We start from the raw sequence: 1,153,433 nt of genomic DNA, 5'->3' as shown, positions 1-1,153,433 counted from the left end.
TATGGGGATAGGTAGGAAACCCAAAACATGAAAGTATTTGATGTCTCCGCTCCAGAGAACTAATACAGAAACCTTAAAGCAACCGAGGTCAACACGAGAATGGGATCAGGAGCCAGTGTAAAGATCAGCTAGAGATGAATCAACTTGGGTTGTAACACATTTGTACATGGAAGCAATGCTAGGAATCTCTCTGTATAGCTATCCTTGTCTCAACTAGCAAAAACGCTTTGTCTTTCCTATTATTGTTTATGTCTTCTCTTCAACAAAATTAGAGATAAGGGCAGAACAGTTCTGCCTGGAAGTGTGGGATGGTGTGGGGGGAGAAGGTGGGAGCAGGGGCAGGGGAGAGAAATGGCCTAAACAATGTATGAACATGTGAACAAATTTTTAAAAAAAGGAAATGTGGTATTTATACACAATGGAATTTTACTCACCCATGAAGAAGAATGAAATCTTATCATTCTCAAGTAAATGGATGGAACTGGAGAACATCGTTCTGAGCGAGGTTAGCCAGGCTCAGAAGATATGCGGACTTTAGATCTACGGCAAATACAGCAATGTGGTTGGACTTGGGTCACATGATAAGAGGAGAGCATATACGGAAGGTATGGGGATAGGTAAGAAAGTATTTGATGTCCCCAGTGCAGAGGAACTTATACAGAAACCTTAAAGTGAAGGGGATCAGGAACTAGTGAAAAGGTCAGGTAGAGATGAATCAACTTGGGCTGTAACACATTTGTACATGGAAGAAACAATGCTAGGAACCTCTCTGTATAGCTATCCTTACCTCAACTAGCAAAAACACTTTGTCTTTCTTATTATTGCTTATGCTTTCTCTTCAACAAAATTACAAAATTAACAAAATTAGAGATAAGAGCAAAAGAGGTTCTGCCTAGAAGTGAAGGGGGGGTGTGTGGGGGAGGGAGGGTGTGGAGGGTAGGGGGGAGAAATGACCCAAACAATGTATGTAAATGTGAATAAACAAATTTTAAAAAAGGGCACAGAGTGTGCTTAATTTAGGTGATAAAGTGAAATTCCTAGATTTGTTGAAAAGCAGTGTGTCTTTAATGGGAAAAAACAACTCAAGCATCCACAAAACGGTACTGAACTCTATGCATCCTAAGCACACATGGGTTTTCCTCAAAGGCAGTCTCCTTGGAACCAAATACCCACCAATACTAAGGGTCTACTGTAAAGGTATGCAGAAAGTAGAGATAAAGAACTAATGAGAAAAATGAGAGAATTAATCCAGGATATTCCAAAGGAAAAAATAAAATAGGATATATGCTTAGAAAAAATATTTAAGAACTGAGAGTCTTGAGTTTCCAGATTAAAAATTTCCACTGAGTACCCAGCACAATGAGAGAGCACCAAAATACTTCATCATAATATTTTAGACTATTTAGTGAAGTTGAACATCCCAAAATATCCTAGAAAGAGAGATTTTAAAAAAAATCACAGTCAAAGGAATAAAAAGCCAAAAGACAGCCTACTTCTCAATAGCAAAAGTGAAAGCTGCAGAACAGTGGAATATTTTGTCAATGATCTGAGAGAAAAGTGCTTACAACTTATAATTCTACAAATAGCTAAACCATCAATGATTAAAAGGGTAAAATAAAGATATCAGACACAGAGCTCAGCTTTCTCTCATGAATTCTTAAGAAGTTACTAAAGGAAATGTTTTAGCTAGATGCTGGAGTCAATCAAAACATAAACCAAGAAGGAAGACCTGGGGACCGAGGGAAGGGAAACTCAGCCTTGAAGTAAGGGAAAAGGGAAATCCACAGCATTCTTCTTCAACAGCCTGGAGAGCAGGCAGTCACACAGAATAGTCAGATGTATGAAAAAGGTTAAATACAGTCACTAACTTCAGATAAAAACAGAGGTTGTGTAAGAAAGCAAGTGTATGCATGGTTACCTGCTTTGCTCGGCTGTGAACAGCATGGAGTCGTTATAATGTCAACACTAAGGATTTCACTACTTCAGCAGAGTGAGGAGTAATGACAGAGGCAGCAAGCAAAGACAGCCTACTCTTCAACTACTACAAAAAAAATGAGTGGACACCATGTAAAGGAGTTGAATGAAGAAAGAAGACCCACAGCATGACATGTAAGGAGGAAAACACCAGCAGACACATCTTCAAGAGTCGGGGGATGGAGGTGTGTAGGGGTCTTGTGGTTTTCAGTATTTCATAATATGTAACTAAACTATATTACTAAAATGTATTTTTAAATGATTTTTAAAGTAATTTCAAAAACATCAGTTCATGCTCCATGTGTAAGAATGGATGTGAAGTCTGTTTTATTCCATGATGATATTTAAACATCACAAACAAGATGGCACCTCTCCCTCTTTCCCACTGTTTTCTAATGCATTGGGTCATGGATTCTTTATCAATTTCTAGGAATAACCTTTTATATAAAGTCCTGCTCTTTGCTTCAGTGACACAAGGATAAGGAATATTAGCTGAAAATATGTAAAGACTAAAGCAAAAGCAAGATTCCATGCTCCTGTTGGGGGCCTGTGGTCCACGCCTGTAATCCCAGCTACTCAGGAGGCAGAGTTCAGGAGGATCACTGTTCGAAGCCAGCCCAGGCAAACAGTTCATGAGACCCTATCTCAAAAAACCCATCACAAAAATGGGCTGGTGGAATGGCTCAAGAGGTAAAGCACTACTTAGCAAGCATGAGGCCAAGAGTTCAAGCCCCAGTACCACCAAAAAAAAATCCAGGCTCCTGCTCTCCCTCTTGCCTCTTGTGTTCAGAACACAATAAACAGGAAGCCAGTCCCTAACTCAAGAGTAGAGGCCTCTTTCAAGAAAAGACCAAACTGCATTTGAAATGATGAATGATCACCTGTGTACAGGAAACTGAACCAGGTGCTGGGTCTAGGAAGAAAGATGCTGCAGAGATGGACTTCCTCTCCTCCCACTCATTTTCCCCCTTGTCAGATTTGACAAGCTAGAAAGTGGCCCTAGAAGACCAACCCAGTTCTGGTTCTGGTGGCACCCAATGCATCTGAATACTTACATCCACTGAGGAAATGTGTTCACTGAACCTTCTTCACGCTCCAGAGGAGCAAAGAGACATGGTGTCACCCAGGAAAATTAGAAAGGAGAATATAAATTGTGGTGAGAAAACCATATGGGGGCCAAAATGACTGAGTTTGCTACTAATCGTATCAGACAGCCCTAAATTGATGTGAACCACTGAGTTAGAGGGAATGAAACATCTTCCTTAAAGCAATGAATGAATGAGGTAATACTTGTGTAGCAAGGCTGCTGTTCAATCCTGATGATGACAGAGATGAGGCAGAACCTCCAGCTCTCTCACCAGTATTCCCTATTAATGAAGCATTTAATTATGTTCCCTTCATCTCTTTTCCACAATCATGGAATTCCTAACCTCAAGCCTTTGTCCTCTGTTTTTCTTTATTTTGGGGGGAGGAGTGTTTAGAGGAAACAAGAGGACAATTTGATTCATATACCTAAAGAAACAAACTTGAAGAAATAAAAACTACAGGAAATAAAAATAAATTATAAGGAGCATCCATGAAAGGCCCTTCAAAAGGATAAAACTATTTCAATTTTACTGTGTCTCACTCACTTTTCCCCATTTCCTCTCCAGAATATGCCCACATATCTATATATTTATACAGGTTTTTATTATTTAGTTAATATGAATTACAGGCTTCCTCCCTTCTAAATCCAAAATAAGGAAGCTTTCTCTTTTCTTTTGCTCCCCTTTTCTTTCTTCACTCCCCCTCACCAACACGATTTACATTCTCAATGTAATGTATTAAAAAGTTGACAGGGACGAAAGGATTCACACGATGTCTGCTAAGAAACCCAATTTCCATGATGAATTGCCCGGAGCCCCTGAATCACAAACCATTTTTTCCGCTGCTCAGAAGTTGAGGTTTTTTTTTTTTTTTAAATCTTCTTAAAGCCTCTCTCCTAATCTTCGGCTAGAAGAGATGCGTGAAAGGACTTTTTTTTCCCTAAACTAAGGAAAGTATTAGCATCTTGGTTGTTGTGCATCAAATTTGAAAATGCAAGGTTAGTAATATTTCAAATCAGCCATGGTCCAAACCTCTTGATAAGTGAGTGTGCTCTTTCATTCTCTTCTCTTCCCCACTCTACTCCCTTCCCTTTCCTCTTCTTCCTCTGTTTCTCCTACTCCTTCTCCTTTCTCTCTCTCTCTCTCCTCTCTCTCCTCTCTCTCTCTCTCTCTCTCTCTCTCTCTCTCTCTCTCTCTCTCTCTCTCTCTCTCTCTCTCTTTCTCTCTCTCCCTCCTCTCCTCTCTTCTCTCTCCCTTCCTTCTTCCCTCCCTCCCTCCCTCTCCACAGTTTTATGGTCAGTGATAAGGAAGAACTTCAGGACAAAAGAAAAATTTAGATTACACAGAGTCTTCAAAGATGTCCTCTTTCCCAGAGTTAGCTAGTCATAACTATAATGGTCATGAGAGCTACAATTACACTGAGCATGTTCTTCTGAGACCTGGGTTTCATTCTCCCAGAAGAGGTCACCCTGGACTATCCATAATGAGAGGGGTAAAGGGAGACAGCAACCATCTGAGCTTTTGCTAAGACTTTTAGACTTTGAAGACAACCAACTCTTTCCTGAACATTCTGAACATTTTGGGCTCTCCTGATTCTACAATTTCAACTCCTCATTTTTGTGTCTGTGCTGTAAAAGATCAACCAGGTGCCACATGCACTTGGGCAGAACTGGCCTTTCTCTCTGAACAAATACTGCAACTGCTCCTAGGATCCAATGTCCCAGAAAACTTACCCAAAAATACAAAACATTAATAAAATAGTAAAAGGAAATAATTAAAGAATTTCTGAAAGAGTATATTCAACATTATGAGAGGTGGGAACTCTGGTATTGTCTAAAAATTGCCAAAAACATTTGTTCATTATACTGAGTGCTGGTTGGCAACTTAGAGACAAAAAAATGAACACTTCATGTACTGGTGTTTTAAGTCTCAAATCCAAATCTGAAACTGGAGTCATGAAAGGTCTGAATCATGCCCCAAGGAAAACTTACAGCTCTAGATACTCAGAAAAGTTTTGGAATTTAAAGCGAGGCCATGATATTGACCCTACAGCATTAAGAATCTCCATTTTAGGAGAAGAAAGTAAAGGCTTTTGGGGAAAAGGGGCAGGCACACACTGCACAGTGAGTGAACAATGGCACACACTGCACAGTGAGTGAACAATGGCACACAGACTTAGCTGGATTTGGTTACTGGTTCATATATTGCCAAGCGTGAAACCATTTTTAATTGTATAGAGAATGGGTCTGGGTAGCTGAGTGAGGGACTTACAATCCTACTTTCCCTGAACATTTATTTCCCTGAACATTTATTTATTTATTTCTCCTGAACATTTTCCTTCCTGAACAAGAAAAGTAATGTGATGGGGTACACTTAGAAAAGGAAAGGTGCTGTCATTAGCTTTTGTACTACTCAGTTTTCTGTTGCTATGACAAAATAGCTGAGAAAACATAAAAGGAAGAAAGATTAGTCAGGCAGGTACATGCCTATAATCCCAGCACTAGGAAGACTGAGGTAGAAGGATCAGGAGTTTGAGACCAGCCTGGGCTACAGAGTGAGACCCTGACTCAAAAAACCTGAATCAATGTTTGTTTGTTTGTTTGTCTGTCTGTTTGTTTGTTTGTTTGTTTTGCTAATGGCTACAGTCTATGGTTTCTTGGCTCCACTGTTTTGGGGACTGTCATAAGGCAGAATACCATGGTAAAAAAGCATGGTGGAGGAAAGTTGCTCATCTCATGATGGCCAGGAAGGAGAGAGAGAGAGACAGATATGGAGGGAAAGAGAGACTGGGGACAAGATATAACCCCCAAGGGCACATACCCAAGGACCCACTCCTTTCAACTAGACCCCACCTCTAAGTTTCCATCACTTCTCAATAGCTTATTAAATTATGAGCCCATCAATTGATTAATCCATTGATGAGGTCAGAGTCCTCATGATGCAATCACTTCCTAAAAGCCCCACCTCTGAACACTGCTGCATTAGGAACCAAGCCTTCATCACATGAGCCTTTGAAGGTCTTTTCAGGTCCTGATTGGCTTTATCAAGAGGACATAAAGACCCACTTTACTGAAAAGTCTCCAGCTTGGCATGATTCAGGGATAACAGGATAGGATCAGCATTCAGGGTCCCTATTGCTGAAGGAGGTTGAAGAGTTAGCTTGGCTTGAATGTGTACACTGTTATTTAAAGGAAAATCATTGGGCTTATCACTCACATTTACCTCCCCAAACAATCCTTAAAGTGTCATTATTTTCAAACTACCTCTATCCCTTAGCAGAAATAACTTGATATTAAAATGGTCCAAAGCCCTGAACAGATGCTTTACCAAAGAAGATACATAGAAGACAAATGAGCACATGAACAGATGGCCCATGTCACCTGCCATAAGAGAAAAGCAAACTTAAACAATGAGGACCGGAGGCATGGCTCAAGTGGTACAGCACCTGCCTAGCCAGCTCAAGGGCTGAGTTCAAATCCCAGTACCTCTAAAAGAAACAGCAAGGAGATACCAATGCATATCTGTTAGAAGGACTAAAACCCAAAACAATGACACCACTAAATGCTTATAAGGATGTGGAATAATGGAATCTCTTATTCATTGCTTGTAGCATTGCAAAATGGTTCAGCCACATTGGCAGGGCTTTTTTTGAACCTCTTTTGCAAGCCCTGGATCTACCTGGGGCCTTGTACATGCTAGGCAAGTACTGAACATCCTCAGCCTTCATATGGGCAGTTTCCTATAAAACTAACATACTCTTAGCATCTGATCCAGCCATTGTACACTTCGGTATTTACCCAAGTGAGCTGAAAACATATTCACACAAAATCCTGCACACAATTTATAGCTTCTTTATTCATATCTGCCAAAACATGGATATAACCAAGATGTGTTTCAGTAGGTGAATGGGTAAACATAGTATAGCCAGATAATGGAATATTATTCATCACCAAAAGAAATGAACTATCTATCAAGTCATGAAAAGACATGGAGGAATCTTAATTTCATGTTACGAAGATCTAAAAAGGTCCCATACTGGATGACTATATGACATTGTAAGAAATGACAAAACTGTGAAGATAGCAAACAGACCATCTGATGTTAAAGCCTATGGAATTGTGCCAAAGCAACAAAGGCCAAAGAAAAAGAGAAAAATTAAGACATAACATAACTACAGGATAAAGAAAGAGGTAAAGGAGGTGCCTTAAAAGTGGACTCATCCTCAATGAAGTAAAAGGAAAGGACATAGCCTGACTATTTTGAAATTCACCTTACTGCATAAGTAAAGTAGCTAAAACAGAAAGAGAAAAAAAAAGGGACAAAATTGAAGAAAATAATTATTAGAAAGCAAAAGGGAAGGTTTCATCTCAATGGCTGATAAATCTGTTCACTGTTGATGGAACATTAAGAAAGGGTCAAACGTGGCAAAGAAACAGACATATAAAATGTAAGTTCTGTGGGAAGAAGGACTGTTTATCATTCATTATCACAGCACCAGTGCCTACAATAGTATCTGCCACCTAATAAATTTTTGTTAATTGACAAATAATTTCGTAAGTTATAAGGCTAGAATTGAGATAGGTAAAAGATGTGATACAAAGAAAATCACCAGTGACCAAAGAAAACAGGTCAGAAATTTTTGGTTTGGAGTGGGTAGGGGGGATGTTTGTTTTATTTTTGTTGGTTTTGGTGGTACTGGGGTTTGAACCCTGGGCCTTGCACTTGGTAGGCAGACTACCTCTCGAGCTACACCCCCAGCCCTTTTACATATTTTTCAAGTCAGTAGGGTCTCATGTTTCTTGCCTGGGCTTGCCTGGACCATAATCCTACTTCTCAACCTTCCCACCTACTTGAGATGACAGGTGTGCACCACCATGCTCAGCTTTTCATTGAAATGGAGTCTTGCTAACTTTTTTCCCTGGGCTGGCCTTGAACCACAATCCTCCTAATCTCTGCCTCTGAATAGCTAAAATTACAGGCATAAACCACTATGCCCTGCTTATTCAGCATTTTCTAATTACTGTAACAGACATCCTAAATCTTTGGCAGTTTACACATGGAAGGTTTATTTGTTACTCCCAGCATAATCTGAGAGTTGTAGAGACAGGTCCCCTCCACATAATCATTTAGGGAACCAAGCTTCTTTCTTCTACTGGCTCTCAGAGACCTCCATTAAGTGACCTGTATCCAGCTGATGCCAACAAAAAGAAAATACATGAAAGATCACACAAAGATTTTAGGGGCCAGATTTGGATGAGACATCTGTCATTTCTACCTACATTCGATCAGCTAAGATTCAGTCAGAGTTCCTCCCCGCCAACTGCAAGAAACACTGGGAAATGGGATCTAGTTGCAGCCAGCAGATTAGTAGCATTCCAGAGCATCAAAGAGGCAATTGCAGATCTTTGAAGACAATAGATACAAACATTTCAGAAAAATACTGATAAAGTCCATCATCAGCCTACTGTTACTGAAAGAAACTCCTAAGGACATGCTGTGAGCAGTGGTCTCAGATTGGAGGTCTGTAATATAAGGAGGTATGAGGTAAAAATTACTGTAAAATGTGGGAATTATAAATGAATATTGATTCTATAAAGAAGTTATAACACTTTCTAACAGGGTTAAAAATAAAAAAGGTAGCAGATATTTAAGTCAAAGTTGTAATAAAAGGAGTTATAGTGTTCTTAGGTTAGTTGGAAGGTGAATAAGTTATTACTTAACTATTTTATCATTTAAACATTCATTTTATACTTTCCAAAGTAACTTCTAAAAATTATAATACTCCAAAAACTTAGGAGTGGTGGAACAAAAAAATAGTAAAAATAAAAATTAGAAGGCCAGGTGCAATAGCTCATAACTTTAATCCCACCTACTCAAAAGGTAGAGATTTGCAGGTCAGCCTAGGGCAAAAATTAACAAGACTCCATCTCAACCAATAAGCTGGGCGTGGTCACTTGGGCCCATCACCCCAGCTACATTAAAATGGAAAGCTGAGACCCACCATCTGAAAAATAACTAAAGCAAAAAGGGCTGGGGGGTGTGGCTCAAGTGGTAGATGCCTACCTGGGAAGCACAGGCCCTGAGTTGAAAGAAAAAGATAACATGAACACCAGGCACTGGTGGCTCACACCTGCAATCCTACATACTTGGGAGGCTGAGATCAGGAGGATCCAAGTTCCAGGCCAGCAGAGGTGAGACCCCATCTCAATAGAACAGAACTAGGCATGGTAACAAACATCTATCATCCCAAGCTACAGTGGGAAGCATAAAATAGGAGAATTGTGGTCCAGGCTGACCTGGACAAAAAGTGAGACCCTATCTCCAAAATAACTACAGCAAAAATGTATGGAAGCATAGTTCAAGAGGTAGAGTGCCTACCTAACAAGCATAAAGCCCTGAGTTCAAACTCCAAGACTGACAAGGGAAAAAAAGATATTAACAAAAATAAAGATGATGTAGCTATATTAATATCAGACAAAATAGAATTTGAGGCAAAAATCATTCTTAGAGGTAATGAGTATGTCCTCATCACAATAAAATTTTAATTCATGAATAAAAAAATAATTTTTAATTTATGCCCATTTAATAATGTAACTTCACATGTAATACAAAAACTAAGATAATAGATATGAAATAAACTTGCATAATTTACAGAGATTTCAACACATCCTGTTCAGTTGTTGAGAGGATATATAATAAAGATCAGTGAGGGTCTAGAAAATTTGAAAAACAAGATTAACACAAAGGACTTAGAGAGAGCATCATGCCCAAAATTGAAAAATGTCTAATTTTTGCAAATGTACTTAGAAAAATAGATGATACAAGCCAAGTCTCAACAAATTTCTACAGACTCAGATAGAACATGTTTTCTGTCCACAATTCAATTAAATGTGGACAGAAAGAACACTAAAACAATTATTTTTAGATTCTTAAATATTTGGATCCTAAGACATGGATATTGCTAGCCACCATCACAGAAGAAATATTTATGGAAATTTTGAAAGAATTAGAGATAAATAACAATGAAAATACTATACACTGAAACCTGTGAGAAATATTCACCTTGAAATGCAGCCATTCATAAAGAAAAAAAATTGATGAGTAAAGTAACCAGAAGGAGGAGGAGGAAGAAGAGAAGAAGAAGAAGGGAGAAACTAGAAGAGAGAGATGAAATCAATAAAACACACAAGTGGGGAAAGGATTGACTCTGGGATGATAAAAAAAAATAGCATAGATAACTAACTGCAGGAATGAAAAGTAAATTAGATGTTGATATCAGACAGACCAGACAAGAGAAAATGATGAGCAATCAAATGTCTCTATATTTACAAATACTGGTGAAACAACCTCACTGCCATACCTGATAACAGATCACTTTGAGGGGGAGCAGTATAGGGTTTGAACTCAGGACCTCACACTTGCTAGGCAGGTGCTTTACCATTTAAACCACACCACTAACCCTTTTCTCAGAATAAGTCACTTTTAAAGCCCTCATCTTCTATTCAATAAAAATTATTTTGGAAAATAATCATATAATCCATTAAGTAATAATAATGACATTCATTAAAGAGATTGAAAAATCTACTGTTAAATTTATATGGAAACACAAGAGGCCACAAATAGCCGAGGCAATACTCAGTCAAAAGAACAATGCAGGAGGTATCACAATACCTGACTTCAAACTATATTACAAAGCAATAACGATAAAAACAGCATGGTACTGGCACAAAAACAGACATGAAGACCAGTGGAACAGAATAGAGGACCCAGATATGAAGCCACACAACTATAACCAATTTATCTTTGACAAAGGAGCTAAAAATATACAATGGAGAAATAGCAGCCTCTTCAACAAAAACTGTTGGGAAAACTGGTTAGCAGTCTAAAAAAAACTGAAACTAGATCCATGTATATCACCCTATATCAAGATTAACTCAAAATGGATCAAGGACCTTAATATCAGACCACAAACTCTTAAGTTGATACAGGAAAGAGTAGGAAATACTCTGGAGTTAGTAGGTATAGGTAAGAACTTTCTCAATGAAACCCCAGCAGCACAGCAACTAAGAGATAGCATAGATAAATGGGACCTCATAAAGCTTAAAAGCTTCTGTTCATCAAAAGAAATGGTCTCTAAACTGAAGAGAACACCCACAGAGTGGGAGAAAATATTTGCCAACTATACATCAGACAAAGGACTGATAACCAGAATATATAGGGAACTCAAAAAACTAAATTCTCCCAAAACTAATGAACCAATAAAGAAATGGGCAAGTGAACTAAACAGAACTTTCTCAAAAGAAGAAATTCAAATGGCCAGAAAACACATGAAAAAATGCTCACCATCTCTAGCAATAAAGGAAATGCAAATTAAAACCACACTAAGATTCCACCTCACCCCTGTTAGAATAGCCACCAACAACAGGTGTTGGCAAGGATGTGGGGAAAAGGAACCCTCTTACACTGTTGGTGGGAATGTAGACTAGTACAATCACTCTGGAAAAAAATTTGGAGGCTACTTAAAAAGCTGGACATTGATCTACCATTTGATCCAGCAATACCACTCTTGGGGATATACACCAAAGGACTGTGACACAGGTTACTCCAGAGGCACCTGCACACCCATGTTTATTGTGGCACTATTCACAATAGCCAAGTTATGGAAACAGCCAAGATGCCCCACCACTGACGAATGGATTAAGAAAATGTGGTATCTATACACAATGGAATTTTATGCAGCCATGAAGAAGAATGAAATGTTATCATTCGCTGGTAAATGGATGGAATTGGAGAACATCATTCTGAGTGAGGTTAGCCTGGCCCAAAAGACCAAAAATCATATGTTCTCCCTCATATGTGGACATTAGATCAAGGGCAAACACAACACGGGGATTGGACTATGAGCACATGATAAAAGCGAGAGCACACAAGGAAGGGGTGAGGATAGGTAAGACACCTAAAACTAGCTAGCATTTGTTGCCCTTAACGCAGAGAAACTAAAGCAGATACCTTAAAAGCAACTGAGGAGGCCAAAAGGAAAAGGGGAACAGGTGCTAGAGAAAAGGTTAGATCAAAAAGAATTAACCTAGAAGGTAACACCCACACACAGGAAATCAATGTGAGTCAACTCCCTGTATACCTATCCTTATCTCAACCAGCAAAAACCCTTGTCCCTTCCTATTATTGCTTATACTCTGTCTACAACAAAATTAGAGATAAGGGCAAAATAGTTTCTGCTGGGTATTGAAGATGGGGAGAGGGAGGGGGCGGAGTGGGTGGTAAGGGAGGGGGTGGGGGCAGGGGGGAGAAATGAACCAAGCCTTGTATGCACATATGAATAATAAAAGAAAAAGGAAAAATAAATTAATTAATTAATTAACACATTGGGTAAAATAAAAAAAAATAAAATAAAATAAGTCACTTTTAAAGCCCTCATCTTATATTCAATAAAAATTATTTTAGAAAATAATCATATAATCCATTAAGTAATAATAATGAGCAGAAAAGAAAGATAGTGAAATTTTTCTTTCATTGATTTTTCACAAGTTAGTAAACGTACACACATATCCAAAAAATGTTTAATAAATACTGCAGAAGGAAAGGATGAAAAATCAATGGATTAATGCTTTTGAATTGCCTTAATGTGTTTTAAAGCGAAAATACTTGTACTAACATATTGATCTGGCACAGTAATAAATAAAAATATTATAATTCCCATTTTTTGGCAATGTTGGGATTTGAACTCAGGGCCTTACACTTGCTAGGCAGACATTCTACCACATGAGCCACTTATATCATTAAAAAAAATAGATACAGGAAGATTCAATAAAGAATAAAACTTTTTGACCAAGCAGACCAGTAAACAATAAATAGGTAAAAGTAAATAACAGTGGGATAAAAATGACTGGAAACTCCACACATCTCTCAATATTAACACTGAACTCAAATGGCCTCAATGCCCAATCAAAAGACACAGAATGGCAAACTGAGCTAAAAAACAATACCCAACCATATGTTGCTTACAAGAAACTCATCTCACAGAAAAAAATAAACACTGGCTTAGGGTCAAAAGGTGGAAAAAGGTTTTCCCAGCAACTGAACCCCATAAACAGGCAGGAGTAGCTATACTCATCTGACAAAGTAGAGTTCAGACTAAAATCAGTCAGTTCATACTAATTAAAGGAACAATTCATCAAGAGGAAATATCAATACTTAACATACATGCTACAAACATAGGGGCACCCATCTACATTTTAAAAAGAATTCTAATGGACCTAAGAGCACTGATAGACCCTAACACAGTGATAGTAGGAGACCTGAATACCCCACTGTCACCGATAGGTCATCCAGATGAAAGATCAAAGAAACTTCAGAGCTACTTCACACATTAGACCAAATGGACATATTAGACATCTACAGAGTATTTCACCCAACAACCAGGCAATACACATTCTTTTCTGCAGCTCATGGAACTTTTCCCAAAATATATCATATTTTAGGACACAAAGCAAGTCTAAATAAATTCAAGAAAATTGACATAACCCCCTGTACCATACCAGGAATAAAACTAAAACTCAACAACAATAGAAACCACAGAAAATATTCAAACACATGGAGACTGAACAACACACTGCTGAAAGACCAGTGAATGGCCAAAGAAATAAGGGAAGAAATCAAAAAGTTCCTAGAATCTAATAAAAATGAAAATACAACCTACCAGAATCCGTGAGACAACACAAAGGCCATGCTAAGGGGAAAGTTTATAGCTATAAATGCCTACATTAAAAAAAAACACACTTCTCAAATAAACAACCTAATGAGGCACCTTAAACTCCTAGAAGAACAAGAACAAACCAAACTGAAAACCAGCAGATGGAGAGAAATAATAAAGATCAGGCCAGGTCAATGAGTTTAGGACCAAAAAAACTATATAACGAATCAACGAACAGAAAGTTGGTTCTTTGAAATGATTAATAAGATTGACAAACCCTTAGCCAACATGACAAAACAGACGAGGGAAAAGACCAAATTAATATAATCAGAGATGAAAAGAGGACATAACCACAAATACTAATGAAACTCAGAGGATCATTAGAAAGTATTTGGAAAACATATTCAAGTAAACTGGAAAATCTAGACAAAAATGGATAAATTTCTAAATGTATATAACCAACCTTAATTAAATCAAGAAGATACTAACCACCTGAATAGACCTATTACAAGCAATAAAACTAAAGCAGTAATAAAGAGCCTCCCTGCAATGAAGAGCTCAGGACCTGATGGATTCATGGCCAAATTTTACCAAACCTTTAAAGAAGAGCTAACACCAATACTCCTCGAACTTTTCCAGGAAGTAGAAAGGGAAGGAACGCTACTAAACGCATTCTATAAAGCCAGCATTACACTCATTCCAAAACCCAATAAAGACGCAACCAAAAAAAGAGAACTATAGATCAGTATCTTTAATGAATACAGATGCAAAGATTCCCAACACTGGCAAACATATTTCAACAACACTTCAAAAAGACCATATACCATGGCCAAGCTGATTTCATTCCAGGGATAAGACAAGAGCAAGAAATAAAAGAAATTCAAATAGGGAAAGAAGAAGTCAAACTATCCCTATTTGCAGATGACATGATCCAATACCTAAAAGACCCTAAAAACGCTACTGAAAAAAATATTAGAAATTATAAGCTCTCTTGGCAATAAAGCAAGATATAAACTTAACATACAGAAATCAGTAGCCTTCCCATATACCAACAATGAACAGACTGAAAAGGAAATCAGGGATACAATCTCACTTACAATGGCCTCAAAAATAATAAAGCACCATGGAATAAATTCAACAAAGGAAACCAAAGACATTTTTAATGAAAACTATAAACCACTGAAGAGAGAAATAGAGGAAGACATCAGAAGATGGAAAGATCTCCCATGCTCATGGGCTAGGAGAATCAACATTGGAAAATGGCAATGGAACCAAAAGCAATCTACATGCCCAACACAATCCATATCAAAATTCCAATGACATTCTGCACAGAAATAGAAAAATCAATCCTGAAATACATATGAAAACACAAAATACCCCCAATAGCCAAGGCAATTCTGAGCAAAAAATCCAATGCTGGAGGCATCACAATACCCTACTTCAAACTATACTACAGAGCCATAACAATAAAAACAGTATGGTATTGGCACAAAAAAAAACAGACAGGAAGACCAACAGATTGGAATAGAAGACCCAGACATAAACCAATGCATCTACAATCAACTGATCTTTGACAGAGGAGCCCAAAACACATGATGGAGAAAAGACAGCCTCTTCAACAAATGCTGCTGGAAAAACTGGATATCCACATGTAGAAAACTGAAACTAGATCCCTGTCTTTCACCCTGTACCAATATCAACTCAAAATGGATCAAAGACTTTAATATAAGGCCTGAAACTTTGAAAAAACTCCAGGAAGTAGTAGGAAATACACTGGAACATATAGATATAGGGAATAACTCCCTACGTAGAACTCAAAAGGCTCAGTATCTAAGAGAAAGAATGAACAAATAGGACTGCATCAAATTAAAGAGATTCTGCACACCAAAGACTAGACTCAAGAGATGGCCCACAAAATGGAAGAAAATCTTTACCAGCTATTCATCCAATGAGGGACTAATTTCCAGAATCTATAGGGAACTCAAAAAACTCAACCTCTAAAGAATTAACATCCCAATGAAGAAATGGACACATGAATTACATGTAATTCTCAAAGGAAGAGGTACAAATGACCAGTAAATATATGAAGAAGGTTCAACTTCCCTGGTTATAAAAAGAGATGCAAATCAAAACAACACTTAGATTTCATCTCACCTCAGTTAGAATGGCTATATTCAAGGGCAATAACAACAAGTGCTGGTGAGGATGTGGCAAAACAGGAATGCTTATACACTGTTGGTGAGAGTGCAAATTAGTACAACCACTATGGAAAACAGTATGGAGATTCCTCAAGAAGCTAGAGATAGAACTTCCATGTGATCCAGTGATACCTCTCCTGGGCATCTACCCAAAGGAATGTAAGTCACAATACAATAGAGACACCTGTACACCCATGTTCACTGCAGCACTATTGACAATAGTCAAGTTTTGGAAACAACCCTGATGCCCTACAACTGATGAATGAATCAAGAAATTGTGGTATAGACACACAATGGAGTATTACTCAGCCATAAGGAATAATGACACGTGGTTTGAAGGTAAATGGATGCAACTGGAGGACATCATGTTAAGTGAAATAAGTCAGGCTCAGAAAGACAAAGGCCACATGTTCTCTCTCATATGTGAAGATAGATCCAAAAGATAAACATACATACAAAGACAAGCATGATCATATACAAACTCATACATAGAACATGTTTGTAACAGTGGAACTACTCTATGGAACTTGCAGAAAGAGGGAAAGGAAAAAAGAATGATAGAACATCAGTAATATTGTAAAACATAACTTCTGTGAAGGCAGGAGATATAAGGATGTGCATTGAAAGCTGTTGAAAAATGGAGGGGGGTGGGAGGTAAAGGAGTAAGGGAGAGTAATGGAAGGGGTTGAATGGACCAAAGGAAAGTATACTCACAGCAGGGATACATTGAGAAACCCCTTTGAACATCAAGTTAAATATTAATAATGAAAGAGAGGACTGAAAAATAGGTACAGTGTGGAGGAATGAAGGAGATTCAGGTGATGGTATATGGCAGATGGACTTCATATACCTATATGAAATAGAACAAAAAAAACCTCTTGCAATTGCTTTAAGTGGGCAGTGTCAGCTGAGAGGGAGAGACAATGGGGGCAAATGTAACTAATGTACAATATAAGCCTAATCGAAACTGCCCCTACAAATCCCCTCCTGCATAATGAATAGAGCCTAATAAAAAAATCTTACCTCAATAAAGTCCAGAAATAGCAATAAAGTCCATGGTTTTTGTTTCTTTGAGATCTGTTCTGGCTACTCTCAAATGTTTCTACAAATGTTTAAAAGTGCCACGTGATCACATATAATAACATAAATTATGACATTCAAGTTATATTTATTTGTTTTTCCAATCACTGTACTATCATTCGTCATTCTAATCTACTATTTTAACCCAGAAACACGTAAAAAATCAGGGGTAGGAGACATGCACCAATGGAGGCAAGCTCCAATAAATCCCAACTGTTAAAAACTTAGTCTCAAAACAAAGGTGTGTAGCCAGTTCCAAATGTGTCAAAAACTACCTGTGGAGGTAAGGAATACCCTCCCCCACTTAAGAGGGCATGACGGGAACAAGAATCCTAACCCAAGCAAAACAAGCAGATAAGGGCAAGGTCACATGCACAGTTGCAAAAACTGCTTACACAAAATGTCCCAAGAAAGTCAAGACCACAGCAATATGAAGTAGTTGCTTGTATTATAATCATTTTGCAATAAGGAGACTGAGGCACAAAAAGAAATATTTTAAAACTCATGCTGCTGGTTAAGTGGTGGAGCTGGATTCAAACCCACCAGCCATGCTGTGCTCTTTGCTGCATTAAATACTCAGAGCTGAAACAAGAGTGTTATTAATTGCAACTCACACCACAAATTGGTTGACAGGTTAAACAGCATGGTCTGGGCCATGTGGCAAAGAAAGACTGAGTTAATGGGCCCCATATGGGGTCTGTGAAGCCAGGTTCCAGAAAGCCAGTGCCCATGTGGATTTCAATAAAGAACCCTTCCGATCCCACCCTTTTCCTTTGCTGGATAATTGCAGGATTTACCTAAAGGAGTCAGTATTGTGTCTCTTGTGATCATGGCTGGGGGCTTAGAGTACCAGTTGCTACAGGAGTCATCTATAATTAGAGGATTAAACCGTCTCACATTTGGGCTGACTGCAGGCATCCTCAACAAGCATCAGTCTGTGATGCTCTGTGGTTGTGGCTCCATGTAGAGGTGGATAGGACTTCAGAAAAACAGAACAGAAAAATCTGCAGAGACATTCGAGCTTTCCTTTCTGCCTGCTCAGGTGTTCGTCCCCTTTTTTGAACATCTCACGCAGCAGAGAAGCATGGCCATCCTGCAAACTTGCTGCAGTCTCAACTCTCTCCACAGTTCTTACCACACTGCACTGGATTATACAGCCAGGAATACTGGCAACTCTTACCACAGGTTCATTTGGCACAGGTAAAAGCGCCTGGGATTTCTTCCAACACTGCTCTTCTGTTCACGGGCTCCTCTATGGGTACTGGCTTCTGAGCTAGTCTGCATTTTGCATTTTCTCAGGTTCCACTGGGTTCCTATAAGTACTGACCCTTAAATGTCAGCCCTCAGATTTTCTGACTTCCCTTTTGATCAGCCACTGCAATAGTATCAAATTCTAGAATGCTTGTTACAGAAACATTAAATAAAATACAGTATATTAAAGAATTAAAAGTTTTTCCTATTAATTCTACCCACACCCTAGAGATAAACACTGTTATTATCTATAACAGGGCATAGATTTGTGCCTATATTCACAAAGCATTTAAAAAATGATAGATAGATGAATGTTAACATATCACAAAGGACTACTTTTACTATTTTATAATCTAGTATTCCCACTCAGTAATGGACATTTACTTTAAAAACATAATAGCTTCCCTTTGTTTTTGAAATATCATGGCCCCCAGGCCCTTCTGGAAAATGATCCTGTACACTTAAATTTTTAATAGTCATCATCAATTTCCTCTCCAAAAAGGTAGAATAGCTTACATCACCACCAACAGTATTTAAAAGTGCAAGTGAGAACTATGTTTTTATAACTTCCCCACCTCGGCCCCACCACCATCCTTAACAAAAAAAAAAAAAAAAACCAACCAACCTTGAGCCTAAATTTTGATTTAACCAGCCTTATGTCTTTACATCCATAAAATAGTATGACTTGAGGCAACTTCAAATTAATACAGAAATGCTGCCACAGCTTCACTCTGCCTGCCATGTAACTACACAGTTGGGAGGTAATTACAAACCAGGGCATCCTGGCCTCCCGTTGATCTGCAAGGGGGCGTGTCTGCTTGGTCCTGTGTCTCCCAATTTCAGTATCTGTAGGGCAGCCAGCTGGAGGCTGCCATCTGGTTTGTAAAAGGAAGTCTCTTGTTTCTTTCTGCCATCTTTCTGCTTGTTGTCTATTTTCTCTTTTTTAACTCTTTTCTATATCAGTTTGAGGCTACACCTTCCCTACACATTTTCTCCAGGGTTAATTCTGTGTCAATGCTCAGAAAACCAAAAAGTGTCGGGGGAGTGGAGGCACAGTGTGAACCCATGTTGTACTGAATCCTGGTTCAGCATCCACTTGTTAATGCCCCATTACCCAGATTTTTACATAAGTCACAGAAAAAAGCAACAGCATAAAAGTTCCCTACAATTAACCTCCATATTTCATTCAGTGAGTCAACTATTCACTCACTCACTCAGTAAAGAAATCTAGGACACCTATTGTATGCCACTCTCTGAATTGAATGTCAGAAAAACAGCAAAGAAGAAGATAGAAATAATCCTTGTTCTTACTACTGCAGTCCAGCAAAAGAGTGTATACACTAGCAGGACTCCCAAAGGGTGAGTCATGTTTTTTATTAAAGACCACATTCTCTCTTTGTCCAATGTCATCTCATCTAGCAAGGTTCCTGAGTTACCCAAAGGGTCTACACTGTGCTGTCCCATAAATAACTTCCCAAGCAACATAGAACTTTCTCAGTTCCCTGACATTAGCTCTCAGGGATTTTGTGCTGTTTATCTTGTCTGCTTTTTTAAAATCTTCCTAGTGCCTGAGTGGGATGATATAATTTACCTTAATTCATCACCTCTCCTGGCAATCACGCCCTTCACAAAGTGACTGCAATTCCTCCTACTGGAAAACCTTATCCTTGAGCTCAACCACACGACTTGCTTTCACCAATGAGATGTTAGTAAACATGACATGAGCAAAACTACCAAGTGCTGCTGTGTGAGCATGCTTTCATGCACTTCTACCATATCCATGATAAGAACATGCCTCTAGGCAGTCCACCAATGTAAGGAGGATCAGTATCTAGAGATATCTAGAGTACACTTGGATCCAACATTCTACATGGAATTAGGCAGGTCCTGCCTAACTTAGCTCATCCCAGCTGACTGATGGGCCTGCATAAGAATAAATGTTTGAAGGCACCCAGTTTTCAGTGTTTTGTTACAAAATGGGTGATTGATACTGTCTCCTACAAATGGTAAAACCTTCCTAAGTCACTTACCCCTAAAATTCTATTAGGCTTCTCTCTGGAAGCCCAAACTAAAAGATGACCATGCTTTAAATTTTTAAGGGGAGGCCAAGAGTGGTGGTTCCAGCCTGTAATCCTAGCTACTTGGGAGGCAAGAGATCAAAAGGATCACAGTTCAAGGTAAACACAAGCAAAAGTTCACAAGACCCCCATCTCAACAAATGGCTGGGCACAGAGGTGCATGTCTGTCATCCTAGCTATGCAGGAAAGCACAAATATGAAGATTGTAGTCTAGGCCAGTCTAGTTATAAAGACCCTAGCTCAAAAATCAACACAGAAAGGCTGGAGGAATGGCTTAGAGTGCCTGCCAGCAAACACAAGACCCTGAGATCAACCCCCACTACTGCCAAAAGAAAAAAGAAAAAGAAAAAAGTGAAGAGTAGCCCATCCACTGGAGAACTATTACAAATGAGGTGTTCTTACTAACACACTGAGCTGTCCCTCTGTCCTCTCTTGCCTAGTAAAGCTGTCGTCTCAGCTCCTTTCTGTACTCTCCCCAACCAAATGGCACGGGATTCTTTCAGGCTCTTTCTTAGACGAGTACTGGAAGGGAACATAGGCTTAGCACAACACAAACTTGAACTTCAAGTACAGCCCTGGTATTCATTAGTTCTGTGGCCCTGAGCTTTTAAAAGTAACTTAAAGTCCCTAAAGTGCATTCTGCTCATCTGAAAAATGTGAACCATCTGAAACTCATAATATGATGAGTGTGAACATCTTGGCTCTGAACTCAATGTGGGATTCAATAAAAGTTTTGGGCTTTTTTTTTTTTTTTGCTTTGCTTTAATATTGTTTATAGCTGTCATTAGTTTGTGGGGTTTGTTTCTGCTCTTAACTTATCATTATTTACCATATCTAAGGAGTTGTCACAAATAAAGAAGTAAAAAGAGGCTTCTTGGAGAGACACTGGAGATACACCTTACAGGAAAAACCACCGAGAAGAGGAAAAACTCCTACACCTCCACACCCCCAGCCCTCACATAGCATCCACTCTACACGTTAAACAGAGAAACGAGGAGGGCTCCCACACCGCCAGATGCCAGCTCCTATTGGCTCGAGAGACACAGACCACCAGGTGAGCTAAATGGCACGCAGTACTCCCACAGACAACCCTGGGCCAGATCAGCATAGCCCCCTGGACAGACTGACGCCCACCCAGGGACAAAAGAGAAAAAAAAAACTGAATCATAAACAACAACAAAAAAAGACACATAGCAAAGAGGGCAGGGCACCCTGAGTGCCGAAGAGAGGAGGAGGGGCAAACCCTCACAGAACTGTAAATAAACAAGCCAGCTGGAGAAGACAGGAGTGGTGGCCGCCACCCAGCAACCTTGGAGCAGGAAAGCTTGTAACAGTGGTGGTGCGAGGAAAACTCCACTGCAGATAGGGGAAGGGACACTTCCCATGTGAACTGTAATAAACACGCCAGTCAGAGAATGCAGGTGTACCGCCACCTCCCCCAGTGTGCTTGGAGAGGGGAAAGCTTGTAACAGTGGCGGTCGCACCCGGGAGAACGCTAAGTAAACAAAGCCTGCAGGGCCAGGTGAGTGTTAAGCTCACTCCCGAGATCTGCATAAATAAAGCCTCTAGCAACAGCAGGCTGACAGTAGCGGACAGGTGAGCCACAGCCTCAGATAGCCATTCACAGAACTGTCTCCAGACATTTTTTTTTCTTTTTTCTTTTTCTCTTCCTTTGATGAGACAACAACTGAACTACAACCTCATATTGAAATACTCACTAAAACTGTACTGCATTTGAACTTGGGATATTTTGTTGTGTTTTTTTTTTTGATTGTTTTGGTTTTTTTCCCCTTTGATGAGACAATGACAGAACTACTTCTGAGACACCATCTCCAGGATTGGAGGCTGAGGGACTAACACCAATATTATTAAAACTAAAACTTTATTGCATTTGAACTTGGGGATTTTTTTATCCTTTCTCTGTCTCTCTAATGCCTGTTTAGCTTACTGTTGAATAGTACACTATCTCCCCGTTTATTTCTTTGACACTGGTTTTTTTGCTGTTTTGTTTTGTTTACTTGTTTGTTTGTTTCTTTGTTTGTTTTTCCCTTTTTCTTTACCTTCTTTGCTTTCCCTCTCCTCTCACCCTTCCATTTTAGATATCACATTTATTATTACTTGCTAGAAAATACTTAATTGCACACAGTATAGGAACAGTAACAACACCAAAGACAATGACGGGAAGACAGAAAAAATAGGGAAACCAGTTTCTCCACAGCAAAAAATTAGTACAGGAACCAGAGGGGAATGAAGAAAACAGAAACTCAGACCCAGACTCCAACAAAATGGAGATAAACTATGCCAAAGAATACAATGCAGCCCAGAAGACCAACCTGAAAGAAGAAATCCTGCAAGTAATCAAGAGAATTTTATAGAGATGATATTGGATAGGGTCAACCAAAATGTACAGGAGACACTCAAGAAATTCCAAGACAACAAAAATAGAGAATTTAAGAAAGCACAAGACCAAATAAAAGAAACAATAGAAGCAATGTATAAACACCAAAGTGAAACAAAGAACACTATTAATAAAGAGATTAATGAACTCAGGACGAAAATAGACAATATTAAAGAGGAATTGACTCAGGATATAGAAAACCACAGAAAAAAAGAACAAAACAGAAATGCAAAACAAAATGGAAGGCCAATCCAGCAGAATAGAATAAGCAGAACACGGAATCTCAGAACTCAAAGATGAAGTGGTAATTAAAGGAAAAACTAAAGAACTATTAGTTAGAAAACTCAAGACCTGTGAAAAGAAAATGCAAGAACTCACTGACTCCATCAAAAAGCCAAACCTGAGACTCATGGGCATTGAAGAAGATGAAGAGGTCCAAGCAAAGGGAATGTATAATATATTCAACAAAATAATTACAGAAAATTTCCCAGATCTAGAGAAATCTATGTCCATACAGGTGCAAGAGGCCTCCAGAACACCAAACAGACCTAACCAAAATAGAACTATGCCACAGCATATTATCATTAAAACAATAAGTACAAAGACTCAAGAAAGAATATTGAAGGCTGTAAGAGAGAAAAAACAAATAACATACAAAGGTGAACCATCAAAATCACAGCAGACTTCTCAACAGAAACATTAAACACAAGAAAAGCGTGGGGTGAGGTCTTCCAGCACTGAATGAAAATAACTTCAACCCCAGGATACTCTACCCAGCAAAACTATCATTCAAAATAGATGGAGCAATAAAAGTCTTCCGTGATAACCAGAAACTAAAACAATGTGTGACCACAAAGCCACCACTACAAAAGATTCTTCAAGGGATTCAGCACACAGAAAGTGAAACCCAACTTAACCATGAAACGGCAGGCAGCACCAAACTACAGGAAAAGAAAAAGCAAGAAAGTAGAGAGTAACCTCAACTAAGGTACACACAATCAAACCTTCAAACAACTAAGACAACTAAATGACAGGAATCACCACATACCTATCAGTACTAACACTTAATGTTAATGGACTTAATTCACCCATCAAAAGGCACCATTTGATAAAATGGATTAAAAGGGAAGATCCAACAATTTGTTGCTTACAGGAGACCAATCTCACTGACAGAAATAAGCATAGGCTTAGAATGACAGGCTGGAAGAAGATTTACCAAGCCGATGGCCCCCAAAAACAGTCAGGAGTAGCAATACTTGTCTCTGACAAAGTAGACTTCAAACCTACATTTATCAAATGAGATAAAGAAGGATATTCCATACTACTAAAAGGGGAAAAAGACCAAAAGGAAATAACAATTATCAACCTATATGCACCCAATGTCAACGCACCCAATTTCATCAAACATTCCCTGAAGGACCTAAAAGCACATATTAATTCCAAAACAGTGGTCATGGGAGACTTTAACACCCCATTATCATCAATAGATAGGTCATCCAAACAAAAAATCAATAAAGAAATAATAGATCTAAAATATACCATAGATCAAATGGACCTAGTTGATGTCTACAGAACATTTCATCCAACTTCTACACAATGTACATTCTTCTCAGCAGCCCCTGGAACCTTCTCCAAAACAGATTATTTCCTAGGGCACAAAGCAAGCCTCAGCAAATATAAATTATACCATGCATTCTATCAGATCACAATGCAATAAAACTAGAACTCAACAACAAAAATAAAGACAAAAACATGCAAACAGCTGGAAACTGAATAACACATTGCTTAATGAACACTGGGTCATTGATGAAATAAAAGAGGAAATTAAAAAGTTCCTGGAAGTCAATGAAAATGAAAACACAACCTACTGGAACCTATGGGACACAGCAAAGGCAGTCCTGAGAGGAAAGTTTATAGCCATGAGTGCATATATTAAAAAGACTGAAAGATCTCAAATCAGTGACCTCATGATACATCTCAAACTCCTAGCAAAACAAGAACAAGCAAATCCCAAAACAAATAGAAGGAGAGAAATAATAAAAATAGGAGCTGAAATCAATGAAATAGAAACCCAAAAAACCATGCAAAGAATTAATGAAATAAAAAGTTGGTTCTTTGAAAAAATAAACAAGATTGACAGGCCCTTGGCAAATCTGACTAAAATGAGGATAGAAAACACCCAAATTAGTAGAATCAGGAATGCAAAAGGGGAGATAACAACAAACACCATGGAAGTCCAGGAAATCATCAGAGACTACTTTGAGAACCTATATAAAAATAAATTCAAAAATCTTAAAGAAATGGACAGATTTCTAGATACATATGATCATCCAAAAATAAACCAAGAGGGTATTAATCACCTGAATAGATGTATAACACAAAATGAAATTGAAGCAGCAATCAAGAGTCTCCCCAAAAATAAAAGTCCAGGACCTGATGAATTCTCTCCTGAATTCTATCAGACCTTTAAAGAAGAACTGATACCAACCCTCCTTAAACTGTTCCATGAAACAAAAAGGGAAGGAAAACTGCCTAACACATTTTATGAAGCCAGCATTACACTTATTCCAAAACCAGGAAAAGACACCTCCAAAAAGGAGAACTATAGGCCAACCTCCTTAATAAACATTGATGCAAAAATCATCAACAAAATAATGGCAAACCAAATTCAACAACACATCAAAAAGATCATTCACCACAGCCAAGTATGCTTCATCCCAGGAATGCAGGGGTGGTTAAACACATGAAAATCAGTAAACGTAATAAACCACATTAACAGAAGCAAAGACAAAAACCACTTGATCATCTCAATAGATGCAGAAAAAGCCTTTGATAAGATCCAACACCATTTCATGATAAAAGCTCTAAGAAAACTAGGAATAGAAGGAAAGTACCTCAACATTATAAAAGCTATATATGACAAGCCTACAGCCAGCATTATACTTAATGGTGAAAAACAAAAACCATTTCCTCTAAAATCAGGAACCAGACAAGGATGCCCACTATCTCCACTTCTATTCAACATAGTACTAGAAATCCTAGCCAGAGCAATTAGGCAAGAAGAAGGAATAAAAGGAATACAAATAGGTAAAGAAATTCAAAATATCCCTATTTGCAGATGACATGATCCTATTCCTTAAAGACCCAAAAAACTCTACTCAAAAGCTCCTAGACACCATCAATAGCTACAGCAAGGTAGCAGGATATAAAATCAACATAGAAAAATCATTAGCATTTCTATACACTAATAATGAACAAACTGAGAAAGAATATATTTAAAAAATCCCACTTACAATAGCCTCAAAAAAATCAAATACCTAGGTGTAAACTTAATAAAGGAAAATAATAATAATAATAATAAAGGAAAATTATAAACTTCTGAAGAAAGAGATTGAGGAAGACTATAGAAATTGGAGAGATCTCCCATGCTCATGGATTGGTAGAATCAACATAGTAAAAATGTTTATACTCCCAAAAGTAATCTACATGTTTAATGCAATTCCATCAAAATCCCAGTGACATTCATTAAAGACATTGAAAAATCTACCATTAAATTTATATGGAAATACACGAGGCCACAAAAAGCAAAGGCAATACTCAGTAAAAAGAACAACGCTGGACATATCACAATGCCCGACTTCAAATTATATTACAAAGCAATAGCAATAAAAACAGCATGGTACTGACAAAAAAACAGACATGAAGACCAGTGGAACAGAATAGAGAACCCGGAAATGAAGCCACACAACTATAACCAACTTGTCTTTGACAAAGGAGCTAAAAATATACAATGGAGAAAAAGCAGCCTCTTCAACAAAATCTGCTGGGAAAACTGGTTAGCAGTCTGCAAAAAACTGAAACTAGATCCATGTTTAACACCCTATACCAATATTAACTCAAAATGGATCAAAGATCTTAATATCAGACCCCAAACTCTAAAGTTGATACAGGTAAGAGTAGGAAATACTTTGGAATTAATAGGTATAGGTAAGAACTTTCTCAACGAAACCCCAGCAGCACAGCAACTAAGAGATAGCATAGATAAATGGGCCTTCATAAAACTAAAAAGCTTCTGCTCAACAAAAGAAATGGTCTCTAAGCTGAAGAGAACACCCACAGAGTGGGAGAAAATATTTGCCAGCTACACATCAGACAAAAGACTGATAACCAGAATATATAGGGAACTCAAAAAACTAAATTCTCCCAAAATTAATGAACCAATAAAGAAATGGGCAAGTGAACTAAACAGAACTTTCTCAAAAGAAGAAATTCAAATGGCCAAAAAACACATGAAAAAATGCTCACCATCTCTAGCAATAAAGGAAATGCAAATTAAAACCACACTAAGATTCCACCTCACCCCTGTTAGAATAGCCATCATTAGCAACACCACCAACAACAGGTGTTGGCGAGGATGTGGGGAAAAAGGAACCCGCTTACACTGCTGGTGGGAATGTAAACTAGTACAACCACTCTGGAAAAAAATTTGGATGCTACTTAAAAATCTAAACATTGATCTACCTTTGACCCAGCAATACCACTCTTGGGGATGTACCCAAAAGACTGTGACACAGGTTACTCCAGAGGCATCTGCACACCCATGTTTATTGCAGCACTATTCACAATAGCCAAGTTATGGAAACAGCCAAGATGCCCCACCACTGACGAATGGATTAAGAAAATGTGGTATCTACACACAATGGAATTTTATGCAGCCATGAAGAAGAACGAAATGTTATCATTCGCTGGTAAATGGATGGAATTGGAGAACATCATTCTGAGCGAGGTTAGCCTGGCCCAAAAGGCCAAACATCGTATGTTCTCCCTCATATGTGGACGTTAGATCAAGGGCAAACACAACAAGGGGATTGGACTATGAGCACATGATAAAAGCAAGAGCACACAAGGGAGGTATGAGGATAGGTAAGACACCCAAAAAAACTAGATAGCATTTGTTGCCTTCAATGCAGAGAAACTAAAGCAGATACTTTAAAGCAATGGAGGCTAATAGGAGAAGGGGACCAGGAACTAGAGAAAAGGTTAGATCAAGAAGAATTAACCTAGAAGGTAACACCCACACACAGGAAATCAATGAGAGTCAACTCCCTGTATAGCTATCCTTACCTCAACTAGCAAAAACCCTTGTTCCTTCCTATTATTGCTTACACTCTGTCTACAACAAAATTAGAGATAAGGGCAAAATAGTTTCTGCCTGGTAGTGAGGGGGTGGGGGGGGTAAGGGAGGGTGTTGGGGGAGTAAGAAAGGTGGTGGGGGAAGGGGGTAGAAATGACCCAAACATTGTATGCACATATGAATAAAATTAAAAAAAGAAAAGAAAAAAAAGATAAATATGCCTTACATTATTTCAATCTCTCAAAGGAAAAAAATCAACTATGGATAAACTACATCAGGATTCAGGACAGATGTGAAGTTGTACATAATCTCCTCTCTCGGAGCACATGAAATAATCCAAAATTAGTAAACAAAAACAAGACCAGTCAAAAACTCATCAACGGCATCACGCACATCTTCAAGAAGTAAGTCACATGCATGGCGTGGTTCCATAGTTCCTGATGCTGCCCTCAGCTCCCAGAATCCAAACCAGAAGAAAGACATGACAACGAAATTCTGAGGCCTCCTTCAACAGCCTCCATTCTGGATAAAAGATTAAGGAAATAATATCTCAGAAAATTTCTCAAGATAAAAGCCCTTACTACACAGAGAGGAATCTTGGGGTCTCAATAGAAGAAAAAATAGCCTTTGTGGGTACCATGTTGAATTCCAAGGACGATGTGAAGCCTATGATTGTCTTCTCTATTAACAGACATACCCTGACCAGAAGATGCAAACATAGAACAGAGTACTTAACAAAATCCCAGAAAACATCCCAGAGCCCAGGTCATACAGCAAAGCTTCCCTACACCCCCTGAGAATTCTCCTCCTCTACCTCTCACCCCAGTTCTGTCTGGTGCCCTTGGGGAAATTGAAAAGTGAGTAAAACTGAAATAGTCTAACCTTGAAACTGTAGTTGAGGGAAAAAAAGAAGTCTTGATTAGAGAGGGAAGGGAGCCAAGGAGAATTTATCTACTCTCAATCAAAAAGAGAAGGATGAACAGTGCTGCCCCCATCAACATGAACAAGATAAAAAGAAAGATGTAACAATTATACAAAGGTACCACAACAAAAGAAATGAAGCATGCTAATAACCACATATCCATTTTAGGAGAAAAGTTCCTGCTACTGATCTGGGCTTTGGAGAAACACAATGAAAACATGAAGTCAACAATTGAGAGTATAAGACAAAACTTTAAAACAACAAAATGAGACCAAAGAGAGATTACATATCTGCAAAATAACTTTAAAAGTCAAAATAATGCCAGGCGTGGTAGTACACACATGTAATCCCACCTAGTCAGGAAGCAAAGATCGGAAGGAATGCCAGCTTGGTCAAAAAGTTAGTGAGACGCCATCTCAACAAACAAGCCAGATGTGGTGGTACACACTCTGTAATTCCAGCTACTCAGAAGGCATAGTTAGGAGGATCACCATCCAAGGATAGGCCTGGGGAAAAAGAGCAAGAGCCTACCAAAAAATTAGCTGAAGCAAAAAAGGGCTGGGAGTGTGGCTCAAGTAGTTGAGCCCTGAATTCAAACTCCAGTAATGAAGAAGAAGAAAGAAGGAAAAGAAAGAAGAAAGAAGGAGAAGAAGGGAGGAGGGAAGGAGGAAAGAGGGAGGGATGAAGGGAAGAAGGAAGGAAAGAGGGAAGGAAGGAAGGGAGGAAGTGTGCAAGGGGAGGGAGGAGGAAGAAGAAGGAGGAGGAGGAGGAGGAAGAAAAAGGAGGAGGAAGTGAAAAACTAATAAGCCAATTAAAAACATCAATGAACAACTCTTCAGGCCTGATTAAAGAGTAAATTACTAATTAAGGAATGATGCTGAGATAATAAAATATAAATCTTGAGAAGGAAAGATGAATTTTTAAAGTTCTTACAAAATACTAGATATGAAGGGCCAAGGCTACCCAATGCAGGAGTTACATCTGAATTTACAAACCCAAAAACAAAGCCGAAATATAGTTAGAGATATAACACAAGAAAATTTCCTGCTATAAATGAATAACTAATAACATGTGCTAGAAAATTCCAGAATGAAATTATCCACAATACAGCACCTTCTTTTTTTAATCTCTTTTGAGGAGAGGGGCAGTACGGGGGTTTGAACTCAGGACCCTGCACTTGCTAGGCCAGAGTTCAACATTCATCCACACTCCCAGTCCTTGACATCACCTTCTTGCATCACTGAAATCCAATGACTATGAAAGAATTATTCAAGTATACAACACCTTCCAAAAGATTACAGTCACAAACAAGGAGGTGAATATCAAATTTATAAAGGTAACAAACATTTTCAAACATAAAGGAGTTGGAGAATAAAGGATCTCAAGAGTCCCTCTTGAAAAATCTTGCCAATAAGAAATCCATCCAATCAAGACGGATGGAGGAGCTGTGGTAGAGGGAAGAGTGAATACCCAATACCCACAAAGGCTTATAGGAAAGAAATTGGGGCACCGAACTTTTATACCCAGTCAGGTCAATGTGAAAGAAGCAACAGAAATCTGCAAGTACTTTGCAACTCCAAGACAAGTCCTGTGGATTCATCTTGAAAATAAAAAGTGAAAGGAAATCCAGCACACCAATACTGAATCTTAACTTTAAAAGATAAATGATTCAGGAAAGCAGTAGCTATGATTCAAGGAGAAGTGGGAAGTAGAAAATTCATTTAATTACAGGTATAAGAATACACCATAATTATAGAATTATAAATGTAGAATATAAATGCCTTAAACTTTGATTTTTTTAAAGTGTAACTTAAAACTGAGATGAGGGGAGTAGAAAAGTGAAGACAGAGAAAGATTCAAAGTTTTAATTTCCTTATCTTTCGTAGCAGAGAGTCAATCAATATGTCTAAAATTAAACATGGATCTGTTCTTAAAAACATTCAAGCTTTCTTAGTTTTTTATAATCTTTTTTGTAACCTCAGGAAGAACTTTTAGGATCTAATATCTCTGTGGTAAAAATACATTATCTGAAGTTCCACAGTTCCTTTGGTTTCTTTTTAGTCTATTAAATTCAAGAAAATTTCAATTTAATGCTTTTTGGAAGTCAGCTATGCTCACCACTATACCACCAATGCCATTAAGGCTTTTTATAATTTTTCTAAAATGGATAGTAAGACCCAATTTCTACAAAATCATTCTATATTTTTATCCCATTTACATACTTACAGTGATGTCTGGAATGAGCCACCTCTACCTATAATCCCTGCTATGTGGGAGGCATAGAAGATAGAAGGATCTCAGTTCAAGACCACCCCAGGCAAAAACAAGAGACCCTACATAAAAAATAAATGAAGCAAAAAAGTGCTATGGGCTTGACTTGTAGTACAGCACCTACCTACCAAGCACAAGGCCCTGAGTTCAAAATCCCAATACCACAAAAAAAAAGAAAAGTTTGAGCGTGCTAGGAAGATTAGGAATGTGACAGCAATCTCAGGCAGCAGTTGAGGTGAAGGTTTAGCCAGGTGGCAGACTTGCTGAAGAACAAGAACTTGAGTTTGAATAGAAGGAAGACAAGCAGAAGTATAAAAGGCTTTGATGTCCTGAAGGAGGATGGAGGGGAACAGGGGCCATTCCACCAGCTGGTCCAGGTCTCTCCACAAAGGAGAGCTGAGCTTGTGTTCAGACGATCACCCTAAGTCATCCCCCTAAAGCTTAGGAGATGTCTTTAGAAAGGGTTCAACTTCTTCATCCAAACAGATGGAAACCTGACCAAGTTAAGGTCGTGGTCACCTCTGTGTTGGGTAATCACAGGAGCCAATTATCCCACAGTCTTGGAACAAGAAGAAACAGCTAAAATGATTCAAAGCAACTGCACCTCCTCTATGCATGTCCTTGCCCCTCGAGTGTGAGCTAAACCTAGTGACTCACTGCTTATGAGAAAAATATTATGAGAGTAATGGACTATCCCTGCCAAGATTAGGTTTCAAAAAGATTTGGGTTTCCTGTCATGCTCAGTCTTTTTGGCTCACTCTGATGAAGCCAGATGCCATGTTGTGTTCTGTCCTATGGGCAAATCCATATGGCAAGAAGCTGAAGGAAGGTTCAGAACTACACCTACTGAGGAACTGAGTAACGTAATCCTGCCAAAAGCTTCAATATGAGCTTGGAAGCAAATCCTTCCCCAGCTGAGGCTTGAGATTATTGCAGCCATAGTCAACACTTCAGTGGCAGCTTTCTAAGAGATTCTGAATCCAGATAAACTGTACCTGGATTCCTGACCCGCAGAAACTGTGAGAAATAAATGTCTGTTGCTTCAGGTTGTTAAGTTTTAAGGTAATCTGTAACGTAGCCACAGATAACAATAAACATGGCATCACAACTCTGACAGGATCTAACAATGCATCCTGGCAAAGGGTCTCACTGTGCTCCTTGATACTAGCTATCACTATTAAAAATAATCTCCAAATTTTAATTTATCCCCTCTTAAGAACACATAACAGAGATATCTTACAAGAATAGAAATATATAAAGTCAGGTATGGTAGCTCTCACCTATAATCCCAGCTACTTGAGAGGTGGAGGTAGGAGGATCATGGACCAAGGGCAGCCCAGGCAAAAAGTTCAAGACCCTATCTGAAAAATAAACTAAAGCAGAAAGTGCTGGGGGTGGGGCTCAAGTAGTAGTGTTTGCCTATGAAGCATAAGTTCAAACTCTAGTACTGCCCACTCCCAAAAAAGGAAAAAAATAAATAAAAATTTAAATATATATAAATATATATATATATATATAGAGAGAGAGAGAGAGAGAGAGAGAGAGAGAGGAAGAAGAGAAGAGAAGGCTCTGTCATTCTATATTTCCAGACTCTGGACGCTCTTTGACTTTTCTCTTTCATCATCCAAAGGCTAGCTCCTAGCTTGGGAAATGCCTCTCACGTGAGTCCTCTCCTCCTTGTCTCCATACTCCTGTTCCTCTAGAATACTGATCACCCTATTTCTGAAGGCCCCTTTAAGTTCTAGTCCTTTCTAGTATCCATTATCTATTGCAGCGTAACAAGACATCCTAGAACTCAATGGCTTAAACACCATTACTTTATTATTTTCACAGTTCTATGGGCTGGCTGGGAAATCTTTGCTTGTCTCACCTGGACTAACTCACGCAGCTTGCAGACTCGGAGGGACTGCGTGGAGGGTCAACTGAGTTGGAACAGTGAGGGAAGCTGGGATTTCTGGGCCTTTCTCTTCCTCTTGCTTCTTCAAAGAGACTATGACAAACTGGGCTTCCACACAAGGTAGACACAGAGTTTCTACCCCCAGTGAGCAAGCACTTACTAGATTTCAGCTTGCTTTTATGGATGCTGGTTCCTATTGGCTAAAGCAAATCACATGGCCAAGTGCAGCATCTGTATTGCGGTGGGGGGAGCGGCCACACAAGTGTGTGGATAGTGGAAAGGTGACTCACTGGGGGCAAACTAGAAGTAATCTACCATGTCTCCTAACTCAATCCTAAACACTTTTCCTACATGGATCTGCCCAAACACCCATTCCATTATCCCAAATCTGTTTCTTAAATTCAATGAAGCATTGAACAATTTCTGTCATGCTCACCTTGTGACAAAATGTGAAATAAATAATTTTAAGGAGGAGACAGCCCTTCTGGGATAGCTGCTACTGACTCATCACATCTGACAATTACAACCCAACCAGGCAAGCCACACTGGCAGGAGAGCCAAGAAGGCAAAAGATCTCAACACTATCTAAGTGCACAAATTGTGCTTTTTTTTTTTTTTGTCTTTATCTCTAGTCCCAAGAAAGTCTACAACGTGATAGGCCTACAAATATTTGACATATGAATAAATGAATGAATACATGATGTGTGTGAATTAATAAGTGAAGGTAGGAGAAACAAAGGATTCTTAACCTTAGAGCATCAGTTCTCAAGTCTGAGCATTCATCAGAAACACAAAGTGCTGGACCCCCTCCCTAGGTGAAGAAGGAGTGGTTGAGAATTTGCATTTCTAACTTCCCAGGTGAGGCTGGGGTTGCTCAGTGGAGAACACACTTTAAGGAAGCTCTGGGTTGGGTCTCTAGCACCAAAAACAAAAAGAAAAAAAGGAAAAAAAAGCCCTGGCCCAGAAAGGAGAAGTGCTATCACTCAAATATCTAAAGAACTACTATGGAAAACTGTCTTGATCTGTGTGGCTCCCAACTAAAGAATTTGGAGTTACTTGGAGGTAAGTTTTCGACTCAGCATGAAAACCTATTTTCTAATAACTAGAGGTGTATAGTAATGAAATGGACCAATCCTCTCCACCCTGTCTGCCTCTCTTCTTGCTTTCCCTGCATTTCTTTCCTACCTCTCCCCCACTTCCTACTCCTATGACAAGTTTATATCCCTGACTGAGAGTATAGACCTCACATTTGCACAATCAGTAACGTCTCTCTCCTAGAAACCAAAAGTCAGCAATTTTCTGACTCTAACCTTATAAGCACAGAGATAATCAGTCCATTTGTCTCATTTTGCACTGTAATATGGTGAGTTTTGACTCAGGTAAAAAAATCACATTGGTTTATCCCATGCTGCTAATTTGCCAAAAAAATCAAATCCCATTTGAACATGACACCGTTTTGTTTCTCTGTAGAACTATAACGACATCCCTAACCATTTTGCTTTTGAACCTGGTGCCACACAGGAAATGCTGATAACACAATTTCTTAACACATGCCAAGTACACTACACAGGTTACACAAAAGCAGATTCTATTGTGGGTTTTTTGAGAGGCTGTTTAAAAGTTAAGTTCCCCTTAATGAAACAGCAAGAAAAAGGACTTGGCTTTGCTTTTCTCAGCATCCCAGCTTTTCGCTCTTTGTGGCTTATGATGGTTTCCTTCTTCCTCCCGTTATCTGTGTTCCCTACTCATCTCTACTTGAGGACATGTTGCTGAGACAACTAAGTCGCTAACCTTCTTAACTTGGCTTTTGTTATGTGCTTGCGTGTGTTTAGGAGGGATATTTTCATTTCTCTTGAACGCTCTGTGTCTGCTCTGGGGAGGGCTAGTAGACATGGAGGTGGAGAACAAGGAAGGCTTTTAAGTGCTTGCTATTCAAATTGCCTTTTTACTCCCATTAAGCCCATCATTTGTGTGTGGTGGGGTGCTGATGGAAGCTCCCCTCACCTCCTATGGTCAGGATTAATTTGCTCAGTGATGTTCTGATTGCTCCAGCCCAGATTCCTCTGGGGGAAGGGAAGGTCTGACGACAAAAAGCAAGCACACAAAGTTACCTTCTCTCCAATTCCTTTTTTTCTCTTTCCTCCCTCTGCTGAAAGTGGAGAGGTGACTTCACTGCAAGATAATTACACCATGCAGTCCTTTCATCTATTTGTGTATGTGATAAAATAATATTTGAACATGAACAAGCCTCACAACATCTGCCTAGCTCAGCACTGGGCCGGTCCTGTGCATCACAACCCTTCGTTAATGTGTGTGCACATACTCAATTCTGCATGCTACCTCTGGGCTGCCCTTGAGGTCAACATTCATCTTTCCTGTCTTTGCCTCCTTGTGGTCACCATGCTCTTCACACGGTGAGCAACTCTGCTCAGAAGTAAACCAGACCCTCAGAAGCCCGTTCTGAATGGCTTTATATTTGAAGGGAGTTCTCAGAGCTAAAGTTTGACTCTGTCCACATAAACTCACCTAATTAAATCTAATCAGACATAGAGAAAGTATACTGCATCTGACACAATTTTAGCCTATCTTGAAAATATTTCATTTGGCTAACGTTTTCACTTTTCAAGCAGATTTTTTTCCTTTGGCTATTTATTTGTTTGTTTGTCTGACAATTGCAATTCGAGTATCACCTCCATAAGTAGCCCCAGATTTCCAGCCTTCTGAGGTTTACTTTCCTGAGAGGAGGAGGTGTGACAGAATCTTTTAGATTCTTGCACAGGAGGACTTACATTCTCACAATTATTGCCAATCCCAGTTTCCTCCCACTTCACACTCACAATATACCCAATGGACCGCTCCTCTCTCTCTCTCTCTCCTCTCTCTCTCTCTCTCTCTCTCTCTCTCTCTCTCTCTTTCCCTCTCTCTCTCTCTCTTTCCCTCTCTGTCTCTCTGTCTGTCTCTCTCTCTCTCTCTCTCACACACACACACACACACACACACATGCATACACAAACAATATTGTAGCACATATCTTCTCTAAGCTTCTGACTGACTTAAAGGTGAAACACAGGCCCTTTAATTCCTCACTCACCAACACACAGGAGATTTACAAAGTGTAGGTTTGGATCTATGAGATCACAGCTTATAAAATAAGACCTGTCCCACCACTGAACCCTAATAGACTCCAGCCTTCAGTCTCTCTCAGGAAAGAGCTGACGACAGATACAGATTTTTGAGTAGTTAATATGATCTTAAAGTTCCTCAAAAGAGCTCAGCTTTCTGGAAGAGAAAAAGAATTGTGATTTCCAAGGTCCATATCCTAGAGCACTTGAACACCATTTCTGAAATAAATTCAAGAGTAGAATAGAATGCAGTAATGGCATAAGAGCCATTCTCCTACCTAACAATAAGACTTTTAAAAACTAAAAATAAAACCGCCCTGGTCATAGTGAAAAAAGCCTGGAGAAAGAAGTGCCCAGAAATAAAAAAGGACTAGTGTTTCACTTTGCACAGCAGGGCCTAGGGAGGGAGTGCCAGCTCATAGTGGGGCTCAGTATCCAGAAGGCTTGAGCATGACCAGGGCACCAGGTAGAAGATGGGAACATAGCCTCAAAATCTCCCCTCAGAAATACGGTTCTCAGTGACAGGGAGTCCGAGCTATAGGCACTCCAAAATATGCTTGCTCCATTTGCAAATGTATATTATTTGTCCTGTTATTATTGAGATAAAGTTCACATAACATAAAATGGTTAACATTTTTTATCAGACTTTTATGTTTGCCTCCCTCCTAGGTTCCTCTAGAGACTCAGAGAAATTGTTTCTTAGAGGCTGGATACACAGAAACACTAAGAGCAATGGTTACATTTCACAGTCCACTTGGCCTCGTGGAGAGCTCATGTATTTCTCAATCTCCCCTTTCAACATGCAGCATGAGAAAGCTTTTGGTTCTGTCAATCTCTTTTCTCTTACTGTATCAGTCAGCTTTGCTGCATCATGATGCAGTAACAAGTAGCCCCTAAGCTTAGTGGCTCCCAACAGCAAAGGTTTCTTTCAACAAGTGAGAAATTTCAGTTGCTGGTGATAATAGTTACGTACTTCATCAAAAAAGATGTGGAAAATGTACCATCTTGTCCCTTTATTTTTGCATGTAAATTGTCTTATTTCATTACTAGATTTTAAGTTCTTTGATGGTAGGGATTATACCTAATACTGGTGTTTCTCTCACTTTAGCTGCTTGGCTTAATTAAATATTTGTTGAGTGAATCAATGACTAAATGAACCTACTGAAGAACTGTGAACAGGTATGTGAGTTAATAGGCATGAGACTTTATATTAGGCTTTCTTGTTAAATAGCAATTAAATGCACTGACATTCATTATAGCCTGAATATATTGAGAATCTTAATTGCTCACGTGTTGCTCATGTAATCTTCAGTTTCTCAATGACAACTTGATGTCTTTCTGACATACTTATTGTACCTGGATCAATGGCTATTTAACTGCTAATTGATCTTTTATTAACATATAATAACTCTTATTAAATCTAAATTAAAGTCTTAATTGAGACACTTTTATCTGCAGTGGTTCAACATACAATCCTCATAACATAATGGACAATCGACAGAAAAGCTAGTAACATATTATCTGTCACCTTTCTCATTGACCTGAGAACAGATTTTCAGCTTGAAGATTTTTTTCACTTCATTAAGAAACCTGAGTGGCTACTGCACCCAGGAGTGTATCGATGCCTTCAAATTTCCCCATTTTCACACACAGAACTTGTTCCCCAGCTTCTGCTTGCCTTCTCACCCCTCAGCTGAGACTACTTGGTCACAGTAGGGGCAGTCATAAACATGTAATGTTACTTTAAACACAAATGGGCTAGCACAGGTACACAAGAGGCCACAGTAGGTAACAAAGGCACCCTTCCCCACCCCAACAGTCCTGTCTTGGCTCTCCTCTTCCCTCTGACACTTTGTACCCTTCTTCCTTCATCCCAACCCACCCACTCCCCATCTGGCCTGCTCTGCTTAACTCTGCACCAGTGCAGGGGATGGCTCTGCCCCTTGGTCTGCCATTTGGGCAAAAGCTCCCCCTGCTGATTTAGACCATTTTCTTCTTCTCATTAATTTTTCTCTAATCCATTCCCTGGTGTCCCAAATTCTACAGCCCCACTCCTGTACCGGACAACCGGCACTTATGAGACAATTATTATCTAAGACCAATTCTGACCTCAGCCCTCAGCCCACAGTTGTGCTTATCTGATCCAGCCTCCAGTCCTGTTTCTGGCTGGTCACTCTGTCCATGGGCCATTGATTAATACCTTACCTAACTCCTGTTCTGTCAATAATACCAGTCCTCAGTTTGTGCCTGGGACTTTGCTAGCTGCTCTCAAACTTCCTGGTATTCACAACAGACCTAAATTTCTGAGGGATTCTTGTTTCTGGATCCCCCATTGTCATGGATCCCAGAGAGACTACCCAGGGTCTACTCTCTGTCCCCTCTCCCATTTGTTTCCCCAACATATACCCCATGCCATGAAGCACACTCCATCCATATGCCTCAGGAGCCAAGAGCTGCCCCAACTCCAGGGACTGATAAACAAATCCAATGGAAATCTTGTTCTCCTTGCAGTGATTGACTCAAGAATAAGCCAATGAGAATTGGCTTACTAGAGGCTTCTGGGAAAATGCTTTTTTGCTTAAAGCACTCTCTCATTCTTCCTCTGGACATTATCAAATGGGTTATGGAATGCCTGGAAGTGGTTAGTCAGTCACCCCAATCACTAGCCTCAGAATGATGCCAGCATGTTGAGAAGACAAAAATGAAGAGAATCACATGGAAATAGAGCCAAAAGCCCAGGATAAAATCTACTCTGGAGCCAGACCTACCGATGGAGTTCAGTTAGGAATAAATTTCCTTTTTCTTTTCATTTACATCTGTTGGGTAAATCTACTGTCATGGTCAAAAGCATCCTAGCTGATGCACCACTGTCTACACGCCTTTCAGAACTCAGATTCCTTTAGGCTGATGCAGTCATCGCCCCTCCACAGCTTGGTACCAGTCTTTGAGTCAGGTGTAATGTGGATTGCACTGTATCCCATGTTCTCTGCTGGATTGGTCTTTGTTAGCAGGTGGGTCTATGTTCAATACCTACTCCCCCTCAGCCAACAGATCTCATTCTAAGTTCTAACCCTTCCCAACCAATTAAACCCTGCTATGGGACATTCACATTTCAAAATAAAAGAAAATGAAGAGAATTCATACAAAAGCACAAATTCCAACTGTTGAGAAATCCAAATCAATGTGAAGACCTGAGCAAATACTATACTTTTAGAAGATGTGAGTTACAAAGTCTTACAAATAAAATACTTCAAGTGAGAACAGTAAGCATAAGACCAAAAGATAAATGAGAAAATCTGTCTAGCAAATAGTGCTATTAAATATACGTTTGAGAGCTGGGGAGTAGCTGACTGTTAGAGCACTTGCCTAGCAGTACAAGGCCCTGGGTTCAATCCCCAGGACCACAAAAAATGTATATATTTAGCAAACTTGCCTCATATTACAAAGGAATAAGTCTTTCTTAAAAGCAGTTATAATATCACTGAGATTATATATATTTGAATGGTCTTTTGATAAATATTTTACTCAATAATATTTTTTGACCATTTTGCTCAGAATGATCAAAATGCACCTTATGTTTTGAAACACTATATTGAAAATCCTATTTTTATTGACATTTTCCAGTTTTTATAAATGAGGTTAAGGGTCTCAAAGAATGCTTAACTGAACCAGTGAGAAGTGAGAAAGTTTATTACTCACTGATCAGGGCCCTAAAGGAGTTCTTCCCATCCCCATTACCTCCCATCTTTTTGTCCACAGAGGTGTCCTGCTTTGAAGGTTACTCCTGACACGGTGTCTGCATGACTACCCTTGCCCTTTTCTAGCCAAATGTCATCACGCATTCCCTATTTCCAGAAGTGGAATGGGTTTTCACAGTAAAATGAAGCTTATTTTGAAAAACAAACAACATAATTTATTAGGGGAAAAAGCATATTAATTGTGTCCAAAAATCAGGCAAATAATTATAGAGGTCAGTTACATGAACCAGTGATAGGAGTCCAGTCTTTGGAATGACCTGGATTTGAATCCTAACCTCACATTAACCAGCTAAGTGAACTCAAGCTAATGACTTCAGCTCCTGAACTCAGTGCCCTCACGATTAAACGGTAATGTTAACAGGTAATGAGTGGGTCACTCTTAGCCTGTGTAAAACACAGGTCACAACTGGCTTGTGGTGGCATTTAATTGATAGTAGTTATTACTTGATTTTGTTCTTTAGTTCATTGTATTTTTCCACCAATGAAATAGGAACCAATGTTATCAACAGGCTAAACCAAATTGTGAAACTCTTAGTTGCCATCAGCTCTCAATGCCCACTCCACCACCATTTCTTCAGCTAGTTAAGTGACCAATTACTGGTCACAGAGCCTTGCATTGCCCAACTGCCCTTTCATGCCAACTCCCCAGGATCACAATGACCAAGGTAGGCACTTCGTGTATGCCAGGCCAGCTCCCACTTACTTTGAGCATAGTCAGTTCATGAGCTCTTTGACAAATCTTTCCCTAGTCTAAGCACTCTAGGCTGAGTGACATGGCTAGAGTAGCTTCTCCCACAGTGCCCTCCATTTACTGTCTCACAGTCCTCTTCACATTGAGTCATCATTGTCATTTTCATGCCCATATCTTCTAAATTATGAGCTCCTTGAGAGCAGGGACCATGAATCATGTGCTCTCTAGGCCCAGAGCCCATCATGGTGCCTAGTCCAAAATAACTTAATAAATACATTGAACAGATATATGGATAGATGAACTTTTACATAAAATGGGATAGAATGATAGCATATATTTTCTAATTCACTAATTACTACTTTTGTTTGGTAAACATGTCTCAGGTATAGAGTGAATATTTTTATCAGTGTATTATTTGTTAATAAGGCATAGTTTCATACAAAAAATGCACAAATGTTAAATTTAGTTCCATAAGTATATGTATAGTTCCATAATTACTAGCAAATAAATCAATGGAAGAGAATGAAAGATTCAGAAATAGGCCCATCTGTATGGCTAATTGATTTCGACAAGGTAATAAGGAGATTGAACAGGGAAAGAAAATATTTTCAAAAAATTATTCTAGAGCAATTGAATATTTGGTGTAAAAAAAAACCCAACCTTTACTTCATAGCACACCTAAAAGTTAGAGATGTATAGATCTCTGAAAGTTAAAATATAAACTATAAAGATTTTAGAAGAAAATCTTCATGATCTTGGACAAGACATACAAAGCATGAATTGATTAAATTATATCTCATTAAAATGCTTTTAAATTATTCATCAAAGGACTCAGTTAAGAAAATCAAAAAGGAAAATGACTGAAAACATCAAAAGCATGCAGTTTTTCAACAAGTACTTCCATCAAATTTCACCCATCATGCTCAGACCTAACAATCCTTCTTTCCAATTTCTAGGACCCTTGTAAACTAGGACCCTTGACCTCCAGTTTCCCTCAGGATCCTTTGGCTTAAGGGTGGCCATTTCTCTGCTTCTTTTGCTTTAGGGGATTATAGGATGGAAACACAGTGGAAGATAAACTCCTCCATTCTTCCCAAGTTCTTAAAACCTGTTTGTCTTTCTCCCAGGCAATTAAAAGGAAACACTTGGAAATCAACGTTATACTGTCATCTGCTCTAACTCATTGGACTGTTTTATTGTCTTTAAAGAGTCCTATAGAGAACAAAATGGCTCATATGGACAGATCAACTAACTATGCTCCATAAAATCTCTGTCTAAAAGGAATGTATATAATTCCTTTTGAATATTTTGCTAAAATAAGTGAGAGTATGAAAAAGTTGTTTTTATAGTCAGAATTTTCCCATGTGTAGCTTTAACATAACTGAAATTGAGTATTTTTATTATAAAAGTTGTGAAGATCGAAATAGATCCTCACTATCTGTGAAAAATACATTGTAAACCTCAATATATAAAAGATGGACTTCAACTTTCAGAAATATGGTGGATTCTCTCTGAAGGGTTCTCATCCTAAAATACTACTAAATCCCTGGATAAACTACAATGAATAAAAGATTTTGATCAGTTATGATACTCTCCAGAAAGACAGAGAAATCTCAAAGGGAATAAAAGGTAAAATTAAAAGACAGCAAGTCAAACTCCGTGTTGGGAATTTGATTGGACACTAAATACACAAATGTTGCCCTAATTAAAAATATTAACATTGTTAACATCAGATCTGCCACTAAGAAACTGAGTGTTAAATCTGAGATTCCAGCATCATCCTAGCATTCTCCAAAGTTGTTAAAGTGTTTCCAAATAAATAATGCTCCCTGGCTCCCAGCAGATACAAAAGGAAACCTTCTATGGTCCCTGACACAGGATCCTAAAGAATCTTTTTTTTTCTTTATTCATTTATTCATATGTGCATACATTGTTTGGGCCATTTCTCCCCCCTATCCCCCCTCTACCCCTCCCTCTCTCCCCCACTAGATTAAGGACAACAAATTAAGAGTTCACAATTAAAAATTACAAAACTCACATAAAGAAACAAGCAAGTTTAAGTGAGAGTGAACAGAAAAACAAAAAAAAGTTGACATCCAGAACTTAAAATAGTCTCAAAAGCAGACTTTAAAATAGCTATTATGAAATCTTTAAAGAAATGAAAGAGAAAATTTTAAAGTGAACAAGTCACTAAAAAATATCAAAACTTAGCTAGTAGATTTTTAAAAGAACTAAAAGCACTTTCAGAAGTAATAATATGATCATTGAAATTAAAATTTAAAGAAGAGTTTAAACAGCAGGTTAGTCACAGCTTAAAAATCATAAACTGAAATATGAGTCTGAAGACATTACCTCAGTTATAACACAGAAAAATGAGAAAATGAACACAAAAGAGGTTAAGAGACATGGGCAAAAGAGTAACTAGCATCTAATCAGAGTGCCAAAAGACAACAATAGAGAAAAATGGCCAAGAATTTTCTAGAAATAAGAAAAACATAAATCTTCAGAAACAAGAAACACAATATAACTAAACGGAGTACATAAAAATAAATTCACTGACAGGTGGTGAAACTACAGATCAACAAAGACCAGGAGAAGATTCCAGAGGTATTGAACAGAAAGCAAAGCAATTACCTACAAAGGAGCTCCAAGAACTTCTCAACAGCAACAGTGGAAACCTGAAGATGGTGGAATAATGTCTTCAAAGTGCTGACCGACAATGACAATCAATCTGCAACCAGGCCTAGCAAAACTGTCATTCAGATAAACAAAACTTGAGAGTGTTTCACCAAGAATACTTGAGTAATGAAACTGTATGATTGATAACAAGCCCAAGATTTCCCCTGACCAGGCATGCTGGCTCATGCCTGTAATCCCAGCTCCTAAGGAGAAGGAGATCCAGAAGATCACAGTTCAAAGCCAGTCCAGGTAAAAGTTAGCAAGACCCTATCTCAAAAACAAGCTGGGTGTGGTGGTATGTGACCACAGGTAGTTGATAAAGAGCCACTGCCTTCAGCCTCTCCCCCAAGATTTCTCTTATCTCCCCAAATCCAGCAATTAAGAGTTAACTCCTGGTTCAGCAGGGTGAGCCAGTGACCCAGTCATTGGTCCAGGAACCCCACCAGATCTTCCATCTGATAGATGGACACGTGTCACAGCAAAATGCTTGTGACACTATCTTGTACAGGAAGTAATAGTAAACATTTTGTTGAGTGAATGCAACTCAAGAAACCAAATCCAAAGTCTTGTCCTTGGTAAATGGTAGAGACGGAATTTGGAGCCAGGTCTATTTGACTCCAATGCCTATGACTTGTGTCTCAGGACACAGGGTAGTCACAAACATCCGTGTCTGAGGCAGCTGAGCCCTTGGGGCCAGAACAGTCCTTACTGCTCATCATAGCCTCAGGACCCTAGAGAAAAATCTTCACTGTTCACTGGCCTTGCAAGGACCCCTACCCCAGTCTCCCTGGCCTCATGGCTACCTCTCTACACTCCAGCTTCTTTTTTGCAGTGCCTTCTTGGTTTTTATGACTTGGAAAGCTCTTCCAACAGATTCTCACATCCTGCCTCCTCATCACTCAGATCACATTTGAAATGTCACCTCCTCCAAGAAGCCTTCCCAGTCCAACCAGACCTAAGGCTGGTTCCTCTCAACCACTACACCCTTGTCACAGCCATCTGAGACATTATCTTTTGTCTTTCTTTCTTTCCTTCTTACCTCCCTTCTTTCTTTCTTTCTTTGCTTCATTCCCACTAGTATTTAAGTATCATAAGACCAGGGACTAGTCTCCCTTTTTCACTGGTATATCCATAGCTCTTAGTACATTTCTGAATAAATCAGTGAGAAGCAGGTATAGATATTCAGGAAGTGATATCTGAGCAGGCCAAGCTCAGACAGCTCTGAAGTACAGCAGAAAACACCCAGAGAAGCTCAATTCTGGCAGAGATTAATGTTCCTGCCAACATTAAGTGAGCACTTGCTGTGTACCAGGCACCATCTTGGTACCAGGGATATACCAGGAAACAAGCAGGCAAAAATCCCTGACTTCATGGGGTTTTTCTAGAAAGGAGACCCATGCAATAAATAAGTACATGAGTAAAATACATTATGCAGCAGATGGTGGCTACAGCCAGCCTTCGTGGACACGAGACCTCTGTAGTCTTCCCTAAAAGAGACCCTGCACTTAGTTTTGCTGTTGCCCTCTGGAAACTCTTAACAGTTTTAACAAGGGGCCTTACAGTTTCATTTTGTGTTGGACCCCACAAACTATATACCCGGTCCTGCTAACAGCACTCTCCACCTACTTGCTTCCAGGTTTAAAAAGGAAGTCTCTAAGTGGGACATTGTGTAGGAAATGCTAAAACAATGGTGTTGGAAGAGCCCTTGGAATCTCCCAGGAACGAGATGATTTTTTGTGCTCTGAGCAGTGCAGTGGTAACTCTGGAACCATTACCAAACTGCGTTGGACCAAAGGCCTTGTTGTTATCTTTAAAGTGAAAAAAGGCTAAGAACAACACAAGCAATGTCTCTGGTGGAAAACTACAGCTTTCCATCTTTCCATAGTTTATCTCTGCCCTCCAAGAACAAATGCATCAAGGAATGATCCCAACAACCACAGTTGTCATTTTGATTGGTGCCAAAAATTGGGACCCAGCTATGGTTTTATGATTGATTCTGAGCACAGAAAGGAAAACATTAATATTGATTTATCTGTTCATTTTCTTTATTCACTGTTCATCCATTTACCCAGACTAGCCTTAGCAACTAGACACCAGAAAATTAAATTTGAAACAACTCCTCTATTCTCATTCCCCTAATTCTAGGGCTGTGGATACAGCAATCAAAAGCATCCATTAACTTCCTTTTTTAAATATCATGCAATCCACTGAGGGGGGAAAGGCAGAACTCACAAAAAATAATGGTGAAATAATGCAAGCCAAAAAAACTGCAAGATTGGCAGAATTTGTTACTTTATGGATGGCTGTTTACACAGTGCTATAGACAGAAAAGGTGGCAAGAATCACTTATTAAGTAAGTAGACACATCTTACGACATCAGAATAATAAATATGGTACAGCACTGCCACCCACATCACAAAACCATGGGGTGGAGCCTCTTCCCTGTAACTACACCAAGATTCGGAAATCTCAAGTGTTTACCTTAAATTGGGGCATCCTAAATAAAGAGCCAATCAATTAATAACCAGATATATGTTGATCCCCTGCTAGGTACAGGCACTATAATCATATTATTGAAACAGAGTAGACTTTTCTCTCAAAGGGTACAGCACCAAGTTGAATTTTCAGTCAGCTCTAGCTCACATCTCTCATATGAGCAAGTACAGAATGGTCTTCAGCAATTACTACCCACTTACACCAGTGCCTATGCCACCCAACACCACAGCTCCAATACAAGATCCTTCATCATACTATGATATGATCAATCTCTCTCTCTCACTCTCTCTGTCACACACACACACACACACACACACACACGCATTCACATACACAATTGAAATGTGAAAACATGCTCTAAAAGCCAGACATTGGAGACAGTTTTAAGTAACTGCCAGATTATGGATTCACTTGAACACTAGACAGTCCTTCCCAATGGGAAGGTCATGCAACTCGATCACCCCAAATCCATTCCAACACACCTGAAAACTCTAACTCCACCCATAAGAAAGCCCTGAAAGCTCTTCCAATAAATTGTGTCGATAGTTCCTTGTCCCCACTTCCTCTGCAGTTGTGTGGTGATTTCTGAATGAGCCCATCAAGATAGAAATGTCAATTTATTAAAACAGAAGGACGTCAATATCACTCTGAAAAAAGTGCTCTGGTCAGAAGCCACTTATGCCTAGCTACCGTAAGTGTCCTACTAGATTAGCCTCATTCCCTAGAAATTCATACTGGGGTTGAGTGACAAAACACTGCTAATGGCAAAGTATCCTTTTCCTTGCTTTGCTGCTGTGGAACCTATCTCCCTGAAGGTCAGATTCCTCCATTTCACCTGAAATATGGTCCAAGAAACACGATCGTGTCAGTTTTCATTGTGAGCAGTGAAAGAAAAAAAGACTCCAAGAATTAACTGATTTGCTCATAAGAATTTGTTCTCCATGGGTTAAAATGACAAACAGACAAAAATCTGGCTTTCCTTGGCAATTAACTAATAAGACTTAAATGTGCAAGAAAGATGTCCTGCCTCCAACAGGTGTTATTGGCATGCTGAATGAACAGCAGGAGATAAAGTTCATGTTTTTATGACCCAATTTTTAGTGCATACCCTTGTTTTGAGATAATACAATTGATATACTAAAAAAAGACTTCTTATTTCAGCCGGATCTGTACCTATTTTAAGAGGTCATATTAAAGGAAATTTATTTCTCCTTGTCACTGCTTTTCTTTCTTTTTTTTTTTTTTTCATTTTTCTTTTATTATTCATATGTGCATACAAGGCTTGGTTCATTTCTCCCCCCTGCCCCCACCCCCTCCCTTACCACCCACTCCACCCCCTCCCGCTCCCCCCCTCAATACCCAGCAGAAACTATTTTGCCCTTATCTCTAATTTTGTTGTAGAGAGGTCACTGCTTTTCTTGAAAGACATTGCTTGTTCCTCTTCAAAAGAGAACTAAGTTTAAGAGGGATGCTTACCTAAGTTCTTTTAGATTTAGAAAGCAATTCCCAAAGTAGGCTTGTATTTATTTCAAGTGAAAATTTTGCTTAAACAGAGATGGTCACATGGTTAAAAATGAAAGGACTTGGAGATATTTTAAATATTTGCAAATGTGACTTCGCCTGAGATTGTTTCCAAAAATGACCTTCCAGCCCAATGCTCCTTCTATCCCTGCATAGTTGCAGCTCTGAAATCAATTCTGCTTGCAAGGTCACAGAGTAATCTCCCAAGACTGCAGAAGACATTGTAGAGTTTTCCTGTTTTGTTTTAACCTTAAGGGTTACAGTTGTCCAGATGACGTACAGTGCTACTTTTTTAAAGAATGCATATTTAAATTAGAGAAAACACCTGGCATCACTGGGATTCACTGAAAGTCATTGATATTTAATAACATCTTCCTCCTTCCTTTGCTCTTATGGTAATGAAGGTGTTCTGAGGACCACCAACACTGCCTGGCAAAGATCATCTTCCTGTTGTGCCTTGTCACAGACCTGTTTGCAAGCCTGGTAGATCACAATGCAGTCCTTTCAGCCTTGCCAGAAACCAGAAACAAGAAATGGAGTCAGTGGTTAAAATGTTTGGCCTACCAGAGCCACCAGGGATTATTTTATAATATAGATGACTTATACCCCAATTTCAAGGAAGGGATGCTTCCTATCTCACAGAAAATGTTTTAAAGAGGAAGGAAAAGCCACCAACTAGTTTTACTAAGTTAATAACAACTGAACTAGAGAGGACAGTGTAATAAAAGGTAATTATAAGTCAATCTTATTTGCATCAATGGAAGCATCCTAAAACATCAATAAGTCAAATCCAATAATATATTTTTAAATTATATCATCATCTTTGAGGCTTATCCCAAGATAAAAAAAAAAAGTTCAACATCAGAAAGTCTATTACTATGTGATCATATTAATGAAGTATAGGAAAAAGAACCTCATTGGTGCTGACAAATCATTTCTTGAAAACTAAACATGCATCCATGAATTTTTGTGCACTCTTCTTAGAAAGTTTTTCATCATCGGATTTTTTTTTTAACTATCTATCAAAAACCTAAAACAAACATCACTTGTAGTGATGAAAATTTAGATACATTGTCATTAAAATGAAATAAAATAAAGATGCTTGCTGTCCCTGTTACAATGTTCAACATTATCCTAGAAGTCCTAAGGAAAATGTTTGGAAAGAAAGGCACTAACAGGTTACTATTTACAAGAAATACTCTTTCCACATAAAACTACAAGACAATCTATAGGCTAACAATTAGAAGCAATAAATGATCTATAACACCAATATGCTAAGATTAAAAACATTCCCCTTTGTTTTTTATTTGCAAATTACAATTTAAAATATATAATAGGGTATGTGTGCATAGGCAACTCACAAGAGCGACAAAAAAAATCAAGGAATTTAGGAATACATCTAAGAAACTACTTTAAGAAAAAATTATAAAATAATATTAAAGACAGATAAGAAATCTTGAATAAATGAGATATACCTTGCTCATGGATGGAAAGCTAAGTAAAGATGCCATTTTTCCCAATAAAGGCAATATAATTCTAATCCCAGTGACAGAGTAAAATTTAGCAAACTGATTCTAAAGTTCATATGGGAAAGTAACGTTCTAAGAGTCAATATAATTCTAAATAAAAAGAACACGACAGCAGCTGGCAGATGCCAAGACGCCATAAATTTTGTAGCAATTAAAAGAGTATGGTGTCAGTGAATATTAGATAAGAAGATTAATGAAACAGAATAGAAAGCTTGGAAATATGGTATATTATAGAGACTAGTTTATATTTCAGAAGGGAAAGAACAAAATACTCAGTTAATAATGTTGAAATTTTTGACTTTCTATCTAGAAAGCAAAACAATAATCTTATGCTACATAAGAAAATGAATTCCAGATGAATTAAAGGTATAAATGTAAAATTCAAAACATCAAACTACAAAGGAAAATAAAGCAAAATTGCCTTCCAACTGATGATAGAAAGCCAGATACATATGTTAGTCTTCACCTTCTTCTTAAATCTCAGTAAAATTACAATCAATAAATGTCCAAGGTATAAAACCATAAAAACAACTGATATGGAGAAATAAGAAGCAGCAGCAGAATTTGTGATCTGAAAAGCAGGCAGGCAAGCAGTAACTTACTTAGCAGACTCTAGAAAGCCAAAACCTAATCTGGCTGTGAAGAAATCAAGAAGTACCTCTGATTTACTGGACAGGGTCTCCCAGAATTTATCATCTGGCTTTACCAGTAACCCTGGACAGGACAAGGGAGTACAGATGAGCTATAAACAAGAAAATAGGTTAAACTCTATTTAGGAAGCACCTAGACCCCCAAGTTTCTACCCTCACTTTGCCGACTAGGGAAACTCCCCCTCCCTGATTCTATAGTTTATTCTCTAGAGAGACTAAAAATTGAAAGTCTATGAACTAGAGGACACCAGCCTAGCTGAGGGCAGGGGTACCCCTATGAAAATAGAGGGATTGAAGCCAAATCTTAGTTCTAAAAGTTGAGCGCACCAGCCTTTTTTCTCCTCTTGGTTCTCAGAATTCTGGCAGCCAGGCTTATAATATACTCTAATCAAGAACATGAACATGAAAAGCCTTTTCTAGTAATTAAAATAATATAGTATTAGTGAAAGTGTTCAGACTTAAAGAAAATGATGGTGGGGGTTTCTAAGAAAAAGTCAAGCCATATCTCCCTTCATTGAAGCCTGTCGTTAGCAGGTCCTCAGCAGGGTCACTACCCAACCCAAATGCAATGGCAGGCAAGGATTCACAGGCATTTGAAGAAGTCTCTAACGGAAAGAAACTAAGAGGTAGGCATGACGATACACACCTCTAAATCCCAGCTACTCAGGAGGTAAAGGTAGGAGCATCACACTCTCTGGCTAGCCTGGGCAAAAGTGCAAGCCCTGTCTAGACAAATAGGAACTAAAAGAACAATTTGAAAGAGACAGATTTCATGTGGGAAAGACACAGCTTCCTGAAATATTGGTATCATTACAGACATAAGAATAATACTGCCTATCGTGGACTAATAATGAAATACCATTTTTTCAAAGAAGGAAAAGGAAGAAGAGTATCTTAATGGAAATTTAAAAGATGACAGGAAAAAAAAACCCTCATTTTGAGGTTTAAAAGGGTTTTTAAAAGGTTGAGATAGTATGCCTTAAAGTAGAACAAAAAATAAAGAGATGGCAAATAGAAGAGAAGCTACAAAAATTTGGGAGGAACCATCCAGATCTAAATAACAGGAAACTCAGAAAGAGAGAACAGAGAAAATGGAGGAGAAGAATTCAAAAGAGAAATAAATAGTCCAAGAGGTTTCCCAGGATTTCTTGGGTCCAGTGTGTCCAATAACTGCCCAGCATGTGGATAAAACCTAACCCACATCAGGACACACCATTGTGGAATTTCAAAAGACTACAAGAGGTATCAAACAAATAGTCATTACAGCAACTCCACACCCCTCAATGTGGAGGACTGGGAGTGCTCACAGCCTTTAAAATTGTGTCAAAAAATTATTTTCAACCTGACATCATGCATCCAGCAAACGTGTTAAGTGGGAGGGCAAAATATCAACATCTCCAGACTTTCCATTTCTCAAAAAATGTATCTCTCATTCATCCCTTCCTATGAAGCTGCTATAATATGGGCTCTGCCAAAACAAAGGAGTAAAGCACGAATCAGGAAGGTAGAGAACATAGGAAGAGGAAACCCAAGCAGGAAAAACAAAAGGAACATTCTTAGGGTACTGGGTGTGCTGCCAGTATATAAGGAAGGCAGTTCAGACTGGGGAAGTTTGGAGGGCCCCATGGCACACTTTAAGAAGATGATGTTGACACAATTCTTTCTTTTTTTTCATTTTTTCATATGTGCATACAATGTTTGGGTCATTTCTCCCCCCTACCCTCTGCTCCCTCCCTTCCCCCTGCCCCCTCCCTCTCCCCTCATACCCCCTCGCTTTTGACACATTCTTGATGTGTCTGAACATATCAAAAGACAATTTTTATAAACTCATATAGTTAAATACTATATAGAAATTCAAATGAATCAACACATACATCTCAACACAGAAAGATTTAGAAGATAAAAACGTTGAGTGGAGGCCAGGCATGGTGATCCACACCTGTAATCTCAACTACCTGAGAAGTGGATATACGAGGATCAAGGCTCAAAGTCACACCAGGCAAAAAGTTAGGGGAGACCCCATCTCAAAACAACAAGCTGGGCATTGGTGGCACTGGCCTGAAATCCCAACTATAGAGGAGGCAGAGGTACGAAGATCACAGTCCAAGACCAGCTAGAGGCAAAAACTCAAGACCCTATCTGAAAAATAACTAAAACAAAAAGGGCTGAAGGGAAGGCTCAAGTAGTAGAGCTCCTGCCTTGCAAAGCCTTGAGTTCAAACCCCAGTACCACCAAGAAAAAAAAATGTTCAGTTAAAAAAAAATGAGAATCATGAATACAATAATACTGTTTATATTTCTAAAAATAATAATAGCACCAATAATACTGTAGTCTTTTCATGGAAGAGAAAAATAAACCAAGGTCATGAAATTCTCTTTCCTGGGGGAAAAGAAACACAAATGATACCAGAAGAGGAAAATAAAGGAGACTTCAATTTTAATAGCATTCTATTCCTTTTAAATTATTTTAAAAGACAAAAGCAAAAATCACTATGTGTTCATATTAGCTAATTCTTGGTAGTGAGTACACAAGTATTAATCTTACATTGGTCTTTCTATTTTTCTTTTCCAGAAGGGATAAAAGGGGGGGAAATGAAAATAAATTCTGTGACCAGAGCTTTTCCAGTGACTGGGCTGAAGAGCAGTAAAAGCAAGTACCAGGACAAGAAGGACCCCTGCCAGACTCCCCTCTCCCTCGCCTAAGTCATCCCTTCATCTTGTTCAATCCGTGTCTACAACAGAACACAACCATTCTGCAAAGTATATGTTTTCTTTTTCAACTCAAATTATTTATTAAAGCTCAGTTGTTATTGTTTTTTCTTTCTCAACATAACCCATTAGTTCTCTGTTAACAGCCTATGAGTAGGAAGGGTGTGTTCCTTCCTTTAACAGAAGAAAATTAAGCTCTGAATTGAGAAGGCTTAGAAATTAAAACATAGCTAACTCTTCATAATGTTACTTAGTGTAGATATTATGCTACTAGAAAAACTATCAGCAACAATTGACTCTCTCCCACTTACCTATATCTGGCAAAGTGCCTGCCATACATGAAGCTTATGTATACCCTCATCTGGTGGCAGAGACCCCAAAGTCAGGAATCAACAAGACTTGAGGTAGTTCTGTCAATATCATCTAAAAATGAGCACCATAATGATTGAAAGGCATGGGAATGGGTGATGCTGAGAAGGCATTTGTTGTGTTTAACATAGAGATTTGCCCTTGGCTGTGAAACAACCTGCCAAATGCTCAGCTTAGAGAACACATTCACAGCTTCTACAGAAACCCAAAAAGCTGAGCCTACAGACACCAATGCTTCTAGTCTCAGATAGATTTGAAATAGTTCATCATTGGATCCCTTCATTTGATTTGGAACTGGAGTAAGAATTGCAAAGAAGACAAAATGAAAGGTACTGGACAGTCATCCTTTCTCTATTAAAAAAAATGACTCTGAAGTTTGGTGAGAAGGTTGTGTGCTTGGGTTGAGGTCAGTGCTTATATTCACTGACGCTTGATGGATTTCTGGCTTTGAATGTTTTATCAAGACAATCCACCTTGTAGCAATCTCCAAAGAAGACTGTGTGGCTCTATTAAGTCCACAATTTGCTTTTTAAAAGTGACTAAATACGCTTTTTCACAACAACGACAAGTCATCTCCCTCCTGGAGCCAACAGAGTTTGTCACCCAGCTTCCCCTGCTTTCAAAGCCAGTCATCAAACAGCAAAGGAAATGTCATGACTTTGGAGCGGTCAGAAAGATTTTAAGTCGCAGTGCAGGCTATTTCTCCTTTTGTGGCACAGAAAAAAGTGGACAAACACAGTGAATAACTAATCCCATTGTGCTTACAAATGTGTAACAATCCTTCAAAATGAGGTGAGGAACAAAGATAGGAGATAACAAGGTGGCCCGGGTCTTAAAAGAACCACTTGCAATTCCAGGACCTAAACTGCTTTTGCAAACACAAACATACACAGCAGTCATAAGAAAATAAGAATTAAAAATGGCATCCAATTCAGAATGCCAAGAGGCTCAGCCTAAATGGCCTTCTGCATAATTCACTGTGGACACTTCCAGCCTCTGTGGGTAAGAGCAGCAGGTCAAGGCCAAGGTTAACACCTTAAACCATTCCAAAGACTTGACTTGGAAATAATCATCAGGTTGCTAAAAAACATCTCTTCATCATTTTTACTTCCCTTTTCCATTCCCTTTTAAAGAAGCCTTGTTGTTTTATGTTCCAGCCTTTATCCAAGGCCACTGTTTTTCATCTCTGGTTTCTGTAGCCACCCCTTCCCCACATTGAATCCAGGGACAAATGGGAGGCTATGTGAGCACGCAGGAACCAGCAAAGAAAGTCTGACATAGATTCTAATTCCATGCCATTCTTTTGCATTCATACAAATGGGTAATGTAGTGAAATCAATTGACCCTGATGTCCCTAAAACATCCTTGAATTCTGAGTCCAGCTCTCCTGAGTCATTTTGCAAGTTGAGGTATAAATGACCACAGTTTTCAACACGCTATCATCCTCTGTGCCTTCAAGAACACTGGTGAACTGGCATTTCATGTAAGAGTACTCCATCCTGGGCTCTGGGATTTTTCATTCAAGCAGAAACCATTCTGCAAATTTTAATACCGGGCTCTCTCAAAAGACCTAATCAAGGGAATATATGATGTCACTGACTGTAAGCTACATCCCGATTTCACACACAGGTGAAGCTCTGATAGACATGATCACTGTGTCTGTAATGCTACCCTAGGTAAAAAGAGAGGAATGCAGGGCAAGGATGAGGGGCACATATCAATGTTGGTGAAAACTGTTGCCCCAAGATGTTTATCCATCCTGAGGGAAAGCCCGGTGATCAGGAGGGAGGTGTGCCTGTGTTTTCAGGGAAATAAGAAAAGGAACTCTTCAGGCCACAGCATGTTCCCAGGTGGATAAATCTTAGGAAAGAAGACACATGAAATCTTGGGAGCTATGCTGTCTGTGGGCCCTCATGCTTCCTGGAAATGCAGGGGATGCAGCAGGGCATCTGTGGCTCACGCCTGTAATCCTAGCTACTCAGAAGGCAGAGATCAGGAGGATGGCAGTTCAGAGCCAGCCTGGGCAAATAGTTTGTGGAATCCTATCTTGAAAAAACCCATCACAAAAATAGGGCTGATAGAGTGACTCAAGGTATAGGCCCTGAGTTCAAACCCCAACACCAGAAGGACGGAAGGAAGAAGGGGAGGAGGGGGGTATGGAGTAGAGAGAGAAAGAAAGAAAAGGAAGGAAGGAGAGAGAGAGAAAGAAAGGAAGGAAGGAAGGAAAGAAGGAAGGAAGGAAGGAAGGAAGGAAGGAAGGAAGGAAGGAAGGAAGGAAGGAAGGAAGGAAGGAAGGAAGGAAGGAAGAAAAAGAAAGAAAGACACAAGATGCATTCAGCAGGGTGAAGACTGCCACCAAGGGACTCAAAGTCTAAAGTACAGGAAGTGGTGCATTTTAGGTGTCTGGTCTAAAATACCAGAACCACATGGATACACCTACATCCTGCCAAGGACTGCCCAACAGAAGCCATAGTGTCCTAGGAGAGGCTCAATCCTCAGAGTCATCAGAAGCCACCAAGCCAGAATAATACCAGAATCTCCCTCCATCCCATGGCCCAATCAACCAAAAATGAAACAAGAGAGGGACTCTTCCTGGTATTTTAGCAAGACAAATACTTATATTTATATATATTTTTCTTTCACACACAGACAAAGTAAGGGCTCTCTTGCTTCGATCACAGTTTCTGTTCCAAAGACCCTTCACATAAACATCTAGCCAGGGAGGCTGCCTAGGTGCTTATGAAAATGCATGATATTTTAAAAATGTTCTTCTGTGCTTTAATCCCCCTTTAAAATTAATGTCCCTAAATCCTGGGGCTGCCAAGATAGGATCTCAGCCATCTGCCCCTGCTGGTTCCTATGGCATCCTTTGATTAACAAAGGAGCCCAGCTGAAGGCACAAGGGTTTTATTTCACAAGGAACCCACACATTCTCCACAGACCTCACTTAGGAACATAGGCAGTTCTTCAAATTGATAGACTTTTAAACTGAAGGAACAAATTGTCTTCCTTATCTCTTCTTAATTAGAGAAGTGGGAAAGAGACCCCCTCCGAGACATCTGGACTTTTCCACACAATTTTGGATATAACTTCTCCCCACAGTAGTTTCCTGCCCCTATCAGAATAGAATTTCTGTGTTTGCACAATCCCTGTCCAGTTCCTTGCTATCTTTCTGATACACTCTGTATGTTCAGCAATGCCCTTGACCTCTTGTCTCTGAGGGTTTTAACAATGGCGCTGGAAAACAGGAGATAAACAAAAGGACACTTGCAATATTTAGAAAGTGAATACTCTACTCCACGAGCACATCTGACCCAACTACTTTAGCAGACTCAAGTTTTTACAAGCCACAAAATCAGATTTCCCATAACTCCACTCAATTCCAACCTACAGCTTTCATTTCTACTGGCAGCAGAAAATAATTGCATCACTTCCAGATAAATGCCATCAAATTAGTGATCACTCGGACATTTTAACTTTAACTCACTCAGATGCTTGTGTCCCTTTGCCCCTCATACACAGCTACTGCCCTTTTTTACCAAGGGTGGCTGCTAAATCCAAAGATAGCCCCAGTCTCCAGGGTGTGGGAATGGGCATGGAGGAGCTTCTGGGCCATACCCACCATCATGGCATCTGCTGGCATCCACTGACACAGGCTTTTCCTGTAGCCTTCCTGATGCTCACCATCAACATTCTGAGGTCTCTGGGAATCTGCTTGTCCTGTGCCATGTGACCCTGGGAATATCAGCAAGACCACCACCTCTAAAGTTCCAGGACTAAGTAGTGCACTCATTCCTATTCCCAGAACCTCACTTCTAAAGAAGTTTTGAGGCCCTCCCTCTGGACCCAACCCCAGGCAAGACACAGGGAAGGAATCTCACTCCCATTTTTCTAGCCCTCTTGCTTCCTTCCGACTCAGTCAATCCCCTTCCCTCTGGATCTACAGCAATCCACTACTTATAGCACCCGTTTCAAGGGGAGTGGTGCTCCCCCGCACCAGGACAAAGTTGAAAAGTCTTTAGGATATTTCCAAAATCTATATGGAAGAGTTGCAAGAATAAATCAATAACTCCCTCAAATAATCAAGAAATTTAGCATAAATACTGCTATCTTCCATATAAATTATTATTCAAGTGTCCTCGATTATCCCAATAATGTTCTTTCTAGACACTTTTGGTTCTATCCAGGATTCAACTAAAGATCATTCAAATGACGTTTAATTTTGTTCTCAGGTTTCTTCAATCTCCCACTAATCTAAACTAATCTAAAATAATTCTGGCATTTAATGGGCAGGAACCAAAGATTAGTAGACATCTCACAATGCAGACGATGGGTCCAACACTGGAGAATTGTTCTTGAATCTCACATGATCTTTTAGTATGTATCCAGCCAGCCATATAGGTTTAAAAATCACAGTTATCTGCACCTAGTGCTTAATGCAATTTTTACACACAAACACAAAGTCATTTTGCATGCTTTAAATATATGCTGAATTTTCAAGGATAACAACAACACTGTAAATCAAGGGAAAATTAATCCTATTTTGTTAGAAATTATTTCATAGTTATTCATCATTTCAAAAAAAGTGTATCACTAATGGCAATGCCATTTATAATATTTCAGTCACCACTTGACACCCTGTATCAGCCTGTGTTCAAGGTTGTCACCTTCACTGTGTCAAGTCTGAGCATATAGCCTCATTACTGTATTTCCTAGATAGTGGTGTCCTACCATTTAAATATTAAAGTAAATGTTTTGTTTTAAGTAGCCTTCATTTTGTTTCTTCTTTATATTTCAGTTAGGACATTATTTTGATTTTTTATTGCATACACAAGGCAGATTTAGTAGTTTTATTTCAAGATAATAAAAGGACTTTGCAAAATACCACTTATAAAAAAAGGGTTTCAAACAAATTTTTAAATGTATGTTTGTGAAATGTGGACATAGTAATTAAGGAATTGTCATTAATTACCTTTAGATATGAATATAATTATCCTGGGGTTACATTTTCTGAAAGAGTCCTTTATTTTAAGAGATTATATCCAGACATATTTGCAGAGAAAATGCAATGATTTGCTTTCAAATTATTGGGGAAGAGATGAAATAAGATGCACTGTGTGTCTGTAATTGTTGACGCAGACTATGGATACATCAGGCTCATCTTACTATTCTCTGCATTGATGGGAATTTTTGAAATTTTCTGTAATAGAAAAATTGAATTAAAGAAAAAAGAAACCTGCTGAGTGTAGTAGGGTTGAGAACCACTTGTTTGTGGTGAATTGTATTCCAGCTTCCTTTAGGGCTTTACTCTTTTGAAGCAAAAGAAAAAAATTTTTTTTTCAAATCAAAAGCGTTGGCTTTCAAGAATATTGTCTCTGTTATGAGTTTTTAAATCTATTTATAAACTCAAGAGCCAAGAATTGACTGTTTCTATGTTCCTTTGTATCTTCCTTTCAATGAATGTGGCAGACCAGGTAGGATAGAGGAGAAAGATTTGTAGAAGACTGGAGGTAGTGGGACAGATGACTTTAGGGACAACATGGCCAGGGAGAGGAACCATGGTAGTCATCCATCATCCCAAGCATAGGGAAAGCTACTTTCCCTATGTCTTAGAATAACTCTCCTGCTTACAGTCGCTCTATGGCTGGACAAGTGGCAAGATCAGCCCCTGCTCTCTTCTCCCAGCAAGACATCCTTATACCTCAGCTCTCTCTTCCTGTCTCCACTTGTTTCTAATTCAGTTTCCCAAAGATGGAGCCTGGTCTGGGTGAGGCATTCATTCATGGATGTGTCCTTGAAGTCAGACTGGATGCTGAAGGGGAGAGAGCAAAAGAGATGGCATTTGGCCCCCGAGAAGCTCAGTCTGTAAAGATGGGGTATACACAAAGGGGCAGCTCAGGATCATGACAGCAAAGGCAGAGCCACTGTGTCCTTAGATTCTGAGGCTGCAAAGAGCCTCTGTCATGCACTTCTCCTCCCCAAACAGCATGCCCTGCCTCCTCCAGCAGTTCACAAGTGAATTCAACTGAACTCAGCGAATAGTTTCTGAATATCTCCCTTGTATTAGGCACTTCCTTTCCTAAAATATTTTTCCTAATAACCACTGATGTTAGCTTCCTCCCCTGGTCTCATCTCTGATCCATCTCTGTTTTGTTATCATCTCTGAGCATTTCCTTCCCCACTTAGAGCTGTGTCTAGCCTACCCAAGCTGCCTTTCAGAAAACCTCTGGCTCTTTTCAAGGAAACATTTAGAAAATTCTTTCATTGCAAAGAGGAGGCACATCACCCTCATACCCTCTCTCTGCTCCCCAACCCTGCAGGAAAATGTCTTAATGGGTATTCTGGGGACTTGCCATGAGTCTCCAACCCTGAAAGAAAATGTCCAAATAGACTCAGTTTTAACAATAGCAGGAGCTTCTCCAGCTTCCCCTGGGTTGCCAGTTTTTCAGCATTGTGAAAAATGCCTGAGTGAAAAGACAGTTTCAGAATTTTCAATCCATGGTCCCCTGGCTCCATTACTCTGGGCCTAAGGTAGGGCAGAACATCATAGGCAGCTTACCTTATGGAGACCCAGAAGTAAAACTAGAGAGCAACAAGAAAGGGCCAGAGCAAGATGTAACCCACAAGGACATGCCCCCCAGTGTCTATTTCCTCCACCTAGGTTCCACCTCCTATTTTTCACCACCTCCCAATAAAGCTATCATGTTATGAATCCATCAAAGGACTGGTTCATTGATGAAGGCCAAGTTCTCATGGTACAGTCACCTCTCAATAATGCCACCAGATACAGACCAAGCCTTCAACACATGAGCTTTTTTTTGGGGGGGGCACTTTATATCCCACACCTTAGAGGCATTTACATTTCAAAGAATCCCAACTGTACCATCATCCCTCCAACTTCCCGAATTTAGCCCTCTCCAGCCTCCAGGGCAGAACACATGGTTGATTATCAAAAGCACTTTCATCAAACTCCTTATGCTTATGCTTCCTGCCTTTCCCCTTCTTCTTCCCATCAAAACTCAGCCCAAACAACCCCACCAATTGCCCAAGCCTCACTACTCTCCATCCATATCAATGTCCCACTTTCCTGGCCTGCACTGGCACTTCATATCGCCTCCTTCACCTACTCCAACTTCCCCCTCACTCCTCTCAGCAGAAAGCCACATTGCCACTTGGTGGACAAAATGGAGCCAATGTCCAGCTTGCACCCACAGATCCTCATGGATGTGAAGTGCCTTTCACATCACAGAATCGCTCCCACAAAGCGCAGCCATGGCATTCAAAATCAAGAGTCACGGATGACTTTCCCTTCTGACCAATGGCCAGAAGGCTTTCTGCTGTGCTGCCTGTTTTCTCATACAGCGCCCTTCACACCTGTACCTGGCAAGCTCTTCCTCACCCTTCAACACTCCATTAACATTGCCTCCCAGGGACTTCCCTGAACCCCCAGGGTGGTCCACCTGCCCCCCTTCTCCTGTTTACATCACCAGCACTCACCTTCCCCTTGACATTTGTTCTTTGTCAAAAGTATTTCTTGGGGGCAGGGAGCAAGTCTCCATCGCCTGTGTTCCTCCAGGTAGAGGCCAGGTGTTTTCTGGGCCAAGCTCAACAGGGTAGCACTCTGTAAAATACCCTGGGCTTGCTCTGGACACTGTGGTGACATAGTCACATGTTTCTGTCAAAGCTGGGACCTCATGTTGTACAACTGGCATATGCAAGCGGGGCCCTCAGCATCATCCATTGGGCTAACAGATAATGGAGGAAATAGGTCCCTATCTACACTCTGGTGACATTTCACACAGTTTGAGTCCCCATCCACTGAAATGGAAGGTTGAGCCACATTTACTCAGACCATATATAAAAGAGCATACAAGACCTATCAATACACACACACACACACACACACACACACACACACTCTTTATGCCTGAATATTGTGGTTGGGAATGCAAAGCAAGTGGTGTATTTCCCCACCCAAAATACCTCCTCCACTCTTATGAGTCCTCAAGAGTGAAGGTGACATCAAAGGCAGAGGTTTCTTCTGTCCTTCCTCTCAGAATGCTCTCAGCATCTTGCTTGGTCCCTTGGTTAGAGTAGGCACTCAATAAATAAAATGAAAATTAAACTAAAATTAGGAAAACTTATACCTGACTGGTTTTTTATTCCTTAACAGCCTTCATTTTCAAGGAATAAAATCCTACATGCCTTGTGATGAGTGATCAAGTGAGAGACAATTTACAATTCTTCTTGCATGAATATTGTACTTTAAAATGCAGAATTAGTCAACTCCCTCACTTGGGAAGCAGAGGGGCTTTCTGGAACCTGACCAAGTCTGTCTCTCTTGGTACATTTCCCTGCTAGCGATGCTCTTAGGAATCAAATGTGGTTTATTTCATTTTAAGTCGCCTTTTTTTTTCAATTCAGGAAAATGAATGTTGGAGCCAGATAAGAAACTATAGTCTGCTTTCAAGAAGGTTACAAGAAAACTGCATCTTGCATTACTAATCCTTTATCTTCATGTTAACAAAAAGATTACTGACACATTTTTGAATGAAAGAAAATAAAACAGCAAATGTATCTTAGGAAATGTGTAACTTTCATGCAACACACAAATCAGTTGTTAAATATTTTTTTAAATGAAGGGAAATGCATAATAAATTTTTCCTTTCAAAGTAAAGAAACCAACTTTTGAGAATAGCAGAGGAAAAAAAAATCCTTTCACAGAATGTAGGTTGAATGAATTAAATGATCATACCTATAACTTCTTAATAGATAACACATTTTCTAAAACGAAAAAGATCTCATTGGCCCACGTAAGCGTTTTTTTTGTGAGGAAAAGCATTTCAGAGGCTGCCTGTGTGCTTCCCTCCTGCAGAGGCAGGCTGCAAGTCCCAAAGTTCCCCCAAGGAAGGGCTGAGTTCAACTGTGTATTTACCCAAAAACCTCAAGATGGATGCCAGGGGCAGAGGGGACAGTCACCAATCAGCAGTGTTGACCAAACCCACCCCTCAGCATGTGATCAGGTCAGAACCACCATCCTGGAAGCAAATTGACCTGTACTCAGCCTGGGGCATGCCACTCACAAGCTGGATGCCTTAGGCAAGTTTACTGACCTCTCTGTTCTTCAATCTCCTGAAGAAAATGGAGGCAATAATACATAATGGAATTCGATGAATTAACATTTGTGCTGATCACAGCACCCAGTATCTAGTAAGCTCTATGTAAATATTGGACAGAAAAATAAGTAAATAAATACTGAAGAAATAACTAACACACAGTGAAAGTTATTAATTTGGAGCAAGGAAAAGAGAGACTAGGAGCAACAGATTACTGGATGGATGCAGAATGAAGAAATTGGATTAAGCCCTCTCCCCTAAAAGATGACATGTGATATTGACAGAATTTAGAAAATCTGGAGGAGCATCTGCCTGAAAGTTTTATGGGGATTTTTATTTTTGTTTTTGAAAGTGATGAAAAAATGCTTTAATTCTACCTCAAATGTGTTCGTTTCTCAGCGATGACATGATAAATAACCTGGCGTAAGAAGAAACAGTCCTTTGTATCAGAGTTCTTCTGAGTACTTCACATTTCATCTCATTTGATCCTCCCTACAGCTCCATAGGGTAGATATTATTCCCGTTTTACAGAGGAGGAAACTGTGCCACAAAACATTTAAGTAATTTTCCCAAGTTGGTAAGCAAGCCAGTGGAGAAAGAAGTCTTCTGCAATTATAAGATCTCATTACCAAATACCTGCAGGATCATTTATCAGTTACTTGAGTATGCATGTGTCATTTAACACATCCAAGGTAAGTGTTCCTACTCCTATTTTATAAATGAAACTCAATTGTAACTATGAAATAGTTGTTAGCATGTGTCTCAGAAATACACACTTGTTCTAGAACTCACTTTCCTGTAATGCAAATTAGTTCTTACAAGACTAGAAAATGAAGCAATGTTAATTTAACACAGAAGTCATGTCAGGTCAGGTACAATTTTTACCAACACTTTAATGTTTTCACCAAATGTAGCAACTGACAAGGATCTGGTATAGTACACCCTATCGATCTTACAACCCTCTTAGACGTATGCATTGTGTCATTCTACCCAGTCTTTATTTTGCCCTCCTTTCTGTAATTCATCATCTTCAAACCAGAAGTTCTTCTGTTTTTGCTTTCTTGCAGTGCTGGGGATTGAACGTAGGGTCTTCTGCATGCTAGGTAGGCACTCCACCACTGAACTACACCCCATAGCCCTTGTAACTCACCGTCTTTGATACTTCCTTATCTACACTTCTAGTTTTTTTAGATAAAGTCTAGCTTTACTTCAGTATTTTTACCTATTGGGTATTTAACATGTCTTTTTTACTCTGCCAGTATTTTTTATTAGGATTTCAACTGGTTTTCAGTGTACAGATGAGGAAGTTGCCTAAGTTTTGAGTGATGGGTTTCTGACCCTATTTTCCCACAATCTCAGTTATTTCTGGTGTGTATGATCTTGTAGAATGAAGAATTTAATATTGTATAGTAGCAAAGCTGCCTATATAGACAAATTATTTGAACTCCATTATCTCTTAAATATATTTGATATTCCAATCAACTACAGCAATGGGTAGATTTTGTAGGTAAGTTTTTACTGGTCTAAGATGATCATAAGCCCATGTTTTCAGGTTTTATAATTAGGCCAGATACAGAACAAAATAAAATGTTAGAGATCATTTCAAGTCATCCTCACATGCCATGCCTAACTGAGACTTTGAGGGGTCCCTTACCCCTTAAGAGAAGGTACAGTGCTCTGCTTAGCATAGGGTCCAGAATATTGGTTGGGCTACATTTTCTGCAAGTGGGGCCACTGAGACTTAAAAGGCCAGGCTCACTTAAGTGGGAGCCCTCCTCCTCTTGATGCAGAAGCATCAGAAATTTTGTCAGGGTCACTAAAGAGTTCAATAGCCCTTGTCTTTTCCTTCCTGACACACACACACACAGCTGGAGGAGGAAGTTAAGTCCCAGCCTGCTCAGCAGATCTGACCATCTCAGTCTTTCAAAGCTCTCCAATTTTACTCTTCCATGGGGTCAACCAGAGGGGAGTAAATATTGCAAAATTTTGTTTCTTGGAAGAGAAAGGGGAACCTCTCTTAGGCCTCAGGTCCATACACTATGCTTCAACCCGACATCCTCTAGAGAACCTACATGGGTACATACACCACTTGTTCTGTCCTGGGGAATGTGAGGTGACTAGCAGGGTAGGATTTGGGCACACCTGGGTTTCTCATCATACTCCCAATATCTACCACCACAGTCTGATCCACAACAAGAAAAATAAGGCTTGAGTCTCACTAGGTTTATACTAGAGAATGGAATATATAAATATTTAGTCTTCCTACCAGATTACCAAGCTACACAATCCTGGGTTTAAAACCATAGCCTCTGCCAAAGCTCACAGAAGCAGCAATGTTTGCCTCCGTCACTACCTAGGTGAAAGCTGAAGCTTTACCTAATATACTTTTTCAACCCTGGAGGAAATGTTTAAGAAGAGAGCAGCTAATCTTCCTAACAGTTCAAGTGATGTTATCGTCTTCATTCTTTCCTTACAGAGACATTCCCAGGGAATCCACTGGGTTTTCACCATTCGAACTTACATATTGGGGAAAGGTTAAGAGGCCCTTTAATCCTAATTAAATAATCAGTAAACTCCAAGCAGAAAGTCACAGTGGAAGAAAATGCATTGTGTGAAGGGAGTCCTCTAGAGAAAAGCAACAATAAAACAGGACATGGACTGCAGAAACTGAAAAGTCCTGTATTAAAAAAAAATTCTATTTTGTTTACCTAGCCAAACTGTCCTCCTCTGAAGACAAGCCTTCTCTAGTCCACATGGACCTGAGGGTCTGTCAGTCACAAGACACTCCCTCCTCCTCCTCCTCTTCCTCCTCCACCCCACAGGCATGAAATCCAGCCTGACCAATCTGAATTCCCACCCACCCCCCAACCCATACCAGTGATTTGTTAAGGATGACCATGTAACTCAGATCAGACCAATCAGATTCTTTACCAGGACTTTTCTGGTAGAAGGCAGGTAAGAAAGAGTGTTTCTTGCCTATGGGGTTATAGTAACCCCATAGATGTAAGGTTGAAAAGTTCTGGATCCATCATCCTTGCCTTAGAAGGAAAAGCTTGTCTATTATGGGAAAGGGAAAAAAAATAGGGTCAAGAATGAAAATACTTAGCACTAAGAAAATGCATCAGAGTTGACAGCTGATGGTCACCTGGATCCAACCAAGCCCAATTCCAGAGATTTGGCTGGACTTCTAAATTAAAAGGGCCAATAAATTCTCCTGCCACCCTTATAAGTGAAAGACTACTGACTAATACAAGAGCCAGTCTGCTACTGTGCAAAGATGAACTAATCAAGACAAGAAAGATCCCATATCCAAGAACTTTCTAGATGAAATGCTCTATTGAAATTGCAATAAACCATGTTTTGCAGATATCCAATACAATTCACCTAAATATATCACTGTCATTCATTATTCTTCACTAATAGGTTCAGGAATGAGATTTAAGGCTGCCTAAGATTAGAGAAAAAATTAGAATTCTACCAAATTTCCTTCTGAAGGGACATTTTGAGGACCAGGTGTTACACAATGTCTCTTCCTCACATAGTCAGAGAGAACACCTGCACCGCATTCCCAAATGAACTGATAAAAGAAGAAAGGCAGCTAACCAACTGGCACCTATTCTACATGAGGCACTGCTATGTTTTCGGCATATGTCATCTAATTTTTCTTACAAACTGGTGATATAAGAATCATACCCATTTTACACATGAAGCAATCAACACTCTTAAAGGACAAGTGACTTGCCCAAGTTGCATAGCTAAAGTGCATGGCAAAACCAAAAAATCAAAACCAGTATCTGTATGAGTCCAAATCCCGTGTATTTTCCAGCTCAGGAAGCTGGAATGTGCATCCCCCTCCTATATTTTGGAGGAGATCAAAAGCATAGTGATGGGTGTGGAGGTAAAGCTTCAATAGGGTTCAAACATCATATATCAGTTTTGCCAGTTGCTGTGAGAGAGACATGCATCGGGATCATTACTCATGGAGCTTGCAAGAATGTAGAGGAAACAGACTTTACACGAACTCCTGCTTATCAAATATGGATGAGATAACAGTGGGACGTCATAGGGGATGCAGAAAAGGGAAAGAGTACTTTACAGAGGAAGAATTAAGCCAAGCTTACAGATGATTGGGACTTTAAAAGGCTGAAAGAATGAGACATCATTATGAAGTTGACTGTTTGGTTGCACTATTTGGATGACACAGGGAACTCGGGGGGATGATCTGTAGAGGTTTCACCGCCCAGGTAAATATTCCAACTTGGAATATTCCACTACAAGTTATTGTCCAGTATTAACCTAAGGCCCCACATTATCACAGGGGGCCTGAGAAATGAAATCCTACAAAGTTTTCAGAATGTAGAGAGCCAGAGATATTTGGTAAACAATAGTAAAGACTCTATACTTGGTACAGACAGGGTTTGAAAGGATATGAGGACAAGATAGTCACAGGAAGAGAAAACCAAAATATCTAGAATTAGCCTAGCAAACATAAGCTCCTACTGTGTGCTAAGCCCTGGAGATACAAAGATGAATCATAGAGTCTTCAAGGAGCTCAGTCTGATAGTTGTCAAGTGTGCTCCCACCCAGAGTCACATGTTGATTCCCTAACGCTATATGACCGTATCTGAAGATAGCACCTTGAAGAGGTGATTAAGGCTAAATGAAGCCATAAGTGTGGAGCTCTAATCCAAGAGGACTAGCAGAAGTAGAGACACCAGAACTCTGTACACATGGGAACATGTTGCCAACCAAGGAGAGAGGGCTCACCAGAAACCAACCTTGGTGCCTTCATCTTGGACTGCTAGGTTCCAGAAGTGTAAGAAAATTTCTGTTGTCCAAGCCATGCAGTTTGTGACATTCTGTTATGACAGCTTGAGCAAATACAATGCAAAAGCAGATAATTATAACACAACAGTCAGGGTTAACTTTCAATTTTGGAAGTATACAAACACTCAAACCATAGCTGAAGCATGTTTTGTAAAAGAAGAAAAATTAGGACCAGAGGTGATGGCTCACGTTTGCAATCCCATCTACTTGGGAGGTGGAGATTAGAAGAAACACAGTTCAAGGCCAGCTCAAGCAAAAAGCAAGACCTACCTCAATCAACAAAGTTGATACTGTTGCACATGCCTGCTGCTCCAGCTACTCTGGAGATGGTAGGTAGGTCACTCTCCAGGCTGACCCAAGCATAAACATGAGACCCTATCCAAAAAATAACTAAAGCATAAAGGGCTGGGGGGTGTCTACAGTGGTAGTGCATAAATCAAAGAATACAAGACAGAAATAACAAATTTACAATTAGTAGTAAATAAGAAGAAATTAATGAACTTGACAGTGGAAGAAATAATAGAAATGGTAATGAAATGGACAAATCTCTGGAAAGAAAGAGAAAGCACAAAAACTAATACCAGGAATATTTTAAGGATCTAATTATTATTGATCCAGTACCTATTTAAAATGAACAGAAAACTCAAATTGGTCATGACTAAGGAAAGTTTATCCAGTACACAAGAATGTTCTACCAGCTAAAAATCTGTTTTCAGTGCTAGGGATATAGCTCAGTGGTTAAGTGTTTGCCTAGCATGCATGAAGCACTGCATCCAGCCCCCAGTACCACAAAAAAAAAAAAAACCTCTGTTTCCCAGCTGTGTATGGTGGTGCACACCTATAATTTCAATCCTCCAGAGACTGAGGCAGGAAGATCATGAGATTGAGGCCAGCCTAGGCTACATAGTAAGACCTTGCAGATAAAGATAGATAGATAGAGTTAGATGGATGGATGGATGGATGGATGTATAGACAGATATAGATAGATAGACAGATATTATATATATAATCTACTTCACAAAATAAAGCATCTAAAAATGGCCAATGGGTACATAAAAAGTGCTTAAAATGTTAGAGAATAAAAAATATTGAAACAATCCATCTATACATGAATATAATATAATGCACTGGACAGTATGCTATTGAATATTAGGGGAACTTGGTGATAGAGAATGAGTAAGTAACAGGGGGAAAGGGTTAATTTGATTAAACCCAATATATACAGACCTGAAGTACCAAGGTGAAACTATCTTGGACTATCAATATACAATTAAAAGAAATGAAGGGCAGGAGGGAAAATAAATCTTTTCCAGGGGTGGGTCCTAGTGGGAGGGGGGTGGGCTCAAGGAAGGGGTGAATGAGGGTAAATATGGTGGATGTATTTTGTATCCATATATGAAAATAGAAGACTGAAACCTGCTGAAATTGTTCTAAGAAGCGGGTGAGGGGAGAAAGAAAGAACAATGGAGGGGGTAAATCTAGCTATGATATATTGTAATCACATATGTAAATATCACAATGTATCCCCCCTGTACAAATAGTATAGACTAATAAAATCATTTTAAAAGTACCTAGTATCATTAATCATCAGGGAGAAGCAAATTTAAGTCACAGAGATACCATTTGATACTCCCCAAAAAGACTAAAATTAAATATTAACAGTACCAAATGTTGACAAGGATGGAATTCTCGAGTGTCACTAATGAAAATGAAAGTGGCAAAAACACTTTGAAAGGTAGTTTGGCAATTTCTTCTAAAATTAAACACCCATACTTCATTGGTCAGAATTATGTTCCATGTCACAGTTAGATAACTTGCATTATAGTTATTATAAAGTAATGAACATTCATTGTCTAACATGCATCATATATGGGAAAATATGTTTGCAGACTATATAACCACAAAGAATTATTGTGAGAATATATGACAGAACATATATTGCAGGACAAAGTGATAAGAAAAATGTAAGAATATCCCAACAGAAACACATGCTCAGTCAAGTCTCCAAAGAGAAAACTCAAATGTCCGATAAACATATAAGATGAATCCCAACACACTATTAGGAACTTCACTGAATCCTCAAACTCAGTAGGACAAGTTGGGATAGAGCCATTCCAGGTAGAAGATCAGCTGTGCAAAACATCTAATGCTGTCAGATACATCAATAACTCCATTTGTGCTTCTGTTTGAGTACAGCAGAAAAGTTTTAAATGCAAATGTTAAAAGTTTTTTTGAGTTTTACGAAGATGTGTATTTTAAGCTGAAGTTCACTGAGAAAGCCACAGAAGCAGAAAAGTTCCTCTGACCTCCTTTCACCACTTCTCTCCTGAAGTCTTGCATGTGATAGATGTCCTGTCCTGTCCTTGGAGGGAGAGAAGTTTACACAGAAAGGCTAAGAAGAATCTGAACAAACAGGCCTTGCTAAGCATTCCCCACCAAGTCTATCACCCTTAGATCATATAGTCTCCTCCTCCTCCTCCTCCTTCTTTTTCTCCTTTTTGAGGTACTAGGGATTAAACTTAGGGCCTCATGCTTATATTATCCATTTAAACTACATCCCCAGTACTTTTGTTTTTAGTTTGGTTTTCAGGCAAGTTCTCCCGCTTTGATCCAGCTGGCCCCAGACTTGGATCCTCCTACCTCTACCTCCTGTGTAGCTTGGATTACAGGCATGAACCATCACACCCAGCTATGTCCTGTCATACTTCTACATTGCTGTCCAATCTTCATCAGATCTAAAAACCATAGGAATAGGTCTTCCCATCTCTCTCAGTCTTCATCTCTGAAGACTCCCATGTCATGTAAAACCTGCATTAAATAAGTATGTTATGCTTTCTCTCATTACCCTGTCTTTTGTTTTAGAAGTGTCATCCCTGAACCCTGTAATGGATGAACAAAGATACAAGTCTTTGTCCTACACAAATAAGCGTCAAACTGGATCCACACATAATGTTTTCCTTTCTGAATTCCTAGAACAAATCCACAAGAAAACCCAAAGTTTCAGCAAATAGACTCCCCACTAAGAGGCATTCCTAGGATGCTAGGGTCTGCATTTCTCATGAGGTGTGGTCACCTCTTCCTGCATTAATAACTGACCATGCATCCACTTACCTTGTAGAATTCAGTGACTCCATTGACCATACCTGAACTGGATGAAGCTAGCAGACAGAATACTTCCAGTCTTCCTCCTGCAAAGGCCCCTCTTTCTGACCTAGTTCCAGGAGCATCCAACCTCAAAAGGACCTTTGTGCCACGTCCTGGATGCTGACCTTCTCAGGCAAATGGCTTGTTGTAATTGAGGCTGCTTTACCATGGAAATCCAAAGCACAGACAAAAATAACTGGTAAAGAAAGAAGGAAGCATTGAGGGTAAAGTAAAACCATTATACAGCCAGTGTAAAATAAAAACAGTTCTTCCATTACCTGCATTTTCATCATTACATAAATGTCTATTTGCTAAACTTTCACTGAAGTTTGGAGACAATGGATCTTATCAGTTTCTTTAAAAAAAAATGTGTAGTAAATCATGGAAATAAGAATGTTTTGATCCAAGAAATGGAAATTTGGTGCTATGCACAATTTTTGGCTATTCTGAAACATAGTGAGATTGGAATAAAAACATTAGCAACCTAAATAAGATCCTAGAGTGAAAGGAGAGTGGACCAGTTCTGCCTGCTATGGAGAGGGAAGGAACTCCCACCTCCACCACCCCCAGAGGCTGCATCCTATAGAGCCCAGTCTTGTGTGAAGTTGGTCATATGACTACAAAGAATAGTCTATGATGTGGATTGACACAGCAACTTTTTCACTCAACCAATTACATCTTGTTGGAAGTTAAGAGTCACAGGGTCAGAGGCAAAACTGAGATCTACCCATCAGCCTCTCTCTCTCTCTCTCTCTCTCTCTCGCTATCACTCTTTCACACACACACACACACACACACACACACACACACACCAGCAACAGCAAGAAAACTACAAAAAGGATAAATTTTGAAGGTCAATTTGAAGAGCAAAAACAGAATGAGGAGGCAAGACAATTATTATAAGCAAACTCATTAAGGTAATGTGTTTGTGGGAATTGAAAAGTTGCAGAAGGATTTTCTCCAAGCAGAAGGTGGGAGGCAGAGGGACTGAAGGCTCTGAGCCACAGGAGAGCTGGGTGACCATCTGGGTCTCAAGCGTCCATCATTTCCCCAAAAGTCAGAAATATGTCAGAGAAATCACCACATGGAGGCACACAGTGCTCTCAGCCCTCTTCCACTTAAGAGCCATGAGCCATGTTAGTCATTTTCCCTGATGGCTCCACCATTAGATTTTTAGACCACAAATATTCTATATTTCCACTTAGGTAATGTCTGTACTGTACATAAAAAGAGTGAGATTTTTGCCTCGAAAAAATCAATTTTCACCCCCTTTGTGAGAAGAGTGGTCTTGCCCAACGCAGTGTATTCGCCTCTGTCTTACCTCAATGGCATTTTCTTGTAGCTACAATCAGTAGGAAAATTAAATTATATTTTTATGTAACAAGTAGAGCAAACTAGCCAGGAACAAACGTGTCAAACTGGTATCCCTGAATAACGGCGCTCGTGCGCCTCTAATGGCGGGTAACAGAATTGCAGGACTGCAGGTGGAAAGAAAAACCAATCATCGCTAAGGTGGTTTTGTGTTCCTCACAAAAACCTTGTGCATATATGCAAAATTCCAACTTGAAGATCACTTCTAGAATCCACATTCCACCTAGCACTGCCATCCTAGAAGATTTCCATACTTTCTGATCCAAATTTAGTACTGTGGAATAAAAATAACTTTTCTAAATTTTAACCATAACATAAAATTTTAAATGTGATTTTTCAGTCCATATTGTCTCAAAATCCTGAGGCAGCATCCTAGAGGTGAAGGCAGTGCACCCATTTGAAAAATCTTTCTTCCAGAAAGACTGAATGAATAAGCTCATGAGACAAGCATCTCTACACTAGCTTGAAGAAAACTGGTTAAAATGAACTTGTCAGCCACATGGTTCCAAAACATTCAGTAGATTAATTCAATTGAATCTTTTCAAGTTGGCTTACATTATAACCCCAGCTTTAATAACAGTAGCCATTATTCCAGTAATCTCTAAACTAAGGAATGTGACCGTCGCCCTTGTACAGATGCAGAAAATGGGGCTGGTGGTAGTCACCCTTACCCAAGCCTCCAAGACTAATGAGAGTGCTGGAATTGCAATTCAAATCTCACTCTGCCTGACCACAAGACTCACATTTTAACCAGCACAGTCCCTCCCTTTGTGTAAACAAAGCTTCCCTTGAAGATAGGAGCGTTAAATGTCAAGTAGAAATATTTCTCCTAAGATAGCAGCAGTGTCACTCAACTTTCTGAGCTTTTGAAAAATTTGGGCTACAGTTCCATCCTTCTAAAACTAAGCAGTTTGGAAAAGCCACTGTGAAGATTTGTTTTCAAATTTGAGATCCACTCCAAGAGGGTGTGCTTGGAGTTCAGCAGACAATGAAAAATCATCCCTTGCTCTAGCCACTAACAATTGGTGTGCAGAACTCCAGCTCTCTGTCAACCTCCAAGCTCCAGCCAGCTAAAAGGGCTTTCTGCTTTGCATGCTACTGCACAGAGGCAATTTATTTTCTCATTGGAAATGGTGATGCTCAGAGGGCACAGCCATGTCACACTTGGGGAAGCCACCACTATAGGGAACCGAGGCTCCTTCCAGCTTGGCTCAGGTGCCATCCTCTAGTCAGCTGTGATAGCAGCAAGAATGGTGCATACCCAATCCCTGTCTCAAGCAGGATTGAAAGGGTCTCAAATCTCTGCCTTCTTGGAGAGAATAATGGCAAGGGTTCATGGGAGGGGTAGAAGGGAGGGGAACTTCTCCCTTGAAACCTTGACTATTGGGCTCTGTAGAGATGGATTAGCATTTTAGAGATGTATGCAGTTTCTTGGGTAGAGAAGCTGACTCACAGACACTCCAAGTTCAGGCATGACAGCTTGAGCTAAATCTGCAGTCCTTAAGCAGAATTTTGAACCAATAATTTTGAAAAGGCATAATGGAGTGGTGTGATGACCCCAAACCTTCATAAATAATGGAGTCATGCCTCTCTTATCCACTACTCAAGCATCAAACACCCTCAGCCATCCAAAGCATTCCGAAAATGCACTGTGCCCCTAGAAGTCACTCTGCTCTAGCAGAAATTAAAAAGCCAGGCAGAGCCTAGGAGGGAAGGTTATAAAAGGACTGACATGATTGGTGGGTTTGCAGTGAAAGAAACCTCTTCATAGGTGTGCAACGGCTCTAAAAATCAAGTGCCATTAGAAGCAAAAAAAAAAAAGGAGTGGGAAAGAAAATGAGAAGAGTACATAAACCCAAATCCTAGAAAAAAATACTAATAGCAGTAGTCTCCAATATATGAGCTACAAAAGAAAACCACAGGACACACTAGGAAGAAGAGGAAAATGCAAGAATTTGAACAAGCATCACAGCATCCTAGACAGGTTCTACCTGCAGACAGTGACACACATTTGTTGCTCACTAATATAACACAAGTACCTCATTTGGAAATGAGAAACACATGTGCTCACAACTGCAACCTAGTAAAAAAGGAAATACTCTCTTGTTTTCCAACACTTTTTTTAATTTAAGAGAATCTATTTGAAATAGTTTACATAGAACTTTGAGCATGTAAGGGGGTTAACAGTCCATCCTCTAGAACGCAGGCTGACCAAATCCCCTGTTGGCAACTGTGGATACCGATGCCACACGTCTTCACATGGTCCATACAGCCAATCCTGACCTTATCCTCGCTGCACACTGATCTCCTCTCCTTTGCCAACTTTGAACTTGTCAAACCCAGGCCCAGTACAGTATACATTCCCCACACCCACACAGCCTGGGTCATGGTTCTGCCTCCTCTCCTCCCTTCAGATTGTGTTCAACTCTCAGTCCAGCTAGGATTCTGGTGTCCTGCCTAAATCCAAAGTCTCCACTGTTCATCTCTTTCTGCCCATTCATTACCAATACTTCAAAACACTGATCCCAGGAGGCCCTCACTCTCAGCACTGCTCTAACCACCAGATACCCATTCATCGCTAACCTTGCTTATTGTCTGTGACTGCTCCTTCCCTAGGATCAAAACTGTTTCCTCAGTTCCATGGAAACAGCATCTGATGTTAAACGCTAGCAGAGATTTGTCATTCAATGGGATTGTCATTTTTGTAAGCATAAGCAATTACCTGTATCACGCCCACACAACTCTCATCAGAAAGGGAAAAAAAAAAAGAAATATATCGTTAGTTCATTCATCCATCAGCTAGTTACTTAGTTAGCTAGTTAGTAGTGAGGCAGAGCTCCCCTGCAGACCCAGTCTCCCAGTGAATTTTTACTCTCTGGTAAACTCACTTGGAGCTGTCTAGATGTCCAGGAACACTGGCCAACCTTGGTTGGTTTCAAGCCCTTCTTGAACTTTCATTTAGATGACTGTTTATGGACTGAATTCCACTGCTTTCATTGGAAGATTCTGCACACATAGAAAGATCTACATTTCCTTAAAGAAGCAAATCTTTATACTCTTGGGCTTAAAAAAAAAAAACTTGTGTATTATTTAATAAAAATCCCAATTAGTCTTGTCATGGGTCACGGAATTTCTTGCAATTCATTTATTTGAGCTGTTTGTACATGTAAACTACTGGGGATGAAGGGACAAAGAGTCCTATCTTCACACCATCCAAATAAGTGCTTTGAAACAATTTTGTCAAGTCTTAGAATCATGAGGCTCTATGAAAGCTCCCTCAGCTCATGTGTACTGTCAGTGCCACCAAAATAACAGCAGGGACGCTGCAAACTGGTCTCATTCATTTTGGGGAAAAAAACAGTAATCGTAATAGTAATGCTGTTTTGGTGGTTCTTAGACATTTTAAGAATATTGAAACTGATTTTTATCTTTCTCTTAGAAGTAGCCCAGGACAGGACTGTGGAAAGCAATGTCCTGTCTGTCTCAGCCCCTCCTGACCTGCTCTCTGAGGAGGCAAAACTGCAAGGATTCTCTCTCCTGGAAACTGGAGAAAGACTTTGTCTTCAGGGAGAAGGGGCCTGCTCACCCCATGAATGCTGTCAGGTCTGGAGTCAAAACACAAACTGTACTTCACAATACATTTTTAAGATCCTTTTGTAAAATCTTTTAAAGCAGACTCTAGTTAAATAGCGGATAGATTCTGGTTTTGTTCTGCAATTTTAATACTTTTTTACCAAGACCTTAAGTGAATCTGTACTTTCTGTTAGTAAGTTCGTCCTTTCTTGTTTTTCCTCCTTGCCCTCTTCTGATCTCCTCTTTCCCTTTCATGCCCTATTTTGAGGTATCAGTTCCTGTTGCATAAGGAGCAACATACATTTGTCTTTGGTGACCTCTTGTGGTCACTTTGTTATTATACCAGCATCTGGCCACATTGTAGCGGAGCGTAAATCCCCAATAAGGAACTTAGCCTTTCTGAGACTGGAAAGCCATGAATGAATTCTCTTTAATCTGTTCCTACAGAATGCCAATAAGCATTCAACTAGTCAACTGTGCTCAAACAGTTCTTAAACCCTCAGTAGCAAAACCAAGTGATAACCTTATACTGTTGTGAAGGTAAGCATCTTAAAAGAGTTTCTAATCAAAGTTCCTGTCTAGCTGCAGGTTGAGTTCTGAAGTTTCTCAGCGTTCAGGATGGTCACCAGGCCGTTTGTAGGGTGTTTCTATCATTACTTTTTACTGAGGAAAGACGATAAAGGATTATGTGTATCTGTGATCCTTCTCTCCCCTGTACGGATATGGTCTGTAGAGACTTGAGCATTCAGTATCCAGACTTTAACGTTATATCCATATTTTTAGTGAAAGTGTTAGTAAAGTTTATTAGCAAAAGAAAACACTTTCAACTGACTAAAAGTGGTTTGCCTCTAAGATGAGAACAATAGTTATTTTTAACCCAGCACAGGTTTTTATTGAAGTTAGGAGGCTTAGAATGTCAAGTCTCTCCCCAGGACCAGCCTAGTGGGCAGAGGACACTAAGTGACATTAAGTGACATCACACGGGGAGGTTTATAGAATTATAATGTACAGATCTACCTGGCCCGTAGGGTATGGTTTTAGGGCCTGTTAATTTTGTTTTTCAGGACTGAGGATTGAACCCACAACCTCACACTTGCTGACCACTAAAACCACGTCCCAAGCCCTAGACCCAATTTTTTTAAACAAAACAAAAACCCCAGAATGTGACATTTTGGTCACATTTATTTATTTATTTATTTATTTTCATTTTTCTTTTATTATTCATATGTGCATACAAGGCTTGGTTCATTTCTCCCCCCTGCCCCCACCCCCTCCCTTACCATCCACTCCACCCCCTCCCTCTCCCTCCGCCAATACCCAGCAGAAACTATTTTGCCCTTATTTCTAATTTTGTTGTAGAGAGAGTATAAGCAATAATAGGAAGGAACAAGGGTTTTTGCTGGTTGAGATAAGGATAACTATACAGGGCATTGACTCACATTGATTTCCTGTGTGTGGGTGTTACCTTCTAGGTTAATTCTTTTTGATCTAACCTTTTCTCTAGTACCTGTTCCCCTTTTCCTATTGGCCTCAGTTGCTTTCAGGTATCTGCTTTAGTTTCTCTGCGTTGAGGGCAACAAATGCTAGCTAGTTTTTTAGGTGTCTTACCTATCCTCACCCCTTCCTTGTGTGCTCCCTCTTTTATCATGTGCTCATAGTCCAATTCCCTTGTTGTGTTTGCCCTTGATCTAATGTCCACATATGAGGGAGAACATACGATTTTTGGTCTTTTGGGCCAGGCTAACCTCACTCAGAATGATGTTCTCCAATTCCATCCATTTACCAGCGAATGATAACATTTCGTTCTTCTTCATGGCTGCATAAAATTCCATTGTGTATAGATACCACATTTTCTTAATCCATTCGTCAGTGCTGGGGCATCTTGGCTGTTTCCATAACTTGCTATTGTGAATAGTGCTGCAATAAACATGGATGTGCAGGTGCCTCTGGAGTAACGGGCACGTGAACTAAACAGAACTTTCTCAAAAGAAGAAATTCAAATGGCCAGAAAACACATGAAAAAATGCTCACCATCTCTAGCAATAAAGGTCACATTTAAAAAGTTAAGTTGAACAAGTGATGAAACAGACTACAGAATGGGAAAAAAAATCTTTGCCACTTATCATCTGACAAGGGATTAATGTCAGAACTGGAGGCATGGCTCAAGATAGAGCATTTGCCCAGCAAGCACAAATTCTTGAGTTTCATCTCTGGTACCACCAAAAGGGGGTGTATATCCAGAACATATAAAGAGTTCGGAAAATTAAGCACCAAAAGCATAAGTAACTCAATTAATAAATGGGCAATTTAATTTAAACAGGTTTCAATAGAAGTACAATTGGCCAATAAACACTAAAGCTCAGCATCCTTAGTCATAAAAGAAATGCAAGTCAAAACTTCATTGAGATTCCTCCTCACCTCAGTCAGAATGGTCACCATCAAGAAAACAAACAACAAAAAGTGCTGGTGAGGATGTAGGGAGTGGGGAAGGAACCTTTATACACTGTTGGTGAGAGTGCAAATTAGAGCAGCCACTGTGGAAATCAGTATGGAGATTCCTCAAAATACTAAAACTCTCTCTGCAGAATCTAGATCCATAAAATAAACAAACAAAAAGACATGAACCAGATGGAGGACTATTTGGAGGGACAGTGATAGGGTATAGTGATAAGATAGGGATAGTGATAAAATCAAAGTTATTTGCATGCGTGGAAATCTCATAATGAAACTCATTATTTTGTACACTAAATTTTTTAAATCATTGACTTCCTAACAAGAAGGCTAAGTTTACAGGGTTGAAGAAGATTTTAGCATCTTCCTGGATGATCAGTTGTCACCTCTGGATATTGCCCCCTGGTGATTCTCATCCTAGTCAATGTCAACATTGACAATATTCCTTCTCAATTTGATCCACAGTGGTAAGTTCTCTGGCTCAAATAGCTCTTTTTCATTTTTTATAAACATATAACCCAAAACTTTATAAAGTTATGCACCAAAAAATGTAATAGTCTATTAAGACCATTAGTGGCAAAGTCAAATATCCAGAGATCAGGTACACAGTGTGAGAAAGACACAAATGAAGAAAATGCTCTATCAAAATAAGGCTGCCACCATTCTTCCAGCTGACTATCGCCACTATTTAGCCAAATAGTCTGACTTTTCAAGAGAAATTGGAATTCTTGATTTTTTATCTGATATATCATAATCTTTACATATGACAACCAATTCAAACTTTTCACATATAAACTTTGCAAAAAAAGCTACGGTCTTGACTCATTCCAAGGGCTACCAGTTTTGACTTAGACAATGATAATAGATTCTCTTTGCACTTCTTAAGTCATAGACTGTATCATCCAGGATCATTATGACCAACACTTCTAAGTAAAACAGATAGAACCATTATAACTTCAAAATCTAACAAGCCCCTATTTTGAACAATGACCTATTTTTTCCTTCCACTGCTTTCATGATGACCCTGTTTTGAGTGGACACTCTGGCTGGTTAGTTCTCTGTTGGCTTTTGGCCCCATGCCTGTCGTCTGTGTTCTCCTCTGTACAACAAGAGCTGAACACCTGCAAACTATAATTCCCACTAATAATTCCCAGATGTTAGGTACTGGAGGGGACTGAAGAGAAGAAAGAGGGAAGTAGCCATTGTTCATATACATATTCTTTCTCTCTCTCTCTCTCTCTCTCTCTCTCTCTCTCTCTCTCTCTCTCCCCCTTCCTCTCTCCCTGCCTCTCTCCCTCCCTCTCCCTCTCCTTCTCTTTCTTCCCTCCCTCCCCCGCTCCTACTCTCCCTCTCCTTCCTTTCTTTTGTTTCTCTTCCTCCTTTTTTCTCTCTCTTTCCTTTTTCCCTCTCTCCCTCCTCTCTCCCTCCCTCTTTCTCTCTCTCCCTCCCTAATCCTCCAAAGTTAACAGTCCCCTCCATGGATGCTTAGGCCTAGCAGTATCTCAGCTTGTGGTCCACTCTAAAGCAGGAGCTTCAGAAGGCTCTTGGTTCTGGATCATCCTATTTCCCCTTTTATTTTTTTTTTTCCTTGTTTAGTTTTGTTTTTTTTTTATTTTTTTTTTTTTTTCATTTTTCTTTTATTATTCATATGTGCATACAAGGCTTGGTTCATTTCTCCCCCCTGCCCCCACCCCCTCCCTTACCACCCACTCCACCCCCTCCCACTCCCCCCCCCTCAATACCCAGCAGAAACTATTTTGCCCTTATCTCTAATTTTGTTGTAGAGAGAGTATAAGCAATAATAGGAAGGACCAAGGGGTTTTGCTGGTTGAGATAAGGATAGCTATACAGGGCATTGACTCACATTGATTTCCTGTGCGTGGGTGTTACCTTCTAGGTTAATTCTTTTTGATCTAACCTTTTCTCTAGTTCCTGTTCCCCTTTTCCTATTGGCCTCAGTTGCTTTAAGGTATCTGCTTTAGTTTCTCTGCATTAAGGGCAACAAATGCTAGCTAGTTTTTTAGGTGTCTTACCTATCCTCACCCCTCCCTTGTGTGCTCTCGCTTTTATCATGTGCTCATAGTCCAATCCCCTTGTTGTGTTTGCCCTTGATCTAATGTCCACATATGAGGGAGAACATATGATTTTTGGTCTTTTGGGCCAGGCTAACCTCACTCAGAATGATGTTCTCCAATTCCATCCATTTACCAGCGAATGATAACATTTCGTTCTTCTTCATGGCTGCATAGAATTCCATTGTGTATAGATACCACATTTTCTTAATCCATTCGTCAGTGGTGGGGCATCTTGGCTGTTTCCATAACTTGGCTATTGTGAATAGTGCCGCAATAAACATGGATGTGCAGGTGCCTCTGGAGTAACAGTCTTTTGGGTATATCCCCAAGAGTGGTATTGCTGGATCAAATGGTAGATCGATGTCCAGCTTTTTAAGTAGCCTCCAAATTTTTTTCCAGAGTGGTTGTACTAGTCTACATTCCCACCAACAGTGTAAGAGGGTTCCTTTTTCCCCGCATCCTCGCCAACACCTGTTGTTGGTGGTGTTGCTGAAAACCTATTTCCCCTTTTAGCCCTAGGGCTCTAGTGGTTTTCTACAGTAACGACTCTCTGAGTAACCTTGCCTTCCTCTGATTTGTTTTTCCAGTCCTTCCAACTCCCTTGTTACCAACTCCTGGATAAATTTTCTGTCTTAAAATGCCTGTAGGGATTTTCCCTATTTCTAACCTGGCTAGTGGATTGCTCGTGCTTCTGCCTCTGTTCAGTTATGTAAAAAACATTTGATAGGAAAGCTGGTTGCTTCTGCAAGGCAAACCCTACACCTTTGCTATTTTCACTAAAACTCCAGGGACTTTCGGTTTCAAATTCAAGTTAGCTGCCACTTCATTGAAAGTTCTTATAAGGTAATGTCCCCAATTTCATCTTATGATACAAATTGTGCAGGGCATTTGTTTCAAAACAGTTTCCTAACCCTTCCCCAAGCATGATGAAGCATTTCTCATAGGGAAGGGCTTGGAAATGTGGACTTTTGACCAGCACCCCAGGTGATACAACCCTCAAGGAAGCTTAAAAAACACCGTGAAGGCCACCCAACTGATTCCTATACCCATTAGTAGTTGAGACACTGCCCCGGATGGTCATCTTGACTTCAGTGGCCTATCCAATCAGTTATCTCCCTCCAGGACTTGTTTGACATTAAAAGCTAATGACTAAGTTATAGTTAGACAGGAGTGAGCAGTTCTGGGATGCTATGGAACAGTAGGGTGACTGTAAATAACAATAAAGTAATATATATTTCAATTAGCTAGAACAAAGGATTTTGAATGTTTTCACCATAAAGAAATAATAAATGTTCAAGGAGATAGATATGTTTAACCTGATCTAAATGCCACGTAATGTACATTTGTATCAAAATATCACATGGTACCCATAAGTATGTATAACTTTTATGTGCTTATGTATCAGCTTTTAAAACAAATTTAAATTTAAAAGAGAATGAGTCAATGGTCACTGATAGCTTTACTTTTCTAAGATAAAATTCACCTGCCAAAATGCATAAGTAAGAATAAAATTGGTATTTTTTTTATAACTGAACCCATGTAATGGAAATGAGCTGGGTGTACTTGGATTTACCTGCTGGTGGTATTGCTTAGTACCTGCCTGGAACGCAGCCAGCTGCTTAACCTCTCAGGGCTTTAGTCTCCCATAAAGTGAGAGTAATATCATCTACTTCACAAAGCTGTTCTGAGGATTAAGTGAGAGTATGTGCAAGTCACCTTAGCATAGTCCCTGGCCATAAAATCATCAAATAAATATCTGTTCCCTTCCCACCCTGTAGGAAGAGGGCTGGGCTTGTGGGATGTTTGTGTCATATCAACTCAACTAAGCTGAAACTGTAGATCCCAAAATGCCCTTCCCTGCAGAATCCTGTTAGCATGGAACACAAGAGGCAGTTTGCTGGAGACTTGGAAGCTGGAAGAGGAGCAGCATTGTGCTGTAAACAAACAAGTACATGTAAATAAACAGGCTGAGGTGTAAAAAGGTATGATCTGATGGGAAACAAATGAGGACAGGGACAGGATGGGGTAGGAAGTCCTCTCTGAGGGACCCTCACTCATTTTAATGTGAGGAAAAGCTAGGAGTTGAGCTAAGAGCAGGAAACAGAGTTGCCCAAGAAGAGAGAACAGCAGATGTAAATGCTCAAGGCAAGACAGAGCTTGGCTGGCTTAAGAAACAGAAAAGGTGGCTCACACCTGTTATCTTTGCTACTTGGGAGGCTGAGATCGGGGGTCACCCTTCAAGGCCAGACTGAAAAAAGTTAGCAAGACCCCATCTCAACCAACAGCTGGGCACAGTGGCATGCACCTGCCATCTCAAGCTATGCAAGAGGCTGAGATTTGGAGGATTGTGGTTCCAGGCCAGCCCAGACAAAAAAGTTTGTGAGATCCCCATCTCAATGGGAAAAAAAGCTAGGTGTGGTGGTGCATGCCTGTCATTCCAGCTACTACAGAAAGCATAAAATAAGAGGAACATGGTCCAGGCTGGCCTGGGCAAAAAGCAAGACCCTATCTCCAAAATAACCAGAGCAAAAAGGGCTGGAGGGATGGCTCAAGTGGTAGAGCACCTGCCTGTCATGTACAAAGCCCTGAGTTTAAATTCCATCTGGTGCAATTCTATTGAATAATCAACATTAATAAACTGATCTCTTCAGCATAGAGTCTTTTAAATATGCAAAGCTATACTAGGAACAAAGTACTAGGCATTGGATACAAATATGGAAACTAAAAGTAAGAAACATGGGCAAGAAAAGCATACACCAAATCCATCACAGTGGTTGCACCAAGGAAAGAAAAGAACAGGAAGAAGGGGAGATTAGGGAGAAGGGGACTAAAAAGGTCTTCAACTTAATATTATTTTATTTCTTTAAGAAAAATAAAATCCAAAGTAAAAAAAATGCCTGGATGCTAACATTTGTGCCTTCAGAGTAGGGGGTATTAGGTTGTCATTGTGTGTACTTTCCTGTAGCATCAGTCTTTTTCCATATTAAACCATGTTAAAAGACTGGTTTCACCAAGGAACAATAAAGGAAGCAGAGACCAAAGAGAAGGCTGTTGACAATGGTCCGGGAGAGGGCTCTGGTGCCTTGGACCAGAGTGTAGGAATTGAAGATGGCGAGAAACCACACACTTCAAACATATTTCAGAAGGATCACTAATGTTTTGGATAGGAATGAAAGAAAGATAAGAACTGAGGTAACTTGTTAGGTGCTGGTGGCTCACACATATAATCTTAGGTATTTGGGAGGCTGAGATTGGGAAGAACAGTTTGAGGCCAACTGGGGCAAGTATATAACCCCATCTCCAAAGTAATCAGAGCAAAATGGACTGGAAGTGTGGCTCAAACAGCAGAACATCTGCTTTAGAAGTACAAAGTCCTGAATTCAAATTCCAGTCCCATCAAGAAAAATAAATAAATAAACTCCACTTCAAATGTAAGGATATAAGCAGGTGAAAGTAAAAGGGTATAATATCCATATATGTCATGCAAACATTAATCAAGGAAACCAGAAGCAACAATATTAATATCATAAAAGATACTACAAAACAAAATGTTATAAAATAAAATAATAAAATAAATTATATGGCAAAGAAAATATTTCATGGTAAAGAAAATTACCAAAGACATTGCATAATGACAGAAGTGTCAGTGCACCAGAAATACATAGAATCCTATGTATCCAAAGCATAGAGCTGCAAAACATGTGAAGCAAAACTAAAGAAGTAAACAAACCCACAAAATAATGGAGACTTCAATGTCCGTCTCACAACAATTGATAGAACTAGACAAAAAATAAGATATATAATAATTCAACAACACATGCACTGAACAGAATCTAATCAATATTCATAGAACACTCCAACCAACAGCAGAATACAAAGCTGTTCAAGTGTTTATGGAACATAGATCAAGATAAACTATGTCCTGAGTCACACACACACACACCCCTCAACAAACTTAAAAGAAGTAAAATCATAAACAGTGTTTATAACCACAATGCAATCAACTAAAATTCAATAACAGAAAGATAAGAGGAAAATCTTCAAAAACTCACTTCCAAATAATTCATGAATCAAAGATGAAGTATTGAAGGAAACCAAAAGATGAACCAAACTGAAAATGAAAGTATGGAATATCAGTGTGTGGGATACAGCTAATCAGTGCTTAGAGGAAATTTTACAGCACTAATTGCATACATTAGAAAAAAAAAATGAAGTCTCAAATCATCAACCTAAGCTCCCAATTCAAGAACCTAGAAAAAAAAAAAAAAAAAAAAACAAGCAAAAGGAACCCAAAGAAAGCAAAAGGAGGACCATAGTAAAGACAAGAATAGAAGTCAATGAGGGAGAATTCCAAGATGGCGGCTAGAGGTAGGAAGCAGAAAGTGACCCTCCTATAGTGAAATCTTGGAGAGACGCTGGAGACACACTTTGCAGGCATAATCACCGAGAAAAGGCATAACTTTGATTCCTCCACATCTCCAGCCGGCGCAGAGAATCTCCACTTCACGTTAAACGGAGAACCGAGGAGGCCCCCGGGCCGCCAGTGGCCGGCGCCCATACGGCTTGGGAAGACGCGGACCAGGTGAGCTTCGCGGTACCGTGGTTCCCCCACAGACAAGCCTGGGCCAGAGCAGCATAGCCCCCTGGACAGACTGACCTCCACCCGGGAAAAAAAGAGAAACTGAGTACTAAGCAATAAGAACAGTTAAGACACGCTGGAAAGAGGGTGGGGCGCCCTGAGCGCTGAAGATTGGGGGAAGGGAATCCTTCCCGGGACTGTAAATAAACGAGCCGGGCGGGCCGGAGAGGCTCTGGCGGGAGCGGGGCGCACCAGCAACCAGGAGCGGGGACGCTTGTGAGAGGAGGGAAGACCCACTTCCCACGTGAACTGTAAATAAACACGCAGGCCTGACAACGCAGGGCAGTGTCGCCTTTCCCAGTGCTTGGAAAGGGAAAAGCCTGTAGCAGAGGCCCCCCTCCCCCGCACAGGAGAACTCTGAGCAAACAAAGCCTGTGGGACCAGGTGAGTGCTAAGCTCACCCCAGAGATCTGCATAAATAACGCCGCCAGCTACAGGCTGAGAGCAGCAGGCAGGCAAGCCACAGTTGCAGATACCACTCTCAGAACTGCCTCCAGACGCTTTTTTTTTCTTTTTCTCCCTACCTTTGATGAGAGAACAACCGAATTACACCTGCAAGCCGAAAAACTTACTGAAACTGTATTGCATTTGAACTGGGGACACTTGGTGGGGCTTTTTTTTTTTTTCTTCTGTGTGTGTGTGAGTGTAGTTTTGTTCTACTTTATGCATCCCCTTTGATGAGACAACTACAGAACAACATCTGAGGCACCAACTCCAGGACTGGAGATTGAGACGGACATCCAAATTATTAAGACTGTAATTGCATTGCATATAAACTTGGAAGTTTTTTGGTTTTTTGTTTTTTTTTGTTTTTTTTAATTTTCTATTTTCCATTTTATTTTAATTCATTTTTATAAATAGATATTACTTTCATATACTTATTTTTTATTTTTTTATCTTTGATTTTCAATCCTCTCTCTGTCACTCTATTGTCTGTTCAGCTTACTGTCGATTAGTACACTAACACTCCCTGTTTATACCTTTGAAACTCTCTTCTCTGATACCTTGTTCTGCTTTCTCCCTCTTGTCTGTATATTTGTTTTCCCCTTCTCTTTAACTTCTTGCTTTCCATCTCAGCTCACTCTTCCATTCTCAATATTACCATTGTTATTATTACAAGCTAGAAAATACTTAATTACACACAGTACAGGGACAGTAACAACACCAAGGACAATGACAGGAAGACAGAAAAAACAAGGAAACCAGTTTCCCCACAGCAAAAAATTAGTACAGGAACCAGAGGGGAATGAAGAGAACAGAAACTCAGAGCCAGACTCCAACAAAATGAAGATAAACTATGCCAAAGGACCCAATGAAGCCTACAAGAATAATTTAAAAGAAGACATACTACAAGTACTCAATGAGAATTTTATAGAGATGATACTGGATAGGGTCAACCAAAATGTACAGGAGACACTCAAGAAATTCCAAGACAATAAAAATAGAGAATTTGAAAAAGCAAAAGAAGAAATAAAGGAAACCATAGAAGCACTGTATAAACACCAAAATGAAAGAGAGAACACAATGAATAAATGGATAAATGAACTCAGGACAAAAATAGACAACAATAAAGAAGAAAACAGCCAGGATATGGAAAACCTCAGAAAAAAGAACGAAACAGAACTGCAAAACAAAACGGAAGGCCAATCCAGCAGAATAGAACAAACAGAAGACAGAATCTCAGAACTTGAAGATGAAATGGTAATTAAAGGAAAAACTGAAGAACTACTAATTAAACAACTCAAGACCTGTGAAAAGAAAATACAAGAACTCACTGACTCCATCAAAAGACCAAACTTGAGAATCATGGGCATCGAAGAAGGAGAAGAGGTGCAAGCGAAGGGAATGCGTAATATATTCAACAAAATAATAATGGAAAATTTCCCAAATCTAGAGAAAGATATTCCCATACAAATGCAAGAGGCCTCCAGGACACCAAACAGACCAGATCAAAATAGAACTACTCCACGACATATCATCATTAAAACAACAAGTTCAGAAACTAAGGAAAGAATATTGAAGGCTGCAAGAGAGAAAAAACAAGTAACATACAAAGGTAAACCCATCAAAATCACAGCAGACTTCTCAACAGTAACATTAAAAGCAAGAAGAGCGTGGGGTGAGATCTTCCGGGCACTGAATGAAAATAACTTCAACCCCAGGATACTCTACCCAGCAAAGCTATCATTCAAAATAGATGGAGCAATAAAAGTCTTCCATGATAAGCAGAAACTAAAACAATATGTGACCACAAAGCCACCATTACAAAAGATTCTGCAAGGGATTCTGCACACAGAAAGTGACACCCAACTTAACCATGAAAAGGCAGGCAGCACCAAACCACAGGATAAGAAAAAGCAAGACAGTAGAGAGTAACATCAAGTTAGGTACACACAATCAAACCTTCAAACAACTAAGATAACTAAATGGCAGGAATCACCACATACCTATCAGTACTAACACTTAATGTTAATGGACTTAATTCACCCATCAAAAGACACCGTTTGACAAAATGGATTAAAAAAGAAGATCCAACAATTTGTTGCTTACAGGAGACTCATCTCACCGACAGAAATAAGCATATGCTTAGGATGAAAGGCTGGAAGAAGATTTACCAAGCCAATGGCCCCCGAAAACAAGCAGGAGTAGCAATACTTATCTCTGACAAAGTAGACTTCAAACCTACATTGATCAAATGAGATAAAGAAGGACATTCCATACTAATAAAAGGGGAAATAGACCAAAAGGAAATAATAATCATCAATCTGTACGCACCCAATGTCAACGCACCCAATTTCATCAAACATACCCTGAAAGACCTAAAAGCATATATAAACGCCAACACAGTGGTTGTGGGAGACTTTAACACTCCATTATCATCAATAGATAGGTCATCCAAACAAAAACTCAATAAAGAAATCCAAGATCTAAAATATGCAATAGATCAAGTGGACCTAGTAGATGTCTACAGAACATTTCATCCAACCTCTACACAATATACATTCTTCTCAGCAGCCCATGGAACCTTCTCCAAAATAGATCATATCCTAGGGCACAAAGCAAGCCTCAGCAAATATAAGAAAATAGAAATAATACCATGCATACTATCTGACCACAATGCAGTAAAAGTAGAACTCAACAACAAAAGTAAAGACAAAAAACATACAAACAGCTGGAAACTAAATAACTCATTACTTAATGAAGAATGGATCATCGATGCAATAAAAGAGGAAATTAAAAAGTTCCTAGAAGTCAATGAAAATGAAAACACATCCTACCAGAACCTATGGGACACAGCTAAGGCAGTCTTGAGAGGAAAGTTTATAGCCATGAGTGCATATATTAAAAAGATTGAAAGATCCCAAATCAATGACCTAATGATACATCTCAAACTCCTAGAAAAACAAGAACAAGCAAATCCCAAAACAAATAGAAGGAGAGAAATAATAAAAATAAGAGCTGAAATCAACGAAATAGAAACCAAAAAAACCATACAAAGAATTAATAAAGAAAAAGTTGGTTCTTTAAAAAAATAAACAAGATCGACAGACCCCTGGCAAACCTGACTAAAATGAGGAGAGAAAAAACCCAAATTAGTAGAATCAGGAATGCAAAAGGGGAGATAACAACAAACACCATGGAAGTCCAGGAAATCATCAGAGACTACTTTGAGAACCTATATTCAAATAAATTTGAAAATCTAAAAGAAATGGACAGATTTCTAGATACATATGATCATCCAAAACTGAACCAAGAGGAAATTAATCACCTGAATAGACCTATAACACAAAATGAAATTGAAGCAGCAATCAAGAGTCTCCCCAAAAAGAGAAGTCCAGGACCTGATGGATTCTCAGCTGAAGTCTATCAGACCTTTAAAGAAGAACTGACACCAACCCTCCTTAAACTGTTCCATGAAATAGAAAGGGAAGGAAAACTGCCAAACACATTTTATGAAGCCACTATTACACTTATCCCAAAACCAGGCAAAGACACCTCCAAAAAGGAGAACTATAGGCCAATCTCCTTAATGAACATTGATGCAAAAATCCTCAACAAAATAATGGCAAATCGAATTCAGCAACACATCAAAAAGATTATTCACCACGACCAGGTAGGCTTCATCCCAGGGATGCAGGGGTGGTTCAACATACGAAAATCAATAAACGTAATAAACCACATTAACAGAAGCAAAGACAAAAACCACTTGATCATCTCAATAGATGCAGAAAAAGCCTTTGATAAGATCCAACATCATTTCATGATAAAAGCTCTAAGAAAACTAGGAATAGAAGGAAAGTTCCTCAACATTATAAAAGCTATATATGACAAACCTACAGCCAGCATTATACTTAACGGAGAAAAATTAAAACCATTCCCTCTAAAATCAGGAACCAGACAAGGATGCCCACTATCTCCACTCCTATTCAACATAGTACTGGAATTCCTAGCCAGAGCAATTAGGCAAGAAGAAGGAATAAAAGGAATACAAATAGGTAAAGAAACTGTCAAAATATCCCTATTTGCAGACGACATGATCCTATACCTTAAAGACCCAAAAAACTCTACTCAGAAGCTTCTAGACATCATCAATAGCTATAGCAAAGTAGCAGGATATAAAATCAACATAGAAAAATCGTTAGCATTTCTATACACTAACAATGAGCAAACGGAAAAAGAATGTATGAAAACAATTCCATTTACAATAGCCTCAAACAAAATCAAATACCTAGGTGTAAACCTAACAAAAGATGTGAAAGACCTCTACAAGGAAAACTATACACTTCTGAAGAAAGAGATTGAGGAAGACTATAGAAAGTGGAGAGATCTCCCATGCTCATGGATTGGTAGAATCAACATAGTAAAAATGTCGATACTCCCAAAAATAATCTACATGTTTAATGCAATTCCCATCAAAATTCCAATGACATTCATCAAAGAGATTGAAAAATCTACTGTTAAATTTATATGGAAACACAAGAGGCCACGAATAGCCAAGGCAATACTCAGTCAAAAGAACAATGCAGGAGGTATCACAATACCTGACTTCAAACTATATTACAAAGCAATAATAATAAAAACAGCATGGTACTGGCACAAAAACAGACATGAAGACCAGTGGAACAGAATAGAGGATCCAGATATGAAGCCACACAACTATAAGCAACTTATCTTTGACAAAGGAGCTAAAAATATATGATGGAGAAATAGCAGCCTCTTCAACAAAAACTGCTGTCTGCAAAAAACTGAAACTAGATCCATGTATATCACCCTATACCAAGATTAACTCAAAATGGATCAAGGATCTTAATATCAGACCCCAAACTCTTAAGTTGATACAAGAAAGAGTAGGAAATACTCTGGAGTTAGTAGGTATAGGTAAGAACTTTCTCAATGAAACCCCAGCAGCACAGCAACTAAGAGATAGCATAGATAAATGGGACCTCATCAAACTAAAAAGCTTCTGTTCATCAAAAGAAATGGTCTCTAAACTGAAGAGAACACCCACAGAGTGGGAGAAAATATTTGCCAACTATACATCAGACAAAGGACTGATAACCAGAATATACAGGGAACTTAAAAAACTAAATTCTCCCAAAACTAATGAACCAATAAAGAAATGGGCAGGTGAACTAAACAGAACTTTCTCAAAAGAAGAAATTCAAATGGCCAGAAAACACATGAAAAAATGCTCACCATCGCTAGCAATAAAGGAAATGCAAATTAAAACCACACTAAGATTCCACCTCACCCCTGTTAGAATAGCCATCATCAGCAACACCACCAACAACAGGTGTTGGCGAGGATGCGGGGAAAAAGGAACCCTCTTACAGTGTTGGTGGGAATGTAGACTAGTACAACCACTCTGGAAAAAAATTTGGAGGCTACTTAAAAAGCTGGACATCGATCTACCATTTGATCCAGCAATACCACTCTTGGGGATATACCCAAAAGACTGTTACTCCAGAGGTACCTGCACATCCATGTTTATTGCGGCACTATTCACAATAGCCAAGTTATGGAAACAGCCAAGATGCCCCAGCGCTGACGAATGGATTAAGAAAATGTGGTATCTATACACAATGGAATTTTATGCAGCCATGAAGAAGAACGAAATGTTATCATTCGCTGGTAAATGGATGGAATTGGAGAACATCATTCTGAGTGAGGTTAGCCTGGCTCAAAAGACCAAAAATCGTATGTTCTCCCTCATACGTGGACATTAGATCAAGGGCAAACACAACAAGGGGATTGGACTATGAGCACATGATAAAAGCGAGAGCACACAAGGAAGGGGTGAGGATAGGTAAGACACCTAAAAAACTAGCTAGCATTTGTTACCCTTAATGCAGAGAAACTAAAGCAGATACCTTAAAGCAACTGAGGCCAATAGGAAAAGGAGACCAGGAACTAGAGAAAAGGTTAGATCAAAAAGAATTAACCTAGAAGGTAACACCCACGCACAGGAAATCAATGTGAGTCAATGCCCTGTATAGCTATCCTTATCTCAACCAGCAAAACCCCTTGTTCCTTCCTATTATTGCTTATACTCTCTCTACAACAAAATTAGAGATAAGGGCAAAATAGTTTCTGCTGGGTATTGAGGGGGGGAGCGGGAGGGGGTGGAGTGGGTGGTAAGGGAGGGGGTGGGGGCAGGGGGGAGAAATAAACCAAGCCTTGTATGCACATATGAATAATAAAAGAAAAATGAAAAAAAAAAAAAGAGAAAAAGAACTATATGGTACTGAAACTGCAGCTATTTTTCTGAGATAAGGAGATAAACCAATGAATGAGCAAAAAAAAAAAAAAAAGAAGTCAATGAAATTTGATACAGATAAAGAGTAGAGAAAAACCAATGAAACACAGTTTGTGCTTTTAAAAGAAAGTGATAAAACTCTATCAAAACTGAGAAGGAAAAATGAATACAGCAATTACCAATGTTGGGAGTTAAGCAGGTGACATTACTACAGACCCTGCAGGCATCGAGGAAATGAGAAAATACTATCAGTAACTCCACACACACGCCCCATTTTCTCAAGAGATGTACACTACTACAAATCTCCCAATAGGAAATAGCTTATATTACCTTTAATTACTTATTAAGGAAATTAAATTTATAACTTTAAAACTACCAAAAAAGAAATTCCCAGACTCTGATGATTTCACTGGAGAAATCTACCAAATGTTTAAAGAAGAATTAATACCAGATATCTCCATTGTCTTCTAGAAAATAGAAAAGACTGGAACACTCCCAGTTCATTTTATGAAGATAATATTATCTGATCCCAAATCCAAACAAACACAAATTTAAAAAAAAAAGGCAATTACCAACCTATATTCCTCGTTGGTATAGATGCAAAAAATCCTTAACAAAATACTGGTAAATAAAACCTAGTAATATGTTAAAGAAATTATACGCCCTCAGTTGAAAAAGTGAGGACTTTTCCCCAGGGATGGAAGGCTATTTCAATATTCAAATTAGAACAAATCACATGATCCTGTCATGAGTGTGTTGTCTTGTACAGAGAGAAAATAACTGATATTTCCCTAGTCAGGGTGAATTAAAGAAGAAAGAGCATGCATATGACATTCCATTTGACATTGGTCAACAGTTTAAAATTCTATAAATACAGGCTCCCCAAAGAAGTTTCAGCAGTGAGTCTACTTAACATGACTAACCTGAACAAAAATCAAAACATTGGGTCGTGCATTTGTCTTAGAAACTGGAGGATGATTTTCTGGTTTTGCATTCACTCTTAATAAAATTGTTCAGTAAGTTTACTTTTAGAAAAAAAATAGAAAGCATGAACTTACCATAGAAAAGGAAAAGCTTAGTTGTTCTGCAAACCTCCAGATGGATTCGTGTCCTGATTTTAAGAGAGAAAAAAAAATCAAATTGTGTTGTGAGAAATGGAAAATTGAATTCGATTTTCTGGGTACAAAGTAAATTTTCTACCTCCAGTAAGATGGTGAGCTACATGGTAAGGGAGAAACTGAGAAGAAATTATACTAGGTATATTCTATAGGGTTTTCCCTTATAATACTGACAAAGATTTGCAGTTTAAAAAAAAATTCAGACAAGCATTCATTTTACATTACAGTAAGTTTGAAGGTGAAAAGAACTCTAATAGAATGTGTCCTCCAAAAATAGCCATTGTCTTTCTAAAACAAGGCGGGGGATGAATAGAGCTGGTGAGAGACAGTTCTGGCATCACTATTCCAGTGCATACGAAAACCATCCATATTTGCATATTGCTGAGGACATGCTAAAGAAGGCAGGCTGGCTTCAGAGGAGTAATAATAAACACTTGAGTATGACATTTAGAGCAGGGGGTCCTCAAATTTGAGCATCCATCTAAAACACCTGGTGGGCTTATTGAAACTCAGGTTTCTGGACCCCATTCCCAGAGCATCTGATTCACAGATCTAACACAGGGCCTGGGAGACTGCATTTCCTACACGCTCCCAAATGCTGCTGGTCCAGGCACCGCAGGAGGAAAAAAATCACTAAGTTAGAAAAACTTACACACTTGTTTGACACTTATTTATGAAAATTATCACAGGAAAATATTTCTCTCCAGATGTGCCAGTGTGTTTCCCTTTCAGAGGCCAATCAGAGTTATATTTCTTTCATCCATTGTATTAAAGTATCAACTGAGGTTTGGGGAGACACCTGTATTCCTTTCCCTCAGTGGTTTCTACTTTTACTCTAAGATGTTTCAGTTTTCAAGAAGACAACAGAGTGGAATGAACAAATAAATGAATGAATGACCAAGCTATCACTGTGTCTTATTTCTGGTCTAGAAATGAAGGACTTGGAAGCACTCACTAACCATAAGGCTTAAATTTTGATACTTTTACCTTCATAAAACTCTAGCTGCCAGGTGACTCTGTTTCCATACTTCTGCCATTCCCCTCTGATAAGTTAGAGAAAGGGTCAATGAAAGAAGTTCCTGATGACCACAAGGGCTTTGGTTTGGAGCCCATATATCCCACTGATCCCACACTTGTTTTGGAAGAAGGAGGCAGAGGACATTATTGCTGCATCGATGTCACCATGGCAGAGTTTCAATCCAGTGCTTAGCCCATGAGCTACAGAGCCAAATTCCTACTGACTGTCTCATTGCACTGGATGCTGCAAGTTTCTACTCAAAATCAGCTTGTGACTTCCCCATTTGGACATTGCTTCTGGGCCTAATCTCTACTACGGACAGTCCCAGCAAGGGCAGCCTCAAGCGAGACCCAAACCCCCTCGGTCATTCTCAAGCACCAGACACACACAAGTTTGGTGAGACTTTTACCACCTGCCAGCAGCCTCATCAGCCTGTACTTTCAGATGCAATGCCACCATTTTTCTTGCTCAGACAAAACATGGGTGCACACAAATGCATACACATACATGCACAAATGCACTTCCTATGACTGCTTTATAAAAGCTTAGGTGTAAGGTTTTAGAATGTTATTTATACCACAAGCTACAAATGCTACTTAATGCACAATCTAGTGTGGAAAATGAAAAGATTGAATTCTATCTGACACATGTTTTGTTTTGTTTTTTTCTAATCATGATCAAACTTTTTTGGGCCTGGCTAATTATTAACTTGCTATTAGCTAAATCCAACCAATAGTTTTCAAAGTTCTCACTGTCAACTAGTTTCAACAGGGTTTTCCTTCACCTAGGATCAGCTGAATGTAGACTCCAGCAGAGTAGCTCACAGAAAATGAGCTCATTTCAGAAAATGATGGTGCGTGTTCCCTGAAATCATGGGGACCTTGGAATGTTGATGCTGATAATAACAGCTACCATTGTCTGCACCTTCCATGTACCAGACATCTTATCTTAATCTTAACCCTGACCAACAGCACTGCAGGATGTCTAACTAACTAGATTCTGAAGTCCAAAAGAACTGAATGTCAAGTCAGGGGATGACATGACCAGATTCAACTCTTTCAACACTAGGACCTGTCCTGCTTTACCAGGTATTAGGATCATCCAGTGCTCCATTTTCTCATGGTCCTATGACCTTCCTAACCACTGTATGCCTCCACCTATACAAAATTCCAAAATTATTTTCAAAGATGAAAAAACAATGAAAACAGATTAAACGTTTATTGGCTTCCAAACCAATTTTTATTTAAATTAAAAGATGTAGGCTGGCAGAGTGACTTAAGTGGTAGAGGGCCTGCCTTAGTAAGCTTGAGGCCCTGAGTTCAAACCCCAGTACTACAAGATAAAAAAAGATACATAGTTGCCAAAGTAGCAGTATTAAGAGGCAGCTCTTGCAGAGATGATTAAATCATGAGGATGGAACCCTTCTGAATGGTATTTAGATGCCCTTATAAAAAACTTTGACATTCTGAAAAAAAAAGATAAAAAAAGATATATTCATGTCCATATAATAACTGTCTATATTTTTCCTTCTCTAGACTCTTCGTTTCATGGTAGGTGGAACTAATGAATGAACTTAAATGCACACACATTAATAGACAGTACGGCAGACATCTAAAATATGCCCACCCAGAAATCTTATTCCCACAATCTACCAGGATCTGCCAGCCATTGGGAATTTGTTCAGGGATGGCTCCCTAATTCAAATTGGTCCAGTCCTTATTCCCAGGACTTTTGCCAGGGCTACCAGGAAGAAGGCACTGTCTGTAAGATATAAATCTAGAGAAGAGCCTGCCTGAGTGAAGACAGTATGAAAAACAGGGGAAGAGACAGTTCTGTCATCATTGTCTGGGCCCCTTGAATACAGCATGCCTGAAGCGAGCTACCCCCAGATTTTCAGTTACGTGAAGCAACACATGGCTGTTTGGTCTTGAATCAAATTGAGTTGGGGTTTCTACCACTTAAAATTAACCCAGTTCTTTTGGCCCATTTTTAAATCCCAGGTCTTAGCAGACAGTGCTCAGCTATTCTGCCCCCTGCTTCCCTCTATTCTTCAGTTGGCTTCTTCAAAGATCTCAAATGAGTTTCGGGAAGTGGGGGGCATTGAAAGGATGTATGTAGAGTGGTAAGGAAGACAAAAAGACCTGAAGTCCAGAGATTCTGATCATGTTAGGCCCCACATGCTGAAAAGGGAAACTACAGGAGTGAGTGATCCCACTCCAATGCTCCATGATGACAGGACTCAGATGTCACCAGGCATCTTGTCTCCCTGTGGCTTGTCTGTCACAGCCCCCCCCCACCCCACTGCTTATTCTTTGACCTACCATGTCTCTGCCTCCAGTCCCTGCTTCCTTATGACTCTAACTCCTTGGCCTTTCTTGTTCCCTTTGCCTTCCTCAAGGCTTCTCTTCACACAACAGCCTTTCAACTTCACCTCTGGCTCCTGACAGCCTCTTTGTCTTGGCATTTCCTAGTCTACAGAGATAATCTGATTGGCCCAGCTCCTCTTTATGTGAACGGCAGCCTCCTAGGTTTCTGGCTAACCTACCACCTGAATTCCTTTGGGTTAGTAAGCATTTTCCATTCAATGAGTTGCAAACAAGGATGGGATCTCTTGATTTTTTTTTAGAAGGGATTATAAGAAAGGCAAACACTATACCTGATTTGTGACCCCTAGCATGCTCTACATTCTGTCTTGGGTACCTTTCCTTCCCTTTCCCTTTCTCTGCCCGAAAGGCTATCTCAAAGGTCATCTCTTCCAAGGAGAGATTTGTTCCCTCTTCAGGATGCTACTTCCATCATAACACCAACCATCTTATAATTTCACTGTGCAGATAGGGCTATGTTTTCATATTTTAATTGATGCAATTTTCTACAAGATTTCCTAATACCTCAAAGTTCTCCCCTCTTTGGAGAGAGAGAGTTTGAGAACATAACAAAACATAAATGCCTTATTCTTGGCTTTTGCATTTCTAAAATTCATTTAGGGAACATACACTTGGATTTTTGAACTTGCGGGTGTATACTGAGAAAGAAAAAAACAGCCCCCTGACATTTGGAAGCTGGCGTAATACGATCAATCTAACCTTGGTTTTCTAGGAATTGACCTGGCACTCACAGGTAGGCATCCTGGTTAACATAAATAATTTCACAGAGCACCAACATTAGACCAGGCTACTCTGGATCATGATGAATCAAGTCAAAAACAAGACCACTTTGTAAGAATGTCTAACACAAATGAAGCATGAACAATGTCAAAGCCACAAAAAATACCCAGTATCTTCTTCTCCTAACTAATATGAGTGACTACTGCTTCTTTGCCAATTTTAGCTTCAGCCTCAGCTAGTTGATATCCCTCCTTCTAGATAAAATGTAGTAAGATACCCAAGTCATAAAATTACACTGCTTCCTGGACAGCATCCCATCTGGAGCATAACCACATTTCCTAAACCCTCCCCAAAATCTCTTAACACAAGCCCAAATCCTATAAGTCCTTTCCAACACTCTCTGACTGACAATACCCTGATTCCCTGTGGGATGTGCCCTTTCTCAGTGCACTGAGAAATAAGCCCAATTTGTTTAACTACAAATATGTCTCTGCTAGAGGCCGTCAACATTCTGAACTCTAAAGAAGTCAAAGCATGGTTTATACTATAAACAAAAAGATTTAATAGAATTCAGTAGTCATGAAAAGTCAGTCTTACCCCAATTCCCATCCATGGTAAACAATATAATGTTCTGCATACTGTATAGTCTGAGAAACTGAGGCAAAAGGGAAACACACAGGAATTATACTACTAAAAATAATAGCACCCTTCAAGAATATTGGGATGTTAAAAGCCAGTATTGTAGTTACTAAAAAGAAGAAATCAGAACTGTGCTGGGTCCCTGAGAGGACCACCAGGTCATTTACTTTCCCACCTTCCCCATCCACCTCGACTCACCCACACACATGCCAAGTGTTTGGGAAGTAAGATGTGTAAGAGAAATTCCCTACAGATTTGGGAACAAAAAGTTAAGGAGCATCTGTGTTCAATTCCTGGGTAGCATTCAGCCCCTTGGTAAAACTCTTGGAACTTCCCTAAGTCCATCAGTGTGTAAGAAAAATAAAAGAAGAAAGTGATCCTGTGAGGCTCCTAGCAGACAGCTGCTTCGTAGATTCCTCACGCTTCAGAGCTCAATGCACAGAACAGCCAACTGTCTGAGACAGTCAAAAAGGTAGTGGGGTAGCTAAGACCCAGCCCTCAAGAAGCCTTTTGGTTGGAATAAAGAGATACAGCTGCAATCTACATGGATTACCCTTAAGTACCACATGGAAATGTGGTATTCACAGATGTCAGGTGGACCATAACATCCCCAATATCTTGGCATTCTGATGCCCATCTACCCCAAGAACCCAACTACAACCCCAAAGAAGGGGAGAAGGTAGGAAATCTGAACTAAGATCACCCAGATTGGTTTAAATTATTCACCTCCCAGTAGAGTAGGAGCTCAAAATAGAAATTAAGCCTTATTCTAGAAACATCAAGATGGTTTCATCTCTGGGCAACTTAGTTAATGTTATGAAATCAATGCACTACTTCTGTTGTCTCCCACCCTAGGCCATAGGTGTCTTGAGTCTGTTGACTGACAGTCGTGACCACAATACCTGTCTGATTCCCTCACTATGTCTCAAGTTCCTGAAATATTGGAACTCCCATATTACATGTTACTGAACCATCCATCAAGGCTGATCACAGTGCAGATTTTGCACTTATCCTGAATCAGTTACATATTTCTAGGCAAGTTTTTGATTGTTGTTTTTATTAGCATAAATAAAAACAACATTGTGATATTTACAACATGCATGTAATATACTTTGATCGAATTTACCCTAGTTATTATTCTTTCTTAACCCCTCTCCTTTCCCCCTCCTTTTGAAAAGTATGTGGTGGGTTTCATTGTGCTACTATTGTGTATATATGTATATAATCATACATATATATGGTACTTCTGTAATATTCACCCCATTACCTTCTTCTTCCCCCTCCTCCCACATGTTGGTTCCTGCCCCCGCAAGATGATCCCCATTTTACAATCATGTTATATTATTATTTTTAGGATTAGATTCCACATATGAGCAAAATCGAGCCATATTTGTCTTTCTGAGCTTGACTTAACTCACTTAACATGATGATCTCCAGTTAGTCAAGTTTTTTAATTGCTTCTGGCAATCATAAAGCATATTTTTCACTGATTATAGCAAAGACTAGTACTATATTGGTAATAAGTATTAGTTGTAGAATACTTTTAAGAAAATGTTTTTATATAAAACATTATATAGCTATAGTCTCATCAGAACTAGGTTAACTACATTCAACTACTCCTCTAATCCTAGAACGTCAGAGTAGTCCTTAGGGGACCTAAGTTAATGACTAGATAAGGCAAATTTGTAATTAGTGTATCAGCTGCTTATATGGAATTAAGTCCTTCCAAAGTGCTGGGAGGTTCCTGAAAGCAGTTTATCTCAAGTAGACCAAGTGTTCCCAAATGTGGCCCACCATAAGAATCACATGTGGAACTTTTTAATCAAAGATCCCTGGGCCCACCATGGAGATTCTGATTCCCTGGGTCCTGGTTGGTTCTGGAATCAGTATGTTTAAAAAAAAAAAAAAAGTTTACTGGGAAATTCTAGTGATCGGCCAGGTATGAGAACCAATGCTTTAGAAAAAATTAACTAAACAATAAAACTTCAACCCTACTTGAATTACCACTGATTCCAAATTAATTTCTATGTTATTTTATATTAGGACATGATTTTTCTTTTGGAAATTGGAACATTCTGGCAAAGAGCTTTGATGTCAAGGAATTTGCTTTAAAATAAGCTGGAGAGTTCAGAAATGGGTTGGGGTGCTCTGTTATAATGAAGTAAGATTAGTCATGAATTAATAATGGTTGAATTCGGGACTGACAATAGTATTCCATTTTGTTTTTATCATCTTATTCTATTTTTGTATATATTTGAAACTTTCCATGACTGGACATTTTAAAAATTAAAACTGAGACATATAAATAATAACCTAAGCCTCCTGTTTCTCCTCTCCCTATAATCTCATTCCCCATAATAACTATTATTAGAAGTTAGTTATATATGCTTCCATATATTTTTCTGTGTATTCCATTTGAATCTCCATTTATTTATTACACTTATGTGCCAACCTTATGCCAGATCCTGTAATGAAACTGGCTTATGAGATGTGACTAGAAATTTTTCACAGGGAAATCACTATAAACCCCCTATCTACCCACCTTCTTTCTATTTCTCTCACTCTTGCCATCTCCTATGTCACTCCCACCAAAAGCAGAAAGGGGCAGTTTATGTCCTAATCCTCCTTCCCGGGAACCCCTATCACATTTCCTTCACAGCCTGTAATGTTATTTTTCTTCTGATTCTTCCCTCCTTAAAAGGCTTTGAAAGCAATAAGACTCTGAGTTCAAAAGCCAAGTCTACCACTTTCTACTTGGTACTTCACTTAATCTCCATGACCCTCAGTTTTCCCATCTGGGCCATGATGCTAACAATAGCACTAACACTTCAGGATGCTGTGATGAGTAACACCCATAAGTTTAATTTCTGCTCCAGAATCCTCTCATTAATGCATGTTCTTGCTTCACAGCAAGACTCCTGCCCAAACACCAACTCTAACCTTACAACACACACACACACACACACACACACACAGAGAGAGAGAGAGAGAGAGAGATACACACATACCACAAAGATACTGCAATTTCAAGGTTTTACTGCACTAGAAAGTAGGACAACCAAAAAAATCGAATTATTTTTTATCTATTATGTTTTCACTGGGGACAGGAATGGGTTGGCACATGTTTATACTGATATACACATGTCCCAAACATTTTCTTTAAAGCCCAGGAACCAAGTTGATCACCTCTTGGGTCTCATTTTTGTTTTTAAATTTCATTTTGTCCGTTGCTTTCCCAACTCTTTTTTATTTTCATATAATAGTTGTACATGGGAACTGCACTGTGACATTTACATATGTGCTTTTGATATATCTTAATTAGATTTACCCCTCCACCATTTTCACTCATCCTCCATTCCCCTTTCTTAGAACAATTTCAACAAGTTTCATTGTTCTCTTTTAACATGAATATAGAAAACATTCACCATATCCACCTTTCTGCACCCTCTCTGTTTACCTTCCCACTGGTACCCACTCCCAGAAAGGACCTGTTTTACCTTCCTATCCTTCATGTTTTAAGTGCAAATTGGTTGTTCAAGGGAGGGTTGCCTTGGTATTTCAGACATGTATATATCATGCTTTAATCAGATTACTCTTTATTTACACATGATGATGCATCTCCAGCAATAGGTTTCCAGAATCATCTTAACATATCAAAACTCTGCTTGAAGCACATTTCCCAAAACCTTTGTGGGTTGCTGCTCTTTGTCATTAGGTTCCATTTTATCTAGGAATACATCTGCACCATGTGTATACATCAAAAAATACATAGATATTTATAGAGACATATATATGTATACTTAGAGAGAGAGAGAGAAGTGGAAAGAGAGAGGCAGACAGAGAGAGAGAGAGAGAGAGAGAGAGAGAATGCTTACAAATACCTCGGTCCTTAGCTGAATTTCTCACCTGGAATCCAGATACATTTGGTTCCATGTTCTCACAGGCAGAGAAATACACACCTCTGTGTGTATTTCCTAGCATGAGCACATGCGTGCACACATACGAACATATACATAAATCTTTTTTTGACCCTATCGTATACATAGTTTGAAAAGTTTGTTAGAAGAACCAGCCTGGTAATAATTCACTGCACCTCATGTATAATAAACAGAAATGCACCAGCCTTTATGATGAATTGCCAGGGTAACACAGGGACATCTTGTTTGCATTTCAATGCACCAAGTGTCAGATTCTTATTTCATTACTCGCCTGCACATTAGTGGACGGTTTTTAATTTCTTTTTTCCCCCCTTTAGTAAAGCTCCATGGAGACCTCTCGCTCTTGCCACTTGCATTGGGAACAAGGTTGCATTATTTTTAAGTGCTATAGTGTCTGGGACTCGCTCAAAATGTTGCTGAATTAACAAAATAAATGATAGCATTCTACCAGCAGTTCTACATGGCTTTTTTTCAAAAACAAAATTTCTCTTGCTTTTATTGAGCTTGTTCTTAAACGGGGGAGATTGTTAGATCAGTGGTATCTTCTTATTTTAAATTGGAGGCTGTTCTCTATTTATTGTTTACTTTTTCTTTTACCCAATTCATATTGTTCCTTACACGAAACAATACCTGAAGCTACAAGAAGGTGTTTTCAGAGAAAATTTGGTTCTGAATTACCAAGCTGAATCTGCAGAATTGTAATCTACTAGGGGCTGCTGAAAGCCCAGACCTACCATGAAGTACTCTGGCCCACTAGAAGGCAGCAGAATAAACATTGATGCTATAAACTGAAAGCAGATCTTTTTCCCAAATTCTCCAAAAATTTGAAGGGAATTTCCTTCCTAATATTTTCCTGTATACATAATCAAATAGAATAGAAAGTTCTTTAGAGCAATGATGCTCAACCTCCAGTGAGCATCAGAATCACCTGGAAAACTTGTCAAAAGCAGATTGCCATCCCCTCCCCCAGAATATCTGATTCAGTAGATCTGGAATGAGGTCTGAGAATTTGCATTTCTAACAAGATCCCAGAAGAGGTTGATGATGCAGGAATATACACCGAGAACCACTCCAGGGCAGATCTGAGCCCAGCTCTATTATTCACCTGTGAGTGGCCTTGAGAAAGTTACTTCACCTTTGTAAACTTTAGAAATCTCAATGAAATGGAAACAGGGATAGCACTTTCCCCTGGGGTAATCGTGAGGAAAATGAACCAAAATATATAAACCAAGAGGCACAATGCAGAGCAGATAGTAGGTACTCAATAAATATTAGTTCTTTCCCTTTCCTCCTCTTCTCATGGAAGTGAGATGAGAGGTTCTATAGTCCAATACTTCACAAAGTGCAGGGATCCCTCCTCCAACCTGCCTACCATGGCCATTCAGCATCTGTTTGGTCACATCCAGAGGTGAGAAGTTTGATACTTTAGGGAAATGCATCCCTTTGTGACCAGCTTTCATTGGTAGAAACTTAGGCTGAGTTGGAACCTAACTCCCTGAAATTCTATGCTACTGTTCTCCAGAGGCACAAAGATTTCAAAACTTTTGATTCAAGACATTCTGTGCGCTTACTGACCCTATCTTCTAGAGGAGGATCTTGAACAGTCATACACCTGTTGTGTTTATTAGTGAGTTGAATGATGGAGTTTTTCCCTTATCCATTCTCCCACTAAGCCTAGTATGTGAAGAGAGCTCTCCTGAAGATGAGGATAGCAAGATGGACAGAAGCTGGATTATGAAACTCAGGATGGCCAAACTAAGTGGTAGAAGACTTCTAGAAAACATGACAAAGAGTAGAATGGTCAGAGTTGTATTTTATGAAGGTAGCACTTAAAAGAGTTTGAAGAATACATTGAGTGGGGTGAGACTGAAGCCAAAGGGACCAACTATAAGATTATGGAATAGAGGAAATAGACAGGAGAGATATTAATGAGACAAAAATAATAGGATTTGGTCATCAAATGAAAGAAATGAAGGTTCCAAGGCCTTAGCAGCTGAATACATGAAATTAGCATTTACTGGGAAAAGTAATAGTTGAAGTAGATCAGGCTTTCTGGGAAAGAATGGATCTGGTTTGGAGGTATCTTAAGTTTGAAGTACTTCTGGTACTCTGTAGATAGTTGAATAGATATATTTGAATTCTCAGGAGCCACACTTGAACTATAGAGATGGATGTTGGTGTCAATGACTAACAGGTCAAAATTATAAGAATGAGCAAAAAACACTCAGGGTGAGAGAGGAAAGAATTCAAAACAAAAGATTAAAGAACAGCAGCTTCCAAGGGACAAATGAAACGGAAGGAATCCATCAAGGACAGTCAGAGATGGAAGGAGACACAGCAAACAGCAGTCCTACAGAAGACAAAAGAGAAAACCAAGAACAGAGACATGGACAATGGTATCCCAGGTCTTAAAATGAGCATTTCCAGAAACACTCATTGGGCTATATCCAAACCGGATGTTGGTGAAAAAGAGTCTGTGGAGTAATGGTAGTAAGATCCAAATGATTGGGCACATGTGAGAAAGAGGAGGAAAAAAAGAAAGTAGAGATAATAAAATACACTATCTCCAAGGAGCTTGAAGGAATGGAGAGAAAGGTAGATAGAATGGGTCAAAGAAGGATTTTTTAATATTGGAGAAAAGCAAGTATGATTTGCCATGGGGTGGCAACCATCAGCCATGGCCAACATTCAGTGAACTCATGTTTGGCCGGTGGGCAGCCACCCCATGGCGATCAGGGACTCTCTGCTCACTTTCCACTCCATCCCCTCCTTCCCTTCACGATTACCATGGCAACTCCTGCTGGCAGGCAATGGGTCCTGACCTATCCTACAGATCCATATTACCCCGAGCTCTTCCCCGCCAAACCTCGACCTATCCCGATGCCCCATAATACCTTAAGCTCTTCACTTCACCCAGGATATAAAAACTGGGCTGCCATTTCTCCGGCGCTACTTCTCTGGCCCTGCTCTTTGGGGACGGTGAACATCGCCCAAGAGCGCACTCTCAATAAAGTCTGCTTAAAGCCTGCTTGCTTTGTCATTTGGCTCCAATTTGGCCTTCCCATCAGCGTCGACCTAACACTCATGTATTTATTTATGGCTGAAATTCAGTAAAGTCAAGAATAAGGAGATGCCTGGGGCAATGGAGGACGTATATTTGCCTTGATACCCAAATTATACTGCATGTTAAGAAAAATGAAAACTTAATGTTTAAGGCCAAACCCAGGATCTCTGCACACACCTCACCCCCAGAAATTAGCCAGGCCTTCTCAAGAACACCCAGGTCTTGGGGAAGAAGCAAGAAAATGATTCCCACATTGGGTTATAGGCATCTTCCTCACTATTTTACCTCAAGTCATGCCATGAAGGGAAAAGCAGGGCCTAGGGAGCAGCTTCTACAACAAATATTCAGCCATGACTATTCACCTTTATCTCCTAACCCATCCCCTTCTCTCATTCTCTAGTCATTTCTTCCCTCTTTCTCCTCTCCTCTTCTCTCTCTCTCTCTCCCTCTCTCTCTCTCTCTCCCTCTCCCTCTCTCTCTCTCCCCCTCTAGACCATTCATACTCCATTCTTTAGTTTACCTCCTCACTGCTCCATAAGTTCTGCCAACAAATGCTGGATGAGGGATAGACTCTGTGGCCTACCCCTTCCACAGAACAGCCCACGAGCCAGGCCAGTCATAGACCCACAGGAGAGCTTAAGAGTGTCTGTTGGCTTAGCACCTCCATCCTTCTGTCCTCTACAGCGCAGCACAATGCCTTGTACAAAGTAGGTCCTCGACAATTGCTCGATGTATTGAACTGTGCTTAGAGTTCTCTTTCCATCTCTCCAGAATAGAAGTGATTCTCTTCATCTTGAGATTCCCAGATCACCTAACTCATGAGAAAGGTCCAGAATCTGACAGTGGAGCAGAATCCTCTCCCAAAAATGTGGCATGTTTTGTCCACCACTCTCCATCAGAAAAATTCTCATGTAGGTGCCTGAGGCCACTCAACTAATAAATTCTAAGACCAGGATTTGAGTCCAGCCCCTCTGGCACCAAAGCTGTTTGAGACTTGTAGACTGTACTATCTTCATTCAGTCACATAAGTGGTACAAGGAAGAGAATTTGTATCCCAAAGGTCTTCTCTACTTTGCAGGCATGGTGCCCTGTCTTTGAACAAGCTTTGAGACTATAATCATCAAAAGACCCAACTGAGGTTGGTATGCTGATACACATCTATAATCCCAGACACATAGGATGTGAAGATAGAAGGATCATGCCCCAAGGCCTATCTAGGAGAAAGCACAATACCCTGTCTAAAAAAATAAATAATAAAGCAAAACAAAAACTGGGGGCATTGCTCAAGTGGTAGAGAGCCTGCCTAGCAAGTGTGAGGCCCTCAATGCAAGCCCTAGTACCACTAAAAACAAAGAGAGAAAAAAAAAACAGATTCTTCCCTTACATCCATCAGAGGGAATCCAACCCTGTCAACGCCTTGACCTTAGCCTTCTAGTCTCCAGAATTATGAGGAAAAGAATTTCTGTTGTTTAAGCCACCCAGTCTGTGGTACTTTACCATAGCATCGTTAGCAACTAATACACAGTGTAAACAATTGGTACCGCTACACTCACCTCTGGGAGTCAGGCTCATCCCCACGTCCAACTCATAACCAAGTATGTGTGTCAACCTACAATATATATCTCAATCTATCCTTTCTACATCCATTGCCACCGCATCACCCACATCTACTGAACAGACATCTAATGACCAGGCAATATTCTAATTAGTCTCCTCCAGCATAGCAGGTATGGACTTGCAAGTGGAACCTTCTCATTGCCTTTCACTAGCTAGACAGGTGGTGAAGTGGCCCGAGTCATAACTCCTGACGAATGCTTCCTACACCAGCGCGGAGTTGGCATCTGACTTCTGACCTATTCTACCCTATTCAGGCTTATTCTGACTCTCAATACCTTCCTCAATCTTTGAACTTGAGCATATGGTACAGACTTTCAAGACCTGTGTACATAGCTTGGATCTTCCTTGTCCATCTGTTCACCTGGCTGTCCCCTACTGCCTTAGTCCTGTTCAGACCCTCAGCACCTGAAGGTATCCTGTTCCCCTGCTACCAGCTCTTAAGTTCTGCCTCTACCATTAGATACCCAACAGAGTTTCTGAGCCTGACCCTCCTCCCTCAGGTTAGTCCTAAGACCCAATTCAGTTATGCAAGGCATACCTGGGTAGCTCCCCAGGACATACAGGAGAAAGTCCAATCCCCCTGCTTTGCAATATGGTACACAACTGCCTAGAACTCTATGTCTCCAACCTTGTCTCCTTAATGTCTTAACGATCTGCTTGTCTCCCAAATAGGCCACTCTGTTTCGTGCCTCTACGTTTTGTCATGCTGTCTCCTCCACCACAAATGCCTTTCCCCACTTTTACTCCTGGCTACTCCAGCTTGTTCTTTGAGGCCACCTTCCTCCAGAATCCATTCCTCACACTTGCACACCTACCAGTCCTGGATAACCCCATCTCCTGCTCCTACATTGCCTTCTTTCCCTGCACTTTACCCATTGTCTGTGATTTATTTGTCCATTTTCATCACTAAATTGAGCTCTTTGAGGGCATGAATCGCTTTTTTATTCACCTCTATATCCATAATAGATCTAGCATAATTGTTCACACATAGCAGGTTTCAAATAAATGTTTGTTGAGCAAAGCTGGTCTGATTCCCAGTCCCATTGCAGCCTGGTCCCTGGCACCAGCCCACAGCAGGGTGATTACTTCACCCTCTACACTGCAGGGGATCTGGTTGCTGCATTTCCTGCAGAGTCACGTGGCAGAAGCCCTAAATGAACACACAGGTAGTGGAGCCTAGATGGGTTTTTAAAGTTTCTCCAGGAAAAGGAAATTGTGAAATGCCCCACTGGGGCCATGAAGCAATCTCTCCTAGTCCACACTTGTGCCCAAAGCCAGCTGCTTGGGCTGGGAGATAACGGGGCCCCACACTGAGCTGCCACCAGCAGACTCAGAAAAGTAACAAATTGACAACATTCAGGAAAAAGATTCCTCATTTCCAATAGTATCATCTATACCCTGTGGCATAAAGCACCTCCTGCCTTATTAACGTCTTTTACATTTTTTAGTACTGAATCCAAGGTGAAAGGGAGGAGGGGGAGAGGATATGTCTGTACCAGAGTCCTTTAGGAACCAGAAAATGCTGTGGCAGAGATGAATTGTAGACCCAGAAATAGCATTTTTTGGATGAAATGTATAATGTTCACTCTTTTTTGAAAAAAAATGTTTAATACAGCCCAAATGACATCATATCAGGTCAGACAGAGAAGAAGGAAGGGAGAAAACACTGAGCATAAGAAGAAATTAATACCGACAGAAGCTTCCTAAAATGGAACACACACTGAACACCAGAAAGAAAAACCCTCAAAAAAAAAAAATCTCCTTTCACCATACTTAAATACCAGTTGGACTCATTAAAGCTTTTGAACTGCCACCTTAATAACATTTAGTGAGTCCAGTTAGGCTCTCTCCAAGGTATATTTGTGATGTAGGCAGCTTCTGATCACATTCACTGAGTGCAGTGTAACTTCCACTCACAGAGCCTCTCCAGTTCCACTACTCTGGGAGCCTCCAGGGCCTCTGGGAGCACTTCCCCAGGTAGCAGTTTGTGTGCTGTCCGAGGTCCTGATCCACCACCCTGCAGGGCACCTCTGTGCTGCTCCTAAACCTAAACCCGTGTTGAGTCCTAACCAACCTCTCCCAGGAAATCCGAACCAACTAAGGGAGAGGAAGATGTTGGGAGAAAGGAACAGAAATAGATAGCTAGATAACAAGCATGGACATTAAGGGATTGCTGAAGAATTGTTTTTAAAAAATCATTTATCAAGAAGGAAACCACACCATGATGGAAACTGTAGGCAGCTTGAAGAAGGGAGATGAAAACATTGCCATGGAAAAACTGTTATACTGACTTACAGAACACTAGAGGGGCAGAGAGGACTTATCGGAAGTGTTCGCATCCACTGAGTGAGACAAAGTGGTTATAATTTTCTTTGTTTTCCTTTTTCTACCTTGAGGAAAAACTCTTGCTTTTTATTATTCCCCTTAATCAATCCTGGTGTTATAGCATTGCTACTTTTTTCCTTTGGCTCTTGGTTTGTATTTCATTGACAAGTTTATATATGTCTGTGGTATTTAACATGATGTTTGAAATATGTGTACATTGGGGATGGCTAAAATGAGCTAATTAACATTGTGGTGGGAACACTTAAAAATCTACCCTTTGACTAGTATCTCTCTATCTCCCTCTCCCCTTAGTAACCACCATTCTATGACCTTTACTTTTTTCAGTTCCACATATGTTAGGCCATGCAGTGATTTTGTTACTGGTAATGATTTCCTCACACATCTATTTAATTCTTATTAAGTTGAACCAGCAAAACTGTAATTTTCCAAAACTTCCAATCACCTGCAAAGTTCAAAATGATATTTTCCAAAGTCATACATATACATATTGATGTACATTTGGGGCAGTACTGGGAATTGATTAAGGCTTCATGCTTGCTAGGCAAGAAGTCTACCACTTGAGTCATGTCCCAGTCCTTTTGGCTTTTAGTTTGTTTTTCAGAAAGAGTCTCAGGTTTTTGCCAGGGCAGACCTCAGACCTCGATCCTCCTATCTCCTCCTCCTGAGTAGCTGGGATTACATATGTGAAGCACCATGCCCAGCCATATTTTAATAGACTATAAACTTAAATGAAAACATCAGTCTTTGAAACCGATCCTGAATCCCATTCCAACGAGGCAAACATTGTCATTTTTTAAACTGTTTCCTCTGGTTGCTTATTTCTAAATAATATTAATATATTCTTATTTCTTTGGATGTCTGCTTTACACTTTACATGTCAACTTCCTCCTATGGAAAACATGAACTATCTCAATGTCATTGAATGCATCAGATAATGTACAAGCTCCAGTTATTTTCTTGGAGACGTTCTTATTGGAGCATTCCATCCTGCAGCTCAAATCTCAACCCTGTAATTTCACCCATCTTCCTAGGAAATCCTTTTGCCTCTCTTTTGTGTTGCCTTTCCTCACACTGACTTGATGTCATTCTCTTTCCTGGTTTGTAATCTCATTTGTGGGACACACAAATGTAAAACTGCCTGGTGTGTGTTCTTGACTTTAGAGGAAATGCTTTCAGTTTTTCCCCATTCACATAACATTGGCTATAGATCTGTCATATACAGCCTTTTTCATGTTGAAGTATGAACCTGCTATTCCTAATTACTCCAAGGCTTTTATCATGAAAGGATGTTGGATTTCATCAAAGGCTTTTTTGCTTATATTAAGATGATTATGTTGTGTCTATGTTCTGTCTCAGATTTATTGCTATGTGTATGTTGAACCATCTTTGCATTCTTGGAGTGAAGCCAATTTAATCATGATGTATAATTTTTTTAATGTGTTGTTTAATGTGTGTCGTTTTCAAGTATTTTACTGGGGATTTTTGAATCTATGTTCATCAAGGAAATGGAACTACATTTTCCCTTTTGTTGTATCTTTGACTGGTTTTGGTTAATATTGGCTTCATGGAATGCATTTGGGACTTTTGGTTCCCTTTATATGTTGTGGAATAGTTTGAGGAGTGTCGGTGTTAGTTTCTTCATTAAAGGTCTTATAGAAGTCAACAGTGAATTCATCCAGTCCTAGGCTTTCCCTTTTTTTTATTTTTTGGCAGTACTGGAGGTTGAACTCAGGGTCTCACTCTTATTAGGCAGGCACTCTACCACTTGAGCCACTCTATCATCCCAGTCTTGGACTTTTCTTTATTGGGAGATTTTTTTATTACTTTGTCAATCTCATTTCTCATTATTGATCTGCTTCAGCCATTTGTGTCTTCAATTTTTGGTAGGTCATATGTGTCTAGAAATCTATCCATTTCTTCTAGATTTTCAAATTCATTGAAGTCTAAGTTTTCTTATACCTGGTGAGACTTTTGGCTGACTTTTCTATTTGACTTAGCTTTTCATTTCCATAATTTCAAATTTTTTTGGTATTAATGTATCCTTGATAAGCTCCTCTTTCAGATGCTGCATTGTCTTCCTTATTTCATTCAGGTTTATATTTTCTTTTAATTCATTCTGGTGTTTATTGTGTCCTCTTTAATTTAATTGGCCACTCATAAAAATCATTCTTTGTCTGGGATTTCATCCACTTCACTATCATTAGAGTCCATTATTGTAGAACTGTTCAGGTTTTGGAGGTGTAATATTGACTTGTTTTTTCATGTCTTGTGTTTCTTTGTTGGGGTTTTTTCATGAGGCCAAGTCATTGGTTGAAGGTTTTAACAACCTATGTTCTTTCAGTTGAAGTGTTTTCAATATTCAAGGAGGACTGGGTCGTGGCAGGGTTCATGTGCAGTTTCTCACCACCAGAGTAGGGATAAAATTCAGTTGCCAAACATCCACGCACATGCTCAGAGCACTAGGCCAAATCTCTAGCACTACTCAGAGAGAAGAAAACTAGCTGGAATCTCTGGTTTTCCTATCATTCATTCTGATGCTGTATGCAGACTGAGATATAGGCCAGTCAAGGGCCAGTCTTCAACTTCAAGGCTGCTTTCACTTTAGAAGTTTCCTTTCTAAATGCAAACAAAACCACACTAAGATGCCACCTTACCCCTAGCATCAAGAACACCACCAACAAATGTTGGCAAGGATGCAGGGAAAAAGGAAACCTCATACACTGCTGGTGGGGATGAAAGCTAGTACAACCACTTTGGAAAACAATATGAAGACTCCTTAAAAAACTGAAATAGATCTGCCATATGATCCAGCAATCCCACTCCTAGGAATATTCCCAAAGGAATGAGACTCAAGTTATTACAAAAGCACCTGCACACCCATGTTTACTGCAGCACTATTTATAATAGCCAAGCTATGGAAACAACTACTATGCCCCATTACTGACAAATGGATTAAGAAAATGTGGTATTTACACACAACGGAATTTTATTTAGCCACAAAGAGTAATGAAATTCTGTCATTCACAAGTAATGACACTTAAGATGATGTTCTCTTAAGATGAAGTTAGCCAGGCTCAGAAGACCAAAAATCGCATATTCTCCCTCATATGCAGATTATAGACCCAAAACAAATGCAGTAATATTATTGGACATGGATCACACACTAAAGGAAGAACATGCATGAGAGAAATAGGGAAAGGAAAGGAAACCTAAAACTTGAATGTAGTTGATGTGCTCACTGTAGAGGAGCGAATAAAGTAATCTTAAACTGGCAGAGGCCACTATGGGAAGGGGTCCAGGAAGTAGCAAAGAGGTCTGGCAGAGAACCAATGTGGGTTCCAATACACAAGTGCATGGAGTGCTAGGAATCTCTCTGTACAGCTGTCTTTATCTCAAACTAGAAAAAATGCTGTGTTTCTTATTATCTCCTATGTTTTTTCCTCAAGAAAATCAGAGAACAAGAGGGTGGAACAGCTTCTGCCTGGAAGGTGGGGGAAGTGGCCCAAATAATGTATACACATGTAAGTAAGTATAAAAATGATAAAATAAAAGAAAAAACATTTCCTTTTTTTGTGTACAAGGAGCTGCTGCTGCTGGCCCCAACAAGCTTTACAGCCTGTGGGAAGTCATGTTCCCACATTTATTCCCCCAAATGCAACAAGTGTATAAGCTTAGGGGTATCCCCAGAATGCATCAGAGAGTGGGAAAAGCAAACAGAGCACTGAGTTCTGCACTGGAAGGAGAGATCTAGGGAGAGCAGCACTCTGCTTGCCAGTCTCAGTGCCTTCATACCCCACCCAAAGTTTAGCACACTGTGAGATGAAGAAAGCTGGGTATGGAGCTCTGAGTCCCACCTGACAGCAAGCCTAACACAGCAGGAAAGCAGCTCCAGAGGCTCAGAAATCCTCCAGCCATGGTCTCAGAGCCTGAAAGATTTCTGTCACATTTATGACAATTCATGGTTCTTTCTAGGAAATTCAGGTTTCATGTGCCTTCCATGTTCCCTCCTACTGTTTATGCCTGCTAGCTAAACAGCCCTCTGGAGTCAAGAATCCCCGTTATTGGCAAAACTGTTTCCACCTGGAAGCAAGGAGGTGGGGGAGGAAGAGGGAAGGGGTGGGAGGAAAGGAAGGGGGTGAGGGGAAGGGGGGAGAAATGACCCAAACATTTTGTGCACATATGAATAAAAGATATATATTTAAAAAAAAAAGAATGCCCCTTATCTTTCTGCATCTTACTGGACAGAACCTATCTAAGAGTATTTATTGGCTTTTCAGATTCCTTCCATGCACAGCGTGGTCAGCGGACATGGGAATTCAGTCATCACTTCCTATTTTCTGCTTTGGCTGAAGCACAGGAAACTGTTTGCCAGAACTGGCCTGTTACCTGTATACTTAGCATAGTTGTCACTGTTCCACCTACAGAACAAGTCTTGTCTCTGTTGCCCTCAAGACCAACAATTCTAGTGTGATTTTTAGGACTATCATTCTTTATAAGGCTCATCCTTGCACCCATCCAGAAGCTAGCACAAACCTTCCCTGGAGAGTAGCATTATTTGGTAGGGTAGAGAGGGAGAAACATGTGCCTTAAAACAATTCTGGATTTTGTCCCAGCTTGGACATTAACTTGGCCTCAATCTCTCTGAAGTTTAATTTCTTCATATGTAAAATGTATAGTGAAATGACGTTTCTTAGCATTAGTTGGTGTGCTGTCCTGTTGCTGCTGTCTTGCCTAGGTTATGCATCTAAAAGGGAGAACATACAGTGATATAGCAAAGGTTACCTTTGGGAACAAAGGTGCTGCAGTCTTTATATTTTAAGATCCAAGATCACTTTCTAGGCATGAAACAGGAAAACTTTGAAATGGAGTTGCCAACAGAAAAAGCAGGTTTATTCTAGTACCCCCATGGCAAATGGGGTTATAAAATGTAGGAGAAGGAAGAGAGTTTTGAGAGAAAGAAGAATGAGACACTTTGTAGGAGCCCAATTCCCTGCCCCTAATCATTAGGTCAAGCCCAGGATGAGCACAGAGGATCTAAGGGTATAAGTAACTCGTTCCTTGCCTATCCTAAAGCTCCAGGAGTCAAACAGCAGCCTCATAGAACTGACAATAAGAGGTAATGAGCCTGGCTGTAGGATCCCCTAGAGTTTGCATGGGCCTGAATGAAGAGTGGAAGGCCACTCTGTGAGCCAATCTAAAGGTAACCCCACAGCACAAGGAAAGTGGACCCAAGAACCAGGGCTTAGGAGCTTGGCCCAAGCAGATCATATGAAACTCTGCAACTGAATTCAGGGTGTGGGCAACAGTGCAAGGACAGAAGTGGGGCCAAGTCTACAGAGCAAGACGTCTACTCCTGAAAGAACACCACATTGCAACAGAGGAAAAAGGACTGTCGATAGCAGATGCAGCAGCAGTGGCCAGACGACACCATCCCAAGGCTAAAGATTTTCTTGAACAAAATGTACAAATATGGAGGAGCAGAAAGTAGATCTTCAAATGGTGAAGTTTTGAACCAGAAGTGACAAGAAAATTAACATGTTGGGTTGACATTTTGAAAATTTGTTAGATTACATTTTCTTGTAGCAGAAGCAATAGGGGTTTACAAACTGAGTTCAATGTGAAATTTTGGGTTTCATTTCTTCTTATCTGACTCTTATTGGCTATTGTACTGTAAAAGTCATGGTCACTAAACTTTTTTCAAATAGTTTTCATTCTGATTAAATAAGGCTCCCTCTACAAAGTCCCTGGGCATATAGCAAAAATGCCCACATATGAATAACCCCTCTGCTGCTGTCCACTTCTTCCAGAGCTTATACCTGTGAGCTAGAGCAAGGAATGTAAAATCCTGCAGGGGGCAGACACTCCCAGGTTGAGGCCAGTGCTTAACTTACTGCTCACCTGTGTCCCTCAGACTAATGAAGCCTCCCAGACACTGGTACCTCCACTCCACAGTCAGACAGTAGGTTTCTCACTCTGCTCCCATGGATGGATGCTATCCCTTTGCCAATCATACTCTGAGTTCCCATTGGTCTAAAATACCATTTATGGTCCATGAATCATCGTCTGTCTCTCTTTTGTCCATGTCAATAGGAACCCACAGTCACTCTGCTATAAGTGCTAAGAATTAACATTTACTCAGGCACTGCATGTTCAATTCACCCTGCTTTATTGTTTTTTTATTCATATGTGCATACAATGCTTGGGTCATTTCTCCCCCTCACCCTGCTTTAAAGAGAGTTGATGTGAAAAGAATCCAACAAGAAGACAAAGATCTTTATATCAACTATAGAAGGACAAATTCAAAACCTCTGTGACCAGAATGAAGAAATTCTATCAGAGGGCCCTAATTTCATAGCCATGTAATTGGCTGCTTCACTCATTTATAGTCTTTCAGCTGTGTCTGCAACTTGATATTTCAATTTCTTCCTTCTAGAAAAAGATGAGCTACTAAGCAACAGAAGATGAGATTTTTCAGGAGAAAGTAAGAGGAATTTTATAGCCTGTTTGTGTCATCCCTACCACCCAATGACAGCAAGACCTCCATAAATTCTTATTAAAATTAATATTGTTTGAGTAAGTCAAAAGTGGAGGAACTATTTCTGAAAGTCTATGCATAAAATAACTCTCTCCTGCACAGAGCCTGGGACCAGACCCATGATGGGTTGAAATGCTGTTGTGATGGAAAAAACATTGTGCAGGGAATGAATAAACCCTGTAAATGGCATTCTGGAATAATACTCTTGGGGTGGGTAGACCTGGTTTTAGGATTCTGATGTTCATTCACTCCACCTCTATAATTCACCAGAGGCAACTACACACATAATTTTACCATCTGGTTTTCGTGACACTGATGTTCTAAAATTTCAAGTTAAACTAGAGCAATGAGTCTGCAGTCACCATCTGCTATGACACACTTAACCTACATCGAAAGCCTAGGGCCTGCTGACTCCAGAACTACAAAGAAACCTTGTCAGAATCAAGTGCTGTCTATAATCCCTGTTAGAGGGACCTTTGTGCACTGTGACCATTTTGACAACAGTAATGCAGATACACATGGTACTTCATGACACGCAAAGAAGCTTTTACCAACTTTACTATAACTAATCCTCATAATATAATAATAGATATCATTATCCCTGTCATATAGGGAAGAAACTGAGGTTCATAGAAAAGAAGTAATTTACCCAAGATCCCAAACTGAAAAAGTGGTAGAGCCAGGATTTTCACCCAGGTCTCTGATGTTGCATGTTTATCTATGTCAGCAGATCCCTGTGTATTTCATCAAGGCAATGATGTCGCTCCTAGTTATTCACTTTTGCCCATGACTTTCTTCACTTTTCTCCATCAGCTGCTAGAGAAATCTGGGCTTACTGCATTGGAAAGGAAGGGCATAAAAAATGAAGAACAAAAAAAGTAAGTCTCTAGCTTTTGAGTCTTAGAACTCCTGGCAGAGAAAAACACTTAAGATCTCAGAATCTGGGGTTGGGGTTGTAGCCTAGCATGCATGAGGCCCTGGGTCTGATCCCCAGTACTGTAAAAAAAAAAAAATACTTAGAATCTTGGCTGCTGGGTACGAGAAGACAGCATTCTATAAGTAGTACAAATGAGAAAATACACCCAAGGAAGAGAAAATTGGTTTCCCTCCCTCAAAATGCAACAGGCTAGAAGAGAGGAGTGCAAGAAATTAGTGGAGAATGACTCAAGTGGGCATTCTAGGTCCAGGGGCTAGACCCTGCAATGGACAGACTCTACAATGCCCCTCCATGACCTCCACTTCCTGGTGTTCATGCCCTTGCATGATCCTCTTGCCTTGAGTATGGGTGGACCCTGACACCTGCTTCTAGCCAGCAGAATGTAACAAAGGTAACAGATGTACATAATTACATCTACATACCATACTACATACAATTGTATTACCTATGTGCAAGGTGACACACTTCTCATTAGCTATTACAAGTCAGCTGCTGGAATGTGAATTTGCCATCAGAGAAGACCATGTGGAAGGAATGAGAGCAGCCCCAAATCAAAGACCAACAGGAAGCTGAGACCCTCAGTCTAGCAGCCTTCAAGGACCTGAGTGCTGCTAGCAACCATGTAGGCTTGGAAGCAGCTCCTTCCTCAGTAGCCCCTTGATGAGAACTCATCCCTAGCCAACACTTAGATTGCAGCCTTACAATGAACCCAGCTAAGCTCTGACCAGACTCAAGCTTCTGTTCCTTCTCATTTCTTACATTTTAGATATCTCTGTCTTTATGGGGGTTTTTTCTATTTTTTAAATTTGTTTTATTAAGCTTTATAAGTTTCACATGTATAGTTTCAGGTGTCAAATCATTTTATAAGACTTGTATAAAAAAATACCACATTTTTCAGCACTCAGCAGAAACTACTGTCAACTCATAGACGTCTTGGATTTTTTCATTTCTTATCTATAAGTAATATGTTGTTATCGCTACTTATTTATTTTGCGCGTGCACCATCCACTGGCTTCCCAGTGTGGAAGATGTGACTTTTTTACCACCCTTTCCAACACCATCTTCTTAATAGAGTTGATTCACAATTTTTAGTTAAATTTAATACATTCAGTATTTACATGATTATTAATGACGTAATTTTTAGTTAAATTTAATACATTCAGTATTTACATGATTATTAATGACGTAATTTTTAGTTAAATTTAATACATTCAGTATTTACATGATTATTAATGACGTAATTATTAAATGCTATTCACGACTTAGTCATGAGGCTTATCAACTGTGACTACTTTTACTTTCTACTACGTTTTGTTTTCCCTGGCATTTATAATTGCCTTGGTCTTTCATCTGCTAAGATTTAAATGCTTATTGTTAATTCAACCATACACATTTCCCTGTATACATAAATCTCTTAATATCTTCAAATTCATAAGGCATTTTATCACTTTTTTTTAATTAATTCTTAGTCTCCTAATCTACTCCAACAATCCCAACTGCTGACAAAATTTAGCATGATATGTTCTTGGGATTTCCTTTAACCACCATCATGGGAATTCCTTTGCTTGTCTTCTGGTTCGGATTCTCTGTTTCCTGTATCATTTTGTAGTGTCATTTCCCATGTGACCATTATTTTGTGTACACACACACACACACACACACACACTCCTTGCCTTCAAGTGTGGTTTCACTTGCAGCATTCAGCATCTGCAGCTCTTCTTCAGAGGACTGCCCTGGCCTACTGGAGGAGCATTGCCTAAAGCCTGAGAATTTTTACCTCCCACCCTCCTGAGCAGTCCTGAAACACTGGTTGACTAGTGTGGGCGTATGCAAGCCAGCTCCTTTATTACAGGCTGGGACAATTCTCAAGTAACTTATACTACAGAACTCTCTGCAAGACCAGATTGAAGTCAAGCTCAAAACAGTGCCTGAAATCACATCCTGCTTAACTTCCTCACTTTCCCTCATCCTGCTTTCTTTACTCTCTTAGATCTCTCCTTAATAAATCAATTGCACAAAATACCACATCTCGAAGTCTTCAAAGAAGCCCAAGCTAAGACACATATCTTCCATTTGCTTGGTTTAATTCCTTGGTTTGTTAGAACATATCCTTCAGTAGCCTTCTGAGAAAGGGTGAATGGCATATGAAAGTGTTTAGACCCTTTATCTTTGAAAATATCTTATTCTTCTTCAGGGCATAGTGATGAACACTTGTAATCCCAGTACTTGGGAGACTGAGGAAGATCACAAGTTCAAAGCCAGCCTGGACTACATCCTGAGACCCTGTCTAAAAAAAAATGTCTTCTTCTACTAAATTGATATTTTATCTGATGCAATGGTTAAGTTTTATGTGTCACCTTAGCTTGGATATTGTTTACAGTTACTTACTCAAATACAAATCTAGATATTGCTTTGAAGACATTGTGCGGATGTGATTGGCATCTATAATTAGCTGACTGTAAGTAAGAGAGAGATTACCCTTGATAATGTGGGTCAGCCTCATCCTACCAGTTGAAAGGCTTGAAGAGAAAAAACTGACATTCCCTGAAAAAGAAGTTTTTCCTCAAGCTGCAAAATTAACTCCTGCGTATGTCTCCAGTCTGCCCTTCAGATTTCAAACTTGCCAGCCCTCCTGATTGTATGAGCCAAAACCTTGAAATAAACCTATTTATATATTTTACATATATAATTTACAAGTATACATACATATCTTAGTAGATAAATATTTTGGAATAATATTTCAATGTTAATATCATATTGGGCACATATGCAATCCTATTGGAGATGTATGATACATAGATGATGGATGATCGGGAGATGATGATAAAATGGATGGATGGATGGATGGATGGATAGATGATAGATAAATAGATCAATTCAGTGCAGCTGTTGAGAAGTGCAGCACCATTTGATCCCTGACCCTCACTGTTATTTTCTCTGAAAACTTTCAAAATATGTTATCATCTCCAGAGCCCTGAAATTCATGACATGTCTTAGATTTGGTTGGTTCACTTTCAAGTTTAATATTCAATGAGAACTTTCCATTTGGATTCTCAAGTTTCTAATTCTAAAAAACTCTTTTTTTTTTTTCAGACAAAATCTCCATACATAACCTAGGCTGCCTCAACTTTTCAAGTGCTGGGGTTATAGCATGCATCACCATGCCTGGCTCGGTTGTTCCTGTAATGATGAATTCTTCTCGACTGTTTCTACTCTCTCTTCCTTTGACCTTTATTATTTGAATGTTCAGTCTCCTATACTGGTCCCATAACTTTCTTATGTTGTCCCTCATATTTTCTATCACCAGACTTTTTCTTCTTCCTATAGAGATTTGTCATCAAATTTTTCTTCTAATCCTTTTATTGAGTTTTTAATTTTGTCTCTTGTATTTTTAATTTCTAATAATTCTTTGTTGAATAGCAATCTTTTCTTGTTCCACATATGAAATATCTTCTTTTATCTCTCTGAGAACATTAGTGATACTTTTTTTCTTACTTTTTCCTACTGTGGACTATTTATTCTAAAACGCTTCTATCTATTTGTTTTAGTCCCTGTTACATCTAAGATTTCTTCCTATTTTGGACCTCTGAGACTGTCTGATTCTATGAATGTGACTCTAAAAGGTAACTGTCAGCCCCAGGCACATAGTTGGAGCTCATCAGTTATCATCTTAACAGTCAAGTGATTTGGTTGGAGTTGACTACCTCTATAAAGACCTGATTTCTAAATAAGGTCACGTTCTGAGGTATTAGGAGTTCAGATTTCAATATACCTTTTTTGAGGAACACATTTCAGTACATAAAAAGAATCAATTTATCTTTCTTTCCCCTTCAAGATGGCACCATCTTGGTGAAGGCGAAGGGCTAACTGCTTAGCTGTGTCTCTCTCCATTGAAAATCTCAGCCACTAAGGTAAATGTCGGTCTCTGTATGAACTTGATACATCTGAAAACTACAACACTGTATGGGGTGATGGCAAACAAAGCTGCTATGTGAGCAAGAGCCTTTAGAGGATCCCTGTCCTATACTTTCTCGAATCAAGTACAAAGACATTAGCTCCCAGATGTTCCTCAGTGTGGCAATCTGTTTACAGTGATTGTGGTTAATAGTTACAGTGATGTGGCCTGGGTCAGGAAACCTGATGGTCTGAGCAGCGTCTACCTCAACTTTGAACTTTTTTATGTTTTAAGCTCAATACGTATACAATTTTTGTATTCTAACTTATAGTTAGACTTCTTTGTTTTTAACACTTCAAATACAACTTGCATAGAGCATATTTAATTGTCTAGGAAATGATAACACATCCTTTGTCTCCCTAACACACACTGTTTTATAGGTACCCTATCTGAGACAGACCTGACCACAGTGGAGAGCTGGAATTAAAACCATGACGCTCCCTCCTATGGATCTGTAAGCACATGTTATCCAGTGGCAAATCCCAAAGAGAGGATGAGACACACAAGAGAAGCATGTACCTTTGTAGAGTCAGACCACATGAAAACATGAGCCTAAAAAAAGGAAAGACAGATTATTTGGTTTCCTTCAGTGTTCACTTTTTTGAGTTTTTATATATTTTGGGTATTAATCGCTATTGAATGAATAGCTGGCAAAGATTTTCTGTTGGCTGACTCTTCATTCACTTTGATAATTGTTTCTTCACTTACAGAAATGTTTTAATTTGATCCAATCAGAACACTATTCACAATGGTCAAGTAATGAAATCAGCCTATCAACAATGAATGGATAAAGAAAATGTGGTATATATACACAATGGAGTATTATTTGAACATAATGAAAAACCAAATCATGTTTGAGGGGAAATGGATGGAACTGAAGATCATATATTAAGCCAGAAAGATTAGAATCAGAAAGACAAGTATCACATGTTTTCTTTCATGTGCAGAATCTTGATTTTTAAAAGACACGAAAGTGGAAGAATCTGGGAGCTGGTGGATAATACCTATAATCCACTTGAGAAGCTGAGATCAGAAGGATTGTGGTTGGAGCCCAGCCTGGGCAAATAGTTCATGAGGCCCCCATTTCCAAAAATTAAATCACCAGAGCAAAGTAGACTAGAGATGTGGCTCCAGTAGTAAAGCTCCTGCTTTGCAAGTGCAAAGCCCTGAATTCAAACCAAGTCCCACCAAAACAAAAGAAAGAAAGAGAAGAAAGGGGGCACTACTTGAGAAGAGGAAGTGGAGCAGTAGGAGGGAGAACAGGAGACAAGAGGGATGACTGTTATCAAAATACATTATATGCATGCATGAAAATGCCATAATGAAATCCATAATTTTGTACAACTAATAAATACTAATTTTAAAAAGTAGTCAGGTATTTTTTAAGTCTGACAATACAAAAAAACAGCTATGAAGAGGAACCAATCTGATTTGAACTCAGAGGCAGCATGAGGTAATGTGAGCTCTGACTCTGCAGACCAAGGATAACTCCTGCTTCTACCACTCCTCAGCCATGGTAGCCAGGGGAAAGTTTTGCTATGGAAATCTAGTTGAGCAACAATCCAATTGCCTCCCCCAGGGCCCTACATGACTTCTGCCTGGACAGAATGCATGGAGAGCTATCTGAGGACTCGGAAAAGTAAATGCTAGCAGGTAGAGTGGGGAAGGAAACCAGACTTCAAAGAACCACCAAAAAAATTAATTTCTTGATTTTATCCTTCAGTATCTCTGAGCCTACATTGTGCCTCCAGATGAAAACAGAAAGAACTCCAAGAGGAACAGTCATTGCCAGCCTAAGGTTTGAAAAATAAAGCCCTTGCTGGTCAGAGAGAGAGAAAAAAAAATCAGTCTCCAGGGCTGTTTGTTTCTGTTCTCTTGCTCAAGGCCACTCAGGCAATTTCACGGAAATGCTGCTCAATAGTAGCAATAGCCAGGCAGGCACCCAAGAAGGCGACCCTTCTCTCTGGCCAGAGAAGGTGGGGTCTCCACAGCATGAAGAGAGGCCACATTGGGTTTTTCCTTCTACAACTCACTTCCTTCGTGAATATACTGCTTCGTGTTTGTGGGCTGCAAACATGCCTTTGAAACGATAGAGAAAGCAGCATATCATGACCGTCCTTTTTTCTATCGTTTCAAAGGCAAAGAAACCATGCAAGGACCGTGATGAGCGCTAGAAAAGGACAAAGCTGACACTCTGAGAATGCCAGCATGGGAAAATGAACATGGAGTCATGTCATTGACCAGTCTAGAGCTGCCTTGCCTGTGGGCTTTTTGCTATGAGAAATAACAATTTTTTTTTTTTTTTTAGTTAATTGAAACAGAATTTTCTGGAACTTGCAGTCAAAAGTTTCCTAGGAGTGATGCCTTGTAAGATACATACAAGACAAAAAGACTGCTAGACTAAAAGCATAAGATCAGATCCACAGGCGCCCAGCCCAACCTGCCCTAGTCCACGTTGTTTTAGGGCCTCCTCTGAACCCTGGGGTGGAATTACATCCTGGAGGTTCAGAGGTTGTGTTGACTTCAGGGGAAAGTGAGAAGACAGTATCTGGGACAGAGAAGGAAAAGGGACCACAGACATGTACAGCATCCTTAAAAGGGCTTCCTAGGCCAGCAACAGGCTCTACCACCCGTGATGACCCAGCTACAGAAATAGTGAGGTCAGTTCCAAGGAAAGCTAGGAACAGCCTATGTGCTAGAAAAGATAAGAACTTACATGGATTACACAAAGAATGAAGTTTCAACCAGCAATTCATCTTCATCAGATAGTTGTGCCATAGATGTTTAAATAAATAAAATTTATAGGAAAAAAATCCCATGTATTTAAAACTCTCAGTTATTTTCATTGGTCTACATTCTTTTCTGACTCATTCTTTCCAGACTCATCTATGAGGTTATAAGAGTGAATATTTTATTCTACATTCTGCTTTGTTTGCACTCTGCATGGTGTTGTGAACACGTCTTCCCATAGGAACTCAGATCACATATTTGTCAATTTTAGTGGTCACAGAGAATTCTATCTTTCCCATCTTCCCTTATTATGAATATGTTGCCACAAATATCTTTGTACAAATGACTTTTTTTTTCCTTTGGGTCATTACCTTAGGGTATAGTCCCAAAAATAAGGGGATTGCCAAGTCAAAGGGTATGAATGCTTTCATAGTTCTTATTATAAATCGCCAGCTTGCACTTCAAAAAATAGGGACAAATTTACATGGTGGCCAGCAATGTTTGTGGGATTTCTTTGTAGAACCTAATACAAGAGGTTTTATCCATCTTATTTATTTTTACTAATATAATGTTAATATTCCATAGTTGTTCAAATCTCTCATTCTTTTATGCTGAACATTTTTTCATGTTAGTTTACTATTTTATAAACAATAACACAAAAAGACATTTCCATAGAGTAAATCTATCCACTGGGATGGGTAGCATAATAATTTATAAAGGAAACACTGACAAAAACTGTTACCGAGATATAAACAATATCATTATACCTCTGACAAATAGCCAAGTAGAATTCAGGTCTTAACCATAAAATTATAATTCTTTATCTATTTGGGGCTGTAAACCTATTCATAATAGTTAAAATAATTATGTATTTTTTTTCATTTCACTCAGCCAGATTTTTTTACTACCAAAAGTCAAAATCCTCTTATGGTTGATGTGAATTACATCTTTTCTAATGATATCCTCTCTGTTTAAATATCACAATTGAAAAAACAGCATGGTACTGGCACAAAAACAGACATGAAGACCAGTGGAACAGAATAGAGGATCCAGATATGAAGCCACACAACTATAAGCAACTTATCTTTGACAAAGGAGCTAAAAATATACGATGGAGAAATAGCAGCCTCTTCAACAAAAACTGCTGGGAAAATTGGTTAGCAGTCTGCAAAAAACTGAAACTAGATCCATGTATATCACCCTATACCAAGGTTAACTCAAAATGGATCAAGGATCTTAATATCAGACCACAAACTCTTAAGTTGATACAAGAAAGAGTAGGAAATACTCTGGAGTTAGTAGGTATAGGTAAGAACTTTCTCAATGAAACCCCAGCAGCACAGCAACTAAGAGATAGCAATAGATAAATGGGACCTCATAAAACTAAAAAGCTTCTGTTCATCAAAAGAAATGGTCTCTAAACTGAAGAGAACACCCACAGAGTGGGAGAAAATATTTGCCAACTATACATCAGACAAAGGACGGATAACCAGAATATACAGGGAACTGAAAAACTAAATTCTCCCAAAATTAATGAACCAATAAAGAAATGGGCACGTGAACTAAACAGAACTTTCTCAAAAGAAGAAATTCAAATGGCCAGAAAACACATGAAAAAATGCTCACCATCTCTAGCAATAAAGGAAATGCAAATTAAAACCACACTAAGATTCCACCTCACCCCTGTTAGAATAGCCATCATCAGCAACACCACCAACAACAGGTGTTGGCGAGGATGCGGGGAAAAAGGAACCCTCTTACACTGTTGGTGGGAATGTAGACTAGTACAACCACTCTGGAAAAAAATTTGGAGGCTACTAAAAAGCTGGACATCGATCTACCATTTGATCCAGCAATACCACTCTTGGGGATATACCCAAAAGACTGTTACTCCAGAGGCACCTGCACATCCATGTTTATTGCAGCACTATTCACAATAGCCAAGTTATGGAAACAGCCAAGATGCCCCAGCACTGACGAATGGATTAAGAAAATGTGGTATCTATACACAATGGAATTTTATGCAGCCATGAAGAAGAACAAAATGTTATCATTCGCTGGTAAATGGATGGAATTGGAGAACATCATTCTGAGTGAGGTTAGCCTGGCTCAAAAAAAAACCAAAAATCATATGTTCTCCCTCATATGTGGACATTAGATCAAGGGCAAACACAACAAGGGGATTGGACTATGAGCACATGATAAAAGTGAGAGCACACAAGGGAGGGGTGAGGATAGGTAAGACACCTAAAAAACTAGCTAGCATTTGTTGCCCTTAACGCAGAGAAACTAAAGCAGATACCTTAAAGCAACTGAGGCCAATAGGAAAAGGGCAACAGGTACTAGAGAAAAGGTTAGATCAAAAAGAATTAACCTAGAAGGTAACACCCACGCACAGGAAATCAATGTGAGTCAATGCCCTGTATAGCTATCCTTATCTCAACCAGCAAAAACCCTTGTTCCTTCCTATTATTGCTTATACTCTCTCTACAACAAAATTAGAAATAAGGGCAAAATAGTTTCTGCTGCGTATTGGGGGAGGGAGAGGGAGGGGGCGGAGTGGGTGGTAAAGGAGATGGTGGGGGCAGGGGGGAGAAATGAACCAAGCCTTGTATGCACATATGAATAATAAAAGAAAAATGAAAAAAAAAAAAGTACCATAGAAACCATCACCAATAAACTGGATCCAGCAAAAGAAAGACTATAAGGGATTGGGACTGAAGACAAGATTGAGAAAATGTTACAATCAGAAAAATGAAAAAAAAAAAATAAATAAATATCACAATTGTATTTTTCTTCCATTGTAGATACAAATACACTGTTTCATCCTCTTTTGATTTTTTTCATGGTCTGTCTTACGGTCCTTTGTAAGGGCAAAGCTGAGGTGAATTTCATTACTGCCTGGACTTATAAAATAATTTGTCTAAATTCTGCCTTTATAATATTAACTGGAAATAAAAACATGCAATCATTTATTTCTGCAGTTGGGATGTTGGTGCAAAGCAGCTCAGCGTTCAGTGTAATACAATGCTGTGCTCACGACCGCTTAGTGACCAGAAAAACTAAGTAGAATGGTATGGTGTTCATTAGTGCCATACGATGAAGGAAATACACACACACACACACACACACACACACACACAAACCTTGAGCATGTGTCTTTCTGTATTGTTTCTTACAAGTGTATGTAAATCTATAATAACCTCAAAACAAAAAGTTCAATTGGGAAAAAAACTTTTTAAATGCATGAAAATTTAGTAATGTATTAGTAAAGTTCAGTCAAATATTCTTTTAAATATGCAAATTGCCAAGTTCACTCTCTGAACTCTCAGCAAAAGTTTAGAAGTTTGGAGCATGGTCATTCTTCATCACCAATTCCCTGATACTTAGGGCAAAGACCACCAGGCTGGACAATCTTTATCCTCAACCTTTCATTGTTTAAGGAATCTGCTTTCAAACACTGCAGTGTTGAGGCCAAAGGCAGGTTTAGAAGTGCTAGTTTTTAACAAATTACCAAATCTTTATTAAAAACCACAAGCAATCTTGCTAAAAATTGGGGCACCAGCTGTCAAGCAAACAACTTATATAGCAGAGAAAATTAATATTGTTAAGCTGCTAACAGCATCTTCCTGTTGCTACAAGTGACGTTTACTTTATGAGGCTGGGAAGCTGTCATTTGGGTAACACCAAGTGGGTTTTGTATCCTGATGTAAGCTGGAACTTGTCTGTGGGCAAGCCTCCCTTTCTGCTGGCAGGGCCCACCCTGGTGACCTTTTTAGCCATTCTGACAGAAATAAAGCAATTTTTTTTCCTCCTTTTTTTTTCTGAGAACAGCCCAGAACCAGTGGTTATGTTAAACATTCTGTTCACTAATGAAATTTTGGTTTATATTTCAGCAGGACTGTGCCCTTGCAAATAAATTATTTTAAAATATGAATTTTAAGTGTCTAGGCCCTGAAAATGATTGCTGGTCATGAGAGATTTGTTCTTTTATATCTCTCCCCAGTGTTTATTCCTCATAGGTTGCCAGACTAGCTCAGGTCAAATGAAACACAAGCCCTGGTTATCTTCCCACAACACAGAAACCAACCTGGCCTGGGCTAGCAGTGTTCCCTGGCCTGGCCAGCTGAGACCCTACTCTTGAGACTCTACTCCCTTGATGCTGTTGCTGCTCCATCCCAGCATCCTCAGACCCCTGACATAATTCAATCATCAAGAGAGTGATTGTGTCAAGTGTGGTGGTGCACGCCTATAACTCCGACTATGCAGGAAGTGGAGATGGAAGGATCACAATTCCAAGCCAGCCCAGGAAAACAGCAGCCAGATCTAACCTCAAAAACCAAGCCGGGGGCTGGGATGTAGTTCAGTTGTAGAGCACTTGCTTATCATTTATGAGACCATGAGTTTGGTCCCTAGCACCACAAAAAATAAAATGAAATTCCATTTAAAAAAAAAAACAAGCTGGGCTTGGTGGTGCACACCTGTCATCCCAGCTACAGGGGAGGCAGAGGTAGGAGAGAGAGAGAGAGAGAGAGAACAGATGAGCCGGAATCCCAGTTCCATCACTGTACCCCTGTGTGACCTTGAGCAACTCACTTTACCTCTCCTGTCTCAGTTTCCTCATCTATAAAATGGAGAAAATAATACCTATTAGAGGAGTGCTAAGAAAATGCTAGCTTCCCAACTGAGGCCAATAGGAGAAGGGGACCAGGAACTAAAGAAAAGGTTAGATCAAGAAGAATTAACCTAGAAGGTAACACACATGCACAGGAAATTAATGTGAGTCAACTCCCTGTATAGCTACCCTTATCTCAACTAACAAAAACCCTTGGTCCTTCCTATTATTGCTTATACTCTCTCTTCAACAAAATTGGAGATAAGGGCAAAATAGTTTCTGCCGGGTATCAAGGGGGTGGGGGGAGAGGGAGGGGGTGGGATGGGTGGTAAGGGAGGGGGTGGGGGAAGGGGGGAGAAATGACCCAAGCTTTGTATGCACATATGAATAATAAAAAAATTAAAATTAAAAAAAAGAGATTAAAGAATTGCTCCCATTAGTCCCAAAAAAAAAAAAAAAAGAAAGAAAGAAAATGCTAGCTTCCTCCCCCTGCCCTGCCCCTAGGCTGCAGGACTTTGTCATCGTGTACACAAAAACAGACCAGTCCACCAACAAGCTGGTGAGCAAGCACACTCATGTTAAGTCTGAGAGTGGACAGGTGTGTTGCTTGAAAATGCATATGTGCATATCCTGTAATAAGTGTGTTTGCCTGCATTTGTATGTGTCCAGATACATGTGTGTGTTTCTGTCTATAAATGGGTGTGTTGAGGAGGGAGGTGTGCTAATGTCTGTGCATGGAGGAAGTGTGGACGTGTTACACATGTACACATGCTTGTGTTTTGCTCCCCTGCACGGGGTTCACCATGCTCATCTGAAAATGAACAGTGTAATAATACTATACTTACTGTATTAATTTACTAGGGCTGCCATAACAAAGCACCACAAACTGAGTGCCTTAAACAACAGACATTATCTCACAGTTCTGGAGGCTACAAGTCCAAGAGCAAGGTGCTGGCAGGGTTGGCTCTTCCTGAGGGCCCTGAGGGAATAATCTGTTCCAGGCCTCTCTCCTTGCCTTGTAGATGGCTGCCTTCTTCTGTGTGTCCCCACATGATCTTCCCTGTATGTATATCTGTGTGTCTGCATTTTCACTTTTTGTAAGGACATCATTCATATTGGATTAAGGCCCACCATGATGACCTTTCTTGAACCTGTTCACCTCTCTAAAGAACCTACTTCCAAATGACAAGGTCATTTTCCAAGGCACTTGGGGTTAGAAATTTGTTACATGGATTCAAATGAGGTAGTTTTTGTAAAGTGCTTAATTCAATATCAGGCATACAGTGAACATTTTTCTATGGTGATAATGATAGCAATTAATTATATAAACTTCATAACTTCTGTGCCCTGTACTAATAAAATGAAATATAAAAGTGGTTGCCAAGCAATTGTGAGAAAAAAATATAAGAAGATTTATAATACACAAAAGGTGACAGGAAAGATAAATTTTAAAGTGTTTACTCTTTGGTTGTTGGAAGACCAGTTTCCACAGGTTTACGGAGTATTTGAGACTATGTATGGAGCAAAGCTGTGAACACAGGAGGTAAACAAAATAAACTGACTTTTAAACAGTTCCTATAACAAATGTTGGTCCTATCACATCTTCATGGAGCACTTCTCCACAGGTACTTCCATGGAGTGCAAGATAAACAAACAAAACAGCCCCAGGGTGACAATAATTAAGAAGAAAAGATGGGCCTTGCCTCAAGGAATCTCTTGTTTCATTAACTCAGTGCCCTTCAATCACAGGGCCCAAGAGAGGAGAGAGGAGATCTCTGAGTTGTTGAATTTCAGGCTCAAGGGAGCTTTCAGGACAAATACTCTCATTGTGTGTTTGTCATAGGTAGGCCAATCAGGAAGTCCTGTGTCCATGCCTGGCCAAAAGCAAATGGAAATGACCATCTCAGGGACCCCTAGCAGGAATGCAGGGCCCAGGTTTGCTGAATGAGCCTCCCAGTCATGGCATCCAGGGAGACCCTGGAACTGAATTCCAGTGTGCTTCCTCCCCAGTTTGGTTTCTCATCTCTGACCAATACTTCCAATTTGTTCCTGCAGGCCCAGGGTAACATCTGCACCCACAAAACAGATCTACAGGTCACGGTGGCCTCAGCCTTTAAGGGCTGGTTGAATATAAAGGTAGTTATTTAATGGAATGAAGATATGAATGTAAATGGGTTTTTTAGGACTCAAATAAATATTGCATCAGATATATTCACTGTAAGTAATGAAAAATTTAACTAATAGATTCAAGCAAATGCATGCATTTATTATTTGGAAACAAGAAGACAGGAGAATGGTTCGGCAGTCTAATGATGCTACAGAGAAACCAAGAACTTTCTGATTCTCCACACTTTCATCCTGGGCTTGCTGGGTTTTGGTCCTTATGTTTGCAGACTCACAGTTGCAAGATGTCCGACCCTAGTAACACTGCGTCTTCCCTAAGTCTTTCCAACCTAAGGGTGCTAATTTCTGAGTTGTCTCATCTACTGACTGTCATCTCATTTTTACTATCACCTGCTTGAACAAATTGCTGTATCAAATTCTTCTGTTGCAATAATCCAAGTTCCTTTTTTAATCAATTAAACCCCAACTGGCCACATAGCTAAAGCAATGACAAATGCATACCCTTAGGGACTTACACTTTAAAAATACACACCTAAAGGAACACGGGGTGATTTTTGTAGTAAAATTTAAAATGCAAAGTAGATAGTAAGAAAATAATATTGAAATGAAGCATGGTGATCCTATGACAATGGCAGCCCCCTTGACAAGTGAGAAGGTAGAAGAAGGTGGACCCATTGAGTGTGTTCTGTATAAAACACCTGGCTGAGAGCAAAGTGGGGGCTCAGTCTGTGCTTCCCTCACTGTTCTTTGTAACCCTGCCTGGGACAATTCCCCCAAGGAAAGGGGCATCTTTCATTACTTACACCAAGGTTGCTCAAAGTTGTTTTTAATGCCTCTAGGCTAGCCTTGGCTCAGTCTACAACTGCCAAAAGTCATGGCAGCCAGGAGAAACATAAATAAATAGCAACAGAACCTAACATGATGCCAACCTGAACTTTCAAGAGCTTTGTGCAAGATTCTTACTGACCCAAGAACACAAGGGAAGTGATTTTTAAGAAGAAAGCTCCCTGTCCAGAGGCAAGGCTGGGTCATTAAGGTTAGGGACACAGAGAACACATCCTCTGAAGAAGCCGATCAAGGCAGTGCCCATAGCAGCCCTGCTGGAAGGGGCCTCATTAGAAGAGGACCCTACACTTTTGACAACTGGCCTGTTTCCCATTATAGTGTGAATGTTTGGGTCTCCCAAAATTCACATGTTGAAACCCTAACCCCCAAGGGGATGGTATTAGGAGGTGAGGTCTTTGGGACAGTGATCAGGTCATGAGGGAAGAGCCCCATGGGTTAGTGGCCTTATAAAGGGGGCCTAAGAGAGGCCCTTCACTCTTTCCAATACGTGAGGACATAGTGAAAAGATGCCATCTGTGCACCAAGAAATGGGCTCTCACTGAACACCAAATCTGCCAGCACTTTGATCTTGAGTCTCCCAACCTCCAGAACTGTGAGAAGTAAATTTCTGTTATTTATACATTACTCAATTTATGGCATTTTGTCATGGCAGCCCAAATGGCTTATGACATCATAGCAGTGGCGGTCTTTTCTTTTCTCTCATTTGAGAAGGTGACCTAAGGACTTTGAAAGTCAACTTTGGTCACTGATGGGCTTAATAATCCCCCCACAGACACTGAGACAGACATAAAGTGAAACCAGTTATATCAGAAAGTCCTAAAAGGGGACTGCCTTATTCTCAAAAGCTGCTGTATACAGATGCCATGAAACATCTCTACCTGATGTCTCATATGTCCAACTGGCTACCCACAATGCCACTTGCAGGAGCTTCACCTCTGCCAGACCATTAAAATTAAAGGAATACTTCTGCCCGTGCCCTGGGCGCTCAGCTGGTGCCACAAAAGCCACCATCTTCAACTGTGCTAGGCCTAGTGCAAAAGAAGAGGAGTAGTCTCCTTCTTAACTCTGCACCTCACCTCATCATCCAGGTCCCAAAGTGTCTTTGCTGTACCCAGAGTCTCACCAAGTGACTCCATAAAATCCTACACCACCCCACCTCACCCCTGGGCCTGGAAATCTGGAGAAACCTAGGCACCAACAGGGACGTCTGTGTCCTGCAAAGTCCCTGACCCCCATGCACAGGACCTCACATCTGGTCCACAAAGCCAGCTGGATACTGACTTGAGCAGACACATCCCACTCCCCATGCTCCTTCTCTTCCTATTTTTCACCTTCTCCTGCCACCAAAACATCTCTTATGCTCATCTAATTGCTGATGAGACTCCAAGATGCTGATGAGAGAGAGAAACAGGGAGAACCTGTCCACATCAGCAGCCAACAAAAGACCCTCTGGCATACTTGGCAGAAAGGAGGCCAATTTCTTCTCAGCAGGGGAAGGCAATAAACAGGGGGCTGAGCAGAGGTGAAAGAAATCATGTCAGAGACAGTTACTACCTCCTGCTGGATCTCCAGCCACCTGAACATGGTCAGCACCATTATCCTGGAACACTGGGAACTCCCTGGCAGGTCTGGTATATGGAGGAGGGGGATATGCAGGTGGCTACCCAGCTCCCTGCTCTATCTTTCTCTTTCCTCTTGTGGCCTCTCCCTCACAGTCCTCAGCTCCAGTTCCTTATCCTTCCTCTACCTCTCCCTTAGTTCCTCTTTCCCTCCAGTACCACAGAGTACGTTCCTATGTGCTGTTGGAGATGCAAAAAGGAAGCAGGATGCACTGACCCTACACTTAGAGAGTTGAGGAGATAATAAATAATGTTGGGACCAAACAAAAGAGTAGGAATAAGTCAAAGATGACTTTGACCCTCTCAAATGCTTCTTCTGCATCCACCCATCAGGCATCCTTAGGGAAAGACTGCCTAAAGAGGTGGCTCCATGGGAACCTTCTGGATCAGTTCAGAGACAAGAGGAAAGGTTTTGAAATCTCAGTGACACAACTGAATTTATCCAATGGGAAATAAGATGCTGAGCACAGGGGCTCAAGCCTCTAATCCTAGGTACTTAGAAGGTGGAGATCAAGAGGCTTGAGGTTCAAAGCCAGCCTGGGCAAAAAGTTTGTGGGACCGCATCTCAACCAATGTCTGGCATAGTGGTTCATGTTTGTGATCCCAGCTGCACAAGAAAGCACAAATAGGAGAATCATGAACCAGGCCAGCCCTGGTTCTCAAAAAGAACCAACGCAAAAAGGGTTGGCAGAGTGGCTCAAGATGCAGAGCATTGTAGAGCATCTGTCTATTAAGCAGGAAGGCCCTGAGTTCAACTCTAGTACCAGAAAAAAAAAGAAGGCAAAGACCTTTCTATGAAAGAACATTCCTTTCTTAAAAAAGTATTAACCTGATCTAAACATCACATAATGAGTTCTTCAATACATTACACGGAATCCCATTAAGATGCATAAGTTTTATGTTTCTGTGAACTACTTAAAATTTCTACAATATGATGCTCTATCTGAACATGTGTTTAAAGAAAAGACTTTTTTAAAGCATTACACACCATATCATCAAAAGTCATCACCCAGGGCCAGAAAACCATAAGGAGGACCACAAATATTATCAATAGAAGTTTGAAACTTCATCTCAACAAATGAAATAAACTCAGTTTTGTGCTCAGAGAGAAAAAAGCTAGATAGGAGAAAATGACTTCTTTCTAATTGGGAAAGGTCCATCAAAAGGATTTCTGGAGTCAGACATGCAGAAATGCTTCCTTTTTGTGGCCAGGAAAGACAGAGACAGATCTCCTGAGTGTAAGTTTGTCATTACCTCCCTTATACAAAGAGGCAAGGGTCTGGGCCTTGGGGAAAGCCAAGTAGGCTGACAACATGACATTTCCCCAACTGAATAAATGCCATAGAGACCTACGTTCTGGTGCATCCAAGATAAGCCAATAAAGAATTAATATGGTCTACTACAATGTGAGCATAGGAACTATGGATAAGCAAGCAGAAGCTAGCTGGTTCTCTCTACTTTATATATAGTTCTTTAAATCTTACCCTAGTCATAAGAGTCTATCTGATAAATACACATATGTTGAGTTGATTAGAGTTAACTCAGTAATGGTTTAGGTTCTAACGGAGCTGTGAACAGGGAAGGTAAAGTCTCTTTCAGTTTCACACAGCATGCTCAGCCTAGCTGGGGACCCTGTGACCCATGGTAGTCACATGAGCCTCCTCACGAGGAGGTCTACCAGTGCCCAGCTAACCTAAGAGGTAACAGCAAATAGGACAATGTCTACCTAATAAATTCATGAGGTGGGGATCCAGGAAACATCCAACTCATCAGACCAATGACCTAGACAAATCAAAGGGGACATGGATAACAGTGCACAGTTTCCTGTTGATATCCCACAGCTCTGGATTAAGATGATGGACAGGAAGAACTCCCTTCTGCCAATTAATTCAAGTATAATTTGTAGCCTAGGCCCATCCTGGACAATCCTGGACTGCTAACAAACCATGACACTGCTTTAATTTCTCCTTTGCCCCCACACTTTATTAAAACCTAGAGTGGGTTCCATCAAATATCCCTTCAAGGAAAAAACAGAGAGAGAGAGAGAAATGAAGCAAGATTTATCTCAATGCAATATGAAAGATTAGAGTTTGCTGGATAAAGAGGGAAAGAGCAGGGGGTAGGAACTCTTGTGAAACACATACACACACACACAATTTCTCTTTTTCAATGACCTCCTTCTGCCCCATCCATCAGCCTGGGGTTGGCTTATTCTAACTAGCAGATTCCTTTATTCAGTATAACAGGCCCATCAGACACAATCTGCATGCCAATTACTGGCACAGACCCCTTGATACCAAAAAATGGAAATTAGCTGTCAAGAAAAGGCTTCAGACGGCCAGGTCTCTTTCTTGCTCTCTATTTCCGGCTCATATACATCCCCAGTCTGCTCTGTGCCTGGCTCTCACCAGGGAGTCCCTAGTGGAAAAAGTCATCTAAAAATACAAACATATTTTATTGTTAGTAGTATTAGTTGCTGACTTTCTCAGTACAATGTGAAATTCACCGGTGGGCAAAAGCTGCTTAGGGCAGAAATGGGTGAGAGAAGTTGATTTCTGATAATTGCATTTCTTTGGGAGCAGATCAAGGCGTCCCATGAAAGGACATTCAAAGAAATGTGAGGATAAGGGCAAAAGAAAACAGACAAGGAATGGGATTCTGCAGCCAAGATAACAATCGGAACTTTCACACTTAGGAATGGGCCTAGGAAGAGTTGAGGGGACAGAGGTGAGCCCAGCTCCGTGAACAAGCCTGCACTCCTGCCTTGCATCCTAATCGGCTCTCACAAAGCCAGGTTGTGGCCAACCAAGAAGGTGTCTGTGGACACAGAAGCACTCTGCTATGTTTCCAACCCAATCCAGGCATGCCACCTGCAACACTGCCACTACCCTGCTGCTCTCAGAATTTCCAAAAGAAGAAATTTTACCATAGAGTCCCTCTTCTCTTTTTTCCAAAATGAGTCACAGAGAGAGATCCCTGGTAGATTTCACTTGGTAGAACAAGGGAATCCACACGGACCACTGTGACTTCAGAATGGCACCCAGAAGATTCAGGGCAGCACCTTCATTCAGAGACACAGTACAACACATTGTCACTGTGAGCCTTAAAACTTTGAGTAAGGAGGGCTTGGTGTGAAAATCAGTGTTGAGGCGCTTGCCTACTATGGGCAAGGCCCTGGGTTTGATCCTCAGCACTGTAAAAAAGAAAAGAAAATTTGACTGTGGGGGGTAAGAATGAACCAAATAGGGGTACAATATATGTACACATGGGAATGTCACAATGAACCACCCATATAACTATCATATACTAATAAAAAATGTTTAAAAAATAAAATTTGAGTAAGGTATATCTCTCTATTTTATTTTTTAATTGCTCACAGGTGATAATTTAGTTGCATGGAACCACCCAATAACAACAGTTTTTTATTAAGTATTTTCATTATTATACAATTCAAGACTTCTCAAAATTTGGATTTCTTTGTTGGCAAATAGAAAATAGATTTTCTTCTAAACAAATCGTCTCCACTTGCCATGCATTCTGGGAGCTAAAATTGTCAGGCAGACAAATCTGAACGTTTTTAGATGCATAATTTTCAGAACATGACATAAACAGCTTCATTCATCTGACACATATACTGAACATTTATACTTGCCTGGCGCCTCAGTGTGCAACAAAGGTTTGTGGAAAAAAAGAATGAATGCCAGGATCTAGGCTAAGAACTGAAAGTCGGTGGGTGAATGAGACTCAATGCCTTGGCTTTGTGGAGTTTTCTTACAGTTGTTGTAATAATTACCAAGATTTAATGGCTTAAAGCAAAGCAGACTTATTCTCTGCAAGTCCTGAAGGTCAGAATTCTAAAGTGGGTCTATGGTGCTAAAATGAAGGTATCAGCAGAGCTGTGTTCCTCTTGGAGGAGCAATAGGAATCTGCTCCTTGCCTTGCTTCACTTCTAGAGACTGCCAGCACTCTTGGCTGTGGCCCTGCATCACTCCCTCCTCTGTTTCCATCAACACATCTTCCTCTCTGAATCTGACTCTCCTGACTCCCCTTATCTCATAAGGCTTTCCATGATGGTACGGAACTTATCCAGATAAGCCAAAGTCATCTCCCCAACTCAAGATCCTTAACTCAATCACATCTGCAAAGTCCCTTTTTCACACTGAGTACCACATTCACAGGTTCCGAGGATTAGGACATGGACCTCTTTGGAGGTCATAATTCTGCCACCACAGGAGGGATAGGATGGCCACTCAGGTCAAACCCTACCATTGATCTGAGGAAAAGTCACTGTACTAAGTACTATAGCCTCACCTGTGTTCTTAAAAAAAAAAAGTCTGAATAAAGTGGAGGGAGTTTAAACTAAACGTCACGTCAAGTGATTAGAAGTGCATTGGTGGTAAAGCAAAGAAGAAAGAAATGCTGACCCCTCCTTGGGAAAATCCAGCAATGGAAGATGAGAAAAGGGCTATAATCAGAGGCACCATCAGGCCAGAGGATGATAAGGAATGACAGAGTCTTTGAAGTATGAAAATTAGAGGTGAAGAACCCCCTGAGCTATGAGGAGGCAGAAATGAACCAAGTCTTGAGCTATCTAGATTTGAGATGTCCGCCTCAGTGGAAACACCATGGAGGAGCCCAGAGAGGGGTGTGCCGCTGAGGTGAGGTGTGGACTCAACCTACATGGCCTCTGGGAAAGGATAGAGATGGCTGGGCTGGAGGCTTGGCAAGATGGTTTGATGGAAGGTCTAGAAAGAGGGTAATAAAGGGCTCCTAGAGAGTGCAATAGTAGAAAGCTGGGCAGGCAGGGAAGACTAGAAAGGTGGGAAGCTGAAGGTTGCAGAGAGGAAGGCAGACAGCACCTAGAGCAAGGACTAGATAAGGGGCTCCGTCAATATCAGGTGAATGATTGTATACGTGGAAGAATGACCAACCAGTATATGGCTACAACACAGCTGGTCCACTGTGGTGTGGGTGTAGGGTGTGAGAATGAAAAAGAGGAAGTTGTGATCAGATGGTGCCCAGAGATGAATGATGTCACATCACTAACCATGTCATGTCCCTGTGGCACACAGAGATGCACAGATGAAAAGTTGTAGGCTTTCATGGATATTCTATTTGATTACCTTAATGAAGTCAGCTCCCATCACAGAGAAAGAAAGGACTCAAGGTCATCCCACTAGCTTCAACCTAGATTTCCATTGTTATTTAACCCTGTAAGGTTTTGGGAAAGAGGGAGGAGGGTGGTTTTATAAAAGACATCTTAAATGACTAAACTGTTTGCTATGTGAATGTTTATCCAGGTTTGTCAGATGGACACTGACAGAAAGCATACTCCTCCCCCAGAGAAAAGAAAGATGTCACTGAAATTATCTGGGGTCCCATAGGTCACATTAGTACAGGCAGACTGTGGAGCATCAGGTGCCAATTTCCATGTTAGCTTCTGTTGTGCTAAATGGAAATCCTACCCTGGTTGTGTCAATTATGTAAGTAAGAACCCCTGCCACAGGGCCCGGCGCTGGACCAAGTATGGGCCCAGGGGCCACTTATCTACTTGTGTAGGTGAATTCTTTGCTACTTGGCTCTAGAGGAAAATGCATCTTACATAAGGTGCTGCTCCACAGATAAGTCTGTTGTTAATATGCCTCAGACTGCCTTTGCCATGGCTATTATCACAGATACATGCGACGTACATCTTTTTTATCGGTATGCATTGTACCTGTGGTTTAAAAAAAATGAAAAAGGAAAAGAGACCACAGGATGTTATTCGTTATTTTTGAAAGAAAAAAATTTGCTACAGATTCAACCTGTACCACATATTATCACAGATGTATAAAACCAGAACATCAAATATGCTTTACTCAAATTTGTGGGATTTTCAAAATGGAGTTATCCATAATTTTGTGTGATTCGGCCATATTTCCAGGAGCTGAATGAACTAGCTAAATACATCTGATATGATTCTGCCTATCGTCACTGTTTTAAAATGTGTGGAGGTGCTTTCTTGCAAAAATAATAAAAATAGGAGGAGGATTTGATGGTGCCCTCTTTTAACAGAGGGAAAGTGGAAGCAGATGTTCCTATCTTCCTGGGGCCAATTCTTCTCTTATACCCAGAATTGGTCAGTGTGGGGAAACTGAGACAGGTTAACTTGATATTTCTGAGAAACTGAGACAGGTTAACCTGATATTTCTGGGAAACTAAGACAGGTTAACCCGATATTTCTTCCAATGGAAGCCCACTGTGCGACAGAATGAACCCCACTAGATTGTTAAGGGAGCAGCCCTGTCCCTCATCTGAAGACCCTAGAGAGTTGAGAATCACAGGAAACTGTTTTGGAGGTATCCGGGCAGTGGTGGGACAATAAAAATGTTCTCCATCTTACTAGACCCAGGAAGGCAGAGAGTTGAATGATAAACAGTGCTGAAATCACTCAGGGGGCCACCACAGCCTGGCCCAGAATCTCACAGAGACCGAAGAACCTGCCATGAGTTGAAAGTATTCATCTCTCTAGGCCTCAGTGTCTCCACCTGTGAGAGGCCTGGTGTGGACTAACCAACCGACATCCTCTGCATTTACAGACAGGTGTCACAACCACTCTGGTGTGTCCTCTCCACACACTTCAGAGCTTCCTCCTCATGAGGACGGCTGAGGAACACCCACAACTCTGACTGAGGCCCTGCCCCTAAGAAAAGCTCAGGAACCTGACTAAGAGTGGATGCTGAGTGGAAGGGTCAAGGGGCATAGAAAGGCACATGTCAGGAAGCCAGAAAGGCTGGTGTGAGCACCCAGCTGGAGACTGGAGAGGTGTGAGCCTCACAGCAGTGTGAAGCCTCAGTCAAGGCTGGCTGCATTTCTGCTCATTATCTGTGCCAAGAGAGCACATCCTGACAGCTTTGATTTCAAACATGCACAAAGGCTGAGGGAGGATTGGGGTGGTGTAGGGGGTCCTCTCTGCATCCCACTCATGTCCCCTTGGATCTCTCCCACCATTTCCATGTGTTCCTCTCCTGGCTTCATTGGGCTTTTGCCCATCTGGCCAGCGTGCTCTCCACTTCTGCACCTTGAGCCCTACAAAGGTCAGGTTAGGAGGCCTGGATAAGACTGAACACTAGGAAAGAGTCCTAGTCACTTTCTGCAACTCCAGCCAGACACCTGAATCCTCTCCAGCCCATAACTCATTATTTCCAGCTCCCTAATCCCCTTCACTTCTGCTGATCCCAACTGACTGCCCAACTACTTGGTGAATCATATTTATGTTGCCTTCAACATGACATGGAGGGTAAAATGGTTCATTGAGAAGCTCCACATCTCCCTCCCTCCACCACACACAAATCATCATCCTTGCTTTCAGCTGCTAGAGCCTGGAGGTATAATAACTGGTATCACACAGACAGTGACATAGTCCCTGTGTTTTGTCCCAGACCCAAAAGGAAGACTCTTCTACTTAACATAGCTTTGAATGCCCCTCTCATTGTAGATTGTAGAGCAAAAAGCATTGAGTAAGTAGGGCAAGAACCCAACATCAAGCCCCAGAAACAGGCTGAGTACTCAGGTTTAGACAGAATAGGCCAGTGAAGGAGGAGTAGGTGGGGGGGGGGGGGTTGGGGGGGGGCAGAGAACCTGGAGAAGTTAGGGAAGGGGGCAGAAGAAGAGCAAACCCACCAGCCCAGCTACCCTCCTATCCCAGCCACTCATCTACTAAGCACTTTGCGTTCATTCATCTTAAAGTAAATCAATCGTGTACTATGTGCTTTTCCACGAAAACCAAGGGCTAGTTGATAATTAGAGATTTTACTTTGAGATCTGCAGATACAAAGGAAAACAGCTTGCTGTAACTAGGTTCAAAGTGAGTCCAAAGTTCAACAAATTACTTTGGCTGTCTCTTAGTTCATTGAGTAAGGATAGCAAGTCACCTGGGGGCCCTTGGGAGGACCAGTTTAGTTATGCAAGTTAAGGATAGGTAGATGATGAATAGACAGACAGATAAGTGATAGATAGATAGATGACAGATAGATAGATAGATAGATGATAGATAGATGATAGATGATGATAGATAGATAGATGATAGATGATGATAGATAGATAGATGATAGATAGATAGATAGATAGATAGATAGATAGATCTCAGCAGCACATACAGAGGTGTCTCAAGTAGAGCACCTTACTGCTGAATCCCTGGAGGATTGTCACCGGATTTTGTGGTGCTCTGAGGGCATGTCTCTGCCCTAGATTGTAGAGCTTAGAAGAGAGGATGACAGTTTTTAGGAGACTGAGCCTTCTAGGAGTAAAGGATTTAAGACTCAGACTTGAGTCTAAGAAGGCTGTCAGGTAGACAGGTCTGGGGCAGGGAACTCTAATCCAGCGTGAGGTCTCAGGTTCTAACCAAAAGTCTCAGGGTTTTTGAGGAAAGAACTATCGAGATTTAGCAGGTACTTGGGACCTGTACAGGGCTCGGAGGGTAACAGCTGAGCACATGAGAATCAGCTGAGCAAATAAATCTGATGCCAGTGTGAGAATTCACACTGTTGAGGACAGCATGTATCCACCCTGGGGACCAGACCTGTGACAGTGACCATAGTTGGTGCCCAGGAGTGACCCACCTACGGTTCCAGAGCAGTGAGGGCAGGGTATGGAAGTCTGAAGAGGCAGTTCTCCTGACCTTGGTAGTGACAGCCTCAGGTTTTCATGCAGGTAAGTCAAACAGGGAAGGAAACAGGATAGAAATTTTAATCCAAGATGACGGTGTGGTTCAAACCTAAAAATCCTAGAGCAAAACACGAAGCATTCCTATCTAAACAAAGTGGACAGTGGAGGAGGTCTGGCAGAACTTGGAAGAAGAGCTGAAAGGCTGTTTTGGTGGCAGCCCTGCCTGGGAGCCCCAGGGTTCCTAAGAAACCTCCTCCCTGTGCCACCCCCACTGTCCTTAGAAGCCACCTGCGCTGAAGCCTCCCTGGAGACCTCACTTTGGAGGGCCTATCCAGCCCTTCATTTGCTATGTGGCCATCTACATAAAGATGGGTTGAAGAACAACTCCACATAAACTAAACACAGACTGTCAAGGTTCCGGAGCCCAGAGAAACCCCTGGGGTACGCGCTGGCTCCAAGACAAGGCGAAGAAGCCAATCCCTGGCTGCAGAGAACAGAGAGGGCGGGCCCTCCACGACAGTCCTGGTCCCTGCTCCAGCCCACCCACTCCCTCTCCCACCTCTAGGGGGCGCTGTGCAGCGACATCTCTGCTGCACCACACATCGGAACCACCCGGGACCCATCCCCATCCCCATCCCCACCCCGCCGAGCGCGCATCACTCGGCCGGCATGGCCTCTCGGTAATAATCTCATACATCAAAGCCTGGAAAGACCCCCGCTCTGCCTGTGAGCGACTGCTCTCGACGCTGAATATCATTAGCAGACGCCCCTCGTTCCCTCGGCTTCGTATGCAAACTCCTGAGCTCCCTAGAGTACTTCGTGAAGAAAGTGCCCTGCGCAACGGACATTTGTTATTTTGCAGGGGCGGACGCCAATGCGCCTTGGGGACCCAGCCAAATCAACCATAGCCGCAAGCAGGCACCAACCAAGGCCTCCATCGACACCTAGTGGCGACTTCGGGCACGACAGCCGGCTCTGGCGCTCTCCTCTGAAGTCACTTAGGAAAAGTCAAGATAGTACCAGTGATCCAGGTACTTACAAAGATCCAAAAAGAGAGAGAAACTAAGGTTTGTTTTCACCAACTCTTGGGGGACATACAAAGCAAGAGTCATGTTTAAATATCTTAACATGGCAAAGGGAAGGAGAAATCGAAGGAGAAGTGAAGTTGTAACTCTTTCATCCATCTCAGGATGACATCAGGTCATAAGAACAGGGAAAAGAGGAATGCAATCAAGAGAGATCTAACTTCAAAGAACACCTTCCTCCAGACTCCAGAACATGTCCTGCCTGAACTGTCACAGTGTGCAGAGTCCTTGTAGCTGTGTTTGGAATGGCAAAAGCTGTCCCTGTACATAAATATGTAGCTAGATATAAATACTTTTTTCAAGTAATGTAACTCAAGTGTACATAATACAAGCTTTGTTACTGCTCCATAATTTAGTTCTTCATCAGCTTATCCTGCAAACTTATTCTTTCTCTTTAGTACAAACAGTGGGTGTTGGGTAGGGTGTGGGGTAGAAACAGACAGACAGACCTATCATTCCTCTGGGTTTGGAGGACATAACAGAGAGGGTTTAGAGTGACCTCAGTCCACCATCTTGATCATGGACCCTACTGAGATACACAGCAAGATGTGTGGCCCAGCCCCACCTCATCACAGTCTTCTAGCAGAGTGGACAAGGCCATTTCCAAAGGGGAACATTTTCCCTGATGATGGAAGGAATTTATGAGTGGCTTTGGGAGAAGTCCCTTCCTCCCTGTCCTGACCTGCCTTCCCATGACAGCTGATGTTAGGACAGATTGCCCCAATATTCTGAAAGACCGTGGTACCTGGGGCCTCTCCTAGCCCTCCCTCTCTCCGCAAGAAACCTGAGAGAGGAGTCAGGACTCTAGAGAAAACTCAGGTGCAAATGCTGATATCAAACAGGCTAAAGGATCTTCCAAAGGCGTTGCTCACCAGCCCTTACTGTCTCCTATGGCTGCACCATCAGCCCAGCCTGCCTCAGCTGACCAGCCCATGCCTGAAGCCCCACACGCAATCAGGACAAAAGGGCAAGAAGGAGGCCTAGGCACTGCCCATTGGCGTCTAGACCCATGGATGCCTCAGGAACTGCATTGCTTGGCACAGAAGCAATTCATATAGCCACACCCACAGGCCTCAGCACCCACATGTCATCCTGTCTGCAAGCAGAGCAGCTGTCTAATCAGTAAAAAGTTCAGTCATCCTGAATCAGTGTGCCATACACCAGTCACCACACTGAGAACTTTACACCTACTCTCTCATTTTATCTCTAGCATACTGATGTGATTGTGTTAGTTCCATTTTCCACATGAGGAATTAAAGCCCAGGGAGGTTAAATAACCTGTCCAAGGTCACACAGCGAGCACTCAACTCAGAGAGTCACAGCACAAGGGCAGTGCCCTTGGTCCTCTGCCCCACTGCCTCTGGTACTGTGACCTTCCGGGATGTTGAGCTGATCCTCCCTGCGCCAGCTGCCTGAGTGAGGCATCTGCTGTCCTGAGCAAGACAAAAAGAGTATATATCTCATGTGGGCCTTTCAGGGTAGTAGGGGATGGAGGGGGGCTGCAGCCTGGATGGAGAAAGAGACACCACCCCGTCTCACAGAGAGTAGAGCAGGAGGACACTCCAGGACACCTGGTTCAAGCTCCTCTGCTCACTGGAACAAGAACTAAGTGTGACAGAAAGGGTGATGACAAGTTCACAGTCATACAGCAAGGAACCAGCTACGCCAGGACCTGGACACACCACTCAAAACAGGGGCAGCCTCTTCTGGGTGTTCCCAAACCCTAGCCACCCTGTGAAAAACCCAGAGCTTTATTTTACTTTTCTAATTTTCTTTTTTTCTTTTAATGGCAGATTACCACATTCACCCAGGGGATCCTTCAAGTGCTCCTGAGTGAGGGGGAAGTGGTGTTAGCAAGCCTGTCCAACCGTCCTTAGCTTTCTGTCTGATTATTTCCTCTATATCTATATTTTGGAAAGAAGGGGAGGAAGTAGAAAGGCAGGACGTAGAGAGCACATTGAGTCAGTGCTGTTGAGCATGAAGACTGGGTCAGAATGTGGGGGTTTCCTGCCCGGGTGCCAGTAGAGTTCTGACCTCAAGGCAGAGGTGTTGCCGACAGCCCAGAAGATAAGAAGCTGGTGCTGGAGAGGTCTTGCTATGTAATCCAAACTGGGCTGGAACTCAGATTCCTCCTACCTCAGCCTCTCAAATACTGGGATTAGAGGCTTGCACCACCACACTCTGCTGTTAACAATTTAAGTGGTTTTCTTGGGATGATTAGAAGGCTTCTGATCAAGAGTACAAAATACATTGAAGAGTCTCAATTATGTGCAATATCAAACTAATCCTTTGGAGCTGATCCACAGAACAACAATCTTTGGATGAATGAACCATCCCTTGGACAGATCCATTGATGAGCCATGAAAATACTGTAGGGACAGTCAGCAGAGCTGTTTATAGCTAAAAAATGTATGCACCAGGCTGGCCATTAATGAAGAGAAGAATATAAGGAACTTTGTGAGATTGTATTTCAAGCCCTCTGGACAGATTTGTATTCTGAATCAATGTGTAAATTGCTCAGAGATGGTAGGAAAGATGACTGGTTTTTGAGCATGCTCTAATTTTGTGTTAACCAGTAGTTCCAGAAAAGAGAACTGATTATTGAATGGGTACTTGTCGAAACCCAATGTTTTCAAAATACATGTAAATCATACAAGGACATTTCTTTTATTGTCTCAGGTCAAACATGCATATGTGTAATTTAGAGCTAGGAGACAGTACAGTTGTTTGTTCTCTCCTTACTATAAAAGAATAGCGTGATATACATTTGAAATATTGAGGAAATAGGATAATTCGAAGAAGAAAATGAAATCCTCCCATATTCCAGCTGCAGTTGAATTTAGTAATTTGATTTATCAGAATTGGACTTATACTTTTAGATATTTCACTCAAGAAATATTTGAGTACCCATTTTGTGCCAGAAAGAACAGAGGTTTTGCAGGGAATGGTAGGGGTTAGAAAGACAGCTGACTATCCTAAGAGCTGATTTGAGCAGCAAAGGGAGGTACTGGATATTGAGGGGAAGTTGTCCTTTGAGAATATTATGACAGTATAAAAATGTCTTCTATCTATCCCAAGGTCTCATAAACAGAGGAGTGTTTGCATTGGGGAGGCCCAGCAACAAGAAGGATCAGAGCTTTGGAGAAATGCCTCAGTGTGTAGGATGGGAGGATGGCTTGGAGCAAAGAAGGGCATTCTGGGAGCAGGAGAGGGAATTGTTTGAATTATATCCTTTAACTTAACATTATGATGTCACTGGAAGAAGCCTTCAGTATCTAATATTAAGTTTTACTTAATATTACTGTATCATCATTAAATAGCCTTAAAAACATTTAATGGACTCATAACATCTCATTGTAAAAATAGCCGTGACTTATTTTACTCCTCCCCTATGACCAAACTTTGTCATTTTAAATTTTTTCTTATAAATGCTATTGATGAAGAGTCTTGTCAATCTTTGGTCACATCCATGGTTATTTCCTTAGGAGACTGACATTTGATAATGAACTTACAAAGGATATAACGTAGGAAATATGGATTCATACTGCCAATTTGCTCCTTCTTTCAAGCAGTATATGAAAGTGACAGCACCCTTGCCTGGACTGCATATTACATTTTATTTTTACCATTATTATAGATGGAAAGTGATATGCTATTTTAACATGCGTTTCTCTGATATTAATGAACTTAATGTGTTTTCTATGTTTAGTCATGTACTTAAACTGCTTTAAACTACTTTTTCTTCCCAGTTTATGCTTTTTAAATATTAAAAAAAATCAGAAAAAAAGAAAGAGGGGGGCCTCCCTTTCTCTCCAAGCTCCCCGCCGTGGGCAACTCAACCACCCACCAATAGCACATCTCTCTTGCCAACCCCAATGACCCCGTGACAATCATCTGGGCCCCAAATCCTCTACTCCTTCTGGACACCCAGCACCCTAAATCCAACACATCCCAAAGCAAACTCATCATCCCTGACTCCTCCATCTCCTCCGTTGGCTGTGCACACTGTCCACAAACAGGACAAACTGTTGATAAATTACATGGTCCCTTGTACGTGGAGTGGAAAGGATGTCACTACAGGCACTCAGAAAGCTTTTCCCTTTCTTTTATAAGCTCTTTCCAGATTTGTCATTGTGCTTTTTAGTTGGCATTTAGTGGTGTTCTAAGTGAAAAACAGAGGAAAATTTTAAACTATCAGAGCAGATTTTACCGTTCATTCTTATATTAGGCAATATCAACTTTTACGCAAGTATCAGAGCATGTAGTTGGCATGCAGAATCACCAAAAATCACGACTCTTATCTCATGGCTTGTTACAACCCAGTCTCATTAAGTATGGAAGGAGGGAGAAAGCAATTCCCCCAAACACTGAGGAGCTGGTGAGGGAGCACTGACAACCCCAGGCACCTGAGGCCCTGTGACAGTTCATATGTGCCATTGATGGTTGCCATCAATCCAACCATCTACCCCTCACCTGGTAGTGAGGCCTAGGAAAGTCAAGACAGGTATTTTCCCCACCATTCCCAACCTACAAAGAGGAAATCCCCACTGATCTCTAAAGCACTATGTAGGGTTCACTTGGTACCTGGATGGGGTACCAGATATGACAATGCTGCCCGGAGTGGGGCCAACCACAGCCATGTTGTACCTTGAAACATCACAAGTAATGAGCACCCTCCTGGCCCCACACACAGGCAATGCAGAAATGGTACGCTGCAGGGATCCTGGGATGGAGAAGGGAAGGGGAGGCCAGTCAGACACGGGAGCCAGAGAGCAGGAGAGTGGGGGTTGGAGGGCTGCACATGAACTGAGGGACAGGCTCCATTGTCCTATAGGACTTACCTAGAAAACACACATTCAAAACTAAAATTATTAAAAATTTCATAATAGCAACCACAGAGCAGCAAACTCCAATGGAGAGGAGGCCCTTTGACTCAGGTCCTGTGCAGACACACTAGTCACATGTCCAGGAAGCTGACCCTGACCACTGTCTGTCCACGCCTTCTAGGCCCCCTGGCCTGGCTGCTTTCCCTGCCTCAGGTTATACCTGCCCTCCATGGCTAATCCCTTCTGGTAGGATCTGAGGCCCTGTCTGATCAGGACCTGCTCTGCCAATCCAACCCTGTGCAGCTGCTCAGCCTCTACCTGCCCTGGGGAAGCCCCAAGACAGAGCACCAGTACAGCTGAGGGTCAGGACCAGGTAGCTGCAGTCCTTCCCCTCAATATGGCCTCCACCTGTTCCCTGGAGGAGGTAGCATTGTGATTCCTTCCCCCACCCTTCATCACGGAGCAGGCCCCATGTTTGGTTGTAGCACATGACCCCGCCCTCTAGGCCAAAACTGTCTAGATCCATCTGTGCATTAGCTCAAGCAGGCTCTCTTTCAAAAGAATTTGAACCGAGGGATCCAGATCCAAAAGTCGATTCCTGGTGATCCTTAGAGCTGAGAAGGGGCTACGATGGGAGGGGACAGTTACGGCCTCAGATGGCCATAGAAATGAGAGGTCACAAAGCCAGAGGCAGGACAAGAGCTGTACCAGCCAGCAAAGGGGAAGGTGGCCTAATAGGGCCATTCCAGGTCTGGTCACACCTGAAACTTAAACAATTTGGCAGTGGTTTGAAAGGAGAGAATATAAAATTAGGTACAAAAGTGAATATTTAGTTGTAAATCTAAAAGTAAATTGTAATGGCTCACATTGCACACCTTTGTCGCCAGTGTTCTCACACTCTACACTATGTACTTTTTGGTCACCTCTTCATGTGTTGACTTTATAGTCACTATCTTTGGAGGAAACAGAAAGGTAACTTAATATTTCCTCTAGCATAGTTGATCAAAATTTGTCTTTTGTTACTGATAATTTAGAAAAGTCCCTGTCATTTTCAAAAAGAGAAATTGGTAAAAATAGATGTTGATAGCCTTTAGGATTATAGTCAAATTTGGAAAACTCTTTTAAAAGTTTCCTTTATTGATGGAAAACTGCAAGTTTTCAGGGCATTTCACATGATGGCAGTCATTGTCCAGTCTGTCACCTTCGTGGGGTTTATTATGAAGTCTGTGTTAATTTATTTCTCAGGAGAGAATTTATTCTTTGATCAGTGCTGTGGAAATAAGACAAAGACTCAATTTTTTTTTTCAACAGGTCTTCTTTTGTGTACTTCAGCTCTGCATGCAGGAAGAGATGAAGGTACTGGCCACCAGCCAGAAACCAGGACTCATCAAACCTCAATTCTTCATCATCAATTGTATGAATCCTCTTAATACATATCAAAGATATCCCAACTGAATTTTGATATTTTATATGGCATTGTCTCTCTCTCTCTCTTTTTTATTTTCCAGTGCTGAGGTCAAATCCAGGGCCCCGCACATATACACACTCAACCACTGAGCTTCACTCCAACCCCAACGATTTACAAAGTCAGTCTCCTTAGGTCATCAAATTTCCTCCTGACTGACATATTTGCTTCCTACCTTGTTTTCTTGCTCAGTGCAGTTGTTGAGTCAGTAATGCCAACATAATAACAACACAATAAATTGTAAATACACAGTTGTTTCTTTCATCTTCTCTTAGATTACTTGACGTAGACTTTCCCTTTTTTGTGTGCCATTTTGGACTCGTGACTTTGAGAATTACAATGTCTGAGTTGACTCATTCTTCTACTTCTGACCCTCAAGTTGTCTCAGAAATAGCTGGCACAATCCCTTTTAGATTGGCTCCCTGTGTTCATCGGATTTCACTGATTTATTTAAGCTTCCTTGATTTCCAGCCTTGTTGCTCAGTGCTCAGGTTCACCTTGAACTTTCAGCTCAAAGTGTGGAATCTGCTGCTTCTCCCCAGGTGCCTCCATGGGAGTGATTATGAGAGAACAGAATGTGGGAGTCACAGTGCGTTGTGAAGTGCCGTGGCTACCTGGCCATCTCAACAGACGCAGAGACAAAAAGTATTTTTAATTTACTGTTTTTGTTCTTTTAAAAGCATGAGTTCACATTGATTTTTCTAGTCCAGTTCTAATAATACAGTGTTCCTACACAAATTCTTGATTCCCCAGCTGGAGTTCTTTTTATCTTATCTCACAAGATCTAAATTCTCAGGCTGGCAGAGTGGCTCAAGTGATAGATCACCTGCCTAGCTAAAGTGTGAGGACCTCCCCCCACCAAAAAAGATCTAGACTCCCAAGAAAATAAACATAATTACCTATCCTCATCATCTGAAAAGAAAATAGCTCCAAAATAACATTACATTACCCAATTATCCAATAAATCATACAATTATTAAATAAAGTTCAGCTTTTCTAATACTTTTTGTTTATTTTCAGACTATGTTCTACTGAGGATTTGAAAGAAAAACTCACTTTGCTCTACAGTGACTCCTAACCTCTCACTCTTTGGCTCTGAGTCTTTATTTGGTATAGAAGCCAGTTCAGCTGCTTTCTGTTGTCTTCAGTTTGAATGCCCTGGCAACAGAACACACAGTTAGTCGATCAAAGTTCTTAGAAGGTGGAGACTGTCAGCCACCAGAAGAGAGAGCCACCTCCTACTGTAAGCTGGTAGAGACACCTCCCATGATACAGTGGCCAAAATTCTACATGATGGCTGTACTTCACCAGTCCATCATCAATGGCTTAATGCAGAGGGATAAGATCAAGATTGGTACACATGCACTCCGGAGGCTGAGGGGGCAGGCTGAGGCAGGAGTCTCGTGAGTTCAAGCTCAACCTGGACCACATAGCAAGACCATGTCTCAAACAAGCAAACAAAAACAAACTGGCATATAGCATTTCTGGGTGACTGAACCAGTTCTGTCCCCTGTCATCTAATCAGCCACATACTTCTTTTTATAGGTGCTGGGTTTTTTTTTAATTTCCTTTCTTTCAACTTTTTTATCTTGCTCCTTTTTATGAGCTATAAGTTCTCCCTCCCTTTACAATATTTAACCTTCCTGTAATGAACCAGTACATGTAACAGTGAAGAATAGCATTTCTCTCAATGAGAACTATCTTAACCCAAGAACCAGCCAAAGATTGTCATTTTTTCATGGGGATTAGATTCTTCATGGTCAGCCAAGAACTGTACCTATAAAAGTAGTATATTAAGATTTTGGTTGACTTCTCTTTTAACTTACAGGTCAAAAATCAGGCTTGGCTTCATATATTATTATTATTATTATTATTTTAATTATAGATCAACAGATTGTAGACCTCTGTGTTCTCAGAAGTCTCTGGAAAAGAAGAAATGACCAATTAACTAGGTCCCCAATGCCAAATAAAAATGTCATAAAATACAACCAGTTAATATTTAAAGTTTAAAAATATATAATCAGATATATCAAATTATATCACAGTTAATTTTTCATTGACTGAAAAAATGTATCTGATTATTTCATCTATATGTCATTCTCAGAAAGTTGAAGTGGGAACTTTTTTATAGAATCCTACAATTTCTAGATTATATATGACTTTAAACCATAAAATTATCTTCTTTGAACTGAAGGCAAATTTATATATCATCTGGTTTCAATTATCAACCTGTAATGCCTTTTTAAAACTGTAAATGGCATTTAATTCAAAAAGCCCTATTAGGGACAAATATTTTAGATGGAAAATGATTATTAAAATGAGTCATTAGGGTTGGCGGAGTGGCTCAAGTGGGACAGCATGAGGCTCTGAGTTCAAATCCCAGTACCATTAAAAAAAAACTTGTACATAAAATGAGTCATTAGTCATTAGACCAAGAAAAGAGTGGGCCTACTTCCTCCGACACCACAACACCACCTTTTCAGCAACATGTTTAGAATTACACCATGCGCCCAGCTTTTTGTCACTTCTTCAATTCGAGGCTTTTCTTTGCCAACATAAAGTTAAACTTCACCTCCAGAGTTTAAGACAGAAAGGTGAAGGAGAAAAGGAAGAAAGGAGGAGAGTGGAAAGAAGAATCACCCAATCTATATGGTAAAAGAAATCAATAAACCATATTCAGTAATGATAAACAAAAGCAACACACTTCAGACTTTTTACCATCTATAGCCACACTGTCCGTTGGGAAGGCCCATTTCCAAGCAGATTCAGTGTCTCTGAATATTACTTTCAATTTAATAAAGTTGGAATGTTCAGAACCTTACAGTTTTTTGTTAAGTGGAAAACACTTTCATCTGAAAAAGAGATGATCTTAGAAATTAAAACTGGGCTGCTCATATTTAAATTTCACTTCCTACCTATTGTCATTTACTAAATTAATCCCCCCCAATCTAGGCTTAATCTAAGGGGGCAGCAAGACTCAACGCTACGGAGAGACAGTGGAGGAATGAGTGTGAATGAAGGGTCTTCAACTGGGGAAGCCTGTGAGCATGGCTAATGATGGGACACAGAGGCCCTGTGGATGCTGGGAGCCCAACCCGGAGTTTACAGGATTAATTAGCTTTGAGCTGGGCGTGGCGCCAAGGCTTTGCGCATGCTGTGTGGGCTTGATGTACATTGAGGCAATTCAGTAGTGGACTTGCCGGCATCTCCGGGAGATTTAGCAGCTTTGGAAGTGTGTGGCACTTGATAAATGAGCAAGTTTAGGTATAGGAGCAAAACGTGGAAGCTACAGAGCTATTCAGGTGCTCTTTTTTCCAACAGCCAGGAGTTCTGTTTCTTTTGTTTTTGGTAATACTGGGTTTTGAACTTGGGACCTTGCACTTGCTAGGCAGGCACTTAAGCCACCCCACACACAAACACACACCCCAACCCTTTTTGCTTTATTTATTTTTATGAATCTCAAGTTTATGACTGGTGGGCCTGAACAGCCATCTCCTATTTTATGATTCCCTCCTGGCTGGGATGACAGGTGAGTACCACCACGCCCAGCTATTGGTTAAGATGGGGGTGTTTAGAACTTTTTGCCCAGACTTGCCTTGCACTGTGATCCTCCAGATCTCTGCCTACCAAGTAACTGGGATTTACAGGGGTGAGCTACTGTGCCCAGCTAACAGGTTTTAAAAGTTTTTCTTAAGTGGGTCCACTGTCTGGAGCAGGAGCATGGGCTTCCTCTGCAGTGTAACATCTGTGCTGTAATCTTGGGCCTTTCTAAGGACTTTGGAAGGTTCCTGCTCAGTATGAATGGGGCTTTACAGCCTCTCCTGGCTAGCAACTGCTCACTGAGGGAGGCAGGAAGGGCAAGTTGTATCTTCCTTCCTCTGTCAGGTTTCTGGATTATGTGGTTTTTTAGGTGTCTGAGAACCTGAGGGTCCCAGGAGCCAGAAAAAGAAAACTGCAGTTTGGGATCAACTCTTATGTCCCCGCTTCCATCTTCACACACAGACCAGGCATCTCAGTGGTGCAGCCATAGGGCTCCCCACTTCTGACCTCTGGCACCCCCAGGAAGTCAGGCTGACCCAGGGACAAGCTGGGACACACAGCGAAATGACTTTTAAAAGTCTCTTAAAGAAAGAAGTAGGGAATGGCAGATCAGCAGAAAGATGAAAAGACAAGAGAGTGAGGCAGAGGCCAAGAGCCCAGAAAAGAGGGAGAACCATGGGGCACTCACTCAGTGAAGCCCCTTAGGTGGTAGGGACAATATCAACACAGAGAGAGATCAAGGGATGATGGCCAATAAAGTTTAAATCCACTCGTGACATAGTCTTTTGGGTATATCCCCAAGAGTGGTATTGCTGGATCAAATGGTAGATCGATGTCCAGCTTTTTAAGTAGCCTCCAAATTTTTTTCCAGAGTGGTTGTTCTAGTTTGCATTCCCACCAACAGTGTAAGAGGGTTCCTTTTTCCTGCATCCTCGCCAACACCTGTTGTTAGTGGTGTTGCTAATGATGGCTATTCCAGAGGCAACTGCACACCCATGTTTATTGTGGCACTATTCACAATAGCCAAGTTATGGAAACAGCCAAGATGCCCCACCACTGACAAATGGATTAAGAAAATGTGGTATCTATACACAATGGAATTTTATGAGCCATGAAGAAGAACGAAATGTTATCATTCACTGGTAAATGGATGGAATTGGAGAACATCATTCTGAGTGAGGTCAGCCTGGCCCAAAAGACCAAAAATCATATGTTCTCCCTCATATGCAGACATTAGATCAAGGGCAAACACAACAAGGGGATTGGACTATGAGCACATGATAAAAGCGAGAGCACACAAGGGAGGGGTGAGGATAGGTAAGACACCTAAAAAATTAGCTAGCACTTGTTGCCCTTAACGCAGAGAAACTAAAGCAGATACCTTAAAAGCAACTGAGGCCAATAGGAAAAGGGGACCAGGAACTGGAGAAAAGGTTAGATCAAGAAGAATTAACCTAGAAGGTAACACACACGCACAGGAAATCAATGTGAGTCAATGCCCTGTATAGCTATCCTTATCTCAACCAGCAAAAACCCTTGTTCCTTCCTATTATTGCTTATACTCTCTCTACAACAAAATTAGAAATAAGGGCAAAATAGTTTCTGCCAGGTATTGAGGGGGTGGGGGGGAGAGGAAGGGGGCAGGATGGGTGGTAAGGGAGGGAGTGGGGGCAGGGGGGAGAAATGACCCAAGCCTTGTTAGCACATATGAATAATAAAACAATAAAAATTTTTTAAAAATCCACTCGTGACCATGGAACTGTGTCAGGGGCCGTAAGGGGAAAGTTTTCCAACTGAGTGTAGAAATCTGGTCTGCGTTTCCTTTCTCTGGAGCTTCCTTAGAACAGGAAATGGGATTTTCCAGGACTCGCCGCAAGGTGGCGCCCGCCGCCCGTGGACACACGAGGTCTTGCTCTCAGGGTGGGCTCCAGAAGCCGGACCGGATCAAATAAGACCATATTCAAAGGAAAGGGATCTGCACAGGCAGAAAATCACTCTGACCAAAGAATAAAATAGGGCACGCAGAAAAGAAGGAAGACGTTCTTTTGTTAGAGATGGGGATAAGTAGCATAGAGCTACTTATAGGGGGCAATCCCCCTGTGAAAGGAGCTCAAAAAGCCAATGCTGGTGGCACGCGTCGGTAATCCTAGCTACAGTGGGAGGCTGAGATGCGAAGGCTCGAGGTTTGAGGCCAAGCAAGGCAAAAAAAAGTTCGCAAGACCCCATCTCAATGGAAAAAACTGAACATGGTGGTGCACGCCTATCATCCCATGTACGTGAAACCTAAAATAAGATCAGCGTCCAGGCCTGCCTGGGCAAAAACTTAAGACCCTATCTTCTAAATAACCATAGCAAAAAATTAGCTGGAGGCTTGTGTCGAAGCCCTGAGTTCAAGCCCCAGTACTGCCCTCCCCAACCACACCCCAGAAAAAGGAACTCAAAAGAAATTTGCCAGGCTGGGGGAGTTGTACAATGGTACCATGGAGGAAGTCCTGGGCTCAATCCCCAGCACCACAAGGGAAAAACAAAAAGAGCAGAATTTTGCCAGGGAACCTGTTATGGAGACAAGGAGACAGGCAAGTGCAGAAAGACTAGGTGGGGTGGCTGGGAAGGGCCTGTTACAGGCTTTCAGGTGGGCGGGGGTGAGAGCTGGAGCCAAGGATTGGTGATGAAGAAAAAAATGCCTTCTGACTGGTATTGGTGCAATAAATGTGTCAATCAGCCCAACACACTTAGATAACAAGTCGAATGCATTCCATTCGGTTCTTCAGTGGGATTTCAGTTTGTCATCTCTTGCTCTTGTTGGGTTTGACTTCAGATGGATTGTGGCGATTGATGTCAGACAATATTTTCCTTTGGATATCCATATTGTGCCGCCTTTGACCAGTAGGAGCCCTTTCTAGAGTGGCTATGGATAATTTTGAATGACCCAGTCATTTAAAGCTTTGTTTTCTGACCCAACAAAGTATAGGTCTGCACCAGCCCCAGACCAGACATGGAATTAACCATCGCTCCAAAAAAACCTCAGCTTCTCTGGAGAGAAAACAACCTTGGAAATCAAAACATGGGTGTTGGTGTGCATTGTGGGGGTTCCAGTGGAAAAAAGCCCAAATACTTTTAATTTAACTTTGTTTTATTTTGTTTAACTTAATTTAGCTAATTAATTCATTTTAATTTAACTTTGTTTTATTTTATTTTCAAACTGCAGTTTTAACTCAGTTTCAGGCTTCTGCGAGGCAGATCTCTACTATTTGAGCCACAACCCTAGCCCAAATCTAACATTTTACACAAGCATGACTTCCTGTAACCTTGTTTGATTCAGTTATAACAGTACACTGTCCGTATGCAAATAATCCCGAAAGCTAGGTTCCTGTGAAAATTAACAATTACTGACTTGCTTTATCTGGTAACTTAGGAGAGTAACTTTTTTAAATGCACTATCAAAAATAAAGTAGCATTGATATGGGGCCAGATACAATTTTGTTTTAGACTGCATACGTCTAAAGATTTGTTGCCAAACTACTGTGCTGTAGGGAGTCACTCATAATCTCTCACACTGGCTATCTATGTCAGGACTTCTCTGAATAATAGTTTGGGTTCAGCTGTTTGCATCCATTGTCATTTTGACAAGGAGTGCAACCTGCCTCCAGATCCCACCTTTTCATTTTTCCATAAGATTTATAACCCCCCCAGGTACTAGACAATTCACCTAGTGTTACTATGTTCTTATTACTAATTACTAATATTTCCTCCTTACCATCCTGGAATGTGAGTCTCATTAGACCCTGGTAGCTGTTGCCTGAAGGTAAGACTAGGAAACCCCTGGGCTTGGTTCTGGGGGCTCAGGAGAAGCTTCTGGGTAGGCAATAGCTGAGTCCGCAGGAGACATCTGCACTGACACAGCAGAAGCCACCCTGGTTGCACCCAGATACTCCCTCCCCTCCACTACACCACTTCCCCCACCCCCATGACTGTGGGACTCAATGACAGGCTGTGGACAGAAAGCCATATTTGTGTTCAACCAGCCCCCTGGGATTTGTAACTCAGCATCTGGAAGGTTTGAGCTTCCAGAAGTGTGAGGCTGGAGCTGTGCCTATGACCAGGGTGACCATGCTCTTGGTTCACTCAGAACAGTCCCAGGTTACCGCTGTTAAAATCACCAAAGGCACTCCTGTCTACTCACTAATGACCTTTTATTTTTGCAAACTGAGTATATGCTTCCAGTTGAGTTGAAGTATACAATTAACACATCTTCATAGAAGAGACAACACAGAAGCACACAAATAGTACAAAGGCAAAGCTCTTCAGCAATTGCATACTCTTGGAGAGAGCCCCCCACCCCATGTCTACTTGAGACCCCACCAGGTGGAGATAGAGTGAGGGCCTCTATTGTAAAGAAGAGAAACCCACAGGATGGCTGGACAGGTCCAGGAAATGGAAGGGTCCAGGAAGTCTCCTGAGCTGGGAGGTGGTGGGGCTAAAACCTGAGGTACAGGCCTTGCTCACCAGTCCTTCGTCCCTCAAGAAACTTCTCTGACCTTGGCTCTTTTCTTCACCTGGAGGGGGAGAGGAATGGGAAGGGGCTTCCAGAGGTGGATTGTAGATGGATGGACTGGAAGGGACTGAGGGCCTCTGAATGAGCTGTCTTCAGGAAAAGAGTGTCCCCATGAGATTTCCCCAGGGTCCTCAGGGGCACCCTGGCCAGGTTAAGCTGTTGCCATCTGGCTTCCTTGGGGGTTTTGTGGGAGGTGGCACTGGGGGTTGACCCTGGGGGTCTTGTGATTGCTAGGCAAGCACTGTACCACTTGAGTCACAACCCAGTCCTTTTGCTTTTAGTTTGCTTCTCAGAGAGGGCCTCATGGTGTTGCCCAGACTGGCATGGGATCAAAATCCTCCTACCTCCTCCTCGCAAGTATCTGGAATACAACCATGCACAGCTGGGGTTTCTGTGGGGCCAGAGGCTACCACCCACCCAGGCAGTTGGTGGTCATTGACTCCAGGGGGCTGTATGCGGATGACTGAGACGCTCTTCCCTCACCCCAGGTGCCCCCACTCTCCTTCCCCAAGGGGTCCTTTCGACCTCTCTGAATTCAAGACTGATGATGACACTAGAGATCATTTTTGTCAGCAACCAAAAAGATTACCCAGGGAGACTCCTTTTCATTTCTACCTCTGCACTTTCCCAACCCCACAGGGAAAAAGGAGCACAACAGTTACCTGTTAGTGACCTCCCTGTGTTCTACACCACATTCCACCTGCAGGCCTCAGTACACACTCTCCATGCTCCACAGCGAATTTCAGGGGTCCACAGTGTTTGTGCATGTCCCATTTTCAGTATGGTCACCTACCATAGAACTTGCTGCATCATCCGTCTCTGTACAGGACTTGGCTTGACATAAATCAACTCTGTAGCTCCCATGCTTCCTCTCCGCTTCAAGGATCCCCCTGGGAATGTGGGACGCCTGAGTCCAACAATGTGTCATCTATGATCACTTGTTTCACAGTTATAGCCTGCTGTCCTTAGAGCTAAACCCGTCACAGTACACGGTGCCACCAGTTTCCCAACAGCCCTGCAGGTGGTAGGTGTGGAGAGAGAAAGGGCATTGCACAGGTGTACTTGATTCCCATTACAGATAAGGACACTGAGGACTGGAGGGATTAAGTCACCTTCCCCAGGGTCACTCAGTGGGCACATGGCAGCTCTGGGTCTGGAAGTCACATCTTCTGAACCCTCATCAGATCTCTGTCAGCCATACCACTCTGCTCTGACAGTTGCTGCTAGGCATGGGCCCAGAAGGCTCTTCTTACTTCTCTGTCCTTTCTCCATGGAGGAAAACAGCTCTACCCTCTTGGGTTCTGGGTCCTGGGTCCTGAAGACCAGGCTGTCACTCCATCTGGGCATTTCCCCAACTCTGCTAGATCCAGGTCCTGAAGAGCTCCTCAGAAGACAGCACCACCATGGAACAGGCATCCACCTCTTCCCTTCTACAGATAATTAGCTTCTGGGATGAACTGGTTATTTTCTGAAAATTAATTTTCATCAAAAATCATTAGTGTTACTTTATAGTACTAGTGAGAATAAAGAATATCATAAAATCTCAACTATTTGATTAAGTTTCAAGCAACAATAACAAAAAAAAAATCCCCAAGACAATACAACCCCTAGACTAGTGACTTCCAGCATCTACTGAGATCATCTCCCAGTTAGCCAACCCACAAAAGCCCAGATGTGATTCTGGTCTCCCCACTGCCCCAAAAAAAAATCTACCCTCTTCCATCAGAGAGCTTTGACAATGATCTAGTCAGAGGTTTTATGAACAGCATCTAGACAGCTCCCAATCCACAGAGTACAGCCATCACCTACAATAAAGTCATAGATGTAGACATGTAATGTTTCATCCATACAGATAATTTTTTGTGGTACTGGGGATCAAACTGAGAATCTTGTGCATGCTAGGCAAGCATTCTACCACTGAGCGACATTCCCAGCCACATGCAGATAAACACAAGCTCAGTAGGAATTTCTAAAGAATTGGCAAGTATGTCTGATTGATAATTTGCCATGATTTAATTGAGCAGATGAATGGATTTTGCAAGAATGGCTGGAAATCACTTTTTCACAGTTTTGCAGGACTATGTATAAGTAATGCAAATATTGGAGTGCAGAGGCAGTGCTAAGTCAGGCTGTGTGATACACAGCCCCTAGTGTGTTTGGGATTCAATGGGTGCTAACAATCTCTTTCCCACACAACACTGTGAGAACTGCATAGACTCTGACAGGTTGTCACTCTGACAATCTGGGATAAACAGAACACAGGTTACAAAAGCCTTATGGGAAGGAGCATGTAGGAACAGACATCAGAATTACGAAGGAAGGATGGCAAAGGAGAACAGAGAAGCAAAACGTGTTCAAGGACAGAGATATCTATTCACTGTAGATGATAGAGGCCATATTGTCATAAAACCTTCTTGTCTCTGGTCTCTTCTAAGCTTTTGGCTTTTTCCAAAAACTGATTTTGAGGTTGTGACTCACAATACATTACAACTCCTAACGAGGTCTTGTCAGTTCAGGATTCTTCTTATATACTTGAAATTCTATAATAAATGAGCCTGTTACATAGGATTTATTTTTTCCTGCCTCTTTTCTGTTCTGGAAAGATCCTCATACTACCTCATGCTGAGGAAGAGGGGAAATCTCTCCTGGCCTCTGGATAAAGAACCAGAAGAGAAAAAATGATGGGGAGTGTTAGAAACATAATAGCCTGTGAGCAGGGAATAAGCGTGGTCACTAGAGTGAAGAGAGGAATCAAGAAGGGTGACTGATTGGAGAAGCCTCCTTCAGGAAGGCTGACTTTTTTATGCGGGGGGGAAAAAAGCTAGTATTTCCCAGTCCCTTTAACCAGAAGTTGCTATAGGCCAGGTGTGATCGTGCATAACTAAAATCCTAGCTAATCTGGAAAGGGAGACAGGAAGATCCCGGTTCTTCTTGGCCTATAGGAAGAACTGTCTGAAAAATAACTAAACCATAAAGGGCTGAACGTGTGGCACAAGTGGTAGAGCACCTACCTAGCAAGTGTGAGGCCCTGAGTTCAAAACCCCAAAGAAGGCGGAAGAGACATAAGAATTATGTACTACCAAAGGAGAAGGAAGAGGGGGGAAAGTGGAGGGAGAGGAGGAGAAGAAGAAGATTGTTACTATGGTTTGAATGTGTCCCCTAAAAAGCATGTGTTGGAAACTGACTCCCCAGTGTGACAGTGCTGTGGTGGGATCTTTGAAAGGTGATTAGGCCATAAGGGTTCTCCCTCATGAATAATTTAATGCAGATTACGGAAAGGATTTAGACTTGTAGCTTTTCAGCTACAAGTCTGATCTTTTGCTTTCTCACCCACGTGATGCCTTTGGCCATGTATGACACAAGAAGAAGGCCCTCAGCAGATGTGGCCCTTTGATCTTGGCCAGCTGCCAGAATGAGTCATGAGTCAAGTGAACTTCTGTTGTTCATAAATTACCCAATCTGTGGTATTCTGTTAGAGCTGCAGAATGGACTAAGACAGAAGTGTAGTCCTCTCTCCTCCCTGCAAATCCCTATAAACCCATGCAAAGTGTACCCATGCCCGGCTATGCCCGTCACATCTGGTCAGTGTCAAAAAGAATACTCTTACCAAGGTGTCTGGGAGGACCACCATGGGGCAGCAGGAGTACCGGAGCAGCTGACCCATTTTCCAGATGGAGAACGGCACAACCACGAGGATAAGCATGAAGCCAACAAAGGCAAACAGGGCCAGTGCCAGGGGGAGAGACTCTCCTGAGACAGAACAGTAAGAACAGGCTTAGGAAACACAGTGAGGCGGAGATGGGCGCCCATGACTCTCTACCTGTAATCCTAGCTACATGGGAGGCTGAGATCAGGAGGATCACGGTTCAAGGCCAACTCTGGCAAATAATTCAAGAGACCCCATGTCCAAAATAACCAGAGCAAAACAGACTGGAATTGTGGGGCAACCTGTAGAGTGCCTGCCTTGCAAACATAAAGCTCTGAATTCAAACCTGAGTCCCACCAGGAAAAAAAAACAAAAACAAAAAATGTCCTTCGTTTCCTGGAGTCTACTCTGCACCTTGCCAAGGTGTCAGGTGCCAGCACCCTGAGATCTGATGTGTGTCCTGGTGACTAAAATCGGTACCATTTTTTAGACCCAAATTAAGGTGTTGTTTCTAGAAAGCCTTGGGGAAGATTGCAATTATCTTTCTTGGGAAAGAGAGGGAGGAGCATCCCATTTGAGGCACTAGCCGTGTCAACATGTACCAGGCACTGCTGCCAGAGGAAGGCAGGGTGCCAGGCCCCAGGAGGAAGGGGAGGTGCTGAAGCAGAACAGCACAGAACAGGGCTGGGCAGGGACCGAAAACAAAGTGTTTCCCAATTTGATCTTGGTACTGATTTATATTCTGGAAGAAATACTGAGTCCAGAAAACAGTCACATAATGACTGTGATATATCAAGCCCCTGTCGTGTGTGTCAGGGCTACTTCCTCTTTCTAGCACTCTGCTAGGGACTGAACGTGCGGCCTCTGCTCTTCATACAGGTGAGTATCCCTTTTACAAAAGAGGATTCTGTGCTCAGAGTGGTTAAGTGACTTTCCCCAGGTCACACAGGTAGGGATAGCTCCCAAAACCATGGTCATTCTACTGAATACATATAGCAGAGTCAGGTCTGAGCATCTGGAGATGGCAAAGCGGGCATGGGTTATTCCCCCATCTCCATTCTGTGTAACTCAAGCAATTCACTGTCTCTCTGAACTGGGCTGTTCACCCCTAGCGTGAAGAGAAACTCTACCAGTGAGGTCATGAGGCCATGGAGAAGCTGGAAGAGTCACACATGTGGTTGGAGCCTGGGCTTTGATTCAATGCTTTTAGAAAATATCTTGGCAGTGTACGTTAAGAGATATGCAAAAGTTCATACCCTTTCAATTCACTTCTGTGATTTTAATTCTAAAAAAAAATCATTCCTAAGAAAGAAGCGATTCTATGCATCATCATACAGTTCAAAAGATAATTCAGACTTGGAGCAACAGCCTCCTTAACTGGTCACGTCTCTGCCCCACGGCGCCCTGCCTCTCCCACCATCCCCGGTGTGTCCCGGTGCAATTTCTTCCCAGCATCTGCCGCCCAGGGAAGTCACCTCATTTACTCGCTCATCTGTAGTCTGTCTCCCAACTAGAGGGAAGGTTCCCTGAGGGCAGGGGCTTCCATGCAATATCCCAGTGCACAGCCCAGAACTTGGCTGAGGCAGTGTGTAATGGTGCGGAGCTACAGCAGGTGTCCATGTGTGGATGATAACCTAAGGGTCATAGCTCCATGGAGGGCAATGTGGAGTCTGATCAAAATTAAATGTGTGTGCCTTTGACCAATCCTCTCTACCTTCAGTAATTTTTCCTTCATATCTGCATAGGTCTGCAGCATGATCTACGTACAAGGAAGTTAATTAACGCATTGGCTGTGAGAGCAAAATAATTGGGAAAAAAGACAAATGCCCATCTATAAGAGACTGGTTAAATTAGTTTTTATGTATACATATAACAGAATAGTGCACAGTGGTGAAGTAGGTTGAAGGACTTTCTTTATTCATATGCAAAAATTTATAAGACACGTAAGTGAAAAAGGCAAGATCCAGAACAGGGCATGGAGTATGACCATTCGTGCTGAAAAGAAGGGAGATGATAGATAGATGATAAATGACAGATAGATAGATAGATAGATATGATAGATAGAAAGATAGATATCATAGATAGATATGATAGATAATAGATCAATTGATCTTCATGTACTTTTATATGCATTAAAAGTCTTCAGAAGACTATATAAGAATCTCACACCTATGGGACAGGGCATGGGAATGATATGGATGGAAAGAGGTGTGGAAAAGAAAAACCCACATATATCTTATATGTTTGAACCATATGAATGTACTACTATACATTCAAAATGTTAATTTTATGTAAGTACTGGTGTTTGAGTGGCAGGATCGTGGAATGTAGGGTTTTGTTTCTGTTCACAGAGTTTTTAAACATTGTAGGTTTTCAGGCCATAAAAAAAATTACGGGAGAAATTAAATCAAACAAGAGGACTCCATAGATGCTACAAGGTCCCTTCCAGATGAAAGGAGCTGTGACATTACACCACATGGTACCTGCTTATGAGTCCTGACTCCAGAGCCCCTGGCTGCCTCTCCTGAAGACCCCTCTGATTACAGGCAGCAACCCTCGGGGAAGCCATCTCTGAAGTACCTGACCCAGGAGGGGAAGCTTTGGGGAAAGTGCTTCAGACAGGTGCCCATGAAACCCACGCCGCAGCCCCAGGGTAGGTCCTCCTCTAGGAAAGTTAGAGTAACCTCAGAACCCACCTACCAGGTCAGTGAAGCCAGGGGGAGGCTCAGAACCAAAGGCACCCAGCAGACCTTGAAGCATGCACCAAGAAGGCTGTCCCCGGGGCAGGGGTCCCAGGACAGGCAGATGTCCTTACCTTGCACCTCCACACATTCCACCTGGCTGAAGGCGCTGTACCTCCTGATGGCCTTCACCCGGGTCTGGGCCCTCACACAGTATGTGACCCCTGGCTGCATGGTTTCCAGAAGCACAGGAGAACCCCCACTCCTCACCTCTTTGATGTGTTCCTTAGGAAGAGCAGAGACACGGTTACTCCCTGAGGATGGCAGGACTGGAAAGGGCGAGGAGAGCCAGGGAGGGGGCCATGACAGATAGTTCCTTCCCAGGAACGGACAGAACATTCCCTCTCATTTATGCATGCACGCAATTTCTTACCATCATTCATGCTAACTAAGCACCTAAGATGAGCCGGGCACTTTTCCAGGCACGGGGACATAGCCCTGAACAAAACAGACAAAATCCCTTTCTCGCAGAGCTAACACGGGGGAGACAAACGTGTACAAAATACATGTTAGGTAATGATAAGGGCTGTGAAGAAAAAGGCAAGACAAATGCAGTAGAGTGCCAAGCAGGCATCATGTCTTAAAAACGGGGTTGGGGCTGGACGTGGTGGGGCATGTCTGTAATCCCAGCACAGGAGGTAGAGATAGGCCGATCTTGCTCAGAGAGAGGCTAGCCCTGTACAAAAATCATGAAATCCTGTCTGAAAAATAAACTAAAACAAAAAGGGTTGGAGTCATGTCCCAAGTGGTAGTGTGCTTGCACCGAGTAAGTGCAAGGTCCTGAGTTCAAACCCCAGTACCACCACCAACAAAAACAAAACAACAAAACACAGGTGTTTGGGAAGAGTCTTTCTGACAAGCTAACATTTGAATAGTGCCTGAAAGCTGGACATCTAGCTGAGCAGGGGCCTGGCATGACCACTGCTTCCAAGAGATAAGTACAAAGAGTAGAGAGGCCGGTGGGCCATGCCTCCTCACTAGTCTATCCATCCACCTGTCTGTCCTTCCATCTGTCCTCCCTTCCACCTCCACCCCACTCCCCCAGGTCTATGTTCCACATCTGATCCTGTAAAGGCTTGTCTGGGCCCACCCCAGATGACTCAGGGTTTACCCTCCTCTCTCAGCAGCGTACCTGCCAGTCACAAGAGCGGGGAGTAGGCTCCATCTCAAATAATCCTGCCAGGTCCTGTCCTGTTCCCTACCCAACTCCATCTGCCTGGCTGGTGATGCCTTCTCCTACCAGTGGGCCCTGACCCAGCAGGGTAAATAGGGGCCCTGGTGTTGCTGGTTCCAGCTGCTCACATGGCCTTCCAGACAACACTACACAACCTACAGCCCCTGGTAAGGTTGTGCAGGGGTGTGTGCTCTGCCCTCTGACACTGCTATGTGACCAGGACGGGTCTGCTCAGAGGCCTGCTGGCTGCCTGCAGCCCCTAATAAACCAGTGTGGACAGTGGAATTCCTCTCCTAAGCACTAGAATTCCTTCAACTGGAAGTGGGAACAAAGGGGAGAGGATCCAACAAGGAGGGTCAGGCTGGGAGGCCCAGTCACAGGCATGTGTGGGACTGGATGATACAGCCTGAGAGTGAGGGGGGAGAGCACCAAGGGAAGAGGACCATCTGAGGGCAGCAAGGCCTCCACTGGCCGGGGCCCCTGGGTAGGTGAGGCTGTACTGCCACCTGAGCCCATGTTGCCTATGACGCTTGCTCCTGTGAGAGGCCATATTGCACCATATTAATTCTAATGAGAAAGCCAGTTTTCCTTGCACAGACTGGAGTGGGCCTCTGGGCCTTGTCACTATAGGGGCTTGGACACTCCGCAAAGCAGTGTCCCCTAACTCCTGCTCAACCTCCGCCCCTTCTCCTGCTTGTTTGGCCATTCCCTCCGTGAGGGGTGGCCTCCCACTCACCCCAGACTACAGTGACCTTCCCACGGGGAGGGGCAGCTCCTCTCTGGGCTTTGTACATGGTCCACAAGCTCGTAATTAGACGGGCGTATTCATAAGCCAGCTCCTGGCTCACTGCCCCACTTCTGCACTCTGCCAAGATACACAACCTTGAGAGGCTTGTACCCGCCTCACATGCTCCTAAAGTCATCTGGTCAGTCTGGAACACCCTGGCCTGCTGCCTGTGAGTGGCTAAGACCAGCCAATAGGGGAGAAAAAATGCACTGGACATATATTAGGGGTCCGATTAGACTAGAGTTGAGGGCAAGGAAAGAGTCCCCAAACTTCAGCAGATCTGGCCTGAAAAGACTCCAGCCAAGGCCTGAGATGGATCAAGACAATTCTTGGAAGGAGAGGCATACTCTTATCTTTCCTTCCTCATCTTCACCCAGAACTGCTTGTCCCAGGCCTCGAGCACCGCAGGGTGGCTGTCCTCCCCCACCCTGGGAAAGCCATGCCTCCGTCTCCCAGGCCTGATTCAGAGGCCAAGGTCAGAAGCCTCACCTTGGCTCCAGGCTCCCTCCTCCAATAGGCCACGAGGAACTCGAACTGGGGCCCCAGGTCTTCCACTTCAATAACCAAGTGGAAGCCATCCTTAGTGACTTCCATCCTGGGTGGGGTGAGAATGGCTGTTGGCAAGACAAGGGAAGAATCAAAGCCAGCTCCAGACAGGACTGATTTCCCTGGGACACAGTGACCATGCCAAGGGTGGAAATATGGCAGCCCTCAAGGGCAAAGGGGGTGGGGGATCACATAGTTTCACAGCACATGGGAACGTGTACACAAATACTCTCCTGTACTCAGTCAGTGCTCATAAAATGCTTTTTGATGGTAAATGAATGGAAAATAAATGACAAAGAGTTACTATAATTCCTTTTCTCATCCCTTAACTACAATAAACTCTTCTGTTCCTTCTCTGGGATTAAGTACTCAAGAAGACATCATCTCTTTCCCTTTTGAAATTGTGTGTTCCGTGCTCCTCTCCCCACTACCCTGTTCTAGCAGAAATCACTTTTCACCTTGACTCACCTAATGAGCAGATGCTGTGTCTTATGTTTGTTGAAAACCTGCCCGAGCTCCATGCTTAGCACAGCTGGGCTAGTCTTTGCTCCTTCGGAACATACATAGCTGGCGGGGACACATGCATCCTTATATAGCTCACATAGATCAGTGGCAGGTGCTGGCCCCTGATGGCTTTCAGACATCAGCAGCAGCCTATGGATAGCTTGGCCCTTCTATTTTTGGCCCAAGGATTTTTTTTCACCTCATATTCTGGCAAGTGAGAGGCTTTTTACAAATTTTGACAATCAACTTTAGAAATTACAGCCTAAGCACACACACCATTTTTCACAGTGCTGGGTCCCACACAGAGAGGCCAGCAGCTCCTGTGGACACCTTTGTGCCAGCAGGCCAAGAACAGAAGGTCCCACTCAGGCAGCCTCTACTCCCTGGCTACTGCTGTTGACGGAGTCACGCTGGCCTTGCAGATCAAAACACTGCGGGACCAGAAGGGCCACTCACTTGCTGGTCTTGGCTTGGGAAGTGGGATGGAGTTGCGCGCTGGGCTAAATATCAGTGGACACTCAGAAGAAAGGCAATTCCTAGAGGGAGATTTCAGAGAGCAAAGCATTTCCCTTTGCTTCCTAGCCTGGGAAAATATGTGCCTAGGCACTGGAGAACTGCCTGGGTACAGGACAGGAAGGCTTGGGAAGTCAGGCCAACTGTGCAAACACACCCAGTCCAGTCATAGTACCACAAGCCCTGCCTCTGAAACACCTCCAGACGGAAAAGAGATTTTTGAGTTGCATATGATGAGAATCGGGTCCTCTGATCTCTGTCTTTATTGAGGACAAAGTTACAGAAAAAGACCTGAAGGAGCCAGGCATGGTAGCAACACCTATAATCCCAGATATGCAGGAGGTGGAGATGGAGGATCACTGTTGGAAGCCACCCTGGGCAAAAAGCACAAAACTGTATCTAAAAATACAAAAAGAGTTAGTTGGATGTGGCTCAAGTGGCAGAGCACTTGCCTAGCAAATTCCAGGCCATGAATTCAAACCCAGTACCACCAAAAAAAAAAAAATGACCCAAAGTTTCAGTTTAGACAAGAACTTTTTGACAGTGTTGGAGCAGAAACCTCTGTCCTATGCACTCTGCATACTGTCTCATTTTAACCCGCCCAGGAAGCTTAAGAAGGTAAATACCATTCCTGTTGTACAGAGAGGTACGGGAGCTCCTCTACTGCAGAGCTTAAAAGAGGACTTTCATATGCCTGAGAAGTCCAAGGGGCTTTATCCAAACAGAAAAGGACAGACAGAATGTCCTTAAGAGATCACGATGCCACCCCAGCTTGGTTTCTGATTCCACTGCACAGGGGTCCTCATGAGTCCATCTTCTGCCCCCTGATGCATGTACAATCTCCTGACCCCAGCTCTTCCAGCAATGAGACATTTTCCTGTTTATGCAGGCCTCTTAGGCACCCACTTCACTGCCCTGCCACACCCACATAGTTCTGTAGGAACTTCCCTATCTCCATCTGCTCAGCCTTCCCTCCAACAACAGCTGCCAGCCCCAACAGGGGTCTTGGCTGGAGTCTCATGCTGCCAGGTCCCAGTGGGAGTGCTGCAGAGTGCCGCCTGGGCACTGTGAGCAGACGCAGAGTTCCAGTGCCCTCCGGTGTCCCTGAGACACTGCCCTCAGGGCCTGTACTAAGGACCCTGCCACTTCAACCACATCCTCCCAGTGCCTGGGAAGGTGACAGAGGAATCTACTTTCTGCACCAAAATTCCTATTGCATTCCATTCCAACGGTCTGTTCCTGCCCCACCCTTCCCTCCTCTGCTCTCCGGCTCTCAGTCCTGGGCATCCCTAGGGCAATAATGATAACACCTCCTAACAGTGCTGTGACAGGGTAGTACTGCTGCAAACACGTTCTGTCTCATGTGGACCTCACCACTAGCCAGGGAGGCAAACGGTTGCCCATCCTACAGAGGAGGAGGCAGGGACCTGCTACCAAGTGGCCGGGCTGGGATTTGAGCCACATGCCTCTGACTTCACCGAGCCAACTTCCCTTTCAAAGCAGTCTCCATCTTCCTCAGCCTCTTCCAGCTTGGGCTCCTCCGCCTTCTAAACCCTCCTGATCTCTGCCCAATATCACACACTCCTCAGTAACCTCAACTTGTCCCATGATGGCAGATGCTGCAGATCCTTTGGTCCTCACTCAAACCAGAGGATCTTCTGCCATATCAAGAAAACAGAGACCGCTCAAGGCACTGCGCTTGCCCTTTCTGCAACTCTAAACTGGTAGCATTCCTGCCCATACCTGCCTCAGTGGAGGCGCTGCCTTGCTCTTCCCACCTCTCTCAGTCTTCCACCCCAACAAGCAGACTGTCCATTCCATGAGGTCACTTTTTCAAGAGCCATCCAGGGTCTGCTGTTCTTCCTGCATGACCTACTTCCTAGCTACCTGCTGGTGTCTTTCCCTCCATCAACATTTTAAACCCTGAGGCTTACCAGGACCTGTCCTGAGTCTCTTTGTCCCCCCATATGTTGTCCTGGATAATCTCATCCACTCCCAAGCCTTTAATTACTAACTCTGGGCTGTGTGTCTGGCGTTGACCTCTTGAGCCCTGGGACTTGATTTCCAGCTACCAGTCAGACATCCATCGCATGCTATCTTACAGGAACCTCAGTATTTGTTTGCTTGTTTGTTGGTTGGTTGGTCTTTTATTGGGGGGAGAGAAAGCTAGCTCTTCCAATTTGAAATGGACATAAATTGTAACTTCTTTTCTCTTTTTTCTTTTGGGCGTACTGGAGTTTGAACTCAGAGCCTTGGACTTGCTAGCCAAGCACTGTACCACTTGAGTCATAACTCCAGTCCTAACTTGTCATTTTTTGAATAGCAATGTTGATAGTTGTGCTGATGTCCACAGCCTTCTCTGATGGCTCCAAATTATGGTTCAGAAGTTCCAAAGATGCTGCTTTAGTAAAGATTTATTAAAAATTTGTGTGATCAGTGACAGCTGGACACCCACTTCACTCTACTACAACGCAGATAATGCTAAAAACCAACATACTGGGGCATGCCACCAAGGGTGTCACTGTCCCTACAGAGGAAGCTGAATCTCAAAGAGCATAAAGACAGAGTGTTTTCCATTTCTCAAGACCACTTACTCCTCCTGGACTCTCTGCACTGGATGGTGTTCTCACCAACCCCAGTCAGAAGCTAGACACCATCATTGTCTCTCCCAACTCCACCACCCAAAACTGGTTCCTGAACTCTGTCCTTTCTAACTCAGCCATGTCTCCTGAATTCATTCTCTACTCTGCAGCTCTTTCTCCATTCTTGGATCAGGACCCATTTTGGTTATAACTGGAGAGTTACAACCCCCTCCTCACTTTTCCCTGACCCTACAGACTGGCCCTACTCAAGGTCACTTTTCACATCGGGCCAGAGTGGTCATGCTGTAGGACAGACCTGATCTAGATCCTCAACTCTTCTGTGACTTGATCAAGCTTCATGTCAAAGCCCTCACCATGTGGCTAGCTGCTTCCTAACCCCTCCCCACCCAGTCCTTGCTTCGCTGTTCCTCAAACACACTCAGCCTTTTACACACTAGCCATTTCTTGCACTCAGCCATATTTGGCCAGCCACCTTCCTGGATTCTTCTCTTATTTTTCAGTCATTTTGTAGGTACTACAGAAAAGTTACCTCACAGGATCCATAGAAGTGTTTCTGGTGGTTATTAAAAGTATAGATTCTTTTTTTTTTTAACAATAAGCTGTTCACAGGCAGCAAATGAAGGGCTCATGAGGCACCAGGTGGGAGGCAGTATAAGACTTATGGAGGTATGATTAGGGTAGGAAAAAGTCCTAGTGCCACCACCCTACCTTCTAGGTCACCAATGTCTCTACTATCTGCAAACCATAACAGGGATAGTCAGGAATGACCTTAAAGCCAAAGGACAGGAAACAGACAGCAGGTGAGACACAGTCAGAAATTTTTAAAATATACCAGGAAGGGAAGTTTATGTTCACAAACCACCTGCCGACTTTGCAAGACTATTTCGACGCTAAACAGGGTTGTGACAGTCTAGGCAAACATGGTTCCTAAAGGGGAGAGTGATGAGGGCAGAGGAGGAAGACAAAATGGACCTTACTTGAGTTTCGATTAAAGGGGTGCTTCAGAGTGCTCCAGGCTGAGCTCTGAGAGCCCAATGTGGCGCTGACACGGAGGTTGTATGGCACTGTGGCAGTGATGTCATCCGTGACGTCACACTCTGGACCTTCGGTGGGTGAGCACCAGCTGCTAGGGATCCAGATGTGGCTCATGTACAAGCTCTCGTACTCCCTGGCCAAGGACAGGAGGGCACAGTGTCACACCAGCAACTTTGGCTCAGGTTCAAACATGGTTGTGAATAACTGCCTTCAGTCTCCTACTTTTATGGGTCAGAAAAATAAGCATTTGCTCCCCACCCACCCCAGTGCCTCCACTATCCTCCCTCACCAGCCATCCATTCTTCCTTCCTCCTTTTATCACCAGCCAAAAGAAACATGGGCATAAATCCCAATCTCAGCCGCCACCATGCCTTGTCCTGCTGGGGTCTCCCAGCTTCTTCAGACCACGAACGTGCAGCAGATCATGACATTTCTGTCTTAATGGCTTCCTTGAACACTTGGACTGGACTCCAGTCTCCTCTCCATGACCTGCAAGACACTGGCTTCTGTCTCACCCTTTCCCTAAGAATGTTGTTCTTATCACAGTGACCTACTTCATTCCTTCAAGATGCTCGTTTCTTTCTGCTTTAGAACCTTTGACTAGTGTCCATTCTGCCTCCAATGTCTGCCCTATTGCTCATATGGCTGTCCTCTTGTCCTGCAGATGGGACAGAAGAATCACCTCTTCAGAGAGGCCTTTCCCAGCAGAGTCAGTGCCTCATCCCATCAGCCATATAGCTTCCTTGTGGCACTGACCAACATCTGCTGGTGCTTTAGAGTGCTGCTGCCCAATAGAACGTCCTGTGGCGATGGAAATGTTCAGTATGGTAGCCAGTAGCCATGTGTGGCTATGGAGCATGTAAAATAACGTGGCTGGAAATCAGATGTTTTCACTCAATTTAATTTAAACTTAAATACACATCTGTGGCTAATGGATACCTTGCTGGAGAATGCAGACATAGTGTATCTACCATCTGTCTCTCCTCTAGATAAGGAGATTCCTATAGCCAAAAATCTTGTCAGCTGTGTGAACCTCGAAGAATGTCTATACCTGAAGGTGCTCAGTTTATATTCACTGTTAATGAAATATATTGAGCATCTTCTCTGTCACTGTCACTTCTCAACAGTTGCAAGTACTTGGACACCAGGAGAAGATTAGAGCCTGGTTGACCTTTACTGTCAACATTTGTTTTGGTTTCTAGTTATATGCTCATAGTCAGGAAAACTGATCCAAAGGATCTGGCTGCCCAGATTTGTCCATCTTAAGGCAGGGTCAAACTATTGGACCACTGACTCCTGTTGAAAAGAAGCTGCACCAAAGTGTATTTATACACATTTGTGGTCCAAGAGTTCACCGTCAAGTCCACAGGATAATTTCCTTTGCTTCTTCTGCTCTCCCAGGGTCCATGCACACAGAGGGGGCAGATGACAGAGACTCCTTGAGCTGAATAGGAGGGGCTGTTCATTAAATACTGTCTAAGGGAGAAAAACTATTTTAAAAAGCCAAACAAAACTTACCCCTGATACTCCACAAAATAGTATACTGTCTCTCCAGGCAGGATCACTGGGCTCCACGTCAAGAGATGCTTCATGTTGGTTGAGTGAACAGAGAGGTTCTGTGGGGCAGGTAGAAAGGCCGCTGTATCTGGGATAAGGCAGACAGAGAGGCTGATAGGTAGGCTGACAGTGGAGAATGCACAGCTTCAAATTAGCATCTAATAAAAGGCCTCACAGAGTTATAAACCAGAACAACTCTAATTCTATCATACTTGTGTTGATGCTAATTTTTCTCATTGTTGTCATTGTGCCTTTGTGATAAAATGGCATATTAGTAGTAAAAATGGCTAATCTTTAGGGAGCACTGGTCATATTCTATTTAGGCCATAGGCTAGATTATTTTGGGATTATCTCATTTAAGTCTCATGAACATGCTGTGTATTGGGACCATTAATTAGTCCCCCCCAATATACAAGGGAGAAAACTGAGGTACATTATCTGTTCTGCATGTGTTCATTTGTTTATTTGGTTTAACAAACACATAAAAATAAACACCTACAATGGGGAACCCATTTGATGTTTGCACACATGTATACATGGTATAATTTCAAATCATAAGCATATCCCTTCAAACATTCTTTTGTAGTAAAAACATTCAAAATCCCTTCTTCTAGGCTTTTAAAAATATACATTTTCATTATCTATAGTGACTTTATTGGGCAATAGAATAGCACAATAAGTTCTATATACCTACAATTTAGTACCGATTGACCAAACTTCTCCTTCCCTCCCGCTACCCTTCATTCTCTCCCCAGCCTCTGCTAACCACCATTCTATTCCAAACCTCTATGAAGTTAACATTTTTGATCCTCGTGTGAGTGAGAAATGTGGTATTTGTCTCTCTGTGCTTGGCTCATTTTACTTAACCTAATGTCCTTCAGTTCTATCTATGGTGCTGCAAATGACAGGATTTCGTCCTTTTTATGGCTGAATAGTGTTCCATTGTGTGCATGTACCACATTTTCTTTATCCATTCATCAGTTAATGAATGTTTCCATGTCTGGGCTATTGTGAAGAGTGCTGCAGACGTCTCTTTGACGTGCTGATTTCACTTCCTTTGGATATATGCCAGAAGTGGGATAGCTGGCTCATGTGGTAGTTGTATTTTTAATTTTTTGATGATGCTCCATTCTGTTTTCCATAATGGCTGTAGTAATTTACTTTCCCAATAACAATGTGCTAGTGTTCCCTTTTCTCCACATCCTTGCCTACAGTCGTTACCTTTCATCTTTTTGATCAGAGCCATTCCTTTTTTTTTTTTTTTCTTGCACTGCTGGGGTTTGAACTCAGGGCTTCCCACATGCTGGACAAGCGCTCTACCACTGAGCCACATCTCCAGCTGATAAAAGCCATCCTTCCTGGGATGAGGTGACACCTCGTCGTGCTTTTGATTTTCGTGCCCTTGATGATTAGTGGCATTGAACTTTTCATATACTTGGCCATTTGTATGTCTTTTTTTTTTAAATGTCTATTTCTGTGTATTATTCACTTGTAAGTATTTATTTATTTATTTAATCCCTTTTTTTGCCACTAAGACCCCTATACCATGAGACACCTTGTTTGTGACTCTAATGTCAGACAGAGCTGGATCCAGGCCTTGTCTCAGCCATGTTCCATGTCACCTTAAGCATCAACCTGAGCCTCCCGCCCTTCATGATAAACCTTTGTCAGCTTTTCATCATGTCCCTCTCCTGTCACTGGCATCCTTGGGTACCAAAACAAATCCCTTCATGACCCCTCACAAGGCCAAATGGGGCACCACCTGCCAGGGGAAGTACAGACTCAGGCCTGCTGTGCAGAGAGTCCAGTCAAGACAGTACCAATCAAGCCAGGTCAGAGATTCCTCCCCAGGAAGACAGCAAGCCCACGAGCCTATCTGGGACATGAGCATCTGCTCACATAGGTGTGTCCAGAGTGTGCACACAGCTGGTCTAGAGTTTGCACAGAAAGAAAAAGACCTATGAAAGTGGGCCCTGCACTCCTAAGGACTTTGGGCAGCTCAAACCCCAGCATCACGTGTAACTATGAGGTGTAGTCTGGACCCGCTTCTGTGGCTTCCACATGTTCCTCTGTTAAAGCCCAACCTGCCTCCCTTTGCTGTTACAGTCACAGTGATAACATCAGCAGCACGTGGATGGAGGGGCACCCGGGGTCCTTGTCCAGGATTTTCCATCCCTGCACCTGTTTCCAGATTAGCACCTGCTGTTTGTTTAAGACCTAAGACTGCAAAGGAATGTGGTGGGAGGGCTTCAGGGGATACTTTGTCTTGTTTCCTTGCCTCCTGTCTTATGTAGGAGCCTGGTGATGTACTTTCCTCTTATCCTGCCCTGTGAGTGAACACCTGGGGCACCTACAGCAAGGTTTCCTCACCTCCCCAGCCCTAACTCTAAAATCACCAAAGAAATGGAAAGGAAAAGGGCCAACTGGGGGTGGGGGCAGTACAGCAAGGCATGGTCCTCTCTGACATCCTTCCTCCCATAAAGCAAAAAAGAAAAATCTCTATTTTGAGAATATAAGGCTATGTAAGTATACATTTATGTTTCTATAATTAAGTTATATAAATTATACATTAATGTAATTTGTTCATTAATTAATATAATTTAATTATGTAATTCTAAAGCTCTCAAAAAATGAAATCAGGCCCAGATGTTTACTGGGAAATGCTACTAAACACAGAAGAATCAACACCAAGTTTCTGCAATCTCTTTTAGCTCACTGAAGAGGAAAGAACATTTTCTAACTTAGTTTATGAGGCTGGTATTACCCTGGTACTAAAATCAGGCAATATAAGCCAGGCGCCAGTGGTTCACACCTGAAATCCTAGCTCATTGGGAGGCTGGGATTGGGAGGTTCAAGGTTCAAGGCTAGCCCAGGCAAATAGTTTGTGAGACTCCCGTCTCCAAAATAACCAGAAAAAATTAGGCTGGAGGTGTGGCTCAAGTGGTAGAGCACCTGCTTTGGAAGTGTGAAGCCCTGAGTTCAAATCTCAACCTCACAGAAAAAATTAAGCAAGACATTTTTTTCTTTTCCTTTTCTTTCTTTCTTTCTTTCTTTTTTTTTTTTTTTTGCAACACTGGGATCAAATCCAAAGCCTAACACTTGTTAGACAAATGCTCTACCACTGAACTACACCCTAGCCCAGACAAAGACAGTATGTATACATTTTTTTTCAAAAAACTACAGACCAAATATATAGATACAAAAAATCTTCAATAAAATATTAGCAACACAAATATAATGACATATAAAAAAGGAATTTTGCCTATAAGCCTAGCTATTTGGGAAGCTAAGATCAGAAGAATTGTGGTTCAAAGTCAACCCAGGCAAAAAATTCACAAGACCCCATCTCAACCAATAGCTGGGCACAGTGATGCATGTCTGTCATCCCAGCTATGGCAGGAAGCCTAAAATGGGTGATTGTGGTTCAGGCTGGCCTATGCAAAAAATGAGACCCTATACCAAAAATGACCAGAGTAAAAAGGGCTGGAAGTATCACTCAAGCAGTAGAGTGCCTGCCTTGTAAGCATGAAGCCCTGAGTTCAATCCCCAGTACAGCTATACACAAAAAAATTATGTATCACAAGTGTTATGCAAGGCCAGTTCAACATTTGAAAATAGTTAATATCATCTACCATATAAGCAAGTCAAAGAAGAAAAGCCATATAATCATATCCATTGACACAAAGCATTTATAAACCTAATATTCATGGTTAAATCAAAACAAAATAAATATTTCTTCAAGTTAAGAAGAAAGTTATCTCAACTTAACAAAGACCATCTATGCACACACAAAAAAAAACACCCTACAGCTAAATCTTATTTAATGGTGAGAGACTGAATGCTTTCTGGCTAAGATCAGGAACAAGCACCCATCACTCTTATTCAACAGAGTACAGGAAATTCTAGCTATTGTAATAAGGCAAACAAAAGAAGCTAAAAGAATACATTTCAGAAAGGAAGTGGTAAAACTCTCCAAATTGGCAAATGACATATTAGACTATGTAGAAAGTCTCATTGAATCCAGAACAAAAACAAGCCCTGAAACTAAAAAACAGGTTCCATGACACAAGATGAATATAAAAGCTGCTTGTATTTCTGTAGACTAGCAATGAACATTAGACACAGAAATTAAAATTACAATCACTAAAAAGAATAAATCTAACAACTCTAACAAAATATATCCAAGATTTCTATGGGGCAAACTTCCCAGTGTTGATGTAAGAAGTCAGTGGAAGTCTAAATGAATGGAGAGAATACCATATTCATGGATTAAAAAACTCAACATGGGTCAGATGGCAGTTCCCCAAACAGGTTGTGTGATGTGTGTGTGTGTGTGTGTGTGTTAATTTAGATAAGCTTTTTCTAAATTTTATTTTAAAGAACTGTGGAACTGGAATAACTGAAAGCATGGTTTTGTTTAGGTTGGTTGGGTTTGATTCAGGGAACTGAATCCAAGAGCTTGTGCAAGCTAGACATGAGCTCTACCAATGAGCTACACTCCAGCCCCAACTAAAACATTTTGGAAAACAAGAATAAAGAAGAGGAATCAATCTACCCAAGACTTAACAGTAATTAAGACTGTGGTGTTAGCAAAGATATAGGTAGGTCATTGGAACAAAACAGAGATCCCAGAAACAGATTCACACAAACATGCTATTTGATGAAGGTACAAAGCAATTCAGTAAATAATACTGGAACATTTGGGCGTCTATAGGGGAAAAAATAAACCTCAACCTTAAACTCACACTTCTTTTTTTTTCATTTTTCTTTTATTATTCATATATGCATACAAGGCTTGGTTCATTTCTCCCCCCTGCCCCCACCCCCTCCCTTACCACCCACTCCACCCCCTCCCGCTCCCCCCACTCAATACCCAGCAGAAACTATTTTGCCCTTATCTCTAATTTTGTTGTAGAGAGAGTATAAGCAATAATAGGAAGGAACAAGGGGTTTTGCTGGTTGAGATAAGGATAGCTATACAGGGCATTGACTCACATTGATTTCCTGTGCGTGGGTGTTACCTTCTAGGTTAATTCTTTTTGATCTAACCTTTTCTTTAGTTCCTGGTCCCCTTTTCCTATTGGCCTCAGTTGCTTTTAAGGTATCTGCTTTAGTTTCTCTGCATTAAGGGCAACAAATGCTAGCTAGTTTTTTAGGTGTCTTACCTATCCTCACCCCTCCCTTGTGTGCTCTCGCTTTTATCATGTGCTCATAGTCCAATCCCCTTGTTGTGTTTGCCCTTGATCTAATGTCCACATATGAGGGAGAACATACGATTTTTGGTCTTTTGGGCCAGGCTAACCTCACTCAGAATGATGTTCTCCAATTCCATCCATTTACCAGCGAATGATAACATTTTGTTCTTCTTCATGGCTGCATAAAATTCCATTGTGTATAGATACCACATTTTCTTAATCCATTCGTCAGTGGTGGGGCATCTTGGCTGTTTCCATAACTTGGCTATTGTGAATAGTGCTGCAATAAACATGGATGTGCAGGTGCCTCTGGTAAACTCACACTTCATGCAAGAAATTAACTCAAAATGGATCAGACTTATTATAAAATGTAAAGCTCTAAAACTTTTAGGGAAAAAATGTTGGAAAAAATATACAGGGATAAGCAAAGAGTTCTTAGATTTCACACCAATAAAGCAAAATCCATAAAAAAATTATACTCAGATTTCATTAAAATTTTAAAAATCTTTTGCTCTGCAAAAGATCCTGTTAAGAGGAATAATAAGACAGTAACAGAGTGGGTGAAAATATTTGCAAATCATTATCTCACAAAGAACTAGTATCTAATACACATAAAGAACTCTCAAAACTCAACAGTAAAAAATCAATTAATGTAATCAGAAAACAGGCAAAGAACATGAAGAGACGTTTCACTGTAGGGAATATGTGAATAGCAAACCAGCATGTGAAAAGATAATTAACATCATTAGTATCTGGGTAAATGCAAATTAACACCAAAATGAGAGCACTACACAGCTAACAGGATGGCAAGATTTTCAAGTGACAAACCAAGTGTTGGTAAGGAGGCAGAGAAAGAGTCCCTCCTACATAGCTGGTGGGAATATAAAATAGTACATTCATTCTAGAAAATGGTGTAACAGCTTCTTGTAAAACTAAACATTTGATTTCTATCTGACCTACCAATTGCACTCTTGAGCATTTATCATAGAGAAATGAAAAACCTGTACCATGTAAAAGCCACACATGAATATTCATAGTGAAACTGGGATTAGCCAGATGTCCTTCAACTGGTGAACTGTTAAACAAAGGTACATGCAAACCGTGGAGTGGGGACATGAGCTTCTAGGTGGCCACTAGAAGCTGAGAATGACAAAAACCAGATTTCCCCCTGGAGTCTGCAGAAGGAACACAGTCCTGCCAACACCCTGATGCTATCTCAGCAAAATGGTGAACACATTAGTTGTATTTTTAAAGAATATCAGATGATCAAAGGAGTTGCAAAATGGCACAGAGAGTTCTCTGTACCCTTCTCTCAGCCTTCCATATGTACATAACCATAATATAACTATCAAGACCAAGAAAAGGCTGTATTCTCTCTTCAAATGTTGCCAGTTCTTCCCTAATGCTCTGTCCCCATCCCCAAGAATCAGTCCAGGATTCCCCATTTGGTTGTCATAACTAGTTAGTGTCTTCCAATCTGCTCCATCTTGTCTTTTATGACCTTGACATTTTGAAGAGTTCTGGTTGGCTGTTTTGTAGAATGTTTTTCAGTTTTGGCATGTCTGGTGTTCTCATATGATTTGATTGAGGTGTCCATTTTTGCCACATGCTCACAAAGAGGACACGAGGTCACTACGTCTAATAGTTAATTTGATCATGTGCCTAAGGCAACATCTCCACTGTAAAGCTACCAGCTTCTACACTAACATTACTAAATACCTTGGGAGAAATATGTAAAATAGGTGCTGTAAAATATTCAATATCTCCTCAAACTTTCACTTACTAATTTTTCCATCTATTGGTGGATATTTCTTGCAACAATAATTGCTATTGTGTTCTAATAGTTATTTTTTATTTAATTGGAATTGTTCTGGAAGAGTTATGCTTTCTCCACCATTTTTATTTATTTAGAACTCAAATATTTATTTTAGTCTATGGTTAAAAATCCAATGCTATTGTTATTTACTTTGTTCCTCAAATTGTTCCAGCTTTGGCCACACTGGGAACGCTCATTGACTCCTCTGTCTGTTTGACTTGTTCCCATCCCCCACTCTCCTTCATGTTATTTTTCTTAAATAATTTTTCTTGAATAATTTTAGTTCTACAGAAAAATTGCAAAGACAGTACACTGAATTCCTGTATGCCCTTTACTCAGCTTCGGTTAACCATGCTAACTAACACCTTATGTAAATAGTTTATCAAAACTGTGTTACCATAACTAAACTCCAGGCTTTATTTGGGCTTTGCCAAATCTTCAACTAGCATCTTTTTTCCATTCCAAGAGCCAATCCAGGGTACTATGTTGAAGGGAGGCCCCCAATCTTTTTAAGCACTTCATTATTTAACACAAGATGTTCCTGTCTCATCTTGTTTTTCCCTGCCCAGCCCTGTCATCCACCACTTCTCTAGGGAGCCCCACCCAGGGAGTTCTGAAAATCTCCAATGCCCAGGCAGAACCCTAGATTAACTCAGGAGTCTTGGCATTTATGCTTTTAAAACCTCCCCAAGTGGGGCTGGCAGAGTGGCACACATGGTAGAATGCCTGTCTAGCAAGTATGAGGCCCAGAGTTCAAACCCCAGTACCACCAAAAAAACAAAACTTCTCAAAGTGATTCCAGTGTCCACTCAAGACTGGGAACCACTCATCTGGACCTTACTTCTGGTGACTAAAGAATAGTTAAATTAATAGTTAAATATAAAATCCCCAAATATCAATGACGCCAGTGTATTTTCCAGCAAGATTTATGCTCCCTGAAAACAAGGGACTGTTTTGTTCATTTCTTTGATCAGCAGTGAAAGGTGCTCAGAAATGCTAAGTGAATGAAAACTGAACAAGCAAGCAACATCTTGGCTTCCTTAGAAAAACTAGGCTAGGCCTGACTTTTTTTTTTTTTACTAATGTCCCATCCATCTAGTTCTATTTGCTGCTCTAAGGATTATACTGAACCCCAAAATCGTGAGTCCATGTAAGGGAGGCAGCATGAAGGCTCCCCACTACAAAGCCATAGGGCAAACTTTGGGGCAGAAATCATTGCATCGCTTCCCTGCAAGGACCCCACTGGGTCAACTCCCCTTATTAAGTCCTCCTCCATCACTTTTTTCTCCAATAACTTTTAAGCAATGCATCAGAAAAGGCAGTGTCATCTTCTTCATTTCCTTTGCTCTGTCCCTCCTCTCTTCTTCTGATCTGTTTCAATGTCAAGTCCTGCATAGAGCTACAAAGGGCAGAGTCTCTGGAGCTGATCACACCAGAGTCAAATCCCAATTCCCCCATTTACATACATACTTGGACAAGTAACTGATCCTGACCCTGCTTCCTAGTGTATGCAATGGGGATAGTTAACACCTGCCTTGAAGGACCAATGTGGGAGGTCAAGAGAACATTTTTGCTTACCCAGCACAGTATGTGCTAAGAAACAGCAACTGTGGCTGTCACTGCTGCTAATGTTATCATTATCAGGAGCAAAAATCAGTTTCCTAAATCGCTCACTATCATTTGGAAGAGACAAAGCAAGGCAACTTCACCCATCTGTCCAGTGATCTAGAAACCAATAGAAGTTCATTTAGAATCTGCAGAACCTCATCCTGAGGAATCCTGAGGAAATGGTCAAAATTGCATAAAGACAAATTCAGCTAAAGTAATTATCTACTGACACCCCCCCATCTGTGTGCCTCGCCAACAGATAAGAGGAACTAATATTTGGGGTAGGGGGTGTGGAAGTCTTCAAAGTGACTTGATTTGCTCCATCTTATTTAATGCCTTACAACCTCAAAGTGCCTATTATGACCACTTCCCACCCGAGGCAACTGAAGTGACATGGTTTAGTCACAGAGCTAGTAAGTGACAAAGCCAAGAATCATACACACGTGTTTTTCTGGCTCTCACAGTCTCATGGTTTCTACCTCTTGTTTTGGTTTTTCTGTTTGTTTGTTTTTGTTTTTTGTTTTTCTGGTTATTAGTGTCAGAAGAGCATACTCACTTCTACATCTGTTTGAAGCAGAAGATTTTTGTTTTGCTTTTGTTTATGGTGATACTGGGGATTGAACTCAGGGCCTTAACCTTGCTAAGCAAGCAGCTCTAACACTAGAGTCACACCCCAAAGTCCTTGAAACAGGAGTTTTAAAGAAAAGACTTAAAAGGCTGAATTCATAGAAGAAAATGCCTAAGTGGAAACATTTTTGGCCAGTAAGAGTATTTGTTTCCCTGGCAACTTTTTTTGTCCCAACAACTGAACAATCAACCAACTTTCCAATCAGCCAACATCAGAGCCGTGGGTACACCAGGAAGGATGCACAGACTCTTTGTGCAGTGCAGTGCTAAAAGGCAAACTACCCTACTGACTCTAGTGCACATGGGGTCAAAGGTCAAAGGAGAGAGGTCTGGGAAAAGTCTGCAGGAGGAGGAGTCCATCTGGACTGACTGACCGTGTGAGCTCCAGATGGGGAAAGGCACCAGAAATGGTGCTGCTGGAGGGAAATTATAACCAGAAAGGTCAAGAGGAGGAAACAAGAGTAGAATGTGCCGACTGTGAACACAGCATGCCCCAGTCCAAATTTGTTTTCTAGGAGCACTGACAAATAGGGTCAAATAAATATAGGGTCATCCTGAGTCTTTCAGGCCATGACAAGCAGCAGAATTTGACCACCTGCTGAGCAGTTAGGAGCTGCAAAGGTTTGGGAACTAAGAACACTGTAAGTTTGATGCTTAAGTGAGTTCTAAACATTTGCAAATTACCTTAGCACTAATTCAAACTAAATAGAATACTAAGTTCTATGTTTTTTTTTTTAAAGAAACTACTCAAGGCTTTCATTGACACCACAAAGTGACCAGGACCTTGAAGTATTATAATGAGAAATTAATTTCTTTTAAATGCCATTTGACATGAAGAAACACCAACAGGTCAGGAACTGCAATTTTGGAATAAAGCAAGTAGTTACAAGCAATGAGGAGCGTTGCAGAGAAAATTATGTAATCTTACTGGCAGAGAAAATGCCCCAAGCCAAATACTTTTTAAATGGTATGGAGTATCATTTTTCTGTAACGACCAAGAGAAAAATCTAATTTTCCTTAAGGCTTGTACACAATATGAAACTTGCAAAATATATCTGAGTAAATTGTGTTTTGTTAAAATTTTTAATTACTTTTCTTTACTTGGCACATGTAGGAAGACTGAGACGCTTTCATAGCAGATGAGATAAATAACAAAATGCACAAAGCTTTGTTAACCTTTAAACGATCTTAATGACTTGTCTTTCTAGATTGTCCTGTGGCTATTAGGAGAGAGAGGTCCAAACAGAATGCAAGCCGTTTCTTCCCTTTGGGTTGTAGGGGATAGAGATTTAAGAGTTGAGAATATTTTTCCAAACAGATATATAAGATGTTCTCTACATATATTTCAACTCCAAGCCCTGGGAAAGTGTTTTTTGGGTTTTTTTTTTTTTTTTTTTTTTGCCATCTTAATGTATATTTGAGGAACAAACAATCAGATGCATTATAATTCATACGTACCTGTGAGCAAGCAAGGAATCAAAGCATAGAAAGTCCACGTGGTAAGACTTGTCCAGATTCCTTCTAGAACCATTGTGAGGGTCTGTGTTTGGCAGACTTCACTTGACCTGGAATGTCATTTCCTTCCAGAATGAAGCATTTTGTCCTCCTCAGCCATCTTGCTTCAGAGGGCAGATGTTGGAGCTGACATCTGAGTTGCACCACAGTCTAAATTGTTCTGAGCTGGCCCACACAGCTCAGAAGGGGCGGGCACCCTCCTTTCTGCTCAAACCCAGATATTGCATCAAGAGGTGTGGCCTGGGAGAATTCCAGAGGGAAGGTGGCTCTGGGGAGCTTGAGAATCTGGCTGGAGAAGATATCTGGGCCACAGGCTCTATCCTGGGGGCCCTGGGTGTCCCCAGAAGCCAGTGTGAACAGACAGAGTTATCTTCCCCCCTTATCAAACAGCTGTGCTCTTTTCAAGTCTACCTCTGTGACTTCACTGAAGTTCTTCTTGCTACTTCACTTCAGAAAAAGTAGAGAAGTTTAAAAAAATCAATAGCTTTTTAAAAGCTAATATGTAGTTTCATATTTGCACGTATATGTGAAAAGAAAGCCCTAGAAAATCTAAGAAACTAGTAAGATTGGTTACCTTGAGGCAGTGAAACTGGAAAGATGGAGATAAAAACGGGAGTAGGACTCTTTTTCTGAATATATTTATGTAGTGATTGATTAGTGAATCATCTGAATGATTTATTGAAAAGTTGAAACCAGTTTTAAAAATTGTAAGGAATCTCTTATGATAAAATTTGAACTTCAATTCTTCAAGGACTTTTAAACACACATTGAAGTACAAATAGAATGAACACAGGCTTTAGGGTAGAATATATTTTGGTTCCAGATTCAGAACTCATTTGCAATGTAGCTTTGGGAAGGTCATTCATTTATTTATTCATTCAACAAACATTCACTGAGGGTCTTCTATGTGCTAGCTCTGGGGAATTCAACAGTCTCTGCCCTCCACAAGAACTTCCCAACTAGTGAAGAAGATCCACATGGGAGTCATCATAAATAAATACTGAAAATGCAGTGACAGAAATATCCACTAAGGAGAAACATCTAACCCACCCTGGGGGATCACAGAAGGCTTCCTGGAGGAGGTGACTTTGGGGCTATTAAACTGAAAAAAATGTCAGCTAGGCATCCTGTTTAGGAAACCATAAGAAGTTTGGTGAAACTAAAGTGACAAGAAATGGAGCTCAAAGGCAGACAGAAACAGACTCTAAAGAGGTTCCAATGTCTAGTTGAGGGGCTTTGAGTTTATTCTGACAGCAATGAAGGCTCAAGTAAAGATTTAAAGCTCAGACCTGACCACGGCATTCCCTGCCTTTGAACAAGCAGTGCCCAGAGTGAAGCAAGCCGTGAAGAAGCCACAGTGGAGGGGCTCTGGCAGCCATGGAGGCAAGAGACATTGGCTTACATGGTTTCCTTTGCTCATGGAGAGATGACCAAATGCAAAAGATACAGGAGGCAGAATTTCAGCTCGTAGGTAAGGAATGGATGGGAGCACCAAGGAAGGGGAGCCAAACATGACTGTCAGGTTCTGGTTTGAGTAGCTGGGTGGAGGCAGCACCTCACCTGAAAGAACAGAGAAGGGTGGAGTGGAGTCAAGGACAGGCAGGATGGGAGGGTGCAGAAAACGCTGCATGCACTTAGCTCGATGTACTTAAATTTGAGATGCTTCTGTGGGTAGGGGAAGTCGTAGCCCGTGTATAAATAACCTGTGTCAAGTTAATGGGTGTCAAGTGCACGGTACCATCTCCTCTGTCTCCAGCACTTCACTGGTAGTGGGTGAGCGCATCTAAAGGGAACATGTGGATAAGGGGGCTGAGAACCTACTCACGTTTGCAGACCAGGGCAAGAAAATGAAACAGGGAGACAGAAGGAAAAGAGAAATAGGTCAGAGAAGTGGTCCTGGAAACAACGAAGGATGAAGTGATTATCGAGGCAGAGAGCAGAAGACAGGACCAGTGAGTTAATCACTGAAAAATGTCTCCAGATTTAACAATTGCAAAGTCATTTGTAACCTCATCCAGGAGTTTCCACAGAAGCCTTGGTTGGCTCAGGACCTAGATAATTGTGGATTGAGGAGTAGATGGAAAAAGTAATGTTCTTTTAAAACAAAGAGGAAGAAAACAAATCCACGAGCCTCATTCTTTTCATTTATAAAATAAGCACAATAATGTCTTACAAAATAGGGAAATACCATTCATAGAAGGCACATTAGCACAGTACCAGGAAGGCAGTAGGTCTTCGCCAATGGTACAACATTTGCTGTAATAACCACAGTAAACGAGGGACTATTTGCTCTTACTGGCTGGCCCTTTGCTGGCTACCTATCTGTGGGTTTGGCCTCTGGCAAAGCAAAGGAAACCTTCCAGTTGGAAACATTTACTTAAACGTAGTTAAAAGCACTTGCTAGCTGTGTTTCTTTGGGCAAGTCATTTAGACTGTCTGCCTTTGTATTCCTGTCCCTAAGTTGGGAACAGTTATAATGGCATCTAACTTATAGGGGTGTGAAGAGGACTAAGTCAGATGTACACTTAGAAGAGGATCTGGCAGAGTAGAGGCCCAATAAATGCTGGTTGTGCATTTCTTATACTGCACCACAGTCAAGAACACTCAGAACACTTGGTGGTGTTTGCTTGGACCCCAGCACTGAGTCAGTGGCCACCATATCTGTGCCAGCTTCTGGTCCCTAACTATTTGCTCGTCTCTCAGCTCCCCTGGCATCCAATCCTGTCCTGCCTTCCCTTTGGCTGTAAGCACAGCCCAACTTGGAGTGCTTTATAGGTGCTTCATACATGGCCTCGACATCTGTCTCCAATCTTACCCCTGTTCTCCCAGTCTTGGCTTCCTTAGTTTCCCCTAAACCTACTTCTAGTCAGTTCCAATGTGTCAACGGCTAACAATGTAAGCCAATGTGCATGAGTTTTCCGCTAGCTACCGTGTCTTTCCACGTTATACACATTTCTCATTATAAGACAGATTTGCATGGTAAGATTTGGTTTTCAATGTACCAGATTACGACACAGGGCCCAGAGGAATTGGTTCGCAATAGCTAGACAGGGATGGAGACAGAAGTCCAAATGACGTCTGCTTAATTCCAAGTTCTTTTCACTCACATAACCACCTCTCAGTACCAAAGAGGTGCTCACAATGTATCTGAGGGGCACAGTGCAGTGTGATCCACGAGTCCAGCAAAGCAGACCTCCCAGCATGTACCTATATAGATTTGAATAGTAAAGAAAAGATCAATATTGAGCAATCCAGTTGGGAGAATGACAAGAACCAAGCCCAAGGATGGAAACATGGAGGAGAATACACGCTGACTTAAAGGACAAGAAGGAAAAGGTAAGTAAACAGAGGCAGTGTAAGAAAGAACAAAAACCACAGAGTTGTGCAGTAGGAGAGTTGTTCACTGAACCTTGAAGTCTTAAGACTTATGTCCTTGCCAACACAGCCCTGCCCAGCACTGCCAACCATTCCCTCACAGGTCACTCAGCACACCTAAATAGGCACTGAGGATTTAAAGCCATTGTCCTATCATCGCTTTCAACCACAGTCCTTTTCAAGCCTGGGTCATGATCCAACAAGAAACTCAGACCATCCACCTCTGCCTGGACCATATCTCTGGGCAAGGACTCCTGGACGGCTATGCATTGCCTACTAAACTCCACCCTCACCTGGATCCCTGCCTCTGAACTTGCCCTTCTCTTCTAGCTTTGCTACTTCTCTCCATACCACCTTATCCACTGGTTCTGGTCTCATCCATGCACTATGCCAAATTGTCCTCTATCCTGTCACCTTAACTTCTTGGTTTTTTTTCAGAGTTGGAGGCTCATCTATATCTGAAGATGAACTGCTGGGAGAACGAACCTATTTCCTACCCTAAGCAGGTACAGTCTAGAAATAGATGTTTTCCTATTACAGTCCTTGCCACGCAAATCTGATATCTACTTATGTAAGGAAAAGCAAGCAGATAAAAGGGTTTTATGGAAAGATAAAGAGAGATGAGGAGGGAGTCTGATGGCCATAGAAGAGACTCTTACGCTCTTGGTGCTCCAAGGGTGGGACTAGCATGAGAGGGGAGCACCAAGGGTGCAAAGTGGGGGGAGGCACACATTCTTAGGGTTGTGCAAGTTCAGGATGGGTCCTGGCACCCAGGCACATACTGCACTGTTAATTTCTGTTTCTGTAACCATCCCTCTCCCTACTTGGTACAGGGTAGTTCCTTCCCTTTGCATCAAGATTTCTAAATGTTTATGTCCGGTGTTTTAGCCCAACTGACATTAGTTGTAATCCATTGTCCGTTTTTTTTTTTTTCTTTTCCTTGAAGTAACACAGGGAATTTAAAATGTTGAATTCCTTTTGTCTTAGATTCCTATAACTGCTTCCACAAAGAATGTTCCAGTTGTTATTTATTTTTTTTTTTGGTGGTACTGGTGATTGAACGCAGGGCCTCAAGCCTGTTAGATAAGTGCTTTACCATTTGAGCCATACTCGTAGCCCTCTGCTTTAGTTTGTTCTTAGATAGGGTCTTGTACTTTTGCCTGGGCTGGCCTCAGACCATCCTGCTATCTCCATCTCCCAAACTGGGATTACAGGCTGTGCCACCGTGCCCAGTCCAATTTTTTTCTTTTTTGCATTTTTTTTGGTGATTTTTTTTTATTGTGCTGGGTGGGGGTACATTGTGGCATTTACAAAAGTTTTTATATCACTTGAATTCACCCCTCCACCACTCTCCTTTATCCCCTCCTCCCCTCATTCTCAGAATAGTTTCAACAGGTCTCATTTTTACATTTACACATACGTGTACACAGTATTTGCACCATATTCACCCTCCCACACCCTTTCCCCACCATCTACCCCCTCCCACTGGTACCGATTCCCCGGGTCCAATTTCTACTCACTCTCAAGCTCAAATTTTGTGAACTCGTGTCCCTTCTGCACTTCCACTGAACGTTCTTTTTCCATTTTCCTTCCTAATATTTCTTGTCTAGTCATCAAGAATTTAACATCCTTAGACCTCAATTCCTTCCTTAGGGTATAATGAATTAAATTAAATTTGCCAAAAGTGTCATCCTTCTGTAGTCAAATTGTTGTTTTTCTATGTACCACCACCCAACAACTCCTCTTTTAAGATGGGAGAATCAGGTTTATTCAGAATGGCCTTTTGTAGTTAAGAATTCCACATTTAAGTAAGCAAATACTATTTTAATCCATTTTAAAATTTGAAAACCAGAAACAATGTTAAGTGAAGACCTACCTAACTTTCAAATGATTTTGATTGCTGTGTTTCATTCAATCACTGGTTAATACTGTTAAATGGAGCATACCATATGCTCAAAGATCAGTTTCATCAGTCTTCTTTTGATCAGCCTATATAAACCCTTGACCTTATTCTACAACCTTATCAACTGGCTTTACTTTTTTTGGGGGGGGGAGGATTGGGACTGGGGTTTGAACTCAGGGCTTCCTACTTGCAAAGAGGGTGCTCTGCTGCTCAAGCCACACCTCCAGTCCATTTTGCTCTGGTTATTTTAGAGATGGGGTCTTGAGAACTGTTTGCCCGGGCTGGCCTCAAACTGTGATCTTCCCAATCTCAGTCTCCCAAGTAACTAAGATAACTGGCACTCGGCTTCTATTTTTAAATCCATAACTCTTTTCATTAAGCACTGCATAATCCATAAAATGTAAGTTTTGTTAAAGTTTTGTCCATTTTCTTCACTATTATATTGCTAGGTGAGAACAGTCTCACACCTGAGCAATCAAATATTTGAAATGAGTTGGCACTTAGCACTGTAGACTGGGACCAAGCCTTCAGCACATGGGCTTTGGGGGACATTTAGGATCCAAACTACAACGGTTCAAAAATATTCTTGACACCAAGTGATTATTATATGCCTCAATGAAATCAGTATTTATTCTCTGCAACACTTACCTATCTATAGTCTAGAAAGCATATCAAAACAAGTTTGTGTGACATCATTGGCTCTAGAAGAGCCAATCTTAATCAGGAGTTACTGATTTCCTTTGTCAGTGTTTGAACATAACAATTTAATAACCATTCCTGTGCTTAGCCTTATGTTTGGATAGACATTTAACTCTCTTTCTGGAATCCATCATTTTGTCTCCAAAACGTCCCACAGATATCTGCAGTTTCTCCATAGTCTAAGATGTAAATATCTGAGCCCAAAAGTTCATTTAAAGGAACTAAGTATCTTACCTATATTAAACACCTGGTTTTAAGTGTATACTTAGGTTTGTTTTCCTCTTTGAAAGTCATCATTCTGCTGGTGAAGTGGCTCAAGTGGTAGAGTGCCTGCCTAGCAAGCATGAGGCCCTAAATTCAAACCCTAGTACCACACACACACACACACACACAATTCATTCAATGAGGCACAAGAAAACATGGCAAGAATAAATTGAGTATTGTACCTTTTGTAGTTACAACTGCAAAAAAATTCTGCACCATTATTCTGAAAAGAGTGAGATGAGCCTTCCCTGTGTTCTAAGTTTAAGCAGTTTGAGTGGAAACATTTAAAAATCAGTGCCAAGAGCACTTGCTGCGCGCATATGGGTCCTTGATTTGATCCCTAACACTGTAAAAAAATAATGGCCAGCCTTGCAAGTAATTTAAATGTTTGCATAAACCATTGTAGACATCAGGCCAATTTTGACCCATTTGATATAAAGGCACTTTGGTTTAAAAACACAACATTCTGGGAACATGGTTAATGATAACTGAAATCTTCCTGCTGCTCTTGGTTCTACTCATTAAACAAGTCTTGGCAAATTGTGTGTACTTTCAGATGAAAGGAGCACTTCATAAGTAAAGTAGAAGCAAACATTTTCTCAGTTGGCTCAGCTCCTGTAACAGCAAAGAATCAGGGTGTGGAGTGCATACACTCCGATTGCCTGACAAGTGCTTAGAATATAGCAGAACTGAGTCACAAACTTGCCAAACACCAACAGAACCAGCTTATCCAAGAGAGAAGCAATCCAATGCTTCCTACTTTACAACAGAACCAAATAGCTACTCAGTAGGCAGGGCCTGGGAGTACCTCCTCAGCTCAAGGCCAGACTGAGCAGTAAGTTAGCAAGCTCCTATGGCGACAAATAAACTGGGCATGGTGGTGTACATCTGTAATTCCATCTTCTTAGGAGGCACAGGTAGGAAGATCAGTCCAAGGCCAGTCTTGGGAAAAAACACAGGGCCTTATCTGAAAACTAACCTAAAGCAAAAAAGGCTGTAAGCATAGCTCAAGGGGCAGAGCATTTGCCTAGCAAGTGTGAGGACCTGAATTCAAACCCCCCAATAACACCAAAGAAAAGTTTTTCCCAGAATCAGTAATTTGATATTTTTAAAAATGTCTATTGGATGCTATTCAGAACACAAAATGAGGATATCATCTATCCTGTATAAAACTCCTTCAAGGAAAGTGAACACAGTAGTTAAATTTTTGATCTATACTCATTTATCTTTTAGTAAAGTGTTAAAATGGAAAAGTTAATGCTACGCTGTTAATTCACGGATTTGGACACCTGAAGTGTTTCTGAAAAATGAGAATTTCTAGATTCCAAGCCCCAAACTCTCCATGTAACAGGAAAAACAGAAGTAACGGTAATTGCATTTGGAGATACACACTCGGGGATGGGGGCTGGGGACAGAGACTGTGTAGGTTGAACAGTACTCCTGTATAAGGCCACTGTGTTTGGCTGTACCCTGAATAAGGCGCCCAAGAGGTAGGGGGTGATATTCCAGACTTTTTTTGACAAGGCAAGGATTGGGCCTGCCGGGACAAAAAGGTACCTTTTCCTGATTCTCACAAAGGTTCTACTTAGGCCACAGTGACCTCTGCAACTCTGACAGAGCATTACTGCTGGGAATACTTTTAAGTGCCATGTATCCAACAAGGGTGACCCTACTATCTGTCAGGCCTTTGGAATCTTCTGGCCATGGCAGTGCGCTCAGCCTTCCTAGTCTGTTCAATGATGTTCCAATCAAGCAGTTATTCTGTCTAGGTGCAAGTGTTAACATGAGCAGTGATACATGTGTAATATCCACGTATAGATAGGCATTTGACCAAACCCTAAGGATATATGACCAAATAAGGAATATAACAGCAATAATTTTTCTTTGCATTATTTAGCTTACATATATAATGTTCTTTAAAAAAAGCCTCTCCAAGATTTTGGAGAAGTTATTTGTAGAGGTGGGTAGAGCATTACATGTGCTATGAATGTTTAAATTTGGTAACTAATCATTTCCTATGTGGAAGAAAACGTCTGTAATACTGCTTTTCCCAGGATCCTTAGCTCCTCCTACTCTAAACTAGCACAGAAAGGGCGGTGTCACACACACACCACCAGGCTGGGAACGAGGAAACCTGGTTCCTAATGCAAGTCCTGTCGCCTAGCTATGTAGCTGTTCACCAATGCTGTTCTAATTCAAGTAAAATTCATGCTTATAAAACTGCCACTGTTGCAAGAATCAGTTTAAGACTTTTTAAAAACTGACAAAACGTTGAAATACAAAGTAAAGTGTTTCCAGAGCGGTTTCACAACAGGTACCACTGTCACAACAGTTATTATTTCTGGGAACTCTACAGCTACAACCAATCTACCAGGGGTGTGCACCCTGCTTCAGAGCTGCTCGATTCCAAGCTACTTCTCAAAATTCTGCTCTGGTAATATCAGCTCAGCAGAGATTTTCTGTAAATAGCTCATCTGTGACACAAAGCAGTAATTGCTCCTTTAAAAATAAACATTTTTTCCATAAGGACTGAGGTAGAGGGACCAAAGGGAAAATTAAAAAGGAAGCATCATCAAATGCATGTTAAAAATTCAAAGATGTTACCTAGTCATTCTACAACCACTTTTAAACTGTTTTCCTCAATTAATATTCATGGGATTTTATAGCAAAAGAAGGTAAAGCACATATAACTTTTATTTCCTTAATTACCGTAATAAACAAAGGAGCATTCAAAGATAATGAAGTATGAGTTTAAAGGCTTTAAAAGCAGTGTAATAAAGATGAAAATTTATATAACAAAGTCTTATTTGTATTTGTTGACATCGCAAGCTTAGTAGGAGAAACCAGGGCTGCCACCCAGTGGTAACATTAGTCTTCAAATGATTTCAACAGTTAAAATAAAAAATTTTAATGAAACAATGAATGAAAAAACTCTTTAAGTTACATAACTTCTATTTTACCATTTGTAATTCTGGTGTTTATTTACAATAGCAAAGAATGGAAATAGTCATATGCTTAGGCAGAAGATGGGGACATTTTTGAAAATATGACTTCCTATTGTTTACTAAGTTATGCAGTTTTAATAAATATTTTCAATTAAAATACTGATGTACTATGCTTAAATTTAAATCTCCAGAATAAAGAGGACAAAAGTGTGACTATGAAATATAACTAACTGGTTTTCTTCAGCAGCCGACAGAAGATTAAATACTTACAGTGTCCTCTCATCCCTATACCCAAACTCTTAGTTGATAAAAACTAATATTTAAAAAATAATATAACTTTATCTAACTATAAGCATATTTCATTTTCCCCTTAGATATACAACAATTTTGGTGTCCCAGTCAACAAAAGTCAAAGCTGAAAGGAGGTCTGGGGATGTAGCTCATCACAGCACCTGCTTAGCATGTGAAGGGTCTTAGGTTCAATCCCCAGCATGACAGAACATAAAATAAAAATAAACTTTATCAGCTATATGGGGCTGCAAGGCCCTGCATTTGCTCCTCAGCACCAGAAAACACAACAAAATAAAGAAACACACAACCCTCACATATCTCATTGTCTGTAACTGAGGTCACACTGGCATATAACACGTTCCAAAGAAGATGCTTTGGTAAAGTAACATTAGGAGAAAAGGAACATGACAGCATCCATTTTCAGCTTTAAAAGCTAACTATGTCAGAGATTGTTTTGTTCCCTTGAATAAGCAGATGAGAAAAATCACCAATAAATTATTTAAAATTTAGTGAGTTTTGTTTCAGTACTTGAAAATTAAAATCGTACAAGATGCTTCCTACCCTATGTCCTGTCCACCTTGTACACTGAACACAATGACTGAATTTTTAAAAAGAATTGTATATACAACATACCTGGTATTTGTAATGACTTGTGACAAATACAATTCTTGAAAATAATTTCTAATTTCCCATTTATTATTGCTATGTAGTCACAGAAAAGATTAACGCTCTCCAAGAAATTTATTTTAGCATATGCCATAGATAGCTATAACCTGATCTGACGAGAAACCATGGCAGAACTAATAGGGTGCCTTTACAAGGAAATAAAGGAATTCTCCCATATAAAGACTTCTGATCTGCAGTATTTACTTTTTTTTTTTTTTCCAAAATACAAAACCTTAGTATTAGACATAAAGACAAAAACAGCAAAGAAGAGAACAGTAAAACAGAAGACCAAGGATAAAGAACTGTTCTATGCAGGTGCACTGCATATGTAGTTGATATGCATGGGCTTAGTTATAGTAAAAATACTTATGTATTATAGTCAGTTCTCACACAGTTAGAAACAGCAATTTCCAATTGAGCACAATCGAGCCAACATTTTCTCAGTCTTCAATTGCATGACAAATTAAAGCTGTACAGCAGTCACTTCTGATCAGCAGTATCATGACAAATGTTTGACAAGATACAACTTTTCTCCTTGATCACTTGTAAAAATTGGTGCCTTTTTGTAATGTTCTACAAGTTCTTCCATGGTGCTGAATTTACGCTGCCCAATGCAGTAGACAGTCTCTTTCAGTTGGACTTTAAAATGTTTGTTTTTCCCTTGTGCTTTTAGTGATACTGAGAAATCATTTGGCTAAAAGAGAAAAAACAAATAAGGGTAAACATTTTGAAAGCCATGTACCAGCATTTTTATATCAAAAAACTGCTAACTGCTAAAATCAGAACGCTAAGTACTAAGAACCATGTTAAATTATTTACATATATTATCTTCTTTACTCCTCAAAACAAACCCCTTTAACAGATGAGAAAACAGAGGCTCAGAGAAGCTAACTTGCCCAAGATTACTTATCTACTTAGTGGCAGGACTCAGACCTTAGTGGCCAAAGCATAATACATTACCACAGCAAATTCTTCAGTTTACTACCTGTGGCAAAAGAGAGCTATTTTCTCTCCAGATGGACTACTGGAGAAGCATATGAGAAAAATCCCAGACATCGCCCCATCCCATTCCAATTTATAGCTAAGAGTAGTACAGAGTTACTTAGTATTATAAGTATAGTATAAGAATTACTTCTATAGCTATAGAAGTAACTGAGGGATAATACTCTGAATTCTCAAAAATCAAGAACACACAAATAAGAACTCATCTAAACTCTAATGAAAGCTGCCAAACTCAATGCCTACAATAGCAAAAGAGTTATATAAACAGGTGCTAGATGGACAGAGGAAATGACATTGTTTGCCTAATCTACAAGGTGGACACTTCTCTGAGATGGCAGTCTTGCAGGAAAATAGGGTCTCAGGTTGGCAGGTTTTCCAATTTTAAAAGGAAATCTGAAGTCTGGATTTTTACAATAAATCTCCCAATATTTAAATATTGACAATGAACTGAAAATGTGTAAAAACCATTGTGCGGGCCAAACAAAATATGCCTATTCAAGACCACTAACTATTGCTAAAAATAATGATATATTTAGACTAATACCTATGTTCTACTCACAAGAAAACATAGTACTCTGTATTCAAGTTATTACTTTTTTTCTTTTTTGGCAGTACTAAGGTTTGAACTCAGTGCCTCCCCTTTACTAGGCAGGCATTCTACCACTTGAGCCACTCCACCAGCCCTTTTTGTGTGGTTTCTTTGAACTATCTGCCCGGACTGACTTCTCACTGAGATCCTCCTGATCTCTGCCTCCTTTTATAGGTGTGAGTCACTGGTGCCCACGTTAAAACAGGTTTTTGAGGTATATAAAAAATAAAAGTGTATTTTAACTTCCAAACAATTATGAAGAAACTTAAGTATCAATTTTTTATTTGGAATTTCCTGTAAAGACTATAATGCTTATCTTCTTATATATCGCATCTTATGGTAAATTTGAGAAATTTTTTCCCGGTTTAACCTACTTCATTATTCTACTCTCAGTGAAGAGACCAATGCTCAATTTTTTTCATTTATCAGTTTAATGCAACAGAAAATATTCCAGGAATGCAAAACCAACACAACTGGTTAAGGCCAGAAAATCCAGTATTGCATTACTGTTCCAGCTATCTTTTATTCAAAGTAACACAGCTGGACAGGACACGGACTGTAGCTCCAGAACAGTTCTGACTACCCTGTGTGAAGCTTGTTTGCTTTAGGGGAGCCCCTGAACCTCTCCAGTCCTACTGCTGAACACCCAGAGCTCTATTTCCGGGTACCTCTGAAAATCAACTTACCGAAGATTCACTATCACGAATGAGAAAATCTCCTTCATGCCCTCTTTCATTTAATGCCATTTCTGCTTGATGCCTGGTGACTTTGCCGTAATACCACGGATTGCCAGCAAACTTTCCAGTGAGCGCAGGCCGGATGTAATCACACTGGGGAGGTGATGGTTCCAAGCCTGAGGTTATTGGGTTATTCTGCATAATGGTAACATAGTTTTTTGGCACCAGACCAACCATTCCATTGATCTTCCTGCATTTCCACCACTCTGGATCATTTTCTGGCTTTTCAATAACATCCATTATATCACCTTTCTCAAAATTGAGTTCTTCATCGTTGGACGAGCTGAATGGATAAAGAGCTTGTACCACATGCAACACTTGCCCAGTATTTAGATTATTGACAACTGCTGCTAATTTCTCTGAAAGAGAACCCACATGGTCACCCAAAGGACTATCACCTTCCTCAGTTACATAGTTTGAAGGGAACCATCCAATTTGTCCATTGTAGCTGCCACGCCACCACCCATCACTGCATTTCTCCATGACGATCACCTTCGTCCCTTTTATCAGTGACAGTTCATCCTCTCTCTCAGCCATGTAGTTAAACTTCACATAGGCAGGCATGTTGAGGTCATAGAGACGTTCTCCTGGGTCAACAAAGCTATCATCAGCCGGAGATGCAGTGTCTGGCACACTAGGTTTCCTTTTCACTTTTCCAATGCCTGCTTAAATAAAAAAGAAGTAATGAGAATATAAAAGGCTCTTCAACTCTATATAGTTCTTCTAAGCCTCTAAATGTAGGCAACAAATTTCTATGTGTACAATCAAATTCTCTTTCCATAATCAAAGACAATTTCAGTTATGAGATAGTTTATTGTCTTTTCTTTTGCAAAGGCTTGCAATAATTACATAAAGTTGCCCTAAATTAATGAGCTTTCTCTAAAATGTTAATGTCATAGTTACAACCCAATTACACAAAGGCTCCAGAAAACCCATATTCATCTCATCTTAGTTTATTAACCTTGTTTTCAGGGCTGGGCATTGTGATGCACATCTGTAATCCTAGTCCCTGGGGATGCAGAGGTAGGAGGATCACTAGTTCCAGGCCGGCCCAGGCCAAGTTCATGAAACCCCATCTCAAAAGTAAAATACAAATGAAATGGGCTGGGAGCATGGCTCATGTGTTACAGCACTTGCCTGGCACAGGTGAGACCCTGGTTCAATCCCCAGTATAGATATGGGGAAGGGGTAGACAGGTCATGGGATAGAACAAGCTTTTATGACTAGCTACATTAAAAAAAAAAAAAAAGATTTAAACTAGATCTTGATGTGCACTATAAAATTATAGTTGTATCAGTAATCTTATTGCTTTCTGGTTTTAATGTTGTTGTGGTTTGTCTGTGGTTTTCATTTTTTATTTTTTGCAATGCTACAAGATTGACCCCAGGACCTGTACACAGTAGGCAAGCACTTCGCCTCCCCAGTGCTTGTCTGTGCTCTTAGTGCCCAGAAGCAGGTGGTTTTAGTCATTGCATGTTTCTTTTAAAACAACGTATTATTCACTTATTTACCTCCCTTTACCCCATTCACAGGCAACCTCCACAAACACAGAGGTTTTTTTTTACTTTGTTCACAGATATAATCCTAAGAACCTTACAGAGTACCTCGTACACAATCAATGCTTAGTGTATGTTTGTTGAAAGAAATGAGAAAACCACCAAATGGTGCTATCATCACAAATGCAAGCTACATCAGTGCAGCCAGGCATTCTCAGGATTGCTTATTTCTTAGAATGTGATCTGATCTTTTGCTTTACCTTGAAAATGGGAACTTTTCTAAGTGCAAGTTCTCAAATTCCTTCTCACATATGAAAACTCTTATTACCCTCACTCTCTTTGCCCAGCCAAGTCCCTAAACTCTGACCACCCCCCCTCAGTTTTGGGGCAGTACTGGGGATTGAACTTAGGGCCTCAAGCTTGCTAGGCAAGCACTCTATCACTTGAGCTATGCCCCAGTCCTTTTACTTTTTCAGTTTGTTTTTCAGATAAGGACTCGTACTTTTGCCCACCTCCTGAGTAGCCGGGATTGAAGGCATGTGCCACCATACTGGCTCTTTTAGGTTCTTTCCTGATGCTTTTGGAACTCTTCACTATCTTTGTTTCCCTCTTATTCATTCTCATCAATTATCTAAAAACACATTCTAATCTTTTCAATTCCAAAATAAAGTTACTTTAACTTTGCTATTCTTTTAAAACCACATTATTCTTTAAAAAATTGTCTTCTACTTTTCCTTCAACTTTTTTACCACTTGCTCACCTTCCTCTTTATAATCTGATTCTGTTTCCATTACACTATGAAAAATGTCTGACTAAAACCTTTTTTATGAAAACTGTGCCATCCTCCATAACTAGAGTCCTAAGCCAGAGTCCTGACTCTGGGGGTTCCCAACAAATTAGGTCCAACCCCTGGTCCCAGAAATCACAGAAAATAATGGTGGGAAATGATTTTAGTCAACATGGCTATGTTGGAAAGATGGACATCATGCGTCTCAGTCCACCTTGGGGAACTGACACAAGTTTTAGGTTCGGTCAGAGGAGGAACTGGGGCAGGGGGTAAGCAATGTGTATGCATAAAGTAGTGTTGATCCTACTGTGGTCTACTTGTTATCTCAGCCTTGGTTCTGTAAGACACCTCTTAAGAAGTCTTTATCTTTTGAGGGGACAATCAGGTTCTCAAGAAATGACAACTTCTGATGGAAAGGGGCAGTCTCATTTTCTCTCATGGGTAATTTCTCCCATTTAGAAAGTAATCTCCCCATGGGGTGATTTGTCTGTGAGACTTTAATGTTCCTGGGATCCAAGGTGATTGCAGGTTTAACACAATGACTAGATACTTCCAGCTGCCTTTTTCATGGGTCTGAAATAGGATACTGTAAAAGCTGACAGTGAAACCTCAATTACACTTATCTTTGTGCCTTAAGACTTGACCAGAGATGAGATGGATCTAGGTGTCTTCAGGTTTTAGGTAAACACTCCTTGAATCATTAGCACACCTACATGCAGGGCTGAGCAGGAGTCTGACCCAAAGTAGAAGAGACAGACATAAAATGAAGGCAGAGATGTCAGGGTTACACCCTGATTTAGGTACCTTGTAGGCCAAGTGCAGAGTCAATGCTTTTTAGCAAAAGCAGTTTCTAAGTATCTGCTGTACATCCTCACTGCCAAATTACTACCTTTTAGAGTTGTTAGCTTCTTAATTTCTTCATGCGGCAACCAAGATCACAGACCACTCGTTCTGTTTTCTTCTTCTGCTGTCCTTGAGAGTCTCTTGTTTTCCCTCCTGAACTATTTACATATTCTTGCATGTCTCTGTCTGGGTTCCTCTAAACCTTGTTATTATAAGGTTGCACTCTGCTTGTCTAGTTGTCTGTTTTCTTTAACGTCAAAGTGCACTTCCTAAGGAGAAAACTGGACCTTACTCTCTCTTCTCTCCAGTGCTTAGCCGTACTTACTTTACTTTAAGGGAAGGAACTGTTCAGTAGTAGAAACTACTAAATAAAATGAACAAATGATTCCTTGGTTGAAAGTTAATCAAGATGCCACAGTTGGCCTTTTCTTCTACTTCAGGAAATCATACACTTTCATTTTAACTTCTCTGTAGAAAGTTCTCAGATTTTGTTGTAGATCTAATCTCTTGCTCTTTCTAGAATTCAAACACTGGAATTGTGATTGTTACCACTCCTGCAAATTGTATCATCAGCACCTCAGGACCAAAGAAAAATAATCTCTCCTATACCCATCGATTGGCTTTCTTTCTTCCCAGTTTTCTTTTTTGCAGTACTGGGGTTTGAACTCAGTGCCTTCACCAGCCTTTCTTTGTGATGGACTTTTTTTGAGATAGGGTCTCATGGAATTATGTGCTCAGGCTGGCTTCAAACCGCGATCCTCCTGATCTCTGCCTCCTGAGTAGCTAGGATTACAGGCATGAGCCACTGGCACCCTGCCCCAGTTTTCTTAATTCTGGCTAACGGTACTATGATTCTAAAAAATAAAAAAAAAAAAGTCCACATCACTGGTGACATCAAAAATTGCAGATGAGGAAGTGCGATGCTTCCTCTAAAATCAATTAATGAGCTCATAAATACTGTCAGAATCAACTTCTGCATAACTGGAATCCCTTTTTTCTTTTTTTAACTTATAAAAACTAGAGCAAGTTTTGGTAAAGAAAGCTACTGTTCTTGTGGTATAGATAGTGCCATGGCATTGTGAGCTGTCTGTCCACCATCTCTCACACCCCGTCAGCCATGGCTGTGAGGACAGCAATGTGCACTCTAATACCGAAAGAAGCAACACAGAACTTATGCTTAAAGAATTGTGATTACAGGTTTCAATTTGTTTGGCAGTTCCCTGAAGAACCGGCACAATGGCATACATGGGTTCACCTGACTTGGAGCATTCCCCAGGCTAGGGTGTCTTTCTGGGCAGCTTTACCAAAGTCATCTGACTGATGCTGCAGCCTGGGGTAAGGACAACAATTGGGACACAGACAGACTTAAGAGAGGTGATGATGGGAAAGGCTATACATGTGAATTAGGGATTTTGAAAAGCTGCTGTGTATACTGGGGAATCAAGAAAGGGCTAGACACATGCTCAAGAAAGGCTAGAAAAACCCAGAGGTTTTCACCTCTGGCTGGCCTACGAGGTCTGATCACACAATAGTGAAGTCTAATGCAGAACTGTAAATGGCTTGGCTAAGTGTTAAAAGAGTGCCCCTGCCTATAGCCAGTCTGCAAAAATGGGAAGGCTTTTTCTCCTCCTCCTCCTTAGTTTGGCTTTAGGTATTTAAGGAAACAATGTTAAAATACTAGGTGACTACTAAGCAAGTAAAAACAACTTCAGTGTGACTAAGAATACAAAAACTTTATAAAAGAGTTTAGAGAAATAAAATAAGACATTCTGAGATAAACAAAAGCTAAATGAATTTATCACTATTAGACCTGAGCTATAAAAACATTCTACAGGGAGTTTTCTGGGCTGAAAAGCATTCACACCAGACAGAAATATGACATCAGATGAAGAAATAAAGAACAAAAGTAAAGACAGCTACAGAGGTAAGCATAAAAGTCAGAAATGTTGCACTTCTGTTTGTGAGCCCTCTTTTATTCCTGCATGACTGAAATATTAATGTGTGAAGTGGTCATCCGGCCTAGGGCACACAATGCCTGAGAATGTAATGTATAGAGATGGGACTATGAGGGATCAAAGTTATGTATCTTGTGTGAGCTAAGCTAGTACTAATTCAACCTTGATCGTTAAAAGCTTACGATATTAAACCTAACCCCCAGGGAACCTAAGGAAAAACTAAAAAATATACAAAGAAAGAAGATGGGTAACCACAAAAGAAGGTAAAAACAAAGGGATTATGAGGAGGAAAAGGTATAAGCGATATAGGAAACAAATAGCAAAGTAAGTCCTTTCTCACCAGCAATTACTCTAAATTAGAAATGAATTAAACTGGCCATCTGAAAGATTGGCAGAATAGGTTATTTAAAAAAAAAAAAAAACCCAACTTTATGCTATAAACAAGGCACTCACTTTAGATCCAAGATGAAAACAGGTTTTAAAGTGAAAGGATGGAAAATGACATTCTATGAAAATGATAACCAAAAGAGCTGGGATGGCCATTGAAATATGACATAATGCAGACTTTAAGACAAAGGTCATAAGAAACAAAGAACATTATATATTAATAAAAGAGTCAAACCAAAACATAGGACAATTACAAGTATATACACACCTAACAATAGAGCCCTAGGACATTAAGGCAAAAGCCAGCAAAATTAAAAGGAGAAACAAACAGTTCTACAATATAATTGAAGACATCAATGTCCCACTTTCAGTAATAGATAAAACGAAGCAAACAATTTTAAGGAAATAGAGGACTTGGGCAATCCTACAAACCAACTAGCCCCAACAGAGACATCTAGAACATGCCACCAAACAGCAGCACGTACATATGGGACATTCTGCAAAGAAGACTCTATGTTAGGCCACAAAACAATTCTTAGTAAATCTGAAATTCATATCACACACTGACAACTGAATGAACCTAGAAATCGTTAACACAAAGGAAAATAGAAAGTTCATAAATATTAGAAATTAATGATGTGTGCGCGTGTGTGTGTGTGTGTGTGTGTGTGTGTGAGAGAGAGAGAGAGAGAGAGAGAGAGAGCGAGAGCGAGCGAGAGAGAGCGTGCAGAAGCACTCAGGATCTCACCAGGATGGACTTCAAATCACTATGCAATCCTCAAGCTTGTTATCCTCCTGCTCCAAGCGCCTGGCTGAAGTTAATCACTACATTTTTTTTAAACAACTAGTGGCTCAAAGAAGAAAATTACAGATGAGATTAGAAAATACTTTGAGACAAACAAATTGGAAATGGCATACAAAAACCCATGGGGTGCAGTAAAAGCTGTGTTCACAGAAAAATGCATGTCCCTAAAAACTTACATTAAAAAGAATCACCTCAAATCAACAACTTAAATTTATGACTTAAGGAACTTGGAAAAAGAAAACAACAAACCCAAAGCCAGAAAGGAATAATGAAAATGAAGGCAGAGATGCACACAAAGGGATTGAGGTGAACATAACACTTCTCGTTCTTCAAAACTTAGTCCAGTTAAACATCTCCCTCTCTCCCCAAAGAGTTCACACACTGTTCCTTTGTGCCAGGAATTCTCTGCATTGTACCACGTTCCATTAATCTTTCTGCATCATGTGAACAAATACACACATAACTGGCAAGCTCTATTATTCCCCCGCTTGCAGTTCTTTGAGAAGGGTATTTATTGGCCTTTATTTCTACTGCTAGAAGATGGATGTTCCAATCTTCAATGAGACACAAAAGTACTTTTACAAAATTACACAAACAAAAAGTACTAGAAGCCAAATGTGGCAGCACATATCTATAATCCCAGCTACTGAGGAGGCAGATATAGGAGAATAGTACTCTAAGGCCAGTCTGGGCAAAAAAGTGAGACCCTATCTCAAATAACAAGCTGGGCATCATGGTTCATACCTGTAATCCCAGCTATATGAGAGGTGGAGAAAGAGGAATGAACTGAGGCCAGCCCCAGGCAATAGCAAGAGACCCATCTGACAAACTAAAAGCAAAAAGAATTGTTGAGGGTGGTTCAAGTGGCAGAGTACTTGCCTAGCAAGCACAGGCCCAGAGTTCGCACCCCAGTACAAAAAAAGTATTAACAGCTCTTTCTTTTTCAATTATGGTCAGAGAACAATTAGGTCCTTTCACAATGGGGCTCCCTCAGAGCAATATATTATCCTTTCTAAATTCTTGTCTTAGTTTGTTCAGGCTGCTGTAACAAAAATACCACGAACTAGCTTACAAATGATAGAAATTTACTTCTCCCAGTTCGTGGCATTAGCAGACTATGCCTGGTAAAGTCCTATTTCTTACTGAGTCTTCACACAGCAGAAGGGACAAACAAGCTCCCGTGGGCCTGCTTTCTTAGGGTGCTAATCCTGTTTGTGAAGGCTCTGCCCTCATGACCTAATCACACTGGTGATTGAGTTCCAAGCTAAAATTCTGGAAGTGAAAGCCCGGCCCAGTAGCATGTGTCTGTAGTGCCAGCCACTCAGGAGGCTGAGGGAGGAGGACTGCCGGAGCCCACAAATTTGACAATAGTCTGGGAATCATAGTGAGACCCCATCTCTCTTTAAAAAAATAAAAACAAAAATAAATGAGGGGGACACAAGCATTCAGATCATGGCACTTCCTGATTTGGAAGCTAGTTCACCACTATCCTCCTGGCCTTAATCAGTCCTTTTTTTTGCAGCAAATCCTCTACTTCACTGCTCCTTTGACTCTTGTCATTTCTCTCCTCTTTAGTCATAAGGGTCCTCTTTGAAAACTTAGACAAAAGAGACCTAAGTTTACATTTTCTTCCTGTGTGCTATTGCGCAAGTTATTTAATCTTCTTTAAACCCCAGCTTCATTGTTTGTGAAATGGTGGTGTGTAAGTACCTACATCATAAGCACAGTGCACCACACAAAACAGGCACTCAATCAAGGGTAGTTATTATTCCCTACCTCCTAGTGCTTCTGGCATTTTACTTTTCAAAATTACTTAAACCTTTATTATTGCATTACATAGCTGGACATAGCTAGGGTTTGACAGGAAATGCTAAGTTTGAAGCACAGAGAAGGTATGCAAATGAGACAGTCTTTTAATTTTTTTTTACCATTAGCTCTAAAAAAATTGTTAGTATAACTTCCATTCTTCTCTCAGTATTACTACTGGTCTTACTTCTCTGTTCCTACAGCAATGCTTCTTAACCAGACAATGCATTGTAAGATCCTCAAAAGTTTTTAAGAACTGAAACATTCCATTTTTGTGTAATAGCTCTCCTCTTCCCAAGGCAAATCTTTGTACCAATAACTTCTCCTTATATAACCTGGTTTCCAAATCCTTGATATACTGGATGCCAGTACTGGGAACATTGGAGTTTCTCAATATCATGGTTAATGTACATCTATCCCAAGCCGGGTGGGGTGACTTGGGACAAATAATCCCAAGACTCAGGAGGTAGAGGCAGAGGACTGCAAATTCCACATCAGTCTGGGCTACATAGGGAGTTCAAGACGAGCATGAACTGCATGGTCAGACCCTGTCTCAAAACAACCAAGGTTCATCCAGGCACCAGTGGCTCACACCTGTAATCCTAGCTATCTGGGAGGCTGAGATCAAGAGGATTGAGATTTGACAAATAGTTGGCAACCTTGGCAAATAGTTCCTGAGACCCTATCTCCATTGAATTTAAATCCTAGTAGTGCTAGTGGTAGGAAATAAGGGCTGGGTTGTAGTTCAGCAGTAGAGTGCTTGCCTAGAACACGTAAGGCTCAGAGAGAGAAAATGAGAATGAGAATATGAATAGGAAGCTATCCCAGTTTATCCCAGAATAAACTGTCATGTTTTCACTGGCCAGCACACATATAAGGGAGCCTTACTTGAACACCTCTAAGACTTGACTCAATGCCACCATGGACTATGAGATTTTTATGCTACCAGGCTAGGTTCTTATCAATCTTTTCAGTTTCTTTTATTAGTTATTGCTTCCAACATCAGGTCTTCTTTAGTTTATTAAGCATAACATTTTATCTTCATTTAAATCACTGAGTAAATGTTCAATAAAATTGATTCCAAGAAAGCGCTGCTACTTCTTCCAATTCCTCAGTGAACTATCATTACTCTGTTCTTATGTCCCAACTTCTTCAAAACCAGTTTCTCTCCCATCCATTTCCCCCATTCCTATGACACACATGAGACCACTTAATTGTTTACCGGAACTGTAAGGATTTTAGAGTTGGAAGGTACATTCCAGGCTCATCAAGTCCTACTCAACTCTCTCTTCTACAAAGAAAGCACAGGAAATTAGGAAAATTTAGTTATATATCTTATGCCACAAGGCTAGTACATGGTTTATTTGTGAGCAGAACTAAGTAATTCTAAATACAAATATATGGCATTCTTTACATTAAGTTTTATGTTTATCTATATGAAGCAAATTGCTGATTATTATTATTATTGTTTTATCTAAAACACTGTGCAATTTTCATTATCAAGTATATTCTGTCTACCACACAAGGAGCCTATACCTTTTCCCTCAACTTTTTAAGTCCTTTTAGAAAGCAGGTGAATAAACAGCCTGTTTCTACTCTGACAAGCTGCCTGACAAAACAAGTATAAATCAGGGGTGCTGCAGAGATTGAGGAAAAGAAATATTCTGATTACACATCTCAAATCTGGGCCCTTGGACTACAAATGAATTTAAAATTAACCATTAACTTGTTAAGATTCAGTAGAGGAAAAAATTTTATCATTGTATTGATAAGATGTTATGTATTGAGTCACTGTATCAATGATACCATATATTTTTATACTATTTCTGGTTGATTTATGATCAGTATCACTTATGATCCATCTAGATACAAAATCCACTGCCTCATTATTAATAAATAACAGCCATCATCTAACTCCCCACCAGAATATGAGTTCTATGAGAGTTAATATTAGTTTTTCATTCTATGATTTTTGTCTGGCTTGCAGTAGGCTCTCAATAACAATATGCTGATGAGCATATTGACGAATAAATTCTTTAAAAAGAAAATTAGCTGGTGGCTTTGGCTCACACCTGTAATCCTGGCTACTTGGGAGGTTGAGATCAGGAGGATCATGGTTTGAGACCAGCCTAAGAAAATAGTTCTCAAAATAACCAGAGGAAAAATGGACTGGAGGTGTTGCTCAAGTGGTAGAGTGTGAAGCCCTGAGTTCAAACCCCAGTCCCACCAAAAACTTAACCACCAAATTGGAAATACAAAGATCTAAGAACTTAATAATTCTCAAAAAAAGTATAAAAGTAAAGAGAAGTTATGAGACATATTCCAGAATTATTCACTTAGCTACCAAAGTGAACTGAAGAAACAAATGAGTCCTCATATCACAACATTCTTTTTCAACAAAATGCTCACTCCTTTGCTATTTTGCCCTTTTCCTTAGACTCATCAGATCTCTCTTTGTTTCCTTGGGCTCCTTGTGTATAAGGGACTTCTATAGTATTCCTGTGTTCCTTTTTAAAGAAATACCAAACAAATATTCGAGGAGATCAAATCAAGGCTCTCAGCACTTATAGATTAGGCTCTTGTAAATCAGTATTTTATTAGTGCCTTTATTACATTATTTTTAAACTGTTCCTACAAAATCTAGGTAAAACTTTGCAAAACATTATCACTTTTAATCCAAAGGTCAAGAATAAAGGAATCTGTTCACTTAATCCTTTTTCTTAAAACGTTTTTAATGTTTATAATTGATTTAATTCACTTTAAATGTCTATGTTAAGTTGAAAGTTTCTGAATTAGAATTAACTATTCAAATCCAAAATGTCTATATCCTTTCCCCATTTGCTATTTAAACATTCATACTAAAACATTTTAAAATTACTTACAAGTCAAAACCAACAGCATTTGAAATATCAATCCTTCACCTTGTATACATAAACATGAAGTACCACCTAAGTATTCTACACAGAGTTTCCATTTAAATTCCTAAGAGTGAGAAATCTAATTCAAAAACTACAACAAGAAAACTGACTTACTAAACACAGTAACTTACTGAAAAAATCTTTAAAGATGTTTAACCAATCCATTCTGAACAAGTCTGTGTTCTCTTCTGTGAGCTCGCTCACACAACTCAGGATACTTAGCGAGCTTCCTGGTCTACTCTGCAACACTGACACATCCCACACCCCAACCATGTGACCCGGCCCACACCCTCACAATAGAAAGTTTTCCAGCGGCCTCTCTTTCCAAAACTTCTTTCCTCTAAACTACGCAAGAACCTGTAAAACAAGTAACTCATGATGGCCAAAAACATGACCTTGTAATTAAGACTTATTTTGGATGAAACATTAGAGCAAATATGCTTTTAATAATTAAAAATATATTCCTGCATTCTTCCTTTCCTTTGTTTCCTCCTTTTCCTTGTTAATTTCCAAACAATGTCTCTACTAACACAATCATTATGAAACAAACCCATCAATTAAATGGGATATTTAAGCTCCCAAAAAGGGGTGCAGAAATTCTGAGAAAAGGAGAAGCCTGTCAGATGCAAAAGCTAGATAGACTTATATTACTATAGGTTAAAACATTATTTCAAAACACCATGGAATATAGATAGCAATAACTGCAATACTGTAATAAAGTTAACAGAGATTTCCTAAAACTTAGATATAAAAAGTTATCTGGGCAGTTAAATGTCATGGTAACTATATCTATTAAATTGCCTTTAGCACGCTGGCAATGTCTTCAGTTCAGAAGGTGATATTCCAATACTCTGTGGAGCTCTAACTCTGAATTGTACTGTATTTTAGTTTTTGCTGTCTTATGATGATTAAAAACATAAAACATTTGTCTATTGCTGATAATTAAAATAATCTTGAATAAGAAACAAAAACTCTAAGTTCAAAGTTAAAATAATATTTCATATTGCCAATCATGCTATCATTGTCCCAAGTTGTCTTTGTAAGAAGAAATTTTTCTTCTCTTCTACATACAAAGAAAATTAAGCAACAGCACATCTGTCTGAACACAAAAATTAATTCCTGTCCCTCCCAATTCCTTCCTGTTAGCTAAGGAGAATTAAGAAGAAAAAAAAGGTAGAGACAGTCTTCACCCGTGCATACTTCCTTCCTGCCAGCTTAGCCAAGACTAGGGTAAAGCAGGCTCCACTGTCTCTAGCCAGCAAAAAGTTTAAAAACAGCCTGATGCAGCAGTGGCTCATACCTATAATCCCAGCCACTTGGAAGGCTAAGATCAGGAGGATCACACTTCAAGGTCGGCCCAATCAAACAGTTCACAAAACCACATCTCCAAAATAACCAGGGCAAAATGGACTGGAGATGTGGCTCAAACAGTAGAGTGCCTGCTTTGAATGTGTGGCTCAAACACTGGAATGCCCTGAGTTCAAACCCCAGCCCCACAAAAAAAAAAAAAAAAAAAAAGGATAGATAGCTATCTAGATAGATAGATAGATGGATAGATAGATAAATGGATGGATAGATAGATGGATGGACAGATATATAGAAAGAGGTGGGAGAGGAATTAAGGAGGGAAAAAGAGAAAAACAAAATAGTAGAGATTGGACCCACAGGTGCTAATATACAATAATGACCCACAGTTTAAAACTCTTTGCAAATAAAATAAAATGATGGTTAGTTTTTTAAAGAGAAGTTCAAAGTGTTAAGCCACCAGATATTAAAATCGACTTATTTGCCATGTAAGATAAATTGTCCTAATGCCCAAGGAGGCAATTCTGCATATTACTCACTTTTTTCCTGCCTCAATTAAAGGCAGAATTTTCCTCTAAATCACCATTCAACAAGCTCTTGCTGAAGGTCAGTGTTAGCTGTGTTCCTTAGCACTACTTGACCTGTGAACTTGGCTCCAGGTTTATACAAACTTCTAACACTTATGACTTTTGAGGGTCTCCTGGCTTGAACAGCTGCCTTGAACAGAACTTACCGTGCCTAACTGAAATGCCAGTCCTGGCTTTCCAAGTCTACTCTGCCCACTGCTATCAGAACTTTGTACAAAGATCTAAACTCCAGAATCCACTAAAAAGAAAGTTAATTTTTCCTTTAATACAAAAACAACTCACCTAAGGTATCCTTCAGGTTTTTCACAATAGATGCTTTCCGAGCACTGTTTTTCCTTTCTACATAGTTAGAAGGGACAAAACCTGTTTTATTCATGGAATTTCGAACTCGCCACCAGGACTTAGAATCATCCAGAAGCCATAATCTCTCATTCTTCTTGATGTCCAGCTCTTGTTCTTGTTGGGCCACATAATCAAATTTGGCTACAACCACTACTTCTTCTGCCATTTTTCAGCACTGTAACACACAGAAAATATTTTTATAAAAGTTGAAGTAGCAGTTTAAGTAGTCTATATGCTTTTCAAAAAAGACATACTTAAAAATCTAAGGATGGTGAAAGGTTCAAAATGAAAACATGGGGAAAAAACACACCTGGCAAATACTAATTTAAAAAAAAAACTAGTGTTGCTATATCAGTATCACATAAACTAACTTTAAAGCAAAAACCATTGCTAGAAATAAAGTTCATTATACAAATGATACAGTTCTATACAATATATAGGTAAAATTGAAACTTGTGCCAAATAACATGCTTTGGAACACTATTTTGTTTGCTTTTTTTGTTTTGTTCGTCCTTTTCAGAGTTAGAGGGAGCAAACCCACAATAAACGGACTGGTAGAACCATAAGGAGAAAGTGACAAATCCATTATTACAGAGGATGATTTTTAACCTACTTATTTCAGTAATAAAACAAGTAAAGTATCAAAAACACTAGTAAAGTCATAGAAGAACTGATACCACATTAATTAGTTTCATCTAATACATAACAGAACATTATTTCCAAACAGAAGAATACATACAGAACATACACAAAATTGATAAAATACCAGGCCATAGTCTCAACAACTTCCATGTAACTGGTATCCTACAACTGTATTCTCTGACAACCATAACAAAAAGAAAGCTTTTTAAAAAATGTTTAGAAACTTCTAAAACCTCATGAGTCTATAGTAGTAAATAAAAAGATTCTGTGTCTAACTTTGTGGATGTGGCAAAAAGACTGATTATGAAAAGAGAGTCTTTTAAGAAATCACATTAGAAAAACAAAAAGGGAAAAAAAACAGGGCGGCTGACTGTAGCTCAGTGGTAGAGTAGAATGAGTGCTCAGCACTCAAATTAATCCCTCCTCCCTCCTATCTCCTCCAAAAAGAAGAGTTAAAAATAAATTAATGGACTAAGCATCTATCCTAAGCACTTGGAGAAGTAGCAAAAGAATCTTCGGCAACAGAGGAGCACTTGCCTAGCACACATAAGGCCCTGGGTTCAATACCCAGCATGGGAGGAGGGGCGAGTTAATAGGAGGGATTGTATTCTGAGGCCTGCCTGAAATTTTACCTAAAGCAAAAGGGTCTAGAGGGCTTTTGCCTAGTAAGCACAAGGTCCTGAGTTCAATTTCCCTCCCATACTGGGGAAAGGACACTGATCAATGCAAAAAAGGAAAAAAATGTACCCAAATAATAGGAATGAAAAGAGAGTCACAATTACAGATACTGCAAACATTCAAAAGGCAGGCTAATATAATAAATAACTATCAATTTACATGAAAACTCTGAAACACAAATTTATACAAAAATAACAAAAGTAATAAACTTCAATTAGTAATTAAGAAATATTCCCATGATGAGAATCATGACACAGAGTTTTACAGGCAAATTCTGCTAAAACGCAGAGAAAAAAAATCATTTTAATTTATATAAACTATTTTAGAAGAAAGAAAAACTTACAAGCCAATCTCACTCCTGAACCTAGGTCACATTTGAACTACTAACCTCTTCCCTCCAAAATTTTATTTTTATCTTTTCCTGAGATGGGTCTTACTGAGTTACCCAGTTTGCCCTCAAACTCCTGGGCTCAATTGATCCTTCTGCTTCAACCTCCAGAGTAGACGGAGCAACAGGTGTGTGTATCTAAACAAATAATTCTGGTTTGGAGTGTTTTTGTTTTGGTTTTTCTGTGGTGCTGAGGATTAAGCGCAGAGGTCTTACATATACTAAACACACACTGCCCCACTGCGCCAACCTCCCTCCTCCCCACTCAACTACACAAGGATACAGAATTCAAGACTGATGTTAAAAATCAGCTGAAGTTCCACATACTGATAAGGAACATATAAACACCAATAGTAAAAATACAAGCCAGATGTGGTGGTGCACACCTGTAATGGCAGCCTCTTGGGAGGCTGAGGCAAGAGGCTCCAAAGTTCAAGGTCAGACTAGGCAACCTAGCAAGACTGGGTACAAAAGTACAAATGGGCTGGGAATGTAGTTTGTGGCAGAGTTCTTGCCTAGCATTCAGGAGACAGTGGGTTTGATTCTCAGTATCACAAAAACAACAACAATCACTCAAAAATGAAAAAACCCAGGAAAACAACTGATGTTAAGAAGTACAGAATGTAATGAAGAGCTACATAAAAGTGTTCCTGTACCGGAAGACTAAGTAGTAAAGATTTCAATTTTCTCTAAGTCGACAAACAGTTCTATTGCACTTAACATTAACAGTAAACATTTTTGTATATATGGACAGTATTATTCTATAATTTAAATAGAAAGGCAAAATAACTAGAAAAGCAACACATATTTTAGAAGTAAGACTAAAGTGAGATGAAGCAGGTACCAAATTTCAGAAATTCTTAAGTAGCTATAGTAGTGAAGATTATGCATTATTGGCAAAGAGATGGATGCACAGACTAATAGAACAGAAGAGAGAATCCAGAAAGAGACCCACAAAAATATGTCCAACTGAATTTTGACAAAGGTGCAAAAGCAATCCAATGGAGGAAAACTAGCCTTCTTGATAAATGCTACTAAAGCATTTAGACTATAGGAAAAAAAGAAAAAGAAAAAAGTACCTGGACCTGATCTCAAAAGGGGTCACAGACTTAAAATATAAAACTTTGAAACTTACCAGAGAAAATGTCCAGGATTAAGTGCAAGGCAAAAACTTTAAACAAAAATTAAGATCCACAAAAGGAAAAACTCAAGAGTAGAAAAGCAAATGAGAAAAAGAGCAAAAGACACAATGATCCATTCCATTCACTGAAAAAGATACACAGATGGCCTTAGAACATGAAAAGATATCCATCATTAGCTATTAAGGAAATGCAAACAAAAACCTCATTGAGATGTCACTGCATACACCTATCTGAATGGCTAAAATAAAAGTAAAAGCACCAAAATGCTGAAAAGAGTATGTTGAAACTGATCACTCACGAATTGCTAATGAAAATGAAAAATGGTACAGATACTCTGGACAACAGTTTGACAATTTCTCAAAAAACTGTACTCTTGGTATTTATACCAAAGAAATGAAGACTTATGTTCATACAAAAACTTTTGTGTGAATATTTACAGCAAGTTTATGTGTAATAGCCCAAAACTAGAAACCATCCATGTATTTTTCCACAAATGAGTGATTAAATAAACTGTAGTAAACACCTACCAAAAAGGATCAAGATTTTTACATGCAACAAACTGTAATGAATCTCTAGGGCATTTATGCTGAGTGAAAAAGGCCAATATGAAACGTTACTTACTATATGACTCCACTCATGTAACATTCTTGAATGACAAAATAATAGAATAGTGACCAGACTAGTAATTACCAGGGGTTAAAGAAAGAATGGGAGCAGGAGGGCATTAGGTATGGCTGTTCTATTAGTCAGTTTTTCGTTACTGTAACAAAGCCTGAGATAATCAACTTGTAAAGAGAAGAGGTTTATTTTGGCTCACAGTTTTTTTTTTTTTTAATTCTTTTTCTGCCCTCTTGTTCTCTGATTTTGTTGAAGAGAAAACATAAGAGATAGTAAGACATAGTGTTTTTGCTAGTTTGATGGCTCACAGTTTTGAAGGTGTCAGTCCATGGCTGGTTGGCCCCAGTGCTTTTACGGTAGAGTATACGGAGGATCAAAAACCACCCACTTTACAACCAAGAAGCAAGAGAGAGGAAGGGCCTGGGATCCTACAATCCCCCCCTTTGAGGGTACACCCCATAACGACTCAAAGATCTCCCAGTAAGTCCCACCTCTTGAAGGCTCCACCACCTTCCAGTAGCACCAAGGGCTTGAGACCTACTCTTTAACACATGGGCCTTTGAGGGACACCTATCCAAACCACAGAAGCTACAGAAGGTACCAGTCTTGTGGCAATGGAAATGTTCTGTATCTTGACTGCATCAGCATTAATATCCTGATTATGATACTGTACTATAATTTTGCCAGATGCTAACACTGGGGAGGAAGCATGTAATAACAGATTTCTAAGTTCTAAGATTTCTTACAATTGCAATGTGCATCTACAATTATCTCAAAGTTTAAACTATAAATTGTTAAAAAACTTCTGTGCAGCAAAGCGCTTATATAACAAATTACCACAAAGTTAGTGACTTAAAACAACACAAATTTACTACCTTACAGTTCTGGAGGTCAGTATAAAATGGATCACTTGAGCTGAAATCACAGTGTCAGCAGGGCTGTGTGTCTTCGGAAGGGTGTAATGGATAATACACATTCCTTGCTTTTTTCAACTTCACGAACTGCCTGCATTCTTCAGCTTGTGGCTGTATTACTCTCCTTTTCTCATTCTGACCCATCTGCCTCCCTCTTATAAGGGCCCTTATAACTACATTGGGCCCACCAAGATAATCTCTCCTACTCAAAATCCTTAATTACGGGGCTTGCTCAAGGGTAGAGTACCTGCCTAAGCAAGCGTGAAGCCCTCAGTTCAAACCCCAGTATGGCCTAAATAAGTAAATAAATAAATATCCTTAATCACACCTGAAAAGTTCTTTTAACTATGTTACATACTACATTCAAAGGTTATGGACTGGGACACACACAATTTTGGCCAACCATTATTATGTTAGTAACTACTACAAACATAAAACACAAAGCTAAAGACAATCAACTTTGGGAAATGTGTATTATATGTTTAAATGTTTAATACTCATCAGTTTATGCTCATACAAATGACAAAAACTGGCAAATGACATTGTGACTCCTACTTATGCCAAGTTCTGCACCAGGGACACTCGAGTCCAAGGAATGCCCAAGCATGAAGGAACCATGAATGACCTCAAACTAGGCCCTGAGATAAAGTGAAGTCAGTTTCCAGCCCTTATGCCTGGGACCGGGATGTAGAGGTTGGGCTGTGGGCAGATCTGGAAGGGTTCTGGCTAATTTAAAAATTCTGCTACGAGGAACAGCCTGGAAGCCGGAGGTGGGAAGGGAGTGGGAGGTGCTGAGGGTTGGGTGGCACAAACAATGTACACACATGTAAGTAAATGTAAAAATGATAAAAATAAAAGGAGAAAGAAAAAAATGAAACAACACAGAAAGCAAGTAAATAAAAAATAAAAATTCTGCTATAGCTTCTGTATCCAAATGAGTTAAGAAAGAAACCACATATTGGGTCTCTGCCTAGCTCTAAGTCTTGATGTGAATATCTATTTCCAAGGTCACTAACTAAAGAATAAAAGTTTAAATTAAAAAAAAGTCAACAAAGAGCAATTATAGGATAGAAAACACAAAAGTATCCAAAAAGATTCTGAATGCCTTCTTAAAGAAATGAAAACTAGAATACTATTCTTTATCTATATAAATGGCAAATATACAACCTATGTCTCCAAGTGCTCCCCAGAATGTACAAAAATAGGCATTTATTAGTATTATTAGCATAATGACTAAACATTTATTCAAAGCTGTGTTTGTCAACTTTTGGTCGCTGTAACAAAATACTTATAAAATCAATTCATAGGCCTCATTTTTCAGTCCATGGTTGTTCCTGGTGAAGAAGCTGCTCATTTCATGGCATGGGGGAAGGGGTGGGTAGGTGGACGGGGTGGGTAGGTGGACAGGAAGGGGTCATGGTTGCAATACGTGCTTCAAGGGCACAGGCCCAATGCTGTAATTTCCTTCCATATCACTTCCCAGTACTGCCACAGGCTGGGGACCAAGCTTTAGGGAGTTTTCCAAGATTTAAACTATAGTAAACTTGGAAGTATAGTATGTGAATTTTCAACTTATACCAAAGTACAGAATTCCACAATGAGCCCTGTACCATGACCCAACTTTAATAATCAGTATTACGCCTGTGTGACTCCCCTATCCCAGTGACTTTCGGTAGAGGAACTGAAATCCTGTGATTGTATCTACAAATACTAATAATAATGTAAGGCAAAACCCATATCCCTTAGAAACTAACAACAATCAAGTGTTCGTGACCTTGTTTTTGTCATGGGCCCTACTTCTTTTTGGCAGTTTGATGAAACCTGTAAGCCCTACTCACAATGCTAGGGGTTTTGTTTTGTTTTTGACACTCAGTCTCCTTATGTAACACAAGCTGGCTTCAAACTCATGAAGCTCCTCTTGCCTCAGTCTCCTGAGTGTCGGGATTACATGCATGCACTATCATGCCCAGTTTCAACAATGCTTTAAAATGCATATGAATATACGTAAGACTGCAAATGAAATCAGTTATATTGAGATTCAGTTTTCTTCTTTATGGGGGGGTGCTGGGGATGAACCCAAGACTTCCCACACTAGACAAACACTTAACCACTGAGCTATACCACTAGCCTGCCCATCGATGCCAAAACAAAAAAACTTATTTTTTCCCAATCTTTTCTCCTTTTTAATTAATTTATTTATATTATTGTACTGGGAGTAAACTGTGACATTTACGAAAGTGCTTACAGTGTATCTTATTTAAATTCACCCTCCTTCATCATTTTCCTTTCTCTCTCCTTCTTAGAATAGTTTCAACATGTCTCATTTTTCCATTTTCATACTTGAGTATGAAATATTTCCACCATATTTACCTTCCTACACCCTTTCCTTATATCCTTCCCCTCCCACTGGTGCCAACCCCCAGACAGGACCTGTTTTACCTTCCTGTCCTCCACTTTTATTTAGGAGAGCTATAAAGGGAGTTTCATACTGATATTTCCATGTATATATGTACTGTATGCTGAACTGGTTCATCCGCTCCATTTTTCTCCTTTTTTAAGGTTAAAAACTCCGGCAAATCTTTTATCTAATACCAATGTTCAATTTTTGCTGAGTGTTATTTTAAAAAATCTTTTAATGGTTTGAGTTGGGATTCAAACTAAGTCTACAGGTCATACTTTAATTTTTTTTTTTTCGTTTTTTGTGATATGGGTTTGAATTCAGGGCCTTGTGCTTGCAAAGCAAAGGCTTTACCACTTGAGCCATGCCTTCAGGTCTTTTTGCTTTTAGGTTGTTTTTCAGTTAGGGTCTCAAGCTTTTCAATGAAGTCAGCCTCAGACCACGGTTCTCCTACATATGCCTCCCACATAGCTGACCTGGGATTACAGACATGTACCACCATGCCCAGCTTGTTTGTTGGGATGGGGGAGATATCTAACATTTTTGTATGGGCTGGCCTCGAATGGTGATCCTCCTGATCTCTGTCCCCCAGTAGCTAGGATAACAGGTCAGTGATCCTCCCTAATTACAAGCATAGACCCTCCTGATCTCCACCTTGAGTAGCTAGGATAACAGATGTAAGCCACTTCGCCTGGCAGTTTTACATCTGTAACACTATTCTTTTCCCACTCTTCATGTGGGAACTAACTTCATTGTGATACTTTCACACATGCAGAAACTTCAGTGCAAATAATATAGGCTAATGAAAAGAAGAAAAAAGAAAAGGAAGAGGATATATATTCACTTGTTTATATTTGCATAAAGTAACTTTGGGAAGATACATAAGGAAGTATTTGTCCAAGTGCTGGTGGGAACTGTATGGGTAGAGACAGGGATAGCAATGACATTTTCTACTGTATCCTCCTTTATGCTGTTTAAATGAAATATGAAAACAAAAACTAGGGGAAAAACAAAACAAAACCAAAAAAAGAAACTAGCTTCATTTGTCCTAAGCAAACCCCACACCACAGACATGCTGATGTGTATCTTATGTTACTTATCCATCTTATCTCCAGTGAACTGTTAATTATTTCTAGAGACTTTACTTTTACTCCCCTCCCCTGCAACCAAGTTCTTTAGTTGTTGCTGCAAGAATGCTTTAAAAGCATTTTTGGGTAGTGCTTATTGTCATTCATGTATTAGGAAGAATTATACAGTAAGTATGTAAGAAAGAAGAGAGAAGCCCATTTGGCCAAAAGACAAGATTTTAAAAATTCCTAAAAGTCAGCGAGTACAGGTTAAATCCCTGGAGGAGTTTTTGTTTTTTCCCTTTGCTTTTCATCTCTCAGCACTGTCCCAAGGTCAGCCTTGGAGTAGATCTACGCTGTTGCCACAATGATGGAGAAGGACACATACATTAACACCCTAGGATAAAACCTGTCTGGTTGGATAAAGGAAGCAGAAAAGGAGACGAGATGGTGACAAAAGGCAGAGAGGTACCCACTATTTTTCTCTCTCCTCTCACGACTTCACTCTCCTACCCAGAAGTGAGCAACATGGGAAACTCAAACTCTACAAGAACTTAATCTTTCTAGCCAAAGAAAAAGGGTAGGAAAAAGGTACAGAAAAGACTCTCTGACCAAATTCTAGTTGAGCTCCTATAAGCCATCTTCTGGACTAGGATCTCAACCCCTCTGGTCTATAAAAATTGCAGATTCTCAGCACAAATGATTTTGTCTCCCACTTTCCTCACCCCACCTCACTCCCTCCAGAAAAAGTAAAATACCAGGAAAGTTTCTAACAGCTCAAGGCCAAATCCCTAGGATGATGACTTCGACCCCCCTTAAAGTTACTTGTCTGACGAAGTTCAGCACTGCCAGAATTTAGTTTGTTCCAAACAAGACCTAGTGATAGCCAGATAGGACCCTGAATCCCCTCATTTTAAAAAGCTTAAAATTATAAATCCTTTCCCTGAACCTTGCACCATATAAATCTACCATCCAGAATTGTCTTAAGGACATGAGAGCTATATTTTTGACATGCAAACAACCAAGAAGGCTGCTTTTGCTGCCAGACAGTTTGGGAGAATAAGGATTTAACTTGGTGGGCCTAACTTGCACCACTGCCTCCTATCATAAAGATAAGTTTGCATCTTTTTCAGTTAAGTGTCCACAAACCCACATGGCCTAGTCACATTGCCTACCATTCCTTAACACCACTCAAAGGTCTTCCCTCACTGACTTTTCAAAAGTCACTCCTACCCCCTAGCCCCCATTTTTCTTTTGCTTTTTGAGACGGGATCACCCTTTGCAGCCTGGACTGGCCTCCAACTCCAGTCCAAATCGCTATGTGGCCCAGGTTGGCCTCTAACTCACGATCCTTCTACCTCAGCCTTCTGAATTCTGAGATGTCACACTTGACTAGTCTCCCACCTTTTGTTTTGTCAAAGGTGAATTAAATTTATATGTTGGGCCCGATTCCCAAAGAAATGCAATGACACTGGACAGCAGGGATCTGGAAGAGGGCCACTGACCCAGCTAACTCCATTTTGTTTTTTACTCAGTTCGTTTCATTTCCTTCCTTCTGAGGTCTCCTGAGTATTTCTACCTATAGTTAACTTAGATCCCAATAACAACAGGCCTGAAGAACCTTTTAAGACAAAGGACGGAAACTAACCCCTAAGTAACAGCGAGCTTCTTGGCACAAACACAGCACTGCATGGCATATCCTGAATGACCTGAGGTAATGATCAACCAGATCATGACCAGATTAAGACAATCTGGAAATTTGTTACTATGGAAATGCTCAGTCTTTGCCTTTGTTTCCCATTCTCTACAACCTGAGATAGCTACAAGCACGCTGGAGACAGGTTTTAGGTTATTAGACCTGTTCTCCCCAGTGTAATCATGCTGATAATAAAGTGCCTTTCCTGGCTTCACCACTGCTTGTCTATTTAACTGGCTTTCTGGGAAGGTGCCTGGGCTTACCCACTGGGGTTCCCTGAAGGTAGAACTTTTGCCCTGACTCTGGTATCAAGTCCACACTGGAACCTTCTTCACAACAATTACTAAATAAAATCTATCCTTACCACTTTAACTAGGGTCCAGCTTTTAACTGTTTATTTTTGGCATCTGTAATTCCAGTTAAGTTAGGCATGTATGAAATACTCAAAGAAACAAAGGCACTAAGTATTGAAGGACAGTATAAATATGCCAAAGCCCTAGGCTATCCCTGGTAGTACATACAGCAAACAAATGCAAACAGCACAACACATATTTTGAAAATGAAATTGATACTGGATCTCATTCTAAATTCAACATTAGTAAAATGTGTTTAACATACTCAACCTACCAGACATCTGAGCTTACCAATGCAGAATACTGCTCAGTACTGTCATTTCATGGCTAACCATGAATTGTCACTCACTGCTGCTGCTAGCATCTTCAGATATTACCTTACTGTGTATCACTAGCCAGTGGAAAAAAATCAAAATGCAGAATTCAAATTATTATTTCTACTGAATGCTACTTTTGCACAATTATAAAGTTCAAAAATCTCAAGTGAAATCATTGAAAATCAGGGGCCACTTGGGTATATAACTCTGTTTGATTTTCAGCACGAGAGCGGAAAAGAAAGAAACAACAACAACCAAAAAAACCAACAGAAAAAAAACCCTATTAGTTTAATACCAGCACTCAGGAGGGTGAGGCAAGAGGATAACCAGTTTGAGGCCAGCCTGGGCTATAGCAAGACCCTTCAATTAAAAATAAAAAAGAAAGAAAGGGAAAGAGAGGAAAGGAGGAAGAGAAGAAAAGAAGCGAGGGAGGGAGGAAGGCAGACCAAGGACCATCCATATTATAATTTCTACAGAGCAACCACTAAAATAAAAGATAAAGCTGCTTGTGGTGGCACATGCCTATATACTCAGAAGGCTCCGGGAGGAGGCTCACTTAAGCAGCTCACAAGTTGCAGACTAGCCTGGACAATATAGTGAGACCATGTCTCAAAAACAGACATAAACATAAAAGTCACGCTTAAGTTTTTAATTTTAAAAATAAGATAAAGATATATATCCTAAAACTAATAAAGTAGGCACATTAAAAAAACAAAACAAAACAAAACCTCAGCCTGGCACCAGTCAATGAGACTTACAAACGAAACATTAGGAAAAAAAAAAAAAATTAATGAAACCAAAAGATGTTCTTTGAAGAAAACTGATAACCTAAGTGGTACAGGCCTGTAATCCCAGCTCTCAAGAGGCTAAGGCAAAAGGATGAGGAGTTTGAGGCCATCCTGGGCTACATTTCAAAACACTTAGAAAAAAGAAAAAGAAAATTAATAACCATCTAGTAAGAATGACAAATTGACAATATCTGAAATGAAATATAGGACACAATTACAGACCTAAAGGAACATTAAAAAAAGATAAGAGTACTATGAAAAACTATACGCTAGTAAATTCAACAACTCACATGAAATAGAAAAATTTTACAAGACACAAGTTACCAAACTTCACTCAAGTTCACTCATATAGCCTACATAATCTATAAAAACAATAAAAACTCTCAGCAAGCTAGTCAAAGAAGAGAAATTCCTCAACCTGATAAAAGGTATCTACAAAAGATACAGCTAATATCAAACATAACAAGGAAAGACTGGTTTCTCACTAAGATCAGAACTAAGGAAAGAAGTCTACTCTCTCTACTTCTACTTAAATTCAGACCAGACGTCCTAAACACTGCAATAAAGCAAGAAAAAGAAATGAAGAATATAAGTTGGAAAAAAAGTAAACATATGCCAGGCACTGGTAACTCACGCCTGCAACCTAGCTACTCAGGAGGCAGACATCAGGAGGATTTCAGTTTGAAGCCAGCCCGGGCAAATAGTTCAAGAGACCCTATCTTGAAAAACCCTTCACAAAAAAAGATAGGGCTGGTGGAGTGGCTCAGGGTGAAGGCCCTGAGTTCAAGCCCCAGAACTGCAAAAAAAAAAAAAAAAAAAATTAAACATACTTATTCACAGAAAACATAGTTGTCCAGGTACAAAAGTCCAAGGAATCTACAAAAATGCTTTTAAAATTAGCAAGTTTAACTACATGGTAGGATTCAAGTTTACCACATAAAAACTTATACATGCTAGCAATGAAATCAAAAATTTGTTTCAAAGTACCCTTCATGATAATTCTGAACTACTGAAATATTTAAAGACATAGCTAACAAAATACGTGCAGGATTTATTTGCTGAAAACTACAAAACTCTAATAAAAGAAACAGAACTACATAAATGATAGAAAAAGTGTGACCATCGGTCAAAATACCGGATACTAGTAAGATGATTATTTACCCCTGAATAATTTACAGGTTCAGTGTAATTTCAAACAAATCTCAGCAGAGTATCCATAGCAATCAAAAACTCTAAAATGTATATAGAAAGCAAATAAGGTAAAACTGCTAACATAATTTTGAAATAAAACACATCAGAGAACTCATATCAACTGGTCTCAAAACTAACCTAAACTTACTAATTATATGGCACTAGAGTCATTGGTGCTGGCTAGATACAGAAACCAACGGGAAAGGTGTAGAAATAGACCTACACAAATAATGACCAGGTGATTTCTGACAAAGGTACAATGACAATAGAGGATAGTCCTTTTAACAAATGTTGCTGAAACAACTGAACACCATACACAAAAAAACTGAAACTGGACATAAATTCTTATTTTATACAAAATTTATCTCAAAAGTTACTAAATTGAATATAAAACTATAAAAATTTTAGAAGACATAGAAGAAAATCTTTGTGACTCTAAGCTAGACAAAAAGTTCTTAAGTGTAAGACCAAAAGTATTATACATGATAGAAAACAACTGCTAACTTGGACTTTATCAAAAGGTTAAAAAAAAGTGCCCTAAGACACTGATAAGAAAATAAATAGATAAACCACAGACAGGAAGAAAATTTTGTGAACTACATATCTGTCTTAAGACTTATCCCTAGAATACCATATAAAGAATTTTCAAAACCTGACAATAAGAAACAAGCAACCAAACTAAAAGGAGCAAAATAAGTTCACCAAAGACATACAGTTGGTATGTAAGATCATGAAAAGATCCTTGACATCATTAGTCATTAAAGAAGTAAACTCAAACCACAATCGATAGCACTAGCTTAGAGAGGAGGAAAAAAAGGAGAAGAAGGAAAATAGAAGAGCTGAGTGTGCTGGTACATGACTATAATCCCAGCATTCTGGAAGCTGAGGCAGGAAGATAGAGTTGAGACCCTGTCTCAAAGAACAAAAAAGAAATAGACAGTTCCAGGTGCAATGAGGAAGCAAATGCAAAACTGCATTGCCACTATGGCTACAAGTCTGGCAGCTACAATAAAGTTAAACACATACACACCATATGACCCAGCAATCTCACTCCTGGATATTAACCAAGTGAGACAAACACCTACCTATACACAAAGACCTGTACTCAAATGTTTACAGCAGCTCTGTTTATAATCACCCAAAACTGGAAACCACTCAAATGTCCTTTAATGATAAAACTGGCCATTGATGTTATAGTTTGGATCTTAAATGCCCCTCAGAGGTTTTATGTTGAAGATTTAGTCCCCAGTGCAGCAGTGTTCAGAGGTGGGACTTTGGAAGTGATTGTATCATGAGGGCTCTGACCAAATGAACTCATTAATCCACTAATGGATTCATAACTTAATGAGCTACTGGAAGGTGGTAGAAACTTTAGGAGGTGGGGTCTATTTAGAATACTGATGTCACTGAGGACGTCTTTCAAGGACATATTTTGTCCTCAGGCCCCTTCCTCTGCCTCTGGCTCTTGACTTCCTACCCACCATGAGGTGAGCAACTTTGTCACAATTTGTGCTCCGTGCCATCATGTTCTGCCTCACCACAGGCCCAGAAATGGAGCCAAGTGACCACAGACTTGAAACCTCTGAAACTGAGTAAAATTAAATCTTTTTTCCTTTTAAGTTGTTTATCTCAGGCATTTTGTCAAAGCAATGGAAAGCTGACTAGCACAATACGTTAGTACTCAGCAATAAAAAGGAATGAACTACTGATTCACATAATGCACATGAATTGCAAATGCATTATGCTAACTAAAAAAGCCAGACTCAAAGGCTGCATAAAACATTCCAGAAAAAGCAAAACTACACAGACAGAAGATAAATCATTTACTGTCACAAGCTAATGGCAGGAGGAGGCCATGACTAAAAAGCAAGAAGAATTTTTTTCCTTGAGAGAGGATGATGGGACAGTTCTGTATGTAGAGTGTACTCGTGAACACGTATGAGAGAGGATGATGGGACAGTTCTGTATGTAGAGTGTACTCGTGAACACGTATGAGAGAGGATGATGGGACAGTTCTGTATGTAGAGTGTAGTCGTGAACACGTATGAGAGAGGATGATGGGACAGTTCTGTATGTAGAGTGTAGTCGTGAACACGTATGAGAGAGGATGATGGGACAGTTCTGTATGTAGAGTGTAGTCGTGAACACGTATGAGAGAGGATGATGGGACAGTTCTGTATGTAGAGTGTAGTCGTGAACACGTATGAGAGAGGATGATGGGACAGTTCTGTATGTAGAGTGTAGTCGTGAACACGTATGAGAGAGGATGATGGGACAGTTCTGTATGTAGAGTGTAGTCGTGAACACGTATGAGAGAGGATGATGGGACAGTTCTGTATGTAGAGTGTAGTCGTGAACACGTATGAGAGAGGATGATGGGACAGTTCTGTATGTAGAGTGTAGTCGTGAACACGTATGAGAGAGGATGATGGGACAGTTCTGTATGTAGAGTGCAGTCGTGAACACGTATGAGAGAGGATGATGGGACAGTTCTGTATGTAGAGTGTAGTCGTGAACACGTATGAGAGAGGATGATGGGACAGTTCTGTATGTAGAGTGTACTCGTGAACACGTAATATGTAAGTATGTGGCAAATCTCATTCATACCAGAAAGTGCTTTACTGCGTGTAAATTAAGTACATGTAGAGCAAGAAACAGTCACTGCTCATATACTTTGGATGGACCTATTTTTATCCACACATGATACTGTATCCTTACTCAGTAAGCATGCACTGAGTTTTGCAGATCTTCCAAAAGTTGACATCTCACACTATCATCAAATTTCATGCAGCCTCCAAAATCTCCAGGATGAAAGGGAAATTAATATCCTAATATTATGAAATAGTTTTGGATTTGTAGACCCCTTAACAGGTCCACTTTAGGAACCCTCAGAAAACTTCCAATCTAAATTATATGAATAATACCAGATCAAATACCTAGACATATTCTTTCCCAACTTATTTTTTACAAACTCATTAGGCATAACTATACATTAAAGACACGTGTTTGTTCAAACATTTAATCAAGGATTATGCATTATTTGTAAACTCTGAGAATGGTTACTGTATATAGATATAATAGATATGACCCTTTCTGGCAAGTCAGTTGTTTTTTTTCTCTTCTTGGGGTGGTTGGTGGAGTGGGGATTGGACTCAGGGCTTCCTACTTGCTAGGCAATTACCCTACCAGTTGAGCCACACCTCCATTCCTGTCAGTTGTTATTTTCTGAGGGAAAAAAAGAAAGGAAGGACTAGTAGTAGAAAAAAATCTAAAGGGAAATCTATCATGTTACTGCAAATGCAATTTTAGAGTCTGCTGTACTTTAACACATATCTTAACAATTTCCTGTTTTTGATAAGAATCAGCTAAATAACAATACCCAAGTCCGGAAGTTTGGTTGAGTTACAAATCATTCTGTGAACAATAGGGAAAAATCTGCAAATTAACTAACTTTGATATGCCATAAGTAATGCAAAATGACAAGTCAATTCATAATATGATTTTATTCTATCCCATTTTTAGGCCCTAGTATCCTGTCAAGTAGATTTCATTGTTAAAGACTTACTAATGAAACAAATTCCACTACTAGGAAAACAAGACATAAAGGGAACTTAAAATCTTTTTCTTTTCTATCCACTTTTGGAAGTATCATCAATGTCTCACAAAAATGACATAGGCAAAAACACTGTATATATTAAAATTCACTTGTTTATTCATTCTACAAATATTTTATGTAAACTACTTGAACCTACGAATGTGAAGATATACCAAGCAAGCAAATATTTTGCTCTAAAAAAAAATATCTCAGCCAGGAGTGGTGGCTCACACTTGTAGTCCCAGCTAGTAGGGAGGAATAAATAGGAGAATTATATTCCAGGCCAGACCAAACAAAAATGCAAGATGCTATTTAAAAAGTAACTAAAGCAAAAAGGGCCACGGATGTGGCTCATGTGGAAGAGCGCTGCCTAGCAAGTATGAGGCTGAGTTCCAACACAAGCACTGCCAAAAAAGAAAAGCCTCAATTATAGTCCTAATTCTTCAACAAGCTTATTAATGCCTTACCACATAAGGCATTACTCCCTATGCAGTGATATTTGTCAGACAACACAAAATTTCATTTATTACCCTCTCCGAATTATAATAAATTTATTCAATATAATATAGCCATTGTATAATCTGGAGAGAATATTACATTTTACATTACCTAAAGAAGCCATTACGTCACCACTAAAGAAAAAGCAGCAATTAATACTGCTAAATGAATTGAGCATACAATTATAGTATAAGTCATAAAAAAGTGTAACATAATAAAGGAATGTCATAATTCAATAAATATGTGAGCAAATTAATTGCGCTAACCTTACTGTACTATTGTACTATATGGCAATGGAAGATAAATGGGGCTCACAAATGATTATGATCATGTATATACATATATATACATATATATATACACGTATATATATACATATATACGTGTATATATATATATATGAAACTGGGTTTAAACTTGGGCTTCACGCTTGCAAAGCAGGTGCTCTTCCACTTAAACCATACTTTCAATCCATTTTGCGTTCGTTACTTTTGAAAAAGGGTCTAAAGCATTTGAACTATTTGCACGAGCTGGCAATTCTCCTCAGCTCAGCCTCCAAGTAGCTGGGATCACAGGTGTGAGCCACTGGAACCGAGACCGTTATTTTAAATTTTTTTAAATATGGCTGAATTATGTCCTAAGTTCACATGTTGCCCCAACCCCCAGCACCTCAGAATGTGGCTGTATAGGGATTACAGAGTCTTTAAGGAGGTAAATGAAGTAAAACTGGGTCATTAATTGGCCCCAATCCAGTATGACTGGTGTTCTTATAAGAGATTAGGACACTGAAAGACACAGGGAAAAGACAGGCATGGAAAAGCTCAGGAGAGGAAAATAAAAATAAAGAGAATAAAAGCTGAGGAGGCTCTCAGAAGAAACTAAACTCTGTTGACACTTTTATCTTAGACTTACAGCCTTCTGAAATTGTGAGAAAATTAATTTCTGTGGTTTAAGCCACCAGTCTGTGGTACTTTGTTAATGACAATCCTAGCAAACTAATACAATACACATAAAATTACCGTCTGAGGCCAGGTGCCCATGCCTCACACCTGTAATCCTAGCTACTTGGGAAGCTGAGATTGGGAGGATCTTGGTTCAAGGCCAGCCTCCATCTCCAAAATAACCTGAGCAAAAAAAGAAAACCAAAATAAAGATGAGCCACATTACCTGGGAAAAAAATAAATAGCCAGAGCAAAATGAATTGGAGGTGTGACTCAAGTGGTAGAATGCTTACTTTGCAAGGGTGAAGCCCTGAGTTCAAATTCCAGTCCTACCAAAAATTTTAAAAAAAAATTGTAATTACCATTTTAACCACTTTTGAACCATTTTTAAGTGTACAACTCCATGACATTAAACATATTCAAACTGTTGTACAACTATTACCACCACATATCTTCAGAATAATTTTCAGCTTGTAAAACTGAATTTCTATGCCAATTAAATAACTCTTCTATACACAATCAAGCTGTCAGTTAAGTATGAATGCAGAATATAAAATTGTTTTCAGATATGCATTCTCGAAAAATTTAATTGCAATGTACCTTTACTCAGAAAACAATTAGATAACATGATCCAGCCAAACAAGGGAATAAAGTAAGAAAAAAGAAGCAGGGCAGCAAATGAAGAAAAAGCAAAGGGAATTTCCATGATGCTAGCAAAAGGAAATCTAGCTCTGCAGTGGGTCTAGAACAAATAGTCCAAACTAGAAGACTTTAGGGGGGAAAAAAAAAGGAAACAGTTGACATGAACAAGTGAAAAATTACATACAAATGTGAATTTTACAGAACTGTTGGAGGGGGTTAAGACTTTGCTATAAGGATCAAAGAACACAGAAATTTTTTTCTTATTTTATTATTCATATGTGCATACAAGGCTTGGGTCATTTCTCCCCCCTGCCCCCACCCACTCCCTTACCACCCCCTCTTCCCCCTCCCTCTCCCCCCCCACCCCCCCTCAATACCCAGCAGAAACTATTTTGCCTTTATTTCTAATTTTGTTGTAGAGAAAGTATAAGCAATAATAGGAAGGAACAAGGGTTTTTGCTGGTTGAGATAAGGATAGCTATACAGGGAGTTGACTCACATTACTTTCCTGTGCATGTGTGTTACCTTCTAGGTTAATTCTTTTTGATCTCACCTTTTCTCTAGTTCCCGGTCCCCTTTTCCTATTGGCCTCAGTTGCTTTTAAGGTATCTGCTTTAGTTTCCCTGTGTTAAGGGCAACAAATGCTAGCTAATTTTTTAGGTGTCTTACCTATCCTCACCCCTCCCTTGTGTGCTCTCACTTTTATCATGTGCTCAAAGTCCAATCCCATTGTTGTGAAAAGAAATTTTTAAATGATAATTTTACAAATTTTAAGAAAAATTAAGCTACACAAGAAAGAACATTTAATCAGAGGAGGTAGGTCAGCTGTCTAGCACTTAAATGTATACATGATAATAATGACAACACTAAATAGATATACAATTTTATTAAAATAGATCAAGAAGAGTTAAGAAAATGAATGTCCTCATTAATGCCTAAATTTAATGAGATAATACAGACAAATTACTTAGCTATATATATAAAATACCAAGAACTTAACATTGAAAGTAAGTATCCATTGAAGCAAGGATAGAGGAAAACAAAAAAAAATTACAATTTTTGTTATATGCTACTTGGTACTGTTTGACAATTTGAACTATGATAAAAATTTTAAATGTAGAAAATCTCACTGGGTCTTTTAAAGAACTCTGGGCCTCTGGAGAGGGAAAGGGAGGGAAGTGAAAGGAGGGGGTAGGTGAAGGGAGAGAAAAAAATGTCTAAAAACTTTACCTGAGGGGAGAGGAACTGACCTAGGTGACTATACTCTCAAAAATAAAATGGAGTCAGAAACCAGAGGCCATAGTGGTAAAAGTACAAAATATAAAAAATCCCTTGTTCCGTTACCTTTATCTCTAAATTGCTTCTGTATTTGTCTATGGTAGCTATAAGGTTAAGGACTCTGGGAAAATTATCTAGATTTTCTAACTTTTTAGCAAATTTGAGAAGAACCCAAAGGGGCTGTGTGAGTAACATCAGTTTCAAGGAAACAAAAGAACCTATAATTCCTGAGCTCTGATTCAAGGAAAATACAGGAACCAGCCTAGGCCAGAGAAAGATCTATGAGGTTTAACACAGCACTCTCCATTGTCCTCACATTAACTGAAACAACGCTACACAGGTGCTTACAAACTATTTTTGTTGGTTTTTGACAGTACAGGAGTTTGACCTCAGAACCTCACACTTGCTAGGCAGGCGCTCTACCACATGAGCCACTCCATCAGCCCAGCCCCATTTGGGTGTTTTCCATACTAACTGCTGCACTTAATTCCAATTTCCCCTCATACCTTCCAAGTGCTCATGTAACTTTTATTCAAAATGGTTTTAAGACTTTACTACTTAGATCTATTAAAGCTGATAGTGGGGTAGAATATGCTTAACACGTGCAAGGCCCAAGGGTCTATCCCCAGCACCACAAAAAAAAAAAAAAAAAAAAGTTTATCAAGCTTCCCATTATCTTCTTGGTCTACACTGTGCTGTAAGACCTACTGGAATTACAGGAAACCAGCACATTATTAAAAATCCTGGCCATGAATGTGCTTTGTAAACTCTACAGTACTACTTAATAGGTACCTCCAAATACCTTTCCAAGAGACTTTGTGCTATTTCCTGACTCCTATTAAGTCAAATCCAAAATCTCTTAATCATGTACCTTGGCAGGGGGTGGAGAGGAGACCATTAAGGGAAAAGCAAATTAAAACCATAATGAGATCTCTTATCACATCTGTTGAATACTTTTCACAAAAAGATGAACCCTAACAAGTGTTGACAAGGATACGGAGAAAAGGACACTGTTGCTCATTAGTGGGAATGTATATTAGTATAGCCATTATGGAAAACAGTATGGATATTTCTCAAAAAACTAAAAATAAAACTACTATATGATCCAGTTATCCCACTTCTGTGTATATATCCAAAGCAATTTAAATCAATATGCCAAAAAAAAAAAGAAATTTGCACTTCCATAATCATTGCTGCATTATTCACAGTTAAAATACAGAATCAAGCTGTGTTCATTAATGGATGAATGGATAAAGAAAATATGTCAAACAAACTCTGTAGAATACTATACAGAGTATAGTAAATTATGTCATTTGCAACAATGTGGATTATGCTAAGTGAAACAAACCAGGTACAGAAAGAAAAATACTGCATGATCTCACACATGTGTAGAATCATGAGGAACTCATTAGAGAACAGAAGGGTGGTTACCAGAGATTGGGGCAGGTGGGGGGTGGGGGGAAGAGATTATTAGTCAAAGGGTACCAAGAAGGATATTATACATTAACAAAAGGCAAGATGCAACAATTATAAATATTTACATACCTAATGACAGACCATCAAAACATATGAAGTAGGGACAGGGATTATAGCTCAATGACAGAGCACTTGCCTAACACGTGTAAGGCCCTGGGTTCAATCCCCAGCACACACACAAAGATAAAATGTATAAAGTAAAAACTAACAAAATTGAAGGGAAAAATAGTTCTATAATAGTTCCACAATAATAATTTAAGACTTCAACACCCCATTCTCAATAAGAACCAGGAGAGAAATAAAAAAACAGAGTACTTAACACCAAAAACCAATTACATCTAATAGAGAACACTTTACTCACAACAAAACACATTCTCCTCAAGTACACATGTATATTTATTTTATTAAGCACTGAACATCCTGCCATCAAAATTGATTCTTTAAATAATTAAAGTTTACCTTATTTATAATACAACAAGCTCTTAAAGGAAATAAACCAAATCTCTTTTTATTCTATTATTATTATTATATTAGAATATAATATTATTCTATTGCTCAATAGAATGTCATGAATGTGGTAATTAACACTTGTAGAATTAATACTATAAAATGCTTGGTCAAGGATGTGCCTCTTTTGCTTAATCACTGGCACCAGATCCTAGCATATTAAGCACACAAGGATCTGATGCCACATAAACAGTCTAGTTGTGGACTCAATAAACAATTCATCAAAAAGAGCTGAAGGGATGGCTTAATTAGCAGAATGCATGTCTAGCAAGCATGAGGCTTTGAGTTCAAACCCTAGTCCTACCAGAAAAAAGAAAAAGAAAGGAATGATGCATTAAAAGCTCAAATAGTGCCAGGAGTGGGGACTCATACATACAATCCTATTTAATCAGGAGGCAGAGATGGGGAGGACCATGGTTCAAGATCAACCTGGACAAAAAGTTTGAGAGACTCCATCTCAATTTTTAAAAAAGCTAAGAGTTGTGCCACAAGTCTGTCATTCCAGCTATGTGGGCATAAATATGAGACTGTATTTGAAAAATGCCTATATCAAAAATGGCTAGGAGTGTGGCTCAAGTAGAAGAGCCCTCACTTGCCAAGCAGAAGGCCCTGAGTTCAAACCCCAGTACCACCAAAAAATGTTTTTAAAAAACTCAAATAAGCCAGGCTCAGTGGCACACAGCTACAGTCCCAGCCCTGGGGAGGCTGAGGCATGAGGATCACTTGGGCTCAGGAGTTTGAGACCAGCCTGGGAAGCACAGCAAGACACTCTCAAAAAAAAAAAAAAGCACTCAAATCGTCATCTTACTGGTCCTTCAGGAATAGTATAGCCACTGAACCAATAGCTAGGGTGTTATGTATCTAAAATTTGGAATGCACAAGTTCAGAAACCAAGGGATAAAAGCTGGATTGCCTCTTTTCATCACCACTCCCAATAACTCATTTATGGAATGTCAGTTTCCCATCCCCATAATTTAGAATCTCTGTCATACTAGAGGTCCTGGGGCTAACGCTTCCACTTGAGACCACAGAAGAAACCTAGTAAGAGTCCCCTGAGCCTAAAGGGGACCACTAATTGGTCACATCTGGGCTTCACATACTGATGGACTAGCAGGCAAGAAAGGAATATACCAGCAGTGTTAACTGATTATCACTAGCTGGACACAATGAGAGTAGGGAGCAATCTGTCTGAACTCAGGGTGTTTCCATGCTTGCTACCACGGAACAGGAAATTGCAACAACCATGGGCAAAGCACCCAAAGGTCTCAAATCCCTCAAGGATGAAAATCTATAGGCCCCAAGCAACCTAGACAGATGAACTGCCAGCCTAACATAAGGGAAATCTAGAATGGGTAGTGAAAGAGAAATGCTATTAATTCCTACCTCAACAGTTACAGCAGTAGACAGCACCTATACAATACCAATAATCCTACTTCTGGTAGGCCACTTGGTCCTAACACGTATCACTTCTCCCAGAAACTTACAAGACTAACAAAATGAAGGAGTGATGCATCAAAAGCTCAAGGAGGCCAGGCAAGTTGGCACAGTAACACACCAGAATGTAAGGTCCAAGCCAATCTGACAAGAATAAGATGCAGATTCTAGCAGTCTCTTATGACTCAATTTCAGTCTCCCTTATTTCTAGCTGTATTAGTATGCTGTGTCACAAACCACCCCAAACTTACTGGTGTAAAACAGAACTTTATCTTACAGTTCTGAAGGTCAGAAGTCTGGAACAGGTCTTATAGAGCTATAATGGACTGGAAGTGTGATTCAAGCAGTAGAACACCTGCTTTGCAAGTGTGAAGTTGTGAGTTCAAACCCCAGTCTCACCAAAAAATAAAACAAACAAATAAATAAAAAATGGGCTGGGAATGTTACCTCAGTGGCAGAGCACTTACATAGCAAGCACAAGGCTCTGGGCCCCACTCCTATAAAAAATACCTAAAACAGCAAGGAGAATTGGAAAAACAAAACAGAGAAAGGAGTAGAGCATTTCACTGCTTCAATACCAGCTCCCGGGCTGGGGCTGGGAAACCCAGAGCCATAAGCATAAGGTACAGCCCCATACTGGCAGCTGACTAGCAGTCCTATCTGCAGGAGCAGTCCTATCTGCAGGAGAAATCCAAACCACACAATCTGAGGATCTAGTTCCAGGATCTGATGTGATGGTGACCCCACATAAATGGAGAAGAAATCCATTACATCTCTTGGAAAACCCTCAGGGTGCTATAGCCACCCCGAGAGACGTCATAGTACTAGGGACTAAATCACAAGGCACCTGAAAGATCTCAATTCAGAGGCCCTGTGTGCACAACACTGTTGATTAAGTAGGAGAGCACAACTGAGACAATTCTGGCTAAGGACCCACCAAGAGGAGTTTAAAGTGCAGAGGTCCTGCCCTCTGTAAATAAGAGTGATACCAGTGTAATATTGAGAGGGAGCCAGATTTGAGTTAGAAGCTCCCCCACCCCGGTATAGATCTCTTGGTGGTGTAATACACCCCCCTCCATCCTCTGAAGTTCCTCAAGGATACACACTACAGCTTGAACATGTCCCACAGCCCCAGGTGCTCAGTCTAGACTCATCTGGGCCACAAACAGGCCAGATGAATGCTCCCACACTCCCAAGATGCAGTAGGTATAAAGAGCTTCCGTATCCCAAACTTTGGTTGTATCGCTGGCTGAATTAAGGGCATCAGCAGAAAGTAAATATCAGTTCAAAAGAAATGGAAATTAGATTGGCAAGAAGGGCTCACAGCTATCCTCCCCACTGTCCTTCCCCATCCCACCACTCCTGCACATTCAAAAGCCTCCTTTAAGAAACACAGTCATCTCCACCATTCCCTCAACCAGCCCAGCAAGAAATAGTGGGAAAGCCTATATAAGGTCATAACTGATCAGACTGCTTAACATGGTTCCCTGAAATGATTCAAAACAGACTGCAGCAGCTTTGTATTTTCCAACTGATACCAGGAAAATTCTAACATTCTCCTAGGCTAGGAGGAAATTTTACCTAGTTTTTTTTTGTTGTTGTTGTTGCTGTCATTCCTTTATTATTTTATTAGTTGGTCTTTTCTTTTTCCTTTCTTTTCCTCTGTCAATTCTAATTTTTAAATTATCTTAATCTTTTTATTTTTGTTTTTCACCTTTTTATTCAGATTTTAGCACTTTCCCTTCTAATTTTCCTCTTATTTAAAAAATTCTCAAGGGGTGTGGGGGGGGGGGAGATGGCCCAAACAATGTATACAGAGTAAATGTAAAACCAATTAAAAAAAAAAAAGCTCAAGCCAGGAGTTAGTGGCTCACACCTATAATCCTACCTACTTGAGAGGCTGAGACAGGGAAGACTAAGGTTCAAAGCCAGCCTAGGCAAACAGTTCACGAGACCCCCATCTCTAAAATAACCAAAGCAAAATCAACTGGGGTGTGGCTCAAGTGGTACAGCACCTGCTCTACAAGTGTTAAGCCCTGAGTTCAACCCCCAATCCCATCAAAAAAATAAAAAACCATCCTCCTTGGGTGTGAACTTGTTCAAAATACACTGTACTCCTGTATGGAATTATCACAATGAAACCTCCTTGTATTATGAATGAGTGCTAATTCAAAAATATAATGAAAGTATTGTTTTAAATCTTCCTTTTTTATTTTATACACTTTTCCCCACTTTTGCTGCTTTACTTTATCTTCTTTTTTAACTTTTTTCTTCTATTAATTTTTAACTTCCTGGTGTATTTTATATTGTCTTCACCCCTTAGTTTCTATTATAGGAGCTGTGTTGTGGTATTAATTGGTTTGTTTTGTTTTTACCACTTTCCAATACTTGGTTTGTTTGTAAGTACAAGTTGTTACTGTTATTTGCCTTTTTCCTCCTAAGCAGGAGCAGGGAAGGGGTCAAAACTGACACCTCAAACAAACCGGGGGGGGGCACAGAGGTGCTGGGGTGTACCACTTAACTGTGTCTCCCACACAGCAAATACCTTACTCCAACCATGACCTAGTCTTGCTTAAACCTTGGTGAATACTTCACTTAAATAACAAGGGAAATAAAAATCCCTAGCCAACAAACTGGTCCCTAGGCTAGAGGGGGCTTGTGGTCTCACTCCAGGATATTCACCCACAAAGCAACAGTGCACAGAAACAACACAACAGGTGGGGACCTGGACATATAAAAGACATCAGCAAAAGTCATGCAGAGACACAGACTGGACGGGGCTGACTAAACTGAAGGAATATCCACATTAACATATACTTTGCTGTTTTCAACACACCTGCCTTAACTACCAGAGGGACCAACTCCTGCAACACCTGCCTTAACTACCAGAGGGACCAACTCCTGCAAGACCTACAGAGAAGGTAGATCACTCAGGCTTTGGCATAGTAAATGTTGTATCGAATCCCACTAATTACAGCCAAATAAGTCACAGGGAAACTGCACAACAAAGTCTATGGGGAAGTAAATTTAACACTACCCAACAGACTGGTATCCTAGGGCACACAGTCAAAAGAAGACTGCCCACCCCCAGGAATGCACTCTCATAAAAGACTAAGAGATTTCTTAGGGGGGAGGGAGCATAGGGGTTTGAATCAGAGCCTTCTGCTTGCCAGGCAAGTGTTCTATCATTGGAAACACACTTCCAGCCCTTTTTGCTTTGGTTATTTTTGAGACAGGGTCTTGCTTTATGCCCAGGCTGGCCTGGACTGCAATCCTATCTATGCTTCCCGCATAGCTGGAATGACAGAGGCTCTACACTATGCCCACCTTTCATTGGTTGAGATGGGGTCTTGCAAACTTTTTGCCCACTCTGACATTGAACTGTGATCCTCCCCCTCTCTGCCTCCAGAGTAGCTAGGATTACAGGCTTGAGCCACTGATACTGGCATTACTGTTGTTTTAAACCACTCAGATATTAAGTGTTTTTTACATAGCAGAAGATAACTGATATCTGGGCTCAAAGTAATGAATTTACCTGGAGACATAAATTTGTCATTCACTTATCAATACTATTAAAATCATAGGAATGAATGAAAGTACAAAAAAGAAATTATTCCAGAATGAAGTTCTAAAACCAATATAAAAAAACTAAGCAAATAAAAAAATCACTAACTCTGCAAATTTCTTATGTCCAGTATTTGATTAATTTCACTCTTATTAAAACTTGTTTCTTGTACACAATGGAATTTTATACAGTCATGAAGAAGAACGAAATGTTATCATTCGCTGGCAAATGGATGGAATTGGAGAACATCATTCTGAGTGAGGTTAGCCTGGCCCAAAAAATCGTAGGTTCTCCCTCATATGCGGACATTAGATCAAGGGCAAACACAACAATGGGATTGGACTTTGAGCACATGACAAAAGCGAGAGCACACAAGGGAGGGGTGAGGATAGGTAAGACACCTAAAAACCTAGATAGCATTTGTTGCCCTCAACGCAGAGAAACTAAAGCAGATACTTTAAAGCAACTGAGGCCAATAGGAAAAGGGGACCAGGAACTAGAGAAAAGGTTAGATCAAGAAGAATTAACCTAGAAGATAACACACATACACAGGAAATCAATGCGAGTCAACTCCCTGTATAGTTACCCTTATCTCAACTAGCAAAAATCCTTGTTCCTTCCTATTATTGCTTATACTCTCTCTTCAACAAAATTAGAGATAAGGGCAAAACAGTTTCTGCCGGGTAGCGAGGGGGCGAAGGGGGGGGGTAAGAGAGGGGAGTGGGGTAGGAGGGAGAAATGACCCAAACATTGTATGCACATATGAATAAAAAAAAATTAAAATAAATTAAAAATAAATAAAACTTGTTTCTTGAATCCCTTGCTTTCTTTGAGATTTACTCCTCCTTCCTTTTGGTAGCAAACACACAATAACTGGAGGAAAGGGAACAAAGAGAAACATTTTTGGAGACTTTGCATGTTTTAAAATATCTTCATTCTACACTAATGCTTGTTTAGTAATTTGAACCCATTCCCATCCTGTCTCCAGAAGCTTATAGGATCTTCTTTGTCCCACGAATCCTAAAATTTCATGATGAGCTATTTTAGTATCTGTGTGTACTGGTTATGAAGCTACTGTCCCTCAACCTCAAAACTTTTTGTGTGTGTTTTTCCTTGCATTACCAAGAACCAACTTCATCATATGTCTTATATCTTTACTTCCTGACCAATCAGCCAGCAACTACTCCTCAGAGGTTTTGAGTTTTAGCTCCTCAAGGCCACTCTTCAAACTTCTAATAATCCCAAACTCTTCTTTGTTCTTCCATCCCTACAGCTCAGTAATTACTTCCTGCAGTTATTCTGTAATTTTTTTTTTTTTGAGACAGGGTCTCACTATATAGCTGAGGCTGAAACTTGAAATCCTCCTGCCTCAACTTCCCAAGTGCTGGTATTGTAGACATGTACCACCATCCCCAACCTTCACTGTTTCTTTATTACCATCTCAGGTCCCCAATTACCCAGTGTTTTTGTTTCCCTGGGGTACCTTATCATTAGAAAAAACAAAATTTCTCTCTCCATTCTGGAGGTCAGAAATTTGAAATGAAGCTGCTGGCAGCGTCACGTTGTCTCTGAAGGTTATTAGGGAAGGATCTATTCCAGGTTCTCTCTTAACTTTACTTTTTTTTTGCAGTGCTGGGGCTTGAACCCAAGCCCTTCACCTTGAGCCACTTCACCAGCCCTTTTCTGTGATGGGTTTTTTCAAGACAGGGTCTCTGGAACTATATGCCCAGGGTTGGCTTCCAACTGTGATCCTCCTGATCTCTGCCTCCTAAGTAGTTAGGATTACAGACGTGAGCCACCTGCACCCAGCCTCTCTTAACTTCTGATAGTCTCAGGCATCACTTTCCTGGTATTGTCTCTGTATCTGTGTGTGTAAATTTCCTCCTTTCTTTATAAACACACCAGTCATGACAGATTAGGGTCCATCCTAATGACCTCATTTTAATTTGATTACCTCTGTAAATACCCCTATTTCCAAGGTCACATTTTCAAGGACTGAGGATATGACTTCAACATATCTTTTGGGGGGAACATAATTCAACCATAAAATCTACATAAACATTTTTTAATATTATATTCTAATATAAGTGATTTGGTTCTCATTTTCCTGACAATGAAAAGGGTGCATATATAAATCTAAGTGTGTGTACAGAAGCTTCATATTTATATACTTTAATGTACTCTTTTCATTCATTTTTCCAGGGCACCTAGAGAGCCTCTCAATCTGCAAAATCATGTTCCTCAATTGAGGGCATTTTTCTTCAAAATTTTACTAATAATTTCTTTTTCTCTGTTTCTTCTCACTAGCACTTCTGTTATTTGGAAGTTGATCTTTCAAAAGGATCTTTTAATTTTATCTTCTTTCCCCTTTTCTTCCATTTTCTATTTTATGAAAGGTCTCCTCTACTTTTATCCTTTTATTGAGTATTTCTTGCTCTTGGTTTATAATCTGATTTTTAAAGGGTTTTTGTTTGTTTTGTGGTACTGGGGTTTGAACTCTGGGCATCACCTCTAGTACTCAGGTACTCTACCTCTTAAGCCATTCCACCTGCCCAAAAGCTTTTTTTTTTTTTGTTCTGACTGCTTCATGTATCTAGTGATCCTTGACTGACTGCTCGTATTTAAAATGAGGGCTCTAAACGCTGTTGTAAATAACAGTTAACAGGTTCTCCTTTAGGGCTAGTAAGAGAAGTGGGCTGTTTTGTTTTTTCAGGGCCAGGATCTCCCTATATATAGTCCAGGGTGGCCTTGAACTCAAGACCCTTCAGCCTCAGTTTCCCAAATGCTGGGATTACAGATGTGACCCCACCACTCCCAGCTCTGAGAAGCATTCTCTTCATTACTACTTAACTGCGGGAATTCTAGGATCCAAATAGAAGAGGCCTCAATTAGGTTCCAATATTGAGCATTTTCACATAGTTCAGGTGACTTCTATAAGATACCTGGCCTTCAATTTTGTCTACTGCCTACCCCCTGAGACACATTTTCCTTTGCAGAGTACAATTTTCAGTTTTCTGCTGAAGCATTAAAAGGGGCATTCACTCAGGTATACAAACTGACAAAGGTATCTAGATTCAAGTTTTTTTGAAAGAGCTTTACTGATATAATTTACACACCATAAAACTCACCCATTTAAAGTGTATATTTTTTAGTATATTTAGAATGCTGTGCAACCATCACCACAATCAACTTTAAAACATCACTGGGTGTGGTGGCTCATGCCATAACAAGACCTTGTCTCAAAAAAATATTTTTTTTTCATCATCCCAAAAGGAAACTCCAGACCCTTGAGCAGTCACTTCCCATTTCCCTAAACCTCCCCATTCCCAGTCTTAGATGACGAACAATTTGTCTCTGTAGATTTACATTTTCTGAACACTTCATTCATCTAATACATGTTTATATACTTGCCATTTTTCAAGGTACATCCTTGTTAGATAGTACAAATGTTGTGGGTTTTATGACTGCATTTTTTTATAGCACAATGTTTCCAAGATTTATCATGTTACAACATGAGTCAGTGTTTCATTTATTTTTAATACTGAGTAATATTCCACTGTTGTGGAAATACATTTTATTGACCTATTTATCAGGTGATGGGCATCTAAGTTGTTTCTACATTTCAGCCATTATGATTTAGCTGCTTCTTTTAATATACTTTTGCTATAAAAAGCTAAACATTACAGATTAAAGCTAAAGCATCCCCTGACCAGGACCACAGTGTTGCCTGGTTCACAGAGTACCTTTGCACAATGGGTTATACAGTGTTCACCAGAAGACCCTGCCCAGAGAGAAGCTTCTTAAAACACTTTCAGGAAATTTTCTATTTTTAGCACCACCCTCACCTACTCCCTGCCAAAAAAATACATGATGCTGCCAATTCCGGAGCCTGAGAATTTTCTACTCTTACTGCAGCCAATTTAAACTACCAGTCTACTTTCTGGTTTCCATATGTTACTGCTGTCTCTTCTGTTCTCTTTACTAGGGCAATTAAAATCTTTTAAAAATATGGTTCACTGTCCCTTGATGGGCTATCAAAGTGAGTATTTACTTCGATGCAAAGTACAAAGATGCAAATGCATCTTTCACTCAGCTATCTTCACCCAAAAGTACTTTAATCATTTTTAGCCTCTATTCCTTCTAATACATGCACTTTAAGACTGTATGCTTTTCCCTAAGCATGGTCTTACCTGTGTCCTTAACTTATGCCACATGCTAATCACTCAGTTCAGAACACTTTAATTTTTTTCTACCAAATCCTTCAGTTACTCAGGAGTATACTGATTAATTTTCAAACAACTGACAATTTTCTACTTTCTTTTTAAAATTATCTTCTGGCTTAATTCCAACATGTTAGATATCACACTCTGGAACTGATCATTTCAATATTTTTTTATCATCTAGTAAGTGTCAATTTGAAAAAAATCTCCATACACACTTGAAATCTGTATTCTGCAGGTGTTGAGTAAAATGTCCTAGGCATCTCAATTAGGTTCATTTATTATGTAATTCAAATATTTTATATTGTTGGCATTTTGTCTTATTGTCCTACAATTTATCTTAATTTGACCAATCCTTTCAGTCCTGTCTTTTTTTCACCTACTAGGCTAGCAAATATTAGAATGACAATGTGAAATTAAGAAACATTACTTGTGGTAAAGGTGTAAACTGGTATTTTTTTTCCTGAACCACTTTAAACATCTTCAAACCCAGTTATTTTACATTTAGAAACTGATCACAGCCACCCTCCGGTGGCTCGTGCATATACTCCTAGCTTCTTGGGAGGCTGAGGTCAAAAGGATCATAGTTCCAGGCCAGCCTAGGCAAAAAAGTTCAGGAGATTCCATCTCAGTGGAAAACAGCTGGGTGTGGTGGTGCATGCCTGTCATTCCAGCTATGTCAGAAAGCCTAAAATAGGAGCATCATGGTCCCGGCCAGCCTGGGTAAAAATGAGACCCTATCTCCAAAGCAACCAGAGCAAAAAGGGCTAGAGGCATGGCTCAAGTGGTAGAGTGCCTGCCTACCAAGCACAAAGCCTGAGATTCAAACACCAGGACCACCAAAAGAAAAAGGAAGGGGGTGGGGTGGGGAAACTGATCCTAAAGGAGGAGAGAGTCTAGATAAACAATTTATTTTTCTTTTTTCCCCCCAGCAGTGTTGGGGAATGAACCCTGAGCCTGGTGCATAAAAAGTTATGCATTCTGCCATTGAGCTACACTCTCAGTCCTAAGTAAGTCTTTTTTTTTTTTTTTTCGTGGTGCTGGGCATTAAACTCCAGGCCTGTGCATGCTAGCTAGGCAAGTGCTCCACCACTAAGCCACATCCCCAGTCCGAAGCCAAGTTCTTAATGTGCATCAAACCCTGCTTAGGAGTTACAATGACTCATGAATCATTATTTAAGCCTTTTTATGGTCCCCATATTAGAGACGAGGGGGAAAAAATGAGGCTTATAAAGGCCTAAGCCCAAACACATAGTAAATTCCACGCCTAAAGTGGAACCTAATCTGACTCCAGAACCGCTATATTCGTGTGTACCTACATGGAAGGAGGTCTGTATAACAGCTAAGTTAACAATAAGACACAGCATGTGATTATCTGAAAAAGAAAAGTGTGCATGAGTTTGTACATTCATATAAACAGGTATGGAATATTTTAAAAAAACTGATAAAAAACAAGGCCATCATTTTAAGAAAAGAAAAATAATTATACTAAAAGCTATAATGAGACTGCTTATATAATTAAGAGTAAACAAGTAAGCTTTCTAAAGTCAGGACTTAAAGGAAACATTTTATCGCCTCTAAGAGTGCAATTACTGCTTCTCCTGCTGATGTAGTACACATCAATTCTCCCTCACATTTTTGACTAGTAGCAGGGGAAAAACTGCAAACACACGTATGTATCTGTGTGTATATTCACATACATATATGGGTATATTATTGCCTGGAACAACTTAAGCCAGAGCTAATTTATAACTGGCCAACTATAAAGAGGCTGATGAAAATGGCTCACTTAACATAAGATTGGAAACCAGGTGTGTCTGTGACAACAGCACTGGGAAGGCAGGGCAAGAGGATCTTGAGTTTGAGATCTGTATGGGCTACAAGGCAAGACCTTATCTCAGAAAATCAAAATAAATTATGTTTTGAGCCTGCTCTTTGGGGCCTTTCTCCCATTCTTTTTTTGGGGGGATGCGTGTGTTGAGTATTTGTTGAGGTGGGACCTTGCAATACTGTCACCTTCTGCCTAAACTTCCCCAAGTAACTGACTAGCCTGGCTTCTTTTTCCCATTCTTGCCTTTTTTCTTTTTTCTTCTTTTCGATGGGATCTCATGTTGCCCAGACTAGTCTCAAACTCAAGATTCTCCTGCTTCAGTCTCACAAGTAGCTAAGATTCCAGATGTGCTCCACCAGGCCCAGCTCCCTTTCTCCATTCTTGAAAGAATATGAGTCTCTATCTCGTGCAAGACAAAGAAAAATGCATATATATAAATTGTGCCCTGTGATTTAGTTCTTCAACATCTTGCTTTCCCTACTCTAAGATTTTATATTAGAGTAATTTAAGCAAAATGGCTGACTGGAAGCACCTAGAACATTTCCTTCCACAAAAAGAATGAAAAAGAAGCCAAAAAAAAAAGCTATTTCACTGAAGTGTTTAAAGCAGTGTTGGAGTACAACAGAGATGTGGCAGGGACACTGCAGAGAATGAAAATACACACTGAGACTAGCAAAGTGGCTCAAGTGGTAGAGCACCTGCCTAGCAAACGTGAGGCCCTGAGTTCAAACCCCAGTGCTGCCAAAAAAGAGAAAATACACAGTGGCCTTATGAAGAAAGTAATTAAGCACACGGCAGCATTTACCATTCCATTTCTCCACACCAACTCTGAACTAGTGAAGGTCTTCACTAGGTTGGGGAAAAAGAGCAAGCAGAAGGCCCCAGGTAGTCCCCAATCATATTAGACACCTGAGCCCAGTTTGGGGAGCTGCCAGTTACCCTGCCCAGTCCACGTTGTACCTCCTGTTCCTGCTAAACAGAGCCATCTTGAATCCCACTCACTCAGGGTCACGTGAAGTAGTGAGCAGGTACCCCCAGCAGCTCCACCTACCTAATTCTATAAACCAACCACATAGCCCAGTTCATGCTCCTATTGCCACAGAAGCAGCTGGGTAGCCCTGCCCATGTACCCTGGGCCCTGGAAGCCTTCTGTAAGCAGCTTGGCCCACAGAAGCCCAAGAAGAGAGAAGTCCATCTGCCCACACACCCATGACCCCAGGAGGCAGTGCAGCAGCCTTTCCTGAGTGGCTCCAACTGCCAAGGTCCCGAGGAAGCAACTGGGCAGTCCCACCCATCCTCATGTGGCCCCAAGAAGCAGCTGAACAGACTGTCTCAGATGCTCAGCCCAGTCCACCCACCCTCAGTCCTGAGAAACAGCTGGCCAGAACTTCCTGAGCAGGTCAGTCATAGGAGGATCTGCAACGCCACCCATTTAACCCTCAAACACTGGGCTCCATCTGAGCTGCTGGTGAGGCTTGGCTCCCAAGCAGTCCTCAGACTCTCACAAGAACCCCATCCCTGTGCCATACCCACTTGAGCTCACTGAGGTAGGCTTGCCTTTACATGACCAGTGGAAAGTGATGGATACCCCCATACTCACAGCCCGAGGTACCATACCCCAGAGCTATCAGTGAAACCTAAGGGAGCTAGGTCCTAGCTTGTGGTGCAGTACCACAACGCTGTGACACAGGTCCCTGAGATATTTACAGACATTACCAACATAGATTATAGCTGAAGCAGCTACACAGACACTGCACTAAAGTACCTGCCTGGAAGCAGAGCCAACGCAAATTATCCAACTAACAACTTAGGACATGCTAACAACACAGTCTTTTACTATGAAAGCCACCCTATAAAACTGGCAACTGACCCACCAGACCCACAAATACCAAGATAGGGACACAAGAAGCATAAAGAAATATGGCAACATGATACTTAACGGAACATAAAAACCCTTTAGCAACAGGCCCCAAAGAAAAGGAAGTCAACTAATCTGGTGATAAAGAATTTTTAAAAATGAGAAATTCAAGGTTAGGAGCAGTGGCTTCATGCCAGATAGGAAGATTATGGTTCAAGGCCAGCCCGGGCAAAAAGTTAATGAGACTCAAGAACAAGCTAGAGGTTCACACCTGTACTGCCAGCTACTAAGAAGGCTCAGGAAGGAGGACTGCAGTCCAATGGCAGCCCTGGCAAAAGCATGAGACCCTATCTGAAAAATAAACTAAAGCAAAAAGGGCTGGAGGCATGGCTCAACTAGTACAGCACTAGCCACAGGCCCTGAGGAAAAAAATTGTATAAATATTTCAATAGACACAGAAAAGACATTTGATAAAATTCAACTTTCCTTCATGACGATAAAGAAAAAAAGAGGAAGAGAAGGAGAACTTCAAAAAGTTAACTACACAGGCACTGTAATCTTAGCTATTTAAGAGGCTGAGATCCGGCAAGTCCAGGCAAATAGTTTGCAAGACCCCATCTCCAAAATAACCAAAGCAAAGTGGACTGGAGGTGTAGCTCAAGAGATAGAGCACCTGCTTTGCAAGCACTAAGCCCTGAGTTCAAACCCAGTCCCACCAAAAAAAATTAATTATAGACAAAATGTATCTCAACCAGGGCTGAGATGACAAACTCACAACTACAATACAACAAATGAGGAAAGCTAAGACCATTTCCTCTAAGATCAGAAACAAGACAGGGATGTTCACTTTCACACTCTTACTCAACGTAGTACTGGACATCTTACAGCAGGAAGACTGGAGAAAGACATAAAGGGCATCCAAGGAGGAAAAAAGGAATGCAAATTATTCCCTCCGCAGAAAGCATGATTTTATATAGACAACCAAAGACTCAGCAAAAAACAAATTCAGTAAGGCTATATCCCTTTTTAAAAAAATAAAAAAATACAAAAACCCAGAAGCCTTTTTATTCACAAATAACAAAATTGCTGAGAAAGAAAATCCTATGTTTACTACCAAACTCACTTTCAACATATACTGGACAAAGGAAAGTTTCTTTAGAAATGATCTAGAAAAACTGACTATCCACATACAGAAGAATGAAACCGAATATAAAAATTAAGGTGGGTCAAAGAATTAACTAGGAAAGGATTTTTTGAAGAAGACGATCCCAAAAGCACAGGCAACAGAAGCAAAAATTGACAAATGGAATTACATCAAACAAAAAAGCAAAGGAAAACAACCAATAGAGTGAAGATACAACCTACAGAACTGGGAGAAAGTATCTTCAAACTTCCTATCTGATATTGGATTAACTTACACAGTATCTAAGAAACTCAAACAATAACTGCAGAAAAACACAATCCAACTTAAAAAATGGGGAAAAGAGAATTTACAAATGACCAACAGATATGTGAAAAAATACTCAAGATCATAAATCACCAAGGAAAAGCAAATCAAACCCACAATGAGATATGGTATTACCACAGTTACAATGACTATCACCAAAAAGACCTTTTAAAAACTAAATGCTAGTGAGACGAGGACAAAGGGCAGTCCTCATGCAGCGTTGCTGGGAATACAAATCATCAGTCATCAGGGAACACATTATGGAAGTTCCTCAAAAACTAGGAATAATCCAGGCACTGGTGGCTCACTCTGTAATCCTAGCTACTTGGAAGCCCAAGACTGGGAGGATCACAGTTTGAGGTCAACCTGGGTAGATAGTTTGTGAGACCTCATCTTCAAAATAACCAGAGCAAAAGTGGTTTGAAGGTGTGGCTCAAGCAGTAGAGACCCTGCTCTGACAACCCAAAGCCCTGAGTTCAAAATAACAAACTATAAATAGACTGGAGGTGTAGTTCAAATGCTAGCAAGCAAGTTTAAACTCAAGTACTGCCTCCAAAAGAGGAACGAGAAATAGAACTATTATTGTGTGTGTATCTCTCCAAAGGAAATCAGTATGTTGAAGAGATACCTGCACTTACATTTTTTTGGGGGGGGGGGTTGGAATGGGGCTCGAACTCAGGGCTTTGAAACTGCAAAACAGGTGCTCTACCACTTCAGCCACACCTCCAGTCCACTTTGCTGTGGTTAATTTTGGAGACAGGGTCTCTCAAACTATCTGCCCAGGCTCACCCAGAACCTCAATCTTCCTGACGTTAGCCTTCCAAGTCGCTAGGGTAACAGGCGCGTAAGCACGTGGTTACCCACATTCTTTGTCTGTCTGTTGACACAGGGGTCTTGCTACCTGGCCTAGGCTGCCCTTGAACTTTTTTTGGTTTTTTTGGGTTTTGGTACTGGGGTTTGGACTCAGGGTCTCACGCTTGCTAGGCTGGTGCTCTGCCACTTATGCCACTCCACCAGCCCTTTTCTGAGTTGGGTATTTTTGGGATAGAGTCTCAAAAACTATTTACCCGGGCTGGCTTCAAACAGCGATCCTCTTGATCTCTGCCTCATAAGTACCTAGGATTACATGCATTAGCCACTGGAGTCTGGTTCTGGTGGTAAACTCTTGATCTTCCTGCCTCTGTCTCCGCCTCCCCAGTGCTGGGATTACAGGTATGTACCCATACACCCAGCCCCACTTAGGTATTTACTGCAGCAATATTCACAATAACTAAAACATGAAATTAATTTAGATGCCACTGACAGGTAGATAAAGGAAATGTAGTGTATACACACAATGGAATCTGATTCAGCCACTAAGAATGAAATTTTGTCCTTTACAGCAACACGGATGGAACTGGAAGACATTATATCAAATGAAGTCAGTCAGTACAGAAAGACAAATACTACATGTTCTCACCTGTATGTGAAATCTATTTCTCACAGAAATAGAGAATAAAATAGTGGTACCAGAACCTTAGAAGATTGTAGAGAAGGGAGGGATGGGAAAAGGATAATGGGTACAGGTGTCCAGCTGGATAAGAAAAGGAACAGCACAGCAGTATAACTATGATTGACAACAATGAATTGAATGCTTTGAAAGAGCTTCTTAAGAAAATTTTGGATGTTCCCAACACAAAGAAATGATGTGTATCTGAGTTGACAGATATGCCAATTATTCTGATCTGATCACTACACACTGTGTACATGTATTGAACTGTCACATTATACCTATAAATATGTACCATTACTGTCTGTCATTTAAAGCTTTAAATCTTTTTCAAAACAAAAATATTAGAAATAAGATTTTACATTAAAGAAGTATCTCATTTCTTTATGATGGGAAAAATCCTACCAATTTTTACTCATAATTTCCACAACAGGATTGTAAACTGGAGTTTCTGTGTAGGAATAATAGTGGACTAGAAACAGCATTATTTATGGAAAGCAGAAACATGGTAATAAGGACAAAGTAGGCAAAACTTTTTTTTGGAAAAAACCAGAAAGTAAACATTTTAAACACAGGGGAAGGGCACACTGTCTCCGTCACATATTCTTCTCTTTTGCTTTGATTTTTTGAAACAACCCTCTAAAAATGTACAAGTGAAGCTGAAGGTGTAGTTCAGTGGAAGTGTTTACCTAGCATGTGTGAGGCCCTGGGTTCAATCCCCAAGCACCACAAAAAAAAAATTTTTTTTTTTATTATTGTAGAGCAATAAAAATAAGATTTTGGAGAAGTTCCAATAAAAATAGTGGATTTAATAGTTATTTCTTTTTTTAAGAAATTAGCCCACGAGGGCAAAATATATAGAAAAGCAAACAATTAGCAACAAAGTTTTAGAAGGTAAAAGATCGACAACTGGTAACTAATTCACTTAGTGAATGTGAGAAAGGTAAAACCTAAGGAAAGAGTTGCAAACCCAAGTCACATCCTGGAATTCTGAGAAGACTCAAGAACTGGCAGCTCGTGATTCTGTTAAAACTGGGAGAGGGAGCTAAATACTTAAGAAAGACAAAAGCAGCCTGAGAAGCTGTTAAGTCCCTAGATCTTCCTTATGGCTGGCTATCCCACTCTCACTACCAAGTCTGTTGGTGCATTCCTTGAAAAGGATGTTTGGTTTTTATCTTTGTTTTTTAAACAGTCCCTGAAGTAGGGTGTACCAGACAGATTTAAAGATCTACGTATTCTACCAAATATGGGGAGACCAGAAATCCACTCCCTTATACCAGCACTCCTGATGGCCAACCGTCAGCTCTCAGGCAAATTAAGTTTTCCCTCATAAACATGACGCAAGAGGAAACAGATGTCTTGCACATCAGGATTTTCTCCAAAAAATGGCTGGTTTGGAGCACCATGCCATGAAGTTCAAAGATAACAAATCCCAATCAATTTAAGCTTTATAGCTACCAGTCACCAAAAGATTATTCACATCTAAAGTAACCCTCAGACATGAAAGTTAAAAAACCAAAGCAAATGGAGAAAATCCAACTTAGAAGAGCTGCAAGGAGAAAAAGTATTTTTTTAAAGTCATTTATAGCATTAGAAATCAGAGAAGATACTGCATCCTAAAAGGAACAGATACAAGATACTATATAAAAATAAGAGTGTTTGTGTTATTGGGGTTTGAACTCTGAGATTTAAGTCTGCTAGATTTTACCACTTGAGCCATGCCTCCAGGCCATAAAAAGGAATTTTGAGAGAAGAAAAAAAAGACCTTTTTGAGAAACCAAAATCCTGACAGCAAAAATAAAAATTCAATTGAAAGTTTAGAAAATAAAGGACAACTTCCAAATAAAATAGAGCAAAAAGACTGGGAGGAGAAAAAGGAGAGAAGAGAAAATTAGAAAACTAGTCTAAGAGCTAGCGCCAGTGGCTCATGCCTGTAATCCTAGCTACTTGGAAGGCTGAACTCAGAGGATCCCAGTTTGAAGTCAGCCCCAGCAAATAGTTCATGAGAGCCTCTCCATTTCCAAAATAATCAGAGAAAACTGGACACATTGCTCAAGAGTAGAGCACCTGCTTTGCAAGTTCTAAATCCTGAGTTCAAAGCCCAATCCCACCAAAAAAAAAAAAAAAGAAAAGAAAACTAATCCAGAAAGCCAAATGACAAAAGTTTCAAAAACAAGAAACAAGAAGAAACCAATGTTACAGAATGAATTTTGTCCCTCCTTCCTCAACTAATGTTGAAACCCTAACTCCCAACGTGACTATATTTTAGAGATAAGGTCTTTAAGGAAGTCAAGAAGATTAAATGAGCCAGGCACTGCTGGCTCACACCTGTAAGTAATCCTAGCTACTCAGGAGGCAGAGATCAGGAGGATGTTGGTTTGAAGTCAGCCCCAGCAAATAGTTTTCAAAACCCTATCTCAAAAAACCCTTCACAAAAAAGGGCTAATGGAGTGGTTCAAGATGAGTTCAAGCCCCAGGACCGAAAAAAAAAATTAAATGAGGTCATATGAAACCTAAAGCAAAGGGAGAGCAATCTGCACAGAAAAACCAGGAAGAGATGCTTTATCAGAAACTAACCCTGGCTGTGGTATTTGAGCAGCCCTAATAGACTACTATAACCATCAATGAAATAATTCAGGAAAATTTCTTAACTAATGAACATAATTTTGCAGATTTAGAAGATACAACAAATATCCAGGAAAACACATTAAAAATAGATGTGTTCTAAATCACATTGCCATGAAATTTCAGAATACAGGAAAATTTCAGAAAAACAGAAATATTTTTACAATCAAAAGTCAGAACAGCTGGGCACTGGTGGCTCATGCTTCTAATCCTAGCTACTTGAGAGGCTGAGATCTGAAGGATTGCAGTTTGAGATCAGCCCGAGCAAACAGTTGGAGACCCCATGTCCAAAAAAAATAACAGAGCAAAATGGACTAGAGGTATGGCTCAAGTGGTAGAGTGCCTACTTTGTAAGTGGAAAGCCCTGAGTTCAAACCTCAGTCCCACCAAAAAAAAAAAAAAAATAGACACTGAAGATTCAGAACATTAGGCTACAGATGTAACTGTGTGGTATGCCTAGCATGGGCAAGGCCCTGGATTTGATCTCCATCACTACACATACACACACACACACAAAAGAAAAGAATCAAAATTCTTCAGATTTCCTAAATGAGTTATCTCCCTAGAAAAGAATGGCACAATGTCTTCTGAAGAAAAATTGTTTCCTATCTAGACTTATTACCCAACCAAAAACAAAAACAAGACTCACTAATACAAAAATCTCAAACTTTCACAAGAATCTAGTATGTACCAACCATATAGGACTGGTTGAAGTGGTCTAAAAACTGCTAAAGATAGCAAAATTCTACTCCCAGGTACTTATGCCCAAAAGGAAAACAGTATGCATGTCTACTGAAAGATGTGCAACTGAAGCCACACCTGGTGGTGCCTGCCTGTGATCCCAGCATTGAGAAGGGTGAGTTCAAGGCCAGTCTAAGCTACATAGCAAGATCCTGTCTGAAAAGAAATTGAGATTTTCCTCCGTTCTCTCTCTCTCTCTCTCTCTCTCTTTGGTGGTGGCACGAGGAATTTCAACTCAGGGCCCACTTGAGCCACACCAAATCCAAGTCCTTTTTTTTTTAAAGTAATTTTTCAGATAGGGTTCTCTCATTTTTACCTGAGATCGGCCTCATACATAGCTGGAAATGTGCCACCACTCACTTTCTGCTTATTTGTTGAGATGGTGTCTTGCTAACTTTTTGCCTAGGCTGGCCTTGAACCAGAATCCTCCCAATCTCCACCACAGGAGTAGCTAGGATTACAGGCATTAGTCACTGTCCCCTGGCAGAAATTAAGATCTTCTATTGGATACTGTAACAGGAATTTATCAAAAGTAATAAAGTGGAAAGCCTTATACCAAAGATCTTTATTTCAGAATTATTTATAACAGCAACATACACACATACCCCTACACCTGCAAAGAACATTTGCCATGCCAACCCTGGATTTCTCTGGCATGAGAGAGAAATTATTTGGCATCTTTCTGTTCCTAGCAGCCAAACTTAATACTAATTAACCTAAGAGAGCCATCTGCTCAGAGGGAAGAGTATGCTCACAGGCTCCAAAGCAAAAAGAACTTGGCTATTCCAGGGCTAGAGGAAAGAAAATATAGCAAGACATGCAGCCAGAAGAAGACACGAGTCAAATCCCAAGGCTGGACATGGCTAAGAAGTGAAAAGAAACACAGAAAAACAAATTAACTAACTTCCTAGGGCAGCAAGTAGAATTGCTGGAATGCAGAGGGATTGTATACTAAACATTCTAAATGTTTCTTTAAATATAATTGTTCAGTAATACCTAGTAGCTGGAAGTGATCGAGCATTTCCAAGGAAAATAACCCAATGCTCTGTTAAAATTAATTTTAAAGTTTCTAAAAAAAGACACTGTGTATCAAATTCTGTTGTATCTATTATTTGAGTTTGGAAATAGTGCTGAAATTTTGGAAGATTGATTTAAAAAACCCTCAAGATGAATCCATTATTTTTTTTTAAACCTCCACATGGTCTCACTGGTTGCTTTATTCAATTGGCGTATCTGAACAAAAGCAGAAATCACTCACATCATACTCACATCCAACTCGCCAGTCACTAACTACAATTTCAGAAATAAGAGAACACAGAATCGATGCTTCAGAAGTTTATTTTACCAGTGGCTTATTTACTTTTAATTTTATTACTGACTGGCTGTTTTAGACAGGGTCTCCCATGTTGCCCAAGCTGGCCTCCAACCCCTGATCCTCCCATCTGAGCCTCCTGAGTACCAAGGTTTATTAACTGATTTACACAAATAAAAACAAGTCATATTAACAACCAAAAACTGAAAAACTGTTTCCTAACCTATTTCAGGTCAAAAGAGGAAGCATTCATTGTCTCCAGAGATTTCACCTGGCAGCTTTTTATGCTGACTTATTCCAGCAGCTCTTACTATGAAAAATACCAAGGCAACTCTCTGTAACCTCAATTATCAGAAACTTTATAGTTAAGGAGAACAGGGTAATGAAGAAGGAATATACAAATGCTCTCTAACTCCCCAAAATGCAACATGATTTTTAGAATGTTTTGCTCAAAAAGCAGATGTACTACTGGTTCTTGACAAACAACAAGATGACAAAAAGTAGCAAGAGAAGGGCACTGAAGGCTCATGCCTGTAATCCTGGCTACTCAGGAGGCAGAGATTAGGAGGATCGTGGTTCAAAGCCAGCCAGGGCAAATAGTTCATGAGACCCTGCCTCGGAAAACCCCTCACAAAAAAAAAAAAAATAAGGCTGGTGGAGTGGTTCAAGGTGAAGGCCCTGAGTTCAAGCCCCAGTACCACACACACACACAAAAAAAAAGTAGCAAAAAGTGTTACTCTTTTAATACTCCAAAGGGGGAAGAGAGCATTAATTAATTTACTACTCCATAAACCCTCCAGGTTTACTCCACACTATGACCTCGTTTTGCATTTACTTTCAAGGCCCCTAAAGAGTCATTCTTTTTCTCAAGAAATTCAAACAAATTCTACTAATAAAACTTACAAGGGATTCAATTTTCTACACGAACACACACACACACACACACACATACAACCTGCAGTGCTAGGGATCAAATCCAGAGATTCACAACTGCTAGGTAAGTTCTATTACCAAGCTACATCCCCAACTCCACCATCCACTTTTTAGTGGGTCACAGGACTCAAGTATGATGACAATATTAATTTTGTTAATTCTGCTAATACATAAGTACAGAAGAAGACAATATATATTTTTAAAAAGGTAAGCCAGATGTGGTGACACACATGTAGTCTCAGCTACTCAGGAGAATGGAGCACACAGTCTAAAACCAGCCTGAGCAGGAAGGTGAGACCTTGTCTCAAAAACAACAACAAAAGCCAACAAAGAGAGAAGACTGTACACGGAATTTAAATTATCATCTAAATAATTTACAATTCAAGTCATGAAGGTTCCCCTGTCCTCAAGAGGTTCTAAATCTGTATGAGAAGACATTAATACACAAAATGCAAAATATTGTGAAGCAATACAAAGTGACGTTATGAGATTAGCAGTATGGTTTCATAAAGAACACATGAAGCTGGTTGCCGGTGGCTCATGCCTATGAACCTAGCTACTCAGGAGGCAGAAATCAGGAGGATCTTGGTTCCAGGCCAACCCAGGCAAACAGTTCAGGAGACCCTATCTCAAAAACAGGGCACATACCAGGGCACCAGTGACTCATGCCTATAATTCTCAGCTACCAGAGAAACTGAGATCAGGAGGATCATAGCTCAAAACCTGTCCCAAGCAAATAGTTCCTTAGACACTGTATCAAAAATACGCAACACAAAAAAGGGCTGACTAGAGGAGTGACTCAAGCAGTAAAGTGCCTGCCTAGCAAACAAAAGGTCCTGAGTTCAAACCCCAGTGCCACCAAAAAAAAAAAAAAAAAAAAACACACAAAACTTAAGGAGATTAGGTTTGAGTCTCAGCTCTGCCTCAGTAACAAGATGTGTGAAATTTAGTGCAATTACTCCGTATGGATTCCAAAATTCAGCAGTAATGTTTTTTGATATTATATAAGCCCACATAAAATTAAAACCAACAGAATTAGGTCTATGGGTTCAAATAAAAGCAGCAACACAGGAATGGAACGGTTTGGAAAGCTGTACTAAAGATCAAAAATGAAACTTCAACAAAATTTTATTTCATTTGCTACTTGGGTAATTGAGGAAGAAATTTTTGTTTTAAATAGTAGGCAGCCTATGCATGGACATTCAAAGTTGCAACAGCTATGGTTAAAAGGTAGAAAATAACAAATGTAAATGTAGGTTAGGGGAAACAACTATCAACAAACACTGCTGGCATGAGAAAAATAGGTTTTGAGCACACTGTTAAAAGGCTAGGAATTCTGAACTATCCTCTGTAAAAAACAGAGAGCTATCACTGGTTTCTAAACAGTGAGGGATGTGTTCAAAGCATTATTTTAAGGTCTAAATTACTTATTACTGTGTTCTGTAAGGCAGAACACAGTAGAGAATAGATAGGCAGAAAATCCAGTTAAAGCTAGTAAGTAATTCAAAGATAAAAATTAAAACAGAGTAAGAACAAAAAAGAACATATAACTAAAAGAAAAAAATTAACAGCTGGCAAAAATTGGCCAATCTTAAAAGGTTTGTGTCTGGATTATTGAAGCATAATGTTTATGTAATGTAACCAAAACAATGACAGCATATGGTATGTTTTCAAAGGGAAGACTCTTAAGTTCTTTGATATAAGTTAAAATGAGGATCATCCAAACCAAACTGCTGCCTTAATATATCTATAAATGCCATATTTGGCCGGTCTAGCTGTCTTCCTAAAACAGCAAAGTATTTAGGAAGAATTTATTAAATGCTCAGTGATTTCAAGAGTTACCTTCAATTTTATTTATCAAGTAATTATTTCATTTTCTGGTGTAGATAGAGAATGTCTGTCATTTTTCTTTATTACCAAGGTCAGTGAATTTATTCATTAAGTCTTCCTGACAAGAGATTGTAACAATAATCACATCAAATCTATTACGAACTTTGGACAGTCCTCACAGGTCCTAAAGAAAAATAAAAAAAACCAGCAGCATGAACTTCCACTTGGTGTCTAGTGAAACATGGCATGTGCTGTGCGGACAAGGTGGCTAAGGCCTATAATCCTAGCTACTTGGGAGGCTGAGATAGGGAGGACCAGGGTTTGAAGCCACCCTCAACAAAAAAGTTCCTGAGACACCCCCCATCTCAAGGCAGGGAGGAGAAGTGGTGCACACATGTCATTCCAGCCTGTCATCCCAGCTACATACAGAAGCCAAAAATAGGACAGTAGCTCCAGGCCTGCCAGACATAAATGTGAGACCCTCTCTCCAAAATAATCAGAGCAAAAAGGGCTGGAGGTGTGGCTCAAGCTGTAAAGTACCTGCCTAGGAACAGCACAGTCCTGAGTTCAAACCCCGGCACCTCCAAAAACCATGACATATATGTCACGAGTTTTATGTACATGGACCTGAAAGCACCAGGAAAACCTAGGCAAAAAGATAATGCTTGGGAAAACAAGGCAAGTGTTTTAAAATTTAATACACAAGCCAGGAACCGGTGGCTCACGGCTGTAATCCTAGCTACTCAGGAGGCAGAGATCAGGAGGATTCTGATTCAAAGCCAGCCCGGGGAAATAGTTCTTGAGACCTTATCTCGAAAACCCTTCACAAAAATAGTACTGGTGAACTGACTCAAGGTGAAGGCCCTGAGTTCCAGCTCCAGTACTGCAAAAAAAATCAAGACACAAACAGCTGAGACTTCAACACTGTATGTGTTATGTTCATTCCTACAGAGCACAATTTTCCCAAAGAAGAAAATCAGAGTTTGGAGCCAAGATGAAAGGAACCATTATTACTAAGCAACCCATGCATGTTTCTTGAGTCACCATCAAGATGTGAATGGGATGCCTATTGAAGAACTGACCATTATTGAAAATTACCCAACAAAACTTTCCTCTTGGGTTCTTTCTCCGTTTATTTTGTGTCCTCGCTCATGACTGAGACTTTAGGTACTATGATTTCACAGGTGCTTAAGAAATCGTTAGGGTTGGTTTGCCGTCCATGTATCAAAGTGAGATTTTAAACATGAGTACTTCTTGCAACACTCTTACCCTTTTCGGCCGGACCTTGAGAGTCACTGTTCCCCTACCCAAGATGGGGTTAGAAAGTTCCCAACCTCAAGTTCTTTCCTAACTCCTAAAGCTTCTTACCTAATACAACGACCAGAATTACTTTCGGATCATCAGTTCGACATTAACTGAGCCGCCTATGTTACAGTTCTCAGCCCGGAACAAAACCCAGCTGTCGGAGCACCTAATGGTGAACTTAACTCGTATGGAAACACGTAAGAAGCGGCAGGAAAGCAACCCATCGAGATCATTTTTTACCTGGACCTACTACAACTCGTGTCAAAAGCTCACAGGCCAAGCAAGTCGCATACAAATCTAAAGCAGGACCACACGGTCAACGCTAACACCTAGATTTCTCCCAGAACGGAGGAAAAACGGCTGGAGGGGGGAAGGGAGGAGAAGGGGCCGAGGGCGCTTCCCGAGGATGTCCCCCTCTCGCACGGATCCCTCTCCTGCTGTCGGGCTGGAGGTGATCACGAATGCCTTTCTTCTTCCCCACTCCCTACCTTCCGGGCCTCCGATTACGCCACGACCGGCAACAGGACTTTTTTTCGGGAGGAACACACTCAAGAGACAGCGCGCCGCACACGGGGCGGCCGCAGGGGCGCGCACCCCGACGCCGCGTTCCGGGAGAAGGGAGGCCGCGGGGTCGCGCCGCCCGGGGCAGTGACTCCAGGGTCGAGCAAAGCCTCGGAGCTGACGCCCAACCTCGACCGAACGGCCTCCCCGCCCCCTCCGGCTCAGCTCCGCGCCGGCAGTCGGCGCCCCCGGGGCTAAGTTCGCCGGGGAAGAGGAAGCGACGCAGCAAGTAACAGGCTGTGGGAACACACGGGGGACCGAAAGGCTGGTCCTGTATGTCTGCCTGCCACCGAGGCCGTCTCACCTTCCTTGTGCCGAGCCCGGGCGGCTCCAGTCACCTGAGGAGGACACCAAGACGCCGCCGCGGCCACGGAGATGGCCGTTACGGCACGAGGCCTGCGCTCCGCCGCCGCGTAGCTCTCCAGAGAGGGGCGGGCCGTGCGCGGGGGGCGGGCGGACCCACGGGGGCAGGAAACTCTCTCCTCGCCCAATCTCATAAGCTCATTCAACCTTTTCCCCGGTCCTTGACGCGACGGCGGTCTGCGCCGCGACGGGATTGGGCAAGCTGGCTTGTCAATCAAGCGCCGAGCTGGGCGTCTGGTGAGCTAAGGCTGCGCGGCGATAAGAGAGGATGGGGAGCGCTGGGCCTGGCAGTGACTTTCTGGGTTTTTTTTTTTTTTTTTTTTTTTTTTTTTTGCCTTTCTGGCTGCTCCGGCTGGTTGCTTTGAGCCTTCCTCTTCAGAAACGCCACAGCCAGGAATTACTGCGGCACTTAAGTGCCCTGGTTTCCTCTTCGTTTTTGCATCTTGAACTAGGTCCTCCTAAGCGGAAGATTCATTCTTAGGGACCGGGAGCGACAAAGAAAAACAAAAAGGCCTGGAAATGGAGACCTGGGAGAAAAATGTAAGGCGTGTGCTTGATTTAAGCCACAACCAAAATAAACTGAGTCTGAGGGCTTTCAGAGTGCCCTGGTGCGTGGGCGGCTTCCAGCCCTGTTGTTAAAAGGACAGTGACCTTCTGAGCTTCAACTGCCCATTCTCGGCTGCCCAGCCCCCAGTCACCTGCAGGGGCATCTGTAAGTTGGTTCTCCCCTGCATCTGTGCTGCAGCCCACTCCCCTCCCTATCACCTGCGTCATTACCTCCTAGCCATCTTTATGGCTTAGTTTAGGGAAACCTGCTGGGTTAGTAACTTTCTGGGAACAGACACCTTCTCCATCCCAGCTGTATCCGCACCTAAGTTGTAAACTCTATTAAATGGGGAACCATGTCAGTGTTCACTTTTCCCCCAGTGATACATCGCAAATAATCTTGTTTAAGGCATTCATATATTTTCATTTCCCTTTAATCCTGACCCTAACTATAAGTCTCAAAAGTTCACAGTTTTCTACATTTAACTTCAAAATTTAATCACTTGCGTGCTAATGGATACGTGTGGTATCCATTACTATGTGTGCCTTACATAGGCTCACAAGGTAAAGCAGGAATTACCTGTGACCTCTTCTTAACTTCTGTTTAGCTGAGACAAGAAGACCGTAAAACCAGGCAACAGCTTCTGTACGTGTACATTGCATTATTAGCATCCAAAGTGAATAATGCAAATGAATGAATTTATCCTGAGAGTTTGAATAACAGTGTTTCATCATGTCTACTATACACTGAATTGTATCCCTGCAAAATTCATACATTGAACCCCCCTCCCCAATGTGATTGTATTTGGAGATAAGCGTTTGGAAGGTGACTAAAATTGAATGAGGTCATGAAGGTGGGGACCTAATGAGATAGGATTTGTCTTGATTTTTAAAAGTCACACCAGAGAGCTTGCTCTCTCCACCATGAGGATACAGACAGAAGACAGCCTTCTGCAAGCAAGGAAGAGAGCCCACACCCACCATCAACCATGCTAGCACCTTGATCTTGAAACTTCCCAACCTCTGTAACTGTGAGAAAATATACTGTTTAAGCTTCCCAGTCTGCACTGTTTTGTTATGACAACCCAAGATAATGCAATAGGTTTTTTAAATGTTTATAGTTTATGGATTGAGATATTGTTGTTTTCATTTTTAATGAAACTGTTGTCCAGAAGTTAAAACTAGTTCTTCAGAGTCACACAACAGACATAGAAACTGACTCAATTTCAAATCTAGTTTCATATTTAATGTGATAGGGGCAGAGGGTGTAACTACAAAAACAAGTAAAATACAGACCTTCCCTTCACATAGTTTATACCATTAATTATCCCAGAAAAAAAAATATGCTGAAGTCTTAAGTTTAGATTTAATTTTGTAAGTGAATCTGTATTTTCTTAGAGGCCAATAATCTAAACACAAGACTTTGGATCCAGACCTCTTGAGTACTATATGCCACCCATTTAAGCAATGAAAGAAGCAACTGGAGGGGTAGAGCACTGGTTTAGCTTGTGCAAATTCCTGAGCTTGATCCCCAGCTCAGGAGTAAAAGCAACTGCAAGTGAGGGAGACAAGTTTTGTTTCTTCATGAAAGGATTTTAATTCCCTGTAAATAAGGGTTTTTTCCTCTTAATTTTCCTTCTCTAAGCTCATCACCCATTCTTACCAAGAACTCTTAAAACCCTTTACCAAAACCATGAAAAGGAGGAGTTAAAGAAGAAGGAAAGAGCAATGAAACAAAGCACAGAGAGGGAGGGTAGATGGGCACAAAGTCACATAGAGCGTTGCACTTACAAGAAACAAAGTTGTTCCTATGGGGTGGGAGCTGTCTCAGAGACTTCCTTTCGATACTCTGTCTCCCCAGCTTCCAAAGGTAAACATTGCAAGTGGCTTCTTCTTCCTCACTTTCAGGGTCAAAAACAAGAATTATCCTCATTAATTAGTACTGAGTGGATCAAGGCTAATTAGAATCAAGCAGGAACAAAATTTGATTCTAAACTCAACCTATGAACTAGAGGTGGGCGGCTAATGTCTGGAATAAAAACATGAAGGGAACTCACTTCATTTACACCAAAGAAAAGGATTTGGGAAGACAAGGAAAGGAAAAATGAGTCTCCATGCTTCAAGGCCTTTCCCTGGAAACCATTGACAGCTTAGAGTTAGAAATGGTTTATGATCTAGTTTAGCATCCCTATCAGACAGGCATGTTTAGGACAAAAATCTCCTACCTACCAATTAGCAAGAAGTAATCACATGCCTAGCAAGTGCAAAGCCCTGAGTTCAAAATCTCAGTGCCGCCAAAAATAAAAAAAGTAATCACAGGCTTGACAGTGAAGTCTAGAAATTAGTGGGCCTGGTAACTAGATTTAAGTTCTGGATTCAGTGTTGTTAGGCTTTTATGAGAATTTTTACAGGAATTAATTCAACAAAATTTTAAGGGTCCACTTTGTGGTAGGTTACACAATAGATATTGGCTGTCAAAAGAATAGTCCTTATCTTAAAGGAGTGTAAGCCAGTATATGAGAATGAGAGTTAAACATATATTTATCATTAATGTAGTAAACATAACGAGACAAATCTGGATGAAGGAAGGAGTATTAAGCCACAAGGAGAGGGGAGATTCATGGTGGGTTTTCTAAGTAAAGAAGCATGCATAATAAAAGGCATCAAACAATAGTGGAATATTGTTGGAACACAAGATGCCTCATAAGTTATTAAAAAAAGAAGTTAAGGACCTTAGTGTTTATCCTATAGGCAATCCTAAGACAGAAGTCATTAAAGGGTTTTCTTTTAGTACTTTACAGATAGATGTCTTTCTCCTGTTTTCTGGCCTCCACTGTGTCTGCTGAAAGCCAGTTGTAATTTTTTTTTTCTGTATGTCATGTCTTTTTTTTTTCTTTTCTGGCTGCTTTTAATATTTTACTTCTTTACATCTGTTTGTCACCAGTTACATTGTCATCAAGAATTATCACTAATAGTGACACCATTTCTAGGTGTCTTTTTTGTTTGTAAGCTATTGGGAGTTCATCTAGTTTGCTGAATCTCTGGGTTGCTGGGGTTTTTTGTTTGCTTTCTTTCATCAGATTTAGAAAACTGTTGACTAATGCATCTTCAAGTACTTTTTTCTACCCCATTCTCTCTATTTTTCTTCTTCTGAGACAACAGTTACACTTATGACAGACTTCTTGGTACAGGTTGTTAAGGTTCTATTCTCCCCCCACTCACCTTCAGACCTTTAAATCTTATTCAGTTTCCATTTGCTTATTTGATTGCTTTTCCTTTTCCTTCTTTTCTTCTTTTTTTATTTTTCTTTTGACAGTGTTAGAGATTGAACCCAAGGCCTCATGAATGTTAGGAAAGCACTGTACCCTGGAGCTACATCCCCAGCTCTTTTTATTTTTTATTTTGAGACAGGGTCTCCATGAATGACCCAGGCTGGACTTTAATTTGCAGTCCTTCTGCTTCGGCCTCCTGAGTAGTTGGAATTAATAGGCACAGGTTGCCATGCCCAGCTCAGTTTGCATATTTTCTAATTGAGAGCTATTGTCTAGTAATCTCTGAAAAATCTCTGGATTTGGGATGATTTGGAGACATGTTACTCAGGAAAACAGAAATTACAAGATATTACAACAGAGAGGATTTAGTATTGGATATTGGTGGACTGAAAAACAAAAGTTAACACTGAGGCAGCCCAGCAGTGGTAACTGCATGGAGCCACTACCACCCTCCTAGGACTAGTGAAGAGGGGCGGGGGGCTGGGGGGGGCTTAAGTTTGAACTATCAAGTCTCAGAAGCTCAGAGGAAGGATGTAAATGAGCTATAGCTCAGACAGACCCCTGAGAGGAGGCTATACAACTGGTCCTACTACTTCAGAGAGGGATATGATGAGGCTGGTTGGTTGTGGGGAGAGGTAAGGCCAAAAGAAGTGTAAGAATAAAATCAATTGCTACTGCTGGAGCAAAGGACTATTGCTTATTGCTGGAATACAGTGACAGCAACTACAAGCAAATGAAAAGGAGGACGTCCCTTCTTTGTGCCTTTCAGTCTCTAATGCCCTTTATTGGTAGAAGCTAGTGAGATACCAGGTAGCAACCACAAAATATAATTTGCAAGGTAAGAGCCAATGTCATAGGGGAAGTATAGAAGGGTAAATTTGGAGTCAAGAAACAACAGCTTAGTAATCAGTGTCATATCAAGATTTGTGGAGAATTAGTAAGAATGACCCAAATTAGATGCAAATTAATGCCGTAAGATATCATTAATGTTGATTTCCTGTTATATCATGATTACTGCTACTGTTTTTTTCAGGAGTAAGAGTACCTATTGTAGAACTCACTCTTATACTGCTACAAAATCATAAACAAGGGCAGCTTTGAAAAAGATCTGCATAATTGAGGATAAGTAGACCCTGCCCCAACATTAAGATTTTCCTTCCCCCCATCCCCCCCCATCCAGCACAAAATGTTAAGGATTATGTAGAACTGGTAAGAATTCAGTCTTCTCCCTACATCCATTTCTCATGCATGGCCTAACGTGGTCATAACAAGGGTAAGACCAACTTCATGTTGTAACATTGGACCTACTGTCATCAAAAAACCAGTTCCTTGGTTCCCTCTTTCTTGCCTCAATTCAAGCTCTTTTACCCAGCTCTGTCACCTCTCGTTTTTTAGTGCAAGTAGATGACAAAACAGGGCATAGTGTACAATGTTTTATTCGGTAGTGTAATTTTCACAAATGAAGATTTTTGAATATTGCAAGATGCAAGATTTTGTTGAACATTTGTAGAACATTGGGCATAACCATCTTTCAAATTTTGGAACTTTAGAACCACAGAAATTCAATATGAAACTTCAAGTTTTATGTTCATGTTTGTTTTGGGTTGTTATTGGTGGTTGGATTTTTTTGTTGTTTTCTTGTGTTGTGTTGTGTTGTTTTGAGATAGGGTCTCACTATGTATCCTGGGCTGGCCTGGAACTCTATGTAGCCCAGGCTGGCCTCAAATTCATGATCCTCCTGCCTCAACCTCCTAATGCTAAGATAACAAGTATGTACCACCATTGCCAGCAAGTCTTATGTTCTTTAATGATGAAGTAACATTCTTTCTGTACCACAATTACCTTTTGTTAATAACTATAAAGACACCAGGTTCATGACATATTTCACATATTTAATATTTATGCTTCCATATTTGACCAGAATATTTTCTCTGCATTTGCATGTGTTAATTATATATTATATAGCACTCTGTCGATTATATAACACAAAAGACATTTATAGGCAAACATTGAAATGGCAGTGTACATGTTAATAACTAGACATTAACAAGATAATAACAACCAGGTATTCATTTAATGGGAGAGTCTAGTATTTCTTGATAATCTTCCCTTCTTAAATTCCTCCAGTAAAGTTTATAGCCAGCAAGGACAAATACACTAATCATGATGATCACCCCTCCGAAGACATCATAAACACTAGGAAATATATGTAACACTAGAAGCTGCAGGACCATAGCCACCACAATCTCCAGATGTTGCACTGTGCTGACCAATGCAGGGTGGAATTTGTCCAAGGCATAATAAACTCCTAAGAATGCTGCAGTGGAACAGATGCATATAGCAATGAGATAACTCCACGTTTCTCCATCTAATGGGATGATAGGTTCTTGAAGAACAAACATAGTAGATATTCCCCAGATTGTCCCAGTCCAACCAAAGGTAAACAGTGCAGTCCACATGCTGATCTTCTCCCTGATGGATCTGTATACTATCATAGAAAGAGCAGTGGTCAGTCCAGCCATCACGGTCATAGTGTACCCAAAGGCTTCTTTCCAGGCATTTAGCAAAGTATTGTCTTCATCAACAATGTTGGGGATCATGACAAGACAAACACCTAAGATGCTGCAAACAACTGTAGCCATATCAACATAAGCCATTTTTTCATCTACAAGTAAAAATGCCAGAATGGCACTGAAAACTGTGGTTGTGGCTCTCCACATAGTGGTCCCATTACTGGGAGGAACTATTGAAAACGATGTATAAGCACAGGTGATAGAAATGACATTGCATACACCATAAAAGAAGAGTCGTAATCTGTACCCACTGGGTCCAAATGGAGCTTCCTGATAGTAACACACAACTAACACTGATAAGACCTGCAAGACAGAACGGATAAAAATCAGTTCTAAGGATGGAACTTTAGAACGATCAGAGACAAGCCTAGTGATAAGAGCTACACATCCATGAGCCAAAGCAGATCCAAACAGCACTATCCACATTTTTCGGGATTGAAAAATATTCTTTTCTGCAAAGCTCTGGAGTTGTTCAATCTCACTGGTCACTGGGTCTTCTGTTGGTGGAGGCTGAGCATCCATGGTTCCAAAGAAAGTCCTTCCTTTTCTTTTCATTTCACTCAGCAGTCCTTTCTTTGGATTTTCTTCCATAAAATTTCCATAGTCTTCATTGATTTCTTCATATCCATCATCCCCAGGCTGGGGATAATGAGAAGTATATTTCACCATCACTGTGTTAGGATGTATTTTCACCCGTTTTTTAACTGGATATTTTTTGGATAGAGAAGTATCCATTTCTTCTTCAGATATTCAATTCTATTTTAAAAAGAGAAAAATGTACATGTTCATACCATTGAAACTATGATTTCTATTATAATACTGTGCACCAATTATTCAATAATAGAGGTTGTAACAAAAAAACATAATAGGAAAAAATGATCTGGCAATATGCTTTATCAGGTATATGTAGCCCACTGAAATTGTCCACCTTTTTTTTTTTTTTTTTTTTTTGATATAGTGAGGTTTGGACTCAGGGCCTCATGCTAAGCAGGCACTCCACCTCATGCTTGAGCCACTCCACCAGTCCCATTTTGTGCTGGGTATTTTCAAGATAGGATCTCTCCAACAATTTGCCCAGGGTTGTCTTTGAACCACCATCCTCCTGATCTCTGCCTCAAGAGCAGCTAGTATTAACAGATATCAGGCACAGGTGCCTGGCTGTTCACCCCTTATTTCCCCTTCAGCTGTACCATTCTGCTTATTCTTTGTCTCATTCAGCAATACATCCCATCTTTTTTTTTTTTTTTTTTTTTTTTTGCAGTATTGGGGTTTAAATTTAGGGCTTTGTGCTTGTGAGGCAGGTGCTTTACCACTTGTGCCATACCTCCAGCCTTTAGATCCCATCTTTATATGATACACTGATATTTCTCCATCTTTTCATTCCTATCTATCTCTCTAACCATCCAAAAAGAAAACACAGCCGATGCCAGTGCCTTATGCCTGTAAACCTAATGACTTGGAATTTTGAAATCAGGAGACTCAAGATTCAAAGCCAGCCCAGACAAGTAGTTTGAGACACCCCAGCTCCAAAAATAGCTGAAGCAAAATGGTCTGGGGGTGTGACTCAAGCAGTGAAGCACCTACTTTGCAAATGCTTACTTTGCAAGTGCAAAGTCCTGAGTTCAAGACCCCAATACCATAAAAAAAGAAATAAACAGAAAAAATAGGTTGGGCATGATTGTACACGACTGTAATCCCAACTGTCAGGATGCTGAGGCAGGAGGATCTCGAGCCAGCTTGGGTACATAGTGAGACCTTGTCTCAAAAGATAAAAAAAGAAAAACATATAAAAATAAGTAACAACTTAGATTAAACCTTTTCTTTTTATTGTGTCCAATTGTCTATATTAAAATTATAAGTGGATAAGCCTTTGTCTTTTATATATTATTAGTTCTGTGTAATACCAGAATCTATATTATATTACAAATTATAGAAATTTAAAAACATTTACTCTGAGCTCCCCATACATTTTAAAATGTACTGATACACTGAAATTAGAGAATAAATGAGTTTAGTAACAATATGCGTCATTGGTGAGAATGTAAATTGTGCAACCTTTCTGATAAGCAACTGGGCAATAAGAATTAAGATTTTAACTAGAGGTGGGACACCGGTGGCTCAAGCTTGTAATCCTCGCCACTATGGAGGCAGAGATCAGGAGGATTGAGGTCCAGAGACGGCCCATGCAAAAAGTGAGGCCCTTGTCTCAAGATAGCTCATCGAAAAAGGTCTGGGGGCGTGGCTCAAGTGGTAGAGTTTGTGTGCCAAGCAAACCTGAGTTCAAACCCCAGTACTGCCAAAAGAAAAAAAAAAAAAAGATTTTTAACTAGAAACTACCCTTTATTGCTTCTATGATTTTTATCTTAGAAAGATAATCACAAGCTGTTTTTACATTGTGTGTTTTAAAAAAGGAAAAAAATTTATATTTGCTTATGTAATAAAAATATTATGGATTGAAAGATATAAGAAATGAATATTGGTTGGGGTAGGCCAGGGAATAAGAATGGAAGAAAACATTTTGCTGTATACTTTTTGATACTTTTGTTTTTGAATCATGATATTACTCAATAAATAAAAACTAAAATTTTTCATCTGTTACTAAAAACAAAAAAGCATACAAGATATGTGTGGAAAATGTATGTATACACAGGTAAGGTCATTGGCTCTTAACTACCATGAACCTTCACACAATGAACTGGTATGCTATGCATCCATTAAAAATGGCACTGTAGGTTAGGTGTGGTGATGCACATGTAATCCCAGCACCTTGGAGGCTGAGGCAGGAGAATGGCAAGCTCTAGTTCAGCCTAGACTACATAGTGAAACTCTGCCTCAAAAATAAATAAATGTAAAAATAATTTTGAAAAATTTTAAATGACAACGTAGATCTTTACTGACATGGAAAAGATGTCTACTACATACTGTTGAGTGGGAAAATGTTGAGATTTTTTTAAAAGTAAGGATTAAAGAAATAATGTATATAGAGAATTTGCCACAGTGCTAGTGTAGAGTAAATTCTCAGTAAATATTAGCAATAAATTTGGTTTTCTTCCACCTATAAATATCTTATGGAACACTGTATAGCATTTATGTTATTATTTCTAGCCTGCCTGCCTTCTTTATTCATTTGAACAATTTCCCATTTTCTTCCCAGTGATCCTTTTCCTTCTCCCCAACAGAAGAGAGGAAGAGAGAGAGAGAGAGAGAGAGAGAGAGAGAGAGAGAGAGAGAAAGAAAGAGAGAGCACCATTTTTTCCCTCAAAACTCCCTTGTTCCTTGCCAAAACTCTTAAACCATGGCCCAGAAATCCAATCCAATTCCATTCTTTGACACCATCTGGATAGCCAACTGTTCTGTTCTATTTACTGCTTCCTCTTCTAAAAGGCACCCCTTTCAGCTGGTAAAAGTCCTGAAAAACGCACTGCCCATGCCTCTGATCCTTCAGCCCTCCAGCATGCCACAATCAGGTAGATCTGAGCATTCTTTATTTCCACCTTCTAGGACATTTCCACTTCTAATCCTGGCTTAAGCTTCCATAACCCCAAACTGAATTAACAGTCTCCATCTCCCAAGTGTGCTTTCCTTTCCCATCTTCCTCACGTCCCTTTGTGATGTGTCACCATTTTTCTAGTTCCCCAAACTAGAAATCAAGGAATGCTCTCAGTTAGCCTTTCTGCCATTGCACTCCCTCCCATGTGGTTGTCAGTTTTACTGTTTTTGTCTTTAGTATCCTTCTCGAATTTTCCCTTTCTCCTCCAATCCCATTTATCCTCATATTCTGTATTTCTTATTGTGAATTCGATCTAGAATATTGTACCCTCATCCTAATTAGCCCCTTTGATCCCAGTCCTTAAAAATCCATCTGTATTATCCTTTCACATTCAAAACAAAACAAAACTTTCCCTTAAGCTCTCCCCATTCAAGAACCTAGAGTTCTCTATGATCTAATTCTGTACTTTATCAAATGTCTGCTCCTCTGCCTGCTCTCAGTACCCTGCCTAATCCAGCTTCTGTCAAAACTCGGCTCCCTAACACCCACACGCTTGCTCTGACAATAAACCCGCTGTCCTCCTTGACCTCCCTTCCTGCTGTGTAAGATATTTCCTAAGCCTGTACTCTTGTTAGCTTCCCCTCTGCTCCAACTTTCTAAATACTGCTCATCTTTTAAGGCCCAGCCAAATTCTGTCTTTAGAAACAAGCTTTTCCCAACCTTTCCAGCCACTTGGGTTTTTTCTTCTGTTTAAACATTTTTTTAGTAGTTCTCTTTTTTTTTTCATGGTACTAGGGTTTGAACTCAGGACTTCATGCTTACTATACAGACAATCTACCACTTGAGCCACTCCACCAGGCTTTAGTAGTCCTTCTAATCTAATTTTTTTTATAATCTAATCACTCTGTTATCTGCTTGGCTCTACTAGTAGAGTTTTAGGTGTTCCCAGTTACTGTACCCAAATTTGCTATGTCAGATCTTCCCTGCTAGCCAGTAGTTACCTTAATGACATCTTAGTTAGATATCCCTTGCTGTCCATCATTAAAGTTTTACCTTATATCCCCATCCCACTGCAGGCCAGATCTGTAGCTCCAGGTCTGTGAACAGGGAGGGGATGTGGTGTGCTGTTTCATGCCTCCCAATCTCTCCCCTGGGAGACTGTGGGAAAGTTTTATGGTCTTTCTCTCAGAGGCTTCCATCTCTTTTGTAGGCTGTAGCTTTCCCAGTGTACTGATAGATGGAGGAAGGAAAAGGAAAGGGACCCATGTCTCATAATTGGCTCATGTTGTATAATGGCGTTTTGACATATAAACTCGGCTAAGCTAAACAACAGTCCTCAGTTAATTAATCAAACATTAATCCAAGGTTTTTCAAATATAATAAAAGTTACTAATCAGTTGACTAAGTTAATTTTTAAAAAGGACTGTAGAGAGGTGAGCCTGACCTAATCAGGTGAGTACTTTAAAATGGTGCTTAGGGGGCTGAAGGGGTGGCTCCAGTAATAGAGCAACACACCTAGCAAGCACAAGGCCCACCAAACAAACAAACAAACAAAAAATACAGATAAAATGGTGCTTAGGCCTTTGTTAACTTCAGAGAGTCCAAATTTTTTATTTTTGGTTTGTTGTTGTTTTTGTGTTACGTTGTTTTGTTTTTGTTTTTTTGGAACAGGGTCTTTGTATGTAGCCCAGGCTGGCCTGCCTCAGCCATCTGAGTTCTGTTATTACAATGCACACCCCCACACCTGGTTCCAAATTTTCTATGCTCTTGGGGCTCCAGTCTGCTCATGATCTACCTTTCTTCTCTGCTTGTGGACAACAAGGCTTTACCCTGTATTCATGAGCTTCCAACTTGCTCTCAATCTCCCGTTCCTGCCCCAGACTTCAGACTTGCTTCTCCAGCTCCACTATAGCCTAAGCCAATTCCTTACAGTAACCCTTAAGAGATTCTGTATTTCAGATTGAGCACTGACTCTGGTACTTGTTAGAATTCTCTCTTTGCTTATGATCTTTGTTTCTGTATTAGCTGTCCCCTGGGTTGTGGGTGTGCAAATTCAGCCTATCACAGGTAAATTTCATAGGGCCTCCTCAATGCACAAACCCCTGGTGTGGGGACCCTGTACCCTTATAGTCCAGAGATTTTTTGCTCTTTGGCCTTCCTGCCTAGTGAATAGCTAACTTGGGCAAGCACCAACAGTATTTGCTTGGTCCCAGGGAAGTTGCATGTCCTTAGCAGTCTAAACCATAATTCTGAGGCCCATTCACTACTCACCCTCTCCTGACTACTTTCTCTTTGCTCAAGAAAGCAAAGGACAAATTGAAATGTGCTATGAAGGCAGACTTCCAATTGGAGACTGAGAAGGCACACCCAGTTGTTGCAAGTAACAATCTGGTAACTGCACTCTCAGTTACCCTCCCCTACAGGGCAAAGCACATTTTTCTTAGCCCAAAGACCCTGACTGACAATACGATTTCTGTGAAAGATAGGACTTTCCAAAGAGAACAGCTAGTTTGGTGTCTCTCACATAAATATTGAATTTTTTAATGTTAAATGGCATTATTAGATACAGGGATGGGGCATGTGCCCTCTGTTGAAAGTAAGCAGGCTCTTGTGACATTTCAACCAACAAAGAGTAACACACTGTAAATTCTGAGACTGGGCCATAAAACTATACCTTCCTGGCTGGAATATTTGTGCTTGAGCCCTGAGCTGCCAGGCAGTAGTCTGACTGCCAAGGCCACCACACTGAGGAAGCTCAAACTAGCCCATGTCCAGAAACTACATGGAGAGGTTCTGAGGCCATAAGAAGAAAAAGAAATGTCTGATTAGCCTCCAGCAATTCCAGCCTCCTCCAGCTCCAGCTCCCTATCTAAATGCAACACAAGAAGTATCCCTGAGTCAGATTCACCCAGCCACGCCCTTTCCAAATTTCTGACCTACAGAAACCACAGTGGATAACAAAATAGTGTTCTTGTTTCACGTCATTAAAGTTTTGGGATGATTTGTTACCTGTAAGAGGTAACTGAAATATCCCACTGCCTTCCCCAGTATTTTAAAGAATAGGTAGGAGGGTGGGTGGCTTTTAAGTGATAGGGGGTTTTATTTGTCCTTAATTAATTGGCTTTTGAAAATGGGATCCTGTTGTGAGATCCTGGATGATAATTCTGAGGCAAGAGGAAAGGCAAGATTCAAGTCCTGTCAGATATCATCAGTTTATTTAATCCTAGTCTAGCTGCACACATTAAACTATTATTTGCAGTTTTTATTTATTTCTGCCAATGGATTAGTCTATAACATAGATAGCCTTTCTCCACACTGTTTTTTTGGCTTTGTTTTTTGCAGTCCTGGGAGTTGAATTCAGGGCCTCTTGCTTGCTAGGCAGGCACTCTACCACTTAAGCCATTCTGTCAGCCCTCAACACTGTTGATACTATGTTGTGTCCCACTGATGTAAAAGCCATATATACTAAAAGGACATATGAGAGTCTTCATCAGTCTCTCAGGTTTTCACCTAACTCCAGACTTTCATGAATATAGGTTTTTTGGGGTTTTTTTATGGTGCCGGGGATCTAACTCAGGTCCTTGCTAGTGCTCTGCCACTGAGCTCCACCCCCAGTCCTGTGAATACCGTGCTTGAAGAGAGCCTGTGATCCTGACTAGTTCTTGTCTTTCTTACATGTAAGTCTTTCAACTCAGTTAATAGATACCAGTTGAGGTATTATTTATGCCCAGCACCATGGAAGGCTCTAAAAATATTAAAGTAAACAAAACAGAGATGGTCTTGCCCTCACAGCTCTTACAGACTAGTGGACAACATAAGAAAGAAGCTCAAGTTGGACTGGCTCAAGTGGTAAAGCGCCCACCTAGCAAGCAGGAGGCCCTGAGTTCAAACCCAGAAATGAAAAAAAAAAAGGGAGTTCAAATATAGCTTTAAATATAGCATTTAATAAGTGAATGAAGGACAGAAGTGTTGGAGCAGAAAGGGCAACAAACCCAAAAGTGGGAAATTGTAATACTTTTCCAGGTGAAAAGGACACCTGAATTAGAAGCATATTCAACAAGTAGTAAAGAGAAGGAACAAAAAAGTTTTGTTTTTTTATATTTAAGAAATTGACACAACTCGCTTGTCTTTTGGATGATTTCATACTTCTAGTGTTTTGTTACCTCTTCTTCCCATGAAAGACCACTGTACAGTTCAGTGACCATAACTTTTTATACCACCTGCTGGAAGTATCCCGATCAATGTGCCAACTCAACTGCTCCTCTTCTCAGGGTTCCTCTAACAGGGGCTTATCTGGGGAGGTGCGCTCCAAAGCAGAGGGGTCCATTCCACTATATAGAGCAATCCAGGCTAAGCATGGTGGTTCACAGCTATAATCCCAACTCCTCAGAAGACAGAGATCAAGAGGATCATGTTTTTTGTTTTTGTTTTGGTGGGACTGGGATTTGAACTCAGGACTTTGCACTTGCAAAGCAGTGCTCTACCACTTGAGCCACACCTCCAGTCCATTTTGTTCTGGATATTTTGGAGATGGGGGCTTGCCAACTATTTGTCCAAGCTAGCCTCAAACTGCAATCCTCCTGATCTCAGCCTCTCAAGCAGCTAGGATATAGGTGTGAGCCACTGAGGCCCGCTCAGGCAAAAGAATTAGCAAGACCCCATTTCAACCAATAAGTCATATGCTTCTGTAATCCCAGCTACGTAGGAGGCATAGGAAATAGGATCATGATCTGAGGCCAGTCCTGAGCAAAAATACAAGGCCCCATCTGAAAAAATTAACCAACACAAAAAGGGCTGGAGACATGACTCAAGTGGTAGAGTGCTTGCCTAATAAGCATGAAGCCCTGAGTTTAAACCCAGTACCACCAAAGGGGGAAAAAAAAAAACATTAAAAGGATACACAGAGTGCTATCTGCTTAAACAATGGGTGCAATTCAGTGTGGCAAGCCTAAAACCAATATTTTTGTCCAATGTCTTCATTTGAATCCTTAAGACAATCCTAAGGCAAATGGCAGTTGGTAATAAATCTGGTAACTTCATGGGTAACGTGTAACCAGAATGCCCTCTAAAGTGTAAAAATCCTTAGATAGAAAGATTGCTCAGGGTTCCCAAGAGAAACAGAAGCGAGGGAGTATCTGTGTGTATCTGGGGGTGGGTATCCTAAGGAATTGGCTTCCATAAGTATGGAGGCTGGCAAGCCCAAAATTTGCAGGGCAGGTGGCAGGCTAGAGACCTAGAGCCGTTCAAGTCTGAAACCTGCTGCACAATTCCAAATGATGCTTACCCATATTATAGTGGCCAATCCACCTAACTCAAAGAGCTCTGATTTAATGTAAATCTCACGTGAAAACAGCCTCATAGAGATAATGTTTGGTCAGCCAAATAGACACATAACAACTCTCAGAACCTCTCCACTGCTTGTCTTCCGCATGCACAAAAGTCCTGGCTAGTCCAAGCCACCAGGAATTCTTGGAATGTGCCATGCTCTTTTATGTCTCTAAATTTTTATACGCTTTTCCTTCTTTATGAAATTCCTTCCTGTTTTTTACCTAGTTAATTCCTCTCATTCTTCAAGACACACATTAAATATCATCTCCAGAAGATTCCCTAGTCCACCCCCATCTCAATCTGAACTACATGCCCCACTCAATTGCTACACTTCAATCACAGAAGGTATCATACTGAATTACAACTGTTTTTGTCCTTCTCTCTGTGAGGGCCTCAAAGGCTGAGACCACAAAGTCTAAGTTTTATATTTGTAGCACCTAGCACAGTACTTGACATGAGGTGGGTATTAATTGAATCAATGAATGGGCCATTTTGTCTTATTTTTTAATTTTTTTAATTTATTAGCATATTATAGTTGTACCAAGGGTACACTGTGACATTTACAAAAGTGCTTACAGTAGTCTTAATTAGATTCACCCCCTCCATCTTTCTCCTTTATCCCCTGTCCCTCCTTTCTTAGAACAGTTTCAACAGGTCTCATTGTTCCATTTTACCACTTGAGAGTGGTTCAAGTGGTAGAGCACCTGCTTAGCAAGCATGAGGTCCTGAGTTCAAACCCCAGCACTGCCAAGAAAACAAAACAAACTTTGGGGGTTTTTTTGGTGGCACTGGAGTTTGAACTCAGAGCCCAACATTTGCTAGGTAGGCACTCTACCAATTGAGCCACTCTGGAAGCTCCATTAAAACATTTAAAGATCCTTAATAATATTTCAAGAATAAAATGTCAAGGTATACAATTTGGCTATTAAGAAAATTTGTAGCTGGGTGTGGTGGCATACGTCTGTAATCCCAGCACTCTGAGGCAGAGAATGGTAAATACAAGGCCAGTCTGAGCTATGTAGTGAGACCCTGTCTTGAAAAGCAAAAAGAAAACAAGAAAGAAAATTTGTATATTTACTTTCTCCAACTCTGGTACTATTTCTGCTGTTAGGTTTTCTAGACTTCCTTTAATATGAAGTTCCTCAGGCATCACTAAACTGTTTCTGAAGTAATCTGTATCTGTTTTTCTAAATTAAACCATTCTCAATCAATTATGAAGTGCACTGGAGATACGTGTCTTGCAGCATCTCCAGGCTGATTTTCAGTTGCTCCTTCTCTACTTCCTAATGCACACCTCACAATCCAGCCCAGTCGAGTGAATTCTAGGATCAATAAATCCACAGTGGTTCTGCATCAGAACCTTCCCTGTTGTTCGGCATCCAGGCTTTCTCAGAACCAGCTTTTGACTTAGGAGCTACTCACCACCATCACATGTCTAAACTTAAAATACAACATTTTGTTCATTCCTGTTAGAAAAGGAATATGTGACTGGGTGCCCATGGCTCATGCCTGTAATCCTTGCCACTTGGGAAGCTGAGATCAGGAGGATGCAGTTGAAGGTCAGCCTGGGCAAAAAGTACTCAAGACCACATCTCAACCAATATCTGGGTGTGGTGACATGTGCTTGCCATCCCAGCTGTTATGGGAAGCATGAAATAAGAGGATCACAGTCCAGGCTGGCCCAGGCAAAAAGCAAGATCATATCTTAAAAGTAGCTTGAGCAAAAAGGGCTGGAGGCATGTCTCAAGTGGTTGAGCACCTGCCTAGAAAGCACAAAGCCCTGACTTCAAAGCCCAGTATAACCCGCCCCCCCAAAAAAAAGAGAGGGAAAGAGAAAAAAAAAGAAAGAAAAGACATAGTAAAGGAACAGTTGATTGTAGAAAATTCAGAAATGTAAGAAAGCCAAAAAAAAAAAAAAAGTAAAAATCACTCATAATCCTACTACTTCAAAATAACTATTGACCCTTCCAGGAATTCTTTTTTAAGAATGATATAGGCCAGGTGTGGTAGCTCATACCTGTAATTCTAGATACTTGGGAGGTGGAGATAAGAAGGATCATGATTCCAGACCAGCCTGGGCAAAAGTTAGTGAGACCCCATCTCAACCAATGGTTGGGTACAATGGTACACACCTCTCATCCCCAGTTACATGGGGAAGCACAAATAGGAAGATCAGTCTAGGCTGACCTGAGCATGAGGAGAGACACTATTTCAAAAATAACCACAACCAACAACAAGAACAAAAGAGGGCTGGCAGAATGGCTCAAGTAATAGCATGCCTGCCTCACAAGTGCCAAGCTCTGAATTCAAACCCCGAGACCACCAAAAAAACAAAAAAAGGTACAAAACATTGTATCCTATTAACTTTTCCATTTATAAAACCCTGTAAGCATTTTTCCTCTTTTGGCAGTGCTGGGGATCAAATCACAATCCTAAATATGCTAAGCCAGTGTTCTGCCACTAAGCTATACCTCCAGTCCTATATCCTTTTGTTTTGTTTTGTTTTGTTTTGTTGGCTGATCTCAATCTCAAAATCCTCCTGTCTTAGACTCCTGAGTGCTAAGATTACAGCTGTGCATCACCATGCCTAGCTCTGTAATAGCCTTTGTAGTGGCTAGTTAATATGGATCCAACAATGGACTTTGAACATAAGTCACTCCTTAACTTCAGCCCTCTCAGAGCTGAAAGGCATGTGGAATGACCAACTACTACCAATCCCTTGTGAAAGGATAGGTCAAAATCATCACAATCATCACAGGAAATCCTGCATATGTGAAAACAAATGGATAACAATTTTACAGTTTTTCTTTTGAATGTACATAGACACCTTTTTTTTGATGACTAGGGGAAGAAATGTGAAATAGGAGAGATAAATCAAGAGCATTTATGTTTGCCTCTTTGTTCTCTATTCAGATATAATCAATAGAGAAAAATCAGCTGAGACCAAAAGTAAACCAAAGTGTGTCTTCTCATGTTTTGTGTGTTTAGTTAGGATCAATACACTGGTTTGGGTAGGATTTGAAGCAACCATTCAGTTAGAGTTAAAGGAAAAATGAAACCAAAGGAAATACAAGGGCAACTGTTTCCAGACACCTGGGACGTGCTTGCTCTTTGTGGCTTATTTGGTACTGCATATGGCTCTAGAAGCTCTCATCATAATAATAGCTATGTTTACTTAGCCCCTGCTCTGTGCCAGACGTGTACTGTGAACTTTGTTTTCTTATTTGAAGATCGCATCATCTCTGTGGTGTAGGTATTACAGTTCCCCATAATGCACATCTAATACTGATGACCCATAATAGCTATTGGTTGACATGGAGGGGTCTTGCTAAATTTTTGCCCAGGCTAGCCTTAAACCTCAATCCTCCTGATCTCTGCCTCCCAAGTAGCTGGAATCACAGGCATGAGTTACTGTACCCAGCCTCTGATATGGTTATTGTTTTGGAGAAATAGTGTATAATTTATCAAGAAAGAATAAAGCAGGGTTCATTGTAGCCTGGGGTAACATCAGATTTCCTTAAAGATGAGTGGATGGCACTCTGAGCTCATACTGAAGGAATACTTATCACCTGTCCTAAGGAAGGATCTAGAACCATCAATTAGAGTCTAATTCCTTCAAGCAGTATTTTACTACAGACCTTTTAAATCTTGTTACTTAAGGCAGTTATCTAGAAATGTAGTTGTCGAGGTAAATTTGTTTGCTTTTATAACTCTCTTGCACATCCTGTTTAATTCCCAACCGCTTCCACTCAAATATTCATCTAAGCTCAGCTAGACTAGGGGGAGGGCCAAAAGGGAACTACTAAAATTCACTCAGACCTCTGATTTTGAGTGTTCTCTTTCCAAGATGATGAAGAACCACAGAGAAGTCAAGAACCATTACAGTAGGACACTCTGCCTCCTCCCCACTCAGCTAAGCAGGGTTTATTGGCAGCCTAAGTCCAGTCCTTCAACAATCTAGACACTTTCTAAAGGGAGCAGGCCAAATCAAAATTTCCTCTGTAGCTGGGTTTGGGGTTACACACCTATAATTTAGTACTGAAGAGGCTGAGGCAGGGGATTACACATTCAAGGCCAACCTGAGCTCTGTAGTGAGTTCTAGGCCGGCTTGAGCTAGTAAGACTCTGTCCCAAAAAGAAAAAAAAAAAAATCTCCTTTTTGACCTGTGAGTTCCACAAAGCCAAGAGAGTTTTTATTCATATTTGTATTCTTGGCACACAGCACACAGCACACATTTAATAAATGTTAACTGAACAAAAATATTGTCTTGAACTGTGTTCTATAATGACTTCTTGAACTTTGTCCCTTTCTTCTGTCAGCTGTCACAAGCTATCTATTCATTCTCACATTTCTGTCCTGGCCTCCTTTGAGGTTGTCCTTAACACTGGTATCTTTGTCACTTGACTGCAATTCTGACTCTTCATGCTAGGTACACTGGTTCCAGATCTCTGAGGAACCCCATCCACTCTGCAGAGGCCTGCCCCTAGACTCTATACTGACTCCATATTGGCCCAGGATTGTAAGAAAGGTCCCACCCAGATTCAGAAGGGTCAGTATCCATGCGAAGTCTTTAGATTGAGAAAATTCTCATTTTCAGTTACATCATTTGAGATGTAACTAGAAACAGGAAAGGCTTTGAATCCCATTACTCACACCTCTTTACCATTTGAAGCTGATCCCTAAATCCCTCTCAGCATGAAGAAATAAGATAAATAGCAATGGAACTTGGGTTGACTAAATGGGGTAAGGGCTTCACTGAAAGGCTGGAGGCAAGTGTTTGGAATATTAAAGGCAATTAATGATTAGTTTGTACCATTTTCTCTACTTTTTTGAGTTTACTTAAGAGTAGTACATGTCAACAAATTAGAATTTGCTTTATGAAACAGAAAATATCTTTATTTCAAATTATGCAAAATAATCATCTGAATATTTATGAGAAATATCGTGACACTCTATTAAATCCTGTATAAAAATTGATTGCTTAGTTAGTACTTTTTATTTATATTAGCACATTCTTGCTTAGCAGAACTGGAGAAGGGAAGAGTGTGGATGAATCAGTCCAAACACATCATCCTCACTGTACCTTGTCAGGTCAGTGGAGACATCTGTGGGGATCAGTCCCTGCAGTACTATCAGGTACAGAGCAGTGCCAGAATTGGATGACAGCCCACTCCATCCAGGCTGGAAAAACTACAGGGATACCAGGCTAAGTGAAAAGGTCCCCAGCATGTTACCTAAAATCAGCTTTACGTGAGGGTCACCTGGGTGAGAGAGATCCCTGATTTGGTGCTAAAAAAGCAGCTTTCCAAGAGGGTATGTGTCAAAGCTGCATTGAGAGACTTGGGCTAGTTGAAGCTGGGTGTGTGTCAGGCTGAGTTGGGAATGAAGGCTGCTTATTAATTAGAGTAGGAAAGGTGACACTGGATTCCAGAATGGACCACCCTGGGAGGAGCAAAAAAGTAGGTGGTGAGGGAGCTAAGACGAGTTGGGCTGAATCGAGCTATGAGAGAATGGAAGAGAGACCTGAGGATTTTTCTGGGCTGAGTCAGTTTGGGTTGCAGGAGGGGTAAAAAATGATAGCTAAAGGACTTGGAAATGAGATGAGGAAAGCAGAGAGACTTGAAGGGATTGGGTGAGAAGTGAGGAGGCATGCAACAAACAGGTCTAGCCCAACTTTCAGCTGGGGAACAGCTGACAGTTCTAGTGCAAAAGTTAGGAAGAGATAGCCAGGAGTTATCTATCAGCTCTGCAGGAGCTGCAGAGAGATAACATTAGGCTCTGGAAGGGGGATGACTCACAAAAAGGAAAGAAATAAGAGCAGAAGTTATTGAAAAGGGGAGGTAGGTATAGGAGTTACTGGTCTTGTCAGAGCTGGGCTAAACATTAAGTTTGCCATCATTCTGAAAGCAAGTGGACATCATCTGAAGTGAGAAGCCGGGCTCCTCGCCACTTGGTGTCAATGACTTTAGTAGACTATCATGAACCATGCCTAGCAGGAAAGGAAAAGGTTATACAAGGCCTTATGTGGCAGTTTTCAAACAAGTAGGTTTGGCTTGTGTGAAGGTGATGATGCCTGGTTTGGAACAGAGCAATTTATGTTGTGACACTTTACAATTCATTCTGGCACGCTGATGAATGTGTCAGCTGGCAACTAAGAACATGCTGGAATGCAAGACTTTCACCATTTATAATTGACACTTCCCCCTCCAGAAAAAGCTTTTCTACTCTCTGAAATAGTGGTTTTACCAATTTGCATAAAATATGCCATTCTCAATGAGCACATATTTATCATCAACCACTTACTTTCCTACTGTTTGAAAAAAATGTTTTAAAGCAAAATCAATTTGTAGTGACTCAGCACTTTTAAATTCAGCTATGCTGGGTGGCTGTTAAGAGTGAGAAGAAGCCATCACCAGAAGGGGAAGGGGCAGGAATAAAATGATCCTTTCTACTTTTATGATCTTCTTGGATGTATCTATGTGGTTAAATCCCCAATTACATTGAATACTAATTCAGTGTAAAATGAATTCTTGGGCTACTCCGATGTACTTAATGCCATGCTTCTTGGTTGCTTGTCATTTACCTAACTGATAAGAGAGCACCAAGCATCCAAGCTGAGTTCAAAGAAGCCTTCCAACCACCTGGAGAGGCAGCAATCCCTGAACAAAAAAGGAACACCCCAGGATTCACAGAGTCTACTCTCAAATCCCTCAAACACAACACATACTACTTGCTCACGTTTATCCTGTTCTTGCTGCTGTTTATCTATGTAAAAGCCCAGCCTGAAATAGAAGGGTCAAGATTTATAGAAATACCATAATGACTTAGTTCAAAATATTACAAACTTCATCAACAATTCTTCACACTATAAACATCACTTGCTAAAATTACAACTCAGTCACTTCTTTCTATATGCTATATTTCATTAAAATCACTTAAGATAAAGCCATTAAGGAATAGAAATCAGATGCCTTCTTGTTTCAGACCAAACCTTAAGTCAAATTTTGAATGAAACTGTATAGTGCCTGAGGCTAACTAGTACACCTTGATGTGTTAAAATCACTACACTCCTTTAATGTCTTAGGAGAACACACACACATATAAAGTGGAAAAGAGACTTTAGAACATCCTGTCATTGACAAGGACATTGTACATAAAGAAGAAGCATAGTGTAATCCCATCAAAAGTTAACTTTACAGGGCTGGAGGCATGATTCAAGTGGTAGAGTGCCTGCTTAGCAAACAGGAGGCCCTGAGTTCAAACCCTAATACTGAAAAAAAAAAAAAACTTTACTAGCAACAAGTATCAAAATTTTATATGTATGTATGTATGTATATGTATATATGTATTTTGAACCAGACATGCCATTTCTATGAATAGATTCTTAGGTGATCATCAGTAAGATATGTAAAATGGACATTCACGGGTATTCATCACGGCTTTCTTTTCACAGTAAAAAACTGGAAATAACCTAATTACCCAATAATGGAGGAGAGGTTAAAGAAAAACATCAACATAATATTGTGTAGCCATCCACAAAGATGATGTATGTATATATGTATATTGACATAAGAAAATCTTCATGTCATTTTACTGAAAGAAAGTTATAAAAAGAAAAGGTATAAAAAGTATTCATGGAATGAGTCTACTGATATAAAATAACCCTTGTGCATGTATATATGTATATACATATATATACTTGAGATACACACACACACACACACACACACACTTGTGGGTGATGGAATTTCAATTCTCCAGTATTTTCTTCTTACTTTTTGGTTATTTTTCTGTATAAGTATATATTTTCTTTGAAATCAGAAAATCAACCTATTATTGTCAGAGGAAAAAAATAAATCATCACACTATTTTAGTCAGACTAGAATAGTCACCCAAGAAGCTCTTGTATTTCTATGCCTTCTGTGGGAAAGAAAACTGAGGATAAATAGACCCTATTACAGGGAATTATGAATGAATGGTGTCTAGTACCCAAACCAAAACAGAGGGGAAAGACTTTACAAACTGAGGAGGCTGCTTTATTATAGTGCTTGAAAGAATTCAATGTGTGTGTGTGTGTGTGTGTGTGTGTGTGTGTGTGTGTATGTGTGTATCTGTGTATATATAAATAAATAGATGTATGTTACTATATTTTCCTGACTAACCACCAATATAATGTAGATTCCAAATGGCAGCAAATACCATTGGCTTTTCTTACAAAAGTTACCACCTCATAAATCTTCACGTTAATGTGGAAAAATCTGACCTGAACAGATGGACCTCATGCTGTTCTCTAAAACATGCACAGATTTCTGATCTTCTAGAACAGGAAATGAAGTGAGCAGTAAAAGAGTAAATCCCCAAAGATTTCAATTTAAGAAGCTGCTCATAAAAGCAGTATTTCCCTCTTCTGAACTAGAGCACAGTGATATGTTTATGTCTTAATGGAATGTGCCCTTGATATAACAACAAAATATAGAAGGATATTTGTGGCACTGGGGGTGATAGTTGACTGGTCCTTGAGTCTTACCAGTTTTGGAGAATCCTTTCACTGTGGTTTTTGGCAAGTGGCAGCATTTGGCTGCCTTCACATTTGATCCTTCATATTTCTTATGGAGGGCACATCCCTGGGGGCTGCCATTTTGCCTGTTTAAATCTTCATCTCATTATGTCAAGGGCATGTTTTCCATGAGCATCTTCATACAAGCGTTCATAATAGACCTGTTTGGACTTGAAGACTTAATAAAGGACTCCTGCCAAGTAATTAGAACCTTTGAGATTTGAATTCCTGCTCCACAATTTTCTAGTTGTTTAAGGCTGTGAGGAGGCTAGTGGGGCCAGCAGGACTGGATCTAGGAGGAATTGGGACCAAAAAGGTGACTGATAAGGTCAGGAGATCGGTTACATAACAGGAAAATGAATAAATATACTTAGGATAATGGGAGCTAGATTCTCACCAGCAGAAAAGGAAGCTACCAGGCCATTCATTTACAACTTGAGGCCATCAAAGACTTAATACCCAACAAAGTAATCTCTGGCAAACTCCCACTCATCCCCACCACCATTCTGGTGGCCTTGGAGAAGTCCCTTACTAAACAGCCTGTCTTTGTCTGGGCTCTTGAACACTTTCTCTGGGCTCTGTTATAGTTCTTGATGTAGTCTCTCACTGTGAATTGTGTCTGAAATGTAGCCACTGACACACTGTTACCACTCTAAGAACAGGGGTTATGTCTATCTTTTTTCTTGGGGGGGGCGCAGTGCTGGGGTGTGAACTCTGGGCCTCCAGAAGGCACTCTACCACTTGAGCCATACCCCCAATGCTTTTTGCTTTAGTTATTTTTGGTATAGGGTCTTGCATTTTTGCTAGCTGAACTGGACTGTGATTCTCTATTTATGCTTCCCCAGTAGCTGGGATGACAGGCACATGCCACCAAGCCAAGCTTTTTCTTGTTTGAGACAGGTCTTGCTGAATTTTTGCCCAGGCTGGCCCCAAACGGTGATCCTCCTGATCTTTGCCTTCAGGGTAGCTAGGATTCCAGGTGTGAGCCACTGCACCTGGCTGTTTCCATTTCTTATAATCAGCTATACTTTAAAATAAAATAAAAACAAAATTATTCTCATTGGGCTATTCTAAAGTGTTTTGAAACTCCAGAAGAAAATATTACATAATAGTCCATTGGCACCCAAATAACCATTCTTTTACTTATGGGATTTTTTTTGGGGGGGGCGTGCTGAGGATCCAACCCAGGGCTGCCTGCATGTTAAGCAGATGCTCTACCACTGAGTACACCCCTAGCCCCTCTAGACTGGTCAGCTTTGTTCTGGAATTTAAATGTGTATGAATACTTAACTGCTCAGCCCAGTACTAAATACTTCAATCCACAGGCTCTGCGCCTTTGGAACAGACGATTATGAAAAGTAATGGTACTGCGAAGTTCAAAACATAAAGATGGATTACAAAAAGTTTTGGGAAACGTGCGATGTGTGTGATCAGTTTGAAAAGGGGTGCACGTTTTGTTTGTCCGTGGATGCCGTACACATCCATGCATCCTTACGAATGCGTGAGGAGGGCCCTCATTTATGCCACCCGGGTGCTTTCACACCGGCAATCAAAAATGCTGTGCACAAGCCTTCTCTGCGCCTCCAAGACGAGCTACATTATTAAGTCTTCGGTGTTATCTTCGGGAAACCCATTTGCAAGGGGTTTCAATGTCTGGCCTCCACTCTGTCCATCTGCCTTGGAGATGGGCTATTTTTGGCAAAGGTGCGGATCAGGATCCGGCAGGCCGCGGCCCAGGAAGTGAGTGGACGCGGGTGCGTGAGGCACTTCAGCACCACGGACACGGGCAGCCCGAGCCCCCCGCGAGCAGGCGGAGAGCAGTCCTCTGGGCCCCAAGGGTTACTAACCCGGGGCCCCCAATCCTCACTCCGGCGAGAACTTTCCGTCTCGCTCTTCGGAAACCGCTCAAAGCCTGACCCGAAATGCGGATCTGCGCCGCGCCCCCAGTCGCCTCCACCTGAGTCTCCTTCCTGCCGGTTCGCGCGACCTTTTCTGCTTCCCCTGCTTTCAAATGCGGCCCAATGGGCACACATGGGGGAAGATCCTACAGCAGAGGAGCCAGGACAGATCCAGGTTTTCCTCCCTGGAGCTGACCCGGTTGTGCGGCCCTGCCTTGATCCTCGGCCTCCACGCTCGGCCATGCCGGGCTCTTTCTCCGCTACTGCTTGCCCTCGTCTCTCCAGGGAAAGAGTTCTACAAACCGTTTATTACCACGAAAACCCCAACCATACACGCTGGCGTTCAAGAATCATGGACATGTGACTAGAAAGTAATGACGAATACAAATTCTTGGTCATTTTCCTAAAACCATCCAGCATTTTTTGAAGTTGTATTTGAAACTGGTCCCATGACGCCACAGACACTTATCCTTGCTTGGGGCAGGCGCCTGGGCCAGAGGAAGGCAAAAAAGCCCCAGATCTTTATCACCGAGGTTGAGGGAGGGTCCCTACATGTGACAGTGGCAGGAGACGGGGAGTAGAACCGGAGCTGATGCCGATCTTAACCCGGGGTTCCTTTTCTCCCGGAGGGCAGCGTGGCCTCTCCAGCGTGGTGCACAGAATCGGTTTGCAAAGGGGGCGGGGTGCTTGGCCCCCAACCCAGCCCTTATCCTAAAAAGAAGGTCTCTGCGCCTCAGTTGCCAAGGTCAAAAGCAGATTGTGGGGTTCGGGGTCCGATCCCACTCCTGCCGGGCAGGTAGCGTAAAGGTCCCAGTCCGACCGGCGGCAGGGCCCCCATTACCTGCGTGTCGCGGCGAGCCAGGCGCGCCCTGTCCTCCAGCAGGTCTGCCGGGTACGACCCGCTTAGTCCAGCCTCCCAGCCAGCACAGGCCGCAGAGCGCTGGGCAGGGAAAGCCGCGGCAGGGGCTCCAGGAGGGGCAAGGAGGGAGAGGGGCGCCGCGGCCCGACACTGCGCCTGCGCTCTCCGCTGCCCCAACCCCCACCCGGGCTGGTGCGGGAGAGGAAGACCGCAGGAGGCCCCCAGGATTAGTGCCCGGCTAAGGGACTGACTACCACACGCGATCGGAGAGTCTACGGCGTGGGAAACTGCCAGGGCCCAGGGAGAGAGCGGATTTGAAGCAATAGCCCGTCAGCCAAGGGGACGTGATTCTCTGGAAAGGGACAAGGAGACAGTCATGATTCATTCCTACCCGGCTGTGCATTTTAAAGATTACTTGATATTTAAAAAAGGTGTCCAGGGCTGGGGACATGGCTAAGTGGTAGAGCACCTGCCTAGCAAGCATAAGGCCCTGAGTGCAAACCCCGGTGCCGCCAAAAAAAAAAAAAAAAAAAAAATCCAGTATCTGTAAAATCAGTATAGAAAGGTCTTGGGGAGTCCCTGTGTCCTCCCCATATCCTGTCGATGAGGTCTTTGAAGGATGGGTCTTGACATTGAAGAGGAAGCTCATCCACTCAGGTCTGTATAACCCAGTTCCAAGCCAGATGAATGCATCATCTTAGAAACACGTCAAAGCAATGGATTGGGGGTGGGGGGGAGGGGACAGGCAGGAAAGCATGACCCTAGGCCAGGCAAGAATGCTGGAGGCCTGAACTCCTGTCTGTCCCTACAGACCCCCACTCCACCCTGTTCTGTGACTCAGGACTTAGCTTTATGGACTGCATCACCTGTCCTGTCTTTTGAATGGCTTTGCCAAGTGGGAGGCTCTCAACAGATAAGAGAGCAGGATATCATTGAGGCCATTCCCTTCTGTCCCAGTGGACCATTCTGTTGGGACAGACTGTTTTTCCTTCACCTGAAAGTTGGTACTTCTCTCCTGGACCCTCTCCTACAGTTCTCTCCACCAGTAGTCTTTACCAGTAGCTGTCCTTGTCCTTCAGGCCTATGCTGGAAATGACTTCAAAGGTTTCTTTTAACTGTTAAAAACAGTCCCTTTATTAAAACTTCCTCAATTATTTCATCATTTTCCTACTTTTCTAGGACACTAAAGAAGATTTTAGCTTATTGTGGTTGGCAAGATCATGAGGGTTAAATATATATATATATATTTATAAATTGATATATATATAAACTTTTAAAAGGTGCAAAGTCACCTACAGCATAGTGTCAGTTTCCTGGGCTCTAGGCAGCCATCATGCTAGGTAGTCATTCCATTGGCTTCCGGAGCCCAAAGGTGACAAAGACAGCACCCTTGGAATAGAATCCAGAACATTTGTAATCAATGTGTTCACAAAAGGGCTGAGAACCATGTGAGTGTCTAGCATAAGAGAACTGTAAATGCCTCTTGATGTGGGGAGATAGTCTTCATGGAGCAAGAGCTGGTGCTCTCCCAACTCCAGCTGGGCTGCTTTTGAATGAGTTAATATTCTTAGGACACTTAGGAGAGTCCTGGGCACAGCATCTGATAAATGTGCTTATGAAGAAGCTGCTGAGTGAGGCAATTGTTGATTGAGAGTCTCCAGCTGTTCTGTAGAAACCTAAAGAATGTCCCCAAAGAGGAAAATAAGGGCAATATTGTGAGTAATGGTTACTAAATTGCCACTAGCACTCCATATCAGCTGGGTCTGAATCCAGAACCTGACCAGTTATTATTTCTCAGGCTCTTAAACAAGCAAACCGGTTTGACTAGTTTGATTTTTCCCCACCCCCTTTAACACACACACACACACACACACACACACACACACAACAACCCAAGGCAGTATCTTGGCAAAATTACCCAAAGGGATCCCAGGCATAGCTATTAGCAAATGGAATTGATGTCCAAGCAAACTCGCTATTCATTCTGAATACACATGAGACCAGAACAGAAAATTCAACTCTGGACTTTCTCCCTTTCTAAGAGGAAGGACCCTTTGTTGCTCAAACAGGCATTAATTGTGCTGATCTAGGTAAGGACTAGAGAAGCAAAAAAAACCTCAGAAGGAAGAGAGGTAGAATAATTTTGAGAAAGGCAATGAGAAAAGGAAAAAAAAAAAAAAGACCCAGAATGCTCTGACTTTAGGAAAGAAGATATCTGGGAGTTTTGAGAGAGTGACAGTAGTGATTCAGCACAGCTGCCACTTTGAGTGACGTTCAGACACTGAGAGACAGGAAAGAGGATTTTTTTTTAAGACATATTGTTATACATAATAAATGGAATTCTTTTGTGCTATAATACTAAGGACTTTTCCTCGCAAGTGTCAAAAACTCAAATTAAAACTGATTTAAGAAAAAGGATTCTAGCTGGCTTAATCCCTATCAAAATTACAAAAACATTTTCACAGAAATAGGAAAATCCATTCTAAAACTCATATAGAATTTTATGGGATCCTGGATAGACAAAACAATCTTAAAGATATAAAAGAATATAATTGGAGCCCTCACACTTCTTATTTCAAAACTTACTACAAAATTATATTAATCAAACCAGTGGTGGGCTGGCATAAAAATACTCTATACGTCAATAGGACAGAATATAGAACCCAAAAACAAACCCTGGTCAAATGGCTTTCAAGAAGGGTGCCAAGACCATTCAATTGGGAAATAATAGCCCTTTCCACAAAACAAAAAAATGAAATTGGACCCTGTTCTTACAACATGTATAAAAACTAACCCAGAATGAATCAAAGACTAGCATGTCAGAGCTAAAACTGTAGCAAAGTTAGAAGAACACATGAAGAAAACTTCATGACACTGAATCTGGCAATGACTTCCTGGATAGAACCTAAAACGCACAGGCAACAAGAGAAAAGAATAGGCCATTTGGACTTCATCAAAATTGTCTTGAGCTGGGGATGTAGAATCAGTGCTTCAAATGCCCTGGGTTCAAGCCCTAACACAGAAAAAAAAAGTGTCTTGTGTGCATCAAAAGATATCTCACATGAGTTCAAACCCCAGTCCCACCAAAAAAAAAAACAGAAACAAAACCAAAAACAAACAAAAAAAAAAAAACAGGCAATGTGGGTCCACTGGGTATTATGGAATAAAAAAGGAAGTCAGAAATAAGGACAGCCTTATATGGCTTCTAGGCAAACACATATTCAGTGGCACAAGTAATTATTTCATATATAAAATACATACCCCATGGAAATATTGATCAATAAAAAAGACAATATTAACAAAGTGAAAAGGAGAAAATATTTGAAAATCATATATCTGATAACAGATTGATATCCAGATATACAAAAACTACAACTCAACTACAAAAAGCAAACAACCCTATTAAAAACTTGGCAAAGGACTTGAATAGACATTTTCTAAAGAAGATAAACAATTGCCAATAAGTCTTGTTCAACATCACTGATCACTAGGGAAGTACAAATCAAAACCACAATGATCTTCCATTTCATAACCACTAGGAAGGTGATTACAAAAAATCCTCAGAAAATGGCAAGTTTTGGCAAGGATGTGGAGAAATTAGAACTTTTCAGCAATCCTGGTGGAAATGTAAAATAGTGCAAAGAATGTAGAAAATTGGTGTTGTGAGTTCTCAGAACATTAACAACAGAATTGTCTCATGATCCAGAAATTCTACTTCTCGATATATACTCAAAAAAAATGAAAGCAGGACTCAGAACATGTTTTTGTACAGCTGTATTTGTGGTAGCATTATTTTTAACATCAAACTGTAAAAGCAATTCAAGTATTCAATAATGGATGAATGGATAAACAAAATGTGGTTGATCCCTACAATAGAATACTATTCAACCATAAAAGGTAAGAAAATTTCTGATAAGCCTTAGGACATTATGCTAAGTGGAATAAGCCAATCATGAAAGGAAAGTTATTGTATGATTTCGCTTATATGGGGTTTCTAAGAGTAGTCAGATTCACAAAAATGGAAAGTAGAGTGGTAAACCAATGGCTAAGGCTGGGGAACAGAGGCTTAGTGTTCAGTAAGTACGGAATTTCAGCTGGAGAAGGAGAAAAGGTTCTGAAGATAGGTGGTAGTGATGTTTCATGAAAGTGTGAATGTACACAGTGCCATAGAACTATACACTTAAAATGGGGCTGATAGTGTAGCTTAGTGGTACAGGACATGCTTTTCATGTATGAAGCCCTGCCTTCAATCTCCAGCACACACACACAGAGACATTTTTTATATTATGTGTACTTGTCCACAATTTAAAAAATATTGACTTAAAAATGCAAATGCACATATACTCTGTCAACCACATCTACCACGCACAGGTCAGAGCACTCCCAAAGGAAAATAGGAGTTTGCAATAAAAAAATTATAATCACATGAGGAATCATCAATGAGAGTCAGGAAGATTGTCTCTTGGCTCTTCTTGGCTCTCTCTGACTTTATGGAACCCCTGATATCTGGCTGTGAAAATTCTCAATCCAGATAATCTGCCTGCAACTTTTGACAACAAGACCACTTTACTGCCACCATGACAACAACCCTCTGGCCAGACCAACTAGCAGCATTGGCTCCTTTTTATATTCTTCACAATGCATGCAGTAAGTGCTAGATTCCTGCCATACTGTGACCAGGGTCAGGCATGTGAGCCCCCGCCCTCACTCTGCTCATCTATGCCACGTGTTTCCGTTCTGCCTTAACCATCCTGTTTTGGTACAGAGCCACTCGGTGAGCCTTTCTCCTCCTGACTGCTTTCAGCTTTCTTCACCGTCTATCTAGCAGCCTTGAAATTATTGCCTGGAAGGTTTCAGTCACCATAAAAGAGCCAACTTGTTTAGCCCCCATCACTGCATCACCCCTCTGCATTCTCTCTCTTCTCTCTTAGTCTGTCTGTCTGTCTGTCTGTCTCTCTCTCTCCCCTTCTCTCTCTCTCTCTCTAGTGGTGGGGATCAAACCCAGGGCCTTGCACATGCTAGGTAAGCACTATATCACTGAGCTAAAACCCTAGTCCCCTCTGTACTCTTTCTAAACAAAACAAAAAAAAAAACCACCTTACTAACAAATTCCTAACTGCATTAATCTTCAAAGATATTTTCATTTTTAAAATTCAAGATATAATTGCTCATACTGGATATTAAATATTATATGTAATAATCAATGTGATAAAATTTAGAGTGGACCCTTCTTCAGCCGTAAGGTTGTTTATGAACCACTGAAGTGATCTTTAAGGAGATGGGGCATGCAGACTGGCAGTCTGCCCACACAGCAGGTGGTGCTAAGCACAGGCTCCTGAGGAAGGATGGAAGGTCTGACTTCTATTGTTAGCTATGCTGCTAGGTCCCTGTGTGACAAAGTGGTTAACCCCTCTGGAACAGCCAGTTCCTCAACTTTAAAACAGCAGTTAAATGTGGTGTTCTGTAAGCCCTTTTCACCTCCAGCATCCTAAGATTTTTGTAAGAAATTGAATTTGTTTTTAGTAATTCGTGAATGAAAATTTGTCCATCATGGGTTTTTATATTTTTCTAGAGGAATAAAGATTGGCAGGAGACACTCATTCAGGTAAAGTGGGGCTAAGAAAAGGTGTAAATAGAGAGTGATCTGTAGCTCAAAGATCCTGAGGTGGACGGGGTGCCAGTGGCTTACACCTGTAGTCCTAGCTATTCAGGAGGCCGAGATCAGGAGGATCCAGGTTCAAAGCCAGCCCACGCAAATAGTTCACAAGACCCTGTCTTGAAAATACCCAACACAAAACAGGGCTGATGAAATGACTCAAATGGTAGAGTGCCTGCCTAACAAGCGTGAGGGCCTGAGTTCAAACCCCAGTTAAACACACACAAGACCCTGAGATGTGTCCTGTTCAAGAAAAAGAAATCATCATACTTGTTAAATCATGATAAGAAAGGCTTTATTTAGGATCTTTGCAATAGGTGTAGAAACAACATCAGTGGGATTTCCCCTCCAAAATCCTGGCTTAATAAGGACCTGTTTATTTTGAGAAAAAAATGTTCCAAACATCAGGCTGTCCACAAGAGTAACCCACAGTATTAACTTTAGAAAACAAATATTTAAACTGGTGCACTCATTATTTTTCTAAAGGATGCATTTAACATTCCATCTCTCCTTCACAAACATACCTTGTTGACCAGCCCCAACTCTTCTGTGGGGTTTAACACACAGATGTCTAACTCAAAGCTGCTCTCGGGGGTTCCAAATATATGAGATGGCCTTTGCAGTTAGGGATACAACTACTGAAATTGTGTATGAATGAAATAGCTGTACTTCCCCCATCACAAGAGGTTATTTTAGAGACAGTTGCTAAAAACCATATATCCTTTTTATTGTGAAGTCATAAAGAGGTATCAAAATTAAAAGCAAAAGTTACAGGGTAAGACTTCACTAGGAGTGTCAAAGGAAATGAAAAATGAAACTAGGAGCAGGGCAATAAATTAGTGAACTTGGGAAGGGCAGGGATAGGGAGAGCAGTGAGCATGTGCTAAAAGACACTGGGAGTGAAGATCTGGGGACATTTGGGTCTTAGACAAGTGCCTGGGGAAAGAAATAATGGGATAAAATTTCTAAACCCTACTATGTGCTTAACAGTCATCCTTGCCACTGGCACCCTCTGGCATCCTCTCCTTCCTCAGCATCTTCTTCATCATCTTTAATAAACTCCAGCTGGTCATCCTCCCAACCCAGTCTTCATTAGTATCATCATCCAATTCTTCCACAGTCATCTGCTAAGTCATCACCTCACAACATTCTTTTTTAAATTTTGATACAGGGTATGGATATGTAGCCCAGACTGGCCTTGACCTCTTGATGCTCCTGCCTCTGCCCTGCAGTGCAGCGATGGGATTTTGTACTGGTAGAGAGATATTTGGCTCAACTCCAAATACAGCATGGGAAAGTGGGAATTTATAACCAAGGAGCAGTGGTGTGATTGGAGGAAACACCAGGAGTAAGGTGAAGTCTGGCAAAGTCAACGTTACAGGATTTTTTTGGTTGGTGGGGGGGGGGGGGCGGGTACCAGGGATTGAACTCAGGGTCTCACACTTGCTAAGCAAACATTTTACCACTTGAGCCATGCTTCCAGTCCCCTAGCAGGATTCTTGCTAAAGACAAGCCAGGGAAATCTGCCATCTTTTAGGAGACGGCAGAGAATGAAGTGCCCAATCAGGTATTAAGGGTGGTCAAATATCAAGGATGGGGATGGGGGTTTTCTTGCTAAACTAACTTAGCAGGATTCTTTGTAAAAAGCAGATTGTACAAGGAGTGTATAAGTGGGCCTAGGAAAAGCTTTCAAGAGCCTGACTAAAGTTTGCCGAGCTTCTCATTCTGACCTTCCTCCTACACAGCCTGCAGTGAGCCTCAGATAGTTGATACACAATGTCAAGAGTCAGTGGGGGGGGGGGGGAGGGGCAGTGTAGTTCAGTGGTAGAATGCTTGCCTAACATGGTCAAAGCCTTAGGTTCCATCCCCAGCACCATAAAAAAAAAGAAAAGAAAATGTAGTGTGGGTGGAATCCTTACCCTCCTTGGGTAGAGGAAAGGCTGAATTTTTCAAGTTTGCAGGATTCCTTTCTTCAGAAACTCCTCCTGGAACTCAGGTACCCCCCCCTCCACCTAACCTGTGTCCTAGAGAAGGGCCCTAACTAAGATGGAAAATCCCAATTTTTGTTCCAGATCACCTAAATTAGACAAATAGAAAATGTGCCTCAAAATCTCAAACAGAAAGGAATTTTTAAAGAGGCACCTAAATCCATAGGAACAAATAACTAACTCTTGGAAGTTAGAAAGTATCAACTACTAACCTGCTTTAGCAGATTAGTACAGAGAATCCTAAACCAGTGATGGTGAATCAGAAGCAATCTGATTTGCTATGCAAAACACAAAGGGCTCGGAATTTGCCAGTACCAGCCGCCTCGCTGAAACAAAGGATTGAGATGAAAGGGACTGAAAGTTCTTTTAAGAAGCTGTCATATACCCAGGTGCCAGTCTCCAACCCACACAGCAAGGAAACTACCTGCTTCCACCCCAGCAGAAAACTGAAGGCCTTTCTTCTTAAGAGCAGAGAAATGTTCTTTGGAGAAGAAAAATCTGAGTATCTCTACACCAGGAGACATCGGGTACAATCAAGGACAGAGAGATGCAGATGGAAAACAGGAGGATGACATGAATGTTTACACATGAATGCCAAAAACACCAGCTCGCTCTTCCTCTCAGCTCCCAGAATACTGGCAGCCAGGCCTCTACTGGCCAGGAGACCAAAAGGTTCTTCTCTGAGTATTCTGACAAGCCCAAGAGAAAAACCTTAAAATTCTGACAGGAATTTGCCAATGGATTGGTTCTACTAGGCTTGAGGCATGACTCAAGCAGTGGAGCTCCTGCCTATGAAACATGAAGCCCGGAGTTCAAAACCCAGTACTACAAAAAAACAAAATAATTGGGGAGAAGGGAGAATGGTGGAGGGGGTGTATCTAACGAAGATACGTTGTAAGCACATATGTAAATATCACAATGTATCCCTCTGTGCCACAATTATAAGCTAATAGAAAATAAGTAAATCTTCACTGGTTCTACGAGGCTGAGGCCGCCATACAGAGAAAGCCACAGTTGATTGATCCCAATCCAAGCTCTCAGAACTTCCTGTCAACTGTACTTGCCTGATCCTTAAGTATAAAGAGGTCAAGATTACCATGTATCCAAGATGAAGATAACCTTGAGGAAACAGACTATCCAGGAAAAAGAAAACACTTTTTATTTTACTTTATTTTTTGGTGATATTGGCATTTAAATTCAGGGCTTTGCACTTGTTAGGTCGGTGCTCTACCACCTGAGTTATGCTCCAAGCCCTTTTTGCTTAGGTTATTTTTCAGATGGGGTCTTACTCTTTTTTTGCCTGGGCTAGTCTCACACCACAATCCTCCTGATTGGTGCCTCCTGAGTAGCTGGGATTACAGGCATGAGCCACCATACCTGCTATTTGGTCCTCTATTCTTAAGTATGAATCAAAGATAAAGCCAAAGGAAATTTGTAAAAAATGTTTGTAAAAGATTGAACATTGTCTAAAAGCCTAGAACTCTTTAAATTCCCCACTATTACATAAGGAACCAGTGGGATAGATGGAGCCAGAAAAAGGACCTGCCTACCCAGCTATCCCTTACTTTTCCCTGAGACCCCCAACTCCACCAGCCTATTCATCACCACAATCATCTCTGTCTGTCTGTCTCTCTCTCTTTACACACACACACACACACACACACACACACACACTTGATAACATGCATTGCGCCACTTCTCTTGAGAGCAAACCTTGTTAAATATCGCCCTGTTCAGGAAATAGGCAAAGATCCCAAGAGTTCAACCTTGCCAGTAGGGAGCTGTACTTCTTTCAGGACAAAGCATCTGACTAGATTTAGTGACAAATTCTAAATTGCATGAGACTTTCCCATTTCCTTAAAGCAGAATGCTCCATTGATCGCAAGCCAGGTCATATATTGAGCCTTCTTCTCACACTGTCAGCGGGAAGTGTAATTCCTGAATGACTCCTAGCAAACATTTATAGATTTTTCACTCTGTTGAGTTATAAAAGACAACCATTGTCTTTTCTTTTCCTGAAGACCTTTAAATAAATCTTGATCTCAACTGCTAAGTCATTGAACATAATTATACACAACACACTGGGAGTCATCTACATAAAAAGCAAAAACTGAGGTAATGAGGATTAAAAAATCCAAGTCAGTCTGTAAAGAAACAAAGGACAGAGGATTAAGGACTGGAGTTCCACTTTGCTTCTGTTTAAGATGTAGATGAATGAAAATAACTAAAAAGGAGATGGAGGGGGCAAAGAAGGGAACAAGAAGCAGGTTCAGGTACCAGGATAGGAATCAAAGACAGAATACTTCACTAAAGGAGGTGGGCAGGGAAAAACTTGTTGGAGAGACCAAGAAGAAGGTGGGCAGCACACACATCTAGTATATATTGTTAGTATATAGAGCATATAGTATAGAGTATAGAGTATAGAGTATATAGAGTGTATGGTTCCAAGTGTCTGAGACCTTTGCTGCTGGATCTCATGCTGTCTTAACAGTGTCAAGCCAGAAGTGTGGGAATTGATGCTTTCCCATTCTCATTCTCATTCAGGAGCCCACAACCAAGGGTGAACTGGAGTTGGTGTGTAATACCTCATATCTTTCACCCCTTAGGATAACTCCAGGCCCATTCTCTACACTGACTGTAAGAATTCCCCAGCAGAATTAAACCTCAGCTACCCACAGTGGTAACTGATTTGATAAAACAACATTTATTGGCTTCTTTCTCTTTTCTTTCTTACTTTCCTACAGCCTTACTGGAAATTCCTTACATCATCACTAAAATACCAGGCTGAGAAAATGCCATTGATAAAGATAGCCTGAAGATCCTTGACTGATCTAGGTCAGTAGGATAGAAAAGATGAAGCTACACTGATGGTTTCCAAGAGAAGAGTTGAAGACAGAAATGGAAAACTCTTTCAAGCGTAGTTTTTACAGGATGGATAGAAATGGGGAGTCATTGATGGAGCACAATTTGTCAAATTGTTTGTTTTCATCTGTCTAGGAGAGATCCAGATGTAATTTTAGACATTTGACTGGAGGATCATTTATGTCTTCTTGAAAGGTCTCCTCCCTCTCCAGGTTCAACTGAACCTCTCTTCCATTTTCACTATCTCATTGGATCATTTGTCTTCTTTCCCTAGACTTAGGTGTTTATTTTTCTGCAGTTTCAGCACTTGACACTGTCTTTACTTCTTTCTATACCCTCTCTCTCTTGATAACTTGATCCTCTTCCATGACTTGAATTTTCACCAGTATACTTGTGTTAGTCAGCTTTCTGTTGTTGTGACAACATGCCTGAGATAAGCAGTTTAAAAAGAGAAAATATTTATTTTGATTCACGGTTTCAGAGGTTTTAACTCATGATCACTTGGCCTAGTTGTTTTGGGGCCTCCAGTGGTATAATACGTCATGGTGGAAGCATATGGCAAGCAAGCTGCTCACCTCAGGGTGGCCAGGAAGCAAAGAAAGAAGAGGCTGGGGGTCCCAATATACTCTTCAAGGGCACTCTAGTGACCTAATTCCTCCAATTAAGCCCCCTTGCTGGGCTCCAGGAAAACTGCCTACTTTATCCAGTAGGCCCTCCAAATTAATCATGCAAAGCATTGAAATTGCCACCTTCTCCTTGAATTCACTTTTTCTTTGTGTGTGACTAGTGAATGATTCTATCATCTCTCTAATACCAGTTCAGAGAAATGATCCCATCCTGAACCATGCCTCTCTCCCATCACCTTCATTCAATCAGTCATTAAAGTGAATATGTCATTTCCTCTTCTTCAACTTTTTCCAAGTGCAAATCCACCCTTTTCTCTCATCCCTACTGCTCCTATGAATTCAGGCCATCATCATCTCTTGCATAAAGTCCTCCCAAGTGAACTCACTGGTTTCCTTTTTTAGTTTTGGGTTTGGTTGTTTTGTTTTGTTTTGTCATACTGGGGTCAGAACTCAGGGCTTCATGTTTGCTAGGCAGGTACTCTACCGCTTGAGTTGCACCCCCACGTACTTTTTACTCTATATTTTTGAGATAAGGTCTTGCTTTTTGCCCAGGCCAGCTTGGACCACAATTCTCTACTTCCCTCCGTACCATATAGGGAATGTATGGCCACTGTATCCAGCTTTTTCCATTGGTCACGGAAACTGTGATTCTCCCGATCGATCATCCTCCTAAGTAGCTAGGATTGCAGATGTGAGCCACTAGTGTCTAGCTGACTCACTGTCTTTAGTCATGACTTTAAATATATTCTCCACACTGATCTGACAAACCAATTCCCTGTTGGTTAAAACATTTCTAGGCCTTCGGGTGAATCAAGGTGGGGGAATTTAGAAGGGTGTGCCTATTCAGAATTGGGGAAAAGGTGCCAGACACCCAGCTTCAAGAATATCAAACCCCTAGATCCGGTCTTATATCCTTTTCTATATGGTCAAAATTAAGAAGAGTCTACTCTTCCCCAAAACCACCACCCACTGCCAAAGATAAAGACCACCCCTGGAATCTTGTCCCTGTGGAAGCCCCTGTGAATCAGGATAGAGACTGGAAACACATTGACATTTCTGGTATTTTTCGTCTGATAATGACAACTACCAGGGAAGGGCCTAAAGTTAAGAAGTATTGCTGAATGAGGATCATGATAAGACAGAGAAAGTTTAAGGCTCAGAAGAAAGCTTCAAAAAACAAACATTTCAAGGTTAAGGCAAGGCTTACCTGGCAAGATATAAGAAAGAGATTTCTTTTCCTTGGAAAATTTTTGTTTAGAAAGGCTCATTCTGGACCCAAGCAGGACTTTCCCATTCTGGCTCCCATACAAGACAGTATCTCCTAAGACAGTAGTCTTGAATCAGAGGTATGTGTGGCCCTAGAAGGACAGGAAGTTTTTCCAAGTGGTTAGAGAGGAAGATGGTTCCAAGATAGCCAATTTTCAGGTCCTCAGCTTGATCAAGTACAAGTGGTAGAGTGACCGCCTAGTAATTGCAAAACCCTGAGATCAACTCCCAGTACTGCCAAAAAAAAAAAAAAAAAAAAAGACTGATACAGCCAGGTGGGTTGGATACATGCCTGTATCCCATCCCAGCAGTTGGGAGGCTGAGGCAGAACTGTGTTGTGAGTTCAAGGCCAGCCTGACTCTTGTATCAAAAAAAAAAAAAAAGAAAAAAAAAAGATAAAGATAAAGCAAAGAGAAAATAATCAAAGTGTCAGCTGATAGTTCAAACAAAAATAATTTTTATAATATACCATTTTTTTTGGCATAGAACTTAAGAAGTATTTGAAGGTTGAGTGACATGTATTTATAATGAAATGTCTTCCATTCCTATCATCTTATTTATGTAAAGATTTCCTAAAGACTTAGAAAAGCATAAACAAGCCAGATGCCTGTGGCTCACCCCTGTAATCCCAGCTACTTGGGAGACAGAGATCAGGAGGATCATGGTTCAAAGCCAGCCTGGGAAAATAGTTCATGAGATCCTATCTCAAAAAAACCCAACACAAAACACGGCTGGTAGAGTGGCTCAAGTGGTAGAATGCTTGTCTAGCAAATGTGAGGCCCTGAGTCCAAACTCTAGTACTGCCAAAGAGAAAAAAAAAAAAGTAGACAAAAAAAAAGAAATGCATAAGCAAACAAACAAAAATGAATATAGTTAGTGCTAGATTCTCTCTCATTCCAGTAACAAATATTTTCATCCATAGATTCATGAACCATTTTTTTAAAAATGATTTTCAGTTTATGAATAAATTTATTGCCAATACATTTTAATTTTTATGTTTGGCATTTCTTATCAAAATTTGATACTACCAGAGAGAGAGAGAGAGCAGGAGAGAGAGACAGAGAGAGAGAGACAGAGATGGAAGGAGGTAGAAAGAGAGTGAGACAGACAGAGAGACACAGAAACTGGGACAGAGGGGGAGGAGAGAGAGACAAAGAGACAGAGAGACAGAGATGGAGGGAGAGAGAGAGACAGAAACTGAGACCAAGACAGAAGGAGAAAGAGAGAGACAAAGAGAGACAGAAATGGAGGGGGAGAGAGAGAAAGAGAGAGAGAGAGAGAGAGAAACTTTTGCTGAAAAATAAAATTGTTCACTTATTTTTAAACTGGATATTGGCTGGGGAGGATATGAATGGCTTTGATATTTAGAGTCTATGGAATTCATTTAAAAGAGTAATGTAACAGTTTATTTCAAAATGCCAATATCTATAAATTATCAGGATTTATATCCTTCAAAATAATTAAATTTATGACAAGAATGTTAAATGTCAAGTTAAAAATATGCAAGGGGATATATAGTTTTCAAATTATTTTAAAGGCTATGTGGCTAAAAATGAAAAATACTGAGTTAAGATTCTGAAAAACTCTAAGATGTAGCTCAGAGCACTTGCCTAGCATGCCCAAGGCCCTGAGTTTGATTCCCAGCAGGGCAAAAGAAAAAAATCTCATTCTGTTTTGGAGGTCTTAAGCAGTAGAGCAGCTTCTTTGCTCTCACCAAAAAAAGAAAACCCATCTCACCAAAAAAAGAAAAAAAAAAAAAAGATTCTGAAAACTACCAGGTATGGCAGTACATACCTGTAATCCCAGTACTTGGGAGGCTGAAGGAGAAGGGTGGTATGCTTGAGGCTGGTCTACATAGTGAGTTCCAGGCCAGCCTGGACTACAAAGCCAGCCCTTGTCTCAAAAAAAAAAAAAAAAATTCAAGTCAAATCATTTTTTGTTTTGTTTTCTTTAGTTTTTAACTTAACCATAACCTAAAAGGACTATAATCACCAAAAACCTTTTGTCCTAGTTACTGCTCCTTAGTGCTCCTAGGATAAACTATTTTGCAGGGGAGGGAGTGGTAGTGAGTTTGAACTCAGGGCTTTGCCACTTGCTAGGCAGGTGCTCTACTGCTTGAGCCATACCTCCAGTCTTGGATAAACTTTTTATCATTGAACCAGGCTCAGAAGGCTCTATCCCCCTATTTCAAATTCCATCAGCCTCATCTGTTGTCAGCTACCTCCCTTCCCCCTCATTTCCCAGTCTGTCTCCTACAATTCTAAACTACAATCAAGCAGGAGCCTTGCAACTCCTCAGAACTACCATATTTCTCTGGGCCTTTGCCTCAGGTAAACTTTACTTCTTACTACCCTTAGATTCCCCTCCCCACCCAACAGGGAACTTCTCCCAGAAATTGTCATTCCCTTAATTTAGGACAACCAACCACCCCAGTTTTCCAGGAATGAGGAATTTCTTTTAGTGTGATGGTTAATCTTGATGTAAAGCACACCTTTGGGTGTGTCTGTGAGGGCATTTCCAGAGATCATTGCACCATGACAGCTCTGTCCTAATCAACAGTTTAATCCACTGATGGATTCAAAATATTGGGAGCTTATAGAGTTGTGATAGGTGGGGTTTAGTTAGAAGTGGGTCACTGGGAGGGGTGTGTCATTGCAGGGTATATCTTGCCCTGCTCCTTTCCTCTCTCTGCTTCCCGGCCCCCAGGAGGTAAGCAGCTTGGCTCCATCACAGTCTTCTGCTGCCATGATGTTCTGTCTTACCACAGGTCCATAGCAATGGAGCAAGCCAACCATGGACTGAAACCATGGGCAAAATAAACCATACTACTTTAAATTATTTCTCTCAGGTATTTATCACAGTAATGAAAACTTTGAGTAACATGTTTGGTAATGAGGACTTCCAATGTTAAAGCCAAGATGGTTCCAGGCCAATCAGGTCAGTTGGTGACCCTACTATAATAGGATCAAAGCACTCACACTTTGGCCTAGGACAAATGGCCCTAGCTTTAGAGTGTTAATTTAGATCTTCTTCCAATTGACGTATGTATGGATGACAATTGTTCTTCCACAGTCCAAGGGTACTTGGGATAATATGATTCAAATGCTTTCAACTTTTGAGTTATATCCAGGATTGGTGGTTCATGCCAGTAATCCCAGCACTCAGCAAAAGGAAGCAGGTGGATTGTGAGTTCAAGGAAAGCCTGGGCTACATAATGAGTTCCAGGCCAGGCTGGACTATGTTTTTTGTCTCAAAAAACAAAACAAATGAACAAACAAAAAACAAAACAAAATAAATTAAAAAAAAAAAAAAACTTGAGTGACAGTATTCCCAGTTAGCTAGCAGCTCACACTTCAAATGGCAGTTATTTTGTGATTTTAAAAAGAAACACTCTCTCCTAATTAGATGAACTCACTATGTTTGCATATTCCATCCTGCCAGTGTATGCCTTAGAGCATCACTTCAAAAATAATTTGTCCAAAAATATTCAATGCTTCTTTGAGAAAAGCATTACAAATTTCTTGTGAATGTAGTTATGTGCATTCAGAGAAATGGGAAGTGGAAAGGTCAGTTCACAGAACCCAAAAGGGAATTTTCACAGGTCACCATGTGGTCAGGAGCAGAGAAACCATGGAGATACATTACCTGAATGAGGCTCAGGATCCCATCCGTCCACTCTGAACGATTCTATGAATGATTGAAAGAGGCAATATAGCAACTTGGTGAGAAGTACAGATTCTAGACTAGGCAGCCTGGGTTTCGCTTTTGTCTCTATAGATAACTAGCTATGTAACCTTGGGCAAGTCACTTAACTGCTCAGTGCTTGAATTTCTACACCAATAAAACGCAGGATTGTTGTGAGGATTGAATAAATTAATATGTATAAAGTGCTTAGAAGGGATCTGAAAACACAGCGATGTATCAGTGTTTGTCCAGTAAGTCTATGTGAGATGCCTGGGGTATGAATAGGCGCCTAAGAAATGGAAACTATTAATGTATTTTGTAGACATTCTTTCTTAGCTGGAATCTCTAAACTTTCAGAGAATGACTTGATTCAACGGAAGTTCAGCAAATGAGAATGCATTTCCTAACTCTCCACTGAGAACCCTTTGTTCAAATTATCTAGGGCTCACTGAGAAATGGCTTCACAAGGTCAGATTTTTTTTTTGCATTGATAAAGAAAATCTGACAATTGAGAATAGAAGTATTTTAATTTGTTTTAATTTGCAAAGTGTTGTTCCTGCAGTTTTCACAGTGAGAGTTTTATTTTCATCAGAGTTCTGTTTGCTCAGGAAGGGATGTCAGCATATGCAGAATGGTTCAGAGTCCAGGTCAGCAGGTGGTGTTCCTCAGCAGGGCTCCCCTTCCTACACAGGGCTATGAAACCAATTTTGGGTAACCATGGTAACCAAGGGAGCTTCTAGAAAAAAATTTAAGTGAAACATTCATTCAGGACATGAACAGGCATATCCTGGGGAAGGGATTGGAGGAGGAAAGGGACAAATGTAGTGTCTTTGGCTCACAGTATTTTGTAGAGAAAGAATGTAAAAAAAATAATCGAACTATTTCTTCAGTATAAAGACATGACTTTGAAACAAAACAAAACAAATGCCAGGCATGGTGGTACATTCCTATAATACCAGCACGTTGGAGGCTGAAGCAGGAAGATCACTAGTTCAAGGACAGCCTGTACTATAGAGTGATACCCTGTCTCAAAAATAATTTTTAAAAAGATAATCTTTTGTTTGTTTTACATTTTTGTTAGCATATAATCGTTGTACAGAGGGATACATTGTGATGTTTACATATGTGCTTACAATATATCTTAATTAGATTCACCCCCTCCATCCTTTTCACTCATCTCTCCCCCTCCTGTTTTAAATCTTCCCAAACCAGGTGCCTCAATGAATGAGTTTGCTGAACACTTGGGTTCCCCTGACCTAGATACCTATTATTAATTGATGGATCAAATGATGTCTTAAATTTATAACTTTTTGGAATTGAATAAATTTGGTATACGAGTGTGCCATGTGCTATCACAGAAACACGTCCAAAGGACAGAAGGAGCCAAGCAATGGGAGGAGGCGAAGGAGCACAGGAGTAATCAGGCTGCATTGAAAAGCTTTTTGCAAGCTTCTGTCTTGCTCCTGAATTATTTGGATACAGAAAAAGATACAGGATTCTACCAACAGGATGTAAACCAAATTGCCTTCTCTTTCTCTCTCAAACAAAGAAACCTGGCACACCAATGTCACCTGTGACACACAAATGATGGAGAAACAGGTGGAACAGGACTTAAGGGAGGCCAGGTTTGTGAGCACTGCCTGGCCCTTCTGAGGGAGAACAGATAAGACAAGATGACAGAGAAATCAGAAAACATCTGAAAATAATCTAAGACTAAAAGAAATCACTAAAAATTTAAATGTGTTATATATGAACAAAATGTCACACTGTAACACTGGCCACAAGTCGTCCTTGGCAGAGGAACTTTGCTTCCCCTCCTTTTGCCAGACTCTAAGTTCTAAAGAGAAGCCGCACCGAAATGATTAAGATATTTCTTTTAGTTTTTTCTCTTAGAGCAGCAAAAGTCAAATTAATCCTTTCGAGGAAGTACAAACACCCACAACACCCCTTTCTTTTAGATGGCAAGTGTGTTATAACTTCAACGAGCAATATTACCCCAAGATAGAAGGTTCCCTCGGTGAATTAATTCTCTGACCTGAAAGGAATGTTCAAGACCACAGAAGGCAGATGGTCATGTCACTGAACTCATTGTCTCTATGTCTGAGTAATGGTAAGGCCACCGAAACCCATTGTCTTCCATGTTTGGGTGATAACATCAAAACAGGAACTTAGCAAAAATGATGAAAGGTTACCAAGTGATGTGACCACTCACCTAGGAAAAGTGTAAACCAGATTTCCCAGCTTAGTCTAGAAGGTAGAAATATGACTGAAATGAGTCCCTCTTGCTACCACCTTCTTTTCTCTTTCTCCCTATTTTGCCCTGCTTTGCTAAATAAACCTTTGCTAAACTTCCACTTTGCAAGTTTCCTTTTCTGTAAAATCCCTCAAAATGCTTTTTGTCGTGGATTTCAAATTCTTATAATTTGGGTGGAAATTGGGGAGTTAAGTCAAGGATGACCCCCCCCCCCGCCACACACACACCCTTCTCTCTTATCAGGGGTGCTCCTTGTCCTTTTCCTTCCTTCCAACTGTATGCCCAGGCAAGAAAGGCAGCCCTAGTTGAGAGGACTCTGTACCAACAGCTTTTAGTATGGCTGCTATCTGGCAAGGGCACCTTCAGTCTCACTAACGAGAGCCCTATGGTTGGGGCCATATATACTATGTAATGCCAGCACTACATTCTTCTTTGTGAACAGGAGGGATGGTACCATGTAAAAACCGAGAAGAGCAAAAACTTATATAACCTTTCATATGTAAAAACACTTAAACTGTTCTAAGAGCCTTACATTGTTAACTCATCTAATCTGTACAATAACTTTCTAGGTAAGTACTATCAATTATCCCTATTTTACCAATGAGGAAATCAGGGCACAGAGAAGTAAAATAACCTGTCCAATGGTCCACACTATGTAGGAAGCTAAGATTTTAAACTGGTCAGATTTTAGAGTTCATGTTCTCCACCTGTGCTGCCTCTTAGCCTTACCATGTTTACGTAAGCACACTGGGTAGTCCAGGAATACACTAACAGCCTTTTCCTTTAGTTTTAATGATACATTCCCATCCTCACACAATGGGGAGAGGAGGTAAAGGGTGGGAAAAGCTTCTGTAAGGTAGCTTCAATACCCAGCCACTCACAGGTGTGGAGTCAGGTGGAGCTGAGGTTCCTGACTCTCAGACCACCCCATACGATCAGATCCTGGTAGACAAAAGTGAAATCCCTCTCTGTAGCTCTCTTTATAGTTTCTCTCCCAGAACCCCTTCATCCATTTCCGCACAGGCTTCAGGGACCAGGAATATAATATAGATAACTAAAGAACAGCTGCTCATTATAAACAAAACAAAATAATTAAAACCCATGCCTGACAAAGAAAACAGTTCTGGAGACAGTATGGGAGCTAGGAAAGTTGTGGGTTTTCAGCTCCTCATCTAGTACCCAAGTCCCCACCCATGGCTGGAGCCCCACCTCTTTGTGATGCTCAGTCCCTTGACATTCCAGTTATTCTGCCCCATCCAATTCCTGTCCAGATCCAATCTGGAGTCACATTGATAAGCTCTTTTATTTGCTTTCTTTCCAGCACTGGGAATTGAACCCAGGCCCTTACTCATGCTAGGTAAGCACTCTATCATTTGAGCCATGGATGGAGTCTTTGAAGGATGAGTAAGGAGTTTGCTGGGGAAGTTTGACAAGGGTAAAGAGTGGGTTCCAGGTGGAGAGAAATAGTAAGAGCCATGGCTGAGAAGAAATCCTATGGGAACTTTTGAGGATCTGTGAATTGTTTACGTGACTGGAAAGTATAAGCCTAAGGGGAAGCTGGAGAGGGAGGCATGGGTTTAGCAAAAGAGAAGGGAGGAGGAGATTTCAGAGTGCATAATGTTAGAACTGCTTCAGGAAAATGATCCAGAATGTGGGACTGATCATGATATTTTTTTATTCCAATTTTTTTCTTCGTCTTCTTCTGGTGTCTCGCACAAGGTAGGCAATCACCCTACCATTAAACCACACTCCCATTCCTGGTTCTGTATCATTCTAACTAAGTTGTTTCTGCCTACTAGGAGCAAAATTCTGGCACTGGATATAATAGTGTCTGTATGTGTGTGTTGGACTGGAGTTTGAACTCAGGGTTTCACACTTGCAAAGCAGGTGCTCTATAGTCCATTTTTCTCTGGTTATTTTGGAGATGGGGTCTTGTGAACTATCTGCCCAGGCTGGCCTCAAACCATGATCCTCCTGATCTCAGCCTCCTAAGTAACAGAGTACTGTTGTGAGGCATCTGTGCAGGGGCTAAACAACTCTCTGTCTCTCTCTCTGTTTTTTTTTTTTTTTTTTTTTTTTGTAGTACTGGTGTTTGAACCCAAGACCTCACACCACAGTACTTTCCTGTGGCCGTGGCAGGTGTGTCTGTTCTACTTCAATAATTCCTGGTTCCCCTCTTAAGGCAAGTTCATCGCAATGGCACATCCCTTCAGCTTCTAAGTGAACAGATTCTTGGGGGAGGGCACCTCTGGACTATAGTCAATGTCTCAAAAGGACAGAACAATTTCTTGTCAGGGGAACTCCTTATCTCTAGATGCAGGATGATTATCAGGAGGAAGAAGCGGGCAGATTGGTGATGGGGAAAACTGCTCTTTGGATCAAGGTCACCTTGGGGAGACATGCTGTGGATAACTCTGCTCAAGGCTTTGTTCAGACCAAGCCCCAGGGAATGATCTTGAAGGCCCGACTTCAGCTTCATGCAGCCTCCCACCACTGGGTCCTAGAGAGATAAAATCATCAGGTACAAAAAAGGCTTCTGACAGCAGGGAGAGCAAACCCCACTGCCTGCAGGGAATAGACAAGAGTAAAATGGGCTGCGGGAAGCTGTGGCACCTGGAGCATTTGTGCCTCATCAAGAAGGGCCAGCTTCCTAGCTAAGGTCATGTGGGAATACAGGCTGAGAGCTGATAACTTTTCAAGACAAGGCAGAGATTCAAATTTTTATGAGCCATCTCCAGATTTTTGGATGTTGGAAATCTTGAGCAAGTCAAACGACTTGCCAGTCATCCTGTAGCTACCTATTTTCAGCCTCTGCTCTGAAACTCCAGCATCAAGCTCTGAATTTCAACCACCTAGAGAACAGGCTGGAGGCATGGCTCAAGTGATAGGGTGCCTGCCTAGCAAGCACAAGCCCCTGAGTTCAAACCCCAGTACTTCCAAAACAAACAAACAAAGCTGCTAATGTGAGAGCAGAAAACACTAGAGCTCCAGGAAGCTGGAAACAGGCAAGTAGACTCACTAGACCTGGGCAGTCATTAGTTCAATTCCTAATTGCATAGATAAGTAAACTGAGGATTGGAGAGATATGCCAGGAGCACACAGTTCCAGGTGACAGGTAGCACTTGTAGCAAGAGCAAGGAGACTCAAGCTAGGCTTTCTCAAAGGAGCACACAGTGGGCCTGACTGGCATTTCCTTCTGTTGTTTTAGTTCCCTCATACTTACAGGTTTTCTATTCACTACTTTAAGGCTATGACTAGTTCATACATCCTCTACTGAACTCTGGGTTCTTCCCGTTGGACTCCTGGGGACTCTTCTGTGCTTTATCTGGAGACTCTGCCGCTACCCTTGGCATGGAGCTAGTGCTGCTTCTGATCTTCTGGCACCATCCCCCTTGCCTCCTTGGCTGGCCTGTCTGAGCCGACATTGTGCTAGGTGTGAGACATAGGTAGTTAACAGGCAAGATCTCAGTCGGCCAAGTCCTGTGTTCTGCCCTGTCAGACACCCTGCTTCTCAGGATCCCCATCTTCTGCATAAAGAAAAGGCAAGATTGAATATCATTTTGTGTGTGCAAATGATAAAATGAGTTTGGGTACATTTCAGTTTTGCTCTTCCTTGCCCATTTTTGACAACAAAAAAGCTAACTTTCCAGTAGACACAGCAAATGTCTACATTTGCTCAGGTCCACAATATCTTTAAGGGCCATAGTACTCTTTTAATTTCTTTCAAAATCAGGAAAAAATGTAATAGTAATGAATATGTAAAAATTAACCCAATGTACTGAATGTCACTGAACTGTGTATATAAAAATAGCTCACATGGCAAACTTTAAGTGCTGTGTATCAGAATAAAAATGAGTTCAGTGCTGGGGATATGGCTCAAGAGAAGAGTGCCTGCCCAGCAAGTACAAACTAGTTCAAAGTACTAGCAAGTTCAAACCTCAGTATTGTTAGAAAAGAATTCAGACTGGATTTATATTTATCTGTGTTTGAATCCAACCATAAAATACAATTTTAAATATTTTTCTATGGAAAAAGGGACCCACAAATTCAAAACTACCCATGGCTCATGAAAACCATACTTTGATCTCCCAGTAGTGAAGAGTTGGTTAATTCGTATCAATGATAAGTTATTATATTTAGGGACCAAATGAAATGAATTGTACTTCTCTCACTTGATTGTGGCTGCGAAACCTAACTATGAAGTTTATATACTCTGATTCAGATTCCCATCACCTGCCAACTGGTGGCAGCTACAGAGATTGTCCAGGCGAGATGCTGATAGAATAGCATGAGAGACATGCTTTGGTCTCTGCAGGACAGCTCCCACCTTATTTAGTCCAATGAAGCAAGACACTTGGAGGCTGTCAACTTCATTCCAAAGAGCGTTTCTGACAATTTGTTTTATTAAACAATCTGTCTCTTAGGGCTACTAATGCAGCCTTCTAGAAAATTTCCCTGATTTGGATTTTTGTTCCCAAAAAACCCAGAATGATCTTTGTAAACACATACCTTCCTGGAATAAGCTTATTCAGTGAATTCCATCATTTTCATTATTTCAGAAAACTTGATGGAAATCCCACTTTAACTCATGGCAAGCTTTATAAAATAACTAAAAATGTCTTTAGTTTAGGTTGAAATCCTATCAGCATGCTTGCTTGGTACAATTAATACATTTTGAGAATGCAAATTGATTATCCTTCCAGATGCAATGAGATCTTTCTCCCATGAGCCCTTGAGGGGAAAATCATGAATGGGACCTAGGAAGTGAACAGTTGTGGGGATCCCTGGAAGTATCTCAGCAGAGTTTGCCTGACCAATGTCATTCCAGCCCAAGAGAAATTACTGACTAGCTGAGAACTGCAGGGGGGTGAGGGAAGATGAAGAAACAGCCCATTAAAATTCAATGCAAAGTGATAGCTTGGCTTGAGCAAGGGTGAATGACTCAGCATGAAACCTGTTTCCAGGATTTTAGTTACTGCTCTCTGCAATTCTTCTATTAAATAGAAAAGCAGCTTCTCATTATCTACTTGAAGTAATTTCGTTACTTACCAGATGGCAAATAAGAACAAAATACATTTTCTAGAATACTTTTTAAACTCTAAAGTGAAAAGGCTGCTTAGGGTCACTAATACTTGGCACATCTGGTCATTGATAGAATTTTGGACTTCAGCAGAGTGAGAGAGGATGTGATTATTGTTAGGAAAAACGCCACTCACAAAGAAAGTCACAAGAAAAGTCTCAAGTCCATAGAGCAAAGATTAATGGCAGGCCCAAACTGCCAGGCTGGCCCGGGAAAAGATAGTGCAGCCCTGAGTCTGGGCGAGCAGTGGCTTTTATAGAAGGGGGAAGGTAAGGAGGTCAGCGCATGCCCAGTAGTCTCTGGTAGGGGTGGGGCTGTCTTACAGCAAGGGAATTTGTTTAAGGGTGGGGCTGCCATTTTGGCTGATTCACAAAATGGTGACATTATTGTTCTATCAATTATTAAGTTCAGTTCTACATGTTTGTTTATGTACTTGTTATAATGTTATCATTTCACCTTCCCACACTCAATCAATCCCCTTTCCTCTGGTAACCATCACACACACACACACACACGTACATGCCAATTTTCTTGGGAAATAAACACATGCATACCTGTTCAGTCCATTCTTCCCTTAATTTAAGTAATATATAAAATGCCTACTCTGTGCTAATCTGGATGTTGGAGCTACACCAGTTAACAAGTGAAAGTCCTTGACAAAACGCATTCAGTTTTATGTGGTGGAAGACATATGAATTGACTTGTCCCTTAGCAAAACACAACCTCACACTCAGCAACTGGTTCAGAAATATACCTGTGTCTTAGATGGGGTTTCTTAGAAGCAGAGCCAGAGGCAAAGATTCAACTGTAAGAAAAACAGGGATTGCTCTTAAGAAAAACCTGCAAGGGAACAACAAAGAGGAGAAGGAGGCAAGCAAAGACTTTGTGTCAATTAAAATCTAGACTTGGCCTGGTCTTATTTGGAGATACTGGGGTTTGAAGTCAGAGCCTCATGCTTGCTAGGCAGGTACTCTACCACTTGATCCTCTCTACCAGCCCTTGGCCTGGTCTTAAATGTGGAGAGGATAGCTTACCTCTAGAACACAAATCCCACTAGAGTTGTTTTTGCCTTGAGGCAAGGGGACTGGCCTTTTGTAATTCCTTACCTGTCAGTAACCTGGACATAGAAGCATCCCTGAGCTCAGAAGCTCTCATCAGCCAAAGTCACAACCAAAGCTGCTAGCCACAGCCTGGAAATAGCTGTGAGAGAATGGGTAAGGAAGGCAAGGGGCAAGGCAGTTGACAAAGAGAATCTGAGTGGAGCACTGTGTATACTGGGCTAATCTTAGAGTCAGCTTGGGAACTTTTTTCTCCTTTTGCTCATTGTGAAACTAGCAGGAAGTCTGGTTGCGGTACTGCATCTCAGTACTCAGGGCTGACTGAGCAGAAGCAAGAATAATGTAGAGAGAGAGAGAGTCCTAAAGACATTTGTTTGAACTTCAGAACCAGCTATACAAACAGGCAAGTGGCCTCAGCTACTGGTGATGTCCAGTCAGGCCCAGTATGAGAGCTGATGAGTCCCAGATCTCGTATTTAAAATGAGAGCTAAAGATGAAGTATTTGTGGAAGATGCTGGAAGGTCAAAGAGGCAGTGGCCAAAACTAAAGAAGAGGTTTTGTACCTGTGGCAGTAAGAGTTTGTATCAATTCCTTTGAGGAATTGGTCTCATGGGATAGTCCCAGGTAGCACATCTGCCCTTTTTCTAGATCTCTTGGCACTATGAAATGGACAGATTCATCTTCACCTCCAAGCCAAAAACCACTTCATGGAGATTCTGACTGCCCCCCCCAACACTGCATAATGGAGCCAGACGATCCCATCTCCCATGATCCCAGGTGATCAGAATCAATAGAAACTAATCTAAAGGCAACCAAATTCTCTGGGTAATCTGAACTTAGAAGGCCAGGCACAGTATCTGTGAACATTGAAGTAAAACACCATGGGGTGTAGCCCCACATCAGCACAGACAAAAGCCAATACCACAGCCAGCAAGAAGCTAAAATAATGGGAGAAGAGGCACCTTGGGAGAGCACAAGGTACTGATCTATATAGAGAAATAATGCAAATGCAAAAAGGGGTAGAAACCAAGCGTCATGAAACTTTGTGAGAACAGGAGGATAGCCTCATATTTTGATTTTTTTTGGGACAGGGTCTCACTATGTAGCACAGGCTAGCCTTGAATTTGCAATCCTGCTTCAACCCCCCAAATGCTGGGATTATAGATGTGTTACCACTATGCCAAGCTCGAATCTTAACTTTCTAGTTTTAATTGTGTGTCACTGATGTAGCCTCATTTCCTGCTTTCAGACACTTTAGACTTTTTTCCTTCATCTCTACAACAACACGTCCTTCACAAAAGCTAACTGAGTGGTCTTTTTTCAATTAACTGTCCTGTCTTCAATATGAGGCAAATGCCTATCACCTTTCCGTGGTCCATAGAATGGACACGTACCACTTTTGGACAGCATGAGTAGGATGACTTATATGTGCCAATTCTTCACTCATACTGCATCCATTGCCATGAGACTTTGCAGTTCCTCCTGAGAGAGGCAGGAAGTACTTCTTACTGTGAACTCAGTCTCATGACTTGCTTTGGCCAAAAGGACATTAGAGACATCAAGCAAGCGAAAGCTTAAAATCTGTGCAGTTGGCTTTGCTCTCTAGCACTTCTGTCTTTGTCATGAGAAGTGCCCCCAGGTACTTGTCAACCCGGGCCCCAGAACAAACTGATATGGAGCACATCTGACCTCTACTCTTAATGAGGAGCCAAGGGCAGGTGAACCCACAGCTTGAAGCAGAACCAGCCAGCCAAATCCAGCTTAGATCAGCCAATTTCCAGACACATAGGGAATATAAGCAATGAGTTTGGAATAATCTACTCTGCAGAATTATGTGACTACAGTTTACTGATACAGACACTGACAACTCCTGAAACACTCCAACCCATCAGTGCCATTACACTCTTCCTACACTTACTAAAACTCAGTTCACAGATAACCCATGTAGTAGGCAAAACTGGAGCAGGTCTTATCTGCTCCAGTGTCCCAACTGTCATGAGGCTCTGCTGGACACATGAACTTCGTTTATACTTAGAGCACACTCTAAAATCATTATTCTTGAAGCTCGTGGTTCAGCTGCATTGTGCTAGTCAACTTTCTGTCCCTATAAAAAAAATCTGAGATAACCTCCTTGCAAACAGAAAAGGTTTATTTTAGAGATTTCAGGGCACTGTTATTCGGGGGCTGATGATGGCACATCATAGTGGGAGCATGAGGAGGAATAAAACCACTCACCTCAGGGGCAGGAAATGAAAGAGAGGAAGAGAAAGAGCTGGGGACCCACCATCTTCTGCAAGGGTATACACCCAGCAATCTGAAAACCTCTCACTAGGCCCCACCTCTTTAACATTCCATAACCTCCTTATAGTGCCACACTGGGGTCCAAGCATTTACCACGAAGACATTAGGGGAAAACTTAAGAGCCAAACAAAAGCATCTGCCAAGGGTGGCACTTACTAAATTTGGGGAACTCATACCAAGCCAACTATTTCCTGCCATAGGTCAGTCCATGTCTATGTTTCCTTCTATAATTCTCTGCTCTGGGACCAATGAGCAAGTGCTGTCCCTTCCCCACCTATTCTACCAGGCCTATGATTATCAGATCAGGAGCTAAGAAGGCTGTTGTTGACCATAGTGAGAGTAGTTCCAGTGAAGTATGGCAGATACCAAACTAGCATATTGAGTAAGAAGGAGAGGTAAGGAAGAGGGTACACTGAGTATCAAGTAGTTCAAATAGTCTCTTTAAAACTTGCCCCTGGACAAGCACGATGGCTCAAGTCTATAATCCTAGCCACTCAGGAGGCAGAGATCTGGAGGACTGATTCAAGACCAGCCTAGGGAGAAACTTGGTGAAACCCCATTTCAACCAATAAGTTGGGTATAGCGGCACATGCCTGTCATTCCAGCTATGTGGAAAGCATAAATAGGAGGATTGTGGTCTGGGATGGCCTGGGCAAAAACGAGAGACCCTATTTGAAAATTAACTAAAGCAAAAAGGGCTGGAGATGTGACTCAAGTGGTGGATCACCTGCTTAGCAAGTGCAAGTCCCTGAGTTCAAATCCCAGTACTGCCCCCCTACACAAATGTGTCTCCACTGCCTGGGCTCTTTTCACTTCATTCTGTTTCTCAAATGAATATTAATAAAGTGTTCTACATTTTACAAGGCAATTTTCACGCAGGAAATATCTGTCTCTCTTTCTTTTTGGTGCTGGGGATCGAACATGGGCACTCAGGAATTCTAGGAAAAAAATCTCATTTAATTCTCATTTCTAAATGATAGGTAAGAAGACCACCTGACACCGTTAGGTAATTTACATAAATTATCTCATTTAATTCTCATAGCCTTGAAGTATGCATTACAAAGTCTTACATTACCTCCACTTTCCTTTGGAGATTTAGAAAGTTTGAGCAATATGCCCAAGGTCACCCAGTTGACTAATGGAAGGACCAAAGCAGGACTCAGGTCTCCTAAGTCCCACTCAGTGTTCTTTCCTCAAGTCCCACTCAGTGTTCTTTCCTCTACAGACAAATGTGTCCTCCCATCCTAGAGAGTCCAGTGTGCTTTAGCATTTATCAGCTTAACGTGGCTGGGAGGGGACTCAGTAGTCCTAGAGTCTAACTCCCTTACTTTGGAAGACAGATTAAGTGAGTTTAAAGTGGCAGAAGACCTAGGATTAGAATTCAAATTTCCAGATTAAAATTGAAGGCATGTTTCAGGGCACCAGGATGCACCAGCTCTTGGCAGAAACTAAAATTCTTTTGCCAAGTAAAGAGTATTTGTTTTACAAGGTCAGAAAGAAACACAAACATTGTAAGAGAAACCCTGCCTGGTAATTGTCCAGTGAACTGTCATTTGTGGAGCGTTTTCACTTCTGGAATATCCCTGGAGACTCCACCAGCTGTGGGGCATGCCAAGTTCCATGCCCTCTGCCCCTTCTCCGTGGATTGTCAGAGATTTCATGGGTTCTATGTAAAACAAAATTTGGACATGATAAGGGCCAGTTTCCCTGCTTGACCTATCAGTGCTGTCCCCTGACCACACGCTGAGAGTAGCCCTATCCAGAGGCTGCAGCTGGACTCTGTGAATGCAGGCTGGGATGCCCTTGTTCACAACCTCTGTTGGCACTGTGTTTCTTCTACTTCAAGGAGCCAGCAGGCTGGAGGCCAAAAGATCCCATCAAGGAATGTGAAGCATGCCTTACTTGCCTCTGTTGCTGTCAAGAACACTAAGTAACTGTCGATGAATTTTTAAAAGTAGACAATAATAGCTCCAGAACCAAGAATGCAAGGGAAACCATCAGCTTTTTTATTATAATAATAACAATTATTATATTATCATTACAAACACCAGCTCCGTGCCAGTGACTCACACCTGCAATTCTAGCTACTTGGGAAGCTGAGGTCAGGAGGTTCACAGTTCAAGGCCAGCCTGGGCAAATAGTTCTTGAGACCCCCATCTTCAAAATAACCACAGCAAAATGGACTGGAGGTGTACCTCAAGTGGTAGAGTACCTGAGTTCAAACCTCAGTCTCCCCTCTCCCCAAAAAAGGTACAAACTCCAAATTTGAAGAGAATAAAAAGTTTCAAGCTGTTGTCAGGCATCATAGGATACCTACCTCAAGCTTTTCCTCAAAGCTTGAGAACATTATTTCTGAGACATGTTCTCCAAGTATTAAAAATTTTTTTTTTTTTTGCAAAACTAGCAATGCATTAGAAACTAGAATAGAACTTAAGATTTCAAACCAAATTTTTTCCTTCTTTTAAAAATAGTTTTATTATAGTTTTGAATTAGCATCCATTAATAATATGAGGGGGTTTCATTATAATAACTCCATATGTGCGTATAGTGTACCCTGAACAAGTTCACCCCTGCATTATATTCCATGTATATCTGTACATACATATACATGTATATATGTGTATTGTAACATACTTTGATCCTTTCACCCCTCAGTGTCCTTTCCTTTCCCCCTCCTCCTTCCATTGATCCCCCCACCTTCTCCCTTTCACATGCGTATTGTCCGTTATCATCTCATCATTTTAGGTATAAATTCCACAAATGAGTGAGAACATGGCTTTTTGAGCTTGGCTTCTCTCACTCAACATGACCTCCAGTTCCATCCATTTTCTTACAAATGGCAGAGTTTCATTTTCCTTTATGGCTGAGTAATATTTCATGATTGATAAATATATATATATATATATATATATATAATTTTCTTCATCCATTCATTGGTTGCTGAGTGCTTTGGCTGAGTCCACAGTTTGGCTGTTATGAACAGAGCTGCAATAAACATGGGTGTATGGGTATCTCTCTTGTATATTGCTCTACACACCTTCAGATTTATGCCCAAGAGTGTATGGCAGGATTTTTTGAGGCAGGGTCTCACTATGTAGTTTCAAAGTCTCAATCCTCCTGGCCTCAGGAGCATGCCTAGCCATTTTTCTTAAATATGACATCAAAGACTACCTCCTTTCATTTAGACAGTTGGGACAGCTCTGTGAGTTTCTCCCGGTGAGTGTCATGGACATGGTGGTATGCCACTCAAATCCCCTTCAAGGCAGCTGTTAGGAGTGCTGTTGGTAGATACTCTTCAGCATTGGCCTCTTCTGTGATTGTCTCGTTTATAGAAATTAGCCTCTCTCAAGGTCCCAGTTTTTTAGTACTGGCTATATCCAATAACTACAGATGTGAGAACTAAAGGCTTAGGCTCCCAGCCCAACCTGGGAAAACTCTGAAGGGCAATTCTCACTCCAGTGCTTCCTTTGAGGGAGACAATCCTGTTCTGGGGCCTGAATCACTCTTTGATTTCTCCTCTGTCAACTCCTGTTTTTCCTTCCCCTGCCTTCAGTAGTCATTGTTTATCCCAAGAGCACTTCCCAATACACACCCTGGATGCTAAACTCCACATCACTGACTGCTTCCTAGAGAACATAATCTGAAATACAAGTTATTTCTTTTAAAAAATAAACTTTATTTATTTACTTTTTGTGGCGCTGAGGATCAAACCCAGGGCCTCACACATGCTAGGCTCTTTCTCTTTCACTGACTATGCCCCCAGCTCCTAAGCTTGACTTGACAGAGCTATTTTTAGCTTCACGGAAAAACTGAGCAAAAGGTACAGAGAACCAGGTGTGGATGGTATACATCTGTAGTCCCAGGTCGGAGTTGAGGATCATGGTTCGAGGCCAGCCTGGGCTAAATAGTGAAATCTGATGCACATTCTCAGACTCCTTGCTGTCAAAATCCTGTACCAGAGCGATACATTTGTTCTAACTGCTGAATCCAAATTGACATTATTGTTACCACTCAAACACTCAAAGTCCATGCTTTATCTTAGGGTTCTCTCTTGTTGCTTGTTAAACATTCTGTATTTTTTCCTTTCTTTCTTTTCTTTTTTTTTTTTTTTTTTTGCAGTACTGGGGTTTGAACTCAGGACCTTGAGCTTGCTAGGCAGGCACTCTACTGCTTAAGCCACATCCCCAGCCCTCACTCTATGGGTTTTGACAAATATATCCAATATTATAGTATTATACAGACAAGTTTCACTGCCTAAAAATCCTGTGTGTTTTGCCTACTAATCATTCCTGCTAGCACCAGACCTTGGCAACCACTGATCCTTTTACTGTTTCCCTAGTTTTGCTTTTTCCAGAATGTCATATGGTTGGTATTGCACAGTATACAGCCTTTTCAGATTGGCTTCTCTCACTTACTAATATGCATTTAAGATTCTTTCATGTCTTTTTATGGCAAATAATTTTACATTGTTGTGATACAACAGTTTATTTAACCATTTATCTACTTAAGGACATCATGGTTGCTTCCAAATTTTGGTAATTATGGATAAAACTGGTATAAACATCTGCATGTAGGTGTTTGTGTGGATAAAAGTTTTCAACTTATTTGGGTAAGTCCCAAGGAGTACATTTTCTGGATCATATGGTAAGAGTATATTTAGTTTTATAATAAACTCCAAACTGTCTTGCACTGAATTCCTTCCAATAATAAATGAGGATTCCTGTTTCTCTGCAGCCACACCAGTGTTTTGTGGCGTCACAGTTCTGGGTTTTGGCCATTCGAATGGGTGTGGAATAGTAATATGTCATTGTTTAATAATTATCTGTTCCCTAATAGCATATGAAGTTGAGTGTACTTTCAGATGCTTATTCATGCTCTGCACATCATCTTTGGTGAAGTATCTTTTTAATTGCAAAAGTGTTTTATTCTTGATTCTAATGACTTAAGTTCACTGCTAAATGAATTTGATAGAGTAGGGAAAAATAACTCTTCCATCACCATTCTATGTTTCCTTCCTTCCTTCCTTCCTTCCTCTCTCTTTTTTTCCTGATCTGGGGATTGAACTCAGAAACTCATGGCAAGCACTTTATCTCTTGAGCCATGCCTATACATGCCTTTAGTTCCTTGCTTTTAGTTTGTTTTTTCAGATAGGATCTTAAGGTAACTTTGCCTAGGCTGGCCTCAAACTGCAATCCTCCTACCTCCACCTCTTGAGTAGCTTGGATTACAGCCATGAACTACCATGCCTGGCTTTTTTTTTTTTTTTTTTTTTGAGATAGAGTCTTGTTATGTATCCAGGCTGGCCTGAATTCTTTTTTTCTTTTTTTAAACAATACTGGGGTTTGAACGCAGGACCTACATCTTGAGCCACTCCACCAGCCCTTTCTTGTGATGAATATTTTTGAGATAGGGTCTCACAGAGTACTTTCCAGGGCTGTCTTCGAACTCGATCCTTCTGATCTGTGCCTCCTGTGTAATTAGGATTACAAGCATGAGCTGCCAGCATCTGGCTGGCCTGAACTCTATGTAGCCCAGTCTGGCCTTGAATTCATGCTGCCTCAGCCTCCTGATTTCTGGGATTATAGGCATGCCCCACTGTGTCCAACTTGTGGCCCATTTTCTAATTGGGTTGTATATTCTATTATTGTTGAATTTTAAGAGATCTTATTTTGGATAAGAGTCCTTAATTAGACATGTCTTTTGCCAGTATTCTATCCCAATCTGTGTCTTGTTATTATTTTCCTGATAGTAGCTTGCATGGAATGAAAGTTTTTTGTTTTTGCTTTTGGTGGGACTGGGCTTTAAACTCAGGACTTTGTGCTCACAAAGCAAGCACACTACTGCTTGAGCCATGCCTTCAGTTCATCTTGCTCTGGTTATTTTAGAGATGGAGTCTCCCAAACTATCTGTCTGGACTAACTTTGAACCAGGATCCTCCTGATCTCAGCCTCCCAGGTAGCTAGGAATGCAAGTGTGAGTTACCAGTGCCAAGCTGGGGCAGAACTTTTTAATTCTGGTGAAGTCAGCCTTGTTAACTCCTCCTTTTAGAGAGCATGGCTTTGAGTTTATATCTGCAAAGTCTGCTGTAGTCAGTCATCCAGGTCTTCTATGTTGTCTAGGAACTTTATAGTTTTGTATTTTAAGTTTGTGATCTTCTTTGATTTAATTTTTGAAAGACAGAGGATCTGTTTGTATTTTTCTTTTCATGTGTGGATGTCCAGTTGCTCCAGCACCAATTTCTGAAAAGACTGTGCTTGCTCCATTGCATTGCCTTTGCTCTTTTGTTCAGCTTCAGTGGCCTGTGTTTATGAGGGTCTGTTTCTGGGCTCTCTTTTCTCCCATTGATCTAGTTGTCTGTTCTTTTATCAGTACTTCCATGTTTTGATAGATATAGGTTTATTGTAAGTTTGAAGTTGGGTAGTATTAGTTCTTTGACTTTGTTCTATTCCTTTAATCATTCTGGATCTTTCCCTCCATATAAACTACAGGATCAGTTTGCCAATATCCATAAAATGACTCACTAGGATTTTTATTTGGATTGTGTTGAATCAATAGATTGAGTTGGGAAGAGCTAACATTTGGTAATATTAAATCTTTCCATCCGTGCACACAGTATATTTCTCTATATATTTAGTTCTTCTTTGGCTTATTTATTTGGGTTTTTCAGTTTTCTTCATATAGATCTTATACATATTTTTTTTCCTAATTTGATGGTATTTTCTGTTCAGACCAATGGTGTATTTCACCATAACGGTATCAAAATCAATGGGGGCTTCAAGAATTTCTGCCATTTTTCCTTGCCTGTGGTCCTCTTCTGTTGAGGTTTATCAGTATTTCTCCTGAGTTTAGTTTGCTTTCTGATCATTCTTCACTATTGTCACAATATAAAATGATACTTTGGTCAGCACTTAAGACATTTGAATAGATCCTGATTGAAGAAAAATCATAGAGAAGTCAAAATCTGGGTGATGAAGAATGGGGACCATGACCAAAATGAAACAGCTTAAGTTAAGAGGGAGGTCTCATTGAGTTGAAAATATGATCTCCTTTTTATTTATCTTATTTTTATATTATATTTGCAATGTGTAAAAAAATAGTACAGACAAAATTAACATGGAAAGTGAGAATCTCTCTCATACTCCAGAGCCCTCATCCTTTGCCCCAAAGTTACTCAGTAACCATGGTTAGTGATTTCCTCTGCATGTGTGTTTGAAGGATTAGTTCAAAGAGAGAAATGATTGGTCTGGGTTCAGACACATTAAGTTGAGAATAACGATGATACAGCTCAGTGGCAATGTTCCAAGAAATAGCTAGACATTTTAAATAGGCAGTTGGAAAAGTGAGAACAACTAACAAGATAGATGTAGACTTTTTTTCTGCATTGCTCATGGTGTGTGAGAGACAAGAGGTAGAGGGGGGAAAAGACAGGGTACAGTTTTTAACCATAGACAACACCACATTGAGGAGCTGGCTAAGGAAAGGGAGGCCCTTGAAGGAAATAAAAGCCATAGTCAGTGAGGTGAGAGAAAATTAAGAAATGCTTCTGTGTTTTAGTGATATGAAAACTCTGTTTCCCTGTGAAAATACAATATACCCACAGCTAACTGACAGCCAATACTTCTAGCTACCTACAAAACTTATAGCAAAATGCTATTGTTTGTGCTATATTTTATTTAGAATTTTTTGCTCCTTATTGTTCACTAGTCTTCTACTGAGTTCCTTTGTGATAGACTTTGGGCCTTTTGTCCATTCAAACATGTGGGGACTCTAAGCTCTGTTCAAGTTTCAATTTTCTTTTCAGCTCTGCTCTCTGACCATTATGTAAACACCCCTCCTGCCAATCTCACTCGGGTAGGTAGACTTCTCAGATGGCTTCCAATGGCCCCCTACTCCTGGTATTCATAGCTTTGCATAATTACTTCCCTTGAGTGTGAGTTGAATTAGCTATTTGATTTTATGGCACATGTGATGGGATGTAACTTCTTTTTTTTTTTTTTTGATGTACTGGGGTCTGAACTCAGGGCCTCATGCTTGCTAAGCAGGTACACTACCACTTGAGCCACTTCCCCAGCCCCCACATCTATGATTAAGTTATAAAAGATTATAACTTTGGTGTTCTTAGTAGACTTTATTGCTTTCTAGTCTTGAATGTTTTGCTGAAGTAAGCAGACATGAAAGAGAGGCCTATGTGGCCAGGAATTGAGATCAGCCTCTGGCTAGCCATCATCAAGGAACTGAAGCCCTCAGATCATCAAGGAACTGAAGCCCACAAGGAACTGAATATTGTTAACAACCATTAAATGAACTTGGAAGCTGATCCATCCCCATTTGAGCCTTCAGATTACATGTAGTACTTGAACCAACACTATATTACAGCTTCCTAAAACACTGTAGTTCAGAGAACCAGATCAGCTGTACCAAGATTCCTAACTCACAGACATTGTAGAATGATAAATAAGTGCTGTTTGAAGCCACTAAATTTTGGGGTGATTTATTTACACAGCAATAGATAACTGATATGCCCGCTAAACTCCTAGTGTTGGTTGTCTCAGAAGTCTCCCAGATCTTACATAACAGTCTTCAGAAGTACAGGAAGGACAGTCCAGGAGAATGATGGCTGAGACCTGAACCAGGACAGTGGCAGAGAAAACAGAAGAGAGGTCTATAGGAAGCAGGACTAGCTGGACTTGATTATCATGTGTATAGTGGGAGATCAAAGAGGGAAGTTGATCTAAACTCCCAAGTAGAGAGCAGGACTATTCATTGAGGAGTGGGACACAAGGGGTAAAGCAGATTTGAGGAGGTGGCTTAAACTAGAAAAAAAGAGTTTAGCTCAGACTTCCCTGATTTGTTCAAAGGCATACCTGTTGGGAAACTGTGAAAGGGTGTAGATAAAATAAATTTGAAACTGCTCATGGGTTTATGAAATTTAATGCACACATATACTTTTCTCAACACTTGTACATATTTGAAATTTCCCTTGGTAAAATTTTAACAGAAAAAAATTAACAAGTATGTCATCTAAAGAAAATGGAGGGAGGGAAAGAAAGAATATTAAAGACAACAGGAAGAAGGAGTGAACTCAAATAAAAGCATAAAAATTTAAAGCAAAATGGGGGAGAAGGAACCTGAGAAATTCTGAGTTGAAGAAGACAGTAGCTGGAGATTTTAAGGGGTGCCTGTGACCTTGCCACTAAAGCTCTAGGCTAACTTGAACTCTGAGCTACAGGACAGTCTCATTCTGTGGTAAAATATTTAGGATGTTCCTTGGTAGTAATATCACCCAATGGAGGGTCACTGTGGAAAGCTGTCCGCAAACCAGACAGGAAAGAAGAATCAGGAAATGAACCTGGTTAGTGAAAGCACCCAAGTAGGTTCCAGTAAACTGCTGAGATGCAAGCCTGTCCTCCAGCTTGGCATCACTGGTTGAGGAAAGGGAAGTGGGAACCGAGTGGTAATGATTCCTAAGAAACCTGCCAGAAAGAGGTATGGGAGGCAGCAGGCCTTTCTTCCAGGTGAGAATGATGAGCTTCTGCCCCATAACAACTAAGAAGAAGTAATCCAAGATTATTCAATCCTACTGACTCTCAGGATAAGAGTCCTCTTACTGCCCTCTTGTCAGCTCTTTATAATCCCTATAGATGGTGGACAATCTTTCCATAGCTAAACATTTGATTTGAACATTTGGGAAGAGGAAAGGGAAGACAAAGGCTAACAGTTACCAACACACTTAGACTCATGGTAGGAACTCTACCTAATCAAATTATGTAAGGAGACAAACAAAATATAACACAGGACAGATTATAGCCCTAAAGATCACTCACAGAAACCAATCAATTATGGGACAAGATCAGTTTTGTCCCCTTGGAAGTCTTAAGAACCTTGTAAAGGTAAGTGAACATCACTGACTAAACTCAGAGGACCACTCGCTTCCACTGCTACCCCATCCCACCTCTCCTTTCAGGGGCACATTGCCTCTGCTGCCCTGCACCTGAGTCCTAGTTTTGGCAAATTGTATTAGTAGCATGGGGTGCTGGTAAATACTTAACAACTGACTCCCAAGGACAGGGTTGGAGAGAATTTCTGATTTGTAGCATTGTCAATATAATAATGTAAATAATATAATAATATAAATAATCCCAATTTCAACTGACATCATAGAACATAGAGTTCTTCCAAGGGAAGAGATGTGCACAACTCACTCTTACAAACTGGTGAAAGTCAGCTCCAGGTCACCAGTGGGAGGCATTATACAATGTCTTGGTGAAGCTTATCATCTTGAAATTCACTTCTACTCATTCTTCATATATTACTAATGGTGGACATCTATTGCTATTTGCATAGTATAGTTCAATTTCTTTGGTTAAGAGAGTCTCTCTTTCCCAGTGACTTCCCTGCCCCTATTCTCTTTCTGGTTTTCTTAGGTGAGATTGATAATCACAGGCAATCCCCTTGACCATGAAGATAGGTTCAAGATTCAGGCTAAGCAGATCAAACCCTCTGTCCAAGGGATTTTAATTATTTATTTATTTATTTTGATGAGACTGGGGTTTGAACTCAGGGCCTCACACTTTCTAGACAGACACTCTACAATTTGAGCCATACCTCCAGTCCTTCTTGATCTGGTTATTTTTGAGATAAGTTCTCAAAATTATGCCTGGTCAACCTGGACCAAGATCTTATTTTTGGAATAAATAAAGCTGGAATGACAGGTGCAGACCACTCTGCCCATTTTTTTTAATTGGTTGAGATGGGATCTTATGAAATTTTTGCCTGGATGATCCTTCTAATCTCCACCTCTTGAAAAGCTAGGACTAAAGTCTTGAACCATCGAACCTGGTTCTCTCCTAGACATTTGAATCTTGGAGTAGAAGGAGGTTGAAGTCAATTGTCTTTTTTCTTCCTTGAGACAAGGTCTAGCTACTTTGCTCAGTCTGGTCTTAAACTTATGGGCTCAAGTAATCCTTCCCAGTGGCCAGGACTACAGGTATGTGCCATTGCGTCTGGATCTCAAGTCATCATTTAATACTAGCTCCCAATAAGAGGACCTTTTGTGAGGGAATCCTCACTGCCCTTTGTGAAGACTGGCTGTACTTAAGTTCCTTCCATTCTGTGAGTTACTAAGCATCTTTTCTAAAGTAAAATGTCACTGTAAGGATAAATATAATGGAAAGAAAATGGTATTTTAAAATTCTAGCTAGATAAGGTCTCTTGACTGCCAGCCAAAGGTCAGCACAGTATCAGCAAGTACCAACTATCAGCTACCAATGAACTACAACTTTCTATCACTAGGAAAACTGAAAGGGCATGCCTCGTGTTTGTACTCCTAAAATTATTTCACACTAAAAAAATACACTAGATAATACACACTTCCTCAAAAGGTATTTGGACTGGCATGCTACCACTTGGTCCAGCCCCTTTTCTCCTCATTACTGCTTGCAAGTAGAGAGAGGGGGAAGAAGACCCTCTGTTGCTGGAGAAGGTGTGTGGACAGTTGGCTCACTGGTTTGGATATCAAGAGTGGTGTCACAGGCAATTTTTTTTTGGAACAAGTATGGATGTTTACTTAAAAGACAGTATGTGTTAGGTTAAAGTAACATTGCAAAATTGAATTTGCAACTATTTCAGCTGATTATGTTGTCCATTACAGCCATACCCTTCATCTGAGAACTAGGTCAAGTGTTTCACACATTGATTTATTCCTGCTGCCTGTTGACAATTGACTAACAGCAAACATTCTGTTCCCTCAGTCTTCCTTATATCTCTCTAATTAATTGCTTTTAGAAATGTGAACTGAAATCTTTTCTGCCTTTAAATTTATTGTGTATCTTATTTAGCTACTTTTTTTTCCACTACAAATACTCAAATGTTTATATGACACAATAATTAAACTATATAAAGAGAGAGTAGTAGGAAGAGAAATAGAGATGGCAGAGAATTGTGACAAAGTTCTAGTTTCTAGTTCATGTTGGTTTTGGCATTTGGTCAGCCTTGAGATCCAATGTGGACAGTACTGTCTATTCTCTGAGCATCCTAAAAGTCTGGACCAAGAGAGCAACATCCATCTACTTCTGAGATAAAGACTGTTTTTACTTCTCTGGCTTCACCCATGTCACTCTCCGCATTACAGGAGGGTCCCCACAGACCATGAGTCCATCAACACCTATCAGTGAGTCTGGCAACTCTCATCTAAGTAGCTCCTGTCGAGCCACAAAGCTTACTCCCACCCCGCATAAGCTTCCTGTTTCTTTTGGTCTGAGTTCTTCACTGCTGAGCTATGCTACCATCGTCCATGACTATGGCTGCTGTCACTGTACTGGCCCCAGCATGCCTGTGGACCACTCTTGCTGTGGGCACATGTTCTGGTCTGTTTCCCTTCTACCCGTTATTTGACAAAAGCAAAAAATAATGTCATTATTTATAATTGTCAAACACATGATCGGATATTACTTAAAGAAGTGACTGTCATCATGGTTCCAGCCAGGATATGACTCTGTTCAACCCCCACAACCCAAAACAAAACTAAACATAACAATCAAACAAACAAAAAACTAAAAAGCAAAGGAAAAAAATAATAGTTTGTTCTCTGTCTTGTGTTTCTCATTAAACGACATCACCCTATCAAGTTGGACCCATTAGAAATTCCAAACTAATTCATATTCAATTACCCTGCTTCTTGGAGATCTCTTTATTTCCAAATAATCACAGCCATCTACTCTTTGATATGTCATCTATTAACATACTAGTTCAAGTTGCCTCCTATTCTAGCCTGGACTACCTCTAAGACATCTGTCCACAGCATTTCTGATCTACCTTGACTCCATTGTCCACATAGCAACTAGTGATCTTTGTTAATCTGATGAGATTTACAACCCTTTAATTGACTTCCATTGCTCTTAGAATAATGATTGAAATGAGACTTACAAATACGACCAGGTTCATCTCTAACATCTACTAAGCACAATTACACAAATTTCTAAATGTTTAAAGGATATAAAACAAGCTGATGAACAGATTTTTAAAAAGGATAGATGTACTATCCTCTTATTTTGACAAATATATATTTTCACAACTCTCTAGAAGGCCAGGTTTGCATTTAGAATTTTCAGACGTGTAGTTTCTGACCCAGGGCAAGCTAAGCCCCAACCCTTGACTCATCATTTTTTCTTCCCACCCTAGATTCTATTCAGTCTCTCAGGGGTCTCACATGCACATGCATGATCGCCCAAGTGTACATGTCAGTAACTAGGTCCACACTCAAGAGAACAGACCAGGGAAGGAGCTTGCACAGGCTCTGGAAGCAGGCTCAGAAATATTTGAGCAGGGGACTTCAGAGTACCCAGAGTGTGTTCTAGAAAGGAGTGTGATGTTGGTTTGGGGTAGATATGTCTCCTTGAACTCGTGAATTCTTTATCCCATGGGATGCTCTAATGCAGCTGGAGAAGGGCCAGAGAAGACCCAGGGCTGTCTTGTGCACTCTTCTATGGCTTCCTGCCTTCTATCCATACTAGCCTTCTTTTAGTTCCATAAATCCTCCATGATCCTTTCTGGTACAGGGCCTTGGTACAAGTGGTTCCCGCTCCCTGCTAACTCATCTTCTTCAGGTCTCAGCTAAAGCATCATTTCTTTGAAGTTGCCTGTCTGATAATCCTCATACCAGTCAGATGCCCTCATTCTGTAGCTTCATAGAAACCCTATACTTTTTTGTAGCACTAATAACAATTATAATAGTAATTATATATCCAGTATTTACATAATTAGTAATTTATCATCTAAGTAGTTATTATATAATTAGATGTTTAAAACACTTTATCTTCTGTTAGAATGTAAATCTCCAAGAGGGCATAGACGTGTCTGTCGTGTTTATCATTACCTCCCCAACACCTAACGTGGTAATTTCCACATAATAGGTACTCAAATATATTTGTTAAATGAATGAAAGCATGCCTTGTGGGACTGCCTCCATGCTTGGGTTCTCCTTGCCTTCTGGGAATCTCTTTTAGGACTCATAATTTATCTTGGTCTTAGTCTCTGGGATATGCATACAGATTCTTTGAACCTTTCTTTCTAATGGGGGTCCTCGTGGACTTTGGTCCCATGGCTCCTTTTTAGGGCTAGATGTCTACTTACAGCTTATACTCTTGGAGAACATTCATTTAAATGGATCAATCAGTACTTTAGCCCAAAGTTAAAAGAATCTTCTAAGTGGAAAGTGAAACTTAGATGTCATTTTTTTTTTTTTTTTTGGTGGAAGAAGGGTTTGAATTCAGGTGTAACTATTTTAATAGTGCTTTCGTTATTTGATCATTAACATTAGTGCTTTCAATGTCATCTCTTTTTATGGTATATTGTAATAAGGTCAGTTATTTTACAGGCTCAGAGATAAATACAAAATGATACCCACAATTCTATTCAGTTTCTAGAAACAAATGCATCAAATGCATTGTGCTTTTACTGTTGTTCAGTTTTAAATTTTTTTCTTGGCTGGTGAAGTGACTCAAGAGGTAAGAGAACCTGCCTAGGAAGCATGAGGCCCTGAGTTCAAACCCCAGTGCCACCTAAAATATTTTTTCCTCTAATTCTAATAATATGTTTAGTATAGAAAATTTGAAGCATGCACAAAAATAAAAAGAAATTAAAAATCAGCTATATTCCAATATCTTGGGAAATCTCCTGCTTCTGTTTTTTTTTTTTAAATAGATTGTGGATATAAATTGGTACTTCTCTCAGAAAGGCAACTGAAAATATCAATGCAGAGAGAGTGGATTTGACCAAAGTATGTCACATGCACATATGGACATATAATAATGAACCCTCTTTATAGAGGTATATAATTAATATATACCTCTAAAAAAGAGAAAAAAGAAAATATCAATCCAAAATTAAAATTGATACAAATTTAAAATTCTTGGATCCAGCAATTTTATTTATCTTCTAAATATAAACCCATGTGCTTTTAAAAGTAAAGGACTAAAGATAGGGTTGGGGTCATGGCTCAAATGGTAGACACATGCCTGGTAAGCATGAGGCCTTGTTCAAGTCCCAGTACTACCCAAATAAGACTAAAAATAAAGTAATCATTGGTACATCTATACAATGAAATACTATCCAGCTTTAAAAGAAAGTAAATATATAGAAAAATATTTTTAAAGCTCTCAGATGCTGAAAAAAATAAAAGGAAGGTGCACTACAATGTTAATAGTAGGATCTCATCTATGTTTAGATAAAAGGAAGGGTAACAGGAAGATTATATATCTTTAAGGTAATATGGGTGCAGAATATTTCCGGAATCCTACAAAAATCTATATAGGAAGAATTGGGTGTGGTGGCACATGCCTGGAATCCCAGATACTTGGGATGCTGAGGCAGGAAGATTGCTTGAGATCAGGGGTTCAAGTTCAGCCTGAGCAGTCTCAAAAAAATTAATTCCTCTGGGGAGGGACCTGGAGGTTTAGAATGTGTAGAAGGCTTAGTTTCTCTTGCACATATCCTTTTGCAGTGCAGGTTTTTAAAAAACCATGTGCATGTATATTACTTTTATTATTAGAAAAGATTAAAACTTTAAAAAGGATCAGTAATTCTAATATTCAGAAATATCGATTGTTAACTTTTTATTTTGGGGGGCTGTACTGGGGTTTGAACTCAGGACTTTGCACTTGCGAGGCAGGTGCTCTACCACTTGAACCACACACCGGTCCAATTGTTAACATTTTCTGTATTTTCCCCTGGTCTTTTCCTTTGCATCAGTCTATGTATGTGTATGGATACACACACAACCTTATGTATATTCTGATAAGAAACAATTCCCAAGATAATGTCAAAACTGGTATCAAATTGTATATATAATCATATTAATTTCTACCACTTACCATTATTATATTGTGGTATTTTTCTTGTCAATGAGCATTCTTTGTAAACAAGGAATATTTTGAGTTATAAAAATGAACACAACATATGAGTGCATGTATGTGTATCACTGATGTTGCTATGTTACTTTTTTCTTTTGTTTAATAGAAGTAAAGCTGTAATTGATATCTTTCTGTATGTTGAATTCTATGAATTTGTCTAATTCCATCTTAAATTATTAGGATAAAGTCCTCAAAGTAAACTTATTAAGAATTAGGAGTCTTTGTATGTGGTTAAATTATTTTCCAGAATGTCTCTACCTCTCTACGATTCTAGCTGTGTAAGAACAGGTCTATTTACTGTAGAGTTTTAAAATTTTAAGACAGGTTCTTGCTTTGTATTTCCAGGCTGGCCTCTAACTCACATTCCTCTTGCTTTAGCCTCCTGATTGCTGGGATTACAGTCATGTACCTCTATGCCTTCCTTTAATCTTTATTTTCCAAAGTGAATATAGCTTTAGTGTATCCTTTTGGTTATAAAAATTATAATATTAAATATATAAATTCAGAAAATACAGGAAGGTTGTAAAGGGAAAAATAAAAGTCACATTTCAGAGATATTCATTGTTAACACTAAGGTATGTATCTATCTAGATTTGTTTATCCTAATATATATTACCTTAGAGCTTTTTTTTTTTTTTTTTTTTTTTTTTTTTTGGTGACCCTGGGGGCCTTTTTTGCTCTGGTTGTTTTTGGAGATAGGGTCTCGTTGTTTGCCCAGGCTGGCCTCAACCATGATCCTTCTATTTTAAGCTTCCCACCATTACTGAGATGACACACACATGCCACCATGCCCAGCTTTTCTCTGTTGAAATGGGGGTCTCTTGAACTTTTTCCCCAGAATGGCTTGGAACCATGATCCTCCCCATTTCAGCCTCTCAAGTAGCTAGGATTACAGATGTGAGCAACTCACACACAACTGTTAACTTAGCTCTGTTTAACTTAACATATCATAGTTTTCCTTCCAAGCCAATGAATAACATGCAAGTATTGTATGTTTTTAGTAGGTACATAGTTATTTATTATAAGGAAAGAAAGAAAATGGGCCACACATGCAATGATGGACCTTTTACTCTCTGACAACACAGAGCTCACACATGAGGCCTGCCTGTCACTACAGACATGTGCTACTTCACTTCAACTCCTACCTGCTGGCTGACCTGGGTGGGGCCAATCCCTTCCCTAGCACCAAGGACATCAAGAAAAAATTAGGTAAAACAATCCCTTCCTTCCTGCCTTCCTCCCTCCCTCCCTCCCTCCTTCCTTCCTTCCTTCCTTCCTTCCTTCCTTCCTTCCTTCCTTCCTTCCTTCCTTCCTCCCTCCCTCCCTTCCTTCCTTCCTTCCTTCCTTCCTTCCTTCTTTCCTTCCTTCCATCTTTTCTTTATTCTTTTTATTAGCATGTATTTTTATTGTATTAGCATATATTAACTGCACAAAGTAATGGGTTGTGTTGTGACATTTCCATATTTGCATTTCACATTCTTTGACTGTATTTGGGGTCTTTTGTGCTACTCTATGAATTTTAGGATGGTTTTAGTTCTGTGAAGAATGGCATTGAATCCATAGATCACTTTTGGTAATGTATCTATTTACATAATAATTCTGCTTATCCATTAACATCTTCTTCTAAGGTTTTATTCAATTTCTTTTTTCAGTGTTTTATAGGATTCACTGTAGAGGTCTTTTACCTCTTTGATTAAGTTTATTCCTGTATTTTTTTCTTTTTCTTTTTTGAGGCTATTGTGAATGGAATTGTTTCCTTTACTTCTTTCTCAGCATGATCTTTATTGGTATTTAGAAAAACAATTGATTTTTGTATGTTGATTTTATATCCTGCTACTTTGCTGAAAGTGTTTATCAGATCTGAAACTCTTCTGCTGGCATCTTTGGGGGCTTTTGAGTATAGGATAATATTATTGTCAAATAAGGATAATTTTTGACTTCTTTCTTTCCTGTTTGCATCTCTTTTATTTCTTTCTGTTGCTTTATTGTTTGGGTTAAGATTCAAGCACTGTTGAATAAGGGTTCTCTCATTCCTGATTTTAGAGGAAATTGTTCAGTTTTTTTCTATTCATTGTCATGCTGGCTTGTAGGTTTGTCATATCTAGCCCTTCATTATCATGTTGATGTATGATCCTCCTATTCCTAATTTCTTCAAGGCTTTTATCACGAAGGGATGTTGAATTTTGTCATTTTTTTTCTAAATCTGATGAGATAGTTATATGATTTTTGTTCATGATTCTATTTACGTGCTTCACTGCATTTATTGATCTGTATATGTTGAACCATCTTTGCATTCCAGAATGAAACAAACTTGCTAATGGTGTATGGTTCTTTTAATGCATTGTTGAATCCAATTACAAGTATTTTATTGAAAATTCTGAGTCTATGTTCATGATCCTCCCACTTTCATCTCTCGAGTAGCTGTGATTGCAGATATACACTACCACACCTAGCTCTTGTTGTGGCTTTCAATCCTTAATACTGAGAGAGTACTCCCAAATCTACTTCTCCTTTATCCAGCCTTATGTTCCCTTCATCTTCATTAACATCTCAATATTTAGGACTTGAGGCAGGGCTCAAATGGTAAAGCACTTGCCCAGCAAGTATGAGGCCCTGAGTTCAAACCTCAGAACCACCCCTACAAAAAATAAATAATCCCACACATATATATTGATCTCATACATATTTTGGATGGATTGAAGATACTTTGGGGTATAGCTCCATTTCTGCATTATGATATGCAGCATATTAATACATTGAGATTTAATACTAGTTAAGAGCTACTGGATGGGAGAGAACCTGAGAGCAAATCTTGAGGATGGGGGAGGTCTCTGCATCATCTCTGAGAAATGGTGTGACCACTTCTGGGAATATCCTCATCTGATGTGTCAAACCCTACTCATTCCCAACTAGGGCTCTGACTTTAGCTTAAAGTACCTGTATGGATTGGAAGTTTCATCTTTGTTGGAGTTTAGCTGTCTGACTGAGTTTATTCTTTGGGTTATTCTGACCTACTGAGGGAGATTTTTCTGTGAACTACTGAAGAGGCCCTCTAGTCTTCACTTTTATTGTATAGTTGTCCTTAACCACTCTAAGCTTTTCATTATCTTTACTCTAATACATTAATCTGGCTAGGCAACAGTCTTGAGCTATCATAACAAAATACCATAAACTGAATTGCTTAAAAACAGAAATTTATTTTTCAGTTTTGAGAAGTTGAGGGTGCTAGCTGATTTGGTTCTCAGTGAAGGCTTTTCCCTGGTTTGCAGATAACTGTCTTGATGCTTTGTCCTCATATGGCCTTTCCTTAGTGTGTGTACAAAAGACAGAGATCTCTTTTCCTCTTCTTATAAGGCCACCATTCCTATCAGATTAGGACCCCATCCTTATGAACTAATGAAACCTTAATTGCCTCCTAAAAGCCTATCTCTAAACACAATCCATTTTAGCTCATATACTACCTAATTCCATTGTATTTATAGTTGCTATTTTTCCTATAATTCTCAAATGTCTGATATGCCATTCACCACACATGAAAAAGTTTTAACAACTGGATTATTATCTTGTGATTGGGGTCATTGTCATTGTCAGATGGCCATTTAATAGTCATGCTCTAAAATTCCATCTTAGTGCCTATTTCTTCAGACCTAATTCCTGCAACAAGTCATAGTTTAGGGTCTTGGGAAGCAGACTATGAGACATGAACAGGTAGAGTTTTTATTAAGAAGTGCCATTGGAATTAACACTTGTTGAAGGGAGAGGAAAGAACCAGGATTGGCCAGAGAGATTACGAAGGTCCCATAAGGAGTTTGGAAGATTACAATTGACCATCAGAGGTGACTCAGGTTGGGCTAAGATGGTCAGGCTCTTATACCCCCTTTTTGATCAGCAATTGTATGTGGGTCACACTGGGATGGGGCCTAACCTTAGGCAAGTGTCTGTCTGCAAATGTAGCAATCCTGAAAGTACCAGACTCAGTAAACAGTGGGCCCGGTAGCTGGGACAAATTCTTACTCGCAGGGTGTTCTGGGCAGCATATCACAATGTCTACCACAAACACATTTTACTCTCTCATTGTTAGTTTTCTAACCGGGGAGAAAATTTCCACTCCCATGAGGAATGAGAATTCCTCAACCTTTCTCTACCCAGGGAAATAGAAATAATTTCTCTCATGGATGAGATTAGAAGGATCTAAATTTGAGCCAGGTACCAGGGACTCATGCCTATAAACCTAGTTACTCAGGAGGCAGAGATCAGGAGGATCTCCATTCAAAGCCAGCCCGGAAAAACAGTTTGTGAGACCCTATCTCGAAAATACCCTTCACAAAAAAGGGCTGGTGGAGTGGCTCAAAGTGAAGGCCCTGAGTTTAAGCCCCAGTACTGCAAAAAAAAAAAAAAAAAAAAAAAAAAAAAAGTAGAAGAAGAAGAAGAGGGAGAGAGGGACAGGGACAGGGACAGGGAGAGGGACAGGGAGAGGGAGGAGGAAGAAGGAAGAAGAAGAAGGAAGAAGAAGAAGAAGAAGAAGGAGGAAGAGGAGGAGGAGAAACTAAATTTGAAAGGCTAAGCCCTTTCTGGGCCTTTTCTTTTCCTGTCTATCTCACTTTCGTTCTCTTTGTCTCTCTCTGTTTCTTTCTTTTGTTTGTCAAATTCAACAAATTATCTGCTCTTCCACTTTGTCAGTTTATGGTGCAGGCCCCAAACCTATGTGAGGCCTGAGTTGTCCAGTTCTGCCTATGACTGGGTGATAACATTCAGTTGTGTTTAGCAAGCTCATTAGCTAAACCAAACCTCTTCCTCTAACTGGCTTTAACCCATGTAATTTTTATAAATTCTATTTGTCATGAAAATTTCAAGCATGACAAAAAGGAGGGAGAATAAATCAGTGAATGTGAATTTATTTGGTACCTAATTAAATATCAGGATTTTTATGTAAGTCATTATTTTTATTTCCTCTGGCTTCTAAATTATATTTTTCATTTGTCACCATATGTGACAATAGAAGAAAATGGTATCATTTTAAAGATTGCTTTTTAAAAAAAAATCAAGAAAATTCACATAAAAAAATCTAAATTTGACAGCCCTTAGGGGGTGATATTGGCCAGTGTGGCAACAACCACAGCTGAGTAGCAGTTGCCTGCTTTAGATGGGGTCTGAGCTCTCCTCTTCCTAATAATCTCCACCCCTCCCAGAATGGAGGCCAGTCTCAGTTTGCCATTCACCACAAAGCCTACTTTGTTGGTTTAATTGTGTTTGCTCTTCCATTTTTTCTTTTCTTTTTTCTTTTTTTTTGGAGACAGGGTCTCTCTATATAGCCCAGGGTGGCCTAAAATTCAAGATACTCATTCCTCCACCTCATGTATGGTGGATTACAGGCATGCATCATCATAACTGGTCCCTTTCCACTTTTTGTGTGCAGTCTACAGTCCTCCGCTCTACCAGCTGAGCTATCGAAGGGTGTGCCCCTTTCTACTTTTTAAGTGTTATCTGTCTGGCTCCTGAAGACATTTGAATTTTTAGCCCCTAATGTACAGACAACCCTTTTAGTTTGCCTAAATACCAAATCCTGATACATAATCACCATGTCTAAAAGTTCATAGCAGCTTTATTACAAGACAAAATCTATGTACAAATGTCCATCAACAGGTAAATTGACAAACTGCAATACATAATCATACAAGGGAGAACTATAGCAATATTAAAAAGAATGAGGAATCTCAAAATAATTATGTTGAGTAAAGAAATAATAATACACAAAAATCCCAGCACATAAGGTACAATTCCACTCATATAAAACTCAAGAAAATACAATTAATCTACATTGACAAAAAGCAAACCAATGGACAGAAAGCAGATCAGTGGTTGCCTGGGGATGGGACAAATAAAAAGAGACTTGTAAAGGCAATGAGGCGCTTATGAGATGATGGATATGTTCATTATCTTGATTGAACATAGCTTGATGGTTCTATGGGTGTACACATATCATCAAATTATACACTTTAAATATGTGTAATGTATTATGTGTCAATCATAAATAAAACTGTACCACCACCAACAAAATACCAAGTGTCTGCCATATATAATAATAGCTACTCACTGTGGGCATGGCTCAAGTAGTAGGGCACTTGCCTAGCACAGGGCCCTGAGTTTAAACTCTCCTTCTGCCAAAAGGGAACAAAAAGCTACTCTGCATATCTACCTAAGCATTATTGACAGAAGATATTTATATCCATTTTTATTCATTGATTGCTTACATTGATTTAGAAGGAAAAATCTGTAATCCCTTATCCTGATAATTTATTATACTTTCATAGGAATGTCAGCACTAGGATGTAAGAGAAAGCTTGACAGCTTCTGGAAATGGATAACAGTGGCTGCCTCTGGAGAGAAGAACTAAGATGATGCTAGGGAAAAAAGATAGGGAAGTAACTTTTTACTGTTTTAACTGGTTCTTCATATGCATGTAACATTTTAATTAAAAAATTATTCTTAGACTGGCAGAGAGGCTCAGGGCAGTGAGGCTCTGGGTTCAGACCCCAGTGCCACAAAAGAAAGTGTTTAGATAATAACTCGATTATAAAGTATATGCAATAGCAGATCAGCCACAGGAAGTTATTTGAATAACCTTCCATAAAATATTTTCACTCAAAGATGATTTATGTGAGTATACTAATAAGTGTCTGGTGGTGATGAAAGATTAAGAAACTAAGCAGCTATTAAAAATAGGTCTGAGCCAGGCATGGTGGTGCACACCTGTAATCCTAGCACTCAAGAGGCTGAGTCAGGAGGATTACAAATTTAAAGGATAACCTGGGCTACATTGTGAGACGCTGTCTCAAAACAAACAAGCAAACAAAACCAAGAATAAGTCTATACTTTCATCCAATTTATCAGTATGACTGAGTACTAGAATGTACAAGACAATGCCTTGAGAGTTCTGAGGGAAAGTAAGTTCAAACTTATACTGGCACAGTAGAATGTTTTTATTTTTTACTTTTTGTGGTATGAGGGTTGGGACTCAGGACTTCGAGCTTGCTAGGCAGGCACTTTACCACTTGAGCCACACCCCAGCTGAAGATGTTTTCAAACATCAGAAAAACTAGGTCATGAGGCCCTGAGTTCAAATTCTGATAGCACCAAAAGTAAATAAATGAAAGATCAATTGCATTGAATGGAGACAGTACACCAAAGGTTCGTTAGGGGAAGGCTCTAGAGGGCAAGAAATTGCATCTCTGTAAAAGGATTGAGAAAATGGGAAAAACTGCTAAGGTGAATTAAGTAAAATGTGTAGGGAAGCGGGGAAGGGAGTAATTTGAAATGCCAGGAAAAGCAAAACCATAAAAGTTTGTGAGCTAAATATGAAGCATAAATATTTGGACAACTGTGACAAGAAAAGAGAACCAATTTGATTGTGATACCCTCTGAATTTTCCTTTAAGTGGCTTCCTAGAGGTTTTGACAGTGTTTGGTGGAGAAGAAAATATAATCCCAGCACAATACTTCACCTGGCTGTTAACTTTGAGCCAATCTATGAATAAAACAAGACTGCTTGACTGTTTAGGGGAAGTGAGTATGTGAGAAGGAAGAACGATGGTCTTGATAGTGCAGCATATATGTCTAAAGTTGAAACTCTTATCTGGAGTTTTGCATTTCATTATTTAAAATTACAAAGAAAACAAACAAGAGAGCTAAAATTAATGTAGCTGTAAAATATTTGGACCAGTGGGTATCAGTATAATCTTTATCTTTCATGGTAGGGAGCCATTAGGTATCTCCTAAAGCTGGTATGAGCATATTTAGGAATGTTGAAGTAATCTCAAACAAATAAAATATGTAAAAGGGGTTGTTGTGAGAGTGGTCAGAGTGGAGTTAGAATGACTGTTAGGTTCCATCTTAAGTTCTTCTGTGTTGTTTGATTTGTTATACTTTGTTTTCTTTTTTGTTGTATGTATCATTTCTTTGATAGAAAATAAAATGAGAGGCTAGTTTCTGTGTATGTATGGAAACAGTGTTTCATGTATCTACCTGATTCAGGATGATTCCTTACAGTTGGCCAGGACTTTAAAAATAAGTAAGGACACCAAGAAACATGGCCTCAGCAAGTGATCATTCCACTGAAACTTTACTGTCTACCTACCCTTAGCTCCTACTCACACTAGTTTTAGCCCTCTGCCTTGAGATTTCCTTTCCTTTATTTTCTTTTTACATGTCTGAGTAGTTCTGGTCCTCTGCCTTTTGGGGATACAGTTTTGCCTGTAATCAGATTACTGGTTCTAAAAGGGAAAGTATTTTGGATCCCTCTTACTATCAATATTGGGGCAGAACTGACTGATCATTTTTAGAAGAAATTATGGTTTAAGTATCAAAAAATGAATGGGGAAAGAAAACCATGATTTAATCCAGCCATGGATTGGTAGGTAGGACACCATGGCATATTACTGCCACCAACTGGCAGCACATCTTAATTGCAAGAGTAGAAAAAAAAGGCTGATTGAGCAATATAACCAACAGCAAATGTCCTAGAACCAAGTTGGGAAACACATATACACACACAAAAGGAAGAATACGTGATTTGAGGAAGAAAAATGAGACAGTTTTCATAATCTCCAAACACACGGCTTGAGGAAATGGTAAAAGTGAAAGGGTGAGGAAGTGCGATTAGACAGAAGATTGCTCATTGGTCTGATTATCCAGTAGTTGCATTATCCATTATCCTAATTATCCATTTGCACATGTAAATGGCAAGTGGAAGGAAAGAATAATTAATATAGTGTTACACCATTATCATCAAAGCCAAAGTTGATTGCATGTCTTTTATTTTATGCAGAACTGCAAGGTCTATGGAATAATTGAATTCTTTTGTGAGCTAAAATTATGCAGATAGGGAAAAAGACATAAATTCAGCCAAAATTTTAAAGAAATTGTGTTATCTGTGTTGTCCCAACTAACTCTTTGTGTTATAAAGTTTTCATGTTATTGGCTAATAAATGTTAATTATAATACATTGTCATATACATTATGATTTGGTATTTATGTAAGGAAAATGTGTAAGGCAATTCAAAACTCCAGACAAGCAACAACATGTAAAAGTCTTTTAAAATAAACTATAGGAACCCCCTGTTCAATATCCACCCATTTTCTAGAATGTGGAATGCAATTTTTCTATTTATAATATTAAATATCTACTTTGGGACTGGGTTGGCTAAGAAATTAAGTTGAACTAAAGATCTAATGGATCTGTGTCTGAAAGGTATAGCCTTCTTTTTGATATTTTGATTATTTCTGTGACTTGAAGCTGTAATGAAAAAATGTGGTGTTTGAAAATCTTTGCCAAGAGAGTTGCCTGAAAATGTGTAATTTTGCAACAAAGTCAACATGTTATGGAATCTATACCACTTTCTTACCAGATGGCCAAATGATTAATGAATATGTCTTTTGCTTCCATTTTTGATTGATTATATCAGATCAAATAGTGTGAACAATTTGTGACAAAGCAGAAATTGGAAGAAAGATCAAGGCATGCCTTGAATGTCATTTAGTATTGTAGATGCTATTTTGTAAGCCATAAGAATCACAGAGAGCTTTTCTGTATGTACATAATGTTGCATTTTGAAAAGAGCTCAGAACTGTTGAAAAGACTATTACAATTGTTCTGGTGTTAGGCAGTGGAAGGCACTGGGGAGGAAAGGGCTTACACAGCCATAGCAGAAAAGGCAAGGGATTTGAAAATGACGGGGCTCAGGCTTTTTTTCAAAGAGTCAAGTCTGGCACCACAATGGAGAATCTGGGGACTATGTAATTATTTATAAACACCACTTCAGTTATTAAGTGTGAGGCCAAAATAAAGAAAAATTTAGATTTGTATACATACAAAATTGACTATCCATGACCTTTGGATATCTAAAACAAATGCTGACCTAGCATTTGTTCACAAGGCCGTGGGTTTGAACACCAGCACCACAAAAACAAAAATCTCCAACAAAAATAACTAAAAACACATGCTGGGCTGGGCATGTAGCTCTGTGGTGGAATGCATGCCTCTTGAGGCCCTGGGTTCAATCTCCAGCACTGGGGGTGGAGTGGGGGGGAGTAGCTAAAAAGTTCTTATCAAGATAAAAACAACAATAAAACAGATGGCATTGCTGTTATGAGTTGAAAAGTTTAATACTGACAACAACCCTATGAGATAGGTACTATTGTTATTTACATTTAGATTTGTGCAAGTTCACATAGTTTTCCAGAGCAGTCTGCTTCCATGTTCTTAATCATCACACTGCTGAAATTCCAGAGTTATTGAGAGATAGGAGGAGATTCAAATAAGAGAGATGAATTATTTTAAATGTTGAATCTTGAGCTGGAGCTTCCTGGAAAGTAGCTGAACATGTACCTTATTTAAGGACAAAATCAGGAACAGACAGTAATTTAGGGAGACTTTCTAAAAGAGGAACAAAAAATGAACCATGGGATGGAAGAAAGAGGCAGAGCTAGCAAAGGAATCAGAAGACTAGTACATCATGAAGATACTTAAAAAAAAAAAACGGAAAAAAAGGTGTTAAGAAAGGGATGGGGATTAGTTATGGCTGTGTTTTTGACTGTTTGTTGTTGTTATTGAGACAGTTTCTCTTTGTAGTCCAGGATGGCCTCCAATTCTAAATTTTCCTACTTCAGCCTCCAAGTGTTGGAATGTACCACCCCGCCCCACACATGTGATTACTTCTTTTGAGAAATGTGATGGTGAAAGGAAGGCTGATAGTACAGCAACTGGATGGAGCCCCAGCACTGAATTTTTTTTTTTTTAAAGACAATGGAAATTGTTGAAAAACAGAAAGAAGGCAGTGGATAAGAAGACATCGAAGATACCCTGAGGAGGGGGAATTGGGAAGGCATGGCATACATAATTCAGGCTTTGGAGAGAAGCGAAGGGGGAATGGGTTAATTTGGTGAGCACTTTTGAGATCATGGTCAGCAGGCAGCTGCAGATATTTTAGGATGGAGAGAACATCAAATCATTATTGGAATTCCATATCTTTGAGCCCAGGAACCTAGATGAAGGTACCTATTAGTATGGCGTGGGACTGGTATGCTTAATAATGTGGAAAGCTAGAAACAGGTTCTGTAGAGAATACGATAGAAAGTCAACCATAGTTTTTAAAAAAAAGATACCTACAAACAATATACGAATTCATACCCGCCTGCCTCCAGTGTAAAGCCATGCACCTTGCAACCACTAGGACGGAAACTAAGAAACAGGTGATCGACGGGGTTCTGGACTCTAAACCAGCTGGCTATGCAAATGGGGTTGATGATCTAGGAGAGTCAGGATTCCCGTTGGCAGTGAAAAGTTATAAGCAGAAGCCACGGTCAAGGAGAGGCAGGTGGAGAGAAGGGGCCAGGTAGGTGCAAGCTCTCATGTGAGCCATGATTTCCCTTTTGGCAGCCACAGAAGGCTAGGACTCTCACGTCCATTTCAGTGAGTCCTGGGCTGTGGTAGGAGGAGCCGATTTTCCCAGCCTAGCTACCCTGCCTTCCCACTCACTAGCCAATGCTGCCGCCCTATGCAAAGCCGGCATCGCGGACTCAATCCGCTTTATACAGCAGCAGGACGACGCCAATCGGCCTGGAGCAGGCAGTGTTTCCGCACCCATAGGCGGCGGGCGAAGTCCCCCAAACACTTTCCGAAACCTTTTCCCCTTCCCTCGGGAACAGCACCCCGCCGACAATAAATCCAATACAATGCGAGGCTCGGAGGCTCCCTTTGAAGCTCTGCTCCCTCCCGTTTCCGCAACTCGCCGCCCCAGTGGGTGTAGCTGAGGGGCGGGGGGGGCGGGGGGGAAGAGCCAGAGACGGGAGGGGCCAGAGGGAAGCACTAGCCCCCCGACCTGGGGAGGGGCCTCGGCGACGGAACCGGGGGCGGGCTCCTTCCCAGGTCTCCGAGAAGCTCCAATAATGGCGGGCGGCAACTCAGCGAGCAGGTTGCGCAGGCGCTACTGCGGCCGTCCTTCCGCCCGCCTCGGGCGGCCCACGAACGGTCCACAGCGGCCTCAGCCAGAGGTATCCGCCGCTTCCCATTGGCTGAGTCGGGTAAGCGTTCCGTGCGGGGGCGGGGCCGCCACGCAGCAGCCACGTTTCCCGCCCCGCTGGTGCGCGTGCGCGCAATCCCCTCAGGAAAGCGATTGCGCGCGCCCCCGCCGCGGCCCCCCAGCTCCCTCCCCTTTCCGGGCAGGCCCGTCCCGTCAGCAAGGCAGTAAGCACCACGGCCAGCAGAGGGCGGTCCGGACCCAAGTCTGCAGCGGCGCCATTGGCGTGTGGAAAATGCCACCAGATGGCGGGTTAGGATTGCAGCTCCGTTGAAGGCGCGGCCCCCGCTCCCGAACCCCCGGCGACCACCCTGTAACAACCCCCCCACATCGGGAATAACACACCGGAGACTTTTGGGGGAAAACTAGGTCGACGGCCGGCAGCGCCCGGATGGGCAGCTGAGGTGAGTGCGGGCGGCGACGACGGCGGCGGGGGGCGGGAAAGAGGGGGAATGCGGCGGCGGCAGCGGCGCGGGGGTTGGAAGCGCCGATCCAAGATGGAGGCCGGGCGAGAGCTGTAGAGCGCGAGCGGGGAGCGGGCGGGCCGGGCGCGGGCTCCGCGCGCGCGGGGGGAGGGAGGCCGCACGGGGCCTGTGCGGGGCGCGGCGGTCGCGGGCCGTCCGAACGGTCCCGGGAGGTGGCCGTGGACGCGGCGGGCACCCTAGCGCGCTCGTCTTTCCCCTGTCCCTTCGCCGCGGGCCCCGAAAATCGTGCCCCCGCCCGCCCGGGCACTACGGCGACAGGCGCGGAAGCCTTTGTGGCGCGCTCGGGCCCGGCGCCAAGCCCGCCCTCCGTCCCCCCCGCCCGCCTGGGCTCTCGGGACTCGCCCGCGCCCGGCGGGGCCGGGCCGAGGCGGGCTGGCGCGAATGCCTTCCGCCGACCTGCGTTTCTGCGGTGCTTTAGCAGCGGCGGCGGCGGCGTCACATGACAACGGGCTCGGCTCAGCCGAGGGGCCTGGGGGTCGCTCAGCGGGGCGGATGGCCCAGGCCCCTTGTGGGTGGGGTGGGGTGGGGTGGGACGGGGCGCGCGGGGGGTGCTGATGACCTGGGGAGTCGGGGCGTCGCAGCCTGGCTTTCCCGCTATCTGCCCTCCCCGTACCCCCTCCCCCGCCCCCCGACGGGGTTCTCCCTGGGAAACGTGTCCAGGCCCGAGCACTGCCCCGCTAGTTTCCCAATCCCCAAGGAGACCAGACCAATAAAAGTTGTTTTCCCTCCTTTCTCGGGGTGGGGGCGGGGTGGAGAGCTGGGAAACTGGAGTGGCCTGGAGTTGGACCTAAACCCCCCTTCTGAAGGGGCCGATCTGGGGGGGGCTGTCGTTCCGTGAGGGACCAGGAATATTTGGAGGTTTTAGGATTGTCGCGTCAGCCCCTCTGCCTTCATTTGAAACGTTACCCAGTGTTTTCCCCGCTGCAGGCAGTCGTGCCCCTAGGCGTATAAGTCATAGGATGGTTTTGGAAGCTTAGAGACCCAAAACAAGGCTGTTTGAGACAGCGAATTACCTGCTTTTAAAGTTGGTTAATGATGGATGTAGTTTGTTCTTTCTGATGGTTGTGCTTGGAAACTACTCTATTTTGCATCTTAGCAAATAATAGTGTTTGTGAAAGTAACTCAGTTGGAGTAAAGTTGTGTCATTTGTAACTCACAGGGAATCTGAATGTGAGTCTACCTTTGGTTTTCTGTGTATTTTAAGAAAATTGCAAACACTGATTGGGAGGTACTTATGGAAATGTATAGATCAGTGTATGTGTGGGGTACACTCGTTTACTGTATTATATACTGTACCATGTTTTCATGTTTATAATGTATGAATTTGGACAAAAAAATTTGGCTAAGAAGGAAAACATTGAAAGTCAGAAATGCTACTTCCTCGATTTTGATGTTTGAGAATGTAACACATTGTTACCCTAATAAAATTTTAGAAAATATACGTGTATTTTGCTAACATTTTTTTTCTTTACATTTTTAAAAAGTGTACTTTGGAGTCTGACCTGGTGGTCCTTGCCTGTAATCCTAATGTACTAGGGATGCTGAGACAGGAGGATCTCAAGTTTCAGGCCAGACTGGGTAACTTAGGGAGGCTACATATCAAACAAAACAAAACCCTTGTACCTTGGGTAAACTAAATTTATGTGGAGAAGTAATCTATCAGGTTGTCTTTTTTTTTTTTTAAACTGCTTTTGAGTAGAAACAATTGTTTGTATCAACTTTGATTTTGATCTGATAATACTCTGATAGTTAAGTAGATGTGAAATTATGGTACTTGGACTTGTACTTTGAAGACAGTAATACAATTACTGTTGTTTCGAATGGCTCTTTTATTTATTTATTTTTGGCGATATGGGATTTGAACTCAGAGCCTCATGCTTACTAGGCAGGTGCTCTATCAATTGAGCCACTCAGCCAGCCTTGAATGGCTCTTTTAAAGCCTTAAGAGAGTGATGGTGTCGGGAAGAGTGAGCCTTGAAGTTACTTGGAACATCTCCTAGTTTTGTGATCTTCAGGATTTACTCTTTTGTGTCTTATTTTCTCATCTCTACAATGGGGGCATTATGATAATTTAATAACCAATTGTGCATGAAAAAGAACTTTGTAAATGGTAAAACTGAAAAATTATAGCTGTAATCTTTTTTCTTGATTCTAGATCTGAGTATCTTCATAATCTCAGTGCTATAAGATAAAATACACCGAGGAAAAATACAAGCCTTTCCTCTTTTATTTTTAAATGTCTTTTATCCTTACTGAGGAGAGTGTATTCATTTAGTTTTGATGCATAACAAAGTAACACAAATTAAGCACCTTAATACCTATTTATTTCAGTTTCTGTAGGTCAGAAGTTTGGATATAGTATAACTGGGCTCCATTCAGTGTCTCAGAAACTAAAATCTAGATTTTCAGATTGGCTGCAATTCTCATTTGTGGCTCAGGGTCCTTTTCCAAGGTCACTCCTTGATGGCAGAGTTAATTTTCTTGTGGCTGTATTACTGAAGACCCCATCTTCTTGTTAGCTTTTGGACAGTCTTGTCAGTTCCTTGCCATGTGGCCAGATAGGCAGCTTCACAGCATGGCTGCTTGCTTTATCCAGGTAAGCAGGAACCAGTCTCCCTGACTTCTGTGTCTGACCTCTATTAACCTCCCTTTTCAGAAGTTAACCTGATTAGCTGGGTGTAGTGGTGTGTGCCTGTAATCCCAGCTACACTGTAGGTGGAGGCAGTAGGATGATGAATTAGTTTGAAGCCAACTGGAGTAAGGTTAGCAATATCATATCTCAAAAACAAAATGCAAACCAAAAGAGCTGGGGACATGGCTCAAGAGGTAGAGTAATTGCCTAGCATGTGCAAGACCCTGCCTGGGTTCATACCCCAATACCACAAAAAACCAAAATAAACTCAAAAAAAGTTAACCTGAGTAGGTCAGATCTACCCATATGGTTTTTTTTTGATGAACTCAACTGATTAGGGACCTTAATTACACATGCAAAAATATCTTGTGCCATATAACATAATCACAGGAAAGCTATCCCATTATATCTACATATCTCTCCCATACTCAAGGAAAGGTGATTATACAGCTGCATGGGCTATTAGAGGGTTTTAAGAATTTTGCCTGCTGTAGAGCAAGAAGTATCTTCATAAAGCAGTAGTCTTATTGGATCTTGCTTAATTTCTTTCTTTCTTTTTTTTTTTTTTTGGTGGTGCTAGGGATTGAATTCAGGGTCTTGTGCATGCTAGGCAAATGCTGTACATTGAGCTACATTTCCAGGCCTTATTTATTTTTTTATTTTTGGGTATTACTGTGTAGCCCAAGCCAACCCAAGATACTCCTGCCTCAGCTTCCCCAGTGCTGGGATTACAGGCTACACCACCATGCATGGCTAAGATTATATAATTTTTGCTGTGCCTTGAGGCCTATTGTTTTACCCATGTTGTACAAATGCATTAAATCACACTCTGCTAAGTAGCAGGTAGACTCACACATTCATTGCATCAGACAGTTGCTGTGGTATGATTGGTCCAGCAGCTTGTGAGGCGGGAACTCTTCAAACAGTTATTTGAAAGTATCAGAGTAGGGATATTTTTGGTGGAACAAGAAGGTAGCAGAAGTTTGGTTATCTAAGAAGCAGAAGTTTTTTTTCTCCCCTGGGAGTATTAGGGTTTGAACTCGGGGCCTTGCGCTTGCTAGACAGGTGCCCTACCACTTGAGCCATGCTTATATAGCCCAAAAGTATTTTCAAGAACAGGCAGTTCGAATAGTGTTAACTAAGGAATATCAAGCTTTAAAAAATATAAGTGAGAGGTAAATTGTTAGCTGGATTGAGGTGTAGCTCATAGCCTATGGGTTTGATCCCTAGCATTACCAAAACCAAAACAAAACAAAAATAGTTGTAGAGATACTGCTTAGTTTTTTAATGTAGAGATGATATAGTAGGGATTTGGTACATCTTTTGTTGATTGAACAAAGATAGGACTCTTTAGAATTCAGATGATTCTTGCTACTGTGGTATTCCATAGAGGGGAAAGAAAAGAAGCAGAGAGACCTATAAAGATGAATTTAAGCCGTAGAATGAGATGATTCTTGAGGTAGGAGGTAGGGTTGTGTCTCTAGAGAAGGGGGAGGGATCAGTTTTCTGTGGCTTTGGTAGGTAGGACAGGATTGGAGTTTCCTGCCTTAATGCTGAGAAAAACTTTATTGAAAAATAGGTGATTCCTTTAAAGTGAGCATTTGAAGTAGGGCATAGATCAGTTGGTTATATATAACACACTCCTTATTGTCTCCCTCAGGTTTTTTTCCTCCTTTGGCTCTCTGTTCTTACCAGTCAGTATTTGAAGGACATTTCAAGTCCTGTCTCTTTTTTTTTTTTAATCCCCCTTGTTTTCATTTTTTTGAGACAGGGTCTTGCTGTGTATCCTGGCCTTGAACTTGTTTATATAGTCCATGCTGGCCAGGAACTTTGTATCCTTTTGCCTCAGCCTTTTGAATGCTGGGATTACAAGAGTGAACCACCACACCCAGCTAAGTTCTGCCTTTATAAAACACACTCGTTTGTGCTATAGGCCTTAATACTGCACCAGTGAGTTGTCCAGATGTTTCTGTGGAGTTTTATTCTAATTAAACATCTATAGCAGTGGTTTAAGTTGATAGAATCTAGCAGTTAGAGAACATTTTACATTATGACCCAGTACAAACATACATAATGGAAATAAATATTTCATAAAATAATATTTTGCCTTTCTGAAGCATACTTTTATCTTCTGATTTTTAAAAAACTAATAATACTGGTTGTTAATGTACAATATAAGCCTATTCTGAATTGTCACAATGAATCTGCCCTGTAAAACAAATACATCCTAAAAAAAAGAATGTTAGTTGTGAGCTGGTGGGGTGGCTCAAGCAGTAGAGCACCTGCCTACCAATTGCAAGGCCCTGAGTTCAACCCCTAGTACTGCCAAAAGTACAGTGTCTTTGTCAGGTTTGGATATTAGGATTGTGATGGCCTGTCTCATAAGAAAGATTGAGTGCTGGGCGTGCTGGCTCACACTGTGTAATCCTGGCTACTAGGGAGACAGAGATGGATAGAGAGAGAGAGAGAGAGAGAGAGAGAGAAAAGAAGAAATACTACTACTACTACTGATGCTGGTTGCAGCTCAACTAAGTTGACTCATAGCAACCTGTAGTTGGAAAATGTTGAATTGTAATCTTATTGGTAATCAGGAAAGTGTAAAATAGAACCATGAAAGGAACCATTTCACTTCTGTTAGGTTGACGAATATTAAAAAGTCCGATAATACTGGGTATAGAGAATGTGGAGAAATTATACTACCGTACTATTTTTGCCAGGAGAGTAAGTTGTTAATTATTTTGTGAACGTTTTTTCTTATTTAGTAAATCGAAGAGCCGTGTACATTAAAAGTAGCAATTATACTCTTTTCTTTATATTCCTGATGAGAGAATTCTTGTACTGTATATTAGGATATGTAAATAAGATGTTTATAATAGCTTTATTTTAGTAGCCAAAGTTTAGAAATAAACTGAGTATTCTTCAGTGAGTGATACAATGGGGATAAATAAATGGTGCTTTTCAAAAGTTAAAATAACCTTGGTTCCTGTGATAAACCAATTTGGTCAGTATATTACCCTTTTCATATTTTTTATAACTTCTTACCGTGTCTGGTGTTTTCATATTGCCTTGTAGTTGTATTACAGTGTCTTTGTCAGGTTTTGGTATTAGGATTGTGATGGCCTGTCTCATAAGAAAGATTGAGTGCTGGACGTGGTAGCTCAAGCCATGTAATCCTAGCTACTAAGGAGACAGCAATGGAGAAGATCACAGTTTGAGGCCAGTCTGGGCAAAAAGTTATCCAGACCCCATCTTAACCAATAAAAGCTGGGTGTTGTGGCTTGCACCTGTCATTCCAGCTGTGCAGGAAATGTAAATAGGAGAACTGTAGTCTGGTTTAGCTCAGTCCAGTCCAAGCATATTTGAAAATTAAAGCATAAAGGGCTGGACTTGTGACTCAAATGATAGAGTATCTGCCTTGCAAGCATGAGGCCTTGAGTTCAAATCTCAGTGTCACCAAAACCAAAACAAACAACAAAAGATTCAGAAGTTTCCTTTCTTTTCTTCATTGACTATTAAAATTTACCAGTGATACCACTGGGACGTGGAATTTTCTTTTTTGAGACAGGGTCTCATTATTTAGCCCAGGCTGGTCAGAACTTGCTGTGCAACCCACACTGGCCTCAAACTCTCAATTCTGCCTCAGCTTCCTGACTGCTGGGGTTACAGGTGTGTATCCCCATATTGGCTTGAGGGAAGGTTTTTGATAACAAATTTAAATTTAGCTTTAGGGCTATCATGTTTTCTGTTTTATTTTGTGTCAGATTGCATTTTTATTTTTTGGGGTATATTGGGATCTGAACTCAGGGCCTTGTGCTTGCCAGTCAGCCACTCTACCGCTTGACCCACATCCCTAGCCCTTTTAGCTATAGGCATTTTTTTGAATAGGTCTCACATTTATGCCTGGGTCAGCCTGGACTGTGATCATCCTATTTATGCTTCTCATATTTTTACATTTGCTTACCTGTGTATACGTTATTTGGGTCAAACACCCCCCCCCCCTTTCTGGGCAGAATCTGTTCTACCCTGTACATGCCCAGCTTTTGTTGATTGAGATGGGGGTCTTACAAACTTTTAGCCTGGGCTGGCTGTGAACCTCCTCCTAGAGGATTACAATTTGAGGCCTCGGCAAAAGAGAGACCCTACCTGAAAAGTAAACTAAAGCAAAAAAGGATCTGGGGGCATGGCACGTGGTAGATCTCTTGCTTAGCAAGTGCCAAAGGCCCTGAGTTCAAACTCAGTGTCACAAAAAACTTCCCCCAAAACAAACCCACTGGGACTATGGAATTTTCTGTTTCTCCCTTAATTCTGTCAGTTTCTGCCTCAAGTATTTTGAAGCTGTTATTAAACACATAAATTTATACTATGTCATTTTGATGAATTGACTTTATCATAATGGAATATCCTATCTCTGGTAATTATCTTTGTCTTGAAGTATACTTTATCTGATATTAATACAGCCACTCTAGCATTCTTAAGCTTACTGTTTGCATAGTATGTCTTTTTCCATCCACTTAAAACTTTGATTATATTTAAAGTGAACCTTTTGATGGTAGTTTATAGTTGAGTTTTTCTTTTGTTTTTTTAGAGCCCATTCTGGGAGTATGGAATCTTTCAATTATAATAGACATTGATTATGTGCTAATTCCTGTCAAAAACTAATGAAGTGTTTCAGATTTTACCTTGCTTTCAGGCTAACAAGTAAACCTTCCATAGTTATAATGACTTTTGGTAGAAACCATGAGATTCCCCAGTTAGAGATAAAGAATAATACATTTCCTTACTGCAATAGGCAGATAATCAGCATTTGTGTCAGATTCTGAGTTCTAGTCTGCTCATAGCTGTCTGCTCCTAACAGTGAGAAGAGGTCCAGGTAATAATTGTACAGAGAGAGGGACATGTTACAAAAGAAGAATCTCAAGCTTAGGGGAAGGCAGATCTTTATAATAAGTCGTTAAGTATGTCTTTTGCTCTGAGGGAGACCCTATCTCTCCTTTAGACTGTTCACTGGAGAGTTGGTACCTCTGTTCTCAAGACATGCAGCAAACAGAGAAGCTCATGGAGAATTGTGTCCCAAAATTATTGAATGATTTTTCTGTTTCCCCTATATTAATTTGCTTATTAAGCCCCTTACTCCCCTTATTTTCTACATGGCCCCAATCTAGCTTTCCAACTTCATCTGCGCACTGTTGTTTTCTGTGGGTTTTCTGCTCTCACACAATTGGAATATATTTAGGCAGATACTTGAACTACTACATCTCCAGCCCTTTTTGCTTTGGTTGTTTTTGAGATAGGGTCTTGTATTTTTGTGGAGGCTGGTCCGGACTACTTTTATGCTTCCTACAATAGTTGGCGCCCAGCTTTTTATTCGTCAAGAATGGGGTCTTGTGAATTTTTTTTTCTCTGACTGGCCTGGAACCTCTGTCCTGATCTAAGCCTCCAGAGTAGCTAGGATTACAGGTGTGAGTCACCAGATTCCAGTTATGTAGTCCCCTTCCCCTTTTTTGGGGGGCCACACTGGAGTTTGGATTTGGTCTTCTACTTGATAGCAAGCACTCTACCACTTGAGCCAGGCCTCCAACCCATTATATCCTTTCTTCTTTAATGTATTTGTTCTGGTGTACATGTGTGTGTAAGGAAAGGAAAAAAAATTCTCCTTAAACATTCATTGTATACCAATAGATATTTTATAGTAACACTGTGAGATAGTTATTATGCTGGTATTATCCCTGTTTTAATAAACTTAGAATAAATTTCTTGTTTGTAATTATGGAGGGACATGCTGTAGAGAATCTTTGACTGTAATAGTAATTATGTGGGGTGTTTGCCTTAAAACGATTTCACGTGGTACTCAGACTTTTACATATTATACCATATACTTTATAGAAGTGACAAAGAAAGGAAAAACAAAAAAATCAAACAGTGAATTGTAGGATCTGTGTGAAATTTTTCCTGATAGTTTTAAGCCAACATTTATCACCTTCTATGTGTATCACCTATTGTGTTTATTGTTGGCATTATATGGTTTAGTAAGTGATGGTGTTCATAAGATACAGGTATTCTGAATAATGTTTTAGATTAGTTGTCCTAAGGGTACACAGCTAATAAGTGATACTGCCAGAATTTGGATCCCGACTTCATTTTAGAATCCAAACTCTAAATCTTTCTTCCTTCCTTCCTTCCTTCCTTCCTTCCTTCCTTCCTCCCTCCCTCCCTCCCTCCCTCCCTCCCTCCCTTCCTTTCTCTCTCTCTCTTTCTCTCTCTCTCTCTCTTCTCTCCTCTCTCCTCTCTCTCCTCTCTCTCCTGTCTCCTCTCCTCTCTCTCTCTTTTTTGTTGGTGGGACTGGGTTTGAATTCAGGGGTTTGCACTTGCAAAGCAGGTGCTGTGCTGCTTGAGCCACACCTTCAGTCCATTTTGTCAGGTTATTTTGGAGATTGGGGAGAGGGAATCGCTTGAATTACTTGTCCAGGCTGGCCTTGAACTGGGATCTTACTGGTTTCAGTTTCCCAAGTAGCTAGGCATTGAGCCATGGGTGCCCAGCAGACTCTAAATATCTTAAAAAGCCATTTTTTTGTCAGTCTCATTTATGCATGTTGAAATCCTTTGCATTTTGAAGTTTATTTTATGGAGATTTTTGTTTTCCCTATTCTACCATATAATAGTTGTGCTGTCGTGGGTAGGACATGTAATTTGTGGAGACCTCACTTCTCTCATTTCTATGATTTTTGTTTTTGAAAACATGTATTTTTGAGCTGGATGCATGCCTGTATTCTTTGCACTTGAGAGGCAGAGGCAGGAGGATTATAAATTCGAGGGCAGCCTGGGGTACATAGAAAATCCTTTCTCAAAACAAAAACAAAAACCAAAAACCTCAAAACAGCCAATGAACAGGGTTGGGGGTGTAGCTCAGGGGTAGAGCACATAGGTAGACCCTGGGTTGGATCCCTAGAGCTGCAAGAAAAACCAAAAAAGCAGAACCAGAAATTCACTTAGTTTTAAATTGTGTGTACTTATGGTGTACAACATGTTTTGCTATGTATACATTATGCAGTGACTAAATATCCAGCTAATTATATGTATTACAGCACATAAATATTTTTTGGTTATGAGAACCCTTAAAATGTACTCTTAGCAATTTTCTTTTATTCATATGTGCATACAATGTTTGGGCCTTCCCCCCCCCCACACACAATTTTCCCCTCTACCCCCTTGCTTCCAGGCAGAAACTGTTTTGCCCTTATCTCTAATTTTGTTAAAGAGAGAATATACACAATAATAAGAAGGACCAAGGGTTTTTGCTAGTTGAGATAAGGATAGCTATACAGGGAGATTCCTCGCATTGCTTTCATGTACATATGTGTTACATTTTAAGTTGATTCTTCTGGAACTAACCTTTTCTCTAGTTCTTGGTCCCCTTCTCCTATTGGCCTCTGTCACTTTAAAGTTTCTGCATTAGTTCCTTTGCATTGAGGACATCAAATGCTATCATGTTTTTTTGGGTTTCTTACCTATCCTCATACCTCCCTTGTGTGCTCTCGCCTTATCATGTGATCAAAGTCTAATCCCCTTGCTGTGTTAGCCCTTGATCTAAAGTCCGCATATGAGGGAGAACATACGATTTTTGGTCTTCTGAGCCTGGCTAACCTTGCTCAGGATGATGTTTTCCAGTTCCATCCACTTACTGTGAATGATAGGATTTCATTCTTCTTCATGGCTAAGTAAAATTCCATTGTGTATAAATATCACTATCCATTCGTCAGCAGTGGGGCATCTTGGCTGTTTCCATAACTTGGTAATTGTGAATAGTGTATTCTTATCAGCTTTCAAGTATACAATACATTGTTACTAATTATAGACACCAAGTTGTACAATAGGTCTTTTGACTTATTCCTCCTAACTGAAATTTTGTATCCTTTTGAGATTCTATATGTTAAATGAAATCTTCCAGAATTTGTGTTTTGTGCCTGGCTCATTTCATTTGCCATGATGTCCCACAAATTCATCCATGTCTTCTCAAATAACTGAGATAGTTAAGGTTCTCTCTCAACAATTATTTTTTAGTGCCTACCTGGGAGAATATAGGTTAAAAACCAGTGGTTGTGGGTGTATGTCATCTTCCTCCACATTGGGGTTTGAACCCAGGGACTCTTTGCTGTACCACTTGAGCCATGCCCCTGGCCCTTTTTGCTTTAGTTTGTTTTTCAGATAGGATCTCAGGCTCTGCCCTGACCAGCCTCCTATCTCTGCACCCCTCCCTGCCAAAACTGTATTTTCTATTCGCTCACTAATCAACAATCAACATAGAAAGAAGACTTCTGTAACTTAGGGTCACCAAGCAGTATGTAGAGATTTCTCCCCATCAACAGCCAACCAATTCTTTAGCAGATACCAGTGTCCTTTAATTCAGTTCTGATTCTAACTATCCAGAGATGGTGTTGGAGCCCACAAGTTGAGGGCTCAGTCCTGCAAGAATGTCCCCTACTTCCAATGCCAATTGCAAGCCCCATGTTTTCCCTGTGCTTCTGACAAACTTGGTATATATCAAGGTTTCCACAACCCTCTCCTTTGCTTCTGCTACATTTGCTCACAGAATACTGAGAAACATTTACTTACATTTACCATTTACAAAGGACACAGATGAAGAGGTAATATAGGGCTAGGCATGTGGGAAAAGGAGAAGGAACTTCCATGCCCTCTCTGGGTGTGCCACCCTCGAGAAACCTCTACATGTTCTGCTATCTGGAAGCTCACCCAAACTCTCCTTTAGGGCTTTTATAGAGGATTTTTTATTCATGATTGATGACATCATTGGCCATTGGTGATCAATTTAACCTTCAGCCCCTCTTTCTCTTTCCTGAAGGTTGAGGAATAGGGCTGGAAAATCCTAATACTCTAATTATGCCTTCATGTTTCCTGAAGCTACTTAGGGACTGACTGCCAGTGCGGCACCAGTTACGTCATTAGCTTACAGAAAGACACATCATTTTGGAGAGTCCAAGGATTTTAGTAAAGACTATATATTTCCCAGTATCACATTCCCATGTCTGGAAGTAGATGTACACAGTTGATAAAATATGTAAGTTTTGCTCTTTAAAAGCTTCAGTTTATTAAGAATGGTTAAAAAACCAAATAAAAAGTCCAAAGTAATAAATGTAAGCGTATAATAATGAAATATTATGTGGCAGGAGTGGAGGGAATAACTTAGCAAACTTCAAGATAAGAGTGGACACCTTCTGTGAGGCCCTTCCTCTAGGTGACAATAGATTATTTTTGTGTTTCAAGAAGTAACATGCATAAGATGAGTTTTTCAGCACTCTTATTTTCTAGTCAAGATAACATTAATAGTTAAATAATAACTATTGGTTTTGAGCTCTGGGAAGATTTCTCTTCATAATTGTTGAGTTAGTTTAGATGTCCACATGTAGATTGAGACACCACTGTCTGTCTCCTTAATCTTAGAAAGGCAGAAAAAAAGTTTTTATACATAGTCAAGCATGAATATGACCTAGTTCTTTCCTTTAAGGTACCTGCCTCCCTGTTTTATCCTAAAGCTAGGTTTTCCCTGATTGTGTCTGTTTACATTTCCCATCTCATTTGGGTCACTGAGAGGTGGCTTTTTTTATTCTCTGACAGAAATTGTATAAAGTAGTAAGTACACAGAAATTTCCACCACATAATGTAAGACTAAAAGTTAAAGAACATATTAGACTGTGTTCTATTTTATTGTAGCCTAAATTAACTTGGGGGAAGCAAATGCCTTAATTCTTACCATGAACTGATAGTTATAACAATAATAATAATAAAAAACTAATATTAGTTGGGTGAGTTGCTACATACCTGTAATTCCTGTATCCAGGAGGGGTGAGGCAGGAGGATCAAGAGGTTGAGGCCAGCCTGGGCTACATATACCCTTTCTCAAAAAACTAAGGATGGGGAAGAAAAAAAAGTTCATATGTTCACAGATGAAAGAAGCCCTGTCACGTAATAAATAGCTAAGAAAGCCATTGTTAAAAGAGAATTCCTGGCCTTGCATATTTTTAACTCTGCCCCTTTCTAGCTTTGTAAACTTGGTCAAATTCATTAACCTTTCCAAAGATTAGTTTTCCTGTCTGAAATAGATAGAATGAAAGTATTCTTCTGTGGACTGCTGTGGGGGTTAAAAAGTTTTCTACTAACTCTTAGGCTGTTTTGCACTGTACATGGTTCTAAAGAACATTACCTTCAAAGGTAAATAAAATTAGATAAATGGTGAGGTTAGTTTCCAGAAGAAGCAAATAATTTAGCACATGATGTAGAGGTAGGCATAGATAAAACTTTAATGAGAATGGTCAAAGAATGAAATAACTCTGGTTATTTGAGAAATACAGTCACTAGTGTTTTCTGCTTATTGTTAAACACATTTAGAAAATTAGGCTCATGATAATAAAATTGGATGGCTTTATCAAAATTATTTGTAAATGCTAAGTTTTGCTTGTATATTCTGGAAACAAAGGGAGTAGGAATAGATTTTTTTTCTTTTTTTTTTTGGTGTTGCTGGGGTTTGATCTCAGGGCCTTATACTTGCTAGGCAGGTGCTTTTCCACTTCAGCCACTCCACCAGCAATTTTTGTGATTGGTTGAAATAGGGGCTCTTGAACTGTTTGCCTGGGGCTGGCTTCGAACTGCGATCCTCCTGATCTCCTGATCTCTGCCTTCTGAGTAGCTAAGATTACAGGTGTCAGCACCAGTGTCTGGCAGGAATGAATCTTTACCAAGAGCAAAACATAGTCTTTAAGTTACCTCTTAGAGTTCTAGGTAAAGTAAGATGATAGGTGACTTTTTTCTTCCTATAAAAATGAATACAGAAAACAAAATTGTGGTTATAACTTTTCATTTTAAGTTATAGATACTTGAGACTTTATTTTAAGAATATATAGGCAATATGGTGTAGAAGAGAAATCTAATGCAGCACAACAGATCTGATTATTTTTATTTTGGTGGGACTGGGGTTTGAACTCAGGGCTTTGTGCTTTGTGGCTCTTACAAAGTAGTTGCTCTACCAGTTGAGGCACATCACCAGTATATTTCTGCTCTGGTTATTTTGAAGATGGAGGTCTCATGAACTGTTTGCCCAATTGGCCTTGAGTTGTGATCCTCCCAAGTAGCTAGGATTACAAGCATGAAGCTAATCTTATATCTAGTGGATCTGGGTATTGAAGCTAGAGCCTTGCACATCAGTGCTCTATCATTGAGCTGCACACCCAGCTTGAAATTTGAGATGTAAGTTTTAATTACAGTTCTATCACTAACTAGCTGTATGTCTTTGAGTTATTATTATTATTATTATTGTTATTTTGGCAGTATCAGAGTTTGAACTCAGGCCTTGGGCTTGCTAGGCAAGTGTTCTTCCACTTGAGCCATGCCCCTAGTGGGAGTCATGACTTCTCTGGGCCTTTGTTTCTTTATTTCTAAAATTAATGTCTTGGACCAGATAGCTTATTTCTAATAAGATTCCTGTAAATTATTTAGTCCTTGTTGAAATAATCATGAAATCAACTCTTATTAAGTAATGCAGTTTTGGATTTGAAAGTCTTTAGTTTTAGAGACCTAAATTTTGTCTCTACATTTCCCATAAGTTTATTAGAATAATTCATGGTTTCACTAGCTGGTAAGTATATAAATCAAATATAGTGTTGATGTTTAAGTAGTTTTTGGTGTCAGGTGTGGGGGTATATTTTCTTTACTTAATGAACAAGAGTTTGCATATAATTGTATTCATTGTATCATTCAAGAAGCATTTATTGAGCATTTATAGTGAATCATGCATTGTGGTTATAAAAATGTTAAAGCACAGTTCTTGCCTTCCTAAAGTACCCAAGGAGGCATAAGACTCAACTTTGTAATTCCTTCTCCAAAATTCATTTCCTTATAGCTTTATTACCCCACTTCTCATCCAGTATTGGTTTCTAAGTGCTCTCTTCTTTGTCCTTTATTAGTATAATGTACTGCATGAATGGTTGTGTAGTTGGTGCATTGATTTAAGGTACCTGGCCAAGTGGCAGGTGGAGGCTGAAATCTGTATTTTATTCTACTTGACAAATGCTGTCCATTTGCTTTTCCTTCTTTTCCCTCCCTTCCCTTCCCCTCCCAAGGCCTACACCTTGAGCCATTCCACCAGCCCTTTTTTGTGATGGGGTTTTTCTAGATAGGGTTTTGGAAACTTTTTGCTTGGGCTGACTTCGAACTGAGATCTGCCTAATCTCTACCTCTAGCACCCAGCTCTTCTGAGAATTTTGAAGTAGAATTGAAAATTAGCTAGGCAGTAGTGTGATGTTGGAGATGAGAATGGCATTGCAGGTAAAAAACAGTATATGCAAAGAGACAGAGCTGTGATCTAGTGTAGCCCTGGTGGTTTCCAAAGTATGGACCCTGTACCAGTAGTGTCACCATTAGCTGGAACCTTGTTAGATGTACAGGTTCTTGGGCCCCATCCTAGACCCACTAACTCAGAAATTCTGGAGATGGAGACTAGCAGTCTGTGTTTTAACTGGTCTTTTAGGTGATAGGGATGCAAGCTGAAGTATGAGAATCACTTCTGCTGCCTGCCTCTTCAGGGAGTTACTTGAGTGTGTTTGGAGCAAGGGATCCTTTGGAATAGTGATTAAAATAAGACTTGTGAGCAGTGACTAGAGTGCCTAGTATGCCAAACTAAAGAATTTGTACTTTCCCTTTACGCCAGTGGTTGCACACTAGAATCACCTAGGGGACTGTGGTGGGGGCTTAGCTTAGAAGTAGAGCTCTAAGCATGTGGAAGGCCACCCCCACCAAAAAAAAAATGCTGGGAGCTTTAAATCTTTATCAATGTTTGGGATTCACCCAAGCCAGATCAACTGAACATGTATTTCTGAGTTTGTGATGGATCATCATCATCATCATCATCATCATCACTTTGTGAGGATCATTGACAGATTTGATTATATGTTAGTTATTGAGAATGTGTCAAATACTTTTCTCCATGAAAATAATAACAATTTTATGTAGGTTTTATTATTGTTTCACAGGTGAGGTAGAACTTTAAGTACCCCAGTGTCACATAGCTAGGAAATAGTTGGTTTGAATCTAGGATTTTGTGACTCTGAAGACTAATCTCTTAAGAAATAAAAAAAAAGAAAAGAAAAACAAAAAAACCCAAACCTGGGACACATGGACTTGACTGAGAAAATGATCACATCTTTATTTTCTCTAAATTCTAATTGAATGTAGTCAACAAATCACAGCTGTAGTAATAATATCTGTTATTTGGCATCCGTAGAAATCAGAACTATTGCACATTATATTGCTGGTGTTGTAGATGTCAAATTAGTACTTAAAAACTAGGGTAGCCGGGATTGGTGGCAAACACCACCAGGTGCTGAGGTGCAAGGAGCATTTGAGGCCAGCCTAGACAATATTTATAGTGAGACCTTGCCTCAAAGAAAAGAGAAAGAAAATTAGACTATTAGGCTAGCTGTTAGTCACTTCATTAAAGAAGCATATCTTGTTACAGTATCACAGATTTGCTTCTTTAATATATTGATAATTATATTTGAACTTAATTTCTCTTATAAGTATGATACTGTTCACTGAGAGCATTTAGTGGCTACCTCTATGTAGGCAGAAAATAAAAAGTTCATTTTTGGTTATCCCTCACATTAGAGATACTTAAACAGTTACCCTTCTCTATTCCTCTTTTATTTGGCTGTTAAAAAATATTTGGAACCTAAAGTTTTTTTTATTGTTGTTAATATTTCAAGGTTATTAGATTCAAAAGTACTTTGGATTTAGGTTCCTTTTTTTCTAAGTACTTTGTAAAAAATTAGGAAGATGAGCTGTATTGCCTTATCAGGCACTCTGTCCATCCTAAACCCTGAAAACAGCCCTGTTTATTAGTACTTTCTGCAGTGATGGAAATGTTTGTGTGTGTGCTATCTATCATGGTAGCTACTAACTCACACTAATTCACAAAACCAAAATAATATATACTTAATTGCAATATGATGATATATAATTAATAGTACTCATATGCCAGCCACTGTTCTAACCACGTATTCTAATTCATGTAATCCTTACGACAGTCTTATGAGGTGGTTACTATTGTTAAGTAAGTCATAATTAGAGATGAGGAAACATGTACAGAGAAGTTCAGTTACTTTCCAGAGGTCATAGAGCCAGTAATTAAGCAGATCTGGTGTACAGATCTGGCAGACTGGCTTCTTTATGCTTCCTTTATAATATAGTCCCTTATTCTTGACCCCAAATGCATATACAAAATGCTTTCAGAAGCAGGCTGTTAGAAGGAATTTAAGATAATTCTGTTCTAATAATTAACTAAAATTGTGTAGTACTTTTAGCACTTTCCTGTTTGTTATTTGATTCTAATTATGGACTCATCTATTTTACTTCCTACAAATAAATGTGTGTTGGATGTAGTGCTTTTTATCTCTCCCCCGCCCCCCTTGGACAGTACTGGAGTTTGAGCTCAGGGCTCTCACTTGCTAGGCAGATGCTCTACAACTTGAGCTACAACCCCAGCTCTTTTTGCTTTAGTTAATTTTTTGAATAGTGTCTTGAGTTTATGCCTGAGCTGGCGTGGACCATGATAACTCCTGTTTATGCTGTCTGCATAGGTGGGATAACAGACATGTACCATGTACCATATACCACCATGCCCAGGTTTTCATAGGTTGAGGTGGAATCTAACATACTTTTTGTCTGGGCTGGCTTTGAACTGTGACCCTCTTGATCTCTACCTCTTGAGTAGCTAGGTTTACAGGTCTGAGCCATCATGTCCAACTAACACTGATATTGTTAATAACTTAGATTTTTCACACCTAAGGTTATTTTAAAGTTAGGTTCTGAAAATCATAATATGCTTGTTTTGCTTGCTGAAGCAAACTGAAATGTAATTCAGGTCATTTTGTGATGAATTGGTTTTGGTTAATGACTCTTTGGCTTTCCCTAATCAATGTACAGCTGACTTTCCTCAACCTTGGTTCCTCATCTATGGATTCAAACTACTTCAAATTGAAAATATTTGAAAAAAAAATAAGGTTCTGTTTGTATTGAACATGTACATTTTTTTCTTGGCAGTATTCCTTAAAAATTCAGTATAATCATGTTTATGTAGCCTTATATTAGATATTATGAGTAATCTAGAGATGATTTAAAGTATGTGGGAGTATGTAAGTTTAGGTTATAAGCAATGATGTTATTTTATATAAAGGATTTGAGTATCCACACAAGGAAGGGAAGTGTCCTGGAAACAGTCCCTCTCAGATACTAAGGGAAGATTGCATTTGAATAACTTGTGTTAATGTACTATATAATATGTTCTGGGAGTGACCAAAAGAGAAAAGTCTCTCAGGTTTCTGATTCAGGCAAGCTAGTGGTAGAATGAAATTAAAAGGAGCAAGAGATCTGTCATTTCTCAAGTATCTGTTATAGGCATTGTGCTTGGTGCTTTAAATGCAAGCCATTATTTATTGAATATAACTTTATTAAACTCTCCAAATGCCTTAGATTGATTATATATGCTGTTTAACTTATATTCAGGAACATGATAATGGTGAAGCTATTTTACAGATGACAGCTTTGTTAAGATCTCCTTTCCCCTTTCTTTGACTCCCTTTACTTCAAGAGGCATAGTATCATAAATATAGGTGAGGAATGAGATGGCACTAGTGCTCAGGTTATCACCAATAACTCATTCATTACTTAATGTTTTCCAAATTACAAATTTGTTCATTTAATTTCAGCTATATGATGGAAAATGAGGTAGTCAAGGAATTTGTTTTCAACTGAGAGAGTAATAATCACACAGTTATATACTGTAATAAGCGCTATGAAAGGAATAAATGAGGTATTGTGATGGGTAATAATGAGGTATATACATTAAATAGGTAATCAGGAAAAAGGCATCTATGAGGATATGAAATTTAAGCTGAGATATGTAGAAAACCTAGCCAAGAATGGTTGAGGCACAGGGAAGAGCAAAGACAAAAAAACTATAGCAGAAATAGCTGTGGAATTCGAGGAACTGAGAGAAGGCTATGGTTATTATAGGCAGTATGATGCAGGAAGAGTGTAATGAAATTAGAGAGGTAGGTAGAATCTGGATTATGTAGGGTATAATTGGGATAGTTAGGATTTTGAGGATTTCATTGTGAAATGAAAAGCCTTGGGAGAGTTTTAAATAGAAGAATGTTAAAAAAAAATCCTTCTAAGCTGGGTGCCAGGATCTCCATCCAGGCCACCCTGGGCAAAAAGCTAGACCCTATCTGCAAAATAACCTGAACAAAAAGGGCTGGAGGTGTGAATCAATCAACCTGCCTAGCAAGTGCAAAGCCCTGTGTTCAGACCCCAATGCCAACAAAAACAAAACGAAACAAATAACCCCAAAAAACAAAATCCAAAAAAACCACTTCTAGGGGCTGAAGTACAGAGTGCTTGCCTAGCAAGTGTGAGGTCCTAGATTTGACCCAAGTACCACACAAATAACAACAAACCCAAAAATGAAAAAGAAATAAAATCCTTTTAGCTCAGTGGTTCTCAACTAGGAGTGATTTTGCTTCCTGGGGACATTTGCCAATTGCTGCAGAAATTTTTGGTTGTCACAACTTGGAGTATGGGATATACTACTGGTAGCAGCAGGTAGAGACCTGGGACTCTTGTTTGGCTCCCTGCAGCAAATCATTAACCAACCAGAATGACAGTAGTGCTAAGGCTGACAATTTTTGCTACAGCTGCTGTGTGAATATTGGATTGGGTAAGGGGGGATGGAATGGAAAAAATGGAAGAATTAGGTTACAGAATCCTGGTGAAAGAGACAATGTCTCAGACTATGATTATAATAGAGGTACTAACGAACAGTGCTCTTTCTGTAAGAGTTTTGGAGATAGACAAGTGTGTTAGTCAGACTTTTTGTTGCTGTGACAAAATACCTTATGAAACAATTTAAGGGAGGAAAGATTAATTTTTAGCTCACTGTTTCAGAGTTTTCAAGTCTATCATGATGAGAAGGATGGTGGGGATTTAGAGCAGCTAACCACATGGTGGCCAGGAAGCAAAGAGCTACAATACCTGTGCTCCTTGGCTTTCTCTTTTTTTCTTTTATTCCATCTGGACCCTCAGCCTAGGGAATTGGTGCTGCCCTCATTCAGCTAAGGGGCTTTCCTTCTTAGTTTAATCCTCTCACAGCCACCTCCAGAGGTGTGTTTTACTAATCTCCTAGGAGCTTCTCAATCTAATCAATTTGAAAATCAAGACTAACCTTCACAAGTAAGAAAAGGGTTGAGTCAAGAATGATCTCCAGGTTTCTGACTAATACTTGAGTGAATGGTACTATCCTAAAATGGCCCACTGAGGGAGGGGAAGAGCAGGAATGAAGGGTTCTGATTTTTGTAATCTCACTTCATTGAATGTGATTTGCCTTTAACAGAAGACATAATGCTAGTTTAGAATGATAAGAAATAAATGTACTTTATGGTAATAGTCTAGTGCAGTCTATAATTGGTCATATTCATGGCTTTGAAATCTTATATCTGTTCTTATGGACTTGGTAATTTCTTCTGCCTTCGTTTATGTTATTTAATGTGACAGGATGTCATTTTGCATATGTATCTCAGTAAGAAAACATGCAGCTTTGTGTATTTATGGCTGTTCCATATTCCATGTCATGGAATTGGGAATATTACTAGCAATAATGAATGTCTGATTTACTACTCTCAATTTTTATATCTTTCTGGCCTGGGTTTTTGTTTTGCTTTTTTGGTTTTTTTTTTTAAACAGTACTGAGATTTGAACTCAGAACCTCATGTTTACTAGGTAGGTGCTTACCACTTGAGTCGCTCTGCCAGTACTTCAATTTTTATATTTCTTTATAGCAGTAACTTTTTAATGCCAAATGATAAGAGTAGTATTTTAAAAGACATTTTAAATGTAGTTGAATTCAACATGCATGGAACTAACAATGCAGATAACTCAGTTGATGATATTTGGTCAAACTAGACAGAAATAGGAAATAAATAGGAAATAATTCTTTGTCATATACCTTCACTTTAAACATACATAATTTTTAAATTCTTGTCTTTTTTTTTTTTAATTTTTGGTGCTGGAGATTCAACCCAGGGCCTTCCCCATTCTAGGCAAATGCTCTACCATGTGAACTATGCCTCACAGTCCTTTTGGTTTTTTGACTGAAAGTAGGGTCTTGATACTACTTTTGTGTGGACTGGCCTTGAACTCTTGCTTCTGTCTTTCAACTAGCTGGGTTTACAGCTGTGTCATACCACACCCAGTTTAATTCTTGTCCTTTAAAGGGTGATATATTGATGAATGAGGTGACTGATGTGCTCACATTAAGATTTTTGGTAAAGGTTCATTAAGGAATTTGGGTAGTTGATTCAAAGTATTGGAAAAAAATTTCATTGGGTTTACTTAGAAATGTTGAGTAACATCTAGATTTGAAATTATAATACTTTTAAGTTTTTGACTGTTTCCATTTGGAACCTTTCTAGTTTCCTTAACAAAAGAAATTTGAATTGCTAGGTAGAAACATTTCATTTTCTAAAATAATAAATTATATTTTTCTATAAAAGACCTATTCGTGATGTTTTACACGTTGAACTTTTTAATATTTTTTAACAGATATTTGACAGTTTTTTTTTTTCAGTCTATGCAATAGACCCCTGCAGCCTTTTTTTTTTTTCCTGTCAGTGTTGGGGATCAAATCTAGAGCCTCAGGCATGCTAGGCAAACACTTTACCACACAGCTATACCCTTAACCACCATCTAGTTTTTTGACATTTCTTTTGTCTTAAGTATCACCCCCTGCCATTTTGCCTGTTTTTTTCTTATCTACTGTAGAATTTTATTTACCTTTAGAAATATGTCTACTGCTTTACATTTTTGTCTTTTCATCTCATCTTTCTAACCAAAACCCAAATACAGATTAGTTTATCTTTCTGACTTCTGTATACCTGGCCTGCTGCTGAGCACAGCTGGAGAAAGTAATAACCATGCAGACTGGAGCCACTAAATATTTGTACTCTCCCATCTTAAGTGAACTCTTCTGTATCATCCAGTAATCCTTTCCTCCTACATTTTCTTCTGTTCCTCATAGCAGTTATTTACAAACTTCTATTTTCCTGTAGCTCCCTTACCTCACTACTTCTTTCTCTTAGATGATCTCATCTGTTTACCAAGAAACTTGATTATTATTTTATTCTGGATGTCAACATTAAGATTGGAATGAGACCAGTTAGTGATCACCCTGATATTTCTTATGCCCCATCCCTTGGAGGCACACAGCAATCTAAGGTATAAATTTTAGAACAAAACTGAAATGATTTATCTTTGTGATAAGTTTGATTGAATATACTGTAAGCTAATTTTAGTTTAAAATCATGTTTTTCAATTGTAGCTCTTTACATTTTAAAATTTTAAATTAAAGGAAACTTATGTTAACTTTTTAATTATAGTATGACATGTTAATAATGCATGGAGTAAAATATGCTTCTTGTAAGTGTGATGACATTTTACTAATTTATCTCCCAGACTAGGATATTAAATATATTTCCCATACCCCGCAAAAGGTTCACTATGTTTACCACTCTGTCCCCTCCAAGTTCTGTACATATCAGTTAATTTTGTATTTTACTGTCTGTCTTCTTTTGCTAAATATTATATCTGTAAAGTTTGTCCATGTGTGGCATATATCAGCAGTTCTTTTTTTTGTTGATATGTAGTATTCTGTATGAATATGTCAAAATGTGTTAATCCTTTCATTCATGTGTAGATGTTTTGGTTACTCTCAGGATTTTTTTTTCCCCTAAGACATGGTTTTGCTGTGTAGTACAGGCAGGTCTCAAACTCCCTGTCCTCCTGTCTCTTCCTTCTGAGTGCCAGAAATAGGTATGTGCCACCATACCTGCTGGCCATTTTTAGTGTTTTGTTTTTTTTTTTTTTTTTTTCAATACTGGGGCTTGAACTTGGCCTTGTACTTGCTAGGCAGGTGCTTTTCCATAGGAGCTATGCCTCCAGCTCTATTTTCAGTTTTTAACTATTATACTAAAACTGCTGTGAACATTTTTATATAAGACTTTTGGTGAATTTGTGCTCTCATTCTTTTGCATATACCTACAGTGGAATTGCTGGATCATAGTGTGGTTCTTAATAACAGTTTATAATGTAAGAACCTAATCATAAACTACACTTCTTCCTACTTCTAAGCAATTTTATTTCTTTCGGTTTTTTTGGTGGTGTGGGGTTTGAACTCAGGATTTCGTGATTGCATAGCTTTGAGTTCAAACCCAGGTACTCCTCCCCCCACCCCCCCCCCAAAAAAAAACCATGAAAGAACTATTAGCTTTTCCAATGAAATTCTACGGGAAAGCATTTCTTTGTTTTCACTGATGTATAAAATGAAAATTATTTAGTTCCAAGTTGAACTATCTTATTTTCTTAGTATTTCCTTCAGTATTGTTTACACATGTTCTATTTCCCTCCTTTTTCAAATTCTGAACATTTCTCCCTAGTGCAGTCTGTCCTGACTCCTGTCCATACTGTTTATTATTTTATTCAGTAGAGGTCTTTCTCTGACTACTTAACGACTGCAGAAAATAATCATTGATTTACCTGGCAGAAATTTAAGCTTTCTTGGTTTTATTGGCTTTTAGATACTTCCTTATCTAAGGAAGGAACTACTGTGTTTAATACCACTGACCTGTTTTGTAATCCAGATTAGGATATTTATTACCAACTTTTTTCTTTTAATAAATTACTGACCCTCACTGTCTCACTTGGATTGGGAATAAGTATGTGTCCTCACCTCAGGATGTTGGCTAGCAAACTGAAACACGAATATAAGCACTTTTCTTCTTGGGGCACATTGTGTGTGTTGTAGATTTCTCTGCAGTATTCACCAGTTTGTAAAACCAACAAAATACAAGTTTCAGTTTTTAGATGCAGGTAGTAGGGCAGAAGGGTTTCTATAGGGAAGGTGTGATTCTGCTTGTTAGTTCTTAAATATGGCAGAAATTGATGAACTGTGTACCAAACTATGGTTCTCAGAATTGATATCCTTAGAAATTGATTACTTACATTTAGAAGTGACTTAGATTTCAGGTGACTTAAAGTCTTAGGTATTAACTAGGGTTAATAATTTGACATCAGATTATTGATACACATTGAGAAATTAACTGCATTCTTTTTTTTATTGAGGCCTACCTATATGGGAAATAGATTATAATCTGAAGATTGACTGGTAAATCTGTAATGAACTCAAAACAGGTTAATCACTTTAGTTGTCAGTATTATCAAGCTTTGATAGCCTGACAAATTTATCTGTACAATAGCAGATCTCGGTCAAGACACTCTCCAGGGACAGTGTTTTAGACAAACTGCCAAATTTAATTTAATTTGTTTGGACATTCCTCATTGTTCATTTAATTTGGATTCAACTTCATATAGTCATAAACAAAATCTAACCACCTTTTTTGGATTTTATGTGTTTACTTTCCTCATTCTATAGATGGCTAATCAGCTTCCCATCCCCCATACTGGGGCTTGACTCAGTATCTTTTTACATTTAATTCTTCCTTATTTAATTCTTCATATTAACTTCAATTTTATTTTTTAAATTTTAATTTTTTTATTATTCATATGTGCATACAATGCTTGGGTCATTTCTTCCCCCTGCCCCCACCCCCTGCCTTAGCACCCACTCCGCCCTCTCCCTCTCCCCCTCACCCCCTCGATACTGGGCAGAAACTATTTTGCCCTTATCTCTAATTTTGTTGAAGAGAGAGTATAAGCAATAATAGGAAGGACCAAGGGTTTTTGCTAGTTGAGATAAGGATAGCTATACAGGGAGTTGACTCACATTAATTTCCTGTGCGTGTGTGTTACCTTCTAGGTTAATTCTTCTTGAACTAACCTTTTCTCCAGTTCCTGGTCCCCTTTTCTTATTGGCCTCAGTTGCTTTTAAGGTATCTGCTTTAGTTTCTCTGCGTAGAGGGCAACAAATGCTAGCTGATTTTTTAGGTGTCTTACCTATCCTAACCCCTCCCTTGTGTGCTCTCGCTTTTATCTTGTGATCAAAGTTCAATCCCATTGTTGTGTTTGCCCTTAATCTAATGTCCGCATATGAGGGAGAACATATGATTTTTGGTCTTTTGGGCCAGGCTAACCTCACTCAGAATGATGTTCTCCAATTTCATCCATTTACCAGCGAATGATAACATTTCGTTCTTCTTCATGGCTGCATAAAATTCCATTGTGTATAGATACCACATTTTCTTAATCCATTCATCAGTGCTGGGGCATCTTGGCTGTTTCCATAACTTGGCTATTGTGAATAGTGCTACAATAAACATGGGTGTGCAGGTGCCTCTGGAGTAACCTGTGTCACAGTCTTTTGGGTATCTTAATTTCAATTTTAAAAGAACCTTTTCTGTGTGCTCTGTTTCCTTCCTCATTCCTAGATTTGATTTATTGTTACAAAATTGAGAAAGATAGGTATTGTTTCCAGTGCTTTTTTTTTTTTTTCGTGTTGGGGCTTGAACTCAGGACTTTGTGCTTGGTGGGCAGATGTTCTGCCACTTGAGCCATGCCCTCAGCCTGTAGGAAAAATACGATTTTGCAGTGAAGGTTAGATTTCAATATTGGCACTGCTGTCTGTTTACCTGAGACTTGGGGTCAAGTTGCTTCTTTGAGATCTGCTCATCCATAGTTCTGGAGGCATTGTAGTCCTGCTCTTTCCTGCCTTGTGCCTTTCTTCCTGTGATATATTAGGTTATACTTCATAAACCAGAATTGCATCACTTTAAATTTATAATTCAGTGATTTTTAGTTAATTGGAACACTGTATATCTATCCCCACAATCTAATTTTACAGTATTTCTGTCAAAACTCCTCTCCCCACACCCAAAAGAAAATCTCTGCCTATTTGCAGTTGCTTCCAAATTCCACTTTTACTCCCAAACAACTACTAATCTCTTTTCTGTCTGTAGAAATTTGCCTTTTCTAGAATAATTAGAACCATACAATATTTAGCTTCTTTTATTTAATATGCTTTAGAGGATGATTCATGTTATATCATATTTCAGTACTTTTTCTTTTATTATGAAGAGTGTTGATTTGTTAATCTACTCTCCACTTGGTGGATATTTGGGTTTCAGTTTTTGACTTTTCTTGGAAATACTGGGATTGAGCTCAAGTACTTGAGTGTTTGCCCTTTACAACTTAAGCCATACCCCCAGTTCATTTTTCTTTGGTAGATACCTATGAGTGGATTTTCTGGGTCATATAATAAACAGCTAAAACTTTTCCAATGTGGTTGTAACATTTACATTTCATTTCCATCACCTATATGAGGGCTTCAGTTTGCTTCTTTCTATTCAGTATTTAGGATGTCTGTCTGATTAAATTTCAAAATTACATATCATGTTAGCTGCTGTGATGGAAGAAGAATCATGGCATTGAAGGATTTTACTACTGCACCTAGAAAAGCATATTAAAATGCCACTATGTCACTTGCAAAAATACAATGCTTACTTGAGTTTGCTGGTGCATGCCTTTAATTCTAGCTACTCAGGAGGTGGAAGCAGGAGGATCTTGAGTTCCAGGTCACCCCTGGCAAAGGCAGCAAGGCCCTATCTTCAAAAATAAATAAATAAATAAATAACAAACAAACAAACAAACAAACAAACCCAAAAGGGAAGAAATGGACAGATTTCTAGATACTTATGATCATCCAAAACTGAACCAAGAGGACATTAATCACCTGAATAGATCCATAACACAAAATGAAATTGAAGCAGCAATCAAGAATCTCCCTCCAAAGAAAAAGTCCAGGACCTGATGGATTCTCTGCTGAATTCTATCAGACCTTTAAAGAAAAACTAATACCAACCCTTCTTAAACTGTTCCACAAAGTAGAAAGGGAAGGAAAACTGCCTAACACATTTTATGAAGCCAGTATTACACTTATCCCAAAACCAGCCAAAGACACCTCCGAAAAGAAGAACTATAAGCCAATCTCCTTAATGAACATTTATGCAAAAATCCTCAATAAAATAATGGCAAACCGAATTCAATAACACATCTAAAAGATCATTCACCACGACCAAGTAGGCTTCATCCCAGGAATGCAGAGGTGGTTAAACTTATGAAAATTAATAAATGTAACACACCACATTAACAGAAGCAAAGACAAAAACTACTTGATCATCTCAATAGATGCAGAAAAAGCCTTTGATAAGATCCAACACTATTTCATGATAAAAGCTCTAAGAAAACTAGGAATAGAAGGAAAGTACCTCAACATTATAAAAGCTATATATGACAAACCTACAGCCATCATTATACTTAATGGTGAAAAACTTAAACCATTCCCTCTAAAATCAGGAACCAGACAAGGATGCCCACTATCTCCACTCCTATTCAACATAGTACTGGAATTCCTAGCCAGAGCAATTAGGCAAGAAGAAGGAATAAAAGGAATACAAATAGGTAAAGAAACTGTCAAAATATCCCTATTTGCAGATGACATGATCCTATACCTTAAAGACCCAAAAAACTCTACTCAAAAGCTCCTAGACACCAAAATCAACATAGAAAAATCATTAGCATTTCTATACACTAATAATGAACAAACTGAGAAAGAATATATGAAAACAATCCCATTTACAATAGCCTCAAAAAAAAATCAAATACCTAGGTGTAAACTTAACAAAGGATGTGAAAGACCTCTACAAGGAAAACTATAAACTTCTGAAGAAGGGCAAACACAACAAGGGGATTGGACTATGAGCACATGATAAAAGCGAGAGCACACAAGGGAGGGGTGAGGATAGGTAAGACACCTAAAAAACTAGCTAGCATTTGTTGCCCTTAACGCAAAGAAACTAAAGCAGATACCTTAAAGCAACTGAGGCCAATAGGAAAAGGGGACCAGGAACTAGAGAAAAGGTTAGATCAAAAAGAATTAACCTAGAAGGTAACACCCACACACAGGAAATCAATGTGAGTCAATGCCCTGTATAGCTATCCTTATCCCAACCAGCAAAACCCCTTGTTCCTTCCTATTATTGCTTATACTCTCTCTACAACAAAATTAGAGATAAGGGCAAAATAGTTTCTGCTGGGTATTGAGGGGGGGAGCGGGAGGGGGTGGAGTGGGTGGTAAGGGAGGGGGTGGGGGCAGGGGGGAGAAATGAACCAAGCCTTGTATGCACATATGAATAATAAAAGAAAAATGAAAAAAAAATGTAAAAAAGAGATATATTTAAAAATTACCAAAAAAAAAAAAAAAAAAAAACTTCTGAAGAAAGAGATTGAGGAAGACTATCGAAAGTGGAGAGATCTCCCATGCTCATGGATTGGTAGAATCAACATAGTTAAAATGTTTATACTCTCAAAACATTCTACATGCTAATGCAATTCCCATCAAAATCCCAATGACATTCATCAAAGAGATTGAAAAATAGACCATTAAATTTATTTGGAAACATAAGAGGCCATGAATAGCCAAGACAATAGTCAGTCAAAAGAACAATGCTGGAGGTATCACAATACCCGACTTCAAACTATATTACAAAGCAATAGCAATAAAAACAGCAAGGTACTGGCACAAAAGCAGTCATGAAGACCAGTGGAACAGAATAGAGGACCCAGATACGAAGCCACACAACTATAACCAACTTATCTTTGACAAAGGCGCTAAAAATATACTATGGAGAAAAGACAGCCTCTTCAACAAAAACTGCTGGGAAAACTGGTTAGCAGTCTGCAAAAAAACTGAAACTAGATCCATGTATATCACTCTATAGCAATATTAACTCAAAATGGATCAAGGATCTTAATATCAGACATTAGGTCAAGGGTAACTACAACAAGGGGATTGGACTTTGATCACATGATAATATGAGAGCACACAAGGGAGGTGTGAGGGTAGGTAAGATACCCAAAAAACTAGCTAGCATTTCTTGTCCTCGATGCAGAGAAACTAAAGCAGATACTTTAAAGCGACAGAGGCCAATAGGAGAAGGGGACCAGGAACTACAGAAAAGGTTAGATTAAGAAGAATTAACCTAGAAGATAACACACATGCACAGGAAATCAATTTGAGTCAACTCCCTGTATAGCTATCCTTATCTCAACTAGCAAAAACCCTTGGTCCTTCCTATTATTGCTTATACTCTCTCTTCAACAAAATTAGAGATAAGGGCAAAATAGTTTCTGCCTGGTGGCGACAGGGGGCGGGGTGGTGGGAGGGGGGTAAGGGAGGTGGGGGAAGAAATGACCCAAACACTGTATGCACATATGAATAAAAGAAAAAGCAAAAAAACCCAAAAGGGCTGGGAGTATGCTCAAGATGTAGAATGCTTGCCCAGCAAGTTTGAGGTCGTTAGTTGAATTTTCATTACTACCAAAGGAAAGTCTTGTGATTAAAAATTTTGATTAAAAGTAGGCAAATGTTGAGTTCTTAAAAGGTTTCAGTATTCCAAAGGACAATGTAAAATTTCATTTGTATATAAAAACCTTTTAATTGTGGAAAATTTCAAACTTGCAGAATAAATAGTGCATTCTCATATACTGGTCACTTAGCTTCAAGGAAGTGAAGCTCAGGCCTGTAATCTTCGCTACTCAGAAGGCAGAGATCAGGAGGATTGAGGTTTGAAGCCAGCCAGCCAGGCAAATAGTTTGTGAGACCATATCTCAAAAAAACTCATCACAAAGAACTGGTGGCGTGCTTATGTGTAAGCCTTGAGTTCAAACCCTAGCACTGCAAAAAAAAAAAAAAATATCTTTTTGGTGGTGTCAGGGATTGAACCCAGGGCCTTGAGCATGCAAGCACACATCTATCACCAGCCCAGTCATTCTAGCTTTGTTTCATCTGTACCTACACTCATACCCATCTCTTTACCAATAGTTTCAATCAAACCCCAGTCATTTTAAAGATGAATAGTACTGCCATTATTGCATCTAAAGCTATTAATAATTCTGTACTGAGACTCTATTACTTCTGAAGAGCGAGCTATAGAAAGAAAATCTAAATATCCTTTTAGCTAATTAAAAATAGAAACATTTAAAAATAGGATCCTAGGCAGGGGTGTAGTTTAGTGCATGTATGAGGTCTGGGTTCAATCTCTAGCAAAATGGGGAATGAAAAGATTCACAACCTGAGGAGTTTGAATACTTTTCAGAGATTATTATTAATTATATATTGGCAGATTATAGTTGTGTGTGTAATATTTTTGGGGTGCAAAGTGATATATAGTAATTACATGTGGAATGATTAAATCAAACAAATTAACCTATCAGTCACCTCAAGTATTTGACATTGTTCTTGTGGTGAGAAAATTTGATATTTATTCTCTTAGGTTGAATCTACAGTACTCAGTTATTAGCTATATTCACCATCCTGTGTAGTAGATATTAAAATAAACTTACTCTTATCTAAATGAGAGTTTGTATGCTTTGATTATCTATAAATACACGAGTCTGTGTGTGTGTGTGTGTGTGTGTGTGTTTTAGAGAAATCTTAACCACTTTAGAAATTTTTTTTGTCCTAAGCCTTCATCCTCTCCTCCAGAATAAAAATGCAACAAACTTTTGAGGGTGTTGTGACTGGAGTTATGTTTTCATTTGACCCACTGATGGTAGACCCTAAGTATTGGCAGGTATGTGGTTCCTGCTGCTGAGGAAAAAAACCACGAATGTGCGGAGACATAGAGTTCAGTGCTGTACTAGATTCTTCATTCATTTTTCCCGTAATGCTGTCCAACTTCCACTAAAATTTTCACCTTTATCACTTAAATTCAGCACATTAACTTTTGCCTTGCTTTTTGTACACCCTTTGCTTTTTGGGAGGCATATTTTCCCAAAATTAATAGCAGGGAAACACTGAGCAGATCATACAACAATTTAACAAAATTGACACTAACACTGGATTGACTGAGAGCGTCTTTGCATCAGTTGAACTATGTAATGCATGTGCAGAAATTTAAAAGTTTTGTTTTTGAAATTTCTTTTGAATTTTGAAAAGTTTTTTTTTTTAAGCTGTGCTTGGCCAAACCATGTGTAATAAATATGAAAGTAAGGTGGGCTTACTGTAAATGAGATTGAAGATCTTTGGAATATGAGATGAGGTTAGAAGATTTCACTACTTTTAATTTAAATTTATTTTGTTACTGCGTTATGAAAATTATTTTTATCATTTGCATTAGAAGTTTAATTTTTTCTTTTTCTTTTATTATTCATATGTGCATACAAGGCTTGGTTCATTTCTCCCCCCTGCCCCCACCCCCTCCCTTACCACCCACTCCGCCCCCTCCCTCTCCCCCTCCTCAATACCCAGCAGAAACTATTTTGCCCTTATTTCTAATTTTGTTGTAGAGAGAGTATAAGCAATAATAGGAAGGAACAAGGGTTTTTGCTGGTTGAGATAAGGATAGCTATACAGGGCATTGACTCACATTGATTTCCTGTGCATGGGTGTTACCTTCTAGGTTAATTCTTCTTGAACTAACCTTTTTTCTAGTACCTGTTCCCCTTTTCCTATTGGCCTCAGTTGCTTTTAAGGTATCTGCTTTAGTTTCTCTGCATTGAGGGCAACAAATGCTAGCTAATTTTTTAGGTGTCTTACCTATCCTCACCCCTCCCTTGTGTGCTCTCGCTTTTATCATGTGCTCATAGTCCAATCCCCTTGTGTTTGCCCTTGATCTAATGTCCACATATGAGGGAGAACATACGATTTTTGGTCTTTTGGGCCAGGCTAACCTCACTCAGAATGATGTTCTCCAATTCCATCCATTTACCAGCGAATGATAACATTTCGTTCTTCATGGCTGCATAGAATTCCGTTGTGTATAGATACCACATTTTCTTAATCCATTCGTCAGTGGTGGGGCATCTTGGCTGTTTCCATAACTTGGCTATTGTGAATAGTGCTGCAATAAACATGGATGTGCAGGTGCCTCTGGAGTAACCTGTGTCACATTCTTTTGGGTATATCCCCAAGAGGGGTAATGCTGGATCATATGGCAGATCTATGTTTAGATTTTTAAGAAGCCTTCAAATTTTGTTCCAGAGTGGTTGTACTAGTTTGCATTCCCACCAACAGTGTAAAAGGGTTCCTTTTTCCCCACATCCTCACCAACACCTGTTGGTGGTGGTGTTGCTAATGATGGCAATTCTAACAGAGGTGAGGTAGAATCTTAGTGTGGTTTTAATTTGCTTTTCTTTTATTGCTAGAGATGGTGAGCATTTTTTCATGTGTTTTTTGGCCATTTTATTTAAAAAATAAATCCTTAAATTTTAATTTCGCTACATGATTCCTGGTTTAATTATAGATCCCCCTGGGCACCCCTAGTCTTTTTTTTTTTTTTTTTTGTGGTGCTTGTTATTGAATCTAGGGCCTTGTGCATGCTAGACAAATGCTCTGCCAATGATCTTACAACCATAGCCCTCTGGTTTGGTTTGGTTTTCTGAAAACACTATAAATTTTGTTTTCCTGGTAATATGTGGAATATCAGTACTGAAATGCTGTAACACCACACTCAATGATAACTAGCAAACCTCAGTTTTTATTTTCATTCTGTGACTGACCTATATAAACTGCTCTTTTTTGTGTGTGTGTGTTTTTCTTGATTGTACTGGGATTTGAACTTGGGGCTTTTTTTTTTCATTTTTCTTTTATTATTCATATGTGCATACAAGGCTTGGTTCATTTCTCCCCCCTGCCCCCACCCCCTCCCTTACCACTCACTCCGCCCCCTCCCTCTCCCCCCCCTCAATACCCAGCAGAAACTATTTTGCCCTTATTTCTAATTTTGTTGTAGAGAGAGTATAAGCAATAATAGGAAGGAACAAGGGTTTTTGCTGGTTGAGATAAGAATAGCTATACAGGGCATTGACTCACATTGATTTCCTGTGCGTGGGTGTTACCTTCTAGGTTAATTCTTTTTGATCTAACCTTTTCTCTAGTACCTGTTCGAACTTGGGGCTTTTTACTTGCAAAGTAGACATTCTGCCACTTGAGCCACACACACTTACAGTCCATTTTGCTCTTGTTATTTTGAAGATGGGCGTCTCATGAGCTATTTGCTCAAGTAGGCCTTAAATCTTGATCTTCCCAATCTCAGCTCCCGAGTAGCTAGGATTATAGGGGTGAGGCACTGGTGCCTGGCAAACTGCTCTGCTTTTTTGAGCTTTAGTCCACATGTGAAATTGGTGACTTAAGGTTTGGGTAATGTGATATGTCTGTAGGTTTGGTTAATAATTTCTTTAGACTTTATAGAGTAAACCATCTTGGAGTTACAATTTTTTGCTTACATGGCTAGGATGGGTTTATAGACTATACATCCCAGAGCCATGTGGGCAAAGCAGTGTTTTGTGTTTTTATTAGAGCAGTACTGTGGTTTTGAGCTCAGGACCTGGCCTGAGGTAGATACTCTTGAGTTTGCCCTTAGTCTTTTTTTTTTTTTTTTTGCTTTAGTTATTTTTCAAGAAGGGTGTCATGTTTTTGCTGGGCTTATTGAGATGAAGGTCTTGCTAACTTCTTTTTTGCCCAGACTTGCTTTGAACCTCAATCCTCCTGATCATCACCTCTGAATAGCTGGGGTTACAGTGAAGCAGTGTTTTCTGAACTTAAGTCATTCAGTACCAATCTTGCAATATATATTTACTACTTTTATTACTATTCACTCAACACTTTTTAACATCATTGTATTCATTTTGAAAGGCAACTAGAATTTTACAATGAGTGGAAGATTAATTCACTTGCCACAAGTAGAAAGTAACATAAAATTAAATAACCTTTAGATTAAAAAAATTTTGGTCAGTGTAGCCTCTGAAATTATTCTTTAGCTACCAATAGTTTGTATATCACTTATTAGAAAACTGAGATTTGGAAGTTGTATTTATTTATTTTTTCAAGATAATCTAATAGAGAAATAAAGATTTAGCAAAGGAAAATGCAGGCATTCACAATAAACAAGAGGAAAACTAAAGCAGAAACCACATGTAATCAGGCCAAAAGTGTTTTCTTGATGTTATGTGAGCCTTTAAAAGAGATTCATATAAATTTATACCTTTTTAGCTGTAGCAGTTGTCCAAAATGTCTAGTAAACATTTCCCATTTATTTAACATACACTTTCAAAAATTTTTTTCCATTTTTTTTTTGCAGTATGGGGTTTGAACTCAGAGCCAACACCTTATGCCACTCCACCAGCCCTTTTTTGCGATGGGTTTTTTTTTCAAGATAGAGTCTTGGGAATTATTTGCTTAAGCTGGCTTTGAACCCATGATCCTCCTGATCTCTGCCTCCTGAATAGCTAGAATTACATGTGTGAGCCACCTGCACCTGGCTTAGAGACGTTTTTAGGGTCATAAAATAAAGTACATAAAGTGCAACAAACATAATTGTATGTTTAAATAAAAAATATAAAGTTAACATTGTTTCACTTTATCTAGATTAAGAGCCAGAACCTTGTGAGCACCACAGAAACTCCCCCACTATGTGCTCCTTTGCATTGCAGTCTCTTCCCTTTCTCCTAAAAGAGCTACTATTCTGACTGTAACTGACAGTTACAGCTTTCTTGTTTTAAAAGAATATTTCTTCTTTTTCTTTTTTTGGGGGGTGGTGAGTGGTACTAGAGTTTGAACTCAGGGTCTTGTGCTTGCTGAGCAGGCAGCCTCTTGAGCCATGTTCCTCAGCCCTTAAAGAATATTTCTGTCACCTAAATCTGTATATCTAAAGTGTTGTGGTTTGGCTTTGTCTATTTTTGAGTTTCATATAGATGGACTCATATTCTCTTCTTGTATTTTTGTGTCCTGTTCCCTTTGTTCAGTATTATTTGTGACATTCGTCCATGCTGGGAACTATAGATCATTTTTATTACTTTGGTATTCAGTTGTGATCGTATCACATCTGTTCATTTTACTGTTGATGAACATTAGATTTTTTTTTTTAGTTTGTTAGTATTACAGATTACACTGCTTAAGAATATTCTTATATGTGGTTTTTAATGTATAGCCATTTCTATTGAATATATATCCAGAGGTAAAATTTCCTTGTTGTAGATATCTCAGCAGTAGAAAATGCCAAGTTTTCCATAGTGGTATTAATAAACTTTTCTTCTACTAGCCTTGTATACGAATTTCATTTCCTTCATGTTTTCCCTTGCACTCATTAGGGTCAGACCTTTAAAATTGTAGCCATTTTTGCTGTTTTTAATTTGCATTTTCCCTGACTATTAAAAAGCTTGAGCACTTCAGCTTTGGCCATTTTGATATCTTGTTTCCTGAAGTGATCTTGTCACTTAATCATTTTTAATTGGATCATCTTTATTTTGATTCATGGGAACTTCATTTGGAATATAAGTCCTTTGTCAATTTAAATAGGTTATTAATAGTCTTCTTCCATCCTGTAGCTTGCTTACAGTGACTTTTGAAATGGTATCCTTGTACAGTTACATTTATCAGTTTTTTCCTTTATGCTGAATGCTATTTGTGTCTTAAATAAATAAAAGGAAAAAGAAAAACCTTTTCTGTACTTGGAGGTCATGAAGTTATTCACCTATGTCATCTAGAAGCTTTATTTACTTTCCCCATTTAGATATGTACATCACGTGGTATTGATTTTTCTGTGTGTATAGTATCAGGTCAAGGGTTCACTTTTTTCAGTGAAGATAAAATTTTCCCAGCATCATTTATCTCCAGTGCTCTGCAGTTCCCCACCCCCCGCAACACTGTGTGTGTATGGTGCTGGGGGATTGAACCCAGGACCTTTTTGCATGCTCACCAAGTGCTCTGCTACTGAGCTACATCACCGTCCTTTGTGTTTTGAGACAGAATGTTATTGTGTAGCTCAGGCTGGCCTTGAACTCATGATCTTCCAGTCTTGCCTCTTCAGTGATCAGATTAAGGCTGGGCTGGAGGATTACAAATTTCAGGCCAGTTTGGGTTACATAGGGAGACCTGACTCCAAAAAAACAAACCAAAACAGAGTATCTAGAGAGAAAGGAAAAAGAAACAAAACTTACCAAAGGCCCCCCAAATTATTTTATCAGTTTATGAATAAGTTCTATGGTATTTATCTGAATTCCGAAGCCTGTCTTTGATTGGGGAAAATTTATTTAAGCTGACAGAAATAACCACAATTCATCTATGTAAGTAATACTGCAAACTTACTTTCTTATATCATAAATTTGTCTCCATTAGGTGCAGTTATAAAGTAAGTATAACACTATACGCATACTTTAAGTAAGAGTCAGGATTTAACGCACATTTCAAAGCTTCCATGCTTATTAATTACTGATTACTTTTTTGGGGGATGGGACGGGCGAACTAAGCATCTAACAGTAGTGTAAATGCCACGATAGTAATCATTGAAGCTGTTTGTCTTATATTAGTGTTTGATGGTTCATATTGGTTCTCTATCGTTAGCCATTTTTAGAATTGATCTAAGAGCAGTGTGGAAAATACCAATATAATAAGCAGTGAAGATGTTTGTTTCTGGTCAGTGTTTGATAATTCATATTGGTTTTCTAGCATTAGCCTTTCAGGTTTTTAATTTTTTTTTAAATTAAGGTGAAATTTGCATGGTATATAGTTAGCCATTTTAAATTGCATTTTGTGCAATTGGACTATCGTTCAACTTCCACCTCTTGTTCCAGAATGTTTTCATTATACCAGAAAGAACATTCCATACCCATTAAATAGTTACTTCCCATTTTACCCCAATTCCCAATCTCCTGGCAACCACTAACCTGTCTTAATTTCTTTGCTGATATTATGTGTTTGGCTTCTTTCACCTAGTATGATGCTTTCAGGATCTTTTCAAGTTGTAGCATGTATTAGTACTTCATTCCTTTTTAGGGCTGAATAGTAGTCCATTGTACGTGTATGCTACATTTGTTTAAGTTCATTTGTTGAATACTTTTTGACTTGTGAATAACACTGTTATAAACATTTTTCTACAAAATTTTGTGTGGACATATGCTTCGGTTTCTTCTGTATATATGCCTAGGAATACCATTTGCTTATTCTTTTTTCTTTCTTTGCAACAGGGTCTTCCCCTGAAGCCCAGGCTGGCCTTGAATTATTGTGATTATGATGTTAGAGGTCTATTGAGATTTTCTTCTTGAGTTAGTTTTCGTAATTCCTGTTTTTCTCTAGGAATTTTTCCTTTTCATCTAAATGATCCAATTTGTTGTTATACAATTGTTTATGTGATGTGTTCCTTGACCCATTACTTAAGGTTGGGTTATTTTGTGAGGTTTCCTTCTGTTACTTACTTTACTTTGATTCCATTGTGGTTGGAGAAAATCCATTATAAATTTTAATCTGTATAAATTTATTGAGAATTGTTTTGTTGCCTAACATATGATACATGGAATTTCTACATGTACTTGAGAAGAATGTCTGTTCTGCTAATGTTGGTTGGAATGTTATGGATATGTCTGTTAGATTTAGTTGGTTTATAGTGTTCAGGTTCCCTATTTCTTTTTCTGTTTTCTTTTTTGGTGGTATTAAGGTTTGAATTTGGGATTTCATGCTTGCTAGGCAGGTGTGCTACTGCCTTAGCCATGCTTCCAGCCCTTTTTGCTCTGTTTTTTTCAGAAATAGTTTGCTTTATTCCCCCAGGCCAGTCTGTACTGCAGTCCTACTGTTTTAGGCTTCCACTGCCCTTGGGATGACAGGCCATGTGTCACCATGCCCAACTTTTTTCCCATTGAGTTTGGGGTCTCACACACTTTTTTGCCCCCTGATCCTTTCCATCTCATTCTCCTGCATAACTTGGGATTACAGGCACCCCTGCTATTGGTTGGAGATGGAATCTTGAGAACTTCCCAACTGGCCTCAAATTTTGATCCTCCTGATTTCATCCTCCCAAGTAGTTAGGATTACAAGTGCAAGTCACGAGCACCTGACTTTCTTGATATTCTGTCCATATGTTCTATCCATTATTGAAACTGGGGTTTTAAATTATTCATAGGTTGTTGAGCTGCCTGTTGCTCTTCTTTTTTGTTGGTACTGCGGTTTGGTCTGAGGGCTTGGTGCTTGCTAGACTCCATGGCCGAACCATGCCTCCGGCCCTTTTCTCTTCTCAATTCTCTGTTTGCACGTAAATTTTGGGGCTCTATTATTTAGTGTGTAATTGCTTAAAATTGTTACATCTTTCTGATGAATTAACCCTGTGATCAATATACATTGTCCTTGTCTTTTGTAAAGATTTTTGACTTAAAGTTTCTCTACTATTAGAATTGCTACCCCAGTTCTTTTTATTACTGTTTGCAGATCTCTTTTTCTATCCTTTAATTTTGAAGCTATTTGTGTTTGAGTCAATAGTGAATTCCTTGTAAATACCATAATACTTTTTAAAAAAAAAATCAATTCTTTTGGCCTATGTCAATGAATCAATTTAAGTCATTTACATTTAAAGTAGTCACTAACAAGGAAGAACTCCTGCCATTTTGCTATTTGTATGTGGTAATTGAAGTTTATTCTGTTATCTTTGTGATACAGTGACCAGTCAGGTCCTTTAGTGTCTCAGTCTGTTAAAGAAAGGGAAAGAGATTTTATGTCTTAAATTTCATAAGTAGATGCTGCTTAAAAAGCCACTTGAGCCCAGTGGGGTTGGAGCAATGGTATGCCTTGGTGCAGGTGTTCAGCTCCCAGGCAAATGAAAACACACAACCCAGATTTTTGGTAGTTATTGTACATGTTAATATTAGTAAGCTGACCAGAAACTTGGGCTGGTCAGCTTACTAATATTAAGCACCCATGGGTGCTTGCTGCATAGCTGGTTGCTAGGAATGGTGGCTGCTATATAAAACTGTAGCAACTCATAAAAGTTAACGGGTCCTTTTCTTCATCAAGCCCTGTATGGATACTGTACATTTGACTGTACAGTATTTCCCCTCCCTTACTCACTGGGAACATGTTCTAATACCCAGTAGATGTCTGAAATCGAGGGTAGTTCCAAGCCCATTGTGTACTTTTTTTTTTTCCAATTCATGCATACCTCTAATAAATTTTATTTTATAAATTAGACACAATAAGAGGTTAACCACAATAATTAATATCATATAGAAAAATTAGAGTTGAGAGTGTGCCTTAATGATAGAGTGCTTGCCTAGCCTTGGTAAGGCCCTGAGTTTGAGCCCCCTCACTGAAAAAAAAGAATAATAATAATTAATAATTATGTGACTGGTTGCTGTCTCTTTCAAAATATTTCAGTGTACTTTCATCTTTTCACTTAAAGGAAGCACTTGATATCTAGCCTCTTCTTGGCATATTTGGCTTTTTGTTTTTCTGGGACAGGATCTATGTAGCCTAGGCTGACCTCAAATTTGTGATCATCCTGCCTCAGCCTTCCCATGAGCTTGGCTCTTTGGTATATCTGAATTGCAGTTATCACTACTCTGGCACTTCAGGGTCATTCTTACATAAAATAAGGATTACTTGAGCACAACCGTTACAGTATCACAACAGTATGTCTGATAACTGAGATGGCTACTACATGATTAATAGGTGGGTAGTTTTTACAGCATGGTTTCTCTGGGCAAAGAAATGATTCACATCCTAGGTGAGAAGGAGTGGTCGGCACCACATTTCATCCATTACTCAAAACAGTGTGCAGTTTAAAACCAGTGAATTTTTTATTACTGGAATTTCCCATTGAATGTTTTTGGAACACAGTTTACTGACGGTAGGTAACTGAAAACTTTGAACAGCAAACTTTGGATAAAAGAGGGTGATTGTAGTTGTTACTAATACTTCTTGCTACCTCAAGAATTATTTTAGCAGAGGGACTTTTCTTGGAGCTTCTTACTCTGCTATGATACTGCCTCCAAACAAATTTCTGGCTTACAATCTGTGGATGAACCTGGAAATTAAAGTGAATTTAAGTTCAGGTATTGTTGGACATGCCATTCCCAAACGATGATCAAAGAAATACTCAGGAGTTGTTCAGCAAGGCAAAAAGAAAAAATTTTCTTTTTGCAAAGGCTGCAGCCACAGACCATAGTCTCATAGGCAGAACACACTGAGTGGGGAGTCAGCTCAATTTTTATCTCTCTGCCCCTCACCCTGATGACTGGTTTGGGTTTACAGTGTTTGTGATTGGTTACTTTTTTTGTTGTGTGGCACTGGGGTTTGAACTCAGGGTGTTGTGCTTGCTAGGCAGGCACTCTTATCACTTGAGCCATTCCACCAGCCCTGTGATTGGTTACTTAGAAAAGGGGGTACCTGGGGTAAGGGGGACCTTTAAGCAGGGAGAACAAGAAAATTCTTTTGGATGATATTCATCTTTAAATAAGCAGTTTGAGATTAGGACATCTGGTGATAAACAGCTCTTTGTTTGACCACAAGAACCTTGTAGGGTCAAGCAACGTTTCACAAAGTATGTAGGCAGCAGTTCAGGGAGGTTAGCTGGCATCTAGACAGTGGTAATTTTACATTAACTCTTTTGACAGAAAAGACCTAACTTTACTTGATTCTGGCATTATAAGTGACCTTGTAAGTTACATTTGTGGATTTAATTTAGTAATTTAAATTAATCTAATATTGGCTAATATTTATTAGAAATAATTTTGACATGTAGTGATTTTGCTTTAAAAAATGTAACAGAAGACCATTGGAGATGTGAGGATTAAATTTCCAGGCCAGCCAGAGCAAACAAGTTAGTGAGATTCTATCTTAAAAAACAAGGCCACCTGCTCAAGACCATAACTGAAAAGTAAATTAAAGCCAAAAGGACTGGGGCATGGCTCAAGTGATAGAGCTCTTGCCTAGCCAAATACAAGGCCCTGAGTTTAAACCCCGTACCACAAAAAAACAAAAAAACAAAAAAAACTAAAAGAATAAGCTTTGGTTAGATTCAGTAGTTAAAATCAAACTTGAGTATTTTAACTGTGGGGGGCAAAAAAATAGCTCCTTATAATTATGTGACTTAACAGACTTCACTGGAAGGTTCAGTACATACAAGGAAGGTATTAGAAAATGATTTTTCTCAAAAGTAATAGCTGTCTTTTATTGAGTGGTGATTATATGTCAAAAACATTGATAGATATATTAGATTATTTATTTTAATTATTAGAACATTCATATAAGATAGGTATTACCTTTTTCAGCTGAAAGAATTGATGCTTGAAGAGGCTAAATATATTTACAGCTAAGGGACATACCAACTGTTAAGTGGCATGGGTAAGAAACAAGATCAGGTTGTTCTGGCTCTTTTTTAATTTCACTGAGATACTTTTGATTATAGGATGCAGACTTTCAGGACTTAAGTAAAAATGTAGAAAAATCACTGCTTATTCTTATAGTGTAAATACGATTCCTATGATGGGTATTGATGTTTTTCATTGAAATAGTGATTCTTTCTCTCTTTTCCTCTCTAAACAAGCCCAAGTTTCTTTCTTAAGACTTTTTATTTATAGATCCACACAACTTGACATTTGAGGCTAGAATATGGTGTTGGCGTGTCAGTGAGAAGTTTTTTTTTTAATTTTTATTTTTGAGACAAGGTCTCCTTCTGTACTCTTGAATTTCTGATCCTCATGCTGAGATGAGAGGTTAAGTTTTAATCAAGAATAAAAAAGTTCAAGGATAAAAACCAGTTTTACAAAAAGAGACCATTTTTTGCGAGTTTTTTTTCCAGGATAAATTAGATATTTTTAAAATACAGTATTTAAAGTTTTCTGAAGGTGCACTAACTCAAATTAGGCATTGTTATGTATGTCTACCTAAAATATTTGTGAGTGCACTTATGTACTCTTTGTGTAGCTGGGATGAACTTTTGAAATAATTTAATCTGATTTGCTCTTTTAACAGATGAGAGAATGAGTTTGAAAGATTAAGTACTTGTAGTTATTCAGTAGACTCATATTAGAAATCCAGTTTGCTGATCCCCAAACCTGAGTTTTAGGCCTCATTCCCAACTCCAGGATTTTCACATGACTAGTCTGGCCACTTGCCAAATAAAGAGACTAGTAATGGTGAAGAGCAGAGAAAGGAGATTTATTACTGACACCGGGTAGCCATGGGAAGAGGCAAAGCAAGTACTTCAGCATGTTGATTTAAATAGAAAAAGAGTTCAAGCCCCAGTACTGCCAAAAAAAAAAAAAAAAAAAAGAATTAAGGGTGGGTGGAAGGTATGCACTGTAAAACAGTCCCAGTCATAGGTATGGCCTGGTTGGTCCTTATCTCAGGCCTTATTTGGGGAGGAGTTCTGGTGAACTTATCCCTGTCGTGTGGAGAGACTGTTCCTTTCTTTGGGTGCGGTTTTCTCTGTCTTCCTTGTAAATGTGATATTGATCAGTGCTGTTCTGCCTGGATTCCAAGGTGACTGCAAGGTGAATGGATGTATTAGAGCATAGGACAGAGATACAGAATGGAGGCAGGAATGCCAAAATATTCTTCTTCTTTTAGTTAATTCATGGACCCAAGTGAGGAGTCAGTGTTTTTCAACAAAAGCAGCAAGTATCTGTTAGAATGCTTTTTCTTCATGTCTTCCTTAGTGCTTTATGGCTTAGCAACAGGAATGGAGAATAACAGAATATCCAGAAATCATTTTTAAAAAGTCTTTAATAGGGCAGATTTATTTAAGTCAAAGTTAGATTTATTAGGGCAGATTGATCATAAAGTGATAGTACACCCCCCAAAAAAACTGAGGGTGGGCAGCTTGACCAAGCAGTCAAATGCCCAGAAGTCATTTTAAATAAATATCTGCTCTAATGAATGGTTTCTAGGCAAAGAATAATTTGAGAGGTATTCTGAAATAAGGGACTGGGAAGGATCATCACATGGTAGGTGAATAGAAGAACATAGCACGGTAGAGAAAAGGAAGAGTAGTTTCTTTTCAACAACAGGACAGTTTTGAATATCTAAAGTAAGTTTGTAAACATTTGCAGGTAAGAGAAAGAAAGAAGGTCTGTAACATGGTAATAGGCACAGTATTTTGAAGGTAATCATGTAGATGTGATAAGTCTATTTGGGAGGGTCCTTTTTATGTTCTAAGATGCGTCAGATCTACTTAAAATTAATTTCTTACTGATTCTTCTGAAAACCTGGGACATAGGGGCTTAAAGATTATGAATCACAAGCTGTAGTGGTCATTATATATATTTTAATTCAATGATGGTCAGCCTAATGACTGGGATTATATTATATCATTACCATCTACTAAGATTTTTCAGGTAGCTTATGTCTCCCTTTGGTAAACTGAATGTGTATATGTAGGGTTGGAGTAGAAAAGGAAGACATTGTGTTTTGGAAAAGATTGCCCAGATGATTCCTTTCCATATTCTCCGTAACCTTTCCCCTCCCCTGAAATAAAAGGAAATAGGAAGTAAAAAATACCAAACTAAAATCTTCTGTTAAAACAGGAAAGTAATTTGGCAGGAGTTGGTTAAACAAGAGAGCTTTAAAATAAGAATGAGTTTAAAGTAAGTTAATGTAAAACTGAAACTAAGGACTGGGGATATATACGTAAAGTACTTGAGTCCAGCATGCTCAAGGCCCTGGTGTTTAGTCCTCAAGTCCTCCCCACCCTCAGGATGGGAAAGGACTCCAAAAAAATGAAACTAAATTGGTTTAGTGGTTAGGAAATGTTGAGTTGTCTCAGAGGAGGTCTCGCCTGATTATCTTTAATGAAAAAAAAATAGAGTGATACTGGTAGACAGATGTGAAATTTGGGTAGCAAATGACTACAAGTGTTAGTAGAATGAAGACTGGTCTTTTATAAATAAAAATATTCAACAAACATATGAGTGTCTGCTATATGAAAGACTCTACTTAATCAGTGAACAAATGAGGTAAAAACTTATGTCCTGTTGGAAGTTATATTTCAGTTTGGAGAGGAGAGCACAGTATAAAAAATTTACACAAGTAGGTAAATTAAAGGTAGGTGTTAAGTAATCTTTTGTAAAAGAAAAAGTAGAGCAAGGTAAAGGGGTTGAGAGTGTTGGAAGGCAGAAATTTGCAATTTTAAATAGAATGGGGCTATGGTCTGAATGTGTTTCACCAAAATTCTTTTTGTTAAATTTTTACCCCATCTCCCCCATGGTATTGAGGTGGGGCTTTTGGGAGGTGGTCATTAGGTCATGAAGGCAGAGCCCTTATTAGGAGGATTATTGACCTTATAAAAAGGCCCAAGAGAGCTGCCTTTCCCTTCCCTCCATGTGAGGATGCAGGTAGAAGACACTGTCAATAATGAACAGGTCCTCAACTCCAGACACCAAGACTCCTGGCACTTTGATCCCAGATTCCCAGCCTCCAGAACTGTAAGAAATAAATTTCTTTTGCTTTAAAACTACCCAGCTTATTTTGTATTATTAATTAATGTGGTATTTTACAGCAGTCTGTGTGGATTAAGACAAATGGTAAGAATAAACCTATTGGTAATCAGAGATCCAGTAGGCAGCAGGTGGGAGAGTTAGGCTTGTAGATAATTTATGGAGATGCAGTGTAGGGAGTTCCAACTCAGTATAGGGAGTTGTAAAAGTTTAATTCAAATCTGAATCTGGTAAAGGTTTTTGGGCTAGAGATATAAAATTAAGAGTCAATATTTTAGATGATCCTTAAACTGTAAGACTAGATGAAATCATCCAAGGACTGAGTGTAGACAGAGAAGGTTGCTGTGGGTTATTTTGTTTAGAGTTTTGTATTCCAACCTTAAGTAGCTGGGGCGGAGAGGAAGATCCAGCAAATTGGCATCAGTAAGGGAAGATAGGAGAGTGGAGAGTAAGATGTCTTGAAAGCCCATATATTGTCAGTTTACACTAATGCTGCTGATAGGTCAGGTTAAGGTGAGGACTGAGAATTAATCACTGAGTTTAATAACTCAGTGGAATTAATGGTGATCCCTACTAGTTGATTTGGTGGTGTGGTGGGAGGAAAAAGTTTTCTAGAGTGATCCCAAAAGACAGCTAGGCCTGTGGGTGTAGTTCACTGGTGCAGCACTTGCCTAGCATGCACAAGGCCCTGGGTTTAATCTCTACCTTCACAGATGGGGGAGAGGAAAAAAGGGAAGGGAAGAGAATTGAGAGATATTGTAAAGACGAAGTATAGAAAGGTCTTTAAGATGTTTTGCTGTAGACCTGAGCAAAGAAATAGTATAGTATCTAGAGTAGAAGATTATTTTTTAAATGAAATTGAAACTGTTTCTGTGCTGATGTGAATGGTCCAGGACAGTGAAAAATTGGCATAAGAAAATGAGGAATTGTAGTGGCACTTTAACTAGGTAATTGGAGGAAAAGCAAAGTATGTGGGTGTAGGTGCTGGTGGGTTGCTGGATGTGGGGTTTTTACTTTTGGAAGTTTCCTGAATCTTTCAGTTTTCTCAGAGAAGTGGGAAGCTAAGTTAAGATTTCTTGAAGGATTAAAGACATTAAATGAGGGTGAAGTGGTTGTTTAGGGTTGTGGAAGAGTAAATGTTCATTATTTACATTTTTTTCAGAGGTGTATAAAATAGCGAGAATATCCTGTCATTTTAAAATTCTCCTTCCCTTCTGGAAAGGTAACACTATTAATAGTTTTCTATATTCTTTATTCTAGTCACTGATATGCACATGCTTATACATAGAGATGATTAGAAATGAAATATATAACTGTTTGTGGTAGGTTAAAGGGTAGTCCCCAAAGGATATGTCCATGTCTTTACTGCTGGAAGCTGTGAATGTGACTTTGGGCAGTTTCTGCAATTAAATTTGGACTTAACTAAAGACCTCAAAATGAGATTATCTTGGATCAGGGTGAACCCTCAATCTACTGACAAGTCTCTGTAGAAGAGAAAAGAAGACATATGTAGAGAGGCAAGCATGGGAAAACATAGGGAAGAAAACAACTTGAAGATGCAAGCAGAGATTAAAGTTATGCAAGCCACAAGTCAAAGAACACCTGGAGCATCAGAAGCTAGAAGAAGCAAAGTGTGACTTTCCTCTTAGGGTTTTTAGAAGGAGTGGGGCTGTGGACTTCGTGATTTTGGACTTTTGGCCTGCAGAACTAAGAGAATAAATTTCTGTTTTAAGTCACCATATTTGTGGCAGTTTGTTATGGTAGCCCAAGAAAACTGATACAGGCTCATACTATACCTCTTGTTCCACAGCTTACAAACTTTTATTGCTATGGGCTGTTCTTTTTATAACAACTACATAATACTTTTTTAGGATCTAAATGTGCATATCATATCCATATATGGTATAGCATTGTTTTAGTTTTCTGTTGCTGTGTCAAAACACTTGAGATAAACAAAAAGGAGAAAAAGCTTATTTTGATTCATGGTTTCAGAGGTTTCAGTCCATAATCTAATGGCCCTGTTGCTTTTGGGCCTTTGGTAAGGCAGAGGAGGTGGCTGCAGGGTAGTAAAGAAAGAGAGGAAGCGGGTAGGTCCCACTCTCCCCTTCAAAGTCATGTTCTCAATAACTCTAACTAGGCCCCACCTTCCAAAGTCTCCACCACTTCTCAGTAGTGACATCAGTTCCTCCCTCTCCCTCTCTCCCTCCCTGGGTCCCTCCATCCCTCTCTCCCTTCCTTGTTCTCCCTCTTGTCCATTTCTCCCTCTCCTTCTCCATTTCTCCCTCTCCTTCTCCATTTCTCCCTCTTCCCCCCTCCCCTGCCCTCCCCTGCCCTCCCCGCTCCCTTTCTCTTCCCCTCCCCCTTCTCTTCCCCCTCCTCCACTAGAACCATATCTCCCAGCCCTTTTTTGCTTTATTTTTTGAATAGGGTTTCGATTTTATGCCTGGCCCACCTGAACCATGATCCTCCTATTTACACTTCCTGCATAGTTGGGAAGACAAGTGCGTGTCACCTCTTCAAGCTTTTATTGGTTGAGATAGGATGTTCTCATGAACTTTTTGCCCAGGCTGACTTCAGAGATCCTCCCAATCTTTGCCTCCTGAATAGTTAGGATTACAGGTGTAAGCCATCACACCCAGCTCACATGTTTTCTTTTAGATCTTTGTTCCCAATTGCCTTTCTACCTATTAGGTTATTAGAATTGTTGATAGGTTCTGCCTAATTTGTTCTCGTAATAAACTGTTTTAGTTTATACCCTCCACCTTCAGAGAAAGTGTTGCCAACACTGAATATTATGAGTCTTTAGTTACTTTTCTGATAGATGAAAAATCATACATTTCTGTTTTGCTTTTCTCTTATTGGAAATATAATTAAATGTTTTGTCATGTTTCATCATATGTAAAGCTTCCAAAAAATGAAACTCATTGTTTAAAAAAGAAAATATCAAAGTTTACTAAATCATAAAATTTATTTCTAGTAAACAGATGTGTAATTTCAATTTTCTTTGCAGTTGACAATTATCTTCTTTAATCAACTTGCCAATGTACCTACCGATTGGGGTTGTACCTGAGTGATAGAGTGTGTGCTTAGTACGAAAAGACACATACACACATAAACCTACAGCATAAAATGTAAAAAATTTAAAAAGGCCTTTCTACCTTGGAGGACAATAGTGAAAGCCTCTGAATGTAGTTTGACTTATTGAACTTATTCAGATCTTGCTTAACTTACAGAAAATTGGTACTTTTATAATCATTGTCATAAGCTGCAATTCTTTTTTTTTGTCATTACTGGGGCTTGAACTCATGGCCTCATGCTTGCTAGAGAAGCGCTGTTATCCCTCCACCAGCCCATAAACTGCAATTCTTGTCACTTAAAAATCATAGGTTCTTTATGCAGTTTTTCATACCACTTTTTTTAAAATGCCTTGATTTCTGATTTATTTCAAACTCAACTCGTGTATGTGCATGTATAGATTTAATACCTGAAAGATGTTTTTATTTTTTACTCAGAACTTCGGGACATTATCATTGATGTTTACTTCAGGAAAATTATAGCTTACTTTTCAATGAAAATAGAAATGTAAACTGTGATGTTGACTTTTCAGAACAAAATCCTGCATTTTATGACAAGGAAGTCATCATAATCTTAGTTATTGAAATTAAAAATATCCAAAGCATCTTAGATTGTTTTAAATGAAGGTTAATCAAAGAAAATACAATTTTAAAAGAAAATATGTTTGTGAATTAAACTGCCATGTGAGTCCCCATTCTGAAATTCAATAATAAGTTACGTATTCAAAAAACTTATATAAAATCTGTACCTTCCAACACAGGATTTGGTTCATCTCATGGCTTTTCTTTTAAATAATTGTTTTTGTTACAGACTACTGATAATCATAGGTGTGAAAGATGGCCCAGATTCAATATGCTTTACTATACAGTTCATTTAATTTAGAATATTCTGTTAAGTTTTGTAAATTTAGTTCAAGTTTGAAAATGTTTTGGATTTTTGAGACAGGGTTTTGCTCTATAGTCCAGGTTGGTCTAGAACTCACAATGTAACCAAATTGGCCTTGAGCGCATGATCCTCCTGCCTCTGCCTCTCAAGTGCTAGGATTACAGATGTGTGGCTTGTAAAACTTTTTCATTTTTATTTATCCTTTACTTTTTTCTTATGTCTAACCAGAAGAAATAGGAAAATATCCTTGTCATAGAGTTAAGAAAGAGGAAAAAAAATACTTTTTAGATTGTCTGTAATATGAGACAATCTAAAAATTTTAAAATAGCTTTTAAAATTCTTGTCTTGCTGATGTGAACATAGTTACGAAGTGAAAAACATCGAAGGATGTGAAGGCTATCAGGTCACTTTTGTCAAGAGATGATAAGGAAATGCACTTGACTAATTCTTTAGATAGGAACAATTTTTGATTGTAGGAATAAATAATCAGACCAAAGATGAAATACTTAAGTATTTGAATACAGCAGTAATCGCATCAAAGACATTATTTCCCTATAAAATGAAGAAGGTTGGTGAGAAATTGAAGGTAGACATTTTTAATAGTATCAAAAGATCCTTTGAGAGCTGAAAGAATGACTTAACTGGTAGAGTGCCTGTCTAGCAAGTATGAAACTCTGAGTTCAAACCCTAGTACAGCACCCCCCCCCCAAAAAAAAAAAAGAGATGGTTTGAATCTTTTCAGTAATATAACTGATTAGCAAATCTAAAGAATAAAAACTGTAAGCACCTGGAAATAGGCATCATTTTCTAAACAGTGTAGCTTAGTTCTGTTAGGATATTTAATGTAGACAAAATAGGAAACAATTCTTGATTCTTACTGTGAAGTAGGTGTGGTTGAATTGGTACAAAAGTGCAGCAATAAAGATTTTTGCTTAAGAGTCTCCATGGGAACAGCATCTCTGCCAACGTTTTTTAATTCTCAAACCTTCTAAAATGATTCTGCACAACAGATTTCTTTTTTTAAAGAGGAGCCCCAATTTTATAGGAAATAGTGATTTATATGAAACAGTGATTTACATGCTTTTAAAATAGCAGGAAAACAGAAAGATATGTTTTTCACAAATTCATTTAATGGTATGAAAAAGGATTCTAAGAAGAACGAAGTACTACCATCAGAAAATAAGGGGTCATCTTAAGAAAAATTACTTTGCAACAATTGTTCTAGGCACTAATAGGTCTTAAGATGGGGGATATCAATTACTAGTCTTTAAGAATTGACCTAACAGGTTAACTATCAGGAGGCAGGATGGTTAAAGGTTTAAATCTTGTCTTTGTCACTTGTTACTCAGTCTTGGGGCAAATCATGTCTCCCCTTTACTTGGAGTTTCCTCTTTTTGTAAATTGATAATGATGCCTGTTAATAGAAAATGCATCTGAAATAGATTTGTTAGTTGCCAAATTTGTACATATATATCAACTTTTTAAGCTACTTATTCTGATTTTAAAAATTGTAAATGGGAGAGTTTTTGAAATAGGGTCTCAGCAACTTTTTTTTTTTTTTGTGCCTGAACTAGCCTTGAATTTCGATCTTTACCTCTCAAGTGGTTAGGATTATAGGCATGAACCACCATGTCCATCCTAGTAAGTATATTGGTTGTGTAACTAGCAACAGAATAAAAATATAGAAGAGTTTCAATAATTCCTCATGTTCCATGTGGTCAGCCCTTTTCCCAATCTGAGGATCAGAATGTTTCTCATAAATCCAGTCCTCCAATATGAAACTTCTGAGTCTCACTTCTTTTCACCAGGTCTCTTACATTTGAGATTCATCATTGTTGGTGTGTTTATTAATATTTCATTCCTTTTAGTCAGACAAAAGATGTAGATTAGTAGTAGCATTGAGCAGAAAATGAAGTTTCCATATGTCCCTCTACTCCACAGTTTCTTTAGTACATTGGTATAGTTGGTGAATCTTCAGTGACACATCATTATTACCCAGAGTCCATAGTTTACCATAGGTTTTACTTTTGGTGGTTCATTCTGTGGGTTTTGACAGACACACAACATAAACCTACCATTCTAGGGTCATACACAATAATTTTGCTGCTCTAAAAATCTTCTGTGTTCTGAGTGTTCATCTTTCCCACTCCCCATCCCTTTGCAATTGCTGATCTTTTTTATTGTCTCCATAGTATTGCCTTTCCAGAATGTCATCACTTGGAGTCATACAATATATGGCATTTTCACACTGCTTCATTCACTTAGGTTGTTTTTTTATGTATTTATTTTGGCAGTATTGGGGTTTGAACTCAGGGTGTTGCATTACTTTGGTAAGAAAGCACTCTGCCATTTGAGCTATGCCCTTAGACCTTTTTGCTTTTGTTTGTTTCTGATAGGGTCTCTAGCTTTTGCCTAGGATGGCCTTTGGACCAAGATCCTCCTACCTCTGCCTCCCACATAGTTGGAATTACAGGTGTGAACCACCATGCTCTACATCACTTAGTAATATGAATTTAAAGTTCTTATATGTCTTTTTTTTTTTTTTGGGCAGTGCTAGGGCTTGAACTCTGGGCCTCAGGTGCTCTACAACTTCAGTTACAGCCCTTTTTTGTGTTACCTGTTTTTCAGACAGAGTTTTGTGTTTTTGACCAGGCTGGCCTGGGTAATGATCTTGCTATTTATGCCTCCTGCATAGCTGGAATGACAGGTGTGCATCACCATGCTCAGCTTTTTATTTGTTGAGATGGTGTCTAACCAACTATGCCTGGGCTGGCCTTGAAGCTCCATCCTCTTGGTCTCTGCCTCTTGAGTAGATGGGATTACAGGTGTGAGCCACAGTCCTTCCATGTCTCTTATGACTTACAGCTCATTTCTTTTTAGGACTGGATAATATTTTTTGAATCAGTTACTGAAGGAGTCTTGGTTGCTTGCAAGTTTTGCCAATTGTAAGTAAAGCTGCTGTAAAAATCTGTGGTATAGGAATTTGTGTAGATGAAAATTTTAACTAATTTGGGTAATTACCAAAGATTGGAACTGCTGTATTTTATAATAAGCATATGTTTAGTTTTGTAAGAAACTGCCAAATTAGTGAGGTGTCTGTTAAGGTCTTTTGCCTATTTTTTAGTTGGGTTGTTCATTTTCTTGTTGGTATTTCCTTCCCCCACCACACCTTCTTTGTTAGTACTGAGGTTTGAACTCAGGACTTTGTGCTTGCTAGGCAGGCGCTCTACCTTTTGGTCCACCATTCTCCTATTTTACATTTCTCGCCATAGTTGGGATGACAGGCGTGTACCATCACACCCGACTTTTTTCTGTTGAGATGGGGCTTTGCAATTTTTGTTTTTTTTTTTTTGACTTGAGTTGCAGTCCTCCTGATCTCAAGGGACCTGTGTAATTGGGCTGACAGGCATGAACCACCATGAACTGCTGTTGGTTGAGATAGGGTCTCCTGAACTTTTTGCCTGGTCTGGCCTTGAACTGTAGTGCTTCTGATCTCAACCTCCTGAGTAGCTAGGATTATAGGTGTGAGCACTCATACCTGACTCTTGTTGAGTTTTAAGAATTCTTTTTATATTTTGGACAACAGTCCTATATTGGGCATCTTGTTTTCTGATATTTTCTCCCAGTCTGTGGCTTGATCTTTTTTTTTTTTTTTTTTTTTTTTGGTGGAGGGATGGGACTGTGGTTTGAACTCAGAGTTTTGCACTTGCAAAGCACGTGCTCTGTTGACCCATACCTCCAGTTCATTTTGCTCCCCCCCCATATCAGTTAGTCATTTTAATTAATACAACAAGAAAATACCTTAAACACTAATTTGTATAATTCAGGCCTATATTGAAAATAGTGCTGCTTGTTTCCATAACATGATTAAAAAAATCCATTCCCTGAGATTTAATGTTTTGATGATCCACTGCAAGGTATTGTGTAAGACTTCATCATTTATAAGTTTGGATTTTTGGTATCTATAAGTAAACCAGCTTTATAAAACTCAGATCTGTATACTTGTTTTGAGAGCCCAACAGTTCACTCAGTTACTTTGTGTTCAACTAGTTATTTAAGTTACAAAATGCCAGCAAATCAGTGAAGAAGGCTGTCCGATTAACTCTAAAGTTTAGCTTCCTAGAAACATTTTAACAACAATTTAGTACAGTTTGCCAGATAACCTGGTGTCCTGCATGTTTTTAACAGAGAAGAATGTTACTTGTGCAAATTAGAATCTGATACGAATTATATGGTGACAGCTTTGCTAATAAACGAGAATATGCTCTTCCAGGCTAGGAAGGGAGACTGCCACAGCTGACAGGTCCCAAAGATACATGGAGTATAGTTAGTTTTTGGAGATGGAGTCTTGTGAACTATTATTCGTTGGGGCTAACCTTGAGCCCTGGTCATCCTGATCTCAGCCTTCTAAGTAGCTAGGATTTCAGACACGTGCCACCAGTGCCCAGCAGAGAGCAGAAGTTTTAAAGTCCAACTTAACTATTTTTTTTTCTCATGGATGATGCCTTTGGTGTTGTCTCTAAAAAGTCACCTATGGACCAAAGTCATCTAGATTTTTTTCCTGTTACTGTCTTGATAGTTTTATAGTTTTACCTTTTATATTTAGCCCTGTGATCCATTCAGTTAAAATAAAAGCTTGTGTCTGTATTAATTTCTTCATTTGTGGATGTTCTGTTGTGCCAACACTATTTCTTGTAAAGGTTGTCTTTTCTCTGTTCTCTGTTGTATAGCCTTTGTTTTTATGTCAAATAGCACTTGGCTGTATTTTTGTGGTCCATTTCTGGGCTCTGTTTTGTTCCATTGATCTAATTGTCTGTTCTTTCACCATACAACACTGTTTTGATTATGTAGGTTTATAGTAAGATTTAAAGTTGTGTCAGTTTTCGGTCTTTTTAAAAACTCCTTCAATATTAATCATATTGGCTGTTTTAAGCTTTGGCTTGTCCATATAAACTAGAATCAGTTTGTCCATATTGATAGAAAAATTTGCTGAAATTTTGAATGAAATTGTGTTGGACTCATAGATGAAGTTGGGAAGAACTGATACCTTCAATAATAATGAGTTTTCCTATACAGAAACATGGGATATTTCTTCAGGTATTTAGTTGTTCTTTGGTTTCTTTCATCAGAATTTATAATTTCCTCATGTATCTTGTACATGCTTTGTTAGATTTATATCTGACAATGGCTTACATTGTTATTACTCAGGATTCTCCAGAGGACATAATCAGTAGGATTTACATGTACATATGCATATGGGTGTCCTATTATAATATGCATATATAAAGTTATAAGATCATTTGTTAGATCATTTCTTAGATTGGCTTACATAATGAGTAGTGGAATAATCCCACAATGGCTGGAAAGCCAGGAAAGCAGTAGCTGCTTAGTTCAAGAAGCTGAAAGCCTCAGAACAAGAGGGCCCAATGATACAACTCTTGTCCAAAGCTGAATGCCTGGAAGTCCTGGAGAGTTAACTTGTGCAAGTCCATGCTCAAAGGCTAAAGAATGTGGAGTCTGATGTCCATAGTTCATGGCAGTAGCAAAAAGTGCGCCTGCTCAAGAATTGTTGAGTGTGTGAGCTTGTTCCATCTGGATCCCCAGACTGGATGGTGCTGCTTATGGTCAGGACAGATCTTCCTCACTCTGATCCACATGCCAGACACTCTCAGAAGTGTGCTTTACCTGTTTTCTAGGCCTCTCTCAGTCCAGTCAAGTTAACCAAGATTTGCCAGGGAAGGAGTGCTAATATAAATGGTATTGAGAGTTTAATTTGAAATTCTATTTTTTTGTTGCTGGTATATAGGAAAATGACTGACTTTTGTAAATAGACTTTGCTACAGTCACCTTTTAGCATGCTTTGATTTCTTCCTTCCTATTTTATCTTTTGTTTCATTTTGTTGTCTTACATTAACTGAGACTTCCAATACATTTTTGAAAAGATAAGGTATGTCCTTTCTTTGTTCCTGATCTTAGTGGAAAAACTTCTAGTTTTATGCCAAGTGTGACATTAGCTCTAGTTTTTTTTTCTTTTTTTAACTGTGTTAAAGTATACATTACATAAAATTTGCCATCTTAATCATATTTAAATATCTCAGTGGTTCTGCAACCAATCTCAGGAACTTCTCAAATTCTGCAAAACAAAAGTCTGCACTCATTAAAACAAACTCTACCTCCCCCTCCCCATAGCCCTTGGCAACTACCATTCTACTTTCTGTCTCTGAATTTGACCAATCCAGATGCCCATGTTAAGTGTAAGGATATATTTGGCTGTTTGTGCTATTTATTTAACTTAGTATAATGTCCTCAGGATCTATCCATGATGTGTAAGAGTTTCCTTTCTTTCTAAGTCTAGATAATTCCATTTTGTACATGTATTGCATAGTATCCATTCATCTATTAAGGGACACTTGGGTTGCTTCTACCTCTATTTTTAGGCTATTACAAATAAAGCTTCTTTACAGGGTGCCATGGCATGTACCTGTAGCCCTAGCTACTCAGGAGGTTGAGGCAGGAGAATTGCTCACCTAGGAATTGGAGGACATCCTGGGAAACATGAGACCCCCCCATCTCAAAACAAAACAAAACAAGTTATGCTGCTATGAATGTGGTTGTACAAATATCTCTTTGAGATTCAGCTTTCACATGTTTTGGGTGTGTACCCAGAAGTGGAACTGGGGTTTGAACTCAGGATTTTATGCTCCTTTAGACAAATGCTCTACCACTTGAGCCATGCCCCCAGCCATATTAGCAACATTTATAGTTTATAGTATATAAGTCTTTTGCTGCTGCTTCTCAAAATTTTATTTATTTATTTGTTTGTTAGTTTATTTATTTATTGTGCTGAGGTTTGAACTCAGGGCCTCATGCTTGCTAGGCAGGCTCTACATGTGTGCCATGCTCCCAGCCCCATTAGCAATGTTTATAGTTTACAGTGTATAAGTCTTTTGCTGCTTTTTAAAATTTTATCTATCTGTTTATTTATTTGTGGCACTGGAGTTTTGAACTCAGGGCCATATGCTTGCTAGACAGGTTCTTTACCATGTGAGCCATGCCCCAACTCAGTCTTTTGCTTCTTTGGTTAGGTTTATTCCTAGGTTTTATTTGTTTTTATATTATTATAGATGCAGTTGTTTTCTTAATTTCATTTTCAAATTGTTCATATTAGTGTATAGAAATATAGTGGGTTTTGCATGGTGATGTTGTATCCTGCAGATGTACTGAATTCCCTTATTGTAAGTTTTTTGTGGGTAGAATCTTTAGTGTCATCTACAGAGATAATTTTACTTCTTTGTAATTTGCATGCCTTTTGTAATAGTGGACTTTTGTTATAAGGAAGTACCTGAGGCAGCTTTGAAAACACTTGTGAAGTTCACAGTTTTGGAAGTTAAAGCAGTTTTGGTGAGGTGGCCTGGTGGTGGCACATCTTGGTAAGAGTCCATGTAGGACCATCAGTTATCTCTCAAGGCAGGGATCAGAGGGTAGGGGACAAGGATGGAGGGAGGGAGGGAGAAAGATGGAGGGAGAGAGATGGAGGGAGGGAGGGGCAGAAAAGGAGAGAGAGAGAGAGGAAGGGGGTGGGGGAGGAGGAGAGAGAGATGAGAGATAGTGGGCTGGGTTCCCACAATCACTTTTGGGGGCATACCCTCAATGCCCTAAGTATTTCCCACAAGGCAACACCTCCCAAAGGTTCATCACCTCTCAGTTCATCATCACCTTGATGACTAACCCTTTACTTACTATGAGCCCTTAGTTGGGCACTATTAAGTGATCCGAACCATAGAATTTTTTATATCATTTTTCTAGCCAGTTGTTCTGATAAGAACGTCCACTACTATATTGAATAGAAGTGGTGAAAGTGGGCATCCTTGTCTTCATTCATGTCTTACAGAGGAAGAGCTTTTAGTCTTTCACCATCGGGTATGATGTTAGCTGTCAGTTTTTCATATAGAGTCTCTAATATATTGAAGAAATTTCCTTTTATTCTTAGTTTCCATTCCTTCAGGTTTTTTGTTTTGTTTTGTTTTGTTTTAATCATGCAAGGGTGTTGAATTTTGTTAAATCCTTATAATGAGACATCACATGTATTGCATTGGTTTGGTGTTTTGAACTATCTTATATTCCAGGAGTGACTTATACTTGGACAATGGTGTATAATAATTATTATTTTTAATTGAGCAGGGGCCTTATGCATGCTAGGTAATCCCTCTTCTACCAAGCTACAGACCTAGGTGTAAAATCCTTTTAATATGCTATTAAATTCAGTTTGCCATTGTTTTGTTGGATCTTGAAATATTTTTAAAATGAAAATTAGCCTTTTTGTTTTTCAAAATATACCAGTTTTAGTAAGTGCCAAGGGGCTGTGTTCATTTTATAGATAATTTGTATAACCTGGTCTTTTATGTTTTTTTTGCATAGATTAATTGTCCAATATGGTTTTATTGTGGTATTTCCATGGATATGTGCAATGTACTTTGAGCAAGTTCATGCCCTTCTATTGTACTCCATTAATTCTCCTCTCTCCTCGCCTCTTTTCAAACAGTGTTTAGTAAATTTCATTATGCTGTCTTCATATGTATGTGTATATGTATATGTATATATATGTAATGTACTTCAAACCTGTCCAGTACCCTCTCCTGGTCCCCATTCCCCCCAATGCCTGTTTATGTTATGTTCATGTCTCATTGTTATCCATCACCATTATCATTTTAGATCTGGATTCCACATATGAATGAAAACATTTCATACTTGTCTTTCTGAGCTTGGTTTATGTTGCTCAACATGATAATCTCCAGTTCCATCCATTTCTTACAAATGACCTAATTTGATTCCTCTTTATCAATGAGTAATATTCCACTGTGTATATTACATGTTCTTTATCCATATATTGGTTGTTGGGTACTTAGGCTGATTGCATTGTTTGGCAATGTGTATCTCTTCAGAATGATGGAAATATTCTGGAATTAGTGATAATGGTTATATCACCTTGTGGATATTCTAAGAACTACTGAATTACATTAATTTTTGTGGTATGTATTATATTTGAACTTTAAAAGTGAGTGAAGTAGTTATATCAGGGTTGCATTTGGCATTAAACAACAGAAAAACAGACTTCATTGGCTTGATTAAATAGGACTCTTAAACAACAAGCAGAATTACTAGTCTTACTAGTATTGATGTGCTGGTGCAGTGATTTAGGGGCAGATGTGTCCATGATCAGTTCTTGGCCTTTGCCTCATGTTTGCATATGGGTGTAATTGCTCCAGGCATTGGAAGAAAGAGAACAGGGAAGGAACAATAACTGTTCAGGAACTCCAAAGAAATCTTCACATCTTAATGGCTGTATCATGCCAAATAAATACTGTTGGCTGGAAGTTGATTGGGGACAATATGGTAATGGGAAATAAGATTTGGGTCAGAAGGTCTCGCCACAGTGAGCTTTAATGTACAGAGCCTTACTTTAACTGATGTTACTTAATATTTCACACTTTGTAAGAACATTTGCTATCGATTGATAGTTTAAATTATGTTTAAGTAGTTTTCCAGTCTGGTAGGTTTTTTTTTTTTTTAATCTCGTAAAGTTCTCTACATTTTAAGGAGTTATTTGTAGGATTTTGTGATAAATAATTATGTGAGACATGAGGTTCTATTCACTTTTGTTTTTTTTAAAACAGCTTTCTTGAGGAATAATTGTCATACAGTAAACTAGGCATTTAAAGCATACAGTGCAGTTTTGAAGTTTTGACATAAATGGTGGTAGTGAAACTATCAATCACCATATGCAGGATACTTACTTAAAAAATCAGTTTTGCTGGTAGAGTGAGTCAAGTGGTAAGAATGCTGGCCTAGCAAGAGTGAAGCCCTGCGTTCAAACCTCAGTGCTGCCAAATTTTTTTTTTAAAGTTAGAATTAAAAAATCAATTTTATTTAGGAGTAATATACACATAATGTGTCCATTTCGAGTGTACATTTTCAGGATTGACAATTGTGTAGATTTTTGTAGCCCCTATGACTACAGCCAAGTGAAAACATTGCTAGCTCTCCAGAAAGTTTACTATTTCACTTCATAGTCATCCCCCCACCACTGTTGTACTTTCTGTTACCAAAGTTAGCAGAATTTTTCTGTAGAATTTCATATAGATGGAATTATATAAGTACTGTTTTACTCTGACTTCTTACTGTGATGTAAATGTCTTTTAATAGTCATGCATGTTGTTGCATGTATTAGTAGTTCATGTAAAAAATGGTGAATTGGATTCATTGTATTGCTTTGTTACAGCCTGTTTATTCATTTACTTTTTAGACATTTGAGTTATTACTGATTTTGAATAGATCTCTTTTTAAACATTTGTGTACATTTCTTTGTGTGGATATATTTTCATTTCCATAAGCACTTTATTCTACATTTCTCTATAAGACTGTAGGAAGAATGAATTGTTGTTTTATAGTACTGGGATTTGAACTCAAGGCCTTGGTAAGCAGGCCTTCTGTCACTTAAGCCATAGTCTGAGCCCTGTTTGACTATAATATCCTTATTCTCCCTAAGAAAAATTATGCTACTTTCTTACTACAGTGTATGAAATGTCTAGTTTATGTTTAAATTTACTCAGTTGATTTCATAAATATTTTATAGTGGCCTCTCCCCTTTGTGTGCATGTATTGGTAGTAGAAAGGATCAAGTTTTTATGTCTGTGTTGTGTTTTAATCCCTTTTCCTTCCAAGGTGTCAACTTTTTAAATAGGCTGTTAATTTCTAAAATGTTTCAGCTTCTGTTTCTTTTGAATTATTCTATAGATATTTTTAACTTGTTGCTGTATTTCCAGTGATTTAAAAATTAAATAGCTTGAGTAACTATTACCTGAACCTGTTTTGCAAGAACAGTTTCGTAGGTGATAGTAACATACTTTATTTTACTTCCGTTCAGGGGAAACAGATTCAGTTTTTTTCTACCATTGGTAATATTAAATTTGATCAGTGTTTCTTACATGGTGGTGGTAGAATCCATTGATGATAGATTACCTGAATCGGTTATTTCATTAGGGCTCCCATTTCATGAAATGGTAGTTTTATAGTTCTGATATTTCTTCTACAATTATTCTTTGACATTTGTCTATTTCAAAGAGTTTTTCAGCTGAGCCCAGTGGCCCAAGCCTATAATCCTAGCTACTTGGGAAGCAGAGATTGGGAGGACCACAGTTCCAGGGCAGCCCTGCCTGTCAAGAAGTTCAGGAGACCCACCTCAACCAGTGACTGGGAAGATGGCACATGATTGCCATCCTAGTTACCAGGGAAGCACAGATAGGCAGATTATGGTCCAGGACAGCAGGGGCATAAAGTGAGAACATTTTCCAAAGTAACCAATGCTAAAAGGACTTGGCAGAGTGACTCAAGTGGTAGAGTGCCTGCCTAGCAAGTACAGTGACCCAAGTTCATTCCCCAGTATTGCTGCCCCCCCCGTCCCCCCCAAAAAAAACCCAAAATAAAAAAAGATTTTTCCTCTGCCACCAGAGATGAACTATATCTTTGCTTAAAAATGCAGGGAAAATGCTTAATTCTTTACTCTTAATTCTTTTTTTTTTTTGTAAAGATTATTAAGTATTAGCTGGATGCCAGTGACTCAACACCTGTGATCCTAGTTACTCAGGAGGCACCGATCAGGAGGATCGAGGTTCGAAGCCAGCTGGGGCAAATAGTTTTTGAGATCCTATCTTGAAAAGACTAACACAAAAACGTCCTGCTGGAGTGGCTCAAGATGTAGGCCCTGAGTTCAAGCCCCAGTACCGAGGGGAAAAAAAAGAATAAAAAGTATTGTGATGTGTACTCTAACGGTAACAAATTATTTTATTTTGGGTTTTGTCTTTTTGAAGTAACCTTGTGGATTCACTGATGTTTTTATTTCCTGTGATTGTTGCAGTTACTCTTTTAGATATTGAAACTATAGTTTTCCAAACTCTATGTCAAGCACTCATTTTTGATGAAATTCACCATTTTAAATTTTCAGCTCCTTTTGGCAGTACTAGAATTTGCTTGCTAGGCAGGTGCTCATTTGAGCTGCATCCCAGTGTCCTTCGTCTCCCTTTAGATCTTAGTACTGGCTATGTTTTAATTTGTTCCCCCACTTTCTCTCTAAAATAAGAAATGAAATATCTGCTTATTGTGGGCCCAATAAATAACTCAATTTTATCAGAGGGTGAAGCGATTCTGAGGTACAAACTAAAATTATAACTAGTCAGTTGCAGTCATTCAGTGTCTTCAAGCTAATATTAGCCATCTTTTTAATTGTAATAACTCTTTGTTATCTTACCAACTCTTAAAGTTTCACCCACTTATACAGGTTTTTAAATGATCTTAAGTTCTACATTGCTATTTCTAGGGCTTTAAACAGATTTTACTTTGAGTCTTTAAGGTCACTCTTGTTTTAGCACTAAAACAAGTTATCTTCCTTATTCTCTTTTCCACTCTCAGAGAGAGGAATAATCTCAATTATGTATTAGGGTAATGATCAAAGTCTAATAATGTAGTGAAAATCACTTCCACTCTAAGAGTAAATACCATTTAGTCTTGGCTTGGGGAGTTAAGTGTTCTTTCTTCCATCTTCTTTCTTCTGGGGTGGTGAGCTTGGATGCTCCATTTTACTATGTTCTGTATAGTCTGTTTTTATTCCCTCTATTTTAATTAGCCTATTCACAATGACCTGTGTCTAATCAGTACTGTTATTTCAAAATATGAAGATTAACGCTATAGTAATTCTTGTGTCTTCTTTTGAACAGAACACATGGCACTGCTGTATTTTCTCACTCCTCTCTGCTGTGTGTGTGTGTGTGTGTGTGTAGGAGGGTGGGGTTGTTAAAGTTGAAATATTTGATAAATGCTTGTTTTGGTGTTTTTTTTTAAATTTAAGATTCATTAATAGTATAGTGTAGTGTCATGTGAAAACTATATAGATGTGTACACTGTATCTTGAGCAAGTTTACCCCCTCTGTTATATTCCCTTCTTCCCTCCTCTCTTTTAGAAACAATATTTGATAGGTTTGTTTATGCTACCTCCGTAAATATATATGTACATATATATAAAAATTTTGATCCTCTTCACCTCCCATATTCTCTCCATTTCTCCTCACCCTTCTTGATTCCTTCTTTGCAGTCAAGTCCCATTACTATTGTTATTTTTATCATTTTAGATCAAGATCCTGCATATAAGCGAAAACATGCGATATTTGGCTTTTTGAGTTTGACTTATTTTACTCAATATGATAATCTCCAGTTCTATCCGTTTTCTTGAAAACTGCATAATTTCATCTCTGTGGTTGAGTAATTCTCCATTGTGTATATATACCACATTTTCTTAATCCCATTTATTGGTTGATCCCTCTTTATACCATTCACCTAGGCTGATTTCCCCTGCTTGGCTATTGTGAGTAGTGCTGCAATAAACATCAGAATGGAGGTATCTCTCTTGTATATTCCTTGGATGTATATGCCTGAGAATGGTATGGCAGAGTCATAAGGTAGATCTGTTTTTAACTTCTTTTTTTATTTTGTTTTTAGTTTGGCAGAACTGGGGTCTATTTTTGTTTTTTGAGGAACCTCCATACTGATTCCATAGTGACTGTACTATGTGACTATGAGGAAGTATCCCCTGTCCCTGCATACTCACCAACATTTGTTGTTGTTTGTTTTCTTGATGATAGCCAAAACTGGGTGCTATGAAAATCTCAATGTAGTTTTGATTCACATTTCCTTTATGGCTAAGGAGATTGAACGTTTTCTTCATGTGTTTATTAGTCACTTGTACTTCTGAGAACTTTCTGTTTAATTCATTTGTCTATTTATCAATTGGATTATTTGTTTAATTTTTTGAGCTCTGTATATCTGAACATGAATTATCTGATGAATAGCTGGCAAAGATTTTCTTCCATTTTGTGGGTTATCTCTTGATTCTGGTAATTGTTTCCTTTGTACAGAAGCTTTTTAATTTGATGCAGTCCCACTTTTGTCAATTCTTGTTTTCTGGATGGTTGGAGTTCTGTTCAGAAAATACCTGCCAGTGCCTATATCTTCAAGAGTTTCTGTAGTAGTTTTAAAGTTTCTGGTCTTACATTAAGGTCTTTGATTCATTTGGATTGATTTTTGTACAAGGGTCTAGTTTCAGTTTTTTTGCATGTAGATAACCAGTTTTCTCAGCACCATTTGTTGAAGAGGCTGTCTTTTTCCCCACATGTTTTGGGCTCCTATGTCAAAAATCAAATGGCTATAGCTGTATGGGTTTATTTCTAGGTCTTCTGCTCTGTTCCATTGGTTTTGTGTGTCTGCTTTTGTTCCAGTTCCATGCTTTTTTATTGCTCTGTAGTATAACTTGAAGTCTGATATTGATACCTCTCTAGCATTGCTCTTTTTGTTCAGGATTGTTTTGTCTATTGTAGGTCTTTTGTATTTCCATATGAATTTTAGGATTGATTCTTTCCTATTTCTGTGAAGAGGTACATGGAGGGTTTGATGGGAATTGCATTGAATGTATAGATTGCTTTCAGTAAAATAGCTATTTTCACAATATTCTGCCAATCCATGAGCATGAGAGTTCTTTCCATTTTCTGGTTTCGTCTTCAGTTTTTCAGTTTGTTTCAAGATTTTATGGTGTAGAAATTTTTTACCTTTTCGGTTAGGTTTATTCCTTGGTGATTTTTTGTTGTTTTGAGGCTATTGTGAATGAAGTTGTTTTCTCGATTTCTTTTTTGGCCTGTTCATTGTTGGTATATAGAAAAACTACTGAGATTTGTATGTTAACATATTTTGGGTATGGGGGCAGTCCTGGGGTTTTAACTCAGGGCCTCATGCTTGGTAGGCAGCTGTTCTAACATTTAAGCCACTCTACAGCCCCGCCCCCCCGCCTTTTTTTTTTTTTGGTGTGTTGGGTATTTTTAAGATCAGGCCTTGCTTTTTGCCCAGTTTGGCCTCAAACAATGATCCTCCTGGTCTCTCTGAGTAGCTAGTATTACAGGTGTGAGCCACTAGTTCCACTCAGTATGTTAATTTTATATCCTGCTACTTTATTGAAGGTGTTTATAAGATCTAGAGTCTTTTCGGTATAGGATCATATCATTTGCCAATAGGGATAATTTGACTTCTTCCCTATTAAATCCCTCTTATTTCTTTCTCTTGCCTTAATGCTCTGGCTAGGAATTCTAGTACTATATAGAACAAGAGTGGAAAGACTGGACACCCTTGTCTCATTCCTGACTTTAGAGAAAATGATTTCAGTTTTTTCCTATTTGTTAGGATGATGTTGTCTGTTGGCTTGTCACATATAGCCTCTATTACGTTGAGATACGTTCCTTCTGTTTCTAGTTCGACTTTCACATGTTGCTGATAGTGTTTTGTTAATTTATGTGTTTTGTGGTAAACTTTAAATGGAAATATTTGAATGTTAAAAGTATAAAATAACAGGGTTTAAGGGTATAGTTCAGTGGTATGGCACTTGCCTAGCATATGTGAGCCCCTGGGTTTGATCCTTAGTACTACAAAAAGAAAACAAAATATGCAAAATAGCAAAAGTTTGTGATAATCTTTTTTCTCTAAATTGTATCATTAAAAATGCACATTCAACATATAAATATATTTGCTTAGTCACAGAATGTATAAACAATATACAGCAAAGATTGGTCACAACAGGGTACCTTTGTGGCTGGGGTTGGAGGGTTTTTTCCCCCATTTAGCATCCACTTCTCCAGCTTAGGATCTTATATTGCACTGAAACACACACTTGAGTGCATGTATACATCTTAGCTATTGCATTTTAACCAGAGCAATAATTTTCATCTTTTTTTGTGGGCTAGTCTAAATTTTCAGGACATTTCTATTGTTATAGTTAGGTGCACATGTGAAGGCTAGATGCTGGTTCTTTTTGTGGCACTGGGGTTTGAACTCAGGGCCTCACATTTATTTGGCAGGTGCTCTTCCACTTGAGTCATTCTGCCAGCCCTTACAGTGCTAGTTCTACATGTCAAAAGAATCCTTGCTATGGTGAACAGTAATGACAACAATAAAAGAAAAGAGTTTCTAGGTGTGAACTTCTAGAAATACATTTTATTGGTGTTTGGGTTATGTGAGTCAGCTCATGTCTCATTTTCTGTCACCTCAAAAGTCACTGAAGATGGGAGTATTAGTTTATAACTATATTTTTTGGTTCTAAACTTATATCTGTGAGTGGTGTGCTCATCATTTTCATATATTTCCTTCTCATTAAACTCCTACTTCGAAAGCCATTCTATTTTTAGGGGCCTTTTCTTCATAGCTTATCCTAACATTGTTGCTAACACTACCAAAGGAATTATCTAGAGATACATTGAATCCAGAAAGTAGTTTTCAGTCTTTACTATCTTCTGCATTTGTGAACATAGTAGTCTGTACTGAGAACCAGAGTATGAGACAGTACCTATCACAGGTAAGCATGTAGAAAAGAAAAAAATGTTAGCTAGATGGATGGATGGATGGATCTTCTTTCTCTCTCTCTCTCTCTCTCTCTCTCTCTCTCTGTGTGTGTGTGTGTGTGTGTGTGTGTGTGTCTCTGTCTATGTATGGCTTGCAGTGCTGGGGATTGAACTGGGCCTTGTACATGTTAAGCAAGCATTTTACCACTGAGCTACATCCTCAGCCCCTATAATTTTCTTTTTTAAGAGATGAGAGTTGGGGGTGTAGCTTGCTGACCTCTTGCCTGGATTGTGCAGGGGCCTGGATTCCATTTCATTAAAAATTAGGAGACTTTTGTTTTTTAAATACGTTGTTTGTACATTGACACATTGTTGTATGTATTTATGGAGTAAAAAGTGATGTCATGATTTTTTAAAATACAATTTTGAATGATTAGGTCAAGCCAGTCAACACAATTTGACCTCTTCTGTGAGGAGATGTAAAAATTATCAGCGTGTTACTAGCAAACCAAATTCAACAACACATTGATCACTTACTATGATCAAATGGGATTTGATCTGGGATGTAAGTAGAGTTCAGCATTTCCACAAATCAGTAACTGTGATAAACCATGTTAACAAAATTAAGAGGAAAAACTACATGGATCATTTTATTAAATGTAGAAAAAAAGTTGACAAAATTAGACATCCTTTCATGATAAAAACAATAAAATAGGCATATAAAGAATGTACCTCACCACAGTAAAAGCCGTGTGTAATATGACTTTATTATACTTAATGGTGAAGCATTCAAACTTTTTCCTCTTAAGATCCAAACAAGAGAAGGATGATCTCTCCTATCACTTTTACTTGACTTAGTACTGAAAGTCCTTGCCGTAGTAATATGGGAAGAGAAAGAAATAAAAGTTGTCTAATCAAGCCTATAGTCAGGCCATTAAAAAAGATAATAAGAGCATAAGTTAAAAAAAAAGTTATCCAAATGGGAAAAGAAGTGGAACTGTCACTATTTCCTGACAATATAACCCCCCAACATAATTTTATATGTAGAAAACTAAATGTTACACCAGCAAACTATCAGAACTTATAAACAAAGTCAGTAGAGTAGCAGGATACAAAATCAACATGCCAAAATCACTAGCACTTCTCTTCACTAACAATAAAATTTTAGAGAAAGAAATCAATAGTCACAAAAATTATCAAGGAATGAAAGACCTGTACATGGAAGGTCTTTCAAATATCAAGGAAAGAAAATGAAGAAGACACAAATAAATGAAAAGATACCTTGTGTGTAGGGATTGGAAGACTTAACGTCATCTTGTTAGTGTTCACAGTAACACAAAGCAATCTGGAGATTCAGTACAATTCCTATTAAAATTCCAGTGTCTAGCCAGGCATAGTGATGGGTGCCTGTGGTCCCAAGTCTCCTCAAAGTTATTTCTAGTGTAGTCTTTGTACATGTAAGACAAGACCAGGCAAACAAAATTCCCCCATATCTGGAAAATCCAGCCATTATTGAAACCCCTAGTGTTATCAATTAGCATTTATCCCATTGTAGACATAACTGTACTTGAAAATACAAACTCATGGTAAAAAAAGGCAAAAAATATGAGGTTTTTTTTTCCCTTAAATCTGTTTTCTTTAAAGCAATTGCACTTTTATTTTGGTAAATTAAGATACACTCAGAATACATGAATTCTATAGGAGGTTTAGCAGCCTAGTTTAAAATCACTTAATTATGAATCAGAGTTTTTTCCTGGCATTGCTACCTGATCAGTTGGTGACCTTGCCTTTATACATCAAATTCTGCATTTATTAAATGGGAATACTAGAAACTTTCTTGGCTCTGGGGTTGGGCAAGTCAAGGGAGTTATATGTAATTATGTGCCTTTGCCACAGTTGTTGCTGTTAATATTGGATGACTATAAAATTAAAAATGATCAGTGAATAATTTAATTAAAATTGCTGACACATATATTGAGTCATTGAAAATTTTCATGGAAAGTATGTGATATATATTAGTTATTTGTGTGCTATTAATATAATTTTATTAGTTGTATGTTCTTTTAAGTATTAAGTGGAATAGTTAGATGCATATATTATGCCTTGATTGGTAGGTAGTGCTTGTGTTGAAGTGAATGTTATAATTTGTAAATACAGTTTTCCTAATAGTTTATAAGAGGCTAAACTATTTTCTTTTGTCATGTTGTATATCAAAACCAAGGCCTTGTGCACACTAGACAAGGCAAGTGCTTTACCATCAAGGTATACTCCCAGCCTGAAAGTATTTTCTATAGCAATATAGCTGTGAAATTGTGAGAGTCAATTTGTCATTTCAGGATGCCCACCCCGCCCCCTGCCATGAAACATAAAACTTAAAAAAAATTGTTTATCTTTTTTTAATTATTTCCAAAATTTTATATAAATTGTAAAAATGTATAAAAAATACAAGCAGAAAAATTCATGAAATAACCAATGTTAACATTTTCTTATTGATTGTGTGTTGCAGTCTCAGGCTTATATACCAGCAAGAAAGTTAGACTTTGTTACCTTTTCAATGGAAAGTTTTTTCTTTCTTTTTTTTTTGGACATAGATGAGCTTCAAAATCTTTTTATCATTGCATCCCTTTGTTCAAACAGATATATTGGAGAAATTCTGTAAATAAAAGTACAACTGCTGTAGTTGAAAGTGGTATGAAAATACAAAGCCTCTGTGTTTGATTTTTTTTCACTAGCCTGAAGAAAATCTGCCTTGGATGTATCACTGAAGAACTCTAGGGCTTTATCTTAGAAGCATGAGCTGGGCATGGTGCTATGTATATGTAATTCTACCTCCCAGCTACTCAGAAGACTGAGGTAGGGAGATTATGAGTTAAAAGCCAGCCTGATCAACATCATGATGCCCCTTCACAAATAAGCAAACAAACAAAATATTGCACAGTTGGAAAATTTCTCCTCTCTAACTTTTTTTTTTTTAAAGGCAATACTGGGTTTGAATTCAGGACCTCAAGCCTGCTAGGCAAGTGGAGCCATGTCCCCTACTCTTTTTGCAGTAGTTATTTTTCAGGTAGGTTGTCTTTTTTGCACAGGGCTGACCAGACTGCAATTCTCCTGCCTAGGACCTCCTGTGTAGTTGGTTGGGATCACAAGCTTGAACCACCATGCCTGGCTTGTAGGTTGAGATGGAGGCTTGCTCACTTTTTGCCCTGGCTGGCCTGGAACCGTGATCTTTTTCCAGTTTCCATCTCCACAGTACTGAGATTATAGGCATGACCCAATACTCTGGCTCCTCTCTAACATTTTTAATGGTTGTAGAGTTTCCATTGTATGATACCTGCATATCCGTGAAGGTGTCCTTAGATCTTCCTTGAAAAGAGTTCTGCTTGAGGAATATTGTTAGCTGACAGTCTTCAGCTGTAGAGCCTTTGGGATTTGCTGCATTATGCCATACTCTGTCTGGGCAGCTATCTACCAGCAACTCTGCCAGCAACTGAGCATAGCAGGATACCATGGTATGGTCATTTCTGCTTAACTTGGGACTGGGACTTCTCTGTGTTTTTTTGTGCTCTACTTTGGGCTGGCAGACCAGAACTGTACTTGTTTGAGGCTATTTCTACTTAATTCTCCTTTCTTCTTCCTCAAGTTTGACATCACAGCCTGAAGGCTTTCTTTGCTGACTCTCTTGCTCTTTCTCCCTTTGTTCTTCGAAAAGCATTTCTCATGATACATTTCTTTCTTTATTTATTTTTTATTTTTTTATTATTCATATGTGCATACAATGCTTGGGTCATTTCTCCCCCCCCTTTACCATCCACCCTGACCCCTCCCCCCCCACCCCCTCGATACCGGGCAGAAACTGTTTTGCCCTTATCTCTAATTTTGTTGAAGAGAGAGTATAAGCAATAATAGGAAGGAACAAGGGTTTTTGCTAGTTGAGATAAGGATAGCTATATAGGGAGTTGACTCACATTAATTTCCTGTGCATGTGTGTTACCTTCTAGGTTAATTCTTCTTGATCTAACCTTTTCTCTAGTTCCTGGTCCCCTTCTCCTACTGGCCTCAGTTGCTTTTAAGGTATCTGCTTTAGTTTCTCTGAGTTGAGGCAACAAATGCTAACTAATTTTTTAGGTGTCTTACCTATCCTCATATCTCCCTTGTGTGCTCTTGCTTTTATCATGAGATCAAAGTCCAATCCCCTTGTTGTGTTCGTCCGCATATAAGGGAGAACATACGATTTTTGGTCTTTTGGGCCAGGCTAACCTTACTCAGAATGATGTTCTCCAATTCCATCCATTTACCAGCAAATAATAACATTTCGTTCTTCTTCATGGCTGCATAAAATTCCATTGTGTATAGATACCACATTTTCTTGATCTATTCGTCAGTAGTGGGGCATCGTGACTGTTTCCATAACTTGGCTATTGTGAATAGTGCTGCAATAAACATGGGTGTGCAGGTGCCTCTGGAGTAACCTGTGTCACAGTCTTTTGGTTATATGCCCAAGAGTGTTATTGCTGGATCAAATGGTAGATCAATGTTTAGCTTTTTAAGTAGCCTCCAAATTTTTTTCCAGAGTGGTTGTACTAGTTTACATTCCCACTAGCAGTGTAAGAGGGTTCCTTTCCCCCCCACATCCTCACCAACACCTTTTGTTAGTGGTGTTGCTGATGATGGCTATTCTAACAGGGGTGAGGTGGAATCTTGGGGTGGTTTTAATTTGCATTTTCTTTATTGCTGGAGATGGTGAGCATTCTTTCATGCGTTTTTTGGCCATTTGAATTTCTTCTTTTGAGAAAGTTCTGTTTAGTTCACTTGCCCATTTCTTTATTGGTTCATTAGTTTTGGGAGAGTTTAGTTTTTTCAGTTCCCTGTATATTCTGGTTATCAGTCCTTTGTCTGATGTGTAGCTGGCAAATATTTTTTCCCACTCTGTGGGTGGTCTCTTCAGTTTAGAGACCATTTCTTTTGTTGAGCAGAAGCTTTTTAGTTTTATGAAGTCCCATTTATCTATGCTGACTCTTAGCTGCTGTGCTGCTGGGGTTCCATTGAGAAAGTTCTTACCTATACCTACTAATTCCAGAGTATTTCCTACTCTTTCCTGTCATGGTATATTTCTTACCCTTCTAATTCCATCTTGGTTCTGCTTCCCAGAGAACTTGAATTGATACACATCAACTGTTATTTTTAAATAATTATTTTAAGAGGATATAATGCATTCTCATGTGTTTAAAGAAACACAAAGCTGGCTTGGTGGCACATACATGTAATCCCAGTATTTGCAAGGCTTGAGGCAGGAGGATGACAATTTTGAGGCCAGTTTGGGCTACAGAGCAAGTCCCAAGACAGCCTAGACTATATAGCAAGACCCTTTGTCAAAAAACAAACAATTCTCCTCCCAATAAACCAGTAAAATAATATAAACAGTATAGAAATGTGTAAAATGAGAACTAAACTATCCACCCTCTTCTTTAAACTCTCAGAAAGTCTTCCCTACAACCTGAGAAAGACTTCTCCATATGTATATCATTATACCTATATCATATTCTCACTTACATCTTTATTTCTTGATTTGCCAACTTAAGTGTCTGTTATTGTACTGTCCTGAAAGATAAGGAAATTAGTGTACATAACATTCTTTCACCCCTTCTCCATTTTTCATTTTTGTTCAATCGTGATGTTATTTTTACCTGTGAGGCTTATGTTTATATTTATGTAGTTAACTATAATTTAGACTGTACTTTGACTAAAATTGTTTTAGGAGTTAGAAAACCATTTGCTATAGTCACATAAATGTAATTAAGTCTAGAACCAAGTTATTTGGTTGAAACTATATGGGAGGAATGGAACATCTTATATCTTACTTAGGTCTGCCAGTGAAATCCTTCATCTCTTTCTAGGTGCTCAGCTATCTTTGTTCCATTCTGGTCATGTTGTATTCCTTAGTGGCTAAGAGCACTAGCTACACCTTTTGGATTTGAATTCCAGAGTCAACAGTTATTTGGGAAAGTTAGTTAAACTGTGATATTTGTGACTGTAAAACTGATAGAACAATTCTTAACTAGTTTTTTTAGTTGCTCTTTTAACAAAGTACCACAAGTTTACTAGATCAAAACAATGTCCATTTATAATTTCATGGTTTCCATAGGTCAGAAGTTTAGTGGACTAAGCTGTGCCTGAGTAGAGTCTCACAGCATGGACCTATTTCTTCAGGAAGCTCTAGCGGAGAATCAGATTCCTCAACCATTCAGATTGTTGGCAGAATTGGCTTTTATGTGGCTAATATGACTGAGGTCCTATTACTTTCCTGGCAATTTGCTTGAGGAAGGGAAATCCTGCACAACTTCTAGAGGCCACTTGTTTGGCTCAATATTGCTTTCATTCTCAAAACCAGCAATGGAAGGTGGAGTCCCTATCAAAATTCAAAATTTTCCTGCCTTCCGTTGTTGCATTTCTTTAATTCTTCTTCTTTGTTTTTTTTTCTCATTCACTCTTAAGGACCAGTGTGAATATTGGGCCTACTTAGATAACCTAGGATAATTTCCCTATTTTGAAGTCCACTGCCCTTTTGCCATGTAATGCAACATACATAAAAGTAACAGCAAAGATAGAAAAACCCAGGGTTCCAAAATTCTATCTAGGATAGTCTTCCCATTGGCCTCTGTAATCCATATTCATTTCACAAACAAAACACATTCATCCTATCCTAAGGTCCCTGAAGATCTTACCTTATTATATACTTCAGAGTCTCATCTAAATCATGTCAGCTCAGAAGTCCTTAATCTCCTAAGTGAAATACGGGCGAACTCTCTATCTGTAGACCTGTGAAACTAGGTAAACAAGTTAACTCCTCCCCAAAATATAGTGTTGGGACAATTATAGACATTCTGGTTCAAAAAGGAAGAAGCTAAGGTTGGGAAGGTGGCTGAAGTCATAGAGTGCCTACAAGGCGCAGCTCAAACCCAGTAATGCAAAAAAATAAAAAACAAAAACTGGAGGTGGAGTAGGGAGGAAGATAGAAAAAACCATAAGTTCCAAGCAGTTTCAAAAATCAGTTGTACAAACTCCACTGGATTTCAAGGCCTGGGAATAATACTGTTGGTTTTCAGCTTTGCTCTAATTATTCTTTACCTGTTTGCTTATTCTAAAGTATGAATAGTAATATTTGCTCCATAGGACTGTTGTGAAAATTAAATGTTAGGGCATATAAAGAAAGTTATTAGGACAGTGCTTGGCAAATAGTAACCATTAAATTACTCTATCACCAGTATAACAACACTCATCTACACATACGTGACCTCCTGCTTAAAAAGAGAAATCTCAGCCATTTTATCTTTCTGTATAGTTTTTATATAAGTAAACCAATTGCTTCTTTTTTTGTGTGTGTTCACTGTACTTGAGTTTTATTTTTAGTTTAAACTTAATAGTGCTTTTTGTTTTTGGTGGGAATTATTATGCTGGGAAATTGGCATACTTTGACCGAGTCAGCCAGGCTAAGGAGAAAAAGGGTGGAGTGATTAGAAAAACTTTTAATTTGTTAGGATGAAGGGTTGTAAATTGTAAACCGTATTTACTTATTTACATGAGCTTTGTTGATAATAGTTAAGAATGAAAAATATAGTCAGACTGCTGAGTTAGAACATTGGTTCCATACAGCTGGCTCTGTGATTTGGGGTAAGTTACTCAACTTTTCTGAGCCACAGTTTAACTGTCTATAAAATGGGAATGATAATAATATGTACTTATGTCATGAGGGTACTCATGAATTAATGCATGTAAATTCATAGTAGTGTCTAAGAGATAACTGTTAGTAGTACTAATATCATGCTTGGACTTTGAATTCAGTGTTTGTGTTCTAAGAGTAAAGTTCAACGTATACTGAGTTAAATACTGGGTGAGATTCTTATATTAAAAGGACACATATGCTATGATTTTCATTATCTAGAGATGGAATAATGTTTGGGACAGAGGCGTTAATCTGGGATGTTAACGAATACTTCATTAATATAATGCTTTAATCATTGGGCCTTCTGAGGTGGTTCTAAGATGTTGCAAACTTAGGCATTAATGTGGTAACTTATTGCTGGTTTTCTTACTTAACAGCTATTAAAACAGTCTATATCTTTGTCATTATTATTATACCTTACGTCCTAAATTTCTGCTTTAAAAGTAACAGTAGTCTTTAGTGTTACAAAAAATCCTTCCTTTTAAGTTTTTGAAAATTTAAAGTAAGAATGCAGATGAAATAGAATCTTCTATCACATTAAAGTCTGTTTAGAGGCTTACATGAAATAATATTCTTCATAGTATTAGAATATGACTTTTAGTGATTTCAAAATGTTATATCTAATTTTCCTATTTGTGGCACTTTTTTTCCTGATTAAAAATATTGTAGTAATTTTCATGCATTCTGTTTATTCACTTGAACTAGTTGGTTGGCTATAGTAGATTTTTGAAGACTACTAAATTTTATGTACTAGACTTTTCTTCAGTTGTGGATATTAAGTATCAGTTTTGAAGTTACATTGCAGAGACAAGTTTGTTGTTTCCTAGTACTGCACAAAATAAAAATAAAATTTTTTGATGTTACAGAACTGCATATTGTTCAGATGACTTTGCTGGTAAAGCCTTGTTAGCTGTGCAGCTCTTCTTGTGGAGTTTTACGGGAAAAGATACCAACCTCCAGTGAATTGACAAATAATTTTCTTAACAGTAGACAAATGTCTTTGTATATACTATTTTCATACCTTTTCATATATCTATGACATATACATATATACCATTATATTATGCTGAAACATTTTGGTATGTCACATTTAGGCCAACTTTTTCATTAGTATGGTCACTTGACAATTGGTATTTTACAGCACATGTCCATTTATTACCCTCGATGTCCATTGCTAAAAAATTGCCTTGGTTATTACTTACTATATCAGTTTGGTGCATTAGTAAACATAGTATTCAACTACTATGTTACTTCCTTTTTGAGTTTATAACCCACCACAACATTTTGGGTCATGAATACCAAGTGTCCTTTTTGTTAAAGTAGTTGAGGTATTTTTTGTTTCATTTGGATAATATGCTGTGTTGAGCTTTGGTTGTTAATTGATAGATGTGGTATCCTCTCTGTGAGAGCTTTTTAAAATGCATAACACGTTTTTCAGAAAGCAGCTGTTGCTATGACAACTCTCAGGTCACTTGCAGCTCAGCTTACATGATTGGCTGTTAATGGAGTCTAATATGCTTGAGAAGAGAATTGAGCAAATGAAAGAGGGTTTTGAAGGAATCCTTTTAAAACCTCTTGAAGTCTAACAGAATAGCACACAAAAATTTAACACTTATATTACTGTTATACAATTTTGCTGGAAGTAGTTTTATGTGTAATGAAAGTGAAACTACACAAATTCTCAGGAAACCATTTTCACAACCCTCTTAAGAATGTTGGAATCTTGTCCTGTCCCTTCCCCTCATTTTATTGTTTTAAAGAAACCATTTTTACAGCTGTTAGTTACATTCTGTGCTTTACCCTCTGAAGCAGTACCTCAGAGGAGTTAATTGGATTGAGGCATGAGAAGGTTGTTAATTATGGGAGTTCAGATGAAGTAGTAAGACCAAGAATGGTATCAGTATTTACTTTGGCTAAGTGAATTAGGTTAGAGTCACATTTCACTTGGGTGCTTATGAATACCTACCTATCTCAGGGTATTTGGATGGTGTGAAAGGAGGTGGTGGTGTATACTTTGGATTTAGAGGCCTGTAGAGTAAGTAAAATCAAGCATAATTAGGAACTTCCATAATAAAAATTAATAGAGCCATGCAACATGCCACATTAATATCTGTCTTTTTAAATGAAAGTTTTTATCTGTGTCCATACTATCTCTTTTGTACTTATGGTGTTAGGATGACGGTTGCCTTATTGATTTTGGCAGTTAAATAATAGCAACTATAAATATAATTCAGGCAACATTTATTAAATAATAACCCCCCTCAGAAGTGATTTCACTTTATAAAACTGACTTCAGTGGGTTAGTTCAGCAAATGTAGGAAAGAGGACTAAGAGATGTAGCTTATTGTATGTATTGGCTTTTTCTGTTTTCTTTTAGAGCTTTAAAAATTATTGATTATATTGCCAGGTGTAATAATGCATACCTGTAATCCCAGCACTTGAGAGGTTGAGGCAGAGGAGGATCATGAGTTTGAGGCTAGCTTGGGCTATAATAACAAGACCCTGTCTTAAACCAAGGGCTAGGTATATAGGTCAGTGTAGAGAACTTGCCTAGCATGAGCAAGGCCCTGGGTTTGATCTAGCACTGCTTTCCCATAAGTAAAAGTAAGTGTGTGTGTGCGTGTGTGTGTGTACAGATATATATTGTGGTAGTATTAAAATTGATGTACTAAGTTAAGGTATGCTGTTATATATAAAGTTTTCTAACTTTGCTAGCAAAAATAGAGACTAAAAATTAACCACAAATGCAAATTTTTACCAGAAATTACCTTTGATTTTTTATTTTCTATTAAAGGAATACAGAGAAATATTTAAAAACTTATGTAGTAGACCTACAGAGAAAGTGAGGTACCCCAGTTTTGAGTTCTTATGGTAGCAACATTAGAATGAGCTTCTTGGATACCTCATTTTTGAGAAAATAGCTTTGAAATTCAATAAACCTAAACCCTAATAAACTGTGAATCTATAATCAGTATGACCTTTTAGAAATACATTTTAAATTATTTTGCTTTGAAATGGTGGTGGCCAGTTGATCTGGTGATTATAGATTCCTAGTGACCATGTTTTCTTATACCGGAATATACCATGCCTGATATAATTGTCAATGCTACCCCCTTTTTATATTTAGTAGCAGGAAGTATAAAGTCTACAAAGTTAATATATATCTCCACAATCACAGAGAGCTACTGTTAACATATATACATTTTCTTTTCAGTCTTTCCTATACACGAGTATATATAAATGTGTAGGTAATCATTTACGTACAAGTGTATATTTTGATAACTTACCCTCTCTAGCACATCAAAATATTTTTTTATCAGGATATATTTGTTATGGGGGGATGCATAGTGACAATTCTGATTAGGCTTATATTGTATGTTGGTTAGATCACCTCTATCCTCTTTTCCCTCCAGTCCCCTCCATACTGCAGCTAAAGCAATTGCAAGAGGTTTCTTTGTTTTATTTCATAGAAGTATGTGAAGTCCGTCAACCATATTCCATTATCTTAATCTCCTTTATTCACCCTTGTGCCCCCCCACTGGTACCCCTTTCCTCCTTACCTATTTTACATTCTTGCCTTTCATTATTAATATTTAAGTTGATGTTCAAAGGGGTTTCTCTGTGTATCACTGCTGTGGGTATACTTTATTTTGGTCCGTTCAACCCCTTCCATTACTTTCCCTTACCCTTAACTTCCCAGCCCCCTTTTTCAGCAGCTTTCAGTGCACATCCTTATATCCTCTACCTTCATAGATGTTATTATGTTTTATATTACTGATGCTCTATCATTCTTTCTTCCTTTCCCGCTTTCCCTGAATTCTATAGAGTAGTTCCACTATTACTAACATGTTCTACATAGGAGTTTGTGTATGCTCGTATTTGTGTATATGGTTATCTTTTGGATCTACCACTTATGAAAGAAAACATGCGGCCTTTGTCTTTCCGAGCCTGGCTTACTTCATTTAACATGAAGTCCTCCAGTTGTATCCATTTACCTTCATACCACATGTCATTATTTCTTATGGCTGAGTAAAACTCCACTGTGTATATATACCACAATTTGTTGATCCATTCATCAGTTGTAGGGCATCTGGGTTGTGTCCATAGCTTGGCTATTGTGAATAGTGCTGAGATGAATATGGGTGTACTATTGTATCCTGAGTTCCACTAGCATTATCACTGGATAACATGGCAGTTCTGTCTTTAGGTTTTTGAGAAATCTCCATACTGCTTTCTATAGTGGTTGTTCTAATTTGCATTCTTACAAGCAGTGCATAAGGGTTCCTGTTTCGTGGCATCCTCACTAGCACTTGTTATTGCCCTTGAATATGGCCATTCTAACAGATGAGATGAAATCTAAGTGCTGTTTTGATTTGCATCTCTTTTATAAGTAGGAAAGTTGAACACTTCTTCATGTATTTACTGGCCATTTGTACCTCTTTCTTTGAGAATTCTCTGTTTAAGTCATGTGCCCATTTCTTCATTGGGATTTTGATTCTTTGGGGGTTGAGTTTTTTGAGTTCTCTGTAGATTCTGGAAATTAGTCCCTTATCGGATGAATATCTGGCAAAGATTTTCTCCCATTCTGTGGGCTGTCTCTTGAGTCTAGTGACTGGAGAAGCTCTTTAGTTTGATGAAGTCCCATTTGTTCATTCTTTCTCTTAGATGCTGAGTCTTTTGCGTTCTACTTAGGAAGTTGTTCCCTATATCTATATGTTCCAGTGTATTTCCCGCTACTTCCTAGAGTTATTTCAGAGTTTCAGGCCTTACATTAAGGTCTTTAATCCTCTTTGAGTTGATTTTGATACAGAGTGAAAGACAGGGATCTAGTTTCAGTTTTCTATGTGTAGATATTCAGTTTTCCCAGCAACATTTGTTGAAGAGGCTGTCTTTTCTTCATTGTGTGTTCTGGGCTCCTTTTTCAAGGATCAGTTGATTGTAATTGTATGGGTTTATGTTGAGTCTTCTATTTTAATCCATTGGTCTTCCTGTCTGTATTTGTGCCATGCTGTTTTTATTGTTAGGGCTTTGTAGTATAGTTTAAAGTCAGATATTGTGATACCTCTAGCATTGTACTTTTTGCTCAGAATTCCTTTGGTTACTTGAGATCTTTTGTGTTCCCATATGTCTTTTAAGATTGAGTTTTCTATTTCTGTGAAGAATGTCACTGGAATTTTGATAGAGATTGCATTGAACATGTAGCTTGCTTTTGGTAGTATGGCCATTTTCACAATGTTGATTCTACCAATCCACAAACATGGGAGATTTTTCCATCTTCTCATGTCTTCTTTGATTTCTCTCTTTAGTGGTTTATAATTTTCATTGAAAAGGTTTTTGGTTTCCTTCGTTAAATTTATTCCAAGGTACTTAATTGTTTTTGAGGCTATTGTAAATGGGATGCTTTCCCTGATTTGTTTCTTGGACTGTTCATTGTTGGTATATAGGAAGGCTAATCATTTTCTGTATGTTAATTTTGTATTTTGCTACTTTGCCGAAAGAGTTTATGATTTCTAGTAGTTTTTTGGGTCTTTTAGGTATAGGATCATGTCCTCTGCAAATAGGGATAGTTTGATTTCTTCCTTTCCTGTTTGAATATCTTTTGTTTCTTGCTCTTGTCTTATTGCTCTGGCTAGGAATTCCAAGACTATGTTGAATATGAGTGGGGAGAGTGGGCACGCTTGTCTCTTTCCTGACTTTAGGGGAAATGTTTTCAGTTTTTCCCCATTAAGTATGATGTTGGCTATAGATTTGTCATATATAGCCTTTATTATGTTGAGGAACATTCCTTCTGTTCCTGGTTTTTTTCAGAACTTTTATCATGAAAGGGTGTTGAATTTTGTCAAAGGCCTTTTCTGCATCCACTGAGAGGATCATGTGGTTTTTGCTCTTGCTTCTGTTTATATGCTGGATTAGATTTATAGGTTTGCATATGTTGATCCATCCTTCCATCCCTGGAATGAAATTGACTTGGAGTTGGTGTATGATCTTTTTAATGTGTTGTTGAATTCTGTTTGCCAGTATTTTGTTGAGAAATTTGTATCTATATTCGTTGAAGATATTGATCCATAATTCTCTCTTTTGGTTACATCTTTATTGGGTTTTGGAATGAGTCTAATGCTGGCTTCATAGAATGAGTTTGGTAGTATTCTTTTCCTTTCTATTTCCTGGAAAAGTTTGAGAAATATTGGTATTTGTTCTTGTTTAAAGATTTGTTAGAATTTGGCCATGAATCTGTCAGATCCTGGGCTCTTCTTTGTAGGGAGGCTCTTTATTACTGCTTCAATTTCATTGCTTGTAATAGGTCTTTTTAGGTGGTTAATATCTCCTTGGTTTAATTTTGGTTATTTATACACATCTAGAAACTTATCCATTTCTTCTAGATTTTCCTGTTTGCTTCAATATAAGTTTTCAAAGTGCTCTGTAATGAGCCTCTGGATTTTGTTAGTATTTGTGGCTATGTCCTGTTTTTCATCTCTGATTTTTAAAATTTGGATCTTTTTCCTCCTCCATCTTGTCATGTTGACTAAGGGTTTCTTGATCTTGTTAATGTTTTCAAAGAACCAACCTTTTCTTTCTTTGATTCTGTTGATAGTTTTTTTGGTCTTGAGCTCATTGATCTCGGCACTGATGCTTGTTATTTCTCTCCTTCTGCTGGTTTTGGGTTTGGTTTGTTCTTGTTTTTCTAGGAGCTTAATGTGCATCATTAGGTTGAAAAGTGCCTGCTTTAAAAAATTTTTTTTTTAATGTAGGCATTTATAGTTACAAACTTTTGCCTTTGCTGTGTCCCACAGATTCTGGTAGGTTGAATTGTCATTTTCATTATTTCCTAGGAATTTTTTGATTTTTTTCCCTATTCTCTGGTTGCCCACTGGTCATTCAGCAGTGCATAGTTCAATCTCCATGTGTTTGAATATTGTCTGTAGCTTCTTTTGTTGTTGAAGTCTAATTTTATTCCTTTATTATATGATGCAGGGGGTTATTTCAGTTTTCTTGAATTTGTGAGACTTGCTTTGTGTCCTAAAATATCCATTTGGATAAAGTTCCATGAGCTGCAGAAAGAATGTGTATTTTCTGGTTGTTGGGTGAAATATTCTATAGATGTCTATTATGTCCATTTGGTCTAATGTGTGCAAAAGCTCTGAAGTTTCTTTGTTGATCTTTTGCCTGGATGACTATCTCTTGGTGATAGGGGTTGTTGAGGTCTCTCACTATCATTGTGTTAGGGTCTATCACACAATGTGTGTTAGGTCTGTTAGAGTTTTTTGTTTGTTTAATGCAAATAGGTATACCTGTGTTTGGAGTGTATATGTTAAGAATTGATATTTCCTCTTGATGAATTGTTCCTTTAATTAATATGTAGTGACCTTCATTGTCTCTTCTGACTGAGTTTAGTCTGAAGTCTACTTTGTCAGATATGAGTATGGCTACTCCTGCCTGTTTAAGGAGTCCATTTGCTTGGGGGAAACCTTTTTCCACCCTTTGACTCTAAGCCAGTGTTTATTTTTTGTCAGTGAGATGAGTCTCTTGTAAGCCACATATGGTTGGGTCTTCGTTTTTTTGGCCAAGTTTTCTATTCTCTGTCTTTTGATTGGGGCCTTGAGGCCATTTATATTCAATATTAATTGAGAGGTATGTGGTGTTCCAGTCATTTTTAGTACCGTTGTTTACTTTTTACCTATTCCCTTGTTTACTGGTCTGCATGGTCAAAAGGGTTTATTCTTTCTTGCGTCTTCCTGTCTAACTCTAGTTTCTTCTTATGTGTGTAAGAAAACACTGTCTTCTTCATTGTTTTCTGCAGTGCTGGCTTGGTAGTCATGAATTCCTTTAGTTTTTCCTTACTATGGAAGGTTCTAATTTCTCCATCAATTAGGAAGAATAGTTTGTCTGGTGAGACTTGTCTAGGTTGACAGTTTTCTTTCAGGCCTGAATTACGTCTTTCCGTGACCTTGAGTTTAGAGTTTGTGTTGAGAAATCTGCTATTATTCTAATGGGTTTGTCTTTATATATAAATTGTCTTTTTTCTTTTGCAGCTTTCAGTGTTCTTTCCTTGCTCTGTGATTATGCCATGTCTGGGGGTGTTTCTGTTTTGGTCCTGACGGTTTGGTATTCTATAAGCTTCCTGCACCTAGATGACTCTCAAGGTTAGGGGAAGTTTTCTGCTATTTTTGTATTGAATAGGTTGGGTATGCCTTTAGTTTGATCTCTTATCCTTCTTCTATACCCGTGATTCGTAGGTTTGATCTTTTCATAGTGTCCCAGATGACTTCCATGGTTTGTTTTTTTTGGCCGGTACTGGGGATTGAACTCAGGACCGCTTGCTTGCTACGCAGGTGAGCTACTGCTTGAGTCATTCCACCAGCCCTTATGTTTAATTCTTCTTGAACATTCTTTTTAATGGATGTACAAATACTTCCTCTGGTACTTCAGTTGTAGGACATTTAGTATTTCCTCTTTCCATTATAAAATGTTCAGAGTGAGTTAAAAATTTAAAATGTAAATATATTTCCTTATGTATTTATTTTTGATTTTGATTTAGGACATCCTTTTTTTTTTTTTTTTTTTTTTTTTTTGAGTTACTGGGGTTTTGCACTCAGGTGTTCTCACTTGCTAGTCATCCATTCTTAACAGTTGATCCATGCTCCCACCATTTTTTGCTCTAGTTATTTTTTTGGATAGGGTATGTCAGGTTTTTGGTCATGTTGGGCTTCAAACTGCAGTCCTCCTACCTGTGGCCTCCTATATTGCTGGGATTATAAGCATGAGCTACCATGCCTGGCCTACAACTGATTCTTAATAAAAGAAGAATGTTTAAATAAAAGATAATCAACACTTAAAGATCTTGATTCTATTAGTTACTTTCTAGAAGAGCTCATTTTCTTTTTTCTTGTTCTGTTTTTGCATTGAGACAGGGTTCAAACTCTCCTCCTGCCTCATTTTCCTGAATGCTGGGATTACAAGCATTCACCATTGCATCTGGCTCTAGCCTTTAAACTACTTCACATTTACTTGTGAGCCCTCAAATGCAGGGAGTTGAATTAATCTTGACCTTACTTCATGATATACAGTAATTATTGACTCATTCTGGATGTTGCTTTCAATTTACTTACCTTTTATCTGTATTATCCAAATTTTCTCTTTTCCCATAGGCATGCTCATTTTAACATGCTTTAGATACACACACTTATTTATATGCATTTTTTGGGAGGGTTAATACTAGGATTTAAACTCAGGTCCTTGTTCTTGGCAGGCAGGGGCTCTACCAATTGAGCCACATCTCCAGTCCTGAAAGCTTTAGTTATTTGTCAGATAGGGTCTCATGTTTTGCCTGGATCCTGCCTTGGACCATGATTCTCCTACTTACATCTCTCTTGGTAGCCCTGGCTGGCTTGAACCTCAATCTTTCTCATCTCTGCCTCCTGAATAGCAGGGATTGCAGATGTGAGCCACTTCTCTTGGCTCGTTTGTATGTGTTCTTGTGAAACATATGTTGTCTTGTGTTACACATTGGTACCTTTTTATTCTTTGCATTTTTTTAAAGCATGTACAATTCCCCTCCTACCCCAGTTTTTTAAATTGTCATAAAATAACACATGACATAAACTTTACTATCTTAACCGTTAAGTGTACAGTTCAGTGGTATTAGATGTTGTATAACCATCACCACCCTCTTTCTCCAGAAGTCTTTACATTCTATAAAACTGAAATACCATACTGATTAAATAATAATTCCCCAAGCCCATTCCCAGTCCCTGGCAGCAACAATTCTACTTTATGTCTCTACAAATTTGACTGTTTGTACCTTACATAAATGGATCATAAAATAATTGGCTTCTTTTTCACTGATTTATTTCACTTAACATAATGTCTTCAAGGTTTATCCATGTTATATTATAGCATATGTCGGAGTTTCCTCCCCTTTTAAGGCTAGATAATATTCCGTTGTTTGTATATACCACATTCCTCTTATCTGTTCACTGTTAGTGGATATTTGGTTTGCTTTCTCGCTTTAACTATTTTGAATAATGCTACTTTGTGCTTGGGTGTACAAAAACGTCTTCAAGACTCTGCTTTCAGTTCTTTTTGATATGTTCCCAGAAGTCAAATTGCTAGATCGTGTGATAATTCTATTTTTAATTTTTGAGGAACCATAATACTTTTTCTCACATTGGCTATACTATTTTACATTTCCACCACTAGTACACAAAGATTCCAGTTTTTTCACATCCTTATTTGTTATTTTCTACTTTTTGGATAGTAGCCATCCTATGGATACGAGGTAATATCTCATTGTGGGTTTGGTTTTCATTTCGTGAGTGACATTTAATGATAACGAGCATCTTTTCGTGGGGTTATTGGCCATTTATATGTATTCATTGGATTAATGTCTGGTCAAGCCCTTTGCTCATTTGTGAATCAGGCTTTTCTTTTATTTTCCCCTTGGTGGTACTGATGTGGAGGGCTCATGCTTTCTAGGCAGGTGTTATACCTCTTGAGTAACATCTCCAGCTCATTTTTGTTTTAGTTATTTTTCAGGTAGTATGTTCCCTCTACCTCAGCCTTGCTACCTAAGGCCTCCTGCATAACTGGGATGATAGACGCATGCCACCATGCTCGGCTCTGGTTAAATTCAACTGTTTTTTTTTTTTTGTTGTTGTTGTTCATTTTGTTTTCTGCAGCTTTGCTGAATTTGTTTATTCTAGCTGTGTATGTGTGTAATGTATAGGGTTTTATACATATAAGACCATCAATGGTTTTTCTGCAGTGAGATGATTGTGTGATTCCCTCCTTCCTCCAGGCCATTCTTTTAATGTGGTATATTATATTGCTTTTCTTTCTTTCTTTTTTTTTTTGTTAGAGTACACAATACAGATTGATAACCATTAAGATTACAAAATTGGATGTAGAGTATGATCCCATTTTTGTGAAGATAAAGTGTATATGCACAAATAAGATACATAAAACTACCTGGAAAGATACTCCAAGATATTTACAGTGGTTACCATGAATGGTGAAGTTATGGTGATTATACCTTCTCTTCTGACTAATTTTAAGTAATTACAGATACTAAGTAATAACAATTCTAATACAGTGAAAAGTAATAGTTTATAATTTTTCTATACACATAATTGACTTGGTAAGAAGAAAAATTTAAAAAAAATTTCTAAAATAGACACAGCATTATTTAGGCCAACATTTTCAAAATAAGAACTTAAACTACAGAAGTTGCATTAGTTCTTTTTTCTCTTTTGTTTTTTTTTTTGAGTTATATTAATTCTTTGAGCTTCAATAGTGATTCTTCCTCAGTCTGAGGCTTAGCTGTGAAGGTTAGGAAAACCTAGGATTTACATATATGAAGAATCAGACCACCACCATCTGAACAATTAGTATATATTTAATTCACCAAACCAATTTATCTACTTTAGGTAACTGCCTCTGACATTACCAAAGAGGTTGTGGTATGAATGGAAAAATTTAACTGTCATTATTCATGCCACTAAAGAGAGGATCTTTAATTGCCAACTTTTAGGGAAAAGGAAGGTTGCTGGGGGAGTTACACTACAAGGCAATGGATCCCAGCATTCCATGAGAATTCCATATTTGGGGTCCAAACATACAATTCACAGCCAAAGTTCAGTTTCTTTTTCCATTCTTCTCCATACTTTTACCAAGACTTTTATACTTGAAGAAATCTGTACAGATGTTCTGCTGACTCACAGCAAGAGATTAAGCAGATTTTGTTCAGGTCCTTTAACACTCGGAGATACCTGGATTTATCTGTGGATTCAATATATGATCCAAGATAGGGTGTCTCTCAGAACCCAACTCAGTCCTCTGCCTCAGCAACACAAGATTCATTGGTTTTCATATTTTGAACCATTCTTTTCTGGAATAAATCTCTTTTATTAATGTATAATCTTTTAAAATAACCTGTTTGATGTGATTTGACTACTTCTGCAGTGTTTTTCCAGACAAGATTGTGAAGTTATTAAAAGAATGTACTCTAGATCTTTAAACTAGCTTGGGATTGAGTCCTGGCTCTGTTTTTTAGTAACTGTAGTAACCTGGGCTTTGTCACTCAGTGCCTCAATTTTATAATTTGCAAAGTATGGTTAAGAGTAATTCCTACCCTTGTTGTAAGATTAGGTAAATGCTGTAATATTTATTTATTCATTCATTCTTTCTTTTCTGTGGTACTATGTATTGAACTCAGGGTTGTGTTCATGCTAGGCAAGCACCCTACTTCTCAGGTACTTCCCTAGCTTGTTGTGAAGATTAAATGCTATATTATCACTGAATAAAAAAAAATAAGCTGGAATGTTAAATAGAATTGTGGGAGAAATCACATCTTACGTTGCTCCCATGTAAGAACATGGAATAGGACCCCATTAATCAAAACTTTCTAGTATTTTAATAGAATGAGATTTTTTTCTTCCTAGTACTCATTATTCTCAATTACTAAGTAGTTCTTAGTTGGGGTGTAGTGTTGCCCCACTGTGGGACCTGTGACAATGATAAGATATATTTGGTTTCACAACATGGAGGATGCTACCGTATCTAGTGAATAGAGCCCAGGGTTGCTGCTAAACATTCTACAATGCTTACAGAAGGCTCCAGTGACAGAATTACATGGTTTAAAATACCAGTAATGCTGAGATTGAAAAACTATTTTAGAGATACAATTTTGTTTTGTTTTTTTAATCAACACTATGAGTGGCCTTTATTTTAATTTCTGATTCACTATTGCTGTTAGAAGGAAATATCAAGGATTTTTCTGTTACCAAGTGTCTGGCAATTTTGCTGAAGTCTTTAGTTCTAAAAATCTGTACATTCTGGATTTTCTTCATAGACAGTAGTCTTCACTTAAATATTTTATATTTGTCTCTTTCAGCATTGGCGAGGACTTTTACTATTTTGTTAAACAGTAGCAATGATAACGGTCATCTTTATAATGTTCTCAAATATATGGAATTGAATTTTAAATTTCTTAACAGTAACACCAGACAATATAAGAAGATCCCAGTTTCATCTCATCTTGCTATCTTTGAGTATTGTCACTTAAAATGTGTTCTTGGAGCAAAATTGGTTAACCTAACTATTGACTAAAAATACAATTTAAAGCAATAATGAAATGACATTATGCATTGTAATATTGACAGTTTTTGTACAACTTCATTAGTAATTTTTCCTCTGTACCATTTATAAATTTCTTTTCCATCCCATTCTTCCAGCCCTCCCATATTTTTTAAGTTAGGACCTGTGGCTGTTCTTTGTGTTATTTTTCTTTCTTTCTTTGATGTGCAGAATTTAAGTCTTCGTTGAGACTCTTCTACCTTTTTCCCCCTTTGTCATACCTTTTATTTTATGCAAAAGAAAGCACTAGTTTCCTGAAATGTTCTTCCAAGTCATTCCTGTAATCTTTCTGTTTTTATCTGAGACATTTTTCTGGAATATGAGGGTTTTTTTTTGTTTGTTTTTGGGTGGTACTGGGAATTGAACTTGGGGCCTCATGCTTGGTAGCACTCTACCACATATACAAGGGTATTCTTACCAGTTCTTTTTCTTTTGTCCTGAATTATTTACCTGACTTCAGATGTATTTTCTTTTCCTGATGTGCTAAGATTAAAGGTGATCATAAATATTATTTGCTTTTCACAAGCTCTCCACCCACAGTAGTTTCCACTGAGTTTAAAATGAACTCATGGGGCATTAGAAATGTGGTAATGAGGTGTAGGCTTGATAAGTGCACAGGGCTCCAAGTTTCTTACCCTTCTAAAGTTAGGTTCAACTCTTTTATGTTGACAATTTGTGTATTTCTATATAGTGGGTCTGCATAAGGCTATTGTTTCTAAAAAGATCCTTTTGCCATATGAAAGAAAAAGGAAATACTGGAAAATATACTGCTCTACCATGAAAAAGATAATAAGAGTTTAATTGCTGGTCATAAGTTAGTGAATATTAAAGCCAGAAGTAGAGTCTATGTTTCCAGAATCTCAGTTTCCCACTTTCCTAAGCATTATACAATATTTTCTACCTTTTTGTTGGACATTTCTGATCGAATAATCCACTGTCATCTCTTACTTCTAAAACTGAGTCTTTATCCTTTTTTTCTGTAGGGTAGTATTTCTCTTCCCAATTCCTCCTTCCTTTCTTCCCTCCTTCCCTCCCTCCTGTGTTCTACTTTCATTCTTTTATGTTCAATTTGCAATAAATCACGTTTTTTCTTTCCTTTTCCCTTTCCCATTTTTTGGTTTTAGTAGTAGTAGTATTTATCTTTATTGAGAAAATTTGAAGCATATTTCAAGTAAAAGTAGATGGGATTGTGTAGTAACCTCCTATGTACTTATTTTTGTGATACCAAGGCTTGAACTCAAGGCTTCATGCTTGGTAGGCAGGTGCTCTACCACTTGAGCCACTGTACCAGCCCTTGAGCCACTGTTCCAGCCCTTCCTATGTACTTTTTATTGAGCTTCAACAGTTATCAGTTCATGACTAGCACTGTTTAATTTCTATACCTTTCATCCTGTGTTCATTTGAAAGAAATTCCTTACATGTAATCATCTGTAAAAATTTCAGTACATGCTGTAGTTTTGGATATGAAGTGTTTCCCCAAGGGCTCTGTGGTTAAGACTTGGTCCCCAGCTGGTGTTCTGTTGAGAGGTGGTTGGATCATGAGGATGCTGACTTCATCAGTGGATTAATCCTCTGCTGAATTCATGGATGTATGGGCTATTAGGAGGTGGGAGGGACATGGTTGGAGGAGTTGAGTCACTGGGGTAGTGCCTTTGAAGGGTGTATCTTGTCCGTGGACCCTTTTCTTTGTGTCTCTCCTTGTCTCTCTGTGCCAGTCTCTCTTTGTTTGTCTGTCTGTCTCTCTCTTTGCTTCTTGGCTGACATGGGATGAGCATCTTTTCCCTCCATCATGCCCTTCATCCATGAGGTCCTTCCTTACCACTGATCCAGAAATGGGGAGCCAAGCAACCAACTGCTGCAACCTCTGAAACTTAAGATTTTTTTTGAGACAGGTACCCCAGGCCTTGTTTTTGCAGTCCTCCTGCCTCTGTCTCCTAAGTATTGGAGTCATAGGCATGTGCCAACATGCCTGACTCTGTCCTTAGGTATTTTGTCACAGTGATAGAAAACTGAGTAACAGTATATATCTGTAAAATATAACTTTAAGAAACACTGAAGCTGGGTGCTGGTGACTTATGCCTATAATCCTAGGTGCTTGGGAGACTGAGATCAGGAGGATCACAGTTTAAGTCTAGCCTGGGCAAATAGTTTGCTAGACCCCATCTCCAAAAACAAGCAGAGCACAATGGACTAGAGGTGTTGCTCAAGTGGTAGAGCACCTGCTTTGCAAGTGTGAAGTCCTGAGTTCAAACCCCAGTTCCATCAGTCATCAGTCAATGAGTCAATCAATCAATAAACAACAAACCACTGAAAATACCAACAGAATTTCCTTAATACCTTGAAATAGTTCCTAATGTTTTTTTTGAAGAGTAGTTTCAGTGGAAATTGAGTCTAAACAAGATACATAACATGAAGGAATGAGAAGGAGGTATAAGCAGGGAATAGAAGTTGCTTTTCTAGCCAGAAAAACTGATAGGGTTGTACAAAGATAGGGAGTTACTGTCTTTATATGTTTTAGGTGGTAGAGGGCACTTGAATGGTTTGTAGGTAAAGGGAAAAGCTAGTAGAGAGTGAAATATTGTCATGGGGGCAGGATCAAGAACAAGAAGAAGGATACCTTATTTTCTACTATATCATTGAAGGATACTGAATTTAAAACAAGATTTGTAGTGGTATCAATTTTCATGCTTCTGTGATCCTTTTTCCTAACACTGTCCAATAATCTGGGATGTTTAAGAGAAATGTAGGATTTTTTAATGTGTGGAATTTTACATGAAAGAATGACAAGGGGTAAAATTTTGGTGGGAAGTGGTTTAGTTCATTTGTAGACTTACTAAGGAAATGAGATGAGGAAGGGACAGGTAAACAATGGCAGGTTGTACGAAATCAAGGAGCAAATATAATGGTATTACAGGCATAAGTGAGCTGTGAATATTGGATGAGTAGGTCAGATTGATAAAACTGTTTGACTTATGGGAATGGGTACATGAAGTCCAAAGGCTGTGTAAGTAGCTTTTCTAAATTGAAATGTCCAAGGACTTTGAAACTTGGGATTAGTTGGACATTGCCCATAGTAGTAGGACATAGGGTAGGGCAGAAATCTGACCAGTGTGCAAGTGTTTCAGTGAATGTGAGTAGCAATGATAGGTGGCTAGGAAATAAGTAGATGGCATTGATGAGGAAGTTTAGAGGGTGGTATACATATGGAGTGGGAGAGTGATAATGGTTTTGGAGTGATATTGGGTAACTAAGAGAGTTCAGAGTACGGGAGACTATTTCCTCATGTTTTCAGCTATGTTTTAGATATTCTAATTGTTTCTATACAAAGATGTCCAAGACCTTTATCTATAAAGCTCTAAATATTCATGCTTAAATAGAAAACAAGACAGTGTTGTAAATAGGGTCTATGAACAGCAGAGACAGTAACTACGATAGGATACTTTTGAAGAAAAGATCTGTCACTTCATTCAGTGAATGTAATACTTGAAATGCTAAGAGATCTAGAAATAAGAAGAGGAAGGGTAGTATCAATGTAAGTGAAATGAGGTGAAGAGTGGTATGAACAGAAGCAATTGAGGCTGAAGACAATGAAAACTTACCATTTTACCTAGAGGATTGCATGGGGAAAGGAGCAGTTGGAGAAGAAAAGTAGTAGGCTTAGCATCTCTAAAATTCCCCTTCATATATTCAACCTGTTCACCAAAATCAACTGAAACTTGACTCTCTCATAATGATATCTCATATAGCTGTTTTAAGGTGAGGAGATAGGAGCAGTGAAGACCATGGAGGCTACAGGGAGACTGAGGTTTGCCATTCAGTATGACTCATTGTTTTGGGACATTGTTAACTTTCTGTTAGCACGATGGATACCTGAGATAATCAGCTTACAAACAAAAGGTTTATTTTTGCTCACCATTTTGGAGTTTTCAGTTCATGGTCATTTGGCTCGGTTGCTTTTGAGCCTCTGGTGAGGGGTCCTATTGCAGTGATGTAGCAAAACAACTCATCTTATGGCCTGGAAGCAAAAGAGAGGAAGAAGAAGGGGATGGGGTTTTGCTCTCACATTCAAGAGCACACCCTGGTGACCAGAAGACTTCCCACTAGGCCTTACCTCTTGTAGGGTCTACGATCTCCCAATAGCACCATGGTAGAGACCACGCCTTAACCACTTGGACCTTTGGAGGACACTTAAGATCCAAACTATAGCAGCACTTAGAGCAAAACAGCACTTGACTCAGACATCTACAAAGAGAATACTCATATTCTACAGATTGTAGATTTTGCTAGAGTGCCTGCTGTTTCAATAAGAACACATGACAAAAACACTGTATGTTTGTAAGAATTGAGACATTAGAAGTGAATAGTGAAGTTATAATTAAATATAACAGGCTGTATAAAACCTGATCATTGTGTTATGTTATATTAAGCTTCATCAGTGATCATATCCTAGAATTTTGTATTTAATTAGTACAGTAGTTTTGTACTTTCACCAATTCCCTGAATTTTTATATCTCATTGAAGGTAGTGAGCTTGTTGGATTCCACTAGAGAAATAAAGAGGAGAAACCCGATCAGAGATGTCCTTGGAGTATATTTAATCAAGATGGTTTCCTTAGGCAGCTAGCAGGCATGGTACTCTAGTGAACAGTGATGAAAGTGTGATGTTCCGAGACTTTTATATATGCTTCAGCTAACTTTCTGTTCTGCCTTGGACTTTCACAGCCCAAAGGGATTCTGAAAAGCCTTCTATTAGGGAATATTACAGGGTTTCTTAACCTCCTCTAAAGTTTAGTCTCCAAATGTCCTCTTAATTGTGGGGCATAGTGTTTATTTAACAGTGAAATACAACTGCATAATAATCGCTGTGGTTTCATACTATAGCAGCACATTATCTTGACTTAGCTTACATTAAGTTAATGTTCTAATCATTGTGTTCTTGGAACTCAGTGTTTACAATCAGTAAACACCAACAGTCTGATTGTGGGCTATACAAATTAAAATTGTCCACAATTGAAATAATGTAATAAAATTGTGTCTAATTTTGATATGCAAAATTGATATAAGACTGAAGGTAAGAAAAATCAAGAATACTTTCAAAGTTAGTAAGCCTAAGAAATTTTAGAGTGTCTGTACCTTTACCATATGGCCTTGTCACTTAAATAAACAAATATTTGCCCTCTGTTAGTGAGAACAGTTACTCTGCCTCTCTTTGGTTATTATAGTTTCATGTCCTTTAAGACTTAGCTTTAATGTCATCCCCTTCGAAAGTGTAAGAACATCTTTTTGAAGTACTTTATCACCTCATAGCTATCTGAAATTTATCACCTCTTACAATCTGAAATTGTTGTGCTTATTCCTTTGCTTCCTTTCTAATTCTATGAGCTAGAAATAGCTTCATAAAGGAAAGGATTTCATCTAATTACTATTTTTAGCACTTATTTAGAAAGGTGCCTTGGAGACACACACAGGAGTTGCTCACAAAACATTTCTTAAAAATGATCTTGAGTCTTGAGCAAGAATCCCTCCCTTCCTCCTTCCTTTTCTCTTCATCCATCCCTCCCTCCCTCTTGTCTTCCTCCTCCCTCTTCCCCTACCACCCTCCCTCCCTCTTCTCCTCCCACCCTCCCTCCTCTTTCCCTCTCTCTCCCTCGCCTTCTCTTGCTCTGTCCCAATAGGGTCTCGTGCCTTTAAAACAAAACAAGACAAAACAAAACAAAACAAAACAAAACCTAGAGCTGACCTTTTGTATTATGATCCTCCTACCTAGGTCTCCAGTATAGCTGGGCTTACAGATGTGTGTCACTCACTGAACTTTTTTGTTGAAGTGGAGTATTGCTAACTTCAAGCCCAATTCTCCCTATTTCTGCCTTGTTGGGAACTGGGATTACAGGTGTGTGATATTACGCCCTGGCCCTTAAATAAGTAATTTCTAAAACATACTTTTTGTGGGATGGAAAAGTGCAGACTGACTTGTATCCCCTCAAAATATATGTTGAAATCTTAATCCCTGTCCCTATACATGTGACTATATTTGAAACTATGGTTTTTTTCAGATAAAATTTAACATGAGGTCATCCTCAATTCTTAGCCAGTCTGACTAGTGTCCTTGTAAGAATTAAAAAACAAACATTTTGAACAATATCATGTGAAGATATAGAGACACACAGACACGGAGAAGATAGCTAGAGATTGGGGTTGTACAGCAACAAACCCAAGGAATGCCTGGAGCTTTCAGAAGCTGGAAGAGGCGGGGGTGGGGGGGTGTCCTCTCCTAGAAACTTCAAAAGGAGATGATGCTGTCAACACTTTGATTTTGTATTTCCAGCCTGCAGAACTATGTGGTAATAAATTTTGGTTGTTTAAAGCAATCCAGTTTGTGGTACTTTGTTATAGCACACCCTAAAAAATGAATACAAGTAGGAATAGCTTTGGATATGCAAAGTATAGCACAAGATCCTCTGGCTTTTAGCATTTTTTGATTAGTAACTTATTTTTTTCCTTTGGCAATACTGGGACTTGAACTCAGGGCCTTGGGCTTGCTAAGGCAGGTGTTCTGCCACTTGAACCGCTCCACCAGCCCTTTTGGTATTGGCTAGTTTTGAGATAGGGTCTCACTTTATGGCTTAAACTGCAATCCCCTTATTTGTGCTGCCCTGTGTAATTGGAATGACAGGCGTACTTGTGCCACTGTGCCTGACCTTGGTTGAGATGGAATCTTACAAACTTTCTTCCTGGGCTGTCCTGAACTGTGATCCTCCTGATTTCTGCCTTCTGATTAGATAGGATTACAGGTTTGAACCACCACACCCTACTTTGTTAGTAATTTTCTTAATAGGATTCAGCATTTATGGGTATTTTCAGGGATATAAGAGTATCATTGGCTTTTTCAGATGGTTTCTATTTTTTCCCCACAACAATGATTTATTGAGACTTTTTTTGCTCAATACAATCTCTTGGTACTGTATGGGATATATAGACAGTTCTGTTGAAGTGCAGTTCGATTTTAATGAGTAGAGTAGTTATCACAGTTTGAGTTGTAAGAGATAGGAACCTTAATAGGTTAGGAAAGGGGGAAGAACCTACACAACACTAAAGCGTAGTAATTTTCTTACTAAGAGAAAAGAAACGTTTTGAGTCCTGAGGAGAAAGGGGAAAGGTAATTTGATAAAATACTTCTCCTGTTTTTTCTTTCATGTTCTTGGATCTTTTATTGAGTTGTGTTTTACTATATAGTGTGAGAGTTAATTTGAGTTCTCTATTTCTCCTGAAATGATATCAGTCTTTAATAAAGGTGTAAAAATGGTAGAGGTTTCCCTTTTACTCCCTCAACTGGCATCCCCCAAATGCCCATCCACAATATAGTTATCAAAACCTGAAAATTAACTAAAGTACCTTTAAATAATATGAAGACCTGATTCAGGTTTCATTTTTCCTATTAATATCCCTTTTTTAGTCTTAGAATCCAGAATAGAGCTGTACATTGCATTTAGTTGTCCTTCTCTCCTCTAATCCTGCGACTGACTGTCCCAGGTTAGAAAGTCATAAGCCTACCTCTCTTTTTTCTTTTCTTTTTTTTTAATACTGGTATTTGAACTCAGGGCCTCATGTTTGCTAAGCAGACACTCTACCAGTTGAGCCACACTTTCAGACCATTCTTAAGCATTTTTAAGTCTTCATGACCTTGACACATTGGAAGAATTCTGGCCAGTTATTTTGTAGATTGTTCTCAGTTTAGGTGTATCTGATTGTACTCAGGTGACATTCAGGTTGTATGCTTCTGGCAAGAATAAGAAATTGTGCCCATCTATATCTTACTAGGAGACATCTTTGTTATGTCTGTATTATTAGTAGTATTAACTGTAATCCCTTGGTTAAAAAATCTGCTGGGTTTCTTCCTTGGAACATTACTATTTTCTCTTTCCTAGTTAATTAGTATCTTATGGAGAGATAGATAACTTTGCTGCTATGTGGATGTTTCTTATACATTTGGCTATCATTTTTAGTATCTATGCCTTTTTTCTGAAAAAAAAAATCACTGTCTTGTATATCCAGTGATGATTTTCCTATTTCTGCCATTTCTTCTACATTTATTCTACTGTAAGAAAGAGCTTTCCTTTCTCCACTTATTTTTTTCATTCAATCACTCATTTATATCTGTATAGACTCTTAAGACAGTTCTCCTATTCTGTATGTTAGAATTCATTATAATTTAGGTAGATTTTTTTTTTTTTTTTTTGTGGTACTGGGATTGTACCCGAGTTCAAGTGCTTGAGCCACAGCCCTGGTTCTTTTGTTTTTGTATTTGTATTTGTTTTTGAGATAGGATGTCACTAACTTTGCCCAGGCTAACTGTGAACTTGAGGTTCCCTGTATCTACCTACTGAGTATCTGGTGGTATTACAGGCATGCCACCACTGGTGCCACCACCATGCCCGGCTTATAAAATAACTTCCTGGAATAGGCATGGATAGTGCATGCCTCTAATCCTAGCTCTCTGGGAGGTGGAGACTGGGAGGACTGTGGTTTGAGGCCAGACCCAGCAGAACAGTTACAAGATCCCATCTTAACCAGTAAGTTGGGCATTGTGGTGTGTGCCTCTGGTTGCAGGTATGTTTGAGACATAGGTAGCAGGATAGTAGTCTGAGGCTGACCCTGAACAAAAATTTGAGACTCTTTCTGAAATATAACAGCCAAAAGGGCTGAGGGCCTGATTCAGATGGTAGCATGACTGCCTTGCAAGTGTGAATCCCTGCATTCAAACCTCGGTATCTCAAAAAAGAGAGGAAAGGGAGGGAGGGAGGGAGGAAAGAGAAGGAAGGAAGGAAAAGAAAGGAAGAAAGTAAAACCCCTCCTCCCCAACAACAACAAAACTTCCTTTGCGGGACAGGGTGGTGCGAATTTGTAATCCTAGCACTCAGGAGGCCAGTCTGGGCTACATAGCGAAACCCTGTCTCAAAAGCAACGCAAAACAAACAACATTTACTAAATGTGATGAAATTTATATTTTTTTGTCTATCTTGGACCTTTTATTTGAGATAGTTGAACTCAGAGCATCAGCTTGCTATGTAGGAGCACTACTACTTGAATTACTCCACCAGTCCTTTTTGTATTGATTAATTTTGAGATGAGGCCTTGCTTTGTTCCTGGTCTGTGGTCCTCCTATTTAGCTTCCCTTGTATTTGGGATGACTGGCATGGGCCACCATGCCTAATTTATTGGTTGAGATGGAATTTTGTTGCCTGGGGTGGACTTGAATTGTGAGCCTCCTGATCTCTGCCTCCCAAGTGCTAGGATTACAGGTGTGTGCCATTTAACTAGACCGTTTTTTTTTTTTTCTTTTTCTTCTCCATCTTTTAAAATTTTTACTGTTTTGTAGAGGCTGGGCCTCCCAGCCTGGCCCCCTGAGTGCTGGAATTACAGGTATACCTAACCATGTCCTGCTAGACTTCTTTCACTCCTTTGTCAGATTTTGTTTTTTCTTTTTAACAGGTTCTCTTGTAGCCTAAGTTAGCCTGAAATTCACTATGTAGCGTAGGCTGGCCTCAAACTTGTTTTCCTCCCTGCCTTAGTCTTCCAAATTGTGATACTACAGCATGTGTCACCATACTTGGCAACAATTTCTTTCTTTCTTTTTTTTTTTTTTGGTGTGCCAGGGACTGAACCGAGACCCTTTTGCCTGCTAGGCAAGTGCTCTGCCACTGAGCTACATCTCTAGCCCTTCTTCATCAAACTTAATAGGTATATATTCTTCGCTTAAGACACTTAGTTTACCAATTACAGACTCTATTCTTTTCTCTTTTAGTGAATTATAAATTCCCCTAAGAGCAGTCACAATAATGTAAGTATTTTTGTTTGTTTCTTTTTGGCAGTGCTTGGGTTTTAATTCAGGGCCTCTCACTGCTAGACAGGCTCTCTACCACTTGAGCCACTCCACAAGATGAATATTTTTGGATGTCATTATTGTCTGTTGTTTACTTGGCATTTAGTAGGTTTTAAATATCAGTGGGGCAATACAGGATGGAGGGGGCCAAGAAAAGATGATGTTGGTTTTTAATGAGTATTCCTGCAAGTCCTCCCTTCCCCTGTAAGACAAAGCATAGAGAAAACTATTTTAGATTGCCGCTGGAGACTACATATTTATCTCCAGTTCAGAAGATGCAAACATACATGGTGCACTGAGAGAGGTTTATTACGTTGCTTCAGAAGAAGACTTAGTATTACAGAACTTGTTTTGCAAATTTATAATAATGGAGTTAGTTGAAGATGAAGGTACTGATTATGTGGAAAGGGAGTTAAGCTTGAAGTATTCGTAGGAGAAATTTCTATAAATTTTTATTAATTAAAAGTTAAAAAATCATTTGTTTTTGTTAAATGATATATATTTATATATCTATCATGTATGTCTGTCTGTCTGTCCATTTATCTGTTTATATTGGTGGTGCTGGGAATTGAGCCCAGAGCCTTGTATGTTGGTAGGCAGGCATTCTACCACTGATGTATATCCCCAGCCCACATTTTAGAATTTTTCGTAGGATAGTAAGATGGTGGTGGTGGTTTATGTACTTTTGAAACAATAATATGAAAACCATGGTGCTCTACAGACTTAATTATTTTGTTAAGGCTTTTTTTTTAAAGTACATTTTATTTGAAGTTGTAGTTTTTTGAATTTCTTTTTTTATTAGCTTTAGCCAGAGGGTATATTTGAAATAATTTTGTTGTTTCCTATGTACTGTCACTATGCTGATGGTAGCCTTTTCTTAATGAAACTGTTAGTTGTCAGATAATTTTTAATTTGCATGAGTAGGTAGATCTGTTAGTAAAATATCTAAAAGGATTTTATATACATATATATGTGTATATATATGTATAAAATTGCTGTGGGGAGCAATTATATATACATATATGTATGTATGTATATATTTCCATTAAAGCTCATAGAAACATGAAGTATTATAATCTTGAAAAATAGGTCTGTCAGTTTTTTTATTTAGAAGCATTCTCTCACATATGTAGTGTAGGGTGTTTTAGTATAAGTTAACTTTTTTGGGTGACGTTAACTTGTTACCTATTTCAAAGGCTGATGACATTTTTCGTGCTCTTTAAACTTATAACAGTCCCATTTATAACAGATAGTTGTGTGATTTAAAGAGCATAGCACTTAATATAGTTTTGGTAGGGTTTATATTTTAAGTTTAAACTTAAATTTCATATTAAAAAATATAAGAAATCTATACTGCTATCTTAGTTTTTGGTTAAGTTGTAGTTTTTGGTTAAGTTGGATTAATTATAGAGCTGTGAATGTCTAGATTCTGTCACATATCCTAATATTACATTCCTGCAGTCCTTGAACTTCTGTTTTTCCAAGCTGCTTTCATCTTGCTCTTGTAGTTCAGGTCAGATCCTTTTCTCTTGTTTCCACTTCTCATTTATAATGTTCTTCCTGTTTGTTAGATTTAGTAGTTTGTATCCTACTTTGAATTTTAATTGCTCATCAAATCTCTAGTTTAGATCTGTCCAGTTGATGCTTTTAGAAGCTTTTCTACCTTTTTCAAATGGTCTAGCTGCTCTTGTTGAATTCCTAAACCCAACTTTTACTATATGGCAAATAGAAAGTATCCTCCAGACTAGAACCAGGAGTGAAGCTTGCCATACTCTTAACTTTATTTTTTTGGTGGTGGTGGGGTAGCTGTAACATTTTTTATATGTTTCCAGAAAAAGAGAGTATTTAACTAAGAGATAAATTATATTTTAGTCATTTAACTACTTAGAAATCATGAAAAATACTAGTGTAGTGGCTTAAGTGAAAGAGTGCCTGCCTAGCAAGCATGAGGCCCTGAGATTAAAAAAAAAAAGAAAAGAAATAATGAGAAGAAATCATTCACAGTACCATGAAAGCAAACTTACTAATGAATTAGATATTTATTTTCCTTTTATTAGTGTTACATACTATTCACATGGTATGTCTTTGTGTGTGGGTTCCTGGAGATCAAACCCAGGGGCTCTTTCATGTAAGACAAATGTTCCATGGCTGAGCTACATCCCCAGTTTATGTCATTTATTTTTATATTTTCTAATTATTAAGCTTCCTTTCAGGGTGTTGAGTACTAGTACTTTAAATTTTTGGAATAAAAAGAGAAGGTATTTTTTCCTAAAGGTTCATGCACTCTACTGAAGATTGAGAAACAAAAATGATCACTAAAACTACATGAGAAATTGTTAGTAATCTCAGTAATCTCAGAGTACTCTAAAAATTAAAATTAATACAAAGCAGTAGAATGAGAAAAGTAAGGAATTGAATGAAATTTGTAATACTATTTATAAAATAAAAATACCTATGCTTATGTACAAAAATAGTGGGAAAATGTTACAGAATGTATGCACAAGGTGGTATGAAACTTTGTAAGTGTGAGACTTAATGCAGCCTAGATTCTAGGCAGTGTGGTGTCGGGGGTGATGCAGAGTGTCTACAGATTCAGAAGCAGGAGAGAACTGGTTTTGTTAGGGAAATAATAAGTGTTTTGGAATTGTTAAGAGCAGATTAATTGGAAAGGAGCAGTGATGTTTGAGCTTCTAGGAAAGTGTTAGGTTCTTGGTGCCATTATTTTGGTGATAAAGTTTAAGAAGGCAAAGTTATGAATGTGCCAAATGTAATGGAAAATGTGGCTAAAGTATTTGTAGGAAAGATGATATGTAGGTAAAATTTTGGAAAAGAAGTTGAGTATGACTGTTACGGAGATGCATTTTCACAGACTAATGTGTAAAGCTTTGGAAAATATTGGTAAATAAAGAAAAATTTCAGTGCTGTTTGGGCATGTCTTATTTTTTGCTTTCATTTTTCTGTAGTCCAGGGGCATTCATTTATATTGCAGGACTGTACATTATATATAAAGGTGGCTTGTGATTGGCTTTCCAAATTATTTTCTTCTTCAGTTTGATGTATCATACTCATTGTCTCAGTTCTTAACCCTGTGCAACCCCCTACCTTAGCTTTGAGAGTTAACTGCTTTAATGAATCAGTTACTGGGAATGCATCTCATCTGTTTTTAGTCTTTTTACTTCAAAGAAAAAGCTGCTAAATTTGGTTATTTTGCTAACTATAGGAATTCTCTTCATGGTTAATTTTGTGTACTCTTGCTAAGCACATACATTTTATGGGGCATAATATGATCTTTTGATGCATTTATACAAAGTGTTACGATCATCATTGTAATTAGCATATTCATCACCTTAAACAGTTCTTTGTGATGAAAGCATTCAAAATGCTCTCCTAGGTATTTTGAAATATGTAATACTTTATTGGTAACTATAGTCACCTTACTGTGTATTGTGTATATAGTCTACATTTTTATTATCAGATTATCTGTTTATGGACTCTTAGGTTAATTAAAAGAGTGCAGATGTCTCTTAGACGTACTGATTTCCTTTTCTTTGGTTATATACCTGATAGATTGCTGGGTTGTATGACAGTTCTTGTTTAATTTTTTTTTTAATTTTAGGGGGAGCCTCCATACTTTCCATAATGGCTGTTTTAATTTACAGTGCCACCATATTTCCCTTTTTTTCTACATTCTCACCAGCACTTGTTTTCTTCTGGGTTTTTTTATGGTAGCTATTCTAACTGAAGTTGTGGTTTTTGATTTGCTCTTCTCTGTTAATCAGCACTTTATTTTCTTGGCAATACTGGGGTTTGAACTGAGGACTGTGGACTTTACCACTTGAGCCATGCTCCCAGCCCTTAGTCACATATATTATTAACTCAGAAAACATATATTAGGTCTCAGGAAGTATGACTAGCATTAAAGAAAAAGGAGAACAATACTCACCTTCAAAGAACTTACTTTTTTTTTTCTGTTTTTATTCACTTTTTTCTCCTGTAGCTCAGAATTAGCATCATTAGTGTTCCTAGCATTCTTTCAGTTGCTTCCCACAACAACTATATGAAGTATCGTTTCTTTTATTATTCCTATTTGACAGAAGAGAATACTGAGACACAGTGAGTTATACAGCTGTAAGCTAGCATATTTGCTATAATAGCTCATTTTGGCTGTAGAAACTCTTAAATCACTCTACTATAATTCTTTTTGATTTTAAGGTTTGTATTTCCAGGATTTTTAAAGAGTAGTCTTTTACAATAAATCATTAGTATAACAGGATAATGATTCAGTCTGCTGTTAACTGTTAGCCATTGAACTTAATCACTGTCCCAGTGAGCACATGATAAGGTTTGGCTTAAAAGTGTCCTTTTGTCTGATTAATATTTGAGAGGTTCTAGATTAATGTTTTGAAAAGATTTACTGCTACTTATTTTCTTATGTTTTAATGTTGTTTGCATGTATAGGCCATCTTTTACTGTGAAGTGCTTATGTAACTTGGACGATCAAATTCTATTTTGGCATTCTGTTTACTAAAAGAGCGCCAAAATCTGTCTCATTTATAGGCTAAATTTTACTGGAAAGTGGTTGAAACTTTGTTTCTTTCATTGAATCATATTTACACCTTTATGCTACAGAGGACTTAGTATATTTTTGTATGTTGTCTTAGACAAAATTTTTCTTTTAATATCCTACATATGATATCATAAACATAGGCAACAGAATCATAATTCTATTAAAAATAATGTATCATTTTCACATAGATAAGCACTTGTAGAAACTGTTGAAATAAAAGGGCAGTTTTACAAAAATATCAGTCATTATAATCATTGATTTGCTTAGTAAATTTTGTTGTACCCTACTGCTGCTACCTGCTTGTGTGTATGTGCATATATTAAGAGATTCTTTAAAACAGCTCAGTTAAGATTTATAAATGATAAATTACTAATATTATATTTGTCTTTACCTTGATAGTGAATTCCATAATTAATGTATAGGACCTAGTAATTCAAGAATAAAACTGTGCAATTAGAAATAAACTGTGTCTTTTAAACCCTTATTTTTGCTGCTTGTGTATGCGTGTGTGCATATATTAAGACATTCTTTAAAACTGCTTGTTAAAATTTTTAAAATGATAAATTACTAATATCTCATTAGTCTTTACCTTGATAGTGAATTCCACAGTTAATGAATAGGACCTAGTAATTAAAAAATAAAACTTCACACAATTGGAAATAAACTGTGCCCTTTAAACCCTTATTTTTGGTTATATAAACTATTTATGAAACAAGCTGTGAGATGATCAGGCTAGAAGTTATATTCTGCATCTTTTTCCCTACTCTTTTCATTTGTAGTATGGTTCATGACAAGCAGATGAGGGTATTCCATGTTTTCGTAAATGTGCCTCTGTGCACATGAATTCTTACAAACATTTAAATCCATGAGACCATTAAATTGCCTAGGAAAAAGAAATGTTAAGATATCAGGACATAACTTAGTTAGCCTCTGTGAAGATACTTCAGTTAGCTGATAAATTATTTACTACTTTTGTTTCTTTGTTTATTTTTGAGACCAGGTCTTACTGTATTGCTCAGACTGGCCTGGAACTTTGATAGTCCTGACTCGGCCTACCACATTCTGGGTTTGAGGTATATACCACCACATCTGACTCTCATTTTTTTTTTTTTAAATGACTACTTTCAAGCTCACAGAAAAATTGAGCAAAATTTAGGTAGATTTCTTTTACACCCTCTTACTTCCCACCTAGTTTCTCCCACTTTCAATACCGTTATGAAAGTGGCACTCTGAGTCCACAGATTACATTAGGGTTCACTCTTGATGATGCACATTTTATAGGTTTTGACAAATGTATTGTAGTATATCCAGCATTACAGCATCATTCAGAATATTTCTGCTCTTAAAATCCTCTGTGGTCTGCCTGGTCATCTCTCACACACTCCTTACCCTCCCCCCTGCCCCCCAATATTTTGTTTCCATAGTTTGCCATTTCCAGAATGCCATGTACTTGGAATTATACAGATTGGTTCTGTTTCAGATTTGTGTTTCTCTTTTAGTAATACTCATTTAAGGTTCCTCCTATGTCTTTTAAAGGCTGGATAGTTCATTTCCTTTCATTGTTGAATAATATTGCATATGCCAGTTTATCCATTCACCAACTAAAGAATGTCTTACTTGATTCCAAGTTTTGACAATTAGATATAAAGCTAGCACAAAGATTGTGGGGCTGGAGGAATGGCTCAAGTGGTAAAGCATCTGTCTACCATGCATGATGCCCTAAGTTCAAAGTCCATTACTCCTTACCTCCACCAAAAAAAAAAAAAGGTTTTGTAGGTTTTTGTGTGGATGTATGTTTTCAACTCCTTTGAGTAAATGCCAAGAACAGTTGTTAGTCTGTATGGCAAAAATGTGTTTATTTTGTAAGAAACTGCTGAACTGTCTTCAAAAAAATTCTGCATTTTTGCTAGCAGTGAAAAAGAGTTCCTGTTGTTCCATGTTATTCGGTGGTGGTAATGTTTTGGATTTTGGGCCTTCTAGTAAAGGAATGGTGGTATCTCACTGTGTTAACCTAGTATTTCCTAATGACCTATTGTGTAGAACATCTTCTCATAACGCCTAGTTGCCATCTGTGTATCTTCTTTGGTGAGGTATCTGTTATGTTTAATTAATTCATTAATGAATTCATTGTGCTGGGACCTAACCCAGGGCCTCACACATGCTAGACAAGCACTCTACCACTGAATTCTCCACCACCCCCAGCCCCTTACACATTTTTAAACAAGTTTATGTCCTTATTGTTTAGTCTTATGAGGACTTAGTATATTTTAGATAACAGTTCTTTATCATAAATGGTACATGCAGATTTTCCCCCCCTGCCTTTTCATTTTCTTGACAATATCTTTCCTGGAGCAGAACCATTTAATTTTAATAATGTCCAGTTTATCAATTATGTATTTCATGGTTTGTGCTTTGTTTTGTCTAAAAAGTCATTACCAACCCAAGGTATTCTAAATTTTCTCCTGTATTTTATCTTTAAGAATTTTATAGTTTTTCATTTTCTATGAAAATACATTTTTATGTAGAAAATAAAATTTTATACATATTTCATATGTAGGGCTTTTGCTGTGTAGAAAACACTGGCATAGGCTATCTGACTGATCTTGGACTCTCAGTCCTCCTACCTCAGCTTTCCAAGTGCTGGGATTATAGACATGTGTCATCATTACCTGGCTTTTGATCATTTTTAAGTTAATTTTTGTTGAGCATGTAAAGTCTTGTGTCCAGATTTTTTTAATATGTAGATGTTCAGTTGTTCAGCATCATTTGTTGAAAAGATGATGTTTTCTCCGTTGTATATTCCCTCTGCTCCTTTGGCCAAAGATCATTTGAATGTTAGAAAACTATTTCTGTTCTCACAGTACTTCTGCTACCAGATGTGTGGGTTTTCCACACCAAGAAATCTGTAGTTCTGTGCAGATACCAATGGGTATTTTACAATTTAATCAATTTTGGAATTACCTTGAGTTAGTTCAGACAGTTCAGGTTAAGAACTTAGTCCCTCAAGACTACTTCTTTCCACCACGCTGTTTCAGATGCCAGTTGCAAATAATATGTTCCCAGGTTACCTGCGCTTTTTGTCTGATTTTGCTCGAATTGAGGGAAAACATGACCTCCTCTTTAGCCTTGATAATTTCCTATAATGTGTCCTAGAACTTGGGAAAGCACTATACTAACGTTTACTTGGTTTTTAATAAAGGATATTACACAGGTGTTCTGAATTGCATACATTCAAGTGTGTCTTCCAAGGGTTCATGTGTTGGAGACTTGGTCTTCTGTTGTAATGTTGAGGTGTTGGGACCTCTATGGGCGGCACCTAGTGGGAGTTTATTGCAAGTTCTGCTCTTGGGAGGTATTAAGTAGTTCTTGGAGAATTCCTAGCTATTCTCCTGAGAGAACATTGTTACAGGGCTTAAGTGGTAGAGCACCTGCATAGTAAACATGAAGCCCTGAGTTCAAATCCCACTACTGCCAAAAAAATAAAAAAAAGAAGCAAGACTGTTCTCTCCCTTGCTGTGATGATCTCTTCCTCTCTTATGTGCTCCCACTACTATGATGCCATCTGCCATGAGTCCTTAAGCAAAGCTGAGCAGATGTCGGTACAATACTCTTGAAGTTCCAGAACTGCAAGCTAAATAAACATTTTTATAAAGTTCCCAGCCTCAGCTTTTTAAAAATTATAGTAACAGTAAATGGATTAGTATAAAAGGCTAGGGGCTAGGAATGTAATTCAGTAATAAATCACTTGCCTAGCATGTACAAGGCATTGGGTTTAATCCCCAGTGCTGCAAAAAAGGAACAAAATAAAAAAATAGAAAAGGATGAAGTGAACAGTGGGGTGAAGAAGCATATAGAGCAAGGTGGTGTAAAGGTCCTGAGCTCGGGGGCTTCTGTCTCTGTGGAGAGGGAACATGTTGCCTTCTGGGCACCTGGATGTGCTCATAAATCCAGAATCTATGAATCCCGTTTTGTAGGGTTTTTTAAATTGAAGCTTTATTAAATAGGCATAATTGCTTAAATAATTGGCTATTAGTAATTAAGGGCTCCATTTTTAGCCCTCTGCTTCTTGTACACGGGAGTGGGGTTGTAAGTTCCAACTTCATAGTCCCATGCTTGATTTCTCTGCAGAAACTTTCAATACTGGGCTTTCAGTCACTAGTCATCTCAGTAACACACACAAAAAAAGATACTCATCTCTCCAGAGATTCTAAGGATCATAAAAATTCTTGTGTTGGAAACGAGGAAGAAGACCCTATATATACTTAATATATGCCAGCAGTCTCACAACTATACCTGTGTGGGTGTATTTCAGACCTCTTTAGTGTTCAGTTGACATATTTGTCTATTCTTTGGCTGTAGTCATGGTTACTGTAGCATTTTAGTAAGTTTGAAGTTGTGTAGCATAGGTTCTGGATTTGGTCCCCAGAAACACCACCCTCTAATGGCTTTTTTGAGATGGGCTCACTGTGTAACCCAAATTGGCCTTGGACAGGTGATCTTCCTGCCTCAGCCTTCCAAGTACTGGGATTATAGGCATTCATCACTGTTCCTGGGTGGAACTGATATCTTGGTGATAAGTGAACTTTTCTACCCACAAACATGGAATAGTTCTTTAATTCTTTCTTGGTTTCCTTCATCAGAGTTCCATTGTTTTCCTTCTAGATTTTGTGCATATTATATTTGCACCTAAGTATTTCTTTGTTTTTGAATGTTAATATAAGTGGTATTGTGCTTTTAATTTCAAATTCCATCAGTTCATTGTTGTATATAGGAAAGTGGTTGACTTTACATATTAGTCTTGTAGTTTGCAGTCTTGCTATAATCAGTTTCTTATTTTTTTTTTCCTCTATAATCACCTTCTAGTTCTAGGAGTTGTTTTGTTTCCTTAAGTTACTTCTTTTGGATTTTTCACATAGACTGTTGTGGCATCTGCAAACAGTTTTATTCTTTCACAGTTTTTAAATTTCTTTTTCTTGTTTATTAGCCAAAATTTACAGTATCTTGATAAAAAGGAATGCTGAGAAGAACATCCTAGTATTCTTCCTGATCTTAGTGGGATAGCTTAAATTGTCATCATTAGTCATTTAGTGTGATTTTAGCCATACTGTTTTGGGGTTTTTTGTTGTGAGAGAGAGGTCTTGATATATAGCTTAGGCTGACCTCAAACTCTATATCCTCCCGCCTCCTCCTCTCAAGTGCTGGAATTGTAGACATGAACCACCACTCCTGGATTGGGGATGTTCTTTATTGAGCTGAAAATGTTTCCTTCTCTTCCTGTTTTTATTATGAATGAATGTTGGATTTTGGCAAGCGCTTTTCCTGTATTTACCAATATTATATTGTGATTTTTCTTCTTTAGCTATTGATTTGATAGAGTACATTAATTGCTTTTGAATATTGAGTCAGGCTTGCACACCTGGGATAAACCCCACTTGGTCATATATAATCATTGTATATTTTGATGTGCTAGTGTTTCATTGAGGATTTTGACTTACATCTTCATTAGAGAAACTGCTTTGTAGTTTTATTAAAATGTCTTTTATAATTTTGGTTTATGAAAATGTTAGCTTCATAGAATGAGTTAGGAAATGGTCTTTCCTTGGCTGTTTTTTCGAAGATTTTGAGAAGATTGGTGATAATTTTGTTAAAAATTGTTTGTTGTAATTCATCAGTGAAACCATTTGGTCTCTGACTTTTCTTTGTGGAGAGTTTTTGATAACTAATTGAATCTCCAGATTTTCTATGATATTTTCAATTCTGTAAGGTCAGTAGTAGTCTTATTTTACTTTCTGGTTTTAGTTATTTGCAACTTTTTTTTTTTTTTTGCATAGCTACTCTTTAAAGATTTGTCAATTTGATATTTACAGTAAAAATCCCAACTTTTGGTTTCATTGATTGCATTTTTTGGTCTCTGTTTATTTCTGCTCTAGTTATTTGTTATGTCCTTCTATTTACTGCTTTTTGGTTTAATTTTCTCTTTTTCTCATTGCCTGAAGTACATAGTTAGGTCACTGATTTGAGATAAAAAAAATCATAGCTATTTATAGCTCTATTTTCTTATGATAACTGCTTTTCCTATAAGTTTTTGATTATTGTGTGTTTCTGTTATTTCTTCTTTGATTCATGAGTTATTAAAATGTATGTTTTATTCCATATATTTATGAATTTCCCAGTTTTCCTTTAGTTGTTGTTTTCTGACTTTATTCCATCATGATGAGAGAAGACAACTTATGATTTCAGTGCTTTAAAATTTATTGATAGTCATTTTGTGGCCTAACATATCTTCTATCCTGGATAGTGTTCTATGTACACTTGAGAAGAATGTGCATTCTGTTGTTGGTTGGCATGTGAAATATGTGTTAGGTCTAGTTGGTTTATACCGTTACTCAAGTCCTTTTTGTTGTTGTTGTTGTTGCTCTTCTGTACAGATGTCCTATATTTTATCAAAGGTGATGCACAAAAAACTGTCCAATTATTATAGTCTTTCCTTATCTACAGTTTCACTTTCTGTGGTTTCCAGTTACTCATGGTCAACAATGGTGTGAAAATATTAAATGGAAAATTCCAGAAATAAATAACTCATAAGTTTTAAACTGCATGTCATTGCGAACAGCATAATGAAATCCCTCATCATTGTGCTTGGGATATAAATCATCCCTGTGTACAGTGTGAATATCCGCCTGCTCTAGTCACTTTTAATAGTTGTATTGTCTTGATATCAATCATATCAATCATCCCTGTGTACAGTGTGAATATCTGCCTGCTCTAGTCACTTTTAATAGTTTTATTGTCTTGATATCAGAGCGGCTGTCATGGTATCTCATTGCTTGTTTTCATGTAATCTTATTTTACTTTATTAATAGTTCCAAGTAAAAGAATAGACCCAGGCAATTTGGATATGTCAAGAGATAGTCCAAAAAAATGCTTCCTTTAAGTGAAAAGTACAAGTTTTTGACTTAATAAGGAAAGAAAAACACATAAAGAATGCAACATAAGAGATAAAGTGTTACTATCTGTAGTTTTCAGACATCAGTTGGAGGGAGTTGTCTTAGAATTTATCCCCTGTAGACGAAGGGGGGCGGTCTCCTGTATTATTGTAGTACTGTCTGGTTCTATTTTCAGTTCTTTGAATGCATGTTTCAGATTTTTGGGCCACTGCTATTTAATATGTACATCTTTATAAATCTCATATTTTCCGAATGAATTGACCTTCTCCTGATACATAGTGTCCTTTATGTCTTATAAAAACTTTTGTTTTAAATTTTGTCTGATGGTAATATAGTCATTTCAGCTCTCTTTTGTTTACTATCTGCATTGAATATCTTTTCTTATCTTCATTCTTTTAACCTACTAGAATCTAACATGGGTCTCTTATAGATAGAATATAGTTATATCATTTAAAAAGTAATTGTTTTACTCTCAAAGGATAAGTTAAATGCATTTACAAGAAAAGTGATTGCTAACTCGACTACTTGATATATATCCCTTACTTGTTTTCTGTGTTTTATATGTTCTAGTTTTTTAATTGCTCTAGTACTACCTTTGTTTTATTTTTTCTTCTAATGTATCATTTTCCTTTTATATAAAAATTTTTAGTTATTTTCTTAGTACTTATTATCTTAGTACTTAGTATCATTAAGGTTAATGATCACAATTAAAATCTATCTTAAATTTTAACCAGTCTAGATAAAATTGGTAGCAGCTTAGCTCTCTTTGTCCCTATAAAATTACTCTCTCATGTATTTGTCTTGAAAGTCATATAAGAAACGTAAATAGGAGCAACAAACAAAAAATACAGTAATTCTTACTTTAATATTTACCTGCTTATTTACTTTTACCTATATATATATATATATATATATATATATAAATTATCTTAGTTTTATTTTTATGGTTTTCTCTCTCTCTCTCTCTCTTTCTTTTCTTTTCTTTTTTTGACAGAGTCTTGCTTTGTAGCCCAGGCTTTCATAAAATCCTCTCTGTAGCTCAGGCTGGCCTCAAACACTTGATCCTCTTGCCTAAGCTTCCCAAGTATTGGAGTTAGTGGCATGAGCCACCACACCTGGCTCTTTATTCTTCTTATGACTTCAAATTATTTACTACTGTGGTTCCATTTTGTATGAAGCATTCTTGTTAGCCTTTTCTATAGCATTCATAATTAGAAACTCCTTCAACTCTTCTAAGAATATCTAAATTTATCCATTGAGGGATAATTTTAGTACATGTGCATTCTATAATTGATACAGATTTCTTGTTTGACAATTTTTCTTTCAGACTTCATAGTTTATGATCAGAAATGGGCTGTTACCCTTATTCAGGATTCCTTATATGAAGAATTTGTTCTTTTTGTATTTTTCAAGAGTCTGTTTCCTTGTCAGTTTGATTATAGCATGTCTCTAAGTGATTCTCTTGAGTTTTTCTTATTTTGAGGTCATTGACATTTCTGAATGGTTAGATTTCTGTCTTTAATTAGGATATTTCTGTTATTGTGTCTTCAAATACTCTTTTTTTGTTTTTCCCTCTGGAAATCCTGTTGTCATAAGCAATGTCTGGACTTTATTAGAGATGATTTCTTTCTCTTTTCCTGTGAGTGGGCTATACTTCTTTTTCCCTCCCCTCCCCTTTATTTTTGAAATGTTAATAGTTGGAGTAATCTCCGTTTAAGGTTTCTCCGTGTTATTTCATGGCTTGATAACTCATTTCTTTTTAAAACCAATTAGTATCTGAATGTACCAACGCTTGTTTATCCCTTCATGTACTACTGAAGGAAATCTGGGTTGCTTCTAAGATTAGGCAATTATGAATAAAGATACAGTAAGCATCCTTGTGCAGGTTTTTGTGTGGACATAAGTTTTCAAATTACTTGGGTAAATATCAAATAGTGTGATCCTTGGTAGTGCAAATTGATTGTAGTTCATGTATTCTGGCATGTTCATTTATTTTAAAATAATTTTCTTTTTTTTTTTAATTAACAGGATTGCCTTTGAGATTATTTTAAAAGTTTTGAATTATACAGAAATTGGTACATTGTGGAACAGCCTGTCCAGAAATGATCACTTCAGAGTTACCGGTGTTACAGTAAGTATTGTCATTTTCTTTCTTCTTTTAAAGAAAAATTGGGTATAATATATATATTTTTATGGGGTGCATAATTAATTACCATATCCATTCATGGCCCTTGCTATTGGAACGTCAGTATGTTCTCTAATATTGAACAAAATACACATTAATGTCCTATATCAGGGGCTAGGAGATTATGACTGATGAACCAACTCTAGCATGCTGTCTACTTTTGTCAATAAAGTTTTGTCGGGGGCTGGCGGAGTGGCTCAAGCAGTAAAGCACCCACTTGTCAAGGGTGAGGCCCTGAGTTCAAACCCCATTACTGCCAAAAAAAAAAAAAAGTGTTATTGGATCAGAGCTATACTCGTATATTTACAATACTGGTATGGCCACTTTGTGCTGTACAAATTGTGATAGTGACTGTATTGTTTGAGAAGTCTCAAATACCAGTCTGGCAATTTACAAGAATAAGCTTGTTGACTTCCTGTTGTACTCTTTTTTTCCCCCCTATACTCTCCCTGCTCTTCTTCATCTCCTTCATTAAGATTCTCCCCTGAGAGATTAGATTGTTGACAACAGCCATTCTGATTTCTAGAAGAACCTTAATAGAATAATAGTTGGTAGTTTTGGTGGCATTTTACTACATTTGTTGGATTTGTAGTACAGACTTGGAATTGGAATTTATTTTGGAATGACTGGGAAATGTGGTTATGGTAATAGTAGATAACATTCCTTATGTCCTTTACATCAAGATACAAATTAGGGTTCTGCATCCTTTGATCCTATATGGTAATGATGGTTTAGCTATAATAACAGTGATCAGCAGTTTAAGCAATTGTTTCTTTTATTACTGCCTCAGTTAATTTCCTTACCTCTTTTCCAACAGATAGCCTTCTGATTGATCTTCTGGCTTTCTTTTTAAGTTCTAAGACACAGAATTTTCCACAATTCTTTACCTATTTGGAATACCATTAATACATTCCCTTCTTAAGACTTTCTCTCAAATATAGGAGATAGAATTTAAGTCTTTTCTACCTACTTACTTCAATTCTCTATACTCCTTAACTTGAATGTGATACTGAGTTTGGAGGTCCCCATGTAATATTTTCTTGTTTTTCCTCTTAGTGCTATGTACTCCTGCCTTACCTATCCAACTCATTATCTATTTGTGTCTTAGTTAAGGTATCCTGCTTCTGGCAAAGCTCCTCTGAATCCTCAAAATTAGGGTAGGGTATCCTTCTATGTTCCTACATTTCTGTATGTTTTGTACTAGCACCATACTTAGTATAATGCTCCCTCTTACTGTTTCTGACCTACTTCCCAAACTTAGTACTTTGATGTCTTACTTTTGTATGGTCTGCTTATAGCTCATTACTAGGTATTAGGCAAGTCTTCATATTAATAACTGATAAAATATCAAAGAGGCTGTATTTAAATTGTGTTTTTATTTAAAGAGGTATCAATAGTGTTTAATGTCATATTATATTTTATAAATGAATTTTTTTCACAAAATTATAAATCTGCAGTGTATCTATGGATATTAGATCAGATTATGGGGGTGAAAACACATGACCAAGGAGGCTCACCTCATAATGGCCAGGGACCAAAGAGAGAGTGGAAGGGGCTAGAGTACCAATATCCCCTTTAGTGGCATGTCTCTGCTGACCTAACTTCCTCCCTATTAGCCCCACCTATTAAAGGTTCCATCCCTTTCAGTATCACCATAGGTGACCAATACTTTAACACATAGGCTTTTCGGGAACACTTACCAGAACAATAGCATTCTGCTTCAAACCCCCAAAGACTCATGTCCATGTCATAATGCAAAATGCCTTTAGTCTTTCTCCAGTGTCTCTAAAGGCTTCCCTGGTCTGGCATTGCTCAAAAGTCCCCAAATCCAGAGTCTGCTCTGAGATTCAAGGTAAACTCAGCCATGAGCCCTTGTAAAGGTCAAATATAAACTTAATTCCAAGATATAGTGGCACAGGATAAACATTTCCATTTTCCAAGAGAGGAATAGGAAAATGTTAAGGAGGAATTAGACCGAAGTGAGACCAAAACCCAGTAGGAAAACAAATCATACAGCTCTGTGTCTGGAATCTCCAGCATAAGATGTCGTAATATGAGTTCCAAAGAGCATGGGTAGTACTACCCTCAAGCTGCTGGTTGTAACCTGCAGGGCCAATCTCTTAGACTGGCTTAGCTTCCTTTAGTAGCATTCCACGTTCCTGGTGTCTAACTTCCTGGGGGAGTCTGTTGCAGCTTCAGTTTCACTCTCAAAGCTTCGATCATTGTCTTTGTCAGTGGCTGATTGCAGGGACTTTGAACCTGCCACACACTACCTAGCCTGTCAGACTTCTTTAAAATCTTTATGGAACCTCCATGACCCCATACCCAGCATCTCCCACATGCCCACAGAAGCATCATGTGAATGATGCCACCAGTGCATCATTCACATGCTCAATCCATTGCTGTTCCCCCCTCTCAGCATCTTGATGACTAAACATAAGGGAAAAATAACAGGGAAACAATTCCTTACCTGACCATGTGCAAGCAGGGTGCCCTGGAGTTGTCTTCTGAAATGAAAGTTATTCACCCCCTGCCCTGAGGAAGGGATTCTCTTCCCAAGTAAAAGTCTTTGGAAAGAGTTTACACTTTGATACCATTGAGCCTGTGATGTGTGGGGTCTTAATTCCTGAGAAGCCCTAGAAACATCTTTCCCATTGTTTTTTTATTGCCCCCGGTGCAAAGCCCTTGCCTTGTTTTTAATGGACAGCAACTTCAACCACATCCCACTTAGCATCGTTTTGCCTGTACTGCTTTTCTTGCTAAGCTGTGAAATTTTCAAATCTTTTCACTCTGTATGTTTGCTCATGTGACTATTACTGTAAATTTGACTAAAGCTAGCCAGCAATACCTGTACTGCTTCCTAAGGGCTTTGTTCCTCCAGATAACCTGGTTTGTTATTACCGTTAAGCTCAGCCTTTCTAGATAGTCTCAGCACATGGACAAAAAAGGGAGACAAATTCTTTGTTATGGTGTAACAATATTGTCCTCTAGTCCAGTTCCCAAGAGAATCCTTACTTTGACCTGTAAGCCCATGAGTCTAACCTTTTCTGTCTGCATTTCTGTCAGCATTATGGTCATCTGGGTCCTCACAGTGAAACTGCTTGGCAAGCTGTTCAGTGTTCTAGCTTTTTCAATCCCATCTCCCCAAACATGTCCTTCCTGCAAACCAGTTCCGAGGGCTTCTGAACCATATCATCAGGTGTAGTCACACCAGTAACCCAACTTCTCAAGTCTCTGTTAGTCAGCTTTCCATTGTTGTAACAGTTGGCTGAGATATATGAACTTAAAAAAGGGTAAAGGTTTATTTTGGTTCTCCGTTTTTTAGGTTTCAGTCTAGTTTATTGGGCCAGTTGTTTTCGAGCCTGTGGCTAGGTAGTGTACTCTGGTGCCAGCAAGTGAAGGAGGAAGCTGCTTACTTCATGGTAGCTGGGAAGCTAAGAGATAGAAGGGGACCTATGTCCCAGTATCCCTTTTACAGGCACAATCCCAGTGGCCTAAATTCCTCCCTTAGGCTCCACTTCTTAAAAAAGTTCCAGCACCTCCAAGTAGCACAGGCTGGCAAAACAGCCTTACATAAGCTTTTGGAGGACACTCACTCAAAACACAGCACCTATCTTAACTGTGGAGGAAAAGAAACTTCAGCTTCCACCTTTTTAAAAGTGATTAGAAGTTGACTTCAAAGGTTTTCCCCAAAACAAAAAAATGTCCTGAACTAGTTTTTAATTGTCATTCCACTTACGATTTTTAAATTTAGACATTAGAAAGGCTACTTTACTGATTTAACTATATTAGTTTCTTGGCTTACTTAGATATTTTAAGTACTGATGTATTTGTCACCTTAATAGTGTTCACTGTTAAACATTGTCAAAATATCAGTTAACACATACTTGTATCTTGTAAGCATGCTATATTCTAGATTGATAGAGCATGTAGAACAGACTCATTCCTTGTTGCCATAAAGCTTATAAAGACAGACATTAGCCAAATAATCACAATTATATAGTTCTAAACTTTGTGCTATGAAGGAAAAGTTGGGGGCGTTATGAGAATTTTCATGCATTTTTATTTAATCTACTTTTCTAAGAAATAGTGTTGAAGTGAGGACTGAAGTCCCAGATGAGTTTGGGAAAAGAAGAGAGCTAAGTATTAGTTCCAGACTGAGAAAATGGCATGTGCAAAGACACTGAGATAGGAGGAACCCTGTGTATTTGAGGCACTGAAATAAAGACCCCTCCCCCAACACACATTTTTTTTTTCGTCATGGGAATGGACAGTGAGATGAGATGTATCTCGAGCAAGGAGAAAGCTATATCATACTGGGACCTGCTAACTTATGTTAAGAATTATATTTTCTCTGGGTATAGTAGTTCATGCTTGTAGTCCCAGCACTTGGGGGAACTGAGGCAGGAGAATTGTGAGTTTGAGGCCATCCTGGACTGGCCCTGTCTCAGGGTGGGGGTTGGGGAAAACCTAGGAGCAGTGGGAAGGGACTGAGGTTTTGAGCAAGGGAGAGATACATTATGATATATAAAATTAAAAAACAACTGAGTATAGTATAGTGATTTGATTGAAAAGGGTCAGCCCTAGAAAGAAGACCTATTAGGAGGAGGATTTTGCAGTATCTAGGCCAGAGATGATAACTTGAACTAAAGTGGTTTTAATAGAGATGAAGAGAGGTACATAGAATTCTGAGACTATTAGGGAGCAAAATCATTTTTGTAAGATTTGATCTGAGTTTATGTTCTCTGAATTTATGTCCAGTGTGTTATAAATGTGAATGTACAGTTTTTAAAGAGCAACTGGTCAGTGTTTGAATTTAGTACTACTGACCTAGCATTTCTATTGTGTCTATCCTAGAGAGATACTCATGATGTGATTTATGTGCAAATAGTCATTTCATATTTTTTTGTAACAGAGCAGAACTGGAGCCATCTTCAGTATTCATGGATAGGGAAGTAGTTAAATAAATTCTGTATGTGTTACGGTGTACCATTCAGGAATCCATTTATTAGTATGGAAATTTTCCATCCCCATAAAACTTTAAAAATTAAATGTATGTGTTTTGTTTATGTGTGAAAGGTGCACACACATATGCAAAAGCCTAAATATTTATGGCAAGACAAAGCTTTTAACAGTGGTATTCTGAAGATTCATATTCAGAGTTAAGGTGAGGTGAAGTATAGCTTTTACTTGTATTGTTGTATCTTTTCCATTGCTTGAAATAAAAAATTTATACATTCTAATGAATAAACATACATGTACCAGTGGGTGTGTACTATTTGTTGATAAACGATTGCAGTTTGCAGAATTATTAAAAATATCATACTTTTCTAGTTTCTTTCATCACTAAACTATATTGTTAAAGCATAAATTAATTTCACTAATGAGTCACTTTTTATATGTTGGAACCAGCTCGTTCCTGTAGTTGCCTAGAGACTTCTGTAAGTATCACAAGGATCAGTGAGTTTTGCCCACATTTAAGATAAATATAAAACAAATTTGGATTCAGGTGTCCTGACATGGAAAGAGAGAATTCAGGTTCAGATGTAACTGAAGTTGAGATGTAACTGGGCTCTCCTGCTAACTAGGTCTGTGACTGTGGACAAGTTTATCAGGTCATTTCTTCTAAAATTGGGACAATAATGTTTCTTAGACTTTTTGTGCAAACGTTTTCTAGTTAATACATAAAAACTGACAAACAGTATATGCTAAACATAGTCTGCTTAGTCTTTAATAGAGATAAGAGTGACTAGATCAAGAGTGGACACATTGATGTTAGTGACTCACATGCCTGTTTTTGTAAATAATGTTATTGGAACCTCACCATGTCCATTCATTTACATATTGTCTATGTCTGCATTTATGCTGTTGCACCAGACTTGAGTGGTAGTTATAGAGACCTTAAGACCTACATGCCTAAGATACTTACAGTATGGTCCTTTAAGAAAAAGTTTGCTGACATCTGGATATTTAAAATATTTGTTTACGGCTTTAAACACTAAATTATCTTTGAAGATTTGCAAACAGGAGTACAACTTGATGTGTGAGTGTTTTTAGCGGTAGTTTGTAGAATACTTGGACATGGGCAATATATTGGGATTATTTTGGGAAAGAGTGACCATGGTAGTAATCATTGAAAAATGAGATATTATACTCATGAGGACTTGTGTTAACAGGAGGCACAAGAGGAAGAATGATACAATCTGTGACTTTGGGTAATAGACTGGACAATTGTGATGATAATAAAATTTTTTAATTATTTAAACACACCAATGCAATAACTTTAAGAAATCAGTTAATTAATGATATTTCTATGAATAGGAAGCCATAAAGAAGTAAGTCAGAATTGTCCTCAGTTTTAAATGAGTTACTTGGTAAATTTGAGGTGACTTTGAAGGAAGCATGTCAAACATGGAAGTTAGTAATTTTTTTTCTTTAATAGAGGGAATGCAACAGGTTTATAATTTTATATGTTAGACATTTATGTAAAAGATATTTCATTTTCAAAGAAGTTTTCCCTATTTCCAGCTTCCTAAGAGCAGTAGATAGCAGTTACTACTATTAAGGATGAACTGTTCCATTGTGTTTGATAGTAATTATAGCTTCATGCTTCACATCATTATCAACTGTACTGTTTACTGTTTCACAGCAAAATTTACTCCACTGAAATTTAGAAGATCCCGTAGAAGAGCTAGAGCGAGCAGCAGTCCAATTCATGTGAACAAATGCTAGAGATCAAGGATTTTAAGTACTGAGTGTCTACTGACACTCATATTCATTAAAATGGCAATAACAGAAATGAAAGCTACTTTATGAAAAAGGAACTCAGGAATGAGATGTATTTTAAGTATAAATACTATGAATTTCTTGATTAGTATCAAGTAGTTATCTAAGCTGCTTACCCAGAATTCTGATCTCAGAGAAAAAGATCAGATGATCACAAAGAGCATGTTTTATTTTTGTCAAGGTTCATTTTAAAAACAATTCAGATCTTGGTGGGAAAGCATATTAGACTTTATCAGATTTCTGTTGGTCCTTCTGTTAGTAATCCTTTGTGTCTCCTTGAGCTCCTAAATGCAACCAGGAAGCCCAAAAGGAGATTAATAATCTTTAATTAGGCATCTGGAAGGTGGTCAGGTTTGCTGATAAATCATTGAAGTCACTTTTATAGAAGTTACACATTAAGTAGAAGAGATCTCCAAAAGAGTTCAGTGCAAGGGGAGACGAATACACACTGAGAATTGAGCTTTAAAGAATCAATACAAAGAGGGAATGAGACTAAGAAGAGCATTAGTGAAGCAGATTGAGAAATTTAATTGTGAGTTAGACTATATAACATTCTGGTATTTGAAGTTAGGCAGATCATTTTAGGCAGATCAGTAATGTAGAATTTAGTGAAAAGATTGTTTTTAGGATCTGTACTTTTATCAGTGCTATGTTGGTGCCAGCCTGTATTGGTCTGTCAGAGCCCAGAATTTTCAGGAATTTTGTAAGCCAGTTAAGTTCAACATAGCCATTAGAAAAAGTTAAATTGTATAAACTTAAGTAATAATATTAAAAATAAGAGTAATAAATACTCAAAATGATCACTTTTATAGCTATGTTATATGTCACTATTTTTGTTGTTGTTTTGCAGTACTGGAGATTGAACCTAGGGCCTAAAGGTTGCTAGGCAAGCACTCTACCATTTGAGCTACACCCCCTTCCTCCTTTTATTATATATTTATTTGTTTGTTTGTTTCCTAGATAAGTTTTCCTGGGCTAGTTAAACTCGTGATCGTTTCTCAAGTATTTGGAATTATAGGCATGTGCCAATGTGCCCAGCCCCTGTTACTATTGCCACGCATTTTACATGTATGGTGGATGTTTTAATGTTGTGCTGCTGTCCATCATTTTACAACTCTGGGTTCATTGACAACACTTTGGTATTATGAAATTGGCTGTAGTGGAAGTATTATAGCATGAAAATCAACAAATGCCACAAATCATGACTTGATGTATGTTTTTTGCTGATTGTAGACTTAACAAAGTGTGAGACTGTTAATAATGATACTAAACTTAAAGGTGTAGCAGATAATCTGTAGCCATAAGTAGCACAAAAAAATCAAGTAAATATTCTTGCAGTACTGAGAACTATTACCTGATTTTGCAAAGAAGTTGTTCACAGTATTGACTACCAAGTGAAATTGCAACAGATGTCTTTTCCATTTTACTTAAATACTGTTCATTCATATGAAGAAAAAACTACTGCTTATTCATCAGTTGCAACCATAGATTAAATACCCATATTTGGCCAAAATTATCAAAATCATTTTGTGAGAATCAGATGGCTATCTGGAATTTACAGTAATGGATGTATTTTATTATTCATAAATTGTACATTTTCATCCTTTGTATTAATAACATTTATAATAACTTGTGTAGATTAATTTTTGAACAGCCACTTTTTAAACATTTAATGTCATACTGCTTAAATGGTTTTTTAAAATTTCTCCTACACCTTCATCTTTTTATACTGAAGAATTAGAATCTTTTGCATTTATATTTTACATTATCATTTGTATAGCAGCTGCCATTTCCACAGTAATTTCCTCCTCTTTTCCCTACTTTATTTGAGGAATTCATTTTTGTTAATGCTATGTGACATTATGGAAGACAACATTTTTGGTTTACTGAAAAGTTTCTGAAAGCAGAAGTGGTAATCATTTCTCATCAGTGATACAGCAGGAAGTAAGGAAAATACTGGGATAGAACTGCATTGTATTTACTAATTTGTGTACTAAAATAATATAACATTTTCTAGGGATTCAACTAATGAAACTACTGCCCATTCCGATGCTGGCAGCGAACTCGAAGAAACAGAGGTCAAAGGAAAAAGAAAAAGGGGTCGCCCCGGCCGGCCTCCAGTACGTATTGTACTTGTCTTCTATGTTCCTTCACTGTGTACCCATAAATCAGCTTCATATGAGCTGATTGTTAATTCTAGTACTAATAATTTAATACTTTTTACTTTTGTTTCACTGACACACTAGAGATTCTTGAAAACTTTGTACATTGGCTAAACAGGGATTTTTTTTTTTCCCCCGCTTTTGGCTGCCCATACTTGGTGATCCATGTAAAGACCCAGAGGAAGTTATAAACATTGAATGAAGTGTTGTTAGTTAAGACCTCATGCTATTCACCTGCAACTCTGATTGCTTGGGAGCTCTTAAGTGTGTATTTTGTAATATTAGTTTGGAGCTGGGGGCCAAGGTCAGGATATATTTTTATTGATACGTGATTGACAAGATTAGCAGAGGGAAAGCTCAAGATACCAAGGATTATCTTATAATATATTCTAAGAATTACAGTTGTCATTTAAGCATGCAGAAATTTTCAGAGAGAGTAGTAACAGTGTGTCAAGGAGATAAGGCCTGTAGTATTCTATACTCATTTATCATCTGATTTGCAATTAGCAGATTTTTTTCCTATTCATAAAAGTTCTTATTTCTTAGAAGAAATCTTAGCCTCTTCGGAGTAATACATTGCTCAAGGATCAGTGGGTCATAATAGAAATAAGAGAGGAAATCAAAAGATTCCTGGAGGCTAAATGAAAGTGAGAACACAACCTACTAGAACCTGTGGAACACAACAAAGGCAGTCCTAAGAGGAAAGTTTATGGCCATGAGTGCATATGTTAAAAGGACAGAAAGATCTCAAAAAACAACCTAATGCTACATCTCTAACTCCTAGAAAAATAAGAGCAAGCAAAACCCAAAACAAGCAGGAGAGACGTAATGAAAATAAGTACCAAAACTAATGAAATAGAGACCAAATAAATAAATAAATAAACCCAAAAACATACAAAGAATCAACAGAACAAAAAGCTGGTTCTTTGAAAAAATAAACAACATTGACGAGCCCCTGGCAAATCTGACTAAAATGAGGAGGGAAAAGACCCAAATTAGTAAAATCAGAAATGAAAAGGGAAGGGTAACAACAAACACCAAGGAAATCCAGGGAATCATTAGAGACTACTTTGAGAACCTATATTCCAGTAAATTTGAAAATCTTGAAGAAATGGACAAATTTCTAGATACTTATGACCATCCAAAACCGAACCAAGAAGATTAAAAAAAAAAAAATCTTAGCCTTCTTTTCTAGGAGACATACAGAATAATGAGCCTTCCCATATACTCATCATCTAGCTTCAACAGTTACTTCATCTTCTCACCTCTCCTTCTCATGTTACTTTTAAGGATAATCCTAATTATTATTCCATTTGTAAATACTACAGTGTGTACGGTAGTATTGGAATGAACAAATTTGTCCACAACAACAGACTTTTGATTTCAAAAGATATGAAAATTTCCCCCCACCAACAAACAGGCAATCAGTTTTATAGCAGCATGCATCTGCAGGGTGTCCTGTAATTCAGTTCTGACATTACAGTGTCAGATCCCACAGGTTGTAGGCTCAGTCCCCAATACTGACCCTTCCCCTTAGATGCCAGTTGCAAATTAGTTTGTTTTATTTGTACTTCTGAACCACTCTGTAAATTGGGATTCCCCCAGTCCCCTCCTTGAGTTTTTTTTTTTTTTTTTGCTCGAATGGCTCACAGAATTCAAGGAAAAACTTACTTTTACCCATTTATTATGAAGGATATTACAGAAAATACAGATGGAGATGTGTAGGGCAAATTATGAGGGAAGGAGCAGGGAGCATCAGTGCCCACTTAGTCTTGCGATTCTCCAGAAACTTCTCCTTGTTCGGTTTTCCAGAATCTTTCTGAACTCTGAACTTTTGGGTTTTCTAGAAACTTCATTGCATACCTAATGCTAAACAGACTGAGTGGGAAGACCCTGTAAGACCTTTCTGATTCAGCATTCTTCTTGGCCATGTTGTGCATTATTTTTCCCTCCAGATGTGGGGCAGGACGCCTGTGTAATGAGGAAAGGATCCTATAATCTATTGGGCAAGGATAGGTCAGAATTTTTGGGGGAGAGGCGTGGATATAGCTCCAAGATAGGAGGGTAGCAGAAGATTAGAGTTTTTCTGGCCTGTCTTGTGGACAGAATATGGACCAGAAACAAATGAAGACATTACTATCATACCTGAAGGTAATATTATATTATCAACATCAGTTCGGGTGGGTATCAACTTATTTATTTCTAGCTTCTGGTAATGTTAATACTTTGTCCCCTTACCATGAGTCACAAGTATTCTTAATGGAGTGTATAGTGGTAAATCCTTTCTAGAAGATTTTCAATTTGCTTTGCCTAGATCCATCAAAGGGATTACTGTCTGTGGCAGCTCTAGTATTTCTTAAATAATAAGTCTTGGAAGTCGAAATTACTCCTTGATCCATGGGCTGCTGAATGGATGTTGCATTAGCATCATGAAACAACATTAATCTCATTGTACATCTTCCTCAGATCTCTTGGATGACCAGGTACATTATAAATCAGCAGTACTAATTTGAAAGGCGTTTTTTTTTTTCTTTCCCTGAATGGTAGTTTGAATATTAGGGTTAAAATATTTAGTAAATCATGTTATAAACAGATATGTTGTCTTCCAAGTTTTATTAAATTTATAGACCACAAGCAGAGTCAATTTACTATAATTCTTAAGGGTTCTAGAATTTTCAGAATGGTAACTGAGCATTGGCTTTGACTTAAAATTTATCATTTGCTGCAGGCCCTATCAAGACAGTCTGCTTATCCTTTAAAATTTTTAAAGCAGGCAGTGACTAGTCCTCTCTAGCTATGAACGTCCCAGATGGCATCTTCCACCAATATAAGGTGGTTTCATCTGCATTCAAAATCTGTTCTTTAGTATTGGCTATCTTCACCAGTTATTTTAGCTAGATCTTTTGAATAACTTGTTGCAGCTTCTCCGTCAGCATTGCTTCACCTTGTATTTTTGTGATATGGAATTGGCTTCTTTCCTTTAAATCTCATGAACTAACCTTTACTCTCTTCAAACTTTTTTATTATAGTTTCTTTACTTATCTTGGCATTCACGGAATTTGAAGATAGTTAGGGCCTTGCATTGGATTAGGCCCAGTTAAGAAGATGTTTTCTTTCCTTGCCCAGACTACTAAAACCTTTTCCAAATCAGCAATAAGGTTGTTTGGCTTTCTTATTATTCATGTTCACTGTAGTAGCACTTCTAATTTTCTTCAAGACGTTTTCCTTTGCATTCACAACTTGACTTACTGTTTGGTGCAAGAGGCCTAGATTTTGCTCTTTATCAACTTTTGACAGGTCTTCTCCCAAGCTTAATCATTTATAACTTTAGATTTTAAGTGAGACATCTCAGACTGTTCCTTTCCCTTGAATACTTACAAGGTATCGCAGGGTTATTAGTATTAAATTTCACTATTACTTTGTCTCAGGAAATAGGGAGACTTTAGGAGATGAAGACATGAAGGGGAACATCCAATCAGAACACGTACAACACATCTTACATGGTTGCAATTTGTGGCACCCCAAAATGACAATAGTAGTAACAGCAACGATCACTGATCACACATCACCATAAACAATATCATAAAGATGAAAAAGTTAGAAATATTTTATTACCAAAATACGATTCATACAGTGTAACCCCACCCAGCACAACAATAAAAATAAAGAAAGAAATATGATTCAGAGACATGAGATAAGCACATGCTGTTAGAAAAAATGGCACCAGTAGACTTTCTTCACCCATAGTTGTCTTAAACCTTCTCAGTATCCTAAATGCAGTAAAATAAGGTATGCCTGTTCTGGTCTCTAAATAAACACTGTGGTTATCAAGATTATGACCTCATGATTATACTGATACATCATCATACCTGTCTATTTACACTACCTCCTTGGTGATCACATTTAATCTCATGACTTAGCTGATGTCACCTGGATTTATGGCTTTGGAAAAGAAATGTAGATTGTACTCCAAATTCATAGTCAGGTGCCTTTTGAGCTCTTCAATTAGAAATGTAGTAGACCAAAGATGTTTAAAAAACAAAACTCCTGAGCTTTCTATCTTCTGCTCACCTGTTTTCCATAACAGCAGAAATTTAGTAGTTACTTGCCCAGGCCATAAACCTTGTATCAATCTGTTAGCAAATCCTTTTTAATCTATTTGAAAATTTTTTATGTAAAACTATGAAACTAGTCACAAACTTACTGTGCTTATTCTTTATCTCAAGACAGTGTTTCAGAATGTTAACTTTTATTCATTTATTTTGACCCCCCAACATCAACATAGTCCCCTCTCACCTTTCTCTAAATTTTTGCTAAAATGTCATTCATTAAGATCACCCCTAACGATGGTATCTACCATTACAAAACCCTACCCTTCCCCAGTGCAACTTCACAATTTCCCTTATTGGTGTATGTCCATGCCCATGTTTTTTTTTTTTCCTCTCTTTGCATATGACTCATTGTCATCTAACATAGTACAATTGTCCCTAAGTATCTGCTGGGGATTAATTCCAGTGTACCCCACAGATACCAAACTCCTGGATCTTCAAATCTTTTGTATAAAATGGCATAATATTTGCATAGAAGCTACACATGTCTTCCTGTATGTTTTAAATCATCTGTGGATTAATTTATTATACTTAATACAGTCTAAATGTTATGTAAATAGTTGTAGCACTGTATTGTTTAGGGAATAATGACAGCAAAAATCTGAACACCTTCAGCATAGGTACACATCAGAAACAATATACATTTTTGGGTCTTAGGTAAACCCACATATGTGGGACTCATGGAAAAGGAAGACCTGCTGTACACATTGTACTTGCCTGCTTATTGTCTGTTACTCTGCAGCTAGAATGCAAGCCATACAAAGGCAGGGGTTTTAAAATGTGACTCGTTTACTGCTGTTTGCAAGGGTTTCACCTTGTTTAGTAAATGCTCAATAAATGTTTGAGTGTTTGGTGTCTTAATTTTGTTAAATCACTTCCTGCCTCTGAAGTTTACAAAATATTTTTTATCTGCAAATAATTTCAACACAGAGGGTTCTAAGAATTCAATAAGGAATGCTAAGATACTTTTTATGTAGATTGGCCAGATGTTAGCAATTTACTGTATTTGTTTTATCCTATTTTTCCTTGTGCATGTGCTTTCGTGCTTTCACTCTCTATATATGTACACACACATACTATATTTAAAATATATGCTATATAAAATATGATAAACCTATTATTTTTTAACTCTTTTAGAGTAAGTTGTCGCCATGGTACAACTTAGCTCCTGTGTGTGTTTATTTGAAATCAAGAACAAAGTACAATTGTGAAAATCAAGAAAATAAGGTTGACCTTACCTGTACAGCTCATTCACATCTTGCCCACTTGTCTTATTAATACCCTTAAGAAAAAAATACTTTTTTTTCTAATTTGGGATATAATCCCAGGTTTCATGTTGCTTCTATTTGTCATGTGTATCGGCACATCAGTAAGCTATCTTGAGGGTCTGGTCTTATGTTTTATTCAGGATTTTGTTGTGTTATTTATGTAAGAACCAGCACTTCTGTATTCTCAACACTATTGAACTTTCATATTGGTATAGGCTGAGTAGGAGAGGTAAATTAAACTATGTCATTTATATCTCTAAAGGTTTGCTTTTGACGGTTTTGATGGTACTAGGGTTTGAACTCAGGGCCTCACACTTGCTAGGCAAGTGCTCTACCACTTGAGGCACTCCGCCAGTCCCTTTTTTTATGTGTTGGGTATTTTTGAGATAGAGTCTCGCAGACTGTTTGCCCAGATTGGCCTCAATCCATGGTCCTCCTGATCTCTGCCTCCTGAGTAGCTAGGATTATAAGTGTGAGCCCCTGGCACCCAGCTTATTTCTTAATATTTGTCTTCATATATAGAGAAAGATGTTGAATAAAAAGACAATTATCACAGAATAGCAGGTGATTTTATTTAATTGAAACTTCTAAATTACTTGCTACTTTTATTTAGAATTATGCATTTTATATTTTTAATTTTTTGCTTTATTTTTAATGCCTAAGCAATGTTCTCTACCATAATTATTTAGGTCTCATTTTATTGGAGTCTGTAACTGTTAATGTTTCTGCCTTTAGACTTTGCCCCTTTTCATTCCATCCTTTTTAGTGCTACCAGGTCGTTATATGTATATGTTTTCCTTTAAACATGTTCAAGGAGCACACAGTACCTTTTCTTGTGGGAAACATTCTTTCTAACCTCTCTTGCATTCTCATATTTTATTGTGTTTCCCGACTCATAACCAGTCAATGTATCTTTCTTGTCCTATATGTGGTTTTTTGCTTTTTCATGTAAACATGTATACACATGATGTTTCCTCATGATTTTTTTCCCTTGAATCCTTTTTTTCCGCCTAAATTCTGCCTGTGCTTATCTTAATACTAATCTTACTAATTTTTACAATTCAAACAATCTAATTTGCAGCTTATCAGGGTTTCTAGAATGAGTGACTGTATAGTGAAGAGTTTACAAGTAAGTCAGGAGATTGGTCACACACAAAAGGATTGAGCAAATAAGCAAAAATGTTGAGACTAGTGAGAGTGAAAGTTTTCACTGTTGAGGAAAGGGATTCAAGGGTGAAAGGCTAGAATGAACTTGGTATGGAATTGAAACTGGCATCAGTAATGGGCTCAAGGTTTGCAGTGTATATAGATAAATACTGAACCAATATAGTTCTGTATGAATGTACGTATGTATGTATGTGTATGAGAAAGACTACTAAGAGAGCCCAGAGCCTATAACATCTCTGTAGCAGTAAGCATTCATATCTTGGTTTCTGAATAGCATTTGCCCCTAAAAGCAATCAGCACTCCTTAGAGAAAAATGTTTGGTCTTTGGACCTGGCCAAAATCTGTTCAAGATTAGTCCGAGACATCTTTATGTAGAAGAGATTATGTAAAGAATAATGAGGAGGACATATCAAAGAATACAGAAGCTAGCTTGAAGAAAGCTCCTTCTGGGCAAATTTGAGAATCAGAATGAGTAACAGTAGCCCTAACCCTTGAATAAGAAAAGAATATCTAAGTCCATACTGATACCATACATAGAATGCCAGCTAATAAAAGTTGAAAAGGTTGATAGAATTAGAAAATCACAATTTGACAACTACCATAATAATTGGTTTTTCAGAGCAGAATCTTCAAGTAGATGCTAAAACAAGTGGATGAAAGTTTGATGAAGAGCTGTTACATATTTATTATCACAAAATACTTTCAAAATTACAAAATAAGAAAGTCATTTTATATTAGAGAAACTTGGCACACACTAGTTTAACCAAGTTGTTAAAATTACTAGTGACAGGGCAAATTCAGATTCTGACTCTAATGCAGGGCACACAGAGAGGAACACACTGTTAATTCTCTTGTATATTTGCTGAAAATGCAAATTCAGACAAGTCTAAATTGAGACATGCTTTATAGACTAATGACTGGCCGCTACTCTTTAAAAATTTCAAGGTCATGAGCTAAAAAAATACTGACCAGATCAAAAGAAAGTAAAGAGAAATGACAACTAAATATGTGTGAACTTAGTTTGGATCATTTTACTGTGAGAGACATGAGAATTGGTGAAATTTCTTTGGCATTTGTCAATTACATTGAAGAATTAAATATTTTCATTTCCTAGTTTTGCTCATTGTACTATGGTTATATAGAAGAGTGTCCTTATTTAGAGCACATCATGTCTGCATCATACACTCAAATGACTCAAATGTGTGTGTGTGTGTGTGTGTGTGTGAGAGAGAGAGAGAGAGAGAGAGAGATATAGGGTGGGGGACAAAAAAGGGGAAAGATGGAGAGAAAGGAAATGAATATGATAAAGCAAATGAGGTAGAACATTAAAAAAGGGAATCTCAGTGAAGGGGATACAGTAGTTCTTAAAGTGTTCTTGTAGTACTCTGAAAACATGATTATGGAATGAATTGTTTAAAAATCTGTGGGCTGAAAACAACAGTAGAATGTGTGAAATCTTTGAAAATTTTAAGGTGTTAAACTATTCTGGGCACCATTTATTTTATTTTATGTGAAGACCGAAGCACCAGCCAATCCAAAAGTCAAGTAGCCTGCCCTTCTTCATTAGAAGAATGTAAAATTCATGAGGACTAGTATTATCATTTTTAGATTTATATTACTCTTCTAGTGCTTAGAACACTGTGTCACTACACTGTAAAAATACCTAATAACCAACATGTTCTGAGCATGCATTTTGTATCAAGCGTTATTAATATACTTCTTATAATAATTCTGTGAAGAGATAATACTGTCCCATTAATAGTTGAGAAAAGTAGGGCTTAGAACTAAATTACCTAGGCTTGCTAGGACATTGCTAAGTCACTTTCAAACATTAGATTTGATTCTAGAGTCTATGCTTTTTAATTCTTTTCTTTGTACTTCCTCTAAATAAATATTTCCTGCATAAATAAATGAATAAATGAACCATAAATTACAAACTTCAGTATATTTGTGGAATATTCAAACTTAGTAGTCTAACCATTTCTTAAGGCTGCTGCCTTTTTTTGAAGATGTGTAGGCTGAATTCTTTGATGATAACAGGAGGCAGCAGAGGACTTGGATTTGTAGGTTTTTATTGTATTCATGTATTTATGTAAATTATGCAAATCTTAGATGTACACACATTTCATATACTTTATATTTATGTTACACATTTGTGTAATTATAGTCAAGATCAGGATATGCAGTTAGCCCTCTGTATCTACAGATTCTGCATCTAAGGATTTAATCAACTGTGAGTGAAAATAATTTGGGTGAAACAAAGATAAAAAATGCAGGAGCCACATGTGGTGATGGACACTTGGAATCCCAGTTAGTCAGGAGGTAGAAATCTGAAGGATCACAGTTTCAGGCCAGCCTAGGCAAAAAGTTAGCAAGACCACATCTCAACAAAAGTAGCTGGACATGGTGATGTATGGCTATAATCCCAGCTACATGGGAGGCATATGTAGGAAGAGGATTACAATTGAAGGCCAGCTCTGGGATAAAAGTGTGAGATCCTATGTGAGAAATAACTTAAAAAAAAAGGACTGAGGGTATGGCTCAAGTGGTAGAGAACCTGTCTACTAAGTGTGAGATCCTGCATTCAAATATTAGTACACTAAAAGTAAGAAAAAATATCCAGTGCCTGTCCAGTGATTGTTTTATCTAGGGATACCTGCTATTATGAATAGTCCAAAGTTATTATCAATTGTATGAATATACTTCTATTTCTTAGTTATTCTCTTATATGTGGACACTTCCTTATTTTTCATTTTTGGGTATATATTATGCATAGAGATACTATAAATATTTTGTACATATCTTTTTGTGGATAGCAGTATACATTTCTTTTGGGTATATGCACAGGAATGAAATTAATAATTCATAGGATGTATGCATGTGTATGTGTAAATTTGGTGGGTTTGACTAAACCATTTCCTGAAATCATCATATCTGTCTGTATTCCTGCCATCATATATTGCCCACTTGCTCCACACCTTCCTAGTATTTGATTGCCCGTCATTTCTATTGTAGCCTGTCTGATGGACATACAGTGGTATCCCATGTGTGTTTTATTTTCATTTCTCTGTTGATAAATATTAGTGAGGACCTTTTCACAACTTATATGGACATTAAAAAAATTTTTTTTTATTCATATGTGCATACAATGTTTGGGTCATTTCTCCCCCCTCCCCCCACCCTCTCGATACCCTGGCAGAAACTATTTTGCCCTTATCTCTAATTTTGCTTATATGGCCATTTTTAAGTGGTCGTTTTAAAAGTTTTTGTAAAAACTGTATTATTTGCCGTCTAAAAAAAATTCATTGTTTTTGATAGTTGATCATTTTAAACTATATGCAGAAATGCAAGTCTGTAAAACAGACAAAGCATTATTGAACAGGTACAAAGCTGGGAGACTTTCACTACTAGACAGCAAGTTTTATTGTAAAGCAACAGAAATGAAGGCATATTGGTATTGACATGACAGATCTTTGGGATAGAATAGAATTCAGAGGCCTAACCACACATACATGGTCAGCTGATTGTGATGAAAACTCCACTTTAATTCAATGAAGGGGGGAGAATGAGCTTTTAAAAAAAAAAAAAAGATGTGGGACGGGTGCCATTAATCCTAGCTACTCAGGAGGCAGAATGGTGTGTGAGACCCTGTCTCGAAAAAACCCTTCACACACACACACACACACACACACACACGCGCCCCAGTACCGCAAAACGAAACAAAAAATGATGCAGAGCAATTGCTTTCTTATAAATAAAGAGTAAATATTATTTTATTTATGGGACTGGGGTTTGAACTCATTTATTCTTGCAAAGCAGGCACGCTACTGCTTGAGCCACACTTCTGCCTCATTTTGCTCTGGTTATTTTGGAGATGGCATTGAACCTGATTGCAACCTCTCAACCTCCTGAGTAGCTAAAACTACTGGCATAAGCCAGCAGTGCCAGGTAAGAGTAAAAGTTTTGCTGAGTGTGGGTGGCTCATGCCTGTAAACTCAGCTACTTGGAAGGTAGAGATGAGAGGATTGCAGTTCAAGACCAGCTTGCACAAAACATTTGTGAGACCCCATCTCAACCAATTAATGGGTGTGGTGGTATGTGTCTCTGCTGTTTGGGAAGTATAAATAGTAGGAGTACCATTCAAGCTGGTGTGAAGGTAAAGATAAGATCCTATCACCAAAAATAACTAAAGTAAAGAGAGCTGAGGGTGTGGCTCAAGTGGTAGATTGCCTGCATAGCAAGTAGGAGGGCCTGAATTAAAAAAAAAAGAATAAAAGTTTCTTGTTTGATGAAGTTTAATTTGTTGATTATTGAGTAATTTGTGTTTTTTTTGTGTTCTGTTAATAAATTATTGCTGAATCCAAAATCACTATGAATTTCCTTTATGTCTCTTATTATGTAGGTTAAGATCCAGTTTGAGGTTATTGGGTTTTTGTTTTTGTTTATAGTATGAGGTAAGGGTCAAATGGTTTCTGAGCCATTTGAAATAACTTGGCAGAGACCATGATCCATTACTCTTACATATTTCACTCTGTCTTTTATAAGAGCAAGGACATTCTCTTAGAGAAGTATTGTATAATTACAAAAACCAGGAAATTTAGAATACCTTTATCTAATTAATTGCTAAGCTCAAAGTTTCCCCATTGTTTAATCTTACTTTTACTGTAGGATCCAGTTCTACTTATATGTTAACATTAGTTCCTCTTTTAGCCTCTCTTTGATTTTTGTCATCTTGGCACTTTTGAAAAATGCAGGCTTGGGCATTTGTCTGATGATACTTAGTTCTGGTTTGTTTGCTTATGATTAGATTGAGGTTATGCATATTTTGTTAGTATCATAATTACCATTTGGGTCTTCAACATAAATTGCAGGGCTGATGGAGTGGCTTAAGTGGTAGGGCCCTGAGTTCAAACCTTAGTGCCGTGAAAAAAAATTGTGAAAAACATAAATTGCAAAAGGTAGAATAAGTTAGATTGTATGAGGGAAGAGTTAGAAACTAGACATTCTAGTTTGAAGCAGATAGCCACTTGCTGTTAATGGGAGAACAATGTACTAGGCAGGTAGTAGTTAGGGGTGAGGAATTAAGCTGTTCAGGTTCACCATGGAAACTCTGTGGGCAGAGTCAGTTAGTATTTTAAAGGTCTGTGCTGAGCTTAGGACTAACATGTGTGGTCTAACAGCCTGCTGTAGGCTTCCCACCTGATGGCCTGGATTCTAACATAGGGCTTCAGCCTTGGGGCAAACTAATAATGGTAGGGTCAAATGATACCTAAGGATAAACTGGGTTGTTGCTTAGGTTACTATGGCATGGCAGATTGCCTTGGGGACTCAGTTCTGGAGGTGGCACAGCCTCAGAACTGGGCTCACTAAATAAGTTTAACATGGAATTCCATCCATTTTTTTTTTTCATTCAAGAGAACCCTTCGGTTCTGGTCCAAGAATAGGACTGCCTCTGGAGGTAGCCTCAAAAAAGTAAAAGAGAAGCCTAGGACATTAAAAGTTATTGAAAGTTTACGAATGGATTATTGTCCTTTGAACTAATTGTCATAATTATTTTTTTATCTATCTGTCATCATTTTTACACTGCTGGCACTCCAATCTAGGGCCTCACACATTCTAGGAAAGCGTTCTGCTGCAGAGCTGTATATACCCCTAGTCCTTACAATTACTACTTTTAAACCAAAGCCCTAAACAAACATATGCCTTTGAGTGGGGTAAGTATGTATGTCTGAGACTTCTCACAGCTGCGAAAGTTTACATGTAAAGTACAAGCTAATGATCACAGGTATGCTATTACATTATGGTCTTCCCTTTTTCTTGCTCTGTATTAGAGGCTGACTTTATGAAACATTAACTTTTTTGTCTTTCTGTTTCTTTATTGTGTATTACTGTCTGAGTATGTAGTAGGAAGATTACTGTTGTGATGTTGTAGATAAAACAGATAGACCCTAGACAGACCAAATAGGTTTTTATCTTTTTTTCCCCGCTATAATCAGTGGTGTAAGGCACGCAGGTCTGAGATTTATGGTTTTCTTTGTTCATGGAGTTTAGTTCATACTATAAACAGTATGTGTAGTATATGTAGTATACATACTGTGTACTATACTAGATAGATACTCTGTGTGTGTGTGTGTGTGCATATATATATATAATTATGTAACTGTATATACACCAGTGTATGTGACACACTTTACTACACATACAAATGTTTATTTATTACAGTATTTGTAGTAGTACAAATTGGGAAGAAATGTCCATTGGTAGTTTAATGGCTATATAAATTCATGTACATTTATGCAATGGAAAACAGCTTTCAAGACAGAATGAAAACATCCTCTAGGTATTGCTATAGATTTGAGTATAAAATGCATTGATTCTGAAAATAGAATGGTACAGAGCCTTGTATAGATAATAAACTGTAATAGATATATGGATACACACAAGTTTGTTTTCTCTGTGTTTAAATGTCCCTGGAAGGACATGGGAAAAAAAGTAGGTATTGCTTATTAGTAACGGAAGTTTGTGGCTTAGTGACAGGGTTAGGAAAACAAGTTCTTATTGTGTAACTAACATCACCTTTTGAATTTTGAATGGTGTGAATGTATTACGTAGTCAGTAAATAAAAATAACATTGTTTAACCTCCACTCTTCATACAAAGGCTACTGAGAAGATAAGTATTAATCTAAACATATACCTATTATTCTGAGCACATGCTTAAGATTCCTTAGATAGGATCATTAAACAATTTTGTTTTCAAAGGCCAAGGGTGGTGTCTCACACCTGTAATCCCAGCTATTTGGGGAAGTAGAAATAGGAGGATTGCAGTTTGAGGCCAGGATTGTCAAAAGTTTAACAAGCCCGTATGTCGAAGAAGAAGCCAGACATGGTGGTACATATTTGTAATCCCAGTTACGTGGGAGGCAGAGATAGGAGGATCTTGGTTAAAGGCCAGCCTGGGAAAAAAGCATGAAATCCTATCTGAAAAATAACTAAAGCAGAAAGGACTGAGGACATGGTTCAAGTGGTAGAGCACCTGCCCTTCAAACTCTAGGCCCTGAGTTTGAACCCCAGGATCTCCCCTCCCTCCCCCAAAATTATATTTTCAAACAACTTTAAATTGATCAATATGCAGAATTGTAGTCTGTAAACAGGTGTCTGATGTGTTAGATGATTGAGTAGATGGTAAGTGATAGCCTTATTTGTCATTTCAAGGAGTTTGGACTTTTAAGGCGATGGTAATGAGAGCCACTGAAGTCTAGATATTAAACAAACAAGGAATTGAAGGGTTTAAGTTTGTGTTATAAGGATTACTGAAATTACAGCACTAGAATTGAATGGTAGTGTTCAAAGAAAATATTATGGGAGCCACATATGCAGTTAAGAAATTTCTAGAGTGAGATGAATTTTAATATTAGACTGTAATTTCATCATGTAATATGAAGTTGTTAATGAGATGTTTTGCATGCTGAGGCTTATGGTTAGTATGTTGGACACTGCATCTGCATGTACAGTAAAGAGAATTAGTTAGTATCCAGTCAGGAGATATAATCTCCACCAGTAATTCCAACAGAGAAATGTTCTTGTTGTTGTTGCTTTTTTTTTTTTTTTCTTTTTTCTTTTTTCTTTTCTTTTTTGTTTTGTTCTTGGAATTATTGGAGTTTGAACTCAGGGCCTTGCTTAGGTTTGTACCATTTGAGCATCGTTGCCAGTCCTCAATTAATTAATTAATTAATTGAATAGGATCTCAAGTTAATGCCATGGCTCACCTGAACTGCAGTCCTATTTATGCTTCCTGTGTAGCTGGAATGACAGGTCCATGTGACCATCTCCAGCTTTTTAGTGGTTGAGATGGGGTTTTGTTAACTTTTCCCAGGCGGCCTTGATTTTGGATCCTCCTGATCTCCGTTCCCTAGTAGCTAGGATAACAGGCATGAACCACTGTGTTTGGCTTCAAACAGAGAACATTTAATACAAAGAGTTATTTATTTGTCATTTACGTGTTGCAAAGTAAGACAATAATGAGATACCGTGTGTACCTGTTAGAATGGCTGAAATCTGGGCTGGCTGAATGACTCAAGTGGTAGAGCACCTGTCTAGCAAGTGTGAGGCCTTGAGTTCAAGCCCCAGTGCCACCAGAAAAAAAAAAAAAAAAAGTATGGCAGAATGGCTGAAATCCAAAAACTTGACACTGCCAATTTCCTCAAGGATCTGAAGCAACAGCAAATTTCATTCATTGTTGATGGGAATGCAAATTGGCACAGCTACTTTGGAAAACAATTTGACAATTTCATACAAGGTAGACTTAGTCTTTCTGAACATTTGTACTCAACATTACACAGCTGATTTCAGAATTACATCCACACAAATAATTGCTTGTGAATGTTTCTAGCAGCTTTTCTCATAATTGGTAAACACTAGTGATCAAAATTTCCATCATTCCATAAATGAACATCAAAATGCAGTATATTATTACAGTGAAATGAAAGTGGTGTAATAAACCATTGATAAATCTTAAATGCCTGTTATTCAAGTCAAGGCTGTCACTCTGTAAAGGCTCTATACTATATGATTCCTTTTCCTAAATATCTGGAAAAGACAAACCTATGATGATTTTTAGAAATGCACAGTGGTGGGAAGAGGGAAGAGGTGAATGTGTGAAGCACAGTTTTTTTAAAGGTGGTGAAACTCTTCACTGTTACCATAATTGCGCACATAAAACACTATGCATTTTCCAAAATCCATAGGACTGTATAATATAAAGAGTGAGTTTTGTTACGTGTAATGTACCAGACACATACTCCTTTCAGTAAATAAATATATATAAATAAATATACCCCTATAACAAGGGGCAAAATCTTAGTGTTCAGATCTTTATCTCTAATATTTTACAGTAAAAGGTACCAACTCTTCTTGTAGCATTGGTTTAATTCTAGGATTGGGGCAGTGAGTATAAAAGGCAAGCCTGGAGCATCTTGTAGTACCAGTAAGTGCCATAAACTAAGCCAAACAAAAACCCCCACACAATGATAGGGATGTGTCAAATGAGTACAGGAGCCAGCTGCAAGGACTCCTAGTGGCCAAGCTATTGCAATTTGAGACAGTTATAACCTACAGTACAAAGTAATGATGAATTAATGTTGCCTGAAATGATTGAATAAGTAAAGGGATGAGAATAGACATATGTTCCATGTGGAAGAATTTTGAATAATTTATGTAAATATTGTATTCTTCAAGGAGGTGGAGCTTAATTCCTCACCCATTAAGTGTGGGCTATGTGTAGTGACTTTGTTCCAAAGGGTACAGTATGGAAAAGGGAAGAAATGTAATTTTACAGTGGAGAAACCTTACAAGCACTAATTGTTTAAGGCCAGCCACAACATGGTGATAATACGTATCCTTGACTTGACGGGTGATATAAATGACACTTTACCTCTCCTTTCCTCTTTCCCCAAACCCATAATCCTTGTCTAGTAATGATAAAATCATCAGACCAATTCCAATGAGGGACCTTTTGGAAAATAGCTCATTAATATTCTTTAAACCTGCTGAAGTCTCAAAAATCAGGAGAACCTGTGAAATTGTCACTAACGAGCTTCATGGGGCAACATTTGATGATTAAATGTAAGATGGTATCCCAGATGGGCTCCTGGAACAGGTAAAGATCATTAAGGCAAAAAATAAGCAAATCTGTATGAAATACAGACTTTTGTGAGTGTCTAATAGCAGTTCATAAATTGTAACGAATGTACCATACTAATGTAAGGTGTTAGTAATAGGGGTAACCAGATATGAAGTATATGGGTGTTCTCTTTATTGTCTTCACATTTTTAAAAATTTTTTTGTAAATCTAAAATTGTCTAAAAATAAAACTTATTTTAAAATTAGGCAATTAACTCACTGTGTATTAATTCACATACAAAATTGAATTTAAGGCCACAACTGCTAAGAGAAATGAAAAAAGAGTACTAATGAAGAGCATAGGAATTGCTAGAACATGGCGCAAGTAACCTGGTACAGAACCTCCTCCCCCCATGCTTTGCAGTGTTCCTCCAGTGCCCTCTATTTATAAAGTCTGCTACTGCAGCAGATAGCAACAGAGTGATGTTTTCAGGGTCCAGCTCCAGTTTACAAAGGAAGAAAAGGGTAGATTTGGAGATAAGGGGCAGTCAATTTATCATTGTGACAGGGCTATCAGGAAAGTGAATTAAATTACTCTAAAAAGACTAGACTGAGAAGAAAAGATGCTGAAAAGACATGTTTGGGTAGCACTAATAACTAAGGAATATAGGACAAGAAGGGGGAAGATAGTCTGTCAGGAAAGAAAAAAAATCATGTGACCTGTTAAGAGTTTCAAGAAATGTCTGTTACATTTAGCAACATTGATCTCATTGGTGAGTTTGGTGAAGCAGCACCCATGCACTGTGTTTATATTTGAACGAATAAAATTTATGGGATTGGGTAAAACAAGTACAAACAAATTTCCCAAATTATCCTGGTTCTAAAGGTGAAACTTAGATAAAGTAGTAACTAGTATTACCTGTGAAAAGATTTAGGGTAGTGGTTGGTATGTCAACTAAAAAATAAAACTTTTATTTATTGTTATATCCCCACTACAAAGAATGGTTCTAAGTACGTTCATTGTGCATTTGTTGCATGACTTAGAAATGCTTGAGCACTTCAGTAGAGGGCAAAGTTGAACATAGAGCATTTCCAAGGATTGTTTTACTGAACAAGATTTCTAAAGGAAGTAGGAGTGTGTTGAGGAGGGTATAAAAGCAAGAACTGTCAAGAGTGGGCAAGGTTCAAACATTCAGCACTGACATTATTGTATAAAAGAATCGATCTTTAAACTTTATTTTCATACCTTACCTGTGCTTGCTGTTTGCACTGTTTTTTAATCATTGAAAACAAATTATAAAGCTTTTTTGTTGATTCTGTTAAGAGATTTATATTTTACCTGTAGTAGTGCTAAATACCTTTCAAAGGATGAAACATGATTTGATACCATTTTGTATAAAGCAAGAAGTTAGTGTGCATCTTGTGTAAGTTTTCTTTATCTTTTTATTCAGTCTACAAATAAGAAACCTCGAAAATCTCCAGGAGAGAAGAGCAGAATTGAAGCTGGAGTTAGAGGATCAGGCCGTGGAAGAGCTAATGGGCACCCTCAACAAAATGGTGAAGGGGAGCCAGTCACATTATTTGAAGTGGTGAAACTGGGGAAAAGTGCAATGCAGGTAAATTTTAAGTATTTTTATTTCTTGTATAAATCAAGCTAGTCAATAACCTATGTGGAATCTGTTAATGTGTATGCTAACATTTCACATCATTCACCTTTTTTCCCTCCCCTTGGCTCCCATCCATTCCCTTCCTTTCCCCTCTCCTTACTATGAATTTATTATTCGTAGTATATTTTTTTTCCCTTACTTGGTATATTCAGGTTAATCAGCAAACTTTTGTTACTTAGTTTTTGACTCAAGACTCAATTGGTGGCATTTTTCCGTATGATTTTTACCTGCCAATTTTTAATATTTATGAACTTGTCCCTAACATAGCTGAGTCTTGATTTATTTAAAAGTTAATTGGCTGCTTGCAGTTTATTCTGTTCAACATAGTACGTTTTTAACATTTTTATATAGACATTTGAAATGGAAATACAGTAGTGTTTCACAACAAATTTCTGAAAATTGTTGCTTAGCAAAGGGAATACGTGTTTAAAAATTTGACAAGGATCTTCCATTGACATTGTCATAGTAATTTCACTGTTTAGTGCATTCTCACTTTAAACATAAAGTAGCAATAGATAAACTATTGAAAAGAATAAAGCCTGGTATTGTTTTAAATATCTATAATCCTACCACTTGAGAGGGTAAAGCAGGAGGATTGTGAGTTCAAGGTCATCTTCAGCTACATAGTGAGAACCTGTCTCAAAAAGGGGGAGGGCAGGGCAGGGGTAGGGAAATGTAAACATACATCATGAGTTTTGAAAGCAACACAGTATTTCTATGGTTTTTATAGAAGAAAACTTGAAAGTGATTAACAGGATGTGTCTTAGAATAGAGAAGTGGAACCTGTACCCAGGAATTTGACACTTGTGTGTTAGAAGGCATGAAGTACTTCACGAAGAATGGAGGAATAGATGAAGGCTTATTTCATGAAGCTCGCACCTAACTTTAGTCTTACTACTTGTATGTCTCAAGTTGTCCTTGAAACTCCCAACTGTGCTTATTGTCCATGCAGCTATTAACAAGAGTTCCTTAAACACTCAAAAGAGACTTACTTTAGAGGATAATCTATTTCAAAATGCCATTTGAGGGAATCAAGGAATAAGGGGAAAAGACGACAAATATAGCCCATATAATCAGCCTCGAACTAAAGGGTCTGTAATCTTGATTGGTAACAAGGTCTGTGAAATTGTCTATTAAAAAAGTTCAAAGCTCACAGTTATAGGTCTGGGTCTGTGATGGAATGCTGAATATGAGCAGAGGTAATCACAAAAACATTATGTCGGGATGGATGAGTAATAAACGGAACAAGTACGTTTAAGATGCCAGAAGAATGAGAGAAATTCTATCATACAAAACAGAGAATAAATGAAACAAGGACAGATATGAAAAATGATCAGTCTTAAAAGTTAAAAATAAATTATTAAAATAAAAATTCAGTAGTTACAACGAGGAAAAATGTTCCATCAAATGAAATATTAAAAAATTCATGTTCTCAGGCATTCACTTAGAATGTAGCCCAGAGAAAGAAAGAGGTAAAAAAATGTGGAAGAACTGTTTTCTGAATTTGGTATTGATTGAATGGGTCAAAAACATGCCAGGGGAAGAGATCAGAGGGAATAAAAGAGACACGGTTTTTGAAAAGATAATTTTGGTGATATTTCTTTAGATCCAGAGTTCTCAGAAATGAGCAAGAGAAGTGAACATAATTACATAGCTATAAAGAGTATACTTATAACTATAGAATATTGAGGCAGTTTTGACAGAAAGTTATGAAAGATTTCATCAAAGACTGATCATGTTCTCTGACTTTAATGCAATTAATGTTGAAATACACAATAAAATCAATTCCAGTTGGATTATATTTGCAAATAATAAAATGATGCTTTGAAATAACTTGTGTCAAAGGGGAAATTATATAGAGTTGAAATGTGTTAGTGAAAGTAATGTTAGTGGAACAACTTGGGCCCACTAAGTACAACTAGGAGAGCCATGTAGTCTTAATTGTATTAATAATTAAGTGACAGCAGTAGGAGCTAGCAAAAGAAAAACAATGAACTTAAATTAATTAGGAAAAAAAGCAATAATGAAAGTAGAAATGGAGCTGGGCACCAGTAGCTCACACTGGTAATCCTAGCTACATGAGAAGCTAAGATTGGGAGGATTGTGGTTCAAGGCCAGCCTAGGCAAAAAGTTGGAGAGCCTTCATCTCAATCAATAAATCTGGTTGCAGTAGTGATAACCTGTCATCTAAGCTATGGTAGAATTCCTAAAAAAGGGGATTGGGGCTTAGAATGGCCTGGGCAAACAGTGAGACCCTATCTCCAAAATAATCAGAGCAAAAAGAACTGGAGGTGTTGCTTAAGAGGTAGAGGGCTTGCCTGGCAAGCTCAGAGTCCTGATTTCAAACTCTCAATCCTGCCCAGTACCCTCAACTCCCCTCCTCCCCGTCTCCCTGTAAAAGTACAAATGGAAATTAAATAGGAAAAAACAATGGTAGAGAATATCAACTGAACCCAAATATTTGAGGCCAGTAAAATTTTAAGACCTTAAAGTTTTATCTTAGGAATTCAAGGATGTTTTAATATTAGAAAATCTGGCTCTATAATGCACCAAATAATCATAGTAATGGAAGAAAAAACCATATATTACCTAAATTGATATTGATATAGAGTCTTTAGGAAAATCTTTTGATAAAATATAGTTGGTGTTCATGATGAACAAAACCTTTTGATGAATAGGGAATAAGAGTGTATTTTCTTAGCCCAGGAAAAATTATCTCCCCAAAATCTATAGTTTACATCAGGTCATTTTTAATAGCAAAATGTATATGTATTTCCAGTACCAACTATTACCATTACTGTTCATTTCTCGCTCCACTGGACCCCTTAGCTGATTGACTGAAACAAACAAAAAAAGAACAAAAGCCCAAACAAAAAAGTAAAATAAAAGGAAAAGATCTGTAATAATTGAAAAGAGACAAATATATTCATACTTTAAAGAGAAACAGTTGCCTGTGTTTTAATTTCAAGTGAAACTGCTGAATGAAAGTGTTCAGCAAAGTTCCTAGCAAATTAACATTAAAATAAAACCAGTAGTCTTCTGCATAATATTTGCAAACAAGTGGAATAAGTCAATAAAGTGCAAAAGAAAAATCTAGTAAAATAATCTGTGGAACAGAATGAAATACAATTTTATACCCATGATACTGAGTGGTATTGATCCATTTTGACTGAATTTTTGTACAGAGTGAAAGACAGTAATTGAGTTTCAGTCTTATACATGTGGGTATCCAGTTTCCCATCACTATTTGTTGAAGAAGCTGTCTTTTTTCCAGTTTATATCATGTTTGCTCTGGCTCATGATCCTATGCCTCCCATGTAGTTTGGTTCCACATAGAAGTGTCACAATGCCTGGCTTATTTGTTGAGGTGGCATCTAGGTAACTTTTTGCAGGACTTGGCTTTGAATTTCTGTCCTTCTATACCTCCCAAGAAGCTGGGATTATAGACTAAAGCACTGCAGTCAGCATTAGTTTTTATTTATCATGGAAGGTTTTTATTTCTTCTTCAATTATGAGAAATAGTTTAGCTGGATACAATAATCTAGGTTGTCACTCAACTTTCTGCCATGGCTTGAGAGACATCATTCCATGTTGTTGTTTTTAAAGTTGTGCTATTCTGATAGGTTTTCCTTTTCAGGTGACTTGCTGCTCCTCTCTTGCAGCTTCCAGGGTTCTTTCCTTGTTCTGGAGGCCTAATTATAGTATGCACTGGAGAACTTTTCTGGTTTTGTCTACTTGGAGCTATAAAAGTCTCTAAAAACCTGGGTGATCATCTCGTTCTCAAGATTTGGAAGTTTTCTGTATTTTTTACTGAATATGTTTCTGTACTTTATGAGTCATGGGTTTGGTCTTTTAATGGTGTTGGAGAGTTCTTGGATGTTATCTTTGTACTTCATTATTTTTTAATCCTTATTTTCATTTGAATGTTGTAACACATGTACTTTGTTTTCAAATCCTGATATTCTATCTTCAATTTGATCCAGTCTGGTGGAGTGGAGACACTTTCAAGTGTTTGTTTTTACTTATTAAGGATTTTCTGGGTTTTTATTAGTTTTCAAGAAGGGTCTTGTGTTTTTCCCTAGGGCTGGCCTCAGATCATAATCCTCTTACCTATGGCCTCCCATGTAGATGGGCTTATAGGTGTGGACCATAACTACCTGCATCTTGTTTGAGAATGAAGTCTCACTAACATTTTGCCCTGGCTGGTCTCAAAACTAGGATCCTCCTCACCTCTGTCCCAGTGACTGGCTTTATTGAGTTGTTCGTTTCCAGAATTTCATTTTTTTTTTCTCAGAAATTCTATATGTTTTCTTGAATTCCTCTTTCAGGTCCCAAATCCTCTTTTTATTTCATTCAGGTTTTTCGGTTCTCTTTGAAATCATTCAGGCATTTATTTGTGTCCTCTTTAATTTCATCAGTCAGTCTTAAAATAATTTTCATTTATTTATTTATTTTGCGGTCAGTACTGGGGTTTCAACTCAGGGCGTACATATTGAGCCACTCCATCTGTCCCCTTTTTATGATGGGATTTTTTTGCGAAAGAGTCTTGTGAACTATTTGCCCAAGTTGCCTTCAAACTGCGATCCTCCTGATCTCTCCCTCCTGAGTACCTGATTATAGGTGTGGGCCACTGGCGCTTGGCTTAAAATAATTTTTTAAAAAATTTGCCCAAAATTTCATTCACTTTACTATTGCTAGGGTTTGTTACTGTGGAGTTGTTAGGTTTTGCAGGAGTCTTGTCATTTTTTTTTCATATTTCTTGTATTTCTGCATTGGAATTTGTGTATCTGAGGCTAAGTCATTTTGCTGGAAGTTTTAAGCACCTGGAGACCTTCAGTTGAAGTATTCTCAAGGCTTAGGCAGGACAGTGTCATGGCAGAGTTGAGGTGCAATTTCTTATCACTAGATTGGGGATGTGTCTTTACACTTCTGGGTATCAGATTGAAGAATACTAGCTGGAGTCCCTTGGAGAAGGGTTGTTTGTCCGATTCTGGATTGCTTTCTGTGTTGAAGCTTCCTTTACTTGTGAACTAGTAGCCATTCCTGCTCCAGGGAGCTGAGAGTGTGGTCTGGGCAGGTACCTACTTGCTCCACAAGTCCTCCTGTTTGTATCCCTAGGGACAGCAAGTATACAAATCTAGGAATGACCCTTGAATGCATTGGATGGTGAGTGGAGCAAACAGAGGCCTCAGTTCTTTAGTGCTGAGAGAACTGAGGGAGCTAAACATTCTGCTTTCTGGTGTCAGTGTTTGCAAACCCCACCCAGTATTTCACCTCTCTGTGGAGGGAAGGAAGCTGTCGATATCATGTAATTCAGAGGGTCTGAGATTGGGGCTCTCAGACCCACCTGGTAGCCCCAACACATGTAGCCAGGATGTAGGCTCTGGGGGCCAAATGCTATCCTATCCACAGATTCAGTGCTCAGTTTCTACCTCGACTTTCAGATGGTGGGATTTATTTGCTACTTTCTACTTGCCATGCAGGGTAAGTCCTCAGATCACCATATTTGCTGCTAGAGCTCCCTGCCACTTTTCCATGTCAGACCCTCTTCTTGCCCATGACCTCCTCTTGTGGACATCTCCTACCAAGACAGAGTGGCAGAGTGTTCCAAGATTCCTTGCGCCCTGATCGTTGTCTTCAACCCCCAGTATAAGTCAGTCTCAAACAATCAACCCCTTTTCAAGATGGCACCTTACAATGTTTAGAGTGAATTTGTGGTTTTTTACATAATAAAAATATCTTTCTGAAATTAACTTTGTGAATATTTTAGTCTGACCCAAATAATTCTAGTAGCCACATGGGTAGTAATACCTCATTGCTGCTAACAAAAGAGAAACTTAAAAAAAAAAATCCCTTAAAACCAGTAGCTTATCACAATAGACAGTTTCCTCATCTAATGCAACCATCCTAGTCCTGACTTAGTGGTAGGCATTTTTTCCCCATAATATTTTTCAGGTATCCCAAGTTCCTTCCTGTTTTTGGGCTTTTCTTACCTATAGAGGCTCCGTGTTATTTGAATTCCTTAGGTAATAGAGGAAAAAGAATGAAGTAGTGGTGTCTACTTCTTAGAAGCCTTTGGCCCCTCATTGATGAGAACTTAATACATACCAGAGTATACTGAGAAATATAGTTATTTCATGGTTGGATAACTTGCTTTCCTGCTTTAGTGCATGCTATGAAAGGGGGAACACACAGTTGCTACACTACAGTTTCTTTTAGATAATTAAAGCTAGAGTTCTAAAGGAGATGATGAATTCCAATTAAGAAATTTGGGGGGGCTGGGGATGTAGCTCAGTGGAAGAGGGCTTGGCTTGCCTACTATATGGAAGGCACTGGGTTTGATCCCTAGCACCAAGATAAATGAATAATAAATAAATAGGAATTTTCTCAGCTTCTTTTCAATTCAGGTACCTACTATTTTCCATGAGTTCACCTTTTACTTAGCATATTGTTATTGTTATAACATGTTTTGGGTACTGTTGATTTCAAGCTTATGATTTTAATTTAGAGTTTTGGATACTATTCATTATTTTTCATAAGTCATTTTTTAAGGGCATAATCTTCATATACATCTTATTGTATGCAGATAATCTAGGGATGATCAAGAGATGATTGTTCTGTTTATAATTTACTGTCATATATGTGTGTATGTACATAATGATTGTTTATGAACATAATGGTTTTATTGCCTTATTATTGTTGAACTGGGGGACATTGAGACATTTACTAAAGTCCTAACAATATATCATAGTTGAATTCACCCCTTTAGTCATTCTCCTTAACTCCCCCATTCCTGAAATAGTTTCAGTATGTCTCATTTTCCATTTTCATACATGAGTACTAATATTTCCACTACATTCACTCTCCTACACTCTATCCTTGTATCGTCCCCACCCTCCACACACAAACTGGTACCAGTCCCCAGACAGGATGTGTTTTCCTTCCTGTTATCTGTATTTGAAAAAAGGCATTTTTGTTTGTGTAAGATAGGTATACATTGTGACATTTCCATGTATATATAACCTGAATTGGTTCATCCTTTTTATTTTTCTATCATAGACAATTCTTATGGTGATTTCAACAGGTTTAAAAATTCAATATTCATTCTTATACAGAGAATAAATCAACCACATTCACCTTCCTAACTTCTTTCTTTTACCCTTCCTTTCCTGTTAGTGACCTTCCCTTGTCATGACCTGTTTTTCATAAGATTGCTTGTACTTATATTGGGCCCATATTCCACATGCTTTTGTCTTTCTGAGCCTTGGTTACTTCACTTAACGTGATGTCAGTACACTTGTATCCATTTACCTTCAGACCACATGGATTCATTCTTCCTTATGGCTGAATAAAACTCGTGTGTGTGTGTGTGTGTGTGTGTGTGTGTGTGTGTGTGTTTATCACCTTTTCTTAATCTATAAATTGTAGGGCATCTGGATTGTTTCCATAGCCTGGCTATTGTAAATATAGCTGCAATCAACATAGGTATCCAAGAATCTCTCTTGTATCTTGACTCACATTTGATAATTTTTAGGAAAAAATGGCCTTTGTGTATATACTTCAGTTTATTTATATTGTTAATAGATGTTTAAGTATATGTAGTGGTGCTTTCTACTGGCTTTATTTCAAAAGAGGGAGTATAACATATTAGTGCTTCTGGCCACTTTATTTATACTATTGGTATGAATTGAAATAAAATACATGAATAAAGCTACATCCAAGCATATAAATTAGAATTCTTTTTTTATTGTTTTATTATTCATATGTGCATACAAGGCTTGGGTCATTTCTCCCCCCTGCCCCCACCCCCTCCCTTACCACCCACTCCGCCCCCTCCCTCTCCCCCCACCCCCTCAATACCCAGCAGAAACTATTTTGCCCTTATCTCTAATTTTGTTGAAGAGAGAGTATAAGCAATAATAGGAAGGAACAAGGTTTTTTGCTGGTTGAGATAAGGATAGCCAAACAGGGAGTTGACTCACATTAATTTCCTGTGCGTGTGTGTTACCTTCTAGGTTAATTCTTTTTGATCTAACTTTGTCTCTAGTTCCTGGTCCCCTTTTCCTATTGGCCTCAGTTGCTTTTAAGGTATCTGCTTTAGTTTCTCTGCGTTAAGGGCAAAAAATGCTAGCTAATTTTTTAGGTGTCTTACCTATCCTCACCTCTCCCTTGTGTGCTCTCGCTTTTATCATGTGCTCAAAGTCCAATCCCCTTGTTGTGTTTGCCCTTGATCTAATGTCCACATATGAGAGAACATACGATTTTTGGTCTTTTGGGCCAGGCTAACCTCACTCAGAATGATGTTCTCCAATTCCATCCATTTACCAGCAAATAATAACATTTCATTCTTCTTCATGGCTGCATAAAATTCCATTGTGTATAGATACCACATTTTCTTAATCCATTCGTCAGTGGTGGGGCATCTTGGCTGTTTCCATAACTTGGCTATTGTGAATAGTGCCGCAGTAAACATGGGTGTGCAGGTGCCTCTGGAGTAACCTGTGTCACAGTCTTTTGGGTATATCCCCAAGAGTGTAAGTTAGAATTCTTAAGATTTCTTCTTCACTAAACTTGGATTGAGTATGCTTGTACATTTACAATATACATCAGCTTCAGTCACAGATAAATCAAAATGCTTCAAAAATCAAGTACAGAATTTGTTTCTAAACTGCAAGAGCACATTGAATATATGTTGAAATAATTTCTTTCTGTTTGTTAGGCTTTAGTTCTAAGCCTTTGAAATAGACAGAGGAGTTTTGTTTCCTGTTACTGTGGATCTTTGATCTAGGACAGGATTTCTTAAACTGGAATCAATACTACAATTCTAGGAGAACATGAACATAGATGGAGGTGGTGTTAAAAAATTTGGAATTGATTTTAAGGAGTTTATTAATGAGAAAGTTGATCCTAGGATTGTTAATAGCTTTGTAGACTGAAGTTTTAGCTCTGAATTCATGTAATTTTTTTTTTTTTTTTTTTTTGGTGGGATGGGATTTGAACCTTAGGGCTTCATGTTTGCAAAGCAAGTGCTCTACTGCTTGAGCCATACCTCCAGTCCATTTTGATCTGGATATTTTGGAAATGGGGTTTTCTTGAACAATTTGCCCATGCTGCCTCTAACTGTGATCCTGTTGATCTCAGCCTTCCCAGTAGCTAGGGTTACAGGTGTGAGTCATCAGTGTCTGGCCGAGTTGATACAATTTTTTGACTTTCCTCCTTCAGCTCTGCAACACAGATTTTAGAAATGTGAATTTAATGTTTGGGAAGAAGAACAAAGAATGTATGTTACGATTTGTGCCAGAAACTCCTGTGAGTAGTTGTAGTTCTTGGAGTGTAATGAATTACTGAGACAAGACAAAGTCTACTAAGTTTACACAGGATGCATAGTCTTCAGAAGTATTTATAGATGTCATGCTTTTGGACTAGGATATCAATGTCTCTTAATTGGAAGTAGAAAGGACCACCTAAGAAAACATACCCAAGAAATTTTGACTGTTCCCACTGTACCTTAAAATTTCAACTTTAATCCATCATTCAGAGATGCTACATACAGCAGCAAAATGCTGGCAAGTGTTTTAAAAAATTAGCATATACTAATTAGACGAAAGAAGGGGTTCATTATGACATTTAACACGTCTTTATAATGTACTTTTTTTTTTTTAGTATGTACGCTGCTGAAACGAGCACACTATATAAGGTTCTTTGCTTGTATTCAGCCCTCCTCCATTATGCTCTTTGTTCCTTCTCCCAAATTGTCTCAGAATTTTTTTCAGAGATATTTTAAAATTAATTTGGCTTATAAAATGTTACTGGTATTTCTACCTCATAAAGTTTAGGAGGAATTCATCAATCCTGGAGTAAAATGAAGGAGAAAAAAGTAAATAGGATAATTTAAGCTCTAGCCTTTTGCTGCTATATAACCTTTCTATTTGTTGTTGAAGCAAGCCTCAATATAGACAGTTGAGACTATTGGTAAGAGTTTGAAGCAATACATTATAGGATTTAGGATAGACTTTTGCTAGCTTAATTATTAAAGCATTCTCTTTCATCCTATAAAAGTAATCTAGTTTGTCTAGTAAATTCTAATGACATCATTCAGTGAATAGAAAGGAATGAAATCGAGATAGAAGAGGATATTACCATGCTAAAGTTCTTGAGAGGCTGGAGAAACATAGTGTAGGTAGAAAGGGTTATGTTCTACATAGGCAGGTGTTTGAAATCATACCAGGGATGTGGAAATTTATTATTTAATGACAGAGTAGTTCCTAGATATCTAGGATATGAATGTAGTGTTTGAAGGAAAAATATTGTTGGCTTTCAAACCTATGAAAGTAAAAGTTGTGGATCTTTAGATATTGGCTGTATCTTCAGTTAGGACATCAAATGCATCAGGATGGTGGTTCTAATTAGGATAGAGAAGTCTGCAAACCAAGAAACAAAGCTTCAGCAGCTAGGAGTAGCAAAGAAGTGACTTAAGAAGCTGACATATAGCGAGAGTGAAGGATGGTGATAAGAATATATGACATCTTTAAGACCAAAGTCTTAAAGGCTAGTTGGTTTCTCGAAGGCTGACAGAAACAGGATGGCTTGGATATGAAAGACAGTAACTAGAAGACAGCAGTTACCACAAAGTACTTAAAAGGGCCACTGGGAAAAAAGTCATGTTTCAGATAGGGCCAAGGAGATTTCGTGAACTGCCTAAATAAGAAGAATTTTTCATTGAATTTTTCAGCTCAGATGTTTTTGATAGAATTGGGAAGGAAGATCAGTGGAAGACTGGATTAAGAGAAAGAAACTATGCGCCATATGAAATGTTGGTTTACAGAGTAACTGTTTTGAAGGCTGTAGATGATACAAATTACATAGTGATAAGAAATTTACTGACTTTTGTGTTCAGAATAAATTTACCATGCCCAATAGATTGGGCATGGTAGCTCATGCCTATAATCCCAGTTATACTGGTCGTGGAGATGGGGAGGATCACAGTTTGAGGCTACCCAGGGAAAGTTAGCAAGACTCCATCTCAACTAATAGCTGGGCATGGTGGTATTTAGTTATTATTCAACTATGCAGGAATTGTAAATAGAAGGGCCACAGTCCTCTGGCCTGGGCAAAAACATAAGTTCCTTTCCCAAAAATAAGTAAAGCACAAGGACTAGGGACATGGCTCAAGTGGAAGAACTTCAGTTTATACTCAGAGCCTCACGCTTGCTAGGCTCTGAGTACAACTCCCAGTACCCATCCTCCCAAAAAAAAATTGTTTGAACTTTCGTAAAGGCATTTTTAGCTTTGATTGACCTATAAGTGACCTGTACTTCAGCTATATTCTATAGTGGGAAAATATCTTACACTGTTAGAAAACAACAATAGAAAGTCGCCATTTATCTGGGATAGTCATGGGGGCATCACAAAACATTTTATAACCCTAGTTTCTTTTTCTTTCTTGTGAGAATTAAATGAGGCTGATTTTAGTGTATTGTTGTACAAATTACTTTAATAATACTTGGTTTCATTATAAAATTTAGAAAATTCATGGTATGTTCAACTCATTTTCAGTGGGCTTCATGTTCTGATTGTGTTGATGTAATTCTTTTTGAATTTGTAGCTATTGAATTTGAGAATATGTCATGTTTAAATTTAGGTTGTAAATGGAAAAAACTTGTAAGCAGGAAGATTCAGAGTATCCAAGTTTTGAGTTAAGAAAGACTGTTACAAACATATGTAATGTTTGAGTTAAGAAAGACTGTTACAAACATATGTAATATCTTTTACCTCATATTAATCATATTCTTCTAAAATGTGTATTACAGAATTTGCCTATGAAAGTACTGCTTAGAATAGCATACTAAACTTAATAGAACTAATTTAATGGCCGGAGGCGTGGCTCAAATGGTAGAACACCTACCTAGCTAGTGTGAAGCCCTTGGTTGAAACCCCAATAGCACCAAAAATAAAAAAGTAAATTAGTAAGTAACTAATTTAGATAGTAGTTTCTTTTAATTCCATTGTCAGACTCACATGGACATTGATTTGATTTGACACCATTATGTCTCGCAAAAAGAAAATGATGGGGCTATACAAAGAAGTTGGGAATGGTTCCATATATTGTTTCACATTTATCTGTACAAAAAGAGAAAAAATAAAGGCAGGTAATATCTTTTCTTCCTTTTATTGATTGTTACTTTTTATTTAACGATTAAATTGTTGGCAACTTCATGTCTCAGATTTGTTTTCTGAGGTTTACTGGTTCATGAAATATAAACGTCTTTGAATAACTAACTTACATAATCCAAACTTAAAGTCTAATATAATAGTGACTAGCAGAGGACATTTTTCCTTTTTCCATTATTGTTCCTGCTGGTGGCTCTCTGAGAAGCAGGTGGCTAAAGTTAATTAACTGTTGTTTGAAAAGCATCTGTTCACTGTGAGACACACTCCCTTTGCTTGCTTTAAATTTGGTGAGCCTGTCCCAGTCAAGCTTAGTAATGTAAACTTCTTTAATTCCAGGTCCTAGCTATGTAGTCATGATAGGTTTCCATCCCTCCTCTTATTTCCCTTGCTCAAAAACAAAAACACCTTAAGTGTTTTAGTATCAAGAACTATGGCAAGCACTTTTTAATCTACTACCTTCCACAGTTAAATGCAGTACCCAGCACTTAGTTGATTTACTAATAACAAAGGATTTCCTTTTGGACTAACAGTATAAAAACTATTAATTACACTTTGATTTAACATCTGTGTACTCTTGTGACAAATTTAGAAAAATTAAAAGGAAGAGAAGTATTACCCAGAATCATAATTTTAAGCATTTTAGTGTCTGTTGTTCTCTCTAGTGTTTGATCTAGGCTTATATATTTAAATTGTATCTGTTTTATGAAAGTAGATTGAATATTTTCCACTGTAGGTATTCCTTCAATATAGGACATTTTAATGTTTGACATTTCATAATTTGGAGATGTTACCATTTTCTATTTCATTTTTTAAAATAAAATTTCACTCAAGTAAAATTGAACATTTAGAAACTTTTGATGGATATTATCACTTCCTTAAATGTGACTCATTTAACTAGGGCTATTCGGCCAAAACATTAGTTTTTTGGTTTGTTTGTTTTGTTTTTTGCCAGGGATTGAACCCAGGGCATCACACATGCTAGGCAAGTGTTTTACCACTGAACTATACTCCCAGCACTAATCTTCTTATTTTTGAGGCTTTATATAAATATTACCAAATAGCTTTCTGTTCCTACCAGCACTGAACATACCTATTTTGCAAACCTTCAGCACCATTGAGACTCATCATTTAAATATATTGTCATTTTGAAAGACAAAAATGGTATAAAAATGTGTTTCTTCATTAGAAATAAATCAGGTAATATTTTTCTTGAAATATTTATTGTCCACTCATATTTTCTTTTTTCTTCTTATTCCCTCTCTCTTTTCTCCCTCCTCCCTCCCCCTGTCTTGAAGATAAGGTCTCTCTTTGTACCCAGGTTGATTCCCTACTTGCTATGTAGTCCAGGCCTCAAACTCAAAATCTTCCTGCTTCTTGAGTGCTTGGATTACAGACATCTGGCTCCATTCATATTAAAATTTAAAAAAATTTTTATTTATATAAATAATGCAACACCAAAATGATAGGGTTTGTATTAGAACTTGTTCACATGATTGAGAAGTACAAATTATGGATAAATGTCCAAGGAAAATTTGAAAATAAAGAGTAATGAAGGACTCTTATCAATTTATAGACTATATTACAAAACTACAGAAAACTTACAATGCAAGTTAATTGGCTCAACAACTGGCAGGTAGATCAATTTGAACAGAAACATCTCTTCTACTTCCTTTGTCTACATAATTATAACAGTTAACAACTTGGAAAAAAATAATTTTATCTCATGACATTGAAAAAAGTAAAATTGATACATAATAATGATAGAGTGGATAATATGTAAATACATTGCATCTGTGTAGCAATATGGTATAACGAAACACTGAAAGCTGTTGAATAATGGAGATGGAGGAAAGAGTAAGAAAGTAAAAAGGAGGTTAATCTGACTATAAAATACATTATATTCACAGGCAAAATACCATCATGAAACCCCTTTGAATGATGAATATGAACTTAAAAATGAAACAAAGGACAGGATTGTAAAGCAGGTCTTCTTGGGGGTGAATACTTGTGGTAGGGATATAGATAGTAGTGGGAGGGGGAAGGTGAATGGAGAAGTTAAAGGAGGGTGAATATGTACTTTATATCCTTATATGAAAGAAGAAAAATGAAACCTGTCAATCATTTGAAGTAGGGGAAAACTACTTCATTTGATGGTGGGGGCAAACCTAACCAAGGTACATTGTAAGCATATATGGAAATGTCACAGTGAATACCCCCATTTAACTAATGTATGCTAATAAAAATGTTACCAAGAATTACACATAAATAATAATACTAGAAAAATATGAAAATATTGGATTTGAGAATTATATAAGCAAACTCACATGGTTTCTTTAAGTACTTTGTATTATTAGCCTTTTACTATTATATAATAGTCATCTTTTCCTAATTAGTGATTGTCATTTTAAATGTCAATTTAATGTTAATATTGTGACTTTAGCTTTCTGATTTTTAAAAGTTATCAAGTATTTCTTGATTCATATGTTTACTTTCTTTTTATATACAGAATTTTTGTCTAAATGCATGTATATAACTTAAAAAGTTCAAATGGTAATGTGATCAACATAGCAATACCTCCTTCTCTTGCTGCCTTAACCCTGTCCTGCTCCTCAGAGGAATACTTTTATTTCTTTCAGCTTTGTAAAATTTCCTCTGAAATTTGCACGCTTACTGCTTCTTTTTGAGGGGTGTACCAGAAATTGAATCTAGGGCCTCATGTGTGCTAAATACGTGCTGTTCTTACTGCTTTTCTTGATAGCATTGTACTAATTGGTTATGATGAGCAGAAGTACATTTAATGCGTTTGTAAAGCATATGTAAAACAGGGGGCAGGATTACCTTCTCCCTAAGTTCAGGGGCCCGTGTTCTTTCTGTAAAGTAACTAGGCATTCAGTGGTTTAGAGAATGGCATCAAAATGTGTGATGTTTAGTGGAATATAAAGAAAATCAATGTATCTCTGGATTATTGTAGAAGACAGAGTCAACGTGACCCCCTCACAAACCTCAGTTCCTGGTATTTATGCTTGTCTTGACCTCTTGAATGTGTTTAAACCTGTGACTTACCTTTAACCAATAGAATATAGCAAAGATGATAGATAGGAGGGCAGTTCTGTGATGATACTATGTTGTAACACACATCTTGCTGACAGATCTTTTCTAGGCATTTTCTTTGCTGACCTGACAAAATAACCATGTTGGAGAAGTCTATGTGATAAGGACCTGTGGTTAGCTGCTTTGGCTTGGAGGGGCTCAGATTCCAGCCATTAGCCAATATAAGGTCAGGGACCTCAATTTTATAAGGATGGCAAAGTTAATTCTGCCTTTTGTCTAACTGAACTTAGAAATCTATTCTTTGTCATTGAGCATCCAAATGAGAATGCCACACAGTGAACACCTTGATGCGGCATCTTATGTGATCCTAAGTAGAGGATTCAATTCAGCTGTGTCTAAATTCCTGAACTCACAGAAATTGTAAGATAATAACTAATGCAATTATATTGTGGCAGAGAGCAGGAAAATTAAGCTGAGAGTTAATGGACTTGAGCTTGCCATTTTCTCTCTGTAAGTGTTCATGTGTTCTTAGTAGGATCTGTCTTACACTGCTGCCCTTATAGTCATCATTACAGCCATAATGCTTAAATACAGTAGCTACTGAAGGTCGTGATCTGGCACTTCATCACAATCAACCACAGGTGATAAACTGGTTAATTTTCTGAAGTTATTGTGTCACATAGATAAGCTTCTCCTCAAGGAGCCTGTTAGCCCGGATTTTAATTCCAGTAGGACTCAAAACTCCTAATGCCATCTTTACTGCTTTATCTCCTGAAACCAATTCTTTATCCATTTAAATTCATTGGGGAGGAAGAAAACACAGTCCCTTGATAAATAAAATTCGTTGTCACTAATTATAGTAGAAGGAAAACTATATGTAAAAATGTAAAGCTGACTCTGAAGAGTATCCCAGAATTGGAGATTTCTCAAGGAAAGACAAACTCAGGAGGAGAAAGCTCACCTTCTTCAAGCTGTAGTTCCTACCTTGTTGGAGAAGTTACAGTTAAAGTCCACGGAATGTCAGGGTTCACTGCGTTGCCTTGACCAAACCTGGATAGCAGTTGCTGGGCAGCAGTTGTAGCCTTGTGGAATATGAGAAATGGTTGATAGGGAGAGATGGGGCACTGCTTAATAGCATGATGCATGGAGCACACTGTTATCCATGTTGAGAGGGTCATACCAAGAGGATGATTATTAGTCCCAGGCTGTGTCAAAGTCAACAGAGCACACAGCATTTTTGGCATGAGCTTGAGGCAGACCACCACTGAATTTCCTTACATGTACTCATCACTTCATCACTGATGGGTTATGTAGCAAGAACAAATATTGATACTTTTATCTATAGGAAGAAACAGTTTGTCTCCAGATGCCCCCGAAGTGTTACATTAAAAAATATAAAAGAGGAAAAAAACAGAAATTGAGGCTTTGAAAAGTTGTGAAGATGAAGAATGCTTGAAATTTTTGATCATGTAGTGTTTAAACTACATGAGTTCACAGAGAAAATGGTGTGATACTGCTAAAAGCTATGGTGGAAAAAAATTGTATATTGATTACATAGCAATTCTCCATTTGAAAGAGAGTGTGTCTTTCATTTAAAATTCCTGATCCCCTCTTTTCCACCCTTCCAGGTTGCTATGTTTGCTCTCCAGTAGCTGGGACTACAGGCACATGCCATCATGACTGGCCCTGATTAGGGTCTGGAGTTGAGAAGCTACTGCATTATCTTTGCTATCTGTTTCTCTTACTCTGAAAGCAAGTGAATTTCCTTTTAAGCAGCAGTATAGAATACTAATTCTCTATGCCCTAGTCTGTTTAACTAAGGTCCTATCAAATAGCCGGCTGAAAAAATGTATATTTACCTAATAGAGTTTGAAGAATATGGCCTCAGTTATACTATATAGATATTCAAGTTGAATTGATCTTTATGGGGAGTTTAGAGACAGTATTTAAAACTCATTTTTAACTGTTTACACTGACTGTCATACATACTTGTATTTTCTCTCATAGCTTTGACATTTTTGTTCTCCAGTAGGTGTTTTTTTTTGTGTGTGTGTGTGCTACCGGGGCTTGAACTCGGGACCTTCACCTTGAGCCACTCTGCCACCCCTTTTTGTGATGGGTTTTTGAGATAGGGTCTCATGAACTATTTGCCCGGACTGGCTTCAAATGGCAATCTTCCTGATCTCTACCTCCTGAGTGGCTAGGATTACAAGTGTGAGCTACCAACGCCTGGCTTTCCCTTAGTTTTTGATGTGTTGTTTTCCTAACTGGTTCAAATTTCTTATGGAAGAAAGCACAATATTCATTTTTATACTGTTCTCTAATACAATAAGATAACATTACTATTATACTAAATGTCATGATTTTTATCACTTACAGTCTGTGATTCAGATGTTTCTTAATGACTTTGTTGAGGATCTGCAGCTGAGCGCATAGATTTTCTTTCTTGTAAACTCTTAGAATAAAAAGCTTTGCAAACCTATCAGTGTCACAGTTTCAATTTTTCTTCCCGCCTCCTCCTCCTCCTCCTCCCTCCTACCTCATGCTTCCTTCTCCCTCCCCCTGCTCCTTCTCCCTCCCACCTTCTGTGTGTGTGTGAAAAATAGAGAACCACACATATTATACTTACTGTCACAACCTTCTTTATCATTAGTGTTTAAAGATTCAGCTCATTTGTTTTACTAGTTACATTTCATTCTATTATATGAATATGTCATTAATTTAGTGAAGCATTCCTTTATAGACATTTAAATAGTATAGAGTATAATATCCAGGCAGGTACTGTTTTCTGTGGGACTAAGGGTACATAAAATAGGGCAGATTTTGCTGGTTGCTTTTTTGTTGTTGTTTTTGGTGGTACTAGGGTGTGAACTCGGAGCTTCACACTTGCTAGGCAGGCACTCTACCACTTGAGCCACTCTGCCAACAGAGAGGCAGATTTTGGTAGTGATAAGTGGCTATCTACCAGAATTTTATTTTTGCCTTTTTATAGTTGAAGAAGTTCAGAGAAGCTGTTGGTAAACAGAGACTCTAGTTTTCCACTTTTCTTGCATCCTAATATGGCTGCTTAGCAAGTTTTTACCAATGAAGTAATATGTACCACTTTCAAGGCTAATGTAAAATTTTTTCTCAAGAGATTTTTTTTTAAGTGATTTTTCTCTTTTATCAGTTGGTATTGATACTTGGATGCTAGCAGAGTCTCTGTCAGGTTAGGTTCCAGAGTGATTGTGTTTCTATAATTTGTAATTTAGATATCTTGAAGTTATAGCCTTCTCTGAGGATCTGGGGTTATGTTATCAGTGATGTCCTTGGAGTTTTGCTGCATATCTTTTCTTATCCCACCAATAAGGACAACCCACATTAGAATATTATGTTTCTTAAGGTGGAAGTTTAAATCATTGATTTCGACCTCTTTTTAATACATATTTAAACTCTAAGCTAACTATAAATTATAAATAACATTTTAAAGATATGTTTTTCTGTAAATATTAGATGTATTCTGTAAATTTTTATATATTTTAAGTTCAAAATACTTTATTTGTTCATTCATTGTCGTACTTGGCCTCATGCTTGGTAGCCAAGTGCTATAACTCTTGAGCTTGCCCTGTTTGTTTTTCTTTCATTTTTAAAGCAAGGTCTTGTTATTTTTGCCTGGCTGCCTTTGAACTCTTAATTCTTCTGGTTCTGCCTTCCAAGTAGATGGGATTGTTTGTGTGCACCTTCATGCCCAGTTCAAAATATTTTCTAATAACCAAACATTTGAAGTTACTTTAGATACATTTTTGTTACTGATTTCTAATTTAAATCTCTGTGGGCAGAGAACATGCTCTGTTATTTCAGTTCTTCATACTTAGACATTTGATTTATGATTACTTTTCATAAATTCTATATGTATTTGAGAAGAATATTTGAATAGAATGTATATTCTGTAATTGTTAAGTTTTTTATGTCAATTAGGTCATATTAGTAATGTTATTCATATCTTCTGTATACATGTCTTTTTCTTGCTTGCTGCTTTTATCAGTTACCTAGAGACTTGTTTTAAAATTGTCAATCATTATTATGAATTTGCATATTTCTTGTTTTAGTTCAGTTTTTATTTTATGTGTCTTGAGGCTCTTGTTATTTGGTGTGTAGACATTTAGCATTGTTACAGCTTTCTGATGAATGCACCATTTTATTATTATAAAATCTCTTTTCATGTTTGATCCTTACATGGCAGCCTGTTTGTAAACATACATTTAAGTGTGTCTCTTGTGAATATCATATGGTGAATTTTTTTTTGTCTTTTTTTGTGGCACTAGAGTTTGAAGTCAGGGCCTCATACTTACAGGCAGGCGCTCTTACCACTTTGGCCACTGTGCCAACCAGGAGCCCATATCTTTCCAAAGCCCTCTCCCACCATGCTGGAGATCAAACTTAGGACCTTGTGTATACTAGGCAAGTGCTCTATCACTGCACAGCTGGGCTGGGGATGTTCTTTTTTTTTTTTTTATTCATATGTACATATAATGTTTGGGTCATTTCTCCCCTCTTCCCCCATCCCCTCTCTTACCCCCCTCCCTCCCTCTCCCCCCTCACCTCCTCGCTACCCGGCAGAAATTATTTTGCCCTTATCTCTAATTTTGTTGAAGAGAGAGTATAAGCAATAATAGGAAGGAACAAGGGTTTTTGCTAGTTGAGATAAGGATAGCTATACAGGCAGTTGACTCACATTGATTTCCTGTGCATGTGTGTTACTTTCTAGGTTAATTCTTCTTGATCTAACCTTTTCTCTAGTTCCTGGTCCCCTTCTGCTATTGGCTTCAGTTGCTTTAAAGTATCGGTTTTAGTTTCTCTGCGTTGAGGGCAACAAATGCTATCTAGTTTTTGAGGTGTCTTACCTATCCTCATACCTCCCTTGTGTGCTCTCGCTTTATCGTGTGATCAAAGTCCAATCCCCTTGTTGTGTTTGCTGTTGATCTAATGTCCGCATATGAGGGAGAACATACAATTTTTGGTCTTTTGGGCCAGGCTAACCTCACTCAGAATGATGTTCTCCAATTCCATCCATTTACCAGCGAATGATAACATTTCGTTCTTCATGGCTGCATAAAATTCCATTGTGTATAAACACCACATTTTCTTAATCCATTCATCAGTAGTGGGACATCTTGACTGTTTCCGTAACTTGGCTATTATGAGTAGTGCTGCATTAAACATGGGTGTGTAGGTCCCTCTGGAGTAACCTGTGTCACAGTCTTTTGGGTATATCCCCAAGAGTGGTATTGCCGGATCATATGGTAGATCAATGTTTAGCTTTTTAAGTAGCCTCCAAATTTTTTTCCAGAGTGGTTGTACTAGTTTACATTTGGGGATGTTCTTTATAATAATAGGATATCAATATACTACTTAAATGCATAGCAGCCATTAAGTTCAAATTGAGTGCATAGAAAGAGATATACTTGAACTATCAAATTTCTCAGACTCTTTCAAAAGAAGACATTTTTGAGAGGGATGCTGGTGCTGTACTACATAATAAGGGAGGAGAAAGTTAGTGAGAATCTTTCATAATCTATGTGTCTTGCAAAGAATAAGTGGATGGATATATGAGGCTGGTAACAGTTTGTTCCTATTCTATTCAGGCTCCACTGTGTTGATTACCTTCAAATCTCTTAATCTCTGGTTAAGAAATAGTATGTGTGTGTGGAGGGATGCTGAATGGTAACAAATAGGTAGAATGCTTGCTATATGGAAGTGGATTTCACTGGGTTATCTGAACAGAAGGCTGTGGATGAGCAATTGCTATAGTCCTAACTATATCTAGACCTCTGTATTTCTCTACACCTCATCCTCCTTCACCCTCTTCAGAGGGTTCTGGTTGCTTACTGTGACATTGCTGCAAAGTTAATTCAATTAGAAGTGTTGAATTAAATTTTACTTAAGGCTCATTTATTACTTAATTCCACTTACTAGAAAAATGAGGTTTTTTTTAAATTTTGCTAATTTACTGTTAGTTTCAAAAGTTCTATGTCATTCTTGAAAAAATAAAGCATGAAAAGTACAAGTTTCTCCTGTGCAGTAGCTCAAAATTATACCTCCTTTATATGTTTTGCTTAACTTTAAAATAATCTTTGAAAGGCACTTCTCCCATGCACTACTTGCAGACATCTCAGGTGTATTACCCATGATAATTATTTTGTAACTGATTGAATGGTTTTTAATACAGAGACTCTGAGCATTGCCCTGGCTTTTGAGGCATATAACTTATTCCATTGGAATATGGATGAATCAGGCTGCTGCCATTGGAAAGTCCTTAAAGTATGCTATGGGTTTTTTTAAATGTGAAAATAAAAGAGGAACTTCTTAAACCAAAATACATGTGTATAATTTATTTTCTGAAAGTCAAATTAATACAAACGTTTTGAAGAAAAGATTTTTGTTTTGTTCACCTTTTTTGGGGACTTTTTTGTGAGGTTGCTTTGAAATAATATAATTCTCTTCCCACCTTTGCTCACAAATACACCTACTCTATTACTTCTCCTGTATACCTCAAAAGCAGGGGCATTGTTCAGAGCTTCACTGTTAAATATCACTCAAGTAACCATGTTCATAGTAATTTGATCTTTTTATCCAATTAAGACAGTCTTTGTTTTTAAAGAAGAGTGTTTAGTTCACTTGCTTGGTTTCATTTTTATTTTTGTTTTTTAGTCTGAAAAGTACTTTTTTGTTTGTTTGCTTGTTTTGCTTTTTGGAGACAGGATCTCACAGTGTAGCTCAGGCCTTGAATTCTTAATTCTCCTACCTCAGCCTCCTAAGTGTCACCATGCCCAGAAGGTTAAAAAAAAATTTTGTTTTACCTTTATTTGAAAAATTATTTTGGATGGGGTTGGATAAGAAATACTGGATTGACTTTTCTTTCTTTCAGTACTTTAAATATGCCATTCCATTTTTTCATGGGCTCTCATTGTTTTTGATATGAGGTATGCTGTCATTCTCATCCTTTGCTCCCTCTAGATAACCTCTTTAATACGTTTTCTCTTTCTTAAGATTTCCAGAAATTTGATTATAAATTGCCATATGTGGTTTTTCCCTCCTCTCTCCCCTCCCCACCTGATATCATCCTGTGTTTATGAGGTCTAGTACATTAAACAGAGCAGAGCTCAACTTTAAGTAGAATGATGCTGCTATTCTTGTTTTTCACTGCTAAATTTTTTATCTAATTTTCTGCTTATTTTTAAAACAAAGCCTCCCAGAAACTAATGAGATGAGATAGAAAGATAGTATTAAAGAAGTGCGTGGCTAAATGTTACTGGCACAGCTCTGCTTGAAGGAAACACAAAGGATAATACAATTTATATGAACTTGAAAAGCATGTAAAACTAATTTATAGTAATAAACATCATTATAATAGTTACCTTTTCAGTAGGAAAGGGTTTACTTACTAGAAGGGAACACAAGGAACATGTTTCAATTCTGGCAATGTTTTATTTCTTTACCTTGGTTATGATTACACATCTGTATGTATTTGCAAAAACTCATCAAAGCGTAGCTTAATATTTATGCATTTTACTGTTTATAAATATATCAGTGCATGAAAAATTTCATTTTAAAAACATTTCATCTTTATACATTTTCTCTGACCCTACTCACCACTCTGACCCAATAATGTTCCAAACAATCCTAACTGGACTGCCAACTAGAATTACATTAAACTTTCCTCATGTTTTTAAAAAAATTCAGAACATGATACTTACTGAAGACATTTTCTATATGACTGTATGGGTTTCCTCTCTTAAATTTTTTCTTAGCTAAGTGTAGTTTTAAACTGTTTACTCATCCACTTAGGTTTCCTAGTTATTGCCAGTATTATAGGGTTATTTTATATATTTATCTTTTCTCAATCATGTTGTCAGATTTTTCTGTTACTAGTCTGTTAAATCATTTTAGTAATGACCTCAGTTTTCTTAAGCATTTTAACAATAAATTTTAGTCACTGTCTTTATTTCCTTTAGGTAGAGTGTATTTCACCCTAGTTTTCCTGGAAACTTTTTGTTTTTTTTTAATGATTGGCTGCAGAATTTTTTCAGATACCTTTTTGAGATCTATTTTGTCATACAGTCATTTTAGTTTTCTCTTTTACTTTGTTGATAAATTCAGTAATTTGATTTCAAAATGTTGGACCATTCTTACAGTCCTTAACAAATAGTTTGTTTCATACAGTGTTAAAATTTGTATGCGCTAGTAATGGATTAGGTTTTCTGATACTTATAAAACATATCTTTGTATAAGTGAAGGTGATTTAATTTTTCTGTTTTATTAATATGGTTTCAATATTATCCATATTTGCTTTAAAATTATTGAACTTAATGGGATTGGTAAGGTCAGGTTTGTAATGTGGTCTATTGTGAACAAATCTTTGAGGCCTAGTAATATCCCTTTTATTAGCATTTAGTTAAAAGAGGAAACTGCTTTTATTTGGCCATCGAGAACTAGTTCCAGGTAAGTAACTTTCTTGTTCAAATAGACCCCCACACAATCTTTTTTGAAAATCTATTTGCTATAGTATCAAAACTTTTTGAAGTTTTCATTTTTATATTTTTTTTTCCCACAGTCTGTGGTGGACGACTGGATTGAATCATATAAACAAGACAGGGACATCGCACTTCTGGATTTAATCAACTTTTTTATCCAGTGTTCAGGATGTCGAGGTACAGAATGTTAAAATAAACCATGTACATTGAGCCTGTGAGTCTAGCAGTGTGACTTTTGTTTCACCTGCCACTAGTCATGTATAATTCATCCTATAATTATATACTGATCTTTTTCTGATAGAGAAAATGATTGGTAGGTTATTGAAGGCTGTTTCATCTTGATTCTGATTCAGTTTTGCCCCTGTAAGTTAACACATTTCTCTCTTTTTTGAAATTTTGGAACAAAATCTAAAATTCATTGAACAGCTTTATGAATTTTTCTAGATAATAAGATTTTATAATTCTTACTCATTATTTCACATCCACTTCATGTTAAGAAGGGTGCTAGTGCTAACATCCATTATTTTTATCATTGCCAGTATTTTGGTCTTCTTTTATAGATAAATACTCGAAGCGTATCTAATTACTTAAAGCACAAGTATCAGAATCTGATGTTGTAGTATATAATAGGTTCAAAATCTGTAAGACAGTTTTTAATTTAAAGTGGAGTTCTGTTGTTATTTTAATAGTACCTGCTAGATACTGTTTGCTCGACTGGGTACATCTTTATATGTTAAATACTACATGATGGAAATAAGTTGCTAAATCACCATCTCTGTTTTCTGGTAGGGGAAAAAAAGGTGGTCTTTTATTGAGGCACTGATCAAATTGATTTTCTTTTTTTCATTAAACCATTTTATCAGGAACAAGTGGAACTTTTCTTAGCAAAATATGTTAATAAGACCTATTCAGAAAATATACTAATAAGATTGATCATGCTAATGAATATAGAGCAAAATAATAGATTCAGGAAAATTCTTTGCTAAACCTTATACCCATTTATAATACATCTTCAGCAAACAGAGAGATCTGTCTTGTTAAAACTTAAATGTGAAAAACCTACAACCAAAATATAGCTTAATGGGGAAATTTTAAAAGTGTTTGGTATAAAATTTAGGAATGAAACAGGATGGCTCAACTCCATTTTTAGCTAACAATTTACAACAGTTTGTTAGTACAATATGACAAGATGTAACTAGATATGAAAGAGAAAGAGCAAAGAAAAAGAAACAAAATTAGTTTTAAATGCATACATTTGGGTATGTAGAAATTCCAAATGACTATCTTGAGAATCTATTAGAGTTTATGAGTTTACCAATAATGATACAAACAAAATAAGCACACAAATACCAGTAACATTCTAATACATCCAGCAGGATGCAATCATAAGATACAGCTCAAAACAGAAATACAATTTTTTTTGCCTTTCTGGGGTTCAAACTCAGGGCCTTGGGCTCTGCCACTTGAGCCACATTCTAAGCACTTCCCTCCAAAAAAAATTGTGTCAGTCTTTTATATTTAAACAAGTAAGCTTTCAAATATAAAATAATAGGCCTTATAAATTTTTACTTCAGAAACAAACCAAAAGTCTACTTTTTTGGAACATTTTTATTAGCATATATTAGTTGTACAGAAATTTTCATTGTAACATTTCCATATGTGCTTACAGAGTACCTTCCTTAGGTTCATCCCAACCATCATTTCCCTTATCCCCTCCCCCTATTTAAAATGCTCTCGTCAGGTTTCACTGTTTTTTTTATACAAACATATAAAGCACATTGACCATATGCACCCTCCTTTAACCTTTCTATTCACCCTGCTCCTCCTACTAATACCCTCCCCGTAACAGGTCCTGTTTTGCATTCCTGTCCTTCATTTTTAAGTCCATACTCATTGTTCAAAGTGGTTTCACTATGGTATTTCACCTGTGAATGTTTTGTACTTTAATCCCTCTGTTACTCTTCTTTTCCCTTTTCCACCTGCGCTCTGTTATTCAGTAGCTTTCAGTGCATTTCGTTATTTCTTTTTCCTACACAGATGCAATATATTTCAATCATATTCACTCTTATCAGTTTCTTTTTCTCTCCCTCTTCCTGCTAGTCCAATCAATATCAGTACTGCAAACATGCTCTGTGTGTATATGTATGTAAGATCATGTTTGTACTTGTGTATACATTTATCTTTTTAATCTACCATCCTCATGTGAGAGAAAACATCATAACCTTTGTCTTTCTGAACTTAGCTTACTTTATTTAACATGAAGATCTCCAATTCCATCCATTTACCTGCAAATGTCATAATTTCATTCTTCTTTATGGAAAAGTAATATTTAGTTGTTTTTCAGGTGGTGTTTCACAGTTTTGCCAGGGTTGGCCTCAGGGTGAGATCCTGCTATGACATATGGGCTCCCATGTAGCGAGAATTACAGGCATGCATCACCAGATCTGGCTTATTGATTGAGATAGAGGCTTGCTAACTTTTTTCCTATGCTGCCCTTGAACCATGATCCTTTGGATCTTTACCTCCTGAGTAGCTAAGATTACAGGCATGAGCTTCTGTGCCCAATCAGATACAATTTATAATAGGAAATGAACCATTGAAGAATAAATCTTACCAAAACATGTTTTTATAAAAAGAAAATCATAGATATTGTTAAATGCCATAAAATGAAACCAAAATGAATGGAATTAGAGATTTATTACCATATAGGACACAGTCTGCTAACACTAAGCCATTAACACTTGATGAATTCAGTTAAAATCTTGCTGGATTGATTTCCCATAAGCCTATTTATTTATGTCAAAGTTACCACTTACCATACTGGCATAAATAGGTAATTAAATATAAGTAGAGAGCACCTGCCTTATACTAGATACTGAGCCAAAGGTTATCAGAATAATTTGTGCAACTTTTTCTGCTTCCTACTTACTCCCATCCCTCCCAGCATTAAAGATTTTTGTTTGTTTGTTTTGTGGAACTGGGTTTGGACTTAGGGTATTGTGCTTGTAAAACAGACACTCTATTTCTTGAGTCACATCTACAGTCTTGAGTATATGTAATTTTTAAAGGAGTCTTTATTGTAAGGAGTGAAGATAGAAATATATGATAGTTCAATGAAGTGCAATAAGAGTGATAAAACTGTTGACAGCTTTGTGCTTTGTATACATTAGCTATTTTAATCTTTGTTAACAGTCCTCTCAGGCAATTTTGGTCTTTAATAGATCAGGAAGCTGAGATGGAAAGTTTTATGTAAGTTTATCTGAGGACATGCAGTTAGTATCCATGTGAAGATTCAGAGTCAGAACTTGGGGTGTGGCTCAGTGGTAGTGAGCTTGCTTGCCTAGCATGTGGGAGGCCCTAGGTTCACTTCCCACCAACACAAAAAAATATTCAGAGACAGGCCACCTATCTGGAGTCTCTATCCCTAACTACAAGACACTTGAGAATAATAGGGAGCGGCTACTGATTCATCCCAGGCTGTATGTGTCTTTTAATGTAGGGAGTTGATTAAAACAACAGCAATAGAAATCCCACATCGTAGAGAAAGCACACTCTAAAATTAATGGAAGGAAGTTAAGAAGAGGTTGAATCCTAGAACATGTAGGTTGGTGGGGTGTGGTAAGAGATTAAACAATTGGAAAGTAAACCAGTTTGTTTATTTTACAGCATAAAGTACTGAAGAAAGCACAAATAATGTACTTTACATGTATTATCTCATCCAGTCTAATACTAGTTAGATTGGGTTTTAATTTTAAAATACCTGGTAGTGTGAAATTTTGTTTTTGAAATATATTCTGATGGATCTTAGTTTTTTTTAAGTTATTATAAAGTATTTACCATTTTCAATCTTCCCATACATCTCCATGTAGTTAATTGCTTTTAACTACATTGTTATATATTCTCCTATTTGTCTATTTGCCTAATTTCTCAAGGTATAAATTGGAATATGAACTCTTTCTATGTTCATCCCTATTACAGAAAATGTACTGGTATATGTGTAGTTTTTTCACCACCCCTCCTTTTAATATAGTGTCATTTAAATTTTTGTGTATATATATGTAGCAATTTATTTAACTAGTCTTTTAACAGATCATTGAATTATATTTAGCCTTTCACTATTACAAACAGTATTATAATGACTAATTATGGGTGCATCCTATTTCTCTTTATTGAAGAATATCTATAGGTAGATGCCTTTGTTATAGTAGTAGTTATTACCAAAGTGCCTGCTGTGGGAATGTACTCCTTTTTATTCTCATTAATTATATATTAAAATGTTTATTTTTAGCCTTTTTGTCAAAGTATATTTATCAAATTCTTCGCTTACTCTAAAAAATGATTTAAAAATTATGTATCAGTGTGATTTAGAAAAAAGTGATTTAAAATTCACATAACAAATAAGTAACCATTTTTAAAGCATGCAATTAAGTAGCATTTAGTGCATTCATAATGTTGTTTGGGTTGTTATTACAACGTATCATAATCAGGTGGCTTATAGAAAACATGAGTGCCAGCACAGTCTAGTTCTGGTGAGGTCTGTCTTACAGACTACAGGTTGCTGAGTTCTTGCATATGCCCATGATTAAAAAAAAAAACAAGAGGACAAAAGAGCAGCTGGGGCACCTTTTGTAAAGTACCAACATCCCTGACTTAATTACTCCTATTACCATCACATTAGGAGTTAAGATTTCAGCATAAGAATTTTGGAGGAACACAAGCTTTCAGTCTGTTGTAGAAATTACTACTTACTATTGTGTCTCAAAACTTTAAAAATCATCCCAGAAGACAGAGCACTGTTGCTCACAACTACTAGCTACTCTGGAGGGGAAGATCAGGAGGATTTTGGTTCCAGGCCAGTCCTGGCAAAAAGTTCACAAGACCCTAATAAAAGCTGGGGTGTAAACTGGGTGCCAGTGGTTCACAACTTTAATCCTACTTATTTGGGAGACTAAGATTGGGAGAATCATGGTTCCAGGCCACTTGAGGCAAATAGTTCATGAGACCCCTATCTCCAAAATAATCAGAGCAAAGTGGACTGGAGGTGTGCCTCAAGTGGTATAGCACCTACTTTACATGCACAAAGCCTCGAGTTCAAAATCCAGGCCCAATTAAGAAAAAAAGCTAGGCTTGATGGCCTATTCCTGTCATCCCAGATACATGGGAAGCATAAATAAGAGCATCTGGTTCTACACTTGCCAGGGCATAAGCTCAGAGACCCTAGTTAAGAAATGACTGAAACAAAAAGGGCTAAGAGTATGGCCCAGCAAGTGTGAGGCTCAGAGTTCAAATCCTAATACTGCCAAAAAACAAAATAATAAATCACCCCCAAATACCCTATACTCACTAAGTAATCATTTCTTATTTCTCCTCCCATCCCATGTCATCTGTTAATCTGCTTTTTATCCCTATGGATTTGTGTTCATTTTTAATTAAACCAACCATACACATGACTTTTTGTGTCTGATTTGTTTCATTTGCTCTTAACTTTTGAGGTTCATCCAAAGATGTAACATGCGTTGTTAACTTGCTCCTTTTATGATTGAGTAATAGTCCATTCTGTGTATATGAATCTCACATTGTTTATCTGTTCATTTGTTGATGATAATCTGGCTTTGCTGTTGTGTATATTACAATTAGAAAAATTTTGGTATGTAAATCTCTATGAGTAGATTGACTTTTGTTTAAACTTGAGGAACCATCAAAAATATTTCCCATAATGACCACCTAGTCTTCTATTCCCGTAATTCCCACAGTGTTTTTCTCTCTCTGTTTCTCTCTCTCTGTCTCTCTCTTTCTCTCACTCTCTCTCCCTGTCTCTCTCTCTCTCCCTCCCTCTCTCTCTCCCCCTCCCTCAATCTCCTTCTCCCCCTCCTCCCTCCCCTCTGTCTCTCTCATTGTCTCATATGTCTCTCTCATATTGGGGGAGAACCCACACCCCTCCAAATATCTCCTTCCAGATATGTACCACCGTATCTGGTTTATTTCATACTTTTTTGGTGGAACCTTCCTAGTGAGTTTAAAGTACCACCTCATTATAGTTTTAATTGATGTTTTCTAAATGATGAATACCTTGAACATCTTTTCATGTGACATTTTATATTTCTTCTTTGAAGAAATGTGCATTTACATCTTTTGGCTTATTTAAAAATTACAGATTATGTGTGTTTTTGTTGAGTTGAAATAGTTCTTTATGTATTCGGGGTATTAAACCCTCTTTTGTTACGTAACTTGCAGCTATTTTCTCCCATTCTCTAGAACATCTAATGATGTTCTTTGATGCACAAGAGGTTAACTATTCTTTGGCGTGTGTTCTGAGGTTTGAACTCAGTGCCTTGTGCTGTTATGCAGGTGCTGTACCTCTTGAACCACACTCCTAGCCTCTTTTTAAAAATTTTGTTATTTTTAGGTCTGGGGCTCACATTTTTTCCCGGGAAGGTCTCAGACTATGGTCCTACTACCTGTCTCTGCCCATGTAGCTCGGACCATATGTGCAAGCCATCATTTCTGGGTTGTTGATTGAGATGGAATCTTGCTAACTTTTTGCTCAAGCTGGCCTCAAACTGTGATCCTCACAATCTCTGCCTCCTTGATAGCTGGGATTTCAGGCATGTGTTACCATGCCAGTCCTTAACTAACATTTTATTAGGTCTAACTGAGTCTTTCTCTGTTTTGCTCATACTTGTGGCATGAAATCTGAAGAATGCATTGCCAAATCCAAGATCATAATTTTACAGTTTTAACTGTTACATATTTAGGTCATTCATTTCTTTTTTTTTTATTGTTTTATTATTCATATGTGCATACAACACTTGGTCATTTCTCCCCCATGCCCCCACCCCCCCTTCATTTCCTATATATAGTGTAATTTTAATATAAATTTCTCTTACAAATGAGAATTGCGAGTACTTTCTTTTTCTTTGATTTCTCTCTTCTTACCCTTGTCTATTTTTCTCTTGACTACCTTCATATTTCTGAAAAAAACATTGCCAAATGGATCTTAAAACAAGATAACAGAAGCATAGATGTAAATTTCTTCAGCATGATTAATGAGGAAAGTACTTTGTTTTTCATATTGGGAATATAAGTCCACCTACTGACGTTAAGTTCTTATGAGACATTAGTAAATAGATCTTTAAACATAAAACAAAGTAAGAAGAGGATTTTCAAAGTAAAAGCAGTACTTAGTTACTAATTTCTTCACTGATCAGATTGGTGAGCTGAGGGGAGAAAGTACCACAAAATTGTTGGTTAGAAAACAATTTGGCATAACTGTTACATAACAGAATTTGACATTATCTAGCAAGACTACCTGTGTGTTTATCTGTTGATCCATTGTCCTACTTCTGAGATTTTTCCCTGAAGCTGTAACTCAAGCAATAAGTGCACATGACTAGTCAATGCAGCATTATTCGTTAAGTACAAAATGTCAGTAACCTAAATGCCCATATATTGAACAGTGACTGAATAAACTATGGTTTACACAGGGAAGTTTTGAGAATTTTCTAGAATTAAATGCAAATACAACAAATTAACTGTACCTTTCCAAACCATAAAAAGTGTTGTTTCATAGTATGAGGTGTTGTTTCATAGTGAAGAGTGAAAATACTCAGCTGAGGTTAGTCTGGAACTCATGGTGTGGCTCAGGCTGACCTGGAAACTGTCACCATCCTGTCAGCCTCTCCAGTGCTAGGATTATAGGCATACCCCCATGGCCCATACCAAATTGGTGCTTAAAGTGTATAACTAATGGGAAAGGATAGTTTGATAAAGAGCACAATGTTCACCAAGTCTCGAAGTGTCTCATTAAAAGACACCCATTATTTATGATTAGTAAAATAGAAACATTACAGTGTAGAGACTTGGTAAGACACTACTTTAGCTAGATGATGGAAGCACATGTTACAAAGTTACAGAACTAGTTGACAGCCTGTGTTCTGTGATGAGTGCTTTGAAGAATGCTACATCACTTTTGTAGTACTCTTGCCTCAAATCCATGCCCCAAATCTATTCATGAGGAAACATCAGATAATCAGAAATTGAAGAGTATTCTTCAAAGAATCATATACACTTTAAATATTAGCATCATGAAATACTCAGAAACTGTTCCAGCTTAAAATGACATTAAAGAAACATGACAAACGAACAGTGTAAGGTCTTGAGTTTCTTTTGACATAACAGACATTACTGAGTCACGACATGCTGAGATCCAGATTGGTTTTGTGGACTAGAACTTTAGGTGTGTATCTATCAATTGGGAATTTCATAGTTCTGCTAATTGTACTGTGGTTTTACAGTAATTATTTTTGTGGGTAATATGTCCTGACAATTACAAAAACAAAAAATCATGTGTAAGTGCAGAGCTAAGAAAGGATAAAATAGATATAAAATGTTCATATCTAGAGAATTTCAGCAAAGGTTATTCTTTGGATTTTCTTTCTCTGTTAGTGTAAAATGATGTCAAAGTAAAGAGATGAAAGAAAAAAAGTGTTTTAATGCCGAAGCCAGCAGCATGCCCAAGGGATGCCATTTTCACTATTAAGGAAGACGAGGAGCCCCTTTCTCCAACTTCTTATTTGGCATTATATTGAAAATAAAACCCAACACATTTAGATAATAGCAAGAAATGTGATCACTATTGGACAATAATATCGAATGTTTAGGAAACTCAAAAGAATCAGTGTGTAAAACTAATATAAGAGTAAAATGATCCAACAACATATTAAGATACAGAATGTTTGCAGAAATTAATAGCTTTAATATAAATAAGTACAGTCAATAGAAGATGTAATTTACTGAAAGACCCCACTTTTAAGATAGAAGTGGGAAAAAATATTGGGGAAAATTATCTCAAATCTACTTCTCAATGTGATAGGATATACCTACATAAGTTTCCAGTGCATTAAGAGTTTAAGTGCAGGCCAGGCACTGTAAAGGTTATAGGCCATCCTGCCATCCTGGATACTAGGGAGGTTTGCCACTTGAGCCATTCCACAAGCTCCTTATTTAGGATATTTTATATCTGTATTTATCAGCAAGATTGCCCATACTTTTCCTTTTTCATTCTTTCCATTACAGGTTTTATTCTCAAGTCTTTTCCAATGTCACAAAATTAATTATACAGAATAACTTCTAAGAAGAGTATATATGAGATTGAAATTATTTTTTTCCAGAACATTAGATACAACTAAAGACATTTGGCCCTAAAATTTATTTTCTACTTTTGGTTTTTCCAGATAGGGTCTCACTATGTAACTTATGCTGGCCTTGAACTCATGATCTTCCTGCCTCCAACTCCCAAGTGTTGAGGATTTGCAGACATACACTGCCATGCATAGGTAGAAACTTCCTTCCTTCCTTCCTTCCTTCCTTCCTTCCTTCCTTCCTTCCTTCCTTCCTTCCTTCCTTCCTTCCTCCCTCCCTCCCTCCCTCCCTCCCTCCCTCCCTCCCTCCCTCCCTCCCTCCCTCCTTCCTCAGTGGGGTGAAGTTTGACCTGAAGGCTTTGACCTTGCAAACCATGCTCTGTACTGCTTTTGTCACATCTTCAATTCAGACATGAAAGTTTACCTGTTAAATTTTGGTATTGATTTCTTTGTTATCTTCTTTGAATTTGAGGCCAGAGAAAATGGTCTGTGTAGTTTCAGTCCTTTTTAATTTGTGTAGAGTTGTTTTAAGGTTGTATAGTCAAATTTAAAAGTGTTTCATGTACCCTTCAAACCTGTGTTCATGTATTTTTAGTTGAGGTATATCCATTGTTAGAAAGTTTACTAATTGTATTGAAATACTTTGCATCTTAATTTATTTTTTGCTTCTTCTGACAGTTGCTAAGAGTAGTCGTTAGAATCCCACATCCAGATTACAGATTATATATTTCTCCTTGGTTTCTACTTACTGCCACTCTCATTCTTTATGATGTCCTTCCAAGTCCTTCTCTTGCTTGCCTTACTCCTTGATACTGTATTAAGTACACAGATAGGTTCAACTATTTATTATAACTGAAATCATTTTTACCTATTTTCCCTTCATCTTTGGCTATGCTTTTTTAAGTAGCTAGGATTACAGATGTGACCCCCATGCCCTGTTGAGATCTACTGTCTTAATAGATTTTGAAAGTGTTTAATTACAGTACTGCTGACTGCAAGTGCAGTGCTTACACATTAGATTACTATTCCTTTTTCATGTCAGTTATATCTGAGATCTCTTCTGCCTGGATTATATCATTTGCAGCTTCCTTGATTCTTTAAGATTCTTCTAGTGAAAAAAACTGTAGGACTTAATCTGAAAATTTGTCTTTGTGTTCAAAACACATTAATGGGTATAATTTATATTGCAAATTATTTTCATTCAGCATATTGAATACATTCTTCTTTGTGTTGTTGTAGAGAATTAGGAATAATTATTTTTCATTTTTTGTAAGTTCAAAATTTTCGTTTTGTTTTTGGTATTCTGTGTTTCACTCTGTTATGTTCTATGTGCAACACATTTCTTTGATGTCCTCCATCAGTTCTACAATTTCTTAAATCTCTTTAAATATCACTCTTTCTTACTTTATTTCTCTTCTTCAGGAACCTTGCTTTAACTTTGAATATAGTCTTTATATACCTTTTCATATGTGATGCTTTCTAAATATGACCTCCCCTTTCTGTTTCTTTATTCTCTTTTTATCTATGCCAATCTCTGTAAGTGTTCTTATTTCAGTTGTTGTGTTGTTCTTGTCTAGAGATTATAGCTTTTGGTTCCTTCACAGAGAAAAACAATTCCATGGAATTTAATCCTGCACTTTCTTTAAGAGACATTGTTTTGTAATTTGTATCTTACAATTTTTTTATTGTCTTTGAGCCTGTTTCTATGTTCTTGTTTTACATTGTTCTTTTGTTTCATTTTTTCTTGGTGTGTTTCATCACCTTTTATTTCAAACTTAAGTACTTTGCTTTCATTTTTTTGATATGCTTAACATGTCCCTAGGGCACTACCAACTACTGCTTTTTGCAATTATATGTAGAGTAGGAAATTTGTAGAGTACCAGGTTTTTTTTTTTAATCAAAATATTTATGGAGAATCAAAATATTTTACTGCTTGTCTAGCCTTTTTGAAAGAGTTTTCAAATGTAGAAATGTGCAGGTACTATTTTACATGTAAGTGTAACAAAAAGAGCAAGTTATTCTGGTGGATTTGTTCTTTAGGAAAGACTGTTGGGTGTGTGGAAAGCCTTATAATTTCTAAAATAAGACCAGACTGAAAGATAATATTTTGGCTTATTTTCAAGTGTGTTCTTAAAGAGTTTTATATGTACATATGTGTGTATATGTATATACATGTATATGAGAATAGACAATCTACACAGAATTAATCATAAATTATGTTGATATATCTATATATCAACAAAATTCAAAAAAATGAAGCAAAACTCTCTCCCTCTTAGGTGTAGCTATACATACTGTCATCCTAAGAGTACAGTAAGGAGCTGGGTGTCAGTGGCTTGTTTGTAATCCTAGCTACTCACGAGGCAAAGATCAGGAGGATCAAGGTTCAATGCCAGCTTGGGCAAGTAGTTCACGAGACCCTATCTCCAAAATACTCAACACACAAATGGGTTGGTGCAGTGGCTCAAGTGGTAAATTGCCTGCCTGCCTAGCAAGCATGAAGCCCTGGGTTCAAACAAACCCCAGTACCACCATCCCAGCCCCCCCCAAAATAAAAACCAATAAGGAAGACGGGAAAAAGTTGAACTTTACATTGGAGAGACGTGACAAGTGCTGCCTGCCTTACATCATCATGATTAATAATCAGTAGTGTGTACCCAAAGATTGAATACGGTGAGAATGATCGTTTCTCTCTTTGATCCCCCAGCCCCCTTTAATGGAAAAACAATCCAGCAAAACAGAAATCGTGCTAATGAGAAATGCATCAGAGAAACCCACATTGGAGGATACCGTATAAAATACATGGCCACTGATTTTTTTTTTTTTTTTATAAAACTTTTGTGTCATCCCAAACAGGTCACATCTGAAATAAAATCAGAAATTAAAGAGGAGACATAACTGATATCATAGATGAACTAAGTAAAATCCTAGAATCATTAACCTACCAAGACTGAATTATGAAGAAATAGAAAATGTGAAAAGATCTGTAACCTATTAGGTTGATTAGTTATAAAGTTTAAAAAAAAAAAAAACTCTCAATAAAGAAAAACCCGGTACCAAATGGTTTAACTGATGAGTTTTACCCAATGTCCAGAAAACAAATAATACCAGTTCTTAGTCAGTTCCAACAAATTAAAGAGACTGACTGGTGAAATGGCTCAAGTGGTAGCGTGCCTGCCTAGCAAGCATGAGGCCCTCAGTTCAAACCCCAATACTGCCAAAAACAAAACACCACAGGCTGGGAATATAACTCAGTGGCATAGTGTTTGCCTAGCACATGCAGGGTCCTGGGTTCAAGCTCCAGTATGGCAAAAAAAAAAAAAAAATCCTGTAGTAGGTTTAAGGCTAGTGCAAGGTTTAGACTTTTTCTGGAGCTAGAATTGACAGTTGTTCCTAGGGCCATTTGGCTTACCTTGTGATTTTGAGTTTGGTTCTACCTCCCATCCTGGGAACTGGGGATGAAGCTTGGGGCTAGTTTCTGGTTTTCTTCTTTTCTGATTTATATGCCCTTGGTTTCATTCTCTTTCCTAAATTTTCTGACAAGAATTTAGGAGGGCGTGCACTCCCTTATCTCATTTCCATTTTTAGAGGAAATGCTTTTAGTTTTTCCCCACTTAGTACAATGGTGTTGTTATATATAGCCTTTATTGTGTTGAGGAGTGTGAGTCTTCTGTTTCTAGTTTCTTCTGCGGTGTCAGATTTTGTCAAAGGCTTTTTATACATCTATTCAGATGATTGGGTAATTTTTGTCCCTGATTCTACTTATATGCTGTATTACATTTATTGATATCCGTATGTTGAATCATCATTGTATTTGTGGAATGAAACCAGATTGGTTGTGATATATGATCTTTTTAATGTGTTATTGAATTCAGTTTGTAAGGATATTTTGAAGAATACTTGTGTCTTTTGTTTGTGAAGGAAGCTGGCATATAGTTATTTTGTTGTAATGATGGTTTTGTCATAAGGGTAACACTGGCTTCATAGAATGAGTTTGGTAGCATTCTATCTCTCTCTCTGTTTAATGGAATCGTTTGAGATACACTGATGTTAGCTCCTCTTTAAAGGCCTGGTAGAATCCTGTTCTTTTCTTGTTTGGGAGACTATTACTGGTTCCATCTTTCACCTCCTCATATATCTGTTTTCTTTTTTTTTTATCCTCTTGGATCAATTTTGGTAGGTCACATTATCTAGACATTTACCATTTTCTTCTAGATTTTCCAATTTCCTAGTATGTAAGTTTTCAAAATATTTTTTCCCTGATCCTCTGTATTTCAGTGATATACATATTGTATTATTTCTTTTTTTCATTTCTAATAATAATTTGGTTCTTCTCTATCTTCTCCTTAGTTTGAATTGGGGTTTGTCAATCTTGGTTACCTTTTCAAAGAACCAAGTCTTTCTTTCACTGGCTCTTTATATTTTTATTGTACTCTCAGTTCCATTGACTTCTTTACTACTTATTTGGGAATTTACTTGTTCTTAGTTTTCTAAGACCTTGAAAGGCATCACTGGGCTATTTATTTGAGCTCTCAAAATTTTTAATGTAGGTACTTCTAGCTATGAATGTCCCTTTTTGAACTTCTTGTTTGTATCTCAAAGGTTCTGTTAAGTTGTGTTTTCACTTTCTTTTCATTGTAGGAATTTTAAAATTTCCTCCTGAATTCTTCAATGACCCCATCTATCATTTAAGAATGCATTGTTCAATTGCCATGTGTCTGTGTATTTTCTGTATTCTTTTGCTATTGATGTCTAATTTTATTAAATCGTGGCCTGAAAACAGATAGGTTAATTCTTGCTTTATGATGCAAAATGTGATCTGTTTTGGAGAAAGTTCCATGTGCTGATGAGAAGAGTATGTATTCTGCAGCTCTAAGATTGGAGTATTCTGTAAATGTCTGTTAAGTCCATTTGATCCGCGGTGCATTGTAATTCTGAAGTTTCTTTTTGATTTTTTTTTTTTTTGTCTTGAAGATCTATCAGTCGATGAGAGTATTGAAGTCCCCCACTGTATTTACCTGTCCCTTTATGTCTGGTAGTAGGGTTTGCTTTATGAAATTGGGCACACCACCATTTCTTTATTACAATATAGTAACCTTATTTATATCTTTTATCTAATTTTTGCTCATTTGTTCTTTTATTTCTCTCTTGAAATTTATTCTTTCCTAAGTTGTCATGTTTGTGACTGTCCTTCCTTATCTGTGTGTTTGATTCCTTTAAATATCTTTGCATATTTACTGCCTTCATAGTTATGAATTGCTTTTGTTTGTGCTTTTCTTGGAAGGTCTTTATTTCTCCATTGATTCTAAAGGTTGTTTTCTTGTATATGGTAATTTTTTGGTAGTTACGTACTCTGGAAGTTTCACATACACCATTCCATGTTTTTCTGGCTTTTAGTGTTTTTGCTGAGCATTCTGATATAATTCTAATAATTTTACTTTTGTAAGTAGTTCACAGTCTTCTATTGCAGTTTTCAACTTTCTGATTTTGCTCTGTAGTCTTGTCATTTTAACTATAATGTATTGTGGAATGATTCTTTTTGGTAATGTCTCTTTAGTCTTCTAAATGCCTCCTGTAATTGGAGATCTACATTTTTCTATTCATTTGGGATATTTTATGCTACATTTTCATCAAATAGGTTCTCTATGCTGTTTGTATCTCAGCTAATTCTCGAAACCCATGTGTTCTTAGGTTTGGTCTCTTGATTATGTTTATGAGTTTTTGAAAAGTATATATTCTTGATTACTTAGTTTTTCTCTTTATTGCTATCTGCATATGTTTTCTCCTCCTTGTCTTCATTCACTGATAGTCTTCTGCTGGATCTAGTTTGTGATGCTTCCAATTTCCCTTTCCCCTTCCCCTTCCCCTTCCCCTTTGCATTTTTTTCCCCAATTAGAATCTGAATTTCCTTGCTGAGTATCTCATCCTTGTTGCTCATTTTCTCAGCCAGTTCATGAGTTCACTTTCTTTTTTCATTCATCTCTTTGAATACTCCTTTAAGTTATTGATGATTCAACTATGATATATTGCAAAGACTTTTGTAAATGTCACAGTGTACCCCAGTACAGCAATAATTAAAAAAATACTTAAAAAAATAAAACTAGAATTTTGTATTCTTTGTCTTGCATTTTAGCCGTTTCAGTATCTGGATTATTGAGGAGCTGTGAGCTATTGGAAGAGTCATACTGCCTTTTCTTTTCATAGTTTTTGTGTTGCTGTGTTGTGATTTGCACATCAGAAGCACAGAAGCAGTCAGACCTGGTTCCAGGCAGCCAAAATAAGTTGAATCTGAGCTGGATTTTAGTTTTGATAATGTTACCAATAATGATTCATTACTTAGACAAATTTCCCACAGTAATATTAGGTAAATAACGAGTAACAGTGTGTGGTGTATATGGGAACTCTGTACTGTCTTTGTGTCTTTTCTGTAAGTTGAAAACTATTCCAAAATAGGAAGTATATTTTTAGAAAAATACATGGGAATTTAATCAAAAAATTCTTTTGAGTAAAATACAAAACCTAGTTAGTTTTTTCCCATTAATAGCATATGTAAAAGTTTGACAAGACAGAAAAAGATACTCTAAACAATGGATATGTTGAAAGTCTTGGTGAGATAAGAAATTGGAGAGATACTTCTTAAAACATACTTGAAGTTGTTTGAAACCTCTGTTGATACATCTTTCAAGCACAGGTTGAAAGATAGTACTAGGTTATTTGTTTGTAGTCTGTGAAGAAATCTTAATCTCAGATATTTGAATCTTGTATAATTTGAGCCAAATATACAGTGTTTAGTAAATAATATACTTTACAAAGGAACGTCGTCTCTGTAATTTATGTATCCTTGTATTAGCAAATTTCCTTGTGCTTCCCCAATTAGAAATAAACCTGGCTTTCCTTTATATCATACCATTTCACATACAGCCTCACTTATTAGAAAGAAACATTCCACATTTTCTTTTCATCTTTGAGTCATTGCTTTTTCATATCATGCCATTAATGGTAAAAGTCTACTCTAGGATTCTTCTTTGTCATTTTTTATTTTCTTTAGTTTTGTGTGACTGAAATTCTTTGGTTGATATTTTTCTATAATGTGTGATTATTACCGTTTTAAAATCTCTAGTTCCTTTAGTTTTCTCAAAATCTTGACCTTTCTGCATAGAATTGTATACATACAGATTTTTCTAGGGTTTTTTTTTGTTTGTTTGTTTTTTCTTGTCTTATGGATCAAACCCATGGCCTTGAGCATGCTGGGCAGATGGTCCATATTGAACTATATCTCTCACAGATGAAAAGCAGTGTTTTTGTTTGTGTCCTGTGTCTGTGTGTCTCCCTCCAGTGCACCCTCACCCCCTTACTGGAGATTGTACTCATGTCGTCATGCATGCTGGGCAAAAAAGTGTCTACACAATCTTACCTTGCCAGACAATTTTTTAAAGTTTCATACTTAAGAATCCATGTGCCACAGAATAAGAAATCGTGCATGTCTTAAGTTATATTAGTAATACAGCAGAGGTAGTAGGCAAATATTGTAAATATTTTAAAAAGTATATTTGTTTTCTCAACACCAGTTTTGGTGATTCTTATCTTATGTAAACAGCATAAACAATGAAAAGGTTATTTTAATAATTCTTGTAGATTTAGTAAAAATACTTTGAAGGTCTTTGAAAGTTAGTAGCTCTAGGACATTGCTTACATTTGGCCCTGCTCTATGCTATCATGGCTCAAAAATGTTCCAAATTTTGATATGATAATATTTAGTAAATTTATCTGGTCTTAATGTAGATGGAATTGTCCCCATGCAATCTTGAAAGGCTCATTAATAGATACATATTTGCCAATATGTGATTTTTTCTTCTTTGAGCATTTAGTTTTATATATCACTTATTTTTTTTACAAGAGAACAAATAGGCTTTTTTTTTTTTTTGTAAGTACAGATTGCCATCTAGAGACAGACTCATTGGAGATGTAATCATGACAACTTTGATTTTTAAGGAATCCTTAGAGATTTGTAAGTTTTTTAAAAAGTCTTTATAATGACTTGTACAGTAATTTCCCCCCAATTTCACATGTACTACCCAGGCAGATTCCATGCATCCCAGAATACTTAAGATTAAGCTTGAAATGGCTATTAAAAAGCAACCAGCTTAGCAAGTATGAGGCCCTGAGTTCAAATCCCGGTGCCACCAAAAAATAATAAAAGGTGGCTAGCATTGTGGTTTATGCCTGTAATCCCAAATACATGGGAGGCAGAGGCAGGAGAATCCAAAGTTTGAGGATAGCCCAGGTAAAGTTAATGAGACTCTATTTCAAAAACAAAATTGGAAAAACAAAACAGATTCATGGAAAAAGCATAATGCAGATTCATTATACATTGTCACTGTCTGTATGTATTGAAAGGTAGTCAGTATACATACAGGGTCGGTGGAGTTGCTCAAGCAGTACAAGCACCTGCCTACTGTGAGGCCCTGATTCAAACCCCTGTGCCACCAAGAAAAAGAGAAAGACAGCCAAAGTATGTGTTGCTTTCTGTACCTTTCCTCCAGTTCTCCTTCTCACATCTTGAGATAGAACTATTACTAACAGTTACTGCATTACTAGGTAGCTGTTAAGTCCTGCATTTCTTGTATGCAGATGTTTCTCTAGTGAATCGTTCTTAATTTTAGTACCCTCTGCAGGACCTCTCTTTTCCTGGCTTAGGTTTTCTCTGTTAATTCATGCATGTTTATTTGCAGACTTTCTCATTTTATTTAGATTTATAGCCTGCCTCTATGAAATAAAAAGTGATACTACCAAAAAATTTTCCTGTCATATGTTTGTAGTATCACTGGTATATAACAACATTAGATGTTATTTATTAAGAGTCTGCAGTTTTCACCTTTAAAAAGAAAAGTTTTAAAATAAAAAACTGATTCATACTTGAAACAGTAGCGTGAAAAGTATCTACAATTTGGAAGACTTTTTGCTAAGAGTAATAGGGAACGTTAATGTGTTTCAACCACACCCAGGCTTCGGTAATTCTCAGTGAACCATGTTTTGTCATAAAAGCAATAAAATTAAAACATTGTTTGTTGTATTTGGGTAACTGAAATAAGTTGTTCTGTTGATGAGTAAAATTCTGTCTGCTTTTAATCTTTTACCTACTTTTCTCTCTCTGCTTGCACCTACTTGTACTTTTGTGTCTACCTGGAAGGATACAGTGAAAACTAATGTTTCTGGTCTGGCTGGCATAGAGTAGAGGAGAATGAGAACTGAAAATGGGTGAGGAGGACAAGTTGAGATAGTTTTCTAGGTAATGTGAATGAGGCGTTGTGCTTGTTCCTTCTACTTTGGTGATTAGTTCTTCATTCCCTTCACTTATCCGTACGAGGCATTTTGGATAAGGGTAAAGGGTGTTTAGTATTTGGGCCTACTTTATTCTACAGGTGGAGGCTTTAGGTCTGAGCTATGGGAAAACTGCTGGAATGAGTTTCCCTGATTCTGGAATAAAAAAAGGTGATAGGTCTGATTCTCCAAACAGTATTTTAACCTGGAAACATGCATGAGTAAGAGTTGAACTTCTAATAGCTTGATTCCAAAATTGACAGAACAAGGCTGGGGTGTGGTTCAAGTGGTAGAGCACCCACCCAGTAAGAACCCCTTCCCCTTCAGATTGGTGTTTGCAGTCTACCTACCTCTCTTGGGTTGGTATCTTGCTTGTTGTTCTGGTGCAAAATACTTTGCTGCTGCTTCTACTCCCCTCCCTCTTCCTCCTCCTTCTCTCCACCTCCTCCTCCCCTTCTTACTCCTCTACTCCCCTCTTCTCCTCTTACTCTTCTTATTTTGCCATGAGTTTATTTACAAACGTGTCTAATATGCTGTGACTTTAAGAGTTTGATCCATTTTCCAAAGAGACTGCCCTTATAAAACATTCTTCATATTTATTAACTTGATAAACTTAAATACCCTTATTTCTTAAGCAGTTTGGTGTCTTACTGTAAAGAAAGTTGCAGCAAATCCAGATCCAAAGTACAAGGTCATCAGAATAAGTAGTGCCACTGTTTTTCCACTGAAAATGAAAATATTCTTTCTGGGGCCTTCATAGTAGCTCCAACTGACCATAGAGGTTGTGAATTTCCAGGTGCTCTGCCTCAACATGGTACTATTGGCAGCTGGGCAAAAAGCACAGAGATGACAGACAGAAGAAAAGGCCACAATACACCAAGTCTTCCTTGCCTCATGACCTGTTCCTCAGCGCAACAATCGAAAGGGCGCACAAGCTGCTTTTTTATGATGCTGTTCTCTTCTGAAGCCATGCCTTCCTTATCCACTATATGGATTTTTCTGACCAAACTGCAAAGTTTTAAAGTCTTTCTCCTCTTTTTGCTCCCAATACTCATTGTAAATTTGGGTAAAAGCAGTGAACAATACCCAAGTAAATCCTGCATGTTGGTTTAAAATTTCCTCCATCAGATTGATTAGTGTGTCACCTTTAAATTCAGCTTTCCACAAAATCGCAGAGGACAAAATGTAGAGAAGTTCTTTGCCACAATGAAACATGAATGGCCTTTATTCTGATTTCTAATAAAGTCTTGTTTCCATATGAAACTTTATGAGCTCAGTCTTTACTCTTTACATTTCCTATCAGCATCATAGATTTCTGAGCTACTACCAAAAACTCTTATGAAGCTCTTTTTTAGCATTCTCGAGCTTCTGTGGCTTGCATCTTCATTCAAACTTCAACCATAAACTTATTTTCCTTAGGCAGCCAGTTTTGACAGGTACCTGTATACTTTTCAGAAATATTTTAATGCATGCACAGCCAAATGTATTTCATTGTTTTCTGTGGTTATTTTCTGCACATGCTTCCATATCAGTCATAGACACCTTTCTTGTGTTTTGACAGCTCCATTTTTTTTTTATTTTTAAGTTTGTTTTTAAGTGTTTTTTTTGTATTATTTTTAAGTATATTTTTGTGGTACTGGAATCAAACCCAGGGCTAGGCACACACTAAGCCACTGAGCTACATTTCCAGTTTAGTAGTTCCATTCATTATGTTGTCTTTGACAGTAGATAGCAAGTAATGGTTAATTGGAGTCTATCTGCTTTTTGTAAACTGTAGATCAACTAATATCAAACTGAGTTTTGCAAGTTGCTAAAACTTTAGAAGCTGAAGCCTCAGTTTTCTCATCTGTAAATTGAGAGAAATAATCCTTTATTCTTCATAGGGTTGTTTGTAAGATCAAAAACCTTAACATTAACTACTTAATAGCAAATAATAAGCATACAAATGTTGACTCCTTCTACCACTACCATCATCATTATGACTTTTATTTAATCACATACTTATCCACACATAAAAAAGAATGAAATTTATTTGATTGTGGATATACTAAAATATTTCCAAAAAGCATATAAGTGCCTGGCAAAATTCTTATTTGTGGCCATATTAGGTTTTTGTTTTTTAAATTTTTGCTAGTACAGTGATTTAGGGAATAACCTGTACATTCTTTATTTTGTACATGTATTAGTTTATGAATGGTTTGGTATAAGTAAAATCTCAGAGTCAAAGAATATGTACCTTTGTAATTTTGGTAATATTTGCAAAATTGCATACCACAGAGGTTGTATCCAATTATGCTTTCACCAGCAATTTAACAATATTTAAATAAGAACTTTTTATTTATCTTTTTATTTACACAGGGTCTCACAATGTAACTCAGATTGGCCTGAAATTTGCTATGTAGTCCCACACAGTCTAAAACTCAAGATCCTCCCGCATCTGCCTATGAGTGTTGGGATTGCAGGCCACCATACTTGGCCTGAATTCTTACAAACTTCTTGGTACCTTTCTGATGTTACTACTAATTCTGGAATTACTCACAGCTAGAAATGGCAATTTCAGAATTCTTCCTTTGTTAGAAATATCTCATGAGGGAAGCTTAGTAAAACAATCTTGTGTTTTTACCTCAGTTTTATATGTTGATAATTTTCAGGATTCACATTGTTAACTTCTTAATGTTTTAAGGGAGTAGAAGATAATGTGTATTTTTCCCATTTTTTCAGTTATTTATGTCTTGTTGAATATAGATTATTTCAGGTATTTGTCTTTATTAATAATCTTAGATTAAATTTCTATTAGAAAAAAAAAATATATATATTTTAATTCTCACTATATAGCCCAGGCTGGCCTTGAACTCAGAAACTCTCCTGCCTCATCTGTCTCCTGAGTATTAGGATTTCAGGCACATATCAGTAGGCTTGGCAGGTATATGTATCTTTAAGAACCCAAAATAATAAGTTAAACCAAGGTTACCTCTTTGAGTACTAGTCTTATTTTATAGAGATATTTTTTTTTCTCTTTTTCAAAGGAAACTTAATAGAGAAAGAATTCACAGTGTGGAATTAATAATAATAATAAATGCAGTCATGTTAAGTTTAGTAAGTGGTGGTGTCCACTGTACTTTTCTTTTATGAAGGACATAGATGATGAATATAGGATAATATTTCTACTTTACAAAATGTAAAAATGAGATGAAGAATATGTTAGTTAGAACTTGGAAAATTACCTAAATCTGTTCAGATAAGTCACTGAAGTGAAAGATATCAAAATAAATGGTCATAGAATACAGTATATGGATATGATGCTATAGAAAGAAATATAATGAAAAAATGATTTAAATAGAATAAATACAGTATTACTAAGGGAAAACTACTTATTGTAGTAACAAGGAGGTAACTGGTATTGGGAAGTAGTTTCATTAGGGCTGTGGGATCTAATTTGAAAAGAATGAAGAGTTAGAAAGTAAGTCATTGGGCTAGTTGTTGAAATGTAGTCTATGTGTGTGTGAACATGGATTGCCCCCTTCCCTTTTTTTTTTTTTTTAAATCTCAGCATCAAGTTTCTCTTTATTTTCAAATTATGGCTTCTGGTATCTGATTTTATTTTATTAGTAATGCATATGTGTATATAGTAGTCACCTTTAAAGATATGAAGCGTGAAGTTGGGTTTTTATATTGCTTTCAGTATTACTGCTTTGTTCCTTCATTTTATTAAATTAAATTTATGCAGGGATAGTCCTTCCTTTATGAAGTAGCATAACTAGTCCATTGAACATATAGTTAAGACTATTTTCTATGAAAAATGCTATTATCAGTCATGGAAGTAGAGTTCGACATTATTTATAATGGAAAGTATCTTACTCTGCTTGTAATTCTAGTATTCACGAAGCAGGGATAAGAGAATTTTAATTTAAGGTCAGTCTCGGCTACATAGTGAGACCCTGTCTCAATAACAAACTAAAAGTATCTTCTGAAATAGTAGGTTTAGCATTGTTCACATTCATGCATTTTTTTTTAAATCTGCTTTTGCCAGGATATAATTTATTTAAAAATTCACATTGTAATGTACAGATTGACGTTTTTCTTATTCATTTATTCTCATGTGCATACATTGTTTGGGTCACTTCTCCCACCTGCCCAATGCCCCCACCCTCTCTCCCCCAATCCCCCTTGCTTTCAGGCAGAAACTGTTCTGCCCTTACCTCTGATTTTGTTGAAGAGAAGACATAAACATAATAAGAAATACAAAGCATTTTTGCTAGTTGAGTTAAGGATAGCTGTACAGAGAGATTCCTAGCATTGCTTCATGTACAAATATGTTACATCCCAAGTTGATTCATCTCTAACTGATCTTTACACTGGTTCCTGATCCCCTTCTCATGTTGACCTATGTTGCTTTAAGGTTTCTGTATTCGTTCCTCTGAAATGGGGACATCAAACACTTTCCCATGATTTGGGTTTTCTACCTTTCCCCATACCTCCCGTATGTGCTTTCCTCTTGTCATGTGACCCAAGTGCAACAACATTGCTGTATTTGCCCTAGATCTCAAGTAACATACGATTTTTGTTCTTCTGAGCCTGCCTTACCTCACTCAGAATGATGTTCTGATGAATTCCTGGATTTCCGTGGTGTTTACCTCTCCTTTTGCATTTCTGACTTTTTTCTGTCCTCATTTTAGTGAGGTTTTCCAGGGGTCTGTGAATCTTACTTAATTTTTCAATGAACCAGCTTTTTGTTTCATTGATTCTTTGTATGTTTGTTTTTTTCTTATTTCATTGATTTCAGGCCTTATTTTTATTATTTCTCTCCTTCTGCTTGTTTTGGGATTTGATTGTTCCTGTTTTTCTAAGAGTTTGAGATGTAGCATTAGATCATTGATTTGAGATCTTTCTGACCTTTTAATATATGCACTCATAGCTATAAACTTTCCTCTTAGGACTGCCTTTGCTGTGTCCCACAGGTTCTGGTAGGTTGTGTTTTCATTTTCATTAACTTCCAGGAACCTTTTAATTTCCTCTTTTATTTCATCAGTGACCCATTGATCATTGAGCAATGTGTTGTTCATCTTCCAATTGTTTCAGTGGTTTTCACTGTTGTTTTTGTTGTTGATTTCTAGTTTTAATGCATTATGATCAGATAGAATGCATGGGATTATTTCTGTTTTCTTATATTTGCTGAAACTTGCTTTGTGCCCTAAGATACCAGTTTTGGAGAAGGTTCCATGAGCTGCTGAGAAGATTGTATATTGTGCAGCAGTTGGATGAAATATTCTGTAAACATCAGCTAAGTCCGTTTGATCTATGGTGTGATTTAGTTCTAGAATTTCTTTACTGATTTTTTTTTTTCTTTTTTGGATGATCTGTCTATTGGTGACAGAGAGGTATTAAAGTCTCCCTACCACTGTGTTGGAATCTATATATGTTTTTAGGTCCTTCAGGGTATGTTTTATGAAATTGGGTGCATTGACGTTGGGTGCATATAGGTTGATAATTGTTATTTCCTTTTGGTCTATTTCCCCTTTTATTAGTATGGAGTGTCCTTCTTTATCTCGTTTGATCAATGTAAGTTTGAAGTCTACTTTGTCCAAGATAAATATTGCTACCCTGCCTGTTTTCGGTGGCCATTGGCTTGGTAAATCTTCTTCCAGCCTTTCACCCTCAGCCAGTGTTTGTTTCTGTCAATGAGATGGGTCTCCTGTAAACAGCAGATTGTTGGATCTTCCTTTTTAATCCAGTTTGCCAAGCTGTGTCTTGATGGGGGAATTAAGTCCATTAACATTCAGTGTTAGTACTGATAGGTATGTGGTGATTCCTGTCATTTAGTTGTCTTTGTTGTTTAAGGTTTGATTGTGTGTGGCTGAATTGAATCAGTGTTACTCTTTTCTTTCTTGCCTTTTCTTCTCCCATGGTTTTGTACTGCCTACCCTTTCATGGTTTTGTTTGCTTTCACTTTGTGTACAGAATTCCTTGAAGAATCTTTTGTAGTGGTAGCTTGGTGGTCATATATTGTTTTAGTTTCTGCTTATATTGGAAGACTTTTGTTGCTCTATCTATTTTGAATGATAGTTTTACTGGTTAGAGAGTATCCTAGGGTTGATGTTATTTTCATTCAGTGCCCAGAAGACCTCACTCCTTGTTCTTCTTGCTTTTAAGGTTTCCGTTGACAAATCTGCTGTGATTTTGATGGGTTTTCTTTTGTATGTTATTAGCTTTTTCTCTCTTACAGCCTTCAATATTCTTTCTTTATCATCTGTGCTTGTTGTTTTAATGATAATACGCTGTGGGGTAGTTCTCTTTTGATCATGTCTGTTTGGTGTCCTGGAGGCTTCCTGTACCTGAATAGACATAGGTTTCTCTAGGTTTGGGAAATTTTCTGTTATTATTTTGTTGACTATATTACGAATCCCTTTTGCTTGCACCTCTTCTCCTTCTTCAGTGCCCATGATTCTCAGATTTGGTCTTTTGGTAGAGTCTGTGAGATCTTGCATATTCCTTTCACAGGTCTTGAGTTGTTTGACTAATAGCTCTTCAGTTTTTCCTTTAATTTCCATTTTATCATCAAGTTCTGAGATTCTGTCTTCTGCTTTTCTAGTCTGCTGGAGTGGCCTTCCATTGTGTTTTTTATTTCTGTTTAATTCTTTTATCTGAGGTTTTCCATGTCATTGGTCATTTCCCCTTTAGTAATGTCTATTTTCATCTTTAATTCATTTATCTCTCTATTTACAGTGTTCTCTGTTTCACTTTGGTGTTTATTTAGGGCTGCCATGATTTCATCTATTTGTTTTTATGTTTTCTTGTATTCTTTATTTTTGTTGTCTTGGAATTTCTTGAGTGCCTCCTGTACATTTTGGTTGACCACGTCTAGTAACATGTCTATGAAATTCTCATTGATTACTTGCAGAATTTCTTTTTTGAGGATGTTCTTGTGGGCTTTGTTGGGTTCCGTGGTATAGTTAACTTTGTTTTGTTGGGATCTGGATCTGGGTATCCATTTTCTTCATTTCTCTGTTCTGTACTGATTTATTTGGGGGGAGAATGGTTTCCATTCCTTTTTTTGTCTTCCCATCATTCTACTTGGCACTGTTTCTGTCCCTGGTTTATGTGTAATTTAGTATTAGCTAACTTACAGTAGTAAAACTAACAAAATCAAAAAGAAAGAGAAAAAAGAAAAGGAAAGAAAAAAAATGGAGAACCAAAGAAATCAAGAGGGAGAGATGGTGGACAGTCAAACAATGAACAAGACAAAAAACACTGAAAGAAAAGAAAAATAAAAAATAAAATTTCCCTGTTCAGGAACAGTAGAATTTCAGTGTTAGTAGTTCTGGTGTTACTCCTTTAGCATCCAGTTCTGTTTGTCTGCGTCTCCTAGGTAGGTTGGAGCCGGCATCTGTGGTGCTGGAGCTGGCATCTGGGGTGCTGGAGCCCTCCTGTTTTCTCAGGTAATGTGGTGTAGAGAAGCTTTTTATGGGCTGGGGGTTCAGGGTTTCAGAGTTTTGTTTCTTCTTCTTCTTTTTTTTTGTCAAGTGTGGCTCCTGTAGGAAAGTATTGTCTTTGGTATGCTGAAGGTCTCCCTAGTATGTTTTGAGCTGGCAGCCGGATGGGTGGGCCTGGGGGATGGAGGCCCAGTTTGCAGGTGGCATTGACATGGGGGTAGTGGCCTGCCTGTTCTTTCAGTGTGTGGTGGCATTGAGAAGCTTTCCACAGGCTAGGGTTTCAGGGTGCTGAAGTTTCAGCTCTCCCTGATGCTTTACCTCAGCCAAGTGTGTCTCCAATATCTCAGCAAGGTTTCTGATTCATGGAGCTCACGCAGTGTGCATCTGCATCCCAGTCACCATTTTGGATCCTCCAGTTTGACTTTTGGCAAATGTATATAACTATGTATTCTGAAATAAAAATATGAAATGTTGCCATTTCTCTACCAGGTTCTGCCATTTTATTGCAAATCTTCACTCCCCCACTTCATCTACAAACACTGCCCATATCAGTATCCTGGGCATTATTATTTACTTTCTACCGCTAAAGATTGTTTTTCTTGTTCTAGAGCTTTATGTAAATGGTATCACAGAAGCTTTCTTTTTTAGGGCTTTTTCTCAGCCTCATGTGGAAAAAATCACTGTTATTTTGCATATCATTAGCTTCCTTTTATTGCAGAGTATTAGTTCATAAGTTGTTAATTCTTCTGTTGAATATTTATGCTTCTGGTTTCCGTAGGTGAGAGCTAATTTGAATAAATATGCTGTGAATATTCATATACAAGTCTTTCTTCCCATCAATATGTTTGCATTTCTCTTGATAAATACCTAGGAGTAGATCTCTGAATCATTTATGAATATTTTCTCTGAAATTGTGTTTGTACCATTGTTCTTTTCTTTCAAAATTTTTTTAAAATTCAAAATTCTTTTTTTCTTTTTTCTTTTTTTTTTGCAGTATTGGGGCTTCTTCAACTCAGGGCCTACACCTTGAGTCACTCCACCATACCTTTTTTGTGAAGGGTTTTTTCGAGATAGGGTCTCGCAGAATTACTTGCCCAGGCTGGCTTCCAGCCACAGTCCTCCTGATCTCTGCCTCATGAGTAGGTAGGATTACAGGCATGAGCCACTGTTGCCCAGCTCAAAATTCTTTTATATTGTGAATTTCTCTGGAAATTATTAATGAAATTCTTAATCTGTATTGTCTGTTGCTGTTTGACAATACTGTAATGACTTCAAACAGCATCAGCTGTTTGTTACTCTCCTTGTCCCTCTGGGTTAAGAATTTGTGAGCAGCCTATGTGGGGAGACCTAGCTTTCTAAGTCTCAAAAAGTTGTAGTCAATTTGTGTCCAGATCTGCAGTCATCTTAAAACTTGTGTAGGGGAGAACTTTTAAGGGAGTCATCAGTTCCTTGACCACATGGTCCTCTATGGGGTGTTTTTGTATTGCTTATGATTTGGCTTCCTCCAGAGCTCTAAAAGAGTAATATCACACTACTTTTATGTTCTAGGTTCAGAATCACACACAGTCACTTTCTCCAAAGCTTAATTGTTAGTCATCAAATTCAGCCCATAATTCATAGGTCACGTAAGGGCATAAGTAGTACGAGGTTGGCTTGTTAGAAGAGGGGGAGCTTCTTGGAGTGTGCTACCAAAGACTTTAAAATAAGAGTTGTCTGGATAGAGGCATGGCTCAAGTGGCAGAGCACCTACAAAGCTATTCAAAAACCCCTGTACCACACACACACACACAAAGTCAAAATCTTTGAAATGAGTCTAGGGGAGTGGCTCAAATCGTAGGGCACCTGCCTAGCAAGCACACAGCCCTGAGTTCAAATCCCAGTACCAGCAAAACCCAAAAATCTTTGAAATGATAATTACGTGTATCCAGCTTTGGAAAAGTGAAAATTCTTGAGAAAATGAAATATTTTACCCAGGTTTTTGTAATGTAAGATAAACTAGTAACTTATTCCAATAAATTCTAGGGAGAGATGAATGGAAAACAGTCATGGAAAGGCACATTCTCAAATAGGTGATAAAATAGTTGATTACTTTGATCATATATAATTTACTATATAGCACAAATATAGATTTGAAAATATTAAAATTTTAGTAGCATGAAATGTACAAAGTGCTTCATTTTTATACTCATATGCATATAATGTACTTCAATTAAATTTACACCACTGACATTACACTTTCTTAACCTCTCTCCTCCCTCTTTTTTATTTCTTTTTTTAATCATACATTAGTAATATGAGGAGGTTGCATTGTGACAATTCCATACATGCATAGTAGTTTACTCCCTCCATTATATTCCCATTCCCCCCACCCCTTTTTTACCCGCTCTTTCAAACAGTGGTTTGTGGGTTCCATTATGCTGTTTTCATATGCATATATGCAGCATACTTCCATTCCTCTTAACCCCCGCCCCACACCCCCAGTATCCTTTCCTTTTTTTCCTCTCCCTCAAATCTCCCCCGATATACATTCATATCCCATCATCATTTTAGGTCTAAGTTCCACTTTGGCCTTTTGAGCTTGGCCTCAAGTACAGTTCATTTAAGTTGAATAATTTTAGGAATGTCTGATAGAAGGTTAACTTTTGTTTATGGTAGTTAGCAATTTAACTCATTTTTTTCTATTTATTTAAACTATTGGGGGAGGGGCTGCATGACAGTGCATAAACTACCTGTCTTTAGTACTGTTCTAATCAGTAAAAAGAGAAAATCACAATACAGAATTTCCCCATTTTGTTGAAGAAGTTGCAGGTTTGAAAGAAAATCTTTAAAAGTATTTTTCCTTTTTCCCCAATTCCTAACTCAGATCATGTCATCTTTGTACTTAGATATATGGTATACCTGTTGGTGGTCCTTAATATATTCAACCATGCTGAGAATGAAGGATAGAGCTACATAGCAAGTGGTTAAAATGTGCTTGACAATGGTTCTGATTGTAAGATAGAACAATATCATTTTTCCAGTTTTACAAATTAATAATATTAAGTCAAATTAAATTTAATGTGCAAATGTTTTTGTTGTGAGTCTGCATGAAGACTCCATTCTGTTGTTCTATGCTCTTTCCTGGGCAGGCATATAACATTTCAAAGACTCTTTCCTTCTTACACTCCTAATGTGATTTCAGGTGGAGTTATAATTTCTGGCAGGGAGTTTGTCAGAGGTTATAACTATTTTCTCACTGACTCAGTCTTAACATTGTGATTTTTAAAATCTTAAATGTTATATTTATATAGGTGACCGAGATTATAGCTAGGGTTCATTTTGAACTTTATTTCAGCTTTTATTTTAATTATGCTGATTTTTAATATAACTTTTAAATATAAACCTCTTTAGTTTTCATAACAATAGTTAGATAAAAAAGTAAACTAAGACAGAAGTAGTACAAAAGTTTGAGATGAAATAGTTTAGTTTTTCATTGATTTTTGATAATTATGTACAACTTAGCCACTTTTTATATTAAGAGAAAGCAGATTTAGATCAAGGGGCATTTTGTTTTAATTTACAGAAGAATATTCTGATGATAAAGAATGATGGGTATAGCCATATAAGAGATTTACTATATTTATTTTTGTGGTATTGAGGTTTGAACTCATGGCCTCATGCTTGCTAAGTGGGGCCATTTGAGTCCTACCTCCAACTGTTTACTTGGAGATTTCTGACAAAAGGCAGCTAGCTATATGTATAGGTACCACTAGTATATATTTAAATAAGTTTTTAGGACTCTTCTTGTAATATAAATTCCGTGTTTTATGTCTTTGCTTTCTCCGTCAACACTTTTCTGCTTTTGTCTAATTCATGGAATAGTCAGGTTTTTTTGTTTCTTTGTTTTTGATATTTAAAGAACACTAAAGTTCCTTTAGAATAAAACTTTGAGAAGGAAAGAGAAGCCCAAGAAGTTTCATAACTTTTCAAACAGTGGTGAGATTAAATTTATTGTTTAGCATGAGACAAAAATTAACTATAAAATCTGTTGTTTTTGCAGGTACTGTAAGAATAGAGATGTTTCGAAATATGCAGAATGCAGAAATCATCAGAAAAATGACTGAAGAATTTGATGAGGTATAGCATTCTAGTATTTATACAAATTGCCTACTTAAGCTTTTAAATGGATAATATGTTGCTCATTTCAGTAAATTAATAGTCTGGGGGAATTTGTTATTTTGTGGACAGGTAGCATTGAACAATGATTGATAAGACAAGGAAATTAATATTATGGAGGTAATAGCTGATTCCTTACATTCATGTTTGAAGATCTTCTCAAATTCTCAACTTTATAAATGCAGCCCCACCATATTTCTGTTCTACGAAATGCTATGGTCCTAGTATAATGCTTTAAAGGAAAAAAGATTTGGAGATCAAAGAAGTATGAGTGAGGTTGCATATTATACTAACATAAATTATTAAAACATATCATCTTACTTAAGATTTTTTTCTAATCCTATTGAAGAAAATCCTACTTAACTTTATTTAGCCCAGAATTTTCTAAAATTATTTGACATATAGCCTGCCCAGCCTCCTAGCCTCGAGTTGTTTGTATCTGTGAAACTTAAGCTTCTGTTGGTAATGTTGTACGTTTGAGTATTCTTATTTCCATCTAGAAGACTTGTTTGTTTTGTTGTTTGTTTCTACTGGTTTCAACAAGTTAAGTATCTTTTCTGTTTGCACTGAAATACTATAAGTACTGAAACACTTGCAGAGTTTTATTTCTACATTATATTTCTGGTGAACTAAGTTAATGTCTTGGCTTTAGGCCCCAGCTAATTCCAGTTTTAATCTTCTGCCTTGTGATTTAAACAGATTTCTGTTTTCTGGTAGATGTTTCTTTTTCTTGACTTTCAACATTAAAAGATTGCTGCTTTTTTTTTTTACCTAGATTGACTTTTGGGGAATTGGCTTAACCTTTTTTTCATTACTATCATTACTGTTATTAAAAGAATAATAATTTTCTTTTGAATAAAATAATATAAACGTATTTACCATGTGTTTATATTACAATGTGTAATTTATATTGTAATATGTTTACATTACAAGCATACTCAAACACATATAACCTGAAGGACTTCTTTTCGTTTTTTAATCAGCTATTCATCTTCCCTGTGACAACTCATAGCAAAAATACTGTACTGTCCTTTATAGAAACATTCTGCTTGTGGGTTTCAGATTATTTTAAGTCATATTCCATGGGCAGTAGAGGAGAACCTTGCATTGCCAACTCACACATATTTATGTCCACAATTTCTTGTTTTTAGTTCTGAAATTCACAAAACACCTGAAATTCTAAAGAATTTTGTTTTCAGTTTATTTGGTGGCAAAACCTGGATTTAACTTAAATGGGGTTATTTACAGTTTTAATTTTTCCCAGTCAGTGTGAATATTTGTGATACATTTGAAATACTACGTTTGTCAGATTTCTGGAACAAATGTCTGAGATAATTAACTTATAAAACAGGAAAACTTTATTTTTAACTTTTGAGGGTGTCAATCCATGACCTATTGTTCCCTTTTACTTTGGGCCTGAGCTGAGGGAGCACATCATAGCATCACTGCTTGACACAACTGCTCATCTCATGGCCAGGGAGCAGAAGAGAGAAAAGCATAAGAGACCTGCATCTGTTGAGGGGTCCAAAGACCTCCCACTAGACTCCAACTCTTACAGGCTCTACAACCTCCTAAGAATGCCACTCTGGGGAGCAAACCTTTAACACATGGGCCCTTGGGGGGGCATTCCAAGATCTTTAGTAGCACATATTAATGTTCTTGATTACAGGAGGCTGCCATAGGTACTGATGGAGTTGTGATAAGGCATATGTACTATATTAACTTTTAAAATTGAAAAAACTTCCAGATTCTGAGAGCTATGGGGCTCCTTTATACTAAAAATAATCTTGTTGTTACTTTGAAAGTTTATATGTGACATATAGAAAATAATAAAACCATATTACATTTTGACTGGTATATTTACTCATCAGCTGCACAGCTGTCTTGTCTAGGCTAGACTTGGAGCACAGTTGGTCCACATCACAGATTAAAAAGTAGAATGTAACCTTGAACCTATAGGGTACTAACACTTGATGCAAAGATTATTAAGATTTTAAGATTGCAGTGGCCATACTTTGTTGCACATTAATGTCATCTGGGGATCATTAAAAACTACTGATGCTTAGCTCTCCACCATATAACCCAGACTTTATAATTCATTTTTAAAGGGTGGGATATGGGTGGATGGGATATGGGTAGAAGGATTTTTTAAGGTTTCTCAGGTGGTTCTAATGTACACTTACGTTTGGGAACTATTGGTTGAAGAGAAATTTAAGAAAAGAGAGCCGTGAATAAATTATTAAACCCTATACTATGAGAGTAGATTAAAGGGAAAACAGATAAATGAGTATCTTACAAAAATTCCTAACAAGAAGTAACCATTACTTTTGTGGTAAGAGTTTAAGGTACTAGAAGAAGGCGAGAAATTCATGGGAGAAATGAAGTCCTGATATACAAAAAAATGTTCCTGTGACTATTGTCAAATATTCAGAGCACGTTGAAGAAATAGAAAAGTATTACCAAAAGCGAAAGAGTTTACATAGCAAATGAAATAATTCAAGTCATTCATTTTATATTTCTGAATATTTTTAACAGTATTTGAAATAGTGGTCTAATCAAGAACTCTTTTTTTTAATTTGCCATTCTAATTTTTTCCTGTTTGATAGTACAGGTAACAGTTTGATTATGAGAACAGTGTGTTTATTTAAAGCAAACTTACGTATTAGATATCTTCTAACATTATCTGTTTTATCAACTGTCAGTTTCAGAAGATATTACTCTTTATTACTTTGTATACACCCAAGAAATCTGGTTTAAATGTTTGCATATTACTAAGTGTACTATGTTTTTTTAAATCTTCAAACTAATTATAGATTATTTATTCCCCTGGAGAAGGAGGAGTTTAGTTTTGGTAAATTGCAGTTTTTTGTAATATTATAAAAGATCTGATGACAATAGCCATTAGATTCTAAGAACCTAGAGAAATGTTTGGTTCTCAGAGCATAATCATTAAAGTTTTGTTGAAAATAAATGTATATTGTATTATACAGCAAAGTAAGCTAAAGGTGAGATGAATTAGATTGAAGATCTTTCAAGGTGACACAAATGTGTGTTACTGCCTGAAAAGTTTTGTTTGTGTTGTTCTTTTATTGTTTTTTAAGACATGACTTTGCTGAATATCCCAGACTGACCTGGAATTCCTTATTAGCACAGGCTGTCCTCGAACTCATGATCCTCCTGCTTTCCCTTCCCTAGTGCTGTAATTACAAATGTATACCACCAAGCATGGCAGTACACTTTTTTTAAGCCCCCCCTTAATTTTGCACAGATCCAGAAGTATTTTTTAATTATATTATCAACCCAATTTAGACATAAGTTATTTCCCAGCACAGGATGTGGTTCTTCAGTCGTAGACGTGCGTGTTTCGTATTCGGAATCAGCCTTGGCAGCTAAGGGAAAGCACAGTATTTCTTCCCCAGATTATTAAAACCCCATCTCCAAATTTAAACTTGTAAGGATGTTTCCCCCGAGATCAGCTGGCATAGCTTTCATATATTTCAGTTTGACTTTCGTGTATAAAAACCTTTATAACATAACACATTTAATGTATTCATTTACTACTTTTAATTCTCATTATACATTGTGATATTTTGTGGTGCTTTCCTACAATGATTGCAACTTACCCTAGAGCTTTTCTCATCTCATTTTTTTCCTTTTTATTATTGCACTGGGGGTACATTGTGACATTTACAAAAGTTCTTACCATATATCATGGTTGAATTTACCCCCTCCATCATTCTCCTTTATATCCCCTGGAATAGTTTTAACAGGTCTCATTTTTCCATTTTTAATACATGAGTACATAATATTTCCACCATACTTACTCTCCTTCCCCCTTTGCTTACATCCTCCCATTGGTGCCAGTCCCCAGACAGAACCATTTCTACTTTCCTCGTCTCTGTTTTTGAAAACAGACATTTTTGTTTGTTTAAGATAGTTATACAGAGTTTCATTGCGACATTTCCATGTATATGTATTATAACCTGAATTGGTTCATCCCCTCCATTTTTCTCCTTTCTACCTTAGTCCCCTTCTTACAGTTCTTTCAACAGGTTTAAAAATTCCTTATTTATTCTTTTATAGAAAGTACATCAACCATATTCACCTTCTTAACTTCCTTCTTTTAGCCCTCCCCCTCCTATTAATGATCTCCCTTTAGTGTGACCTGTTTTTCATAATATTGCTTATATTTGTGGTCTCTCTTCTCATTTTCTCGTTTAAACTCAGTGTTGAATTTTCTATGTATTTATCCATTTATTTCATCAAAGGATGAGAATTTTTAGTAAATCTAAAAGTGATTAAATAAAATACAAACTCAGAAAATGTAAAAGGAATAATGCTAGAGATATGTGAGAGGAAGCTCAAATTAATCTTCATTCCCAAATTAAAGACTAATTTTTTTCAGTTATACATTCCATCAATAAGTCATTTTCAATCTAAAATTCTAATATTAATAACCTGTGATAAGGATTATTTGACATTTAAAGTTCTCTTCTCCCACTTCCCAATACTTCTTTTCAAATAATAGTGACAGATCTTCATCAGAAGTATGCTTAAGTAACTGGTGATTATTTTAGACTTTTTTTTAATGTGCTGTCCTGTGTCTTTTGTAGCCCCGGGGTCCAAGGACTTCCTTCCCACTCAGTTTTGGCTGCCTACAGGCGGGCAAAACACAAGGAGACTATTTTAGACTGTCATTAGCTCTAAGCCATCTAATTGTTTAAGTATTTGATAAATAAAAATAAATAGCTGACTATTTTTTTCCTTCCATCCTTGGTAATCAGAATACTAAGTGCATACTCGTTTATTGTATTAAAGTGTTGTTATGTCATATATGTTTATATAAATTAAGCTTATGTATTATTTTATTAACAAATTAGTCACATAAAAGTAATCTTTGAAGGACAAAAAAGATATTTTTAAATAACATAATAGAAATGTGTTGACATGGTGGTTTCAGAATATCTCAGGCTAATACCTGGATGCTATCCTTTTGGACAATACTCTTTAATGGGTCTGTATACTCATCTTAATTCTATGACCATTTCCAGGCTGGTTTCTTATCAGATCTCATCAGATCCTTATGGCGTTAACATTTAGAGGTATAAGAAGAGCTTGTATAAGAACTATCACTGCTGCCACATTTCTTATTATTCACATCTGATTATGGGGACAGAAGTAAGCTTGTTGGATAATAATAGTAACTATTATGTGCAGACACTACTGTAAGTGCTTTAAATATATTAAATTCTCACAGCATTTTAGTAATGTAGGTCTTTGATGACATTATTTTTCCTTATTACACATAAGAAAATTGAGGCACAAAAGGGTAAAGAAACTTGTCTTAGTTAACACAACTCCTAAGTGACAAACCAGGAATTGAACCCAGATCATGTGGCTTGTATATTTTTAACTACCACTGTGTCCTTCATATTTTAAAATGCTGGTTAAAGGGTACTCAAGGAGCAGTCGTGTTCTTTCAGCTTGGACACCTTTGACTGTGTAATACATTTCTGGCTATTTTTATTACCAATGTCTTACCACTGATTAAATTTATAATGAAATCAAACTAGCTTTTTTATTAGCACATTTTAATTGTGCAAAGGGGTTTTGTTGGGATATTTCCATTTATGCATATAATGTACTTTGATGAAATTCACACCCTTTTAGTCTTTCCAATCCCCTTTACAAGTTTTAGTAGGTTTGATTATTGTATTTTACTACATTCGCATGAAATACTTTATCCCTCTTCACCCTCCCCATTGTCCATCCCCCTTTCTTGTGCTTGCCACTCCCAATGATTCCCCCTTCTCCTCCTTTATACTCATGCTGTTTTCTTTTTTAATGCCTAGATTGTCTGTATGAGAGAGGACTTGGAATATGTATTTCTTTCTCAGTCTTACTTTTGCTTAACATAATGCTTTCCAGTTCTATCCATTTTCCAGGAAATGACATAATTTCATTCTTCATGGCTGAGTACTTCTCCATTGTGAATATATACCAGGCTTTTTTATCCATTCGTCAGTTGTGTGGACAGCTAGACTATTTTTGCAGCTTGACTGTTCTGAATAGTGCTACTATAAACATGGTTGTACAGGATCTGTCTTGCTTGCTGACTTAATATTTGTTGGGGTATATGCCCAGAAGTGGTACAGCAGGATCATATGGTAGTTCCTTTTTAGTTTCTTTTTATTAAGTTATATCAGTTGTACAAAAGGTTTCTAGTTTTTTGAGGACCCTCCATACTGCTTTCCATAGTGGCTGCAGGAATTTACATTCCTACCAATATTGAATAAGGGTTCTGTTTGGCTGCATTCTCTCCATCATTTGTTGTTTTTTCTTTTCTTGCTGATTGACATTCTGACTGGGGCGAGATAGAATCTCAGTGTTGATGGAATCTTCGTGTTGTTTTGATTTGCACTGCCTTTCTGGCTAAGGACCTTGACCATTTCCTCATGTATTCATTGGCCATTTGCACTTCTTTAGAAAACTGGTCATTTGCCCAAATAGAATTTGGATTGTTTGTCTTTTAGTACTTAATTTTCAAAGTGCTTTGTGTATTTTGGATATTAATCCTTTATTTACTTAATAGCTGGTAGAGATTTTTTCCCATTTAAATTCATTGACAAATAGCCTTTTTAGTCTACACTTTACTTTTTGGTTTGTTTTATACTTCAGATTATCTCAACAAAAATCCAAGTAGAAGAAATTCAAACTGTTACTTTGAATGAACAGCTTAAAATTAGTAAACACTAATTCTAAACTAATGATTTTGAATACTTTCCAAATTATTTAGTTGCAGCAGGTTAAAACTAAACAAAAAAGATATGCCTATGTGCCTATGAAAGGAATCTTCTATTTTTGTTCACATGGACTTTGAAATAAAGGATTCCTGTCTATGTAGGAAGAAAAATAAACTTTGGTCAAATCTGCTCACATGTTATACTTAGTACGTTCTTTTTGTACCTTCTAGGATAGTGGTGATTATCCCCTTACCATGCCTGGACCTCAGTGGAAAAAATTTCGTTCCAACTTTTGTGAATTTATTGGAGTCCTGATTCGACAGTGTCAATATAGCATAATTTATGATGAGTATATGATGGACACAGTAATCTCCCTTTTGACTGGTTTGTCAGACTCCCAGGTCAGAGCTTTTAGGCATACAAGTACCCTTGCTGGTAAGTAACCAACATTTTCTTTCCTTTTCACTTTATTTTGCCATATGTGTTTTACACTAATTTATCTTTCTTTAGATCAAATGTTAAATTAATCACTATTCTGAAAGATAACACTTTTTTTCCAAATTTATCTGAATAATTTACATTTCTATTAGGGCAAAATATATTTTTTTAACAGCCTTAATTATAAAAATTGAAAATTTCTGGCCAAAGTCAATAAATATGTTCATGACTCTTTATTTTCCTGCATCTGTATGTTACAACCAAAAAATATTTCTGGGGCCACTGTGCCATACTGTTTGATAAATCTGAGTAATAATCAGTGAAATTCCAAATTCACATTATTTATCCTTCAATTTAATTACATTGTTTTATTGCTCATTTTTAATATAAAAAGTGTAAATACTTATTTGAAACAATTCTGTTTGAAAAGATAATGGTTTTCCTATTACTGTTGATAATTTAAACATGTCTACAAGAAGTGTCTCTAAAATCATTTCATTCTATAGATAATCTGAAGAACTGAAAGATTATAGTTTTCACTTTAGCTTTCTCATTTTAGGATTATCTTGGCAACTTGTCAGTCAAATATATTCATTTTTTTCATTGTTTTTCCACAAGGCAATTTTGGTAATACAAGAATTGAACTATTTTGCTTCTGCTACTTAGCGTTTACCTTAAATGACTATTTTTTCCCGCATAATACAAAGTATGTATTTTTAAACATTTACATACTCTCAACTTACATTCTCTTCAGTACCAGTAATTTTGTCCATATTCATCTTAATTATTACAAGGACAGAACCTTAACAATTAGATTCATTTATTGCCTTCACTTTGCATTTAAAATTTAAGATCTCACTTAATCTAATTTACTTAAAGTATTTGTTTTTAAACCTTAGCACAAATCAGAATCACATAACAGCCTCTTGAAACAGGTAACTGGGTCTTACCCCAGAATTTAGGAGGTTTCTAGTGATAATGGGTCTGGTGGTTTAGGAAGTGCACATTACAAATACCTGGTTGAAATTTTTGTTATTTTTCTGGTTTAACCTGTTGCAATATTATCTATAGTCATAGTTTGCACATTTTTCCTAGTTTTTGTTTTGGTCTTCCTCTATATAGTTAACACATATATTAATGTCTACAATTCGCTTAGTTACAGTACTATACCAAATTTGAAAAATAGTTTATTTTGTTTTGTTGGTATTCTTTCTCATTATTAGGGATGTTTTGTTGTTGATCTTTTTTTAAAAAAGGTAAAATACAACTTATTGTTGAAAAGATTTCTGTACAGATCATGCAGCAAACAGTTTATTTTGTGTTTTGAGAATATCTTCTTCCTTGTTATTATGAAGAAAAGGAGAACATGCATCCAGTTGAGTATTTTAAAAGATACTGTAAAAATATTGTGATTATTAAAACATCTGGTACTATACATTGTTTTCTAATTTCACGAACTTCAGTGTCTTCTAAATTTAATCTTTTCTTTTTCTTTTAAAATATTTCCTATTTCTTTTCCAACTTCTTTTTGTGTACAGTAATGCCCATTTACCTGGTTGTCAGATTTGTCAGAAATTTATTGATACAAAATAAACATGACTTTTATCATGAGGTAGAAATTTGTAGAATTGTCATAAAAGTTAGTGAACTTGCTTGATGCAGAAATTATTATCTGGTGCTTGCTTCAGCAGCACATATACTAAAACTGGAACAATACAGAAATTAGCATGGCCCCTGAGCAAAGATAGCATACAAATTCATGAAGTGTTCAATATTTTAAAGAACAAAAGAGTAATTATTATCTGTTGTTCCCCAAAGCCAGAGAGGTGAAGAAACAAATTCACGGAGGACTTGCCTCAGATGTTGTCTGCTAATACAATTTTGAGATAACAATTTGTAACATAAAAACAGAAAAAATAGTTAATCTCAAAAGCAGAGTAAACTGGGGCTTCTTTGTTAGAGGTAGGTTTACCTCTCTTTAATCTAAAAACCTGTGTGCATCCTGTTTAAAAATTATAAATATGCCACATATTTTATTTAAGAATGCAAGAGCAAGATTATTATATAATCTATATATATCATTGGGGTTGAGGTGGAGCTCAATGATAGACTGCATGCTTAGCATGCTTGAAGCCCTGAATTCAATCCCAGCAAACCTCCCTTCCCCCCCAAAACAACCAACCATAAACAAAATATTTGTCTTTAAATTTTTTGAATAATGTACTATAATTCATTTTCATTTCTCTTTCAATGCCATGTAAATGTTGTATTTCTGTATCTTAATTGCCCTTTTGCTGGTTGTCCAATTTAGTTGTTCTTTCCATTGACTGATTTTGAGTAACATTTTATTTTTCTCTATGTTCAGCCCTTTGATTATCTACATCTATTAATTTTATATGTGCTTAAATATTTTCATTATGGTTTTTCTTGTATTCCTTTTTTAAGTTGAGCTGCTCCCTCTTTCCTCTAGTGCTTTTCTTTCTCTTCCCATGATTTACCTATGCTCATGTGTTTTACAAACTTGATAAATACATTTTATTTTCACTTCAGCTCTTTTTCTTATCATGGAGACTGTTCGCATTTGAAATTATTTTTCAAAATCTGGTTTCAAGAAAATAGAAAGTATTAAACATCATGGTTATATTCATTTTTTTAAAGGATAGAACCTGCTTTGCATTTATTTTCTAAGTTCAAATATTACTGTAATACCCATGTATCTACACTAATGGCCATATCTTCCAAAGCTTGATTGTATAAAATGTGAGTCATATTGGTCACCTACCTCTCAACAAAGCACAGAGGGCTTGCTGAGAACTTAATTCTGGACTGGACAATAATTATCCACCTTTTCAGTGATTTTTCATTCTCATCTTTGCCCTCTTTGTGTTTTTTTTTTTTAAATGGTATGTGTGCAAGGCATAGATTAAAAGATAATCATTTTTATTCACTTTGCAGGACAAGTCTTGGGGACTAGATAAAATGGGCAGGAACATTTAATCCTCTGCTTCAAAGACTATGTGCATGGAAAGTTACAAGGCAGTTATGGCCAGATATGATTATCGGCTTTGGAATAAAATGCTCCTTGACTTGCTTATATCTTAGCTGAGAAGAGAGACAATCAGGTTAGTTATTTTGTAGGGTACAGCTGTAATGAGTTCCATAGCTTCATAAGTCACCAGTGCGGTCTTATCAGTAGTAGTTTCAATCTGTTTTCCAAATACCCCTTTTTCTTGTTGTGAATTAATTAATGTTTCCTTATGTCAGTGTTTATGCATTGATATAAATGTATACTTTTACTACATTTTTATTAAAAGTTTTTAGCATTCTGGAGTTCTTCAGGTCTGTTTATCCCAGTTATAAGAATAAGTATTCTTGTTTTTCTGTTGGAGACAAACTCTCTTTTTGGAATGCTTTTTATCATTAAGATGGGATAGACTATTAGCAATCACATATCATATTTTCTTATGTCTCTTCTCTTAAACATACTGTCCTATTTATTTGATCTATTTTAATAACCTTCATATTTTTGCAGCACAGTTTTTTATTAACTCAATTTTTAAACTTAAGTGACTTTATTTCTGCTCCAAGTAGCTATCTCATTAGACATATTAGAACATAGTTTGTGGATTTAACTTCTGTAAGAAACATTTTGTCATAATTATTCTTGTGGGTTTACAATGTGAAACTGAACATCTTTTCCCATTTTGATGAAATTTTCATATTTTATGAGAAGATATTTTTCTAAGTAAGAAATAGGGCTGATTTACCATTTCATTGTTGCTATTATGAAGATAATATTATCAACGAATCTTTATCAGAATTAAATTGTCTCATTCATAGTTGCTTGATTGTAAAATGTATGTCAGTACTTTATAAGTTGTTTACTTCAAACTGTCAGTATGAGTAATGTTGCATTTAACATTTTTACTTTTCATTATTTTCTCCCCAGTGTAATTTTATGTTTTTTAAGTAGCTTAATACTGGCTACCTGTCATTTCTAAGTAAAAGTGCATATTTGAACAAAGACGGGTTAAGAATTCAGATTTTCCATAGATAATGTGACACTAGATTCTGTCCTAATTTTTTCCTAAAATGAATTTGTGAACAATTAGAAAATGTGGTTAAAGGCATTGAATTAAGGCAGTCTTGACCATCAGCTAACGATAAGTCATTCAGACTTGTGATGGCATGAACAATTCCTTACATTTTACTGACATTATTATGTTGACATATGGTTGATTTTATATGTATAAATGGTTCCATCATTGTTAAGTGTTTTTAACAAAGTCAACATCTCTGGACTCTTTCTCTGAGGAAAGACATATGCTTAATTTTTTTGTATATTAAGTGATAATTATTTTGCCTCAGAAATTCACATCCTTCCTTGACTTTCATTTGTTAAAACCATATATTAGTGGTTGATAGAATGAGTTCTGGAGCCAGACTTTCTAGAGTCATATTTCTCTGTGCCTTTCACTAGCTGGGTAACCTTCTACAATTTCTTTACTAATCCAGTCTCACTTTCTTCTGATGCAAAGTGGAAAAGGTAATAACAGTTACCTCTTATTAAAAAGAGATTAAGAGAACTTGGCATTTACTATGGTGCTGCTGTTACTCGGAATGACAAGAAGAATTAATGTTTGTTAGTGTTGATGTTTTTACTCAGAATGTACTGAGTATTCTGTTTTAGTAATAATAGGTTATATGGCAAATGGGGGACATAAAAAATAAGCAATTAATAAACTTTCTAAAACTGCTATTAAGAAAACTTAATAGCATACATTTTCATTTTAGTTTTTCATTGACTCAAGGAACCTGTATTCTATTTATTAAATTCAGTTATTATTGTATACTTCGTAACCAGACTGATTATTTCTGGGTTTTATGGTCAGGATGTGAAAATTTTAGGACAGTTTCCCATTACCAAAGAGGAAGCAATAGAATATAAATAAACTTTGCCTTCCCCTCTCTCCCTCTACCATATAAATGTGTGTGCTTCTGCAGATTGAACAGTGGCCTTCACACATACTAGGCAAGTGCTGTACCACTGAACTATAGCCCAGCCTTATAATATTTGCCTTATATTCCTTTTTTTAAGTTCTAGATGCCTTGCCTTTTCATTGCTTCGCACTTTTATCCATTGTATTATTGTGCTTTATCACTTGTCTTTCCTACCCATGGGTCAGGTTTTACTCATTTTTCTTGTGGACTTGTGAGATAGGTGCCTAATAGTTGTTCACCAAATCTGCAGGTAACACTGTATCATATAATTACATCTATTAAGTAGAGCATGACTTTAAAATTGTAATTATTATTTTGAATCTGTAAATAAAGATCTAGTGTAATTTTTAACTTTTTCTAACTAAAGAATTATAATTTTCTTAGATTTCTTTCTTTTACTTTCTAACATTAGGTCTGAAAATTAGCTTTCTTGTCAGTGTCAGTTTTTTAAAGAAACCACAATTTTAAAAGTTAACTTAGAAGGGCTAGGGGCATGGCTCAAGTGGTAGAACCTGCCTACCAAGTGCAGAGCCCTGAGTTCAACCCTCCCCCAAAATAAAAGTCTTTTGGTTTATGGCCAAAAAATAAGTCACTTTACAATCAGTTTGTACCTTTTGTTTATTTACTTGGTGATCTTGGACAACGTTCCTAATTTTCTGTGCCTTTAATCTGTATAATATTGACATGAACAGTCCCAATGGATTTAAGAGTTATTTTTGTGGGCTTTTAATTTTTAAAAAAAACCAGTCCTCACTTGCTAAAATTTAGATGTCCTTCACTTTGACCTTTTGCCATTGTTTTTACTCTATCTTTTTTTTTTATAACATCTCTCATTTTTCTTCTTAATGTATTGTCTCCTTTTGGGGTACAATATTGTCCAATACCTTCTTGAGAAAAAAAAAGATACTGAGGAACTGGATATTTGACTTCACATGCCTTGAATCTGTGTTGTATCTTTTGCATAATAGTCTGACCCAGTGTAGATTTTATTATTACTAAAATTTATTTTCTTCAGAATTTGTTTCAACTTCCTGTGTTTTGGCTGAGAAGTCCAAATTCTATTTAAACTTCTGTTTGTGTTTCTTGTCTTTTGAAGCTCTTTCATTTTTCTCTTGGCTGTAGTATTTTAAGATTTTATAGTGATACACTCTGGTTTTTCCCCTAACTTTGTTGGCATGCTATCTTAAGTAACTGTTGGTTAGATGTTATTTTCTTGAATTGATTCTCAGTTGTTTTCCTCTTCTCTTTCCATTTCCTCATTTTTCTGTTCTTAAATTTCTTCAATATTATTGAACTGAATTTTGGGCAGTATCTTAAATTTGCAAGAGTTCTTTCTTACTCTCCATGTCACTTTTGTCCCACATTCTGCATGTTAAAGATGTAATATCTTATATCTCTGTGATGATGGTAATTATTTCTTTGAATTATTTTCTATTCCTAACCATAACCTCTTTCTTCTGATTCTCTGCATTTATCATTGTCTTTTCATATTAGAAACATTCTTTAAATATGTGTTTCTTAGCTTTCTAAGCATTGTTGAGAGGGAGACACTAAAAAGCCAATTGCCAATAAGAGGGGAATTGGAGGGGGGTTTCCAAATCTCTTTATTTTCTGCAAGGAATAAATGTCTGTACTTCCCAAATTAGTGTGGTAGAGCAATTGTTAATTGCCGAGGTTTAGTGAGACCTGGAGATTTACTTGTTTATTGTACAGACTAAGATTTTAGAACAAATCTCTCTTCATCTTCTGTAGAACTTAGTTCTCCTACTTTCTGAGTAAAAGCCTTTTATTATGGTGGATATAGTTGTCAGTCTTTATTTACCCATTGATCTTATTTGAATCCTCTCTGCTGGCCATATTGTTGTATATACCTTCTGCCTAATAAAGATGAAATTCCTTTTTATTTTGCTTGAAATTTTAAGACACAAAAAAAGAGATTAGTTAAATCCTTACCGTTTGGAAACTGGAAGTTTTGTCATGAGCCTCCTTTTTCATAATCTTTGTACAACCAAACTAATGTAATCTTCCTTCTGTTAAAAATCTAATTTGTCCCATTACCAAACATTTTTATTTTCCAGACATGGGGTTCATGCTTGTAGCTCCAGATATTCAGCAGGCTGAATTGGGAGGCTGGCTTGAGCCAGGAAGTTTTAGGCCATTTTACGCAACATAGTGAGACTCATGTCTCAAAAAACAAAACAAAACATTTTAAAAAATGTACAATAATAGTTTGCAAAGTATATTACCTCTAAGTATAAATGCAATTTCTTTTATTTTTTAATTGCATGTTTTGATAAATACAAATGCTGACTGTTGGGTATTGATTAAAAGGATCAGTGTTAATCTTCATTTCAGGGTTCTCATTGGCAGATAACCTTCCCCCTCTGCTTTAGTGTTTTTCTTTTTCATTCCTACTCTTTCATTGTTTTTCTTCTATTTAGACATTAAATGATTTTACACTGTATATGTTCTCAGTTCCTTCACTTTCCTTTTATCCTTTACTTTCTTCTTCATACGTTCAACTTCCTGCCTCTGTCTCCCTCCATCATTCCCCTAAGCAAATCCCACATCACTGTAGGCTCCATACTTACTCCAGAACAGCTGAAAGTGACTGGAAAAAAGTACCTATCTGTGGTTAAGCTTTAGTTTTTCTTCTAAGTAAATCTTAAGTGTTGCCTAGCAATAGTTACATTATTCCACATCAGTGTTTTTTTGCTTTCCTTATAGCATTATGTGATTCTTTCTTCACAGACCTATATATCTCAAACTGGGCTGATTAACTTGTTCAGTGGATACTGTCAAAAGAGAATCCTTCAGCCACCTATATATTCTTTGCCTTTTTTCTTATTAGAGTGCTGTTTAAGGCAATCCTTGTACTAAAGCAGTCAGTTCCATCCCTGTTCACCTTTGCTTTTCAAATTGTTCTCTTTCATTTCTTCACCTTTTATTAGATAATTCATAGCATTATCCTAATGTGCTGTAATAGGTCCCATCTTTGTGTCAGTGTAAGTTCCCCAGAGAAACAACCAATAGGAGATATACTTACTTACTTATGTTCTCTCTCTCTCTCTCTCTCTCTCACACACACACACACACACACACACACACACACACACACACACACACACGTTCAGTGAATTGGATCAATGCAGTTGTGAGGGCTGGAAAAATTGAAGTCTTTAGGACAAGCAGGTCAGCATGTTGGAAACTCAGGCAGTTGTTGTGCAGCCTTGAGTCTAAGATCTGTAAGGCAGTCCAAAATCCAAAAATTAATATTGTATGCTTGAGTCTTCAGAAATTTCTTCTCTGAAAAATTTGGTTTTGCTCTTAAGCCTTCATTGGTGAGGCCCACTCACATTATTGGGGCATAATGTCTTTTTCTTAAAGTCAACTGATTTTAGATGGTAGCTTTATGTATAAAATATTTTAAAGATAACACCTAGATTAGAGATTAAGATAGTCTAGCCAAGCCTTGACACTTAAACTAGCCCCCTAGCTACCATCCCATTTCTCTCTTTTTCTTTACCCAAAAATCTCAAACAATTACTTATATTCACTTTCTCCTCTTAACTCTCTTTGACCTCCTCCATTTAGGTTTCTATCTTTACTACTGCATTGCCTCTGATATGTTCAGGTCAGCAGTACCTTCTTATTGCCTAAGTTGCCAGCTCCCACTTACCATCTTTAAAAAATTTTTTTTGCCCCCTGGGAAGACACAGATACTTCTTTGCAGAGCATTGTCTTTACTTGTTTTCTGGAAACAATTAATTGTCTTAGTGGATTTTAGCTAAACTGTCAGTGTTGAATTATCTTGAGACAAATCTTTAAAACATTTTTCATTTTACTATTTTCTATCAAAGAGTTAATAAAATGAAAAACATTTCCATTGTTTAAATATTTTTATGAGTAAATGAGTTTTAGATGGGTAAGGTAGGTAATAGTCACATGATTTCAAATTAAAAGTAAAAAGTGTTGTGTTGTAAAATACCTCTTTTCCTTTCTTGGCTGTCAACAATCAAATTCTCTTTCCTGATGACAACCAAAGTTGCCAGTTCTTACAAGACATTTTATGCATATAATAGTAAATGCATATTCATTGAGAGGCATATGCTATGGTAGCTAAACACTTAGACAATAAAACAAGACTTCCCATAATCAAATTATGTCTCCACCATTTACCGACTGTGTAACTAGCAACTTTCTTGGCTGATCTGAATCAGTGTATGTAAAGAACTTAGAAGAATGACTGACATATAAAAGTAAATAACATCCTTTTTGCATAAATGATTTTATAATATACATACTTTCAGACATACTGCTTTTTTCTATCAATAAATGCTATGACAAGCTTTTCTTTTTCTAATCATGTCTCATTTTTTTCCTCTGGCTAAATGATTCTGTATTAGATAGTTGCACCATTCAGCTTTATGGCTCTACGTACAGATATCTTTGATAGGAACTTCCAAATGTTTACCTACAAGCTTTTTATGTAACTTTGCAACTTCTGTTTCTCTCATTTCCTTCATTATAATTGAAAAGTTTTTTCAGACCTGTTTTCCAAATGCACTTCATTATCTAATCATTTCTCTCTCCTTATTGCTACTACCTTAATCCAAACCAGTATCATTTCATTGAATTGTTGAAGTTCAAAAACTCACAGATAATCATCGCAAAATATTTTCTGCTCTCCTTCATTGTTCTCCAATTTGGTCTCCCTTCTTCCACATTTACACTCCTATAGTCTGTCTACATAGCAGTTTAAAATGTAAATCAGGCCATTATTTCCCATCATTCCAAATCTCCAGTAGATCCACTTAGATTTTAATTCCTGATCCCTAACTAGAACATGGATTAACCCATTCATAGTAGAACCATTGTAATCTGGCCTCCTTAACTTGATATCTTGCCTCTTGCCTACCTCTGTACTCCAGCAGTATTATCCACAGCCTGCTCTTTATTTCAAGAGGACCTTCCTTATAAAGATGGACATCTAACCTTTGCGTTTTTTTACTCCTTTTACCTGGAACACTTTTCTGCTATATAGATATATACTTATTCTATTGCTTGATGCTCAAATGCCAATGCCCTAAAAGAGACTTTGCTGACTAACCATCTAAAATAGCACCCCTTTATTCTTTAAACTGTTTACCATTATTTATTTTTATCATACTTTTATTTTTCTTTATAGCATTTGTCATTAACTGACATGCCTTTCTGTTTTAGAAATTCTAGTCTGTTGGCCTGTGGCTTTGTGCATGCAGTAGGGAAGACATAATGGTAGTAAGTCTTTAACACATGGCTTTTGGGGGACATTCACCATCTAAAGTATAGCATTTTGCCCTTAGCCCCTAAATGACCATATGTGTCCCACAATCATTTCGTTAAATAAACAGCATTAAATCCACCTCCAAGATACCCCAGAGTCTTAACTGTTCCAACATTGCTTAAAAGTCTTCCCTCAGGACTCAAGCCAACAGTTGTGTTCTCCTGTAAAAGAGAACATGTTACGCTTCCACGATATAATGGTGTAACAGCCACAGGATAAACATGGCTTTCAAAAGGGGAACTATAGGGGATAGAAAGGAGAGATTGGGCTAAAGCAATCCCAAAACCCAGCAGGACATACATTAAATCCCATGTGACATTGAAACATACTGTGGTGGAATGTGCATTCTGAAGTACTTGAGCAGTATTGTTGTGACCCACATGCTCACTCTTTTGGGCTGGCTTTGCACAGTGCCTGCCGATCCTTTTGGTGGGTGTTGGCATATTGCTGGCACTTCTACCTTCCTGTGTTCTCCATTGCATTTCTGCTTTACTCTTACAGCTCCATGCTTCACCCTGTCAGGGGCTCCTTGCAGAAACTTGGACCCTGAAACATGCTGCTTGGCCTCCCAGGCTTTCCTTTGAAATCTCACTGGAAGCCTCCTTAATCCCATAACTCTTGCATGGTACTTGTCTATAAAACCTGAGTTATTTGGATAACAACATGTGTGCTGCAAGTGCCAGGTGTTCCTGGTCCTGCTTGTAGCAGCCTATGGGTATCTTTTGAGCTGAACACAAGAAAATGAATGCCAGGAAACAGGATCCTAGGCTATGCTGGACAGCATGGCATTCTAGAGGTCTTTTATCAAAGGGTTCTTCCCTGGAATGTCTTTGAAACAAAATTTACATTTATAACGTTTCTAAGCCTATGATGGGGAAGATCTTGCTGATTTCCCAGATGCTTTGAGGCATCCTCTCGATTGTCCTGGTGGAAAGCACTTGATTCTTTCAGTTGGCACGTGTATCTACACCTTTCCTTCCTACACCTTTTTATAGGCTCTTTATTTTTCCTGGGAGGGGGAGGGGAGGGGCATACTGTATTTTGAACTGAGGACTTTTTACACATGCTGGACAGATGCTCTACCACTTGAACCATGCCTCCAACCCTTTTTACTGTGGTTATTTTGGAGCTAGGGTCTTGCTTTTTGCCTAGGCCAGCCTGGACTGCAATCCTCCTATTTTACACTACCCATAATAGCTAGGTATCCATGCCACCATGCCCAGATTTTTCTGTTGATGGGGTCTCCCAAATTTTTTTTATGTGATCTGGCCTGGAACTGTGATCCTCCAATCTCAGCCTCCCACCTAATTAGGATAATGGGCACTTGCCATTACACCCAGCTATTGGTCGAGATGGGTTCTTAGGAACTTTTCTTCCTTTACCTGTAGTTGCTTTGAGCCAAGATCCTCTTTATTTCAGCCTTCAAAGTAACATGTGCTCCTTTTCTGACAAATGATAAGTTTTTTCAGTCTTTCTTCTCTGATCCTTTTTTGTTCTTGATTGTCACTGTACATTTTGCCACAAGCAGTCAGTAATATCTAGCCGGCATGCTGAGTTGCCTTGAAATTACCCCTACCAGACATACTAGTCCTTTAAGTGTGTCCTCCCACTGAGTCTCAAGGCATGGACAAAATGCAGAAGATTCTTTGTTACACTCTACCCAGTGTGTTCTTTTGTTCAATTTCCAATAGAGTCCTCATTTCCATCCCAAATCTTATCATCATAGGCTTTAGTGTTCACATTTTTATTAGACTTCTGGTTTTCTGAGCCTTTGCAAGAGTTACCCCTTAAGCTCTACTTACCACATTCTACTCTCTCTTAACCTGCTCCTCTGTGCTTTCCCAAACTCTTTCAACAAGCCACCAATTCCAATCCAAAACTTTCTTCGCATCATTAAGTATATAGTAACAGTAGAAATCACCCCGTTGTCAGTACCAATTTTCTGTGTGGGGCAGCTCCCATTGCTGTAACAAAATATCTGAGATAATTTATAGATAAAAGGAGTTTTTGGCTCATGGCTTTGGAGGTTCCAGTCCATGGATGATTTTTGGGCCTGTGGTGCCATAGTACCTCATAACCAAAGCAAGTGATAGAACAAAACAGCTTATATCATGAGCCAGAGAATAAAAGAGAGGAAAAAGAGACTGGGTCCCACAATCACCTTTGAAGGCTGCCCCTCAATGTACAGACCTCTCACTAGGAACCATATTCTAAAGGTTCTACCATCTCCCAACTGTGTTGCCTTGGGGAAGAAAGCCTCCAATTTTTGCGGGGGGCGGGGAGGAGGCATAGACCTTTACCGTCCAAAACCATAGGATATTTTGTGTGTTTATTGTCTTCTCACTAGAATGAAAAGTCATGAGGATGCTGGTACATTGTTTTGTTCACTTTTGCATCTCTCATGCATGAAACAGTATTCTGCATATGTTTGATAAGTAAATGCTTCTTGAGCTGTGTGTGGTTAAAAATACAGTTTTTAAATTGTCCATCACAAGCTAATACTTTTAGTGTAATAAAATAAATTTCAAGAAAGCAAATATGTATTTATTAATGTCATTTTATTATTTCATTGATCAAACAAAGTTACCATCATATTGCTATAAAAGTTTCTAAGCATTTTCAACTTTTTACTGTTAATGAACTTACAGTAAACCTTTTGTGGTCAGCGTCTAATTGCAGGCCACATTCTGAGTAACATTGTACTAGAAGAACATAGTCATCATTCTGTAGCCAACAGTTAAAATGAAAAAGTTAAATGAAATATTCACCTTGATAGGAAGGTACTTCAAAGCCCGTGTGTGAAGGCTGAATTCCTGTAGTATTATTATTTAAAATAATTATATTTTATAAAATAGTTCCATTATAACACAGGAAAATTTATGAATACTACACAAGAATCATTCCTATTCAGTGGACTCAATAAAACATAATTCCCATGTTGTATTTATTATATAAAATGAAAAACTGATTCATAGTACCTGTTTGTTTAGGTGTTGATCAGAGAAATGAAAATTTTAGTAAATTTTAATTGTTCAGATTTTAAAATATTTTACCTCAGAGAATAAGGTTGTATCTGATAGTTTCCTGAAATGTGTAGATCATATTTCATTTTTTGATATGTTTTATTATGTTGATTATTTTGTTGCTTATCTGGGGTAGAAGAAGAGGACTGTTATATAATGTCAGTTGGAGTTTCAGATCTGAGTTACAAGTAGATATATAGCTGAAAGCAAAAGTCATGAATTCAAGAAAAGCTGCTCCCTGATTTTTCAGTGGTGAATTCCAGCCAGGATAGGCATTAATTTTAATGACATCATCTTCAGGTCATTTTTCTTTAGAGATGTAGAAGTTTATACTGAACTATACTCCATTGGCCATCACTGTGTGCTCAAACATGCTCTGATAAACCGATATTATCCCTCATTTGGGCAGTTTGAATGCCCCAGATGCCTCTTGTTTTTCATCTAGTCTCCCTTCAGATGATTTTAAAAATACTTTTTTATCATTTATTCCGTAGTCAAATATTCTATTTCTGGAAATGCATAAGATTCTGTAAAATCATTGACCTGTATTTTCAAATACAAGAATATTTCTTAATTCCAGGACCTGATGGAGTCTCTGGTGAATTCTATCAAACCTTTAAAGAAGAACTAATACCAACTCTCCTTAAACTTTGCCACAAAATAGAAAGGGAAGGAAAACTGCCTAACTCATTTTATGAAGCCAGTATTACACTCATGCCAAAACCAGACAAAGAGTCCTTGAAAAAGGAGAACTATAGGCCAATTTCCTTAATGAACACCAATGCAAAAATTCTCAACAAAATAATGGCAAACCGAATCCAACAACACATCAGAAAGATCATCCACCATGACCAAGTCGGCTTCATCCCAGGAATGCAGGGGTGGTTCAACATACACAAATCTATAAATGTAATACAGCACATTAATAGAAGCAAAGACAAAAACCACTTGATAATCTCAATAGATGCAGAAAAAGCCTTCGACAAGATCCAACACCACTTTATGATAAAAGCTCTAAGAAAACTAGAAATAGAAGGAATGTACCTCAACATTATAAAGGCTATATATGACAAACCTATAGCCAACATCAGACTTAATGGAGAAAAACTGAAACCATTTCCCATAAAACCAGGAACAAGACAAGGGTGCCCACTCTTCCCCACTCCTGTTCAACATAATCCTGGAATTCCTAGCCAAGCAGTTAGGCAAGAAGAAGTAAAAGGAATACAAATAGTAAAAAAAAAAAACCTGTCAAAATATCCCTATTTGCAGACAACATGATCTTATGTCTTAAAGACCCAAAAAACTCTACCCAAAAACTCCTAGACACCATGAACATCTACAGCAAGGTGGCAGGATAAAAAAATCAGCTTACAAAAATCATTAGCCATTCTATACACCAACAATGAACAAATTGAGAAAGAATATATGAAAGCAATTATATTTACAATAGCCTCAAAACAAAGTCAGATACCTAGGAGTAAACTTAAGAAAGGATGTGAATGACCTCTACAAGGAGAACTACAAATCCTGAAGAAATAGATCGAGGAAGACTACAGAAGGTAGAAAGATCTCCCGTGCTCATGGATTGGTAGACTCAACATGGTAAAAATGGCTATACTACCAAAACCAATCTATATGTTTAGTGCAATTCCTGTCAAAATCCCAATGACATTCATCACAGAGATTGAAAAATCTACCCTAAAGTTCATTTGGAAACTCAAGAGACCACAAGTAGCCAAGGCAATACTCAGCAAAAAGAGCAATGCTGAAGGTATCATAATACCCGACTTCAAACTATATTACGAAGCAATAGCAATTACAACAGCTTGGTACTGGCACTAAAACAGATATGAAGAACAGTGAAACAGAATAGAGGACCCAGATATGAATCCACATAGCTATGCCCACCTTATTTTTGACAAAGGCGCCAAAAACATACGATGGAGAAAAGACAGCCTCTTCAACAAATGTTGCTGGGAAAAGTGATTATCCATTTGAAAGAAACTGAAACTAGGTCCATGTCTATCACCCTGTATGGATCAAGGACCTTAATATCAGACCCGAAACTCTGAAGTTAGTACAGGAAAGAGCAGGGAATACCCTGGAAGCAATAAGTATAGGCAAGAACTTCCTCAATAGAACCCCAGCAGCTCAGCAACTAAGAGAAAGGATGGACAGATGGGACTATATGAAATTTAAAAGCTTCTGCACAACAAAAGAAATGGTCTCTAAACTGAAGAGACCACCCACAGAGTTGGAGAAAAAAATTTGCTAGTTATACATCAAAGGACTGATAGCCAGAATATACAGGGAGCTCAAAAAACTTAAACTCCCCCAAAATCAATGAACCCGTAAAGAAATGGGCAACTGAACTAAACAGAACTTTTTCAAAAGAAGATATTCAAAAGGCCAAAAAACACATGAAAAAATGCTCACCATTTCTGGCCATAAAGGAAATGCAAATCAAAACCACACGAAGATTCTACCTCACCCTGTTAGAATAGCTATAATCAAAAACATCACCAGCAGCAGTGTTGGCTAGGATGTGGGGAAAATGGAACCCTCTTACACTGCTGGTGGGAATGCAAGCTAGTGCAATCACTCTGGAAAACAATATAGAGACTTCTTAAAAATCTAAACATAGATCTGCCATATGATCCAGCAATCCCACTCCTGGGGTTGTACCTAAAGGAATGCAATACAGATTACTTCAGAGGCACCTGCACACCCATGTTTAGTACAGCACTGTTCACAATGGCCAAGTTATGGAAACAACCAAGATGCCCCACTACTGACGAATGGATTATGAAAATGTGGTATTTGTACACAATGGAAATTTACTCAACCATGAAGAAGAATGAAATCTTATCATTCACAAGTAAACAGATAGAACTGGAGAACATCTTCTTAAGCAAGGTTAGCCAGGCTCAGAAGACCAAGAATCATATGTTCTCCCTCATATGCAGACTTTAGATCTAAGGCAAATGCAGTAATGTTGTTGGACTTGGGTCACACGCTAAGGGGAGAGCACAAATGGGAGGAATGGGGATAGGAAGGAAACCCAAAACTTGAAAGTGTTTGATGTCCACATTGCAGAGGAGCTAATACAGTAACCTTAAAATGACAGAGGTCAATATGGGAAGTAGTGAAGAGGTCAGGTAGAGATGAATCAATTTGTGTTGTAATACACTTGTGCATGGAAGCAATGCTAGGAATCTCTCTGTATAGCTACCTTTATGTCAACTAGCAAAAACGCTTTTTCTTATTATTGCTTATGTCTTCTATTCAACAAAATTGTGGAGAAGAGGGCAGAACAGGTTCTGCCTGGAAGCGAGGGGGTTGGGGGGGACAATGAGGGGGCGGGGAGCTGGGGGAAGAAATGGCCCAAACAATGTATTCACATATGAGTAAATGAATACAGAAAAAAAATTTACTGAAAAACAGTTACACTTAAAAAAACGAGTATTTCTTGAAGTATCTGAGATGCTGTATCTCAGGAAAAGACACTTTTTATTAAATGAATTTCTGAATGGTCTCTAACTTAAAAACATTTGTTTTCAGCATTTTTATATTATTATTTTGGTTTAAGGATAGCAACAATCGCTATTAACATTGAGCTACACAAAATGTCAGTGTAGTTTCAGAACAACAAATAGGGTGTGTTTAGATGGATGGAAGGAAGGAAACATACATATACACATATGCTTACATACATAGTTAAAGGAAATAGTGAAATTTTAAAACATTCATTTTATTTTTAGTTATATGGATATATTTTCAGATAATTGAATCAGTTCAGAAGGACTGAACAGTTATTTTTATAACTGAACACTTATATTTTCAGATGATAACCAAAGGGGAAATTATTTACCAGCACAATATTTTATTTCTTTACCAGTATTTCCCACACTCCATCTCAGTAATTAAAATAAATAGGAATCGACAAAAGTTTGAGGTTTGTGCCATATCTGTTGGACAGATGGTATACATGAGTAGTTTTTATATTAATAGGCCTTACAAATACAAGTGAACTTTTAAAAGCACATAAACACTGATTGGAGAGGATAGGTCAATTAGAATTTCACAGAATACATTTTAATGAACATAATGCATTCGGTAGAATCAGTCTGCTTTTCAGGGGTTGAAAATTTACAGCGTACTGAATGTGGAATAGAGGGAAAGGACATTTTTGAGGGTAATGATCATGAATTGATTGTAAGTATTTAAAGCACTTTTGACACATCTAAGTAAAGGTATTAAGGAAGTATTTGTCCACACAGATGTAGTGGGCAAAAGAGAGATGGAAGCTTGGTTAGCTCTTACTAAGTTGTGTATATTAGGGAGTTGAGAGAAAGGGTGTGTTGGAGGCGCTATTTAAATCTTTCCTACTGATAGGATGAGGCCATTTTTAAGTGGGCAGTATTATCAAGCTAAGCTGTTCTGTACTGAGTTAAACTTATGCTGTGAACTAAGAAGATGAGTTTATTTCTATAAATTAACATTTTAAATTTAAAAATTTTCCTGGATTATAAGACAGTTTGTCCTTCATCCATTTGCTTTATAAAGTTGTGATCTTATGGATGAAGGTTTGTTTTATAGATGAATATTACAATATCCCTTTATTTTGTAGCCATGAAGCTTATGACTGCTCTGGTAAATGTTGCCTTAAACCTCAGTATTCATCAGGACAATACACAAAGACAGTATGAAGCTGAGAGAAATAAAATGATTGGGAAGAGAGCCAATGAAAGATTGGAGTTACTACTTCAGAAACGCAAAGAGGTAAGTTAGTTTCATGGTAATCAATGGAATTATACTTTGTAAATCTGTTGTAAATATAACAGTGCTTTTTTTCTTCTCTTTTGTATAGACATTTTATACTGAAAAAAATTTAAGGTATATTATTTGATCTCAAAGTTTTTATACAAAACTGGAATATGACCAGTAATGTCTTAATTCTGTCTGATGGCCAAACGAAACCACACAAAAACCTATTTTTGAAAGAAGTTGGTTTAAGAGACAACCGGAAAGAAAAGTTGTCTGGTGTGGGGTCAGAAAATAAAATAAAATGCTAAGTCATAACCAGGGGAAAGCAAAACTGAATTTCTAGGAGAAAGTCAAATGTCTGCGCTTAAGTTGATGTATAAGGCATTCCTGCAAATGAGTAAGATTGAGTAAGATTGCCACCCACCCTCGTTTTCTTTTCTTGTCTTGTCTTTTTTTTTTGCTGTGCTAGGGATAAAGTTCAGGGACTCACGTGTGCTAATAATCAAGTACTTTACCACTGAGCTACACTCCTAGGCCTTGGTCCAATTTTCACAATAAATTTTTCATATGTGTTGAGAATATTTTTATTCATCTAGTTGGAAAAAAAAATTCTAATAGTCTGTCTTATTTGAAAAAAAAATACCACATTGCTGCAAAGCAGATGCATATGAGTTATAACAGGCAACAGAAAACAGCAAACTTCTGATTAAATTATTCCCCATCCTGTATTAGCTGTTAGACCTTCTATGACAAAGTACCATAAACTGTGACTTAAACATTAAGAAATTTATTGTCTCACAGTTTTGGAGATATGTTATACTTTTCATTGTTGTGACAAATTCCTGAGAGAAACAACTTACGATTAATTTATTTTGGCTTATACTTTTGGAGGTTTCAAGTGCAAGGTTGCCTGGGTCCATTACTTTGGGCTTCAGGTGAGACAGAATATAATGGTGGCAGGAACATTTGGCCAAACTGCAAGCTTTTAAAATCTTTCCACTCTATTTTTGTGCTCCAGATTGTCACTAACTGTCTGAACTGTCACTAACCTGCAATAACTGTCTGAAGTCTGGGCTGTCTTGAAATTTCCTCCTTCAGATTAGTCTATTACTATTAAAGTTGGCTTCCTACAAAGTGTCAGGGCAGAAAATATAAACAGATTCTTTGCCAGAATGTAATAAGAATGACCTTTAGTTCAGGTCTCAGTAAACTCTTCATTCCCACCTGAAACCTCATAAACAAAAAAGTCTTTTCTGTCCATATTCCTAGCAGCATTCTGGTTTTCTGAGCTCCCACCCAAATCTCTCATTCACCTCTCCTGTTACAGCACTCTAGGGTTTTCTGTTGTCTGTATTTCCATACTTTAACAAATTCCTCTTGCAGACCAGTTCCATAGGCTTCAGAACCACTTGGTGAGGTAGTCATATTGACGACTCCACTTCTCTGTTACCACTTTTATGTTGAGAGAAAGATTTATTTTAATTCACAGTTCCAAAGGTTTCAGTCCACAGTCAGAAGGATCTGTTGCTTTGGGACAGAGGCCAGGCAAAATTTCATGCAGCAGGAAGGAGTGACAGAAGCTGTTTGCTTTATGGTTTCTAAGAAGCAGAGAGAGGTATAACAGGAAGGAGCCAGAGCCAAGATAAAGGCTTTAAAGGCAGGCCCCCAGTGACCCTCTTTCTCCAACTACCCCCTCCCCAATTTACATAATTCTACCACCTCCCTGTAGTCTGTTCAAGTTTTGAATCCAATGGTTTGTGGGTCAAACCATTGGTTAGTTCAGAGCCCTCAAGATCTAGTCATCTCTGGATACACCCTCACAGGCACTCCCAGAGGTGTCCTTTAAAAATATCTTAGGTATTTCTCAATCCAATCAAGTTTCTAGATTCACCATCACAGTACACTAGTAGTCAAAGATCAAGGTGTTGACAAGGCCATGCTCTGTCTGAAGACAATAGGGAAGAATCTGTGTTAGGCTTCTGTTCTAAATTCTGGTTCCTTGGCATTTGGCAGCATAAATCCATTCCTTGTATGACATACTTCATATGTATGTGTCTGTCCCTACGTTTGTTTTGATCATAATGATACCTGTTACGGCCTACTGTAGTATAGCCTGGTCTTTGGGAATATGATCTGTCACAACCTTGTTTCTAAATATTCCAAAATACTAGGGTTTAGGATGTCAACATTCAAATTTTTGGAGAATACATTTTTAGTCTATAATATATTATTTTTGAAATACTGTGGAAGTAAATATTGAAACTGGATTTTATTAAGTACTGCTGACTGAAATGTATGCCTGTTATTAATTAACTTTTGCATAATGTATCAAAAATGATTTTTAAAACTTGCAATAAGTTACAATAATTTGAATGACTTATAAAAGTACAGATGGACTCTGTCATGCTCGTTTGAAAAATTTGTGACTTTACAATAGTGTGAGAGCAATGCACATTTAGTACATTGAATTTTGACTTCTGGTCTTTTCCTGGGCTAGCAATATACTCTTACTCTTATGATGGTCACCAGCAGCAGCTCACAGTCAGCCACATGACTGTGATACTCTCTACAGTACACTGTATTGCCAGCATTTTCTGGGTATTATACTTTCTGGTCTTGCATCCTGTCATGTCTACAGAATCCCCATCAGTATGTGTACATGAGATGTTCAGCACCCCATTATCAAATAGGCTTTGTAGCCAGGTCCTGGTAATCCTAGCTACTCAGGAGGCAGAGATCAGGAGAATTGCAGTTCAAAGCCAGCCTGGGCAAATAGTTTGTGAGACCATATCTCAAAAAAGACCCATCACAAAAATGGGCTGGTGGAGTGGCTCAAGGTGTAGACTCAGTGCAAACCCCAGTACTGTAAAAAAAAAAAAAAAAAAAAAAAAGGCTTTGTGTTAAATGATTACCCAGTTGTAGGCTAATGTAAGTGTCCTTAAGGTAGGTAGGCTAGGCTACCCAATGATGTTTGATAGGTAAGATGTATTAAATACATCTTTGACTTACAACATTTTCAAATTACTTTGACTTTATTAGGAGGTAACCCCCTCATAATTTAAGCAACCTCTCTATTCCTAAACTTATCTCTGTAAAACTGGAAACTGCATACAGCATAAGAATAAATTTGAAGGAATTTACTTTCACATATAACTAAATATGTAATATATATATATTTTATACAGTAAAAGCAAACATCACTAAATATTACCACACAGCAAATAACAGGACAAATTAGAGTAACAAATACCACATTGAATGTCATTTTGTATCGGTGATTTTGTTGCTTTCGAATACTCAAATTTTTACTCATCACTAAATTATTTCTTCACTATGGTATTTTATTTTGTTGCTGCATTCTCCCACTAGTGTCCAGGATTGTATTTCCTATAATGCCTCCATTTTGGGTACTTGGCCTACCTGTAGTCATGGGTTACATGGATGCAGAATAATGTTGGGAACATTTAGGTGGAGGAATTTTCTTGTACAATGACAAATACATTAATCAAGGATGATCCATTAGTCAAAGAAGACAAAACCAAGCCAAGGACCTGGTTTGCAGAGATGTATAGAAAGTTAGGTCTGTTCTCAAAGCAGATGATACTTCAGAGATAGAATCATGACCACACTCAGCCACAATACTTTTCCTTATAAGTCCTGTGTTGTGCTTGTCTAGAGAGAGATGAAGAATGTGAGATTCCAAAAACAATGCAGTAAAGCTGTAGAAATAATTCAGGTATACTAGTAATCTCAGACATCTCTTGCACAGCAAGCAAAAGAATCGATACCTACCTATAACAAGACTAACTACAAATTAAAAACAGTTGGAGCTTTTATTACAAATAAAATGACCAGTATTTCAATTAACATTTTTATTGTTATTTTCATTTCAGTTACAAGAAAATCAAGATGAAATCGAAAATATGATGAACTCTATTTTTAAGGGTATATTTGTTCATAGATACCGGTAAGGAATTTAAAATATCACTTAAAAGTTTTTAAACTTAAATTACTTATTTGTAATGCAGTCTAATTATAGAGCTGCAAACTCTACTAGTTATTACTTTCATTTTCTTTTCTTTTCTGGAAAACAGCTGTATCTGTAAATGCTAAATAAATGTATGAAGAAAAATTATATCATCTTTACTGCTGCCACGCTCAGAACGTCACTGTTGGAGGCAGCCTACATAATTGCACTTCTAGTGATGGGATATTAGTTAATGTAATCATTAAATTAATGTGGACTTAATAAGATATTATTGACTGTTTTCACATTTGAAAAAATGAAATGCCCTACCTCTTTCCTTTTGGTAATATCTTGTTCATGGTCAAATTGACTGATAATCATTTGTTAAATATCTCTATAAAGATGAGAAGAAAGAGGGACAAAAAGGAACCTTTACAGATATGCAATACTGGATTGTCACTCTTGTTTACCTTCAACTATAAGCTTAAGAACAGAAGCCTTTGAAGTTTTTGTCATATTCCATTGCACATGAGTTTAGTTTGTCTTGCTGTGAATTATGAAAAATTTGAAAATATTAACATAAAAAATATTAAATTAATGAAACATATACATGTATTTCTGCTAATTAGATGTGATATGTTTATAAGTAGAAGTACTCACATAACCAAAGCACTGTTTTCAGACTTTTGAGATAGTTGGCAACTTAATAAATACAAGGATATTATTAAAAGGCAAATAATTTTTGTATATAGGTATGTGTATACACGTAAGTTTGTTATTTTACTTTAAAAGAACTTAAACATTTTAACTGAAAGTATAAAAAGATGTTTTGAAATAGTACCAGAGATTGTCTTTTGAGTATGGCTTGGTGGAGTTTTACATCCTTTTCCTTGCATAATCTACAGTACCATAATCCATTATTGGCATACTTATTTGACAAAAAGAACAAGAATTTAAATATTCCTGTCAAGCAGTCATTTTTGTTTTGTTTCATTTTATACTACAACTTCATCAGCATTAAGGGCAAATAAACTATATATTTAGGTGCATCTTTTGATGAATAGTCACCACAGTGAGCAGGATAATATAGCTAACATCCTTAAAAAGTTTTCTTAACAGCACTTTGTAATTTCTGTCTTCCCTGTATGATGCCCAGGCAAACAGTGATCTGCTTTATGATTTGTGTGCATTTTCTTGAATTTTATAGAAATACAGTTATATAATATATATTCCTCATTTTTGTTCTCACTTTAAGCAAAATCTCAGTATTTCACCACTAAGTATGTTGTGAGCTGTAAGTTTTTCTTAGTTGCCATTTGTCAGATTGAGGATGTTTCCTTCTGTTTCTGTTTTTTCTGGGAATTTTTTATTTCGAATGTATGTTGGATTTTGTGAATTGCTTTTTTGCATCTATTGAGAGCACTATGTGATTTTCTTTTCAAGCACTGTTAATTTGTTTAAATGTATTAATTTTCAAATGTTAATGTGGGTACATAGGTCAGCCCACAAAGTCTTGATGTATTTTTAAATACATATTATTGAATATAATTTACTAAAATTTTCCTAAGAATTTTTGCACCAATCTTCAAGACAGATAAGATATGTTTTCTCTTTAATTTTAGTGAGCTTCCCCAACTGATTTTGGTATCAGGATAATAGTGGCCTTATAAATTGAGGTGCAGTTTGTTCTCGCTTTAATTTTCCTGAAAGTATTTGATATAATTGACGTCATTTTTCAGTATGAATTTTACCACTGTGGCCTAAAGTTCTTATTGTAGATAAGATTTTAATTACTGTGTTAGTTAGCATTTCATCACTAGGACAGATTCCTCAGAGGAACAAATTAAAGGAAGAAGGATTTATGTTGGCTCACTGTTTGAGAGGTGTTAGTCCATCCTGACAGCGAGGACATGGCTGAGCAGAGCAGCTCACATCATAGCAGCCAGGAAGCAGAGGAAGAGTGAAATAGTGATCTTTCTCCTTCTGGTTCTGTTCCACCTGGGCCCCAGCATTTTGGTTGGTACCACCCACATTGAGGGTTTTCTCCAGCAGCATCTTCGCATTCATACTGAGAAATATGCTTTACTAAGGTCCCACTCATCTCTCAATCCAATGAAGTTGAAAATCAAGATTAACCATCAATGCTAAAAATTAAGGTACTTAAGTAAATGGTACATGCCTGTCATCAGGAGACAGATACTAGAGAATTTTAAGTATGAGGTCAACCCAAGCAAAGTTAATGAGACCCTCTCTGGAAAACAATATCCAAAGAAATGGACAGGGGGCATAAGCTCAAGTAGTAGTCTTTGTGCTGTAGTACCACAAAAACAAACAAATAAATAAATAAAATTATTTACCTAGATATTGGGCTGTTCTGATTATCTTGAGTCACCTTTTGTAGTTATTTAAAAAATTGGCATAGTCATCTGTACTGAATTGTGTTCAACAAGTAGCAGCATAAAGTTGTTCAAGTAATGATACTTTCATACCTCTCTCTTTCTTCCCCCCCTTCTCCCTCCCTTACTCCTTTTTCCTCCCTCTCCATCTACTCCGTTCTGTCTCTTCCCACTTCTTACCTGTCTGGTGCTATTTAATTTTATTGACTTTTTCTAAGGGAAGAAAGATTTTATCTTAGCTCATGGCTTTTGTCCATCATGGTGGGGAGGGGGTGGTAGAACAGAGCACTTCACATTGTGGTGGCTAGGAAGCAGAGCAAGAGAGTGGTAGGGGCCAGGACAAGATCTCATATTCAGGCACATGCCCTTAGTGACCTGCTTCTCTAGCTAGGCCCCAACTCCTAAAGTTTTCAGAACTTCCAAAATAGTGCCACCAGCTGGAGACTAACTCTTCTTCAATTCATGAGCCTTTTTTGCTCATGTCTAAGCCATAACTTTGTTTCACTTCTATTCTTGTTAGTTTCTCCAGATGGAATCTGGGATTATTGATTTGAGGGCTTTTCCATTAAGATAAGATTTACTCCTTATCAGTTTCTCGGCAACCACTGTTTTAACTGTGATCCTTAAATTTTTTTGCCTTATGACTGAGATTTTCCTAATTTCTACTTCAGATTATTCCTTAGTAAGTTATAAAAATACACTTGTTGGTTTACCCATCCCCCCCAAAAAATACATTTAGTCTAGTTGTTTGAGGTTAGGTTGTAGTGAGTTTTGTTTTGTTACAGTTCTTGTTTTTATAGATTCTGTAGAATTTTCTAGAGGCAGGATCATCTGAAAAAAGAATGTTTTAGGGCTGGCAGAGTGGCTCATGAGGTAGTGTGCCTGCCTAGCCAGCGAGAGGCCCTGTGTTCAAAACAAAAGAATGTTTTAATTTTTGTTTCTATGTTATCTTTATATCTTTTCCCTTAAATGTGTCTTTATTTTTCATTGATAGCAGCTATGTATTTTTATGAGATACACTGACATTGCAATACAATGTGTATTGAATGTATATTGTGTGTAACAGTCAGATCAGGATAATCAGTACATTTATTTATCATCTCAGACATGTATCATTTCCTTGTGGTCAGATTATTTGAAATTCTCTATACCAGCTACTACGTTGAAATACTGAACACAGTTACCCTGTTGTGCTATGAAACACTAGGAGTTAATACTCCTCTCCACCTCCGACTCTGCATTCATTAACTATCTTCTTTCCAAATCCTGTCCTCTGTGCCTTTCACAGAATCTTATAACCACTATTTTGTTCTCTACTTCTGTGAGATTAATTTTTTTGCTTATACATACATGGGTGAATAAAGACTATTTGTCTTTCTGTGTCTGACTTACTTCAAATGCCATAATGTCCTCATGGTGTCACAAGTGACAGGATTTCATCCTTTTTATGATGAATATGTTATATGTATATACCACACTTGTACCATACAGCAGTGCTTTTACTAGTTGTTTTTTGTTTTTTGTTTTTTTAAAGAAACCTCCATATAGTTTTCCACAATTGCTATACCCATTTATATTCCCACCAACAGGGCTTGAGAATTTCTCCTTTCTGTATCCTTCCCAGGATTTGTTTGTTTTGTCTTTTTAAGTAATAGCCATTCTTACTTGGGTTAGATAATACAGCATTGTGGTTTTGATTTGCATTTCCCTATTGATTAGTGATGTTGACCTTTTTTTTTTTCCCCATATTCTTTCTGGCCATTTGAGTTTTTTATTGTTGTTTGTTTTTTGCTTGTTTTCTTGGCAGTACTGGGGTTTGAACTCAGCCTCACACTTGCGAGGCAGACACTCTTACCACTCCACCAGCCCTAGGCCATTTGAAAAATGTCTATTTCTGTCATTTACCCATTTTTATATTGGATTCTTTTTTTCTTTTAAGTTTTTAAATTTCCTTTTATATCCCTGATATTAATCCTTTGTTAAATAAATAGTTGGTAGATATTTTCTCCTACTTTGTAGGGTACTTTTTCATTATGTTAATTGTTTTCTTTACTGTGCAGAAGGTCTTTAATTTGCTATAACTTATATATAGTATAATTAATTTGCTAATTTCTAATTTTCTTTGCTGATGGGTTGATATACCAAAAGATACTGCCCAGACCAGTGTCCTGAAGCATTTCACCTTTGCTTTCTTCTGGTAGTTACAGTTATTGGTCTTACATTTGTAGTGCTATTTCTGTTTCTGCGGCAAATGTCATTGGCATTTTGTGACAAGTTACAAAATTTGAATATTTCTAATCCATGAATATAGACTTAACATTTTTTTTTTAGACTTAACATTTTTTTACCCTCTTTCATTTCTTTCTTCACTGCTTTATAATTTTCCTTATAGCAGTTATTCATTTCATTTCTTAAACTTATTCCTACATGTTTTATTTTATTATACTTCATTTCACTTCATTTTATTTTGTTTTATCTTAAAGGGATTGCAAATAAGATTGGTTTCTTGATTTCCTTCACAGCAGTTTCGGTATTGGTGTATTAAAAAGCTACAGATTTTTATATGTTGATATTTTGTATCCTGCAACCTTGCTGACTTTATCAGGTTTTGTGTTTTGTTGTCATTCTTGTTTTTTTATTTTTATTTTATTTATTTTTTATTTTTGGAGATAGTGTCTTGCTATGTCACCTAGGATGGCCTCAAACTGGTGATCCTCCTGCTTCTGCCTTCTGAGTGCATGTGCTACTGTGCCTAGCACTGACTGACTTTATCATTTTTAACCCTTTTTTGACTGACTATTTGGGCTTTGTATATATAAAATGACATATCTATAAACATCCTGTTTTGGATGCCTTTTTTTTTTTCTTTCTGTTGCTGTGTTCCTCTGCCTAAGACTTCCAGTATTATCCTGAATAAGAATAGTGAAAATAACATATTTGTCTTGTTCCTGATGTTAGAGGAAATTATTTCAGGAGGGTATTGACTAGGTTTATCATATGCAGCATTTATTATGTTAAAGGATGATCCATACCAAATTTTTTTAAGAGCTTTTATCATGAAAGAATGTTGAATTTTATCAAATGCCTTTTCTGTACCTGTTGAGGTAATCAGATGATTTGCCCTCAATTACATTGATGTGATGTGTTAAACTTCTTTTTGGTGGGGGGTACTAGGGTTTGAACTAAAGACCTCACACTTGCTAGGCAGGCACTCCACCACTTGAGCCACTTTGCTAGTTGAATTCTTAGGATAACTCTTTATCATGGCAAAGAATCTTTATTGTGTGCTATTGGATTTGATTTATTAATATATTCAGATTTTTTTGCATTTATGTTCATTGACAATATAGGTCTGTACTTACCTTTTTTTGTGTGTATTCGTCTGATCTTTGTATTAGAATGATGTTCTCATAGCGTGAGTTTGAAAGGGTACCTTCCCTTTCAGCTTTTCAAGTAGTTTGTGAAGAATTTACATTATTTCTTCTTTAAATGTTTGATAGAAAGTACATTGAAATCAACCAATCCTGAACTTTTCTTTGTTGGTAGACTTTGACATACTGATTCAATGTTGTAACTTGTTATTGTTCTCTTCAGGTGTTCTGTGTCCTCATGGTTTAATTTTGGTAGGGGATATGTGTCCTGAAATTTATCTTTGCAGGTTTTCCCAAAATTGTTGATGTATAGTTGTTCATGACAGCTTGTAGTGTTCCTTTTGAACTGTTGAAGTATCAGTTGCAATGTCTTCTGTTTAACCTGTATTTATTTACTCTTTTCTCTTTTTTTATTTCTTGCTTAGTCAGGTAAAGATTATCAGTTTTATCTTTTTAAAAAAAAACTTTACATTTTAGTGAATTTTTATGTCTTTTCATTTATTTCTGCTCAGATCTTTGTTACTTCTACTAACTTTGGGTTTGGCTCATTCTTGTTTTTCTATTTTTTTTATCTGTCTCACTCGATTTGAAATCTTTTTTCTTTTTTTCTGGTTAGGTGCTTATTGCTACAGACTTCCCCTTTCTTAGTGCTTTTGCTGTATTAAAGTTTTTAGTGTGTTCTGCTTTCATTTTTATTATTTTATGAAAAATTTTAATTTCTCTTTTAATTTCTTCATTGACCTTTTGTTCAATCAAGAGAATATTTAATATCCATGCCTTGTACATTTTCTAAAACTCTTTTTATTATGGACTTCTATTTTTATTCAGTGTTGTCAGAGAAGATACATGCTATACTTATTTGCTTACTTGTTTGGCAGTACTGGGGTTAGGACTCCGGGCTTTGCACTTGTAAGGCAGGCCTTCTGGTGTCTGAACCAAGTCTCCAATCCTCTTTGCTTTGGTTATTTTGAAAATAGGGTCTTGCTTTTTTGCTCACACTGACCTTAGCTGTGATCCTCCTGTTTTAATCTTCTCTCCATCTATAGAAGGACAGGCATATGCCACCCCACCTAGGTATTGTTTGAGGTGGGTTCTTGGAAACTTTTTCCCCAGGATTTCCTCAAACCACTCTTTTCCTGGTCTTAGCATTCCAAGTAGCAAAGGTTACAAGTGTGAGACACAGGTGCCCTGCTGTTTTTGTTTTTGTTTTTTTTTATTTGCTGAGACTTGTTTTATGCCAAACATATGGTCTGTTCCATGTGGTTATGAGAAAAGAATGTGTATTGTGCAGCTGTTGGATGACATTTTTATAAGTTTGTTGGATCCATTTGGTCTTATTATAGCTCAATCCAATGTTTCTTTGTTGTTTTCTTTTTCTTTGGTCTGGATATCTCTCCATTGATGAAAGTGGCATGTGCAGGTCCCGAACTTTTCTTGTATTAGAGTATGTCCTTCCTTTGAGGTGTGGTAATTTTGCTTTCTATATTTAGGTGCTCTAGCATTGGGTACAAATATATTTACAGCTGTTGTTTCCTCTTACTGAATACATTATTAAGCAGTAAAGATCATTGTTAATTTTATTTTTTACTTAACATCTATTTTATCTGATAAAGTAACTACTTTTGCTCAATTTAGTTAACATTTGCATGCTCTGTCTTTTTCCATCTCTTGTTTTCCAGTATACATATGCTTTTAATGGTGAAGTGGATTTCTTGTACTCAAAGTGTCCTTGGGTCTTTTTTGTGTTTCTTTATTTAATCCATTCAACCAGGTTTTGTCTTCTAACTGAGGAATTTCATCAGTTTACATTTACTGTTATTACTGACAAGTAAAGATATTCTCCTGTTCTGCCATTGTATTACATTTTTTAGTTGTTTTGTGTGTGGTATACATAAACACACACACACACACACACACACACACACAGTTACTGGGGTTTGAACTCAGCGTTTTGTATTTGTCATGCAGGCACTCTACCACTCGAGCCATGCTCTCAGCCCTGTTTTAATTTGGTTATTTTTGAAATAGGGTCTAATCATTTGTACCCAGGTATGCCTGGACCACAACCTTCGTATTTACACTTCCCACATAGCTGATATCATGCATTTGTCACTGTATCCAGCTTATTATTGATTAATAGGAGGTTTCACAAATGTTTTACTGGACTGGCTTGAAACTGTGATCCTCCCAATCTCTGCCTCCCAAGTAGATAGGACTATAGTTGCTTTATATATTATTTGTTTCTTTCTCTCTTCTGTAGTGGTTAGGTGGTTCTCTGTATTGATAAAATGTAGTTCTCTTTGGTGTATCAGCTCTACTGAAAAGTTCTGCACTTTTGCATGTTTGTGATAGTTATGTTCTTTCGCTTCTGGTGTAGGGTTCACTTTAGCATTTCTTTTAGTGCCAGTCTGGTGGAGGTGAATTCTCTCAATGTTTGCTTGTTGTTCATATCTGAACAATAGCATTACTCGATATAGTGTCTTTGTTTGACAGTTCTCTTGTGCTGGACTTTGAATATATCATCCCATTTTCTCTTTGCCTACAAGATTTCTGTTGGCAAGTCTTGTTGTGCATTGTGGATTCCCTTACATGTGACCTGATGCATTTCTCTTTATGCTTTTAGAATTCTTTCTTTGCTTTGTACTTTTGACAGTTTGAGTACAACATGTGTCAGCGAGGACATTCTTTCAAATTTATTAGGGTTCCATTTTGCTTCCTGAATATAGATACCTGATACCAAGATTTGAAAAGTTTATGGTAATTATTTCATTAAATAGATTTTCTATGTCTTTTCCTTTTGCTTATGCTTCTAGGATCTCCATAATGTGAATCTAATAATTGCTTGCTTGCTTAATCACCTGCCATTAGTCTTTTCTTTTTGTATTCATATGTGCATACACCGTTCGGGTCATTTCTGCCCCATTCCCCCACCCCTTTCCCTATCCTCCCCCCCGCCGCACCCCTTGATACGCGGCAGAAACTATTTTGCCCTTATCTCTAATTTTGTTGAAGAAAGAGTATAAGCAATAATAGTAAGAACCAAGGGTTTTTGCTGGTTGAGATAAGGATATCTATATAGGGAGTTGACTCGCATTGCTTTCCTATACATGTGTGCTACCTTCTAAGTTAATTCTTAGGGCCAGACTAACCTCACTCAGAATGATGTTCTCCAATTCCATCCATTTACCAGCGAATGATAACATTTTGTTCTTCTTCATGGCTGCATAAAATTCCATTGTGTATACATACCACATTTTCTTGATCCATTCATCTGTAGTGGGGCATCTTGACTATTTCTATAACTTGGCTCTTGTGAATAGTGCTGCAATAAACATGGGTGCGCAGGTGCCTCTGGAGTAACCTGTGTCACATTTTTTTGGGTATATCCCCAAGAGTGGTATTGCTGGATCAAATGGTAGATCAATGTTTATCTTTTTAAGTAGCCTCCAAATTTTTTTCCAGAGTGGTTGTACTAGTTTATGTTCCCACCAGCAGTGTAAGAGGATACCTTTTTCCCTATCCTCACCAACACCTGTTGTTCGTTGTGTTGCTGATGATGGCTGTTCTAACAGGGGTGAGGTGGAATCTTAGTGTGGTTTTAATTTGCATTTCCTTTATTGCTAGAGATGGTGAGCATTTTTTCATGTGTTTTTTGGCCATTTGAATTTCTTCTTTTGAGAAGAAGTTGCCCATTTCTTTATTGGTTCATTAATTTTGGGAGAATTTAGTTTTTTAAGTCCCTATATATTCTGATTATCAGTCCTTTGTCTGATGTGTAGCTGGCAACTATTTTTTCCCACTCTGTGGGTGTTCTCTTCAGTTTAGAGACCATTTCTTTTGTTGAGCAGAAGCTTTTTAGTTTTATGAAGTCCCATTTATCTATGCTATCTCTTAGTTGCTCTGCTGCTGGGGTTCCACTGAGAAAGTTCTTACCTATACCTACTAATTCCAGAGTACTTCTTACTCTTTCCTGTATCAGCTTTAGAGTTTGTGTTCTGATATTAAGATCTTTGATCCATTTTGAGTTAATCTTGGTATAGGGTGATATACATGGATCTAGTTTCAGTTTTTTGCAGACTGCTAACCAGTTTTCCCAGCAGTTTTTGTTTGAAGAGGCTTTCTTTTCTCCATCGTATATTTTTAGCTCCTTTGTCAAAGACAAGTTGATTATAGTTGTGTGGCTTCATATCCGGGTCCCCTATTCTCTTCCACTGGTCGTTGTGTCTGTTTTTATGCCAGTACCATACTGTTTTTATTGTTATTGCTTTGTAATATAGTTTGAAGTCGGGTGTTGTGATACCTCCAGCATTGTTGTTTTGACTGAGTATTGTGTTGGCTATTCATGGCCTCTTGTGTTTCCATATAAATTTAATGGTAGATTTTTCAGTCTCTTTAATGAATGTCATTGGAATTTTGATGGGAATTGCATTAAACATGTAGATTACTTTTGGGAGTATCGACATTTTTATTATGTTGATTCTACCAATCCATGAACATGTGAGATCTCTCCACTTTCTATAGTCTTCCTCAATCTCTTTCTTCAGAAGTTTATAGTTTTCCTTGTAGATGTCATTCACATCCTTTGTTAGGTTTACACCTAGGTATTTGATTTTTTTAGAGGCTATTATAAATGGAATTGTTTTCATATATTCTTTTTCAGTTTGTTCATTATTGGTGTATAGAAATGCTACTAATTTTTCAATGTTGATTTTATATCCTGCTACCTTGCTGTAGCTATTGTCTAGGAGCTTTTCAGTAGAGTTTTTTGGGTCTTTAAGGTATAGGATCATGTCGTCTGCAAATAGGGATATTTTGACAGTTTCTTTACCTATTTGTATTCCTTTTATTCCTTCTTCTTGCCTAATTGCTCTGGCTAGCAATTCCAGTACTATGTTGAATAGGAGTGGAGATAGTGGGCATCCTTGTCTCGTTCCTGATTTTAGAGGGAATGGTTTCAGTTTTTCTTCGTTAAGTATAATGCTGGCTGTAGGTTTGTCATATATAGCTTTTATAATGTTGAGATACTTTCCTTCTATTGCTAGTTTTCTTAGAGCTTTTATCATGAAATGGTGTTGGATCTTATCAAAGGCTTTTTCTGCATCTATTGAGATGATCATGTGGTTTTTGTCTTTGCTTCTGTTAATGTGGTTTATTATGTTTATTGATTTTCATATGTTGAACCACCCCTGCATCCCTGCGACGAAGCCTACTTGGTCGTGGTGAATGATCTTTTTGATGTGTTGTTGAATTCAGTTTGCCATTATTTTACTGATGATTTTTGCATCAGTGTTTATTAAGGAGATTGGCCTATAGTTCTCCTTTTTGGAGTTCTCTTTGCCTTGTTTTGGAATAAGTGTAATACTGGCTTCATAAAATGTGTTAGGCAGTTTTCCTTCCCTTTCTATTTCGTGGAACAATTTAAGGAGGATTGGTGTCAGTTCTTCTTTAAAGGTCTGATAGAATTCAGCAGAGAATCCATCAGGTCCTGGACTTTTCTTTTTGGGGAGACTCTTGATTGCTGCTTAAATTTCATTTTGTGTTATAGATCTATATTTCCTATAGTTCAGTTTTGGATGATCATATGTATCTAGAAATCTTTCCATTTTTTTAAGATTTTCAAATTTATTTGAATATAGGTTCTCAAAGTAGTCTCTGATGATTTCCTGGATTTCCATGGTGTGTGTTGTTATCTCCCCTTTTGCATTCCTGATTCTACTAATTTGGGTTTTTTCTCTCATTTTAGTCAGGTTTGCCAGGGGTCTGTCAATCTTGTTTATTTTTTCAAAGAACCAACTTTTTGTTTCATTAATTCTTGTATGGTTTTGTTGGTTTGTATTTCATTGATTTCAGCTCTTATTTTTATTATTTCTCTCCTTCTATTTGTTTCAGGATTTGCTTGTTCTTGTTTTTCTAGGAGTTTGAGATGTATCATTAGGTCATTGATTTGGGATCTTTCAGTCTTTTTAATGTATGCACTCATGGCTATAAACTTTCCTCTCAGGACTGCCTTTGCTGTGTCCCATAGGTTCCAGTAGGTTTTGTATTCATTTTCATTGACTTCCAGGAACCTTTTAATTTCCTCATTTATTTCATCAATCACCCATTGTTCACTAAGGAATGAGTTATGCAGTTTCCAGCTGTTTGCATGGTTTTTGTCTTTATTTTTGTTGTTGAGTTCTAGTTTTATTGCATTGTAGTCAAATAGAATGCATGGTATAATTTTTATTTTCTTATATTTGCTGAGGCTTGCTTTGTGCTCTAGGATATGATCTATTTTGGAGAAGGTTCTGTGGGCTGCTGAGAAGAATGTATATTGTGTAGAAGTTGGATGAAATGTTCTGTAGACATCAACTAGGTCCATTTGATCTATGGTTTATTTTACATGTTGGATATCTTTATTGATTTTTTGTTTGGATGACCTTTCTAATGATGATAATGGGGTGTTAAAGTCTCCCACAACCACTGTGTTGGAGTTAATATATGCTTTTAGGTCCTTCAGGGTATGTTTGATGAAATTGGGTGTGTTGACATTGGGTGCATATAGGTTGATAATTGTTATTTCCTTTTGGTCTGTTTCCTCTTTTATTAGTATGGAATGTCCTTCTTTATCTTGTTTGATCATTGTAGGTTTGAAGTCTACTTTGTCAGCTATAAGTACAGCTACTCCTGCCTGTTTTCGGGGGCCATTGGCTTGTTAAATCTTCTTCCAGTCTTTCTTCCTAAGCCTATGCTTATTTCTGTGGGTGAGATGGGTCTCCTGTAAGCAACAAATTGTTGGATCTTCCTTTGTAATCCATTTCATCAAAAGGTGCCTTTTGATGGGGAATAAGTCCATTAACATTAAGTGTTAGTACTGATAGGTATGTGGTGATTCCTGTCATTTAGTTGTCTTAGTTATTTGAAGGTTTGATTGTGTGTACCTAAGTTGAGGTTACTCTCTACTTTCTTGTTTTTTCTTTTCCTGTAGTTTAGTGCTTCCTGCCCTTTCATGGTTATGTTGGGTTTCACTTTCTTTGTTCAGAATCCCTTTAAGAATCTTTTATAGTGGTGGCTTTGTGGTCACACATTGTTTTAGTTTATGCTTATCATGGAAGACTTTTATTGCTCCATCTATTTTGAATGATAGTTTTGCTGGGTAGAGTATCCTGGGATTAACGTCATTTTCATTCAATGCCCGGAAGATCTCACCCCAAGCTCTTCTTGCTTTTAATGTTTCTGTTGAGAAGTCTGCTGTGATTTTGATGGATTTGCCTTTGTATGTTACTTGTTTTTTCTCTCTTGCAGCCTTCAATATTCTTTCTCAGGTCTCTGTATTTATTGTCTCAGTGATAATTTGCCATGGGGTAGTTCTATTTTGATCTGGTCTGTTTGCCTCTTGCATCTGTATGGGAATAATATTTCTCCAGATCATGGAAATTTTCTGTTATTATTTTTTGAATATATTACACATTTCCTTTGCTTGCACCTCTTCTCCTTCTTCAATGCCCTTGGTTCTCAGGTTTGGTCTTTTGATATAGTCGGTGAGTTCTTCCATTTTTTTTCACAGTTCTTGAGTTGTTTAACTAATAGTTCTTCGATTTTTCCTTTAATTACCATTTCATCTTTGAGTTTGAGATTCTGTCTTCTGTTTGTTCTATTCTACTGGTTTGGCCTTCCATTTTGTTTTGCAGTTCTGTTTCATTCTTTTTTCTGAGGTTTTCCATATCCTGAGTTGCTTCCTCTTTAATGTCTATTTTTGTCCTGAGTTCATTTATTTCTTTATTAATTGTGTTCTTTGTTTCACTTTGGTGTTTATACAGTGCTCCTATGATTTCTTTTATTTCCTCTTGTGCATTTTCACATTCTCTATTTTTGCTATCTTGGAATTTCTTGAGTGTCTCCTGTACATTTTGGTTGACCATATCCAGTATCATTTCTTTAAAATTCTCATTGATTGCCTGTAGTATTTCTTCCTTTAGGTTGTTCTTGTGGGTTTTATTGAGTTCTTTGGCATAGTTTATCTTCATTTTGTTGGAGTCTCGTCTGAGTATCTGTTTTCTTCATTTCCCTCCGGTTCCTGTACTAATTTTTTGCTGTGGGGAAACTGGTTTCCCTGTTTTTTATGTCTTCCCATCATTGCCCTTGGTGTTGTTATTGTCCCTGTCCTGTATGCAGTTACGTGTTTTCTAGCTAGTAATAATAACAATAGTGATATTTAGAATGGAAGGGTGAGAGGAGATGGGAAGCAAAGACAGTAAAGAAAAAGGGAAAAACAAATAAACAAGTAGAAAAAAACAAAACAAATAAACAAGCTTCAAAGATATAAACAGGGAGAGATAGTGTACTAATCATTAGTAAGCTGAACAAGCATTTGAGAGACAAAGAGAGTATTGAAAATAAAATAAATGAAAAAAAATCTACAAGTTCAAATGTAATAAAGTTTCATTCTTACTAATTTTGGTGTTAGTTCCTCCACCTCCAATCCTGGAGATGGTGTCTCAGAAGTAGTTCTATCTTCTCATCAAAAGGGAACAAACTAAAACCAAACAAACAAACAAAAAAACCTCACAAAGTGTCCCTAGTTCAAATGCAATGCAGTTTCAGTAAGTTTTTCAGCATGCAGGTGTAATTCGGTTGTTTTCTCATCAAAGGTTGGGAGGGAAAAAAAAAAAGAGTCTGGAGACAATTCTGTGAATGGCTATCTGAGGCTCTGACTCACCTTCTTGCTGCTGTCAGCCTGCAGTTGCTAGAGGCTTTATTTATGCAGATCTCCCTGGCCTCTCAGGCTTTGTTTACTTAGAGTTCTCCTGGGCACGACCAACCGCCATTGCTGCAAGCTTTCCCCCTTCCAAGCACACTGGGGGAGGTGACACTGCACCAGCTTTCTCAGGCCTGCATGCTTATTTACAGCTCACATGGGAAGTGGGTCTTCCCCCCTTTCCTGCTCCTGGTTGCTGGGTGTGTGCCGCTGCTCCTGCCTTCTCCAAACGGCTTGTTGTGAGGGATTTCCCCTCACCCCCTCTTCTGTCCTCAGGATGCCCTGCCCTCTTTGCTATGTGTCTTTTTTGTTGTTATTGCTTAATATTCAGTTTTTTTTCTTTTTTCCTCTGGGTGGGGGGTTTAGTCTGTCCAGGGGGCTGTGCTGATCTGGCCCAGGGTTGTCTGTGGGAGTACCACATACCGCTTAGCTCACCTTGTTGTCCGCGTCTTCCCTTGCCGTCTGGGTGCTTCCGGTTGGCGGCGGCGCAGGATTCATCTTGGTTTCTCCATTTAATGTGAAGTGGGGATGCTATGTGCAGGCTGGAGGTGTGGAGGAGTCAAAGTTTTTCCTCTTCTCGGTGGTTTTTCCTGTAATGTGTATCTCCAGCATCTCTCCAAGAGTTTACTTTAGGAGGCACGCTTTCTGCTTCCTCCCTCTAGCTGCCATCTTGGAATCTCCCTCACCATTCTTCAGTATGGTGCTTGAATCCTTTCATGCACAAGGCCTTGCTTCTCTCTTCAAAGCAGTGCTTCGCTCTTCAAAGCAGTGCTTCGCAAACTCCTGCCATTAGTGTTGTAGTAGACTTTCATTATTCTTTTTCTTTTGTGTGAGTATTTCCTACTGTTTCCTGTATCACCTTTAGATTTTGTGGTCTGATATTAACATCCTTGATCCATTTTGAGTTAATCTTGGTATAGGGTGATATACATGGATCTAGTTTCAGTTTTTTGCAGACTGCTAACCAGTTTTTGGTGAAGAGGCTGCTATTTCTACATCGTATATTTTTAGCGCCTTTGTCAAAGACAAGTTGGTTATAGTTGTGTGGCTTCATATCTGGGTCCTCTATTCTGTTCCACTGGTCTTCATGTCTGTTTTTGTGCCAGTACCATGCTGTTTTTATTGTTATTGCTTTGACACCATTCATAGTGGGTGTCATTATTTCACCCAATCTGGGTTCAAACTTACTATCCTCTTGCTTCTACCTCTCTATTGCTGGAATTACAGGCATGGACTACTATGCCGTATTTGTAGTCATGTACATATAATAACATGTTTATATTTTTCATGTTATTGAATTTCCATGTGATATTCTTTTATACAGCTTCCCCATAAGAACACACAACCCTACCCAGCTTTGCCATAAAAAATACACAACCCTACCCAACCTCTATTGATTGCTATATTCTACATTCAGGTCAACTTTTTTTTTTTAATCCTTCCACATGTGAGCAAGAACATTAGGTACATATATTTTTGTATTTGATCATGGGCCACAAAATGATTCCATATCATAACTATTGTGATTAGTGCTCATTATATATGGGTGTGCAGATATCTTTGTTCTCATTTCAGGGTTTGTTTTGTTTTTTGTTTGTTTGTTTGATACACCAGTACTAAAGTAGTACTAATCATATGACGGATATACTTTAACTTTTCTTAGGAACATCCATACCGTTTCAATTTCAGGTATTCTTTCTTACATTTAATTCAGTCATTGTTGAGTCTTTCGACTCTATTTTTATTTTTGATTCCGTATTTCAACGTTTTCAGTTTCATTCATTCTTTTTTGAAAAATCTTTCCTGAATTCCTAATTCACATTCTGCAGTTCCTGCCTAATTTCCTTTTTTTAAGTCTATATTTTCATTTCATTTCGTTTGAATATTTACTCAATAGTGGTAGTTGGAGTTTTAATTTTTGGAGGACCCTCCATATTGCTTTCTGTAATCATTGTACTAGATTTGCTTCCCAAGAATACTGTATAAGAGTTCCTTTTTATTGAAAGCTTCATCGAACTGGTTATTCAGCAATTTTGATAATAGCCATTCGTACTGGAGTGGGTCAGTACCTCACAGTGGGTGGTTTTCATTTGCAATTCCCTGATGATTAGTAATGGTGGGCATTTTACATACTTTTGTTAGTAACTTGAGTGTCTTCTTTCGAGAATTTTCTGTTTAGATCTATTGCCCATTTTTTAATCACGTTGGGTTTTTTGCTGTTGATTTTTTGAGGTCTTTATGTAGTAGGGATTTTAGCCTCTTGTCAGAGGTATAGTTCACAACAGTTTTCTCCCATTCTCCAGGTTTTCTCTTTCCTCTGTTGACTGTTTCCTTCACAGCACAGAAACTTTTTATTTTGATGAAATCCCATCTACTTTTCCCCTTTGTTTCCTGTGCTTTTGGATTCTTGTCCACAATATTCTTGCTCATTCCAATGTCTTGAAGCATTTCCTCTCTTTTTTCTCTGCTAGTTTCATGCCGTACCCAAAAAAAACCCAAAAAAGTCTTTAATTCATTTAGAGTTGAATTTTGTAACATGTGAGAAGAAGAGTCTTTCATTGTTCTTCATGAAGATATCCAATTTTCCTAGCATCTTTAATTGAAAAGATGTTCTTTGTAGCTTTGTCAAAAATAATAGATGCTTGTGTTTACTTCTAGGCCGTTCATTCTGTTCCTTTGGTCTGTATGTCTCTTTTTATGCCAATACCATGCTGTTTTGCTCACTACAGCTTTGTAGTATATTTTGTAGTCAGGTAGTACAATACCTTCTTCTTTGTTCATTTCCCCAAGATTTCGGTGGCTATTGTGGATATTTTGTGTTTCATACAAATTTTAGGATTTTTTTTCCTAGTGCTGCAAATAATGTATTTTCATTTCCTAGTGACTGCATTGTAACTATAGATCACGTGTGTGGTAAGGACATTTAGTATTGTTCGTTCTTCTATTTCATGAACATAGGATGTTGGTTTTTTTTTTAATCTTCAGTATGTTTAATCAGTGCTTTATAGTTTTCATTGTAGAGATCTTTCACCTCTCATTAAATTTATTCTGGTTATTTTATTGGTTTGTTTTCTATTGTAAATGAGTGAGAATAAGAAACTGATTTTTGTTTCACATAATTTGCTGTTTGCATATATAGCAATGCTACTGATTGTCATATGTTGAATTTATATTCCACTGAATTAATTTGTTTGTTTTTCTGGCAGATTCTTTTGAGGTTTTCTATATATAAGATCATGTCATCTGCAAACAATGATGATTTGTCAACTTATTTTCCAATTTGGGTGTTCTTCTCTTGTCTGGCTGTTTAAGCTAAAATTTTGAGTATTATGTTGAATAAAAGTGGTTAGAGTGTGCATTATTGTCTTGTTTGGTCCTAGGGTTTTGTTTTAAATTTGCTTTGTCCTCATTCATTATTGGTTTAATTACTGTAATTTTGTTCTCATTTTCTAATTTGGATATTCTTTCATTTACTCTTAGTTTTATATTTACTAGAGCCACTTCCAAAGCTTTGTTTTTAATATGGCTGGTGGTGTAGCTCAGTCATTGAACAACTGCTTAGCATATCTAGGGCCATGGCTTCAATGTCACCTGCCATTCCCAACTCCAGACAAAAAGTAGATTGTAACCTATATTTTGCTAGTTCTATCCATTAATTTATAGGAAATATGGAAAACAGACGACTGTCTTGTTTTACTGAACTTCCATGGCATCATTTAAATCTAGAATGTAAAACCTTGTATAGTCCAGATGACCCAGTTTCTTCACTAATAAATGGCATATAATGAGAACAAGGAGATATAAAAACATGGCATAAAATACTGAATATAAAAAATATATGCTTAGATTTATGTTTGGTGAGCCTGATATCCTTTAGAATGTTAAAAAGTGACAATTAATGAGCATGTGATTCTTTGGAATTTACTCAAGACCACAGTTAAACAGAATAGGAGATACGGAAGAACACTTCTAATATGTTAAGGGTAATTTCAGGAGCTTCATCAGTCCTTTAACAAAAGGGTTCAGAGCTGGGCCTGGCAGTGCATGCCTTTATTTCCAGCACTCAGGAGAGAGGCAGGAGGATCAAGTTTGAGGCCATCGTGGTTACATTATGAAGCACTGTCTCAAAAACCTAAAAGTGGAGGAGTAGCTCAAATGGCAGAGTGTTTGCCTAGCAAGTGCATTGCTTGGGTTCAGTCCCCAGGAAGAGAGAGAGTGGGATAGGCAGAAAGAGGGAGATAGAAAGAAAAACTTTTAAGAAGAGACTTATTGGAGAGAAACTATTATCAAAGGAACTGAAATTATACAAAATCACTTTTTAAAAATGAGAGTCTTCTAGTTCAGAAAGCTTCATTAGTATGGATGAGGTAAGAAATACATTTTACATCTAAAAATACCATAGTGAATGTGAAAACCATCTAAGATCAAGTTAAGGCATTAAAAGCCACTAGAAAGAACTGTTATTTCAAATGTTGAAAGAATTTGTTGTTAAGCCACCAGGATAAACTTAATGAGAGAAGAAACCTCAGTGTAGGACTGAATTCAGCACTTTTGAGAAAATTAAAAATGGGTATCTTTTCTGTTTGTGTTTTAAACTACAATAAAACCTCTAAATCTTATTTTCAGAAGTATTCCTTGGGGAGAGTTGTTTCTTTTGAGTTGTTTTGTTGTTATTGTTTTGTTTTTAGACAGGTTCTCTCTATCTATACCAAGCTAGCTTCAAACTCACAATCCTCCTCCTTCAGCTTCCAGAATACTGGGATTACAAGTGCATTCCACAACACCTGAACTGAACTTCTTTTAGAGAATACCATGATGTATTGTATTCTGAGCACAGTGTCATTCTGTTATTTTTATCTACTTCCTAGCAGCTCTTCTTTGACCTAACTTGTAGTTAAAATGTGAATATTAATTAGAAACCTGTAGTTAAAATGTGAATACTAATTAGAAGATGTCTTTCTTTTAAAGCTAATGTGCCTTTGAAGTTTTACTATTATTACTGCCTAAAGTTCTGTTAATAGCAAAATATTAAGGTGTAAATGCATAGCAGTGCAGGTCGTTACATTCACTTTTTTTGTTGGGGAGGATTATTGGAGATTAAATCCAGGGCCTTGCATGTGCTGGGCAACTGACCTACTTTTTCCTTTTTTATTTTTATTTTGGGATAGGAGCTCCCTGGGTTGTCCAGGCTGGCCTCACTCAAACTTGCAATCTTCGTGCCTCAGCCTCCTGAGTAGCTGGAACTACAGGTGTGTACCAGTGCACACACCTATGTCCACCTTTTTTGTATGAGATTCAATGAGGGTAGTGCCTTTCTCTGGTTTTTTCACTATTTTTACTAATGAATAATAGAACAAAGTAAGATAAAAACAATTTCTGTTTTGTAAACCTATTATTCTTTTTTTTTCTAGTACTGGGGATTAAATCCCGGGTTGGCCTGCATTCTTATCACTGAGCTATATCCCCAGCCATAAGCTTATTACATTTTCAGTGCATTTAAAATAACTCCAATCAGTCTGAAATGATAAAAGAAGGAATTGAATTTAATTAGTAAAGTGGAGCATTTCAGCTCTTCAGATGTACCCATTACTACCTCTCAGAAACCTTTAATCATCCTCTTCTCTCCTCCATCATTTTACATGCTTCCATGTTCCCTATAATGCCCTTTCACTAATATTCATTGCTCTCTAAGTGAAACTTTATTTTGATCATCTTACTTTAAGTTTCCTTTCTAGTCTGAAGTTCTTATTTGCAGACAACAAAGAATGCAGTATGATTTTGAGCATCTCCTTCAGCTGTTCATTTCTCCTTAGGCAATTTCATTAAAAAAATAAAATTCTGTCTGCACTGGGACTATTTTGGAAAATGTAATTTTTTTTCAGCCAAATTTCACCAACAACTGGTTGAGATGTGAATTCATATTCTGCAGTTTAAGTAGTGGACCTTTTTTGGAATTCATAATTATTTCTCATTCTGGAGCTCTCGTGAGAGTCCTGTACATGAGCAGTAATTATGTCAGTACCTGCATATTAGCCAAGAGTTTTTTTTTTTTTTTCAAAATTTGTATTACAATCATTAGAATTAGTCTATATCTTTATTGGGAAAGCCTCCATTAGGGTGATAAAAGAACATTTAATTAAAATCCACTAGGGTTAAGTTTCATTTTGTTGCAAGCAGAAAAATAAATTCCCTTTTTCTAAGAAAGTAATCCAGAATCCGATAATAAATTAAAGGGTCAGGTTCCTTCAGAAAGGCATTGAGACGATTGGTAAAGAACTTTCATAGAAACATCATATTTATGATAGAGTTACAACAAAGGATTACCAAAATTATTATTTTCTAGGGTTTTTTTTCTTTAAATTTCAAATTAATGTATATCCTGCCTTAATTTGTAAGCTGTTCATTTCAAGGCCTCAGTGCTAAAATGCTGTGAAAATCAGTCTATCTTATGATTGTCTTTAAAGCCTTTCTTTATGTCGTACTAATTTTTTTGCCCCTACATTTATCTTCACTTTGGAAGCTTCCAAATACCTTAGTTAGATACTTCCTTTCTAAATGAAATGAAGCTATTAGAAATAGAGATTAAGTATTAAAAAATAAATGTAATATGAAAACCAGAAATTGTAAGGACTTACGTATAAGGAAAACATTTTCTATAAAATGTATGTTGTAGTCAACACAGAACACTTAGCAACATGTTACTCTTATATACTCCATTTATTTAAATGTAATGTTAGTTCTCTCAGGGTAAGAAGGCATTGTCCCGTAGTAGAAAGAGTATGACAGAAATCATGGAAGAGAGTAAGATTTCACTGGAACCTGAAAGAATCAGTGTAGGTAATCAGAGTGGAATTGTGGGTATCATAGGCATGGGGATAAGCACAAAACTGTACTGCTGATGTATTTGACATTTCAAGTAAAGGAGAATTAATTTATGAGCCAGATGAGCCAATGATTAGAATAAGTATCCTTAATGATACTGAAACTAATAATAGTAGTTACCTTTTGCCATATTACAAATTACCCCTAAACTTGGCAGTGAAAAGAATTACTATGTCATAATTTCTATGTACTAGGAATTTGGAATTGGTCTAGATAATTTGTTTTGGCTTAAATGTTTCAGAAGATTATAAACCGGAGGCTTTAGTTAGCAATATTATGCTATAGATTTCAAAAATGTACAAAAAAGGATTTTGAATTTTTTACCCTAAAGAAATCATAAACGTTTAAGCAGATAGAGATACCTAAACTAATTTAGTATTATACAATGCATACATGTATTGAAACATCATGTTTTACCTCATTAATATGGACAGCTTTTATGTTAAAGATACAGTCAAGATATTTCTTGAAACTGCAATCATCTGAAGTCCTGAATAGGTTAGAGGATCTGCTTCCAAGACAACTTACTGATACTGCACTGGCAGAAAGCCCCAATTCCCATGGAACTTTCAATAGGGCACCTTTAATGCCATGGAAGGTGGATTTCCCCACAGAAAGTGGTCCAAGAAATACAGGTCACACTGTCCTTTTGATCTAGGCTCAGCAGTCAAAACTTTTTTTGACCACTTTGTTATACTCATTAGAGACAGGTCATTTATTGTGCTCATACTGAAGAAAAGGGAAATTCATTTTTACCAGAGGGAATATCAGAAAAGAAATAGTGGTCATATTTTAAAACCACCAGAAAATAATTTTCATTTTACTCTATAGCCCATGATTATATAACATGGTCACATGCAGGGATTGATTAATCTAGGAAAGGATATTAACTTTTTTTAGTTAAGATGGGAAGGGTCAAAGTAGTATCTGAAAGTAGACAAGGACTGAGATTCCTCGTAAATGTTCTCTATCAAAATATTGGCAGTTCATCCAGAAGCTGTGTTCTAAGAACATTAACTATAGGAGTCTAGTAGATGAGACAGAAATGGCAGTGGAAGCTAGGCCTGTAGCTCAGTGGTAGAATGCTTTTTCTAGCATACACAAGGTTGTGGGTTCATTTCTTGCATGAAGCCCTGTAAAAGGCTTTCAAATTTAGGCAAAGATACAGCAGTAGCTTTAAAAAATGTTTTAAGCAACATTTCCTTGCTAAGGTAAAACTAAGCCTTTATTTTCTCTGGCCTGTGGGCAGTAGCTATCCATAATATCCTTATCAGTGATAATTCTGAGAATTAACTAGTTCTAAGTGTGACTGAAGAATGATTGCATTGTATTGTGTATGCAGTTATAGTAGTGGACACTATAATTTAAGTCAGTATACCATACCTGTTGTTTTTGCTCTCAGCATACTTTCACAAGATTTTGTAATTTTTTTAAAGCCTGAGTTTTTGATAGGATTAACTTTTACAAGGATATACAGCTAGGGACTCTAATGGGTTCTTGATGGAGAGTACTTCTTGATAGGACTAAGAGCTACAGTGATATGGTTTTGGAATTTTAAAGTTGTGACTTATAATTGCATTTTGTTTCATTTTTAAGGATGGGTTTATTATCATTTGTTTTTATTTGGGTTGCTCTATAGAAAATAAAAGTATACAACCCTGCAAGTCATAGAGATATAAGTCTATATTAAAATAATGGGATAAACCCACAGAGAAGCAAAGGTGGAAGGCACTGGTTAGACAGAAATTATTAGCTATCTAATAAATTTGAAGATATACATTCCTCCTCAACCAGTAATTTCACTTCTAGGTATAAAAACATTTTCTAACAGATGTTGTTAACCTTGTCTTATATTCGATATGCAGTAGTTTCATATAAGATTATTTACTTGCCTTACAGCATTGTGTTAATCAGATTTGTGTTACTGTGACAAATGCCTGGAGGTTTAATTTTGGTTCACAGTTTCAGAGGTTTCAGTCCATCATCACTTGACCCTGTTGCCTTTGGACCTGTGGTAAAGAATATATCATGATGGGGACCATGGGGCAGAGGAAACTGCTTACTTCATTGTAGCCACTAAGGAAAAAGAGATGAAGAGACCAGGGTCCCTGTATCAAGGGACATGCCCCAGCTACCTAACTTCTTTGCAGAAGAACCATAGGCTGACAACCAAATCTTTAGCATATTGGCCTTTGTGGGAGTCGGGGGAGAAGAATGGACATTTGAAATCCAAACCATAAACATGTAGAGTATGTTAGGATTTTCTCTGCATACTTAAGTTTATTCTTTGCCACTCATTGAATTTATGTCATAATATATCTAATGTGTAGTATGCAGTAGTTTTGAAACTCTTACCCACAGACACAAGGAGACATATCTGGATGTTCATAGCATCATTATTAATAAAAGCAAAAACTTGGAAATAGCATAAATGCCCATTAGAAAAAGAATGTGTAAATGATTTGTAGTATGTTCATAGAAAAGATCACTGAGTATAAGTTAAACTTAATATATTGAAGTTATAAGTCAGTATGCATAAATTACAAAAACATGTTTGTGGGAATAAAAGCAAGTTGGAGTAGGACACTCTCAGGAAATTTATATAAAATTTCAAGTTATTTAAAGAAATACACATGAAGTTAAAGCATAAAGATTAAGATGGAAATGATACTTGTGAATATAGCTTACTTATCAGGAAGTATATAGGAAATTTTACTTGTAATATTTTATTTCTTAGCTGAGCATGGGAGACATAGCTATTCGTTACATTGTTTATTCCTTTTTTATGTCTGAAAATTTGCATATTTAGAAAAATCTTGAGCACAATAAAACAAAATAACAAAAGTGATATCCTTGAGCAATTCATGTTCAGTATTAAAAAGGCCCAATAGCATCATTTATCTTACACTTGTTGTAAAGCTTTTTTTTTGTTTGTTTTTTGGTGATGGTGGTATTGGGGTTTGAACTCAGAGCCTAATGCTTGCTAGGCAGGCACTCTACCACTGGAGCCATTCCACAGCCCATAAAGCTACTTTTTATACTGGGTTTATAAAACTTAAATCAGAGATTATAATAGCCAACTTTTATAGGAGGTTGGTAATTACCAGGCACAGTTCTACATATTTAAGTAGTTTGATTCTCACAGTAAACCGATGTTTCCAGGTACTATTATTATCACTGTTTTACAGACATAGATATCTAATAAAGAGTAAAGTAACTTGCCTAAGGTCACACATCTAGTAAATAGCAGAACTAGAATTTGAACTCAGGATGGATGACTTTCTCCAGAGCCTGTGCTATTATCCACTAAGCTATAAACCTTCCTGTGAGAAATAAATATTATTAAAAACTGTAGGGAAACTACAGATGGTAGTATTGCTTGGGAAGAGTTTCCCTTATTTTTATTCTTAAGTAATGGCAGGAACCTAAAATGAACAGAGATTTATTAGAGCAATGAATGAAATATTGGAATACTAATACTTATTTTATTAGACGAGAAGACCAAGAAAAGTGCCTTAATATTAAAATACCAGCTAAAATGACAGATTTGCTTTGTACAAATTTGAGAATTAAAAATTTTAAGTTATGTATGGTAAATCAGAAATCTTTCAGATTGATTTGCCAAAAAGACATTAGGATTCACCATAAATTTCTTAAGCTAGGGCCAGTAAGCTAGGTAAAAGTATTATCAATTCTATTTGTTTAAGGATTCATAGATTAATTTAGAGTAATAAATCCATCCCAAGAGGGTGACATTGTATGCTTATATCAAAGTGGAGACATCTGGGCAGTGATCCAGAATCCTGACATTTGGGGTGGTACTGCTTGTGTCTCACAGTATAGTCACTAGAATTGTTCCCATCAGACTGAACTGGATTGTTATTCTCTGTTCCTGTACATGTATAATTTAATTCTCAATAATTAACTTCAAAGTTTTAGGTTTTGTAAACTATTGTACCTTTGCAAATACAGGCTTGTGCATAATTTTGCCTCAGCAATATTTAACTAATTGGTGTTTGGTCATAAAAATTATTTTCTTTTAATTCTCATTAGATACTTGCTAGCCTTCTTTAGAGAAACAGTTTTTGAGCTCTAAATTATTTAGTATTTGGATGTTGGTACACTGGCTTTCGCACAAGATTTAACATGTTTATCAGCTCCATAATTATTGTGAAGCTTTCGGAAAGCTCCGAATGTCATTGTCTGCTCCCTTATTTTGGCATTTATGCCAAAACCTTATTGACTTATGCCAAAATAAGGTGTTTTCAGTATGACATTGAGTTTTTATTTTACAGAAACCATATAAAAACCAGAAGATATTCAAGTCAGAGGACTTGGAGAGTACAGATACAAATACAGCATTAGAAATCATATTTGTAGGATGGGTACCATGGCACCCACCTGTAATTGCCAGCCCTCAGGATGTTGAAGCAAGCAGGAGTTCACAATTTCAAACCTAGCCTGGGATACATGAGGACATCTTGCCTCAAACAAAGTAAAGCAAAATAAAAGAAATAATATTTAGGATTTCCTTTTGTTGAAAATGAGTATGAATACATTCCAGACTTGGGATATAAATCAGAGCTTTGTCTTTCCCTCTCTTCTTCTAGTGATGCAATTGCTGAGATTAGAGCCATTTGTATTGAAGAGATTGGAGTATGGATGAAAATGTATAGTGATGCCTTCCTAAATGACAGTTATCTAAAATATGTTGGCTGGACTCTTCATGACAGAGTAAGTTACTGTCTTCTAAGCTTTGATGATATCTATGCTTCTCTAAATACTAGCATGCTAAGAATCAAAGTTATAATAGTTGATTTTTTTTAGAGAGTTGTGATAATATGAAATTTAAGATGATACAACCAAATAACTTTACTTGGTAATCACAGTACAACTTAAGATATTGGGCCATGCATGGCCCTTAGATAGAATGCTATCTTGAATCAAGACTGAAGGCCTGGTATATCTGTGGTTTGGTTTGGTTTGATTTTGTTTGGTGTGAGACTGTCTTCTGTGCAGTCCAGAGTAGCATCAAACTCTTGATCCTTCTGCCTTCACCTTCTGAGTCCTCGGATTATAGGCGTGTGCCTCTGCACCTAGCTTAAATGGGCTTCCTTGTTTTGTGTAAGGTTATGTCACAGTATCTAAGTAGAGCATTTTATCAGAGTTAAACAGATTTGTTGGCATCCCAAATATTTGACCTAAAACTCTACCTGTGATCTCTAACTTTAAAAGAAATCCACATTGAGTCCTAAGTATGTAATCCTTCAAAATAACCAAGATTAGGAATGGTGAATTACTGGAATTTTTATAAAAAATGACCAACATTCCATAACTTGAACTGTCAGATACTTATAAATAAGGAAATCTTTTTTGGGGCAGTACTGTTATTTGAACTCAGAACCTCACACTTGTTAGGCAGGCTCTTTAGTACTTGAGCAACACCCCAAGCCCATAAGTAGAGAAATTTTATAACAATTTATTTTAAATTGCTATATTGTCTTTGAAATGTTAAAACTGCCATAGCAGTTAGAAGACATTTTTCTTTAAAAAATATATAATTTTACCCTTAGATGTTTATAAAGACAAATTTGGTAGTTAATTACTTCAAAAATTTATTTGGTGATGAAAGGGGCTTCTCCCCTACCCCAAATCACTTCTCTTAAAGAAAGACTTAATTAGTATGTAGTAAATTTTTTCCTGAGTATGTATCTCTCCTAATAATTTATATCCTTTTCTTTACAGTAATAAATCCAAAGCTAGATTTCATGGGGGTTGTTTATTTAATTCTCTTGTAAATTGGGACATTTGCAACTAAGCCTATCTCAGATTGATCTAATGAGATTTTATTACACTATGAAGAAATGTAGAACTATGCAGTCCACCTTAATATATGTATATTTACACTTTTAAATCCAACAAGGCAGTCAGGATTTTTTGTCTGTTTGTGATGCTGGTGCTCAAACCCAAGGCCTTACATATGCTAGACAAGACCTACTGCTGTCGAGCTACATCCCTAAACTGTTTTTGTAGATATCTATTGTCTAGATAAAGGAAGATATTTCCATTATATACTGATAAAATCATGAGTAGTGTGTTTAACTGAATGATTTCTTAAATCTCTCCTGTTGTCTCTAATTACTTAGAATATTTTAAAGATCCCTCTGTACTTTTCTTTTGTCATTTCCACTCTAATCTCCTTGTATCTTTTTTTCTCAGAGAACTACAATATTTTTCCTTCTCTTACTTTAGTTGTCTGGTTGAAACTGCACCCTGTAGAGACTCTGACCTCTGTCTTCATATTCATCCTACACATCTTTCAAATGAGCTGATAAAACTTCTCTCTTAATTTTAGAATTTTAGAGGTTATTACCTAGTCTGCTCTCCTAAGTAAAACAAGCTTTTTAAAAATACAAGTTTTATACTTTACAGTTTGGTCAGTAGAAAGATAATATCTAACAAAGTAGTTCTCTTAAGTTCTCTATCCACTTGTTTTAGTTCTGCCCTTGAGGATCACATAGACTATGCCTAATGTAAATATAGCAATAGTAGTCAATGTTTTAGACTACTTAGTCTCTTTGAATTTTTGCTCATGACCCTAATTGCCTTTCTCTGTGCAGTACAGTTTGTTTACACTGCTCTGTACTGCTTTCACTTTTACCTTGTACAATGAACTAAGAATACCTAAGACTGGGTAATTTACAAAGAAACAGGTTATTTTGGCTTATACTTTGAGAAGTTCAAGAGATGGTCTCCGCATCTGCTCAGCTTCTGATAAAGTCTTCATGGTGGTTGAACAGTGGCTGTGTGCAGGAGGAGAATAGGGGTCAAACTTTCATAATACTATCCCAATTCTGCAAGGAAAGCATTCATCTGTTCATGGGAGCTGACCCCTCATGGCCCAAATGTCTGATTAAGGGCCCAGCATCACATTGGGAACCAATACTTGAGTTTTTAGCAGGGACAAATTACATCCAAACCATAGTACATTCTATGCAGAATTCTTTGTATGCTTTCTTTCATACATTTGATTATCCATATTAAAATCCTTATGGTTCTTAAACAGGATCTATATTCTATTTGCCTATTCATTTTCCTACTTTGTGTTGACTCAGACTATATTCTATGTCACCAAAAAATCTTTTTAGCTTTACCATTCCATCCCACTCAGAACTACTCCTTTTCCCTAATCCCATTACTTCTTCTACAAACTAACACATCCAGTCCTTGACAGTCCACCTGAATTTGTTTTAACTCTTATGCATTGTTCCCATGTAAATATTATCCTGGGAACATGAGTTAATGTCTTTTAAAGATACAATTCATGGAGGTGGGCATGGTGAAATCTCAACTGAGGAAGAAAGGTCACATGTTCCAGGCCATCCTGGGCTACATAGTGAGAACCCTGTCTTAAAAAAAAAATAAGTACAACTGACTGTGAAATCATGTTTACCATTATGTTACACAGTACTTTTTAATATCACTTAACATTTTTTCAAAAGAGTTTTATACAAATATTAATAAAGAATTAATATTCTCTGACATATTTTTTTATTTTCTGGTTTTCTTTTTTCTTATTTTCATGTATTTATATAGTCAGAAATATTTATTGAGCAGCTAATATACATTTAGACACTTAAACAGCATTTAAATTTGAGTAAGATTTTTTTAGTAAAGGGAAAATAAGAAAGCATTTAGGGTACTACAATAGAAATAGCTTCAGAGAATAGTAGAGAGCAGTTATCAAAAAAGAAATTAGAACTTTCTCCAAAAAGTTACTTTTACAGTTTTTTAATATGCTTTTAATTGTTAAGAAATTCCTATGATATAGAATGAATGCATTATAGGTGAAGAACCAAGATGGGGGGGCAAGGGAGGTGGCCCAAATAATGTATACACACATGTGAGTAAATGTAAAAATGATAATCAATACATTAAAAATAAAAAAAAAAGACTTGGGAGGAGAGGTTGGGAGTTACCACCCGACAATGTGAAGATAAAACTCAGTTCATATTCTTTTCTCTGCTTATAATTTTTACTGTGTGAACTTAAGGTAAGTTTGTCTTTCTTGGTTTAGTTTCAAGTTCATATTTGGAGATGTCAGTTGTGCTTTCTTAGATCTGAGGTTGTAATATTACATTTGAATAGCTATCCTCAGCCTTTTCTCATCCATTCTTGATCTTTTTATCATTATGTATTACATAGCACTTTTATTGGCTTTGCACCTTCTTGCCTCCTGGAATACTTATTCTGTAAGCTACTTCCATACATCTCCACTCCACTTACTGTCCTTCATTGTTTCTGTCCTTTACAAGTTTGTGGTGGTTGTTTTGGGTTTTGGTTTTTTGGGGTGGTACTGGATTCCTTTACAATTAATGTGCCCTGTTCTGGACCATTTTGTATTGCTATGATGGAATACTTGAAGGCTGAAGTCCAAATTCAGGCTGCTGCATCTGGCCAACTCCTGGGGAGGCCCTTCTGGGTAGGTCAAACATGGTGAATGGAATCACATAATAGAAATGAATGTGAAAGAGTTCACATAGTAAGAGAGGAAGCAAGAGACTGGGGAAGGGCCAGGCTCATTCTTTTATTGCCATCTCCTTGCTCAAGAACTAATCCACTCCTGTGAGACCAGAGTTAATTTAGTGGGATGGTATACTCTTATCTTCCCACTACTTGGAAAGCTGAGGCAGGAAGCTTGGGAGTTTGAGGCTAGCCTAGGTTACTTAGTGAGATCCTGTCTCGAAATTTTAAAAATAACCACAATGAAACAAACAAAACCCCACAACATTAATCTCTTCAAAAAATTAGTCATGACCTGGTCACCTCCCAATAGGCCTTACCTCTTAAAGACCCACCATTTGTCAATATCATTACATTAGGGACCAGACTTATAGCATATGAAGTTTTGAGAGAGAAACCATATTAAACCATGGCATGCGCTCCCCCACCACACACACACCTCTTGTATTTATAATGGTTAGGTAATGCTACCTTATCTCTGGTGTTTAGTATCTTTCCATCTCCATTGCTAGAAGCCAGATTTCCCATTTCATCCATGCTAAAATATGATCTTTGTCCAGTGGGAAGTAGGGAAGGTCATAAGTTGGGTATTCACATTGTCTTAAGATACCAGCCTCAGTTGAAGCTCGCACATATTCTTTCAGGGAAAGGTAGGATGGCAGGAGTCATGCATCGTCTATCAAGGGGGCATGAGCCATATTTTGTAGCCCACAAATTAAGGGGAAACTAAAAGTTCAAGGTTCTCACCAGCAACTACTCAGATACCCTTCAAACTCACTTGGTTTCCTATCATATCCCTGATTTTGGCTTAGGAGACTTGCTTTGGATGCAGAGTATTCTTGAATTCTGCAACTCTTAACATCAAAAGATGGTTTGAGAGCTGGAGGTGTAGCTTAAGCAGTAGAGAACCTGCCTAGAAAGCAAGAAGTCCTGAGTTCAAAAACTAGTACTGTCAAAAAAGAAAAGAAAAAGAAAACAACAACAAATGTTGACAAGGATTGGAGGGGGAGAGTATAAATTAGTGTAGCCAGTATGGAAATCAGTATAGAGGTTCCTAAAAAAGCTAAAAATTGAAGCCACCATATGATCCTGCTGTACCATTCCTGGACATATACCCAGTGGAAATTAAGTAAGCATAAAGCAGAAATTCTGTTACACCCACATTTATTGCAGCACTTATTCACAATAGCCAAACCATGGAAACAGCCTAGGTATCCATCAACTGATGGATAAAGAAAATGTGGTATGTATACACAGTGGAGTGTTATTCAGCCATAAAGAAGAATGAAATTGTGTCATACAGGAAAATAGATGAAACTGGAAATCACCACTTTAAGCCAAATAAGACAGATGAGAAAGACAAATACTACATGTTCTTTGTTCTATGCTGAATCTAGAACTTTTTTAAAAAAAATGACAGGTTTAAAATGGGGGTTGTTTAGGAATGGGAACTAGTGAGAGTGGGCAGAGGGAAGATTAGAGGGGCTCAAAGTACTGAAAATAGAATAACATATCCTATTTAAATTGCTTTAAAATGGTGAGAAGAGGGCAGGCAAGAGTAAAGAAGGTGTGAATTTGATTAAAGTACTTTATATACACATTATATTACATGGAAAGACCACAATGAAACCCCTTTGTACAATGAATATACACAATAAAAAAGAGAACAATAGAAAAAAAATCTCCAAGCTGGGTATGGTGGTGTAAGCCTATAATCCCAGCGCTAGGGAGGGTAAAATAGGATGATCGTGAATTTAAGACCAGCCTTGATTACATAATGAGTTTAAGTGCAGTCTGTGTTATATAGTGAGACTGTAGATAAAGTGAAAGAAAGAAATCTCTGTGCCAGGTGGCCCTTGTCATATTTGGTCAGCATGTTATAGACGTGAGCCTTTATTAGCCAGCATAGGCAGAAGCTAAAGAATTAGCCAAATGAAAAGGGGATTTTGGGACATCAACACCATCTGGCACAGGTACTTCAGATTCCTCTTGAGGGTTAACTCTTACTGGGAACCAGCATCTCGTTTAGTGATATCTAGAAGTGGCTTGAAAGAGAGCTTGAAAGAGAGCTTGCAAGACAGTGATCATACATATCTCTTCACAATGAATTTGATGTTTCATTAGTAACTCGATACTGGCCATGGGAGATATTTACATTGCAAAAAATCTACAAATTTAACAAGTCAGACTCTTTTCCCCAGAACTGGTTGGTAAAACTTTACCAGCATACCCTGCCTTTAATCCTTAGAGCAATTTTTTAAATGCAAGTATTGAATATCAGAATGATTGATATATTTGCCATCTCACATGTTACTAATAAACTATAGAAGTGGAAATAAAACCTAGTTTTATCTGACTCCAGAATTTGGACTTGTACTATAACATTACAGTACTTCTTCTGGAGCATAAAAACTTGAATCACTCCTGAATCCTTTGACATCTAGATGGTGTGAATGCCCTTGGATTACCAGTGTTTTCCACTCCACATTATTGACTTTATTAAAGATATTCAGTAGTAAATAGCATCCCCAGGACTCTTCACACTGTATTTTTTGCCTCTGTTTTTCTAAGTGTCTCTCTGGGAATGTAACAGTCATCCAGTAAATATTTGTTATATAAATAAGTGATGACCCTTTAATATGAAATTGGTTTTCCACAGAATTATTCCATAATTACATACAGGACAAATGAACATATCCTTCTCTAACTATAATCATAGACAAAAAAATCAACAGTCCATGATCAGTTAGAGCTGATAAATGTTTAGAAAAGGTATAACTCACAAGTAACTAAATGATTTTCAGTGCACAGTTTATTAATCATAAGTTCAACACAGACTGTGCAATTCCTTGGTCTCATCCTGTATTGAATTACAATATGAAATTAGTTGAGTGGTTAAGCTGAAATTTATTTTATTCTTCATACAGACCTTAGTCTTTTTTAATACTTGTATCATGGAAATGACTGCTGCTTTTGTGTTTTTGTTTGTATTTCTGAAGCAAGGGGAAGTCAGGCTGAAGTGTTTGAAAGCTCTACAGAGCCTATATACCAATAGAGAATTATTTCCCAAGTTGGAGCTATTTACTAATCGATTCAAGGTCAGTATCAAGAATGGTGCGCTTATTTTATTTTTCACTTTATAAATACAAGTTATAGATAGTGTGGCCAATGACATTACCATAATAAGTATTTTGTTTATCTTCTTTAAGTAATTGCATAGGAAATAGATGAATGACTGTTTTACAGTGGATATACCCACCATGAGTTCTTACTTACTACTTTTGAAAGAAGACTCTCAATTAAAATAAGAATTTTACTCATGTATATATTTATAAGTTATTACTTGTGTAACAGAAGGTTACTTATCACACTGTTTAGGGAATGCCAGTTGATAAGAAAGATTTTAAATTACAAATATTTATATTAGCACCCCATTTGTATAAGGACTATAATAATACACTTTTAAGAGTAAAGCTTTCAGACTGGAGGTGTGGCTCATGTGGTAGAGTGCCTGCTTTGCAAGCACGAAGTCCTGAGTTCAAACCCCAGTTCCACCAAAAAATAAATAAATAAAGTTAAAAAGTAAAGCTTTCCACTTACTGTGTAATTAGCGTTTGGGTATATGCCCCAAAACACAGTACCTTAAGTCTGTCTTGGCTTATTTGCATTCATGATTGGTTTGTTTATAACTTTCTTCAGGATCGTATTGTGTCAATGACGCTTGATAAAGAATATGATGTTGCTGTGGAAGCTATTCGATTGGTTACACTGATACTTCAGTAAGTATATCTGCTAATAATTTAATCTTTTGATATTTAATGCCTTTTTTCCAGCATTACTAATATATTTCACACGTGTAACACTTAAATATATTTTATCACTTTAGGTTCTACTTTTACATTTTACCATTCTGCTTATAATCAGTTTTTTTCTCATTATTTATTTGTTGTTCATTTTGACTGTTACCTGTTTCTTCTCGGTGAAAGTTCTGTCATGCAGTGTGGAGAAATAGAAATGAAGTAATGTCCTTCCTATTTAAAACAATAGTCAGAGAGAAAGAATGCTTCAGAAAGGTTAGATTTTTTTTTCCAGATACATTTTTTTGGGAATATAGAGAAGTAACAAATGAAATTGGCAGGTAATTTTTTTTTTTTTGGTGGTACCAGAGTTTGAATTCTGCTTGACACCTGTGAGGCAGGTGCTCTATGATTTGAGCCAAGCGTCTAGCATGAACTGAATATCTATATGGGGACCAGCTGTTGCTTGAGCTCCTTTTACTGTTTTGACCTAAAACCATGCTTTTTTTTTTCTTCTTAAATCATCGTAGCTTTATAATATATATTATATGATAGGACTATGACCTCTTCTCTTACTGGGTGAGATTGTCTCCTCTTTGCATTTTAAAATTGACTTAGCTAATTTCAAGTAGCTAAAATTTGGGTTTTGAGTTTTTGTTTGTTTACTTGCTTGCTCTTTTTCCTTCTGTACTGGGGTTTGAACTTAGGGTCTTAGAGTTGCCACTCAGTGCCCTGCCACTTGAGCCACACCCCTAGGACTTTTTGCTTTTATTATTTTTCAAATAGGGTCTTGAATTTAGAACTGTGTTGATCACAATCTTCCTATTTACAATTCCTTTTTAGCTAGGATTATGGGTGCACCACTGCACCCAACTTTTTATCGTTCAAGATTCAGATCTCGAGAACTTTTTGTTTGACCTCAAACCAAGATCCTCCTTGTCTCTACCTCCATAATAGCTAGGATTACAGGTGTGGTCCACTTGCCCAGTTTTTTTGTTTTGTTTTGTTTGTTTTTTGCATCAGTTATCTTACTGTGTAGCTCAGGCTGACCTGGAACTAGTTATATAGCCCAAGTTGACTTCAAACTTGAGATTTTCTGCCTCAACCTTTTGAGCATTGAGATTACATGCATGTATCACCACACCTGGCTTGGTTAGATTTTAAATATAAGAAAATGTATTGAATTTTATAACTTTAGAAGATAATGGAACTTTTTATTATATTATTTATGCATAAAATGATGAACTTCTTTAAATACCATCTGATCTATTATACATAGAGTGTAGATTTTTAAATCAAGATGTGTAGTGTTTTGTATTTTTTTTTTTTTGCAGTACTGGGGTTTTGAACTTAGAGCCTACCTACACCTTGAGCCACTCTGCCAGTGCTTTTTTGTGATGGGCTTATTTGAGATAGGGTCTCACAAACTATTTGCTGGGGCTAGCTTTAAACCGCCATCCTCCTGATCACTGCCTCCTGAGTAGATAGGATTACAGGTGTAATTCACCGGCACTGGGCTGTGTGCATTTTTGATTAGGCTATTTCTTTAATACTTTGTAGTTTCATTATCATATGATTAATATTGGGTATTTTCCTCTTGACTATTGCTGAGGTGTAGAAACCATTAATTTTATGTTGGTTTGATTTGTACATCCTACTAGAACTCTTACACATTCTGATGGCTTTTTGATTCTGTTGCTTTTACCTTGTAGATTATTATATCATCTGCAAACATTTTCAATTTTACTCTTTCTTTCCTAACCATATCATTTTTATTTTACTCTCTTGTCTAATTGTGTAGTTAAGACCTTCAGAACTATTAACTGTGTCACTATTTGCAAGTAATATTAGTTGTGTTGTTGGAAGACACATAAAGTGTTTTAGTTTCAGTGGTATCATTTGGTTGGGTGGGTTGTTTTGTGGTGCTGGAAATCGAACCCAGGTCTGTGAGTCTGCTAGCATGCACTAGACCACTGAATCATACTCCCAGTCTATTGTACGTTTTGGTATATTGGTAAAATTTCTCTGTATTCTGAGTTTTCTGCGATTTTCCATTAAAGAGTCTGAATTAAATTGATAGATTCGTCTAATGATAAACCACTCTTGTATCTCTAGAATAAATCCTATTTGAACATGATATATTTTTGTTTTGTTTAAATATTGTGTTATATTTGATGTCTTTAGAATTTTCACAAAGACATTCATGAATAAACTTGACATTTTTAATTAAATTTATTTATTTTTGTGGTGCTGGGTCACTCAGGGCCTACACTTTGAGCCACTCCACCAGCCCCCCCCCCACCGCTTTTGTGTGTGTGTGTGTGTGTGTGTGTGTGTGTGTATGAAGGGTTTTTTTCAACATAGGGTCTCGTGGAACTATTTGCCCAGTTGGCTTCGAACTGCAGTACTCCTGAGTAGCTAGGATTACAGGCATGAGCCTCTGGTGTCTGGCTAAATTTATTTTTTAACCTATGCCTAAAGACATAAAAATTGTGAGGTACTGATAGTAGTAGTAGTACTCAGTTGTAGATGCTCACATAACATGCATTGCCCTGGGTTTCATCTTATACACTACAAAAAACTAAAAAATTAAAACACTATAACCTTCCATATTAGTAGGGCAATGTGATGTTTTGACACATTCATACATTGTATAACGTTTGAATCATTTTAAACCTTCCTGTCTTCTCAAACATTCATCATTTCTTGTTAGTATTTTTGGGTTTTTCTTTTTTTTTTTATGGTGGTACTTGAGTTTGAACTCGGGTTCAAGCTTGCTAGGCAGGCACTCTACCACTTGAGCCATTCCACCAGCCCTCATTATTTCTTTATGATAAAAACTTTTAACCATTTTAGATTCCACATATAAGTCAAATCACCTCATACTTCTCTTTCCATGCCTGTCTTATTTCACTCAACATAATGATGTCCATTTCCATCGATGTCACAAATGACAGAATTTCGTGGTGTGTCATGTTTGTTTGCAACTCCCTGATGATGAGTGCTGGTTGGAATTTTTTCATATACTTGTTGGTAATTTGAGTGTCGTCTTTTCAGAATTATCTATTTGATAATTCTGTCACCCACTTTTTAATCAGGTAGTTTGTTTTAAGGTTTTTGCTGTTGAGTTTTTGATTTCCTTATGTATTAGCCTCTTGTCAGTGGTATAGTTCTGAACAATTTTCTTCCATTCTGTAGATTGTCTCTTTACTCCATTGACTCCTTCATAGCGCAGAAACTTTTTATTTTGATGAAATCCTATCTGTCTACTTTTCCCCTTTGTTTACTGTTCTGTTAGGATCTTGTCCACAACATCCTTGCTCATTTCAGTGTCTTGAAGTGTTTCCCCTCTTTTTCTCTAGTAGTTTCATGCCTTACAACAAAAAAAAAGTCTTTAATCATTTAGAGTTGGATTTTGTAACATGTGAGAAGTAAGAGTCTCCTTTCATTGTTCTGCATGAAGATAACCAATTTTCCTAGCATCTTTTATTGAAAATACATTCTTCGTAACTTTATCGAAAACCAGTTTTACTTGTGTTTGCTTCTAGGCTGTCCATTCTGTTCCATTGGTCTGGTGTATATCTCTTTTAATACCAATACCGTGCTGCTGTGATTACAGCTTTGTCGTATATTTTGAAGTCAAGTAGTGTAATACCACCTTCTTTGTTCTTTTTTCCTAACACTTCTGTGGCTATTATGGATATTTTGTGGTTCCACAAATCTTAGGATATTTTGTCTATTTCTTGCCAAGAATGTATTTCAATTGAGTTTGCACTGAATCTGTAGACCACTTTGTTTAGTATGGATGTCTTAATAATATTGATCATTCCAATCCATGAATTGGATGTCTTTATTTTTTTTGTCTTCTTTCATCAATGCTGTATAGTTTTTATTTTCAAGATCTTTTATTTCCTTTGTTAAATTTATTCTAGGTATTTTGTTTCATGTGCTATTGTAAATGAGAATGAGAATGAGAAATTGATTTCTATTTCAGTAATTTGCATATATAGCAAAGGTACTGATTTTTCATATGTTGATTTTGTATCCTGCTAAGTTCATTTACTAGTTCTCATACTTTTGTGTCATATATAAGATCATGTCATCTACAAACAATGACAGTTTGACAATTTCTCTTTTAAATTAGATGTCTTTTGTTTCTGTCTCTTACCTGATTTCTCTGGCTAGAATTTTTAGTACTATGTTGAATGAAACTAGACAGACCTCTTTTGTCTTCTTCCACGTCTTAGAAAGAAAGCTTTCAGCTTTTCTCCATTTCAATACAATGTTAGCTGAGTTCTGGAGGCTTGCCTCAAATTGTGGAGCACCTGACTTGCAAGTGTGAGACCCCTGAGTTCAAACCCCAGTTACATCCAAAAAAAGGAAAAAGAAGCAAGGTAATAAAATACATTGAAAAGTTTCTTGCCATTTTTTCTTTTCAAAAAGCAAACTCTTGAGGGCTTAGGGTATAGTACCGCCTTCCTGGCAAGCACAAGGCCCTGAGTTCAGATTCTAGTACTGGGGAGAAAAAAAGTCTGTAACAGAGATTAATTCTTCCTTAAAACTTTAAATTCCCTTTTTAAAACCGCATCATGTTTTAGTTTCTTTTGTGGGAGTGCTCTCTGTTGTTTCTATGTCGTCTATGATATCTGAATTAAGTTGTATTCATTCTTTTCCTAATTTCGGGGTTTTATAATTGATTTAAATACATCAGTCAATTTAATCAGAGTATTTAAATTTTAAAAATCATGCTTTTTTTACTTTATAAAAAAAATTTTGTGTTTTTCTTTTTGGTTTTTTTGGGGGGAGGTTATTTTGTTTTGTTTTGGTGGGGTTTGTACTTAGGATTCTCTGTTTACAACGCAGGAAATCTACCACTTGAGCTACTGATCTCTTGAACTGTTTTTCGAAGCTGGCCCCAAATTGCAATCCTCCCCCATCTCAGCCTCCCAAGTAACAGGATTATAGGCATCAGCTGCTGGCACCCAGCTAGTTCTTTTTTTTAATTCTGTATTTGTAGCTTCTTAAATCACATCAGAGATTTGTCCATGCATTTCCAAATAATCAGCTTCTCGGTTGTTTCTTGTTTTATAATGATTATATTTAAAGAAATATATTTACTTTAAGTACAGCTTTGCTTGTGTCCTAAAAATTTGAAAAGGCAGTGGTTTCAGAGACATTCGTTAATGGATATTTTGGAAACTTTTGTTTTCCAGTTTTTTTTTCTTTATTCATATATCCGTATGTGCATACATTGTTTGGGTCATCTCCCCCGCTCCTCCCCACCCGCCTTGTTCCAGGCAGAACCTGTTCTGCCCTTTTCTACAGTTTTATTGAAGAGAAGACATAAAGCAATAATAAGAAAGACAAAGCGTTTTTGCAGAAACTGTTCTGCCCTTTTCTCCAATTTTATTGAAGAGAAGACATAAGCAATAATAAGAAAGACAAAGCGTTTTGATTCATCTCTACCTGACCTCTTCACTACTTCCCAGTCACCTTCCCATAATTGATATCTGTCACTTTAAGGTTACTGTATTAACTTGTCTGCAATGTGGACATCAAACACTTTCAAATTTTGGGTTTCTTACCTATCCCCATTCCTCCTGTTTGTGCTCTTCCCTTAGCATGTGACCCAAGTTCAACAACATTACTGCATTTGCCCTAGATCTAAAGTCTGCATATGAGGGAGAACATACGATTTTTGTTCTCCTGAGCCTGGCTAACCTTGCTCAAAATGATGTTCTCCAGTTCCATCCATTTACTTGCGAATGATAAGATTTCATTTTTCTTCATGGCTGAGTAAAATTCCATTGTGTATAAATACCACATTTTCATAATCCATCAGTAGTGGGGCATCTTGGTTGTTTCCATAACTTGGCTATTGTGAATAGCACTGCAATAAACATGGGTGTGCAGGTGCTTTTAGAGTTACCTGTGTTGCATTCCTTTGGGTATATCCCCAGGAGTGGGATTGCTGGATCATATGGTAGAACTGTTTAGATTTTTAAGAAGCCCCCAAACTTTTCTCCAGAGTGGTTGCACTAGCTTGCATTCTCACCAGCAGTGTATGAGGGTTCCTTATCCTCTCTAACACATGTTGGTGGTGGTGTTTTTGATGATGGCTATTGTAACAGGTGAGGTGGAATCTTAGTGTGGTTTTGATTTTCATTTCCTTTATGGCTAGAGATGGTGAGCATTTTTTCATGTGTTTTTGGCCATTTGAATTTCTTCTTTTGCGAAAGTTCTATTTAGTTCAGTTGCCCGTTTCTTAATTTGTTCATTGATTTTGGAAAAGTTTAGTTTTTTAACTTCCCTGTATATTCTGGCTATCGGTCCTATGTCTGATGTATAGCTGGCAAAAGTTTTGTCCCACTCTGGATGGTCTCTTCAGTTTATAGACCATTTCTTTTGTTGTGCAGAAGCTTTTTAATTTCATATAGTCCCATTTGTCCATCTTTTCTCTTAGTTGCCGAGCTGCTGGGTTCTATTGAGGAAGTCCTTGCCTATACCTATTGCTTCCAGAGTATTCCCTGCTCTTTTCTGTACTAACTTCAGAGTTTCGGGTCTGATATTAAGGTTCTTGGTCCATTTTGAGTTGATACTAGTACAGGATGATAAACATGGATCTAGTTTCAGTTTTTTGCAGACAGATAACCACTTTTCCCAACAACATTTGTTGAAGAGGTTGTCTTTTCTCCATCATATGTTTTTGGCGCCTTTGTCAAAATAAGGTGTACATAGCTGTATGGATTCATATTTGGGTCCTCTATTCTGTTCCACTGGTCTTCATATCTGTTTTTGTGCCAGTACCATGATATTTTTATTGCTAGTGCTTTATAATATAGTTTGAAGTCAGATATTGTGATAACCTCCAGCATTGCTCTTTTTGCTGAGTATTGCCTTGGCTACTTGCAGTCTCTTGTGTTTCCAAATGAGATTTTTCAATCTCTGTGATGAATGTCATTGGGATTTTGATGGGAATTGCATTAAACATGTAGATTGGTTTTGGTAGTATAGCCATTTTTACTGTGTTGATTCTACCAATCCATGAGCAACGGGAGATGTATCCATCTTCTGTAGACTTCCTCAGTCTCTTTCTTCAGGGGTTTGTAGTTCTCCTTATAGAGGTCATTCACATCCTTTGTTAAGTTTCCTAGGTATTTGATTTTTGTTTTGAAGCTATTGTAAATGGAATTCTTTCCATATATTCGTTCTCAATTTGTTTGTTGTTGGTGTATAGAAAAGCTAATGATTTTTGTAAGTTGATTTTGTATCCTGCCACCTTGCTGTAGCTGTTTATGATGTCTTGGAGTCTTTGGGTTGAGTTTTTTGGGTCTTTAAGATATACGATCATGTTGTCTACAAATAGGGATATTTTGACAGTTTCTTTACCTATTTGTATTCCTTTTATTTCTTCTTCTTGCCTAATTGTTCTGGTTAGGAATTCCAGGACTATGTTGAACAGGAGTGGGGATAGTAGGCACCCTTGTCTCGTTCCTGGTTTTATGGGAGATGATTTCAGTTTTTATCCATTAAGTGTGATGTTGGCTATAGGTTTGTCATATATAGCCTTTACAGTGCTGAGGTACATTCCTTCCATTCCTAGTTTTCTTAGAGCTTTTATCATGAAGTGGTGTTGGATCTTGTCGAAGGCTTTTTCTGCATCTATTGAGATGATCAAGTGGTTTTTGTCTTTGCTTCTATTAATGTGCTGTATTACATTTATAGATTTGTGTATGTTGAACCACCCCTGCATTCCTGTGATGAAGCTGACTTGATCATGATGGATGATCTTTCTGATGTGTTGTTGGATTCGGTTTGCCATTATTTTGTTGAGAATTTTTGCATTGGTGTTCATTAAGGAAATTGGCCTATAGTTCTCCTTTTTTGGAGGTGTCTTTGTCTGGTTTTGGGATGAGAGTAATATTGGCTTCATAAAATGAGTTAGGTAATGTTCCTTCCCTTGGTATTTCGTGGAACAGTTTATGGAGGATTGGTGGTAGTTCTTCTTTAAATGTCTGATAGAATTCAGAGAATCCATCAGGTCCTGGACTTTTCTTTTTTGGGAGACTCTTTATTTCTGTTTCAATTTCATTTTGTGTTATAGATTATTCAGGTGATTAATATCCTCTTGGTTCAGTTTTGGATGGTCGTATGTTTCTAGAAATCTATCCATTTCTTCAAGATTTTCAAATTTATTAGAATATCAGCTCTGAAAGTCATCTCTTGATGAATTCCTGGATTTCTGTGGTGTTTGTTGTTGCCTCCCCTTTTGCATTTCTGATTTTACTGATTTGGGTTTTTTCTCTCCTCATTTTAGTCAGGTTTGCCAGTGGTCTGTCAATCTTACATATTTTTTCAAGGAACCAGGTTTTTATTTCATCGATTCTTTGTATGGTTTTTTTTGTTTTTGGTTTTTTTTTTTCCTATTTCATTGATTTCAGCCCTTATTTTTATTGTTTCTCTTTTTCTGCTTGTTTTGGGATTTGCTTGTTCTTGTTTTTCTGGGAGTTTTAGATGTAGCATTAGGTCATTGATTTGAGATCTTTCTGACCTTTTAATATATGCACTCATGGCTGTAAACTTTCCTCTTAGGACTGCCTTTGCTGTGTCCCATAGTTCCGGTAGGTCATGTTTTCATTTTCATTAACTTCCAGGAACCTTTTAATTTCCTCTTTTATTTCATCAATGACCCATTGATCATTGAGCAATGTGTTGTTCAGCTTCCAATTGTTTCAGTGGTTTTTACTGTTGTTTTTGTTGCTGATTTCTAGTTTTAATGCATTATGATCAGATAGAATGCATGGGATTATTTCTGTTTTCTTATATTTGCTGAGGCTTGCTTTGTGCACTAAGATATGATCAGTTTCAGAGAAGGTTCCATGAGCTGCTGAGAAGATTGTATGTTGTGCAGCAGTTGGATGAAATATTCTGTAAACATCAGCTAAGTCCGTTTGATCTATGGTGTGATTTAGTTCTAGAATTCCTTTAGTGTTTTTTTTTTTTTTGGCTTTTTTTTTGGGGGGGATGACCTATCTATTGGTGATAGAGAGGTATTAAAGTCTCCCGCTACCACTGTGTTGGAGTCTATGTATGTTTTTAGGTCCTTCTGAGTATGTTTGGTGAAATTGGGTGCATTGACGTTGGGTGCATATGGTTGATAATTGTTTTTTCCTTTTGGTGTATTTCCCCTATTATTAGTGTGGTGTGTCCTTCTTTATCTTGTTTGATCAATGTAAATTTGAAGTCTATTTTGCCCAAGACAAATATTGCTACCCTGCCTGTTTTCGGGGGCCATTGGCTTAGTAAATCTTCTTCCAGCCTTTCACCCTAAGCCAGTGCTTGTTTCTGTCGATGAGATGGATCTCCTGTAAGCAATAGATGGTTGGATGTTCCTTTTTAATCCAGTTTGCCAAATGGTGTCTTTTGATGGGGGAATTAAGTCCATTAACATTCAGTGTTCATATTGATAGGTATGTGGTGATTCCTGTTATTTAGTTGTCTTTGTTGTTTAAGGGTTTGATATGTGCAGCTGAATCAGTGTTACTCTTTTATTTCTTGCCTTTTCTTACCATGTGGATTGTTATTGCCTGGTTCAGGAACAGTAGAATTTCAGTGTTATTTTAAGTTCTAGTGTTTATTCCTCCAGCATCCAATCCTGGTGTTGGTATTTAAGCAGAAGCTCTGTTGTAGTCTCACCAGGTGGTTGGGTAGTGTTAGTTTTTTTTTTTTTCTCGTCTTTTAGAGGAAGCTAGTTGTCAGCTCCTCCCTCAGTGGTGTGTGGCAGTTTGAGTTTGTATGTTGTCCTTAAGTTCCAGAATCAGCTGTGTAGCCCACAGCTGTCCTGCTTTGGAGTTGGGTTTTCACTGTGCTTGATTACTGGTGGCTTATTCCTTTGCCTCACCCCCTTTCTCTGGGGCAAGGTCAGTGGTCAGTCAGCTGGCCCCCTGCTGTCAGTATGTCTTGATGGTTTGCTGATAATTTTTCAATTTTGCAATGTCGTTTGAGTTTGGATGTTGCTCACTGGCTCAGGAGATGAATTTTGTGGACCGTTACTTTCTCTATTTCAGGCAGCGGCTTATCACCTGCCCGCTGTCTGCCCTTCTTCCTTTCCAGCCTTTGTTTACTGAAAGTTTATGCAAGATCAGCTTCTTGCCTCTTCCCCCTTCTCCAGTGTGCTTTCAGCAATTCTGTCCCTCTGCTGTGTGTTAGTTTTCGGTTATTTTTTTTTTGTGTGTGTGAGGGGGTGAGGTCATTCTGCCCAGGGGTCTATGCTGGTTTATCCTAGGGGTGACTGGGGTATACTGCATGATGCTTGGTGCTCACCTGTTTGGTCTGCTGACCATCTCCCAAGTGGGTTTGGAGCCAGTGTCTGGCAGCATGGCAGCCCTCCTGTTTTCTCAGTGTAACATGGCGTGGAGAAGCTTTCCACGGGCTAGGGATTCAGAATGTCAAAGTTTTGATTGTCCTTGCTGCTTTATTTCCACCAATTGTGGCTCCAGCGTCTCAGCGAAGTTTTGGAGTCACAGAGCTCACACTGTCTGTTTCTGCGCCCTTGTCGCCATCTTGGATCCACCTGTTTCCCAGTTTTGTTAGAATATTTGCTTATGTTTTTGTTCCCCACAGTTAACATATTTTTATAAAGTGGTCCTTTCTATTTTATTCATCTAAGAATATGTTCTGAATGACTTGGTCAATTTTCTGAATGTTTTAAATAGGAAGGTTGCAGATTTAGGTCAGGAGTAGAGGTCTTCCTAGCATGCACAAAGCCAGGGTTCAATCATTAGAACTACAAAAAAGTACTAAGTGCATATAAAAATATAAGCAATAATATCTATGTTGTATGTTTTTATTTTCATATTCATTACTTTGCATTTATTTACTATATTATTTGCATTATCTGTAGTTTGGTTTGTTATAAGAGGGGTAAAACCCTCTATTCTTTTAAGAGGGTTTAAGTCTCCACCTACAATTGTTTACTTTCTTTTATAGGTTAATTTATACTGGGTATCTTTGTGTTTATGAGTTGTCACATCTTTATAATAATACTCATTTTATCCTACTATACCATTCTTCCTAATCACTTGTGTTAAGGTCTTTCCTTTAAAAATCGATTTAAAAATACTAGGCCCTGTAGTTATATTTTCCATGTGAATTTCATCAGCTTATTGATATATCTAGAGTTTGAGATGTTAAGGAGAATATTTCTCTCCCAACACCACTTTCTTCTTCCCTTTCCATTCCCTTTCTTCTCCTTCTCCTCTCCACCTCCCTTTCTGTGTTCCTTGTTTATTTTCAGTAGTTAGTCACCTATGCAGCTCAGTTCTTCTTTTTTTGATATTTCTTCTTCCCATATTTGTAGTGAATAGTAATTATTTCAGTCTCTTTCCAGATTATGTCAGTAAAGTAGATTACTTCATTTAAGAGTGTTTTCTAACCGTCTCAGACCTTGTTTAGCTGAAACATCCTGGTGACATGGTAAACATAGAGGATAGTCTGTCTGGTTTCAAAAGTTTATTTTTAACGTTTTTTTTCCTGCATTTTCATTGGGGGCAATAAACACAGAAAATGACTAATTTAAATGGTGCAGTTGTAGCTCTCTTAGCTGTATCCATTTGTGGATTCCTTACAGATTTCTCCCTGATCTTGGATATAAGAATCGGCTTAGGTTGGGTCTTTTCTGTCAAAGGATTTAATCAGTAAAAAAAGCATCTCACTAATTTACTTCCCATAGCCTCACTTCATGGACTCTGCTTAACCGGATAAAAGTTTCTATTAAGAGCAAAGATTTGTTATCCTCATCCAGGCAAAATTCCACTAAATGCCCTGGTTCCAGAGTTGATACCCTAAAATAGTTATTGCTTCCCTGAACTTTTAAACTTCTTTGTCTTCAATGCCTACCTCCTGACCTCTCCTCTTTCCAGTTAGTCAACCCTTTAGATGGTGAACCTAAAATTTGCCCAATCCAGGGGAGGGGCAGATTTGAATTAGAGATAAAAACCTCAGTGGACTTCCCACTTGTATTCACTAACCACACTTTTTGTCTGTGGTTCATCTTTCTGCAGAAGTAAATTTTGCCTTGCCTATTGACTTCTGAGTTTTGTTGTTTGTCTTGTGATACCCCATATGCCGCATTCATTTGTAACAACGTGGGGGCTTGCTCAGGATTTTCACTTCACCTTGGGAACAATGGAGGACCCCCTCCTCCTCAGGGGAGATAATCCTTTTGCAGTGGCCTCAGGGCTGAGGGGATACACTATATAATAGACTGGCTTTGGACATGATCCTAGCCGAAAAGGGAGTAATTTATGTAATGATTGGAAGTCAGGGCTGTACTTTCATCCCCAGTTACACTGCTCCTGATGTCACTACCACAAAAGCTTTATAAGTATTGACTACCTTGACAAATAAATTAGCCAAAAATTCAAGAATAGATGATCCATTTACTAATCCAAGAAGACAATGGTATAAAAAAAAGAAAAAGGCATGGTGATATACATACCCACCTGTGTTAGGATTAATGTCCACAGTAGGGTGCTATATCATACCATATATGGGAGAGCTTGTCCTAAGACTGAGACCACACTCACCAAACAGACTCCCATCTCTTAATCAGACAGTCTCCTCTTATTAGACACAGTCAAACAACAAAAAGTCAATTAATGCTAACTACATTTGAAGAAAAGAACTGTAAATAAAAGGAGGAAATTTTTTTTTAACTGTTGATATCAGGTTACTGTTCTTTTTTTTTTTATTATTCATATGTGCATACAATACTTGGGTCATTTCTCCCCCTCCCCCAAGTCCCTCCCTTACCACCCACCCCATCCCCTCCCTCTCCCCCCCACCCCCTCAATACCCAGCAGAAACTATTTTGCTCTTATCTCTAATTTTGTTGAAGAGAGAGTATAAGCAATAATAGGAAGGAATAAGGGTTTTTGCTAATTGAGATAAGGATAGCTATACAGGGAGTTGACTCACATTAATTTCCTGTGCATGTGTGTTACCTTCTAGGTTAATTCTTCTTGATCTAACCTTTTCTGTAGTTCCTGGTCCCCTTTTCCTATTGGCCTCAGTTGCTTTATTTATTTATTTATTTTTTTAGTATTCATATGTGCATACAATGCTTGGGTCATTTCTCCCCCCTGGCCCCCACCCCCTCCGTTACCACCCTCCCTCTCCCCCACCCCCTCGTTACCTGGCAGAAACTATTTTGCCCTTATCTCTAATTTTGTTGAAGAGAGAGTATAAGCAATAATAGGAAGGAACAAGGGTTTTTGCTGGTTGAGATAAGGATAGCTATACAGGGAGTTGACTCACATTGATTTCCTGTGCATGTGTGTTACCTTCTAGGTTAATTCTTGATCTAACCTTTTCTCTAGTTCCTGGTCCCCTTCTCCTATTGGCCTCAGTTGCTTTTAAGGTATCTACTTTAGTTTCTCTGTGTTGAGGGCCACAAATGCTATCTATTTTTTTAGTTGTCTTACCTATCCAAAAGGAGGAAATTTTAAGAATCAGCTTAGGTTGGATCTTTTCCGTCATAGGATTTAATTATTAAGAAATCTCCTCACTAATTTGTTCCCGTATGCTCACTTCATGGACTGTGCTAATAAAAATTTCTATGAAGAACAAAGGTTTGTTATCCTCAGCCAAGAAAAATTCTGCTAGATGCCCTGGTTCCAGAGTTGATACCCTAAGAAAGTTATTCATTCCCTTCTTTGTCTTCAAAGCCCACCTCCTATCCTGTCCCCTTTCCAGTTAGTCATCCATATAGAAGGTGAGTCCAAAACTTACCCTATTCAGGGGAGGGGAAGACTTGCATTAGAGATAAAAACCCCAGTGGACTTCCCACTGGGTGTGCTTGCTAACCAAACTTTTTGTCTGTGGTATACCCTTCCAGACAAGGCAGAAATAAATTTTGCCTTCCTATTGACTTCTGAGTTGTGTTGTCTCTCTCATGACACTCCAGTATCCCAAATTCATTTCTAACATTGGAATTTGTAATTATTGAGCTCCACGGTAGACAATGCCTCCTGGCTATTTTACTTTGTAGTTTCTCCCTGGCTTTTAGTGTTGGAGTTGTTTGACTTACAGGTAGTTCTGTTAGGCAGAGTCTTTTAAAGCTGTTCAAACAGACTCGTTGTTAATATCCCATATATTGCTTTCAGGAAATAAGACCATTTATGAATGAAGTACTACTCACTCCCTTGTAGCTCTCTCTTACTCTGCTTCCATGGACTCTCCAGTCAGCCGTTTACTTTTAAAATTCTTTAATCCCTACACCAGACACCAGTTTATAAACCTCTTTGTAAGGGATATTTATAGTTTTCATGGTTCCTTTGTAATGTATTGTTCCAGGTTGGCTTAATGAAAGTTTCAGAGTATCACAATATTCTGACATGTTTCTATTTAAAGAAATCCTGTCTACTGATGATATTGCCCAGCATCTTATTTATTACTTTGTTGGATAATGCAAATCACAACATGGCTTCTCTATTATAGCACCTGCATGAAAGGATCTGGTCTTACTTTTAAAACTCCCAAAATGACAAGTAAAGTCACATTTAACATCCTGTTATAAAATTTATTTGTATGTTTTTCTGTCCATCTGTTACTTCTATTTTTTGGCATAGGGTCTCGCTATGTAGCCTAGGCTTACCTCAAACTTGCCATCTTCCTGTCTCAGCCTCCAGTATGGTAATTTATGAGCTTTGATTCCTGAGATGTTATGTTAAATTGTTCTCCTGGAAGTGTTATTTCATTGGACTGATGATACGTAATTTGATGAAGGGCCTTAGCATGGTGTCTTTCTTTATAACTTAGGGAGTTTGACTTAGGCATGGATAGAGATACTTGTACTTCAAAGAGCCTCTTCTTTTGGTTTTTGTTCTTGGTTTGGTTTTGTTTTATGGAACTGGAGGCATTGAACCCAGGGTCTCCCTGGCAAATGTTCTTACCACTTCAGCTTCAGGACCTCTAGGTCCTGAGCCTCTGGTTTGAATTTGTCACTCTTCCTTGTCAGTTTCAAAGCCTATATCCCTCAGTTGTAATTGTATAATGCTAAGGATGTGAAGTAGATAGTTAGTTCATGCCTACACCCACTATTACTTTACCAGTACCTGTTGATAATCATATTGTTACCTGCTCACACCATGCTATTTTTCTGCCTAACAGTATTGGAACAAGTATTGCAGAGGAGAAAGAAGAGTATGTAATAAATATTTCTAGCCTGTCTGCTATCTGTGACATCCAGCTATTTTTTATCAGAAGTATAGTTCTCTCTCACATTGTGATACAGCTATCTTCTTTGCCTGACAGGATATTTCTAATTTTCTTTATTTGACTGATTCTTCAACCTCTTTCTAGCTTCAAAGGCATCTCCAAGTTTAAGTGTGGGGAATAAGCTTATACTCATATGTGTCGTCAGGACCTGTATCTATATCCCATCTCGTTGTTAATCTACAATCATGCTAAGACATTTTAATAGTGAGGAAATTAATGTTCCTTTTTTGAGAAAATAGACTTCTTAAAAGACACATTGGTGGCCAACTGAGCAAGCAGTGACACAAACTTAACATGAATGGAGTGATAGAAAAGTTGTGCTAGTAAAGGAATGGCTGTAACTACAGAATCCATTAGTTTAGTAAGAAGGGTAAATAATACTATAAATATTGTGATGAAATATGGTTTTAAAGACATAATTTTGGAAAGAAGAGTTATATCGTGTAATAATTTAACTCTATGAGACAAGGACAAATACATTTCCAGAGAATACCAATAGGAATCTTACACATATTTAAGGAGCTTGAGTTAATTTGGACTAATGTAAGACAAGGCACTGATATTCATTGTCTGTGGACATACGTTCATAGAAGAATTGGTAAATATTATTTTCATGTTTTATTTGTATTTCCTGAATTTTATATAGCAAGTATAAAGGAAAATACTACTTTCAAAGTAAGATAAAGGAGCTAACTAAAATCTGTGTGCTTTCAGCTTTTATGATGAACTCTACAAAATTTAAATAGTGGTAGAGCTGAAAATAAACATTTGTTTTGGTTCAGATGTTACTTTCTGAATTTTTCAGTGGAAGCGAAGAAGCCCTTTCCAATGAAGACTGTGAGAATGTTTACCATCTGGTGTATTCAGCACATCGCCCTGTTGCTGTGGCAGCTGGAGAGTTCCTTCACAAAAAGTAAGTCAATTATCTTTAAAAACAGGTTCTCCTTTGTATATTGTTTTGCTGCTATTTTAGAATTAGTATAAGAGAGTGCTATTGGCTAGAAACAGTGCTGAAAGTGTCCATTTCACAATACTCTGTGGACTATTGTGGCCTCATAGCCTGTATGTATAGATCATGAACTGTGGCCCTGAGAGTGATATGTGGCATATTCCTTGTGATGCGTTCCTTTTCCCTGATATCTGAAAGGGTAGTTCTCAGCTGAGAGTGTAAGTAGAGATTGGGGAAGTTCATGAAGTATGTTTAAACTCCCCAGGTAATATTTCATTTCACTAGGCTTTTTTTCCCATTTTAAAAATCTGAACCCATTTCTTACCTTTTCAACATATGTAGTCTAAAAGTGAAACAGTATCACCTTCAAAAGGAATGTTTTTTTTCCCCATTCTGTTGGGATGAGGATTATTTTAATCAGTACTTGGTAGTGGTTCTGAAAGTTATATATATAGTTACAATTTGATTTTCTTATATTCCATCTCTTTTTTGGTAAAGCATGGAATTAATGAGACCTTATGAACATGAACACTTATAAAATACATTTTTGGTTTTGGATTACTGTGTATGTTCTATAATTTATTGTATTAATTCATTTTCAAAATATAAACATATTCTTGGTTGTGTGTTTTGTTTGGTTTTGTTTGTTTATGGTTTTAACTTAATGACTTTGAGTATTGGCAGGTGAACATAAAAGTCTCTTTACATGTACTGATTTGTGATTGTGCTGAAGCACAATTGTAAATCATGCACAGGGCAACTATTGTACAAGGATGATTCATTTGGATAATCAACGGGCCTTACATTCTATCCGGTATCTGCATTTTGATGCTGTAATAAGAACGGGTTCTCTACTCAGTTATATTACCCAAAATGGGAAAAGTTGTTTTTCTTAAATCTTTCTTAAATGAAAGCCAGCTACTAGGACATGTTGGTCATGAAAATCAAGAGGAATAAAGTCAAAATTTTCAGGCATGACTTTAGAGCTTGTCACACATACTAAGCAAACTCTCTTCAACTAAGCTACATTCCCAGCCCCTCAAGTATGACTCTTAAAATAACATTTTGAAATTGCCCATTACCGTCGACATCTGTGTATATTGGGTTGTTGCTTGTCTTCAGTATCAAGATGTATTATCTTAATTTCACTTCCCTTTTCAGGATTATTCTTAATTAGAATAATATTTTCTACTTAACTTTTCAACAAACTTCAAAGAGAAAATAAATTAAAGAGGTTATTTGTAGAACAAGATCATAAACTGTAGAATTTTACTTAGAAAAAAACCTTGGATATATTTATTTATCTGTATTATTTGAAATATTTGCCAAACAATTTTTGATTGCAATATTTTACATGAAAATTCATATGGAAGCTGTGCTTGGTGGCTCATAACTGTAATCCCAGCTACTTGGAAGACAGAGGTTAGAAGGATCACGGTTTGAGGCTAGCCCCAGCAAAAATTTAGCAAGACCCCATCTCAGCCAATAAGTTGGACATTGTGACACACATCAGTCGTGTGGAATATGTAAATTATATAACTTCATATATTTTAGTTATCAAGGATCTTCATATCTTCCATTTGCTACCTTTCTGAAAGCCACTCGAAAAAGAAACTCCTTAAACCATTGAGTTAAATACATTTTTAACTAACTTAAACTCTTAATGCTAACTCTCCCATGTGCCTTTTCCAGTGGAATAACTTAAATTCTCCATCGTCATTTTCGTCTAGTGATTGGTTTGTTTTTATATTACTTGAAAATATTTTCATTCTGCTCATTGGATGACCTATTCTGACCTGCATGTTTAAACATGCTATTTTCCTGTCCCTGTTGAAATACCTGAGATAGTGTATAGTTCTCTAGTTTATCTCCAGCCACTAGAGTGAGAGTTTTATTACAATAGGGATTTTTATCTTTGTTCACTGCTACCATCATTTTTACCCAGAATAATTTTTAGAAATAAGGGAACTTTAGCAGTTTTTTTAATTAGAAGAAATCTGTATAGCAAATTAAATTTTTCAAATTTTTTCTTAGCCAGAAGTTTTGACTTCTTAGAAGTTTTGTTACTAAAAAAGTTTTCTAAATGTACTATTAATGTCCTTTTACCAAAAACAGTAAAATTGGGCTCGAGAGTAACTATTTCTAGATAATGGATTAAGTATAAAAGAATGCAAGAAGTAATGAAGATTATAAATGTGAATTTTTATAATTAACTGCTCAAACATTTGGTTAAATGCTATAATTAAATGACTAAGTCAATATTTAAGAAAATAGAACTCAATTTAAGATTACATGCTCTGATCTCAATTATACAGGATGATAGTGGTGCTTACATTTTATATAAATATTTGAGAATTGACTATTCAAAAGTAAAAAAAGCTTTCTTCTATATTTTATATATGGTGGAAGTACATGAAATTTTTCAGATCCAAACATCTTTTGACCTTCAAACACATTGATTACAGTTGTTTTGAAATAGATTGGTAATCTGATCTGGTTTTTTTTTTTTTAGTTGATCTACTTTATTTTCGTTTTGTTTTTTTTTTTAATTTCTTTTATTCATATGCATATAATGTTTGAGTCCTTTTGCCCCTCTTCCCCCCACCCCCTTTCTCCTTTTTCCCCCTCGCTACCAGGCACAAAGTATTTTGCCCTTATCTCTGATTTTGTTGAAGAGAGAGTATAAGCAATAATAGGAAGGACCAAGGGATTTTGCTAGTTGAGATAAGGATAGCTATACAGGGAGTTGACTCCCATTGCTTTCCTGTACATGTGTGTTACCTTCTAAGTTAATTCTTCTTGATCTAACCTTTTCTCTAGTTCCTGGTCCCCTTCTCCTATTGGCCTCTGTTGCTTTAAAGTTTCTGCATTAGTTCCTTTGCATTGAGGGCAACAAATGCTATCTAGTTTTTTTTTTTTTTTTGGAGGGGGGTTTCTTGCCTATCCTCATACCTCCCTTGTGTGCTCTCGCTTCATCATGTGATCAAAATCCAATCCCCTTATTGTGTTTGCCCTTGATCTAATGTCCACATATGAGGGAGAACATACGATTTTTGGTCTTTTGGGCCTGGCTAACCTCGCTCAGGATGGATGTTCCATCCATTTACCTGCAAATGATAAGATTTCATTCTTCTTCATGGCTTCCATTGTGTATAACTACCACATGTTCTTAATCCATTCGTCAGTAGTGGGACATCTTGGCTGTTCCCGTAACATGGCTATTGTGAATAGTGCTGCAATAAACATGGGTGTGCAGGTGCCTCTGGAGTAACCTGTGTCACAGTCTTTTGGGTATATCCCCAAGAGTGGTATTGCTGGATCATATGGCAGATCTTTGTTTAGATTTTTAAGAAGCCTCCAAATTTTTTTCCAGAGTGGTTGTACTAGTTTGCATTCCCACCAGCAATGTATGATGGTTCCTTTTTCCCCACATCCTTGCCAACACCTGTTGTTGGTGGTGTTTCTAATGATGACTATTCTAACAGGTGAGGTGGAATCTTAGTGTGGTTTTAATTTGCATTTCCTTTATTGCTAGAAATAGTAAGCATTTTTTTCATGTGTTTTTTGGCCATTTGAATTTCTTCATTTGAGAAAGTTCTGTTTAGTTCACTTGCCCATTTCTTTATTGGTTTATTAGTTTTGGGAGAATTTAGTTTTTTAAGTTCCCTATATATTCCGGTTATCAGTGCTTTGTCTGATGTATACCTGGCAACTATTTTCTCCCATTCTGTGGGTGTTCTCTTCAGTTTAGAGACCATTTCTTTTGATGAACAGAAGCTTTTTAGTTTTATGAAGTCCCATTTGTCTATGCTATCTCTTAGTTGCTGAGCTGCTGGGGTTCCGCTGAGAAAGTCCTTGCCTGTACCTATTAGTTCCAAAGTATCTCCTGGTCTTTCCTGTACCAACTTTAGAGTTTGGGGTTTGATATTAAGACCCTTGATCCATTTTGAGTTAATACTGGTATAGGGTGATAAACATGGACCTAGTTTCAATTTTTTGCAGACTGCTAACCAGTTTTCCCAGCAGTTTTTGCCTTAGCTGTGTCCCATAGGTTCCGGTACGTTGTGTTTTCATTTTCATTGACTTCCAGGAACTTTTTAATTTCCTCTTTTATTGCATCGATGATCCACTCTTCATTAAGTAATGAGTTATTTAGTTTCCAGCTGTTTGCATGTTTTTTGTCTTTACTTTTGTTGTTGAGTTCTACTTTTACTGCATTGTGGTCAGATAGTACGCACGGTATTATTTCTAATTTCTTATATTTGCTGAGGCTTGCTTTGTGCCCTAGGATATGTTCTATTTTGGAGAAGGTTCCATGGGCTGCTGAGAAGAATGTATATTGTGTAGAGGTTGGATGAAATGTTCTGTAGACATCTACTAGGTCCACTTGATCTATTGCATATTTTAGATCTTGGATTTCTTCATTGATTTTTTGTTTGGATGACCTATCTATTGATGATAATGGAGTGTTAAAGTCTCCCACAACCACTGTGTTGGCGTTTATATATGCTTTTAGGTCTTTCAGGGTATGTTTGATGAAATTGGGTGCGTTGACATTGGGTGCCTACAGATTGATGATTATTATTTCCTTTTGGTCTATTTCCCCTTTTATTAGTATGGAATGTCCTTCTTTATCTTGTTTGATCAATGTAGGTTTGAAGTCTACTTTGTCAGAGATAAGTATTGCTACTCCTGCTTGTTTTCAGGGGCCATTGGCTTGGTAAATCTTCTTCCAGCCTTTCATCCTAAGCCTATGCTTATTTCTGTCGGTGAGATGAGTCTCCTGTAAGCAACAAATTGTTGGATCTTCCTTTTTAATCCATTTTGTCAAACGGTGTCTTTTGATGGGTGAATTAAGTCCATTAACACTAAGTGTTAGTACTGATAGGTATGTGGTGATTCCTGTCATTTACTTGTAGTTATTTGAAGGTTTGATTGTGTGTACCTAAGTTGAGGTTACTCTCTACTGTCTTGCTTTTTCTTATCCTGTGGTTTGGTGCTGCCTGCCTTTTCATGGTTAAGTTGGGGGTCACCTTCTGTGTGTAGGATCCCTTGCAGAATCTTTTGTAATGGTGGCTTTGTAGTCACATATTGTTTTAGTTTCTGCTTATCATGGAAGACTTTTATTGCTCCATCTATTTTGAATAATAGCTTTCCTGGGTAGAGTATCCTGGGGTTGAAGTTATTTTCATTCAGTGCCGGGAAGATCTCACCCACGCTCTTCTTGCTTTTAATGTTTCTGTTGAGAAGTCTGCTGTGATTTTGATGGGTTTACCTTTGTATGTTACTTGTTTTTTCTCTCTTACAGCCTTCAATATTCTTTCCTTAGTTTCTGAACTTGTTGTTTTAATGATGATATGTCGTGGAGTAGTTCTATTTTGATCTGGTCTGTTTGGTGTCCTGGAGGCCTCTTGCATTTGTATGGGAATATCTTTCTCTAGATTTGGGAAATTTTCCGTTATTATTTTGTTGAATATATTACGCATTCCCTTCGCTTGCACCTCTTCTCCTTCTTCGATGCCCGTGATTCTCAAGTTTGGTCTTTTGATGGAGTCAGTGAGTTCTTGCATTTTCTTTTCACAGGTCTTGAGTTGTTTAATTAATAGTTCTTCGGTTTTTCCTTTAATTACCATTTCATCTTCAAGTTCTGAGATTCTGTCTTCTGTTTGTTCTATTCTGCTGGATTGGCCTTCCATTTTGTTTTGCAGTTCTGTTTCGTTCTTTTTTCTGAGGTTTTCCATATTCTGGCACTTTTCTTCTTTATTGTTGTCTATTTTTGTCCTGAGTTCATTTATCCATTTATTCATTGTGTTCTCTCTTTCACTTTGGTGTTTATACAGTGCTTCTATGGTTTCCTTTATTTCTTCTTTTGCTTTTTCAAATTCTCTATTTTTATTGTCTTGGAATTTCTTGAGTGTCTCCTGTACATTTTGGTTGACCCTATCCAGTATCATCTGTATAAAATTCTCATTGAGTACTTGTAGTATGTCTTCTTTTAAATTATTCTTGTGGGCTTCATTGGGTCCTTTGGCATAGTTTATCTTCATTTTGTTGGAGTCTGGATCTGAGTTTCTGTTCTCTTCATTCCCCTCTGGTTCCTGTACTAATTTTTTGCTGTGGGGAAACTAGTTTCCCTGTTTTTTCTGTCTTCCCGTCATTGTCCTTGGTGTTGTTACTGTCCCTGTACTGTGTGCAATTAAGTATTTTCTAGCTTGTAATAATAACAATGGTAATATTTAGAATGGAAGGGTGAGCTGAGATGGAAAGCAAGAAGTTAAAGAAAAGGGGAAAACAAATATACAGACAAGAGGGAGAAAGCAGAACAAGGTATCAGACAAGAGAGTTTCAAAGGTATAAAGAGGGAGTGTTAGTGTACTAATCGACAGTAAGCTGAAGAGGCATTAGAGAGACAGAGAGAGGATTGAAAATCAAAGATAAAAAAATAAAAAATAAGTAAATGAAAGTAATATCTATATATAAAAATGAATTAAAATAAAATGGAAAATAGAAAATTAAAAAAAAAAAACCAAAAAATGTCCAAGTTTATATGCAGTGCAGTTTCAGTCTTAATAATTTGGGTGTCCGTCTCAATCTCCAGTCCTGGAGTTGGTGCCTCAGATGTTGTTCTGTAGTTGTCTCATCAAAGGGTATGCACAAAGTAGAACAAAACTACACACACACACACACACACACACACACACACACACAAGCCCCACCAAGTGTCCCCAGTTCAAATGCAATACAGTTTCAGTAAGTTTTTCAGCTTGCAGGTGTAGTTCGGTTCTTCTCTCATCAAAGGTAGGGAGAAAAAGAAAAAAAAGCATCTGGAGACAGTTCCGAGAGTGGTATCTGCAACTGTGGCTTGCCTGCCTGCTGCTCTCAGCCTGTAGCTGGCGTTATTTATGCAGATCTCTGGGGTGAGCTAGCGCTCACCTGGTCCCACAGGCTTTGTTTGCTCAGAGTTCTCCTGTGCGGGAGCCTCTGCTACAGGCTTTCCCCTTTCCAAGCACTGGGAAAGGCGACACTGCCCCGCGTTGTCAGGCCTGCGTGTTTGTTTACAGTTCACGTGGGAAGTGGGTCTTCCCTCCTCTCACAAGCTTCCCCGCTCCTGGTTGCTGGGCGCGCCCAGCTCCCGCCAGAGCCTCTCCGGCCCGCCCGGCTTGTTTATTTTCAGTCTGGGGAAGGAGTCCCTTCCGCCAATCTTCAGCGCTCAGGGCGCCCCTCCCTCTTTCCAGCGTCTTAACTGTTCCTATTGCTTATTACTAAGTTTCTGTTTTTTTTCCCCGGTGGAGGTCAGTCTGTCCAGGGGGCTATGCTGCTCTGGCCCAGGCTTGTCTGTGGGGGAACCGCGGTACCGCGAAGCTCACCTGGTCCGCGTCTTCCCAAGCCGTATGGGCGCCGGCCACTGGCGGCCCGGGGGCCTCCTCGGTTCTCCGTTTAACGTGAAGTGGAGATTCTCTGCGCCGGCTGGAGATGTGGAGGGGTCAAAGTTATGCCTTTTCTCGGTGATTATGCCTGCAAAGTGTGTCTCCAGCGTCTCTCCAAGATTTCTCTATAGGAGGCTCGCTTTCTGCGTCCTACCTCTAGCCGCCATCTTGGAATCCCCCTTCAGTTTTTTTTAAAGCTGAAAAAAATTGTATAGTGAAAGAAAAGATTAAAATTCACATCTTTGTAATGCCATTTGTTTGTTTGTTTATTTCCAGGCTATTTAGCAGACATGACCCACAAGCAGAGGAAGCCTTAGCAAAGAGGAGAGGAAGGAACAGTCCAAATGGGAACCTCATTAGGATGCTTGTTCTCTTTTTTCTTGAAAGTGAGGTAAATTTTTTTAAACTTTTTGTATTTTGTTATATTACTAAGAAATAAGTTTGCCACTTAATTCATTGTTATCGGTTGGATTTTTGTCAATCAGATGAAAACAAGCCTATTTCTGGTTAAATTTCCTCCATGAGTTGCTTAATTATAGAATCAGTACTCTTGACTTTTGTGGAAAGAAGTTGTGAATATGTATGTTGGTGTAGATCAACACTGGATGTAGAGTAGTAGTTGTTAAACTTTTACACTATTGGAGAATTGCAGTATTACGTACTTCTAAACTTTTTTTTCTCCTTGTATGTATAGATTTTAAATTATGCTGTTAACCAGTTTGTGAGGGTTGCACGTGTCGTTCCATGGTAGAGTGCTTGCCCAGCACTCCCTGGGTTTGATTGTTGGTGTGTCCCCTGCTCCCCCACCTCAAAAAAAAATCAGAGTTGTCAAGATGTTAAAACCATTAGTTCTGTCTCATTGGAAAGTTATGTTATTTAATAAGGAAAATATTAATTGGGCTGCTTTAATTGGTAGTTGTATTTAGAATTCTAATAGCAGTATTTCCTTGTGCTTTAGCAAGTTATCACTGAAAACATTTTTATAATTAGCACTCATAATGTATTTACCAGGATCTGTTTTTACAAGTTTAGTTTACTCATTAAATGCTCTTTGTTATTTTAATATGTATTTCCTACTACTCACCTGTAAAATAAACCTAAAGGGCCATTAATAAGTGAGAATAGAATTGCAAAAGAAGTAAAAGAAATTTAAAAATCTAATGCTTACTTACATTTCGGTCAAAGTGGTTTAGTTTGTGTTAGAATGTCAGAGAACAGAAATTTAAAAGAGTCTGAATATTCAGGTTTGTGAGTGATAGTTAAAAAAAACAACAAGAATGTGGAAAAGAGAGAAACTGGGTGCAGTGACTCAAGCCTATAATCTTAGCTTCTTGTGAGGAAGAGATCAGGAAGATCGAGGTTCAAAGGCAGCCCAAGCAAAATGTCTACAAGACCCTCATCTCAATCAATGACTGGTTGTGATGGTGCTTGTCATCCCAGCTATGGAGGAATTTTGTGGTATAGCCCAGGCAAAAAGAGAAGACCCCATCTCAAAAATAAGCAACACAAAAAGAACTGGCAGAGTGGCTCAAGTGGTAGAATGTCTTCCTAGTAAGCACAAGGCCCTGAGTGCAAACCCTTGTACAACCAAAAAAAAATAAAAAAGGAAAAGAGCAGGCAACCTATAGGAAAATTAATAACAGAGATGCATGAACTAAGTCAGTGGAGTGACCTTGGAGTTACTGTAAAGGAGGGCAGAAAAGGAAAGAATTGGCTGTGATTTTTTGATTTGAGACTGAATAGATAAAGACTAAAAATCAGAAACAAAACTAGCTGTAGAGTTACATTTGAGTAAAGAATGTATTATGTATTTAAGCCAAGTGTGATAGCACACACCTGTAATTTCAGCTTTTGGGAGGCTGGAAGATTGCAAGTTCCAGGACAGCTTGTGATATATAACAAGTTTGAGATCAGCCTGAGTGAGCTATATAGTGAGGTCTTGCCTCAGAAAGAGGCAAGAAAGAGTTTTAAATGTGCATACACATCACCTGGGAATCTTGTTAAAATGGCAGCTCTGATACAGTGACTCTGGAGTGGGACCTGATATTCTGCATTTCTAAGAAACTCCTGACTAATGCTAATGTTCTTGGTCCAAAGGCCATGCTTTGCATATTAAGGATGTAAAATACTGTTTTCTTAATAAAGCAGTTTGGATATTTCATAGACTAGAATCCAAAATGTTAGTTTTTAAGATTAAAGCATCAAATGCCTAGCAGATAATCACACTTAAGATAGCCTGCTTAGTACACATGTATGTAAATGGAAAAATGAGACCTGTGAATACTATTCCAGGAATGGGGGGAGAAGGGATAAAGGAAAGAATGATAGAGGGGGTGAATTCAACTATGATATATTTGGTATATTGTAAGAACTTTTGTAAATGGCACAGTGTACCCCTAGCGCAAAAAAAAAAAAAAACAAACAAAAAAGCCTGCTCAAAATGATCCCATACACCCCCCTTATGCAGCCATTATGTCCTACATAAAACAATGGCTATAATGCATATAATTAATAGTTTCAAAATATGGTATTGTTGATATATACAAATATTATTAAGCTGCTGAAAAGTCTGGGAACCTGATGGCTTTGGCTAATTGAACTTAATTTGTGGGGGAGGGGGCAGTACTGGCGTTTGAACTCAGGGCTTCATACTTGCTAAGGCAGGCTTTCTCCTGCTTGAGCCACTCCACCAGCCCTAATTGTATTTAATTTTAACTAAAGGAAAATGTTCAGGATTTCTGAAAACTCAAGGTCTTTTTGATTTATTAAAAGGTGTAAATGTTTCATTTCAGGCAGTTTCGTCTTTTTTAAAAGCTGTAATTTATTCTGTATGTTATTGCTGTGTTTTCAGTTGTATCCATATATTTGCTGTTCTTTGCTAAGGTGTTAAAAACAGTATTAAATATTTTTTCCTGTTTTCCTTCTTGTCAGGTGCAGAAGGCACTACAAATCATATTTAAGGGTTTCTGGTTGATTGGTGGTCATTATATTGGCCTTATGGTCTCCTGTGTTTCACAAGAACGTTCTTTGTGAAAATCTTTCTTATTCTGCAGTGTACACTTGCAGCTAAATGCTGATTGAAGCTATATTCTTTGAAGGGATTCCAAATGTGTCATAAACTCAGTTCCTCTTTTTTTTCTGTAAAACTTGTTAATTACTAAAATTAACAAGGTTAATTAACATAGCTCATAAAATGTTTAATTGATAGAAACTTTAGATATCACATAGTAGAATGAGTATCTTATAACTGAGTTACAAATCACTTAACTGGGATTAAATGAACTGATTTTCATTATTTGCTTTACTATAATGTGAAATGGTAATATTTTGATACTAGAGTTGTAATTGCTGAAAGAGTTTTGTAGTGCAGGTGAAATTATGGAGATTAAGAGCCCTGACTGAACTCGTTTTGACATTTTTAAACTATCACAACCTTTGTCACTAATTTTAGATGACTAAGTACCTTTTATTTTAAATACGTGCAGTTGGTAGGATAAGTGATATTTGAGTACAGTGAATCCAGATTTTTCACTAAGTAGTATAACAATAGTTTATTGTTCAAACTGATGCTTTTCATAAGGACAAGGAAGCTATTAAGAGTTATTTAAGAACATTTTTATGCAATCTAGAATTATGAGCATCCATCTTCTTATAGAATGATGAGGCTAGTTGGGATGGTCATTTAAGAGAGAAAAGTGATAGCCATATTATTGGTATATCTGAGAAATTTCCCCAGAGTATTCATTCCCAGGGCATCTTTTTTTTGGCTTGTTTTTTTTAAATTCTTAAATTCACTAATGGCTGACTTTATTTCAGCAGAGGCAAAGACCCAACATAGAAGTGTTTAGAAATTATAGTCTTAGTAAGTGGGATGCTTATTTGAATTATAAATGATTTGTCTAAAAGGAATCAAGGTAAAGTTCCATTATATTCTTTACTTCTTTAGTGTACTTAACTGACATAAGTTAGTGGGTAGAAAAGAACTTGAAATAAAATATTAGACCTAACTTTGAAATCCAATTAAAAATTTCAAAGGAAAGGATTCTAGCTAGTACCTTTTTTTTTTTTTTGAGTCTAGATTCCTTAACTGGCAACCAAGTATATCGAAAAGTTGAAAGGTGAACATAAAAACTCAACGTATTAATAAAAAGATTTAATTCATACCATTAGATATAAGAAGAGACTATTATGAAAGTGGAAGAGTTCATAGAAATCTTTAAAATAGGCTTCCAGAATTTAAGGAGGGAAAATAATAAATGGTCTTAATGAGTACAACCAGGAATTTGCTGTAGATTGAATGAACTTCTCCAGAAAGCCATGTAAAAGAAAGTAAAGTATGAGAAAGATGAAGACAAAGTATAAATTGAAAGTGTCATTGTATTATCCAACCAGGAGCTCTGTAAAGAGAACAGAGAGAAAGAAGTAGAGGAATTAATTAAAGGGTATACAATTCTGAAACTTTACTGCCTATGAACTCTATATGCAAAATATTGCTTGAAGATGTTTTTTAACAAAACAAAAATGGATACAGTGAAAATTTAAAATGTAGGAATATAATGTTCAGATTAAATGAAGAGAAGTAAAGAAATGTGTAATGACCTTTGTAATTATAAAGTATGAATCAGAAAATAAAACTGAATGAAAGACAGATAGAACACTCAAATATCCAAGTGGAGCACAGAGAATAAAATGCTAGGAATATTTCCAGCATCAGTAATCTCAGTACATGTAAAGGATTAATATGCTCTGTTAAAAGACAGATTATCATTTGAAGTTGTAAAAAAAGAATTAAAAACACATCTATATGCTGTTTAAAAACTCATCTTTGTCAAAATAACACAAGAAATTTACAAATAAAGGGCTAGATTGAAGCAGGATGTTACAGATGCTTACAGAAAGAATGCAGAGTGAGGGGGCTGACACAGGTGGCTCACACCTGTAATCCTACATACTTAAGAGGCAGAGATCAGGAAGTTCACCAGCCAGGTAGAAAGTTCAAAAGATTCTATCTTGAAAAAACACTATCACAGAAAAGGGCTGGTGGAGTGGCTCAAAATGTAGACCCTGAGTTCAAACCCCAGTACTGCAAAAAAACAAAGAAAGAAAGAAAGAATTCAGGGGAAACAATATCATAATTCAAGGCTGAATGCTTTAAGAGGGACAAAAAGGGGATATTGTTCATTTATAAAAGGTATAACCCAGCAAATACATTGTAATTAAATATACAGACCTATTCCACAGAGATATACCTTTACATGGTCAAGCATAAAAGCATATTTATTCAGCGCATTTTTCTATCCTGTTAAAATATGCATAACAAAATGGAACTTCTTGATGTTGTATAATCAGCAGTGCCATCCATCTCCAGAACTTTTTCAGTCTTCCCAAACTGACACCATACCCATTATACAATACCTCTTTATTTCAGAATAGGTTTTGATACCAACAATTTTGAACCAATTTGTTGTCTTTTTTCTGTTTCCATTTTCATCTTTGACACCAAGTTGGTTTGACACCAAGTAGCTGTCACTGTTGGAATGATGTTACTGATGGTCCAAGAATAGTTTCTTGGTATATATAACTTCGGAAAGTTTGAAAATACTGTGTGGCAAACCATTGCCCATGTTCTTTCCAAGCAAAGATGCTAATTGGTATTACCTCCTCTGCCTCTGACATAATTTATGAGAAGATTGTATGCGTTTGATTTTCCTGAGGCATTTCTGGAGCCAGGGTGTAAGGTTTAAAGTGCCATAGAAATGAAATACTAAATTAAGATCAATGAAGGTCATCAAAAGTTAAGACTATGATAGAGTTGTAAGAAAGAAAACCAGCTCAAGTATCAATTGTTCCAAGATAACAGTAGACAACCAGTAGATATGACAAGGTACTTCATACTTTTTTGACTATCATTACAAGGACATCTAACAAATGACAGTTAAGGACTGAAGGTACAACTTAATGGTGGAACATTTGTCTGGCATGCATGAGGTCGTGGGTTTCATTCCCCAGCACAGCAAAGACAGTGCTTTCTACTCTGTTTCATTTTTTTAACCCTTTGGTCCCAAAGCATTAAATCAATTTAAGAACCCTAAAATGGGCTTCCATCTGAAGAGTTTGAAAAATATTAATCACAGAGTGGTTTAGCCAGGATGTCATGAACTTTAAAGGTAGAACATCTTTTATACAAGAATGGAAAATAATTATGAGTATCAGAAACTGAAACAATGTCAATACATTTTTCACTTACCTTTCCTGAAGAGCTTTTTGCAATAGTATAGTAGTTTCCAAGGTGTAAAGACTAACAAGTAGAAGAGAGATTGGTGTGATGTGTTTGACGAGGAGCCTAAGTGTGTTTGTTTACTGTGGGAATATGGGTTCTAAAGAAAATTGTCAAGAGAGTAATGGCCAAAAGAAAATGAGGGTGACATGAGGAATGAATTGAGTAAAATGGAAATGAGAATAGAAAAGAGGAGAGGAGTAATGTATGTCTTTTACCTTGAACAAGACATTGACCATTAGAGTAAGGCCAATAGCAAAATTTCCGATGGAATTCTAGGAGAAAATGATTCATTTTCTTCAAAAAGAAAGAAAGAAAGTTAAAAAGAGACAGTCAGAAATAGTGAAAAGTTAAAAAGTAACCTAGATTCACCTTATAATTTTAGGAATTCTACTAAATAGCTATCTACTCTGTTTCCTCATCAATAAATTATGTTATTGGACTAGGAAATTTTTAGTCTTACTACTGTAAATGTTAAAAAACTTAATTGATCCTACGTATTGTGTCCACATTATTATCCTCTAAATGATTCTTAGAACCATTTAGACCAAGTCATTTTAATTGTGAAGAAAACGGTTTATTAACTCATAGTGTTGCTAGCAGTTTATTAAATGTTCTTTAGTCACGCTCAATTTGTTAATTTTAGTTACATGAACATGCAGCCTACTTGGTGGACAGTTTGTGGGAGAGCTCTCAAGAATTGTTGAAAGACTGGGAATGTATGACAGAGTTGCTGTTAGAAGAACCTGTTCAAGGAGAGGAAGGTATAGTATTTTAACAAGTTGGTTTAAATATTGTTATGTTTCCATTAATAATCATGCCATCCTCTCATTCCATGTGTCATTTTTGTCAAGAGAACAGTTCATTTCTTGAACCAGTAAAGATGTCTTGATGGTTTATAGCATGCTTCCATGTTGCACAAATGTTTTTAAAAATCTGTGTCATGAAGTATTCATAATTGTTTACTTTATGCTGATTTGAGACACAGTAGTGATAAACTTAATGTAAAAAAGTGCATCCTGAATTTTTTTCCTCTTCTCCTCCCTTCTTCTCATCTCTCTTCTCTTTCCTCCCTTCTCTTCCCTCCTGTCCCCCAAGGATTGGCTTGGGAGTATGTTGTGGCATTTACAAAAGTTCTTACAATATATCAAATATATCATACTTGAATTCACCCCCTCCACCATTCCCTTTACCCTTCCCCTCCCCTACAGTTACTTTCTCTACTTACTTGACTTTGGCCTGTCTTCTCCCAAAGGAATGTAAACTGCATCTTGACAAATGGCTTTTGTCATTGGTGACCTTAAAGCATTTATTTTCAGTGATGTAAAGAAAGTACCCAGAGTTCAAATTGATATGCCTAAAATCAGTACTGAGGAAATGGAGATGATGTGTGAAGAAGGTTCCCAAGAATTAGAAAGCATGTGACTACCTGATAATTCACAGTGTGAATATCTTCCCGTTTATTAATCAGTGTAGTTGTTTGGTTCTTGTCTGTGGCTTAAGACTTTCTTTCTTCCCATTATTTTGTGGTTTTGTTGTTATATCCTAAAGGGAATTCCAATTAAATCTCATCCACTTTGAGTTTACCCTATTTCCCCATTCAGAGGAAACTTTCTGAAAGGATGATTTCAGATGATAAAGTAAATTAACAAGATAGATTGCATTGCACAGTGTATAAAGTTGAGTCATACGCCACACTAGTGTAGATTGTACTATAGACTGAAGAATATTTCTGTTCTTGAGATAAATTATACCCTTTCTCTCTTGACTTTACATAAAGGTCAGATATTCTTCTTAAATAAAAGAAAATGCATTAGCTCACAGATGACTTCATAGTTATTCTATTCCAAGTCAAATGAGAAAACTTATAAAATTCTAGAATTGGAATAATTAAAAACTTAATTACTGTTGAGTGGAAAGCTCTTTTGTATTAGCCATTAGCCATTTCCATCTAGCACAGATGCAAAAGTTTAAGTTACTTCATGTGTTTGTCCTATGACAAGCTGAAGTTCATCTTTTTTTCTAAGACAATGAAAATGTTAAGGTAGGCCTTGGGAATGTATACTTCGAATCCCAGGTGGGGATAGGAATCCTGATTCCAGGGCAGTCTAGGCAAAAGTTAGTGAGACCCTATCTGAAAACAAAACTGAAAGAGCTAGGGGCGGGCTGGCAGAGTGGCTCAAGTAATAGAGCACCTACCTACCAAACACAAGGCCCCAAATTCATCCCTTAGTACTACAAAAAGAAAAAACGGGTGGGGGAGTTTAGGTCTGGGGATGTGGCTCAAGTGGTAGAAAACTTGCATAGCAAGCAGGGCCCCAAGTTTCATCCCCCAGTATTCCCAAAAAAGAAAAAGAAAAGAAAATGTTAAAACCAAAAATTAGTGAATTAAGATGTACATACATAATTCTGTACAGGGTAATTTTGGCACATACTAAAGAACATGATGTTACTATGTCTTTGTTTGCGTTTTTATTACTTTTATCCCAGTTTATTTTAAAATAAACTTTGAAACTTTCATGTTTTCATTGTATTTTTCCTTTTAAGTTTTACCAGGTTATCTGTAATCTGTATATCTATTCATCTTCAACATGAATAATTAACTTGTTGAAAAAAGAAAGAAGGAAAAAAAACCCAAAATATCCTCAAAATCTATGCTTAAAAACACCTAGGAACTGAATGTAGTGGTGACTGTAATCCTAGCACTAGGGAGGCTGATGCAGGAGGATTATAAATTTGTAGCGAATCTGGGCTGCACAAAAATAAAGTATAATAACAAATTCAAAGGAAAATACCTAACTTATGCGAAGAAAACCATGTTTTGTTAAATGACATAAAATAAATCTCAAAAATGAAGTGCTATGTTATGTTCCTAGCTGAAAAGATTATAAAAAATGTCAGTTTCTCTCAATGTAATATATAATTCTCTTATAATGCCATTCATAATTCCAGTGGGTTTAAGAGTGTTCTGGGAGGTGAGGTTGGAATAGGAATTAAGCAAAAAGATTTTAAAGTTTATGTAGAACTTTAAGGTGTATGCTTAAAAAGGCAGTGTAGGCGTGATAAGGCGAGAGCACACAAGGGAGGTATGAGGATAGTCAAGAAACCCAAAAAAAACAAGGTAGCATTTGATGTCCTCAATGAAAAGGAACTAATGCAGAAACTTTAAAGCGACAGAGGCCAATAGGAGAAGGGGAGTAGGAACTAGAGAAAAGTTAGTTCGAGAAGAATTAATTTAGAATGTAACACATATGTACAGGAAAGCAATGTGAGTCAACTCCCTATGTATCTATCCTTACCTTAACTAGCAAAAACGCTTGGTCCTTCCTATTATTGCTTATACTCTCTCTTCAACAAAATTAGAGATAAGGGCAAAATAGTTTCTGCCTGGCAGCGAGGGGGTAGGGGTAGAAAGGGGCCAAGGAGAAGGGGGGAGAAATGACCCAAACATTGTATGCACATATGAATAAAATAAATAAAATAAATAAATAAAAAGGCAGTGTAGGGCTGACAGAGTGGCTCAAGTGGTAGGGCGCCTGCCTAGCAAGCATCAGGCCCTGAACTCAAGCCCCAGTACTGCCAAATAAATAGGCAGTATAACTTAGTGCATAAGAGCACTGGCTATAGAGTTTGCCTACCTTGGTTTATATATTGTCTCTACAACTAGCTGAGCACTTTGCAAAACTAATCTCTCTGTGGCTCATTTTCCCCATCAGTAAAATGAAGATATAAATTTTTTTGCTATTAGCATTATAGAAATTATGAAAAATTCCAAGAAAGACTAGATGAGGAAACTTGTTTATTCAAATTAGTTGAATTAAGTTGCATAGTGTGTTAAATTTTAACAAATTAGATTATTAATCTTCTGTACTCAAAACAGTAAAACTGTCATAAAAATATGCAAGTATATTATTAGCAAAACTAAATAAAGAATATTTAGAATAAAAATCTAAGTATAAATAAGCCTAAAACGTGTGTATATGTATGCTTTTTTTTTTTTTTTTTTGACAGGATTTTGGTTTGAACTCAGGGCCTCACACTTGCTAGGTGTTCCACCGCTTGAGCTGCTCAGTCATCTCCTAAAACATGTTTTTAAAATGACATTTAAATTCATTAGGGAACTCTGGTTTATTTTACAGTAGTAGAGGCACAGTCAGCTGTTTATTTAGTTCTGTGTATTTAGTTTCTTATTTCCTACTATGAGCCTAAGTAAATCCCAAACAGGTTAAAGATAAAAAAGTAAACAAGCAAAAGAGATGAGTGAAAAGAAGGAAGAAGGGCAGGAGAAAAAGAAAGAAGTTAGAAGAAAACAAAGAATACATTTCTCTGGAACAGAGAGGTTTGTTTGCTTTTTTTCTGTACTATGGCTTGAACCCAGGGTCTCATGTTTGCTAGTCAGGCACTCTACCACTTGGGCTACTCCACCAGCTCTAATTTGTGTTGGATATTTTTGAGGTGGGGTTTCATAAATTATTTGCCCAGAGCTGGTTTTGAACTTCAGTCCTCCTGATCCCTGCCTCCTGAGTAGCTAGGATTAGAAGTGTGAGCCACCACCTCTCAGGTAAGGACAGAGAGATCTTGAAGGCAGTGTAAGAAACTTACAAGCTGGGGACTGGTGGAGTGCTCAAATGGTATAGCACCTATATAGTAAGCGTGGGGCCCTGAATTCAAACCCCAGTACTGGGGGAAAAAAAAAGAAAAGAAGAAACGTAAAATAAAAGTTAATAATCTTTCTTTTGGGGATTTTTTTGTTTGTTGTTTATTTGTTTTGAGATAGTGTCTTGTTATGTCAGTCAGGCTAGCCTCAAACTCTAGATCTTCCTGCTTCTGCCTTCTGAGTGTTGGGATTACAGTTATATGCCAACGTGCCCTGCTAACAAAGTCTTTTTTTTGCAAAAAAAAACCTTGAAGAGTCAGGCAATAAATGACAAACTGGGAGAAAAGTTTCGCATCATTCCAAAGACAAAGGTTACTCCTCATACTACTAATGACATAGAAGAGCCTCCATAAATGGATTCGAAAGGTAGAAAAGGCCCTGTTGTAATGGCATAGCCTATAATCTACTTGGGAGGTAGAGATTAGAAGTATCTCAGTTGGAGGTCAGCTCAGGCAAAAAGTTAGTGAGAGCCCATTTTAGCAAACAAGCTGATCATGGTACTGCTCTTTATAATCCTGGCTACCTGGGAGGCATAAGTAGGAGGATCACAGTCTGAAGCTGGACCCTGACAAAAAGCATGAGACCCTATTTGAAACATAAGAAAAGAAAAAAAAGGACTGGGAGCATCGCTGAAGTGGTAGGCCCTGAGTTTAAACACCAACACCCAAAAAATATATATATACCATAGTCCATCCCAGTTACTCAGACAGGAAACTGAGGTGAAAGGATCACATAAGTCCCTTAGTTCAAGACCAGTCTTGGCAACATAGTAAAATCTCATCTCAAAAAGAAAGGCAGGGAGGGAGGAAGGTCTTAGAAAAAAGTACATACACTCACTGATTATTAGTTGGAACAAAATAACACCCTTGGACCGACATAAACTAGAGGAACTTATCACGTCTAGTGCTGGATATGAGGATCCGAATATTATTGCAGCTGGGAGTGTCAATTGTGATTAACCTTATGGTTTGTTACTGTCTTTGACCCATCATTCCCACACTTGGGAAAATTTATTCTGTATAACTTATTAGTTACATAAATAGATATGTATTAATGATGCTTATTGTAGCATTTCTCATAGTGTTAAAACCTGGAAATAATTTGACTATGAGCAGGAGAAGATTGACTAAACTGTGGTATAAATTTTGTGATAATTTATAATTAAGGTACTCTTGTGTCTTTTGACTTGAAAGACATTAAAATATATTGTTAATTTTTTGTTAAAAAGCAAAAATAAGCCAGGCACCAGTGGCTCATGCATATAATCCTAGTTACTCAGGAGGCAGAGATCAGGAGGATCATAGTTCAGAGCCAGCCCAGGCAAAAAGTTAAAGAGACCCTATCTTGAAAAAACCCATCACAAAAAAAGGGCTGGTGGAGTGGCTCAAGGTATAGGCCCTGAGTTCAAACCCCAATACTGCAAAAAAAAAAAAAAGATAAAAAGCAAAAATATGGAAACCCCTATTATATGTGCTTTGAAATGATGTAGAAGGAAATTTTGACATTACTCAGAAGTAGGGCATTAGAAGAGATCAGACATTGAAAGAGTCCAGAATGCTTACTTTACATACTTCTTTCTTGTTCTTTTAAGACAGTAAGTATATATTACTTAAGAAAAGGAAAAATAGCAAAATACAGACCCTAACTATAGTCTTCATAATAACCAGTAATAAAGTGTTTGTCATTGTTAAAGAAATCATTTTGTGGTTTTTAGTGTCTGGTTATTGTGAAACTTTTTACTCATACTCGTGCATTTTGTTTCACTTTAGCAATGTCTGACCGTCAAGAGAGTGCTCTTATAGAGCTAATGGTTTGTACAATTCGTCAAGCTGCTGAGGCACATCCTCCAGTGGGAAGGGGTACCGGCAAGAGAGTAAGTTAAATTAGTGAGAAATGCACAACAAAGCGTTTAGTGTACTTAACTGTCTAAAATATTTGGAAAATGTACTGGTATTTAAATCCTTAAAACATGGTCTTTTTATAATGATACCTGCTCTGATGGCTTTACCTTTATATCCTGACTACTAGACTCAAATTCCAAAATTAGATTCTTTCCTTCATGCTCCCATAGCATCTGAACCTGCTTCTATTATAGTAATTATGCAATACTTTAAGCATTTTCATATTCATATCTATTAATGGTGCATAAAGACCCAGTGGGCAAACTGCTTGATTTGCAAGCTCTTCTATTCATTAGCTTTGTTATCTTTAGATAGATGAATATTTACACATGTACTCCTTAGTTTCCTTATCTGTGTGTATTATAGGACCAACAATAAATTATTATTTTGATGAATTGAGAGAATCACAGATGGAGAGACAAATTCTTCCTACAAAAATAACAAGTGTAAAGCCAGGCATGGTGGGGCATGTCTGTTACACTAGTACTCAGGGAGGCTAAAGCAAGAGGATCTTGAGTTTGAGTCCAGACTGGTCTAATGAAACCCTGTATCAAAAGACAACAACAACCACCACCACCACAAAAAAGTTTAAAATTAAAAATTTTATCAAATACATCTGAACTTCAAAGATAAAAATAAGTTCAGAAGTATTTTTTCTTTAAAAACTTCATAAATTTGGAGCTTATGATATAGCTCAGAAGTGAGTACCTGCCTAGATCCTCAGCACTGAAAAAGAAAACAAAAAAGATAAAGTTGATGGGAATGGTGGTGCAAATCTGTAATCCTCACCTACTCAGGATGTGAAATAGGAAGATTGCAGTTCAGAACCATCCCAGGCAAGAATTGGCAAAACCCTGTCTGAAAACCAAGCCAGGCATAGTGATACATGCCTGTTGTTCCACACATGGGAGATACACATGTAGGAGAATAGTGATCTGAGGCTAACCCAGGCAAGACTGTGACACTATCTAAAAAGCAGAAGGACTGGAAGTGAGGCTCAAGTGACTAATTTCCTAGCAAACTTGAGACTCTGAGTTCAATCCCTAGCACTGCCCCAAAAAAAGAAAAAAATTTTTTTACATGTGATAAATTTATAGGTAAAAGTAGTAGGTGTGCAGCCTTCATTTCTAGGTTTACAATAAACACCTCTTATTTAAGTTAAAAATCTGTAGTTACTATATCATGTAAAAATGTGGGGGTTTTTTTGAGTTTTTTTGGTGGGACTGGAGTTTGAACTCAGGGCCTCACACTTGCTAGGCAGGTGCTCTACTGCTTCAGCCACACTTTCAGTCCATTTTGCTCTGGCAATTTTGGAGATAGGGTCTCAGGAACTATTTGCTCAGGCTGGCTTCAAACCTCTGTCCTCCTGATTTCTGCCTCCTGAGTAGCTGGGATTGTAGGTGTGAACCACTGGTGCCCAGTTAAATGTGTACTTTATAAGAAAAATTACAGTCATGCAAAGTAACAGTAACTCTTCTCAGAGGAAAAAGAAAACAATAGAAATGTCTTCTCAGTTAGACCTAGGTTTTGTATTTAGCAGAAAAAAATCTTTTTTTTCTCTTTGATCTATTTTAACTCAAATTCTTTTTTTTAATAATTTTTTTATTAGGATATATTCATTATACGGGGGGATTCATAGTGACAACTCCAATTAGACTTACATTGTACATTAGTTACATTGGCCCCTTTTTTTCTCCCCTTCAGCCCCCTCCCTGTCCTACTTAAAGCAATTGCAAAAGGTTTCTTATTTAGTTCTGAAACTAAGAAAAAATCTTAAGGGTTCTTTTAATAAATACATCCAAATAACTAAGGGAAAATATGTTCAAAGAATTGCATGGGGAAAAAAAAAAAAAAGAAAATCTCAGTAATCAAAAGTCAAATGAGGGATGGGATTCTACTCTGTAATCCCAGCCACTTGGGATGTAAAGATTGGAGAGATTGTGAATCCAGACCAGCTCATGTTTAAAAGTTAGCAAAAAACCCCATCTGAACCAACAAGCTGGGCACAGTGGTACACATCCATAACCCCAGCTATGTCAGAGCCATAAGTAGGAAGATCTCAGTCTAAGGCCAGCCCTGGGCAAAAATGTGAAACCCTATCCATCCCCAGTACCTCAAAAAAAAAAAAAAAAAAAAAAAGGAAAAGAAATTCCGGAGTTGAAAAGTATAATGCAGAAATTTAAAGTTCACTGCAGGATTTCAGTAGCAGATTTGTATTATTCAGTCTTTTGTTACTGTGACAAAATACCTGAGACAAATGACTTACAAGAATGAAAGATGTATTTTTGCTCATAGTTTTCAGAAATTTCAGTCCATGTTGCTTTTGGACTTGTGGCAAGGCAGAGCATTATGGAGGGAGGGTGTGGTAGAGGTCTGTTTAGCTTAAGATGGCTAGAGAGCAGAAAGAGAAGAGGGGGTAAGGTCTCAGTATACTCTTCAATGGCATATCCCCAAATGACCCACCTCCACCATTTCCCAGGAGCACTATTAATAGTAACTAAGCCATCAACATGTGAGCTTTTGGAGTTCAGTTAAGATTCAAACAAACCACAGTAGGATGACAGAAGAAATAGTGAACATGAAGATTACTAGGAATTATGCATTCTGAGAAACAAAGAGGAAAAACATTTAAAGATGAACAACGCCTCAGAAATGTGTGGAACAACATCAAGTGAATCTAAATATGTGTTACAGAAGTTCCAGGAAAAACACACGTGGTGCAGCATAGTCACAGTGTTGAAAGGCAAAACTAAAGTCTTCAAAGCGGCACAGCAAGAGGGCAACTACCTTTTGACTCCTTATCAGCAACAGGAGAGTCCAAAGATTAAGCAAAATTGACAACCAAGAATTTTAAACCCATTAAAATTATCTTTCAGAAATGAAGATGTAAGAAAACTAATTCTAGAGAAACAGAAAACAAAGATTGAGAGACAATGTTGCTAGAAGGCCAGGTCTTTAAAGCTGTAAGATCACCAGATGGTAACTCTAATCCATAGATAAATATAAAAGGCTATATGTATATGTATTTTTTTCTTTTTTTCTCTTAATTAATAGGACATGATATTATTTAAATGAATAATTATAGTGCTGTTGTGTTGAGCCGATAACATAGAAATAATATATGTAACAAGAATAGCACAAAAAAAGGGAAAATGACGTAAAGTCTGTTGGAGCAAAGCCATATTTTGCAATAAACATGTCAGTATCAACCTGTAGTCAATTGAATGTAAAGCTTGTATGTTATAATCCCAGAGCAATCACTCATAGCTAAAAATAAAAATATGAAGAAGAATCATAATAAACATTTGGCTCCAAATAAAGACTGAAGGAGAGACAAAAGACATGAGACAAAAGATAAATATAAAATGGCTAATTATATCAAAAATTTTCAAGAAAATTTTCAATCATATCAAAATTTATATTGAATGAGACTTTAGGGAATGATTCCAATCAAAATGTAGAGACTGTCAAGACTGGATTACATTTAAAGATTTAAATAATATCGAATGTAAAAGGATGGCAAAAAGACACTACGCAATGAGTAACCATAAGCATGCTGCAGGGGTTATTAATAGACAAATAGACTTTAAGACAAACAGTGGTACTAAAAACAGTAAAAAAGACATTTTATAGAGATAAAGAGATTGATACATTGGAGAGATATAACAATTATACACACACAGATACCTAGCAACAGAGTCCCAAAATACATTATCCAAGAACTGGGAGATTTCAAATGGAAAGCAAATGCTTCAACATTTATAGTTTGAAATATTAATATTCCTCTCTCAGTTGAGAACAACTAGACAAAACGATCTTTTCCTTTTGGTTTCTATTACTGATACTTCATATCACTTTTTAATTTTTCTCTCCTTCATAGATTTTCTGTAGCCTGAAAATTCTAAAGGCTTGCTTTTTAGATCAGATCAGATTTTTAGCAAAAACAATATTTTATGCTTCATATTACATTATATCAGAAAGTCAAGTGATGTTTAATTTTCCTATACTAGTAATAACTAAGGCTTTTTTTTTCAGTAGAAGTATCAGTATAATAATTGGACAAATGATAGAATTAGAATGTTACTTTTTGTCAACCAAATGAAGTAATGATTTTAGACAGAAATCAGTGGCTTGTGATTACATCAAGAGCTGATGAGTATATTCACAATGATCTGAGAGCACTTGAACCCACTGATTAAACTTAACACCACTGAAAGCGAGACAGGAAATGGCCACCTTTGAAATGTTCTTGGGCTAGGTGAGGGGAGGCAGCAGGGAAGAATCTGAATGTAATCAAGCTTCCAGTGCCTAACTACCAGTTTTCAAGAAAACACAGGGATGTATTTGCAGTTGTCACCATGAATCCCTCCTGTACAATGAATATATCCTGATAAAAATGGGGTGGGGGAGAAAGAAGAAAACATAGAGATAGAAGAATATAACTTTAGGAGTCCAATTAGCCAAATTCAAAATTTGGAAAAGGAATAATGAAAGAAATTTAAAAAACAGCTGGGCTTGTGGCTCATACCTGTAATCTTAGTATGAAGGAAGCTGGTGCCAGAGGATTTCGAATTTGAGGCTAGCCTGAACTTCATAGTGAGTTTGAAATGAGCCTGTGCTATGTAGCAAGATCCTGTCTCAAAAAACAAATAAACAAAAAAAGCTGGATGTGGCAGTACACACTCAGGATGTTTAGGCATGAGGATCACAAGTTTGAGGTCAGCCTGAACTACATCTGAAGTACAAGGCTAGCCTGGACTGTAAAACGAGACTGTATCTTTAAAACAAAACAAAACAATGATGTATGGCTTATGATTACTTGAAAATCTGATGAGTAACTTCATAATGAATAAATTGATCTGAAACATGTTGGAACGTGCCAGCCAAATGTAATTGATTAGATTCTTACTTGGTTTTATTTTTGTGGTACTGGGGCTTGAACTCAGGGGCTATACCTTGAGCCACTCCACCAACCCTTTTTTTTAAGTGTGTGATGGGGTTTTTTTAGAAATCAGGGTCTCTCAAACTATTTGCCTGGGCTGTCCTTGGACCTCAATCCTCCTGATTGAGTAGATAGGATTACAGACGTGAGCCACGGGCACCCGGCCTGGGTCCTTTTTTGAACAAACTATTAAAAATCAACTTTTGAGTCTCTTTGCTTCTACTTTCTGCATGTCAGGCAGGAGGTACTCCTCTTTCCCTTTTTTATTTCTCCCTACTTTATCCTGTTTTGCTAAGTAATTCTTTGCTAAACTTCTAACAACAACAAAAAAAATCAGCTTTTGAGAAAACCATTGGCTGTTTGAAATATTGATGAATTATTATTTCATTGGAGATAGTTTTATTTAAGTCCTTATATGTTACTAGACATACATTTAAATGTTTTAAGAATAAAATTATAGACAAAGATTTGCCTTAAAATGCTATATTTGCTGTGGTAAATATATTTAAATTTTTATACTTTTATTTATGTTAAAAAAGCTCAGAATTGATTAAATAAGAATAACAGACTACTAATGGTTGTTGCTCTTTTCATGAATGTTTTTGATGTTTTTAATAATTAAAGTCTTAAAAAGGCAGAGTACCAGTGGTTCACATCTGTAGTCCGAGCTACTTGGGAGGCTGAGATCAGGTGGATTACAGTTCAAGGCCAGCCTGGGAAAATATTTCATGAAACCCCATCTCCAAAACAACTAAAACAAAAATGAACTGGAGATGTGGCTCAAGTGATAGAGTGCCAGCTAAACCCCAGTGCCACCAAAAACAGAAAAAAGTCTTAAAAATACAAATTGTCCCAACTTTGACTAAAGATAGCTTCTTCAGGGTAATTTCTAGTTCTTCCACAAATCTTACCATTTTTGAGTACTTTCTTGCTGTTTTTCAGAACAAACTGCCCTAGATTGATTTTTTGTGTTTACTGCTTGAATAGTTGTTGTATAACAAAAGTTATCAATTGCTATGTAACAAAGCACTCCAAAATTTAGAAGCTTAAAAAAATAACCATTATTTTGCACAGATTTCATGGGTCAGAAATTTATTAATGGCTTAGCTGTTATTTTTGGAAGATGTTAGCGGCTTACAATGGCTCACTGACATGGCTGGCAAGGTAATACAGATTGTTGATAGGTATCTTAGACCCTCTCCATATGTACCTCTGCTTAGGACCATTTGAGTGTTTTCATGACATGACTCATCTCCCCCAGAATGATTGAATAGATCATAAGGCTTATACCTTGTTTATTATGACCTAAGCCTCAAAAATCAAGTAATACAATGTTTGGGCTGTATCTCAGCGGTAGGGCACTTCACACTAGGCCCTGATTTTGATTAGCAGTACTTCAAAATTTTATTTAAAAATTCACACTATCATTTCTAGAACATCCTATTGATTATACAAGTCATCCTAATTCATTATAGGAAAAGACTCTATATGGTATGAGTATCAAGGAGTAAGGACCTTAAGGGGTCATCTGAAAGTATGGGTTCCACACCACCCTAGCACAAGAGTCAGCCGTTTCTCCAGTGAGCTGTGTTCCTTTTAATTGAGAGTGGTAAAGATCAAAGTCTTTAAAAAAAAAAAAAATCAAAATCTTGATACTAAGTATATTTATTATAAATAGGTTAGCATTTCTACTATGCAATTTTAATAGAATGAAATTAGAAATACATATACTTCCAAATATACACATATTAAAATGCATTCATTATTGTGATTCAAATTTAGCCATTTTAACTGTTTGATTTTATAAGTATTTTTCTACTTTTAATTTTTTGAAATAAGTAAAGCATAATTAAATATCATATAAAAAGATACAGCCAGAGAATTCTTACTTACATACTTCATTCTATACCACATTCTTACCAGTAACTAGTTTTGTTTCTAGTTTCCCCTTCAGGGTGTGTATTTTGACAATATAGATAAATGCATGCACATACGCAGTTACATGTGTTCTTATTCCCCATTCTTCCCCTCCTACTAGTTTGTCACAAAAGATAGCGTACTTTATGCACTGTTTGCACGTTTCTTTTTGTACTTTCTAGTGTATCTTAGATATCACTGTGTGTCATTATTTGGCTGTCTTCATTTTCTTGTGGCTGTATACTATCCACATACTGGACACTCTCCTGCAAGTCACATATGGACAGTCTTTTTGACTGTTACTAGTTTTTTGCTACTAGAAATAATACATAGTGAACAATCTTGTTCATATGTCATTTCATACTTGTATTAGGAGTGTATCTGGGGTGGATTACTAAAAATGGGATTGCTTGGTCAAGAAAATATGCATACAATTCTGTTAGAAGGTGGTAAACTCCTTCTGCATAGGTGTCATGCCATTTTTGCTGTCTCATCAGAGGTATTATGAGGACTAGATGAGTTCCTGTATGTAGAATGCCTGACATAATGATCCCTTAAGCAAAAATAGCTATTTCCCTAAAACTAGTATCCTTTGGCCTTTCATACATTGTCAGATGACTCTCAAGACTTCTTCATATCCTGAAAATATCCTAAACATATGTGTAGGACTATACTTTATGTGTAGTTCCTTTGTTCTTTGTGTAAAATTAAACGCACTAGTTGATAGATGATTCCAGTGATTATTGTTATGCCTCTGAAGTGTATAAAACAATTAGACAAGAGGCATCTTCTTTTACATATTCTTAAACATCAGGGTTCTCATTTATAAAGTATTGGTTTATATTAGAATATTTATTGTCCATAAAACCATTCAATATTATGTTGGCAAATCCCTTCAGGATGATAACAAAATACAAAATACTTTAGGGAAATGAGTATCTTAAACACAGCTCACACTTCAATATTTTATTTTTGGAGTGAGCTTTAGTAGCTTAGTTACAAGGAGATTCAATTATGAATGGATCCAGAGATGTCATTAGTATATGCTTAAAAAATACATGAAAATTTATTACATTATGGTGGTATTTAAAAAGCATTGTTTAAAAAAGTTTGTGTATTCAATACAGGGGAGATCACTCTTAAATTGATATAAAAACTCTAGTAAAGATTTTTGATTTTTTTTTTTTTTTTTTTTTTTTGAGAAGGTTGTTGTTTTGTTTTGAGATAGGGTATGCCTGTATAGCACAGCCTGTCCTCAAACTCATGATCCTCCAGCCTCAACCCCCCAGGTTCTGGGATTATAGGAATCCCTGTGCCTGGCTGAAATACTATTCTTTGATTTCTTCCATTGTTATGTTCAAAATTACAGCTTTATAGAAACGTTTATATTTTTATTTAAGTTAAACAACAGGTAATTTACCTAACCTCTAGCCATGAAATAAGTAATAATGAATGTTAAATAAATTTGAATACAAACAGATTATTTCATAATTAGTGTACTAATGAAAATCTGAATACTTTGAGTTATATCCTTTGTCAGTGCTTCATTCTGTGTAACATTTTAGATTTATAAATTAGCATATGACATTTTGATTTATTTCTAGGTGCTAACTGCCAAAGAAAGGAAAACTCAAATTGATGATAGGAACAAATTGACTGAGCATTTTATTATCACACTTCCTATGTTACTATCAAAGGTATAGTGTCATTTATAGTTTTGTTATAGTATGCTACTGAATTTGATTTCACTGCACTATTAAAGTAATTACTGCTTTTTTTTCTTTGCTGCTTCTCCCTCTAGTATTCTGCAGATGCAGAGAAGGTAGCAAACTTGCTACAGATTCCACAGTATTTTGATCTGGAAATCTACAGCACAGGTAGAATGGAGAAGGTGAGACACTATGAAATTGAAATTCAGCTGCTAAAATACTGTTGTTAACTGAATTAGTCCATTTTTGTTTAATCACAGGGACTTACCTGTTATTTGAGGGGCTATTTGTTGTTTTTCCTTATTAATGTAAATATCACAGTTTTTGTTTTTTCTCCTCAGCATCTGGATGCATTATTAAAACAGATTAAGTTTGTGGTGGAGAAACATGTAGAATCAGATGTTCTAGAAGCCTGCAGTAAAACCTATAGCATCTTATGCAGTGAAGAGTATACCATCCAGAACAGAGTCGACATAGCTCGGAGCCAGCTGATAGATGAGTTTGTAGATCGATTCAATCATTCTGTGGAAGACCTATTGCAAGAGGTCTGTTCTAAAGTTATTTGTTATACAATAATTTGAGGTAACAGTTATTCAAAATAGCTGAATGTAAAAATCATTCTGTTTTAAAATAAAATTTGAAAAGTAATACTAAGTATGATACAATTATGGTTTTTGTTATATATAAATTGAATATTACATAATATATAATTATATTAAAACAATAATAAAATAGTGTATATTAAAAGTTAGCATTTTTGCAGTGGTGCATCCTCTAAAGATCAACCATAATTTTATTTTATTTTTATGCTAGGTTTTTTTCCCTGTTTTAAAAATAAAAGTATTAATCCCTGCTACACAGAAAACAGAGATGGGAGGATCTCTGTTCAAGACCAGCTGAGGCAAAAAAAAAAAAAAAATGTTGTGAGATCTTATCTCAAAAACAAGCTGGGCATGGTGCCACACATCTGTAATCTCAGGTACTGAGGAGGTGGAAATGGAAGAGGACCTCAGTCCCCAAGCATAAAACATGAAATCCTATCTGAAAAATAAACTAAAGCAAAAAGGGCTGGGAGTTTAGTTCAACCTGTAGAGTACTTGCCTCGCAAGTGCAAGGCTATGAGTTCAAACACCAATATTGTGCCCTCCCTTCCCAAGAAGAATCTAAGATTTGCTTTTCTTAGAAACATTTTGTTTCTAGTTCCTGAGATCTATTTTGTATTTTAATAATAACTAAATTACTATGATGTGTTGGTAAAAAGACCATGCAAATTAAATGTGCTTAAGAAGTTGCCTCTTACCTTTTCTTCTTAATCTATTCTAAGACAATTTGTAATTCCCTTAATTTATGCCCTGACAGTCATACTATTTGAGCTTTTCATTTTTGTCAAACCTTATTTGTGATTTTTTTCACTGTAATTTTTAAACTACAGAAGTAACTGGCAGTCATTAAAATCTTTGAAATCATCATTAACGATTAACGCCCTTACAGAATAGGATGTTTTCTGGTTCACTGGTAGGATATTTCTACATGAGGTCTTGGGTTCAATTCCCAGAACCACCAACAAAACAAAACAAAACAAAAATACTAAAGTGCTCTTTCACTCAGCAATTTCAAGGAATTTGTTGTACAGTATTAATTAGAAAAGTGTACAAAGTCATGTTTATCACATTACTTAAAATGCAAAATTGAGTATCTCTAGGTGTCGGATTACTAGGGTTTTTTCTTATTTGTACGTGTATCCACAGTGAATTCATACTATTTTTATAATGAATTTTTCTTTAGGCAGTTAAGTATTAATAGACTCTAATGTGAATTTGAAGTTTTGATAATGATGTGATCTTTATGTTTTTTATTTATAGGGTGAAGAAGCTGATGACGATGATATTTACAATGTTCTTTCTACCTTAAAACGGTTAACTTCTTTCCACAAGTACGTCATTTATTTAAAGTAGATACCAACATACACAGACCATGATGTTTGGCATTCATATAACAGTGAGAAATTTTAGAGAAATATTGAGATACGGTGTTTTTTTTTTATTCACATTTTCTTCAGATTAGATTTTCTTATATTTTTAATTATTTAAGGTATGAGATTTACTAATCTAATGAAAATTTAACATTTGATGTAATAAATGTGCTGAATATGTTATAAAAATTTAATAAATCAATCACTGTTTAACAAATTAAATGAGTTGATTTTATAAACTAGATTTTTATAGGTATAATGTTCAATCAATGGCTAAGATTGATGGGGAATGGTATAAGGATGCAAATTTCAGTTAGATAGGAGAAATAAGTCCAAAAGGTCTATTGTACAACAGTGACTATAGTCATAGCAGTGTATTATATTTCTGAAAATTGCTGAGAGTAGATTTTAAATGTTCTCACCACAAAAATAACAATATGCGAAGTATAACTTACATGTTAATTAACTGTAGTTTTTAGGTAGCCATTCTACAATCTTTGCATAATTCAAAACAACATACACATGATAAATATAAACAATACATTTTTATTATTCAACTTAAATAAGTCTGTTTTTAAAAAAAGAGTAGGGTTTTGGGGAAAGTTATAGAAGTTATTCTGGTCCCCTTTTTCCTGAATTGTTCTTGGTTTATTGGTTGTTACTGTGTTCTTACTATATAAACAGAACAGTTGGATTTGAATAAGGAACAAAGGCTCAGATAAATGTGTGTTTTCAAATCTTAATTTGTACCAGTGGCTCATTCCTGATTAGGAGCTACTCTGGAAGCAGAGATCAGGAGGATCTCAGCTCAAAGGCAGCCCCAGGCAAATAGCTCAAGAGACCCTCTTCCCAAAATATCCATCACAAAAAAAGGGCTGGCAGAATGGCTCAAGTGGTAAGAGCACCTGCCTAGCAAGCATGAAGGCCTGAGTTTAAACCCTAGTACCTCCATAAAAAATAATTTGTAATTTGTATGTATTCTTTGTAATGAAATATATGTATCTTCTCCATGTAGAAAGGAAAACAGAACTTTGTTGTCAAAAGAAAGTTTGGAGGGCTGGTTGAGTGACTCTTGTTACAGGGCCCCTGCCTAACAAGTGTGAGGCCATGAATTCAAACCCCAGTACTGCCCAAAAAAAAAAAAAAAAAAGTTTGGTTGTAACTCTTTAATGACTGCTTCACATTTCAAAAGAAGTTTCAAAAATCTAAGTTTTTAGCTGGATGTGGTAGAGTTTTTCTGAATTTCAGCTTCTTGGCAAGTTAAGACAGAATGAGCCCAAGAGATTGAAGCCCATCTGGGCAGCATTGCAAGACCCTGTCTCAAAGAATAGATGGATGGGTGAATGGAAGGACGGAGGGAGGAAGGAATCTAAGCCTTTTTTTTAACATACAGTAATTTTTTTGGCATGCCATGGAGAAGTAAAGAATTATTTTAAAAAATATTTGAGGGAGGCAGAGATCCTGAAGGCTTACAGTTCGAGACCAGCCTGGGCAAAAAGTTAGGGAGACCCCATTTCAATCAATAATCTGGGTATGGTGGCATGCACATGTGGTCCTAGGTATGTACGGAGGCTGTAGATAGGATAATGGTCCAAGGCCAGCCCAGGCAAAAGCATATGACCCTCTCTGAAAAAGAACTAAAGCAAAAAAGGGCTGGAGGTAAGTGGTAGAGCACCTACCTAGTAAGTACATGGCCCTAAGTTTAAACCCCAGTACTGCCTAAAAGAATAAATTAATATTTTGAAGTGGGCATGATGACTAAAGCCTATAATTCCAGCTATTTGGAAGGCAGAGATCAGGAGGATCGTGATTAGAGGTGAGCCTTGGCAAAAAAGTTAGTGAAACCCCCATCTCAATGAACTGGGCGTGGTAGAGCATGCCTGTTATCCCAAGCTACACAGGAGGCATTTGTCATTGGATGATACTGTCAATTGATGGTAAAAAACCGTAGCTAGTGTCAAAACTAGTTTAGTAGTAGAGTTCATGAGAATTTTAAATAGCATCCATTGTCTCATTCAGAAGTCTTTAGGTCATATAAACAGTGATGCCACAGTGTTTGAGCTTTCCCACATTTCCTTTCCCCTAGTTTGTCTTCATTTCCATTTCATGACTACAGATCTCTCTTTCAGAATACACATGTGGTTATATATTTTAAAATTGTGAGTGGATTTGTTTACATTGTATTTTAAAACATTCTTTAAAAAGAATACATGCTAAGGTTAACCATGTGTGAAAAATTTTGAGTTAAATGTGTGAAGTTTTGTTTTTGATTTCTTTAATGAATTCAGAGCATAAATTTTTTAAAACTATTTCTTCTCTCTCTCCCTTCTTCTACCTTCCCTCCCCTCCTCTTGCTTTCCCTCTCTTTCTCTTTCACACTTGATTATTCCCTTTATGGATCTTTTTTCAGTTCTATAAGAAAATGAAGTTATTTTATTCTTTCACTTACTGAAATTGAGGTCAAATTTAAATTTTCTTCCACTCTAGAATAAAGTTAACTCATCTTTTGTTTATTTTAGTGCTCACGATCTCACAAAATGGGATCTGTTTGGCAATTGCTATAGATTATTGAAGACTGGAATTGAACATGGAGCTATGCCAGAACAGGTAGGAATTTATCTGTCTTTTAGAAAAATAAACTTCTCTGAAATCAGAGATTTTTCTAAAGCCTTTCATAGAAAGTAGTTGCTGACCCTTTAATTCAGCCACCTTCTTTGAGAATTATTGCCCCAGTGATTGAGTATTACTGAAGACAGTATCATAAATTCATCTGTGTTAGAGCAGGATAAAATAGGTAACTTCTCCTATAATGTGTCTTTTAATGTTAAGATAAACATTGTTCTTTTAGGAAAAAATGCCATTAATTACTATCATAGCAATTTCACAACTTTTAATTAATTCATTATGTAATGTAACATTTCTGATCGTGATTATTTTTGGCCCTGTTTTAGGTTCTGATGACTTCAGGCCTTAGGCGTGGCGTAGCTTTTGTTGTAGACCGATAATTAAAACAGTATGGGAGCCTTAGGAGATTTTAGAACTTTTTATATTCACATATAAGTTGGAATGAGTGGGACAGGCATTTGACAGACTTTGCCTAGTTTGAGGAATAATTTGTTTTAATTCTGTATCAGAAAGAAAAAAGTAATTTTGTATAATGCAGACACTAATGAGCCCAAATTACCAACCTCACAGTTAGGTTTGAATGATTTTTAAGGGTTATCTCATTCATTCCCATTTAGTAATATGAAATGTTTAGGTGATACTTCATTCTAAAGCAAAAAGAATTTCAACAGATTGACAAAATGGTCATTTCATATTAAAAGTCAATCACAGAAACCAGGTATGCCTCTGAAGCCTGTCATCCCAACAATTTGGGAGGCTGCTGTAGAGAGTCTTTGTACCCAGGAGTTCAAGGTCAACCTAGGCAACATAATGAGACCATCATCTCAAAAGAAAAAAAAAGAGTACATCGCAGAAACAGTGCTTTATTTTTGCTCTGACTAATTCTTGTTTTACTTTTTGAAGCAAGGTCTTACTATATAACCCAGGTTGACCTCAAACTCACCATGCTCCTTCCTTAGCCTTTTAAGTGCTATACACCACCAACCCTGGCTATGATTTTAATTCTTTTTAATTTCCTAACAAGGCTGGACATACTCAGTAGCAGTACATTTGCCTAGCATGTACAAGGCCTTGGGTTAGAACTCCAGAACCAAAACAAAAGAAAAACTGAAAAAGTATGTAACATTGTTTCCTTGATCCCTGCTTAATGTATCAGCCACTCTTAATAAACTAAATGTTCTTGGTTATATTAAATATTTTTATTATGGCATATGGAAACAGACCACATATGTGACCCTGTTATTTTTCTTCATTTATTACTGGCACTTTAGTTTCCCATCCTCTCTTCACCTTATTTTTCAGTAGTCTAAATATATATAATTTTACTTATAGCTTCAAACTGTGCTTCAGATTTGAAAGGAATGAGACACAAAAGGTATTCCTTTTTTGCTTTTATCATTTTCTCAAGGACTTCATCCTTGCTAGGCTTGAGCCACACCAGCCCTTTTTCCTCTTGCTATTTTGGAGATGGGTTCTAGCTTTTTTTCCAGGCCAGCCTGGATCATGTTCCTCCTACTTTATGTTTCCTGCTGTTACTGGGATGACAGGCACGTGCTACCACACCCAGCTCTTTCCCATTGAGATGAAGTCTCACAAATTTTTTTTTTCTTTGCCAAGGCTGGCCTGGAACCACAGAGCTCAGCCTCCAGCCATCACTGTGATGATAGGCATGAGTCACTGTGCCCAGCTGTTGTGTGAAATTGGGGTCTCATAAACTTTTGGCCTTAGTGGACCTTGAATCTCCATCTTCTTCAGCCTCGCAAGTAGCTAGGATTATAGGCATGAACCACTAGCAGCATGCCCATTTTTGGGTGGGAGAGGGTGTGTATTGTTTTGATTTGGGGGGGCTCTGGTGGTACTGGGATATGAACTCAGGATGTCATGCTTGGTAGCCACGTGCTCTATCACTTGAGCTATGCTCCCATCCCTACCATTGTCTATTTTAAAAAAAAAACTATTTAAAACTATTAAAACTATTATTAGTTTATAATACTTGTATGGAGGTTTTTTTGTGACGTTTCCATGTATACATATATTGTTCCCATTTGGTTTATCCTCTCCATTGTTCTCCCTCCTTCCCTATTCCCCTTCTTAAAATGACTTTGATAGGTTTTGGTGTTCCATACTCATACATGTGTAGAAAGTACTTCAACCACATTCACTACCTTTACCCACTTCGTTTACCTTCCCCCTCCTGCTGGTATCCTCCTTTAACATTACCTGTTCTACATTCTGGTCCTCCATTGTCTGTTTATTGTTCAGTGGGGTTTTGCCTTGGTATTTTTCTATAGATATATTGCCCTTTAATCAGACCAGTCCACTCCATTATTCTTCCTTTTCTACCTACCCTACAAATTGTTCATCAGTTTTCAGTGTGTTTTTTTGTGTCATCTTCTCATTGATTTTTTTAATTCATAGGTTATATGTGGGAAGATTCTTTAAAACTATGTAAATAAACCTATTTTATAACAAATTTTGACATAGTAGTTTTATATCCATTTATGATTCCTGCCTGAATCAATAATTACTGTTAACACAAAATGATACCTAAAATGGTTATTTTGTGACTCTAGTCTATTTTTTAATTATTAATTGGCACTTTAGTATAAGAACTTTCCCTTCTACGTTTATTTATTCACTTGTCCATTCACTCAGTTATTCTTTTTTATCTTAAATTGGTTTTTTAAATTTAATATCAGTATAAACTACTGGATTTCTATTTTATTTAATTTGTTGTATTGTTATTTGGGTGCTCATACTATTGCAGATTTTCAAACAAGCTCCTGTGTATTTTGGATAGTTTTATTTTTTGGAACACTCCAAATAAGAATATGTTGCAGATGTTGGGCACGGTGGTTCATGCCTGTAATCTCAGCACCTGGGAGGCTGAGGTAGGAGGATCACAAGTTTAAGGCCAACCTGGGATACATAGCGAAACTGACTTAAAAATAAAACAAAAACAAAGAAGAGTATGTTACAGGGTTTGCACAACCCTCCTCTAAGCTAATAAATTATTAATTCCAGAAAAGTACAAACTTTTCCAATTCTATAACAAACTAATCATTTTTGTATGAAGAACCCACATTTCTTAATTCATTGTAATATCTTCACATAAATTTTTGTAAAATAAAGGGAAGACATACTTAAACGATCCCTATCCTATTTTGTGACCTATTTCCTGCTGGTATTGTCTGAGGTTTACATGTGATCTAGAATAGCATCTAAGAAAAATAAAATATTAAAATTATGCTTTAATGTAACAATTTCAGAACTTCTAAAGTTTGAAAATCTGTAAAGAGCATTTATACTATTTTTAAAGTACTATTTAGTATAATGTTCAACCTCATAAAAAAGAAAAAAAGTCATTTCTCATTAACTTTGGTCCTCTCCAAGTACCAATAATAGAAAACATTTATTTTGTACTTACAATACACTAAGTACTATTTAGGTCTTTACATATTCATTTGTGTAGTTCTTCTGAGAACTATATAGAATATATATGGTTATTTTCATTTTATTGATGAAACTGAAACATCAAGATATTAAAAAATTGTCGGTCACATAACTGTGGCACACCCACTCAAACCAAGGCTTTATTTTTTTTTTCTTTTATTACTCATATGTGCATACAAGGCTTGGGTCATTTCTCCCCACTGCCCTCACCCCCTCCCTTACCACCCACTCTGCCCCCTCCCTCTCCCCCCCACCCCCTCAATATCCAGCAGAAACTATTTTGCCCTTATTTCTAATTTTGTTGTAGAGAGAGTATAAGCAATAATAGGAAGGAACAAGGGTTTTTGCTGGTTGAGATAAGGATAGCTATACAGGGCATTGACTCACATTGATTTCCTGTATGTGTGTGTTACCTTCTAGGTTAATTCTTTTTGATCTAACCTTTTCTCTAGTTCCTGGTACACTTTTCCTATTGGCCTCAGTTGCTTTTAAGGTATCTGCTTTACTTTCTCTGCGTTGAGGGCAACAAATGCTAGCTAATTTTTTAGGTGTCTTACCTATCCTCACCCCTCCCTTGTGTGCTCTTGCTTTTATCATGTGCTCAAAGTCGAATCGCCTTGTTGTGTTTGCCCTTGATCTAATGTCCACATATGAGGGAGAACATAGGATTTTTGGTCTTTTGGGCCAGGTTAACCTCACTCAGAATGATGTTCTTCATTTCCATCCATTTACCAGCGAATGATAACTTTTCGTTCTTCTTCATGGCTCATAAAATTCCATTGTGTATAGATACCACATTCTCTTGATCCATTCGTCAGTGGTGGGGCATCTTGGCTGTTTCCATAACTTAGCTATTGTGAATAGTGCCGCAATAAACATGGGTGTGCAGGTGCCTCTGGAGTAACCTGTGTCACAGTCTTTTGGGTATATCCCCAAGAGTAGTATTGCTGGATCAAATGGTAGATCAATGTTCAGATTTTTAAGTAGCCTCCAAATTTTTTTCCAGAGTGGTTGTACTAGTTTACATTCCCACCAACAGTGTAAGAGGGTTCCTTTTTCCCCGCATCCTCGCCAATACCTGTTGTTGGTGGTGTTGCTAATGATGGCTATTCTAACAGGGGTGAGGTGGAATCTTAGTGTGGTTTTAATTTGCATTTCCTTTATTGCTAGGGATGGTGAGCATTTTTTCATGTGTTTTTTGGCCATTTGAATTTCTTCGTTTGAGAAAGTTCTGTTTAGTTCACTTGCCCATTTCTTTATTGGTTCATTAGTTTTGGGAGAATTTAGTTTTTTAAGTTCCCTATATATTCTGGTTATCAGTCCTTTGTCTGATGTATAGTTGGCAACTATTTTCTCCCACTCTGTGGGTGTTCTCTTCAGTTTAGAGACCATTTCTTTTGATGAACAGAAGCTTTTTAGTTTTATGAGGTCCCATTTATCTGTGCTATCTCTTAGTTGCTGTGCTGCTGGGGTTTCGTTGAGAAAGTTCTTACCTATACCTGCTAACTCCAGAGTATTTCCTACTCTTTCCTGTATCAACTTTAGAGTTTGGGGTCTGATATTAAGATCCTTGATCCATTTTGAGTTGATCTTGGTATAGGGTGATATACATGGATCTAGTTTCAGTTTTTTGCAGACTGCTAACCAGTTTTCCCAGCAGTTTTTGTTGAAGAGGCTGCTATTTCTCCATCGTATATTTTTAGATCCTTTGTCAAAGACAAGTTGGTTATAGTTGTGTGGCTTCATATCTGGGTCCTCTGCTCTGTTCCACTGGTCTTCATGTCTGTTTTTGTGCCAGTACCATGCTGTTTTTATTGTTATTGCTTTGTAATATAGTTTGAAGTCAGGTATTGTGATGCCTCCAGCATTGTTTTTTGGCTGAGTATTGCCTTGGCTATTCATGGCCTCTTGTGTTTCCATATAAATTTAACAGTAGGTTTTTCAGTCTCTTTAATGAATGCCATTGGAATTTTGATGGGAATTGCATTAAACATATAGATTACTTTTGGGAGTATCGACATTTTTACTATGTTGATTCTACCAATCCATGAGCATGGGAGATCTCTCCACTTTCTATAGTCTTCCTCAATCTCTTTCTTCAGAAGTATATAGTTTTCCTTGTAGAGGTCTTTCACATCTTTTGTTAGGTTTACACCTAGGTATTTGATTTTTTTTGAGGCTATTGTAAATGGAATTGTTTTCATACATTCTTTTTCAGTTTGCTCATTGTTAGTGTACAGAAATGCTAATGATTTTTCTATGTTGATTTTATATCCTGCTACCTTGCTATAGCTATTGATGATGTCTAGAAGCTTCTGAGTAGAGTTTTTTGGGTCTTTAAGGTATAGGATCATGTTGTCTGCAAATAGGGATATTTTGACAGTTTCTTTACCTATTTGTATTCCTTTTATTCCTTCTTCTTGCCTAATTGCTCTGGCTAGGAATTCCAGTACTATGTTGAATAGGAGTGGAGATAGTGGGCATCCTTGTCTGGTTCCTGATTTTAGAGGGAATGGTTTCAGTGTTTCTCCGTTAAGTACAATGCTGGCTGTAGGTTTGTCATATATAGCTTTTATAATGTTGAGGTACTTTCCTTCTATTCCTAGTTTTCTTAGAGCTTTTATCATGAAATGGTGTTGGATCTTATCAAAGGCTTTTTCTGCATCTATTGAGATGATCATGTGGTTTTTGTCTTTGCTTCTGTTAATGTGGTTTATTACATTTATTGATTTTCCTATGTTGAACCACCCCTACATCCCTGGGAGGAAGCCTACTTGGTTGTGGTGAATGATCTTTTTGTTGTGTTGTTGAATTCGGTTTGCCATTATTTTGTTGAGGATTTTGCGTCAATGTTCATTAAGGAGATTGGCCTGTAGTTCTCCTTTTTGGAGTTCTCTTTGCCTGGTTTTGGGATAAGTGTAATACTGGCTTCATAAAATGTGTTTGGCAGTTTTCCTTCCCTTTCTATTTCGTGGAACAGTTTAAGGAGGGTTGGTATCAGTTCTTCTTTAAAGGTCTGATAGAATTCAGCAGAGAATCCATCAGGTCCTGGACTTTTCTTTTGGGGGAGACTCTTGATTGCTGCTTCAATTTCATTTTGTGTTATAGGTCTATTCAGGTGATTAATATCCTCTTGGTTCAGTTTTGGATGATCATATGTATCCAGAAATCTGTCCATTTGTTTAAAATTTTCAAATTTATTTGAACATAGGTTCTCAAAGTAGTCTCTGATGATTTCCTGGACTTCCATGGTGTTTGTTGTTATCTCCCCTTTTGCATTCCTGATTCTACTAATTTGGGTTTTTTCTCTTCTCATTTTATTCAAGTTTGCCAGAGGTCTATCGATCTTGTTTATTTTTTCAAAGAACCAACTTTTTGTGTCATTCATTCTTTGTATGGTTTTTTTTTTGGTTTCTATTTCGTTGATTTCAGCTCTTATTTTTATTATTTCTCTCCTTCTATTTGTTTTGGGATATGCTTGTTCTTGTTTTTCTAGGAGTTTGAGATGTATCATTAGTTCATTGATTTGGGATCTTTCAGTCTTTTTAATATTTGCACTCATGGCTATAAACTTTCCTGTCAGGACTGCCTTTGCTGTGTCCCATAGGTTCCGGTACGTTGTGTTTTCATTTTCATTGACTTCCAGGAACTTTTTAATTTCCTCTTTTATTTCATCGATAATCCATTCTTCATTAAGTAATGAGTTATTTAGTTTCCAGCTGTTTGCATGTTTTTTGTCTTTACTTTTGTTGTTGAGTTCTAGTTTTATTGTATTGTTATCAGATAGTATGCATGGTATAATTTCTATTTTCTTATATTTGCTGAGACTTCTTTGTGCCCTAGGATATAATCTATTTTGGATAAAGTTACATGGGCTGCTGAGAAGAATGTATATTGTGTAGAGGTTGGATGAAATGTTCTGTAGACATCAACTAGGTCTATTTGATCTGTTGCATATTTTAGATCTAGGATTTCTTTATTGATTGTTTGTTTGGATGACCTATCTATTGATGATAATGGGGTGTTAAAGTCTCCCACAACCACTGTGTTGGCGTTAATATATGCTTTTAGGTCTTTCAGGGTATGTTTGATGAAATTGGGTGCATTGATATTGGGTGCATACAGATTGACGATTATTATTTCCTTTTGGTCTATTTCCCCTTTTATTAGTATGGAATGTCCTTCTTTATCTCATTTGATCAATATAAGTTTGAAGTCTGCTTTGTCAGACATAAGTATTGCTATTCCTGCCTGTTTTCGGGGGCCATTGGCTTGGTAAATCTTCTTCCAGCCTTTCATCCTAAGCCTATGCTTGTTTCTGTCGGTGAGATGGGTCTCCTGTAAGCAACAAATTGTTGGATCTTCCTTTTTAATCCATTTTGTCAAGCGGTGACTTTTGATGGGTGAAATAATTCCGTTAACATTAAGCATTAGTACTGATAGGTATGTGGTGATTCCTGTCATTAGTTGTCTTAGTTGTTTGAAGGTTTGATTGTGTGTACCTAAGTTGAGGTTACTCTCTACTGTCTTGCTTTTTCTTTTCCTGTGGTTTGGTGCTGCCTGTCTTTTCATGGTTAAGTTGTGTTTCACTTTCTGTGTGCAGAATCCCTTGCAGAATCTTTTGTATTGGTGGCTTTGTGATGACATATTGTTTCAGTTTCTGCTTATCATGGAAGACTTTTATTGCTCCATCTATTTTGAATGATAGTTTTGCTGGGTAGAGTATCCTGGGGTTGAAGTTATTTTCATTCAGTGCCCGGAAGATCTCACCCCACGCTCTTCTTGCTTTTAATGTTTCTGTTGAGAAGTCTGCTGTGATTTTCATGGGTTTACCTTTGTATGTTACTTGTTTTTTCTCTCTTACAGCCTTCAATATTCTTTCCTTAGTTTCTGAACTTGTTGTTTTAATGGTGATATGTCGTGGAGTAGTTCTATTTTGATCACGTCTGTTAGGTGCCCTGGAGGCCTCTTGCATCTGTATGGGAATACCTTTCTCTAGATTTGGGAAATTTTCTGTTACTATTTTGTTTAATAGATTACGCATTCCCTTCGCTTGTACCTCTTCTCCTTCTTTGATGCCCATGATTCTCAAGTTTGGTCTTTTGATGGAGTCAGTGAGTCCTTGCATTTTCTTTTCACAGATCTTGAGTTGTTTAATTAATAGTCCTTTGGTTTTTCCTTTAATTACCTTTTCATCTTCAAGTTCTGAGATTCTGTCTTCTGTTTGTTCTATTCTGCTGGATTGGCCTTCCGTTTTGTTTTGCAGTTCTGTTTTGTTCTTTTTTCTGAGGTTTTCCATATCCTGGCTGGTTTCCTCTTTAATGTTGTCTATTTTTGTCCTGAGTTCATTTATCCGTTTATTCATCGTGTTCTCTCTTTCACTTTGATGTTATACAGTGGTTTTATGGTTTCCTTTATTTCTTCTTTTGCTTTTTCAAATTCTCTATTTTTGTTGTCTTTGAATTTCTTGAGTGTCTCCTGTACATTTTGGTTGACCCTATCCAGTATCATCTGTATAAAATTCTCATTGAGTACTTGTAGTATGTCTTATTTTAAATTATTCTTGTGGGCTTCATTGGGTCCTTTGGCATAGTTTATCTTCATTTTGTTTGGAGTCTGGATCTGAGTTTCTGTTTTCTTCATCCCCCTCTGGTTCCTGTACTAATTTTTTGCTGTGGGGAAACTAGTTTCCCTGTTTTTTCTGTCTTCCCCTCATTGTCTTTGGTGTTGTTACTGTCCCTGTACTGTGTGCATTTAAGTATTTTCTAGCTCGTAATAATAACAGTGGTAATATTTAGAATGGAAGGGTGAGCTGAGATGGAAAGCAAGAAGTTAAAGAAAAGGGGAAAACAAATACACAGACAAGAGGGAGAAAGCAGAACAAGGTTTTAGACAAGAAAGTTTCAAAGGTATAAACAGGGAGTGTTAGTGTACTAATTGACAGTAAGCTGGTCCGCGTCTTCCCAAGCCGTCTGGGCGCTGGTGACTTGCGGCCCGGGGGCCCTCCTTGTTTCTCCGTTTAACGTGAAGTGGAGATTCTCTGCTCCGGCTGGAGGTGTGGAGGGGTCAAAGTTATGCCTTTTCTCAGTGATTATGCCTGCAGAGTGTGTTTCTGGAGTCTCTCCAAGATTTCACTATAGGAGGCTCGCTTTCTGCTTTCTCCCTCTAGCCGTCTTGGAATCCTCAAAGCAAGGCTTTAAGTTCTTTTCTCTTTTCACATTTTCTGTCATCAGTATGCCTTTATTGGTAGCTCAGGCAACACTTGTTTACCCATGCCTTCTTTCCTTCCAATTTTAACTTAAGTCAGGTTACTGCTTTTTGGATAGATTGCGGCTCATCATTTGTGTTGATAGACTCATAGTTTCCTAGAAGACTACACACTTTCCTGACTGCGTTTGGAAGTCCTTTCAGGTTCATACTTCTGACAGATTGTTCCTTGGGCATACCATATCAAAATCTTAGGACTCCTGTATTCATTATCTATCCTACCAAGACTTCTAAGTCAAAAGAACGAGTCAGGGTTGATCTCTTCCTTTTCTTCATCACCACACACACATACATCCAACTTGCCACCTACCTAGTCATTGTTTACACACAAAAAAAGTTGTCTAGTGAATTTTACCTCCTGCAGTATCTCTCCTTGTCATACTCTTCCAGGCTCTACTACCCTATACTACCCTATCCTTAGTTTAATGCCTTATGTATTCTCTCGGAGATAACAGAAACTTCCTATTTTGTCTTGGTAATCTCAGGTTTACACCTCTCCAATCTAGGCTCTATTCCAGTTTTTTTGCTTGTTTGTTTGTTTGGTTTTTGTTGTTGTTGTTGTTTTTCTATACTGGTGTTTGATCTCAGGGCCTTAAGCTTCCTAGGCAGGCACTGTACCACTTGAGCCAAGCCCCGAGACCTTCTTTCCTTTGTTATTTTTCAGATAGGGTCTTGTGGTTTTGCCTGGGTTGTCCTGGATCATAGTCCTCCTACCTATGCTTCCCTAGTAGTTGGAATTACAGGCTTGAAACACCATTCACAGTTGGTGGTTGAGATGAAAATGTTGCTTGCTTTATGCCGTGGCTGGTAGTCTCTGCCTTCCGAGTAGTCTCTTCTAGTATTTCTAAACAGTATGTGTGTGAATCAGAAAGCTTAAGGATTTTTTTCGGACTGGTGGAGTGGCTCAAGTGGAAAAATGTCTATCTAGCAAGTGTGAGGCCGTGAGTTTAAACCTCAGTGCCACCAAAAACAAATTTTTTTTTAATTGCCTTACCACTTTCAAACACTATTGTGTTAACCCATTTAGGAAGTGATTTGCAGCCAGGTGTGGTGGTGTATCCTGTATTCCCAGCTTCTTAGGAGGGAGAGATCAAGAGGACTGTGGTTCAAGACAGGTCTAGGCAAAAAAAAATTAGTGAGGCCCCCATCTCAACCATCAAGCCAAGGCATGGTGGTGCATCATAGTAATTTCAGCTACATGAAATTACCTGAGTAATTTCATGAGTCTGCCCCAGGCAAAAAGGACTGTAAATGTGGCTCAAGTAGTAGAGCCCCTGCCTAGTAAGAGCAAGGCTCTGATTTCAAAAACTCCAGAATCGCCAGTAAATAAATAAACATGCCTATCTCTATCAAAATTGAAAATGTGAATACCCTCATCCTAGCATTTATAGGGCTAGGGATTTAGACTATAGATACATATATATTTAGATATGTGGACAAAGTTATAACTAAAAATATCTTCACTGTAGCAATTTTATAAACATGTAAAACCCAAAATAACATACATGTTCAATAGAAAAGCAGTTAAGAACAAAGTTAGGAAATTTGTAATTTCAAAACTGTAAACAGTACTCAAGGCAGTATAGTATTGAAAAAGAACGCATATATAGATCAAAGGAACAATATAGAAAATACAGATGTAGATTATACATACAAGGTAAGTTGATTTTTGATAAAGATGCACAGACAGTTCTTTATAGAGAAAGGATAACCTTTCATCAAATTGTGTTCAAACACAACTGAGGTCCTGATGGGGGTTGCGGGGGAAGGAACCTTATTCAGTACCTCACACCATATATAAAAATTAACAAACCAGGCATGGTGATGTATGCCTGCAGTTCCAGTTACTTGAGAGGCTGAAGCAGGAGAATCAGTTGAACCCAGGAGTTGAAGAATAGCCATTGCAAGACTCCCATCTCAAACAAACCAAAGCAAACAAAGAAATTCAAAGCAGGTCATAGACCCAAATATAAAACTTGCTAGTATAAAACTTCTAGAGGAAACTTTATGAGAAAAATCTTTGCAACCTTGGGTTAATCAAAAATATAGGAAAAGGGGAACAGGTACTAGAGAAAAGGTTACATCAAAAAGAATTAACCTAGAAGGTAACACCCACGCACAGGAAATCAATGTGAGTCAATGCCCTGTATAGCTATCCTTATCTCAACCAGCAAAAACCCTTGTCCCTTCCTATTATTGCTTATACTCTCTCTACAACAAAATTAGAAATAAGGGCAAAATAGTTTCTGCTGGGTATTGAGGGGGTGGGGGGGAGAGGGAGGGGGCAGAGTGGGTGGTAAGGGAGGGAGTGGGGGCAGGGGGGGGAAATGACCCAAGCCTTGTATGCACATATGAATAATAAAAGAAAAAAAATTTCTTAAATAGAACACCAGTAGCACAGCCAATGAGAACATTAAATTCAGACATTGATTTTCATCAAAATTAAGAACAAAGTCACTTTTGAGAGAATTAAAGATAGGCAAGTAGGCTGGCAAATATTACAAATCACTGATCTGATAAAATAAAAACTTATGCAGAATATATACAGTTTTTTCAAAGTTCAGTACTAAGAAAAATCTTAATTTTTAGAAAATGGACAAAAGTATTGAACAGATGCTTCACCAAAGGTAGCTGGCAAAAAGTCTGTGAAATGAAATAGCATCATTAGTCATTAGAGAAATGCAAATTAAGACCACAGTAGGATACCACTACATATCTGTTAGAAATGCTAGGGTAGAAATAAAAGTCTGATATTTCCATATACTTATGAGTATAGAAAGCAATTGAAACTCACATCTGGGCAGAAAAATGATCTTTAGGGTGGGGACATGCTGACTGCTAAAAGGTATGGGAAAATTTGAGGAATGATAGAACTGTTGTATATTTTGTTTCAGTGGTTATATGACTACACATTTGTCCAAACTCAGTGAACTGTATGTTAACAACAATAAATTTTCTATATTTGTAAATTATACCTTAATTTGTTTTTAATGGAAAAAGATAAAAATAAGCTGAGTAATTATTTTTCTTATTTAATGAAGACCATTACAAAACCAGACCATTCATTGTGTATTTCCAGGTTTAGGAAACCCCAAAACATAACCACAAGAACAAAAGGAACCATCACATAGTGGAAATTTCAGAATCAAGAACCATAGGAAAGTTTGATTGTCTTTATTCTTATATTTCAGCCCAGTAGTCCAAAACTCAAATTTACAGATGACTACAGAAAATATTTAATTGAAGTGAACTGTAAAAATAAATGTCATTAAATTATTTCTGTTAGCTGTGAATATTCAGTGGTGGAACATGAACTTGTTCATTTTTTTAAAATGTTTGTAGGTCTTTCAGAGGCGTGGCTAAGGTGAAGTGCATCTGTTCTTTCAAAACACTCCACTTAGTGTAACACTATTCATTAAAAGCTAACAACTAGCAAAATTAAATAATGTATCATGTAATGATGTGTATGTAATACATATAGTAAATCCTTTTCCAAATAAGGACATGATATACATACAAGTTAGTAGAAAGATTTACCAGCAAGTAAAGAGGAGGGAAAATGCTCAGAAGTAGAAACAAAGATACTGATGCCATATCAGTAGTTCTTAAATTGAGAGGTCTGTTCAAAGATTTAATTTTATTATCATGCTTTATAATACAATTTTCAGTATATCAAAAACTACATTTTAAAAAGCTAACAAAGAATAAATAAGATCATTTCTCGTTGCTTTTTCTAGTGTGATTATTTAAAACAGCTAATTATGTTACACTTCTGTTAAATGTACATTTCCTAGCTTTTTTAGATAGCATCCAGATTTCTTTGCCATAGTAAATTGACCATTTTATTATCTAACTGAGCATTCTTTTGAAAGTAACATGGTGTAAATCATTATTGCAGGACATAGCATAAACTAGAATGTATGTTCACCACTATAAGGTCTTCTGTGATCTGTTTTCTGCTGGTACCACATATGTTTATGCTTAGACTTACTGCTATATCAGCCTGTTAATAGTTTATCAATTATACATGCTTTGCTTTGAAATTTCCATCCCTTTATTTATATTATACTTGTGTTGCAAGATTAAAATGTACATTTTCCTTTCTAGATTTAGTATAGAGGGCTGGGGGCATAGCTCAGTGGTAGAGCATGTACTTAATCATGCACTAGGCCCTGGTTTCCGTCCTCAACCTCCACTCTCCACACCCCCCACCCCCCGACACCAAACACACAAAAAAAGTTTTAGTATAGATGTTTGCATCTCTAGAAAGGTTTTCCTAAATGTTAATCATCTTTCTTGCTGGCCAAGCTGTAAGCCTCTCTTTGCCCCTCAGTAGCTGGCCTTCTATGTACCATGTATACCCTTCTCAGCCCAATTATTACATTGTAGTAGATGATAATTACTTTTCTTCTGATTGCATCAGGAACATGTTCATTTTCTGTTAGTTTTGACCATACTAGGGTTTGAACTCAGGGCTTTGTGCTTGCTAGGTTCTCTACTGCTTTGGCAACATCCTCTGACTCCTTAGCCCTTTTTGCTTTAGTACTTTTTGGAAAGGGTCTTGTGTTTTTGCCTCATGCTGGCCTCCATGTGGGAGGTCTGGGCTGGTCTTAAGCCATGATCCTTTTAAGCTCTGCTTCCCAAGTAGCTGAGTTTACAGATGTGTACTACCACACCTGCTAGATCAGGAATATATTTGTTTTTAAGCCCTTTCCTAAACAGAAAGCATAGGTACAGTAAACAGCTTTTTGCAAAGCACTAAGAGTTCAGACATTATTTGGTGTCTTCTCATTTGGATATTTTCAAATGGTTACTATGGTATATCCCTTTAGTGTTGTTGTTTTTTGTTTTCAAATGATTACTGTTTTGTCTCCACGGATTTATACATCAGCTTATTACTTATATGCCTCTATAAAATTATCTTTCTTTTATGCTTTGCCTTGTTACTGTTTCATTTTTTTTTGTTGATACACAAAGGCATAAGAATTATACATATTAATGAGGTAACATGATCTCTCAATGTGTAATATACACTGTTGAATGTTTAAATCGGGTTAAATACACCTCCCCAAACATTTGTTTCTTATTTTTGTGCTAAGAAACATACAACATGAGATCTACTCTCTTTTTTTTTTATTTTATTTACCCCAGCTGGCAGATCTACTCTCTTAACAAATTTTTAATTGTACAGCACAGTACTATTAACTGTAAGCACAGTATTGTACATAAGATCTTTAGTTTTAATTTATAGGCCTTTTTCTGTGTTAATGTTCTTTATGTTATTTGTTGCAGTATTTTACCAATAAGAATTTAAATTATATATTATATTTATATAGAGAAATGTTTGTTTTTACATAATCGGAAATACCAGTTTTCTGTTTTTCCTTTGATGTCATACTTACTTACAAAAAGCCTTTCCATACATTTCCAAATCATTTAAATATTCGCTTTGTTTTTCTTGTTGTGGTGCTGGGAACCAAACCCAGGACCTGGCACACACTAGGCAAGTACTCTACCACTGAGCTACAACTCCAGTCCTATTTCATTCAAGTCTTTTAAATTTATTTCTATGAATTGTTCATTTTGCATTATCTCTTTAAATAGATATTGTTCCCTGGACATTGGGTGTGTGCCCTACTTCAACCCTTTTGGATGGGCCATGGTCTGTCTTTACAAAGCATCATATTTTATTGGATTGAGTGTTAAGTTGTCTGGGAAACTGTTTGCCTATGTTACTCTCAGATCCTTAACAGAAGTTTTGAGTTTTTTAAGCAGACCATGGAGGTAGGAAGTAGCAAAGTCTCTTTTAATAGAGCTTGTAGTGTATATAGATGGGATGTGGGATGTTGTGAACTCCTTGTCTAGTATGCTGTCTACTGTACACCAAACTTCCTTTTGGACAGTAATATAAATAGGTATTTATTCTAAAAGAATACAATATTCACACTAGACTTACTGCTAACATATTATTCTTTGTACCCCTCCTTGTTTCAGATACATGGAATTTATGAATAACAGTAATATCGTAGGGTATCCTAGATTTAATGTGCTTTAGTCTGCTTTGTAATTCTTTTGGAAGTCTTTTAATTCTTTAGTGACGGAAGTTAACCTTTTACTTCCTGAATTTTTTACTCGAGTCTTTCATGCTTCTAATAATTTTTTGTTTTAATTTATAGTATAGTATGCCTGCTGATCCTAGTGATAGGATACATTGAATAGGTCCTCCCGTTCCCAAAGTGCACATAGAATTTAGGAATCTGTTCTCTTTACTTAAATTTTTTGTTAGTTTATATCACTATGATTTGCATCAGTGTTTGTGCTTTTCTTAACACTTCTTAAAAACTTGTTACTGTAAGCTCTACTTCTGTCCATATTTATTTTTTATTACACAATAATACTGTTATTTTTCTTTTTGTGTACAGTCTTATACATGTTAATATCTCTGTATAAGGTTTTGTACACCACCAAAGCTAGAATACAGAATAATTTTGTCATCTTCAAAGCTTATTAATAGTATCTCTTTATAGTTATTTGCTTGCCCCACCTGCAGTTTCTGGGCACCAGGGATCTATTTTCTGGTACTACAGTTTTGTCTTTGTAATCACTCCAAAAATCCATATGGAAGAATAAAAGACCCCAAAGAACCAAAGCAAAATCCTGTGCAAAAAGAGTAATGCTGAAGGTATCACAATACTACCTCAAATTATAATGTAGAACAATAGTAACAAAAAAGAGCATGGTACTGGAACAAAAATAGACAGACAGATAATGGAACAGAGCAGAAGATCCAATAATAAACCCACACAGCTACAGTCATTTGATTTTTGCCAAAGGAGCCAAAAATAGACTTTGGAGAAAAGACAATTTCTTCAACAAATGTTTCTGGGAAAACTGGATATCCACAAATAGAAGACTGAAACTGGAACTGTATCTCTCACCCTGTACAAAAATTAATCCAAATGGATCAAAAATCTTAATATAAAATCTGAAACTTTGAAACAATTATAGGAAAACACTTGAAGATACAGACATAGGCAATTATTTTCTGACTAGAACTCCAATTACGAAATAAGAACAGGAATTTCAAATGTGATTACATGATATTCAAAAGCTCTTCACATCAAAGGAAACAATTTACAGAACCAAAAGACTAGCCACAGAATCTCTGCCATTTACTCATTGGACAAAGGATTAATGTCCCAAATACACAAAGTGCTCAAAAAATTCACTCTAAAACAACAAATAATCCAATTAATAAGTGGGCAAATGAAGAGTTCTCAAAAAAGTGCAGATGGCCAATAAATACATAAAGAAATGTTCAACATCCTTCCCGTAAAAGAAATGCAAATCAAAACAGCACAAATTCCATCCCCCCTCAATTAGAATGGCTAGCATCAAAATAATAACAACAGCAAATGCTGACAAAGAGAGTCGGGGAAGAAGGACTGCCATCCTGCTATACCACTTCTGAGCATATATTCAAAGGGATGTAAGTCAAAACCCAATAGAGATAACCTATTGTATAGCATTTTAAATCAGCCTGTACCCATTTTAAAGCAGCCATGTTTACAGTAGCTAAGTTGCCCTATGAAATCAGCCTAGGTACCCAACAACTGATGACTGGATAAAGAAAATATATACACACACACACACACAATGGAGTATTACTCAGCAATATAGAAAAAATTATGTCGTTTGCAAGAAAATACATGGAACTGGAGATCATGTTAAGTGAGATAAACCAAGCTCTGAAAGATAAATACCACATTGTTTGTTCACATACAGACTCTAAACCTAAAAAAAAAAAAATAGCAATATGACATGATTGTAAAAGGGGGACTGTTGTGGGTGACAAGTGGAAGGGGGAGGGGAGAAAGAAGTGGGAATAGGAGTGAATCTGATTGAAATTACATTTCACATATACACATGAACACAGCATAATGAAACCCATGGAAAACATTAGTGGGAGGAGAGAGAGGGTTAAGAAAGAGTAATATAGTGGGGTTGAATGTGGTCAAAGTACATTTTATGCATGTATGTAAATATCACGGTGAAACCCCTTTATACAATTAATTTATACTAACAAGTTTTTTAAAAATTCTTAATGATCAGACTAATACTTGCTGTTATTTGAAGATACATCCCAGGAGCAGAGCAGTGTTATTCAAAAAGGGGCACAAGAGAAAGGTGGGACACATAGTTTAGAGCTATCTCTTTTCACCTTTTCAGTTTCTTTATTGCTTGTCTTTGTTTCATCTGTGCTCCAGAAAGATGATTTACTGAACAAACCATTTCTGGACAAGTTAGGATAACATTGCTGGAATGGAGGATAAAATATCAAAATGAGTGACAGTAAAGCATGGATGGATGCGGAAGTTCTGAATTTTCTTTTGTCATTTGATCTATGTTAACTATGTAACTATTGTTACATAGTTATACTGGATGAAAGCAAAATGTCTCCCAGTCAACAAGAACAGCTTTTTATTGTGAAATAATGTAGTAGAGCTTGTTTTTAAAAGAAACTTATGGGACTGCAGGAGTGGCTTAAGTGATAGAGCACCTGCATAGCAAGCATTAGGCCCTGAATCCAGACCCCAGTGCTGCAAGATAAATAATACCACCACCAAGAAACTTTGTACTGTGGAAAACAGTTTGAAAAACTCCTAGTATTGGTCCATTCCATACAAAAATCAAAGGAAAGGAATTCCTATTTGGGAGATTAGAATAAATTACATAAGCAAAATTAAGCAAGTCTTTAATGTTACTTTTTTTCAAAATCTTAATTTCTCACTAAGTACTATTAATTTGAATATCACTTTTCTTCTAATTTAAGATTGTTTCAAATTCAAAAGTTTAGTTTTATTTCATGCTGGGGGTTCAAACCCAGGATCTTCTGCATGCTAGGCTAGCCTCAGCCACTGAGCTACACCCCAGCTAAATTCAGAGACGTTTTAAAATCTTCCTTTCCTTCCACATAAGCCTTTTTACTAGTATATTTAATAATTATAAATTAGAGTTTATCAAAAAGGGTCTCAGGACTATAACATGCACTGTCATTGAGGGTTTTCTTAATACAGTAAGCCACCTTATTTGTGAGTGTGGTCAAAAAATTCCCATGCATGCATTACATAGCTCAGTTGATGCAGAGAAGCTCTCAGTTATATATTATTGTCAGTTGTGTTTAAATTATTGTGTGATCTGCTGAGTATTAACCTGCCCTTAATTTTTTGGAAAGAAAAAAATGCCTCCCAAAAACTAAATGGTGCCCAAAAGCAAGTTATGGGAATCCTCCAAAGCCAAAAAGGGCACATAGTATTTCTTAATTTAAGTGATAGAATGAAAGTTTCAGATTTGTTTAAAGGCAGCATGTCTTTAGTGAAAGATGAGTGGTGTTATGTGCAAAATGAATCAAGCATGTGCAGTATTTGAGATAAAGAACATGAAATAAAATCTAGTTTTTGATGAGAAGATTAATATGTACAACAGTAATTTTTATAACAGTGCTGTAGTCTGTTCCATGTAGTTTCAAGTAATAGAATGCTCAGACCTACTGTACGTACACTATAGGTAAATTTTGGTAATTTTAGAGAGCTGAGTGAGCATTGGTGGTTTTCCTTAATGACTTTCTTCTTGGAACTGTATACTGTAGATACCAATAGACTACTTATACTGGGGTGATTTCTTTAACAGTAATGTTTATAACTTGACAGTATTTTAGTAGTCTTGTTTTTGCATTTTCACATTTAATTATGTTTACTCAAATCCTAATATTGTCTCATTAGTGTTTCAACAAAAGTAGCACCACTCATTCTTCTAATTCTTAGGACTTATTTTCAGTGCTCAAGTAGGCTCACTGGAGATGTGTTTTGCTTAAATGATTTGAAATATGATTTGAGAGTAAAACTAGCAAAACTGTCCACTAGTTTTTACAGTATTTCATTTACTGATTTCTCTTCTGACTATTGTTTATATATGTTCATTTTTATGGTTTTTGGTTTATCATGTTGAGGTGATAGAAATACTAGATAAATTTAGCAAATAAAATAATGGAATATCATGTGAGATAAGCTTTGTTGTGATAAGGGTATGCCCTGTATTCAAACAAAAATGCAGTAAAAACCTTAACAAAGGCAGGGGATGTAACTCGGGTGGAGTACTTTCTGAGCATGTACAAGACCCAGCATTCTATCCCTAGCACCACGAAAGAAAAAAAAAAAAAAACTCCAAAAATGTGATTCTCTGTTAGGTTATGATTCTTGATCAGCTTTATTTTCTTGAATTGTGTCATCCATCTTCCTGAAAAAATGAAAAAATAGGGACCAAAGACTTGAACAAGACATTCCGCAAAGCAAGAGGAATTCATATGCCAATAGAAAAGAAAATGTACACATCTTCATTGTAAATAGAAAATGTAAATTAAAACCTCATTAAGATGCTACTCTTATAGGCTGGTTGGTATACCGTGTGACTCAAGTGGTAGAGTGCCTACCTCATAAGCACAAAGCCCTGAGTTTGAGTACTGCCCCAAAAAAACAAAAAAAACAAAAAAACACTACTTGTACAATAAAATCAACAGTGTAAGAGACATGGTGATATGAAATGTTAGCGAAAATGTGGAGCCCACAATAATTATCAGTAAGTACTTACTATGTATATAGTAGTGCATATAACATTTTGGAGATAGTTTGGTAATAACTAATGCAATTGAAGCAGTCCTATTCCTAGAGCAGTAGTTCTCAATGTAGTTACGGGACACCTAAGATTATTAAGGGAGAATCTAGGAAGCCAAAACTATTTACATTATAGACTGTTAACTGGGTTTTTTCATTCTCATTCTCTGATAGGTGTACTGTAGAGTATTGGTGTCATAACAGAGTATTTATCTTAAAAGGCTGTTGGGATGTTCGTTCTTTTTCAACTAAATAGCTAAAGCTATTAGCTGATGAGCTCTTGCCTACCAAGTATGAGTCTCTGAGTTGAAATCCTAGTACTGCCCTGAAAAATAAACCTATTTTAACCGAGAAGGTAGAAGCAGGAAATCAATTGTTTTTATTAATGAAAAGTAAAGCGATTTAATCAAATAGAAAATTAAGTTCGTTTTTCATAAAAATGTATTATTTGTTTATCAACATAGTTGTATAATCAATGTGTTATTTTTATACTTGAGTGAATTCATAAACATTTCTTTGTTTCTCTGGTTTTTTTGTGAGGGGGGAGACAGTGCTATGGTTGGAACTCAAAGCCTTCACTTGCTAGGCATTACTGAACACTTGAGCCACACTTCCAACCCTTTTTGCTTTAGTTGTTTTTCATGTAGGGTGTCATAGTTTTGCCTGGCAAGACCTCAGTTCCCAGCATCACAAGTAGCCACAGTGCAGGGAGAGGGGGCTCTTTAGGATCCTTAGTAATTTTTTGTTTTGTTTATTTTGCAGTGCTGGGGATCAGACCCAAGGCATTGCACATGCTAATCAAACATTACCACTGGCCTACATCCCCAGCCCTTGGTCATTATTGTTGTTGCTGTTGTTTGGTTTGGTTTTGTTCTTGTTTTGAGACAGGGTCTCACATATGTAGCTCAAGCTGGCTTTGAAGTCAAGAAGTGCTGGGGTTTCAGTTGTGCATCACTGCACCCAGCTTCTTTGGTAGTTTTTAAAAGTGTATAAGGGCCTGAGAGCTAAAAACTCTTAGAGCCTCTGTCCTAAAGAAACACATGCACAGTGTACCAGGAGTGTTCATAGCAATTATCCAAAGTAACTTAAAACATAAAACAGTGTAAAAGTTTAGCAGCAACAGACTGAATAAATAGGGGTATATTCTAAATATTTTGCAATACTAAAATTTAATAAGCAGTCGGCACATGCAACATGTATAAATTTTAAACAAATGTCGTATGAAAGAAGTTACATTCAAAGTAATACATATTGCATGATTTAAATTATGTAATGTTCATAACTAGTCATAGTGAGTTTCATGGATATAGTATTAGGTGATTGAAATATACTAATTACTGGCTGGGTGCAGTGGCTCACATCTTTTAATCCCAGCTACTCAGGAGATGAAGATGAGGAAGATTGTAGTTTGAGGTAAATCCAGACAAAAAGTTAGTGAGACAATCCACGCCCCCCGACCCCCGACCCCCGGTTCTCAGCAAATAAGCTGGGTGTAGTGGGGCACATGTGTAATTCCAGTTATGCACAGGTCTCATAGATAAGTGGATTAGGATTCAAGGTGGTCCCTGAAAGATAACTAAAGCAAAAAAGGGCTGGGGGCATGGTTTAAGTGGTAGAGTGCCTGCCTAGCAAGCATGAGGCCATGAGTTCAAACCCAGAACTCCTCATGCTCCTCACCTCCCCCCCCCAAAAAAATATATATATATATACCATTACTATATGTCAAAATAGCTGTTACTTTGGAGAAGAGATTATATTGGGATGAGATGCTGAAAATTTTATTTCTTAATTTTGGTGGTAACTGAACAGGTATTTTCTCTTTTATATTAATGTATTGAACTTTATATTTGTTTTATGCTCTTTTATGAGTTATAGTTTACATTAAAATGCTTTAAAGCAAGCAAATATCCGTTTTAAGTTTGGGGTAAAAATGATTTCATCAAGTTTTTGGGGGGGGTTTCTTTTATTCATATGTGCATACAATGTTTGGGTTATTCTTCCCCCCACCCCCTCCCTTTGTCCCCCTACCCCCTCGCTACCAGGCACAAACTATTTTGCCCTTATCTCTAATTTTGTTGAGATAAGGATAGCTATACAGGGAGTTGACTCGCATTGCTTTCCTGTACATGTGTGTTGCCTTCTAAATTAATTCTTCTTGAACTAACCTTTTCTAGGTTCCTGATCCCCTTTTCCTATTGGCCTCTGTCGCTTTAAAGTATCTGCATTAGTTTCTTTGCATTGAGGGCAACAAATGCTATCTAGTTTTTTGGGTGTCTTACCTATCCTCATACCTCCCTTGTGTGCTCTCCCTTTATCATGTGATCAGAGTCCAATCCCCTTGTTGTCTTTGCCCTTGATCTAAAGTCCACATATAAAATTGTTTATGCTGAGTATTGAGGGGGTGGGGGGAGAGGGAGGGGGTGGGGGCAGGGGGGAGAAATGACCCAAGCCTTGTGTGCACATATGAATAATAAAACAATAAAAAATAAATAAATAATAAATAAAGTCCGCATATGAGGGAGAACATATGAATTTTGGTCTTCTGGGCCTGGCTAACCTTGCTCAGGATGATGTTCTCCAGTTCCATCCACTTATTGTGAATGATAGGATTTCATTCTTCTTCATGGCTAAGTAAAATTCCATTGTGTATAAATACCACATTTTCTTAATCCATTCGTCAGCAGTGGGGCATCTTGACTGTTTCCATAACCTGGCTGTGCTATAAACATGGGTGTGCAGGTGCCTCTGGAGTAACCTGTGTCACATTCTTTTGGGTATATCCCCAAGAGTGGTATTCCTGGATCATAAGATAGATCTATGTTTAGATTTTTAAGAAGCCTCCAAATTTTTTTCAGAGTGGTTGCACTAGTTTGCATTCCCACCAGCAGTGTGAAAGGGTTCCTTTTCCTGTCCCTGCATCCTCACCAACACCTGTTGTTGGTGTTGTTAGTGATGGCTATTCTAACAGGGGTGAGGTGGAATCTTAGTGTGGTTTTAATTTGCTTTTCCTTTATTGCTAGAGATGGTGAGCATTTTTTCATGTGTTTTTTGGCCATTTGAATTTCTTCGTTTAAGAAAGTTCTGTTTAGTTCACTTGCCCACTTCTTTAATTCATTAATTTTGGGAGAATTTAGTTTTTTGAGTTCCCTGTATATTCTGGTTATCAGTTCTTTGTCTGATGTGTAGCTGGCAAATATTTTCTCCCACTCTGTGGGTGTTCTCTTCAGTTTAGAGACCATATCTTTTGTTGAGCAGAAACTTTATAGTTTTATGAAGTCCCATTTATCTATTCTATCTCTTAGTTGCTGAGCTGCTGGGGTTCCATTGAGAAAGTTCTTGCCTATACCTATTAGTTCCAAAGTATTTCCTGGTCTTTCCTGGACCAACTTTAGTGTTTGTGGTCTGATATTAAGATCCTTGATCCATTTTGAGTTAATACTGGTATAGGGTGATAAACATGGATCTAGTTTCAGTTTTTTGCAGACTGCCAACCGGTTTTCCCAGCAGTTTTTGTTGAAGAAGCTGTCTTTTTCTCCATCATATATTTTTAGTGCCTTTGTCAAAGATAAGTTGGTTATAGTTGTGTGGCTTCATATCCGGGTCCTCTATTCTGTTCCACTGGTCTTCATGTCTGTCTTTGTGCCAGTACCATGCTGTTTTTATTGCTATTGCTTTGTAATATAGTTTGAAGACAGGTATTGTGATACCCCCAGCATTGTTCTTTTTACTGAGTATTGCCTTGGCTATTCGTGGCCTCTTGTATTTCCATATAAATTTAACAGTAGGTATTTCAATCTCTTTGATGAATGTCATTGGAATTTTGATGGGAATTGCATTAAACATGTAAATTGCTTTTGGGAGTATCGACATTTTTACTATGTTGATTCTACCAATCCATGAGCATGGGAGATCTCTCCACTTTCTATAGTCTTCCTCAATCTCTTTCTTCAGAAGTTTATAGTTTTCCTTGTAGAGGTCATTCACATCTTTGCTGGTTTTGGGATAAGTGTAATACTGGCTTCATAAAATGTGTTTGGCAGTTTTCCTTCCCTTTCTATTTCGTGGAACACTTTAAAGAGGATTGGTATCAGTTCTTCTTTAAAGGTCTGATAAAATTCAGTAGAGAATCCATCAGGTCCTAGAGTTTTCTTTTTGGGAGACTCTTGATTGCTGCTTGAATTTCATTTTGTGTTATAGATCTATTCAGGTGATTAATGTGCTCTTGGTTCAGTTTTGGATGATCATAAGTATCTAGAAATCTGTCCATTTCTTCAAGATTTAGAAATTTATTTGAATATAGGTTCCCAAAGTAGTCTCTGATGATTTCCTGGACTTCCATTGTGTTCATTCCTGATTTTACTAATTTAGGTTTTTTCTGTCCTCATTTTATTCAGGTTTGCCAGGGGTCTGTCAATCTTGTTTATTTTTTTCAAAGAACCAACTTTTTGTTTCATTAATTCTTTGTATGGTTTTGTTGGTTTGTATTTCATTGATTTCAGCTCTTATTTTTATTATTTCTCTCCTTCTATTTGTTTTGGGATTTGCTTGTTCTTGTTTTCCTAGGAGTTTGAGATGTATCATTAGGTCATTGATTTGGGATCTTTCAGTCTTTTTAATATATGCACTCATGGCTATAAACTTTCCTCTCAGGACTGCCTTTGCTGTGTCCCATAGGTTCCAGTAGGTTTTGTATTCATTTTCATTGACTTCCAGGAACCTTTTAATTTCTTCATTTATTTCATCAATCACCCATTGTTCATTAAGCAATGAGTTATTCAGTTTCCAGCAGTTTGCATGGTTTTTGTCTTTATTTTTGTTGTTGAGTTCTAGTTTTATTGCATTGTAGTCAAATAGAATGCATGGTATAATTTTTATTTTCTTATTTATATTTGCTGAGGCTTGCTTTGTGCCCTAGGATATGATCTATTTTGGAGAAGGTTCTGTGGGCTGCTGAGAAGAATGTATATTGTGTAGAAGTTGGATAAAATGTTCTGTAGACAGACATCAACTAGGTCCAGTTGATCTATTGTATATTTTACATCTAGGATTTCTTTATTGATTTTTGTTTGGATGACCTTTCTAATGATGATAATGGGGTGTTAAAGTCTCCCATGACCACTGTGTTGGAGTTAATATATGCTTTTAGGTCCTTCAGGGTATGTTTGATGAAATTGAGTGCGTTGACATTGGGTTCTTATAGGTTGATAATTATTATTTTCTTTTGGTCTATTTCCCCTTTTATTAGTATGAAATGTCCTTCTTTATCTAGTTTGATGAATATAGGTTTGAAGTCTACTTTGTCCGAAATAAGTATTGCTTCTCCTGCCTGTTTTCGGGGGCCATCGACTTGTTAAATCTTCTTCCAGCCTTTCATCCTAAGCCTATGCTTATTTCTGTCGGTGAGATGGGTCTCCTGTAAGCAACAAATTGTTGGATCTTCCTTTGTAATCCATTTCATCAAAAGGTGCCTTTTGATAGGGGAATTAAGTCCGTTAACATTAAGTGTTAGTATTGATAGGTATGTGGTGATTCCTGTCATGTAGTTGTCTTAGTTGTTGGAGGGTTTGATTGTGTGTAGCTAAATTGATGTTACTTTCTACTTTCTTGCCTTTTCTTCTCCTGTGGTTTGGTACTGCCTGGCCTTTCATGGTTATGTTTGGTTTCACTTTTTGTGTGCAGAATCCCTTGAAGAATCTTTTGTAGTGGTGGCTTTGTGGTCACATATTTAGTTTCTGCTTATCATGGAAGACTTTTATTGCTCCATCTATTTTGAATGATAGTTTTGCTGGGTAGAGTATCCTGGGGTTGAAGTTATTTTCATTCAGTGCCCAGAAGATCTCTCCCCAAGCTCTTCTTGCTTTTAATGTTTCTGTTGAGAAGTCTGCTGTGATTTTGATGGGTTTACCTTTGTATGTTATTTGTTTTTTCTCTCTTACATCTTTCAATATTCTTTCTCTATTCCCTGTAGTTTTGTTACAATGATAATATGTCGTGGGGCAGTTCTATTTTGGTCAGGTGTGTTTGGAGTTCTGGAGGCCACCTGTACCTGTATGAGCATAGTTTTCTTTAGATTTGGAAAAATTTTCTGTAATTATTTTGTTGAATATATTATGCATTCCCTTTCCTTGCTCCTCTTCTCCTTCTTCAATGCCCATGATTCTCAGGTTTGGTCTTTTGATGGAGTCAGTGAGTTCTTGCATTTTCTTTTCACAGGTCTTGAGTTGTTTAACTAATAGTTCTTTGGTTTTTCCTTTAATTACCACTTCATCTTTGAGTTCTGAGATTCTGTCTTCTGTTCGTTCTGTTCTGCTGGATTGGACTTCCATTTTGTTTTGCATTTCTGTTTTATTCTTTTTTCTGAGATTTTCCATATCCTGAGTCTTTTCCTCTTTAACATTGTCTATTTTCACACTGAGTTCATTTATCTCTGTATTTATCGTGTTATTTGTTACACTCTGGTGTTGATACAGTGCTTCTATAGTTTTATTTGTGCTTGTGCTTTCTTAAATTCTGTATTTTTGTTGTCTTGGAATTTCTTGAGTGTCTCCTGTACATTTTGGTTGACCCTATCCAGTATCATCTCTATAAAATTCTCATTGAGTACTTGCAGGATTTCTTCTTTTAGGTTGTTCTTGTGGGATTCATTGGGTTTTTTGGCATAGTTTATCTTCGTTTTGTTGGAGTCTGGATGTGGGTATCTGTTTTCTTCATTTCCCTCTGGTTCCTGTACTAATTTATCTTAGGGGGGGAAATGGTTTCCCTCTTTTTTCTTTTTTCCCATCATTGCCTTTGCTATTGTTGCTGTCCCTGTACTGTGTGTAATTTAGTATTGTCTAGCTTGTAATAATAACAATGGTGATATCTAGAATGGAAGGGTGAGAGAAGAGGGACAGCAAGGAAGGTAATGAAAATAGGAAAACAAAACAAAACAGATAAACAAAAACACCAACCAAACAAAAAAAACAGCCAAAGAAATAAACAGAGAGAGTTAGTGTACTAATCAATGGAAGCTAAATAGGCATTAGAGAGACATAGAGAGGATAATAATAATGTTAAAAATAAAGTAATTTAAAAATTTTTTTAAATTTTTTAAAATAAAAAATTTTTAAAAATCCCCAAGTTCAAATGCAATGAAATTTCAGTGTTAATAATTTTGGTGTTAGTCCTGAAGACTTCTCAGTCTGAGAAGTAGTTCTGCCATTTTCTCATCGAAGGTGAAAAAACAAACACACAGACACACACACACAAAATCCCAAGTTCAAATGCAATACAGTTTCAGTTAGTCCTTCAGCATCCAGTCCTAGTTCTGTCGTCTCATCAAAGGAAACGAAGAAAAACACAGGGAGTCTGGAAACAGCTTTGTGAATGTCTATCTGAGGCTGTGGCTCACCTGCCTCCTACTGTCAGCCATCTGCTGCTGCAGGCTTTGTTTATTTAGAGTTCTACTGGAGGCATGCCCCTTTTGTTTTCTCCAATACACAGCCCTATGGGCCTTTTGCAGTTCCAGTCGTTTTTATCTAGAGTTGCCATGGGAAGGTGACCCTCCCCCACTCTCCAGTGTAAGGTGCCACACTTCAGCCTGCTTGCTTTTTTACAGTTCATGTGAGTGAGTGTCCCTCCCCAGCTCAGGTGGAGCTTTCCACAGGACAGCCACTGTTACAAGCTTTCCCCTCTCTAAGGTTGCTGGGCGGGTGCCACCACTCCTGCCTTCTCTGGCTGGCTTGTTTATTTATAGTTCAAGTGGGGTGTGCCCCTACCCCACTCTCTGGAGCTCAGGGTTCCCCACCCTCTTTGCTAGGTGTCTTTTTTTTTTCCCAGCTGCTTGTTTATTATTCAGTTTGGTGTTTTTTTTATTCATATGTGCATAAAATGTTTGGGTTATTTCTCCACACTTCTCCTGGCCCCCTCCTTTCCCCTCAGTTTGGTTTTTTTCTCTTTTTTTTCCCAGATGGGTGTCATTCTTTCCAGGGGGCTATTCTGATGTGGCCCAGGGTTGTTTGTGGGAGTCCCGTGTGCCACTTAGCTTACCTGGTGGTGGCCTGCTTCTCCTAAGCAGGTTAGGCATTGGCGTCTGGCGGTGCTGGAGCAGTTCTGGTTTCTCTGTTTAACGTGGAGTGGGGTTGGTATGTGTGGGCTGGGGGTGTGGGGGGATCAGAGTTTTCCCTCTTCTCGGTGGTTTTCCCTGCAAGGTGTATCTCTAGCATCTCTCCAAGATTTTACTGTAGGAAGCACTCTTTCTGCTTCCTCTCTGTAGTCGCCATCTTGGAATCCCATCAATTTCTTTTATAATAATCTCTACAAAGCATGAAATTGCATTTTTGTTTAAAGCACATTGAGTGTGTGTTACCAAGGGTGTGGTCTACTTTTATTCTCTGGATCGATGTGTTGGTTTATCTTTTTTTAACCAAATATTTTGTCTATTCTTAATTGTATATAAATTTGAATTTAAAATAAAAACCAGTGTAAACATTATTCTGCAACCACTGTGCAAACATAAATTGTCACATATGTTTGAATTTTCATTAAAATTTTTTTTTCATTTGACACAGATAGTCGTACAGGCACTGCAGTGTTCCCATTACTCGATTCTTTGGCAATTGGTGAAAATTACTGATGGTTCTCCTTCCAAAGTAAGTAACAGTTTCTGAAGGCAGATGGGTTATTATTAAAATAATAACCTGTTTAACTCAGTTTTGGATAGTTACTGTCAGTTATATTATTATAATCTTTATAAAATATATGGTAATTTTTTGTTTCTGCTTCTTGCTTTATCTTATGACCATGTATTTACTTCTGTTGGAAGATAGGCAAAGTCTTGAAGGAATAGATACATGCATGTGCACTCATACTCACACACACACACACACACACACACAATGAAAATACAAGAAATAACAGTGTAGACACGAGATATCTGATTGGTGAAATGCTGTCAGAAAAACAGTAATAGTGAAAGGTGTGTAGCTTTTAAATCTGGCAGCATGGCCCCTGTGGGCCAAAAGTGAAGAATACGCTTTAATTTGAAACCAACTTACAATGTCAGATAATTTTTTAAATTTTAATCTGTTCATGATCTTGTAAACCTAAGTGAAAATACACCCAGAGGCTAGGTGACAAATAGTAAGGTCCAAGAGAGTAACACTCCTAGTCTAGAGAAGTCTGGGCCTCTGATGAACATAAAAGTAAAAAGTGAACATTTGATTAAAAAACAAATTGATTTTAATATGTTTTCATATCCTCATCTTAAAGCAGAAGCTGTTTAGCCTTAAAAATAATAAGTGCTTTTGCATATTATCCAGTATTAACCAGTATCTTAATGTGGAGCATTCTTTTCTCAGAGAAAGTTTTTTTCTTCCTGAGTAATAATTTGAGATTGTTTTGCATGTAGAATGTAGTTAGATTTTTTATTATTTGTTTTTTATTACTTATTTTTACTTAGAAGAATGGTAATACTTTGGCTAGCCTCATGTTTTCCAATTCGACTAATAAATTTCAGCCCTAAAAAGAAAAATTTAAAATTAACCTTCTTGTAGAGCACCTGCATACCCAGCATTAGATCCTGAGTTAAACCCCAGTACTTCCAAAAAAAAAAAACTGGGTCAAAATCAGCCTTCTTTTATTAGTAGCAGAAGCCATTTTAAACCTGTGTTACTTTTTCACAGATTTTAAATGTTCCTTAATGTGGTAACATTAAATGATATTGAATATATGTCAAAGTTTTATATTAAGAATTATGTTATAAGTAGTCTCAATTTTCCTTTTATCTGATTGTTTCCATTTTCCCCCACAGACATCATTTTGTTTATCTGAATTACTAGAATTTTGGCTCAGCCAAAATTGATAACTGCATTTAATAAATTTAGATTACATACTTAATTAAAAATTTAGTAAAATTAATGGTTGAGTCCTCCTTTAAACTTAATTTAAATTTTCTTCTTTTATAATATAGTCTATAATTGGAGTGTGGATAATTGTCTAATAGCATAAAAGTGGTTCACTGAGTGATAAGTTTGAAAAGCATAAATTCTCAGGACACATAAACTTTCAGTATTAATCTTTCATTGGTAAGATTTATCTTTTTAAATGATTAATGACTTATATAGTGATTACTGATCAGGAATTGACAAATTTTTCTATCCCCTGTATGATGCAGGATACCTGTGAAAAACTTAAGAGCCAAACATGTGAAGCTTTGTACATGTGTAATGTATATTGTTAGCCTCCCACTTATCTAAGGTACTGAATTTTTGGCCACATCTTATACTTGTAAAACCTTAAGGCAAGTCATTTAAGTAATTTCAGAGCAGATCATTTATGTCACTGCACTTTATGAATTTTATAGTGCTTCCTGGGTATTAGGAACTAAAATATCATTGATCTGTGTCTCAGGTTTATTATTTATAAAAGTGAAAGTTGTGTTGAGCCAATCTTTTCTAGCTCTAAAATTCTGCATTCTGTGCTAAAGCTAATAATGCCAGACTGAAATTTCCAACATGTAGATATACAAGATTTTAATAGTAACTTTTCTGAGAAATAGAATTTCTTTTTTAGGCAGAAAGATTTACTTAGTTTTTCATACTTTTGAATGGTGTTGTTGATGTTTAACATGATGTTTATACAAAAAATGACTTTAAAAGGCTGGGTGGGTACTGGTGGCTCATGCCTGTAATCCTAGCTCCTTAGGAAGCAAACATCAGTAGGATCATGGTTCAAACCAGCCCAGACAAATAGATCTCTAGACCCCATATCCAAAATAACCACAGCAAAAAATCAGCTAGAGGGTGTGGCTCAAGTGGTAGAGTGCCTGATTTGCAAAGCATGAAGTCCTGAGTTCAAACACCAGTGCCACCAAAAAAAAAAAAGTTGTAGCTAAAACACCTTGATTGTCCTAGTAATCCTGTTTTAGTTTCTCATATATATAGAATTGCTATGCTAGAATGAATCCTAGAAAAATGAATAAATTATCCTGTGCTATATTTGCCATAGTAACATTGTCCTTCCTGTTGTTCATATTGCTAGAACCATAAGGAGATTCAAAAATCATTTGCTGAAATCTGTTCATTTCATATGAAGCCTAGAAGGAGAGATTTTTGTTATTGTTACTTTATTGGTGTTTTTCTTTTTATAAATCACATGAACATAAATGCTCTAATGAAATCTTCATAAAAATCCTATAAAGTGAATGTTATCAGTCACCTTTAAGGTGGGCTTTTTAAATCCTTCTGTTAGTGCTTTTTAAATCCTTCTATTAAATTTTTGACAGTAGTTCTTGGCGGGGAAGTTGGTAGTTTTTCTATTTAAAAAATTTTCTACAGGTGCATTGGTTAATTCCTCATAGATTACAAATGGGTAACATTTGTCAGCCAATTGGTTCTAACACAATTATGTCACATTCATCCCCTATCTAACAACGTAACTGTGTTTTTAAATGGCTCCGTTGTAATGCCAGTGAAAGTATGTAGAGGACTTCAATACTGATGCCTTTTCCCTCTTAATTTTTTTCCATGAAATTTAAATGTAATACATTAGATATTGGGATATTTGTAAATGCCAAATATAGTTGACATTTGAATGTCAGTCTTTTGCAAGCAACCTGAAAGACTATTATATGATGTAATTTTGTTTTATTTAGTTCGTAAAATGTTAAAATAGAATGGGTAATTTAGCGAATAAGGGAGCACCCCAGCTCATCTGTGTTTCTTTAGTAATTAGTATATTTACAGAAACTTATTTAAGTCTCTGAAGAGGTCACTTACATTTTTAATTTATAAATCATGCTTATTACTTTTGCAGAAAAATATAATGTAGAGTTGTTTTCATAAATTTGGGTTCTTCCTTGGGCACTTGCTTATTATAAACACAGGGAAAAAATTAAACTACCAAATCTTATTAGCTGTAGATAACCACTGTTAATATTTTGATGGAGGGTTTAGTATTTTTTTCTTACATAGATTTCTAATGTTTTGCATTTTGTTTCTTTTTTGTACCTTTTTTTGGTGGGACTGGGATTTGAACTCAAGCCTTCACACTTGCAAATTAGACAACACTATTGCTTGAGCCACACCTCCACTGTGTTCTGTGTTGGTTCTTTTGGAGATGGGGGTCTTGCAAATTATTTACCTGGACTGGCCTTAAACTTCGATCCTCCTGATCTCAGCCTCTTCAAGTAGCTAGGATTACAGACATAAGGCACTGGTATCTACCTCCTTTTTAATTAACTAACATTTTTTTCAGTTAAGAAATGTTGCTGGACATGGTGCTACATGCCTGTAACCCTGGTACTTGGGAGGTAGAGACAGGATAATCACATGTTCAAGGCCAGCCTGGGCTACATAATGAGACAGAATCTCAAAAAATGAAAGTGATCCCTATTGTCTTTCAAACTTTGTAACAGAAGAATAAAATTCAAAGGAAACAAATCATCCTAAAAATGTTAATAGAGAATATTTTGATATATGAATAAATAGTCCATTATGTAGATACATTATAATGTATATTACCTCTCTCCTTTTGAATACCTAGCTTTAACATTTTTGCTAATAAAATCAGTGCTGTGATAGGAATTCTGGTACGTGAGCTCATACTGTATTTTCCTTTGTTTCATCTTATATTATATTCTTAGAGATGAAATTTCTGGGTCACCAATTATACATATGTTTAAGATTCTTTGTACATGTACCAAATTGTTTTCAGAGATTCTCTGACTGTCATGAATAGTCAGTCAGGAGATTATAAATGATAAATTATATTTGAAAATTAAATTCAAGTTAAAGTTTAACTCAGCAGCAAACATTATTTTTAAAATGAAGTGTTTGAAAAGTCTGTATAAGAACAGGAATAGTCTTTATTTGAAGTGAAAATGCCCTGGGTTTCACTAGTGAGTGTTCCCTCTGTTCCCCTAATTTCCAAAGTTGAAGGTCTTTGGCAGACTCACAGGTCATGTTTAGTATACTTTGCTCCAGTGCCCCCTAGTGCTGGTCCTATAGAAGCAGCCTTCAGTTGTCTTCTCTGTAGCAGAACACATCTTGTTTCCTTCATCTCCTTCTAGACACATTCAAACGCATTTAAAGAGCCAGGTAAATAAGAGATGGGACTAAAGTATTGCCTTGTTGCCTTCTCTGGCCTGGAGATCTATAATTCATCCTCAGTTATTTTTTCCTCTTGAGAGAAGGTGTGCTGCTTAGTTCTGCATTCATGCTACTCTGCCTTGCCCTGCATATTTCTGTTCTGGACTGTAGTTGGGAGGGCCTGAGGCAAATATCCTTGCCTCTTGGACCCTGTGCCTATTCCTAACCACTTAAGTCAAAGTTAAAATTTCCTAGATAGCAAAAATACAAATTATTATGTTGTTGTTCAGATTTAAAAAAAAAAAAAAACTTCCTCCATCACCCTCCTTCACCTGAAGAACCTTTAAGTTCTCCTCTGCAAATTCTACCTTAATCTCCAAATGAGCTGGAGAAAGGGGGATAAGGGTGAAAGGGGGGAACTGATGGTTAAGTTCAATTAGTGTGATATTCTGTCCACTGAACATACACTCCTAGAAATATATTAGAAACATGTTCAAATGCATGGAAACTTACTGGCTGCTTTCTTTTATCTCTTAATTTGTGTTTCTCTGCTCTTTCAGAGTACGGTGAACAAAAAAGAAATAGCTCACTTGAGTCTTTGCCCAGAATTCCTGTAATAACAAAATACAGAGAGCACCTCTCCCATCTGTAGAGTAACTGGTTTGTGGGGAATGGGTTAGGACCAAGAAAAGAATACACTTTTACTAGTGATAATCATTTTATGTCACTTCTTTTCTGCTAGAATCTTTTCCCTCCACCTTCTTTTCTTGAGAATCCTATCCTTATTAATGATCCAGTCAGTTTTAAGCCTTTGCTTTGGTCATTCCATGATTCTAGAGTAACTCCTTAATAGGTAGGCGCCAGCCTGCTTGGATGATCCAGAAAGGTTAGCCGAGAAAGATCCAAGTCTTGTTTAATACCCACTTCTTACATAATTCTCAGAATGTTCTTTTTTAAAAATCTGAAATATAAATGTAATGTGGCTATTTATAATGAGTTCTGAATTTCAAAATTTTATGTAACCTCAACATTTTAAAACCCTCTGGAAACCAGAAGTAAATATGTTCAACTTAGAAAAGTAAAAACATACAAGTCATAGTTCATGCTGTGTTTGCAACCATGTTCCTGGGCGTTGCTTTCTGATGGAGAAACACCCTTGAAGGATAGTATAAGTTTTCCTCAGCTTGAGTAGCCTGTTCTTCTGTATGCTGTTCTTACCTACAGAGACAATAGCCTTTAAAGTTCCTAATTTACAAATACCCCAACACCTTAAGATATTTCATATTTCATGATCTAATTATTAAGCCAGACTGAGAAGATCTATTCTAAGTAACAATTATTGCAATGTAAAAATGTGTTTTTAACTGAACTTACCACAGGCCTAAAGCAATATGAAGAATATTTAGACAAAACATAATATTCCCTACCTTCAAGTTCAGAGAGTGGAGATTTTCTTCATCAAAATTAATAATAAAAGAGTCTACTTTCTTGTCTGGCTATTTAAGTAGAAATAAAATATATGTCTCATCCTACTTAATATTCACTAAATGATAGATACAGTAATGGATTTTCCTTCCCGTTTTTATTTTGAAAAAAAATTTTCCTATTAATGAGCATTTACTAGGTGTTTAGTTTTGATGGCTCATTACTGACCCAATTTATCTGCCTAAGAAGCTCACAGTTCTTACATTTCCAGTATTTTTGTGTTGGAGAATGGTCTCTGGAGTTAAAAACTGAGTTTGCATTTTGGTTCTTCTTAGCACCTGTGGCAATATAAGCAAGTCACACTACCTTGATTTTCACTTTTCTATATATACAGGATGAGAATATTTGCTTCTGGTTAGGTTTGTTGAAAAGATTGAATTGAAAGATTTCAGTTAACACTCTCTCTTACTTTGTTGCATTAAATCTTAGCTCTAGTCATTGTTTTCCATATCTTCTCCCTGCCAGAACTGTAAATTGATACTAAATGATACATCGTCTGAGGCTATGAAAGTACATGAACGTGCTCAGTGGCATGATTGATTTGGATCTCCATCTGAATTTTGGGATAATTTGGGAATTCAAGACTCTCACATAGATCCTAACAGTCACCATTTTTTCCCTGACTCCTTTTGCTTCATCTTTTTAGGCTATAGGAAAGAAAAATCAGACAGTGTTTTAGAACAATTTAAGGGTTCCTGGATCATGAATGCCTTTGAGGCAGATGGGTCAGCAGGTGAGGATTCAAATTTCCAAGAACAGCAACAACAGTGAAAACTAGATACTATATTTGGGGTTTAAATATCCAGTAGTTTTATTGTATATTAACAAAAGTTTCTATCCTGCTGGGCAGTCCTATAACTCTCCATGAGTTGTAATCCCAATGCATAGTTATTTTTTAGTTTAAAATTTTCTGCCTTCTTGGGATAAATCCTTAGACTCCCTTTTGGCTTTCCTTATTACCTTGTAATTAACAACAACCTGAATTTTTTTTATTAGTGTCTGTAAGACCTGTGTAGGGAAGCTGAAATAGCAAATCTGTATGGCTCCTGGAACTGTTTTTCAGTTTTGCAACAGTAAGGTTATATGGAAAGGTCCACAATAAAAGAGTGCCCTTAATCACATTATCTACCATGACCTGAGTAATGGTCATGTTCAGTGGGTTGATATCCCAGCCATCATAAAGCCAGTCTCATGTGGCTTGCATGAAGCATTTCGGCCTCTTCATCTGGAGTGTTCCATGTGGCGTTTATTGGTGGAGTTGAGCAGTCCCCCTTCTCACAGTAATTGGACCTAACAGTGGCTTTTATCTAGTGCACCAGCCTGGCTGTTGCCTTGGGAATAACATCCTATGTGTCTGAATTAGGTATAGTCATCTGTGACTTTTTAAAACAAAAGATAATGCTCCTAAATTTGCAACTCTCAAAATCCATTGTAGTAAAAAATGAAATAGTTCCTTTACACCATGTCTCATGGTCTCAGTAGTTTCTTGGTTTTTGCCCTCCCCCAACATTGGCTACCTCCTTAATGACCAAGCATGCAAAAAGATACTCATCACTGTGGGAAGTAATGAAGTATAAGGACTTTAGGAGTTGTATGCCAGAATATGGACAAGGGCCAAATAGGAATTTTACTATATCTATCAGCCCTCCATTGTACTCTGTCATTTAGAATCCATGGGTGCTCTAAATTATCAGTGTCCTGTCTATAAAATAGCAGTATTTCTGTTTATCTCACAAGGTAAATGTGAGATTTATATTTATGAACGTAGAACACAGTTCTTGGTACACAATAAACTCAAAAAAATTCCATATTGACTTTTTTTAATTTTTAAGAATTTTATTAGCATATAATAGTTGTACAGGGGTATACATTATGATATTTACATATCTTAGATTTACCACCTCCATGGTTCTCCCTCTTCCCCCCTTCCCATATTCTTAGAGCAATTTCAGCAAGTTTCATTGTTCTATTTTCATCTATGGATACAAAATACATCCACCATATTCACCCTCATTCCCCCTTTCCTTGTGCCCACTTAACCTCCAACTAGTACCCCCCTTGCAAAAGACCTGTTTTTCCCTCCTTCCCTTTTTTTGGTAAGTGTATATTGGTAGTCCACAGGGGATTCCTTTGGAACTTCAGGCCTGTTAGTCAAAGGGGTTAATCAAATTAACACCTTCAATCCCAGTTACTTACTCATTCTCTATCGCCATGCTCCCATAATATTCAACAGTTTACAGTACAGAGCATTATATTATATTCATATATAGAAGGATTGTTTCAATATTTTTCATTAACTTTTTAAAAAAATTTCTCCAGCATCCCGTAGTCCCCTGACACAGACTCACTAATACAGTCTTGTTCTCTCTCTCATTATATACATGTGTTTGTATCCATATATATATTTTGTTTATAGGTCTAGCTTCACATAGAGGAAAAACATGTCACCTTTGACTTTTGAGTCTGCCTCACTTTGTTTAACATGATGTTCTCCAGTTCCATTCATTTACCTGCAAACAACATAATTTCATTCTTTATGGCCGAATAAAACTCCATTATGTATATATACCACATGTTCTTAGTCCATTCATCAGTCGTGGGGCATCTACACTGCTTCCAAGACTTGGCAACTGTAAATAGTCCTGCAATAAACATGAGTGTGCAAGTGGCTCTATCATATCCTGGAGCACATTCCTTTGGATATCTGCCTAGAAGTGGTATCGCTGGATCATATGGTAGTTCTATTTTTAGTTTTTTGAGTGACCTCCAGGAATAGTGATACCTCCAGAATTGCTCTTTTGGCTCAGGATTGCTTTGGCTAGTCAAGGTCTTTTGTGCTTGCATATGAACTTTCAGATTGACTTTTCTATCTCAGTGAAAAATGTCATTGGAATTTTGGTAGCAATCACATTGAGCATACAGATTGCTTTTTGTAGTATAGTTATTTTCACAATACTGATTCTGCCAATCCATGAGCATGGAATGTGTTTATTGATTTCTTTCTTTAGTGACTTCTAATTTTCATTGTATTGGTTGGTCGCTTTCATTGATGAACGTAGATTCAGAAATCCTTAATAAAATATTTGCTAACAGAATCCAACAACACATTAAAAACATCATATACCATGATCAAGTAGATTTCATTCCAGGGATGCAAGGGTTTATTGATTCACAAATCAATAAACATAATACAGCACATAAACAGAATCAAGGACAAGAAACCACATCATAATATCAATAATACAAAAAAAAGTCTTCGACATAGTTCAGCATCCTTTCATGATAAAAGTTCTGAAGAAACTAGGAATAGAAGGCACATTCCTCAACATTATAAAAGCTATATATATGACAAAGCTATAGTCCACATCATACTAAATGGGGAAAAACTGAAACCATTACCTCTAAAATCAGGAATGAGACAAGGGTGTCCCCTCTCCCCACTCTTATTCAACATAGTGCTAGAATTCCTAGCCAGAGCAATAAGACAGGAGAAAGATACAAGGGATTCAAGTAGAGAAGGAAGAAGTCAAATTGTCCCTATTTGCAGATGATATGATCCTATACCTGAAAGACCCTAAAAACTCAACCAAAAAACCCTTTGATCTCCTAAACACTTTCAGGAAAATAGCAGGATACAAAATCAGTACACAAAAATCAGAAACTTTTAAGTGTTGAGTTTATTAATCCTTATGAAAAGCTCATAGCCATCGCAGATGTTTACAGTTTATTAATCCTCATGGAAAACCTGCACCATCGTTGCAGTATAAGTCACTGTAGAATCCTTATTCCTTCTTCTTTTTGCTAGCACCAACATTGGCCTTTGCTGTCCCCCTGACTTTCTTCCTTTGGCTGTTTTCTTGAGGTGTTTTTCTTCTCATACAGGCCATGTCTTGCAAGTCTGTGTTTTGGCTCATTTTTCTTTGCATAATCCAAGGAATCATAAATCATGCCAAAGCCAGTTGTCTTTCCATCACGAAAATGGGTTCTGAATCCAAATACAAAAATGACATCTGGAGTGGTCTTGTACATTTTAGCTAGTTTTTCACTGATTTCTGTCTTAGGTACTGTTGCCTTCCCAGGATGAAGGACATCAGTGACCGTTTGCTTCCTCTGAAGTAAGGTTGGTCACAAACTTCCTGGTACGGATAGTTTCTGTGTCATTCATGATGGCAAGTGATCCTCAGGCAGTCAGGGAGAAAAAAGCAGAAACATTTGTACACATAAACAATGTACGGTCTGAGAAAGGAATCAGGAAAATAGTACTATTCACAATAGTTTCGAAAATGTATTAACTCTTAAACTGCCCAAGTTCACATCATTCTTTAGTGCTCCTATAAAACCATTCTCCTTCAATAGTTTCTTATTGTCATCAGGATAACATCCAAATGTTTTAACATGACATTTAAGGGCCCCTTCCATTTAAGTGGGAATGAGTCCTGTTTTCCTCTTTTGCTTTCTTTCTTGCCACTCTCTTCTCTGTGCATGCCCCAACTATAATAAATTAACAGGTCCTCAACAGCACCTTCATACTTTTGAACATTCTGTGTCCTGTCTGGAATACCTTTTTTGAAAAGCTAGGATAATTGCTGTCCAGCTTCAGGACATGTCATCTTTGGCAACCCTTCTGTGACTACTTTTGACTCTGGCTTAGGTTTTCTAGCATAGGGCCAATGTTCTGTCCTACCATAACACTCTATATTCTGTTATAGTTGGCTGTGGTCTCACCTGTCTTCCCCAGTGATTATGAATGCTTGAAATTAAAAGTTCAAGGAATGCTGAGGCATAGTTGTTAAATATTTATCTGTAGGATCACTAAAGGTCCTCAAGATAGTGTCCCTACTGTCCAATCCTTCTTCCAAATATTTGCACTCATTTTTGCAAGAGGAAATGCATATAATCTTCATAGGGTCAGTATTTGGGTTGTGAAGATGCCAAAGCAGAATACAGAACAGAATAGCTTAAAGAATTTTACTTTACCGGGGTATCTTTTTTAATTGATTTCTATATTGGCCTTCACTCAAGTGATAACTCTTTATTACTATTTAAATACCAGCAAAGATGCAGAATTATCTGCACCTGTCTTACTCATTCATCAGGAGAAAGTGAGCTCTACTCAGTACCAATTTGAGACACTTTGCTAGTAATTACTACTTTTTAGAGTCTTTACAGTCTTTTTGTTTATATTTTAGAGGGTTAGTTTTTGTTTGGTTGGTTGGTTGGTTTTGAGACAAATGTTTCCCCAGATTGGTCTCAAACTCCTGAGCTCAAGTAACCCTCTCGCCTTAGCCCCTGGGTGTTGGAGTGAAGGTGCACAATAGTGCACCCAGTGGTAGAAACTACATAAAAAGTTATGTAATAGTGAACCCTCAAACCAGTGCCTGATCCATTGCAGATGCTGGATACATTTAAATTTCTTTTCAGGGGCAGTGGATGTGGCTCAGTGTTTGCTGAGCCTTGAGTCTGCTCAAGGCCCTGGATTCAATCCCTAACACACACATAAAAAAAGTAAATCTCCCTTTATACTTTTCAAATGTTCTTGCATATAGATTATTATCTGACCATCTGGTAAAATTCTATTTACCTATCCAATTTTAGATTAAACAAAGTACTCCTATGTATGAAGTTTTATCTTTCTTCCTTTAATATTTTACAGTGTAGTGAAGCGGGAGAAGTTCAACCCATGTTTCTTGCTTACTTGATTTTTTTTTATCAGTGTACCACTGTACTCTGTCATCTTACCTACTACTTAGTGTGTGTTATAGAAAGTACTGACAATTTTAATACCAGCATAAGTAAGCTGTATTTATAAAGGAAAATTTGTTGGGAACAGTAATACTGAGGATTCCATTGCTAAATATAACTGAATATTTTGTGGTGTCACTTTCTCTGCCCTTCCCCTTAGGTCAGATAACTAGAAAATAACTATACTAATTGGTTCCCAGTAATAAATTTGACTTTGTGAATTTCCTTCATAATAAGCCAGTTTGGCTGGTTTTAGTCTTATTATTTCTTTGGATTAGTTTTCTAGGATACTGCAATTCATACTTCCATATTTCAATGTGTCTTACAGGAGGATTTGTTGGTGTTGAGGAAAACAGTGAAATCCTTTTTGGCTGTTTGCCAACAGTGCCTATCTAATGTTAATACTCCAGTTAAAGAACAGGTAAGAAATTATTAGTTAAGAAAGTGCTCTATAAAAACAACCCAAATGAATTGATGAACATTGAGAAGATGTAATTTTTATGTCAATTTTAAGCATATTATATATTATCCCTACCATACATCTGGAGCCTAGGACAAGAGTATGGATGTCTGAATATTTTAAGTTATAAAGCAAGCTAACAAAGTTGCTACATAAATATATTCTGTTCTCATACTTTGACAAGTATATTGTTATCACATGGAAGACTCAGTTCAAATTTAGAATTCTGTGCTAGAACATTGAAGATTTAGCAAGCTGACCCATGACCTGCCCTCTTGTAATCTTACTTTCAGTTCCTTTTCACTCCAAGAAGAGCTTCATTTCTATGTCTGTGACCAGTTCATTCCCCATGTCAAACTCTGTGTGTGTCACTCCTCCACACAGGTGGCCCTTGACCACCTTGAGGCCTAGGAGTACATTTGCTGGAGACAGCGTAGTATGCTTAGGGAGGAGGACTTTTGCAGGCTTTGAGAATGATCAGGTCCTTAGGGAATGGGATTCCTGAGTGTGTGTACTTGGACAGTGATGGAGAAGTCGGCTGCAGTGGGCAGGGGGGGATATCCTTTTGATTCAACATTCTTTATCCCTTGGAGTGGGGCATAGCCCAAAAAGAGTCAGAGTGGGGCCCAGGGAACTCTGTTTCCATAAAGTGATTTTGTAAACTATTTATTTAATTGTACTCTTCTATTAGGGAGTATTTTTATTTAATATGAACATTTTCTAATTTTCTAATTTCTAATTTTAACATTTCTAATTTTCTAATTACTGTTTCTAATTTTAATAAATGGGGCTGGAAAAGAAGGTTAGTCAAGTGAAAGAATACATTATTATTTATCCTTTGCTATCTCTTCTTACTCTTTTGTCAGTTGCCACAAGTCTCGTTTCATTGCGATATCAGCATTTAACTAAAAATGGAAACAGAGATAATCTTCCTTAATCCTTATTCGCTAAGTCTTCAGAACCCCATCAGTGCTGTATTAGAAGTACCCAGCTCTAGCCATTTAAACCAAAAATCCAATGATTCTGCATCAAACTTGCTTAGTGATATCCAAAATAAGCTGGGTAAAAGATTTTCCTCTGGATTCTGTTTAAGTGTCCATCTTTTCCACTGGGTTTTCCTAAATATCTTAATGTATCTTAGTACATTTCATGGTTATAGAGTCAGAGCATGAACTGCCATGACTTTTGCTGGAGTTTAGCAGCCGGGTATGTAACCATCCTCAAATAAATGCCCAAATGGTAGGTTTTCCCTTAGAAATCATCTCTTATCCTCTGCGTTTTAATGCATTGTTTTGTGGTTTCGGTGCCCTCAGGAGTCTCAGAACAAAATCACTTACTATAAATTCACTACACATGTTTACTTTACCCTACCCATTAAGTACTTCAGAGTAGGTAAATTACGTATAATACTTTGGGTTGTAAGTTACCATATGATAAAATTTGTTGAGAGGTTTTCACATTCTAAATTTTATATTAATGGTATTGGATTCAACTTTTAACCTACAGTTAAAACATTCTTTGTGTTAGACTTTTTTAAAAAAGAATTCCAAATAGTAGGTTACAGGCTTTGAGTATTATGTTATAATGGGTTGAATTGTAGAATTTATCTTAACACTAATGCTAGTTGATTAAACAGTATATAATTGATTTCTAGTGTATGTCATAATCTGTTAATAAATTTTTGTATTACCAGAGTTGAATTTAACTCTTTTTTTTAAGTTTAACCCAAACTTTCTTGATCAGCTGCATTTGAGTTAATGCACTCATAGAAAAGAAACATTATATTTAGAGAAGGAAGTCTTAAATGTAATCACCATTTAATGAGAAAAGTAATTTTATTAGGTTGGGAAATTGAAACTAAAAAGATGAAATTTAAATACTTACAGTTTGTATTGTAGCATTGCTATTGAACTGTATTATAATTTACTGTGTTTTCATTCACGTATCTTTGTTCAAACACTATTTTGCTAATGAATTCCCTTTGCATTCCAGGCTTTCATGTTACTCTGTGATCTTTTGATGATCTTTAGCCACCAATTAATGACAGGTGGCAGAGAGGGCCTTCAGCCTTTGGTGTTTAATCCAGATACTGGACTTCAGTCTGAACTTCTCAGTTTTGTGATGGATCATGTTTTCATTGACCAGGATGAGGAAAACCAGAGCATGGGTATTTATAGCTATCGTCTTATCAACATTAATCTCATTTTATCAATCTCAAAAGACAGAAGGAAAAAAATCAAATTCAATCCTAAAAATTCTGATATTTTTCTTTTAAAAAATTAATTTGCTGCTGGGCACTGGTGGCTCACACTTGAAATCCTAGTTACTTGGGAGGCTGAGATCGGGAGAATCACAGTTCAAGGCCAGCCTGGGCAATTAGTTTGCAAGACCCCATTTCCAAAATAACCAGGCAAAATGGACTAGAGGTGTGGCTCAGCAGTAGACTGCCTGCTTTGCAAGTGTGAAGCCCTGAGTTCAAATCTCTGTCCCACAAAAAAATGTTAATATATTGGGCTAGGGATGTAGCTCAGTGGTAGAGCACTTATCTGTTATGCACAAGGCCCTAGGTTTAATCCTTCCAACACAAAATTAATTAATTAAAATGTTAATATATTTATTTCAGAAACCAACAAGAACAAAAATGTACATAATGATGTCTCCCCCTTTAAAGAGTACCTTAGAGGCCCTCTACAGTGGCCCACACTGTAATCCCTGCTACTCGGGAGGCTGAGATCTAGGCAAAAAGTTAACAAGACCCCCAACTCAATAAAGAAACTGAGTGTGTTGGTGCATTCATGTAAAGCCAGCTACATGGGAAGCATAGGTAGTAGGACACAGTCTATAAGGCCAACCCTGGGCAAAAACAGAAGACCCTACATGAAAAATAAGTAAATCAAAAAAGGGCTGGGGGCATGGTCAGGTGGTAGAGCTTCTGCCTAGCAAATGTGAGGCCTTGAGTTCAAACCCCAGTACTGCACAAAAAAAATTATACTATCTCAGAGTTCTTTCCCTATCATTATGCAGCTTCCTTATTAACCATATAGTACTTCTTTGTGTAGCTATAACATAATTTATACTATTATCTTTTTTACATTCATTGACATAGTTTTCTAATCTTTAGCTATTGTCATCTATAATGAATAATCTTGGACATTTATCATTTCCCACATGTATAAATGTATATGTAGGCTAGGTGTTTCTAATTGACTGTATCCCAGTGCAGGTTTTCTAGTGGAAAAGGTTATTTTCTGTTCCCCAGTAGTTGTCATATATTACTTAAGTGAACGAAATATAGCTAAGATACTAAATGGTGAAAGATGATTAACAAGCCTCACTAGTCAAATTGTGCTGAGTCTGCAATATAATAACTGCAAAATTATATTGAATTGTTAATGATTAGTTGTATATAAATGTTTAGAAAACCTTATTTGCAAAATAAATTACTTAAGCTCTCCAAACTAGTAATGTAAGAGGGGCATATTTGATCCACACATCTATTTGGTGCTATTAGAATGTTCTTTACTAGGCTAGAGGTATAGCTTAGTGATGGGACTCTTGTTTAGCACGCACATGGCCCTGGGTTCAATCCCTAGCACCACCAAAAAAACATATAAATATTCTTTGCTAAACAGAAAATAATAGACTGTGGAACAAAGTATATTGATTTAGAGTTTACATTAATCTCGGGAGACAAGACTTACCTACTTCTCAGATTTTCAACTTCTCAGAGCATTGATACTTCCCAGCAGGACCAATTAGAAAAAGGTATACATGTGAAGAAAAGAATGAAGGCTAACCCCAAATAAGGGCAGGCCAGGACATGAGAAGGTCATTAGAGAGCCCAAAACAAGTTTTCTGGAGTGTTGCAAGAAAACTTTTTCTAGTATTATAAATAGGCAACCCAGTGGGGTGTGAGACTAAAAAGTTGAGGAAGGAACACTACTTGTTTTGAAAATTTTCTATAGAATTTTTAAAAAACATGTATATGAGCTTAACAATTTCTCAACTGATAATATAATCATGTTTTAGATAAGCACCAAGAATGAACTGTTCCATATATTTTGATTAGTCTCCCAAACATCTTCCTAAAACCTTTTGCCCATGCCTCAGAAATTTCCAGAAGTTTCTTCTCTGTGGGGATATGTTAGCATAGATATATTTAAATTAGAAAAGACAGCATTTTTTTAAGACAGACAACTTGACAGTTGTTATTATGGTAAAAGTATCAAAAAACAGTCTCTTCACATATGTTCACCTATTTTAATCTTTGCTGAGATAATCTGGAAAATTAGTATCTTAGTGCCTACTAAGTTTTAGATAGATATTAACTAAATAGCACTCAAAATGATAGGTTTAACTAACAATTTTTGTGGCATTTAAGACTTACTTTGGGCTGAGGATGTAACTCATTTGTAGAGCACATGCCTAGCATATAGAACACCCTAGGTTCAATTCCCAGTATTTATGAATGTGCAAATACATATATACTACTATATACGTATATCTGAATTGTACCTATTTGTGAAGTTATGATGTTAAAGTAGTTCTTAGTTGTACAGATTGTCTTAATAAAAGTACCATAATTCATAACCAGTTTATTTTCTGTGATTAGAGGGTGATGAGGAAGATGAAGCTAATAAAATTGAAGCCTTACATAAAAGAAGGAATCTACTTGCTGCCTTCAGCAAACTTATCATTTATGATATTGTTGACATGCATGCGGCTGCAGACATCTTTAAACACTACATGAAGGTATAGTTTCTCTTTTTCTAGGTGGCAACAAAATTTGCAGTTAAAATGAATAGAATATGACAGGAGCTAAAATTGATAGCTTTCAGCTTTCACCTATGTATTGTGAATAATTTTCTGATAAAATTATAAGTTTTTTTTTATTAGTCTGCACTGTTGTATTGATTCCATGGAGTTCTTAGTGTTCATATGAAAAACATACTTTCTGCCTACTTTTTTCTCCAAGTTCCATTTTGTTCCTGATTCTCTGAAAAAGCAGTGCTCAGAACTAACTCTGGCCAAACAGGCACAGATAGAGATAACAGTTCTCAGTGTTCGTGTTTGCCTTGTTGTCATGTAAGAAGAAAAACTTCTATTTTGCCCATATTCAGAATATTGTGTGTGCCATTTGGTTCACTTGTATCTTTATCTCTGTTTGGGTATGGTCCAATTCCAGTTGTGATATACAGGTTGAGCATCCAAAAATCGAAAATCTGAAACTTTTTGAGCACCAAGACACTCAGAAAGATTCAGGTTTTGAAGCATGTTAGATTTTGGATTTTTGAATTTAGGGATTTGATTTTGGCAAATATGCCAAAAATCCAAAAGGCTCTGAAATCTAAAATACTTCTGGTCCCAGTTATTTAGAATATGTAGTAGCTAATTCATATTATGCAGAACAAATGCAGTGTGGTAGGCAGAGGTTTAAATAAGACATGATTTCTGCACTAAGGAGTTTACAATTTATTAGAGAAACTAAAGTGTGAACATGATGTAGCATGCTGCCACTCATTCTTTGCCAATGATATTTGAGACAATGTTCTAAGGCTTTCATAGAATCTTTGCTCATTACAATACCCTGTAAGGTAAGAAATAGTATCTTCACTTATAGATAAGGCAGTTAAGGCTCAGAGAGATTAATTTTCCCAGAGTCACAGTGATTAGTGTAGCAAAAACTTGGTTTGATTTTGAGATTTGTCTTTCTTCTTTCACTGAACCACAAAGACTTAGCATGATTATTGTAGTGATACATACACAAAATGCAAAGCTTACACCAAATTTAGAGATTTAATGAGTGGAAGTTCTCCTAAAGCCAGTGTTCAAACATGATTTGGATAGATGAGTAAGACTATACTAGATAAGCTTGGGAAAGAAGAAAAGCCTATGCCAAGATAGCAGCAGAAATATATCTTCCTGTTTTAGCTCATCTTTCTCTTAAGGGGGTTACAAAAAAGTCACGAAAGAACTTATTAAACCGATTTTTGGTGTCCAGATAAACTGTCACAAAAAATTGTTATGATCTGTTAGTAAATTTCATTTTTAAGTCTTCAGTTCACTGCTTTTAATAGCTTTGCTTAAGTGCTTGCTAGGCAAGCCCTGACTGAGCTCAATCCCTAGTACACCAACAGGGGTAGGGGGGAAGTCTTACTTAAGTTCAGCTTCACGCTTATTGATGTATTCTTCAAAGTTTTTTTTTCTTATCCTAATTATTTATCAGTCATCTGGAGTATTATTCCAAATTACATATTCCTGGGTCCTACTAATCTGAATGAGAGTATGTGGGGTAGGCACAGGTATTTTCAAGAGAAGAGGTTGTATAATTTTCCATATGACCTTATTCCCTCTGGAAAGTCAGAGCTATGATTATTCTCACTATCCTCCAGTGCCTTTCTTATTTTTTGTTCCTTAAAAAGCATAATCTTAAATCTCCATAATCTCTGCAAATTTTTTTAGGACATGATTTATCTTGTCTATGAAACTAATTCATTTAGAATGATTTGATGCTCTCATTAGTTCTTCTCTAAACATGGGTCTCAGTTTCATTTTACCAGTGCTTATCCACCCTTTTTATGTAGTTTTTCCCCTTATCAGGAAATAGAGAAGCATAAAAAGTGTTGAGTTCTGGTTTTTCCTAATTATCTCTTACCAGGAGTGTATTGGTTCCAAGAAGCAAGCCTTACTCAAAACTTTCATTATGCATAGCTCTTTTCCCACACTTCTGCTCATTATAGGCTCTAAACTGTTTGTGAGTGTTCTACTAGCTACTTGCTGCTGTATATGGCTATGTGGTTTTTCTTCCACTTCTATACATGAACAGTTCAAATCTGGACTTAAAAAAGATCTGCATGCTCAGCTACCTTGGTGTCCTAAAATATTAAGTGAAAAGTTAAGTCTATTATTCCCTCCTGTTCAGGCTCAGTATCCAGAAGTAAACAATTTTAACTGTTTTGGTTTTAGTTCTTCAGGAAGTTTCTTACCAAGTTCTGTTTCTTGATTTGTCACATTTTAATTGGTGTCTCTTCAGTCCTGCTATGAAGAATGAGAAGTTTTCCTCACCTACATTACCTCCTCTCCTCTAGGAATTCCCAGCTTTTTTAGTTTCATTATTAGTTCTTCATAATTATGTATTACTTCAACCTTAAACAATATTTCTTAATTCTCACTATGTTAAAGATGAAATTAAATGTATACTTTATAGTCACCTTCCCTTTTTTCACCAATCTGTTCTTTATCTCATGAAATTTCAGTATTTTAAAGTGATGTTTATTTTTCTCATAGTACTATAATGACTATGGTGATATTATTAAGGAAACACTGAGTAAAACCAGGCAGATTGACAAAATTCAGTGTGCCAAGACCCTTATTCTCAGTTTGCAGCAGGTAAGAAATTTGGAGGGAAGGGAGACAATGAATAGATAAAACTTCTGTGTGCTTAGTATGTGTGAGATATCTCATTTTGTCAATGCATTACTGTGCTCACTCTGCAGAGATATGTCTTTTCTATTGGAAGGCAGTCCCATAATTCACATTTCAAATAGGTGAAGTACTAAGGCAGCCCACTCTTGGGCTTCATGAAATGTCAAATTGGAAATTTAGAAAGTCATTAAAAAATAAAAAGTATTTAATTTGAGGAGTACCATTAATATGCAGAAAAGAAAATATACAGCATATATTGTATAAATAAGGTTTCTAATATGTAAATGCCTAGGAAATTGAAATAGAGATTTCAGGGAGTCTAGCGGCATGCACACACACACACACATATGTACAGATATATGTGTGTGTACATTTAGTTTATTATAAAGGTTTCATTTTAAATCATTGGGGAGAGGATTAAGACTTATTTGGTAAATGGTGATGGATCAATTGACTAGGTATTTGGAAAAATAGCTATTTATAGCCCTATCTGATGTGTGTACCCAAAATAACTACTAGACATTATATATAAATGGTAAAGTTTAAAGTTTTTAAGAAAATAAAAGGATATTTTTAAAATTCTCTTTATAAGGAAGCCACACAGCAAAAATCCAATTATCTTTATGAACTAGGTTTGTACATTAGTCAGCACTTTCACCAAAGTTAAAAAACAACTGACGGGCTGGGCATGGTGGCATATACTTGTAATCTCAGCTATGTAAGAAGCATACATGGGAGAATTGAGGTTCTAGACCAACCCAGGCAAAGATAGCAAGACCCTCTCTTAGAAAATCAATTCAGATGTAGTTGCACAGGAGGCAGAGGTAAGAAGATCATTGCTAGTTTTGGCACCTAAGTAGTTCAGGCCAGTCCATTGCTGAAGAAAACAAAAAGGTGGACCAGATAGTAGAACATAGGATCCATGTCAGTGAGTTAGTGAGAGTGAATTGAGAGGTTGAGAGAGAAAAGAATAATGTGTACTAGAAGCTGGGAGTGGGAAAAACAAATGTAAAGAAAGTGTGAATAAATCAAATGTAAACAGTGCTTTTCAGGACCTGTGCTATAAAAGGAACCAGAGAAATGCAGTAGTTGGAAAAGGAAACAGGGTCAAGAACTTGGGGGGTTTGTAAGATGCATACATCTAGTGAAAAATGAATAGTTAATGATGTAGGAGACAGCAGTGAGCACAGGAGCACAAAAGCCTCAAGCAGGTGAAGCCTTAGGTTCTTCTTCCTCGCCCAGTACATGTGGTGGGAGTGTCTTTAGAGGACGAGCTGGACAGTTACACTACAGAATAGGAGAGAAGGTAGATTGTACAGAAACAATTCAGTTGCTAGGCTTAGTAGTGGGGTAATAATTGCTTTTGTATTGCTAGTACTCTTGGGTTTGTTTTTATTGTTACTTTGACAGAATGTGTGTAACACACATATAATTTATAAAATTCCTCCACCCAGTTTAAGGATATTGAGTGTATTTTGTTATTGAGTGGGAAAAATCATAGCCACATGTGTCCAACTGTATGTGAATATTTGCATAATGTTCTTTGGCATAATGTTTTTGTCTACAATAAGTGAAAAGGCATTCTGAACCCTATATATCATACATTGGCACATCTGTAAAAATAAAACAAAAAGAATGTGTAGATATTAATAAATATGTAGACATAACTGTAAATATATTTCCTTTTCCTATCCCAAAATGTATTCATTTTTTATTTATTTTTAAGAAGAAAGCATATATTAGGCTGAGGCTGCATCTCAGGTAGAATGCTTCCCTAGCATGCTTGAGGCTCTGGGTTCAATCCCAGTACTGCTCCCCCCACCCCCGAAAAAAAAAGAAAGAAAAGAAAGAAACAAACACAATTAAGTGTGATGGTACATGCCTATAATTTCAGTGCTCAGAAGGCTTGGATTAGGAGTTCAAGGCCCATCTAGGCTAGATGGAAAGACTTCTCTCTCAAAGAAAAAGAAATTTTTATCTGTGTTTAATCATACTACTAGTATGACAGTGAAGTCAAGAAACTCATAAATAACTGATTAAAGGAACAGGAAGAGTACAATTCAGTGCAAAGAGAAAAACATTTCATCTTATGCCTTTTGTATATTTTTTAATGATATTACTAATTCCAAAAGTAAATAAAATTTAAAATATTTCTTATCTGTGTATTTACTCCAGTTATTTCTTTCCACCAGTTGTTTAATGAACTTGTGCAAGAGCAAGGTCCCAACCTAGATAGGACATCGGCCCATGTCAGTGGTATTAAAGAATTAGCACGTCGCTTTGCCCTTACATTTGGACTGGACCAGATCAAGACACGAGAAGCAGTTGCCACACTTCACAAGTGAGTGAGATAAATACTTCCTGTATACAGAAACTGGTTTGCTGAAATTTAACTGAAATAAAAGTTATTTATTTGACCCATTTTTAAAGGGACAAATGATAGAATTTTCAAGTTATGAGAACTAACAGTAAAGTAGTTTAGAGATTCTCAATTAGAAGTCATTTTTTATTTGAAAAAAACTTTAGCCACACCTTTTTTTCTACTTTTTGAAGTATGGAGAAGAATAGTAATAATGTATTCTTACCTGGTAGATCAGTTAGAAAATGTTGGAGGAAACATCAGTTTAAAAAGAGTATGCACTGGTCAGTCTTACTTCACAACTGTGAAAACTGAGTAACAGGAAACCTTAATTGAGTTCACACAGGTGCTTAATGTCAGGAATAGCTCCAAAAAGCAAATTTTCTGACAGTCTAATTCTTTGTGGAGTATTATGTTAGCCCTAAGAAGTACATATAGAAATTTAGCTTTGTTGCTATGTAGCTCCATTTTATTTTTTACAACTTACAGATTAGTGCTCCAAATAATAAACACAATATACACAAATACACAAATACAATATACACAAATATGTCATAAAATTCTCATTATTTTACCATTGAATTTATCAGATCTTACTAACTTCACTGATGATTTCACTACCTTCCCAAATGTTTTTGTAATTTTAGCCTATTGAGAGAACTGCACTGTCCACCTGGAAAAATAAAGTACTATTTTCTTTTAATTCAGGGATGGCATAGAGTTTGCCTTTAAATACCAAAATCAAAAAGGACAAGAATATCCACCTCCTAATCTGGCTTTTCTTGAAGTACTAAGTGAATTTTCTTCTAAACTTCTTCGACAGGACAAAAAGACAGTGTAAGTTACACATTCAAATAGACATGGTTTTTATAATAATACTATTGAAAATTTTAAATGTGAGTTTTTAATTGTACATAGTAAGCTTCATCATGTTTTTAAAAAGTTTTAATCATCTAGCTATACTGCCAGCTCCAGGAGTTTTAAGGTCCTGCAGCTGTCTTCCAAGTTTTCTACAAATGTTCTTTCACAGCTTTTAGTAACCTACAAAATGTGAGATGAAATTAAGCACTTGAAAGGTGTATGAACATTGGCTGAGATATTTATGACCCTCTGTACTTTTACTTGTTTCAAGAAGATTAACTTTCGCTAGGCATGGTGGGACATATTTGTAATTCCAGCATTTGAGAGGCAGAGGGAGGAAGGGAGAGGAGGGAGGGATGCTATACATTTGTACCTCATTCCTCCCATGTTGGTGTCCCTTTTTGCATCCATCCATATTGCCTCTATATCCATATAATAATGTAGTTTTTATTTTCATTTTGTTTTAGTTTTCATACTAAGATATAAGAGCATTCTAAACTTATCTCTATACTTACACTTACCTGTGAGTTTCATATCATTCAGTATTTTTTGTCTCTTTTCTTACCCCTTGAAGAACACTGCTTAGCGTTTCTGGTTGGGCTGTCCAGTAAAGATGTAACCTCTTAGCTTTTGTGTGAGATGTCTGTGTCTCTCCTTCTACCTTTGCTCGATAAAGCATTTCCGTCTGAAGTTTTCTTCTTTTAATATTGTGAAGATATTCTTCTATACTGTAAAGTTTATTTTGTTGTTGGGTTTTTTTGTGTGCTGGGGTTTGAGCTCAGGTCCTCACTCTTGCTAGGCAGGTGCTCTACCATTTTAGGCACTCCACCAGCCCTATTTTGTGATCGGGTCTCAAGAACTGTTTGTCCCAGGCTGAGTTTGAACGACAATCCTCCTTATCTCTGCCTCCTGATTAGCTAGGATTGCAGGCATGAGCCATCAGTGGTAGGCTACTGAGAGGTTGTCTGTCAGAACTAGGATATCCACACGTTTGTTTCTCTTCTTGCTCCCTTGAGAATCTTTTCTTTCACTTTTGAGAGAATTTATTTATAATTTTATGTCTTGTGGTATCCTTGGTAGAGTTAAATCAGATTGGTGACCCTTGACCTTTTTGTACTGGATATTTATATTCTCTAGTTTTGGGGAGTTCTTTTTATTATTTTTTCACATAAGTTATATTCTTTGGCATTTTCAAGTCCTTGAAACCCTAGTAACCTGAATATTTGGTATTTCAGTACTGTCCCAAAGTTCCTATAAGCTTTCTTCATTCCACTTTCGTTTTTTTTGTTCCAACTGTGTGTTTTCAGATAGCCTGTCTTCTAGTTCACAAATTTTTGATCTGTCCTGGTATTGATAATTTATCATAATTGAAATTTCACTTGTGTATTTTTTGACTTCTGTCTCCCTGTTTCTTTGTTACAGTATTGATCTACTTCTCTGTGTTCTTGAAGTTCATTGAGTTTCCCTAAAGCAGCTGTTTTAAACTCTCCTTTAGAGTTCATCCATACGTTATTTGATAAGTTTCTGGTGCCTTATTTTGACAGTTAGGTGAGATCATAGTTCCCTAAAAGTTTTGTTGTTGTTTGTTTTGTGTTGTGCAATGCTGGGGATCAAATCCAAAGCTTTGCAGATGCCAGGCTAGTGCTCTACCACTGAGCTGCATCCCCAGCTCCTGATACTTCTTGATGTACAATGTTGTCTGCATTTTGAGACAGTGGGTATTTATTTCAGTCTTCATAATCTGACCTTTTTTTTTTTTTTTTGTCTGTGTTTTTACTACTGGATGCCACTGTGTTTCCAGGTTTGCTGTGAGTCCACTATTGGTGTATTATGGCTGTTTCAGTCCTAGGGGGCAATCCAGGCCCAGGTTTGCCCCAGATTTGCATTTGGTATGTTCTGCAGCATGAACTGGAGGAATATCTACAATGGGTAGTCCCTCCCTTCTCCCTCTCCTTAGGGTCAGGCTTCAGATTCTTCCACTCAGGGTGACTCTTCAGTATCACCTTGGAGGGACCAACCCCAGGCTCCTGTGTCATGCCCGTGGCTACCAGTGTTACAGTGTGTGTCACCCCCTGAGCCCTTTGCCCACTAAGGCTGACTGACACTAAGCTGGGCTACACCTAAAACAGGAAATTTCATAGTCTGGGGGAAAGAGTGGGCCTGGACTGGCTGTGATGTGGGCCAAAATGTAAGGCAGTCCTGCTATTGTGCAGATCTTTACTTAGCACCAGGGCAGGTTTAGAGCCTCCATCTGCAGGCTCTTGCCTATGATGGTTTTTGTTTGCTGCTTAGTGCTGAGTCTTACTATAGCAAGCCCACCTCTGAGCGTCAAGGCAAAGTCTTATGCTAGCTTTTGTGCCCTGCTTCCCAGCAAATAGAACCTTGATTCCACCTCTGTTGCTTCAGGTTGGGAGAGGAGTAATAGAAGCACTCTCTTAACCACAGGGCTAATGCAGTTCTTACAGCTTAGTCTGTGCATATGTCATGGGGGTCTGTCTAGCACTTGAGTTTCACTATAGTGGTCTTGGTACTCGGTTTCAAGTCTAAGGATGAAGCTTAGACTTGGGACAAGCTCTCCCCACTGATTGGAATTGGGGGAAACAGTGGCATGGGCAGCTCTTTTCTTCCTACCTTTTCCAATGCGTCTTTTCTTAATATACCAAATTCAAGTACTATAGTCTCTCACCTGGTTTCCTCAGTTCTTGTGAAGGGAGGTAGTCTGGTATGTGAATAGTTGCTCAGGTTGGTATACCTGTGGAGAAGTAATGCTGAAAGATCTTATTCAGCCACTATCTTGCTACCACCTCTATGAATCTAAAAACCTTAGTCATTTTTTCCTATTCCTTTCTCTCTTTTCTTGGTTTTCCCATCATACATGTCAGTACTCTTAATGGTGTCTCACATTTCTCTCAGGCTCTGTTTATCTTCTTTTTTCTGTCTTCACATTGGATCACATCTTGATGTATCTTCAAGTTTGCTATTTTTTTTTTTTGGCCAGTTTTATTCTGTTGTTGAACCCCTGTATTATATGTCTTTTTTTCTTTTTATTCATAATCTCTATTTGATGAGGGATATTTTCATCACACCTCTAATTTTTAGTTCTTTGGTTGTTTTTATGTCAATTACTTTGCAATCTTTGTGGGCCAGCTTTCTATTACTTGCTTTTTTTCCTACATGTACATCTGTATCCCTGGTTTTTTTCCATGTCTAAATTTATTTTTGGACATTTTAGATACTGTGTTACAAATACATAGTAAAGTAACTATTTACCTACTTTTGATGCTGATTATCTGCCCTCCTAGACATTTACTGTTGTTTGGTTACTTGGATGAACAAACTGTGTGAAATCTGTTTCCTCTGCCTTGTAAGCCTCTGATGTCCCTGCTCAGATCCATTTTCCTTTTTAACATTTGACATGGCTATCTATAAGTAACCCCTGGATCAGCATAAGCCACTTATTGATCAGAGGTTGTGCATAAGCTCCCTCAGCTAGTTAGATGTTTGCCCTTATGGTTGGATGGTTGTGTGACTTGTCTTAATTCATGGTGTTTACATTTTTGCCCATGTTTTAAGCCAGAGATTGCTCCTGGAACAGGCATCCTTGGCATGTATAATCTTCTAGGCAGCCAGTGAAACAGTTTTTATTTTTAGGCCTAGCTTTCTAGAAGTTTCCCCTAGGTCAGAATAGATTATTGTTCAACCAATATTTAGTTAGAGGCTATGTTTAATACCTTTTTGCTAGTAATAAATCTGTGTTCGCAGATTTGTTGGAGCTTGGAGAATGCTTTCAAGCCTGCCCCATTCCCTGCCCTATTTGCCCATAAGTGAGTACAGCTTAGTGTGTGTGTATAGCTTTCCCAACTCCCAGGATCTTTTTAAGCTGTTACAAATCAGTTTAATGAATAAACTCAAATTTTGAAGCCTATAAACAATAGATTCTTACTTTAAGCATAGCACTTATATAAGCAGGGTAATAACAAAATGAGATGTTATCCTTCTTTTACATAAGAATAAACATTTGAAAGGAGGAAAGAAAAAAAAAGACTAAACATTTGAAATACCAAATTAGCCCAGCTGCCTTTCCCCCTGCCCCCAAACTCAGGGCCTTGCACTTGCTACTTGCTCTTCCACTGAGCTAAATCCCCAGCCCAGCGGCCCATTAATAACCACCTGGGATTGGTAATAAAGCATTCTTCCAGTGCTGACGTGGGAAAAAAAATTTAGAACAATATAAGCACACTGGAGGATGAAGTAGGCTGTACTCAAATTCAGTTGGAGCTCTCTAAGAACCACTTTCTTTTTGAGGGGAGGGGGTTGTTCCCTTAAGAAATAAAAATATATATTTAAGATATATAGGGTTTTGATATACTTACATGTGTACTGATTGCTACAGTCAAGCTGATTAACATGTCCACTTCCAGGAAATGATTGATACCCAGGAGGGCTCTTCTTGGCTGTCTCTTTCCCTTGTTCTCTGTTAGCTTCTGGATTCTCAGCTGTCACTTGTTGGTAATATCAAAGAGTTACGAGCACCCTCTTACTGGCCCCCCATCAGGATTCCTATTGCTTTCAACAAGATCCTTAGGAAAGGAATTTTCTGTACTCTTACTTCAAATAAAAGTCAGTTATGTACCTTTTTTCCTTCACCACCCCCACTCCCCAGACACAGCTAGAGGGCATCTTCCTTGCAGTCTGCTTCAGACCCTGGGAAAAACTTTTAACATTTTGCCACTGAAGGGGGAAAGAGGGGCGGATGAGATATGGGACATCATCCCTCTTCTAAAATAGTACTTCTGCTCTCTGAGTAGGAAAAACCTCTGGTTCTCAGCTTGCCTCTTTCAGGTGAAGTAGAGATGTGGGGCATTTAAAACTCTAGTATTCTCAGTCTGCTGTTCTGTCCCATGAGTTGATGCTGTGTAGGAGAAAGGAGCCTCAAATCTTTCCAATTCAGAATCGAGCTTCTGCAACACAGAGCTGGGGGTAATGAGAAAGGCAAATGGTGTGCTTCTTCCTCTCCAGTATCCCAAGACTGGGAGTTGGAGAGAGAGAGTTCCCATCCTCTTATCTCCCTGCCTGGAGTAGTTTCCACAACACAGAGCTATAATGAGGAAGAAGGGACAAGGAAAGTAACAAGCTGTGGTTCAAATGCTTACCAGTGCTTAATTATCATAGCATTGTTGTACTGGGGGTACATTGTGACATTTACAGAAGTGCTTATAATAATCAGCACTTACTATTACCAAGGTTCAGATTTTCTTGAGTAAATTTTTCTCCATTTGCTATATGCTCTTAAAATAATTCCTGAAGACATTAAATTGTGGTGTTTTTAAATTTCTACCACTTCAAAGGTTATTTTGCTGGGGTAAGGGTATGCCAGCTCCCTCCTTCACCATTCTAGAAATCTTCTGATTTCAGCATTGAAAGAAACTCAGTAATCTCTTTGAGCCAAAATTCTGATTTTCTTTTTTATTATTGATACTTGAAAGCAAAAAAAGTAATACAGGAGAGAATCAACACACAGGGTTTGAAATTATTCTAGTTATGTGTGAAGCAAAACTAAATAAATGATGCATAAAGAGTTTACATGAAAATCACTGCTGCTTGTATTGTGTTTCTAGTCATTCATATCTTGAGAAATTCCTTACTGAGCAGATGATGGAACGGAGGGAAGATGTATGGCTTCCACTCATCTCCTATAGAAATTCATTAGTAACTGGGGGTGAAGATGATAGAATGTCTGTTAACAGTGGAAGTAGCAGCAGCAAAACTTCATCAGTAAGGAATAAGAAAGGACGGCCCCCACTTCACAAAAAACGAGTAGAAGGTAAGTCTGCCTTTATACTATGAAAAAAATAGTTTGCTTGGCTTTATGGAGATTTTTTTTTAAGCAAGATAGTGTTAGGCATATTACATCCTTGTTTGACACACTGAGATATACAGGTTAAAGAAGGTTGGAATAGACACAGTGGGACAAAAAAGTCAAGGACCTTGAAGTTCCTTTTGGAGAATAGAAGAAGCCTGCCACAGAGAAAAGAAGAAACAATTATGAAAGATTGTAAAGTTGATCCCCATGTCATATGCTTATGCTTCTAATACATTAACATTTAAGCTAGTGCTGTTCTATTAAAATTCATCTCAATATAGGAGGGCTACTGTGATTTGAGGGTAGACTTCTGCAACAAGTTGAATATGCCCAAATAATTTTCCAGTTCTGTTGTTAGATTGAGTAATTTATTCTTGTACCGTGGACAAATCTGGTTTTATAATCCTGTTAGATTGTGGGGAACAGAGTTGAACTGTCACAAAAATCTAATCAGTATATTCCATATCAAAAAAGACTAAAAATTGCTCTGTTCAAACAAAGCATTATAACTTCATGTTCAGTTTTCAGCACCTCACCTCTGCTGCCTTAAAAAAGTGACTTACCAAAGGTTTTGTAAAGTCTGTGGCAAAACTGATTCAAATTTAAATCTAATGTGTTTTTCATTATTAGGGAAGAAGTATTGACTATTGATGAAGAGCACAAACTCTAAAATTAGAGTTTCAGAATTCAAGCCCAGCTTTCACATCTCTCAGCTGTGTGACCTTTAAGAATGTTATTTAACCTCTCTAAGCTTTAATAAATGATAAAACGAAGGCTGATTAGTACCTGACCTAGTACAGTTACTAGGAATATTAAATGAGACAGTCCAAATAAACCATAGTGCACACACAGTCCTCAGCACAGCACCTGACTAACTGATGTCAGCTGCTGTTCTCAGGATGTCACCATGATCATGCAGTAGTACTTCTTGTTTAGCATCAGTCAGTGGATTAGCTGGCATCTGTATTTCAAAGTGAATAAAAATTAACGTTTAATAAAATTTAAGATGTCTTTTTGTGTTTCAGCTTGAGACTTAGTCTTTTTTAGTTTTAAAGAATGAAATGTAAAAATCCTGTCTTTGTGCTTTAGGATCCCAGACTTTTCTCCAAAGAATGACTGTAGTCATTTTCCTTTGAAAATGTCTTCTACTGCAGCAGCCTCTTTCAGGGTGCTCCATGGCTATATGTATTTTTTCCACTCAGCTTTCCTTAGACGTAATACTCTTATTAGCTAACATTCACCAAATCTTTGCTGTTTTTCATGTGTTATATCATTTAATTATTTATAAATGTTTTATAAATCAGTTTTGACTTCAGTAGTTACCCAGATTTTACACAGAATAAATTAAGACTTAAAGAACTTAAATAACCATATATAATCCACTAATAAAACATTATTATCATTTTTAAGACTGTAGGAAGCATATATGGACCAGATAACCTAATTTGGTAATTGTTAAATTGCAAAAAGAAAACTTGGTCTGTGTGAATTTAAAACATGCCTAGAGCTCTTAGGCAGCTCATCTGTTTGGGGTGGACATGAATATTACAAGAAATTATTTCACTGTGGAATCTTTAAAGGACTAGAAGGATCTCCTCAAGAAGAATCAACTCATACATTCTCTTCCAAGCACCTTTGTAGGAATGGGGAGCTCTCAGTGCACATGGTGAGACAGAAAAGAGAAACAGGCAATTTGAGTTCAGCAAGATGAATGCTGTAATAGGCCGAACACAGGCGTGATCAAATTTTTTAGGAGTTGAGAAAGATTTTCTGTAGAAGATGAGATGAAGTAGAGACCTGACAGATGCTTTTTATCAGGTTAAGAATCTAAATCATACAGATCTTTTGCCCATAAAATTTTAAGTGTGGTAGAGATTAAAGATTTGAATCTCATATTCAATGAAAATAGTATGAATAAATGATTAAACATACCTTTGTTGATTGTGAGCTTGAGATCAGAAGAACTGCCTTAACCAGACAGTGGGTGAAACCATTTTCAGGAACAGAAGGGCCACACCAGAATGTGTATGTGTCTGATAAAGTATTGGAACCCTGGAAAACACTGACAGGGTGTTGGCAATTGAGGAACTTAACTTAAGACTTAATAGAGAGAGGAAAAACAATGGGAGTCATGCTATACTTTGTGACTAAGATTCTTCAGAATACTTTTTTTTAAATCTCAGATTAAAATAATTTAAAAGTGCTTATAGGTAGAAACTTTTTAACTAATGCCTTATTTTATCAGAATATAATTAGGTATGCAAATAATGCTTTAATCTGCTTAAATCTTTATAAACCATCTTCAGAAGAAGAAAAAACAGTTCCTAGCCTTTTGAAGGAACATAAACCTAATTACAGAGATAACATATACACATGACAAATCACCTGCTAATACAGGATAGTGTATAATTAAGTCCTAAGTAAACAGAAATCATTTTATTTCCCCTAGAAGTTAAATGAGAATGGTAATTGAAGGCTGGGCGGTGTGATCAGAGGCTTCTCTGAGGGATTTAGAGGCACAAAAACTGTGCCTCCCTATCTGCACCTGTATAACCTGGTGATGAGTGTTCGGTTGTGTAAGGGGACTTGCTGATTACTCCAGAAAGGCCAGCCAATCTATGTGCTACTGCCTAGGGTGCCTGTGAGACATAGGAAACAGGCCCTTCATCGTTTGAGCAAAGGAAGGTTGAAGAGGTCTCTTGTTGACCCTACTTCCTCACTTTTAGAGTGAATGAATTGTGAGAGATGGACTTGGGAGACCCAACAATGTGATGATACGATTAGGTATATTACCTCATTTAATTCATAAACTGTGAGGTTAAGTACTGATATCCCCATTCTATATATGAGAAAACTGAACTTTGAAAGTTTAATAGCGTAATTAAAAAAAAAAAAAGTCTTACAAGGCAGTGGGGTTCAAACTGGGTAGTCTTACTGCAGAGCCATGGTCTTCAAGTTAGTACTCTAACTGCTACCAGAGTTCACTCCATCTGATGTTCTGAAACTCTAACTGGAATTTCACAGATGAAAGTTTGGATAACACGTGGTTAAACAGGACTGACACCATGATTCAGACCCCGGGCCCCTTGTCAGCCCCACAGCTCACTTCTACTGTGTTGCGAGAGAACAGCAGGCCCATGGGAGAGCAGATCCAGGAACCCGAGTCTGAGCACGGGTCTGAACCAGACTTTTTACACAAGTAAGAACTAAAACTTCATTTTCTGGTCCTAAAATCTTTTTAACTGTTAAACTATTCAAGAAAAATTTTGTTCATCAAAATGCACTGCTTGTCAGATCTTGAGAAAATACAGCCACAAAATAGAGGCTAGTTTGTGAGAAGTTATAGAATGTAATTTGCATGTTCACTGGGCAGGTCTGTTTCTTCTCAGAAGATAAAGCAGGTTACTTCCTTAGCAAGAGAGCCTCTTGTCTGCAATCAAGCACCAAGCAAACGCTGTTACCTTTATTGTCCACTTTTAAACTGTGGAGTAAGAATTTTTAAGATATTTGATACATTCTAAGAATAGTTGCTCTTTCACAATTATGGTCTTACTTTTTAACCACATTGGCAATTACTATTTTTCTGGTACATGGAGCTGTGGAAACTGTAGACAAAGCAAGGGTAATGGTATGAGTTTTGCTGTAAAAATACTAATTTTGTATTGTTTTCTCTGCAATTTTTAATTCTTTTTCCTCACTTGTGTATCTGTGTATACTGGGGTAATGCTGTGAATTACTTAACTCTAATCAATAAGAGGAATTCTCACTGGAACTCAACAATTTTAGTAGTTTGAAAGTGGAAAGTAGGCAGTATGTACAAGTATTACAACTCAAATCCTGGGGTTTCTTAAGGCAGCTTTGCACCAAAAGATCTTTCTTCAAATCTGAGAGGACAGTCATTGTCAGCCATTGTGTAACTGGGGATTGTTGTGCTGCTGGGCAGCCTTCAGAAAGGCTTTGCTTAGATGGGTATGCAAGTGTCACCACCCCTCTTCCTTTACCATCCCTCTTCCTTCATGGTGGGTTCTTCTTACTTGAGCAGCCTGCTTTGCCACCCTGACCTTACCACTTGTTAGTCCCTTTAGCCAGTCAGTCCTTCCCCACAGGATGTAAAGACAGCTACTTAGAATTTCATGTGACTGATTTATCTGCTAAAAGTCACTTTCCCAAGAGGCAAATTTGCACAAGCTCCCACGTGCTGATAAGAATTCAGGTGAAGGTTTGACTCAGTAACAACGTCTAAGTTCTAAGTACCGAGAAAAGATGTGTTACATCCTTCCTTGTTTAACCCTAGAGAAAGTTTTTAGCTGCCAGCCCAGCATCATCTGTTCCTTAGGGCCTTGCTCTCCAATAAGGTATCTCTGTGAATGGTGCAGCAACCTGAAACAGGTCTGAAAAGCATCCTTATTTAGCAGAGATTTAGGAATGAGGCTGACACATAGTTTAAACATTAATAACTAGCACCAGCCTACTTCTCTAGGAGACTTACGGATATTTTCAGGAAACTCACTTCACTGGAATAAATCCAACTAATTCCCCCTACATGGGGATTAGGCCAGCCAACCATGACCTTCTTAGTGTGGGGCTGATTAAATATATCATCTGCTACCACAAAAATAAATAATAGTTCCGTCTCTTAGTCCTCAGATGCAGATCTCTTGGTTAGGCCAGCCGAAGTTAGAAGACTTAAATCGGAAGGACAGAACAGGAATGAACTACATGAAAGTGAGAACTGGAGTAAGGCATGCCGTGTAAGTGTTGCATCAAGTATCACAAGAACCTAACAATTGTGTGATGCTGGTTATTTGGGTATCTGTTTAGTCTTAGGAGTTAAAATTAGAATTCTGGATATGCTATGCAGCATAGGGTAGTAATAGAAGGGCATGGGCTCTTAAGGCTTTCAGCATTTGAATCCTAGCGCTGCTGCTTGCTCTAAAACACCTGTACCTCTGGTTCCTCATTTATGACTTTGAGATAACAGTATCAAGCAGAATTTGGGGGAATTGATACATACAGCTGAATAAATGTTTTATTTATATATAAATATCCTATTGCAGTTAATTATACTTTATTCTAATGAGTTGAGGTAAAAGTTTGAGAGAACCAAAGGAATGATCCTGAATTGTGTTGGAGTTGAGTATCATAATCTGTGTGATCTGTAGGTCATAATTAGAAAGTGTACTAATTAAGAGTGAGCCAGGACTTCAAATTGGGTGAATCTGAACAGTTTTCTGACTAGACCTTTCCCTTACCAGTCGGGGTCTAATGGAGGAAGATGCTGAACCCATCTTTGAAGATGTGATGATGTCGTCCCGGAGCCAGTTAGAAGATATGAATGAAGAATTTGAAGACACCATGGTTATTGATCTGGTAAGGAAATTCACTCCATTTTTCTTCTGTGAAAATGAGTGAGGCATTGGGATTAGATGTTCCTCTTGTTCTCAGAATGCTGTGGCTAGGTGAGAATTGGTAACATTGACCAGCACTGGGCTTTTGGATAACCTTACCTGTTTAATCAAGCCTGCTTTCAAAACTGCCATATTTTGAATTCTGGCAAAAACAGGATCCAGTTCTTCCTTTTCACTTTTGAAAAAATTTACACTAGAACTTTTGGCACAGTGTACTGACATCTTGTATTCTTAGTTGAAGTCAGATGACATACACTGTTCCAACATAACGAATGTAGAATGTGAAACTGTTCAGAATAAAGATATGTTTGAGATTAGGAAGTCTGAACATGAACCAAGTACAGATGCAACTAAGAAATTATTTTTTGAAGATAGTAATGCATGGTATTACGACATTTAAAAAGTTTCCACTAGACAGCCAGGCATGGTGGCACATGCTTCTTAATTCCATCACTTGGGAGACTAAGGCAGGGGGATTCAAAGTTCAAGGCCAACTGAACTACTGCAGTGAGACCCTCTCGCAAAATAAAAAGGGACGAGGGTGTAGCTCAATGGTAGAACACTTGCATAGCGTGCACTGGACTCTGGGTTCAATCTTGAGTACCAAAAAATAAAAATATAAAAAAGTAAGTTTTGGGGATGGAGGCATGCCTCAAGTGGTAGAGTGCCTGCCTAGCAAGCATGAGGCCCTGAGTTCAAGCCCTTGTCCCATTAAAAAAATTTCATTAGTTATAGATAACATATTGAAACATAGTTAAAGGTAAAAACAGTGAAGAAACTCAGGGAAGTACAACAGACCAATGTTTGGCAACTGTTACAGCTATAGAAGCTCATCAACTGCTTTCCCAGTTGGCAAAGGCTGCCTGCCATAATACATAAATGAATAAGCTGGGTGGCTTAAATGAAGGTATCAGCAGAGTTGATTTCATTTTGAGTCCTCTATCCTTGGTGTATATAGATGGGCTGCCTTTTCGCATTGTGTTCACATGGTCATTCCTATAAGTATCTCTCTTTTTCTAAAGACACCAGTCACGTTTCATTAGGACCCACCTATCTTACCTCTACCTGAATTACCTCTTTTCTAAGTCACATTCTCTTAAGACAGACACCCATGCCTGTAATCCTAGTTTCTTATGAGGACCACAGTTCAAAGTTGGCCCTGGCAAATAGCTTGGAAGGCTGCCCCATCTTAGTGTAAAAAGCAGAGCATGGGACTGCATGCCTGTCATCCCGGTTTTGGGAGTAAGTGTAAAATAGGATCACGGTCCTGGCCAGCCTGGGCAAAAAAAAAAGATGTCATTCAGTCTACAGCCTTCCTGTCAGCAACCCTTCAGTAGCATTCCATACTACTGAAGTCTGTCGCCTAGCAGTGACCATTTCTACAACTCTTCAGTGTCTTGTGTTTCTGGGTCCAAAATTATTTACGTGCATATACATGTTCAGTTTATTCATTAAAATTTGAAAGCTTTGCCTTTTATTTTGCTAATTAAAAAACAGAAGTACTGCAAATTAAAAAAAAAAAATCTGTGTTTCATATGAAAGCCAGACTGTCACCCAGGAGGCTGAAGCAAGGAGGATCATGAACCAGACTGCGGCTATTATAAATATAGCAAGACCCTGTCTCAAAAACAAGCTACATTTCTCATTCTGCTTTGAAAGTGACCTTTAATATTTCTGTATATTTAGGATACTGCCAGAAATACTGAGTGATGATCACAGAAAATAAGTGATTTCTCTTTTCAGCCCCCGTCAAGAAATCGGCGAGAGAGAGCAGAGCTGAGGCCAGACTTTTTTGACTCTGCAGCTATCATAGAAGACGATTCAGTAAATAGCAAAACATTACTATTTTTTATTTATGGTTTGGGTCCTGTGTATGTATGAAATTAATTGTGTTTTTCATTTTTCTAGGGATTTGGAATGCCTATGTTCTGAAGTCTGAAGAAAAATTTACAAATCTGGAACTCTATTATTTAGAGCTAGAGGCCTATATACTGTGATAGCTTGTATGGGAAAAAAACACTTTTGATGTGATCTGATTTGTTTTTTAATCAAATGATTAAAGGTCATTCCCTTTTTGCAGTGACGAAGAAGAGCATGTAAATTACCCAAGGAGATGGTGGTGAATGTCACCTCAGAAAGACTGACCCGGAAAATCATTTCTGTCTTAATGTTGAACTTATCAGTACAGATGTGTGTGTTTTTCTGGAGGAAGGAAAAAAATTTTAAATTTTTAAAACAGCTGTCAAGATAAACACTGTTATACACCTGTTTTATGAAAACTCAGCATTGAGTAAAAAAATATTTTTAACTTTATTTTCCTGTTGTACAATTTAAAAACCGTTTTAACATTTTGCCTTTTTATGTTTTAAAAGCTAACCATTTTTATTAAATCTATGAGTAAGCAGCTCATCCTAATTGCCGAAGAGTGTTTTTGGAGCTCACTGGATTTGGTTGACCTTGTAAGAACACAGACACATTGAAGGAAAGAACATAACAAGCGAAGATGAAATTGTGACATCGTGCATCTCTGCCAAAAACCACACACCCTCTGTGGATATGATATGATATGAATTCCCAGATTTTATATACTCTTGAATAAAAAGGTTTATTTTTATTTATAAGTGGGCATAAAATAAGAAATGTCCATGCAGCCATTTTTCCAACAGATGCTGTACACCGTTCATTTTATATAGAATAGGGAGATCCAAATACAGTGCATTTTCTATTGGTATTTGTTCTGTGCATTTTTAGCAACTTCTACCAGCAAATAAAGTATTCTCAGTAAAACAAAAATGTTCTCAAGTTATCAGTTTGCTGTTTTTACCACTTACTTCATGCCCTACCAAATTCAAGTTACACAGACTTCCATATTCCTATGAAAATAATCATGAACAAGTCCTTTGCCACTCAAGTAATTTTCAGTGTAACATAACTGTGTCTACTTCCCATGCCCTTAATACCCTTAATGCATTAATTAATTTTGTGAATTAAGTTTACCAATCATAGAAGGTTATGTGCTGCATAGAAGTCTGTGCTTAGAGGGTGAGGTTCCTACGCTTACCTTGAAATGCAGCTACATTTCAGGGTTAAATGTTCATATTTACGAATCTTCAGGACAGTCGTCAGTGGTTAGAATTACAGTCTGCTTAGTTTTTATGACTTGCTGCTATTGTTTCTAAAAGCCCCCTTAGTTCCTTCCTTTCTGGCTTTTAATGTAAGCCTCAGAGTTTCCAAACCAATCTGTCCACAGCTGTTTCTGGGCTGGTTTTTAAAATAGCTGCAGCAGAATCATGAGGCTTTCCTTTTTTACCAAAAATGAAAGCATTTTTTAAAATTCTGTGCACCCAATGAGTATCTTTTGTGAGGGAAAGCAAAATGGATTTTATTCACCGTTTTAGTAAATAGACATAAAACAAATTTTTCCTCAACATTTGTACAGTTCAAAAAAAGGCTCAGAAATGCTAATTTCATCAAAAATGCTAATTCAGCAATTCCTGGGCTCCAGTTGAGGGAGCTGGGGCCTCACCTTCTCCTAGAAATGTAGGCTTCACTGGGAGTCATGGGGCAGGCATGCCTAGATCGTCCACCCGGCCTTTCTGCATTTCTTGCCAGGGCACAAGCCCTGAGGGGCCCTGGCACATGCACAGATTGACCCTTTGCTTGACAGTCTCCTGTGGAAAACACATGCTGACTTAGAATTCCAGAACACCACGCAACAACAAATGCTTAAAATCAACTCCAATGGGTTCCCAGTCGGTTTGAAGTCAATCAGATTTTTGTATTTTCAGTGTCTCCTTGATTGGTTTTGCTAGTAATTCTGTAAATTGTACATTTGCAATATGAGGTTTTTTTTCCTTTTGTACAATTTGAACTTGATGCTTCACCTTTCCTTTAATAAACTATTCAAAATCAGGCTTGTGGTGGTCATATTGTGCTACTGCTGCTCTTCAGTTTGCACTTTCAGATGATTTGTTTAATGATAGCAAGATCATGTTAGGTATGTCAAGAAAAAAATTAGGATTAGCTCACAGTTTTTCTTCGATTCTGTTGATTTCCATGGTTTAAGAGGGAGCCTGTGGTCTCGGCTCTTCCCCTAGCTGCACTCATGAATGAGGTCCTTTGAAGACCTCCAGTATTCCACATGGCTGTAGAAATGAGGGCTTTTCTTAACCTCTGGTGCCAGCACTCACTCTGCAGAAGTCACAACCTACACACTTTATGGACTGACTTCATTAAACAGCCCAGCTTGCCAGTGCAGGAGGCAGGGACGTAGGAGATTAACCAGCTGGGCAGGTGAGGAGGGCTGTCTGTGACAGCTTGTGAAGGTTACAAGTTTGAGGCTAGACGGAGCTTTCCCTATGTGTGACTTGCATTGGGAGCAGGCAGGCTTATAAATTTGACCTGTGACCTGACTGACTTGCCAGCCACTCTGGCCCTCCTCCCATGTAGGTGACCATCAATTAAGAAACAGTCACAGGTTCTGCTTCTTAATAGAAACAGAAAAAAACCTAAGCAGTGGACAAACCTATCAGGCCAAACTTACATTCCTATCCTGAGTGCCTTGCTTTGTGAAGGTACCACTTTTTGAAGAACAACTTTCTGCTCCCAAGGACACAGTGAAACTATTTCGCCACCCAGGACAGCAGGAACATAGAACTTACCAACCAAGGCTGCCTCATCTACTGGAACATGCCAGCTGGACTCCCCATAGGCCAGGCCCTAGACTAAGGTACTGCCTGTCAAGTTACTGCCACTTCTGGTCAGAATGGTGGAGATCCCCTTGCCGACATCAGAAGTGCAAGAACAGGAGAACCAGACTTTCTTGCTGAAAAAAAAATCACAGTTCTCCAGAAATCCTTTGTAACCGGGAAGACTTAAAACATTAACCTCTGCCAAGCAGGTGAAGTCTTGGTTCATTAACTCCATCCAGAGTGTTAACTGCATGTGAAGAATGTCTATCACAGGCTTCCCTTGGAAGGGCAGATCATATCTTAAGCACCTGATATCAGTGCCTCCAGTGACAGAAAACTGGGCTGGGGAGACCAAGACATAGAAGAGAAGCTAGAAGAATTCACGACAGCAGCATTTGTAAAAAGTAAGATTAGGCTGCATTACAGGTGTGCTCCCCATTGCTCTAGCAACTCAAAAAGACCAACTGGCTGGTGGTACTTTGCCATTCAAAAGTAATTTTAAGTGTAACATAGCCCTATGTGTACTTAATACCCCTTGCGCTAATTTTGTGAATTAAGTTTTACCAATTACAAAAGTATGTGTTACCCAGAAGTCTGTGCCTAAGCACCCCTTGACAGCACTGTGCTCAGTGAACCCAATGGGAAAGGCATTCCTGCACAGTGTCAGTGAGCATACTCAGCAGCCACCATGCTCTGGGCACCTGGTGGTCCAGCTGACAAAAGTTCCAAGGTCTCCTACCTTGGTGTTTATTGGGGGTTTTGGACAGGACTTTTCCCCTCACCATCCAAAGTTTCCCAAAAGCCTCTTGCCTGGTTGATTTTTCTGGACTGTTTTGGTTTTGGTTTTAAGCGGGACTGGATTTGAACTTAGGGCTTCACACTTGGAAAGCAGATGTTCTACTGCTTGAGCCACACCTCTAGTCCATTTTGCTCTGGGTTTTTTTTGTTGTTGTTACTGGGGTTTTTGGAGGTGCAGAGGGGGATGGTGTCTCATGAACTATTTGCCTGTGCTGGCCTCACACCTCAATCCTCCCAGTTTTGGCCTCCCAAGTAGCTAGGATTTGACCCACTGGCACCCAACTCATCTACCATTTTACAGCAGCCCCAGACAATGCGCTTCTCAGCATCCATCTCTCACAGTCTGGCAAAACACTTTAACTCTTTTCAATAAAAATAAAAGATTGTATACTGCTGTATGAACCATATCAGACTCATCTCCACACCAGGGTTTAAACCATAGGATGACTTGACACTGAATTTGCCAAATTGAATTTTAAGCTGCATGCTGACCAACCTCAGTGATCCCTCCTAGCAAAGAGATCTCTAAACTCCCACCTTTATACCCAGCTTTCAGTGGCTCAGTCTTTGCAGTGAGTCTCTCCTAGGTACCAAAGAGAAGTACAAAGAACTTCTAGCCAAATACAGTCTCTTCCACCCAGAACTTAACATTGTTAGGAAGATAACAATACATAAGATCAAAAAGGAAAAACACAAAATATTTAAAAGTTTGTTCCTACTCTAAGAAGAATCAGCTCGCGCTCTCTCTCTCTCTCTCTCTCTCTCTCTCTCCTCTCTCTCTCCTCTCTCTCTCTGCTCTCTCTCTCTCTTCTCTATCTCCTCTCTCTCCTCTCTCTCCTCTCCCCCCGCCACCACAAACTCATGGGTGGCGTGAGGGGAGCTGTTTGTGTTAGTCACCTTTGTGTTACTGCAGCAAAATGTCTCAAGAAACTTGAAAGGACAAAAGGTTTATTTTGGCTCATGGCTCACAGAGTTCAGTTCATAGTCACCCTGTTGCTTTGGGCCTGTGGCAACATAGTGCATCATGGCGAACTGTGTCAGAGGAGAATATTCCCTCATGGCAGCCAGGAAGCAGGGGGAAACGAAGGGGTTAGGATCCAAAACTCCCTTCAGTAGCATGTCCCTTTCACCCTCAAGACCAAACTTCCTTCTGCTAGGGTTCACCTAACAGGTTCTACTACCACCTCCCAAGAGCACAACAGTAAACTAGTACAACCACTCTGGAAAAAAATTTGGAGGCTACTTAAAAAGCTAGACATTGATCTACCATTTGATCCAGCAATACCACTCTTGGGGATATACCCAAAAGACTGTTACTCCAGAGGCACCTGCACACCCATGTTTATTGTGGCACTATTCACAATAGCCAAGTTATGGAAACAGCCAAGATGCCCCACTAGTGACGAATGGATTAAGAAAATGTGGTATTTATACACAATGGAATTTTACTTAGCCATGAAGAAGAATGAAATGTTATCATTCGCTGGTAAATGGATGGAACTGGAGAACATCATTCTGAGTGAGGTTAGCCTGGCCCAAAAGACCAAAAATCGTATGTTCTCCCTCATATGTGGACATTAGATCAAGGGTAAACACAACAAGGGGATTGGACTATGAGCACATGATAAAAGCGAGAGCACACAAGGGAGGGGTGAGGATAGGTAACACACCTAAAAAACTAGCTAGCATCTGTTGCCCTTAACGCAGAGAAACTAAAGCAGATACCTTAAAAGCAACTGAGGCCAATAGGAGAAGGGGACCAGGAACTAGAGAAAAGGTGAGATCAAAAAGAATTAACCTAGAAGGTAACACCCACGCACAGGAAATCAATGTGAGTCAATGCCCTGTATAGCTATCCTTATGTCAACCAGCAAAAACCCTTGTTCCTTCCTATTATTGCTTATACTCTCTCTTCAACAAAATTAGAGATAAGGGCAAAATAGTTTCTGCTGGGTATTGAGGGGAGGGGAGAGGGAGGGGGCGGAGTGGGTGGTAAGGGAGGGGGTGGGGGCAGGGGGGAGAAATGACCCAAGCATTGTATGCACATATGAATAAAAAAAAAAAGTTCAAAAAAAATCTCAGTTTTGGTGTTAACTGTTGACGTTTTACAAACTCAGTAAGAAACAGGAGAAAACTTTAAAGTGCCCTACAAACAGAAACAAAGGACCCTAACTCCTCTTGGTAAACATAAAGTGTTACTAATCCAGGACTTAACCATCATATACCTTCAATTTAAAGACAAAAAGAACTAGAAAAAAAGTCTTGAGCTTATTTTAGGCTTTATAGGCTGTGCACCAGTGGCTCACACATGTAATCCTAGCTACTTGGGAGGCAGAGATCAGGATGGTCGTGGTTCGAAGCCAGTCTGGTCCAATGGTTCATAGACAGTATCTGAAAAATACCCAACACAAAACTGCTGGCAGAGTAGCTCAAGTGGTAGAGTGCCTGCTTAGCATGCATGAAGCTCTAAGTTCAAACCCCAGTACCGCCAAAAAAAAATTTTTTTAAAAAGGGTTTATTATTGAACAGCTGTAGTGACTCAAACTGTGGCACTGAGCAAGTAAGACAAATATGGAATGGAGAAAGGCAAAGAAGAACTCGGGTATGAGTTATGAATTAAGTTTCATTATAAGCTCATGATTTTACAACTTAATATATATTTCTATGTACATGTACCCCACATATAATACACCCAGTTACAGTTTGAACATGAAACATTATCTACAGGCTCATGATTTGGGAGCCTGGTGGCCAGCTGATGGGTTTTGGGGAAGTGACCGGATTCTGAAGGCTCTGACCTATCAATGGACCAGTCCTCTGACGGAGTCATAACATCATGCATTACTGGGGTGGTGGAAAGTACAAGGTGGGGCCTAACTGAGAATGTAGGCCACAGGTCACCCTCGAAATATGTATCTTGTCCCCTGCCCCTTCTGCTTTGCTTCCTTGCTGCCATGAAGTGAGCAGTCCGTCCCACACTCCCCAACTATGATGGCCTGCCTTACCTCAGGCTCAAAGTAATGAAGCCAGCTGACCTTGGACTGAAACCATGAGCCAAAATAAATCCTTCTTCCTTTTAAATTGCTTCTTTCAGGTATTTGTCACAGCAACAAAAAGGGCCTGACTCATAGACACAGTTATTTGTATAAGTATTTCCTAGCTCTAGCTGTTGAAAATGCCTAGATCCAGTGACACCCTGGCATCAGTGTGAATAACCTGTCCCAAGTTTAGCTTCTAAGCGACATATTGACTAATTTTAGCTCCTTGGAGAAAGGCTGTCCCTCGCATTCAAGCAACTTAAAAATCTGGGCAAGGAAAATACAAGGTGAACCAGAAAATTATCATTAATTTTATTATTAGTCAAACTAAGAAGTGCCCAAAAAGTTACTGGAACATATCAAAAGAACCTGGGGGACCAGCTTTGAAGGAGCTTCCACGAGCCAAGTCAGAAAATTTGAACATCAAAAGGAATAACACATGAAATTTAAAAAGAATCCATGAGTCTAAGCTGACACTAAGAAAAAAGCACAAAAGAGAAAGCTCTTCTTTGTTTAAGTTCCCACTAGTAAATGCAGACATGTGACCAGCTATAAATTCAACCCTGCACCAATAACACAGACTCACTTGCTGAAGCAAGAATCATCAATGGAGTCTAAAACTATTGTTGACAGACAGGACTAAAGAATGACACCCCCTCATCACCAGCCAAACGCCAGTGGTTCATACCTATAACCCTGCCTACTTGTGAGGCTGAGATCAGGAGGATGGCAGTTCAAGACCACGCTGAGCAAATAGTTCACAAGTCCTCATTTCCAAAAGAATAACCAGAGCAAAATGGACTGCATATGATGAAAGTGGTAGAGCACTTGCTTTACAAGTGCAAAAGCCCTGAGTTCAAACCCCAGTCCCACCAAAGAAAAAAAAAATGCCCTCCAAATTAACTTAATTACAAAGGGAAAACTGTAACCATGGTGGAAAAACTGTTGCAGCCTTGTGGTCAGAATCAATTACCACTAACAGGAAAAACTGACATTAGGTACTTCATGATTTGACAGTAGAAGAATACATATATTAATTTTACCTGAATCTAACAATGAGACACATCCAAATTGAAGGATTTCTACAAAGTAACAGGCAAGCAAGCACTCCTCAAAGAATGTCAATGTCAGCCAGGCCCTGTGGCTCATACCTGTAATCCTAGCTACTTGGGAGGTGGAGCTCAGGAAGATAATGGTCCAGCCAACCAGAGCAAAAAGTTATCAAGACTTCTCAATTAATGAGCCAGGCATGGTAGTGTGTGCCTATAAACCAGGCTACATGGAGGCCGTAGGTAGGCAGATCATGGTCCAGGCCCCAGCAAAAACTAAAATTAAAAAAACCCTGAAAAATAACGAAAGCAAAACAGAGCTCAGGGAGTGGCTCAAGTGGTAGCACTTGCCTTGAAAGCATAAGGCCTTGAGTTCAAACACCTGTACCAGCAAAAGAAAATTTTAAAAATGTCAATGTCTCGCCAAGCACTTAGGAGGCTGAGGCAGGAGATCACAAGTTCAAAGCCAGCCTAGGCTACAAAAAAAAAAAAAAAAAAAAAAAACAAAAAAGGAGGGCAGCAGGCTTTGTTCCTAGGAGGTACACTAACGTTCTGGGGAATAAACCACCTTGATTCTGCAACTTACTTTCCAATGGATTAATAAAAAGCACAATTACGAAAGAGATGAAGCAAGTTTATAAAATGAACAACTGGAGAATCTAGGTGACAGTATCAATATAATTCTTGCCACATCCCTACAGGCTACAGAATTTTCATAATAAAATTGTTTTAAAATGTGTGGTCACATTTGGAAATAAGCCAGTATGGGGTACTACACCTTACTGAGTGCCTGTCCTACTCAACCCACCACAGTCACAAACTCCTCACTTAACCTCAACAACTCACCACAAGCTGAGACAGGACTGGCACTATCACCCTATGTGACAGGAAGGAAACTGAACACTCAGGAGTGAACTTCCCCAAAACTGTATTATGTCCCCAAAGGATGAAAACTCCTGAAAACAAAGAGACCACCACACAGAGGTATGGATTATCTGTCATTTCATTGCTATAACAAAATCTTAACTTCATAAAGAAAAGAGGTTTGTTTAGCTAGCAGTTCTGGAGATGTGAGGGCATGCGGCTGCCATCAGCTCAGCTTGGCCTAGTGAAGACCTGCGTGGCTGCACCTCGTGGTGGGATCACACAGGGAGGAGAGACCACATGCCAAACAAGCAGTGAGAAAGCCTGAGGTCCTGCAGTCCTTCCCAGAGCAGCACCCAACAGACCTAAGGACTTTCTGCTGACCTAAGAACACTCCACACTGAGGACCAAGTTCCCCACCACACACAAACCTCTGGGGCTCCGCATCACATTGGACCACAGGTGTCAAATCAAGTCAGCTCTAGGAGATGATACCTGAGCGGGTTCTGTCTTGTTTTTTCAGATTTCTGTCATAAGAATGAAATTTATACTAAAAAATACTAATTAAGATTTTTAATAAAGCAATTTTACAGTAAGGCACAGAGATCATTTTAGAATGTAATCAACTCAGCTATTCCAAATTATTACTGGTATTTAGATCCCCAGGGTTTCATTTGCAGAAGGTAGGGGTGGCCTATTTTCCTTTCATCTGTTTACAATGGGATATTTGCATGTTTCCTCCAAGGACGGTGTACCTTCTTGCTGGCCAAGACATCCAGGTCACAGCAGATTCGGGCACGAGTGGAAGACGGCTGAATGATGTCATCCACAAACCCTGGTGAAGCACAGAGAAGGAGCTCATGGACTGCACAGCCTATGCCACCCCACACCAACCACATGCTCAGCTAACAGTGTGAGCAAGCCCAACCTGACAGAGCATGTGCCAAGACCATGAACCCTTCCTGCATCCCACAAGCTTGCCTGTTCTGCCAACTTTTAACTCCCTCCCTAGGCACCTTACTCCAATGCTTCCACACAGACGAGAGGAATTCAACAGGAAATAAAATTAAGAAAATATATCTATTTTTCAAAAATGGCTATGACACTTTCTTCCTTCCCTGTATGCAGGTCCTTCTCCAGTATGATTCTGTACTTCTCCCATCAAGAGGGAGATTCTACTTAACCCTGCCTTGTGATTTGCTTTGGCCAATAAAATATGGCAGAAGTGACACTATGCAACTTCTTAACTTAGCCATCAAGGGCACCACAGCTTCCCCTAATCCTTTTGCTACTCCCAGGACACCATGTACATAAACCTGGACTGGACTCCTGAAGGTTGAGAGCCAAGTAGGCAGGATGTAGCCAGCAGCCAGTACCCACCACACAAGGGAGGCCATCTTGGACTATCAAGCCCTATTCAAGCTACCAGATGACTACAGTTACATCAGTGATCCCACACAAAAGCCACAGAAGAACCACCCAGCTGAGCCCAGACCAAACAAATCACTGACTCTCAGAACCGTAAGTGTGTGTGTTTGGGGATGGGGAGACGGTGGTTGGTTAAAAAGCACTGAGTTTGGGATGGATTTTTACACAGCACTGAATAACTGGGACAACAACTAGAAATGCAGTCCCATCTGCAGTGTTGCTGAGACCAGGCAGCCTGTGTAGGCCCCAGTATTCACACGTAATGACTTGCCCAGGGATAACCCAACCTTCCCCAGTCAACAGATCCAACTGCAGGGCAAAAGGTCTTCTGGAGAGAAAATGAGCAAGAGACTGGACAGACAAAGCCACACTCCCACCAGCCCCACCTCTCACTGCTGCAGGAAATGGGTTGGCAAACTTGTCGATATACTCCGCCTGGGCGGCCTCCACGTCCTTGTGCCCTTTGAAGATGATCTCCACAGCACCCTGTCAGGAGAGAAGTCGACAGTTTCACTAGAGTGGGGTCCCAACCCACCAGACCAACCAACTCATTATCGCTGTGTGTGGCTGTGAACTTTGTGGCAAATCAGAGTCCCGGAGGGAAGTGTCAGCTCCAGAGGCCAGGGCAAAGGGACAGGCACTGCCTGGGGTCAGCCATCATGACTGCAGGGACTGAGAAAGGCACTCCACCATGGTTCTAGGTTCCACTCTACCCTTTTCCTCTGCCTCTCTCATCCTTCTTTGAGACCAAAATGTTTGGCTTCTTTTCCACTATTAAATCCATAGTCCCTTGCATCAGAGGGAAGTCAAAGCTCTTTTTCTTTTCCATTATCCTGAGCACTGAGCACACAATTCAGTGGCCAGAGGAGCACAAACTGAATTGCAAATGAAAAGACTTGGCTTTCAAGTCGGAACACCGATAAGTCAGCTCTGGGACCCTATTATCTGGTCTGACCCCCATAGCTCTTTCAAAGCAAGGTAGGAGTGGGAATAGGTCAAGCACCAGGAAGTGCCTTGCCCTAAGCCACCAGGGTCAGAACTACAGTTCTGCTTCTGAGGGGCTGAAAGGTGTGGCTCTGGGCCCTCCCTGGAAGCTAAGGTGGGGTTGAACCTCAGTAGCTCAGCTGACTCTACTCTCTCCCTCTTTTCCTTACAATCACAAAACCGACTCTGGGCCCTTTCCATTCATTCCTTTCCCTGCCCACTTGCCCTGCCATGAAGACAGGTAGTAAGAGGAGGACTGGAGGCAGATCTGGTCCCAGGGAGATTTGCCAAGTCCAGGCCTTGTCCTTTCAGTCCTGAGCCATCCCAGGGACTTCTTTCCAAGCTATCCTTTGAGCTCCTGAAGGAAGAGTCCAATCCCTGGACCTAGGTAAGTGGAAGCTGTGGGTCCTCACCTTTGCTCCCATCACAGCAATCTCTGCAGTGGGCCAGGCATAGTTGGTGTCACCAAGAAGGTGCTTCGAGCTCATGACATCATAGGCACCTCCATAGGCCTAGAACAAACCAAAATGCTGAGTGTTAGAGCTGCAAACACCAGTTTATAGCCCTGAAAAACCCCAGGAAGCCAGGAGAACAGGGACCAAGAACAGGCACAGTTTTCTTGGCCCCTGAAGGCCAAGGTCTGGGAGGTTTCCACAGGTATTCTGTTTGTCACTCCTTACTTTTCCCACTCCTGCTTTCAGTTCCCTCTGAACGTCCCTCAGGGATGTTCCTGCTTACATGCAGGGCTCGGAATGCTGCCTTCCAGGGACCTTTACAGAGATGAGCCACGAGGACTCCTCTCTTCATCCCTGGTGGCATTCTTGGCCAAACCACCATGGCCATGGCACTGGGAGGGTGAGAGGGATGACGGGATCCAGCATGAGATCCTCACCTTCCTGGTGATGACCGTGACTTTGGGCACAGTGGCCTCAGCAAACGCATAGAGCAGCTTGGCCCCGTGCCGGATGATGCCTCCATATTCCTGAGATGTGCCTAGGTCATGAGAAAAGTTACCACTATGCAGTAAGTCCTCACAAGGGCTACCTGTACCCGTGGCTAGGAGGTCTTCCGAACCTCCAAAGAGGGCCGATCCTCAGATACTCTTGCTTTCTGGTCACCCAGAACATGGAGAAGACACAGATCCATAGGGGGTTCTACAACATCTCCAAAGACACTGGAGGCCTCTCTGGTTACAACCACCTCTCTTGCTCCCACCTCGAATAGTCAGTGACTTACCAGGCAGAAAGCCAGGGACATCAACAAAGGTGATGAGTGGAATATTGAATGCATCACAGAATCTGACGAAGCGAGCACCCTTCACAGATGAATTAATATCCAAGCATCCTAGGAAGAGAAAGATTAGCCATGCTAAGCTTTCTGGAGCATTCCACGCACAAGGGGAGTATGTCCTCATCAACCACTGAGAGCTGGCTTCTGTGGAGGATCCACAGTCTCATCTCAGATGGTAACAAGGAACCCTCATGCTCCAGAAAAACAAGGAATATGGAGAGCACAGCTAGCGCTGGGCAGAAAGGCACCAGGAGGAACCCTAACCCATCACGCCCTTGTTGGCACAGCCCAGAGCAGACAGCCAGACTCTGCCCCACTGACAGAGTGCTACCACCAGCTGAGGCCCTGCCTGGCTTGCCTCAGGGGAGCCATTGGTGGGAGCTGTCATTCAGGGCTGATCTTGGAGAGTCCTCAGAACTTAAGACTCTGGGTCTACACAGCGCTCACTGCTCTGGACCCATGGGAAAGTTCCTGTATGCCAGTAGCACAGTGAGGATTAGAGGATGTGGCTCTGCAGAATGGCACAGAGGAGGATCTCGGTGACCAGTAAATCTCCCATCAAGGGGGCATCCAACTTACTGTACGAGGGCAGCATGCCAACACCAGGACCCTATAAAAAACACTGACCTAAATCTGTCATGGATACAGATACAAAAATACATACTTTTTGAGTAAGGCATATTATCAAATCAAACCTAGCCTGCCTAGCAAATGTGAGACATTGAGTTCAAATCCCAGTACCTCCAAAAAAAAAAGCAATAAGGAAAAAAACAAAAATTTAAAGTTGATTTTAACATGTGAAACCCAGTAACATTAAATAAAGGAGAAAAACCTTTCTACGATCATCTCAATAGATAGAGAGAAAGCTCCTTACAGAAGTCAAGAAGTCAAGACTCATTCCTGGTTAAAAACTAGCAGTAAATGAGGAATAGGATTCAACTCCTGACAAACAATTTACACTCAGGAACCAGAAGAATAAATACTGTGAAAATAACCACTGTCCCCAGGCTGACTTCTACCAGTGCTGCTAAGAAGAGCCTTCTGTAATGATGGAAATAATCTCTGGCTGTGCTGCTGGGAATGGAGCCACTGGTCATAGGCAGCTACTGAGTGTGTTCAGTATGACTGGGAGAAACTACATATTTAATTGTATTTCATTTGCATTATTCATTTATAATATTTTAATTGTTTTGGACTTTAGTACAAAGCTAAATGAGCACACTGAACAGCACAGGCTACACTTTCAAGCAATTCCTATCAAAATCATAGGAAGTTCTTCTGTAGAAATTGATAAACAGATTTTAAAATTTGACTTCTATATAGTATTGCCCACACTAAAGTAGAGGTACAAGGTGATAGGTACTAACTAGAGGTACTAGATTTAAAGTAGGAACCATTACTTTTTCTAGAAAAAAAAAAAAAGATACTTCAAGCAAGCACACAGAAAGTAGTGAAAATTGAGAGAACTAAAATAAGAATGTGACACCCTTGAACAGAGGACCTAGGGTCAAAATGCCTGAGGCTACGGTTCCTCATTAAGGGATATTTCAAATTTGTATTAGAGCACTGATATCTTTACAGAAGTATTTTATGTTTAAGTTAATCATACAAGAAATATATTCCAAATAAGGCCAAACTTATAAGTAATCCTTGCATGTTGGTAGAAAGGATATAAACGTTTAATAATTAGTTTATTTCATCAGTGATCCAAATCAAGCCTGGGATAAGGAAATCTCTGTATATTTGGGGATTGTCTGCCTCTTTGGTTTTTCTCTGGTCTCTGCGTAGGTTGGTGGAGGCTGCCCTATGAAATAATATGTTCCAGACTCCAGGCACAGTAGCAAGGACTCAAGGCAGAAGCAAATGAAGCAATGAAACTTTCTAGATTAAGGACCATCAGTGGACCCCTCAAGACCACACAGCCACGAGGGAATTAGGACAGAGGTACTGTGAGACAAGTCAGAAATCCCACATTCTCCCTTTCTCAATTGGTGGAAATGAAGTTCAAGAACCAAGTCAGAAGTAAGTTTTGTGCTCTGAAAGTGTCCCTAACTGTGCTTCTAATTACTGTCTGTAATAACACCTGTTGTATTTGTTGGAAAAGGGGAAGGAGCAAGAGGCATGGGCTCAAGTGTCATAAAAAGGCATTAAAAAACCTTAGATGTTACTAAGTGAAAGAAGTCAATCTGAAAAGGCTACATACTGGATGATTCCAACAACATTCCACTCTGGAAAAGGCAAAACTAGAGACACAGAGAAAAGCCAGTGCTTCCCAGGGGTGGAGGTTGGGGGAAGTATGAACAAAAGGATACAGAGGATTGCAGGGCAAGGAAACTAACCTGTATGATACTATACTGGTGGATACGTGTCACCATACATTTGATAAACCCATAGGATTTATAACACCAAGATCAGATCCTGAAGTGAGCTATAGACACTGGGTGATCAGAAAGTCTATTAACCTTTTTTTTTTTTAATTATTTACCACAGCCCAGTAGGATTTATCCAGGTATCCAAAGGTGATTCAGCACAAGAAAATCCATGTAATATAGCACACTGATGGCAGAAGCCATAGAATCATCTCAGTTGACACAGAAAAGACATTTGACAAAATCCAGTATTCTCTCATGATGAAAACACTTGGAAAACTAGGAATAGATCGAAACGTCCTCAATGAGATGAGGTGGGAGAACACATGCATGAAAGACACACAGCTAAGATCATACTTAATTGTAAAAGACTGAAAGTTTTCCTCCCTTATTATCAGGAGCAAGTCAAGAATTTAGGCATGGTAGTACACATCTGTAATTCCTATACTCAGGAGACTGACTCAGGAGGATCACAAGGTTAAGGCTAGCCTGGGTTACAGAGCAAGACCCTGTCTCCAAAAAGATGAAGAAAAGAAAAACAAGAATGCCAATGTTACTACTCCAACATTGTACGAGAAGTTCTAGCCACAGCAATTAAGAAAGAAAAGGCATTCAAGGTGGAAAGGAAAGAGTACAACTGTATTTGTTTACAGTAAACATAAACCTATATACATAAAAATTTCTAGAGAATCCATAAGAAAGCTAGTAGACAAATTCAGTAAAGTTGAAACAAACCGTAACAAATCTAATAAACTCAGCAAAGTTGTAGGTTACAAGACCAACAAACAAAAATCAGTTGTATAGCTGTATTTCTATGTATCAACAAATAATCCCAAAAAGAAATTTGAAAAGCAACTCCTTGCACATTAGAATCTAAGAGATTAAAATGCTTAGGAATAAATTTACCCAAAGAGGAGAAAACACACTCACAAAAAAAATTTGGAAAGTTGATGTAAAAAATGTAAGACCAAAATACATGGAATGACATCCTGTGTTCAGAGACTGCAAGTCTTAATTTGGTTAAGATATCAACACAGACCTTAGTTGAGTATCACTTATGGGAAATCCTTGGGACCAGATTTCTTCTGAATTTCATTATTTTTCAAGTTTTAAAATATCTGCACATACATAATGAGCTATGTTGGTGAGGGGACCCAAGCTTAGGCACAAAATTCATTTTTGTTTCACATACACCTTGAGCACATAGCCTACAGGTAATTTCAAACAATATTTTTAGTGTGACTGTTTTACTATGAATTGTCACATGAAGTCAGGTGTGGAGTTTTCCACTGTGGTTTCATGTGAGTACTCAAAAAGTTTCAGATTTTAGATTTCAGATTAGGGATGCTCAACCCATACTACCCAAGTACAGATTTAGCACAATTCCTATCAAAACTCCAGTAGCCTTTTTTGCAGAAATGGAAAAGTTATTACTCAAATTCATACAGGATTGGAAAAGGCCCCAAATAACTAACACAGAAGAACAAAACTGGAAAATTAATACTTCCCAATTTTAAAACTTACTTCAAACCTCAGTGATCACAATACTGTGTTAGCAGAATACAAACATGAGAGATATAAAAGAAGGGAGAGAGCTAAAACAGCAGACCTAAGCCCAGTGGGTGCCGACAGCCCACTGACTTCTGACCAATGTGCCAAACTGATCCAGGGGAAAGAGCAGTCTCTGCAACCAACAGCACAGAGATAAATGGACTCCCCCATGCAAAACATCAAGTTGGACCCTTACACCATATGCAAAATTAGCTCAGAATTCATCAAACCTAACTTAGGAGCTAAAGCCATAAAATTCTTAGAAGAAAATAGGAGTGAATCTTCATGACCACAGATTTCTTAGATATGACACAAAAAGCACAAGTAACAAACAAAGAAAGAGAAATTAACTTAATTGAAATTAAAAACTTGTGCAACAAAAGACATTACTGAGCTGGCAAGTGCTACTCATGGTAGAGCACTTGCCAAGCATCTGCAAGACCACAGAAAAGATTGTCAAGACAGTGAAAAGATGACCTACAGAATGAGGAAAACACTTGCAAATCATACATTTTTCTGATATTAAGAACTCCTGTAACTCAACCACAAAAACACATTAAATATACGCATATTTACATATGTACATATATACATACACATATACTCACATATAGACTGCCATAACAAAAAGTATTTCTTTCAAAACACATTCCTAAAGATGAGGAAAATTGCCATGAAAAAGTAGAAGCTGAGGTTGGATCAATAAGGGAGGGCAGTTCCTATAAGCGATACAAACAAACCTAACAAGGAAACAGAAATGGTGCCCACAGCCACCACCCCACCAGAGCACAATCACAGAAGAGTCACCCTCTCCTGGCAGTGATGCAGGTCTGGTCACATCACCAGAAAGCTACAGTGCCCAGATAACAGCAAGATGCAATTAACCGAAGAAGTTCAAATAGGGATTCCAAGATGGCGGCTAGAGGGAGGAAGCAGAAAGGGTGCCTCCTAAAGTAAAATCTTGGAGAGAAGCTGGAGATACACCTTACAGGAAAAACCACGGAGAAGAGGAAAAACTTTGACTCCTCCACACCTGGAACCCATGCATACCATCCCTATTCCATGTTAAACGGAGAAACCAGGAGGGCTACCAAGCCGCCAGACACCAGCACCCAGACCACTTGGGAAGACACAGACCACAAGGTGAGCTAAGCGGCACTTGGTACTCCCACAGACAACCCTGCGCCAGATCAGCATAACCCCCTGGACAGACTGACCCCCACCCAGGGAAAAAAAAACTGAATAATAAGAAATAACAACAAAAAAAGACATGTAGCAAAGAGGGTGGGGCGCCCTGAGTGCCGAAGAGCGGGGAAGGAGAAATCCCCCACAGAACTGTAAATGAACAAGCCAGGCAGGAGAAGGCAGGAGCGGCTGCAGCAAGCAGGAGCAGGAAAGCTTGTAAAAGCCGCGGTGGGAGGAAAACTCCACAGGAGAAGGGAGAAGACCCACTTCCCACATGAGCTGTAAATAAACAAGCAGGCCTGAGAAAGCAGGTGCAGTGTCACCTCCCCCAGTGTGCTTGCAAAGGGGAAAGCTTGTAGCAGAGGCTCGCGCACAGGAGAACTCTAAGTAAACAAAGCCTGAGAGGCCAGGTGAGTGTTAAGCTCACTCCCGAGATCTGCATAAATAAAGCCTCCAGCAACAGCAGGCTGACAGCAGCGGGCAGGTGAGCTGCAGCCTGAGATAGCCATTCACAGAACTGTCTCCAGACTCTTTTTTTTTTTCTCCTTATCTTTTATGAGACAACATCCAAACTACACCTGCATGCTGAAAAACTTACTGAAACTGTATTGCATTTGAACTTGGGACACTTTGTGGTGGTTTCTTTTTTTGTGTTTTGTTTTGTTTCCCCTTTGATGAGACAACGACAGAACTACTTCTGAAACACCACCTCCAGGATTGGAGTCTGAGGGACTATCACCAAAATTATTAAGATTGAAACTTTATTGCATTTGATTTTGGAGATTTTTTTAAATTTTATTTTATTTTTCTTTATTATATTATATTTTATTTTATTTTTTAATCCTCTGTTTCTCTAATGCCTGTTTAGCTTACTGTTCATTAGTACACTATCTCTCCCTGTTTATATCTTTGAAACTTTTTTGTTTGTTTTTTACTTCCTCATTTGTTTTTCCCTTTTTCTTTACCATCTTTGCTTACCCTCTCCTCTCACCCTTCCATTCTAAATGTCACCATTGTTATTACTACAAGCTAGAAAATAATTGCACACAGTACAGGGACAATAACAACACCAAGGGCAATGATGGGAAGACAGAAAAAACATGAAAACCAGTTTCCCCACAGCAAAAAAAAAATAGTACAGGAACCAGAGGGAAATGAAGAAAACAGATACTCAGATTCAGACTCCAATAAAATGAAGATAAACTATGCCAAAGAACCCAATGAAACCCACAAGAATAACCTAAAGGAAGAAATCCTACAGGTAATCAATGAGAATTTTATAGAGATGATACTGGATGTGGTCAACCAAAATGTACAGGAGACACTCAAGAAATTCCAAGACAACAAAAATAGAGAATTTGAAAAAGCAAAAGAAGAAATAAAGGAAACCATAGAAGCACGGTATAAACACCAAAGTGAAACAAACAACATGATTAATAAAGAGATAAATGAACTTAGGACGAAAATAGACAACATTAAAGAGGAAACCACCCAGGATATGGAAAACCTCAGAAAAAAAAAAAAGGAAACAGAATTGGAAAACAAAATGGAAGGCCAATCCAGCAGAATAGAACAGAAGACAGAATCTCAGAACTCGAAGATGAAATGGTAATTAAAGGAAAAACTGAAGAACTATTAGTTAAACAACTCAAGACCTGTGAAAAGAAAATGCAAGAACTCACTGACTCCATCAAAAGACCAAACCTGAGAATCATGGGCACTGAAGAAGGAGAAGACATGCAAGTAAAGGATGTGAATAATATATTCAACAAAATAATAACAGAAAATTTCCCAAATCTAGAGAAACCTATTCCCAAACAGATGCAATAGGCCTCCAGAACACCAAACAGACCAGACCAAAATGGAACTACCCCACAGCATATTATCATTAAAACAACAAATACAGAGACCCGAGAAAGAATACTGAAGGCTATAAGAGAGAAAAAAAACAAATAACATACAAAGGTAAACCAATCAAAATCACAGCAGACTTCTCAACAAAAGCAAGAACAGCTTGGGGTGAGGTCTTCCGGGCATGAATGACAGTAACTTCAACCCTAGGACACTCTACCCAGCAAAACTATCATTCAAAATAGATGGAGCAATAAAAGTTTTCCATGATAAGCAGAAACTAAAACAATATGTGACCACAAAGCCACCACTAGAAAAGACTCTTCAAGGGATTCTGCACACAGAAAATGAAACCCAACATAACCATGAAAGGGCAGGCAGCAACAAACCACAGGAAAAGAAAAAGCAAGACAGTAGAGAGTAACCTCAACTTAGGTACACACAATCAAACCTTCAAACAACTAAGACAACTAAATGACAGGAATCACCTCTAGACGTGAAAGCAGAAGGTAGACACGGCACCATGGGACCTTCTGCATCTTACCTGAGGCCACCTTGGGTTGGTTGCCAACAATTCCAACAGTCCGACCATTCATTCTTGCAAAACCAACAATGATGTTCTTGGCGTAATTAGGCATGATCTCAAAAAACTCTCGCTCATCAGTAATCTGTAGGAATAGGGTTACTTTGAGCTCAAAATGACAGAGACAAGACGCCACAGTTCTCCGAAGAAATGGGCCCACCACGGAGGTAGCAGCCCCTCCCTGCTGCAGGGGAGTGAAGGTGGAGGGACCCTGAGCACACAATGCAGCTTATTTTAAAGGTTCTAAAATTTGAATTTGGAATTTGTGAAAAGTGCTTTACCTTTTTATTTTGAAATCATTTTAAACTTACATAAACATTTCAAGGACAGGGGCTGGAGGAATGTCTCCAGTGGTAGAATGCATGTCTAGCAAGCTTTTAAAACTCTGATTTCAAATCCCAGTACCACAAAAAAATATCAAGAACATTCATACACTCTTACCCAGATTCTTCACTGATTAATATTTTAGCACCTCTCTCAACCCAAACACTGGCCTTTTTCATGTAATCATGCACCTTTTCCTGAACCCGTTAAGAGTTCATTACAGACATAATTCCTTTTTATCTCTGAGTCCCCCACTGCCTAATCTCCAAAGAACATTCTCTTACATAACTTCAGTGATATCAACATCAGGAAATTATACTAAACACAATACTGTTTTTTATTGTACAATGTGATTCAGATTTTGCCAGCTGTTCCAATAATATCCTTTACAGCAACAAAAATCTTCTTTTTTTTATTGTTTTATTATTCATATGTGCATACAAGACTTGGGTCATTTCTCCCCCCTGCCCCCACCCCCTCCCTCACCTTCCCACCCCCTCGCTACCCGGCAGAAACTATTTTGCCCTTATCTCTAATTTTGTTGAAGAGAGAGTATAAGCAATAATAGGAAGGAAAAAGGGTTTTTGCTGGTTGAGATAAGGATAGCTATACAGGGAGGTGACTCGCATTAATTTCCTGTGCATGTGTGTTACCTTCTAGGTTCTTTTTGATCGAACCTTTTCTCTAGTTCCTGGTCCCTTTCTATTGGCCTCAGTTGCTTTTAAGGTATCTGCTTTTAGTTTCTCTGCATTAAGGACAACAAATGCTAGCTAATTTTTTAGGTGTCTTACCTATCCTCACCCCTCCCTTGTGTGCTCTCATTTTTATCATGCAGCAACAAAAATCTTGTCTGAAATCAGACCTGGGATTACCTGGTGCTTTTAGCAGCCATGTTGCCTTAGCTCCTTTCACTTTCTCTTTGATTTCCATGATCACAACATCTTTGAAGAGGAATATGACAGACCAGTTACTTTGTAGAGTGTACCTTCTATTTGGGTGTGTTCCTTATTTCTTCATGTTTAATTTCAAGGTTAAGTGTTTGGGGCAGGAATACCACAGAAGTGACATTCTTAGTGAATAACATCAAGTGGTAAATGATGTCAACTTGTCCATTAATGGTGGTGACATCTGCTTTCTCCTCTGTAAAGTCACTGTTTTCCAATGTAATAAACATTTTGTGGGGAAACAATTTAGGACTATGTAAAAATCCTGTTCTCTACCAAACTTCCATCAAAAATCCAGGTCCCTAGCCCCTGGTCTAACGAGGTTGCTGGTACTCACCTGACTTAATTACCGCCCTGACAGTAAGATTTCTAATTCCAACTGTCCTTTTCCATTACCTACCATTCCAATGTAAGAGACATTCCTTTCCACCCGCATCACTGGGAACTTAGGGATTCCTGTTTTCTTCTGTGAATTATCTTTTACCACCATTAATCTATGTCTGAATTGACCCACAGTTGCCTGTGAGTCCTTCAAGTTGACCCAAGTCCTTCCAATGGTATGTGTGGTGTGGATGTGGGGGGATGAGGTGTGTGCAGGTGTAAGAGGTAGCTAAGATTACAGGTATGAGTCACTGGTGCCTGGCCCCATTATTACTTGAGTTTTTTTTTTTTTTTGGCAGTACTGGGGTTTGAACTCAGCCTCATACTTGCTAGGCAGGTGCTCTACCACTTGAGCCATTCTGCCAGTCCTTGAGCATTCATTTACATTTTGGAATTATCTTACTTTAGGTTTAGCTTGGTTTCTTTCCTGCCCCAGCCCTATACCCAGCCATTTCTCAAAGGGTATATGTTCCTTTTAGGGGTGGGTGTATCACAGCTTCCAATGTGTCCCAGAGAACCAGACCAGACAACAGACACACACTTCGTAACAGACAAACATGGAACACCATGACTTTACACTGATACACAATCTAGTCCAATTTGCCTACAGAATTATTCTAGTTCACAATATTTCCATATTCTTAACTCCATTCTCCGACAGAATTCTGACTCCCATAAATCTCAAAATGTATTTAATCCTCAAATACAGAAAATGGTTTCAGAATTGCCAATCCATGCAACTATAGAAAAAGAAACCTAACAACTACACTTTAACATATCTTACGTCTATTTCTGTCTTCAGACTAAAAGGAGAAAGTCAAAAATCTATCCTCAAACCTGATTCTTCTGCGATAGTTAGGTTTGTGTATATTTTCATGTTTCATCTGAAAGCTTTTCCCCAGTATTGGTTGTATTTTTTAATATGCAAAATATTTAATTCCCTTCCACTGTTCCATCCACATATTAATCATAATACTTTGTTTGTCTGTGTTTGCATTTGTATCTTTTAATTTCTTCAGTCTCACATGTAAAGTAACAGTGCTGATACTGCTTTGCACAGCTGGCTTTTTCACTTGATAGCACATCCTGGGAGTCACTTCCTATCAGTTTGGAGATGACCTCTGTCCTTTCTGATGGCTGTGTAATGTGTGATGCATCCACATTTATTCACCCATCTCTGATATGTGCTTTATATTCATTTGAAATTTACATTTAGTTTGTTTAGCATATCTTACAATTACAAATGACAATGTAATGGAAGAAAACTTATACATCTATACTTTTATATGATGCTAAGTATATATACAGGATAAATTCAAGAAGCGAGTTGCTGAGCCAGTGGAAATGCTGATTTAATTTAGCGCTCGACAATCCAGACTCCCCACCAGCAGTGTTTGAGAGTGCCTGCTTCCCCACAGATCTGCCAGCAGAAAATGTCTTCAAATTTTATTTTTGGCCAATCTAACATGAGGGATAACTCGGTGTGACTTTAATTTGTATTTCTACCATCATGAGTAAAACTGAACCCCTGCCTATGCACGTTTTTATCTGTTCCGTGAGCTACCTCCTTATCGTATTTTTTGCTTGCTTTTCTATCAATTTTGAGAATATCAATTTATTCTCTCAAAGTCAAGAGTTCTTATCAATCAAGGGTATTAATACTCTGACATTTGCTGCAAATATTTTCTCCTAGTATGCTGCCGTTTTGCTTTGTTTACAGTTTTCTGCTAGAAAAGAATTAAAAATTTTTTTACATAGTTTTACCAACTTTTACTGAACTGGATTGAGTCACAGTCCAAAAGCATTTCTTTTCTTCTCCTGAAGTTATAGAAGAATTTACCATGTTTCTTTATGTAACCCATTTGTAGGTTTAGTTTTTTGTTTTTGTTTTTGTTTCGTTGGTTTGGGTTTGGGTTTTGGTCTCTGTTTGTTTGGGTTTGGCTTTTTGCGGCACTGAGGTTTGAACTCAGAGCCTTGCAGTAGCCACACAGGAGCTCCACCATTTGAGCATCAAATTCACCAAGTAGTCCACGCTGGCTTGCAACTCCAAATCTTCCTGCCTCAGTCTCCAAAGTGCTGAGATTATAGTGGTGTGTCACCACACCCTGCTGAAGTTTATTTTGTACGTGATATAAGTGTGGATATAATGTCATACCTTTCTAAGCAGCTATCCAGCTATGCCAACATCATTTATTAAAAAGCCAGTCTTTGCTTGTGGGCTTTGGAATAACATCTGTAACATATTACAATTCTACTGCATCTACGTCCGCCTTTTCTGGTCTGTCCCACTGGTCTCTTCACGAGCCAGTGCAATTCTGCTTTAACCAACAAGTGCTTTAATACAAGATGTGACCGTTTCCACTCATGGGTTTGCAGAATATCCCCAGGGGATTCTTGCACTTTGATTTTTTTCTATATGAACTTATATACGTACCTGTCTAGTTCTATAAAAAGTGTTCATTGGGAATGCCAATTTATGAACTACTTTAGGAAGAACTAACATTTTATGTTAACTCAGTTTCAAAGTATAGGGGCATCTTTGTTTTTGTTCAGGTCTACTTTTGTGTTTTTCACAATTTTTAAATTTGTCCCATATAGCTTTTGTATATTTCCTTTTCAAATTATTTTATGCAAAGAGGCTTATATTCTCCTATAATTGGTTACTGATTGTGCATTTAAAGACTATTCATTTCTGTATGCAAATTTTATATTCTATTCCCCAATTTTTTTTTGACAGTACTGGGGTTTGAACTCAGGGCTTTGCACTTACTAGACAGATGCTCTACCACGTGAGCCTTATCTCTAGCCCACATCCTAATGTTTACTATTCTCTGTTCTGCTAGCTTTTTAGGGCTAGGTGTTTGCTTATTTGTGGTGGGGAAAGGGTGATGTGTCACTCCCTGTGAAGACTAAGGAACTTGATATTCTCAAGGTCTCTAGGAAGGAAGTGTCCATGCCACCTGGTCAGAGTGGGGAATGGTGAAGTTGTCAGGGCTGGGATCAGGTCCCAGGACAAGTGAGGGAGATAATAATAGGGTAGAGAATAGGGCACAGGTGCCCAGTGAACACAAGTTAAGTAACTGGGTCATACTGTTAAGGAAGATATGGGGACCCCAGTCCCTTCCTCTGTTCCCCAATACCATGAGGTGAGTGACTTTGTTCTACCACAGGCTCCCCCACCATGAAGTCCTGCCCCACCACAGGCCCAAAGTGAAAAACCAAGTGACAATGGACTGAAACCTTGAGTCAAAATTAATTTTCCTTTCTTATAAGTCGATTATTTCTGGTATTTTGTCACAATGATGTAAAGCTGACTAGCATAGCCATTCTGACACCATCTTCTACATGTCTGATCTCTGGGGACACAAGGAAAACTGAATAGGGTCATAAAATCTTCACAGCTCTAAAGGTGCCCCATACTCCAGAATACAGCAGTGAGGAAGGGAAGAATCTGACCACACTGCTCACTTCATGGGCTCCCCAAATAAGGGAAGAGAAGTAGGAACAGGTCATGGGAGAGCCATCTACTTTCCATTAAGGAAGAACTGCTATGTGAGGAAGATGTGACCATCAGCAGTTGCCTCTCCAGATGCCCCCCGTTTGCCCAATGCTGTCCCTTCTAGACAACCTGGGAATATACTATTCCAAGAAAAAGTATGAGTGGCTCTTTTCCACCACAGATGTCCACACACATGTCATCCTGACCTTAACACAGGATGCCCTGTGTTAAGCCTTCTCTAAGAGACAAAGTGCCCTGATTATACAGCCCCTAAGCACAATAGCAAACAAGGATCATTCCTGCCTCACCCAGACTGAAGACATGGCCCCTAATCTATGCACCTCAGAGTGCCTTCTGAAAAACCCCTGAGCTCCACTGGCCCAACTGCCTTCCCCCTGCCCCTCCTGCTAGTCCTCAATATCTATAGCCACGAGCTCCTCCCACATCACACAAACTGGGAGCCCCAGGTCCTGTGCCAGCCTCATTCCCCACCTATACAACTGACAGCATGGCCATGTCCAATACCTCCTCACTAGGCCAAAGCACACTGACCACGGATGTGGCTGAATGAGAGCAGGTGAAATAGGCAAATGCTGCACTTACCGCATATATGATGTCCAGCATGTCATAGGCTTTGGTAGATTCCAAAGGGACAATTGTGTCAAGCTCAGGAACCAGCCGGTTACTAGAAAAAAAACAGGTAGAGTCAACATAGGAAGAGCCAGTTACCTTCTATAGGTGGAGGGTTGGGAAAGAAATATGAGACACGATAGAGGGCCTGGCTAGTTTTGTCCTTGCTGAACTTATACAGAAATCACACCCTTAAATGGAACCAGAGTCTAATACCAACCCAAAAGACCTTCCAGTTTTTAGAGAAAAAAATGAGTTTATTCCCCTTTGACTCCCTTATATTCTAAACAGCGCGGGCACTAAAGGACTGTAGTAAATGAGACATGGCCTGGGTGATCACAGCTCAACTTCCTGAAACTCATATGCCTTTCTGAGCCAAAGCAGGGCACTGAGCCAAAGCAGGGCACTGAGACACTTCTGGACTCCTGCACCATAATAACACCTTCACGTGCTGCCCTAAAACCTTCAAACTCCAAATAGTACAGGTGCTCAAGAGGTTGTGCCCATAGTTTCTGGGCCTTATGACCACCTGGTTTGTCCCCTGAGGAGTGGAGCTCTGGAGAAAAGACTTCAGGGTAGCCCTGAAGGTGAAGCCCAGTGAGCTAGCCTCCATAGGCAGAAGCCCAGGTCCAAGTTATAAGACAGTGTCATCTAATGATGGCCTCTTCCCAAGGGACAACCCTTCCACAGAAGAAAGCCCAGACCAAGTGAGTACAGGTAGTTCAAATTTGGACAGAAAACAAAACAGAGCAGACAGAGATGTGGAGCAGCTCTTCTCCAGGTGGTTCCTCCACCTTCCTCTGTGGTACCCTCTCCCCATGTCAGGCAGTGGCCCCTAAAGCAAGAGGGAATGAAGGTCATGACTAGGCACCCAGCAGCACACATTCCTTCGTCCTACCTCTGCCTCTGGCCAGGAGCAGTGTCCACAAACCCATTCAGTTTGTGTCTCTTCATATTTGTTTATCTCACATCAAGACCAAAAAACCTTCCACCTCGCAGTTTGGACAACTCAAGACTATTATAGAAAATTTTGCGATCCGATACCCACAAAACTTCCCATCAGATAATGTAGAGGGGAAGAGGGTGAATAAATCACCTTTCATTGCTCTTGTACCCAGATATACCACCATCTTCCCCATAACTGAGAGCCTTGCTCACTACACTACACTGCCCGCTCCAAACTGCCCAACAGTCCAGCAGGTCCAGACAGGGGAGAGAGGCCAAAGAAGGACAAGCCATCCTGCAAAATGGAAGAAGGGCCACTAGCCTACAACCTACCTGGGATCATGGCATTCGCGTACTGGAGCCAGGTCCTGATTGCTGAGGGGCAGGTAGTTGAAGAAGTCTCGGAGGTTACACAAGGCGTCAATATCATTCTCAAAAGCTCTGTGGGCCACACCTGAAAAAAACAGGAAGAGTAAGCTGGGCCAGGGGACCGTCAGCCAGAAGACGCTGCTTCCTGCCCTCTGTTCCCTTCTTGAGCAGGTCAGCAGACTGTGGTGACAGCTCTGTCCTGGAAGGTTTAGAGAAAGACAGGTCACAATGCACCATGTACCTTTGGACTGAGCTTCAACTCACACAGCCTCTTGCTCCTGCCCCTCACTTCTGTTCCTGCATGCTGGACCACATGCTTTTCCCTATTTGCTACAGGACTCCTCCCTTATTCTTATCACAAGAACCTGCCTGGAGCACAATGGGTGCTCAGCAATGGTGGAGAGCAAGGTGGGGAGCTCCATGGCACTGTAAGGAGTCAGTCACTGTTCCTGAAGAGAGCTCTGAAATAAAGAGCAGTTCAACAAGGCCAGAGCTGCGCTGCAGAAAGTGGAGCTGGGAGCTCTCAGTTTTGCCTCACCAGACTACCTCTTTCCACACAGCAGTGAGAAGGAACTTTTTAAAAAACCAAATCATGCCTGTCTATTCCAACAACCCTCCATGCTGTCCACTGAGTCACTCCCTTCCCCTAGGGCCTTTGTATAAGCTGCTGCCTCTGCCTGCAGCACTCCTCCCTAGATACCCATAGTGCACTCTTTCAAATCTGATCAGCTGTTAACCTCACAGTGAGACCTATCCTTCTACCCTACTTGAAACTTCAACAATCCCAATCTCTTTACCCTGTTTTACTTTTTTCCACAGCACCTTTAACTTCTAAAGCACTATACAACATATTTATGTTTTATATTACCTATCTCTTTTACTAGAATATAAGTTCCATATGGGCAGGAAGTTTTATTGCTGTTCTATTCACAGACATATTCTTAGCACCTATAATATTTCACACTCAGATACTCAATGAATATTTGTTCAATGAATAAAAAGCATTTTCAACATGACAGAATTCTTTCATTGAAGAAGAGTTTATAAATTAATACAGCCACTTTAAAAGATAGTCTGGCAGTTCCTTAAAAAGTTAAACAGGAGCCAGGTACTGGTGGCTCATCTTGTAATCCTAGCTTCATAGGGGGCTGAAATCGGGCGGATCATGGTTCAAGGCCAACCCAAGCCAAAAAATCCCATCTCAACAAATAGTTGCACAGTGATATGCACCTGTCATCCCAAGATATGTGGGAGGCTAAGACTGGGAGGTCTGCGGTTCCAGGACAGCATAGTCTGGGCAAAAAAGTTTGTAAGACCCCAATCTCATTGCGAAAAAAGCTAAGTGTAGTGACATATGCCTGTCATCCCAGCAATGGCAAGAAGCTTAAAACAGGAGGATCACAGCCTGGGCAAAAGAAAGAAAAAGAAAAAAATAACCAGAGCAAAAAGGGCCAGAGGTGTGGCTGAAGTGGTAGAGTGCCTGCCTTGCAAGACAAAACCCTCAATTCAAAACCCAGTATCTGAGAAAAAAAAAAAAAGTTCAAGAGGTATCATTTCACCCCAAAAGCTATATACCAATGCCAAATGAAAACAAAGGTCCATATAAAAACTTGTACATAATGTTTATAGTAGAAGATTTATGATAGTTAAAAATTGGGAACAACCCAAATGTTTATTCACTGACTGATAGATGAAGTACAGTAGGGTGAGGGGGGCAGCTCAGCAGGATAGCTCTTCTCCAGCATGCAAGAGGTCCTGGGCTTGGTCCCCACCACCATGGAAAAAAAAAAAAAAAGGAGAAAATTTGAGCATGGTGGCCACATAGCTAAAAATCCCAACTCTAGAGAAAGAGAGGCAGGAGGATCTAAGTTCAAGGCCAGCCTGGGCTACATATCAAGACCCTGTCTCAAAGAAAAGAAAAAAAATATCTATACAGTATCATCAGTCATAAAAAAGGAATGAAGTACTACTGATTTGTGATATAATATGGAAAAACATTTTGTTCCCTAGGTAAAAGAAACCAGTCACAGCCCAGCTCATGTCTGTAATCCTAGCACCTCAGGAGGCAGAGACTGGGAAGATCTTAGTTTGAGGTCAACCAGGGCAAAAAGATCACAAGACCCCATCTCAACCAATAAAAACTGGGCATATTGGCATGCACCTGTCATCCCAGCTATGCGGGAAGTGTAAATAGGAGGATTGTGATTTAGACCAGCCTAGACATAAATGCAAGACCCAACTTGAAAAATATCTAAAGAAAAAAGGGCTGAGGGCGTGGCTCAAGTGGTAGAACACCTGTCTAGCAAGTGTAAGGCTCTGGGTTCAAACCCTCCCCTTAAAATAAACCAGTCACAACAGACCACATGTTGTAGGATTCCATTTCTATGAATGCTCCAAAAGAGGCAAATCCATAAAACAGAAAGTAGACCCATCACTGCCTAGAGCAATGGAGTACAATGGGGTGTGACTGCAAACGGCTACAGGGTTTGTTTGAGGGATAATGAAAATGTTCCAAAACTAATTGGGGGAAGGTTTATACAACTCTGAATATTTAAAAAACCACTGAACTGAACACTTTAAATAGACATTTAAACTGTATGGTGGATTACCAGGAAAGGAGGAAAGAAAGGAGAGGACAAGACCGAAAATGGATGTATACAGCAACTTTTGGGCCTTGCTCACGTTATACAGGATCAAACAGCTGACTCACAGCCCATCAAAGAGTCTCAGGCCCAGAAAGGAGAAAAGAAAAACCTGGTAAAATTATGTTACCAAAGACTTCTTTTTGGGGGGTTAGGGAGAAGGACTGGAGTTTGAACTCAGGGCGTCATGCTTGCGAAGCCGGTGCTCTATCACTCAAGCCACACCTCCAGTCCATTTTGCTCTGATTCACCAGATGGGCTCTTTCACACTACTTTACCAGGCTAGCCTCAAACTTTGATACTCCTTATCTCAGCCTCCCAAGTAGGTGGGATTGTAGGCACGAGCCACCAGTGCCTGGCTAAGAAAAAAACTTAATGTCATGGGCAGACATTCACTTCTTTAAGTTGTCAAGTGCAAAAAAAAAAAAAAAAAAGGTACAAGAAGTATATGTATGGACCTGTGTTCAGTATTGTGTATATGTATGTCTTCACATTCATGTGCACAACACTACAGGGCATAATGGTATAACCAAAACCTCAGTGGTGATAAGTTATGAATGCTGAAATTCTTAGTGATTTTCTTTTTAATTGACATATTTTACAACACAGTAAGACAAACCACTGCAAATTATGCCGAGTCAAGAGGGTGAGAATGGCAAGCTGTGGTGGAGTCAGTTAGAAGTGCTCAGATCGTAGAACTGCTGGTACAACCTGAACAGGGAAGAAAATAATTTGGGGAGTTGGGGATCAAGGGTGTGTGTGTGTAAGGGTGTGTGTGTGTGTGTGTGTGTGTGTGTGTGTGTGTGTGTGTGTGTGTGTGTGTGTTACTGCAGCTTAAACTCAGGGCCTTGTGGTTGGTAGGCAGGTGCTCTACCATTTGAGACATCACTCCAGCCTTTTCCACTCTAGTTCTTTTTCCAGAAGGGTCTCCTGTTTTTTCCTGGCCTAGCTTGGACCATGATCCTATAGCACCTCCCATGTGGCTGGGATTACAGGTACACACCATCACATCTAGTTAGGTGGTTGAGAATGGAGTCTCACTAACATCAAAGCATTAATAGTAGACTATTGTTTATTCTAAGAAATTTGAAATTCTAAATCTACCTTCATCACTGTGTCTTCAAACAATGAACTACATTATAGCCTTCCTGAGTAAGTCCTGTCAAACAAGGAATTATGTTTTAAAAACTTTCACCATTCTGTTTGGCAATGCCTCCTCTCACTGAGAACAGCAAAGCCATCTTCAGACTACTCACCTGAAATGGTGGTGTGGGTCTTGGCACCACCAAGCTGCTCCTGGGTGACATCCTCATTGGTGACAGACTTCACAACATCAGGGCCAGTGATAAACAGGTATGAGGTGTCCTGAAATCAGATTTCCACAGCACATAATCTCAGATCACCAGAGCTGCTCAGAATCTTGGGGTTAACTCAGCTAAGAAGACAAATGCAGAGAAGGTAGACACAGTGGCACAGTGAAGATGGATCCAAGATGCCTTCCAGACTAAAGACTCAAGTGTTTCATGCTTGTCTGTTAGAAAAAAAGCAAGTTTGGGGAACCGGAGATGTGGCTCAAGTGGTAGAGCACCTGCTTTGCAAGCACGAAACACTGAATTCAAACCCCAGTCACACACACACAAAAAAAAAAAAAAAAAAAGGAATTTTTGTTCTGGGATTCTATCTCAGCAAATTAACTTGCACTTTGGCTAACTGGGTCACTCATTTATAGAACGCCACGACAGGTCAACAGGTGGCCCTTACGCAGAGCTTATTGTGCACCAAGTGCTTTTCTTAGCACTTCACAAGATTGGGCCATTAATACTTAAATGCTATTATCACCTCCACTTACACAAGGACACTAAAGGACCAAAATGGTATGCAACCAGCACTTTAAGTGAAGTCATTGAAAATGATCATCAATATTTTGTTGTTATGAGAGAGTGACAAGCTCTTAAATTTTAAAGTTTTTTGTGTTCTTTTTTCCTTGAGACCAGGGACTCACTATGTAGCCTGCACTGCCCTTGAACTCACAATTCTCCTGCCTCAACCTCCAGAGTGCTGGAATTACAGACATGTGACACTATGCCCAACTTTAATCTTTAGGTTCCAATTTGTAGATTTGTAGATTATAAAATTCAAGAAAGAACTCACCGACTCCATCAAAAGACCAAACTTGAGAATCATGGGCATTAAAGAAGGAGAAGAGGTGCAAGCAAAGGGAATGTGTAATATATTCAACAAAATAGTACCAGAAAATTTCCCAAATCTAGAGAAAGATATTCCCATACAGATGTAAGAGGCCTCCAGGACACCAAACAGACCTGATCAAAATAGAACTACACCACAACATATCATCATTAAAACAACAAGTTCAGATATTAAGGAAAGAATATTGAAGGCTATAAGAGAGAAAAACAAATAACATACAAAGGCAAACCCATCAAAATCACAGCAGACTTCTCAACAGGAACATTAAAAGCAAGACGAGCTTGGGGAGAGATCTTCCGGGCACTGAATGAAAATAACTTCAACCCCAGGATACTCTACCCAGCAAAACAATCATTCAAAATAGATGGAGCAATAAAAGTCTTCCATGATAAGCAGAAACTAAATATGTGACCACAAAGCCACCACTACAAAACATTCTTCAAGGGATTCTGCACACAGAAAGTGAAACCCAACATAACCATGAAAGGACAGGCAGCACCAAACTACAGGAAAAGAAAAAGCAAGAAAGTAGAGAGAAACCTCAACTTAGGTACACACAATCAAACCTTCAAACAACTAAGACAACTAAATGACAGGAATCACCACATACCTATCAGTACTAACACTTAATGTTAACGGATTTAATTCACCCATCAAAAGGCACCACTTGACAAAATGGATTAAAAATGAAATCCAACAATTTGTTGCTTACAGGAGACCCATCTCACTGACAGAAATAAGCATAGGCTTAGGATGAAAGGCTGGAAGAAGATTTACCAAGCCAATGGCCCCCGAAAACAGGCAGGAGTAGCAATACTTGTCTCTGACAAAGTAGACTTCAAACCTACATTTATCAAAAGAGATAAAGAAGGACATTCCATACTAATAAAAGCGGAAATAGACCAAAAGGAAATAATAATTATCAACCTATATGCACCCAATGTCAATGCACCCAATTTCATCAAACATACCCTGAAAGACCTAAAAGCATATATTAACTCCAACACAGTGGTTATGGGAGACTTTAACACCCCATTATCAACAACAGATAGGTCATCAAAGAAAAATCAATAAAGATATTCAAGATCTAAAATATACAATAGACCAAATGGACCTAGTTGATGTCTACAGAACATTTCATCCAACTTCTACACAATATACATTCTTCTCAGCACCCATGGAACCTTCTCCAAAATAGATCATACCCTAGGGCACAAAGCAAGCCTCAGCAAATATAAGAAAATAGAAATTATACCGTGCATACTATCTGATAACAATGCAATAAAACTAGAACTCAACAACAAAAGTAAAGACAAAAAACATGCAAACAGATGGAAACTGAATAACTAATTACTTAATGAACAATGGGTCACTGATGAAATAAAAGAGAAAATTAAAAAGTTCCTGGAAGTCAATGAAAATGAAAACACAACCTACCGGAACCTACGGGGACACAGCAAAGGCAGTCCTGAGAGGAAAGTTTATAGCCATGAGTGCATATATTAAAAAGACTGAGAGATCCCAAATCAATGAACTAATGATACACCTCAAACTCCTAGAAAAACAAAAACAAGCAAATCCCAAAACAAAAAGGAGAGAAATAATAAAAATAAGAGCTGAAATCAATGAAATAAAAACCAAAAAAAACATACAAAGAATTAATGAAACAAAAAATTGGCTCTTTGAAAAAATAAACAAGATCGACAGACCCCTGGCAAACCTGACTAAAATGAGGAGAGAAAAAACCCAAATTAGTAGAATTAGGAATGCAAACGGGGAGATAACAACAAACACCATGGAAGTCCAGGAAATCATCAGAGACTACTTCGAGAACCTATATTCAAAAAAATTGGAAATCTTAAAGAAATGGACAGATTTCTAGAACATATGATTATCCAAAACTGAACCCAGAGGATATTAATCACCTGAATAGACCTATAACACAAAATGAAATTGAAGCAGCAATCAAGAGTCTCCCCAAAAAGAAATGTCCAGGACTTGATGGATTCTCTGCTGAATTCTATCAGACCTTTAAAGAAGAACTGATACCAACCCTCCTTAAACTGTTCCACGAAATAGAAAGGGAAGGAAAACTGCCTAACACATTTTATGAAGCCAGTATTACACTTATCCAAAACCAGGCAAAGACACCTCCAAAAAGGAGAACTATAGGCCAATCTCCTTAATGAACATTGATGCAAAAATCCTCAACAAAATAAGGGCAAACCGAATTCAACAACACATCAAAAAGATCATTCACCACGACCAAGTAGGCTTCATCCCAGGGATGCAGGGGTGGTTCAACATACGAAAATCAATAAATGTAATAAACCACATTAACAGAAACAAAGACAAAAACCACTTGATCATCTCAATAGATGCAGAAAAAGCCTTTGATAAGATCCAACATCATTTCATGATAAAAGCTCTAAGAAAACTAGGAATAGAAGGAAAGTATCTCAACATTATAAAAGCTATATATGACAAACCTACAGCCAGCATTATACTTAACCAAGAAAAACTGAAACCATTCCCTCTAAAATCAAGAACTAGACAAGGTTGTCCACTATCTCCACTCCTATTCAACATAGTACTGGAATTCCTAGCCAGAGCAATTAGGCAGGAAGAAGGAATAAAAGGAATACAAATAGGTAAAGAAACTGTCAAAATATCCTTATTTGCAGACGACATGATCCTATACCTTAAAGACCCAAAAAAACTCTACTCAGAAGCTCCTAGACACCATCAATAGCTATAGCAAGGTAGCAGGATATAAAATCAACATAGAAAAATCATTAGCATTTCTATACACTAATAGTGAACAAACTGAAAAAGAATATATGAAAACAATTCCATTTACAATAGCCTCAAAAAAAATCAAATACCTAGGTGTAAACCTAACAAAGGATGTGAAAGACCTCTACAAGGAAAACTATAAATTTCTGAAGAAAGAGACTGAGGAAAACTATAGAAAGTGGAGAGATCTCCCATGCTCATGGATTGGTAGAATCAACATAGTAAAAATGTCTATACTCCCAAAAGTAATCTACATGTTTAATGTAATTCCCATCAAAATTCCAATGACATTCATTAAAGAGATTCAAAAATCTACCGTTAAATTTATATGGAAACACAAGCAGCCACAAATAGCCAAGGCAATACTCAGCCAAAAAAACAATGCTGGAGGTATCACGATACCCGACTTCAACTATATTACAAAGCAATAACAACAAAAACAGCAAGGTACTAGCACAAAAACAGACATGAAGACCAGTGGAACAGAATAGAGGACCTGGATATGAAGCCACACAAGTATAACCAACTTGTCTTTGACAAAGTCACTAAAAATAAATGATGGAGAAAAAGCAGCCTCTTCAAGAAAAACTGCTGGAAAACTACTTAGCAGTCTGCAAAAAGTTGAAACTAGATCCATGTTTATCACCCTATAACAATATTAACTGAAAATGGATCAAGGATCTTAATATCAGACCACAAACTCTAAAGCTGATACAGGAAAGAGTAGGAAATACTCTGGAATTAGTAGGTATAGGTAAGAACTTTCTCAATGGAACCCCAGCAGCACAGCAACTAAGAGATAGCATAGATTAATGGGACTTCATAAAACTAAAAAGCTTCTGCTCAACAAAAGAAACGGTCTCTAAACTGAAGAGAACACCCACAGATGGAAGAAAATATTTGCCAGCTACACATCAGACAAAGGACTGATAACCAGAATATATAGGGAACTTAAAAAACTAAATTCTCCCAAAACTAATGAACCAATAAAGAAATGGACAAGTGAACTAAACACAACTTTCTCAATAAAAGAAATTCAAATGGCCAAAAAACACATGAAAGAATGCTTACCATCTCTAGCAATAAAGGAAATGCAAATTAAAACCACACTAAGATTCCATCTCACCCCTATTAGAATAGCCATCATTAGCAACACCACCACCAACAGGTGTTGGTGAGGATGCGGGCAAAAAGGAATCCTCTTACAATGCTGGTGGGAATGTAAACTAGTACAACCACTTGGAAAAAAATTTGGAGGCTACTTAAAAAGCTAAACATTGATCTACCATTTGATCCAGCAATACCACTCTTGGGCATATACCCAAAAGATGTGACACAGGTTACTCCAGAGGCACCTGCACACCCATGTTTATTGCAGCACTATTCACCATAGTCAAGTTATAGAAACAGCCAAGATGCCCCACCACTGATGAATGGATCAAGAAAATGTGGTATCTATACACAATGGAATTTTATGCAGCCATGAAGAAGAAGGAAATGTTATCATTCGCTGGTAAATGGATGGAATTGGAGAACATCATTCTGAGTGAGGTTAGCCTGGCCCAAAAGACCAAAAATCGTATGTTCTCCCTCATATGCAGACATCAGATCAAGGGCAAACACAAGAAGGGGATTGAACTTTGATCACAAGATAAAAGTGAGTGCACACAAGGGAGATATGAGGATAGGTAATATACTTAAAAAATTAGCTAGCATTTGTTGCCCTCAACACAGAGAAACTAAAGCAGATACATTAAAAGCAACTGAGGCCAATAGGAAAAGGGGACCAGGAACTAGAGAAAAGGTTAGATCAAGAAGAATTAACCTAGAAAGTAACACACATGCACAGGAAATTAATGTGAGTCAATGCCCTGTATAGCTATCCTTATCTCAACTAGCAAAAACCCTTGGTCCTTTCTATTATTGCTTATACTCTCTCTTCAACAAAATTAGAGATAAGGGCAAAATAGTTTCTGCTGGGTATTGAGGGGGTGGGGGGGAGGGAGGGGGCAGCGTGGGTGGTAAGGGAGGGGGTGGGGGCAGGGGGGAGAAATGACCCAAGCATTGTACTCACATATGAATAATAAAAAAAAAATTAAAAAAACAAAAAAAAACAAAGGGTTGTTATCCTCAGCCAAGCAAGTTTCTGTTTCTGCTAGATCCCCTGGTTCCAGAGCTGATAGCCTAAAACAGTTATTGCTTCCCTGAACTTCTAAACTTCTTTGTCTCCAAAGTCCCTTTCTCTGACCTGCCCCCTTTCTAATTAGCCAACTGAGTAGACTATGAACCCAAAACCTGCCCAATCCAAGGGAGGGGCAGCACAGTTAGAGATAAAACCCAAGTGGACTTCCCACCAAGTGTGCTTGCTTCCCAGACTCTTTGTCCGATGCACACCATTCTGCAGAAGTAAATTTTGTCTTGCCTACTGACTTCTGAGTTGTGTCATCTCTCTCATGACACCCCAATAACTTAAAACTATTTCTAACACTTGAGGGGATGAGATCAGGAGGCTCATGGTTCCAGGCCAACAAGCAAGACTCTATCTCCAAAATAACAGGAGCAAAAAGGGCTGGCAGAGGGGCTTGAGTAGTAGAGCACCTGCATGTGAAGCATGATGCCCCAAGTTCAAACCCTAGTACAGTCAAAAAAAAAAAAAAGGCAAAAATCTTTAATTTAAAAGAACAGAAATCATACAATATCATTTATCATAGCAAAATGGAATTAAACTGGATGTAAGAAATGTATAGAAAATCCCAAAATAATGAAAGTTAAACAACATATCCCTCACTGTGTGTCAAAGAAGAAATTTTTAGAGAAATTAATAAGTGCTTTGAACTAAATGAAAGCACAACTTACCAAAAATCTGTGGGATGCAGAAAATACAGTTCTTAGAAGGAAATTTATAACACTGAATGCATATATTAGAAAAGAGGACAGAGTCAAAAATCAATCACCAGGGCTCGTAGAGTAGTTCAAGTGGTGGAGCACCGGCCTAGCAAGTGTAAGGCCCTGAGTTCAAACCTCACTACTGCCAAAATGAAAAAAAAATAAAATCACTTAGAAAATTAGAAAAAGTGAAAATTAAATCCAAAGTAATAAGTAAAAATCATAGCAGAAATCAATGAAATTGAAAAGATACCAATAGAAAACAACCAATAAAACCAGAAGTTTGCTCCTTGAAAAGATCCATTAACAATGATGAGCCTCCAGCCAGGTTAAATAACAAAAAAAAAAAAGAAAAAGAAAGGTTACAAATTACTAGTTAGAGGAAGAGAAAGAAGGAACATCACTACCACTCCAGCGGACATTAAGACAATAAAGGAGCACTATGAACAGCCCTATGCCTGCACATCTGGTACCTAGATGAACAGTACAATTCACCAAAAGACAAGCTGGTGCCCGAGGCTCACGCCTATATTCCTAGCTACTTGGGAGGCTGAGATTGGGAGGATCATGGATCAAAGCCATTCCACGCAAATAGTTCTCCAAACCCCATCTCCAAAAATAACCAGGGCAAAATCAAAGAAACTGAGTAATTAATAACCTTCCAATGTAAAAAGTACCAGGTCCTGAAGAGTTTACTGGCAAATCCTACCGAACATTTGAGGAAATTATAATTCTCTACCTCTTTTAGAAGATGGAAGCAGAGGGTCTCATTCTATGAGGACCCTAATACCAAAACCAGAGACATCACAAGAAACTGGAAACCAACATCTCAAGAGTACAGATGCAGAAACTGCCACCAAAATGTAAGCAAATCCAATCCAACAATCTATAAAAAGCATCATACACCATAATCGAGTGAGACTTATGGGTATGGAAGACCAGATCAACAGTTGAAAAGTAATTAATGGGGCTTGTAGGCATGGCTCAAGTTCAGACCCCAGTACTAAGGGGGTAAAGATGAACCCTCTTGGAAAAAGCAATTAAAATAATCCATCACATCAACAGCCTCAAAAAAAGAATCACATGATCATATGAATAGATGCAGAAAAAGTACCTGATAAACTCACAACTAACCAACTAGGAAGGGGTACGTACTTCAACTTGATAAAGAACATCTACCAAAAGAAAGAAAGAAAAGAAAAGAAAAGAAAACAACTTACAGCTAACATCTGTCAATGGTGAGAAGCAAGGAATCATGATGCTAAGATTAGGACCAAGTCAAGAATGTCTCACCACTGCTTTCCAACATCATATCAGAAGTCATAGCTCATGTAATCAGACATAAAAAGTATAAGGTATAAAAGACTGACAAGGAAGAAATCAAACAGCCTTTGTTCTCAGGTAACAATCACCTACATAGAAAATCTTAAAGAACTAATTTCCTGGAACTAATAAGTAATTGTGGTAGGGTTGCACAACATAAAGTTAATTCATGAAAGTCAATTGCTTTCCTATGTACCAGAAATGAGTAAGTAGAATTCAAAACTTAAAACACATTAAATTAGCAGCCAAAAATGAAAAACTTGGGTATAAATCTACCAAAATATGTATAAGACCTATATGAGAAAAACTACAAAACTCTGATGAGAGAAATCAAAGAAGTAGATACATGGAGACACTCCATGCTCAAAGGTGGAGAAATTTAGGACTGTCCAGATTTCAGTTCTTCCAAACCTCATCTACAGATTCAACACAATCTCAATCAAATCTCACAAGTTATTTGATGAATATAAAAATGATTCCAAATTCAATCCCCAATACCCCAAAAAGAGATTATTCTGAAGTTTATATGGTGAGGCAAAAGACCCAGGGAGCCAAAATAACACTGAAGGAGAATGACAATTGTAGGCATGACTCTACTTAACTTCAAGACGTATCACAGCTGGGTGCTGGTGGCTAACACCTGTAATCCTATCTACTCAGGAGGCAGAAATCAGGAGGATCATGGTTCGAAGCCAGCACCAGGAAAATAGTTCTCAAGATCCTATCTCAAAAAAGCCCATTATGAAAAAGGGCATTTGTAGTGGCTCAAGTGGTAAGAGGACCTGCCTAGCAAACATGAGGCCCTGAATTCAAACCTCAGTGCTACCAAAAAAAAAAGACATAACATAAATCTGCAGCAATCAAGACATGGGGCATTAGTTAAAGAGTAGACATCAATGGAAGAGAATACTGAGCTCAGAAGCAAACCCACAGCCAGTTGATTTTGACAAGGGAGCAAAAACAACAGGAAAAAGAAGGACTTTGCAAATTATGGTACTGGAACAATTAGACATCCTTAACAAAAGTAGATCACAGATCTCAAGTAAAAGGCAGTAAGAGTACACAGCTCTCAAAACAGAACAGAAGACTGGATGGTCTTGGTTTTGACAGTCACTTTTTAGAAGCAACACCAAAAGCATGATCATGAAAGAAATAATTGATACTTTGTACTTCATTAAAATTAAAAAATTCTACTCTGAGTAAGGCACTATGAAGAGATAGCCACAGACTGGGAGAAAGCATTTACAAAAGACACATTACATAAAAGACTATTATCTAAAATTCACAAGGAACTCTTAAAACTCAACAAGAACAGAAACAACCCACTTTAAAAAAACAGGCCACACCAGGCACCAGTGGCTCACGCCTGTATTTCTAGCTTCTCAGGAGGCAGAGATCAGGAGGACTGCAGTTCAAAGCCAGCCTGGGCAAATAGTTCATGAGACCCTATTTCAAAAAAGCGGCTGGTAGAGTGGCTCAAAGTGTAGGCCCTGAGCTCAAACCCCAGTACAGGAAAAAAAAAAAAAAAATAGACCAAAGACCTGAACAGATAGCTCACCAAAGAAAACACACAGATGGCAAAAAAGCATATAAAAGGATGCTAAACATATGTAACAGGGAGTTTCAAATTAAAATGAGACACCACTACACGCTCTTTAGAATGGCCAAAACCCAGAACACTGACAAACCAAATGCTGGCAAGGGTTTGGGATAGGGGAGCTTTCATCACTGCCGGTAGAATGTAAAACAGGTATGGCTACTTTGGAAAACAGTTTGGCAGCTTCTTGGAAAACTAAACATTTTTAACATCTGATTCTGCAATTCTAATACCTTGGTATTTACCCAAGTGAGCTGAAAACTTATGTCCATAGAACAACCATCTCTGTGCACAGAGATGATTATAGCAGCTTTATTGGTAATGCCAAAACACAGGAGAAACTAAGATCTTGGTAGGTGAAAAAATAAATAAACCCTGAAATATCCAGATAATAAAATATTATTTGGTGCTATAAGAAAATGAACTATTAAGCCATGAAAAGACATGGAAGAAACCTAAATGTATTTCTAAGTGAAAGAATCCTGTATGGAAAGAATTCACACTGGATGATTCCAACTACATGACATTCTGAAAAGGCAAAACACAGATGTAGTAAAAAGATCAGGGGTTGTGGCCCAGTGTGGTGGCATATCCCTATCATCCTAGCTATACTGGAGGTGGAAGCAGGAGGACTGCTAAGTTTGAGGCCAGCCTGGGTAAAGTTAGAAAGACCCTACCTCAAAAACAAACAAAAAAAGGAAACAAAAGGTCTGGAGACATGGCTCAAATGGTACAGCACTTGCCAAGCAGGTGCAAGGCTTTGGGTTTAATCCCCAGGACTGCAAAAAATAATAAAATAAGATTGATGATTGGCAGAGCTTGGGAGAGGTGGGAATAGGCAGAGCACAGAATATTCTTGGGGTAATCAAACTATTCTGTATGATTAGTTTCAAAACCCACAGAACAGACAACATCTATAGCAAACCACGGACTCTGAGTTATGACGAATCAATGCAGAGTTGTGAGCTGTACAGAAGCACCACTCTGGTAGGTGATGTCGGTAACTGGGGAGGCTGTGCAGGAATGTGGGCACAGGGCATAAAAAGGAAATCTCGGTCATCCATTTGGTTTTTTTGTGTATGCTTAACTTCCCCCAAAAAATTAAGTTTATTAAAAAAATAGACTAAACATAGTCCTGTCCATCAATAGGTAAATTTCAAAATTATTCTAAAGAAGTCAGTACTCCCCCATGAGTCCGTACTTGTTATGATTTTCTGTACCTATAAAATATCATTTTGTATGATTCTATTGATATCAAATTCCAGAAAATATAAATTAATCTTTAGTGACCAAAGCCAGACCAGTGGTTACCAGAAGACAGGGTTGGAAACGGGGAAGGATGGGTAACAAAGCTACAGGTAACTTTCAGGGGTGAAGGATATTCATCATGAGTCACATGTTGAATAACTTATGGCTGTATGTACAAGTCAAATTGCAAAATTTTGGTATGTGCAGTTTACCATGTGCCAATCACATCTGGATAAAGTTGTAAAAAAACAAACAAACAAACAAAAAAAAAGTAAAGCCAGATGTCATGGTGAACACCTGTTATCCTAGTTACTTGAGAGGATGGCTTTAGCCCAGGAATTCAAGACCAGTCTGGGCAATAGAAAATGTCACTTGAACGATAAGGGGGTGAGGGGAACAACTTGGTCCACCAGATATCCACATTCACCATAAAGCCACAGAACTGTGACAATGGGGTACTGGCACAGGAACAAGCAAACAGACCATCAGAGTTTCATTCATGACACTGGTGGCATGACATAGCAGGAATGGATTTTTTTTCCCCACAAAAGGATCTGGGTCAAGTAAGTCTGTATACTTAGGAAAAATAAATGAAAATAGCCCCTACTTTACACCAGGTGTAAAAATCAATTCCAAGTGGATTACAGGCATAAATGGCAAAACAACAAAGCTTTCAGAAAATGGGAACTATCTTCATGACCTTGTGGTAATAAAGTTCTTCGAAAACTAAAACAGACTACACATAAAAGAGCATGCACATCTGACCTTAGTTCTGATATCAAAAGGACACAGGAGCCAAATTACAAGGGCTTAGTTAAGGTCAATTTGACCATCACACTAAATGACAGCCAGGCATAGTAACACACACACGTAAATTCCAGCACTCTGGGAGGCACAGGCAGGAGGAGTGCAAGTTCAAGGCTAGCCTAGGCTACACAGCAAGATCCTGTCTCAAGAAAAATGAAAAATAAAAGTAATGGATTGCCAATTGAGCAAAACAAGAATCTATGAATCCATATCAATAATCAATGAAATAAATCCCCAAGAAAGTAGCACTCTTCCTTCGAGAAAGATTCCAGCTTACATGAAGCAAGTGATGGAGTGGGTTGATTATTTTTTAAGCATCAAAGTACGAATTGGTTTGAGAAGAAACATCAATGAAGTCAAGAAGAGGCATATTGCAGAGCCAAGATCCAAGTGCTCTCACAGCACCTCCCCAAAGAGTGCCAGAAAATTACACAGGGAAACGTTAACTCCACAATGGAGAAATCAGACAACACTTTGCGCCGGTTATCAAATTAGTGCCAGTCATCAAGGGGCAAGTGGACACCTCCTATGTCCAGGTATAGACACCTGAGGAAGACACATTATTCTTGCAGCAGACAGAGGAAACATCAGATAAGCCCACACTGAGAACAAGATAATCTATGTTGTAACCTTCAAAAATGTCACTAATCAGGGCTAGGAATATGACTCAGTGATAATATCTGCCTAACATGTGCAAGTCTGTGGATTTAAGCCCCAGAACTGCAAAATAAAATAAAAATAAAGCCGGGGGCACAGGGGTAGAGCACTTGTCTAGCAAGCACAAGGACCTGAGGTCTTACCCCAATACCACCAAAAAAATAAAGTCAGTGAGTAAAGTTTCATATTACAGGAGACCAATAAGGTGTGACATCTAAATGCAATATGTGATCCCTGATAAATCCTGTACTAGAGAAGAAAACTACAAAGGACATTACTGAGACAGCTAAAAGCTAAATATGGATGGGCAGATAAAAGCATTATATTTAAAAGACCGTATGTCTGACCACAACTCAAAATGTGATAAACTTTAAAAGACTGAAGTCAATCACAATGGAATGAAACTAAAAGTGAACAGAAGAAAAACTAGAAAATTCACAGCGAGTGAAAACTAAATCACATCTTAAATAATCAATGAGTCAAAGAAGAAATCACAAGGAAAATTAGAAACCATCTAGAGACAAATGAAAGTAAAACCAACATACTGAAACTTATAGAATGCAGTGGAACAATACCAAGACAGAATCACACAGCTGCAATCATAAAAAAGAAAAGTCTCCAAACACCCTAATTTTACATCTGAAGAACTATGAAAAAATAACTAGCTGGGCACTGTGGCCCAGGAGGATGGCAAGTTTGAGACCAGCCTGCCTATGTAGTGAGACTCTGACACAAAAGCAAAACAAAACAAAACAAAACAAAAAACTCAACAGAGGAAAGAAAATAATAAGTCAACATCATGATATGAGCAAATCCCAATAACACGCACAAAAGAAAAAAAAAGGACAAAGATAAGAAAAAGATTCTTTAAAAAGATCAGCAAACTTAACAAACCTTTACCTAGACACTAAGGCATCATACTACCCAAAGCAATTGACAGAAATTCAATGTAATCCCTACCTAAACCTCAATGAAGAAGTTTTTAAGTACAAACAGAAAAACCCATCCTAAAATTGATATGGATCTCAAGGCTTCCACATAGCCAAACAATCTTGAGCAAGAACAAGGTTGGAGGTTTCATGTATCTTGATTTTAAAACTTACTGTATCTTGTCAGTAATCAAACAGTGTACACCAATGAGAGAGAACAGAGAGCCCAAAAAATCAACCCTCAAGTACACAAATGATTTATGTTTTGCTTTGGTGGTACTGAGGTTTTTTTGTTATGAACTCAAGGCTTTGTGCTTGCTAGGCAGGTGCTCTTCACTTGAGCAACTCCACCAGCCCTTTGTGCTTCGATTATTTTTGAGACAGGGCCTGACTTTATGTCCGGGATGGCCTGTGCTTCCCTGCACAGCTGGAATGATAGACACATGCCATTGGTTAAGATAGGGTCTCAGACTTTTTGCCCTGGCTGGCCTCAAACTGCAATCTTCCCTGATTTCTGCCTCCCAAGAAGGTAGGATTGTAAGCATGAGCCACTGTGCTCGGCCTACATGCAAATGATTTTTGACAGAGGTGCTAAGACCATTCAATGAGGAATGTTTGGTCTTTTCAACAAATAGTTCTGGGAAACTGGGTATCGATCCATCCACATGAAAAAGTATGAGCTGACTCTTATTTAATGCCAAACACAAAAATTAAGCTCAACATGGATCAAACACTTAAATGTAAGAGCCAAAATTAAACCTACAAGGAGAAAACATGAGAAAATGCTTCATGGTGGTGGACTTGGCAGTGACTTCTTCAATATGACAGCACAGGCACAAGCAATAAGAGATACTAACAGGTAAGGTGGACTCACAGAAATTAAGATTTTTGTGCAAAGGACAGACAGTATCAACAGAGTCAGAGGGCAGTCCAGGAATATGGGACAAAACACATGCAAGTCACATGGCTGGTAAATGGTTAATATCCATAATATATAAAGAACTCCTACAACTCAACAAAATAAGAACTCATAAATGCACAAAGGATTTGACTAGACACTCTCTGAGAGGAGACACAGCAAATGCCCAAGAATATGAAAAATGCTCAAAGGCATTTCCCTAATCATCAGGGAAATGCAAATCAAAGCCACAGTGAGATACCGCTTCTCACCCATTGAGAATGGCTATTTCTTAAAAATAAATGAGGATGTAGAGAATTTAGAACTCAAGTGCACTGCTGATGGACGGGTACAACAGAGCAGTCAATGTGGAAAACTTAATTCCTCAAAAAAGTCCACTGAGTTAGGCTGTGACCAGCAGGTCCACTTCTGGGTCTGTATCAGAGAGAAGTAAGGGACTCCAGCAGTCATGTGCACACTCAGGCACAGCAGCATTATTCAGCATAACCAAAAGGAGGGGAAAAAATCCAAGTGTCTACTGGCAGATGAATAAAACGTGATATATTCATACGACAGAGGATCATTCAGCCTTTAAAAGAAGGAAACTGACACATGCAACAATGTGGACGAACCCTAAAGACCCATGGCAAGGGAAACAAGCCAATCACAGAATACTGAGACCGCACTTGTGCAAGGTATGCAGAGCAGTCAAAGTCACAGAGACAAAGAGGCTAAAGAGGCGAAAGAGGAGGAATGGAGAGTTGGTGTTTAAAAGACGGAGTTTAGTGGTGATTAATAAAAACACCTGCAGATAGTTGATGCTGACACTGCACAACAACATGCACATAGTTAATGCCACAGGTCTACATGCCTAGGCTGGTCATACCCAAAACCCCAGCATTCAGGAGGCAAAGATGGGAGGATGAGGAGTCTCAGGCCAGCCTGGGTCTCAGACAGACCTTATCAAAAAAAGAAAATGATTAAAATGATAAATGTTATGTTAAATATATTTTACCATGATTTGTGTGTGTGTGTGTGGTGCTGGGGATTGAATCCAGGGCCTCAGAGATGCTAGGCAAGCATCCTAACACTGAGAAATACCCTCCAACCCTACCATTTGAAAAAAAAAAAGTGCTGTATCAGGGTTAAACTTTCTGAATTTAATAACTTAGGTCGTGCAAGGAAACATCCCAGTTCTCAAGAATCCCGACTGAACTACTAAGAGGCAGAGTGGTATGTTGTATGGCATCTATTCTCAATGGCTAAGAATTATTTTGAGGCTGAGGCACAGTGGCTTTCACCCAGCTATCTAGAAAGTGGCAATCTAGAGGACTGAGGTTTGAGGCCACCTGTGCAAAAAGTTAGCAAGGCCCCATCTCAACAAATAAGCCAGGCATGATGGTTCAAGCCTGTAATCCCAGCCACGTGGGAGGTGTAGAAAGGGAGACTGAAGTCTAAGACCAGCCCCGGGCAAAACTGTGGGGCCTTATCTGAAGGAAAAAATTTTCCTATGACTAAAGGAAAAAAGGCTGGGAATATGGATCAAGCAGTAGAGTACCTGCCTTGCAAGCACAAGGCCCTGAATTCACTCCCCACTACTGCAAAAAACAACAAAAAACAACCACCAACCAAATTTATTCTCATTTGAAATGTCAAAAAAAAATTATTAAAAATGTAAAATCACATATCATAGTGGGAGAAGATGATGTAACATAATTAATAAAGGGCATACATTCAGATTATGCAAAGAACTTGAAAAAATAAATTTGAAAAACAATCCTAGCCAGGCACTGGTGTCTCACACCTATAATCCTAGCTACTCCAGAGATCAGGAGGATCACGCTTCAAAGCCAGCGCAGGCAAACAGTTTGTGAGACCCTATCTAAAACACACATCACAAAAAAAGGGCTGGTGGAGTAGCTCAACATGTAGGCCCTTAGTTTAAGCCCTAGTACCATGAAAACATGAGCTGGGTGCTGGTGGCTCATGCCTGTAATTCTAGCTACTTAGGAGAAAGATCAGGAGGATTGACATTTAAGGCCAGCCCAGGCAAACAGCTCTTACCTCAAAAATACCCAACACACACACACACACACACACACACACACACACACACACACACACACACACACACACACACACAAAAAAGAAAACAGGGCTGGTGGAGTAGTTCAAGCGTTAGAGCACCTGCCTGGCAAGCATGAAGCCCTGAGTTCAAACCCCAGTACTGGAAAAAAAAAAAACCCATGAAGCAAAACAAATAAAAAAAATTACCACAAAAGTTGAGAAAATAATTGTTTGCAGGTTGGAGGCAGAAATGACTAGGAGGAAAGGGGTTGGTAGTGTAGCCAGGTGATAGAGGGAGCATTTAGCATTTGCGATGTTCTGGGTTCAATCACCAGTTTAAAAAAGAAAAAGAAAAAATCAGGAAGGGACGTGAGACCAGGGCTCCAGCTGTCTCGACTCAGCATCATTTACAATTATGATTTACTTGTGATTTATAATTGTTGCTAAACCGTGCTCATTTTATGCTTTTTCCTAGGTTTTGTTTGATTTTTTGGGACTTCCTGGGTTTAAACTCAGGACTGTACTTGAGAAATGGATTTGTGAATTATTAGCACATAAGCCAATATATGAAGTTGTCAAAGGAACAAGAAAAGAGAAGAAGAGAGAAAGCAGGAGTGTGGTGCCCTAGTGTGTCAGAAAGACCACATGCTGAGGACGGTCTACTGGGCCTAGCAATGAGGAACTGCTGGCGCCTTTGATACCAGTGGTTGTTATCAGTGACCCTGAAGAGAAAACCGTCTCTTTCATCATAAACTAAGTGCCCACTATACTTAGATCAATTTCTCAATTCTGTCCTGTCTCATGGTCTTTGTGTCCACTTGTTTACAAGTTAAACAGGTATGGTAGATTTATAACATATTTTGGCACCTGGTTGACTGGCCCCCCATTATACTTCACAGACTAAGGATTGAAATCAGGGCCTCATGCATGCTAGGCAGGTAGTTTACTACTTAGCTATACCCAACTCCTTTTTAACTTTATTTTCAGAAAGGGTTCCACTAAGTTTCCCAGATTGATTTAAATTTGTAATCCACCTGTCTCCATCTCCTGAATTGCTGGGATTATAGATGTGTACCACCAGGCCTGGCAGAATGTTTATTCTTACATATTTCTTCCTTCCTTATAATTGACCTGCCTAGTACTTTTAAAAAGATGCTGTTAGCATTTTCATTGCATTTCCATTAAATATTTAACATGGAATATTTAAGATATAGAATGGTTAAGACTTAACAGTTAGTTGCAGAGGACAGGAATACAGTTATTAACTAAAGTTTTTTGAGTGAAGGATGGGAATGCTTCAGATAAAAAGCAGAATGAGAAGGAAAAAACAGTGGCGGAGAAGCTCCAGCACTTGGAGTCTGTGTGGGATAGTGTAAACTGCCAATGGAAACCCAGGCAAGGATAGCCAAACACATGATAGGAAAGGCCAGAGGCAGCAGAGAGGCATCACAGGAAAACAACCGTGCTGATAGACTGAGGAAGATGAATGTTAAGCAGTGTTTACAGTGACATGGAAGTCACATGTTTAGTGGACTGGAGACAGAGCTAAATTGACATGTTAAAGACAGGAAGGCAAAATTAGTGCAAGACCTACAGGGGGATGAAAACTAGGGCAAGGTTCTTGTTTCTGTTTTTGTGTTTTTTTTGAGACAGGGTCTTACTAAGTAATCCAGGCCTCAGGAACCTCTACTCATCACGGCAGGAAGGAGGAGAGAACTCAGATCGCACCAGCTAGGTGTGCACATGAAGACTTAGTGGGCAAAGGTGGGGGAACTATGCTTTGTCCATGAGGTGAGGGGTGCGGTCATTTTAATTTAAAACTCGTCCTGTCATGAACACTTAGGTTGCTTTCAATCTGTCGTTAGGAACAGAACAGTTGGGTCATAGGGTAAGCACTTTTGAAACTTCTGAACTACCTTGAGAAAAAAGAAGTTTACCAATTACATTCCCTCTGGAAAGGGGCTCTCACACTGAGAGCATTACTTCCCTCCCAAATCCTTCTGTCATGGTATTTATTGCTCATTTTTGTTAACTTGTTAAAGAGAAAAAGGTTGATTTTTTTAAACTATCAAATTAAGGATAATAAGTTCAAGATTTTCATTTAAAATATCTTTCCATTCAAGTCATACAATAAAGAGGGCTGGGAATATGGCTAAAGTGGTACAGCACCTGTCTAGCAAGAGTGAGGCCCTGAGTTCAAACCCCAGCACCACCAACAGATGGTCATGCAATAAAGTCATGTAATAAAATGAAGCTGGAGATCAGATTTATTTGTGACCATTACAAAAACATGGCATAAAATGGCAAAGAGTTGAAGAAATAAATTTGGGATGTCAGAAACAACTTCCTAATAAAACAGATTATAGGAAAACCTCCCATGAGAAGCCTCTTGAATAGGAGTCTGTTAGCGGCCATCATCTCAGCAGAGGACAGGATCCTTTGATTACTTGAAACCCATTTGCAATTCAGATCAACAAGTAAAATCACCCCCAAACGCAGCACACAAGTACCTTCTGCAATTGAACCCCACCACCTACAAATTTCCTGCCAAAGCCTTCCCTCCACTAAGACCTTATCACTCCACTAAATGTCAATAAGAACACAGATAACAACCTGGATCTGGGTAAGGAATTATTTTTATTGTAGATAGGAGGTGCCAGGCTCTCAAAGGATACCAGAAACAGGTCCTTCTTTCTTACCTTCACCATAAACGTGAAGTCTGTGAGGGCCGGAGAGTAGACCGCCCCACCTGCACACGGGCCCATAATCAGAGAGATCTGAGGTATGACACCAGATGCTGTGACGTTCCTCTGCCAGGAGAGAAAGGCAAAGACATCCGGTTACAGAGGTTATAAAGGCAACAATAAAATAACATTTGGCTTTACTGCCACAGAAAATCTACTGAGGAGGCAAGAGACTGATCGGGAAAGTTCTTCCAGAATTCCATGTGTAGTTTCTCCCCCTAACTGGTGGGACGGCCAGCATATGATTTCTGTCCTCTCTTTCTGGGCAGCAGCTCCCCAATGCCTCTACCAGGACATGAGCTACAGCGTCGCACCACCCTTAGCCAGCTCCAAACATCTGCAACCCAGCACCCTGGTGCGCACAGAGCCACCTGAAAGAAGAGTTCTCCCTCTTTTCAGTGTTGAGAGCCAACACTTAACCTAGACCGTAACCTCTATGCTCAACCTTCCACAAAGGAGGTGCCACTTTCTGCTGAGTCTTCATTATCTGCCCATCCCCAGACAGGGCATGTCAGAGAGAGGGAGGCAGAGCTAGAGAAGTTCAGGAAGGACAAGGGTGGTGTGAAGAGCCAACCTCAGGCCACCTCCTGATAAAAACAGAATCTGGAGGTTTGAGGACCAGTCACTCCTGGCCCTACCTCTCACCCCTTTCCTTCTCCTGATCCCCATCAGCTTAGGAAAAGCAAGTGAGCTTTCTTACCTGCCCTGGCTCTGAGTCTAACCTCTGTAAGTCATGGCACACAGCTAATTACAATGCAAAAAGTCATCTACATTCTGCAAAAACAAAGTAGGTGAGTAAATTCCCAGCTATGGCAGAGTAAAGAATTTGAAAATTCTCTCCCACAAAAACAACTATAAAACTGAACAAAATTGTTAACAAATATTGAAGGCTCTGAAAGTAGACTACCGGCAAACCAACTATGAAGTGTTTATTCATAAAAATGTGAACTTAGACAAGGTCAGTGAGAGTCTGTGGCATTCAGAACCAAGGCTATGCTAGTGCCCATGCCGCTCAGGACATCTTTCAAGGAAAAAGGAAATAATGCCAGACAGTAGTTCAAATCCATAAGAGGCAATTAAGAGCACTGAAAATGATAAACATGTGATTAAGTATAAAATACTGCATAAATACACTCCTCTTTTCCTAATACTTTAAAATATAAGAATGTATAAAGCAATGATTGTAACAATGTATTTTTGACTTGTAACATATACATGTATATATACATATATATATATATATATACACATATATAATACGTATACATATATACACGCACGTATATGGGAATAATAACACAAGGGAGAGAAAGAAAAATGGAGCTACACTGAAGCAAAGTTCCTATCTTTTACCAGAATTAAGATAGTATTAACTTAGGGCTGGCACATGGCTCAAATGGTAGAATGCCTGCAAGGCACCAAGTTCAAACCCCAGTACTGCCAATTAGAAAAAAGTATTAACTTGAAGTAGACTGTGATAAGATATATATCGTAACTTTAAAGCAACCACTAAAAATATAACTAAAATAATACAGTTTTTTTTTTTAAATTAGGAAATTAACCAGACATGATGGCTCATGCCTGTCCTCCCAACACTCCGGAGGCTGAGGCAGGAGGATAGTGAGTTTGAAGTCAGCAAATGGGCAACATAGTGAGACCCTGTCATTTTGCTCTGGTTATTCTGGGGGCACTTGAACTATTTGCCCAGGCTGGCCTCAAACCTTGATACTCCCAATCCCAGCCTCTCAAGTAACTAGGATTATAGGAATGAGCCAGTGGTACCCAGCAGTGTTTTGTTCTGGGTATGGTTTTGTTATTGTTGTTGTTTTGAGATGGAGGGGATGTCTTGCTATGTTGCCTAGGCTAATCTCAAACTTGTGGACTTAGCAGATCCTCCTGCCTCAGCCTCCTGAATAGCTGCAACTACAGGCATGCACTTCCATGCCCAAATTAATATAGAAGAATTGAATGACATCACAGAAGATGGAAAGGAATCTGGAACAGAAGTACTCAGCTGGCAAGGACTGTCGGAAGCAATAATTTTGGAAGTCTGCAGTCTAGTTAAACACTTGCAGAACCTAGAGAAAAGCATGATGAAGAAGCAGGTCAATATCAGCGAATTTCTGCATTTGGTGTAGCTGTTACAATTCTGCAACCCACAGCCCTTGAAAGGTAACCATGAGGATGGAAACTCAAGTTCTTGGGTAGCTAGCTGGTGCCAGGCAAGCTATAAAAGACCTTTTCCTCCAAAGAAGAAGGTTGTATGTTTTTTGGTTTGGTTTCGGTTTTTGTTTTTTGGTACTAGGGGATGAGGCCCGGGCCTCAAGAGCACTATCCCACTGGAGCATGCCCCTACCCCTTGTTTTGTTTTGAGACAAGGTCTCACTAAGCAGCCCAGGCTGGCCTCAAACTCACAATCAACCTCCCTCAGCCTCCATAGTGCTGAGATTACAGGTGTGTACCACCATGTCTGGCTTTGTTCATTTCTGAGGTGCTGGGGAATCAAACTAAAGGCCATACATACTAGGCAAGCACTCTCCCCCTGAGATATATCCCCAGAGTTGTGTTGTGATTGCTGATCACTGCTTTTGATGGCTGAGGGGGCAGTACAGAGACTGGCCACTATTTCAACTCTGATGGCTCAAACAGCTGCCCTGTCATAAGGGGACAGAGTTTGTTCCCGCCCTATGGACCCTACAAGACACAGACATTTAAAGATACCTTTATCATCACTGGTTGGCTTCACTAAACTTTCAGCAACCGTATCAGCAAGGAATACACACTTGGCAAAAGAAGTTTGGAAAGGTCTCAAATGAATTCAACAAGCAAATAAATCAACAAATCAGTACTTCTTGAAGAGAATTGGATTTCAAAAGTTACCAAATATAACACTCTGAATTTCCAGTCCTCAACCAAAACAATTAGAAATCAGGCAAAGAAACAAGCAAGTATGGCCCAATCACAGGGAAAAATAACATGACAGAACCTACATCTGAGGAGAACCAGACATTGGCTGTTGTCTAAAGTATTTTCAACGAGCTAAGGAAAACTATAGAAAGAGAACAAGGAAATGAGGAAAACAACATCTGAACAAAATGAGAATACCGCAAAGACACAAAGGAGCCAAAGCAGAAGTTCAATATATAATTGAAATAAAACATTCATTAAAAGGGTCCAGTTGCAGATGTGCCCAGACAGAAGAAAGGATCAGAAAACTTGAAGGTAAAACTATTGAAATTATCCAGTACGAGAACCAGAAAAAGAAAAAAAAGAAATGAACGAAGCCTGAAGAACCTGTGAAAAAACATCAACTACACCAACATACACATTATAGGAATCCCAGAAGAAAGAGAAAGGGTCAAGTAAAATATTTGAAGACATATTAGCCCCAAATTCCCCAAGTTTGACTATACATGTGAATATTCACATCCACACAGCTCAGTGAACTCCAAGTAGGACAGACTCAAGGACATGGGTACCAAGACCCATTGTAGTTAAACTGTCACAACCCAAACATGAGAAAAAACAGAAGCAGCAAAACAAAAGCAATTCTCACACACAAGGGATCGTCAATAAGATTCACCATGGGGGTCGGAAGGGTAGGGGGAGACACAGTCAAAGTACTGAAAGAAAAAGCTGTCAATCAAGAATTCTATACCCAGCAAAGCTACTTTTCAAGAGTGCCGGAAAAACATCACATTTCCAAAAAACAAAGGCTGGGAAAGTTAATTTGCAGTTGACATGTCATGCACAAAATCTACAGGGAGCTCTTTAGTCTAAAATAAGAAGGACGCTAGACAGTAATATGAAGCTATGAAAAAAACACTAATATAACTTTCTAGGCAAATATAAAAGAGGGTAGTGTTGTACTTTGGTTTAGAATGTCTCTATTTTTCCTATATGATTTAGAAAACAAATACATGAAACAATTCTAAATTCATTAATGAGAGTATCATGTATTAAGACAGAATCTATGATAATGACAACATAAGGGAGGGAGGATGGAGGTAAAAGAAAATACATGACAATTGTATGACAATAAATTAAGTAACAAATGAAATGGACGAATTCCTACAAAGACACAAACTATGAAGCTGAGTTAAAACAGCAGAATATCTGATAAATCTATAACGAAAAGAAACATATTAACTAAAAAACTACCTACAAAAAAAGCCAAGGCCCTAGATGGTTTCACTGGTGAATTTTACTAAATACTTAAAGAATTACAGGATGGATGTAGCTCAGTGGTACAGCATGTGCTTAGCATGCCCAAAGCCCTGAGTTTAATCCACAGCCCCAGGCCCAGCAAGAACTAAATACTTTACAAGCTTTTCCACATAGAAGAAGAGATGGCAGGACAGCTCTGCATAGTTTTAGAACAACCCATTCTCCCCTCACTGCAGTTCTCAAGAATTATCGCAGAATGTGCTGTGAATGCCACATCCTCAGATTCATAGGGTCAGACCAGAATAGCCATGTCCTTCCACACTTCAGGCCAGCACATCACATGGCCCCAGAGGATAAAACTCAGGCTGGCTGCTTTGTAGGCCCCTCAGTGGTGGTGTAAGTGGTGCACATGCCACAAAGACTCCACCCAACCCGGGCAACTTTCCTGTGCCTTGGGGACTGGTTCTCAGTGAGTCCTAGGCTTCCACTGTCCCTTGCTGCCTATCAGTAGGTAATAAATCCACTTCATGTGACTTGTGTGTTTTGTCTTACTGGACTCAGTCAAGTTGGCAACCGATGCATCGCAAACCTTCCTCAGAGGCAACATCTGTAACTCATTCTGTGGGTGAGAATTAGTCTATACCACAACCAAAAGAAAACATCACAAGGTACTGCAGACTAGTATCTCCTCCTAATATGCATATAAAGGTCCTTCTTCCATATAGGGAGCTGAAAATGCTTCTTTTACATTTCTCCCTCTTTTATCCCATTACACTATAATAAAACCTCATCAAAATACTAGCAAACAGAACAAGAAGAAACTTGTAAAGTCAATTATACACCATGACTAAATGTGATTTATCACAGAAACATTCAAAACTCAGTACAATTACTATACCTCATCATTAGCATAAGGAATGAGAGCCAGATCACTATCTCAAAGGTGCAGGAAAAGCATTTGACAAAATTACAACATACCTCTAGGATAAAATACTCAATAAACTACACAAAGAAAGGAACTTCCTCAACCTGGGAAAGGGCATCTATAAAAACTAAACCAGCTGACATCACATTTCACAGTGAGCGAATGAATGCTTCCCCACTAAGATCTCACCACTTCTACTCAAAATTGAATTGTAGGTTCTACACAGATCAATGAACAAGAAAAATAAAAGGCACCCATATTAGAAAAAACAAGTAAATCTTTTTGCCAAAGACATCATGCAGGTAGGAAACCTTAAGGAATATACAAACAGAGAAACTCCATTAGAGCCAAGTGGCTGGGGTGTAGGTGACAGCGAAGCATGTGCTTAGCATGTCCAAGATCCTGGGTTCAATCTGCAGCACCAAAAAACAAACAAACAAAAAACCCCAAACTAATAAACAAGTTCAGCAAGGCTGCAGGATATAAGACTCATATATAAACATCAATTTTACCTCTAAGTAGTTGCAAAGAACAAAACTGAATTCCATTTACAACAGCATCAAAAAGAATCAAACACCTGGGCACAGTGGCTCTCACCTGGAAACCCAGCCACTCAGAAGGCAGAGATAGGATCATGGTTTGAGGCCAGCCCATCTCAACTAATAGCTGGGTTTGGTGGTACATATCTGTCATCCCAACTATGTGGGTAGCACAAACAGGAGGATGGTGATCTAGGCCAGCCAGCATAACTGAGCACAAACATGAGACCCAATCCCAAAAATAACTAAAGCAAAATGGGCTGGAAGTTTGGCTCAAGTGGTAGAGCACCTGCACAAGCAAGTGAAAGGCCCCAATTTCAACCCCAGTACCACCAACAAATAATAAGTAAAATACCTGTGTAAACAAAAGAAGTGCAAGACAAACATACTGCAAGTTAAATAGTGCTGAGAAATTAACACGACCTACATGAATAGAGAAACATTCCATCCACGTGGAGAAGACTCAATGGACTAAGATGTAAACTCTTAACAGGGAGCCAGTGGCTCACATCTGTATTCCAACTACTTGGGAGGCTGAGATCAGGAGGACTGCTGCTCGAGGCCAGCCTGGGCAAATAGTTCATGGAAACCCCACCTTCAAAAAAAATAAGCAGAGCAAGCTGGTGGAGTGGCTCAAGTGGTAGAGCACCTGCTTAGATAGCATGAGGCCCTTAGTTCAAAATCCAGTACTGCAAAAAAATAACTAGAGCAAAATGGACTGGAGGTGCAGATCAAGCAGTACAGTGCCTGCTTTGCAAGGGTGAAGTCCTGAGTTCGAGTCCCAATTCCACAAAAAGAAAATGTAAATTCTTATCAAACCCATTGATAGAGTCAATACAGTTCCTATCATATCTCAGATATATAGTGTTTACAACAGTTCCAAAAATTCATATGGGAACACAAAGGACCCAGAGTAGTCAGAATAACTTTTTAAAAAGAACCATCAAGTTGGAGGACTTTACGCAGCTTCAAAGCCACTACAAGGTAATAACAATCAAGCGAATGTGGTTCTAGTCTAAGCATACATACACAGATCAATGAAAAAATTGAGAGCCCAGAAACAAATTGACATTTACGATCAAAAAAAAAGTTTTACAAAGTGCCAAATGAGAGAAAAGTCCCATCAATAAACTGTGGCAAGTGGTAGGTGTGCAAGGCCCTGAATTCAAGCCCCAGTACCAACAATATAAATGAATTTAAAAAATGCTATGCAAGGATGAATTTAGGACTCGATGTCACATCATATGTCAAAATTAACTCAAAATAGATCACAGACTTAAAAGAGCCAAATCTACAAAATTCCATAAAGAAAACATTAGATAAGCCAGGTGCCAGTGGCTTATGCCTATAATCCTAACTACTCAAGAGGCAGAGATCAGGAGGATCCCAGTTCAAAGCCAGCACTGGTGCAAATAGTTCGAGAGACTTATCTTGAAAAAACCCATCACAAAAGGTCTGGTGGACTGGCTTAAGCAGTAAGAGTAACTGTAGTAAGGCCCTCAATTCAAACCCATGTCACCAAAAGAAAAAAGAAATCAGAAAAAATTATTATTTCATATTAGGAAGCATTTCTACATTATGATCCACATAAAAAACTGGTAAACTGGACTTCAAAATTAAAAACTTATACTGGCTCTTAACTGTCTCTCTCACCTTCATCCCAATCTCTCTTACTCTCTCACAATATACTTCATATTTCAAATGAAACCTTTTATTTCTTTTTGTTTCTTTCTCAGTCCATTAATAAGCAGAGAGATCACTGATATGATATTCACTAAGTATTTCTGAAAAGTGGGATTTGGAGCAATTTCTTTCTTTGTACTACTACTTGAACTCTATATAATGATCCTGTAATATTTTCTACCAAAAGCTAAAAAGAGCATTGTACTTTAAAAAAAAAAAAAAGATCTTATTGGGCTTAGTTCTCTAAGCCCACTAAGCCCAATATTTTTCAAATCTCCATTAACAGGTTTCTCACCAGGAAGATGTCTGCGTAGCCAGCCAAGGACTCCACCCCCTCTTGGATCCGAGCTCCCCCAGAGTCATTCAGCCCAATCACTGGAGCCCCAGCTACCATAGCCTGGTCCATAATCTGGGAGAACAGAGAAACCTCTTATGAGAAAACACTCTTGTTATCAAAAACATCCTCCTTACAGCACCTAGGTCTAGCAAGGTTTTGTCTGGAGTTAGTTTGGTTTGGGCAGTACTGAGGATGGAGCCCAGGGTCTTACACAAACCAGGGTCTTGCAATGCTCTACCACTGAGCTATAACCCCAGTCTGGTAGCGGTGTTTTTAATACTATGAGGCAATCTTTGTACTGCTCTTTATCTTTTAGCACCTGTACTCTTTTGCTAGACCGGGAGTTCTTTACCTAGGGTCCTCAGAATCCCAAGGGTGGTGGTCAACAAATTTCAGGGAGTTTATGAAAACTTGGATTGGAAAAAATTTACATCTTTGCTAACTCTAGCTGAATGTAGGCAAAAAAAAACCACAGTAGTGTTGGGGTATGCAGCTCTTTGGTAGAGTTCTTGTCTAGTATGTATGAAGACCTGGGTTCAATCCCCAGTACCACAAATGTATAACTATCATAGCACACTATTTTTTGAAAAAGTACCTATGACTTTGTCACTAATAGAAACCAGTTATTTTTATGTCACATGAAATTTGTTGCAAAGAACCTGAAATATTCTCACTCAAGCCTACTCTGGAATATACCAATTATTAGACCAATGGCTAAATCTTCTATTGAATGCATTAATATGGAATCACGTATATTACAAATGTGTATTCAAATACCTTTAGTTCTTTGTAATCTTACATTTTATTTTATGCATGGAAAATGTAAGAGTCAAGGGTTCACCAGGGTCAAAGAGATTCATGAAACAAAAATATACAAAGAAATATGTTGCTGGGTGCTGGTATTTCATGCCTGTAAGCTTAGCTACCTGGGAGGTAAAGATCAGGAGAATCACAGTTCAAAGCCAGCCCTGGAAAATAGTTCAAGAGACCCCATCTTGAAAAAAACCCATCACAAAAAAGGGCTGGTAGAGTGGCTCAAGTGGTATTGCGCATGCCTGGCAAGTGTGAGGCCCTGAGTTCAAGCCTCACTACCACCAAAAAAGAAAGAAACATGCTAAGAAGCCCTTTGAGTCAGTACATCTTGCACAATTCTGCTCTATCCCAAGTATCCAGCTCAGTGTACTATATCCCCAAAATACTCAATACGTACCATATAACTGATAAAATTATTGGGTTTTATTTTCAACAGTAAACACTTACTTTGCAGATCTTTTGGGCATGTGCCCCAGACAGACTTCCTCCAAAAACTGTAAAATCCTAAAATGAAAACACAATGAAATCAACCAGTAAAATACAGTGACTTGGCTAGACAAAGCAGAAAACTCATTTTTAAAGGAGCTTCAAAAGTTGAATAAAATAGAAAAAAGTTGGGTTTATGAATTATTCCATAGAATGGTGAATAAAGTATCTTAAAGATAGCTTCTGTATGATCAAGAGCAAAAGGCTTAGCATTTGCTCTAAAAAATCATTTTAGCTCTGAGGAAATCATTTACGCAGGATTAGCCTATTATCAGATTCCATGGATGCCAAACAAGCATTTCCATATCTAGGAAATATTTGTTTTCTGACAAATAGGAAGGAAAAAGGGGGAACCAGAATCCTCATGGCACAGCTCCCTCCGTTGTCAAGACAGTGGGGCAGATGGTGGGCTGGTACTGCAATCCCAGCTCATAACTATGAGGGAAGTAGAGATTGGAAGGGTCATGGGTCAAGGCTAGCCAGAGCAAACAGTTAGAGAACCCATCTAAACCAACAAATTGGGCATAGAGGTGCACACTTATGATCCCAGCTACTCCAGAGGCATATAGGTAGGAAGATCAAGGTCCAGGCCAGCCCAAACAAAAACATGAAACCCTACCCAAAAAATAAACCTAAAGCAAAAGGAGCTGGGAACATGGCTTAAGGAGCACAGCACCAACCTAATAAGCACAAGGCCCTGAGTTCAAACTCCAGTATTGCCAAAATAAAAACAGTGGAGAATTAAGACAAAAGCAGAGGGCCTGAGGGAAACTGGAAGCACACCACCAGCACCTGACCTTGAGGGGGCACCAGGAAGCCTCCCCTCCTGCAGAGACCAGGCGTGTAGGGCCAAACAGGCAACAAGTACGTGGTGGTATAAGAAAAATGATCTTCTCTATCAAAGTATATGTCACCCACTCACTTAAAATTCCTCAGGTCGCCATCTTAGGTGACTCACATTGTTTAAAGAGTTCCTGTTTCTTCTTCTGGATTCTTGTACAGCCCCAACTGCCCATGAAAGCTGCCCACCAAATTGAGTGCCCTAACCCATCCCCCAAGCTTTTTAGTCAACCAAGTAAGACTGTGAACTTTGACCTAGCCAAATCCCAGGTAAGGGGCAGGTACAACTGCTTCAGGGAAATAAGGAGAAGTCACTGTCAGCCATTGTGTGTTCACATGTCTGCTGAGCTGGAATGAATACGTGCTTGCACCCTTTTGATCAAAAGAAATTGCCTTGTCAGAGGGGCTCTGAGTTAGAAGCAGACCTCAGAGGGCCTCAATTACCTTGAGAGGAGGAAGAGGGCTTATTCACTAAAGAAACTTAGCCAGAGGCATCTGAACTCACAATCACCAGCCTAAAGGAAGACAAAGGTGAGAATGCAAACAGGTGACACTAAGAGAAGCCTGTATACTGAATGAGCTGGGGCTGGCCCCTTCTGCCTTCCCCTCCCTGTACAACACACCATCAGCCAATCATCAGACAAGGGTATGAGGTCACTTCCTGGGAAAACAAACTCACCAGAATCACCACCTGTAAGACCATAACAAAGAGCTGGCTCATCACTCCCCATGCTCACTACCTTGCAGGGCAGATTTCAAATTCCCATTTTCCCTAATGCCTTCCTCAAACCCAAATACTCTCTTCCCTCGTCCTGAGTCCACAGCATCTGCGTGGAACTGGTCTTGCCCTGTCTGTGCTGCCCCATTCTACCTACCAAATGATGTGCTTCTTGATGAGCAAGAAACAGCTCAGTTACCTCACTCCACTTACCCCAGGGGCAAAGAGCTACTCCAAAGTGTCTATTCTATCTACTTCTGTATCTGCTTAGGTAGGTAGGCAAAACCCATGTCCAGAAAACACAGTAGTGTTCTTTGTCCTATCTTTTCAATGTATCCTTCTGTATGAGTTTTTTCCTAGCCCTTATAAATTGCCAAAAGAGCCTGTCTCAAGTTTGAGGCCAGCCTGGACAATATATATTGAAATATATATATATATATATATATATTTTTTTTTTTTTTTGGGATGGGACTGGGATTTGAATTCAGGGCTTCATACTTGCAAAGTAGGTACTCTACCACCTGATCTGTGCCTCTAGTCCAAAAAAAAATTTTTTTAATTGAAAAAAAAATATGATTCCTTCTAGTTCAGCATTTGGCAGACCCATTTATAATAGTTTTATAACATTTCAAAGGTAATTCAATTAGCAAAGAAGTACAATAAATTTAAAATTAACCAAGCATTAACTATTGTAATATCAAATCCAGAAATCATTCTAGGTTCCTAGGCAAGCTACATAACTTTAGATCTGCAAAAGAAACTACACATTTAGAATTACATACACATTTCTACCTGTGGAGGGGAAAACAATTTAAGTCTAAACTAGTATACAACATTCTGTTGTATTTCTATTGCTGCTACAACAAATTTACACAAATTCAAGGACTTCAAACAAGTTTATTATCTCATAAATAGTTCTGTGGTTTAAAGTCCTACAGAGGCCTCGATGGGCTAAAACCGAGGTTGACAGAGCTGTGCTCCTCTCTAGAGGCTCCAGGGGGAATCTGTTTTCTTACCTTTCCAGCTTCTAGAAACCATTCCCATTCCATCACTCACAAACTTCTGACCCTCCATCTTCAAAGATAGCTAAACACAGGTCAAGTCCTTGTTCTAACATCTCCTCCTTCTAACCTCTTCTGGTTCCCTCCTCCACTTTTAAGGTCCACCTAGATAACCCAGGTCAATCTATCCTAATGTCATCAGTTCCTATGTCACAGGTTCCAGTGATTAGGATTTGGGGGAGTGGGGATTATTCTACCTCTAACAATCTCTTAAAGTTTCAGCATGAAGAAACTGTATCTGTGTTGACAGAGTCTGACAGAACGTGACTGAACACTTTCATGAGAGCCCAAAGCCCAGGCCTATGAATGTGCGCGTCAAGTCCCCTTTGCCCAGGCTGCATTGGCTGCACTCCCTTAAATCCACGGACAGTCCCCAGGACGTGAATGTCCTCCAGGCACATACCCAGCACTGCCAAGAGGACTCTCACTCATGTGGAGTAAAGTCCCGGTTCCTGGAACAACGTCATATGAATCCACTGCCCTGTGGTCCTCCAAAAACAGACTGAGGACTCTTCCTTCCTGAGAAGGAAACAGCATAATACTCTAGACATGTTGGTGTCTAGACATATTGGTATGAAGCAAATCTTTCATCTGCCTCAAACTGTAAGCAACGTTTCATTCCCTGAAATTGTTTTCCTTGACATAGTTTGCTCTTGGCTCTACCCTATAGGAAAGTCCAGTCTACAAAGGTTATGAAATACCTGACTGAAGACATAAACCAATCTTCCACTGATTCGGCCCCGTCCAGTGACCACGCTGTCTCCAGGAAACTACCAGAGAAATAGAAAAATAAAGGTTAAAAAAAAAAAAAACCAATTACTCTTTTAATGAATTTGGTAGTTATACCTTAAAGACAAACACACACACACACACACACACACACACACACACACACACACACCACACCCCAAATTCCTTTATGTGAATAAAGAACACAAAAGAATCCCACCCTGGCTCTGCACAGCAAGCACTGGACTACTGGACTATGGTTCTATCAACAGGAGTGAAGGACACAGTGGTCTTAGGCCTCATCTTCTATATTTTTCCTTCCTTCCTAGGCCAAGGGTGGCTCAGGGGCAAAGCACTGGCCTAGCACGCATAAGGCCCTAAGTTTGATTCCCAGCACTACAGGGGAGGGAGACCTTCTATGGCCACCACTGCCACTCATGGGAAGGAGAAAGTCATAAAGAAAGATGGCACCAGGTGTGGTGGTACACACCTACAATAGCAGCACTTAGGAGGCTGAGGCCAGACGATTGTGTTCAGTACCAACTTGGGCTATACAGAGAGACCCTGTCTTACACACACACACAAACACACACACAAACACACACACACACACCCACAAAGGCAACATCTAAAAGGCCACACACACACCATCCCAAACCTTTAAAAGGCAAATCCAACATATTACATGGAAGCTCAGCAACCAGTGTGGCCTATGATAGCTCAAATGTCAAATGGAGTCAGTCAAGTTTACAAATCTGGTTACAAATAGTAAATGTGCAGAAAACTGGATGAAAACTGAGTCCAAAGAACTCCAGACTCATATGAAAAACACTCTGGTTTTGCTGACCTCAAAACTCAGAGGTACCAGGCATGGTGGTTCATGACTGTAATCCCAGGACTCAGAAGGCTGAGGCAGGAGGATTATAAATTCAGGGCAAGCCTGGGCTACATAGTAAGACCCTGTCAAAAAAAAAAAAAAAAAAAACCTCAGATTCATAAACAAGGTGTCAAAGAGGCAATTAGTTAGCATTTGGACTAGTGCCTAGTTCTCAGACCACGACTAAAAGACTAAAAGATCTTCCACCCAAATTTGTTAAGAACTAAACCCACAAATCAGAGTCCTGGGAACTGGGCCAAGCAATTCACCCACACTCCATCTGCAGACAAAGGTGAGGGCAAGGGAGAACCTGAAGTTCCCAGCAGTACTTCTCAGAGGACTTGAGAGAAAAGCTGTACAGACACATTACTCAAGTGGGAAGGCAGGAGAGCCATAGCTGGAAGGCATTCATATAGACATTTGAACAGATACCTTATTCTTATCAGCAGCCATTCCAAAGTCTGCACATCTGTGTTCCACAAACATGTCGCTCTCCACAAAGCTGCCAGGGTCCAGCAGGAGACTGATCCTCTCCCTAGCAGTTAGCTTTCCCTAAAACACAACAAGGATTCACTCGGTGCTGTCATCACAGAATAAGTTAGCAAGCAAAGTAAGTGGTGTTGGCTGGTAAGCCAGGAGAACAAGGTTTGATGCGAAAGTCTTCATTCTGGTTCTCCATTCTGTCTCACCTGCCCAAGGCAGACAGATGCTATTAACAGACTTTGTTTCAGACAGTGAGGAAAACAAGGTAGACAAAACACTGCAGGAGCCACCCAACTGTGGAAGGTAAGTAAGAAAAAAGGAGGAAAGGACGGAGAGAAGTGGCAGTAAGTTCAGACTGAACTTGACCCTAGAACAACATGAGTTACACAAACAATGGAGTACCTAAGGATCTGTAAAAAGAAGACTGGAGAAGCAGAAAGTGAAAAACTAAAGCAGGCTTAATAAGGGGTCTGAGGCTATACCCTCAGGTTTACAGGCTCCTTCTAGAGAAGCCTACAGAAGTACACCTTGCCAGGCCCAACCCCTCCCTCCTGCGCCCAGCTCTCACCCCAAGGCACACTACTTCCTATTTCTCTTTTCCCTTTACTAGCCTACAATGGGGGCCCTGCTTAGGGACTCCACTTCTGAAAGAGAGAAGACCCCACAGAAGGGAACTACTGAGTAAAAGGGGAATGGACAGAGTGCTAAAGAGCTTGTTTAAGAAGAGGAAAGGGGAGAGAGGGAGAGGAGAGGGAAAGAGGGAGGGCAGGAGGGAGGGAGGGAGGGAGGGAGGGAGGAAGGAAGGAAGGAAGGAAGGAAGGAAAGAGGGAAGGAAGGAAGGAAGGAAGGTTCTTAGACCTAAGATTAGAGTCTTCAATCTACCAAGAACCTCCACTACTTGGACAACCACAACCTCAACCCTAGCCAAACCTCAACCCTGGCCCACTGTGCCTCTCCCACCAAAACAAAACAAAACAAAAAACCCTCAAAGTGGTTATTTCCCCCCCCTTAGACAAGTAGCCAAAGCCAGAGAGGTTATGTTAAAAACATCAGGCAATCCAATACACTGCTGTGTAAAGCAGAGTAAGTTTGGGGGAAAGTAATTTCCCCAAAGCAATATATATATATATATATATATATGTATATATATATATATATATATATACAGTATATATACAGAGGTTTTTGAGTATTTATACTCTGACGCACTAAATCTACTTCTAAGAAATCTGTCCTATGGAAATTGTCCAAAAAATTGTTTTAAAGGGGTAGAAGTTTGTCCCCTGACTAAATCAGCTTTGGCAAAAGAAAATCAACTCTGGAGACTGCATGGAAATCCACCAGGATAGGCCTGGGAAGGGATGTGCCAATGTTTCCAGAAGGAATTGAGCAACAGGCCAAAGCAAAACGTGAAAGGCCCTTCCAGAAGATAATCTAATGGTCCCCATCCCTCAGAGCGGCCCCAGGGGAGGGAGGAAAAGCATTCCGGGTACCACAAATCAACCAAAATTGCAGTTCACTTCCAAGTGTCCAAAAGAAAGTTACCCTCCGGCCTTTATCAAATGTGAACCTGAGACATCTGAACCAACACGTGACTGGCAATTCAGCAAGGGCCGCCAAAAGGCCAGAGGCGCCCGGCCCTGCCCAGTCACTCCCCAACACCGGGGTAACGCTGGGTGCCGTTCCCCGGGGGGCTCTCCCTCCCTGCGGCCACGGAACTCAGCCGGCCCCTCAGGCCCCTCGACTCGCCCACCGCTCAGGGAGGCAGCGAGGAACAAGCCTGGTTTCAGGTCGGGGGTCGCCTCTCGCTCAGCCTCCGTTTCTTCTGCTGCCCACGGCCCACAGAGGCGAGGCCGCGAGGACCTTGGCTGTGGACTCCCAGAATGGCCACCTGCTCGCAAGCTCAGGAGGCTGACCTGGCCTGCTGCTGCTGCCAACCCACAAGGTCAAGCGAGTTTGACCAAGTTACTCCCCCACCACACGCCTCAGTTCCCGTTTTCCATCCTGGGGAAAGAACCGTCCCCACTCTTCCTTTTCTTTTATTCACCACTCTTTCTGAAACACCTTTTTAAAAAGTCTCTTTTTTAGACTATTCTCTTCATTCTTTAATTAGATCTCCTGTTTAAGATAAATTAATTCCTTAGAGATAGCTGTGTAGCGCGATGGCCCAGGAGGGCCGCCTTCAGTCGCAAGGCAAGGGGCCCCGTGACAAGGCGCTTGGCCTCCCATCCCAGAAGCCACAGGTCCTCCAGGTGCGCGTTCTCGCCGCGCCCCTCCAGGCAAGGCGCTGATTGGCTGGGAGGCCTCAGGCGCCGGGAGCCAGGAGCGCTGTGATAGGTCACCGGGGGGGGGGGCGGAGCCCGTTCAACCCCCTCACCCCCAGGACTTACTCGCTGATGCTGCGCCTCGATGCGGCGCTGGCCTCCTCCCAGCAGGGCGGTGCGGCGTTTGTGCTCGATGCGCTCGCTGACAGAGACCGGCTGGCTACTGAGGCTGCGGACCGTGCTGCGGAAGCCACCAGCTCGAACGCCGAGCCCTGCTCCGCCCGCCACCAGCCGCACTGCCGCCGCCATCTTTGCTCGGCGGGCGTGCCCCAACCGGCGCACTGAAGCACGCTCCTGCGTAAAGCGTGTGTACCGCGAGGTGTGCGCCTGCGCAGCGTGGGCGGCACGCGGGAAGCAGGTGGCCTGAGCTCCAGGCTTCTTGCCAGGGCTGATCTCGAACTGCCAACCTCCTGATCTCTTCCTCCAGAGATGCTAGGATTCCAGGCGTGAGCCATCTATGCTCGCCACCGTAGCTTTGTTGTCTCCCTGCAGGAAATGAGTAGGTAGTAAAGTTTACGAGCATTTACTGTACGCTGTGCTAAATGTTGCTCTTTGCCCTAACCAGTACTTTATATCTTGATTTCACAGATGAAGTGAAGCACAAAGGTGGAATGGTTTAATGTGGAGCCATGACTGAAGATGTGGTAGAGCCAGGATTGAAACTCAGAGGCACCTGTGTGCCAGGGATTGCACTCAGGACCCTTAGCTCTAGTGATTGGGTTTCCGTTAAAGAAAGATTATTCATGGCACTTGTTAGAGGATGATAAAGCAAAGCTTTGTTCAGGACCCTTTGGTAGTGTAAGGATCACTGCAATAGGGTTTTCAACTAGAGGAGAGAGATTGAGAATTCCAGACAAGGAGGGGGGCTTGTCAGTGGATGGAAAATCACTAAGAGGGAACATCAGGAGCAAGGGGAAATCTGACTAAATTTATCTAACAACAGTCTTTTTAATTTTTATTATATTCATATGTGCATACAATGTTTGGGTCATTTCTCCTCCCTTCCCCCCACCCCCTCCTTTATCCCCCTTCCCCCCTCCCCTCCACCCCCTCACTACCTGGCAGAAATTATTTTGCCCTTATCTCTAATTGTGTTGAAGAGAGAGTATAAGCAATAATAGGAAAGAACAAGGGTTTTTGCTGGTTGAGATAAGGATAGCTATACAGGGAGTTGACTCACATTAATTTCCTGTGCGTGTGTGTTATCTTCTAGGTTAATTCTTTTTGACCTAACCTTTTCTCTAGTTCCTGGTCCCCTTTTCCCATTGGCCTCAGTTGCTTTTAAGGTATCTGCTTTAGTTTCTCTGCATTGAGGGCAACAAATGCTAGCTAATTTTTTAGGTGTCTTACCTATCCTCACCCCTCCCTTGTGTGCTCTCGCTTTTATCATGTGCTCAAAGTCCAATCCCCTTGTTGTGTTTGCCCTTGATCTAATGTCCACATATGAGGGAGAACATACGATTTTTGGTCTTTTGGGCCAGGCTAACCTCACTCAGAATGATGTTCTCCAATTCCATCCATTTACCAGAAAATGATAACATTTCGCTCTTCTTCATGGCTGCATAAAATTCCATTGTGTATAGATACGACATTTTCTTAATCCATTTGTCAGTGGTGGGGCATCTTGGCTGTTCCATAACTTGGCTATTGTGAATATCTAACGAGTCTTGCTGAAGGCAAGCCATGGTGCTCAGACAGCACCTGGGAGATGGTGCAGGATGCAGAACCTAATGGGATATGGAGGGTAATCAGGTATCAAGGATGGAGGATTCTGGCTGAACTGACTTAGCAGGAATCTTGCTAAAACAATTCAACAAGGGACCCAAAGTCAAGCCAATTCAAAAGAGAGCTCAATAGAGCCTGGCCAAAGTATGGTCAAGAAGAGAATCACCCAGGATGCTCAAACTCCACCCCAGTTCTACTGAGTCAGAAACTAGGGGTGGGGTCAGTGATTCTGTTTAGCAGATGATCTTTAATTCATTCTGATGCTTGCTAAAATTTAAGAACCACTTATCTAGGGGTTTGAAACTGAGCTGGTTGAGAGTTTGTTTGCCCAGCTAACAGGCAGGTCTTCAAGGCAAAGTACAAGGTGCAGATTTCTCATTCTTAGCCACAGAAAACTGCTGAAGTTGATCATTAACCCTTCCAAGATCAGCTCACAGCCAGGGCTTTAATAAATTAGATTCTGTCCTGAGACTTTAATGTCAATGAATTCATTTTAAACAAACGTTTTTTGAGTACCTATATGCCAAGAACTGAGTATCAGAATTTCCTGCAGTAGGAATTGTTCTAGATAAAAGGAGGGAGCGTTCAAGGCCTGAAGTCACCTGGCTAGACGAAGCCCATCTACCTCTGTCTGGCTCTATGGTAGATGCTGTTGGCCCTGCAGTTGGGTCCCTCACTAAACTGAGAGAGGCAGGCAAAAGGTTGGTCTTGAGAGAGAATGGGAAAATCTGAGAAATGCCAAGAGTGACCAGGAGAGTATCTATGAGAATGTAACTTCATGCCAGGGAACAGGAATGGTGTGAACAAAAACCTGACACAAATAGCCAGACTCGGTTTGCCCTCAGCTTTGGGGGGAAATAAGACTGGGAAAAGGATGATAGAATTAGATTATGAAGATTTTTGCCTTGTCCAGAATTAGGACTTTTGGGCTGGGGCAGTAAGATTCCCTTGTCCTACAGTTCTTTGTAGATTGTCTCCTGACGTACATCCCACACCACTGTTTGCTTAGTTCTCAAGGCCAGGCATTGTAGCTCAAGTCTGTAATCCTAGCTACTCAGGAGGCAGAGATTGGGAGGATTCTAATTTGAGGCCAGCCTGAGGAAAAAAAAAGTTCACAAGGCCCCATCTCAAGCAATAAAATCTGAGTGTGTAGCAAGTACCCATCATCCCAGCTACAAGGGAAGCATAAATGGAAGAATTGTGATCCAGACTCAGAGCATAAGGTGAGACCCTAATAAACAAAGCAATAAAGGTCCAGTGGAGTGGTTCGTGGTAGAGAGCCAGCCAAGCAAGCATGAGGCCCTGAGTTCAAACCCTCAGAACCACCAAAAATACAAATAGGCATTTGCACCTGGGTCTGAATATTTTCATCTACTCTTTCCTATACATGCTTTCAGACTCTGCTCAGGCATTATATTCTCCAGAGAGTCTATCCTGATCCTCCCCCTTTCTGGGCTCAGGTTAAGGGAGCAAGGAATTTCTCTTAAATTTAACCAGTGCTTAGTCAAAGTCAACACAGGAGGCCTTACTGAACCTAACTGTTCCCGCTAGCTAGTCCTCACTCCCTCCCCTGCCTCTTTCTCCTTGCATTAGTCTGTTTTACATTACTATAATGAAATGCCCAAGGCATATATTTTATAAAGAACTTTACTTTGGTTCACAGTTTTTTTTTTTTAGTTTTTTTTTAATTTTATTATTCATATGTGCATACAAGGCTTGGGTCATTTCTCCCCCCTGCCCCCACCCCCTCCCTTACCACCCACTCCACCCCCTCCCTCTCCCCCTACCCCCTCAATACCCAGCAGAAGCTATTTTGCCCTTATTTGTAATTTTGTTGTAGAGAGAGTATAAGCAATAATAGGAAGGAACAAGGGTTTTTGCTGGTTGAGATAAGGATAGCTATACAGGGCATTGACTCACATTAATTTCCTGTGCGTGTTACCTTCTAGGTTAATTCTTTTTGATCTCACCTTTTCTCTAGTTCCTGGTCCCCTTTTCCTGTTGGTCTCAGTTGCTTTTAAGGTATCTGCTTTAGTTTCTCTGCGGTAAGGGCAACAAATGCTAATTTTTTAGGTGTCTTACCTATCCTCACCCCTCCCTTGTGTGCTCTCCCTTTTATCATGTGCTCAAAGTCCAATCCCCTTGTTGTGTTTGCCCTTGATCTAATGTCCGCATATGAGGGAGAACATACGATTTTTGGTCTTTTGGGCCAGGCTAACCTCACTCAGAATGATGTTGTCCAATTCCATCCATTTACCAGCAAATGATAACATTTCGTTCTTCTTCATGGCTGCATAAAGGTTCACAGTTTTAAAGGCTGGAAGTGTAAACAGCATGGTGCAGTTTCTTGTGAGGACGCCCATTGACTGTATCATATCATAGCAAGAGAAAAATGTATATCTGTGCATGGTCTCTCTCCCTCTCCCTAGAAAGTCACCATAATTCAATCATGGAGGCTCCACCCTAATGATTTTACCTAATCAGTTTCCAAAGGCCCAACCTCTAAACACCATAATCAAATTAAGTTTCTACCCTCTTAATATTATTAACATATGACTTTGGGGATTAAAGTCCTGTATGAGTGTGGGGAGACAAATCATATTCAAACCACAGCTCCCCTCATCCCCTTTTTCCTCCTCGCTGTCCTATGGGGCATTCCATATGTAGTTCTAGACATCTGTAATGTTATTCCTCTCACATCAGGTTAAGTCTCAACCTGGGGTGAATGAGATATGGGTAGGGTAGAAGGAGGGTCAAACTATCCAGGAATTGCCCTTTTGGTGTTATTTGAGTTATTTCTGCATTGTGAGACAGTCACTCTGATCTGTCTTTAGTTTTCTTGCTTTGTGAGACAATAAAGTTGAAAATTCCAGAATACCTGATTGCAAATCCTGCTCCCACGTGACTTCCTGGATAGCACAGCAAGAGGTGTTTTTGTTGTTTTAGTTTTTTTTTTTGGTGGGACTAGGATTTGAACTCAGGACTTCATGCTTATAAAGCAGGTGCTCTATGGTTTAAGCCACATCTCCAGCCTTGCCGCAAGAGTTTAAATTCTCTTCAGGGCCTCAGTCCTTTCTGTAAACGTGGAGAGGATAGTCTGTGAAACCTCTGCTCCGTCTGTGCTCTGACCTCTCACTCATAACATTATGATAAGGAAAGATCCCAGTTACTGGTGTCAAACCAGGGTAGTTCCTACTCTGCCAGTCACCTTTTTTTTTTTGTGGTACTGGGGTTTGAACTCAGTGCCTACACCTTGAGCCACTTCACCAGCCCCCTTTTCCTGTGATGGGTTTTTTGAGATAGGGTCTTGTGAACTATTTGCCCGGGCTGGCTTCAAACCGAAATCCTCCTGATCTCTGCCTCCTGAGTAGCTAGGGGGCCTTGTGCTTGCTAGGAAGGCACTTTACCACTTGAACCTTGGACAATTTAGCCTCAGTTTCCTCTTTTGTAACATGGGAGTAATAGTTTTACCTCAGAGACTTGTAAGGTTTAAATGTGAAGATATACGTGAAACATATAATACATTGCAAATGTGAAATGCTTGTTAATGGTAGCTAGTAGATTACTTAAATAGTTTTATTTATCCAAGATTTTCGTAAGCACTCCTTAGAGTGGAAGGAGAGCGGTGCAATTCATAGTTATTTGTTTACTTCCTTCCACAAGGAGGGTGGACAGGAGAGTGCAAATCTTGCTGCTGCCCTGACTTCCTGGATAACACAGGGTGGCATGTCAACATTTTCTGGCTATTCCAGCTTGGTCAGTGACTACTGTGAGCAAGGATGAGTGTGATGCAAGGAGTAGTAAATGGGAGAGGTCGCACATATTTAGTCTTGGTCTTTGGAGAAGCAGCTGCCAAGAAAGGAACTAAGCAGGCTAGAAATCAATCAGAGGAACCACCTGTGGGAGAGAACATGGAGGCAGCAGAGAGAGACTGGGAGAGCCCCAGATGCAAGTGTGACCTCCAGTAGAAGAGAGAGGAAAGGGAGGTGGGTGGGAGCTGCTTATACTCCTGTACAGTTTTTTTGTGTGTGGGGAGGGGGGACTGGGATTTAAACTCAAGGCTTCATGCTTGCAAAGCAGGTACTCTATCACTTGAGCCACACTTTCAGTCCATTTTGCTCTGGTTATTTTGGAGAACTATTTGCCTGGGCTGCTCTCACACCTTGACCCTCCTGATCTCAGCCTCCTAAGTAGCTAGTATTACAGGAGTGAGCCACAGCTCCTGTGTAGTTTTAAGGAAAGATCAGCAAGGCTGATGAGGGTTCCTGGATCCAAGGCATTACTGCTCTCATTCAGCTAAGAGCAGCCTGAGGAAGGTGTGGCCTCAGCACAAATTCATGGTGTATTCTGGAGCAACAGCTGGTGCTCTCATTCAGTTACACTCAATGCAGTCCAGGTGTCTTCTCCCCAAGAGAGTTTTGAGTGCTTAGGAATAAAGAGTTAAGATTTTTGTCATCTATTAACAATGCGCTTTTCCTGTGTTGTTTTTGTTTTTTGGGACGGGGATTTTGGTGGGGCTGGAGTTTGAATTCATGGCTTCACACCTGAAAACGAAGCACCTCTACCACTTGAGCTACACCTCCCGTCCATTTTGGAGATGGGGGGTCTCAAGAAACCCACACCTCCACCACCGCTGGCCTCAAAGCTTGATCTTCCCAATTCTCCCTCTCAGGTAGCTAGGATTACAGACATGAGCCATCAGTGCCTCAATTGTTTTAGCTTTTTTAACAGAAGAAAAACAGAAGTGTTTTAAATGCACGTTTTTCTTTCTGAACTGTGTTTTCTTGACTACTGAGATAGGGCCTCAAAAGCTCTGGCATAAATTCAGTTTAAATTGTTACTAAGACCCAAAATCTGGCTTTCCCCAGACCACACACGTTTTTCAAGGATTTGTTGAGAAATCTTCATCTTTTCTGAGTCCTTGGCTTCTGAGGGAAATGAGCAGAGTTGGTCTGTCTCTTTCTCCAGAGTAACTTCTAAAACATTCTTCTACTCTTGCTGAACTGCTATTCCTTCTAAGTTTTTGCCAGGTGTTGGTACCACTCTTCCAGCATTTCCCTGACCTCCACAACACATACTTCTCCCCCTTCTCCTGTGTTTCCACATCAGGCTCATTTTTCTCCTTCCATGCCATCCCCCACCATCCTCAGAGATTCCATCAGCTTTCACACTGGAATCCTTGTGACTCTCTGGCCTCAGAATTCTCCAGCCTCCTCAACATGAAGCGGCTTTACCTACATACTGGGCATTGTAATCACTGAGCCTTGTCACACTACCAGAAGCTTGCCACCTTTTTCTTTCTTTCTTTCTTTTTTGTGGTACTGGGGCTTGAACTCAGGGCCTTCATCTTGAGCCACACCACCAGCCCAATTTTGTGATAGGGTTTTTTGTGATAGGGTCTCTCAAACTTTTTGCCTACGGTGGCTTCAGGCTGTGATCCTCCTGATTTCTGTCCCGAGTAGCTAGGATTACAGGCATGAGCCACTGGCTCCTGGCATCGCCATCTCTTTCTTTACATACCTTCATATTGACCTGGCCTATTCCTCAACATAACCTTTTAGTCCCGTCTGTTTTTAAACTCTGCTTTCCCTAGCATTCTGGCCATTCTCAAAACCTTGATTTTCCATCTAGATCACTGTGCTGAGGCACAGCCCTGGGTTGCCCTTTCTTTTGGGTCACTCTGATTCTGCTCACCATTGACCACAAATGCTGAAGAAGTCACAAAAACCAAAGTAAGTATTTTAGTCTCTTAGGACTGCTAAAACATATCACCATGAAATTAGTGGTAATATAACAGAAATTTATTTCACAGTTCTGGAAACTAGGAATCTGAAATGAAAGTGTTTGCAGGGCCAGGCTCCCTCCAAAGGCTCTAGGGGAGAATCCTTTCTTGCCTCTTCTATCTCCTTGTAGCTCTGAAGTTCCTTGTTTTGTGGCAGCATACCGTTAACAGTCTCCATCTTCTCATGGCCTTCTTCCCTATACTTCCCATGCTGGGGATTGTTTAGGCAAGCACTTTACCCCTGAGCTACATTCTCAGCCCTCCTTCTCTTTTTTCTTATTCAGATACCAGTCACTGAATTTAGGGCCCATCCTAAATCCAAGATGAACCTCGATTAAAGAACTTTAACTTAGTTACATCTGCAAAGATCCTGTTTCCAAATAAGGTCACATTCACAGGTACCAGGACTTAAGATTTGGACAGTCAACCACTGCAGATTACTGCAGATTCTTGCTGTTCCTCCATACCCAGTGATTTCACTTCCAAAAGCAAGCCACAAAGCATTTCCATGATTTCCCAGTTGTAAGCATCTCGTCTTCCTCCAAACTCCCATCTGCTTCAAGTTCCTCTTTTATAGCTTTTATCAAGTTCTACCTTTTCACAGTACTATCTATGTAAGACAGCTTTTTTTGGGAGGGAGAAGGAGGGAACCCAAGGCCTCAGGCTTGCTAGGCAAGTGCTCTACCACTTGATTCCCTCCACCAACACAATGTAGAAGAGCTTTACACTTTCTCTGGTTACCTAAGTTGCAGCAAGTGCTAAGTATCTGGTCACCAAACTTCACTTGGGAATCTTTGTTCTAGTTAGAATCATTTATGTTGCTCTGGTGCCACTGACCATGCTGTCCTAACCCCTCCTCCCCTAAACATTCAAGTCTCTCTTGCCTTCCCTAACTAGTTCCCTATCTTCCTACTGATAAAGGGATTAGGTAGAGTTAGGAAACCTGATGGCTGAGAATGATAACTTGGATGCTGATAAGGAATCACATCCTGGACTGCTGGCTTTAACAGAATGGCATACAGCAGGGTCTTGCTGGCCTAAAACCCACACAGCCCATGGAAAATGAGAGCCCCAATCTGACCATGCAAGGGTAAGAACAACCCCACTCAACATATGGGAAGAGTTGATGATACATAACCCACTTAACAACAAGTTAGCCTAGTTTCCTAGTTCTGACACACTGATGTCCACAGGCCCCAGTAAAAGCTGAGGTCTTGGGGCCCCCAGCACAGCCCCTTCTTGAGCCTGCTCGCTCTCCTATTTGGAGAGTGTACTCTATGCTCTGCTTTTGCTTTGCATTGCGTTAATAAAACAGCTCCTGCTTAAGTCTCCTGTGTGTTCATCCTTGAATTCTTTCTCCAGTAAGACCAAGAACTTTCTGGCTCCTGGGTCCCAGTGACCCAAACCCAACGACACTACTTCTTAGCTTCTTCTTTTCCCAGGCTTATGCTTAGCAACCTGTCCCTTCTCTACTTCTGATTCTCAGTCTCCTATCTTGATCTGCCTTGTGAAGCACAAGACTGCCCTGTCTACATACATGAGCCTTAGTCTCTACCCAGTTCAGGCCTTCTGCCCAGGCCCACTAGATATCCTTAACTTTCTCCAAGAACACTCTCTTCACCTTCTTGCCTTTCCTAATGGCTTTGGTTCCTTATAACACCTTCCATTCCACAAAATTCTGCATTTGTGTGTGTGTGTGTGTGTGTGTGTTTGTTTGTTTGTTCCCATAGTTTGTCCCTAGTTCCATGACTCCCTGCTTGATATTTTGCATTAAAATGACTTTGGATTTGGCTAATGACCTTACTCTTCTCACCCACAGTACACGCCAATTCTGTTTGGATTTATACCTGGTAATGGGGCTTGGGGTATATATCTTCAGAACTGTAATGTACTAGACATGCCTGGCTGGAATGGTGGGAGATACACAAAAGATTGTGACTCACAAGTTAACAGTTCCATCCAGTCTTTCCTATTTCAGTCAAAACAGACTTTAGGAGTCTGTGAAATGAAATACAACCTGAACGGATGTGAGGAGACCATGGGGGTAGTTTGGCTAGAGTATAATGATTAGGTAGCTATATTCTCATTTTCAAATATTTGGGTTGTCATAAAAAGCCTAATTTTCAGTATCAAATAAATGTGTATACAAAGAAACAAAAACAAACAAAACCCCAGACTTTAGAACTGGTGGAGTGACTCAAGTGGTAGATCAACTGCCTTAGCAAGCATGAGGCTGAGTTCAGACCCCAGTATTACACCCCTCCCCCCGCCGTAAAAGAGACTTAATGATGCTCTCCATTTCTGAAGACTGACACTTTGTTCACTTAACCTTAAATGTAGCCATGATATAAGAAATATTCTTTCTGATTTCCTCATCTTCCTTCTTCCCATTCCTTTTCCAGCCACTTGAAAAATGTTAAGCCAGGAGTCATGGTAGTTGTTTAAGAAATGTTTCTTAACTTCCTTTTCTTTTATGATTCCTGCTGCATTTCCAAAAGGTTATATGAAATATGCTAATTTCACAATTATTTCTATTATAATGGGTGATTTTCAACTTTTGGTGTGAATTACACTGTTAGAAAGCAATTAAGGTGAATGTCTAGAAACTGGAAAAACAGCTATTCATAAATGACTCCCACAGAATTAAATACTTAGAGTACGGGTCCTGTCATTTTTCTGTGTATCCAGTACCCAGCAGTTCCTGTTCCATGGAAGGTATTCAGTCACTGAATAGACTGCCCCTCTTCTTACTCCAGTTTCTGTGTGAAGACATAATTACCTGAACCTTGGCTACATCATGAGGCAATTTCTTTCCCATGAAACATGGAAAACCTATCTAGTTTCCTGAGTTGTTGACATTTGAGATGTATTCACTGGGGAGCATCAAAAGTAATAAAGAGAATTTCTTTTCATTAGAATGTTCATCCCATCCAACTCTTCCAAAATTTCAGCCTTATGATTGGTGCAAGTGTGACCCTGAGCTAATGAGCAAAAGAAGTAAGGTTGAAAAGAAGCATTCTTAGTTGGCAGTACACTCCAAGGGTCATCAGCAAGAGAAATGAAGTCATCACTTTCCCATGTGATACTGTGCATGGTTTGTTGTTGAAAAAAAGAAAGGGAGGGAGGAAAGGAAGGAGAGGGGGAAGGGAGAGAGAGAGAAGAAAGAAAGAAAGAAAAAGGAAAGTCAGGTGTGGAGGCTCATATCTGTAATACTAGCTACTTGGGAGGCAGAGATCTGGAGGATCACAATTTGAGGCCCAGGCAAAGAGTTTGTGAAACCCCATCTCTACAAATAGCTAGGCACAGTGGTGCATGCTGGTCATCCCAGCTATGCGTGAAGCATAAATAGAAGGATGACTAACCTGAGAAAAAATTCAAGACCCCATCTTAAAAATAACCAAAGCAAAAAAGGTTGGGGCATGGCTCAAATGGTAGAGTGCCCACCTAACCAGCACAAAGCCCTCAGTTCAATCCAAGTACTGCTGGAAAAAAAAGAGTCAGAGAAGACAGGGGGAAGGAAAGAAAAAGTGAAAAGAAAACCACATTCTGCTGAGGGATTGGAAAACAAATGCAACAACAGAACTTTCCTTACCACCCTTTTTATATGTAGGTAAGGGTTAAGTAAATATTTATACATTCCTGACTTCCAAAGTCAGTCACAGGCCAGAAAGGGCCCTAGAAACAAGCACTGCAGTCACTGTGAGTTAGTGAAGGGTTTTCTGATACAATGGAGAACATGCTTTGGTGCCATTAAAACTAAAGTCCAGGTGACACTGACAAGCAGTGTGATTGGGCACATCAGTAAATCTCTTTGAGGTGCATTTTTCCCATTTGTAAAATGGAAATAATGATGACATCATGTGGTTTGAAGGTGAATGGATGCAATAGGAGGACATCTTGTTAAGTGAAGTAAGCCAGGTTCAGAAAAACAGGCCAGATGTTTTCTCTCATACATGGAAGATAGATTCAGAAGTTAAACATACACACTAAAATGAAATGATGCTATACAAACACATACACAGAACATGTTTGTAATAGCACAACTCTGTGGAACTCGGGGAAGGAGAGAAAGGAAAAGAAAATGAGCATCAGTACTATCATAAAACATCTGTGAAGGTAGAGGACATAAGGATATGTATTGAAAGCTGTTCAAAAATTGGGGGTGGGAGGAAAAGGGGTAAGGGAGAGTAATAGAAGGGGTTGAATGGACCAAAGTACACTCACAGCAGGGATACATAGAGAAACCCCTTTGGTCATCAACTTAGGTATTAATAACAAAAGACAGGACTGTAAAATAGGATGGTATGTGTATGGGTACTTGTGGAAGGGAGGAAGGTTAACTATGGAGATTAAGGTGCGGGAATATGGTTGATAGACTTCATATACTTATATGAAATAGAACAAAGGAATCTTGCAATTGTTTTAAGTGGGGCAGGGAGGGGGGTTGAGGGAGAGAAATATTGATCTAACCAATGTACAATATAAGCCTATGTGGAATTGTCACAATGAATCACCCCTGTACAACAAACATATCCTAATTTTATAAAGGTAATAAATATTAAAATGCAAAAAAAGACATACAGATATCACACTAATAACTATTAAGACAAATTGTTTGCTATTAGGCAATCAGAGGGTCCCACCATGTTGTCAATTTTGTACCTCTATATTTGGGAACATTTACCATGGTCTGAAGGAAACAATAAAAAAATCTCTCCTAAAAAATGGCAGTAATGATACTGACCCTACTGAATAGTTGAAAGGTTGAATTAAAGTGAAATAACGTATGTAAAGAAGTGGGTACATGCCAAGTGCTTAATAAATGATACTCTCATTGACTCTAGTGTTGGAGGAGTAGCCAGTGTGAATGGGAAGGAGAATATAAATGGGAATTCTGGATACCTAGAGAAGAAAATTAATTATTGGAAAGAAGAAATCATCAAGAAGACTGGAGAAAATTTTTTTAAAAGAAAGATAATCTAGAAGCAGGAAATCACAGTAAAGAATATGTCACAGAACAGTATGGTTATGACATTGACTAACTATTGACAGACCTTGCTGTCACTACCCCTGGAGTGTTCAGACCAGTCCACCACTGTGAAAGGTTTTCATATTGTCTTGTATCTTTATATTGTTCCAATTTATAGTCCTGACTGAGAACATCATAGTAGCAGAGGCTAAGTAACATGCTCACATGCATGAGAAAGATCTAGTCCATCTGGCACCAAGAGTTCCAGAAATGAGAGACTTCCTATAAATAGAAGGGAGTTGAAATGAAGAGTAGCCAAGAAAAGGCCAAATGACCTCTGTGTTATTTAGAAAAATGCTAGCAACTGTAACAAACCCCAAAGTTTCAGCAACCTAACATAATAGAAGCTTATTGTTCATTCATGTACCATTCTAGGGTAGATATTCTTCTATATGGTGGGCAGTTTTCTTGGCATGGTGGTTCAAGGATCAGGCTTCTTTCATCCACCATTCCTAGAGACCTCTGGATTCCACTGGAAAATGGGGAAGAAGACAAGTGGACACAATGCCCAGCTTATTAAAGACCCCAGCTGGCTAGCCAGCCACTTTCCAGCAACAGCTCTACAAAACAGAAGAGATACTAAAAACTTTCAGTTGACAATGGCTGCCTATTCCACACCTTCTTTAGGTGTATATGGCAACATGTATGGGGAGCGGGGCCAGCGTACTGAGTATTAAAGGACCCTGAGAGGAAGGAGACAAGTTCTGAGAGTCTCCTGTGGTGATAAAGCTGAGCTCCTTCTACAGATAGAACACTGGGTGAAGTATGCAACTAGGTAAGAGTGATATACTAGTAACTATCACCAAGAAACATTGAAACTAACTGGGGATATGTACACATAGAAAGGTAAACCTCACCAGGCACCTGTAATCCTAGCTACTTGGGAGGCTGAGATCAGGAGGATCACAGTTTGAGACCAGCCTGGGCAAATGGTCCTTGAGACCCCATGCGGATGTGTGGCTCAAGTGGTAGAGCTCCTGCTTTGCGAGCACAAAGCCCTGAGTTCAAACCCCAGTCCCATCAAAAAAAAAAAAAAAGAGAGAAGAAAAACTTTACTTTGTAGGCAGCATTTGGAAAGTGTCAAGTGCGGAGGTTGGGAGGAGGGCTATATAAGTTCAGAGTAGGAAGCTTATGGGGGCTTATGGCAGGTGTTTAGTAGTCTAGGTCTGCCAAGAAAATGATGCCAGACAGGATTAAATGTGGAGGTAGAATGTATTAGGGAAAATGCCTATAGCAGGAAATGTGGAAGGAGGTGGGGAAGCTGTGACTGTAAAGGAAATCTGATCTGAAGAGGAGGAGGAAAGGGTGGAAGGCAGGCTAGGGAAATTGTCTTATACTGCAGAGCAGGCTAAGGAAACTGGAGCAAGACCATAAGGGAGTCCTGCAGCAAAGTCATCCCCATGACTCCCCTCCCAGTCATTGGTTTGGAGGAGCCTTCCTGAAGCACAGCCTCAGAGTGGATCCGGTCATGGATTTCAGAAAGCAGAAGTTGGGGCCATTTTTCAATTACACTCCTTGCAGTCGGAGACTGAAAGATGCATGCATTCATGGTCACCACAGTGTGCCCTTTGTACACTGTGCATAGATCTACCTCCGTAAGTTTAGGGAGCAGCTTCTCCATGATTTCTGTGGGCCTTTGTTCCTAAGGGCAAACTCAGAAGAGAGACATCAGTGGAAGGAAATACACACTCTATCACTGCAGTTCATCTCCGAGTATACATCCTCTCCTTCCTCTACTGTCCATTCTCAAGTCCCTTCACCTTGGCAAAGGTCTTGATGGCTTACTTGGTGATGAGACACAAACTTTCATTCTGTAAGGGTCTGAACCAGAAGAGCTACCATACCTTCCTCAGGCTAGAATTACTTTGTATGTCCATTCCCATTACAACAGAGAAGAGAATACCAAGAAACACCCAACTAGATCACCTGGCTTTCAACTGTATTCCCCCCTGTCCCCATGGTGTAACAGCAGCCCTTTTGCTGATCAGGGTGAATTAGCTCTGTCACTATGGTGATTGCTCCTTTTGCCTGTTGGTCTCTATACACAAGGAGTTCAAAGTGCCCTCACAGCAGCTATAGTTTGTAGTTCAGTGGGGTCCTTGGATATTCCCTGGTAAGAATGTGTTCTCAATAGATACCAGGACCTCCAACCCTGAAAGCTTGAGTTGCACAAACAGTAAGCACAAAATTTAAGTGGGCACTGGGTGTTATAGCAAGTAAGGTCACTCATCCTTCTATTCTTTGCTTCCCAGAGCCCTGTATTCTTCCTCCTGAGTACACAGCACCATATGGAGGTTTCTGATTGAATACAAACACTGTTTTAAAGGACAACACCTCATCCATTTATAATACTGTTTCTATACTGGTATTTTTAGTGCCGTTGGAAGGCCATTCCAGACCTACCTTGGCTGAACATTCTAACATCTCTGGAGTGCTGACACTCTAACAATTAGGTCTTCTGTCTGCCACTCTCTGTGTATTCCCTCCCCCTTCCAGAGATAAGGGTTTCTTTGTAAGCGGCCGCAAAAGACCTATGGCTCTCTCACTTAACCAAATCTACTTGTTATCCACCCTAGGTCTCCAATAATCTCTGTAAAGAGTATCAATACAACTGAGTAGTAACTACCCAACTTTACTACCTTTACAGAAGTTATCCCCCATTTTTTCAAGTGCCTGTATTGGCACATTTGCGCAAGCATTCCCTCCCTGGGACACTTTTCCAGGTCTACACTGGTAAAATTTTTAGCCACTTTGTGCCAAGGATTATTGATGCCTCATCTACTACCCAGGATGGCACCCTTTTAGCCTGCTGGGCAGTGAGGGAACCAGTGCAAATTTCCATCCTACCTCCTGTTTTCTTGGATTAGTCCTGGTACCACTTGTGTTGGTCTGGGACCCTGAGGAGTGAATGAAAGACAGAATTAATGTACAAGAAATGTATTAGAGGAAGTGCTTGAGAGATAAAATAGGGAGGCAAATGGAGGAGGCTGAGAAAGCCATCAGACTCCAATGCAAGCAATATTGACCCAGAGTGAAGGAAGAAAGATAAGACAGAAGGATCTTATACCCCATTGCAGTTCTAAGGAAAGTTTGACAAGACCATTTGGAATTTCTGAAGCCAAAGTCACTTGTCACAGCAATCTGGCCCAGGAATGGATGCCTTAGTATCTCTGCCATGCTCAACCATTAGCTGGGAACAGTCCATGGGAAGCATGGGTCACCCAGTCAGTAATGCTCTCTGAAGTCAAAAATGTGAGAGGTGCATTCTCATAGCTACCACAGCAATCTTCATGGAAGAAGGGAAATAGGGAGAGGCCCTAGAAAAGTAGTAGGATTTAAACAACTGGTGATGGACAGAAAATACATCCAATGATGCTATGTAGGCAGAGGGCAATATGTATTCTAAGCAAAATACATAACTTTTCTTTTTTTTTTGCAGTGCTAGGCTTGAACTCAGGGCCTACACCTTGAGCCACTCCACCAGCCCTCTTTTGTGATGAGTTTTTTCGAGATAGGGTCTCATGATCTATTTGCCTGGGCTGGTTTCGAACTGTGATCCTCCTGATCTCTGCCTCCTGAGTAACTAGGATTACAGGCATGAGCCACCAGTGCCAGGCTAAGGTATCTTATCTTAAGGGCACTTTATTTGAAAGTTTCATCTTAGGAGGTGCAATAGGAAAAAATGTTGAAAAGGTACATAAAGATAAAATTGTTATGGGACTTGAACACCAAGGAAGACCTAACTGTTAGCCTATGAGAGTTCCAGAGGCAGAATGTTCAGCCAAGGCAGGTCTGGAATGGGCTTCCAGTGGGGCTAAAGTACCAGTATAGATGCATGTGAACTGATGGGATGCAATCCTTTACAACACAGTAGTGGGTTAAACCCTCCTTCCCCCTCTCCTCTTTCTACTTCTCCTCCTCTTCCTGCTCCTTTCTTCTTGAGGGGGTATTACTGTGTTGCCCATCTGGCTTCCAGCTCTGGGGTCTCAGAGCTCCACGGTAGCTGGGGCTACCGATGTGTGCCACCACACCCAGCCATTATCAGTTGTCTTTGTGCAGTTCTTCATGACTTAAAATTTGATAATTGAGGGATAGGGATGTGGCTCAAGTGATAGATCACCTGCCTAGCAAGTGTGAGATCCTGAGTTCAAACCCCAGTAACACACACACACACACACACAAAGAAAGTTGGAAACTTGCCCAGGGGAAAATATAGAAAGAGAAGAGAAGTCTAAGAGTAGAAGGAATGAATGATTCCATCTATGCAAATATTTCATTATTATGCCACTCCTAAACACAAACTTTTTAACGACTTCTCAATGCTCACTGCGTTTGAACTCATGCTTGCTAGGCAGGTACTCTCCCACTTGAGCCACTCCACAAGCCCTGTTTTGTGTTGGGTATTTTTTGAGATAGGGTCTCGAGAACTTTACCTGGGCTGGACTTAAGCTGCAATCCTCCTAATCGCTGCCTGCCTAGTAGCTAGGATTAGTCATGAGCCACTGGTGCTTGGCTAAGTTAAAATTTCTTAACATGGCTTATAAGACCCTATGAGACCTAGCACTACCTATCTCTAAAACTCATCTACTGTTAACCCCCACACTCTTTGTTCCACCCATCCTTTTCTGTCACCTCCTCACATGCTCCATGTTCTCTCCTTCTGCAGTTTTTTCCCTCCCTGTGTGGAACAATCACCTCTTGTAAATAAATGTCTGATTAATCTTCATACCTCAGATCAGCACTACCTTAGAGAGGCCTGCCTTGACTTCTATAACTAAATCAAACCCTTCTGTATATTTCTCCTAGTACCATGCTCCTTTTACTTATAACAATTTTCAAAGTTGTTACTTTATATTTATTTGTGTCAGTCTTGTCAAGATCTTCAACTGGACTTCAAAGGTACACAAAGGCAATGGTTGTCTATATTTTTATTCTTGTGTCACTAGCACACAGGACAATGACTGAGACATACTTAGCATAGGATTTGAAATAATGAGTGCATGGATGAATGGATAGTAGTTTTTGAGCAAAGGAGGGTGATGATATTTGTGCAAAATGAGTCTAAGACTGATTAGTAAGTCAATATTGAGTATACTGAATTATAAGTGTGGGAGATCTGGTTTAGAAGTCTACTGTAAATTCAAGGTAAATAAAGCATATTAGGGAGCTAGGGGAGTACCTCAGTGATAGAAAAAAAAACCCTGAGTTTGAGTCTAAGAACCACAAAAAAAGTTAAAAAAAAAAAAAAAAAGGGTGTATGTGGAGGTCTGGGGATGTAGCTTAGTGGCAGGGTCCTAGCATGTGAGCATGCACAGGCCCTGGGTTGAATCTACAACACTGAAAAAAAGGAGGAGGATGAAGAGAAGGTATATCAGGGTAAAAGGACCCCTAAATACAATGGCCTAAATAAAATAGTTTATTTCCTCCTATGGATATTTTCAAAGTTTAACAGTATTCATTACAGTGGTGTTTTTTTTATTGCTGTTTTTGCAGTGCTGGACTTTGAGCTCAAGGCCTCATGCTTGCTAGGTGTGTGCTCTACCACTTGGGCCAGTCTGCCAGATCTTTTATGTGTTGGGTATTTTCGAGCTAGCAGCCTTGGAAATATTAGCCTGGGCTGGTCTCAAACCGCTATCTTGATCTCTGCCTCCTGAGTAGCTAGGATTGCAGGCATGAGCCACTGGTGCCCAGCTGCCACTGCAATGTTTTTAAATACTGAAAAATTAATAGCCTCAATCCCCAACAATAGCAGCATAGTTAAGTAGATTATAGAATTGCTATTAGATGGAATCTCATCAGCTGTTAAAAAGTCATGCTGTAGAACAGTGGTTCTCAAACTTCTGTGCACATCAGGTTACCTCACAGGGCCCATTAAAACACAGCTTGCAGCTGGTGTCGTGGCACACACCTGTAAACCTAGCACTCTGGAGGCTGACACAGGAGGATCTTGAGTTTGAGGTCAGCCTAGGCTACAAAATGAGACCCTGTGTTAAAACAAACAAAATAAAACAGCACAGCTTGATGGTCTCACTTCTGGAGTTTCTGAATCAGTAGGTCTGGGATAGTGTCCAAGAATTTGCATTTACAAATTCCTTGGTGATGCTGATGTCACCAGGGACCACAATATGAGAACTAATATCGTAGAAGAAAACCTAATGACATGGGAAAGTACTTATGGCCTATTGTCAAGTGAAAACAAAACCAAACCAAACCAGGTTCCAAATAGAATCATGTTCACGATCTGCCTTAGAGAGAAAATAGACACGTATTTGTGTACACTCAAGTACAGGTCTGAAAAGACTACAAATGTTAACAGGTAAATGCACAGGTAATGGTTTATGATTGTTTTTGTAAACGATATGCAATGAATGCTTGTAATGAAGTGATTTGTTCTTTTTCTTTTGATCATACAGACAGATGATCGAACTCAGGGCTTCATGCTTGCTCAGTAAGAACTTTACCACTTGAACCATACCTCTAGTCATTTTTCAGATAGGGTCTTGTACTTTTTGCTGGGGCCAACCTCGGATCATGATCTCCTTATCTATACCACCACTGATTGGCTGAGATGGGAGGGGGGTTTCACTAACTTTTTCTTGGGCTGGCCTTGACTGTCAATCCTTCTGATCTCTGCCTTCCAAGTACTGGATTACAGACATGAGCCACTGACCCTATCCTTTTATGTTCTTTTTAAGAAAAAAGATTATGAAAAATCCAGGCCCCAATGGTACATGCCAGCCCTGGCAAAAACTTCATGAGACTCCATCACCCAAGAACTCTGGGGGTGACATGTGTCTGTCATCCCAGTGACATCAGGAATCATAAAATAGGAGGATTTCAGTCTAGGCCCACCTGGGCAAAAAGCAAGACCCTACCTCCCGAATAACCAGAGCAAAAAGAGCTGGAGGGTCTGCCTAGCAAGCATGAAGTCCTGAGTTCAAATCTCAGTACTGCCAAAAAAAGAGGTCGAGTACTGGTGGCTCATGTCTATAATCCTAGCTACTCAGGAGGCAGAGATCAGGAGGACCATGGTTTGAAGCTGGCTGGGGCAAATAGTTCATGGGACCCTATCCCAAAAATACCCAACACAAAGCAGGGCTCAAGTGGTAGAGCACCTGCCTAGCACGTGTGAGGCCTTGAGTTCAAACCCCAGTACTGCCAAAAAAAAAAAAAAAAAGGAAGAAAATAGAATTTGGTAAGACATTTCAGGAGATCAAAGAGTGACTCTAAAGTTACAAGCCTCAGAGAAAGGGAGAATGATGGCATAATATAGTAAGTAAGAGTAAAGTGTGATTTTAGGAGTTTGGTTTTAGATACATAGATTTTTAAGGTGGCTGCAGGACATCTGTATGAAGATGGAAGAAAGAAGCTAGAGATACAAAGCTCAGAAGAGATGCCAAAGTAGAGACATTGAAATAATGGTTCTTCAAGAGAATAATTTAAGCTAATAGAGTGGAACTCCCAGAGGGAGGATGTGAGGTAAAACAGGCAAAAGACTGTGTCCTGAGCTGGGAATGGTGACACACACCAGTAATCCCAGCACTTGGGAAGGTGAGGAAGGAGGATTGAGAGTTCCAGAACTTGTCTGGAAAAAAAAAGTGTGGCTTGAATTCATAGTCATTTATTCATTCAAAATTAAATGAACTAAGGGCTGAGTGAGGTGCCACATGGCTAGAGTCCCAGATAAGTGGCAGGCATAGGAAGGAGGATCACAATTCAAGGCCAGTCTTGGGCAAAAATCACATGAGCCTATCTAAAAAATAACTAAAATAACTAACTAAATAAATAAAACAAAAAATAGAGGAGGGGTTGCTGGGGGCCTTGTGTCAAGAAGTAGGGCATCTGCCTAGCAAAATGGAGGCCCTGAGTTCAATTTCCAGTGCTGCCAAAAAAAAGAAAAAGAAAAAATAAGCCCGGTATGGTGGTGCATGCCTGTAGTTCCAGTTACCTGGAAGGTGGAGGTAGGAAGATTATGGTACTAAACCCAGGAAAAATCTTGAGACTATCTGAAAAACAAAGTAAAAGCAAAAGACTGGGGGTGTGGCTCAGGTGGTGGAGCAGTGGCTTACCACTAGGCCTTGAGTTCAATCCCCAGCACCACCAAAAATAGGAAGTAAATAAATAAATGAACTAATACATCAGGCTAAGAATTGGAAGGCGAGACAAGTGTTGGCATAGCCCTACAACACAATTAGGAAAGGACTATGACCTTCCAATAAGACCCTAGTAGTTACATATATACATGGAAATGTCACAAGGAAACTCCCTGTGTAGCTATCTTATACAAAAAAAAGTCATTTTTTTAAAAAACAAAATCAGAGAACAGTAGGGTAGAACAGGTCTTGTCTGGTGTGGGGGGTAGATAGAGTGGGAGGGGGGAGGACCAGGAATGGGGAAAGGAGGGAAAAAGGAGAATGATGGAGGAGGTGAATTCAACTATGATATATTTGATATATTGTAAGAACTTTTGTAAATGCCACAATGTACCCCCAGCACAACAATAAAGAAATTGAAAGAAATAACACTAAAGGAAAAAAAAGACTCCAATCATAAAGACGCCACCATTTGTGCACTAGTCAATCTCAACTGTCAACTTGATTGGCTTGTGAAGTGCCTGGGATATCAGTGAAGCACAGCTGTGGATGTCTGTGGTGGTGTTTCCAGAGATTGGATCCTGAGCACTGACAAAAATGGATGGGCTAATCTCTTGATCGATTCAGAGTATGATGGTGTCATCGGGAGGTGGTGAAAGGTAGGAGGGGCCGAGTTGGGGGCATGTCCTTGGGGGCTACATTTTGCCCTGACTCCTTCTTTCCCTTTCTCTGCCTCCTGTCTGCCATGAGGTGAGCAGCTTTGCAATCCATACTGTGTGCTGGTTATTATAAGCTGGATGCTTCATACACATTACCTCACTAAAAGCGAGATATCTTTCCTTTTTGCTGCCTGCCTCTCTTCTGGGGGATCCTTTCCCTTGCTGTTTTTTTGTTTTGTTTTTAAATTGTTATTGTTTTTCTTTTTTTTTTGAGACAGGGTCTTACTATGTTGACCAGGCTGGCCTGTAACTCTCAGTTCTCCTACCTTAGCCTCCTGAGTGCTGGTATTACAAGTATGTTCCACCACACTTGGCATTTTTTTGGTGAGACCAGGGTTTGAACACAGGAATCTGCACTTGCAAAGCAGCTGCTCTACCACTTGAGCCACACCTCCAGTCCATTTTGCTCTGGCTATTTTGGAGATGGGGGGTCTTTCAAACTATTTTCCAGGCTGATCTGAAACCAAAGCCTCCCAAGTAGCTAGAATTACAGGTGTTAGCTGCCATACCCGCTTTAAGTTGGTCAGTTGTTTTTTTCAAGGGTTTGGATATCAAATCGTCCCACTCAGCACTCTACCACTGAGCCACATTCCCAGCCCTTCCTTTGTACTCTGTTCAAACACAGGTGACCCTCAGAGTTCCATTCATTGTTCTCTCAAGCCCCCTGAATAATTGCTCTTTTCCCTTCCCCCAGTTTCTGTTGATACCTGTATGACATCACACAAAGTCTACATCTCTAACCAAGATCTCTCTCCCCAAAACCCAGAGCATCAGAACCAATTATCCCATTGCTTACTGGACGCTTCCCAGCCACTTCAAACTACATGTCCAAAATCTACATCCATCATTTTCCTCCAAACCTACTTTTCCAGCTAGGGTCCAAGTATCTGCGAATTTATAGAATAGAATAAAAATGCAGAGATTCTGGAACCAGACTGCCTGGATTCAGTACTCACATCACACTAGCTGTATGACCTTGAACAAATTATATCTCTGTGCCCCAGTTTCTCATGTGAAATGATCTTCCTACCTATGTTTCCTAAGTAGCTGGGATTACAGGGTATATGCTCCAATGCCCCACCCCAAACTTTTCTGTAAAGCACCAAATAATATTTTAGGCTTTGGTGGTTGTAATTATATTAATATGTTGTAGCAGTGCAAAAGTGTAGCTATGTTCCCATAAAACTTTGTGTGCTGAAATTTGAATTTCATAAAACTTTTAAGTGTCATGATATATAATTTTTTGATTGATTTTTTTTTTTGTAGGACTGGGGTTTGAACTCAGGGCTTCATGCTCACAAAGCAGGTGCTCTGCTGGACTGGAGCCACACCTCCAGCCCATTTTGCTCTGGTTATTTTGGAGATGGGGTCTCGCCAAGTATTTACCAGGGTTAGCCTTGAACCTCAATCCTCTGGATCTCAGCCTCCCAATTAGCTAGGATTACAGGTGTGAGCCACCAGTGTCCGGCATGTAATCTCACGGGCCATACAAAGATAGGCAAGGTGCCAGACTTGGCCTTTGGAATATAATCTGCCAAGCCCTGGGCAAGATCATCCAATGCAGTAGCTTCCTAATTAGCTTCTCAGCTTCTAATCTTCCCTCTACCCCAATCTATTTTCTGTGAGGCCTCATTACCTTCAGAATGAGCCTTATAGCATTGATAAGGTTCTTTATAATCTGATCGCTGCTTATTACAACAACCTTATTTCTCATTATTCCCTCCTTAGTACTTCCATTCAACTACGTGCGGAATTTCCCCAAACATGTAAGCGTCTTTCTCCAGGCATTTCTATACGCTTTTGCTTCTGTCTAGAAACTTCTTGTCCTTCCTTCGTTTTTCCTGTCTGGCAAATCACATGTTATGTATCACTTCCTCCAGATTTTCCAGAATCTTGAAATCTGGTTAGGGCTGGTGGATATGGCTCAAGTGGTAGAGTGCCTGCCTAGCAAGCATAAGGCCCTGAGTTCAAGCCCCAGTACTGAAAAAAGAAATTGAAATCTGGCTATGTGTCCTTTCTAATGTTTTCACAGTGTCATGTTGAAGTACTTGTTCCACTGCCTTATAAATGTACGTTCATCTCTGCCTTAGCTGTTAGACTAGAACTCTTTGAGACTGTCCTTTTCCCCTGTGTATCCACAATGCTGGTGTTAGAAACACACCTGGAGAAGATATAACTGCAATGTTCACCCTTTGAGGAAAGTATTGTTATCCCCATCTTACAGATAAGAAAGCGACTCAGAGAGCTTGAATATCTTCCTCTAGGTTTGTTCATGCTTTTTCCACTGCTTCATGCCACTTCCTAAAGTTCAGGAATAACAAGGATTGTCTGGCTCACAAAATTGTGCTTCCCCACCTTCAGATTAGATAGCCTCATTCTTAGCCTAGTCTGTCTTTGCATTACAAGGACAATTGTGTGTGTGTGTGTGTGTGTGTGTGTGTGGTACTAAAGTTTGAACTCATGGCCTTGCACTTGCTAGGCAGGCACCTTACCACTTGAGCCCCAGCCCTTTTTAGCTTTAGTTATTTTTAGATAGTCTTGTGCTTTTCGCCTGGAACTGGCTTCGATGATGATCCTATCCACAAATCCCTGGTAGCTGGGATTATGGGTATGTGCACCACCACAAAAGTCTACAAAGACTTTTTTTTTAGCAGTGCCTTAGGATTTGAACTCAGGGCCTTGTGCTTGCTAAGCACATGACCCCAGTCCTTTTTGCTTTAGTTCTATTTTTGGATGGGGTCTCACTCTGCCCAGGGCCAGCTTCAGGCACAATCCTCCTACATATCCCTCTTGCTTAGTTTGGATTACAGGCCTATCACTATGCCCAGTTTACAAGATTTTTTTTTTTCAGTACTGGAGTTTGAACTCAGGTCCTATACCTTAACCATTCCACCAGCTCTATTTTTGTGAAGGGTTTTTCAAGATAAGATCTCATGAACTAAATAGTTCCCAGGCTGGCTTCGAACCGCTATCCCCCTGATCTCTGCCTCCTGAATAGCTAGGATTACAGGTGTGAGCCACCAGTGCCTGGCCAAAGACTTTTTTGTTTTTTTTTTTAAAGATTCTATGGTCCAAAAGGGTATACTTATATACCTTTAGGGATTGTATTTTATCCATGAGATATGCCCTTTTAAAAATCATTCTTGTACTCCCCATCCCCTTTTGTGGGACTGGAGTTTGAATTCAGGGCTTCACCTCTAATCCATTTTGCTCTGGCTATTTTAAAGATGGGGTCTCTCAAACTATTTGCCTGGGACTCCTCCCATCTCACCCTCTCAAGTAGCTAGGATTACTGGCATGAGCCACTGGCACCCAATGCCTGCAATCCCTTTTTATGTCCCTAATCAGCAACCTCTCTCATTTCACATAGCAGCAATTCCAAACTTTCATCACTCACTTGATAGACTCAATCTTGATTATCTTCTCTAATAATAAAATGTTAAACAGTCAAATTCAGGCCCAGGGCTACCTTATTACTACCTGTGTGACTCAACCTGCTTGACCAGAGGGCCATCTCAATCATGTAATATTGGGCCCTGGTGAGTACGTCAGCGATTGCAAGATTCTGCAACCCTCAGGTTGTACCGCAGGTCATACGGAACAGGTGGGAGTTGTAAAGCAATATAAATTGTCCTGAGACAGATAGGGATTCTCAGATAATGGAGAAATAGACAGCCCCAGGAGCAAATGGGCTGTGTTCCAAAAATTCAATTTTAAATTGACTGTTTGGAATGCTGAACACATTTTCCCTTAGAAACAATGCTATGAATAATTGCAGTTATTTTCCCAGGGAAGTCCACACAAGGTAGTTTAACCCATAATGTAACAGAAATATCTGCTAAGACATTTTAGATTTGCATCAAGAACATCCCTAAATCCTTATGATTCTGAATTATAAATACACTGTGTACATAGGCTGCCACCCCAATGAGACTGTGAACTCCCTGAGGACTAGAAACTGTTGAATTATTCATTTTTGTATTCTGAATGCCTGGCATATAACTGGCAATAAATGTTGGTTGCATAAATAAATGGGCAAATTTAATAGGCATTTGAATAATGTTGAAAGTATCTTAGGGAATAAAAACAGTAGCATTTAGTGGATACCTTAATAAGTGTCTGGCACTGTGCTAGGTAGATAGCCAGTAAGGCTTTGGTAAGGCTAGAATTAGGGACAAAGAAACCGAAAGCAGTTTTAATATTTGAGGTATAAAATAAATGGATGCTGGAACTGTGAAATGTTTTTTAGATGAAATGAATGGATAAACACACTGATTTGAAAAGTGTCATAGGAATAATATTGGCAGGAAGGGGTTTATAAGGAAGGGGAGGGGTATGACCACAACTAAAAGAGCAGAAGATTGAGGAGGAAGCTTAGATCAGAGGGTAATGGTCAGGAAAGAAAAGAGGGATTGGTCTGGATTAGATCCTGGCTTAATTTCATCTGGTTTAGTGTTCCCTATAAAGAAGCATTATTCCGGCCTGGTACTGGTGGCTCACACCTGTAATCCTAGTTACTTGGGAGGCTGAAATTGGAAGGATTGAGATTTGAGGACAGCTTGGGCAAGTTCGTGAGACCCTAATTTCCAAAATAACCAGAGCAAAATGAACTGAAGGTATGGCTCAAGTGGTAGAGCACCTGCTTTGCAGGTGTGAAGCCCTGAGTGCAAACCATAATTCTACCAAAAAAACAAACAAACAAAAAACAAACCCAGCATTATTCTGGCCAGTTTCTGAAGATTTTTTGTGACTTTAGATTAAGCTCCACTCACATTGGTTGGGGTTAATCAGATTGATTGCTTTCCATATAGACAGTAGATTAAGCATTTGTTACAATTTGGTTGGGATGAGTATAGTGGTGAAGGTGATATGGTTGGCAGCACTGGGCAGGTCAGGGAGAATGAAACTCCAGGAAGTAGGAGAGGAACATCATCTATACATAGTTCTTGATAATGGAGGAAGAGAAAGGAGAAGAGGGAGGAAGAAGGGAGAAAGAGGAAGAAAAAAGGAGGCAAGTAGCTATGTCATAATTTTGTAAAGGGTCCAACCCTCAGAAAGCCGGTTACTTACTGACAGCTGGCTTTGCTGTTTGAAAGTGTAACCGTAACTACTTCTGCATTTACTTCAGTGTCCCCAAAATGCTAGAATGCAATCAATAAATACTTGTTCATCAGTACTCTGAGTGTTTCAAATCAATCCACACTTTGGGTTTTATTAAGGACCTCAGAACTGACATTGATCAAGATAAAATAAGAACTGTCTTTAAATCTGTAAAGCATTTTACATCTGTCCCTAAAGAAAGAGCAAACCTGCCATGCCTATTATGCAACATGCTCTGTCCTGGTGGCTTTACCCACATTGCATTTGTAGTAATCATTATTTTAACGGTTACTGAGTTCCCATTATGTATCAGATCCTCTGCTAGGCAATCAGAGTAAAAAGCAAAGACAGAGGAAACTCTTGACTTTCTGACAGTTACAGTGTAATGAGAAGAAGTCAGGGCTAAACCAACTACTGCTACATAGTGTGTTAAGTGTGATGACAGAGGCAAACACTTGGCAATCTTAGAGAACAGAGGGGAATGCTTTAACTCAAAATGAGTACACAGACAATAAGCCATAATTATTTTCCATAATCACCCTATCCAGAAAGAAATTGATACTTTGGAATGTATCTTTATAGATTTATTTATTTATTTGGTGGAACGGGGGCTTGAACTTACGGCTTCACGATTGCAAAGCAGGTGCTGTATCACTTGAGCCACTCCTCCAGTCCATCTTGCTCTGGTTACTTTGGAGGTGGGGGTCTTGCAAACTATTCACCCACGCTGGCCTCGAACCGTGATCCTCTTAATCTGTGAGCCACAGGCACCAGGCTATCTTTATTGATTACTATGCATAGATATTCAATTTTTCAAAAATGTTTCTATTATTCAGCATACTTAAAAGGTAATGTAATGTACTATAAACATATTTCCATCTCCAATATAGTTAACAAAACTATTTTTTTTTTGCAGTGGCGGGGTTTGAACCCAGGACCTTGCACTTGCTAAGCAGGTACTCTGTTATTTGACTCACACCACTAGCCTTCTTTTGCTTTAGTTACTTTTTGAATAGTGTCTTTCTTTTATGCTTGAACTGGCCTGGACTATGATCTTCCTATTTATGCTTCCAGTATAAATAGGATGATAGGCATATGCTACCACATCCATCAGCTTTTTTTTCTTGGCAGTACTGGGATTTGAACTCAGGGCCTACACCTGAACCACAACACCAACCTTTTTTTGTGATGGGTTTTTTCGAGATAGGGACTCCTGAACCATTTGCCCAGGCTGGCTTTGAACTGCGATCCTCCTCATCACTGCCTTCTGAGTAGCTAGGATTACAGGCATGAGTTACTGGAGCCCAGCCCACATCCAGCTTTTTATTGGTTGAGATGGGCTTTTGCTGTTTGCCTGGAATGGCCTCGGACTGCGATCTTCCCGATCTCCCCTCCGGAGTAGCAAGTATTACAGGTGTGAGTCACTGTGTCTGGCTCACCATTTTTATTTATTTATTTATTTATTTATTCCCTTTTCTGGTGAGACTGGAGTTTGAACTCAGGGCTTCATGCTTGCAAAGCAGGTGCTCTACAACTTGTGTTGCACTTTTAGTCCATTTTGCCTTGGTTATTTTGTAAATGGGTGTCTTGTAAACTATCTGCCCTGGTTGGCCTAGAACCTCTACCCTCCTTTTCTCAGCTTCTGAAGTAGCTAGGATTATAGGGGTAAGCCATTGGTACCCAACTTGTGCTGTTTTCTGTAAAATACACACACACACACACACACACACACACACACACACACACACACGAGTAAGAAGGCGCTTCCTCCTCAGTGTCTAGCATAGGGTCTACTAGTGCTGGGACTCAGTAAATACATGTTGACACAATGAAAAGAACCCCTTTCCTCAAGGATTTCTAATGCAATGTTGAAACAATGAAAGGTCTAAACAGTCAAAATATACCTACTTTAGGTTGCCAGATAAAATTCACAGTGCTCATTTAAATTGAAATTTTAGAACAACAATGAATATAGCTATTTTGATATATCTATGTCTAAATTTTGCATGGGATGTGCCTATACTAAAAAAAAAAAAAAATCCTTATTTTTGAGATGAATACTTACCTGTGTGCCAAGATGAGCTGAAGGAGACATGCCGACTAAATGTAATGTGGTGTCCTGGAACAGGAAGAGAACCATGGAGAAAGACTGAGGAAGTCTGACTATGGAAGTGTGGATTTTAGTTAATGTTCATATATTACTATTGATTATGACAAATGTACCATCTGAATGTAAGATGTTAGGACTGGGGCATGGCTCAAGTGGTAGAGTGTTTGCCTAGTAAACACCAGGCCCTGAGTTCCCACAAAATTTTTTTTTCTGTACTGGGTTTTGAACTCAGGGCCTTGAGCTTCCTAGGCAGGCACTCTGCCACTTGAGCCATATCCCCATTCATAATAGGCGAAACTGACTGGTATACAAGAACTATGTGTAATGATTCTGTAAATCCCAAACTGTTCTAAAATATAAAGTCTGTTAAAATATTTTTAACTGGCATCCTGTATTTTTGCAAGCTCTGACACCCTAATGCTGTTATTTCCAAGTAATAAACATAAGTTGGGTGCTGGTGGCTCACACCTGTAATCCTAGCTACTCAGGAGGCTGAGATCAGGAGGATTGCAGTTTGAAGCCAGCCCCAGGCAAACAGTTCCATGAGACCCTATCTCAAAAAAGCCCATCACAAAAAAGGACTGGTGGAGTGGCTCAAGGTGGAGTAGCTCAAGGTGTATACCCTGAGTTCAAGTCCTAGTATGGCAAAATAATTAAACATAAAATATGAAAAAATTAAATCTTAACAGTTTAAGGGATTTGAGTTATATGTTTGTACTTAATATTCAATCTAAGTCCTGTATTTTCTATTTTTTTCCTTTTCAGACAAGGTTCAAGTAAGTCAATAATTAGAAGGAAATGTTATTTCAAGATGCTTTGCCCACATGTACTATAATCTATCACCAATTGCAACCAATTTCAGACAGAGAAGTTTGCTCTTTCACACACACACACACACACACACACACACACACGAACCATCAATAGAATTGATCTTAATTTTGGGAGTGCACATCTCAGAATTTCTAAAAACCCATTTATGAGAAAATGAGCAGGTCAACGCCCAGCAAATACTCACATGCCCACAGCCACTGCTGGTTTATGTGCCAGATGGAAAACCAGCCATGTTGATTATCTTCCCTCCATGCTGCTCCTCTGAGGGAGAACCTGTGTGCTGTGGGAGCAGAGGACCTTCCAGTCTGGAATAAAAATAGAACCATATAACAGTTTTATTTGAAGGTGAGCTTAGAAAAGATCTCTTATAAAAAAAAATTGGCAGATGGAGGTTTTAAAAATGAGTTAAATTTAGAACACACGTCAATTTCCACGTACAAGACTAGCAGATACATTTTCCACAGCTTTACTTGCTTTGCTGCAATGCAAAATTAGGAAGTTAGATTCTTACTGCTTAATACTAAAGGACTAATGCGGTAGACTTTGCAAAAAAACAAAAAAGTCACCTGTGTTCAAATGGTAATGGAATTGACACCTGAGGCTCCCTTGATATCTTAGCTATTAAAACCAGCACGTACTCCAAGAACGTATTTCATGCACACACGCGCACGTGTGCACACATCGCATGCCACTAGTCACACATCAGGAATTACACTTCGCGCAGAAAAATCTCGCTATGTCCAGAGACAGGAAATGGTTCTTATGGTCTATCTGAGCAGCTCAAAGGAGGTGCACTTTGAGAGGGGAGAAATAGGCTTTGGTTTAGTTATATCCCGGTGTCCTTGGTCTCCTGCAAGAAAGGTAAAGGCTCGTTTTAAAGAACAGGATCGTGAAAGATTCAGGCCCTAGGAAGAAGACGTTTGTTCGCACGACTGGTTCTCCCCACAGGGACTAACGGGGCCGTTTTGTTTTTAAAGCCGGGCTCGGTGCCGTCCGGGCCACTAGCGTCCGCCACGCCCGGAGGCCGTCAGGCTGCCGGGGACCGGCCACGTCGCCTCCGCCCGCCGCCGCACGCCGCGGGTGTTCGGGCGGCGCCGTCCGGGAGGAAGGCCGCGGGGGCGGGGCCGGGCGAAGCTATTTCCTCCCGCAGTGGTCAGGACACGGGGGGCCCGTGAGGACAGCCACATGGCGCGACCCGGCCAGGCTTCCGCGTTGGCGGACACCGAGGCAGTGTACTGAGGGAGCCCACAGCCCACACCGGGGAAGGACGTGTCAGCTAACGAATATTTCACCACAGCCCACACGCCCGGGAGAGGGAATTTGAGAGGCGTGGGGGAGGGGCGGACGGAGCTGGCGGCTCGCAGAGAGCATGCTCCATTCGGAGAGCCGTAAGTGGAGAGTCGCGCATGCGCAGTCAGCAGGGGGTGGGCTGGCCGCGGGGAGGGGTTGGCGTGAGCGGGCTAATGTGTTTATCCGGTTTTCTGGGTGGGCGGTCAAAGCGCACGCGTTAAGGGCGAAAGGCGGTAGAGTCGGGTGGGGGTTTTGCGCCTGCGCCCAGCGAGCCGGTAGCTCCGGGAGGGCGTGGAGGGGGCTCTTTAGAGGAGAAGCAGGGGAAAAGGGAAGCGAAGGGAAAAGGAAGGGCGGGGGGGAGGGGTGAGAGTGCGCTCTGCGCATGCGTGCGAGCGCTAGCGACGACGGCGGCGGGGGAGTCTCGGGGATGACAGTGGCTTTGCCCGTTGGGGTAACGGTCGTTGTCGCTGGCCGGGCCTAAGGCGCCGCACAGCCCGCGGGATCCATTACGGCTGCAGCAGCCCGGGCCCTACCGAGCTAGAGCGGCGCGTGGAGTCGGGGTGAGGGCGGCGAGGCGCGGGGGAGGGGCCTGCAGCGGGGCCTTGCCGTGTGCGCTGGGCGGCGGCGGCGGCGGCGGCCTGGCGGGGCGAGCACTCGCTTTAGCCGCGGGCTGGCGGGCGCTGCGGGGCGGCGGTGGCCGTCGCGCTTGACGGAAGAGTCGTCTGTACAGTCCCGAAAAGATGGCCGGGCAGTGAGGGGGCGGTGCTTGCGTTGGTGACCCCGGAGTGTGCGACTGAAGAGCGAGGGGCGCCGCCGCGGCCCGCCGGGCCTGCTCCCCGCCCCCTCCTGCCGCCGCTACCGCCGCGGCCCGCGCACTTCCTCCCTCCCTCCCTCTCTCTCTCCCTCTCCCTCCTCTTTCTCTCTCTCCCCTGGACGGGGGACTCTCCCGCCCGCCCGCTCGCTCGCTCGTCTCGCCACTCCAGGAACAGCGGGCTGCAGCCGCGGGGCGGAGAGCCAGGGCGCAGTCTGGGCCCCGTCCGCCATGGCAAGAGCGGCGGCGGCGTCCGCCTGCCGGAGTAGCAGCACCCTCCGCCGCCGCCGCGGCTCCTCGCACTAGACCGCGGGAGCCGACGTCCGCGCGCGCCCCTGACCTCGCCGCTGCCTGCTCGCCGGGCGCTGCGATGGAGTAAGAGGGGCCCCGCAGCCCGTGAGAAGCGAGCCGACCCCCGGCCCGGCCCGGCCCGGCCCAGCCCGCTCCCGCGCGCCAGCTCGACCAGGAGGTGCCTCCGCGGCCGGACATGCAGCTGGAGCCTCGCCGCCCTCCCGCCGCGCCCTGGGGCTAGACTGAGCGCTTTCGGACTCGATCGCCGCTGCCCTCGCTCTCCCCGTCTCCGGCGGTTTTCTTTTTTTTCCTTACTCTTTTTCTTTTGGTCTGCAAGTCTCAGGGACGGAGGAGGGGCGCCAAGGCCCCATGTGTGGGAGGATTGTTCCAGCTTCACAAACTTGCACGGACTTTGGTTACTTCTCCGGCCAGTGGTTCTGCTCCGATCTCTTTCGAATTGTTGCAAATTGGCCATTGTTTCCTGGCTGCCTGCAAAGTTGGATCCGGAATTTCTTTTGCACCGGGAGCCCTCGGTGTCGAAGCGTCTGCAATGAACCCCGTGAATGCTACTGCTCTCTACATTTCCGCGAGCCGCCTCGTGCTCAACTACGACCCCGGAGACCCCAAGGCGTTTACAGAGATTAACAGGCTCCTGCCTTACTTCCGACAGTCCCTCTCGTGCTGTGTTTGCGGTGAGAACGCCTTTTATTGTTCCTTTTTGAGCCCCGTGTGGCAGTTTGAGGAGGGCCCGGCCTTGCGGTCGTGAGCTCGGGGACTCGCCAAGGGACTCGAGCCCGGCCAGTCCCAGGCGGAGAGCCCTGCTGGCCGCGCATTCAGAACGGGCCTCGCTTCTTGTAGGGATGTTTTGAGTGCGGCTAAGACATGCGAGCAAATGCTGGTTATCTGCAACCCCCCCCACCCCCCCTTAAACCTTTGCTGCGGAGCTTAATTGAGTATTAGACGTGGTTAAGGCATGGATATGTGGCGTGTTTGCATTGCCCCCAAACTGGTGCTATGCGGAGGTGGTAAAATCTAATGCATCCACAGAACCGGGTCCCAATCGTCCCCCCAAGGTTCTTCAACAAAGCGAAGACTGGTGGGACTGGTGGCTTTTTTAGGTGGTGGTTGGCTTTTTACAGATAAAATTCTGTCCTTGTAGTCGTGATGTATTGTGGTTTGGTAGAGGTTATTCATTTAATTTTGAGACAGGGTCACATTAGGTAGCCCAGGCCTGCATCTGACTCGCTGTGCATGTAGCTCAGGCTGGGCTGGAACTTGAGATCCTCCTGCCTCAGCTACCCAAGTACTAGCCACAACCACCCCAGCTCCCCCGCCCCAACCACCAAAGTGTTAACCCCTGGCGGGTAGGATACTTTTACATTATTTGTAATAGAACAACTATACAAAATTACCTAACTGAACCGTCTCGAAAGGGATGATAATTTGGGTTAACTGCATGTACAATGATTAGGTACCGTGCGTCTCAAAAAACGTTTAATATAGAGGGCAACAGACAAAGCACTTACAGTCATTATGCATTTAGTAGTGTACCCAAAACTAAGATTTTTATCAGCTCGCTTGTTTAGTCAGGACTTGAAGTTCAGGTACTTTCAGGCTTCCACTCTAATTAAAATTATTGAAAGAAGAGTAGTTTTTTCCACAGTAGTGGCTAAATAGTATTCATTAAAGGATACTATTCTTTATATAGCTCCTGAGGCTAGACAACAAGGGGGTGCAGAAGGGTGAATATTGTACTTTTTGTATATCAGGTACTTAAAAACATTTAAGTAACTGAGTTAAGTGATTTAGATGCTGCTATGACCGAAACAGACACTTAACCACCTTTATGGGGAAGCAGTCACACAGGGCAAATCACTTAACTGCCCTGGACCTCAGCTCTCTCAAATGAGAGCTTTGGGCTAGATTTCTCCAGTTTTCTTTCAACTTAAATTTTAGAAGGGGAAGTGTAGTGTGGGGAATTGGTTTGGTTTCCTGGTACCACCTTGCTTCCACTCTCACTTTTTTCCCCCTCCCTCCTTTGCGATGCTGGCATCAAACCCAGAGCCTATGGAGGGAGGAGTGGTAATCTAGAGCTCTTGCCACTGAGCCTCACCTCCAGTTCACCGCCCCGGTCCGCCCCAATTTTGTGGAGTGCTTCTTTTTACCTCCACAGCTTGTAATGATTTGAGGATTCTTCAGGTTTTTTCCCCTCAAGGGTTTTGAGGAGGGTAATGGTGCCACAGTGGTGAAAGAGGGCATAGAGCAGCCCATCTGTCTGAAACTGGGTGGTATCATTATCAGGTAACACTTGGAGGTTTAGTTGGTCCTTTTTTTACTAGGTGGGTGGGATTTAGCTCTCTAAAGGAGAAATGGTAACCGATTTGAATGTTGCAGATGTTTGGGCTTTAATTTTTTTTTTTTTTCTTTTTTTGAGGCAGGGTCGTTTGTGTGTGTATTCTTACTCTCTTGCCTCAGCCTCCTAAGTGATCACATGTCACCATGCCAGGTGGAATTCCCCCCCCCACCCCCCCGTAGGACTACTGAGGTTTGAACTTAGGGCTTTGCTTGCAAAGTAGGTGCTATACCAGGTGAGCCATTTTGTTCTGGTTATTTTGGAATTGGGGTCTCATGAACTGGCCTCAAATCTCAATCCTCCAGATAGCTTCCTGGCTAGCTAGGATTACAGGCGTGAGCCACCTATGCCTGTCAGGAATTTTTAATTCTTAACTAGATTCTGGATAGTCATAGTCTAACTGAGAATCTTCCAAAATTCTAACTTGGACTTAAAAAAAAAAATGCTACATTTAAAAAAAGTCTAAATCGTAGGCTATATAGTGAGACCCTGTTTAAAAAAAGAAAAAGGTCTAACTGCAACCATTTAAAAAAGTTAGTCTTGGGTTGGCAGAGTGGTTCAAGTGGTACAGTGCCTGCCTAGCAAGTGTGAGGCCCAGAGTTCAAACCCCAGTACCACCAAAAAAAAAAAGCCACAAAAAAACAAAACCTAGTATCTGAATAGCTGACATAACATTTTAGTAATAGGGATGTAGTTTGAGGTTTTTTTTTTTTAACTCCAAAGATCATGGTTAGAGAATGAGAATGATTATCACTTGTGTGAATTCAGCTCAAGCATTTATTCTTTTATTAGGGACTGTCCTCAGTGTCATAAACTCATTCATATTAATGCAAACATGTGGAATTAAAGCATGCATGTACAGTGTTATTTTATGAAACTAACAAATATGTAAAAATAAAGTTTCATTCTATTTTGGGACTATAAGTAAGGAGTTTAACAGATCCTCTAACATTTGACCCAGCCCTGCCTTTCTAGTTTTGTGTTTAATTAACTGTGCTCTCATACAGTTTTTCTACTTAAGCTAAGTTGACATTTCGCCTTTTACAGTATGCTTTTTATATCTTCCTCATTACTTACCTTTGTTCCCTGGAGTTTCTCCTGCCTTTTTCTAACAGTCTAATTCATCAACTCCCTTCTTCAGTGAATTCTTTCTTACTCATTCCAGCACAAGTTCTTTTTGTCTTCTCAACCTCTATAAATAAGGTACTTATAAATCTTTTCAATGCCGTTTTTATATCCAGCTTATTATTCTGGGGTATATAATAAACTTCTTAGGGAAAATTTTATTTATTGTACATTCTTGGGCTCCTCCTGTTTCACCACCTCTCCTTTCCAGTAACTTGGCAGGTAGGGCTTTTTTTTTTTTTAAATGATAGGTACCTTACACACTTTGTAGCTAAACTTAAGCTTTTACTTTTCTTCTTACTGTGTACACAAGTTGCTTTAACTTTTTGCCTCATTTTCCTTTTTCTGTTCTGTTTCTCCAGACTTGTGTTAATGTGTGGTCTTATTTTTAAGTGGCTTAAGAAACCTTAAACTCACAAGAACAGACTCACTGGCTCAATATCCCACCTTTGCACAGAAGTAGAGAAAGGTAGAAGCAGGTGAGGGAAGAGACTGCACTGTCAAGTCAGTTACTGTCAAATTTAGATTATTGACTAGAATTACAGGTTTCGATGTCATTGTTTTGTTTTTCAGTTGCTTTGTATATTTAAACCTTCTGAAGCATCTAGTGAATTGGATAGCAGTACTCCAGAGAACTACTGTTCTTTCTAGGGCACAGAAACAGTGACCAGAACAATGACTTATTATGGGTACTTTTTTAATGGTACTTGGGTTTGAACTCAGGGCCTCTACCACTTGAGCCATGCCCCCACCTCTTTTTGCTTTAGTTATTTTTCATATAGGGTCTCCAGATTTTGCCAGAAACAGGCCTCAGGCCACAATGCTCCATGTACTGCCTCCCGCCTAGTTGGAATTACAGGTGTGTTCTACCATGCCCATCTTGTTGATTGAGATGGTGTTTGGCCGATTTTATGCCAGGGCGCTGCCTCTCAAGTAGCTGTATTTGTTATAATTGTAAGCCACTGACACCTGGCAATTTCTGGGGTTTGAACCCAGGGCCTTGTACATGCTAAGCATCTGTTCTGTGGCTGAGTTATACCCTTAGCTCCTACAATAAAATATTTTTAGAAAGCACAGTCACATAATTTATTATAGTATATGATTACGGTTGTCCTAGTTTGTTGATTTGCTGTGTCTAATTTATCAGTTAATCTTTACTATTGATATATATTAGAAAACATGGAGAGGTTCTGTGTACTCTGGTTTCATTTATCCGCTAGGGATCTTGGAACTAATATATACGCAGAAGAGGGATTGCTGGTTCATGTGGTAGCTGTGTTTTAATTTTTTGAGTAAAGTTTTGGAGGACTCTCCATACATGGTTTTCCATGATGATTGTGCCACTTTGCAGTCCTACTCACATGGATTCTGCTTTTCCAGTACTCTCTCCTCCATTTGTGATTTTTTGTTTGATAGTAGCTGTCATAATGGGTGAGGTGATAACTCATTATGGCTTTGATTTGCATCTCCTGATTAGAGAAGTTGAACATCTTTTTCATAAACTTACTGGCAATTTTGTGTGTCACCTTAGGAGAATTGCTGTCAGTTCTTAGATCTTGAAGATGTTATTTCACTTATTTAATCTTTCTGAATCATTTATGATATTCTAGATGTTGGCATAGGAAGATAATGGCCAGAGCTCATATATTGCTCAGGCTTATGGGGAAAACCTAAGGAAACCAGTAATTACTGGAGAAATGTTGGGGTAAATGTTGGAGTAAAAGTATCATGATTGAAAACTTGCAAGTTAACATTTTTTGCACCTGTAGCAATTTGAGAAATTAACCCTCCATATAATTTGTTTCTGAATAGTTCTTTGGTTCAAGCTTAAGCAAATCAGTTGGTGTTAAAGCAGAATTTAGTGTATGTTGTCTCTGATCTGAGAAGAATTCTTTATTTTGTAGGCTAGTAAGGAAGAACAGTGTTTAGTTACTATTTTTCTTGACACATATTTTTATTCATATACATTTAATTGCTTGATTATTCTAAGAAAGCTTGCCTTTTTATAACTTTTCCTTTTAGTATTCTAAAAGTTCTGAAGTAATTATTTCTGCTTGGGCTTATAGAAGATACTACCTTTGGGAAAGGACTCCTTAAATGTATTCTGGGTGCTGAAGGAGATTATTAGATCCACAGTCCTTTGAGTAGGATATAACCACCAGAAAAACTAACAATAGTGCTAATTTAAATAATGGTTTTAGGCATGCTATAGGGTATTGTAGAATTAGACAGGAGAAAGAGTTTCAGTCTGATAAGACTTACTTACGAGACTTGGGCCAAGAGGAATGGTTTAGTTGGTGGACCTTTTCCGTAAGGGTTGAGGAGAGAACAGCCAGCTTGTGTAGGCATTGGAAAATTAAGTTTATTAACAATTAAGATTCCTTATAGGAGAGCCCTTACCCTGTAGTGGTTACTTTAGGGGCCTTTTGTTTGGGAAGCCTTGGTGCCAGGCTAAGGAGTTCACCCAACTGTAGACCTGTTGCTTACAAGTGTGCTGGGTAGGCTATGTGAATTGATATCACCTGACAGGTTGTTAAAATTCAGATTCTCCATAATCATGTCAGACTTACGGAATTGGAATCTCTGTGGGAAGAGGCTTGTAATCTGTATTTTAATCATATAGTTTGATGGAAAGACAGTTGCAAATCACTATAAACATTTGAGAAACAATGTTTAAGTAAGAGAGTGATGTTACTGAAATTCTGTTTAAGAGAAGATTAATTTTAGGGTCAAATATGTATTTGAGCTTCTTAGAGTAGGGGGAAACCCAATTATGAGGTTTTTGCTTTTTTTTTTTCCCTGTTACTGGGGTTTAAACTCAGGGACTCACATTTGCTAGGCCGGCGCTCTAACACTTGAGCCACTCAACCAGCCCGGGAAACCCAGTTGTGAAAGACTAACAGAGGTATCCATATTAGAGACCTGAAGGAGGTGGAGGAAGTGAAAGGGAACAGCTTAAGATAATTGAAGGGAAATTTCATCATCTTTAATGGTTATAACATTTTAATTCTTCCCTTTGCTGTGCTTTGTCATGGTTGGGCTTATCTCCCAGTGAGTGAATTAAATGAGATATTTACTACTTTTTTTTTTTTTTTTTTTTGATGGGATTGAGGTTTGAATTTGGCTTCACATTTGCAAAGCAGGCACTTCTTTCACCTCTTGAGCCACATTTCCAGTCCATTTTGTTCTGGCTATTTTGGAAACAGGCCTGGGCTGGCCTAGAACCTCAGTCCTGACAATATCAGCCTCAGCCCCCAAGTAGTTAGGATTACAGGGATGAGCCACTGGTTCCTGGCTCTTGTTAGATTTATAAACATATCTAGCCCAGTGCTTTCACAGGCACTTTCATTTGATAAAAATGTATGGAGTTGTGTTGAAGAACTGACAAAGCCTGGCACTTTAATACAAATGCATGAAAAAAATTAAAAGAGGTCAAAAGGTGACTCAGTTTTCATATGAGCAATGGAATCAGGGAGGATACTGATTTTGGGAAGGCATAAAGAGTTAAAGTAAATTGAATTTTTTAAAAATGACAGCCAGTTACTCTTTAAAGAGCTGGAGGCAGTGGTGCAGCCCTGTAGACCCAGCTATTAGAGTCTGAGATGTAAGGGGATCACTTGGACCCAGGAGTTCAGGGCCGGCCTGGGTCACATAATGAGACTCTGCCTCTTAAAAAATAAAATTCTTCAGGGATTTTTAGCAATGTTACTGGAGTTTGAGAGAGAGATTAGGGTTAGGTGCTTGGAAGAGGTTGCAGTTAAGGTAGGAGTTAGAGTAGTTAGTGTGGGCCTGTGAAGAGAAGGATTGGACAGTGTTGAAACAATTGGTGATGCCTGGAGGTTGAGGTTAGCAAGGAAATGTAATGGGGTCTGTGGTTAGGAAAGATATATTCTAAAGTTTTTATTTTATGCCCTTCCCTGGAAATTTTGATTTTGAAATAATTTTATGTAGGATTTGATGCAGTACAACAACTTCTGAAGTTGTGGTTGTGATTTTCAGTCTCAAGTTAATTTGAACAGCTAGTCCTCCACATTTCTTTTTTCTTTATTCATTTATTCATATGTGCATACATTGTTTGGGTCATTTCTCCTCCCTGCTCCCTGCCCCCTCCCTCTCACCCCCACCCCCCATGCTTCCAGGCAGAACCTGTTCTGCCCTTTCCTCCAATTTTGTTGAAGAGAAAACATAAGCAATAGTAAGAAAGACATAGTGTTTTTGCTAGTTGAGATAAGGATAGCTATACAGAGAGATTCCTAGCATAGCTTCCATGTACAAGTGTATTACAACCGGAATTGATTCCTCTCTACCTGACCTCTTCACTGCTTGCTGGTCACCTTCCCATATTGACCTCTTGTCCTTTTAAGGTTATTGTATTAGCTCCTCTGCAGTGGGGACATAAAACACTTTTGGATTTCCTACCTATCCTAGTCCTCCACATTTCTATGCACTTCAGTTTTGTCATTTGTGTGTATGCATCAATAACATTCGATCAGTATTTTGTTAATTACTAATTTGTTATGCCTTACTGTCTTGACTCCTCTCAGATGACTCTTAGAATACACTTGGCAACTTTTGTTTTTGTTATGTACTTCGTAAAATTTTGTCTTTTTTGTCTTAAAAAGTAATAATTTTTTTTTTTTTTTTTGGTTGGGACTATGGTTTAAACTTAGGGCTTCAAGCTTGCAAAGCAGGTGCTCTACTGCTTGAGTCACACCTCCAGCAAATTCTGCTTTGGTCATTTTTGGAGATGGGGTCTTGTGAACTATTTGCCTGATCTGGCCTTGACTCTGGATCCTCCCAATCTCAGCTCTCAAGTAGGTAGGATTACAGACATGGGCCACCATGCCCAGCTCTGATGTTTAAAATCTTTATTCTAATTTTTCTTAGGCTTTTGAGTCCAACAGCCACCTTAGACTTTTCTCCATGGCCATTGAGTTTCTGTTACACTGCTTTTTGTTCTTTTTATAAAACTACCTTTTTTGATTCCATTGTCAGGAAATGAATTATTTCTATTTTTTTAACCTTAATTACTGTATATCTGGCCCTTTGTCTCATTTTGCTTGCTCTTACTTGGTCCATAAAACCTTAGTAGAATTATAGTGTTTTCATTCATTGCCTTTTCTTCTATCCCAGAGACCTTGAATCTTTGTAGCGTTGGAATGTATTTTTTTTTTTCAAGCTGTTTGTGTCTCATTTCGTTTGTGTGCTGACTGTTGCTGTCTATCAGTTAGCATTTGTCTGTTTTCTTTATTATTATACGCCCATAGAAAAATGTGCATTTAAAATATCTAGACTCATATTTGGAAATAAATTAAGCTTCCTGGCAAAGTTGAATGCTGTTAAAATTATGCAACAGTTAAAAGCATGCTGAAAGAGGGGTTGGAGGGTCCAGTGGATAACCTAAAGGCTTTTCATGTAGTAATCCTGCTGAAAATCATTCCCTTGAAGTTTAAATCTGTGCCTACAGTAGGAGAAGGGGACCAGGAACTAGAGAAAAGGTTAGATCAAGAAGGATTAACTTAGAAGGTAACACACATGCACAGGAAATCAATGCGAGTCAACTCCCTGTATAGCTATCCTTATCTCAACCAGCAAAAACCCTTGGTCCTTCCTATTATTGCTTATACTCTCTCTTAAACAAAATTAGAGATAAGGGCAAAATAGTTTCTGCCAGGTAGCGAGGGGGGGGGTAAGGGGGAGAAATGACCCAAACATTGTATGCACATATGAATAAAATAAAAATTTTAAAAAAAAAAGGAAAATATTTACCAAAGAGGAAAAAATAAATAAATAAATCTGTGCCTAATGTATTGAAATTTGGGACTTTGGCCGTAGACAATATGGGAATCTAGGATTAGAAGGAACTATTCAAATTCAGGCTTTTTTTTCTGATGACTTTCGAATTTCTGACTCTCCTCTAAGTTAATTATTCAACCTGTGACGGGATATATTCAGGCTATGATACAGGGTATCAGTGTAGTACCATCAGTAGGTGTGGGATGTTTGCGGAATCTCTTCATGGTGTCTTTAAACTCACCAGTTAATTTTTACATATGTCTTCACTAGGTAGATTACTAGATTATTCTTCATGGTGAGAGTTTAGTCTTCTGGAACAATTCAGAGAGCCTTTGATAAAATTTGTCCCTCAATGGTTGGAAGACACTTTCTTATTTTATAAATGTTTTTTTGATCATGCTGGGGTTTGAACTCAGGGCCTCATGTTTATAAGGCAGGTGCTTTGCCACTTAAGCCACTCCACCAGCCAGGAAGACAGTTTTCATATCTTTTCTGCGTTAAGTTTTACTAAATTACCTGTTATAGCAGTATCCTAGTTTGTTTTCTGTAGAAGTGGATTTTTGTGTCTACTTTCATAGTATTTTTAGATATGGCCAGATAGGATTATCTGCCTTGGTGACTTGGACAAATTATTTAATTTTTTGTTTCATTTCTAAAATGAAGTTGCTGTATCCAAGACAAAATTTAAGCCAGGTGTGGTGCCTGTAGTCCCAGCTACTTGGTTGGAAGGCCTAGCTAAGCGTTTAGGACCCAGCCTGGGCAACATAGTGAGAACCTTGTGTCTACAAAACAAAACAAAATACCCCAGAAATTTGCTTGTGAATTTGGCCTTTTTTACTTTTTCTTGGCAATACTGGGGTTTGAACTCAGAACCTAGCTTTGCTAGGCAGGCATTCTACCACTTGAGCCCACTACCAGCCCTGTTTTGTTTTTAGTTTGTTTTTCAGATAAGATCTTAAGTTTTTTTGTCCACAGGCCACTCCTCCTACCTATCTCCTATATAGTTGGGCTAACAGGAACCTACTGCCATGCCTGGTTTTTGATTGAGATTGGGACTTGCTAACTTTTTGCCTGGGCTGGCCTGGCAGTCATGATCCTCCAGATCTTTGCCGACTGAATAGCTGGGATTACAGGCATGAGCAAATGAACTTGAAGAATTGATGATTACTGAATGATGGTTAGTGTTTCAAAATACAGAGTTTACATAAAAGTCCAGATTTTAGGTGCTTTCTGGGAAATTGTTCAGCCATGCTACAATAGGTTGACATTACCTCATGGCATAGCATCATTGATGGGACTTAAAAAGGTTTTTATTCCCCCTTTTGGGCAAGTGTTAAGGTTAGTTTTTTACTTTTGGTCATATGCAGCCTTTGTCACCTTTTTTTCCCCCCCTTTACCTGCTCCTTTGTTGTATTGGGTTTATAATCCTGAGAAACAGGATTTATGAAGACCCCTTTTTATGTTTGCAACATTGTTTAGAACTATAGAATTCTAATGTTACCTGAGTTACTTTGTGAAACCTTGTTAACCTGGATAATGTAATCAGCATTATGTTATCTTGTTGGTCAGTCAGAGGACAATTGTTTATTCACAGTGTTTCTGGTCAGTTAAAACATTTTCACAAGTTAATAGTCTTGTTCAGATCATCAATATCATTATTGATTTTCTTTTAGTTTTTTCAGTTATTAAGAGAATAGTATTGAGGTTTTTCTTTGGAGTTTTATTAGGTTTTGCTTTATGTATTTTGAAGCTGTTATTAGGTGCATAAAACATTTTAACAAAACATTCAAGCACAGATTACAGCCATAATTTTTATTCCTAATGTTCTTGTCTACTTATTCTATCACCTGTGTCATTTCTAGGTCTATGACTTGCTTCTGCTCATTATGGGTTATATTTTTATGCTTTGTATGCCTGGCTAATTTTGATTGGATACCAGATAGTGTTCTACCTTGTTAGTAAGGTTTTACTTAGTTGTTAATATATTTTGCATTATAAGTATTCTTGAGCTTTGTTTTGGGGTGAGGTTGAGTTACTGGGAGATTGTTTAATTTTCTTTTTCTTTCTATTTATTTATGGTGGTACTTGGATGTGGACCTGGGGGCTTGAGCTTGCTAGGCAGATGCTTAACCACTTGAGCCACATCTCCAGCCATTCGTTCGTTCATTCATTTATTTACTTAATATACAGTCTTGCTATGTGATCCCAGCAGGTCTCAGAACTCCAGATTTCCCAAGTGCTGGGATTACACATACCCAAAATAAATTCTAAAACAATGTAATTTAGAGCAAACAAGATGTCAGTCCTTGCTGGGAGCTGGTGGCTCACCCTTGTAATCCTGGCTACTTTGGAAGCTGAGATTAGGAGTATGGCAGTTCAGGGTCAACCCAGGCAAATGGTTCAAGAGATCCCCATCTTCAAAATAACCAGAGCAAAATGGACTGGAGGTATGGCTAAAGCAGTAGAGTGCCTACTTTGCAAGAGTGAAGCCCTGAGTTCAGACTCCAGACTACCCCCCTACAAAAATGTCGGTCTTTGTTAGTGGAAAGTCAGAATTTGCCTTTGTGTTTTTATTAAACTGAACTTTATAGTATAATCTTACATATGCGGATTAAAATGGTTTTTTAGAAATGTTTTTATTAGTGTGTAATAGTTTTATACGGGTTTTCTTGTAGTACACAATGTACCCGGGTTTGGTTCATTCCCTCCGTTCTCCCTCTTTCCCCACTCCCTTCTTAAAATGGCTTCAGCAGAAAATACTTAAAATAATTTCATCACATTTTCTGCTTATGATGAAATGATTAGAAAATCCCCAGGAGTTCTTGTTATTGTGAAAAATTGCTTTAAGGCCAAAAGGGGGAAAGGGAAAAAAAAAGGCCCAAGTATCTATATCTAGTATCTTGGAAACCTTAACAAATGGTTCTTAAATCTGGTTGTGTATCAGAATTTGGGAAACTTTCTTTCTAAAATATACACATTCCTGGGCACCATCGTCAGGTACCAAGTCAGATGTGAAGTAGACCACCTAAGATGACGGATGGTAGTATTGCTGTCTTGGAATATTTGTGTGAGATTAATAGGTACACATTTAAAAAAAAGGTGTGTGCCAATAAGTGTAAGCAGTGCTGTGTTAAGTTTCTTGACAGCTATAGCATTCAGTTTAAAGATGCTAATGTATTTTGGGATGACTTTCCAAGGAGGTAAAAAAGGAAATCCACTTCCATGGAACGCCACTTTGAGAAATTTTCATCTAGATTTATTGATTGTCCAGTTATGGATCAATTTAATTGCATTTAATTGAATAGCCTTTATTTTATTGGTAATAATTTCATGAGCAATTATTGTTGGCTTTGCTAAAGTATTAAAATAATGGACTATTACAGAAGTGCTTTGTAACCACAAATACTATAAAAGTCCTCCCCCTGCTTCGTTATTAAGATAAATGGTGTCTGGCATTCTCCTTTTAATTCTTACTAGAACATGAAATGGGGCATGACTCCAGTTTATGAACATGTCGAGGGCAAAAGTAGTTATACCTCATCCAATTAATAATCTGTGTTGAGTGTTTGCTTGTTTAGTCTGTACCTTATATAAACTACTGCTTTATCACCTGGAGTACCAGAAGGTATTTTGTCAGTTTTAGATTAACCAGAGAAATACAAAGTTAAACTCTGGGTCTTTAACATTGTTAAGTAAACAATTTAGTTTAAGTAATTTTCATGCTTTTAAAATTATAGTGTTTAACTGTTCTTTTTCTTGACTATCACTCCCTTGTAAAATTGGCATATATGTTTAGCTATCTATCACTGGTCTCAGTGTAGTAGTACTTAGTTATTTAAAGTAATACAGTGAACTTTAAAATAATTATTGGAAGGAGGGAATGGTGGTGTCTGCCTGTAATCCCAGCACTTGGGAGGCAGAGGCTGGAGGAGTTGAAGGCTCCAGAGCTATATCCTATTTTAAAAAATCCTCTCCTCCTCTGTGTGTGTGTCTCTCTCTCTGTCTCTCTCTCTCATACACACACACACGCACGAAAAATAATTACTTGGTCAAGTGATGAAAATGCTCTACTCTGTATTACCATTTTTAATGACTAATACATGGTTGTCATATTCTCCTTTTTTAAAAATTAAAACATCTTTTTCTGGCATATTGAAATTATTTATGTTAGATATTTTAAAGAAAAGAATTTACAGGATTGTGGAGTCCACGTGATTAGCGGTATTTACAGGGGCTAATGCTGTGCTGGTCGTTGCTGCAAGACTATTTAATTAGAGAACTAACAATTTCTTAAAACTTTATTTGAACATTTTAGGTTCTTATTTTTTTGAGGCATGTATTTGTTATTTGGATTACTACTAAAATAAAGTGGGTATAATTTTAAAGGAATAAATTTCAAGTGCTTCTCAATCAGAAATTTGAAGAAAAAACAGACCTGGTCTGTTTTTCTGGTCTAGGAAGCTCCACCAAGAGTAAAACTGTGCTGTTTTAGGAGGGTTCTCTGGTCTTAATCTCTGTTTAACTGAGATGTTTCTTCTTTATAGGGGCACCATAATCATGAAATTTACCTAATGAGATTTTTGAGAGGCTTTGACTTCAACATATGCCTGCTAAAAACTACAGTCAGGTTTTGCTAGAATGAAAATAAGCTTTTAAAACCCAGTTTTAATTGTCCAAGGGCACTTAATTTACTTGTGTACATTTGTTGAGTGATACATACAATCTTGTCATGGTATAGTAATTTTCCTTTTTAACTCAATCCAGAGTATATTTGCTTATGTATCAAGAAGCTATCCTAGTAGTTATTGTTTAGAAACATACTCTACAGCTTTAATAAGTGATGGAGAAAGGATTTTTTTTTTTTTTTTTTTTTTGAACATGGTCTTGGTATGCCTAGGTAGCCTATGCTGACCTGGAACATGATCCTCCTACCTCAGCTTCTTGAGTGCTGGGATTATAGGTGTGTTCTACCATGCCTGGACCCAGGAGAAATGTTGTGTTAAATGCAGATGGCCTAACAATTAACTCTTCATTTGGAAAAGAAAGAATGATAATATTTAGGTCATTGGATTGGATTATAGTTCAGGCTCTATCTCAGACTTTGGACACAAGTGGGAGAGAGAATTGTCCTCTTTTAATACTTGGCTTTATATAGCTAGAGTCTGAATCTGTGTTGAAAGGATTATGACTCAGATTCAGTGTACTATAGTTATTCTCACACCATAAGAAGAACAGGGTGTAATGGTGTATTTGGATTATCAGCATCATTTTATTGGTCTTACTAGAACATTTTATAAATGAATAAATGTTATAAATCAGTTTTATATGTGAATAAGTAAATGCTATTTGAAGTGATAGAACAATTATGGAAACTAGCTTAGCCTAATCATGAATTTAATCTTTACATACTTGTTTTATATGTATTATACAAAATATATCGTACGTGTTTCACATGTATGTATTATATATGACATATACACATCTATGTATGCATCTATATTTAATACTATATGTATAGTATACATAGAGTAGAATAGTATACACTAAATACTAGTGTTGTGAATTCTTGGACTGGTATGTAGGCTGACCTTTGTTTATTTTGGGGCTCTCTTTCACAGAGAAGATAGTACAATGCTTTATAGCATATATATTTATTTGAAACATTTTGGATTAACCTGAAAAATTGAGGTCAGTGTATAGAAGAATCTAGGCAGGGCTCTTCCAGCTGCAGTTTCTGTGCAGTAAGAATTTCCTCACACAAACCTATTGAGAATCCACTTTCCCCTTTGCACTCTCCTTCCCTAGACACTTCTGTTGTTGCCTGCCTGTTCCTGTTTCTTTTTTGCCCAAGAAGGTGTTGTATGTTGTGGTTAGTTACTGATTTTGTGGCTCACTTTCAGTAATTTTTGCTAAGTGGAAAGAAGTTAAAATTGTCTCAGTGGCTGTTATAAACTTAAAAGCAGAAGTAGGGATGGTGCTAGATAAATAAATAAAAATACTAAATTGGGAGTGGGTAGGCTCAGCTCATTGCCAGCATAAAGCTGTACTGTAATCTGTGAAACTGCTTCTTGGTTAAAATGAGGCCAAGGAGCCAGGTCTCACTCCTATAATACCAGCTACTCAGGAGGCAGAGATTAGGAGGAACGCGGTTTGAAGGCAGCCTTGGGCATAGTTTGCAAGACCCTATCTCAAAAAAACCTTTCACAAAAAGGGCTGGTGGAGTGGCTCAAGGTGTAGGGCCTGAGTTCAAAACCAAATACCGAAAAAAAAAATGAGGCCATGGGAACAGATTGATTTCTAAAGTCACTCCCAAGTCTAATGTTTTATGATTCATTCATCATACCTGTATTAGGTACCAACTTATGTGCTAACAGTTGTTTAAAGACATGGAGATAAGTGGCTGAGTGCAGTGACTGTGCCTGTAATCCCAGCTACCAGGGAGGCAGAGATTGGGGGATCTTGGTTCAAGGTCAACTCCAGGAATAAGTTCTCCAGAATCCATTTCAGTTAACAAAAAGCTGGGCGTAGTGGTGCATGCCTGTCATCTCAGCTGTGATGGGAAGCATAAAGGGAGATTGCTGTCCAGGTCAGCCCAGGCATAAAAGTGAGAACCTATTCAAGAAATAAGGAAGGCAAAAAGGGGATGTGGCTCACGTGATAGAGTGCGGCAAGCATGAGGCCCTGAATTCAAAGCCTCAGTACCTCCAGAGGTTAAAAATTTGTGGCCTTGACTAAGGCCTAGTGGGCAGTGAAAATAGGAGAGAGTATAAAGTGCATTTTGAGCAAACTGAGGGGAGACAAGGCTTACTTGAGTTGATTTTTTCTTTTTCTTTTTTTTTTTTTTTTTTTTTTTTTGTGGTACTGGGGTTTGAACTCGGCCTCACACATACCAGGCAGATGCTCTACCACTTGAGGCAGGTATTCTCTCTACCACTTGAGCCACTCCACCAGCTCTATTTTGTGTTGGTTATTTTCGAGATACGGTTTGTCTAGGCTGGCTTCGAACCATGCTCATCCTGATCTCTGCCTCTTGAGTAGGTAGGATTATAGGCATGTAGCAGTAGGATGGTATTAATCGTTAGCATCATGCTTTTTTTTTTTTTTTTTGTAGTACTGGGGTTTTGAACTTAGGGCCTCAGGCTTGCTAGGCAGGCACTCTGTCATTTGAGCCATATTCAGCCCTTCTGTTAGTGGCATAGGATGTTCTTCATATGATCCTCACATGTCATCTCAACAACAAATAAGGTTTATGTGAAATTATTGCCATTATTTGAGATTATTGATGAAGCAGTTCTTGCTGTAATAGAAGCATGACCAAGACAGTTTTGGAGAAAGGATATTGATGACAGAGTGTTACGATTTTGAGAAACGCTCTTTCTGTGCCTATGACTTGGAATTACATGGTGCAGTGTTGTTAAAGGGCCACCGTTGAGATAATTTATTCAGTTTTTCTGTAGAACATGCATACCAGTTCTCTTTGAATCAGTATTCATTTTTCTGAAATTAATTTTATTTTGATTATTTCACTTCTTTTCCACATAAACTTTAAAAGAAGGTTTTGGCTTTTCTTTTTTCTTTTTTTAGTACTTGGTACTGAATCCAGGGTCTCACTCATCCTAGGCAAGTTTCTACCACTTGAGCCATGCCCTCATTCCTTTTCAGTTTGCATTTTATTTTGAGGTAGGGTTTCAAAATTTTGCCTGGGCTGGCCTCGAACCTCTCAATCTTCTGAATTCCGATCCTCCTGTCTTCACTTCCTGAGTGGCCAGAATTACAGATGTGTTCCAGCAGGCCAGACTAAGGTTTTGATTCTTTGGTCTCTCTGTTGTTTATGTTTAATTTGCCTATGTTACATTTTATCCTGTTACGGTTTTGCCATCTTAGGGTTATTGTTGCCAGGTCCAGTGTTCACAGGATCATTTTTAGTCATTAACAAGTTTTGCTAAATAAGCATTGTGGCCCTTTACAGTATGTATGTATGTATGTATGTATTTTTAAATTAGTTAATTAATTCATTAATTAATGCCCCTCTCTTAGCCATCCCAAACTTAGTTTCTCCCAGTAACCTGCTCGAAATATTCATGGGGTCAAATACCTCACTGATAGAATGGAGAATCAAAAAAAAGAAATCTTCGCTACAGAAATGATTTTGACATAATTTATTTGGTAGTCTGCATGTCTATATAGAATTGTGAGTATGGTGCTTTGAAGGACTGAATTAATACTTTAGGTGTTTAAAATTGAGATCAGCTACGTAGTTAAAACTGAGTTTGCGCAGAGTAACGATGTCCTTGTTATGCTGAGGATTGTCTATCCCTGTACACTGACGGGGAAAACTTACTTGAGAGGTAATTGCAGTTTGTTTACTTTGGTGTTGTGGGTCTCTTTCAAACTTGGGCTGCTCTGCAAATCTTGATGCTGGCTGGCGGTGATTCTTGTCAGGGCTAGGCACGAGGGTGGATGCTAGCAAATCCAGGTGCTAGCTTTGGCATAATTAAAGCAGGAAAAGCAATGACATGAGTACTCTATGTCCAATCTATGATGGGTATATATATTTGTATGTCTATATCTATGTATGTATTTAGATGTATATAATATACATATAAAATTAATTTTTTTTGTGAGACAAGAGTCTATGGTAGTGCAAGTTGGCTTTGAACTCCTGATCCTTCTACTTCAGCCTTTCTAGTTGCTGGGATTATAAGTGTGAGCAGCTGTGTCCCACTCCCAGTTTATTGATAGCTGAAATAAAGTTCCTTTCTACGGCTTTAAATTTTTTTTCTCTTCTACTACTTGAGTCACTCCACCAGCTCTTACATTAAATCTGGTTTAAAAATTATGTAGGATTGGGGATGTAGCTCAGTGGTATAGCTCTTAGTTATCATCCTAAGGCCCCTGGGTTCAGTTCTTAGGCCTACAAAAAATAACATAAAAATTAAAATTGTAATAGCATCATGGTTACACAGGAGATTTGTTTTGTAGTGATTCATGCTCTTGTGTAAATAGAGGTGAATTAGTGATGTGTAGGATTTGCTTTGAAATACATGAATAAAAGGTAGGTAGGTGAAGCAAATGAGGTATAGTCTTGATAGTTACTCATTGTGGGTGGTGAGTATATAGAGGTTAATTACAGTGTTTCTGCTTTTATCTGAAAGTTTCATATTTAAATTTTATAAAAGTAAGAACATTAACACTCTGGCAGTAAGTATCTTAGAAAATTCATTATCGGCAGTCAGGTATTCCCAGAAATTCCCAGCAGTATGTATTCTAAAACTCTTAAGTCTCACATTATAATTGGCTGACTTGAAGAAGGGAAAAGTTAAGAAGAGGGAGAATAAAGAAATTTTTGAGACAGGGTCTCACTATGTAGGTGTGGCCCAGGCTGGTCTGGAACTTGAAATCCTGCCTCAACACGCTAAGCTGGAATTACAGGTGTATGCCACAATTCCTGGCTGGTAACTTTTTTTTTTTCTTTTTTAGGTGAGGCATAAAGATGAAGAATTGGGACTGGGAACATACATAGCTTGGTGGTAGTAGAACACTTGCCAGCATGTTTAAAGCCATGTGTTCAATCTCTGGCATGAGAATCAAAGAAATGAATATTTAAGTCTTATTAGGGTCAGTATCACATAATTTGTTTTAATAGGGCACATTAAGTACCAAATTCATTTAGAATTTGTTAGTAAAGGAAGATAATTTATGTGAAGTAGTGCAGTTTTGTTTTGTTTTTTGGCAGCACTGAGGTTTGAACTCAGAGCCTCATGCTTGCTAGGTAGACACTCTACCACTTGAGCCACTCTGCCAGCCCTTTTTTGTGTTGGGTATTTTCCAGATAGGGTCTCTCTTGCCTGAGCTGACTTTAACCAAAATCCTCCTGATCTCCTGCTAGGATTACAGGTGTGAGCCACTGGTGCCTGGCTCAAATTAAGAATTTAAGGCAGTGCAGTGAGAACATTTTTTGTCATGAGCTACACACAGACACACACACTCACTCACTCATGCACTCACTCAGTGCCTCACACTTGCTAGGCAGGTGCTTTACCACTTGAGCTGTGCTCCCCATCCCTTTTTGCTTTAGTTATTTTTCAAACAGGGTCTTTCGTTTTTGCCTGTGCCTGCCTAGATGTGATCTTCCTATTTAATGTCTTCTGTATAGTTGCACAGATGCATATCATCACACCAACTTACTGATTGTGATGGGGTTTCACTAACTTTTTGCCCCAGCTGGCCCCAAACCAGGATCCTTTGGATCACTGTGTAGCTGGGATTACAGGTATGATCTCCTGTGCATGGTCCATTGACTATTGAAGCTGTTGAGTATGTATTTTGAGCAAGTCTGGTTTGAAGCTTTATGGAACATGTTCCTTTCCTCAAAAACATATCAGTTTCTATAATAGAGTGAAGTCTACCAATGAATGATGTATTTCCCAATGACTCAGGTTGTCCATTTTTTTTATTTTCTAGGGTAAGATATGTTGATACGTTTGCACAACTTTAAAAATGTTACCTTTTTTTTTTTAATTTGTATTAAGGTTATTCCTTAGATAAAAATACCAGGTGTCTGATTAATAATATTAGCTAAGAAGCCCCTGAATCTTTGTTCCTCACATCACTGGAGCTGCCTTTATTCTGAAGTAAAGAGATGTTAGAGAGTGGTTGGGCAACCTAGTAGGTAATATGAGGCTGGGTAATAGGAGTCCTCAAGAACTCAGCATTGGTGGAGTCAAGTGAGAGCTTTTTGTTTTCTAGCTTATTCTCATTCTCAGCATTAGGCCTGCATTCTCTCCTGTGACCTCACGGAACAGCAAAGGTGGATAGAGTCCTTAAAGGTGATTGGTAGTTTAGGGGAGGGTTTGGTTCACATGACTTGTGAAAAGGTCAGTGATGTGATTAAGGCATTGCATCCTTTGAAAATCATAAGGACCTACAAAATGGTAATATTTGAATTGTTATCATTCTTCACTTATTAGTTGGATTATTCCTGTGAGGAGAAACTTCTCGTCTGTTACTTGGTTTTTTGGTGGTATAGTTTATATAGTCAGATCAGGACAAATACTTGATTAAATTGATTTTTGTTTCTTTTTTTTTAAATGAACTCTTAACTTCAACATTTTAGATGTGCTCAATTCCATTGCATTTATGCATGCTAGGTTTTTCTGAGCCAGTGGGAACCTCTTTATGTTTGCTGCTGAATTCAGATCATTTATAGTATCCATGATTTCTAGAATAGCAAGGTGAGAAAAAATCTTGTTTGAATTCATGTCACAGACTTCAGGTAGCCATTTGTTCAAGAAGCAGCTCTGATTTCTTTGAATAGGAAATTGTTTTTCAGTTCTATTATATGAATACATTGCTCCTAGGGTTAGTGCTTGTTTTAGGCCTTTTCAATGGGTGTGCTAAGAAATACATATATTTAAGATGAAAATGTGAGTTCATGCTGATTAAATCCAATTGAAATTCATTTTAGGACTACAGAACTTTCTGCTTTTCTTACACCTTTCTTCCTCCTGCTTAGAAAAATGTTCAGATTCTCAAGACATCAACATTTACTTTATCCCATTATACACCACACTTACAATTACTATTAATGCTACCACCAATATGATGACTGAAAACGATGGGGACCCAAGAATTGAGTCACTTCTGTTAAAAAGTCATTCAAAATACTCCAAATGATTATACCATCAAATTTGATCTAAAATTATAGTTATTTTATTTTGCATTTGCTTTTTAGAGATTTCCTTTAAAAGTTAGTTATGGGATATTAACATGGCTTGAATGTAGAATGTACAAAAATAAGTTAAATTCAGAGTAGTCTATACCTGTCCCTGTTCATTTCATTTTTTTCTCTCTTCTTCCTCTCAGTATGTAACCAATTTTTTTAATGCTATACTTTACATTTTTAAGTGTGTCCCACACGTATGTGCTTGCACATATGGAAAAGCACATGCTACATGATGATTTGGTCACTGGTTGACCTCATATACATTGGTGCTCCCAGAAGATTATAAGGGAACTGAAACGTGTGTGTTTACTGACACAACAAACCCACGTTGCCATACAGTTATGTACAGTGTGTAATACTTGACAGTAATAAAGAATGACTACTACTGCTTTATGTGTCTATGCTGTACTGTATTACACACTTTTAATCATTTTAGTGTACTACTTTTTGTTCACTTTTTGTTTTTGAGATAGTCTTGCAGTTGTAGCCCAGGCTGGTCTGGAACTAGCAGTCTTCTCTTTTCTGCCCTCTTAGTGTTGGGATTATAGGCTTACGTCAACCATGCCCGGCTTTATGTACTCCTTCTCATTTAAAAAAAAAAAAAGTTTGCATCAAACAGAATTCTTGTTAACACTACCAGGAGCTTCGTGCAGTGTTCACCATGTGTTTTGGCCACATTGAGTGGCCTATGCCATGTAGCTTTGTGTTAGCACGTTATGATGTCCACACACTGATGAAATCACCTAATGATGCATTTCTCATTGTGTGTCCCCATCACTAAGGGGCACTGATTTATGTGCACTTCCGTGAAGAAACTTAGGTCTGCCCTACATCTAAGACAAGGGTACTCTTTTGGTACTGGGGTTTGAACTTGGGGCCTATACTTCCTAGGCTAAGGCACTCCACCACTTGAACCATGCTTCTAGCCCTTCTTGCAGTGGTTATTTTGACATAGGGCCTCACTTTATTCCCAGGCTGGCCTGGATATTGATCCTCCTATTTGTGCTTTCCTGAATAGCTGGGATGACAGCCGTGTACCACTGTGCCCAGCCATTGGTTGATAAGGGAGTCTCTTGAATTTTTTTTTTGTCCCAGGCTGGCCTTGAACCAAAATCCTGTTGAACCAAAATCCTATCTCTTGTTTCCTGAGTCTAGAGAATTACAGGCTTGAGCCACTGTACCTGGCCTCTTTTGCCTGCTTTTAAAATTGGATTGTTGTCTTACTGATTCATAGGATTTCTTTTTTGGTTAATATAATTATGTCCCTTTATTAGGTATGTAATTTGGGAATATTTTCTCCCAGCATATAGCACATCTTTTTTTTTTTCTTTTTTTCTTTTTTTTCTTTTTTCTTGAGAACAGGGTCTTGCTATGTAGCAAGGTTGGCCTTGAACTTAGGATCTTCCTGCTTCAGTCTCCTGAACACTTGATTACAAGTGTGCATGACTCTTTCAATTTTTTTTTTTCTGTAGTGAAAGTGATAGTAAACTTTAATAGAAAAGGAATATACTTTAAGTAGAATGAAAGCGGGTCATCTCTAGAGAGAAAACAAGAATGACCTCTTTTCATTTTCTTAGTAGTGACTTTTGCAATACTGGGTTTGAACTCGGGGCCTCATGCTTGTTGGGCAGGTATTCTACCTCTTGAGCCACTCCACCAGCCCTGCTTTTGTGTTGGGTATTTTTGAGCCACTACACCAGCCCCTAATGGTTTTTATGTGTGAATTTTTAGGATTTTCAGTATATAGGATTGTGTAGTTTGTTACTAACAGTTTTGTCTTCTTTTTCCATCTGGATGCCTGGTTGTCCCTCCTCCCTCTCTCCCTCACCTCAAGTGTAATTTTGAATAAAAGTGGGAAAAGTAGGTATCCTTTCATTGTTCCTGTTCTTCGGAGGGAAGTGACTTAGTATTTCTCACCTTTTAAAAGTATGGTGTTGGCTGTGGGGTTAAAGAAGTTCTATTTTTAGTCCATTAAAAATATTCTTTTACAGTTCTGAGTAGGTGTTGGAGTATATGTTGCTATATTGTCTATTGTCTTGTTACTGATTTTTATGTCTAGAGGGATTTTGATCTGTATTTTTGGTGGGACTGGGGTTTGAACTCAGGACTTTACACTTGCAAAGCAGGCACTCTATTGCTTGAGTTATACTTGCAGTCCATTTTGCTCTGGTTATTTTAGAGATGGGGTCCTAAGAACTATTTGCCTTAGCTGGCCTCATACCTTGATCCTCCCAATCTCAGCTAGGATTACACTGATACCCAGCCCTGTATTTTCTTAGTGTAGTTTTGGTATCAGGGTATATAGTACAGGTCTTGGTGAGTTGGGAAGTATTTTTTCCTTTATATTTTGGTGTTACTTAAAAATTTTTTAAAAAGAGAAATTTGTCTTTTGTTAGAATTTGCCAGTGAATGCATTTAGCCCCTGGAGTTTTTCTTTTTCTATTTTTTTGGGTGGTACTGGGGCTTGAACTCAAGGCCTACACCTTGAGCCACTCCACTGGTCCTTTTTTGTGGATAGGGTCTCATGACCTGTTTGCCCAGACTGGCTTGAAACTGTGATCCTCCTGAGTAGCTAGGATTGCAGGTGTGAACCACCAGCGCCTGGCTCCAGAGTTTTTTTGTATTTTGTGTTTTTGAGGAAGATTTTTATTTATTGATTCAGTTTAATGATTTTTACATGTACTCACATGTGTATACATTATTCGGCCACCTTCTCCCCTGCTCTGAGCAGAACTGTTCCACCCTTATTCTCTGATTCTGTTGACGAGAAAACATAAGATAAAAGAAAGACATAGCGTTTTTGCTATACAGAGAGATTCCTGGCGTTGCTTCCGTGTACGTGTGTGTTGCAACCCACATTGGTTCATCTCTACCAGACCTCTTTACTACTTTCTTTTATTTAGTCACAGAGGAGAATGAAATTGTATCATTCCGAAGTAAATGGATGGAGCTGGAGAACACCATCTTAAGCGACGTTAGCCAGGCTCAGAAGGCCAAATATCGCGTGTTCTCCCTCATCTGTGGATTATAGACCTAAAACAAATGGATTAATATTATTGGACACAGGTCACACTAAGGGAAACTGTGCATGGGAGGAATAGGGCAAGGGAAGGAAACCAAAAACCTGAATGTGGTTGATGGTGCTCACTATAGAGGAGTGAATATAGCAGACTGATTTAGTTTCTAGATATAGCCCTATTCAGATTTTTAAACCTGAATAGGTCATTTGTATCTTTTAGAAATTTGTCTGTTTTCCTCTAAGTTGTTAGATTTGTAGGCATAATTTTGTTCTGAGTATTTCCTTAATCCCTTAAATTTCTGTAGAGTGCTTGTGATATCCTGACCTTTCATTACTGATTTTGGTAATTTGTGTCTGATCTTTTTTCTTTTTTTCCCCTTGGTAATTTTAATTTGGGTTCACCATTTATTCAATTTATTTATTTGGCAGGGTTTCACTATGTAGCTCAGGCTAGCCTAAAACTTGAAATCTTTCTATGGCCTAGTGATAGGATTATGCTACCATGCCTGAGTCAATCTTTCAAAACAGTCACTTTGGTTGTATTGATTTTTCTGTTTCATCTTTTATTTTTCTGCTCTAATCTCTATTTACCTTATACTACTTATAGTTTGCTCTTCTTAGTAAGGTGAAAGAAAGATTTTTGACTTGAGACTTTACATTCTGATACAGACTTTGTATGTTTGATTTTAACCACTGTAGTGGTTAAAGTAATCCTCCGGCCTCGTATGTAGGTAGGATTACAAGTGTGAGCCATGGTACCTGCCTGCACTTACAGTTTTATACCATATTGCTGCACTTAGGATACCTGTAGTTTATGACCATTGCTATTCTGAATTCTGTCATAAGAACTGGAGTCCAGTATCACTCCATTTTTCTTTCCCGTAGTAAGTTTAAATGAGTCTTTCCACTGTATGTTTTTGCTTTTTTGTTGAATATTACTTTTTTCTTTTAATAAATGAATTTTTTCATTGTAGCTACCTTTAGATCTTTTTCCTTGAAGTTATGATTAATGTGTATGTCTCTGTGTATAATAACTGGTTGAAACTGTACATTCTGTGAAGGTGCTTTTGTACGATTAACGCTGTCAAGACTGTCTTATAAAGTGCAGAGCATCTCAGTTCAGCAGATATACAGTCTGAGCTACATATGTAACTTAAATTTTCCTAATCTTAAGAAATAGATTGAATTGAGTTTTTAACAGTGATTTGATTTAATATATACAGAATATAATCTTAACACATAATAAGGAGAAAGTTTGTTTTATGAGGGCAAAGACAAAGTCTCTTTTGCTCATATCCTTTTCCCAGTGTTCAGCATGAACACTGATTTTGACTAGGCTTGATTCCTGTAATCTCAGCTATGAGGGAGGCGTAGATAGGAAGATAAGGGCCAAGGCTGGCCCTGGGCAAAAACATGAGATACTATCAAAAAACTAACTGAAGGGAAAAAAGGCTGGGGTCATGGCTCAAGTGGTAGAGGATGAGAGCCTGAGTTGAAACCCTAGTATAGTAAAAACAAAACTTTAAAAAACCTCAAATGGTATGATTTTGTTCACAGTATTATGACATTGCATTGGTTTGAGTTCCCAAGGATTTTGAAACCTCGTTTATGCTTTCAATAACTGATCTTTACCTTTTTAGAAACCAGAGGATAAAGTGGACTGTGTAATAATTTTGGGGGAAAACACAGAATCAAGGAAGATTCTGATTTGAGATAAAGGAATGGGAATGGTATGGAAATAAAGTGTGCTCTTGTGTTTTTTTCGCATTCTTACAAGGTGTGTTTATTTGGTCTGGTGAGTTTAACCCATCTCAGTTTTGATAGATAACTGTCATCTTAACTCCAGTATATGAAACTGTCAGTTAACTTTACTAAAATCTTTGCTTTCCTCCTTCTCCTCAGGACATTTGCTACAAGATCCTATTGCACCCACCAATTCCACCTGCCAACACTATGTCTGCAAAACTTGTAAAGGCAAGAAAATGATGATGAAGCCTTCATGTAGCTGGTGCAAAGACTATGAGCAGTTTGAAGAAAACAAGCAGTTAAGCATCCTAGTGAACTGCTACAAAAAACTATGTGAATATATAACACAGACTACACTGGCACGGGATATCATAGAAGCAGTCGACTGTTCTTCTGATATTTTGGCTTTGCTTAATGATGGCTCATTGTTTTGTGAGGAGACAGAAAAACCCTCAGATTCATCCTTTACTTTGTGTTTGACACATTCCCCTTTACCTTCAACCTCAGAACCCACGAATGATCCTCAAGCTAGTTTATCTCCAATGTCTGAAAGCACCCTCAGCATTGCTATTGGCAGTTCTGTTATCAATGGTTTGCCTACTTACAATGGGCTTTCAATAGATAGATTTGGTATAAATATTCCTTCACCTGAACATTCAAATACAATTGATGTATGTAATACTGTTGACATAAAAACTGAGGATCTGTCTGACAGCCTGCCACCTGTCTGTGACACAGTGGCCACTGACTTATGCTCCACAGGCATTGATATCTGCAGTTTCAGCGAAGATATAAAACCTGGTGATTCTCTCTTACTGAGTGTTGAGGAAGTCCTCCGCAGCTTAGAAACTGTTTCAAATACAGAAGTTTGTTGTCCTAATTTGCAGCCGAACTTGGAAGCCACTGTATCCAATGGGCCTTTTTTGCAGCTTTCTTCCCAGTCACTTAGCCATAATGTTTTCATGTCCACCAGTCCTGCACTTCATGGGTTGTCATGTACAGCGGCAACTCCGAAGGTAGCAAAACTGAATAGAAAACGATCCAGGTCAGAAAGTGACAGTGAGAAAGTCCAGCCACTTCCAATTTCCACCATTATCCGAGGCCCAACATTGGGGGCATCCGCTCCTGTGACAGTGAAACGGGAGAGCAAAATTTCTCTTCAGCCTATAGCAACTGTTCCTAATGGAGGCACCACACCCAAAATCAGCAAAACTGTACTTTTATCCACTAAAAGCATGAAAAAGAGTCACGAACATGGATCCAAGAAGTCTCACTCGAAAACCAAGCCAGGTATTCTCAAAAAAGACAAAGCGGTAAAGGAAAAGATTCCTAGTCATCATTTTATGCCAGGAAGTCCTACCAAGACTGTGTACAAAAAGCCCCAGGAAAAGAAAGGGTGTAAATGTGGGCGTGCTACTCAAAATCCAAGTGTTCTTACCTGCCGCGGCCAACGCTGCCCTTGTTACTCTAACCGCAAAGCCTGCTTAGACTGCATATGCCGTGGCTGCCAAAACTCCTATATGGCCAATGGGGAGAAGAAGCTGGAGGCATTTGCTGTGCCAGAAAAGGCCTTGGAGCAGACCAGGCTCACTTTGGGCATTAATGTGACTAGCATCGCAGTGCGCAATGCTAGTACCAGCACCAGTGTAATTAATGTCACAGGGTCCCCAGTAACGACGTTTTTAGCTGCCAGTACACATGATGATAAAAGTTTGGATGAAGCTATAGACATGAGATTCGACTGTTAAATCAGTGGGTCTTTAAACCTACCTCTGGTAGGGAAATAGCTACAGTTTTACGGCAGCTATGGTTCTGTTGGTTTAACTTGCCGGAGCTCCTGCATATAGATCACTTGTATCAAGTGTTTTCATTGCTAAGTTATATGTGTTAGTGTCGGGGAAATAGTTTTCAGATAATGGAGGAGTAACCCTACAACTATATGTTCTTAGTTCTTACAGAACCTCATAGTTTGAGAACAAATGCTGATGCAACTGATTTATACAAAATGAACTTTGGCAAGGAAAATAACATTAACCTCATTGTTTATGGTCATGCTTTGTGCATAATCAGAGTTTATGATTAAATGTAAGGAAGTGGTATCTAGTCAGTCCATAAAGATTGTGCTAATTTTTTGTGGAAAAAGTAGCCATTAGTTTATTCGGGAGACTCAGTGCTGCCTTCAGATGCCACATTGACGTTTCTCCTGTTAAAAAGCTGAGGTGTCCAGCTCAACCTTTGTGCTGACATAATACCGTTTCTGATCATGAAAATTGGCTACTGGTGTATGTAGCAGTTCTTAAATAAGCAGTATTATGAAAGTAAATTTTCCCCTCATTAGAATGTTTAAGGAACCTGTCTTTTAAAAGTGAACAAATTCTGTCAGACTGCAAATGTTTAGCCATTTGCTTCAAAACTCTCTTGAGTTGAGCTCCCTTTCTAATTAAGTCTGACTCGTTTCTAGGGGAAAATTCTAAATCCTTCCTTCACTTTGAGCAATGTTCTAATTGGATAAATGAAGTGAAGAACATTTTATTCTGAAGGTAATTAAATTTAGACTATATAGTAAGTGACAATTTTTTAAAAAATTATAAAGATTTTATTTAGAAATTGGGATTTAAAATAATTTTGGAATAATGCCCCAAAACTTAACCCAGATTTATGCATTATACTTATTGCCATTTGGCTATTTCTTTGATTTTATTTTCTCTATTTGCCACAGACTTTGTTTTGAATATGCTCCTATTTTTTTTAGGGTGCTATTCATTGTGATGGCTTCTTTATTGAGGCCTAACAGATGCCTTTTTATGAAGCCTGTGCATTTAGGTATGTTTAAAGCTAGGAGGATTTTCTTTAGAATGCTCTTTTGCATGTAAAGCACAAACTGTTTCAGTTTAAATGTACTTCTTCCCTTTAATTTTTTGGGGAAGACAAACATTCTGTTGAAGGGAAATCTGGTCAGTTGCTTGAAAGAGCACAGCCCACATAAAACAAGGACTGACTAGGTATAAAGAGATAACCTTATGATTTAAAAGAAAAGTTGCTGCTTTGACAGTGCTTATTTTATGAAAAATACTGCTGGAAAAGTTCCAATTTCTACTGCGTTCACCACCTCTCGTGAGAGCTGACATATGTTGAAGTTATGTTTTGATTTGGCACTCAGCATGTTCAGTGATGGTTACTCACCTCACACAAGACATGGAGAAGAACCCTTTGGACACAGAGCAGATGACACCTCCTCTTTTGTAGTGTATCTTGGTGTCATTTTCTGTGAATGTGGTCAGGTAGAGTTGTTTTTGTTGTCTTTTTTTTTTTTTTTTTTTTTTTTTCCTTTTGGTCTTTTTTGGTGGGGTGGGGGTGGGCTAAAGCCATAGGAAGAAAAATGTGATGTATGTGTCCAGTATGTACTATTTTGTTTTTGTTTTGCAAGAAGAGTTGAACTATTTTTGATAACAAGAGTAAATGGTGGAAAATGCTTCTTAGTTGTCTTGTCTTTATTTGCTTTCCAAGTTCTGGAATTTTATTTAATTCCTTTAAGTGTTAGCTGTGTCTTATTATAACATGTATTTACCTAAAGTTTGTAACAGTTTTGTGTTGAACCCAGATGCCCTGCTATATAAACTTGTAAATCTGTTCTTTATTCACTAATGATCACTGCAAAAATGACTAGAAATGAGATTGTACACATGGATGATTAGGATTTATTTTGCAAATCTCCCAAACCTTCCTGATATTATGATCTTAAAATTCATGGAGTACTTTATTGCTTCCCAAGTTTGATAATCTTAGTTTTGTGTTTTTTGATGCATGGGAGGTTGGCAATATAGACAAAGTGGAAATATTAGTATGTGAGGACCTTGATTGTTATGTAATATTGCCAATGATGAATTCAGGTTGTTTTTAGCACAAGTTTCTCTTTTTTATGCTGGTATTCTCACTGCCACATTTTTTGGAAACCTGTATTACACCTTAAATCTATCAATAAATGATAGTTTTCTAATTCTATGTTGTAGAATACTGAGGAATTTGGAATAGCATGCTTTGAGTGGTATATTGGGGGAGAGTAATTACAGTGCCTTTGTTTTTATATTGTTTTCCTTTATACGACAAGTTCCTTAGGAATGCTGACCAATGACTACTGAAGTACCTGGATTTACTTCATTAGGACATGAAACCACCAAAACAAAATGGTGCAATTTCAGTGTTCTTTTGAGTTTATCATTGTTTATAAGTGGTGAAATGATGTTTTACCTAAGGTATTAGTTTTAGAGCTGACAGTTTTATTGTTTGACTAGCTTCATTAAGTGCACATTTCCATGGAGAGGTGCAGTATAGTTGGTCCTAGGGTGAGGAATTCAGTTTACCTTATTGTGTTCTAAAGTTTTCTTTAAGAAAAAAGCTCCATGGTCACCTTGCTGAAGAAAAGTGAAAATTTTATAATTTTAAAATTGTCCTTTCCCATCTCGTAGGTAACATATTAAATGTTTTAGGAAATATGAAACTCTAGTGTGTGATCTAATACTTTGTAGGTAATTTATATTTTTTCATTTAAAAATTACATTATAGATACCCAATAACATGCAGTTATGCATTCCTTCCCAACCTTTATAGTGTTCCCAGGGGTTCAAAGAGTCAGTGTCTTTGAAACTCAAGCTTGTTTACAGTGTTGTTTTTACAGTGTTGACTTTAAATGTGACTAAAGCCAAAGTGTGGTGATTATTTTAGTGAACGTGATTCATATATTTGACCACTTTATTTAATTTTGCAAAAAGGGAAACAAGTCATGCAGCCTTCTCTATTCAAACACACATTAACATTTTCAAAAGCTGAGCAAATGACTTAGCTCATTTGATAGTTTTTTAAAACACTTTAAACAGTACATAGTGACAGGTAAGATGCAGGGGAAATACACAGTTTTATTAGTTTGATTACCTTGGCAATTAGTGTTACGCTATGAAACTAATTTTCCATTAAATAGTATTAAGATCACAACTTTCATCAAGAGTCCTGGGGTACTGTAACAACTTCAAAGTTTCCAGTTTGGTAGCAGTGATTTTATTTAGTATGATCTTTATCAGAAAGTTAAACATATACTATCCTAATTCCTCAGAATTCACATTCTTTGCATTCAGCTCTAGGAAAGAACTGCAGTGACATACATGCTTGTTATTCTTGAAAAATGTATAATTTGGGCAACCCAAAATAAAAACAGTATGTTAAGTGGGATGGTATTGATAGCTGAACTTTTGTATAATTACAGACTTTTAAAGCCAAGTACTGACCAAAGTGCAAGCAAAGAGAACTTTAGTAAGGAGAAGCAAGATTAAAAAAGCTAAATGGTAAAAAGTAGGGCTGAGGGTTTAGCTCAGGGTTAGAATGCTTTCCTACCACGTACAGGCCATGGATCTGATTCTCAGCACCACAGATAAAATATTTTTAAGTTGTATACGATTTCAGTGTGGCTAGTGAGCCCAGCCCTAAGTTCATTAGAGAAAACATAGCATAAAACTGAATTTTTACTTTTTGGTGAATCTCAAATAATTTGGATCATTATAGATAAAACTTAAGCCATATTTAGTTAAAAAAAAAACACCTTTCGTATTTTTTTATCTGACACTAAACATAGTTGTTTTTCGTCTCTAGTACAGGCTTGATGGGATTTCATGTATCGCATGAATAGTCATTGTTTTAAGACAGAGTCAGGCTGGCCTCAAACTGACATCTTCCTGCCCAGTCTCCTGAGTGCTGATATTACAGGTGTGTGCACATAACCCAGCAATAATCTTAATTTTCATAATTTATTGATATGTTTACATTATTGTATGTAATCTAAAAATTTCATCACTTTTAATACTCTGGATGAACTATTAGGTAGTTGTATAATTACCATTTTCTGTAACTGTTAAATGACAGATCAGTTCTAATCATGAAGGTACAATAACCAGGAATCTGGTAGGCTCTTGTGACAGGCGTGCCTGCTGAAATTGTACGATTGATGTGCGTTTCCTAAATTCTCCTTTTCTCCACTTTTTGCCTGCTACAGCACAAAGTTTGATTATTTCAGTGTTTGGTCTTTATACCAGCAAGGGAACCAAGGTGGAGAGGAAAGGAGGCAATTCTGACATTTTCAGGACTGGCTAAAAGAAAAAAATCTAGGAGAAAACATGATTGTGACAAAGGTGGATATTTAAAAAGTTGCTTGGATGGGGTTTCTTTTACTTGTATCAGAAATGTCCCTTTTTTGGAAGTTCCTTTTCAGTTTTCCCCCCTAAGAATACTGTAGGATTTGGCCACACTGTGACCTGCCAGAAAGTGAATACATCTACCACTGTAGTTAAAAAAAAAAAAAAAAGTTTTCCTTCATGGGTGCCATCACTGTTTCCTTCCAATTCTGTGATACTGAGGTGGATGAAATATCTTGAGTACTAGTTTCTTTTCAATATGAAGTAAGGAATACTGCTTAGGATTGAGGCTTTTACTTTTGGCTTAGTCTAACAGTCAATGAAAAAAGCAATATGACTAGTTTGAATATTTCATATAGTATATCATTATCCCTTTAAGGCTTCAAGTAGGCCTGCTAATTAATTTGGAAATTAATGTCATTCAATAGTACTATACAAAAGTTAGAAGGACTTTTGTTTTCTAAGTCAAGTAGGAGTTAAATTTTGTACTAGTCTTCATTTTAAGAGTTTACTTGAGATTTTATAGAAGATCCACAGTCAGGATTGGGAGGCTATCAGAGCTTGCCTACAAAGTTGGAAGGCCCAGTGGTTACAATACCTGAGGATGTAAAGTGACTAGCAGTTTGGCAGGTCATTGTGAAATTACATTAAACTAGGTAAGTTCAAGATCTTTGAACTGCAGTAAATATAATTCAAAGAAGTCTCTGAGATGTTTTGGCAGTGCTTTTATTACTAGGGCCAAGTAATTCTGGAGGCCCTTACTACTTTTTCAAGTTCCAGAATTTTTTGACTCAAGTTTTCTCCAAATGAAGGTTTCTTCTAGGCTCCATAAGAGCCCTGAGGGACCTCAGGGGAGCTGGCCAACACTGAGGCAACTTCTGCTTCTGTGCAGAGAACTGTGCTTGGCACTTTCCCCAAGAGAGCCTTAGTACATTCAAGGGTATGGAGTGCTGATCTGCAGACTCTGGAAGGTGATGATGGTGCATGGTTAGATTCACTTCCGAGGAATATCTGCAAGAGTCGGTTGAGGCAAACTGGAGTAGTCTCCTACGGTGAATGTTGCTTAAAAACATTTTAAAGTTCCTAGTGCAGATGCACACTTGGAGAAATCAAAACCTTTAAAAAGCAGTATGCAAACTACAGCATCTCTTTACATGGAAAAATAGTTGGAACACACATCTTCCTGCAGACATTGGCAGCTACTCTTCATCCACGGACTGAAGCTTTCCACATTTCTCTGAAAGGCTTGAGGTTACTATTTTGTTGCCTTTGTTTCCAAATTCAGAGGGAGAGGCAGGTTCATCTGTTTCATAATCTTCAAAGGAGCTGAAAAAGCAAAAGAAAGTTGTTTTTTTTTTTTTTTTTTTTAAATATCATTTGTGTAAAGGTCAATAATGGCAAACCGACTAAAGGACCAGCCTGGAAAAGTATCCTCTTGCTAAATGGCAGCTCTAAACACCAGTGCTTCCCTGGGAGGAGCTAAGGCTCGAAAGCAGAATACATTCTTCCTGCTCCTTAAAGCTCAATCAAAACCATGTTAGAGTCTGTTGGAAATGTGCTATATCAAACTTACGGGCCTTGGGTGGTGCTAGGTCAGTGAGCATTATGAGCTTGACATTGTGCACGGAAACTTATGTGGTTTCCGTGCATAATGGGGAACTTTTTTTTGTGTGTGGTACTGGGGTTTGAACTCGGGGGCCTTGTGCTTGTTAGGCAGGTGCTCTACACATGGTCATTTACTAAAGCTTACTACTGTATTTGATGTCATTGGCTTAGTTTTTTTTTTTTGCAGGTGGTGCTGAGGATTAAACTCTGGGCCTCTTGCATGCTCGGCAAGTGCTCTACCACTGAACCACATCCCCAGCTCACCTTGTTACTCTTTGCAGGGACCTTCCATGGCATTTGAGCAAAAGTTTCTGAAGATACAGTCTTTCAAAAAATTACAAAGCCCAACTAGTGAGGAAAACTGCCAAGGTATACCCAGTAGGTGGCGTCAAGTTTCTAATTTATTTCTGCAGTGCTGCGGCTCTAACCCAAAGCCTTACACATGCTACTACCACTGACCTACATCACCAGCCCCTCAACTTTTTGTTGGCAGTCATGGGGGTTGAATTCAGGACCTTGTCCTTGCTAGGCAGGTGCTCTACCACTTGAGCCACTCTGTCAGCCCTTTTTGCACGGGTTATTTCTGAGATAGGGTCTTCCTTGATGCCTGCACTGGCCTGGATCGCCATCCTATTTGTGTTTCTCCAAGTAGCAGGGATGACAGACTTGAGCCACTGTGCCTGGCTTCCTTAAGCAGCTTTAAGTAGAGCTTAGAGAAGGTTAAACTTTTTAGAAATCCTAATTGTTTGGAAATTATTCCCTATGAATTCCAGCTTGTGATACTATCAAAAATTATAGCTTATTTTACAAAAATACCATGTTCCGTTCTTGTTTGTACTCTTCCCCCCATGTCCTCAGGCCTCAATAGAAGCAGTATATACCAGGTAAAGAGGCAATAGAACAGTAACTGGCCCATCAGTTGTGAAGCAGTAGATGGCAGAGCCTTCATTTCTGGGAACAAAATTCTCAAAAGTTAACTTTAGCAATGACTTTCCAGACTGCTTATTTCCTGCCAAATGGAAGATATTTTCTTCCCCATGGTGTTCAAACTTTGCTGTCTACAAGCTGTCAGTGTCTTAAACACCTCAAAGCAGGTCTGCGGATAACGCATATTTTCAAAGTGTTAAGTCTGAAGTGAGGTTCACTGAGTAAATATTTGAATTCTTGTTGCTAAGCATGAACCAAAATGCTAGGCCTACAATGGTGAAAACAACAACAATAAAAAACAAACCAGTCTGTTCCTCACAGCTCTAGTAAGCAGCCTAATGGAGGCCATCTTGAAATAGTGGCTAAGCTTTAGTGCATGGGCTTTGGAGTCACTGTGAAGTCAGCTTCCAATCGATTTGATCACTTAATGTGACTGGGCACGTTACTTAACCCTGTGTATTTCCTAAACTTAGGCGTTCCTGCCTCAGACAGAGGTGGTTAAGGCCTGATAAACTCTTGGTACTGTTTGTGATGGGAAGTGCTGGGGCTTAGTGGAGTGTGACACAGACCCTGTTTTGGGTTGTAATTTATCACTGTGAATTTAAAAAGTGGGGTAGTTCAATCAGTAACCATCCTTTTGTTAGTGTTGTGGAGGTTCCTAGTCTCAATGATTCTCAGTGGGGGGTGGTTTTGCCCCTAGGGGACATGTGGCAATGTCTGGAGACACTTTGATCCTCATTACTGAGTGGGTCTCCTTGGCATCTAGTGGGTACTGTCCAGGGCTGCTGCTACGTATGCTACAGTGTTCCAGATAATAAATACAACAGAAACAGCAGCTTAAAACATCAGTGCTGGTGAGAACCCTACCCCACTTTTCCTCTTCAGTGTCAGCATGTCTGGACTCAGCTCTTCTGTATTTCCCTGCCAATCTTAAGTCTTCCACTACTCATTCACCTGTGGCTTCTAAACCTACACATCCATATCCAGCCTCAACTTCTCTCTAAACTAAAGGCCCCTATGTGTCCACCTGCCTGTTAGCTCTTCCAGGACAGCATCATTTATAAAGCTGAACTCCGGTTCTTCTTGTTTTAGTGAATGGCGTCCTCCACCACTCAAAGCCAGAAACCTAGTTATTCCAAGTTCCCCGTCCCCTCTTGCAGTACCACATGGACACAGCCCTGCTTCCTCGTCATTGCCACTGACTTGGTTAAGGCCACCAGTGCTTCCTTGCTTGGACTCCCAAGAGTTGTCTTAACAGCTGAACTTCCTGCCTTCACTCTTGCACACATACCCTTTGCCTCTGTCTTAGCAGGCCATTTGCCATGTTGGAATGGGTTATGTTCTGAGGGCTTACTGCTTCTTGCCTACAGTAGCCTTACCTCTGGCTAATTTTGTTGGCCTTTTCATGTCACTTAAAAGTTTCCTGATTGCTCTGGCTACTCAGCTACCACAGTCTTTTATTTAGATGTTGTAATGGCTTTGACTCCTTACTTCAATTTCTGCATCTCTACCAATCTAGCAGAATAATCTTCAAAACGATTATTTGTGGAATTATGTCACTTTTTTGCTTCCCCTGGCCTCTAAGCACATCTCCCTCCACTGCTCACTATGCTCTGGATACATTCACTTTTTAAAACTTCCCCAACCTGCTGCTTGCTGCCTTTCAGCCATTACATGTATTTTTCCCTCTAGGACATTTTTACTCCCTGATGTCTGCATAACTATTTTCTTCTCAATCTTTCATGCTCAGCACTTCACGAAGTTACAGTCTCCCCTCTCCATTATTGGTTGGTTCCACCTATCTGTTTTTCACTTGACTGTAAAGTGTCCATTCTGTCGCTCACTCATTTCCTTTGGCTGTAGTGTAGAGTAGCTGGCTTCTGGGGAAAGGTGAAGTCCAGTAAAATGGTGAAGGTGCAGAAGTCCTGAAAGTCAGACTGGTGAGAGCCTTTATTTTTTATTCAGCTCTTCAGAATGCCTGAGAACACGGAGAGAAAAGTCTTATCACCCGACTCCTAAATGACCACTTTGGGTTTAAGTAGGTGCAAGCTGTTGAGCTTCTTAGGGTTCAAGTGATTATTTCACGAGGTGTTCTTTGTTTAGCTGTTCATTTTTGAATGAGCACAGGGGTAACAGAAGTAAAGCAGAACTCAGGGTTCACAGTTTACTAGAAATCATATGTACTAAACTGAGAACAAATTCCTTAAGCTAGTATTGTTAGCATGAGAGAAAACGGCTCATGTAATTCAACCAGCAACAACATTGCTTTGAAAAACCAGTTTTCGCTACATAAGGTTTCCCTTCCAGATGAGCAATTTCTGGGCAAAAGTTGTTTCTGCAGATTCCTGGCTCCTGATCTTTTGTATGTGTGTCTGTGTGTCTGGGGCTTGAACTTAAGACCTCATGCTTGCTACACAGGTGCTCTCCCTCTTGAGCCACTCTGCCAGACCTCGTACTGCTGGGATGGAAATATAGTAACTGGAATGAGCAGAAATAACGACCGGCACACGTGGCTGCCACAGGATTTTATGCACTTTCAGGTGCTGTCTGGGACTTGTGATTTGATTCCAGTTTCTGGGGTTTTTGACTGTTTACAGAGACAAAGGGACAGAATATTTGATTAAGGGAAATCTAAGATAATGGTGATTATTAAGCACAGAATAAAATGTTAAATAGTTCTTGGAATCTCTCATACTTCTGTAATACTTAAAATAGGAGTGTGCGGATTTTATCCTAAATCATTTACAGAAAATGGACTGAATGAATTCTCTTGGAAGTTGGATATGTGATTTATTGAGTTTCCTTAAAGCATCTAATGTGTAGAAAATCTTTTGTTTTAACTTTTGTTAAAGTTTCCCAAAGTAACACCATCTATTTTCCTACTTCAGAAAGTTGACCTGCCTTTAAAAATGTTGGTTAGAAGAACAACTTTTTGTTTTGAGACAGGGTCAGGCTGTGTGGCTCAGGCTGGTCTTGAACTCATGATCCTTCTGCCTCAGCTGCTCAAGTGCTGAGATTACACCACCATGCCCAGCACCAACGATTCTTACAAACTGCTTGAGAAAACACTGAAGCATTAAAAGTCATGTTTTGAACACACTAGTAACATTAAGTGTCAAAAAAAAAAGTGTACTGAAGCATAAATAATGGTTACCTCTAAATTGCTGGACCAATCTCTCCATTTTCTGGGTTTCTTCAACTAGTCTTTTTTTCTACCAATTTGATAAATTTCCAGAACAAAAAAGAAGTGTGTTCAATCTGGGTTACTCAAATGTGAAGCTGTGAGGCTGTTGGTGAAACACCATGATACCCTCCTTGTAAGAGAACATTTTCCACCTCCCCCATGCTAGGACTTGAACCCAGGGCCTTACACATGCTTGGCAAGTGTACATCACCAGCCCCAAGAGAGCACTGTAAAGATAATATAAAAGGTTAATAACTAAAAATCTGAAGTAATCAAGTATTAGTCAAGTTGACAAACACTTGTTTTTATTACTGCAGGTCTTTTTCCTAAGATAGTAACACACCTCCATGCTTTCCTTTAGCCTTCTTGACTTAATTTTTGTGGAGTTTTAAACTTACTGTAGTGCAGAAACCATATGAATGTTAATTATAAATAGTGGTACAATCTGTTATCTTCAATATAGGTGACACGCTAGCTAAATAGGCTGAAGTAATTGGTAGCCTTGTCTTTCTATTTTCCCTATGACTAGTCACTACCAGGGGTTGAATTTATACAAATACTGTTGTATGCGGTGATCACTTTGTATGCTGGATGTGGTAATTTGCAGTGTTTGCAGCTTTACCTATGGAGACCTTCGGATCTTCTTCACCTTGCTGAGATCTGAAGGCACTGTACACAGTTACCAGCCTTGAATCAGGACGTACAGGCACTTGACACAAAGGCTACCTAATTGTTGTTAGATGGTACAGCCGATGAAGTTGTTTTTGGAAGAGTTTGTGGCCTGGGCTCCTGTGGATATCCTTGTAGCAAAGTGTCTGCTGAAAGTACTGTTATTCTCTGTGTCATTCAGTAAACATTTGTGAGAACTTCCTACGTCCCCATCAATCTGGCCAGTGATGGAATTACTGGCCAAGACTAAGAAAGGTTCTTTGAAAGGCAAAGATAAATAGCTCCATTTTGACCCTTAGATACCAGATACATCATCTCAAAATCCTGCTGTTTATGCAACAGATATTTACTATGTGTTAAGTACTGTGCACAGGGAATGAAAGGGACAAACTACTTTGGGGAGGATAAGTCATGTGGCCAAGATCACAGCAGTGGTAGAAATAGCCATTGTTACTTATTATATAGACACTCTGCTTAAGGGCTTTACGTTATATACACTGTCTTATTTAAGTCTTAAAACAGCTTGGTGCTGCAAGGGTGTCCTTACTATATTGGGGGATACTGAGGCATGAATACATGGGATTACACAGCTAGTAAATGGTAGCACACAGGTATGAATTTAGGCTGGTTTAATTCTAAGTTTCGTGGTCTTATCATGATGTTATATGTTCCATTTCTTTCCATATGGGAGTATAACAGTTACAGTCATCAGTAGCTATGTGCCAGGTATTTATTTTCATGTATTAGATTCTCACAATCACTTTGGAAGGCAGTTTCTGGATCTTCTGAAACTGAGCCACGGGAGTCAGGTAACCTGCCCAGCTGGTGAGTGGACCACATCTTTTGGTTCCTAAGCCTCTGTTCTTTCCATGGTACTGATACTCTTTCTTCTTTTCTAATATGAGTCTGGTAATTTCTGACTTATTTGTATGTACTCATGGGATGAAGCCCTTGGGATTAGGGGCCTAGCTTTGCTTTTGAACCATCAGTCAGCTGTTACTCTTAGAAAGGGGCTTTTCCTTCTCGTTGCTGACATTCTGGCACTTGCTGTACAGGCTGTAGGTGTTGCAAGCCTCTCTCCTTAAGACCTCATCACCCACATATGTTGTGTGTGGGCCTTATCTTATCTCCCACAACATGAGAAGAGGGGTGTCGGGAAGAGCATCTCGAATGCACTGGTTGAATTTCACCACAGCTGGCGTCTGCCTGCATCTCCTCTTGACTCTGCACCTGTACTTCTGGATACAGCCCTTGCCTCCTCTTTCTCCCTTCCATGCACACTGGCACCTTCTCTCAGGGCTATGACAACTTGAGAAAAACTTTTGCTTGAGCCAATTATTTTTTCTCCTCAGCTGCTACCAGTTACTCTTGTCTTTATTCAAACACACTTCTATTTAGATGTTTTTTCCCTTCCTTTAAAGGAGGTTATAAAACTTGTATGATCTGTCAAACAGATTATTTTGTAATGAGGGTATAAAACTTATTTGCATAGGGATGTCTAGAAGGACAAAGTGAAAGACAGTCTGTCTCTTGGTCGTGGATTTCAGGTGAAGATTTTTGCTTATATTCTAACTCTTCTGCAATGAACATGTATTACTTATGTAAATAGATAAAGGAAAAATAATTTTTCCCATTTATTAAAGTAATACACATTCATTATTTGAGCTACATAAATTTAGAACAGTATAAAAACCCAAATTACTTGCAGTCCCTCAGCCCAGAGTTAATCACTTAGTATTTTGGGCTGTTTTCATACACACTTTTTTTTTTTTGAAACAGATCTTACTATATCTGAGGCTGGCCTAGAACTCACAATCCTCCCACCTCTGCCTCCTGAGTGCTTAGGTTATAGGCAGGCACCACCATGCCTGGCCATATTCACTTTTTAATACTTTGAGATTATATTGCACAATTTTGTAACTGATTTTTCTGTGAAATTAAAAATTTGCAAGAACATCACTTAAGTGGCTGTATAATTTCATGACATGGAGATGCTATGACTTATTTAACTATTCCATTATACATTTGTGTTACTTCAATTTTTTTTTTAACTTCAAAATTATTAGTGACCAATGCCGTTTATTTGGATGGAATGATTCTATCCAAATTTCTGATTATTTACAACAAGATACCTAACAAGAATTAGGGAGGCAAAGGCATAGGCAGAGGATGTAAATTCAGGTGGCTGGTATATATTGTCATACTACTTTTCAGGGACATTGGGCCAATATGCTTCTACCAGCAATGTGTGAAAGCAGTTGTCTTCCTGCCAGTGAGCTAGCATGAGGTGTTTATGCAATGGGATCCTTAATGGGAAAGCCGTTAAGTTTAACTGCATCGGTCTGTCTGCCCTGATGAGGCAGGGGTCCTGTGTTCACCATATCCTGTAATGACTTAGTATGCTACAAGAATGCAAACATTTACTGAATTCTTTTAAAAATTATCCTTTACTCAGTAGGTATGGTAGTACATGCCTGTAATTCTGGCACTCAGGAGGCTAGGCAAAAGGATCACAAATTAGACTATCCTGGGCTACATAGCAATATGCTCAAAAATCAAGCAGGTCATGTTGGCTCACATCTGTAGTCACAGCTACTTAGGAGGCAAAGATCGGGAGGACTGAGGTTTGAGGCCAGCCCAGGCAAAATACTGGTGAGCCCCCTTTTTAAGCACTCAGCCCAGCTGTAGTTGCTATAGGTAGGACTGTGGTCTGAAGCTGGCTCTGGGCAAGAGCACTAAGAGCCTATCTGAAAAATAAAGCAAAAAGGGCTGAGGGGAGTGGCTCACATGGACAGCACCTGTCTAGCACGCATGAGGCACTGACCTCAAACCCCAGTACTGCCCAAAAAACAAAACAAAACCCTAAAAACAAAAATATGTACATTTTAAAACAGTGCTGGCAAATTAAGCTAATTTTATGGGTCTTTTTAAAAATAGCTTTGTTTAGGTATAGTTTACATGCTACAGACTTTACCAATTTTAAGCGTTCTGTGCATTTTAGTACTTGTACAACCATCACTGCAACCCAAATGTGGACACATTCCTCCCCACCTCTCCTTGTCTCTGCTTGCACTGTCACCACTCTTAGGGAAGCAGACAGGCGCTGAACTGCCTTCTCGTGCTACTGAGTTTGCCTTTCCTAGAAATTTCACCAATATGAGATGTAGTCTTAGGGTCTGGCTTCTTTTACATATAGTGATGTTTGTGTGAGATTCAGCCAGGCTGCATCTAGTAGCATTATTCCTTTTATTCCTGAGGTATATGTACAATATACTGTTCAATTAATGTAGTAAGTTTTATGTAGTAAGCCTACAACTGTGAAGTTGGTTTCTAAAAAATGTATGTTTTCTTGATGAAAAAGATGAAAACACCCATCACCTTCCCTCTGTATCAAAATTACCCTCTTTTTTTTGAGACAGGGTCTTGGTAAGTAGCCCAGGCTGGCCTCTAACTTGTGATCCTCCTGCAGTCTTCTGAATGCTGGGATTATAGTGTGTGCCACCAGCCTGGCTTTACTCATGTCCTTTTGTAATCACTATTCCCTTTGCCAGGAAACTCTGATTTGCTGTCTCTCACTATAGATTAATGTGCATTTTTTAGAATTTTATACAAATGGAATCCTATAGTATATACTCTTGTTTTGTCCGGCTTCTTTCCCTCAGCCATTTGAGTTAGTCAGTAGTTCATTATTTTGTTGCTCAGTAACATTCCATTATATGGACATTTTTTTTTAATCAGTTCCCCAGTCTGATGGACATCTGGGTTACTTCCAGTTTTGGGCTACCATATGCATTCGTGTATGTTTTTAGGTCAGCACTTCTCTTGGAGTGATTTCTAGGACAGAATTACCATTTATATGGCAACTGTGTTTAACTGCTTAATAAATTGCCAAGCTTTTATAAAAAGGCTGAATTAATTTTTCACCCCCATGAGCTGAGTGCACAGGGTTCCAGTGTACCCAACACCATGGCCAACTGGTGATTTTAGTTCTGGCAGGTGTGTAATGCATCTCACTGTGGTTTTAATTTACATTTTCCTGATATCTAATGATATAGAACATCTTTTCATAGGCCTGTTTGCTATTTGTATCTCTTACATAGTGAAGTGTGTATTCGTATCTTTTGTCCATTTAAAGTTTTTTTTATTGTTTTATTACTCATATGTGCATACAGGCTTGGGTCATTTCTCCTACCCTGCCCCCACCCCCTCCCTTACCACCCACTCGACCCCCTCCCCCTCCCCCCCACCCCCTCAACACCCAGCAGAAACTATTTTGCCCTTATCTCTAATTTTGTTGAAGAGAGAGTATAAGCAATAATAGGAAGGAACAAGGGTTTTTGCTGGTTGAGATAACATTTAAAATTTTTGGTTATTAAGTCTTTTCATTATTGAGCTATATGAGTTCTTTACTATTGTGGATATGAATTCTTTATCAGAATACTTTGGGAATATTCTCTCTAAGGCAGTCTTTTCACTTGCTTAATGGTGTCTTTTGAAGAGCAAAAAGTTTTTAATTTTTAAGGAATCCCCACATTTATCCACTTTTAAATTGTTCTTGCCTTAACAAGCCCACAAAGATCTTTCCTGTTCTATTGTAGAAGCTTCCGTTTTAGCTCTTCCATTTAGGTCTGTGATCCATTTTATGTATGTAATGGAGGGTGTGGATTGAGGTCCTTTGTTGTTGTTGCACACGGATATCCATTTATTTCAACAACAGTTTTGAAATGACGACCCTTTTCCCTTTAGTTGAAAGTTAGTTGCCTACATATGAGTTTCTACTTCTGGAATATTTCACTGGTCTGTGTATATACCTACCATGCTACAGTGTCTTGATGGCTGTTTGCTTTACAGTAAGGTGGTGGTGTTTGGTCTGTTGCTGTAAGGACTGAATCCCGGGCTTTGTGTGGTAAGCACTATACCACTAAGTCACATCCCTAGCCCACAACAATAATTAAAAATTTTTTAATTTGGGACTGGGGTCTGAACTTAGAGCTTTGCACTTGCAAAGGAGGCTCTTTACTGCCACACATCCAGTTTCATTTGCTCTGGTTATTTTGGAGATGGGGCTCTAGCGAACTATTTGCCTGTGTGGGCTCAACAGTACTGGGGTCACAACTCAGCACCTGCCCATCAAGCAAGAAGCCCTGTCACTTCAGCCACTGTCCAGCCCTTTTTCTGTGTTGGATATTTTTGAGATGGGGGTCTCTCAAACTATTTGCTTGGGCTGGCCTCAAACTGTGATCCTCCTGATCTCTGCCTCCCAAGTAACTAGGATTACAGGCGTGAGCCAGTAGCACCTGGTCTAAAGTTTTTCACTGTTTATGTGGTACTGGGGACTGAACCCAGGGCCTGAGCTCGCTAAGCTCCACCACTTGAGCTATGCCCCCCGCCTTCTGTGTTTACTTTTTGAGATAGGATCTCATTAACTGCCTGAGCTGGACTCAAATTTGTGATTCTCCTGCATCCTCCTCCCCAGTAGCTAGGATTACAGAGGTGTACCACAACACCCAGCTGCAATATCTTAAGTTTTGAAATTAGGTGGATTAAACACTTCAACTTTGTTCTTTTTAAAGTACTTTTCATTTCTCATTCTCAGTGTGTCTGCTCCCTGGCCTGCCACCCAAAACCATTCTACCATGATTTCTGGAACTCTCCCTGTGAAGCCAGACAATCCCTACAATCCTACCAGCAGCCCCAACATTTCTTTTTACTAAAAAACTGGGTGACCGATGAACAACCTACTATAGTGCTCAAGTGGAAGCTATTTATTCTTTGATTTCTAGAAAATAGACAATAGGTAACACTTACTATGTACTTCCTATATACTGTATCGGTGCTGTACACAAACTCATTTCATGAATAAATTTCATGAATGTATTTCATTTAATTACCACAGAAATTCCATGAGTTTCTTGGGGCCTTGAACTCAGGGCCTTCACCTTCAGCCACTCCATGAGCCCTATTTTTGTGAAGGGTTGTTTTGAGAAATGATCTCCCTGACGTATTTGCCTGAGCTGGCTTAGCCCCTCAACCCCCCTGATCTCTGCCTCCTGAGTAGTTAGGATTATGGGCGTGAGCCACTGTCACCTGGCTGATTTAGGTAATTTTATCCACATTTTACAGATGTGAAAGGGAGACACGGATTAAGTAAACTTCAAGGTCACTGGTGTACAGAGAGGAAGCCAGCAGTGGAATCCAGAGGCCACTGCTCATAGGCAGTACCTCGTCCTGGTTGTTGCCCTGCTCCACAAAAGCACTCTAGCTTTGAAAAAACAAAAACCTGCAGTGCTTTGTTTTCATTTACCAGCATCCCGGCCAACTGCCTCACCTAGCTCAGAGTTTTCCTCTCCTCCCTGTTTTGCCATTATCTCAGGAAACTGAATGCTGCCCACATGGACAAGCACAGTCCATCCATTACTTTTTTTTTTTTTTGGTGGTACTAGGATTTGAACTCAGAGCCTCACGTTTGCTAGGCTGGCACTCTACCCCTTGAGGCACTGCACCAGCCCTTTTTTGGGTTGGGTACTTTTGAGATGGGGTCTCGTGAACTATTTCCCTGGGCTGGCTTTGAACCACGATCCCCCTGATCTCTGCCTCCTGAGTAGCTAGGATTATAGGTGGAGCCACTGGCGCCTGGCCTATCCTTCACATTTTAATGGTTCTCCTACTGCATTAGTGGTAGCAATTACTGGTACCAACCTGCTATCACTGAAAAAAAATTCACTTCCAAAATGACATTCCACTCTGAAAAGCTCCCCTTACCTGCTAAAGAGCCCCAACTTTCCATCTCTCTCAACCTCTCCATTTCCTTTCAGAGTATCAGATTCCTTCTACTTTAGGCTGACCCTACACTCTTCTGTTCTGATTATTTGTTACCAGCTAATCATTTTGTTACACTGATCTCCCTTTCCAATGTGTTCTTTCAAAGCCTCAAACTGGAATCTACCAACCCAGGTGTCCTCTGTCTGAGAGCTGACATTTTAACAGTAGTGAGCCTTCTAATCCTGCATTTAAGTCTTTGATTTTTCTTATCGTTCTTTGGAAGCTTTCAATGTGTAGGTGCAATATTTCTTTCCTTATACTTATTCCTATTTTATTCTTTTTGATGTGATTGTGATTGTGATGTGATGTGATTGCTAGTATATAGAAATACAACTAATTTTTGTATACTGACTTGTATTCTGAGACTACTAACTAAAATAGTTTTGGTATCTTTTACGTAAATTCCTTGTATCTTTTTTATAGAGGTCACATTATCTTTGAGTAGTTTTACTGCTTCCTTTCCAATTGGAATGTCTCTTTATTATCTTACTGCACTGGACATCCTTGCCTGGTTCCTGATCTTAGGGGAAAGGTTTTCATTTTATTCCTTTTCCTTCCTTCCCTCCCCCTCCCATTTTTGGCTTTATTTTTCAGATAGGGTCTCTTTGTTTTTTTTTTTATTTTTTTTGCCCTGACTGGCCTGGACTGTGATCTTCCTACTTATGCCTCCTACATAAATGGGATGACAGATGTGAACCACCACACCCAGATTTTTTTTGTTGAGATGGGATCTTGCTAACTTTTTTACCTGGGCTGGCCCTGAACTGCAATCCTCCTGATCTTTACCTCCTAAGTAGGTGGGATTACAGGTGTGAGACAGCGCCCAGTGTGTTAACTCTAGATGCACTCTGTCAGGTTGAAGAAGTGAGAATTATTACTTCTATCCTTAACTTGAGTGAGAATTCTTGTGAATGAATGTTGGATTTTATCAATGATCACATGCTTTTTAATTGTTTATTCAATTAATATGTTGTATTGCATTGTTTTTAGATGTTAGGCCAACTTCCCATTCCTGGAATGAATTCCACTTAGTCAAGGTATATGATACCTTCTCTATGTTGATGGACTTATGCTGGTATTTCTTCAGTAGCTGACTGATCATCATGAAGGACACTGGCTTGTAGTTTTCATTTCTTATGACATCTTTGTCTGCCTTTGGTATCAGGGTGATACTGGCTTTCTAAATAAAATGAGTTTGGATGTATTCCCTCCTACTTTTATTCTGAATGTATGTATGAGTGAATGATTGGTGCTGTTTTTTGCTTAAATATTTAACAGAGTTCACCAGCAGTCCTCGGGACCTAGACTCCCGTAAACGTGGTGGTACTGGTATAGAACCCAGTGCTAGGCAAACTCTACCACTTGAGCCATGCCCCCAACCCTTTTGTTTGTATTTTCTTTTTGAGATAGGGTCTTCCTCACCTTGCTCAGACTGGCTTCGAACTCACAATCTTCCTGCCTCTGCCTCCTGATGAGTGATGCCATGTAATATTTCAGAGAAGGTCTATGGGGAAATAAAGTATTTGAATCTCTGAACTCTGAAATTGTCTTTATTTTGCCTTCACATTTAAGTAGGTACCGTATTCTGGTTCAAAGCTATTTTCTTTTCAATACTTGATAATGCTCTGTTTAGTTTTGTGTTCACTTTTTGGGTGATCTGTTCTCTCTAATAGTTAAGTTTTTTTTGTGTTCTTAATTTTCACTCTAGTGCAAGTTTTTTTTTTCCCCCCACTCAGTGCTGGAGCCTCCTACAGGCCAGGCAAACTTCTACTTCTACACTCCTGAGTAACTGGGGTTACAGGCATGAGACACCCTCACTGTCTTGTAGTTCAGGGATTGACAACTATAGTCTGTGGGCCAAATCTGTGTTGCCACTTGTTCTTGTACAACCTATGAGTTAAGAATACTTTTGGGCTGAAGGTGTGGCTAAAATGGTAGAGCACCTATCTGCCTAGCAAGTTTAAGGTTTTGACTTCAAACCCCAGTATAGAAGAAAACAAAATGCTTTTACCTTTTTAAATCTGAAAAAATACTTTGTGATGAGAAAATACTATGAAATTATTATGTCAGTGTCTATTGTTAAAAGTTTTATTGAAATAGAACAACATGCATTTCTTACAAATTATCTGTGAGTAATTGTAGCAGAGACCTACTTACAAAGCCTAAAGTATTTATAATATGGCCAGAAAAATGTGTTGTTACTAGGGTTTGAACTCAGGGCCTCATGCTTGCTAGGCCAGCTCTCTACCACTTGAGACATGCCCCAGTTCTCTATGTTTGTTCATTAATTTGGACAGTTGTAATTCTAGGAAATATTTGGCTTTTTATTTCTATTGCTTCCTAAGAGCTTTTTAAACTCGATTAGCCCAATCAGTATCCCAAATGAATGTTTTTTCTTTAGCTGTGGCCATTCTATTCAATGACTGATTGCCTTTTTCATTAAATTTTTTTAAACTTTTCTTTAGCAGTACTGGGATTTGAACTCAGGGCCTCATACTACTAGGCCGGTGCTCTACCACTTGAGCTACTCTGCCAGCACCTCCCCCAACCTTTTTTTTCATTTCTAAGATACCAGCTATAGTCTTGCTTCAAGAGTGTGACATTTTGTCTTATCTCTCTGAAAATAGTAAACCCCCATTTTTGATGTCTTGTTCTGAATGCTGTATTGTCTTTTTCTAAGGGTGAAAGTCCTTTCAGTTTAATGATTGTTTTGTTGGTATTTCTCAACTATCTGGTATCTTTTCTGTGTAGGTGAGAACAGACTGCTGCCTTTGTGTTGGTGGCTTAGGAAGGGGCAAGCAGGGTTGCCTTCAATGTGTCTTCAAGGGGAAGAAGGGGTAGGCAGGGCTATGCAGTCTATCCTGTGCTGCTGGGGTGTGGCTGGGCTTTCTGTGTTCCTTTGTGTTTCTCTGGGGGTAGAGGAGGACAGGTATATAGGGTTTGACCTACATGGACACTGCTGCTTGTTGAGCTTTCAGTGAAATTCAGAAATCCATTGCTAAGTGCTGTGCCATTATCTGTAACAACTCTTTGCATTTTATCACAAAGAATCTAAGCTGCTGGCTTCTTCAATTGGTCCCTCTTTCTTTCCATCTTTTAGTGGTTCATTAAAAGCGCCTCCTCTCCTTTAAGTAGTGTTTGGAACTCTTCTGCCTCTCTTTTCACAAGGTCTTATGAATGTAGCACAACTGGCCTCAAACTCACACCATCCTTCTGCCTTAGGACCCCAAGTGCTGGGATTATAGATGTGAACCACTATGCCTGTTCTATGTTTCTTATTCTTATATGGTGTGAGAGACTACAGCATGCAATTCAGTCTACCACCTCGAAATCAGAAGCTGTTCTATATTGTTGCTGTTTTTCAGAAGTTTTGTGATATAATACATATTTTATAAATGATCTATGGATATGAGTCATAAAGGTATTTTTTTAAATCTATTTTCATTAAGTTTTGCTTCTAAAAGATGATGTCATCAGGTGGTTGTTGTCATTCCATGTACCTTTTAATAAGTCACTTTATCCCTTTTACATTGGTGGATCTAAAAATATTTGCCTTATCATATCATCATTAGTTTATGCTATAGGTCTGTTTTTCTTTTGTGTGCACGTTTTGTGACTGAATTAAAATATTTAGAGCTTTGCTTTACTATTGCAAACTTTTATCTTAATTAACATTTTATAAACCGTCAGTTTGATTTAATAGTTTTTGAGGGTATCTGCTGAGACCTGTTAATCACATTCTCTTCCTCCTAATTTTAATTATTATTTCTGGAATTTACACATATTTCTTTCTCATCTCTATCTCCCAATTTTAGTTATATTGTTTTTTCAGTATGTTCTGACTCTGTCTTTGCTACCCTTAGCTGTTTAGCCTTGTCTTACATTTAAATGGACTGGATGCTCATTCTTCTTTCTTCTCTACTATAGCTGCTCCATTTCCGAGCTCTTTATTTTGGTTTGTTGCTTGGTTTTATGATCAGATCCTTTTTAAAGAGCTCGAGGGTAGTGTATTACCTACCTCTGGTTCCTACATATTTGGAAATGTCCATTTCTATCTTTATGCTGGAATATCATCTTGGCTAAGCATAAAATTCTTGCATACAGGATTTCTTTTTATGAAGAAGTTGTAAACATTGTTTCATGATCTTTCATTATTCAGTTTTACTGTGGAGGTATCTAAGGCATGGATGATCCCCCCCCCGCCCCCATTCTGACTTCCATTTTAAAAGAATGAACCTTTTTTCATCCTTGAGTTCTAGTAGTCCACAGTGCACACCTGAGGTCAATCACTATCAGTGTTTCAGGTCTTCTTTCAAAAAGCTTCTCTGTTGTCCTTGAAATATGTGTATATATATATATATATATATATATATATATATATATATATTGCATTTGTTTTGTTGTCCCTTTTTTTGGGCAGTACTTGGGTTTGAACTCAGAGCCTCACGCTTGCTAGGTAGGTACTCTACCACTTACCACCAGCCCTGGTCTCTTATCTTAAGAGATACGTTAGATCCCCTTTGTTTCCTTTATATATGCCTAATTTTCTTTGGGATTTTTGTTTTTATCTTTCCTATTACATTTTATTTGATCTTTAAAATCCTTTTTCCTTAGTGAAAGTCAAGATGTACATATCCACAAAATATCTTTAATGCTTGCATGGGATGCATTATAATTATATATGTAATTATATAGTATAATTTTATTATTCTTATCATTAAACACTTAATTGTCTCTAATTTTTCACTATTGTAAACATCCACACCTGTTCCTAATTGTACTGATGTTGCCGCATAAAATCAAAAAACTAACTTTAGTTCCTAGTATGGAAGCTCAATGCCAAAAACACCTTTACATTTCTGAATTCACTTTCCTGCCTTCTCTTCTGATATAGTCAGGCTTAAGAAATTCAACAGATGACAAAAGATTTTTAGGGTTTCCAGGTCAGTGATATAAAAAATGAAACCCAAGGATTGTGGCTAAACAGATTAAAGAAATATCCAGATTTTAAAAAAGGGATTGGTGATGGTGTGTTCTGAACTCTTAAAAAAAGACCTTAAGGAGATCATGGTAGAGGCTGTACAATGGTGCCATCTCCCAGGAGGATTCCTTCACATTATTCAGTGGCCTGGCCATTTTCTGTGTATCCTCCAGATCCAGTCTTCCCTTAGTTGTGTGATCAGGAGGCTGACCTGAGGGCCCCCTGTCTTCTGGGTTCTGACTGAAGGGTACACAGAGAATAAAACTGGGCATTTTTCTGGCAGCTCCTCTTAGGAGGGCTGCCCTAGGCTGGTAGAATTCCATTACTGAAAGTCATAGATCCTGTCAGGTGCCCCTTTCTACCTAACTACTTTCTTTGGGTTCTGTTCATGGTATCATTTTTTTTTTTTTTCCTGTAATTTTTCAACACAGAATCTCTCAGGCTGTCCTCGAACTCTCGAACTCTCAATCCTCCTGCCTTAGCCTGCCAAGTGCCTGGGGATAACACATTTGCACCACTACGCCTAGCTTATGGTTTCATCTTGTCCCCTTAGGGCTAGGCATGGAAATGGATCACTTGTATGGAAGTCTGCATCTTTGCTTGGTTTCTCTAAAATCCTCCATGTCTTTGTAAACTCTTTACAAATACCTAGTTTGAGTATGCTTATATGCTTTTTTATAGTTCTAAGAATTTACCCTAAATCTGTATAAAATGACATGTCTATAGGATGATTTACTGCAACACTGTAATTCCTAGTAGTGGAATGTTAGAAGTCTATTGTCAGTCAGCAGAGGACTGTAAAATAATGGCACAACTATATGGTGGATTATTATGCAGCTATCAAAGTATGTGTCACTCAGGTACATTATTGAATAGTCTTCAATATATTATTACATGTGGAAAAAACAAAGTACCAAACAACGAATACAGTATACTACCATTTGAGTAAGAAAAAAAAATGGATGCATATTTGACACACACCACACAGAGATGCTTCTGGTGAGGAAAAGAGAGTAGGAGGAAAATGTTTTAGTATTTATTCGTTTCTTTCTTTGAATATCATGTCATCTGAAAGCATTATATTAATGGCCAGAATTGACAGCCTTAGAAAAATAAGGGCTAAGGAAGAAGTGGAAGATTTGTTAAAGAATCACTAGAAAAAGCCAGAAAATTATGAAATTACCAAAATTTTCCAAGTAGTGAAATTCTCAGATAATTTAGATTTTTTTGGCAGTACTAGGGTTTGAACTTAGAGCTTCCTGCTTGCTAGGCAGGTGCTCTACCACCTGAACTGAGACCCTGACCCTTTTTTGCTTTAGTTATTTTTTGGATGGGTTTCTGGCTTTTTGCCTGGGCCAGCCTTGGCCCAGGATCCTCCTACCTATGCCTCCCACACAGTTGGGATCACAGGTATGTACTACCATGCCCGGCTGGATAATTTAATTTAACATGGTTAGTTTATGGAATTTTCCCCTGCCTAGTATAAATTATACATAAATTACTCCTTGTACAGGGTAGAATGCACAAACCATGCATATCATAATAAGGCTTATTATTTACTGGAGCTTCAGTTCCTGTAGCCTTCTCCTTTAACTACAGGGTTTAGCAGTATCTCTAAAGCAGTGGTGTGATGGCTCAGTGACCTTGGGTTCTGTGAAAGGTGTGGCTTATTAAAGGGATAGAACTGAGAAATCAGTGAAGAAGGGAAGACAAGACTTCTGGAAGAAGTATTCACTTAACTACAGTTGGTTATTTCAGTCAGATTTTATGCTGTTCAGAAACAATACAGAAAAGGATTTTCTAAGGTTGGCTGTAGTGTTCCCGACTTAGGCGTCTCTGGTGGAAAGTTGTATCAGATGCGGAGACTCACTCACCCTTCCTGGAGCTGTGCTTGGGCCGACTCCTCTGCGACAAGAGTCTCGTACTCCTCAGCAGCAAACCTGTCCCAGTCTGAGGGCTCAGGCCCATCATTCTCAATGTCCTGGTTGAAAAGAGAGCACAGAAAATGAAATAAAGGCAAATAGTAGGTCATCACAAATGTATACTGCATAAAAAAAAAAAAAAAAAAAACCTGAAAAGCATTTCATTTCAACATGTTAAAAGAGGTGTGTGGCCAGGTGTGGTGGGTTATGCCTGTAATTCTAGCTACCTGGGAGGATTGTGGTTTGAGGCCAGACTGGGCAAATAGCTTATGAGACCCCCCCATCTCCAAAATAAAAACAGCAAAATGGACTGGAGGTGTGGTAGAGCACCTGCTATGTGAGCAAGAAGCCCTGAATTCAAACCCCAGTCCCACCAAAACAAAAGAGGTGTTAACAGCAACATTTCTGTAGCGATTTTCCACATCTCAAACCACAAACTATAAAAATCTGGCTGATGAACACTTAATGTCAAGACTCTGTAACCAGAGAGATTTCTTCAGTCCCTTCTTTTCTGACACTTTGCACAGCAGCTGTGTGGAGAGATGTGTCGTTTGTATGTGCCAACCTTTCCTTTGCCAAAAAATTCTTTTGATGGTATTGGCATTTGAACTCAGGGCTTTGCACTTGCTAGGCAGGTGCTCTACCACTTGAACTACACCCCCAGCCCATTTCTGCTTTAGCTCTTTTTTGCAGAGGGTCTCATGTTTTTGCCCAGAGCTGGCTTTGGACAGTGATCCTCCTATCTATGCCTTCAGTGTAGCCAGGATTATAGGCACGTAGCATCACTCTTGACCTTATGTTTTGAGTTGGGGGCTTGCTAACATTTTTGCCCAGGCTGACCCCAAACCTCAATCTTCCCATCTCCATCTCCTACGGAATTATAAGTATATGTTAATACACCCAGCCTCCTCTGGCAAATTTTTACTGTTTTCTTCAAAAGCCAGCTTGTACATTGTATCATCTGGGGTATGTTCCTGGAAACAGCCCTTCTCTCCCAAATCACATCCTTCCCTCTCCATACTTTGGTTGCCACCCTTTGCTCTTCTGTCTGTGACATCTTTGTCTACTCAGTATCTCTCCAGCATAGTACCTGGAACCTACTGAGCACGTCTTGACTAGTAATGTTTCTCTGTCGATTAAACCACCATAATTACCACCGCATATAAAGAAAAGAAAAATGTAAGCCAGGCATGGTGTTGCACATGTGTAATCCCAGCACTTGGGAGGCTGAAGCAGGAGAATTGAGAGTTTGAGGCCAGCCTGGGCTACACTGCAAGACCCTTTCTCAAAAAACTAAAATAAACCAGCAAAAGTAAAAATAATACAACATAAAGGCCTGCAATAAAGGAAATGCATTTTCCTTCCTTTCTATATATGGGCAGTGTCTTGGGCTGTACATTCCAAGTAAAATCAAAATGTCTTTCCAAGCTGAAAATGAGTTAGTATTGCCCTTGGTCTTAGATCAGTTATGCCTGGAGAAATTTAAGTACCTAAATATTGACACACAAGGTGGTAGGTACTTTCTAAGACCCCTGCTCCCTTTTAACATCTCTGAAGTGCATTTTTAAAAATCTAGTGGCATATAAAATAATGAAGCATGTTAAATTCAATGAAATACAGTATCAGTGATAATGCATCAAAGGTTAGAACTTGTTCTTAGGAGGTGATCTTTGTTTTCTTACTTTTGTTTAGGTCCAACAGTTATGCCACATGTGGAAGAAGAAAAAAACAACTGCAAGAGTTTCTGTTGATGTACTGTCACCTACAAAGCAGTCCTTTCCTATCAGCATGATTTTTACTCTTAAAACAGTGGAATGGAGGACTAAGGGATGACATTCTGATTTTTGTTTTGGACATGGATTGTATGTCCAGGGTTACTGGAGGTTTGACAAGTTGTGTGCCTGGGGAAGGGAGCTTGTCTCTATTCAGATGCAGAATAGTGATTAAAACTGATAGCCATGCACAGGAATCATTAATGCTTGAGGAAGTGTCTAATTCCCTGAAGGTGTGTAGCATGGAGAGCTTCCGGGTTTCATGTGAAAGGGGAAAACCAGTTACTATGGATCTCGAAAACTCATGGTACAATTATACCACAGTGCAGCAAATATAGTTTCTAATACAGATGTGCCTATTGATGCATTTAAAAAAAGGACACTTTTAAAACTTCCTTTGAAACTAGTTTCTAATGTATATACAGGTGATATAGTTTCTCTCTCTCTCTCTCTCTATACATATACATATATATATACATATACACATATATATATACACACATATACACGTGTGTGTGTGTGTGTGTGTGTGTGTATATATATATATATATCTTGCTGGAGACTGAACCCTGGGCCTCACGCTTTCTTCTCTGTTTTCAGTATCTGATGAAATATTTTAAATGTTATCTCTTTAAATAGGGAGATTTCTATATGCAGAGCTGATTTTAGTATGCAGCACTGAGCCCCTGATATTACAGCCTTCAAAGGTAAGTTTATAATGGTACCTTCTGGACTGCAAAGGGATCTCTCTGTTCATGGTCCAAGTATTTCTCCAGATTAAAGAAAGTGTCATAGAAGATGTGAGCCATTCTGCACCTCTTCAGATCTCGCAGAGTTATTCTGCCTAGGTAAGTGAGAAACAAATCCTGTTAAATTTCATAAATTGCTGCTCTGGCAAGAAAAAAAAAACTTTCACTGATGTTGCAAAGTATATGTGTATGTTTACACTGGAATAAAGATCACATTAGAAAATCACCATGAAATTCACATAATGTAAAATTTACCATTTTAGCCATTTAAAAATGTACAATTCAGATTTTAGTGCATTCATAATGCACTATCTAATTCCACACATGTAACTCCAAAAGGAAACTCTACCTATCAAGCAGTCTTCCTTGTCTCTCCTTATTCCTCGGACCCTGACAATCACTAATCTTTCCAGATCTATGAAAAAAATCCTATTAAACAGTGGATTTGCCATCATTGCTGATTCTACACTAATAATTAAGGAGAAACTTTAAACACTTCTGTACTTAGGAAGCCTGTAAGGAAGACTTTGTAAAGTTAAATAATTTAGGACAATATTGTATTATGTGTCACCCACTCTCTTAGCAACTGCAAATTGCCATTCTCTTGGTCTCACCGTCATTGGCTGGCTTCACCAAGTCAAGCATCTGGCACAGCAAATCATGGAATGGCAAGGGCTCAATGCCCATGGCTTCCATCCGTTCGCACTGCTCTTCGTAGAAGTATTCAAGCTCATACATGGAAAGTACACCATCTCCATCCATGTCCATGCAGCGGAACCAGTACTCAATGCTAGGAGATAAAGATGCTTGTCAGCAGGGGGCCTGATAAAGGTCCTTCATTCATTTCAGATTTGTTATTGCCCATGTTTGTTTTTACATAAATTTACATATATGTATCCTTTAGACTTAGACATACTTTCACAAAGTTAGAAAAACCCCTCTTTATTTTCCCATCCCAAAATCAACCACTTTCAACACCTGATTATTTTGCTTTTTACCTTCGTATTGTCAGTGACACCCTTTATTTATTCTTTTTCTTTATTGTTTTATTATTCATATGTGCATACAACACTTTGGTCATTTCTCCCCCCTGCCCCCTACCCCCCCTCCCTTACCACCCCCTCCTTCTCCCCCCCGCCCCCTCCGATACCCAGCAGAAACTATTTTGCCCTTATCTCTAATTTTGTTAAAGAGAGAGTATAAGCAATAATAGGAAGGAACAAGGGTTTTTGCTGGTTGAGATAAGGATAGCTATACAGGGCATTGGCTCACATTAATTTCCTGTGTGTGTGTATTACCTTCTAGGTTAATTCTTTTTGATCTAACCTTTTCTCTAGTTCCTGGTCCCCTTTTCCTATTGGCCTCAGTTGCTTTTAAGGTATCTGCTTTAGTTTCTCTGCATTAAGGGCAACAAATGCTAGCTTGTTTTTTAGGTGTCTTACTATCCTCACCCCTCCCTTGTGTGCTCTCGCTTTTATCATGTGCTCAAAGTCGAATCCCCTTGTTGTGTTTGCCCTTGATCTAATGTCCACATATGAGGGAGAACATACGATTTTTGGTCTTTTGGGCCAGGCTAACCTCACTCAGAATGATGTTCTCCAATTCCATCCATTTACCAGCGAATGATAACATTTCTTTCTTCTTCATGGCTGCATAAAATTCCATTGTGTATAAATACCACATTTTCTTGATCCATTTGTCAGTGGTGGGGCATCTTGGCTGTTTCCAAAAATTGGCTATTGTGAATAGTGCTGCAATAAACATGGGTGTGCAGGTGCCTCTGGAGTAACCTGTGTGTTAGTGACACCCTTTATTTCTCCTTTGTTTCTGTGTTATGAACTGAGTATTGATTTTATACTATGAACGATGAGGTTTTAGCTCTTCCACCCACTTTACCTGCATGTCCTTCCCAACCTCTTTATATTATAAACTGCTCTTATTCACTTACTTTTCCATGTCTTTGTTATTAAATCAACTCCACATTTCTGCCAGCTGTCTAGTCCACGCTCAGTCTCACTAAGTATTCTAGCAATTGCGGTTTCTTGATGAAGTCTTCCTTGGTTCCTTCTACCCTTCTCTAATCTGGTCTGCCAGGCTCACAACTGCATCCTAGGGATTCCTTTCATCTTTCTCTAAAACATCTCACATTTTCCTCATTCTTTATTTACTTCTTTGTTAGACAGCACATTCTCCATTAGCTTCCTGAAAAGGAGAGGAAGGCAGGTAAATTTTTTGATCTTGGATTTTTTTTTTTTTTGAGATGGGGCCTTGATATGTTGCTTAGACTGGCCTCAAACTACTCCTGCCTCAGCCTTCTGAGTATATGGGATAACAGGTGCCCCAAGATGGGACCTAGCTCAGATCTTAGATATTTGAAGGTGCATTTTTTCCTACCCTCTAACTTGGCTGGTATTCTGTGTAGTTACAGAATTATAGGTTGGTGCTATCCTTCAGAATTTTTTTTTTTTAAGGCAGGCACTTCTACCACTTAAGTCACACCTCTAGCCTAATCCAGAATGGACTATGATTTCCTATCCTCCCTCCCGCAGCTCCTCCTGTAACTGGGATGACAGGTGTGCGCCACCACGCCCAGCTTTTTTCTGTTGAGAGGGAGTCATGTGAATTTTTTTTTGTCCGGGTGGCCTGGAACCTTGATCCTCCAGATTTTCACCTCCCAAGTAGCTAGGTTTACAGGCATGAGCCTCCTTCAGTTCTTTTTTTCTTTTTTTTTTTCATGGGACTGGGGTTTGAACTCAAGGCTTTGTGTTTGCAAAGAAGGTGCTCTACCACTTGAGCCACACCTCCATCCATTTTGCTCTTGTTATTTTGAACATGGGGTCTGGAGAACTATTTGCCCAGGCTGGCCTCGAACTAGATCTTCCAGATATCAGCCTTCCAAGTAGCTAGGATTACAGACTTGAGCCACCTGTGCCCAGCTCTCCTTCAGATTTTTAAGGCACTGATACATAGTCTCCACTGTTGCTGAGAAATGCAAAGTCACCTTGAAATCTGGTCCTGTAACTAACCTATAGAGGTTCCTTAGTCCCTGGTGACTTGAAATACGAAGAAATGTCTTGGTGACGCCCTAACTCTACTATTTTTCTGGGCTTTTCTGAAAGCCTATTCAGTTTGGAAACTAATATCCTTCAGTCCTTGAAAATTTTCTGGAATTATTTCCTACTCTTCCTCTTTCTCTGTTCTCTTTTTCTAGAACTTCTGTTATTCAGAACTGTGTGCTCTAGTATGCTAACCCCATGTGACTACACAGCATTTGAAATGTGACTAGTTAACTTGAAATGTGTTCTAAATGTAAATATATAACAGATTTTGAAGAATTAATATAAGAAAACGAATATAAAAATATTCTTCAGAGTTATGGAGGGGGTGAACTCAAGTATGATATATCTGATATATTGTAACAACTTTTGTAAATGCCACAATGTACTCCTACCCAGCACAACAATAAAAAAAAAATCTTTATTCTTGGGTTAGTCAGATTCCTCAGAAAAGTATCTTTTAGTTCCTTGTTTGGAGGTTCAGGACAGATTGCCAGCATTCAGTGTGTATAGGTTCAATCTGCTTTCAATATGGTATCTGCTACGGATTAGATACAGCTTCAGTGTCCCCCCTAACCAGGTTTATATGTTAAAAGATAGGTCTCCAGTGAGATTATGTGAAGAGGTAATGGAACTTTTCAGAGTTGGGGCCTTCTAGGAGTTCATTAGGTCATTTTGGACTCTGTTCTAGGAAGGGATTAAAGTAGTTCTCAAGATGAGGTTGTTACAGAACAAGGCTGGTTCCCTGCCCAGTTTGACTTCCTGTCTTGCCATGTGATTAGCTCTCCCTGACACTGTGCTTCTACCACTATGATACATCCACCATGGGGTCCTCACCAGAGCTGAGCTGATGGTAATGCCATACCCCTGAACCTCCTACACAGTAAGCTAAGTAAATCTCTTTTCTTTGGAGTTACCCACCCTCAGGTATGGACACTGTATTGATCCAACACAAAATGAACCATGAATGGTACATACCTTCAACTGTACCAGTGCTTCCCAGTCTAGAGGCCCTACATTTTATACTCTTCAGAAAAAGCACTGTTTTACACCAGGGTAAAAGATATGATCAAGTGTTTCTTTAAAATTTTTTTCTAGAAACTGTTAGCTCTACCTTTACCCTGATCCCATTTCCAAGGTTCCTGGTATTTGAGTATTTAAAGGTTTAACTGAGTACAACTGGTTGCTTCTTGGTTTTTTTTCCTTTGGTGGCTTAGGATTTAGGAAGTCCACTATGTTTATCTGCTTTCCAGGTTTCAAACTTTAATTATATCTCTTCAGTTCTCTTTATTATTGAGGGTTATTCCTTTAACCATCTCTTTACTGGCATTTTAGTAGAGTTTCAAGAGGGACAAAAAGTACTATGTGTGGTTAAATTGCTATCTTCACTCTTTATGATGGCTGCTTTATCATATAGCACTGTCATTTACAGTTCTGTCATCAGTTAGCCACGGAACAGGAAACCAACAGCACTATCTGGTAACAGAGAATATATACATACTTATACATATTTTTCTTTTTTCTCAAGCCACTAATCATGGCAAAGTGAAACTCAAGAGAAGGTTCCAGTATACCTTTGATTAAGTTCACATCTGTTGGCCTAAAATCATATTAAGAACCACCATGAATTTCATTTTTTTTAAAATCTCCTTTGGGGAGAGAAAATAAGTTGTGACTGTTAATTGTTTTCAAGTAAGTCACACTAAGATATGTGTGCACCTTTTCTAAGAAGGGTAAATTTTACATTATTGCAACATATATTTTAAAAATTGTACCAGCTTGATGTCTAATGAGGACAGAGGGGCATTCACTGGATCCAGCAAATACGGAACAGTATCTGGGTCATGGTAAGGAGCAGTCATATTATCTCTACTCTCAGAGTTACAAAAGAGGCAGAACATTGCTTCATTTTGAAACAATTCATGATTGTGGGAAAAACCTTGACAGGGTTACAGTAAGTGTGTTAGTATTTAGCTGTTATACCAGTTTTTTTTTCAAGTAATGGCTTTATTATATAAGGAGCACAACAAGGTCCTTTGCTGTCTAAGGACTTTGCTGTAGATGTCTTAAAATTACTACTTAAGAGAACCCAAAGGAAGAAAGTGAATGTTGACTTGGACAAGGACTTAAGAGAACTGAAGTGGAAGACAACTTATTTTTACTAAGAAATATAAACTGAAGTACTTTAGGCCACTTGCATTTTCAAAACTGTACAGTAAGTAAAGTTCTTTGTAATAGCTCCTGAGCGAGAAAGCCAGAATGCAGAGACAGATATTCTGCCTGAGTATTTGTCAAAGGCACATGATAGCAGCCTTTAAATAGCTGAAGGATGTTGTGAATCACAGGAGAGCATAAAGATCAACGTACTAAAGAGAAGAAGATGCTTTGAGTACAGATCTAGAAAAATGAAACAGGCTTCTCTAGTGGGTAGTTGTTACTTGTCCCCAAAAGTTTAGAAGCAGGATTGGCTCGAGAGTTAAACGATGTAGGACATGTTCAGAAAGCCTTTCTTATTTTAAGTACTGGATACTTGGTAACATTTCTTTCAATGCAGATTTTTAATTTTTTTGTCCATACCAAAGGTTAACTTACCCTCTTAGTGCCTAAAAGTAACGTTTTAGTGGAAAACCAGAAAACAGAAAAGTACAGAAGTAGTAACTACTCAAAAGAGAATCAGTGTTCAATTTTTGCCATATTTACTATCAATTTTTAAAGAACAATTATATCAATGTCAACTTGTATTTGTACAATTGCAGACATAAGATTACCTTTTGTCCTTGTCCTTCGGCAGGACAGAATTAAGTCCTGAACTGGTAGTTTCTTACCCCTGATATAAACTCCCTTAAACTATTCAAGAAGAAAGTTATATGAAAAAAAATCTTAAAAAAGAAAGTTGTAGGAAGCTGTATTACTAAGGGAATAACTAAATGTATATTCCTTTGTGTATTTGGTATACATATTTTAGCACCTACTACCTTCTAAGGCACTGGTCTAGTATCCTCAGGACATAACAAAGATGAAGTAACTTCTGAGATGACATCTACACAGAAGAGGAATGTGATAAAAATCTAAGACAGAGGGATTAAAGAACACACCAAAATAAGGTTTGCAAGAGTCTGTCCCCAAAAAATAGCCCTCCCAATAACATTTTCCACATCTATTACTGTTGGGACCAGACTCAAGATCCTATCAGTGTACACGGTATTTTACATAGCATTCATCATACTGTACTGAGCATATTATTTCTTTCATGAAACTTATTTTTTATACCCATGTCTTTCATGAGCCAAAAACTTGACTTTTTTTTTTAGAAGTGCTGCCTATTACATTTTCTTAAATAGGAGCTTGATTTGGCATTTCTTCAGATGACTGGAAGAACACAGTGAAATTATCTGGACTGGGAGATTTCTTTTTCAAGAGAGTTTAAACTATGAATTTACTTTTCTTTAACAGGTATCAGACTATTCAGGATATATATTTCAGAAGGGGGATGAGTTTTATTAATCTGTCACTTTAAAGGAAATTAGCCTGTTTTATTTAAGTCATCATACTTATGTTTGTATATTATCTATAGTGTTCCTTTATTATCTTTTGAATACTTAATTACCCTAGCATTGTCCTTTTTGACTCATGGATATTTAGAAGTATGTCTTTTAGTTTCCAAATGTATGGACATTTCCCAATTATTTTTCTCTTATTGATTTCAGATTAATTCCATTTTGGTCAGAAAACATATTTTTTTAAGCAGCTTTATTGAAATGTATTTCACATGTCATATTCTTCCATTTAACATATGCAATCCACTGTTTTTTGTTTTTTTTCAGTATATTCAGAGTTGTATAACCAACACCACAGTTAGTTTTTGGACAACTCACACAGTCATGCATTGTTTAACAAGTAGGAGCACATTCTGAGAAGTGTGTTGTTGGGCAATTTCATTGTTGTGTGAGCATCAGATAGCATGTACAAGCTGCATGGGCTGCGTGGCATGTTATCATGGGGCCACTCTTTTATATGTGGTCTGTTAACCAACCTAGCTGTGAATGGATTCATAAAATGCATGCTGTTTTGTGTTTGGCATCTTTCCCTTTACACAGTGTTTACATTTCAAGGATGTATAGCATGTTATTACTACTTCAGTCACTACTGGTTTTGAACTCAGGGCCTGAGCAAGTGCTCTATCACTTCAGCCACACACCCAGCTCCCCTGCCTTTTTTTTTTTGCTTTAGTTATTCCTCAGTTGTGGTCGCATACTTTTTGCCAGCCTTGGATTGCAATCCTCCTATGCCTCCCAAGAAGCTGGGATTATGGCATGCACTACCATGCCCAGATTTAAGATACAGTCTTGCTAACTTTTTGTCTGGGCTGACCTATCCTCCTACCTCCACCTTGCATGTGGCTAGAGAATTATAGGTGTGCGTTACCATGCCTGGCCCACTTGGGTATATACACCTATGAGTGGAATTATTTGGTCACATGGTAACTCTATATTTAACTGTTTGAAGAAATACCAGACTCTTTTTTCATAGTGGGTGCACCATTTTTCATTGCTACCTGAAGTTGATGAAGGTTCTCATTTCACATCTTTGGCTACATTTGCTATTATTTGACTTTTTTATTGTAACTGTCCTAGTGGATATGAGGTAGAATTTTGTGGTTTTAAGTTGCATTTCTTGGATAAGTACTGACATGAAGCATCTTTTCATGTGCTTATTGGCAATGTATATATCTACTGTGGAGAAATGCCCATTCCAATCCTTTGTCCATTTCTTAAATTGGGTTGTCTTTTTAAGTGTAATTTATATATATTCTAGATACAAGAAGTTCCTTATCAGATATCATCTGTAAATATCTTCTCCTAGGCTATCGGTTGTCTTTTCACTTTCTCTTTTTTTTCCTTTTGTTGGTACTGAGGTTTGAACTGAGGGCCTTATGCTTGCTAGGTAGGTTCTCTACCACTTGATCCACACTCCCACCCTTTTTATTTTAGTTGTTTGTCAACTACAGAGGTCTTGTATTTATGCTAGGGTTGACCTGGACCACTATCTCCTATTTATACTTCCCACATAGCTGAGATGACAGGCACACCCCACCATGTCCATCTTTTTTATTGGTTGAGATGGAGTCCTCATGAACGTTTTTATCCAGGGTGGTCTTGAACCCTGATCCTCATCTTTGCCTCTTGAGTAGTGAGCCACAGTGCTTTTTTCTTAAATTTTTAAAAAATTATACAAAGTGAAGTATTTCCATATGTACATATAATGTACTTTGATCATATTCACCTGTTCTGTTGCTCTTTATTACCTGCCTTCACAACAAGCTCCCCTTTTAACTTTCTTACACATTTAAAAAATGTGTTTCATTATGCCCTTTACATGTGTGCATGCAATGTACATTCATCATATTCTTCCCCCACTTTCTCCCTCCTGTATTCCTCTGACTCTACCCCAAAGAGCCCTCCTTTTTTGTTCATGTTTCTTTTCTTTTTTTTTTAAAGATATAGATGAGAGAAAACATGTGATATGTCTTTTTGAGTCTAGCTTAATTTGGTCAACATAATGACATCCAGTTCATTTTCCTGCAAATGAAGTAATTTCATTCTTCCTTAAGGCATATATACATATATGTGTATGTATGTATATATACATCTGTATTATTCACACACATATCTATCTCACATTTTTTTATCCACTCATTTATTGATGGGCACCTAGGATGATTCTGTAACTTGGCTACTGAATAATACTGCAATAAACACAGGTGTACAGCCTTCTCTGTTGTATACTGACTTACATTCCTGTGGGAACATGCCCAAGTGTAGTATAGCATGATAATATAGTAGTCCCGTTCTATAGTAGTTCCTGTTTTGAGGAACATCCATATTGATTTCCACAGTGGTTGCACTAATTCACACTCCCATCAACAGTGTATGAGGAGTCCTTTCTCCTTGCATCCTTGGCAGTGTTTGTTGCTATTTGCTTTCTTGATAACAGCCATTTTGATTGGGGTGAGATGGAATCTCAAGTGTTATTTTGACTTGCATTTCCTTTATGGCTAAAGATGTTGAATACTTCATGTTTTTTGGCCATTTGTACTTCTTTCTTTTGAACTGTGTGTAAAATTAATTTGTTCATTTATTAATTGTATTATTTTGGTGTTCAATTTTTTGACCTCTTTATATATCCTGGATATTACATCCTTTTTCAGATTACTAGCTGTAGGCTGTTTCTTTGCCTATTGTTTCCTTTGATGTTCAGAAGCTTTTTAATCTGATGCAATACCATTCATCAATACTTACTCGTATTTCTTGAGCTACTGGAGTCCTATTCAAAAGTTATTGCATATGCTTAAAGTGTTTTCCTGTAGCAGTTTCAAAGTTTCAGGTCTTACATTAAGGTCTTTGATCTATTTTGACATGATTTTGTACTGGGTGAAAGTTAAGGATCTACTTTTGAGTCTTCTACATGTGGATATCCAGTTTTCCCAGCATCCTCTGTTGAAGAGGCTATTTTTTCTCCAATGTGTTTTTGGCTCCTTTGTAAAGAATCAGATGGCCATAGCTGTGTGGGTTTATATCTGGGTCCTCTATACTATTCTACTGTCTATGTGTCTGGTTTTGGACCAATACTAGGCTTTTTTTTTTTTTTACTATGGCTCTATAGTATGTTTGAAATCAGATATTGTTATGCTTCCAGCCTTGTTCTTTTTTTCTTTTTTCCCTCTTCTCCAGCATTGTTCTTTTTGCTTAGGATTGCTTTGGTTACTGTGGGTCATTTGTGCTTCCATGTGAATTTTAGAATTGCCTTTTTTCTATTTCTGTGGACAGTATCATTTGGATTTTGATGAAGATTGTGTTGAATCTGTAAATCACTTTTAATATAGTCATAGTAACAAGATTAAGTCTGCCCATCCATGAACATCGGAGGTCTTTCCATCTTCTAGTGTCTATTTCACTTTTTTCTTCAGTATTTTATAGTTTTCTTTATAGGTCTTTCATCTCCTTAGTTACACTTATTCTTAGGTGTTTTTTTTTTCTTTTTTTTTAAGGATGTAGTGAATGGGATTATCTTCCAGATTTCTCAGCATGTTCATTATTAGAATATAGAAAGGCTATTGAGTTTTGTATGTTGATTTTTGTATACTGCTACTTTGCTGAGTGTTTTCACATTTCAGTATTTTCTGATGGAATCTTTATGGTCTTTTAAGTATAGAATCTTATCATTTGCAAATAGGGATAATTTGACTTCTTTTTTTCCTATGTATACCCTTTTTGCTTCTTTTGCGTTATTGCTCTGGTAAGAATTCAAGCACTATGTTGAATAAGAGTGGAGAGAGTGGACATCCTTGCCTTATTCCTGACTTTAAGAGGTTTCAGTTTTTCCCCATTTCGTACAGTGTTGGCTACTGGTTTGTCATCTATAGCCTTTATTACGTTGAGGTATGATCCTCTAGGGCTTTTATCATGAAGGAATCTCAAATTTTGTCAGAAGCTTTTTCTACATCTATTGAAATGATCATGTGTCCCTCATTCTATTTATGTGCTGTATTATGCTAACTGATTGATGTATGTTGAACCATCCTGGCATCCCTGAAATGAAACCAACTTGATAATAGTATATGATCTTAATGTGTTGTTGAATTTGGTTTAAGAGTATTTTGTTGAGAATCATTTTATCTATATTCACTAAGGAAATTGATCTATTACTTTATTTTTGTTGTTGTTGTGTCCTTAACTAGTTTTGATATTAGGGTAATATAAAGTGAGTTTGGCAACATTCCTTTCTTTTCTTTTAAAGGAAATAATTTGGGCTGGTGGAGTGGCTTAAGTGATAGAGCGCCTGCCTAGCTAGCAAGCACAAGGTCCTGAGTTCAATCCCCAGTACAGCCAAGGAAAAAAAGGTAAATTTAAAGGAAATAATTTTAGGAGTATTGATGTTAGTTCTTTAATGGTCTGGTAGAATTCAGCAGTGAATCCACCCTGTCCTGGGACTTTTTTCTTTTTGGCAGCACTGGAGTTTGAACACAGGGCCTCAAGCTTGCTAGTCAGGTGCTTTTTACCTCTTGAGTCACTCTGCCAGCCCCACTGGGATTCTCTTTGTTGGAAGATTCTATTACTACTTCAATCTCATTGCTTGTTCTAGATCTGTTTAAGTGGTTTATAGCCTTAGGCTATATATGTGTAGAAACTGATTTGTTTCTTCCAGTTTTTCCAACTTATTGCAATGTAAGTTTTCAAAATATTCCTTGGTGATCCTGTGAATTTCACTGGTATTCAGTGTAATGTTCCTTTTTCATCTCTGATTTTAATTTGGATCTTTCTCCTTCTTTTGGTTTGGCTAAGGGTTTACCAACCTTATCTTTTCAAAGAATCAATTCTTTGTTTCACTGATTCTTTTTATTTATTTTTTTAAGTGCCCACTTCATTAATTTCCACCCTGATCTTTACTGGTTTTTATTCTTTTGTTTTTTGGTGGGACTGGAGTTTGAACTCAGGGCTTCATGTTTGCAAAGCAGGAGCTCTACCACTTGAGTCACACCTCCAGTCCTCCACCCTGATCTTTATTTCTTTCCATGTACTAAATCTGGAGTTTTCTTGTACTTGGTTTTCTAAGATGCATTGTTAGATTATTTGAATTTTTTTTTCAGAACTGGGGGATGAATTCAGGGACTTGAGCTTGTGAAGCAGGTGATCTATCACTTGAGCCATACCCTCAGTCCAAGATTTGATTTTTTAAATGTAGGCAGTCATGGCTAAGAACATCCCTTTTAGAACTGCATTTGGTGCATCCCACAGGTCTATTACATTGTATTTTTATTTTCATTTGCTTTTAGGAATGAAACTTTCTCCCTGATTTCTGCAGTGAGTCACTAGTCATTCAAAAGTGTATTTTTTCAATCTCCATATATCTATATGGCTTTTATAGTTTCTGTTGATGTCTAATCTTATGCCACCATGATCTGACAATATATAAGAAACTATTTCAGTTTTCTTATAATTGGTAATTCTTGCTTCATGGCCTAAAATGTGATCTATTTTAGAGAAAGTTCCAGGGGTTGCTGCAAAGAATGTGTATTCTGCTTCTGTTGGATGGAATATTCTGTAAATGTCAAATCCACTTGCATTCTAGCAGCTTAACTCTGAAGTGTCTTTGTTGATGTTTTTGTCTAGATGATCTATATATTGATGAGAGCAGGGTACTGAAGCTACCCACTATTAATGAATCTGGTCCTATCTGTCCCTTTATGGCCAGTAGTTTTATGAAATTGGATGTTCACTGCATACAATTTTGCAATAGTTTTATCTTCTTGATGGATCATTCCATTTATTAGTATTAGTGATCTTCATCTCTTCTGACTAATTTTGGCTTGAATTTTATTTTTCAGATACGAGTATAGGTACTTCTGCTTGCTATCAATTTCCATTTGCTTTGGTATATCATTTTCCATCTTTTCATTTTCGGTTTGTTGGTGTTTTTGCCATTAAGTTTGTGTGTCTCTTGCAGATAACATATAGTTGAGTGCTGTTTTTAATTCAATCAGTCAATCTGTGTCTTTTCATTGGAAATTTAAGACCATTTACATTTCGGGGGTTATTATTGAGATGTATTTTCTGATACCTGTAATTTTACTGGTTCTTTTCCTATTTGAATTGAGTACCAATTGTTCTTTTCTTTGTCCTTTCTTCTTCTTGGCAGTTTGTTGGTTTACCAAGTTGAGCATGACTGACTCTTCTAATCTATTCCTCTCTGGAAATTTCTCTTCCTTCACCACTGGTATTTGCAACTGTTTTTCTTCTTAATCTGTGAAAGGACTCCTTTAAATACCTTCTGCAGTACTGGCTTTGTGGTCATGAGTTGCTTAGATCATGAATTGCTTGGAAGATCTTTATTTTTCCAACAATTTTTTTTTTTTTTTTTGTGGTACTGGGGTTTGAACTCAAGGCCTCACACTTGCTAGGCAGGTGTTCTACCACTTGGACCACTCTACCAGTCCTCCAATAATTTTAAATAACTTTAATGGATACAGTAATCTTGGTTAGCAGTTATTTACTGTCAGAGCTTGCAATATATCATTCTATACTTTCCCGGCTCTTAGGGTTTCTGCTGAGAGAGGTCTGATGTAATTGAGATGACTTTGCCTTTGTAAGTAAGTTGGTGGTTTTTTCTCTCAGCTTTTCAATTTCTTTGCTGTCTAATCTTAGCATTTTCACTGTAATGTGATAAGACTGTTTTCTAGTTTTTTAATTCCTTTTTTTATATGAAAAAAGAAAAGGTTTGGACTCAAGGCTCTGTGTCTCCTAGGCAGTGGTTACAACTACTTGGAGTTCTACATACTTCCTGAACATGGATATTTCATGTCTGCCCCTGGATCTGGGAAATTTTATGCTATAGTTTTATTGAATAGGTTTTCTTTGACTTCAGTTTTTATCTCAGGTCCTCTATCCCATAGATTCTTAGGTTTTGTCTTTTGATCATGTCTCAGAGTTCTTGAAAGTTGTAGTCATGCTTATTTTTTCTTTACTGCTGTCTGAACATAACATTTCCTTGATTTTGTCTTCAATCCCTGATATTCTTTTTGTCTAGTCTATTAGTTAATGCTTCCCAATGTTTTTAAAATTGATTTATTGATTTTTTCATTTCTAACATGTATGGGATTCCCCCACCCCCAGAATTCAGTATCTTTGCAGAATTTCTCATCCATGTTGCTCATATTCTCATCTAGGTTTCAAAATGACTTCCTTATTTCATTCAGCTGTTTGCTTGAATCCTCTTTGAGGTCACTGACCTTTTTAAAAAGTACACTTCTGAATTATTTCACATTTCAGCTATTTCAGTATCTTTGGATGTGGTTATTGAGGGGTTATAAGCTTTCGGAGGAGTTATATTGCCTTGCTTTTTCATTTTTCAGCATTGTGATTTGTATATCTGTTGTGATGCACATCTCTTCAATTTTATTTAGTTGACTTCTTAGTGAGCAGTCTTTCCTTGAGCGCTTAATTTTCAAAATCAGAGGGGAGAATATAAACCACCATAATGGCAACAACTGCATTCACTTTAGAATCTTCTTTTCTTTGTGTACAAGAAGCCACTGCTGGTGGCAAGGAGCTTTGCAGTCCATGGGCCAGGCAGGTTCCCACTTGCTCCACAGGTCCCCCATCCCCAACCCCAGTTTCTATTTTCAGGGAGAGCAAGTGTCCAGGGCTAGGTATGTTCCCTGAATGTGTGGGAGAGTGGGGTAAGGAAACAGAGCATTGTGTTCTGCAGTGGATAGGAGAAATGAGGGAATCAGGCTATGTGCCTGGTGGACTCGGTGCTTTTAGTCCCTGCCCAGCACTTAACTACTCTGTGGGAAGAAAAGGCTGGGGAAATTGAGTGATCTCTGGGACTTGGGCTTAGAATTTTTAGTCTTTCCCAGCAGCAAACCTCATGCAGCTGGGAGACAGCCCTGGAAGGTGAGCAATTCAATGGTCACAGGCTTGGAGCCCCATTTCCACAGTGATCATCAGTTGATAGAGATGGCTCCTTGCCATAGACCACTGACCACCATGCTCTTCAATGACTAAGCTTCCTGCTGCTTAAAATTCTCAGCAGGTCCATGTCAGACTCACCCCCTCTCTGCAACCACATCTCATGATTGTTTCCCACCCAGACACTGTGGCAAAGGGGTGTTCTCAGACTCTGAATTGTGAGTATTCCTTGCTTTCAGGTCTCCAGAATAATTCAGTCTCAAACAAAAGGCCCCCTCTTAAGATGGCACTGAGATATGAGGAGTGACAAAATGTCTTTCTTCTTCAATGCTAACCTGTCACGCTGCCGGAGTCACTGTCATACCAATCCCTGCACTGGGTTTAAGGCTCATGGGATGTAGGGACTTATCATCCTGAAGCTATGTCTGTCAGTCTGCTGTCACCAAGGTTATCTAGCATACCTTGTTGCTGTGGCTTCAGCTTCCCTTCCCTGAACCTGGAACTGGATTTGTAAACTGTTCCCAACTTTTCTCTGTGCTGCCTTTTTGTTTCTTCACACTTTTCAGCTGACCTGTCACTTTTTTTATGATCCCTTCCTCTTTCTCTCTTTGGAATTTAGTCTTTTGTCACCTGACTCTTCTCACTCATGGAGGAAGCATCTAATCTGCCATTTTGCTTTGCCTTTTAAAAATTTTTTATCATTTTTACATTTACATGTCTGCCTTCTCTTTTAACCTTTTTAAAAATTTTTGGTATGTTGGGGTTTGAACTCTGGACTTTGCACTTACTAGGCTAGTGGTCTACCCCTTGAGCCATGCCCCAAGCCCATCTTTTCACCTTCTTTTTTTTTTTTTAATTTTATTATTCATATGTGCATACAAGGCTTGGGTCATTTTTCCCCCTTGCCCCCACCCCCTCCCTCTCCCCCCCACCCCCTCAATGCCCAGCAGAAACTATTTTGCCCTTATTTCTAATTTTGTTGTAGAGAGAGTATAAGCAATAATAGGAAGGAACAAGGGTTTTTGCTGGTTGAGATAAGGATAGCTATACAGGACATTGGCTCACATTAATTTCCTGTGTGTGTGTATTACCTTCTAGGTTAATTCTTTTTGATCTAACCTTTTCTCTAGTTCCTGGTACCCTTTTCCTATTGGCCTCAGTTGCTTTTAAGGTATCTGCTTTACTTTCTCTGCGTTAAGGGCAACAAATGCTAGCTTGTTTTTTAGGTGTCTTACCTATCCTCACCCCTCCCTTGTGTGCTCCACTTTTATCATGTGCTCAAAGTCCAATCCCCTTGTTGTGTTTGCCCTTGATCTAATGTCCACATATGAGGGAGAACATACGATTTTTGGTCTTTTGGGCCAGGCTGACCTCACTCAGAATGATGTTCTCCAATTCCATCCATTTACCAGCGAATGATAACATTTCGTTCTTCTTCATGGCTGCATAAAATTCCATTGTGTATAGATACCACATTTTCTTAATCCATTCGTCAGTGGTGGGGCATCTTGGCTGTTTCCAAAACTTGGCTATTGTGAATAGTGCCGCAATAAACATGGGTGTGCAGGTGCCTCTGGAGTAACCTGTCACAGTCTTTTGGGTATATCCCCAAAAGTGGTATTGCTGGATCAAATGGTAGATTGATGTCTAGTTTTTTAAGTAGCCTCCAAATTTTTTTCCAGAGTGGTTGTACTAGTTTACATTCCCACCAACAGTGTAGTAAGAGGGTTCCTTTTCCCCGCATCCTCGCCAACACCTGTTGGTGGTGGTGTTGCTGATGATGGCTATTCTAACAGGGGTGAGGTGGAATCTTAGCGTGGTTTTAATTTGCATTTCCTTTATTGCTAGAGATGGTCTTTTCACCTTCTTGATGATGTCTTAGATGGCACAACCTTTTTTTGGGGCGGGGGGTACTGGGGATTGAACCCAGAGCTTCAAACTATCACTTGAACCACACCCCAAGCCTTTTATTTTTGCTCTTTGTTTCTGAGGTAGTGTCTTGCTAACTTTGCCTGGGCTGGTCTCAAACTCATGATTCTTCTGTCCTCTGCCTCCTGAGTAGATAGATGGATTATGGACATTTGCTACCACACTGGGTTTGATTGTTTTAAATTTTGATGAAGTCCAATTCATCCATCTTTTCCTTTGTTGCTTGTGGTCTTGGTGTTATCTCTAAGTAACTGTGCCTAACCAAGGTCACAAAATTTTACTCCTATATTTTGTTCTTATAATTTTGTAGTTTTAGTTCTTACATTTTGGACTGTGATCCATTTGACTTATGAGAGATGGGGTCCAAGTTCATTTTTATATTTTTTGAGATTTTGAGACAGGGTCTCATTACACAGCCTAGATCCACCTTAAACTCGCTGTGTGGCCCAGGATGGTCTTGGTACTTCTGCTTCAGTCTCCTAAGTGTTGGGAGTATAGGCATGCATAACCATACCCAGCCAAAATTTATTCTTTTGCATGTGGATATCCAGTTTTCTCACCATTTGTTGTAAATGCTATTCTTTACCATTAGACTGTCTTGAAATTCTTGTTACAAGTCAACCAGCCATAAATTTGAGATTTCTGGACTCTCAATTCACTTATGTTTACTTTTCTGTCCATCCTTATCCAAATACCACACAATCTTGCTTACTTTATCTTTGTAGTATATTTAAAAATCAGTCAGCATGAGTCCTATAATTGTCTGTTATTTTTTCGGACTGTTTGGTTATTCTGGTTCCTTTCCATTTCCCTAAGAATGTTATACATATTATATCTATATATAATAATACATTGTTATAATTATTATTTTCTACAATTTTATGTATTTTTAAAAAAGATGAAAGAAGTGTGTATTCACAGAATTTGGTACTTTAACTATCTTAATGATCATTTCTGATTCTCTTTATTTGTTCTTATGAGATAAAAGAAGTTCCAGAAACAGGAAAACATGGATGGGAAATATGTGAGGAAAGCTTTTCCATAATTAAGGAAAAATGAAAGACTGAGACTAGGAGGTTAACAGAGCACCAGAAGGACTAGAAAAGGAAAAAATGCACCACCTTTAGATCTTTGGAAATTTAGATCTGACAGATACAGCCCCAGGCCTTCAAAACAATGCATTAATGAAAAATGACATACACAGTGATGGCATGGACTTAACTATGTGTAAAAAATGTGTACAAAACTAGCTTTAGTATGACCTCATTTATCTTACCCTATTATATGGGGTGGGGAGGAAGGGAGAGAAAAAAGGAGAAAAGGCTGGAGAGGAGGGCACAGTGGAAGAATATATACCAGATATATGGGTCAGGAAATTATGAATGAGTTTTATATGAAGGTTTTTGGTTACATGAATTTTATAATTTGTAATACTTAATAGTGTATTTTTGATAAAATAATAAACCTTTAAAAATTAATCCAACAGAAATGAGTCAAAAAATAAAAAAGATCAGTCACTAATAATGAAATAAATATAGTCATACACTGCCTAGTGATGTTTTGGTCAATGATGGAACATACATGTAATGGTGGGTCTCAGAAAAGGTAACTGAGCCAAGAAATTCCTACAATTTAGTGACATAGTAACCACCATGAGGTTGTAACACAATGCATTACTACTGTTTGAGGTGATGCTGGTGCAAGCAAACCTACCACACTGCCAGTTGGATAAAAATAGAAGACAAAGTATATACTTGCTAATAAATGACTATGTTACTGGTTGGTTTATGTATTTACTATTCTTTTTTATTTTTTTGGTGGTACTGGGGATTGAACTGAGTGCCTTGTGCTTGTTAGGCAGGAGTTATTTTTGAGACAGGGTCTTGTTTTTTGCCCAGGCTACTGGACTGAGATCCTTCTGTTTATGCTTCCCCACTATAGTTTAGATGACAGGCATGCACCACCAAGCCCATTATTGGCTCAGATGGGGGGTCTCATGAACTTTTTGCTTGGGGTTGACCTTGAACTGCTATCCTCCTGATCTTCACTTCCAGAGTAGCTACAATTATAGGCATGAGCCACCAGCACCTGGCTTGTACTATACTTTTTATAATTACTTTAAGGGTATCACGAATGAAAAGGTTTTTGGAAAACAGTATGCCATTTATGCTGGCAACAGTCTCATATGTACTGTATTTATCATGTCTCTTGACTCCATCAAGGCCCAAGATGGCACTGAACTGTGATCCTCTTGATATCTTTCAAGTATCTGGTATTACAGGTGTGAACCACTGTACCCAGCTCGATAGTGAATTTCTTCTTTTTTTCTTTTTTTTTTTTGATGGTACTGGGGTTTGAACTCAAGGCTTCTCACTTGCTAGGCAGACACTGTACCACTTGAGGCACTCCACCACCCCTTTTTTTTGTAAAGGGTATTTTTGAGATAGGGTCTCGAGGACTATTTGCTCAAGATGGCTTTGAACCTCAATCCTCCTGATCTCCGCTTCCTGAGTAGCTAGAATTACAGGTATGAACAACAACTGCCTGGGTACTGATAGTGAATTTTTAAGTAATCAAATTAGAAAATATTTTTCATAGGAAAATACCTAGTGTTGGTAAGGATTTTAAGAAATATGCTCATTACTTTGTTAATAAAGTAATAAAAATATCACTTTTCTTTTTAAAAAAATTCTTATCCCCTTTAACTTAGAATTTCTTTTTTCTGGGAATCTGTTCTATGAAAAAAATAGTATATGTCTCAGCTATTCAGCTATAATTATTAAAGGATATTTAGGAATATTCCATGAAAAATTTGGAGTGTATGGCAATTAAGACTTAGTGCAGTACTGGGGATGGTGGTAAATGTCTATAGTCCCTGCTATTCTGGAGGCTGAGGCAGGAGGATGGCTTGAGTCAAACAGTTGAGATTATTATCCTGTACAACACAGTGAGACCCCTATCTCAACAAAACCCAAAAATAAAAAACGATTCAGTCCAATGAAAATAATCTTAAAGTGCAAATAATATGTAAAAGTATATATGAAAAGAGTATATAATGTATATCATCTTTTAATACATTTTTTCTGGTTGTTAAAATTACTAGTATTAAAATTTATTTTCTTCTGCTCATACATGTTATCTAAGTTAACTATAACAGACCATAATTATTACATTTGAAATAGCAAAGTTATTTAAAATTGTAAGAAGCTGCTCTAAAATAGCTTATTTTTATTTATATTTCAATAATTTATAAGCAATGTATCCAACATTTAGGTAGCTTTTATGATTCGGTTATACTTGCTGACAGTATCAAGGACTCCATCTCTTGCCTCCCTTGGTACTGAGCACCAACTACATGCAGGACACTGTGTTACACAAGCAAGGGATAAAAAAGACAGGGACCTAGTGTTGTTGGCTTAAACAAGAGACACACTAGTGAAGAGAAAGAGATATGTAAACCCACAACTTCAAACGAGGTGTGTCTGAGAGCGAAGGAAAGGGAGAGATGGTTCCAACTGGCATAGTAAGGACGTGATCTTATTATACACTAGTAACCTACAGTCTGCTTTACTCTCCTTCTCTAATACACTGCCGTGCCATTTAAGATCCTGAGAGAAGTAAATTCAGAGGCTCTATTCCCACATTCTGTGTGAATGACTACTGATCCTGTTTCTCTTCCCAGGCCAGGCTCCATGTCACTTCCTCTTTGTTTCTACGGTAACAGCACTTCTCCTGATGTGCCATGGCCGTACATTCTGTTTCCTTTCCTAGAGTGAGTGCCCCAAGAGGGAAGAGACTGAGTCTAACTCATCTTAGTTCCTTAGGCTGAGTCAGTCTCACTAGGTGTGCATCATGATTTTTACAAGCTTTGCGCATGTATTAAACTGCACACTGGCAAAGAAAATTTAGAAGCCATACCTGGTGGGGTTCCGTTTGTCTTCCTCGGAGATCAAAAACCAAACAAAATCTGCATAGCTCATTCTTCCCTCTTTCTGTACTGTTTTTCCTCTGAACAAAACACATGGTTATAAAATTTCCTAAGCAATTAAGAAATAAAATAACATCCTTTTTATGCTGGGTACTTCCATAAAGTGCAGTCCTTCTGTGGCCTAGTCTGTTTCTAAAGGCCTACAGGGTAACATTAAAAGGCATTTGCAAATGTGAAGAAATCTGGTTTCTTATTGGAATGCAAATATTCAATGGGATCAAATATTGTTACTTGTGTTTGTATGTAGGACTAATACTTATATCAAATAATTACTGCCTGGTATTAAGCCATGTTGTGTAGGATATAATTTGACTCAGTAGCACTGCTAAATTATGCAGAAAGCCTTGCTAAAATAAGACTGCTATGGTATTACTTATAGTTCATTTTGAAACTCAGTTTTTAAACTTTTTCTTACCTTGTTACTGCCCCAGAGAATATCCTTTCAATAATTCTGTTTGATGAAGCTACATTGTAAACAAGAAGTTACAAAGTTAGTTAGAAATATACTCTCTACAGGCAATACTTACGGCAAATTTATTTTCATTTGCTACAAGCTAAACCATGACAATTGGTCATGATGAAAAAACCAGCAATTACAGGGTGGGGGGATTGAGGGGAAAGGGTCCAAACAATGTATACACAAGTGAATAAATGTAAAAACTATAAAAAAGAAAATACCAGAAATTAAATTCTTTCTTATGTATAATTTACACTTTTTAGAAGAATGAAATAGCTTTATAACTATGAATCAGCAACTTAAAATAAGCAAATGAATTTGCCTGACATTTGAGACATGTTTATATATGTCTAAATTAATCCTGAAAATCCTGAGAAGACAAATATATACAGAATTTGTATTGACCTTGTTATCCAATAAAAATGAGACAAATTGATGGGTGCCAGTGATACACACCTATAATCCTAGCTACTCAGGAGGTAGAGATGAGGAGGATCACAGTTTGAGGTTAGCCTGGGGAAACAGTTCCTAAGACCCTATCTCAGAAATACCCAACACAAAAACGGGCTGGTGGAGTGACAGAGTGCCTACCTAGCAAGTATGAGGCCCTAAGTTCAAACCTCAGTACTGCCAAAAAAAGGGATGAGGCAAATTTTCCTCTAAAACAAGACAAATTTTATCCTAGCATAAAATTCAAGGTGAGGAACTCATTGTGCAGCTCCTAAAACAAGGTAAAATGAAACAAAGTAAGAACAATGGAGAATGTTTCAAGCAGAAACATTTGGTATCTTTTAGAAAACATACCAAAACACACCATAAACATACTTTTCTTACATTCATATTTTGTAAGAGACTAGGCTATAACATAACATTTTTAGACGTTGCATCAGAAAGTTTTATTTAGAGAGAGAGACAATTGTATCTTAAGGTAGTATATGACTTTTTGATGACAGATCCTAGAAAACCCATACCAGTGTCCCTCATTGTAGATTCAAAATAGCCCAAGGCATTAGTTTTTTTAAAAAAGGGAAATGACTAAGGACCTCAAACTTGTTCTTTTAACAAGCACTCCAAGCAATAACATGCACACTGAAATTTCAGGACCAGCAAAGGAATTGGCATCTAATTCACCATGGAGTTAGGAAGACTCAACGTAAAGATAAATCAGTGTGTCAGGATAGCTACACCTGGCCACATGCCGACACTTAAAAAGTGTCTATACTTGTTGAGCATTGCTTTATGGGGTTAATAATTTGAACTAGATAGAAAAAAAGATTTACCTAGGAAAAGCAAGTATATTTAATTCCAAAATTGACCTCTTTTTAAAAACGCTTTTACAGCTTTGGAAGGTTTAACTCCTAACACTGAAGATCATGTTATTCCATATGTTGTCACAGTAGGTGGAATTTGGTGAGTGGACAGTTATGTAGAAGTTGGTGGGCCCTTGTTTTACTGAGGCTGAGGTGCCCATTTTTCTGGACTTCCTCCCGTTAACATAGGTCTTGAGTGGCTATGTAGTATATGGGTAGTCAGGCACTTGATGGCCATTATGGTTATGTAAGCTGGAAAGAGCACTTCACAGCTCCTAGGACTGTGCATTACCTCTAGAGGCTGGCTCAGAGACAGTCTGTTCATGGGGAACAAGAAAGTACATTGCTAATAATTAGGGTGACTGGTGCCCTCGTGAATATATTAGTCTTTACACTATCTTAGTGGCAGGAAAGTGATGAGTACTTGAAGGGAGGTAACCATACTAGTGTGTTTATTAAATAAGTACATTTGAGTATTTCTCCTTGATGTCTGAGAATCTGAGTTCTGTAACTATGCTTCCTCCCATCCTTTCTCCTTGCCTTCCTTCTTTGTGGTACTGGGGTTTGAACTCAGGGCCTTGTGTTTGCTAGGCAAGAGCTCTATCACTTAAACCATGCCTCCACACTCCCCTTTTCTTTTTTTTTTTTTTGAGGTGAGATCTTTCTATGTTGCCCAGACTAGCCTCAGACTACTGAGCTCCAACAATCCTCTGCCTCACCTTCCCAAGCAGCTGGGACTATAGGCACGTGCCACCATGTCTGGTTCAAGAATTCTGTTTCTTAGATATGCAAAGCTCTATGAAAGTTGACATCATATATAATCAGCTTTGTCATATGACACCATTAGTCATAAATAAACCAAATAAAAAAATCCAATGCATTTACTTAAGACAAACCCTGATTTAATAAATGCTGAGACTACATTGAAGGCTAGAACAGAAACAATCTTATGAGAGAGGAATAACTCATTATATTATTTTGGTGCTTAGTTAAGGATATTAAACCAGTAGACAATGGGTTCTAGGTTTACTATGGGCAAACTAAACCAAAAAGGATATCATGTAATAGGTAATTTTTTAAACAAAAGAAAGGACATATAACTCATCCTCACAGAAATATTTTTCTGTTATCAAATTCTAAGACTAAGTTTTTATGAGTCCTTGAAAACAAAATTTGGCAAGGTAGAAACATTATTTTCATTCTTGGCTTTTTATATAAATAATGTTAAGTGAGAAAATTAAAGGTGTATGCATATTCTCTTTCAAATAGCTTTACAAATGTGGATCTTAAAAATACACACTACAAAGACTTGCTGCTTCATCAAAACTAATACTGATTGCTTACTTACCTCCAAACCCCTTCTCTGAGCTCTAAATCAAATTTATTTTTGCTCATCCCCATTTAAAAACTCTTGGCCTATACAGAGACTTAATTAGATACAGAATTTAAGAAATGAAATTTCTTGTAATGACAGGGTAATTTACTTAATTCTTTAATATGGTTAAGTCTTAACATCTATAGAATCACTCACCCTGGTCATTGTATCGGGATAGATCGGCCTGGCTGATGTACAGGTCATGATCACTATCTAGTTCCCAGAATTTACAGTAAATAACATAGAAATGTTCATAGGAGAAGTAATCTGTGATTTGGTTTATATCTTCCTCTTCTTCCAAAAGGGCTAGAGTCTGAAATGGTATCAATAAAAGAATTAATTTTTAAATTATGAAAAACCAGGTTTGGCCATTGAAGAGACTAGTGAATTTTTGTTTTAAGTTGAATTTAAAAATTTGTTTTTGACATCAAGCCAGGAACTTTTTAATAGGCAACCTGTTACTACCTTTAATCAAGCGATTCATCTATAAGCACTTACTGAGTTCTATGATATACATAGCAAAAGGTTAGCTACTGTGGAGGATCTAAAAGCAAGGGAAGGGAGGCTGGAGGTGTGTCTCAAGCTATAGAGTACCTACCTAACAAGCAAGAAGCTGTGAGTTCAAATTCCAGTACCACCAAAACAACAACAAAGCAGAGGAAGGGAAAGACTATCACCAAGGGGACTGCAGCTTGTCATAGGTTCTGGCAAGCACAAAAAATTAGATGACAGCCTTAATTACATGGCCAGAAACTAATACTGCTCTTAAATATTCAAAGTTATGTGAGCAACATTAAGAAGAGTGGGCATCCACATATTGTGTAATTTTGCAATGAGATCAACTTTACCACAAAAAATACGGTGCTAACACATCAGATGGCCTGGCACAGAAGAAGCATGGTGGGTGGGGCTACATGGCCCTGAGCTGAATGTAAATCTGGTTCTTCCCTGACTCACTGAATATCCATTTAAAAAAACCACCAGAACCAATGATTTTTGAGTCCACTGTTCTATAGTCAGTCAAATTATCACATAAGTGAATAAATGAAGACATTTTCAGAAATGAGAGATTTAGAAAGATGAAAGAAACCTTAAGGAAATAAACAGAAATAAAGATATATGAGCTAAATCCCCCTACTAGAAGATTTGTTTTTTTGGTAGTTTTGTGTTTGAAATCAGGGCTTCATGCTTGTGAGGCAGGCATTTTACTGCTTGAGCCACAGTCCAGCATAAGATTTTTGATTGCATATAAAAACAAGCCCTTCTCTCCAAACAGATCTAGGTACATGTTGTATTTAAGAAATATTTCTGGGCTAGAGGTATATAGCACAAGCAGTAGAGCACTTGCTTAGCAAGTCCGAAGTCCCAAGTTTAAACCCTAGTACCACCCAAAAAAAAAAAATTAACATAAAGGAAAACATGCATCAATATTAATAGGGAGTAAGTGGAATTCAAGGTGAAAGATATAAGGGATAGAGAGAACTATATAATAAAATGTATCACTCTGATAAAAATTATTTTAAAAATATATACATTGGGAAACCAAATGTATGGTTTGGCAAACTGAAAACAACAACATAAGTTATTAATTTATGGTAAATCTGCTCAAGGAAAGATTACGCAGTCAGCAAAAATTATCATCTTTACAGAAACAAAGGAAAACCAAGAGGTGGTTTTCCTTTGTATCCTGCAAAATACAGGATACAAGACTGCACAACCCAATAACTATGTAAAAATCCTAAACTCTATGTGTATGAAACTAGAAGAACACAAACAAAAATGATATAATTGTACTAAAGTGGTAAAATAGTCTTTCTTCTGTTTGCTTACAACAATTCTTTAATAAGATGCCTTTTAATGTGCATGAAGCAGAATACTTTCAATAAAACCAGTCTTTAGAAGCAAGTAGCTATCATTTCACCCACCAGATTCTCATAAAATAAAGGAGATTAATTCCTTTTGCTGGTAAGTGTGAAAGTCAAAGTATGAATCAGACTTTTATGAGAGTGACACCCTACCTACAACGCTAACGAGGCACCTGAATCAGACTTTTAAAAGGGTAACTTGAATTAAAACTGCACATACCATTTGATCTAGAATTTTCCCTCTATAGAAATTCTTACTCATATACACTCAAGAGGATGTTTGCTATATCATTATAGTTGAGAAAATATGAAATGACCTGAACATTAACAGAGGAATATGCAATTACTTGCAGTACAACCACATAACTGATTATGCAGTGTTTAAAAGAATGAGATAGTTGTATATTAATGGAAATAAAAAGAACCCCAACACACTGTTAGGTGAAAAAAACAACACAATTCTAAGGATGAGCCATATATTTTTTTAAAAACCCCTCAAAATAGTATCCATACAAAACAAAACTGTATAATACAAGTATACATTTATGAATTTATGAGGAAATAAAACTATAGAAAGTATGGGCTTCCTCTGGGAAAGGGAATGAAAGGGCAGTGTGAAGAGTGAAACAGTGATGTCTGCTTATTCATTACTCTAGATGTGTTCACAGTCTTGGAGTGTTTTGTGAGTTTTTGTTCACATACTAAGATAAAGCCTAAGAAGAGGAGTAGAGAAGAAGAGATAGGGGAAACAGATCATGTCCTAGCAAGCAAACAGTGGAGTTCTACTTTCAGTTCAGGAACCTACTTCTGTGGGCATGTTTTTTTTTTTTAGTGCTATTGGATTTTGAAGTCAGGGCATAATGCTTGTGCCTGTGTGTGTTTGTTATGTTACTCAACTACATCTGAGTCTCAAGTTTTATCATTAGTAAAAATATTGATTATAATAATAATAATTCAAAAGCTATCAATGACAGATAATCTATTTCAGGAATGTGAGGGATTATCATCACTCTTGAGGTGTTATGAAATCACTACTACCTGCCCAGGCAGGCACCAGGTGTTCAATAAATACCAACAACAACTGTGATGATGACTGTTCACTTTAGAATAACAATGTTTGCGTATCGATCATGAACTGCTAATTTTACCATGATTTCATTACTTTATCTCAGATGAAAATAGGAAAAAATAAAGAGTAATAGGTTGTGTTATTAGCCTAAGGTTCATTTAGTATGAGTTCATTTAAAATAAAACATTTTTATTTCAAGTGTAAAAAAAAATTTTACTTTCTCTAGGTTTACAGAAGCTTAAACAATCAAGCATGAGGATTACTTCAGTAAAAGGCTCCCACTAGTGGTTAATAAGTCCTCTCATTTGATAAAGTAAGTAACTGAATGAAATCCATTATTTCTTAAAAGGAATTTTTAGTACTTTTATTCAGCAGCAGTTGGGTAGTCATTGCTGAATCAATCGAGTCCATATTCTTCCTTTTCTTTTGCAAGACTCTTCCCAATCTGGTCCCAGCACACCCTTCCATCCTCATCTCTGGTCCCAGGAGCCTTTGGCCACTTGAAACTGGCAATTCTTGAACATGACACGTTCATGCTTCTGGCTTTTGCTTATGCTGCAGCTTCTGTCTGAAATCCCTCTTTTACTAATATTTTTTTATTTTGGTAAACTTCTAATATCCTCTAAGGTCAAGATCATATGCTAGTCCTTCTGTGAGTCTACTGTACCTTTTATACATGCCTGTGGAAGGTACCAAGCTAGGTATGGCTGGCTGTGCACTTCTCTCTTGCTCCACAGTACATGCCCAGAGGTAGAGATCCCTTCCCTATCTTGGTGTCTCATTCTGGGTATCTGATAAATGCTTAATGACTGAAAGTAGTGACAGTGCTTTGCATAGAATAAGCACTCAATTATTTGTTAAATAAAATTATTTAAATTACTTTTTATATGTTTATATGAGAAGCATACTTGCAAAAAGTTGCTTTTTCTTATCTCTGTTGAAGTAATCTTTCCACTCCAAGATCTGTTGACTGTGTAGAATATTCTCTGAATAACCTGGTTCCAAAAGAAAACAAAACCAATTAAAAACATTACAGATCTCTATTACTTTACCAAAGGCCTTGTAATCAGTTTATCTGGAGTCAGTTTAAATGTTTGTTGACTTTTTGACGTTAAGCTTAATTCCTAGTGAAAAATAACACTGTATTTTAATCCTACACCTATGTATTTTGAATCTTCCTCTACAGTTTTAAACAGAAAAAGTTCTCTGCTCTCATCTTCATTCCAGCTGCCTACATATCACTTCCTTTGTTTACCTCTCATTATATAGGGGTGCCAATTCAAGTAGTCCTTAGTGGACTGGTTATTTTGGGAAGGTAAATGGGAGTGGAACTATCTGCTGAGTTGGTTTAATGATTAATTAGCCAGTCAGAAAAATGGCTGTCAAGGTGATATGATTCAAGAGAGCCTTATTTTGATGATTAAAGCATTATTCATTGGAAACTTGAAGACTCTTGGTTTTCTAGACTCTATGAAACTCATCTGGGATAAAAGTATACACCGACCTTTATTTAGGCATAAACACCTCTGTTATCAGCCCGTGTTTTAGTGAATTTGGCAGAAGTGAAACTCTGGAAAAGACCAGATAGGATGAGGAGGAGACAGGAAGCGAATGTGTCTAGACTGGAGATGTGTATGCTGCAGTATGGGGTGGGGGTGGAGTGGATATGAAGACAGAGGCTGTAATCCTGGAGGTACAAGGACACGATGTATTCTTAACAATTTTACCTGTGGTTATTCCTATGTACTTATTTTCCTTTGCCACTACTATTTTTTTCTTTAAAAGGAAGCAGTGATGACTAAAGCAATTCAGTCAGCTTTTTTGGTACTCTGGCTTTTCTTTGTTTATTTTGAGACAGGGTCTCCCCAGGTAGTCCAGGTGGCCTCAAACTTACGATCTTCCTGCCTCTTCCTCCTGAGTGCTGGGTACACCACCTCATTCAGCAACTTGGCTTTTATTTTGGTATGTAGAAATATAGAAATCCTGTAATCCCTGGTGGTTTCATCATTAAAGAGGTTAGATCAATCCCCTTTTCTTCCTTCCTTCTTTCCTTTTTTTTTTTTTTTTTTTTTTGTGGTACTGGGGTTTGAATTCAGGGCCTTGTACTTGCTAGGCAAGTGCTCTACCACTTGAGCCATGTCACCAGCCCTAGATCTCCTTTTCAAGTTGTTTTGATATAAGAACAACACAGAAGGAAAGACATTTGGACATCTTTCCAAAGAGTAGGGCCACCATTCTGCTTCTGGACTGTTCAACAGAATAATTTGCAATAAAATGGAAACTGGTATCAGAATTGAGGTCCAACTGCACCTGCTTATCACTTCCTGACCCACTCCTGCTATCTGGGCTTCCAAATGGAGCTCCAACACCACACTTTGTAGGATGCTTCAGGCCAGCGGCTGCCCCTCGGCTTCCTTCTGGCACTCCATGGCTACAGTCTAATCTTGGTATACCTGGCGGTCATCAACTCCAAACTCTACAGAGAAACCTGTCTTTTTGACTTTCCTTTCAGTGTCTGATCTGGTGCCTTGCATGTTTCAGGTAATCAATATCTGCTTGACAAAATAATGTCTTTGGGAAGCTGTGTAACAAAGGATTTTGTGTTATCTTTGTGATGGAGAAGCATGGGTTGGTTTCATAGCTATCTGAACAACTCTATTCTTAAGTTTTAAATAGCATATGTTTGTCAACTAACAAGAAAGGTCACTAATTAGTATTTTATGTAAATCCATATGATTTACAGATAGAAGGCAAATAAAATGTGCAAAAAACATAAAATAGGGAAGGATATTCAAAATGATTGTAGAAAATACTACCAATGTGGCAATATTTAATCCTGAGGAAAACACAAGGCTAGTATGGAAATGTGATCATGATCTCAATGGCTGACAACAGTATAGAAGCAGCAGCTACCTTGTTCTGTTTTGGACAGAACCACTGGACAGATGTGCCCTTATATTCAAATGCTTCAATTTAAGGAAGAGTTTCCTAAAATTACCCTATGAAGCAACAAAGTTTGTATGAAGGTAAGAGGTTTTTTTTTTTAACCACAAGTACTGAGGTTCAAGTTCACAGGATTCTTGTACTAGGTGGAAGCCAGTACAAGCTGGTTCTTCATTTCTCTACTGGCTACAACCCCTCAGACTCTGTGTCTTACTAAGAAAGAGCTTGGCAGCTCATGTAAAAAAGATGGAGGATTTTTGACACAGGAATTATATATAAGAAAATAAACATTAATGATCTTATTTATCATAATTCCACATCCCCCTTTCAAATTAAAGTCAATTTCAATTCACATACCAGATTTTTCTTGTTAAACATTAGATTTTTGTCCTCATTTTTTATTTTAAATATAAATTTTACTTAAAATCTGTTTCCTATCTAAAATCTCCAGTTATAAACACAAATATTTTGTTATTTAAGGAAGTAATGTGCTACATACACAACTATAAACTCGGTGTTCATTTTCATGTTTTTCTCTTCTTTTTTGTTCTTTTTGATAGAATTTTGCTAGGAATTTTCTGCTCTAGCTTCTCCTAACCTGATTATGTGACACTATAAGACAATGTAGGTTCCGTATTCCATTCTTCTGTTCAGTGGCTCCTCCACTTTCTGTCTGTGCACTTGCTGTTTCCACAGCACTGAGTCAGCGTTTTGGATTACTGAGGTAGGGCTACCATCTAGTGGTGAAAGCATAGACTGCTAGCTTTACATTAATTATGCTTTTTTTTTTCTTTTTTTTAAAAAACTTTGGGACTACCATTTTTAGATAAGCAAACATTAATCAGAGTTTAAAAATACTTAAAAATAAATAATAGAATAATCATTTACTACCTGTGAGAGGAATGAAACTGACACTCTTTCACTAAGTGATCTAGTCAACTTGATAGACAAGCTAAATCATAAGTCAGTCATCTTCCTTCTTTACATCTATTAAAACGGAAACTAAAATATAGGCCAGTAGTGATGGAAGTGTTTAGCAGCGATATCATAGTTTTTTTTTCTTTCAGTATTCGAATTTGAATTCAGGGCCTTGTACTTGTTAGGCAGGTGCTCTACCACTTAAGGCATGCCCCCCAATTCTTGTTGCTTTAGTTATTTTTCAGATAGGGTCTCACATATTTTGCCCAGGCCAGCCTGGACTGAGATCCTCCTACTTATGCCTCCCAGAGTAGCTGGGATTATAGACAGACATTGCAACACACACACACACACACCCTTTTTTTTTTTTTTTTTTTTTTTTTTTAAGATAGGGGTCTCAATAACTTTCTACCTGGGTTGGCCTTCAACTGTGATTTCTGCCTACTAAGTAAATGGGATTACAGGCACAAACTACCACACCAGGCTGTCATACCATTTTGGAAACTAGATTAAATGTAGACAAAGAAGTTACGAAGACTTTTTCAGTGTAGATGACAAATGCAGATGAACACATTGAAACACTAGAAGTCTGATTCTTCCTCTTGGTGAGGAGTGGTGAATAGATTACTGATCCATTCTTTGGTTAGCTTGACTCTGAAATATCTTCATGGTCTTCTGTAGAATTTGGACAAGTAAAAATGTACCTAATAAAAGTGATCTCTTTCTCTGTTGAGAGAAAAGCAAAAGGAATTAAGAAGCTCTCGATGGGGCCGGTGGTGTGGCTCAAGTGGTAAGAGTGACTGCTTAGCAAGCATAAGTTCAAACCCCAGTGCTGACAAAAAACAACAACAACAAAAAAAAAAAACTCTCTGTGATGAGCAGTGTCCACAGTTTGGTCATCTCAGGGACATCAGTTCCTTGTCCTCAATAATTATAATTCTGGCATTTCAGCCTAAAGTGATGAATTCAGGCCAATTAAGATACTGAACATGCTGGGCACCAGTGGCTCACGCCTGTAATCCTAGCTACTCAGGAGGCAGGGATTTGGAGTATAGCAGTTCAAAGCCGGCCTGGGAAAATAGTTCTTGAACCCCTATCTCAAAAAAAACCCTTCACAAAAAAATAGGGCTGGAAGACTGCCTCAGGTGAAGGCCCTGAGTTCAAGCCCCAGTACTGCGAAAAAAGACACTGCACACATCACTAAGACACCATCTGAGTAAGCCACAAAAATATCTTTACTGCCAGCATCAGTGCCATAAAGACATTTTTTAAACCTCACTGCATATTTACAAAACTCATGTGAGCACCATTCCCTCAGAAGTTGGCATATGTTGGTATGGATAAGCACAGCACTGTATTTACTGACAATCTCTATCTGCCAGGCAAAACTGCAAACTCAATTCATTTTTGCTCACTATTAGAGGCTTATTTCTCAATTTTGGGAAATGAACACTATGAATTGACTTTTAGTGCAATCTCTTATTTAGCTGGTACCCTGACTTTCCAGTCTAAAAGCTGCTAATAAAATAGTTACCCAAATAAACGAAAGATAATTAGAAAATAAAAGTTGTCTGGTTTTTCTTCCTCATATACATGCCATGTATGAGCTAATATTTGAGTGATATTCTGTGAGGTGGTTTCTTTCAACTGTAAAGTATACTAATATGGTACTCTAACATGCAAATGTAATTCAGGTTGAGTACCTTTATCCAAGTGATAATACTACAAGAGTTTCATATTTCAGAGTGTTCTGGATTTTGGAATATTTGCATAGACTTTATTGGTTGAGCATCCATAATCTGTAATGTTCCAAAATCCAGGTATTTTTTGAGTGTCAAAGCTCAGTTTAGGATTTTGGAACATTTTGGATTTCTGTACTAGAGATGTCAACCTGTATATTAATCATTCTACACTGTATGCCCCTGAGATTATATTACTTCATTAGGGTCATAAAATAAAATGATTTTGCTTTTCTGAGATATTTGTCATTAATTCTTAGGCTGATCTTCTTAGAAATAGTATGAGCTTATCTGATTTTTGCCATGGGAAAGGTAGAAAATCATGTTTTAGTCAAGTACTTTCATATCAATTTCACATTAGAAGACCATGTTTTGCATTTGTTCTAGAAAACTCATTGTATTTCTGAAATAATGCAAAAGTTTCAATGACTTCTTACTATTATTTGACTAAGAATTCTAATAGAAAAGGCATTGAGGAGAACAGATAACCAAGTCAAAACACTGTTTTCAAATATGCATTAGCAAAGAATATTTTTCCTGTCTGTGCTGGGATCCAAGCAGGGCCTTGCACACAGCAGGCAAGTGCTCTGCCACTGAGCTACATCTCCAGACCTTCATTGCTATGCTTTTTATTTGTGCTTTTCTCTTTTGGGTAATAGCATCAGACTATCACAGTAACAGCTATTCACTTATCTCAGTGCATACAGATTTACATTCTATATTCCCAAACGAGTCTTGTTCGCTATTTCAGTTATGATGCTGTTTTGAGTTGCTATATTATCATTATTTCATCAAAAGTATTTTATAATTTAATGCCAAATTCTGAGTAGTGGATTCACTTTTGTGGACTGGAGATAAAGCAGCATAATACTAAGAAAGTGTAAACTTTACAACATGCAAATGTTATGGAAAACTTGACAGCAGTGATAGTTAACTGCATCCTACTGATTACTGGTATGGTTCTTTTTGTTTGACAATTATTAAGATGATAGAATGTCTTGGAAAATGTGAACTATACATGAAAAAAATGTTTCATGTCCTTTCCTTTTTTTAAAAATTTTTTTGATCATAAGTAGAGTTTGAACTCAGGGCCTCTAGCCTGTTAGGCAGATGCTCTACCACTTGAGCCACTTTGCCAGCCCTGTCCTTTCCTTTTAAAATCACAAAACTTCCTGGGGACCACTTGGTGGATGACTACAGGTCATTATAGGTTCAGGTACTTCAACAAACAGCAAATTAAAAAGAATAACAATAATGATTTACTTTTCTGTTCATTAACATATTTTCTGAGAATGAATTCTAATAAGAAGTTCCTCTTTAGAGAGAATTTTCTGAATTTGTAGAAGGTTGGACTTTATTATTTCTGAGGTCTTTCCTGACTTTTTTTTTGAGACACGATTTTGCTATGTAGCCCAGGCTGGTCCCAAATTTTTCCTGTTTTAGCCTATGGAATAGCTGGCATTATAGGTGCATGCCTGCCTTTTCCAACTCTTTTTTATTTTTTTCCTGAACTGGGGTTTGAATTCAGGGCCTCAGGCTTGCTAGGCAGGCACTCTTACTGCTTGAGCCACTCTACCAGCCCCATTTTCCAAGTCTTTGTTTCTCAATTATGCTGTTAATGTGCCCTAAGTTTTACCTCAGAGCACATAATTTCCTTTGGGATTGCAGGCAGAGTTAATGTGTCTTTTATTCCAAGTGAGATGGGAAACTATGGAAGGTTTAAGAAGAGGAGTGAGACATGATTTGACTTAGATTTTGTTTTTTTATTGTTGTGCTGGGTGGAGGTACTCTGTGACATTTACAAAAGTTCTTACAATGTATCAAATATATCATACTTGAATTCACCCCCTCCATTGCTCTCCTTTATCACGTCCCCCCCCCCAATTCCTGGAATAGGTTCAACAGGTAGCATTTTTACATTTACAGACATGTGTAAACAGTATTTGCACCATATTCACCGGGTTACTCTTTGCTTTGCGGAGACTGGACTACAGTGAAATGAAGGTAGAAGCCAGAAGACCAATTAGAAATAATTCAGGTGAGAAACAAGAGAGATGGAGCCAGAGTGATTGTGGTGGAGATAAGTTAGTACGGTGTTGTGGTTAATGAGTAAAAATAACTTCAGAGCCAGTCTTAGATTGACAGTGACAACTTCAGGCTCAGATAAATTGTACAAATTTATGGCAAAAGAGAGCCAACGGAAAAGCAAAGAATGAAGTTCCTCTAAGAGAAAAAAGAAAAACAAAAACAAAACTGTATCAGTTTGCTGCATGCAAGAACTGTGCTCTCAAAATGACAATGGTGCTCCTCAGAAAAGCAGCCCTGTTTAGTTGAGCATCTCGAATGTGTCTGCTAGGGCTCATGTCTGGAATGTCCCCCAAAACAATCTGGAACTAGGGCAAAGTATGCACGAGATGGTTGTCCTGAGCACTGCAGGCCGGTGCGCCACACTCATGGCGGTGCCCTCCTGTGCCTGATCAAGAGCACCTCACAAAACTGTGTGTTGCAATCAAGTTACTCATGACTTGTTTTCTGTTTACACACAAACTACTTCTCATTATTTCTTATTCTAACTTTAATGTACTAAACACAAGCTGCTGGAAACTATTTTCAGTATTATTTTGAAATGCTAACAATCAACCGAGTATCAATATTTAAAAGAGAGCAAGAGTATATCTCTCTCGTAAGACCACAAAAGATCATACTGAATGAGTGTATTACTTTAATTTTATATACTAGAGACCTTTTTTTAAGCATCAGGCACATACAAAAAATGGATATAAATAAAAATTAATTTGATTTTATTCTACATCATTTTTCTGTTTAAAATAAACATTACAGCCCATATTACCTTTGTGTAAGTACCAGAAAACCCGGATACTAAATAGTGATAAAAAGCTGATTTAGGGAGTTCTATTAAGGCAGAATAGGACTCAGCCTACCGTGGTGATGTAGCGGGAGTGGAATTCTGGAGCATCTTTCAGGAACGTAAGGCCTGGATGTGTGTCCACTACATCCTAAAAACATAAAGTCAGAACTAAATTAACAAACAAAAAAAACAAAAAAGCCTAACTCTCTGCAGAATAAGCTGCCAGCTGAGCAAATATACTATATTTTAGAATATTTAATAATGAATACACTTAAAATTTAATATTTTTATTTAGTTACAAGCATATTTTTGTGTGATTTCATATATGCACAATATACTTAAATATAAGGGAAATTTCTATCTTAACTCTATTTGAAGATTTGTGAATCAGATCTCTTAGAGGCACATACTGTAATTTTAACATATCAGGACATGTCGGAAATTCATCCATAGATCTTGGTGGGGGGTGTTAAGTGATATTTGCATAAAAAGGATGACAGACACAGGCAAATGAAAATAATTCTCTTACTTAATCTAGCGGCATGAGAATATTTTGAAAAAAAAAAAGCCATTCAGGCAAGTTTATGTCCATCTGTTTTTGTCAAAACAATTCTATCACTCAGGGAGAGGAGGAAGTGGAGGATTGTGAATTTGAGGTCAGCCTGGACTACACAGCAAGACCTTGTTTCAAAACAACAATGAAAAATATTGCGTGGACAAATTTGTATTCAACTTAGGATTTTATTTATTTTAAAATCTGTTATCTTGTTCTCAAGAAAGACTATTACATTAAAACCTTAAAATACTGTTTTCTTTAAAATTTATTAGCATAAATTGATTGTACAATGGGGTCTCACTGTGATATTTATATTCATGCATAATGTACTTTGATCAAATTCATCCTTTTTCTTTCTTAACCTTTTTCCCATCTTTATTTTCTAATTAGAATTTTAAAGCATTTTGAGTCTACAGAATTTGTTAAAGATAATTACAGTTAATTTAGCAACCAGAGGCAACTGTAATGCCAACAGTTATAATGTATTAACTGGCTAGTCATCAATGGACAGACAGCAGTTATATCTATTTCTTTAGAGTGGTTAGTTATACATCCCTACCAATATAGTCTAAAACAAGTACCCTATTTCTTTGATTTTTTTTATTTAGAAATGATTCTAGACTTACGGATTAGTTGCCAAAGGAAAAAAAAAAAGAATTGCAGAGAAAATTTCTGTGCCCTTCATCCAGCTTCCCATAACTCACAAACCATAGTACAACAATTGAAATCAGGAAATGAGTATTGATATAGTATTAAACTACAGACTTTATTCAAATCCCACCATTTCCCACTTCTTTTTTTTTCCAGGATCTGATACTACATTTAGTTTTTATGTCTCTTTGATCTCCTCCACTCTGTGACAGTTCCTTTCCTAGTTGTTCATGATTTTGATGCTCTTAATTAGTTCTGGTTATTCTGCAGAATGTCTCTCAACTTGGATTTGTCTAACGTTGCATTAGTAGATTAAGGTTACATACTTTCAGCAGGAATACCACAGAGTGAGGCTGTGTCCTTTTCAGTGCACAACAGTGCAACATACAGGGTGTGTATGTCAAACTGTCTTCTGTTTGGTGATGCTCACCTTCATCACATTTGGTTCAAGTGGTGTCTGTCTGCTACATTCTCCACTGTAAAGTACTATTTTCCCTTAATAATCGATAAATATCAGGCATACGATACTAGAAACTATGCCAGTATCCTATTTCTCCCCGAACTTTTGCCTGCTGGTTTTTATTAGCATTCATTTGTGGATCTTGCCTGTAACATTTATATTGAAGTATTCACCTAGCAATAATGTTTATTTCCTTCATTCCTTTTACATTTATTAATTGAAATTCTATATAGAAGAGACATCCCTTGCCTAATCTGTATTCATTTAGTCAACTTATATTAGTATAAACTCATGAGTATTTTATTCTATGGGTTATAATTTCTATACTATCATTTATTTTTGGCTTAAATCAATCTAGTTTGTCTACAGGGAGCTCCTTCAGGTTGGCGTCTGTGTTCTCTTGCTATATCTTGTCCCTTTGTGGGCACTTCCACATTCTGCTATCACAACACAGTAGAAGTTCATGTTGTATTTTTCTTGTCCCATGCCTTGTATTAACCTTTTCTCCAAGAAGTCCTGGATCACTTTTGTGGAGCATGGTATTTAGAAACCAAATCTAGGTGCTACATGTGCTCACTAGTAGTAGTTTTATCGCTCCTAGGCCCTCTTGACAGGCAGAACTGGGAAATGTATGTGTCCTAAAGCAATATACATCTGTATCTCTTTATATCTGTGTATATATTAAAAACGATATCATGTAAACTACTATAATTCCAGTCTAACACAAGATTCATTCTAACCTTCCTTCTTTCCTTTGAAGCTTATTTTGAAAGAGAAAATTTGGATCTTACCTATATAATGTATTAAATTATTTGTTCAATCCTACCATAAGAACAGAACTGCTGACATCAGGGAGAAACAAATTTACTAACTAGACTATAGCATTTTGTCTATATAGCCTTATGGTATCTAGTTTCCAAAGTTACTTAGCTTAGTTCTTTCCTTTACTTCTCCATTCTCTTCAATGTGGCTGTTCATTTGCAATACAGTTCATTTCATTTGTTACTGTTTATATTGTTTTGGGTTTCATTCTCAAATGTCTTGGTTCATTTAAATAAAGTATATGAAATACAACTATGGCTCTTGGAGTCATAGCTAATGTAGAATTAATAATATCAAGTATTCCCACCTATACACAAGACACCTCTCCATTTATAAATCTTTAATTTGTCTCAGCAGCGCTTTGCAATTTTCAGTGCACATGGCTTATACATCCTTTCTCAGATTCATCTCTAAGTATTTCATATTTTGGAGTGGCATTATACATGACATTGTTTTTTAAACTTAAATCTCCCAAGTACTTGTTGCTAGTATAGAGGAAGATGGATTTTTGTATTTGATCACCTGTTCTATGGTCTTGCTAAACCCACTTATTAAATACAGCTTCAGCAGCATTCTACAAATGCTGATATGTTGTGTTTTCATTTTCATTCAATTCCAAATATTTCCTAATTTCACTTTTGATTTCTTCCCTGACCCACGTATTAGATGAGTTAACTATCAAATACTAGGGAATTTTCATAGATTTGTTATGATTTCTAATTTAATTCCATATGGTCAGAGATACATGACAAATATTTTAAAATTTATTCAGACTTGTTTTTACAGTTAAGAATAAGGTCTGTAAAAGGCATGTAAAAGGGAAGTGCATTCTGCTGATGTTGGGCTAGGAGTACTATAAATACAATTAGGTCAGGTTGGTTGACAGAGTTGTTGTTCAAGTGTTTTACATGCTTGATTTTCTCTCTACGTGTTCTATCCATTATTTATGGACATCCATAACTATCATTGTGAATCTATCCTTGCAGTTCTATCAGATTTTGCTACATGCATTTTAAAGGTGCTATTAGGAGCATAAACATTTAGAATTATTATGTCTTCGTGATGAACTGAACCCTTTATCTTTCCTTAGCAATGTTATTATTTTAACAATGACCTTGGTACTCAATAAGCATCTAGCCTTTTCTTTTACTGTGGCAATAAAAGCACATAACATGCAATTCCCACTCCGAACTTCTAAGTACACTGTATAGTATTCTCAACCCTAAGTTCAATGTAGAGCAACAGATTCCCCAGAACTCCTGTCTTGTCCTGCTTGACTGAAACTCTACACCCACCAAACAATTCTCCACCCTCAGTCCCTAGAAACTACCATTCTATTTTGTTTCTACTAGTTATAGACTGTTTATCTTCTTCATGTAAGTGGAATAATATAGTATTTGCCTTTTTGTGACTAGTTTATTTCACTTCATGTACTTTGGGTTTATCTATACTGTGACGCATGACAGTATTTCTTTCTTTTTTAAGGCTGAATATTTTCTATATACAATTATCCATGGATGGACACTTGGGCTGTTTTCTCAGAACCTATCGCTCTCCCAGCACATCATTTTATATCACACCAGGGAAGCTTAATCAAGCTTCCGTGTTGATTTCTTTTCTTTTGGTGTGCTGGGGTGTGAATTCAGGGCCTTCGCCTTGAGCCACTCCACCAGCTCAACCCTTTTTCATGAAGGGTTTTTTCAAGATAGGGTCTCACAAACTATTTGCCTGGGCTGGCTTCAAACCAGGATCCTCCTGATCTCTGCATCCTGAATAGCTAGAATTACAGGCATGAGCCACCAGCACCCGCTCCATGTTGATTTCTTATTGAGGTTTCCTTATGTAGGCATAACTGAATCAATGGCCATGTGATGAGGTCATGCTCATAGCACCTGACTACAAGCCCCAACCTCTGATCACAAGGTTGGCCTTTCTGGCATGGCAAGACACACCCCTATCCTAAGACTATCTCGGAGCCTGCTATGAAAAGGAGACACTTCTACTGCTTGGGAAGTTCCAAGGTTTTAGACGCTCCTAGGAACCCAGGACAAAGACCAAACACTTTATCATACACACCCCCTCCTTGTATCTACATGCATGTTAGGCTGTCTGAAATTGTACCAAAGCTCACCGAAGCTCTTTTTTCTTTAGTTCTTATTTTTTATGTCTATATCTCATTTCAGATTATTTCTACTTTTGTATCTTCAAGTTTTCTAATCATTTCACTTGCAATGTTCAATCTGCTATTAATCTAATTGGTGCATTTTTTTTACCTCTGACACCTCAGTTTTCATTCGTACGAGTTTGATTTGGGCCTTTTAAAAATTATCTCCCATTTTCCTCTTAACTAAATTCTATAACTTTAGAGTGTTATCGCCTTTGCCCCCCCAGACTCTCAGCTGTCTCTTAAACTCAGGGAATCCACTAGGTTCTGTCTGGTTTACCATTCTTGCACTGTGGCTTAGCGCCTCTAACAAGACCACAAAAGCTCTCAATCTTCGGACTCGCCTTCCTTTTTGACTCTCAGAAATCTCTTTTGTTGTCCATGTCCAGTCTTGTGAAAACCACTGCTTTAAATTTTTGTCTGGTTAATATTATTTCAAGTGAGGAGGTAAATTCAAATGCTATAACTCCATCTTGGTTAGAAGCAGATCTATTAGTTTTCCATATTATTTTCATTTCTTTGAGTTAGTTTTACCATTGATTCTCAGATTTTTTTTCAGTCTACTGTCATGTCATTTGCAAATAGGTATTTTTACTTCTTCAGCATTCTTATGCCTCTCACTGTTTTATTCGGTTAGTCTAGTATAATATTGAATAGTACTGGAGATAGTAGATACCCTTGTTTTGTTCCTCATAGTTGTTGAAATGATTCTAGTTTTCCCATTAAATAAGATACTTGCCTTAGCACTAAGATTTGCGTATATTTCATATTAAGAAAGTTCCTCAAATACTTACTTTCTTGAGTGTTTTTGTGAAATGTTGCTAAATTTTGTCAAAAGTCTTTTCAGCATCTACAGAGACAATTATGATTTTTTTCCCCTCATCCTAATATTGAACCATTTTCATCTTCCTGACATAAACCTCGCTAGGTCACAGTGTATTCTGTTTAGTAATATTTTATTACTCAACATGAAAGTGTATGCATGTGCAGTTGTCTTTCTTTGTACTTTGTTTACCCTATTTAGGTACCAGTGTCATACTTGCTTCAAAGGAGTGGCCACGGAGTTTTTCTTCCTTTTAAATACTATCTGGTCTTTGATGGCTTGGTAGAACTCCCCTGTGAAACTATCTGGGCCTAGTGCTTTTTTTGTGAAATAATTTAGTCTCTATTCTTTCCTCCCTCCTCCCTCCTTCTCTCTGTTTCTTTCTTTCTTTCTTTTTTTTTTTTTTGAGATGGGGCCTTGCCATGTACCCCAGACTGGCCTTAAACTCCTGACCCTCTACTTTGGCCTCCTACATGCTGGGATTACAGGCATTTGCCATTAGACCTAGTTGTGAGGTAATTTCTTTGTAAATATCTACTTCTTCCAAGAAAATCAGTCTGGTGTGTTTTCTAAATCAAATGTGGTCAATTTGGGTTACATGTATTTTCCAAGAATACTAATCAGTTCATCTAGATTTTCAAATATATTTCCTTAGGTTTGTAAGATAGTCCTTTTAACTGAAAGAGCTGATAATTTTATTTTCACGTCACAATACAAATGAAAACTGTAACTTCTTGTCCAACTTCTTCCTCTAAAACTATTTTCTTTGATAGGAAGGGTGAGCAAGTTTTCCTTGTCTTGCTGTTAGAAAATACCCAGCGTCACAGCACCAAGATCTCCTGGTGAAGTGGAACAAGTAATATAAAACTGATAGAAAGAGGTCTCCCTCTATCCTTATCTGCCTGGTTGAGTCATTCCTGGCCAAGTGGGCCCCATTATGAGATAAGCAGGCTGTCTCATCTTTGGAGGCCCAGGCATCTTTGGCATGTGGGGTCCCATGGGTGGCCTCATCCATGGGCAGGTCCCACCAGCATCAGCCTAGGTAGGAGGAGGCAGCCCCACACTGGCAGCATGGATAGGCCTCCTATATGAGGTACTGGCATCATCCCAGGCAATTAGGACCCAGGAGACTGAGGATGAGGTGGGATCATTGCTTCTGTGGGAAGAGCAGAGAATGGAGTTGAAAATATCTTTCCTTGTTGAAATGCAGGCATTAATTTGTCAATCAGGTTATCAAGCCTGCTCTTCTACCCATTTTCTTAATTTTTGGTGGTACTGGGGTTTGAACTCAGGGTCTCTTACCTGCTAAGCATGTGTTTACTACCACTGCAGTCTTTCTCTCTGTCAGATGGACGGACAGTAATGGATCAGATGTGCATGTGCACATCATGCTTAAGCCAGGTCCCCACCCCTTTTTTGCTTTAGGTATTTTTCATATAGAGTCTTGCGCTTTTTCCCTGGGGCTGGCCTTGGACCGTTATCCTTCTACCTATGTCTCTACTCCACTACATCAGCTTCTTTTAAGATGGGGTTTCACTAACTTTTTTTTGCCCCAGCTGGCCTTGAACTGTGAACTCTCCCCCTACCCACCAAGTAGCCAGTATTACAGGTGTGAGTCACCACCCCCCACTTTCTACTCACTTCTGACAGTACTGTTTCACATTCTCTTTGTGTTTCCTACCACTGCAGTCTTTCTGTCTGTCAGATGGATGGACAGTAATGGGTCAGGTGTGCATTGTAGTAGTCACAACAAAATGTGAGCTTGTTGCTCTGTAGGCATTGCCACTCTGTTCTGTACCACCCAGAAATGACAAGTACAGATGCAAGATGGTCTTTTATGATTTTAAATCTTCTGGTGCTCACTTCGGCAGCACATATAATAAAATTGGAACGATACAGAGAAGATTAGCATGGCCCCTGTGCAAGGATAACACGCAAATTTGTGAAGCATTCCATAAAAAAAAATCTTGTTTCAACACTATTTCCTTATTGTCATTTCTCATTTTGTATATTAGTGCATTTCCCTTTTCTTCTTGATCAAATTAGTTGTCTATTTTGTTGATATTGTCCAACACCAAGATTTTGATTTAGTAAAAGTGCAATTGGTTTCCTATTCTCTGTCTCTGTAACTTCTGATCATTATTGGGGCTGAGTGATGGGTACATGAGGGTACACTATACCACTCTCTCTGCCTTTATGTGTATGTCCAAAATTCCCTATAATAAGGCTGGGCATGTGGGGCAAGCCTATAATCCCAGCCCTCAGGAGGCCAAGGCAGAAGGATGGTGAGTTTTAGGCTAGCCTGGGCTACACAGTCAGATCCTGTCTGAAACAAAACTTCTCCAAAATAAAAACTTTTTTTGGTGGCACTGGGGTTTGAATTCAGGGCCTCACACTTGCCAGGCAGGCTCTCTACCACTTGAGCCACTCTATCACCCCTCCATAATAAAAACTAAAAAAAGTTCATGTATACTCATGATATAAAATCAAGGTATATACAAATGTCCTTCCCTATGTCCTTGGAGACATACATTCCAAGATCCCCAATGGATGCCTGAAATCATGGACTGTATTGAATCCTATACATATTATTTTTCCTATACATACATATCTATGATAAAGTTTAATTTATAAATTATAATAGATTAACAGTATTAAGAAAACACAACAATTATTACAATATATTGTAATAAGTTTTGTGAATGTGGTCTCTCCCAGGGTTTCTTATTGTACTGCACTCATCCTTCTTCTTGTGATCATGTGAGATGATACAGTGCCTATGTGATGAGATGAAGTGGGGTGAATGATGAAGTACTGAAGTATTAAGCTACTTCATAAGGGTTATTTGAATATAAAACTGTGATACTACGATAGGAAATCTGGTACCAATAGTGCTAAGTGACTAATGGGCAGGCAGTGTATTCGGAGTGGATACACCGGATAAAGGGTGATTCATGTCCTAAGTGGGAAAGAATGAAAGTCCATCATGACACTCAAGAGCAGCATGCAATTTAAAACTTATGAGTTATTCACTTCTAGAATTTTCCATTTAATATTTGTGAACTGTGACCAACTTTGGGTAACCGAAAAAAGGAGAAAAGGAGGTAGGACTGCATAAGCATTATGTACAGAAACATTCTATTAGCTAACCCTACCCAGCCACCTTTAGCCCTACTTCTTTGTAGTCATTTGTACTCTTAGGACTCTTGCTGATTACCTCTGTAATTAAGCATTAGTTATAGTTAAAATATAATTATGTACAGTATTACACTTACTTTTTATTGCTTTCTGAACTTCCAAAAATACCTATTGATTCTTTGCTAGGAAAGATGAGCATTTAGCTCATTTACATCATTCCACTTTACTCCCCGGCCAGCAGTCCAGGATAGAAAAGCTGGTGGGATTTCTCTGGGCAGGGGGATGAAGGAGATAACGAGCAGTCTGTGCAATATGTTTGGTTGTTACGATGAGACTATGCTTCAGTGCTTCTCTAGATTGAAATCTCTACATCCTGGATCATACATATTCCTCTTTCTTGGATTATCTTACTGCAGTGTATATTTGAGTAACTCCCTAAGAAATAAGGAGATAATTTATAAAGAAGATAAACTTTAAAATGAGTGTCCAGAAATGTCTCTATTGTAATCTCATTCTAACTTCATAATTGATAGATTGGTAAGATATAGAAATCTAAGTGTAGTCAGGCACCAGTGGCTCACACCTGTAATCCTAGCTACTCAGGAGGCAGAGATTAGGAGGACTGCGGCTCAAAACCAGCATGGGCAAATAGTTTGCGGGACCCTATCTCGAAAAAACCCATCACAAAAAAGGGCTGGTGGAGTGGCTCAAGGTGTAAGCCCCGAGTTCAAACCCCAGTATCGGAAAACAAAAAAAAAAAAGAAATCTAAGTTCAACTCCATTCCCTTAGGGTTGCCAATGAGAAACTAATTCTTTTTGCTGCTAAGGTGACCTAGTTTTCCACTCTGGACACTTTTAGTATCTTCTCTTCATCCACATTTTTCTCAAACTTCAGGAGGACTTGTTTAGTTTATACTCATTGTGCTCAGCATTCAATGACTCTTTTCAAACAAGCACTTGTATCCTTAAGCTCTGGAGAATAATTTTGTATTATTTCCTTTGATTTACATTTCTCCATTTTCTCCTCCGACTCCTGTGAATGTTGAAAATCCTGAATTGCTTCTCTCTTTCTCTATGTAAGAATCAGCTTAGGTTGGGTCTTTTCTGTCAAAAAATAAATGCATTACTAACTTGCTTCCCACACACTCACATCATGGACTCTGCTTAACCTGATAAAAGTTCCTATTAAGAACAAAGTGTTGGGGGGAAGGGGAGGGAGTAGGGAATAAGGGGGAGAAATGACCCAAACATTGTACGCACATATGAATAAATGAAAAAAAAAAAAAAACTGTTGTTATCCTCAGCCAGACCAGGGCAAAACAATTTCACTACATGACCTGGTTCTGGAGCAGATAAGCAAAAACAGTTATTGCTTCTGTGAACTTTTAAACTTCTTTGTTCCCAAAGCCCCTCTCAACCTGGGCCCTTTCCAATTAGCCAACTGTGTAGACTGTGAACCAGTTGGCCAATCCTGGGGAGTGGCAGCACGGTGTTAAGAGATAAAACCTGAGTGGACTTTCCACCCAATGTGCTTTCCCAGACTCTGTCTAGTGTGCACAACTTCTGCAGAAGTAAATTTTGCCTTCTCTATTGACTTCTGAGTTGTGTTGTCGCTTTCATGACACCCCAGTACCCCGAATTCATTTCTAACATTTGAGATTTCTTTTGGTTTCCAGCCTTATGTTCAATTTTTAAATTTTGGTACTAACATTTAAAAGTTCTAGCAGCTATTGGGCTGGTGAAGTGGCTTAAGCAGTAAGAGCACCTGCCTAGCAAGTGTGAGGCCCCAAGTTCAAACCCCAGTATGGCAAAAAAAAAAAAAAAATTCCAACAGCTATTTCTTGGGTTAGCCTTCTATTTTCATAAGAGTCTATTCTTCTTTTAAAAAAACGCATTCAGGAGGAATTCCAAGATGGCGGCTAAAGGGAGGAAGCAGAAAGCTTGCCTCCTATAGTGAAATCTTGGAGAGATGCTGGAGACACACCTTGTAGGCAAAACCACCGAGAACAGGCAAAACTTTGACCCCTCCACACCTCCAGCCAGCTCAGAGAATCTCCATTTCACGTTAAACGAAGAAACCAGGAGGGCCGCCGGGCCGCCAGTCGCCCGCGGCCAGATGGCTTGGGAAGACGCGGACAAGGTGAGCTAAGCAGTATGCAGTACTCCCACAGACAACCCCGGGCCAGAACAGCATAGCCCCCTGGACAGACCGACCTCCACCCGGGGAAAAAAGAGAAACTGAGTAATAAGCAATAAGAACAATAAAGACACGTAGCAAAGAGGGTGGGGCGCACTGAATGCTGAAGAGCAGGGGAGGGGAATCCTTCCCAGAACTGTAAATAAACAAGCCGGGCCTGGCGGCTCCAGTGGGAGTGGGGGCGCACCCAGCAAGCAGGAGCAGGAAAGCTTGCAAAAGCAGCGGTGGGAGGAAAACTCCACAGGAGAGGAGGGAAGACCCACCTCCCACATGAGCTGTAAATAAACACGCAGGCCAGGGAAGGCAGGTGCAGTGTCACCTCCCCCAGTGTGCTTGCAAAGGGGAAAGCTTGTAGCAGCGGCTCACGCACAGGAGAACTCTGAGTAAACAAAGCCTGCGGGGCCAGGTGAGTGTTAAGCTCACCCCTGAGATCTGCATAAATAAAGCCTCCAGCAACAGCAGACTGACAGCAGCGAGCAGGTGAGCCACAGCCTCAGATAGCCATTCACAGAACTGTCTCCAGACTCTTTTTTTTTCCTCCTTACCTTTGATGAGACAACAACCAAACTACACCTACATACTGAAAAACTTACTGAAACTGTATTGCATTTGAACTTGGGACACTTTGTGGGGTTTTTTTTTTTGTATGTGTGCAGTTTTGTTCTACTTTATGCATCCCCTTTGATGAGACAACTACAGAACATCATCTGAGCCACCATCTCCAGGATTGGAGGCTAAGATGGACACCAAAATTATTAACACTGAAACTTCATTACATTTGAACTTGGAGGTTTTTTTTTTAATTTTTCATTTTGTTTTATTTTACTTTATTTATATATTTTTTTCTTTCATTTACTTATTTTTTATTTTTATTCTTATCTTTATTCTTTTTATACTTTATTTTCTATCCTCTCTCTGTCTCTCTAATGCCTTTTCAGCTTACGGTTGATTAGTACACTATCTCTCCCTGTTTATATCTTCGAAACTTTTTTTGTTTGTTTCTTTGTTTTGTTTTTTTTCTTTCTACTAATTATTTGTTTTTCCCGTTTCCTTTAACTTCTTTGCTTTCCATCCCCTCTCACCCTTCCATTCTAAATATCACTAGTGCTATTATTATAAGACAGAAAATACTTAATTGCACACAGTACAAGGACAATAACAACACCAAGGGCAATGAAGGGAAGACAGAAAAAACAGAGAAACCAGTTTCCCCACAGCAAAAAATTAGTACAGGAACCAGAGGGGAATGAAAAAAACAGATACTCAGATCCAGACTCCAACAAAATGAAGATAAACTTGCCAAAGAACCCAATGAAGCCCACAAGAATAATTTAAAAGAAGACGTACTACAGGTACTCAATGAGAATTTTATAGAGATGATACTGGATAGGGTCAACCAAAATGTACAAGGGACACTCAAGAAATTCCAAGACAACAAAAATAGAGAATTTGAAAAAACAAAAGAAGAAATAAAGGAAACCATAGAAGCACTGTATAAACACCAAAGTGAAACAGAGAACACGATTAATGAACAGATAAATGAACTCAGGACAAAATTAGACAACATTAAAGAGGAAACCACCCAGGATATGGAAAAACCTCAGAAAAAAGAACAAAAACAACACTGCAAAACAAAATGAAAGGCCAATCCAGCAGAATAGAAAAAACAGAAGACAGAATCTCAGAACTTGAAGATGAAATGGTAATTAAAGGAAAAACCGAAGAACTATTAATTAAACAACTCAAGACCTGTGAAAAGAAAATGCAAGGACTCACCGACTCCATCAAAAGACCAAACTTGAGAATCATGGGCATCGAAAAAGGAGATGAGGTGCAAGCAAAGGGAATGTGTAATATATTCAACAAAATAATAACAGAAAATTTCCCAAATCTAGAGAAAGGTATGTCCATACAGATGCAAGAGGCCTCCAGGACACCAAACAGACCAGATCAAAACAGAACTACCCCAGGACATATCATCATTAAAACAACAAGTTCAGAAACTAGGGAAAGAATATTGAAGGCTGTAAGAGAGGAAAAACAAATAATATACAAAGGTAAACCCATCAAAATCACAGCAGACTTCTCAACAGAAATATTAAAAGCAAGAAGAGCTTGGGGAGAGATCATCCAGGTACTGAATGAAAATAATTTCAACCCTAGGATACTCTACCCAGCAAAACTATCATTCAAAACAGATGGAGCAATAAAAGTCTTCCATGATAAGCAGAAACTGAAACAATATGTCACCACAAAGCCACCACTACAAAAGATTCTTCAAGGGATTCTGCACACAGAAAGTGAAACCCAACATAACCATGAAAGGGCAGGCAGCACCAAACTACAGGAGAAGAAAAAGCAAGAAAGTAGAAAGTAACCTCAACTTAGGTACACACAATCAAACCTTCAAACAAGTAAGACAACTAAATGACAGGAATCACCACATACCTATCAGTACTAACACTTAATGTTAATGGACTTAATTCCCCCATCAAAAGGCACCGCTTGACGAAATGGATTAAAAAGGAAGATCCAGCAATTTGTTGCTTACAGAAGACCCATCTCACCAACAGTAATAAGCATAGGCTTAGGATGAAAGGCTGGAAGAAGATTTACCAAGCCAATGGCCCCCGAAAACAGGCAGGAGTAGCAATACTTGTCTCTGACAAAGTAGACTTCAAACCTACATTGATCAAACAAGATAAAGAAAGACATTCCATACTAATAAAAGGGGAAATAGACCAAAAGGAAATAACAATTATCAACCTATATGCACCCAATGTCTACGCACCCAATTTCATCAAACATACCCTGAAGGACCTAAAAGCATATATTAACGCCAACACAGTGGTCGTGGGAGACTTTAACACTCCATTATCATCATTAGAAAGGTAATGCAAACAAAAAATCAATAAAGAAATCCTAGATGTAAAATACACATAGATCAAATGGACTTAGTTGATGTCTACAGAACATTTCATCCAACTTCTACACAATATACATTCTTCTCAGCAGCCCATGGAACCTTCTCCAAAATAGATCATTTCCTAGGGCACAAAGCAAGCCTCAGAAAATATAAGAAAATAGAAATTATACCATGCATTCTATCAGATCACAATGCAATAAAACTAGAACTCAACAACAAAAGTAAAGACAAAAAGCATGCAAATAGCTGGAAACTGAATAACTCATTGCTTAATGAACAACGGATCATTGATGAAATAAAAGAGGAAATTAAAAAGTTCCTGGAACTCAATGAAAATGAAAACACAACGTACCGGAACCTACGGGACACAGCAAAGGCAGTCCTGAGAGGAAAGTTTATAGCCATGAGTGCATACATTAAAAAGACTGATAGATCCTAAATCAATGACCTAATGATACATCTCAAACTCCTAGAAAAACAAGAACAAGCAAATCCCAAAACAAATAGAAAGAGAGAAATAATAAAAATAAGAGCTGAAATCAATGAAACAAACCAAAAAAACCATACAAAGAATTAATGAAACAAAAAGTTGGTTCTTTGAAAAAATAAACAAGGTCGACAGGCCCCTGGCAAACCTGACAAAAATAAGGAGAGAAAAAAACCCAAATTAGTAGAATCAGGAATGCAAAAGGGGAGATAACAACACACACCATGGAAGTCCAGGAAATCATCAGAGACTACTTCGAGAACCTATATTCAAATAAATTCAAAAGTCTTAAAAAATGGACAGATTTCTAAATACATATGATCATCCAAAACTGAACCAAGAGGAAATTAATCACCTGAATAGATCTATAACACAAAATGAAATTGAAGCAGCAATCGTCTCCCCATAAAGAAAAGTCCAGGACCTGATGGATTCTCTGCTGAATTCTATCAGACCTTTAAAGAAGAACTGATACCAACCCTCCTTAAACTGTTCCATGAAATAGAAAGGGAAGGAAAACTGCCTAACACACTTTATGAAGCCAGTATTACACTTATCCCAAAACCAGGCAAAGACACCTCCAAAAAGGAGAACTATAGGCCAATCTCCTTAATGAACATTGATGCAAAAATCCTCAACAAAATAATGGCAAACCGAATTCAACAACACATCAAAAAGATCATTCACCACGACCAAGTAGGCTTCATTCCAGGGATGCAGGGATGGGTCAACATACGAAAAACAATAAACATAATAAACCACATTAACAGAAAAAGATAAAAACCACTTGATCATCTCAATAGATGCAGAAAAAGCCTTTGATAAGATCAAACACCATTTCATGATAAAAGCTCTAAGAAAACTAAGAATAGAAGGAAAGTACCTCACCATTATAAAAGCTATATGTGACAAACCAACAGCCAGCATTATACTTAACGGAGAAAAACTGAAACCATACCCTCTAAAATCAGGAACTAGACAAGGATGCCCACTATCTCCACTCCTATTCAACACAGTACTGGAATTCCTAGCCAGAGCAATTAGGCAAGAAGAAGGAATAAAAAGGAATACAAATAGGTAAAGAAACTGTCAAAATATCCCTATTTGCAGACGACATGATCCTATACCTTAAAGACCCAAAAAACTCTACTCAGAAGCTCCTAGACACCATCAATAGCTATAGCAAGGTAGTAGGATATAAAATCAACACAGAAAAATCATTAGCATTTCTATACACTAATAATGAACAAACTGAGAAAGAATATATGAAAACAATTCCATTTACAATAGCCTCAAAAAAAATCAAATATCTAGGTGTAAACCTAACAAAGGATGTGAAAGACCTCTACAAGGAAAACTATAAACTTCTGAAGAAAGAGATTGAGGAAAACTATAGAAATTGGAGAGATCTCCCATGCTCATGGATTGGTAGAATCACCATAGTAAAAATGTCTCTACTCCCAAAAGTAATCTACATGTTTAATGCAATTCCCATCAAAATTCCAATGACATTCATTAAAGACATTGAAAAATCTACCGTTAAATTTATATGGAAACACAAGAGGCCACGAATAGCCAAGGCAATACTCAGTCAAAAGAACAATGCAGGAGGTATCTCAATACGTGAATTCAAACTATATTACAAAGCAATAACAATAAAAACAGCATGGTACTGGCACAAAAACCAACATGAAGACCAGTGGAACAGAATAGAAGACCCAGATATGAAGCCAGATATAACCAACTTGTCTTTGACAAAGGCACTAAAAAGATCGTATGGAGAAAAGACAGCCTGTTCAATAAAAACTGCTGGGAAAACTGGTTAGCAGTCTGCAAAAAACTGAAACTAGATCCATGTATATCACCTTATACCAATATTAACTCAAAATGGATCAAGGATCTTAATATCAGACCCCAAACTCTAAAGCTGGTACAGGAAAGAGTAGGAAAAGCTCTGGAATTAATAGATATAGGCAAGAACTTTCTCAGTGGAACCCCAGCAGCACAGCAACTAAGAGATAGCATAGATAAATGGAACTTCATAAAACTAAAAAGCTTCTGCTCAACAAAAGAAATGGTCTCTGAACTGAAGAGACCACCCACAGATGGGAGAAAATATCTGCCAGCTACACATCAGACAAAGGACTGATAACCAGAATATACAGGGAACTTAAAAAACTAAATTCTCCCAAAATTAATGAACCAATAAATGGGCAAGTGAACTGAACAGAACTTTCTCAAAAGAAGAAATTCAAATGGCCAAAAAACACATGAAAAAATGCTCACCATCTCTAGCAATAAAGGAAATGCAAATTAAAGCCACACTAAGATTCCACCTCACCCCTGTTAGAATAGCCATCATCAGCAACACCACCACCAACAGGTGTTGGCGAGGATGTGGGGGAAAAGGAACCCTCTTACACTGTTGGTGGGGATGTAGACTAGTACAACCACTCTGGAAAAAAAATTTGGAGGCTACTTAAAAATCTTAACATTGATCTACCATATGATCCAGCAATACCACTCTTGGAGATATACCCAAAAGACTGTGACACAGATTACTCCAGAGGCACCTGCACACCCACGTTTATTGCGGCACTATTCACAATAGCCAAGTTATGGAAACAGCCAAGATGTCCCACTACTGACGAATGGATTAAGAACATGTGGTATTTATACACAATGGAATTTTATGCAGCCATGAAGAAGAACGAAATGTTATCATTTGCTCGTAAATGGATGGAATTGGAGAACATCATTCTGAGTGAGGTCAGCCTGGTCCAAAAGACCAAAAATCGTATGTTCTCCCTCATATGCGGACATTAGATCAAGGGCAAACACAACAATGGGATTGGACTTTGAGCACATGATAAAGCGAGAGCATACAAGGGAGGGGTGAGGATAGGTAAGACACCTAAAAAACTAGATAGCATTTGTTGCCCTCAACGCAGAGAAACTAAAGCTGATACTTTAAAGCAACTGAGGCCAATAGGAGAAGGGGACCAGGAACTAGAGAAAAGGTTAGATCAAGAAGAATTAACTTAGAAAGTAACACACATGCACAGGAAATTAATGTGAGTCAACTTCCCGTATAGCTATCCTTATCCCTTGTTCCTTCCTATTATTGCTTATATTCTCTCTTAAACAAAATTAGAGATAAGGGCAAAATAGTTTTTGCTGGGTAACGAGGGAGTAGGGGGGGCAAGGGAGGGGGTGGGAGAAGGGGGGAGAAATGACCCAAACATTGTATGCACATATGAATAAAATAAAAATTTAAAATAATTTTTTGAGGGACCTCTATACTGTTTTTCCATAATGACTGTACCAGTTTGCATTCTCATCAGTAGTATAAAGGGTTCCCTTTTCTCCACACCCTCTCCAACACTTATCTTTCACAAGTTTTTTTGGGGGGGTGGGGGTGGGGAGGGCAGTTTTACAATTTAGCCCAGGCTGGCCCTGAACTCACAATCCTCCTGCGTCAGCTTCCTGATTGCTAGGATTAAAGGTGTGTCTCACCATGCCTAAGCTTTCTTTCATCTTTAAGTCATTTTACTAGGTATGAAGTCTGTACTTCTTGATAATTAGTGATTTTGATAATTTTTCACATATCTATTGGACATCTGTATGTTTTCTTTTAAGCATGTTTATTTGGATCCTATGTCCTTTTTTTTTTTTTTTTTGGTGTGGGGTTGGGGTTTGAGCTCAGGGCTTCACAATTTGCAAAGCAGGTGCTCTACTGCTTGAGCAATGCCATCAGTCTGTTTTGCTCTAGTTATCTTGGAGAGGGGTTTTGCAAACTGTTTTACCAGGCTGGCCTCAAACCATGATCCTCCTGATCTCAGCTTCCCAAGTAGCTAGGATTTCAGGCATGAGCCATGGGTGCCAAGCCCTTTGCCTGTTTTCTAAATGAAGTTGTTTCTTTTCTTAGGATAATATTTCTCCCACTCTGGAGGTGGCCCTTCACCCTGGTGGCTGTCTCCTTGGCTGGGCAGAGCTTTTTTAGTTTGGTGGGATCCCATTTGTTTACTTTTGTTTTGTTATCCTTTCAGACCTACATTTAAAAATCATTGCCCACATCAGTGTTTTGGAGTTTTACAGATTCTGATCATACATCTAAATGTGTAATCCATTTTGAGTTGAGTTTTAAATACGGTTTTAAATAGGGTTACTCTTATTTTATGGTTATTGTTTTCCATAATCCTTTTTTGAAGTTCTGAGGTTTGAACTCAAGAGTCTTGCGCTTGCTAGGCAGGCAACCTTTTTGCTTTAGGTATTTTGTGAACTGGGTGTCACTTTTAGCCTGGACTGGCATGTGATTCTCCTATTTACACTTCCCACATAGCAGGGATGACACTTGTGCCACCACACCCTAGTTTTATATGTTGAGAAAGGGTCTCATGAACTTTTTGCCCAGGTTGGCCTCAAACTGCAATCCTCCTGATCTCTGCCTTCCTAGTAGCTAGTATTATAGGTATGAGCCACCATACCCAGTCTGTTTTGTTTTTATTTTGAGAATGTGGTCTCACTGGTCTTGAATTTCTGGGCCCTGTCTAGTCTCCAATTCCTGGGCTCAAGTGATCCTCCTGCCTTAGCCTCCCTAATAGCTGGGACAACAGATGCACGAGACCATGAATGGCTTATATAGTCTTTTCTTAATAAAGCAGTTATTTTTCAAAAAGATTACGTTCTAGAATAGTTTTAGATTTACAGAAAATTTGAGAAAAATAGAGTTCCCATATACTCACACCCAATTTCCCCTATTATTAACCTCTTATGTTAGTATGGCACATTTGTTTCAATTAATAAACCAATATTGATACATTATTACTAAAGTCCATATTTTATTCATATTACCAAATATATTTTTCTGTTCTAGAATTTTATATTAAATGTAGTTGTTCTTCAGATGTTCCTTGCTTCTCATGACTGGGGCAGCTGTGAGGAGTACTGGTCAGGTATTATGTAGGATGTTCCCCTACTGTTTTTCTCATTAGTCTGGTCTATGGGTTTTAGGGAGAAAGGCTACAGAAGTGCCATTTTTATCACATACACTGATATGTACTGTGACATGACTTATGGCTGCTGATGCTGGCCGTGATCACCAAGCTGCAGGAGTATTTTGTTAGGTCCTCTGCTGTGAAGTTGCTCTCCCTTGTTCCTTTAGGAGTGGACTGTTATGCTCCCTCCTTGAGGGGTGAGTGTCTACTCAATTACTCAGGAATTTTCTGCACAGAAAGTTTGTCTCTTCTCCCCCTTCAATCATTTATTTCTATCAGTACATGAAACTTGTTTTAAAAAATTCTTCTCTCTCATGTTTCCTGAATTAGTTTTGTTTTTTTCTGGATCAGTTTCTCTGTGTGCATATGTGTGTATATTAATCTTGATTTTTTTCTTTTATGATTGAGTCTGATTTTCCATTCATATTTAAGAAGGACAAGGTAGTTGATAGAATTGTCTTCTGCTGAAACATACGTAGGCCTGTTTCTCTTTTTTGATAGGATTGGGGTTTGAACTCAAGACTTCACACTTGCAAAGCACGAACTCTACCACTTGAGTCACTCTGCCAGCCCCAAATCAATAGCTTTTTCTTTTTCTTTTTTTGGCGGTACTGCATCTGGGCCTTACTCATACTTGGTAGGCAGGTGCTTTACCACTTTAGCTACTCTACCATCCTATTTTTCAACTGTTGTCTTTCCTGAGTGCAAGGTCTGCTGGGAGTTCTTAGTATTTAGGTTGAGTGTGCTGACTGGCAATCATTGTCTTAGGGTAAAGCAGTGGGACTCCTACTGTTTTAGGAGAAAGAGAGCTTCAATCTGTGGTTGTCACATTAGAAACTTTACTGTGATTCATTACTGGTTTTGTTAGTTTGTTTACACTTATGAGTAAATGTCCACTTCACTTTATATTTAGGAACCAGGAAAGGAACCAACCAGTGATTGTTCTGTATTAACAACCTTTGGTGAATCTGATTTCCCATACTTCTTTTGATTTTTTTTTTAGACAGCGGTTTCCTATGTAGCCCAGGCTGGCTTCAAACTAACGATCCTCTGCCCCAGCCTCCTCTGTGCTGAGATTACAGGCATGAAATGCTATTCCCAACTTCCTGTCTTCAAGAAATATGTTGAAATCTTTTGCACACTGATTTTCTTTATCATTCTTCTCTATTACTGCATTTACTTTTGTAGGTTTATTCCTTTTTAATTTCTCTAATTTAACTTCAGAGGGGTTTGCAAAAGAAAGGGAAGAAAACAGGTCTATTCAATTTGTCACCTTTTATCAGAAGTCTCCACAAATTCAATTCATAAGTAAAAGTAAGATTCTTCTTTAGATTAAGGAAAGTGTAAATATCTATTAACTTATTATTATAGTTCTGTTGTTGTCTGCCTATAATTCTCTTAATATAGACTTAATTTGTATTTCTGCCAAAGCTTCTATTAAAGCTCTGATAAAACTGAGAATTACATCAGTCAGGGTAGGATCCCCACAGGAAAAAGAATTCACCATGAAACTTTCATGAAGAACTACACATGGAGTTGTAGGCAGGGTTAAGCGAGCAAACAAGTAGGAATGATGAAGCATCCAAAACTTGGCAAGAAGAGGATACTATTATAATCCATAGGGTCAAAGGAAGAAGGTTAGGAACATAATTATGGGAGCCCATAGGAACTGGAATCATAGAGAAGGGACTGGATAGCAGAAGTTGTATTCACTTACTTACTGTGCTGAAGCAGAGGGGCAGAAATGGCAACTTCTATCTCTTCTGCCTTCCTACCTGCTGGCAGTATTTCTCATAGCCCAATCAAAGCTAGTTAGAAAGACAGCCCAAATGAGGCAGTATGCAGGGGTCCAAGCAGACTCAAGAATAGATCCAGAGGTGAGGATGGGTAGCAGATAGAGAACTGGCCCTAATTTGTTTATTAGCAATGTAATTAAAGTACTATCTGAGATTTCATAAAACATAAACAGAAATATATAATGTTGGATAGAATTGTGTATAATGATGCTGATTAAATGCAAAAACTTATTCAGAATTCTCATGAATATATTTTTGAGGGGAACAAAACCATGTGACAGATGAATCTAAGGATAATCAAGGCCGTCATGAAAATTAAGATAAGCTCAAAGGCCCTGCACATAAAATAAAATCAGAGCCAAACTTTGTTTTAAATAATGGAAAGCTGTTTCAGGATGTAAAAATCTATGCCATATAATGTTAGAAATTAGGCTAGTGGTTCCCTAGGTGGCAATAACCACTTTGAAGCTTATGGGGTTTGGGAGAGATACTGGTAGTGTTTGTTTGTGTGCTAGTTACACAGATATGCCCACACTGTGAAAATTAATAGACTAGTCTACTTGTGATGTGAATGTGTTATTTGAATATATTACAATTAAAAGAAAGACAGCAGCCATGAATAAAATTTGAAAAAAAAAAAAACCAACCAAAACTCTACTATATCAATGTATTTCTATGCCGTTCTTTGGGTTCCATCAGTTAAGTATTTATTGGAGCATCTAAAGCGATGATGATTCAACAGAAATGAAAGGCAAATCTTGACTTAAAAGAATTTGTGATCTGCTTAGGAAAATGTTTAGACATGAAGAACACTCACAGCACTATCTCAAGGCCACAACAAATACTACAGTACAAACAGATCTAGTACTGATATGTACCTGAGACCTAGACAGAAATACTCCAAAAGTAGGCTCTTTCTGTTGGAGATTTCTTCTCTTGCTCTCTCTCTCTTTTTTTTTTTTGGCAGTACTTAAGTTTGACCTTAGGGCCTCACACTTCCTATGCAGGCGCTCTGCAACTTGAGCCATTCTGCTACCCCTTGTTTGTGTTGGATATTTTTGAGATAGGGTATCTTGAACTATTTGCCCAGATTGGCTTCAAATCCTGATCCTCCTGATCCCAGCCTCCTGAGTATGGCACAGAAGCAGCAAAGAACCTTTGGATCTGAAAGGATCTTCTGGCCAGGGATGACTAATGTCTCAGAGGTGACCCCTACCATAATGCCTTGGTACCATGGAAAACCTTACAATTGGAGCGTAGCTCCAGGATGAGGGCATCTCAGGAGGTTAAAAATTTCCTCCATCCTGGCGTATGAGGATTAAAGTAAAAAATTCAAATGGGTAACAGAAAATAACTTATATAGACAGACAAACTTATACATACAAAAATTTATGAGTAACCAACACACAGAATTTAAAGTTTCATAAATAGAACAAGAAAAATAAGAAATATACTGGTGTCTCATTTATCTGGTTCCATTGGTGAAATATGGTCCATAGAAGTGAGTTTTTTGGCTAAGTAAATAATATGCCAATAATATAAATTACTAATCTCGCTGAAATCTGATAAGAGGACTGGTGACTACTGTTCTCATCCTAAATTACTTCCAGACTACAGAGCTTTTAAGGCTTTGTCTTTTTTTTTTTTTTTTAAATACTTATTGTTCTCTCCTCACTACTTTTACAGTCTGGCAGCTGTTATCTTTGCAGCTCTCAGCATGTTTGATTTTGTTTTCCTTTCTCCCTTCTTCCTATTTTAATTTTCTGTTTCATATAAATCTTGAGTTGAAAAATCAGAAAACCAACCTCACCATTTTAGAACTGTGCTTAAATCAAACAGTCAAGATGCCCTGAGTAAAGACTCCAGAATTCACAACAGTAGTTCTTGCTTCCTACCATATTCTTAACTTTGTTTGCTATCAGCATTTTCCAAGTTATCTTCTTGAATTCTAAAGTTTCAGAAGATGCTTCAGTAATCCTGGTGGGTAGACAAGGGGGAGGCTGAATGGCCCCTCTCCTCTGCTGCAATGGGAGTAGCTCTGGTTTATCTATTTTATACTATGGGTTCTATTTAGATTTCATTTAACAAAAGGATTTTACTGCTTAAACAAGTTTGACAGCCACTTTCTAGAATCTGACCTCTAGATTTGTGTAGTTCAAATGACATACATTATAGTTGCAAATTAGAAAAAAAAATTCTGAAACTCCAAAACTAGAATTTGTTTTCAAAAGCAAATAAAAATTACCTGAAGTAAAGGGATGAAATCCTCTTGTTCTAGAGAGCTGCAGCTGGGCTTTGCCAGAAGACAGATGAACTTAGAGGCATCATCATGATGGTTATTCAACAACCTACAGAAGAAACACTTGTTAAGAAGATCTGCCAAGCTGAACAAAGAACAACTACAACATCAGTAGTGGTACCTTAAGTCTGACTGGAAGCCCATTAAGATTAATAATCGAGTGTGTTTTCTCTCTCTCATTTTATTTGATTTTTTTATTTACTTATTTCTTTGCAATGCAGGCAAAATTCAGGGTCTTGTGCATGCTAGGCAAGCACTCTATCACTGAGCTATGCACCTGCCCAAGTGCTTTCTTTTCAATGACTTCCATACTTTTGATTTTGTCAAAGGGACATCTCACTAAAAAGCTCTATAAGATGGCATCTTATTCTTATAGAATGCTTCTGAAGCTGAGATCACAGAGTCAATGGAACTAACTCAGGTAAAACGTGTTACTAAAATATACTGGGGGAGAAATATCCATTTGGTTAGTATAGGACATCCAGAACCAGAGCTTCAGAGAGAGCTCCCAGCCAGAAGGAAATACCTAAGATGTACTTCATGTACCACATGAAGTTCTGTTTGTCCAGGTTGATAGATACATGGTGCCAACCTAATGGGGCTTTTGAAATTAAGATTTTGAAGGAACAGACTTTAAAACCTGAGTGCTGTATGTATTAAGTCTTCTAAATCCCCAGAATTCCTTACTTTTAACTATATGCTGGACACTTCCATTTGAAAACTATACTCTGATAGCAAAGTCAAATTACTGAAGGCCAAATTTAAGGTCTTACTGTCAAAGTCAGTCCTTTCCCTGGATGAAGTCATTTAAAGTACAGTCCAGTGTTTAGCTACCAATAAAATTATACTACTGTGGAACAGTCATAATAGAAGTAATGAGCACTAGGGTGTCATGGAAGGACACAGGAGGCCATTAAGACTCCCTGGAAGGTGAAGTAGGAAAGAAGGGCATTGAGGTAATAAGGAGGCAGTCCCCACAAATGCCTGGTGAGAGGCATGGAACACTTGGCAACAATAAGTGCAGACATGATAAGAAAAAGGACATGTGTAGGTAGGATCAAATACTTGAGGCTTCTTTTATGTCGGGTCAGGATGCCTAGACTTTAACTTACTCCATAGGAGAATTTACCTTGGCAGAGAACATGATTAGATGAGATTTTCAGAAACATCAGGAAAGAAACAATAAGAGCTTAAGTATGTACACTGGCAGTGGGAGACAGACAGGGACAGGTTTGGTAGAAATGAAAGGACATGACACTTGATAGGAGTAGGATAAGAGGAAAGGGAAGTCTATGACAACTCCCAAGTTCCTAGCTAGAACCATCAGGTGTTATGAATACAACTGGGAACATTGAATTCCTGAGGAACTTTTCCTTTCCTCAAAATGTTCCAGATGATTGTTTCTTCCTTTATATTTCTACTATACTATCAAGTTCAGGGTCTTAAATTCATGCTAAGAATGCTATAAGGGAAGAGAGTTCTAACAAGCTTCAGTGCTCACCCAACTTTGTATAACAGACAACTTATCACTCTAAAACAAACTTTGATTGTGTAATTTCCTAATTCAAAAAATGTTCAATAACTGTCCACCACTTATATGCACAAGTCTAAAGGCCTGTTTAAGACTCTCCCCTTAGGTTGGAGCCTGCCTACCTACCTATCTTACTATTTTGATAAATGAAACTTCTACTCCAGGCAGCTGGCCTGAGTTATATGCAGTGTTGCCTCCTGTTGTTCTTACACTGCCCTGTTTTTCTAGGGAGCCCTTCCCTAACTTTGTCTTAATGCTGCTTATTCTTTAAGACCTAGCTAATAATCCACCTCTTTCAAAAGCCTTCCTTGACAACTAAATTATGTTCTGAACTTTGTATAATTTATATATACCACTGTACTGTTGGCTTTATTTCTTTGGCATCCAAAAGGCACGCAAAATTCAGCTTTTTATTTGAGAAGACTCTCAAAATATGTTAGTAATCTAACAGATGCATACTAACTGGCTTTGTGATTTTGGGGGCTATAGTAGGACTTTATATTTTACTCTACTTATCATTACTGAACATGTTCAAGGCCCCTGATGTTAAAAAAGACACATGTTCCAGAAAAAGATAATTGCAGCAGGTGCAAATGAAAACTATTCTTAGGATTAGAAAGTTGCTGGGATGATAACAACAAAAAGTGGTGAGGTCTTTGAAAAGGAGGTTTTTTTTTTAAAGATACCGTTAAACACAGCAGGAATATAATACATGAGAGATACTCTAAGAAAAAAGTCAAATAGGGGATGGCTTCTGGCTATAAAAAACATGAAACAGAAAAGGTGAGTTACAGGACAGGATAAGAAAAGAGTAACGGGGGGGTGAATTTGATCAAAGTGCATTATATGCATGTATGGAAATGACACAATGAAACCCTTATGCTAATGAAAAATATATTAAAAAAAAGAAAAAGAAAATTGTAATTTTCTGCCAGTGCTCCTGACAGATAAAACTCTGTATGGCAGGAGAAAATAAGTCATAAAAGAACAAAAGTAAGCATAGGTATTCTACACTGACCATATGCTGTTAAGGCAAAATAGTGTTTTGTTAATGGACAAATGACACAATGATATGAAAAAGGTAAAAGAAAGTAAAACATAGTAAAGCTGGAGTAGTATTACTGACTTGATTTGAGAGGATTTCTGCCCCTAAACTGGTACTCCAGAAGCTCACACAAAAAAGCTATGCAGCACTGTCTTCCCCCTAAAAATGACTATAAGAAAAAGAGACTTCATAGTATAGACATGAAATAGGAAAGGGCACAGGGACAGGAGGGGAACAGAGCAGCAGGGGAGAAGGCGTTTAAGGTGCTCACTCAAAACCACTTGGAGGGGAGAGACTGAATCCTCCAATCCATGAACAGTCTGACAGGAAGGAAATTATTTCCCTTTATACTTATGACTTTTGTATTTGACTCTATTTTTTTTTGATTCTATATAGAGCTTATTGTTGGAGCAAGCAAGCATGCATATGTATATGCCAAAATATTTTAATTCTGCCAGTTGTTTTGTGCTTGGACATTTTAATATACTATACTTGGATTCAAGCTACTTTATGCAAAGGGTGCAATTTATAAAAAAATTTTAAAACTTCACACATCTTTTTCTAGGTCAGCATGGTAACTCAAACCACCATACTTAGCTGCTTATTCTCCCAAAATAGTCATACTTGGGTCTCCTTTTAAGAGCTCAAAGAGGAGTTCCCACTAGAGGGCACCCAAACCATTTTAGTAACTGACCATATTGCTTTAATACAGATGTATTTAATACACGTATACTCTCTATCCAAGTACTAATGAGACCTGACACTACTTAGCTTCTGAGATCAGATGAGATCAGGTGATTCAGGATAATGTAGCTGTAGACGTACACACATATATTCTTTAGATTTTTTTTTGGTGGGACTGGGGTTTGAACTCAGGGCTTTGTGCTCACAAAGCAAGCACTCTACTGCTTGAGCCACACCTCCAGTCCATTTTGCTCTGGTTATTTTGCAGATGGGGACTCACGAATTATTTGCCCTGGCTTGGCTTTGAACCACAATCCTCCTGATCTCAGCCTCCCAAGTAGCTAGGATTACAGGTGTGAGCCACTGGCTTTTAATGAATTTTTTTAATGTAAAAAAAGACAGACACAGTTACTCATGCTATATAACTTTGTAAGCAGACTTGTGTTTCATGTCTTTTCCTCCCTTTGTGAAAGTTGCTTTTCCCTAGAGATAAGGTGATTCATCACTATAAAGAAATACAGCTGATGTGGTGGCCGCGGCTGCTGTGCTGCTCGATCCCTCAATATAAATGTTAGTCCTAGCTCAGTGACACAGTCTTAACCAAAACACGGCTGTGACTCTCTTTAAAATTTAGCACTTAATCACAGGTAAATTAAGTTGGATACCAGTTTTCCTTTGCTATAATCAGCCTCAGGTTCACATACTGTCTTAGAATATTCAAAGTGCAATGTAAGTAGTTAGTTATATTTCTTGTCTCTGGCCCTAATGCATCTTATGATAAACTATTTCCTATTTTTTCAATCTTCCAGCTTGTTCACAGCTTTCTCATAAACACTTATTACTCACTTCTTGCTGTTTTCCCAGATTTCTAGATGGTTTTCTGCAAATAATGCTGAGCTCAGTGGATGAAGACACTTCTAACAAGAGCTATGCCATCTCCCTATTCTTTTTCACACTCTAGCTGAGGCCTCTTCAGAGCCTGCCATCTACTAGGGTGAAAGAAGATAGCTGAATGGAAGCCAGAACTTGTATAAATTTAAATCTTTAAATTCTGATACTGATATATTCAGTTTTTAAAAAATATCACACCACAGAGCTGAAATCCTGGCTCTGCTGGTAGAGCAAGGAGAAAGAGACCAAGTTGACTTCTTTACTATTCAGGCACTAGGCTCCATTTTCTTCCCTCCTGTTCTAGGCTGCCAGAAATACCAAAGAATTCTCTGAAGGGCAGATGCCAATTCCACTATTTAGTGGGTTTTAAAATTTTATTTATTTATTATTATTATTTTTGCTATTTCTAGCTTCAAAGGAATTCCCTTCCTTTTACAGCTGCTTACCAAACTTTTTCTTAAGCAGACATTTCTTATGTTTTATGAGACTGTTTCTATTTGCTATAGGAGAGGTGTCATCCAAATGGTGTGAGGAATTATTCTCCTAAGGCTCTTTTATTCTTTGGTATTTGGACAACTCAAAAGTACTCATGGACAAAATTACTAAAATCCATCTGGGAAATATGAAGTATTTATAGCTTCTAGCTAGAGTATTGTTCTTTAAAGAAATACACTAACTGGTAGAGTCTTATATACCCTGAGCACTATAGTTCTAATGTAATGAATGAAGAATTTGGTTAAATCAACTTGCTGCTACATTTGTAAATTTCAGAATGCATTTATTAGTCACCTATTATGTTCTCAAGCATTACACAAGGGCCTTTAGGTGGCACAAAGGTATTAAAAGAAATCTGTAAGGTGAATTCTGTAGACGTTATACACTGATTTTAAATAAGTGACTAGCATTTCCAAATAGTTTACTAGGAGGAAGGGTATGTAGCCCAGAAAATGTGAGAACATGTATAAAGAGGGTTGATCAGTTACAAGGCAGAGGGAACAAACTTTGATAGCCTCTTAAAACATACAAATATATTAAGAAGTAACATCTAATAGCATCCAAAGAAGAAAGAAGGATTGAAGAAGAGAATAAAGAGGAAAGTTGTGTTTGAATTCAAGAAAATTTATCGGGATGTTAAAATTCAAGAATATCTTGATAAATACACTAGACCTTTGTTCCTTATCTGGAATTCTCAAAAGGTAATGATTAAAATCTATTAGAATTTAGTCATTTTGATAAATCTAAGTTGGGTCACATGAGACTGGAACCGCATTTGTCATGTGACACATGAGGCTTGAGCTCCTTAAAGAAGAATCTTTACTTACTTTTATGTCACCACTACTGGATTCAAATCCCAAGTCCTCAATTTAACAAGAAAATGTTAAGAAACTATCAAAAGTTACTAAAGAAGTATATCTGCAGATCTGCTTTTCTGTTTAAAGACATGTAAAATTAAAGCTTTGGACAAAGAACTTGTGGGTATAAATGGTTATGAATCACAGAATTTTCCTGAAATAAAGAGTAAAATGAATAAATGAATAAAATAAGTGAACTTTATAAGGCATGTCATGAAGACCACACAATTCTTTGCTGGCCCCAGAGTATGGTCACATACTTACTTTCTCCACACTGCAATGAATGACTGTGCTGACACAAATCCTGTTTTTTCCCCCCCTGCAGCCCTGAACATGGGGGATTTCCAATAAAGAGGACAGCCACAGACCTGCAAATAAAAACAATGCAGAATAAGTTAAGAGGCAGTGAAGAAATGACATGGCCAAAGAAAAAGTCCTTCTGTTTTTTACCCTTCATGCCACAGTGCACAAAAGGGCCACTAAGGCTGCACAACAGGTCACAAGCAAATATATAAACTGGGGTAGATTCATAGAGAGACACATGGGAATTAAAATAAGGGTGTTACATGTTTAGTGAAGAAAATGGAAATCCATTCACCTTTCTTCCAAGTTTATTTGTAGTGATTTCCCCCAATTCTGACAGTAAAGTAACCAGCCTCCCTTCCTACCACTCTTACATGATATATTTTCTGTCTTCTATAAAGAAAAAGAAATGACTGAATATCATCATTGTATATGTCTTTCATTTCTTGAGCAGAAAAATACAGTTACCTTTATTATTGTGTCATTTGGTGTTAAAACATTCCACTATCCTTCTCACTCCTATGACTGTTATCAGGTTCAAGTAGAACCAGAAAATCCTAAGCTCTTCAAGAAAACAGCTATCAAATGTATTCAAATGGTTATAAATAAGCAAAAAAGCTAAAATCAAAATGCTATCATTTATTTACATTAGAAGCTACTACAAATAACTACATAGTATAAAAGCCCTAGTAAGAACTGAGAATGAATATAAAAGAACTTCTGTAATCTAAAAGGTACTGATTTTTTTCTCATTAATAGGAGGCTCTTCTTTTTAATTAAAAAATTATCCTTTTACTCACATAAGAGTTCTTACTAAGTTTACCTGCTTTTTTCCCTAAAGAGAAAGTTACTGTCTATAATTAACAATACCTAAATATCAGTAGAGAAATGGTTTCTGAATTGCCCTAATTTTGAACATACACAGAAAACCTATTCCAAATTCAGAACTTTCAAAGAAAGAGTCACATCTGTTAAAAGATAAAAATATTCTCCTTGTTCCTGTTAAATATAATATGGTGATGCATCATCATTCTACAGAGGGAAGATTCTCCTTTGGAGGTGGACTATATGTGTAGCTATCTACCTTAGGTTTAGGTGAAATTGTTCCTGGTGTAGGGGTTCCCCACAGGAGGAGGAAGAGTATGTAGTCTGACACCAGTTATCCTGAGAGACACCCAAGGCTGCTGCTGGTTCAAGAGAATATGGAAAGCCAGATTTAAGCCAAGGATGGTACAGATAGGGCAGAAATCATAGCCCTTGTGAGAGCCATTAAAGCTTGTTCTACAAGCAGAGTAGAATTTAGTATTTCTCAAGTCCAGAGTCTGAATACCTCCTTTGAAGTCAAGAATGAGAGAGGGGCATTGCTTAGTTACCATGTGATTTTTTGTTTACTCTATAAATTATGATAGCTAAGGTACAAAGCTCACAATTAAGATACTTAAAGTGTGCAAACTGTCAAATCCACCTCCCCAATCTGTCCTTCCCTTTATGTGTTGCCAAGGTGATATGCTTGGATAGCCTTACTGATAAGCTATTAGCAACTGCTGGGAAAGATGAAGGAATTAGTCTAAATTATAGAGGTGGAGGACCCACAAATAGAAAGTACAGGAGAGATAGTCAAATAAAAGCTGGATTAAATGAAAATTGGCTAACAAACACAGTGAGATCAATTTTTAAAGTAAATGATTTTAAGAATAAAGAGGCAGGGCTAGGGGTGTGACTCAAGTAGTAGAATGCTTGCCTAACAAGCACAAGGCCCTGAGTTCAAACCCCAGCACCATCAGGGAAAGGGAGAGAGAGGGAGACAGAGGGGAAAAAGAAGGAGAGAGAGGGAGAAGGAGAGAGACAGAGAGAGAGGGGGAGAGAGAGAGAGAGAGGGAGAGAGAGAGAGGGAGAGAGAGAGAGAAAGAAAAGAGGTAAAATCTAATAAAACTAGCAGATATGGTGATCAAAACCAAAACAACACAAAGCCCGACATGGTGGCTCATGTCTGTAATCCCAGCAATTGGGAGGTTGAGGAGGAGGATCATGAGATTGAGGCCAGCCTGGACTATAAATCAAGACCCTGTCTCAAAACAAACAAACAAACTGAAACAAGAGCAAAACAAAAACTCAAAACAATACAAATCAACATAATTGTGTTAACTTTCTCTTTTTTGAGACAAGGGTCTCATTATATAGTCCAGGCTGGCCTTGAATTCATGATTCTCCTGCCTCAGTCTCCTCAGTGCTAAGATTACAAGGCATGTACTACAATGCCTAGCTAATGGTAACTTTTGAGGTCATTATACATATATCTTTGTTTTATATGCAATGCTAGTTTTAACTTTTTAAAGGCACTGACAGTTTACCTTACTACCTAAGCTGGCAATTAGGGTCTAAGAGCAATGACCACAAGGCCTGGCTTGAAGAAAGGAATTTAGGGCTATAATTAAGTACAATTCAGGTAAGTTAATCAGTCATCTATATGTAAAATGGCTATTGTGCCACAACAGTCATTAAATAAATGACTGTTACTTGGTTACAGAAAACAGTATTCTATTTTTAAACTTCTACATGTTATTAGCTTGAACAATGGCGATTTCTCCTGATGCTGCACATGGACTGATCCTCACTGCACATCATGGGCAAAGTCTTTCCTCTTGGCTCCCCAGTACCCAGAGGGAAACTCACCCCTCAACCCTTTGACTACACTCATTCCTATGCCTACCTTGATCTGCTTTCTCTCACTTAAAGTCTGTGGGGTACTACTGGGCCACTGAGTCTGGAGTAATGTGGAGCTACTATACTACAGGGTGGGAAGACCAGACCAATAGCTTGGAGACTCAGAGAAAACAGTATATAAAAAAATGCTCTTAGCATTGGTCTCGCAGACATTTTCCAGTTGCTACCTACCCCACCTGCTGATAAGATGCCTGAACTTGCCCCAGAACCTAGTCATTTCTTTTTTTGGGTAGCATCTATCTGTAAGGGCTCAATAAACCAGATTCCCCTAGTCTCCAGAATTTTGGTTTAACATGTTACCTCCAAATGCAGATTTCACTCATCCTTGCTAAATTTTGTATCTTATAGTTAGATCCATAGTCCTTAGACAATTCAGAGAATTTACCACCTTAGTTCTGTTACCTAATACAATAGTCATCCCAGAGAATTGGGTAAGAAACCTGAATGCCCTAAAAAAAGAATTTGTAACTTATCTGGAGTACTATTCATTGGAAGGTGACTAATATTAGTGTATGTTTTGGAGATAATTTACACAGAGGCAGCACTGTGTCAGAAGTTAGAGGACTTGTCTTCTGACATGAACTAGTTCTGTGACTTCAGATAAGGACTTGTAAGACTGCAGTTTCCTCGTAAGTAAAACAGTAGAAACAGGTAAGTTCTTATTTCTGGAATAAAAAAGCATTTTTCCTAGAAACATCTGAAGATCAACAAGCAAGTTCTAAGATTGGGAGGGGTGAAGAAAGAGAACAGAGAAAGCTCACCATGCTGGCATATGTCTGGAATTGGGAGGCTGAGACAGGAGGATTGAGAGTTCAAGGCTGGTCTGGGCTACACAGTGAGATCTTGCCTCCAAAAAGAAAGTGAGAGAGGGGTGTGGGGGGAAGAGAATGAAGTCTTCTTCAGTTCCTTTAAGATCACTCTAGTTACAAACCATTTAACAGCAACACAGAGGGAGGGGAAGGGCAGGGCATGGAATGCTCAAACAGACAAGTTGGAATCTAGGCCTTCAAGTAAAGGTTGTGGAGGTTGGTAGGCATGGAAACCCATCTGGGAGGGGAGAGTTAAGAAAGCCCAAATATACAGGTATGCCTGTGAGAGGACAAGTGGATCAGTTCATGCAGCAAATGATATTAAGGCAAAGGATCTCTGGGGCTTGACTATGGAGGCCCTGGCATGCCAAGAAGAGAAGTTTGGGGTTTTTTTCCTGAAGAGCAGTAGTTTTCAAACTTTGTAATATCACTCCTGAAAGTAGGAGAACCCTTCCAAGTGGAAGCATACAAAGTGTCTTGGGTACTCCCTCTTGATTTGCTACTTGTCTCCATGAAGCCCTTAGCCTGCTAACCCTCTCTGCTTCTTGAACAAAGAGCCTAGAACCACTGCTAAATTCTGGGGTCTGACACGGCTCTTAAATATTTATATATGATAAAAATAAAACTCAAATACAGAGTATCATTGCTGTATTCAAGGTGAGAATCCCTGAATACTGCTGAGCTGAGGAATGGCATGAACAATCCAATGTTCATAATTAGTTGTTCTGTGAGGAGGATGGAGGTATAAAACCCAGTTGCAGTGGTCCTGACATTTGGGAGCTAAATCTTAAATTAGAAGCAGTTGGATATATTAGAAAGTACCAAAGACTTGCTTTTTAGTCGTATCTATTTATTTCTGGGTAAAATTACAGTGCTGAGATAACCTAATGGTTCTTTGTAAGCTTCAGGGAACGATCAATGAGTGAGGAAAAAAAAAAAAAGAGTGCTATTAACACAAGGGTATTTTCTAACAAACAAGGCTATTTAATATAGAACAGGCTACCTTAGAAGGTAGTGAATTTTCACTAACTGGAAGCATTCAAGAAGAGAATGCATTTATGAGTTTGTGATGTCTTAGAAGGGATTCCTATATTAAACTGAAAGTTGTACTGGAATACCACTTAGTTTCACGAAGTTAGGCCCATAGCACAGGATGTATCAGGATCAAATAACTTTTTCAACAAGAAAAAAATTTTTAAAAACCTATGCATACTTAAAAACAGAGAGCAAAGAGGCGGTGAAGAGAGGAATGTTGGAGCTACTAGAAATCATTTAGTAGTTACATTACCTTTGCAATCTTTCCCATTTCATAAATGTCTGCTTTTTGATCTTCAATGTCCATGAAAGCATTTTCAATTTTGCTTAGAATCTGTTCATGGTTACTGCAGGTATCTGGGAGTCCTTCAGGAAAGTAAAACCGTGGAATGTTTATGGACAATGGTGCATTCACAACACTATTCACATGAGGAACAGGGGAGAGAGGTCCAGAACTATTTGGAAAGGTGGCTGGAGATGGAAGTGGCGTTCCAGGTTTCTTTTCTGGTTTATTTTGAACCTGGAAGAAAAATGTGATTATAAAACACAAAAATTCTAAAGAGTTTTTGAGAATCCTCACCAGTAAAAGGAAGCCATGTACAAATACGAGAAACTACAATTAGAGACAGTAGAGATCAAGAGCCCACTTTACTCTAGAGGGTGGTAAGAATGTTTCTAGGGAATGCTTTCTACATTAAACAAATCAATACACAAATTATCTGTTATTACTTGAGTTTACACAGATTTGCTTTAAAAATTGTGCAGTACATTTTCCCATCCATCATTTATTAGGCATTTTAAAATAATCAAAAAGCAATGTCAGTTGACACATTAAAGATCTAGAGATGTATTCTTAGTCTGTTGGAACTAGACTTGCATCCTCTTTTTGAAAACTGTCCTTGTTCTTTCTGTGAATTTTGCCTCTCCTCCAACTGGCAGAAATAAGTTTTTCTTTTTTGAGACAGGGTCTTGCTATATAGTCCAGGATAGCCTTGAATTTGTGATCCTTCTTCCTCAGCCTCCTGAGTGCCAGGATTACAGATGTACACCATCTCTAATATTTTCTAGACTTGTCTTTTTTTTTTTTTTTCCTTTCTGGCAGTCCTGGGGTTTGAACTCAGGGCGTTGTGCTTGCTTGGCAAATGCTCCACCACTTGAGTCATGCCCCTATAGCCCTTTTGTTTTAGGTATTTTTCACATAGGATGCTGCCATTTATGCCCAGGTCAGTCTGGATTGTGATCCTTCTATTTATGCTTCCTGTGCAGCTGGGAAGACAGCCAGCTTTTGTTGGTTAAGATAGGGGTCTCTTGAACTTTTTACACAGGCCAGCCTTGAACTGCAATCCTCCCAATCTCAGCCTCCTGTGTAGTTGTGATTACAGTTTGAGCCACTATACTTTGCTTCTTTTTGTTTTTTGAGATAGGGTCTCAAAATGTAGTCTAGGCTAGCCTCCAACTCAAGAGCCTTCTGTCTCAACCTCCCAAGTGTTGGGATTATAGGCATGTAGCATGATGCCTGCTCTTTAAAATATATATGTGCATATGGGGGAGGGAACTAGTTTTAATTTATTCTTTAGTTTTACTTTGCCAAGATAGACTCACCACCAGCCCCTGGATATTGAGAAAATCTTTGTTATGAATATTAAAGCATATTTCTGGATGATTTATTTGCCACTCTTGGATGTCATTTCCCCCAAAATACACGTTTATTATTTTTGGTCTACTCTAATAGGCAAGGACCCCATTAGTCACTCATTTCATTACAACCAAACTCCCTTTACAGGAATTTGTATCCTTTTGTTTTCCAAAAAGGATTTGATGTGGTATACCATAAAGAGATATTGGAAGAAACAGTGAAAAGGGAAGTGGGGAGGCTGTGGGGAGACAGACTGCTCATGGTTGAGGAGAAGGGAAGGGAAGTACACTATCAGTCATGGAAGAGGGATTTTTTTTGTTTTGTTTTGTTTTTTTTAACCAATGAAGACTAAATTGAGTTCTGAGATTCCATGAAGATTTTCACAGTTCTAATTTCTACTCTTAATTAATGGCCAAATGATCTACCAAGTCTCATAAGCATGACACAGTATTAGATGCTACATAAAGTAGGAAAGACAGACATGGTTACTGACTAGCTAAGCTTGGTTTTTGCTTTTTGGTTGTTATTGCGGTGCTGGGGATTGAACCTACGGCCTCATACATGATAGGCAGGAGCTCCACCACTAAGCTACATGCTAAGTTTATTTTAAATTCACTCTGAACACAAAGTATCACTCAGATGTTTTTCCTTAAACTACCTGAATGTCATCCCTAAAGTTTGGACAATGATCCCATATAAAACAATAGTCAAGGAAGAAACACCACAGAGGGAAATGAAACTAATGAAACATGGAAAACAGTGATAGCTTACTAGTTTGTGACCTGAGAACAGTTACTTACCCTTTTAAAATTTAAGTAACACAGCAGAAATTAGAAGCTTTATTCCTTGCAAGACTGTTGTAAGGATGCAAGGAAATTATAGAATGTAATGTATACTAAAGGTTCAGAATAGCACTGGGCACAGATCTGTCTTCATCAAAGAAAGTGAATGAGCAAGCCAAAAGGTAGGGTTCTCAAAAGATTAAATTATGCTCATGTTGGCACAGTCCTCTTGATTCAATAATAAATAATCATTTATACTTATAAAGCAATTTAAAGTTTATGAATCTTCTGATTTAACAAACTGATAATTTATTCTAAGGAAACATTTCTGTCTTAATGCTAAATGTTATTACATGGCCTCATGAGTCAGTAACAGTAAAAGTTTTTTTTTTTTTTTTTGGTGGCACTGGGACTTGAAATCAGGGCCTCACACTTGCTAAGCAGAGACGCAGAGACTCTACCATTTGAACCATGTCCCTAGCCCTTTATGTTTTACTTATTTTTTCAAATAATGTCTCATGTTTTTCTGGATTGTGATCTTCCTATTTATATCTCCCATGTAGCTGGAATGACAGATACATGCCACCATGCCCAACCTACTGGTTTGAAATGGTGGTCTTACCAACTTTTTGCCTGGGCTAGCCTCGAACTTTGATCCTTCAGATCGCTACCTCCTGAATAGCTAGGATTATAGAGATGATCCACCAAGCTCAGCCTCTTTTTTGTTGTTGTTGTTTCTTTTTTTTTTTTTTTTTTTTGAGACAGAGTCTTGCAGTGAAGCCAAGGCTGGCCTCAAAACTCTCAACCTCCTGCCTCAGCTTCCTGAGTGCTAAGTTTAAGACATATACCACCATGATCAACTTGAAAGTACTCTTAAAATTCTAAAATAAGGTACAGAGTTTTCTTCAAAGGCTTTACTTAGGACACTTGTTTTAGGGCATTTCCATTCCATTATTTTGTGCAGATAAAGGTTTGCAGATAAGGGTACAATCATCAAATTCTCTGTTGCCCTCAAATGTTTTCCATGGTATAATATTCAGGTCAGTTAGTGATAATTCCAGAGCAGTTATAGCCATAGAACTGGTATCACTGGTGCCACTGGGGACGAACACAAACCAGTGGGGAGGGTTCAAAGCAACACCTTCAGTGTTAACTCTGCTTTTGCTGGACAGAAGTAACATTCAGAACACACACTGGCTAGCTGCCAAAGCTTTTATGTAAATGGGAAGACATCTGATCATATACTGTTCTTCCTTGCTTTTTTGTGTATATGCTTAACATATATAATTGACTGATTAGCAAGTATTTATTAATTCAGTGGTGAATTCCATATTTAATGAAATAGGGTAATATTCAAAAGGAAAATAACATTAAAAGAATGTATTTATTTTGAACTTTCAGCTATATCAATTTACTTTCCATTGAGTTCAACAGGAAACACATAAGTTAAACATTTAATATACTAAAACTGACCCTTTACAAACATTATAGAATAAACTCTAGTAATAAAAATTTTGCCGGACTTACTGGCAAGCTTTGATATCCACTCACTTTGACTAAAGCTGTTTCAGTCCAATACAGGCACAACATTTTTAAAGGCTAAACCAGGTAAAGTTTCTCAATTCTCCATTTGTCTTTCTCTACAGACACAGTATCATTTAGATGGTCATTCTGAATGGTACTGTTATGTCTTACATGATTATGTCACCATAGCATTTTTAATATATGATCATTTTGACCTACAAAAGAAAAGAAAAAAAGGGATTCCACAGGGTTCACCCAAATAATTTGAAATAATTATGGGCTAGAATAATTATGAAGCTATGGCTTCTTGTTAAAATTTGGATGACCAGCATTTGCATAGCTCTTGATTTGTGTTGTACTCAATGTTAGGCAACTTGTATGGTAAGAAAGATACTGGCCCTAAGGTTGTAAGAAAGAAAGCAGGGGCTCTGCAAAATGGTCATCACAGGCAGAAATTATTCCATCTCAGTTTGCAGATGGAGGACATTCTTTTCACAATTTAGAAGAAACTGCCATTCTTCATCATCTACATACACACAGCATATTCTACACACACACACACACACACAAAACTGTCTAGATACAAAATATCACCAGGATTAATATTCTTTTAAAACAAACATTTGTTAAAGATATAAGTATGTTAGTATAGTCTACTGATAGAAAGTACAAATAAGGCTTTTAACACAAGAATTCTAGTTTCTCCAGTATTTTCCTGGCTAAATTATAAAATATTTATTAGGTTGTATTTATTGTCTCCAAAACTGGATTCCCTCTCTACAAGAGAAAAATGTGAGTACTGTACTCCAGGTCCAGAAGGTCTATTTTTAAACCTGCTGGAATCCCTCTCCAAATAGCTTTCTGCAAATAGCTGAACAGAGGGCACAGATTTTTTTTCCTTGATCTAATATCAAGATATAAGTTATAAAGTTTTTTGTGAGTTAGTTGAGTGGGTGGATTTATTAGTAATAAAAATATTTTAAAAGAAACACCCAAGTTTCAAACCTGTGTCTGCTGAAATGACTTCAGCCGCTTCTTAAACCGTGACGGGAGAACAAAATCACATCCCCTTGCCAGAAAAGCTAACTCTCCCCTTAAATCCGGGTCCCTTCGTAAAGATGTTTCCTTGATCATCATCTTTGAAACGTGAACGTTTACTTCGCAATTGTCCAGCACACTTCTGAAGATGTCAGATTTAATAAACTGTCAATCTTGTCAGGGAGAAAGGTACTTTTTTCTTCTTATTGCTCAAAGAAATTAAATTCAAGCATTGTGTTTTCCCATCCTCCAGGGACCACAATCCATGCTTGTCCTGACATGCAGCTGGTTCCCAAATACAGTCTTTGGCTCCCAATACCTGCTCATAATTTTCAAATTAGAAACACAGCCTTCAAAGGGCCTGTTGCTTCTTGTAGGAAGCTTTATGTGAAATTGACCTGTACATGTTGAGAATACAGAGCCTTCTGGGAAAGGAAGCACCCACTACTACTACCAAAGTTAGAAACATTACAGACGGTCCTAAAAATAGCAACTTCTCAGATAATGCTAACTTCTTAAATTCAGTCTGGGACGTGTTACTACACAGAAGGCAATTTCTCCTCAAAGTAGGAAAAAAATGTATAGAATATGTTTGTATTTTGCTACTTAATATTTTAGGAAAAAAAGGACAGGCTGAACTTCAAATCTGAAACTATTATTTTAAGAATGGGTTTTATTTCTTACTCAAAGGAAGCAAATTACCTCAAACCATCAAATCTCTACTCCAAATATGAAGAAACAGAAAATTTCATCCTCAAATGGTAATTTACAAAGCTATTTGTTGGTCTAAGATTTTAAAATCCTTTTTATAGTGAAAGACTATCTTAGCCATTAAACATACTTTTTTGAAGTAATTATGAATACATTTTGAAAGTTTATTGTCAAAAGTGTTGTTTAAGAAAGTACAACTGATACAGATTACTCATCAATGAAACTGAGCTAAAATAAGGGCAAAGAAGATAAGTAAATAACAGTAACAGTACATTCTGAATTTATGAGACTTTCTCATTCGAGGAGCTTTAAAAAATCATGTTAGGCCTGGTGCAGTGGTTCAAGTCTATAACCCTAGCTACTTGGGAGGTGGAGATTGGGAGAGTTCAGGGGACCCCATCTCAACTAGTGGCTGCATGCCTATCATTCCAACTATGTGGGGAAGCACAAAATAGAGGAAGACCATGGGCCAGGTAACCCTGGCCATAAAGAAGATCCTATCTTAAAAATAAATGATACAAAAAGGGCTGGCAGTATGGCTCAAGTGGTAGAGCACCTGCCTAGCAAGTGCAACCCCTAGTACTGCTTCCCCCAAAAAAGAGAGATTATATATTTTCAAAATATTCCAACATTTTATTATTTATTAAATTTTGGCCTCATCTGTTATTTACAAGTGAATCAAGTTATTACCTCAGATTTTAATATTTATTTTTCATTAATCTCATCATTTGATCAGTATTCACTTTCTAGTTCTAGAAAATATAAAACATAAAAAAACCCCAAGAATAAGCTTACAAATTTCTTTTACTGTCTAATGTACTAGGCATTAAATTCTTTAGTTTTTCATTGTTTTCTACAACAGCCTTTTTCCATTGATTTCTTTTTAAGACAATCTGACAACTCTTTACAATGTGTAACTTGGGCTATATGTCTAAACTTGTGATTTAAATTTTTTTGTTTAAAGCTGTAGAGTCTTCAGCTCATACAAAAATCTTACCCGAAATCTTTTGATATATACTGTGGTTGAAAAAGATTACGATTGAAAACCACTGGTTTTTCTCCCTCACTGGGTATACATGTTAACTTTTTAAGCTAGGTAGCTGTTCCATATTTTTCCTTACATTTCCAATGTCCTCCACACACTGATGCATGGCCAACAGTTCACTTTCTGTTATGCTCTCATATTTTTAATCTCAGTAAGAATACTAAGGGTCTAATACACTCTTCCTCCCTCATTATTTGTCTCTAAATTAAAACAGCACAGTTTTGTTATGAATGCAAGTAGGTCTTTTTAGACTTATAATTTAATGCTTATTCAGTTAAACCACATCTTAAACTGCTTTCCCTTCTCTTCTTTCAATACCAACCTGTGGGGTGAATTTTCATCCCTTTCCTGAGAACACTTCCCTTCCTCAAGTTACACACATTCTTCAAAATCCAACTTAAAATTTATTTCATGAAGGCTTCCCTGATTATTTAGGTCCCTCCTTGTAATTCTTAAATTTACTTATATAACAAAATACTGTAGACATTGCTCTTACATGACCTCCATTTAACTTATTCTCTGGAAAGCGAATGCTTTCCATGTCTCTTGTAAAACAGCAACCAAAGTCCTCCACACACTGATGCATGGCCAACAGTTCACTTTCTGTTATGCTCTCTTATTTCTAATCTCAGTAAAGTTGCATGTTTACTAACAGTCAGCTGTGCCTATCCCCAGTCTGTTTATGCTGGCTGTACTTTTTACAATAAGCTAATAAAAGAGATATTTCTAAATTGAAAAATCCGTAAATTTTATAAAGATTCAGTAAAGGTAAGCAACTAATTTTTTTTTTTTTGCTGTAAAGTTAGTTATGGGTGGAATAAAGTAGAAAAATTAAAACTTAGATGTCTACATGCAAACTGCTTTACTACTGACTTAGTTCCTTCTCTAAAGAAACTAAAACTGCAAATCAGGCAACAAATGTATTACAAGTATAATTTGTTAAAGAATGATGTCACAGGACTTCAATTATGAGACTTACACCCTTTATCAAAAGATGTCTGAATAAATTAATGCTTTGAATTTTAAAAGTTTAAGGTACACATTTTACATATATAAATACAGTTTGATTCCCTAATGACTGTCAGGTTCAATCATGTTCGGGTAACAGAGCTCCTGTTTGTAATCTGATAATTATTTTTCCAGTAGTATTTAAACTCTTGAGGGCAAGTTCAACTTTACAGTCATTCACTCATTCAAGTACTTTTATAAGCACTTATTACTTGCCAGATACTTTTCTGGGTCTGAGGATAGAGAAAGTATAAAGAAGTGGTCTCTTTTCCCCACTGTACCTTCTGGGACAATGCTGGTTTGAAGTAAAGAACAAGAAATGCTTGTATTTCATTTACTTCCTACAAATCTCTGAAGTTTCAAACTCAGAACAGTAGTTAAAAGACAAAACAACTGTTAAAGTTCCTCAAAGGAAAAAGTCCGTTCTGTTGTTAACACTCTTAAGAAAATATTTTCCCATGTCTTTTGATGATGAAATAAGTTTTATCAAACTGTATTCCAAAAAACTCAGTGGGCAGAAGACCAGGGCTCCCTAGGGCTTGGAAAAGCAATAGTCTATGGCAACAAGTTTAATATCTAATTAAAGGAGACAGATTATCTCCCTTGCCCAAGCATTCTTTTTCTGAAGGAAGATATATTTAAAAGGTAGGTTCCTGGATATGGGCTTTACAGGTTCCCTGGAGGGATCATATGGAAGAGAGAATGGCCTCTTTGCTATGACTCTAAAAATGAAGAACTTTTTAAGCTAGCCTGCACTATCTCAAGCAAGAAAAGATGCTCCCTTACCACATTCTAAAAGACCTAAAAAATAGAAGTATAAGTTTAGAACAAACCTGTATCCTGAAGAAGGTGAGACTGGGAAGGAGACAGAGAAGAATAAAACTGTGTGTGAGACTCAACATATTCCCTTTTTATAGAAATCAGAAATTTGGAGCTTAATTTGAAATTCAGGATACATTTTTTAGAACTTCCCAAATCTTCTTATAGTTCTTTGACCTCCACCCTTTGAAAACAAAGACAGTGGTGACATATAATATTCTCTCTAGAAAGAATAAGCTCTATGGAATATTCTAAGAAAAAAATGGGTTGATTATACAGAAGGAAATCAAAATGATTTTCATTCTGAACATTTGCCTGAGGAAGTATATTATTTAATTTGTGTATAAATGCTAAACAGTTAATCATGTATAAATAATGCACTGTGCCCTTCATTCTACACATTACCACTATCAGTTGAATGTGACTATGGAGACTGAGATGATACCATCAGCCAACGACTTTGAGTTAGCAAAGCCAGTTGGGATAATGCAGGCAGCAAAGCTGTAAAAATCTGAGTGGCAGAAACATATAACACAGCAAGGCTGGGAAATTAGCTCAGCTGTGTGAGGATCTATGCTGAAGTGAGTGTTAGAAGCAGGTCTAGAAAGACAACAGAGTCACTCCAAAGTGACATCAAAGGACTCTGCTTAGAAGATGTTAGGGAAAAGGAAAGTTACATATTAAAGAGGGGGTTGGGTATATTAGGAAGGTACTTTTAATCAACAAAAGCAAGCTGGCTGTTTTAGCAAAACTTAAAAATGCTAAGTCAAAAGCCTTTCTCTGTTCATGAATGTTCACTGCCACGTTATTCATAGTAGCCAAAAAGTGGAAACTCAAATGTCATGTAATGATAAACAAAATGTGGAATTTCAAACAATGGAATATTTTTTAACCATAAAAAGGAAATCCCAAATAATTGGGAGGTGGAGATAGGAAGACTGCGATTTGAGACAGCTCAGGCAAAAAAAAAGTTAGCAAAATCTTACATCAAAGAACAAGTTGGGTGTGGTGATAAACGCCTGTGAACCCAGCTACTCAGGAAGCACAGGCAGGAGAATCATGGTCTAAAGCCATTCCCAGGCAGAAGTGCAAGACCCTGAAAATTACTAAAGCAAAAAGGTCTGAAAGCGTGACTCAACTGTTAGGATGCTTGCTCAGTAAATCAAGGCCTTAAGTTCAAACTCCAGTACTCCCAAAAAAGGAAAAAGAAAGTAATGAAGTATTGTTACATGCTACAACATGGTAAACCTTGAAATATGTTAAGGGAAAGGAGCCTGTCACATATTGTATGATTACATTTAAATGAAATGTCTGGAATAGGCAAAGCTTTTCTTTGTTTTTGCCTGTGGGGCTGGGTATCAAACTCAGAACCTCCAGCATTCTAGGCTAGTGCTCTACAACTGAGCTAAATCCCCAGACCCTTAGGCAAAGCTATAGACAGGAATTAAATTATGGTAACCAAGGGGAATGAAGACAGGTTTCATTTTAGGGTGATGAAAATGTTCCAAAATAAGACAGTGCTAATGGATGCACAACCTTGTTGAATATACCAAAAACAACTAAATTGTGCACTTTAAAAGGATGAATTTTATACTAAGCGAGTTACATCTCAATTAAAAAAAAGCCTTCCCCGCCTTATACCTCTGACTGAGTAATTAAAAAGTGTAAGTTGGAATCATACACTTTATTTAAAATATCTCTGAAACTGGGCTTTAAGAGAGGAAATTGACTACAAGCCAATTAGTCGATTACTTTTAATGCTAAAATTCAATATCTTTCTCTTTTATGCTCTAATTTTGTGGGTTTTTTCATTTGTTTGACTAATGGCTTGTTCAGTTATTAATGTTATGTTACTCTTAAATAATGAACCACTGAGGTAGAGGAGGAGACCAGACAGTGGTGGTTATCTATGGTTTCTCTGTTCTTAGCCTATCCTCTAGCCTTAACTTCGCAGGATACAACAAAAAAGGCACGTGTTACAGAAGTGATCCAATAAACATTTGTATTTGCTTCAATTGCTCTAATTGATAGGAACACATTACATGACTAATAATACAGAACCCCCAAATCTAATATTTATGTCTTTCAGTTTTCCACATACTAGGGTTACATATACTTCTAGGATCTAGGGTAAAGAGATGGAATGAACAGCATACAATTATTAGGTTTAATAATTCTAAGCTCTCCAGGATTTCTTGTTTCTAGAAATTGCAGTCTTTTTTAGTCTGCTTTTCTTCCTTCCTTTCTCCTTGAGGAATAACTTCAATTAGAGATTGCTCATTAGAGAGTATAAGAATTAATTTCTGGTCTATAAATATATTAAAAAGAATGGAGGGTTTCCATTTCATTGACATATTAAATGAATGTATGGAGAAGAAGATGGAGGAAGGTGGAGGAAGGAAGAGGAAGAAGGAGGAAAGAAGAAGGGGAGAAAGGAGGAGGAAAGAAGAAGGGAAGGAGGAGGAGCAAGGAGGAAGAAGGAAGGAGGAGAGGATATGATTTCTCAGTGATTTTAGTGTGAGTTAAATTCATAGGTGTTAAAACAGAAAACTGGTACTGATAATCAAAGGTCTCTTGATGATACGAGCATTACGTTGCATAACATCCAAAAGACAGAGCTATGCCTTCTGGATGTCAAAGCGCTTCCAGGGCAAACACCTTAACTGTGGTCTCCAAAAGTAGATCTATGAAAGATGACAGAACCATCCCTCAGATGTAGTCTAGAGTAGTTACTGTTTACTGATAATTTCAGGGGAAATAGTAGGACTCTGATTCAAAAATATCTGTATCTGATTCTCAGAACTTATTAAGTAGAGAGACTGAAAGGTATGGCATAATTAAGCTTTTGAAGTGATCAGTTTATATAGATAATTTTATCTGAGGATGGTCTTATTAGGAAAAGCCTACTCTTAGGGATCAAAATTGGCTATAATAGTGGAATCTCTTTGGGTATCTTGGAAAATTAGTATTTTTTCTTCTTATAAAATGATGATGTTGGTTTTAAGGAAAAATCTGAACACTACAGAAATATACAAACAAAAGTTCCTGTAAAAGTGACAGTGAACAAATATCTATTAAGCAAATGCTAGCTACTGGTCTAGGTTTTGGGATACAGCAGTGAAATAAGCATAACTTATGTGTTAACTATAAATGTTACCACATTACTGAAATAGTTCCACCTGAAGTCTACATTTGGTAATATGTTAACAATAATTTTGTTCTTTTAATCTTCAAATAAAACTATTTAAAAATATTAAGACTTTAATTTATTTTCTTAATCCAGACATGTTTGCCCTCAGTTACAAGTTGTCAAGTTTCACTAGACTTATTACAGTACAGTTCTTTTTTTAAAAAAAATCTTCCCGTTTAAATTCTTCCAATTTAAGTTACTCCTCCTTCATTAACAAACCACCCCTCCTTCATTATTCCAACTGTAGAAATGGACATTTTTCTGGCTTTGTTTTTACTAAGATTAAATAAAGGCATGTAACTTTTACAGGCAGTTAGTGTTAATCATTTTGACCTGTGAATAACCATTAACATGTTATTGTTTCATAAGGCTAAAAGCAGACAAAAATGAGATTATAATGCCATCTTCTGGGAGTAACAAAACATTACTAAGATATCATTTATTACATTAATTACCAAATCTGTACAGTATTTTAGTGTCTTGTTTTTTCAGAAAACTACTTCATTATCCTCCACACTGAAATAAGTTCTCAGTAATTCACTCATTTTTAACCGGGAAGCCCTCCAGGACCTCAGCCACATCCCCCATTCCCTCTACTACAAGCTGTTCTCTTATTCTATCTAGTTCACCTCACTTGTATATAGCTGCATTTCTCAGCTATTTAGAACCTATAAGGTTCTTTGTGAAGCTTTGTGAAAAAAAAAGCATATTCTGAAGATTTTTTTGTTAGCCAAAGATAAATAATGACACAGTGAGAGAGTTCTCCCACAAAGGAAAGGGAACTTAGGATGAAAAAGAAGCTGGTTAATACAGAAAAGTCAGAGCTAAACCCTAACTAAGGAGGAGAGGGGAGAAAAGTTATGGTCAGAATCCTTCATGAAGGATTTACTCTGGGGTTTTAAGTTATTCTTGCCTCAGCTTCTAGCGTTGCTTGGACTAAAGGTGCATGCCATTGCACTCAGCTTTTTTTACATTTTTATGTCCAATGTTTGAATATTATAAATCAAAGTTTATTATAAAATTTTGCTATTAATATTTAATTATGCTTCCAGAATTTCCAATGCTTTTATCAGGATAAACAGGAAGGTAAAACAGGTCCTATCCGGGGGTTGGTACCAGTGGGAGGGAGAAGGATGTAAGGAAAAGGTGAGTATAGTGGAATTATGTACTCATGTATGAAAATGGAAAAATGAGATCTGTTGAAACTACTCCAGGATGGAGGGAGTGGGTATAAAGGAGAATGATGGAGGGGGTGAATTCAACTATGATATATTATAAGAACTTTTGTAAATGTCACAATGTACGCCCAGTACAATAATATGATAAAAAAAAATAAATCTGGATAGAAACAACCAACCAACAACAGGATAGGACACTAGCAAATGTCCACTCTGTGATCTACTATGGCATACTATCTAGACCAGGAGTAGGCAAATGTTTTCTGTAAATGAACAGGGTAATAAATACTTTAGGCTTTATGACCTCTGTTGCAACCACTCAGCTTTGCAGCCATGATTCATGTTAATGAGTAGGTGTGGCTGTGGTCCTGCCAATAGTGGGTGGATCTGACCCATGGCCCCAGATTACTGAGCCAGACCAAAATCCAATTTCTCAATACCCTCCTAGCAAAAGGCTCCCTTTCCCAAAAAAGGTTTGGGAAATTACATTTATATCTGGACAATAAATACTGCTTACTCTTGGGAAATTATTATTTGAAATAAATTATTAAAAAATTAAGGACCTATATTATCCAGTCAATCTTTTTTTATTAGGGATCATCAATGTCATTTAAAAGTACAACCTACATGTCCCATAAATTACAATGTTTTGTACAATTTTAAACTATACAAAAAGAAAAAAGGCATTAATTTAAAATTTATTATTCTTTTAAAAATAGGCTGTACAGAGTGGCACGTACCTGTAATCCCAGGACTTGGGAGACAGAAACTGGAGGATCACAAGTTCCAGGCTAACCAAGGCTACACATTTTTGAGACTGTCTCAAAAAGAAAGAAGAAAAATAATCATACTGTGGGACTCTTCTACTTAAACACCTCCTTGGCTTCCTACTCTCCTAGAAAATAAATACTTTAGTATAGCATACAAGGTCATTCATAAATTTGCCCCAACCTACTTCTTCTATTTTATTCCTTAATACTCTCTATTCACTTTCTGTACATAAAAATAAAAACAGGAGCCAAGTGTGGTGGCACATAGCTGTAATCCCAGCACTAAGGAGGCAGAGATAGGAGGATAGCAAATTCCAGGACAGCTTGGGCTTGCAACATAGTAAGGCAAGCCTGAGCTACATAGCAAGATCCTGTCTCAAAAAATCAAGGGCTGGGGATACAGCTCAGCAGTATAGATAGCACTTGCCTATCATGTACAAGATCCTGGGTTCCATTCCCAGTACCACAAAAACAAAACAATACTGTATAAAAATTTACAGGAGGAAATAAAGACCAACTTCAGGATAGTAGTTACTTCTGGAAAAAGGAGAAATCTAGGGAGGTGTTTCCTGGGGGGGGAGGTTCACCTATATCTGAAATGATTTTTAAAAACTGTGATGATGATAATGAAAACACTAAAGCAAAGATCTGAATCAAATATGGCAAAATATTAAGATTTGACAAAGCTAAGTGGTAGGTGATAAGAATGCTTTTTATATCATTAGCAATACTTTTCAGTTTGCTTAAACAAGGGCGGACACACTAAGTCCATATGCCAAATCTGGCCCATTGCCTTTTTGTCTAAGTCTTGGAATTAAGAATAATTTTACATTTTTAAAACTTTTATTTTTTTTTAAAAGAACTACAAAGAAGACTATGTGACAATGACTTGTGACACACAAAGTCTAAAATATTTACTATCTGGCCCTTCACAGAAAAAGTTAGCCAATTCCTGTATTAAAACATTTTGTAGCAAAAGATTTTTTAAGAGACAACTAAATTAAGGAAGAATGTTATTTGTTTTTATTTTTTTTGCATGAAGCATCTTCCTGAATTAAACATATTACCTGTCCCTTTAAATCAACTTTTCATTAATAATTTTTCTTTTCTTTTTTTTTTTGGTGGGGGGATGGTACTGGGGTTTGAACTGAGGGCTTTGCACTTGCTAGGCAGGTGCTTTACTTCTTGAGTCACTCTGCCATCCCCTTTTACTCTGGTTATTTTTGAGATAAGGTCTTGCTTTTTGCTGAGGCTGGCCTGGACATGATCCTCCTATTTTTCCGCCTCCCTCCGTAACTGGGATGACAAGTATGCATCACTGTGCCCAGTTATTGGTTGAGATGGTGTCTTGTGAACTTTTTGCCTAGGCTGGCCTCAAATCAGCCTGATCTAAGCCTCACAAATAGACAGTATAATAGGCTTGAGCCAACAAGCCTAGCCTTTTCAACTTTTATCAAGTAGAAATCTCATTAAATTTTATCTTATTCTGTGATATTGTAACTCATTTAAAAGAATCACAGAGGACAGTACTTTAATCAGATTCTGATTTTAATCCACACTTGTAGAAAACTGGGAAGCTAATTTAGAGCCCAGTATGGCATTATAAGTAGCTGTACTTAGACTGGGGGTGTCACTGGAGACCCACTCCCAAGATTGGGTGCATCATCTGAGGCCCAGCTGTCCCTTTTCATAGGAAATAATGGGAGACAAAGGTTGAATAATATTTAAAATGCTGTATCACAATAAGAGCTTCTGGTTGTAATGGGTATGGAGGCATTCAATACATCTAAAAGTTTTGCTGGGCTTAGTTGACAATTACTGGTAGCTCTTAGGATATCATTATCATTTTGAGGTTGCCATTCTTTCCCTTGTACAATGTTTTAAACACGTATTTTTGCTCAGTTTTGTAATTAATTTCCACAGCTTCTCCCCCAGTGATCACCCAAATTAACTAGAGATATTATATAACTGGTACTTCCAAGCTGTGTTTGCTAAAAGTACTGACTCTTTACTTAGGCCTGAAGATGTGCAATGGGTAGCTAAAAGCAGAATAAAAAACACTGGACTTAGCCAGGTGACTATGGCTCATGCCGATACTACTAGCTACTCAGGAGGCAGAGATGAGGAGGATCGTAATTTGAAGCCAGCCTGGGCAAATAGTACCTGAGACCCTATCTTGAAAAAAATAACAATCACAAAAAAGCACTGATGGAGTAGCTTAAAAGGGGTACACCCTGAGCTCAAACCTTAATACTACAAAAACAAAAACAACAAAAACTTGGCACTTTGCTTCTATGAACTGTCTTTTTCTCTGAGTCATTCCCTCCTGCAGTCACCTTGGATTCCAGGAACAACAGGACTTATGGATAAACATCTCATGAAAAGAGGTGAAACTAACACCCGCAGATTTTACAGAAATGCTCAGTGAGCATGAGTGAAACCATTATTTAATACCTTTATGTACATATTGCATTGTTTTAAACTTTAATGTCACTGATAACAAAAAACAGCAGTCACAAAACATGTACCAGATAAAAATTATTATCTGATCACAATACACCTTTTTTCCCTGAACAATGAATATTTTTTTTTTCTTTTTCTTTATTTTTTGCAATGCTGGGGACTGAACCCGGGGCCTCACACATGCTAGGCAAGTGCTCTAATACTGAGCTATATCCCCAGCCCTTGGTTTTTTGAGACAGGGTTTTGCTATGTAGCTCAGGCTGGCCTTTGACTTGCTGTGTAGCTCAGAATAGCCTTGAACTTGTTATATCCTTTTGTCTCTGCCTCCTGAATGTTATAATTACGGGTATGCACCACCATGCCCAGCTCGAATGAAATTTTATGGTACAAGGGATTGATCCCAAGGCCTCATGCATGCTGGGCAAGAGCTCTACTACCTGAGCCATGTTCCCTTATACGAAATTATTTTTTTCTCATGTGCTAACTCAATACGAATTTCTTGAGGGATTGCTAAGAAGACTAATTAGCAGATAATACCTGATACTTCCCCCTAGAGGCTGTGGAATATAAATTAATAGGAAGGGAATATAATTATAGAGGTCCTAGAACTCTTTTAGAAGGGCTGTAATTTGAAGGATCAATAATCATTAATGGGTCCCTGTTTAGCTTAAATGCTTACTAAATAGGATTAGAAATGTTGGAGGGAACGGAGATTAAGGTCTAGTAATAAGCTATCTGAATACTTGATTTTTGGGCTGATGGAGTGATTCAAGTGGTAGAGCACCTGCCAAGCAAGTGCGAAGTCCTAAGTTCAAATCACAGAACAACCAAAAAAATTTTCTTAAAATGAATAACTGGTTTTCAAGGTCACTGCACAATTAGCTCTCTTGAGATAAAAAAAGGTTTAAGAGTTCTATTTGTTTTGGCTGATAATGCCTGATTTGACCAGTTGTTTTCTTTACCATGGTTCTTCAGTTAATAATTACAAAAATAGGATCATATGGTACATATTGCTGAATAACTTAAAAATATTTCAAATGAAATTTTTAATGAAGCTATAATAAAACGTAATTTGATTTTTAACTTGGACACATACATGCCATCTCTAAGGTACAATTTAAACAAATATGTAAAATTTAAGAACATAAAAAAGGCATAAATAATATGACAAAATACCTAATAATCTGCCACCCAGATTATGAAGAGAGTATTACTAAAACTATTAAGACACCCTGTATACCTTTTCTTGGTTGCATCTTTCTTCCTTCCTCAAGGTGAGTCAATGTTGTGTTTGGCATATCTCTGTATATCTTTATAGTTTTTGTGTAAATGTAGGTATCTCAAAGTAATTCGTATCATTATTTTACAACTTGTTTTTGTCAATAGCTTTGTATCTGTGAATTCATACATTGATGTGTATGAACACTAATGTGGCAGAGATTGCATTTACTAAACAGTCCATGTGCTTCCGCATGTTTCCTGGATTTTAGGTTGGGAGCACTAGACTATGAGCAGAAGTTAAGCGTGTCATGTAAAAAGGCAGTTAAAAGCACCATCACTTTCTTCTCTTTCCTCAGTGAACTCATAGGCTACAGATCCCACATGGCACAATGAGGTGACAGTAAGAATATGGAGGCATCATTAGTCTAGGTGCTTGAATACGGCAATGAAGAGCCCCTCGTTAACTCATGGACTTGTAAATGAACAAGGAATAATCTTATTACACTGACACAGGTATGTATACACAGATGGACAGATAACTGACTTTCCGAGAGTATTCAAAAACAATGTTATCAGTAAGGGATAGATTCAAATCCTTTTGAAAATAATTCTATGATTGCAGATTGATATTTATTCTCACTTACATGGAGAAACAAATCTCACGTACTTCGGTTCTTACTGTTTTTGAAAGCCTACTGCACTAGCAGTAAGTTCTTTCACAGTAGAGTTTACATGTTCACATACTGCTCAGGAATGTCTGCCTCCCCAACCAGATTATTAAGCACTTTAAGAATTGTGTCCTCTCTTCTTTTGCATCCTACTCTGCATCTTGTAGATGTCACACAGATATTAAGGACTGGTTTCTTAGTTAGCAGGAAAGAATGAGGATTAATATTCAATGCATAAGTTATGCTTCACATTAAGTTATCTTGATCCTTACTATTTCTGCTACACAGATAAGGATATTAAGGCTAAGTGACTTTCTTTTGATCATGGTACTAGAAAGAAAATGAAGGGCATGGAAAGGGCATTTGCAGCCAGTCTGTTTGATTCTAAAGCCTTTGCTTCTCAATGATTGGACTGAGTGAGATCATTCCTAATACAGAACAAAAATTGCTAACGAAAATAATTTTGCTTATAAATTTTACAAACATTAAAACATGTTTTTGGAGATTTCTCAGGACTCAAGATTGTTGGTTCTTACCTTTATCACCTCTGGGGTCTGTTGAATCAAAACCACTGAAGTAGTATCATTGACTTTATCACCAACAGGACTTCTACAGGCTGATAAATTGGCCTGGCTGGAAGTTGTCAAGGTTTCCTGTAGAATTTGCATCATTTCCTTTTCTTGTGAAAGGCTCCCTCGACCAGATTTGCATTCAACTAGCTCTTGAGCAAAGTCTTCAATGCTTTCCAGAATTCGCAGTAAGAGGGCCCGATCCTCTTCCTCTATTTTATGCCCATTGGTTTCAATAATCCTTGTTAGACAAGAAGGCGAGACTTTTTCTGCTGGTGAAGAGACTTCAGATTTAGCCTCAAGATCTTCAGCGATTTGACCAGTCAAATGACTGTGACTATTTAGAGAAGTGGAGTTTTTACCCTTGGCAAACGGCTCTTTTAGAGAGGTCTCCATCTTCTGAGAAAATGATTCTAAATCCATTAATAACTTATCAATCTCTTCCTGACTGTTAGAGTTCACAAAATCCCTCTGGTCTCTTGCTTCTGCTTTAGGAACTTGTGACTTAGAGTCTTCTTCAGGTGGACGAACAACTGCTTTCTCAAATACCTTACCAATTTTGTTTTGCACTGAGGCAGGACATTTCATAAGATTAGTATCATGGTCTGAAAATTCTGCTCTGTGTTCATTTACCTTTAACATATCCTGACTGGGTCCATTCTCTGCCCTTTGTCCTTTGTCTACTAATGCCTTCTTTCCATCTGATTCTTCTTCAATATAAAGAGTTTCCATTAAATCACCAGAAGAAACATTCTCCAAAGGATTAATGGTTAATGATGGTGACTGAAGTTGGACAGCTTTTACAGTTCTTGGATTACTTACCTCCAAGCTATATAAAGACTTTGTGGAGCTCTTTGGAGTACCTTTTACAGAGTCCTTTTTTCTGCAATTATATTTTTCATCTTGCAAATCAATAGTTTGAAACTGTCCAGAGTCAGAACCCGAGAGCTGGACAACATCTTCATATTTAGGAGGCTGTTCAGTGCCATATATTGGGGAGAAAGGAGTCAGCTGTAAGCTAGGCATATTACTGACCAGTTCTGTTAAATCTATAGCCTCATTATTCCCAGTCTGCATGAATTCAAATGGTAACTTTTTCAGATAGGATGCTAACCTAGTCATTACATTCATATAGACAGTTTCAGAACTAGAAATTGCATCACTACTTCCTTCATTAATGCTACCTCCTGACTTTTTCTTTATGCATTGTTTTATAATGTCTGTACATTTTTTCAAATCCTCAGAGCATTTCAGTAAGATGTCCAAGCACATTTTTATGTCTGTCCCAGAAGAAAAGTGATCTATTTTATGTTTTTCCAAAATCTGAGTGACCAGGTCTTCTTCAGAGAAGTTCTGAAGAAGCATAGAAGTCAGGTTTGTATCAAGGGAGTTTCTATGGGACAAGGATTTTTCCTCCACTGAGGAACTCCGGAGTAAGCCAAAGGATGGGGAGGTCCCATCACTGTTATAATGGCCACACAGCAAGTCAAAATCAACTGACCTCCTATTAAATGAGTCAGACTTAACTTTCCTTCCCTTTTTGTAAGCTGCATGATTAGAGTTTTTGAGTTTTTCAAGAGAAAATTCTTTTATTTTCCCACTGGCAAAACTGATTGCTTCTCCTGCAATGTCCTTTAAGTTACATGTATTCTGAAATGTAGATGCTCTCTTGACCCTGGGTATGCCTATGAGGGCCTGATGGGGATAGTCACTTTCTGCTGAGGAAAGTCCGTTTTCATGCGGTAGAAAAATACAGTTCAGATCCACATCTTTGAACTCAGACACAGGAATGTGCAAGAGGTCTGCACAAACACTGTGATGTACCACAATGCAGTCAATTCCATGTGTGAAGGTGTGGCAGGTTCCAGTGCAATAATGTATAGCCTGCTCAAAACGCCGGTCTATCACCACACTGCTGTAGTGGTTCACAGTACTAACCACAAGTCTATAAGCTGCTGCCATAATATCAAATCCACTTAGTGGTAGGACTTGGAACTTTCTTGAACTTGTTTCAAGAAAATTCTCCTATGTGACACTTAACTGAAAATATATTTAACGACAATGTTCAGTGATTTCTTGAAAATGTCATGATGTTTTCCACAAAGGGAAACCACTTAAATTTGAGGTTTGGTGACAAGAAGTATACAGTAGTTGCTGCACATGGGTGCTTGTATAAGCAAGTCTAATAATTTAAGAATTGTGCTTATTTTGTGATATTTGAGTTTATTTTTATGAAAGAACAGTCTTTTAGTTCTTCGGCAGTTCTACTATGTGGAAATTTATTGTCACAAATTAACTGCCATAAATCTTAGTTGGTAGTATAGAAGTATTGTGATAATTGAGTCCTCCAAAGGTTTATACGATCCATTTTTCTGTGAATGACAGAGAAACCTATAACGAAAGAAGACAATAATGAAAAGAAAAGGTTTTCTTAACACTAGAACTTTTATTTCCTCTTTCTCTGCATTCCATCTGCAGTTAATCAGTAAACTCTATTCCCCGACTTATCACTGACTGCTGATATTCACTCAACACAAGCTTTCGTTTTATCACACTCTTTAGTCCTTTTTGTTAATTTCCTTTTTTTTTTTTTTTTTTTTTTGCAGTACTGGGGTTTAAACTCAGGACCTTGGGCTTGCTAGGTAAATGCTTGTTCCAAACACTCAGCCCTTTTTTTGCTTTAGTTATTTTTCAGATAAGGTTTTGTGCTTGTTGCCCGGGGCATGCCTAAAACCAAAATCTTCCCTATCTCCATCTCCTAAGTAGGTGAAATCACAGGCATACACCACCATGCCTGCCCCCTCTCCACTTTTCACCTCAAATAGTGTCACCTTAACTGTCTTGTTGCATCTACCTCTCAACTGATACTTCTTATCCCTCTCTTCTGGCTCTCTTATATGATACTAATAAGTTTAGATCTAGACAACTGTGTCATCCCTCATAGCTCAGGAAATGCTTTCCAATATTGCTCTCAGTCATAGATCATGAAAGGTCTACCTCTTTTGATCCACTTTTAAGCCCCTCAACATCTGCTAGAGATACCTATTCCCAAACTTTCTACAATTCCCCTGTACTAACTTTTTGCTTCCATTAACCATATCTTCTGAAAGACTGCCAACATATAGTGCCTGTTCGTGATTTTGAAACTTCTTCTACGCTTGGAAATTATGGTCCCATCATGTTCTCTTTTCTTCTTATTTAGAGAAAAACAACCTTTATTACTACTCTTGGTCACACCCTCCCAGACAGATTATCCCAGGCAGATTATCTCTCTAGCAAGTGAATAAAACTTACTTAATCATTCTCTTGTTTTTCAAAAAAATGGCTTTTAAAACATGTTGTGGAGGCTTTCCTAAAAGGCTCTATCAAAGTACCCATTTAATCTAGAAATACTGAGTGCCTGCTATGTGCAGGCTCTTTGTAAGTGCTAGGGACACAGCAGTGAATAAAGTCCCTGTCCTTACGCAGGTGAAAATCTGGTTGCAAAAAGAAAAACATGTGAGGAAACAGAAAACTTATCAGATGGTAATGTGTGTTATGGAGGAAAATAAAGCAGGGAAGTGTTTGAAAAGGAGGGGAAAGTACTGTTTTATAAGGGGAAGCCAGGGAAGACCTCACTGACATCTGAGCAGAGATCTGATAATACCCATAGAGGTATTGTCAGTAAATTCTTAGGCAGAGTAACCTTAAGTGCAAAGGCCCAGAGGTGGGACCATATGTGACTTACCAGAAGAATGACAGGAACTAGTGTGGTTGGAGCAGAGAAAGCAAGAGGGAACAGTGTGGGAGGTAAGTTTCGAAAGGAAAAGTGAGAGTCTTAAATCATCCAGCATCATAATCAGATTTATGTTTTAAACTGATGAATGCTGGATGTTGTGTTCAAAGACATAGAAGACAAGATAAAAAGCAGGGAAACAGTTAAGTACTACTGCAATGAGTCAGGCAAGAAGGCTGGGGATTTTGGACCAAGATAGCAACAGTGGAGATGCTTAGTTGCAATATCTCAAAGGTATAACCAGCATGATTTGCTGAAAGATAGAATGTGCAATACGGATGCATCGAGGACAGTGCATTAAGGCAATCATAGGAAGGAGACGGAGACAGCAGTGACGGAAAGCATAAGTTTAATTGCACCATCACTAGCACTGGTGTTTTAACAATAAAAATACCCATTTAATTATGAGAAACAGAACTCCACTTTTAAATTTTATTTCTTTAATTCTATAAGACTTTATTTTGCTTATTTGGTAAATTTTCTATTCTTCTCCTTTACTCATTTAGGTGCTAGGGACTTACAGAAACAATTAACATAATTAATTCATTTATAATCCTTTCTTGTGCTGTATTCTCACACTGGTTAGAATATAACTGTGTATCTTTTGATCCAGAATAAGTACTCTTTGTGCCAGTTACTATACTAATTGTAATTATTGTTAAGTTGTACTACATGGCAATGCTCCCCATATCCCTAATTATGATTCTTTTTTTTATCCCCAAAGTGTTCTTTGATGGTCTTCCAGATGAACTGTTGAACTGTCAACTTCAAGAAAACAATTCTACTGGAATTTGATTAAATTGCAATAAACTTATGAATTATTTTGAAGGAATACTGCCATCATTGTAATATTCAGATTTTCTACTCAGGAATATATAAATCTGAATTCTTAATATCGTTTTACCTCTCCCTTTGTGGTTTTCTTCAGGTGGGTCCCACCTTTTCCTTTTTGTTCTTCAGTGTCTTACCTTTGTTGCTCCATGAATGGATCTTGAACTATCATCTCATCCTCCACTTCCTTGTCGTTAAATCTCAGATGGTGGTTTATATAAAACTAGCTATACTCAGGATGGATGAAGCCAAAGCAAGAAAGATGTTCCATAGTAAAGGAAGTGCCCAGTAATTCTTAAGTAAATATACAAATAAGCCAAAGAGGAAAAATTGTTATGGAACAAAAGACAAGAATACAGAATAAGAAAGAATTATCTTTTCAAAAGATGTGTATTCTCAAACACAGGAAAGAAAGAGCACCAACTGTTAAAAACTATGCACCTTTTCAGAAACCTAAGATTTTTAAAGAAATCTTAAAAAGGTTAAAGGGAAGGTAAACACAAAGGATAAATGTTGAAAAAGTATAGGATAAGAATATGAAAAATATTTGGACTATTTTCTAATATGATTGATAAAACTGGTCCACAGGCAAAAAAACTGTGGTGACAGAAAATTTAAATATCTAGATACCTATTAAAATGTCACACAAATTATTAAACTGACAATAAAATATTTTTCTCTTAAATTTCAGATGATAGGAGGAAGTATTTCTCGCTGCCTGAATATAACCAAAACAAATGCTTAATAAAGTAATCTGACAGAAAGTACAAAGAAATAATCATGCTATATTGGTATGGAAGTTTGAACTTAGGGCCTTGCTCTTGCTAGGCAGGTGCTTTACCACTTAAACCACATCCCCAATCTCTTTGCTTTAGCCATTTTTTTAAATAGGGTATGGTTTTTTTTTGCCCAGGCAAGACTGGACCGTGATCTTATTTATACCTGTTGTGTAGTTGCTATGATAGGCATGAGGCATTAAGTCAGGCAATGTGAAGTCATTTTAGACTCACAAAGGAGTTGCAAATCTAGTAAAGGAGTTCCTATGAACCCTTTCCCCAGTTTCCCCCAGTGATAAGATCCTACATTACTGCAATACAATGATCAAAACCAGGAAACTGATATAAGTACCGTTAACCACAGAAATTTACTTGGATTTTACCAGTCTTCCACATACTCCTTTCCTCTCTCACTCCCTCCTATATTTTAACAATCAGGATGCAGACTGTTCATCATACCCTCTAAAGTCCCTAATATGTCCCTTTTGTAGTCACATGCTAACCCTAATAAGGCTGCTATAATTTCATCAATTTTATGTGGAACATACAGTATGCAGCCTTTTGAGACTGACTTTTCTCACTTAATATTTCACATTACCACACGTATCAATAGTCCATCACTTTTCATTGCTGCATACTATGCCACTTTATGGATATACCACTGCCTGTAACCATTCATCCAAAAAAGGCTTTTTATGTTGTTTCCATCTTTATTAGCATAAATTGTACAAAGGGGATCCATTGTGCTATCTCCATAGAAATACAATGTACTTTGACCAAATTCACCATCTCTATTATACTCTTAACCCTTTTAAACAGTACTTAGTGGGTTTCATTATGCTATCTTCACGTGTTTGTGTGTGTGTGTGTGTGTGTGTGTGTGTGTGTGTGTATCTACTTCGACGATGTTCAGCCACCAGCATCCCACTCTTTTCCCCTCCCTCTTCTCACTGATAAACCCTGCCAAATCAGTCCCCTTTTTATGTTCATGTTACTATTATAATTATTTTAGATCTAGATTCCACATATTGTGAAAACATGCAATTTTTTGTTTTTTGAGCTTGGCTTATCTGGTTCAACCTGATGATCTCCAGCTCCCTCCATTTTCCTACAAATGAAAATTTCCTTCTTCTTTATGGCTGAATGATATTCTATTGCATATATATATACACACACCACATTTTCTTCATCTATTGTTGGGCATCTAGACTGAGTCCATGGGTTTACTATTGCAAATAGTGCTGAGATAAACATGGATGTGCAGGTATCTCTTTTATATGTTGACTTTCACTTCTTTGGATACATGCCAAAGACAGATACAGCAGGTTCATAAGGAATTTCTATTTTTAGTTTTTGAGGAACCTCCATACTGATTTTCACAGTGGTTGCACTAATTTACATTCCTATCAACAGAGTATAAGGGGTCCTTTTCTTCCCTTCCCTCTGTATTCCCACCAGCATTTGTTGTTGTTTTCTTGATGATTGCCATCCTGACTGGGATGAGATGGAACCTCAGTGTTGTTTTGATTTGCATTTCCTTTACGGCTACAGATGTCAAACACTTCTTTATGCATTTTATTGGCCATTTGTGTTTATTCGTTGAAAACTGTCTCCAGTTCATTTGTTCATTTATTAATTGTTCTTTTGATGTATAATTGTTTGAGCTCTTTCTATATTCTGGATATTAATCCTTTGATGAATAGTTTGCCAAGATTTCCTCCCATTCTGAGGGTTCTCTCTTCATTCTGGTAATTGTTTCCTTTGATGTGCAAAAACTCTTTAATTTGATGCAATCTCATTTGTCGATTTGTGTTATTTCCCAGGCAATTGAAAGACTTATTCAGAAAGGCATTATCTATGCCTGTATCTTCAAATATTTTCCTGTTGTAGCTCAAAGTTTCAGATCTGTGCTCCACTTTGAATTGAGTTTTGTATAGGATGATAGACTGGGATCTAGTTTCAGTTTTCTACATGTGGATATCCAGTTTTCTCAACACCATTTGTTGAAGAGGCTGTCTTTTCGCCAATGAATGTCTTTGGCACCTCTTTCAAGATGCCAATCAGATGGTTGTAGCTATGTGGGTTTATTTCTGGGTTTTCTATTCTATTCCATTGGTCTATGTGTATGTGTTTGTGCCAATACAACACTGTTTTTGTTTCTATTTGCTCTGCAGTATGAGCTGAAGTGCAGTATTGTAATATCTCTGTTACCACTTGTTTTGCTCAGGTTTACTTTGGTTATTCATAATCTTTTAAGTTTCCATATGAATTTTACAATCATTCTTCCCAATAAAGAATATTGGGATTTTCATGGGAATTGCACTGAATCTGTAGATTGCTTTCAGTAGTAAGAGTCATTTTCACAAAATTAATTCTACTGACCAACAAGCATGGGAGATCTTCCAATCTTCTAATGTCTTCTTTAATTTCTTTCTTCCGTATTTTATAATTTTTCTTTGTAGAGGTCTTTCAGTTTCTTAGTTAGGTTAACTCCTAGGTATTTTTTTAAAAGGCTAGTGTGGATGGGATTGTTTTCCTGATTTCCTTCTCAGCCTTGTTTTTTTTTTTTAAGGCTTAGCAAGAATTTATTTTAGTATGGCAGCATAAAGTATATACAAGAGGGGGCCTTCTACTGATTTTCCTATGCTGATTTTGTATCCTTCTACTTTGCCAAAAGTGTTAATCAGATGTAAGACTTTTTTATAGTGGAGTCCTTAAAGTATAGCATCAAATCATCTGCAAATAGGAATAATTCGACCTCTTCTTGTTTAAAATTTCTTTCTCTTGCCTTCTTGCTCTGGCTAGGAATTCAAGCAGTATATTGATTAAGAGTGGAGGGGAGAGAATGGCTTTAGTTTTGTGTGTGTGTGTGTGTGTGTGTGTGTGTGTGTGTGTGTGTGTTACCGTGGTTTGAACTCAGGGCCTCGTGCTTGCTGGGCAGGCAGGCTTGAGCCACTCCGCCAGCCCTTTTTATGTATTGAGTATTTTTGAAGTAGGGTCTTGTGAGCTGTTTGCCTGGGGCTGGCTTCGAACTGTAATCCTCTTGATCTCTGCTTCCTGAGTAGATAGGATTACAGGCATGAGCCACCAGTGCCCCAGCCCAGCCAGAAGAAATGGTTTTAGAAGAAATGGCTTCAGTTTTTCCCAATAACTTTTTATTATGTTGAGGTATGTTTCTTCAGATCTTTTATCATGAATGGATGTTCAATTTTTTCAAAGGATTCTTCTTCATTTATTGAGATGACCAAATGGTTTTTGTCCTTGATTATTTATGTGCTGTATTATGTTTACTGATTGTGTATGTTGAGCCATCCTGAATCCCTGGAATGAAACCAACTTGATCATGCAGTATGATCTCTTTAATGTATAGCTGAATTTGTTCTGCAAGTATTTTATTTATGAGGAAACTGGTCTATAATCTTTTTGTTGTTGTTGTTGTTGTGTCCTTATCTAGTTTTGGTATCAGGGTAATACTGGCTCCATAGAATGAATCTGTTAGCTTTTCTTAGCTTTTCTTCCCTTTCTATTTTTGGAATAGTTTTGAGGAGCATTGGTGCTGCTATTTCTTTAAAGGCCTGGTAGAATTTGGCAATGACTTCATCTGTTTTTCGGCTTTTCTTTGCTGGGACTCTTCATTACTGCTTCAGTATCATTGCTTGCTATAAATCTGTTTATATCCTCTTGGCTCAATTTTGGGAGGTCATATACACTTAGAAATTTATCCATTTCTTCTAGCTTTTCTAATTTATTAGAATTTGTTTTCAAAGTATTCCCTAATGGTCATCTGAAATTCACTGGTATTTGTTGTGATATCTCTTTTCATCTCTCATTAGTTTGGATCTTCTCCCTACTTTTTTTTGGTTAATTTGGCTAAGTGTTTTACCAGTCATATTTATCTTTTCAAAGAACCAACTTTTTGTTTCACTGATTCTTTGTTTTATCTTTTGTCCTAATTTTCATTTCTTTCTGCCCACTAATTTGGGATTGGTTTATTCTTATTTTTCCAAGCTTTACTTACTAATTTGGGTTTGATTTGTTTTTGTTTTTCTAAGAACTTGAGATGCATTATCAGGCTATTTATCTGACATCTCTTTGACTTTTTAATATAGTCACTCATAGCTACAAACTTACCTCTTAGCACTGCCTTTGCTGTGTCCCAAAGGTTCTGGTAAGTTATGTTTTCATTTCCAATTGGTTGTAGGAATTTTTTTATTTCCCTCTCATTTCTTTGATGATCTACTGATCATTCAGTCTCCATTTGTTTGAATATTTTCTGTTGTGTCTTTTGCTGTTGATTTCTAGTTTTATTTCATTATGGTCTGATAAAATACATGAAGTTATTTAATTTTTCTTGTATTTGTTAAGACTTGCTTTCTGTCCTAAAATGTGATCTATTTTGGAAATAGATTGAAAGGCTGCCGAGGAAATGCGTGAAGCTGTTGAATGAAATATTCTGTAAAGTTCATTTGGTCTTATGGAGTTACTGAATTCTGAAATTTCTTTGTTGATTTTTTTGTCTTGATCACTTATCTACTGGTGAGAGCAGGGTAATGAAGTCTTCCATTATTATTGTGTTGGAATCTATCTGTGCTTTTATGTTCAGTAGTGTTTTGTCTTTTTGAAATTTGGTGCACCAATGTTTGGTGCTTTTATGTTTACAACTGTTATCTCCTCTTGATTGATTATTCCCTTTATTAATATGAAATAATCTTTTTTGTTTACTCTAATTTTGGTTGAAGTCTGTTTTATCAGATAGGAGCATACTTATTCTTGCTTGTTTTGAGGATCCATTTGCTTAGAAAATCTTTTTCTATCATTTCACTCTAAGCCTATATTTGTATTTACCAGTGAGGTGTTTGTTTTTACTCTTTTCTATTTTTTTTTTCAGTATTGACATTTGAACTCAGAGCCTCAAACATACTAGGCAGGTACTCTACCACTTTTGCTATGCCCCCAGGTCTTTTTGCTTTAGGTATTCTTCAAAGAGGGTCTTCCAATTATGTCCAGGCTGGCCTGGACCTCAATCCTAAAACACTCCCCATATAGTGGGATTAACAGGCACATGCTGCCATATTCAGCTTTTTGTTGAGATGGGGTCTTGTGAACTTTTTGTGCAGGCTGGCCTTGAAGTGTGATCTTCCTGATCTCCACCTCCCAAGTAGCTTATGGGCAGCAAATGGTCATGGTCAGATCTTATTTTTCAATCCAACCCACCAGGTTTGTTTTTCTCTGGTACTGGGGATTGAACCCAAGGATTTGCACTTGTTAGGCAAGTGCTCTACCACTTGAGCCATGCCCCCAACTCTGGTTTACCTCTTTTGATTGGAGAGTTAAGACCATTAACATTCAGAGTAATTATTGACAGGTATGTAGTATTTCCTTTCATTTTGTTATTTTTTTGTGGTTTTTCCTAAGGCTCATTTGCTTCTCTATTTGTCTAGTGGAATTTATTCTTTCCCGTAATTCCTGGTTGTGCTTAGCTTCTTCTGCTGTGTGTATAGGATTACTTGAAGTATTTGCTGCAGTGCTGGGTTAGTGGTCATGAACTCCTTTAGTTTTTGTTCATGATGGAAGGTTTTTATTTCTCCTTCAATTATGAAGGATAGCTTTGTCGAACACAGTAATCTAGGTTATTTTCTAGAGCTTGGAATATATCATCCCATGCACTCCTTGATTTTAGAGTTTCTATTAAGAAATATGCTGTTATTCTTACATAAGGGTTTGCCTTCATATGTGACTTTTCACTTATTTCTTACAGATTTCAATATTCTTTCTTTGTATATTTAGTGATTTAACTATGATATGCTATGCAAAGTTCTTCTGTGATCTTGTCTGAGGTCCTGTACCTGGATGAACATCTCTTTCACAAGACTGGGGAAATTTTCTGCTATTTTATTATCAGATATGTTACCCATGCCTTTACCTCTTCTCCCTCTTCTATACCCATGATTCAAAGGTTTGGTCTTTTTTTTCCCCCTTATTCCTTCTTTTTTTTTCCTTACCATATTTTTTGTTGTACTGGGGGTACAGTGTGACATTTACAAAAAGGTTTGGTCTTTTAAGGGTGTGCCAGATGTCTTGTATGCTCCACTCATATCTAAATTTAAAAAAATTTTAAATTTTTCTTTATGTCAGTATTCTAATTCCTCATTAAATCCTGATATTCTTTTTTTCATATTGTTCCATTCTATTAGTAAATTTTTAATTTATTAGGCTTTTCATTTCCAAAATTTCAATTTGACTTTTTTCAGGATTTCTGTATCTTTACTGAATTCCTCATTAATATTCTGCATTGTCTTCCTTATTTCATCCAGGTGCTTATTTGCATTCTCTTTGAGTTCATTCGGGTATTTTTATATATCCTCCTTAATTTTATTGATCATTCTCATTTGTTTAGGTTCACTATCGTTGAAAGTCCTTTATTGTGAAATTGATGACTTTTGGAGAAGACATGTTGCTCTATTTTTTCATATTACTTGTGTTTCTATGCTGGGATGTATGCATCAGAGGCCAAGTTTTTGGCTGGAGGTTTTAATTTCCTATGTCCTGTCAGATGAAGTATTCACAATGTTTATGCAAGACTGGGTGATAGTGTGTCATGGTGTATTTTCTCACCACTGGACTGGGGGATATGGCTCAGTAGTGAAACATTCACCAAATGTGCTTAAGACACTGGGTCCAGGCCCTACTCCACTCAGGGAGAAGATGACTAGCTTTAGAGGTAATTCCAATTGATAGACACACCCATTAAGAGCACATAGTAATCCTTAACTGAAAAAAACCACCACCACTGTTCTAGTATATTTAGAGGAATAAAGAAGCAAAGATAATATTTCATGAACTAGAAAGACATTAGGTAATAAGGGTAGTAATGAAAAGAAGATAGAAGAGCTAATACTAACAATTAGTACAAGATGGATGGTATAATAAGTATGGAAGATAAGATGGCTCAAGTAAATAGAGAGCAGTAATGAGAAAGGAGATAGATAGAAAAGATCCAGCTAAAGATATAGTGAGAAAGAAAGGAGAGGAAAAAAAGGTGATCTCACAATCTAACAACCTGCCAAAAACAACAACAAAAGATTATGGGTGAGGGAACACAGAGAGGAAAAAATAAGAGAGAGAACTAATTTAATCATGGACAGAAAGAAAGAAGAAATGAGAGAGGGTGATAAGAGGGAAGGAGATGGTCAAAAATGGAATATTAAAAGGTGGGTGTTGTGGATCATGTATAATGACTGTAAAAAAAGGGAGAAAAAGAACAAAAAAAAGAAGACAGAGAGAACATAAATATCCTAAACAAACAAAAACCCCAAAAGACATAGACAAAAACAATCAATATTTTCTTCATTGGAGAGTAGGGTAGTAGCTACCTTTCCTCCCCAGAGTAGTTTGTTTGTTAAAGCCTGAACCAGTTAGATTAATAGGGGCTGTCTGGTTGGGTGATTAAGCTCAGTGGTAAGAGTGGCAACTTACAGCCTATACTGCCCTAAGCTGAATCTCCAGTCCAAAAAAGCAGACTTTAAGTGCTGTTTGCAAGTTCCCATGCTGGTTCCCAGGGTCTGGCTTCTAACTTCCCAGACTCTAGTTTCACTTCTGAGTTGACCTGTGGAATCCTCCACATATCCCAGTTCCCTGACAACTCATGGACTGTTCTTGTCTTTTCTGACACAGTTCCCAAGTCAGTGACTGTAGTGCCCAACCCTGGGATTGCTAAGTCTCTATGATCATGCTGCTTAGATCCATGCTGAGAGTTCTAAGGAGCACTAATGGCTACTGGCAATGTTGTGCTACCTTTTGACTCGCAGGGAGTTTCTGTGCCACAGTTGATATGGTCCTGATATGGACCTCGTTAGAAGGTCTCCACAACAGGGCCTGCTGGTCTGGTCCAGATATTCCAGCAGCCATGGCTGATCAGTAGACTCCATGCTCATTCCGTGCCTTCTGGCATCCATAGTTCACGCCTGAAGCATGTTCATGGGATGCTGGTATAATCAAGTCTACAGTGCTGCTCCTGAGAATAGCTGTTCAATTTGGTGTGTCTATGAGGACAAATGCTGGAAAATGTTACTCAGCCACCATCTTGTTCTCTCATTTCCATTTTCTTTTTTTTCAGTGCCAGGATTGAACTTGGCACCTCACATGTGCTGGGCAAGTACTTTATCACTGAGCTATATACCCAGCACTGTTTTTTTTTCTTTTTGGTGGTACTGGGGTTTGAACTCAGAGCCTCACGCTTGCTTGGCGCTCTACCTACCCCTGCCAACCTTTCTATCAATTACAGGTAAAGCTACTGTCAATATTAGTACATAGGTTTTTGTGTAAGTATAGTTTCCTCTATAGTAAAAATCTACAGCTATGATTTCTGGGTCATATAGTCAGTGTATCTTTATAAGAAACTACCAAACTGTTTACCAGAATGGCAGTATTGTTTTATATCACTACTAGCAATATATGAAGCACCCAGTTGATGGCATATTCTTGTGGGGATTTGGTACTGTCAGTGCTTTCAATTTTAGCCATTCTAAGAGGTATGTGGTATTGTTTCATTGTGGCAGTAACTTACATGTTCCTTAATGGCTACCAATATTAAATATCTTCTCGTGTTTATTGACCAGCCTATATCTTGTTGAAAAGTGCTTGTTCACCAGATGGAAAGTTCAGACTGGCCAGTAGCTTTAAGATGTCAGTGCTGTATAAAAAAGCTTTTTAAGCTATCAATCAACAATGGCTCCAGAAATAGGCCAGTGGCTACAGAAATTAGTCTTTTCTTACTAAGCCTTAAAAAACTATTTTCAAAGTGGGCTGAATTTGAAGTCACTTATGAGGTTTATATAAGGGAATAAAAGAGAAATGGAGGCAGAATTTCTAGTAAGAGCTTAGTAGTCAATAGAAAGTAACTGCTTCTTTTCATAAAAAGTAGGATTTAAAATTATCATAAACAAAATGTAACTTATTTACTAAACAATCATGATTTGAACTTAACTATCTTACATTTCTGTTTATCTCTTTACTTGGTATGTTTGAAACAAAATTAAGGATTAAAGATTAAAATTTTTTTTAAAAAAGAAATAGTGCTTGTTTAAATACTTTGCTCACTTTAATTAATTAAAATAGCTTTACGAAGCTACTGGTTAACATATTACAGCAGTTCTAGATAACAGGAAGGCAGCTTTCAGTAACACTTTAAGAGCAAACATAAGAAAAAAAGGATGTGTCAAAACTGATGGTTGGAAGGGTTTAAAAATGAAATCGCACTAACTTGCCATGAATATCTTAGAAGGAAAAAAGGTGAAGACTTGAACTAGAAACATTTAGGTCCTTGAGTTTAAGTTTTAAAAGACACAAACAGCAGAAAGCCAAAGCCCAATGGGTGGCCCCAAGTATCAAGGAGAAGTCTACAATTTAAACGATTTGAGTTTTTATAAAATGCCAAACGAATGAAGATTGTTTCCCTGGTACTTGGTTCAGACTTATAGGTGTCAGAGTATGCCTTTTGATTCAGACTATAATCCAACTGATGTCCAGATGGAATTCGAAACATGGAATCTATGAATAATCAATCAGAGATACAATTTAACTCAGAACCATGCACTATTTTGTGTCTAAGTGAAAGCCAGGCTGCACGGGTCTATAAGGTTGCCTATAACTGTGGGCCTTATGAACAGTTTAATTTTGTCAGTCTGTTCCAACTGTAAAATGCAGAAAATACAAATATTCATTTCATGAGGATTAACATGTATCAAACTCATAGAACAAAGCCTAGGACACAGGAAATGCTCAATAAATGTTATTGCGGTTAATGTTCTAATTCACTTATCAAACATATACTCTGAGCCAGGCATTGGGAGAATGATGCTAAGTAATCCATGATGATGGTCCTTAGAGGTGCTCACTGTTTAGTAAGGGCAATGACATAGGCAAACACAGCAGATATCAGAGCAGGAGGGTGGAGCTTCCATTTTGCTAACACATCAATACATGTTCCTTTCACAAAAGTCAGATAACATAAGTAAAAAACATTTAAATTACCTATATCACCATTCAGAAATAACCACTGTTAATATCACCATATACTAATTTCTTCTTATAAAAATCTATAAATATATACTTACAAAACTTGGACCATACTGTATATAACTTATTTTAAACTACAATAACTCATGAATATACTTCATCAAAATAGATCCAGATCATAACAGATATGTAATATTCTATCATTTGGATGAAACAGTTATATAGTCATCTGTTACTATTGAACATTTAGGTTATTTACTATTTTTTTGTTTTTAAGAGGAAGTGGTGAACTTTCTTATGCATACACTGAACATAGTTATTTCCTTACAATATATTCCAGCAGTAAAATGCTAGGTCAAAAAAGGTGTGTATGTGCATGCATACTTCTTTAAAGGTTCTTAGATATAAAGGGCCAATTTATTTCTCCAGAAAAATTCCAACTTTATTCTTCCAATGTCTGTGTAGAAGAGGCCTATACCCACCACGTTCTCCCAGGGTGATACCATCCATGTTTGATTAAAAAAAAAAAGAAGGAACATTGTGTTCATCTGTACTTCCTTAATTACTAGTAAGCCTGAACATCTTTTCATTTACCATCTAGACATTTGGTCATTGTTCATTTGTGACCCCTTTCTTCATGTCCTTTCTTCATTCTAAATTCAACTGAAGAGTCAAGAATGGTTCCTAAAATAAAGGGATGTAAGAACATAGGTTTGAAGAACCAATGAGAATGAGTCAGATGAAAAGGGAATAATACTCCAGACATAGGGAAACATGTGTAAAGGGCCAGAGGCAAAATAGGGTCCAGTGGGTCCAGAGCACAAATTGTTTCACTGGAGGAAGGAAGACTCAGCAAGAGGGGAGGAAACCAGGGAGCAGCAGGACTACAGCACAAGATGGCTTATATGCTAAGTTATGGAGTCTACGCTTTGCTTTGAAAGCTATGGGAAAAACAGATTTTTAGGTTGAGAATAAGGCAAGATTTATGTTTTAAAAAGATCATTCCAGCAGCTCAGTGGAGGCTAGGTTGTAGAGACTAGAGGCATGAAGTCAATTAGGAGACTACTATAATAATGTATACAAGAAATGGTGAGAATCTAAAGCAAGAAGGTGGCAGTAGTAACACAGAGAAAGCAATGATTAGACAGCCAGGGAGGAAGAATCCACAAAATCACAGAAGGGAAGATCAGAAAGGAATCTTGGCTTTTTGGCTTGGGTACTGGAAGGCTAGAATTGCTACTCCCAAGAGAGAGTTTGTTTTGTTCTAAGGGAGGTAGTTGCAAAAGAGATAGAGTTTTATTCTGAATATAGTATGTGAGGAGGAACCTGTGGAACATCCAAATAGTGATGACTGGATGAAATGTGAGTAAAGTCAGTAGAAGATCTGGGTTAAAGACGCAGCTCTGACAATTATTCAGTGTGTGTGTAAAGTAAGGACAGCTCTGTGCTGAGGATACAGTTGGGGATCACTGACATTTCTGGGTTAATCGAGGAATAGAGTTCTTAGAGGGGCCTAAAAAGAAAATGAGATAGGAAGGTAAGAATGAAACTTGAGAGAAAGCAGAATTACAAAGCCTAAACAGGAACTTTCAAAATGCCTACCAACCAGCATCACATGCTAAGACATCAAGTACAAACAAAAATACCCACTGCATTTGCCAATATGAAGGTCACTGGAGCCTTAGTAAGCACAGTTTCAGGGACTTAGTATGAAAGATGTGGTATCAGTAGAGTAGATTTTCATTAAGTTTTTGTTGTTGTTGTTAAGAAAAGGAGGTAAATAGTAACTAAAAAAGAATGGGGCTATTTCTTTTCTTAAATGGTGGAATATATTTGAGTCTGTATATATGTTGAAGAGAAAGACAGAGTAGGTTGTGGCATGGATGTGTATGCCTGTAATCCTAGCTACCTAGGAAGTAAAAACAGGAGGACTATGGGGTGAGACTAGCTCAGATTAAAAAAATTTAGGGACACCCTATCTCAAAACCAAGCTATGTATGGTGGTTCAGACCTGTAACTCCAGTCTGAGTAGGCACATGACAGTTCAGAGGCAGAGTAGGAACATGACAGTTCAAAGCCAGTTTGGGCAAAATTAACATGAGACCCTATCTGAAAAACAAACTAAAAGCAAAAGGACTAGGGGCATAGTTCAAGTGGTACAATGCTTATCTAGAAATCACAAAGCCCCAAGTTTAATCTCTAATACTGCAAAAAAACAAGAAAAAGAAACAAGGAAACAACCTATCAATATGTCTATTTTATATTTATCAATATAACTATTTTTATGAATACATAAAAATAGTTCTATGTGACAAGCATTATATTTGTAATTTAAAGTTTTTCTTTCTTTTATAGATTTTTTTTTGTTGAGACTCGGATTTGAACTCAGTGCTTTGTGCTTGCAAAGCAGGCACTCTACCACTTGAGACAACCCTCCTGTCCATTTTGCTCTGATTATATTGGAGATGGGGTCTCATGAAATATTTGCCAGGGCTGGCCTTGAACCTTGGTCCTCCTGATCTCAGTCTCCCAGGTAGCTAGGATTACAGGAGTGAGTCACCAGCGAATGGCAAAGTGCTTTTTTTCTTAATGGCAAATGAAATAAAGAATTAGATATAATATGATAAAAGTCTTCAATCTAAACATGTGTTAGATTCTGCTTTCTTTGCCTGATACAATGTATTTCTTGGGACATTATAATTATTCTGAATATTTATTCTACTTCAGGGCTTTTTTTTTTTTTCCTTTTGGCAGTATTGAGGTTTGAACTCAGAGCTTTGTGCTTGTTAGGCAGGTGCTCTACCACATGACCCACACTTCCAGCCCTTTTTGCCCTGGCTATTTTGGAGATAGGATCTTGCTTTTTGCCCAGGCAAGCCTGGACCATGATCTTCCTATTTTATGTTTCCTGCTGTTGCTAGGATGAAAGGCATGCACACCACATTCAGCTTATACCCACTGAAATGAGGTCTCCAAGTTTTTTTCCCCCCCAGGCTGACCTATAACCACGATTCTCCCAAATTCTGCCTTCTAAGTAGCTAAAATTATAGGCTTGAGCCACTGTACCTGGCCTTAATTCTACAAATTTTTATCAATCCAATTACTCAATTTTCAATACATTTGTACCCTAAGATCTTTTAAAAAATCGTATTATTGCTGTTTGGGAGGTACACTGTAACATTTACCAAAGTTATTACAATATATCACAGTTAAATTCACCCCCTCCATCTTCTCCCTTATCCTCCCTCCCCTCATTCCTGGAATAGTTTCAACAGATCTCACTTTTCCATTTTCATACATAATACATAATGTTTCCACCATATTCACCCTCCTACACCCTTTCCTTATGTCCTCTCCCCTCCTCTCCCCAGTCCCCAGACAGGACCTGTTTTACCTTCCTGTTTCCATTTTTGTTTAAAATAGCTATGTAGGGAGTTTCATTGTGATATTTCTATTTATATATGTATTATAACCCAAACTGATTCATACCCTCTACTTTTCTCCTTTCTACCTTAATTCTCTTCTTATGGTGGTTTCAACAGGTTTAAAAATTTTGTAGTCATTCTAGTATAGAAAGTACATCAACCATATTCACCTTCTTAACTTCCTTCTTTTACCCTCCCTCTTCTATTGGTGACCTCCCCTTAGTGTGACCTGTTTTTCGTAATATTACTTGTATTTGTATTGGGCCTATCAAAAGACTGACTTCTGAGGCTGGGTGTGTGGCTCAGTGGTAGAGTGTTTGGCTAGTGTACAAGGCCCTGGGTTCACTCCCCAATACCAAGAACAAGTAAGGTTTACTCTTTCCCCACTGAATTATGTTGGATCCTTTCAAGAAAAAAAAAAATATATATATAAGGTTTAATTTTAGAATCTCTATTTTTGTATATAGATATCCAAACCACCCGTCTTTATGTTAAGTGTTGAAATACCAATTTTTTTCTAGCTATTCTAGGTCTTTGCACTTCCATATGAATATTGGAATCAGCAATTTTCACAGAGTGCTGGAATTTTGATTGGTGACAATACAGATCTTAACAATATCAAATCCTCAGTCTGCAAGCATAGTATGTCTCTCTATTTATTTAGATGCTCTTTAATCTCCCAGCAATGCTTACAGGACTTTCATTAAACTTATTCTCAAATATGTAATCTTTAATGTTAACCCAAATGGTACTGTTACTTTGATTTCACTTTCCATATTGTTGATGGTACATAAAAAAATAATTGACCCTGTCACGTACCACTTTGCTAAATTCACTTGTAAATGTCTTGATAAACTCTTTCAGGTTTTCTACACAAAGAATCATGTTGTCTGAGAGCAGACAGTTTTATTTTCCCCTTCCAATCTTACTGCCTCACTGTCTTTACTAGCTAAGATCTCCAAAACAATACTAAACAGAAGTAGTAAGTTCAGAAATCCTTGCCTCATAGCTGATCTTTGTGAAAAGTGCTTAGGCTTTTACCATTAAGTATAATGAAAGCTGCAGAGGTTTTGTAGGTGGCCATTGAGCTTTGAGAAAGCCCTCTTCTATTTCTAGTTTGTTGGGAGTTTTTTAAAAAAAAGAACAAAATCTCTTATGTGTGTTTAACGGTCAAATATGTTCTCTGCATCTACTGAGATGAACACACAATTTTTATCCTTTATTTTATTAATGTGCTAAAGTAGGGGTCAGAAAGCTGAAACTCATAGTTCATGTTTAAAATTAACGAATGATGAATTAGAAGTATGCACTAGAAATAGGGAGATAAATATCAGAATAAATAGCAAAGAAAAATTGACAGTGGTTGTTTGTAAGGAGCAGGCCTAGTTAGGAGTGAAAACTGGTATTTTTAAAAAGCCTTTCAGAATTGACACTTTTAATATGAAAATATATAAGTAACATTTGTAATAAATTTTAAAAATTAACAATGTGTTTTAGGGAAATGTAGAGATGAGTGTGGGGCCTGATTACTGTTACTAAGGTTGGCTGGGGTTCAAGGGTGCAGAGAAGTGAATTCAGCTTTCGGGCATGGCTTGCTTCAGTGGCACATTCAGAAGACACTCCTCGTGTGGCTGGATATACTTGGCAGCAAAGATAAAGATTTGAGAGTAAGCACCAGATAAAGTTTATAAAACCAGAGAGTGGATAAGACTGAGCATGCATGGGGTTAGAAAAGGGCCAAGGACAAAATTCTGAGGAAGACTGGCACCTATGGAACAAAGGATGTAAAGGAGATGGAGAATGAATTTTCGAAGGGCAAGTACAGAACAAGCCAAATGTGCCACAGAATTCAAAAGAGGAGAGTGTTTTAGTCTCTCAGTATACTGAATTGCAAAGGTTTTGTGTACTAACAAACATCATACCCTTACTTTACTTTTATAGATTGTTTCTCCCCTAAATCCATGGAGAAATTTAGGAAGTAAATAAACCCTTAAATAATGTAAATGTAATGATGGAAAAGAGAGAAAGGTGTTAGATATATTTAATTGGTCCACTTCAGGAAACATCTGGAGTAAGAGCATGAGGTAAAGAAATTCCATTGTTAATCTCAGCTACGGAAAGGGTTCAAGAAGAAATGACTGACATAAATTGTAGACACAATTAGAGAATTGCTTGACTATCTATGTCACTTGGATGGGTCATTTGAAGGCTCAGAGCAGAATAAATTGTAGAAAAGTTTCTTTAAAATTTTTCATCTACCAGAATACAGAAGGTGTGATGATTCAGAAGTAATGAGTCACTTAAAAATAATAAAACTACTGCTTTGCCTGGAAAACACAGGCAGTCTGGTAGATGACTCAGGATGGAAACTGATTCCAAGAAAGCAGTTTAAGAGGAATACAAAACAGGTGCCACAGAACTACACGAGCGAATAAAACAGGGAGACCTATAGTATTTTATTTGTTGTATTCAGTTCAAAAATAGCTGAGAAAATAATTGACAAAGGGAAATCTTCTCATAAGGAAAGATTTTCTTAGGCCCAAAGAAGCCATATACATAAGTACAAAAGAACAATTCATGCTTTGATTTAGAGATAATAGCTCAGTGAGACCAAGAGTAATATGAGGATTTCAGCAGCAGGCCTAATTTAAGCATATAGGTTAGGAAGTATTTTAAAACTTACTTTTATCTGTATTCCAGTGGAGAAACAGGAATTGTAGCTGAGGGAAAAGCACCAGGGGGGCAGTAAGGAATAATGTGTCCAGCTTCTGCCCGGTACTGACCAGCTTGGACTTCCCTGAGATTGTACCTTTTCTTCTGGGAAAACAGGATGGAAGATGGCTCTGAGGTCTAGCGAACAGAAGAAAAGATTTTTTTTTTTCTTGGCTTGAATCTGGAAAAACTTTTATTTTACCAGACAACTATTTTGTATTATTTGATGTAGAAACATAATGAACTATTTATTTTGTTCTTTGGGTTGTTTTTTTTTTTTTTTTGAGACAGGCTTTCACTACATAGTCAGGCCTGGAACTCATAATCCTGCTTCAACTTTCCAAGTGTTAGGACTACAGGCATGTACCATTACACCCAGCCCAGCTATTCATTTTTTATGCATGCCATTTGCAAAGTTACTGACTTTCCTGAGAACTGGCTCCAAAAGGAAAATATGGGGTTAAACTTTTACTATTTTACAATTAAGGAAAAAATTCACCACATGCTGGGGGTGTAACTCAGTGGTAGAGGGCTTGCCTAGCATGTGAGGTCCTGAGTTCAATTCCAACCACCCCCCCCACACACACACATTCACACACCTCTCTAGTATATATGCTAAAAAACAATAGTTGTCTCTGTTTGACAGTATTTTAATTCATAGATTTTCCTTTTCTAATTTTTTTTTATTTTGGAGATTATAAAGTCAGATAGAATTCTATAAGGAAAAATTATTCAGGTTAGAACATTATTTATTTACATATTTTTGTGGTACTGGGGTTTGAATAAAGAGCCTGTGCTTGTTAAGCAAACACTACCACTTGAGCCAGGCCCTCATTCCTTTTTTGCTTTAGTTTACTTTTCAGACAGTGCCTCTCATTTTTGCCTGGGCAGGCCTCGAACAGTGACCTTTCTACCTCTGCCTCTCATGTAGCTGGGATTACAGATATGAATTACCACACCTGGCTTGTTCTTTGAGATAAGGTCATACTAAATTTTTGCCCAGGCTGGCCTCAAACCTGCCACCATGTCCAGCAAACATATATATTTAAACACAGATTAAAAAAAAAATCAGTGCTACTACAGATCAGATACTCTTTAAAACAGGCAAGTACAAATTCTATGGTTTTGCTTCATGCACATCACAGTATAAGTGCATTGTGACCTAACCTTTAGGTCAAGGAAGACATTGCTAAGATAGAGACTGCCAAGCCTAGTCCTAGTAGAGCAGTAATTGGCCACAGGAAAGAAGGGGGAATGAGTAAAGGAACCAAAGCAGAAAGTGACATGGGATATATGGGAGACACCGGGAATTTGATGTTATCTAAGCTGGCTTCCAGGAGCCAAAGATGAAGGGGTGGGGCATGGGCAACACAGCAAGAGAACACTTGCTGAGAGGTTTACAACTGAGGAGAGGAGCAATAAGGCCAGCCTAACACTGAGTAGTGCTGTGAGGACAGACTTAGGGAAGCAAGGTAAGTTAAGTAAAACAAGGGAGAAGGCCTCTGAAGGCTCCAGGAGGGAATCAGTGAGGTTAAAATGAAGATAGCTGAAGGCATAAGTGACTAACCTATGACCACAAAACTATGACTAGGATCTGAACCTAAGTCCTATATCTTTGAATTCTATGTCTATTTACATCCATGCACAAGCAGAAATTCTGGTCAGAGTCAAACAATACTAGGGATCAAACCCAGCTTTACCACTAAGTTATGCTCCTAGCCCTTAAAAAAATCTTAAATTTTTATTAAGTAAATTATGAATATATATATATTAAAAATACTTTATTCATTAATATATATTAAGAATGCAAAAACATTCAGGGCATTATAGAAAACAAACAAGATTTCTTCTGCCTTACAGGAATTATGGGCTTAAAGTAAAATGGGACAAAACAGTTCAATTCATTCAACAGACATTTATTGAACCCCTCTTGGGTACTGATGGAGATCACATTTTAATAACAGTTCCTTTTAGGACTTAATTTTTTAATAACCTTCTTTCCTTCTTGAAAAGCTCATTTTGGTACAAGTGAGCAGAGTATTCAGAGTCCAGTGAGCAATTCTAGAGTAAAATTAATAGATGTATAAGGTCAGGGGACAATTTCCTTGAATTGGATGATTTAAAGAATATCAAAGAATGGGTGGCAGTAAACTTGAGGGGGTGGGGTGTAAGATGACTTGGAACTGCCTTCAATATGGTTTGGATATAAAAAAAGTTTCTGCTTTTGAGTATTTTTTAAAACAATAGTTTCTGCCTGAAGCCGGTGGTTCACATCTATAATCCTAACTACTCAGGAGGCAGAGAATAGGAGGATCATGGTTCAAAGTCAGCCTGGGCAAACAGTTTGTGAGATCTATCTTGAAGTAGCTCAAGCAGTAGAGTGTCCAGTTAGCAAGCATGAGATTGTGAGTTCAAATAACTGTACTGCCAAAATAAATAAATAAATAAATAAATAAATAAATAAAACAATAGTTTCAATTTTATAAAAGCACTAACTATAAAATAAGGCACAACAGAAGACAGAGAGAGGAGATAACAAAGATCACACTAAGAGATATTAGCAATACAAACATTTTTGCTAAAAAAAAATTTTTTTTGAGACAAGGACTCACTATGTAGCCCAAGCTAGCCTAGAACTTGCTTTGTAGCCCAGGCTGTAATCTCCTTTGTTGGGATTACAGGTATGTACCACATCTATCTTGTAAACACCCTCTTTGGCTTTAAATACACACACACACACACACACACTTTTAAAACAAAAGTGAGGCTATAGCTTATTGTTTCTTCCACTTAATATAGATATACCTTTACATGAAAATAAAAATTATTATACAACTTAGACTTATTAGATTCTCTACTAAGCAACTAGGCTGTATGATAAGATGAAGCAAGCAAGCAAATGGTAAAACTGACTTCCACTGTGGCAGCATTTTGACTATTCTGAAGGTGGAAAGAGAAGGCTCACACACATGGAGGCTCATGAAATTTTAGGGTTCCAGACATAGATGAATAATGTCTGAATCTAGAATTCTTTGTGGATGAAGAATTTCGAAAGGGAAACAAAAAAGACTGCAACCCAACACACACTAAAAATGAAGTAATTTCAAATCTTCACATCTGCAGAACAGACAGAATGTCATAGAAAGCAGTTAGATAAGTAGAAACAATGGGTAGACTGCCAGGGGAAACCAAGTGCTGTTGTAATGATCATCCACAACCACAGCTTTCCAAAACAGTGTCAAAGATCCCACACTGTGTTCTAATACAAGGTGCACTGAGTCTTCCTCAGGAGATGCTAGGTGACCATAAGACCTCAAGTATCCTGTCTAGGTCTCTGCTTCCTAAAGAATTTGGGTGGGCTCTGTGGGTTATGAACTATGATTGACAAAAGTTCCCTTGGAAGTGCAAATACTAGGCACTGCAATCAGAACATTTTTGCTTTGATTTTTTAAAATACTGGATCTTCAAAAAAGGTTTTACTTGAAAAAATAGTTCCCAGTTAAAAAGTATTCTTAAAATCACAGGATTAAAAAAATAACATTTACCCTTCAGTTCATTTGTTTATCACAAAGAGAAACCATAAATTTACAATGGAGGGCTCTGAAAGTCACTACCCTGGCACATTACTCAAACTCAATATCACTAATGGTGTGTCAATCAGGCAATATGTATAAAGACTGCAGCATCACCTATGGTGTTTTCTTGTCAAAAACATGAAACCTTAATCTAATTAATCTTTTAGATATAATATTCAATGTCAGGAAATACATGGCATAGAGAAATAAGTTAATAGCATGAGAAAGCAGAGAAATTCACAATACAGACTGCTGTCTAAGACAAGTGGCCTGAGCTCTTCAGTAAGCTCAGTATCATGACAGAAAAAGTTGTGTGTTGGGGGTGGTGAGCGGGGAGGTTAGGTTGCAGAGGACAGAAGCAGAAGGAACAATCAACATAAAGACTCTGAGAGGGCTGGTGAGTGGCTCAAGTGGTAGAGTGCCTGCCTAGCAAGCATGTGGCCCTGAGTTCAAACTCCAGGGCCACCAAAAAATAAATAAATAAAGGCTCTGAGATCACAAGATCATTCTAGCTAGTTATTATGATGAGAACAAACTACGAGGGGCAAGAGTAGAAGAGGGAGTCAGAAAGGGACCACTGGAATAACCTAGGCAAAATATGATGGTGGCTTGGACCAGGTGGTAGAAGAGAAACGGTAGGAAAAGGTCAGATTCTAGATATATTCGGAAAATAGAAGCAATGAGATAGATGTATGGATTTTGTGGAAAACAGTGAAGTCAAGAACGAATTCAAGAGTTTTAAACAACTGTGTTTTTTGTTTTGTTTGAACAAGTAGAACACGAGACCTAACATTAACTGAGATGGGAAGACTGCAAAAAGACCAGGTTTTTTGGTGAGAGAGGGAGTGATGGTTTTGCTTTAGACATGTCTTCTAGACATTTTGGGATGTCTTCTAGACATTCAACAGAGAGGTGTCCAGAAGGCTACTGGAGAAACTGAGCCTGGAGTTTAGGGAGGAATCTGGGCTAGAAAGTCAGGATCCATATTTAAAGCCATTAAACTAGATGGCAATACTAAGGGAAGTATTGCAGAAGTAAAGGGGAGACATACAAACACTTAGCCCTGGGGCACTCAAACATGCGGAGCTATGCCATCCAATGGAACTTTCTGTGACAATGAAATACTTTTATATCTGTGCCATGCAATACTACCCACATGAACACTTGAGATATGGCTAATTGCAACCAAATAATTGAACTTTTAATTGGATAACTACATGTAGCTTGTGACAAAACTAAACAGCAGTCCTACAGTTTGGAGAAGAGCAATCAGCAGAGGATACAGAAGTGGCCAGAGACAGAGGAACTGTATGTAATAAACTGCCTTTTCTCTCTGAGCCAGAAGTCTCATGTCTTCTTCTAACATTCATGAGTGTATACAAGATTAACTTGTTAACTTACAAATAGAGTAAAATTTTAGATCCTTCATATTTCTTGACAAGTATTTTAGAAGTTCAATAAAGGCATTTTAAGCAGGAGATGGTAATCATCTTATTTCCTGAATGCCAGATAAGTATTGTGAAACGGCAGATGTGGACATCACTGATAACTGGATAAGCAGTTTGAGGGAATTGTGGGCACAGAGGTCTGACTGGTTTGGATTAAAAAAAGAGAGAAAAGAAAAATTACCAAAGGAATATAGAAAATTGTTTCAGAAGTTTTGATATGACGTTCATGTAAAATAAGGCAGTAATTAGAGGGGGAAATGGAGTTAAGTGGAATTTTTAAGATGAGAGAAATAAAAACATTTTTATGCATTAAGAGAATGATTCAGGAGAGAGAAAAACTGGTGAGACAAGAGAAAATTACAAAGCACTTCAGCAAGTTCTTTCACCATAAAGCAGAGTATATGCACACTACTACAGGTAGGTAGTGGGTAGCTATAGCGGTGAACACTCCCTTCTGACTCAGTTTTCTCAGTGAAATAAGAAGCAAAGACATCTGTTAAGAGCGACTAGAGTGGGGAGGAGGTAGTGAACATGTGAGGAGACTGAAGATATGAAACAATCATCTTGAGGAAGAAAAAAGGAAAAAATGGGGAAAGAAGTCTAGTATAACTGTCAGGCAGCATTAAGGGCCCACACAAGATTATGTTCATAAATGTAATGCAAGATAAGCAAGATGGTTTTACAGATATGGAATAAGCAAATAACTGTATTTAACTGGCACTGTGGTTTAAGCCAAGTACGGTTGCTGAAGTAAAACAGTGAGGCAAAAAGACTGAGGATATATGAAAGGGAGAGATATTTATGACTAAGGATGGAATCTAAGTCTCTTACCCCTACTATAGCCTGAAATCCTAACCTTTCCACCGAACCCTCGTGTAACACATGGGAAGTTATCAGCAAAATCCTCATATCCTTGACCTCTTCTCATAACCTTTCTTCAACTCCCTTTATCATCTTATTTAAACTGAAACTGAGCCGGGTGCTGGTGGTTCAGCATGTAATCCTAGCTACTCAGGAGGCAGAGATCAGGAGGATTGTGCTTCAAAGCCAGCCCAGGGCAAACAGTTCACGAGACCCTATCTCAAAAATCAAATCCATCACAAGAAAGGGCTGGTGGAATGGCTCAAGTGGTAAGAGCACCTGCCTAGCAAGCATGAAGTCCTCGAGTTCAAACCCCAGTGCCGCCAAAACAAAACAAAAACCTGAAACTTGACTACTTCTGAGGATGGTGCCTTCACTGCAGCCTTTTCAGATGAGGGCTTTTTCTCTCCTACACTCCTCAAACATGAGGCTTGGTAAATGCCCTTCTTATTCCTCATTGCTACTTCCAGACCATTCTTTTTTTTTTTTTTTTGTCCTGTACAAAAATCCCTTGTTCTAAGTCACACATCATCAGACTCTACTACCCCACTACTTTTCTTATTACAGTCATTTATGGCTCCCAAGGTCACTCCTTTTCATTCCTTGATAATTTTAGCTTCTGGCTTGCTGTCACTCCAACACTATTTCTGTCATAATTCTTATTGATTTCAACATGCAAACAATCCATTTGATATCCTGGTCTCCTAGTTTCTTGACCTTTTCTCCACAACAACATTGATCTTGTTTTCCACTCTGTTCGAGCCATTTTCATGCTCGCGCCCTAAACCTTTAAATCACCTAAGAGTACAGTTTGATAGTCACACATCTGAAGGAGCATCAATTAACAACAAAAAAATTACTGGTGAGCTCATAAAATCATCCAATTTCTCCACAGGCCTCCACTGGCCAAATTGAGGAAATGGTAATACATCAGGCATAAGACCACCCTCTGCAGGATTTCATGCTGCCATTATCAACAGATAACAGAAAACAAAGGCAGAAGTGGTGGCACATGGTGGTAAAGGCTGAGGCAAAAGAATAGTTGGAGATCAGCGTAGGCTACTCAAGACTCTTTGCTTCCCCCTCCCCCAAAAAAAACCCAAGAAAAACAATATCAACAAAAAAATAAACAGGAAAAAATAAACAGGAAGCAAGAGAGAAAGAACCAACATGCTTCCCCTTTCTATGGGCTTGTACTCCTTAAGTGGGAGTAAAAGGGAAAGGGTGGGTGGGTGGGTGAGTGGTGGGTGGGGGTGTGTGTGTGTGTGTGTGTGTAAGGTTAGGGCATAAACAGAAACATGTCATTATGTTGACTTTTCTTCTACCAGGCTCTCAAAAGGAAGACTGATACACACTATTTAACAACAGGTAAAGGATTTTGAACATACTAAGAGAAACTACGGCAAAAATAAAAACCCAACATGTTCTGAGAGATGCACTGTCACCCAGTTTTGTTCTGCGTGAACATCATATACATAAACCTAGATGGCAGAGCTTACCATGTGGGGTAAGTAGTGTAGCCTTTGTCTCCTAGGCTACAGACCTACATGGCATGCTGTTGTACTGAGTACTGTAAGGAACAGTGTTGTGTACTGAGTACCATAGGAATTATACAAACACAGATACTGGTAAATATTTTATGAACATATCTGAACATAAAAAGATGCAGTAAAAATATGGTAATAAGAAATTAGGATGTGAGGGTGATCTGGCTGCGACATCTGTCACCCCATTGATCGCCAGAGTTGATTCGGCTGATGTGGCTGGCTAGGTGGTGTCCCCTTCCTCCATCCCCACTCCATGTGCATCCTTCCCAAAGCTGTGCACTCGGTCTAAGAGGACGGCATCCCGATAGAGGAGGACCGTTCTTGGGTCAAGGGTACACGAGTAGCTGCGCTCCCCTGCTAGAACCTCCAAACAAGCTCTCAAGAAATTAAAAATGGTACATATACATAGGATACTTGCCATGACTGGCGCTTGCAGGACTGGAAGTTGTTCTGCATGAGTGAGTGGTGAGAGAATGGAAAGGCCTAGGGCATTGTTGTACATGACTGTAAAGTCTGTACTTAGGCTATACTAAATTTATTTTAAAAAATCTCTCTTCAATAATAAAAAAGTAACCATAGTATACTATAACCTTACTTAAAAACTTTTACTTAAAAACTGTTGTATAACAATTAGCTTAAAACACACATTGTACAGTTATAAAAATATTTTTTGAAATATATTCACTAAATTTTACCAGCTACTCATCTGACAGAAGAGTAAGACCTGGAATTTTCATAAAGAACTGAAAAAATAAATACCAAAAGAACAATCAATCCTATCAATAAATGGGCAAATGAACACAATTCTTAAAAGAATAGGTACAAATGTCCAATAACTGCATGAAGAAATTGTTCAACATCTTTAGCAATTAAGGAAATGCAAATAAAAACTACACTGATATTCCATCTCACCCCAGTCAGAATGGCTATCATCAATAAAACAGCAGCAATTGCTGGCTAGAATGCAGGGTGGGGGAGAGAGGAAGGGCACAGGGACGAACAAGATACACTCATGATGAGATCACACACACACACAAGACCCCTTATATGCTATTACTTATGGAAATCAGTATGGGGGTCCCTCACAAAACTGCACATACAATTACCATATGATCCAGCCATACCACTCCTGGGTATATAACCAAAGGAATCAAAATCAGTATACTTTAGCAATACCTTTATACCCAGGTTTATTTGGCCCTGTTAACAATAATCAAGATATGGAATCACTCTAGGTGTCTGTCAATAGATGAACGGATGAAGAAAATGTGTTATATCTATACAATGGAATATTATTCAGCCATAAAGAAAAACAAAATCATGTCATTTACAGGAAAAATGGATGGAACTAGAGAAAATTCTATTATACAGACAGGCCAGACTCAGAAAAGTATCACATGTATTTTCTCAAATATGGAATCCAGAGAAAGAATAAAGACAATATGAAAGTAAAGTGGGGATTATTAGAGAAGAGGAAGGAGACTAGGGAAGTTGGGGGGGGGAGAGGTAAGAGAGAGTAATGGGAGTTAACTATGCTCAAAGTATATCATATGCATATATGAAATTGTCACAAATGAAACTAATCATTTTGTACAATATACATCAGTGGTTTACATTACCCTTATTCTATAAGCTGTTTTCTCCTTCCTTCCTTCTCCCATCCTCTCCCCTCTGCTCCCCTGCTTTCTTTTAACATTTTAAGTTTTGTTAAAAACAAAGACACACAAACACACCCATTAGCTTCGGCCTATACTAGGTAAGGATCAATTTCACTGTCTTCTACCTCCACATCTTGCCCCACTGGAAGGTCTTCAGGGCAATAACAGGCATGAAGCTGTTGTTTCCTCTGATTATAGTGCCTTCCTCTGCAATCCCTCTTGAGGACCTGCCTGAGGCTCTTCTTGGGGGAGGCATCACTCTTCAGAAGTGCTTCCCCTTTAGTTTGCCTGGCTTCTTTCATTCATCTTAGACTTGTTTGTAAGCAGATAGTACACCATAAATTCCTATTACCAAAATCTTTTCCCTGTTGGGGGTGTATGCTCTCAAACTTTTTTTTTCTAGCAGTACTGGGGTTTGAACTCAAATCCTCATGCTTGCTAGGCAGGCACTGTATCACTTGAGTCACTCCTCAAAATTTTTAAGGAGCATGCTGAGGTCTGCGAAAGCTTCTGCTAAATTCTTCATTGCGAATTTTCTTAGTTCTTCTTTCTCTTCTCTTGCAGTTTCCTTTCTTTTCACCTCTTTTTCAGCTATGTGTATATCAGGCAACAGGAATTTTTCAGCTCCATTATAATCTGAGAGGACTATCATTATGGATGCAATTCCATGTTGTCCAAAACATCACTATGTGGTACGTGACTGTGCTTTATATAGAGTTGAGTATTTAAATGCATCATCTAGTGTTATATCATAGATGAGGAAACTGAGGCTGAGAGTTTTAAAATTTGATATTACTCAGAAAGTACAGTGATTTGAGTCCTAGTTTCTCTAATATCAAAACCCCTTTGTCCTATAATATGTTTATGGTAAGGCTAAAGGAGCATAAGAATACCTGATTTCCTTCCATAATCACAGGTTTCTCAAAATCTTTGTAGGAGAAAGAAGGTAAGGCAGAGGAGAGAGAGAGGGGAAGGGAAAATCTGCAGAATACAGAAGTTGTTATAGTAACTAGTTAGAGAAAAACAAAAAGTATTCTTCTAAATCTCAATTATGTCTTTCAGAAAGCCTAAAAACTAAATAAATTTATTAGAAAATGAAATAGTAACATATAAAACAGCTATACAAAACAAAATCATAATAAAGTGAATGGAGTAAAATTTGGAGGGAGACTTTTAAAAAAATGAATAATGTTAAATGCTACCTTCAAATACAGCTATATTATCAAACTTTGTAAGTACAATTAAGAGAACACTCTTGTTCAACAATAAAACTGACTGGGACATAATTAAAAGCATACTCACAAATGGCATCATATCCAGAAATAGAACGATGTAAAAAACATGCCATTAAGGCCAAGCAAAGCTTAATTTAAAAAAATGAAAAACAAGCGACCTGTGAGATTAAATCAACAGGAGGGAAATGAAAAAATACAGAAGGCTCTAAATGTGGAAGAATGCAAATGTCAGGGCAAGAAAAAGCAATTTAAAGAAACTTAATGGAAGAGTAAAATATGAAATTAAAGTTGGAGAAACGATAAGAACAAAGATTCAGTGTAAAAAGTCACCAGAGAGAAAAACTTAGAAAATAATTTCCATTTATTCACTGAGCATTTATTAAGTATTTATAACACTGCTATAGTTTCTCAAGAGGTAGGGTGATGGGATTCAGATAGCAATGTGTGATGGGTCAGGGAAGCAGATGTAGATATGTCAGGAAACCACTACAATTTATTCATCTCATTCCCTCCAATGTGTAGCCACTGCACAGCATAAAATAGAAGTTCAAAAATATTTTCTTAATGTATGAAATGTCAGTTTCTCACTTAGAGTACGGGAAAGGGGCAAAATTCCAATGGAACTATTTCCAGGTAGAAGGAAATGCAGATTGCTTTGAGTTCACCCTCCAAGTTCTTACATGTGGTCCTCAACAGAGCTCATTGCTCTGTTCCTGTCCTGGGTCAGCTTTGTTGTCTACTTTTGAGTTCCACTGATGCCCTTGATTTATCCACTACCTGATCACATCTTCAGTGAGGTCTTACCATAGATAAGATTGTAAGTTCATTTTTGTACTGGGCTCACCTACTCAAAGAGTACAAGATACACAGTTTTGAGCAAAAGCTGTGGTCTTATGGGCTCAAGAGTAGTACCCACCTGAACAAAACCACTCAAAGAATATAAACCTGAATTGTCACCTTGAGTGGGGCTCTGTGGCCACAATTTCAGCTGGATTTTTTTTTATTAACATGATAGGGTATGCAACAAGTGTCGGGGAGCAGAGTTGGGGAGGATGACACTGAGATAATATAGGAAAACAGAGCTGAGAACGAGGTTCAATTTCAAGAAGTCAAAGTGGAGACATACTAGGGGTTCATACTAAAAGGCCAGGAGGGGTATGGAGATTGATAAAAGAGTCAAGATTGTGAGAGCATGAGAGCTGAGAATAAGCAGACTCATCTGATGAGCAAGCAAGGTAATTAAAACTCAGTGGCACAGAAATGCAGATCAATGGAACTAATCAGAGTCCTACAACCAAGTAATACATCTAGAGTTTAGTAACTGATAATCGATATGCCATCTATTATAACAATTATTCCAAATGGACAGCCAACTGAACATTCCCTCCCTTACACTAGTCACAAAAATAAATTCCAGATGAAGGTAGGAGGAATATTCAAGTACTTAGAGTGCTGAGGCACAGTTTGAAGAGGAAGGAGATAGGAAGCACTGGGGAAAGTGAACATTAGCAAAGACCTAAGAGAAATGAGGAGGCGGGGGAGCTTGAATTAGGGAGAATGCAAAGGTCTTGAAGCAGGAATACACCTATCTTGAAAGAAGACAAAGGTACTGTTTATGACTGGGACAAAGCAAGCACAGGGGAGAGAAGGAGATGAGGTCAGAAAAACAAAGGGGACTTTAAGTTAGAGGACCCTGTAAGTAAGCATAAAGCTTCTGTGTGGAGAACTTACTTTTAACAGGGTGTTAAAAGCTCTAGCTGCTGTGTCTTTAACTCTCTACTAGGCTCCAGGAGAAGGAAAAGAATTAGGTTATTACAATAATTCAGAGCAGATATAACTGTGGCTTGGACAAGATGGAAGAAGCGGAGATAATGGGGAATGATCTGATCTACATACATTTTGAAGGTAGACTCACCAGGAATTGATGATAGATTAAACATAGAATAAGAAAGAGAACGAAAGATAAATGTAAGGTTTTGGGCTACTAGAAAAATGGAATTGTTATTTACAGAGATGAGACAGGCTACAAGTAAAGTAGACTTTGGAGAGTAAGATCAGAAGTTTGCTTTGAGATATCTATTAGATATCTCCAGGTAGAGATAGCAAGGAGGCACTTTGATATAAGAACATGGGATTCAGAGGTGAGATCTAACTTGGACATCTATATTTGGTAGTAGCTGGTATATAGTTAATGGTCTATGCATGGTATTTAAAGTCACAAGACTGGATGAAATTTTTTAAAAAAGGGTTAACAGAAAGAACAGAGGTTTGAGATTAAGTCCTGTAGTGCTCCAACTTTTAAGTCAAAATGAGAAAATAACAAAAATACTGAGAAAGAATTTTCAGTAAGGTGAGAGGTAATCCAGAGGATGTAGAGTTCTAGAAGCTAAGTGAAGGAAGCATTTCAAAGAAAAAAAAATCAACAGTATGAAATACTGTTAAGTGTCACGAGGAAGAATGAGAATTGATTCACTGGCATTAGCAATGTGAAGGTAAGTGATGAATTTGACAAGAGTGTTTCAGTGGGGAAAAAGGCCTCAGTATGGACTCAAGGCCTGATTAATACGAAAAGAAACTGGAGTCAGTAAGTTAGGTAACTGTAGAGAAGAATAGATTTAGAAGGAGATGCAGGGTCAAGATACTGGAGATACAATGCCTTGTGATATAAGCCCAAACGCCTATAAGATGATGTATCTCCAATCTAATACAGCGCCTGGCATATACTGGTAAATCAAAAAATATTTGTTGATTGAGATTACTAGCAACTGAATAAGGAAACAGTCTTCTAGAAATTTAACAGCTGACACAGTAAAATGTAAGGATTCTTCTTCCAATAAGGAGAGACAGCTTTTTACTTTTCTGCTATGCCCTCTTTAGGGCCCTTGTATACCTAGAAGAGATCCCTAAATTTCAGAGGAACAACTACAGAATTTGACGAACACATGCCCTACAAGAATATATTTACAATTCTAGATAGGTACAATCTTTCTAACTACCTCCTATATCTGGGGCCCTTGTTTAATCTTACAACACTGTGAAATGAGTATGAGATTTACATAAAGTCACACAGCTTTCTTGGGTGCCAGTGGCTCACACCTATAATCCTAGCTGCTCACAAGGCAGAGATCAGGAAGATCACAGTTCGAAACCAGCGTGGGCAAATGGTTCTTGAGACCCTATCTTGAAGAAACCCAGCACAAAAAAGGGCTGATGGAGGCACAGGCTGGGAATTCAAACCCCAGTACCACAAACAAACAAATAAAACAGCTTTTTCAACCAATAGTGCTGAGATCCCAGGACGTCCATTTGTAAAAGAATGAAGTTGGGCCCTACCTCATAATCAAAAATTAACTCAAAATGAATCAAAGACCTAAATGGAAGAACTAAAGTTACACACTCTTAGAATAAAACATAGTTATGAAAACTGACATGACACTTAATTTGGTAGTGGATTTTTAGACATGATGCCAAAAGCATAAGTAACAAAAGAAAAAACAGAATAAGAAACTTTTATACAAAGTACACTATCAAGAAAGTGAAAAGGACAATTCACAATATCAGAGAAAGTATTTAAAAATCATATATGTGATAAAGATCTAATATCCAGAACTCAACAACAAAAAGACAACCTAATTTAAAAATGAGCAAAGAACTTTAATAGACATTTCTCTAAAGAAGACCCAAAAGGCCAAGAAATACACAAAAGATGCTCAACAACATAAAGTTATTAGGGAAATGCACATCAAAACTATAATGAAATACCACTTTATACCCAGTAAGATAGATGACTAAAATTTAAAAAACCCAGAAAATAACAAGTGTTGGGAGGATGTGTAAAAACTAGAATTCTCAAATATTGCTGGTAGAAATGTAAAATGGTATGGCTACTAAGGCAGTTCCTCAAAAACTTAAGGCCTGAAGATGTAACTCAGTGGTAGAATGCTTGCCTAGCATGTAACAGGCCTAGGGTCAATCTCCAGTACAAAAAACAGAACAAAAAAAAACCACCCAAAACCTTAAGCACAAATTTACCATATAATCCAGCAATTCCACTCCTAGGTTTATACATGAAAGAATTGAAAACAGGCATTTAAGCAAAAACTTGTAAGCAAATGCTCTTAGCAGAACTAAAAGGAGTAAGCAACCCAAATGCCCATCAACTGATGAATAAACAAAATGTGGTACATCCATACAACTGAATATTGTTTAGCCAAAGAAAAATGAAGTATTGACACATGCTACAACATGAATAAACCCTGTAACCATGCTGAATGAAAGAAGCCGGATACAAAAAGTCATATATATGATTCCATTTATAGGAAATGTTTAAAATAGGCAGATCCATAGAGATAGAAAGCAAATTGGTTGTTGCCAGGCCTATGGCGAGAGGAGAATGGGGAGTAACTTCTTAATTGGTATAGGGTTTTCTTTTGGAATGATGAAAATGTCCAAGGATTAGATGGTGGTGATAGTTGCACAAAAATGAATATACTGAAAGTCAACGATTAAAATGGTTAATTTTACCTCAACAAAACAACAAAAAAAACCCCAGAAAGCTCACACTTGACAAACCCAGTCCTTGCATCCAAGAATTTACTCTAAGTTTTCTGCTCAGTCATCCTAGCTCAACCACAAACCAAAGGGGCTCTAAACTGTATTGGTAATGGACTTTTCATTCCATCTACCATCATTCAGGCATAGTACCTAACCATATTTGTCATAGAATTCCCACTCTTGCTCAAGCACATACAAGTTTAAACAAAATTATTTTCTTATAATGGACTCCCAGTATATACCATCTTGGAGCTAAGTCTATTAATGTCACAAAGTCATCCTTTATACAGAAGTTAACCATAATCCATCTAAGTGATCAACCAATGATAGCTATGAATGCTAATCCCTCACAAAATATTCCTGTTTACAAAAAGAGTATAGCAATGAAGTTTATGCTTTCAACTAATAAACATCATTCTTCATTAATAATTCTTGGCATCTTCCACTCCCTGTTTTCTGTTCTGTTGGCAGACCATAACGCTTAGAAACACAAAGCACAAAACTGATCTTTAAAATCTCTGATGGTGCAAGCCTGTAATTCCAGCACTAGGGAAGCTGAGGCAGGAGGATCTCGAGCTCAGGCCAGCCCGGGCTACATAGCAAGACACTGTCATAAAACAATACAAAACCAAACCAAACCCCTCCTCTGGCAGGTTAAGGTTGCCAGTGAAGCAGACATGGTTAGAAGACAGATAAGTTGTGGTTGTTTGCATGCTAACCCATCCTACCCTGAGTCTTCAAGGTAACAACATTCACACAACCTTTCAGAAACAAAAGTTTGTTTAGAGCTCATTCTCTCTGAGCTCAATGAAAGCCAACAGCTCCAATTTATATCCATATCCTTCAGTCACCAACGTATAATAAATTTTACATTCACACATGCAACTGGAAAAATCAAGCTATAACATCGAGTTAACTGGAAAAAATAGAACTGCAAAAACCACTCCTGGGAATCTGACAGTTGGATACACATTCTCTGACACAGCCAAGTAAGTACTCCATTTTCAACATGCCGACAATCTGGTCTTTGTTCACCAGTTCAATGGAAAGATGATGTCAGGGTCACTAGAGCCCAGATCACTGCTGGCCTTTAGGAGCTCTCTGGTTTTCCAGATAAGCAAGAGACTTAGGGCCTAATCATTAACATCTGAGTCAGCCTCTTCAGGAGTCTTAGGGTCCTGGCAAAATCTCTTCAGTGAAAAGCAGTCTCCAAACATACAAGCAAAACTCATCTAAGATGGGGTAGGTATAGTAATCAGGTACCATTGAGCTACCTCCTGAAAATTAGAAGTGTTTGGTAGTCAAAAGGCCAAGCATCTACCATACCGGCACGTGAGACACCAGCCCTTCTCTCAGCACTCTATCTTTTCAAGCAAACTTCTCTAAAGACTGTTTGAACTGGGATGGGGTATAGTTCAGTAGGAGAGCACTTCCCCAAGAAGTGCAGGGCCTTGAGTTCAATCCCCAGCAACACACACACACACACGATTTCTTGAACATTTACCATTCTCTTTCCTTACTTCAAACTCATCTCAATCTGGTTTCTGCCTCTTCCAATCTAGAATGACTCTGGCTGAGATTTAAAACCTCATTTTGCTGAATTCAACAAATTATTTTCAATCTGTATCTTTATTTGATGATTCTTTTGGAGGCACTCTTTTCCCTAGCCTTTTATGACACATCTTCAACTAGAATTAGATTCTAAAGAAAGCATCTAAGCAAAAATATTTAAATTACTCTTGAAAATCATTTAAATGCCTCACTGAGTATAGCATACCTGCATACATGCAAATAAAACTTTATTCTGTCTCATCTAATTAAAACCACAGTAGCAAGCATTCAGTTTAGTTCACGTACCTCGACTTCAAGCAAGGTGCCATTCTACTAGAATTCTCTGTTCACTTCTCATCTCCTTCCTGGGCTATCCTTTACCAAACTAGACCTAAGCCCTTTCTCTTGCTAATCCCAGTGGTTCTTAAATGCTACTGATCAGTGGAATCACCTGAGGAGTGTTTTTAAAAATCCAAGGCAGCAACTCAGACCAAGTAAACAGAAATACAAATTTCTTAGGTGGACCCCAGCATTAGTATTTTTTAATCACTCAGTGATTCTAATGTACAGCCAAGATGAAAATCACTCTCCTTTGACCAGGGCTGCATGCTCAAAACTATACAGAATTACAGAAGTAAATAAACAAATCAAGCATGTTTTAGGGAGTGGTAGGCTCTATGGTAAATTAGAAAGCAGCTGGGATTAGTTGTGATTTAGCACCAATTATTGATGCCATATGGGAAAGCCAGCTTAATAGTGTGGTATCTTTTCTCCTTTCTGTCTTTTTTTATTGTATTTAAGACAGGATCTTGGTATGTAGCTCAGGCTAGCCTCAAAACTCATGATCCTCCTGCTTCAGCCTCTAAGTGCTGGGATCAGAGGCATGTGCCACCATGCCCAGTGTAAATCTCCTTTAAGAAAATCCCCAAACTGGATTTTCATGGGAAATCTTCATATTTAAAAATACTGGCAACTAATTCAGAATTAATGAAACAATAAAACCACTGTATGAGCAAAACAAAACACATCTGTGAGCTACATTTGTTGGGCTACTGGTTTGCAACCTCTGCCCTGAGTAATTTCACATACACCCTTCAATTTATACCTAAATATTTGTGCCGCCAGTTAGCCCTTTCCTTTGGGCTCTGGATTTGAACTGTCAAATACTTACAGGACACTTACACTTATACTTGAAATGTGACTTAAACCCATCTCAAATTATCTTTATAGTGTCCTGTTTCAGGTAATTCCACTATTTACCTGATTGGGCAAGCGAGAGCCCTGAGATCCACCCTAGGGATATATTTCTCCCCCTCAATCCTTGTAACATATCAATCACCAAATCCTATCAATTATGCCTCCTTAGTGTATCTTATGTATACATATTCTTCTCTCCAGCTCCACTGATAACACCTTGGTCTCTGCTACTATCTTTTCTCTCCTAATGTCACCCTCAGTAACCTTAATGAGGGTCAACTGCCTCCCACTCGTTTCCTTCCAAACCATTCTCTGCATATGACCAGAATGATCTTTCACAAAAGAAGTATTTGAGAATATACACGCCACACGTGTGTGTATGTGCACATACAAGAAATATATTTGACCCAACAATTCCACTTTTAGCAATTTATCCCACAAATACATTCATACATATGTGAACTGGCATATTCACAGTGCTGTTTATAATAAATTAGAAATACCTAAATGTCCGCGAGGAAGGCAATGGTTAAATAATCTGTAGTATCTCCATATAGTGAAATACTATACAATCATTAAAAAAATAAGTATATATTGAAATGGAAAGATTCCCAAGACATTGTTAAGAGACCAGAGAATATAGTGCACTATTATCTGTATAAACTGGAAGACCATGAATTTACCTGAATGCCCACAAAAAAACTATAATGATACACAAAATCAGCCCTCTGCAACAAAAAATTGTGTGATCTAAAACATCAATAGTACCTCTGATGAGACACTCTGTTGTAGAGGATTATAATACCCAAAAGAGTGGTGAAGGACTGGGCCTGGTGGTGCGTGTCTGTAATCCCAGCTATGCAGGAGGTGGAGGTAAGCAGATCTCGATCCAAGGCTGGTCCTGGGCAAAAAAGCATAAGACCTTATCTGAAAAATAAACTAAAGCAAAAAAGAACTGGGATGTGGCTCAAATGGCTTGCTAGGCAATGCAAGTCCCCCAGTTCAAACTCTAGTACTGCCAAAAACAAACAAACAAAAAAGTGGTCAATCCTACTCCCAGCACTTGTGGGTTTGGTTGTTGTGTCTTTTGGTTGTCAAGAAAAGCTCTAGAGAAGTAGTAAAGCTTCATTATGTTTGCTGAAAGGTGGCAGGTGCCAGATATGTCAGAAGTAACAAGGAGTGTCCAAAGAGTTAAAAGTAAAGTTATGGTTTGAACAGTGACTCTCTGCAAGTACCCCATACTGCACAATTGGCCATCTCCTTTATTCCCTTCTTCTTCAAACAAAACTTCCATTCTCTCAGGATAGCTGGTTTCCGATAAACATTACAGCCAAATTAATTCAGACCAAGATAAAAGTCAGAAGCCCTTCACTCTCCAGAATGTTAAGTTGCATTTTAAAACATGCAAATCTTATGAGTACAGATAAATCATTAACTCTTTAATGGTTGCTAGTGGATAAAGCTATTTTTGAGTCCAATAGCCAGGTTGGCCTTGGTAAAGACTTCTCCAAAGTTATTTTTTAAAACCTTTTTCCTGTCCTTGACTTGAGCTTTTTGTATAAAAGAAATGAGGTTCTATTGTGTTTTTTTTTCCCCAAGTATATCATCATGGTAAGAGTTTTTCTTGCCAGAAATCATATAAGAGCCATTTGGATGCAATAAATGTGAATAAATTGTGTAAATTAGGAGTAGTGAATAGATTAAAAGGGCTTTCAGTCAGAGTCATGGAGACTACTGAAAAAATTGAGATCATTTTTTTAATGATCTCATCAAGGAACAAACCCTGTGTTTTACTACCACACGAGCCTGCTGCCTTGCTAAGCTAGACACCCATGCTCTGCCCTAGTATGGCAATTCTTAGGGTCTCGGAGCTGGGTGCTCTGTTTACAAGAAACTGAGGCCTGACACTAAGGAAGAACAAAGAAAAATGCCTGGCACCAAAGGTGCGGGGGATGTTTTGACCATAAATGAAAATTTGAAGAGGAACATTTCCTCGGATCTTGAAAGGCACTACAAATCACTCCTTTTCTGCTGACTTATTAAGAATCTTGTGTCTTCAGACCATTTCCTAATAAGAAAATACCTTATAATTTACAAACAGCAATTTGTCTCCCCCTACATTTGCTGATCGCGAAGCGGGATAAAATTTCCGTAGGCTTTCCCAGGAGTGGGAGGAATGGAAATAATGTGAACACAAGAGTTCGGATGCAGCATCAAGTCCAAGTCCGGCCAGCTGGTTTCCATCGGGAGGTCCCAGAGGAAAAGAAGATAGGGCCAACGGCGGCCAGGAGACCCGCAAGGAAGAGCCGGGGTCCGCCCGGCCTCCGTTTACCTTTGTTCCAGGTACCCCAATCCCCCAGTCTCCGGGATCCCGCCCGAAGCTCGGGAGTCGGTGACACATCCTTCTTTGGCCAAGTCGGGCTGGGCAGGGGGCGGGGAAGGAAAATAAACCTCAGCGCCTAACGACGTGACTCTCAGTTCTTCCAGAACGCTGGCATTTGCTTTTCTGCCAAGCTTTCCTGTGAGCAAGTTCCCGAGGACGGCGCGGGGGAACCGGCCCGGGAGCCCCGCGAAGTGCGAGGCGCCGGACGCCTGGCCTCCTCCTCCGCGGCCGCCCGGGGAAGGCGTTTTCCACTGTCCCCGACCGAGAGACCCGCCACCCTGCCCGAACGCTCTCAGGACTCCGCTGCCACAGCCCAGCGGCTCCGCGGCCCGCTCCGGCCAGGCCGGTCTCCGCCCCCCGGCCCGGCCCGGCCCGGCCCGCCCCGGCCTCCGCGCGCCGCCCCCCGGGGCCTCACGCACCCCTCGCGCCGGGCTGGGCCGGGGGCGTCGAGAGTCGCAGGCCGCGCGCCCAGCGTCCCCGCGCCTACCTCCGTGCCCGCGACTCCTCCTGCGGCCGCGGCCTCAGCTCGCGGGCGACACTCGCTGCCCAGGGTCCCCGCGGCGCGGGCTTCGGGCTGCAAACGCCGCGCGTAAGGAGCGGAGGCCCGAGTGCGCCCCGCCCAGCTGCCCGCCACCACCGCCGCCGCCACCGCCTCCTCCTCCTCGGCCCCGCCCTCCACGGCGGCCTTGGCGCCCCAGCCCGCCCCCGCGCCAGGCCCCGCCCCGCCCTCCAGCATCCTCCGCCTGACGCCACGCCCCCCAGGCCCCGCCCCCCGCCGGTAGGGGTGCGCGAGGGGCTCTGCGAGACCTGCCTGAGTTGCAGCTCGTGCACTCTCACCTGGATTACCATCCAGGGGGCCCCCGCGGGGACGGGATTCATAACAGTTACTGTTACTTGGTGGATGTGAGTCTCTATGTTATTACTGTTACTGCCATCGTCATTTTGTTACCGTCGTTGTTATTATTGCCACCGTCATTAACTGTCTTGTCCTCAGAGGCCGGGTGGCCCCTTTGAGGGCAACCCTTGACACTGACCTCACGTGCACTGCACTCAGCCCAAGAAGTTGTGTGAATTTTGAAAGAAGAGATTAAAAAAACAAAAACAACAGCAACAACAACAAAAAACCCTGCTGCTGTTAATATAACCTAAATACAGAAAGCTATAGAAAACCAATTCAGAGCTTAATGAATTATTCTGATACACATCCTCATAACCACTCCCTAAGCTTTTTACACCACGGAAAATGGTCTGGCTTTAAACAAAACCTCATCGATAACCAGGCGGATACAGCTTGGGAAGTCTTCCCAAAATTGCTGTCCTTGTAACTGCATCAAAAATTGGCCCACCATTATGCCCTCTCCAAGAACACCTTTGTAAAACGGAAATTTCCCCAGAATTAAGAACCCCAATTAAGAGTGCAAAGTTCTTAATTGAAAAGATAAATCAGTAAGTATGAAAGCATAACAAATAACAATGAATAAGTCAATCAAAAAGGATCTTAAACAACATGAGTAAGGTGCACCCAGGAATGAGGCAAGGAGGCATGTAGACTTAAACAGTCAAGGGTTAGATTGGTCAGACAAGATAGGTTCTGGACACCTGGGCTTTTTTTTTCTCATTTTTGTCACCAGCTCCTAGCACAGCAGTAGACACATACTAGTGCCATATATGTTTGTATATGTACATATGCTATACTTATACTGTGCATATGGTGCCAGGAAAGAAAAATGTATGAAATCACCCCAAACAAGGCTCTACTTGCTGAACAATTTCATCCAAAGTCAGTCCTTCCCATAGCTTTTCCATGTTACTGCTTTTCCATCTGAAAAGCCCCTTTGCATGCATATGATATCTTAGTTGAGTCAGAGCAACCCTGTGAGAAAGGCAGGGCAGGACAGGACTTTGCAAGGTCACAGTTCAGTTCATACTGGTGAGAAAGGAAGTACACAGTGAACCATAAAACAATTTCAATACTACTGACCCTGTCAACCTGGATTCTTGGTTTGTCTTGACAGTTTTATTGTCTGACTTTTTACATTAGGACTCTCTTGGCTCACTTGCCATACCTTTACACACAATCTAAGGTGAATGTATAAAGGACACAGGTCCTGCCTGGAAATTTGATTGGGTCCCAATGGGATCAGCCTTTCTGTCATGAGAGCCTAGGTGAATTGGAGCTAGAGTGTGACCAACTCACCAACATTTATTGGGCACTCAGGCTCTGTGGTAGATGGTAGGAATACAAAGACTATAAAATAAGTAAGATATAGTCTTTGCTGCCAAAAGACTTAGTTCAAATAAGGGAGAAATACTTGGAAGTAAATGAGTGTTTAACTTATTAATATGGTAGAGAAATAGTTAAGCACATTTAATTCCATAGGGTAAGACTTCTCAGGACATCTGGAGGGTTTATTTTTTGTTAATGGTGAAAGTCTTCTAATATGAAAAATATATTTTGTTTTAAAAATATAAAAATATCAAATTCAGAAGTACAAAGAATAATACCATTCAGCTTCAGCTGTTATCACTTCATGGCCAATTTGTTCCATCTGTACACTCACCTTCTCTTTATTATTTTGAAGAAAATCACAAACAGCACATTATTTTACTCATAAACATTTAACTATGCTTCACTACATGATAAAGTATATTATCACAATTACAAAATCATTTTAAAAGTCTCTCTTTTGTTTGGAGATACTGGGGTTTGAACTCATGGCTTTTGCACTTGTGAACAAACATTCTACCATTTGAGCCCCACCACAGTCACGTTAAACCTTTTTCTTTCCTTGTACTTTATATGTTGAAGAAAGGGATACTTTATTTTGTGGAGTTTCTCATATTCTGCATTTTGCTGATTGCATTCCTATGGTGCTGTTTAATGTGTGCTTCTACCCCTTGCATTTTCCATAATCTGATAAAACTACAAGCTTTATCAGGCTTAGGAAAACACAACCCATAATGAGGAGTAAACCAACCAATCAAAACCAGACTGAGAATTGTCATGGACATTAAAACAGTTACTCTAACTATATTCCAAATGTTAAAAAAGTTAAGCAGAGACAGAAGATACAACAAGAGACCCAAACTGTACTTGTACAGATAAAGACTCCAAGGTCTGAAAAAAATATGTTGAATTGAGAAACGGCAAATTAGACTTGCTAAAGAAAAAATTAGCGAACTGAAAGCCACATAATGGAAATCATTTAAAATGAAACATTCAGAGAAAAATATTTTTAAAATGAAAAGAGCATTGATGAGATGTGAACCCACTACAAATCACCTGACATATGTGCAAATGGATTTCCCAAAGGAAGAGAGTAATGGGGACAAAATAATAGCCCAAACTCTCCAAATTTCATGAAAACTATTACAGGTGACTCTGTGTCCTCCGAAGTTTGGTTCCAGGCCCCTTCCCTCCACCATGCCAAAATGGTCAAGTTCCTTGTAGAAAATAAGATAGTATTTGCTTATGGCATGCAAACATCCTTTGTATACTTTAAATGATGTCCTGATTAGTAACAATATCTGCTACGATGTGAATGTTATGCAAATAATTGTATATGGTATGGTTTACGGAATAAATGGCGATAAAGAAGTCTGTATATATCCAGTACGGGTATAAGTTTTTCTCAAGTATTTTCAATCCACAGTTGATTGAACCTATGATGTAGGACCCCCATATTTGGGGCAGGGGATTGTACTCACACATCTAAGTAGAGCAACAACTTCCAGATCAGCAGATGGTAGACCTAAATCAAAACATATCAATAATCGTATTACATTTAAGTGGACTAAACACCCCCAATTTAAAAAAACAGATAGAGTGAAAAAGCAAGATGCATATAAGAAATGAATTTTTTTTCTTTTTTTGTTTAAGAAATGCATCTTAAATACATAGTCTCAAGTTTTAAAGAATTTGGCCACAGTAGAATTATATTAGAAATCAATAACTTGTCCAGAATTTAGTATATTTCCTACTCCTTCCCCTAATTTCCAAACCTGATCCTTCCTCTATGTTCCTTTCTCATCTTAGGTGAAGATCCTATTATCTATTCAGTTACTTGAGCTAGGAATTCTTTTTTTAAAATTTAAATTAACAGATAAAAATTGTACATATTTTGAGGGTGCCATGCGATTTTTAGATCATGCATGTAGACAATGTGTAATGTCCAAATCAAAGTAATCATGTCTATCTCCTCAAACATTTATCATTTCTCTGTGGTGAAAACATTCCAAATCCTTTCTTCTAGCTTCTTTGAAATATCATGATCTACAGTCACCCTTCTGTGCAATAAAATGGTAAAATTTGTTTCTCCTATCTCACTATAATTTAGCACCCATTGAAAAACCTTTCCCCATCCCTCCCTCCCCCCTATTCTTCCTAGTCTCTGGTAACCACTATTTTACTCTCGACTTCTATGAGATGAACTTTTTTTTTTAAGATTCCACATGAGTGAGATCATGTGGACTTTGTCTTTTTTGTGTCTGGCTTATTTAACTTAACATAATTTCTTGCAGTTCTACCCATATTGTCTCAAATAACAGGATTTCATCCTTTTTATAGCTGAATAGCATTTCATTGTGTCCATTTCTTTATCTATTTATCAGGTGATGGACCCTTTAGTTTGTTCTGAGTGAATCGTTCTTTGGCTATTGTGAGCAGTGCTACAATAAACTTGGGAGTGCAGATTTCTCCTCAACATCCTGGCTTCATTTCCTTTGGATAGATACCCAGTATGAGATTGCTAGATCATATGGTAGTTCTATTTTAGTTTTTTGAGGAATCTCCATACTGTTTTTCACTCAGTGTTTAAGCCAGAAATTCTTAATTCCTCCTGTTCCCTCATCTCTACTATGCAACAAGTTTCCAAGTTCTGCTGATTTTTCATTCAAATTGCTTCTCCAATTTCTTCCCTCCTCTCTGCTTCTATTACCACAGCCTCAGTTAAGTCATTACCATCTCCCCTTGAAGACTAGCGTCAGCCACCTAACTAGTCCCTTTGCTTCCCATCTTGTCCCCCTTAAGCTCACTTTCCACTGAGCTGAGTGTAGTGAAATCTGTCACATTTTTATTCTTTCTCACATCTGTTGAATGACTTTCCTATTATTTGGGGGATCTCTCCTGTTAGGAGTCCAGACTCCCAAGGTGATGCTAGAACTCATTTCTCCACCTCCTTTGCACCTGGGGAGGGGGGTACAGGACCTAGGGCCAATCAGATATATGACACAAGACTTTAAGAAGAGCACAATGTGAAGAAGCAGAGCATCCACAACAGAATAAAGTCATCAGACATCAGTGCAGATCTTCCCGGAGATGTTATTTCCTTGAAAGGGCTATTTATTTCTTTCCTCCCTCCTTCCTTCCCTTCTTTCCTTTCTCACTCCCTCCCTTCTTTTCTTTCTCCCTTGTTCCCTTCCTTCTTTAACAACTTGAGATATAATTAATGTTATTTACTGATTTAAAATGTAAAACAGAATTCTTTGGTATGGCTATACAAATGTCTTCAAAATCAATTTTTAGAACATTTCATCACCCTGAAGAGAAACTCCATACTCACTAAGTTACTCATTTCTACCCATTCTCCCTCACAGCTGTAGGCAACCACAAATCTACTTTTTGTATTGCTTAATATACTGGACATCTCATATAAATAGAGTCATATAAATGTGCCTTTTGTGTCTGGCTTTTTTGGTGTATGTCGCACAGTGTTTCCAAGGTTCACCCATGTTGTGCTGATCCATATATTGGCACTTCATTTCTTTTTATTGTTGAGTAATATTCTATTGGATGGCTATAGTACAATCTGTTCATCTTTTCACCTGGTAATAGATATTTAGACTGCATCTAGTTTTTTGCTACTACAAATAAGACTGCTATGAACATTTGTGTCCATTTTTTGTATGGGCATAGGCTTTCATTTTTCCTGGGTATATATCTAAAAGTGGCCATATATTTTGATATTTCAAATCAAAAGCACAAGTCAAAATTCAATGTTTCAAATACCCCATCTGTCAAACAAAATGTAGTGGTAACTCTATATTTAAAACTCTTGTTTGAAAGTTAAGGAGATTTTTGTGAGGGTGTGAGAATCTGTATTAGGAGAAGGTAGCCTTTCGTTATTTCATTGCATGAGTTCTTCTTTTTTTAATATATGAGGCAGGATTTGCACAAAGAAAGAAAACAAAACCGACAACACTTAGAGCACTTTTACTTAGTTAATGTCACATTTATATAAGGTATCTACTTTTAAGATATATTTTTATTAGACTTTGAATCCTAACCTTATGTCTATTGTCTTTCATGAATAGAGTATTCTAAGTTAAAGTTAGCTTACAAATATGATAAATTCTCTAGACATTTATTAACTTGATGAAAATTTTAGATTTTGAGCTACAGCTAAAATTGTAATGTGTCTTATTCAAGACACAAGCTTACAAATGTAATAAACCAATGCTCTTAAGCACTTAGACTCTATTTACAAGGCTAACAACTCAGAAGTTATAGATTTACTACCTCAGAATCTCTAAAATATTCAAATGTAGTTTATAAACACAATCAATCCAACTTTTACACATCTCAAATTTAAATCCCCAATCTACCACCAATTAAATTCATTTAAACATTATAAATTAAAATCACAAGTAAAAATTCAACATTTCAAATATTCCATCTGTCAAACAAAATACACCCAAATTGCCAAGATGATTAAAAAACAACTTATTCTTGAACTCAACACACAAAAAAATGTTAAATTTTAGATTTGAGTCACTTTTTTACTCTTACTTAGTACCTGCACAAGGTTGGCTTATAGAAAAACTCAACTAAACTGGAGAATTATGAATAATACTCCATACATAAATATTTGAAGTTAAATATATACATCCATTTGCTATACATACACTTTCTTTGAGTATGAGTCTGTTAATCAGAATTCCAAGATATGATTGTTACATACACCATTCTCATGACGTATCTTCTATAATTTCCAGTTTGGATTAGTCAAAATGGAGCAAAACTTTAAACCACTGCAAAGCAATATAAATGTAGATTCATTTTAGGTTTTCACCTTTCTCGGTAATCTTGTTCACTTTGTGTGTGTGTTTGTGTTGCTGGGAATCAAATCCAGGGCCTCGAATATGCTAGGCAAGTGCTCTATTATTGAGCTGCACTCCAGCCTCTAAATTTTTTAAATATACTTTTGTTCCATTGAGATACAATATTTGTCCATTTTTACCGAATGCAGTATGCTATTTCAGTTCTTACACATGATGTGTAATGATCAAATCTGGATTAACAAACACTTCCATCTCCTCACACATTAATTATTTCTATGTGTTAGGGTCATTCATACTCTTGCAGTTATTTTGAAGTACAGCATGGATTGTCGTAAACAATAGTTAACCTGTAGTGCTGTGGGAAACCAGAACTAATAGGACTTGGTGGTGCACAGCTATAATCAGCACTCATGAGACCAAGAGAGGAGGATCACCAGTTTAAAGCCAGCCTGGGCTAGCTACATCGTAAGACTTTGTGTTAAACCTAATAAACCAAACAAAAATTCAGCTAGAACTAATTCCTCCTGTCATCCACTTTTAGTTTAGGACTTTTAATTTTTATTTATTTTTTAGCATTTTTGCCATTACCAACTTTCTCCAAAGCATGGCTCCTAATTTCCATACTCATATTTCATGTGTTTATGTCAATTTTAATTAAACTAGGTAATTCTAATAGCAAATACATCTAACACCTTCAGTGTTGGTAACAAACACAGCTGATTCTTGGTATGCTTGTGGGGCTCAACAGCTTGGTACAGAAAATTCCAATATACTAGAAAGGGATCTTCTAGCTCAAGTGTTCTGGACACTGGTTAGTTTTTTACAGAATAAATGGAGAATGATGGTTAATTTAGTAATTAAACTAAGTGGAGGTTGGATTAAAAAAAAACTTCTATTACTTTTCATGTTTAAAAAAGTGAGTTTTTTAAACTCAGTTAAAAAATTTAAACAATACATACAACAAAATTTACATACCATAAAATTAACCCTTTTGAGTTTTGATAAATATAGTCGTGTAATCACCACTACCATGAACAAGACAATAGAACATTTGCCTCTCAAAATTTCCTTGTGTTGACTGGCACCGGTGGCTCGCACCTATAATCCTAGATACTCAGGAGGTAGAGATCAGGCCATCCTGGACAAAAAGTGAGACTTTAATCTCAAAAATACCCGACAACACACACACACACACACACACACACACACACACACACACACACAAAGAAAAGAAAAGGGCTGCTCGAGTGATCTGCAGTGCTGTCTCATTGTCACTTAAATTTATATTCCTCTACGGGCTAATAATTTTGAACATCTTTTCAATGTGCTTTTTCACCACCTGTATATCATTGTAGATACAATGTTTATTCAGCTCTTTGTCTATTTTCTATGTGTTTTTTTCACAAATTTGAATTTGTTGTGAATTTGAGAGTTCTTTATATACTCTAGATACTAGTCATTTGTGGAATATGTGTTATGTCAATATTTTCTCTCAGTGTATAGTAGTTTATTTCATCTTTCTTGTAATTAGATTTTCCACAGAGTAAAATATTCCACATTTGATGAGTTCCAATTTATCAAATTTTCCTTTTACACCCAGGATTTTGGTGTGAACTCTAATAACTATTCAGCCTACTTTAGAGAGCAAGTTTAGGTAACTTTTTCTAAAAGTTTTATGATTTTATATTTTACATGATATCTATGATTCATTTTGAGTTAGTTTTGGCATTAAGTGTAAACTTTAGGTTCAGGTTGGTATTTTTGAGTATGGATTCAATTCAGTTGTCAGAACCATTTATTTCTTTATTTAAACATTTTTAAATTTAGTATATATTATAGTTAAAAAAGGGAGTTCATTGTAGCATTTGCATATATAAATGTATTGTACCCTGGTTTGGTTCATCCCTTCCAATATTCTCCCTCTTCCCCTACACCCCTCCTCCCTCCTTCTCCTCCTCCTCTTCTTTTTTCTTCTTCTTTGGTGGTACCTGGGTTTGAACTCAGGGCCTCGCTCTTGCTAGGCATGCATGGTACTACTTGAGACACACCCCCAGCCTCCCACTCCCCTTCTTAAAATGATTTCGACAGGTTTCAATGTTCCATATTCATACATGTATAGAAAATACCTCAACCATATTCACCCTCCTGCACCCAATTCATTTGCCTTCCCCTCATGCTATTATTCCCCCTTAGCATGACCTGTTTTTATATTCCTGTCTTTCTTTGTTTAAGTGTCTACTTATTGTTCAGTGGGGTTTTGCCTTGGCATTTTACCTGTAAATATATTGTACTTCAATCAGTCTAACCTCTTTTAGTCTTCCCTACCCTTTCCCTCTACCCTGCATTGCTAGAACCATTTATTGAAATAATTATCCTTCCTCTACTGACTACCTTTTGAGTGTTTACAAAACACTCAAGTGTTACTGAGTACCTCAGTAACAACAAATATACCTAGTGCTCAGATATTGGTTTTTAATATCATGCTCTGAGAAAAGGAACCAGTGCTTATTGGCGCAATGGTTGATTCTTGCACTGGGGCATGAAATAATAAATAATATAAAATGATCCCAGAGCATCAGAAAGTAAGGGAATGATAAAAACAAGAACAACAAAACTCACATTGAGGCCTGGTGGAGTGGCTCAAGTGATAACAGCACCCGCCTAGAGAGCGTGAGGACCTGAGTTCAAACCCCAGAGCTGCCAAAAAAAAAAAACAAACCTCACATTGATGGTGGAGCTAAAGGAGTATAGGAACCAACTAAAAGAGTTTCCAATGGCCAGAGTTGAAACCAGTTTCAATAACAAAATTTTAAAAAGGTAATATTGGATTACAGCCCAAAGCATTTAAAATGAATTATACCAAAGCATAAATTAAATAAATCAATCTATATGGATATAAAAAAACATTGAATTGCTGGGCACAGTGGTACACACCTGTAGTCCCAGATACTTATGAAATTGAGAAAGGAGGATTGAGTCCAGGAGTTCAGGGCCAGCTCAACAATATACAAGACATGATCTCAACAACAACAAAAAAATTGAATAGTAACCATATAAGGGAAAATAAACAAATCTCCCATTTAGAATTCCAAATAACTTATGCAGATGCTTCTGCCTCACAGAGGGAAATATAAATCCTCATTCTATAGGTTAAGGATATGAAAAACAAGGAAAGTCCAAGTAACCATGGCAGCCAAGATGAGCTTACAGAGACAGAATAACTAAAAACTAAGAAAATCTGAATACACTATGGCCATTAGTTCATAATAATGTTTTGATATTGGTTCTTTAATCATACCACATCCTTAATCGTACAAAAAGTATCATGCTAATGTAATATGCTGATAATAAGAGAAGCTGGATTCAGGGCATATGGGAGCTCAGCACTATCTACTTAATTTTTCCATAAATCAAAAACTATTCTAAAAATATTAACTCTACTTAAAAAAAAATTAGTTGAGGGGCTGATGGAGGGGCTCAAATTATGAGTGCCTGCCTAGCAAGCTTAAGGCCCTGAGTTCAAATCCCAGTTCCACTAAAAAAAAAATCGGTTGGTCAAATTTGTGTGGATCTATTTCCGGGTTCTCTATTCTGTTTCATTGATCTATTTGGCTATCTTTGGCCAGTATGACACTGTCTTGATAACTGTGTGGTATTGTCAGAGGCATAACTATCAAGTAGGCCATAATATTGGAGGAGATTTTGTCCATTTTTAATTGGGTTGTTTGTGTCCTTATTTTTGAGTTTTGAGAAAGTGCCAGTGTGCTAGAGAGAAGCCCAATAACTGTAAGTGCTCAGCATACCCTGGGGCCAGTTGGTTGGTTGGTTTTATATAAGGAGGAGAGACAGTTAGTTTAATAGTTTGGTCAAGCTGATTGTGGTAGCTCAAGGTTGTAATAGCTACTCATGAAGTGGAGATTGGGAGGATCCTGGTTTGAGTCCCATCTCAATTAATAAAAGCTGGGTTCAGTGGTGTGCACCTATTATCCTAGCTATGCGAGAAGCCTAGAGAGGAAGATTGTAGTCCAGGCTGTCCTGGACATAAACTCAAGACTTTATTTTGAAAAATAACTAAAGCAGAAAGGATTGGTAGTGTGACGCAAGTGATAGAGTGCCTGTGTGGCAAGTGCAAGACCCTGAATTCAAACTCCAGTACAATTATTGATAGCAATAATTAAGTGAAGTGAAAGTTGGTTATAAAAGTTTCTATTATTTTTATTTCTGGATTTCTTTCTTGGGTTGAAAGAACACATACTCAACTGAGTCAACATGGATTGTTCGGAGTAGATGAAGAACTACTGTATGTGTTTAAATTTCACTTATCCCCTGGAAGTTAGGGGACTGGACACTGGATCCTGGTTTGACTTCCAGAATTATTTCTCCTGAACTGCACTTTGACAAGCAAGATTCCTTCATATACAGCTGGACTTTGTACCAAGAAAATCCTTGAACCCCTGCCTTTCAGCTGGAATTTAATTTGTTTCACAATATAGAGATTGCTTAGTCCCTAGGTATGCTTAAAGTTATTTTTTTACCCCTTTCCCCATCTTCCACCTCCCTAAAACTCTTCCATGACATTTGGGATTTGGGTTGATAGGATTCTTCACCCTCACACCCCCAAATAGTCTGCAACCGCCTAATGAAAGGATTTTTAACCGTTCCCCACAGACCTCATTGGCAGTCTGGTGAAACCTATGGATCCCTTCTTAAAATAACATTTTAAAATCTATTTCATAAAATACAGAGGATCACATAAGAAACCAATTAGTGAAATATAGTTATCAAAATATTAAAACCAATGTGCAGCATATTTATACATGCTTCTTTATTAACAGATTAATTATCAAGATCTAGAGACAGGTTTAATCACTACCATAATTTCAAAGTAATGATGAACAAAAGTGATATTTCAAGATATCTGCAACACCATAAAGTTGACAGAAAATGTCTGTGAATTCTATTGGTGACAGCCATCAATACTGTTCATATTGCTATCATTTATTGCCTTCATTAATAAATGAAGGAAGTGAAAGATTTTAAGTTAAAAGTTTTCTGTTCCTTTTTTACTAACTTCCAAAGGCAGATTTTAGGAGACTCAGGAATGAGGAAGACGACTTCGACTCCAGTGACTGATGCCTACCACTCTGTCTTCCATACTTCTCTTATTCCCACTGTGAATGCTCTGCCTCCTCAGGCCTAGCCAGCCTGGTGTTGCAAGTAATTCCTAGCCATGAAAGTCTGCCTTAGTCACAGCAAGCTTGGACTCTGCACTGATTTCCCTCTGTACTTTGTTAGTGTTGTGGTTTGGATAGGAACTGTCCAGTCAAAAGGCTTATGTGTTAAAGGCTTGGTTCCACAAGGTGTATATTGAGAGCTGACTGGATCATGAGGGTGTTAACTTCATCCAATGGGCTATTAGGAAGTGGGGCCTGGTTGGAGGAAGTAGGTCACTGGAGGGAGGGGTGAAAGGTATCTCTTGGCCCCTTCCTGTCTCCTTCTCTTTTTTCTGGTCACCATGAGGTGAGTAGCATTTGCCACATTTTCCCTAACATTGCCATATTTTGCCTCCCTCAGGCCCAAAGCAATGGATCCAGTCGACCTTTGGCTGAAGCCTCTGAAACCAGGAGGCAAAATAAATCATCCCTCCCTTAGATTGCTTTTCTCAGGCATTTGTCACAGTAACAAAAAAATCTAACTACCACAGTTGGCTTATCTATAAGATCTTTTCCTTACTAGTTGTTCTCTCCTCTTTATGATCCTGAAACTTGTCTTGTTGGAAAAGTGTGTGCTTCAGACATCCTGAGTCCAGGAACGTCCTTTGGAATGTCTGAGAAATTCAATTTTTCTTCTAGTTCCAACTTCCATAGGTCCTAGAAGACAAAATAGAACCACATATTTAATACTGCCCATAAAAAGTCATATTAAAAAATACAAGACATGTATTGTTGGTACTATGAAGTTAAACAATGAAGATGGTTATTTTATTAAAATGAAAACAACTGCTGAGTTTCTACAACATTCTTCTCTCTCTCTCTCTCTCTCTCTCTCTCTCTCTCTCTCAATTTCTCTTTCATTTCCATGCCTGGAGATAGGCAGGACAGTATCAGTGGTGAGAACAAGATGTGTTTTCTGCCTTCCTTCAGCAGCACTGCTGTTCTCATAGTGTTTTTCTTGCTGTGGACTCTTGTTGATTTCTACTCTAGAGGTCAAGGGCAGAGATGTTCCAGTTCTCTTGAGGAGGTCTCAGGGGACTGGGAGTAGAATGGACTTTGGCCAGGGCCATTTATTCTTCAAGAAATTGGAAACCAGTAGGGGTATTGCTCTACTTTTTTAGAGGAGTAAGAAACTAGTATGTGACAAGGCAAGGAAGTTCATCTCAATCAAGACAAACTTTTATCTTTATAGGTATACAGGAGTGATAAAAATGAAGGGAAGGGTAAAAATGGTGAGAGAGAGAGATTGAGAGATGGGGAGGGAAGGGGAAAGAGAAAGAGAGGTACAAAGGTCGTTTTTAGGTACAGTTAGGACTCTTCAACTTAAATTTTCTCTCAGTTTATCTTAGTAAGAAATTGTAGAATGTATTCAGTACATAGAAAAGCATAGTTTAGTTTATAATAAATATCCACATACCACTGTGAGAAAAATGATCTTTTCTTTCAAAGTATTTGTTACCCTCTTAGATTACTTAAAAATTCCTCAGGTCACCATCTTAGGTGAATTGCATGTTTAAAGGGTCCTTGCTTCTTCTGGATTCCTGTACAACTCCATTGCCTGCCAAACTGCATGCCCTAACCCATCCCCCAAGCCTTCTAGCCAATTGGGAAAGACTGTGAACCTCTGACCTGGACAAATCCCAGGTGAGGGGCAGGTACAACTGTGTCAGGGACATAAGGAGGAGCCACTGCCAGCCATTTTGTGCTTGCGTGTTTGCTCAGCTGGAGTGAGCATGTGCTGTACCCCCTAGATCAAGAGTAGTCTTGTTTCCACTAAAAAAAAAAAAAAAAAAAGCCCCAAACCCTTTTCTGACTGGGATTTGCTCTCCTCCCTTCCCTTCCCCTTTTGCCTGCTCTTCCCTCTGGCTCAGGAGCCAGAGCCAGCCCCAACCCTGCCCTCCAAGCTTCCACCCCTCCACCTCTACCTCCTTCAACTCCCAGCCCCTCAGGCTTCTGCTTAAAATTGCAAAAACTAGAAAATTGGAAAAATAGTTCCACAGAGGAATTATTAGGAGAGGCACAAACGGTATTTGTAAGAAGAGAAGAAGAAAAACAAAAACAAAAAGCAAAGATTATGTTATCCACGAGCAAGTTAATAGGGAAAGACCAAACCAATATCCTACTGGACCTCAACTGACCCGACCTCCTTCATGGGGTATAACAGACCAGAAAGTCAGAAGATGAAACAAAGAAGAGGGGAAAAGAAGTGCTTTAAATACGGGGAGCCTGGACACCTTAAGAGAGAATGTCCAGAATGAGAAAGAGAGCATAGGAAACTGTTACCTTAATGACCTTTGATGAAGAATAGGGGCCCAGGGGCTCTTTTACCTTGAAGGGTTCCACTCAAAGCCCTTGAAAAATTTAGAAATGGGACCACAATGTGAAGTTGTTACTTTCCTGATTGACTCAGGCACTTCCAGATTCTCCCTCTGTCTTCTGCCCAGGGGCTTAATCTATACCCTAGAGAGGATATTAATTTCTGGGGTAAAGGGAGAAAACTTTTCAGTTAAAATATTACAAGAAACAGATGTTTATTTCCAAGACAGGATCACTAAGATACAATTTTTCTAGTCCCTGATGCAGGTACCAACCTATTTGGAAGAGATCTAATGATCCAATTAGGAATCACAGTTTACATGTAAAAAAGGGATAAAATACAAGCAAGCCCTTATCACAGCTCCAGTGCTAGCCTTGTGCTCTCTTGAACAGCCTTTTCACCTCTTTGTGAATGTAAATAAGGGAATTGCCCTTGGAGTGCTAACCCAAAAACATGGGAGTCAACATCAACATGTGACCTTCTTATCTAAATTCCTAGATTCTGTCACCCGAGGTTGACCTGGGTATATTCAGGCAGTAGCAGCTACAGCCCTTCTAACCAAAGAAAGTAGAAAAATCACCTTCGGGGAGACCTAATTATTAGCACTCTCCATCAAGTTAGGACAATGTTAAATCAGAAGGGGGGACAAACCCCTGAAGAAAGAGATCAAGGAAGACTACAGAAGGTAGAGAGATCTCCCATGCTCATGGATTGGTAGAATCAACATAGTAAAAATGGCCATGCTACCAAAAGCAATCTACATGTTTAATGCAATTCCCATCAAAATCCCAATGACATTCATCACAGAGATTGAAAAATCTACCCTAAAATTCATTTGGAAACACAAGAGACTGCAAATAACCAAGGCAATACTCAGCAAAAAGAGCAATGCTGGAGGTATCACAATACCCGACTTCAAACTATATTACAAAGCCATAGCAATAAAAACAGCCTGATACTGACATAAAAACAGACATGAAGACCAGTGGAACAGAATAGAGGACCCAGATATGAATCCACACAACTATGCCCAACTTATTTTTGACAAAGGCACTAAAAATATATGATGAAGAAAAGACAGCCTCTTCAACAAATGTTGTTGGGAAAAGTGGTTATCTGTCTGCAAAAAACTGAAACCAGATCCATGTTTATCACCCTGTACTAATATCAACTCAAAATAGATCAAGGACCTTAATATCAGACCCAAAACTCTGAAGTTAGTACAGGCAGGAGCAGGAAACACTCTGGAAGTAATAGGTATAGGCAAGTTCTTCCTCAATAGAACCTCAGCAGCTCAGCAACTAAGAGAAAGGATGGACAAATGGGACTTCCTAAAACTAAAAAGCTTCTGCATAACAAAAGAAATGGTCTCTAAACTGAAGAGACCACCCACAGAGTGGGAGAAAATATTTGCCAGCTATACATCAGAAAAAAGACTGATAACCAGAATATACAGGGAACTCAAAAAACTAAACTCTCCCAAAATCAATGAACCAATAAAGAAATGGGCAACTGAACTAAACAGAACTTTCTCAAAAGAAGAAATTCAAGTGGCCAAAAAACACATGAAAAAATGCTCACCATCTCTAGCCATAAAGGAAATGCAAATCAAAATCACACTAAGATTCTACCTCACCCCTGTTTGAATAGCCATCATCAAAAACACCACTGACAACAAGTGTTGGTGAGGTTGTGGGGGAAAAGGAGCCCTCATACACTGCTGGTGGTTGCGGGTGCAACCACTCTGGAAAAAAATATGGAGGCTTGTTAAAAATCTAAATATAGATCTGCCATGTGATCCAGCAATACCACTCTTGGGGATATACCCAAAGGAATGTGACACAGGCTACTCCAGAGGCACCTGCACACCCATGTTTATTGCGGCACTATTCACAATAGCCAAGTTACGGAAACAGCCAAGATGTCCCACTGCTGATGAATGGATTAAGAAAATGTGGTATTTATACACAATGGAATACTACACAGCCATGAAGAAGAATGCAACTGGAGAACATCATTCTGAGCTAAGTCAACCAGCCTCAGAAGACCAAAAATCATATGTTCTCCCTCATATGCGGACTTTAGACCTAGGGCAAATACAGTAATGTTGTTGGACTTGGGTCACAGGACAAGGGGAGAGCACATACGGGAGGTATGGGGATAGGTAAGAAACCCAAAACATGAAAGTAGTTGATGTCCCCACTACAAAGGAACTAATACAGAAATCTTAAAGCGACAGAGGTCACTATGAGAAGGGGATCAGGAACCAGTGTGAAGATCAGTTAGAGACGAATCAACTTGGGATGTAACACATTTGTACATGAAAGCAAAGCTAGGAACCTCTGGGTATAGCTATCCTTATCTCAACTAGCAAAAATGCTTTGTCTTTCTTATTATTGCTTATGCTTTCTCTTCAACAAAATTAGAGATAAGGGCAGAACAGATTCTGCCTGGAAGCAAGGGGGGGTGGGGGGAAGAGGGAGGGGGCCAGGGGTAGTGGGGAGAAATGACCCAGACAATGTATATATATGTGAATAAATGAATAAAAAAAAAACCCTCCAAAAAAATCAGAAGGTGGGTAGATGGCTGATGGATTCCAGGATTCTAAAGTATGAGTCTATCTTGCTAGAAAAGGATTACCTAACTTTAACTACTGATGAGGCCCTAAATCCAGCCACTTTCTTGTCAGGAAGGCAGGAAGGAGGAGCCCCCAAGCATAAATGTTTAGATATTATTGAATATCAAACAAAAGTGAGGCCAGATCTCAGGGAAACTCCTTTCCAGACCGGGATCCATTTCTTTGTGGATGGATCCTCTAGGGTAATCAAGGGAAACAGGCATAATGGATATTCCATAGTGGACAGAGAGGCCACAACTATAATAGAATCAGGCCGACTCCCTAATAATTGGTCAACACAGACTTGCAAATTGTTTGCCCTAAATCAGGCCTTAAAATACTTAAAGGACAAAAAAGGACCATATACACTGTTTCAAAATATACATTTGGTGTGGGCCACACTTTTGGAAAAATCTGGATGGAACAGGGCTTAATCAATTGCAAGGGCCAAGACTTGGTATATGGAGAATTAATTCAACAAATATTAGATAGCCTGAAACTACCTGAAGAAATAGCCATAGTCCATGTGCCAGATCACCAAAAGGGGGTAAACTTTGAGACTTGTGGAAATTCTTTTGCAGATGAGACAGCAAAACAGGCTTCTTTCACCCCTGAGTCCTGGTCTCTGTCTCATTCTGCACCTCCCTGCTCCTCCCTATCTTTACCCACTCTGAGGAAGAACAACTAAAAAAACTTGGGGCAGTCAGGACTGAACAGGGAAAATGGGTTCTCCATGATAGGAGGGAAATGATCTCATAAGCCCCTAATGAGAGCCCTCCTTACCTATCTCCATCAGGGGAGCCACTGGCCACTGGGGACCCCAAGCCATGTGTGATGCAGTTTTGCAAGCCTATGGGTGTATAGGGATCTACGGACTAGCCAAACAAGTATCAGAAGGATGTCTTACTTGTCGAAAGATTAACAAACAAGTTCTGAGACAGAGACCAGCTGGGGGTAAAAACCTTGGGTTGCGACCCTTTCAAAGCATTCAGGGAGATTACACTGAAATACCCAAAATAGGTCATTTTAAGTATCTCTTGGTTATTGTAGACCATCTTACTCACCAGGTAGAGGCCATTCCTCTCCCAGGGGCCACTGCTACAAATGTAATTAGGTTATTACTAGAAAACATAATCCCAAGGTTTGGGGTTATAGAAAATATAGACTCAGACAATGGGTCATTTCACTGCCAGTGTCCTTAAGGGATTTATGAAGGCTCTAAAGGTCAAATGGGAATATCATACTCCCTGGCATCCACCTTCCTCAGGGAGGGTTGAAAGAATGAATCAGACTCTTAAAAACCAACTCACTAAATTAGTCTCGGAGACCAGATTATTTTGGACTAAATGTCTTCCCATAGCACTACTCAGAATTAGGACGGCCCCTCGGAAGGACACTGGCCTGTCCCCCTATGAAATGCTTTGTGGGCCTCCTTACCTTAGCTCTGTTACTGATGTAACCTTCCTTTGAAACCAAAGTCTGTTTCCTCAAAAATTATATGCTTGGATTGTCCTCTACTTTACTTTGTCTTAGGAAAAAAGGGTTGTTAGCACAGGCTCCTCCACTTGACTTTCCTATTCACCCACACCAGCCTGGCAATTATGCGCTGATCAAACCCGGAAAGAAAATAAGCTTGAGTCAGCTTGGGAAGGACCCTTCCTGGTCCTACTGACCATGGAGACAGCCGTCTAGACTGCAGAGTGGGGATGGACTCATCACACACTGGTAAAGAAGGTGCCCGCACCTGACCAGAAGGAACAACGGGCTGTGTTCTCACATCCAGGCAACACCAAAGTGACTTTAAAAAGACTACAGTTAAAATAGTCTTTCCTTTTCATTTGGGAAATGGTATCCTTTTTATTAATGTAACTCAGAGTATTTTCCCCTTAACTGTTGAATTCAATGCATGCCAGATCCTTCTTTGTGGAGGCCTTATGTCCCAACTTCATCTCCAAGGATACTCCTTTTATATGTGCCCCACCCTGGAACTTACAAGCTGGTATCTGTCCAGAGTGGACAAATGTGGGGTGAAACACTGGGTATAAAGGATATACTTCTATCTTTTATGACAATCCTAAGGGCTGGACCAGACCCCAGGGCACTGGAAAGATTCCAATTTCTACCATCCAGAACAATCAATAGTCTTTTAACAGACTACAGTCAAAATTACAGCTGTTTCAGACACACCCCTCTCCTACTTGTAAAGATAAACAATGTAACCCACTTAGATTAGTCACAGAAAGTCCTTGGAGTATGACACAAGAACCATCTATATTTTGTAGATATCGGTTGGGGCAGATGTCTCAGGGACAGAACTGTTAGATGCCCAAGCTCCATTTAGCTCCCAACCCCTCCTAGGTGACACCCAGTTCTACCTCCACTCCAACATTACCTCCATGTTTGTACAACAATTAAACTCAGGTAACTGTAGTAGAAGTCAAGGACCTAAGACAAACTGTGGCTATTGAAATTGGGTACAGGGATACAAATGCTTGGATGAATGGATAAAATGCTGTCTGTATATTAAATAAGAGCAATTGATATGTTTGTACTACTGGGAGACCAGAGTCTCAGGTGGTCCTGTTCTCATTAGGATGGTCCTCAGATCCAGATGGAATGTATTGCATGTTGGCTCTGTTTCAGGATGCCAAAGCTCGGGGCAACGAATCCTGCCAGAAGCTATCACTACTGTTCCCAGAGGTCAGAGGTCATGCAGGTCAGCCCCTGAGGAGTATTAGGCCACTCACCCTACACGTCAATCATACCCCATGTCTCACCAGACAGGAGGGATGATTAACAAATGTAGGAAACCTGATGGGATGCAGTGAAAGCCGGTCCTTCAACAGCCTCACAAACCAGTCCACACTCTCGGTGGGCAGAGCCGATGTCTGGTGGTACTGCAGAGGACCTTTACTTGAGACTCTCCCAAGTAACTGGGCAGGCACCTGTGCTTTGGTGCAGTTGGCAGTTCCTTTCATCCTAGTATTTAGATCCCCAGCCTGTGCCACAACATCTAGAAAAAGGAGAGACACATACATAGACACTGCAGCCAACAGCAGAAGCTCCTTTGATCCCCATGTTTACACTGATGCCATTGGGGTTCCTAGGGGGTGCCAAACGAATTTAAAGCCAGAAATCAAATAGAAGCAGTATTTGAATCAGTACTCTTCTGGTGGTCCGCTATAAATAAAAATGTCAATTGGATTAATTATATTTATTATAACCAACAAAGGTTTGTTAACTATACCAGGGATGCCATCAAAGGAATAGCAGAGCAATTGGGACCAACTAGCCAGATGGCTTGGGAGAGCAGGCTAGCATTAGACATGATGTTGCCCAAAAAGGGAGGGGTTTGCATAACGATTGGAGTTTTGTGTTGCACATTTATACCAAATAATACAGCCCCTGATGGAACTATTACCAAGGCCCTACAGGGATTAACTACCCTAGCTAACGAGCTAGCTGAAAACTAAGATATAAATGATCCCTTCACTGACTTAATGGAAATTGGTTTGGGAGATGGAAGGGCTGGATGACCTCAGTCTTAACCTCCTTGATCGTAGTGGCTGGAGTTTTAATTTTAGCAGGATGCTGCATAATTCCTTGTGTGTGAGGATTAATACCATGGTTAATTGAGACAGCCCTCACCAAACAATCACCTTCCGCCTTACCAAAATAACTTGTTTCTATTAGAAACACAGGAACACGAGAGCCAACAGCTCCTAAATGAGTTTGAAGAAAAGAATTTAAATTAAAAGAGGGGGAAATTGTAAGAAAAATGATCTTTTCTATCAAAGTATTTGTTACCCTCTTAGATTACTTAAAAATTCCTCAGGTCGTCATCTAAGGTGACTTGCATGTTTAAAGGGTCCTTGCTTCTTCTTCTGGATTCCTGTACACTCCATTACCAGCCAAACTGCATGTCTTAACCCATCCCCCAAGCCTTTTAGCCAATTGGAGAAGACTGTGAACCTCTGAACTGGACAAATCCCAGGTGAGGGGCAGGTACAACTGTGTCAGGGACATAAGGAGGAGCCACTGCCAGCCATTTTGTGCTTGCGTGTTTGCTCAGCTGGAGTGAGCATGTGCTTGCACCCTCTTGATCAAGAGAAAATTGCCTTGTCAAGATTTTCTGTCTCTTGTTTGTCTGTTTTTGGCGCTAGAGGGTCATTAATTCCAACATCACCCAGTTGGGATAAACATTATAGATACATGAAGGGTCCCCTGGGGAAGTTCTGATGAGTCCAGGGAAGATGTCCACAAAGAAAGGATCCCTGTAAGGCATCTTCCTGGTCCAGGGAAAAGGAAGCCACCAAGCCAAGTTAAGAACTGGTCTATGCCCTTCTCCTCCTCCCTGCCAGCCAAATACCATTTTGGTAGACATCAAAATAGCAGGCAATGACAATGGGGGAGAATAGAAAAGAAAGGCCCTACCTCCCTTTCCTACTGCAGGTTTCCAGCCCAAGCTGGTACAGGGAAATTTACTACTAAATGAAGTTTCAAGTTTTGATTGTTTCAGGGGATTGTGTATTCTAATTGCTAAACTGAGACTGTGTTTATGACTTAAAATGACTATGAGACTTTTCCATTATTTAAAGATGAATGGCAAAACTGTGAGACTCTCAGAGGTTCAGTTCAGAAGCAAAGAAGGTGACTTCACTGAATAAATACTTAAGGGAATCAGTGGGAAACAAAGTCAAATTGGCTTCTGATCGCTGGGTGCCATACTTGTTTCACACACCACATGGAAAGCATTTAACCAAATCCAAGATGTCATTGACACTATGACAAAGAATAATTTTAGATGCTGCTAAGAAAGAAAATAAATTGCTACTTATGATACAACAAAGTTAATGCAAAAATCCATGATGAACAAAATACCAAAATTTAAAATAAAGACTGGGTCAGTAGTATTTATTTTTTCCTTTTGCCTCAGGCTTTAATATGACTCAGTATGGCATTGTTACTGATCTTTATTTGATATTTTGATATTTTGTTCGTGAGTTTTTTAAAACTAATTTTTAAAAATATTGCATTAAAGCCAGTGTGAGAGTGTATACTTGTAATCCCAGCACTCAGGAAGTAGAAGCAGCAAGATCTCAAGTTCAAGGACAGCCTGGACTGAATATCAAGTTCCAGGCTAGCCTGACCTACATAGTAAGATCCTGTCTCAAAAACTATTTAAGAAGCATTATAAATATTATTTATCTTGGTCTTTGAGTGGGTTTTTTATTTGGGGGGGTGCCACTATATTTTGTAGTAGAGGCAAGAGTCAAACTCACTTCTTGCTCATCTCATCTACAACATCCTAGTTTTCTGGGAGATAAATGTGGATAGAAAAAAGAAAAATGGAGGAAAGAAAGTAAGAAAGAGAAAGGAAGAGAAAAGACCCTTCTGCTTATTTTCTTGTCCTGGTAAATGCATATGAGAGAGACAGTTGCATATACTTCCCAAACAGGGATCCCTTTAAAATACTTGCTAGAAAATAGCAGAGGTGGTCTGCCTAATTGATAGCTCCAGATAACTGAAGAGGGAGCAGCTCATCTTCTCTATGAAAAGATTCTAACTTATCACAGGGGATGACAAAAGTCAACAATTAACAGCAAAACTGGTGCTTTCAATGCTGTTGCTATTCAAGTATGAAGCAAAAGTCGTGCTGATTTCCTCACTCCTGCTATTTAAAGAAATTCCTTATACTACCCATAAAAGTATAAAAGGAGATCTGTGACCCTTGAGTTTAACACAATGCCTGGTATCTAGCTTGCTATCATTTTCATCGTCTTACTTAATTCTCATAACATTTCAGGTAAGGTACTGTTCCATTTTATGGACAGGGTGTTAGTCATATTTTTCAGATGAAGTTGAACCAAGTCCCATGACGAACTACTACACAATGGGAGCCAGAACTCTGATCTTTGGACTTCAAGGACAGTCCCTTCCTTCCACATAGCATTGTGTGCTTCTGAAGACATGTGGAGAATCCTCGTTAGTGGCTGCATTTGAAGGATTGCAGCTATAATCTGAGCTGGTTAGCAGCTGATCTCCCTGAGGCTATATCCAGTCTCCTGATGCTGTTTCACATTAAACAAGTTTGGAGTGAGTCACTTGGCTGGCACATACCAGCAAAGTGATTGCTTCAGCTCAGCTTGGAAACTCTAGGTCCTCCCTGTGCCTGGGGGTAGCAAACTCAATGCAGACCTCAGCTATAATTTTGCAGATGCTCAGAGGCTGACTTTGTGTTTCACTTATATGATTTCAGGCTTCATTTAGCATTCACCATTTTCCCCTTCCATGCTTACATGATTTGGTACAGAGTTCTCTTATGCTAACACTCTCCCTCTGCTCACATTTTCCTTTGTTTAGGTGATGTTGGAGTTGAAAAGTAGACACACCCTGCCCAGGAAACTCTTAGTCAAAAGCGGAAAGGCAGTTTTCAGGCTGCTGCCTGACACTCAGGTATGAATTAGCATTGGTAAAATTCTGATCAGTTCAAGGAAAGAATTAGAAATTCCTGTTTCTTCCTGTCCAGGACTGAGGCATAGATTGCTCTTGGAAATTAGCTTGGGAGCTAAAAATATTTTTTAAAAGATCCCTCTGAAGCTCCACTGGCCTCACTGCTGAGAGAGCACCTGGATAGAAGTGAATGACTTCTAGCTAGAGGTAAATTAGGTGACCTTTCCCTCATTTGCCATCCCCAAGCTTTATACAGGCATGTGACACAGAATTTTATGATGTTATTTTATGTTAAATGTCTACTTATCTTATTTTCCTATGAGCACCTGAAATGTAGGAATCGTGTTTTATTTTTAATCCTAAAATGTTGGGCCACCTTGTGGCCGGTTTTATTATTGTGCGCTAGCCAATGGTCACACATAATCCCAACTGCAAAATTCACAGTCTCCAGGAGAGGATGGGCAGGAATTATGATTCATTCTTCCTGTCTCTATTTCTTTCTCCATGTATGTGTCTATCTGTCTCTGTCTCTGTCTCTATCACCCGCCCCCAAACACAGTGCTATTCTGGTCTTCCTGATCCCCACTCTGGACTCATTGACTCGCTCTCTCTTTTTTCCTTTCCTTATCTTCCCATCTCCTCCAGGTCACTGCTACCCACTGTCCTCTCATTTCTTTATTACATAGTCTCTTGACTTCTTCCAGTACTTCTTTTCATTCATTTTCCTGATCAATACAACAAAGTTCCACAAGTGGAGTACTCAAACAGAAACCTCCTTCCAAGGACTTGGGAGTGTTGATATGGATTGCAGGGGGTGGTGGTAGACACAAATATGTTAATATTTTTGTCCTGCTCAGATTTATCTTTGTTTCCTCAGCACCTAGCCCTGCATTTAGCACAGATTAGGTTTTCAGTAAATGAAAGATGAATGAGTCAAATACTACTAGCATTTATCCCAAGGTAAAGCTGTTCCTATGAGTGCCACGCATTTCAAGGAGAGGCTGGCAGATTAAGGGTTTTAGTCCCACAGATCAGTGGGATTTGGATGTCAATTATTGACTGTGTTTAAACCTGCAGGTAGAGGTGCCAGGTTCCCTGCAGCCATCCTCCAACAGAGAGTGGGTGAATCCCCCTCAAGCCCTCTTGTGCTCCACTGCTCAGGTCACCTGAGTAGTGTGTATGTGTGTTTGGGGTGTGTGTGTGCATGTCTGTGTGTCTGTGTGTGTCTGTGTGTCTGTGTGTGTGGTGGAAAGCCTTGTCCTTGGATGTTGGCCAAGCAGGTGGGCCTGCTTTGTACCTTAGATATGGACAGCCCCATTCCTGAGGCTGGGCCCAAGCTCCTATTCCCTGTGCACCTCAGCGAACCTCTTGTACCCAGTGCTCCCTCATTCTGTTTATCCTGGGTCTTTGAGTGGGCTCTTCCTATAGCCCCTCAATCCCTGGCCTGTGACTGATCTGAGTGTGCTGCATTTGGCTTAGTTTTTTTGTCTTCTACTGTTGATGCACTTTTGGACTCATCATTTTCCCTGTCTCTGACATTTTTTGCCCTACATTCTTATTAATTTTTACAGTCTCCTAGCAACCATTTCCTTAACCCTTGCTGGATACAAATTTTGACAGTCTTTTTCTTCTTCTTCTTCTCCTGTTCCTCTTTCTCCTCCTCCTTTTTCTTTGACAGGTTCTCACTATGTAGCCTAGGCCAACCTTAAACTCAATATCTTCCTGACTCAGTATCCCAAGTGCTGGGATTATAGACATTTGCCACCATGTCTGGGGACAGTTGTCTTCTTATAAAAATCTGCATCTCAACTCTGAAGAGCCAGAAGGAGGAGGAAAATAATGCCAGCCACCTGAAGAACAAGGCTTATTTACTTGTGGCCAGAACTTCCAGCAGAGAGCTGATTTGAAGGTCAGTGTTAGTACCTTTTGGCAAGAACGTGGGTATATTATGATGAAAGAAGAGAAATGATAGAAAGAAACTTGAAAATTAGATAGAAATGGAGGTGACTCTTGAAGACATTATAATGATTCTTGGAAAAGACAAGGCATAGCTGGGGGTGGGAGTGGGGCCCATGCTTATAATCCCAGTTACTGGAGAGGCAGAGATCAGGAGGGTCATGGTTCTAGGCCAGCCTAGGCAAAAAGTTAGTGAGACTCTGGTCTCAATAAACAATCTGGGCATTGGTGTTCACAACTATGTCAGCTATGCAGAAGACATAGGTAGGAGTTTTACAGTCCCAAGCTGGCCTGAGTAAAAATGGAAGACCCTATTTGAAAAATAACAAAAGCAAAAAGGGGCTGGGGGCATGGCTCAAGTGGTAGAGGGCTTGCCTAGCAAGTAAGAACCACTGCCAACACCAAAAAAAGAGAAGAAAAGGCATGAAGACAATGCTGAAGAGGAGAAATAGTTGTTGGATAATAGTTGTGAGTTGACTGTGGATAGGATACTTTAAATTCCACTGCTCCAGTACTGCTCAAAATTCAAAATCCAACTGGGAGATCATGTATATCTTTGGGTTTCTCTAAATCCAAGCAGAGTTTACAGCTAAGCATTGGATGTACTTTTGTTCATACTTACTAGTAATTAAGTAATTAACCAGAGCCTGGCAGAAAAATTATACGATTATATGAACAATGTCAACATTAATAAAAGTATTATTTTACATATTTTTTTATATAGCACACCATTTATTGTTTGTAGCATTTCATTTATAGATGAATTTGCATATTCTTAATAAAAATCACTGGTAAATTCTGAGTTAATGAGTATCACACAGGGTCTTAAGTAAGTGAGACAGTGAAGGCAATGGGAGATGGATTAGGTTCAAACAGAAGCACCCAGAGATCAGCACTATAATTGAGGTCAAAGAGTACTTGTTTTTGTTTGCTTTCTTTAAAAGAAAAAAATGGACTGGTAATGGGTTTTGGTGGGGGATTAGAGTTTGAGTTGGCTGAGTTGACACAGTTCTGGGCGATGATTGGATTCAGAGTGCAGCCACAGGAATGGCTGAAGTGGAGGGAGGTGGAGGCTATCAGTAACTTTGGCCAAAAAGAGGACAGATGGAAACAACAGCCACAAGAAAGAGTAGAGGGTATTTTTTAAAAAAAATAACTGAATAAAGAATAAGACTTTGGACATTGTAAAACAGAGTCAGAAGAGTAAATATGCCTCCTTTCCCTAAGTAGCTTTAGATGTGTGAAGAATAAATATACTCACTTTCCTAGGGCTGCAAGAAAGGTGGTGTCCTTCAACAAATATGGTACTTCAATGAAAGCAGGAGGAGAAAGGAGCCCAGAGGAAAGTCTTATATTGTAAGGAAGGGATTTTTACCAATGAATGAAGGCTCCAGAAGGCCAGCAGAAAGGGTTGGGGTTGTAAGAAAAGGAGAAGGATGAATTAAGGAAGGACGGATGTGATGGTAATGGAAAAAGAAGCCATTAGAAGGGCTAAAATCTAGGGGAGAGGCAAAGCATATCAAAGCAGAGAGTAGGTAAAGCAATATTAAGTGTTCTGGAAAGACTGTTTGGGTCTTTGGCATAAGGGATTTCTAGGCTTATGCAGACAGGGGCCAGGTAGTGTCTGAAGCTGGATGCTTCCCATGTTATTATGATTGGGTCAGCAATGAGAGGCTTCTGCCCAGCAACGTGGCTATAAGGTTATTTTGTGTTTCACTGTGAACAGGCTGCAAGTAAGGACAGTGGACTTACTAAACCTGAACTGAAAGGAAGAGAATTATACATGCTGCAAGGCCTCCTGAACTGCATTTGTGCAAGGGACCTGATAAATCAGTAAAACATTTCTTCATGTTTATAACATGCCCTCATCCCGGTATCCTCCCGGAGGCATTGGGTCTTAGACATAGATTCCTCAGAGATAAAATTCAGCTTCTGAATTTCCTAATCAAACCAGCTTGACTTGGTGTGTTAGTTAGACTCATCACCATTGGGATAAATATGCAAGAGAAACAGTTTAAAGGGGTAAAGATCTATTTTGGCTCATGGTTTCAGAAGTCTCAGTCCATGGTCAACTTGCTCCATTGCTGTGGGCCTGTGGTGAGGCAGAACATCATGGCAGAAAGAGCAGGTGGAGGAGCAAAGTTGCTCACTTCATGGTCGGCAGAAATCAGAGGAAAAGATATAGCCATCAGTGACCTACTTCTTCCAACTAGGCCCCATCTCCAAAAGTTTTCATCCCTTCCCAATAAAGCCATCAAATTATGAATCCATCAATGAATTAACCCACTGATTAGGTCAGAGCCTTCATGATCTATTCACCCATCAATGATTGTGTTGCAGAAAGTTGCTAGTTGAGGTATGGGACACTGAGGCAGTTTAGCAGGAAGCAACATTTTATTGTGCCAGCATAGACCCAGTGGACTCGTGTCCAAAGGCTGAACCCCGAGAACAAAGGGGTCTCACCTTTTTTAATTTAATAAAATTAAAAAAACAAGATTTAACCCATATATGGTTACATGCAACTCTATAGGCTACAAGCCTTCCACACAGAGCCTTTGGGAATGGGTGAGGACACTTCATTATCCAAACCATAACATTTGGTGATTATAAATAAAGCTGCTCCCAGGAGCCTTTGTTGTGGTGGCAATGGGCCTTCCTAACACCTACTGTCCATTGACAGGGCGATCACACCTCACCTAGGAGGCCAATCACTAAGGATTTCGATATGAACTTGGGAACTTAATTCATGAGGGCAAACAACAACAATAACAACAACAACAATGTTTTGGGAAAACGGTGATAAACGAGACAGGACACAAAGTAAAAATCAATGCAATGCCAAACCAGCAAGTGGTTGATATAAATTTTTCTTTTTTTTTTTACAGCACTGGGGTTTGAACTCAGGGCCTCACACTTGCTAGGCAGACACTCTTACTGCTTGAGCCACTCCACCAGCTCTTTTTTGTAATGGATTTTTTTTTGAGATAGGGTCTCTTAAACTATTTGCCCAGGGCTGGCTTCTAACCCCAATCTTCTTGATCTCTGCCTCCTGAGTAGCTAGGATTATAGGCGTGAGCCACTGGCGCCCATCTGATCTAATCTCTTGTAACTTAGAAGTCAGTGGGAACTACCCTGCTGCATAGTAAATACTAAGATTGGCTCAAGCCCCGGTGGCGGGGTGGGGTGGGAGGACAATGACCTCCCCAGCTTTATGCACAGTCCCCGGGGCTGACAGTTACCTAGTCACTCCTGCTCTGATTCCCAACTTTGGCTTCTTCTTCTTCATCCCAACGAATCATGGAGCCTAGCTCCTTCTCCTTGGTTTCCTCGTAAAGCACCACTCATAGTGTCCTGGAGCCTATCGTAGAACTTTAACTGCTTATGAGAGCTGCAGATCAGGACTAGAGGATGGATGACAAAGGGCTAATATCGGACAGCGCTGTTCTTAAAAATCTTCTTTGCCATTTCTGCCAAATCCCAGACTCCATATTCCAACCATGCTGTCTCTTTCCTTGCCTCCTCTCCCCTCCATCTATGTCTTCTTTTCTTCACTCTCTCCCATTCCAAGTTCTCCCCACCCCACACACTTTTTTGTGGTGCTGGAGGTTGAGCTCAGGGCCTCATGCAGGCTGAGCAAGCACTCTACCACTTGAACCATGCCCTTCACCCTATTTGCTTTATTTTTCAGGCAGGCTCTCACTTTTGCTTGGGGCTGCTCTCAGACTGTGATCCTCCTGTCACCGGAGGATGGTCCAGAAGACCCTGGTACAGAAGCCCCATTTTTTTTTTTTTTTTTTTGCAATACTGGGGTTTGAACTCAGGGCCTACACCTTGAGCCACTTCACCAGCCCTTTTTTATGATTTTTTTTTTCCTGAGATAAGGTCTCGCAAAACTATTTGCCCTAGACTGTCTTCAAACTGCAATCCTTCTGATCTCTGCCTCTTGAGTGAGTTAGCTAGGATTACAGGTGTGAGCCACTAGCACCCTGTTATATAACATGGGGCATTCTGTGCATGTGCTTATGCTGACTCCCAAGTTTTTAATTGTATGTATGAGATGGACTAATATTTAAGGTCTTAAGTAGAGGGCTTTACCTGAGAGGTCAGATTGAGGACAGAATGCTATTTGCTGGTCTGAACCTACCAAAAGACTCCCCTGTGGGATTTACATCTGCAAAGGAATTTACTGCTGAAAAGGAATTTACAACTGAGGAGATGACTGAGGGTGGTACTGGGCTGGAACAAGTTGTAGTTCAGTATGGAGTGACCTTTTGCTGAGGAGGGCAGAGTCTCATGGCAGGTTATTTATTTATTTTTTTTCCCTCTTTTCCTGTTACTAGCCTGCCCCACTCCTAACTCTGCCTCCTGCAGAGCAGGGATTACAGATATGAATCACCATGGCTGGCTTGTTTTTGAGAAAGGTAATCACTAGCTTTTTGTCCCAGCTGGCCTCAAACCTCTGTCCTCTTATCTCTGTCTCCCAAGTAGCTGGAATTACAGGCATGAACTACTGTGCCTGCCATTTTTATTTGCTGGTAAGTTCTCCTGTGATCGGAGAGGCTGTTTGCTGGAAGATACCAGCAGTACTAAGACCACAGAGAGTAACCATTGGACATCCTTTTCACCACACTGTCCCTTTCTTGGAATGATGAATTGAGACATATTACTCGGGACTCTGAGAGACAGAAAAAAACCAGAAGAATTTAAAATGACTTTTTCAACAAGCCTACTTTATTTTCTACTCAAGAAGACACTCAGTCTTTTCCAGGTATAATCTCACTGGTTCCTCCTCCTTTGCTATGGGATTGGGATAGCTAGGATTTTGGCCCCAAGACTTTTGCCCCCTGGTGTTATTCCTGCTGTTACATTATGCTAATCAGCAAAAGAGACTTTGAAAATGTAATTAAGGTTACTAATTAATTAACCTTGAAATGGATTCTCAGAGTGGGCCCAACAGTAATTACACCAGCATTTAAAAGAGCTTTTTCCTAGCTAAGGAGAACTGACAGATTGTAAACTTGAGAAGGGTACGCATACTGTTGATGGATCTGAGATAGAGGTGCCAATGTGCAAGGCCCTGAGAGAGGCCTATATGACAGTGCAGAACTGAATTCTGCCGACAATCTGAGTGAACTTGAAAGTGGATTTTCCCCAGACCCTCCAGCAAGGAGCATAGCCCTGCAAACACCTTAGCTTGAGCCTTAGGAGACTCTAAGCAGAGAACCAGGTGAGAGCTACACTGCACTCAGACTTCTGACTTAGAGAAATTGTGAGATAATCAAATGCGTTGGCTTAACCTGTAGAGTTTGTGGTTATTTGTTCCAGGTATAGGACATGACTACATAGGGTTTCCGTCTTTTGTTTGAAAATGAGTGAGCAGCAGAGACCTCCGCTGTAAGGAGGAACTGACCAGGCAAAGGTCTTCATGGGAAGGTTCTGTGGACATACTCAGTAACTGTCCGCAGGGGTGAGGTGGCTCAGCCTCCTGTTTTATCAATTAGATCTGCACAATTCAGTGTGATAGCCACTGGCCACATATGGCTCAAATTGAAATGAAATAAAATTGGAAGTTCAGTTCCTCAATTGTGTTAGCTATGTTACTCCAATATCTACACTGGATAATGGTTACCAAGTTGGAAGGCACAGGTATAGAACATTTACCAAAGTGAAAAAAGTCCTATTGGACAATTTGGGTCTAGATAATTGCCAGTGATGATATACAGTTGTAACTATTTTTCTCATTTGGTGCTTTGAGAGGTATGATTTCTTTATTCTCTACCAGAATCATTGCAAAGCAGATAGCATGCAAATTCTTTCAGTGGTAGCAAGAAATACATGATTTTTGTAGAAACTTGCACATCTCTATTTTCTTCTTTTATCACTTGTATAAGTTAGCTCCTTCAGCTAGGAAGCTCTGGCTTTGCAACTGAACATTCTGGGAATATCATTGACAGGGTGGTGAGGCCTTATTTTTTTTTCTTAGATGGAGGAGGAGTTACCACACAGTGAATGGCCAAGAAATTCCCTGGACTGGACTGCTGGAATTTCCCAGGGTCTCCTGCTACAAGAAGACAAAGTTAATTGCTGGGGCAGGCCAATAAGGTCACTCCCCAAAGTAAACAAACCCACCAGACCAAGGCTGTTAGATATGCCATGTTATGTTGGTTTCCACTGCACAGAGGGGACACCTAACTAAAAGAGGAAAAAGAGGCTTATTCTGTCAGGAGAGGAAGGTATCCAACCACAGGATAAGACTTTCGCCTGAGGCTCAAACAGCAAAAGTTGAGACTTAAGACTTCTGGCAAGATTTCTGGGAGGATGTCAGTAGTTAACTAGTAGCCATGCACTAGTTAGAAGACCCAAGTTTGATTGCCGAATTCATATTACTACTACATGGAACTAGTTACCAAACCTTTGAGACCTGTACTTTTGTCGTCTGTGATGCAGAAGAAATAATTGGATGCTAAAACAATATCTAGTTCTTTGGATTTTTGCAGAGCTGTGAGGATTCAAAGAGAGAACTGGATGGATTAACTGGCACCTAGGAGGCACTCAGGGAACAGCAGCTGTTGTTACTCACACATGTATCAGCCAAGGTTACATTGAAAAAAAAACATCTAATCCCAACCTGCCTGTCACTTGTGTAGTTTTGGTCTCTATTCCTATCACAGTCATCATTCTTATAGCCATGCCCTCAACCCAGTCATTTCCATATTTGCATTTCCTCCCAAATACCCTACACCACTCTTCAAACATCTCACTTTTTCATCTCCACCCAATATATTCCTCAGAACACCTGATTCCCTTTATTCTCCCATTCTCCCAGGACTTCTGATCCAGTTTTTCACTGAAGAAAATAGAAGGAACACAAAGGAACTCCCACAAGCTTCTATTATCACATCTACCCACCTACTGCCCTTAGACCTCTGGACTCTGCCTTTCCTCCTGACAGATGGATGAATTGTTTGTGTGGGTATCTAAGATCAATCTTATCACCTTTGCCCTGCATCTGACCATTCTTTCCTACTCAAGAACTTCACTACTGCCACTGTCCTTTTCCCCCGTGTCATTAATTTCTCCTTTTTCACTGGACCATTTCTATTGCACTAAATATACTATATTATTTCTCATATTTTAAATATTCTTCCTAGACTCTTATCCTCCTTCAACTACTAGTTCTTTTCGCAGCACCTATTTACAGTGTCCTGAATTATAAATGCTGGAGTGCTCAGGAGTTAGTCCTCAGAACTCTACTGTGTCTACACTTGCCTCCAGGGGAATCACATACAGTCCCGTGACTTTAAATTCTTTCTATACGTTGCCAAATTTATATGCCCTGCCTGAATCTCTGCGCTGAAATAAAGACCCTTGGGTCCAATTACCAACTCAACATCTCCACTTGGATATATACTAGGCACCTTCAACTTATGTCCAAAAATGAGCTCTCAATTTTCACTCCCCAAATCTGTTCCTCCCATAGTTTTCCATGGTGCTGTAAACAGAACTCTCTTCTATTTGCTCATTTGACTTACAGTTAAATATGTTAAAAGTCTTGTTTGCACCTTGTGCCCTCTGTTTCTCTCACACGTCTCATCTAGTTAATCAGAAAACCAAGGGAGAGCAAGAGTCCTGAAAAGCTGTTTTTGTACAGGGCAGGGAAAAATCTTGAGTCACCAAAGAATACTCCCATCTAGTGGCCAGAATTACTATATAACCTACAGTATTCACATTTAACAAATACGCATGTTCCAGGTAGGTGCTGAGCAGATAGCAATAAATAAAATCAGGTAAAATTTTCATGGAGTTTAAATTCTACAGGGGCAAGACAGAAAACTTGCCAGATTAAAGAAAAATATACCAAAAATATTAGTTGGGGGGGATAGAGGAGAATGATGGAGGGGGTGAATGTAACTAAGATATAGTGTAAGCATATTTGTAAATGTCACAACGTGCCCCCAGTACAACAGTAATATGATCATAAAAATAAAACAGAATTCAAAAATATGTCAGAAAGTGACAGGGTGCTGTTTTTATTTTTATAAATTTCTTGGAAGTGCTGGGGTTTGACCTCAGGGCCTAGGCAGGCACTATTTGAGTCAAACCTCCAACTTTTTTTGCTTTAGTTTATTTTTCAGGTGAGGTCTCGTGCTATTGCCAGAGCCTGTCTTGCACTGTGACCCTCCTACCTCGATCTCCCAAGAAGCTGGAATTATATTGGATGCTGTTTAGTTTGGAAGCTTCTGAGATAAGTTGACATTCAAGCACAAACATTTAAACATTAAGCCTAAGGAGCCATGCAGATATATGGGAATACATGATTCAAGCAGGAGAAATCTGTGCAGAAGTCCTGAGACAAAAGCGTGCTTCGAATGTCCCAAGAATAGACCTAAAAATTCTATAGCCACAATGGAATGAATGTGGTGGGAAAAGTGGGAAGAAAGATCAGAGAGAGTGCAGGTGGGATCATGTAGGAGTTGTACTCAAAGCGATGACTTTTGAAAGAAAGTCATCAGATAGAAAGCCAATGGTAAGTTTTGAGCGAAGATTTGTCGGAGCCATCAGCCTGAGTGCTGGCTGAAGAATGAACTGCAGGGAGCAAAAAGTGGAAACAGGAAGACCAGTTGATTACTCGAGGTGTAAGAAGATGGTGCCCAAGTTAGGTGGTTACTGTAGTGGTGTAAAGTAGCGGATTTAGAATTCTTTTGAAAGTAGACTGTACAGGGTTGTGGACTCCTTGTTAGGTATACAGTTTATATTTGGTTGTGTGAATAGAAGCACGGAGAAGAATTCTGGGATAAGGTAGGGGTTTTTCCTGGCCTCATAGAAAATCCTGCCACTGACTCTCCCTCTTTTGCTCTTTCCAAGCTCATTGGTGGCTATAGTATTTTGTTTTATGTACCCTGACTCTGGGAGTGGTGTTCTCAAAATTGAACATGAAGACATTGCTACTGGAAAATATAATTCTAATTTAGTAAATTGAAATTTTGAATGATTTGTAATTCTCTTGTCTAATTTTCCTCAGTCTTACCATGTCTGTGTTGACGAAGTGAAATTCCACATGAAAAGCTGAAGCCCAAGCAGGAACGTGGTGGTTCCATATGGTCCTTTCATACTGTGGATCTCATTGTGAACCTTTAATAGACTCTTTTTTGGGATGGGGAGTCTCTCTCATTTTAGCAAGTGAGAGAAATTTGTATTGTGAAATTTCTAATTAATTAATTTAATTGACTAAATGGAATTAATATAATTGGCTAAAGAACCCAGGTAGAATCATCAGATTCATAGAGTTCTTCTGTGAAAGGACTTTCCAAACTCCTTCCTTTAGTTCCAAGGGCAGCAATAATCCCTGCTAGGGCCAGAACTAGGGTGGGGCAAAGAAATGCTTGTTAGGACCAGCACTAGAGCCAGGACCTAGGGTGTAACATGTAAGGAAGCACCAGGACCTTACAGGTGTTGAGTCTACACTTGAGAGCAAGTGCTTCCTTAAAAGTTGTGCACTAGGTGCCCAGCTAGCCTCACCCTAGTTCTGGCTCCGATAACTACAGAGAAGCATCTTGGTTTATTAACCAGGTAGCTGTAGTATTAAGAGCGAGACCAGTTCTGTGCTGTTTGGCCATGACTGCACAACAGAAAGCTTGTCCCGGAGAACACAAATGGCACGGAGAGGAGCCATGTTCTGGAAAGCACTGCCAACCTAGAAATAAAAACCAGCAGGAAAACAGGGATGAACACTCGGATTGCATTTGTTGATGGCTATCTGGACCTAGCAAACCTGTCTGTGGCATTTGTGTCATGTTTGCAATTTCTTGGATAGAGCATTCTAAAAAAGTGTCCAACCTCTTCTGCACTTTCTTTATACATGTTATAAAAACCCACAAACAAATAACAGCTGGGGCTTAAATACTCTGGATAATGCTTCAGACAATCAGGTAATGGCTTATTTTTAAAGCTGGGTTAACAATTTCTATTTTCAAATTGAGCCCAAATTGACTGAGTGATTCTAAATTATCTCTTTAGTTTTTTTTTTTACCCTGAACCACTGATAAAGCCACTATTAATTTCAGTTATTTAGAGGCAACATTAATATGTGTGAAACAAGAATGGCAATAAAGATAGAAAGGAATAAATTACTTGCTGCAGGACAGAATGACATTTTGACTGGTACAAAGATTTTTTTTTTCTTTCACACACTTTGTGCTTTGACATTTCACTTGGCACAAACATTTCACAAATTCTTGACCTAATCTGATGTACTGTTGTTTAGTAATTGCTGACATGACATGTTTTAACCTCAAGCTTGCTGGATTCCAAATGTTACCTCTTCTTGTCAATCAGGGGTGGATGACCTCCAAAAAACAATCCAAGCAAAAGTCTATGTACCTAGAAGATGAAGTGTATTTGCCCAGAATGGAGAAGGAGCAGTTTGAAGTAGGAGGTGGGGGAAGGGTGGAAGAGGCAGAATCATTTAGGATAATGGGGGGCGTGTGTGTGAAAAAGAAGGCAGAAGACAGGTCTTTAGGGAACCCCGACATTTTGAGAAAGACAACAGTCCTGAACATAAAATACATAGGAATAAATCTATCAAGAACTAGATAGAACACATATGACAAAAAATAGTAAGATTAGGGATAGAAGAAATTTAAAGAATAGAAAAACATACTATCTTCCTAAAAGGGAAGAAGGTGTTGTATAAAAATGCCACTCCTCAAATTACTTCATAGGTATAACTTGTCTCTAGATTTCACTGCCTATGGAAGAGGCCACATTCATATTAATATCTATGCTTTACTGTTCATTTAGTCTATTGGCATATTCTGCTTCCCAGGTCATTACTCAAAGATGAACAACTTGCATTGCTCTGTTCTGATCTTTTTTAGGGCTACATCAGTTAGAAACATTCTCAGTTCAATCCTGAGCAAAAAGAGTAATGCTGGAGGTATCATAACACTTGACTTCAAGTTATACTACAAAGCCACAGTGACAAAAGCATCATGGAACTGGCCCAAAAGCACATACCTAGACCAATGGACTAGAATAGGAGACCCAGAAATAAACTCACACAGCTATAACCATCTGATTCTTGAAAAGGGGGTTGAAAAACATTCAGTGGAGAAAAGATAGCCACTTCAACAAATGACGTTAGGAAAACTGGATCTCCACATGTAGAAGACTGAAACTAGATCCCTGTCTCTCAACCTCTGCAAAAATCAATTCAAAATGGATCTAAGATCTTTTCTTTGGGTGGTATTGGGGTTTGAACTCAGGGTCTCGTGCTTGCTAGGCAGGCACTTTACCACTTGAGCCATGCCACTAGCCCTGGATCAAAGATCTTAATGTAAGACCTCAAACTTTGAAAAGACTACAGGCAAACACATGACAAGATAAGCATAGGCAATGACTTTCTGAATAGAATTCCAATTGCTCAGGAAATAACAGCAAGAATTGACAAATGGGACTGCATCAAATTAAAAAGCATCTGCATATCAAAGGAAACAATTACTAGAATCAAGAGACAGTCTACAGAATGGGAGAAAATCTTTGCTTGTTATTTATTTGACAAGGGATTAATATCCAGAATAAGTAAAGAGCTTAAAACATTGAACACTTAAAGAACAAATTATCCACTTAATAAATGAACAAATGAATCGCACATAGTTCTTGGAATAAAAAGTACAAATGGCCAAGAAATCCATAAGAAATGTTTAACATCCTTAGATACAAAGGAAAAGCAAATCAAAATGACATTGAGATTCTGTTGTACCCCAGTCAGAATTATCATCATCAAAAAAAACCAGGCTGGAGGTGTGGCTCAAGTACAAGGCTTTGAGTTCAAATCCCATACTGGCAAAAAACCAAATAAACGAACAACAAATGCTGTGAGGAGACAGTGAAAAAGAACCCTCATACACTGTTGGTGGGAATGTAAATTAGTGCAGCCACTATGGAAATCATCATGGAGTCTCCTCAAAAAACTAAAAATAGAGAATTATGACATTTGCAGGAAAATGGATGCAACTGGAGGTCATCCTGTGAAGTGAAATAAGTCAGACTCAGAAAGACAAATGCCACAATTTCTCTCATATACAGAATCTAGATTTAAAAAATAATGACATAAATGTAAAATGGAGACTGTTTTTTGGGGGGAGTAACCAGGAGGAGAGGAGAGAGCAAAAGGAGAGAGTGATGTGTGTGTGTGTGTGTGTGTGTGTGTGTATAATCAAAGTACTTTATATGCATGTGTGAAAATAGAATAGTGAAACACATTAAAACTGTAAAAAGAAATTAAAAAAACCCAAGGGGCAGAGGGGAATAAGAAAGAGTAATAGAGGGGGTGAATTCTATCAAAGTACATTATATGCCTGTATGGAAATATCACAATGAAATCCCTTTGTGTAATTCATATATGCTAAAAAAAAGGAAATGCTTTCAGTTTCAAGTAATAGAACAACTCCCTCAATAATGTTTAAATAATAAAGACATCTGATCATCTCCTGGCAGAGGCAGGCAGTTCCAGGCCTAACAATTGACTCATCCAACATAATCATCTAGAACTTAGGCTTTTTTTTTGTTTCCATTCTGCCAACCTGGGGAAATTGCTTTTTGTCCTTAGGCCATTGCCTTGGTGCAAGTCAAAGAACCACAAGTCTAAGCTTAACATCCGCACATACCATGCAAGGGAGGAAAAACGGGGCAGGGACGAAAGGGCTTTCTTCTCACAAGAAAGCCCTTTATCAGGCAGGACAAGTGTTCTCCCTCCCCTATCCCAGCACACTTCTCCTTATACCTCACTGGCCAAAGCTGAGTCTTGTTGCTAACCACTGGCCAAAAGGAACTTCAATTGCCAAAATAGCTTTGACCAAAAATGATTCATCCATGGGTTCTGGGAACATGGGTGTCAGAATAGAACTGTGGTTCTGTTAGCTATGAGGAAAGAGACCTGACTGTTGGGTAGGCAACCAGCTGAATTTGTGCAAAGAAGAAACATCCATAGGTGTTTGAGAGGCCCTCTACAAGACTACTGTTCTGCTGGGCTGTTCCAGACTCTTTTTGACCTTCAAGGCACAGATGCTCTTCCTAGAGGTTGTTTCAAGTCCCTAAGAGTCCTTATATTACCCAGCTGGTGGTCTAAGAAGACACTGTCCAGAAGATCCCAAGTTCTTGTGTTATCTGAAGAAAGAACTAGACAGAGACACAAATTGCAAAACAATAGCAAAATGTTATTGAACAAAAAGGAAAAAAAAGAATAAGAGGAATCACTGCAAGAGAAAAAGCCATGGGCATCTACCAGGTGACATGGAAGCATTGATATCTTTGTTTAGAGACCAATTTGTAAACTGAGCAGTCCTTAGGGAGGTGCTAGGGTGGCTGGCAGGTTTAATTAACACAGCCTTATCACATAACATGGGGTATTTCGCACATGTAGTTATGCTAATTACAGGTCTTTAATTATGTGTATTAGATGTGATCAATATTCATAAGATCTTAAATAGAGGACTTTGCCTGAGAGGTCAACTTGGGGCAGACTTCCTGTTCACCAGCAAACCCAGCTCAGAGGTGTCCATTTGGACACTACCTTGCAAAGATATTTATGACTGCCAGGGTATTTACAATTTAGAGGGGATTTATTGCTCTAGAGATGGCTCAGGGTGGTTCTGGGGAAGTAGTAAAAAAAAAAAGAAAAAAGAAAAAACATCTAGCATGGGGTTATCTGTTTGCTTAAGAGAAGGGAGTCCCATAGTGGGTTATTTTCCCTGTTGCTAGCCTGCCTCACTTAAGAGTCAAAGCTGTTTGGCTACCTGCAGTAAAGGGGGGCAGGGACTGGCCTTCTCAGCAAAGTGTGATATGTTGTCTGAATCTCATAGCAGCACTCATTGTGATCAGTCTTGTAAAGATGTTCATAGAACCAGTTCTTGCCTCTGACTCCTCTTTCATTAGGACTTTGTAGCAGACATTGTAGGTGGGCTCTCTCAACATCTGTTATCATCTACCTTCTCTCGCCTGAATTCTGGAGGCTGAAAGTTAAACATCAGCTGGGCATGGCGGTGCATGCCTGTAATCACAGGTATTTGGTAGGCAGTGGCAGGTAGATATTAAGTTTGAGGCCCACCTGGGCAAAGTCAGTGAGATTCTGTCTCAAAAACAAAAAACAAAAGGCTGGTGGGGAGGGGGCCATGGCTCTGGTGATAGAGTGCTTGTGTGAGACCCTGGGTTCAATTCCCAGTGTCAGGGGAACAAAAAGAATGTTAAATATCTTCTTGCAGTCTCCTTTGCATGTATGTGACAGTTTGCGGCAGTGCTAGATAATCAGAAATTTGTTAAGAGTTTCTGGAAAAAAATGTTCATTTTCTCAATAAAAGGCTCAGCACCATCTTGGAACTTGCTAGGTAAGTTTAACAGGGACCTAGTTATGTTAATGGGACTTTTAGGGGAGATGGCAACAAAATTATTCTAAGTTTATCTTTAGGAATAGATAAATGGGAATAACTAGAGTATAACTTTTATTACGGTGGGGATTATAAAAAGTAATTTCTTTTTGTCTTTCATTGTCTATGTTTTTGAGAAGACTTCCTCATTCTGAAAGTTATTATTTATTTTTTACTAGTTTCATTTTTTTATATTAAAAGACTATATATAAGCCAGGGACTAGTGACTCATGACCGTAATCCTAGTTATTCAGGAGGCAGAGATCAGGAGGACTGCAGTTCAAAGCCAGCCCAGGCAAATAGTTTGTGAGACCCTATCTCGAAAAAACCTTTCACAAAAAAGTGGCTCAAAGTGTAGGCCCTGAGTTTGAGCCCCAGTACTACAAAATAAACCAAACCAAACCAAACCAAACAAAAAAACCAACTATGTATAGGCTGGTAGAATGGCTCAAGTGGTAGAGCACCTGCCTAGCAAGTGTGAGGCTCTGAGTTCAAACCCCAGTACCACACACACACAAAAACTATGCATAAAAAAATCATCATCAGCAAATGTAAGATGCAAGTATCAAGCTGAGAGTCTTCCTGTCTGAGCATGGTGGCAGAGGAAGAAGATGTTGGGGGAGAGGGTGAGAGACAGGGTTACTGGAACATGGGGTCTTCTTTATTTTATTTTTATTTTTTTTGGATGAAACTCATGGAATGTTTTATTCTGAAGTAAAATTCTTCTGCAGGTGTCAAATTCTGAAACTATAAGGTAAAGTTCTTCCAAAATTCAATGGCATGACAGGTATAGCATAGATACTCCTATTGTAAAGGAGAAACAAAAAATAAGAAAGGGGTGATGGGTGCCAAGAAGCTCTAAACCTAGGAACATGAACACTACAAGATCCTAAGGCCCTAGAATATCCTATGCAGACTCCATACTTTATCCTCAAATATCCACAGGGAAAGATGGCCCACTTTCCAGATGGGTCTTTTTTGTTGCACAGGTTGGTGGTATGTTGTTATTACTTATTATCATTATCATTATAATTATTGTCCTCATTGTGAAGGAGGAAATTAAAGTTATTTCCCCAAGATTAAGTGGGATGAACTGGAACTCAAATCCAGGTGTTTTTGATGATAAAAAGCCAGAGTCTGGGGTTGGAGGGTGTGGCTTAAATGGTAGAATATTTGCCTAGCAAGTGCAAGACCCTGAATTCAAATCCCATACTGTCAGAAAAAATGCAGGAGTCTATACTTTTTTAATTTTTTAACCCAACTCCCAACCAAATCTTAGCTGAGAAAGGCTAACTTTTCAACTGGGTTCGAAATAATCAGAGAAGTGGGACAGAAGAGAGGTTGTGGAGGGAACGAGAGGTGCAAATTAGGGAAGAAAGATGGAACTGAAAATTATTGTAGACCAAATTGGATCTAGGATCATTGGGAGTGGGTGCGCAGGAAGGATGGACCTCCAATCCGTGTTGTCCAGTACCTGGACTGAATTCTTGGTCACGCATAACCAAAGCAATATGTGGTAGAAAGTACACCAAACTTTTATATCTAACATAACATCCTCGATCCCCTTATATCACCTACTAACTACATGCCAAAATGAGGATAAAATGGAATCCTCAAGTAATCCAAACATAGCCTCCATTGGATTTCAATTTTCTCTCCTCCTGAGGTACCAAGGTTGGGGCTCTTCTTCTAGGAGTTCTGATTCCTGCCAGATTGCACTCCCAGGCACAATGGTCCAGTCCCAGCACTACATTTAAAGATACACATAGCAGGGAAATTTGTTCATTGGCAACAAGCACCCAATAAGCACAATTTTATTCTCGTTGCATCTTCCTACACTCCACCACTAAAGACTCCATGCCTCTTTTCCTGACTTCACATAGCAAAAGATTGGACAACTGCATCCTCAGCTACCCAAAGATTGACATTTAGAAAATTAGGTGCATTATATTTAAACAGGAGTGGCCATTGTGTCAACAAAGATAAAACATAATTAGATGAAATGATTATGCTTACCGTGATAATTTCTGTCACTATATTTATATGACTGAACAATGAAATCCATGATGAGCAGTTCCTCTTTTAGAACTAATATGTTGCTCATTTCTGGCCAGCCTTTCAAGCTCTTCATTCACTTGCTCAACACAGTTGTAGTTGTGAGTAATACAAATTGATTCAACTTACAGATGAAAAATTCAGTTTACGACAGGTTACAAAGCAGAGTAAAATTTGGCAAAGTTCTATTTGTATGTACAGATCAGATCAGATCAAAATAGGCTTACACTGTTTGCAAAAAATACAAACTTAACACAAGTAGCATAATAAAATACCAGTTTATTAAACTAATCAATAGAACTGAAGATCATCACAATCATTTTTATGGGTAAAAATGATATGAGGATTTATATTACTCACCTCCCCCCTTTTTTTTGGTACTGGGGTTTGAACTCAGGGCCTCACACTTGCTAGGCATGTACTCTACCACTTAAGCCACTCCACCAGCCTTCATCCTGTTTAATAGTAGCCAAGAAGACTTGATTTAAAATATCCTTATCCTCGTTTTATTTATTATCTTATGATTTTACAATCATTCTGGACTTCTGCATTAATAACTGCAACAGCTATAATTTTGCTGAAAACCTTGAAATTAACTTAGAAACAATGTGATATCCAAGTTGTCAGAAAACATTTAGAGAAACAAGCAGACAAAAGTAATCACTATGTATTGGTATGAACATATTTTAAGAGCATGTGTGGGTAGAAAAAACATATTCTTGCCTCAGATGGTACTTAAATGTTTATTATATCATTTGTAGGAGATTTGCACACATATCAAGGCTGGTCCTGGTACAAAGTAGGTGGTTATGAAATATTTGTTGAATAAATGATTCACAGACTTGCCAAACACAGACAAGCGTACCTTACCATGTCATAGATACACTTTCTAAAAATTATGGAATTTTTCACATTAAAAAAGTCTATTCAAATGAAGTGTGGCTATTTTGCTGGAAGGGGCAGGGCACAAAGTCCCTTCAACAAATGTTACCTCGCATCTGTTTTATTTGTTGCACAGAATGGCAATTTGAACTACCTTTTCCTGATCCTCTTCAATTTTTGCACCTGTGAACTCAAACTCAAATGTTATTAGAAAGGTTCCATCCTTCCCCGAGGGAAGCCATATTTTTCACTTCTTATTTTACAAAGAATCTCTGTTGGATCAGTTGTACTTGTACAATTTTATCTGGCTTTTCAAAACTTCTTATAAAAAGTTTTTCCTTATGGACCTCCAGACCTGAGAGAACACTATATGCCAAATTCTGCCTTCATTATTCAGTTTATTACTGCTCCATAACAATTTTACTAGGTCATAGCAATTTGGTTTCCTGTATTCATTTTAAGTTTCTCCTAAGTATTTTGTCTTATGCCTCACTCCAAATGTTTAGTGAATATTCATTCATATGCTTATGTTATTAGACTTAAAAAGGACTTTCTCTACTAGCCACATTTGCCTAATAGGTGCTTCTATTTGAGGAGCTAGAAGGCATCACTCCCTGCAGGAAGAGTCCTCAGGGACAACAGGGATCCCTGAGCAAAACAGGCTCCACTCAGTACAGCAAGTACAGCCTAGAGTATGAAGGAGCCAGCCATGCACCAGTTGAATTGGTTGAGTAGAATTTACACAAGACTTTTGTACGTGTGTTGGGGTGGTCACCAGAGGTATCATATTATGAAGTACTTGACTTCTGCTTCTGCTTCTCTACAGAGAACACCCAAGTAAGTGCTAGACGATGGGAGTGCAATTTTGCTCTACCCAGCTTCATGCACTTGATAATCTACCCAGTGTATCCATTTCCCCATTATCCCCTTCCCAACAGACTCACTTTTATGTAGTCTCCCCACCTCTGGCCCCACACTGTTGCTTAAAGGATGCTGAGCCAGCCTCAATTCCAGGGCTGGGGTCTGATTCATCCAATAGATGCCTAGTTCCTTTGTAAAGGATTGGGTAATAAATGGGCAAGTGACCCAATCTAAACCAATGAAGTGTGAGGATTAGTTTTCTGGGCCTTCTGGGGAGGGACTTCAATTACTAGGAGAACTCCTGGAAGCAGGTGGCTTTCTTTTCCTGCTGCTGTTGCTACATACAGTAGTGAAGTCAGATCAGCAGCAGCCGCCTTACTTCCTGTCTGAGGAGGAAGCCAAAGGAGTGTATTGCTGGATGATAGAGGAGATGAACATATCCTCGCCTATATAATTAAGAATAGTTATGTAGTCTCCAAATGCAACCTTCACACTTTCCTACTTTTTAATCCACACGTTGGGAAAGTAGTCTTTGTCCTTTTCACACCCCTCTTCCCTCTATGAAGAGGGACTTAAAAAACTCTGATAAAATACATAACATAAAGTTTACCATTTTAACCACTTTAAATATACAACTTAGTGCCGTTAAGTACATTCATGTCGTGCTGCAACTGTCACCACTATTCATCTCTTGAATGTTTTCACCATTTTAAACTGAAACTGTATGCCCATTAAACATGAAGTAGGACTTTAAATTGGATGGTACTGAGTCCCTACTTCGTAGAGGAAGAAGTCACAGTGTGTTTTGGGTGTCATACACATAAGGCTGATTTTCTCTCTGGCCTTTTTGTTTGTTTGTTTGTCTTTTACCCACATAGCAGAAAGGATGAACTGTGTCAGGACCTGCCTCCATGCAGGAGACCTGATGTCTTGATCCCCCCACTTCTACTTCCATGAGAAAGTACTGAAAAAGGCTGGTGGTCTGCTAGACAAAAAAGTCATTCATTGCTTACCTGAAATCCAAATTTAACTGGGCCTCCTGTATTCTTATTTGCAAATACTGGCATCCCTGGGTGAGGCTAATGCAGTCCATTGAACTTGGTGAGTTGAAGGGTCTCTGACAGTAGCAGGAGAAACCAGTGTGTGGTGATGAGGATGTCTGCCACCTTGACAAAAGCAAGAACAGAAAGAGTGATGGTAGACCCAACTAACACTCCCTCCCTCAAATGACAAGCGGGAACATAAGCTGTACCTCTCACACTCCACCTGATCTTAGACTGTGGAAGGGAGAGGATGACAGAAGAACCCTGAACTGGTTGAGCATTAAAGAGCCTGAAAGAGAGTCTCTTTGCATTGGTAAGACTATATAGAAATCAGAATTTAAGAACTGAGTTCAGTTATAACTCAATAAAGTCACATTTTTTTACATCTGAGTATGTGAGTGAAAATTTGTACCCAAATAAAAAATGGAATTGATGAGATTGTCTCCAAGGTCCTTTTTGTATGAACACTTCTGGTGCTACGGAAGTGAGACTTGAGACCTTGGGAGGAAAGTAAGGCATGACTTGAAGGTGAGATTGTTTCAAAATCTCTGTTGACGGGGATTGGACTTTGAGCACATGATAAAAGTGAGAGCACACAAGGGAGGGGTGAGGATAGGTAAGACACCTAAAAAATTAGCTAGCATCTGTTGCCCTTAACGCAGAGAAACTAAAGCAGATACCTTAAAAGCAACTGAGGCCAATAGGAAAAGGGGACCAGGAACTAGAGAAAAGGTTTGATCAAAAAGAATTAACCTAGAAGGTAACACACACGCACAGGAAATTAATGTGAGTCAACTCCCTGTATAGCTATCCTTATCTCAACCAGGAACGCTTGTTCCTTCCTTTTTTGCCTATACTCTGTCTTTAACAAAATTAGAGATAAGGGCAAAATAGTTTCTGCTGGGTAGTGAGAGGGTGGGGGGGAGAGGGAGGGGGCGGAGTGGGTGGTAAGGGAGGGGGTGGGGGCAGGGGGGAGAAATGACCCAAGCTTTGTATGCACATATGAATAATAAAACAATAAAAAAAAATCTCTGTTGAGTATCTGCTTCCAGAGACCTAGCACAGGGGCATGGTGGGAAGGGTGAGAGGAAAATCATGGCCATTGTGAGGGTAAGGTGTCTATTTTTGTTTGGTTGTGGTTACTTTTGCCTCAAATATGTAAAGCTGAGAACTTGCTAGAGTTAATTACTATTAGTGTGAGAGGCCATCTGATTTACACTGATGAAGCTGTTTAAAGAGCTGTTCTCATAGGAGAACTATGAACAGGCTTTTGGGCTTTCTAGGGAACCAAGTGGTGAACAAACCTTCCCATCCCTCTCTTTTTTTTTTCTTTTTTTCAGACAGCCACGAAGGACGCTAGACCAGCAGGTCTGAAGGCTGAGAGAATTGTCAGACTCTACCACTTTTAGCTTCCTGCCTCAGGGAACACTGTATCCCATGAGGAGATCCCATGAGGGTTCTCCTTGAGCATAAGGAGGGTGCAAAGCTTCAGAAGGCTTCCCCAATACTGTAGACAAAAAAAAAAGTGTGCCTGGATGTGTGAGAAATATGCCAGGCAGAAAGCCTGTCCAAGAATGGAGGAGAAGAGGCCAATTTCAAGGGTCCTGAGAGGAAAACAGTGATCCAGGAGGGGCTGGGAGAGGAGAGACATCTCTCCCTGGGGCACTGGAGGGTGGCCCCGTGCACCTGCCAGCAGCACCCCACACTGAGCAACTGTCAGGGAGCCTGGCCAGCTGGCTACCGGCACTGGCAACAGAAATCAAAGCTGTCCCGCCCAGTGAAAAAGAGGTGAGTCACTGATGGTGGTGACCAACTCCCTCCTGTGGAGCTGTGGGGACATGGGTGAGTTATCTTGCTGGAGCATGCAGGCAAGCAGAATGTGGCCATGACAACAGGGCTATATAAGTGCCTTGATCAACACTCACCTTATGGATTTACATAGAAAGAACAGCATGCCAGAGCCCAAACGGCCCTGCAGAATATTTTTACTGGTGCTGAGGCTCTTACAAAAAACATGGAAGGTAAGAATAGAGGTGGGCAGAGGCCATAAACATGCCATGATCCATTTTAAAGGCTGCCACATGTAAAGAATAATGAGGAATGAACAGTGAAGTATTGGATACACCCAGTGATAACTAGCAGGCTTTGGCTTTCTGCATTGTGGCTTTTGATATCAACACCTCTGGCAGAGATTACTGAGTTCTTTGCACTAAATCTGGGAAGACCTGTTTGACAGGAAACACTTACCTGACTGAGAGATTCCACCCAAAATGTGAAGGGGTAGAGAGGAATGGGTCTAATAAAACAATAAAGCCAGATGTCAAGGAGCACAAGCACTATGGCACGGTAGAAATAATGAAAACAGGAATTTTCTGATGGAAGCATCCAGTAACTGGGTTAGAAGTGAACCGCATGGGCTTGGAGGTCTGTACAGTATGGTAAAGAATCTGCAGAATGAACCAAATGCATTCAACATCATTACACACTGGGGTGAACAGGATCCCATAGGGAAGGGTGTGATGGGAACCAATGGCTGGCTCAGGCTGTGACACCATGAGAAGTGCCAGGAAAGCTAAAGCACAGAACGAGCTGAAACTTGTGGGGAGAAAAAAGGCTAAAGACAAACAAAAGCTTAAAAAAAAAAAACTTATGTAGAAGAAGAAGAACATGTAAGGTGTTGGCCTGCGGTTTGGGAAATGAAGTGCAGTATCTGCAAATGACAAGCACGGTCCTCGTGTTGCTCTGTCTCTCCCGACAAGAGAATGCCTTTCAAACTCCACAGAAGCCGACAAATAAACAAGATAGGCAAAGTGTTTCAAGCTCCAAATACTTACTTGTCGGGATGAGCTTACCGAAAAATTATTGTTAATTAACTTGGTGCAAAAAAAATGAGGAATGGTGAGTAGATGAAAAAAAAAAAGACCTTTATCCAAAGGGATTTGAGTACTTGTTTTAGAAAGTTTCCTACATGGTCTGTCTTCTCCCAGTACTCCAGGCGTATTTGCTAAGCTTAGTGGGCTGGCTTTGTCCACCTACCTGCAAACCCTCTTTTCTTTCATAAATGCAACTTTCCTTCCTTCCTGTTGTGCTGGGGGTACACTGTGACATTCACAAAAACTCCTACAATATAGCAAATATATCATGGTTGAATTTACCCCCTCCATCACTCCCTTTCATCCTCTCTCCCCTCATTCCTAGAGTAGTTTTAACAGGTTTCATTTTTCTACTTACATACATGTGTACATGGTATTTTCACCATATTTACCCTCCTATACCTTATTCCCACATTCTCCACCCTCCCACTGGTACCAACCTCCAAGGCAGGATCTGTTCTGCTCTCTCATTCTCTGATTTTGTAAAAAAAAAAAAAGACATTTTTGTTTGTTTAAGATAGCTACTTACCCAGGGAGTTTCCTTGTGATATCTACATGTATATATGTATTATAACCTGAATTGGTTCATCTCTATTTTTCCCCTTTCTACCATAGTCCCCTTCTTATGGTGGTTTGAACAGGTTTAAAAATTCTATATTCATTCTTGTATAAAGAGTACATCAGCCATATTCACCTTCTTAACTTCCTTCTTTTACCCTCCCTTTCTTATATGTGACCTCCCCTTAGCATGACCAGTTTTTCAATACAATACAATAATATTGTTTGTATTTGTACTAGGTCTGTATTCCACATATGAGAGAAAACATGTGGCCTTTGGCTTTCTGAATCTGGTTAACTTCGCTTAAGATGATGTTCTTCTCCAGTTCCATCCATTTACCTGCAAAAGACAAAATTTCACTTTTTTTATGGCTGAATAGAAAAAATAGCACATTTTCTTAATCCATTCATCAGTAGTGGGGCATCTTGGCTGTTTTCAAACCTTGGTTGTTGTGACTAGTGCCCTGCAAACCCTCTTAATGCCGGGTTACAGAGAAAGGTCATAACAGAGTTGGACCCACAGATTACAGACCAAAGTCAAAAACCCTACCAATTTCCCGTTCTCAAAGGTGGGTGTAGAAAAGGTGGAAGGGCAGTGGAAGGTCTCTGGTCCTGGGGGCAGGGGAGGAGGCCACCACGTCAGTCTCTGTTAAGCTGACACCTGTTCCTAGCATTCTGGAAATGCTTATTGCTTAAAATAGCAGCTTGTTCCCAAGGCATTCTGGGTTCCTAGTAAAAATGGTTCTTCATCGTTTTTTTTTTAAAGAGCATGAGATTTAAGAAAATATTTTGGAAAATGTAAAGAATTAAAAAAAATCAACTTTGATCTCATTTACTTGGTTAACATTTGCTTTTATAATGCTCAGGAGAATTTTTTTACATTTTATTTCTAAGTTAGCATACATTACTAATAGGGGATTTTGTAGTGATAATTCCATACATACATACAGTATATCTTGAACAAGTTCACACCCTCTGCTATGCTTCTGTTCTCCCCTTCCTCCTCCCCTTTTCAAATGGTGTTTGGTGAGTTTGCTGTGTTCATATGTGTGTGTGTGCGTGTGTAGGCATATGTGTTTATATGTATATATTTAGTGTACTCCCATCCTCTTCACTCCTCAATGATCTTTCTTTCCCCTCACTGATCTCCCCTTTACACAGTTCCCCATTTACACTCGTGTCCCATTATTATTATTATGATCATGAATCATTGTCATCATTTTAGGTCTAGGTTCCATAAATGTGGAAGAACATGAGATATTTGACCTTTTGAGCCTGGTTTCTTTCACTCAGCATGATGATCTCCAGTTCCATCCATTTTCCTGAATATGAAATAATGTGGTTGTTCTTTATGTCTGAGTAATATTCCATGGTATATGCATAGATAAGATTTTATTTATTCATTCATTGGTTGTTAGGCACCTTGGCTGTTTCCACAGTAGTATAAATTTAGAATATAGAAAAAAAACTTAAAGAATAAAACAACTGAAAATTCCACCACTGCTGGGACTGACTGATGTTTTTCCTTCTAGTCTTTTTCTGTACATTCACAAACACACACACACTTTTAATAATATGCAAAATTTACTGTCTATGTAGTTTCATGTCCTATTTTTGCACTTGATATTACATCTCGACCATTTTCTTTATCAGTAAAATGCTGTTCAAGAGCGTGGTTGTAATTGGTCCTCAGCTCTTGTACTGTGCCACAGTACATTTAACCGTGACCTTACTGTTGGACCTTGGCTTGTTTCCTTCCATCTCTTCAAAGTAATGCCTTCATAGATACCCTTGTAAGAAAATCTTCACTTGGGATGAATTCCTAAAGGTTGAGTTATGAGGTAGAAGACCACCAGCATTTTTAAGGATTTCAATACATATTGCTGACTTGTGCCCACACACCCCCAGAAGTTAAGTGAGTACTTCTTGTCAAGTTGTGTTATGATTTGAAGCTTTTTTCTTTTCTTTCCTTCCTTCCTTCTTTCCTTCCTCCCTCCCTCTCTTTCTTTCTTTCTTCCTCCCTTCCCTTCCCTTTCCTTCCCTTCCCCTACCTTCCCCTTCCCTTTCCATTTCCCTTACTATTTCCCCCCTCTTTTCTCTTCCCTCTCCCTTCCCCTTCCTTTCCACTGCATTCTCAGTGCCTGACTTTGCATTTGATAGATGTGGATACTCAATGGATGTTGAAAAAATGTTTTATTAAAAAACCCTTAAAGGAGCTGGGCACCAATTGGTCATGCCTATAATCCTAGTTACTTGGGAGGCTGACATCAGGAGGATTGTGGTTTGTGGCCAGCTGGAGCAAATTGTTCACAAGACCCCCATCTCCAAAATAACCAGAGCAAAAGGAACTGTAGTGTATGTAGTTCAAGTGGTACAGCAACTACCTTGCAAGTCCTTAGTTCAAACCCCAGTACCACCAAAACAAAACAAAATAAAATGAACAAAGTTTCATTTCTATCTTCATACCCTCTAGTCCACCCCATTCCCACTTAATATTTACTGGGAATTTTTCTAGATATATAAGCATATTGTTTAATAAGCCCCTTGGGGCATCCAAAAAAAAAAAGCAATGGAGGACAAGTAATGAGGAGAAATACATCAGAATATAATATAATATAAATAACTGTACATCATTTTATGTTATTTTATAGTTTTTAATGCTCTTTCATGCACTTTATTTTACTGTGGTATTCTAAGCCTCCTCCTGGAAAGGTGAGACTGTCACATTCTGTCGTCTTCCATAGAACCCCTCAGTATTGTTGGTGTGTAATTATTAGTGTTCACTGATGTGACCCCATTGCCTAGTGCAGTGCTCAATGCACTGTAGCTATTCAGTAAATATTTATGAACTCACAGAAAAGGCATCATTATCTCCATCTTATAGACAAGGAAATGAAGCCCAGAGAATTGACATTTCAATTTAGGGAGTTAGACTTCAAGTCTGATGCTCTTTTCACTACATGTCAGCTAACACAGTAGACTTCTTCCCCATGGGAAAAAAGGTGAAGGTGGAAGAAAGATGGAAGAGGAGAGTAATGGAGGAAAAGAAGACGGGCAAAGGGAGGAGGAATAGAGATGGAGAGAGTGGAGATAAGTGGTTTCAAATGGACATCTTGACGAAGGGAAGAAAAATAGAGCCCAACTCTACTTAGGATGCTGTGTTTTGTCACTCAGCAAGCTTAGAAAAGCAAAGTTCCACTAAGTACTGCTGTATTTTTAACACTAGTCAAACATAAAATTTCAATAATACTTAGAGTTTTCTATATTCCCTGGCCAATGAATGAGTATATTTCTATAGATCTGAAATTACACTCAACAGAAGTGGGAGGAGAGGTAGTGATGTTTTTCAGAGAACCCATGGGCAAGTTAAGGCTGCCTCTTTGGGCTCCATATAATAGAGTACGGAGGGTTTAGGTGGAGTTTTTCTGTAGACAGGGAGATGTGCCTTCTTGAATGATACAGATGAAGACCAATGAGTGCTGTGACATAGATGTCACCACTTCTTCCTTTGTAGCAGTACCCATAGTAGCATTTCTAAACTCTTGGGAGGCAGCAGAGAATAGGGGTTAAAGGTACAGTCAGTGGAGCTGACTGTCTGGTCTGGAATCCTGGCTCAGTCACTTCCTGTGGGATCTTGGACAAGTTACTTAACCTCTCTGTGATCTTGTTTCTCATTGTAAAGTGGGAATAAGAGAAATAGCTACCTCATTGGAAAAGGATAAAGCAAGTAAGGGTTATAGAACAGAGTCTGGCCTGGGGCAAGCACTTAGTAAGCATTGGTACTTTTGTTGAGATTATCTTTGAGCTCCATACATGAAGTCACATGCCTGCAGTTTTGTCTAATGTCCTATTATCCATTGTTTAAACTTCTGTAAGCATGCCTAGGCATTGGAAAGACATTCATTCTTAGGCCAAATCTCAAGGTGTACTGATCTTGGCCAAAGCTTTTAAGAAAGTGGATGTACTTTTCAGGTGCCATTGATAGCCAATAACCCCCAAATCCTGACAGTGGGGACTCTTTTTTCCCACTAATTTTTAATTAGGATATATTTGTTGTATGGGCGGATTCCTTGTAACAATTCCAAATAGGCTGGTATTGTACTTTGGTTAGATCAGTCCCACCACCTCTCCTCCTCAACCTCTTCCCCAATCTACTTAAAACTATTGCAAGAGGTTTCTTTGTTCTAGTTCATATAAGTATATATGAAGTCCATCAACTATATTCCCGCACCCTAATCTCCTTTGTTTACCCTCACCCCTCCCACAAGTACCCGCCCCCCTGGACCTATTTTATAGTCTTGTCTTTTGTTATTAATATCTAAGTCAATATTCAAAGGGGTTTCTCAATGTATCCCCACTGAGAAGTGTACTTTACTTTGGTCCATTCAACCCCTTCCATTACTCTCCCTTACCCCTTTACCTCCCACCCTCCCATTTTTCAACAGCTTTCAATATACATCCTTATATCTTCTACCTTCACAGATATTTTATTTTATGATATTATTGATGCTCTGTCATTCTCTTTTCCTTTCCCTACTTCCCTGAGTTTCGTAGAGTAGTTCCACTGTTACAAACATTCTACATATGAACTTGTATATGATCATGTTTGTTTTTGCATATAGGTTTTTCTTTTGGATCTATCTTCATGTATGAGAGAAAACATGTAGCCTTTGTCTTTCTGAACCTGGCTTACTTCACTTAACATGAGGCACCCATTTACCTTCAAATCACATGGTGTCATTATTGCTTATGAGACAGCCAGAATTCTTTAGGATTCACTGGGTTCCAGAGGTCACATAACATTCTTTCCCATTGATATTCACCTTAAGATTTCAGTAGAGGGTGGAGTCAGGTACATACCTGTCATACAGTTATATGGGAGGTAGAGATGAGAGCATCGTGGTTCACAGCCAGGCTAGGGGAAAAATGTTAGTGAGACCCTATTTTAAAGAATAAGCAGGATGTAGTGGTACATGTCTGTAATCTTAGCTATGCAGGAAGTGGAGGTAAGAATACTGCAGTCTGTGGCTGACCCCTAGCAAAAATGGGAGGCCCTATCTGAAAAATAACTAAAGCAAAAAGGACTGAAGGTGTGGCTTAAGTGGTTGAGTGTTTGCTGAGATCAAAACCCCAATGCCACACACACACACACACACACACACACACACACACACACCAGTATACTACTGGGATTGATACTACTATAGGCATCCCAAAAGCTAAGTCCTGAAATGTGCAATGATTGGAGTTCAGCACTTTCTCAGACACACTAGTTACAAATAGTCTAGGTCAGATCACCTGAGGATCACTGCAGAAACTGACAGCTTCAAGTCTATGGCTGGAAGATTGTTTGACCTCTAGAACTACTTCCCTTCCTCCTTGACACATGTGGTTTGCAAGTAGGAGGGACCAAAATTTCTGAGCCCAGGTCAGGCAGATTGCTCAATTTCCCAGCCTCTTCCCTCCTGCAGGGTGGTTTACTGCTGGGTAGGGTCTGAAGGCACTGAGACCTGCAGTTAGAGTGTTGGGTTTCCTTAGTTCTACCCCTCCAGTGCAGAACTTGCCACTCTGCTTCTTCCACTCTATCTCTCTTACCCAAGGGACACCTCTAGGTTTGGACATTTGCCACCCCTGGGTACACAAATGGGGGCCTTTGAAGAAAATGGGAACCTGCCTGGCCTACAGACTGCAAAGTTCAGTGAAGCAGCAATGGCTCTGGGTGTGCAAAGAAGGGAAGCTTCTAAAGTGAATGCAGCCCTGAAGCAGACAACTTACCCTTGACCAGCCTTGACTGGAGTCCACACGAGGCAGCAGGTGAACTGTAAGAGCCACAGTAGATGTCAGCTACAATTCATGACTCCCACCCTAACCTGGAAGATTGCAATACCCAGAGAAGAGATCTGCCAATTTGCCATTTTTTAGAAAGATTTTTGTTTTTACTATATTTTAGTATTGTTTTTACTTTATTTTATTCAAAATTTGTTTTATTTTTATTCCTCTTCTTATCTTTATCTAATTCTTTATATTGTAATATTTTTTCTCTTTCTGCTTTCTTGTCCTCTTCTTCATGTTCTTCTCCTTTTTTATTCTTTCTCTTTTCTTTTATTTAACTTTGCTTCTTTATTTTTTCCCTTCCCTTGCCCCTTCCTACTTAATTAATGTAGTAGTTACTTTTACCTTAATATTTAACCTCATAGTTTATTTTAGATTATTTTTGCCATTTTCTTTCCTATGGTTATGTTTGTGAGAAATGAAAAGAATCAAACTCAGTAAACCACCAAACTTCTAAGATGAAGAGAGAAGTTACTACATATCTCTCAATAATAACCCTAACTGTAAACAGTCTTAACTCTCCAACAAAAGGACACATACTGACTGACTGGATTACAAAACAAGATCCAATTGTTTGCTGTCTACAAGAAACTTATGTCACTGGCAACGGCAGACACAGAACAAAAGTGAAAGGATGGGAAAAGATATTCCAAGCAAACAGAATCTGAAAGTAAGCAGAAGTAGCTATACTCATATCTGATAAAGCAGGCTTCAAGTTAAAACTAGTCAGAAAGAAGGTCACTCATATAATAAAGGGAACAATTCAGCAAGAAGATGTATTGATTACAAATATATATGCACTAAATATTGGGGCACTCAATTTTATAAAACAAGCACTACTGTACATAAAAGGAGTGATAGGTCCAGATATAATAATAGTGTGTGACTTTAATACTTTATTTTCATCAATAGATTATTCAGACAAAAAATCAACAAAGAAACTTCACAGCTTCCATTTGATCTATGGTGCAATTTAAGTGTGAAAGAAACCAGACTCAGAAAGAGAAATATTGCATATTTTCTCTCATATGTGGAATCTAGATTAAAGAAAAAAAATAGAAAGGGAGCTATTTGGGAAGGTGAAGGGTACCAGCTGGAGGGGAGGAGGGGAGATAGAAAGGGATAATAAATGAATATGATCAAAATACATTATTTACATGTATGAGAATTTCATATCAATTCCCCCTTTTTTTTAGAACTAAGGTTTGAACTCAGGGCCTTACATTTGCTAGGTAGGTACTGTACCACTTGAGCCACTCTGACAGACCTTTTTTGTGTTAAATACTTTTGAGGTAAGGCATCCATTTGCCCAGACTGCCTTTGAACCATGATTCTCCTGATCTCTGTGTCCTGAGTAGCTAGGATTACAAGCATGAGCCACTGGTGCCTGGCTAAAACCCATTATTTTGTATAATTAATGTATACTAATTTAAAATCAATGGAAAACAAAGCAAAATAATCAAACAAAACCCAAAAATGCTCAACATCTTTAGCCACCAAGGAAATGCAAATCAAAACCATATTAAAATTCTATCTTATCCCTGTCAGAATGGCTATCACCAATAAAACAAACAACAACCAATCCTGGTGAGGATGCAGGGAGAAAGGAAATCTTATACACTGCTGATGGCAATGTCTAGGCTAAAGCTGGCAAGTGTTTTGTTTAGTCACCATTGTGTCCATTTGATGATCTCTATCTATCTCTCTGTCTGTCTATCTATCTATCTATCTATCTATCTATCTATCTATCTATCTATCTATCACCTGACGTCAAATGTCTTAGGGCATGTATTCCCTAATCTGTTGACACATTTTGTTATTTGATGGAGCAGATCAATAGCCTTGTGTTAGATGATCCAACAGCAACTTCACCTAACACTGGCATTTCTTCACCATTGATGACTTTTTTGGTTCTAGTGGGCCTCATGCCCCTCCCTAACACTTCCCTTACTCTAGTTCCCTATTGTATGCCAGATCTTACCTGAGCTGCTCATTGGTGCCTACCATACCTTCTATGACCAGATCTCTGATCACACCTCTATTTTACTGTCTTGTCTCTGCCCACCCTCCACCTCTACCCTCAAGCCAACCCCAGGACATTACCTCTATCCATGGGAGCCAGGGTGATTCCTGGCACCCTTTATGCCTATATTCACCTCATTGCCTTTGCTGAACCTGTCTCTCCCATCATTCGCCCATTTGACTAAGCTTCTCTAACTGTTTGGGTCTTAGTCTAGACCTCACATCCTTCTGGAAGATTTATGTGACTTCCTTGTGCTTGGTCAGATTCTCAACTCAGTTTTCCCATACTACCCTGACCAAATCCCTACCCTAATCCTTACACATTGTGTCCTAATTTACATACTGTGTTTCCTTCCTCACTAAATTTGTGCTTCCTTGACAATAGAAATGATATCTTACCCACTTTCCAATGCCCATGGTAACTGATATAGTTACTGTAGCATAGACTCCAACAAGTAGACTCCCAGCAAGTGTTTGCTGAATGAATTCCTTAATGATTATGAGTAACTGTGGAAAAATAATAAAAAATAAGAAATTTATGAAACACTATTAAAAAGGAAGAGCCAAAAGAAAGAACTAAACATACTTTCTAGAATTTACAGCATTGTAGTTATTGATATTAGAACCTTTTTCTTTTTGGTGAGTTTGGAGTTTGAATTTAGGACTAGGTGCTTGCAAAGCAGGTGCTGTACTGTTTGAGCCACACCTGAAATTAGAAACTTAAAGGATGGTCTAAACAACAAGTTAGACAGAAATGAAGAGAAAATTGGTGAACTGATTGCATCTCAGAAAGATTAAGACATAGAAAACATGAAACAGAACTTAAGACACAAACATAGAGAGGAAGAGAGAGAGAGAGAGAATGAGAGAGAGAATGAGAGATCAAAAAATTAAAAAAATAAAAGGAGTTGTGAAAAATAATATTGGATGAGGCAATGGCTGAGAATTTTCCAGTGTTGATGAAATATAGGAATTCTCTCATTTAGGAAGCACGAGCTTGAGCAGTGTAAAAAAAGAAAAGTTTATACCTAGACACATGAAAATATAGAATGTCAGAGAGGAAAGTGTCATAGAAGCAACCAGAGAGTAGATTTTACCTAATAGCCTATTAATAATTAGAGTGACAGATAACTTCTTAACCATTACAATGAAAACCAGAAAGCAATGGGAAAATGAGTGTAAGGATGCTAAGAAAGAAAAAACCCAAGTGTCTATCAATAGACATGTTGATAAACTTAACGTGGGGTCTAGTGGAGTGGCTCAAGCAGTAGAGCACCTGCCTAGCAAGCGTGAGGTACTGAGTTCAAACCTCAGTACTGCCAAAAAATGTGGTATGCATAGACACAGTTGAAGATACAGAGGCATGAAATTCGGATCATGTTACAATATGGATGAACCTTAAAAATATGTTAACTGAAATAACAAAAATTGTATGAGTCCACTTATATATGATATCCAGAATAGACAAATTTACAGAGACAGAAGAATAGGGGTTGTCAGGGAATGAGGAAGAGGAGAATGAGGAGTTGTTCAGTAACTACAGAGTTTGTGTTTGTGATGAAGAAAAATTCTGGAAATGCATATGGAGATAGTGGAGGGCAAAATAAGGATACTTTCAGACAAAAAATGTTGAGTGATGCCACTAATAGATCTTTAATGTGTGAGTAACAAATAGAAGAACTAAATGCAGAAAAGCCAAATGAAAGGTATGTAAAAAAAGGAGGAACGACAGGCAAAGAAACTGGTAAACGTGATTAAATCTAAATAAAGAACAGGTACATAGAGCAATAATAATACCAACTAGATTTGAGGAAAAAACCAAGAAGGATTGAAATACCAGCTAATTTTAATATGCAAAACAATGGAGGTGAATGGAGTTAAAGCATTTGTAGGTTTTTGTATTGTTTAGGATGAGGATACAGAAATCAATTAATTTTAGACTTAAGTATTCTTGTTTAAAATGGAAAGGAAATAGCAGCAAAAATAAAAGAAATTATAAAGTAGTAGAGAGGGAGAAATGACCCAAGCCTTGTACGCACATATGAATAATAAAACAATAAAAAAAAATAAAGTAGTAGAGATGAGAAGAAAGAATAAATGAAATTCAATCCAAAAAAGGCAAGAGAGGAGAAAATTTTGTACAGAAAAAGCAGGCTAACTAAAAGTACAAAACCAGATGATAAAAATAAAACCAGTTATAATAGTAATCATAAATAATGTAAATGGACCAAACTTATTAAGACATTGTCACTCATTAAAATTCATCTATATCTGTTTAGAAGAGGCATACTGAAAACATAAAGATGGAAAAAGTTTGAAAAAACATGCTGGACAAACAGCTAACTGGAATAGATTTTTAAGAAAAGCATAATAGTACAGAGATAATTTATGATGATCAAACAAAAATTCACTAGGAAGAATTTATTTCTAAACTTACACAAGTATGTACCTAATAACATAATCTCAATTATATAAATCACATATTTTCAGAGTAATACAAAGAACATGATAAAACTTATGAAATATGATCACAATGAGTTTTAATGGTATTTTATTGATGAAATACAAAAGTGATTTAGTAAAGGATATAGAAAACCTGACAATAGAATAATAAGTTTAATCTAAAGTACATGAAAACTGACTTCATGTAAGTCACAACTCTCAATACCAAAACTAGTAGTCAGACTATATTCCTTCTGATCACAATACAATTCAGTTAAGAATCCGCAATGATGTGACTGACACCTTTAATACATTTGGGAATTTAAAAGGGATATGTCTACATAACTCGTGAATGGCAGAAGAAATCACAAGAAAGAAAATACTAGAATTGAATAGTAATGCAAATACAGTATGTTAGAAATGGCTGGATGCTGGTGGCTCATGCCTGTAATCCTTGCTACTTGGGAGGCTGAGATAGGGAGGATGGTGTTTTGAGGCCAGTCAGGCAGAGTTTGCAAGATCCCATCTCCAAAATAACCGGAGGTGTGGCTCAGGCAGTAGAGCACCTGCTTTGCAAATATATAGCCCTGAGTTCAAACCTCAGTTCCACACAAAAAAATTAGAAATGATTTAAGAATGGGATAGCTAGGAGGCAGAAAGGGTCATCTTCTTTCTCTGTGAGAGTTTTCAAGACCCACAGTGATTAAGATGGACTTGTTGGGGCACAGCTGCCTTGCATCTCTGGAAAGGATGGGTACAGGGTGGACCACAGCTGAAATTTCCGTGCTGGATACATAACCATGGACCAATGATCGAGAAGTATGCTCTGCCCTGTGTTTTTACTGAGTGTGAGTATTGAAGCAGACCGTGTGTTGAGAAGAACCAAACAATAGTGGGTTCATTAGACCTTTTATTACCATGAAAAATCACTCCAATTCTTCCTGCTGTTAATTATATCTTTGCTAAGAGAAAGGGAGTCCAGACTAACAGTGAACATGGAGCAGGACCAAGTAACCAGGTATAGATTTGAGATCCTAGGATTAGATTTGGAAGCATAAAGTGGTGTGAGTATGGCCTCATCTCAACCATAGAATAATTCCTCAACTGTGGTCAGATTTGGGGAAAGAAGCAGGTTGTAATATCCACACACAAGGACTCCCCCTCTCCTTCCTCAGAGGCAGCTTAGGGTTTGAACTAGAAACTGCATCCTTCTAATATATTTCTCAGTTGGCAGAATGGGCCACCAGTAGGTATGCCCACAATTTAGCCTGTGACTCCTGCTATTTCAAGGTCACAGCATGAATGAGATAGACCCCAGCATTGACTGTTATCAGATGGCCTTGCTAAAGGGAAATCTTGTGACTATTGTCCCTAGATAGGCTTTTTTGCCTGTAGTCCAGCTGCCTGATTCCTCTGGTAGAGATAGTTGGTGTTTATCCCATGTGCCAGATGTCTCCTTTTTCTTGTCAACCATGATGTGCAAGAGTTTGTGAAACACTGACCCTAGCCAAGGTTCTTGTAGGAAAAAGAACTAAAGGTGAAGGTTGACATGTCTCTGCTTGGGAAACTTCCTGTTATTCAATCTCAACTTATTAGAAGAAGCAGATGGATTCAGTCAAGTTTACTCCACAACACCTCCAGAGGCACAAGGGAGTAATGACTGTTATGTCAGTGATCCCTAAAATTTAATGTAACCAGAATCTCTTGGAGGGCACATTGAAAGGGCCCTTTCCCCAGAGACTGTGATTTCAGTAGGCTGAGTAAGACTCATGGATTTGCATTTCTTTCTTTCTTTTTTTTTTTTTTTCATGGTACTGGGGTTTGAATTTAGGGCCTCATACTTGCTAGGCAGGTGCTGTATCACTTGAGCCACTCCACCAGCCCTTTTTTTGTGATGGGTATTTTCAAGACAGGATCTCACAACTACTTGCTCAGGTCTGGCTTTAACCATGATCCTCCTGATCCCTGCCTCCTGAGTAGCTAGGATTACAGGCATGAGTTATAGGTGCCTGGCTTTGGATTTGCATTTCTGATGAATTTCTAGATGGTGCAATACTGCTGAGGTGAGGACTCTACTTAGAAATTATTATAGGAAAAGATGGAAAAGAAGCAGGAGTGGGGAGTTGGGAATGGAGACAATGTAGTATGGGAGTTCCAAGAGGATCTGTTTGTAATATAGGATAGCCTTTTTTTGTTGGGGGGAGGAGAGAAGGTGAGTGGTGGGTGATTTCTGTAAAAATCCCCAGCTTTCACTCTCCCCTGTCACCCAGAGACTGTTTTAGTTTTGTTCACTCTGATTCTTAGTCTTCCTTACACAACTACGGGAGAACAGACAACTCTTAAGTTGTCTGTCACTCCTTAGAGTGTAGAGGGGCAGAAAATGGAGACTGGGGTGAGAGAGAGAGCTGGAAAGATGAAAGGAGAGGGAGAGGGAGGACGGGTAGGAGGCTTAAGGCCTAAGGATGAAGGAATTTTCCAGGAAGCTTTTGGGAGAGGTGTGGGAGCAGTTGTGGGGCATGAGGGAAATGGAAGGGAGAAGAAGCAAAATTTCCTCTTTGAGAGACATAGACCTCAAGGTATGCAACCTGAGGCAGCCCAGGGATGTTTGAGAAGTACAAGGAAGAACTCAGGCTGTTTTGAAATTACTTTTTGGATGTTGTGTGGCACAAGGTGTGACTCTGCTCTGAGACTCTGGTCTTGGACTCCTCTAGAGTTACAGTAACATGACATTTCTGATGTATAGTGTGCAGGAGACAAGAAGGCCCCAGTGGGACCTCTCCTGAAGCCTGTGTTTGGAGGTTTTGGAGGGAGGAGGGCCCCGAGGCAAGGTATCAGAAGTGTGTCATTGCAGTAGTTGGTCCAGTGGGAAAGGGCCTGACCAGAAATTCTGCTTATAGTGTAGTCGCCCGTCACCCTAGACCTGGGCTGTCCAAGGTGGTGGCCACTAGCCACAGGCAGCCACTTAAATTTAAATTATTGAAAATGAGATAAAAATTAAAAATCAGTTCCTTATTTCCCTAGTGATGTTTCTAGTGCTCAATAACCCATGTAGCTGGTGGTTACAGCATCGATGAGACCACATCCATCATTATAGAAGATTCTATTGGATGATGCTAGGACCACATATCATTCATCCATTCTTGTGTTGTCTATTGAATAAAGATTAGTCATGTTCAGTTAATTAGAATTTTACTGATTGTTTTGTCTTGATTTCTGACCTAGCACTGGTATTTAATTTTTGGGTTTTTAAAGACACATGGTTATATCTATTCCTTGCTACCTTTTTTTTTTTTTTGCTGGACTGTGCTCTTTTGAGGTGAAGCCCTGTCCCCTTTCCATTGATTGTCTTCATCTCAGGTCTTTGTGAGGTTTTTGTGGCTCACCATTTTCCTCCTTCTGAGGTGTGTCTCAGGTCACTTTTCAAGGCCTAACCCTGAACAGCAATTCTGAGTAATGAAGCCTGTTTTGGAGGAAAGAGCAAGGACCCGTAACCCTCACAATTACACTGACACTCAGGAGAGGCTACCTGTCCTAGACAGACCCTCATGTCTTCAGGGGGCAAAAGACACAGACACAGGACACCCATGGTAATTAGCAATGGCATTTTGAGGTATTCTTTCTCATTAACCTCTTGCAAAATCAATTAAGATCCTTTGGGGAAGGACACCACGAGGCCAAAATGACCACAAGAGGGCACCATTGTACCTTAAACAGACATTACCTCCAAAAACCCCTGGAAGGTTTCCCTGCCTTACAAGGGAAGGATAGAATGAATAGACATTGAGGGGAAAAAAAAAAAAAAGCATATTGTTGAATGTAACTAGAAGACCTGATTACCATATTTATGTATCCATGGATCCCTTAAATATAGGAATCGCAAGAACAGTAGACAATAATAGGTAGATAAGGGATTAGATTGAAAATACTTCAAATAAGGATGTGAATAGGTCAGTAGACTTTAAAACAGAATAAACCTCACTTCGAAGCAAGGTAGCTATGGAAACATTACCAAAATTATTCTGTTACTTCATAGCTGCAGTGGTTTCTGTAGCCTGGAAATGCTGTCAAGGGAGGGCAGAATATTATTTTCTTATAAATAATACAACACAGGATCCTATATGGAAAGTTGCAAGAAATTAGATTTCAGAGGTAGAGATGTTTCAACAAAAATACCCAACAGTTTTAATTTGGTTTCTGATAACTTAGCTATGGGTTTTCAGTTGTTAAGTTTTTCTCTATTTTTGCTTTTTGTTGCAGAAAGGGAGCCAGTGAGCGATTTTCCTGCCTGTGGATAAATTATATATACACACAAACACACATGTCTGCACATTCAGTATGGCTGATAGAACTTACCTGTTTGTCCAGGTATGATCCACACGAGGGCAGATGACCTTTCCTTAGCATTTAAGGGCATAGGACCACGAAGGTGTGCTGTCTAAGGGATTCTGCAGCTGATTCTCAGAGACCCAAGGCCAACTGCCTGTGCCCTCAAAATTCCCAGTAAACCCTAATGAGCACACAAAGACCATGAGTGTGACTGCTCCCTCACCAAACTGGGTATGTACTTGCAGGTATGGGTAAATAAATAGGTCCATGTAAGAGGGGTAGGTATTTAGCAGGCAGGGCAAATGTCACAGAAGCCCTGGAGATTTGATAAGTGTCATGCTGGTGAGGGGATTAAGGGTAAAGTTCTGATGCTATGATGAAGTCATTCAGGTAGAGGCTCTCAATGCCCCCATCCTGGTCAGACAAGATCCTTTCTTTCCACAGGGTTTCAAGGGAGCCGAACCCTCAAGGGACAATAGCAAATTGGTGATCAAAAACCCAACAGCAATGCAATGTGCTCTGATTGAGTCAGCATTTTTCGTGTGCCCAAGGTCTCAGGACGAAGAAGTGAGATCTTCCAGCACTCCCACCCAGAACCTAAATGTTGGGATATCAACTCCCAACATTTGACATGGAGAAGAAAGTCAAAACGGTGAGAGAGGATGACGTTGTACAGAGTGGGACACGACTTAACCGCATGTGTGGAGAAAGAGCAGAAAAGAGCAGAGCTGCTTTGTCTGTTATTTAAAATAAAGAACTGGGTCTTATTCCATATTCTGAGGGTGAGGATAAGGTAAGGATTTTGTACAGTCAAACTTGTCCTAGGAAAATAGATTTTATGTTCCTCCTTGTCCACGGAAGTGGATTGTTGATCTAACACGTTACTGGACATCAGAATCACCCAGAGAGCTGTTGGAACACCTTGCCAGCCCCACCCTGAGAGTTTCTGATTTGGTAAGAGCAGGCCAGAGAATTTGTTAACAAATTCCCAAGGATGCTGATGCCCTTGGTTCAAGAACCATACTCTGGGAACTGCAGCTCCAGAACATTGCAAGTAATTAAGCAAAGTATTAACAATGTAGGTGTGATAGGTATTTAAATTCTGTTTCTAAATCAGAAACCCAAAAAAGGGCCTGTTGTGATTTTTTGATTGAGATACAATTCACACACCATTTGTATGCCTTCTTTGGAGAAATTTCTATTCGATCTTTGTTCATTTTAAAATTAGTTTATTACTCTTTTTATTGTTGCGTTGCAAGAGTTTTTTTTTTTTTTTTTTGGTGGTATGGGGTTTGAACTCAGGGCTTCACACTTGCTAGGCAGGCAATGTACCACTTAGCCACCCTGCCAGCCCTTTTCATAGTGTGTGTGTTGGGTATTTTTGAGGTACAGTCTTGGGAACTATTTGCTGGGTTGATTTGGAACCTCAGTCCTCCTGAGTAGCTGGGATTACAGGTATGAACCACCAGTGCTTGGCGAATTTTAAGAGTTCTTTTTGCTTTCTAGGTACAAGTATTTTTCCATGATGTATAAGTTACCTTATTACTTTCTTTAAAAAAATTTGAAGTCCAGTGTATCTAGTTTTTTTTTTATCACTTATACTTTGATGTGGTATCTAAAAAATCATTGCCTAACCCAACATCACAAAGATTTACTTCTTTGTTTTGTTTTCTTCTAAGAGTTTTATAGTTTAAAATCTTGCTCTTACATTTATGTCCATGATCAATTCAGAGTCTTGTTTTTTTTTTTTTTAACTGGGGATTGAACTCAGGTCCTCTTACTTGCGAGGCAAGTGCTCTACCACTTGAGCCATGACCCCAGTCCCTTTGCTTTTTTAGTTTGTTTTTCAGATAGGGTCTCATGCTGACTTTGCCCAGGCTGGACTTGAATCATAATCTTTCTACTTCTGGGATTATAGGCATGCACAACCTTGATTCACTGGCCTGGAGTTAATTTTGTGTGCTGTAAGGAGAGGTCCAACTTCATTCTTTAGAATATGGATACCAATGGTCACTCATTACTTTTAAAAAATGGACTCCTCCAAAAAGCCTAGAGCAACAAAAGATCTTTCTTTTGCTTACAGGAAATATTTGTGTGTTTTGAGCAGTACTCATTTACAGGATCAAATACATTCATCCATCCAATAAATACTTAAGAGAATCTACTTTGTGTCAATAATGTCTAAGTTTCTGATGGTACAGCAATAAATAAAAGAAACTTACATGTTAGTGAGGAAGATGAGAATAAGTAATCATCAGAATAAATACTAATATTCTATAGTAGTGATAAATATTACAAAGACAAAACAGAGTAAGAGGGAAGAAGTGATGTGGGAGTTGGGAAAGGATAGTATTTTATTTTGGATGGGAAAGTCAGGGAACACTTCTGTAAACTGGCAACACTTGTTCAGCACCTGAATTAAGAAAGAGGGCAAGCCACACAAATATCTGGAAGAACCATTTTTTGGACAGAAGGACAAGACAATGTAAATATCATGGGACAGGAATGTTCTTGGATTATTCCAGAAAGAGTAAGCAAGGCAGTGAAGCTAGAGTGTGGCACATGAGCAGAAGATGGATGGAAAATCATCCTGAAGAGGTAGTCAGGGACCAGACCTGTAAGAAAACCTGGCTTCTCAAGGGTTTTCTGATCTTTTGCCTGGGGAAGCATTTTGTCCTACAGTATGTGCATTGGCCTTGAACAAAAGTCAATACCATTCTTTCTTCCCCTTTGAACTCAGTACCTGCCTCAAAACTTTTGGTAGGCTGGTTAAGAAAAAAAAGACTATGAATAAGTATGAAAGCATAATAACAAGACAAAGATTTCCTTGAAAAAAATATCTGCCAAAATAATTCAAAAGAAAAAAGAAGTCTTTCAATGTCCTTCTTTCATCTTCTCATATGATTTCCATTAATTAAACCCTCCTCCTTTTCTTTGTTTATGTCCACGTCTGCTGAATGTTCAACAAAATCTTCTTTCTCCTTTGATTTAGTATGAGGAAGCAGCTGCCCAGCTAGAGACTGTACTTCCCATCTGTCTTGCAGTAGCTGGGACCACGTGACCAGTTCTCACCAATAGAAAGTAAGTGGAAGTGATGAGTATCACTTCTAAGCTGTGGTCTTTAAGAGGTAGGTGGGCTTTCTGTTTGATCTTTTCCTTTCTGTCAGTGGGATGCAGAGGATGATGGGACTTTAGGGATCAGTGTAGTCATAAACTGGGAGGAACCTGGATTGATATGTGAAGAACTTCCTGCTGACCCAGAAACACTTTGCCTTGTGTTGTGTTTGAACAATTGCATCTGTAGATATGTTTGTCACAGTAATTTAGCTTACTAAAACTAATACAAACTCAACTTGGACTAAAAGACAAAACATGAACTACTTGGAAAGCTAGACTAAACTAGGGTTGAGCACAATGTAAAACTGGATTGAGAAGGTTTGGGATTGACCAATGTCTTCTCTCTGGTCACATGCATTGCTACTGTGTAAAAAGCTTTCCATTTTTACTCTACCCTTGAAGGAGTGGGTGTGACTGGTAGTGGGAAGGTGAAAGTGGTAATGAGGCAGGGGATGGATGAACCCTTGAATGGGTCTTTAGGAGCTCCTACACCAGTGGCAAGAAATGGCACTTGACTCAAGGAGGATTTGACAGGCGTCTTGGTCCTAGGTGTGTCTATCATCTCTGTTCTGTCAATGAACGGAGGACTGCAGGGCCCTTTAGAGACCACATGGGAGTTTACTGACACAATAGCATGTTTAGTTTTTAAATTGAAAAAAATAAAAATTTTTATTAAGCACTATAAGTAATCTTCAGATTAACCTATCAAAATCCATCTCTAAATAATCAAATTTAGCAATTCATTCTTTCATTTTTCATGAGTTATGTCAAGCCTGCCATCAACTTATATTAAGACATTAAGATATCCACTTCACTCTTACAGGAAAAAAAAGAATGAGGAACTATGCTTCATTTATGATAATGGGTGGGCACACCAACTTTTAGTGGAAAGAGAAGTTGTTTTTACGAAGCAGAGAGAATTTGTGGCTGATGGTACCTGCCATAAATGTCACATGGTCACCAGTGGATCTGGGCCCAAACTTTGTTGAGAAAAAAGGTAAAGACACATTACCTTTTGGGCAAGTTAAGTAAGTTCAGAGGTTAGCTAAATTTAGGTGCTAGCCAAATAATTTTGCCAAACTTTTGGTAATTTAATGATGAGACATTTACCTGTAATCTGACTGTCACCATCAGTGGTTATAATGGAGCCAGTGTCCTACAGAAATGAGGGGTCTGGGGCAAGGGAAGCATGAACCAAACCTGGAAGAGGGTTGGAGAGGGAGCTGACCCTTTCTTCCTAGAGTTTTTGAGAGGGAGGGAGGGAGGGAGGGAGGAAGGAAGGGAGAGAGAGAGAAAGAGAGAGAGAGAGAGCTGTTGTTGTTAAATTTTATTTGAAGATAACTTCAAATGTATAGAAAAGTTGTAAGAATACAATAGAACAAAGAACACCCATATGTTCTTTCTCCTTATTCACCTATTTTATTGGTTCTGCTTTAGCATTTGTATGTGTTCATTGTGTTCATGCACTCTCTCTCTAATACATGCATAATATACACATATTTAAATTCTGAACAATTTAGATAAATGTTGCGTTGGCACATGCCTGTAATCTTAGCTGGTGAGAGGCCATCATGGTCTGAGGCCAGCCCAGGCAAAAACATTAGTGAACTCTTATCTCAAAAAACAAGCTGGTGCCAGGTGAGGTGGCTCAGCCTATAATCTGAGCAATTTGGGAGTTGGAGATCTGGAGGATCCCAGTTCAAGGCCTGATTCCATTTCAATGGATGGCTGGGTGTGGTGATACATGCTTGTCATCCCAGCTATGCAGGAAGCACAACCAGGAGGCTGGCATGGGCATAAAGTGACACCCTATCTCAAAAATAACCAGTACAAAAAAGGCTGTCAAGAGTGGCTCAAGTAGTAGAGTACCTGCCTAATAAACACGAGGCCCTGAATTCAACCCTCAATTCTGCCCTCCCCTCCAAAAAAAAAAAAAAAAAAAAACAAGCTGGGCATGCTGTTGCAAGCCTGTAATCCCATAATTTTAGTCGGAGGCCAGCCCCTGGCAAAAATGAGACCCTACCTGAAAAATAAAAATTAAAGCAGAAGGGGCTGGAGGGTGATGGTGGTGGTTCAAGTGGTAGAACACTTGCCTAGCAAGTTCAAGGCCCTGAATTTAAACCCTAGTACCATTAAGAAAAAAAGGAATGTTATATGTCATAACTTTTTACCTCCAAATGGCTCAGTGTGTTATTTCCTAAAAATAAGGAGCATTTCTTAACCATAATACAGGTATCAGATTTATTAAGTTTAGCAGTGATACTGCATTTTGATCTAACTCCATTTTTGTTTCAGTTGACCTAATCATGTTCTTTATACCCCTGTCCCCCTCCAGTGATGAATCAAGTATAGGATTAGATTTTGCGTTTAGTTGTTGTGTCTCTTTAGTTTCCTTTAATCAGAAACATTTTTTTAGCTTTTTTTCTGTCTTTGAAAATATTGGCATTTTGAAGACTGTTTTTCATTTCAGGTTTGTCTGATATTTCCTTACAGTTAGGTTCAAGTTTTTCATTCCATGCATAACCTCAGACAGTATCACATCTGGAGGCAAGCAGAGGTCACCTGCCTCTCATTGGTGATGTTAATTTTGATCGCCCACCTTTAAGAAGACTCTTTAAGACCATGCAGACACTTCCTCATCAACATTTCCCTCAAGATTTAGCAACCCTTGCTATGATTCTTGTTTGCACCTGCCTTTGCCCTAGTGGTTGCAAAAGGATGATTTCCAACTCCAACACGCCCCACATTTACCAGCTAGCATTTGGCACCCCTTGTGATTTTGATTCTGTTCTAAGAGCGACTTTCCTTACATAATTTAGGAAAAACAGACTCTCATGATGTACAAATTTGGGCTCTATTTTTATATATAGGAATAGGATGTTTTGCTGTTATATCTGACAACCTACAAAAATAAGCTATTTTAGAAAAACTTCTCTCAATCTTGGTTTAAAAATACTGTTTTGTTTAAACATTGGGTGTTAGATAGAAAAAGGATTGTAATTGACCTGGAAGTCTTTGAACAACCAATAAACAACAGGCAAACTGTTGATTGTCAGGAAGGGCTGGTTCTTTGGGGAGAAACTTCTTCTGGTGTCGGATCATACCCTTACTAGAAATGCAGAAAAGCCCCCTACTCACCCCCTGCCCGCCGTGTGTGTGTGTGTGTGTGTGTGTGTGTGTGTGTGTGTGTGTGTCCTATAGCATGGATTTTGTGTGACTGGGCTCTAATCACGTTCTCATCTTGGCTGTAGGCAATGGGGCGGAGTACAAGGTCAGTCTGTCTCATGTAGAAGAGCAGAGTGATTACACAGAAAGACTGCTAATTAGAATGCTAAGTCTGCAGCAGGGCACCTTCTCACTGATAAACTGTGTGAAGGCAGCTAAAATTGCGAAAAGCTGGAGAGAAACCATGTGGAATATTTGTTGGTGCCAAAATCTCTAATGTCCCAAAGAGAAAGAGCCAAGTATCAACCCCAGACAGGATTTTAACTCCAAGGAATGACACACAGTGAATTCTAGTGTAAGTGTTGAGAAAGCGCCAAGACTCGATTAAACAGTGAATGATTGCTGCTAAAGGCAATAACGACACCTATTTCTTTAAATCTTGCTCTATATGCTGTAATCAATTTTTATCTATGATAATTTGAGATAGATTGTTATGCTTTGTTGACTTAATAAAGTATTCTGTTTTTATAGGAAAAGCACAATGGCATGGAAAAGCATGTTAACTTCTTTCTCTCCTGTAGGAAGCCTTTTGTTCCAATCTGTGGTCACCGAAGCACCTCAAGAGCAGAAAGCTAAAATTATTGTCATGATTAAAAATGGCAGGGAGTCCATGTGTGCCAACTCTGAAACTTATAACTACAGAAGCACATTTCTTGGAGGAATGAGAGACTATGGAGAAGCCATGCAGGTCCCAAGAGGCCAGGGAACCAGGGACCTTGCACTGCTTAACAATGAGGCCCAGAAGTCAGGGAGACAACTTTTTGCATAGTCATTGTATTAGTTACATTTCTTATCACTGAGACCGAAATCCCTGTGAGAACAACTTAAAGGGAGGAGTTATTTTAGCTCAAGATTTCAGAGGGTTCAGTCCATGGTTTCTTGGCTTCATGCATTTGGAGAAGAACATCATGGTGGTGGGAGTTTGTGGTAGAGACTGTTCACTGAGAGAGAGAGAGAGAGAGAGAGAGAGAGAGAGAGAGAGAAGATACACCCAAAGACTTGCCTCCCCCAATGACCTACTTCCTTCAGCTAGACCCTACTTTCTAACGTTTCCAGAACCTTCCAAAATAGTGCCACCAGCTGGGAACTTAAGCTTTAAGACATGCACCAGTGGGGGGGACAGTTCATATTCAAGCCATCACAATCATCAGTTGAAAAGTTGATGAGGCCTTGTGTACACCAGCTTCTTTTTCTACATGCTTCTTACTCCCAGCGAGGAGCCAATCCCTGTCACTTTCCAGCCTTCTCCTGCCGTGTTTTTACTCTTACCAATGCCATGCATTCTAATCCATTAAGGAGTCCTTGTTAAGAGAGTGTTTTTCCCAAGCACTGGAAAAATGCAAAGGGGTTTCCAGGAGAGATGGTTTGGAAATTGTGAGTTTTACTGCAAAGGGTGGAGGCAAAAGCCTTTCCTAGCTAAGAAGAAAGTTGTTTGGAGAATAGGCAGGGTGAGATGGAGGAAGATGGTGACATTGATGACAGTGGAATTAGTTTGAACCAGAATTCACTGTTTCTATGCTTATGTGACCTTGGGCATTTTACCTAAACTCTTCAAGCATCAGTTTTTGTTATTCTCATCATAGATTAAAAATAATTGCTTTAATATTGTGAAAAACAGATCATGCTAAGGGGAGGTCATATACGAGAGAGGGAGGGTAAAAGAAGGAAGTTAAGAAGGTCAATATGGTTGATGTACTTTTCTATACTAGAATGAGTATGGAATTTTTAAACCTGTTGAAATCACCATAAGAAGAGGATAAGCTAGAAAGGAGAAAAATAGAAGGGATGAACCAATTTGGATTATAATACATTTATACATGGAAATGTCACAATGAAACTCCCTGTATGTCTTTTTTCAAAAGCAGAGAATGGGAAGCAGAGAATGGGAGGGTAAGACATGAGCCTGTCAGGGGGCAGTTCTTGTCTGGGGGTTGGTAGCAATGTGCAGGGGGAAAGATGTAGGGAAAGAGTATAGGAGGGTGAATATGGTGGAATTACTATGTACTCATGTATGAAAATGGAACAATGAGACCTGTTGAAACTGTTCCAGGAACGGGGGGGGAGATGAATAAAGGAGGATGATGGAGGAGGTGAATTCAACTATGATACATTATAAGAACTTTGGTAAGTGCCACAATGTATCCCCAGTACAATAATAAAAAAAAAGATAAAAAGTAATTGTTTCCTGCTGCTGTGGGAGTAAATTTAATAATTTACATCTAATAATCATATAAATTTGTGGATGCAAGTCTTGAAACACAATAAGCATTAAATAAGTGATAACAAGTGTTAGTAGCTATTATCTAATATCAATTCATCATGAGTATGCACCAGGTTCCATCCAGACCTGTATCCATCTTCTTTTCCTGATTTTTACCTTTGTTCCTGCTATGGCTGCCAAATGCTCTTCCCCATGCTTTCATCTCATTCCTGAGGCTCAACTTAAGCCCATTTCCTTCATGAAGCTCTTGATAGTGATTCCTGCTAACTTTGTGTTCTTCCTTTCTCTTAATCACCATTGTGTGTGCCATTGAGTTTTATGCTGGAATATATATGTAAGAACTTTCTGTGGTGCCGGAAATGTTCTATAAATGTGTTAGCCACTAGCTACATGTGGCTACTGAGTATTTGAAATGTGGTTCCTGTGATTGAAATGTGTTTTAAATTCTATTTAATTTTTAATGAATTAAGCTTTCAATTTGAATGGCCAGCTGAGCCTAATATGTCATCCATCTACTCTGACAACAGAGGACTGTGAGGTCATACTCGTGTTTCCCCTACCTTCCTAGAGCCAACAACTATCTTCTCTTCCCAAGGTGCCCTTCTGCCCATAGAGAAATCAAGGGATGGGCTTGAGAAGAGGAAATGGAGGGACAGTGCTCAATCAGAGGGGTTAGGTGTGAGCTAGGTTGAAGTCTGATGACTCCTTTCTGTGATTAGTCCTTCAGAATTGGATGTCCAGTTCAGGAGGATTTACATGAGCTCTGCCCTGGTGAGCTGCCAGGCAAGCAAGGCCTCTTTTAGGGGCCCCTGAGTCATTGCGACTGACCTGAAGACTGGACCCTTATAGGAAGGAATCCTTAAAGTCAATGTTGAGACTTCCCACTCGGCTTAGATAAGGCCACTGATTTTCCCTGCCTGATCTACCTTTGGAGAACTTTTGTCCTGTGATTCCTGATTTCAGACTCTGCAAAGATGCTTTGGACTCTTCCTTGCTCTCTTGAGTTTATTTTTTCAGCATTTCCCAGTGGTTCTTGAGTGTTTTGGAGATCACAGACTCCTCTGAGAAAGTGATGATTGCTTGGGACACTCTTCTTAGAAAAAATGACATGGCCACATCCATGCAATTTTGCAGGGTCACGGATCCCTTAAAGCTCAGGCCTATGTTTGAGATCTTTGTTAATAACACACTTTCTTTAATCTGACCTTAGAAGTTGTAGATGCTGTTTTCTCCTCTCTCAGCACCAGCTCAGCTCTGACTAATTCTCTTCTCACTGGGTAGCATTTTGATGACTGGTTCAGAGCTCTAGTTACCTTAATAACAGGAACAGTCACTCTAAATAGCCAGGAGCCGTGTTTCAGCCACTATAAATATCTATCCCTATTGGGTAGGTTATCAGATAGGCATTCTGGCTCACAAATATTTTCCCTCTTGCAAAAGAGGTTTTAGGGCTTAGTTATATCTAGGTGAAATTATAAAATTCATAAAACAGCAATACTGAGCTCTAGACTCTGGACTAGGTGTGCCCCCTCCCCTACCTTCTCCAGTTAATTAGAGGTATTTGGCTCTGGATCTGTCATGTAGTGCTATAGGTATCTTCAGTTGAATTTGTATTTTAAATTTAAATTTGTACTTCTTTAACTCAGTTGAATCTTTTTTTTTCCTGACCTGACCTGGCCCTTTATAGGAAATAAGTTAAAAGTTGGAGGAAATGTTGAGATGATTTGTTGCAGAGGCCTAAGGAGGGAAGTGGCTGGTTCAAGGTCTCATAGCTGTCAGGTGACAAGGAAGGGCTAGAAGCCAGATGACTTCCATTTCAGCTCAGCCTCTCAATTTCGCTATGCTTACAGATGATTTGTCCTTGAGTTTTGGATAAGGTGGCTTAGAAGTCGAGCCTGCATCATATGTATAGGCAGACTTCATTTCATGCTTTGGATATATTCTTGTAAATTTGATAATAAAGTGAATTTCAGTAAATTACATATCTTATCATGTTTTCCAAAGATTAGAGCTGTATTCCTTCCATAAAAGCTTTGGATATACCCTTGGATATAATAGAAAAACTACATGCTTAGAGGAAAAAGAATTTTCTGATGAAATATTAAAATAATGTTCTGAATAAACCAACAAATATTAAAGTGTGAGACAAGAATCTTTTTGTCTAGAGGAAGACATATCCTGCCTATTTCTCTAAATGTAATATATGTATTTTTCTCTATCTGCAGATAAATATCTACTTTGAAAAGCTCAAATTTTAATTTCTTCTTTCTGGAGGGTTTATCTTGCATGATCACTATTAATTGTTTATTTAACAGCCTGGATTACCTTGCTGCAATGTTTGCCTAGTATCTTGTGTAAATTCTCTATCATTAAAAGTCAGCTTTCCTGATAGCATTATTAAGATTTATTATTTCTGTAAGTATGAGGCTCTCCATAGTAGGATTTCTGTAAGTGGAATAGATAAAGAAGCAGTTCTTTTCGAATTTACTAGTCATGGAATACTCTATTCTATAATTCAATTAAAAATCTCTAAAAGGTAATATGAGATAGTATGAAGTTTGGAATTCTGTTTCCCTCTTTCCTTCCTTCCTTCCTTCCTTCTTTCCTTCCTTCTTTTCTTTCTCCTTCTGCTTTTCCTCCTTCTTCCTTCTTTTCTCTCTCTCTCTCTCTCTCTAGGGTCTAACTATATAGTCCAGGCTGACCTTGAACTTGTGTGAACCTCCTGCCTCAGCCTCCCACCCCAGCTGGGATTACAGATTTGTATCTCTATGGCTGGCTAAGTTTGAAATTCTTTAGAAAGGCAATCTGGCATCAGTTTTCTTTCCTCAGTTACTTGCCATGATCATTTTTCCTCTTGCCAAAACAGTCATGGCAACTATTTTAGCCTAGTCCCAAGGCCAGTACATTTTGTTCTATAGACGGTTTCAGGAAGAAGGAAGAGCTTAAACAAATGAGCTGCAGGGAGAGTTCCCAAACTTTATATTATATTAATTTATCATTTCAGTCTGCTCCCTCACTAAACTTGTAACCAGAGCAGAAAATAGGGAACAAATGGAAGGGTTTGATTTTCATCTCCTTTTGTGTTCCCTGCTCACTCTCTGGAAAAGGGGCTAATGAGTAGTGAAACAGCCAGCATGAGATGTTAGGGAGGAGAGGACCTGCTTGGGGATCTGCTGGTTGTGTCATCAGCTCCCGAATTATCACGTGTCCTACAGTTTTATGATGCGGTCCGAAACATCCAGGCTCCAACGTCGGAGGGAATAAGGAAGAAAAAAAGGTATTCCAATTGGTTAGATGTCCATTTTGTCCAGGAGATTGGTGATGTACTTCCAGAAAAGGTTCTTTAGAGAAAAAATAGTAGAAGACAAATGCTGGTTTGCAAAGTGTAATAAACCTGTGAGTGTTTACAGTACAGACGCTGACACTGTTTAACCTAATAGCAAGCTGTTGTCTAAGCATCTTTTGGAGGGTAATTAAAAGGCTTCTAGATGCTCAGAAACCAATTATATTAAAATTTTATTTGCAGGAGGTGCCTAAGATTTCAGGTAAAGAAAAAAATCAGAATTCAAAACCCAACCAAAGATATCTTCCTGCCACGGGCAACAGGAGAGCCTCTAGGAGGAAGTCCCAATTAAGTGTAGAGGGTGTTGTTACAAAGGCAGAGACCACAAGTCAGCTTTCCTCTGACCTAACTCAGTGCTTCTTTAATGAGGGAAAGAAAAAATTCACTATTGACACATTACTAAGTAGAAACCAATGCTGAAAGACGCTACTGTTTGGAGAGCTACATTCTTTAGGCATAATGAGTAAGTCATGTTTACTGTTTGTGTATTTGCTCTTTGCCCCAAAGCCTGCCAGGTCTAGATGGGTTTCCCAGCAGAATTTCAGAAGAGACCCAGCAAGAGATACAGGTGCTCATTCTGGGAACACCTGCCACTGGTGGGCTGTGTGACCTCAGAGAGGTCACTGTCCTACTCTGAGCATCAGCTTCCTAGGATCTATAAAGAGAATGGAACAATTCCAGCTTAAAAAAAGGGTCAATCCTGCTGTAATTTTACTTGGTGTTGAGAAAATGACTCCCCCTCAAGCACCTAAGTAATTTAGAAAAAAGATGTCAGTCCTTAAAATGGCTCTGTAATTCATAGGTATTATTGCAGTTTGGAGTTACAGAGAGTCAGTGAAATTAAGTCATGGGAATAAGGTGACCTTGTCACTCTTCAGAGGACAGAGAATTGTACTCTTGACCTCAGAGCTTAAGCCAGTCAGCCAGAATTGCATATGTAGAAAATGAGTCATATGGATTTTGGTGTTGACATGTTCCTTAGTTGAATGGGGTTTTTCCCGTTTCTCATGAGGCCCTTTTGTTTCTTGATGACAGTGCATCAATGGTTACTACACCCAAAACTATCAGGATGGAGTGATGTCATCATTTTTAGATGGGCATATAAAAGAGTATTTTAAAGAGCATTAAGTACCCTAGAAACACCCTGCCTCCACACGTGCACCTCTTGCATTGTCAGCCCACACCAGAGTGGCGAATTTGCTGCAGTGGGTGACCCTACCTTGACACATCATTATCACCCCAAGTCTGTACTTTACATTAGGTGAGACTCACTCTTGGTAGAATGTACAACAAATTCATAAAGACATGTATCACTCTTCCAGTATCCTACAGAGTAGTTACCCAAATGCTCTGTGCCCTGCCCATTTACCCCTCCCTCCTCTTTAGCCCCTGGCCACCATTGATCCTTTTACTGTTTCCAAAGTTTTGCCTTCTCCAGCATGGCAGATAGTTGGAATCATACAGTAAGTAGCCTTTTCAGAGTGGCTTCTTTCACTCAGTAATATGTATTTAAGTTTCTTCCAATCATGACTCAATAGATCATTTATTTTTAGTGCAGAATAATATCCCACTGCTGGATGTAAACATAGTTTACCCATTCACTTACTGAGAGACATCTCGGTTGGAGGACAAAGTTTTCAGATGTTACATTTTTGCGTGTTCTTTTTGCAGGATCACTGTGGAGGGGAATGTGAGGTGAGAGCCCCTGAGTGGGGAGAACTCATGTGGTCACAAGCTTCCTTCTCAGGAGGATCACTTGACAACCATTCTGCACATTCCCAGCTACAGCTGTCTCCAACATCTGTGATGGGATATAGCTCCATCATCTTGTTCTTTCATCAATGTTTGGTAGTTTTCACATGTAAGTATTCTACCTCTTAGTTAAGTTTATTCTTAAGCATTTTATTCTTTTTGATGCTATTGTAAATGGGATTGTTTCCTTTTCAGATAGCTCATTGTTAGTGTATAGAAACAAATTTTTTTAACAATCATAATCTTACTTATTATCTATCTTTTTAAAAATTCATTATCATATTATTGTTGTACTGGGGTCACATTGTGACATTTACAAAAGTGCTTACAATATGTCTTATTAAATTCACCCCTCCATTATTCTCTTTTATCCCCTCACCCATTCTTATAAGTTTCAACAGATCTCATTTTTCCATTTTCATACATGAATACATAGTATTTTCACCATATTCACCCTCCTACACCCTTTCCTTATATCCTTCTCCTCCTACTGGTACTAATCCCCTAGGCAGGACCTGTTTTACTTTTCTGCCCTCTGTTTTTGAGAAAAAAGACATTTTTGTTTGTTTAAGATAGCTATACAGAGAGTTTCATTATGATGTTTCAATGTATATATGCATTGTATCCCTAATTGGTTCATCCCCTCCATTTTTCTTCTTTTTACTTTAGTTCTCTTCTTATGGTAATTTCAACAGGTTTAAAAATTCTGTATTCATTCTTGGATAGAAAGTACATCAACCATATTCACCTTCTTTACTTCCTTTTTTTTAAACCTTTCCTCTCTCATTTGTGCCCTTTTCTTAAAATGACCTGTTTTTCACTCTTGTCCTTCATTGATTAGGTGTCTGCACAACTGGCTTTTGCATGTTGATTTTGTATCCTGCAATTTTAATGAATTAGATTACTAGTTTAATACTTTTTAAAACGGAGTCTTTCTATATGTAAGATCATATCTACAAATAGGTGCAATTTCACTTCTTTTTTTCTCCCAATTTGATGCCTTTTGTTTCTTTACTTTTGCTCACTGCTGTGGCTAGGATCTCCAGGACTATGTTGAATAGAAGTGGAAAGAGTGGACACCCTTGTCTTGTTCCTGATCTTAGGGAAAGCACTTTTAGTTTGTTTCCATGAAGCATGATGTTGGCTGTGCACTTTTCATATATGCTTTTGTTATGTTGAGGTACTTTCTATCTATTTCTGGCTTGTGGAAGTTTTTTTTTTTTTTTTTGAGTTCTGGGGCAATGAACTCAGGGCTTTTCTCTTGTTAGGCAGATAGATGCTCTACCACTTGTACCCAACACTTGTGGAATTTTTAAATTGAAAGTTTTCATTATATTAAATTTTGCACTTTTATTGAATCTATTAAAATTATTACATAAATTTTCATCTTTATTCTACTGATGTAGTACATCACATTAATCAATTTTTATATGATAAACCCTCCCTGCATCCCACTTGTTCATAGTGTATGGTTCTTTTAGTGTACTAAAAGATTTGTTAGCATTGCATTGAGGGTTTTTGTACCTTTATTCATTAGGAATATCAGCCTGTAGTTTTCATTTCTTGTGGGATCTTTGTCTACCTTTTGTAACAGGATAATACTGGCCTTATAAAATGAGTTTGAAAGTATTTCTTTGTATTGCATTTTTGGGAAGAGTTTGAGTTTCTTTAAGATTATCTAGTTTATTGTCATTTAATTGTTCATAGCAATCTTTCATATTTTTTATTTCTGTGGTATCAGTTTAATGTCTCATTTTTCTTACTCTATTTGATTCATTTTCTTTTTTCCTTGTTTAGCTAAGTATGTATGTCAATTTTATCTTTTCAAAAGACCAACTCTTAGTTTCATTGACTTTTTTCCCCATGTTTTTCTATTTCATTCATTTCTGTTCTAATGCTTGTTATTTCCTTTCTTCTGTTAACTTTAGATTTAGCTTATTCTTTTTCTACTTCCTTGAAATGTAAAGTTATGTTGTTTATTTTTTGGTGTAGGCCATTATTGAATAAACTTTTTAGTGCTGCTTTTGTAATAATCTTTAAGCTTTGGTATATGGTGTTTTAATTTTAACTTGTCTTGAGTATTTTCTAATATCGTTTTAAAGTTCTTTTTTAACCCAAAGGTTGTTCAAGAGTGTGTTGTTTTAATTTGTACATATTTTAAAGTTTCCAGTTTTCTTCTGCTGGAAGAATGATTTGGAATGATTTCAATCTTCTTTGAGACTTGTTTTATGACTTAATATGTGACCTGTCCTGGAGTATATTCTCTGTGTACTTAAGAAGGATGTATATTCTGCTGTTGTTAGATCGAATGTTCTGTATATGGCTGTTAGGTCCTTTTGGTCTAGGGGGTTGTTCGAGTCCTCTGTTTCCTTGTTGATATTTGCCTGACTCTTGTATTAATTACTGAAAATGGGGTATTGAAATATACTGCTCTTACTGTATTGTTGTCTATTTCTTCATTCAGTTACATCATCATCTGCTTTATATTTTTATGTGTTCTGATGTTGAGTGCATATATAATTTTTATATTTAGATTAATTATTGATAGGGAAGGATTTACTGTTGCCATTTTGTTTTTGTCTGTTAGTCTTGTAGTTTTTTTTTTTTTTGTTGTTGTTGTTGTTGGTACTGGGAGTTGAACTTAGGGCCTTGTACTTGCCAGACAGTTGCTCTTCTGGCTGAGCCTCATATTCTGCCCTTTTTTCTCTGGTTATTTTTGAGATATTGTCTTGCTTTTTTCTCAGCACAGCCTAGATCCTCCTATTTTTACGTATGTCAGATGATAGGCACGTGCCCCCATGCCCAGCTATGAATTGAGAGGGGGTCTTGGGAAATATTTGCCCAGACTGGCCTCAAATCACAAGTCTCCTCAACCCTTTCTCTTAAGTGGTTAGGATTACAGGTGTAAGCCACAGTGCCCCACTAGTCTTGTAGTTCTTTGTCTATCTTTTCCTCTTTTTCTGTTTTTCTTTGTGTTTTATTGATTTTTTTTGTATTAAAATGCTTTGACTCCTTTTGCTTTTTTTTTTTGTATCACTTATATTGGTTTTTTTGTTACCTTGGGACTTGTTCAAACTATCTTAAGTTATTTTAAATTGACAACAAGTTTAATTGCATACAAAACTCTACATTTTAACCTCTCCCCCATCACTTTATCACTTAAGTTGCTATTGTCACAATATACACCTATTTGTATTGTATATCTTTATACTTTTTTTTTTTGCTGCTGGGGATTGAACCAAGGGCCTTGCATATGCTAGACAAGTGTTCTATCACCTAACTATATTCTCAGTCCTAAACATATTTTTTGGTTATAGTTATTTTAAAAATACTTTTGCATCTTAACTTTTATGCTAGAATCAAAAGTGATTTACCCATCACCAGTGCAATGATACAGTATTTGTCTATATTTACCTTAACCAATGATTTTCAGACTTTATTATGCATTGTGTTGCTGTGTAGTGTCCTTTTGTTTCAAATTTAGAAAAAAACCCCAAAAAACCTCCCTTTAGCCAGCCAGCTGCTCAGGTGGCTGCTGTGGGAGTATCCCTACAGTCCGCAAGCCTCGGCAACGTAGAAAGATCCCATCTTAACAACAACAACAACAGCATCAGAAACACCTCCCCCCCCAAAAATAGAATTTCTTTTAGGATTTCTTGTAAGGCAAGTCTAGTGGGAGTGAACATTTTCAGTTTTTATTTGTTTGGGAAACTGTTTAGCACTCCTGTTTTTGAGAGACTGTCTTTTAGGGTATGATATTCTGATTGACAGTTCTTTTCAATCAGAATTTGAATCCATCTTCCTTCTAAGCTGTAAAGTTTCTGCTGAAAAATTCACTGATAATACTGTGGGTACCTGATTTGTCTAATGAACAAATTAGATTTGTTTGTACACATTACCAAATACAGATTATGATAATCTCTTGAATGTGATGAGTCACTTTTCTCTTCCTGGTTTCAAATTTTTCTTTTTGATTTTTTGACAATTTGATTATAATCTATTTTAGTGTGGATTTCTTTAGGCTGCGTTATTTGGCATTTTTTTGAACTTCTTGGATTTAAAAAAATTCTTTACTTTCCCTGACTTGGGAAGTTTCTATCATTATTTCTTGGAGTAAACTTTCTGATCCTTTCTTTTTCTCTTGACACCCATAAAGCATATATTATTAGCTTGACAATACCCTATAAGTCCCTTAAACTTTCTTCACTCTTTTTTATTCTTGTTCTTCTGCCCTATTTCAATGACCTGTGTTTGTGAACACCGATTCTTTCTTTTACTTCATCTACTCTATTGCTGAACTCCTCTATTTATTTTTTCAGTTTAGTTATTATCTTCTTCAGCTCCATGATTTCTATTTGAAACTTTTAAATATCTTCTATCTTGTCATTGAAATACAAAGCAATATCTCTGATGTTCTGCTGATTTTAGTAATTATTTTTATGGTATTGTAAATTTATAGCAGTTTCATGGTGAGACTCTTTATTATTTGAAACTCCCATAATTCTATCTTATTAGGATTTGTTTCTAGAGATTTATCATGTCCATTTGTTTGGAACATCTTTTACTGATTATTTACTTCCCTTGACTTTCTGCATTGGGACCTGTGCATTAGATAAAACAGGTGACTCCCCCAGTCCTTACTGATTTGCCTTATACCAAAGACATCCTCCAGTTGACCAAACCAGAGATTCTGGGGTCCTCTACCAATTCTGTACCTTGTCAGAGAGAATAAGGTCACTGTGTTTTTTGTCTGCTCCTCTGTGCTGAGCCAGGGGATAGCAGGGGAGTCATTGACTGAACAGAGAACTGCTGCCTCTTTTCTCCTCCAGCTGAATAGACTTCCAGTTGCAGCTGTCAGGTCTGGTCATGGTTCACATATTTGTAATTCCAGATATGTGAGAAGCAGAGATGGGAGGATCACAGTCTGAGGCCAGCCCAGGCAAAAACGTGAGATCCCAGCCAGGCACCAGTGGCTCATGCCTATAATCCTAGCTACTTAGGAGGCAGAGATCAGGAGGATCATGGGTTGCCAGCCCAGGCAAATAGTTCATGAGACCCTATCTTAAAAAAAACCCATCACAAAAAAGGACTGGTGGAGTGGCTCAAGATGTAAGCCTTGAGTTCAAATCCCAGTATCACAAAAAAGTGAGATCCTATCTCAAACATCAAGCCAAGCATGGTAGTTTGTGCCTGTAAACCCATATGGACCTGTCAGAGTTTCAAGACTAGCAAGACAGAAGGCAGTTCTTTGGGAAGCTCCTTCAGAAAAGCTTCCTCATCTTGTAAAAAGCTGAGGGTTAAGGTCTCTCTCTGATTATATGATGCTATAACAGTGGTAGGGCTCTGACTTGTTGTCTTAAACCTTCCTACCAGCTTTGGTGAGTGTTTTTGTGTCTGCTTGAGGTGAAAAAGCAATTCTATTTGTGTATGGATTTCTTGCAAAGCAAATTTGTCTGTCAATTGCTGAACTGGTGTGTCTGTGGGAGGAATGAGGTCCTAGGGCTTCCTACTTTGTCATTTTGCTGACATCCTGTGGCCCATTACTTTTAATCCAAGCTTCTGTACCTCCTTTCTCTCTTTCTTTTTCGGGATAGAGCCTATTCTAGGGTGTCCTTAGTTCTGCATGTGAATAGACACCTTGTGTTTGAGTTTTGAGGCTCAAGATGAAGTTCGTACTTATGTGGATCTTAGATATGGGTAGAAGCTGACCTTGAAGTGTGAGATCTTCCATTATGGGACAGAGGGGAGGAGCATATTTGAACCGTAATTCTTTGGTCCTGATTTTCTGTAATGATATGACTGTGGCTCCCTTGGACCAAATTGAAGAGTAGAGAACACACCATTATGTGATCCTCTCATCTTTCTTTGCCTCTGCAATCTTTTAATGTTTGTTACTGGTGTGGAGTGTCCTTCAGCTCTACTTGCCTGCTAAGACTCTCTTTGGTGCTGCCTGAATTGGCCTGACCTGTGCTGTGGGCCTTTCCTCTTCCTTGCTTTCATTATAGCTCACCTGCTCAGGATTCCATTCTTCAAAAGGTGACTTATTCTGGAAAGTGATAAACTACTTTGAGCTGAGATGTGGGAAAATGACAATTACTTTGACTTACCTCTTAAGCCAGCTGCTCCTGATGGAATTGTGATCATTGCTGAGAAGTGATACCTACTTCTTAGGTTGCAGGACTGAAGACTAAGAGCCTTGCCATGAATGTGAAAATGATAGCTCACCAAGTAACAAATGGAGACCCTGCCTGTGGAGGCAATCAATACATGTGTAGTCCTTCATTTCCTCACCATTCTTCAAGAATCTTTATAACCCAAAGTTATGGTTGGATGACTGTTTAGGCCTAGAGTATATTGCCTTTCTGAAAAAGGCACTTTTGCCAGATAAAATTTAAGATTACATATCTTTTTCTGTCTTCTAGAGTAAAAAAGTCTAGACCTTCACTCAGCTGGCCATAGAAGAGGCGAGGATGAATACAACAGAGTTAAAATGGTGAGCTCTGGAAGCTACAGAGGAAAGAGAGGTAGGCAAGGATATAAGTGGTCAGAAGAGGCCATAGGAGATACTTGATCCCAGTTATTTTAGGGAAATCTGAGTAATGGATATAAAGAGATATAAGGAGAAATGAGGCTAAGACCGTGGAGTGAAAGGTCAGTTGGAACAAATGCTCTTCTTATCTGAGACCAAGGTCATTGTTAGAAATAAGTACAAGGGCAATGGTTACGCCTCTGAATGCTTACACTCATAAGCAGGCCTGGTTGAGCAGATGGAAGAAGGGATGATGAAAGAATGAATGAGTGCTTCCTGTGTACTCCTGTGTCTCCCAGCTAACAAAGACTTGAGTGAGCCAGTTATTAATATAAATAGTTGCAGTAGCAGCAATATGTCCTAGTGATAGTCCCATTTTAAAAATTCACTTTAAAATCTATTTAAAAATGTTATTCTGAATCCTATGTACATTTTTTTTTGCATTCCTTTGAGGACTTGAGTTTGTTATTTACAGTGTTTATTACTTTTAAGCATATGGGAGCACATCTGATGTCTGTCCATTTTTCTTCTAGAGCTAGTAAACAGACCGGGAAAAGAACCAATATCAACCTATTCACTCTGCCATTGACCTTGTCCTGACTCTTCAAGGTCAGTAGTGTTGGTTGGACTTTTGTCAGGATTGACTTGCTTTCAGCGAAAGCCAGGTCTTCTGCCTACTAACATTTGTAATCTTCCTTACTATCTAGCCTGCTGTAAAATTACTAGTACAGTTTCCCCAGGCAATGACTTTGTGATTTTCTACTTTTTTATTGATCAATAAACAGTTTTAAACCAAAAAACCCCACAGTGAGAATAGAAACTTATTTGGTACTTGTAACTACCTGCCTTAGAGAAGAAAGAGGATTGGAAAGATAAGAGCCTCAGGCACCTGCTGCCTTCTTGACGGCAACACAGTAGATGAAAACTGAAGCATGTTGCCATAGGTTAACCAAACACTGTGTGTCTACCATATGCTAAATAACTGACGGCACCTTATAGAATTAACCCATTGTTTCCATGACCCACAGATACATGTATCACCGTCCATAGACTTGAAAAGGGTAGGCATTGCTACTGTGTTCATGGCTGTTTTCCTACTGCTAAGCACAGTGAGTGCCTGCACATAGACTTCGTATCCAAGAATTATCTGTTGAATAAATGATTGAATAAGTAATGTAGTTGCCAGGCTTGAGACTAAAAGAGTGAATGTGTATGTTACACTGAGGCTGTTTTCTAGTTATTTCTTTGCCTATGTCTGATCTCTTCAACGAGACTTAAGGGGATGCCACAGGCCCTACGTGTTTTCTGTTCCCTGTGGCAGAAAAATTTAGTTTATGAACGTGGAAGATCCTCTAGTTAGCAATGACTGTGTCTCCAGTGGCTACAGCTTCCCATCATCTTTTTGGCTTTCTTTTGGCTTGTTTTTTAAGTAAGTAGAATTTAGAAAATAAGTTAAGAAAGCAAAGCAATATCTTTTAGTAAAACCAAATCAATGCTCAGCTAAGGATAGCAGATAATTTGATTTGAAAATTGTCCACATGGGCACAGGTTGAAGTCTGAGAGAGGTTTCTTCTCACATTTGTTGATAATGTTTTTAATTCCAGAAGAATTTTGCTTTAAAAATAACATTGTGTCATTTTCTTTTCCTGATAAAAATGTTAAGAAACAATAGACTTTAGGTATTCTTTTTTTTTCCATGGCAGCATCAACTGACCAATACCTGCTGTTTCGAGATGATCTTGGCCCAGGATGGCAAATTCAGTGACGGCATGGGTCAGGGCCCAGGAAAGAAAGGAAGGATAGATTAGGCAGTATATAGTTTATCAAAGCAAAGATTTTCTTCAAAAATCTTCTTTAAATTAAAAGAAGTGCTTTTGTTCATCAAGCATGGAATCACAGACACTGGGACGATGAAGGGTCTTGGTAGCCTCTATTTTAGTTGCTCGTTTTATATAGGAGGAGACTGAGATTCAGAGCAGATTACTGGCAGACCCTCCTCCCCCAAAATCTGGACCCTGGCCATGAGATCTCCCTGTTGCCTTTGGCAGTCCCAGGTTGTGGATAGGGATCACAACTCTTGATTGTCTTCTACAGTACACTTGCAGGAAGTGAATGTGTTCCAGGTACTGATGGGAGCTCAAGTAGCCATTTCCTTTAGTGCCTTTGCCAATTTTTTTTCTTTCCCATGTGGCCTCTTCAGGTTGCCTGGTGCCTTAGCACACACGTGGGGTTCGTTCCAGGGCATTTGACAGGAGACCTGGAGATACAGCTGGGTGTGAGGCTCACTACCATGAGGTCTTTGACCCAGTCTCCACACCAGCAAGGTTGTCCTGTGCCCATGGGCTACATTCGTGATGGTTCAAGCCTGGCACACCTCAGTAGCAATGAGGCATCAGGACTTTCTTTCAGATAACTGATGCAATTGATGAAAAACTCTGTCCTTCTCAAAATGTCCCAGTATGCCAAAATAACTCATATTTCCCACATAATGTTAGAGCAGATTTATGTCCCTTTAAGAACACATGTGGTGTAAAAAAGATGAAGGGACAGAGGGTCTAAATTTTGCATATGGAAGCCAGGTAATCCTAGCTGAGTTGGCTTCTCTCTGGAGAGCATCTGCAGAGTATAATTAGCACAGAGCTAGCCATCCCAACAGATCTATACTTGAGCAAATTGTGGTGAAGACAAAATTGGAACCAAGGCTAAATTTATCAATAACAGGGTTTAAAAAAAGAGAAAGAAGACAAATGAAGTTGAAATTTCTCCTTGTTTATTTTAATGTCCAGAATATTTCCTAGCTGACTTATGCCACTGCTTCAGTGTATTTTTCATTTTTTATTTATTTTTCAGTTAATTGGATTTCCAGGTTTTGCAGCCAGTCACCGCAATTGATCCCTGAAAAGATGGATTTATTGCTTAGTCAGGCAGAATTCTGACACTCTTCAGAGGATGGAAAATAAAAGAAAACAGCCTAGACATAGAGTACTGTGGGTCATCATTGGGTCAGACCAGCAAGATATGTTACAGCTGGCAGTTTTATACTAGAACTTCAGCACAAGTAATCTTCTTGCTAAATGGGCAGCACCAGAACCCAATGGAATATCTGTAGGATAGTGTCAGTGATTCATGTTTAGGAGGAAATGTTGCCTGGGATGATACCCTGAGGCAGATGTCAGAGCTCAGACGGTTGGACCCATGGGTGGAGAATTGACTAAACTTGAACAGTTCACACCTTTGCTGTCTCAAGCAAGAACAGAACCTTATTTTGCATGGTGAACGGCTCTGATGGAATGCCATAATGGCTCAGCGGGAAGAAGCAATACAGAACCCATGCCTTCAGCTGCTCTTTGCAGAGTCCTGGAAACTTGTCAGCTGAAAAGCAGCGGAATTGCTGCCTTCAGCTTTCAAAAGTCCAATACCCATCCAATCATTTGCTTATCCATCTATCCATCCATCCATGTGATAATTTTTATTAGCACACATTAACAGTATAAGGTGGTTCCATTGTGATATTTCCATGGATGTGTACAGAGTACTTTGAACAAGTTCATTCCCTCTTTTATATCCCCTTAACCCCCATCTCTCCTCCATTTTTCAAACAGTGTTTGGTGGATTTCATTATGCTATCTTCATATGTATATACATCTATATCTATATCTCCCTATTTATCTTTATATGTGTGTGTGTATGTAATGCACTTTGATCATTTTCACACCCATGTAATAATTTCTTTTTTATCGAGCCCTCACTGTATGCTGAGCATGTTGCCTGGCAGTGAATACAGAGAAACACAGAACAAATAGTTTCTACCCTTGTGGAGTTTACAGACTATCGAGCAAATAGGTACAAGATTGTGGGAGTTGGGAGAGAGACGTTCAGAGAGCCCCAGGAGCACATTACAGGTAGATCTAACCTGGTCTGGGAGTTGGGAAGATTTCTAAGGGAAAATGTTGTGAACTGAGACACGAGAGACTGAATATACAAATGGACAATGGTCAGACTATACAGAGAACTGAACTCTGATTCACAGTCTGCAGCAACCAGCACAAGAAACCAACCCATTCCCTGCAATCACCAGTCTGGGAAGGCAGACTTGTAGGATATTGGACCACTATCTCTAGCAACCAGAAAGCCAAACAATAACCCTTGTAACAATTGGCCCCAAATCCCCAGAACTTGAACTGAGCGCTTCCCTATTTTTTTCTCTCCTGTTCAATTAAGAATTAACTGAAGAATGCTAAATATGTACTTCTAACCAGAGTCTGTAGTGTGCTCCACTTCAGCCCATCTACAGCTTTCCCATACCAACAGACTCCAATCAGGGCACACTGAGCTTTTCCCTTTCCCCACCATGACACTTTCCTACTTCTTTGCTTGCCTCTGAATGTCTACCCAAACACAGGTGATAGTGGCTGGCTCACATGCTATAGTAAGTTCATTATAAGTAGACTTTGTTCTCCTTTGGTTGGTCTTTGCTTATCCCACAGATCTGAAGAAGAGTAGGCATAGGGTAGGTTGTGTGTGTGTATTGGGGGTGGGATGTTTCAGGTGGAACAGCACATGCAAAGATCCTGAGACAAGGAATACTAAGGCACATTCTCCAAGCTGTAAAGAGTTGAATGTGCCTGAAACGTGAAGAGTAAGCAGAGGAGGCTGGCATGAGCTATAACTAAGGAGGGGGTGGGGGAGGGGCAGCTTTATGAGCTGTGTTGGATGATTTTGGCTTTTTCCCTAACCAAAGCCTCATTGAGGTTAGTGCTTGGTGGTTTCCTCTTAACTAGGATAATTCCATTGTGATGTGAACATCACAATGGTTCCATGTTCCTTATGTGAGCTCCTACTTCTTATCTGAGGACCTGCCTGGTTAGAAACCTTGTTTTCCATTAGTATTGTTTTTGTGAGGCAGCTGCATAATCTTTACTGTGTGTTATGCTCTTTGTCAGAATCAGATTTGCTGTTCTCCTTGGCAGTGATGAGGTGAGCCCTGGCTTGCCCAACCTCCTCCCCAGGCTTGTACCCAGCAGAACCTATGGGGAAAGGGCAATGGGAGTTACCCCCATATCTATTCTTGATTACTTCTCCATTGACAAAACAAGTGGTCAGCCAGATTAAAGATACGTGCCAGACTTCTTTGTAGCTCAGTACTATTCTTTTATCCTAGGTTGGGCCATGGGATCCCAGGGAAAGTGATACACACACTTCTGGAACATGAACTTAGAAGTGTTCTTTAAAGGGGATGCTCTCCATTTCCAGTTGGCTAGAATGTAGAGATGGTACTAGGGTGCCATTTTGGGCCATGTGTACTACAACCAGAAAGAATGCCATGGTGGATGATACTGCTTTGTTTTAGACACTAGGCAGGAGGTAAATATACTTTTATTTTATTCAAGTCACTATTATTTCAGGGTTTGTGATCACAGATGATACATATCCTAATTTGGCAGTTCTCAAAGTGTGGCCTGGGAAACCCTGGCTAAGAGGTGAGGGAGGGGGAGGTTCCGTGACCTTTTCATAGGGTTCAGAATGGCCCTAAAACTCGATGTGCCTGTTTCATGCTCATTCATTCACTGGTATTTTAGAGGCTGGATTATGAATTAGTCATATCACAATAGTTTGAATGCAGAAGCAGATACATGAATATAACTGTCTTCTATTAAATCTGGTATTAGGGAAGTTCATAGAGGTGTGAAAACTGTGATAATTCTCCATAAATTTTTTTTTTTGGTGGGATTGGGGTTTGAACTCAAGGCTTCACACTTGCAAAGCAGGCACTCTACCATTTGAGTCATACCTTCAGTCCTCAATAAAAGTTTTTGACAAGTTATATTTTAAATAAAAATAATTATGTATACATATTTACTTTTGTTATTTAAAAAAATTAATGAAGAAACTAAATTTTTCCATTTTGTTTTCAAATATGCTACAGAAAGATGAAAGTCACATACTACATAAAAGCATTTTGAGCTGTCAATCATTTTTAGAGCATTAAGAAGTCCTGAGATCAAAACATTTGAGAACTTTTATTCTAATATGGGCAGCTAGACTTTCCCTGTTGACTTACAGCCCAAACCTGGGACTGTGCACCTGCTGTTTGCAGGATCACACTGGCATGGCCACTCCTTTTCCCTTCTGTACCCTGTTCCTGATCTCTTCTACCCTGATTCCCTCTGATCTTCCAGGAATTAACTTCAGTTTACTTAGAATCCACTGAACATTTCTTTTTTTATTAGTTTTTAAAAATTTTATCATTTTTACATTTACTCACTTGTATATACATTGTTTGGGCCTCCTCATCCCCACCTTGCTTCTGGGCAGAACCTGTTCTGCCCTCTTGTTCTATTTTGTTGAAGAGAAAACATAAGAGATAATAAGAAAGACATAGTGTTTTTGCTAGTTTGAAATAAGGATAGCTGTACAGAGAGATTCCTAGCATTGTTTCCATGCACAAGTGTATTGCAACCCGAATTGGTTCATCTCTACCAGACCTCTTCACTACTTCTCGGTCACCTTCCCATAGTGGCCTCTGTCAGTTTAAGATTACTATATTAGCTCCTCTACAGTGAACACAACAACCACATTCAAGTTTTAGGTTTCCTTCCCTTTCCCTATCCCTCCTGCGTGTGTTCTCCCCTTAGTGGGTGTGACCCATGTCCAAAAATATTACTGCATTTGTTTTGGGTCTATAATCTGCATATGAGTGAGAACATACGATTTTTGGTCTTCTGAGCCTGGCTAACTTCGCTTAAGATGATGTTCTGCAGTTCTATCCATTTACTTGCGAATGACAAAATTTCATTCTTTGTGGCTGAGTAAAATTCCATTGAGTATAAATATCACATTTTCTTAATCCATTCATCAGTAGTGGGGCATCTTGGCTGTTTCTATAGCTTGGCTATTGTGAACAGTGCTGCAACCAACATGGGTGTGCAGGTGCCTTTGTAATAACCTGAGTCACATTCCTAAGAGTGGGATTGCTGGATCATATGGCAGATCTATGTTTAGTTTTTTAAGAAACCTCCATATTGTTTTCCAAATTTGTTGTACTAGCTTACATTTCTACCAGCAGTGTATGAGGGTTCCTTTTTCCTGCATCCTCACCAACATTTATTGTTGGTGGTGGTGTTCTTGATGATAGCTATTCTAATAGGGGTGAGATGGAATCTTAGTGTGGTTTTGATTTGTATTTCCTTTTTGTCCAGGGATGGTGTGGCTTTTGGCCATTTGGATTTCTTCCTTTGAAAAAAGTTCTGTTTAGATCAGTTACCCACTTCTTTATTGGTTCATTGATTTTTGGGGAGTTTTGTATTTTGAGCTCCCTATATATTCTGGTTGTCAGTCCTTTGTCTGATGTATAGCTAGCAAAAAGTTTTTCTCACTCTGTGGGTGGTCTCTTCAGTTTAGAGACCATTTCTTTTTTGGTGCAGAAGCTTTTTAATTTCATGTAGTCCCATTTGTCCATCTTTTCTCTTAGTTGCTGGGCTGCTTGAGTTCTACTGAGGAAGTCCTTGCCTATAACTATTGTTTCCAGTGTATTCCCTGCTCTTTCCTGTACTAACTGCAAGGTTTCAGGTCTGATACTAAAGGTTCTTAATCCACTTTGAGTTGATACTAGTACAGGGTGATAGGCATGAATCTAGTTTCAGTTTTTCTGCAGGCAGATAACCATTTTTCCCAGCAACATGTGTTGAAGAGGCTGTCTTTTCTCCATCGTATGTTTTGGCTTTTTGTCCAAAAATAAGGTGGGCGTAGCTGTGTGGCTTCATATCCAGGTCCTCTATTCTGTTCCACTGGTCTTCATACCTGTTTTTGTGCCATCCACTGAGCATTTCTTCCTCCTTCATCCTTCATCAATTTGCCATTCACTCTATGATGGGGTCTTTAGTATGGGCTAGGAATTGTGCTTGGTGTGTTGTCCAGGATGATCAGCACGTGGTTCCAGCTTTGGTTTGGCTCACAGTATAGTAGGGGAGACAGGCTACCCTCCTCTCTGAGACGGCATCACTCCTCAGCACAATAATGGGTTGTAGCCAATGAAGATGACACAGAGAAGGAGCACTCAGCAATTCCTTGGGGATCTGGGAGCAGGGGTCAGGGAAGTTCTAGGGCAGAGGTGGCTGAGTGAATCTTGAATACACTTTTGACTGTGCAAGCAAATGAAAGGGCACCCAGGCAGAGGAAACACCAGGGGCAAAAGCCCTGTTAGTTCATAGTGCAGGGTGTTTTTGGAAAAAGTCTGAGTGGTTCATTATGGCATGAAAAGCTGAAAGGGTCCAAGAGACCATTAAGTTATGATAAACAATTTGGTTTTTACTTTCAAGTCAGTGGAGAGTCATGGAATAAATGAAATCAGTGTGTTGCAAACATATTTGATTTTAGTAACTTATCAAAAATTTTCAGCTTATTTAGAGATTGAGTTCACTTGCTTCTAGAAGGTGCTGCTATTCTTGGTCTTGACTAGCGAGAGCCCTTCATCAGATTCACAGTGACCTGTTAATATTCCTCCAGGGGGGAAAAGGACAAGTGACTCTGAGTATGAATAGAAAATACGTGTCCATTTGATTTGTCTGTGTAGACCCCAAGCATTAATATGTGACCTAATGGAGGGAGGATCTGTAAAGTGATTAGAAAAACTATTTTTATTTGTAACTTATACTATTTATAAGTAATTATAACTTTATAGGTCTGCAAATAATTATAAATATTCTGCTTGAACTGGGGCTTGAACTCAGGGCTATGTGCCTGCTAGTCAAGTACTCTACCACTTGAGCCATGCCTCCAGCCATTTTTATTCTGGCTGTTTTGGAGATAAGGTCTCACTTTTTTGCTTGACCAGGCCTAGATTGCTATCCTCCCATTTTATACTCCCGCTTTTGCTGGGATGACAGGCATGGACCACCATGTCCAGCTTTTCTCTGTTGAGATGGGGTCTCCTGATGCCTGGAAATGCGATCCTCTTGATCTCAGCCTCCCAGACAGCTGGGATTACAGGAGTGAGCCACTTATACCTGGAAATAAATAATTTTGAGTACTTAGTATGTGTTTGACAGTTTATGCATACTTCTTATTTCAATACACCTAATCCTCATAGCAATCCCACAAGGTAGGTCTTAGGTTAACCTCCTTTTTATGAGTAGGTACCAAGGCATGGAAAGTTTATGGGATAAACACCACAGCCAGGAATCTGAGGCCACGCTTTTGACTGTGACCCTCTGGTGCTCTGTTCATGAGCAGGAAACTCCACAAAGCAGGAGCTGAAGGACCTGCAAGACAAGTTCATTGCTGTATAACTTTCCCCACCTAACAAAGGCAGAGTGCCTGGAGCACTCAGGAGTTAGAAGCCTTGCCAGCAACTGCAGCATCACCAGGAATTTGTTAGAAAGGTAAGTTCTTCTGTTGTATGATCCAGCAATTGTACTCTGAGGGATGTACCCCAAGGAATGTGAGTCAGGATGCAATAAAGTCACCCGCACATCCATGTTTATTGCAGCGCTATTCACAATAGCTAAGCTATGGAAACAGCCAAGATGCCCCACTACTGATGAATGGATTAAGAAAATGTGGTATTTATATACAATGGAATTTTATTCAGCCACAAAGAAGAATGAAAATTTGTCATTTGTAGGTAAATGGATGGAACTGGAGAACATCATCTTAAGTGAAGTTAGCCAGGTTGAGAAAGCCAAAGGCTTTTGTTTTCTTTTGTATGTGGAATATGGTCCTAAACACAAACACAGCAATATGAAAAACAGGTCACACTAAGGGGAGGTCACATATGAGAGGGGGGAGGGTAAAAGAAGAAAGTTAAGAAGGTGATTATGGTTTATATACTCTCTATACAGGAGTAAGTATTGAATTTTTAAGCTCTGTTGAAATCACCATAAGAAGGGGACTAAGGTAGAAAGGAGAAAAATAGAGGGGATGAACCAATTCCAGTTAAAATACACACACACACACACACACACACACACACACACACACACACGGAAATGTCATAGGGAAACTCCCTGTGTAGCTATCTTAAACAAACAAAAATGTTATTTTTTTTCTTTTACAAAATCAGAGAACAGGAGGGCAGAACAGGTCTTGTATATGGGGGGAGGGTAACCAATGGGGAGAGGGGAGGAGGTGGGGAAAGGGCGTGGGAGGGTGTGTGGTGCAAAAACTGTGTACACATGTATGCAAATGGAAAAATGAGACCCATTGAAACTAGTCCAGGAGTGGGAGGAGGGGGAGAATTCAAGTATGATATATTGTAAGAACTTTTAAAAATGCCACAATGTACTCCCACCCAGCACAACAATAAAAAAGAAAGAAAGAAAGAAGGAAAGAAAGAAAGAAAGAAAGGCAAGTTCTTAGGCTGCCTCAGAACTTCTGAGTCAGAAGCTCTGAGGTCAGGGCTCAGCAAGTTCCACAAGCCTTGTGGTGATTTTGGCATATGATTGGATTTGAGATAAATCCCTGAGGGGAGGAGGACTGAGGAGAGCGAACAACAGAGGGGAACAGCCAAGAGCCATTTCTGAGGTTGCTGCCATCTGTGGAGTAAGAAATCAGAGTCTGAATCAGATTCTTTAACAAGGCAGCAGTTAGAATCACCAGGAAACTTTATTTATTTGTTTATTTATACTTCTTTTTTATTGTCAAACTGTTGTCGTACTCAGGGTACGACAATAAAAATATATTACAATAAAATATATTACAATATATTTTAGTTAAAATCACCCCCCTCCATCATTCTTCTCTATCCCCCCTCTCATCTGGGGAACTTTAAACATATACCAGTGCAGTGACCACACCCACACCTATGAAGTCAGAATTTCTGGGAAACAGGAACCTGGCACGGCATCAGCTTTTTAAAGAAATTTCCCTAGGTAATGTGAAGCCAGTGCCGAGAAAGAGCATTTTTTTCAAACCTGAAGATGCAGCAGGATCTCCTGGAGGGCTTGTTAAACAGGAGCTACTGAGCCTTAGTAACCTCTACTTTCTGATTCAGTAGGTCTGGTCTGGAGCCTGGGAATCTGCAATTTTAGCAAGTTTCCAGGTGGTCCCAATCCTGCAACATATGCGGGGGTCACACTTTGGGAATCACTGCCTTATAGTTATTGATACCTCTAGAAGGTTAAGCAGAATGGAGGATGTGGGAATCAAACCTAGGGCTGGAGCTAGGGGGCTTTCTTCCTCTGCAGATAACTGGGCCAAGTCCAGCTATGACCCAGGTTGTGCTAACTTGTTTATGATGTCATTTATCTGACTGAAGAAGTAAAAAAGTCTACATATAAATTTATTACTTAGTGTTTTTTTAGGCCTAAAGCTTGCTTTTCCAGGACAGTGGTTGCTTGAGATTTAAGAAAATCTAATTTGTAGACATTTCTCATTTTCACTTTTTCAAGGATTTTCTCTATATGGGGACATGTAGAATGCAAGTGCTCTGAGGAGGAAAACTAAGAGGAGAGTTGTCATTTGAGATCTGCAGTCAGAAATCAGGTCTTTAGACCTGATATTCAATAAAATATCCTCATTGCTCAAACAACTTCTGAAAATAGTCCAAGGCAATTTCACTTTTATTTCCTTCATAGACCTTGTCACTATTTATTAATCTTAATTTCCCTCAACATTGCATATCAGATGAAAGACCAGTTTTTCTCCTCTGTTTCCCTAACATCAATATTTAAATGGCAGAGCATGACACTTATATTCAGCTGCAAAGGAAAGTGGTGATATTTCTAAAAAGGATTAAATGCCATACCAAGGCTTCTACCTTAAAAAATGCCCAGGACAAAGCTAAGAAAACATGCAGGTGCACCTGTACTACAGAATAGAAAGATGAAGAGGGCTTGCCTATGAAATGACTTACCTAAGAGGAATGGCATTGTCTCAGAGACTTCTGTGGTAAAATTGAAGTGGCACTGGGGAGGTAGAGGCTGACAGCAGTGCAGGTGGAGATGCTGGCAGAAGTATCTACTACTTTGAATTCTAATGTAGCTCACAGAAGAATCCAAAGCATGTTCTCTGTTTGTGGCTCCAAGAGGGAATTTGCTTTTATTACTTTGTCTACCCAGTTGGCATTGGTTCTGTGTAAGGCTCTGGTATACAGGTGGTGAGAACACCAAGATGGATGAGGCACAACCCTTGATTTCAAGTAACTGGTAGAGAAGATTAGACTAAAGGCCAAGTCCTGTGGGACATTTGCCAAGGAAAGTTGTAAACAAAGTGATGGGGCACATCATGTGGGGAGAAATTAGGAAGGCATTGAAGGAGTCTTGAAAGTCAGAATTCTCAACAAATGGAGGTCAGAAATATGGTGAAAGGAGTAACATGATTCACTGTACACTCCCAAAGCACTCACTGAGTCCTATTTTATGTTAACTGCTACATTGGATTCTGGAGTTATGAACATGAATAAAACATTTTCCTGCTCTGAAGAAGAGGAGAAAACAGGCAAGACCAATGATAGCACAGTGAAGGCTTCCTGGAGGAAGTGATGTCTACACAGAGTGCTAAAGGATAAGTAGGGGTTATTCAGACAAGGATGGAAGGAAGTGGGGAAAGAAAGTGCCCCACTGAGAGAGGAGAAAGCATGGCCAAAGGCCTTTGCAAGAGAGAGCTCCTGGCATTTGTGGAGTTGTAAGGAGCCTGGGATGGCCAGAGGATAGTGTTAGGGCAGGGAGAACAGGAGATGAAGCTGGTACCTCTTGGGGACCAGATCAAAGGGGCATAATTGGAGATATTCTCTCTATGAAGCAGCTTTAGGCTTTTTCTCTAAGTCTTGAGAACCACTAGGGATTTAATATAGGGATGGTGTGAGTAGATTTGAAGTTTAGAGAGGCTGTTCTTGCTATGCCGTGGAAGAGGTTTTAGGAGGCAACCAAATGCAGGTGATGGTTTAGGAACATATGTCACTAGAACAGATGAAGGATGAGGGAGGTGGGTAGAATGGGTGGAAAGAAAGGTTGGGTTAAAGCAATGTTAATGAATCAGAATCAACATACATGATGGCTGAGAATGTATGTGGAAAAAGAATAAGAAAGGCTCTGATATTTTTGCTTGGTGGCATAATTTATAGAGTTAGAAAATAACAAGGAGGAGCAGGCATGAGGTGAAAGATGAGACTAGATGATGAGTTTTGGACATGTTGGGTTTTGGTGCTTGTGAAATATTCAGATCAGGAGGTCCAGGAGACAGTAGGATACTTGGTCAGGACAAGTTCTAGACAGTGACTGGAGCAAGCCATAGAACTAGAGGAGACCACCCAGGATGCATGCTAGAATGAGAAGAAGTCAGAAAAGGATACTGTCTATTACCAGTTCCTTTTAGCACTGTATTGGTGGCTCTGGATAGTTCCTAAGGTAGAAAAGGATATCAGAGGCATAAGGATTGGAAAGAAGGAAGCAAAACCAGTTATTGTTTGCAGCTCATATGCTAATTTGTATAGAAAAATTACCTATAGATGAATTACTAGAAATAATGGGAATATATATATAGTAAGGTGGTTGGATTTAAGATTAATATAAATATCAGCTGCATTTCTCTATACCAGTAAAACTCTAAATAAAATTAAAAAGAAAATAAATCTGTAAAATTCTAACAATCAAATATCATGTATCTAAGAGTAATCTAATTAAAGATGTGAAAGATATCTTTAGGGAAAATTATAAAACTTTATTAAGAGACATTAAAGATTTCAATTTGTATCTGTAGGTCCAATCAAAATTCTAGTATGGTACTTGAAAAATGATTCCAAAACTTGCAGGAAGGGGTGAAGGACCAAGAGTAGTCAGGATATTTCTGATACGTAAGGGCAGAGAGGAAGGACAATATGGATTGTTACAGGGATAGATAAGTAGACCAGAGGAATAGAATAGAGAACCACTTATGAGACTTTGGTATCAGATCACTAAGGAAGAAAGAGTGATCAATAAATGGAGCTTAAGAAATGGTGATCCACTGTGCATATGGAAAAAAGATGAAGTTGGATCTTGCCTCACACTATATCAACTCTGGGTTAAAGATTTAAAGGCATCTTAAATAAAACTGAAAAATGAGTGTTGAATTTAGGTAAGATGTTCATAATTTGCAGAACTGTGAAGGATTAACATAAAAATATGTGAAGAACTCTAAATCAATAAGAACACACACAGTAGAAAAATGGAAAGAATATATAAATGAAAAAAAGCACTATGTGACTATTAAACTTGTAAAGGAATACTCAACATCATTAGTGACCAGGCAAGTGAAAACCGAACCACGAAAGCTCATTTTGCATCTATTTAACTGCATGCAAATGAACCTGTCTGACAGTGCCAGCAAGGAGTACCATACATTTGGAAGAATTTGACATTATCTCCTAAAGTTGAACTTGGGATCAGTTTAAAAAAGTGTAGCATCATAGTATAAGGCTGAGGATTTATATTCCCTATATCCAACAACTCTACTCCTAGGTTCAAATCCAAGAGAAACTTTTGCACATGTGCAATAGGATACACGTGCAGCAATAATACAGCAGTGCTGTTCACAATAGCAAAACCCAGAAGCGGCCCTAAAGCCTAATAGTAGGAGGGTGGGGGAAGAAATGGTAGCATATTCACACTCTGGAGTATTACAAAAACCTGAAACATGAATGAACCACAATGTCTTGTAACAATATGGATGAATCAAAACAGCATCATGATAAGGGAGTAAAGGAAGTTTTTGAAGGTTACTTACCGTATGATAAAATTAAAACACTAATATATAATATGTATACATTAATATGCAATATATAAAACTACATGCAAAGGAAAGCAAGGGGATTAACTTGGAATTCAAAGAGTGATTATCTTGGATGCAGAAAGGAGGCAGGAGGGTAAAATTAGGGGGGAGAAGTATATGGTTAGATGTAGACCCCTGTCAAGGTCCTAATTTTAATTTTTGGATGATGTATTCATGAATGCTTAATACATTATTAAAAATAACTAAATAAAAGTAGCTTATGCACTAAACAGTGATGAGAGTGTCATCAGTCAAGGACTGTGATGAAGCCAATTCTGCGCCTCTGAGGTCCAATTACAGAAAAACAATTTTCTTGAATGAATGAATGAATGAATGAATGAATAAATAGAAAATCATCAGTGACAGTGATCAGAAGGAAGCCCGATATAGGCAGAGCTTTTTCACACTACTAAATTGTATAAGAAAAGGTACTTGCTGGGGGCTTCTCTTTAGAGGATTGTAACTGAACTCAAGAAAATTTTGGGAAACAAGTTATTAGGGTAGGTTATGCCTTACCCAGAAATGTTCCTGGATCATTCCTAAAGTCCATCCTTTGTTGCTTTAGGGATGTGATTCTTTTATACTTTCCAGTTGTATTTTTTGGTCAATAATTAAAGTGAGCAGCTATCAGATGATTTTCAATTGAGTTATATGATCTAAGTCAAGTGAACCAAAGAAGACATATTTAAAGCAAGTATCAGTAGGAGGGGAGAGGATATAAGAAAAGGGTGTAGGAGGGTGAATATGATGGAAATATTATGTATTATGTATGAAAATGGAAAAATGAGACCTGTTGAAACTATGCTAAGAATGGGGGTAGGAGAATAAAGGAGAATGATGGAGGGGGTGAATTTAACTAAGACATACTGTAAGCATTTTTGCAAATATCACAATGTACCCCAGTACAACAATAATATGATAATCAAAAGTTTAAAAAGCAGATTAAAATAGCTAAAGCATTCAGAGAATTCACACAGCACAATTTGATACAAATCACTTTCTCACCATTGCTACCAACAAAAATTTAATCCAACTCAAATTCCATCCCTAGAAATTTATTAGATGCTTTCTTTCCCATCTTGAATCTTGTAAGGTTGCAGTTGTACTGCTTAGTTCGAGCCACTTTCTGTCACCTGCCCACTTTGTGTGACCAGCAGAGACCCCAATAATGGAATTTTCTCAGCTCATGGAAGTACAGGCTAACTGTGGTTGACTGCTGACCCAACTTTATGAGAATGATTCAGAAATAGTATTCTGGTTACACAGCAGCAGCTGCCCTTTACCTGCCCTAAAGACTTGTTCAAAAGAATAAGGTACTAGAAATGAAGCTCTTCTGAAGGAAGCAGCCTAAAATAGCCCTCATGTCATTTGACTCCACCGTTTCCTTTCAAGTAGAAACGTTTCTCTTTAGATCATAACGAACTCTAATGAGAGCCACTCTCCCATCTGAGACAGAAGTGTGTTGGGGCTTGGGAACCACACAGTGTGTGTGGTGGAGACCAGAAGAGCTTCCAGGATGTACATTTTCTCATAGTTATGTGTTCCTTGGCTCTGAGCTCATTGTTTTTTCCATTAAAAGAAAAGACAGTCAATCCCAGCTGTAGTTTCCAGAACTGTGCCGAGACACTGTGAGCTTGTTACAGACTTATATCCTTTAGTTGTCCATTTAGCTTTTCCCATTGATTAGTTAAAACCTTTCTGAGGCACAGCCAAAAACCAAAGGGTCCTAACAATGTGTAACATAGTCACTCTGACCTCATGGTTGCAAATTTCCACCTTTCTGTAATGAAATCCTTTTTAAATCGCACATTGCATTTCAAATGTTTTATTGTTATGACTAAAATTTCTTTTAGGCAGTGATGATGGAAACTGAATTTCCAAGGCAGGTAAAATATCCAGTATATTGTAAGCCCTCTACTAGGAAAAGGCTTTCTTCATATGACTTCCTCTTCTTGTGCCTAGCACTCATTTAGAGATTGGAGGTTGTCCACTGATTTTGACTAATGTGATGATGTCATGGCCCTGATGCCCAAATCATGTCCTGTCTAGCTTCCTTCCCTTCCCAAGGTCTTTCTGAGGAAGCTAAGTTTATAATGAATATCAGCAAAGTAGGAATGAAGAGTCTTACTCAGGCAAGCAACCAGTAATGCCAATTTAGGACTCAGTGATAAAACTAGAAAGGAGACATGGCTTAGGTTTGAGGATAAAGTGGGCCTAACCTCCCTAGAAACCCCTAACCTGAATCATTTTAAAAAAGATTTTTATTTTTATTAGGATATATTCATTGTACAGAGGGAAATTCATTGTGACAATTCCAAATAGACTTACATTGTACATTGGTTAGATTCCCACCCCCAACTATCTCCCCCTCCCTGCCCCATTTAAAGTAATTGCAAGAGGTTTCATTGTTCTGCTTCGTGTATGAAGTCATTAACCATATTCCCTCACCTTCATCTTTATTCACCATCCCCCCTTCCACAAGTACTCCCTCTCCCACTGTACCTGTTTTACACTCCTGTTCTTTTGTTATTAATTCCTAAGTCAATGTTCAAAGGGGTTTCTTAATGTATCCCCACTGTGAGTCTACTTTTCTTTGTCAGTTTAATCCCATCAGTTACTCTCTCTTACTCCTTGCCTCTTCCCCCATTTTTCAATAGCTTTTAATATGTATCGTTACATCCTCCGCCTTCACAGATGTTATGTTTTTTGATATTGTTGATGCTCTATCATTTTCTTTTCCTTCTCCCCTGAGTTCTGTAGAGTAGTTGCACTGTTACATACAGGCCTAATCTGAACCTTAGGACCATAATGCTTTGGTATGCCTGTGTAGAGATAGAGACAAAGAGCAGACAAAAGTGGTGTATCCCACGAGGGGCTCTGGGAACATTTCCCAATCAGCCCTTGAAGTAGAAGAGGAAGGTTCATAGGGTGACCGACCCCCTTCTAGCACCAGCATCTACCCAAGTCTGAGGCAGAGGAAAGGGGAGCATTGCACCTGGGGGCTGACTTTTAGAGCAAGGAAACCCTTTCCACCAGTCAATGGAGTCTAGCAGTTTCTCCTCTTGCAGGGCAGAGCTAATAAAGAGGACCAGGTGAACAGGAACAAAGATGGTGGAGTCCCCTCCCCCACGGTGAGCACCCAGTACATGTTTGTTAAAAGAATGAATGAAGTCAGGCAGTGTTGCAAGGAGTTGTTACTATGAGAAATACCATTTGCATTCAATTTTTACATTATTAACAACTGGGACCTTCTAGCAAGGAGGCTGATGGAAAGACCAGTATGTTGTGTTTCTGAGTGAGCTCCGTCTGCATGGAGGAGAAACGAATGGCATTCTGCAGAAGCTGGATGAAGAAGCCTGGCTTTAGAAAGGTTATGTTTCAGAACATGGCACCAGGTAGATAAATTATGTAGGCATTGCAGGAATGGGAATGGATTTCACCTGGAAGTTCAGAATGTTGAATTTCCTTTTCTCTTTGCCAATGGACAGAAGAAAATAGAGGCACAAGCTCCTATGAGATGCCAAATTGAGCCAGAGCTAGCTATGGTTTGGCTTTCACATTTTATTTCTCATTAGCATAAACCAATTGTATAAAGAGATTTAATTGCAATTTTTACAATATCATATATAATACTTTGATCATATTCACCCCATCTATATTAAAACTAATAGAAACTGGAGGCAAATCAAGAAATAATAAAAATTATTAAAAAATTGGGAGGTACTTGAGTAGAACTTATGCCATCCAAAGGAGAGTCTTTATTTCAGCTAAAACACAGTAGGGCTTAGGTTCTGTGTCTTAGTTTGCTTTGTGTTACTATAACAAAGCACCAGAGGCTGACTACTTAATAAAGAAAAGAGTTTTATTAGTTCATAGTTCTGAAGGTTCTGGAGCATGGCACTGGCATTTGCTCAGCTCTGGTGAGGGCCTCATGACAGATGGAATGACAATGGCAGGCATGTGTGCAGAAGAGGTGAATGGCACCAAAAAAGGGAGTTAAGGAGAGTGCTAGACTCCCTTATAACAACCCAGCCCCACAAGACCTGCATTAATCTCTTTTGGGAGTAATGACTTAATTTCCTTCGAGTAGGCCCTGTCTCTTAAAGGTTCCACCACCCCAACACCACCACACTGGTGACCAAACCTCCAGCACATGAATCTTCAGGGGGGGACATACCATATTCAAACCACAGCAGTCTGAGAACTTCACTAACATGAATTTAGGATTAGGAGAACTTTCCCATGGAAGGGTGATTAAAAAAAATCAAGAAATCCAACTGCCCACCCCTAGCCCGTGCATGGTGCCTGTGGAGAGGGTAAGAAATATTTTCCAAGTGAATGATCAAATCATAGAATTGTCATGGTTGAGACGTTTATGACCAGTACATATTGCTTAGCACTTTGTATGTTTAAGAATAATGAAAACTGACCAAATGATTTGTTGAATCCCTTTCAGGTTCTCAATTCTACAAGTGACCCAATTTGGTTGATTACCCCAAAGGTCTTTTAAGGTAGCATCACACACACTCACACCCGGTTTTCCTCCAGAAACATTTAGACTTCCATCCTTATTGGAAAATTGCCATCATTGCTTCTTTTCTTCAACACCACTATTTATTCAAATCACTGAGGCTGTGCTACCCAGGTCTTTTTGATACACATCACTGCAAGTTTTACACTTGCTACAAGGAGGGGGAGAATGAACCTCTAAGCTGTAGTCAAATCAGTTTCCTAAACAATGCTGCACATTTGAACTGGAATTCATGTTGTATTCTAGTGGAAAAAAAGGTGGGGTGGGGGGATAGAGGGAAGGGTTCCTTTGGTTTTCAGGCTGTTAACTGTAATTAGCCTGGTTTCTGAGATGTAATTATCTTGCAATCTCAAAGCAAACACCCTGGAGGAAATTGCACTGTTAAAGACAGCATGGCATTAAAAATAAATTATTACCCTGGTGCCTGCTATTGCTGCTTATGCTTTGCAATTTGTCAGGGTTCCCCTTCGCTGTTTGGGGCTGGAGATGTGCAGTCATGTTGTTACAACAGGGAATGGGAGGCTAGGTTTTTTAGTTATAGTAATACTGTGAAAACTCACTGTAATGGTGGCAAAGACTGGGGTTGCACTATCCATACTGTCCTCACCCACTTCTGTCACCAAAATGGCTCTTGGTGGGAATCAAGAAAAGAAAGCACTGTGGTTGGGTTCTCTTTATCATCAGACAGTGATGGAAGACCAGGGTGAGGCATCAGAACCCAAAACTCAGGCAAATCAAACCATCCACAAACAAAAATTCAAATTGTTTGGAAATGACTGACAGGAAACAAGGGACATCTTAACTGTTTTAAGGACAAATACCAAGGGATCAATGGCCAGTCATAGGAGCTGGAAAGACCATGGGCTTTGGAATCAAAGACTTGTGGGCTTGAAGATTAGTGCAGATTGTGCACTCCACAAAAGCTCCCCACTGAAGGGTGACATCCACTCTACTCTCTTGATCAAGCTGTGTGTCCATGGGGCTGCTGCATCTACCCAGGAGAGGGCAAATTTTTCTCCTCCATAGGAATGCATTAAAAATTTTATCTGCCAGGAATAGTTTACAAAGTTGCCTTGTAGGCCACTATTTATGGTCTGTGTGACCTTGATTGAATTACTTATTCTTTCTGAGACTCAGCTTTCCCATGTATAAAAGGAGGATAATCATAACTATAATAATAATTCCCGGGATTATTTCAAGACTGAAAACTGGATCTGAAAGCATGTGCTCAATTTATAGCAAGAGTTTTGATGATAATGATGATTGTGACTAGGACAATCATTATCATCAAGTACTCACCTGGATTTGAGCCTGCACTAAACCCAGAGCCTGCCACAGAGACCCTGGGGAGGCCTGAAAACTTGGCTCCCTCTCTCATGGAGCAGAGGGTTTGGTTGGAGGACAGAACACAGACGATAATAGGAAATTAATTGTACTCTGCTTTTGTGTGGGCTCTGTAGGGTAAAAATTCCACAGTCCCTGAAGTAATTTATCTTTGCTATTAATTCAGTAGAGGACTGGATTTTTTTAAAAAGTTTATTTTATTTTTGATGTTTTAATTGGTATACAGTAGTCATACTGGGGGTTTCATTGCAACATTTCCATAAGCAACCAAACCCTGGTTTTATTCATCCTCTCCATGATTCTCCATCTTCTCCCCTCTTCTTAAAATGGTTTTAACAGGTTTCAAAGTTCCATATTCCTACATGTGTAGAAAATACATTGACTGTATTCACTCTTCTTTACCCCTCTTCATTCACACCCCCCCCCCCACCATTAATACCCTTCCCATAACATTCCTGCCCTTCATTGTTTAAGTGTCTGTTCATTGTTCAGTAGGGTTTTGCCTTGGTATTTTACCAGTAAAAATATTTTACTTTAATTGATCTAAACCCCTCTATTACTCTTCCTTACCTCTTTCCCCCTACCCAGTATCATTCAACAGTTTTCAGTGTGTTTCATTGTGTCTTTTAAAAAATAATATTTAGGCAATACTCAGTCAAAAGAACAATGCAGGAGGTATCACAATACCTGACTTCAAACTATATTACAAAGCAATAACAATAAAAACAGCATGGTACTGGCACAAAAACAGACATGAAGACCAGTGGAACAGAATAGAGGATCCAGATATGAAGCCACACAACTATGAGCAACTTATCTTTGACAAAGGAGCTAAAAATATACGATGGAGAAATAGCAGCCTCTTCAACAAAAACTGCTGGGAAAACTGGTTAGCAGTCTGCAAAAAACTGAAACTAGATCCATGTATATCACCCTATACCAAGATCAACTCAAAATGGATCAAGGATCTTAATATCAGACCCCAAACTCTTAAGTTGATACAAGAAAGAGTAGGAAATACTCTGGAGTTAGTAGGTATAGGTAAGAACTTTCTCAATGAAACCCCAGCAGCACAGCAACTAAGAGATAGCATAGATAAATGGGACCTCATAAAACTAAAAAGCTTCTGTACATCAAAAGAAATGGTCTCTAAACTGAAGAGAACACCCACAGAGTGGGAGAAAATATTTGCCAATTATACATCAGACAAAGGACTGATAACCAGAATATATAGGGAACTTAAAAAACTAAATTCTCCCAAAACTAATGAACCAATAAAGAAATGGGCATGTGAACTAAACAGAACTTTCTCAAAAGAAGAAATTCAAATGGCCAGAAAACACATGAAAAAATGCTCACCATCTCTAGCAATAAAGGAAATGCAAATTAAAACCACACTAAGATTCCACCTCACCCCTGTTAGAATAGCCATCATCAGCAACACCACCAACAACAGGTGTTGGCGAGGATGCGGGGAAAAAGGAAACCTCTTACACTGTTGGTGGGAATGTAGACTAGTACAACCATTCTGGAAAAAAATTTGGAGGCTACTTAAAAAGCTAGACATCGATCTACCATTTGATCCAGCAATACCACTCTTGGGGATATACACAAAAGACTGTTACTCCAGAGGCACCTGCACATCCATGTTTATTGCGGCACTATTCACAATAGCCAAATTATGGAAACAGCCAAGATGCCCCAGCACTGACGAATGGATTAAGAAAATGTGGTATCTATACACAATGGAATTTTATGCAGCCATGAAGAAGAACAAAATGTTATCATTCGCTGGTAAATGGATGGAATTGGAGAACATCATTCTGAGTGAGGTTAGCCTGGCCCAAAAGACCAAAAATTGTATGTTCTCCCTCATATGTGGACATTAGATCAAGGGCAAACACAACAAGGGGATTGGACTATGAGGACATGATAAAAGTGAGAGCACACAAGGGAGGGGTGAGGATAGGTAAGACACCTAAAAAACTAGCTAGCATTTGTTGCCCTTAATGCAGAGAAACTAAAGCAGATACCTTAAAGCAACTGAGGCCAATAGGAAAAGGGGACCAGGAACTAGAGAAAAGGTTAGATCAAAAAGAATTAACCTAGAAGGTAACACCCATGCACAGAAATCAATGTGAGTCAATGCCCTGTATAGCTATCCTTATCTCAACCAGCAAAACCCCTTGTTCCTTCCTATTATTGCTTATACTCTCTCTACAACAAAATTAGAGATAAGGGCAAAATAGTTTCTGCTGGGTATTGAGGGGGGGAGCGGGAGGGGGTGGAGTGGGTGGTAAGGGAGGGGGTGGGGGCAGGGGGGAGAAATGACCCAAGCCTTGTATGCACATATGAATAAAAAAAGGAAAATGAAAAAAAAATTTATTTGCTTATTATTGTACTGGGGGTACCTTTGTGACATTTACAAAAGTTCTTAAAGTATATCATAGTTGAATTCACCCCCTCCAACTATTCCATTCCTGGAATAGTTTCAACAAATCTCATTTTTCCATTTGCATACATGCATACAGAGTATTTGCACCATATTCACCCTCCTACACCCTTTCTTTATATCCTCCCTCATCCCACTGATACCAGTCCCCCAGACAGGACCTGTTTTGCATTCCTGTTCTCTGTTTTTGTAAAAAAAATGACATTTTTGTTATTTAAGATAGCTATACAGGGTATTTCATTGTGACATTTCCATGTATATATGTGTTACAACCCAAATTGGTTCATCTCCTCTATTTTTCTCCTTTCTACCTTAGTCACCTTCTTATGGTGATTTCGACAGGTTTAAAAATTCTGTATTCATTATTGTATAGAACACACATCAGTCATTATTCACCTTCTTAGCTTCCTTCTTTTATCCTCCTTTTCTTGTATATGACCTCCCTATAGCGTGACCTGTTTTTCATAACATTGCATGTATTTGAATTGCCATTGTGTCTTATTCCTAGTTAGATGTGATGTATTTCAGTACTATTCACTCTCTCTCATTCTCTTTATTCCCTCCTCCCTTACTTTCCTCTAACAGTCCCACTTTTGGAAATATAAAACTGGCTTAAAAAAAAAACAATCAGAAGGAAACGGTGGAGGATGACCACTCTATGATTTGGAGTTGATGATATGATCGCACAAATAGGGAGGTGATGGCAGCAATAAGGTACAGAAAGACAGAAAGAAATATGCAAGTGCTCAATAGTCCAAAGAAGCCTTTGACTAGGTGGAAAAGGCCAAACTGATTTGTGTCTGAAATAATTCAAATAACAGAAATCCACAGATTTTTTAAATTATGAAACCCTAATTTTATCCCACATCTCTACTTTTTCCTTGTTAAATTTCATCCACACCTCTGATGTTTCACTAAATGAATTATGAAATGGAAGACCAATTAAGTCTATCTAGATTTATATTTCACCACCAGGAATATAAAGTTAAATTTGCTCTGAACTATTAGTGGTGAATTATTAAGAAAATATTACCCACCCTTCCCAGTTTTATGATCTTTTTTTTCTCTCAGTGCTGGAGATTGATCCCAGGGTCTCATGCTAATCAAATACTCTACTATGGAGCCACACCCCAGCCCTAGTTTTTTGATCTCTAATATTAGAATAGAATGCCTTTCCTAGGTTGTTTTAATTCTGAGAGTGACTTTGCTACCATTGACCCAATGAATGCTTTATTTATTAAAGAATAAAGTATACAAGTTATTTTTCAAATAAAGCCATACCAGTGTTTAATATAGTTCAAAAAGAAGTTTTTGGTGCCCAGCGTAAAGTTTTCCCTTCCTTCCTTCCTTCCTTCCTTCCTTCCTTCCTTCCTTCCTTCCTTCCTTCCTTCCTTTCTTCCTTCCTTCCTATCTTCTTTCCTTTCTTCCTTCCCTTCTTCTCCCTCTGCTTGAAAAAGGAAATTCTTTGTAAATAAAAAATGTACTTACTTATTTCATAAATATCATTAGTAATAAATGTGCTTGCCCCAAAATGTGAGCCACAGTGCAAATTACCATCTATTCTTCAAAGAAGTTATAGGAAATAGCCATGGGGATTTCCACTTATGGCAAATTACTATTATTACTCTGAAAAGCCTCTTCTGATGAACAAAACAACAAAAACAGAAAGCCAAAACAACAACCTAGAGTGTTGAATAAAATGGAATGAACATAATTTTAAATGCAAAGCAGAGCTTTCAGGAGGCTAGGAAAGGAAAGATTCAGGGACCAAAACATGAAGAAGTTAAAAAGTAGAGCATCAAGTAGCCACTCACTTTAGCTGACCTGGGAGGGGTTGCTAGTGCTAGTTAAGCACATGGCTTCAGTTTAAAATCCACAAGTAATAGAAGTTGAGGGCTTGGGCATTCCTGCAGCAGGGGATTTGAACTGAGATTCCCTGCTGCATACAAAGCTCCCAGGGCCTACACCCTCAGTGAGAGCATATGAGAAAATATCCATCTACTGGCAAAAACAAAGTAAACAGATCAAACACCTTAGAAGGATGGGGCTGCCTGAGGAAAAATTGTCTGATGAGAATTCATACACACTATCCTGTTTTACTTACTAGTATGGCCCAGGAAATTCAAGCAAAGAGGTTAGCATGGAATTGGTCCTAGACTGGTAAGGACATGAGTACCTCTGTGCAGGATCATGCCTTAAGTATAGATTGCACAGTATTCTTGCAGCTAAATCTCTTCCAAACTCAAGATCACAATCAAAATAACAGCATACACAAGAAACCATCTACCATAAGTGAGAGTCAGCAGAACAACAAAAGAAGTCCCCAAAGCTTCAGAATTTTTGAATACATTCTCTAAATGAAGTGTGCTTAAATGAATAGAGACTTAAATAAATGCCTATAGCTTTTAGCTAGTTTGGAGGAGAATAAAAAAGAACTTCTAGAGGTTAAATCCTAAAATAATTGAAAATAAAAAACTCAAAAGATAGACAAGTAGCAGATTAAGTGAAGATGAAGAACAAAAAGTGAGCTGGGAGATCTTGAAGAGAAGTAAAAAGAAGGAAAATGTGAAAGCAAAATTAAGAGTCATGCAGAGCAGAATGAGAGGGACTGACATACATAAAATAGGACTTTTGTGAGGATGTAATAGAAAGAAGGGGCAAAAAAGTTATACTAGAAGAAATAATGCTTTGAAAACTTTCCCAAATGTTAAGACACATACATCCTCACATTTGGGAAATACAATAAATTCTGGACATTTTATTTTCAAGTAAAATGTATTCCATATTCAGGCACATCTTAAGGAAACTTGAAAATTCCAAAAACAAATAGAAAACCCTAAAAGCAACCAGAAAGCAAATAAAGATTGCCAGCTAAGGAAGGAAATTAGACTGACAGCAAGAACCAGTGAAACCAGAAGAAGCAGAATTACATCTTCAAATTGTGAAAAAAAGTAATTGTCAGTCTAGAATGTTGTATCTAACAACATTAAATTCTGTAATGGAGGGGAATGTCTTGATAAACATTTTCAGACGAAAACAGTGAACAGGATTTAGTGCTAAGAGACCTTCACTGAAGGAATTTCTAAAATGAAAGTGCTCAATTCTGACTTTGCATTGGGATTGCCAGAGGAGAACTGCAAAATATTGATGCCCTTAGAGATTTATTTTTAATTGTTTTGAGGTACGGATTGGGTACTATACTTCTAGGATGTCAAATTGGAGAGCCACTGGTATCAAACATTTGATGAAGAATGAAATTGAACCCAAGAAGAAACAATGAACAAATAACCAATAAATATGCAGATGAGTGTAAATATTCACTGACTGAATGAAGAAGTAATAAATTATAATGACTAAGGGAATATAAAGAAAACAGAGAACTAGATTATTGGACCATGATAACATATAAGAAGGGAGGGAGGGCTGGAGGTGTGGCTCAAGCACTAGAGCTTCTGTTTAGCAAGTACAAAGCTCTGAGTTCAAACCCTAGTACTACCCCCCACCCCCAAAAAAAGGGAGGGAGGGAGGTGACAGGAAGCTCAAAGCATTTAAGATCCTTTTATAACTTGTAACTCATGAGGAGGTGAGATATACTGATGAACTTTGTTGAGTGACCATATTAAAAATTTACAGTTGGTGCTGTAGAGTAGAAATTTAAGATGTAATTTCTAAACTGGAGGAGGTGTTAATCTGGCAGGAGTGTGAAGAGAATGTAGGATGGAGGGAGGCCTTTTACAAATTTAGTGACCTGTACCAGGTACGTGAATATATGGCTCCATAGGAGGTAAGGGCAGGGAAAATTGGAGAGGTGAGACAGTTTCAGGAGAAGCTGCAAGTTAGTATCTGCTGTGACCTGGTGATGAATTTTCTAAAAGGATGTTTGAGAGAGGGCAGAAGGAATAAGCACACCAGCCACAAAGCACTCACAATTTTCAGCCAGGATAACAAGGAAAATGAAGATGAGAAGATTGGAAGTCAAGAGGCTAGACAGACTTTGTGTGGAGGTGACAAGGACGTCACATCTTTGGAGATACATGTAGGTGATAATGCCTGGCAGTTGATCTGGAACCCTGAAGAACCACTGTGGAAGGAAAAGATTCAGAACATTCATACCAGAAGAGGAGAGAGAGACTAGAAGAGAGGGCAGAGGACTGAGTGTGGGTGTCCACACTTCGGGAGCATAGAGAGAAGGTGACAACAGAGAAGAATGGAGAGACTAACTGGCCATGTAAAGGGAATGTTTTCAAAGCAAACCTGGGGCTATATTCAAAGCAAACCTTCAAGATAGAAAAGACATCGAACTTCCAAAATGTTACTTTACATCATTGCTTGCCTTTCCCCCTGCCCCAGACAGGGTTATGCTATGCAGCCCAGGCTGGTCTTGAACTCATAATCCTCCTGCCTCAGCCTCCCAAGCGTTGTGATTACAGGCATGTACCACCCTGCTTAGCTAGTGTTTGCCTTTTTGTTGGTGGGTATAAGTGAGCCTGCCTAGAATGTCACCACTTATATTACTCTTTTTTTTAAGTAAAAGAGAAAAAAAAAGAGTTTGGAATTGGTATTTAAAAGCTAAAAGAGGTTAACAGATGAAAACTTTTTTTTGTGTGGCACTAGGGTTTGAATTCAGGGCCTCACACTTGCTAGGCAGGTGCTCTACCACTGGAGCCACGTCCCCAGCCCTTTCTTGTGTCAGGTATTTTTTTTTTTCAGGGGAGAGCATGAACACAGTCCCCCACTACCACAAATTATGCAGTCGAGTTTCCTGAATTCGGGGAAATCGCAGGAGTCAGCACATCTGGAGTGCAATGAATAAGCCTCACCCTAGAAAACCACCTTCATGATCATGGTATCTCCCCTACCAGGTAAGTTTTTGTGTCAGGTATTTTTGAGATAGGGTCTCATAAACTATTTGCTGGGGCTGGCTTCCCACTGTGATCCTCCTGATCTCTGCCTCTCAAGTTGTTAGGATTACAGGTGTGAGCTAGTTGTGTTGGCGGAGAACTTCTTTAATGCTTCCTTTTTCTACTTTAAACATCATATAACTTTATCCAGCCTCACGATGGATTTGTGATGGATTAAAAATGGCTGAAAATTCATTGACACTCTTCTTATTAAGCGATGAAGTCTGTTTTCCTTGTCTTTGAATCTGGGCTAGTTTGTGACACCCTTGACCAATTAAGCATGAACTTAAGAGACATTGCCAGCCCTAGTCCTAAGGTTTGCAAAGATTGGGAGTTTCTTAAAACTCCAGGCCATAATGTTATAAGAAGCCCCAGCCATACGGAGCCAACCTGGAGGATGCACCTCTGTAGAAAGGCCAAGAAGTACAGAGGTACAGATAGGTGAGTGAAGAAAATATCTTGGAAGAGGATCCTTCAGCCCCAGCTGCCACAACTGAGAATATATTAATCAAAGTTAATAGTTTGGATGAACTCTTCCTCAGTTTCTTATCCATAATACCAAATAAAAACAAAATAAGAGTGTTTCAGGTCATTCAATTTTGGAGTAATTTGATTCACAGCAATGGAGAATCAGAACAAGGTTGTTTCTTTCATGAGTTAATGGCTCCAGGGATTCTGGAGCCCTCTGCTAGATCACCATCTGGCTTCCTTTGGCTTCTCTAGTACTTTTTTATTCTTTTCTCTCCTTTATTCAAACTTTTTACCTTTACTTTACAAACTCAGCTCTGAACATTTCCCCATTTTGCCTTTGTCTCAGTCTATGGGAATGCCTTTCTTTCTTCTCATTTCTGTCCATGTCATAATTATGAAAAGAGCAGCCTTCATGCATTCCTTTAATCACTCATTTGCTCAACACTCTGTATCAGGTCCTCCTCTTGAATTCTGGTGATCAGTACCCAAACAAAGTGTCATAACTTCCTCTTCTGAATTTTGTAGTGTAATGAGGAAGTAGCAATTTGTAAAATAGTGGTGAGTGATTATGTAATAGTAGCTGAAATAAAGGAAAGGAACATGGTTACATGAAAGCTTGGCATGAAAGAATCTTGACTTAAGGATATAGGGGCAGACAGAAGTCCAAAATCAAGGTGTTGGCAGGGTTGGATCTTTCTTGGAGAAGTAAAGGGAGAATCCGTTCTGGGCCTCTTTTTTAGCTTCTGTTGGTGGCTGGTAGTCCTTGGTTTTCTTTGACTTGTAGCTGTGTAACTTTAATCCCTGTGGGGCCATCTCCATTACTATTTGGCCATCTTTTCTCTGTGTGTCTGTATCTTTGATGGTTTCCTCCTTTTTGTGTACCAGGTACATGTGTGTCTTCTCCTTTTCTTTCTAGTATACCAGTCATATTGGATTAAGGATCCACCATACTGCAGTATGATTTCAAATTAATTATCTTTGTAGTGACCCTATTTCCAAAGAAGGCCATATTACATGGTTCCAAGAAGGATAAGCATTTTGGAGAAGGGGACATTATTTAACCAAGCACACAGTTTATCAGGAAACCCTTGTGCCTCTACTTGAGAAGTATGTCTAGCATCTGACCATTTTCTCATCACTTAGACCACTACCACCCTGGTGCAAGTCATCGGAATTGTTGCAATAACCTTCCAGTTGATCTCTCTGTTTCTCCTAGAAATTGTGTTCCTCCTAGCTCAAAACCTTTCCGTCTCTGGGTAGAAGACCTTACATTGACCTAGAAGGCTGACCTTATGTCTAGCTGTCGCCTCTTTGACATTGTGTCCCACTACCCTCTTACCTCACACTACTCCAGCCCACTCATCTCCTTGCTATCCCTTGAACATGCCAACACTGCTCCTGCCTGCTGGCCTTTGGGTGGGATTGGTCTGGCAGCCACCCTCAGACTATAGGGGCTCCTACTACAGAATATTCTATACTTCCTTATTTTTCTCCTTCCCCAGAAATCTCTCAATGAATTAAGCTGTTCATTCATTTGCTTGACATGCATTTATAGAGGCATAGCAACTTGACAGAACCAACCTGGGTTTGCATGAGCCTGCCCACTGCTGATGGAGCTGAGTGCTGAGGGAAACCCAATTCCCCCAGCCTCATTCCTAATGATATTTGAGAGACACAAAGACATGGGATCAGATTCTTCTCCCTTAGCTGGAGAGACCAGGCTGGGCACCACGGACACCACTAATTAATTAGTGCTAGGAAGTTCAGTTTCAAACACCAGTGAGGTTTGCTGTGTAGCCTTTCGTGATGCCAGCTGTGGTCAGAAATTGGTAAATCTTTAGAAATCCTATTTCTGTGAGCCCTGTCCCTTCCAGGGTATTTGGTTCTGGATCACAAAGTGGCACTTCTGTATGGTTGCCTGGTGATACTGCCTCTGGTAGAAAGGGAATTCTTCAGTCTTTAAGGCTTTTTCCTAGGCATGGGGAGTCTGTGACCTTTAGTCAAGGCTGTTAAAAAGTTATCTGACTATTTCATTTGCTTTCTTTTTCTTGCCACTTGTAGTTCAAGTTTTATTTACTAAAATCTTATTGCACCAGCCTAGTGGAATGAATCAGAATTAGTGACAAATAAATTATAGACATTTTAGTTCATAATATAGACAGTTTTAAAGGAATGCAGTTTTTACTTGCACATAACACAGCAATCCACACTAACTGCTAAGTGCTTTTGAGCTGACATTCGTCTAAGCCTGCTTTAATGAACAGATAACTCATTTATAATTAGCAGTGCCAATTAATTGCATGCAAACAATTAAAGTGATTAAAGTGCTAAAGTTCTTAAGAACAGTTTTTCCTAAGTAGGTTATAGACAAACGTTCCCTGACCCTGCATCTTGTTTACGTGGTTAAGTTGCTGAAGAATGCTTTCTTTTTAGAAAAGATATTTTAACTCAGCTTTGGTCAGCTATCCCTGATTAGGAATTAGTGATAGAGAATTTATTGTACTCTGACTTGCCAAATCAACACTTTTTAAAAAGTGTAAATTATGTGTGTTTGTGAGGCCTCCTATATATTAATCCTTGCCCAGTGCCCTGGCTGAGGGTCTCAGTAAATATCCCATTTAGGTCACTTTTAATATCTACCTCATATTATAGAAAAATAGAGAAGATTGTAGGGCTTTATTAATCTTATCTAGTTTTTAATGAATAAACATTGTATGTATTAAGGGTATACAACATGATGTTTTTATATATATATATATCTTGTGGAATGCTAAATAAAGCTATTTAGTGTATACTTTACCTCACACATGTAATTTTTTGTGATTAAAATACTTAAAATCTGACAGATACTGGTGGCTCATTCCTGTAATCCTGACTACTGAGATTAAGAAGAATATGATTTGAGCCTGGTCAAAAAGTTTGTGAGACCTCTATCTCAACCAATAGTTGAGTGTGTGGCACATGTCTACCATCCCAGATACACCAGGAAGCTTAAAATAGGAGGATCACAGCCCATGCTGAACTGAGCAAAGATCTAGACCCTATCTTCAAAATAACCAGAGGTAAAAGAGTTGGAGGCTTGGCTCAAGCAAAAGAGCATCAGTCTAACAAGTGCAAAGCCCTGAGTTCAAACCCCAGTACCATCAACAAAAAACAACCAAAAAAACATGTAAAATCTACTCTCTTAGCAATTTTCAAATATTTGATATTATTATGAACTGTAGTCACTATGGTTTAAAATAGAGCTCTTGCACTCATTCGTCCTAACTGAAATTTGTGTACTTTGATCAACATTTATCCAGACCCCCCAGTTTCTATGAGTTTGACTTTCTTTTTTAACAATCAACATAAAAGTGAGACCATGTAGTATTTGTCTTTCTGTGCCTGGGTTATTTCACTTAACATAATATCGTCCGGGTCCATTCATGTTGTAAATGATGGTATTTCCTTGTTTCTGACTGAACCATATTCCATCGTGTCATTAAAAAATCCATTAATTGTGGGTTTTATTTTAAATGTCTGTAATTTGTTTGATAGTCTTCCCATTGATAATGAGGTCTATGTTCTCTTCCCTTAAACCAGGTTAGGTTTGTGACTTATTTGTAACCATTAGAATGTATCAGAAATGACGCTGTGTGATTTCTGAGGCTAAGCTAAAAGAGACATTGAAATTCCCGTTTTTTCCACTGGGACATTCACCTTTGAGGCCCCCAAGCTGTCACATAAAATGTCCAAATCCTCTGAGACTGCTACACTGTAAGGAAGTCGAGGCCACACTGAGGCTGCCAGATTGTAAGAATATAAGAAAGCCAGGGCACAGAGAGAAGCATGTACAGGTGTTCTGGCTGACAGTCCCTGATGGAATTCCAGCTAACAGCCAACATCAGCATCAAACATGAGTGAAAATGCCTGAGGGTGGTTTGCAGACCCCAGCCTTTGGGATTCATATCTCCCCAGGAGAGCTCCCAGTCATCATGGAGCAAAGACAGCCACCTCTGCTATGCTCTTTCTAAATTTTGACCCACAAAACTGTGAACATAATAAATGGTCCTAGTTTTATAACATTAATTTTTTGTTTTGTTTTGCAGCAGTAGTAACTGAAAGAAAGACTTTTCCCTTTTCTCTTTAAGGCACTATACAATATTCATTGCCTATTTTCTCCCACTTTATTTTATTTTTATCTATCATCTATCATCATCATCTATGTATGTATCTATCTATCATTTATTGTTTGTGTTTTTTGGTTTTAAATTAAATTTCCCTCCAGCTCACTGGAAGTGGTTAGAATTTGAATCTCTTTGGCAAGTTATTAACCCTGAGTCTCAGCTGTCCTGACAGTGGGAGACTCACATTTACCTTAAAGGGTCTTTGTGAGCCTTAGCGATATGACAGGAAAGTACCTGGCTTACAGGAGGCATCCTTTAGATGCATGGTCATTAGCATCACAAGTTTTCAGAAGTTACTTATGGAACTCCAAACCACAGTTTCCCACTTGTCTAAAGCACATCACTCTAAATGAGAATGTGTAGAATTCCCAGAGGGAATTGGTGTGTGTATATATCCCAAGATATACATGTTGCCTCCTTTCACTGAGACTGAGTGTTCTCAGAGGCATGAGGTTGGAAAACAGCAACAACCAAACCAAACCAAACCAAATCAAATAGATTAAAAAACAACTCCAAACTCAGAATTGTTATTTTTGTCTAATGAAATTTGCAAATCATGGAGCCCAGATATTAAGCAGAATCTGCAGGTGGACTGATCTGTGGCATAGCTTTAATTCTGGAGAGCAAGGGCCACTTTTCCTTGGCTGTGCTATATTTGCCTTCCAGAAGGGCACATTTTCTATTACAAAGACCTTGGCATTTTGATGGGCCAAGGACACTTTTAGATGCTCTAGACCTCAGGAAAAAAAAACACACTCATACTTTCACAGCATTGTGCTTCTTGCTTTAGAGTATTCTTAAGTGCTCCAAACAAATGGATTCTGCTGAAAAGGGGGATAAGAAAGAATGATAGAGGGGGGTGAGTATGCTCAAAGTACCTTATATACATGTATGGAAATGTCATGATGAAACCCCTTATTATGTATAATTCAGTATACACCAATGGAAATAAAAAAGAGAATTAAAACAAATAAGCCTATAGGAGTTGGAGAGCTTTGCCTTTTAATCCAGAGGCAGTGACTTTTTTTTAAAATTAATTTTTATTTTTTGATGGTATTTAAGCTTGCTAGGCAGGCACTCTATCACTTGAACCACACCCCCAGCCCAAGGGGTAGTGACTTTAGTTTTAATTTAGACAGAGAGGCCATCATTTTTGGTTGCCCATGACAGTCACCTTGTAAGCAAGGAAACCAGTGTCCACTGAACATCTACTGCAGATCAGGCTGTTGGGGACCTAACATAACTTACTTAATCCTTAGGAAAGCCCAGTAGGTAAGTGTTTGAGTTCTATTGTGAGCCTAGGAAAAGTGACTTTTCTAAGATCTTATAGCTAATAAGTACAGGGGCTCAGATTTGAGAAATTTTGACATTCACTGTTTTCCTATTTCTTTCTGTTTATGCGTAAGGTGCTGGCTGAGACCACTTCAAACAGATCAGGACTGAAGAACTTGCTAGTCTCAGGCTTACTGTTTTAATTTCTACATCTCCTTTCCATTCCTATCAACCTCTGGCTCTTTTGTCTGTCAGAGTATAGAGTGGGGTAGAGGGTACCCTTTGTTATTGGCTATGATTTAGAGAAGCAGTAAAAGACAGGCTGAGAGCAAGGGATTCTATTTTGCACTTGCTCTGGAATCCACTGGACCTCCCTAGACAAGTCATGACCTCATTTATTTAGCACTTTGGATTTACAAAAAGCATTTTCATTTGATAATTGATTTCAATAAGATAGACAGGCCAGACATTTCTATATCCATTTTACAACTGCAGATTTAGAACTTTTTTCCAGGAAATTGTCTTCCTAATTCCTCTGATTTTGGTTCCAGGACTTTTCCCATTACCTTCTAGCTGCCTCCCCTGGAGAACAAGGCCAAGAAATGCCATTCTGGGAAATTGAAGCTACAAGAATGAGAACACAATGACTTAGAGCAGTAAGTCATAAGTTATTGTGATTGGGAGATGGCTGTCCTTGCTCATATTCTGGGAAGCAGCCAATGTAGAACACAGCATTTTGGGAAATTGTAACATGAGACCACATAATGGCAGTGACTTTTGAATGATAAGGTAACTGATAAGGACCATTGAGAAAGGAGCACAGAAGTCTAAGAATTTGAAAGATTTCTCTAAGTTGCCCCAAACCAGTGATATATGACTTCATATGACCTATCTTGGTTCTTCTGGTTAAAATATCCCTCCAGTGGAGAAAGACAATTCATCAAGCAACCAGAGCTGAAAGTAATTCTCTGAAAGGATGTCCAGATGCCCTGGACGTTCATGCTCCCTGCTCACCTAGAAGACAACTTGCAATTTGGCCTCCTGAGTGCTGATGACTAGCTTGAGCTCTTTAGTGATGGTGCTCCTACTTGGAATTCATACAGGCTATTGGTCTATCAGTCACTCTCTGGTTAGTTCTGTTTCCCCACTTCAATTCTTGTTGCCTGACCACTCTGTTGAAGTGATAAGACCGTGAGCCCACTCAGATGTTGAGCAGACACTAGGCTTTGGGTCTTCCCTTTGCGATAGCCACACTTGGGAGGCCCTGACCTGAAGAAGACTTTTTTTTTTTTTTATTATGGGGCTTTGGGAACTAATAGAGATTGCAATCTTGTTTTGTCCAGGTAACCTATGTTTTTCTAGTTCTAAAGCTAAGAAAAGAAAGTTCAGAGTATGAGTCTGAGCAAGAACGTTTGAGAAGCATATTTAAGCCCAGCCTCAGTAAAAGAACCTCAAACTTAGTGAGCCTCGTTAACTCCCAGATGAAGTGTCTGAGAGTCTTTTGGGCATATGGTATCCTGAGACTTTGAGGAAACGAGGAACTCACAACCTGAGGAGACAGAGCATCATCTCAGGAGGCAACCTGGTACAATTTCTGGGGAATAACTGGCCAGGTCTAGGAGCAGAAGGAGAAGTGGTCCTCACAGGAGGAGGAGGAGGAGGAATGGATGTTTTTGTTGGTCTAGAGGCTAGGAAGTTGGTGAGGATGCCAGTCAGATTGGGCTCCTGGGTGCTCCTTGGAAATCTATCCCATGTTCAGTCACTTGACCTTGAGAATGCCTATCCCTATTACGAGCAGTTCCCTGAGATAGGTTGGGCTGGGAGAGTAGATCAGTGAGTGTAGCACTCACTGATTCCATTATGAAGTGGTCACAAAGTAAGTGGACCCAGGATTCTGGCTTATTAGAATTCAGCAACTCAAAGATTGACTGCCTGGCTACTGAAGTAGCTCACTATGCAGTGTTTTGTGGGCATAGCAGGGTTTGATGTAGTGAGGGGAAGGAGTGTGTCACTTGTGGCTGATGTTGGATAGAAGTAGCTGACACCTAAGTCAAATGGTGTCTGTGTCAGAATTCCATACCAATTATTGGGATTAAATAAGACAAAATATAGTAATAATCTTTATACCTGGAAAATACTTACCAATGACAGCTACTATCATGTTCCTCCTCCTTTTCTTCCTCCTCTTCCTCTTCCCCTTCCTCTTCCTCTTTCTCTTCCTCTTCACCTTCCTTCTCCCCCTCTCCTTCATCATCATCATCATCATCTCTTACATAGTAATTTATACCTATGTTCACATAGCATTGAGAAAGTCTTAGAGTTATAGAAATTATAGTCAATTGTACTACAATTGTACTTGGTCTGATGTTGGTCCATATACAGGCTGGGCCCTTGGTGGTGTCTCAGATCTAGAAGAGCTCACAAAGACCAAGCATATAACTGGAGTCATGTATTCATGGTCAGGTCCAGGCAGATATCATGTTAATGTTAATAAGGTGTTGTCAGACGTTAGGGAGGATTGCAGACAGTAGGGGCCTAGAAAGCTTGTGCCACATCCAAGGTCAGTGGCGCCTCAACTCTAGCCCATAGTTGATTATTTGAGAGACAGAAACCCAGATTTTCAAGTGAAATTTTACAGTTAAAAAATATTATAATATAAGCCAAACAAAATGTGTGTGTGTACTGTATGGAACTTGTTAGCTCTTAGTCTATGATACTCTGCTCTGAAGCAGAATCCTTTTATGGCCCTCCTGTCTGGAGTCATTCAGGAAAACCCCATGATGTGACTATCCTAAGTCCCACTTCTCTGACAGTATTGTCAAGTCCCCAAAGTTGAAATCTGGACTAGGGCTGGGTCCATGGGGCTGAAACTATAGCCACCTGCTATGGCTATCATCTCACCCAGGCCTGAAGTCACATATGAGCAACTGGATGTTCTTTTAAATTACTTCATGCCATTGATGCCAAATAAGTGCTTAGCCTTATAAAACCTATTTAAAACAGGAATCAGTGTTAAGCCACAAACCTTGGGAAGAAATAAAATACAGGATATGAAACCTATGCAGTTACGTATGCTTCACTATTGGGAGGATGTGTTGCTTTTGATGTCTTAAAATTTGAATAATTTTTAAAGGGGAAAGGTCTTTGCATCAGTCTCACAAATTATGTAGTTATCCCACATAAATATGATCAGAGTTGGAACTTGTTATGATTTGGATATGAAATGTCACCCAAAAAGGTTTGTGTGCTGATATCACTGGCTTGGTACCCAGTGATCCGTCATGAAGGCTCTGACTTCATCAATGGGCTAACAGCTGATAAGAAGTGGGCAATGATTGGAGGAAGTAGGTTACTGGGAGCATGATCTGAAGAGCAGATCTTGCTCTGACCCCTTCTCGTCAGTCTCTCTTCTTCCTGACCCCTATGAAGTGAGCAGCCTCTGCCTCGCACTCTTGTTGCATGATGTTCTGCCTCAACTAACTTCAGGTAGGAAACAATGGATCCAGTCAACTGTGGACTAAAACCTCAGAAACAATAAGCCAAAATAAATCTTTCTTCACTGTCTTGTTTGTGTCAGGTATTTTTGGAACAGCAATGAAGATTTAACACAGAACCTTACCACAAAAGTAGATTTTGGAATGGGGACTTCATGCTACTTGATTATTTTGTGATTTTATGTGAATTGAAGTAATACTCATGGAAACTAGGGAACATGAAAATTCTTTCCTGAGATTTTCTGCACTGCTTTGCAGTGAGTGGAGAAGGTGGAAGAAAAAAAGAGGTCCATTTGCTGTAATACGACCACATCCAAGGGCTTTTCTTCTTTATCTCAGGTGCTGTATTAGTACTAGCTATTACGTAGAGGAGATAAAAGTAGGCATGGAATTAATTGTAGGGATGGCTGCTGTGCTAAATCAGGAATCTGGAGAATAGATAGCATTCCAGTGGGAAGAGAACCAGAAGATTCAATATTTTGATTGATCATTTTATTAGCTTAGTAAAACACTAGAGTAACTGGGGAATGAATGTGTGCAGGGCATTAGAATAGTTTTCTGGATGCATTTTAGTTGGCTTTGTAAGATCAAAATACAGGGTACTGAACAGTTCCTAAAATGTCCTCATCGAACCTCTGCAAAAGATTCATTGGTTCTCATACCATAATTAATTCCAAATCTATTGCTCTCTTATTCATCATACATGTGGTCTGTTGCAGAAATGCCAATTGTGGGACTTTGGTTACAGTGGGAGAATTCAAAAGAACAAGCCTTAAAAATAGAGGCTTTGAGCAAAGGATTCAGGGACTGTACCATAGAACTTGATCTTAGTGAGAGAGAAAGCAGAAGTCAAAGGACTCTATTGTATTAATGCCTTCCCTAAGCTGCAGATGGTTTCAGATCAATAATTTGTTCTGTAAAGTTGCCAAACTATATTGGATGACCAACTGGGTCCATCTGGGTTCAATGAAAAATTCAAGTGTTTCCCTGGATAATCATCTTACTGTTTCCCAAACTCTAACACCCAAATCTTTGGGACTAGAATTCCTTTAACTATGTAGATGAAATTTGGGGAGAATTGACATCTTTATGATAGCAAATTCTCCTACCCAAGAACATAGGATGTTTCTTAGCTGATTCAATTATTATTTTTATGTCCTTTAGTGAAAATTTATGGCTCTTTTTTATTTAGTCCTATATATTTCTTATTAACTTTGTCTCTAGATATTTCATATTTTTCAGTTTTGAATTGAATCTATTCTGAATGCAATCTTTTTCCATTGTGTTTTCTGCCTAATTAACTAGTTCTTACTGGTATATTGGAAAGCTGTTTTTGCATATTTATTTTATAATTACTACTGAACTATCCTATTAGTTCTTGTAGTTTTATATTTTTTTTTAGTAACTAATCATGTAATATACAGTATGTGGCATAAATGTGGCAATATTTCCTCCAGTGTCAGTGGCACTGGAGTCCAGGTGGATCATGACATTCTTTTCCAGCCAGGCTAGATGCAGTAAATTCTTTTCGATGTGCATTCTGTTGGGAGACAGTCATCCGTGGATCTGTCAAGTTTATGTGTATATTCTGAGTGGGGCTATCATAAAGACGTCAAGTCTCCCCCAAATTCATCTACACAGTTAATGTCATTCTAGTTGCAGTGATTTGGGTGTTAAGAGTTTGAGAAAGAGTAGGATGATTACCCAGGGAGATACTTGCTTTTTGTAAATTTTATTTTTATTATTATATTATTGTTGTACTGGGGGTACATTGTGACATTTATAAAAGTTCTTACAATATATCCTAGTTAAATTCACCCCTCCATCATTCTCCTTTATCCTCTCTTCCTACTTTTTAGAATAGTTTCAATAGGTATCATTGTTCCATTTTCATGCCCGAGTATGCAGTTTTTCCACCTTGTTCACTCTCCTTTACCCTTTCTTTCTATCCTGCCCCTCCCACTGGTACCAGCATTTAGGACACTTGCTTTTTTTGATTAAACCCAGATGAATAGGTTGTTGTAGTTAGCATCAGTTGGTCATCCTATCTAGTTTGCCAACTTTGCAGAACAAATTTTTGAACTGCAACCAACTGTGACTTAGGGAAGACATTACTACAATAGACTTTTGCTTCTTCTCTCACTAAGATCAAGTTCTCTGTTGCAGTCCCTGAATCCTTTGCTAAAAACCAAGATAATCCTTTGCTATCTGCTGAAGGTTGTTTAGCAAGCAATCTTAGAAGATGGATTTGGTATCATCTCCAGGAGCAAATGGAAGATTCACCTTCCTTAAACTCATCTATAAAATGACTCATTTCATGTGCTGGCGTGCTCTGGCCCTCCTCACATTCTCAACCCTTGAGATTTGGGGTTCATGGAACTAATACAAAAATTCTGATAATCCCGCTACTGCTACTGATGTGAGTAATAAATGGTCCTTTATCTTGTAACAGGAGTCTTCTTTCTTCTCCCAGCATGCATGATATGTGTCAGGCTAACTTGGTAGTGTGGAAGCAGGATAAAATCTTAGACTGTCTCATAGCTTGACAGTTTTGGTGATGAGGATGGGAGGCTAACTGAAACGACTTTTTGGAAAAGATGAAGGACTCAAAGTCTTATGAATGGTATCTGGGGAAGTCTATGAAACTTTGAACATGTTTGGTAGTAAACATGTTCTAAATTGTATAGTCAATTGGACAATAAATGGTCCTCCACTTCATTGTCCCTTAGTGAGCAGAAACTGGGGAATTGGTTGCAGACTGAGTGCCAGGAAATAAGTTCAAAGACAGCTGCCTAAATAATGCCCTGATGTTGTTAGCTCTTCCCTAGGTAGGGAGACTTTCTCTCCAGTGCAGTGGTCAGCCTGAACCCAGCTCCACTGGAACAGCTAGTTCTAAGGTTTGCTCTGAGTGGGAACACAGTTCCATTCTCTTCAGGCAACAGCTGCAGATATGCATACCCTGTGCTGAGTATGAACGGGGGGACATTTGTGATGGCAGCAGACAGATATCATTAAAACCATGCTGGACATATAGACATGTCCAGGATACAAGGAGTGGATGTGTTAGGAATAAGGCTAAGACTCCTACTGCTCAACTTGTCCTGTAATTTGTTATGTCAAATTTAGATTCCATGGGCACAAGAATAGAAGGTCTCTCTCTCTCTCTCTCTCTCTCTCTCTCTCTCTCTCTCTCAGACTTCTGGTGCTATAAGGGAACTTTGGCCCACTTTGGGAGATTTCTCTGAGAAAGACAAACTCCTATGGGAAACTGCAGCTGAGACATTTGGACTCTGACTATCCTGGCTGGGTTTACAATGCTAAGGAAAGTGATCCACTGGAGAATGAGAAACTGAACCAAAGAAATCTAGATCAAATCTGTGAGCAGCCTCACTACTCTGGAAAATCCCATGAGCTCTTTTGTTGGTATCAGCAGTATCTTGAAGGATGTTATCTTGGTAATGGTGTAGCACAGGGACCAGCAAACTTTTCCTGAAAAGGGCCAGGTAGTAAATATTTTAGGCTTTGTGGGCCATGATGTCCCTGTAGCAACTACTCAACTCTGCCACAATAGTGCAAAAGCAGCCACAGGCATTAGGTGAATGAATGGATGTAGCTTTCTCTCAATAAAACCTTATTGGTAGCAGGCTGGATTTGCTCCAGAGACTGTACTTTGTTGACTCCTAGTATAACAGATGCTTTGGGTTAAGATGGCATCCCCAGAGAAGGTTGCTGCAGTGTAAGCCAAGTTTAATGCAGTGAAAGGTGCAAATCCTAGGGCTCTAACTAAAGAGCAATGTGTAAAAAACTGCTTAGTGAGGAAGTACCAAAGATGGAGGTAGATGGTGTCAACTGTGAGAACCTTGCTGCTGATACAGAGAATTAGGTGAGCAGAAAACATTGGATGTTCATTTGGTTGACCCATGACCCTCAAACTCAAACATAAATGAAAAACCATTCTGTCCCTTCATATTTTTTTGGTTCTGCTCCCTCTCTACCCTAACTTCAGTTGCTATGAGGAGAAAGACGATTAACGGTGGGGCTGAGGTCTGTCAAAAGAGATCAAGTGCCATGTACAACTCATCTGTATGTGTTCAGGAATTTCAAGAAGGAAAGGGAATCCAGATTTTAAGATTGCTGGATACCAGTGTGCAGGTCACTATCCTACTCAGATCTGCAGAAGGAAAAAGCACCCAGATTCAGGTACTGTGTCTGTTCTGCATCTTGGACATTCTCAACAGTTTCTTTTTTCACACTATGAACATTTGAGGATTAAGAGCAGCTCATGTTCACATGGCAAAGTTTCCAGTATGTTCTAGGAGTATTCCCCCAAAAGTCTAAATCCCCTGCCATTTTCTCCACAGTGGACTAAAATCTAGTGACTGTGTACGTACCCTTCCAGATCCGATCCACAACTGTCACTTGACACATGGTGTCCTATTGGCTGGTGCTGTGGACTGAATTGTGTCCTTTCAAAATTTATATGTTGAAGTCTGGACCCATAGTGTGATTGTATTTGGAGACAGAGCCTTTAAAGAGGTAATTAAGTCAGGCATAGTGATGCATATCTGTAACCCCAGCCACCAAGGAGGTTGAGATGGAGGATCATGAGTTTGAAGGAAGCTAAGGCAACTGAGCAAGACCTTTTCCTCAAAAAAAAAGAAAGAAAGAAAAAAAAAGAAGTAATTAAGATTAAATGAGATCATAAGATCATAAGAATGGGATGTGAATCCCAATGCTACTGATGCTCTTATCAGAAGAGGAGGTGATATCAGGAGTGCAGAGAAGAAAAGGAGCTCACCTGAAAGCCAAGGAGAGAGGACTTAGGAGAAACCAAACCTGCCAATGCCTTAATTTTGACCTCCTAGACTCCGAACTGTGAGAAATAAGTTTTTGCTGTGTGACCTACCCAGTTTACATTTTATGTCAGTCCTAGCAAGCTACCACAGCTGGCAAATACAAAACTCCTGACTCAAAGGCCCTGACTGTAGTATCATCACACTTCTGTCAGCGGGGGTGACTGATGAATCTTGAAAAGTTTAAAGATCTCATGAAATAAAGATTCTGCAAAGGAGAATAATCAAGGAAAAATTGCTATCTTCTCAGCCCCCCCCCATCACTAGAAAGGCATCCCAACACCTTATTGTGTTGGGAGTTTTAGGGCACTCTACTACTTGAGATACTCTGCCAGCTCTCTCTCTCTCTCTCTCTCTCTCTCTCTCTCTTTCTTTTCTCAGAACTGGGGTTTGAACTCAGGGCCTTATACCCTTGTGCTTGTTAAGCAGGTTCTCTACTGCTTGAGCCACACCTCTTACCCTTTTTGCTCTGGTTATTTTGAGATGGAATCTCGCTTTTTCCCCCAGGTTAGGATGGACTATGATCCTTCTATTTTCTGTTTCCTGCCATTGCTGGGATAACAGGTGTGAACCATCACACCCAGATTTTATTCTGTTGAGATGGGATCTCACAAACTTTCTGCCTGGGCTAGCCTCAAACCATCATTCTCCTGATCTCAGCCTCATACTAGCTACACATGTTTGAGGAAACATCACCGGTAGACAATGTAGCTCTCAGACAACTATAGTGATTCTTCTAGTAAGGTACTCTTGGTCACCCTAGGTTAGCGTCCTATTGGATAACCAATGAGTTATTCAGTTATACCTTGCAGGCAGTTTTCTCTACAATATAAGGTGGTATGAAACTTGTTCTTGATGTTAGCCAAAGTGCTTGGTGACACTGCTTTGATCCTAGAAGGCATTCAGTTGGCCTCAACTTATTGGTCAGGATTATTATGGGTCACAGAATTGTCTTAGATTTTCTCTTGGTAGACTAAGGTAGAGTCTGCTCAGTACCACTACATCCTTCTGTGTCCAGGATCAATATTTGGGTCAAGTTGAAATGTCAATACAAAGACTGGCAGAAAGCCACTTAGCTTTCTCAGACCCTGATAGTTTATGGGATTTGTTCTGCTGGCTGGCTGGCAGGCTGAGGGACCTACTCAAGGTTAGACTGTAGGTTGGCCTCACCCTGTTACTTGGAGTTTGTTGAGACTGGCCTTAATTAGATGCTGCATGAGACAAATTGAATGGATTTAGTCTCAGCCTCCCCTGATCTGATTAACTGGAGTGGCCAACAGAGTAGGGTATTCATGGGTCAATACTCTAGATGACAAGACGCTGAGAAATGAGGAATGGATGTTGTTTGATACAGTTCTCCACAGACTCTTGCATTTCTGCACAGCTCATGAGTGAGTCACCCCTTCCCATTTGTTTCAGATGTTTCAGACTATCTTTTCTGAGGATGTTTGTATAGAGACCTATCTTGGAAGATCCAGCATCTCCCTCCCTGCAAAGGTCAAGTTTGCTCACGAAAGATGGCATCTTCTTTTACAGCAAAGAGCAGCGTTGCTTGCATTTATCATAAGAGATTTGGATTCCCCACGCTCAGAATTCTTCTGTGATGTAATCTACTATGTGTGTAGCAGTCATCTGTCTATCTTCATGTCACTATGTGGTAACTGGGGCTTGGAGAATTAGTGTAAAAATGCTGATATTCTTGTTACTGTTGCTGCGAGTAACAATGATCCCTCATCTTTGACTCAGGAGTCTCATGTTTTCTGCTAGCATCCATAAAACTGTTATTAGCTTAGAAGAAGGGTAAACTGTATTAGCTTAGAAGAAGGGTAAATCCCAACACTGTTCAGTTTCAAGAATTTATTTCCTTAGTTATTTATTTTTTCAGTACTAGAGCCTCGTGCTTGTTAGGCAAGTGCTCTACCACTTGAGCTGTGTCCCTAGCCTTTTGTTAGTATTTTGTTTTTGAAATAGGTTATCACTAACTTTGACTAGCCTTGAATTCACAACACTTCTGCCTCTACTTCCCAAATAATTGGGATTATAGGAATGTGTCACTATACCTGGCTCACTGATCAGTTTTTGATGTACTCCAAATAGTCAGTACCAATCAGCTGGAGTTGGTACTTGAAATGAGACCAATTTTCTATCCTTGGTCCAGACAATGTGGAAGAGGGCAGTGGGTATGTGATGGATCAGGGAAGGTCATTATCATGTCAACAACAATGGAGAAAGAAAAACAGTACAGGGGTATGGTCAGTGGGCTCTAGAGAAGATCCCTTTGTGTCTAGGCATGCCAAAGAAAGTTTCCCTTAATATGAAACAGGACTTGGCCCTGACTTCTTCTTGACGTATTTAATAAAAGTAGTTGTTGACCAGTCTTCAGTCTTGCTAAGGATCGACCAGGGTGCCATGAGGGATTCAGGAAAGTCTGTCATCTCCTTCTAGCCCCCATTTTCATGTCCTTTTCTCCTTCACAGGTGCCTCTTTTCCTAATGAAAAGAACCTAACAATGGTCAATTATACTATAGTGCTGATTCAAATCATTATTTCTCTTATAGAACATTCTTTGAGTCTTAGTTGTATGTTTGGAAGAATGGCTCTTATATATGGAAGACATCTGCAATTTACAGCACTTTAGAGGAGGCAGAGATACTGAGAACAATTTTACATTGTACTTTGTGGGCAGCTGACTCTTTATCTGACCAGTTGGGGGGCTGGTGGTTGTCTTCCTGGTTCTTCTCTCCACCCCACAAATATCCTCAGTTTCTTAAAATACAGTTACCCTAACCTAAAACTGTAAAGAAAATGAGATTCATTTTCTATATCATCTTTTAAATTCTTTTGCAAATCTCTGTGGCTGGACTACCCCAGATCTTAATTTTTATACTAAGGGGCTCTTTCAAAAACTTGTAGAACATCTGAAAGAAGAGAGAATTTTTAAGCAATCTTCATTCTCATTAACTTGGCCCATTTTTGAAGAAATGGGAAGGATTGTCTCAGAGATTAATTAAGATTGTTAAAGGTGACAGCCAACCAGAACCTAAATGCTGTCATAAATTCCTCTTCTCTGGTTAGAATGAACATATTACAGCAAAAGGGCAGAGGCCATTAGAGTGAGTGAGGTCATTGCCTTTTTAAGGTCAATAGCATCCTTTCACTTTGGGGCAGCAGTTAGAAGAGAAAAGCAGAAATCTCCATTGTCTTCACATTTGAATCATATGGTGCCTTCCCTAATGTAATATGAAATGTGAAATACCATCTTAATGAGTTAGTCTTAAACGACATACTTATCAGAGTAATGAACAGAGTGCCCGGAAGTCCAAGACAGCTCCTGAGTGGCATCAGAAATCATTCAGGGAAGGTAGCTATTCTCCAATGCCTCATCTCAAAGGATTTGACAGCTCTGAAAGATGTGGGGGAAAGAATGCCCCTGAAACCAGGGTAATTGTCCACTGTCCTTAAAGACTCTCAAACCTTTGTGCCTGAGGTGGTGAATCCTGAAACAACCCAGGAACTGGATCTTTCTAGTTGAACGAGGCCCTCAGACTGTGCAGAACCTAGAACAGTGTTCCAAGAGCAAGCTGAGGATTTAGTTCTCACTCTTGTTTCCTGTCTTGGAATCAAGATTTCAACATTCCTCCCTTCCTCCTTCCCTCCCTTCCTTGCTCCTTCCTTTTCTACTTCCTTCCTCTCTCCTTTCCTTCCTCCCTTTCTCCATCTTCCTTCTTCTCTCTTCCCTCTTCCTTCCTCTCTCTCTCCCTCCTTTCCTTCCACACATGCTAGACCTGTACTCTACCGTGGAGCCATATCTCTAGCACTGGAATGAACCCTTCAGAAAGGGCTTTATAACTCTACAGTGAGTTGACAGGTGGAGCCATGCATCAGTTGGGGCGCTGTCTTTCCCTGGCTTTCTTGGATTTCTTGGGTATGATGCCATATCCCATGTTTATGAATAGATCTAACTTTGTTTAAGTATACATCTGTCAGGTGCTGGGCCTCTCCTTGGTCCCAAGATGTAAATATCTATTAGTACAATCAGCCATGTTAGTTACGTTTTCCTTGCTAGTAATTATTTTAGAAACAAACACATGATGACATTCTAGCCAATGAAATAGAAGTGAAGTCTGTGTATTGGGGGTGGGGCATGCTTTTGGGAATGTTTCTCTTACTCTTAAAAAGAGGCACAAGAAAAGGATGCTTTCTGTAGGCCCCTTGGTTATTGTTTTATGAGGATGAGATGCTTGGAGCTTCTGCAGCCATCTTACCACCATGAGAATTCAAGACTGAAGATAAAAAATAACATCCTTAGGATGGCAGAAACAAGCAATAGAAGAGAAGAATGTGGGTCATGGATGACTTGAATGAGACACTGAATTACACCCCAGTTCCAAACTTCATGTTATGTGATGTTAATAGCACTGTTATGTCTAAGCCTTTTTGAATTGTCTTTGTTACATACAGCCGAAAGGATTACAAATTGACACAGAGTCACCATCCTTTCCTCCTTTTTCCCTTACTTTGTCCTCCTGTAGGAAGTTTTTTTCTTTATTTCTTTCTTTTCTTTGGCAGTTCTGGGCTTTCAACTCAGGGCCTCATGCTTGCTAGGTAGGCTCCCTACTACTTGAGCCATACTCCCAGCCCTTTTTTTCTTTTTTGCTTTAGTTATTTTTCAGATAGGGTCATGGTTTTGGTCAGGTTGGCCTCAGACCATGATCTTCCTACTTATGGCCTCCTACTTAGCTAGGACCACAGATGTATACCACTATACAGGCTTGTTTGTTGAGATGGGGTCTTGTTAATGTTTTGCCTGGGCTGGCCTCCAACCACATTCTTTCCAACCTCGCCTCCCAGGTAGCTAGGATTGCAGGCTAGTGAGACATTTCTTGATAGACAGTTGGCACTTGCAATGATATAGATGGCTCAGAAGGGAACACCTCTGACAGATGCTAGTTTTACTCTTCCTTTGGACTGGAGCAAAACCTTCCTGAAATTTCAGAGGGATGACAAGGACATGGACCCTTTGGCAAGGCACTTCATGGTGGCCCATTTTCATTGGTCTACCATTTGGTCCTCTGATTGGGGCACAGTGTCTTATGTGCAGGATTCTTCTTGACACTGCTGGCCTAGGACAGCAGGCTTAGGTCACTGTAGGAAGGAAGATCTCAAGAAATTTTTATTTTCTACAGCTTTTTGCTTTTTCTTCCTCAAACTGGAAAAACAAGAAAACAACAACCCCCCCCATACCTTTCTTGAATTTCTTTTCTTCCTAGTTTTCACATCTCTAAATATATCAAACACGGTAATTTTTTTTCTCATTTATTCATATGTGGATACGTTGTTTGGGCCATTTCTCCCCCCTACTCCTCACCCCCCTCCTCTTCCCCCCCACTCCCCCTTGCTTTCTGGCAGAATCTGTGCTGCTCTTTTCTTTAATTTTGTTAGAGAGTATAAACAATAATAAGAAGGATAAAGCTTTTTTGCTAGTTGAGATAAGGATAACTATACAGAGAGATTCTTAGCATTGCTTCCATGTACAAATGTATTACAACCCAAGTTGATTCATCTCTAGCTGACCTTTTCTGTAGTTCCTGATCCCCTTCTCATATTGACCTCTGTCGCTTTAAAGGTTCTGTATTAGTTCCTCTGCAGTGAGGACCTCAAATACTATCATATTTTTTGGGTTTCTTACCTATCCCCATACCTCCCATGTGTGCTCTCAACTTATTTTTTTTTTCTTTTTCTTTTATTATTCATATGTGCATACAAGACTTGGGTCATTTCTCCCCCCTGCCCCCACCCCCTCCCTTACCACCCACTCCACCCCCTCCCTCTCCCCCCGCAATACCCAGCAGAAACTATTTTGCCCTTATTTCTAATTTTGTTGTAGAGAGAGTATAAGCAATAATAGGAAGGAACAAGGGTTTTTGCTGGTTGTGCTCTCAACTTATCATGTGACCCAAGTCCAATCCCCTTGTTGTGTTTGCCCTTGATCTAAAGTCTGCATATGAGGGAGAACATATGATTTTTGGTCTTCTGAGCCTGGCTAATCTTGCTCAGAATGATGTTCTCCAGTTCCATCCATTTACTTACGAATGGTAACATTTCATTCTTCTTCATAGCTGAGTAGAATTCCATTGCAAACATGATAATTTTATGAACAGCCAAGTTATACATAATGCATTTTATGTTCTTAAATATATCAGTGATCTTAGGTCTCCAAAGGATGCTGAAAACAAGAACAGACAGTGTCCAATTTGTAAATTAATTTGGGAGTGTAGCTTTTTTTTTTTTTTTAAGTGGATTGCTTGAAGCCAGGATGCTTTTGTTTGTGGAAACAGTGGTGGTTGAGTTCCAAACATGGTCCACCAAAGCCCACCTAATCCAAATTTTCTATGTGCTACAGCTTTGTCACTCACTAACCATACTAACAAAGATAATGCTTGGCAAGCATCTTCAGTGTACCACACTCTTTACTCTGGTCCTTATGTTATCTCAGCAATTCAATCCTTGCAGGAACTCTATGTGAAAGACAACCAAAGCTCAGATCGGTTGGGTAACTTTCCCAAGGGCACATAGCATGTATATGGTAAAACCAGGACCCTGTGGTCTCCCTGTCCCCAGAGATGGTTGTTTTCACATTTATTCCCGCCCTCCTGATGGGTCTCAATTACCATATTCATTAACGTTTCTATGGAAAAGTGCATTCTGAGTTCAGTTTGCAATGCCAAGAGCATCTTTCAGCCTAGCCCTGGCAACTATAGCCCCCTTTGCCCTTCCAAAGGGAGACAAAGGAAGAGGGAGAGGGGGAAGGGGAAGAGGACAGGGAGAGGGAGGGAGGGAGAGAGCAAGAGTGAGAGCGAGTGAGAGAGAGGGAGAGAGAGAGAGAGAGAGAAAGATTGAGAGAGAGATAGAGGTTGGCTGAGCACGAACCCCATGCTGTCATTTGCCAGACAGCTTGTGTCCATACCTGGCTCCCAGTCCTACCCCTTGGGTAGCTGAGCTAGAGGTAGTAACACACACTATTACTCACATTTCTGCTGTTTTGCTACCTGGTTACAGCCCAATCATTGACCCAGACTTCATAAAAGGGCTTGGTGATTTTTCAAACAGCAGCTTGGACCAGAACTTTACTTTGTAAACTTTCAATAAAATGTGTTTTTTAAAACAGACGTAGTGAGACTTCTGATGGCTGCCTCATCCCTCCCAGTTGGCATCTCACTGGGCAAGGACCATCAGACCCTTCTTGATGCCTCATCTCAACTGCCTCACTCAGTCCTCCTTTCTGTCTCTAGACCCATCATCTCTCCCCCCACCAGGTGAGTCTCTTCTTTCCCTAATGCATCTGGAAGTATTAGAGTGGTATAAAATCTGTCAAGCAGTCTCAGTGCCTTCATTTGGCTTGTGTCTTATCCAATGTGCTGTCATGGATTCTTGTTTTAAAAAAAATCAATTCAAGTTTTGTAGTTTCCCTTGATAGCAAGTTTCAAACAACCCTTTTCCTCAAAAACAAGTCCTAATTTCTCCTGTGACCCTGTTACTCTCTTGTTGTGCATCCTTTACTGCTACCAGGAAAACAAACTATCCTTCTTGCCTTTGGTAATTATAATCTCATATTGAGCATTCATTATTCAATTTATGCTACATTTTGTATTTGGTTTTCTGTTCGTTTCCCTTCCATTTCCTGGATATCTTCTCTAGTTCCACTGCTTTTCACTTCACCTTACCCACAGGGGAAAAATAAGTCAGGAAGTAAGGAAAGCTCAATGCCTGAATGGAGGGAAGTGCTTACAGCTAATTGGGTAAGAGGAGCTGTTTCCATTCTCCATGGATTCTCATTCTTCCATTTTCACAGATAATTGGGAATTGTCTTTATAAGGTGTAAATGATACAAAAAACAAAATGGAAAGATATTATTAACATAATCAACCCTGAAAATATACAAAATCTAACGAATGCTTGGTTGAGAAATTATCTGGAACTTTTAGGAAAGAATGGTTTAAAGTTATTGCCAATATGAGTGAAAAGTGTTCCCTCTGGGAGCTGAGCATCCATGGTCTCTACAGACCTTCGCTGCCATTAGTTGATTAATTAATTAATTAACACCTCATAGAGCATAGGATATTGACTCCGTATGGTACAGAGCGGGCAGCTTGATTTCTTTCGAAAATTTCTCTTATACAAAAGCACAGAAATAGTAAATAATTAAGCTCAGAGCTGCCTTGTTCTGATCTTTTATTGATCAAGGCAGAGATCTGAGAGGAGAAAGGCTTCAGGCGCTTGCTCCAACCTGACTCAATTTGCCCCGCGATGACATGTTACTGTGAGACGCTTGTTCTTATTAGAAAACCTTTAATGAAGAAAACAAACCCACAACACGTTGAGTTACTTCTGTCTGAGGTTAATCGCCCCAGCCTTGAAGACTGAGCATTTTCTGGTGGACTCCCAAGAGACCAGGGAAGTGAGATGACAAGTGTGCTGCCTGCTGCCTTCTGAGTCCTGGCTTCATTAAGTTGGCTGTTAATGCCCCCTTTTTTTTCTAATAAAGCTATTAGGACAATGACTTATGATTGTATGGCTCAGTGAGACCTTCAGGGAGTGAAGGTGGGGGCCTGAGAGAAGGGCTTGCTTGGGATCGATGACAGAGAAAGTAATCTGAGCTTTTCTGCCAGTGGGATTTTTGCTGCTTCCATCCCAGGGCACTCAATTGTCCCCCACCTTCCATGGCTGCCCACTGCCCAGCCAGTGTTCTCCTCCCTCTGGTCTGCAGGTGGATCCAGTGAGAGGGAGAGTCATTGGGTGGGATGGACAGCTGTTTCCTGTCTCAGACCTCCCGTGGTCTTACCCTGCCTGTATGTTCTTCAGCTTCTGCCCTTTCTCTTCTCAGCAAAGCTTCTAGAAGTAATTATCTCCACCCACTACCTCCACATTCCCATCTCCCTGCACCTCCCAATCCCAGCATTCATGTCTCCCTTGTACCAACCCCTTGTCACTCCTCTGCTGGGCACTCGTGATTTCTCTTCTGCAGGAGGGCTTTGGAAATTGCCCACAACTCCCCCTTACTATCTTGTCCTTTGGCTTTTCTGGTACTCCTTGACAATGTTTCCCCACTTGCTGCTTAGTGGCAGTCGTGAAAATGCAAAGCTCAGATCCCCCTGGGAAAAGGAACTTCAAGCCTAACCTAGGCGCTTCAGAACTTCTTGGCCCTTCATCTCTGGGCCAAGTTCCTGTTTTCTTGAGAAGCCCCATCTAATGACCAGCATGGCAGGGGGAGAGGGTCATTCATTTCTGTTGCCTTGGAGCCCTCTCACAGGAATCTCGGCCCTGGAGCTCCCGGTTGAAAGCAGAGACTACTGTGTACATTGCCATCTGATCACGCCCCCTGCCCAGTCCAAAAACCTTTTGCAATGTCTGTGTCCAGAAGGACCAAATGGCACATTTGTTGTACTCGTTTGTTGATATTATGTCTTGTTGACCTCTTAAATGGAGGTATTTCAAAGGTGTTGGTTGCACCTTTCCTCAACTTAACCTTTGTTCTTTGCCATCAGCTTATTCTCCTCCTTATCATTCATGCTGCCTACACTGGTGACTTCCAGATCTCTCTCTCTTATGGTCCCTTTGCCCAAATCTGGCTAACTCTGCTTTGCCATTCTCTGTTTGGATGCCTTACGAGGACCTCAAACTTAACATGTGCCAAACAGAACTCATCTATCCCCGTCCTTATGTCCTGACCGAAAACATATTCCTTACCTAGTTCTGTCTTGAGGAGTGGCACCTACCAGGATTAAATCAGCCCAACTTATCTATTGCCCTGCCACCCACAGCATGTCCCAAATACCCAGGTAACTCTCATATGCTGGAGTCATCTTTGTTCTGGTTGGGATTATTGCAATGACCTCCTGACTAGATTTTCTGTCCTGAATTCCTCTACTTTCAATTCAGAGTGACAGTTTTGTTGTTTTTTTTTTCTTGAGACAACATCTCATTATATAGCTTAGATTGGTCTCCAACTCACTAGGTAGCCCAGTCTGACATTGAATTTACGATCCTCCCACCTCAGCCTTCTGAGTGCAGGGATTATAGTGTTTAGCACCATGTTGGGTGGAAATCATCCACATTCATAGTTTTCTCTTTTACCCTCTTGCATTTCCCCATTCCCCTGCCCTGACCACATTGAGTAACTTGCCAGCTCAATACAGGGCTCATTCTGTTAATCACTGATCTGTTGTCAAGGATTAGTACAGTCATCACCTCCTCCAGGAAGCCTTCCCTGACACTCCCCTAGCTGAATTAGTTGCCCCTCCTCTATGCTATCAGAGTCCCTTATTCTTCACTCTATCAGTTCTTATCTCACTGTTTTATAATTGCCTTTTTAACAGGCTGCATCTCCTGCTAGACTGTGAAGTTGTTCAGAAGAGATACTGTCTTTCATCTTTGACTCTCTGGGGCTTGGTGTCCTGATGGAAAAGGATTAAGTCCTGCCTTTGCTCGAGCTGCTGAGTTATGGTGGCACTGCCAGCTGCCTGCAGCAGGTATGTTCTTCCTCCTCCAACAGCTTCATGTGCCTCTGGACATTTTTTCCTAAAAGTAGTGGGGATACAGTTTGATTTCTTCCTGCTTGTTTCATATTAGCCTTGGGGAGCTGGCTGCTGGCAGATGCTAATTGGATGATGGCATTGAGTCTGACTGTCCTTGTAAGTGTGTGCACAGGCAGGGAACAGAACACAGTTCAAACAGAATCATCTTGGAAAGCTTTGATTCTCCTGGCTAAGCAGCCTGACCTTGTCCTCTTGGGAACTTGGCATCCGTCTGCCATGCTGGTATTGATAAGACTCTGCCTTGGAGATCAGCTTTGTAGGGAGACAGTGGTGGCTGTTGTTGCTATGTCCTTCCAAACTATTTAACCCAGAAAGGCCTTACTTTGCCCATCTTCACAGTGGGCATCCTCCAGATTAGTCACATGTTCTGTCAAGTGCTCCAGGCACAAGCCTTTCTGAATGAGATTGTTTTGAAATCACAGAGCACTGGCTATGCAGCTGGAAATGCTGCAAACCAGAAGCAGAAGGCTGGGAGAACACATTCCTCCCCTTAGACAATCTGGGAGCTCCGACCAAGGATGGTTGAGGTTGCTGATGTTGATGAAAATGGAATGGAGAAAGGTTTCTCCCAGTCTGAGGGGAGCACTGCTTATCCCCTTCCTTCCTTTCTGTCTCACATCTCCTGCCTCTTCCTGTAGTCCAGGATGCACCAGAAAGAGGCCCAGGAGACAGGCTGGAAAAGATTTGAGCTTGATGAAGCAGCTTTGCATTCTTGGGGTGCTCATATTGACCTTCTGTGGAACTAGACCCTCACATTGCACTTGCCAAAGGACAGCTTTCTCCCATCGGTCACCCCTTACACCAATTGCATCACTTAGGGCAATGGTTCTTGGTCTATTTTGTGTGTGTGTGTGTGTGTGTGTGTGTGTGTGTGTGTGTGTGTGTGTGTAGGGGGAGGTCAGGGACTCTTGAAATTCTGAGAAAGTGGTGACAATTACCCCTGAAGAAGGAACAGTTACCCACAGATGCATTTTTAAAATTTTGGTCAGATTTCAGGTGGTTAACTCTTAAGTTTATCCATGAACTCATAGGAGTCTATAGACTGGTGATAAGGAATCCCTTGAATGTGAGTTTCTCTGGTTATTTCTGCACCAAAGTCTCCTCCTCCATTATCACCCTTCCTTAAGTTTCAGGCACCGTTTTCCCTTCTCAGTGCTTATGGAGCAGGTAGTTCTTGCTGCAGAGCAAAGCACAAACAACAGGTTCTACAGCCTCAGTTTCCATAATCAGACTGGTCCAGGGAGCTCATCTTGGTTCCTGTTCTGGATTTCCACTTATTTGCAGTGCGGCTCTGTAAACTGATTGATTAGCTATATTGAGCATCAGTTTCCTTGCTGATAAAGTGAGTGCGATCGCAGGACCACCCAGTCCCATGGGGTTACCATGAGAGTTCAGTGAGGTCTTGCGTGCCAGGGACTGGCATTGAAGGGGCCTTTGAATTATTCTCTGTGTCCCTGATGCTGGCAAAGAGTCTGTGTACAGTAGGTATTCAGTTAATGTCAGTAAAAAGGAGGAGGAATAAGTTGGCTAAGATGGAGATACGTTTACACCTATGAGAGTTTGTTAAGTGTGACCTGGCAGGAAGCAGTAAAAGGGAAGCAGTCTTGGCATTAGTGTCCCCATCTTGCCAAGCTCTTGAATTTTCACTAAAGTTGGAGAGATGGTCATTTAACTTAGGACCTGGCAGGTTGGATTACATGAAATAATGTGAAAAGTGTAGCAGGTGTAGAAGCCCTGGATTTGGAGCCAGAAATGGGTTCAAAACCAGCCTGTGACATTCATCTGACTTTGGGCAGACTTCATCTCTCAGGGCCTCAGTTTCCTCAAATGAGATGTAGGGGGTATTGACACCTATTGCATAAGTCTTGGACAGATTAGATTAAGTCAAGTATAAAAATCATCTAGCACGTTGAAGATGCAGAAGAACTGGGAGCTATAGTTGGAAACTGGAAAAATGACCAAATGTGAGTTCTGAAAGTCAGTGTCTCACTGTTCACTTTTGGGTTAGAAAGTGAACCCAATCGGAGACACAGTCATCTGGGGGTATGCTTGATACAAAGTTCTAAATTGAGACTGTTTAAATTAAAATCCTGGTTTTACCATTAACTTGCTGGATAACTTGGGCAAGTCAATTAACCTCTCTGAGCCTCAACTTCCTCATCTGGAAGCAGAAATAGTACTACCTACTATGTACAGTTGCTTCATTGTGGAGATCAGGTGGGAAATGTATATAATGGATTTTGTGCAGATGCTGGCAAGTGCTCAAGAAATTATTGTCTGAGGGTAGAAGAAAGGTGGTATCTGTACTTCAAACTCTGCTGTAGGCTGAATTGATTGTCAGGTAGCAGAACTTAGTTGTATATTCTTGAGGAATTATTTTGTTTTCCTTATGTTTTAGAGGTAAATTTGGATAATGTATGACTACCTGTAGATGGCCTGATCTGGGGTAGGTCAGGAGACAGGGTAAAGCTCCCTGGACTTCAGAGGCCATGGAGATTTTGTGTAGTGCAGTACAGCATGGTGCGTGGTGCTTGCTCTATTGGAGATGCCCTGTACGTGTCTCCTGGACAGCCGATTCCTTCCCTCTTTCCCTGGTCCTTAGCTAAGGTTTCCCTCCTAGGTAGGGAAAGTTCACCTCAGACTGCCTGAGGACAGGGGTCAAGTGGATCCAGTGCTCTATGCAGCCCAGCTCCTCCAGGGGAACCTCTCACCACCCCGGCTCACCGAGGCTCCTGGGTCTCTTTCATATTCATCCTCTCTTGGAGCTGCACCTTTTCTCCAGGCTGTGCAGGGATGCACATCACCATGGAAACACTAGAGGTGAAATCACTCAAGTGTTGGCAAGTGGAGTTTCTCTCCGGAGCTTGGGAAAAATGGAGAGCAGACTCCTGGTGTCACAGAACGGAAAGATGCCCTTAAAACAACCTGAACGCTCTCAATTCCATTTGGGGACTTTCCCTTTAAATAAAAGCTGAACAATAAATGAAAGAGAAATGTTTTCAGTCTCCAGATCAGCTACCCCAGAGAGCCCACTTGGACACGCCAGTCCTTCTGGCTTTCCTAGCCTGCTACATCTTTTAGACTGGGTAATGCATTCTGCCTGGAAAGAAGCTGGGTAGTATCTCAGAGGTGATATTTTCAGGCGATGAGCTGGAGTGCAGAAGTGCCAACCTTTGTGCCCGTTGGCCATTTCCGGTCCTTTTTCTGATTTGGGGACCCAGATCACGTTTTTCTAAATGAATATCTGACAAGCTCTTGGTGGCTAAGGTCAGTGAGGATGTGTTTCCCCATCTGAGAGGTCTTGAGGTAAACTGTGCCAGAACCTGCTCATACAGGTCGCCCTGCTCTCAGACTTCCTGGAAATGATTTTGGAAGGGGGGAACTGCACAGCTCACTGCCTGGGCTGGGGAAGGGGAGAGGGAAGGGATAGGAGAGTGTGGGTCGTACTGGGGGATGACTGGGCATGAGGAGAGCTTGGGGGAGGCTTGGCTATGGAAGCAAGCCCATGGCTTGGGGGAGACCTTCAGTGTGGATCAGTGTAGCTCAGTCTCAGAGTTACAAGATTCTTTTGTGCTTGTTTTCCTCCATTGGGGAAAAAGAGCACTGATAATGCTTCCTCTCCCTTCAAACCACAGCAGTTTGGAACACATAGTGTAATTGTCGTCTTCCTCCTTTCTGTCCTTCTCCTTCCTTCCATCTCTCTTCTCTCTTCCTCCCTTCTTTTCTCCTGTCCTCTCCTTCCCCCTCTCCTTTTTTTCCCTTCCTCCCTCTCCTTCCCCCTCTCCTTTTTCTCCCTTCCTCCCTCTCCTTCCCCCTCTCCTTTTTCTCCCTTCCTCCCTCTCCTTCCCCCTCTCCTTTTTCTCCCTTCCTCCCTTTCTCCCTTCATTCCTTCCCTTCCTTCCTCCTTTCTTCCCTCCCTCCCTCCCTCCCTCTCTTCTTTCCTTCTTTCCTTGCTTTCTTCCTTCCTCCCTTCCTCCTTTCTTCCCTTCCTTGCTCCTCCCTTCCTCCTTCCCTCCTTCTTTCCAGTGTTCTTTGCTGCTTGTCATATACCAGGTGTTATTTAGGTCCTAAGTTACAACTTTCTTGGAAATAGTTATGGGCTAGGAAGTTAGAACAAATAAATCACAGACACTTTTTAAGCAAAAGACCTGTGCTTTTAGTAAATGACTCTATTTTAATAGTTCTAATTTTTCTATTTTTAACAAAGACTCATTTCCTTATTAAAGGCCCCAGAGACAGAATTGCAAAGATGTGAGAGACCTGGAAATTACATTGCAAACTACACCTCTGCCGAGCAGCTTAGCTTCTCTGTGCTTCTGACAGAGGCTAAAATTCAACCAAACTGTTTCCTCTTCTTCCTGGGCACATGCCTGGGTTACATTTTTACAGTTAGGAGTACCTGTGTGACTGAGCTGCAGCCAATGGAAGGTGAGCTGAAGCGATGTGTACCATTTCAGGCCTACCAGAAAGCATCCCAAGTGCAGTCACCTATAATCCTTTCCTTTGTGTTGACTTGAGGCAGATCAGCACAGGAGTCTTGGAAGTCACACGCTGAAGGTAGTGGAAGTACAAGATGGAAGCAGCTTGGGTCCCTGAATCACTGCCTGCTAATTAGAAATATCCATTATTTAGGACTTTACACAAGTTAGAAATAAGACTGTACAGAAGCTGAGTATGGTGGTATACATTTGCAATCCCAGCACTGGGGAGGCTGAGGCAGGAGGGTGAGGAGTTTGAGGTCAGTCTGAGTTACATAGTGAGACTGTCACAAACAAACAAAAAGACTGTATCGTATCAGATCTGAGTCAACAGCAAGTGATACCTTGACTAAAACTCTTAGCACCAAGTTATTTTCCCCAAGGTTGGATCTGACTGCTCTGGCTCAGGAGTCCACTTCTGGTACAGTCAGTTGTGTCCAAGGGATCATGACTAGCAAATCAAGGTCATCTCTGCTCAAGAAACAGTGTGTGCCCTTTCAGCAGGGGCGTTAGTGTGGGAAGTTGTGAGCATGGCAATTACCTTGAATTACTCTCTAATGTTGCTAGGAGGGAAAATCTCAGAGCAAACCTCTGTATTACCCAAATCTGCCTTCCAGTAACTTCCCCCTTCTTCCCAGTTCTTCTCTTTGCAGCTTCTCTTCCCTTTCATGGCATGGTTCCCAAACTCAAATTTGCTCCTCAGCTCTAATTTGACCATCTGCACACACTGGTCTTGTGATTGTCAACATATTATCTCTCTGAATCTCAAACTCATCTGTAAAATGGAGATGCAGGTACTTCACAGGGCTGTCGTGATGGTTTAATGAAATCCTGTGCCTGAAGCATTCATTATTGTGCCTCCTACATGGGCTCGCACTTAACAGTACTTCTGACTTCGGTGCTTGATGTTGTGATTTCAGATCCTTTAACCAAGCTGGTTAGTAGCTCTGAACATTTTGACGCTGGTTCGAATCCAGGAGCACCTAGATCTGAGCAGAGTTGTGTAGCTGATATCCAACTGTCATCTATGCAAGGGGCCACAGCTTCTTGTGGTACAGGTACTGTACCTAAACCCTTTCTACGGTTTGCAGGCCTGTGAAGTTATTCACTGTGGAACTTGCTCTCAACTGCATTTTCAGGTCATCAGAGCAGTAGCACTGTACTAACTCAACGAGGTCCACTTAAGACTTCACTTTCTGTCCTAGGCTTTGGCATCTCAAGGCACCTCCATGGCTCTGCCATCTGGGAGATGGTTTTGGGAGCTTAACACATTCTAAAGGAATTTTGAAAGCATTGTCTGGAACTGTCATTCTTAATCTCCCTTGAGTCTCTTGGAGCATTTGGTGAAAGTTCTGAATCTTTTTAGAAAAACATCCATATACACACTGACACAATGTTTTGCATGCTATTTAGGAGGACTCTGTGTTAGTCAGTCTTTCCTTGCTATGACAAAATACCTGACACAAACAACTTAAAAGGAGGAAAGATTTATTTTGGCTCACAATATCAGTCCCTGGTGGGCTGGCCCCATTGCTTTATAACCTTGTGGCAAGTCAAAAACATCATGATAGAAGGAAAAGAAAGCTGCTCACTTCCTGTCAGCCAGGTAGCAGAGAAAGACAGAAGATGGGGCCAGGCACAAGTCAGACTTTTCAAAGGCATGTCACCAGTGACTTACTTCCTTCAACCAGGGCCCACTAAGAGCTCATTCAGTATGAGTATATCAGTGATAAACTTAGCACCCTTGTGATCCAATCACATTTCCATAACGCCACTAGCTGGGGACCAACTTTTTAACACATGAGCCTTTGTTGGAGGGACACTTCTTATCCAAACTACAGCAGTCTCCAAAAATGTGTGTTCCCTTGACTGGCAAGATTGGTTTGGGAATATGTCTGCCATTCAAGGGGAGCTGTTGCCTCTTTCTGGGGAGGGAGTTCCAGGCAGCCTCCCCTCCTGTGGCCTCAGCAAAGTGAGAAAGACCCAGGCGTTTTTCTCATCAAGCTCAAATCAACTGTGTGAAACCTCAGAGGGGCCTTCTCTCTGCCTTCCTCGTCATCTCAGTCCGAACAGTCTTACAGGTTCTGAACGTTAATCAGTGTCATCGTGAGTCTGCAGATGTTATGTGGAACTTAACTGGTTCTTTGGAGGAGAATGAGTCACCATCAGGAGAGGAGGCTGTAGGGCAGTTCCACACAGAGGGACAGGAAAATGGAACTGCACACAGAAGAGATCAAGTGTGCCTTCACCACTTCTCCTAGACTGCAATCTGAGACGAGCCCACTTTTGCTGATGGGGCTTAAAGAGGTTTTCAGAATCACCAGGACAAAGAACACTGTCTCCTCCTCTCTTTGTTTCTCTCCTTCCTTTTCTGCATGTGGAGCCACATCCAGTGGAGGGGGAAGGGAACAGGCCATCCGCTTGACTGCCAGAGCTGATCACTGCTGACCTTATCAAAACACAGAATCAATACTCTCTCCTCCCAGCAGCCCAGAAAAATCATAAGGAGTTTGAACCAAAGTAATTTGAAGTGCAAAATCGTCTGAATCAGGAGACAAGCCAGTACACTGTTGGGTCTCTGAATCCTTCCATGCCCTTCCTCAGAGTCAGGTCAGACTGTAACATCACTGGAATTCTGGTTCAGGATAGGGTGGAGGGACATCCAAAGCAGAATCTGTTAATTAAACCCACATCCTAGCTGGCTGGTATTCTGGGCTCAGAGTACCAGTGTGTTTCAAAAGGGGCCTATGGGATTAGAGCCTGGAGCAGTGGTCTTGACTCTCCTCAGGACTTTTCGGCAGGTCTTCTGTAGGTGTGGCCCTGGAGTAGAGGTTTCTGGGCTTCAGCTGTACTTTTGGAAAAGCCAACCTGTGTCACTGATTGATTGCCCAGTGTCCTGAATGGTGTTACCACCTTTCCCTACTCTCTCATTTCTTTGCTCCTCGTTATCTTTTCTCCAGGCTTGATTTTCTTCTCTTTCTACTTTACTGCTTCTTTTTTTTTTTTTTCTCAGAAAGGATAAGACTGGGAAGAAGGAATAGAGGAGAAAAATCACTGAGGTGAAAGGAAGGCAAATTTTATGGAGTCATGTGGTACCTAGCATAAGGGAAACCTGCATGCAGAACACGGGATCTACCTGCTAGTGGTTTTGGATTGGGATATGGGAGCCCAGCTTCTCTAGAACCCCAGGGGCTGTTCCCTGGTGGCAGTGGGACCCAAACTCCCCTAGGCATGTTTTCCATCCCTTCTCAACCCTTGTAATGACAGACTAGTGTCTTGGGTGCTCTTCTCCATCCTCTCCCTGGCATTCCTGCCATTGCAGAGCTCATAGCAGTTGAAGCCAGTGTGGCCCAGGTGCCCAGGGATGGCAGAACCGTCACACATTCTCATCTCATCCCTGCTTGTGCAGGAAATCAGACCATTCAGTCTTTCTCCCTCACTTAGCCATGAGTTCCTTACGGGGAAGGACTGGTCTGCTTCCATCCTGTGTCCTCAGAGCCCAGCTCAGGAATCTACACAGAACAGACTCAGAGACTGGATTTTGGGAAGGACCCAGACAGGCCTAGCTTCCTCAGCTGAAGTCTTCACTGACTCCCAATGGAGGCATTTTGGTCATCCCCTCACAGTTATGGCCTCATAACTGTGGTTTTGAGCAAGAACACGGGCAGCAGAGTTGGCCACGCACACATGGTCATGCCTTTGGACGTTTGGTGCCCTCTGCCTTGAAAGCGTTGCACCTAGGCAGAATTAATTGCTCTTTTTTCTGAGTTCTAAAGGACTTTGTACTCACCCCCCCCCTTTTTATTTTATAACGCTGATCACATTATGCTTTCGTGGTTGTTTTCATGGCTGTTTCCTTTGTGTAGGCAATTCATCTGTTCCACAAATACTAGTGGAGCACCAGTCTTTTCCAGGTGTGGGGAAACAGCACAGGCAGGGTTCTGGCTCTTGTGAAGCCAAGTGAAAGGATGAATGACCTAGATGATGCCAAGCACAGAGAAGGCTAACATGGAATTAAGGCAGGGAAGGGGGTCAGAGGCAGGAGATTGAGACATGTTTAGGGAATCGACGTTTCATCATTATCACACAGAGAGTCGAGAACTGGGAGGGAAGAAAAGTGAGAAGAAACAAGAAAAGTTTGCTTGCCCTGATGACCAGGGGTCCAGTGTGTCGGGCTGCTGAAAGGACAGCAGGAATTTCCAAGCGTGAGGCTGCAAGTGTTCTGCCATTCCTTTTTACCTGCTGTTACTGTGGTTAGGCACAAATACTGAGACACGAGGCTGCCAATGTTGGGGGTGGGGGAGAGTGATCGGGAGATTTTTAAGGACCCGCAGTGACACAGTAGCCATGGTGCTGACTTCATTGAGGACAATGGAATGTACCTGGCTTTTAAAGATCACATGGATGAAGGGAGGGAAGCTACCCCTGAGCAGCATGGATGAAAAGGCAGGTTGGTATTCTCAGTATGGATGGAGAAAGTGAGGTGTGGGAGCAGGTGGGAGTGGTACCCGGGGCTTCTAGGGTCATCAGTGTGCACAGCCCATGCTTATGGTGCCAGAGTGAGGTTTCCCAGTTCCCTGTGCAGGACAATGTGCCCAAGTGGTAGGTGAAGCTGCCCCCGTGCCAGCTGTCAGTGTTTTCTGGCAGAGCAGCAGGAGTCAGCCCTTTTGGAACAGAAGAGATCTGTGCCTGACCTCTTTTCCCAGCTTCCCCCTCTCCACACAACTAGGCACTTAGGCTGGGACATCCTGGGATCTTTCCCATGCCCCAGAACCTCATCAACCTGCGGGTGGGGAGCAGAAACAAACGTGGCTTTTCCAGCCACAGATGGCCACAGCTTCTAAATAAGCATTTCATTAGTTTGGAACCTAGGGAAAACATGGTTCAAGTTATAGGGAAAAATAAATGAGTAAGGAGAGCCTGATTTTAAATCCTGCTAGTTATGTTCAGCGCATCCATAAAAATAAGCAGAGCTCTGTTTTTAAAGGGGCCACTGTTAATTAGCTGCAGTGCCCATTTGAGCACTTGTCTAGTTATAACGTGGTTAGGCAGGGCTGCAGAAGAGGTGCAGGCTCCCACATATCCTTTTTATGCCTATTCCTGTCATGCTGAAATTGGCTCCCTCACTCCCTAACTGTGTTTTATGTAGGAGCTGAATGGGAACAGCCTTGCTTCTGTTTATCCTTGCTGCCCACCCCTGGAAGACCAATTCTTCCTTGTTCCTCCTTCTGGAGGTCAGTGTTCAATCCCTATTGAAGAGGACACTTGACTCTATTTCCACCAACTGTGTGTTCTCCTTTTTCTTTTTCTCCATTAAGTAATACCAGGACGTGCTTTCTGCGTCCTCTGCATAACCCTCCTTGGCTTGCTCGGAGATCTTTATACTTCTATGGGAATAGCAAGACTCCTGTGCCCACACAGTCAAGGAGAGGCTTCTAGTCTCCTCTCATCTCCTTCATAGGGTCATCCTGCCCAAGGAGGTGTTTAGACCACAATCCAGAAAGCCTCCTGAATGTAAGACATTTCAGCAGGTGACAGGAAATGTGTAGGGCACCTGAGACCTGGTTTGAGTCTCAGCTGCTCCACTGATAACTTCACTGACCCCTACTTGCTTCATCTGGAGGATGGGGCTCTGGTGATGCTAGGAGCAACAATGTTGCTGGCCATTTTTGGGGGTGTGGTACTGGGGATTGAACCCAGGGCCTTGCATATGCTAGGCAAGTATTCTACAACTTGAGCTACACCTTCCATCCCAGCCCTTTTTGTTTTCACTTTTGCTTTTGAGATAGGGTCTCACTATCTTTTTCTCCCCATCAGACTCATGATTCTCCTGCCTCTAACCTCTCGAGTAGTGGAGATTACAGACGTGTGCCACCATGCCCAGCTCTGACCTATTTCTTTAGATGCTCATCAGCTTGGGTTTACAGTAGGTATCAGGCCAGGTGACCTTAAAAGAACCTTTAAAAAGGGCAGAAAGCCTCTTACTTTTAGGTTGATTCTGACTGCAAAGGTTCCTGGGTTCTGAGAAGGTCTGGCTGGTTTATATACTATGTAATAACCTTAGAAAGACCTCATGAATCCTCATTAACACAATGGCTACTGATTTTTGAGTGGCGACTATATGCAAATTCTGATCTGGTGGTTCATATTCTATGCATCATTTATTCTTTATCACCACCCTATGGAGTATGCATTGTTACTCTCATCTTATGAGTAAGGAAACTCAGACTGAGGAAGGTTAAGTAATGGGTCTAAGATCTCACATCTGATAAGTGTGTGAGTTGGATTTCAATTGACCTGTTGACTTCAAATTCCATCTTTAACCATTCACTGCTGGCTCTCCAGAAGTCAGAGAATCCAAATTGAACAATTCCCTAGAGCAGCTCTATCCATTAGAAAGTTTTGTGCAATTATGGAAATGTCTATTTCTCTCCGATATGATAACCATTAGCTATTTGATATGTAGCTACAGAACTGAGTTTTAAATCATCTTTAATTGTCCTTAACCTAAAGTTGGATGACTCACATAAGCATAATTGGCCAAATTTGGCAATTATGCTTATGTGAGTGGTTACCATATTGGACAGTAATTTGGGAAGGGGCTGGCTGGGCAGTTCTTTCATGGGGTCTTACTCTTGGCTGAGGCTGGAATCATTTGAAGTCTTGATAAGGATGGATGTCCAAGACGATTCTCTCAGTCATAAGGCTTCCCTGGGTGTTCAATTTTGCCTGAGAACTCAGCTGCGGTTGTTGACTAAAGGGATCACATGTGGTCACTTCATATGGTGATCCCATGGTTGTTGAACTTCTAACATGGTATCTGGCTTCTCCCAGAGTAAGTGTTCCAAGAGACCCAAGAGAAACTGCATGGTCTTTTCTGATCACCTTGGAGATCATATATCATCATTTCTACCATATTCTACAGGTCAGTACAATCATAAGTTTACCCGGACTGAAGGAGAGGGGAATAAGACCCCTCTTTAAGTAGGAGAAATGTCAAAGATTCAGGGCTATTTTTAAAACTTCCATATATTTTTAAAAAACAATATATTTTACATGTAAGTATTGACTAGACAGTGTTAATGGTCCATTCGCCATTAACAGTAGTCAGGTGTTTGAAGGACTGCTGTCTAAGAAATTGTCTAAAGACCATCTGGATATGCAAGATGGCTGTTAAGGGCCTTGTGTTGGGTTAATGTGTGTGTAAATATTGGTAAACAAAGCAGGCTGGGGATTTAATAGTCAATGTGAATAACAAACAATAGTTCAGGATCTGGGACTAAGCTCTATCACTAATTAAGAATTCTTTGGGTGATGACACCCAGGCCTCTCTGGTATGAGGAAGCAGATTCAGAGAGCATAGTCGGACAGTTTATAATGCCTCCTTTAGGGAGTAACCTGCGGACCCAGCAACAAGCCTGGCATTTGTGACCAGGCACGAAGCAGTTCATCTACTGCTCCTACCATGTCTGCAGTAAGGAGCCCCACCTCAGGAGAAAGGTGGAAGTTCACCTGCTTCTGACCACTGAATTTTAATGAACATACTTTTGTTTTAGGACATCGAATGTCAATGCCTGGTATAAACAACTTTGGGAAATGTAGTTAGAATAGGTGAAATCCTAGAATCTTAGAGATTACATGTTTTCACTGATAACTCATTCTTGCTTGGGATCCATGCTGCCATCTCACCTTAGTTATCCTTGACAAAGCCCAAATCTTGCTTTATTCCCAACCGGAAAGGTGGCCCAACTGTCTTTTAGGGTCCTGTCTCTGTGATGTATAACTCCTCATGATTCCTTGCTTTCAGGTCCACATTTTTAACATGTTTCCCTCCAGAGTTACCCAGACAGTGGGCAGAATGAGGTCCACATCTTATCAATCACTTCTGCCATTTGCACGGCACACAACAGGACAGTGTGGATCAGAATCTTCTAGGGATGTTTTCAGATACATATTGGCAATCCTTACCCTGGATCTGGCGTTAGATTTCTAGCAAGTAAGGGAAGGAGTTTGGCATGTCTACTTTGACATAATTTTTTTGGCAATTATGCTTCCATCCTTACCCAAAGAGCCTTGGTTGAGAAGGTGTTTTATTTTATATCTGTTACCTCAGTTGATCCTTGCAAAAAGTAAGGCAGGTATTATTACCTGTTTCACAGGCAGGAAAACTGAAGCACGGAGAGGGTTAAGTGACTAGCTTATAAATCTCAGAGCTACACATGAACCAAGAGTTTCTGGCTCCTCTAGAAATTGTTTAGTAGACGTCTTTCTGTGAAGACCTCATGGACTCTCTCTTTGCTGTAGCATTCCTGGGGCTGTCAGTGGGGACTGGCATATGTTTTCTTGGACTCAATAAGCCACAGTGTCTGGGACAGGGAAGCTCTGGAGCTTAGACTGAGCCTCCTGCTATGTACCCAGGGACACCATGCTATTTGATTAGCTTGCCAGTTTCAGCTGAATTTGGGTTGTGAAGGTGACAACTTCTCTGGAGGGAATGCTGAGATCATTAAGGATGCACAACACATCTTTAAATGCAATAGCTAGGCTCCACTCCTCTAGTATGTAGGTTAGTGGTAAAAAACCAGAACAAACCTTTACCTTACAGTTCAGTGCTGCTAGAGGAGGAAGGTTGGCTTACTACTTGGAAGTGGATCTGGGTAAGAACCAGTTCTTAAAGACCAAGACACAACCTTTAGATAGAAAGTAGAGGCTAAATCTGGAGTAAGACTTTATCTTTAGCCAGCAGTGTCCCCCCAATCCTGTGACCCTTTGGTGATAAAGATACTATAATCTCTTCACCCTGGAAGAAACAAAGGTGAGAATTACATGGTTTCAGATTTAAAAGAGATCTCAGAGACCCCCTGGTCAACTCTAATGATTTTCAGCACAATATCCAGGATCAGACAGAAGGGATTTGTTAGAATCCTTCAGTGCATAAGTAGCAACAACAGAGTAGAAGCCAGGACTCCTATTGCTCATTGGGTCACTTTGTTAGCTTCCTGGGTCTCCAAATACCTGGGAAGGAGGAAGATTGTTACTCTGAATACTTTCATGTCATCTGTAGTGTGGGGGATGCATGGTACAAAGAGAGCCAAGCATTTTCTGGACCTGGACTGCAATCCTTCTATTCATGCTTCCCACCATGTTGGGATGACAGGCACATGCCGCTGTGCCCTGCTCTTTGTTAGTTGAGACAGGGTCTCAGGAACTTTTTGCCTGGGGGCCTGGAACCATGATCCTCCTAATCTCAGCCTCCTATATAACTGGTATTAAATCTCTTTTTAATGCCACTCCACCTCTCTTCTTTTGGTGGAAGATGAGCTCTTAAGATACGATGTCTCAATTGCCTGGTGAACTTTGAGCATTTAAAGAGAGTCCCAAACCACTTTCCTTGCCCCATAGTTCAATTGACCTTCATTTGTAAGGTCTGTATGTTCTCAGTTAAAGCAGTAAGGTATTATAGCCACTCATTTATGAGATTTGTTTCCCTGATGAAATTGAATCACAAAGCAGATCTTTGGTAGGGATGGAGGACAGATAAGTTTGAAGGCTGGAGGTGGATGTTGAAAAATAGGCACAGTGAACATTTCATGGAGAAGGCATATTTAGTTGGAAATTTTGTGAGCCATCAGGCACAATGGAAATGTACCAAAAGCTTAAAGTGGAGGAAGGGAGAAAGAAAGAACCAACAAAGAATAGGAGCGGGGTGGGGGGGAGCATGGAGTAGCAGCACCAAAGCTCTCCACTGTTCTTTTCATTCAGGAAAAACTGGGATTTATTCCAGCCCAGTCCTTGGCTAAGTCCCCGGTGTACCGCCTGCCATTATAGTTATCAGGCTTTTTGGCCAGTGGACAGAGAATCTGGTTCTTCTTTGGTTTAACAGTGCATCTGCTACTAAGAACCTAATATCGAAATACCTTCTGAGGACATCTAGTCAAATCCCTTCAATGGGCAGGTGAGACCCTGAGAGTTGTATGACGTGCCCCAATTAGCCAGTGTGGCATTCAGCCCAGGGCACCCATTGAACTCTCTGTTTCATAGCAGACTCTGAAAAGTCACAAACTTCTGTGTATGGTTTGTGACTGGGACTTGGGGTCCTGGTTTAGGGGTTGGGGCAAGGTAGAGGTTTCTTCATTTGAGCCAAATGATCAGTGTGTCCAAGACATGTGAATATGTGAATGAATATTTCCTGACAGGTTCATTACCTGATGAGCTAAAGAAGTGAGAGAGAAAAAGGAAGGAAGAAGGGAAAAAGTGGTTGTTTTATAAACTACATGAGGATAAGTATTTTTATAGTTCCCTCTCCCAGAGAGTTCTCTGTGAGTGGAATATCCTACCTAGAGGGAGAGCTCAACCTGTCCACTCATCCTCATACCTGATCATTCGACACCTTTGATAGAGGCCAACAATAATAATTTACATTTACTGAGAACACATTGCCAAGAAATGCAAAAACATATTACAAATGTCATGTGCTGTGACAGGCACTATTATCCTGTGAGAGATATTGCAACAAATCACCTGATAATTAATTTACAAATACCAGAAAACCGGAGGGTACTGGATGAAAACCAGTGTGACTCTGCAAGGAACCAATCACATCAGACCAATTTAATTTCCTCCAATGTCAGCATGACAGGTCTGGAAGATAAGGCAATGGCAATAGATGTAAAATATTCTGACTTCAGTAAGCCCTTTAGCTCTGTTCCATATAATATGTCATAAACATGCTATGGAAATATGGCATAGCCTCTGCTATTGTTATTTACTCTTTGATTTATCTTAGTTTTCTTTCCCTAAAGAGTTTGGGGGGAGTGCCTCCAGTTAGAGCACGGGAGGGGCCTCGCTCAGGACCCAGGCCTAGAATTAGTCTTGTTCTGTAACACAACTGCAGAGATAACTCATGGTGACACAGCAGTTTAACATTTACAAAACGCTGAGAGTTGTGTCTCAAGCTCGTCTTTGGATTCTCAACTTAGACCATTTCCTGTTCATCCATAACAGTCCTGAAAGGAGCTATTCACTGAGCTATCCCAGAGGAAATATAGTTTTTCCAGGATTGTGATGACAGGGTCTTAGAACAGTAATATTTATAGCGGAGATGGCAGGAAGCTGGTTTTGGAGGACAGTCCTAGCCCTGTGTCCGCTAGGTCTTTAATGGCTCTGTGGAGTAAAGCAGTTGTGGTTGGGCCTGCCAGGGAACAACCCTGTGATGTTGGGAGTTTGGTTCAGGTGAGGGCAGGGTGACCAAGATAAAAAAGGGTCTCCATTCTCATGGACTGGGGTAAAGATGGGGGATTTCACAACTCCTTAAGAGGCCCAGCTGCTGAGATGGCACCCTTAGAGAGCTTCCTTTGTTGCAGAACATGTGTAGTCCCTAGAAATGCTGCCTGACCCACTGACTAGGGTGCAGGATAGGAGAAAATTGCCTCTTTGTCTTGTGTCAGGGCAGAGCTGCTTCCTCTCCCCATTACAGAGAAAGGGCTGACAATTATTTATGCTAGCCCACAAAGAGGCAAAAATCCACCTTTCCCACCCCTGATGCCAACTGGCTTGAGAGACCCTCAATAGTCCAAAGGCTGAGAGCCGAGGGAACATGTAATGGTGAGTAGAAGAAGAAAACTCATCACCCACTTCAGGGAATTTAATAAACACACAAAACAGGTGGCCATCACTGAGATGGGACGAAATGATGAGGCAGAAGAGAGCTTTAACAGAACTAAGTAAGAACTCTCAAGGAAAGCAACAGCACAAATTGATTTTCTTAAACAACAAAAAATGATTTCCTAGTTAAAAAAAAGTTTGGTAGGCAATCTATCAAGACTGATCAGTGTTGGGAACCAAATTACTGTTTGGCATTGATCTACCATTTGATCCAGCAATACCACTCTTGGGGATATACCCAAAAGACGGTGACACAGGTGACTCCAGAGGCACCTGCACACCCATGTTTATTGCAGCACTATTCACAATAGCCAAGTTATGGAAACAGCCAAGATGCCCCACTACTGACCAATGGATCAAGAAAATGTGGTATCTATACACAATGGAATTTTATGCAGCCATGAAGAAGAACGAAATGTTATCATTCGCTGGTAAATGGATGGAATTGGAGAACAACATTCTGAGTGAGGTTAGCCTGGCCCAAAAGACCAAAAATCATATGTTCTCCCTCATATGTGGACATTAGATCAAGGGCAAACACAACAAGGGGATTGGACTTTGAGCACATGATAAAAGTGAGAGCACACAAGGGAGGGGTGAGGATAGGTAAGACACCTAAAAAATTAGCTAGCATTTGTTGCCCTTAATGCAGAGAAACTAAAGCAGATACCTTAAAAGCAACTGAGGCCAACAGGAAAAGGGGACCAGGAACTAGAGAAAAGGTTAGATCAAAAAGAATTAGCCTAGAAGGTAACACACAAGCACAGGAAATTAATGTGAGTCAACTCCCTGTATAGCTATCCTTATCTCAACCAGCAAAAACCCTTGTTCCTTCCTATTATTGCTTATACTCTCTCTTCAACAAAATTACAAATAAGGGCAAAATAGCTTCTGCTGGGTAGTGAGGGGGTGGGGGGGAGAGGGAGGGGGCAGAGTGGGTGGTAAAGGAGGGGGTGGGGGAAGGGGGGAGAAATGACCCAAGCCTTGTATGCACAAATGAATAAAAAAAACCCAAAAAAACAAATTACTGTTTGGGATGGTCATTTGGGAAAAAGAGATCACACACAAAGTAAAAAAAAATGAACAGTTGTAGAGATCATGAGCCAAACCATAAGAAATCTAATATGTAAAAACCAGGGGTTTGAGGAGGGTAGATGGAGAAATAATAATTAAAGAAATAATAGAAGAAACATTTCCTGACTGAAGAATGACACACGTGGTCTTGAGTATGATATATCCTAGACATAGTAAGGTGGCTCCAAAGGAAAAAAAAATTTGCAGGTTGATAAGAAAAATGCGTCATTTACAAAGGAAAGTCCTTCAGATTTCTTTGCAAAATGGAGATCAAATGGCTATGGAAAATATTCACTAACATTGAAAGAAAAAGATTATAATCTACTAGTCAAAGTAATGATATCTTTCAGGTCACTTTTGGACTTCCAGGTGCAAGTGAATAGTTTACTCACATCCCACATGAAAGTCAAATTGAAGAGCCTGGGTATCGTGACCCATGCCTCTAATTCTAGCTTCTTGGGAGGCAGCAATTAGGAGGATCACCATTTGAAGGCAGATAAAAAATTTCAAGAAACCTCATCTCAACCAATAAAAAATTGGGTGTGGTGATATGCACCTGTCATTCCAGCTATGTGGGAAGTTTAAATAGGAGGATTTGGTCCAGGCTGGCCCAGGCAAGACCCTATTTGAGAAATAGCTTAGCAAAAAAGGGACTGGGTTGTGACTCAGGTGGTAGAATACCTGACTAGCAAGCAAAAGGCCCTGAGTTCGAGCCCCAATACTGCTAAAAAAATTTGGAGGAGATCTGTGAGATTATTTTGCCATTTCAACCTCCATCAAAATACTAAATTTTTCCTTTGTAAGCATGTGTGTGTTCTTGAGAACAGAATGGATAAGGGGAGGGAGTGGAGATAGACTGTTGAAATCATTAGATGGGCTTCAGAAGGTTTTGATGCTTATTTGCATTTATAGATGCTTAGTGAAAAACTGAGTCAGCTATAATCAATATAATCCAGCATCTATATAAGAGGGCCCCAGGGAAACAAATTTGCCTGTAGCGGAATTCCCCAGTGGGAGAAATAAGATATAGTGGTGTATGACCGGGGTCCCTTACTGAGAAATTCCCACCTGCAGTTGCCAGGTTTAGTAAATTAAATTATGGGATGCCTAATGAAATCAGAATTTCAGGTAAACAATGACAAATTAATCAACCAATCACTATCTATCTATCTATCATCCATCATCTATCTATCTTTCTTAAGATATTTTACATGGCAGCTCTATTCCCATCTCATCTTGGAGTCACAGGGAGCTACATTTTTCAGGGAGCTTTGGGATGTTATTACCTATAGATAGAAGCTTAAGACCAGAGTTTCAATGGGAGGATAAAAGGAAATCTTGAAGTGAAAGATGGGGTTGGTACCAGTGGGGAGCTGGAGAAAGAGTAGTTTCTGAGTGCCAGCTTGTCTCTTTCTAGGTTTGAAATAGATTTGAACTGGTCCTTGCTTTTGTGGCATTTAGAACCTAATTATAAAGGGGTGTGTGTGTGTGATGTTAATATAGAGCTAATTTTCACCGAACATTTACCATGTGTCAGCAACTATGCTTAAGCACTTTGGCTCGTCTACTCTTCCAAATCATTTCTGGCTTTTTTGATGGAGAATTTAAGATTCAGATAGTTAAAATAATTTACTTGAAATCATATACCCAGCAAGTGGCAGAGCCAGTCTTTGAATCCAGGTTTACCTGAGCCTGGGAGCTGCACCATTTCCCTCTGTGCCATTCTACTTCACAATCAAGTGCAATAAGCAAAAAACAAAACTGAAGCTGAGCACTGACATGGGAGGTGGTCAGGGTGGGAGAGGCCAGTGTGGGCCGGGTGGACTGCAGAAGGAGACCTGGGAACTGGTTTCTGGCTCATGGGCTTGGATTTAAGTTGGTGAGAGGAGTGACTACTGAGAATATCAAGCCAGGGCTGGTGGAAGAGGGGCCTCGTGGGGTTGAGTGTGAGGACGGTGTGGGGCAGGCTGCAAGGTGGTGCCCCAACAAATCAGAGGAGACAGGAAGAGTTGAGTTGGCCTAGGAAGGGTATGTTTGTATCCAGTGGTGTATACAGACTGACCAGGACAGACGTTCTCCATATGCTGAGGAAGGAGGAGGGTGGAATGACATAGTAGGTAAGGTGAGTTACAGTGGCTTGAGGTGGCGGTGGGGACATACAGTCTGCTTAAGCTTTTGATTTTTATCTTAAAGACAATGGGAAGTGAAGTAGGCAGATTTCAGCAGTGTTTAGAGGGGACTTGGAGATGGACTTCCATGTGTATCTGTGGTTTGCCGGTGGAAGTGTGCGCTTCCGGCCCTGCCAGCAGTGCTCTGGAGTGGAGGGACCTGTAATGCAGTAAGCCATTTGGTGTGGGGACAGAAAGAGAGAGGCTTGTTAGCTATAGTGTTGGGGAAACTGCTGCCTCCCGGAGAGGAGGGGACTGACGGGGCCGCTTCCTAGGCAGGGCACAGACAGGTGGCCCCAGTTAGGAGCAGGGCAGCCTGCCAGCCTTGAGAGCACACTTTCAGCAGAGACAGAGTGTCTCTGTGTGCCTGACCCCCTCATGGCTAGTGCCAGCAGCCTGTGAGCAGGTCTCCTGAGGGGCTTTTCTGCTCACTGCGTGGTGCAGAACCTACGCAGAGACCTATCACAGCAAAGACTTGGCCTCTACCTCAGATGCCCTGAAGGACCACGCATTCGCCATTACGCCTCCCACACAGTGTCCACTGCACATGCTGGCCTTAGGTAAGACCCATACATTTCCAGATCTCCCACCACCACTGGCCAGCCACCGTCCCCGACACCGATTGTGGGTAAGCCAAACCGTTGCTATGCAAGCCGGCTGAAACAAAATGTGTAATTGTGCTCCAAGACACCTTAATTGTTTATTAATTACTCCATAAATCATAGTGACACCTGCGTTTGTGCTCCTCTTAATTCACTCTCTTGAGGTGGGGGATGGAAGTGCAACCTGCTTCCTCGAGAAGTACTCAGCTATAGAATAAATGGCTCCTTGGCTGTGGTGTGGAGGGAGTGTCAGGACAGAGATATCAGGACTCTTGGTCCTTAGCCCTCACTCTCGGCCTCCTCTGGCCAAGTCCACAGCCTCTTTCGGTCTAATACTGCACATTAATGAAGCCTTGACAAGGAAAAGGTGGGGGCAGGTGCTCTACCTCCTCCATTCCTTTTCATCCTTCTAGAGGCTGTGTTCATTTTATAGGGCAGAAACCCAGCCTCAGAGATTTTATGCAAGTCTTGAGGTCACACAGTTAGTTAAGTGGCCATGCTGGAGTTTGAACTCAGGTTTGTTTGACTCCCAAATGAAGGAGACCTTGGTGGGAGAGTCAGAGAACAGCTCAGGGGGAAGGAGGGAGCTCTCCTATCAGTCCTGATACCTCTTATCCATCTTTACATTAATCCAAGAGAGGCAAGCTGTTTTCTCAATGATAATACCTCTCATGTTTCTTGAGGGTCATATTTAAAACAGAAACAGAGTGTTTTGGTTGACATATTTTGGTGCCCTGCCACTCAGACTCTCTACTGATGGAGTCCCCCTCTAACTAACCTTCATTCCAGACAGTCACCCGTTCCTGTCCCTGGGAGCCTCTCTCTGTCCACATCTGTTGGCAGCCATCAGCGACCAAGCGCCTGGCCCTGGAGAGCATGTGATTGCTCCAGATGGCTAATAGAACTTTATTGTCACAATCATTCTTAATGTGGCCATTGCAGAGCTCCTGTCTGCATGCTTAGCTCCTATTGTGTGGTGGCAGCCTGTGGCTGCTGGAAGAAGGGCTTGAGTCACCTGCTCCTCTCTCCTGGGTCTGCCAGCACCTTCCTGCACATGTGGTGAAGTGGCTCTTGGGAAGACATAAAGCCCAGTTTGGAGGTCATGCTTTCCGCTTGGGTTGAGAAGAGACCATTGAAGGGAGGAGGCAGCACTCCTCGTAGTGGTTAGAGGAGGGCTTCTGCTCATGTCCTGAGTAGGATGGAAGAAGGGGGCATGAGAAGGACAGGGAAGGAGTGGGTGGGGAGTGGGATCTACCCCATCCTCTCCCAGTTAGCTCTGCTCTTCCCTTAGGGCTTAGCTTGACCAACCCAGGTTATAATTCTCTGTGCTTTGCAACTCATTACCTTCTAAGCACTTTTCTGTATTTGTGACCATAAACTTATTCATACGTTTGTTTAATGTCTCCCTCAATCACTAGGCTATGCAAGGGTGAGGGTTATTTTGTTTAGCACTATTCCAGGTGCTTGTGCTTGGCCATCATAAGTTCCTAATAAATATTTCTGGAATGAACAAACAAATGCCTGAATATTATAATTGAGCTATGGTCACTTTCTATTCAAGAATGATTCTTTTACCAGCAAGTGACATATGGATGGAACTGGAGATCATCATGTTGAGTGAGATAAGCCAACTCAAAAAGCTGAATATTGAATATTCTTGCTCATTTGTGGAGCCTAGACCTAAAATGATGGTGGTGATATGACGGTGATAATAATAACGATGGGACATGAGTGTGAAAGGAGGACTGTCTGAGAGGATCAGTAGTAGAGAGCACGGAGAAAGGAAAGGATACTAAAGGGAGAAGAGGGTCAAAATCTGTTACATATGTATGTTTGAAGACAGCAAAATGAAGCCCAGGAAACACTGTAGAAGAGGGCAAGAGAGAGAAGGCACTGGCAATATAATGGAGGGATGCACTTGTTTAAAGTACACTGTGCACATGTATGGAATTATCACATTGAAATTCCTTCATTTATTAATGTATACTAATTCAAACTATGATAAAACTATTACAGAAAAGTATGATTCTTTTAGGCTCTACTGATAGGGTATCTTATGATGTACTTGTAGTAGGTGGTTTAAGATCAAAAGGAAGAAGGAAGGAAACTAAGATGTTTTAAAAAGAGTAGTTAGATTTTTTGACCTCAAAGCCTGAGGCTTCAAGATGTCCAACTCTGCCTGGCATACAGTGGACACTGAATCCATCATACACTAAGTGAATGAGTGAGAAAAGTTAGAATTTCTTTTCTCCTTAGTAATGGTGAAATAAGTGAGCCTGTGGGAGGAAAAATTGCCCATTCCCTCCAAAAAGGAACAGGAATGTTTGAATACAACTCACCATGTTCATGAGGTAATTTCCCCAAAGCAGGAAGTAGAACATTCAAATTTCCAGTCCTGCTTCTCCTCCCTGGGCTCTAGTAGAGAGGATCTGCTAACGGCTTAGCACCTTCCAGCAGGGAGACAGTGATGGCCCTAGGCCCTCAGTGTGGTGGGTTTGGAGGACATCTCTGGTCAATACCAGACTGTGGACAGGGGAAACCATGAGTCTTGGAGGAGCCACAGCAGAACCAGGCTATAGCAGGAAAGAAGCATACAGGAAGCTTCAGGAAGCATGAAAGCCTTCTTCTACCTGTTCATCCCATGGTCCACTCATCTGTTGGGGCCAGCTGCACCCATGAGCTGACATGCTTTTAGTGGGCAGGGCCTCAGATAGATGAGAGCCTCCTGGGAGTCCTGGGATGGCAGGAAACGTCCCAATGGGATGTGTGGCCTGGAGGAGAAGCTCCATTTTCTGGCCTAAGTCTGTTGTATTCAATCATGGTCGTTATTGTTATGTTGGGGGAGACCTCACAAGGAGGCATAGAGTGGGTATCAAAGGGGCAGGGGAATTTGGAAGGGATGCAGACTGTGAGGACGGGATAGAGGAGGGGACACAGGGGGTCAGGAGGAAGGAGGCAGAGAAGATTCATCAGGAGCAGGACTTTGCAGACAAAGGTATGAAGATGCACCAAGGTCTGGGAGGGGCAGGGAGGTGTTGACAGCTTCCAGCAGGGAGAACAGATTATGACTGCCCTGCTGTGAGACCTGGGAGATGTCAACTAAGGCTACAGAGTTGAAGCCAGAAAAATCCTCAGAATGAAGTATAAAACACCTGGCTTATGAAAACTCAGGAAAGATATTGTGATCATTAAAACTCACCATGGGGTCACTAAGTTTTGTCAAATTAAACTCATATTTTGATCAGAGTTACTATTGCAGTCTTCTAGGTTGAGTGATTAGGGGGCATGGCATACCTTTGCGAGTCTGGCTTGAGCAAGCCACGGACCTTGTAGTCACCTTACCTCTGTGACTAAGATGAAAAAACGTGTACTGCATACAGTCATGTCACTAGGAGAGCCATAATGGTTGAAAGTGTGGGCAATGTTCAGGGTATAGATAGGGTGAACTTCTAATTTATACTTGCATCGTTTGTTTTGAGAGTGAAAGGGGACATGTGTTAGTTGAGGATAGGGAAGCAGAGGGACTAAATGTTTACTGGGGAGGAACACCTACAAAGGAGGAAGGAGGAGGTAGGATAAGGAAGCAGAGCTGTGAATTCACAATGCAAATCTGCTACATTTCCTTTAGTTCAAGGGGTGTGGGACCCAGGAGCAAATACTGACTATCTGAAGAGTCCTGTGTTGGTGGTTGGGGTCCTTGTTCTAACTTGCCCAGTCATTGGTCAGGATGACTTGGACTCAAAAGCTAAAGTGATCCTGAAGGTCCTAACAGCTGTAGCCTTTCAGGAGGCAGCATGACCTTCCTTGAGTGAGTGTCTGAGTAGTATACCTCTGTGTCTGGCACAGGGCACTGTTAATAATTATGCTGAGACAACAGGAGTAAACTAGAATTGTCCCTCATAAAAGTGACATCTGGTCACCATATTTCCAGAGAGCTTTCATAGGATTCAGTCTCTGATTCTTATTCTCTCCTGCTTCTATGCTGTGAATTTTTTTCTTTAACTAGTTGCCTATCTTAAGTAAAATAGGTAATATTACCTGGACACTTATTCATATGCCAGGCCTGAGCTGAGCATGCTGCATGAATTAGTTCATTTAATATTCCTAGCATCCTCATAAAGCAGATATTGTCATTATACTTATTATATGCTTTATCTTACATTCTTAGCATGGTTATTTACTTATATATTACAAACACTTACATATGATGTGTAACAAATATACCATATTCTTTTTTGTTGATATACTGGGATTTGAACTCAGGGAATCAGACTTGTTAGGCAGGCACCCTACCTCCAGCCCTTTTTGCTGTGTTTATTTTGGAGATAGGACTTACCTTTTGTCCAGGGTGGCCTGAAGCTGGGATGACAGGTGCCTACCACCATGCCCAGCTTTTCTGTCTGGTGAGATGGCATCTCCCAAACTTTTTGCCCGTGCTGATCTTGAACTGTGATCCTCTCAAGTAGCTAAGGTTACAGGTGTGAGCCACCCAGTGCCTGGCTTATGTTGTTATATGGCATAATTATGTGCTTATATAATTATAATAAATTGATGTTTATAACATCTCTCATTGTGCAGGTGAGGAAACTGATACATGGGTGAGTTTTCCGACTTATTCAAGGTTATACATCATTTAAGTGGCAGAGCTAGGTTTTAAACCAAAAGATGGCTTCTGGGCCTAGACTCTTAAATACTTTAATTTTGAGCTAGCAGGGATTATAGAATCATCATACTAAGAACCAGAGAAGTTATAGGACCTCCTACAGTCATGTAGAAAGGTAGGAAGGGCTAGGCCTCACTTCCTGACTCCAGAATCCAGGGTATTTTACCCACTGCTCATCTCAGACATGCTTTTTGAACTTGTAGACAATAGAAAGGTGGATAGGAAAATTCTACAACTGAAGAGACAATAATGGTTCAAAGTGATTTTGACAGGCTGGAATGGAGTTTGAAACCAACGAGAAGAAAGTCAGCAGAGATACATGCAAGTCTCTACATTTAGATTCAAAAGCACCAATTGCACAAACGCTAACTGGGGAAGACTGTGCAGGTGTTTGGTTGTAAGAGCAGTCAGAGGTGACAGGAGGTGAGAATGAGAGCACACAATTTCAGGCTGCATGAATAAGATGGCATTCAGATTGCAGGAGGGGAGATTTCTCCCTTTGCACCCTTTCACCCACATCTGGAAAGTCAAATGTTACGGTTTGTTTCCAGCCACCATGTTTTAACAGGGATAGAGACCTGGTCACCCTGGACAAAGATGACTCCAGTTCAAGGCCTCCAAACTGTATGGCACAAAGAGTGGCTGTAGACTCAGTGGAACTGAGGCCAGGTGCACTGGCTATTCATACATTGCTTCTCTCTGAACTGTCAGGGGCTGGTCATCTGTAAGCCCATCCTCAGAAACCCCACAGAACCTGGGAGTCTGAGCTCACATCCTAACATGCAAATGTGCTAGTCATGATGCACTAGGAGGATTGATTAAGTTCAAGAAAGTTCTTGAGACTCCTCTGCCTCTTCCCCCAGAGTCTCCTGGTACCCTTCACTCTTCCATCCAATGACTTTGTTTTGTCACCATCCTTAGTACTGGCAGAGTTCCTAGGGGCTTAGGAACCCAAAGCCTCTCTTAGAAATCTCACATAGAGGGGTGGGGATTTTTTTTTGCAGAGGGCTAGAGTTCCTAGGTAAGGGGATGGGGCTAGAGCCTGGGGATTTTGTTGTCTTTTGGGGGCAATGTCCTCTTCATTTTCTTCTTCTTTAAGGTTTTTTTTTTTTTTTTTTTTTTTTTTTGCAGATAGGGTCTTACTACATAGCCCAGGTTGTCCTGGAACTTGTGATCCTTCTGCCTCAACCTCTCAAGTGCTGGGATTACAGGTGTGCTCCACCACCCTTGGTTGGGAGGATGTCTTCTTAAAACTGCCTCCTACTTTGGTTTCAGGACATGGTCTTGCTTAGTTTGGGTGACCAGCCTGACTCATTAGGATAGTGAACATAGGGAATAAAATGTTCACTCAATTTGGGAAGTATAAGTTTGAGGTGTGGATGGATTCCTCAACTGGAAATATTTCATGTGGGTTAAGAGAAGGAAGGAAAGGGAGTTCACAAATCTAAGGAGAAAGGAAAGGTAGACCCTTTTTATTCAAAGTGGATTCTGCAGACTAGTAGCATCAGCATTGACTTGGTAGAGGAGCAGAATCATGGGGCCCATTAATCACAATCTATTTTTTAACAAGTTCCCCAGGGATTCACTGGGGACATTAAAGTCAGAGAAGCATGGCTCTAGGTTAGCTGTTCTGTCAACCCTGAGCACACATTAGAGTCATGATTCCATGAATTCTGCTCTGCAATTCTGATTCACCTGTTCTGCACTGGGACCCAGGCGTTTATCATCTCTCTCTTTTTTCTCCCTTCCTTCCTCTCTCCCTCCCTTCCTTCCCTCCCTTCCTTTCTTCCTTCCTTCTGCTTCACAGGTGAGTCTCATGTGTAGTCAGGGTTGTATAAATAAATCATCTTTAAACTTGGATGAGCTTAGAAACAGCAATCACTGGGCTATATCCTAGAGTTCCTGATCCAATAGGTAGGGGTAGGACTCAGCAATCTGCATTTCTAACAAGTTCTCAGGGGATTTTGATGCTCCTGTTCCATATCCCATGCTTTGAGAACCACTGGTACAAAGTAGGGGGAGGATAGAAGAAGGCCCTGTATAGAATCCCAAGGGAAAAATCAACAGTTGTGAGATAGAAGACAAAGAAAGGAAAGAAGGAGAGGCTTCCGATATGGGAAGTGAGCAAGGAAAAGGGCTCTCGTTCTCTCTGGTGTCTTCTCCACCAGACCATTGATGCCTTGAATTCTCATCTTGTTTCAGCTGCTCAGTTTGGCAAAATGCTACAGTGTTCCAGATTCTCAGAAGAATTTGTATGTATGTGATCCCAATGTCATCTGCCCACAGCTTTCAGGATGAAACTCAAACTTCTTAGCTCAGCACTCAGTGTATGGTGTAAGGGGGCTGCTGGATTCTTTCACTCCTCTCCCTTTCCTGGATCCTTTGCTCCGGGCATCACAACCTACTTGCCAATCTTCAATTAATTTTGCTCTGTTGTACTTCCCTGTCTCTACAATATGTCTGGAGTCTTCATGGTTTTAGTCAGGAAAATTAGACTAGAATTCCTCCAGGGAAGGAGTTCATTTATGTACGTATGCATTTATTTATTTATTTATAGAACTGGGGTTTGAACTCAGGGCCTTGTGCTAGCTAGGCCAGAGCTCTACTATTTGAGCCACACTCTTTGACTTCTTTTTACTTATTTTTAAATCTCTTTCTACCCGATCTTTGGCCACCTCTGACATCTGGCTCAGTTTAAATATTGCCTCCCTCCATCAAACCTATCCTGATGGTAGCCCTCTCTCAATTTCTACCTTATGTCCTAATACTCACCACATATCTTTATAGTGGTTGACTTAATTATCTTCTTCTGACTGTCTGTCTGAGCAGAGAACTGGATCTTAGCTGATTTTTGAACCTCTAGTACCTCGGACATTGCCTGGCACAAGGCACATCTTGTCCCTTGTTTGCTGATGAGTGAATGGATGTGAGTGCAGCCACACCTGAAAACCAGTGCCCTCTTCTACAATGTCTGTTAGCTGTGCCCTTCCTAAGGCAGTCTGACTGGTCACTGTCTCGTGGGAGAACACCAGCTGGTTACTTCTTCAGTACTTGCAATGGATTGTTGGTATCTTCATCTCTCTGGCCAGCAGTGTGACTACCTCTCTCCAGACAAAAATCACTTGGGATGTATGCTCTGTTCAGATTAGAAGTTCTACTTTCTCAATGGAGAGCTAGCAAGGTGAAGGGTTGAGGATGAAAATTTCTCTTTCCAGTACCTGTGTGTGTGTCACATGTTCCCAGAGGCCAACGAAACAGATACGAGAGCAAAGCTCAGCCTTCCAACACCTCTGGGTGACTGGGGGTCAGTAACTCCCTAAATACTCAAGGCTTACAGAAGGTGGTCCCTTGAGCCAGCAACTAATTGGGAAGCCTCTTCCATATATTAAACAGAGGAAACTACCCAGAGAGGGGACAGGACAAGGGCACTGGGGAGAGGTCTGAGGATGTTGCAATATTGCCACACTGCCAAAGGGACCTGGATCTTCACAACAAACATGAATCTTCTCTTTCGAGAGTGGGTGGATAATGGTGAAATCCCCTTGTCCACAGATAAGGGACTTGGGGGTCAGAGCAGAGATCTCATAGTGAATGAAGGTGCAGTTGGATTTGAACTCAGCTTGGTCTGCTGCTAGTCTCCTCACCCGCTTCAATATGCTGCCTCAAAAAAAATGTTCAAACATGTACAAACTCATACAAGGTGCAAGTGAAAATTATTCCTTCTGTGGAAGTGAAAAATAGCCAAGTGGTGATAGGAACTTGGCAGGGACAGAGCGGGATGAGTCAGGGACAGCTTTTGGAGGTAGGAGAGCTGTTTTGTGTGGCTGAGAGAGGGGGAGGCATTGCAGGCAGTAAGTGAGGAGGAGAATGTTGGTGGGAGAACTGCAGGTGAGGAGGGGGTGGCACATGGCGAAGCCCACTCAAGTGGTGGGGCCATGGATGGAAGCAATGAGACAGGGAGCAAGACAGCTGGAAAGGCCAAATGATGGCCTTGTCTGATGGATGCAGTCTCTAAGGCCAGAGCTGTGCATGTGGGGAGCATGTGTGATGCTGGATAAATGTGTATGTATGTGAGGTGTAGATTTGTGGTGTGCAGGTGTATTTGTGGAACATAGGTATGTGTGTGGGATGTACTAATGAAGAGTATGATGCTTGTGTATGTTCAGTGGGGTTCTGGCCATATTAGAAGATTGACAGTTGACGTAGTAGAGTCTGGAACCAGAAGGGAATATATGGTGCGTTCACCATGCCTCCTGACATTTTGCTGTGTGATTAGATTATGTGACTTGGGTTTTGGCTCAGACACTGTGACTGACATCCGTTTCAGACATGAACAACTTGTAAATACTCTTTCTAGGTAATTCTTTTTTTTTTTTTTTTTTTGGTAGCAGTACTGGGGTTTTGGGTTTGAACTCAGGGCTTTGAGCTTGCCAGACAAGTGCTCTACCACTTGATTTATGCCCCTAATCCTTTTTGTTTTAGTTATTTTGGGGATATGGACTAATGTTTATGCCTGGGCTGGTCTGGGCCGTGATTCTCCTATTTATGCTTCCTGTGTAGCTGGAATGACAATGTGTGACAACATACTCAGCTATTGATTAAGATGGGTCTTGCAAATTTTTTGCCTGGGCTGGCCTCAAAACATGATCCTCCTAATAGCCACCTCCTGAGTCGCTAAGATTACTGGCGTGAGCCACCATGCCTAGTTGGGTAATTCTTATTAATCGATTTCCTCTCTCAAGAGCCTGCCATGGCTGTGCATTTCCTTTTTTTTTTTTTTGAGTCTAAAGTGCCTCAGTCCTGTATTTAGTCACCTTCTGCCTCCTACTTGGCTGGTCTCATCAAGATTCTTTCACAGTCCTTCCCTGCACAATTTTCTGTTCCAGCCCAGACTGGGGTCCATGTCTTGCCATAATTTCTTTCACTCTTATTTCCTCCTGTGATATCAGTCTTGCCAAAATGAGGTTCTCCTCTTCAAAACCCAACTTGAAGCTCCTCTAGAGAACACCACCCAGGTGTTTTGGAAAGGACAAATGGCGCTCTGGTGTCAGCCTGGACTGTGTTCACATGCAGCCATGTGAGCTAGTCATTTTCTGTGGATGCTCTTTTCTCATTAGACAATAGGCCCCTGGCCATTACCCTTCTATTTCTTTGGTGACTAGCACAAGTCTTTACACATAGTTGATGCTGCTTAGGAAAGGTATAACAGATCAGGGTGAAATGATGACTGTGGCAAGTGTCACGAAGAAAGGAATGGGATATAGAAGAGGTGGAGCTACTTTAGTTTGGAAGCAAGGCAGGCATCCTAGAGGGTGACATGAAAGTACATCCCAAAGCTGTAACACATTATCACCACTACGTACTTCATACTTTGAGTGACTAAAATTATAACTTTGTTCCATCGGGCAGAAAGTTCTGAAAAAGTCCCATTTTGAGGAGGGGGGTTATATCACAGCATTTTATTACAGAGAATCCAACTATACAAAAGTAGAATGAACCCTTGTTAATCATTTATCAATTTATGACCTAATCTCTACCTTCCCTCTCCTCTTTCCTATCTAAATTACTGTGAAGCATATCCTGGCCTTCAGATCAATTCATCTCAGTATTTTGCTGTGCTTTTCTGAAGGATATGAACTTTAAAAGATGTCATTATTACACCTAAAGAAACTGGCAATCATTAACAAAAAGCAGCAGCTTATTTCAAACTTTTTAAAAGCGTACAAAAAGCTGACAGCATGGTTGTACATGTCTGTAATCCCACCTACTCAGGAGGCAGAGGCAGGAGGATTGTGAGTTTGAGGCCATCTTGGGTAAAGGTAGCCTGAAACTCTCAAAAACAAGGACTGAGGGTGTAGCTCAAGTAGTGGAGTGCCCTGAGTTCAATTCCCAGCACCATAAAATAAATAAAACAAAAAAGTACATAAATTATGATACAGTTTGATAAGTTTTCACAAACAAGTACCATTTTCATTATCTGGTCCTCCTCTGTCTTCTCTTAGAAATTATGAAGTGTCCCTGACAGTGGTTTCCACACATCCAAGGAAGGTGCTGGAGTTAATGCTGGCATGGGGAACTGCATTTTTTTTTCAGTTTTTTTTTGGCGGGGAGACGAGTTCTGGGAATTGAACTCTGCCTCATGCATGCTAGGCAAATGCTGCACTACTCAATTTACATCCCTAGACTTGGGTGAAGTCCAGGATGAACCAAGAAGGTTTTAGAAGAGTAGTTTCAAAGGGGGTTTGCTTGTTCCTTTTTCTGTATGGGGCGGGGGGGGGCGCTCTACCATTGAGCAACACAGCCCATTTTATTTTGAGGGTCTTCCTAAATTGCCCAGGCTGGCCTCAGACTTGCCATTCTGCCTCAGCCTCCTGAGTAGCTGTGATTATAGACATGTACCACCATGCCCAGATTAAATGGGAATTTAAAAAAATTTCCTGGGTGCCAGTGGCTCATGCCTGTAGTCCTAGCTACTTGAGAAAGGGACAGCTGCAGAACTGAGGATGGAGGGAGGCTCAAGATCAGATGAGTTTTCTGAGGCCAGGCCCCACTGGGCTTGTAGTCATAAAGTCCATTAAACAACCAGAAAATGTCATTATCATGGAATAAAGAAGGGTATGTAGAAAGTATTTCTTTTGTCCTCTTGCTCTGGAGGGGCAGGAATGGAAGCTCCTCCAAAACTGCCCCTGATGCTATACAATGGGAACTTAGGAGGCTGGAATGGTCCCCACCTTGTGTCCCCTGTCCCACACCCTGGATGCCCAGCCTAAGCCTTCAGCAAGGACTACATCTGCCCTTCAGGGACCATCCTAGTGTGTCTCTTCCTTCATCTGTGTCTTTAGAAGCTGTCACCAGAGGACTAGGGTGACAGAGGGCAAGGGTTTCTGGAGGGGGTGGCTTCATATATAACTCATTCTCTAGCCATGCACCCTTGGGCAGTTATGATACTTCTTTAAACCTCAATGCTGTACCTGGGAAAGCATGACAATTATAACACACAAAGATGTTGCATGAATTCAGTTGGGTGTTAGGTATGAAGAGCCTAGCACCGTGCCTGGGAGTAAGGGCTCAGCAGCATGGGCTAAAATTATTTTCTGGATGACTCCACTTAAGGCCATGGTTCTGGGAAGATCTCAGCCTAGAAGTGCCTCCTCTGTGAAGTCTTCCACACATACTCTGTCTTCAGAATTTCCCACATCCCTCTCAGGGGCCAGGGTCGCTTACTACATTCATCTATGTAGATGGAGGTTTATCTCTGTGTGGCAGATCACCTTCTCACAGGTCTGTTTCCTCTATAATCCATGTCAGGGACCACAGCAGAGGAGCCTATTCTTTCACATGCAATGAATGTTTGCAGAAATTAATAGATTGAAAATGGCTTCTTCTGCCCTGCTCCTCTATTTTTAAATTTTAATTTAATTCACTCATTTTTAACATAGGCAATCCCTTCTCCTGGTTTGAAATTCACAATACATATACAGTCGAAATTCTCTTTTCTTTGCCTTTCTCTACCCTAGAGGCAAACAATGTTATAATTTTTAAATTGTGTAGATATCTGTCCAGAACTATTATGTAAATATTCTGTCAATATTCCTTTTGTGCCTCCACTTTTTTTTTTTTGAGGTACTGTGGTTTGAACTCAGGGCCTCGCACTTGCTAGCAAGTGTCACCACTTGAGCCATGTCCCCAGCCCTTTTGCTTTTATTTTTCAGATAGGGTCTTGCTTTCTTCCAGGGGTCAACTGTGATTATCCTTCCTATGCCTTCAACATAGCTAGAGTCACAGTCATGCACCATCATGTTTGACCTCTTTGTTGAGATGGAGGTCTCATTAACTTTTGCTCAGACTGGTCTTGAACTGTGATTCTCCTGGTCTCTGCTTCCCATATAGCTGGGATTACAGGTGTGAGTCATTGTGCCCTGCCTTGTGTCCTCACTTTTGATGACTCACTCATATTGCTGTTTATGGTTGTGCAGCCAGATTACTATTTCCCACTTGTGTGATTTGGGGCAGGTTCTGTAACTTCTCAGTGTCTCAGTTTCTTCATCTATAGAATGAGTCTGTGGCAGTAGCTGTCTGTAGGATTGTTGTGAGGCTACCCGTGTAAGGCATCAGGGATAGTGCTTGCACAGAGTAAGAACTCAGTGATGTCAGCGATTGTGGGCTGCCTACCATACATTCTATGCTTATCACATGTGAGGACTGTGTTACCAATGACCCCGAGAGGCAAGGACTGTCATACCTGGTATTTGGCCCAGGATTCTTCAGACAGCGATCGCCAGAGATGCGATTTGAGGCTGGGCTCCAGGAGACCATACTGTCTCTTGAGGCTTGTAACTGATGTCTCCATGCTCTGTACACAGTATGCTCTCAATAAAAGCTGGCTCATTTGGGTCTTTCCTTCCCAGTATCTCTGCTTTTTGTTTTGAGGGCGTCCTTCTGAGCAGGATCATTGAGGTTCTGGATATGTCCTGGTTTGGCCCTTGGTTCAGCCCAGGGCCATATGGTTGGGGTCTGTAGCTCCTGCCTGGCCCCATCGCTAAGGGAATCTGCTTCCCAATTATTGTTCCTTTCTCCTCATGTTTATATCAGCAGAAATGAAGGGGAGAAAAACCAGCCTTTAACTAGGATTTTATTACCCATTGACCTCAGCCATCTCCATCTATTTCTCCCTAGCTCTGCCCATTAGTTGTCAGGGCAACGTGGTGTAACTCCCTGCCGGCTGCAGTTGGCTGAGTTTAATTCTCCCTTGCTGCCATACCGGCTGGGCACAGCCGCCTTGTGCACTTGCTCTAGGAGCACTGTCGGGCATGGCCCTAGAAAAGTAAATCAGGAGAATGAGATGTGTTTAGGGAAAGAGATGGGTAACTGTCCAGACCCTTATTCTCAGAGAGTCATTTCAGCTTTAAGTGTGGTTTGTGGGTCATTGCTGAAAATCATGAGGTTGAACACGATGCAGAATAGCACATGTGGGAAAGACTAAAACTGAATTGCTTCATCTGGACTGAAGCTTTGCTCTGTCCTATCTTGAATTCCTGCAGCTCTTCTGAATCTGATTGTCTGGTTGCAGCCCCACCCTTCTCTGTCGCCCTCTCCCTGTCTCTCTGTGTCTGATTCCCATCTTCTTCCTCTCCTGATGCCTATGTTTTCATTTAATTTCCTTCCAAATTGCCCATCTTGCCTCTTACTACTGTCTCATGTAACCTTGAAACACCTTGCTTTTTCCCTGTCCAGAGTTTATGGTATTTTCCTCTCTATCAGCAACATTTTCTTTCTTTCTTTCTTTTTTGTGATGCAAGAGCCTGATGATCCATGCATTAAATTATGCATTTACAAAAGTTCTTACAATATATCATAGTTGAATTCACCCCCTCCATCATTCTCCTTTATCCCCCTTCCTCCCATTCCTGGAACAGTTTCAACAGGTCTCAGTTTTTCCATTTTTATACACGAGTACATAATATTTCCAGCACATTCACCCTCCTACATCATTTCCTTGTATCTTCTCCCCTCCCACTGGATCCATTGGAAACTTTTCTGTCTTCACATATTGTGCACAGGTCTCCCTTATCCTTCACCTGGCCCCATTGCCACCAGAACTACCTACGTCATTCCCTAAGTATTTACCGACACCTTCTACAAGTCTAGCCCTTGGAGACAATGATAAAGCAAACATAGCTCTTGTCCTTGAAAAGTAAGGGGCAGACTGAACAGAAGGACAAACACATAATAGATAAATCTGATGCACAGTGTGTGTGTGTGTGTGTGTGTGTGTGTGTGTGTGTGTGTGTATGTATGTTAGAAAGCAGTGGGCACATATTTGTAGGGGCACTAGGAAACTAGGGCTTCAGATTGTTAAAAAAAACTTACAGCCAGTTTACCAACACACTCTTGGGGCATCAGAGAATATAACATTTTTCCTTGAGACTTAAAAGATAGGTAGCAACTTTCAAGGTGAAGAAAGGGGGGAGAGAAAAGTATAGAGGACATTTGTTTGTTGTTTTTTTTTTCAGTTATAGGTGATAGAAAATCAATTTAAATTAACTTAAGGGGAGAAAAAGGACTTGTATTAGCTCATGTCCTAAGGAAGAAGGTGTAGTTTCAGGTATGGCTGGAACAAGAAGTTCAAATAATGTTATTGAGAATCTGTTTTTTATTTTTCTTAAAAATCTCTCTCTCTCTCTTTCCTTCCACCTGTTTCTTTGCCTTAGCTCCATTCCCAATCCCACAAGGAGACTTGTTAAAATCCATCTTTCAATTGACAATATATGCCTATCCCTGAATACCTACTC

General features: G+C 38.8%; 7 protein-coding genes, 4 non-coding genes and 3 pseudogenes across 32 annotated transcripts; 4 read left to right on the top strand and 10 right to left on the bottom strand.

Annotated features, from left to right (window-relative positions):
* Positions 1-67,791: 67,791 nt before the first annotated feature.
* On the bottom strand, positions 67,792-181,022 carry Il20rb (interleukin 20 receptor subunit beta). Of its 5 annotated transcripts, none has more exons than XR_012443056.1 (9): positions 180,608-181,022; positions 169,865-169,991; positions 168,289-168,479; positions 163,635-163,759; positions 161,259-161,409; positions 158,405-158,547; positions 155,591-156,265; positions 91,534-91,586; positions 67,792-69,805 (listed from the first exon to the last, which is right to left on the bottom strand). XR_012443056.1 is itself a non-coding variant. In XM_020185249.2 (7 exons), the coding sequence occupies exons 1-7, from the start codon at positions 180,678-180,680 to the stop codon at positions 156,158-156,160; spliced, it is 918 nt and encodes a 305-aa protein (XP_020040838.2). In that variant the 5' UTR covers positions 180,681-181,022; the 3' UTR covers positions 154,419-156,157. The 5 variants fall into 5 exon arrangements, 1 of the variants encoding a protein (XP_020040838.2); XR_012443057.1 differs by having other exon boundaries at positions 67,792-69,769; XR_012443054.1 differs by having other exon boundaries at positions 67,793-69,805; positions 155,460-156,265.
* An 8,627-nt stretch (positions 181,023-189,649) lies between these two features.
* On the bottom strand, positions 189,650-253,109 carry Nck1 (NCK adaptor protein 1). 4 transcript variants are annotated; one of them, XM_074059926.1, is made up of 5 exons: positions 252,951-253,085; positions 223,671-223,775; positions 206,307-206,541; positions 193,085-193,800; positions 189,650-191,501 (listed from the first exon to the last, which is right to left on the bottom strand). In XM_074059926.1, the coding sequence occupies exons 3-5, from the start codon at positions 206,530-206,532 to the stop codon at positions 191,307-191,309; spliced, it is 1,137 nt and encodes a 378-aa protein (XP_073916027.1). In that variant the 5' UTR covers positions 206,533-206,541; positions 223,671-223,775; positions 252,951-253,085; the 3' UTR covers positions 189,650-191,306. The 4 variants fall into 4 exon arrangements, with proteins under 4 accessions (XP_073916027.1, XP_073916026.1, XP_020040840.1 ...); XM_074059925.1 differs by lacking the exon at positions 223,671-223,775 and having other exon boundaries at positions 252,951-253,109; XM_020185251.2 differs by lacking the exon at positions 223,671-223,775 and having other exon boundaries at positions 193,085-193,797; positions 252,951-253,109.
* A 4,952-nt stretch (positions 253,110-258,061) lies between these two features.
* Slc35g2 (solute carrier family 35 member G2) lies at positions 258,062-279,793 on the bottom strand. The gene is made up of 2 exons (XM_020185250.2): positions 279,515-279,793; positions 258,062-260,156 (listed from the first exon to the last, which is right to left on the bottom strand). The coding sequence occupies exon 2, from the start codon at positions 260,133-260,135 to the stop codon at positions 258,897-258,899; it is 1,239 nt and encodes a 412-aa protein (XP_020040839.1). The 5' UTR covers positions 260,136-260,156; positions 279,515-279,793; the 3' UTR covers positions 258,062-258,896.
* Positions 279,794-334,466: 54,673 nt separating this feature from the next.
* On the top strand, positions 334,467-703,704 carry Stag1 (STAG1 cohesin complex component). 5 transcript variants are annotated; one of them, XM_074059900.1, is made up of 34 exons: positions 334,468-334,692; positions 443,387-443,489; positions 452,347-452,449; positions 470,106-470,270; positions 494,137-494,233; positions 523,987-524,063; positions 531,076-531,280; positions 549,267-549,418; positions 553,297-553,370; positions 579,367-579,490; positions 586,279-586,377; positions 586,979-587,058; positions 603,161-603,268; positions 611,008-611,122; positions 617,655-617,772; positions 623,435-623,538; positions 632,030-632,122; positions 632,227-632,316; positions 632,476-632,679; positions 633,997-634,067; positions 636,626-636,713; positions 665,671-665,751; positions 677,744-677,836; positions 679,868-680,042; positions 682,488-682,627; positions 685,163-685,264; positions 687,493-687,641; positions 688,368-688,496; positions 694,139-694,344; positions 697,408-697,582; positions 699,024-699,134; positions 699,639-699,753; positions 701,535-701,615; positions 701,700-703,704. In XM_074059900.1, exons 2-34 carry the CDS (start codon positions 443,461-443,463, stop codon positions 701,721-701,723), a joined length of 3,777 nt encoding a protein of 1,258 aa, XP_073916001.1. In that variant the 5' UTR covers positions 334,468-334,692; positions 443,387-443,460; the 3' UTR covers positions 701,724-703,704. The 5 variants fall into 5 exon arrangements, with proteins under 5 accessions (XP_073916002.1, XP_073916001.1, XP_073916003.1 ...); XM_074059901.1 differs by lacking the exon at positions 699,024-699,134 and having other exon boundaries at positions 334,467-334,692; XM_074059902.1 differs by lacking the exons at positions 334,468-334,692; positions 443,387-443,489 and adding an exon at positions 454,806-454,974.
* Positions 386,880-387,009, bottom strand: LOC141418696 (small nucleolar RNA SNORA24). The gene has a single exon (XR_012443352.1). It is a non-coding gene; the product is annotated as a small nucleolar RNA SNORA24 (small nucleolar RNA).
* On the bottom strand, positions 513,148-513,330 carry LOC141418619 (cytochrome c oxidase subunit 7C, mitochondrial pseudogene; annotated as a pseudogene).
* LOC141418664 (U6 spliceosomal RNA) lies at positions 532,959-533,062 on the top strand. Its single transcript, XR_012443330.1, has one exon. It is a non-coding gene; the product is annotated as a U6 spliceosomal RNA (small nuclear RNA).
* On the bottom strand, positions 673,495-678,598 carry LOC141418594 (small ribosomal subunit protein eS24-like; annotated as a pseudogene).
* A 7,085-nt stretch (positions 703,705-710,789) lies between the features above and the next one.
* Pccb (propionyl-CoA carboxylase subunit beta) lies at positions 710,790-767,639 on the bottom strand. Of its 3 annotated transcripts, none has more exons than XM_020160048.2 (15): positions 767,415-767,639; positions 764,974-765,093; positions 763,637-763,705; positions 760,278-760,334; positions 758,976-759,089; positions 751,322-751,432; positions 732,463-732,571; positions 728,529-728,649; positions 727,224-727,305; positions 721,434-721,557; positions 713,880-713,987; positions 713,536-713,636; positions 713,057-713,155; positions 712,046-712,145; positions 710,790-711,066 (listed from the first exon to the last, which is right to left on the bottom strand). In XM_020160048.2, exons 1-15 carry the CDS (start codon positions 767,595-767,597, stop codon positions 710,945-710,947), a joined length of 1,620 nt encoding a protein of 539 aa, XP_020015637.1. In that variant the 5' UTR covers positions 767,598-767,639; the 3' UTR covers positions 710,790-710,944. The 3 variants fall into 3 exon arrangements, with proteins under 3 accessions (XP_020015637.1, XP_073916020.1, XP_073916019.1); XM_074059919.1 differs by lacking the exon at positions 767,415-767,639 and adding an exon at positions 766,778-766,796; XM_074059918.1 differs by lacking the exon at positions 751,322-751,432 and having other exon boundaries at positions 767,415-767,638.
* Positions 767,640-798,399: 30,760 nt separating this feature from the next.
* Positions 798,400-830,057, top strand: Msl2 (MSL complex subunit 2). Of its 2 annotated transcripts, none has more exons than XM_074059912.1 (2): positions 798,400-798,590; positions 825,053-830,057. In XM_074059912.1, the coding sequence occupies exon 2, from the start codon at positions 825,133-825,135 to the stop codon at positions 826,642-826,644; it is 1,512 nt and encodes a 503-aa protein (XP_073916013.1). In that variant the 5' UTR covers positions 798,400-798,590; positions 825,053-825,132; the 3' UTR covers positions 826,645-830,057. The 2 variants fall into 2 exon arrangements, with proteins under 2 accessions (XP_073916013.1, XP_020015629.1); XM_020160040.2 differs by lacking the exon at positions 798,400-798,590 and adding an exon at positions 798,842-799,824.
* Ppp2r3a (protein phosphatase 2 regulatory subunit B''alpha) lies at positions 829,628-983,170 on the bottom strand. 8 transcript variants are annotated; one of them, XM_074059910.1, is made up of 16 exons: positions 983,037-983,170; positions 980,935-981,067; positions 962,512-962,678; positions 940,972-943,395; positions 922,636-922,902; positions 917,776-917,879; positions 911,955-912,057; positions 888,766-888,840; positions 881,132-881,218; positions 877,446-877,602; positions 874,563-874,611; positions 874,078-874,167; positions 854,321-854,496; positions 853,683-853,801; positions 851,138-851,244; positions 829,628-832,401 (listed from the first exon to the last, which is right to left on the bottom strand). In XM_074059910.1, the coding sequence occupies exons 4-16, from the start codon at positions 942,964-942,966 to the stop codon at positions 832,275-832,277; spliced, it is 3,456 nt and encodes a 1,151-aa protein (XP_073916011.1). In that variant the 5' UTR covers positions 942,967-943,395; positions 962,512-962,678; positions 980,935-981,067; positions 983,037-983,170; the 3' UTR covers positions 829,628-832,274. The 8 variants fall into 8 exon arrangements, with proteins under 8 accessions (XP_073916011.1, XP_020015626.2, XP_073916012.1 ...); XM_074059911.1 differs by lacking the exon at positions 829,628-832,401 and adding an exon at positions 832,459-835,585; XM_074059904.1 differs by lacking the exon at positions 829,628-832,401 and adding an exon at positions 841,787-845,786.
* LOC141418618 (U1 small nuclear ribonucleoprotein C-like) lies at positions 888,855-911,012 on the bottom strand (annotated as a pseudogene).
* LOC141418646 (U6 spliceosomal RNA) lies at positions 896,024-896,130 on the top strand. The gene has a single exon (XR_012443313.1). It is a non-coding gene; the product is annotated as a U6 spliceosomal RNA (small nuclear RNA).
* Positions 983,171-1,093,447: 110,277 nt separating the features above from the next.
* LOC141418746 (U1 spliceosomal RNA) lies at positions 1,093,448-1,093,610 on the bottom strand. Its single transcript, XR_012443390.1, has one exon. It is a non-coding gene; the product is annotated as a U1 spliceosomal RNA (small nuclear RNA).
* Positions 1,093,611-1,153,433: the final 59,823 nt, after the last annotated feature.

This window comes from Castor canadensis, chromosome 17, assembly GCF_047511655.1.
Source record: "Castor canadensis chromosome 17, mCasCan1.hap1v2, whole genome shotgun sequence".
NCBI classification, from domain to species: domain Eukaryota; kingdom Metazoa; phylum Chordata; class Mammalia; order Rodentia; family Castoridae; genus Castor; species Castor canadensis.
This window is presented reverse-complemented; position numbering and strand designations above follow the sequence as displayed.

What these genes read in the sequence shown, in the direction of transcription:
- Il20rb (XM_020185249.2), bottom strand. Translation starts at nt 180,680, where the DNA reads ATGGTTCTAGAAGGAATCTGGACAAGTCTTACCACGTGGACTTTCTAT. An exon ending in TATTTTGTGGAGTATCAGGG is followed by an intron (nt 168,480 to 169,864) that starts GTAAGTTTTGTT and finishes GTCCTTGGCCAG; the next exon opens with GGAGTACGAGAGCTTGTACA. An exon ending in GGAATGTGTGGAGGTGCAAG is followed by an intron (nt 158,548 to 161,258) that starts GTAAGGACATCT and finishes GTTCTGTCTCAG; the next exon opens with GAGAGTCTCTCCCCCTGGCA.
- Nck1 (XM_074059925.1), bottom strand. Translation starts at nt 206,532, where the DNA reads ATGGCAGAAGAAGTAGTGGTTGTAGCCAAATTTGATTATGTGGCCCAA. An exon ending in AAACCTGAAGGATACCTTAG is followed by an intron (nt 193,801 to 206,306) that starts GTGAGTTGTTTT and finishes TTTTTATTTAAG; the next exon opens with CAGGCATTGGAAAAGTGAAA. An exon ending in TTCGTGATAGTGAATCTTCG is followed by an intron (nt 191,502 to 193,084) that starts GTAAGTTGATTT and finishes TTTCTCTTTTAG; the next exon opens with CCAAATGATTTCTCAGTATC.
- Slc35g2 (XM_020185250.2), bottom strand. Translation starts at nt 260,135, where the DNA reads ATGGATACTTCTCTATCCAAAAAATATCCAGTTAAAAAACGGGTGAAA.
- Stag1 (XM_074059900.1), top strand. Translation starts at nt 443,461, where the DNA reads ATGATCACTTCAGAGTTACCGGTGTTACA. An exon ending in CTGATGGTTCTCCTTCCAAA is followed by an intron (nt 665,752 to 677,743) that starts GTAAGTAACAGT and finishes TGTGTCTTACAG; the next exon opens with GAGGATTTGTTGGTGTTGAG. An exon ending in ATACTCCAGTTAAAGAACAG is followed by an intron (nt 677,837 to 679,867) that starts GTAAGAAATTAT and finishes TTTGCATTCCAG; the next exon opens with GCTTTCATGTTACTCTGTGA.
- Pccb (XM_020160048.2), bottom strand. Translation starts at nt 767,597, where the DNA reads ATGGCGGCGGCAGTGCGGCTGGTGGCGGGCGGAGCAGGGCTCGGCGTT. An exon ending in ACTTCACGTTTATGGTGAAG is followed by an intron (nt 732,572 to 751,321) that starts GTAAGAAAGAAG and finishes ATCTGATTTCAG; the next exon opens with GACACCTCATACCTGTTTAT. An exon ending in CGCGAATGCCATGATCCCAG is followed by an intron (nt 727,306 to 728,528) that starts GTAGGTTGTAGG and finishes TTTTTTTTCTAG; the next exon opens with TAACCGGCTGGTTCCTGAGC.
- Msl2 (XM_020160040.2), top strand. Translation starts at nt 799,683, where the DNA reads ATGAACCCCGTGAATGCTACTGCTCTCTACATTTCCGCGAGCCGCCTC. An exon ending in CCTCTCGTGCTGTGTTTGCG is followed by an intron (nt 799,825 to 825,052) that starts GTGAGAACGCCT and finishes CCTTCTCCTCAG; the next exon opens with GACATTTGCTACAAGATCCT.
- Ppp2r3a (XM_074059904.1), bottom strand. Translation starts at nt 942,966, where the DNA reads ATGGCAGCAGCTTATAGACTTGTGGTTAGTACTGTGAACCACTACAGC. An exon ending in GACAAACGGAACCCCACCAG is followed by an intron (nt 854,497 to 874,077) that starts GTATGGCTTCTA and finishes TTTATCTCCTAG; the next exon opens with CATTGAGTACTGGTTCCGCT. An exon ending in CAAGCACAGCTCCAGGAAGG is followed by an intron (nt 845,787 to 851,137) that starts GTGAGTGAGTCT and finishes ATTTCCCCATAG; the next exon opens with ACCTTCTCTGAAATATTACA.